Source organism: Hemiscyllium ocellatum, chromosome 37 (genome assembly GCF_020745735.1).
Source record: "Hemiscyllium ocellatum isolate sHemOce1 chromosome 37, sHemOce1.pat.X.cur, whole genome shotgun sequence".
In the NCBI taxonomy this organism is placed as follows: domain Eukaryota; kingdom Metazoa; phylum Chordata; class Chondrichthyes; order Orectolobiformes; family Hemiscylliidae; genus Hemiscyllium; species Hemiscyllium ocellatum.
In genome coordinates, this window is record NC_083437.1 from 32676091 (window position 1) to 33829523 (window position 1153433).

At 41.9% G+C, this 1153433-nt stretch overlaps 3 protein-coding genes and 1 long non-coding RNA gene across 16 annotated transcripts in view; 1 reads left to right on the forward strand and 3 right to left on the reverse strand.

Moving 5' to 3' along the window:
• Nucleotides 1–3269, reverse strand: part of arhgef16 (Rho guanine nucleotide exchange factor (GEF) 16) — a 47783-nt gene extending 44514 nt beyond the window's left edge. Inside the window, exon 1 of one of the 2 annotated variants that reach the window (XM_060851852.1) lies at nt 3120–3269. The gene's annotated coding sequence lies outside the window, so the exon portion shown is untranslated. The other variant, XM_060851853.1, reaches the window with a different exon arrangement.
• Nucleotides 3270–24440: 21171 nt separating this feature from the next.
• Nucleotides 24441–511928, reverse strand: prdm16 (PR domain containing 16). 8 transcript variants are annotated; one of them, XM_060852363.1, is made up of 16 exons: nt 511710–511928; nt 162835–162969; nt 107900–108002; nt 105840–106038; nt 103988–104135; nt 97474–97627; nt 91687–91722; nt 89189–90560; nt 83547–83570; nt 83342–83426; nt 62787–62956; nt 61005–61082; nt 51433–51602; nt 49005–49179; nt 31913–32155; nt 24441–24670 (listed from the first exon to the last, which is right to left on the reverse strand). In XM_060852363.1, the coding sequence occupies exons 3-16, from the start codon at nt 107946–107948 to the stop codon at nt 24658–24660; spliced, it is 2916 nt and encodes a 971-aa protein (XP_060708346.1). In that variant the 5' UTR covers nt 107949–108002; nt 162835–162969; nt 511710–511928; the 3' UTR covers nt 24441–24657. The 8 variants fall into 8 exon arrangements, with proteins under 8 accessions (XP_060708346.1, XP_060708341.1, XP_060708348.1 ...); XM_060852358.1 differs by lacking the exons at nt 162835–162969; nt 511710–511928 and adding an exon at nt 113011–113045; XM_060852365.1 differs by lacking the exons at nt 83547–83570; nt 91687–91722.
• A 227189-nt stretch (nt 511929–739117) lies between these two features.
• LOC132833790 (uncharacterized) lies at nt 739118–764123 on the forward strand. 4 transcript variants are annotated; one of them, XR_009647110.1, is made up of 4 exons: nt 739118–739285; nt 746364–746450; nt 747339–747420; nt 759854–764123. It is a non-coding gene; the product is annotated as an uncharacterized LOC132833790 (long non-coding RNA). The 4 variants fall into 4 exon arrangements; XR_009647108.1 differs by lacking the exon at nt 739118–739285 and adding an exon at nt 740262–740420; XR_009647111.1 differs by lacking the exon at nt 739118–739285 and adding an exon at nt 741078–741165.
• Nucleotides 764124–797227: 33104 nt separating this feature from the next.
• LOC132833804 (actin-like) lies at nt 797228–798422 on the reverse strand. 2 transcript variants are annotated; one of them, XM_060852388.1, is made up of 2 exons: nt 797821–798422; nt 797228–797634 (listed from the first exon to the last, which is right to left on the reverse strand). In XM_060852388.1, exons 1-2 carry the CDS (start codon nt 798420–798422, stop codon nt 797307–797309), a joined length of 930 nt encoding a protein of 309 aa, XP_060708371.1. In that variant the 3' UTR covers nt 797228–797306. The 2 variants fall into 2 exon arrangements, with proteins under 2 accessions (XP_060708371.1, XP_060708370.1); XM_060852387.1 differs by having other exon boundaries at nt 797228–798422.
• Nucleotides 798423–1153433: the final 355011 nt, after the last annotated feature.

Here is a 1153433-nt window from a genome sequence, read left to right on the forward strand (position 1 = left end):
TTCTGTTCTATTACCCTGATGTATTTATGTATAAGGTATGATTTGCCTGAATAACACACAAAACTATACTTTTCACTGTATCTTGGTATGTGACAATAATAAATCAAATCTGTAGAACCTCTATCTTTGTGCTGCATTGTTGGTACCATCATGGGCTATGGTGACTGGTTCCTCCTTCTCTTCCCACTGCAGCTTCCTCTCCAGTCCTGGACAATTTTCCCAAACTCTGGCATCAAGCAGGCAACAAATCATCCACCCCACCACTGTGCTATATTTTTTCCAACTACCACAGCATGCTGTTATGCTCCAATCTCTTAGAAATACTTCCTGTGCCATGGAGATCTAGATCATCCACACTGCTGCCTTCACTCTCCTCCAGACAAACTGAAAGTCTCTCCAATCTACAGGACAATTACAAAGGCTGTGGCTCCTTCCCTCTGGGTACTCTGCACCTGCCTCACTCTTCCATCCCTGAACACTGACCACATCAGATGTCTCAACCAAAAGAGATGTGACCACCTCTGGGTGTAATGAATACAGGGAACTAACCCCTTACTCACATGGCAGAATGTCTGACATTCAGCCTCCAGAGGAAGGTAGAAATAAAGTTGTTCAAACATCAGATATATGCTGAATATATATTTGCTCTGAAACAAACTTGCATCCAGGAACTACAAGTGTTGCAACTATGATTCCCTCCTCCATTGAAACACCTTCCAACTTGCTAATGGAAGAAATGTTCACATAGAACAGTATTAGCGTTCTCTGTGACACACCAGGTAGCACTTAGACCTGAATCGAAAGTTTTGATTGAGTCAAAGGTCTAGAGACTGGAGGACAAGATCAAGTTTGACACTCCAGTGAAATACTAGTAGAGGAGCTGCCTTTTAAATATGGTCCTAATACCCTCATGGCACTATTAGAAGAACAATGTTCTGGTCAAAATGTATCCAAAATTTGCATTTATATAGCATTCTTTACACAGCAAAGTGTCCCACTGGCTTGACAGGAAAACTAGCAAATAGAGGTTTGCACTATTCGAGCAGATGTAATAGAATTCAATTAATGCTGAAAGACATCCTTTGAGAAGCCCTGGAATATCATACATTATAGGGTACCAAGGAAATTTCAAAGACAGAAAGGCCTCAAAAGCAGAAGCAATCTAATTGTCCAAGTGCAGAAACATATGTCCCCAGTGTTACAGTCCAGACTGGTGGCATGAATCAAAAGACACTCTTACACCTTTATCTTTTCAAGAACACAAAACACAGGTAAAGTATAAAAACTGCAACCCTTGGTCCATGTCTGCGTGTGGACTGATGTACAGGTAAGGGCTAATAGGTTGTAAAGCTCACAGCTTGAGCACAGCCATTTAATACCCTTGCAGTGCAGGTAAAACAGAAGTAGACAATCTCTCAATAGGAATGTTGCTATCCATCCATCACTAGAAGGAAAAAGAACAAAAGAATTCTACCTAACCTCTAAATGATTGCTTAACTACCAATGCCAACACTACCATTATCACCCAACATAAAATGGGCACCACAACCTATTGGTTACGTTCCACAGAACTCAGAGACTGACCCATAAATCTTTCCAACACTTTTTCAGACTCACCTCCATTGTCTAATCAGTGCATGCCAGTTCTGTTCTTATTAGTCCTGGGAGAAATGTATCCACAAATGAAAAGGTTCATTTTAAAAATTGACCTTGATGTAATCATGTGAGCGGGGGGCAGGAGCAGTTTAATAAAGAACAGTAGCCAAGTCGACCATCCTAACCCAATTTCTATCTAAATTGTAATGAACTGTGGAACCTTGCCTGGGGACATTTTTAATTTCAAAAATATATTATTCATAAAGCATAGTCACAAATGCAGTTCGGTTCTGTGCAGTAGCATATCAAACAACAAACATTGGAGTTTGACTCTAACCAACCAGATCAAAGCATCTCCTACTTGAACCAAACTATATTTATATGGATTTGAATCACAAGGTGGGTCACATAACCGAACAGATACTCATTTACCTTCAGCAGGAAGACCCCAGAGAGTGGTCTTTCCTGACTGCACTTTGGCAGCAGCTGCCCCAAGCTTAAGTGCATTATAGCACATAGCCCTGGAGCATGGAATGTGCCAGTCTGCAACACTTTTTTAAAAATTAGATTAGATCGGGCCAACCAGTCCACACCGACCCTCCGAAGAGTAACCCACCCAGACCCATTTCCCTCTGGATAATGCACTAAAACTATGGGCAATTTAGCATGGCCAATTCTCCTGTCTTGCACATCTTTGGGTTGTGGGAGGAAACCGGAGCACCCAGAGGGAACCCATGCAGACAGGAGGAGAATGTGCAAACTCCACACAGACAGTCACCAGACGCCGGAATTGAACCTAGGACCCTGGTGCTGTGAGGTAGCAGTGCTCACCACTGAGCCATCGTGCTGCCCCTGGTCAGGATCAACTCCATAGTCCAGAAGACCAACAAGTTGCCCTACTTTGCAAGTCCTGAGCTGGTGAAAATTGCAATTAAGGAAGTGAAGACCTTTGTTTTCTCGTCCACGAAACCCACCTCGTTGACCAAGTGTCTGGCTCTCAGTTGTCCTACTATCTCCTTTGGCCAACTGTCAGTGTTTGGTTGGTTGGTTGGGTGGGACACTCCTGTGAAGCCCCTGGGGCGTTTGACGATAATAAGGGCGTTATTCTCAAGAGATGTTGCTGGTTCCCCGCTCAGCAGGAACAGCAACAAGGCGCAACTGCAAAAGCCTGGTCAATGTGCCTTCTTTTTAAAAAAAATCTGCCGGAAGAGCTGAACCGGACACGAGAGAAAGGTGTGTGGCCCTTTCCCACTCCCACCGAGTTCAGGAACCGTTCAAACTGCAGCAGGAAAACTGATCCCCAAACTTCTGGGCAACTTTCTGAAATACCTCTGCACCTTTGAACAAACTGTATTTCCACTTGCGTTTGGGATTATTCTCAGCAAGAAAGACTGTATGAGTTGTTTCCCCTCCAAGCCATGAAATTCCCGTTCACTCCCTTCAACAATTCCAACTATTGATGAAATGACTACCCCGCCCGGTTTCACTGCGGCTCAATCATTAGTTTCGAAGGGATCAGGTACCTGAGGATTTAACGCTGTTTCTCCATGTCCTGACTCTGACCTGGGACGGGATCTGAAATTCGAGAGAAATCCACAGGAATCCCTCCCCCACCCCCGACTCCTGCGGTACCCCCAGACTTGGCGCAACCTGAATTCCGCAGGAAAACTTCCGCAAAATGCGGCGCAGGCGGACGTCACGTCAGGTGCGTGAATGTGAAAGGTAACCCCTCCCTGCAAACCAGCAGATACCAGCTCAACCACTCCCTACAAACCAGCACCTCCCAACTCAACCCCTACCTGTAAACCAGCAGCTCCCAGCTCAACTTTTACCTGTAAACCAGTAGCTCCCAGTTCAACCCCTACCTGTAAACCAGCAGCTCCCAGCTCAACCCTACCTGTAAACCAACAGCTCCTGGCTCAATGCCAACCTTGAAGCCAGCAGCTTCCAGCTCAACCCCTAACTGTAAACCAGCAGCCCCAGCTCAACCCCTACCCGCAAATTAGCAGCTCCTTGCCCAAACCCAACATGTAAACCAGCAGCTCCTGGCCCAACTCCTACCTGTAAACCAGCAGCTTCCAACTCAGCCTCTACCTGTAAACCAGCAGCTCCACTGCCAATCCCTTCCTGTAAACCAGCAGGTCCCTGGTCAAACCCTACCTGTAAACCAGCAGGTCCCGGGCCAATCCCTACCTGTAAACCAGTAGGTCCTGGGCCAATCCCTACCTGTAAACCAGCAGGTCTGGGCCAGCCTCTTTCTGTAAACCAGCAGCTCCAGGGCAAACCCTGAACCGCAAACCAGCAGTTGCCAGCTCAACCACTCCATGTAATCCATCACCTCCCAGCTCAGCCTCCACCTGTGAAGTAGCAGCACTCTGCTCAACCACTACCTGTAAATCACCTCCAAACTCAACTCCTACCTGTAAACCAGCAGCTCCCAGCTCAACTCCTACTCGTAAACCAGTAGCTCCCAGTTCAACTCCTACCTGTAAACCAGCAGCTCCCAGCTCAACTCCTACTCGTAAACCAGTAGCTCCCAGTTCAACTCCTACCTGTAAACCAGCAGCTCCCAGCTCAACCCCTACCTGTAAACCAGCACCTCCAAACTCAACTCCTACCTGTAAACCAGCAACTCCCAGCTCAACTGGAGCTGCTGGTTTACAGGTAGAGGCTGAGCTGGAAGCTGCTGGTTTACAGGTAGGAGTTGGGCCAGGAGCTGCTGGCTTACAGGTTGGGTTTGTGGGCGGCATGGTGGCACAGTGGTTAGCACTGCTGTCTCACAGCGTCTGAGACCCAGGTTCAATTCCCGACTCAGGCGACTGACTGTGTGGAGTTTGCACATTCTCCCCGTGTCTGTGTGGGTTTCCTCCGGGTGCTCCGGTTTCCTCCCACAGTCCAAAGATGTGCGGGTCAGGTGAATTGGCCATGCTAAATTGCCCGTAGTGTTAGGTAAGGGGTAAATGTAGGGGTATGGGTGGGTTGCGCTTTGGCGGGTCGGTGTGGACTTGTTGGGCCGAAGGGCCTGTTTCTACACTGTAAGTAATCTAAAAAAAACTCCTACCTGTAAACCAGTAGCTCCCAGCTCAACCCCTACCTGTAAACCAGCACCTCCAAACTCAACTCCTACCTCTAATCCAGCAGCTCCCAGCTCAACCCTACCTGTAAACCAACAGCTCCTGGCTCAATACCAACCTTCAAGCCAGCAGCTTCCAGTTCAACCCCTAACTGTAAACCAGCGGCCCCAGCTCAACCCCTACCCGCAAAGTAGCAGCTCCTTGCCCAAACCTAACCTGTAAGCCAGCAGCTCCTGGCCAAACTCCTACCTGTAAACCAGCAGCTTCCAGCTCAGCCTCTACCTGCAAACCAGCAGCTCCAGTGCCAAACCCTTCCTGTAAACCAGCAGGTCCCAGGCCAAACCCTTCCTGTAAACCAGCAGGTCCCTGGCCAATCCCTTCCTGTAAACCAGCAGGTCTGGGCCAGCCTCTTCCCATAAATCAGCAGCTCCAGGGCAAACCCCTAACTGCAAATCAGCTGTTGTCAGCTCAACCACTCTATGTAATCCATCAGCTCCCAGCTCAGCCTCCACCTGTGAATTAGCAGCTCTCTGCTCAACCACTACCTGTAAACCAACAGCTCCCAGCTCAGCCTCCACCCTTAAACCAGCAGCTCTTGGCTCAGCCACTGCCAGTCAAACAGCAGCTGCCAGCACAACTCCTACCTGTAAACCAGCAGCTCCTGGTTCACCCCCTACACGCAAACCAGCAGCTCCAAGCCCACCTCCTACCAGTAAACCAGCAGCTTCTGGCCCAACCCCTACCTGTAAACCAGCAGCCCCCTGCTCAACCCCTACCTGTAAACCAGCACCTCCAAACTCAACCCGTACCTATAAACCAGCAGCCCCCGGCCCAATCCCTAACACTAAACCAGCAGCTCCCATGCCAAAAGCTTCCAGTAAACCAGCAGCTGTAGGGCCAACCCGCAAACCAGCAGCACCTGGCTCAAACTATACCTGTAAACAGCAGCTCCCAGCCCAACCTCCAACTGTAAACCAGCAACTCCCAGCACAACCACTGTGTGGAAACCAGCAGCTCCCAGCTCAACCCTTACCCGTAAATCATCAGTTCCCGGCCCAACCTCTACCTCTAAACCAGCAGCTCCCAGCTCAACCCCAACCTGTAAACCAGCAGCTCGTGGATCCAAACCCTGCCTGCAAACCAGCAGCTCCCTGCACTGCCGTTATGTGTAAACCAGCAGCTCCCTGCCCAAATACCTACCTGTAAACCACTTGATCCTACCTCAGTATCTTCCTTTTAACCAGCAGGGGCCAGCAGATCCCACTCCAGGATATCAGTGCGCAGCAGACGCTGACAGTACCTTTGGATCCTATAGTGAGTTGGATCCAGCAGTTTTTGGTCAAGTTGCTGAGTGCACCTTCTGAACCAAGAAGAAGCTGAGCAATTGAACCTTCCTGCTCTCATTGCTGTCAGTGCAGAGGCAGACTCAGCCACGAAACTCAAATATTTCTCTGATTGGATGTTGTCCCCGCTGACTTGGCCAGGATTTTATTGCCACTGCCTAATTGCCCTGGAAAAGTGGGGTGAGCTGCCTTTGTGATCTGCTGCAGTTGTTTGGGGGTAAGGAAGGAGTTCCAGGTTATTGACCCAGTGACAGTGGAAGAACGACAATATATTTCCTAGTCAGGATGGTGAGCGGTTTGGAGAGGAGCTCACAGCTGACAGCACATCTATGCATCTTCTGCCCTTGTCCTTCTAGATGGTAGAGGTGGTGCATTTGCAAGGTGCTGAGGAAGAGGGCTTGGTGAGTTGTTAAAAATCATCTCGCGGATAGAGTCATAGAGATGTACAGCATGGAAACAGATGCCCTCTAGTTCTGGACTCCCCCACCCCAGAGAAAAGATTTTATCTGTTTATCCTATCCATGTCCCTCATGATTTTATAAATGTCTATAAGGTCACCCCTCAGCCTCCGATGTTCCAGGGAAAACAGCCCCAGCCTGTTCAGCCAATCCCTATAGCTCAAATCCTCCAACCCTGGTAACGTACTTAAATCTTTTCTGAACCCTTTCAAGTTTCACAACATCCTTCCAATAAGAAGGAGACCAGAATTGCACACAATATTCCCAAAGCGGCCTAACCGATGTCCTGTACAGCTGCAACATGACCTCTCAACTACTGTACTCAATATCCTGATCAATAAAGGAAAACATACCAAATGCCCTCTTCACTATCCTATCCACCTGCAACTCTACTTACAAGGAGCTATGAACCTGCACTCCAAGGTCTCTTTGTTCAGCAACACTCCATAGGACTTTACCATTAAGTGCATAAGTCCTGCTAAGATTTACTTTCCCGAAATGCAACCCCTCACATTTATCTAAATTAAACTCCATCTGCCACTCTTCAACCCATTGGCCCATCTGATCAAGATCCTGTTGTAATCTGAGGTAACCCTCTTCCCTGTCCACTACACCTCCAATTTTGGTGTCATCTGCAAACTGACTAACTGTACCTCTTATGTTCACATCCAAATCATTCATATAAATGACGAAAAGAAGTGGACCCAGCACCGATCAGTGTGGCACTCCACTCATCACCACAAGCCTCCAATCTGAAAAACAACCCTCCACCACCACCCTCTGTCTTCGACCTTTGAGCCAGTTCTGTATCCAAATGGCTAGTTCTCCCTGTATTCCACGAGATCTATCTTGCTAATCAATCTCCCATGGGGAACCTTGTCAAGTGCCTTACTGAGTCCAGATAGATCATGTCCACCGCTCTGCCCTCATCAATCTTCTTTGTTACTTCTTCAAAACCTCAAGTTTTTGAGACATGATTTCCCATGCACAAAGTCATTTTGACTATCCCTCATCAGTCATGGCCTTTCAAAATACATGTACGTCCTGTCCCTCAGGGTTCCCTCCAACAACTTGCCCACCACCAATGTCAGGCTCACTGGTCTACATTTCTCTGGCTTGTCCTTACCACCTTTCTTAAACAGTGGTACCACGTTAGCCAACCTCCAGTCTTCTGGCACCTCATGTGTGACTATCGATGATACAAATATCTCAGCAAAGGGCCCAGCAATCACTTCTCTAGCTTCCCACAGAGTTTTAGGGTACACCTGATCAGGTCCTGGGGATTTACCCAGCTTTATGCATTTCAAGACATCCAGCACTTCCTCCTCCATAATATGGACATTTTTCAAGATGTCAACATCTATTTCCCTACATTTTATTTTTTCCATGTTCTTCTGCACAGTACTGCCAGTGTGTGTATTTGTGGTGGAGTGAATGAAAGGGGCTACTTTGACCTATATTAATCATTCTTGGATTGTGAACATTGCTAGCTCAGCCTGCATTTGTTGTCTTTGACTTGATTGTGGTGGATCACGTTCTACCATCAATCTGTCACTGCTCCACAGCTACATTCATGCCCAGGTGTCCGTGGAGAGGGAGCATGTGATGCCCACCAATATTCTCGATTCCTGTTGAGAAAGGTGGGCACTGCAGAGGGAAGAGTGCTTTATCTTTTGTGTGTGTGTGTGTGTGTGTGTGTGTGTGTGTGTGTGTGTGTGTGTGTGTGTGTGTGTGTGTGTGAGAGAGAGAGAGAGAGAGAGAGAGAGAGAAGGAAGTTCTGGGGTGAGACAGCAACTCCCATGCCAGTGTAACTAGTGCTGCTGGTTGATCTGGTGACAATGAAGGGACAATAAAATATTTCCAAGTGGGAATGGTGTTGGGAGTCGAACTTGGTGGTAATGGCATGAATCCTCTGCGACCAGTAATCATCAATGTGTTGCCATTGCTCCTTCTTCCTTTTTGCCCTTTCACTGAGCTCTGCATATGTCATTGTGTCTTCCCAACTCTGGACTTTTCAGAGATGTGGAGTGATTCTGATATCAATGCCTTTCTCTGCAGTGCAAGCTGGTTCAGGGGAAGTCAAGCCACACTATTTTTTTGCAGCTCTGGTTGGAAGTATTCTGCAAGTATTCATTCGCTAACACACCGAAAAGCTTTGAGACATTTACCAAGATTTTCAGTGCGATTGTGAGGTAGGATGGCAACCGGGTGAGATCGCTGCTGATTAGTGTGCTGGGGGTGACAGAGTGGGAAGGCCAGCTTAGCTCAAGTCAGGGCTGTCTGGGCAACTGGAGCGTCAGTATAGGGGTGGGGTTAGAATGGAGGGTCCGGGTGATATCAGAGAGCCAGGGAATGGATTTGGAAGTCGTCGGGGAGTCAGATGGTCGGGTGGGTTAAGGTGTATGGAGGGATTAGAGTGAGTTGGGGATATCGGGGTCTTGTTGAGGGGTTCAGGGATGGAGTCAGGTGAGCAATCGGAGGGTCAAGCTTGGTAGGGGCTGAGTCAGAAAGTGGGTTCGTGATGGTAAGGGGGAGCAGGGGGCTGGTTACTTGGTGGGAAGGCAATGCAGGACAGTTGACCCGTGTGGTTAGTGGTCAGGTGATGGAGTCAGGTGGGAGTTGGTAGTTGGAGGGTGCAGGGGTTTCAGTGAACAATCAGGTCTGGTCAGTGGGAAGGTGGAAGGTGCTATTTGAATTGTTGTGCAAGTGTTTGACATGATTGTAAACTGTTGGGAATATTCAGGTGAATACACTGGACTTTACCAAGTCCCTGGTTTTAACTGATTCAGGTCCTGTAGAGCTGGGGAATTGCTCAGCAGAAGCTTAAACTTCCTAAGGACTTTCTGCATAATCGCTGCATCGGAACATCTTAGGAATCCCAACGCATATGTTTCAGTGTGCAGCTGACCTCCACTTATCTAGAGGCTGACAGTTTGTCCAACTCTGTTCCCATGCTGTCCTTTGTCTTTTGGCCATGATGAGGAGATGCCGAAGTTGGACAGGGGTGGACAAGGTCAAAATTCAAACAACACCAGGTTATAGTCCAACAGGTTTATTTGATATTGCAAACTTTCAGAATCCTGTTCCTTCCTCAGGCATGGTATGATAGGGAGGTATAGGACACAGTATTGAAAAGCAAAATGTTAACAACTTTAAAACTAGCTGTCCTTGTTGAATCCCTTAATCAGTTAGGAGGTAGACTGCTGATTAAAATGTAAAATCCAGATTCCTTTAAAGTCTTTGTCCCTGGATAATTAAAAGTTTGGACTTGATAGGTAACTGCAGTTTATCCTGTGCTATTGCATACTGCAACCTTGTTTTACATGTGTAAAAGTGAAGCCACAGATAAAGGTGGGCCAAGCAGCTTTTTGATTGAGTCAGTCATTTATTGCTGGAGCAGGTCTTGGTTCAACTATTGCTTTTCCAAGCTCACATTGTCATTGGAAAACAGGTTTTATATATGTGTATAAAAAAAGTAAAACACAGGTTCCTTGTGGCAAACCCTATCTCTGGTGGCAGGGTTTGAACTAAATGCTGAGAGTGGAACCTGTTAAACAGGTTCAGGGCAAACCAATGTCCCTTTCCAACCAACCTCTGCAAGTGGTGCTTCAGTATACACCCGTTACACACTCATGGATAGAAAATAAACCATGCTGCACATTCCTGAGAAGTGTCCCCTTCTTAGATTGTGGCAGAATAATTGTCATTAACCCAGAAAATGAGGAGGTGATGGCTTGGATTTGCATTCATTTAATAAAAATATCAGCGATGTATCAGATTACACAATCCCATTCCACCTATGATTTGTCAGCACCAGAACTTTAAGTCCAGGGTTGGAACTACTGTCAAATACAAGAATCTGTTTAATCAGTTGCTCCAAGTTGCACCAGTTGGATTGCTCTGTTTATTCTGATAGACAGTGCACAGTTTTGCAGGGGCAACATTTTTAGAAGTCTTAAGTTTAAAAAGCAACATCCACATCCTCCAAACATCCCAAAGTTCTTCATGGACAATGGATTACCTTTTGACTTTAACAATATCGTTGTGTTAGAACTTGTTTTTACCCAGTCTGACAAGCAGAAATATGATCAATCACAAGGTGGCTTCTATCAGCAGGGATACTAAATCAGAACACCAGGGAAAACTCCCCTGCATTTCCTATAGTGATGTCCATCTGTGAGGATGAAAGAACCCTGCTTTAACATCTTGCCCTTAAGTCAGTGTTGCAGCACTCTCTTATCCCACACTGTCAGACTTTCAGAGTTCGATTAGGCAATTGTCTCTGGGGTGGGGCCGAAATTGTCAACCTTCAGATTACAGAGCTATCACTGAGTCAAAGTTGGCACCATATAATGTTGAATAAACAGGAACTGCATGCAATTACAAAACAAATACAATACTGATAGTTTTAACTCTTATACTGCTGCATGAAGAGAAATGACACAGCATTGCTTCAAGGTGCAACAGACTAAATATTTGGGAATTTTAAAAAGTTCTTGTCCCTTCTCTTTTTCCAATTTTAACTCTGGAATATGACACTTTGGCAGAAAGTAGAAACGAAGGATTCAGTTTTAACAAGATTAGCTTTTACAATGTGCACTGGCAAGATATTTCACCACAAATGGCTGTTTTTCTGCATTGTGAATGATGCAAGTTTGTAGCAGTCAGATGACTCATGTTCATCATTATGTGTTTGTGCATGTTATAGTGCCCTCTCTTGCTATTATAAAGAAAATCAGTCTCACATTAAATAGCTGGCTGAAAGTGATGATTAATTTAATGTTTTCCTTTCCTTTCTGTATGATTTTCTCTCCTCCTTTAGGACGATTCCAATTTCTTACTGTGTCATTGAACACGGCATCTTGCTCCTCTTCACAACCAGGTCACACTTGCCTTTTCTATTGGCTTCACCTGAGGGGCGTAATGGAGGAATCCAATCTTGGTTTCCACCTGATGTTATCACCATGAAGACTGGCAGCTGCGGTTACGAGAGAATGACCTGTCTAAGCAAACCCAGCACCATCTTTACCAACTCAATGCCTCAACTAACTTAAAAGAGTTGGTAGAGCTTTCCTGTTAACTTGAGAATCCTTGATGAATGAGCTAGCCCAAAGTAAGAATGGAAAACAACATGGGAAGAAGAATAAGTAAATTAGGTTAGATGATGCCAAATTTATAGATTTTAGGGAAGAATTCCACACTTTGGAATCCTGAGAAAGAGTAGAAAACAGTGTATTGAGTCTCGATGAGATCGCGATGATGCTGAGAGAAATAAACAGTGTGTAGAATAGTTACAACTTAGGAGGCATGACATAGATCGGTCCAGAGGGCTTCTGACTATGATACCATTGATAAAACAGAAAGATAAAATATATTGCAAGAGAGATAGGAGAGGGACACTGAGAAAGAATGGATGTTGCAATTGAAGGAATATCACATATTACAGGATCTTTTTAAGTCTTTCAAAGGAGATGCAAGATATGGAAGTGCCTCCCCAGATACAGAATATGTGTTTAAGGTGTTGGTTTTAAAAGAGTTAAGAGCTGTCCAGGAAGGACTTTTGCAAAGAGGAAAAAGCTCATCATTTTGAACACAGCACTTTCTGAGCTACGCTTTTGAGTGACCAGAATTTTTGAATAAGAGTGGACTTGGTAAATACAATTTGCATTCATGCAGAACATTGATTAATGTTCCAAGCCATGTCCAAAAATAAAAGGTAGACCAGATTTTAAATGGTTTGGTACGAGAATTGAGGGAACTGATGGAAAGTAACATTAAGAAGGTAGGTTCTGGGGATTCCGAAGGTGGGGAGAGGAGGCAACACAGTTTTCAAAAATGTAGTGTGGAAACTGAGAATGCCGAAACACTTGAGTGGAGTGGAGGGAATGAAATTAAATGCAAATGTAGACACTACAGTTTGGGCACAGGTCATCAAATGTCTCAGCCTTAAAATCAGCTCTGAATTTAGGAGTGTTTATTTGGGTTAGATGCATTCACAAAGGACCATTCATTTCCAATTACTTAGCTAAATGGGAATTCTTCATATCTAGTAAATAAAACCAGTTGTAGGAACCTGTTTTTGACTCCTCCTATGATTTTTCCCTCTTGCACATGTAGCACGATCCAGGAGATTAGATTTTTATTTTCTGGACTCTCCAGGATAGCTCTAGAAAGTTATCGATTCTAATTGAACTAACAGAAACAGAGTTTAAGTCTATTGTTTTATTTTCATTGGGTGATTCAGATTTCTTTGTCAACAGAAAAATTATTTCTAACTTGGGATATCTGAGCTGAGGGAAAAGAGACTCCAGCTCAGTTTAGAAGGATGTAATGATAGAGGCAAAGCAAGAGTCAATGGCAGAAACATATCCTTCTCTTAAACACAAAATTGCTTTGCCTCTTATTGTCCATATGCATTGTCACTGCTAACCCAACAACCCTCTCAAGATCATAAACCTACGATATTAAAAACAAAATAAGAGCAGGGAAGGAGATGAGAGCACCAATATTATCCTCAGTCTTCAGAAAACAGATTGAACAGGTCCCCATGTGTAGTTTATAATGTTATCTGAGGAGCTTTGATGAGAACCTTGCCACGTTCTTCTGGGTTCTTCTTGCTGATTATGCTTGGAATTGGAAGTTGAAGTTTTAACACTGCACCTGCACAAACTGGCATGTATACAATTACGTGTTCATTTGTTAAATACAACTGTCAACCCACTTTTTAAACAAAGTCAGTGTCAATCAGTGCACTAGCAAGTTTACATTGAGCATGTTAATCAGTCCAATTAAACCCATCAATGCTTAGAATGGTCTTCCTAGCAACACATAGCTGCTGGAAAATGAAAACAAGAATAAAGTTCAAAATAACAAAATACTTATCAAACAGTGATCCCGAAGAATCTGACAAATGGGCCGAGTTACCCTTAGAAGGACAGAAAGCATCGTATTTACATTGTTGTTCATTATAGCTCCCAGAACCATCCCAAGGTGCTTCATGATGGAATTCATTTTCATAATGTACTCTGTTATATATGTAAATACAGCAGCCATGTTTGCACCTCAAGTAGCAATAAGACAAATGACCAGACAATGTTTATGTAGATGAAGGATGAATGTTGAGGGATAAATATTGACTGCTGTTCTTTAATCTGCACCGTGAGACATTTTACATCCACAAGGAGGCCACTTTATTTTAAATCTCATCTGAAGGACAGCATCTCTGGTGATCCAAAGATGAGCAGGTTTGGTGAATTGTCCATGCTAAGTTGCCCATAGTGTTGTTTAGGCGAATTAGTCAGGGTAAATGTAGAGTCATAGGCTGGGGTAATGGGTCTGGTTGGGTTACTCTTCAGATGGTCGGTGTGGACCTGTTGGGCTTAATGGCCTGTTTCCACACTGTAAGGATTCTATAACACTGCCTTAGTACTGTTCTGGAGTGTCAGCTTTGCTTATGCCCTCAAATCTTCGTAGTGATATGAAACCAATGACTTCTGTGCAAAGTGCTATGATTAAACATTTAATTGGATGGGTTGTTGAGTTGATCCAGTTAGTAGCTGAACTAGAAGGACTAGAAATATACCAGATTTGATCCATGCTATGCCTTATTAGCTGATCTCAGATGAGCTCACTGAGATCAGCTCTCATCCCTGAGAGATACATGTCTGTAGGCATTAGCATTAACTCAGTGATAGAATTCTTGCCTCTCAGCCAGAGGTTTGCGTGGTCAAGTCTCCCTTTGATAAGAAAGAGGTGTATTTTGGAACTTATCACATGACTATGTTTCAATGAATTACACTACATTAACTAAAAACTTCTATGAACATGATTTATCAACTCTTGATTTTCCTATACAAGAGAAATCCCAAAAAATGAACCATCAGTCAGAGGTCATAACAGTATGGACTGAGAAATGCCAGACGGCCTTTGACAGACGGAAGGCCAATTTAATGAATGAGCTTGTGATTGCAGATCTGAACTTTGACCGGATATCTATAGTAGCCACCAATGTGAATGACATCGAATGGAGGACATTCTTCATGAAAATGTTGAATTTTGAATAGAGAGAGATGAACCGAGGACTTCTCCAGGAACAAACTAAACATGAATAGCGACTACTGCACAGTAGGGATAGAATCCCTTAGTTTATTATTGGCTCTCGTCCCTGAGAGACATATGTTTGAAATGGGTGAAGGAAAACGACCATCTATATTGACCACAAACCATGGAACTTACATGGAAAACTTTAAGACCCAGAACACGAGGTTATTCCATCAAAAATCACCCATGTCACCAGGAAGTCAAATATGATTGCAAATTCCTGTTCAGAATGTGGAGAGATCCGATCTGAACTAAGCTAGGCTAGAGGCCTGTGTGGATTATTCAAAAGCAGAAATGCACTGCAATGGGCTGGAATCTCTGTGAGTGTTGTTAGGCTGTGAACTTATTGAGGGAGCAAGGAGAGCAATCTGGGTGGGAGATGTGTTTCAAAATTTTTCTCCTTTCAAGAATACACAACAATAGAGAGTAAGAAGCCAATTTTAACCCAGATCTGTGAGTGATATTGGGCAAAGTGTGCTATGACGGTCATAATTGGTGAAACCTCTAGTCATTCCTGTACTGCAGGTAAGAAAATGAATCTTACTCTCTTCCTCTCTGTCTCTCTGTTGGAAGCCAGAAGGCAAGTGAAACCACAGTGGAAACAGGACAAAAGCCTTTCAACTGACCTGTAAACCTAGGATCTCAAATCAACTGCTCACCTACTAACATCAGTGCCACCTGGATCACCCAACATAGTGGTGGTAATTTCACATCATCTATTTTTCACAGAACTCAGCCTGATCTGTATATCTTTAAGCTTTAACTTTTTTTTCGACTTAACTCTTATTTCTAAGCTGTGTGCAAGTGTTGTGATGTTACTCCCTCTCACATTTAGTAACTAATAAACTCATTCTTCTGTTAACTCAAGAAAACCTGTTCAAATCGCTTCCTTTTAAAACATCATTTAGTCTGGAGGAAGGGATTATTTTTGCTATCAACTGAGAGGGTGGATGTATAAGGGAGGGGAGGCAATTTATCCCTTGTTCCCCTGGGCTGGAAAGTTTGGGATATCCCATCTGTAACCAGCATAAATTGGGGAACTTTGCCTAAGGACTGTTGCAACACAAGGAAGATAGGAACAGATCTATGTGGTGACAAGGTAGGATAGTACAGCACAGGAACAGGTCATTTGGCCCATCACCACCAAGACTGCGACAACCATGGTACCATTCTAAACTAATCCCCTTTGTCTGTTCAGGGACTTTGGAGAAGGGCTAGTAGTTTTCAAAGGTGGTTTGGGGGGAGGGGGAGTTGTCAATGGTTGTTTTATTGAGAGAAGTTCAGAAAGGGCATGGGGAGATAGGCGAGAAAATGGAGAAAGATTTGAGTTTAGGGCTAGAGGAGAGGCTGAACTACAGGAAGTTTTGTCAGTGGGAACTGCAGAGGCAGCTTATCAGATCGTCTCTTGTCTTCTTCACAAAGAAGACTATGAGCTTCTCACATTTATTGTTGGAGGGAAGAGTGACTAAATCAGGAAAGCACATAATCTGGTCAGTTTCTTGTTGTTTATGAGGCCTTACTTACACAAATTGTCTGCCATGTTTCCTAAAGTCTCTACATATCAATAATATTGTTATGAAGATGTGGGTGTACTTTAAGAGAGTTAAAAGCAGCAGAACTACAGGACACAGCACCAAGTGTTCTCAATAAGGTAACAATGTAACACTCGATTAGCTTGTTGCCTGGAGACAAAAACAAATTCGAATTTGGCCAATCAGTTTAAATTATACCCCAAAAAATAGCAAACTCTAATCCAGTTTGAATTGAGTATATTGACTATCTTAAAAGCCAATGACACAATACAATGCTTTGGGGGTATAAGCTGAAAATGTGTTGCTGGTTAAAGCACAGCAGGTTAGGCAGCATCCAAGGAATAGGAAATTCGGCGTTTCTGATGAAGGGCTTATGCCCGAAACGTCGAATTTCCTATTCCTTGGATGCTGCCTAACCTGCTGTGCTTTAACCAGAAACACATTTTCAGCTGTGATTTCCAGCATCTGCAGACCTCATTTTTTACCTTTGGGGGTATAAGACCAGGGAAAATTGAACAGTTGAGAGGAGAACTGACAAGCCACCAACATGTAAACCGATTGCCTTAAAGTATCCTTTCAGTCAGTAACCTATGACTCAGAAATTCCTAAGAAGGAGAAAAGAAGACACAGAAAGATCTGAATAGAAGGACAAAAGCTGCCTGGTTTTGAGATAAGGGTGTGATTTTGTAAATCTTAATTTGGGGATTTTATTGGACTAGTATTTTGGAAGGGAAGGTAAAGACAGGTTCGGGGAAGAAATTGTAAATAGTGGTTAGTTAATTATTCTCTGTTATACTTTAAGAAATAAAGTTGTTAATTTTTACTTTAAATAATCTTGGCCATTCAATTTTTTACAGATTACTGCATGGGATAAATCTTTTCTGGGACGCTGGTTTTAAATTTTGCAGGAGGGTTTACTCCATGCCGGAAAATATTTTGTTGACTATAAAGTTCTTGGAACGTTGTGAAAGATATTATACAAATGCAATTCTTCCTTAATAATGTTGACCCGTAATGACTATGGATGGATGATCTTGGGCCTAATTGCTTTTGTTGCAAAGGGAAATTCTCAAAGAATTACAGCAAATAGGCTTCAAAGAGTTAGTTGGTGATTGTTGTCTGGCCCACGCCTGGTGGGCTGAAGGGCCCTTTTCTGTGCTAAGAACCTCCATAACTCAATTTGAGTGCATACAGCATTTCTCATAATAATGAAGTATCCTCAGTGACTTCAAAGGAGCATGATCAAACATTCAACAATACTGTCTGCAATTTGCCAAGAGCAGGTAACCAAAGATATGGGCAAAAATAAATGGATGTTAAAGAATATCTTCAGGAAGAGAGAGAGAGAAGTAGCAAGGCATTGATGTCTCTATAGGAAATTACAGAGTCCAGTTGAAGGGGCTGCCACAGACACTAGAGTGATTAAAATAACTTCCCACAAGAGATGCAGCGATTTTGAAAGCTTGTAATGTTGGAAAGCCTGCAGAGCTAGGAAGAGTCCGGGTCATGGAGCGATTTGGAAACAAAGATGAAGATTCTAAATTGTGTTGTGACTGGACCAGGAGCCAATGGCGGTCTGAGTGCAGGGTGATTACTAGGGTATTCACAGTAGAAGATGGAAGGCCAACTTGGAAAACACTTAAGTAGTCAAGTGTGAAGATAACAAAGGAAAATGTAAATCTGACACTGAGAGCTTGATGCTTTGTCGACTGAGGGCCACATGGCTCAGTGAATCTAAGATTGAACCATTGTGGATGATGTTGCAGCTCTTAACAAGGGGCAAAGAAGTGGAAACTGACATCTCTATTCAGATTATGTGCCTGTATGTACGTTAAACGACTCTTTAACCACCTCAGACAGCCTAAGCAGTGAAACTCATGAAAAACACACTGAAGCCCTTTTAATATAAAAAGCACACAGGTTTATTGCATATCAATCTTGTGTATAAATTCATTGTAGCATTTTGAAAGATTACATTTGGTATACATTCCTACTCTACATCATAAACATAGGAATCAGGTTGGATTTTCTTTTTTTTCATTTCTCCAGGTAATAACTGTATCACAAGCATCAAAATGAATGGATTTATTTTCTCTGTGAATCACTCACTTTCATTTTCCTATACTCTTGTCTCTCCCACAAGCAACGATTTGTGTGTGTGTGTGTGCGCGTGCGTGTACATATGTGTGTGTGTATGTATGTGTATGTTTTATTTTGTGTTAAACTATTCAGCTTATTAACAAAACGCCCTGCTGTGTATGGGCAGTTAAAGACTCCTAACTTTGGACAATGCCTAACAACATATACAAGTAAGTGCATCCCTACAGTATTTTCATCACAAGAAACACACCAACAGCTAAACACAAGCCATGCACAGCCAATTTTTTTCCATTTTTTTTGTTGAAGACGATTTTTTTAAAACGTATTGTAAGCAATATACAACCCAAACAGAAAGGAAACAAGCACCATCATTGTAATCCTTAAACATTTTCTGGTTAATGAAATCTAACCACTTACAATGACTATTTTTTTTAAACACTACACAGTTTAAAATGTATAGAAATAAAAAAAAACACGCAATGATTTGTTGGGACATGTAAGGATAAAGCTAGGACATAAATAGAGATTGAGGCATATCTGGGGAGGGATGAATAGGGGTGGGGAGGAGACAGCTTAGCTTTTTTATTTCCTTCATGTTGAACCTACCAGGGCTCAAACGATCAAAGTGAAGAAATAATACATTTGTAAATCACGTGACCTAATAATGAACAGCAGAACTTGTGTCTGCTTCTCGTGTTTAGGGGACTGCTTTCCAACTTTGACCCTGAAATGGAACAGTAGTACTATCTTATTTTAATCAAATTACCGATAAGACCACCTTTAGTCCTTCTCCATTCCCATCTCGCAGCCACTCTAAAGTTACAGTGGAAAGTTAGGAAAGAATTCAAGGATGTCAATAAGACACCTCACTGAGCCTGTCTCACTCTAAATATGAGTTACCAGGGGTCATCCATGCCAGGGAAGATATCCTTAGTGCACCGGGTGTCATGAAATCTTAACTATACTGCATTTATGATTCCTCCAGACCGTGTGTTTATTAGAATTCTTCCCATATGAATGGCAAAGGTCAACTTGATGGATGAGTAGAGGAATACCTGGAGCTTCCATGGCAATAGATTTGCCTATTGATCACTGGGCATTTCCTAATGCAGCCATCAGTGCAAGGAATTTGCAAGTGCATCGTGCTGGGATTGACACATGCCTGACTCTAGGAGCAGTGGAATTTTCATGGAAAGTTTTCTAATCTTTCCTTAGTGCATTTGTGCCAACTGTCCTCCTTGGGGTTTACATTGGAAACCATTTTATAAAAAGTGAAACTTTTAAGCAACACATCAAGAGTCAAAATGGGAATGATTCCAACATGAGATCACACCATTGTTAAAAATTTGCAAGACTAACAAAGGCCTAGCTGCCCAAAATCAATGAAACTCCTTTTAGTCATCAGGCTGGTTGATTAACACTTACTTACAGGTCAAAATAAACTCGAAGTGCTATATACACATATTGCCTGCCAATAGCAGACCTTGCAGGTAAGACAATTACCTTCCAGGGTCCACAGTCCAGATTTAAGGACATTAATATTAACATAAGAGCAAAGGAAGCCAGCCTGCAAATGGCAGATAGAAGCTAACTGCATATTACCTTGGAATGCACAAGGCACTCTACCTGCAAATGTGAAAACAAACTGGTGAGAGTGAAATTGGACTTTGACAATGTAAATAGAAGTCAGGTGCAGTGTACAACATGCTGTGAAAATGGGGGGTTGGTTAGCTCGGTTGGTTGAATGGCTGCTTTCCAGTGCAGAGTGACACCAAAAGCATGGGTTCAATTCCTGTACCAGTTGAAGTTACCAATAAGTTCCCACCGTTCTCAACCCTAACCTTTGCGTGCAGTGTGGTGACTCTCGGGTTAAACTACCATCAGTTGTCTAACTCTAATGAGGGAGCAGCCTTCTGGGGATGATGGTGATATTACTGTTACTCCTTGATAACATGAACTCGCTGGTGTCTAATTCCCACTTTCACCAAAGGTCAATTGCACCCTCACTAGATCAAAATGTAACCAGTACTGTGAATCACTGGAAAAACAGTTTTCAAGTGTTACTATCATTTCTGCTGTATTTCTGTACTTTATCAAACACCAGCCTGTTATGCCTGGTAGTCATTGGTATGTGTGGGATTTGGCCTTTCTTCTTTAAGGCTATTTATCATTGGTCACCCTCTTTCAAGTGAGAGAATAGACCATTCTTCCTTGTGCTAAGCGAGAGCTACAGTCTTCCTTGGTATGTAAAGTCCAGGGCTGATTCCCCACAGAAACCTTAGTAGTGTTGTGAAGCCAAACTGTATTTGCCTGACAGTGAGCAAATACCACATCCCCCTCTGCCTTAAAGATCTCTAATCCTATTCACAATGGATGACATATCAAAGGATCCTTGGTACATCTTCCCTATGCTCCATCACTCCAGTGTAAGAAAAGAATCAGCCTGAGTGTCATAGGAATGATTTGTTTATGAGGTAAATTGCAGTGGAACGTTGGGCCTGTGCATGTTGTCTGAAATGTGCTGACTCACATTCTAAGTGCTAGTTGCCTTCCATGAGAATTACTAAATGGGGCAGGCGGTGTGATAAATGCAAAAGCCCGACTGGCTGACCAGCAGCCTCCAATTTTGATTTGATTTGTTACCATCATGTGTACCAAGGTACAGTGGAATGTGTTGTCTTGTGTGCTTCACAGACAGATTGTACTGTACAAGTGCATCAGGGTAACAGAGCAGAGTGCAGGGTACAGCTGCTGAGAAGGTGCAGAGAGAGATCAACATTAACATTAAAGAGGTCTATTCAGAAGTCTGATAACAGTGGGGAAGAAGCTGTTCTTAAATCTATTTGCATGTGCATGCAAAATTTTAGATCTTCTGCCTGAGGGAAGAGGTTGGAAGAGAGTATAACGAGGGTGGGAAGGGTTTTGGATGATGTTGGCTGATTTTCCTAGGCAGCAGGAAGTAGAGATGAAGTCAGTGGATGAGAGGCTGGTTTGCATGATGGACTGGGCTGTGTTCACAACTCTCTTCAGTTTCCTTTGGTCTTGTGAAGAACAGTTGCCAAACCACACTGTGATGCATCCCGATAGGATGCTTTCTTTCAATGATCAAAAATAACCAAAAAGATCTGACAATGATTTGGTCTGAAACATTTCTTAAAAATTGTAGAGATCAAGGAGTAGTTGCTATTTCTGGAACAGGATATTTTGATCAGATAAGACTGTAGCAAGACCTCAAAGTATGGCTTTTTATTTCAAGTAATCAAGGGTTATGGAGATAAGGCTGGAACAGGATACTGATTGAGAATGATCAGCTATGATCATAATGAATGGTGGTGCAGGCTCAAAGGGCAGAATGGCCTACTCCTGCACCTATTGTCTATAATTGTGATTAGAGGAAGCAAGCTCGCTAAAGATGATGGTGAAGGTGAGGAATGGGAGTGAAGAGTTGTGAATGTATGTTGGGGTAAGGAATGGAGTTTGGGAAAAATAATTTGGATGTGGAAAGAGGGTGAAGAGGTTGGGACAAAGTTAAAAGGGGAAGATAAGGAATGAAGTTGAGATAAGGAAGGAGAGTGAAAATGTATGAATAGAAGTGAAAGTGAGCAATCAAGCTGTGAGCAGGCTAAGTGTGGAATAGTGGACAAGGCCTGTGGAAACTAACAAGTCAATGCAATGTGATGCATCATGACCTCAGAGAGTTTCTGGAAAACCAGATGCTTTTGGGAAGGTCTGTTTGCCCTTTGTCTTTCTAAAATTATAAAAGTGCTCTTATCTAAATGAAAACATGTTGGTAAATCTCATAGGTGAGCTTTCCCACTTGCCCACCTTGGCTTCAGGTTAATTAAGAAGTTAGTTTACAACAACAACAAAAATGATCACCATATTCCTGGCCTTCTGAGAGGGACCAAGATGCTCCTCCTGATTCCCACCCAAATGCTTCAAAGTGCTTGTGTATAGATGTGACATGTATGGGACAGAATCAGCTACAGAGTTCTCTTCAAAGATTTTCATTGTCTAGGCTTGACAGAGAAGAATGACCATTTGGGAGACATAGCTGTAGGCAAACAATGTCCGCAGTATATTACTTGGCAAATGCCAATACCTTCAAAATTCTTGTTCTGGTCATTGGGCAGAGTTATTTTCATTAGGGAATCTGAAATTAATCAAGATCATGCAGCTGAAGATTGGTTTCAAATTGAACAGGGTGACCTGCTATTTTGTTCCATGTATTTTAAACACTGACAAGGACCATTTCACCATCAGTTTACCTAATTCTACTCAGCGACATGATTGCAATTCAATGATTGTCTATTCTCACCAAATAGTTGAATAGCTGTATAAGACAACTGTCTTAATCTGCTGAACAACTCTCCAGGGAAGGGGCTGGATATTTCATGGCCAAGGAAAGGTGAAAAGTAAATATAGTTACGCGGTCTTTATTAACACGCATTGTATCAAAGGAAGAGCAATAGGATGAGACTGTAGGCATAAAATTGCCTCGTTATTACAGAGTATTGCTCATGGCCTCCAACTAGGTGTTTTCCAATGAAGTGAAAAATGGATTCTTAAAAGAAACATCAGATTTGTACCTCACCTTGAACTGGGACAGCTTAATAAGAAATATTGCCCAGCACATGCAAGAAGGCACCGTCAAACTGCTTGGAAAGTTATTAGAAAGCAAGATTGTCTTGAGAAGGCAGGCTGCAGGATCCGGTTGGCCCATGTCAGATTGTTGCTCGGTCGCTTAAAGAAAAGGTAGAGTGTGTGTGAAACCATTTTGGAAAGAGGGAACAATGGCAACACGTACAAAAGAAAAATATGGAATGTCACAGCTACAGAATTTATCAAATTAACTGGCTGCTTAAAACAGCAAAAGATAAACAGTTTTTTGAGGGGTTATTTTTGTACATTTACACTGCTGGCTTGGTTCATTACAACATAAACGGAAAAAAAAACCTAGGGACATGCCGACAATCGTGCAAAGTAATAATTGCATGGAACCGGTATCCTTCCTGATTACCTGAGTCCACAGTTGCTGAGAGGAATCAGTGAATCATTCAGCATCAACTTGAGTCACTTCAGGGGACAAAAGAAATTGCTGGCTTTTACACAAGTATTTACAGGAGCTTTTTCAAAGCAAAAGGTCTCTTTATTCTTTTAATTTTTTTTCTTGATAATTAGTTGCCATGGAAACTACAACAGCCGAGGCCTATTCTCCTCTCGTTCTTCTCATTTGTTTCCTTGGAAAGAATTAAATCTAACAACAGGATCAGATCTTTTAAATAAAATACTGAGTTAAAAAAAAATCGACCCCCACCAAACTCCCATCTCAAAGGTTTGGCACTTTCACATCGCATGCCACACAAAAATGTTTACATTAAAAAGAAAAGAAATATAATTCACATTTTTGGAGTTTTTTTTGTTACAAGCAGGGCATCTGCAAGGAAATTGTCTAAAGAATAAATAGCAAGGACATAAACACTAATGGACAGGAAGAAATTCAATAAAGCCTATGACTAAATAAAATAAACAAAAAAAAACCAATTTGATTGTCTGGGAATCTGCAGCTAGAAGGACAACCTACCCATGTTTGGCACAAGCAACTCTCTATTTAACAGTTATTATACAACATCATTACACAAAGTTTGGTCCTTCTCTAGGTAATTATATTAATATTTTTAAATCACTCTCGTGACAGCTAAGAGTTCAAGACACAATACTGTTTGTTATAGAAGGGAAATAATGCCTAGGAGAGAGATTTCGAATGAGGTTGGGGGAAGGAAGGTTGAGGGATGCAGGCTTTTTTATTTACATGTTCATTATTGCAGAATTGACTCCCCTGCTTATTTCTACAAATAATTTAAATTAGAATAGAATACAATGATGCAACGTAAGATGGGATATAGATGAACAAGCAGGATACCTTTATCAAGGGACGAATCTCCTTCTTCCCATAGCTTGACTGGCCCCTGTGTATTAATATTCTTAACTTCTTTATTTTAAGCTGCAGCCCCAACTATATATTTGTGCAAAAAAATTATATAACAGGAATAAATATCTTCGGGAATTTAAGGTCGGCAACATCATTCAGTTTCGACCGAAGGAATGAAAGTGTGTAAGGCCTCTTGAGGTCAGCTGAAGGGGGAGGTGGGGGAGAGGGGAGGGGAGATGGAGGTATCTGAGCTTTCAGCAGCCACACCTTTTTGATGCCAGCATCCACAGCCCCCTACCCCACAGCAGCCCCGCCCTGCCCAGCTACGTCAGGCCCACATCACGCTTTGCTGGAGCTCTCTCTCTGTCTCTCTCTCTCTCTCTCTGTCTCTCTCTCTCTCTCACACGTGGTTGATTGGATGAAAGGTTCCCGACTCCGGTGTAGCTCCTGCTATGTTCAGCCAAGCATCCAGAGAGTTCTGGGACGATGGATGGAGGGAAGCATTCTCAGAGAATGAAAGCATCATGGCATAAGTCTGTGGTTTCCAATTGGGGGAAAAGTGGAGAATAAAAGAAAGACAGCATTAATTGCACATCTATTAAATGGCAGCATTTTATACAATGTCATTTTAACCACAGAGGGCTAGCATAGATGCAATCGGCTTAATAACCTTTTCTGCTGTGTTATTCAATGAATTTCTGAGGCATTGTCCTAATCGCCATCTGAAGATTGATGGCAACCCCAGAGAAAGTACAGAAATGCTGAGTAACAGATTATCGGAACACATGGAGCAAACCAACTGCTGGCCCTCTGTCCTCCTTTCACTCCGTCAGCATTAAAACATTGAGTATTATTCCAACTTCAGAGAAGAATGGCAGTGCTATTATTTTAAGGCTATATATGGCTATCAATTGGAAACTTCCCCTCTTTTTCCCAGTGCTCCTGCCATCTTTCATTGTTCCTCTTATCTGCTGGACAGGTCTATGCACACAGGCCTATCAGTAAGTTCACAGGTGATCTTTGTCCATGAATGAACCAAGACTGAGAATGTTGATGGCGCAAAGAGAAAAGAAATTCCAGTTGGACAGGTTACTCCAATCCCACCCTTTGCTAACCTGTGTTGGTAACGTAAAGTGGTCCTCAATCGATGGTAAGCAAAGAGCAGGAAACACCATCAATTTATCCCTCCGCCCTCCTTAACATCACGGCTGGGATCAACTAACTCAGTGCCGACTCATGTTAAAACCTTTCCTAGTATACCATCAGGTTTTGTAACCATTTATTTAACTGTTTAACTGAAAATTGTCGACTTGAATACCATCATCTGGCCTCGAGGAGCCTGAATTTAACACTATAAATGTGAGTGTGCTTTGTATTAGTTAAAATTTCACCTGAGGTCTATATGGATATGAAGTGGGAGAGAAATTTTAATCTTCCTTGGTCCACAAATAATCTTTGTATTGTTGGGAGGCAATGAAAGGTGAAAGGCAATTGAGCCTATGTTAGTGGATTTCTATACCACGGATGATACAACAAAAGGAACAAATTGACAATTGATAGTTTCATAAAGCTTTTTGACACAGACATTCTCAGTTACAGTAAGATCCAGAGCTGTATTAGTGTATTAGTAAGAGGCAGACAAATGTTGAGGCATGCCCTGGTCTCATCTTTTATCCAAAGATGTTACTGTCTAACCCTGAGTCTATGGCAGTGACAAGTAACCCATAGACTGTCAGCTTATACACTGCGATTATCCAATACATGGAGAGTGACCAAGATTCCCTCGGCTAATTTCAGATTACCTTCCTTTAATTAATTACTATGAGTAAATAATGTTTATACAGATTGCTCTGCTATAATGTGCATTTCGTTAACACAAATTCACTATAACACAATTGACGAACTGGGGTCTGTTTCTAAAGCACAAAGTTTTAAAGCATGTATTGGTTATAACGTGACTCCAGCCCCATTAGTTAAAATGGTGCTGCTATTAAACAGTTTTCTTATAATGCAGGATTGCATGAGAACGAACTCCCACCTTATAGCGGTACTTGTTTTCCCAAGTCCAGTTAAAATATTTTACCATTTATAAATACTATAATCCAAGACTCTAATAGGCTGAAATATGTTAACAATTGTGTAGATACAACTATTTAATCCATTTTCAGGAGTCCAGGAATAAACAAGGTCATCTGAAGAACATTTAGCCATATAAATTGCATCCTTTATTAAAAATCAATTCAAAAGATAAAAGCAAGATTGCATAAGCTTAAAATATAATTAATGGCAAGTTTTCTCTATCAGTAGAAGGACTATCATAGTATATATCCTATTGCTTAACATATATCACACCACTGTATAAACTGTATACTTCCCTCAGTGTGTGTTGTTTTGCTCTATCACAGTGTATCTTGTACCAATACATCCAGTGTATGTCACACTCCCCAACTACAGTGTGTGTGTGTATTATTGTTCTGACACATTATATGCCATTCTGCTCCATCACAGTGTACATCAAAATGTTCTTTCACTGCTTATATATCATCTTGCTATGTCAGAAAGTCTGTTCATGGTTTATGTGGTACTGTTCCATCATAGTGTATGTAATATTTCTTTGTCACAGTATACAATATACTGATAGTTCAGCAGTTCTGTATTCAACCTGTGACTCTAATTTTTACAATATCATTTACTTTGAAACGTATGCAGCTAAACTGTGTACTCTGCTGTAGTACTTTCAGCTCGGAGTGTTACAGACTTTGTGGTTACAAACTACAGAGTTGGGATCACTTGGCAATCTGTATCAAAGCAGTTGTCTATTGTACCTTTCTGGTCTCCATTTTGATTGAAGTGATTGGAAGCTAGAATTGGGAAAGATGCGTAATTGGCAGGAATCAACATTGCCCATTTAACTCCAACACCCAAATCAAAATGATCGCTAGTAACTGCAGAGTTTAACTTTTACGTTGGTTGCAGGATCAAAAATTGCATTCAATAAATCAAACTTCTAATCCATATTGACATGTGGGTCAAAGCAGAGAGTGAGTGAGTGTGAGTGATTGTTAGTGTGGGTGTTCTGGTGCAAATGTGTATATTCCTATGTGTGTGTGCTCCTGTTCGTTGGTGTTTCTGTACGTCTTTGTGTTCCAGTATGCCTGTGTGTTCTAGAACGCCAATATTCCTGTATACCTGTGTGGCTGTATTCCTGTACATCTGTATTCCTGTATGTCTCTATTTCTGTATGTCTATGATCCTGTGCATCTGTGTGCTCATGTATGTCTCTATGTTCCTGTACATCGGTGTTCTTGTGAGTCTGTGTGTTCCTGTGCATCTGAATTCCTGTGTGTCTGTATTTCTATACATTTGTGTGTTCCTGTGTGTCTGTGTTCCTGTGCGTCTGCGTGTTCCTGTATGTGTGTGTGTGTCCCTTTACGTTTGTGTGACTGTACGTGTGTATTCCTGCACATGTTCCTGTATGTGTGTGTCCCTGTATGTGTGTGTCTCTGTACGTATGTATTCCTGTATATGTGTGTTTCTGTACGTATGTCCCTGTGTGTGTGTGTCCTTGTACGTGTGGGTCCCTGTACGTGTGTATTCCTGTATGTGTGTCCCTGTACGTGTGTTCCTGTACACATGTATGTTCCTGTGAGTGTGTGTTCCTGTGTATGTTCCTGTGCGTGTGTGTTTCTGTGCGTGTGTATTCCTGTACGTGTGTGTGTGTCCATGTATGCATGCATGAATGTGTGTCCATGTACGTATGTGTCCATGTACGTGTGTCCCTTTACGTATATATTCCTGTACGTGTGCGTCCCTGTAAGTGTACATCCCTGTATGTGTGTTCCTGTGTGTGTGTGTTCCTGTGCGTGTGTGTTCCTGTGCGTGTGTGTTCCTGTGTGTGTATCCCTGTGCATGTGTGTTCCTGTGTGTGTGTTCCTGTGTGTGTGTCCCTGTGCGTGTGTGTTCCTGTGTGTGTGTTCCTGTATGTGTGTTCCTGTATGTGTGTTCCTGTATGTGTATCCCTGTATGTGCGTGCTCTACTGCCAAAACTCAGCTTTGTGAAATAAACACAGTTAAAATGTCACTCATCACTGAGAATGTGTGTCTGCTGTAGAATACCATACCTGAGTTTTAGCCTGCCTGTACAGTGTCTCTTTTATTGCTTCGGAGTCTAAGGTGGAATTAAAGACTGCGGCCTCTTTCACCTCGTACTGCTCCTCTGCTGCCTTACGTAGGTCCAGCCCCTTTGTGAAATTCGCTATCTGGTCCAAGGCCAGCAGGCCAGCTTCATCCTCAGCAATACACCTGTGCCAATGATCAGGGGGAGGGGGAAGGTGACCCCATGTTAGCCCTTCTGACCTCACACAACTCAGCCAATCAGAGTCAGCGCTGCTGGCTCAATCTTTGCATGCACATGCAAGGGTTGCACAGCACAATCCACATACACGGCAGGTTGACGATAGAAGGAGGTGCAGTGAATGGTGTCACCCAAGCATGATGGGATGGGGATGTTTGTAGCATGATGACACACACAGTGAACAAAACACCAATAGGAGCGTCTTTACTGTTGCTGGTCCATTTTAAAGAGTTAAATGTTCATCATGCTGGCAAGATACTAGAGGTTTTACCAAGCCATTACATCTGTGGCTCAGAGTGCAGTATGTGACCTTCATAGAATTTCTATCACTTCTTTAGTTAGGCACTACTTTATAATTGTGTTGGGTAAGAAATCTTCCTTTCTTTTCGAGACGTGAGTGATGTTGACAAGATTCATTTATCACTGATCCTCAGTTGCCCCAGAAGATGATTTTGGGCCTTCCCTTGATTGAGGTGAGTGCTCTCAAGGAGGTGTTCTGTCTCTTGCCAATCCACATTAAGGCCTGTCTACAGAAGACATTCAATAATACGGCTCGATTTACAATGCTCTCCACTCCCAGAAGGAAAAAACAGTTCATTTTGGAAAATGAGACACATTGCTCAGACTCGTCTGGTATACTTGAACGTGAAGGTCCAGTAACAAGCAGTATGTTCATTTCCAAATATTACTTGTTTTTAAACTGACTTTTCCCTCTGGGCTTTCTTTAGCACTAGGGCCAAAGGGTGAGCACTGAATGAAAAGGTAGGGAAACAATCTGGGAAATTTTAGTGGTAAATCACTGAACTTTGGCCCTGGAAGGCTAAGAGTACAATTTCCACCATTACCATTAAGTACCTGAGAAGTAATTTGGTTAATTATACTTAGACAGATTTGGGCTTTTCTACACAGTGCCTGAGTAGGCCTGTTGGGTTTGTAGTTAATTGGAGTAACTGATCAGTTTCACATGCAGTTTGAATGACCAAATTTTAACTTTTGAATTGTAATAATTGGTGTAACTGCATCCTCTGGAATTTCATACTATGGGTGTGACTTTGATCATGTGTCTATGGAATAAACGTTGAGTGAAGGGCCTAGGCTATTGGGATTCTGGGTGGAAGTTAAAGTTTGTGACAATGGTCTCACCCACCAGCTGCATAAGGCTCCATGAGCAGAAATGTCACCCCCTTCAACATGAGCTGCTGACTAATCAGAGAAACAACATGAGCCCAGGCCAAAGGTGGGGTGAGGATTGCAGGAAAGGGAGGGGGGGATGAACCCTCTCCCCTCCCTTCCCAATGCTGAACTCGTTAATCCAGCACGGAGTGCATTTGAGAAAGGGAACAGCAAATAAAGTCAACATGGTGTGCTTTTCTAGGCTTCCCATGTGGAGACTCCCCCTCTTTGGAAAAGAGATGTTGCCCTTAAATGGGGTATTAATTATACAGTTAAGGTCCTCAAGGGTCCTTAAGCATCCAGGCCTGAGGGTCATCCACAGACCTTCACTACCCACCCCCATATTTAATTGGGCAGTGGGATACCCATCCTACACCCTCCCACGCAATCAAATAGCCCCCCCTCCCCCCCCACCACCACCACTACCAACACCACCCCCCGACCTCCAAACACGTCACTGGGGTGGCAAATAATTCCTCCTTCTGCCTGATTAGGACTGAAGCAGGCCGTGCAGTGTATGTGAGATTGAATCTTCGCCTCAAAGTCCTGCTAATGTCACATACTGAACTGTGAGATTCAGATGTAACATGGCAATGTGCCAAAAGCAAGGTTATATCTCTTGTATAGCAGAAAGCAGATCAAAACTGTTCGGTTAAATTGGATTTCGAGTAGACAATTATCTGAGCGTAATGTTGCAGAATTCAAAGACTAGTTTCAGCAAAATTGGAAACAAATTGCAAAGGCAATTGTGATTGCATCAGTCTCCTATCACCGCTGGAGTATAGAATCCCCATGATGCCACTCTTGGTGCTTAATCTTTAAGACAAAGTTGTGACAGGCCAATTTAAATCTCTAGTCTTGATGGCATAAAATGGAGTCCACAGAGGATACAAACAGTCTGCAGATTCCAATTTAGCTATATATATGTGTCACAATTTGATGTGCTTGGCATGAAATCTTCTGCAATTGCTTCTGATGTACAGAATACTTAAGCTTGCAAGTCTGAGCTGCCATGTTTGTTAGTGCGTATGTGAAGACTGAGGGGCTTTGAACAGCAGATTACATCAGTGCTGAGGAATGGAACACACTCCCCATTTTAATCATTCTCTAATACTGTCACATGCTTCCAAACCAGGAACATGGTACAGATCAAAATACTGTACCATCACCTTCACCCAACATAAACTATTTGAAGATTTGAGAAAATGCAGGAAAAAAGGTGTAAGGGCTTAGCTGGATTGAGATTTGGACGTGGTACCACCCTGATTTGATTACAATGTACTTGTCATGACGTGACCAAATAGAGTCATACAGGATGGAAACGATCCTTCAGTCCAACTCAACCATGGTTTCTCAAACTAAACTAGTCCCACTTGCCCCTTCCCTCTAAATCTTTCCTACTCACATACCAGTCGAATTTTTTTTTAAATGATGTAATTGTGCCTGCATTAGATTATTAGATTAGATCGCTTACAGTGTGAAAACAGGCCCTTTGGCCCAACAAGTCCACACCGACCCTCCGAAGAACAACCTACCCAGACCCATTCCCCTATATTTACCCTTTCACCTAACCCTACGGGCAATTGACACTTCCTCATTCTGTACACACACCGCCCTCTGTGTGAAAAAGTTGCACCTCAGCCGTTTTAAAGCTTTCCCCTCTCACCTTAAACCTGTGCCCTGTAGTTTTGGAGTCCCCTACCTTGGGGAATAGGCCTTGGCTGTTCACCTTATCTATGCCACTCATTATTTTATGCACCTCAAAAAGGTCACCGCTCAACTTCCTGCACTCTGGGGATAAAAGTCCCAACCTATTCAGCCTCTCCTTATAACTCCTGTCTCAGTAATATATTTACTGCTGCTAGAACCTGATCATGGATACTGAAAGGATCAGAAATAAAGTTTAGACAAATGTTCCTGCGAGGGTGGTGCAAGAGTCCTGAAGACCTTTGCGGTCCCATGGATGAGTTAGTAGGTTAAGCGCAGTGTGAATGGGCTAAATCAGTTTGTATTCTTACATGAGGTTTACATCTATGAGTGCAGCAATGAGATTGACCAGTTTAATTTACTCTTCAGGCACTTTGATTCTTAGGAAAACAGAACCAGCAGAGTATGAGACCACTCCATCACCTTGTGGACTTGTCAACCCACACCTGTTAAACCAACCATTCTTAGGATGGGTAGCATGCTTTTGATATGAGGATATGAGGAAGAATACATGAAGACAACATCTGTATGGGTTTCACAAACCTGTGAGCCTGCTCATAACCCAGGGTGAGTGGGGCATGATGTTCCTCTTCATTTTCTCTATACTGGACTCTGGCATCAGTCTTCGGTGAAACAGGGTCATCCTGGGATTTTTCTGTCATGCTCTCATCCTCCTCTTCATCGTCTTCCTCAAGTTCCTCCTCATCGTCCTCGTCATCTGCCTCTTCTGCTTTCTGATTGGTCAGTGGATGATCTGGCTCTTGGTGGCCACTTTGAGCCTCATGCCTGAAGGAAGGACAGAGCAAAACAAAAATAAAATGGTTTTGGGGATTGGAGTCAATTAGATAAGCCTCTTCCATCATTTAATTCTGCTCAGTGTATAGCAACTTGACTACATTGTGGTGATGTCTAGAAACGTTAACTAATTCTATTTCTTTATGGTTCTTGTTTAGTAGGTGAACACATTGTGCTTTGACTTCTGAAGTTTGCATTTCAACATAGTTTGGGCTGATAGGCTGAATATTGTCTCCCCCTGGTGGTTGGAAGATCCTATCTCAACTATGTGGGAGGTACCCAGCTTCTGGGAGGCTTAATGTAATACTCATGACAGCAGCTGTTAGTAATAGCTCTGCGGTTTGTCAGTTAAAGTTCCTGAAAACCTATGTATCGCTTGTTTAATTGTCTCAGTCCCTTGTCTTGCACCATCTTCATATTAATCAGTTAATCTTTCCTGCCTTCCATGCAAACACAAACCTTCCTTTTTAGCTCGTGCCTCCTCTCCTTTCTCTGTTCTGTACAGAAAATAGTTTCCAATTTTTATGAAAGATCACTGATTTGAAATGTTAACTCTGCTTCTCTCTCCTGAGCAGCTTCCTGACTTACACTTATCTTATTTCAGAACACCTGAAGTCTGACGCTCCGCTAGATGAGACTCCTCTGTGTAAACCAGTACCTTCATGTTTACTCAAACCCTTAAGTACCTGCCGAGAAATGTAACATTTGTACATTGTAGTTTGTTGTAATAAATGTCTGTTGGATTGTCCAATGTGATGTTCAGTCTCTTACTTTACATGACATAGCATAAGGATTGCCACACTCAGTAAAACACCCTGTTGGAGGTGTACTGGTTGTGTGTAAAATGGAGATAGTACTGTGGTAAGAGATTCTATCCCCTAGATGTTGGGTTTATGACACAGTATTGCATCAAATTCAAAGGCTTTGTTCTCTTGCTTATTGTACTAAACCTGATTCCAAATCACTCAAGTTAGGAAAGTATTTCATTCTGCAACACAAACTCGACTCTTCCTGACAGACATATAACAGAGACGTGAAGCCCAATTCTGTAGGACTCCCCTTCACAAAGAGTCAGGTAAATTCACTTTGGGTCCAGCCTTTTCTTTCCTAATCTTAAAGTGTTTCCTGATATTGGATGCTCACAGCTTTTCAGTATTGCATAGTATCACAGAAGATAGGAGCAGGAGTAGGCCAACTGACCCCTCAAACTTGCACCATCATTCAATTATCAAACTTAATACCCTAATCCCACCCTCCCTTCATATCCCTTGATCCCTTTAGCCACAAGAACTATATCTACCTTCTTCTTGAAAACAAGTACACTCAAATGGCCACCCTTTTCAGTGGAGTTGGATAGGTGCCAATAGATTATTCAACCCCATTTACCTCCAAGACCATCAATTCTGAGTCTCGTGTTTGTTTGGGCACGGCATTCTCTGGAAGGTTTTGAATGATGATCATAAATGGAAATCCTGGTTATGTCTGCCCCCATGGAATCCTGATGTTAGTGGACTGTTCCCAGTGTGTGTCCAATCATTAGAACTTATATGGTTGCAGCGCACAGCACTGCTAATTCTCCACCATGTCCAAGCCAGGATTGTGATGGAATGATTTCCACAGCCTGAATGAGTTCAATTGGAAGAGAATCCAGCAATCCTCATCCCCTTTGACTGGTAGCCCATCCACTCCATTAAACAGCTGCACCCTCTACACTGTCACTCAACGGCTGCACAAACTGGGAGGTACTGCAGCAACTTGCCGAAGCTCCTTCAGCAGCCTCTCCTAAACCTGCAACCACCACCACCTCGGATTTTAAGGACAGCAGATACATAGGAAGATTTGCTTGTAAAAACACCTAGCCTCTCAAGTTGGACATATATCATTATTTCTCACTGTTGCTGTCAATAGATTGCAACTTCTTAATCTAACAGAAATGTGGGAGCACCTTTCCCCTCCACAACAACAAGAGAAGATTCACCATCACCCACTCATGGGTGACTAGAAAAAGCAGCACCTCCACGTTTCACAAGGAGAATGGTGTTTTTGTAAAGTGGAACACACTGATGTTTAGCTACCAATAGACGAGAGGTTTGGAGAGAGGAACCAGTCAACAGGCAGAAGAAGTACAATCTCAGGCTGAGTTGGGCCTTTCCCCTCGCCTACTTCATTGGGATGTGGTTGGATCCCGTTCTTAACTTGCTGAGCAAACAAAAAAATTCAAATGAAACCACAAATAACTTGTGCTCGGAGGACTGACTAGTGTCTTTCACTTGGGTGAGATTTTAAATTATTGAGCTCAGTCTAAGGAGAGGTTTGGATCCTGGGACAGCAAGACTAGGTACAGACAAAAAAAAAGCATATTTTAGTTAGAAGAGACAGCAGCTTAATACATATTCCAGATGAATGGTTAGACAAGAGAGGAGTTACTTTATTTGGACTGTATCAACTGGCAAAAGCCACTCAAACATTTTGACTCATTGCTCTTTCCCACTATTCCCCCAAATCCCTGCAGAGTTCAGGAGTTATGAGTAAGCCTTTATTCACAGTTGGCACTCCTATACCTAACATAAAATGCTTTGACTGCAATTGCACAAGCTATCTCAGCAAGGGCTCTTAAAGGTGGCAGGTAGCCACCTAATTTGATTTGAGCATAACCTTTCCAACTTCGCTGGTGTCCATTCCTTTGTAATGAACACCCAAGGGTTATGGTATCTCATACTTTTGAGTTATTCAATGGATGTTCGTACTACAGAACAACAGGGGACAGTTAAGATTAACAATGGGTTCAACTGCGTGAGAAAAAAATTAAAATCTATATCTGTACAAGTGATTGACGCAAATGTTAAATGGTGCCAATTTACCCAGCCTCCTCATCTGGAGCAGACCTCAGAAGTAGAGCCAGCATAAGCCAAAAAGAAGTTATAATTGGCAAAGCAAGCCTTCAGCTGAACTATCATAACGTAGTAGGTTTTGAGTAATGCTTGCAGCCGAGAAATTCAACAGGACCAGGTTTGCAAGCACAACCAATCCAGGCCTGCAAAGCTTCTCCAATCTCAATCATATAGCCTGAAATTGGTTCCTCATCTGATTAGCTGAGCATGCTATTGTAACCTCCTCCTCCCTCTTCCCCGCCCCCCCCCACCCCGGCAGCTTGCTCTCCTTCCTATAGAATTGAATTATAGGCCTCAGGTTAAGACTTGCTGGGGTGTGAATGGAGAACAATTGTTGGAACTGTCTCTATTGAACACCAAGGAGTCAAAACCAGTGTATCTGGTTAAGCTGGACCAGACATTGTTGGGGGTTTGGGTCCCTGAAATTGGCCTTCTCTTTATGTCTCTTTTTGTAATTTCTACACCTGCTCTTCTCAAAGTGTACAGTGCTCCATGGAAACAGGAGTCTGTGTCACGTAAACCATCTCAGCCATTGCACACCTCATGAGAACTCTCTCCACTTTACGTGTGGCAATTTGCAAATTTATTTGAAAAGTGCAGCAAGCAGTGAATGTGCCAGTTTTGAATGAATCCGAGCTATAAAAGTCAGTTGCCCTGTGATGTAGAAGGAAACTTGCTTTTTTTTTGAGTAAATGAAATATTCTTTGTTTCTGTTCCAGGTTAACATTCGTAGCAGGATCCTAGAAGGGATTGGAAAGCAGAAGGAACTGAAATCTTGTTACTAATTATGACCTGAAAACAAAAGCAACTCACCACAAACAGCACCAGACTGTTGCTCATCTGGTGCAGGCTGCGACTCAGTCAGTGTTGGGTTGTGGGTTCAACTTCCACTCTGCAGTCTTGGGCCATAATCAGTCTAGATTGACATTTTAGTCTGTTGACTACATGTAAATTGGCCTGACCATGAAGATAAGTGAGTGAAATGCTCGCTTATCACTAAATTCCCATTGAATCACAGCCACAAACATCTTACATAGGCTGCTTAGTGTTCCAGAATGTTTCCAAAATGGAAATGCAAGTGACAAAGACAGTGGTGCATTGAAGAGATGTGATCCTGAAACCAGCAAAAATAAACCAACAATTAAAGCTCCCATCATGCAAGGTTCAATTTATGCAAGTTTGCACAGGGATGTACAGTTGAATCAAAGTTTTTTCATTAAGGTTATTTAGATCATTGCATGTCTAAATCCACAGCAGCATCTGGCTTTTACCTTCTGCGACCACAAATACTGACTTCCTAACCTCTTGGGTAAAAACACTCCTTCATTCATTGCTGCTCAGCATCATTGCTCTGCGTGAGCGTTGTGAGGCAGTGCAGGCAAGGAACAAGGAGAAAAGGCTCTCCCTGCCCAAGCAGCACACTGAAAGGGACGGGCTGCCGGAGAACAGAGCTCCATTTACAACACACGTGCTACGCTTTCAGGTTTTTGTACAAATAAACCTGATCCCAAGACGGGTCCAGGGAGAGAGAAGAAAACCAAACCTCTCTCCAAAGGCAGGAATGTAGTTTGTGACCACTCGATGCCACTTCACTCCAGATTAAATAAATTGTGAGCCAAATAAGCTTTTAATTAAAATATGTATAAAGTTTGACCCACATTAATACTAGATTTCAGGGCTCCACGCCGATTAGTCTCTGCGAGTCAACTAAGCTTTTGCATTAAGTAACTTAATAATTTTTTTTCTGTGGATATTGGGTGCTTTCTAATGGGGACAATCACAGTCTCTGAAATTCTTGGTTTATAGGAACCAAGCCTCAATTAGAATTTTTCCTCATATCCTTAAGGAAGTACTGTTGAATCTGTAATTTATTTCACGAAGAAAATACTCAATTGTCCTATAGATTCTCCCCCTATTTAGCAAAAGTCTCTCAGATAAAGTGACAGATCCACTGATATTAATTTTCTCCTTTTCCTTTTTACAGCCTCCTGAAGGGTTGCTAAATGCTGCAGGCAGAGTGAGAGTGGTGTTTAATCACAACACTGACAGAGAGCCGGTCTGCTTTGGCCCGAAAGAAAAGCAAACAGTGGATAATGTCGGTCGGTCCTGATTTCAGATAGAACAACATTCTCCTTCATTTTCTCTTTTTTTTTAAGAAGCTCTGTTCTTTCATCTGTTGAGTTAGCAGCTCGGGCGTCAGGGGACCTGCGTCTGGTCCAGCCAGGCTACCTAGTCTTGTAGCAGGAAAAGGGTCATTTGCTCTGTCGTCTGGGGACAAAGGGGGAAGTTGGGGGGGGGGGGGGGGGGGGGGGGGAGGTGGAATACATTGGGTAATTAGCACAGTCCTGATTCAGCTACCTCTGAACAGAAACAGCTCTTAACTCCTAAAGTGAATTCCCTTAGCTGAATAACTTAGCAGTGAACTTTTTAAATTCTGCAAACTAATTGCTCACTTACTGAGGAAACTTTTAACACTTAAGAAACTTGGAAAGAAACTAGAAAATGTCCTGGCCACCTGCTACACTCTGAATGAAGAAACTTGCCTGAGATAATGATGTTTCAGATCATGTTCCATTGAATCGCAGCAGCACAGAAAATTCTATTGACGAGTTATCTTCTTAGAAATTCAACTTTTAAGTGCTGGCAAGGCTGGCTATTTTTGTTATTCCAATTTTAAAACAACATGGTACAATTACGACATCTAAAAGGGTTGTGGCAAATGGAACTAGATTAATTTTGGATACCTGGTCAGGATGGACGAGTTGGACCGAAGGGTCTATTTCTGTGCTGTATATCTCTATTACTCTATGTAGGTCAGACTGGGTAAGCATGGTAGATTTCCTATCCTTAAGAATCTTAGTGAACTAGTTGGATTTTTCTGACCATCTGACTTTACTGATACTAGATTAAATACCATGTTTACAAATGAGTTAATTTTCAAATTAACCCACACATTATTAATCCATGGCTCTAGAATGCTTTTCCCACAGTACAGCAGCAATCTTAGAATACAATATTACACAGAAGTAATTGGCGTAATTTCTGTGAAGCAACTACATTTTGTTCAGCCAGAATTGACAGGAATGGGTCCTTCAGAGAGAAAACAAAATGTGCTGGGCCTGTGCAATCTGAGATCAGAAACCATTTCTTCACCCAATTTTCTTTCTAGAGAATTTCAAAAAAACGTGGGCAGTTTAAAGCAGCCAAGTTCAGTTGCTGAAGGATGCTAAAATAGTTGGGTGCGTGGATGTCTTTCTCAGTAATGCATATCCATAATTTAAGTGTTGCCCTGACTGAGTGCTAGAACCCTAGCCTCTGACTCGGAGAGTTGTGAGTTCAAGTCTTACTTCTGACGTGTGAGGGTGGCAGCTAACATGAAAGGAAATCTAAATGGCTTTTACCTTTTATACTGTGATAGATGTGGGGCCAAGTTGGGCTTAAAATGGAGATTTATGCAGGAGGAATATCTGCAATACTAACTGAATTCTTTGCATCTACTTTTATTAAGGATGAAAATACCACTTAAGCCACAATGAAGGAAAAGGTAGTTGTGGCACTAGACGTGATGATAAAAAATGATAAAGAGGAGACACTGGCTATGTTTAAAGTTGCTAAGTCACCAGGGCCAAAGGAGGCACACCTACAAAAATAATAGTGGAAATTGCATAATCTTTCAATATTCCTTAGATACAGAGGTACTGCTAGAGGCCTGGAGAATTGCGAACGTTATACCTTTATTCAAAGAATGGTATGATGATAAGTGCAACAAATCAGTTTCATATCAATTGCCGGCAAGTTTTCAAACATGGTAATTCAGGATAAAATAAACAGAGGCTTGCAAAATTTGGATTCATTAAGAAAAATCAGCTCAGATTTATTAAGCCAATATGGTGTTCAATTAACTTCCTTGAGTTTTTCTCTGAGGTTAAGGATCTTCTGAGCAACTATAGGCCAGTTAAAATCAATACGGGTTAAGGCTCTAGAAGCATAAAATCAACAGACACTTGGAGAGGTCGGTGTCAGTTAAGAGTAGCTTGGGTTTGTAGTCTAAGCAGTTGCTCTCCCATCACCTGTGATGTCGCTGAGTACTGGAGTTCCTAATCTCTGGTTGGCTGGCAGCTTGTGTCAGGAAGGTTACCTGGCCCTGGGACCTCATTCTAGACAATGGCCTGCTGCTGTCTTCTCTAGTGCCTGATGGGCAATAGATACAATGACCATCCTCACAAGAGTCAACAGGGCTATCTCAGCACTTATTTAGGCAGCTTGCAAGACACTCATCAAACCCAAAGAATCCATGACATGATAGCTGGTCTTGATGAAGGTCATGCAGATAATGTGGTCATCATAGACTTTAAAGTTGCTTTGGATAAAATACTACATAATATGTGTGTCAACAAAGTTGAATCTCATGGAATAAGAGGAACAGTGGTAGAATAAATATAACTTTAACTGAGTGAGGGGTAACAGAGAGTAGTAGTGAACAGTATTTAACAAACTGAAAGAAGATATATCTTGAGGTTTCTCGGGGTTAGTGCTCGGATCACTGTATTTCTTTGCCCTGTATTAATTAACTGGACTTGGTGTAGTGGTGGTGGTGAACTGCCTTTTTGAACTGCTGCAGTCCATGTGTTGTAAGTTGACCCACAATGCCCTTAGGGAGGCAATTTCAAGATGTTGACCCAGCGACAGTGAAAGAATAGCTATAAATTTCCAAGTCAGGATGGTGAGTGGCTTGCAGGTGGTGGTATTCCCATGTATCTGCTGCCTTTGTTCTTCTACATGTAAGTGGTTGAGTGCTTCCACATGGAAGGAGCTGTCTAAGCTTCTTTGGTGAAGATTTGCATGTTGTAGATAGTACACACTCTGCTACTGGGCAGATGTGGTGCCGGTCAAGTGGGCTACTTTGTCCTGGAAACGTGCACAGATTATTGCAGAGCAGGGTAATAACCCAGACAGGGTGTTGGTCTTTATAAATAGGGCTTTAAAAATTATTATTCATTCATACATGCAAAGCAGCATGTTTTTATTCATTCCAAATCCCCCTCAGAAAGATGGTGCAATCCATGAGTGGTTACACTTATGTCAGGAAGTCAGGAAGGGAAGCAAGTTATGAAAAACCCTCTATAAAGGTTAATTCTGGACATAACAATTTAGGAAAGATGTAAAGATACTAGAAATGGTGGAGAAATTCCAGTTTTGGTGAATTTCAGTTCAGTGGATATATTGATAAATCCTGGGCTGCTCTCTTGTAAAAGGAGAATACGAAAAGGATATTTGTGACAGGGTTTTCAAAATCATGAGGTGTTGGACAGAGCAGATTGGAAGAAATCATTCTTGTTGACGAGAATCAGAGGGCACTGATTTAAGATAAATGGCAAAAGTTGCTGTAGTGATCTGAGGAAAAAAACGTTGCGAAACACATATGGTTAAAGTCTGGAAGTCTCCACCTGACAGTATGGTGGAGGCAGATTTAATTGATTTCTTGAAGAGAGAATTCAATACAATCTGAAGAGAAATAAATTGCAGGGCAACAAGGAACTGGCAAAGCTGTGGGAGTAGGGGACTTGCACTTCCAAAGAGCTAGCACGGACATGGGTGCAGCTGCAACAACACTCAGGACAAAGTGTTCCACTTGCCTGGCACTAGAATTCACTCCCTCCACCACTGTCACTCAGTAGCAGCAGTGTGTACAACTGATAAGATGTATTGCAGAAATTCACAAAAGATCCTCTGACAGCACTTCCACAGCCATGATCACTTCCATCTAGAAGGTCAAGGGAAGCAGATACATGGCAACACCATCATCTTCAAATTCCCCTCCAAGACACTCATCATCCTGACTTGGAAATATATTGCCGTTCCTTCACTGTCGCTGGGTAAAACTCCTGGAATTGACTTCCTAATGGCATACCCACAACGGGTATAAGGCAATGGTTCAAGAAGGCAGCTCACCATCACTTTCTCAAGGACAATAAGGGAAATGCTGGCCAGATATCGATGCCCAGATCTCACAAATGAACTAAAAAAACATAGATATCTCAAACAGTTGTGCCAGAAAAGGCAAGTAGGTAAACATTGTTAGGTACCCGGTGCTTAAAGAGTTAATTTTAAAAGTTCCAGACAAGTAGTATTAGGTTAAAACCCTGAAGGAGTTATTTGAAGCTGAGAAATTCTAAGCTCAAACAAATTATAAGCTAGTATGAAGAATGCAAATTCCCAAGATGATCCCAAAATCCAAGAACTTCTGGGATTTACATATTAATGAACCGAAACCTGCAACCCACTCGAAAACATGAAAGACTTAACAACAATCCAGGTTTGTTCAATATATCATTTCAGTTGCATGACACTGTAATCTTTTTGCTATAAATTCTATGTCTTATGGTCTTATTCTCCACAACTACCTGATGAGGAGCAGTGCTCTGAAAGCTAGTGCTTCCAAATAAACAAATGGATTTGGAATTGGAAACATTATACCAAACAGCCAAATCAGAGACTGAATTGAAAATAATACCTTAGTGCTGTTACTGGAAAGACAAGGTATTAAGGAAGAAATTCAAACCACCCCAAATACTAGCTGATGAGGAATTCCCATGGCAGGTCACTTAGGTATTAGAAAACCTCAGGCTACAATATTAAAACATTTTTATTGGCCAGGATTACATGAAATGTAATCAATAGGATAGTGAAGAAGGCATTTGGTATGCTTGCCTTTAATTGTCAATGCATTGAGTATAGGAGTTGGGAGGTCATATTGCAGCTGTTCATTGGTTAGGCCACTACTGGAATATTGTGTGCAACTTTGGTCCCCCTGCAATAGGAAGGATATTGTGAAACTTGAAAGGGTTCAGAAAAGATTTACAAGTTTGTTGCCGGAGTCGGAGGGCTTGAGCTATAGGGAGAGGCTGAATAGGCTGGGACTATTTTCCCTGGAGCATCAAAGGCTGAGGGGTGACCTTATAGAAGTTTATAAAATCATGAGGAGCATGGATAGGGTAAATAAGCAAATCTTTTCTCCAGGGTGGGGGTGTCCAAACCTAGAGGGCATTGGTTTAAGGTGAGAGGGAAAAGATTTAAAAGGGTCCTAAGAGGCAACTTTACATACAGAAGGTGGTGTGTGTATGGAATGAGCTGCCAGAGGAAGTGGTGGAGACTGGTATAATTACAACATTTAAAAGGCATTTGGAAGTGTATATGAATAGGAAGCGTTTGGAGGGATATGGGCCGGGTGCTGGCAGATGGGACTAGATTGGGTTGGGATATCCGGTCGGCATGGACGGATTGGATCAAAGGGTCTGTTTCCATGCTGTACATCTCTATGACTCTAAATTTTGCCAGACATGATGCACATATCAAGTGATGGCAGAATCCCAACCCTTAGTTAAACCTGCGCCTTTAATTCCAATACCATTTTTTGAAGAACCTTTTAGCAGTTCTTAATAAATTGTTTAAGACCTCTAACTAAAACTAGGAATGGGAACCAGCGTGGATAATCATTCAATGACCATGGGTGTTTCCACATGACTTTGTGAAGCCATGTCTTTAGGGGAAATTAATGTAAACATGGTAGTGGAAGAGTTAATTCAATTTCTTGATAAGATAAGGGTTACTCAAAGAAATACAATCAGAACAAGGAACAAACTTAATGTTCCAGTTATTCAAAGAAATGGTGATGAGTTTGGGAATAGAACAATTTACATCTTCTGCTTCTCGTCCCACGTCTCAACAGGCATTGGAAAGATGGCATCGAACTTTGAAGACCATAATTAGAGATGATTGGCAAGAATGTCTTCTTGAATAGTATAAGGGAATTCCTAGTGAGTCCACAAAATTTAATTCTTATGAAATAATATACAGACATGGTGTTAGAGGTTGACTTAATTGATTAAAGAGAAATTATTAGTACAAAGCTCACAAGCTATGGTTCCAAACTATGATTAGATTCCCTGCAGTGTGGAAACAGACCCTTCGACCCAGCTCGTCTACACCAACCCTCAGAAGAGTAACCCACCCAGACCCATTTCCCCCTAACTAATGCACCTAACTCTACGGACAATTTAGCATGGCCAATTCACCTAACCTGCACATCTTTGGACTGTGGAAGGAAGCCGGAGCACCTGGAGGAAACCCACGCAGACACGGGGAGGATGTGCAAACTCCATACAGACAGCCACCCGAGGCTGGAATCAAACCTGGTGCTGTGAGGCAGCAGTGTTAACCACTGAGCCACCATGCCGGCCCACGGTTTTGATTTTCAGATGAGAAACTTATTAAAACTTGCAAGTTGACTAAAATGCATTTGAAAGATGCTCAACAAACAATGAAAACTAGAACTGATAAAAAGGTTAAAGGTTTAAATGTTATTGTTGGAGACAAGGTATTAGTGCAGTTACCTATCCCTGGGGAACTTTAAAGACAACACGATGATATGAATTATGTAAGAGTGCCCCAGACATGAGAGTATCTTTGAGGGACTATGTAAATTTTATTCTTTACATGACAATTTGGCTGTTTTTAGTAAATCTGTGAAGAACATTTGTACCACTGACTGATCTATTTGAGCAGCTACAAGAAACCAAAATGGTTATAAATCTGGCGGATGTAAATTTGTAAAAGTTTGTGTCACATGCTTGGTTCTCTTAAAGGTACATTTTCATTCTTTTTTAGGGGACAGTGCAATGTAAGATGTGTGATTTGCCCATATGTAAATAACATTTACTTTGGACTTTTGAACTTGTGGCATATGGGTTTTCTGTGTGCTTGAAAGGGTTTCTGTAGCTGTGATGATTTCTTTTAAAACACAATATTAGAGAAAGAGACTCTCTGTAGAGTAATGGGGTTTTGACTGTACTGGAGTTGGGGATTTACCAGTGAGCAAAGTTAACAGTGTAGTGAATTGAGTTTTCAGATGCAGATTCAGGAATAGTTTTGTTTAGGTTTAGGGGAATATTTATAGTTTGAAAGAAAACCTTTTAGTTTCAGTTTGGGCAGTTTTGCAGAAGTCTTTACTGAATTTGGATGTCTTAAACAGTTGTGACTGAAAAATTGAGGTAATTTAGAATTGCAAGAAAAATGTTACCTCAGTGTAAAGAATTTAAGTTAAAATTTTCAGATTGGAAGTGTTAGGTTAAAACGCTGAAGGGGTCATTTGAAGCTGAGAATGTCTATGCTCATTCAAGTTCTAAGCTTAAACGAAGACACTGACAAGATGCTATCAGATTCTCTAAATTAGGAATTTAAGCCACCATTAAATTAAAACTTATCAACGTGAAAGAGAAGATAATTTTTCTAGGTGTGAGTATTATAACTGAGTTATTTTTAGGATTAACAGGATTGAACTTTTATTATATGGTTTGCAATCTTTAAATTGGTCTTATATGTAAATAATTTGGTTTATTATAGTTTATCTTCCTTTCATTTGCAAAATAATCTTCTGTTTTATTGTGAAACCTGAATCTGTTACATTGCTTCTATGTGTTTTAGTGAAAGACCACCTCATTAGCACCAAAACTTCTGACCTGTCTAGTAATGACATCAGCTGAAATTGTAATAGTACAAAACGCATTTGTCTGCCTAACAGTGACTAGGATTCTAAGTATTAATTGGCTAAAATTCTTGGGGAATCATGGAAGTCATTACATAAATACAACTTCTTTCTTTCATATATGAACTGGGTCAGCTCTAGTTTATTTGTATTTCTGTGGCAAAAGATTTTATTTTTCAGACCTGGGTATTTGTAAAGGAGGTGTATGAACTGTGCCACACCACAACCACAGACCAAATAAAAAAAAAACACAGTTTATAAATTGTAGCACAGGATCATCCCCTACAGGAGCAAATCTGGCTGAAGCTAACACAAAACAAATTCTCAGGGGATGGGGTTATTTATGTTTGACCCCCTTTATGTGGCTGCACTGATGCTTGGGGGAAATAAAAAGGGGGAGATTCACAATGAATTTCTCAGTTGAATGCCACTTCTTGTGTATTTATTCACAAGAAAATATCTTAGCTACTTCTAAACATATTCCTTCTTAACATCTGAAAGCACTTCACAATAACAAAACTCTGAAATAAAAACAGAAAATGCTAGAAAAATTCACTAGCTCTGACAGGATGTGTGGAGACAGGAACAGACTAAATATCTCAGGTCAGTGACACTTCATCAGATCACTTCATCCAGTGGTTAGCACTGCTGTCTCACAGTGCCAGAGACCCGGGTTCAATTCCTGCCTCAGGCAACTGTTTGTGTGGAGTTTGCACATTCTCCCCATGTCTGTGTGGGTTTTCTCTGGGTACTCCAGTTTCCTCCCACAGTCCAAAGATGTGCAGGTCAAGTGAATTGGCCATGCTAAATTGTCCATAGAGTTAGGTGAAGGGGTAGGTGTGGAGGAATGGGTCTGGGTGGGTTGCTCTTCGGAGGGTCAGTGTGGACTTGTTGGGCCAAAGGGCCTGTTTCCACACCGTAAGTAATCTAATCTGACTCTTCCTTTAATCATTCACAGGATATGGCATTGTGGCCAAACAACATTTACTGCTCTTCCCTAATTGCCCAGAGGGCAGTTAAGACTCAGCCACATTGCTGAGAGTCTGGAGTGACACGTAGGTCAACCCAGGTAAGGATGGCAGTTTCCTTCTCTAAACAGCTGTTAGTGAACCAGACAGGTTTTTCCGACAATCGACAATCGATTCATGATCATCATTGAATTCAACTTCCACCATCTGCCATGGTAGGATTCAAACCTGGGTATCCAGAACATTACCTGGGTCTCTGGATTGACAGCCCAGTGATAATACTACTAGGCCATTGCCTCCCCCCTTGAACCTGTAACTTCAGCAGCATATTTAAGCGGTCTGTCCAAAAACATTGCAGCTGGTGAAGCTTTTTATGTGTAGATTGTGACTTAGTTGCACTTCCAGCTCAAACTAAGGTCAAGATATTTCCCTGAACATAAGGATCAGATTGGATGAACATTGGCAGTCTCAATTAACAGTATGCTATACCATGAGAATGCAGCAACAAGTGCACAAGTGACACTATCATGTACCATATGCACTGTGTAGTGGGCAGAGATGATGTGGGATGAGGAGGGGAAGCCATCAATGCACAAAAAATCAACTTTAGTGTGATAATCTTTGTGCCTAGATTCCCAGTATGTACTCATAGCACAATGGAGTTCCGTGCCATAAATACCAACCTTAGACATTTATACAGTAATAGAGGAAAACTACCACATCAAAATTAATATTAATTCTAATACTGATTATAAACTTAGAATTTCATTTCAATATTTTATGCAGTAACAAGATGCCACTTGTCAAATTGATATGCTTGTTATGTTCATGAACGAGTTGATGCTGTTGCAGTACATAGCTTAAGACACTAGAGGTCAGTGGTGGTGGACATATGACTGAATTCTGATTAATACCATTTACTGAAAAAAGCGTTTTGTTTAGGAGGACAGAGAATGCAAATTTACCTTTTTTCTAGAACTTTATGCACCTTGCCCTCCTCTCCTGTTTTGGAATATAGTTTCTCAGGTGTTGAGAGGGCTTCTAGTACCTCACCCAGTTCCCCATGTGGGAAGCTCAGTATAACATTGCTTGATGGAAGTTCATGACCACTTCTTTGTTTGAATAAGTGCAGGGTGGTGCTCTCCACAGTGTCTTTAACAAAATGTATCACTTATCCAACAACAGCAAAGCAACTTATTTGGTTGTCATCATTTGTGGGATCTCAGTGTGCACAACTTGGCTGCTACGTTACTTACATTGCAACAGTAACTTCAAAAGTACTTCTAAAGCTCTTTGGACCCTCCCAAGGGTGTGAAAAGTGCAACACAAATGAAAACTATTTTGTCTTTCTCCATGCAAGCCTGCGTCTACTTCAGAAACTGGTGGAAGAAGTACTGGATAATACAGCGCCTATGAAATGAAGCCCAAAGGAGAGAGCTTGTCTGTGAGCTGTATTGTGGATAAGAATATGAGAAGTGACAGTAATTGATTCGATGATGAAGTAATTTGTTGTCATTATGAGGTTCTGGCAAGATTGGAATTCAGCAAAACAAAAACTGACAGAAAACAAAATAAATAACACTAATGCACTGTCAGACTCCTGATGCAGTGTCTCCCTGTCTGCATTTCTTCTCCATGAATCGATCTAATGGGTGGCATTCTATACTGATATATACAATTGGTTCATGTTCAGTAACAGAACCTGCTTCTAATAAAAGCCTGTTTATTGGAGAATACATATTCAACAGAAGTCCACCATCAAATGTCAGTGTGTCTGTTTTGTAGGAAAGAGTCCAGGTCTACATTGCAAGTGAATTGACGTGTAAGTTACAAGAGGGAAAAGGCTTTTATGCCCCCACTTTTAAATTACTGTATCAGTGAATGTCAGAAAAGTAAAAAGGAGGGCTTGTGGGGATTTCTGTCAAGAACAACTTCAGAGTGAGCTCAGCAGGTAGTGAGGGACAGTGCAGTTTATAACTATCCCTCAGCCAACAAAGGGCTGACCAATACACACTCCAAAATCCTCAACCTAACCTGTGTTGGTCACAACTCAAGAGTTTCAAAACAAAATAAAAGGAAGAAAACCAAATGTTTTCTGCTGGTTTCTTCAAAGCAGAGAAGAGTTTACCAGTACCTCCTCCACAGACAGGAAAAGGACAAAACCTGGCTCTGGAATTACTTTGCAACCTTAAAGGATTTAGTCAATTAAAGTATAGCTCCAGCTTAACACATTCCTTGCAGTAAATGGTCACAATATGATAAGCAATCAGATCATTTGCAGTGAGTATTGCTACAAGGGACATGCAGGTTTAACTGTAAATCTTTATGATTTCGGTTTGAAAGGAGATATCTGTACACTTACTGCTGTATTGTCTCAATATTTTATGTATAACTTTAACATATAAATGACACAGTGCAGAAGGGGACCTTGTAATGGCTGGAAGGTGGTGGTGGTGGGGCGGGGAGGGGGAGGTGCGTTTTGAGCAGGATGTCCCTTACTCCCCATGCCCCAGGAGGACAATGCATTGTGGCACTATTCCTCATTCATGGGCTGAGAGGCGACTAGCCCATAAAGGCAGAGGTTGGGAGTGGGAGTGGGGTGGGGGAGGGAGTTGGGGAGGGGGGGTGTGGGAGGCCATCACCTGCCATCACCAAAGCCAAAATGGAGAAGGTGGCAGAAGCCAACTGAGCTCCGTAAACCACCACGTTAGGGCTTCTTCCTGCCTCGCTGGTCATTTTGCCAGCAGCGTGTGGACCTCCTCCACCATATGGGAAAACACAAGAGAATCCATGGTAGTGCCTGACCAGGCTTGGTTGGTTAGTTGGGTGGCGATTGGAGGTAGCACTCCAAATCCTCCAGGAGAGCCCCCCTCCCCCCCAACCCCCACATAATGGATATGCTTTCTCCAAAGCCTGTCCTCAGCAATCCCTTTGCCCTTCCTTGCAGAATCCTGATTGGCTATTTCTGCCATACAGACACTTTTATATATAAATGAGGTAAAGCTGTGGGATTGAACGTTCATGTCTTTCCAATGGATGGTGAACGTCTTAACGTTAAGCCCAAAGTGGGTCTAAAGCCGTCCCCTGTGAAGCCTTCTATTGCTGTGTCCAGCTCTTGTTTGTCTCGTCCTTGCTTCTCATTTTTACAACAAGTGTCACAGTACATTCCTTTTTAGGAATGGGATTCTCAAGTTTATTCAAACACGATAGATTAAAAAGTCTGAGTTTACTCAACGGGCTTTGTTTGCAGTTGATTAGTGACGGGAGAATGGGGTGGGAAGAAGATTCAGCAAATGGCAAGAAATCCCAAAACAATAACATTGGCCCTCAGCACAGAAGGGATCTCTCGCACATATCTGTGTAATTCTGTAGAACTGCCTTCTGCTTTTCCCTCACACGTACTCAGAGGGGCCTATTTCAGGAAAAACTGTGGTCACCTTTTGTCAGCTGAACTGGACGCCTGGCTGAGGTCATTGTTTCCAATGAAATTCCGGATTTCGGAGAAGTATGACTCCTCCTTTTCCTCCAAAAGTGCAGTATTGTCAAGCTCGGAGTTCGGCGAAGAAGCGGTGGTGCCCAGGTGGTTGGATGAAACCCCAGAATGTTGGCTCACTGAAACGGGAGAGAAATATATCAGAAGCTGTCAACAGGAAACAGGAACCATTTTGTATAAATCATTGAAATTCACTCACTATTTTTTCAACAATAACATCCCCAAACAAGTTGTTGTTCAGTCAGACTCCTGATTCTGTACAAATCCATAAAGGGTCATACAGGCATACAGCAAGGAAACAGGCCTTTTGGCCCGACTAGTTCATGCCAACCAAATTTCCTTAACTGAACTAGGCTCATTTGCCTTCATTTGACCCATGCCCCTCTAGCCGTGAAGGTGTCCAGATGTCTTTTAAATGTTGTAATTGTACCCTCTTCTCCCACTTCATTTGGCAGCTCATTCCATACACACACCATTCTCTGTGTGAAAACATTGTCCCTCAGGCCCATGTTAAATCTTACCCCTCTCACCTTAAACCTGTGCCCTCTACCCTGGGGAAAATACCTATCATTACTGGGAGTACAGCAATGAATTGAGAACTCAGCAACAAAGATTTGATGGTAATCATAGGATCCCAACAGTGCGGAATGAGACCATTCAGTCCATCGAGTCTGCACCCACTCTCTGAAGAGCATCACACCCAGACCCTGCCCACCCATCCCAATCCACATAAACCCACACTTATCACGGCTAATCCACCTCACCTACATATCCCTGGACATTATGGGGCAGTTTAGCATGGCCAATCCATCTATCCTGCTCATCATTGGACATTAGTAAGTGTTGCTTCAGTGCACAACATGAGGTGGGTGCTGCCTAGGATGGAGATCTGGTATCAGATAATATTACAACTCCAATGTTCTCCCAGACTAGTTTCAATCAACATGTCCAAATCGCCCTTGGGGTTTTCATCTAGTTTTTGCCTGTCCCAGTAACATAAAGATTTGAGTGAGTTAAAGAGTCTCTTAATGTGTGCTTAAGGCTTTATAACTCAATGGGGTAGGTCAGTTGGACCAGCTACAAGAAAAGCAGAAAATTCTAGATACACTCATCAGGTCAGACAGCATTTGTGGGAAGAGAAACATTGAAGTTAATGTTTCGGGTCTGTGTTTGCAATAACTCAGTTCTGGTGAGAGGTCAGAAATTAAAAAAGTCATAGATCTGAGACATTAACTATCTGCTCTTCTCATCACAAATTCTGACTGACATGCTGAGTGTTCCAGGACTTTCTGTTTTTATTTTAGATTCCCAACATTTTCAATATCTTTCTTTTGTCACAGTTAGTCACGTTGTTCTGGGACAGGAGTCTGACTGGGCCAAGGTCAGATGTTAGTTCCCATCCCTGAAAGAGGTGAGTGAACCAGTTGGCCTTTAACAACAAGGTGACAGCTTCTCAGAGACTGTTGTCGACATTATTTTTTTTATTTCAGAATTGTTTCAAATGGAGACAAACACAGAGATTGCTGGAGAAACTCAGCAGGTCTGACAGCATCTATGGAGAGAAACAAGAGTTAACGTTTTGAATTCAGTATGACTCTAGTTCAGATTGCACTGCATCATCTCCACCTTCTGCAGTCTTAATTGACTCAAAACTTAACTCTCTCTCTCTCTCTCTCTCCAGATATGCTGCCAGACCTGCTGAGTTTCTCCAGCACGCTCTGTGTTTGTTTCAGATCTCCAGTCTTGGTTGCCTCTTTTCAAACTGGACTCGATTTCTCAAACTGTTCGGGTTGAATTTGAACAGTCGGATTGTGGATGTCCAGAACAACAACATAACTGGAAGTTTCAAAAATGGTACTGATCTGGGCTGGCTCAGTGGTTAGCTCTGCTGCCTCACAGCACCAAGGACCCGGGTTCGATTCCAGCCTCAAAAGTTTACATATTCTCCCCGTGTCTGCGTGGGTTTCCATGGGTAAATGTGGGTTTACATGGATTGGGATGGGAGGGCAGGGTCTGGGTGTGATGCTCTTCAGAGAGTTGGTGCAGACTCGATGGATCAAATCGTCTCTTTCCGCACTGTTGGGATCCTATGATTACCATCAAATCTTTGTAGCTGAGTTCTCAATTCATTGCCATACTCCCAGTAATGATAGGTATTTTCCCCAGGGTAGAGGGCACAGGTTTAAGGTGTTTCCACCTACAGTCCGAAGATGGGCAGGTTAGGTGGACTGGTCGTGGGAAGTGTGGGGCCAAGGGGAATAGGGTGGGATGCTCTTTGGAGTGTGGGTGCAGTCTTGATGGGCCAACTGGCCTCTTTCTGCACTGTGGTGATTCTATGATACCGTTCCAGTGAGAGGCAGATCGTGAATTACCTGGAATGCTCTCGTTCTCGTGTTTCTTGAGGTGGCGATCAAGGTTGGTTTGCTGCCCAAAGCAACGGTTACACAAATGACATTTGAACGGCTTCTCTTTGTTGTGGATGTTGCGGACGTGCCTTTGCAGGTTTGAAGAGATGCTGAACGACCTGTCACAGTATTTACACCTGCAAGGACAAGTATCACTGGCTGTAAAAACAATTATCATCTCCAAACCTTAATCGAGAATTGTAACAAAACCTCTTCAAAAGTGAATATCGCTCAACGTCCTATTAAATGCACCCAATTGGTTTAGTTTGGAAACAAATGGCCCATTATCCATTGCAATTCCTGGGTAATGATCTTCATTACATTAGAAAAGGGTGAAGTTCTGATAGAAGTCTTTAAAATTAAGTTCTCTCAGTAAACATAGAAACAAAACTGATAGAAACACAGAGAATGCTGGAGAAACTCAGCAGGTCTAGCAGCACGTGGAGAAAGAAACAGTGAACATTTTGAATCCAAATGATTGTTCTTCAGAACTCAGAACATTCACTTGATTTCTCTCCACAGATTCTGCTGACTTTCTCCAGTGTTCTCTGTTTGTGTTTCAGATTTCCAGCGTCCACAGTGTGTTGCTTTTGTTTGGCTCGAAAAAATATTGTTCCAATTGTTCAAAACACAGGGTGATAAATGCAAGACTGATGTAAATAAATTCCAGAAGGATTTCAGGATAAACTTCTTTAACTCAAGAAATAAAAAGAGGTGAGAATGTGGCATTTGCTTTAACATGGAACAGCTGAAGTGAATAGCACAGGCACACTGAAATGAAAGCTGAACAAGTACATGACAGACATCAATAACAGCAGTACCTCTCAGGGACTGCAAAATTCAATATGGCGGCTTACTTAAATAATTAGGGATGGACAAAAAATGCTGGCCTAACCGCTGACTCCCACTTCCCATGAACAAATTAAAAAAAGAAAAACAGACAAAGATGCTCTAAAGATGAAATGGAGGAGTGAGAGAAAACTCGTGAGAGGTCTCAACACCAGCATAGTCAAGATTAGTGTGGTGCTGGAAAAGCACAGCAGGTCAGGCAGCATCCGAGGAGCAGGAAAATCAATGTTTCAGGCAAAAGCCCTTCATCCAGAATTCCTGATGAAGGGCTTTTGCCCAAGATGTCGATTTTCCTGCGCCACTCTAATCTTAACTCTAATCTCCAGCATTTGCAATACCCACCTCTGCCCTCAACACCAGCATAGACCAGATCGCCTGAATGATCTATTCCTGTGCTTGAAATTCTATGAAATCACCCAGCATTAAAGACTTAAACAGCCAAGGGCTGAATAAAGTAAAATTTGATGTTGTTCTACATAATAGAGTCATGGAGTCGTACAGCACAGACGACTCATCTGTGCCGACCAGGCATTCCAATCTGACCTAGTCCCATTTGTTAGCATTTGTCTTATATCCCTTGAAACCCTTCCTTTTCATGTATCCATCCAGGTGCCTTTTAAATGTTGTAATTGTACCAGCCTCCACCACTTCCTCTGGCAGCTCGTTTCATACATACACCACCCTCTGCAGGAAAAAGTTACCCCTTATGCCCCTTTTAAATCTTTTCTCTCTCACCTTAAACCTATGCCCTCTAGTTTTGGACTTCCTCAACCTTAGGAAAAAGACCTTGGCTATTCATCCTATCCATGCCCCCCATTATTTTATACATCTCTGCAAGGTCTCCCCTCAGCCTCCAGGGAAAAAAATCTCCAGCCTATTCAGCATCTCCCTATAGCTCAAACCCTCCAGTCCCAGCACCATCCTTGTAAATCTTTCCTGTACCCTCTCCAATTTAGCATTCTAGTGACTAGAACTGGACAGTATTCCAGTCTGCACAGCCACAACATGACATGCCAACTCCTATACTCAACTCACTGACCAATGAAGGTAAGCATGCCAAATGCCTTCTTCACCACCTTGTCCACATGGAACTCCACTTTCAAGGAACAATGCACCTGCACTTGAAAGTCTCTTTGTTCAGCAACACTCCCCAGGAACCTACCATTAACTGTACAAAAATCTGCCGTGGTTTGCCTTACCAAAATGCAACACCTCACACTTATCTAAATTGAATTCCATCTGCCATTCCTCGACCCATTGGCCCATCCGATCATGATCCCATTATACTCTGAGGTAACTTTTTCGCTGTCCACTGCACCATCAATTTTGATGTCATCTGCAAACTGACTAACCATATCTCCTATATTCACATCCAAATCGTTTATGTAAATGATGAAAAGCAGTGGACCCCGTACCGATCCTTATGGCATATTACTGGTCCCAGGCCTCCATTCTGAAAAAGAACCCTCTTCCACCACACTGTATCTGGTACCTTCAAGCCAATTTTGTTTCTAATTGGCTAGTTTCCCCTGTATTAGATTAAATTTCCTACAGTGTGAAAACAGGCCCTTCGGCCTAACCAGTTGACAGCGACCCTCCGAAGAGTAACTCACCCAAACCCATTCCTCGACATTAACCCCTGACTAATTCACCTAACTCTATGAACAATTTAGCACGGCCAATTCACTTGACCTGCACATCTTTGGACTGTGGGGGGAAACTGGAATACCCGGAGGAAAGCCACACAGACATGGGGAAAATGTGCAAACTCCACACAGACAGTCGCCCAAGGTGTGAATCAAGCCAGGGTTCCTGGTGCTGTGAGGCAGCAGTGCTGACTACTGAGCCACCATGCTGCCCTTAATGTGGTATTATGTGGAACAATGTCATTAGTTCCTGTTAGGAACTTCATTCCCCAACTATTAACTCCACCTCTCTCTGTGACAGCTCCCTGAGCTGCAGCAGATTATTTCCAATCTTGGTGTCATATTTAAATCTGAGGTGAACATTTGCCAAAGTATTCTTGCCATCACAAAGACCGCTAACTCAGACCTCTGGAACATTTCTCAAATCTATACCTGTCTCAACTTAGTTGATACTGAAACCCTTCCTCCTTGTTTTTGTTACTGATAAACTTGGCCATCTCAACTACTCCTGGTTCCCATGTTTCTTCTGTTTATAAACCTTGGGGTCACCCAAAACTCTGATGGTCATGACCTTTCTTGCATCAAGTCCTGTTCACATCTATCAGCTTTGTGCTCTATGCTGACTGGCCTACACTGGCTTCCAGTTCAACAACAGCTTGAAGTTAAATGTCTCGTTCTTGTTTACAAATTCCTCCATGGCCTCACCCCTCCATTTTGATATCTTTTCTAACACCGCTATCATCTGAGATACTTGTGCCTCCCCTAAGTTTGACCTTTTGAGCATCCATGATTTTAACTGTTACTATATGGGTTGCGGCACATTCGGCAGCCTGGGCCATTAGTGGTACCATTCTATGCTAAGCCTCTCTGTCTCGCTACCTCCTAACCAATTTTTCATCTTTAAGATGTCCCCCTTTCACAAAGTCTTAAACAGTCTACCTAAGAATCAAATTGTGCTTATAATGCTCCTGTACTATGGGACACACTTTATTACTTGAAAGATTTTGTTGACCATAGTGAAGGAAGCTCCAATAGTCTGCACCTGACCATTTTTATGTTGCTTCAATTTGTTAAAAGGTTGAATGATTTAATAATTCAGATGAAGCAATGTGAATAATACAGTATGGAATTAGATCTTAAAAATCAAATAATTTGTACTAGAGGAAGTGGATCACAATGTGTTAAGATGTGATAATGGTAAAAATGGACGATCAATTTCTGACTTCCATCATCTGATTTTTATAGCTCAGATCTTTCATGGACTAAAATGCTTTTTAAAATAACTTGACTGGAGATAACTGATGTGGCCACTTGACTAGGTTCAGCTAAGCTCATGAAACCATCAATGAACAAGAATCAGTCCGAGTGAAAATTAACACGATTATCAAAAGGCATTGAGACGATGATATACAGGCCCTGGTCAATTCCTGAAGAAGGGCTCATGCCCAAAACGTCGATTCTCCTGCTCCTTGGATGCTGCCTGACCTGCTGCGCTTTTCCAGCAACACATTTTCAGCTCTGATCTCCAGCATCTGCAGTCCTCACTTTCTCCCAGAAGATTTTAACCTACTGTGCATCCTCTTACAAGGATGCCTTCCTTGAAGAAGTTCTCTTCCTCCCTCTACAATTCCCGAAAAAGAGCTCATGCCCGAAACGTCGATTCTCCTGCTCCTTGGATGCTGCCTGACCTGCTGCGCTTTTCCATTTTCAGCTGTGATCTCCTGCATCTGCAGTCCTCACTTTCTCCCCGGTCGATTTGCACCATTGTGTAAGTTTCACAACTGGGATGAAGCAATTTACAGACGATCCAGCTTGAAAATTAACAATGAAGCCAAAAATGGGACTATAATATATTCACTGTTTCAACTTTTAGACAGAGAGAAAAGGAACATGGATTAAGGTTTTCTTTCCCTCTCTGCTTCCCTCTGCCTCCTGGAAATCAGCTCCCAGTAAAAGGGGAAACTGGAAAAAACATCCATTAACTGAGAGCTGAAGGATATGCACAAAGTCCACCACTGCTGAAGAAACAAGGCATAGGTGAAACAACTATAGTCTCAGAGTAAAATCTAACACTAAAGACTCTAACGACCCTTTAAACTGTCTGTTCTTGACCTTCCTTTTCGTTGTAGGCACCATCCTTGTATCTGTGTTTGACGTTGCATTTTATTACTTTTCTTAAGACTAATAGGTAATAAAATTCCACTTTCTTTCATTGCATTAGCCTTACTTTTGATTAAGTTTCAATGAGGTGTGTGATATCACTGCTCGCACAAAATAAGTAAAAATCTTTGGTGTGGTCAGCTAAAGGACAGAAGAGAGCTGACTCACCCCTCCTCATCTGGACATTGCACTTCGTGTCTTTAACTTTTAGCTAACTCAAGGTGGCAACTGTTCTACCTGATAATGCAGCAATGTGTGATGCTGATCAGATGACTGCATTATGTTTTGAAATCACAAGATTAAGGGGAGACAGGGAGGATGGGGAAGGAGGGAAAAAAAAGCCAAGAATTGCGTTCTCAATCACTTGTTAGCCTGAAACCATGGGAGAAGGGTAATATGGTCACACTGCTCCGATTCAAATAGCCTTCTAATCCTAGTTGTATGAGTTCACATTTGGGAATGGAGTTAAAAATCACACAACATCAGGTTTCAGTCCAACTGGTTTATTTGGAAGCTCAAGCAGATGAAGGAGCAGCGCTCCGAAAGCTTGAGCTTCCAAATAAACCTATTGGACTATAACCTGGTGTTGTGTGATTTTTAACTTTGTACACCCAAGTCCAACACCGGCACATCCAAACCTTGGGAATTGAGTATAAGAGAATGCACTGGGTGTACAACTCATTGTTCACCTCCAGCCAGCAATTAGCCAATGAGGTGCCATGAACAGGGGAAGGAAAGGAAACATGAAAGAAAGGCGCCCTGAAGGGTTAACACATGGTAAGTGGAACACACAGCAGCCAGTCTGTGAGCTTTTCCCAGGGGTTTATTGATAGATTTGATATGCCACAATTTTACCTCGCTGAACAAACAGCAGAGTTCCACTTGCGCGGCTAATTGTGCTGGGAAAATTGCTGGGCATCAAAAGTTTTAATCAGATGAATCCTTTTATGTTCAGCCTAAAAAATGCCTGCTGCTAATTTAAAATCCTGGTGCTGCAAGGGTCAGAGGCAATTGTCAGATGGCGAGAAAGCTGAATGTTTTGTTTAGTGCACCAGGGACCGGGAGTTACTTCATCTGGGCCGGCTGGTCATCACTGCAGTGCCTGGATCATTTGCTCTCAATCTGGGGTTTTCGAGCGGTCACTTTTCATCAGACAATCTCCTCGCACAATCTGATAATCACTGTGCGAGTGAAGTGCTCTGCACTGTGAACCGTGAAGGGGTTTAAAACAAAGCCCCGGTCTGCTATCCAATGTGCTGCATATTTACCTCGAAGTCAACTTGAAAAGTTGCAGGGAAAATGAGCTCAGTCATTTGTTAGGGTAAATTGTTTCTAAATTACCTAATCATAGAGAAAGAGGGAGAGAGGACAAAAAAAAAGCTGACAAAGTTAAAACATCATCCTTAGGGGATTTTCAATCGGCAACTTTGACGCCAAACAGGGAGCGAAAAAGTGATGTCGATAATGGACACAGATTTAAACAGAATCAATCTTCTTTAAGGGCACTTTTAAAATTCCTTCATCGGCTTATTGCAGCTGATCCGGTAGATTTCCAATGAGTGAAAGGTTACATTTGCCCTCATGCATTCCTCCTGACTTGCGCAGTTGAGTGGGGAGGGGGCAGGGAAGAGAATTTCCTGATTATTCATTGTTCCTTATTGTTTTCCGTCTGGAAGATGGGAGTGAGCAGCTTTAGTGGAGGAGAGCAGCGAAAGTGCTGTCGGTGGCCAGTTACTATTTAACTCGACGATTTGTGGGTATTGTCTAATTGACTTGTTCACCTGGAGGAGTTGGGACTTGAAGCCTGATTTCCTGGCTCAGAGGTGGGGACACTACCACAACAGCCCATTCTATGATTTCTGAGCTACTCAGTGATCTTATTGTGATTGGTGCAGTCCATTTAGGCAGTAGATCTGGACAACTTACACCACCCACTCATCTTCCTGTTCTACACGATCTACTCTCATGTGTGGATGTAGACTATACAGCCCAGTGCCATTACTGAAGTCCTCCGAGGGTCTAGGCAAACATTTATTTACCAACCATCATCACTAAAACTGTCCATTTATTTTTCACTGCTGTACATGGGACTTGCTGTGTGTGTAAGTTGAATTCTCCCATGGATTGCAGATCACTAAAATCAGATAATTTTAATATTCCCAATGGCAATATAGCTGATACAGACATCTCTGTGTCCCTGGACCCCAAGCCATTTCAGATCTGCTTGCTTGGCACAAATACAGCCAAGATATCAACAAAAAGGAAGGAATAAACGAGACTCTCCTATTCCATTTAGGGTACAATGACATGGGATCTCCACATTAGTTATTTAACACTGGCGATAATTTAAGTTGTGTTGAGTTTCAATTTGTTTTTACAATCAAATAAACGAGAGCTCTTCACATTAGTTTAAAATGAATAGTGTGGGCTGTGCATGATTTGCCTGTCCCCACTGGCTCCTTATACTGCTGTGATCACATTCCCCTGTACCCTGGGAAATAAACAAAGTGACATCTGGTTAGCATGAGTGCCATGACCAGCACGGTAAAGGTTAATGTAGTTATACCCTCAGGTCTTAATCAGACCCTAGAGAGAAATATTTTTCTCTGCTTTTGTTACACACTTTTTTTCTGTTTCCTGTTTGGTCTTGGACGTCCTCTATGGAGAGGAGAACGCTCAGCACCTTTTTCCGTATCAATAATGCCACAAATAACAGCAACATTTCACTTGCAGAATTAACCTTGCGCCATGGATACGTTGGTTGCAGTCTTGGCGGGTTGTGGGTGCAAGACTCACTCTAGTGCCTTGCGCCTTTCATACAACCTGATGTTCTAGTTTGCAGATGTGCGATACCAAAGGAGTATCTTTCAGACGTATGGTGTTTTGGATGAGATTGTTATCTGTTTTCTTAGTGGATGTAAACTGCTTCATACAGGGTCTTCTTCTGGTGTCATTTAACCAGCATCAGTGAAATGTGCCATCTGATCATTATCTGATTGTAATCTGTGGAACCTTGCTATACACAGATTCTTCACTGGGTTCCCTGCACTCCAGCGTTGACTGCTTTATAAAAATGCTCCACTGGCTGTGAAACATTTTGGCTATGGCCATGAAAGGTGCCTTATAAATGCAAGTTTTTCTTTTATGGACACTGAACCTCTCCCACAGCTTCAGAATCCCAGTAAAATGTTCAATTCTTTTAGATCCTTAGCAATGTTTTAACAAATATCATCTGAGGAAGAAAGGAGAATGAGAGAAATATTTCCCAAGTCCATCTTTCAAATGTCCTATGTCTTGAGTTAAAAGTCACACAATACCAAGTTGCAGTCCAACAGGTTTATTTGGAAGCACTAGCTTTCGGAATGCTGCTCCTTTACCAGGCGGTCGTGGAGTTCAACAACCTGATGGAGGAGCAGTGCTCCGAAAGCTAGTGCTTCTAAATAAACCTGTTGGACTATAACCTAGCATTGTGTGATGTTTAACTCTGTCCAACACTAGCTCCTCTATATCATGGCTATCTCTTGAGGCTATTTTTAGCATCCTCCTCTCTGCAACTTTCAATCTTATTCTTCAGTGCCCAAATGAGTCTGTTTTCCAGAAAAAAGAGTCCATGGGATAGCAACTCAGAATTGGAATCCTGTGTCAGGCTACTTGTATGGAATCCAGGGGTACTGAGACCATACCACAGTATAGTGCTATACTATAGTCCAAAGCTGAAGCTTGTCAATTCACTATTGACCAAGGCTCAAACCTGGAAAAGTCTTCATCCAAATGGCTCATTCTCTTACTGTTAAGTGCATTCACTTCCACAGCCATCAGGAGACATCCCTCCATTTTTGAAGCAGATCTTCCAATGGCACTGCTCACAGTTACAGTGTTTCACTGTTAGCTCAGACAATACCTAACTCCGACCTCTGCCTTTGAAGACACTGCTCAGAGGTTCACCCTTTGGGAAGTGTTCTGAAGAGGTAAATGCAGAGAACTGTAGTTGTTTGCTGCAACTGACATCAATTTGAAACAAAAGTAAAAAGAGCTGGAGAAACTCCGAAGATCTGGCTGCATCTGTGAAGAGTCGAAAAGTGTGGCGCTGGAAAAGCACAGCTGGTCAGACAGCATCCAAGGATGCATAAGCCCTTCATCAGGAATGGGGAGGGGGAAGGGGGCTGTGGGGCAGGTAGCTGGGAAGGCCATTGGTGGATACAGGTGGGGGTTCCTGCATTCATCTATTGCCTTCCTAACTACCTTACCCCACCTTGCCCGCCCCAGCCCCAGCCCCACATTTATCTCTCAGACCCCTCCACATTCCTGATGAAGGGCTTATGCCTGAAATGTTGACTCTCCTGCTCCTCGGATGCTGCCTGAACCTGCTGTGCTTTTCCAGGGCCACACTTTTCAATCCTGACTCTCCAGTATCTTCAGTCCTCACTTTCTCTCAACATCTGTGAAGAGAAAACTGGAGTTCACATTTTGAGTTTGTTCTGATGAAGGTTTAGGCAATTTTTCTGTCTACAGATACTGCCAGATGAGCTGAGTTTCTTCAGCAATTTCTACTTTTGTTTCAGATTTATAGCATCATTGTTTTTACTTTAAGAAAACAATTTTAAATTTTTTGACTCCAGTTCAGAAAGCTCAACGTGAAATGGCTGGATTCTTTTCTTTCGAAAAGTGTGAGATGTTTAAAGTGAAAGTGCACACTAAACACAAGACGTTTATCAACATGAGGAGATAACATTTTCTGAATTTGTTATAGTTTTATATGAACACAACCAGTTCAGTGTCAGTTTGAGAGACACAGAAGGCTGAGGAGAAGACATAACAGGCAGATGTGGGGGATGAGCAAAGAAGCTTGAGTAGCAGAGTACCATGAAAGGTTTGTGACCTTACCTATACGGCTGTTCTCCTGTGTGCGTTCTGAGATGCCGAGTAAGATTTGCTGATCTTGGAAAAATCTTCCCACAGTACCTGAAGGGGGAAGAAAAGCGACTATTTTTCCAGCATCACCATTCTCGAAGTTCCTACATGATTTGTGCGCCCAAAGACCCCAGCGTCTGACTTATTCTGTGTGTTGGATACGTCTGTGATGTCATCAATGAATCAATCCATTTGAGATGATTGACACCAGTAATTGGCATTAAGTTGATAAGCATTGCTATTTATTTCACCAGCTCATCGTGAAATAACCATTTCTTTGGTTTATGAGGTGGATCAGCAGCTTCAGATTTTTAAAGCAAAGCCTCAACGGAGTATGGTGTAATTGGTGAGGGCACATCTTTAATGGCAGAGCACAAAGGGTTTAGCCATCTCAGCTTTGACTGGAAGACACCAGAGTGGATGACAACTAAGCAGTTTTTCTGGTATGGTTGCTATGGAAAGTGTCAGGGAGAGGCGTTAAAGAGATGGAGCTGGGTGTGATCAGTGCATGCATGGAATCTGATTGCACCAGGAGGCATCCTGTTAATGAGCAAGAGGAGGAAGCTACAAGCAGATGTTTTGGGGGATTTCCCGAAGTAATAACACCGGAGTTATTGGAAATGGTTTGGCTATGACTGGTTAGGGAGGATAAAACCAAGCATGGATGACCCTACTGGTCTGAACAACGAGGGAGTGTTGTTGGAGGAGGTGGATCGATGGAGGTCAGCAACAGAAAGGTTGGAAAGTATGAGGAGGGATAATGGATCTTCATCACAGTCACAGCATATGTCATTTGTGATTTTGAAGAGGGCCATTTCAGTGCCTCCAACCTCATTGGAGATTGCAGTAGGAGCTGTTAGAAGTAGCAACTTGCCATAAATGCACATCATTGAGTACGTGGAATAAATTTCAACAGGCAGCTTTTAGGATCAATGGTTCAGATCTAAAACAATAATGCTGACTACAGGACAGACGCCACAGCTTTGTTGAAAAGCTGTTCAACTGAGATAATTCTGTGATATTATTAGCATTTTGCGATATTATTAACAATTTATTCATGTGCTTTTGTTCATTAGATCAAATAGATAGGCTCACAGTTCTATTAAGAGCAGACAATGGAATTAATCACATTTACATTCATGATTAATATCACACAATGTTACTTCAATCTATGGATGCCTTTAAAATGAACAAACCTCACATGATGTTGTGTCAAAGGATGTGCATTGTCCACAATGTGACGGAAAGTGAGTTTAACAATTCAATTGCTTATGATGGATTTCCTGAGCGTTATGACGGGATTTGATAAAGCTACTAGTTGGAAAGCTGTTTCCATTTGTGGAGGAGACCAAAGCTCGGACCCATAAATTTAAGGTAGTCGTTAAACAATCTAATAAGGAGCTCAGGAAAAATGTCCTTACTCTGCAAGTGGTTATAATGTGGAATGCATTACCAGGTTGAGCAGTTAAAAGGAGTAGCATTGATGCATTTAAGGGGAAGCTAGATAAAAACATGATGGTGAACACAAAGAAAATTATTCCAATAAAGTGTGTTAAAGTTCATTGTGATGAGGCACATGCAGTGTGTAAATACTGGCATGGAGCTATTGGGTACATTTTATGTAATTCTATGTAATAATTTAAGTAAGTTGCCAGGAATGAGTACCATGCAGTGAACATAAATACTAAGGAGTTTGCCTATTTACTGTTGAAGGGTTAACCACAGTATGTAACTGTGGTTACAGCTTCCTCTAACCTGCATGTGTAACGCTCCTTTCCTTTGCGAAGGATGGCATCAGACAGTGTGGATGGTGGTGATCGGAAGTTGAATGAGTGATGAGGAGGGGGTTGTAGAGTGCCCATGGTGTCCAGTTTCAGTGTGCCAAAACTCTCTAGCTTTTCTGTCATGGTTTCCATAGCAGCCATCTGCAAAAAAAAACACAACCTAAATTCTAGGCCTCATGTTTTGAGTGAGAGCAAGAGAAAGCAAGAGAAACTAAACAGTTAAGTGTCTGTTCCTGTCAGATACAATAGCACAAGGAAGCTTTAAATTAGGTCATAGGAATTGGAGTAAACTGCACAGGCCATTTCACGTCTTCCCTCGTTCAGTGAAATCGTGGTTGACCTGTGTTTCAAATGGTGGCTTTAGGGTGGCATGCTGGCTCAGTGGTTAGCACTGTGCCTTGCAGAGCCAGGGACCCAGGTTTGATTCTAGCCTTGGGCGACTGTCTGTGTCGATTTTGCACGTTCTCCCCGTGTTTGCGTGGGTGTGCTCCGGTTTCCTCCCACAGTCCAAAGATGTGCAGGTCAGGTGAACTGGCCATGCTATATTGCCAATAGTGTTAGGTGCATTAATCAGGGGTAAATATAGGGTAGGAGAATGAGTCAGGGTGGGTTACTCTTCGGAGGGCCAGTGTGGACTTGTTGGGCCAAAGGACCTGTTTCCATACTGTAGGGAATCTAATCTAATCTAAACCTGTTTGCCCACTTTTTATCCACGTGTCCTTACCCAAAAACACAGAATCACTGAATTGGTACAGTGCAGATGGAGGCCCTTTGGCCCATTGTGCTAGCGCCAGCTCTGTTATGTAGTGCCAATCTCCTACCTTTACCCTATATACTTGCACACCATTACTATACAAAAAGCCATCCGATGCGCAATGCAACCCCCACCTCAATTCTGTATTCACAGGCTTTGATAGAGAGTATTCCGAATTTCTATTGCTCAGTGTGAAGTCATCACTGAAAGGCACCATCTGGTAGCTCTTTGCCCTCTAGTGGAAGTCACTGGAACTGTATAGGTGAGCCAGTTGGAAACAAAACATCCTTCACGACTGCAAACATCACCTCATTATTTGAAATTTGTAGATTCAATGTCATGGGTAGTGAGGGATATTATATATTGAGACAAGAAGGATTTGGTTTCTGTCTCTCTCTCTCTCTCTCTCTCTCTCTCTCTCTCCATATATACATCCAAGATCTCTTTTGTATCAAATGCAACAAGACCTTTGGTAAGATGCTGTATTTTCATTGTACTTTCACTACACAACATGGCAATTGATGTAAGCCATTTACCTCGTCTCTGCTATGTTTTCAAATATGGTAATTTTTTAACCTTAATATCCTCTCCTTTTTTTCCATAATATTAGCACCCTTAGGTTCAGAGGCTTGAATTTATATTGACTATCTCAAAGGTTGGGGTTGCAAAAAAAATACCTTTTGAAGTGCGGTCATTGTACTAGTAAAGTGGGAAACACAATTGCCAAATTGGGTTCAGCAAATTCACACAAACAGCATTGTGATAATGACCAGAAAATCCAGTTATTTTGTGATGATGTTTGAGGGCTAAATTTTTCCCATGACAGCTGGGATAACCTCCTTGCTCTATTTTAACAGGTTTATTTGAAATCACAAGGTCTCGGAGGGCTGCTCCTTCATCAGTGACTTCACCTAATGAAGGGACAGTGCTCCAAAAGCTTGTGATTTCAAGTAAACCTGTTGGACGTCTGACTTGTGACTTTCGACTTTGTCCACCCCAGTCCAACAGCAGCACCACCTCATCATGGCTCTATTTTAAGTTAGTGCAATGGAATCCTTTCCATTTACCCATTCAGACATATGAAACCTCAATTTAGCATCTCATTTACAAGACACACCTTTGAAAATGTCATGCTCCCTCTGCACTGTAGAGTCATAGAGCCATAGAGATGTCCAGCATAGAAACAGACCCTTCAGTCCAACCCGTCCATGCCGACCAGATATCCCAACCCAATCTAGTCCCACCTGCCAGCACCCGGCCCATATCCCTCTAAACCCTTCCTATTCATATACCCATCCAAATGCCTCTTAAATGTTGCAATTGTACCAGCCTCCACCACTTCCTCTGGTATCTCATTCCATACACGCACCACTCTCTGGGTGAAAAGGTTGCCCCTAGGTCTCTTTTATATCTTTCCCCTCTCACCCTAAATCTATGCCCTCTAGTTCTGGACTTCCCGATCCCAGGGAAAAGACTTTGCCTATTTATCCTATCCATGCCCATCATGATTTTGTAAACTTCTATAATGCCACCCTTCAGCCTCCGACACTCCAGGGAAAACAGCCCCAGCCTCTTCAGCCTCTCTTATAGATCAAATCCTCCAACCCTGGCAACATCCTTGTAAATCTTTTCTGAACCATTTCAAGTTTCACAACATCCTTCCAATAGGAAGGAGACCAGAATTGCGTGCAATATTCCAACGGTGGCCTTACTAATATCCTATACAGCCGCACATGACCTCCCAACTCCTGTACTCAATACTCTGACCAATAAAGGAAAGCATACCAAATGCCTTCTTCACTATCCTATCTACCTGTGACTCTACTTTCAAGGAGCTATGAACCTGCACTCCAAAGTCTCTTTGTTCAGCAACACTCCCTAGGACCTTACCATTAAGTGTATAAGCTAAGATTTGCTTTCCCAAAATGAAGCACCTCACAGTTATCTGAATTAAGCTTCATCTGCCACTTCTCAGCACATTGGCCCATCTGGTCCAGATCCTGTTGTAATCTGAGGTAACCCTCTTCGCTGTTCACTACACCTCCAATTTTGGTGTCATCTGCAAACTTACTAACTGTACCTCTTATGCTCGCATCCAAATCATTTATATAAATGACAAAAGTAGAGGGCCCAGGACCGATCCTTGTGGCACTCCACTGGTCACAGGCCTCCAGTCTGAAAAACAACCCTCCACCACCACCCTCCGTCTTCTACCTTTGAGCCAGTTCTGCATCCAAATGGCTAGTTCTCCCTGTATTCTGTGAGATCTAACCTTGCTAATCAGTCACCCATGGGGGACCTTGTCGAACGCCTTACTGAAGTCCTTGAATTCTGTGCTCAAGCTTTGCCACTTGTGGAAAATGTTATTTTAATCAAGTTATTTACAGTGGAGGTCAGGAAAAGTATGAGGTACATTTAAGAAAGTGATAAAAGAGCTCAAAGTGGTCTTTGAGCAAGGAGGAATGGTTGATTAAATTAGGCCTTACATTACTGAAGTGAAACTAAAAGAATACACACAGCTGAAATTATGCAAGAGTAGGCCAGTGCCCTATGTACAGTTGGAAGCAAAAATTAAAGAGTTGGATAGATTAGAAAGATCATGGGATAGGCACACTGTGGTAGTTCATAAAACAAATAGGTTCATTCACATATATAGAAGATAATAGGGTAAGCAAGAATGAGACTTGCTGACTAGGTAAAAGTGAGGATTGCAGATGCTGGAAACCAGAGTTTAGATCAGAGTGGTGCTGGAAAAGCACACCAGGTCAGGCAGCATCCGAGGAGCAGGAAAATCAACGTTTCGGGCAAAAACCTTTCATGAAGGGCTTTTTCAGCACTACTCTGATACTTGCAGACTGCCGACCAGTGGAGACTTGTTTTCTAACTTAGAAAGTACTAAGTTAGATAAAGGGAGTGTGCTGATTTTAGATAATATTTTAATTAGCAGGAAGCAGAGAAGGAGACTATTATAAGATTGAACAAAGTTCTAGGCATCAGAGTTAAAAAGCACAAATGTTGCACCCTGGCATCAAGTGTAACACATCAAGTCATCAAATAGATGATGAAAATATCCACCCAACTTAGGGAAAGATTGAGGAAATTTTGAAAGGAAGGAGACCTGAAAGCAAAAAAAAACATAGAACATTAAAAAAGAATAAGGCTGTGTATTTTTCTTTCTTGAGATTATAAATTAAGTCGAAGTTGGATCATTAAACAGCTGAAGTATAGGTAGAGCTTTGTAGCTTGAAAATCCATGCAATACAATGTTGCTTTTTGAAGTGGGGAGGAGGAGAATTTGAGATTCAACAATATTGAGAGTACTGTGAATTATAGAAATTCTGGCAGATTGTTGGAGTTTCAAAATGTTAAAAGCTTAAATACCAGAGCAGCAGAGAGAAACTTCCAGAGCTTGCCAACTGAAAGCATTCATCTCCCCTTCTCTCTCTCTCTCTCTGTCTGTCTGTGCATGTGTTTGTGTGTGTGTGTGTGTGTGTGTGTGGGGGGGGGGGGGGTGCAGAAAACCAATAAAAGCTCAAAATAGGGAATTCTAATAAGAAAAGGCCTTGGAACAAAAATTCAGACAAAAACAGCCTTTTTTTCACCGAAATACAGCATGTCGTCAGTGCAACAAATAATAAAAAAAGAACTCAAAGAGACAATGTAATCCACTCTTCAAATCTGGACTTGTGATCTTTGGAATTTTGTTTACCCTGTCTATATTCTTGTCCCACCCATTGTACTGGTGTCAAAATGTTTATCTTTTAGTCTGTCTTATTTATGAATAAGTGTGTATGTATTTGGGGTTTTTTAAAAGGCTGTTATTTACATTGTGTATTAATATATTAGAGATTCTATTTCTCTGCTATTTGTTAAAGCATTGTACAGTAAATAGTTATCTTTCTGTTAATGATAAAACCTAGTGTGAATTGATTTTGTACTGAATAGTAGTGAGGAAAATTGGTGGTTTAGTTGGTATTTTATACATTTTGGGGCAGCTTGCGGAAAAGTGGGACATAATTATCAGCACAGTCTTCAGAGTTAAATTGTAACATTAGGGATATTGTGTATTATTTTAAACTCATTCCAGACTTAACGAGTGCAGTCTGATATCAAACATCAACTGCATTGACCAAAGATAGAATAGATTGGATTGGTCTTTAGCATGTCAGAGAACATTTGAAGGAAAAGAACAAAGTGTTGACTTGTGTTGCAGCTTTAACCCGAGGCAAACAAAAGCAGTTTTAGCATGTGATGCTTCATCATGGGGGCTGGGTGTCATCTTATCTCACATAATGGAAGATGGTGTGAAGAAGGTTGTAGTATTAGCATCATGGACTCTAAGAAAGCCAGAGTGAGTTACTGACAAGTTGAGGAGGAGGTACCAGTGCTCCTTGCAGTGTTACTAAGTTTCAGACACACTTGCGCAGTAGAGCTCATCAAGCTCTGATGGTCATATTTGTCTGAGGAAAAAGAATACGATTTCCAGCAGCAGAGCTTCAGAAAGGAGTGTATATTTAATGGCCCATCTGTTTGATATTATATATAGTAAATAGAACTAATGCAATTAAAATGAAGACTGATTTGTTCTAGCCACTAAGTTACTTGGGGGTTGTTCCCATAAGCAAATGACACACGGACTCTGTTAAAGAAACTCACTATGAAATGGTGGTCAATATTCTGCCAAGGTTTAGAGAGAGGTTGTTGTAGAGATTTGTCAAGAGCACACAGGGATGATCCATATGAAAGCAATGGCAAGGAGCTGTTTTTGGTACTCACAGATAGATAGATAGAGATATTGAAGATTTGGAGAAAGAAATGTCAAATTTCTTTTGGAAGTTTCTTTTAGTTTGACCCAAACTAAGTTCTTTCTGTTCCATAGGAGAATGTGAGGGCTGCAGATGCTGGAGATCAGAGCTGAAAATGTGTTGCTGGAAAAGCGCAGCAGGTCAGGCAGCATCCAAGGAGCAAGAGAATCAATGTTTTGGGCATAAGCCCTTCTTCAGGAAATCAGGCTCATGCCCGAAACGTCGATTCTCCTCCTCCTTGGATGCGGCCTGACCTGCTGCGCTTTTCCAGCTACACATTTTCAGCTCTGATCTCCAGCATCTGCAGCCCTCACATTCTCCTGGAAGATTTTAACCTACTGCGAATCCTCTTGCAAGGATGCCTTCCTTGAAGAAGCTCTCTTCCTCCTTTCCTGAAGAAGGGCTCATGCCCGAAACTTCGATTCTCCTGCTCCCTGGATGCTGCCTGACCTGCTGCGCTTTTCCAGCAACACATTTTCAGCTCTTTCTGTTCCATAGTCAAATACAAGAAAACCTCCTCCTTTTGGTTGGCAGCTATAGCCTGTGGATAAATATTATGTTTATGCCCAGAAGTAGCAGCACTTGAGAAGTTGGTTTGCAATATGTAGGTTAAGTTAAAATTCAAACAACACCGGGTTATAGTCCAACAGGTTTATTTGGAAGTACAAGCTTTCAGAGTGCTGTTCCTTCATCAGGTAGCTACTCTGAAAGCTAGTGCTTCCAAATAAACCTGTTGGACTATAACCTGGTATTGTGTGATTTTTAACTTTGTCCACCCCAGTCCCACACCTGCACAGCTACAATATATGGGTTGTCAGAGGTGATGGAGTTAGAGAATGGTCCACAGTTTACATCCAATGCTCCAATGCAGGGTCACAGCCAGATTTGATGTTGTTTTTGCCTGGTGCTCACCCAGCAAAAAACAAATGAATGTCCATTGTTTTTCACTTCTCAGGACATCCCAAAGTACTTCACCGTCAATAGATTATTTAATATTACAGTTGTAATGTAGGGACACTTGGCAGTGGCCCCTGAATAGCAGTGAGATGCGTGAACAGCTAATCTTTGCTAATGGCATTGAGCGACAGATATTGTTGACCAAGTCAACTGCCCGGACATCCTTTGAATGGTGCAGTAGGTCCCTCATGTTCAACCAAACACAATTCATGTTGCACACCTCAAACAAAAGCCATCCCCTGTAAAATTATAGCAGTGCCTCGGCAATGCAATCTTGATTATATGCTCAAGTCTTGCATCGCATCTTAAATCCACAGATATTCTACACAGAGACAAGATAAATCACTGGACAGGGGACAGGAGTGGGTCACTTTGCTGAATTTTCCCCTCCCCATCACAGGGAAACTGAGGGAAAATGCCATGTTCTGAGCCACGACATATGATGCAAACTAACTCAATTTGAATTTTGGACAAAAAATGAGAGGCAATTGCATGTTTGAACCAGTTTCAATGGCAAAAGCTAATGGAATCAAGAAACACTTAAAAGCCACATGCATTCCCCTTTCAGGAGCCCTGTTTCTCTTAGATTACACACTTTACTTGTTTATAATCTCAGGCGGGCTCAGACGTATCTATCATCAAATGCAAGGCTACAAAGAGTAGTCATTTCTTGACTTTCTTCCAAAATAAAGCAAGTGGAAATTAAGATAACAGTCTACAACCTGAATTGGAGAGACGCACTTTATTGTAAAGTCTTGTTTTCAAAATAAATAGGATCAGCACTAAGATAAGGATGTTAAAAACGAATGGAGAGGAACAGAATGGATTCTCAAGTGCACCCGCCCTTTAAGCTTGACTTGTCAAAGCTCCAACTGAGTCACCAAGGCACAAGGGAGATGTTCAGGCTCTTGGAGAACAGCCATAAGGATTAGCTCCGGTCTTCGCTATATAGAAACATTGGAAAATTTAGGCTCTTCAGATTTCAAATGAGATGTTGCTCAGAATTGTAAATGCTATGGCAAACGTATACTGTATTGACAAAATCACCTTAAATTAAACAGCGCGGGTAGAAAATGCTGTGAGTTAGACCATAAGACGTAGAAGTAGTAATTAGGTCATTCAGCCCATTGAGTGTGCTCTGCCATTCAATCATGGCTGATACATTTCTCAACCTCATTCTCCCGCTTTCTCCCCATAACCCTTGATCTCCTTTACATTCAAGAACCTATCTATCTCCATCTTAAATATATTCAATGACCTGGCTTTCACAGCCATCTGTCGTAATGAATTCCATAGATTTACCACACTCTGGCTGAAGAAGTTTCTCTTTATCTCTTTTCTAAAAGCTCTTCCCTTGAAACCTAAGGCTGTGCCCTTGGTTCCTCGTCTCTCCTAACAATGGAAACATCTTCCCAACATCTATTCTGTCCAGGCCATTCAGTATTCTGTAAGTTTCAATTAGATCCACCCCCTCATCCTTCTCAACTCTACTGAGTATAGACCCAGAGCCCTCAAAAATTCCTCCTATGTTAAACTTTTCATTGCTGGGACCATTTTTGTGAATCGTCTCCGAACACGCTCCAGGGCCAGTAAATCCTTCCTGAGATATGGGGCCCAAAACTGCACTCTAAATATGGTCTGACCAGAGCCTTTTAGAGCCTTAGAAGTACATCCCTGCTTTTATATTCAACTTATCTCAAAATAAATGCCAGCATTGCATTTGCCTTCCTAAATACTGACTCAACCTGCAAGTTTACCTTGAGACTGGACTAGAACTCCTGAGTCAATTTGCACTTCAGACTTCCGAATTTTATCCCCATTTAGAAAATAATCCATACCTCTATTCTTTCTACCTCACACTTTCCCCCATTGTACTCGTTCTGCCACTTCTTTGATCGCTCTCCTAACCTGTCCAAATCCTTCTGCAGCCTCCCCACCTCCTCAATGCTACCTGTCCCCTACGTATCTTTGTATAGTCTACAAACTTAGCCAGAATGCCCTCAGTTCCTTCATCTAGATCGTTAATGTATAAAGTGAAAAGTTGTGGTCCCAACACTGAGACGTGCGGAACACCACTTGTCACAGACTGCCACTCTCTGTTCTTGCCAGACAGTTAAGCTGCTATGCATGCTAGCACCTTGCGTCCACCACCATGGGCCCTTATCTGACTCAATAGCCTCCTGTGTGGCACCTTGTCAAAGGCCTTCTTGAAATCCACATTAAACCATAAAAATCAAACTTTGAGTTGATACTCAAATTCTTCTTCATACAGTGAGCAATCTGTATGTGGAATAAACATACATGTACAACACTGAAGACAAAACCATTGGATTCATTGATGAATTAACTGAATGCTATGAAGAAAGGACATTTCAGTTAGTCTGTATAAATGGACAGTGATGTACCAATCCCTTATCAAATGATTTTAGAACTTGTATTTAACTTAGGGTTTGGAAACAGAACTGATTCCCAATGGATTCAATAAGGAAATGGTATTCCAAATAAGAATTAGAAGAAGATGTAAGGGTGTTGATCAAAAGTACCACTGACAGTGTGAGTTTTCAAAGCTAAGGAAAATTGTTGCTAAGATAGAGCAATAATCAGGGGTGACTTTAATCTTCACATTGATTAGACGAATCAAAGTTAGCCTGAATCTTGACTTCATGGGGTGTAGAAAGTTAAAAATCACACAACACCAAGTTATAGTCCAACAGGTTTACTTGAAAGCACAAGCTTCTTCATCAGGTGACTGTGGAACATGACCACACGACACAGAATTTCCCCAACCACCTGATGAAGAAGCAGTGCCTCGAAAGCTAGTGCTTCCAAATAAACCTGTTGGACTATAAGCTGGTGTTGAGTGATTTTTAACTTTGTCCACCCCAGTCCAACACCAGCTCCTCCACATCATGAGGTGTAGTGAGGATTGTTACTTAGAACAATACCTTGTGGAACCAACTAGACATGAGCACATTTTAGATTCAGTAATGAGACAGGTATAATTTTAGACCACTGTGGTAAAGGATCCTCTAGGCAGGAGTGATTGTAACGTGGTAGAATTGTGCATGAAGTTTGAGGGTTAGAAACATAGATTTTGTTGGGATATCTGGTCGGCATGGATGAGGTGGACAGAAGGGTCTGTTTCCGTGCTGTACATCTCTATGACTCTAAATAAAAAAACATGGGGCCTAGAACTTACATAAGAGCAATTAAAAAAAGCTAAAGTAGACTGGATAAATAGTTTAAAAGATAAGATCATCTCATAAGGTGCTGATAGAGGCCATTCAGCCCATTAAGTCTGCATAATCCTCCAAAGAACATCCTACCCTTTGCCTATAACCCCACATTTACCATAGTTAATGCACCTGAACACTGTGTGTCAATTTAGTACGGGCCATCTAACTGACCTGCATATCTTTGCACTGTGGGACAAAACTGGAACAGCCACAGGAAACCCACACAGACACAGGGAGAATGTGCAAACTCCACACAGATGGTCAGCTGAGGGTGGAATCACATGCAGGTCCCTGGTACTGTGAAGCAACAGTGCTAACCACTGAGCCACCTTGGTAAATGCTGGGATCACAACTATTTACAATCTATGTTAACAATTGGATGCAGGGACTGCCTGTATTGTAGCAAAATTTGCTGATAATACAAAGATATGTAGGAAAATTAGCTGTGAGGAAGATGGAAAAAATCTGCAAAGATGGGTTAAGTAAGTAGAGGTTGGATCCTTCTATTCAAGGCTGAATTAGACAGATTTATGATTGAAAGGAAACAAAATGCTAAGGGTTATACAGGAGAGTGGAGTTAAGGTCACAACCAAATCAGCCACAATTTTCTTGAGTGATAGAGCAGACTAGTATGGCTCCTGTTCAGTCTGTGCTGCTGCTGTTGGTGGTTGTGAGGGCTTCAGAAGAAAGGAATTTGATAGGAAAAACTCTGTGTTACTGGCTTTTATCACTATCCTATTCCAACTCTCCAAAATATTTTTAAATTCTTTGAAATGACACCATCTATTATGTCTCAACCTTTGAGCCTATATTGAACTTTTGACTGAGTTGGTAAAGTTCAGGTAATTTTCTGCAGATGCTTCATAAGGGAACAGAAACTGCACAGAGTTTCTGTCTGTGTGTTCTGGTTGAAAGGACAGATTCAGTACGTCTATCTGTGAAGACAAACAGAGAGTTCCCATTATCCTTGCTAACCTTCCTTTCTGAACCAACCCCAAAAAAGGTGCGCAGCTAACACCTGTTTGGTTAACATTCTGTCACAGAGACTTGGATTTTAGGACACGGACCCTATCGTTCTCTTATAGATGGTCGTGGTCATGAACTGTATTTACCAGCATTTGTATTTCTCTTTCTGGTTTTGAACCATTATAGTTCACTTACAAAGGCAATAAGGTGCAACCTAATCCTCGAACATTATAATCTCCAAATTATATGTTGAGATATTATAGATTGTGCATTGTGTAACAGCTCCATCTATTCTTCAGTGAGTTCTACAACAGAGGTTTGTCTGTTTTTGTTCTTGATGTTTAAGGTCCACTGCTACTTTCGTTTGGAAGAAAAGCCAGAAGTTATCTTAGTATCTTGGCCAGCGTTCACCCTTGAACTAATATCATTAACACCACATTAATAGAAAATTCATTTCACTGTGATTTGAGGGGATTTGGTGTTCATAAAATAGCTGCTATGGTAATCTGTGTAACAGTTTAATAAGTTATATTGGAAGCAGTTTGGAAAGAAGTGATACAAATGATATTTTTCTCTTTTATCTAAGTTGATCTACAGAATACAACTTGCAGTCTCCTTGCATTTCTTTGATTCCAAGCGTTGACAGTTGTCAGAACATTCAAGAAGGTCAACACCCTTGAGGTCAAAGCAGCCCATTTGTTTGGAACCCCACCCACCACCCTACCAATCCATTCCCTCAATCATTGATGCACTGTGACCTCACTACGTTTTATCTACAGTATGTTCTGCAGCAACTCACCAAGACTTCTTTGGCAGCACTTTACAAAGCCCTAACTTCCATCACTGAGAATGACATGGAAACATACATATGGTAACCCTAACATCTTGAAATCTTGCTTCAAGTCATGCAGCACATTCAACCTATATCGCTGATCTTAGCAGTCTCCCCACATACTCAGTAATCTCTTGGAAGAGGCCGTATATGATGAGAGAAAACTGGGGCCAAATCAGAGGAAAATAAACTGGATGTTTCTTTGCTGGCCCCCCGTGAAGTATAGTTAGACTTACAAAGAATCATGCAACTCAACCAGTTTACTCAGCATGTGTTTGGTCAAATGAAAAAGCAAGGATTTTAAGACAGAGGAGCAGAAATTAGGCCATTCAGCCCATGGAGTCTGCTGTGCCATTCAATCATGGCTGATATGTCTTACAACCCTATTTTCCCATTTTCTCCTCATATCCTTTGATCCCCTTGATATTCAAAAACCTATCTATCTCAGTCTCAAATATACTCAATGACCTGGCCTAAACAGCCTTCTGTGGCAATGAATTCCATAGATTCACACTCTCTGGTTGAAGACGTTTCTCCTTACCTCCATTCTAAAAGGTCTTCCCTTTACTCTCAGGGTGTGCCCTCGGGTCCTCTTCTCTCCAACCAATGGAAACATCTTCCAAACATCTGCTCTGTCTCGGCCATTCAATATTCTGTGTGTTTCAATTTGATTGCTCCCTCATCCTCATAAACTCCATCGTTAAACATTCCTCATATGTTAAGCTTTTTGTTCCTGCAACCATTCTCGTGAACCTCACTTGAACACACTCCAGGATCAAACTCCCTCTGGATTTAGTTTCTTTCAGCTGGATATTTGCTATGAACACTATATAATTGGCTTCAGCATCTATGTAGAGGCAAGCCATTTGTGTGGGTTCCTGGTCAGGATTGACGTCCTATTGGAGCTACAGGTGCTTAGGCATCCGCTGGTGGGAGAATACAGCTGGGTTGTGACTTACCTGGACAGTAGCTGACAACTTGCCTGAATTGACTGTGATTAATAAATGGGGAGAAAAAAAACCAGATCAAGCCAGGGAAAGTAATTGTCAAATTGTATCCCAGTAAAGAAATAAAAATGTATCCAAAATAAAGATGTGGAACCATACCCCAGCTAAGGATGATGAAACACACCTCAGGTAGAGATGTAGAAAAGGGCCCAAGACAAACATTCAAGAGAACAGGAAGGGAAAGGAAAAGAGAAAATTAGCAGGAAAGAGAAAGAATATGTTCGGAAATAAGATTTAAATTGAAGATAGTATGATTTCTTTCAACAGTTGCATTCAGCAATTTCGTCGTCCCTAGTAAAACTTGATTGTATCACAATCAGTGATAAAATTGGAAGGGAAATGGTGGTAGTGGAGGTTCACGCAAGGAGAAACAAACTCCAAGTCGCTGGGAAATTAAACATTGCCCCCTTTTGAAAACCGAATTGTTTGAGTGCGGGTCAGACTCTTAAGTGTGCTGCCTTTTGAATTCAATAGCTTCCTTAGAATTCACAATAGCTAAAAGGCTAAACACTTCCCTTATAGATCCGTGCATGACATCACCTCCAAACAGCAGGAAAGCTGTAGGAAGCCATATATCAGCTACTATATTTTCTACAGTACAAATATGAGTAACCTCCCTTAGACCTTTTGCATGCTGCACAGCAATTAAACAGGCTCTGGGGAATAACAGTGCTACAAAACTGTTTAAAAGTTTTTATTCGATCAACACGAAGTAGCGTTTGTGAAAACATAAACTCTTCTTTGATATTTCCTTTGTTTTATTATTTTTTCCAGAAAACTATTTGAAACACACAAAAATGGCTCAATATACTTTGCCACTCACAAAAACAAATGCAGTAATCCTAGTGTTCATCTTCAGAAGAGGGCATAATCAGAAACAAAGTACTGAGAATAACTTGCTCTTTACTGAATTTTAAACTGAAAGTTGTGAATAAATCAAATATGGAATGAACAACAAAGGGAAAATCAATCTTTTATAAAATAGAATTCCATTAATAATTCTTAGATTTGGTCATTGCTTTTTGCAGAGTAGGCTGTTCTCAGTTTGTGTGTCACCTGAAAAGGTTCGATAATTTGCGTTCATAACTCTCTTGATCTCTTGGATTATGGAAAGGAACTAAACTATAGTTTCATAAAATGTTGTCAACAGAAAAGAGGCCATTTAGTCCATTCTGTCTTCTAGCTCTCCACTAAAACAATGCACAAAATTAATCCTCATAGCTCTCTCTCCATAGGCTTGCTTTTGTCTGTTTCAGATATTTTTCAACTTTCCCATAAAAGATGCAATGGGCTCTAATTCAATAGATATTTATGCCTAAAGACTTGATGGTCCAACAATTATTTGCTGAAATGAGGTTTCTTTTAACTTTCCACACCCCAGTCCAAAAGATGTGCGGGTCAGGTGAATTGGCCATGCTAAATTGCCCGTAGTGTTAGGTAAGGGGTATATGTAGGGGTATGGGTGGGTTGCGCTTCGGCGGGTCGGTGTGGACTTGTTGGGCCGAAGGGCCTGTTTCCACACTGTAAGTAATCTAATTCTTATGCTTTTAGTGCCACCTTTAATTCTTATTCCTGATCCAGGGACGTTTCTCCACACATCAGCTCCCAACCTCAAGAACATGCACATGTCGGGTGAGGAACAGGATGAAGATTGAACTCGACCCTGATAATCCTGCACTCTGTCATGGTCAAAAGGTTTACAATGCTGCAAAAGCTGAGCAGGTCTGGCAGTATCTGTGAAGAGAAATCAAGGTTAACATTTCAGGTCCGGTAACCCTTCCTCAAGACTGATCCCTTCTGATGAAGGGTCACTGGACTGAAGCATTAACTTTGATTTCTCTTCACAGATGCTGCCAGACCTGCTCAGCTTTTCCAGCAACGTCTTTATTTCTGATGTATAGCATCCACAGTTCTTTCAGATTTTGTCTCGAATGCTGTTGGCTTGTGTGAAGCATAGCATTACTGATAGCAGGTGGCATCCAGTCCCAGTAATCAGGAGGAGAGGGTGGGGGAGGAAGAGGGGGGAGAAATCATTTCTTTTGTTGGTTAGTCTATTGCGTGCTTTTATCACCACACCAGTACATCATTATCTGTAAACCTGCACCTTCTCACTTACAGCTACTGCCCTATGTACAAAAAAGTATCAATGCAACATTTATCCATCAGTCTTGTTAATCAAGGATGAGATCCTAAGCTCTAAAACTCAGAGAGTGGTGACAGTGATTGCTGCATCTATTTTGCAGCTGAGAGTCAGTGTCACTCAGGTAAAAAATGGGTTAGCAAATGGACCAGTTGGTTTGGTAGCCCCACTTTTCTGGCTCCTTTCAGGAATCATGAAGCGCAAGTACCTGACACTCTTGGCAAGTGCTTGTGAAATTCACAAGGCACGGACACCCATAAGTCACAACCAGCCACGATATTTTTAAGCATAGACACAATCCTTTAGTCAACTAATTGCAGAAAATTGCATAACTGTGTCAGCTTTTTGGGTTCTGGATTCGAGGTGCTGGAAAAGCACAGCAGTTTAGGCAGCATCCGAGGAAGAGAATCCCAAAACGTCGATTTTCCTGCTCCTCGGATGCTGCCTGAACTGCTGTGCTTTTCCAGCACCTCTAATCCAGAATCTGGTTTCCAGCATCTGCAGTCATTGTTTTGACCTCTGCTTTTTGGGGCTGTGTTGGGTGGTCTGTGCTTCTAGGTTCTATACTACAAAAATGACTATACTTCATCAAAATACTTAATTGACTGTAAAGGGCTTTAAGGTGTCTGGTAATCATAAAAAAAAAATCCCATGTAAGTACAAGTCTGTCTTTCTATGTACAAACACAAAGAATTATCATTAGACTGGGGAACTTGTATGAACAGAACGATTGAAAATTTAGCTGATTCCAACTTTGTACAGGAAAAAGAAAGCTAAGAGTGCACACTCATCAGTAAAGCTGACACCTGAGTAAATACCAGAGCAGTCTTTCCACTTATCAGTGTTTGCTTGATCAGCATCCCAGCCACAAGCTTAAACATCCAAAAACCTCCAGTGAGGCTGCAGTGTGTATTTTCTCACAGGATGCACTACACCAAGAATTCTTTGGCAGCAGATCCTATGAACTGGCACCTTCCAAAGTACAAGGGTGACAAGATGCATGGAGTCCTTGTTTACATTCTGTGCCTTCAGAGTCACTGAGAAAAAACCCTGAATTCCACCCCCCCTCCCAACCCCTGCCTTACTGCAGCGTGGGAGGAGCTTTATCAAGACAGTCCAAAACAGTCCTGTTCCCTTCTCAAGCGTTAGTTTAAAGTCAACTGTGGCTTCCTTGGTCGAACCCTTGCCTAAGAGTCAGCCTCCCCCTGCAGGATTTGAGCACCATCATCTATGCTGACACTCCAGTGCAGTACTGAGAAGCTGTGTTTCAGATGAGATATGAACTGAGGTCTCCCCTTCCCTCTCACTAGATACAAAAGATCCTATTGTTTTCCTTTGAAGAAGAACAGAGCAATTGTTCCTGATCATCACAGCCAAAAAAACTATAACGGCAAGTCTGTGTTTGTTTTTATGGTCTTTCTGTTATTTAGTAAATGCCATTCTTGTCATAAATGCCCTTGCTCCCAGAGTGAATAAAATAACAAGCTGTCCATTTTGAGAATATTGGCCAATCTTTGTGCAAAGAGGACAGTGGTCTCAGTCCTTGCCATGGCTTTCACCAGCTTCACACCAACAATTGTCAGTTTGTGAACCCACCTTCCCTCGACAGTTTAGAATCTTAAATCTCTTACTGAAGTCTCCTGTCTCCTTGAAAGATTTCTCATCACTTAGTTTTCTTTGTGTCACAGAGCTTCCTCGTGACTCTTCACTCCATCCTCTCCCTTGCGTTAATGTGTCTTCACGACCAAGATAAAGATGGCAGGGACAGCGGCTCACGCTGATTTCCTCCCCTCTCTGTTTCAGGACTGGTATAAATGATCGGAGAGCCCCATTGCGGAGGTCAGCGAACTCAACACCAACTGGGAATCGAAGCTGACATATTGCTAGTTTGAGTTATGATTGTGGAAAGTTCACCTTCAAGATGGCCTTTTAGTCTACAACGTGAACAATTCTGTGCAGACTGTGCCCAAGTCAGGCTTCTCTATGTCCATTCTTACACATGGTCTCAGAACGAAGACTTATTGGGGCTACACAAGAAATTGCCGTAAGATGTTAGAGGCTATGGGCTGAGTCTTATTTTCTTTTGAAACTCGTCAAGTTTCATGGAGGGGTTCTCCCAGCGAGGTTTCTTGTCACATCTCACCTCATTAATTAACAGCTTCACCCTCACCATCCCTGCCCTCCTCCACCACAGCAGCCACACTGCTGAGAGATCCTGAAATGGGCTGGCATCCTTCGCACCGATGCCATCTTTGAGTGAATGCTATGCACCTGAACCAACACTGTCATTCCGGAGCTGCCTGACACGGTTACTGAGATTTACCCCGGACATGCCAGACAAGGGAAAATTGGCACTTCACTTTGTGGGCAGGAAGTGGGAGGTGCTACTGGATGGGGTGGGACATCATCTTCCTCCAGGACGGGCAGTGGAGGGCACATCACCAGATCAGCCTGGTCCAAGGTCGCTACCCCGGGTTAAAGCAGTCTGAGGTGTCTGAAACAAACCTCTGGACTTTAGGAAAGGAAGGATAACACCCTTCTCCATTTTGCCAGTGAAAGTGCCACCATCTTCCCTCTGATACCTCATACTCACTCGATCTCTGCCATTGGACCCATTTCCCACCAAGGCTCATGCTTTACCCCTCTCACTGTTGACTGCAACATCTTTGTTCTCTCGCTGTCACACGTCCTGACCCCTGACACCACTGGCCCCACATGCCCTCTGTGCTGCCAACTCACTTGCTCAGGGACACCTCTCTACCTGCACCAGCTGTGCCAGTCACTTTCATCTCCCTTAATATCCACCCCTCTCTCATCCCAGGAGGAAAACAGCCCACAATAGGCTGGAAAAAGTCAAAAGAGATGTTTGTCTCCCCATCCCTATGAGGAGAGGTCCCTGATTCTGATCAGCCTGAGTGGCTAACAACATGCGTTCTAGCCTTTGGACTGGTACAGCAGGCTGCCCTCAACTTAGTTTGTCAGGATCCTTTGATGGAAGGCTATCTTCCTTCGGACTGCTGACAGCCCTGGCAAACTTCCTGGCTTTGTGTCTGCTCTACTCAGCAAGGGCATACAGCAGTGCTGTCAGGCTGGTTTCTCAGGTTGAGAGGCAATGTGTAAAAAGGCAAAGTAATGCAAGGCAAGCTGGGGATGCTATAGCATTCAGATAGGCTTAGAGCGAGTGAGTGCAAAGTCAGCAAGCGAAGAGCCTGGAGACACAGCCTGGTCCAGTTTATGAGCTGAGCACGTGTCACTGAGCACACACAGTCTCTATGCTGCAGCATTACAATGTGAATTATCAGAGCAGCCCTGAGAGGCAGCAGTGAACTGCAGAAGGGTCCTGTAAGCAGATAGGAGATGTGCCATAAGAGTTCTAGAAAATGGCACAAGTCAATGGACATGGGATGCAAGTGGCTGGTGGCCCATTGAGTGTGCCCTGAGATGTTGGTTACAGTTGAGAGTGTGGGGCTGGAAAAAAGCACAACAGGTCAAGCAGCATCTGAGGAACAGGGCAATTGACGTTTCAGGCAAAAGCCCTTCATCAGGAAGCGCTTTTGCCTGAAACGTCGATTTCCCTGTTCCTTGGATGCTGCCTGACCTGCTGGGCTTTTCCAGCAACACACTCTTGACTCTAATCTCTAGCATCTGCAGTCCTCACTTTCGCTATGTTGGTTACAGTGTCCAGCATGGAGATTCTTGGCAGCAAGTGGCGAGCTGACCCACTATGACTTTGACATTGAGAATCATTGCCATCCAATTTGCTTGTGCCGGGTGGTATTGAAAGAAAGCTGCAAGTTAGTGAGTTGGGATTGCTGTTAATAAATTCACTGACTAGAAATAATCCCTCTTAATAGACGCCTTGTGAGAATCTCAGTTACAGTTTGTCACCAAGCAATTTGAGGAATGAGTGGGACTGGTGACCAATGTCTGGATCTTAAAGGAGGAGATAGGCAGGGAAATGAAGAGGTTTGTGGAATATTCCAGAGCTCAGGATCAAGACAGTCGAAACCCTGTCTGACTCTGGTAGAAGGAAAAAAAATCCGGAAGGTTCAAACAGCTACAAAGGAAAGAATCCAGAGATATTTTACTGGAGGTTACTGTAGTAAGGTTGGAAAAGCCAGGGGGGGAGATTTGAAAACCTAGGGTGACCATTATAAAAATTCGAGCAGAAGTATTTCATAAGCAACTACATATTTGGACGCTGTGTTCATTCAATTTGGGTGCCAGATCACACACTCTAATGCTAGTAACTCATGCCAGACTGTTATCCCAGGGGCAGACTGCAAGAGAGATAACAAACAGGAGAAAGCAGCGAGGGAGAGAAAACTCCACTCTCTGCTTTTCCACAACTATTTCACTCCTGTCAGACTCAGATCACAATGGAGGCAGCCCACAGCTGTTTACCTCTTTCCCCGGCTGCTCCTTTCTCACAATTGCCATAGGCCTTGCCTCGCTCGCCTCTGTCCATATCTGATCATTCCCTGTGTGCACTCCATTCTAAGGCACACAAACACAGGATATTCCTGCCAGACAGGCCACCTCTGTCAGCCAGACCCTCCACTAAAATCAAGGGAAGTTATTAAAGCGACAGACATGGGAGGCAGAACAATGAGTGGACTAAGTTTAGCTGTGAAACCTGGTCAGTTGTCCCCCATTTACAAAAAAAAACCTCCTCCGTGTTATTTATTGAAGCTGGGAAGAAAAAAACATATTTGCTGTGGGTTAAACTGAAAGAGGCCTTCGAAAGTGGCAGCTTAAATCAGGAGGTCTCGCTGAAAGATGATCATTTCCTCTGTGCAAGAAAACAGAAGGCTAATGGCACAGAATTAGGAATTAACTTAAAACTGGTTGCATTGCCCAGGCTCTTACACCTATACAGTACCTAAAAAGAACTGAAAAAAATTAAAATTCTCCAAACAATTTGTCAGATGGGTAACTATCATTCAACAAGTAGACACTTGAAAGTGTCTGATTTTTTTTCCCACTGGGCAAGTCAATATTTAGAAAAAGAGGTTTTTTAGAATCATGAAAGGGTTTGAAGAGGGAAAGTTTATGCTTTAGGAGATAGAAATGAGTAATCATCAATTTACAATAGTCACTAGGAGAGGAAACTGGAAGGAATTACTTCACTCAGCACTTTCTGAATTTTGGAATGGTTTGCCATAGGGAATCGTTGAGGCAGGGACCATGACATATATCTCTCATGCACACACACACACACACACACACACACACTCATAGACACAGGCACGCGCACATAGACACAGGCATGCACCCACACATATAGACACAGGCACACATACAAACACGCACATATGGATGCAGGCACACACATGACATATCACATACACACGTGGACACAGGTACACATAAATCAAATGCATGCACTACACACACACACACACACACACACACACCATGTGCATTACACAGACACATGCACTCAACACACACCTGCACTACACAGACGTTCCTAGATTTTTTTTGGCAAAAAGTAGGTAGACCATCTGCATAAAGACAAATAAAGGGCTCTGAGAAGAGATCAAAGTTCTTACAAGACAGCTCTGGTAGAGTTGGCACAAACAGAAGGAGCAGAAACATTTCTTTCTATGCTGCTCAGTCAAAGGCAATGAAAAGAGAGAAATTCCCTGCTTTTTCTTTATGTAGCTGGTTTTTGATTTAACAACAGAAAAGGAAATTTGTTGTATATACAAAACCTCTCTAATTAAAGTTACCACACAGATCCATTGCAGAAAATGTTCCTGAAGAGGAGAGCTTTAGCTAAATTTCTGAACAAAACAAAAACAAACCAATGTGTTCTGAACATACCTGAGGGTGGAACAGAAGTGGGTTCGGGCGCAGATACTTTTCCTTCAGTGAGTTCAGGGGATCCATCATTTTCCTTTTCTCCACCCTGCTGGACCGAGAAGTAAAGAGTTAAATCAACGCCCAGCATTTCCCAAACCAAGCTCCTACCTCGGACACTCAGGACCAGTTGAGAACAATGTTGTCTTAAGGAAAGATGCATACTTACGCTGTGTAATGCAGGTGGTTCCAGCTGAAAGAGAAAAGCAAAGGTTGGATTGAAATCCTGGCTGTGGACTCTTTGGGAGCAACTTGTAGGGAAGAGGGCTGCCTCCCTTCCCTTTTAACCTCACAGCTTTCACCTGCAGAGTGCTTGAAGTAACTGAACTTTTACTCTTGCGCTTACTCAGTCCCACATGGGAACACTGAACTTGCCATGGATTTGGACAGGGACCTATATTTTGGGACATGGGGAACGCTGGCAGGGCCATGTCTGCTACCCTGAGGTTATCAAGAGTCAAGCCCACAGCTCCAGAAATGGAAGCCAGACCAGACAATATACCAGATGGCTGCATTTAATAGCAATCAAATCCACAGTCATTATTTTTTCTGCTCACATTTGACTTTATTGATTCAGTTTCATAACTAGCCAGAGCAGGATTTACATGCATGATTTCTGGGATACTACTGTAATTCTGTAGCTGTTACACCATTCCACCCACTCCCTCCACACTATCACTTGAAAAATCAATGCAAGAGGAGGGTTTCTGCAGGGCACTAGAATTCTTTCTAAGCTTACAGATGAAAGGGTATCCCTGTTCTTAAGAAGTGTTACACTGGACTCAAAATATCAATTCTCTTTCTCTCTCCTCAGTTGCTGAGTTTCTCCAGCATTTTCTGTGTTTGTGAAAGAGTATCCTTACCCTCCTTATCCATCATGATCCCTGTTTGAAATGTGCTTATGGGCAGTTCCCTCAGCAGCCTTTCAGAATCTTGCTCATTCTTCATATTTGTCACCTAATGTTGGGAGAAGGATTGTGCAACTTGACCGTGGAAAGCGCACCGCCTCATGTGGGCAGTTGCTAAGTTTCCATTACGGATGACTGGATAGTTTAGGCGACTGACTGTGTGGAGTTTGCACGTTCTCCCTGTGTCTGCGTGGGTTTCCTCCGGGTGCTCCGGTTTCCTCCCACAGTCCAAAGATGTGCGGGTCAGGTGAATTGGCTGTGCTAAATTGTCCGTAGTGTTAGGTAAGGGGTAAATGTAGGGGTATGGGTGGGTTGCGCTTTGGCGGGTCGGTGTGGACTTGTTGGGCCGAAGGGCCTGTTTCCACACTGAAAGTAGATTAGATTAGATTACTTACAGTGTGGAAACAGGCCCTTTGGCCCAACAAGTCCACACCGACCCGCCGAAGCGCAACCCACCCATACCCCTACATATACCCCTTACCTAACACTACGGGCAATTTAGCATGGCCAATTCACCTGAACCACACATCTTTGGACTGTGGGAGGAAACCGGAGCACCCGGAGGAAACCCATGCAGACACGGGGAGAACGTGAGAACTCCACACAGTCAGTCGCCTGAGGCGGGAATTGAACCCAGGTCCCTGGCGCTGTGAGGCAGCAGTGCTAACCACTGTGCCACCATGCCGCCCTGCGTGGGTTTCCTCCGGGTGCTCCGGTAATCTAATCTAATCTGATTGGGAGCTGGAACTCTGGCTGTACTCTTTTATCCCAATTCCAGGGTATGCTGAAGCTGCATTGACCCTAATCAAACTGAGACCAAGCAGATCAGCACAAACCAGGGATTGTATTAGAGCCTTTGTGATCTATGTAGCTCATTTGGAAAAAAAAAGTCATTAACTCATTGAAATATTCAACTTCTCCACTTCAGTCTGGAGAGGCAGACCCTTCAATTGTTCTCCTGTTCTGTCAATGGGGCATTTTAAATGTCATCTAACTTGTAACTGCTTCCAGAAGTGAAATCAATTTTATCATAATTCAAGAATAATGTTTTCCAGTACAACAATTATATCAGTGCAGTTAATTAATCAATTGCTAATGTGGCTCAACCTTTCCCAGCCTTAGCAAGCCTTACTGCACAGGCTAACAAGGCACAGGACCTGGTACTCATGTAAACACAATGACCTTATTCTTCAGCAAGCTTTGTTTTATAAAATGGTCGTCATCACACATTTCTGCTTGAATCATCTTGTGGCCTTTGTAATTTTTAATTTTTATCAAAATGGTGTGAACAATGAGTGTTGGCACGTTGTTGGCTGCTGAAAGGCATCTTAACCTGATGAAAGGTATGTACGCTACTGACTAGTTCCACAAAAAAACAGACTGCACAAACACACCAAAAACACGCAACAGCCTGAAATACACACACCCGCAGACTACCTAACACATACATACACCCACACACTAACATGCAAGCTCACACTTACAAATGTACAAACACTATCACACACAGAAATACGCCAAGACATATGCACACATTAACACACATGCACAAAAACACATGTATGCAAATACATACATAGACACACTTCTCTTAGTCATCCAGAGCTCTTAATCCTTTCACTTAAGGCTCCCTCTTCAATTCCATTGTCATGAGTATCTCTATAACACTTCGTTCAGAAATTTAAAATATCACCTTTCACTGGTTTAATGTTTTGATTTCTTGCCCTGATAATCTGATCAATTTGGAAGCATTATTTTGATTTAACCATATTTACAATATTTAAAACTGTATTTTGGATTGCTTGCTCCTAACCTCCTCCTTTCTCCAATCCTTTTTCTCCCAGTTCATATCTCCTTTCACACTAGTCAGGAAGCTCAGAAACTTTGAGAACAGTTGCTGTCTGGCACACCAAATTAAGGGAAGCTCAAATTTATAATTCAGCATCTCCAGATTCAACTATGATGCTGCAACAAATTTATAATGCGATGAAGAAAAAAAAACATTTGTTGAGGACCTTTGTTGTATAGGGGTAAAAACAATGACTGCAGATGCTGGAAACCAGATTCTGGATTAGTTGTGCTGGAAGAGCACAGCAGTTCGGGCAGCATAACACAAGGGTTCAGTTTTCCATAAACTGAGAGAATGAAGCATGGTAGTTACATTCCTGACCTGTCATGCCTTGGACTACTGAATCAGCCTGGAGTTAGAGGGCTTTGCTTTTGCATTATTTATTATACTAACAGATCTGAAGGTTACAGAGGCTTATATGGACAGGACCATCATATTTTGTATTGTACAATACAACATTCTTGCCTCTTCTAAAGGCCACAAGGTCTAAATGACTATGCATTGGTCCTATTTCTCTTGATTGTTAACTGGCAGTCAGATATCAGATCTATCCAGAGATCAGAAAATGAAGTATGAAATGACTTTCGTTTGGTTTTGAAGGCTGTTTCTTATACATGACAAAATCTCCAGTAAAGAATGCAAAGCATTTAAAAACAAAGGTTGGTGAAGTTTTTTTTAACATTGTTGGTAAATTATGCAAAGGGAAGACCATTTATTCTCAGAATGTGTCTGGATCTTTGCAGAGTAGAATCATAGAATTCCCACAATGTGGAGTCAGGCCATTCAGCCCATCGAGTCCATGCCAACCTTCCAAAGATTATCCTATCCAGACCCACTCCCTTACCCTATAACTTCCCATTTCCCATGGCTAATCCATTCAGCTTGCATGCTGTGGGACACTATATGTGATTTAACATGGCCAATCCATATAACCTGCACATTTTTGGACTGTGGGTCGAAACCGGAGCACCCGGAGGAAATCCACGCAGACACGGGGAGAAAGTCACCCGATGCTGGAATCAAATCCAGGTCCCTAGTGCTGTAAGGCAGCAGGCTAGGCACTGAGCCACAGTATCCTTTAATAATGTATAGGATGCACAGATCAGCAAAGCATTCCAAGCTGTGTCAGGTGATAAAGCAGGACTTGATATCCAAGCAAGTAATTGTAACCATGCACATGCGTTTTGAAATTTCTCTCTGCTTTTCTCCCCTCCCTTCCTGTCCTGAAGGCATGTGAATTAAAGCAGATCAGGTGCAGACAGGAGAGGGCTCTCTTGCCCAGTTGACCATTCTTAGGGCCTGGGCCATTGCATTGAGAGCAGACAAGCAGTGTCACTGGTGAATATGACAGCCGTATACAATGCTCTCCTCCTTGCCATCCTACCCATCTGCAAACGTATCCCTGTTTACTTCCCACCTCAAGAAAAGATTGGGGTGGTGGTTGTTGGGGACTGAGGGGAGGGATGCTGGTGCAGTGTGGGGAGAAAGGGACAACATAAGAAATATAAGCAGGAGTAGGCTATTCCGCCTCTCAGGCTGTTCAACAAAATCCTGGCTGGTCTTCCCCAGGACTCAACTCTTCTTTTGTGCCAACTCATCATAACTCTCAACTTCACCAAATTTCAAAAATCGATTGACTTTCTCTTTAAATACTTGCAGTGATCTAGCATCCATAGCTCTCTGAGGTAGAGAATTCCAGTCACCACCATCTAGGAAGAGAAATTCCTTTGCACCTCCATTTTAAATGAGTTTCTCCTTATCCTGTAACTGTGTCCCCCCTAGACCAAAGTTCCCCACGAATGGAAACACTGAAGCATCTACTCTGTCAATGCCCCCCCTCCCCTCAGAATAGTGTACATTTGAGTAAAATCCACTCTTCATTCTTCTAAACTCCAATGAATAAAGGACTAACCTGTTTAGCCATCTTGATAAGGCAACCTTTCATCCCAATCAGCCTAATGACTCTTTTAGACCACGTCCAATGCAAATACCTCTTTTCTCAATTGCTTCAAAAATGCTATGCACAGTGCACCAGGTGTGGCCTTACTAACAGCCTGTACACTTGTAACAAGACTTCTCTATTTTAATACTCCATATTTTATCAATAAAACCCAAAATTCCATTTGCCCTTTTAATTACTTGCTGTGGCTGCATGCTAACTTTTAATCTTTGATGCACAAGAACACCCACTTCCCTCTGCACTGTACTTCTTTTGAGTTTCTCTGCAATTAAATGACAGTCTGCCTTTGCCTCTTCCTCCCAAAGTGCATGACCTCTAGCTTTTCTATGTTAAACTCCATCTGCCAACTGTTTGCCCACTCAATCTATATCTCCTTTTGTACCATCACAACATGCCCCCTCCCAACTCTTTGTATCATCATAAAACCTGAATACAATCCATTTTTCCCTCTCTTCCAGGTAATTAATATAGATAGTAAATGACTGAGACGTTCAGACTGATCCGAGAGGAATTTCACTAAGTACATGCATCCAATCTGAAAAATACACATTAATCTCAATTCATTTCTTCTCTCTGTGTTAACCAATCCTCAATCTATGCTAATACATTGCCATCAATACTGTGAGCTCTGATCTTGTGTAATAACCTTTTATGTGGTGCTTTATTGAATACCTTTTGGAAATAACTGGGAATACAATGCCATCTGGGAGAAGTTTGAGAAGGGCTGTGAGCAGCCTTGGAACGTTGTCCCAACTTCAGAAGAGAAAGGTCAAGAGATTAGATTCCCTACAGTGTGGAAACAGGCCCTTCGGCCCAACAAGTCCACACCGACCCTCTGAAGAGTAATCCACCCAGACCCATTCCCCTACCCTATATTTGCCCCTGACTAATGCAACTAACACTATGGGCAATTTAGCAGGGCCAGTTCACCTAACCAGCACATCTTTGGATTGCTGATGGCTACAGGATGCAATAACAACGTGGAACTAGAGAAAAAAAACATTTCACAAACATTTCATGAAATGTTCAAGTTGACACAATGGCTGATGTCTTCAGAAGGAACAATTAATTTTTACTGTAGGATCTACAAATACCTGTAAATAGGATCCATGAAGAAAGGTGATGGCTTTGCGTAATGAAAGGGTTGCTGGTGTGACATCTTGGGCATCTCATCGCTGATCGTCATTTTGCGGTCACCGAACACATGATTCTTTCGGGGCTCCCCAGGGCCATTCTGACTGACCCGGCTGCGACTGCTTATGCTCAGGTCCAGAGGCTGCTCCTCTCCAGGAAGGGCAGATGCCATGAGCTTGGATGTTGGATGGGGCTTCGCTTCTTTCCGTTTTGTGGTGAGGTCAAAGGGTGACTCGGAGCTGGCGCTCCCACTTTTCTGATGCTCCCTGGGTGACTTTGGCTCATTCTTCACTAAGAGGTTGGGATTGAGGTTTCGGTCCGTGAAAGGGTATATGGAATGTGGGATGTTTGGGAGGAGCTGGAATGGAAACATTGAGTGGTATGGAAGCGACCCCATTTTCTTCTCTTGCATTCCCATGAACCCAGTGCCAAAGTACTTCTCCGCGATTGAGGCAATAGCTTTAATGGAATCATTAGCAGCATTAGTCGGTAGGTTCTGCTCATCTGGAGGAGGAAAGAAGGAATGTTGGGATGGAAGATAGGTTCGCTCATTAATTTCATTGGTTGAGTTGGTGGAGACTTTGTCGGCCGCTTTGGCCGTCAGGTTGGTCTTTTCCTTCTTTTTATCTCGATCACTCTCCACATCACTGTCCAAATCAGACCCAGTGCCCGTGGTTGTGTCCAGGTCAGTCCCACTTGTTGTATTCACATCTTCAAAGTCACTACCTTCTGATAAGTCACTGTTTTTACCTTTGCTTTTCTCAGTGTAGCAGTTTTCAGGTCGTATGTTGGATTTTTCTTCTAAAGGACCAACTCTGTCGTTGAACGTCGACACGAGGGAAGATGCTTGCGACACAGAGGGAGTCCCCATGGGGCTTTGGACTGTTCCATCCAAATCATGATTTAAGCAGCCTTTCAACAACGGGTTGCTCGGCAATAGAGGGGGCCTGGGATACAAGGAATGGGGGAAAAGGCCGGGGAAACCTGGAGCAAGGGAAGGAAATGCAGCAGGTGGTGAGAAAGGCAATCCCGTAGGGTGTGGGCGTGAAGGGAAGTAATCATTGAATCCTAGTGAAGTATGGTTAAGGGTGGATGTTGGTTTCGATTTGTCCAGCATGGCACTGGGAGTAAGTGGCAGACCTTGTGGAAACATAGAACTGGGATTGTAATGGTTCTTGCCCTCACAGAACCTGCGGTGCTTGTTCAATGAAGAGGTTGTGCTGAACATTTGGCCGCAGTCTTTACACTTTATTTGCGTCCGGCAATCGGCATGCATCCGTTTATGTCGACAAAGGTTGGAGAATTGGGTGTACGATTTGTGACAAACCTCACCTGGAATTGAATACAAAGGAGAGATGTTGCATAAATGTTTTTGTTTTGCAACAACGTGAGCCATATGAGCGTGCAAGAGAACTTAGGGAATGCCTCTGTTAATTGCCACATACCCAAACACTAGCTTGAGTAGGTGTTTCAGCAGATAATACCCCTAACTAATTCTGATAATTAAACTCTCAAAGAAAATACCCACCATAATTGGAGATAAGCTGAAAGGTCACTCACCGTTACAGATCACTTCAACTGAACAAAGAACACAAGTGCTGGATTTAATTTTGTTTTTTACTAGTGCACTTTCATTTATGTACTCATGCAGGAATGTGCACACTGTAAAGTGAGAAAGAGAAAATGAAATCTCATACTTTTTGCATTATTCTCAATAAAAGGGGTAAAGAAAACTGGAATGTGCAGCATTATCCTGGGCATGGTCAGGTAGCACAATAAAACTCAACTGGATCATCCCAAGGGAAAGAAAGAAGTAAAAAGTAAGTATTGGCTAATGGAAAGAATCTCTGTTGTATTTATGAAGACAAGTCCCAGGACAACATCACAGAGCAAGGAAGAAAACTAATACAGTCCGCGTTCCTCCTAATATGTTTGACATGTTGTTTTACAGTTTTACATATACATCACCTTTCAGTTACTAAGTGTAAAATTAATTCTATTGGATTTGATTTCTCCTGTGTGCTCCGTGGAAAGCATTCGCCCATGTGTTCATGTCAAATTCTTTCTGCTCTGTTTTACTGAACCCTGAAGTTGAGATTCAGAGGGAGAGAGTGCTTTTCTGATGTTCCCTGCCTCTCCCTAAGTATTAAATGCATAAAATAGCTCACAAAGGAATCCAACAAGCTGTAAGTAATGATTAAATACAATCCTTCTATAACCGTATAAACACGAACTGTAGAGGGAATATCAGGGCAGGTTCATGTTCCCAAATCAATTGTTGCTTTTTGTTTCGTGAGGCCAATTAAAAAACGACTGGCTTCCATAGCAAGGAAACAGAAAACCAGATATGACCAGGGCTTAAAAATGAGGTAAACAGGGAGATACTTAGTCGTAACACTGGTTATGGTTGACAATACACTCCTGCACTTCAACAGCTATACAAAAAAAGGTTTCTTACCATCACTCTGTGTCCATGCTTGTCCCTGCCTCCTATCTGTCAATATCATACAGATAAATATAATTACAATATAATCAAACCAATTCCAAATCCTCTCATACTAACTTACACTAAGCACTGTCACAGTGATTATACAGCAGGCTGTTAGCACTTGCAGCAATAGGGACACTATATACTTTGGATTCTATATCCTACCTCTCTCATCAATTACCACTGCCACTGTCCTTCATCCAAGGCACTCTAACAATCCAGACTGTGGATCCTTGTGGGTTTGGTATCGATGGAGATAGTGAATGGCTGAATACACCATGTCCCTCTGCTCATTCAATTGGACTTCTCCTCCCTTTTACTCATCCTTTTACCCCTCCTTCTTTAATAGTGATCTCAATTCTGTGAAACACAACTATGAGAATGCTGTCAAGTTTAATCAATCATCGAGTTTGAGATTTAAACTTCGGCCCTTAGAATGGGGATCTAACTTTCCAAAGCTAAAAATACCAACCTAAATGTTCAAAAAAACAAGCAGTTATCTCATGTCAAGGGAAGGTTGTGTCAATTTACTTTCCCAATCTGAAATGCCATTAAATGAGGTAAAATATTAAGTGTAGAGAGATATTCCAGAGGGCACTTGTGGCACAGTGGTAGTATCTGTATCTCTGATCTAGGTGGCATGGGTTCACGTCTGATCTGCTCCAGAGGTGTGTAATAACATCTCTGAACAGGTCAATATTGAATAAAAAAGTCTATATGAAAATTCATAGTAATGGCTCCATGCAAATCAAACATGGATGGTTGTCATAATTACATCTGCTATTTTGCTTTAGTGTAGAATATTCTGGAATTCTAAATACATTTTGCACAATCTATCCAAAGCTCTCTCTAATTACTTGAATACTTCAGTGATATGTCCTTAATGATGGCCATCAGTTATGTGTGATTTTACACTGGGAACACACACCACATTACTTGTATGCCTCATGAAGACTGATGACTTTTAATGGAATTGGTGCCTAATCTTATTGTTACATATAACCGGGAGCATCAGTTCACAGAAGCAACTCAAAGTTTTCAAAGAATGAAAACAGAAGTAAAATCTATGAATTTATAAATGAAATGGTTTTCATATTAAATTGTCCAGTATACTATTGTACGCACTTCTGATCACTGTTTTAGCTACACTTCTTGTATCAACACTATTCTTTAAATTTGTGAAGTCCACTTTTGGAATGTGTTTTTCCTTTGTAAACTCTGACACAAATTGGCCATCAGCCTCTCACAAATATTGGATTTAATTCTCCCTGCAACTGAAAGTGTTCCTACTTGAGCCTACTGTCAGCAGCTTGTGGTTTGTTTGTTTAACAAAGGATGCGCAATGTGAAATCTACCTGAAAGAAGATTTTTAATAATGTCCATTAGCTTCTCTTCAAATAATTCTGAAGAAAACTGGTGCACAAGTCACTTGATGTTAAAGAAAGATATCCTTAGTACTGTACTCGGAGTGAACAGTAGTGATACATCTTGTGAAATTAGATACACTGCACATGTCGTGACTACACAAACCAAACACAGCTCAGAGTCACAATTAACTCTGTACTAAATTATCAAGTCTGAGGTCAGGCTTTTTGGGAAAGTTTCAGGCCTTCAAACTCAACGGCTTTACTGACACAAAAGACATTTCACTGAATAATTTTAATCAGGCACTTGTGAAACATAATCTTTTTCATTTTTTTTATTTTGTTGAACTTTATTTTGGACAATACTGAGGGATAGGAATAGAAATGAAAATACTTTTCAGGAAGCATTTAGAGCTAATTGTGAAATTGCAGAGTCAGGGTAACAAGCTTAGATCAGAAAATTCCAAATGTGGACATATCAGTTTCATGGGAGAAAAATTCACAAAAATATGAGAACTCAAAGCCAAGTTGTACAGATAAGTGCACATAGTTTGGAGGAATTTTAATAATAACAATGCAAGACACAGCTTAATGGATGGATATTGAAATGGATTCCCCAAGACATACTTCAATGTCCCAGGGTCACTCACTGCATTACCCACTCGTTGGCTCCCACGATTATTTGCAAAACAAGGCATGCACTAGATTTTAAGATTCTCACTTCATGGACCATTTCCCATTACTGAATGATGAAAATAGCTTTATGCAGCAGTACAAAATGGGCAACTTGTCCATTGATTTTCACTAGATGCAGTGTAAAACAGGTGGCCAGCACACTCTTGCTCATTTTGTGACTGTAGAAAATATATTTCACCCCCAATATGTCCTGTATTAGATGCTGAAATGATCAAATACCTGAACCTTACACTTTGCTATATTCTTGTAGAATAATATTCACTTGACAATCTCATAGTTTAGTCAATAGCATGACTGATTTTCTAGCTATATCACCAAAATGGTTCATGGACAACAGGGTTAACAGTAGCAATGTAACAATAGAGTTAAAAGTACCTTGACAGCATCACACATAGTTGAAAGGTATACTACTATTAAAGGAGGTGAAACTTTCTGAAGCTGAAAAAGTTTTCAGCCTGAAATTTAGAATGAATGAATATTTTTCTTGTGGAACTGATGCAAGCTCACATACACTCTCACCTCAGACACTATCACGAAAGGTTCTACTCAAAAATAAATCTAAATTACAGTACCTTCATCCTCCACAAGCCCTTCAAAGTGTCAGATCCGTTTTTAATATTGACCACTTAGCTCAATTAAATACAAGACAGTGAATCCAATACAATTAAGTGACCTCTCAGCTTATCAATATTTGCATCTTATAGCACTAACTCTCATTCTCAAAGTGATTTTAGGTCCATTAGGCCTCATCCTTCTAATTATTTGTCACGAATCATATAAAAACAGTTAAATGAAATAATATAACTACAGCACTACTATACCTGGAAATACGTTTCACAAACAAAACAGGAAAAGAGCATTTATTTGCATCATGCTTGGAGTTTAATAATTCCCATGAAATTAGATAACAACTGTAGGTTGCAGTGTTCTGTAAATCTTTCACGCTGTGTCAAATACTTAACATGTAGCTGGATCATGTTACTGTAAAGGTCAAACATACTGAGCTTGGAGTGTGCTGAAGGAACATCATGGGTCAAAGCAGATGCTGCATCGTTCCTCTGACCTGAGGATACCAGTTGGTACCCAAAATGATAAAATACTTTACCTCTCCATTGTTAATAGTGCTTTCTTCGCTGAGTTTAATTTTAACCAACCTGGAAACTGGCCATATATGTACTCTAGCGTGGCTGCAGTAATGTCAGCCAGGCAGAGACTGAACAAGCTGAAGTTACAGGACAGTCTATGAAAAAATTCTGAAATATAAATTTTGTACAATTTAACCTTGCTCCATTTAAAAAGTTAAAAATCAAATGGAGCAGTTAGGAAAATGAAAATAAAATATTCTTGAGCGTAGGATTTCAAACTGAAGCGTCTGTTAGGGAATTTGTGTGATCTCTGTCCCATCATCAGACTGCTGTATAGCTCAGCAGACATCTCATTTTAATGAAAGCAAAACTTAGTTTGTGTAGCTGACATTTTCTTTCAGAAGTTAGAACAGGGAATTTAAGGGAGTGTACCAGTATGAGGAAGGATCTTGAGAGGTTTTTTTTGGATTTATTGGTGGTTCCTTGGCTTAGTGTTAATATTGGCAGGGGTTCCTTTGAATATCTCAGTATTTCAAGCCTTTAGAGATAAGATTATCTAGAAAAATGCTCATTCTTGAGGTATTTGTACTTACATATAGCTATACCATCAATAACAAAAAGAAATATATATAAAAGAAAACCACAAAGTGAACTTAGTATTATTATGCAATTACCCTTTACTATGTAGCCATGTTGATGCAGAAAAAGGTGTAATTAAACTCAAACATAGTTTTTCAGGAATGGTGAGAGCGTTTCTAACCAATAGCACCTTTCAGGCTGGACTACACTGTTAAATGAATCAGGCGGTCTGGTTTACCAACTTCCTGGCTGCTACTGGTCTCACACCATCCTCTTAAGTGGCAGGCCACTCACATCAAGATCTCCGATGGGCAGAACATGGTTGGTCATGTTCTACAGTAACAGAGGAATAGATTGTGTAACAGGTTACCAGCTGAGCCCCCAGTTCTAGTGGCAGTGAAATAAATTCCCAATTAAATTGGAAAATCAGTCAAGTTGGTCAAATGTGCCTGTCCACAGTGCGTTTTGAAGGCTCTCAGTCCAAGGCACTTGACAATTGTGCTGACAGGTCTACCCTCAGAAGGCCATCAGCTATTTACCAGTCCCAGGTCAACATGATGGAGGAACAGATGGTTTTTACCTTTTGCTTCCATGGATGAAGGAGAAGGTAACGTGTCAACTGAAAGTGTGACACTGAACATCAGGTAGAAAATAGAACCAAAGAATAAATATAAAGCCAAAGAGGAAAGTTAAGATTTCCAAGTGACTGCTGCATTTTAACTGCTGCAGAAATAGTCAACATCTGCATATATTCCCTAATTGACTTGGAACTTGGGAGGAAACATACCATTGCCAATAATATAAAGCTCAGTGTGGACAAAATGAAAAGTGACAGCTTCGATATATTTAGTTTGACTCTGTGGAGCAGTTCTGGGCCTCAAAGGTCAGTCTCCCAGGAGTGTGTGACTAACACAAACACAAATATTACAATTTGCAAATTCTTCATAAAGCATTCAGTCTGTCCCTTACATTTCAGCCTATCACTGCAAATAATCACTTTGAACACTGGAATTAATCACCAACTTATCAATGACATGATGAGTAACAAGTTGGCACAGCTGAAATTACGTGGCAAAGCTTTATGAAAACTTTTTTTTAAACCGAATCTTATCTCTGAGCACTAATGGGTTTGAGATGGCAGGCAGACTAGTTATCAGAAAGTGCATTTAATTTCCAATTTGTAACAGCTAATGGCAGAAATCTGACAGGAAATGAGTGTGTCAGGTCAAATCTCTGTAAATAAGGGAATTGGTGTAATGACTGTCTGGAATTAGTCAGAGGCATACCAACAGATCAAAGTTCTATTAGCTCACACGGGGCAGCCATTTTGGTTTTAAACATGTGGTGTAAAATAAGGACTTCATCCAGTCAATGCACCAAAATGTAAAAGACAACTAGGTATAAATTTGACTTGTTGTGATTTCACTTGTGTCAGAAAGCAAATACGTTATGGCTTTTCCATAAGTATCGATAATTAACGTGCTGGTGAATGCAAAGACTCTTTGTTTAACTGTCTGGGCACAGAGGTGAAGCAAGGTCATAGGGTGAAGATGTCCACCCTCCATGAAAGTCCAACAAGGGTTAACACCTACAGGGGAGAAATAGGGGGTGAGGAGGTGAAGGAACTGAGGAAGGGTATGGTTGGAAAATATTTTACACTCAATATGCATATCTGGATTATTTTGAAACTGTCTCAGTTGAAAAGAGGGCTCATACAAAATATTTTGATGAGGGGAAGAAACCATTATTTGCAAGTTAGCTGAATCCAAAATCTGAAATGATATAAAGGAGTAACAAGAGGGCAAGGCAGTATGCTGGGGAATCTTGAGAACTGCAGACTTAAAGAAAAAGCATGTGTCTGGCATATGTATTAACAGAAACAAGTGACCTTTAAAAAAAAGAGAGAGAGTTGGCAGGACTGCACTATGCACATGGACTTAGTCAATCATAAGACTGGGAGAAAGTGATTAGATGTCAGAAAACACAGGATACCTGCAAGTACACATGAAGATAAGACAGATGCAATAACTCACAGGTGAAAGGCTTAATGCTGCTGTGTATGTGCTTGTGCTGCTTTAATCCAGACGAGGTGGCAAAGGTTTTTCCACAGTCAGGGCAAGCGTGTGCCCGGGCTCCCACATGCTGAGACCTGATATGCCGCTGGAGGTTGCTTGGATCAGTGAAGACCTGATGCATAGGAAAGAGAGAGGGAGTGAACAATAATAAAGGAAGTCATTGGAAACCTTGCACAGCAACCTATTAAAGGGGACTGTCCCAGTCGCAGGTTTTAGAGATCTCTTTAAAACAGGATAAATAATTATTGCAGAGGAATCTTAATATGGAGAGGAAAAAAAAATTGCAGGACTGTGGAGGGTAAAACTAATTGAGCAACACTTTCAAAGGGCAGAAAAAACACAATGGGTTGCTTGGTCTAGATATTTTTAAGCCAACCTTTTCGGTTGTGTTATGAATAGGTGGGACATGAATCCAGATATCCCTGCTCAGAGGAAGGGACTGCACCACTGCACCAAAAGGGCCCTTAAAACTATAGCAACCAATACAGAGTTTGACCCAACAATTCTGTGATTAAGGCCCTTATGTAACTGAGCTAGCCAGGTACTCCTCTGTGCTGCAGTTATTTTTGTATTAACTTGGCTTCACGTTCGGTACAACAATGTGGGCCGAAGGGCCTGTTCTCGTGTGCTGTACTGTTCTATGTTCTGTCTCCAGGGCAGTTGAGAATTGAACCTGGATCTTCTAGCTCAAAGGCAGGGGCACTACCACAGGACCAGAAAATAGCTCAAATTAAGAATGTTAGGAATCATAATTGGGAGGATTAAAATGTCGGTGAAAAAAACAATTTAACATTTTCTGCCCTAACTACTTGGCCACAATTAAAGGGTCTCCTTCTGTGCTGTATGATTATATCTGCCCTTCCATTCTCTTAATTAATTGTACAATTATTTGCCAGAGTCAAGATCTCATTTTGTTTAAACCAGTTAAAATGTAATTGGTTGATTTAAGTACTATGTCACAGACATTGAACCTTTGATCTCTTTGCATAACTGGGTTCAGTACACGCCTGGTGTCTGGTAAAATTTACTACTAATGTAACTGTGGTATATAGCTCTACACCTGCTTAACCAGCAGGAGACAGGCTGTCAGCAATCTCTCCACAATGTCTCATTTTTCAAAGAGAAATGAAACAAAGCAGCCTAAAAATCTTCTTGCTGGGATCTTTACCACATAATCTAACGCAACCAATTGAAGTTGGAATCTCACTGTGAGCAGACTCCTGGTTATCAGTTTATTGGATTGTGGTTGGCCATTATGAAGACTTCACTGACAAAGACTGATACTTCAATATCCTTCTAATCTGAGGGTCTCTTGTGCTGTCGAAGTAGTATCTGTTGCTCTGAGCCAAGAGACTGGGGTTTCAGTCCCATCTGCAATAACATTGCTGAACAGGTTGATATAAAACAAATTGCAATCAGACAGTAATCAAATACCTAGTTATTACCTGGCTTCTGTTAATGAGGGTGCATTACTGATCTAAAGTTAGGGCCTTTATGGCTCAGTGGTAGTGTCCGTACTCTGAGCTATGATACCTGGGTTAAAATCCTACCACTCCAGGAGTAATAGCAATATCTCTGAAGATATTGATTTGAAGATATCCACCGAGTTAAAGTGAGGGGTGCATTGGTAGTGCCCCTACTCCGGGGATAGAAGGTCGAGGTTCAAGACCCACTTTGGAGGTGTCCTGAACAGGTTGGTTAAAATAATTACCAAGCTAAGGTCTGAATGACAAAGGGCAACTCCGGGCTAGCAGAGAAACTCTAGACCATCTGTGTAACTGTCTATACAGAGTAACCTCGATTATCCAGCATTTGATTTTCCGAATTTCGGATTATCTAACCAAGATCGAATGGTCTGGATGCTTGGCTAAACTGTGTTTGATTATCCGAATATTCAGTTATCTGAACAAAATACTCCCTGCCTATATCATTCGGATAATTGAGGTTCCTCTGTATTCAATAACGATGATTTGGATTAACACAGAGCACTTAACAAATAGCAGTGAAATGTCCCAAGGTACTTAACAACACTGTCAATAAAAGCACTTTTGATACTGAGTCAGATATTTGGGGGGGATGACCAAGAGATTTGTTTTCAGGAGCACGTTAAAGGGATAGTGAGTGGCCGAGAGGCAGAAGAGTTCAAGCTGGGAATCTTGGAGTTTAGAGTCAAGGCAGCTGAAAGCAGGCTGCCAATGTATGGAGAGAATAAAATTGTGGATATGCTACAGCCAAATTGGAGCACAGGGGCTTTAGGCTGGATACTAACTTTGGAAATGGTTCTGGCTTGGCTTGAAACAATTGCCATGAATAGAAAGAATGGACAGGGAATAGAATCTGTGGCAGGGATCAAAGGCAGTGGATTTTACCTTACCTATAGTTAGTTGGAGAAAATTCCTGCTCAAATAATATTGGATATTAGACACAAATAATGTGATAAATTAGGCATTGCAGAGGTCAACACAAGTGGTGTGAGGTAGAGCTGATTGTTGTCAATTTATGAACATGGAATCTCATGCTGATTTTGCAGACATTATAATTGAGGGGAAACATGTGAACAGAAAACAGACTAAGGCCAAGGCTAGATTCTTGAACAGCTCCAGAGGTGATGGTGTGGGAATAGCAATCACTACAGATCTGATTTGGTAGTTTAGGAATGAAGTGTGGCAAGATTCCCATACATCAGGGCAGAACCTTCGGTGTCACACAATCACAAATGGCTCAGTTTTTCAAAAACTGATGAATTGCCAACAGGGTTGTTTTTGGTCGTTTCTGAAAATAAGATGGTGATGGGGAGGAATTTCCAAAGGCTAATCCACAGGGTTAACCTTGTGACAAAAACCTGCTTTTGCATTTGCAACAGTTGATGCTGGTACCAATGAATGTGCAATGTGTACAGCAATTTACAAGACAAAATGTAGAAAGGAAAGAACCGAAAGTCTGCCACAACTCCAGTGGAGCACATGGACAAGAAATGCAGATTCAATGTAACTTCAATATGTGACCAGGCAAGTCAGTTGTGTATACGCATAGAATATTATGTATCAATTGCTTCTGGAAGTTGGTTGGCTCAGTTGTCTGGGTGACGTAAACAGTGCAGGTTCAATCCCTTCAATAGCTGAGATTACCATAAAGGTTCCACCTTCTCAGCCTTATCCCTCACTGAGGTATAGGGTCAAACTGCCACAGTGGTCTCTCTCTAATAAGAGAGCAGTCTTATGGTGACTTTCCTTTCTTTATTTATATTTCATCATGAAATGAGCATCCTTACTGCTTTGAAAAGTTTTTTTCTTTTCAAAAATTTACAACTTTTTTATGAATTTGTCCTGGGAAGGAGTTTCTATGGACTAATATGGCAATAATGTCTCGAGAAAGGGAAAAGGAAATAGAATTTGGGGGTAATAGTTATAGCACCACAGAGTTGACTGAGGTTAAAAACAGTACAGCTCAATTTCACCTTCCTTAAAATGGAACAGGAATTGTGCTGTTACTGAACTTCTAACAGTAACCAGGGGTTTCAGCCCTAGTGCTGTTTATTGAACTCCAACAGTGAATTGCAGTCCACAGAAAATTAAGTATTTTTAAAGTTTCTTAGGCTGTCCTGGGATCTGGAAGGCCGTGTGGACATACAAGTCCTGGACTGCCTTTCATTGTGTGTGAGTGAAGCATCATTACCTTGGGACATTTCATGGAACAGTACAAGGATAAACAGTATTGTTCTAGTAACTGTGAGCAGTCCCACCTTAAGAAACCTTTTCCCTCCCTTTTACTCAATAGAGAGATGATACAACCTGAAACTCTGCTCACATCACCCCTGATAAGAATTTGAATCAGCAGAAACTCAAACAGTGGAAAGAAAGAGACTTGTTTTTTTTCTCTAAGTTTCAAGCACCAACTCTCAATCTTTTGTTTACCTTTCTATCCATTTCCTTCTCATTCACCTTGGCAGCACATCATTCCCCACCTCCCAAACCCACCTGATGTACAGAAATTCTAGACTAATGATTTAAGTATCGAGAGTGTGGTGCTGGAAAAGCACAGCAGGTCAGGCAGCTTCCGAGGAGCAGGAAAATCGACGTTTCAGACATAAGCCCTTCATTAGGGAGCCTAAAAATCTTCTTGCTGGGATCTTTACCACATAATCTAAATTGACCAATTGAAGCTGGAATCTCACTGTGGGCAAACTCCTGGTTATCAGTTTATTGGATTGGGGTTGGCCATAATGAAGACTTCACTGACAAAGACTGATACTTCAATATTCTTCTAAGCTGAGGAACTCTGTGGTGCCTAAGTAGTATCTGTTGCTCTGATGAAGCCTGTTATTGATGATGAAGCTCTGATAAGCCTGATGAAGGGCTTATGCTGAAACGTCGATTCTCCTGTTCCTCGGATGCTGTTGGACCTGCTGTGCTTTTCCAGCAACACACTCTCGACTCTGATTTCCAGTATCTGCAGTCCACACACTTTCTCCTAATGATTTAAGCATAATCGTTTAGGAACTATATATTTGAAATATGGTTCGCGATCAAATGGGATTGGAATTAACTCTACTCATTAGCAAAAGGAAAAGGTAGATGAAGGTACAATTACAACATTTGGACAGGTACATGAATCGGAAACACTTACACGGAAATGAGCCAAACACAGGCAAATGGGACAAATATAGATTGGGAAAATTTGGCCTGGATAAGTTGGACTGAAAGGTTTGTTTCCATGCTGTCTGACTCTATGACTATATGACAGGATGAATACAGGAAGGGTGTCCAGTACATGGGCCACAGTCTAAGGATACAGGGCACATTTTGGACTGAGATAATGAGATATTTCTTCACCCAGAGAGTGGTGAGCCTGTGGAAATCTCTGCCACAGTAAGTAGTTGAAGCCATAGCACTCAATGTTTTCAAGAAGGAAATACACCTGGTTCTTAAAACTAAAGGGAGTAAAAGGGGTTGGAGACAAAGTGGGAACAGGCTATTGGATAGGATGAGAAGCCATGATGATATTGAATAGTGGAACAGGCTCAAAGGGCTGAATGGCCTGTTCCTGTGTTTCCATGAAATTTGGAAATCACTGTGTCATGATTTTACACACCATTCCTGATGAAGGGCTTTTGCCCAAAACATCGATTTTCCTGCTCCTCGGATGCTGCCTGACCTGCTGGGCTTTTCCAACACCACTCTAATCTAAACACAGCAATCCTGTCAGGCCTACAGGCTGCAATGTTTCAGGTCGGACTGATACACTCTCTGTTCAGCTTCCAGCATCAACACAGCCACAGGCTGCAGCATCGTGGTCAGGCCCATTGTAAGTCCTCGCAATAAATGACTCACTTTCTGCACTCATTTTGTAAGTGTACAGTCTCTGTCCTGTTTTTGTTCGGTGATGTTATTACACACATTTGGAACAGGTGGGACTTGAACCCAGACCTCTCAGCCCAGAAGTTGGAACGCTACCTCTGCACCACAAGAACCCCTCACCTCTGTCCTATTATATCTCTACATCTAGTGATGCCAGTTGTGCTTAAAGTAATTTCACCAGAGTTTTATCACACACTTTTCCAAAATTGGCCTCAGTATGAGATACAAGTTCTGAGTGATGTGATACTGAAGTCTGGTTAATTCCAAGATCTTGATAGAAACTTGTCAGACATTTCCCATTAAACAAATCCCATCAATGCTTTATTAGTCAGAGTATTGAGTACAGGAGTTGGGAGGTCATGTTGCGGCTGTACCGGACATTGGTTAGGCCACTTTTGGAATATTGCATGCAATTCTGGTCTCCTTCCTATCGGAAGGACGTTGGGAAACTTGAAAGGGTTCAGAAAAGACTTACAAGAATGTTGCTAGGGTTGGAGGATTTGAGCTATAGGGAGAGGTTGAATAAGCAGGGGCTGTTTTCCCTGGAATGTTGGAGGCTGAGGTTTATAAAATCATGAGGAGCATGGATAGGATAAATGGACAAAGTCTTTTCCCTGGGATAGGGGAGTCCAGAACTAGAGGGTATAGGTTTAGGGTGAGAGGGGAAAGATAAAGAAGAGACCTAAGAGGCAACTTTTTCACTCAGAGTGGTACATGTATGGAATGAGCTGCCAGAGGAAGTAGTGGAGGCTGGTACAATTGCAACATTTAAAAGGCTTCTGGATGGGTATATGAATAGGAAAGGTTTGAAGGGATACAGACTGGGTGCTGACAGGTGGGACTAGATTGAGTACGGATATCTGGTCGGCATGGACAAGTTGGACCGAAGGGTCTGTTTCCATGCTGTACATCTTTGTGATTCTATGACCCTAATTTCTAATTGACTCACCAGAACACCAGTTAATTAGTTAGTAATTAACATGAGCTTCTCTAATCAAAATTCTTACTAACCTACTGCCATTGTACCAACTTAACATATGATTTCAAAGCAAAGTTAATAACAGTAAAAACAGTAAGACAATGAAAGGTTTGGCTCTTCTTACCTTCAACCTTACCTTATCACAATTTTCACATTCAAAGCGTTTGCCACTATCATGTGACATTTGATGACGAATCAGATTGGATTTCCAGTTGAAAGCTTTTGGACATTGGTCACATTTATATTCACGTTCCTCACTGTGAATGATCATGTGTTGTTCCAGGCTGTACCAATAGGACAGAGGAGATAGAGAACATTGCACTAAGAGTTAACATGATGGAAGACAGTTTTTAAATACCCTTGAAAAAGAAACTTCAGCTCTCCTGCTATCCCAGTTGTACTGAGTCCAGGAGATGCAAGTTCATTCTTTGGTCTTACTGCTTTCAGTCAGTTGTTAACAATTGGCGTGTTGCAATTAGTCAGTGCCCACGTCCAAGCGCCCTCCACTGTGCCAGTTGGAAAATGTACGTGTGGCCATTGGCACGAACACAGGGTTGGTCTCAACATGACTGACTAACTCACTGATGCTCACTGTTAGAGGCTCTCACAAGAAGAGCCACCACTTGCAATGAAGGTCCCAGAGAGTTTTGAGACCACACACTGTTGTGTATCCTAATTACTCTTCCGGGGGGAGGGTGGGGTGGAGGTGGCATCTATACAAGAGCTGGGGAGAAAGATTCTGTAAAATACCAAGTCAGCCAGAGTCTTAACACAAGAGAAGAAAGAAATCATAAAACACACAGAACAAAAGAGCAGGTTTTAACAGTTAGAATCAAATATTTACCAAATAAGGAGGGGTTTTACTGACCCAGCACAAAGGTAAGCAGTTAACAGACTGGGATTTCCAATCTGGGAGCCATCCATTTGCGAGTGTGCCGAAGGCTGCATTCAGGAGCAGCAAAATCATTTGCGACAACAATATATTCTCATTATTAACTACTTTAGCTAAACAGGCTTCCAGGAAATGACTGAAAGGACATTGTAGCTTCTACAAACACGACCATTTACAAATGACTTCCCGCCCCTTTTCCCCTCACCTCCTCCACCCCAAGTCCACTTGAAAGAGAGGAGGAAACAAAGCTTTATCTCACTAAATTACTGGAAGTTGCAGCAGCAAGGGACTAAACTTTTACAAATTAATCCCAACAGCGCAGTTAAACAATAGTTAATGAATATTTAGTCAAACGCAGCTCAATTAGTGAATGAATAGTTGTAATTTAAATTATAGCAAGTGATAAAAAATGAGAGTACTTCACAAATCTGAAAGTACCAGGTTACACAAAGTTGTTTTGATATACAAACATAAGGACAGAAATTACAATTGTTACTGCCATCATCAAAAATGAGAAACTAGGGTTAATATCTGCATTAAATACCATTAGACAGGAACTGAGTATAAGAGCTTTGAATGGACATAAAAAAGCGGGACTGTGATGACAAGAACCATTTTGGCAGCAGTTGGGTAAACTGAGCTGTGAGATGGAAGGGTTTTCTAAGTAGATGGGCTGCGAATGGCTCAGATTCCCCTCTTGAGTTTATGACGTTTCTCTGAGTCATGCTTCGCTCACCTTTCGCTCTCTCGAAACAGGGAACGACATATAAGCACCAAGCTTACCCTCCTTCATTAAGGCCCCTGCTTGAAGGAAAAATATTAAATTCATCTGTGCTATCATGTTAAATATCAGACATGGAATGAAAGTGGGGATGGTGTGGAAAAGTGAAACTACGTGCATTGCCAATTGGAAGAGTCTCTGCCATAAACTGACTGGTCCTTCTTCATGCAGCTCCAACTTTTCGATGTTTGACACAGATTAAGTAACGGTTTGCGGGAGGTCTCAGCATGCGGTAGAGAGCGTGTGGAGCTGACATCAGCAGCAAAGGCTTTAAAGCACCACTTCTTTGGCCGCTAGCCCGTAGTCTCCACATACCTGTACTCGTTGGGGAATATCCGGTCACAGTCTTTACACTCGTGAAGCGGCCCGTCACCCAGCTGGTTCTGCTTGAACTCTTCGTTGATGGTGGTGAAGATGGCATTAACGTTGTTGCAGGCGTAGGCCTGGTGCCGCCGCAATGCCACTTTCGAGCGGAAGAGCTCGTCGCAGTCTCCACATCGGTATCGCTGTTCGTCTGGGAGGGGGGGTGGGGGGAAGCGGTCAAAGAAAGACCCACACGCCGGGTGAAAGGGATGATAAGGAATAGGAGCGAGTTAAAAATCTTAGCAGAGAACCTGTTAAAATCACACAGAGTAAAGGACTCGGGCCGAATGCTGTGAGGGCCTGCGCTGTATAATCATAAATTATTGCAGCCCAAGTTCAAACAAATTAAAGAAAGGGAGCAGCTATTATTGAGTTTACGAGGCAGCATCCTGCTCCCTGTGCCAAGTCAAACAATCCACTGGATGTTGTAAATATTCCAACATAACGACTGGTGTGAAGGGGGTCAGTTCTGCCTGGGTTCTGCCCCCACACGTCTCACATCAGCAAGAATCCCACCGTTCCCTCCTCCCCACACTCGGCGTTTCTGTCTGTGAATCTCTGCTGTCATCAACAGCACTTGGGACAAAAGAGGAATGAAAGACTGTAAGTGAAATCGGGCCCTAATGGGTCTCAAAAAAAAAATAAAGAGCCAAATAAAGCAGAGTTATGTGGCCTTTGTACACAAATCCACGAAGCCAGTTCCTCTGGAGACAGAAAACTGAGCAGCTCGTTCAAACTTCTCTCATTGGCTGCACACAGGTCACCTTTCATTCTTCCTGTCCTACACCATCGTCTCTCCTCCTGCCAGAGTTTACTTTCCTTATGGTTCACAAGATGCTAGCTGACAACTCTGTTTGTTACACACTTCCCTCAAACCCCTCAAGTTTTCGATGACCTGGGTGATATCGCAGCCAAGGTCACGTCTAAGGTCAGGGCCCAATATCCAGAAATCTGTTCTTCCAGCTTCAAGAATCCGCCTGACTTCCCCCTCCCTCTTTCCCAACTCAGAGCAGCTATGGCCAATATTGTAACACCTCGCCCAGGCTGGTTATGATTCGCTCACTCAGAACTGACTGAGGATGGGACTAAGGGCCTGGCAGGTTTCTGTGTCTCAGGAACATGCCCAGAGGTGCTGCAGCCCACTGAGGCAGGAGGGTTAGTCTCCTCTGCTGATTTGGAAAGGATTCAATAATGTACGCACATTCGGCTAAACACAGAGATGGACCATTAAGTAAATCAGGCACGGGGTCCTATGTGATAAGAAAATTGGCTATACATTGCAGCAATGATTTTACTTCAGAGAGTACTCCATTAGCTGTAAAGTGCTTTGGGATGTCTTGAGGTTGTAACAGGCACCATCTAAATGCAAGTTCTTTCCTCCTTCATTCTGCATCGTGATGTGTTTTAATGTCCCATCACCCAGTTAAAATAATAAGGCTGGAGACAAAGAATCTGGGAGGAATTAAATAAAGCAAAAAGTAACCTGACACACATTTCCTCGTAATGAATTTTGGGTTTTTGTTGCAACCAGGCGGATGTCCACTCACCATCGACTGGGTCCACTGCCACTGCATCACACAGGGTGCTGGGAACAAGATGGCTGAAAGTTGGGATGACTGAGCATTCCCACCTTCCCGAGAGGTGTGGAGGAGGGGTGCAAAATCACAAAATTCTCAGAATCTGCCTCATTTGAGAACTCAAGCATACATCACTCTGTTCTTTGAATAGAGATTTGCGACCAACATGTTGTATGGAAAGACAGTCCATTGTCTCACTGATCAGATAGGGAAACTGCTGCCTTGCCTCACCCACAGTCAGACAGAGGTTCACTGCTTGGTCTCACTGGGGTCAGGTGGAACAGCACTGCATTATCACATCACCATTCCACAGGGAGGGAATGCATGGTCTCATCGCAAGTAGTTGGAGAGACACTGCGTTGATTAAACATAATCAGACAAGGACAATTAGTGCCCAATTTAACAATTTGTCTATCTACTTAGTACAAGCCTTACCATCAAGGTTTGGTGGCATTGTCCCATCAGGATAGACGCCGTCCTTCATAAAAACCAGCAGCTCGTCACCCGATTTTACCTCTTTAATTACTTTATAGTAAATCTGGAAGTAAAATTAAATATAAAATTAATCCAGGCAGACAGGGAATTTGTAAATTTACACAGCATTTACTGATTTAGTTTTCACCCTGCAAAATAAATTGGGATTGCGTAGATTCAGAGTGACTAATACCAATAGTTCTTCCACTATAAATCCTGTTCACAGGGCTGGAATATCATTCTCAGCCCTGACCAACATTCTGTCTCATCAGCCAGAGCTGGATTCCACCCTAAAGTGAAAGATTCACATTGCAGTCTCCGTACAGGGAAGCATTAAATGGAATTTGTAATCCAGCTGAACAATTCTCCACAACTGAAGGAAAGGAGATTGGAATGGTAGATATTTCAAAGCCTTAAGAGTAAGTATTGAGATATCAATCAGAAAATGTTAATTAGCTCAACACTTGAGGCTGGTCTAGAAACTGTCACTTTGAAGCCTGTTGAGTTTTCAGGTTGGTATCTGATTTAAGGACCACTCACCAAATGGAACTTTGTCACAACTTTAAAATGGCAGCCTGACTAAGAACAAACTACTGAAACACTGAGCATAGTAACAGTGGGTTTCTAAGATAGATCCCTGATGATAAATACACAGAAAACCTCCACTCAGTCAGCACCACGAGTATCTGGAAAATTCCAAGGCTGCTCATGGTGTTTCCACTTCCCTCTTTTCAACCCTACACTTCAGCAACTGGGACTTGGACTACCCATCATCAGGCTAAGCAAACAAAAGCAGAGCTCGACAGGGAAATGCTCAGCAGTGAGGAGTAGACACTTTCCTAACCAACCAGATATTATAACACACCTCTGGAACAACTGGGTCTTCAACCCAGGCCTGCTGGCCTAGAGGTAGGGACATTACCATTGTGCCTCAAGAACCTCCAGGATTGATGAGGAGATGTTTTAATCAATCTGCTCAGAGATGTTATTTACACACCTTTAGAGTCAGTTGGACTTGAACTCAGGCCTTCTGGCCTAGAGGTAGGGATACTGTCACTGCCCTCCCAGAGTTCAGGATTGAGGGGTAAGCCAAGGATGCAAATTTGGAGCAACTGGTGAAAGATTGGCACCAGAATACTTTTAATTCTCTAAAAGATGTTAGTACATCTCATGGTAGAAAAAAGTCATGATTTGGAGATGCCAGAGTTGGACTGGGGTTAAACTCGTTGGATTATAACCTGGTGTTGTGTGAGTTTTGACTTGGTAGAATAAAGTATTTTCTACTCAGCTTGTCAACTCTGGGTTGAGAATGGCACCTCATGGAAGAGAAGAACTGAAGTTTTCCATTATAGCATTTAGCGGTTTGGGTTTAGGTTTCAATTCATCAACCCACTTAAAGCCTTAGATTGAGCAGAGCATTTCAAAATTACTTCTTTGTGGAGGGAATTCCTTGTGAATACAGACATGCACTTAGGAGCACAATCCAACATCCGAAAGACAGTGGCAATTATCTGAAGGAAATGTATCATTCTCCAGAATACATTTTGCTCTTAGAGTACAGCAACAGAAATGAAGTGAAAATCAACAAATACAGAAATCAGACACAGGGCAAGTACTGAAATCTGGTGACCTCCTGAACATTGTGATCTTTTGACACCCTGGGGTCAGGACCCCAGTTTGAAAACTTATAATCTCGAGGCAAGAAGGGAGTTAAAAAGGATGTTGGAAGAAGAAAATGAGAAGCAGCTCAAGGCATCAGCACCAGCCAATTACATTAGATGCTAAATGTTACCAGAACCCATTTTGCCTTTGGGATTTGAGTTGAGCACTTTGTTGGAGGGAAATAACGAGAACAGTGCTTTATTATAACCTGAACATCACAAGAGGACCAAGCAATTCGTACAACACACAAAACAAATTTCACACGCACAAAAACACACACATGGTGAAAATTGGTCCTAAGCAATTGCACAAGTCAGGTGTTGGTGAATTGTTGACCTCTTTTGTTTTCTGCGTTGAATTTTCTTCCCCAGAATGGTACAAAAATAACTGGGTGGGTAGGGTATAAAGAGGAACTGCTGTTCTGCTATTGCTTCATATATGGTGCTAAACAAGATACCCTATATACACACACACACATACATACACATAGACACGCAGACACACACAGACACATGAGGCACTGAGCCAGTCATACAATAAACACAAACAGTACATATTAATACAAATACACACACGCTCACAGACCTCACAAACACTGAGCACATACAAGTTACAGCTGGAGTTAGCTTCACAAGAGCAGAGGTCAAATATTCTGTGTCTGAGCTGGAGGGTAGCAGCCAAATCTCCAACATGTTCAACAGAGCCTGGAATCTCAACAACCACCTCTTGGGTCACTGAAGATAAACAGAATCATACTTGGAAGGAAACATTGTGTTAGGTGAGACAGGAGGAGCTGTGAATAAAGACACAGCTTGGCACATGGCTGGGTCCTTTGATTACAATTGTTCTCAGGGTTCAGATGAATTAATTGGCCATCCTCAGTCAGCCCTGAGGGTTGGAAGAGTCAATCGCGTGGCTCTGGGACCAAACAGTCACGTGTACCCTGGGGACTGATTGCACTCCTGATCACCGATTGTTGATGTGAGGTGAGGACTGGAATGGATTAGCAATCTGCCCACTCTTCATGATTGTGTTGACACCTAAGGGAAACCTGTGATATCCACAGAATCTCCTTCAGTAAGAAGGAATCAATACAAGAGAGAAAGTGGGAAAAACATAGGACAAGAGGTTAATGCATAAATCCTATCATCTACAGCACCAGCTCAGGTCATAGGTTTCAAGGCTATCACTTACTTGCACCTTCTCCTCTGACCAACTTCCCAGAAACAACAACAAAACATATTGTAAGGATTCAGGAGGAGAGATTTGACTTAATGTGCTTTAGTGATTATGGAACCAGACTATCAACCAGTAAGCTCAAAACTCACTGGAATTCAGTAGGTTTGGTCAGATCTGACAGGAGGTGAGAGAAAGAAAGGGAACCTGAGGGGCAACTTTTTTATACAGAGGGTGGTACATATGTGGAATGAGCTGCCAGCGGAAGTGGTTGAGGCAGGTATATTAACAACATTTAAAAGGCATTTGGACAAATACATGGATGGGAAAGGTTTAGAAGGATATGGGTCAAGTGCAGGGAAATGGTGTTAGTGTGGATGGATAGTTTGGTCGGCATGGACCAGTTTGGGCCAAAGAGCCTGTCTCCATGCTGTAGGACTCTATGACTCCAAGAAAACTATAAAAGTACCCAGGGTCACAAGAGGGAATGGACCTGTCACTCACTCCTTCACATTCTGACTTATAGCAGAACGACCAACCAATTAAGTAGAGAAGCCATGAGAATGGTGCTCAGCAAGTTGCTCATTTAGAGGGCTGGTGAAAACACAATGGGCTGAATAGCCTCCTTCTGCACTGTAACGATCCTGTGGTTCTATTCTAAACAGTGTCCAAAATGTTCATTGCATTTCCTGCACGGAACTAAAAACTCAAGTGGCTCTCTCCACTGCAAGATTCAAGGAGCTTTTCAAAGAATTAAAGTCTTCTAATTTATCTTGGTTTATGCAGTTTGTAGTGCACAAGATTCAGCTCTTGTTCAAAGAGGGATTTTACTTTCAACAAATTTAACGGATGGCCCCTTGTCTGTAACAAATCTCTGTCACCACTAGGAGGCCCCCTTGCCTAGTGAAGCTGGCATTATCCTTTGTATCCCACTGTATTACTTGTTCTTCACTAAGTTCACCACTTTTACAACATCTTGGAGAGAAATGAAAACAAAGACCGTTTCTCTTTACAATAGAAAACTACATTCTGGCTCCGTGGTGGCATATCTGTCAATTTGTTATTTTTAAATACAATTTGTCAAAATTCAAGAAACAAACAAATTCTCTCTCCTCAATATTTACTTTAACCAGCTTTCAGCTTAAAGACTCATTCAGTAACAATGTTAAATTCAAAATAATAAATGATGCGTTTCGTAGAAATTTGTTCAGCAAAAGAAAACTTGTGAAACTAACTTGGCACCTGGAAGAGGGTGTCACAATCCTATCCTAACTAGGAGCTGAAGTGTCGCAGAATTTCCAGCTTTTCTGTTGAAGATTCAGGGCAAGTTGCAGATTCTGTGGTGTTCTAGTAAGAGGGTGAGCATTTGTAACTGTCCCCTCCCATGTCCCAAGTATGTCCACAGTCTAAAACTACTATTCCTCGTCCCTACTTCCCTGAATATCCAAACGGAATCAGAGGGTGACCTAACTGCAGTGCCAGCACATTCACACCACCCCATATTACACCTACCCAGCCTCCGCCAGCACCTTCCTATAACTGGATCATTGCTTTTTGCTAAAGTTCAATATTTTATAAATGTTTCTCGTGAGGGATCAGACCTTTAGAAAACTACAGCGACGTAAATGTCTAGTTGCAAATTTTAGGTACCACATAGATCTCCCCCAAATAATGTCCCAGTTGGAGTGAGAGCTGCGGGTCGTAATAGCACAGTAATATACGGCCATTAGTGGCATTTAGGTCCTTTAATAAGTTGCACTTTGTACATGTGAAGCATTTCCATTCAACATTTTCTGATTTCCAATGATGCTTAACAACAGTTAAAAGATGGTCTAAAAAACCCTGTACATCACAACATTGCCTGAATAATTCGACATACTTAGAGATGTATATGTGTGTATATTCCAAAATTAGTTTTGAAATCCCACTGCAGGGCGAAAGAAAGCTCGTTGTGTTTTTTTGTAAGTGACAACTCCGGACTGAAGCAGGATGATTGAAAGCAAAGCAATGAACAGAAAAAAGCAAAAACAGCAAAATCCATTCGTTAAGGGGTCCCCAACACAATGATCTCTCTGCATTCTGACTTGCAACGCACAGAAGAAAGTCTCTTCATGGGTTTTGAGTCCACAATGTATAAAAGTGAATAAAAGCACAAACTGCTTCTCAAAGTGACCCGCGGGCTACACTAGATTCTTCCTCAAGTAGCACTCAGAATAAAATCAGAAATTGCTGACCTGTGTTTGTACTTAAAGATGTGGAACTCTGCTACTGTGGGCCTCAGAGAGCTGGACTTGTTTGAATGCTCTCCGGATAGATAAGTTTCAACCTATTGGAAAGCTCAGAGAACTCCAGTGCACACAGAGTTGAATCGGGCCCCTGTTCAGCAATATAGACAGAGCCTCCAGCCCTCTTGACCAGCTCTTCAACCCTTTCTTTCCCTGTGCTGGTGAAGTTTTATCTTTCTGCCTCTCTCTCTCTCTCTCTCTCCCTCTCTCTCGGAGATCTGCTGAGTGGTTTTGAAAGCACATTCTGTCACTCCCACTAATCACATCAGCTAGGCTTGACCTCTGAACCTTTCCGACATTGCGTCTCTATTACCAAGAGATTGCGACACCAAGACCATTCATAAAATCAGCAAGTTAAAATGAGTGCATCAGTCCTGGCACAGTGGAAATAAAAGACTTGCCCCCATGTCATTTAACAGATCTACTTGCCACAAGAAAAAAGTTGAGTTCAAATAGAAGTTGAAGAACACTGTCAACCCATTGCTTTCATTTTAAGACCATAAGATGTCCTCTAGTCAAATTAAAACAATGAAAAAAAATGAATGTTTCTTAGCCAATAACCTGAACAGTCGCAACAGACAAATGAAAGCCCACAGTGACAATAATGAACAAGGAACAAGAGACTGATACATGATGGATATGCTCATGGGTGCAGTCCTTGACTTTAAGCATTTTAGTCAGATAATAATATATAAAGCATGGAATAATTGATATGTAATCAATTCTTAATATTCCCGATAGACCTGAAAAATACAAAACTGAGCATTGACATAAAAAATACAGAGGTTCCATGACACAGCTTGTTTGCGTGCTGTGAGAAGATTCTTTCCTGAACTGAGAGGGTTTGAGACATGACTATGGCCATTGCAGTGTTAACTGTCTGTTTCTTTTTACCCTCTGAAACATTTGTGAGCAAAATCAATGTTTTGACGCCTGCAAATTCCAGACGTCAAATTTTATTGAACTCTGGGTAGCATTGCAAGCACTCTTTTTTTTATTGAAAACCAAATTAAAACTCTGAAATCAAGCAGGACAAAATTTCTGGCTCTTTAACACAACCGCCAACAGGTGATCATCAGACAGATAAAACAAGAAGGGAGGAGGAGGAGGTTAGAAATCTACTCCCGCACCAAATAGAACCCCAATCTCCAGGCTGCAGGTAAGGTCACAAAGGCAATTAATTGCCTTCAGCAAAGAAAAACCCAAAAGATCTGCAGCTGCTGGAAATCAGGTACAAAAACACAAACGGGTGGGCGGCACGGTGGCACAGTGGTTAGCACTGCTGCCTCACAGCGCCTGTAGACCCGGGTTCAATTCCCGACTCAGGCGACTGACTGTGTGGAGTTTGCACGTTCTCCCCGTGTCTGCGTGGGTTTCCTCCGGGTGCTCCGGTTTCCTCCCACAGTCCAAAGATGTGCGGGTCAGGTGAATTGGCCAAGCTAAAATTGCCCGTAGTGTTAGGTAAGGGGTAAATGTAGGGGTATGGGTGGGTTGCGCTTCGGCGGGTCGGTGTGGACTTGTTGGGCTGAAGGGCCTGTTTCCACACTGTAAGTCTAATCTAATCTAAACATAAATTGCTGGGTAAACTCAGCAAGTCTGGTAGCATCTCTGGAGAGAAAGCAGAGTCAATGTTTCAAGTCCAGTGAAGAAGGGTCACTGGACCCAAACCATTAGCTCTGATTTCTCTTCATAGATGCTTCCAGACCTGCTGAGTTTTCCAGCAGTTTCTGGTTTCATTTTTGTTTCCAATTACTTTCAACAACTAAGTAGGGCAAGGTAACCATTCAACATCATCAGAAGTGAGGAGCAACAGAAATGTTTAGATTTATCAGGGTGTCTGGCGTATATATATATATATATACACACACACACATTTTCAATTTCTGAGACTTTTTTGCTATCTGATCTTTGTTCTCCTCTCTTAATCAAAAAGTGGGCTCCTCACTTGGACACATAGAGACCTATTATTTCCATGTCTCGAAGGCCATTTCTTCCAAGTTAAATTCAGGCAGCTGTCCTTTGCAAGTCAGAAATTAGACAAGTAACAAAAATAAATTGCAGAGAACAATGTCAGAAATAGAAGGGGAAAGTGCTGAAAATGGACAGTAGGCCTCCCAGTCTGAGAAAGAAGGACAGGTTAATCCTTCAGTGAGAATCTTTCTCTTGACATAAATAAAGTGTTGACAGGAATTGTTAAACTGTCTTTTCTCTTTTACAAGAGTAAATAGGCCAGGGTTTTAATATGTAAGATAGTGCCAGAGCTGGGAGGGAGACTTAAGAATCTTGGTCTACATAGTTATTTAGTAGCAAGGAAGCTGCAACTACAAAAATAAATATACAAAACTGCAAGAAAAAAACACATCTTGTTGAATGGAAAATATACAAAGGAGAGCGACAAAGATCATTAGAGCTTCATCAAGTAAGAATAGGAAGACACATGCAAGAGTATCAAAACTGACGCAAAAAATACAACTTTATGAGGAAGAGCATGGTTGTCAGGAATGATTTGGGATTCTTGAAAACCAATAACAGGGACATTGTTAATGAAAATAAATGACAGATAACCAATGTGCTAATTACTTAGTATCAGTAATTACAGCAGAGGAAGAGGCCTAACAGATATTCTGAAGAAACTGCTTTTGAATCATGACGGTTCTCAAACAAATTAATGTCAGCACTAAGAGATAAAGTTGCCAAAGTTCCACTCTCTCATTAAAGAGAGGTGACTGGTGGTGGTTTAACCTGAGGATCATCATGCCTCAGGCGAAGGAGAATTTGAGGAGAATCCTTCATGGTTACTTCAGCCTGTGTGGGAATTGAACCCACACTGTTGGTGTCTAACATCACAAACAACTATCCAGCCAACTGAACTAACCAACCTCCAATGCAAGCAAAAAACACCAATGAGGAAATAATGGGATTAAAGAGAGAAAAATCCTTTGGATCAAGTGATTGTCATATAACGCTTTTATTGATGAGAAAATCACAAGTTCTCAAAATCATTGTTCTTCATGGCATCACTCAGTAGGCCAGCATTTATTGCTCACCTTGAATTGCCAGGGAGAACGTGACAGTGAGCAACCAGTACTGTTAAGGGCAGAGTTCCACAAGTTTGATCCATGGATAATGAAGGAATATCGAATTCCAAAGCAGGGTCAGGTGTGCTTTGGAATGAAACTTTCCAGGACTTTTGTTGCTCCTGCCTCCGCTTGGGGTAAATGCCCAAATTATAATCTTTCACAAGTCCTCTCGATTTGGTACCATTCCTTCAGTAGGGAACACTGCCACTCCACAATTTAAGAAAGGTGGCAGGGGGAAATCAGGAAACTGTAGACAAATTAGAATAACATCTATGATTGAGAAATTGACAAAATATTTAATAAGGGACAGGGTGACTAAACATCTTGAAAATATTCAGCTGATCAGAGCTGCAACGCAGATTTCTAAATGGAACATCACGTCTGATGAAAGTTCTGAAGAAGTGTCACACTGGACCCAAAATGTTAATTCTGTTTCTCTGTCCACAGATGCTTCCAGACCTGCTAAAGCTGAAGTCTAAAGTTGAAGGTAAATTATTGATGTAACTAGGAAATTATCTGCAGAGGTAGGAAACAGAGTGTAGGAATAATGGTTAGGGTGCTTCAACTGACAGGTTATAGTAGAAAAAAATAGAAATTGCTGAAAAAACATAGCAGGTCTGGCAGCAGCTGTGGAGAGAGAAACATAATTAATGTTTCCAATCCAGTGACTCTCCTTTAGAACAGTCACTGGTTTCTCCCAGTTTGGGGCCTAAACTAGTCAATAACAACTTAGATAATGAGATACATACGAAAGCGACACATACAAAGTTGCCAATGACAGTTGCCAAGGTAGGTAGCATTGTAGATGTAAGAATAAACGTCGAAACAGATATTGATGCATGTTGATGTGTTATGCAAATGGGCAAATTTATTCCATTAGAGGCAGATGTGAAGCCACTCAGCTTGACCTTAAAATGCTAAACCAGACTATTTTCTAACTGGTGAAAAGCTAGAAACAATGGAAGTTCAAATAGACTTGGGGATCAGGTGGATAGATAATTGAAATTTAATGAAGGGGTATAGAAAATAATCCAAATATCTGGAGATTAGAATACATGGGGATCGAAGTCTGGTTTTACCCACACAGAACCCTGCTTTAGGTTCCATGCAGAGAACTCTAAGGAAATTTGGGCACTATACATGTGGAAGTATAAGTTGAGCTTGGAGAGAGTGCAGTATAGATTTACTATAATGATCATTACATACCAATGAAAGATTACACAAACTTGACATTTATTACCTGAGATTTAGAAGGTTAAGGGATGATTTTATTAATTTTTTTTCCAGATAGTAAGGAACCCAACAGGGAAAGTAAGGAGAAACAAATTTCTACTGGCTAGAAAGTCAGGATACAAAGACAGAGCCTAATAATTAGTCAGATTTTCCAGGCGTGAAGTTCGAAGGATGTTCTACACACTAATAATAGTAGAACATTGGAACTCTTTTCTGCAAATGGCAGTTGATGTGAGATCAATGATCGATTGTAAACCTGAGATTGACAGACTTTCGCTAACCAAAGGTGTTAAGAGGTATGGGAGGAAGGTGAATAATTGAGTTAGGTCACATATATCTCAATGAATGGTGGGAAACAGACTTGAGTTACGATATGACCTACTCCCATTCCTGTTTTCCACATGGTTGTGGGAGACTGTGAACATACAAGATTTCTATTTGAGCCACTTACAAAGGCAGTTTCAATGTTAAGTGCTGACTCAAAATCAATAAATTACAGACAACAGGAAATTGAACAGGAAACACAATGAGACAGGCTGATAATGCTAATATTTCACCTGCTAAAGTAAAAGGATATAGCCATGGACTGAATGAATTTTACAAAACATTTGAAGTAACCAGCCAAGCTTGGAATCTTTAAAAGCCTTCACTCCTGTAAGACAGAACTGAGAGGTATCCCTGTGCAGACATGGGATAGTGATAGTCAAATACCACTTATATCACCAACAAATCAACCAGAGCACAGTTTATGTTTGAATGGTAGTCGCTGTCATAAATCTGATAATGGTGGCTTAGTATTTGTGTGGTTTTGGAAGAGGAGCACAGAAAGGCAGTGGTGGAGAGGGGGTTTGCCGTGTCACATAAAAGTAGAGATGAGAGATGGCTGGCAATCCAAAGGAAAGAATAATGATGGTAATATTCAGAACTTCATCTTAAACTACACACAGAGACCTTTTATTAGTTGGATCCATAATATCATTCTGTAAGAACCAGTGAATAAATACTTAGCATGTTTAAAATAAACTCTTTTCTCCTCCAGTTTAGCTACTGGTGTATTATGTAATGTCAGGGTCTGTGTGTTTGAGGAGTGGGTTTTAAATAATACACTGGGGTCTTCACTATCAAAATCCCTTGTTTATATGGAATATATTATACAGAGAATTTACAGCTTAGAAATGTGTGAGGTGACCTAATTGTGACATATAGGATTCTTAAGGTTCTAGACAGGGTAAAAGCTGAGAGGATGTTTTTCCTCATGGGAGATTCTAGGACCAGAGGGCATAATCTCAGAAATAAGGGACAATAATTTCAGACTGAGATAAGGAGGAATTTTTACTCTCAGATGTTTGTGAGTCTTTTGAACTACTTGCCACAGAGAACTGTAGGAGCAGAGTCCTTGTATATATCTTAGGCTGAGACAGATTCTTGATCATGGGGAAATCAAGAATTTTGGGAAAATGATAGGAAAGTGGATGCAAGCAGTGTTAGGTCAGTCATGATCCTTTTGAACAGTAGAGCAGATTCAAGGGGCTGAAAGGCCTACTCCTGTTCCTATTCCTTATGGTCTTAGCCTATTTGGTCTATGCCAGTGTCTATGTATCGCATAAGCCTTCTCCCACCCCTCTTAACTCAACTCCATTAACATGTCTCTCTATTCCTTTTCCTTTTATGATCCAGCATCCCTTTAAATGTATCTACATCATTATTTCAAGTGATAGCATTCTAATCGGTGTCAGGATAAAGATATTTGGTTCTTAAATTCTTTATTGAATTTATTAGTGAGCATATTTTATTTATGGCCCCTAGTTTTGGATTGCCAAACAGTGACAAAAATTGGGCTGAATTTTACGTTGCCCCACTGGGGTTTTGTTTTTAGCCTTCATAGATGTGAACATCACTGGTGAGGCCAGCATTTACTGCCCAGGTAGCAGTTAGGAGTCAACCACATCACTATGGGTCTGGAGTTGCATGTAGGCCAGACCAGATCAGGAAGGCAGATTTCCTTCCCGAAATGATATTAGTTTTTACAATAATCAACGGTGGTTACTTAGTCATCATTAGGGTAAGTCTTTTTTTTAACATTGAATCTCACCATTTGAAGTAGCAAATGACTGGCCACTTAAGGGCCTCATTACCATAATGTACCCATGCAGAGGGAAGGTCCATACTCTGCTTGAAGCTGTGAGGACCAATATTGGATAAATCTATGTTGGGGTTGTGGAGGAGGCTCCTTTGCAGGTGGTCTGGGCCTTCCCCCCCCTCTTAAAGGCTATCTCCTTATTTAAACCTTACCACAGCCTCTCGGACCCAGCCCGATACTGACTCATCCCGATCACTGAAACTCACATCTTAGACCTACCTAGGCTCCTTGTCATGATGGAACTGCCTGTAGTTCCTGACTAGAATGCTTCTCTCATGATGCATATTTGAATTTGGACAGAAATAGGCCATTCAGCCCTTTGAGCTTGCTCCATCAGGCATAGCTGATTTGTTAATGTTCCAAACTCTGTATTCCCACCTATCCCTAATAACATTTGGATCTCTTGCCAAACAAGAACAACCTTAGAAATGTGTGTATAAATGCCAACCAAATCACCTCTCGGTGTTTTGAACTCAATTGAAAGAAGGTTAGCCTGCCCAATCTTTCCTCACAAGACTAAGCACTCACTCTCGATACCAACATAATAAACTTCCCTGAACTACCTCTACCACGTTTACATCCCTCCTTAAATAATGAGGTGAAAACTGGAGGCAATTTTTGAGATGTCTTCTCACAAATGTCTTGTATAAATGATGCATAATATTTTTACTTTCATGAGCAATTCCTCTCATAATAAAGGCTAGCCTCCAATTGGCCTTCCTGGTTTAAATGTCTTCTGGAAACCCAAGTACAGTACATTGATGGGCTTCCCTCTATCCACAGCACGTATTACTTGTTCAAACAATTCCAGTAAATTGGTTATGCAGGATTTTTATTTTGTGCTGCATCTTTCTGATTATCTTCAGTTTTTCCAAGTGCCCAGGTAGAATCTCCTTAATTATCGATTTGAGCATGACAAATGTCAAGCTAACTGGCCAAACCTTCTCAAAGACAGTGGTTTCAACCTGTTCAGTCTTTCTTGATAATTAAGCACAAATCCATAAGCTGGCACTCTAGTGTGATACTGAGTGAGTGCTGTAGTGTTGGCAGCGATATCTTTGAGATAACATATAAAATCAAGGGACTGTATGGTCTCTGAGGTGGATACAGAAGAGCCCACTATTTCAAAGAATAGGGAGATTGTTCTCAGCATCTCTGCAGTGTGGAAACAGACCATTAGGCCCAAAACGTCCACACCAAGCCTCTGAAGAGTAACCCACCCAGACCCATTCCCCTACCCTACCACTCTACATTTATCCCTGACTAATGCACCTACCCTACACAACCCTGAACACTATGGGCAATTTAGCGTGGCCAATTCACCAAACCTGCACATCTTTGGACTGTGGGAGGAAACTGGAGCACCCAGAGGAAACCCACACAGTCACCTGAGGCTGCAATCAAAGCTGGGTCCCTGACACTGTGAGGCAGCACTACTAAACATGGAGCAACTGTGCAGTTCTTGGTGCCCGAGCCAATATTTTTCCATTCATCAATGTTAAAAAAAACTGTTTATGTAACCTTGTTGTGTGCAAACTGATGATTGCTTTTCCTGCATTACAGCAGTGAATATACTTCAATCGTACTTCAACAGCTGTAAAGTGCTTTGGGACATCCTGAGGTCATGATTAGAGCTATATAAACATGAATCTATCTATCTTACTTTAGAACAGCTTAGAATTATAATTGAAGCCTAACCTGAGATATCCCCCATTACACAGCTTCTTTTATCATCAACACTTTACATCCCTTGCTGGTTGAATAAAAATACAACAAATCTCTAGTTGCTTACATTATAATTGTGTTCATTCATATCTTGAACACATTGCTATGCTAGACCTTCAGCCAAAATCATGACTCTCTATTATCAACCTATTTCTATTATCTACCAAGGAAGTACAGAATCACATCTACAAAGAGAATTAATGAGAGCTGCATAGTAGCCATCAATGTCATGGGTTTTTTTATGGTTCTCACCCCCACTTCCAAAAAACCTTTATGAAATTTGTTACTTTAATTTCACAAGATGAGGCCTCAATCTGAGAAATACAATGTTGCACGTCAGGGCAGAATCCCTGGAATGAAAAGGAAACCAAACTCATCCACAGTGTACAGAATGGGTGAAGAGACTTTGTAATTGGAGTACAGTAGTACAGGACTCAGGCCCAATGTTGCTGCAATATAGCACTCAATGATGTATCTTCTGTCAGCAGAGGTATAGCTGTTTAAAGAGGGAGAAGGTGAGAGGGACATCAGGAGCTTTTCTGAGATTCGGAATTTTCTGGAATCCAGATCATGGTCTTGGCACATGTCAAAAATATTAATGACCAGGGCCATGTTTAATTTACCACCATATCAACAGCATTCCCCTACATCAGCTCCTCGGAAACTGTCCTCTATTTTCTTGGCACATCGCATTAATAGTGAGAGGATATTGTTAGTTATCAGGTATTAAAGTTGTGCATGACCATACACACCATAATTGGGATAACATTTAGGCATGGATTGATTAAGTGCAAGCAACAGTTACATCACACAAATGCCAGGCATAACCATTTCTGACAAGAGAGAATCTAACCTTCTTTCCTTGACATTTATTGGTATTACCATCACTGAATTCTCCTCACTATCAATATCCTGAGGGTTATCATTGACTAGAAACTTAACTGGACAAGAAATATAAATATTGTTGCCACAACAGCAGATCAAAGACTGGGAATTCTGCGGCAAGCAACTTAATTCCTAATTCCCCGGCGTAATGTCCGCCATCTATGAGGCAGAAGGACTGTGATGGAATTCCCTCCATTTGCCTGGATGGGTGCAACTCCAAACATATCCAGTAAGCTCAGCATCATCCAGGTCAAAGAAAATCTGCTTGTGATCAGCATCCCAGCCACCACTGTAAACATTTTGCTAATGACACACAGTGGCAGCACCTTGTAGCATCTGCATGATGCAACACTGGACAAAGTTCCTTGCTTAGCATCTGCAAGCCCGTGAGCTCTGCCACCCAGAAAAATACAGGAATAGCAGAACTGCAAGTTTCCCTTTCAGATCATCAAGCTTATCACCACACTAGATCAAAATCCTGGAAGTTCCTTGCTAAAAGCACTGTGGGCATCTATAAACCACGTGGACAGTAGGGCTTCAAAAAGGCTAAGCACCACTACCTTGTCAAGTGTAGTTAGGGATGGGAAATAAATGGTGGTCTAACCACCGATGATCACACCCACAAATGTGTAAAGGAAAACATCTCAGTTAACCACATATTGTGAACTTGAAGTCCTCTCCAAAAGAACTACTTGGTTTATTTGTATTTTTTATTCGTCCTTTGACTCTGCTCCAATCTTCTTCATCTTTTACCTGTCCAAAGCACTTTTAAAATGTGATCAAGGGAACTACATGTTGTAATGAAATATGGAGAACTGAAGCTTTGCCCAGAACACTGATTTCCAAATACCTTCCAAACGTTTCACATGGCTACTTCCAAACTAGCTCTGATTGTCCAATCACAGTGTCAAACTAGATTTAATTTAAGCTTCAACTGGTCTTTACCCAAGTTGTAGAATTGTAAATATGAAACCAAACTCGGCTTCTGACACATAAAATCCAATTGCCCTTACCCTCTTATGCTGAGGGAACCCTGACCTGGTATTAACTCAGTCCCAATTTGTCCAACTGAGGGATTCATTACACCTGACTTTAACCACAATGCCCCACTAAGAGTAAACCCCATTGCCACCTATCAACACCCATCAAGCTCACTGGATTCAGTGCACTGGTATCAAAACATCCATATATACTTCAGTGATTAAACAACTGGTATCTGGTCACTTACAGTTCAAACATACAGGGTGTCAGCGCCAATTTATCGGTATTTTTGTAGTGTTTACTCAGCTGTGCTATTTACTTTTTCCCATTGTACCCAGCTTGCCATATGCGAATGGAGCTGCTCTGGTTTTGTTTAAGTTTGGTTTTGCTTACACTATTATTAATCATGCCCTTCCTGATCTCACCCACAGGACCTCATTGCTAAATAGCTGTTTACTGTAGAGTCACCTCACCCAGTGCAGAGATGTTAAACAAACAGAAAAAGAGAGTTTTACACACCATCAAAAATTGTTCTGTCCTTTACAAAATGGTTCATAATTCTTAAAGCAGGAACCCATTTGCAAATGCATTCCACCTTTCATGTACTCCAAACGACAAATGTTTTATGGATTGTTTTTGATGTGCAGTCACTGTACTGATGTAGGCAAATGCGGCAGTCAACATTCACAAAGAAAGATCTCTCAAGCAGGAAATTACTTGTAAATATGGTTTGCAGTATTAGTTGGTGGGGATGGGGGGGGATTGAAAGATGGATACTGGGCACTGAACAAACTCTTCTTTGAATATTCCCAGTGATATAAACATAAAAGTATTGCTTTTACTTGAACAGGCAGAGCTACCAATTGAACACCACATCTGAAAGTGAAACCTCCAACAATACAGCATTCCCTCTGAAATTATGCTGAAGCCTGTACTGCAGTCTGTGTGACCAGTACAGCCCTTTTTAGATGTGTTAGACGTTTTGTCTGATCATATGAATTCAGCCTTTCTGTTTTGAAATGGCAGTTAGCAAATATTTGGTGAATTTAGCAAATATGTTTCCTGATGAAGGACTTTTGCTCAAAACGTCGATTTCCCTGCTCCTTGGATGCTACCTGACTTGCTGTGCTTTTCCAGCACTACTCTAATCTTGACTCTAATCTCCAGCATCTAAAGTATTCACTTTCACCTAAATATTTGGTTTGTTTGGTGTTCCAGAAAACATCAAGCAAAGTGTACCTTTAATCTGCTTCAGTCTGTATACTGATACAGAATTATGTCGAACGGTCCGTAAATTGATTTAACACATCTGTGGTCTTTTCAGTTCATTGGAGGGTTGTAGAAATAATTACACAGACGTACAAAGAGACACAGATACTTAGAGAGTGGTACACATATAGGTGGCAAAGGAGATGGACACAAAGTGATAGTGCGAGGGAACGCCATACACTAAGACTTGAAGTAGCGCAGATGCAATAAGTAATGGACTTCATGGCAACAAGAGAAAGAAAGAGAAGGAAAGCACTGGGCGATGTAAAGGGCTCATTTTAACCTATCTTGTAGGAAGTTCATAGGATCAGATTGGTTGCTGATTCTACACTTGTCCCAATTTGCATTTACATCCCCCCCTCCCCCGGAGAATCAGAGAAGGACAAAAAAAAGCATACTCACAGTGAAAGCATCGACTTGCATTTATATAGCCCTTCTGGTGTAGTGGGGTACCCCAAAGTATTTCACTGAAGCAATATCAAAGAAAATTTCTCATTTTCTATCAAAGAAGAGATATTACAGCCAATGACCAAAAGCATGATCAAACAGGTAGGTGTAAGGAGCAGCAGAAAGGAGGAGAGAAAATTAGAGAGTTGGAGAGGATTAGGAGGTGTGTTTCAAAGTTCAGGGCTTTTGTTGATGGAAGTACTGCTGCTAATGGAAAAGCGATTAAAATTGTAGTGGTTATAATGAGGTCAGCCAGCTGGACCTCATAGGCTATGACACCCCTGATGGTCCGATCAGGGAACCCTGGCTGACAGATAAAAGCATGCGTGTCAGAGGTTCTGTTCATTCCGAGAGCTGGCTCTGAGGGAGCTGGATCAGTGGCGAGGACTCTCTATGTGTAAATAAAGGATGACTTGGTGATGGGTTACTGTGGAGTTATTTCAAAAATCATGTTGCTCAAGACCAGAATTAGAGAAGGACATAGATGTCTGAGAGGACTGTGGGCTGGAAGTGATTACCAAGATAAGAACAAGTACGACAAAAAGAGAGATTTGAAAATGATAATGACTTACTTCAAAATGAAGGTGTGTTTTGACAAAGAGAAAATGCATGTTAATAAAAGCATTGGTGATGGGTAAATGCGACTTGATGTGAGTTAGGGCTTGGCTAGTAGAGTTTTGGTAGGTCTTAAGTTTACTTTGAAGTTGTCCTGGAATGTAATGAAATGACCAAGTTCGAGGTAACTGTTACAGAAGGTAAAGGTTCTGAAAGAGTTAATATTGGAGACTAAATTAATTTCCATCCAATCTGATCAAGTTTTAAGAACTTAGATGAGGAAAGGCAGAACATTTTAGGATTATGTTGGGTAAAAACTCATCTCCCATATCTCCCAACAATCTTTGTAACATTGTCTAACTCGTTAATGTAAGTACCAGGTAATTATGCAATAAACTACATCCTGTTTTGCACAAGAATCTCTTCCAATTAATATTCTCGTGCTTTTTCTTTTCTCCACCAGTGAGAACCAAATAGCCTTTAGATTCAATCAAGGAACGAGGTTAATGGTGGCAATCTAACCCAACTGCAAGCTTTGTCATGATTGGTGCATTGTAGCACGTAAAACTGTAAAAAAGGGATGGATAAGGATTTCAGAAGCTAAGGGTGGAACACTGAAACAGGAAATAAAATGGAATGTTCCAGAGTGAGATACATAGATGGATAAAGAGCTGGAGGTACACAGATGGCCAGAGATAGACAGAGGAGCAAACTGAAATACTGGAGCGAATCATGTTATTGATTAAATTCACTAATTGGATATGCAACTGAATGAACATGGTGTTTGGTCACATGTCAATGCACCAGTGCTTTAACTTTACAATTCTTTGTTTGAATGGTTCTGGTGATACCACTTACATAAAAAGAAAGAAACCCATTAGAACACAAGGTCTCAATTTCAAATAACAAACCAAACAGAAAGTGAAGAGATGGTCTCCATTAAGTAAAACCGCAGAATTAACTCATTGTATAAACTCCATGTAAGTTTACGATTTATTTGGAATGTCAATATCAATTTGTCGGTCTTGGTAATTTCAGCCACTAATTTTAAGAAAAACAAAACAAACTAACGAGATGAAGGAAAAATGGATTTTGATTTAAGCTGTGGCCAACACGGCAACTGAAATATTGCAGTATTTTATTTTTATATATTAAGAAAGATAAATGATCCTAATTGTGTTAATTGCTCCGAATATCCCTGAGCCTTTTCATGGCACGTGGGGTGTGATCATTATCTCTGTGAAATGGAGACTCTGGGCAGTCAGGTTTCTGGGTTGTAATCAGCAGCAGCTGCCGAGCAAGCAGAGGATTTGGTTAAGAGCCACACTGGTTCTGTATGTGAATTTGCAAGTGTGTTTAAACTGGTAAAATTTAAGCAGACAAACACAAACCATTTTCACTTACAATCGTTATTTGGGTCAGTCAGAAGCACCCTGACCACTGAATCAGAAAACTGTGAATTCAAGCTCCACTTCAAGGCTTTCCCACCTTGCTTTCGGTTGACACTCTACAGTGTTCTACGTAGAGAACTTTGGGAGGGAGACTAAACTGAAGTCTGATTCTGTTTCCATGGTTCAGGCAGACACAAAAGAGCAGAATTAATTGTTGGAAGAACAGGAAATTCTCCAGTTTCCCTAATCAACAATGTCTATCCATTCAACACCATCAATATTGGATCAGACGGTTATTCATCTCATTTGCTGTGTTTGTGACCCTGCTGCTGGGCTCATCTGCATAATTTCATCCACTAAACACGTTCAAACCAGAATTCACCATCATCTATAATATCCCATTTTAGAACATATTATTTGCTTCTATTACCTCCCATGAAAACAAAATTGAGTGGTATTTATTGATATCCCCCTTAACCCACAATTTTCTTGTGCCTTATTTTGGTTGAGATGTAAACTTACATCCCATCTGATCTCGCACAAGAAAGACTTATTGAAGGAGAGGAAGTGAGTTTTCCTTGGCTATGTTTCTCCAGAAAAGAATTGACTGAAGTCTGTTATTTGTTCATGTAACTTGTTGCTGCTTTTGGGACTCTGCTGTGTGCAGATTGGCTGCTGTCTCTCCCTCTACAGAAGTGTGGCCAAACCTTAGACAAACTTCACTGGCTGTGAAGGACTCAGGACTTCTCGAGCTGGTGAAAGGTGCCAGAAGATGAAAGTTCCTGCCTCCTCCTTAGCAGAGAGATGAAAATGTAACTTATACACTTTGTTTGCAGTTATTTCAATATGGAGAGATTGATGACAGCCACATCATCAGGAAAACAAACTGCCCCATTAGATGTTCTTCTTATTAGTTGACTGTCATTTTAACTGATAAGTACACGTCACTTTCTCCAGTTCTGTACCTGTGTAGAAATGGCATGCTGTGAATGAATTGAGGGGAGGGATGAGTTTGTGGGTATGTTATTGGATTAGCAATTCCAGAACCCCAAGATAACACTCTGGGAACATAGGTTCAAATCTCACCATGGCAAATAATGAAATTTGAATTCAATAAAAATCTGGAAAGAAAGCTGGCCTAATGGAGTCCATGTATCCATTGTTAGTATGGTTACTCAGTGGTTAGCACTGCAGCCTCACAGTGCCAGGGACCCGGGTTCGATTCCAGCTTCAGGCGACTGTGTGGAGTTTGTACATTCTCCCTGTGTCTGCGTGAGGTTCCCCCCACAATCCAAAGATATGCAGGTCAGGTGGATTGGCCATGCTAAATTGTCCATAGTGTGAGGTGCATTAGTCAGAGGGTGGTGGGTCTGGGTGGGTTACTCTTTGGGGGGTCAGTGTGGACTTGTTGGGCTGAAGGCCTGTTCCCACACTGCAGGGAATCTAATCTAATGCTCTTTAGGGAAGGAAATCTGCTGTCCTTACTTGGTCTGACCTGCATGGGACTTCTGACCCACAGCAATGTGGTTGACTCTTAACTTTCCTCTGAAATGATTCAGCAACCCACCCAGTTGTATCAAACCTCTACAAAGTCGGGACAAATCTGTGAAACTGGAAAGATCTCCTAGCTTCAAACTAGGACTAGAAATGACAACAGCAAACACATGAATGAATAAAAACAAAATTACACACATGTAGAAATCCATCGAGGAATTGGAAGGGTATCTGTAAAATGAGTTTTTCCTTCAGGGATTTTCTTAGAGATAATTCTTTAATTGTATGTCCCATCACAGTTTTCCATCTCATGATTAATATGAACCCAAACCTCTGCTGGAAGTGTAGAATTAGTGAATCTCTCCCCTTTTCTAATTGCTATGTATGATAGTTCACATAGTTTACCCTGTTTTCACATATTTGTAATGTAATAATACGCAAAAATGTGACAATATTCTTCAGTGCTTTATAAAAGTAATAAATAAGTCAGATGTCACTTTACTCAGGCAGAAGGGAGCATAAGAACTGGCATTCGACAGCAGAGTCCAGACACTAGAACTTTAAGCAGTTGGGTTTGTGAAGCAAACATGCTTTGTGAATGACAGTGTGCACTGTGAACAGCACCAGGGAGCAGTGAAGTTGAAGGAAGCATTCAAGTGGCAAAGACCCAAGATATTTGCCTGCTTTAGCAAAGTCTTGATGCAACGTGCAGAAATAAAAATGAAGCCTCAAAAAGAATTTGAATGTTGAAGGGGTTTTGTATAGAGTGGCACTTCCTTGGTCAAACGCCGAAATTATGCAATCCTTCAAGTTGGTACAGGTTTAGCGACAGCATTGGATCCTCAGGTAAAGCACGTAAAACAAACTGGTTGTATAATAGTTTATTGTTCAATAAGTAACTTTCATTTATTTATAATCATATTTTGTCATCCCAGTGATCTGGGTTTAAGGTTCATCTACCAATCAATATCACACTATCTGATCAGGATCTTATGTAATCTTGCTATGCACAAATTGTTTTTTTTTATTCATTACAGGCACAAAGCAAAGCCATAATTTATTCCTTGAAAAACTGGTAGTGAGCCATTTTCTTGAATTTCTGCAGTCTGTCTTCCATTCTATTACACAGGGAGATTCAGGATTCTGACCTTGTGGCGATACATGAATCTTAGTATTATTTCTAAGTCAGGATGGTGTGTGTCTTGGAGAAGAACTTTTAAGTGCTAAAGTTCCCAGGCTGAATTCATACTTCTAGGGGGCAGAAGATAGGGCTGAGGAAAGCACTGTTAAAGGAGCTTTGATGAGTTTGCTGCACCTCCATTGTAGATCACTGTAGCCATAATGTGCTGGTGGTGAAGGGACAGAATGTTCAACATCATGGATGGCATAACAATCAAGTGTCCTGCATTTGTTTTATTCATTCATAGGATGTAGGTTTCATTGGCTGGGCCAATATGTATTGCCTTTGAGAAGATCATAGTGAGCTGGCTTCTTGAACGTCTCCAGTTCATTTGGCGTAGGTATACCCATAATGCTCATGACATAAGAGGTCCAGAACTTTGACCTAGCAACAATGAAGGAACAAGGATATAAATTCCAAATCCTGATGGTGAGTTACTTGCAGGGGAACTTGATGGTGTGTCATGCTACTGCTGGTCTTGTCCTTCTAAATGGTAGAGATCATGAGTTTCCAAAATGCTGTCTAAGGAGCCTTGGTGAGTTGTTGCTGTGCATCCTGCAGATGGTACACACTGTTGCGACTGAGCATTGATGGTGGAGGGAGTGATTTTTTGTGGATGCAATGCCAAACAACTGGGCTGCTTTGTCCTGGTAGTCATCAAGCTTCTTGAGTGTTGTTGGAGCTGTACTTGTCCAGGAAAGTGGAGCTTTTTCCATCACACTCCGTGGGCCGTGTAGATGGTGGACAGGCTTTGGGGAGTCACTCATTATAGTATTCTTAACCTTTGAGCTGCTTGTGTAGCCACAGTAATTATATGCCTACTTCAGTTCAGTTTCTAGTGAATGGTAATCCCCTGGATGTTGATAATATACCATTCAATGTCAAGGGGCTGTGGTTAGATTCGCTTTTAATGAAGATAGCCATTGCCTAGCACTTGTGTGGCTCAAATGTTAATTGCCATTTGTCAGCCCAAACTTGGATATTGTCCTGGATTGCTGAATTTGGATATGGACTGTTTCAGTATCTGAGGAGTCACAAATGGTGCTGGATATTATGCAATAATCAATGAACATTCCCACTTCTGACTTTACGATAGAGGGAAGTTCATTGATAAAGCAGCTGAAGAAGATTGGGCCTAGGACAAAACCATAAGGAACTCAGTTAAAAATCACCCAACACCAGGTTATAGTCCAACAGCTTTATTTGGAAGCACTAGCTTTCGGAGCATTGCTCCTTCATCAGGTAGCTTGGAATAGGATTATAAGACACAAATTCTGTGTCTTATGATCCATTCCATGGTTGCCTGATTAAGGAGCAGCACTCTGAAATCTAGTGTTCACAAATAAACCTGTTGGACTATAACCTGGTGTTGGGTGATTTATAACTTAGTCCACCCCAGTTCAACACTGGCTCCTCCACATCCTGAAGAACTCATACAGAGATGTCCTGGAGCTAGGGTTACTGATCTCCTACAGCCACAACCGTTTGTGTTAGGTCTGACTCTGGAGAGTTTTCTCCTGATTCCCATTGCCTCCAGATAAAAGCAAATTACTGCTGATGCTGGAATCTGAAACCAAAAGAGGAAATGCTGGAAAATCTCAGCAGGCATGGCAGCACCTGTAAGGAGAGAAAAGAGCTGACGTTTCGAGTCTAACTGACCCTTTGTCAAAGTTTGGCAAAGGATCAGTTAGACTCGAAACGTCAGTTCTTTTCTCTCCTTACAGATACTGCCAGACCTGCTGAGATTTTCCAGCATTTTCTCTTTTGGGTTCCCATTGTTTCTAGTTTTGCGAGGGCTCCTTGATGTCACACCAAGTCAAACAATGCTGAGGTATCAAGGGCAGTTCCTCTCACCCCACCTCTGGAATCCAGCATTTGAACAAGGGCTGTAATGAGGATAGGAGCTGGGTAGCCCTGGAGGAACCCAAACTGAGCAGCAATGAGTAGGTTATTGCTGGGCTGTTCAGTTTGGGTGTTGGTCCAGTGCCCTCAGCCATTTCTGGGTATCATGCTGAGTTAATTGAATTGACTGAAGACTGGCACCTGTGATACTGCAAATCTATGGAGGAGGCTGTGATAGATCTTCCATTTGGCTGTTCTGACTGAAATCTGTTGCAAATACTTCAGCCTTGTCTTTTGCACCAAAATATTAGGCTCCCTCATTTTTGAGGGTGGGTGTACATGTGGAATCTTCTCCAGTTAATTGTTTAATCATCTACAACCATTCATGACTAGATAGGGCACACCTTAGATGTGAACCATGGGAAGTGGAATTGAATAACATTATCACTTGCTGCTTATGTTTGCCACAAAGGCAGCCATGTTTTGTGGCTTCACCAAATTCACACCATATTTTCAGTTATGCCTGATGTTGCCCCTTAACTACCCTCCTGCCTGCTTTCTTGAACCAGGGTTCACAGTCGGGCTTCATTCGAGGATACCCTGTATTGTATTATGTGGTATAAGCATCTTGCTAAATGGGATAGATTTCGAAAAGACAAAGCAACTCAAAATTCCAGAGAAGACCCAAAGCTCCCTGAGGAGACCTCATGCGGGATAAAATTCCTGCAAGTTCTAAGCAGTTTGTAAATAAGTTGTTTGAGTTTAGAACAAGAATCTACCTCAACATTCTAACTCAACAATTATATCTGAATTACTCTGAGATAAACCAGACAAATAAGAAACATAGCAACCCAGGGAATACATAACAAGTGGCAACCTGTGTTATAATCTTTAAGGGAACAGCTTGACGAGACCTACCATTCTGAATCATCCTCAGGACATGTAGGACTGGTTTCTTCTTTTTCATGCCTGATCAACATCATAGTTTTAGAGCCAAGCAGAAATGCTAGAAATACACCAATGGTCTGTCTGAGGAGGAGGAATTGGGAATATCACAAACATAGTGCTTTCATGAGAACTGAGCTTTGACAAAAGACGACAGGACTGGTTCATCTGTCCCTGTCACATACTCAAACACGGAAGGGTTTTGCACCACTCTCTTTTCAGTTTCCAAACAGTTTGCTCACTGTTCTATTCTCACTGTCGAACCGGTGTTTGACTCTTTCTCACCAGTATTTCTCGATGTGTTTGGACCCTGTTATATTTGTGGCTGTTTGCCCAAACACGAGAAACTTTGAACGAGAGAAGGGTCCTCAGTGTGATGTAACACTCAGACAGCTCCTTCAGTTTCCATCACAATTTTGGATTCTTGCAGATAAAAAGAAAGACTTGCATTTATATAGTGCCTGCTATGACCTCAGGATGTACCGACACATTTTACAGACTGACGTCACTATTGCACTGGAGAACTGATGTCATGGTGTTGCTTTGTATGACATTATCACTGTGCTAAATGATTTAGATTTAGAACAGATGTAACAGCTCAAACCTAAACATCTATGAGGTACACTGTGGACCATTAGCAGTAAAAGAATTTGACTGCATACTAATCTGCAACTTCAGACTCAGCATTTCTCTCTCTCTCTCTCTCCTATAATCACCATGCCAGAAGACCAGTTCTGGTTCAGTGAGCAGTGTAGCATAGCATGCCAGGAGCAGCATCAGACATACTAACAATGAGGTGCCAATTGAAGGTGTACTGAACCATGGATGTAGCATGCCAGGGATAGATTTGAACCATCCCACAATCAATGGTCCAGTCCTGTCACCAGTACTGGTGAAAACTGAACACCAATCACGTTGCCAATGGGCACTTCCATCCTGAATAGTGAGGGAACTTAGCACATGTGCATAAGAGACAATGTTGAAATATTTTCAGCCACCTTCCCTCAGAAATGGGAAATGGACAGTCAATTTCAGATTCTTCTTGAAGTGCCCAATCATCACTGAAGTAAATATTTAACCAATTTATTGAGAAATGAATGTTGAGAAATGTGTAACACAGAGTAAAGGCTATTGGCCTGAATAACATCCTGTTTGTTGATTCATTCCAACATTACATCATACTGGAGACCCAGACCCATTCTCTCACTCAAAGTTTCCCTCATCGAGGCAAACAGCCACAAGTTTAAGGTGGGGGGTGGGGTCCAAACACATCTAGAGATACTGGTGAGAAAGGGTCTCAGAGATAATGGAATAGTGAGCAAAAGCTGGGAATGGAAATTGAAGGAGCTGTTCTCCCTGGAGTGTCAAAGGCTGAGGGGTGACCTCATAGAGGTTTATAAAATCATGAGGGCATGGATAGGCTAAATAGACAAGGTCTTTCCCTGGGGTGGGGGAATCCGGAACTAGAGGGTATAAATTTAGGGTGAAAGGGGGGAAAGATATTAAAGGGGCCTAAGAGGCAACTTTTTCATGCAGGTGGTGGTATATGTATGGAATGAGCTGCCAGAGGAAGTGGTGGAGGTGAATACAATTGAAACATTTAAAAGGCATCTGGATAGGTATATTAATAAGAAGGATTCAGAGGGATATGGGCCAAGTGCTGGCAAATGGGACTAGATTAGGCTGGGATATCTGGTCGGCTTGGACTGAAGGGTCTGTTTCCATGCTGTACATCTCTATGGCTCTATGAGGTGCAAAACCCTTTAGTGCTTGACTATGTGACAGAGGGTCAAAGCTCAGTTCTGATTGAAGGTACTACATTTGTAATATTTACTGATTCTTCCTCTTTCGATGGACCTTTTTGTATTACTAGCATTTCTGTTTGGTTCTTAAAACTAGATTTTTGATCAGACATGAAAAGCAAGAATGAACCAGTCCTGCATGTCCTTAGGATGATCCAATGTGCTTTGTGGCCAATGAATGACTTTTTAAGTGTTGCAATGTAACTCTTTGAGAAATGCAACTCAACATATTCCTATTTTTTGCAATCAAATGAATGAACAGTTATTCTGTTTTTGGGGGTAGACACAGGGTCAGAGAGTCATTGAGATGTACAGCATGGAAATAGACTCTTTGGTCCAACCCATCCATGCTGACTAGATATCCCAACTCAATCTAGTCTCACCTGCCAGCACCCGGCCCATATCCCTCCAAATCCTTCCTGTTCATATACCCATCTGGATGCCTTTTGAATGTTGCAATTGTACCAGCCTCCAACACTTCCTCTGGCAGCTCATTCCACATACGCACCACCCTCTATGTGAAAAATCGCCCCTTAGGACTCTTTTACATCTTTCCCCTCTCACCCTAAACCTATGCCCTTTACTTCTGGACTCCACCACCCCAGGGAAAACACCTTGTCTATTTACCCTATCCATGCCCTTCATGATTTTATAAATCTCTATAAGGTCACCCCTCAGCCTCCGATGCTCAAGGGAAAACAGCCCTAGCTTATTCAACCTTTCCCTATAGCTCAAATCCTCCAACTCTGGCAACATCTTTGTAAATCTTTTCTGAACACTTTCAAATTTCACAACATCATTCCAATTGGAAGGAGACCAGAATTGCACGCAATATTCCAGCAGTGGCCTAACCAATATTCTGTATAGCCGCAACATGACGTCTCAACTCCTGTACTCAATACTCTGACCAATAAAGGAAAGCATACCAAATGTCTTCTTCACTATCCTATCTACGTGTGACTCTACTTTCAAGGAGCTATGAACCTGCACTCCAAGGTCTCTTTGTTCAGCAACACTCCCGAGGACCTTACCATTAAGTGTATAAGTCCTGCTAAGATTTGCTTTCCCGAAATGCACATGTCACATTTATCTAAATTAAATTCCATCTGCCACTCTTCAGCCCATTGGTCCATCTGGTCAAGATTCCGTTATAATCTGAGGTAACCCTCTTCGCTGTCCACTACACCTCCAATTTTGGTGTCATCTGCAAACGTACTAACTATACCACTTATGCTTACATCCAAATCATTTACATAAATGACGAAAAGTAGTGGACCCAGCACCGATCCTTGTGGCACTTCACTGCTCACAGGCCTCCAATCTGAAAAACAATCCTCCACCACAACCCTCTGTCTTCTACCTTTGAGCCAGTTCTGTATTCAAGTGGCTAGTTCTCCCTGTATTCCATGAGATCTAACCTTGCTAATCAGTCTCCCATGGGAACCTTGTTGAACGCCTTACTGAAGTCCATATAGATCACATCTACTGCTCTGCCCTCATCAATCCTCTTTGTTACTTCTTCAAAAAACTCAATCAAGTTTGTGAGACATGATTTCCCATGCACAAAGCCATGTTGACTATCCCTAATCAGTTCTTCCTTTCCAAATACATGTACATCCTGTCCCTCAGGATTCTCTCCAACAACTTGCCCACTACCGACGTCAGGCTCAGTGGTCAATAGTTCCCTGGCTTGTCCATACCACCCTTCTTAAACAATGGCACCACGTTTGCCAAACCTCCAGTCTTCCGGCACCTCACCTGTGACTATCGATGATACACATATCTCAGCATGAGGCCTAGTAATCACTTCTCTAGCTTCCCACAGAGTTCTCGGGTACACCTGATCAGGTCCTGGGGATTTATCAACATTTATGTGTTTCAAGACATCCAGCACTTCCTCCTCTGTAATATGGACATTTTTCAACATGTCACCATCTATTTCCCCACATTCTGTATCTTCCATGTCCTTTTCCACAGTAAATATTGGTGCAAAATACTCATTTAGTATCTCCCCCATCTCCTGCGGCTCTCACATAGGCCGCCTTGCTGATCTTTGAGGGGAAAGTGAGGACTGCAGATGCTGGAGATCAGAACTGAAAATGTGTTGGTGGAAAAGTGCAGCCGGTCAGGCAGCATTCAAGGAGCAGGAAAATCGACGTTTCGTGCATGAGCCCTTCTTCTGAAGAAGGGCTCATGCCCGAAACGTCGATTCTCCTGCTCCTTGGATGCTGCCTGACCTGCTGACCTTTGAGGGGCCCTATTTTGTCTGTAGTTCCTCATTTGTCCTTAATGTATTTGTAAAAACCCTTTGGATTCTCCTCAACTCTATTTGCCAAAGGTATCTCATATCCTCTTTTTGCTCTCCTGATTTCCCTCTTTAGTTTTCTCCTACTGCCTTTATACTCTTATGAGGATTCACTTGATCTATTTTGTCTATACCTGACATATGCTTCCTTCTTTTTCTTAACCAACCCCTCAATTTCTTTAGTCATCCAGCATTCTCCATACCTACCAACGTTCCCTTTCACATTAACAGGAATATAGTGTCTTTGGACTCTCGTTATCTCATTTCTGAAGGCTTCCCATTTTCCAGCTGTCCAATTACCTGTAAACATCTCAGGTTTTGAAAGTTATTGCCTAATACCATCGAAATTGGCCTTCCTCCAATTTAGAACTTGAAATTTTATGTCTTGTCTATCTTTTTCCATCACTACTTTAAAACTAATTGCAGAATGTTTGGCAGTACTGGTCAATATAAGCGTACATTTTTCTTCAAATAGCCATGGACATATGTTTTTTAAATTCTTCCATGGGGCGAGGGTGTCTCTGGTTAGGTCAATATGTATTACCATCTCTAATTGCCCAAAGAACAGTTGGTCAGTGACATTGCTGTGGTTCTGGAGTTACATGTAGGTCAGACCAGGTAAGGATGGCAGTCTCTTTCCCTAAAGGACATTAATGAACCAGATGGATTTTCCAACAATAGGCAAACGATTCATGGCCATCATTAGACTCTTAATTCCAGATTTTTGTTTCATTGATTTCAAATTCAGATTTGAACTTAGCTCTCCAAAACATTACCTGGTCTCTGGATTAAGAGTCCAGCGATAATAGCACTAGGTTATCACTTCCCCTTAAATTTCTATAAGCAGGTGATTAATTTTAATATCTCATCTGAAGGACGGCACTTCTGAAAATGCAGCCCTTTCCTCAAAGCTGCACTACGACGACAGCCTAAACTAAACAACTTAAGGCCTAGAGAGACATTTTAACCCCCAATCTTCGGATTCAGTGGTAAGCCCACAATAAACTGGGTCAAGTTAAGCCAGACAATGATGGGCAAAAGATGATGTTTCAAGATTTCTTTTCCCGACATGAAATCTTAAAGAGCCATATCTAAATTTGTACACAAACAAGTCGAAGGATAATCTCCATCAACTGCTGGTCAGACTTTAGAAACGTTTGAAGGTATTAAATGTGATTGCTTAAATTGAAGTGAGTACCAGTGTACGCCTTGTACGCTAAATTGACTGGTTTTGGTGAGAAAGTGGGTGCAACTATTAATGTGGCTGTCTTAAGTCCCCAACCGCAAACTGTAAAAACCGCAGGCACAATAATAAACTTCTTGAGCTCAGAAAGCCCTTTAAAACAATCCATTTATTGTTCAGGACATGTTCTTTTTAAAAGTTCTGCAACTTCCTATTATCAAATAAAATGAAATTAGATAGTATGCAAGAATGTGTAATTTTTTTCTTATAATTTGGTTGTGCAGCACCTTTTAAAAATTAATCAGTGCAACTTCTCAATCTACCATAATGTGGGGCTCGTAACTGGGAGATGGTGAAGTTGCCACGGAAGCTGTAGCAATAGCCTCAGTACAGAAAAGACGTCAAGGACAAGGAAAATAGCAGAAATTGATTTGAAATAAGTTCCATGTGTATAAAGGCTCTCAGCTTTAAACCGACATTTTGTTGTCAGTCTGAGATTAACTGTCATGGGGTAAGACCCAGAGAGGTATCAACGTGGATCTATGCAAGAATGGGCCACATCAACAGTTTCACAAAGCTTCAAACCTCCTGTGAGAAAATATCCACTAAACTGGAAATACTTCATCTTCTTCTGAGAGTCACTCAGTGAATCCACCAGTGTTACCCCGCTTGAGTTGGGCAGCAAGTCTGAGGGCCTCTGAAACAACTCAAAGATAGGTGTCAGACTGTGTAATGGAGTTCTGAGAGTAACTCTCGTGAGCCTGGGAAGTAGCCTGAGGACATGTGAAAAATATCCCAAGTAGTGATGAAACAAGAAAGCAGGGAAACGTGCCAAGACCCGAAACCTTCAGTCAGGAGGCGATGGGTTACATGATGACAATAGACAATAGACAATAGACAATAGGTGCAGGAGTAGGCCATTCTGCCCTTTGAGCCTGCACCACCATTCAATATGATCATGGCTGATCATCCTTAATCAGTATCCTGTTCCTGCCTTATCTCCATAACCCTTGATTCCACTATCCTTGAGAGCTCTATCCAACTCTTTCTTAAATGAATCCAGAGACTGGGCCTCCACTGCCCTCTGGGGCAGAGCATTCCACACAGCCACCACTCTCTGGGTGAAGAAGTTTCTCCTCATCTCTGTCCTAAATAGTCTACCCCGTCTACCCCAATGAATCCTCAAAGGTCTGGTTCAGCAGCCCCCATATAGAGCAACAACTCAAGGAAGTGAATTATCTGATTGAGACCCCAGATTGGGGGATAAAACAGGAACTGTAATATGTCATCATGATTAAGCAATACCACTACTGAGAGGGGACATGTGGAAACAGTCTGCCCCATTGTCACCAGCTTAGGAGCTGAGGGTATCAATGGGGATGAATTGGAGGGAGGTATGGGTCAGGCCCACACTGACCCCCTATCACCTCCTTAATCGATATAGAAACAAATAATGCAATGAGCTTACAATCCTTATTTACACATCTAGGTGCAGGACAGTGTGCAGACTTCATGAATTGCATTCAGGGGTTTGTGCAGAGACAAAGCAGGGCTGGCGTACTGTGAACAGTTTTGGTTCCCCTATTTAAGGAAGGATATTTCATTGGAGGTACTTCAGAGAAGGTTCACGAGGATCATCCCCAGTATGGAGGGATTGTTTTATGAACAAGGGTTAAACAAGTTGGGACTCCACTCACTGGAGTTTAAGAGAATGAGAGGTGATCCCATTGAAACGTATAGGATTTTTCAGGGACTTGACAGGGTAAATACTGAGAGAATCTCATGGGAGACTCTGGGATCAGATGACGTTGTCTCAAAATTAAGGGACACCAGTTTCAGACTGAGATGAGAGGCAATCTCTTCTTCCAGAAGGCAGTGAGTGTTTGGAACTCCTTGCCACAAAGAGTTCTGAGGCCTGAGTCCTCGTAAATATTTAAGGCCAATGTAGATAGATACTTGATCAGTTGGGGAATCATGGGGAAAGGGCAGGAAGTGGATGTGAGGAGTGTCAGATCACTCATGATCCCATTGAAGGGTGGAGCAAGCTTGAGCTGAATGGCCCATTCCTGTTCCTATTTCTGATGGTCAGACGTTACCTCCCAGCTCTGCATTATGGGGATTTGGGAGAGGTCCCATTGAGGAAACAAAAGCTGGCCTATGTTTGGGGTGATGATTAACTACACACTAGAGCTCCAATGAATAGGGGCTGGTAGTAGGAGTTGGAGCTCCCCAGTTATGCTCACATCTAAGCCCAACCTCCACAAGGCTCTACATTGATGAACAAAAAGCTACTGCGGTCATCAGAGCTAACTCTGCCTCAATACTTCAGCTGGAAAATTGCACAGATAATGGTAGGTAAAGCTGCCTCCATTATCGAGACAGATTTACTGAAAGTGTACTCACAGGTTCCCTTCATGGCCGGTGCTAGGGAAATCTCTGCCTTTGTATCTCCTCACGGATTATACCAGGATTCAGTTATGCCATTCAGACTCTGATGAACCGGATAGTGGCAGATTGATCGAATTGCTTACTGTACCCAGAGGACATCCCAGTGCATACTGACTCCTGAAAAATGCACTTTGCAAAACTGGAAGCCCTTTTCTGGAAGTTATCATCAGCCAATCTAGTGGTCAATCTCTCAAGCAGTCTTTGGTAAGGCCTAGGTGATCTATCCAGGGAACAGTCAGTCAATGGTCAGGGCTGCAAAGATAGGAGTTGTACCACAGTTCCCCATTCCCCACACAAACTGGGGAATCATGAAATTCTTGTGAATATATGCATTTTACTGACAGCGCACCAGAGAAGACCTATATTAGAAAATAGCATGCATAGTATGAGCTGAGTGGGCCCAGTGTGGACTCATGGTAGAAGATTTCAGTAAAGCGGAATTGGCAGAGGGGCGAGCACGAGACCCTTTATTGGGATTGGCAGCTGCTGCATTGGCAAAGGTGACATGGTAAGGTAGGCCCAGTGGCAAAAGATGGCGCCTGAGGATTGATGACTTTGATGTTGGTTGGGTCTGGTGCTGGCCACAGTGATGCACTGGTGGAATGGGCATTGCGCGGTGATGTTGGTGGAGAAGACAGCCATTGTGGTCAATGTTGGAATCAGAGGTCTGGGGCTTCAGCTGTGGTGATGCGGTAGGCCCAATTTGTGATAGAACATAGAAAAAATACAGCGCAGTACAGGCCCTTTGGTCCTCGATGTTGCACCGATCCAAGCCCACCTAACCTACACTAGCCCACTTTCCTCCATATGCCTATCCAATGCCCGTTTAAATGCCCATAAAGAGGGAGAGTCCATCACTGTTACTGGCAGGGCATTCCATGAACTCACAACTTGCTGAGTAAAGAATCTACCCCTAACATCAGTCCTATACCTACCACCCCTTAATTTAAAGCTATGTCCCCTCGTAATAGCTGACTCCAATGTTGGGGCGTTGCTGAGAATCCCCTCCCACATCCCAATGTCAAGTAGAGTACAAGATGGGAGGAAGATGAGTTCTGTTTTGACTTATATTTAAGTCTTATCATAATTGCATTCTTATATCTTAGTATCTTCTATAAGTCAAATTCGCGCTGGAGTGTGGTGACATGTTACACATTTCACCGTATTTATTTGTTAAATTACAAATGATAATGAATCACTCAATTCAAAACAGTTCAGTTCAACTGAGAAATGTCCAACTGCTTTTGAAATGGTGAAGGCGATTTTAACAAGCCAGCCTGTGTTTGTAACTCCAAATTATAAACAAATGCTTAAAGTAGCCATCAATGTGAATGACACTGGGCTAGTGTCTGTCCTCCGTCAGAAAGCTGCATCCTGAATAGAGAGACAAATAGTTTTCGAGAAAACTAAACCAACATCGGAGACTCAGTAGAAAAGGAGGCTCTCAGTTTATTACTGGCTCTCAAACACTTGAGACAGATGCACAGACAGACCACCATCAAGATTGACCACAACCTGTTAACTTTTGTAGAAACATTTATGACCCAGAAATCTACATTCTTGCCACCGCAGTTTATTTCTTCTACTGTACCAACTGAAAAGCATCCACTTTGTTGGCAAATCAAATGTGATTACAAACACCCTGTCAACAGGTTAGACAGACTGATGACAGTGAGGGGGTGTGCAGGAAGTGGTGTGTGTGTATGTGTGTGTGTGTGCCTGTCTGTATGTGTGTGTGAGTCTGTCTGTATCTGTGTGTGTGTGTCTGTATCTGTGTGTGTGCATGTCTGTCTGTCTGCATCTGTGTGTGTGTGTGTGTGTGTGTGTGTTTGTGTGTGTTTGTGTGCCTGTCTGTATTGGGGTGTGTGTGTGTGTGTGTGTGTGTGTGTGTGTGTGTGTGTGTGTGTGCCTGTCTGTATTGGGGTGTGTGTGTGTGTGTGTGTGTGTGTGTGTGTGTGTCTGTATCTGTGAGTGTGTGTGTGCCTGTCTGTATCTGTGTGTGTGTGTGTCTGTCTGCATCTGTGTGTGCGTGTGCCTGTCTGTATCTGTGTTTGCGTGTATGTATGTGTGTGCCTGTCTGTATCTGTGTGAATGTATGTGTGTGTGTGTGTGTGCGCGTGCCTGTCTGTATCTGTGTGTGTGTGTGTGTTTGTGTGTGTTTGTGTGCCTGTCTGTATTGGGGTGTGTGTGTGTGTCTGTATCTGTGAGTGTGTGTGTGCCTGTCTGTATCTGTGTCTGTGTGTGTGTGTATGTGTCTGTCTGCATCTGTGTGTGCGTGTGCCTGTCTGTATCTGTGTTTGCGTGTATGTATGTGTGTGCCTGTCTGTATCTGTGTGAATGTATGTGTGTGTGTGTGTGTGTGTGCGTGCCTGTCTGTATCTGTGTGTGTGTGTGTGTGTGTGTGTGTGTGTGTGTGTGTGTGTGTGAGAGAGAGAGAGAGAGAGAGAGAGAGAGTGTGTGTGTGTGTGTGTGTGTGTGTGTGTATGTCCCCTTGTAATGAATCTCATTTCTTTTGTGATGTGAGGAAGTGTCATGACCGCAGGTTAGAATCCTAAAGTACTGTGGACATTTTTAACTTATAATTCCAAAATAAGATACTAAAATTCCTCTAAACTTTAACATTCAAGTTTCTCACAACCTAAGATATATTGTTTTTCTAATATTACAACCAACGTGGATGACTTTCCCACAATGTCCATCACTTTCTTGCCACTCCCCTACCTAAATAAGACTGTAAGACCATAAGACATAGGAGTGGAAGTAAGGCCATTCGGTCCATCGAGTCCACTCCTCCATTCAATCATGGCTGATGGGCATTTCAACTCCACTTACCCACATTCTCCCCGTAGCCCTTAATTCCTTGTGACATCAAGAATTTATCAATCTCTGCCTTGAAGACATTTAGCGTCCCGGCCTCCACAGCACTCTGCGGCAATGAATTCCACAGGCCCACCACTCTCTGGCTGAAGAAATGTCTCCGCATTTCTGTTCTGAATTTACTCCCTCTAATTCTAAGGCTGTGTCCACGGGTCCTAGTCTCCTCGCCTAATGGAAACAATTTCATAGTGTCCACCCTTTCCAAGCCATGTATTATCTTGTAAGTTTCTATTAGATCTCCCCTTAATCTTCTAAACTCCAATGAATACAATCCCAGGATACTTAGCCGTTCTTCATATGTTAGACCTACCATTCCAGGGATCATCCGTGTGAATCTCCGCTAGACACGCTCCAGTGCCAGTATGTCCTTCCTGAGGTGTGGGGACCAAAACTGGACACAATACTCCAAATGGGGCCTAACCAGACCTTTATAAAGTCTCAGTAGCACAACGGTGCTTTTATATTCCAACCCTCTTGAGATAAATGACAACATTGCATTTGCTTTCTTAATCACAGACTCAACCTGCATGTTTACCTTTAGAGAATCCTCGACTAGCACTCCCAGATCCCTTTGTACTTTGGCTTTATGAATTTTCTCACCATTTAGAAAGTAATCCATGCTTGTATTCCTTTTCACTTTCCTCACAGTTTACTTTCCCACTTAACTTTGGTCATTAAATTATTTGTAAGTAGCTGAAGTTCCAGCACAGATCCTTCTGGTTTCTCACTACTAGCACCTTGCCAATCCCAATGGCTCATTTATTTCTACTTCTTGTCCATTGTAATATATTGTCCTGATGTCATGAGCCCTTATCTTATAAGCATTGTGCTTGGGAAGGATAAATTGACCAAAGCTTTCATTCCTGATCATTATCTAGTGACTCTTTATGGATGGGTCTATGGAGGAAAGATCTTACTAGATGGTAGTGGACCTCGTGATTGGGATCAGATGGACCTTGTTGATTACAAGGTTCTTGATTGATGTTGTTAATCTGGGCCAATAAGGAAAGCCCTGGCTGACCAATATAACCAGGAGATTAGAATCTCCTCAGTTGAGGATTGACGCTGAGCTGGCTGGGTACAGCCAGTGTACTGTATACTAGTAAATAAAGGGTGACTTGGTGATGTGACCTAGCCTCTGTGCAGTTATTTCAAAGCTACAAGCCACTGAAGCTGAGGCAAAGACTTAGTCATTGACAATATTCAAAACAGATCAATAGATTTCTCAATATTAAAGATATCTAAGGTTATGAGGATAGTGTGGGACAATGATGTTGAGGTATACAATCAGCTGTGATCAGGTTGACTGTCAGAGTTCTCTCAAGGGGCTGAATGGCCTTCTTCGGCTTCTATTTCCTACGCTCCCAATGCCCACATGGCGAAACATTTATGGGAGATCTTGTTAATGTTCCACAAAATATTGAAATTATGGTTAGTTTTGTTCTCAATATATCTACCAACAACTCATTTATTTTATGCTTTCTGGTCCATTAAACCCTTCTCTGAATGTGGATGCACAATGTAAGAAATAAATTCACTACCCCGCCATCCAGGATTCTTAATAACTAAGCAGTGGCTTTATAAACGATTAGGTACATCACAAAGAAATCACTTGGAAGTACATGCACAAACCGTTTATGTGATCTTTCAAGAAACAAACCAACTAGCAACCGAGTCCTAAGGAAATCTTCCAAACGATTCATTGAGAAACAATGAACTACAGTGCTGGGCATTAATGCTGTTTTTTTTTGCATGTAATCCCCACATTGTGATCATATTGTACGTTACTGAGGGATTGCTTCATTGAATTAATAACAGCTAATGCTGCAAAGAAAGACTTAGTCACAGAGCTGAAACAGTTTTTTTATATATGCAAAGCTTACTATTAAATGAGGAAGTAAAAGAAAGCAGGCAGTAGGTTGCAATGTAATAAATTTGGGTGAATTTGAAATTTGACCCTGTGCTTGTTATTCTATAAAATGTTGTACTTTCATTTGGTCTTTTCTGTTTTAACGAGAAGTGACATTGGGTTGGCAATGGTCATTCTTCCAACCAAAACCATCAGAAGGCAAGAAACGGGCCATTTGCGTTGTTTTCTCTCCTTGCTGCAGTTAAAATTGCTTCTGCCTTTTCCTCTATGTTTGGATTGAAATGCAACTATGCACAAAGGTCTGTCCTATTCTGCATATGACCCCCACAATAAAGCACACTCCCTGGAGGTGGACACCTTAAACCTCATTTCAGTGGAGTCCCCGTGTTGAACACAGTTCTGTTGTACACTGGAAACAGAATATTAGAAACAGAGCTGAATTTTTTAAAAAAGGCAAATCTGCTGAGCCATGAGCTATCTCTGAAAAATGAAGATTAGAGTCACAACATTGTTCAAGAGAAAATGGCTGCAGCTTTTTCCCATACAAACTCTTCTTCAAGTGTTGGAGGCATGCGGCAAAAATGGGAATTCTTCCAAGGATAGTGGCGGAATTATGCAATAGCTGTGGATTTGTTGAACAAGCCAGATAAAGTAGAAGTCACTACACTGTTTCACACTGTTAGGAAAAGAATATTTCAAAATATATTCTATACTAAATCCCTTTTCGCTGTAGCTTTGGATCAACCTGAAGATATGGAAAGGTGCTATGTAAATGTATTTTGTTGTTTCTCGCAATTTGATCCACATACTCTTATGTGGCCAGAAGTGAGGTGTGACGCAGTTGAACCAATTCCCATTTTAAGGATATGGCAATCTGAAGAATGGAGTGGATATGAAGTAGTGGAGAAAGGAATAGAAGTTTCTTTTCATTAAGATTTTGGTCACATGCTGATAAAGGAAAGGCAGATTTTCAAATGACACATATTTTAATAGGAAATAGGCTTTTAATGTGGGCTCCTCCCAGTCTGTCTTCAATAATTCTTTCTTTTTGTATTTGCTGTTTTATAAGTTTATTATTCCTGTTGCAAAATGATGGTAGAATTTGTTTTATGTATTAAAAGTACTTCTGCCTTATTGAATACCTAATTTCTGTTAGAAATTGGGATAAAGGCTGCCTCCAATTGTAAGTGGGTTGTTGTGCTTAGTTGTAAAAAGTTCCAAAGGATCTCGGGTAACATTAATTAAGGAGCATCAGTGCTGGGACAAAATTATGCCACAACTCTGCTGAAGTCCCAAGCCCAGACTTGTTGGAAGAGGAGAGAGGAAATGTGAGACAGCGAGAGAGAAAGATTAAAGAGCCATATTCTCACACCTACTAAGAGGCATGGTAACAGATCGATCAGTCCCAATTGTGTCCTCAGCTGCAGGGGGGCAATGGGATTCAGGAAGTCAAAAGGGAGGCAAAAGAATTGCAAAACGCATTACCCATAACAAATACAAGAAACTCCATCGGGTGCCAACTAGTCGAACAGTTCCAACTATTGACAAACCTGAGGATTTGTTCAGTGGTGAATTGGATCGGAGAATTGCCAGGAAAGTGCCACAGCCAGTATTGTAGAACATTTGAATATTATTGTCACTGATGTCTCCAGTCAGGCAATGTTCCACAAGACAGATACTCTCAAGTGACTCCCAAAGGGAGGAATACTTTGAATGAACAAAGGTTATTTCTCACAGATATTTACTTGAATAATTATCTCAAATGGGACTGAGTAAAGCACCAGCACTGTTTTCTCACCTATGTGTTTGAATCCAGCTCTGACTGGTGAGTGAGTCCACCCTGTCAGCTGATAGAATCTCAATGGAAATGAGCTTAGGGTGGACTCAATCCAGCCAGTACTGGCACAGGCTCAGAACAGAACAGTCACTAGAAGTGGTTACTAATTGGCTCTCTCACTCCTTAAGGGCAGGAGGATATGTCTTATGTCGGAAATGGCAATGCCAAAGCGATTTTGCCAGCTCAGCTTTAAGGCAAGACTATGGATCAGAGTAGACGGTTTCATCCTAGTGTTCACAATATTAAAACTAGTTGCATTACATTTTTCAACCAGTAATATCACATTAAAACAGCATAAGGACACAGTTTGTTATATTAAAGGTAGTATATAAATGTAGAATTTATGTTTTAAAACCAGGACCTGCAAAGAAATCTCATATAATCTCCAAGATCATATGATTTCTGTCTGTCCACAGCCAGGAATTCTGTACATGATGAGCATATATTGAGAATTTAGATTATTTTTTGCATTTGCTGTCATTCTTTCTCTTTCTGTGTATTAGTTCCTGTTGGCAGTTGACATTGTTTGCAGAAATTTGAACAGAAAGTGATTAGGAGTAGTTTCAATTTACACCTAGAGTTTCTTGCAGTTAAGACTTGCAAAGCGTTTCTCAGTTTTGTTGTGATTTGGAGATGCCGGTGTTGGACCGGGGTGTACAAAGTTAAAAATCACACAACACCAGATTATAGTCCAACAGGTTTAATTGGAAGCACTAACTTTCGGAGTGCTGCTCCTTCATCAGGTGGTCCACAAACACCTAATGAAGGAGCGTCGCTCCGAAAGCTACTGCTTCCAATTAAACCTATTGGACTATAGTCTGGTGCTGTGTGATTTTTAACTCAGTTTTGTTGGATTCTGTGGGAGTGTCACTGTTTGTGGACTGTTCCCATTAGAGCGTCAATATTTTCACAGCGTCCTCAGGAGTGAGTCGATGTTTGACAACGTCCCCAGAAATGACTCACTATTTGCATTGGCACCAAGGGATGTGCTAACACTTACATGAGGTCCCTATGTACATCAACATTTGCTGGGAATCCCTCAGGATTATTTGTAGGGAACTCCATACACACTATTTTATAATCTTAATATTCTCCCAAAATTGAAACTGTTTATTTAATGCACAAATATATCATGTCTGACACTGATAATTATATGGTTCTTCCCTTTGATTGAATTATGTTTTACATACAGTGGATAGAATCTGATAGGATCATGGGCTACAGTGAGAAATTTGCGGGAGTTGTATGAGCAGTTTAGCTTGCTTTTGTCGACATTGAGACCAATTTGTTGCATTTTTTAGACGGAGGTCCAGGCGTCATGACAAGGTTCTCGTGAGGGAGCTGTGTGGTGTTTATCAAAGAGGGTTATTGCTTGTCATTTGTCTTATTAACTGCAAATCTCACCTCAATAATATGCAACTTCCTATCCCACTGCCTACCACGAGAAAGCTAGACGTCAACAATTCCCCAACTTTTCAGCTTGCTACTTGGCCTCTGGTCCACCATCTTAGACATTGGGTAACAACAGCAACAGTATGTGATGGATGGCAGTTATAGAAAGGGGGGAAAAGTCTCAGACACAGTCACATAGATGGGTTAATTCCAGGAAGGGTAAGAGAGGTAGGCAGCTAGAGCAGGAGTCTTTTGTGGTTATACCCATTTCAAACAGGTATGCTGTTTTGCGAAATGTAGGGGGTGATGGATTCTCCGGGGAACGTAGCACAAACAGCTAAGTTTCTGGTATTGAGACTGGCTGTAATGCAACGAGGGGTACGTCGGCTTCCGAGAGATCAATTGTGTTAGGGGATTCTGTAGTCCGAGGTACAGACAGGCGTTTCTGTGGCCAGCAGAGTAAAAGCAGAATGGTGTGTTGTTTCCCTGGTGCCAGGATCAAGGATATCTCAGAGAGGGTGCAGAACGTTCTCAGGGGGGAGAGGGGCCAGCAGGAGGTCATTGTCCATATTGGAACCAATGACATTGGAAGGGAAAAGGTTGAAACTCTGAAGGGAGATTACAGAGAGTTAGATAGAAATTAAAAAAGGAGATCCTCAAGGGTAGTAATATCTGTATTACTCCCAGTGCTACGAGCTAGTGAGGGCAGGAATAGGAGGATAGAGCAGATGAATGCATGGCTCAGGAGCTGGTGTATGGGAGAAGAATTCACATTTTTGGATCACTGGAATCTCATTTGGGGTATAAATGACCTGTACAAGAAGGACGGATTGCATCTAAATTGGAAGGGGACTAATATACTAGCAGGGATGGGACTCAGGGAGATAGTGAGGAAAGAGATCGATCTGAGACAGGTACAGCTAAGAACAAAAGTGATTCAAACAGTCAGGGCAGGCAGGGACAAGGTAGGACTAATAAATTAAACTGCATTTATTTCAATGCAAGGGGCCTAACAGGGCAGGCAGATGAACTCAGGGCATGGTTAGGAACATGGGACTGGGGTATCATAGCAATTACAGAAACATGTCTCAGGGATGGGCAGGACTGGCAGCTGAGTGTTCCAGGATACAAATGCTACAGGAAGGATAGAAAGGGAGGCAAAAGAGGAGGGGGAGTAGCATTTTTGATAAAGATAGCATTACAGCTGTTCTGAGGGACGATATTCCCGGAAATACATCCAGGGAAGTTATTTGGGTGGAACTGAGAAATAAGAAAGGGATGATCACCTTATTGGGATTGTATTATAGAACCCCCAATAGTCAGAGGGAAATTGAGAAACAAACTTGTAACGAGATCTCAGCTATCTGTAAGAATAATAGGGTAGTTATGGTAGGGGATTTTAACTTTCCAAACATCGACTGGGACTACCATAGTGTTAAAGGTTTAGATGGAGAGGAATTTGTTAAGTGTGTACAAGACAATTTTCTGATTCAGTATGTGGATGTACCTATTAGAGAAGGTGCAAAACTTGACCTACTCTTGGGAAGTAAGGCAGGGTGACTGAGGTGTCAGTGGGGGAGCACTTTGGGGCCAGCGACCATAATTCTATTCGTTTTAAAATAATGATGGAAAAGGATAGACCAGATCTAAAAGTTGAAGTTCTAAATTGGAGAAGGGCCAATTTTGACGGTATTAGGCAAGAACTTTCAAAAGCTGAATGGAGGCAGATGGTCGCAGGTAAAGGGATGGATGGAAAATGGGAAGCCTTCAGAAATGAGATAACAAGAATCCAGAGAAATTATATTCCTGTCAGAGTGAAAGGGAAGGCAGGTAGGTATAGGGAATGCTGGATGACTAAAGAAATTGAGGGTTTGGTTAAGAAAAAGAAGGAAGCATATGTCAGGTACAGACAGGATAGATTGAGTGAATCCTTAGAAGAGTATAAAGAAAGTAGGAGTATACTTAAGAGGGAAATCAGGAGGGCAAAACGGGGACATGAGATAGCTTTGGCAAATAGAATTAAGGAGAATCCAAAGGGTTTTTACAAATATATTAGGGACAAAAGGGTAACTATGGAGAGAATAGGGCCCCTCAAAGATCAGCAAGACGGCCTTTGTGTGGAGCCACAGAAAATGGGGGAGATACTAAATGAATATTTTGCATCAGTATTTACTGTGGAAAAGGATAGGGAAGATATAGACTGAAGGGAAATATCTTGGTGACATCTTGCAAAATGTCCAGATTACAGAGGAGGAAGTGCTGGATGTCTTGAAACGGTTAAAGGTGGATAAATCCCCAGGACATGATCAGGTGTACCCGAGAACTCTGTGGGAAGTTAGAGAAGTGATTGCTGGGCCTCATGCTGAGATATTTGTATCATCGATAGTCACAGGTGAGGTGCCGGAAGACTGGCAGTTGGCAAATGTGGTGCCACTATTTAAGAAAGGCGGTAAAGACAAGCCAGGGAACTACAGACCAATGAGCCTGACCTCAGTGGTGGGCAAGTTGTTGGAGGGAATCCTGAGGGACAGGATGTACATGTATTTGGAAAGGCAAGGACTGATTCAGGATAGTCAACATGACTTTGTGCGTGGGAAATCATGTCTCACAAACTTGATTGAGTTTTTTGATGAAGTAACAAAGAAGATTGATGAGGGCAGAGAAGTAGATGTGATCTATATGGACTTCAGTAAGGCGTTCGACAAGGTTCCCCATGGGAGACTGATTAGCAAGGTTAGATCTCATGGAATACAGGGAGAACTAGCCATTTGGATACAGAACTGGCTGAAAGGTAGAAGACAGAGGGTGGTGGTGGAGGGTTGTTTTTCAGACTGGAGGCCTGTGACCAGTGGAGTGCCACAAGGATCGGTGCTGGGCCCTCTACTTTTTGTCATTTACATAAATGATTTGGATGCGAGCATAAGAGGGACAGTTAGTAAGTTTGCAGATGTCACCAAAATTGGAGATGTAGTGGACAGCGAAGAGGGTTACCTCAGATTACAACAGGATCTGGACCAGATGGGCCAATGTGCTGAGAAGTGGCAGATGGAGTTTAATTCAGATAAATGCGAGGTGCTTCATTTTGGGAAAGCAAATCTTAGCAGGACTTATATACTTAATGGTAAGGTCCTAGGGAGTATTGCTAAACAAAGGGACCTTGGAGTGCAGGTTCATAGCTCCTTGAAAGTGGAGTCACAGGTAGATAGGATAGTGAAAAAGGCGTCAGGTATGCTTTCCTTTATTGGTCAGAGTATTGAATACAGAAGTTGGGAGGTCATGTTGCGGCTGTACAGGACATTGGTTAGGCCATTGTTGGAATATTGCATGCAATTCCGGTCTCCTTCCTATCGGAAGGATGTTGTGAAACTTGAAAGTGTTCAGAAAAGATTTACAAGGATGTTGCCAGGATGTTGTAGGATCTGAGCTACATGGAGAGGCTGAACGGGCTGGGGCTGTTTTCCCTGGAGTGCCGGAAGCTGAGGGGTGACCTTATAGAGGTTTACAAAATTATGAGGGGCATGAATAGGATAAATAGACCAAATCTTTTCCCTGGGGTCGGGGAGTTCAGAACTAGAGAGCATAGGTTTAGGGTGAGAGGGAAAGATATAAAAGATACCTAAGGGGCAACTTTTTCATGCAGAGGGTGGTACGTGTATGGAATGAGCTGCCAGAGGATGTGGTGGAGGCTGGTACAATTGCAACATTTAAGAGGTATTTGGATGGGTATATGAATAGGAAGGGTTTGGAGGGATATGGGCCGGCCACTGGCAGGTGGGACTAGATTGGGTTGGAATATCTGGTTGGCATGGATGGGTTGGACTGAAGGGTCTGTTTCCATGCTGTACATCTCTATGACTCTATGACTCTATAACTGAGGGCACCTGCTGCACTCAGACTCAGCCCACAGTCACTGTGATCATCCAACCCTGCCAGTCTCTCAGGGCCCTCGTTGCACCCTTACAATCTTCTGACAGTACGTTCTGCACTTAAGTGCTTCACCTCAGGGCATTCCAGCACCTCTTATTACAATGCTGCTGCCAGGACACTTTGCTCATAGAGACAGGGCACCCAGCTCTCAGACTAGACCAAGCTGCCTCTCAGCGATGCTTCTTTTCTCATTCATGGAACACGGATGGTACTGGTCGGACCAGCATTTATTGCTCCTCCCTCTACGCCCTTTGAGAAACTTGTGGTGAGCTGACTTCTTGAACAGCATTAAAAATCACACCACACCAGGTTATAGTCTAATAGACTTATGTGGAAGCACTACCTTTTGGAGCGCTGCTCCTTCATCAGGTCACTACCTGACAAAGGAGCAGTGCTTCCAAATAAACCCATTGGACTATAACCTGGTGTTGTGTGATTTGTAACTTTGTTCACCCCAGTCCAACACTGGCACCTCTAAATCATGGCTCGTTGAACTGCAGCAGCCCATGTGCTGTAGGTTGACCCACAATGCCCTCAGGGAGAGCATTCCAGGTTCTTGACCTGAAGGATTGATGATAGTTTTCCACGTGATTGCTTGACTTAGCCTATGTGACAGCTGTCCTGATTTTGATACGAGTCCCCAGGTGTTACTGAGGAAGACTGTGACGGGTTGACAGGGCTGTTTGCTATCCTCATTGCTGGTGCCTCAGGTTTGCTTCTTCTCGAAGCACTCAGTCACCATGGGCCTACCTGGATGCTTACAGTCTTGTCTTTCCTTATCTTTTTGTGCTTTGTCACTGATCCCAGGCAGAACCACCAGGCTCACAATACTTTGGTCTTCTCTTCCTGTTTAGCACAAAGTCAGGAAGTGTGTTATGGTTGTTAGCAGCACTATGTCACATCAGGCCCTCAGTAACAGGGTCCTGACATAATACGCTAATGGTAACCTCCAATATCAGTCCAGGGGCTTGGATACTGTCAGTCAGCCACTTGGGGCAGTTAGGGTCAGCACCCTCTTCTTGGAAGGAGTGAGGGATAAACACAGCAGATCAGGCAGCATCCAAAGAGCAGGAGAATCGATGTTTCAGGCCACAGCCCTTCATCCTGATTTTCCTTCATTCTTAATGAAGGTCCCAGGCCCAAAATGTCAATTTTCCTGCTCCTCAGATGCTGCCTGATCTGCTGTGTTTTTCCAGCAACACACTTTCAATTCTGATCTCCAGCATCTGCAGACCTCACGGTCTCCCATAAACATTGGGCTGCCTACCATCCATCTTGGCTGCTTACATGCCACAGTTGGCTGTTTTCTCCTGTTTTAAGAGAAAGGGATGGATTATATGCAATGAAAGTGAGTGGAGCAGTCCTGCTAAAGGAGTAAACAGTTTGAGTTGGCCTGAGTCAGTGAATAGTGGTACAGAGAGCATGATTGTTTGGTGGTGTTGGAGGCTGATGTGGCTAATAGTGAGCGAGGACTGATGTTGCACACAGCAGTGAGAAAGATAGAGCATGGGCCTTGATGGCAGGTGGGTACACTAGTAGCGAAAGAGTGAGTTTGAGGTAGCAGACAGAAGATGGCAGCACTTACCCTGGCAGAGCAGAGAAAGTCATTGACCTTCCTCCTACACTTCTGGGCAGTCAAGTTTCTAGGTTTTAAAGTACATGAGATTGAGAGTCAAGCAGAATGGATTGAGTTTCACTTTGCATCAGATATCTCATTTGGAAAATGTCAGCCGCATTTCTATTAGTCAAAATATAGGCTCGCAAAAAATATGCAATGAGTTCCAAAGCTGAAGTGGAGGAATTGCGATGTCTAATTGGTCAGCTGAATTGGCTGTGCACCCAAACAGGGCCAGATGCCAGTTTTAATGTACTACAATGGAGTGCAACTATGAAAAATCCCAAGATGGAAGATATTACTCAGGCAAACAAAACATTGAATAACTTAAAAACAGAGCATTGTGTTTTGAACTTTCCATCACAGAAGGATGCCAGGAACACGCAACTTGCTGTTTTTAGGGATGTTTCTTTGGCAAATCTCTAGACGGGTTCTCAAGTGCAGGAGGTTTATAAATTTTCTTGTGGGAAAGGTTTGGTAAATGTTGCCCTTTAGCTGGGAAGCTAAAATAATTAGAAAGGTTGTCTAAAGTGTGGCAGAAACTCTTCCTCTTGGTGAGATGGGAGTTAGGGTGTTTTCCTGAGCAAAAATATTGGAAGAAATTCAAGAAGAGATTTACTACTGAATGGTAGATCAATGGTAAGATAATGAACGCTCAATGAAATGTGCAAGTTATGTGTTTTTTTACCTAATAATTACGTTACAATAATCATCACATGATGCAGTTGAATTAGCAAAATCTCCAAGGATGTGACTTTAAAGTGAAAAATAAGCCAGGTACCAGGATGTGTTGAGCATTGGTGGAGGCAGGTTCAATTGAAGCATTTTTGAGGGTGTTTGATACTTTGGGTAGCAATAGTATACAGGCATATGGGAAGAAGGCAGGATATTGGCACTGGGGTAATAGAATTGGGAGAGGCACAACAGGTTGAATGGCTCCTTTGATAGTATTACAATTCTGTGATTAAGACCATAAGATAAAGGAGCAGAATTAGGCCGTTCTGCCTGTCACATCCACCATTCGATCATGGCCAATATGTTTCTCAACCCCATTTTCCTACTTTCTCCCTGGACAGCTTAATCCCAGTACTAATCAAGGACCTCTCTACCTCAGTCTTGAATACACTCAATGACTTGGCTTCCACAGCCCTCTGTGGCAATGAGTTCTACAGATTCACTACCCTGTGGGGCTAAAGAAATTCCTCCTCATCTCAGTTCTAAAGGTTCGTCCCTTCACTTTGAGGCTGCCACCTCAGGCCCTAGTCTCTCTTACGAGTGAAAATACCTTCTCCATGTCTGTGAGCAGATTATCCAACTCATATAAATACCTCTTGATCTCATATTGATACTCTTGGTTGTGAAATTGAAGATATTCTCAAGATTGATCTGTTCCACTTTGGCCAGAACCAGTATACACAGAGTTATTAAAACTCTGATTGTTATCATTTCTGAGCTGAAATTGGCTGTCCGTATCCTCCATTGCAACTGAGACTTACTTCAAAAAACTATTATACCAATTGCAAAAGACTTTGAAGAGTCCTGAAGTTGTGAAAAAGAATTTCTTTCTTGGTAAACAGTGTTCACATTGGAAAATGAACTCAACAACAACATTGAGAATTGATATAGAAACTTGGCGAGTATAGTGACCATCTCATGGAGTAAATAAAATGGAAACAAATGTTGGCCAGTGATTTGCGAGCTAAAGGCTTGTTACATGTTTCAAAGCCTTCCAAGTGGGAGATCTCCTGAAAACGTGCATATGCTTTCTCTGTACTTAGTGTAAATACTGGCACTCACTGGAAATTCTTTGCAAATACCATTATACACTGGGAGTTCCCTATAAATATGAGCACTAATTGGGAATTCTCTGAAAATACTGGTGCACACTGGGAATTTGTCATACACTTGGGTTTCTTATCACCAAAATTGCAGCCTCAGCTATCAAGAGTGAAATGGCGTTGTCACAGCTGAAAATATGCAGCAACAGAATGAAAATGTTCATAAGTTAGCAACTGCCAAAATCTGATGACTCAGTGCATGTTCTGAAATTCCTGTGGCATATTAGTTGCAAGCGCCAGCAAGTTATCTCAGGACCATAACTTGAAAGAAGTTCTGGGATTTACATATTAATCAATCGAAACCTGAATCCCCATTCTCAGTGATCAAAGAGTTAACAGCAATCTAGGTTTGTTCAATACATCTCAGCAGTTGTGTGACACTTTGATCTTTTACAAATTCTGTGTCCTATGATCCTGCCCCACTACCTACCTGACATAGGAGCAACTTATACTTCCAAATAAACCTGTTGGACTATAACCTGGTGTTGTGTGATTTTTTTAAAAGTATCTTCACCTCAGATGTTATTGTTAACCAACAATTTAATGGTTATTATTCAATCAATTATGTTTGTCAAAAACAACTTGCATTTATATAGCCTCTTTGGCATATTAAAATAGCCCAGGGCACTCCATAGGTTTGCAATCTGATAATATGTTGACATCAGACCAGGAGATATTAGACTGGTGATCAAAGGTTCTGCTGCAGAGATGGATTTTAGGAGCATCTTGAGAGTGGTGGAGTATTCGGAAGGGAAGTTCAGAGCTTATGGTATCGATACTTGAAGGCACAACTTTCATAATGAGGGGGAGGAAGTTGGAGATGCACAAGAAATCAAAACTGAAGGAACGCAGAGTTCTCAGAAGACATGGAACTGGAGAAGGTTATAGGGATAGAAAGGGGAGTGGCTATGAAGGCGGGATTTAATCAGAAATGAGAAATTTATATTTAAGGAGTTGGTAATCTTTCATAAATCAGTAACATTTCAATTTTAAAACAGTTTCTGAATTCAAGATGTAAAATACACAAAGTCACTTGGGACAAAAGCTAGGCCAGGAAGCCTAGTGGCTTATTTTTTTGGCAAGATTGTTTTAGTTCTTACCCAATTTAAGCTGATGGTGGTAATTCAAGTCAAAAGTATTTTTTTGTTTGGCACAAGTCTGTTTCCTATCATAGAAGTGGATATGATGTTATGGTTTCAGGCTGTCTAGATGCCCAGAGTAAAGGGGAAGGCTGTGATCCTCACTTTATAGTGCTGGGTTATCAATCATTTCGAACTGTCAGCTACCTCGCACACAGACCCATTCATAGCTACCAGCTGGCTAACCTTGGAGAACTCCTCAGTTCTGAGAAGCACCCAGGTCTTCTGCAACTTTCCAGCAGATGTTGCATTCCTTGTTGTCACTGGATTACATTGACTCCTTGTCGTCTGGCCAAGGGATGTAATGGCACAATCAATGTTCACTTGCAAGTCGGTCTGACGTTCATCTTTATTATTATACGGGGGAAACAACTATTGCTGTTGTGTTCAGCAACTGTCTTCATCGGCTGGCGGATTGCAGCTAAAACAATATTTCAGCAGGGACCAACCCATTGACGTCAAATTAACCAATTGAAGGCTGAGGTTACTGTACAAATCCTTAACACACTCGTAACTGCCCCTCCACTCTCTGCCGTTTTAAACAGCTGTTAATCATTAAAAACGTAAGCAGCTTCTAATTGATGAGAATGAATAGAATTTAGTCAGAAATATTGTAAGATTTTGTGTATGTAGTGTCAACATCCAAGTGTGATGTAGCAGTAGTATCTCTGCCTCTGAGCTAGGAGAGCTGGGTTCAAATCCCACGTGCTCCAGAGGTATGTACTAACATGTCTAAATAAAAACTGGAAGAACTGCGGATGCTTTAAACTAGAAACAAAAACGGAAGTTGCTGGAAAATTTCAGCAAGTCTGGCGGCATCTGTGAAGAGAAATCAGAATTAACATTTCAAGTCCAGTGATCAGACTCAAAACGCTAACTGATTTCTCTTCACAGATGCTGCCAGACTTGCTGAGCTTTTCCAGCAATGTCCGTTTTTGTTTCTAATAACATGTCTAGACAGGCTGATTAAAAGTATCGATCGTGCCAAAGAGGGTTTCCAGGATTTTGATGACAAAGGAAAGTAGGACCTGCTCATTCTCAGCAATTTCACTCCCCCAAATACATTTCAGCATTGCCTTTATCAAATTGGCAATCAGCCATCTGTCCCATCAAGCTACAGGAGGGGTGACTAAAACAGATCCTCTGCCAGGCAGTCAGCTGGACAGGAGGACTCTTGTTGTTCTGCTAAACATGCCTGCCCATGTTTGCAGACCTGATTAAAAGATGCAGTCAATTAACTTCAAGGCCTTTGCCTGAGTAGTCTCCACTCTGGGATGCTAAACTGTGCAACTTTTAGTTGCTTCACTGGGTTCCCTTGTTGCTGAGAGTTTTGGCTGCACCTTCCAGCGTGAAATCAAGTTTCCTCTCCCCTAATTCCTACATAAATAATAAAAATCCCAATGATGAAGATTTAATGGTTTTGAATCCTTAGGGATGCTTCCGTATGAATTTTCATTTTCCTAAATGGTGATTTTATTTAAAAATAGCATATAGAGCTTATTTGCAAATTGCCAATACAAGATCCAATAAATAATGAAAAGTTTAGAAGTCATAAAAATGTTCTGCATGTTCATGGAAAAGCTGTCATATATATGAGAATTTATATCTATATATGCCTTTTTTAACAGTAGGAGCTCTATCAACAATGATTTGTCTTTCAACAATAAATGAATATCACAGAGCACTTTATATTTTCCTAATAGACTGATTTAGAGATGTTATTGAGGATCTGAAACCTGAATACAGTCTGAGGTGACTAGTTATAGTCAGGTTTCAGATCCTCATTATTATACACTTTTGACACAGGTAGGACTTGAATGCTCCTGGTTTAGAGATAGGGACACTTCCACAACGCCGCAAGAGTCTGTACAGAATGCTTTTCAAGATATTAAGCAAAATGATGCCTAATGGAAAATAAAATACAATAAAGGCAACAAGTAGGTCTTAAAGAAGATGGAATGGCAGTGCTGTGAATTCCAGAATGTTCTAGGCTGTTGAAAGTGGTGGGGCAAAGGGAGGAGAGCCGTAGAGAGACGGGATTTAAGGAATATGCAGATGAACCTATGAAATACACTGCGATGTAACTGTGACCTCAGTCATCATACAACAGAGACTCTGTTGGAACAAGGACAGTTCTGATCATGGAGCTCAGTTCCCACATCATCATTTGCATATTGTAATACAAATATTGTTTAAAGAAGCCTTGAGACGTGGCTGGAGTGGCCTGGAAGAACAGAAGAATCCATATTGAAAAAGATAACTGCTGCGGTGGAAACACCAAATTCCTGGACATGGTGTGTTTCTGAGAGGAATCAGAAGAACTGCGAGGCAGGTTGAAGATCCATGAGGCAATGTTGAGGAATTACAAGACAAAATTCCTGAGAAGACCTCCCAACTGCAGTCAGTCGAAAGAAAGTGAGGTATAGTCCAAAATGACAACATGCATGTGCCGTCCATGTGCCTTACCCTTCCCACAGTCCTTTGATTCCATCAGATGTCCAACGCAGGCACATAGATGGGGACATGGAAGATACAGAACAGCATCAGCTCTCAATTAAAGCAGGAATGGCTCCAGAACAGTACTTTCTTACATGCTCCATTGTCAATGATGTCCTTATTTGGCAAGGTGCTGGTGAAACCTTAGCAGACGTTTGAGCAATCCTGGCCTATTTTAGCCTGAGAAGGTCCTCATTATTGAGTGTTCCTGCATCAACTCCCAGTCCCAGAAGGTTAGGGGAGCTACTTTATTAATGATTTTGATAGATTGACTAGTTTCAAGTTATTATGGCACCTGGAGGATGAGATTATTTAAGTCCTCGAAGACAAAGCCTCTGTTTATTGCAGTCTAAAGAATTGGCATACAAGTCAGGCTAAGCACAGAGCAAAAACTGAGATGTGAGTTGATGTAACTCTAAGGCTCAGTTCAAGCCTATTAGTTGGCTAGATTAAAGATATCCACTCCTCACTTTGAGAAGCCTGCTATAAGGGAGAAGGTAGGAAGTACTGTCTTAAAATGCTGGTACTGTGATGCATGAAGCCAATCAAACAACGAGGTTATCCAGCAGGCAAGCTCAATGCTTTCACTGTGGCTGACTTGGTAGTTTCCAGCAAATCTAGAAATATAGGAACAGCAGTAGGCCATTCAGCCCCTCGAGCCTATTTTGCCATTCAGTGAGATCATGGCTGATTTTTATGGTCTAACTCCATATACTTGCCTTTGGGCCATATCTCTTAATACCTTTGCTTTACAAAAACTTTACCAATCTCATATTTAAAATGAACAAATAATCCAACTACTTAATGAGTCCCTCCTCTTTTCATCCTAATGCTGAAAAGACTGCTCAAGGTGCTCAGAATGTCTTGATACTGTGAATGAAGTTGGACAGTGATACCTATCAGCTTTTATTCACCATTCAGCAATGTTTCATTGTCTAAAGATCTTTCCTGCTTGAGGTAGCATGAGAGAGTGTTACAAGCTGACACTAATCAGAGAGCAGCCAAAAGGAAGTGATACTTTTCAATGAAACCCATCAGCCTTCATACTGATGCAGCAGTCTGGAGGCAACCATTATACCTTAACATCTGGGATGACATTATTAAGCCTGCTCTTCTCATTTGAGCTTTGAGGTAGGTTTTCAGGCTCTCTGATACTATATCAAATGGACAGATCAGGGAGATTTGTGAAGCAATCGAGTCTATGAACAATGGACTCTGGGGGTAGGTGCTGGTGTTGGAAATACTTCAGTTCAAGAATTTCAGTCAATAATGTTCAGGCAATCCTTGCAGTCAATAAAGTTGGAAAATGAGAATGTACCTTTTGAGAAGGGGATATCAAGATAGAGTTCAATAAAATTGCAGATGAGACCCTGAGATAGGCTATGATGTAACTGTGACCTCAGTAGACATCTGATAGAGACAGTGCTAGAAGATTGGAACTGGATCCGTTCAGGAAAGGAAGCTTTCATATCACATCATCATTTGTACATGAGGGTGGCATGGTGGCTCAGTGGTTAGCACTGCTGCCTCATCGCGCCAGGGACCTGGATTCCATTCCAGCCTCGGGCGCCTGTGTGGGTTTTCTCCCATAATCCAAAGAATGTGCAGGTTAGGTGAATTGGCCATGCTAAATTGCCCATGGTCTTCAGGGACATGCACATGAGTTGCATTGGTCAGGGGTAAATATAGGATATTAGGGTCGGGGAATGGGTTTAGCTGGATTACTCTTTGGAGGGTCAGTGTGGATTTGTTGGGCCGTAGGGCATGTTTACATGCTGTCAGGATTCTATGATATTATAAATAAATACTGTTTAAAGAATACTTGAAACCCAGTTTGAGATTATTTGAAGAATTAAAACCCATTCGAAATCAAACTGCATGATAGAGTGAAATCACATGAAAAGTTTAAAGTGTTGAATATGAGTCATGTAAAGGTTACAGAGATAGGTGGGGAAAGGGAAGGCCATGCAAAGTGTTATGTGTAAGACAGTAATATGTGCTAGATCAAATTTTTAGATGAAGATAGCTTTACAAAAAGATGTAAGGTGTGACAAGGGCAAGTCGAAAGTGTCAAGGCAGAATTTTGCAATATTTATGTGGGTGTTAAAATGAGGGCAAATCATTTTATTACTGCAGAATTCTATTTCAAATCGTTGGTTGTGCAAGAAGGTTCAATCAGAGCTGATTCGGGCTACATGTCACACATGTGCTATCTCTTTCCTGGTTTCTGCTCCTTGTCATCTCGCTCCAGCTGCTCAGTCTCGGTCCCTCACCCTTTAAAGGCTGTTGCTTTCATGAACCCAATAACCAACTAGACATCCCCCTGACTCCCTCACCAAATCAGCGACCAGCAGTTGGTAATGAAACCTGAACATTTTCTTGTGGGATGTCATACCACAATTAGTCACTGGTAATAGTAAAAGGTGCAGTTTGAAGGAGCAGTTTAGAGTAAATAAAGCAAAGGACATGTCGAGTTTTACACCTGTCCTTTTGCTCATTGGGACTTGTATTCCTTTACATTATGTTTTGCAAACTGTTATATGTGTTCCACTCTCGCATATCACTCCTGCCTAGAAAATTTGCCTTGATAGCGAAATTTGATGTCAACCCATGCAGAAACCTGATGCCCTGATGTACCACCATAATCCCTTCGGGGTCTCCAAATCTGTTTGAAAACAGGGCAATGTTAAGCTAACTTGTTTGGCATGAAAATCACTGATTTTACACCTTTTCTAATATTGATCTTTGTTGACTTCGATGGAAATCTAATCTGGTGAAGGCATAAAGCTAATGTTACTAACATGAATTGTATTTTCCACTCACAGGATGCTGCCATCTGTTCAAAAAAGATGTCCTGCTCATCACAAAGTTAACAGCTTCTTTTCATGAATTTCAATGCCAGTGGGATGTAAGGTACATAAGCTGGATGTCTTGACAATTGGTGGAGCAATCAAATAGCATGCCCCTTCAGTTATTTGTAACAGATGGAAGACCGACAGTACTCTATCAGCCTGTGCTCGCTAAAGCTCAAAGAAGGTTTACCGTTAGAGATGATGCTGTTATTGAGTCATATTTACTTCGAAATCCTGACTAATGTAGAAGCTAGTCTAACAGCTCATTTAAGATCATCTGTCAAGTTATAACTTGGCTCATTTACGTTGTGATAGGCTTCGTACATTCATGTGCAGAAATCCATTCTCTGCAAACAAACAGAACATGTTCAAGCCTGAAATTTAGGAAACTTATCATTCCCAGTGTTGCTTTCTCCATGGCAAAGCCTTGGCCAGTCAGACTTGACTTGCCAACCAATCAGCACCCTTTTAAAGTCTGGTTGAAGATTTGTAGCTCGGGTGTCCGTTGTTGTGGTTCTGTTCGCCGAGCTGGAAGTTTTTGCTGCAAACGTTTCGTTCCCTGGCTAGGGAACATCATCAGTGCTATTGGAGCCTCCTGTGAAGCGCTGCTTTGATGTTTCTTCCGGTATTTATAGTGGTAACATCAAAGCAGCGCTTCACAGGAGGCTCCAAAAGCACTGATGATGTTCCCTAGCCAGGGAACGAAACGTTTGCAGCAAAAACTTCCAGCTCGGCGAACAGAACCACAACAATCAGCACCCTTTTTTCCTGTAGTATAAATTGCTGTGATCATTTGAAATTTGACATTCTTGTGTTTGCCCTGATGAATGGAAACCAAAAAAAATCACCAACAAATTTCTTCTTTCAGTAGTATTCATATTCTATGCTATCAAGCAATAACTTAATCATTGCCTTACTATTTATGGCACTTGATGCCAGTTAATATCTATTTTATTGGTTTATATTTTTACAAATGCAATCAGTAGGATTTGGCTCTATCACACAATTTTGCAATGGCAACTCACCTGATCATTAATCTGACATGCTATTAAATTTTGTTGGTTATAGGAACGTGCCGACCGGATGTACTTGAGCCAGTTCCCACTTCCAGCCTGACTTGCATCAATGCAGAATTTTACATTCCCCAGCTCGTCAACAATCTGCAAAAGAATAAAATTCAACATTTGTGCCATCTTAATAACTCAGAGGAGAGACAAGTTGTTTCACAATTCTGCAAAAATGATACTGCAATCTGAAAGAAAAAGTACCACATGTTGAGGATATAGTGTGTTCTTTAGCACCTTTCAAACAGCTGGCTGAGGGTTGATGGATTCTCTGTGTATTTCCAGTATTTTCTGTCTCTGTTGGAACCTTCAGAAAGGACTATGCACTGAGTAATCTCAAAGTTTTCTTTATTTGCATTGTAAGATCTTTACTCTTCAGTGTTTGAACTAGAGACTTGCATGTTGGGACATTCCCTGGGAATTGAAACTATGGAGCAATCACTAACATAATAGCACTGAAGAGTGTAGCTCAACCTATCACGAGATCAATGGAAGCAATCCACTCAAATTCCATATTCATGCTTTGTGGTTTCTTTATACTATGGATCTCCTCAAGAGTTTGAATCTTCAGTCACAGTCTGACCTATTGGTCTGCTGGTAATAATATGAGTGAATGAGAAAGATTTCCTTCATCCTATTCAATAGAGATTTGTTTTACATTTTCTCCACATTGCAATCTGATAATAAGTAATTGTCATGCTGGTAGTTGCATTTTTTAAAATTCGTGGGGCATGGGTGTTCCTGGCTGGACCAACGTATATTGCTTGTCCCTAGTTGCTCTAGAAAAGGTGGTGGTGAGCTGCCTTTTCTTTAATCTGTCTTGGATTTGCTATGCACTTTTCTGTCCTGCCCTAACACCTGTTGAAGGCTACATAATTTCCAGCTGACCCCAATGGGCAATCCTTACGGACATTCCTTAAAGGTGATTGTTGTCAGATTGTTCAACAGCAGGGAGTGTCACAGTCAGATGGCATAAACGCATTTCTACAGGACCTATTCCTGTGAAGAAGGCTTCTTATCTTATGATAATAGGTTTAGTAGGCTAGGCCTGTATCTATTAGAGTTTAGAAAAACAAGTGTGAAATAACTCCACCGAAGTTGGTAACCCAGCACCAAGTCCCCCTTTATTTCCACTCATTAACAGCAGATCAGTAGGTCAGACTGCGCCTGAAGGTTCCTTACCTGTAACTGCTGAGTCTCCAGTTCTCACACTGTATAGTAAAGATCTAACGTAAATAAAGAAAATTTGGAAAATCCTTGACATTGGTCCAGTTCCCTCAGAGCCAACCCTTAGAGTGCACAGGATGTCTGGCACTCCTGTTTATATCTGTCAGTCAGAGCTCATTGATTGGACCAGGTTAACAGGCCCAATCAGGGATCTCATATCTCTGGCAGACCTCATTTCAATTACAACAGAGTGATGATCTTATTAAAATATTTAAGAACTTGAGGGGACTAGCTGGAGTGGATACCAGGAGGAGCTTCCCCTTAGTGGGGGGGAGGTGGGGGTGGGGAATTAAAACCAGGGGACATACTTTAAGAATAAGAGGTCTCCCTTTAATGTCAGGAGAGCATTGAATTCTGTTCCCCAGAATGTAGTGGAAGCTTGGTGTCTAAATTTATTCATGGCTCAGTTAGATTTTTGATAGACAAGGGAGTCCAGGGACATGAGGTAAGAAAGGACAATGGAGCTGAACCTGGAATCAGATCTTATTGAATTGCTAGAGCACGCTTAAAAGACCAAATGGCTTACAACAGTCCCAATTGCAATCAAGATGAAGGATCTGAGATGTTTGTATTTCCCACTCTAGGTTGGGATCTTACCCAAAGTCTTAAGGATTCCTGGAATCAATGAGTAAGCCAAGGATAAAATATTAGGGCATCCTTGGCTGTATGGTTTGGCTACAAATGGGATATCCCAACTGAGTTTGGGGTGTGGAGAGGAGGCTTGAGGAGGGCTATGGGGCTTTGTTCAGTTATTCATATGAATACTCTTATTGTGTCTTAAAGGCATGAAGAACCTGACCCATAGTCAATCCTCAGAAATATTGGCCACACACACTACAGGAGAATACTCTAAAAACATATTTTATTCAAATGTAAAATTGATACCTGTTATGATCCTGGGCCAGACTGCCATATTTATGTTACAATCTGGTTAGAGATCAGTAACCTTTTCATTTAAATAGAAAAGGTGTTACATTGAGGGAACTAAATTAGAGGAGAAAGCCACAAAACAGCATGTTTGTTTTTGAAGAAATTACAATAAACCCTGTTGTACAACATTTGAACAGCAATGCAATCAAAACTACATGTACAACATATATTCTGACACCCAAAATTAGCATGTGGTAAAAATAGGCAATAAACTGTGATCAACCACTCCACAACACACATCAAAGAGTAAATGTGACCGTGATAATCCAATGGACATCTCAGCAATTCCTTCCAGACATTAATGACATGGTGGGTCATGAAATCTCAATAAATTTCACAAACAATTACAATTCTTCATATTTACTGGTTAGGCCTTAAAACTCCCTCTTAGAAGCTACTCCATCAAGGACAGCCTCAATGATTGCTCCCATTCTGGTTGATTACCCTCCTTTCCTAGCTTTGCGCTTCCCTGGACTCTGTAAACTGCACACCATTACTTATTCCTCAGAACAATTCCAGCTTTTTACTGGCAGCTATTTTCACCAAGCTAGAATGACTCCCGTTTTTATTTTACTAAGCAACTAATCCGTTGCATCAAGTAAATACTGTTTGTGGGTTTTCAACCCCTACCCTACTGGACTAATAGGGGCACCCAGCTTCTTCTAAGTCCCCACAGCAACCAGATATTTCCAGTGCCCTGATTCTGAAACTTACCTGTTAATCATCGGCTAAAACATCGACCTGTACCCAAGTTATAACAGAATAGAGATGTTCAACTGGTCTTGGAATTTCTTACTGAATCCCCTACACAGAATCCATGTCCCGAGTGACCCGATTGAAAACCTTGCAACCAGCCTCACCCTCTATCTTTGGAAAAGCCAAATATTACAACCCTCTGGAACTGAGTGTGCCTTGAATGTCATTGTCTCACAGAATGCTAGCTTCTACAGCACAAAGAATACATACAGAAAAAGGATTCATCATTTACCACAAAAGTTTTTTTTTAGCATAAGCAGAGTCTTCTGGGTTAAATCCCCACAACCAGCTTTAAGCAAAGAAACTTAGAAAATAAAGCAGTGTCACTAATTTTTGTCAACCTGCTCAGTCCAAATAGTAGAGACAGGCTTACATTTTTTTTCAAAACAAAACTTCCATCTGCTTATTATATAATTTCCTTAAAGGTGACATTTTATTATCCTAGGCTTTCATACGACTATCAAACATGAAAAAGCTAAAAGGATCCACCCTCTTCACTTCTTTTATTTACGCAGACCTTATGTTCACCTCATCGATTAGCACAGATAGACTTTTGTTTTCACTCAGCTAACCCTTTCAACATGAACCCTCAATATATTTCATGCTCTCTAATACAGGCAAGAAAAAAAACACCCAATGTGAATCTATTATGTTCGTTGCCAATAGGGAAGGCAGTTTAAAAATAATACATAATTTTGATTTCTTCAAATCAATATGCAAAGAACACTTCTTCAGTTGTTCCCACACACTTGTAAACATCATTTTTGAATATTGCACTTCCCTGACAATGGTTTGTTCGCAATCCAAGGTGATTTCACGTCTGTGTCAAAGCACTGCCCAGTTTAATTGAACCCTGGGCCTGACTGCTATTAAAATCTGTCTGCTTAATCTCTTAGCCAAGCTGCTCAAATGCACTTTGCCAGGAGTCAGCAACTTCTCCTCAGGAAAGGAGACAAAAGCCCAACTCTAGGATCAAATATAAGCAAGACAGACTAAGGATCTCACTGACCAATTTAGCTGCAAACCCAGCACTCATGCAATCTGTTGAATAGGGTGCGTTGTGGCAAGTAACCAATATGTTGAGGTGAAAATACTTTTTTGGTCAGCAACTGGAAAACTCTGTGGCGTTCTTCAATCGAAATCAATATGCCAAATTATTGTTATAATCTAGTTTAGGGCTGGAATCCCCAACTGTGCACATAGTGATTAGTCATCAAGGCTAAGCATTGAGACCGTGCACTAAGGGAGTTCAAAAATTTCCAGCTCCTCACTTAGCAAATAAAATCAGAATGATTTATAGTGGAGAGACCGTTTAAAAAAAACAACCTGCCTACAAATAGTTTCCAAGAAATAGTTTCTGTGCTGCCTTAAATGTGCAACTTGTTGGTTGGTTTGGAGATAAGTGCATGAGTGTGCATTGGAAGCAGGCTAAGTGTATCGATTCAGACATCTCCAGAGAAAAGCAAAATGAACACTGAACAAAGAGATATCCTAATTAATTGAGAACCAATGAAACTGTTGACTTCTTAATAGAATATTATGATCAAGTGTTTCTAAAACTTATACTTTGATTGCTATGGCTATAAAAAAAAAGGAATTTTCGAACTGAACAAAGTTTACCAGCACACTTTTTAACCTGAACTTATTTTGCATTCTACGATGCTAACATGACTTAATGCATGCTGACTCATATTGGAGGTTGGCCCCAGTTCTAGGTAAATAGAGGTCTAGCAGGAATGAGCCAATTTTAAAGTTAAAAGGTTTCACCCTTTGTTTTGGGGATTTTTGTCTTATACTTCTTTCCAGCCTCCTTGACTGGGAGGGTTAGCGCATATACTTAAGACAGCAAGCATCTGACCTAACCCTTGGCTGAGTAGGGTGGGACTACTTTCCCTGGAGTGTCGGTGTTGAGGGGGACCTTATAGAGGTCTACAAAGAGGCACGGATAGGATTAAGAGCCAAAGTCTTTTCCAGAGAGAAGGAGAGTCCAAAACTAGAGGGCATAGGTTTAAGGTGAGAAGGGAAAACTTAAAAGGACCTAAGAGGCAACGTTTTCAGACAGATGGTGGTACGTGTATGGAATGAGCTGTCAGAGGAAGTGGTGGAGGCTGGTACAATTACAGCATTTAAAAGGGCATCTGGAAAGATACGTGAATAGGTAGGGTTTAGAGGGATATGGGTCAAATGCTGGCAAATGGGAGGAGATTAATTTAGGATATCTGGTCGGTGTGGACAAGTTCGACCAAAGGGTCTGTTTCCATGCTGTACATCTCAATGACTCTGTGACTCTAACTGGTATCAGCTTCAATTCAGAGGCAGGTAGTCTTCCCTCAGATTCAGAAAAAGATGGTTTCTAGCCTAACCTCCGTACCTTGAGAAAGAAATTCTTGAATGGCTCTTCAGTGTAGGACTGAGAGACTGCTGTATTGGGAAATGGATCATTGTTTGTTATGAAGCAGAGGCTTCTGCTCAGATTGGTGCAAAAAAAGAAGTCCCATGACACCAGTCAAAGTTCAGAACGGAGTTTTTCTGTTTTTTTGTCTATTACGTATAGCTCATACAGCACCTAAAATAGAGTTTCTGGTCATTATCACATTCTATTTGTAGGACTTTGTGCACAAATTGGATGCCACATTTCCTACATTATGAAAGTGACTCCATTTGACATGTATTTAATTGACTGTAGATGCTTTGTTACATCCTGAGATCAGTGTGATATAAAGGCATTTCTATCATTAACATTGCTCTGAGCCACTCCAGGGAGTATGATCACTGTTTTCTCTCCCCTGCTTTATGGATTGAGGTTAAGCCTTAGCCCTGCTGGAAAATGCAGGGAAATGTGGGAAGCATCATGGACTAATGTAAAATGCTGGTGAAAATGAGTCAAGTCCTTTTATTCTGTCAATGGAAGGCTATGTTGTTCAATTGTCCCCCTGCCCTCATGCATACCCCCATTCTTTCATTAATTTTGGGAGGTAAAAGGCATTCTCACCATGGCCAAATTTGTCAGTAATGGGAAAAGGAACAGTTGGCCAATTTTGCCAGCTATCTGAATCGAATGACTCCAGTTCCGAAGAAGAGTCATTGGACTTGAAACGTTAACTCAGTTTCTCTCTCCACCTGCTGACCTTCTCCAGTAATTTCTGTTTTTATTTCTGATTTCCAGCCTTCACAGAATCTTGCTTGCATCAAGCTCCTTCCCTTCAATTTTAAAAGTGTTTCTGCCATGATATCATAACGTGATCATTGTTATTTTCCACCATAGGCTTTCCCATGCCCTAAGTAAGATCATCTTTATGGGATTAAGGGAGTTTTGCCATGGCCAGTTGCAGCTTAATTGAAAATGGTTGCATGTAGGATCTTAAGGCATCTGCAGAGGGAGAAAACAGCTTTTCTATTTGTTCTGCAGTGGATTCAAATGCAGTTCCAACTGAAAGAGCTGCAGATCCTGTAAATCAGAAATTGAGGAAAAGTCACTGGACCCAAAACATTAACTCTGATTTATCTTTACAAATGCTAACAGACCTGCTGAGCTTTTCCAGCAATTACTGTTAGAGTTCCAACTGTGCTACATTACATCACTAATCAGTACTCTCAGAGGTGAGTCCTCCTAAATTGGTTCCGAGCTGTCTCTGGGCCATCCACAAAACACTTCAATGGAAAGGACCACCTCCCCAAGGAATCCGATGAATATATCAGAACCTAAGATCCTAATGCAGATACGCAGTAAGGAAACCTATGTACTTTTTGCCACACCACAACTTCCATTACATGATTTTCAGACAGAAGTTCAAACCTTGTGAAATTTATTGACAACCACATCCTGTCAATTTGTTATATCAAAGAAAAAAGTAAATACACCTTCTCTTGATAAGCACTAATCTACTAAAGTAAAGTCTTGCACAGTGATTCAAAGCAAATCACACAATCCTGTTCTTACATAGTTTGTGGAGATATTATGACCACCGAGAATGCAAATGAGAACTATTTACTTGGCACCTTTCATGACTTAAGGATGCGCAAGAGGTGTCAACAATAACTTAAAATGTGATAAAAGGTCCCACGAATAGCAATGAGGTGAATGACCAAAGAATTAATTTTTTAGTGATTAAGATTGAGGATAATGCTAACTAGGACATCCTGGGGAAATCCGCAACACATCTCTGAATCATGTCATGGGATATTTCACACCCATCAGGGACAGATCACAAATCTTGTGATTTAATGTCTCATCTAAAAGATGGCAGCTCCAACAGTTCACTCACAAAATGCAGCACCAGCAGCTTCTCTGTACTGTTCCAGTGTCAGCCATGATTACTGAAATTCTGCAATGGAACTTGACCCACAGCCTTCAGACTTGATGAAGGGGATTGCTGTCAATTTCTTCAAGATGGTGGTAGAGCAGCAGAGCGGTATGTGGGCTCCTGCTCAGAGTTCATCTGATCTGGACACTTTTATTTTCCATCTTCTTTCCTCAATGCATTCTTTTTCTTAGTTTAATCTACTTACCTTATGTGATGTGTGAGTTCGTGCAGCGTGGATGAGATTGTCATGGAGGATATTGAGCCAGTGCAAAGAGGGCGAGACCAACATGGCAGCAAGAAAGGTCCCTGACATTAATGGCAATCATCCTGAGCAGAGGAGAGCATGGGAATACACAATCCAGGGTGATCATTGCTGAGAGAGTGGGAACACACAGCCCAGGGTGGTCAGTGCTGAAAGAGTGGGAAGGCACAGCCCAGGGTGGTAAGTGCTGAGGGAGTGGGAACACATAGCCCAGGGCAGTCGGTGTTGAGAGAGTGGGAATACACAGCCCAGGGTGGTCAGTGCTGAGAGGGAGATCAGGCAGCGGGCATTGGGGGGGTGTTGGGCAAAGTCCAGCGCAGAGCAGGGGAGGTTGGGTCCTTGTGAAGAGTGCGAACCAGGAGCTTGGGGCTTGCAGTTTTGGACTCTTAACTGTGTTTCTTTGTTTCTCTACATTTTAGTAAGAAGACCTGTAATGTTCAACTTTTTAGCCTTGTCTCTTCATTTCTCTGCTTTGTAGCTTACATTCTGTACCTAAGTACCTTTGTACCGAAGATGGCACCTTAACTGGCTACTTGTAAATTTTTCCCAGTACTCATGTGAGTACGTGTACAATAAACCTGATTCTAATTTCAATTGAGCTGCTTTATAATTCTGACTTGAACCTGCTTTGAAGTTAACATGATGTGCAGGCTGGCTTATCGTTGTTCATGAGGAGCCTATTTTTCTATTTGTACCATCTGTGACTATTTGAACAGAAATAGGAGACAGCCACAGTGGGTGGGTGATGGCGCTAACACGGTTGCTCCCTGACATCTTCACAACAACAACACTGTCCCTAATTGAACTCGGTTCTTCTTCAGCTTATAGATAACACCGTACCTTGCAAAGCAACCACTCTTCAGAGGTGTGAAAGTAATCTGTTGTGTGTTACCTCTTCTTCCTTGTCAAAGCATATTTGCTTTAACCTTATTTCTACAATCTTCAGGATGAAAGCAGGCCATTTGGTCCATCACATTGGTGCTATCCATTTGAAAGATTAATTCTTTCTCAAAGCCTTGCAAATTTTTCCTTTGCAGATATTGTTCCAATTCCATTTTGAAAAATCCCAATGAATCTGCTCTCACCATCCTTCCGAGTAGTGCGTTCCAGACCATCCCTATCTGTTGCAGAAAACAAACTGTCCTCACCTCCTCCCCTGATACTTCTTCCTCCAATTACCGAGGCTTCTGACAGTGGAAACATCTTATCCCTATTTGCTCTGTCAAAATCCCTGTACTCATCCCATTTGAAAGAAAGCTAATATAAGAATTTCAGAATTAATTTGAAAACTTGCTGTTTCAGGCTGATGTGCTGAAATTTGCCAGATATTAATTGGTGCTGAAGCTCACAATAAAATGCACATATAACCCGATACAAGTGTTACAAGTGCTGTTGCAATATATGTGCCGTCTGAAAAAAGTATATAAAGGGTCTTTTTTCTGCATATGTTTTGTTTTAAGTGATTATTTAAGAATTTGTAGTAACTGAGGTTTGACAATGCTGAACATTTTTTTTGTAGGATGTTTAAGGTCTGGTTTCCATTCAAATTCTGATAAAATATTTGGCTACTGCATGCTGGTGTTAAATTCTTGGCTAGTTTTAAAACTGGTTTCAAGCTTCTATAATTGCTGCATGTGCCATTTTGTTAAACAAACTCCTAACGAGTTTCTTGGCAGCAAATACCCTGCCTGGAACTTTATGCTTCTTGCGCTCTGGGCTGGAATCATGAGACATTTTCTGCATTTCAAAAGAATATTTTTATTCAGTATAGAACCAGAAAGTTTCCCAAGCTGACTAGATTGGGGAATATCTCAGCTACAGCCAAATAGCAAACAGAAGAAGGACCTGACAAGCCCAGGTTGGCATTTGCTACATAACAACAGTCACTGCACTCCATTAGTAATTTAAAGTATAAATCACTTTAAGATGGTGTTATTAGGCACAGTTGTAAGTAAGGCAAACGGCATCAAGGCGATTGTTTTATGGCTACCCTAAAATACCAGATATAGTTTTTTAATTAGAGCCCAGGATTTTTGAAAGACCATATTCCATGATTCAGTTCATTTCCCCAATGAAACAATAAATCAGTGGTCTTGGTGGTTTTATCTCTCTGTCCAATGCCTCTCTTCATACCTCCTCTCTGCTCTTTCCCTCCTTCAATGACACACCTCTGATTCATGCAAGTTAATACTCAATTCCTTTGGTTTACTAATTTAATCAATTTCAAATTCAGGTGAACATTTCATTAAATTAAATGTTTAATTTTTGGGTGACTTCAGAGATCATCACTGCCCATTGAGTGCCAAAGGGCACATTATTAAAGTAGTGCTGGATAAACAATTGTAGAATTTTTCAAACAAAATATTAGTTGACAATTCTTAGACTGCGATATATTTAGCATTCTGTTTTAAAAACAGACAGCAACCATTCCATGTTGCACACAACATCTTTACAAACCTGTCTGTCAGTTTTGACAATCCAATAATCAGTCACCCATGGATATTCTTGTATGGGTGCATTACAAAGTTGAATGTCATTTAACGGTTTCATTAATTAAAACAGTTACGGGGAAAATAGCTGAATAATGACAAGTACAAAAGAAGCCCTTACCTGACATTCATTCATGATTCATATTGAAGGGTGTTTTGTTCCCTTTATCTCTTTGTTGTGTTGCCCTACACCATATTCCTTCCCTGGCTGATTGGTAATTCTGCTCTGGTTCAAAGGAGCAATCTAGGACCTCTAACGTATTAGAGAATCATTTGGCTTTTGACTGATACCTCCCTATCGAAGCTCAGTTTCTCAGTGTGTGGGTAATTGTGGTTTCCAATTTATTCTTGCAGTCCATAGGCAATATACTGGGCTATCAATGTGTAACAACACTGACTCAGCAAGACTGTGTTTAGAAGAGTACAGTTTCCAAGATTAATGAACAGAGGCATGATTACAACGAACAATAATGACAAGACCATTCCGTTATGGTGCCAGATTGTTTTAAATAAAAAGTCAAGCTATTCCAATTGCTCTGCGAATTTATTCAGGTATATTTGTTAAAATATGCAGGATAGGTTTAATCCCTGATCTATGTCCAATTAGACAATTTTGGCATGGACAGCCGTGGAGTCCATGCATTAAGTATGGTGAGTCAATACAAATGATGACAGAATGTTGCTTAATGTTGATTCTGGCAATGGCTGAATAGCCTGCTGTGTCTCATGGTTAAAGCTCTCATGTAATTACTAGGCATTTGGCTAGTAGTGGATGACTGGTGCAAGTGTGACTGTATCCCACTGACAAGATCAACAATTTCAGGAAAAGCAATGAGGAAAAAAAATCAGTCAGGCAAATTACTCGTGTACTCTTCCTCAGACACTAACCAAATGATGCCAATTTTGCCTAATGCTAGACATGCAACCAATGTGCTGGCATGCAAACTGTACAATACTGATCTCATGAACAGAGACAATATCTCAACTGAGACTGTATAACACTGGTCTGGACAGTGTCCATACAACACCAATCTTTTCCATCAGTGGCCCATTAATGCCGATCTCTTCAAACTATGAGTGATCTTACAATGCAGATCTCCTCAAAAGTGACCTAACAATATTGAACTCCTCCATAATCGACCTTAACATGCTGATCTCATCTATCAGTGACCGTACAGTGCTGATCTCCTTTATCGGTAAACTTAAAAGGACTATAAACACCCTTTATAACATGAAACAAATCCTCTGCTTGACCTCAATCATGGAAACATCTTCCTCTACGCAATCCAACTTCCAGATGGTAAAAGTGCAAGAACACAATCATTTTCAGCTTCAAGAAAGATCATGTCTTCTTGTGGAAAAGTTCAATGAAAACCTTGAAACTAAGATTCTTTCACTTAATCAACATACCTTCGAAATACTCCAAAATCTGAGGTACTGTAATTCTATGCTGTGTGTTTCTTCAGAAATGCTTCAGTTTGCAAATTGTTCAATAGAATAGATGTTCACACCTCTTAGGGGTGATGCAGGGTTGGGGGGTTGGCGTTAAAGGAGATGCTGATTTGTTTTCTTGTTGAAGCATTGGTATTTGAACTTTACTACTAGAAAAATGAACAGAACAGTGCAGAATTTTACTTTCTCCTATGCCCAATATATGGCCCACCAACCAGAATACCTACTGACCAGTATATTGGCATTCTTAGAACGTCTTTTGCAGTCACATGTTTGAGTGACAAGATAACATTATGGTATTTGTAAGACACATAAAGCTTCTTTGAACAGTCTACATTATTTAAAAAAGACTAACAGCGCAATGCTATTTGTTTTTATGAGTCAGAGGGGAAGAAAAATGTTACCTTCTGATAGTTTTCAAATTCAATACGCAGTTGCTTTAAAAAGTTATGAAATGTCATACTGCGGTCAAGTCATCAAAGGTATAAACTGGTAGAACCATGGGTAGCCCCACTGTAGGTGACAGTAAAAAATTGCATAACAGTATACATTCATTTGTATAGTGAGAAGGATTTGTGTGGAGTTTGCACATTCTCCCCGTGTCTGCGTGGGTTTCCTCCGGGTGCTCCGGTTTCCTCCCACAGGTTAGGTGAATTGGCCATGCTAAATTACCCATAGTGTGAGGTGAAGGGGTAAATGTAGGGGAATGGGTCTGGGTGGGTTGCTCTTCGGAGGATCAGTGTGGACTTGTTGGGTCGAAGGGCCTGTTTCCACACAGTAGGGAATCTAATCTAATCTACAAGCATAGAGAAATATTCAGCACATGTTGCTGATCTGTTGAAATTACCAAACAGAGCTGGATTTGAAAAGTTAATTTACCATTGCAAGAAAATAGTAATTGGATTATTTACCCATTAAACACATAATTGATCAGTGCCTATCCTGGTACAGAAGTTTAATTGTTCAATGTCTTAAATGTGGGACTTTGCATATATTGAATTGAATAACATTGTTAGGGTTTTCGACTGTTGTTTCCTGAGCTGCAGTTTTGGTGAAGCATACAAAAGTGGAACAGTTATCTAAACTATGGAGTGGCTTCTCAAATTGAACATCCAAGCTCACTCAACTCTACTTCTACTACACTGAATCTGTTTCTCATGCTGCATCTGGCAGAACTCAATAAACAGGGTGGCATGTTGGCTCAGTGGTTGGCACTGCTGCCTCACAGTGCTAGGGATCTGGGTTCAATTCCACCCTTGGGTGACTGTCTTTGTGAAGTTTGCACATTTTCCCTGTGGAGACTCCAGCTTCCTCCTACAGTCCAAAGATGTGCAGATATGATGAAATGGCCATGGGATATGCAGGGTTAAAGGGGAGGGTCTGGGTGGGATACTCTTTGGAAAGTTGGTGTAGACTTGATGGGCCAAATGGCGTACTTATTCACATTAGGGATTCTATGATGTGGAAAGATGAAGTGGAAACGAAACACCATAGAATACGAGAGGGCAATGAATAGGAGAGATCACAAGAGGAGGCTGACATACAATATTTTTTTTAGATTAGATTGCTTACAGTGTGGAAACAGGCCCAACAAGTCCACACCGACCCACCGAAGCGCAACCCACCCATACCCCTTACCTAACACTACGGGCAATTTAGCTTGAGCCAATTCACCTGACCCGCACATCTTTGGACTGTGGGAGGAAACCGGAGCACCCGGAGGAAACCCACGCAGACACAGGGAGAACGTGCAAACTATACACAGTCAGTCGCCTGAGTCGGGAATTGAACCCAGGTCTCTGGCGCTGTGAAGCAGCAGTGCTAACCACTGTGCCACCGTGCTTTCTTTGAGAGAAAAAGAGACAGAAAGCCCACATTGGAGCAGGAGGATGTGAAAAGGAAAATGAAGAGAGAATGGATTAGAGAAAAGTGGAGAGGCAGAATGCCAAAATTGGAGGGTTGGAGGAAAGAAACAAAGGGAATTTTTCAATCAGATTGTTTTCATGCATGCCAGATATCTAACATTATGGTTAACAAATCAAACCATTGAAAATGTCTAAACTTATCATACTGTCTAAAATGTTATATTGTTTGCTCTAGTTGAAGATTTCAGTTCGGGAAACAATGAACTTAACATACGTTTACAGAACTCTGACACCTGTTTGTAGCACTAACATTGAGGAATCCCCAAATATGCAAAGTAGCAATGCTAATGTGTAACCACCTGCTGGCAGGCAGTATTGCAAACCATCAATAGCTGTAATGTCTGCCAGTTTTTGAAGATGACAGTCAGTGCTTTAATCTATGTTACAGCCTGTCAATATTTTACTTGAGGACTAAATGCTTTTGATATCAACCTGTCAATTTGCTTGTCTACTGAAACTGAAAGCTAAACACATGTTGGAAAAGATTTCAGGACAGCATAGTGGCTCAGTGGTTAGCACTGCTGCCTCACAATGCCATGGACCCGAGTTTGATTCCAGCTTCGGGTCACTGACTGTGTAGAGTTGACATGTTCTCCCCGTGCCTGCGTGGATTTCCTCCGGGTGCTCTGGATTCCTCCCACAGTTCAAAAGATGTGCAGTTTAGGTGGATTGGCCATACTAAATTGCTTGTAGTGTTCAGAGATGTGTAGGTTAGGTGCATTAGTCAGGGAAAATGTAGACTGATAGGGTAGGGGAATGTATCTGAGTGTGTACCTCTTCAGAGGGTCAGTGTGGACTTGTTGGGCTGAAAGGCCTGTTTCCACACTGTAGGGATTCCATGATAAATTAACTTGACAACTTTGGGATTTACTGGACACTGTGAAAGCGTCATTTTCACATTTCAGGTAACTCTTCAAAGTATCATTAACTTTGGCCTGAATGGTACACTGGTAAAGCTATTGAGCGAGGAACTCAAAAACCTAGGCTAATATCACAATGGCAGCTGGTGGAATTTTAAATTCAATTAATAAAACTTGTCTCATTGATGACTTTGATAATTATCATTGAATGTTGCAAAAATCCATCTAGATCATTGATGTATTTTCGGAATGAATTGAACTATTTCTACCTGGTCTGGCTCACATGAGACTTCAGGCTCATAGCAATGTGGTTGATTCTTAATTGGTCTCTGAAACGGGCCACTGACTTATGGCCGGTTATAGTGGGCATGAAACACTGGGCTTGACAATGACACCCACAGCCAATGTAAGAATATAAGAAAATACAACTAATGAAAATTAAATATTTCTTGGCATCACTTCAGATCCCTTTAGAGACTCAGAGTTCAGTAGATTCTAAATACACAATTGTGGCAAACTGTTTTTTTCCTTGCTTTTCGTTTATTCTCTTGTAGCCCTCTGAGAAATCTATACTCCCCCAGTTCTGGCCTCATGTCCAATTTTGAACCCCTTTGTCTACCACTGATAGGCATTCCTTTAATCATTCGGGTACTAAGCTCTGGCATTTCCTCCCTAAATCTATGACAAGCCTGTGCCCCATTTCACTTTCAACCTAACACTTCTCTTTCGATGTCCGTATTTTGCAAATAAATTTGAATTTTGCAACGCTTCTATTGCTATATCCCTACAGAACCACAAACGCAATGGCTCCCTTCATGAAAGGAGGGAGAAAGAAAGCAGGAAAGCCATAGGAAATTTAGCCTATTCTCTATCATTGGGAAAATCCTAGAATCCATTTTAAAATAAGTAGCAGCAGGACATTTGGAAAATTTTGACATCATCAGGTGGAATCAACATGGTTTATGAAAGAGAAATTATGTTTGATAAATGACGTAGCATTCCCTGAGGATCTAGCAAGAAGGATGAATAACAGGGATGTTGTGTCTTTGGATTTCCAGAAAACATTTGATAAGGTCCCTTATAAAAACTTGCGACACGAGATAAGAGTTTATGGAATTGATGGTGATACATTAGCATGGATAGAGGACTGGCTAACTAATAGGAACGAAGAGTAAAAAAAAATGTTATTTTCAGGATAGCACATTTTAACTAATGGAATACCACAGGGATCAATGCTGAGGTTTCAGTGATTTAGGATATATCTTAATGACTTAAATGAAGAGACTGACTATTGTAAACTGTATTGATGATGCCAGGAAAGTAAATAGGAATGTAAGTTGTGTGGAGGATACAAAGAGCATACAAAGGGATATAGATAGGACATGTGAATGGATAAGAAATTGCCAGATGGAGCAAAAAGTGGGATAAAGCAAGACTGTCCACTTTGAAGAAAGAACAGTAAAGGAGGATATTGTTTGAACGGAGAGAGACTGCAGAATGCTGCTGTAGACAGCAGGCACGTCATTAGTCATGAATCACAAAATGTCAGCAAGGAATTGGGAAGGCAAATGGAACGTTGGCTTTATTTGCAAGAGTAAAAAGTGAGGTCTGCAGATGCTGGAGATCAGAGCTGAAAATGTGTTGCTGGTTAAAGCACAGCAGGTTAGGCAGCATCCAAGGAACAGGAAATTTGACGTTTCGGGCCAGAGTCCTTCATCAGGACCTTCATCTTATTTGCAAGAGGGAAGAATTATAAAAGTAGAGAAGTCTAGCAACAATAGTACGGGGTATTGGTGAGACCACATCTAGAATACTGTGTAGAGTTTTGCTCACTTGTATTTTATGATTCACTTGGTTATGGAATCAGGGGTTTGTCTTATGAAGAAAAAATTAGTAGCTTAGGCCTGTACTGATTGGAGTTTAGAAAAATGAGAGGTGATCTGGTTGGAACCGATTGATTTTAAGGGGCTCAACAGGGTAGATGCTGAAAGGATGCTTTCTCTCTTGAAGGAACCTAGAACTAGGGAGCGCAGTTTCAATGTAAGATAGCGGAAAAGAGGAATTTCCTCTCTCAAAGGGTGTTTACTGTTTGAACTTACTTGTCCAGTGAGCAGTGGAGACGGGATCACTGAGCATATTCAATGTTGAATTAGACGATTTTCAATTGACAGTGGAGGCAGACAAGTGGAATTAAAGTCTAATTTTGATCAGCTATGATATTACTGAACGGCAAAGCAGGCACAAGGGGCCGAAAGCCCTACTCCTGCTCCTGCTACTTATGGTTTTATGAGTATTCTTCTCAAGTTCAGAATTTGGAACTGCAGTTGGAAACAGTATCTAAAAGCTGCTGCATTGTTTTCAACAGTTCTCTCACTTGAAAGGGTCTCTCCTCCCTCACCGCGAAGTGCTGACAGGTTTTGTCCCATCTGTACCAGCACTCAGCTTGTGAGGGCTGACTGACCCCTCCCTTTACTAGCTGTGGGAGTGCACAGTTTCCAAGGACATGTATCAGTAAGAGCAGTACTGCGCTCTCTGTGTAGGGAGAGTCCCTACTGGAAACTGACAATCATGGAGCAAGACCTACAAGAGAAAATAATTAAGGTGATCAGAAAACAAGTGGAGGAATTCAGATAGCATCACAAGCCACAAGATTAAACCTCAAAGTGAGGTTGTAGCTTTATAATCAGTTCTTTAAATGCACAGCACATTCATGGCATATATTTATTCAATGCATTAAATTTGGTCCTTTTCTGCCAATGTGAGTGATCAGATTATTCCAATGTAATTAATGATATCTAACAGATATCCAATATAAAGAGTAACCAATTGTTACTTAACCTCACTGTTACTTAACCTGTCTGTTGATTTAATTATAAAATAATAGCTAATTGAAATTTATTATAACACAGCCAATTTAAATACTATTTACATATGTATTTATTTTCATCTGAATACAAAGAAATGTTCAGTAATTTGAAGCTATTCAACTCAAGTAGTAGGCCTTCCTTGCTGTTGTTTATGTTTACCGAGTGAGACTGTACCCGGGTTTAAGTCAGGTCAAGAGGGATAGCAGTAGTGTTTATTTAGATGAAGAATTGGGAGTCTGAAAGTTAGCTTGATTGACAGTTATGGCCACATCGTCCTACAGATAGAGTCATAGAGATGTACAACATGGATACAAACCCTTCAGTCCAGCTCATCCATGCTAACCAGATAACTTAAATTAACCTAGTCCCACTTGGCCCATATCCCTCTAAACCCTTCCTATTCATATACCCAACTAGGTGCCTTTTAAATGTTGTAATTGTACCGCCTCCGCCACTTCCTCTGGCAGCTAGTTTCACACACACACACACACACACACAAACACACACACACACACACACCACTCTCAGTGTGAAAAAAGTGGCCCCAAAGGTCTCTTTTGAACTTTTTCCCTCTCGCCTTAAACCTACACTCTTTAGTTTTGGATTCCCCCACCTCAGGAAAAAAACCTTGACTATTCCCACCATCCACTTGCATGTCCCTCTTGCTGCCCCCACCATTTTCATCAACAGCAAAACTAAATCATTGGGGAGGGAGTCTGGGATTTTGAGAACCTTTTTCTATCTTCAGTCGGGAAGTTTTTTGGTCCCGGCTACAGATTACACCACAACATTGTCAGTGCGGACCAATCAGAAAGCGAGGAATCCCGCAGTGACAGTTTAATACAGCCATAAAAGCTAATAAGCAGCACGCTGTGAAGTTTATTTAATTCTTTTCTCAATTCACAATTTTATACATTCTAATTTGGATGAAGACTCTACTGTGTTACTGATCCATTTCTCAATTGGGTCTTGTTTTTTTGGCTGAATGCCTCTGTCATTTTGCTGACAGTTAGAATATTGCATGTTGTTGATTTGTGATGATGTCCAGGCTAAGCAACTAATGATAGTGAAGTAACCACAGCCAGTTTATCAAGTGTTCATCAAGACTTGATTGCCAGGAAATAATGCAGACTGTATGCATTAAGTTGGCTGCAATATATTCTGTATATATTTTTCATTGTGGAGGCAAAACTATTAATACATGGAAAAGAATTAAACATTATAATCCACTCTCAGAAGTTACTCCACTAATAAGCTCAATAACAGTATGATTCTTGCCCCAGATAGTTCTCTCGGCCTTTTCAAATTCCATATGCACATCCTATTATACTTTTCTGCCTCACTTCCATTGTCCATGACCTCTGATTAAAACGGTAATCATTATTATGTTTTCGATGGATTTTCCTCAATTATTGTACTAGTGGCTTTGACCTTTCATCTAGACTGTTCAGTAATGAATAGGAGTCATGAATGAACAACATGACCAAGCAACAGAACTGAGAAGTCACAATACAGACGCTATTTCGAAGGTATGTTGGTATAGAGAATAAATGATGCCTAGGGGATTTATCAAGGATTTTGAATGATTTCATCAACCACAACAGTGATCATGTTACATTGCCATGTGATCCCTAAGCGTGTGTTATGAATTTGAATTGTCCTCCAATTTCAAATTTTAATTTTTATCAGTGCAGACAAATCCCTGCTGAAATCCACTGTTAAAGTTTAGGAATAGGTTAAGATTCCTACCTTCATCATTTCAAGTCGTGTCACATTGCAATCAAATTGCATTCTTATTGTAATATATTATCACATAAAAAAAGGTTACAATGTGCAAACAAATCTTCAAATACTTAGTGTTGGAATTTACCCTCCTAATGACCAAATAATCCCAATTGCTTTTGCCTGCCCAATTCCATATTCTTTCATTTGCTTTGCCTGCAACCACCTATCCAAGCTAATCTTCACCACTAATGAAGACAACAAGTTTGTTTGTGTTGGACTGCCACTCTGATTTACATCAATCCCAATCAGGCATTAGTGACACAGCTTGATACCTGTGGAGTTCATTAATATACAAAAGCTGCACTTGCCAGGTAAGGATACACTGTAATGTCCCGCCACGGGAATGGATGTAAGGAATTCGACCAGATTCTAGAAATAATGAATCCCCTATAGTATCTGCTTCAACCTTGAAATACTGCAATTTTGTAACTCTTTCAAGGAGTTTTTCTTTTTCCCTATTCTGAATCTCTTAAATTTAATTGTGTTTCTCTGCCTTGTTTAAAATCTAATTACTGAACACAGCCTGTTTCTCTCAGAACTTTCTTTTAAAAGATATCTCCTTGGTACATGGCTATTACTGGTAAGTTCAGCATTTATTGTTCATTCACAATTTCTTTGATGTAGTGATTGTCTTCTTTTTAAAGCACTTGTGGAGGTTTGATGACATGGAAGAGCTTGCCAGACCACCTTAGAGGATAACTGAAGAGTCAACCATGTTACTTCAATCAACTTTACACTTCTACCATATTGCCTCACCACGTAAACTGTTCAAATAAAAATGTTGCCTTAAATTGCAATAAGTTTATCCAGTAAGTCGGTCAGCCACATAGATCAAGAGACTCTGAGATTCAAGCAAATTAACTGGTCTGTTAGCATTCAGGGCCCTACTGTTAGTTTTAAGTGCTCCGAAGTGAGATAGAGAAATGTGACCTCCTCCGTTGTCTGCCAACGAATCCTTACTGGACATACAGAGGAACGTCAATTCTCCGAAGGACACAGGCAGGGAACATTTCATTTGGCTAATCATTCCAAATAATCGAATGCCGAATAACATCGTTTAGCCAAGCATCAGGACCGTTGCACCCTTGCCGGATAATCCGATATTCGGATAATCGAATGCTGGATAATTGAGGTTTCTCTGTGTATATATTTGTGGTGACCATTGCTGATGGCAGTGATGTACCTTGTGTCGAATAGGTTGGTGAAACTCCATAAACTCTCCAGACTCACACTTGGCCACTTGTGTCAGGTACCAAAATGTGCTTGACCCCCCCCCAGACATGGAAACCCACTGGGGACAGGGATGGGGATTAGGAGGGGGGAGCTAGGGGGGTGGTGGCAGAATGAATTGACGCTCAGAGAAAAACCCAGTCAGCTAGAAAGTTGCACTGACTACAAGGGCTTTCTCCTGTTTTGTACTAAAGTCTGATTGACAAAACACAGTGGCCAAGAACAGTCACTGGCCTGCTGAAGAAATAGTAACAAGAGGAACATTCAAAAATAGACACATTATTTCTATTTTTATATAGTTTGAGCAGCAAGTTACATACTTACAGCCTTATCTTTGGCAAACTGTGGCAGTTTTCTTCATACAAGGGAACATGTTTTTTAATCGTTCCTGATTGTTTTCATTATTTAGGCAAGGGATGTTATGCTTCAGCAGTTTATGTGTCTGATTTATGAGGGAGCCCAGCCTCCAAAATGAATCCTTCCCTTTGTAAGGCAAGGTTTATAGCCCTCTGCCCTGAAGGCTCCAACAGGGCTAAGTGGTAGGAAAGCTCCCAGGACTCAGAGGCCCATTCAGGAAAAAGGGGAGGGGGGTGGGGAACTTGCCAACTTTAAGCATGCTGCAGTTACGAAACAGCAAAGACTAATTTCTCCTTAATGACCCATCAGCTGATTGGGACCCACTCTGTACTTGGGCAATGTGCGATTTATAGCTTCAGTGAGTAACAGAAACAGAAAAGTCATTCTTGTGACAAGGTCTGTCCGGAAGCCACCTGCAAGCATGTGAATGTCAAACCTTGCAGACAGTGAGGTTCGACATGCTCGTAAATTCAGCTTTATCTGAGTAATTACATAGCTATCCTGACGATGTGCTGGGGAGTTAATGAGGAAAGTGTCAGATGAAAATAATCATAACTGTGAAAGGGAAGGGGAGGTTGAGGTTACCTGGGATCAAAGCAAGTCATGGACAACTGCAGCTCCATGGGGTTACATTTAAATGTGGTCAGCAAGCTGCAGATGTTTAAGTGAACAGAAGCATTAAGGTTGTAAGTCTTCACTGGTCTGAACAGTGGCTGTCTTGGATAACAGACTACATTTTTCAGGCAGAAAGGGTTTTTATTTGTCAACCTTGGATAAGTAGGGAGCATTCTTAGTCAGATCATCCTAAGTTTAAGTTCCAGGTTGAACAGGTAGTTGGCACTCTATTGCTGAGGATGTGGTACATTGTTGCTGGGGATATCTTTCTAATGAGACATTAAATGAGACTTCATGTGACTTCAATGGGGATACAAAAGCCCCATGGAATGATTTAAACATCATTATGGTGTTTGGGCCCATAATTATCCCTTAAACAATACAATTGAAGCGGTTTAATTGGTCGATATCTCATTGCTGTTTGAGGCATGTTGCTGTGCATAAATTGGTTGCCACATTTACTACATTACAATGGCAATTACAGTTCAAAAATACTTAATTACTTATCAAGTGTTCTTTTAGGCATCCCCAAGTTATGAAAGGTGCTGAATAAATGCAATGAGGTAGCATGGTGGCTCAGTGGTTAGTACTGTTGCCACCAGAGACCTGGGTTCAATTCCACCCTCAGGTGATTGGAGTCTGCATGGGTTTGCTCCAGGTGCTTCCTCCCACACTCTAGGGATGTGCAAGTTAGGTGGATTAGCCATTGGGATGCAGGGAGAGGGGAGTGGGTTTGGATGGGACATTCTTCAGAGGGGATGGTGTGGACTCAATTGACCTGCTTCCACATTGCGGGGATTCTAGGATCGATGAAGTCCCTTCTCTGTAAGGAGCTGTGGGTATTGCTGCTCTTTTTCTCCTGCCCATATTTTGTTTTCCTCTCCTCCTGTTGTGAAGCATTGATTCTGGCTAAGCTAGGTTCCTGAATGTCATTACTGCTTTCTCCAAGCAATATTCTTCATGTATGAGCCGAAACAGCCTGATCTCGCATGGCACACATCACAGTCAAATGTGCTCACATGCACTTTGTAACAAGAGGCTGCTGGGGAGCAAATAGGAACAGGAAACCTGGCTGGTTTTTGCCTTCACTTGCTCGAAGGCACTGAGGCCAACAGCAGTTCCACTGGCTGAAGTAAAATGACTCAGCACAGCCTGGAAATGCATAAATAAATATTTGAAGAAAATTGCACGGATCTGGTGAAACCTCATGCCTTTTCATGTGTGACGCGGAGTACTACAAGAGCCAGTGGATTTGGCCAGTGTAAAAACTCAGACAACTCTTGTCAAAGGGCCATTCTTATTTGAGCTAAATCAGTTGTAACACATTGACTAATATTCATCACATGACTGTGATATCTGAATTACTTATGGATTACAAAATGTACAACTGGTGCGAAAACAATTAAGGTGAGATCTGTAATTGTACCAGATTGTGGAGCTCATTTTATTTATTCTTGGCAGTGTCTGAGTTGTTTCCAATGCACAGAATGATGTATAGAGCGTGCCAACAGTACTCAAACAGCCGAATGACAGTACCTCTGGAAACAATATAGAGCCATTGTATCACAGATATTGACTTAGACAGGTTCTCTGTGCTAGTATTTTAAATGTGATGCAATGTTTAATCTGAGTGGCTTCTTCTTTTGAAGTGGAAAAATCTATAATGGAACTGCTTGATTTTAATATGACACGGTGCTAACCTGTTTGACTTTACTGAGATTGACATCAAAATGGAGATTATTGCAGCTTGTTGCAAACTGCTGTGCTGAAAATATTGATATATTTGATGAGAAATTAAGGGGAGGCATTAATATTATCTGTGGAGCCCCAACAAGGTTGGAAAAAAGAACAAGAATGAAAATGAAGCAAAATGCAAGGTACCAGTACGTTTGGGCTTCATTGCAGGAGGTGGAAAAGATTGACGGAGGTAAAGAGTTCCACACATGATGGTGCAAGGAAAATAATCTGGCTAGTAGATGATGTAAAGAATCTTGGTTTCAATGTAAGGAAGGTAGGAGGTAGGCCAAAAACGTAGGGCTATGCATTTGTGTGATGTCTTTACTGTGTATTCCCTCTGACTCTTACCGGGATTTATCTTGAATTTCTGGATTCCTTGCTTTGGTCAGGCTGCAACATAATTCTGTCTTGATGCTTCTTCAAAGTAGGAAGTCCATTGACAGCCATGAATCACATCCATGTCATCACAGAGGGGAATGTCATTCCTCAGCATCTGATCCATATTGGCAAGTAGTTGCGTGGATGCATTCGAAGTTGGTAACACTATGGACGGCTACATAGAGTCATAGAGATGTACAGCATGGAAACAAACCCTTCAGTCCAACCCATCCATGCTGACCAGATATCCCAACCCAATCTGGACCCACCTGCCAGCACCCAGCCCATTGCAAACCATACAAGATTTATATTTATTCAAATATTGCATACAAATTATCTAACTGTGAAAAAACCTTGTATTACTCTCCCTGCATATTTTTTTGTCAGCCAAATTGCTCAGTCAGACTTCAATTGTTGTGGCCAGAGCTCTAGGCCAGAGATACTTTGGCTAATTTCTGTCTGTTTTAATCTGTGCAGAGCAGCACTGAAAGTGTTGACCTGTGGTTGAGGGTTTTTTTTTAAATTTTGATTTCTCTGCAATCATTTGATGTGTTTAGGAAACCTGAGAACTTTTTAAGGAGCTTGGAGCTTTCAAACAGCATTTTTCAATAAGAAGGTGAGCATAGGTGGCATTCCAAGAAATTGAGCATTGCATAAACATATGAATATTTTCTTTGTCAGTATCTTGTAAGATGCTGTGCCTCCATGTACATGTGGTACAAGGAAGATGAGTTAGATGTTATAAGCAAAACCAAGGTGTCTACTCCCTTTCTCAGGTTAGCACTGGTCTGTTAATGAGCAGTGCCTGTCGAAATGAGGTAATTTCTCAGGTAACCTTTGTAAACCATTCTTGGCCAGCCATTTTTCTACCAAAACTTTACTGATCATAATAAGCAAAAACAGCTTTGTTAACTGAAACCAAAATGAACATACCAATTGTTATGCTACGCTTGTATCAAATAACAGAGAAAGGAAGTAGCCCTGGTGGTCTGTAGGAGGCTTGTGGTACAATTGTGTACCAAAAGGTCACGTTCCCCTGCTAACCTGACTGTAACTTCACACATTCCGGTCAGAACAGAGAACGCCAGCTATAGAAGTGCATTCTTGTAATGTGCATGTTCTGCAAAACGCAGCTGAAACACTTTGACACAGGAAGGTACTGACAAAGGCATGGCAAGATGGTAGGAGCCAATACAATAGGAAAGTCTCCCTCTCAGACTTTTTACTGAAATGAATCAAGCAGCTGCAAGATTATTCCCAGGTCAAAGAAGGTGTGAAGTAAAATATCAGTTTGTGACCTTGACTAGCAACGATGGAACAGGATTTCCTCCCAAACAGCACAACACACAAAAACAGGAACACAAATGGCATATTAAATACAAAAAAAACTCTTGTTCCTCTCTCTGGTTATTATTTGAAGAACAATTGAGAGAGAATGTGAATCATTAACACCTATGAGGATGAAGAATATTTTACTTCTGTGCCTAATACTTTATAATCTTACTACATGCAATATACAATTTGGTTTGAGGATACATATTTGGAAATTATCATCTTCTGATCATCGTCATTATGCCTTTTCCACTGATGGTATAAGATCAAATCATTAAACATTTCAGCCTAGTACTCAAACTGAAAGCTCACACTGTTTATGCTATCTCAATGTGTTATGTTGCAATATAAGTGGTTTCACACAAATAATTTAATACACACATGAGATGCTCGAGTTTCACCAGTGAATACATAGACAGGAACTGCATACTGAGCTTAAGAGGTCAAGTATTTTAACGGTGAATCTATCTTTATAAAATTGTATTTTGCCCATCACTTTCACCCTCAGTTTTCCTCACATCAATTTTAGGTTGTAGTTCTACTAATGGCTCACTCACAGAGATGTCATTTTGAGCATATGGCTTTGGATTTGATTCCCTGCTTTGCTGAGTTAGCTGTTCAGAGTAACAGCATGAGAAATAACTATTTTGACCAAAGACCCTTCTTCGGGGTGGCCTGGGTTCCCACTGGGTTCCCTGAAGAAGGGCTCATGCCCGATTCTCCTGCTCATTGGATGCTGCCTGACCTGCTGTGCTTTTCCAGCAATACATTTTCAGCAGTTTCCCATAGGATTGCCTACAATCAGTTGGAGCTATTTTTTCTGACCACTCTATACATTCCATGTCTCTCTCCTTTTAGTAGAAAGTGAGGACTATAGATACTGGAGTTTAGAGTTAAGAGTATGGTGCTGGAAAAGCACAGCAGGTCAGGCAGCAGCCGTGGAGCAGGAGAACTAACATTTTGGGTATAAGCCCTCCATCAGTAAAGGTGAAGGGCTGATGACCCAAAATGTCAATTCTCCTGCTCCTCGGATGCTACCTGACCTGTTGTGCTCTCTCTGCTTTTACCCCACTTTAGAATTGCAACCTTTACTTTATATTGTCTTTCCTTCTTCCAGCCGAAATGTATCATTTCATACTTCTTTGTATTAACTTGTACCTGCCACATGTCCACACATTCCAATATTTATCTCTTTTCTCTCGATGTTTATTACTATTTTTTTCACAGTTCACACCACTTCCATGCTTTGCGCAATCTGCAAATTTTGCAACTGAACCTCTATCTTAAGTCTAGATCATCGACTGAGATCAAGCAAACCAGTGGACCTAGTGTCAACCCTTGGGGAAGCCTACTGACCTTTCTCTAAACATAACAACACTCCTCTCTTTTTCTTCTCTCTCAGAAATGGCACATTGCTCTGCCTATTAATTACTTATCAATTCTATTGAATTATATCAAGTTGAAAAACATTTATTGAGGTTTCACGCGAGCACATATAAGGAGATATTTACTGAAACGAATGTGATTGAGTTAGGAGATATATGCTTACAATGTTGCACTCTCTAAGCATATTTACGATTGATAACCAACAAGCTTTTATGAGTAGAATACAAAATTAGTTTGCCTTTGATTCTAACTCCCCCGACCAAGATCCATTGTCATGCCCATTGAAGTATCTTCCAAAAAAATTTTTTTTATTCAAGATCGACCCTTATTTGTTTCCATAACTAAACTAAATCTTGTAATGCTATGATCATAATCCCTAATTGTGTCCCTACCAAGATTTGTTCTGGTTAACCCTCGCATGTTTTTCTTTTGCTGTCTTTCCTGAGCAGTCATACAGTACGTAGGAAAATGTAATATACAATTCTGTCCTTTTTCTTGTGTTAGATCTTTGTTATTTACACAACACAATATACCTATGTGAGTAAAAGGCCTTCAGCTCACCAACCTAATTTGCAATTCTCTGTACATTTACATATATACACCGTAAAACTTATTCAGACTTTATTGCATTCCCTCCTAGAAAAATTTACCCTACAACCTACTATTTCCTACACTCATGCTATCTGCCTCATCCAATCCATTGTCTTATTTGTCTTATCTTTACTTATGCGACATCTTGCTTCCCATCATCTTACTAACAAGTCACCCCATGAGGCCATTGGTGCTGGCACTTTGGCTACAGCAGCATGCATTTCTCCATATATTTTATGGACTGTATCCATGGTTTTTGATGGTAAGTAGCTCCAATTTTCTTTTCATTTCATGGCTGTCTACGAATCTGCCCTGCTCTGACTGCTTGCCATTGATGTATGCATCAAAAAATTTGGTGATTGGGTATTCGATACATTTGACCACATAATGAATACACCTTCCTTGATCATCAAGATCTGCTATGGGATTTGAACCTAGAACATCAGGCTTAGAGATGGGGATGGTACCCACTTCATTGCAGGAACTCTATTTTATAGCTAGATCAATTTCAAAATTTAATTAACCCTTGTTATTTAAAAGGAAGTTAGGAGTTCTCAATATTACTATCTCTCTATTTTGTTTTAATGTTATTTCCTTAGATTTGTTTAATAAAACACTGATCATAAATGATAATATATTATATTTTTAGCTTTTATTCTCATTAATTGATCTAGCTTATTTTATAGACACATTGAATAACAGTTTGTCCATAGTTTTATGCATGTGTGCCTCTCTTTGTTCATGAGTAATTCCATGCTACAAACTTTAATTTTAAGATTATGACCCTTTACTATGAAATCTTCCCATAACATGTAACCATATTGCCCTGTACAGAATATGTCCACACGATGCTGTCAAACCATAGTTACCGACTCCCTTACTGTTCCTATTGTCTCTCCAAGGTCTAATATGGCAACACAAATCCCAGATCATTCCGTAAATGTTAAGGTGTAGGTGTAGAAATAGGCCATTCAGCCCAGTGACTCTGCTCTGCCATCCAATGAGGTCATGGCTTATCTGATAATCCTCAACTTCACTTTCCTGGCTTTTTCCTACAACTCAGGAATCCCTTACTAATAAAAATGTTTACTTCAGCCATTGGTATACTTAATGATTCCACCTCTGCAGTCCTCTGCCGTAAAGAATTTCATATAGTCACCACCCTCTGATATGGAAATTCTTCATCATATCTGTCTTAAATGGGCAAAGCCTACATGGACAGCAACCTTTCCATATCTACCCCATCAAGCCCTCTAAGAATCTTATACGTTTCAAAACATTACCTCTCATTCTTCTAAACTCCAATGAATACAGCCCCAACTCACTCAACCTTTCCGAGTAAGATAATCCATCCATACCCCAATCAGCCTAATAATGTACTGACCTGCTTCCAAATCCAGTATATTCATCCTTAGAAAAGGGGCCCAATACTGCTCACACTATTCCAGGCATGATTTAACTAGAACCTTGTTTGGTTCTGGGAAGACTTCCTTATTGTTATACTTCATTCCCTTGGAAGTAAAGGCCAACATGCCACTGGCTTTCCCAATACCCACTGAACATATATGCTAGCTTTTTTGTGATTTATGCATAAGGACTGCCTAGAGCCTCTGTGCAGTAGCTTTCTGAAGTTTTTAGCTGTTGTATTCTTCCTGCCAACTTCACATTTTTCACCACTCCATTTCACCTGCCAAGTTTGTGTCCACTCACTTAACCTCTCTGCAGATTCTTTGTGTCATCCTCAGCACTTGCCTTCTCCACCTATTTTCGTGTTATTTTTAAACATGGCAACAGCAGTTTTACATTCCAGATCATTAATATACATTTCATAAACAGCATTTCCACATCTCATAGCAACCAACACAATTTTGCTTTAGGCAATAAAAATCGGAGCCTGATGCGGTAACTGTTGTGGTTTACACTATTGTGTGCTTGAACCAATAACATAGTGAGTGACCTTTTCACCCATAGAGTTTAACCACATAACCATACAACCAGTGTTGTACATCACGCCTACTATAAATAGTGTAATTGTAGCAGTGCTATAACCCCGTTAAGATCTGTATCTTACTTGTGATAAACAAGTTGCACCATGTTTCAGTGTTGTCTCCAGGTATCACATTGCTAAAGTGGCATATTGGTCACTTTTGACAGTTCCCACTGTCCCTTGTGATATTGTCATTTTTCTCTGCTTCTACGATAACAAATAAAAGCCAGAGCTTTGATGTTCTGGTCTTAATTCAGAAGTGCTCATATTATTACTTCACTTGGGATATGTTTTAGTCTCCATTTTCTCTCTGCAATTCCATGGGCACCAACAAATCTTCAGCAACTTAGTGACTACTTTGTCAGATATGAACTTTGGTGATCAGTGTTGGGAAATTGGTCAAATATCACAGTAACAAGCACAAACGTTATGTGCTTAAAGTATTTTGTGCATTTAGCCTATGCACTTCAAAAGCACCCTCTGCTTCTGTTTGAAGAGAAACCAGGAACATTTCTGTATTCATGGTGGCTCAGTGATTAGTGCTGCTGCCTCATAGCACCAGGACTGTTAGTGTGGAGTTTGCACATTTTCCCCATGGCTGCATGGGTTATTGCTGGATGCTCTGGTTTCCTCCCACAGTCTAAACATGTGTAAATTAGGTGGATTGGCAAAGCTAAATTGTTCTGTAGTGTCTAGGGATATTTAGGATCTGTGGATTGGCCATAGTGAATGTGGGGTTATGGGGGTGGAATGGGTCTACATGGGATGCTCTTGGGAGGGTCAGTACAGACTCATGGGCTGAATGGCCTCTATCTGTACTGTAGGGATTCTTCTTATTGGTGGTGTGTCATAATTCTTTGACTGTGTTGTCAGTACCATCATTTGATGAATTTTATATGAAGCCACTTGAGGTGTATCTGAGAGTTCTGATGTATCAGAATTTGAATTTGAGATTTTTCAAATTTTTCAGGAAGCAGTTATTTTTCCTCCTCCTTGTCCTACTCCTTCAACCTCTGTGTACGAGGACAGGTTCGAGTCCCACTCCTATAGCCCTCAATGAAATGCAAGAACTCCCTGGAATGACCCTGCACGCATGCACGTGTCTGGCTGCTGTTTGGGACTTATCCCATGACTGTGTGCCTGAGATCATTAACTCATTGTGTGGAGGAATTGTGCTTAAAACTCAAACCTCAGCGTGATCACAGCACTCTGCTTTAAAGACCTGCAGTGCTATGACCGTGAACCTGGCAAAAATAAAGACCGACCTGCAAAATTAACTGAGTTTGTGCAACAGGCTGTTGACTCCATGTCAAAAATGGCCAATTAACTTTCCTTGAGGACTGAGTATTTGCCTCTTACAACAGACTCAGGAACAGCACTTGTCAGCATTTCCATCCACAGAAAACTAGAAAGAGGCACTCTAATTGTAAAGAATACCGATACAGATGTCTGTCTAATAACTTTGAAGTGATCAAATTCTTTTTATTGGTTATATTTTAAGTTAGAGAAATAAGAAATGTTTGTAGAGTGGTCCACTGTTTATTAGATGTGAAGGTGGATTATATCCAACCATTGCATGGACAGATGGTACAGCTTTTGTTTGTACAGGAATGTCCCATTCTCCTTGATACATATTCCTTGGATTTGATAATGATGGACAGGATTATAAGAACTTTGGATAAAGGACACCAGGAAAAACTATTCCCATTAGTCAATGGAAGAAGACAAGCTAAGGTTTGGACAAGAGCTGGTGGGGCTGGGGGTTCTTAGTTGAGATGGGACAGTATAGTATGTAAGGAGGAACATTGTATGTAGTTTAGATTCCCTACGTATGGAAACAGGCCCTTCAGCCCTACAAGTGCACACCAATCATCCAAAGAGTAACCCACTTAGACCCATTTCCCTATATTTACCCGCGGCTAATGCACCTCACACTATGGGCAATTTAGCACAGCCATGTTTGGATTGTGGGAGGAAATCGGAGCATCCGGAGGAAACCCATGCAGACATGGGGAGAATGTGTAAACTCCACACAGACAGTCGCCCGGTGCGGTAATCAAACCCAGGTCCCTGGCGCTGTGAGGCAACAGTGCTAACTACTGAGCCACCGTGCCACCCTAGTAAGTGGCATTGACCTAGAACTCACCATAATTGCAAAAGGAAATTGAACAGACACCTAAAGGAGATAACTACAAGGCTAGCACAGGGGAATGGGACTGACTGGATAGCTCTGTGAAGAACCAGCATGTGCTCAGTGGGCTGAATGGCCTCCTTCTGCATCACCAATTGCTCTATAAGCTTTAATAAGAGGAATAAAGGGTTCATCTTAATTTTGTCATCATGTTAGCTGAGGGAGAAATGTTAGTCAGAATATCAGGTAAAATCCTCCATCTTCACATAGAGAACCATTGCATCAAACTAATCAAACTTTGGGATAACCTCCATTGGAAAGACTCACTTGTTGAAAATCATTTGGAGTTGCATCATCTTTGGTTCCCCCCCCGCCCCCCCCCCCCCCCCCATTGAAAGTGAATGGTGCACTGAGCGAGAACTGTTCAGGAGAATCTGAGGTTCAACCCTTGGTTAGTTCACCTCAGCTAGCTGATGTTGACCTTCCTGCTGATTGATTGTTGGAGCAGGGTGCTGAAGATTTGCTCAAGGTACACACTCCTGATTAATGCTCTCTGGCTGAAAATGTGCTGCTGGAAAAGTGCAGCAGGTCAGGCAGCAACCAAGGAGCAGGAGAATCGACGTTTCTGGATGGGCTCATGCCTGAAACGTCGATTCTCCTGCTCTTTGGATGCTGCCTGACCTGCTGTGCTTTTCCAGCAGCACATTTTCAGCTCTGATCTCCAGCATCTGCAGTCCTCACTTTCTCCTCCCTAATGCTCTGTGGCTCCCATTTAAGGATGTGCTTCTGTGAGTGAAGGATCACGCTTTGCTATGATGCCTGTTAACATTTCATTGCTTCCGTTCGCCAAGGCAAATTATGCAATTCAGTCAGATATTAGAATACAGAGTGAACACGGATGAAGGTTGGAACCTTTTTTAAAGGCGGAGGAGGGGGGAATATAAATCCATTTAGGTAAACCGTTTTATGAACATTATTTTCTTGCTTAAATTTGAAAACATGTTCCTCAGATAACTTTGATGCCTCAGACCTAACTTAGATATACTATTAGGCTAGCCATATATTTTGGTTCCAGATTTAATGATTTTTAATACATGTGCTATGAAGGGAAGGATCTTTCATTTATGTTATGCCTTTTCCATCTCTAGGCCATCCCAAAGTATTTCAAAGCCAATGAAATGTCACTGTTATTTTGATGGCAAGTGCAGCAGTAGTTGCATTTAGAGTTTCCTCAATTTGCTTTTTCACCAGCTGTTGTAATCCAAGAGAAATACAGAGAGAGAGAGAGACTTAATTAAAAATTAAAAATGTTGGAGAGAAATATGGAGTGAGAGAAAGAAAGAGAGAGGGAGAGACATAATTAAAAATTCTGCTGTGCTGCTCAAAAGTAGATATTGAAGTATATCTTGTTCACAGATTTCCAAGTCTGGTTTTGTTGTCTTTCCAAGCCTAACAGTTACATTCAACTTTTCATGTCTAATATCATGCAAGTGAAAAAGAATTGAAAGAGAATATGTGACATTCTTGATGCTGACCTAGTGATTGGTTTTATAATCTTTAGATAAAATTGTAAATTCAGTGTAGTGTACTTATTCCACGTTAGTTTTCTGAATTTCCCTCAATCTGTGGTCAGGTGAATGTGGCAGCCATTTTAGGTCAGTATTTCTCCGTTTATAAAATCTCCTTAGGCCAAACCAATGAAAAAGAAATAGCTGGAAGAAATTTCATAGGCCATTGACTCTCAAACAGGTGAATATTAACTTTGGTAACACACTTGATACCCCCAGCAGTAGAATGCCAGCTGAATGGTTTTTTTGGAAGGCAGCCGAGAAGGAATTTTTAATTGCTGAAACAAATTTAGCTTTGTTAGTAGAAAACAAACAATTTAGAAAGGAAGTCATGATATGGGTAGAGTGAGAGAAGTAATGCTTAAGTTGACATAGAAGGTTGAGATGAGAGAACATCATTGTAAGTGTTTGAAGTGGCTTTCAGGTTCAGTCATAAAAACATGTGGTCCTTGTGCCTATTTTGTCATGACGTTTGGTAACGGATATGTTGTGTTGGTGAATGTTTCACCTTCAGACGTTCATGAACAAGAAAGGGGATTGCAAAGAATCTGTTTGTATCTGAAATTAAATCTGAGACAGATTTGGACAGACATGAAAGGAAAAACTCAATTGAAGGTCAAGAGAAAAATCTGTCCTTGTTAGTGGAAAATCCTCCTTAATTTCAGGCCACGTTATCAAAGTTTAAATCAAGGGAGGTGGGAGGATGGAAATGGGAAACTAGTGGTTCAGTTAGAGTTATAAATGAATGGAACACAAGAGATGTTTTGAAGTTTTATGGAATTTTGAACATTGTGGAACAGATGGTAAGGAGGTATAAATGTAATTTGTGATTTTTGTAACTATGTATATACTAGAATAAACTGGTTCAATTCAGTGTTGATATTCCATGTGCTGCACACTGTTTAGCCAATCCTGCAAACATATCATATCTGCACAGCAGCAACATGATCCTGAGAAGCCCCATTGCATTGGCACACTTCTGGGAAATCCCTACAGTCTTGCAACACTCCTACATAATTATCCCTGACAGCTGGCACATTGGCACAGGATCTGCAGGATGGGTAAATGTGAGGTGCTGCATTTTGGGAAAGCAAATCTTCGCAGGACTTATACACTTAATGGTAAAGTCCTCGGGAGTGTTGCTGAACAAAGAGACCTTGGAGTGTAGGTTCATAGCTCCTTGAAAGTGAAGTCGCAGGTAGATAGGATAGTGAAGAAAGCGTTTAGTATGCTTTCCTTTATTTGTCAGAGTATTGAGTACAGGAGTTGGGAAGTCATGTTGCGGCTGTACAGGACATTGATTAGGCCACTGTTGGAATATTTCATGCAATTCTGGTCTCCTTCCTATTGGAAAGATGTTGTGAAACTTGAAAGGGTTCAGAAAAGATTTACAAGGATGTTGCCAGGGTTGGAGGATTTGAGCTATAGGGAGAGGTTGAATGGGCTGGGGCTGATTTCCCTGGAGAGCCAGAGGCTGAGGGGTGACCTTATAGAGGTTTACAAAATCATGAGGGGCATGGATAGGATAAATAGATAAAGTCTTTTCCCTGGTATAGTGGAGTCCAATACTAAGGGTTTAGAGTGAGATGGGAAAGATATAAAAGAAACCTAAGGGGCAATTTTCTCACACAGACAGTGGTACATGTATGGAATGAGTTGACAGAGGAAGTGGTGGAGGCTGGTACAATTGCAACATCTGAATGGGTGTATGAATAAGAAGGGTTTGGAGGGATATGGGCTGGGTGCTGGCAGGTGGGACTAGATTGGGTTGGATTATCTCGTTGGCATGGACAGGTTGGACCAAAGGATTTGTTTCCATGTTGTACATCTCTATGACGCTATGCCACACCAGCTACTCACAGGATGTCCCCTTTAAGATCCCATGCATGCTTTGCCATACACAAAAGAAGATGTTTAAAGGTACTTGCATTCAACCAAACAGGGTGTGCAAGATGAAAAAGAATTAAAGAGCACATTGCCCCTGGGATTCCCTACCCCTGACAAACACTGGTGCACTCCTGAGGAAACCCAGCAAAGACTGAGCTTCTCCTGGGTAACCTCTACACCAATGTTCTCTGTAAGGAGTGTGCACACATGTCCACAGCCATCTGAAACGCCAGTTGCTGAAATTAAATACATTTCTCATAGCCACAAACTCAAGTGGAGAAGAGGGTTGCATGTCAATCTTCAACTCCAGTGAGAGGGAGCTGGAAAAACTGGATGAATCACAAGAGGTGGGGAGGCTGTTGTTTGTCTGGCAGTGTGGGCTGATTGTTGAATGCAATATTTTTAATATATGTTTACGCCAATATGCATCTCATCACAGGAAACGAGACAATATCACAGATTCAGTTCTCTTGCATGGTTAGTTAGTATGTGTAAGCTGAAGCAACAAGTTTCCATTACGGCACTGTTTACAATGTCTGTGTCTGCCTTTCAACTTCATTAAAGCTAGGAAGAGATCATACAACATAACGAAAAGGGAGAGAGATGGAGAGAGAAGAGGCCTCTGAGCTGAGAGAGAGAAGATGGAGAGAGAATGATCTTCAGAAATTACGCGAGCACTTCAAATTCATCAGTCGGGGTTGTGGGCAGGAAATTCCCCATAGCCTGTCAGCCTGTGTGTGGAGTTAGATGAAATTGATGGAGTGTTAAGTTGCGAGCTCTGGATTGGATTAAGATTTAAGAGTGCTTCACATTCATCAGCAGTCAATGCTCTGGACTCAACTTGGAGCAGACCAGAATTTAGAGACCAACCGCAAATAAATGTCACAAACCCAGTGACCACAGTAAACAAAAAAAACATTAATACTGGGAAATGAATATAGTCCTCTTACTGGTCCTCCAAATTGAAATATACAAGTCAAACCAGTCTATTTCATTTACCATTTTAATGGATTTAACCTTCTGTGAGGGCATGGCCCATCAGACAGAGATAAAATCATACAATCTCTGGTGAGCAAAGTTAAAAATCACACAACACCAAGTTATAGTCCAACAGGTTTACTTGGAAGCACTCGTTTTTGGAGTGCTGCTCCTTCATCAGGTGGTTGTGGAGTCTCTGGTGAAGTTGATCAATGGATTTAGTTTCAATGAGCACCTAATGTTTAATGACAGGCAGAGTTATGACAGAGTTATGATTGGAATATTGATCATGGGTTACAGAGCATGCTCTATGAACACCAAATTTTAACATTGACTGAGTCACATATTAGCTCAAAAGCTAGAGATTAATGAAAGTTTTCTAAGTGAATGCTTATAGGATGACCAGGCAGAGTATGTGAGGTTTATTTCACTGTTGGATCTTTAAGGATATTTATGATCTAAGTCAGGATATTCACATTGTGTGCATTCACCTGCTCACATTTCACATTTTACCTAAACCCCTAAAAATGTGAACTCTTTCAGTACGAATATGAACCAACACAGTGGTGGGATGTGGAGGAAAGGAACAATAGATCAGAAGTGAGGCAGAGTGCAATGGGATGCTTAGGTAGATAGGAATCCAACTCGAAAACTCAGAGTCACATTGCAACCACCTGAGGAAGGCTGGATTGGGATCAAGGAGAGATGGAGGTGGAATAGCAGATGTGACAAGAGGGAGAATGGGATCAAAGTGGGGAGAACAATGTTCGTTCTAATGTGCAAGACATGGGCAGCAAGGTGACCATTAGGAATTTACCACATCTGATAATAATGAAAACCACTTAGTGCTATGTGTAAGGACAGCTGCCCTTGGACATGAAGTACAGTTCAGAGGGATTCATGGACTATGAAGTGTACAGACAATTTTGGGGAAATATTTCAATAAGCACTGAAATAATACTGGGGAACCCCGACACACACTGAGACATTCCTGGGGAATCCCTACACGTACTGCACTCTCCTGAGGAACCCTTACACACACTGACAAACTCTTGGAGAACCCCTACACACACTGATACATTCCTGGGGAATCCCCTACACACACTGATACACTGCTGGGAATTCCCTACACACACTGACACAGTCCTGGGGAGTCCCCTACACACACTGATACACTGCTGGGAATTCCCTACACACACTGACACAGTCCTGGGGAATCCCCTACACACACTGATACACTCCTGGGGAATCCCCTACACACACTAACACACTCCTGGGGAATCCCCTACACACACTGACACACTCCTGGGAATCCCCTACACACACTGACACAGTCCTGGGGAATCCCCAAACACACTGACAGACTTCTGGGAAATCTCCTACACACCGATACCCTCCTGGGGAAATCCCCAAACACACTGACACACTTCTGGGGAATCCCCTACATAGACTGACACACTCCTGGGGAATCCCCTACACACACCCGCACACTCCTGGGGAATCCCTACACGCACTGGCACAGTCCTGGGGAATCCCCTACACACATTGGCACACTCCTGGGGAATCCTACACACACTGGCACACTCCTGGGGAATCCCCTACACACACTGGCACAGTCCTGGGGAATCCCTACACACACTGGCACACTCCTGGGGAATCCCTACACACACTGACACACTCCTGAAAAACTCTACCATTTGTAATGTTGTTACAGCCTCTCTGCCAATACAGAAACATTCACAGGGCTCTCCATCCATCTCTAGAAAGATGTGTATCATTGACCAAAATTCATAATATTATAGAAATTTATTCTCCTCCAAGTCCAACAGCAGAAACAATGGACCAATAAGTCAGAAAACGCTGTTATATTTAGACAGATGTGCGGAAATCCGATGACCTATTGGGTCTCAGGACAAAGGTTTACAAAACTAGACATTGTTGCATAATTCAAGCCCACTGCTGTGTCTGAGTCAGACATGAGAGAGACAGAGGGGTTTGACTTTTACTGAGTGTTGCCCAGACTCTCACAGCTGCACGCTCTGCTGCTGTCAGCACTGTGTCAAGGTGAAGCTCATTAGTGCTTTAATTTCTTCAGGCGAACAGGGCTCTCCCTGCACTCCCACACAACTTGGCCTGGTCTGTTTCCCATTTATATATATATATATATATACACACACACACACACACACCTACCTACCTCTCTCCAACACTCTGTCCTCCTGAAGCAGGCCCAGAATAACAAAATCCATTTATGAATTTCATTGAAGGTTTGGTCATTTTGTCATAGAGACATTGAGTTGGAAACAGACCCTTTGGTCCAACTCATCCATGCTGACCAGATACCGTAAATTCAGCAACATGTAATTTTTCAGGAGGTTTGATGAGTCAACTGTAGCATTTTGTAAGCTCTTTCTGAAATAACATTGCCCACAAGAGAGAGAGAGATTCAGATATTTATTTCATTGTGTCCCTTCCATAACACAAGTGCTTGTGCTGGTTAACATATTGGCGGGCGTTTTCACATTTGCAGCTCAAGTATTACATTGAGTGAGATCCCACGTTGCCCAGTCTGCCATGTCACACAGCAATGTTTCTTCCACAACCATCTGCTCTCCACTTCACTCATGATGCAGCCCGGTTTGTTGGCGCTCTTCCTGTGTAACTGAGTGACAGCAGAGGCAGAAGCGCTGGGACCTTCTGTCCTTGGTTCCATGTTTAAAGCCCAGCTGCAAACGGCTTTGGATGGTGCCCCTCATACTTTGGTCCTCTGTCATTATCACGGAAGGAATAGCGCAGAGAAGAGGCAAACCATGTGAGAGCCGCAGAGATGTATACCACAAAACAGACAATTTGTCCACATTGACAAGATATCCTTAATTGATCTGGTCCCGTTTGCCAGCATTTGGTCCATATCACTCTAAACCCTTCTTATTCACATAGGTGCCTTTTAAATGTTGTAATTGTACCAGGCTCCAACACTTTCTCTGGCAGCTTATTCCAAATACACATCACTTTCTGTGTAAAAATGATGTACCTTAGATCTCTTTGAAATCTTTCCTCCCCTCACCTTAAAACGCCCGCCCCCTAGATTTCAACTTCCCTACCCTGGGAAAAGTACCTTGGCTACTCACTCTGTCCATGCCCCCTTTATAAACCTCAATATGGTCACCCCTTAGACCTTAATGTTCCAGGGAAAATAGCCCCAGCCTAAGTTGGACATAAGTTGCACCCTGGATGAATGTGTGCCCCAGGTGAAGTGGGAAGTCCAGCAAGTCAGGAAGAAGGTTAATGACCTTCTGAGCTCTGCAAGGCGAAGTAAAAACATCTTTTCTTTCCCAGAACACACTCATAGGGCCACCACTCAGTCCAACCCTCCCATTGCGCAGGGGCAACTCAGCAAATCACATGAATTACTACTCTTGGTATTACCTGCATCATGGGCATCAGCAGATCTCACCCACCTCATTCTACCAAAATGCCAACTCTTCCTGCCCTCTTCCTGTTGGAAGATTCTGCAGGCTGGTGATAGGATACCTGTAAAGCCATGTGAGTGCCATTGATAGCACCCTGCACTTGGGGGACTACAGTGATGGTGAGGGCCTCATTGCCAGCGCTGCTTGACACTCCTCATTGCAGGGGACAGATATCACGAGCCATGCTCTGAATAAGTATTGGATGGATTTCTGGGTCAAGGATTGGGAGATGCCTCACAGACACTCCCCTGAGACTCCTTGAAACAAGTCATTGGCTTAGAAGTTCAGGTCAGCCATGATCCTGACAACCAGCAGGATGGGATGGTCATCAATTCCTCCAGCAGATGGCATGGTTTGAAGATGACGGTTTGAGGTACTTTTAATCAGTGACTGCACTGTCTTTCAGACAATAGAAGGAAATGACAGCAAGTCCTAAAGATGCAGGGTCTCAATGTATGTCTGCAGCTTTTTGGTGAAGGTTCACCTGCTGCCTACCACTCTGGAGACTGGGAACCAGCTGCTGGGGGTTGCTGTTCTTACTCGAATTGTGGACAAACATTCCACACTGTCTTGGGAGTAGCACCAGGACCACAGTGTCTCTTGGGATTGTGCGAGTAATGTGAGTAGGTAAACCATGAGGAAGGTGAGAAAGATGAAGCCTGAGCCTTTACATCCATCAGAATGAAGCCTCATGCAGTGTAGCATGGAGGCTGCCCAAGAAGGGCATTGTCATGTGCCCATAAGGAGCTCTGAGGTACGAGGCCTTGTTCAGTTGTATGTTGCACTATCAAAGTTTTCATGCTACATTAAGGAGCAGAATTCTGCCCGTAAACAACTGTGCTAGCTCAGCCCCCAACCAAAGTAAAGGCTCTCTTCTACATTACAGTCTGTACCCTTTTACATACTTACAGTTGTGTGTGTGAATATGGCAGCTGTGGAGTGTTTGTTATGGAGTGTGGTTATGGCCGTTTCAGGTTCCTCTTTTATGTATTTTGTTTTCATTGCATTCGCTTTGCTGACACGACAAGGAGGCAATTAGTGCACACAATGTAACGGTCACGATGACCTGAGGCCATTATTTTTAATGTGCATTCTTGCAAATTGTATAATCTGCTGACAGAGTGGAAATTGAAACCAGGTGGTTGGCATCACTGAATTAGTGGAGGCATAATTTCCACAATTGCCCCCTAGGAGGGGGCCTCCAGTTCCAAGGGTTTTACTTTAGCCCCGAAGGGAAAATCAGTAGCTTGCTCCATTAACTTGACATACAGTGTCAGCCATTTTGTGTAATTATTGTGCTGGTGACTTTGAATCTGGAAGGGAAAGATCCAACTCTAGTTCACTGAGTGACTTGTAGACTCCGCCTGTGAGACATAAATATCCTCCCCATCCTACTTCCTGTAGCCCCTGTCATTTTTTAGCCTCACCACATACCTCTTAACCCCTTTAGATCACTTTTAATGCCCTAACTCTACCGCCTGAGGCCATGACTTTGGAAATTCCCATGCCCTCAATGGACTGACACATTCCCCGTGTTGAAAGCACAGTTACTCGGGCCTGTTTGAACACCTCCCACTGGAACTCTCAGCTGTCTCCTATTCCCTCCTATCTGCTATTGCCCTCGATCATGGTCATCATTTCCTCAGTGACCCAGTCCAATGAAGTCTGTGCCCAGAAGTAAGTCATCGGCTTTTCCAGGATTCAATGGGTTGACCCCCTTATTTGCCTCTGACTGTTATTGATTTAAGTTATAGGAATGACTTGTTCCACTGCCCAGACAGATTTGGCAGGACTGCCCTGACTGATGTCTCCACAGTGCCCTGAATGACCTACCTGTAGTGCCCAGACTATTCACACTTGGCTTGCAAGACCGACCATAGTCTAATCTCCAGCCTGCAGGGGCACAGATTCCCAGAGTCAGATAGGACCAAGTGGATAACTGTGACCAACCCCTGTAGTGTAATCAGGCAAGCTCCTTGACTGACTGTGTTTGTATCCCTGCACTGATTGTAGACTCCCACCACCCACTATCGACTATTCTTCTTTAATTTTTCCTCATGACCATTTGGTTGAAGCATGTGTCGTGTCTGCTGTGTAACCTGCTGGTACATGCTATCGAAATGACACAGATGTAGGACAGTATAACATGTCCACCTTCTTGACTGTTCAATGCCACCCCCCCATTATGAGCTACGTGCCTCTGCCTTTGTGCTAGAAAGCGATGCAAGACACAGAGACTGGCAACTCCTTAAGTCAATGCTGAAGTCACTGAGTGTGTGTTAACAAAGCAATGTGAAGTACATAAAGCAGGCATCCTTCAAGTGAATGCATTGTGAGCAAACATTCGGAAAGCAAGCAAAAAGCCACAAACGCATCATGTCGCGCGCTGTGATTATTTTTTCTCATGTATGAATCTGAGTAATCTTTCAAAAGTTATGATTAAACTTGCTTCCAATATCTTTTCAGGCTGTGAATTCCACCATAAGGTGGAGCTGCTGGTGTTGGACTGGACTGGACAAAGTCAGAAGTCACATGACACCAGGTTCTCATCCAACAGGTTAATTCGAAATCACATGCTTTCGTAACACTGCTCCTTCGTCATGGTGAAGTGAAGTGCAGTCACTGCACCTGACAAAGGAGCAGTGCTCCGAAAGCCTGTGATTTTCAAATAAACCTGGTGTTGTGTGAGTTCTGACTTCATCCCATCAGAAGAATTCACCATACTGTGTAAAATTTTAAAAAATAATCCTTTAATCGGTAATGTTGCCAATCATCTTAAACATTGACTGTTGAATGGATGCAGTTTTAATTATATTCTTCATGGCAGCAATTGTCTAATTACTCCCCAGCTTCCTGAATTTGCCGAATCCACTTGCTTTTTGAAGTTGTTTGTGATAGTGAGTGGTTAAGCTGTATTGTGAAAGAAGCTTCTGGGTTCAACAGTTGACCCACAATGAAAAACCGAGTCATAGCTGTGACATGACAGTTGGAGCTGGACCTTCTGCTTGGGCTCAGAACCTCCACGTCATGATCATCTCCCGGTCCGGACCCTTCTCTACATCAACAGTTATCACCTGGTGAAAATTATTGGCTAGGAGGTGGACAGCTGTTTTTTCCAACTAAGGATGAAGTACTCTTGTGGCACAGTGGTAGTGTCCCCACGTCTGAGTTAACTTCAAGTCCCATCTCCTCCAGGGGTGAGTCTGAACATGCCTGAACAGCTTGATTCGAAAATATCTCCAGCTAAGGATGACAAGTGTTTGGAGATATTATTGAATGCTCTCGAACATTCCCATTGATCAACTTAAGAGCTACAGATTCCTAAAAATGGAAGGATAGTCCTTCAAGATGCGAACGTTCTTCGAAGACCAGGTAATAACATTTAGTTTGTGTAAGACAATAGCTGCCAGGTCATGACTCTTTCTCACGAGTAGACTATTGGCTGAACTCGGTGCCATTCTGAGGCATACTGGAGTAAGCCTAGGCCCCTTCACTGGAACACACTGATGGTGCCTCAATGATGTATGACATCTGACTGCCAGCAAGCACAACATTGGCCTTACAGCAAATGGGACTCTTAAATGGCATGATTGGCTCCTTGATGTTTGAGGGCTGGAAGCCATTTCAGCCTAAACCTCATTTTTCAGATGGTCTGCTGTCCAGATTCATGGTAGTAAACTCACTCGCTGGCTGCCAACAGAACAGTCTAGACCAGCCCATTGTGAACCTGTCCTTTTACTACTCTGCCTACACCCAGCCTTGAATATCCTGTCCCTAGGTTTGGTGGTCAAAGGCAACAGAGGGATTAAAGTTTCCACTCCTAATCACATTCTGCGATATCGTTTGGAAGGTCTGTATAAGTGGACACTAAGTGAGAACAACAAACATTTAGACCAGTAATCAGTTAACACTCACACAAAAGCACAGGATAGTGATGTGGCCAAGATTAACTGTGATATTCGCTGGCTTCTGTGGAGAACCATAACTAGGAAGGAGCTTACATCTTCAGGAGAGGGAAGGGAAAAGAAATGGTAAGTCGAAAAGTAAAACTTTGAGCACAGTCTAATTCTACAGTCATGATGTGAAGGAGCCGGTGTTGGACTAGGGTGGACAAAGTTAAAAATCTCATCACACCAGTTTATAGTCCAACAGGTTTATTTGGAAGCACTAGCTTTCAGAACGCTGCTCCTTCACAACTACCTGATGAAGGAGCAGAGCTCCGAAAGCTAGTGCTTCCAAATACACCTGTTGGTCTGTAACCCAGTGTGGTGTGATTTTTAACTAATCCTACAGTGTTCGGGAATTTATGGAGGGGGAGTTAAAGATGCAATCTAACATTGCTGGGGGACATTGAGTTGATTTGTATCTTTAGCATCAAACACCAAAAAAACACACTTCACGGTTATAAAAGTTTGGATTTGCATTTGAGCAACAAAGGTCACCAAATCCAATGACGATTTACCTGAATTCATAAAGCTGAGAGAAGTGGTTTTGACTTAAAATCATCTGTTAGCAGCAAGAAAGCAATGCACTTTTTCTTTATCACCTCTCTGCTTCCACACTCAAGATTAGACTAGATTACAACATGGAAACAGGACCTTCAGCCCAACAAGTCAACACCAACCCTCCGAAGAACAACCCACCCAGACCCATTCCCCTACATTTACCCTTTCACCTAACACTATTGGCAGTTTAACATAGCCAATTCACCTGACCTGCACATCTTTGTGACTGTGGGAGGAAACCGGAGCACCCGGAGGAAACCCACACTGACATGGGGAGAATGTTCAATCTCCACACAGTTACCCGGGGCAGGAGTTGAACCTGGGTCTCTGGCCCTGTGAGGCAGTAGTGCTAACCACTGAGCCACCGTGCCGCCACTGTGCTGCTTGTCTTGCAAGATTCATTCTAATCTTGCAAGACAAGCTGCAGTTCTATCCCAATGTTCACACCTCTTTTGTAGTCACTGTGAAGATTTGGCCAAAGCAATCTATTTGCTATGCAAATCTCTTATTGATCTGCTGATGGGGGAAAGAGGGGGTGGTTTTGAAAATGGAAGTGAAAGATAAGTAGAACTTGTTAAAAACCCTGTTTGGATTCAGCCTTGTGGTGCAGTGGGCTGAGGACTTTCCAGTTTGAAGTTGACACCTGCCACACCCAAAGACCAGTTTGAATCATGTTTTGATTTCACACAGAAAGTAGGAAAAACGTTTTTACATAAATAATTGTGACAAGTGTTTGTGACAGAAACATTGCTGATTTTAAAACAATGCGAAAATAACTTACATTTATATGACTTACTGACAACTCAAAACATTCTAAATTTGTTATTTGCAAAATGCTTTTGAAGTTTACTCACGGTTGTTCTGTGGGATAGATGGCACTAATTTGCACATTACCAAAGTGTAATAACAGCAATATGACCGGATAATCTGTTTTAATGAGGTTGGTTTAGGGATATGTATTGTCCAGGACATTGGAGAGAACATTCTAGCTAGTTTTTTCCCCAATTTTACATCTTCCTGAGAGGGCAGATAAGATCCTTACACATTTTCCACATTATTCTGCATCCACCATGCATTTGCCCACTTGTTCATCCTGTCCAAATCACACTGAAGCATGTCTGTACCCTCCTCACAGCTCACCCTCCCAATCCTGTGTTGTGTCATCTGCAAATTGGGAGATGTGAATATTGGAGAGATGTAGTCCCCTCGGCTGCAGGATTCCCTTAGTGCTGACTATCACCCCAAGTATTCCCACTAAAATAGTGTGCAAGTCCCTTGTTAAACCTCAGCTAGAGTATTGTGCATAGCTGTGGGCACCACAGGAATGATGTGATTACATTGAAAAGGATGCAAAAGCAACTTACAAGAAAGATTCCAGGAATGAGAAACTTTAATTATAAGGCTAGCTTGAAGAAGTTGGGACTGCTCCCTTTGGGGAGAAACTGAGAGGGGAAAGATTTAAAAGGGACTTAAGAAGCAACTTCTTCACACAGAGGGTGGTATGTGTACGGAATGAGCTGCCAGGGAAAGTGGTGGAGGCTGGTACAATTGCAGCATTTAAAATGCTTCTGGATGGGTAAATGAATAGGAAGGGTTTAGAGGGATATGAGCCAAATGGCACTTGATTAATTTAGGATATCTGGACAGCATGGGTGAGTTGGACCAAAGGTCTTTTTTAGTGCTGTATATCTCTATGACTCTAAGAGTAGTCACCACTGGACTTGTCTTTCAATTCCAGAAATTAATTGATTGAAATTTCACCATCTGCCATGGCAGGATTTGACCCATTGGATTGGGTCTCTGGCCTCATGACAATATCGCTATGCCACCATCACACTTTTTGATCACCTTAGTGTACTACTATAAATTATTATAATCTATTTTATTCATAAAAGATTGTCATGCACCAAGAGACATTTGCTTTTAATAAAGTTGACAACACAACGTATTATTGTTGTTGTATACAATATTCTTACCAGATTGTATTACCTATATGACATGGAAAATTCAAAATGGCAAACAGCTCTCTAATTAATTCTGTACACTTGGGAAGCACACATTATCTTGAGGTGGACTGATAAGTTATCTACTTAAGAGTGTTACTAATGGCATTTTGTGGCTCATGTTATCACAACTATTTGGTAATAAAGAGTCACATCCAATGAAGATAAATGCATCAGTAAGACTAACAGAGTGTAAACTGGAGATAGAACAGATGTAGATTACTGCAATGATATACGTACTTACAAATGCAGTGAAAGATAGCGTAGGAAGACAGAGATAAATAAGCGGAAAGTAAACACACAGACAAATTGATATAATACAGCGATGAAATAGAGGTTGACAAATGCAGACATATAGATAAATAACTTTTTTTCTATTCTATTTAGATAAACTGCCTTCAGTTCCCAGTGTTCAACGATAATCTCCAGAAGATCCTTTTCAGCACTGGGGACGCCCTCCTTTGATAGATGAATTTCTACAAACTAAAGCAAGTACCACTTTTGCACAGAACCACATCAACCCTTGTTTTCTTTAAATTCCAGTGGACAGCTTTTGTCTGTTAGAAAGATTACGACAAAAAGAAGGTGTCATCAATCACACTTTATTAACTTCTCCAAATCTGCCCAGCACAGAGCTGACCCACGAGGGAATCCTTAAATCTTGACTGATCTACCTATTCCCAGGGGAAGCTGGGGGATCTGAAATGCTGTCCAGAGCCTGGAGGTTTTATAGCCTTTCTCTTTTCTTTTCCTTTGCAAAATGACACTCCATTGGCCTGCCTGAAATCCAATCAATCGACCAACACTTAATTACCAAGCAAAACACTTTCCTGACACTGACTGAAATAATTCCTCCATTTTCATCAACATTTCAAACTTGTTCGAAAACAAAATCTCCCTGCCACTTTTAAAGTGGGAGCTTATAAGTTTTTGGGTAACGGTCAACTTCTCTTCTTTTCATTAAAGGGTCAATAATGGGGCCAGAGGAGAGGCAAGAATGTAAGCAGCAACCTTTCTTGATCATATTTACTTTCATTTCTTCCTTCCAGATTTCTCCTCTGCTTTCCATACTGCTTCACAAATATCCTCAGGGTTGGCCATGGCTAAATTGTAGCACTTCTGTTTCTAAGCTGGGAGGTTTTGGGTTCAGATCCCATTTTGTGACTTCACTGCACAGGGTAGAATCTCAGGGAGTTCTGAATGGTGTGGGTTGCAGTGAAATTTGTGACCATGTCAGATGAGAAATCTGGTGAGGCCGATCTTGTTGTTGGGAGAGTCTCATCTTTCATGCATTTAACAAGTGGCAAGGTCTGTATCTTGCTAGGCAGCAGAGAGTTGACAATTAGGGGGGAGGTATTGCTTGTGAAGTGTTTTGTTGAAGGCTCCAGCTTCCTGTCTTAACAAATGCACTAATGAAGCTAGAATTTGAGAAGTCTCGACATGGAAGTCAGTGCAGGAATGTGTGAACTCAGCTCGCGGCTTGCACCAAAGATTTCCATGTTGATTGCTGGGAACCAACATCTCAGGGCACACTCCATGGACATCAGCCACATACACCCCGCATCCACGGGCACTGGAATCCAATATTTGTTAGCATCTAAGAACTAATCCACTTACAGGGCACTTTTGGATTTCAATGCTGCAACTTGAGGTGCGGCAGTAACTATCATTGTAATATTGCGGTAAGGACATTGTGTGCTCTGGGACACAACTCCAACTCCAGGCTGCATCTCCAGGCTCTTCACTCATTGTCATAGGACTCACCTGCATTGGCCCTACCTTGATGCTCACAGTAACCTTGCCTTGTCTTTTTGAGCTTTGTCCCCTCAACTAGAGATTGCAGGTTGATATTACATCTGTATTGCAGTGCCATTTAGTGCAGAGACAAAGCCAGATAGTGTGTTGTGGTTGTCAGAGGCCTTGGTCAAATCAAGGGGGCATGGTCTTCATCCAGGGAGTGCTGGCACAATAAGTCCAGGAAAACCTCTGATACAAGTCCAGGGGCTTGGACACAGTCAGATACCTGAGTGATCAGAATCAGGGGGCTCTCCATATAAGGGAACCATGCAGGACAGCACCAGTCTGACAGAGCCTCGAGTGCACAATGGGCTTTTGAATGTGGCACAAGCAGGAGGGATGCTGGTGAATTCTGGGATATCTATTGACCATCAAGTTGTCTTGGGAATGGCGAGTGATAGGATTGGGCTGAAATCAGACATAAGGGGAACTGTAGGGATGGGACAGCTAATGAGGTGAGTTTGAAAATACTGTATACGGTGAAATCATGTGGCTGAAAACCCCTCCAAAAAATGTGACTTAACCAATAACATGATTGAGCCCATCATCTCGTCAGACATTCTGCCATTGTGTTCAGCATGTTTTGCACTGTTGAAGGTACAGTCATTCAGATGAGGCATTAAAGTTAGCCCTGTCTAACCTCTCGGATGGAAGTAAAAGATTCCATTGCATTAAGAACAGGGAAGGTCGCCCAGAGTCCCAACAACTTTCAGCTCTCAACAAATTATCACATTGCTGTTTGAACAACCATGATGTGTAAATGTTGTGTTGCAAAACTTACAAAGATAAAATTCCAAAATGTATTTCCTTGGCCTTTAAAGCCAAAAAAAGGCTACAATCTACTAAAGGTAAATAGTACTATTGTTGCAGACTTTAAAATGAATGAATTTGAATTCATATTTTTGATTCTATTGGCCATTATTAATTCCATCTGCAAGGAGAGAACATTGCTATGTTAAAATTAGCTGTCATGGGAGCATGTAACAGCATTGAATAATTTGGCCTGGGTTCAGCTGGATCAAGAAGCAGGGCTGGGGGTGGGGGGGGGGGGGGGAGCGGAATGCTACTTATTAATAGTCATTATCACTAAACGTGATTGTGGTCACCGTATTCACCTCCAAGTCTCCGGCTTCCTGTTTGCACTCACCCCAGATGGGGTAAGTGATGGACACAAGGGTGCTCTGGGCATTTGGCCTGCGTAAAGTCCCTTGATTTTTCTGCAGATCATTTTATTAGTTAACAGCAACAAAACAGCCTTTTAGTCAGTGACCAAATAAAATAATCTGGTAACATGCAAACAAAAATAAACTACTGCTGGGATCCCCTCGCAATCATCCTTAAGTTCTTAAAATTTGAGAACTGATGCCTTAGATGAGAGACATTAGTTTCAACTGTGCTGTCTAATGTAAAGTTCACTATTTTTAACAGCGTAGCGTTTGTTTATTTTTGGCTCTGCATTTTTTCTCCCTACTCTGTGTCCCGGTTGTGTTTCCTGCCACCAATCTCTTGTAGTTAAAAGCAGATTCTCTGCTCTGGGTACAATTTCCTTGAACTTTGTGAGGCTGGGTCGTTAAGACAGAGCAGAGAAGTAAAAGGTGGTTTCACTTGTGATCAATGTTTATGAATCCAACAAGGAATCTGGAAAAACGTCTTACTCAGAGAGTGCGAGTACATGGCATTAACTATTATATGGAATGGTTAAAGTAAATAGCATGGATGGATTTAAGAGGAAAATAGTTACAAACAAAGGTGGGAAAGGAATATGGGAATATGTTGATAGGGTGAAGTGAGGTAGAAGATGGCACGTGTGGAGAATATGCACTGGCAAACACCTATTTTGCTAAGTGGCTTGGTTCTAAGTCATTAAATTCTATTCATAATTTGCTGCAACTTAATTCCAGTTGTTGTGTCGTACATATTGGGAGAAGATCAAACTTGGCATAGGAAGCCAGGAGAGTTCATTCAATTCTTTGGTTCAAAACCACAAACAACACTGGTAAGAAACCAATAAAGGTGATTAGGACATGCCCCGGATATTAAAAGTCCTTGTCAATGCTGTGCACCAAAGAAACCTCACTGGCAGAGACAGTGCCCAGCTACTAAAAAAATTGTTGTTTCATCTGTCAGATAATAGGACACTTTCAGAAAATGTGCAGAAGTGGAACATAGTTTCAGAAAAGCAAAAAAAATCAAATAACTATCCAAATAAAGAGTTTAATGTGGTAGAACACACTACAAGAGAAAAATAAAACTGAAGAGTTCCTAGTGAAAACAGGTGATCCAGACCTTACACTTTGCCAAACTGATATTAAATCTAATGGTCATCCCAGAAATTTCACATTACACACATGGGTGAATGTCACTATATTAATAGATAGTAAACTGTGGTTAAAGAAACACTGTCCACAGCTAACAACAGTACAATTATATATAGTCCAGGAGGCATAGCCCTTAAGGTTAAAGGTATGAGTGAACAACTCTCCAATATGGGGAACAATGAATAGTGGAAAACCTACACATGCATACATGACTTGTGAATAGGAAGTCATGGTTTGACCTCAATCTTCTTCACATGTCAGAAGGAGTTGCAGTCACACTGAAGGGGATTTACAACAAAAATCTGCTGACACAAATTGAAAATGAGGTTCATCATTCATGGAGCAGCCATTGGGAAGGGATGGACAATGTTTGATGATTCAGGAAATGGCAAAGAGGAAATGTTCTGTTTTGGTAGGAAGATGTCCTCCAAAATGAAATCCAATACATGCAAGTTCCTCCAGTATAACAGAACCTACAGACCGTCAGGAACAGAATCAAAGACAACAATTTTCCACCAAAACTACTAACCTTCTTATTCCTGCACTCTGGGAGAGCAGTGAAACCTCCAAATCTTTTGAATTTGTAAGGTCAGAAACCTGGAGGAGATCGAGTAGTAGTAAAAGTAATTGTACACATAAATGTTTAAACATAATAATGAAAGAGAAATGCAGGGAGAAGATGTATAAGAGTGTGAATGGGTCAATACTGAGGAGTGCCATAGATACCACCCAGAGTGATTAGTCATGAACATGTGGGCTGAGGAGGTTAGGATCTTGAAGGAGTGAACTCATAGATCCAGATCCTCGTCATGGCTCTGTAACAATGTCTATTATGTTAATATAATGTGTAACTAGTTAATAACTGTATCTTGCTTACTTGATGTGCTCTTCACCCTGTTCATGCCCCTTTACAAAAATGGTTCCAGCACATGCTCCAACTCTTTAAGAGGTTAAGACTGACTTTAAGCCAGCTTTAGGTGGGACTAGCTTTGCATAAACTTTGTCCTAATACTGAGGCATTCAGCCATGCAACAGCACAATTGTTGCTAGCTCCCATGCAGCACTTGTGCAGATTAGCCAGCAGCAGAAAGTTGGCGTGCTGCCTGCATTAGATGCGATGGGAGCAGTAATACCTTATAAAATCAAAGTACCATCTACGAATAAGAACTTTAAATTCATGAATGACTTATACTTGCAAGTCTCAATTAGCCACTGGCCTCTAACACACATTCATTTCAAGACTACATTTGATTTCTGCTCCACATGTTCATCATCACAAGAAAGAGGAATAGTAACAGCAATTTTGTATTGAGCACCTCCTGGAAATGTCATACGTACCTCTCACACTTTGTTTCTCATTCTGCTTTATAAGTTCAGTTAGCTCAGTTGGCTGGATGGCTCCTCTTGCAATGGAAAGTGACAGCAGCAGCGCAGGTTCAATTCCTGCAACCAATTTGGGGTGCTCCTGAAGATGCTGGTTTTCAATCTAACCCTCACCCAAGGTGTGGTGACCCTCAGGTTAAATGCCCTGCAGTGATTATAATGAGGTCAGCCACGTGCTCCTCATAGAATGAGTTTTCCCAGATTGGGGCAGTTAACGTGGTCTAATCAAGGAGCTCTGGCTGACAGATAAAAACAGGAGTGTCAGACATCCTATTAACTCTAAGAGCTGACTATGAGGGAGGTGGATCAGTGCCAAGGACTCTCCACATGTAAATAAAGGATGACTTGGTGACAGTTACTGCTCTCTGCAGAGTTATTTAATGCATCACCAGTTGTCCCTCTCTCTCGAATGAGAGAGTGGATCTATAGTGAGTTTACCTTTATTATATTATATAGAAATGCTGACTCCCTATGAGTGACATTGTGGGAGGTTTACTCACTCTATAGGTAAATACATGAAATCCGTCCCTTTCAATCAGTTTTACAAAAGCAAGAATCCAACTAAAAACATACTGTCTGCAATCACGGAGCATCCAATCACAGAGCTGTCTGTGCCAATATTGACTGAGTCAGTCAGTAACAAGAGGAAATTTAGCAAAGATCTGATTACAGCTTCACAATCTCACCCAAAAGTGGTTTGGAGCATCTACTTTCTGGGTGTTGATTAGTTTACGACATTTAATCTCAGCTCAAAAATATATTGAGGCAAAACTGCCACAGCCAGATCTGGACAAGACACATGCCTGCTATTTATTTTCTCAACTGACAACTTGAAGGATTTGTGAAAATAATTTATAAAGTGAGAGAAGTACACAGTAGGTGGAGCTCCAGAAAGGAGAACAAGGAGCTAATGCGGCTGTTCTAATGTACAGGAAGTTTCTGTACTGCTCTGCTACACAAATAATGAAACAATTACTTCTGATTTATTATTGGTAGTTACTGGGACCATGATTGCAGTCATCCTGTGGTCTGTATCCTCGTTAATGACTGCCCTGGAACTAAAGTTTATAGCAGAAGTTTATGGTATGTATTTAGGAGCAGTTGCTGGAAAGATATACTCACATTCTCTCCATCAAAACAGGTGCATTCTAATCTGCAGATTTTTAATAGTATGCAGCTCACTTAATTTTTCAAACACAGAATTACTAATATTGCAACATCTGGACTGTAGTGTCTTTTATCATTATTTGAATCCTTGCTGCAATTACCCAGAGCTGAAGCTGAAATGAGTTGCTCAGATAGATCTTTTTCTTTGGAGAACTGTTCTGTTTTGAAGTTTAATTGCAGTCTCAGTGGGGTTTACCAAATAATAATGCAGCTTAAAGCGACTGTCATCAAAGAGAGTGTACGGATTTAACTAACATGGGGTTAGTCACCCACTGTTGGGTTTCTGACTTGTAAGCTGAAGACTTTAGGTCTCTGTGACTAAGTTGCCATCAAACTCCGACAACTATCCTTAAAACAAAAAGTCTGCATTGTCTAATTAGAATGCTCTAGAAGGAAATATGCATTTTTTTAATGTTGTTGGCTTGTTGAATAATTACTCCTGAAGCCATGTCAACAAAACAGATGATCTGGTCACTTATCTCTCTGGTCACTTATGATCTGGTCACCTTAACCTATTAAAATTGGCCACCACGTGACTTACTGTGCACCAGGAGCCACACCTCAAAGGTTCCTTCATTGACTGTAAAGCGATTCTGTGATCTCAAAAGGTGCTAAATAAATGCAAAGGTATTGTTTTTTATACTTTCAAATGCGGTACGCCATTATAGTACAATAACTTATCAAATACGATCCTCTAATACATTGCCTTTACATTTCCAATGGTTTATCCAAGCCTGGTTAAAGTGTCTTACTTTTAAACTTCTAATGTATGTAATTTAATGCAACCTCATGCTCTAATATAACACAGAAAAGGTTGTCAGGCTGCATTAAAATGGCAGGTCCCGTGGTAATTTTAAACAACATTAACCCTGGCATCCACAAAACTCTCGTATCTCAATAAATCAGTCAAATTGCCCTCTCAGATCCTTAAACTAGATCATCTGTTTAATCTTTAAAATTAGCATGTGCATATTAGCATTTGATTATTTGGTACATTTTTTCGTCAAATACCTTTGTTACTTTTGTAGAAATGTAATACAATATTTAATTAAACTTTACAATGGACAAAGTAAACATTTTTGTTAAAGCCTAATAATAATTCCAAGATTCAAATGTGCCTTTTTGCACTTCCCAACTCATTTCTAAAATGCTGTGACAAAGAAATATCCAATGAGTTTATAATCTTAGCATTTAGCATTAGAATAACAATCAATGTTGTTTATGTGTCCTATGATTTAGTACATGTGTGGAGCATGGAAGGCATTTCATACTTAGTGAGCTAAACTCGAAGAATATTTTTGAACTTTTGTTTTTTTTTCACCTTTCTACTTTTCTCAAGGGTCCCACATATTTTGATGGGGTGGCAGGAGGAATTGGATCGGGGGATCGGTCAGCACAGAAGAAATAATGAAAACACAAGGATAAACACTGATGACAGGTGGAGGTGAAATCTGAGCTCAAAGTAACGACAAATGAAGATTTGGTGCAGATGTTCCTGTCAGGGCCCAATGCATTAACCAGGATTTGGGCTGTTCTCAAGTGAAAATATTGGGGAGGATACAATATCACACAGGCAGATACTTAACACAGTCGATTCAGACTCATGCATTAGATGTATACAACAATGGCACAGAATTTAAATTTTATTCGGCGTATTCTCAAATATCATCGCTGCCAGCATGTGGTATTCTGGTTTGGACGGTTTGCTGCCATCAATCCTCCTATTTTAATGCTGAGTGTAGGAACTGTATAATTTTCACTGGTAGCACATAGACCAATCACGAGAGGCACTTGTCTGAAATAACAAGGTATTTTATTGCAGAATAGCAAAGGGAGAGTTTATATTAACTTGCTTGGCATATTTACTGAGGACTCTCGGGAGCTGTACAGAATACACCTGCTCCTTTTGGGTTAGGGCGCAGAACTCAACAGATTTCACCCAAAGATTGTGTGCTTTCATCAGATTAGGTGGAGCTCTGTGTAACATGAAGACTAATCCTTCGTAATCGATATTTAACACAACAATATTAACAAAAGCCTGTTTGTTACAGAGAATAAACAAAGAGAATAAGCAGGTGCTGGCTTCTCAAATTTGCTGATGATACCTCACCACATTTACTTGGTTAAATACAAATTTTGTTATGGGTTCTTCATTTTGCAAAGGTGAGGTAAGGGTGCCCCAAAATACAAGTGACATTAGAATCCCTCATGAAATGCAGCATTATACTTCCAAATATTCTGCAGCATTCAACTTTCAGATACAGCACAGCATAAGAATTACACATATATTGTAAAATTAGACTCAGATACTATACAACATTAAAACTCCCAGAGTGGTTCTGCATTGGACCCTCAGATATAGTGTCTTGATATGATACAACAAAACCCAATATAGTATACAACCTCTTCTACATCCTTCTATCTCCTTCTTCTTCACTAATTTGGGAAAACATGCACCTTTCTGACCTACACTGTGGAATTCCTTCCTTAAATCCATCTAAAATTATTGCCCCTTTAAAAGCTTCTGAGGACTTATCTCCTTTACCAAGTCAAAAGCTACTTTTGCTAACTTCCTGCATAAGCTTGGCTGCCAATTTTTGCTTTATGATACACATCAGTACATTCAGTCTACATTACAATGCTATTCAAATGCCAGTTATTTCAATGACTTTGGCAAAGATACAGTTAGATAAGCAGCTGGTCCTCTCTTTGGCTGGTGACAAAACAAGTCCACTACCAGAAATCTTTCTTTCCAACAGTCCAATGCTATTACCAGACAAGCCTGGATAGTGTCTTAGTAAGTTTAAGTGGTGCAGCTTTATCATAGCTGATGCACCACAATTAAACAGAGATACATAGTTTCAGTATTTAAATTCAACCTGCATTTAGAGCTTCCTACCCAGATAACTGGTAGAGATGTGAACTCAAGTGGTGGAGTAAGTGCTGCAAGGTGCTCCTGTCTGCTGCACTTTTAGTTTGTGGAGTGTTTTAACACATCCTACCCACTTGGTTTCTATTTTCATTCGCTTAAGTATGTATAATGATTTGGTCTCAAAGGCAGAGACTCAAGGGAACACCATCACCTTCAAGATGGTGATGTATTGACATTTTTTCACTCTCACTGGCTCAAAAATGTGGGGGTCCCTTCCTCACTGCCAATGGGTCTACCTACACCAAATGGGCTGCAGAGGACTACCACACCACCTTCTACAGCGTAACTAATGAGGCGCAGAAGGACTAGATAACTCACATGATATGAAGGAATGGAAGGAAACTAAAGCAATCAGACAAAATGCATTTATTAATGTCTGTTCCTATTCACTCCAGCAGCCAAAATACACCCTGAGGCTAATATGTTGTGGGGATTGGTGGGGGTACTTTGATTCCCCCTTTCACCCACTTTCAAAATGTCGGCTAAACTCTGATCTGCGGCTTCATGATGCTGCAGATGTCTTGAACAACCGAGAGCGAGATTTTTGCTGGTCAGCAGAAAGGACTGTAAGGAGGCTCACAAAGATGCAAGATGAATACCAGACCCATGTAAGCCTCGGGCATTCAGAACAAATGAATACCCTCGGAAGAATTTAGAGGCCAAGCGAGGAGCCACAAAGAGGATTACAATCTTAGGGAGAGAACCCCTAGTGTGCACAGTTCACCAAGTAAAGAAGGTATCACCTTTCTCTGCGGGATACTCCCTCTGCGGTATACTTCCTGTGCGGGATACTTCCTCTGTGGGATACTAAGCCTCTGGGTCCTGATAGACTTCATTCTAGGGTTTTAAAAGATGTGGCTAATGTGACAGTACATGTTTCCAAAAAAACATCAGACTCTGAAAATGTTCCATTCGACTTGCAAATATAACCCATCTGTTCAATGCAGAGCGAGGCAGAAAATAAGAAAACACAGTTAGCTCGATTTTTGTTAGAGGGAAGTTGTTAAAATTGATCATATAATTGGTCACTCAGAGACAATGCAAGGTAATCAGGTGTGCGAGAAGGAAATCCTGATTAACTGATTTATTGATATTCTTAACCTGCCGTTATGGATAAAGGGGAGCCCACTGATGTTCTGTGTTTGGATTTCCAGAATGCATTTGACAAGTTTCCACAGAAAGGATTATTGAGCAAAGTAGAAGCTTATTGTATGGGAGTTATGCACTAGCCAAGATAGAGGATTGGTGGGCCAGCAGAAAAAAAAGCATACACATAAATGGATCTGTTTCATTTCAGAGAAAGCATAAAAGGGTCTCTTTCAGATAGGCAGCACATGACAAGTGGAGCTCTATAGCTATGTCCTCAATGTTTTACAATTTACATCAAAGACTAAGATGAAGGGATTGAAGGAATGGTAACTAAATTTGCAAATGAAACAAAGATAGTTAGGTGTGTTCGTTGTGAAGACAATATAACAAGGATGCAGATCAATTAAGATTCATGGGCAAAAATCTGGCAGATGGAGTTTGGCGTGGGAAAATGTGAAGCTGTTCACTTTGGCAGAATAAACAAGAAAGCAGAGGAAAATGGAGAATGCATGCAGCATTGCATTGCAAGGTGCAGAGAAAGCTAGGTGTTCCAGTGCATGAATCATGAAAGTATTCCAGATGTAGACACAGCATGTAAACAAGAAGGCTAGTGCAGAACATTCTGGATCAGTGGTGCTGGAAGAGCACAGCAGTTCAGGCAGCATCCAACGAGCAGCGAAATCATGCTGCCTGAACTACTGTGCTCTTCCAGCACCACTGATCCAGAATCTGGTTTCCAGCATCTGCAGTCATTGTTTTTACCTTAGTGCAGAACATTGATGAGAGCATTCCATGAAGTACCGTGTACTGTTTGCTCTCCTATTTAAGGAAGGATGAAAACGTATTGGAGGTACCTCAAAAGAGATTTACTGGATTAGTACCTGGAATGAATGGGTTACTTTATGATGAAAGGTTGGAGAGGCAGTGCATGCTTTCCCTGGAATTCAGAACAGCAAGGGATGATTTTGCTGAGCATGATCCTGAATAATATTGACCAGTTAGAAATGGAAGGATATTTACTTCGGTGCGTGAGTCCAGAGTAAGGGAAACTTTTAAAAGTGGAAACCATTCTTTACGGACAGAGATTAAGGCTTTTTTTTCACTCAGGGAGTTGTGTGACTTTACAATTCTCTGCCTCAGAAGGTAGTGGAGGAAGTTCTTTGATTAATTTTAAGCTGAGCTAGAGTTGGGTTTCAGCACAGAAACAGACTCTTCGGTCCAACTCATCCATGCCGACCAGATATCCTAACCCAATCTAATTCCACCTGCCAGTACCCGGCCCATATCTCTCCAAACCCTTTCTAGTTATATACCCATCCAGATGCCTTTTAAATATTGCAAATGTACTAGCCTCCACCACTTCCTCTGGCAGCCCATTCCACACAAGCACCTCTGCATGAAAAAAATTGCCCCTTAGGTCTCTTTTATATCTTTTCCCTCACCCTAAACCTATGCCCTCTAGTTCTAGACTTCTTCCACCCCAGGGAAAAGACCTTATCCATGCCCCTCATGATTTTCTAAACCTCTATAAGGTCACCCCTCAGCCTCCGATGCTCTAGAGAAAACAGCCCCATCCCATTCGCCCTCTCCCAATATCTCAAATCCTCCAAATCTGAGGAAATTAAACGTTATAATGGATAGACTGTAATGTGGATTTGAAAACCTTAACAGGTCAGCCATGATCTTATTGAATGGTAGAGCAGGCTTGCGGGGCTGAATGGATTCTTGGCAAGGATCTGTGTGGAATCCATAATCATTTTGGATGCCAAAGGAAGGTCACTTTAAAATCCTAAAGTGGAACCTTCTGGAATCCACAACAATTTGACAATTTTACAACAAATTACATGCGGTGTACTGATGTATGTTGAATTATCTTCAGTAAAGGTTTATAAAATCACGAGGGGCACAGAGAGGGTGAATAGTCAGGGTCTTTTTCCAAGGGTGGGGATAAGTTTAAGGTGAGAGTGGAAAGGTTTAAAAAAGGACCTGAGGACAACCTTTTCGTGCAGAGGATGGTGCATGTATGGAATGAGCTGCCAGAGGAAGTGGTGGAGATGGGTGCAACTACAATATTTAAACTGCATCTGGATGGATATATAGATAGGAAGGGTTTAGAGGGATGTGGGCCAAATGCTGAAAAATGGGACGTCATCAGTTTGGAATGTCTGGTTAGTGTGGACGAGTTGGACCAAAGGGTCCGTTTCCATGCGGTACATCCCTCTGACTCTAAGTGCATCCTTTTTAAGTGCAAAACTAATTACAGGAAAGAGTTAATTCACAAAGACTTTTCCAGTTGCTTTACATTAAACTCCCTAACTATACATTTATGCAAGTCCATTTTGGCAGTGATTAATTTTTGGGACCAGCACAAATTTATTGTAGCAGGAACTGTTGGATGGCTGCTAAAAACAAATTCTAAATATAGAATAATCAGTTAATCACTTAAGTGATGATTTGTTTAGGTGTTTAGAGGGTCCAGTCATTCTTCAAGTGCAGTATTACAAGAAACAAGATGAGTAATTATATTTTTTATACAGGATCATGCAAACAGCTTAGCTAATAACCACATGAATACAGAGCCTCTCTGGATATGTATAGTTAAACATAAGCTTCCACCAAAGTGTTAATGTTGGTAACTATCTAGACCGTACTGAATTCTTTCCCACAATACTGTGCATCTCTGAAACCTCAAAGTCCCATTTTTCAATGAGAGCAAAGATTAATTGCTTTCTTTTCTTGGAATATGTATTTTGTTTCCTGCAGAATGTAGCTTAATTCCAGTTCTTTGAATCTATTTATAATCTCCTCTTCAGTGGCTTTCTCTGGTCATTCTTATTCCACAAATCTTATGATCCTTTGGGTGAAGAACTTCTGCCAGACCCAGTCCCGAATAGTCACCTTGTATCGCTAAATATTTCAGCCTTACAATCCACTGGAGACCTAATCTGAAGCAACCTTGAAAATCTTCTTTCTCTCTCAATCCACCCCAAAGTTTCCTTCTATCCTCAGGGTACTGGATACATGAGATATTTTCTTACTGTCTAACCCCTTTGTTTCTGAAACTGTTTCCAAATCTTCATGGCCAGTTTGACATTGCACGTTTTGCTTGATCATCAAATGTCAAAATCATTCCCAAAGCCTTCGACAGAACGATCGCATTGGCCATTAGTAAAAAGATGTGAGTGTTTCAAAATGAGCACATGATCCTGTACAACAGCTGAGGTGGCAAAGAACAGCTTCAGAAATGTTAAGTTTTTCAACGGCTCCGCAAAGCTATTTCAAGTTGACCAGCTGCTGGGATAACATAAGACATCATCCTTTTCCAAGAAAGCTTACTTTGCCAGCACATTACCGTGTCAAATTACCAGCTAGTAAAAGGCATCTTGCAGAGATTACATGTGCATTTTATTTGTCTCTGAGATAAAGAATCCGTTCCCTCCCAAGTCTGCAAGTAATAACAACAGAGACCACAAGTGTTCTCAGCTGAGACCCTGAACTCCAAGCTGCTTCACCCCACCAGCATGTTCCCCAACCCCGAGTTTCCAACCCCTACATAGCTCCAGACTGAAACTTCTAATTGTGTTATTTTCTGGGTCTGTAGATTGTGAAGGAGCAAAAATGGCCTAATCAGTAATATGTACTTCTTATCAGATGTGGGAGTTTAAAGAGAGTTTAAGGGTTACGGCAGATTATATCTGCCATAAATGCTGTTGGATGCGACACTTATCAGATCGAGTGCATCGTTTGGAGAGACAAATAGAAGCGATGAGGAATTTGCAACAGCAACAATATGTGATGGATGGCAGTTATAGAAAGTGGGGGGGGGGGCGTCTCAGATACAGTCACATAAATGGTTTAACTCCAGGAAGGGTAAGAGAGGTAGGCAGCTAGAGCAGGAGTCTTTTGTGGTTATACCCATTTCAAACAGGTATGCTGTTTTGGAAAATGTAGGGGGTGATGGATTCTCAGGGGAATGTAGCACAAACAGCCACGTTTCTGGCATTGAGACTGGCTCTAATGCAATGAGGGGTACGTCGGCTTCCAAGAGATCAATTGTGTTAGGGGATTCTGTAGTCCGAGGTACAGACAGACGTTTCTGTGGCCAGCAGAGTAAAAGCAGAATGGTGTGTTGTTTCCCTGGTGCCAGGATCAAGGATGTCTCAGAGAGGGTGCAGAATGTTCTCCCGGGCGAGAGGGGCCAGCAGGAGGTCATTGTCCACATTGGAACCAACGACATTGGAAAGGAAAAGGTTGAGACTCTGAAGGGAGATTACAGAGAGTTAGGTAGAATTTTAAAAAGGAGGTTCTCAAGGGTAGTAATAACTGGATTATTCCCAATGCTACGAGCTAGTGAGGGCAGGAATAGGAGGATAGAGCAGATGAATGCATGGCTGAGGAGCTGGTGTATGGGAGAAGGGTTCACATTTTTGGATCATTGGAATCTCTTTTGGGGTAGAAGTGACCTGTACAAGAAGGATGGATTGCACCTAAATTGGAAGGGGACTATTATACTGGCAGGGAAATTTGCTAGAACTGCTTGGGAGGATTTAACCCAGTAAGGTTGGTTTGGGGGTGGAGGCGGGGGTGGGGCCCCCAGGGAGATAGTGAGGAAAGAGATCGATCTGAGGCGGGTACAGCTAAGAACAGAAGTGAGTCAAACAGTCAGGGCAGGCAGGGACACAGTAGGACTAATAAGTTAAACTGCATTTATTTCAATGCAAGGGGCCTAACAGGGAAGGCAGATGACCTCAGGTCATGGTTAGGAACATGGGACTGAGATATCATAGCAATCACGGAAACATGGCTCAGGGATGGGCAGGACTGGCAGCTGAGTGTTCCAGGATACAAATGCTACAGGAAGGATAGAAAGGGAAGCAAAAGAGGAGGGGGAGTAGCATTTTTGATAAGGGATAGCATTACAGCTGTTCTGAGGGAGGATATTCCCGGAAATACATTCAGGGAAGTTTTTTGGGTGGAACTGAGAAATAAGAAAGGGATGATCACCTTATTGGGATTGTATTATAGACCCCCCAATAGTCAGAGGGAAATTGAGAAACAAACTTGTAAGGAGATCTCAGCTATCTGTAAGAATAATAGGGTAGTTATGGTAGGGGATTTTAACTTTCCACCCATTGACTGGGACAGCCATAGTGATAAAGGCTTAGATGGAGAGGAATTTCTTAAGTGTGTACAAGACAATTTTCTGATTCAGTATGTGGATGCACCTACTAGTGAAGGTGCAAAACTTGACCTACTCTTGGGAAATAAGGCAGGGCAGGTGACTGAGGTGTCAGTGGGGGAGCACTTTGGGGCCAGTGACCGTAATTCTATTCGTGATGGAAAAGGATAGATCAGATCTAAAAGTTGAAGTTCTAAATTGGAGAAAGGCCAATTTTGACGGTATTAGGCAAGAACTTTCAAAAGCTGATTGGAGGTAGATGTTCGCAGGTAAGGGACGGCTGGAAAATGGGAAGCTTTCAGAAATGAGATAACAAGAATCTAGAGAAAGTATACTCCTGTCAGTGAACGGGAAGGCTGGTAGGTATAGGGAATGCTGGATGACTAAAGAAATTGAGGGTTTGGTTAAGAAAAAGAAGGAAGCATTATGTTAGGTATAGACAGGATAGATTGAGTGAATCCTTAGAAGAGTATAAAGAAAGTAGGAGTATACTTAAGAGGGAAATCAGGAGGGCAAAACAGGGACATGAGATAGCTTTGGCAAATAGAATTAAGGAGAATGGAAAGGGGTTTTACAAATATATTAAGGACAAAAGGGTAACTAGGGAGAGAATAGGGCCCCTCAAAGATCAGCAAGGCAGCCTTTGTTGGAGCCACAGAAAATGGAGGAGATACTAAATGAATATTTTGCATCAGTATTTATTGTGGAAAAGGATAGGGAAGATATAGACTGTAGGGAAATAGATGGTGACATCTTGCAAAATGACCAGATTACAGAGGAGGAAGTGCTGGATGTCTTGAAACGGTTAAAAGTGGATAAATCCCCAGGACCTGATCAGGTGTACCCAAGAACTCTGTGGGAAGCTAGAGAAGTGATTGCTGGGCCTCTTGCTGAGATATTTGTATCATCGGTAGTCACAGGTGAGGTGCCGGAAGACTGGAGGTTGGCAAACGTGGTGCCACTGTTTAAAAAGGCCGGTAAAGACAAGCCAGGGAACTATAGACCAATGAGCCTGACCTCGGTGGTAGGCAAGTTGTTGGAGGGAACCCTGAGGGACAGGATGTACATGTATTTGGAAAGGCAAGGACTGATTCAGGATAGTCAACATGGCTTTGTGCATGGGAAATCATGTCTCACAAACTTGATTTTTTTTGATGAAGTAACAAAGAAGATTGATGAGGGCAGAGCAATAGATGTGATCTATATGGGTGTCAGTAAGGCGTTCGACAAGGTTCTCCATGGGGGACTGATTAGCAAGGTTAGATCTCACCGATTACAGGGAGAACTAGCATTTGGATACAGAACTGGCTGAAAGGTAGAAGACAGAGGGTGGTAGTGGAGGGTTGTTTTTCAGACTGAAGGCCTGTGACCAGTGGAGTACCACAAGAATCGGTGCTGGGCCCTCTACTTTTTGTCATTTACATAAATTATTTGGATGCGAGCATAAGAGGGACAATTAGTAAGTTTGCAGATGACACCAAAATTGGAGGTGTAGTGGACAGCAAAGAGGGTTACCTCAGATTACAACAGGATCTGGACCAGATGGGCTAATGGGCTGAGTAGTGGCAGATGAAGTTTAATTCAGATAAATGCGAGGTGCTGCATTTTGGGAAAGCAAATCTTAGCAGGACTTATATACTTAATGGCAAGGTCCTAGGGAGTATTGCTGAACAAAGAGACCTTGGAGTGCAGGTTCATAGCTCCTTGAAAGTGGATTCGCAGGTAGATAGGACAGTGAAGAAGACGTTTGGTATGCTTTCCTTTATTGGTCAGAGTATTGAGTACAGGAGTTGGGAGGTCATGTTGCGGCTGTACAGGACATTGGTTAGGCCACTGTTGGAATATTACGTGCAATTCTGGTCTCCTTCCTATCGGAAAGATGTTGTGAAACTTGAAAGGGTTCAGAAAAGATTTACAAGGATGTTGCCAGGGTTGGAGGATCTGAGTTACATGGAGAGGCTGAACAAACTGTGGCTGTTTTCGCTGGAGCGTCGGAGGCTGAGGGGGTGACCTTATAGAGGTTTACAAAATTATGAATGGCATGAAAGTCTTTTTCCTGGGGTCAGGGAGTCCAGAACTAGAGGGCATAGGTTTAGGGTGAGAGGGGAAAGATATAAAAGAGACCTAAGGGGCAACGTTTTCACATAGAGGGTGGTACGTGTATTGAATGAGCTGCCAGAGGATGTGGGAGAGGCTGGTACAATTGCAACATTTAAGAGGCATTTGGATGGGTATATAAATAGGAAGGGTTTGGAGGGAAATGGGCCGGGTGCTGGCAGGTGGGACTAGATTGGATTGGGATATCTGTTTGGCATGGACGGGTTGGACCCAAGGGTCTGTTTCCATGCTGTACATCTCTATGACTCTATTGCTCTATGATATATGGCTTGATAGGCACAAGTACTGGAAAGGAATTGTGTCTTTACTTTAGGTGAAGCCGCTGGAAGGAGCTGTGAAATGGTGTTGTCAGACCACATGGAACTGGAGCCTCAATCTGTGGGCTTTTCTTTTAATCATTCATGGGATATTGGCATCATTGGCTGGGTCAGCATTTATTGGCCATCCCTAACAGTCCTTGGGAAGGTGGTGTTGAGCTGCCTTCTCAAACTCCTGCAGTCCACTTGTTGCAGACTGACCTGCAATACAGTAAGGAGGCAATGCCAGGATTGTGGCCCATCAACACTGAAGGAACAGTGATATATTTCCTAGTCAGGATGGTGAGTGGTCTGGAGGGGAATGTGCAGGGGTTGGGGTTCTGACTTCTGGATGCAGAATGTCATGCATACCACAGGATAGCCACCCTTAGACAGAATGCCAAAGCAGCAATTGGAGAATTCAACCCACAGTTCAAAAGTAGGAAGACAGACCATTTTGATCTGCGACAAGACAAAAATTTGTTTACCCAGAGCACCAAGGTGAACATGATGCCATCTTCTTAAGTGGTGAACTGGTGGCACTGCAAGATAATTTTGGTACAGAGAGATGAGATAAATTATGTTAAATTGGACACCAGAGGAGACCTTTTATCCATCTGTGATGTGGTTGAGGCAATGAAGCTTGAGACTGTCCTCCATTAAACGTTAGGGCTGAGGAAGTACAAAAATTAGAGTAAGAGGTCAGCTACAGGCTACACTTCGCTACAATGAGAACGAGATGATAGGGACCTTGTCAATACAAATCAATACAATAAAAATTGCAAGAACTGCACATGCTGGAAATCAGAAACAAAAATAGAAATTGTCGGAGAAACTCAACAGATTTGGCAGCATTTCTAGAGAGAAAGCAGAGTTAACATTTGGGGTCCAGTGGCCCTTCTTCAGAACTCCTAATCATTGCAGTTCTTTAAGTGAACCTGTATGCATAGATTTAGATCTCCTTTAACTAGTTGGCACATTTCAAGCATTGTAAGAGTTTGCAACTGACTCTCCATTTCTCTCAAGACAGAAATTGGAAACAGCAGGAAGAGAAGGCACCAAAAAAGATTGTGACCAACCACCAGATGACATTCCAGAAGTGGCTTGCTCTTTCAAAGTACAGAAAAGAGCCCCCTCACAGTCATACATTTATTCAAATCTGAATGTTTGGATTTTTCTATACTTTTGCATTAAATTAACACTGTTCTCTTAAACACGGTTATCTATTTGGAGGAAAATCAGTCCTTTTTTTTAAAGAAGAAGTAAAGATATTGATTAATTCTGCAGAATCTGCCCAGGAGATGCAGCAATAACACTTTCTAGAGTCATAGAGCTGTACAGCATGGAAACCGGACCATTTGGTCCAACATGTTCACAGCGACCAAATAAGAATATTCCTTCCAGAGTACATTGATAGATTTCTGCCAGGAAGTTAAAAAAATAATCTTGTGCTAACTCACTCACTAAGGAACTCAAGCGAAGCTTCAGCCACCTCCCTCCACAGTCAGTAAAATGACTGCAAAATCTGAGATATTAAACATTAAGAAGTTAGAAAGACATCTTCAATTAAGCAAGAAAGGTGTCTCAGAGCATCAAAACAAATTCAAGACCCATTAGTCAGGATGAATGGTGTCGTACCTGCAGGCTCTGAAGCCAATTTTATGCAGGAAATCATTGCAATATCAATCAGAGCTTGATATGTTGAGAGAAAAAAAAACTTCAATCCTTAGCAAAGCCCACTATGAAAATATACAGGCACTTTAAATAGAAAGGATGAGATCCTTAAGTCCGAAGTGAATTGTTCTAATATGCAATGTGTAGAAATGGTTGATCTACACTTAAAAAAAAACATTGGGAAACCAAGGGAGCACAGGAGAGTCTTTTCAACCCAGTGGCCAGCTATCCTACACCATCAATGAGTTAACAAAATAACAAGACAGCACATTCACCTGAGTCCATCTCCTAAAAGATACAACCATGTTGTTGATTAGCCTGCAGCCCTAAGAGATCTATGGGGATGGGAGATGGAGTAAGAGTGTTCTATGTTCATGGCTCAATGTTAATGGTGAAAAGGGCAAACATTAAAGAAGATGCTGGTAAGATGCAAAATAAATTGTACTTTTACTCTAAGTATTGCTGCTGAGCAAGAGCAGGAGGATTTATGACATACTGACATTAGATCACATGGAGCTAGACACTGGTCTGTGGGGTCTGCATCTGACCATCCACTGGACATTTTTATGTTGAATAAAGCCTACCAATGTTCATTTACAAGAATGTCAACCTCATATTACTACAGGGTCCCCTTCTTCATACTTCACACAAGTCATCATTCCTTAAACATGATCTAGAGCTCTAAGTATGGGCTGATGAACTGTATGGAGTTTAGCCTTATTCACAGCTATGCAATCTTCTGAAAGAATAATTGCCTATTGAAAAGGTTGGAATCTGTGACTAATTTTCCCATCAGGGATTGGATGTTATATCTGCTTGGATGAGGAAACACACAAACAGATTCTTCTCTTGGTCATGGAATGCCCTGTCCCCAGAACTGGACACCCACCAAACCTTATGAGGCTTGATAGATTCACCATTTCGCTCCCCACACACCCAGGAACTAACATCCCCTTCCGTGGCCATTCCACTCTGTATGTCTGACCCCCCCCCCCGGAACAGACAGTGCCTGGTACGCAACATCCCTGGGGCCTGACAGCCAACCAATCTGGCCACTGGACTTGATATAACCCCAGCACCATCCCCAACCTGCCGAGAGACCCACCACCTGCCATCATCCACCCCACTTTCTCCCTGCCCCACTGCTGCCAGACTATCACACACCCCCAGCCATAGGTCATAACATCCTGCCCTCCCTGCTCGACCACATGACTCCTGCCTGTCCCAACATACCCGAAAATCTCAATCACTCACCCGGCATTCTTCACAATTTACACACTTTATCCGACTCACCTCGGCCCCCTGACATGCTGCCCACCCACTTGCCATCTATCCCCCACCTTTTAGTCAATCTGACTATGATTTACAGTCCTTAGACAATGCAGTCCAATCTGGCATCTTTTTAGGGTGAAAACTTGTAAAATAGAGTCACAGTTTACAATCTCTGAAACTATTTTCTACATCAGACCTGGAAACTGATAACACTAGCTGTTGTTTGTTCATTACGAGACGAATTTTATGTCATTTTCATTATCAGGTCTTTGTTGCTTTAGTGTCTAAAGTTACCCTCATCAACATGCCTTAATCCAATCAACATCAGCAAAACAGATTAGCTGGTCATTTATGTAATGTTTTCTTCACTTTAATCTTGCTGTGTACAAATTGACTGCAGTGTTTACCGACAAAAACAATGACAACATCCCTAAATGAGAAATAATTCATCATCAGTGAAGCAGCTTAGAATGTTCTTGGTGTATTGTAAGGCCGAAGGTGACATTTCTCCCAGGTTTTTACAGTTCCAGACAGATGCCCCAAATCAGTAAGCTCCTGCCTTAAGGGGGGATGAGCTAACTTCCCCTTCTTAATTCGCCTGTTCACTTGGATGGTCCCGACAAGGTTAAGTTAAAAAAGAACCCCACCCTCGTGGTCGCCTTTCTCTCAAACCAAGTGACTTTATGCTTTAAAAGGAACCAACTTAATCAGGTTTTCTTGAGTTAACATAAGAGTGAGTTTATTAATGTCTGAATGGGAAAGGAATTAATAATGCAACATACATCGACACAAACTGGGAATAAGAAGTCCAAAAACATAAACATGAAAAGATATGTTGATCAGAGTCTCTCGGGAAAGTAGATTGTAGAATGTTGATGGTTGAACCATTGATTTTGGAGTTCTTGTCTTTGGTGGATTAGTTGAAATCCTTTTCTCCTGTTTCCACTTGATGGTGATTCACTGGCAGAACACAGGGTGAGACAACCCTTCCCTTCCTGTTTCTTTCTGATTGGCTAGTTGGCTTTTACCATTCAGAGCAACAGAGGAGTGACTGGATGATAGTTCTTTGGCTGTGACTCTGACAGCACATTAGTGATCAAACCCAGGCCAGTACAGACTAACCTTTCTTTCACTAGCAGACTTTCTCCCACTAGCACACATAGCCTAAGATTTCAGTCAGTTTGCAGTCCTTTTACTTTCAATGTTCTGGAAGAGCAAAACACAAAATGCCTACAAGAGGTGGCTAGTCAGCACCCTAATTATCTCTTCCCGTTATATTTCTGTGTGTTTTGCCAGGTGTGACACTCCACAGAGGATTTTGGAGATCGTGAGGACCTCACATGCTGGAGGTCAGAGTCGAGAGTGAGGTGCTGGAAAAGCACAGCAGGCCAGACAGCATCTAATGAGCAAGAAAGTCAAAGTTTCGGGCATAAGCCCTTCATCAGGAAGGATTTATTACTGATGAAGGGCTCAAGCCGGAAACGTCGATTCTCCTGCTCCTCGGATGCCTCAGAGGACTTTGCCAGACGACACTGAAGTCTTTTTTTTTGTCTGTAGCAGTCCTCTTTTAAAAATATGTTTTGGAATTAAAATGTCCTATTGTACTTCAGAGTTCTGATCTGTTGTCATGACAGTAAGAAAGGTGCACATTCCCTCTTTGAAAGTCATTTGCTTAAAATTACAATCTTTGCATTTGAAGGAAAATCTAAAATAGAAACACCTTACTCATCAGTGTGCTATCAAGGTACACTGTTTGATAGGAATGGCATGACATAACTAGGAGCGAGTCAATGATTTTTGGCTCTTAACTCAGTGTATGTCCTCTTTCATCAGTCAATATAATATGCTGTCAGTTTTTCAATCCTTTGTATTAAGGAGTTCAATTACATATGGTGCCCCTTGCTGCTTTGCCTTGTGTATTTACCGGCTTGTGCAAATGCAATCTTGAAATGAAGTCATCCCTCTTGCACATGCATCTTCTACATCAATTGGTTTATAGAATAAGACAAAATCGTATGTGTGCCTGAATAAAATGATTCAAAGAATCCCTTCAACCATGCGCTGAAAGTGGTGATTTTTCTATGATGTGCATTTGCAATATTCTGAAAACAATCCTTACATGACTTACGGTGTAGACCCTACTTTGGCCCCAAATATGAAGTAGCCTGTTTGTGACAGTAATGATTAATATACAGCATTAAGTGATTACAGTGAAAGTATTCAGGAGCAAGCTGTGCTGTTTGGTTCTCATCAAAAGGTAAAGCCTCCAGGCCTATTAAAAACAGCAGGAGAGTTGTGTGCATAATGATAGGGGCTGGTCCCATGTTGAGAGAAAGAGAAAGACAAAAAGTGGGAAAGACAACGGGAAAAAAATGAGAAAGTAACTGGAGGGAAATGAAAAAAAGGGGTTAAAAATGAAATGACGACTGGAATTTCTTTTTTTAGATTAGATTTACAGTGTGGAAACAGGCCCTTCGGCCCAACAAGTCCACACCGACCCGCCGAAGCGAAACCCAATGAAAAAGGCTTGATAAAAGAAAAAGACTGATTGAGCACAAAAGTGTTACTAGTGACATTAACTCATTTGTATTTAATATTATCTAAACTTGAAAGCAGTTTTGATCTTGACAATATAGTTATGTGGTGCTTTCCTCCTCCCGACACCGATCAACAACACAAACAGGCAAATCTTATACCTCTGGTAACACTGCAAACCTAACTTTCATGGACTTTAAATATCAAATGCGGACATTCTCATTTGTCCTGGCCTTCAATAGAAATTGGAGAGACTTGTGTTAATAGGTTGCTGGGACTCTGAGAGTTTTAAACAATGTATTTTTGGAAAGTGGGCCTTGCTGGTAAGGCTTCTGGCATTTATTGTTCATTGCTAAGTATTCTGGGAAGATGGGTGAGCTGAATCACATTGGTGTGGGAAATGACAATTAGGCCAGGGATAGCAAATGATTTCTTTCCCTAAAGTGAAGCTGTTTGACAATTTGATAGCTTCACGGTCACCTCTACTGATATCAATGTTTTATTTCCAAATATTTTAACAGTAAAGTCAGATTCTCAAACTTCTCATGATGGGATGTGAATTTATGCCGTCAAGTTTATGTGTTCAGTACGATAAGTAAAATACTAGAGTAACCCACAAGCAAACTGATTTATGTAAGAAAAGCTTAAGTCAGATGATCCATGTTCCACAAGATCTTATCAGTTGATTCAAGCTGGGTTTATTTTTCTCTCTTCTGTGAGAGAGGAAGAGACGTCAAGTACTGCACAAGATTCACAGAGTGTACTTTTGTGATATGAATCACTGTATAATGACGCTCTAAACAAAATGTGTTGGAAGGAACTTTAACTAGAGATTTCATGATATCAGCCATGACAGCCTGCAGGGATTGAAGCTGAAATGTTTGATGATGTCCTATCAATCACTTGACAATGGCTTTGTAACAGCAGCACATAATGGAGGCTGCGATCTTGGCCTGCAGTATAATTAAAAAAACATTCGGACCACAGCTTTGTGCTATGAAACTCTTTCTTTATTCATGTCCCTCAGAAATGGTTTACAATGAACATATCCCATTCAGAAACAAGGTTTATGGTTTATTTTTCAGCTTAGTCCCTTAACTTGCATTGAGTTTTAAAAGGATTTTTAGTCACGAGCCCAGTGGGATTTCTCGTCCGATCTTACCAAGCCCCCTTCATTAATTACCGACAAAACCCCTATGCCATACCTCACGCCTGATTCCAGCCCATCTTACCAGGTGCTTTTCCACAGCAAAGCATGACTAATCTGCCAAAACACTGGCATCATTTGTGCCATTGTCATCTTTAAAAACCCATTGGCATCCTAACCAAGCTATATGCCTATCCTGACTGTGAATTATATCTCTGTTCCTTCACTGTTGCTGTGTCAAACTCTTAGAAATCTCTCCCCAAGGGCATTGTGGGTGCAACTACACCACATGGACTTCAACGGTTCAAGAAAGCAGCTCACTGCCACTTTCTCAATGGCAAAGGTGAGAAATCCTTGGCTTGCCAGAAATACCGACATCCCATGAATGAATGAAAAAAATCTGAAATTCTGATGCACTTTTCAGAAGAAGGTGAGTAGGAGAAGGTATACTGCTGATTGCCTTCTCCCTATCTCAGGGTTGCTGAGTCCTATTGTGGTATGCAGCTGAGATTCGGTAACATAGTGCAGATCATAGTGATTGATTGATTTGATTTTTATTGTTGAAAAGTGTGATGCTGGAAAAACACAGCAGGCCAGGCAGCATTCGAGAAGCAGTAGAATCGACGTTTCGGGCATAAGCCCTTCTTCAGGAATGTCACATGTACTCAAGTACAGAAGTACAGGACTACAATGAAAAGTGTATAATGTCGCCACACAAGGCAACACCTTAGGTACAAGCACCTAGGCACAGAATCTTGAGAACTTATAAATTGGCCTCTGTCACTCAGTTAACTGGGACAGGTTTTTCAACTAACGGCACCATTGGGAGGGAGGCCTTGCCCCTGTATCACCGGCTCTGTCCTTGTTGACTTTTTGAAAAAAAACAAGCGTGACATTCATACATTTTGCAAGTTCACTTTAGGTTGTCACCTTATTGTCACAGTGTGTGGGTTGCTCTTCCACTTACTGAGGCCATTATCTTCAAGCACCTTGTAACAGTAGTTTACAACAGGATACCTGAACCTCAGTGCTGTCATGCTTATAGAAAAAAAATATTATTTGAATTAAGGGTTGATGTCATATATTGATAAGCGTGGGTGACACTTTAAGGCCAACTCTCTGAGTTTAAGTTCTCAGAGAAAACCTTGCTCACCTATTTATTTATATATATATATATATATGTTCATAGGCTGGCTGTTTGAATTGTAAACTATAAATTTGATCTTTGCTTGTTCAAAGATACTGGTTACTAAATATTTAAATACGAGATACCTGGCATTCATTTTATATTAAAATAGATCTGATAGCAGATTAGAAGTTGGATTTAATTTTCCAAAAGGTCACTGGGGAGTAGCGTTGTCCTCAATCTATCACCAGTTGCTCGGCTGGTTTCATCTCTCTCTGTAATGTGAAAAAGAAACTTTTTTCTCTCAGCTAGTAGTTTGGGTTTGGAAGTGTGATGGTGGCAGCTATAATTGAGGCTTTCAAAAGGCCATTGGATGTTTATTTGGATGGAAATGGTCTGCAAGGGGTTGGGATACAGCAGGAGATTGGCACACAGTAATGATGCTCATTTGAAGAGCCAGAGCAGACTCAATGGGCTGAAGGTCTCCCTCTACATTGTGACAATTCTGCCCAAACTTGATGGCGCTGCCAAGTAAAGCATTTTGTTTTGGATTCCTACAAATAAAAAGTTATAAATGCCAGAAGATGCAACACATTTTGTGGAAAAAAGTACTCATGATGAATTAATCTCAATGGGATTAACAAAGGCATTCACTGTATGACTTTCAAAGTCATGTCTGCCTGGTGGTTTTAGAATTCAGAAAACATTTCCAATTTTTCTTCCTTTCACAACCCCTGCTTCCCCCACCCCCTTCCACTCCCTCCTCCTTCCCCAACTCCTTATTTGCTCCCAAATACAAACTCAGTACAAGTCTACACACACATATTCTTTTGTACTGCTTAACTGTTCTATTTCATTGACTTGCATTCCTTTGGCTATTCATATTATAAAAGGATCATTGTGTTTTGTTAGTGATCAGGAAGTACAGTTCTTGTGTGATGAGTAACATTTATTTAATAACTTAACACCTGCAGAACTTTGTTAACTAAGAGGCACGATCAATGAGGAGGGAAACAACTGTTATCTCCTGGAGACACACTGAGGCATCCCGATTGAGGCTGTATGTAGCAAAATTGCAGATAAAATTATTGATCTAGTCTAGGACTATTATTTTAGTTTATTATAGAAATCTGTGATGTACTGAACTGTAAAATAAGCTCTGACAATAGGCCTGGGATGCATTCACCAAAGGAATTTAGAGATTCATTAAAAGCTAAAATGTAAACTAACAAAAAGAGAAATTCAAAAAACTGCTTTTTACAAATTGAATTCCACGCTCAAAATACTTAATTTCGCTGCTTCTTATAATGTCTTTGCTCAATGCTCCAAAATAGAGTGAAAAATGCAAATTCTGACCGTTACAGAATCATGCAACACACTGGTACAGGTTCACTAATAAAGGTTTAAAAGAAATCTGAATAGAGATTCAACAAGTGAAGGGCCACTGAGAAGAGCACATACCTCTGCCATACTGAAACTCCAGGCTAGACTACGTACAACAACCTGTTCTGAAAACCCTGCTTAAACGTTACTAGTTGTGACAGATTCCACCACAGCAATGATACTGATCTAAAAGCTTTCTAAAACAATCAACAACATTCCAAATAAAACAAAACACAATGTTTGAAATTAAAGCCAGTTCAACCAATCCCCCAGTGTTAGTGTATCCTCTAAAATATTCCAGGATGTGGATCTGCAGCCACATCTTCATCAAAAATGAATCAGTTCTTCCTGGGGCCATATCACTATATCTGTGGACCAAATTTCATTTAAATCTATCCATTTTGAGATATAGTATGTACAGTCAAACAGGGTGAGAACATTACCTCCTTCCACCTCCCGTGGTAGACTATAAATGCAAATGATGCAAAACCCACAGGAAGTACAGATTCAGTATTTGTAGTTAAAAGAATGAGAAATAACTGTAGTCATACATAGCACCTTATTGTGTGGTAAAGCAATCACAAAGCACTTGACACAATGAATAGCCTAAAATGCAAAAACTGTTGAATGACAGCCAGTCTGCAGCAAGAAATGGGATGAATATCCAATTAATCTGCATTAACCAGTGCCAGATATCGAGAACCAGCTAGTTCAGAACTGATCTAAGAGTGTCAAAGGATTTTTCTGTTTCGATTTGGGAAGCTAACTTCAAATTCAAATGGGGATCCTACCATTTTCTGGGAGCAGCCATTCAACATCAACTTTGCCACACGGCCAATTAGTGCAAAGAGATTGCACTCAACATCCAATTAATGTGGGGTAGCGATTGAGTTGTGACACTGGACTTTGAAATAATTCCTCAGGGGCCAGTATCCTGTCACCAAGTCACCCTTTATTTACATATGAAGAGTCCTTGACACTGATCCAGTTCCCTCAAAGACAACTCGCAGAGTATCAGAATATCGGACCCTCCTGTTTGTATCTGTCAGCCAGGGCTCCCTGGTTGGATCAGATTAACAGGCCCAATCAGGGAACTCCTATTCTGTGAGATCCAGCTGGCTGACCTTATTACAACCATAACAGAGGGGAGATGCAGAGCCCCATGCCAATGATTTTTGGACTTCACACCATGGCAAATGACAAAACTTGAAATTGATAGAATTTGGAATTTTTAAAAAATGTCAATCTAATAGCCACTATGAAGCTATTGTCAATTGGTGTAAGAACCTCCAGGAGAACATTTGAATGCTTTAGAGATGTCCTCAAGAATCTGAAAAGATCAAAAATTCTCACTGACTCATGGGAGGGGCTGCTTGGTTTGTGTCCTCTCAAACTAGAGAAAGGTGCCAATCACAGTGAAAGACTTTGTAGGGAGTACACAGTGGCAACATTGAGATGTCAAAAAGATCACACAAGTCTCCCCCACAACTCACTGAGCTGACTGTTCAAGCATACCTGCCTGTGTTGTGACACAGAGCCCAAATTGAGTTTATCAGCTTTCTCAAAACATATCACATGTCACAAGGAATTAAGGGCTACGGGGAGAATGCGGGTAAGTGGAGTTGAAATGCCTATCAGCCATGATTAAATGGTGGAGTGGACTCGATGGTCCGAATGGCCTTACTTCCACTCCTTTGTCTTATGGTCTTATCGAAGCAACTCATCTTTGATTCTGACAGACTGTGGAACAGGAAGGAGATGGAGAAGTAGAGGCAATGCCTCAGCATCATTCTGGAGTGTTGGAACCTGATTTACCACTGGGTGGTGTCTCCAGGTAAATGCCATATTCACAGTGCCGCTGGTGCTCATTCCATTCTGTCTCTGAACTTGCCATTTACTGTCATTTTAAATCTAATGCTTTGGGGCAGACGCCTATCCCACCCCAATGCAGCTTCAGAGAATGTTTCGGGTGGGATAATAGACCCCTCTCAAATTGAGGTCAAACTCAAGTCCTACAATTCTAGCTCGTCACTCTTCACACTGGCTAGCATAAGATATGTTCACTCTAGCATAAGGTATCCAGCATAAACAGCACTCAGCTACTTAACCCAGCTCACCAGAAGAGCCTACCTCACATCACATCAGGTGAAGTCCTACATCATTCCAATAAAAACACATGATGCAAACCCCCCATTATGTTGTCTTCTGCTCCGTGGAATCTGCTTCCATCATTGCATCTGGCTGGAAATCCTTTCTGCACATTCAAATGATTAGATTAGATTCCCTACAGTGTGGAAACAGGCCCTTCGGCCCAACTAGTCCACAGCGACACCTCCGAAGAGTAACCCACCCTGACCCATTCCCCCTAACTAATGCATCCAACTCTATGGGCAATTTAGCATGACCAATTCGTTTAACCTGCACATCTTTGGACTGTAGGAGGAAACCCACGCAGACATGGGGAGAATGGGCAAAGTCCACACTGACAGTCGTCCGAGGCTGGAATTGAACCTGGGTCCCTGGTGCTGTGAGGCAGCAGTGCTAACCACTGAGCCACCATGCCGCATTGTTCACAACCACTTAGTGCTTTTATTGTTCTGAGACCATTTAACAATAGTTCTATTTTTCCCATGTTTCTGTTTCTTAGCAGTTCAATTTTTCTCTCCAAAAAGAATTGACTCTTTGTTGGCCTCAGAATCTGTGGGCTTTCCTGCATTTCCCCCACATATCGATGGGACAGTGCGTGCTAGCAGACTGCTTGGGAGGTACATCACAGAGATACCTGCCTCACCAACAGGTAAACATATCATCTGTGTGGGTTAGTTATTCAATACATAATTAATCCAGCCATCAGGGAATCTGATGCACAATTAATGATAAAATGTTCCATCTCAGAATTTCAGTCACTTGTGAATGATGTGTATTTTATTAAGTCATTGAACACTACATTTGCACATTGCTTACATAATGGGATGTTAGGGTCTTTTTTTCAGTTGCAGTCCATACGCTATGAGCAAAAGGCACTAAATTGTTGAAAAAAAATATCTGGATTTAGATCTTCTGTTGGCTTGAATGGCTCACATTCCCAGCTCTGAGTCAGAAAGTCACATTTGTGGCCGCACCAAATTTGAAGTCAAAACCCTTCGAATATGCATGCATGAATTTGAAGAGCGCATAGGATGCATGTATGTGGTGTCAATTCATAAGGCCTATATATACTGTCACATTGTGGAATTTGTATTTTTTTAATTCTTCATGGAATATAGGCATTACTGCTTAGGCCAGCAATTGCCTATTGCCCCTCCCTAATTGCCCTGAAGCATGTTATAGTGAGCTTCCTTCTTGAATTGTACAGTCTTTGGGATGCAGATAGGATCTATGTTCCAGGATTTTGACCCAGCAGCAGTGAAGGGAAGGCAATATAGTTCCAAGTCAGAATGGTGTTTGTGCCTTGCATAGGTGATATTCTCATGCATCTGATGGCCTAGTCTTTTAGGATGCAGAGGTAAAGTATTAGGAAGATATTGTCAAAAGAGGCTTGGTATATGACTGCAATGCCTCTTATAGATGGTACTCACTGCTACCACTCTGCATTAGTGGTGAAAGGAGAAAATGGTAAAGATGGTGGGTGGATGTACGCTGCACTGTGTGGTCCAAGCAGAAGACTTTAGGACTGGGATGGGGGGTGGGGTATAGTGGGGCGGGGGAGGTGGAGGAGGAGCGCAGGCTGGGAGGAGGAGGTTCTGTTGGGTTGTGGGAGATTGTAATCCACCTTGAATCTTCGACTGCCTGGCTATGGCACAATTTAAAAAAAAACAGGATTGGCACAAACTCAGATTCTTGACCAATTATCCTTCTTCAATCAAAAATGGAGTATCTAATCAGTCATGTTGTTTGCTTTTTTAATGTGGATTTGCAATGAGCAAAATGTCTTCCTTGCTACTTACACTGTAACAGCAGAGCATTTCAAAAGTTGGTGGTGAAAGAGATATCCCAAATTAGCAAGAATGTGGGCTTTATAAATGCAATCTCGATTTTGCCTCTGATTCAATCAGGAAAGAACCAACTGCATTGCATTCTGGAGAGATGAAAAGACCTCTATTTCTGCTCCTCTTTGATCTCCCTATCTGCCATTTGTCTTTTCATTAATATTCACACCAAGCAATAACAAGAGAGAATCAACCCACTGTCTCTTGACACTCCATGACATGTTCATGGGATGTTGATGTCAATGGCTAGGCCATTTATTCCCATTTCCAAATTGCCCAAAGGGTAGTTAAATGTCAATCACATTGCTGTGGGTCTGGACTCACATGTAGGCCGGACCAGGTAAAGATGGCAGATTTCCTTCCCTAAAGGGGATTAATGAACCAGAGGTATTTTCCCAACAATCTCGCGTGATTATATGGTCATGGTTCAGAACAGTTCTGGAGAAATATTACCGTTGACTCCTCTCTGCAGATGCTGCCAGACTTGTTTAGTTTTTCCAGCAATTTCTGTTTTGGATTTGGTTATGGATTACTAGTACAGTTACATTACCACTGTGCCACCATTCCTCTGTGTCAGTACCTGAGGATTTACAATGGTGCTGACCATTGTCAGCAAACATTCCCACTTCTGACCTTATGGTGGACAGAAGGTCAATGTTGAAGCAGTTAGAGTAGTGGAGCCTTGGACTCTATCCTGAGGAACTTTAGCTTTCTGCATTGGCACATATTATAATTACTCTGTCTTTTGAAATGGAGAGAATGATTTTTGGGATGGGTGAATAAATTTTTTTTTTTTTAAAAACTTCCGGAAAGGGACAAGTTGAACTACCTGATATTTCCTGTTACATTTTGTAAATCTCTTGCTCCAACCTTAATGCAATCGTTTAGATATTTTCGTCATTTCTCCTGCTTTCATCCTGACTCACCTGCTAAGAGCGCTGGAGGTGGTGTATTCGAACTGGGATATTTCAGAAAGGCTGAAAATATGTTATATTGCCCTCCTGATAATCCAAAATGACATTCTGAGGCACTGAGTCTGCCACTAAATCTTGGTGGGTACAGAGTCAGTTCCCTGAAGCAGATATGCCAGTTTACCTGCTATGAGTTCCTTCAGCACCGCTGGGTGGAATTTGGTGTGAGGTTTGCAATACTGTGCTCCATATTGGAAAGATGCCTGTGTGTGGACAAAGTTAAAAATCACACAACACGAGGTTATAGTCCAACAGATTTAATTGGAAGTACTAGCTTTTGGAGCATTGCTCCTTCATCAGGTGGTTATGGAGTACTCAATTGTAAGACACAGAATTTATAGCAAAAGTTTACAGTGTGATGTAACTGAATTTATGAGGAGAAAGTGAGGTCTGCAGATGCTGGAGTATCAGCCCTTCCTGATGAAGGGCTTATGCCCGAAATATCGAATCTCCTGTTCCTTGGATGCTGCCTGACCTGCTGCGCTTTTCCAGCAACACATTTTCAGTTCGTAACTGAATTTATGCATTGAAAAATACCTTAATTGTTTGTTAAGTGTCTCATCTGTTACAATGACCATGTTAGTTTCACTTCTTTCAAAAGTAAGTCACAAAACTTTTTTTTTAAAAATTACATTCTCAGGTTAACTTTAACAATTGGTGTTTAGACTATAACATTATGGCACAGACAACAGTACACAGGGGGCCAGCACCTTTAACACATTATCTGGGCTGACATCAATTGTTACAGTTAACCTGAGAATGTAACTTTAAAAAAAAAGTTTTGTGATTTACTTTTGAAAGAAGTGCAACGAACATGGTCATTCTAACAGATGAGAGACTTACCAAACAATCAAGGTATTCTTCAATGTATAATTTCAATTACATCACACTGTAAACTTTTGCTATAAATTCTGTGTCTTACAATTGTGTACTCCGCAACCACCTGATGAAAGGAGCAGTGCTCTGAAAGCTAGTGCTTCCAATTGGACGATAACCTGGTGTTGTGTGACTTTTAAATTTGTACACCCCAGTCCAACACTGGCATCTCCAAATCATGTGTGTGGACAGTGGGTGGGCATAAAATTGGAACTTGGCTGAATTTGGCTAATCTGGTCTACACTGACACACACACACACACACACACACACACACACACACACACACACACACACACACACACACACACGTACATCATTTGGGCAGAGTTCCTGGTATTGTGTTATCTTACTACAGCAACATTAAGAGGAGGGTGAGTGAAAGAAGGCAATAACTATTTAATAGTGACAAGGTTATTCAGTGTTTTTGGAGTTAATGGCCAAGCTGGGCACGAATGAGAGACACGTGGTATTGGCAGAGGGGCCCTCGGATTTTATGTTTTGAATAATGGGTTGGGTGAGTGCAATCAATGCCTTTTTGTCACTTCCCTGAAAGTGATACACATGCATTGGAGATAACGACAGAGGATGCAACCTCTTGCCCTCAGAGTCTCCTCACCTCTTAATTGAATACTGTTTGAATTGTGGTTTTTTTACAGCAAAGGGAACTGATACCCATCAGCTTTAGACAGCTTTGCTGCCTAACCGAATAGGTTGTCTGGGGCACCGTGTGTGGCATTCTCTCTGTGCTGTTGAACACAGCCTGATAAACAGACAACACAGTTTTGTTTCTTCTCGCTCTCCTTAACCCCCAAGTCCTACCTACAACTTCCACTCCCCCCCCCTCACCTCCCCCAACAAATATTACTGGGATGTGCAGTCATTGTGCAGCTCCACTGTTACCAGAACTTACATACTTATGCTCCCAAGAGCCAGACACAAACAAAGTAAAGATCATGGTACACAGATTAATCTTTGTTTCAGGTAGGAAAACTGCGAAGGCTGAAATTTGTATTGAGAGCACAAAATGCTGGGAAGACACTGCAGGTTCAAAGAGTAGAGGCTTATTAATGCTTGGGGTGGTGACCCTTCATCAGAAATCTGTTCAAGTTCTCTAACCTGAAATGTCAACCCATCTCTCTCTTTCAAGTGCTAATGGAATCTTTGTATTTCAAGTATTTCATTTTATATAAAGACATTGTTTTCATGAACATGCACTTGTTGACATATTGTCCTGTTCGTACATTGGGCTTGTGTGACTTTGTAAGTGCTGTTTTCCATTATCAGCATGTTGCCATCAATCCAAACAGGCAATTATCTACTGGACCATTGTATATGAATGTTGGCGCTGATGTGATGCCAGGTACGTAGGCTGCATGTCCCAACAATTGACTGTTGACTCAAATAACATATTTCTTCAGTTATTCCTATTAGATAGAGGACAGACTGCATTCATTCAGACATGACTTGCAAATCACCCCGCCAAGAAGGTTCTGTGATTGGGCAGCACTTGCCAAGCAATCCTGTGTGTGAGTTAATAGCTGCCCAATATAAGATAATTAGTCACCTTGTACTGTAGCTCATTAATGCTTGCTAGAGCAACATTCATTCATCCATAAGGATCTGTTCCCTGCAATAACAGGAATATGTTCAAGCATTGTGCCTTTTCTTGAATAACCCAGGAAATTGGGGTGCCTACCACTCCTGTTGCTTTTTCCTTGGCAACGCCTTTGCCAATCAGAATCAACTTGCCAACCAATCAGCATCATTTTCTTCCAATTGTTGTGATTGCTTGAAATTTGGCATTCTTGTATTTGTCCTGATTAACACAAAACAAAAAGCTTCCGCAACATGTTTCTCTTTTCATCATTTTTCAAATTCTGAGTTAGTGGGCACCTGTTCTCAGAATTATTTTCCCTCTTGAGTTTTGAGAAGATTTGTGGCTCAGGTTGAGGTTCTGGATGTAGGTTTGCTCCCTGAGCTGGAGCGTTCATTTCCAGACGTTTCGTCACCCTCCTGGGTAACATCAGGTCTGGAAATGAACCTTTGAACACAGCGAGCAAACCTACATCCACATTTCCCCTATTTGTTGATAAATTTTCAGCCTTGAAGGTAACTTCCAAATCTTTGAATAAAAATGCAAATGTTTGGTTGGCTACAATTAACGGTTAAAAAAATGCCAGATTCACACTTTTATCTCTTAACTGACCTCAGATTTGTTTGTTCTTGTGCAATTAACTAACCACAAAGCTATTTCTAGGTAGCACAGATAGTATCATCACTTAGTTGAGCTTTTCAAAACCTTATCAGTCTCTTTCAGTTGGACAGTGTTAACCATACTGGTTATAAACACAGTACCTGAGTGAGTGAAAGCCCCAGACCACTCATTGCTTGTCCACACAACAAAACATCTCTGCAGAGACCTTTTAAAATAGCACTGAGTTAATGTTTGGGGAAACATGGGATCAGGAGCATGCCATTCAGCCCCTTGAGTCTGTTCCACCATTCAATGAAATCATTTCTGACCTGCGGTCTAACTCCATATACCTGCCTTTTCTTAACAAAAATTTAACTCTCTCAGATTTAAAATTAACAACTGATCCAGCATCCACAGCTGTTTGTGGAAGAGCGTTCCAAACATCTACTGCCCTTTGTGTGTAGAAGTGCTTTCTAACATCTCTCCTGAACAGTCTAGCCTGAATTCTCAGTGTATATCCCCTGGTTCTGGAATCTCCAACCAGTGGAAGTAGATGAGATTCCCTACAGTGTGGAAACAGGCCCCTCGGCCCAACAAGTCCACACCGACCCTCTGAAGAGTAACCCACCCCTCTCTGACTAATGCGCCAATCAACTATGGACAATTTAGCATGGCTAATTCACCTGACCTGCACATCTTTGGACTGTGGGAGGAAACCGGAGCACCCGGAGGAAACGCATGCAGACACGGGGAGAATGTGCAAATTCCACATAGACAGTCACCCGAGGCTGGAATTGAACCCGGGACCCTGGTGCTGTGAGGCATCAGTGCTAACTACTAAGCTACCATGTCACTCTCATCTTTATCTTTATCTACTTTGTCTTTTCCTGTTAATATCTAGAATATTGCAACAGGTCACCCCTTATCCTTCAAAATTCCAGAGAAAACAGACTTCATTTATCTAGTCTCTCCACATAATCCCTTAAGACTAGAGGTAGCATTCTTATAAACCTACATTGTACTCCCTTCAAGGCCAATATATTCTCCCTAAGGTGTGATGCCCAGATCTGTTCACAGGACTCCAAGTGGGGGATAACCAGGGTTTTGTATAATTGCAGCCTAACTTCTGCTTCCTTGTATCCAGTCCACTAGATCCAAAGGCCAGCATTCTAGTTGTAGTCTTGATTATTTCCTGTATCTGCCTGTGACATTTTAAACATTTGTGCACCTGACCTCTCTTTGGACATCTACGTTATTTAACTTCATACTATCTAGAAAGTACCCTGATCTATCTACGCTCAGTCCAAAACGGATTATCTCACACTTGCTTACATTCAGTTCTATCTATCATAATTTTGCCCATTCATTTAGTCTATCAATATCCCTTTGTAATTTTATACTATCATCTATACTGTCTATAATGGCACCTAGTATTAGTAGCACCTACAATTGCAACAGTAGTAGACTTGCTGATGTTAAGGGCATTTAAGTGGGCAAGGGGCATACATATGGATAATAATAGAATGGTGTAGGTTAGAAAAAAAACTGAAGAAGTACAGCGCAGTACAGGCCCTTTGGCCCTCGATGTTGCGCCGATCAGGTTAGATGGGCATCAGATTAATTTCACAGGTCAGCGCCACATTGAGGATCGAAGGACCTGTCCTGCACTGTAACATTCGATGCTCTAGCTGCCCATCTCTTAGTCATCTGCTCAGCAGCTGCAGAAAAAAAGGTAGAGGATGGAAAATGCACAAACTGGATATAAACCCTGGTGGACAACCTGCTGTTGAGTAATTTGCCTAATAGGCTATTTGCACCTGCTTTTTATTTTAAAGGGAGATATTTGAAAATTGCACCTTAAATAAATGAAAGGATTTAAAAACTCAACACAAATAAAGCAGCCATAGTGTGGGAGGTTTAAAAATATGCTTCAAGGTGATTAGTGCGTGTGCGTGAAGGTATTAATTGAAGATTGCATTTGGTATGAAGAGGGGCGCTTGTTAATTTGAAATGTTTTGTGTTTTTCTCATGAAGCGTTAAGCTGATAAAGTTCAGGCAGTGTTGAGAGACTTGGCAAAATGAAATGTACATCAATTCTTTGACCACTTTCAAGAATAGAAATCTAGTATTTAAAAAGAAATTACATGATATTCCAGCTGTCTGACCCGCCCTGTGGATATAAACACAGTCTGGTGAGGAACCGAGCCAGACAGACCAAAAGACACCAGGTTCACTTATTGATCCATGTAAAATGATTATGTCTGAGGCATTGTAATTGTGTGCAGAATGCTTGGGCTTGGTAGAGGTTGTCTCTTCTATGATTCCCACAGTTTATCTGCCAGTTGTTCGATACGTTTTGTTTGAAAGTTTGCATGTGACAGCTGATGATATAGTAGTGATGGCCTTCACACCAAATAGCCTGCTGAAATTGACTGTTCAGACTCTGAATGAAGAATGGCTTTCTGAGAGAGGTACAGAGGACTTTACCTCAAGAATCAGCTATAGTAGATAAGAAGCAGGCAGCCCCTTCATTATCCAAACCTCTCTGGTTGTTTTGTGAAATGCTTCTGCTTCTGAGGAGGCCCCTTACTTCCCATTTGTAGATTTTCCAGTTTCCTGCACATTTGGAAACGGAACCACCATTGTTAGAATCATAACAAAGCGCAGCAGACTGAATGGTTGTATAGTTTAGTCGGCTTTTCAGCACCAATATTGGAAAATAATACATAAAGGGGAGGCGAAGGCCCAGTGATGTTGTTGTTACATCATTAATTCAGAGATTCTGCTAATATTCTGGGGACCCAGATTTGGATCCCACCGTGGCAGAAGTTGAATCTGATAAGAATCTGGAATTAAGAATCTAATGTTGACCATTGCCAGTAGTCAGGAAAAACCCAGCTTCCTTTTGGAAAGGGAAATGGTCAGGCCTACATGTGACTCCAGACCCACAACAATGTGGGGTGGCTCTTAAGCTGCAACTAGGGATGGGTGATAAATGCTGACCTAGCCAGTGAAGGTCACATCCTGTGAATGAATGAAAAGGGAAAGACATGGCCCATGGGTACACTTACATTTCATGGAGGCCCATGTTGTGTCTGACAGAAAGTGCAGTTTTACAATCTTTAACAAAAGAAGACATGTGTTAGTGTGCTGTCTATGAGGGTGAACAGTCAATGATACACAGAGCTAAGCAAGACATCTCAATGGAACTCCATCACTTCCTGGAGGAATTGCACTAATGGGGAGCTTTCTTGTTGCTCAGCTCATGTTCAAATGTTCATGAGAGAGAGCCATTGATGAAGACTCTGACTGTGAAATGGGAGCAGTGGCCAGCCTTGCAGCCTGCCCAGCACCTTCGATTCCTGCTGTGGGGCAGAGTCAAGGAGAAGGTTCTTCTGGACAATTGGCGACATCGAGATATCAGCCAATAGAACAGAGCGGCGACTGTATCAATGTTGTGCACGGTGAGACCGGGCATTAATTGCGTATTAAAATGACACTGTTGAACTCAAGTCAGTATTATGTCACAATACGTATGTACTTTTAGTGCATCCTATTGGTCACACATTAAAGACTTACCCAAGCAGTATCTGAGAGTCTGCATCAGGAAAGTGCTTAAATGGTTTGGATGCCAATTTGGACCAAAAGCTGCATTTTGCAATCCCTACACCTTGGATAATGGCTGTATGTCTACTTGTACTGAAACCTCCATAATATCCAATTTGATAATCTGTTACCGGGGGAGTGCTTATTATTCCATGCCAACTGAAAAAAAATCTTGCTCTTATAATTTACATATGTACACAGATATTCACATAAATACACACATACATATTTACCTCCGGCTAAATAGAAATGCAAACAAAAATATACAAACACAGATGCAGATATGTTAGGTGGAACCTGGGCTTCCAAAGTAACTGATTAATTACATTCCCTGAAAGAATATACCCTGCCATTATATTAGCTGCTGAAGGAATAGAATATCACTGTGTAGGCTTTTGCTTTACTCATCTGCTTAGCTTTGTAACTTGCTCATTGAATGTCAAGCTGTACCCTGCAAAATAAAATGGTGCTTTATCTCACTAGCCCCTGACCTCAAGTCACAGCAACTTGCCTTGGGTTCAATTTCCAGCTTCCTATACAGGTGACAGAGCTCTCCTTCCGACCAGAGATCTCCCTTTCCTCCTCCCCCCTCTTCATTCCAACTGTGACAAAGCCCTTTTACTGGCCAGTTCCAAAGAGTAGAAAGGAAGACTGGGTGGTCAGTGTAATTTGAAATCTATTTGCCAACCTCCTGGGCTGATAATTCAGCCTCTTGTTGTCTATGGAGCCCTCACATCATCACCTTGCTGATAGAGATCAAATGAAGAGAGTCAGGGGATGGGATTGTGAGAAGGAAAAAGAAGCAAGGGCTCTTCTGTTAAAGAAACAGTGCTGCTTTTTATCTATACTTCTGCAATTAAACCCACACAGCAACTGAACTGTGCACAAAGATACCCTCTGTTTTATCCCTGCTGCAAGAGAGATATCCAAACAAATCTAAAACACTCTATTTTAATTTTACAGTTGAACTCCTTTCTTGTCTTTCAGTGCAAGTCCGTGGACACCCAACTGAAATAAAGTACGGAATCATTTTTGAAAACCGAAGGAGATAAAAGACAATCTTTATAACAGATTACTGTCACTGCAACATTGCTTTTGGCTTATTTTCAAAGCTGAGGGAAGTACTTGCAGTTTTGTGAAGATATATCACATACAGTCTGCCTTTTCTAAAGTATTTGCCCATCGATTCTGTGCGGTATTTTCCTTTACGTGAACTACCCACTCACTCCCCATCCCATTCCAACTCTTACCTCCCACTTCCTGCCACCATAACCTTTAATATTTGTCTTCTTCAGAAAATATAATCGCCTTATAAAGAGTTTTGGGGACTCTGCTTCAATGATGCTGTGACAGAATTGCACATCCTAACCACCTCATCTCACAATTTGTTTTCAAATGCCCACTTTAGTTCTATTTGGATTATTTTAGGTTTACTGGTCAACAATCTCATCTCACCCACCAATACAAACTGGAGTTTAATGTTTGTTCTTTAAAATATTGGGCACTGCTGTCCGACCACACTAAGTATTCTCAGTTCGAGGATATTTTAAAAATGCATATGCATATGCACACTTAAGCTCAAAGCTCAAAGCTCTCATGATGCAGTAACAATCATAGAATACCAACAGTGTGGAAGCAGACCATTCAGCCCATCAAGTCACACCTACCCTCCAAAGAGCATCCCACCGAGATGCAACCCCTACTCTATCCCTATAACACTGCGTTTCCCATAGCTAATCTCCCTAAACTGTGCATACCTGGACACTATGGGCAATTTAGCAAGGCCAACCCACCTAACTACACCTTGCATTGTGGGAGGAAACCAGAGCACCCGGAGGAAACCCACACAGACTTGGGAAAAGAACGTGCAAACTCCACACAGACAGCTACTCGGTGGTGGAATTGAACCCAGGTGTCTAGCACTGTCAGGCAGCAGTCCTAACCAATGAATCACTGTGCTGCCCACCTAGTGTCCCTACCTCTGAGCCACCTAAACTACACATCTTTGGACTGTGGGAAGAAACCAGAACACTCGGAGGAAACCCATGCAGATACAGGGAGAATGTGCAAACTCCACACAGACAGTCATCCGAGAGTGGAATTAAAGTGGTGCTGTGAGGCAGCAGTGCTAACCACTGAGCCACCGTGCCCATCTTTCAGTGGATTCAATTAGAGTACCTCTCAGATAAAGGAACTTGATTTTCAGCTCTGCAAACACCTCTATTCATTCAATCTGAATTAAACGTTCTATGCACAGAACACATTTTTATAGGTTGTGATGATGACTCATCTATTTTGGAAAACATTCCAGACTGTTGTGCAAATGGGCTGCATGAAAATGTTAAGTGGTCTAGAGCAAAGCTGGCCGTGCTGAAAACGGATCTTGTCCTGGACCATATATTTCACTGAGGGAAAGCTGCCTACAGTTCAATAGGGCCAGCTGGCCTTTCAAAATAACAAATAACCTGATTGCTCCCTCCTTGTGCTCTTCATAGCCCATTCTGTTCTGTTGGAATGTAGCCCAGATGGAGGGGATTGATATCGGAAACCAAATCAAACTGGTGGAGTGGGGGAAGGGGTAAATGTTTAACGTCTTGCCATTGTAAACATAATTACTGTGCAATGGCAATATGATTTCATTTTGTAAAACCCAGGAATAACTAAGCAGTGATTTCTCACATTCCATCCCCTCCTCCCCACCCACCCCTACTCAATCCATGTGGCTGTTAACAGGCAGATGACCTGCACTGTAGGCCTTCCCTATATTTAGTTGGGTGCCTGGGAGTTGAAAGAAGGATGATTCTCGTCAGCTGCTATTTTCTCACAGAGACAGAGGACACATTGTGTCCCAGTCAGTGAGTGTGGCCTTGCCTGCTGCTAAACACCCACCTTACTGAAACTAAACAGAGTATGGTGCTGTCAACTCTATCTTGAGGTGCTGAAAGAAGTAGTATAGGCCCAGTAATACTAGTGCAGTGATTACTGTCAAAAGGGACTGACAAACACTGACAGTCTCCTTACAGGAGTAACTCAAATGCTGTCAAAACTACAACACGCAAGAGAATGGATGTTGGCAAGTTACACTCCAAATCAGCCTCTCCACATTCAACCTTTCATGCTGACTGAAACTTTGTTCAAAATAAGTTAAAGAGAAGGAAGAGGAAAGAAAAATCAGAGAAGAGGGACCTCGTATTTTTTTCCAGACACGCTGGATTTCCTCAGCGTAAACCTGGTTGGTTTTACATCTTACACCTCTATGTTGAAATCCGAACTCTCATAGTACTATCTGGGTGGCACGGTGCCTCAGTGGTTAACACTGCTGCCTCACATCACCAGGGACCTGAATTTAATTCCAGCCTTGGGTCACTGTCTGTGTAGAGTTTGCATGTTCTCCCTGTGTCTGCATGGGTTTTCACTGAGTGGTCTGATGTCCTCCCACAGTCCGAAGATGTGCAGGTTAGGTGGTTTGGCAAAGGTCAGTGTGGGGATAGGGTGAGGGTCTGGGTGGAATGCTCTTCAGAGGGTCAGGGCAGACATGATGGGCCAAATGGCCTCTTTCTGCACTTTAGAGAATCTATGACAAGCAATAGGCAGTGGCAGTTTAAGCTTAGATTCAGCCATTATTGTTGTGACATTCTTTGTATTATGAATCAGCCTTTTGTGGCATTGCCCAAGGATACTGCAGGGTCTGGGACAAGCAGTCTCGTCACTGATTGGTAGATGTCAAGCCTGAAGGTAGTATCACAACAAGAAACAAATTTACCTTTTGGAGGTTTGTGTATTTTAACTGCCAAGGCTTTCCTTAGCCCAGAGACCACTTATAACTGCCATGACCCTGTTAGCTTTTAACCAATTAAAAGAGTGGAAGATTTACCCACATCTTATCATTTTCTAGCTTTTGTGGGTAGATAACTATTTGGTGTGGTAACTAGTCAGGCTGACTAACATAATGACAAAAAAATTGCAGATGCTGGAAATCTGAAACACACTGAGAGAATGCTGGAGGAACTCAGCAGGTCTGGCAGATTCTGTGGAGAGAGGAACAGAGTAATGTTTCAAGTCTGGTATAAGTTTTCGGGAAGAGTCATACCAGACTTACTCAGTGTTACCTGTTCTGGTGCTCACCAGGGCTAACCATAGGACCACAGGGTATCTTTATTATGCCATATTAATGGCAATGGAATTCCCAAAGATCCCAGCGGTGCAAAAGAAACTGGAGATGTCCGGACGGTTGGCTGGAGGGTGCTACTTTGAGATTTCTGATTGTGAGAAGCATTGAAGTTTTATGGCATGGGGAAGCCATTCTATTCATCCTCTCTCCGAAATTAGTGAGTTTTTGGATCTCCTTGCCACAGAGATGTGTGGGGGCAGAGTCCTGTGTATATTTAAGGCTGTGATAATTAGACTGTAGGGGGCAATCAAGGATTATGGGAAAAACACGCAAAAGTGGCCGTGAGGTATGTTGGAACAGCCATGATCCTATTGAATGGTGCAGCAGCTCAAGAGGCCAAATGGCCTACTCCTGTTCCTATTTCTTGTAGTGGTATGGTCTCTACATTTAAGACTAAAATAAAAAGGAAGGGCTTTATTACTGAGCCTTCAGAACCTCACTTAAAAGAGCCATCAGCCAGATGTCAGATGGAGTCAGATATTATGAGGGGGCATAGCTTTAAATTAAGGGGTGGTAGATATAGGACAGATGTTAGGGGTAGATTCTTTAGTTAGTGAGTCATGAGTTCATGGAATGCCCTGCCAGTAGCAGTAGTGGACTCTCCCTCTTTATGGGCATTTAAATGGGCATTGGATAGGCATATAGAGGAAAGTGGGCTAGTGTAGGTTAGGTGGCCTTGGATCGGCGCAACATCGAGGGCCGAAGGGTCTGTACTGCGCTGTATTTTTCTATGTTCTATGTTCTAAAAATACCCAACAACTGTTATCCCTCACTTCCTGTCAATTTTAGATCAAGCTTACTCTTGGATCTCATCGACTCTTTTCTGATGGGCGTGCCTTGTCAAAAGCTTCACTAAAGTCAATGAAGATGACATTAAACATGCTGTCTCATCAACCAAACACCATTGTTACCTCCTCAAATAATGTGGTCAAGTTAATGAGACAAGAACATCTTTTATCAAATCCATGTTGAATATCTTTGAAGAAGAGTTATGTTGGACTTAAAACATTAACCCCATTTCTCCCTCCAGAGATGCTGCCAATTTCTGTTTTAGATTTGCCCTTACATTTTCTATACTCCTCTAAGTTCTGCAAAGGTGACCTCTCAGTTTCATGAGTAGAAAGTGAGGACTCCAGATGCTGGAGAGTCAGAGTCAAAAAGGGTGGTGCTGGAAAAGCACAGCAGGTCAGGCAGCATCTGAGGAGCAGGAGAGTCGATGTTTTGGTTGTAAGTCCTGATGAAGGGATTATGTCCGAAACATTGACTCTCCTGCTCTTCAGATGGTGCCTGATCTGCTGTCCTTTTCCAGCACCACAGTTTTTGACTCTCAATTTATGAGGAAGGCTTGTTGTTTTTTTTGCTGCATCTCATTCTATTATAGTTTGACATTTAGGGTGTGGATTGTTGATAGGGAGAGAGCCTCCCGCTTTCCCTTTCTGGGAACACAGTTGTTTTGAACCGTCTGCATCTCCTCCTTGAACATCTCACTACTCTGATACTGATTTACTTTCAAGTAACTATTTTACCATCTCAGATCTCTACTTTGTAATGCTGGCTGTTTTCTAGATCGAAACATTGAAGAAACAGGCTGGGGGAATTGAGCATCAATCTCGTGCTCCTAACTGTTGGGTGAAAATGCCTCCCATTGAGGAAATTCAGGGAGTAAAATCTTCCATGTGCCATTCTTGGAAGGTGCCGAGAACGTAGGTCACCATCAATGCAGCAGCATCGAGTGCAGTTTGAATGTGGCTCTCTGTAATCTGTGCTCCCAAGATGTACCAACTAATGAAAAAGAGAAACAAAACTGATTTGTACTAAATCTAAACTTCCCTGGTTGTAGAAGCTGCATGGAAACATAGAATATAGGAGCAGAAGCAGGACATTCAGCCCCTCGAGCTTGCTCTGCCATTCAATATGATCATGGCCAACCATCCAACTCAAGTTGCTGATTCTTCCCCATACCCTTTGATCATTTTTCACAGCACATGCCAAACTTAGGACCCATAATCCTGTTTCTTTAATTCACCCTTCAAATGCTGTCTATCTTTTTATTGACCAAGTTCAAGAAGCCAGCATGTCCTTCTCTCAGTGTTCCCCGCCATGAAGTAAGCTTTGCTAACGTTGTGTAACCGGTTCTTTAACTTACTTGTAGTTAGACACTAATTTCAACTGAAATGGCCCAATATACCGCAATATCTGAGGTTGCGGTAAATATAAAACGTATTGTAACAACTTTGGTGGCTTGGCTGTCTCACTGGCTCCCCGAGAACCCAATCTAATAGGAAACAAGTGCTTGGGCTGATGTGAATGGCTGCTTTATTTTCTTGGGGATGGATGAATCCTGGAGCCTGCATAGAGCGACTGATTGTTTTTAACTTCTGTTTTTACAAGGAGTGCTAGATTTACAGGCTCTTCAAGCGACGGCAATGATGTAACATGAGTAAATCAACAGACTATTTCTTTCTTGGCCTCTTTCCTTCCCTGTCACTTCAGTCCTCCTAGAATGTTTGGATTTTGGTGCTTTCTGCAGATATTCTACAGCATGAGGCATGTGCTTCTCCACTCACACAGTGAAATACATGTTCATGTACACATGGATATAACCACATTCAAACACACTCATCTTTAACCTGCATACATGCTTAAACACATGCAGCACACTGTTAGTCATGAACACAACCACAAGAACATACGCATATGTACATCCATAGAGCAAATGTACTGATGTGGTTAGACATAATATTGCACGGTATCAGTAAACGATATGTTCCCATGATTGTATATGTTATGTACAGAATAGAATTTGTGTTCAAATTATGACAGAGGAAATGCATTCAAATACATTGACATGGCTCATTAATAGGGCTGTGCACTACAACTTCAACACAGTTATCTATATAACCCTTGCTTCCGTGCACATCCGTCACACACCACACATCAGAGCCTGCAACTCACTGGCACATTCCAATCTGCAGCAATTCAATTGACCCAAGGCTGTTTTCACTTTTAACAATTCCATTTTGAAGCCTTAAAGAAACTCACATTTATCTTTGTGGCACATTATATAGAGCAACATGGCAATGGGACTTTTTAAAAGCAAAAAATAAGGGTAATTGCAGACTTTTAAAAATATTACTACTGAGCTGGTCCCACTATCCCTGAAGGCATTTGTTGGAGTGCTGAAGCCCCTTCATTACTTTGCTAGAGTGTCTATTTTGAATGTGTGAGCCTAGGCGATAAGTAAGCTACTTAATCAGTAGAGGTATCAATACAAATACTAGCCCTCTCTCTACCTGATGTGTACCCTTTGCTCGCAGAGATCAACAGATTAAAATCAGATGCAAGAATCCACGCTGATTTGCCCCAGCTCCATTTCTTCACAGAGCTTTGAGAACCATCCTTAACCCGCTGAGCTGAGGAACTGGCCTCTGTTCTTCAAACTGTCCCGACAGTTGAAGAAGTTAAAATGACAAGTTATGGTAGCTGAGCATCAACTCTGAGTGTAGCAATGATGAGGAGATAGTTGAGCTCCATTTAAGGAATATTTTGCTCGAGGCACTTTTGTGATATGAAGGCCATGGAATTTCCTCTTGGGGTCCCTGTGGTGGGGAAGCTTCAGAACAGTGCAACGTAATAGAAAGAAGCACTTCTTTAACCTTTTGATCAGAAGGAATACCTATTAAAGGTTAAACGGCCCTTCAATAACATAAAATTAAATGGCCCTGTTTCTTATTTTTACTACATTGGTTATACATTCATGTGTCCCATTTAACACAGCTATAACCACCAATGTGAAACTTTATCAGGACTAGCTTCACCCCAGGTGGTGATCAGTATTTCTTCTCACTTTCTGATCCTCACTAACCTGCACGTTTCTTCTTTTTTTTATTATTTCCAATGCTCTACTTTTATTTTTTGTTGCTTTTGTTCAAACTATCCAGACGCCTAAAAAGAAACGCAAATGCTCATCCATCACTGGCCTCCTGTGCCATCTGGAGTAGTGTTGGCCCCTGGAGATTTAACGCAACATTTAAGTACTGCTTAAAAGACTCTTTCAGTGGTTTATGTGGTGAGCGGGGAGTTGAGCAGGGCTAATATAGATTAGGAAGATGTAGTTCAATGCTTGGTATGGGCAAGGCATCATTTTGGGGTGTTTTGGAATCTGAACTATGGTGGGAGATGGTGAAGTCTCTATGCAGGTGTAGACACAGTTAAGTAGAGGCATCGGAGGTGGGTTTGGATTCCTGACAGCTTCTGCATTGATGAGGTTTGGTTATTTTGCCTCTACCCCTCAGTCTCTTGTAGAATTATGGAATCATACAGCGCAGATGAGGCCTTTCAGCCCATCAAATCTACACTGACAAAATGACTCCACACTACCACTTGGCCTATAGCCTTGTATGTTAAGTGTTCATCCAAGTACTTTTTAAAGATTGTGAGGTTTCCTGCCCTAACTAGCTTCCAGGCAGTAGTTTCCAGAATGCCCCCGCTTTGTGGGAAATGGTTTTTCCTCAAATCCCCTCTAAATCTCTCACCTTTTATCATAAAATTATGCCCCCTTGTTCTTGGTCCTTTAACTAAGGGGAATAGCAGCTTCCTGTCCAACCTGTCCATGCCCCTCAGAATCTTACATCCCTCAATCAGGTCCCTGCTTAACTTTGTCTGCTGTAAGTAAAACAACCCAAGTTTATCCAGCTTCTCTTCAGAGCTAACATGCTCCATTCCAGGCACCACCCTGGTGATCCTCCTCTTTACTCCTTCCATGCCATCACGCCCTTCCACTAGTGCAGAGGCCAGAACGGAACACAGTACTCCAGTTAAACACCTTGTCCTTTTAAGGATTCTCTCCTAGCATGCCATGTTGGCACTTCAGAGAATTTCATAAGAAACAACAGCAGCCTGTACTGGAAGATGATGAAGGCGTCCATAAGACCATAAGGCAAAGGAGCAGAAATTAGGCCATTCAGCCCACTGAGTCTTCTCTGCCATTCGATCATGGCTGATAAGCCATGTCAACTGCATGGAGAGCATATGGTGGAAGCTGTTTCTATGGTTGAGTGTTGAGGGAGTGGAAAGCCTCCCCGTCATGAATGTCACTGACCAGTTACTGGGCGAGGCTGCAGTCAGTAATGCTGTGTGACTGCAGGGAGGCAGCAATGGAGGAGAAACCCACCAGCTGACTCTGTGAAACTAAGTTAAATCTAAGGACCTGTATCTGTTAAATGCAAGGACCATCCAGCTCTCCCAAAGAGGACATGCCAGATACACCCATATGCAACTGCGGATGAGATGCCAGTAATACCATTACCGATTCATGGAAGACACCAGATGTGAACTGCTTCAAGGTTGCGTTGTTCCCATGATGAGTGGCATGGTGTAGGAGTTGTGCTGTGAGCACAGATCTCTTGTGGCCATCACTCTGGTGAATAGCTATCTCCTGTAACACTGGAGGTCTCAAGTTAGATTTTTCTTCACCTAGAAACCTTAAGCTGAGTTTGTGATCTCTGTGCCTATCTTCCTCCCATCCTATATTCCAGCCTCCCAATGCACAGCTCTCCACACTTCTTGTGGACTGTATTTGTACCTCATTGCCACTCACTCAAGTTCCAAGAATTGTGGCGCTATTGCCAAGTACCACCTCTGTAAGTGAAAGTGAGCACTGCAGATGCTGGAGATCAGAGTCAAAGAGTGTTGTGCTGGAAAAGCACAGCCGGTCAGGCAGTATCTGAGCAGCAGGAGAATCGACGTTTCAGGTGTAAGCCCTTCATCAGATTTTCCTGAAAGGTTGATTCTCCTGTTCCTCGGATGCTGCTTGACTGGCTGTGCTTTTCCAGCACCACATTCTTCACCACTTCCTGAGGGGTTGAGGTGTCTTCCTGTTCTAACAGCATTTGGTAACCTTGTCCCCTCCTCTTATGGCCCCGACCCCAAATATTAGAAGGGTAATGAGTCAGAGAACTTACTGACCACTCTCCCCTTGATGGGAGAGTGTCTATGGTTGATATACCTCTGCTCTGTTCACCCTTTTCAGGGGGTTAAAGAACCACTGCCTTCCCCCCTTCCCATACTCCCCTCTGAGGCAGCACAGAATAGCTCCTTGCTTTAACATGCATCTTATCGTCCCTAGAAAGTCCATGTGGCGCTGCACCCCTCAAAATGACAGCGTCCCTCAATGACCTCTCAATTAGTTTTTATAATATTAATTGTTAATGGATTGGGAGGGATATTTGGCTAAACAATTTGGCATCGGGACTAGTATAGGGCCTTCAGCCTCAGAATTATAGCTCTTCAGCTACTTCCCTTTTGGCTCCTGATTCCCAGTCCACCCTCTCTAGTGGGAGCTAGAAATTCACTCCCCAAGGTCTAGAACAGGGTGAAGGCCGAGTACAGAGTGTGTTACTGGAAAAGCACAGCAGGTCAGGCAGCATCCGAGGAGCAGGAGAATCGATGTTTTGGGCCGGAGCCCTTCATCAGGAATGAGAAACGTCGACTATCCTGCTCCTCGAATGCTGCCTGACCTGCTGCGCTTTTCCAGCAACACAATCTCGACTCTGATCTCCAGCATCTGCAGACCTCACTTTCTCCCTTAGGCCTTGTACACTCTAGTACAAAGTCAACACTGTCAGTTGAGGAGAGAGAGAAAAGTGGCAAATAAAAGGACATGGATAAAGATTGACTTTTATCATTGAAAAATGTGATGATTTCACCCAATAGATTCATTTAAACCAATTGAAGACCACATTTATACAAATACCCATGAAAGATAACCCCGGAGTAGATTGCTTTAATGGGGAGAGGCAGGATTTAGTGTACACGTCATTCACTGTTTTATGGGGCTTTTTATCTCTATCTTTATATTTCCGCTCAGTTCCCTTAGGTTTCAGTTTGGTTGTTTTCACAGAATTATCCTGGGATATAAATTTGGTGTGACCGTAACTGCAGCAATTAAATTCCTGTTAATAAAACAGCTTGGACTGTCTCCTCAAGGGTTAAACATGTCACTGACCTTTCGCTTGATAGCTACCTCACAGCAGTAGCATTGCCAATCAGTCTGCAGAGAGGCCCCATCCTGAGAGAGACTTTCCTTTTCACCCAAAGATAACTCATTAAGTCAGCTGCTATCAACAATTCAGGAGCTGAAGGTCAATGGTCAGTGTGACCAGGCGACACAAGGAGACAACTCTCCAGTAACCACTTGTCTAAAGAAACCCGCAGGAGGGGAACAGGAAACAAGACTGTCCATGATTTTGTTTTATTGTATGACAGACCAATGCCTTTTTTATTAAGTTGTCAGGACAAATACAGAAGCTAACACTGTTAGTTATTGGGATTTATGGCAGGATGTTCCTGAGGGTCACATCACAAGAGTCCTACCCCAAAGTGGCAAATCTTAACAATTTGATCTGCCTTGTGTTAATAAAAAAGCTAGCTCCTCTTGTTGCTAAGAGTTTCTGGCTTGCAAGAGTAAGTTAAAAACTGCAGGATAATAACAAGCCTGCCTGATTAGCTTAGTTCGAACATGGAGAAGCTCTTTTAATCAGTTGTATTTCTGTCAATAATACTCCTCAACCTTCATTTTTTTTTCATTTCTGTCCTCTTGTCCTGTGCCTTGATAAAATCATAAAGTCATAGAGATGTACAGCACAGAAGCAGACCCTTCAGCCTAACTCATCCATGCTGACCAAGTATCCTACTTAATCGACTTCCATTTGTCATCATTTGGCCCATATCCCTCTAAATCTTTTCTATTCATGTACACATCCAGATGCCTTTTAAATGTTGTAATTGTACCTGCCTCCACCACTTCCTCAGGCACCATATTCCATACACACACACACCCTCTGTGTGAAAATGTTGCCCTTCAAGTCCCTTTTATATCTTTCCCCCCTCAACTTAAACCTATGCCCTCTAGTTCTGGTTTCCCCTACCCTGAGAAAAGGACATTGGCTATTCACCCTAGTTGAATATTCACCCTCATGACTTTATAAAACTGTAAGGTCACCCCTCAGCCTCTGATACTCCAGGGAAAATAGCCCCAACCCATTCAACCTCTCCCTATAGCTCAAATCCTCCAACCCTGGCAACATCCTTGTAAATCTTCTCTGAACCCTTTCACGTTTCACAACATCTTTACGATAGGAAGGAGGCCAGAATTGCACACAATATTCCAAAAGTGCTTCTGCACCCTTTTAAGTTTAAGAACATCTTTCCTATAGTAGGGTGACCAGAATTTAATGCAGTATTCCAAAAGTGGCCAAATCAACGTCCTGTACAGCCGCAACATCCATTGCATGGATACTGGTTGCTACTTTGGCCAAGTGAAGGTAAATGGTGGCAGGCTATTTGGCCTTGGGAAGTTGGCTGCATCCAAGCTCAATCATATGGTCATGTGACGCCCAAACATATTCACTCTGAGCAGGAATGCCTTGATAATGATCGGAAATAGGAACACTGCCTGGTTTTTTTTTATTGCCCTTGCTTTGCTCTGGGACAGCGGCCAATTGTTCCACAAATCTGACTGAGCGGAACTTACTCAACACAGGCCAAGGATTGAACTCCAAGTCTCCATTGCTTTTGGAAGAGTTTTTTTTTGTTTAAGGATGCAGAGTAATTAAACAACACTTTAGAGGAAATGAAGCAAGTCACAATGCACTGTAAACTGACTTGGGTGTGAACAACAGAGGGAAAAAGAGTCAACCTATATAAAATAATCAGTATGATGTTTTACATTGTCTCTGTTGTTCGAAAACCCTGGAGGTATTCAAAATGGGAAATTGCAAAGGGTGCAAACTGCATACAAAGAAATTTGGGAATAGAAAAGGTGCAACTCCCTCTTCAATGACGGGATAATTTCATCACAGAGCTCAAGGGGGTGAGTGGGATGGGTCTCATCTTGTGAGAAAACCAACCAAAGATCAGACATAGATTGATTATTATTGAAAAGGAAAGCAAAAGTAAATGTATAGGGTGCAACTTGACTCAATTGCAAAGTCTTATTGAGGAAATAGAGAAAAAAAATAAAGCCTAGGGTACAATTTCTTTCCATCAGACACAGCACACGTTGCAAATACAGAAGTCTACACAGAGCTCTTTCCCTACAGTGAGGGGAAAGGAGTCACCGTGGTCTTGCTGGGTGGCAAATGTTTGTTTCACTCCTCAGCTCCTGTGACTGCAGCCAGCCAAGTCAGAGTAAGCAGGAACTGGGAAATCCGCTAATTCTGTCTCAGAATCATAAAACAACAGCAGGAACTGCGTTCTGGTTAAGAACTGGTTTCAGTACCAGACCCACACACCAAAACCTGTTTCTGTTTTTCTAATCCTGAATTGGCTTGAAATGACCTGTGATATTCCCCCTCGGGTTAGTGCAGTGAAATATTTTTATTTATTGGGAGAGCAATAAAGAAACTTGTTGACTTGCTGCTGGCTGTTTCAAAACATTCTGGGGAAGGACTTGTTGATCTGTAAATTGTTTGCGTTCCCTCTGTGTTCTCCTGGAGTCTGACTAACTTGCGTTGGTTTCCCTCTGGGGCTTCATTCAATTGCTATCACATGAAACTGGACAATGCCAGCCAGCTATTCAACTGTGTAAGGCAGTGCCAAAACATGGCACAGTGGTTCGGTGGTTAGTACTGCCGCCTCACAGCAGCAGGGACTGTCATTCCAAGTTGGCATAAGGGATCACATATGCCCTCATACTGATGTCTACTTCCTTTCATAAATAACAAGGAGTATTGAAACTGTGGCAGGCTTTGTAAGGGCCAGTCATTTCAAGCCTCTATCCTCTCTGTCAAATCTCAGAACTCACCACAACTTCTCTAAAAACACCTACAAGTACTTTTTAGGGACTTGGCACAAGGAAGAATTTTTCAAAATCAACTCAGCTAAAAGTTAGGTGCCGTTTAAGTAAAACTATTGCATCAGCTGTCTTGATGTTTTGAGAGTGATGTAAGAATTTATTGAAAGACCTGTGTGGCCCAACTTTGGAAAATAGGCATCACACCATCAGGTAGGGCTGTGTGTGATGTCAAGTTATCACCACTTTAGCCACTTCTGGTGCACACAAGGGAAGTTTATGCCTTCTCAAGATGGCTCACTGTGTTGCTCCTTACAGGACATGTGTACAGTACACATGCCAGCAGAGAGTTTGACATCAGCAGTGCAACCTCCAGACTGATCCAACTATCACATCTCCACGTCCATCTCCACGTCCCAAAAGCCTTTGTGCAAAATAAGTTCCTAACCTCTTCCATCACACTTTTGACAATGATCTTAAATTCAATTTAAATTAATGCCTTGAGGCTCAGAACAGTGGAAATAGAGTTTGTCAAATTACTTGATCATAATTTTTAACATTTCTATTTGATTGTCGCATAACCTTTTTTTTTCACCCAAGTATAAAGAGTTCTACCCTTTCTGGTTTACTCCGCATACCTGAAGCCCCTTATCTCTGCGTTTAGCTTCACGTACGTTCTCAGCACCCTTTCTGTGGTAATTTCACATGGATGTCCAAAAAAGATGTTCCAAGTCCTTTCCAAAAGACTTGCAGGGGTCTATGTTTAATAAAGCATCTCAGTTGTTTTCTGCATGCCCACTGAATCTGAGAAGAAACCTAATCACTTAAGCTTGTTCTTAATTTTCCTTAATGTGTTACATAAGTGTTGAACAGCAAAGTATTCAAGTAACCTCAAATCTATGAAAATCTACTTTACTGAACATCCATCCATGTTGTGTGTGGTTCCTTTAGCTGCGATATACATGTAAAACTGGCAAGATAAAGACAAATGGAAAGATAGTTTTGCAACAGAAATGAACCCCTACTCAGGCCCCCAAACTACTACTTTGAGCATTAATTCTTGGAGAAATGAAGCCAATAATTGGGGTTTGCATCTTAATAAGACATGCTTTATTTTCTCTTCCTTTGATTGGTAAACAGGAAATTTGAGTTAAATACAGGTTTCTACTTTTCTCTTACATTGGAGCCAGAAGGGGGAAAGGTTGTTTTTTTGATGGATGAGTATGTGAAGATTCACCTCCTCATCCCATGAAATTGCTATCAGTGTGCTCACATTCTCTCTGTGGATTTATCTCGGTGCTGAGACTGGGGAGTTCAAACCAGATAACAGTTAAGAGTTTTAACAAAATGTTGGTGCTATGATGATGGGATCAGAATCCCAAAGTATTTATAGACACTATCACTCTTCATTTAATTTTTTTTTTAAAAGAGGGTTACTACAGGAGATAAAAGAGACGGCTGATGTAAATTCAATGACTGTCCGGCAAAGTCCTATGGGATGGCCGTGGAATGTTGCAGCTGTGAAGTGTCTGGGGACTGCAAACACTGGGAGACTTAACAAGAAGAGATAATAAGGGTCTCACTATCCCGCTCCACCCCATCTCAACAGAAAGCTGTCCCTTGGGAGAAAGTGAGGACTGCAGATGCTGAAGATCAGAATCAAGTAGTGTGCTGCTGGAAAAACACAGCTGGTCAGGCAACATCCGAGGAGCAGGAGAGTCGATGTTTCGAACAGAAGCCCTTCATCAGGAATCTGGTGGTGAGGGTGGTGCCTCAAGGGGGCTGAGAGATAAATGGGAGGGGACTGAGGCTGGAGGCGAAGGTAGCTGGGAATGCGATAGGTAGATGAAGATGGGGGGGGTGATGGTGATTGGTTGGAGCAGAGGGTGGAGCAGATAGGTGGGAAGGAAGATGGATAGGTAGGACAGTTCGAGAGGGCGGTATTGGGTTGGAGGGTTGGGTCTGAGGCTCAAGGCTCGAAACATTGATTTTCCTGCTCCTTAGATGCTGCCTGACCTGCTGTGCTTTTCCAGCACCACACTTTTAACTCTAATCTCCAGCATCTGCAGCCCATACTTTCTGTTAGCATGCAGATAACGGTTGGCCTTTCTTTTGGTTTTCACTTCAGTATGTCCTCACATTAAGTGGAACTGAATCCAGGTGATGGGTGAATCTCATTCGCCAGATTTTTTCAATCCATTCGTGGGATGAGGACATTGCTGACTGCACCAACATTTATTGTCCATTCCTAATTGCCCAGAGGGCATTAAAGACTCAACCACATTGCTATGGGTCTGCGGTCACATATGGACTAGACTGGGTTAGGATAGTAGTTCCTTTCCCCACAGAAAATTAATGAACCAGATTTTGTTTACTCCTGACAATTTGATTCATGGTCATCACTAAACTCTTACTTCCTGATTGTTTCTATTGAATTTAGATTCCACCATCTGCCATGGCAGGATTTGAACCTGGGTCCCCAGAACATTACCTAGGACTCAGGAAGAATAGTTCAGCGATAATACCACCAGGCCATCATTTCCCCTTGAGTGGGACATCTAATGTCACCTCCTTTAGGAAAACGTTAAAAATCACACACCAGGTTATAAACCAATAGGTTTATTTGGAAGTACTAGCTTTCAAAGCACTGCTCTTTCATCTGAGAAAGAAGTAGCACTCGAAAAGCTAGTGCTTCCCAATAAACCTGTTGGACTATAACCTGTGTGATTTTTAACTCCAGTCCAACATCAGCTCCTCCAAGTTCTTCAGGTCAGATATGCCATATTAAGTGCCAGCCAGTGGCAGGTCATCCCCAGGATCAAGGACCCTGTGGCCAGACATTTCACCTTCCTAGAGCTACTGACAATCAGAGAGACCCTCATTTCCTTGATTTCTTCTGGGAGAGGCTACCAAAGGCTCAGCACCAGCAAGGGAACCACATATGATATGTGTGAGAGATGGCTGGAGGTCTTGGAAGCAGGTCACAGCGAGGAATAGGCATTGGGGCCCTGAGAAGGGGATAAAGGACTGCTTTCAACATTCATCGCCCCATTCCTTGCCTATTACCAGGATGAGTCCTGAAAACAGGTTAGCACTGCTGCCTCACAGTGCTAGGGACCCGGGTTCAATTGTCACCTCAGGTGACTATCTGTGTGGAGTTTGCACATTCTCCCCGTGTCTGCGTGGGTTTCTTCTGGGTACTCTGGTTTCCCCCTGCAGTCCAAAGATGTGCAGTTAGGTGAATTGGCCATGCTAAATTGTCCGTAGTGTTAGGTGGATTAGTCAGGGATAAATGTAGGGGAATGAGTCTGGGTGGGTTGCTCTTCGGAGGGTCGGTGTGGATTAGTTGCGTCAAAAGGCTCACTGTAGGGAATCTAAAGAAAAGGCAAATAACTTTTCTCTTGTCAAGAGGAAGATGAAGGCTTATGTTAGGATAAGATGTGATGGCTCAGTTAAGGCGCTTGAGAGTTACAAGTTAGTCAGGAAAGACCTAAAGAGAGAGCGAAGGAGAGCCAGGAGGGGAAATGAGAAGTCGTTGGTGGATAGGATCAAGGAAAACCTTAAGGCTTTCTGTAGGTATATCAGGAATAAATGAATGACGAGAGAAAGATTAGGGCCAATCAAGCATAGTAGTGGGAATTTGTATGTGGAGTCAGAGGAGATAGGGAAGTGCAGAATGAATATTTTTCATCAGTATTCACACTCGAAAAAGACAATGTTGTCAAGGAGAATACTGAGAAGCAGGCGATTAGACTGAATGGGATTGAGGTTCACAAGGAGGAGGTGTTAGCAATTCTGGAAAATTTTAAAAATAGATAAGTCTCCTGGGTCAGATGGGACTTATCCAAGGATTCCCTGGGAAGCCAGGGAAGAGATTACCGAGCCTTTGCCTTTGATCTTTATGTTGTCATTGTTCTACAGGAATAGTGCCAGAAGACTGGAAGATAACAAATGTTGTTCCCTTGTTCAAGAAGGGGAGTAGAGGCAATCCCGGTAATATAGACCAGTGAGCCTCACTTCGGTTGTGGGTAAAGTGTTGCTTGGGGTTATAAGAGATAGGATTTATAATCATTTATGAAAGGAATAGGCTGATTAGGGATAGTCAACATGGTTTTGTGAAGGGTAGATTGTGCCTCACAAATCTACTTTGAGTTGACCAAACAGGTGAATGGGGGTAAAGCAGTTGATATGGTGCATATGGATTTCAGTGAGGCGTTTGATAAAGGTTCCACATGGGATGCTGTTGCACAAAATATGGAGTCATGGGATTGAGGGTGATTTAGCAGTTTGGATCAGAAATAGGCTAGCTGAAAGAAGGCAGAGGATGGTGGCTGATGGGAAATAGTCATCCCGGACTTCAGTAACTAGTGGTGTACCGCAAGGATCTGTTTTGGGTCCACTGCTGTTTGTCATTTATATAAATGACCTAGATGAGGGCATAGAAGGATGGGTTAGTAAATTTGTGATGACATTAAGGTCAGTAGAGTTGTGGATAGTGACAAAAGATGTTATCGATTACAGAAGGACATTAATAAGCTGCAGAGCTGAGCTTAGAGGTGGCAAGTGGAGTTTAATGCGAATAAGTGTGAGGTGATTCACTTTGGAAGGAGTAACAGGGATGCAGGTCACTGGGCTAATGGTAAGATTCTTGGTAGTGTAGATGAGCAGAGAGATCTCCGTGTTCAGGTACACAGATCCTTGAAAGTTGCCACCTAGATTGATAGGCTTGTTAAGAAGGTATACGGTGTGTTAGCTTTTATTGGTGGAGAGATTGAGTTTCAGAACCATGAGGTCATGCTGCAACTGTACAAACCTCTAGTGTGGCCACACGTGGAGTATTGCGTACAGTCTGGTCACCGCATTATAGGAAGGATATGGAAGCTTTGGAAAAGGTGCAGAGGAGATTCACTCGGATGTTGCCTTGTATGGAGGGAAGGTCTTATGAGGAAATGCTGAGGGACTTGAGGCTGTTTTCATTCGAGAGAAGGTTGAGAGGTGACTTAATTGAGACATATAAGATAATCAGAGGGTTAGATAAGGTGGACAGTGAGAGCCTTTTTCCAAGAATGGCGATGGCTAGCATGAGGGGACATAGCTTTAAATTGTGGGGTGATAGATCTAGGACAGATGTCAGAGATAGTTTCTCTACTCAGAGAGTAGTTGGGGCGTGGAACATACTGCCTGCAACAGTAGTAGACTCGACAACTCTAAGGGCATTTAAATGGTCATTGGATAGGCACATGGACGAAAATGGAATAGTGTGGGTTAGATGAGCTTCAGCTTGGCTTCACAGGGCGGCGCAACATTGAGGGCTGAAGGGCCTGTACTGTGCTGCAATGTTCTATGTTCTACACCAATCACACCCTTCCCCATGGTTAATTGCCCACTTGACGGCTTCCATTGATGTTGGGATGGGGAATCTCTTCATGAGCCTTCTGCCTCAAACTTAATTAAGGGAGATTCGAGTAGATAGTGTGTTCTCCATCAGGCACATCCATGCGCTATTAATTGCCACCCCCTCCTTCACCAGCTCAGGCCTCCCCTTAACCTGTGGAACTGGTCATCTCCCTTTACTTTCCCTCAGTCCCTACATTATCTCAGGAAGATTCTGAACAAAACTTGCATCTTGCATCATCCCGCCCTGCCATGAGGGTTCCTGGAGTCTTCATAGCAACAAAGGAAGAAAAGATGAACTTGAGCTTCACTCAAGCAGCTGCCCTTGTTGAATAGCTGAGTCAGCTTAGATAGGAGCAAGCAATGTGGCTGGCTGCACCAGGAAAGCTTCAAATGCACTTGTATCATTTTTGGACATGTTATAAATGACCCCTTTTTAATTGAATGCCCTCAGTGTCATCTCATTGCCTGAAAAGTCATATTTTCAACAACACTAAATACATAAATAATTAAGTCTTAATCATTGAATATTGTAACACAAAATAGGACCAATTCAGGCATTGCTCCTTTACTGGTTCTTTGTGAGAGCTTTCTAACTTAAAGCCACACCCCAGCCTTCCCCCATGACCCTGAAAGTTAGCCATCTTCGGATTGACGTCCAGCTGCAATTTGAACATTCATACAGAATCTAACGGCATCATCATTTCAGGGTGTGTATATCAAGGCAGGGGTAAGCAATATTTTTAAGGAGCAGAAGCAGCGAACATTCATGATAGCAGAGCAACTTTGAATGTGATGCAAGGAAACAGGTTATTCAGTTTGGTTCAATTTTTTAAAGTTATTTCACTGCATATTGATATCTATACATATCAAACAATCTTAGACTGTTAGTCCTGAAGCAAATTACTCAAAATGGTTTTGTTTTGAACATGTCTCAGTTTCATATTTTCCTAATTAGTGTAAGCTGCAAATTCCTCATCCGACATTGTAAGCTCCCCTCCGTGCTGAAATCTGGATGTATGCCACATCCCACCATCTCCGACATTAACTCAGTTTTTCTAATTTGAACTCAAGCTTTTCTTTTATATTACATTTAAAGATGTTTAAAAACCAGGTTTGGCTTCCACCAATTACTCTGTAATCTGTCTCATTTTCTGTCGTATTTTGACCCAAACTTAGTGATATCCAGGAGGATGGGACCCTCTGTGGTGCACTTGATGATTAGATTAGATTACTTACAGTGTGGAAACAGGCCCTTCGGCCCAACTAGTCCATACCGACTCTCCAACGAATAACCCACCCAGATCCATTCCCCTACATTTACCCCTTCACCTAACATTATGGGCAATTTAGCATGGCTAATTCACCTAACCTGCACATTTTTGGATTGTGGGAGGAAACCGGAGCACCCGGAGGAAACCCACGCAGACACGGGGAGAATGTGCAAACTCCACACAGACAGTTGTCTGAGGCGGGAATTGAACCCAGGTCTCTGGCGCTGTGAGGCAGCAGTGCTAACTAGCCTGAAGAGGTCATATTAGCTTAACATGGCCACGGGAAACTGGCAGAAGGGGTCAAAGGCTGGTTTTACACCCCTATTCCCATCAGCTGAGCAGATAGCTTCAGATTAATGACCATTTGCTTGGCATCATTCACTTGGCATGCCAATGTCGTGGAGTTCTGGGGATTTCAAACATATCACATACAATGTTCAATTCAGGACAAGTCTTTTCTTAAAGTGAACGTAACGAGGCTGGATGAGGAATGGGAATGCCCTGGACTCTTTCTGAATGTATATCTCTGGCCTTTGCTTACAATTCAAAGCTGGGGATGAAATGTAAGCAGACGTTCTCTGTGTGGTCTAAAACTCATTTAGTGGAGGCCAGACTTTCAGTTCTGGTTGAAGTAAAAGCCAGGTTTTGTTCTCTATTTCATCAAGTCAAAGGAATGTAGAACTCTGACTCTCTCCCTTGAGACATCGTCGAACAGTTGCTCGTCTTCCAGAGCAGAAACATTTCACTTTATTATCTCTGTACTATCGCTTTCTACTCCTTGCTCTCCCTTACCGCCAGGACCCTGCAGTTTGTCCTTCTTTTCTCTGTCTCTTATGCTTTTGGTTGTTCTTGAGCGGGATGCAGAGGGAACTAAGATGGGAAAAGTTTTGCTTAGTGGAGCACTGTGGGCTGGACTGAATCAGGTCAGCTACTGTTTTACTCCAGCCTTTGATTGATAGGGTTGAAATAAAACTTTGTACTTCCTCTACCATTTATCAGCCTGACGGAGCCATCCTCATATTAACTGCAAGTTGCTGAGGTAGGCAGCATCCTTGCTAGCTGAACCGTCTCATCTTTCTTTCCATCCACATATGCCAGGAGCAGAAACCCACAGACCAGCACCAAGTCGAGCAATCCTGTAGGAATGGGTTTGAGGCTGGTGGAGCCCTTAGCTCAAAGGAAGTGGAGTCATTTACAACATTACCACCTTGTAGTAAGCTGGCAGCAGAAGCCACACCACGCAGAGTCTATTTAATTGGTATTGATGTGACTGAAATCAGGCGGGTTTGGAACTGGTGGACGATATGCCCTGCCTGGGAGGGATTGTGGGCGCAGTGTTACTGCAAGTGAATGGAGATGAAAGTGATACATGAAATGCACTCATCTAGAGTTTATGGATATATATTTAAAGGTAGATTAACACACTGTGCGAGTGGGGAGAGGGAAAGGTAGTGGGATTAGTTTGGGATTGCTCAAGCACAATAGATGAATTGGTTTGTCTTTCTCTGCTGTAAGATTCCATATGGAAAGACTTGCATTTCCACAATGGATCATAGAGACACACAGCACAGAAACAGACACTTCAGTCCAACTTATCCATGTATCCTAAACTGGTCATAGAATCCTTACAATACGAAAAACGGCCATTTGGCCCATTGGCTCTGCACCAACTCTCCAGAGAGCCTCTATCCAGATCCAGCTCACTCACCCGAACTGTATATCCCCACATGTACCATGGTTAATACACCTAACGTACACATCCCCGGCCACTATGGACAATGTAGTATGGCTACTCTACCTAATCTGCACGTATTTGCACTCTGGGAGGAACCCAGAGCACCCGGAGAAAACCCACACAGACACAGGGAGAATGTGCAAGCTCCACACAGACAGTCGCCCGAGGGTGGAATTGAACCCGGTCCCTTGCTCTGTGAGGCAGTAGTGCTGACCACAGAGCCACCATGCCACCAATTTGCCAGTCCCATTTGTCCCATTTAGCACATTTGGCCCATATCCATTTGAATCCTTCCTATTCATGTGCCCATCCAGATGCCTTTTGAATGCTGTTATTGTACCAGCCTCCACCATCTCTTCTGGCAGCTCATTGCATACACAGACCACAATTCATTATGAAGGAGTACGATCGTTACTGCTATGGAGATAAGGACAGTGACTATTTGTCCAACATCATCATTCTATATGTAGCCATGTGATGGGTAACCCTGTTAATCTGCTTTATTGGCTAAGGGAGGAATGTTGACCAGGATGCTGGGAGGAATCCCCACTGTGATCTTTGAATAGTGCTATGAAATCTTCAGCATACACTTAAACATGAGGATATGGTTTCATTTAATGCTAAATAGGAAAGATGAAACCTAATAATTTCTCCAGGAGATTTTTCTTACTTGTTGTTGGGATATGGGTATCATGGACAGGCCAGTATTTGCTGTCAATTCCTAATTACCCCTGAACAGTGGGTTGCAGAGCTGCCTCCTGACTACTGGAGTCCATGAAGTGTAGCTATACCCACACATTGCTCAGGAGGGAGTTCCAGAATTTTGATGACACTGAAGGAATGGTGATGTAGTTGTAACCGAGAATGCCAAGTAACTTGGAGGGAAATGTGGAGCTTTTGGTGTTTCCATGCGTCCGCTGTCCTTGTTCATCCAGGTGGTGAAGTTTGTAGATTTGGAACATGCTGATTTGATGTCATGTATCCTGTGGAGTGGTATTGTGGCTCAGTGGTGAGCAATGTTGCCACACAGCGCCAGGGACACAGGTTCAGTTCCACCCTTTGGGCAATTGTATGTGTGGAGTTCTCCCTGTATCTGCGTGGGTTTTCTCCACGTGCTCTGGTTTCCTCCCCCAGTCCAAAGGTTAGGTGGATTGGCCATTTCAAATTGCTCATGGTGTCATTTTCCCATTAACCATGAGAAATGCAGGTGTGGGGTGGGTCTGGGTGGGATGATCTTCTAAGGGTCAGTGTGGACCGAAGGACCAAATGGCTTGCATTCATACTGTAGAGATTCTATGATTTCTATGGATGGCATCCACAGCTGCTTTGTTTGTGCTGCATTTATCCAGGTTGCGAGATTCTGCAAATATCCCCAAAATTCCCCTAATTCACAGCAGGTCCTGTTTACCAAATATTCCTGTGTTAATTGGCTTTACACTGACTCTCAATTTTAAAATTCCGAACTTCATATCCAAATTGGTCTATGACCTTGCCCTTGTCTATCAATGTAAGCTTCTTGATCCTGAATTGAGATTTCTGTATTCCACAAATTCTGGGCTTCTGGGCCTGCTAATTTCCATTCCCCCATGATTACCAGCCTTGTCTTCAGCTGTCTAGGCCCTGAGCTCTGGAATTCTCTGCCTACACATTGCTGTCACTTGACCTCTCTCTCGATTTTAAGAAGATTCTTAAATCCTACCTCTTTGGCCTAACATTTAATCAGCCCTAATATTGCCACAGTAGCAGCAATTCTTTCGTTTGATAACGTTTCCAGAAAGAGCCTTCGGACGCTTTACAACATGAAAGGTAAATGTGAATCATTACCGTTGATTGCATTGATCTAAATGCTACAGGTGGGTGAGAGAATGAAAAGGACAGTTCAAAGTTTGACATTTGCTGAAAAGTTACCTGACAACCTCAGTGTGAATCCTAACTTGAATCCCAGGATCTGTAGCAACGCTGTTCAAAAATTTCTCACATGAATCTTACAGCGGAAATCCATAAAAGTCTGTAAGTTTTACCTGAGAAACGAGGTAAACCATTAACCTCGTAAAATGATTTGTGTGTTGTTTGTTTCCCAAGATCCAGTGGGAGACTACTTTACGTACTCATAGAGAAGGTCATCAGGTTCAAATTTAGGTTCTCCTACTCCTGTTTTCCACATTTGAAATAATTAGGTACAGTTTTTCAGGCTAAAGGGATCAAACAGTACAGAGAAAAATTAAGATTGTGGTTCTGAGTTGGATGATCTACCACGATAATTTTTTAAAAATGTATTCATTTTGTGGGCATCGCTGGCTGGGCCAGCATTTATTGCCTGTCCCTAGTTGCCCTTGAGTAGATGGTGGTGAGCTGCCTTCTTGAATTGCTGTGGTCCACCTGCTGTGGGTTGACCCACAATGCCGTTAGGGAGGGACTTCCAGGATTTTGACCTAGTGACAGTGAAGGGAGGGGTGCTCCCATATATCTGCTGCCTTTATCCTTCTAGATGGATCATGAATGACAGAGCAGGCTCGAAGGGTCGATTGGCCTACTCCTGCTCATATTTTCTGTTTGATTTTGAGCCTGCAGCAGTCTTGCTGTGGTTAGCATGATTAAGGAGGAGAAAATTAAGACAAAAATCCTGCTACTGACCTCCCCCCCCATGCAGTCAGTAAGAACAGGATCAGCCTCCACTGCGATACTTCCCACAGTTAAACAGCCGGCCGTGGTTCACTGAGATGGCCCACATAGTTCTAAAGGCCATGTGGGTGAAGTAATGGAGGAGCGGCGCCTGTTAAATCTGATTCCAATGTGAGCCACAGAGGCAAAAAAAAGATTGTTGTCCATTCAAATAGCCAGAGATCAAATGCATAAACAATTCCATGTGTATGTGTGTCTGGGTGTTTACAATCTGTCTGCTGTACAAATGCAATTCTAAACAGCAGCAAAGCCAGTCAATTTTTCAACCATTCGCAACATTTTCGTAAGATATCTGTGTTGCACCCACCGAGTAGATGCCTCAGTTCAGAGAACAACAAAGACTATTTTTGCTACCCTCCCCCTGTTTTCTGCCCTTCCCTTTCTAAGGTGCTCAGTGATAACTGGTGCAGAGTTTCCCAACAGGGACAGGAACCTTCTCAGGGTTTTCCACAAGTGACCGTCCCTCAGGGTTGAGCCCCAGAAATGGGTATCAGCAGGCTAAGCAATAAGTTGTTCAGTAGGCAAAACGTTGCAGTTCATTTGAACACAGGAAGATCCACAGCAATTAAATGACAACAAGTTCTGTTCAGGTACTACTGGTGGGGGATTGAATGTTAGCCAGTAGATCGAGAGTGCTGCACTGACCTTCAAAAGGAATGCCATGTCATCTTTATGTCCCAGTTTGTGGCTTGTTGTGGCTTGTCTCTGTATGAGTCATATCAGAGGGGGTGTGTTGCTGAATTTCCACAACTGGTCCCTGGGGTCATGGGGGGACATGCAGAAAAACTGCTTTGAAAACTCAATGTCAAAGAACTTCGGGCGGAAATCACAGGCTGGCACACGGCAGCAGGAAGCCTTGATTTACCCACGACACAATGCAGGGGTGCAGGATGTCATCACTGCCCCCATCCACTCCTACCTCTACCTTATTTAGGATGAGCTAATTTAGTGTCGAATTGGAATTGACCTGTGACCTTGAGCTATACGCCTCAGAGTTAGTCAGTGGATTTCATCCAAAGTGGTCTTCCAGGTTCTTTGTGATGGAAACGGCTATGTCAATGATTCTCAATAACTTTGAACAAGTAGGGAACATAACTTCTCCAATCTACCAACCCCTACAGCCCATTGCCCTATAAATATTGATCAGCTCAAAGGAACTAGTCTTGCAATGCTAACTGTTTTTAAAAGCCGAATTTGCAGAGGAAAACAGAGCCCTTAACGTTAACGGACAGAAATATTATGTTTAGAAGTCAACAAATATGAAAAGATACAGGAACATGTTGACTGACATAGTTCCTTGGGTTCAGTTACTTTGGATAGAAACTGCTCCACGCTGCGACATACCATAATCACCTGCACTTCGTAAAGCACTTTGAGTTTACTTTGTAATGATTCATAAACCCATAATTATGCTTTGACGCACATACAGTGTAAACTGCTTGTAACAAGTCACTGTAGCCGGAGGTATTACTTTATGGGGTGAATAGTGTGCTACTGTTCAGGCCTGCTCCAGGAACAAGCTGACCTCACCCAGTAAGTCAATGCCAACCCCCAGACAATCTGTTACAGGTGCTCTGGGAGTGCAACTCATGATAAGATAATATGATATCAGAGCAGAAGTAAGCCATTCAGCCCATCAGGTCTGTTATTCAATGCGAATATGGCTGATCTGATAATCCTCAGCTCCACTTTCCCTATAATTGCATGTGATAAGTATGCTGGAAATTTGGGCTATCATATCACCCACTCAGTGCCTTTTCTAAGCAGTTGTTATAGAGCTGGACAGAATTAAGAGAGTGCCCTGGGGCTAATGCAGAAAATCCACTGTCCTACTCACTGGGCATTCAAATAGGACCCTGCAGACAAGCATCAGAAACAAGTTCACAATGATACAAGGTTATTTCATGATGGATCTAACAATACCATCATCAGTCTTTAAAAATATTTTCATTCTATTTTCATTATTTGAGAGGTTTTTGTGAGTTCCTCTAACACGACGAATTGAGTTTGTCATTTTACTTATGTCTGCACTCGAAGTCATGATTCGGACATGGATAAATTACAGAATTAGTCTGAATTCTTCAGAATTCCACTTAGCTATTACATTATAATTGTTATCAATATAATATTTGCACTTACATATCATACGAGCAATGTCGGAACAGCTCAAAGAAAACATCAATCAACTCTGATTGACAAAAGAAGTTAAGGATTACACAAGGTTAAATGAAAAGCTTTATAAAGTGGCCAGAAATAGTAAATCTGAGGAGTGAGAATCTTTTAAGTACAGGAAGACCAAGACAATGAAAAGGGCAGCAAGAGTAGAATACAATTGCAATCTAGAAGAAAACATAAAAATGGACTGCAAAAGCTTCTTTAGTTACATAAATGGAAATGTTTGGCTAAGGCCATTGTAAGTCCAATAAAAAAGCACAGACAGGAAATATTATAATGGGGAATTGCGAAATGGCAGAAAAGCTAAATGGTTACATAGAAACTGAAAGTGCTGGAGAAACGCAGCATGTCTGGCAGCATCTGGGGAGAGAGGGATAATGTTTCTAGTCCAATATGACTCTTCTTCTTCAGGGGAAGACTCCCCTGAAGAAGAGTCATATCGAACTCAAAACTTAGCTGGTTCCTCTCTCCACTGATGCTGCCAGACATGCTGAGTTTCTCCAGCACTTTTATTCCTTTCTTTTCCAGATTTCCAGCATCCACTGTATTTTGCTTTTAAGCTAAGTGATTTCTTTGTGCCTATTTTCGCTGAGGAAGGCAGAAGAAATCTCCCTGCATTAGAAACCTAAGCGGCGTGGGAGAATGGGAAGTTGAAGAAACTTAGCAAGAAGGTTGTTGTGGAAAGATTAATGGGGTCAGAAGTTGAAAAGTCCCCAAAATCAAATTGTCTACAACCCAGAATGCCAAAGGAAGTGCCTTCAGATATAATTGATACAGTGGTGATTGTGTTCTACAATTCCACAGATTCTGGTATGATTCCTGCAGATTGGAAGCTAGAAAATGTCACCTTATTAATTAAGAAAAGAGCGAGAGAGAGAGAAAACAGGGACCTATAGACCTGCCAATCTTGCATCAGTATTAGGGAAGATGCCAGAATCAATTATAAAAGACGTGATAAAAGGAACTTGGGTAACAGTAATCTGGTTGGGCATAGTCAACATGGATTTGCAAACATAATATTGTGCTTGACAAATTTGCTGGATTTGTTGAGGATATTATTGACAAAATTAATTATGGAGAGTTGATGGGGATAGTATATTTGGGTTTTCAGAAGGAGGTTGGTTAGCAAAATTAGAGCACATGGGTCAGAAGGCAATGGTGTGTAGTAAGGATTGGCTAAAGGCAGAAGATAGACACTAAGAATAAACAGATCATTCTCATGTTTGCAGGCTTCAGCTGCTCACAACACATACCGATGATTTGGATGTGGGCACCAAATGTAATAGTTGCAAATCTGAAAACAATGGAAAGCTCAGCAGGAATGCGAGGAGTGAGGAAGATGCAGAATATTTTGGGGAGGAATTAGATATGCTTAGTGATTGGACAAGAGCATGGCAGATGGAATATAATATGGAAAATGTAAGGATATCCATTTTGGCAGGAACGACAGATGTGCAGAGTATTTCTTAAATGGTGAAAGGTTGGTAAATGCAGATGGACAAAGAGGCTTGGATGTCCTTAACTTTAAATTATTTGTAGGTAAATGTAGATGCAGTGAACTAATAGGAAGGTTAATGGAAGGTTAGCCTTTGTTTCAAGAGGATTTGATTCCAGGAGCAGGGAAGACTTGCTTCAATTGTACAGGAGGTTGGTAAACCACACCTGGAATACTACATGCAGGTTTGGTCTCCTTATCTCAGGAAGTTAAAAATCACACAACACTAGGTTATAGTCCAACAGGTTTAATTGGAAGCATGATAGCTTTTGGAGCGCTGCTCCTTCATCAGGTGGTTGTGGATCACCTGATGAAGGAGCATCGCTCCGAAAGCTAGTGTGCTTCCAATTAAACCTGTTGGACTATAACCTAGTGTTGTGTGATTTTTAACTTTGTACACTCCAGTCCAACACCGGCATCTCCAAATCATATCTCAGGAAGGATATTATTGCCAGACAGGGAGTGCATTGAAGGCTCACTAGTCTTGTTCCTGGGATGGTGGGACTCTTCGATAAAGGGAGTTGGGATAACTAGGCTTGTATTGTCTAGAATTGCTAAGAAAGAGAAGTGATCTCATTGAAACCTGCAAAATAATTAAAGGGCTAATCAGAGTTGGTGCTGGTAAGATGTTAACCCTGGCTGGAGAGTCTAGAATTAGAGGCAGAATTTAAAAATAAGGGAGATGCCAGATCAGGAAAAATACTATTTCTCTTCCTGTGGAGAGCGTTTGGCTTTCTGTACCCCAAAAGAGTGTGGAAGCTCAGTCTTTGTTGACCAATAGCATAAAGGGTGATGGGGATAGAGTAGGCTAAAGGCATTGAAATTTTCAATAAGCTGTGATCGGAATGAACAGCAGAGGAGCCTCAATGGGCTGAATGGCCTACTGATTGTGCCACACAATAAATCACTGCAAAATGAGTAGACGCAGCCATTCGATGTGTCAATCCAAGAAGAAACAACATTAAATGGCCAGTTATTCTTATCTTCGTGGGTGGTCAGAACATTGGCCAGGATGGTGGGAGAACCCGATGCTCTGCTACAAGCAATTCCTAACTTCATCCTAAATCACAGGAATAGATGGAAAGGGTTTTAGCAAAAACCTTCACCATTTAACTAATTTTGTATTGTACAACCTACAAATGAAAAATTAAACTTCATCTTCAACTCTGTTTAGAGAGGTGTTCTGAAATGTCCTTTGAGGCTGTTAATCATAACAGGACCACTGGCAGAATGTTGGTCAGCAGGAAAGATCTTGATTTTGTTTTCTTTTCCAAAATCCCACACACAAGACTTTGTTGATATACTGGACTGGATATTGACTCAAAGATGGGAAAGGATGTGTGACAACTCTGAGGTTAGGGAGCATGGATCAGATACTAAACGCAAGATGAGAGGCTGGATCAGGGATGATCAGAGGCTACAGTAAAGGAGACCTTGGAGGCCTGAGGGAGGATTAAAGGCTGGGAGTCAGCAAGAAGATTAGAAGTCTCACAGAGGAGATTACAGGGGATAGGAACAGATGAGACCAGTAAGGGGGATTGAAAAGGACTAAGATGACGATCGAATTCCATCCAAAATGGACCTGTATGTCAGGATTAAACTCCCACTGCAGTCCCCAGTATGATCCCTCGATGGTCTAAAATGGAAATGGTACATGATGTAATGCTGCGCATGATATCGTGCCAGCACAGTTCTGTGTTCGATCTCCTTGAACGGAAGCAAAATCTGGCGAATGTTGGTGAGATTTGGTATACGTCAGGGGTGTGTACATTGAATGGGTGTAAACAGCAAGCTCAGCTGATAGCTCTGTGCTAAAAACAGACTTGTGGTGGGATAAAACAGGACAGCAAGATCATTCATTTGATTGTCCTTCTGTAATTCATCTCATCACAACTGATATGGCAGCTGGGGTAACGATATGGCAACTGGGGTAACGATATGGCAACTGGGGTAATGATATGGCAACTGGAGTAATGATATGGCAGCTGGGGTAATGATATGGCAGCTGGGGTAATAATATGGGATCTGGGGTAATGATATGGCAGCTGGAGTAATGATGTGGCATCTGGGGTAACGATGCGGCAACTGGAGTAATGATGAGGCAATTAGGGTAATGATGAGGCAATTAGGGTAATGATGTGGCGGCTGGGGTAATGATTTGGCAGCTCGGGTAATGATGCGGCAATTAGGGTAATGATGCAGCAGCTGGGGTAATGTTATGGTATCTGGGGTAACCATATGGCAGCTGGGGTAATGATGCGGCAGCTGGGGTAACTATGATTAGTTTTGTCTGGGCTATGGAGAGGGAATAATGTGTGCTAGAATTCTTGCTTTGGGTCACTATCCATTTCTCCTGCTGGAGATATCAGATGAGGATAGAAACAGGCTTGTCTGTGATGCCCTTGTAGTTGAACAGCCGAGAACATAGCTGAAGTGTAGGCACTTGGACGCGATATTGAAGAATTGTTGATGCCAGAGAAGCTACATAAAAACAAAAATGTGTGTGTGGAGGAGTACTGTGATGCCTCTCTCCTCAAGTAGTCTCCTGGAAATAGTCTGGCATTCACTGTCAAGATCCACACATTAACACTCAGTGTTCATTTGCTTGAGGTATTGGAGAGCAGTCTGTGTGTCGGGAACCACACCACACCAGTGTGGTAATGAACAAATGGGATAGGGGAGAAGATTGGAGGAAGTGTGAATGGGTATTAAGGGAATTAAATTCTGGATGCCTAGACTGTCCTTGGCAAACATGTCTGCTGATATTAAGCCAAATCTACATTTTTTGTGCTTTTTTAACATTTGAATTCGATCCCACCCCTCTCTGTATCATAACTGGCTCCACAAATGTTTATATCCCCAGTTTATACCATTTCTTCTCTTCTCTCCTGATCACATTTCTCTTATTTTTTAAGCAATATATCCTTAAAAAGTAAGACACATCCCAAATACCAAGTGACAGAGGTAACAGTGGAATTATTGTTACAGGCTTGGTCTGGTTTTCATTAGGGGATGTAATGGGTCCTATTTCTGAGCTAGACTGCTTAGTTAAGTCTCCCTCATCGTGTTATACACTGGCAGTTAAGTCATGTGGCAGAATGCTCCTTCCGTTGTAAAATAACAAACCCTGCTTTGTTAATTATTTTGTGTCAATTAACCAACAATTTACAACACTGGAACTAACGCACAAAATGTAAGCTAACCATATGCACTCCCCCACTTTTAAGAACAGAGATCTCTTGAAATGGCATTGAGCACCTGGGTTTTATAGAAATAAACTACAGGATGAAATTATAGCCAATGGAAATGACATAAGTTAGGCTGGACCTGGCGGATGAGGTTCTCGAAATCAGGAGATTCTGTGCCTAGTCTTTTTCAGACAAGATCTAGTGGAGCAAAGACAGAGGTCAAAGACAGAGCTCAGACAAGGCATTACTGGAAATGGGGAAAGGTCAGGCCTACCTGAGGTTCAGGTTTGATGGGAACCTAGGACTATGAAAGATCAGGAGATGAAAAGAAATGTATATACCAGCAGTGCCATTTCAGCAAAACCAGAAGGATGCATTCCAGAATTGTCTGCTGTTTATTGCCTGATCCCCAATCCACAAAGTTTGGTATGGTTTTAGGCACAAGGTCATTGTTGATACGCCCAAAGAATATGGCCTCTCCAGTGATTTTTGAAACCCAGGGATTGTTGTTAGAATCCTTTTTAAATGCTCTGCGTGTCACAGATGGATAACTTGTAATAATGAGTTCCATAATCTAATAACTCTTCATGCTTCTTGTAGCATTTAGAAATGTATACCCCTTCTAATAATTGCTTATTTGATTAAAAAAATGTAACTTTCATATTCATTTGATGTAGCTGATTTGTAATTGAAGCAAGCTCTCTCAGTGTATAAGTGTGACTGACGTTCATGTTTTTTGAGTGTGTTGAATGAACAAATAATTAAATAAAAGTGACGGAGATTCCTTCTATGCCATGTACCTTTTGAAAGTAAGAAAGGACATGACCAGCATTTGTCTCACTAGTTGTGGCAAGAGTCTGTTTATATTTGGCCTTCCTTGGGTTTAGCTGGTTATGTTCCATAAAAAGGAAAATTATTCTAGCCTACACTTTATTTCCTAACATATACTGCTGATCTGACAGCCTTTATCCAACAGCCAACTTGGGGCCCCTGCTCTCATTTCCTTGACATATCTTAAACTTCAATCACAGAGGTTGCCCTAGTTGTAATGCACAGGGGTCAGTGCCTGGAAATGTGACTGCCAGTGGCGAGTGGGTGGTGGTTTGTGGGCAGTGGTGTGTGGGCAGCGATGAGTGGGCAGTAATGAGTGGGCAGTGGTGGGGGAGCTGGGTTGCAGTTTAAATCCCCTGCAACAGCTTTGCTAAATGCCAGAAGAGAGATGGTGCAGTTAGAAAAGCCTGGACCAGAGTTGAAAGGAGATATTAGAGCCTCACACCAAAGCAGGAAGATGCGTTAGTGGAACATTTAGGACTCTCTGTAGCTCTTCACAAAATTTCAGACTTTTGAGACTTAAATAACATTAGTGTTTTGAGGAAAAAGGAATAGGCGGCTTGTTTCTTCTTTGTTTGCTTGGCATCAGGTACTAATATCCATATTCTGCCAACATTTACATGGGCATTGATTGCTAAACCAGTGACAATGAGCTGAGGTGGTTGTCCTGATAATTAAAACCCTTAGATGGAAATAATGTCAATGGGGATCTTGAAAATTTCAAGTGATGGAGCTGTGACTATTTCCTTTCACAATGTAATGGCCATGGATAATAAGCCAGGTGAACATATTGAACTTGTAATTGCTAGATATGTTTTCATTTAGAAAGGTGATACAACCAAAAGATGACTGCATATATATAAAGACATTGTTTGCTGGAGAGGAATCGTGGAATGTCACAGCTGAAAAAGAAAGATTAAAAAGGAAGAGATAATGAGAGGCTGACCACCTAATTGCATGTCACCAGCAGGCCATTGTCTGCAAATATGTTGGCATTTATCCTTCTAGAGATTTTGAAACAATAGTCCTTAAAGGTGAGCTTCAACTTTGTCAGCATATATTAGTGACTTCATGTCTTAATGTATGGCCTGGAGTATCCAAAGGTCACAGGTTTGGAAATAGTCATTAAGCACCCCTGCACTGCAGGTAAACAATGGAAAATGGACTCGTTCACTTTTACAGCCAACCAGCCAATTTTGAAGGGAATCAGGACAAAAGAATTTCAATCAACTTGAAAAGCCAAGATTCTTGAAATTAACTGTGCAACCATGAATGCTGATGCTCCTGCTAATATCCACTATTACAGAATAACCTTCTACGATCCACTCTTCACAAATGATTCAAAGACAAATCTGCATTTAAAAACAATCATTGTTTGACTTACTCTTTATTTCTAATCATTCTGCATGTATGTTGTGATATTATTTCCTTGCACATTTGATGACTAATAAACTCATTCTTTTGCAAACTCAAGAAAGCCTTGGTCAGTTGGGTTTCTTTAAGATCTTAATTCCTTTGGCCTCAGAGAAAGCTATCCATAAGGGAAGGTATCTTTTTTCAAAGTAACCTATTTGCTACCACCCAAATAGTGGGTGGATGAATAACAAAGGGGAGCCAGTCCAGCCCTCATCACCTGCTAACTGAACTATTTGGGGTATCCTACCTGGAACTGAAACAACCTGGGGAGCTTCATCCAAGAACTGGTCAAAACAACAGCTTGTTCCATTGTAGCTCAATGCCCCGAGAACTTTCAATGTGATCTGGGCAGACTGAAAAGCAATTCAACACTTCAACCATAACACTTAACCCAAAGGAACAAAATACACCTTAGCCCTGACTCCCTCAGAATAGAAAACTATGGACAGAAGTAAAGATTTTTACATTCATAGAGAAATTTTCACAGCCTCAACCACTGTAACGTTGGCATTTGGCAGCCAATGTACGCTCAAAGAGGACCTTAAAAAAGAGAAGGTATGTAAATGACCAGATGTGTTCTTTTAAGTGTTGATTGAAACATAGATGTTGACTAGAACATTGACAAAAGCTCCTCTGTGTTTTAGCAAATGATGTTTGTGTGGGTTTGTTTATTTCCTCCTGTGAAGGCAGATGGGAACTCTGTTAAACGTTGTGTCAAAAATAAGGCACCTGCAACACTACTGCTTTAGGTACTGTCTTCAAGCATCAGCTTATGTTACGTTTACAACTTTCCAGAATGAGATTTAAACCTCTATGACTTAGAGGTGAGAGTGCTATTACTGAGCTAAGGCTCACGTGTGTGTGTGTGTGTGTGTGTGTGTGTGTGTGTGTGTGTGTGTGTGTGTGTGTGTTGTCTATGTCAGAACTGAAATTTTAAACTGCATATTGCTTTGGAAGAAAGTTCTTGAAAACCATTATTGAGGTTCTATATTTGAAAGCCATTTGTCCGCTATTTCAATCCAGATGTCAACCAGTTGATCTTAAATTAGTTGGCATCTCTGTTATAAAGGAAGAACAGAATTTTTTAGACAGTATTTCAGATGTTGACTGACCTGTTGAGATTTTCTGGTTCATGGAATTACTTCATTTTCAGTAAAGCATTTGGCTATTTGGCCCATTGAGGTTGTGATAGCTCCCCAGCAGTCTGGACATATAGCTCCTCTCCTCAATTCTTACCCCAACTCGTTTTACAGTTTTGTCACCTGATGATTTTAGTGCTTATCCTACATTGTGGCATTTACTTGATAATCCATTTGGGTGCTCAGAATCGAGTGATCATTTTACCTCTTTCCTCCTGGAAGTCATGCGGTTTGACCTGGCTGGCTTAGGTTTCACTAAATGACCAGATACTGTTGTTTCACCTTGTTTAATTGATCTTCTGGCAGTGTAACTTCTGCTGTGATTTCCCAGTTCTCTAATGTCCATTCACTTGTCCTCCATTCTCCTATTGGTCAGAGAATCTACACCAGACTGTATATTTGCTCTGTCCTCTCACTGAAGATCCTTCCTCCCTCACTTTCACTGGCATTCATTTCTCCTGTAATTCTTCCATCTAGGAAAATACTTGGAATACATGCAATTCGGGTTGTATCTGCATAGGTCCTGTCCTTGGGGTGGTACAATGGCTCAGTGGTTAGTACTGCTGCCTCACAGCGCCAGGCACCTGGGTTCAATTCTAGTCTTGGGTGATGATAACTCAACGTTTTATCAGCTCTTAAGTGTTGGCAGATTATTATTCCATGAACTCAATGAGTATTAGTACTCTGTGTGCACCCAATAGCAATGCATGCATTACAAAGAGTCAGATGGCACACTTGAAGTTTCCCACCCTAGCCCAGGTGGGCAGAAAGCAGCTGGACCCAGGACACTTAACTTGGCACAAGGTAGCAACCAAAACCAAAGGGTCTTCTGGCCTCAACACTGCACAGGTCAAATTGGTCAAAGAGAACGCTAAGTTGTACTTTTCATACCTGTTTTGAAAAAGATTTCCTCACACCGCGAGTTTTTAGGAAATGGTATGCACCGACTGGAAATGTGGCTGGGGCCAATTCAATTGAAGCATTCAAGAAGGCATTTGATGATAGTTTGGACAGGATTCATGTACAAGGGTATGGGGACTGGCACTGGGTAATGATGCTCGATGGACGAGTCAGTGTATGCGCAATGAACCTAAAGACCTCCTTCCTTGTGTCAGCTACTAAAGGAAAATGGCTTCTCTTCCCCACAACCTCATTTCGGTTTCCCGATACTGACAGGCTCTTTCTACCTCACCATATCTTTTTGGTTTTCCCAGGCTTCTGGGACACAGATTCAGAGCTGACTCAGAGACTGTTTTACTGTGATGTGAAAGACCGCGATTATTTTTCCTGTGGATCGTCACTGTGCCACTACTTTATATTTAGCTAAACAGCATGATTGGCATAAAATATAATTCCATGTTCAAGAATATAAACATTGTACAAATTCCCATAGAAGCGCGTCAGTGCAGATGGTGAACGCGAGGGTTTCAATGGTCGGAGCTGGAAATCGAGTCCTCAGCAACAATAGCGGTATTTCCTGGAGTTCCTTTGCTGTTACATTTCACCACATTTTTAAACCGTCAAAGGGATTTGGAAAGTTTGAACTAACAGGGTCATGGCATATTTGTTAGAGGATCAGAGTTGCAATTTGCTTGGGCTCACTTTGCAACTGAGGATTGAGCTCCAGGGAGGAGTCTGCATGTAACAGGTAGGAAGACAGAAACCCAGGTACCCAAGCAAAAATACTGCAGCTGCTTGACATCTGAAATAAAAGCAGAAGATGCTCAGAACACTCAGCAGCTTAGGTAACATTTGCAGAGGATCTGTCTCTCTTTCAACAGATGGTACCCAAATGGTTGAGGTGTTCGCAGTCCTTTCTGATTTTATTTGAGAATCTAACTTGCTGGATTATTACCTCAGGTGTTACCGTGACGGTGATGCCACAAGACTGCATCGTATTCCAAGCCTTGGGCTAGAAAGACTGGAAGGTCAGTCTGAGCCCTCAGTACTGGCCATTACCTTTCTGAAAGAAATTGAAGTGGGCAGTGGGTGAAGAAAATCAATTGAGACATGATTGACCAATCTGTGAGACTCGATGTCCTAGAATCAGACTGTGAATATTTGACAACACCTTGTTTCCCTACATTTATACTCCATTTCCTTTGAAATAAAGGCCAACATTCCACCTGCCTTCCCTATTACCTGCTGAACTTGAATGCTAACTTTTTATGATTCATGCACAAGAACTCTCAAATCTTTCTCTTCTGTAGCTTTCTGCATTGAGGTATTTAAGAGAAAGTCAGGTACGTACATAAAGGAAATAGAAATACAAGGATAGATTGATCAGATGAGATGAGGTCAATAGAGAGTGTGGAGGCACATGCAAAGTATTATCAACAGTACAGTCCAAATGGCCTGCTTTTATGCTGTACATCTGATGCATTTAATAACTAATATCAGATTTTTTATGAATTTTCTTAAACAATTGTAATAACTTAATTAACATGTTAACCTATTTATTCTGAATACATGTCAAGACAAACAAAGAATTCTAGACCAGGTCTACCCAAAACGGGGGTCGGGACCACAAGTAGAATTGTGAACTAAATCTCTGGCGTCCAGAGTTCTGAGGCAGCATCACCGATCTTTGCCTGAGTCATAACAGCCATGCCCCCACATGACCAGTCACCTAGCCAACTTTCACTCCGCCACTCTGCAAAGTCTCACAGAGGGTCTCGACAAATTTCAAACTGAACATGGGTTCACAGTGGCAAGTATTGGTCAAGACACAGGCGTTAACATGGCTGTTTGTGTCATGTTTCTGGTGAATTCCAAGCCTGCTTTGGTGAACGGGTTAAGTGTTATGTGGCACACCCAGTGAAAGACAGGGATCATATTTGCAAAAAAATGCTCAAGGCAATTCTCAGGAGAAGGTCACAGCCTAAATAATTATTAATGATTGAAATGAACCAGTCTGATAACAAAATAATTGGTGCTGAGTTTCAGCATTTCACCAATTTAATTTTTCAGTGCAGTGAAATGATTTAGAAATAATTATTAATCAAAAATACACAGTTTTTACGCACAAATGTCATTATATCGTTCTGATGTCTGCAACAAGCTATTCCTTTAAAAGAGGAACATTTCAAAATGAAACAATTTTTGAAAGAATCTTCCTGCATGCTTTCCAACACTGGAATGTGATGACACCAACTGCGTACTTGGGTAAAGAGAGAAAGAATTTGAATTTATATAGCACCTTTCAAGACCTCAGACTGTCCCAATGCACTTCACAGCGAATTACCTTTTTTTGAAGGATGTTATAGTTGTAACAATGGTAATGTGGCATTCAATTTGCACATAGCAAACCTCTATAACAGCAATGTGATAATGACCAGATAATCTGTTTTAGTGATAATGAAAGACTGACAAATATTGTTCAGGTCATTAAGAAGCACTTTCCTGAACTTTTTCTTTGCTGTGGAGTTTTTTTATCCCCACCCAAGTGTTAATCTTATACAGTCAGACTCGTAGAGTTGTACAGCATGGAAACAAATCAGCACAGTTCAACTCATCCATGCCCACCAGATATCCTAAATTAATGTGGTCCCATTTGCGCGCATCTGAACCCTTCCTATTCGTGGGCCCATCCAGGTGCCTTTTACATGTTGTAATTGTACCAGCTTCCACCACATCCCTGACACCTCATTCCCTACACACACCACTCTCTGTGTGAAAAAGTTGCCCCTTTCATCCCTCTAGGTTTGGACTCCCCTAACCTGGAGAAAAACACCTTGACTATCCACCCTATCCATGTCCCATATGATTTTATAAACCTCTGACACTCCAGGAAAAACAGCCCCATCCTATTCAGCCTCTCCCTATTGCTAAAACCCTTCAACCTCAGCACCTCTAAGAGTGGAAAATGGAGTTGTATCACAGCTGGTCCAGTGGACTTACCACCCATCAATCCAGCTAAGTTTTTAAGTACTACATCTTTACTAAAAATAATTTATTTTAGCTTTTAAGAGACAGAAGTCTCTATGTCAGCTAGTACATACTTATGGTCCGATAACAAAAAGGAAGCAAAATATTTGGGAAAAACGAGATTTAAAAAATGTACTGAGGTTATTCATATTCCATTGTCCTGAGTGAGACTATTTATGAGAAAAGAAAAGGTCATTGAGATGCAGGTCTTTCTTTGGAACTGATGAAAGAACCCACCTGAAATACTTTTTAATACGTAACGTTTGATTGTGTCTCTCAGAACATCTTGATTGTAACCAATTAATTTGGGGACTAGTGGCTGCAGTTATTCCAACAAAAATGGAAGCAACATGGAAGACTGGCATTGTACCGGTGAACAAACCACCATTTAGACTGATAAATAGGTTACCAGTAGGATAGGTGAACACATCACCAGTTGGAGTAGTGAACACATCACCAATTGGAGTGATGAACAAGTTACCAGTGTAGAAGTGAACAAATTACCAGATGGACTGGTAAACAGGTTACCAGGTGGAATGGCAAACAAGTCCCAACAATCACTATTCCCTCAGTGTTATTATTCATTTCAGGCTTTGCCTGAGGCTGAGCAGAGCATCCCACCTTCCTTTCATTTAGAATATTAATACAGAGGCTGGGCATCACAGACAAGGTCAGCAACAATTGCCAGTGATAAGTGTGTGCTGAGCTGTTTTCTTCCACTACTGCAGACCATGTGAAGTACTCCTGTTGTTAGGTAGGAAGATGAGGACTTCAACTCATGATCATGAAGGAAAATGGTTTATTTTCAGGTCACAAATGTATTGCAACATGAAAGGGGACTTGCAGATAGCTCCTGGCAGAGTTGAGAATCATTGAATTACTACAGTGTGGGACAGGCCACTTGAGCCATTGAGTCAAAGAAGGTGACCTCAGAGTACAATGGGACCTTGATCAGATGGGCCAATGAGTTGAGGAATGATGGATGGAGTTTAATTTCGATAAATGTGAGGTGCTGCATTTCAGGAAAGCAAATCTTAGCAGGATTTATACAATTAATGGTAAGGTCCTGGGGAGTGTTGCTGAACAAAGAGACTTTGGAGTGCAGGTTCATAGCTCTGTGAAAGTGGAGTCCCAGGTAGATAGGATAATGAAGAAGGCGTTTGGTATGCTTTCCTTTATTGGTCAGAGCATTGAATATAGGAGCTGGGAGGTCATGTTGCAGCTGTACAGGACATTGGTTTGGCCACTTTGGAATATTGTGTGCAATTCTGGTCTCCTTCCTATCAGAAGGATGATGTGAAACTTGAAAGGGTTCAGAAAAGAATTATAAGGCTATTGCCAGGGCTGATGGGTTTGAAATATAGTGAGAAGCTAAATAGGCTGGTGCTATTTTCCTTGGAGCAACGGTGGCTGAGGGGTGACCTGACAGAGATTTATAAAATCATGAGGAGGGTAGGATAAATTATGAGGATAGGATAAATAGATAAGGTCTTTTCCATCAGTGGGGGAGTCCAGAACTATTGGGCATATGTTTAGGGTGAGAGGGGAAAGACTTCAAAGGGACCTAAGGGGTAACTTTTTCACACAGAGGATGGTGCGTGTATGGAATGAACTGCCAGAGGAAGTGGTAGAGACTGGTACAATTACAACATTTGAACGGGTACATGAGTAGAAGAATTTCAAGGGATTTGGGCCAAATGCTGACAAATGGGACTAGACTAGTTTAGGATATCTGGTCAGCATGGACGAGTTGGACCAAAGGGTTTGTTTCCGTGCTTTACGTCTCTATGACTCTAAGAGACCACAACAACCCTCTGAAGTCCCTTCCACCCCTATAAACGTTATTTTCCATGGTTAATCCACCTAGCTTGCACATCCTGGACTCTATGGGCAATTTAGAATGGCTAATCCACATAACCTGCACATCTTTGGACTGTGGGAGGAAATCCATGCAAACGTGGGGAGAATATGCAAACTCAACACAGACAGTGACCAGAGGGTGGAACTGAACCTAGATCCCTGCCAATGTGAGGCAACAGTGCTAACCACTGAGCCATGGTGGCAACCTAGAGAAGATGGCTAGGCAAGTAGCCATAGTACAGATGGCACACAGAGCAACGATGCTGTGGTGAACGGGAAGTTTATACAGCTAGTGAATGGGAAGCTAATAAAGCAGGCTATTTTGTTCTGGATGGCATTGAGAGCATTGTTAGAGCTACACTTAATCCAGATAAGTGGACAGTACTTCAACACCCTTGTAACTCATGCCTTGTGGATGGTGGAAGGTACTTGGAGTTTGGGCTGTGGGTTATTCACCACAGAATTCCCAGATTCTGACCTGCTCTTCATGCCATAAATATTTATTTAACTACTCCTGTTCTGTTTATAGTCAATGGAAATTCCCATGATACTGGTGAAGGGAAACCGGTACAAGAAAAACCATTGAATCCAAAGACATTTTAAATCTCTTTCGTTGGACATGTTCATTGCCAGATATTTGGGTGGTCTGTACATTATTTGCCACTTATCGACCAGAACCGAACATTTTCCAGATCCCCTTGCAGGTACTGACAATCATTATCTGCAGTGTTGTGAATGGAATTGAACACTGCGCAATCATCGGTGAACAACCTATCTCTGACTTTGTAATGGAGGAAAAGTCTTTAGTGAGGTAGCTGATGATTGGTTGAGCCAAGGATATTGCAATGAGCAACTCCTGAAGTGCATTCTGGGCTGAAATGATCGGCCCACAACAATCCATGACCATTTTCTGTGATTCTGGGTATGGCTCCTGTCAGTGGAAAGCATTTTGCCCCATTGACTTTTAATTTTACTAAGGCACCTTAACGTCACATTTGATCATTGGAGCAGGACTGCAATGAATTCTGGAGATGAGTGATTTTTGAAAGACCCAAATGGAAACTGCATGGTCTTACAGTATGGAAACACATCCCTTGAATCCGTGGCAATATTCAAGAGTAGCTGAATATGCATTGCTTGCTGGCACTGTTGATGATACCTTCTAACACTTTGCTCATGATTGAGAGTAGACCAATATCATAGCAATTGGCTAGTTTGGATTTGTCCTGCTTATTGTAGACAGAATATACCTATGCATCTTCCCACTCCATGGCTGGAAAACAGTGTTCCTCCTATAGCTTTAGAGGTAACAGCAAGAGTGCTATCAACTAATTCCAGCTGACAGCCAGCCTGTCTTTCCCCATTCAGGTTACTAACAGATTGGCTGTATATTTTCAGTATCTTTCTGGTTGTTTTAGATTTTGATTCACTCTGCACAGTTCTTTCTAGTGCCTGTTCTGCTTGTTGTCCTGCTGAGTAACCCAGCGTGTGTCAATTACAGTGACTGTACAGGAGCCAGAGCCACGAGTTGTGAATCAATTCTGAGCAGCAAGATGATGTGTGATACCTATCCACTTGTACCAACATCTCATCCCATCATCTCTGCAGGATCCACTAGCAAATACCTTCGGAAGCTATGACTCTAAAGGGGTGGTCATTTCAAAAAAGGCACATTATGACTAAAGTGTGCGACATGCAGTTTCACATGAAATATCCAGATGCACATCTTATATAACACAGGAAACTGCAAAAAGAGAGCAGAGTAGGTTTGTAGGGAAATAAACTAGTTTAAGTTGGAAATTATAGCATCGTAAAAACAACAGTTCAGCCTGTGCTCTCCAGCCACAGACTCGGATATATCGGCAAGAGAAAAGCAGGACCTGTCTCTGTCTCTCACTTCACTTTAATAACTTCACAATCTGTCAATGCAATTTTATTTAGGTACTAAAGAATCACCTAAACCATCAGCAGTACATCAAACACTTTACTGATGCAAAGTTCCAAACCTTCTGGTAGATACCAAAGCTGGTGTGGGTGCCACCATGAATACGACTTTATGCAGAAGGTGGTGGGTACCTGGAACACACAGCCAGCGGAGATGGTAGTGACGGGCATGATAGCGTCACTTAAGATGTATCTGCACAGATCCATGAATGGGCAGGGAGCAGAGGGTTACAGATCCTTGGAAAATAGGCGACAGGTCTAGGTAGAGGATAGGGATCAGCACAGGCTTGGAGGGCCAAAGGGCCTGTTCCTGTGCTGTAATTTTCTTTGTTCTTTATTCTTTGATACCAGGGAGGACGATTCAGTACCAACCGAATTGGCAACTGAATGCCAATGTCAACACTTCCAGGACCACAGGTCAGTGTTATAAAGCAATTAAATGAACTTAATAGGACAGGGAATTTGAGGCACTTGATACTCAGCCCAGGTACCAGGAGACTCTTCATCCTCTTAAAGCAAAACATGCAAGTAATCCTTCACACCTTAATTAAGGGTAGTTCTAAGCTGGTATCTTACAGTGTGGTTACACCAATGCTGCCACTCCTGTAACTACGATGCACAATCCTAGAGTTGCTTTCTCTGTGAAAATGTAAGAGTTGGTCAAAGAGTCGACTTTATAGCTGGTGGAGCTGAGAAAATATTGGCTGATTGGATCATGACTTCAACTCCACATTGCCACCTGTTTCCCCCTATAATTCAAAAACATTTGTTCTCAGCCTTGAATATATTTCAATGATTCAACTTCTATCAGCTCTCTAAGATAGAGAATTTCACAAGCTTTTGATGGAAGAAATTCCTTCTTACCTTTGTTGTAAATGGACAATTCATTATTCTGGATCTATGCCCCCTAGTTCCAGAATCCCCCATGTGGCAAAAATACCCTCTAAGGATCTCTTCCATCACATCCCCTTAGAATCTCATGCACTTTGATAAGATCTCCACATTTTAGACTCATCTCTCAGTTCATTTCCAAAACAAGGCTTAACAGCTGGCTTTACCTCCACTAATTCTATCATTACCAACAGTATCGAATGAAAGGTGCAATCCCACTTTTAATCCCATTCTGGTTTCCAAGACACAGTGAGGCCAACAGTCTCTCACTGGGGCCAACCAGTAAGTGCAACTATTCAGAGTTCCTGTGAGAGAACTCAGCATCAGTTGTAAGTCTTTATCGCAAGTAAAATGAAGATATAGATTCATAAAGAATGGCCAGACTAAAATAGTCACTGTCTAAAGATTGCTGACTTCTCAAAATTCTTCAGTTTCAAGGCAAAAGACTGAAACAGGCAGCTGCTGCATCTCAGTTTATGTTACCCAGAAAAAGAGCAGAAACTCAGCATGGCAATGAGAGGAGAATTTGGAACTTGTACCAGGGCAGGAATAGTCTTCTCACCATTTTCATCATTGAAAGAAAACTGGCATATGATAACGATGCAGAAAAATGGTGAGGAATTCCTCCGTAGAATTGCAACTGATAGAGAGTAACTTCTGCACTAACAGTGGGAGCCTGTTCTTGTTAAAGAAGCATTGGATTCTGTGAAAGTATGACAAACGATGTTGCAGTGCACTTTCTTTGATGGCGTCCATGAGACACGACTGTGGTTTAAAGATAAAAGCAGTTGTACATACATCGCTGTGCCATAGTTACAATGTCGAAGCATTGTTCAAACCTGAAACTAATTAATAGCCAAGAAATCCTATCCAGAAAAAAAAAGTTACTTCATTCCATAACTCTCTTACATCTTGCTGGAATGATGTTTCTGCAAATTGCTGAAAGGAAATGGTTTGTTGGGGGGGTGGGGAGCAGTGTTGGGGATCATTGACCAATGTTCTCACTTCATACGGTTCTGTTAAGGTGCTGCTTAACCACTTCGGTGCAATGCAGAGCAGTAAAACTGAACAACATTTCATCCCTTTGAGTGGAAAAAGACCTCACAAATAAACTCATCATACGAACATTTTATACCATGGTTACCTTGGCAGGATTCTGCAAGTATTAGGACACAAAATGGACTCATGTGTAAAAGGATACGTGTCTTCCTTCTGCAGTCTAGTCATTGCCTTGGCCAAGTTGGCTCGAACAGAGAAAAGTATTAGCCAAAAAATAATATTGTGAGCATTTTCCTCAGCTGGCTGGTGGTAATGCCAATAACTGAACAACACATTGAGGAGGGTTAGATTAATATGGAGAGTGCCCCCTAAAAGAGGCTTGTTGATGCCAAACTAAATGGATCTTTGAGTTGTTGAGAAATTAAATAAAGGGTTTGTACAGCCGAAAGGATACAGAGGCTGAGAGGCAAGGTTCAACAAGAAATTAGCCAATGTTAAGTGATCTGGATGCATTACCCCTTTAGAGCTTGGATTGTCATTTTAAGGCTGGTAGTGTTTGAGAGAACATGGTTAGCTCACACCTCAAAGTTCTCTTTAAAATCTCAGCATTTTTAAACATAACTTACTAAAATTCCTGAAAGTGACGAGAGGGAAACAGGAGAATTTCCTGTACTGGTCAATTAGAAAATTGAAGAAGTTTTTACTTTTGAAAAATTCCAGTCTACAAAAATCTTTTCCAGAAAAAAATTATTTTTTTATATATTATATGCCACAGTACATGAAATATGGAATCAAATATGGCAAACTAAATTAACTTTTCAGTCTCAGGGATTTCTTTTCTGGAATGTTTCAATAATACATGTACAAATCTTTTCCCTTTATTTTTCTTTTCACAATTTGAGATATCCACTTCTATCTGTCTCCCGCAGTCACACTTTCCTGCTCTATTTGGGAGGCCGTTATATTCTGCCAAGTTTCCTTGTTGTTCCTCCCCTCCCTACCTCACACTGCATCTGTCAGCAAGGTTGAGAGCTGGCAAGACTTACCCAGTTAACAAAGGCAAGATTTAGCTCTAGAGTGCTTTTAATTTCTGGATATTTTTAGATTTCCATTAGGTAGAATCTTCCCATGTTTTACCCAAGTGTCATTTTTGTCTATGAAGGCTTTCTCTTTGCAAGGTTTAGTAGGTTACTTGCGCAATTGTCCCAGACTCGCCTCATTAACTAGATACTTATGATGCCCCTCTGTTTGATGCCAGCCTGTTTCTTACACTCATCATTGCCACTGCTGGGACATTGTGGGATGCCTAGCATTGATGCCATCTTTAAAAGGTGGCTATGCACCCAGTCAAGGGTTGGCTATCTTGAACTGCCTTGCATGGCCCAAGACCCTGGCCCTGGATGTGGCAAATAAAGGGTAAATTGGTTCACCGCCTCACAGACACTGTCCTGGAAATCCTGGTGTTTAGAGCAGTGTAGAACTGGGCCACCCTCTTCCCCTATGACAGCCTTCCCCTATATCACCAGGTGGTACCAACCTGGTCCGAGATGCCACTTGGGTCAGTCTAGAGGAACGAGCAGCAATGCCACAGGAAGGTCAATAACATCTCTGCTCTGCCAGGTTGAGTGCCACTGCCTGATCTCTTGCTACTCAAAACTCTCTCCATCTCTGCTAATGCACCTGCCTACCACCAAGGTTCATACTTTAGTTTTCTTGCTGTGCCTGCAACGCATGCCCTCACTCGCTCTCACCCACTCCCAATCCTCCCCAGGAATAACAACCATGCCATCCACTTTCATCTCACCACAACCCCTTTCTTTCTCTCATGCCAGGATGACCACGTTGGTGGGATAGCTGACATTAGGTTCCTTACTCCATAAGAGGAGAGGATCCAGGCTGTGGCTCCCCTGAGCAGCTGGCCGACTGTGCCCAAGCCTGTGAATTGATAGCAAAAGCTGCCCTTGACTTACTGTGCCAGACACCCTTGCCTGAAGGGGGGGCAGACTGAAGACTGCCTCCCTTGATTTAGAATTGTGAGACTTTCAGAGATGGCTTACTGTTAGAAGCACAATGCAGTGTGCTTGCCAGTAAACTGCTGGCACATGGTGCAGGTGTGAGATTGACATAGTACAGAGCTCTACAGTTTTTACTGACCACTGCTGAACAGCATTACCAGCTGCCTGGCTCTTTGCATCTGCACTAAACTGCAAGGCAAGTCCAGAAGTACCGTGGGCCATCAAAGGGGGCAAAGCATTGAAATGCAAGGTAAGGCAGAGGTACTGTGAGCATCCAAGTAGACACAAAGAGACTGAGTCTTAAGGAAGCAAGCTAGGAACCCTGAGATTCAGCCTGTTACAGTCTCTGAGCTGGGTGTCTGTCCCCTTGTTGCAGCAGCACTGTAATGAAATTATATTCCAAAGTGCATCATTAAAATGCGGAAGTGTACTGTTAATGAATGGGAGATATGCCATGATGATACAGGGAGACTGGCATGCGCTGGATGCTAACATCAGTGATTGTAGATTGCATATGGCATCTGCCCACTTGTCATGCCCTGAGAGGTTGGTGCTGAGCATGAATTTTGGATCACTCCAGTAATGTGACTCCACTGTTGACTCTCGTGAACCTATGGGAGAATAGATTCCTTCAAGTGTAGAATCGACCTCTTAATCTTCTCCACGTCACTGGTGCAATTCTTCTTAAGATCACATCAACCTCCCCCAGGCCACTTCAGTAGTAATTGGAATGAGGTTAGCCAGGTAGGCCTCCGCAAGTATGAGCTCCCTGGTTGGCCCAGGCTAACAGCTGAAAATGTGTTGCTGGAAAAATGCAGCAAGTCAGGCAGCATCCAAGGAGCAGGAGAATCGACGTTTCGGGCATGAGCCCTTCTTCAGGAATGAGGAGAGTGTGCCAAGCAGGCTAAGATAAAAGGTAGGGAGGAGGGACTTGGGGAGGGGCATTGGAAATGCGATAGATGGAAGGAGGTTAAGGTGAGGGTGATAGGCCGGAGTGGGAGCGGAGAGGTCAGGAAGAAGATTGCAGGTTAGGAAGGTGGTGCGGAGTTCGAGGGTTGGGACTGAGATAAGGTGGGGGGAGGGGAAATGAGGAAACTGGAGAAATCTAGCCCCAATCAAAGTCCTAGTTGCCAGATATAAATAGGAGTGTTGGGAGTGGAGTGCGTCATTTCCCCCTCCAACTCTATTTTGATTTAATCCCTGCCCTCCCCTTCACTGTTTGATCACACAGTATTATCCTTTGAGAAGGGCACTGCTTGTCACTGGCCACTCGGGTGTTTCCTTTCTTCCTGGTGGTGGAAATTGAATAAAGATTTGTACACCTTGTGTCTCTCACTGTGTCTCACACCTGCACACACACACCATGGGTGCGGGGGAAAAAAATTAAAATATTTTAAAAAACAGGAGTGTCAAAGGTTCTGTTCACTCTGAGAGCTTGCTCTGATGAAACCAGGAGAAAGTTAGGACTGCAGATGCTGAAGATCAGAGCTGAAAAAGTGTTGCTGGAAAGGCGCAGCAGGTCAGGCAGCATCCAAGGAGCAGGAGAATCGACGTTGCGATTCCTGAAGAAGGGCTCATACCCGAAACGTCGATTCTCCTGCTCCTTGGATACTGCCTGACCTGCTGCGCCTTTCCAGCAACACATTTTTAGCTCTAATGAAACCAACCAATGTCAAGGACTATGCACGTGTAAACAAAGGGTGATTTGGTGACGGGTTCCCTGCCTCTGTGGAGTTATTCCAGTGATGAACAAGTTTTGGGAATGGAGATTACAACGTCTCAACCCTACCTCCACAAACTGTCTTACCACAGTTGAAGCTCTCTGCCAACAGTGGAGTCCAGTTAATCATTTCCTTACACTCTTCAATCACAATGAAGCTCACATCACTCCCATTTGTATCATACTTGCAATTGAGGACATCTCAATATTTTGCTAGTCAGTTGCATAAGATTTAAAAAAAATAAAAAAAATACAGAAAAAAGAAAAATAAATAGGAGTGTTAGGAATGTTTTATTTCCCCCTCCAACTCTATTTTGATTTAATCCCTGCCCTCCCCTTCAGTGTTTGATCACACAGCATTACCTTTTGAGAAGGGCACTGCTTGCCACTGGCCACTCGGGTGTTTCCTATCTTCCTGGTGGTGGAATATAAATAAAGATTTACACACTTGTTTTTCACTGTGTCTCACACATGCACACACACGACATGGGGGCTGGGGAAAAATAAACACTACTGCTGTCAGGTGGTTAAAAATAAGGAGAAAGGAAAAAAGTTAAAAAAAAGAAAAAAGAAAAAGAAAGAAAGGGTAAAAATTAAGCATTACAGCTGTTAGGCAGTAGTGTGGGGAAGAAGAAAAGAAAATAAATAAATGGGAGCATTAGGGGTTCTGTTCACTCTGAGACCTGGCTCTGCGGGCGCTGGATCAGTGTAAGTGAAAGACTCTCCCTTTTTCTGTATAGGAGAGAGGAGAGGAACTTCTGAACAGCCTGGAGCCACCCAGTCAGCGTTTCTTATTTAAGAAAGAAAACAGGAGTGTTGAGAATGGACTGTATTATTTCCCCCTCTAATTCTATTTTGATTTAATTCTTGCTCTCCCCTTCACTGATCATGCAGCATTGCCGTCTAAGAAGGGCACTGCTTGTCACTGGCCACTGGTGGTGGAATATAAATTTAAAAATATAAATCTTTATTTATTGCCAGGTAAGTAAAGATTTATATACTTGTTGTTCTTCACTGTGTCCTACACGAGCACACACACGACATGGGTTCTGGGGAAAAGAAATAAACAAAAAAAAATAGAAAAATAATAAACAGAAGTGTCAGGGATACTGCTCACCTGAGGTGAGCTAGTCAATGAGAGTCCTTGCACTGTGCATGTGTAAATAAAGGGTGATGTGATGACAAAATACTGGCCTCGGCGGAGTTATTTCAACTTCTCCTGCTGCTATAAAAGTCTTGGTTTTGGAGGTGGTGAATTGTCTGCAGCACACAAAGGGTTAATAGTCTGAAACTCACCATATTGTCCTCTATCTGCTGAGTGAGTATTACTTTCCACTTTTCATGGGCAGCAACAGCATGTGATTACAGCGACATGGGACAGAACCCTTCTCCCCACATTGAAACACATTCAACCCCTTCATAGTTGCTCAACACTTGAGCAGGCCACCAGCACATTGGCGCCAGGAACAAGCATCCCATCATGAAAGAGAGAGAGAGAGAAAGCAAGCGAAGGATCAGAAATGAATATAAGTTGGAAGTTATCATCTTACTCACTGATTGACAAAAGCCAAGAAAGAGCAGAAAAAATAAACATGAACAGAGGCTGCAGTGTATGGACCAGCCAGCTGGGAATTCTAGTATGCAGCCTTGGTAATCTCACCTCGAAGTGGTTTATCTCAATGCCCTAGATCATTTATCACTATTTCGGCAAAAAACTTGGCCAAAAAATGCTTTTTGCTTTTGCAACAAAAACGTTGGTTTTGAATCATCTGCAATCAAATGGCAGATTTGCTGATGCTGCTGTTGCCTGCCCCGATTCTGAGACAGCATTATTTTTCTGAAACATTATCTGGTACATTCTTACCAGCTTGACTTAAGAACGATGAGAAAAAGGGCCGCATCAAGATTTTCTTTGCTGAACAGCAAAAGGAAAGAGCTGGCATTGAATTTGCATTCATCAATCTGCTCTGTAAATGCATCGCTGAAGATTATAAAGATTAAAGATAGCCACTGGAGACACCTAATGGCACTTTGAGGATATTGTGCTATTTGAAGGTGAGCTCTTCACTCAAGGAAAATATATTTCCCTTGAGACACTAGGAGCTGATGTTGAGACTATCCTAACTGGTGTATATAATGTTTAGAGATATTTAGTAATAAATTTATGTACTTGTTTTGAATTTGTTCTTAAGCCTGCCACAATAAAATATCTGAAACAAGTGGGCCTTTACTCATTTTGTTTTTACTGATCTGTCAGCAAACCACAGTCTCGAACAAACACAAGAACAGGAGTTGATCTTTCTACCCATCAAGGCTGTCCCACCATTTTCACATCCACTGCACGTCTACCTCATCAATCTCCAGGTTCTGTCTTTCTCTCCACATCTATTAATAAACATAATTTCCAGGCCAAGGTTGCACCTCTCTTTTGAATACTAACATTAACTCTAAATCCACAGTGTCTAGAACTTCACACAAACGTTTTGTGTGAAGTTTCTTAACTGTGTTTAATTATCGAAGTTTAAGATTTTGTCTTTTCTTCTAAATTCTATCATGAGAGACAAATGCACATCTCTATCAACTTTGGCAATTGCCTCTTTTATTTTAAATATTTGATGTTGTCTCATTTAGTGACACAGGGCCTTTTTTTTTATATTCACGTGTATCCTCAGCTGCTATAACTCTTACTGAAATATAGCTCCACTAAGCTAGCTTACTCTTTCTATCTCAACTGAGTAACCATTCTTCATCCATGAGTTACGGAGGTTGGCATCTGGTGGTTATTTGGGTCTTCATATCTTGTCCTTACACACATTTCAGTCAAATATTTAGGCACTGTCCAGATGAAACTTTGGGTGATGATTAAGCCTTGGATGCTCGAATCCTATCCAAATGGCACCTAGGTCTAACAGAAAACTTAAAACTTATGAGTAGGAGTAGACCATTCTGCCCCTTGAATCGGGTCTGTTCTTTCAGTGAGATCATGGCTGATCTGACTGTATCTGTAACTCCACATGCCTGATGGTCTCTATAATTCCTAAACTGTCCAACACTGTCAAACTCAGAACTACAACACTTGGCCTGAACAAGATTAAAAAATTGCACCATTTATATTTCACACATTTTAATTGTTTTTTCCTGATAGAATGTTAAAAATGAATAGGTTCAAATAGGAACATAAGGACAGAAGTAGGCCATTCAGTCCATCAAGCCTGTTCTACCGTTCAATGAGATCATTGCTGACCTGTGGCCAAACTCCGTACACAATATACAATAATAAAGATCCAAATCAATGACTATTCCACATTGTGAAACAGAAATAAACAACACAAATACACACTTCTGTTTTATTTTGGGAAACTTTTGGCAGCCACTACGCATCAACATATCCAGACTCACCGTTCAAGAACTGGACTGTGCTGTTTTAAGTCTACACCACCCAGATCCTCAGCTTCCACTGCATTGGTTTCAAAATTACTGTGTTTGTTTCAAAACATCCTCCTAGCTCCTGGATTACCCTTCCTTTCCCCACCCCTTTATAACCAATTATGTTCGAAGTTCATCCTGCAGTATGTTCCTTTCAGCTCTGGGTCAGTCCTCTTGACTTTGCACCATGCCCCCTGAAATTCTTTATCATGCGATCTCTTCATCTTCAAAAGTCATTTTAAATCTCTCCTGTCTCTTTGCTGCCCATTCCTCTTTCCTTTTGGATACTTAAGAACATTATAGGCACAATTTGAGTGACCTTGTGGCAGTACTCAATGACTTGATGGGGAGGGCCATCTAAAAAGGGAGGAATAAAGATCCATATAAATTGAACCTGTGTTTAATTTTCCAGGATTGACAGAATCCCGTAATAGGGATTGACAGAAAGGTTCCAGCCCGTAAAAAGAATTCTTGCTTTGATTGAAATACTCATGATAGGAGTGTCTTTTTACTGGAAACATTATGAGATCTCACCACCTCTGTTCTGCGACCCTGCACTCCAGGCCACCCGAGATTTTAACCTCTCCATTTGGTTTGCCTCCAACAGCAAACTTTTCAAAGAGGTCACATTGGCCCACGGAATATAAAACAGAAGAAGATGTGGCGTTTTGAAAATGCCTGGCTGCCCTCCCATTGAGGATGGCCGTCCAATATCCCAGTGTCCAATTGCTCCAGGAACAGGACATAAATCCTGACCCCATAACATCTGGTGGGGTCAGTTCAACTCGTATCTCACACCCTCAAGTCCGGGCACCATCTAAATGCATCGAGAAGGAGGCAGTGTGAACTTAATCTTGACCTCCAACTAACCCTGATGGAAGAGGCTGGCAAAGCTCGTAACTTGCCTGCCTGAAGTGAATTAACTACACACAATCCAGAAATCACAATTCCCATTTTGAAAGAGCAACTTAAGACATTGAGTTGTCCTGGACATATTTTGTCTTTTTCATTATTTGAAGTGGGAAGAAAAAAAGAAGTAATGCACAGCAACTCAGCACCTGTGTGAGCTGAACATCTTAGGTCGCAATAAACAAACAAATATCTAAACATTCTGAAGTGCAAGCTCTGTGGCTATTCTCACTGGGTTTAACCAGGGAAACCTCTTATTTTATCCCCTGACTTTGCTGAGGCACCTCATACGTTATACAGCATAAGGAGGAGGGGTGACAAGTGGCCCTCAGTATCTGTAAACGAGTCAAGTAAAAACCACCCTTAGGTCATTATCTTCAAAGATTTACTGACTGAGCGCAAGTGAATGTGTTTGTGGTCATTTGTGTGTTAGAAGAAACAGGAATGACAGTAATAGAGCATTTTTAAGATAGTAAAAACCTCCCAATATACTTCACAAAGATGAACCCAGATGCCAAACAGTGATAGAAAAGGAAGGGTAGGTAACTGAGGACATGATCATTGTGACTTTGAGGGGGAAGGAAGAGTGGTGCCAATGTGTGGATGGACTTGGGTCAGCTGTCTTCCCCCCCTGTTAAATAACAAGCCAATACTTAACATCCAGGTGGATTTCCAAAGAGCTGTCTGAGTGAGGTACCAAAAGATGAGCCTAGACCAGCCTCTCTGCTCAAAGCAGTGTATAGCGGGGCAAAATTGAAGCAAAAGATTGGGTTTACAGGCACATTCAGATCAGGAGATGTTAGTGACAGAAACTTTACCAAAAAAAAGGTATCCATTTAACTTCAGGCCAACAATATGAGCTTAGCAGCTCAATAGTCCAATAGTCTCAATAATCAGCTGATTAGGTCAAATTGATAGAGGAAGTCACATGAAACAAGTCTCGTGCCTTCTGCAACACTTGCCCAATTTTTTTTTACTGATTGTTCCAAATCTGGGAAATTGGCCACTGGAAATAATAAGGAAGAAAGCTCCAAAGAGAACAATAAGTAAGGGATGAATCCAAAACAAACTGGCTCTGGTGATAATTCCAAAAGCTTTTGGCTTTGAAAGAAAAATTGTTCCAATATTAAATTGAAGTCCAAAAAGTCGTGCCTCCAGAGAAGAATGAACTAACCCTGATGACAATATTGTGTTTTAAATGCTACAAGATGCGGCGTTAAAATTATGACAGAGGGAAACAATAACAGAAAAGCAGGAAATGTTAGGCTGCTTGCCAACTGGCTATTAACAGAGTTTCACACTCAAACAGCAGTTTACAATAAGCGGTGAGATACATTTTCTGACCCTCTTCATATCCTGAGGCAGTATTTATTGTAGGTGATGAGGGTTTCACCTCCCATCGTGAAAAGTTATGAGCAATTCATTATCTTCTTTCATGAAGGCCTGCAGGATTAACATAAGAACTAGGAGCAGGAGTAGCCATCTGGCCCTTCGAGCCTGCTCCATCATTCAATAAGATCACGGCTGATTTTTTTGCGCTCCATTTACCCACATTCTTACTGTAACCCTGAATTTCATTCCTGTTCAAAAATCTGTATTTGCCTCAAAAACATTCAACAAGATGGTGTTAACTGCTTCACTGGGCAAGAAATTCCACAGATTCACAACCCTTCGGGTGAAGATGTTTTTCCTCAATTCAGTCCCAAACCTGTCCCCTCCTACTTTGAGGCTATGACCTCTAGTTCTAGTTTCACCCATCAGTACAAACAACATCCCTACTCCTATCATAACTATTCCCTTCATTAATTTATAGGTTTTTATAAGATATACCCTCACTCTTTTGAATTCCCATAAGTATAGTCCCAGTCTAATCCAGTTCCAGGATTTTGACCCAGTGACTGTGAAGGAATGGCAAGATGTTTTCAGGTCACAATGATATGAGGCTTGGAGAGGAACTTGCAGGTAGAAGTGGTTCCAAGTACCTGGGAGTTGTGAAAGATGCTGAGCCTTATGCAATCATCAGCAAACATCCCCATCTTTGATCTTACAATGGAGGGAAGGTCACTGATGAATACTGGTGAAGCAGCTGAAGATGGTTGTGGTTAGGACACTATCCTGAGGAACTCCTACAGAGATGCAAAGGACAGCCACCCTCTCTTCCCATCTTGAGTTTAGATATTGTTTTAAAGTTTGGGCTGAGAATTTTGAGACCAGCTTCTGAGTGAGCATGGATTCTGATGAGGAAGAGTGCCACTAGATAACACTGTCAACGACACCTTCCATCATTTTGCTGAAGATTGGGAGGATCCTGATGGATCCCGTAGTATGTGTCCTACACTTTATAGATAGACCATACCTGGATAATTTCCATGTTGCCACGCAGATGACAATGTTGTAGTTATACTGGAAGAGCTTGGCTAGACATGTGGCTAGTTCTGGAGCACATGTGCGCAGTACTATTGCTTGAATGCTGCCCATAACTTCTGTAGTTTCCAGGGCCTTCAACCATTTCTGAATATCATGTGGAATGAATTGAATTGGCTGTAGAATGGCATGGCTGGGGACCTCAAAGGAGACAAGGTTGCATCATCCATTTGGCACTTCTAGCCAAAGGAAGTTGCAAGCGCTTCAGCCTTGTCTTTTGTACTGATGGGCTGGGCTCTCCCAGCATTGAGGATCGGTAACCTTGTGGATGCTCCTCGTTCATCAAGTTGTTTAATTGTCCACTGTCATTCATGACGAGATGTGTCAAGACTGCAGAGCCTGTTGGATCATTTAGCTCTCTCCATTGCGGTTTTGGAAAGCAAGTAGTTCTGTGTTGTAGCTTCACCAAGTTGATGTTCCATTTTTAGGTGTGCCTGGTGCCATTCCTGGCATGTCCTCCTGCTCTCTTCATTGAACCAAAATTGGTTCATTGGCTTGGTAGAAGAGGTAGAATTGGGATATTTTGGGGTGTGAGATTACAGATTGTAGTCAACTATAACTTTGCTGCTGCTGTTGATGACCTGCAGTGTGTCATGGATTCCCAGCCTTGAGCTGCTAGATCTGTCTAAAATTTATCCCATTTATCATGGCAGTAGTGGCACATCACACATGGATGATATCCCAGTGTGAAGGTGAGACTTCATCTCCAAAAGGACCATGTGATAGTCACTCCCACCAACATGATTATGAACAGATGTATCTGCTGTAGGTAGGTTGGTAAGGACACGGTCAAATATAGTTTTCTCTTTTGTTGGTTCCCTCACTACCTGTCACAGGCCCAGTCCAGCAACTATACTCTCTTGGAGTGAGCCAGCTCAGTCAGTAGTGGTATTACTGGTGGTGGACAGTCTGTGCCCTTGCCACCTTTGGTGCTTCCTCCAAATAGAGTTCAACATGGAGGAAAATCGATTCATCAGTCGAGGTATCAGGTTGCCATGTTAGTAGTGGATAGTGATCAAAAGGAGTCTTCCTTGCCCATGTTTGATCTGATGCTATGAAGCTTTATGGAGTTCAAAGTAACTGTTGAGGGCTTCCAGGGCAACTCCCCCCTGACTGTATATTACTGTGCCACCACCAGGTGGGCCTGTCCTGCATGTTGGACAGGACAGGGATGGTGACTTTAGCTGAAAAATGTGTTGCTGGAAAAGCGCAGCAGATCAGGCAGCATCCAAGGAGCAGGAGAATTGACGTTTCGGGCATAAGCCCTTCTTCAGGAATGAGGAAGGTGTGCCAAGCAGACTAATATAAAAGGTAGGGAGGAGGGACTTGGGGGAGGGGCGTTGTGAATGTGATAGGTGGAAGGAGGTTACGGTGAGGGTGATAGGCCGGAGAGTGGGTGGGGGCGGAGAGGTCGGGAAGAAGATTGCAGGTCAAGAAGGCGATGCTGAGTCCGAGGGTTGGGACTGAGATAAGGTGGGGGGAGGGGAAATGAGGAAGCTGGAGAAATCTGCATTCATCCCTTGTGATTGGAGGGTTCCCTGGCAGTAGATGAGGTGCTTTTCCTCCTGGCGTCATGTTGCCATGGTCTGGCGATAGAGGAGGCCAAGGACCTGCGTGTCCTTGGTTGAGTGGGAGGGGGAGTTAAAGTGTTGAGCCACAGGGCGGTTGGGTTGGTTGGTGCGGGTGTCCCAGAGGTGTTCTCTGAAACGTTTTGCAAGTAGGCGGCCTGTTTCCCCAATGTAGAGGAGACCACATCGGGTGCAGCAGATGCAGTAAATGATGTGCGTAGAGGTGCAGGTGAATTTGAGACAGATATGGAAGGATCCCTTGGGGCCTTGGAGGGAAGTGAGGGGGGAGGTGTGGGCGCAAGTTTTGCATTCCTTGTGGTTTCAGGGGTAGGTGCTGGGAATGGAGGTTGGGTTGGTGGGGTGTGTGGACCTGACGAGGGAGTCGCGGAGGGAGTGGTCTTTCCAGAACACTGATAGGGGAGGAGAGGGAAATATATCCTTGGTGGTGGGGTTTGTTTGGAGGTGGCTGAAATGACGAAGGATGATACGATGTATCTGGAGGTTTGTGGGGTGGTAGGTGAGGACCAGTGGGTTCTGTCCTGGTGGCGATTGGAGGGGCGGGGTTAAAGGGCGGAGGAGCAGGAAGTGGAGGAGATGCAGTGGAGAGTATCGTCAACCACGTCTGAGGGGAAATTGCGGTCTTTGAAGAAGGAGGCCATCTGGGTTGTTCAGTATTGGAGCTGGTCCTCCTGGGAGCAGATGCGGTGGAGACGAAGGAATTGGGAATATGGGATGGTGTTTTTCCCGGGGGCAGGGTGGGAGGAGGTGTAGTCCAGGTAGCTGTGGGAGTTGTTCGGTGTATAGTAAATCTTCGAGTAAAAAATGACCAGCAACACATTTGCAGGTGTATAGTAAATGTCCAGGCTACATCGATGACTGTATCAGCGCTACCTCGTGCTCCACAAGGAGGTTGAACAGTTCATCCACTTTACTAACACCTTCCACCCCGACCTCAAATTTACCTGGACTGTCTCCCTCTCCATTTCTATCTTGGGCAACCGACTCAATACGGACATTTACGGAGATGTGGTTGACGATGCTCTCCACTTCCCGCTCCTCCGCCCTAGAACCCCGTCCCTCCAATCACCACCAGGTCAGAACCCCACTGGTCCTCACCTAACACCCCATCAACCTCCAGATACATTGTATCATCCTTAGTCATTTCCGCCACCTCCAAACAGACCCCACCACCAAAGATATATTTCCCTCTCCTCCCCTATCAGTTCTGGAAAGACCACTCCCTCCGCGACTCCCTTGTCAGGTCCACACACCCCATCAACTCAACACTCCCAGCACCTTCCCCTGCAACTGCAAGAAATGCAAAACTTGCGCCCACACCTCCCCCCTCACTTCCCTCCAAGGCCCCAAGGGATCCTTCCATATCCATCACAAATTCACCTCCACCTCCACAAACATCATTTACTGCATCCGCTGCACCCGATGTGACCTCCTCTACATTAGGGAGAAAGGCCGCCTACTTGCGGAACGTTTCAGAGAACACCTCTGGGACACCTGCACCAACCAACCCAACCGCCCAGTGGCTGAACACATTAACTCCCCCTCCCACTCCGCCAAGGACATGCAGATCCTTGGCCTCCTCCATTGCCAGACCATGGCAACACGACGCCTAGAGGATGAGCACCTCATCTTCTGCCTGGGAACCCTCCAACCGCAAGGGATGAATGCAAATTTCTCCAGCTTCCTCATTTCCCCTCCCCCCACCTTATCTCAGTCCCAACCCTCAGACTCAGCATTGCCTTCTTGACCTGCAATCTTCTTCCCGACTTCTCCACCCCCATCCCCACTCCGGCCTATCACCCTCACCTTAACCTCCTTCCACCTATCGCATTCCCCATGCCCCTCTCCCAAGTCCCTCCTCCCTACCTTTCATGTTAGCCTGCTTGGCACACCTTCCTCATTCCTGAAGAAGGGCTTATGCTCGAAACGTCAATTCTCCTGCTCCTTGGATGCTGCCTGACCTGCTGCGCTTTTCCAGCAACACATTTTTCAGCCCTGATCTCCAGCATCTGCAGTCCTCACTTTCTCCATGGTGATGGTAGCGCCTTGTGCATTTCCTGTGAGTAATGACTCCATGAGCATGACTCTGTCGGGCTGTTGCTTGACTCGTCTATGGGACAACTCCCCCAATGTTGTCACAGACATCAGTAAGGGGAACTCTTCAGGGTCAATAAGGATGCCTGTGCCCCTGCTATTTCTCGCCTTGGTTGATGTCAAGTGGTCTCACTCCTTTTGTGAAATCATGGAGCAGTTTGATACAATTGAGTTTCTTGCTTGACCATTTCAGAGGACATTTAAAAGCCGAACAGGATGTGGTGGCTCTAGAATCACAGGCACCAGGGAGGATGGCAGGTTTTCCTTCTCTAAAGAATATTAGCAAACTAAATGGGTATTTTTGGCCACCACTAATAGTTTCATGGTAACCATCAAACTAACATTTTCTTCCAGATGTATTGATTGATTCAAATCCCATGACCTGCCATGATGAGATTTGAGCGTGTATCCCCGCAGTATTAGCCTGAATTTTTGGATGACTGGTCGAGTGACACTACAACCACACCAGTGCCTTCCCTCAAAACACCATCCACGCTCCCAGGAGATGCAGGCCTCTGGTAAACGCTGTGGGATGAGGGTCACAGAGAAAGAGTTTCAGTCGCAAGAGCAGGGGGTGGCACTCAACTAATACCCTCCCTTCCTCATACCACGCCGCCTGATGAGGCATTTAGTGCCTTTGAATGAGGAAGTGATGCCCCTCTCCCTCCATTGACAGTCTCCCTCCCTGACAGGGGTCTCTTTGGCTCTGCTCGGCACATCCCTCGCCCACCTTTGGGAGATTACCAGTAGGGGAGAGTGATACGGCCTTTAACCCGGATTAGTTGTCCATATAGAAGTCTCAAATGAAAGCAGGGCAGTCGTGCTGTCCCCACCGCCAACAAACCCACTTTGGGGGAGCTGGGGATTTTAAATTTTTTAGTAGCACTTATTTATCTTTCATGAAGCAGCTCTTGATTTTAACAGGGGGAGGTGGGGGTCGGAAGTGAGATTCTCTCTGTGTGCTGTATCTAACACACAGAGAGAAACTATTCTCCCTATGCTGTCAACTGAGGGTGCCCATATCATTTTACGCATTTCTCTGGTCCTTGCTGCGTGGTATTAACTGCCTAAATGTGTTGGCAAATGGGTGTGCTCTGAAAACAATAAACAAAATAACTACCTGTGAAAGTTTCAGCATGGTACAAAGCCACCGTGATTGCTCTGTTAATAATGTTACCGTGTTAACTGAATTTAAAAAATAAATAATCAGGGGGATTTCATGTTGTTGATGCATTGCTAGTATCTGTGAGAAAGTGAGGACTGCAGATTCTGGAGATCAGAATCGTGAGTGTGGTGCTGGGCAAGCACTGCAGGTAAGGCAGCAGCTGAGGGGCAGAAGAATCAATGTTTTGGGCATAAGCCCTTCACCAGGAATTCTAAGGTGCAGGAAAATCCAAGGAACAGGAGAATCTACATTTCACATCTGAGGAGCAGGGGAATTGACGTTTCGTGCATAAACCCTTCATCAGGATGAAGAACTTATGCCCAAAACATCAATTCTCCTGCTCCTCGGATGCTGCCTGACCCGCTGTGCTTTTCCAGCGCCACACTCTTGATTCCAATATCTGTGAGGAACAGCATAGGTAAGGGGAAGGAAGACATTGAAAGAAGCAAGGGAGAGGGAGCAAATTGAAGAAGGAACGATGGTAAAAGGGAGGGGGTAGGGTGCAAAATGGAGGTGAAGGAGAGGGAAAGATGAAAGTCTGAGGAGAGAAGCAGGGAAAGCGAGAGAGAAGAGGAGAGGAGAGAGATACACAAGGAGGAGAAACTGATGAGAATGAAGAAAAGTGACAATCAGTATAAGTCAGGGTAAATGGAAACAAGGGGAAGATGATTATCAAATGATAGAGAATCAGAGAAGATGAGGAAATAGAGAAAAGTTTTTGATAGGCAGAGAGTAATGGGATGAATGGGAAAGAACAGGAGAGGCAAAGGAAGGAAAGAGGGTGAAAAATTGACAGAGGAAAGGAGAAGGACTACTCAGAGGATGAAATATTATTGTGGATGTGCAGGAATGTAGAGTCGAGGTTAAAATCAGATTGACCATAAATGGTGAAATGGGCTTCAAGGGCCGAATGGCTTTCCCTTGTTCTTTGTTCGTATCTTTGTGTGAGAGCAGAGAAAGGGGAACGAGGGATTCAGGGACGGGATGGAAGGAGAAAGGAGAGGATTTAAATCGATGGGAGGTAAAGCAAGAGTGGGCTGTGGAAGGCAGGCATGGGTCTTCACAGGTGAACTGGGGAATCCTCCTGGGTGAAACTGGTAACACTGCAATGCCATCAAGAGCCAAGGAATTAAAAGTCCAGATACATTAAAGGGGAAGAAAGTGCTGCTTCAAGTGATTTTTGCTCTTTGTTTCCCATTGCTGATTCTGATGCTCTGATATTAAATGTATACAATGCTAGAAAACTTGACTCTCTGCAAAATATTATTCTCAATTTCAGCAGAGAAAACCTGTTCCTGTGTGGCCAGTGTTTCTATGGTCCACACACCTTAAACTCATCATCCGCGAAAATAATAGAATTATTTGTACTCGCAAAACCGTCAGAGTTCACTGCATCTGATGGGGTCTGTTGTACCTTGCCTCCGGCAACATGATCCATCCTATTACTGATGTGTCCTGAATTCACAGTTGGATGAAAAGCTGGATATCAATAAAGCCTGAGTCGCCAGCCTATAATCCCTAGGGACGCCCAAGGTGCTCTGAATGCAACAGTCTCAGTTTGTTGGAGGCAACTGAATTCAACATCATGCAATACTAGAAAGCAGTTTATCAAATGACAGCTGCCAGATATAGGGACTAGACAAGTGGCAGCAATGTACAGAGACATGCAGTCATACAAAGCAACCCCTTACTGTTATCATTGTGTGGCCTTGAACACCCAGCTGCCCTGGCATTTTGGACGCATGCCAGGGCATGCCCTGCATAGACAGGTAACATCAATTCTGCTATCATTACTGTTGACTCTAACAAACATATAGCTCTTCAACTCCTGGTCAAACAAAACCTTTTTGTCCAGTCCACTCATGGCCTTAACATTTGCCACTCAAATCAAACACAACATTACAAGACATGGAACCTGATGAAGCTGTCTGTTTTGGAAGGAAAGAAGATACAGAGTCTGAATACTCAGTTGGTTTTTAGTACAAGAATATCAGAGTCCTAGCCTTGATCTGCCTGTTTTCTTTATATTGTAGAGTCTGCATCCACTGACCGTGGACTATTCTAAATCAGGTAGATGGGGCTAATTAAAACCTTTAAGTAGATATAAAATTGAAATATTCAGTTTTTGCAAAGAGGTCAGAGAAGAATATCCATTGTAACTATTCCTTTTCAATGCCACATGAGAAAAGATCATGACAGAAATCCACTCAGCCACTACAGGATACCATGGGGCCAGTATTTATAGTCACAATATCTGCATCATCACTTATGCTGATGACAGCACCCAACATGGCCAAAGATAAGTAAGAACTATCCATGAAAGTCAAATCTGAAATTTGGATTAAGCATTATTAACAAGAAGTCATGCCAACTGCTAATTCATGGTGATGATTGAACTCGCAACAATAGGACACATTAAATCCATTTCAATTTCTGGGATCAAAAGAGATGACTAGTAGAGGTCTACAGCCCAGAAAAAGGCCCTTCAGCCCATTGAGTATAAGCCAGTCAAAAACAACCATCTAACTATTCTAATCCTATTTTCCAGCACTTGGCCCATTGCCTTCTCTGCCTTGGTGTTGTAAGCATACAACTAAATAATTTTAAATGTTATCAGTGTTCCTGTCTCTGCCAGCTTTACAGACAGTGGGTTCCAGATTCTAACCACCCTCTGTGAATGAAAACAAATACTTCCTCACATTTCCTCTGAACTTTCTGCTCCTTACCTTAAATCTACGCTCCCAATCATCGATCCCTCTGCTAAGGGGAAAGGTTCCTTCCTGTCAAACATATCTATGCCCCTCAATTTTATACATCTCAATCATGGGGATAGTCATTTTGGATAAAGACAAGACTAACTAATTCCTGCTCTACAACTCCGCAGCTATACGAATCCCTTGCAATGCCGGTGTCCCATGTAGGTTGAGAGATGGCCTTCGATAAGGCTGATGGAATTAAGATCACTTCATTTGTAGCTGCGGTGGTGTCCTTAGAAATATCAGTGAAGAACTAATGAATTTGTCTGCAGCAACATCTGAGTATCAACATCTTAAGACTTCTAGATGAACTGAACATAGAACAGGGAACAGTCCAGCACAGGACCTTGGCCCAGAAAGTCTGTGCTGACCATGATGCCATTCAAAACTACTGATGTTACTATACATTTCATAAACACAACTGACTGACTAAATGCACCACATTGCACTGAGTGACTGTCTGAAAACAAGGTGGGTACCTTTATACTGGAATGTCACTTGTCACAATGTCATATAACTCTAAATGTGTTGAGACAAAGTATTTATGTGCATCTTTACATGTTATTGGAAAACGGTTCCTAATTTTTAAAAGGAAAAGAAAGGATGTTGTCTGGTTGCATAGATTCCAGACCAGCATGGCAATGTATTTGAATTTGATGGATAGACTTGATGTTGCAGTCTAGAACCTTTGGTTTTGTTACCTCATAGGTGATGATATTATGTAGATCCTGGAACGCTGATAGACCAAAAAATGTGCTGCGTATCAATGACATAAAAGGTTACAGAGGTCCAACTTGATGAGCCATATTCATATTAAGTAAGCAGTTAGTTTAAGATGTACAGACTGTGTCACATTCTGCCAATTTCTTGAGTACATCTCTTGGAAGATGCATAAAAGGATGACATTTGCACATGCTCTAGTGTCATTCTTGATACTTAGTGATTGCTGGCCATTCCTTTAAGGTATGTAACTTGAATGGTGATAAATGCTACAGCTTCTCTGACAACATCGAAGTGGTGTGTCAAACTGACCATGATGTAGAACCTTCCACCTCGGAACACTCCAACCCCAGGACATCAATGTGGACTTCATCAGTTTCCTCATTTCTCCTCCCCATATATCTCAGTTCCATCCTTCCAGCTCAGCACTGTCCTCATGACCGGTCCTACCTGCCAATCTCCCTTCCCAACTATCCACTCCACCCTCCCCTCTGACCTGTCACCTCTATCCCCAACCCCATTTACCTATTGTACTCTTTGCTACCTTCTATATCTATCTCCCTCTTGATCAACATTTTTCATCTCTTTCCAAAAATGTTGTAACCAGTTTCTACAGGCACCAGCTGACCCATGATGCTTTGGGAGGCCATTCTGTGTGCTGTCTTGGATCCTAATCTTGCCCTGGCCTGTTTCCTTACATTTATAGGAGTTACTTCATAGTAAATGGGAGAAATGGAGTGGCATAAAAAAATACTGTTGTAAAAATTTCAGATCCTGGGATCATCCAGCAGAATAAGTGATAAAGTATCAGATTGAGGAGCTCTTCCATTTTGGTAATGAGGCACAAAATGAAGATACAACTTTGTAAACTTGCAGTTGAAATTTATTGCCTTGATCTATTGTTGATTAAGCAGAGGGAGATAGATACATATGTGATTAATGTTTGCTTCTTCAGTGTTGTGCGTTCAAAGAAGTGCATACCTGTACTCGTAAATATCACTTCACCTCACTGTTGTGGTTTCTTAATTAAACGCCATTGTTAGTTATGATACAGTCTATGTGCTGCCCGATATGTTAGCTCATTCAACATATACCACAAGAATTGTATGTTTAATGAGACAGATGTCTTCAAGCTTATTAAAACCAATATTAACATTGCTGTAATATTACTCATGTTTAATGTTAGAGAAGAACAGAGTAAACTTCGCTTATCCCTATGAGCAAAATTCACAGAAAATTAACCAGAACCAACTCTCACACTAAATACAAACATCTGTGCTGCCATGGAGTAGTGTTGACAATGTGTAATGGTTTGTTTTACCCATAAGCTGGTGAGGACCTTTGGGCCATACCAATTGCTCACTGACAACTCAAAACAATTCGGCAGCTCAGCATAATGGTCCCTTCAACTGCCTCAGGATGGGAGGGTGGCTTTAACTAAACAGAGGGAGATAAGAGGTCCTTAAGTCAGCACTTGATATGGATGCATCTAAGGCACAGCTTTTCTTTCTTCAATGCCTTAGCTCTCTCGCTTGCATTGCTTTGCACATGCATGTGTGCATGCACACGCAGAGCGGCATTGCAGCAGGTACACAGTCACATACTCATGTGTGCATTGGCAAATATGTGCAGGTATTGATACATGTGCAAACACATGTATCTCCCTGCTGGAGGGCTTAGACTTCTATGCAAAATGATATAATATCCAAGATTCTGTCAGTCTGGAATGTAAAGCAAATTAGGCGACAGTCTGAAAAGCAGAGGTCAAGAAGAGTTGACAGGGTCAAGTTGGGTCATTAACAAGCATCTTGATCCCGGCTGTTGGAGCTGGATTGTTTACCTAGGGCTGGACAATGTCATCTCCGTCAGCTAGAATTTTAAGTGGATTTTAAACTGAGGGAAGCTTTTTGTGATGGACATTTTCTTCTTATATGGCAGTTCATTGTTTTGCATTTTGATAGCAGACAGTAACTACTTGTCATTACGTGTGAGTATGAGAGTGTAACTGCTGATGATTGAGATGCATCTATCACTGTAATTTTACCGCTGTCACATGTACTATATAAGATTACATGGAATATATGGCATAGAAACAGGCAATTTGACCCAACCACAGTTGGTGAGTGTTTACCAATCTGATTCCTGGCATGGCAGGACTATATATGAAGAGAGACTGGATTGGTTAAGTCTATAGTCATTAGAAGAATGAGGGAGATCTCATAGAAAAGCACAAAATTCTTACAGGTCTAGACAGGGTAAACACAGGAAGGATGTTCTCTATGACTGGAAAGTCAAGAACCAGGGGTTATAGTGTAAGGATACAGGGTGGACTAGGACTGGAATGAAGAGAAATTTCTTCATCCAGAGGGTGGTGAGCTTGTGGAAGTTTCTGTCACAGAAAGTGGTTGAGCCCAAAATATGAATGTTGTAAAGAAGGAGGTCAATATAGGGTGTGGGGAGCTAGTGGGAACTGGGTGCTGGATTGGAAGATCAGCCATGATCATATTCGATGGTACAGCAGGGCTCAAAGGACCAAGTGGCCTCCTCACAATCCTATTTTCTTTGTTTATGGTCCACTCATACACCTCTCCACTTTTTTCCCATTAAAATCCATCATCATAGTTCCTGTATTCCATTCACCCTCATACACTTGTATAGCTTCGTTTAAATGCCTCTGTACAATTTCCTTTAATCAATGGTGGAAAGTTCCTCATTCTCAATACTCTTTGGGTAAAGAGGTTTCTTCTTCTGAATTCCTGGCTGCACTTCTTTGTGACTATTTTATAGGAATGACCTCCAGTTATGCTTTTACCCACAAAGGGGAAGGTAGAGGGGAAGTGGCACTGTGGGACTTTATGGAGCCTGAAAGAGAGGAAATGTGACATGCAAGGTGATTGAATAAGGAAGGTGAAATTTCAATTATCTGATGGTGGGGTTGAAATGTACAGATAAGGTTAACATGCTTGTGGCACTGGTTCATGACACTGTCATGTGGCCAGTTTCCATTTGTAGTGCATTTGCGTGTCATGAATACTCACTAGAGCAAAACACTTGTTTTAATGATGTCCGACCTTCGAGATAAAGTCAACAGCACATGAAAATTTTATGCTGTCTGGGTTCAGTTCATTTAAAAAGTGCCTACTTTGTGCAGCGGTGCCTGAGGGCAGTGGTTTGCTTTGTTGAAGCCTGCACCATAAGAAAGGTGAGCAGGAAAATGGCAGTGTGCATGAAGGCTTGGGACTCTAGTAAAACGGAATCGGGGGGGATGTTAGTGTGCCGGAAAGGAGACGGGGTCATGGAGATGTGGAAAAGGAAGGACATGGCACACTGGGCATGGTGAGGGTGATGGGAAATGTAAGAAGATGAGGGGCTTAAAGGGCACTGGCTCCATAAGTAGATTCCACTTAAGGATGTTGTCTGGCAGAGTCCTTCCAGGGCTTTGAGTCCATCTACAACATTTCAAGTATGCCTGAGAGCGAACTCAAACAATGTCCTTCACAAAAGATCCATCTCAGCCTGTATGTTCAGCCATGTCTAACATCATAGTGACTAGGAGAAAGTGAGGACTACAGATGCTGGAGTGTCCAAATGGAAAAGTGTGGCACTGGAAAAGCACAGCAGGTCAGACAGCATCTAAGGAGCAGGAGAGTCAATGTGTCAGGCATAAGCCCTTCATCAGAAATGCTATTCCTATAGTTAGGGAGAGGAAAGAACATGTGATGGAAATTTTACGTCGGTCAGCTTAACATCAACAATAGGAAAAAAAATGGAATCCCTGCTTGACCTATGTAATTTAAAGTTTTGAAGAATTAACAGAGGGAGTAGACAATGATAATGCAGAAATTGTAGTTTAGGAATATAAGAATAACATTCCTGATGAAGGGTTTATGCCCGAAATTTGATTCTTTTGCTCCTTGGATGCTGTCTGACCTGCTGTGCTTTTCCAGCGCCACTCTAATGTAATAGCGAGTCTAACACTGGACCCTGCCATGAACATTCAGCATGGATTGCACTCAAAAATACAAAACTGTTTCTTCTTCCACAACAAGCATAACTTCCGAATTCCTTTGTAACTATCACTGTGAGGTGTGCCAGTACACTTTGCTCTCTGACTGAACTAGTCTCAATAAATGAGTTGGAAGAAGGAGCGTCGCTCCGAAAGCTAGTGTGCTTCCAATTAAACCTGTTGGACTATAACCTGGTGTTGTATGATTTTTTTAACTCAATAAATGAGAATACACACATGACCAAAGTGAAACCAATGTCTCATGAAATATTTGCAAGTCAAATTTAAATGTGAACCTTGTCCTTGCCATCTTTGTGCTCTCAGTAAGGCTTCCATGAATGGAAATGGAGTTGGCCGGCACGGTTGTGGCCATGATGAAGAGTCTCCTTGTTTGTCCTGCCAGGTTTTTAATAGCAATTGTCAGCTGATGATGGGATTCACCATTTCACTCGCCATTAATCACACCTGCCATCTGTACACACCACCAGTACTTTACTTTTCAAATGTAATCATATGGGAACCCGTAAAAAGTGAGAAGTTGAAGTGATACCAGGGGAAATGGCACACCACAATTAAAATTCCACCTGAAGAAACGTTACCTCTGTATCCACTCTCCTAAAACCTAACAAAGACCCCTGTTGGGTCACCCTTCAAACTTCTGTTTTTCAGAGAAAGGGAACTCAGTCTGTCAGTCCTTCCCTGACACATAAACACACACATTTCCATTATGGTCCTTTCAAATTTTATGATGCCTATATGTCATTTCTACAATATAGTGACTTAATCTCCTCAGAGTGCTTCAAGAGTGATCTAACTATGGGTCAATACAGATTTAACATATCAATTCTTTAATCTCTAGACATAAAGCTTAATACTTGTGTTTTCTTCATGGCTTGCCTTGCTAATCTATTGTGCAACCTTTAATGATTGATACAGAAATACTCCAAGGTCTCTTTGTCCCTTTACCCATGTAGAGTCTCACTGATCAACTAACAAGTGACTTCCCTATCTTTGCTCCCAAAATACTCTATCCAGATAACGGTCCATTCTGTCACTTAGAGTCATAGAGACATACAGCACGGAAACAGACCCTTCTTAGTCCAACCCATCCATGCCGACCAGATATCTAACCCAATCTAGTCCCACCTGCCAGCACCTGGCCCATATCCCTCCAAACCCTTCCTATTCATATACCCATCCAAATGCCTCTTAAATGTTGCAATTGTACCAGCCTCCACCACTTCCTCTGGCAGCTCATTCCATACCCTTACCACCCTCTATGTGAAAAAGTTGTCCGTTAGATCTTTTTTATATCTTTCCCCTCTCACTCTAAACCTATGCCCTTTAGTTCTGGACTCCCCGACCCCAGGTAAAAGACTTTGCCTATTTATCCTATCCTTGCCCCTCATAATTTTGTAAACCTCTATAAGGTCACCCCTCAGCCTCCAACGCTCCAGGGAAAACAGCCCCAGCCTGTTCAGTCTCTCCTTAAAGCTCAAATCCTCCAACCCTGGCAACATCTTTGTAAATCTTTTCTGAACCCTTTCAAGTTTCACAACATCTTTCTAATAGGAAGGAGACCAGAATTGCACGCAATATTCCAACAATGTCCTGCACAGCCGCAACATGACCTCCCAACTCCTGTACTCAATACTCTGACCAATAAAGGAAAGCATACCAAACGCCTTCTTCACTAGGAGAAAGTGAGGACTGCAGATACTGGAGATCAGAGCAGAAAATATGCTGCTGGAAAGGCGCAGCAGGTCAGGCAGCATCCAAGGAGCAGGAGAATCAACGTTTCGGGCATGAGCCCTTTTTCAGGAATGAGGAAGGTGTGCCAAGCAGGCTAAGATAAAAGGTAGGGAGGAGGGACTTGGGGGGGGTGGGGGGGTAGCGTTGGAAATGCGATAGGTGGAAGGAGGTAAAGGTGAGGGTGATAGGCCGGAGTGGGGGCGGAGAGGTCAGGAAGAAGATTGCAGGTTAGGAAGGTGGGACTGAGTTCGAGGGTTGGGACTGAGACAAGGTTGGGGGAGGGGAAATGTGGAAACTGGAGAAATCTGAGTTCATCCCTTATGGTTGAAGGGTTTCTAGGTGGAAGATGAAGCGCTCTTCCTCCAGCCATCGTATTGCTATGATCTGGTGATGGAGGAGTCCAAGGACCTGCATGTCCTTAGTGGAGTGGGAGGGGGAGTTGAAGTGTTGAGCCACGGGGTGGTTGGGTTGGTTGGTGCGGGTGTCCCAGAGGTGTTCTCTGAAATGTTCCGCAAGTAGGCGGCCTGTCTCCCCAATATAGAGGAGGCCACATCGGGTGCAGCGGATGCAGTAAATGATGTGTGTGGAGGTGCAGGTGAATTTGTGGTAGATATGGAAGGATCCCTTGGGGCCCTGGAGGGAAGTAAGGGGGGAGGTGTGGGCGCAAGTTTTGCATTTCTTGCGGTTGCAGGGGAAGGTGCCGGGAGTGGAGGTTGGGTTGGTGGGGGGTGTGGACCTGACGAGGAAGTCACGGAGGGAGTGGTCTTTTCGGAACGCTGATAGGGAAGGGGAGGGAAATATATCCTTGCTGGTGGAGTTACCTGGACTGTCTCAGATTCCTCCCTCCCCTTCCTAGACCTCTCCATTTCTATCTTGGACGACTGAATCAACACGGACATTTACTGTAAACCGACCGACTCCCACAGCTACCTAGACTACACCTCCTCCCACCCTGCCCCCTGTAAAAACGCCATCCCATATTCCCAATTCCTTCGTCTCTGCCGCATTTGCTCCCAGGAGGACCAGTTCCAATATCGTACAGCCCAGATAGCCTCCTTCTTCAAAGACTGCAATTTCCCCCAGACGTGATCAACGATGCTCTCCACCGCATCTCCTCCACTTCCCGCACCTCCGCTCTTGAGCCCCGCCCCTCCAATCGCCACCAGGACAGAACCCCACTGGTCCTCTCCTACCACCCCACCAACCTCTATATACATCGTATCATCCGTCGTCATTTCTGCCACCTCCAAAAGGACCCCATCACCAGGGATATATTTCCCTCCCCTCCCCTATCATCATTCCGAAAAGGCCACTCCCTCCGTGACTCCCTCGTCAGGTCCACAACCCCCCCACCAACCAACCTCCACTCCCGGTACCTTCCCCTGCAACCGCAAGAAATGCAAAACTTGCGCCCACACCTCCCCCCTCACTTCCCTCCAAGGCCCCAAGGGATCCTTCCATATCTACCACAAATTCACCTGCACCTCCACACACATCATTTACTGCATCCGCTGCACCCGATGTGGCCTCCTCTATATTGGGGAGACAGGCCGCCTACTTGCGGAACATTTCAGAGAACACCTCTGGGACACCCGGACCAACCAACCCAACTGCCCCGTGGCTCAACACTTCAACTCCTCCTCTCACTCCACCAAGGACATGCAGGTCCTTGGACTCCTCCATTGCCAGACCATAGCAATATGACAGCTGGAGGAAGAGCGCCTCATCTTCTGCCTTGGAACCCTCCAACCACAAGGGATGAACTCAGATTTCTCCAGTTTCCTCATTTCCACTCCCCCCACCTTGTCTCAGTCCCAACCCTCGAACTCAGCCCCACCTTCCTAACCAGCAATCTTCTTCCTGACCTCTCCGCCCCCATTCCGGCCTATCACCCTCACCTTGACCTCCTTCCACCTATCGCATTTCCAATGCCCCTCCCCCAACTCCCTCCTCCCTATCTTTTATCTTTGCCAGCTTGGCCTACCTTCCTCATTCCTGAAGAAGGGTTCATGCCCAAAACATCGATTGTCCTGCTCCTTGGATGCTGCGCCTTTCCAGCAACACATTTTCAGCCTTCTTCACTATCCTATCTACCTGCGACTCCACTTTCAAGTCCTGACTCTGCATTCTTATTCGTTATTTTCTTCTGAGGCACCTTACTGAATGCATTTTGAAAATCCAGATAAATTACAATTTCTGCATTCCCATTGTCTACTCTCTTTGTTACCTCTGCAAAACTTTAAATTACATAGGTCAAGCAGGAATTCCATTATCTTTTCTATTGTTGATGTTAAACTGACTGATGTATAATTTCCATCACATGCTGTCTCCTCTCCTTAAAAGTAGGAATAATATTAACTACCCACTAGTGCTTTGGCATAATTTTCTAACAGATTCATTTCGTATGAATCCCCTTTCTATCTTTTCTGTAGATTTTTGGATGCTTCAGGAATAATGTCTCTCATTTGTAAATTTGGAGATGTTGTTGAAGTCAGAGTGTTAAGTCAGTATATTACAATGTCAGGATGCTAGTACAAAAATCATGTGACGCTCCTATTCCTGATTAATAATCAATGATTCCTGCTGGAAGAAAGCACATGTGTATGTGGTTGGAAACAAGATTAAACTTGGCACCAATACTCCCTGCTTTTTCCAGGAAGAAGTAACCTGCTTACGCTCACTGACTCGGCACACCAATGAACAACGATCACTTGGGTAAGGTTCCTGATGACTGTGGATGTATGCACAGATTTGAAATGAAAGGTGAAAAGGAGAGAAAACCTTGAAAAATATCTTGAATGCTAAACACTAATGCCACAGCAAAATGACAATTAGTTGAATACAACAGTTGAATGCACACTAACCTCTCTATTTATTCCTGGAATTAGCCCATATGCCTCTGAATGTCCCCAGTCTATTACACCTGCACACCTTTTCACCTGCTAGTTTTTTTTCCCCAATTCAGTTATGTTAGGAAAGACAGTGAATCATTTTCTGTTTTTAAAAACTCTAAATATAGTGCAATTTCATGCCTGGAATCCCAATCCATTTGGAATCAGTGGGAAATTAACATTGTTGGCTAAATACCATGGCTAGTAGTTAAAAACAATTAAATAATTGGATTGTAAAATCCACAGACAGACAGACCCCAGCTTTCCATAAACTATAGAATCTCAAAGTATTTATTCTGTTGGGAAACCAAGGTCAAAGGGCTACAGTGAAGGACTTAATCCAGGATGAAAGCAATGGAAGAGAAGATAAAGTGGCTTGACATTCTGTGGTGAGGTGGCACCAAACCTGCACTTTAAAGATCTGTAAATTATGGGAGACAGGAAGACTCACAGGTGATGAGTTCTAGATGCTGCTAAAGATTAAGTTTGAGTAGGACTCCTTGTCATGTGTCCTGTTTAAGTCATTCTTAACCAGAATCCTGCAATTTGAACCTCATAGAGTCATACAGCAAGGATACAGCCTTTTGGTCCAACTAGTCCATGCCAACCATAATGCCAAACTATCCCTTCATTGTAATCTCAACATGCAAGGTAAAGTACAACAATTTACAAGAAGGTAAAGAACCTGCAGAATGTGCATTTGATTGACAAATGAAATTTAACGTTGATAAATATAAACTCTAATAGTGAGGAAAATCAGAAGGTGGCATTTACTCAGAAAATAAGAAACTAAATTGAGTGGAGGAGGAAAGGGAGAGCAAATAACTAAAATTAGTGACATTGGTTAATTAAGCTAGAAGAAAAAAGCCAATATACAGGATTTATTTGAATGTGGTGGAGGCAAGTTCAACTGAAGCATTCAAATGGGAATTAAAGTGTTACTTGAGAAAGAAGAATGCAGGATGGCTGGGGAGGGAGGGGGAGGTGGAAGAATGGCACTGAGTGAGTCACAATTGCAGTGAACAGTTGCTGAATAGCTTCCTTTTGCACTGTAACAATTCTACAATTCTATTTCTAAAGGGATAGAGTTGAAAAGTAACGACACTGTGATAAACTTGCATTGAAACTTGGTCAGAACACACTTCAAATAAAGTGTACAATTCTGTTTCAATATTGTTAAAAAAAAGGCAATGGAGAGGATGCAAAACAAATTTACAAAGATGAAATCGGAAATGCAAGGGTACACGAAATGGGGTTCTAACAGGATGAGTTTCCTTGCGCATGAAAAGAGGTGTGTGATTAGATAAATGCCTTTAAATCCTGCATGACTTTGATAAAGTAGGCAGAAAGAAAGTTGCTGTGAAAAGGGCTAAACTAGAAGCATTAAGATTAGAGAATCACCAAGAAACCAAATACTGAATTCAGAAGCAATTTCTTTCCCAAGAGGGTGGTGAGAATGTGAAACTCAGTACTTCAGGGAGTGGTTAAAGCAAATAGTATAGATGCATGAATGGAGAGGCTAGATTAGCATTTGAGGGACAGGAGAATGGAAGATTATGCTGATAGAATTGGAACGGGAAAGATGGGAGAATCAAATAGAGCATAAATAATTGGGCTAAATGGCCTGGTTCTGTGCTTTATTTTCTGGGTAATCCTTTGTAATGTAACACACATGTAGGGAGGAGGTAGTGTGCATCAGAAGGGATGGCCAAATTTGTACTTTTCCTGACTGCAAATAAACAAGATTTCATAGATTGCCTGTATATTTCAGTTGAAAGAGAAATGCTTTAATATTGGCTATTTAATGGCTGGTGGATCCCCACACAAACATTTGGAAATTCAAAAAGAATGAATTCAATTTCTCTATCAGCCAGCCCTTAGGCTGCACTTGGAAAACTAAGGAATCACATCGAATAGAAGTGACAGAAATTCTTGCTCAATGTTCTGTTGCTACCACATGATGCTTCTCAGAGTCTTTTGTAATTAATTTATTGAAAGAAGATGCTTACAGTTGTGAAGATGTTAGAATCACTACAGTTATCCTACTTAACACAGTGCTTTGAGGGAAGAAGGAATGTTTCATATTTTTCTTGTGGTCAGTCTGTATGTTTCTTATTAAAGTAGCAGCATTCTGTACTCTAACTGGGAATCTTCGGTTCCTGAGCTAGAAAGGTAAAGGAGAGCGAGACTTTTTTAGCTCATCAAGGTGAAGGATGCTAGTGATGGGGAACAGAACACATTCCTTTCCTCCAAACATTTGAAGGTGTAGTTGAGCATGACTTTGATACAGAATAAATCTCCCTTTACACTATATCATCAAACACGTTTTGCTCAGGGCTTCAGTGTACCAGGCCATTATAAAACCCATTCTATGTTTGCCCATCCAATTGTTTTTGTGCAGGAAAAGCCGATGTTAGTTACAAAGTACTGTCCTATGGGTTACTAAACTGGCCATGCTAAATTGCCAGTAGTGTTAGGTACATTAATCAGGGTTGATGTAAGGGAATGGGTCTGGGTGGGTTGCTCTTCGGCGGGTCGGTGTGGACTTGTTGGGCCAAAGGGCCTGTTTCCACATTGCATGGAATCTAATCTATAAATCATAAATAAATCAGCCTCGATCCTGACGAAGCGCTTATGCTCAAAATGTCAACCCTCCTGCTCCTTGGATGCTGCCTGGCCTGCTGTGCTTTTCCAACACCACACTCTCCAACTCTGATCTCCAGCAACTGCAGTCCTCACTTTCTCCTAATAAATTATATTCTGCCCAACTCTAACTTCAGAACAACGTGCCTATTACAATAATGTGCACAATCCTGTTCTCCACACCAGCAAACATTCTGTAGGAAAGGAATCCTGCCATCCTTACTTGGAGTTACCTACATGTGACTCCAGTCTCACATCAACGTGGCTGACTCTGAACTGCCCTCTGGGCAGCAGCAATGCCTTCATCTCCTGAACAAATAAAAAACACAGTTACAGCAGTGGATCAGAGAATTGATACAGGACCTATATACAAGATTATTCAATTATTTATCCCATTTATTGGATCCTTGCTATGTGCAAATTGTTGGCCACGTTTCCTAAATTATAAAAGCTACCACATTTCAAAACTCCACCTGATTTAGACCAACTGGTATCTTGATGTACAAATGTTCTATTCCAAGCTGATGATGAAATTAATGAACATGAGAATTTAAGACATGAGAAATGCCGCAAAAAGTCTGTCAATGTGGCTAATGTTTCAGGTGCCTATTAAGGGTGCTGATGGACCTGTTGTACATAGTTCTTGGTGCAGATTTCCAGCTGGCTGATACTGGTTGTTTGTGGAGGACAATGTAACTGATTAACCAGCTTCACCTTGAAAAGTGTGAACCTGAGAAAGAGGCCTGAGATAAAAGGAATATTGATAGAATAACAGAAAGAGCAGCGTGGCAGCATCAGACAGGCTTCCAGTTGCAAGTCTTCACTTACTTAGTTGAAATGCATCCCATGCCCCGAATGTCCCACCAACATGCACACGCATTCAAAGATCAGATTTAAATTGTATTCAGTCAGACTGTCACCTGGACCTGTTTCCTTACACTGTTGTTGAGGACTCGTCACAGTCAGATGTCAAGGGACTGGAGACAGAGGGTTGATACATTACAGGCTCGACCCCGTCTTTCTCACTCACAAAGCAAGCAGTTCCGAGATATTTGTCAGTTTTCCTCGCCAGCATCATAGAAACTTTACAACTTTAGTCAACACTAAGATCTGAGCATCAGAACCCCAGGCAGTAAATTGAGCAAAACTTTACTCTGACAGCCTGTGGAATTTTGACTTTCGCGCAGCAGTTTATCAGTGACAGAATTTGATTTTTTTTCTAAAGCAGTGTTTGGGTCTTTATCATTTTTTATTGCTGGAATGCCTGATTATATTTTCAAATTGAAAGCACAGTTCTTCCTCAGTGTCAGTGTTATCATACCTTAGGATGCAGCCATTCATTTTGACCACATCTGTTTTTCATTTACTTAACTATATAGTTTTTTCCTTCTTCTCTGTCTGTATTAGCTTGTTTCAATTACTATTTGACCACAGAGCGGTGACACTGCCTCTTAGATAGAAATGGCTCAGGAACTGTGAGTATGGGGTCTGTCGACTGGAGTCCTGTTACATGTTTACAGAAGGCTGACTCCTTTGCTTTTCATAGGTCCAGTAATTACCCTTTTTAATAAAACATTTCTTCACTTCTAGACGTTACCTTGGTGATGGGGGGCTGAGGGGAGGGGGTTGGGAAAATGCATTTTCATTGCTGACATTTTACAGAGTAATTTGATTTATTTTAAGCGTTGGATTATTTCCTTTAAAACAACTGCCCCTTCTCCCTTCCTCTTCAAGGGGGCACATGAACAGGGAGAACCTTTTCCACAGCTTTCAGTGTAAGACTTATCGGGACAAAATAAGCTGGTGGTTAACAATTAAGGACATTGCAAACTATCCTCTCTCATATTAAAGTATGTTCTTTTAAAAATATAAATATTATGAGATTTTGTATTAAAGTGGATAACAAATCGATAGACAGATACTGTCTTATTAATGTTCAGTAACAAAAGGCCATGGCTGGAGTACTGTGTGCAGTTGTGGTTGCCACACTACAAGAAGGATGTCATTGAACTAGAGAAGGTGCAGAGGAGATCCACCGGGAGGTTACCTGGGCTAGAACAATATGTCTATGAAAAGTGTATCGATAGAGTGGGGTTGTTTTCCCTAGATCAGGGAAGGCTGAGGGGTTCTTGATTGAAATCTACAAAATTATGATGGGCATAGACAGGGAAGATAAGAAATAGCCTTTCCTCTTTGTGGAGGGATCAGGAGCTAGAGAGTGTAGTTTTCAGAGGATTTGAGGAATGAAAATTGCATCTGGAAATCACTGCGTGAAAGGGTGGTACAGGCAGGAGCCTTCACAATTCAAGAAATATTCAGACCAACATGTGAAACTTGATTGTATATAAAGCTATGCATCAAATATTGGACTGGTATGAGTTGATAGGTGCTTGACGTGCAGTTCAGACACGTCGGGCTGAAAGGCCTTTTTCCATACTGTAATGCCCTATGATTCTATGATGGCATCATCAATGTCCAGATGTAAACCTAACCATAGAACAGAAGTCATGCAAAAGCTTCAAATGTAAAATGTACCATTTAACAAAATATTCAATAAGCACTTTCTCTCATTTTACTACAAAATAATTCTTTGTCAATTGCCTTTGTGTAAGAATGACTAACTATGCTGTTTCCTTTAAGTGTTCTTTGCTGAACATTGAACAGCAATCCCCACCCTATGTTGGAGGAATAAACCCCAGTACTGATAAATATTATTTATTTGTCTACACAGGCTGAGGGAAGGATGTTGGCCAAGTGATCAGGCAACAAACTGGTGTTCTTTAAATTGTGACATGACATCTTTAAAATATATCCCAACCATAGATATAGAAGTGTAGAATGGGGTTCACTATTCCACCCATTCAATAGCACTCCAGAGAGTGCAGCACCCCCATACTGCGTCATGGAAATGCCAGACTCAATCTGGATTTGAACCCAGAACGTTTTTGATTCAGAGACAGACATGTTAACACTGGATAGAATCAACGTGACAAAGTAGGACATCACCAGAAGCAGCAGTCTTCCAACTCTTATCATTGCAGTAATCCTAACTGATCTCCTTTGGAATTGCTCATAGGGAATGTGTAGCATGTTGTGCTGATGAACAGCTAACCTGGCCTGTCCCTTTAAGGCAACTGCTGAAGTACTCCCCTTGGGAATCCAGGTAATTGTGGTTGCTTCTAAATTCTTACGGTCAATTAGAGGTCAGCAAATTGCTTGCAAATTTTAGGCTGTGGGATAAAAATACTTGGGATTTCTCTTCTTTTCAAATTGTGTTTCATGTGTAACAAAGTATGATGTCTGAGGTGTGACATGCAGAGGGCAATGCATTTACATGAGTGAAAAACAATGCTCTTTTTTTGAAAGCACGAAGTTAATTAAACTTTAATCATTACTTTGGCTGGGAGATTTAGTGGATGGTTTCAGGCTGCTGATCAGGAGCACGAAGTAGGTTGAGTTGCTTTGCGTCTGTTACAAAGCGTGATGTCTGGGATTGTAATGGCAACATCTCTCTAACATATGATTATATGCGATTTTTATGCTGCATTTTAATTGGTGCAGAGTCAGAAATTGTAACCCCAACCCAGTTGTCTCTCACAAACTAGTTTGTAACAGCAGGCATTTGACATCAAGCACTGATCTCTTCCTAATAAGACAAATCTGTTTTATCAATTAATAGTCCACTAAATATAACAACTCAGATCTATTTATCCCCATTACTATAAGATAATGACACACATTCTGCATAGGAGCATTATAAGAGAAACAACGGCACCAAGACACATAAGGAGATATTAGCTCAGATGAACTGAAATCTTGGTCACAGATTATGCTTAAAAGAGTTGAATAAAGTAGGGAAGCAAGGTAGAGAGTATAAGGAGAGAATTCCAGAGCTTAAGGGGCTACCACAGTAGCTCAGTGGGTTTCACTGCTGCCACACAGCACAGAGAACTGGGTTCAATTCCATCCTCAGGTGATTATCTGTGTGGGCACATTCTCCCTGGTCTACATGGGTTTCCACCTACACTCCCTACTGGCTAGGTGGATTAGAATAGATTTCCTACAGAATGGAAACAGGGCCTTCAGCCCAACGAGTCCACACTGACTCTCCGAAGCGTAGGCCACCCAGACCCATTCCCCTACATTTTCCCCAGACTTATGTTTCTAAAATTATGGGTAAAAAATGAGGTCTGCAGATGCTGGAGATCACAGTTGAAAATGTGTTGCTGGTTAAAGCACAGCAGGTTAGGCAGCATCCAAGGAATAGGAAATTCGACGTTTCGGGCATAAGCCCTTCATCTAAAATTATGGGCAATTTAGCATGTCCAATTCACTTAATCTGTACATCTTTCATCCTCCTGCACCCGGAGGAAACCCATGCAGACGCAGACAGTAATGCGAGGCTGGAATTGAATCCGGGTCCCTGGTGCTGTGAGGCAGCAATGCTAACCACTGAGCCACCGTGCTGCCCTGGAAAACACCATGGGAAATGCAGGGTTACACAGTTGGGGTGGGCCTGGGTGGGATGCTTTTTGGAAGGTCGTTGTGGAATCAATGGGCTGAAGAGCCTGCTTCCCCACTGTAGGGATTCTATGATTAAGTACTTAGCAAATGAAATGTGCCTCTCAATCTTGGAGAGACAAATAATGGGGATGTTCAAGAAGCCAGAATTAGAGGAGCACAGATATTTTGGAGGATTGTGGGTTTGGAAGAGGTTATGGAGATTGAGAGGAGTGAGGTCAATGGGTACATTTGAAACCAAGGTTTTAAAATCAAGATGTTTCTCAAGTGGGAACCAATACAAGTCAGCGAATATAGAGGCAGTAGGTCAGTAGAACTAGATGTAGAGTATTGACTAACCTCAAGTTCAGGGAGAGTAGAATTTAGGAGGTAAGCCTAGAGTGCTTTCAAATAGCCAAGTCGAGAAGTACCAAAGGCAAGAATGAGGTTTTCAGCAGCAGGTGAGCTGATGTAAGGGCCAAGATAGGGTGGAAATAGTGATCTTAACAATGGTGCGAATAACTGATTGAAAGCTTCAGTTGGATTTGGATATTATGCCAAGGTCATGAATAGGTTGGTTTGGTCTCACACTGTTGCCAAGGAGAAGGATGGAGTCACTAACTAGGAAATGGAATTGGAGCAAGGACCAAAAACAATGGCATTAATCAACCAATATCTAATTGGAAGGACTGATGATCCAGTACTGGGAGATAGTTAAGCAGCCTGATAATCTAGCAACAAAGTATGAATCTAGAGAGAGGTAGTGGTGAGGAAGAGGTGCATTTGAAAACTAGCATGGTGGTTCCAGATTATGTCGTCAAGGTGCAGCACATAAATGAAATGTAGGAAGGGGCCAGTGATAGATTCTTGCATCATAAGTAAAGGTGCGGAAAGAGAATGAAAGGCCATTGCAAATGGTACTTGACCTCTGGTTAGATAGATAAGAAATGAGTCAGTTGAGATTATTCTCACCCAGCAGGACACTAAGGGAGTGGTGTCAGCGGAAGATAGAAGGAAGGAAGGATGACATTTGCGATTTTGATAAGAGCCATTTTGATCCTGTGGGAGAGGAAGAAGTCGAATTGGACTGTCTCAACTATGTTGAGAAGAATCTTATCAAGGCATCAGGGGTCTCTATAATCAGCTAAAGGGCTGACAAGACACCTGTGCTGCTTCTTCTAGGGTAGACCAGCCAGGGTTTGTACCAATCAGGCAAGGGTGAGGACACCAATAGGGCTCAAGACCCCAGGAGCAGAGGCTCCCCTCAATTGATTGCTGCCAACCATTTAAAGGCTGGGAGCTCTAACCCTCAGCAGTGACATGGAGGAAGAGATGGCTACGGATGAAAGACCAACCCGAGAGTTCCAAAATCACAGATGGTCCAAGGCGAGTGATGAGGTTTTCTTAGTGTGGAGGCAGAGGACTAAAAAGGCAGAGCAGGTGGGGGTGGGGATGGGAGGGTAGCTGCTTCCCAACGAACACACCAGACCCTTGAGCTGTCTCTGATTGCCTTTGATCGGGAAATCTGCCCCTACTGAGGTAACAGGGCTAATATACCACAAGTCATAAGGCATTAAATTGTTTTTTAAAGGGAGATACGAAGTCTAAGGTTTTCATCCTGTACCCTACTGGAACTAGGATAAGACCATAACATATCAGAACAGAAGTAGGCCATTCAGCCCTTACAGTCTCTCCCACCATTCAATGAGATCATGGCTAATCTGATAATCTTCAACTCCTGTTTCCTGCCTTTTCCTGATAACCTAGGATTCCCTTAATGAATAAAATCCTGTCTAACTCAGCCCAAAATCTACTTGATGAACCAATCTTGACAGCTCTCTGCAATTAAAAATTCCACAGATTTAATACCCTATGAGCATGCAAGGAACAGGCTTGAAAAAGGGACACCAATATTGACAGCATAAGATGAGGGTGTTAATTGCCTGTGCCATTGTTGGCATGGAGACGCAACAGGAACAGTTAACTAGGTAAAAACAATGACTGCAGATGCTGGAAACCAGATTCTGGATTAGTGGTGCTAGAAGAGCACAGCAGTTCAGGCAACATCCAAGGAGCAGCGAAATCGACGTTTCGGGCAAAAGCTCTTCATCAGGAATAAAGGCAGAGAGCCTGAAGAGTGGAGAGATAAGCTAGAGGAGGGTGGGGGTGGGGAGAAAGTAGCATAGAATACAATAGGTGAGTGGGGGAGGGGATGAAGGTGATAGGTCAGGGAGGAGAGGGTGGAGTGGTTAGGTGGAAAAGGAGATAGGCAGGTAGGACAAATCTGGACAAGTCATGGGGACAGTGCTGAGCTGGAAGTTTGGAACTAGGGTGAGGTGGGGGAAGGGGAAATGAGGAAACTGTTGAAGTCCACATTGATGCCCTGGGGTTGAAGTGTTCCGAGGCGCAAGATGAGGCGTTCTTCCTCCAGGCGTCTGGTGGTGAGGGAGCGGCGGTGAAGGAGGCCCAGGACCTCCATGTCCTCGGCAGAGTGGGAGGAGGAGTTGAAATGTTGGGCCACGGGGTGGTTGGTTGATTGGTGCAGGTGTCCTGGAGATGTTCCCTAAAGCGCTCTGCTAGGAGGCGCCCAGTCTCCCCAGTGTAGAGGAGACCGCATCGAGAGCAACGGAAACACCACTAATCCAGGAACAGGTAACTGTCAATCTTTGTGCTTAGACCAGACAGGTAGACTCTGATTGGTCAGGATATTACTACAGGAATGCAACAGTGTGGCAGTCTCTGTGAATCCTTTTCATTCCAAGAAAAGTGCAAAGTATTTCCAAATTCCTTTTGCCTACGGAGAACAGGTCTTGTATATGAATATGTTACTTCAAGCATGTGCAAATGTATCATGTTATGAGCCCAGTGAAGATTTTTGATTGGTTTCCTATATAGTCACTCTAATCACAGACTAAACTATTTAAAAAATATTTCCAACATCAAAATCGCATTGACCAGCAGATAAATCATTCTGAGGCTTACAAACAAGGGTTGCTAAGAGTTACACCAAAAACCAATTGAAGATCATCAAATAGGGCTGCAGTATGATGCCTTTCCACATGTTAGAAGCTACAAATATTGTACAAATACCCTGTTTTATATATACAAAGGAATTCATATATAAATTGCAATTTTTGCATGAAAAAGAAAGAGGTTATGGAGATTGCTAATCTCAACTGTGTTCCCATGGCAACTCTTAAAGATCAGAGTCAACCTGCTTGGCCTGAGAAGTAAATTTGACAATGAGCCATTCTTGCTGTATCTCTGTGTCAATGATGACCCAACCCAATAAAATATTCTCTCCACATGCTGTATAAATTAGTGTGCCTTTTTACCAAATCTGTTTCTCGCACCCTAATCCTGATGAGTGGGAGGTGAAAGCTTCAATCTCTTGTCTCCTTTTAGCAATGTGTAAGATATTAGTTTACATTTAAAAGTGGATTCCCTTACTAGACATACTAACCTGTCAGCTTTTACCTTAAGTAAAACCAACTGCCTCTCTGTTCGAAGCAGTCAAGTATAATACCAGAAAAATACTTTGAAATAATTTTGAACAGACCCTGAAAAAAAAATTGCTGTGTTTAAATTTGAACTGATTTTCATGCTGTTCAGTTCTTGTGAAGTCTGCGGTATGTTCAATTTTATTGCAGCTACCAGTTTGACACCTGTTCCTGCTTCAGCGGGTAAGGAGGCACAGACTATACTGCTGTGTCCATATTGCTCTTGAATTAGGAAATGAATACTACATATACACAAAATCAAAATATGTAATCACTCAGTGGGAAAATACTGTATAAAACCTGAGCATTGTTGCTCTGCTAGCTACTTAATGATGTTAGATAGTTCTGGGTGATGGGTGGCTGCATGTGAACATCATGAATTGTGGAAAAAAAATGTGTTAGCACTGCTGCCCCCCAGCACAGGTTTCTATTGTACCTGTGGACAACTATCAGTGTGGAGTTGGCACATTCTCTGTATGGATTTCCTCCGGGTGCTCTGGTTTCTCCCACAGTCCAAAGATGTGCCGACTTGGTGGGGATGGGGTTGGGAGTGGGTTTGGGTAGGATGCTTTTTGGTTTGGCCTCAATGGGCCAAATAGCCTGTTCCCACACTATAGGGATTCTATGATGAATATAGTGAACAATATGTAAACAAACTGACCTGAGGTATTGACCAAATAATCAGTTTTAACAATAGGAGTTGAGAAGTAATTACAAATCAAAGCTCTTTTGCTCTTCTATGAAAAGTTCCAGCGGATATTTTGTATACACTTGAAAAGGGGGACTTGGTTCAATGTCTCATCCAAAAGTTGGCGCTATCGAATGTGCAACACTCCCTCAGTTCTGCATTGAAGCATCAAATCTGGTGCAGCCTCTGAACTCACAACTTGCTGACCTGGGACATGAGTTAGATAATGTTCAATTGGACACACAATTTTGCCTGATGGAAGACACTTCCATCGCACTCACAGTATGGCGCTGAAGCATCATTGGACTATGCGCTAAAGCTTAGTAATGGGCTTATGATCTGATACACAGGCTGGACTGAGTGTAGCCAACTTACACAATTCCCACAGCGCCATTAAATTAAACTGATGCACTAGAACACTGAGCAGCATCATGGAAAAGCCAAAACTGGAAAAAAACTTTGAGGATAGAAACAGAAAAGAATAGAAATAAATAGGGTCTGTGAAGTAAAAGGCCATAAGACCATAAGACATAGGAGTGGAAGTAAGGCCATTCAGCCCATCGAGTCCACTCCGCCATTCAATCATGGCTGATGGGCATTTCAACTGCCAACATGGCTGATGGCCAGATTCTCAGAAGGTCTGACAACATCTATGGAGAGAAAGCCGAGTGAATATTTCAGGTCCAGTGACCCTTCTTCAGAACAGTTCTCTTCATAGATGATGCCAGACCTGCTGAGCTTCTCCAGCTATTACTGTTTTTGTTTCAGACTTCCGGAGACTACAGCTTTTTATGTTTTTGTTTTATGATTAATTCTCCCTATATCCAGTAGCAAAATCCCTATTAAACTGAAATACTCAGTGGGGAAGAAATAGAGGCCCAAGTGTGAGTTGGGTTGTACAGGCTTCAAACTCTGCATCTTCAGAGTTGGAGTTGATTATAGTTCTATTTCTGGAAGGTGGACACTTTTATTTCAGGGAAAAATGCAACTGGTGCACAACCAAGCCAAACACAACCTGTCCACCCAAGCAACAATGAAACACTTCAAAGCAAATGGCTCCAAAATCAATCCCAGTAAAGTGAGACTCCAGGGAGAAAACAAGGCAGGGACTTTGGAGTCCCTTACTTCAGATGTGTCGACCCTGTCACCCACAGACTCATTTCTTTGCTGCTTCTGAAAGCAAAATGAGCTGTCACGTTGCTGACTGGGAACATGGGGTTTCCATGGCAACAGATTTGCAGAACATGAACTGCTGGGTTTACTTGGTGTAGTCATTTAACTAAATGATCACTTTTTTTTTCCAAAAATATTTAATTGCCAATTGCAGCTGCTATGTTGTTCCTGTCACAAGATGCTAATCACAGCAGCACAGATGATAAGAGGGCTGATATAATCTACACCAAAGAGGCGGTTTTGTATTTGAGGGAACGAGGAACTTTACATCTCACACTTTTGACTTGGAGTTCCACATTAAAGTATGTATTCCGACAGAGCGCAAACCTAGCTCTGGTCTCTTCATCAAGCTAACAAAAATCAGCTGGTTTTATCCCAAGCTGCTGAAGCATGGACCACAAAGAAAAGTACATTGGAAATCTGAGACAAAAAGAGAAACTCAGCAGGTCTGGCAGCATCTGTGGAGAGAAAGAAAAATGTTTCAAGTCCTATTTTGCTTTCATGCTGTACCTGACTTCCCTTGTCAGTCATGGTTGCCTCGTACGTTCTCAGTATGTTTTGTCTTCCTTGGGATGCATTTCTGCTGTGCCTCCCGAATTACTCCAGAAACCCCTGCCATTGCTGCTCCACCATCTCCCCTGCTCCACCGTCCCCTTCCAATCAACCCTGGTCAGCTCCTCCCTCATGTCTTTGCAGTTACGTTTACTCAATTGTAATACGGTTACAACTGACTCCAGCTTCTCCCCCTCAAGCTGCAAGGTGAATTCAAACATATTAGGGCTACTGCCCAGTAAGGGGTCCTTCATCTTAAGCTCCTTAATCAAGTCTGTGTCCTTGCACAGCAACAAACCCAGAAATGCATGTCCCTAGTGGGCTTTACCACAAGATGCTCCAAAAAACCATCTCATAAACATTCCATGAATTCCTTTCATTGAGATCTGCTGATTTCCCAGTCCACCTACATATTGAAGTCCTCCATTAACATTGTAATAGTGCCTTTCTTACATTCCTTTTCTACCTCCTGATTTATTTTCTTCCCCATATCCTGACTACTGCTAGAAAGGCTATCCATAACTCCCATCAGGGTCTTTTCTCTTTTGCGTTTCCTCAACTCTACCCACACGGATTCTGCACCTTCTTACTATCTATCACTTCTTGTTATCAATTTAAGTTAATTTAAATTTTTACTAACAATGCAACCCTATCCACCCTGCCTACCTGCCTATTCTTTTGATAGGCCATACTCCCTTGATATTTCGTTCTTAGTCCTGATCCCCTTGCAGCCACAACATTGTACTCACCAATTTCAATCTGAGCTACAAACTCTTTTTCATTGTATTGTATACTGCATGCTTTCAAGTACAACACCCTCAGTCCTGCATTGAACTGCCCACCTTCTCCTTGTTGCCCCCTCACCTGCTGTGCCTGAGTTCACAATCCTGACCCTTTTCATACTCTCTGTCCTATTATTGTACCTTGTCTCTAAAGGAGGCATTTCATATTTGCTAATCAATCCATGCAGAGATGTTACTACACACTTTTTGGAGCAAGTGAGGCTTGATCCCAGGTCTCCTTGCTTAGAGTTAGGGACACTACCACTGCACCAAATGAGGTCCGCTAAAGGGGGAAGCATTTTATGTGACAACTTTGACAATGAGTGCAGTATGTTCAGCCGTGGAGCCCATGTGCTAATGCCTAGTCCATGTCCCTGCCTGATGCAGTAGGGAACACTAGCTGCTCTTCATTCTTCCTAACTCAAGCGAATATTTTTAAAACTCCTCTTTTATCTTAGTGCCTTATTATTGAGCAGTGAAAGGAGGGGGATGTAGTGCTGTTATAAATGGGTACGTTAAAGTGCCTTATCTTTGTTGGTTTAATGTAGTTCTATGCTCAGTGGTCTCCACACCACAAGGAGTATGTTCTGCGGAATTTTCCTTCAGCTTCCTCTCATGAGGACATTCCCAGGAACAACATCATTTGGATCCTAGAATTGGACCTTGCAATGGATGAAAAACACACTTTTCTGTGGAGATTAATTTAAATATACCGTGCATTCCTTCACATTCCTCACTATTTTGCTCCTTGCTTGTTCCTTCTCCTGGGTTAATCACCAAACTATATAATCTACATTCACCTGAAAACAGCAAACTATTCATTTATTTACTGCATGCATTGGCACAGTGACAGACAATGACTTGGCGCTGAACATTCTGTAATTATTAACGAAACTTGCTCTATCTTATGATGAAAAGAAGGTCATTGATGAAGCAGCTGAAGATGGTTGGATCCAGGGCACCACTCAAAGGAATGAGACCCCTTGTGGCAGAGTGATAATGTCCCTAACTCTGTGCCAGGAGGCCAGGGTTCAAGTCGCACCAGTTTGAGAGATGTGTAGTATCGTCTTTCATCAGGAAAATCCCTGTGCTGTGTAATCTCCGGGGTGATTCCTAGAACTGAGATGACCAACCTCCAACAATCACAGCCATCTCCCTTTGTACCAGTATGATTTCAAACAGCAGAGAATATTCCCATTCACCCCAGGGTTAGCATTTCAAGTCCCAGAGCTCAGAAGAGCCAAGGAACTTGAAGCATTAACTCTTGTTTCTCTCTCCACAGATGCTGCCAGACCTGCTGAGTTTCTCCAGTAGTTCCTGTTTTTATTTCCGATCTTCAGCAGCTATGACATTTTGCTTTTATTAGTATGTTGTCAGGTACTGACTGGGAATACATATGAAGAATAGACACTTGGCTGATATTTCAGGAGATAGCCAGTTCTTGTTGGACCAGAGTTCTGGATAAATTCACATTCCCCATATGCTGACAGACTGACACTCCTGCTTCAATATATGTTTGTTTCACATCAGACTTGAGATGGTTTATTTCCTTTAAATTAAATATTAAAGCAGATCTTCTTTTCCCAGTTGTGGTGGGAGTTCAAGCCTAAAGGTCTTACTGCACTATTGAAACACAAAGAGACCTTCCAACATTTTGGCCAAAATTCCTCCCTTGGTCAATGGGAAAATTAGTTGAAGTGGTCATTCATTTCATTGTGAAGGCTGACGATATGCAAAATAATGGCCACATCTGATGATAGACAATGCACTTCAAAAGTAATTAATTACTTCATTACCCTCGTAAAGTCATTACTTTCTGTAATCTTGAGGTAATCCAAAACTCTCCCATGCCCTCACCCTCACCAAATTCCATTCACCCATCGTTCCATTTCTTGTGGACTCCCAGTTAAGTAATGCTTCAAATTTAAAATTTTTGGCCTCTTGTTTCAAATACCTCCATGACCATCAGATGGCCATCTGACCCCAAAAGTATCAGTGTGCAGCAACTCATGGAGTCCGCTCATACTTGGCAAGTTAATTACATGAAAGACCCTGTAAGCTATTTTGTATATTGAATGACTTAATGCATAGTCTAACGATGTACAGCAATGAACATGAATCTGTCCTATCAAATAGCTCTCAATCTATTTGTAGAACACTCTTGTTTCAGAGCTGAAAAAGTTATCTCCACTTTGCTCTCTTCATAACCTGACAGCCTTGGAGGCTCCTTGCTACATTTCTATTGATTCCATACCCTTTAAGGCCACTGTCTCATTTGTTTTTTTTATTACTTCAAATGTGAAGACTGAACAACAGTCAACAAAGAGATGTCAAGGCCTTAGTGCCCATAAGGCAGTATGTTTAGTGCTTATAAACACGGTGGCGGCAGATTGACTCCACTGTGACTTGTGACTGTAAACATTCTTCAGCCAGTTATAATAATGACATCTTGATATAAAACAATGTTTATTACAAACAGTCAAAGTGCTGTCTACCATGTTTACAGAAACTAAGCATGTCCTTTCGAAAAGGCAAGCATCTTGGGTCTTCAGTGTTGTCTTTCTTTGCTCAGTGTCTAGCACCATAACAGGCATACAGCAGAGCGGCTGCAATTGTTCACTTGGTGTAGATTAGATTAGATTACTTACAGTGTGGAAACAGGCCCTTCGGCCCAACAAGTCCACACCGACCCGCCAAAGCGCAACCCACCCATACATATACCCCTTACCTAACACTACGGGCAATTTAGCATGGCCAATTGACCTGACCCGCACATCTTTGGACTGTGGGAGGAAACCGGAGCACCCGGAGGAAACCCACGCAGACACGGGGAGAACGTGCAAACTCCACACAGTCAGTCGCCTGAGGCGGGAATTGAACCCAGGTCCCTGGCGCTGTGAGGCAGCAGTGCTAACCACTGTGCCACCGTGCCCACTTCATGGTAACGTCAGCCAGTTCAGGAATTAAACTCACACTGTTGGCGCCACCCAACTTTGCAAACCAGCCATCCAGCCTGAGCTGACTGGGGTTGGCTTAGCTCGGTTGGCTGGATGGCTGATTCAGGATGCAGAGTAAGTCCATCAGTGTGGGTTTAATTACGACACTGACTGAGGTTACCATGAAGGACCCATGATCCCTGGGGGAAGGGGTGGGGTGGTGATGGCCGAGTGGTATTGTCACAGAGCTGTTGATCCAAGTAATGTACTGGGGAGCTGGGTTCAGATCATGGTATGGCAGTTGGTGGCATTTGAATTCAACAAAAATATAGAATTAAGAGTCTAATGATGATCATGAACCTATTTTCGATTGTGAGGGAGAACTCATCTGGCTCACTAGTGTCCTTCAGAAAAGGAAACTGCCATCCATACTTGGTCTGACCGACATGTGACTTCAGATTCACAGTAATGTATTGACTCTTAACTGCCCTCTGGGATGGACCATAAATGCTGGCCGAACCAGTGAAGCCCTCAACCCCTAAATAAATTTTAAAAAAACCCGTCCTTCTCAACTTCTGCCCTCATCTGAGGGATGGTGACTCTCTGGTTACACCTCCACCAGTCGTCTGTCTCTAATGAGACAGCTGCCCTGTGGTCTAATCTGACTATGGTAACTTTACTTTTACTCTCACTGTACTTTTCATTAAAGAGAACCTGGTTTTTGACAGGGTGAAGAGGAAGGAATTGCAATTTTATTCATTTCTCCATTTTGCTTTTATCTTGCTTCCAAGTTGTTGATCCATGCAGGCATATAGTACCCCGTGGTATTCTTTATAACAAGTATGGCAAGTTAGGAGCACAAAAGAGCTCAAACCTTAAAGTGTCTTAAGAGCTAGCTTCATGTAGCTCCTGCATTGAAGTCAGAAAGTTGGGAGCTCTATCTCCACTCCAGGACTTGAGAGCACAATCCTAAATTGACGCTTCAGTACAAATACCTGGAAAATGCTGCATTGAAGGAAATGTAGTCTTTCATTTGAGATGACATGTTTCGGCCCCACTAGCCTTCTCCGATGAAATGTAAAAGATCCTATGGCACTGTTTGAAGAGGAGTTCTCCCAAAGTCTAATCCAACATCTTCCACTTTACTAACATGACAAAAACAGCATCTTATTTGATCATCCATCCTCTGTGTTCAGTGGATAACTGTGTTTACAAAATCAACACTCATGGCTTCACTTCAAATATTCCAATAGCTGTGAAGATCTTTGGAATGCCTTAAAAATGTGTTTGGGGCAATGTTCTTCCTTGCTTCCGAATTACTAATACAACTCCCTGGTGAACAGAGGGGGACTGATCAATGTAATCATTGTGGTGTAATCATGCTACTTGTGACGATACTGGAGTGGCCATTGGCATAGGTCATTACCAACACATGAGAAAGTACTCAGAGCATGTACCTCTGTGTGAGTGAGGACCTACACTTTTCAAGCTTGCAGCTAGATTGAGCAGTGTTGCAAAAGCTGAAATTACAATATTGCCTGTCAATAACTGTTGCGGTATTCATGAAAATTAAATGGAATTATGCGCTTGAATCCAGATAACTGGCAACAGCACCCACTTTCCCGCCACCATCCCTGCCCCATCAAATTTCAAAGACTGGAAGTTGGGTCGTTGCTTTTTGAGGAGCTATAAACCATCCGTCCTGTTGACAACCTGTTTGGCACTGGAGCAGCACTTTTGCTGTTCGTGTGGTGTTTCAGTGCTGTTAAAAGAAGCAGCCAGAAGAGTTAATGACTGCTGACCATACAGTGCTTGCCAACTCAGAGAAATCACTGCTCCACCCACCCACCCCTCGAGAGCATGAGTCAGACTGCAACTGCCAAATTAGTGCTGTAAGGGAAGCCTCGTCTGCTCAAGCTGAATTTACTAGTCTAATTCCTGAGGCTGGACATGATGCTGTCAATGGAAAACAGATAGAATCAGGTATAATTGTCAACTGGAAAATGTTACATGAGTGAAAGAGGTAGCAACTCAAGTGGGAGGATAGAAAAATAATTCACTGATCATGCAGGCACTCTATTATGTATAAAAATAAAACTATAATTGGGGTTGAGGGGATTCATTTCCCAAAAAGAGGTTAAAAGATTCTGCAAATTTTTCCAAACACATCACTGCAAAACAAGCCTATTGCTATCACATCAGTCTACCATGTGTTCAGACGGTGTCCGGTAAAATGGCTCAACTCTCCGGGGATCATTTTCTCCCGAAACTTTTTCTGGGGTACTGGATTTAGGTTGTTGGCACATGTTCCAGTATCTCAGCCAAACCTCCGTCCCTATTATTGCCGGGATAATTGGAGGTTTCAATGCTGAGACTGTAAGGTTGATGTTGGGTAAGATCGTTGAGGAGAATGGAGCTAAAACAGGTATGTGGAGTTGAGTGGTGGACCAGCATTGATCTAAAGGAATGGACAGGCCGAGTGGCTTACTTGTGTTCCTAAATGGCTTTGTGTGTAAATCTGAGTTTTGGCTGAACACAGCTGGGATGATCCCATTTGCTTGATGCCCGCACGTGTATCTTTCACTGGATAGGAATCAGAGTTGGAGACCATTGACTAAACTGAAGAAAGATAACTGTAGCTGTAGCTAAAACCAGCATGGAATTAGGATCAAACCACAGGATGTTCTATTGTATACTTCAGCACAGTACTGGGAGCAGCCTTTGTGAGCTATAAAGAACTCTTAATGATGAATAGGCTTTCAGGATACTTCAGGAATATGGGTTAGGCCAGTCTAGACTGAGATGAGGAGAAGTTTCTTCACCTTGAGAGTGGTGAACCTGTGGAATTCTTTGCCACAGAAACTAAAACATTGATCATTTTCAAGAAGGATTTAGGAATAGTTGTTAGCTTTAAGGGGAGCAAAAGGTATGGGGAGAAAGTGATAACGGGGCTGAGTTGGATGATCAGCCATGACCATATTGAATTGTGAACAGCTGAAAGGATCAAATGACTTACTCCTGCTCCTACTTTCCATGTTTCTACATTTCTACATCAATAAGAAATCATTTCTAAAAGAAGGCCTAATGCATACTAATTATATAGATGTCTTTTGCCCAGTCCCACAAATGATCCCCTTTCAAACCATCAAATTGAGAAGTCCGTCCATCTCTCCATAGGCTCAGGCAATAGGAGTCTTGAGATGAATGGGATGAGACATACTGCTATGATTTTAACTTCCTCCAAGAGCACTTATTGTATCTATTTCTATCTACAGGTATTTGACTGAAAATACTTTGAAGTCGAGAGTGTGGTACCAGAAAAGCACAGCAGGTGACTTCACCTGACCAAGGGGCAGCACTCTGAAAGCTTGTGATTTCAAATAAATCTGTTGGACTGGTGTCATGTGACTTTTGGCCTTGTCCACACCAGTCCAACACTGGTACCTCCACATCATTACATTATAAACAACTCCCAAAATATCCTCCAGCCTTTTGTGTTGGCCAAATTATTATGTTGCAAAAATAATCCGTGGATGAAACCAAGTGGTTCATTTAAAATATAGTTGGTGGGAATCGCTCTGCCATTACGTGTTTAAATCAAAGGCAGTTAAGTAATACTTTCTACTATTCCTTTTGTAGAAATGCCCATCAAGATTTATCAAAAGGAATTAAATTTCATGTTAAAAAGAAGTGAGTTGAGTTATAATTAAAATGCAATATGTGCTGCTTGCCAACTTTTTTGTGTTATAGGCAATGACATGATCTGAGACATTTAGACTGTAATGTCAGTGGGTGGAATCACAATGGGAGTGTTCTGTTGTGCGAACAACAGAGGGCGCCTTCAATCAGCAATGCTGTCCTCGCTGCAGTGAGGGGTGGGGAGCACCAAAGTGAATTGATTTGTACAAGTATCCTCCCCACATCCTCCCCCTGTCATCCCATAAACCTAAGCCTTCAAGTTACACATGTGAAGAGGAACTTCAGCCACTGTGCTGCAACAAGTCACACTCATAATGTAATAGTGTCTTGTGGGTCCACAGAAACACAGGTACTCAGCTCTTGCTGTTTAACTGAAGTACAACAGCAGCAGCAGCAACATGTCGTGCACTTGAGATTGTTCAAATTTCATGGCAAGCTAAGGGAGGCCAAATAAAAGGGACTGTTTCTGAATTGAAAACATCAATGTCCTTGTGCTCTTCATGTGAGACTTTCAGCCAAGGTCACATCTGCCTAGTTAGGTGGATGTTAAAGAGCTCACGGACAGCAGGAGGTTTTCTCAGGGTCCAACCTGGCATTGCTGTCTCAACTAACATCACTGGATGAGAACAGTCCCACGTTGCTGTCATCATTACGGCCTTCTCCAGTACAATTAGGGAGAAACGATACATGCTGGCCTAGCCAGTGATGCCCATAAATTAATTTTCTTTAAAAAACCATCTTTTGGAACAGTTTTGAGGTATCTGAAGAGGTGCTGGATAAATACCAGCTCCTAATGAGCAGTTTCAAAACAGGACTTCAAAAAGAAGCCTTTCTGATAGTCAGTGGGATGAGACAATAGACCTCAAATACAATGGTGAAAGCTGAAACCGCAAAACTGTACTGTATTACTGCCCTCGGTCACAGTGGCACAGCTGATCTTACTACCAAGAATTAATAAGAATGGGAGAGCACTGGGACAAAAATGTTGAAAACTAAGTATCGAGAAATTTGGTTATCTGATGTTTGGGTACCTCCGTCAAGATTCATGATGTGCCTGATCCCACTTTGATGTGCCCCTCTCTTCTGAATGATAGCAGTGGATGGACAAATGGGCTGTACACAGCCACCTTTTTTTAGTGCTGCCGGCTGCACTCAGCAATGGAGCCCTGGAGCATTGTTCAGAAGGAACACAGTACATCCAGTCAGCTCTTCCCAGGCAAGGTGTTGCATATAAAACAAAGCTGCATTGAAGGACAATGCAGCGTGGACCAGGGGACATGAACTGTGTGTGTGTGTGTGTGTGTGTGTGTGTGTGATAGATAGAATCATAGTGATGTACAGCATGGAAATAGACCCTTCAGTCCAACTCATCCGTACTGACCAGAGATGCTAAATGTATCTAATCCCATTTCCAGCACTTGGCCATATTCCTGTAAACTTTCCCTATTCACCCAGGTGCCTTTTAAATGTTGTAATTATATCCACCGCTTCCTCTGGCAGATCATCCCATGCACGCACCACCCTCTGTGAAAAAGTTGCCCCTTAGGGGGCTTTTATATCTTTCCCCTCTCATTTTAAACTGTTGTCCTCTAGTTTTGGACTCCCCTGCTGTGGGAAAAATACATTGACTACCCACTCTATTCATGCCCCTCATGATTTTATAAACCTCTCTGAGGTCACCCCTCAACCTCTGCTGCAAGCGTTAGGAAGGGAGCACCCGGATGATATACTGGAGGCATCGGTGAAGGAGGTGAAGAGAAGGAGGCACTGTGGTTCCATGGAGGGATCTCACTCTTAGATGGAAGTGAACACAGATAGTCAGTGGAGGACAACTCCCAAAGTCTGAATTGCTGCTTTGTGAACAGTCCCTGAGCCAACACAATCCAAGACATAGGACAGGGCAGACAGCAAGTGCACTGATAGAGTGTTCCAGTCACTAACAGCCATCAGCTCAGATACCAGCACTGCATGTATCTTGGATAGTCAGCATACAGCTAAAATCAGCTTTGCTGAGTAACACTGGGTATGGTGGACTACAGCCAGGCCACAAGTATAGGATAGCTAATTTCCAACTCACCAGCACAAAGTTACATAGGGGTTCCTGTACAGAGTACTTAGCAGAGGACATCTGTATGGTAACATCCATAGAGTCATAGAGTCATAGAGATGTACAGCACGGAAACAGACCCTTCAGTCCAACTTGTCCATGCTGACCAGATATCCCAATCCAATCTGGTCCCACCTGCCAGCACCCTGCCTATATCCCTCCAAACCCTTCCTCTTCATATACCCATCCAGATGCCTTTTAAGTGTTGCAATTGTACCAGCCTCCACCACTTCTTCTGGCAGCTCATTCCATACACATATCACCCTCTGCGTGAAAAAGTTGCACCTTAGGTCTCTTTTATATCTTTCCCCTCTCACCCTAAACCTATGCCCTAGAACACTGATGGGACTACTCACTGGGATAATGGGTGCATTGTCTGGATGGCCTCCTGTGATTGTCAACAAGTATGTGGAATACAGGTTAGCAGAGGACATCTCACAGAACTTTCAGTAGGGATAGAAAGCAGGATGATTCTGCCATCCTCACTGTTCAGTGACATGGGATAATCAGCTGAACTTGTGCATAGCAGTGCTCAGCCAACACAAAACTATTGTAAGCTGTAGTACGTGTCCTGGGAGAAACAACAATTAACACATGCCATGACCTCATACACAATATTATACACCGTGACCATGTTCTTTGGCATTGATTCATGATATTAATTGGAAGCTGCTTTGCAGCTTGTAACAACCCCAATGCTGTGTCTGTGAACACTTTTCTCATCTCCCACATTATGACCAGTATGTTTCTGTCAACAACGGCCTCCATCAGACTGATTAAAATGGAGGATCAAGCCTCTTTTTCACAATGACTTTACTGCTAGTGCACTCTTGTGTTTAGAGATTTAGTTTTAAACTTTCCCTCCTCACCTGAAGATTTGTACTAGTTCTTCTATTGCCATCAGTAGCTCTTCACCGCCTCATGATTTTACACACACAAGCTTAATAGTGTGTCCAATCTTTTGACTTTATGTTGCGATGGCTCACGTAGAATTTTTAAGTCCATCTTCCAATTTTGACTTGAGACTAACTCTTGAATCAGTAGCTGTGATTTCAGCACCACTTCAGAAAGTGGAGCACAAATTCTGAGCTGACTCTCTAGTTCAGTAGTAAGGAGTACTGAATTGTTAGTGATGCTAGATTTCAGATGAACTGAGATCTCAGTGGATTGAACAATGTTCATTGTGCTAGTTCATAGAAGAGCAAAGGAATTCTCCCTAGCATCCTGGCCAATACTTATTTCATAACCAAGAGATTAACTGATCATTCTTATGTATCATTGTTATATATTCTATACGGAACATTGCTGTGCTCAAAATCAGTAGAGGACCTTTGCCTCCACCAACACCAAACTGAGCAGAGAATTTCTGACACCCGCCATCAATTGACTAAAGACATTTTCCTCAAAGGTCCTCGAAATCTTCTATCAGTCACCTTAAAGCTCTGCTCCCTGGTAATTGACCTTTCTGCTAAGGGCAAATGATTGCCTCCTTCCTACATATTTTCCATCAAACAGCTCAGATGTGTTTAACACATATTTGGAGCAGGTGGGACTTGAACTTAGACATTCAAGGCCACGGGTGAAGACACTCCCACTAAGCCACAAGATCACTCTGTCCTAGCCAATCTATTAGCGATCCTCATAATATTGCCCACCTCCATTAAGTTAAACATTTGTTCTAAGGGAAACAATTCTAGTCTATCCAATCTCAGTGCTCTTTGTTTTCTTGGTCAGTGTTGTTCTTAATTGGATATTAAGCATTTTGTGAAGTTTAGAGATTGGCAAAGCCACGATGTAAGTGCAATTTCTCCTTTCTTATTAATTCGCAATCTAAAGTTATTAACAGCTATCTATTTAGAATATACTGATACAGAAGGTATTAGTGCTACAAGCATCCTTTTCCAAATCTAAAATTTGGTAAGGGTAATGACTTTCCTGCTCCTCGGATGCTGCCTGACTTACTGTGCTTTTCCAGCACCACTCTGATCGAATTAATGAACAAGTCATGTACATGCCAGTAAGACTGGTTGGCTGAAATTGTTGGGCTTGATCACAGAAATCATATCCTCAGGGAACTCTTCAGTCTATTTTGACATCCCTGAGTTTAATTGTTGACAACTCTCTGTCCAATTGAGTGTGAAAGGGTATTTTGAAATTGAGTAAGTTTCCTGAATGACCCAGGACATCAACAAGGTTGGAGAGTGAATGATGGCTAATAATCTGAAGTTTGAGTTTCTAAAAGCCTAAGAGATTGAGGAAGTTGAGACCACGGGTATTTCATTGTTTCAGATTGAGGACATGTTCGATGGGGAGATGGTCATTGTCATGAAAGAGCAGAGTGGGTTGTTGATGCTTTCCTTCTCCTCCTAACTGAAAAAGTATCCACAAAATAAGAAAGTTTAGAAAGAAACCAGACTCCAAACGATTCTCATTCCCTGCGTTTCCGCTGTGGAGCACCAAGACTTTATCATGGGGAATGTAATCAATAATTCTGTGCTGTACTATCTAGAAGCATCATCCAATTATCAACTCTGCCATTTCAATCAACCACCACCTTTATTATGAGGAAACGTTAATACTTAAGTATACGCTTTAGTTGTACAGAGCAGTGCTGAGATGGTATTGTGTACAGGATTGGGCTCCTTATTTACAGAAGGAGGTGAATACTTTGGAAGCAGCTGAGAGAAGCCCTGAAATTTCTGAATACCTGAAATGGGAGGCCCTACAAGCTACAACAAAGGTGATGATGCTGTTCATCTGCCCTTGTTGTTTTTGCCAGCATTAGGTTAGGAATGGATATTGGCAAGAATACCAGCAGAACACTCTACTCATGTTGGACTGAACTACAGCATCCACAACACCTATCTAATCAACAAGAATGCACATTCATATAGCACCTACAATATGGTAAAACATCACAAGGCATTTTGCAGCACAGAAATTAGAACAGATGACCAGATGCTTTGTCAAGATGTAGCTTTTAGCAGCATCCTAAAGAGAGATCTGCAGGGAATACATACAAGAACTTAGACAGACTGACTCTCTTGTGAAAACTCAACATCCTGCCAATACTGTACTGTCAGCTCATGCTCTAAGCTCAGGACCTGGAGTGGCACTTGAACTCACAACCTTCTGGTTCAGAGGCGACAGTACTAGACTTAAGCTGGGACCAGTTTAGTTGGAGCTGCAGGAAATTGATATTCCTGGCCCGGTTTCCTGTATTATACTGAATAACTCAGCTCCCTCATGTTAGATTAGAATAGGAGGTCAATTCTACTGATCTATGGTTGTGCCACTGGAACAAGGCAGCTGCTGTTTCCAGTACGGTCTCAGAATCACAGACATTCACAGCATGGCCCAGGAAATTTATCAGTGTGAATGTGCCTACTCCTATTCCCATGATGTCTATTCAACTTCTCAATCGTTGCACAATGTCCACAGAAATGAGAGTGCTTTGGCTCCAATATGCTTTTCAGAGGGTATTTTGATAAACAGCTTAATGATAATATGTCTGCCAGGGATTCGGCACTTACAATGTCCCACAGAGGGGCTGGGAGAAACCAAAAAACGAAGGTGTCGAACACAGAAAGAATGAGAACAACGATAGTGTAATGTGCCCCAGTTCCAGCTAACGAAGAGGCTGCATTAATCTGATTCCTGTCGTGGAAAGAGAAGGGTGTGGCCCTGGGCTCGCAGCTTTAACCAGAGAGTTCACAAGATCAACAGAAAACTGGGATCAGGTTCCGCTTCAGGCACTTAGGTCTATGACCTAAGCTGGCTTTTCCAGTTGTGTCGAAAGAGAGTACTGCACTGAAGAAGGAGCCATCTTTTGTGTTTGATATTAAATTGAACTCCAAGTTGGACATGAAAGATCCACATTATTTTCAGTTACTCTGTCATCATATACCCTGCAGCCACCATCATTAAAACAGATTATTAAGTCATTGCTGTTTATGGCAATTTGCTGTCTGTAGAATACAGGCCAGACTATCACACAAGCCAAACTCGCACCCATGGACTCCATCAACACTTCTCATTGCCACAGAAAGGAGGCCAACATCATCAAAGACCCCTCCTTCCCCAGTTATTCTCTCTTCCAACCTCTTCCTTCAGGCAGAAGATACAGAAGCTTAAACACATGTACCATCAGGTTCAAGAACAGCTTCTTCTCCACTGTCAAAAATCACACAACGCCAGGTTATAGTCCAACAGGTTTAATTGGAAGCACTAGTTTTCAGAGCGATGCTCCTTCATCAGGTGGTTGTGTGACATAACCGATGCTCCGAAAGCTAGTGTGCTTCCAATTAAACCTGTTGGACTGTAACCTGGTGTTGTGTGATTTTTAAGTTTTTACACCCCAGTCCAACACCAGCATCTCCAAATCATTCCCCAGTGTCATTAGATTGTTGAATGGAGCTCTCAAATTTCAAGTCTAATCTTGATCTTGCTTTTGTGAACCTTCTTTCCAGCCTCAGCTTGTGCTCCACGTTCTGTTCTACCACCATATGCTCTTTGTATGGTATGATCTGCCTTTGTTGCACACAAAACAAAACTTTTCATTGTACCTAGGTACATGTAACAGTAATAAATCAAATCAAAAATGAAAGATGAAGTTTCCAATGCCAGCCCTCACTATGCTTACAAAGGAATGATCAACCTGAGCTGATCAGGCAGATGGGCTGATTGGCCTCTTTCTTTGCCATAATAATTCCGTGATTCTATGATTAGTTGACAGTGCCATAGGCTGGGGACAAAGAGAGCAAGTGAGCATCAGCAGGGCCAGAAAAGATTTTCATTCCCCAATGAAAATGAAAAGCAATAATTCACAAACATTTCCTTGTTCCCAAGTCCAGATGAACACAACGTGTGTGTGTGTGTGTGTGTGTGTGTGTGTGTGTGTGTCTGTGTGTGTGTGTGTCGGTATGTGTATATGTGTGTCTGTGTGTGTGTGTGTCTGTGTGTGTACGTCTGTGTGTGTGAGTATGTGGGTGGGTGTCTGTGTGTGAGTGGGAGAGTGTGTGAGTGTGTGTATGTGAGTGTCTGTGTGTGAGTGTGTGTGCATCTGTATGTGTGTATGTGCATGAGCATGTGTGTGTGTCTGTGTGTGTGCATCTGTATATGTGTATGTGCGTGAGCGTGTGTGTGTGCGCATGTCTGTGTCTGTATGTTTGTGTGTGTGAGTATGTGTGTGAGCATGTGTGTACGTCTATATGTGTATGTGTGTGCATGTGTGAGTATGTGTGTGTGCGTTTGTCTGAGTGTGCGTGTATGTGTGTGTGCTTACGTGTGTGTCTGTATATGTGTGAGTGTGTGTGTGTCTGTGTTTGTGTGAGTGTGAATGGAAGATGCGAAATTTGAAAGATTTTTGTGTCTGTAACCCTATTGAGACCATTTGGAGGCTGGGGAAGAAGAACGAGCCCACAGCAGCTGAGCTGAAGACCCTGAGCTCACCAGGTGGGCCTTCCTGACTGGCCTATTAAATTACAGAAAACAAACAGGCTGTTTGAAGATTGAAATGAAGTGCCATTGACAGTGTACAACGCAGCCTGAACAATCTTACAGTGTGATTCTGTAACCACTGGGATCCCTCTGTGGAAACACTGACAGGACTGTCTGTCTCTCTGCTCAGAACGGAGCATCACAACAAGGCTCTTTATCTGGGTTGAGATTACATACTTTGTAGGGGAGAGTCTGGGGTTTAGAAGAATTGAGAAGCAATTACAGCCAACTAGGGACTGAGCAAATGATGTAATTGGAACCTAATATTGAAATTAACATATAGACTATCTGGCAGAAGCTGTAAAATAACTAGTTTTTTAAAAGAAAAGGATAAGAGGTTGGCAGTAGATCATCAGTAGGAGTTATGAAATTACCAATAAGACTTGGGAATATGCATGAGGAAGGCAGGGGTAGAGGTCAGAACATCACCCACCACTTTGCATGTGTGAAAATGAATAGGAATTCTGATTTGTTAGACTTGCCATGATGTATAGTAGTTAAATAGCCCCTTGCTTAAAAAAATATATTTATTTTTAAAATAGCTATATTTGAATTATTTCCTTGTTTGAATGGAATATGCCAAAGTTTTATTTTTAGAGCATCTTAAACTTGCTAAAAAGTGCCAGGCCACCTCACAGAAGTGATTATCACACAAACTTTGACACTGAACCACAGAAGGAGCTGCTAAAACAGTTGACTGAACGCCTGATCAGACAGGTAGGTTTTAAGGAGGAGAATGAAGTGGAGAGGGAACCAGAGGTGAGGGCCTAAGCAACTGAAAACATAGCCTCCAACAATGGAGTGAAGAAAATCCAGACTGCACAAGTCTCCAGGACTGGAAAAGCACAGATATCTCAGATGGCTGTGACATTGGAGAAGATATGGAGGAATTTGAAAACAAGGATGAGAATTTTAAAACCTTAAAACCTAGTGTTGCTGAACTGCAAACCAAAGGAGGGTCGGTGAGCACCGCAGTGAATGTGGCATCACTTGAGTTCAGACAGAGGCAGCACAGTTCACATAAACACAAATTTATGAAAGGTGGAAGATGGGATGCTAGCCAAGCAAACGTTGGAATAATCAAGTTTTTTCCTAGTTATTCTTTTTGTGCAATGTGTGAGTCGCTGGCTGGGCCAGCATTTATTGCCCGTCCCTAGTTGCCCTTAAGAAGGTGGTGGTGAGCTGCCTTTTTGTACCACTACAGTCCACCTGCTGTGGGTTGACTCACAATGCCATTGGGGAGGGAATTCCAAGTCTAGAGGCAAAAAAGTGGACAGTCCACTGGTGCATTATCAAAACCTGGGACCGCTGCACCACACACATTGAATCCTGACATCCTGACTTTGGATAAGAAGAGGTATTGTGAGCACTTTTTAAGGAGTGGTGACCAAGGAAGGTGAGAAACGCTGGTCTCAGGTCACTGCAAAGAGATTCAGCAGCATATGAGCTGAGATTGGAAGAAGCTGTGATACGACAGGTATAGCTGGAGAGGGTTTTGGCAACAATGTGGTTATATAGTTAGACGTTTGTCTCAAAGCTAGATGACCATGTCCAGTTGTGGGGCACAGGAATCACTTTCTCCCACTTTACTTTAGAAACCTTATCGTGGCCAAGGAAAAAGTCAGGATAAGATTCAGTGATCCCAGAGATGAGAGCCTTTTGTCATGAGGAGATGTTAGAGAAAGAAGCTCTTTCTATTTGAACAAAGAGGAAGTAGGTTATAGAATCAAAATTATGAAGAGTTTCAATGAAGCAAACAAAACTATGTGCACAGGTCACATGTCAGTAAATGGAAGGACATCACGAAAAGAGTGAGGGATGGATTTTGTGAACTTTTATTGCAGTGACAGTAATTAGGACGTGAATACTTTATCTGAAACAGTGGTGGAAGCAGAATCTATAACTTCTTATAAAAGGAACAGGTAGGTATTTGAGAACTGAGAAACGTAACAGTGCAGATAAAAGGCAGGAGAGGGGGATGAGGGAGGGATCATTCAGAAAGGCATAGAGGGTTGTCTTCTACCTTTAAGTGTTATAAAGTTTCATCAATGATAACCACAGAGCAAAGACAGACAGAGTTGAGGTTCAAATCAGTATTAATTTAACAGAGTGACAGAAAAGACTTGAGGAATTGTGTAGCCAATTCTTGTTTCTATTATCATACATCTTTCCACTCTGATTGCTGGGGAATGAGTCTCCTTGGATACTTAAATCTATTAAAGATGCAATACAAATGCAAGTTGTTGTTGTGCATTAGATTCTGTCTGAAACTCCTTTCTGGATACACAATATACACAAACCACCAAAAGATTTTAATTAGCCTCCAGTCTGTAACTCAGTGCTGTGTTTCCACTGTTTTATGTTTCACGATACAATGGGACAATGTGTCCATGTGCAGGATATTGTTGGTATAGGATGGCACGTTTGTGAAGTGCCCATGTTCACTGCTACATCATCACAACTTGGAATCACTACACTACACCCATTGACTCCTGATATCCTGAACCCTACCGGATAAGAAGGGGTAACATGAACCTTTTTTAAAGGAGCAAAGAATGAGGAAAGAGAGAAACGCTGGTCTCAGATCACTGCCCGGGTCTGCCGAATAAACTTTCACAGAGCTCTTGCCTCTTGTTGCAGTAGCTCAAATCTCAGGAGTGTAAAGCGCAGAATAAAAGAATTCCAGGATCAAAGAGTTCTCTGGTTGAAATGAGCCTGATCGAAGGTAAAACAAAACTTTGACCAAATCTAGTGCAAGAAGACAACAAGGAAGCCTGAGAGGATGGCTCAAACTGATGCAAGAAACATCATCTCTACTCCCCCTGAACATTCCCCTCTCAAATGAAAGGTGCCAGCTGTCAGACAGTCCTGAGTGGAAGACCTGCTCAAGAGAGCTGGCCACACAATCTAATCACACACCAGCCTGATGAGACCACTGCTTGCCATTGGGATGAGACTTTAAAGCTATCTGTCCTCCCGTGTAGAAGCGCAAGATGCTACATCCTGTTTTGAAGATGAATAGGAGAGAGTTCTCTTCAATGTCCTGATGAATTTCTGGTACTTCTCTTTCATGGGAGGTGGGTGCTGCTGGTTGGACAGCATGTATGGCCTGTCTGTAATTGCCCTTCAGAACAAGATGCGGTGAGGGGAGCTAACTCCTCAAACCACTGCAGTCCGTGTGGTGTAGGTACATCATAATGCAGTTCGGATGATAGCACCAGGGCCCTCAAACATCATCATCTAAACTTCCAGCCGTTTGTGGAACTTTGCTGTGCTCAAATTATCTCCCTCAAGTCTTACATTACAACAATTTACAAATAATTTACATAGTGTAGACACACTTAAACTCACAATTACAACATTTCAAAAATGGTTTGGGGTGTGCTGACGTCATGGAAAGTATTCTGCAAGTGCAACCCTTTTTTTCCCTTCCTTAAAAGCAACTTGAATTTAAATAGTGCCTTTAACACAGTAATGTCCCTCAAGCCACTTCCCAGGAGGAAACCAAAACTAAAATATACACTGAATTGAAAAGGAAATGTGAGGTGACCAAAAGATGGAGCAAAGTGATTGGATTTAAGAAAAATAGTACAGGAATTGAGAGGCAGTAAAGATTTTGAGAGGGAATTCCAGAGTAGTTGAACACAGGTGGATGAAAGGTTAGATGCCAAAGAACTTGAAAGTAATAACTTTTGTTCACTTCGTAAGTGAAGAGGCGAAGGGAAGTGGTGACCTTGAGCTACATTCATCATCTACGTAGGAACTCCCAGCGGAGGCTGAAAGCTGGCCTCATGGCCCAGCATTTGGACCCAGAGCTCTTTTAAGCTTTCAAAAGTTCCCCTGACACTAACATCATCGCTGCTCCCTTCTTTATTGGTGCCCAGTGCTCAATAATGAAGGACAAATTCCAGGGCCATTATTGAGTCTGAAAGTGCCAATACTGAGGAGTGTCACAAGGATACCCACTATGATGATGTCATTTGGACTTGTGGGCTGAAGAGTTTCTGATCTCGAAGGAGAGAGACCGACCATCTTGTCCTCCTCAAGGTCTCTGCTGCAATGTCAATGACTTGAATGTAGCCTGTAACTAGTTGCTAATGTGCAATAAATTAGATCTTGTTCATCACAAGAGATACATTGAGTTATCAGGAAGTGTCTTTCTCCCACCCTACTGGCCTTCTGCAATGTAAAGGAATGGAGACAGCTTACATCATTGTGAGCAGTCGCTCAGACAGCATAGTGTGCAGGACAAGTATGTACAACAACCCCTCCCCTAGCAGGTGGAGGCAGTAATGTGTTTTCACAATGACAACACACACACACACACACAAATACACACACGCACACGCACACATACATATAGACACCCAGACACACGCGCACATATAGACAGACACCCACACAGACAGACAGACATACACACATATATAGACACACAAAAACACACCCACACAGATACACACACAAAGATATACACGCATACACACACACATGCACACACACGGACACACAATGACACAGACACATACACAAAGATACAGACAGACCCACACAAACACTAACAAAAACACAGACAGACACAAACACACAATGACAAAGACACAGACAAATGCAAACAAACCCACAATGACACAGATAGACACACAAACAAAGACATAACACACACACAGACACACACAGATACACACACACACCACACACACAGACACACACACACCACACACACACACACACACAGACACTAGTATTAGAAGTGTGCAATACTTGGCAGGCTTGGTGATTAAAGCTGGGCATTGCTGTGGTTTTTATTAAAGGAGTATCACATTTAAAGAGTTCTGCCTCTCCAACAAATTGTCTCAGAATCACGAAGTTACCTCCCCACCAAATTCCCTCCTCCAGCTTCAGGGGCAGTAAATGCACATCAGTACCAAAGCTCAGGTGCTGTGAACCCACCAGGATTGTCCTGAAATCTCCCGTAAATAAAGATTACTGTCCTGGAAACTCTAGTGAGTAATCTAGAAGAAAAATTGTAGGGGTGTTGAAATTATGTTTTCTTTTCATTTTCTTTGAACATTCATTTTATTATTAATGAAAATATTGAAGATGAGGAGAAACATGTTAGAAAGGAAGGGGAATTTCTCCCAGTAAGTGGGAGGTCATGTTGTGAAGCCTTTCAGGATACGACCAGTCAGAGTTGACGACCACCTAGTATGAGATGGGAGACCTCAGAAAGTTTACTTCTGACCCTTTACAGGAATAGAAAAGAACATGCAAAAGAATTTTACAACTGGGGAAGAAAACTGACAACTTTATTCTCTATTTCACTGTGCTATGGGTCACCTGGCAGTGAGCAATCGGATAATGGTGTATTGGGAAAGCAAAGACTTCCTCTTGCATTTTGGCGAAATGGCAGACTGCTCATTTCCACCTTGCTTCCTGTTGCAGTCTGAGCAAGTGAGTGAGCTAGAGAAATCCAGGAACTCAATGAGGTATGAGATACTAGCTCCTTACATTGTAGCACACTTCCCCTGGCTGGCCAACATTCACTCCCAAAGTTGTAATTTTTTTCTTTACCTACTTTGTTGAGCTCAGTTCCATCCTTACTTCCTTTAGACAGAAAGATACTGACAGTTGGAGAAGCTGAATAAATGCATTTACACTGAAATTAGACCCATGCTGTATCCTCAGCAATGAATTTCTCAATTTTACTTGTGGTTTCATGTTTATGTTCGATTCACTGACTATCAGGCAAACACCCCGTAAGTGGGTCACAAAAAGGAATTTATTGAATGGGTAATATTGAGATTTCTCCTGCTCACAGAGAGACTGTGATTTTTATCTTTTTAACTTTGCTTCTGTTTTTCCTGACGACTGTGTATTGCTGTAATGTAACTTTTTTTCTTCACTTCTCTATTCTGTAACTAAGGGTTGTACCTAGGTACCTTTGTATCTGAGATGGTGCTGTATATTGCTTTTCACCATACTCATTATTGTACATGTGACAATAAAGCTAACTCAATTCACTTCAGTTCAATGTTGGTTTGGCTCAGATAGTAGCTCTTTTTCTATTCAGTCTGACCATTGTAGGCCTAAGAACTACCATTGAACATGTCTGTATGTGTGTGTGTGTGTGTGAGAGAGATAAGCTAATTAAATAAATGTTTTGAAAGGCGCTATTGCAATGCAAGTTCTACTTTAAGTTTGCCTCTTTGGGATTAATTGGTAACTATTACACTTACTCCATTAGGAGAATCTTGACATTGTATGATACCTAAATTAAAGCGGTAATATCACCCCAACAATCAGGTCAACAAAACCAAAGTAAAATACTGTAAATGCTTGAAATACGCAACAAGTCAGGCAGCATCTGATGTTAGAGAAACTGAGTCAACATTTGACATTGATTAATCTACCATCAGAACATAAGGAGCTGGCTTTGTTATGTGAACAAAGAATTTTTTTTAGGAAACAGGAACTTAGTTCTTAATTATTGCACACACAGCAATGCACTGAAGATCTCGTTTGCAATGAAGTATCAGCTGTTTGAGCCCTGCAGCTGCATTGGCTGCACACTTAGAGGCGCTGTGGAGCTGTCCTTAAAGGGGCAGTCAATCAGGGAATTCTCACACCAACTCTGATAGAGGCTGCGATCCTGCAATGCTGTCTATTCAACAACAACTTGCATTTGTATTGCACTTTAAGATTACGAGACATTGCAAGGTATTTCATAGGAGCATTATAAAATAAAATGTACCACTGGGCCATATGAGGAGATGTTAGAGTGGACGATTGCTTGTTTAAAGTGATAGGTTTCAAGAAGTGTCTTAAAAGTGCTAAGAAGGCAGAAAGATTTACTGAGAAGATTCCAGAGCTGAGTGTCCTGCCTGCTGAATGAAGGCGTGGCTAACACTGGTGGAGTGGTTAAGTTTGGGGATGTCCAAGATGCTAGTGATAGGAGATAGTGATCGAGGGTTCTTGTCTCAGATGTTGCCAGACCTGGCAATCTTCTTGATTTTCCAGTTTTTACGGCTATCTCAATCCACAGGAATGGAAGTTGGAGAAGGAGGTTTATAGCCTTGAAACTGTCCACAGATTCCTGATTCAGCTGTGCTAATCTGCAGCCTCTCCAAATTCAACATTCATTGGTGGAAACATATCGGAGTAGCTGATTAAAGGTCTGATTTGTTATGGTTCAGTTTGATCCCTTCCATTTGTGAATTATGTGAGAAAATGTTACTGCTACATCACTATCGCTTACTAACCTAACAATGCTTGTCAGCGGATTGTTTGCCTGTGGGAATCCTCATAACATTGCCATTCATAAGCTTCACACACACAGTGTGAATGTGAATTAAATGATTAAAGCAATTAGACTTGGATGACAAATGAAACCAACAGACCACAAAAGAATACAGATCCATCCAATCCCAGACTGATTCCTTCCTCCCATCTTTGGCGACTCCAACGTCAACGATGCTGAAATAACTAGAGTGTTACAGAAACCCAGCAGGTAAGGTAGCATCTGTAGAGATGCTCGATGCAGTGTCTGGGTTTGTTACAGGTTAGCAGCATCTGCAGTATTTTGCCTTTATTTCAATCCCACTTCTAATCCAACTTAATTGAGCTAACTCAGCATGGATAGGTCATTGAAAGTAGAATCTTCGTGTCTAGATTTGTGCCACTTCATGTGGTGTCCCTACTTACCCACTTACTGCGATGGCCACAGGACATTGGTGAGGCCTCTTCGGGAATGCTGTGTGTAGTCCCTGTTGCCCTGTTATAGGAAGGAGATTATTAAACTGGAGAGGGTTCATTAAATATTTACCAGGAAGTTGCCGGGAATGGAAGGTTTGAGTTACAGGAAGAGGCAGCACTGGCAGGGGCTTTTTTCACTGGAGTAAAGGAGGTTGAGGGGTGACCTTGTAGAGGTTTATAAAATCATGAGGAGTATAGATCAGGTGAATGGCAGGTGTCTTTTCCCAATGGTGGGGGTTTTCAACACGAGGGGCATATTTTTCAAGGTGAAAGGAGGAAGTTTTAAAAAGGATAGGAGGGGCAGTTTTTTTACATAGCAATTGGTTCCTATGTGGAATGAACTTCCAGAGGAAATGGTGGATGCAGGTACAGTTAGAACATTTAAAAGGCATTTGGATAAATACATGAATAAGAAAAGGTTTGGTAAAAACAATGACTGCAGATGCTGGAAACCAGATTCTGGATTAGTGGTGCTGGAAGAGCACAGCATTTCAGGCAGCATCCAAGGAGCAGCGAAATCGACGTTTTGGGCAAAAGCCCTTCATCAGGAATATTGGAAGGGTTGTCAGGAATATTGGAGGGGTTTGGGCCAAGTGCAGGCAGGTGAGACTGGTTTAGTTTGGGATTATATTTGGCATGGACTGGATGGACCAAAGGGTCTGTTTCCATGCTCCATGACTCTATGATTCTATGACTGTTCAATTTTTGATGATTTGTTTAGATTAAAGGATGAAATGCTTTAGCATCAAAAACTGTGCTGTTTTTGTTTCTCTCCTATGAAGGGAACGTGCGAGTGTATGGAATCTGATTTTCCTTCAAATTTCAGTTTTCAGGAAGTTTGACTGAATAAATTTGAGCCCTATTCTGCATGTTAGTTTTATCTATGATTGAAAATCCCAGGAAAAAGGTCGATGTCTGCAATGAAGGATGGTACCAATGCTGGAAAAAATACAGAAGAAAATTACGTTAAATAAAAGCAGGTAGTGTTCGTAACACAAAGCTTGCATTTCAGAAAATCTGGAAAGGAAGTAAGGAGAGATTGAGGAAGATGAGGTGTTTTAGCTTCCTGACCTTCTTCAACGATCAATGGTCAGAACAAAGTTCAAGACTGAAAAAAAAGACAGATAAGCATTGGGTGATCTTAGTAGAGTAGGGCAACTGTAAGCTCATGTTTCTCTGTTATCGAGTCAGATAGCTGGATCTCACTTTGTGAACTGTCATGCTAATCTCCCACTAAGATAATAGAACTGAAAGTTAATCGGCCCTTCACTCTAATTGATACCTAATCAAAGAGTGGCTGAGATCAATCAATACAGAAAACAGAAGTGGCCTTTCGTGATTGTGATGATTCATCGCTGAATTATTTTTGCAAACCTCATGAGCTGAGAAGCTAATGGGAAGAAATTGAACAGTGCAGAAGGGGCTGCAAAAGTAAGACATTCTCTGCCCTGCTCATGTTAACGTCACTGCAGTTCAGGTCCTATTGTGAATCTCATCCGTTAGGGTCATGCTTTCAAACTGGACAGGCTGGATGATGACTTTAAATCAGTGGAAACATTCAGGGTAACTCCAGTGGCAAATTAATATACCTTACATACTATAAAGATCATATGTGATGTACAAATGGACACGTCATGAAATCAAATCGATCTGAGTCGAAATTTGTGACAGGTCCAATGGAAGATCAGTATAATTTTTTCTACTCTTTCATGCAATGTCAGTTTCATTTGAATAACTGACTTTTATTTCTAATCCCTCACTGTCCTTGAGAAGCTAGTGTTGGGTCATATACTAGAACCACTGCAGCCCATCTGTTGTGGGCGTGGTTAGTGTGGGAGTTTCAGGATTTGATCCCGCAACAATTAAGGAATGATAATACAGTTCCAGGTAAGGATGAGTTATAGCTTGCAGGGGAACCTGCAGGCAATGGTGCTTCTACTGAGGAACTCCCGCAATGATGTCTTGGACCCGAGATGTTTAGTCTTTCTAACCAGGGAGCAAGAGCAGCATGGTCTTTGACTAAAGAAACAGGCCAAAGAGTCTGTTTCCATGCTGTATGACTGTATGATTCTATAATAAAGAGGAAAGTAGAATTGAAGCTATAATCAGATCAGCCATGATCCTATCAAATGTACCATTTATCATAGTGGCAATGTCATTTAACAAGATAATTGGAATCCTCAAATTCAGACTTCATGAGGACTATGTGGTTGTCACTCCTTCTAATTCCATCATAGAGCTGGTTCATGGGGCAAATGACCTTTTCCTGCTCCCAACTTATATGTTCTTATGTGTATTTGTATGTAACCAGACCTATTTTCCTTTGTGCTAAATATGATTCCAAATAATGGGGAGTTCCTTCCCTCACATCCTTTGTAACAGACATTAACATTTTCCCAACTTCTGTTCAACACATGCAGGAGTACAGCTCCCTGAAAGTGGCAACACAAGTGCATAAGGCGGTCAAGAAGGCTTACCTTCATCGGTCGGGCTATGAACATAAAAATTGGAACGTCCTGTTGCAGCTGTGTAGAACCTTAGTAAGACCTCATTTGGAACTTTGCTTACAGCTCTGGATACCACACTATCAGAAAGATGTGAAGCTTTGGACAGGGTACAGAAACATTTTACTCGGCTGTTGCCTAGTTTGAAGGGTAATAACTATGAGGAGAGATTGGCCAAACCTAGTTGCATTTTCACTTGAGTCTCAGAGGATGGACGGGTGATCTGATAAAGGTTTACAAAATTATGAGAGATATGGTTGGAATGAATAGTTGGAATCTTTTTCCCAGCGTTTACACAGAAGGTGATAGGTGCCAGGATGCACTGCCAGAGAAGATGGTAGGAATAGATAAAATAGCAATGTTTAAGAGGCATTTTGGTAGGTATATGAATTGGTGGGGAATAGAGGGAGACAGACTGCTTAGGCTTAGGTTTTTAGTGTAGAAAGGTGTCATGTGTCGACACAGTGTCGGTGGGTTGGAGGGCCTGTTCCTGTGCTGTACTGTTCTTTGTTCTTTTTCCTGTTGTCAGATGGACAAGTTTGTAATTAGGCATTTTCTATCTTCCTCCCTTTCTAAATAGTAGCATTATATTTGTTACTTTCCAGTCTGTAACTACCTTGCTGGAGTTTATCGAATTTTGAAAGATAATCATCAATGTATCCATTAGTTTTATAGCTACCTCCTTCAACACTCTGAATGCAGCTTATTTTGTCCAGGGAATTTATCTACCTTCAATCCAGTGAACTATCGCTTTACAAATAGTAATTTCTTCAAGTTCCATAAGTCCCTTGGTTGTGTGGTATTTCTGGGAGATTTTCTATACATTGCCTGGAGAAAGATGCAAAGCAATTGCTTATCTTTTCCATCACTTCCCTGATCTACATAATAGAGTCTCCACCCGCACTTCTCTTTTTCACAGGCTAAAGAATCTTTTTTAGGCCAATCTTTATGTTTCTTGCTAGTTTGTGTCCCTGTTATATTTTCCTTTTCATCATCAGCTTCTTGGCAATCTTTTAAAATTGTTCCCAATCCTTTGTCATTTCACCTAGCTGCATCCTTTAAACTAATGCTGAGTACAATTCCGCTGCTAATGGTCCACACTACCCAACAGGTGTCCAGTTTGGAGTTGCTGGATCTGTTCCGACTTTATTCATTTATCATTGTAGTAATATCACACAACACGTTGATTGGAATCATCAAAGTGAAGATTCCATGAGGATTGTGGGAAGGTCATTTCTACTAATACTGTCATAGGCCCAAGTATCTGGGAAAGGTAGATTGATGAGGGAAGGTGAAATAAGTTTTTTTCACTCTTGTTGGTTCCCTCATCAGCTGTTACAAACTCAGCAATCACAATCTCAAACTGGTAATCCAAAGGCCCATATTAATTCTCTGGGGACACGGGTTCAAGTCCCACCATGGCAGATGGTGGATTTGGAATTCAAGTTTATGTTCTTGTAGTACAGTGGAAATGACCCTGACTCTGGTCTGGGCTCATGTCTCACCAGGTCCAAAGGTTGTGTCCAGACAGAGTTATTTAAAGTCATCCTGCTCAGAAAAGGGCAGAAACAGTGAGGAAACATTTTTGTCTGTGTGTGAAGATCAGTGTACTAATTGTTGCTAACTAGTGCTGACTTATTCAGCTGCTTAAGCTTCTCTCCTCTTGAAGTCTGTGTTAGCTTTTGCCATGCCATTGGTCAGCCCATTTGACTGTCAGTTGGAAGGTTGATGGCAGAAGACCATTGAAGGTTGAAGGCATTCACAGGTAGCTGTGGCTCAGACAGTAGCACTGATCGTGAAGGCAGATGTTGTGGGGTTCAGACTCATTCCAGGAGAACCTCTGTCAGTGAAAACATCAAAGGTTCATCGAAGCAGTGTTGCAATATTGTCGGCTCCACAACCACCTGATGAAGGAGCAGCGCTCCAAAAGCTAGTGCTTCCAAATAAACCTGTTGGACTATAACCTGGTGTTGTGTGATTTTTTTTAAACTTCATGACACATCCAGACAGCGGTCATTTTAAAAACATATCTAAAGAGACATTTGTTAGCACCTTGTTAGCATAGCGACCAGTATCCTTTACTGTAATGTGGGAGATTGGGATTTAATGGTGGAAAATAGTGAGAAGTTTCTCTCTCTTTTCGTGGTTACTTTTTAATGAAATACTCAGTTAAGGAAACTTGTGGACCCAGAGAGAGGTCAGGAGACATGTATCTGAATAAATTGATTCCAAGTAAAGACGAGCTCTGTTTTTTGCCTTCACCAATTGGCTCTCAGGAGTATAATAACCCTCTCCCTTTGACATTCAACAACATTGCTGAACTTCGTCTTGGGATGGAGGGGGTTCACCACTGATCAGAAAGTTAACTGGCCCAGCCTTACAAACACAGTAGCTACAACAACAGGTCAGAGGTGCACCTCCTGACTTCTCAAAGTCTGTCTACCATTTACAAGAAAACATTAGGAGTGTGATGGGACATTCTCCACTTGCCCAAGGAAGTGCTGCTCCAGCAACAGTCAAAAGGCCTTCCGCTATCCGGGACACAGCAACCTGATTGAATGGCAGCTGATCCACTATCTTAAGCCTTTATATCTTCTCCTGCTTTGCACAGTAGCTGTAGTGTGTAGCATCTAGAAGATGAACTTTCCCAGGTTTCTACAATAGCACCTACTGAGTCTGCAAATCATCTCTCTTATTTGCAGGGATAAGGACACCAGGTTCATGGGGGGAACCATCTGCAATTTCTTCACCAACTCACTCACCTTCCTTCGCCATTTGCTTTTTTTATTCACTAATGGGAAGTGGGCATCGGCAATTGTGCCAACATTTATTGCCTATCCATAATTGCCCAGGGGAGTGTTAGGGGTCAACCACAACGTCCCGGAATTCTCTCGTGAATAGCATTGTGACAGCATTTACATAACAAATACTCCAGAGGTTAGGGGTGCTCGTGGTGCTGTAGTTGTGTCCCTACCTCTGGACCAGGATGTCTGGATTCAAGTCCCACCTGTGGCAAGTGCTTAATAATATTTCTGCTTGTTCAGAAAATATCTATGCTGCAGACGTTCAAGAAGATGACTGACCACCAATTTATCAATGACAATTAACAATGGTCAATAAATGTTGGCTTTGCTATCAATGCCTTCATCCCATGAATAAAAAATATTTTTCAATATGATCGCTTCAATCATTAGCGGCAAATTCCTCTTGGCATTACTTGCATGCAGGCATTAAAATATTGCAGAGAGGAATTTCGTAAAATAAAATTAAAAGTACATCAGATTAATTTGGTGCACAGAAATGTGCGAGTTGACCCAACTGACGAAGCACCACTGAAACTTTCCTCCCTCGCTATTTCATCCAATTCTATAAACAAGAGCTTCTTAAGAGAACAGTGTAACTATGCTGACAAAGTGAATTCACACTCACATGTGAATGGAACAAACACTGAAAACATGCAGATAATTTTGATCAACTTAACAAGATTGGTTCTTTTTTCCCCAATGTACACTGACATTTGCTGAATTTTATCTCCTCCATTTCTCAGAGTCAAAGAGAAATTTTGGGAATTCTTCTGCCGAAAAGCAAAATGCACCAGTAAACGTTAGTAAACACTGTTCCCGTTCTCTCTTCTGTGAAATTCACAATGACTTAGTAACATTCTCACAAGCAATGTGACCCAAAGGCTACAACTCTGCATGAGTGAGCGTTGTCTCAACTGTGCACACAATGGACTAAGTTGATAAATGTCTAGTTCCTGGCCATCTGATCACTGTCCTTAGTGCCAAGCCAATGATCAATTTGACTGATCAGTTAACATGAGAAAAATTATGTCCAGTTACATAGGAAAACCATGGTGATACCGAAAAAAGACAGAATAATCAATTAATTTTGCAAAAACATTATTGGAAAATAATATATACAGTGTTTTCAAATTGCAGAAATGTTAATATACCTTCAAATATACAGTTTGTATTTTATGCTTTCACTTTAAGTTCCCACTTTTATCCCATTTGATGATGAAACTATATAGTCTGAGAGAAAAATAATCCTTTTGTCAGAAAGAAAAGTAAAAATTTTGCATTTTTCACATCCTCAGATTGCTATAAAGTACTTCACTCCCAGTGAATTACTCTGGTAGGGCACTCAGTGTTGTTTTGAGGGCAAGAGTAAACACAATATTGTTACAGAAGAAGGTCCCAACTCGAAATAAGATAACTGATCAAACAGCATGTTTCCTTGCTCTCCCAAAAGTGCCATGGAGACTTTGACAAACTGATTGGGCCTTGGTTTCTCTTGTAGCTAGTGGTAGTGTCTCTATCTCTGAGCCGGGGACCTAGGTTCAGGTCCAATCTACTTTAGAGTCGTGCACTAGCTCCTTTGACCAGGTTGATTGGAAAATACCTGAAGTTGCAACAACCAAGCAAACAGGCAGGTGATGGCCTAGTGGTATTATTGCAGCACTATTAATCCACAAATCCAGGTAATAATGTGGGGTTCAAGTTCCACCAATGGCAGATTGTTTCAATAAAAAAATTCAATTAAGAGTCTAATGATGGCCATGAAACTGTTGCCAATTACCAGGAATAAAAACCCATCTGGTTCACTAATATCCTTTGGGAAGGAATTCTGCCATCCTTACTGAGTCTGGCCTATGTGTGACTTCAGACAAACAGCAATGTGGCTGACTTTTAACTGCCCTCTGGATAATAAATATTGACCTGACCAGTGATAGCTGCATTTTGTTAGTGAATTTTAAAAAAAGATAGGCAGAGCCTCTGTCAGGGCAGCACTCCCTCAGCACGTGTGAAATTTGAAACACTAAATGTAAGAGAAGAATGTTGATAACTCCATGAGAAACCTACGAGATATTTTAAAGTTGGTGCTCATGAAGAATTGTTTTTGCATCTCATCATCGCTCACTGATAAGGCTACCCATATATTACTTCACACACATGTTCTCTCTGACCAAAACAGAACTGGAACAGGTACAGTCTGTTCAGCCTGTTCCATTATTCATTTAGAACCTGACTGATTAATACCTCAGGAGAAAGTGAGGACTGCAGATGTTGGAGATCAGAGTCGAGACTGGGGTGCTGGAAAAACACAGCAGGTCAGGCAGCATCCCAGGAGCAGGAGAATCGATGTTTCAGACAACCTGACGAAGGGCTTAGGCATGAAACGTCGATTCTCCTGCTCCTTGGATGCTGCCTGACTTACCAGTGAATTACTCTGGTAGGGCACTCAGTGTTGTTTTGAGGGCAAGAGTAAACACAATATTGTTACAGAAGAAGGTCCCAACTCGAAATAAGATAACTGATCAAACAGCATGTTTGATTGGTGGAACTTGAATCCCACATTATTACCTGGATTTGTGGATTAATAGTGCTGCAATAATACCACTAGGCCATCACCTGCCTGTTTGCTTGGTTGTTGCAACTTCAGGTATTTTCCAATCAACCTGGTCAAAGGAGCTAGTTTTTCCAGCACCACACTCTTGACTCTGATTAATATCTCAGTTCCATTGATTCACTTATGTCTTTCATGTATTGAGGTCCAAATGCAGCAAGTATCAGTTGGTCTTGAAGATTCGAATTAATCAATGTTGTAGCTAGTGGAGAAAGTTCCAGACTTCAAAAGGGAATTGGATATACATTTGAAACCGAAAATTTTGCAGGGCTGGGGGTGGGGGGAAGAAAGACGAGGCAATATATCTAATTCACAGAAACAACAGAGGCCAAATGGCCAGCTTCTGTTTTGTAAAGTTCAACAATCTTGATCAGAATTGTTCATCATATCTGATGGACTTAACCTCAGAAATATTGAGAACATACTAGGACCCGTGGAGCCTCTGGTTTATGGGAAGGGATCCTGTGTATTGTGCTGTGGGAGAATGACACAGTTAGCTCACGCACACAAAGCCAATGAGAGCACTTTAAGGCACAGCATTCTACTGCACTACTTTGAAATGCCCAGGGGCTCATGCACAGTGACAATGCCCCAGCCCTAACATTCAGTAATTGGTTTGTTTTTCGCACCTCATTATCTCTCTGTGCCCCAGGGGAAGCAGTCTCTATCAGTTATCACTAATCGTATCTGTGTGGTAGTAATTCTGGAGAGCTTCCTCGTAGTGGCAGTTTCAGGAGCCTCACAGAATGGAGCGACTCACCTCATTGCTCCTGTACTGATGAGTCGTGTTTGGCAACAGAGTTAATGAGGGAGCACGGTGTTTAGACAAGACAAGGGATACAAAGAGATACTACCCCTGTGCTAAGTTCTGGTGAGTGAAACATTCTAAGATAAAGCTGAATGGAGCCTTGGGCACTGGGTTATTGACAAGTGCGTGCTAGTTCTTTTCCGACTCCATGAGAGCTGGTGGAACTGAAATGCTTGTAATCATTGTTAAACAATCAGCCTGCTGCACTGTGACCCAGGATCCTGCCAGTGATGCCCAATTGCTTTGCAAAGTCGTCTTTATCAGCCACTGCACCGTCACGAGGCAATCCTGTAAAAGTGCAGCGTTTAAACTGATGTGGGCAACCTGCATGAGGATGAAACTCTGCTTACACTTCTCACTCTTTGGCTTGTCCCCTTTGAATTATGCAAATTGGAGGTTTAGAATGGATGTTCTTAATAAGGGCAAAATGTGCTATAGTCCTACTGGACCATAGATCTGTTTGCTCATTAGAGAGAGAAAGAAATGGTAGGTGGTGGCTTAAGAGTCACCATACCTCAGGTGAGAAATGAGTTTGAGAAGGAGAGTCCTAAGTCGGTACAAAGTTAAAAATCACACAACACCAGGTTATAGTCCAAATGTGTTGCTGGTCAAAGCACAGCAGGTTAGGCAGCATCTCAGGAATAGAGAATTCGACGTTTCGAGCATAAGCCCTTCATCAGCCCTTCCTGATGAAGGGCTTATGCTCGAAACGTCGAATTCTCTATTCCTGAGATGCTGCCTAACCTGCTGTGCTTTGACCAGCAACACATTTGCAGCTGTGATCTCCAGCATCTGCAGACCTCATTTTTTACACCAGGTTATAGTCCAACAGGTTTAATTGGAAGCACACTAGCTTTCAGAGCGACACTCCTTCATCAGGTGATTGTGGAGGGCTCTTTCATAACACAGAATTTATAGCAAAAATTTACAGTGTGATGTAACTGAAATTATACATTGAAAAATTGCTTGTCTGTTAAGCCTTTCATCTGTTAGAATACAGCGATAGTTTCACTTCTTTCATGTGTAAATCACAAAATCTTTTTTTAAAAGTTGCATTCTCGGGTTAGCTGTTAACAATAGTGATAACTAGACAATTCTAACAGATGAAAGACTTAACAGACAATCAATTTTTCAATGTATAATTTCAATCACATCACTCTGCAAATTTTTGCTAGAAATTCTGTGTTACGATCGAGCCCTCCACTATCACCTGATGAAGGAGCGTCATTCCGAAAGCTAGTGTGCTTCCAATTAAACCTGTTGGACTATCACCTGGTGTGTGGTTTTTAACTTTGTACACCCCAGTCCAACACCGGCATCTCCAAATCATAAGTTGATACAGGAATTGAGCCCATCACTCTGCATCACAAACCAATTGAGCAAGTTAACCCCCTATGCTTTTTGTCCTGTTGCCTCAATAATGTATAGATCCTAAGTCAGAACACCAAAATTTGATAGTATGAGGCACTATGATGTCTATAAGTTACTGTGAATATGAAACTCCAAGGGTACTCCAAATACTGTCCACCAGTCTTTGCTTCAGTTGACCAACCCCACTGTTCTACATCCCTGCCTGTTTCACTGGCTGGTTGTTTAGACCCTTTCCCTTTACCCACTAACTGTGACACAGCCTTCAGTTGTTTCTTACGTACTCACTGGAATAACTTCCTGAAATTCTCTCAGCCTCCCATTGTTTTCTCCACTTTGACGCTTTCTTTGTCCCACCACGTTTCTGTGGCACACATGACGTTGCCCATGAGGTTAAGTGCTCCTGCTAAAGCAAAATGATTTCAACAAAATCTGAGGGACTGATTAGCAACAGCAATCTTCCATCTCCCACCGATTGCTGGGTGGCCAACATGTAGCCAAGATAAACTGCAGCTGTAACTCAATTAGGTTTGTCGTTTTGGTTCAGATTATTGGCAACTGTTCTCTCACCTACCAGTTTCACGTTAGATTTTCACCTTCCCAGGCCCTGCTTTCATTTACCTCCATTGGGATGGATTTGACGCAAATCGCATGCACGATCTCAAAGTAACTGACCTTGTTGGCCAGACGCTGGGTTATCGTTCTTCCGGCTGTCAGAAGTTCAGGGCTCTCAGCCCAATTAGTGCAGAAACGCAAGGAGGGCAAATGTTATCCTGGAACCACATTACACAGATATAAGATATCTGATGCACACAGGGATGAGAGTTTAAAGATTACCAATGGTAGGTCCAAGCAGCTGATAGGAGGAAATATAGACAAAAACAATCATTTTCTCATAATGTTAAGGAGCATGGTCCCTTTAAGAATCATGCTTGGTGGCTAAGTATTATAAAAGATGATGATTCCTTTCAGCTGAATAAAATGAGTTTTTCTCCTCATGTAGATTAAAACAAAACAACCAAAGGATCTTGCTCGGCAGGCTAAACTTTAATATAAATTTTATCTGGGATTTAACGAAGGGAGACTAGGTAGAATTACTTGTTAAAACATGACTTTGTCGCAGCGTCTTTGTACAAAGGCATCTCAGAAATAGCACCTTAAATGAATTGGCAATAAAAGGGGGCTTAGGCCAAACAGTGGGAGCCTCCATTAAAAGGCAGCTAATCACCAAGGAGGTGCTATTCACCATCACAAACACTGCACTTTCCCCAAGCTCTGCACGATCCAGAATTCATAAAGTAACATATTTCTAATAAAGAAACTCGGCTTGACAGAATAGCCCAGAGGTTGGCTGTAGCTTTTGTTTGATTAGTAGCTGATAATAACTCCACAGTGAAGAAGCCCTGGTGTGGCATTGACTATGTAATCTTGGAACATAAGTAACACACTCACAGAGCCTTGAATAGTGGCCAGCTGATGAATTAATTATTATATTTCAAAGGATTAAATTCGTCTCTGCTTTCTTTACCCAATTGATTTGCTTTTAGACCTTAAGATCATAAGTTAGGAAGGCCATCCTATCCCATCCATCCTGAAAGAGGCTCCATTCTTACCACTGTAATCTGCTTTTTAAAATGATTCCGGTGCTCCAAACTTCACAAACCTTCCCAGTCAATTGTTGTGTGAAAAAGTGCTTCTCAATTCAGTGATTTTTCTTTGCTCGTCTGATCCTGTGTCCCCCTTGTCATGGTTTCATTTGAAACAATGCTCCTCATTTCCCTTTTTTATATCGTTTACAACATATCTAGTGCCTTTAATGTGCCGAATATTCCGACCGGCTTATGCAGAGAGAAAAACGTGCTGTTGAGCTCAGGACAAGGGTAGGTTTCGAAGGAACGTTTGAAGGTGGAGATGGGGGTGGTGGAAAGGGGCAGTTGAAGTGAGGGAGTTCCAGCAGAAAGCTCTGTACCAATGAGGGAATAGAGTTCCGGGGTTCTGGAAAAGGGTATGAGTGGATTAATTCATCTGAGACTACAATCAAAGTTAGGGATCTCATTGACATAACCTATTATGGAGGCTTTTCTCAAACCTTTTTCAACATTCAAAGGGAATGTATTCAATCAGACAACACCACAAACCAGTTTGGGTAAGAGAGAGAGAGAGAGAGAGAGCGAGTGTGTGTGTGTGTGTGTGTGTGTGTGTGTGTGACTTTCTAAGCTCGATCCCTGTTCTGTGTTAAAATATTTGAAGGAGCTAACACCGTCAAGGTAGGAGGGATATTTGGAAGTAAGGAAACTATGGGAGAAAGTGAGGACTGCAGATGCTGGATATCAGAGCTGAAAATGTATTGCTGGAAAAGCACAGCAGGTCAGGCAGCATCCAAGGAGCAGGAGAGTCGATGTTTCGGGCATGAGCCCTTCCTGAAGATAATCCACTCATACCCTTTTCCAGAACCCCGGAACTCTATTCCCTCATTGTTGTGGTTCTGTTCGCCGAGCTGGAAGTTTTTGTTGCAAATGCTTGGCCCAGAAGTAGAACTCTTGCCTCTGATTCATCAGGTCTTAAATACGAAATTCTCTCCGATATTTGTGAACAGTATCTCCACTGACAGTTTAGTGTAGTACTAGAGGGAGGTAGTGTTCCTGTGATAATATCACTGGACTAGTATTCCAAAGAGAAAAAATGCCATTGCTGGAAAAACTCAGCCGGTTTGGCAGCATCGAGGAATCGAAGTAACTATCTCAAATACACTGACCAGTTCTGACGAAGTGTCACTGGACTTGAAACATCAACTCTGTTTCTCTCTCCACAGATGCTGCCAGACCTGCTGAGTTTCTCCAGCACTTTCTGTTTTTGTCCTTAATGTTCTGAGGACATGGGTTTGGATGCCACCATGACAGATGGTGATTTTTTTTCTTGAAAAGTCTAATGATGACAATGTCAATTGTCATAAACACCTCATCTGGTTCACAAATAAAACTCCCATCCATAACCTGATCTGGCCCACCTGTGACTCCAGAGTATGGTTAATTCATCAGTGCCCTCTGGGCAATTAGGGATGGGCAATAAGTGCTAGTTCAGCCAGCAATGCCCACATCCCATGAATGAATAAAAGAAAACCGAAGGTGAGTTCCAATGTCAGAGGACATTGAATGAACACATTCTCGTTGCTAATTATCCCTCAATGCTATCACTAAAAATACAAATTACACAGCCATTCATCTCATTGCTTTGTGTGGGGTCTTGCAGTATGCAATTTTATCTACTGATTTCCCCTACATTAGGGTTGTGAATAATGATTCTCCTGCTCCTCGGATGTTGCCTGACTTGCTGTGCTTTTTCAGCACCACACTCTCGACTCTGATCTCCAGCCCTCACTTCCTCATACTTCAAACATAACCCCTACAGTGAGGAAGCAGGACATTCAGCTCATCAAGTCCACACCAACCCTCCAAAGAGCATCACACCCCAGTAACCCTGCGCTTCCCAATCCACCTGAACAGTACATCCTTAGGACTGTGGGAGGAAACCAGAGCCCATAATGGAAAAGCACACAGACCCAGTGAAAACACTACAGAGCCAGTTACCCAAGAGTGGAATCAAACCTGGGTACCTGGCACTGTAAGGCAGCAGCATTAACACTGAGCTACTGCGCATTAATAATGAAAACCTTTGCAACATCCTGCATTTGTGCAAATTCTTGATTCAAATTTATCAGTGGACTTTACCATTACAGGCATTGTCTCTGAATTCACTAGGTCTGTGGTGTTGTCTGACTTTAGAGTTTGCATATAATTCCCTAAAAATTCTTGCAGTGACCAAATCCAAGTTACTTAATCTGATCACTGATTGGTTTGGAGAAAATTCCACTGACTATTACCGGAGTTTAAATCAGTCCTGGATTAAAGGATTTTTTTGGATGCTGTAACTGCAGATTCCTGATAGCTTTTTTTTGATGTGGCCAAAAGATCCCAGCAAAAGATATCCTAATCTAAATACTTCCCTGATTTTGGAGGTGAGGATGGATAAAATCACGACAAGAGGGTCAGAAACAGAACAATACACACTAACGTGATTGAGAGCACAGAACTGTTTACATTCAGGAATGTGGATGCATATTAATGCGAATAATGCACACCAAACAGGTTTTGTCATTCTCCCAGATTAGTTGCTAATGAGCTGGAAAGTTCACAGTCAGGGTACAATAGTTATCAAGTTAAATTCTGAACAATAATTCTCATATTAAACTCAGATGTGCACAAACCTGCTTTTCAATATACTCAGGGAAGCCTGGGAGTAATTGAGACTTCGTCTCTTAGGAGTACAAAGTTAAAAATCACACAACACCAAGTTATAGTCCAACAGGTTTATTTGGAAGCACTAGCTTTCAGAGCACTGCTCTTTCATCAGGTGGCTGTGGCCTACAACCACCTGGTGAAGGAGCATCGCTCCGAAAGCTAGTGCTTCCAAATAAACCTGTTGGACTATAACCTGGTGTTGTGTGATTTTTAACTTTGTACACCCCAATCCAACACCAGCACCTCCAAATCACCCCTTAGGACTGATTTCATAGTCTAATGGGGAAAGAGAATTTTTAAAATTCTATACCAGCACAATGTTAATATTGAAGTATAAACTTTTAATTAGCTCATTGTTACTGATCTGAAAGAGTTATAAAATCTCACGACGTCAAGTTCTAGTCCATATAAACTGGTATTGTGTGATTTTTAACTTTGTCCACCCTAGTCCAACATCAGCTCCTCCATATCGTGATCTGAAAGACAACACTTCTCTGCACACAGACATAGTTGCAAAACTAATTAAAATGAGGTAAAACATTTGCAAATCAATTTTCTGAGGGCTTTGCTCTGAGAAGCAAATTGACCTATCCTGTTCAGTTCCTAGATACTTGTCTGCTCATTAAGGACCAATAGTTGCAAAGCCTTTCTCTGTTAGCAGTCTTTTACTTCTCTGAGTTCCTGTCGACTCAAATCATTGTTTTACTATCAGATAATTCCCCAGCCTCACAGCTTTCTCAATAAGTACATGTTAATTATCTGTGTCACGGTGCTTGTCTATCTGTGTAATCTGTTAATTTGAGAGAAGAAGCCAAGGGCCTGTTTACCCAATTAGCTTTCCTATTTAATTATCTTAATTACTCTGATATTCTCAGTGAACGCTGCCTTCTCAACTTGTATTAGCATACTGAACAGTCCAGCAGGCAGCAGAAGCAACTTGCTACAGTGTTGAGGGGAAGAGTCAGTCAGAATGCAGAGAAAGCGGAACAAGGGGAGAGGTGTGGTCACACATCAGAGTGTGCAGGGAAGACAGTTACTGCAGATTATTTACGAAGCAGCAAAGCTTCAGAAAAGAATGCAAACATCTAGAGATGGCACTGCATCACAACCAGGTCACAAATTAATTTCATTTATGGAAAAGGTTAAATTACAATCAAAAGGCCATGTAGGCCCAAGCGCACGTGCAAGTAACTCTTGTAGGGTATTTCATCAAGGGATTGGAAGGCACAATATTTAATTTGTTTTAAAATATATCAAGGATACAGTAATTGGAAATTCCATTGTGACCTCACCAAGTATTTAATTTGTTGAGTGTGCTGCCTAATGAGACTGAGGCACAGTGACATGGAATTACTTGTCTGGTGCGGTAGCTCTTCTCAGCATTAGAAAAGAAAGAAGAAAACACTTGTAATTATTGAATCTTTTTCACATCCCAATGACATCCAAAGGCATGACAAATATTAAATTGATTTATTTTTAGGGTTGTCAGTCACTGTGTATGGACATACAGCAGAACAGGAAGATCCCAGAAACAGCAATGAGATCAAAGACGAGTATAGGACAGTGAAGGTGGCGTTTGGTATGCTTTCCTTTATTGGTCAGTGTACTGAGTACAGGAGTTGGGAGGCCATGTTGTGGCTGTACAGGACATTGATTCCTGATGAAGGGCTTATGCCCGAAACGTCGAATTTCCTGTTCCTTGGATGCTGCCTGACCTGCTGCGCTTTTCCAGCAACACATTTTCAGCTCTGATACTCCAGTATCTGCAGACCTCACTTTCTCCAGGACATTGGTTAGGCCACTGTTGGAATATTGCATGCAATTCTGGTCTCCTTCCTATCGGAAAGAGACCTAAGGGGTAACGTTTTCATGCAGTGGGTGGTACGTGTATGGAATGAGCTGCCAGAGGAAATGGTGGAGGCTGTTACAGTTGCAACATTTAAGAGGCATTTGGATGGGTATATGAATAGGAAGGGTTTGGAGGGATATGGGCTGGGTGCTGGCAGGTGGGACTAGATTGGGTTGGGATATCTGGTCGGCATGGACGGGTTGGACCAAAGGGTCTGTTTCCATGCTGTACATCTCCATGACTCCAAATTCTATAACTAATAATGGGAAGTACTGGAAGCGCTCAGTTGGTTCAGGCATCTTCTGTGGATATGGAACCAGGGTCATCATTTCATTGGAATCACTTTCCATGAAGACTGAATAAACTAAGAGATGCAATAAGCAAGTACTGATTTAGGGGAATGAGGGGAGGAGCAAAGCACAGCAGAAAATGTCTTCAGTGTTAATTCGGGGAGAGATTAATTGATGAAAGGGATGATGATGGTCATGTGATTACCATCTCTTTTTAACCTTTTTTCAGTTTTTTTCTCAGTTGGAATCTCAACTGACAAGCATGGACAGTGTGTGTAAAGGAATACATCCAAGTTACACATCCTTTCCTACTTGGACGTACATTGTCATTCTTTTATTGTTGTTGGATAAAAATCTTGCAACTTCCCACTTAACAGAATCATATACAGAATCCCTGCAATGTGGAAACATGTCCTTCAGCCAAACAAGTCCACACCGACTCTCTGAAAAGTAACCCATCCAGACCCAATCCCCCTACCCTATACCCCTGAGTAACGCACTTAGCCTACGCATCCCTGAACACTATGGGCAATTTAGCACAGCCAATTCACCTAACCTGCACATCTTTGGACCTGGGAGGAAACTAGAGCACCCAGAAAAAAACAATGCAGACACAGGGAGAATGTGCAAACTCCACACAGACAGTCACCTGAGGGTGGAATCGAACCTGGATCCCTGGCCCTGTGAGGCAGCAGTGCTAACCACTGAGACATGTGCTGCCTCATGCTGAAAGTACCTTTACCACATTGACTGCAAGTGATTAGAAAGCCAGCTCTCGAGGGCTAGCTAGGGATGGGCAACTCATGTTTTTCTTGTCAGTGGTGCTTAAAACTATCCTACAAGTTAATAAAACAAAAGAAAAACTCCTTAAGTGTCATGGCTAGATTATGTGCATAAACCTTGGTGCAATTGTTCTCAGCTGGCCTTAGAACCCGTGATTTACAGAAGAGAAGGATCAAAATTACTACTTCTGACCATCATCCATACAAATCTTGACAGAAGGCACAATGTGGGCATGATAAGGATGAATGGGCACCGAGGTCTAACATGGCCCTCCCACACTTTGACACAGCTTCTACCTTGGACAGTTAAACATAACAACATAATCGTTAACATTACCCACTTGAACAAGGTGTTGTCGCTACTGGTAGGCCTCACTGGACCAAAGAAACAATAACTTCAGGATCAGAAGAAAGAAAAAGGGAATCTGATTTCAGAAACATATTGATTTTCACCATAATTATTAAAGGAACATTATTGGAAAACAGAATTGTGTAAATTGGAACATTGTAATTAATTAAAGAGATCTTCATGAGTAAGCCTGATTGGCATGTTGAAATGGGTGTTCCAAACAGCCATTGTTTCTCCTTGTTGTTGTACAGGGGATTATGAAGGAGTTGCTGAATAACTTATTTGATCAAATTGCTTCTTGTGCCTCTCAAACCAGGCTGTGGCAGGCACCACCACTGAGCCCTTGACGGGCAAGTCTCATCGATAAAGATTAAGCTCAGTGAAGCTCAGGAATCCAGCTCAACATGGAAAAAAACCCTCCTTTGCCTGACAACCAGTTCCCTTGCACTGGTCAGTCAGATTTTACTCAGAAGTTTTTGTATGGGTGGACTGTTAAAGGGATAGCCATCTCTTTCTTTTATTTTTGAGTAAAGTTCCGATGGTAAGAATATGTGAAGCAATAAAAGGTGCCAGAAGGACTTCAGAACCTGAATCCAGAGTCTAGCAGCTACAACATACACCACGAATCTCAGAATAGAATCCCTACAGTGTGGAATCAGGCCATGTGGTCCATATTGAAGAGCACTCCACCAAGACCACCTTCTGAAGAGCATCCCACCTAGACCCAGCACCCCCCCATCACCCTACATTTCCCATGGTTAATCCATCTAGCCTGCACATCCCTGGATGCTCTGGGCAATTTAGCATGGCCAGTCCACATAAGCTACACATCTTTGGACTGTGAGAGCACCCAGAGGAGACCCACACAGATACAGGGTGAATGTGGATAGACTGTCACCTGAGGGTGGATTCAAACCCAGGTCCTTGACGCTGTGAGGTGGCAGTGCTAACCTCTGCGCCACCTTGCCAGCCCGGTGAGGGTTGGTGAGCTTACTTGGTTGGAAGAAAGTGAGGACTGCAGATGCTGGAGAGTAAGAATCGAAAACTGTGGCACTGGAAAAGCACAGCAGGTCAGGCAGCATCCAAGGAGCAGGAGAGTTGACATTTCAGGCATCAGCCTTCCATCAGCAACGCTTAGTTGGTTGATTGGCTGGGTCCCAATGCAGGGTGATGTCAATAGTTTGGGTTCAATTCCAGCTGAGATTATCATGAAGGAATTTCCTTCTTAAACTCCCCCTTTGTGTGATATGTGGTGACCCTCAGATTGAGCACCACCACTCTAACGATAGCATAGGACTATGGCTAATTTCCATTGTGAATGCTACATAGGGAAATGTTGACACAGAAATTAGCATTGATAAAGTGTGATAAAAGAAGTGACTCCTGGAAGGAAGTCTGTGCCTTGCGTATGAAGTTTTGAAATACAGTAAAACAGAAATGATCCTGATATATGTTTTCTTTAAACAAAGCTGCTGGCTTGTACTGTGGTAACATTTAGTTGACACCAGTTGCTCTCTGGAATTTCACACATTTTTCACACATGAGCATTGACAAGTGATTTAGAATCATTGAACCCTGAAGGTTTACAGCATTGAAGGAAATTCTTCAGTCTATCACATCCATGCTGATTCTTTGCTGGAGCAATTCAACAGTAATCCTGCTGCCACACTTCCACCTTGTAGTTCTGCACATGATAAAGTAGAACATTGCAGCTGAGTTTAACCCCAATGGGGTATTATTACACATTCCAGCACCTGTTACTGTATCATCAGCAGGAGAAGAACCCTGGCTAATTTTCCTAACCTCAAAACAGTCGCTAGGAGGACAATTATTGGGCATCTACTGTTGCAGCAAAATACACATGATTGTCATACAGTCATAGAGTTTTGAGAAGATTTGTAGCTCAAATTGAGGTTCTGGATGTAGGTTTGTTCACTGAGCTGGAAGGATCATTTTCAGACGTTTCGTCACCATACTAGGTAACATCTTCAGTGAGCCTCTGAATGAAGCACAGCTGATGTTTCCTGCTTTCTATTTGCATGTTTGGGTTTCTTTGGGTTGGTGATGTAATTTCCTGTGGAGATGTTATTTCCTATGGTGATGTCATTTCCTATTCTTTTTCTCAGGGATGGTAAATGGGATCCAGGTCTTTTGTTGAAAGGGTTTCAGTTGGAATACCATGCTTATAGGAATTCTTGTGCATGTCTCTGTTTGGCTTGTTCAAGGATAGATGTGTTGGCCCAATCAAAGTGGTGTCCTTCCTTATCTGTATGTAAGGATACTAGTGAGAGAGGGTCATGTCATTTTGTGGCTAGTTGATGTTCATATATCCTGGTGGCTAGTTTTCTGCCTGTTTGTCCAATGTAGTGTTTGTTACAGTTCTTGCACTGTATTTTGTAAATGACATTAGTTTTGCTTGTTGAAAAATGTGTTGCTGGAAAAGCGCAGCAGGTCAGGCAGCATCCAAGGAGCAGGAGAATCAATGTTTTGGGTATAAGCCTGAAGAAGGGCTTATGCCCGAAATGTCGATTCTCCTGCTCCTTGGATGCTGCCTGACCTGCTGCGCTTTTTCAGCAACACATTTTTCAGCTCTGATCTCCAGCATCTGCAGTCCTCACTTTCTCTTTGTTTTGCTTGTTGTCTGTAGAGGGTCTTCCAAGCTCATTAGCTGTTGTTTTAGTGTGGTGGTGGGCCTGTGGGCTACCATGATGTCAAGGGGTCTGAGTTGTCTGGCAGTCATTTTCGACACCACTTCAACAGGAAATTACATCACCACAGGAAATGGCATCACCAACCCTAAGAAACCCAAACATATAAATAGAAAGCAGGAAACATCAGCAGTGGTTCGTATGGAGGCTCACTGAAGATGTTACCTCGTATGGTGATGAAACATCTGAAAATGAACCTTGCAGCTCAGCGAACAAACCTATATCCAGAATCATAGAGCTGTAGAGCATGGAAACAGACCCTTTGGTCCAACACGTCCATGCTGACCAGATATCCCCACCTAATCTAGTCCCATTTGCTAGCATTTGGCTCATATCCCTCCAAACCCTTCCTATTCATATACCCATCCAGATGCCTTTTAAATATAGCAATTGCACCAGCCTCCATCACTTCCTCCTCGGCATGTTAGTGTCTAGAGCTTGACTAGTTAATAGGGAAGAGACCTGTAAAGATGACTGATCATTCTGTTTATATTTCTAGACTTCAGCTGGTACATTTAGTGGAGAGTATATGTTTTTAATCATTTAAGAAATGAATGAGACAGAGTTGTGGTTTTCCTGTTAATTGTCTTGCTGTAAGTTGTCTGTTTGGCTGAGACCCAACCCAATGGCATTTGAAGGGGGTCCGCACTGAGAGATGCACTGAGAGATATGCATGCAGACATAAGGAACGTGAACCCAAGTGTTAACTTCTTCATTTGAAATGCAATCATCTGCACCTATGAGAATCTCCCATGGCATTAGACAATTTATGGGATATATACTTCCCCCAGTGTTCCATTCACAAGAGTGTTGAGAGTCACTGGAGTTGCTAATTTTAACTGAGTTGAAAATCACACAACACCAGGTTATAGTCCAACAGGTTTATTGGAAGTGTTAACTTTTGGAGTGCTGCTCCTTCATCAGGCTAGCTCACATCCCAGTCCAACACCTGCACCTCCTCATTATAACTTTAACTGGGCACTTTTCTGGAGGTTTCATCACATGACTGGTTGCCTCCAACTACTCCACCTCCATGTGGCTATCATCTGTTGCCCAGTACTTCGAGCCTCAGAGCCCACTGTATCTCTCCAAGATTTGGAAAACAGCCTCTCTCTTTGTTAACTCATCAAGTGATAGTTGTATGCCACTCAGTGTTTCTTCTATCACCAATATTTCATACTTTCGTGAGCAGACTAAATGACAAATAAGTAAGTGCTTTTCTTAGAATCCATATTTTTTTCCCTGGACTGTTTATTGACCAAGAGATTAATGTTGAGTACTTGGAGGTTCCAGGATAAACATGCAGAGTTAATGGCCCTGTGAGTCATTGTTGGGGCAATTTAGACAGTGAGTTCACTCTCCCCTTTCAAATGTCATTTCTAATTGATTATCTTATCACCAAACACTATCCCACGACTAAGTCAAAGTGGTACTACCCATTCAGATTCTGCACAGTAACTAGGTCATGCTTGATGAATGGATGCTGGGACTATGCCAGATGAACGCTTTTCTGTATGACTAGTGCAACATGAGCTTTCTCATCTCATCACCTCACCTGCCATCCCAGCCTTCTAAATGGGAACTGCATAGGTGATGACAGCTCTGCAGTGCTAACAACCAGCATGCCTTTGGTGCTCGATCAATAAGCAGCGAAAGAAGGAGAAATGTTATCTTAATTGCAAGTACTAATTACTCACTAATTTTGTGTATCGGGTGATGATAGATTGGGAGTATGATTACAGAAATATTCCCTTTCATTTAAATAATGAGAAGATTCTGTTGTTTCAACTTGGGGATAGGGATGAGATGTTGTTCATTCTGAAGAATAGGGGTTTAAATGGGGTCCTGAGTCAGGAATTCCATTAGAACTTTGTTCCCTTTCTTGTCTAACCTCAGCAGGGAGTTTTCCCCTTTGTTTGAGTACTTTCCTACCTCTGTGATTCCCTTCTTTGTGCTCATTGTGAGTAGTTTGAAATTCATCTAACACTGTCTAATTCTGACCATGTGGAAGAATGGATCTCAGAACTAGCTTTCCAGTGCTACGGCTGGACTATTCTTTTGTCGAGTCAGCCTCAGTAAATAACCCCTCAAAACTCAAGTCACATAAAATTCCTTGCTTTTAAATTGATCAGTTTCCTTCACCACTGTCACCGCAATAGACTTTTAAAAATAGAAACATCAGTGATCATTCAGGCCATTGAACATGACCTTGGCTCATTCTTTACTTTGATGCTATACTCCATGCACACTCTGACACTTGTTGCCTCCAGAAATTGGTCTATTTCTTTCTTAAATATATTCAGTAGCTCGGTTTCCACAATCTTCTGTGGTAGAGAATTCCCCAGGTTCATCCTTTAATGAATGAATGTTTCCTCATCTCAATCTGAACATGGCCTGCTATGTATCCAGAGACTGTGACCACTTGTTCTGGACAGACCCTCACCCCCCGGCCAAGGAAACCTCATCCTTGAGTCCAGCTCTGTCAGAATTAGATTAGATTACTTACAGTGTGGAAACAGGCCCTTCGGCCCAACAAGTCCATACCGACCCGCCGAAGTGCAATCAACCCATACCCCTACATTTACCCCTTACCTAACACTATGGGCAATTTAGCATGGCCAATTCACCTGACCCGCACATCTTTGGACTGTGGGAGGAACCCGGAGGAAACCCACGCAGACACAGGGAGAACGTGCAAACTCCACACATTCAGTCGCCTGAGCCAAGAATTGAACCCGGGTCTCTGGCGCTGTGAGGCAGCAATGCTAACCACTGTGCCACCGTGCCGCCCACTAATGTGATTCATTTAACTGAGATCTCCTTTCATTCTCCTAAACTCCAATGAATACAGACCCAGTCAATCCAATCTCTCCTCAGAAGACCAACACACCATCTCAGAGAATGGTCTCGTGAATCTTTGCTACACTCCCACTATGGCTAGTATATTTTTAGGAGACTAAAACTGCACATAGGTGTAGTCAGAACAAAACTTTGTACAGCTGGAGTAAGACTTCTGAAATTAAGCCAGAATTTTTTGCAGAAACTCAGCAGATCTGGAAGCCTCTTTGGGGAGAGACACAGAATAAACATGGTGAGTCCAGTCTGACTCTCTCAGAACCGTTCCCTACCTAAATGATGTTAGTGAATTAGATGGCTTTTATGACAATTGACCGTGGTTATATATTCGCCATTAAGCGTGTGGGTAGAAAGACTGCTCTCCACCTTCCTGTGAGAATTGGAGAGCATTGAGATGATAGAAGAACACTAACAGCTCTTCAAAACCCCCTCCCTTTCCTTCCCAATTCTCTGCAGATACCCTCCTCCTGCTCTTGTCTTCCAATGCTGTCCTGATGGGTCTGTTAAATTTATCCAATGTTTCAGGTCACTGGCCTTTCAGTGGACCCCAGAGCTTCCTTCCAATTTTGCCTTGAACAAGTTGAATGCAAGCTGTTTCTGTGATCAAGCTCTTGGCGAAATGTCCAGGATGAGCTAAATGTTGCTAGGTAAAAATGCCTTTCCCAGAAAGCAAATTCCTTTCAACAAATACAATAATTATGGTTTGTTGGAGATTAAAAGTCAATATTGGAGTTCTCTATCCAAATTGTAAAGACCACTGGCTGAATTTTACATAGTTTTTGCCTAACTTGCGACAGGTTGTTTGGAGGTATTTCCATGGTGAGAGCCAAAGGAAATTCTCATCTTTCCAAACTCATCTTATTAACCATCTTTCCCTCTGCTATGGTGTTATTCACATCCGATTCCAGTTCCATCTTGTTGCGTCGATTCTGTTCTCAGATCAACCCGCACCTTGATAGATATCTTCAGATTTACCGTGATCTTTAAAATCCCACTGTTTGTTCGAACAAGTGTTGTTAATCCAGAGCGGCCCTCTATGGTTTCTCAGATTTAACCGGGGAGGGGGGGAAATCCATTCCCTGTTCTGAGGACAGGGACCTGGAAGTCCTGCTGGCATAGGATTTCCTCTTCCTCATCACCAGGAGTCAAGGCCATGACAGCAGACCATGCCAGCCTGGGCTGAGGTTAGCACCAGGGTGAAAGCAGTCTCAACCACCTGGAAGATTGCAGAGCAAAGTCAGAAGAAGGCGAATGACCTTCTCCATTCAGCCAGCTTAGGTGCCACTAGCCTCTCTCTGATGCAACATACTCAACCAACAGGGAATTGGGACATTGTGTCTTTAACATTTGAGTCGATTCTGGAATGCCCTGGGAGTGTCTAGCTTGAGTATCAGTGTTTTCCCAAGTGGATTGTGACAAAATAAAAATACTCGCACAAACACAAATACATGTACATCCACGCAAAGACAAACACTGTTATGCATTCATGTCTGCATAGTCAGACAGAATGAAGAGACTGCAAGCCAGATAGCATCGCTTCTAAAATTGTTCCTTTTAAAGACTTTATAGCAAGGCAGTTAAAAGTTTTCAAGGTAGTCAGGCAACGTCAACATGATTCCATGACAGGGAAATTGTGCTTAAATGATTTGAAGAAATGACATGATAAAGAGGAGCCAGTAGATAGATGGTAATTTGATATCCAGCAGGCATTTGTTAAAGTTGCAATGTGTAAGGTTGTTGTGTAGGGAGTAACATATTGTGGCATGAACAGAAGATTACATCTCTAACAGGAAATAATAGGCATAAATGGTTCTTTTTTTAGTTGGTAAGATGTAACATGTGATGTGCCACAGAGATTAACAAAGGGGCCTCAACATTTTACAGTTTATGACTTGATCGGAAGGACTGAAGGTATGGTGGTTGCCAAATGTGCTAATGACACAAAGTAGGAAGAGAAATTGTAAAGAGGATGTGGACAGGCTGCAAATGAATATAGTTATATTAAATGAGTGCCAAAGATGTGTCAAATGGAGTATAATGTGCAATGTGAAATTGTCCATTTTGGTTGGAAGAATAAAACAGAATATTATCTTAATGATGAGAGATTGAAGAGCCACGAGATGCAGAGGGATCTGGGTGTCATTTTGAAAAGGATAGTACACTGGTACAGCTGGTAATTAGAAAAGTCAATCAAATATTTTGCATTACTGTGAGGGGCGTTAAATGCAACAGTAGGGAGAGTAAGCTTCGGTTATACAGGGTGTTGGTGAAATCATTTTGGAGCACTGTGTATAGTATTTGTCTCCTTATCCAATGAAGGATGTAAATACATTGGAAGTGGCTCAGAGAAGGTTTGGTGGACAAATACCTGGAAAGAGAGGGTTGTCTTATGAGAAAAGGTTGGCAGGGCAGGCTTGGATTTGCTAGAGTTTTTTTAACAGTAACAAGTGGTTCAATTGTAAAATGGAAGATCCTATAAAACTTAACAGGTTTGAGATGGAGAGGATATTTACCAATCTAGAATTAGAACATTTAAAACTAAGGGGTCACCTATTAAATGCAGAAATAAAGTGATTTATTTTTCCACAGAGAGTCATGAGTCTTTGAAACTTTTTTCCTCAAAAGATGGTGGAAGCAGAGGTTTTGCATATTTTTACAACGGAGGTGGATATTTTCTTGTAAGTGAGGGACTGAGAGGTAGGTGGGAAACTGGAGTAAAGAGATCAGTCATGATCTTAGAACATAGAACATAGAACATAGAAGGATACAGCGCAGTACAGGCCCTTCGGCCCTCGATGTTGCGCCGACCGAATCCTACCTAACCTATACTAGCCCAATAACTTCCAAATGCCTATCCAATGCCCGCTTAAATGACCATAAAGAAGGAGAGTTCACCACTGATACGGGCAGGGCATTCCATGAACTCACAACCCGCTGTGTGAAGAATCTACCCCTAACATCTGTCCTATACCTACCACCCCTTAATTTAAAGCTATGTCCCCTAGTAACACCTGACTCCATTAGCGGTAAAAGGTTCTTAGTATCTACCCTATCTAAACCCCTAATCATCTTATACACTTCTATCAGATCTCCCCTAAACCTTCTCTTCTCCAATGAGAACAGCCCCAAGTGCCTCAGCCTTTCCTCATAAGATTTTCCTACCATTCCAGGCAACATCCTGGTAAACCTCCTCTGCACTTGTTCTAAAGCTTCCACATCCTTCCTATAGTATGGCGACCAAAACTGCACACAATACTCCAGATGAGGCCTCACCAGAGTCTTATACAACTGCAACATGACCTCAGGACTCCGGAACTCAATTCCTCTGCCAATAAAGCCCAGTACACCATATGCCTTCCTCACAGCACTATTTACCTGGGTGGCAACTTTCAGAGATCTGTGTACATGGACACCAAGATCCCTCTGCTCATCCACACTACCAAGTAGCCTACCATTAGCCCAGTAATCCATCATCTTGTTATTCCTACCAAAGTGAACGACTTCGCACTTAGCTACATTGAATTCCATTTGCCACATTTCCGCCCAGCTCTGCAACTTATCTATATCCCGCTGTAACCTACCACTTCCTTCCTCACTATCCACAACTCCACCGACTTTTGTGTCATCCGCAAACTTGCTTACCCAGCTTTCAAGTCCTTCCTCTAGATCATTTATAAAGATAACAAAAAGCAATGGTCCCAAAACAGATCCTTGTGGTACACCGCTAGTAACTGCGCTCCAAGATGAACATAATCCATCAACTACTACCCTCTGTCTCCTTCCAGCCAGCCAATTCCTAATCCAGACCTCTAATGTATCCTCAATGCCATACCTCCGAAGTTTTAGCATTAGCCTACCATGGGGAACCTTATCGAACGCCTTACTAAAATCCATATACACAACATCTACTGCTTTACCCTCGTCCACTTCCTTAGTCACCTTCTCAAAGAACTCAATAAGGTTTGTGAGGCACGATCTGCCCTTCACAAAACCATGCTGGCTATCCCTGATCACGTTATTCCTACCCAGATGTTCATAAATCTTATCCCTTACCATTCTCTCTAAGACTTTGCCCACCACTGAAGTCAGACTCACTGGCCTATAGTTACTAGGGCTATCCCTACTCCCTTTCTTGAACAATGGGACCACATTCGCTATCCTCCAGTCCTCTGGTACTATTCCCGTTGACAATGACGACATAAAAATCCAGGCCAATGGCTCTGCTATCTCCTCCCTAGCTTCCCATAGGATCCTGGGGTAAATGCCATCAGGCCCAGGAGACTTATCTATATTCATCCTTTCCAATATTCCCAAAACCTCTTCCCTGCATATTTCCAGGGCATCCATTCTAATTATTTGTGATTCCATATTCACATCAGCAACAGTGTCCTGTTCCTGAGTGAATACTGATGAAAAGTACTGATTTAATGTCTCTCCAATCTCCTCCGCCTCCACACACAACTTCCCACTACTATCCTTGACTGGACCGATACCTACCCTAGTCATCCTTTTATTCTTGACATACCTATAGAAAGCCTTTGGGTTTTCCCTAATCCTACCAGCTAAAGACTTTTCATGTCCCCTTCTCGCTTCTCTTAGCTCCCTCTTTAGCTCCTTCCTGGCTACCTTATAACTCTCAATCGCCCCTACTGAACCTTCACGCCTCATCTTTACATATGCCGCCTTCTTCCCTTTCACAAGGGACTCCAATTCCTTACTAAACCACGGCTGCCTCACAAGGCCCTTTACACCATGCCTGACTGGTACATACCTATCGAGGACACGCAGTAGCTGCTCCTTGAACAATCCCCACATCTCATTAGTGTTCTTCTCTTGAAGCCTGTTTTTCCAATCCACACATCCTAAGTCATGCCTCACTGCATCATAATTTCCCTGCCCCCAGCTATAGCTCTTGCCCTGCGGTGCACGATTATCCCTCTCCATCACTAAAGTAAAAGTCACCGAGTTGTGGTCACTGTCCCCGAAGTGCTCACCTACCTCCAAGTCTAACACCTGGCCTGGTTCATTACCTAGAACCAAATCCAATATAGCCTCCCCTCTTGTTGGCCTGTCGACATATTGTGTCAGGAAACCCTCCTGCACACATTGTACAAACACCGACCCATCTAATGAACTCGAGCTATAGCTCTCCCAGTCAATATCTGGGAAGTTAAAGCCCCCATAACAACCACCCTGCTACCTTCACTCTTTTCCTGAATCATCCTCGCAATATTATCCTCTACTTCTCTAGGACTATTAGGAGGCCTGTAGAAAACACCTAACAGGGTGACCTCACCTTTCCTATTTCTAACCTCAGCCCAAACTACCTCAGATGGCAAGTCCTCTTCCATCGTCCATTCCACTGCTGTGATACTGTCTTTGACAAGTAATGCCACGCCTCCCCCTTTTTTACCCCCATGTCTGATCCTACTAAAACATTTGAACCCTGGAACGTGCAACAGCCATTCTTGTCCCTGTTCTACCCACGTCTCTGTAATGGCCACAACATCGAAGTCCCAGGTACCAACCCATGCTGCAAGTTCACCTACCTTATTCCTTATACTTCTGGCATTGAAGTATACACACTTCAATCCACCCTTCTGGTTAGAGGCACCCTCCTTAGAGATCGCTGCATTATTCCTAACCTCCCTACACTCAAGGTCCTGTACCCTAAAGCTACAGTCCTGGTTCCCATGCCCCCGCGGAGTTAGTTTAAACCCTCCCAAAGAGCACTAGCAAACCTCCCCCCAAGGATACTGGTGCCCCTCAGGTTCAGGTGTAGCCCATCCTTTTTATAGAGGTCCCACCTTCCCCAGAAAGGACCCCAGTTGTCCAGAAACCGGAATCCCTCCCTCCTGCACCATCCCTGTAGCCACGCATTTAACTGCTCTCTCTCCCTATTCCTCGACTCTCTATCACGTGGCACGGGTAACAAACCAGAGACTACAACTCTGTTTGTTCTAACTCTGAGCTTCCAACCTAGCTCCCTGAAAGCCTGTCTGACATCCTCACCCTTCTTCCTACCTATATCGTTGGTGCCAACGTGGACCACGATCTGGGGCTGCTCCCCCTCCCCCTTAAGGACCCGGAAAACACGATCAGCGACATCACGTACCCTTGCACCTGGGAGGCAACATACCAAACGTGAGTCCCTGTCGCCCCCACAAAACCGTCTGTCTGTACCCCTCACTATCGAGTCCCCAAGAACTATTGCTCTACCTTTCTCCACCCTACCCTTCTGAGCAACGGGGCCAGGCTCCGTGCCAGAGGCCTGAACCTCGTTGCTTGCCCCATCTTATTCAGTTATAAAGCAGGTTTGAAAGACTAAGTTAGAAATCATGCAACAGGTTTATTTGGAAGCACTAGCTTTCGGATTCCGAATAAACCTATTGGACGATAACCTGGTGTTTTGTGATTTTTATCTTTGTACACCCCAGTCCAACACTGGTGTCTCCAAATCTTGAAAGACTGGGCAGCCTACTCCTGCTGTGAATTTATTTGTTCATATGTACACATGCAAACACAATACACATGTATGCACGTTCAAAAACACAACCATGAATGTGCCTCCACACACAAATATGCGCACGTGTGCAAATACCACATGTGGTGAAGCATACACAAGCACAAAAATATGTACTTCTAAACACAAGCATTGACACACACGCAATTTCAAACCACGTACACTCCATATTTTGATAGATTTCTGCATAAAGCGCACAGACTTTCTCAACGGGTTAACATTTTTGGATCTCTGTTTGCAACAAGAGACTTCTCTGCTGAGTAATTTGCCTACAAAGCCTAAAGCTGGCCTGTGGCAGCGACAGTGGAGAAGTGAAGGCCTCCCAGTTAAACCCCACAAGACTATCCTGCTTGATTTTACAATGTTTTGTCTTCCTGAATGAGCCTGAGATTGTCAAGAGGTCAGAAAGGTTGGGGGGGGGTCAAGGGCTTTCTCCAGACGGGGACCATTTTTCACATGACCTTGATGCAGCTGAATAGGGAAGTCCAGACAGACCTGCTTCGTGGCTGACAGAGCCTGACTGCCGCACTAGGAACACTGATCTCCTGGGTATTCTGGCATTTTCAGTCCAGCAGGATCCTGTAATACACCCAGCCCCTGGAGTATGTATTCGAGTGACACTTTGAATCCTGAAACAACATTTTGCTTTGCACCCCCAAGCTAAAATATTTCAAAGTCACTCAGCATTTCTGTTTAACCCCTTAACCTGTACAGATTTCCCACAAAATGGACTGTGCCCAGCTCTCACTGTGTGAGCCTTTCCTCAACATTATATCAGAGGGGTTCAACCCTTAATCGCAACCTTCCAAGCTTATTATACTAAAGACGCCCTGTTGAATCCTTAACCAGCACACTACACAGTGCAATTTTAACTTTTAGTCTCGAACAAGCTACAATGATTCCAGTTTTTGAGTAGGATTTGACTTCAGGGAAAACTCCAGGCCTTTTTGACTTAACTGCGTTTTGCTCATCCAATTATTACTGAGACGTTGAAATTTCCTTTTAAAAATTGACAAACAGCAAATTACATCTGGAAATACAATCCGTGTTATCCAAGAGCAATTTAGTTAGTGAGCTGATTCTTTCAGAAGAAAGGAAAATGCTAATTTTCCTATTTTCTGTCAAGAAAGAAATTTCACACTCTCACTCACACAGAATCTCACTGAAAATACTATCAGGATGCATAAGGAAAATGGAATTGCCCAATATCGGAAATCTGGACATTATTGGGAATGCTATCATAGATCCATAAGAAAGCCCATAGGGACAAAAATTCTGAAGCAGGGAATTTACCTCATGTTCAACAGTCTGATATCTTTGATGTTGATGAACATTTTTTTGTATGTCTGACATGTCTGCAATTTTCATAAGCTTGACCCTTAATCCCTTAAGTTTAAGTGTGATTTAATTGTGGTGTATAAAACGATAAGAAGGATAAAATAGAATTGAAACAGAATAACAGTAACTAACCTTTCTCTGTTTGGTGTGTGTGTGGGGGTGGGGGGCGTGGTGGAGAGTGTGAGGGTAAGAACCCACACCAAAGAACATTTACTAAATATTAGAATTTCAACAGACTTAGAATTCCCACAGTGTGAAGGGCTTATGCTCGAAACGTCGAATTCTCTATTCCTGAGATGCTGCCTAACCTGCTGTGCTTTGACCAGCAACACATTTGCAGCAAACAGGTCCTTTGGCCCAACAAGTCCATACCAACCTTCTGAAGAGCAACCCATCCAGATCCACACTCCTCCCCCCCCCCCCCGCTTACTCTACATTTCCCCCGACTCATGCACCTAACCTACACATCCGTGAACACAATGGACAATGTTTAGAACTTAGAATTTAGCAATGAAATATTTTTTCACACTAGCGGGAGTGAAATTGTTGGATATGGATTTGAAAGGGTGGTAAAGGGTTAATGCTAACTGAATGTCATAAGCGGCACTCAATGTGACTATGTCAGTCTGGACAGATGGGGACAGTAACTCCCCAGTTCCTCCTAATAGACTTCGTAGTAATGAATATTTTATCCTTATAATGTGTGAATGGTTGCAGAGATGCAATAAATTATATCTCATTTGCTACAAGAGATTCTTCTCATGGAGACCAGAAGGTGGTTATGCTGATCTACACTAGACTGCTTGGGTTTGGAATATACCAAATAGATACGAGATCACATATGTGGCAGCATAACACAAAATAGTGTTCAGCCTCACCAAATTGGAAATCTGCAGTTGTCAAAAAGCTGGAAAGGTGAGCGATTAATTAAAATTTTCAATGCTTACACAACTAAAGATGGTTAAAGGGTATGGAACAAAGGTGAGAAGATGGACTGAAGACATGGATTCGGCATAATTTAATGGAAGAGCTTTGGGGCTCATGGCCTGGTCATGTTACCATCCACTTTAAAATTCCAAAGTCATCCCCTGATGAAAGCTAAGTCTCGATGCCCATAGCCAACAATAGCGTGACAATTAGAAATCATGGACTTAGATTATCACCACATGTCCCTTGTGTGCTTTAGAATGTGAATGTTTGGATTCAGGCTGCATTTCAGCACATGAACAGACACACTTAATTTTGTTTGGACAATTTCTGATTTTCCTCCTTACTTCTCACCCAGTCTTCTGGGCTTTTTCAGCCTGGGAATGATTGATGGGCAAAGCTCTTGACACTTCAGTGAGGGTGGTATTTTCAATTTCAAATGGGCAACAGATATTGCATTTTCTCCTACATGCCATTTTGGTTCAGTCATTTGGGGTTTTGGAAAACTATTACACCAGGTTTGACAGTTGATGAAGAAATCAGAGAGTTTGATGAGGAATCTGCATCATTCTGAAAGGTAAATGTAAACAAATCTCAAATGCCACTATGGTAACGTAGATGTATTTTAATGTAGGAATAAGCATAGGGTTCTGAGGTTTGAAGGTACATTGGCCCTTACATTGACCAGCCTTGGTTATTTCCTCATAGGCTTTACCAATTCCAAAAGCACTATGGAATTGTGGAATTGAAAATTGCATCAAAAACTTCTGTCAGATTATGCTGTGACATTTTCTATGGTGATTTAAATACACTGGCTGACAAAAAAATGCTTCAGTTTAGTCTGAAATCTAACCATCTGATTTCCTACATCAACTGACAGATACTGAAATTGAAATGACACCTATAGATTATCCGAAAGACTTGGGTGGGGAGTATTTCGTTTGGTTAGTTGAATTCCTGGGAATCAAATGCCAGATAACATAGTTTAGCCAAGCATTGGGACCTTGCGATCTTGCCGGATAACCTGATTTTCCGATAATTGAATGCCAGATAATCGGGGCTCCTCTGTATTGTTTTTTTCCACAGAGGGACAGCTGTGGCCATTATCAATGCTTCACTCAGTTTCAGGTACAAATGAGTTGCTACCCAGCAACAATCTCATTCACCTGAGAATGAACGGCAGTTTCAAGAAGGTTTCGTACAATACTGGGCCTTCTTTGCAGTTTCAAACTTGTTGAAACAAGCTAATACAAGGAGTATAAAAATTTTGTTCTCATGGCTGAAAGATTTTTTTTTCTTTTGTATCAATGAATAGGAGATTTTATTAGCTAGTGAGAGGTTAATTTATCCCCAAAGAATCTAAAATATTTTCCATTGATATTGCAGAGTATTATAAATAGTGCATACTGGATGAATGGCTGTGGAAGATACGTAGGGGCTGAGTGCTATCATGGGGAGTTCTGAAACAGCATGAAAATACATGGAAGACACAGGGATGGCAGGGAGGTTAGAGGAGGAGAGAGGGTGGTTGAGCCTTTTAAGTGCTCATGGAAACTGTGTTGGAAAATCAAGGCAAGCCTTCTATCAGGCTCTGCTCCTTGCTCACTCACTCACACTCACAGACTGCACTGTGAATCCAATCCAGGTGTAAATATTCAACAAAGGCAGACAAAAGTTATTATACATAGATCAGTTCTGAGCTATAAAATTGTGCAGACTAGGTACATCCCAAGAGCAGAGGAGAACACCAATGGCATGGTGGTTCAGTGCATAGCACTTGGGTTTGATTCCACCCTTCGGCAACTGTGTGGAGTTTGTACATTCTCCCTGTGTCTGTGTGGGTTTCCTCTGGGTGCTCTGGTTTCCACCCACAGTCCAAAGGTGTGCAGGTTAGGTGGACTGGCCATGCTAAATTGCCCACAGTGTCCAGGGATCTGCAGGCTAGGTGGGTTAGCCATGGTAAATGCAGGGTTACAGGAATAGGGTAGTAGGGTGGCTCTGGGTGGAATACTCTGCAGAGAGTTGAAGGGCTGAATGGCCTGCCTCCATACTGTAGGGATTCTATGATTCTATGAATTCGACCTCAAGATTCTTGGTATAGTCGATGAAGTTTTAAAAATCAGTGGATAAATACTGATTAGACAGAGTCCAGGTGTATAATTTTTTAGTCAGGATTTTATTTCTACTCACAGTCCACAAACTCCAGCTGCACTGATTACTTGTTCCACCTACAGACAAATCCCGGTCAAGTGCTCCCCTAATTACCCCTTCAAAGGTATATAACCATTCCCTGTTCCCCAGGTCTATTTGGTCTCAGGAAGTCTGAAAGACTTCACTATGTGATAATATCAAGCTCTCAGCAGTGTCAGCTCAATGTTTTCTAGTGGACTTGAGGCATCCAAATGTGTAAAGCATTCACATAAAGTCAAAATGCTGTCGAATCTGGAATTCTGACGCAAACAAAGAAGAGAAACTTCTGGAGAAACTTAGCAAGTCCGACAGCATCTGTGGACATGGACAATGAATTAACATTTCGAGTCTGGTATAACTCTTCTTCAGAACTGCTGAGATTCTCCAGCATTCCCTCTGTTTGGGTAAGACATTCTCTGAGTACAAGTAATCGGGTCTTGTAAAGTCATTGACAGCTCAGAGGCAAACCAGGGCAGAACTTATACAGTTAGTGGTAGGGTCCTGAGGGATGTTGTTGAACAAAGAGACTTAGGAGTGCAGGTGCATAGTTTCTTGAAAGTAGAGTCATGGGCAGATAGGGTGGTGAAGAAGGCATTTGGCATGTTTGCCTTCATTGGTCAGAACATTGAGTATAAGAGTTGGAATGTCATGTTGTGGCTGTTCAGGACATTGGTGATGCTATTTTTGGAGTACTGCGTACATTTCTGGTCACCCTGCTACAGGAAGATTATTTTTAAACTGGATAGAGTGCAGAGAGGATTTACAAGGATGTTACTGGGAATAGAGGGTTCGGGTTATAGGGAAAGACTGAATAGGCTGTGGCTTTTTTTCCCTGGAGCATTGGAGGCTGAAGGATAACCTTATAGAGGTTTATAAAATTATGAGGGGCATGGGCAGTGTGAATAGGTCTTTCTCCTCGGGTGGAGGAATCCAAAACTAGAGGGCTTAGGTTTAGGGTGAGTGGGAAAAGATTTAAAAGGGAGCTGAGGGTAACTTTTTCACTCAGAAGGTGGTACATGGATGGAACGAGTTGCCAGAGGAAGTGATGGAAGCTGGTACAATTACAACATTTAAAAGGCATCTGGATGGGTATATGAATAGGAAAGGTTTAGGGGTATGGGCCAAATGCTGGCAAATGCATCTAGGTCAGTTTAGGATGTCTGGTCGTTGTGGATGAGTTGAGCCTAAGGGTCTGTTTCCGTGCCTTATGACTCTATGACTCTATATATTGTCTTCCCTTTGAAGAAATGTTTTTCTTAATAACAGATTCAGCATAGATCTTGTATTTTCATTCTATTGAAATCAATCGTTTATAAACGCAAAGATGACCATCTAAGACTTATTGTACTGTAGTTTGATTTTATTGTGATATTCCTGAACCTTTAATGCAATTGGCACAAAAGGCCATAAAGTGCCAAGTTGTTTTTGAAAAAATAATCAGAAATCCCAACAAGCCTCTAACAGAGAAAACAGACAATTCAGATGCCAGCTGCTAAAAGTGTCAATAAACAAGGATATTGTGTTGGTGTCCCAAGTGAAGAACAACTGCCAACTGTGCTCTCCATATTTCATACCTAATGTATTTTACAATAGTTTTTTTGTCTTTGTCTCTCCAAGATTGTTTAAAAACATGATAGAAACCATCTGTTTCTCCGTAACTCAAACCGTCCTTCACAACTGATAGATCTATCCTTACCCTGGCACAAACACGCTTCAGTTAAGTCTAATCAGAATTCCCTTGGTAACATGATTGTAAAAAGCAAGCTTAAATATCCTTCCCCTACTTCAGTTTATATCTTTATACTTGTGGTGGAATTTTCAAATCAGATTGATTCTACTGTTATGTATTTCCTGTCGGAAATGCTACCGAATATAATTCCTAAAAACTTTGCAATAGGAGGTTGAAGGATAATCTGATTGAGGTTGTTTGAAATATCAATGACTTGGATAGAACAGTTACAGTAAGCGTACTTTTGAGAAAGTAATTTTGAAGTCGAGAACAGAAGAACATAATCTCAAAACTAGAACTCAAGAAATCGAAGGAGAAATCAGGATGTCCTTTTTCACACATGGGTAGTTGGAAATTGGAACATTACCTCAAAAGATTAGGACAATTGGAGACTTCAAGACTGACATTGTGAGGTACTTTTTGGGTAAGGGCATCAAGGGATTATGAAGAAAGAAGTATATATGGAGTTGAGGTGCTAGTCAGCAACAAACCGCCAGGAATAGAGGGTTCCATCAAAGGGTTTTGAAGGAAATAAATGGGAATATTTTAGACACCCAAACTATAATTTTACAAATAAAAATACAAACTGCAGATGCTAGAAATTTGAAATGCAAAAAAAAATTGCTGGAGAGCCTCAGTAGGTTCGGCAGCATCTGTGGAGAGGAAGCAGAGTTAACATCTCAAGTGCAGTGACCAGTTCTGATGAAGGATCACTAGACTCGAAAGGTTAACTCTCTTTCTCTCTCAGACTGCCAGACCTCTGCCAGACCTGCTGAGTTTCTCCAGCAATTTCTGTCTTTGTGTGTTTATTATTCTTCAAAGTTCTCTTGATTTGGGAGTAAAAAATGAGGTCTGCAGATGCTGGAGATCACAGCTGCAAATGTGTTGCTGGTCAAAGCACAGCAGGTTAGGCAGCATCTCAGGAATAGAGAATTCAACGTTTCGAGCATAAGCCCTTCATCAGGAATAAGAGAGAGAGAGCCAAGCAGGCTGAGATAAAAGGTAGGGAGGAGGGACTAGGGGGAGGGGCGATGGAGGTGGGATAGGTGGAAGGAGGTCAAGGTGAGGGTGATAGGCCGGAGTGGGGTGGGGGCGGAGAGGTCAGGAAGAGGATTGCAGGTTAGGAGGGCGGTGCTGAGTTGAGGGAACCGACTGAGACAAGGTGGGGGGAGGGGAAATGAGGAAGCTGGAGAAATCTGAATTCATACCTTGTGGTTGGAGGGTTCCCAGGCGGAAGATGAGGCGCTCCTCCTCCAGCCGTCGTGTAGTTGTGTTCTGCCGGTGGAGGAGTCCGAGGACCTGCATGTCCTCGGTGGAGTGGGAGGGGGAGTTAAAGTGTTGAGCCACGGGGTGATTGGGTTGGTTGGTTCGGGCGGCCCAGAGGTGTTCTCTGAAGCGTTCCGCAAGTAAGCGGCCTGTCTCACCAATATAGAGGAGGCCACATCGGGTGCAGCGGATGCAATAGATGATGTGTGTGGAGGTACAGGTGAACTTGTGGCGGATATGGAAGGATCCCTTGGGGCCTTGGAGGGAAGTGAGTGTGGAGGTGTGGGCGCAAGTTTTACATTTCCTGCGGTTGCAGGGGAAGGTGCCGGGGGTGGAGGTTGGGTTGGTGGGGGGTGTGGATCTGACAAGGGAGTCACGAAGGGAGTGGTCCTTGTGGAACGCTGATAGGGGAGGGGAGGGAAATATATCCTTGATTTGGGAACCATTCTTTTAGATTGGAAAATTGCACATGCAACTTGGCTTTTTTAAAAAGAAGTGCGATAGAGGGAAACCACAAAGTTATCAACCAGTTCAGTGATAGAGCCTACAATTTAAGGGCAGGATGACTGAAAATTTTCAGTTGACCAGAGAGAACCAGCACCAAGTAACAGGTCATTGTTGATGAGATTTTAACTAGTGGTGTGCCACAAGGGTCTGCAGCCACAATTAGGTGCGATATGTATTCATGACTTGGGATGAGGGAATATATAGGAGGGAGCGAAATATAGCAAAGTTTGCCAATGACCTATAAATCACTGTAAGGCAAATAGTAAGATGGAAAATAATGTGGGAAAATGTGAAATTTGTCTGCAGCAAGAATGGAATAACTGAATATTATTTAAATGGAGAAAGCCTGCAGAAAGCTGCAACATAGTGGGATTTGAGGGTCCTTGTGCATAAATCACAAAAATCTAGGATCCAGGTTTGGTAGGGAATAGGGAAGGCAAAAAGGTAGCGGAGAATAAAAATAAGATAAAGCCCAGTACACTGTATCTTACCAACCAACCTCCTTACTGACCTACCTTGATGCACTCATGGATGATTCTCACCTCATCTTACTCTGTCATCCCTGGAATATCTTGTCACTCAGTAGATGTCTGCCAAAAGATTGGTAACTCACGCTAAAACCTACTACGAGTAAAAAGTGAGGTCTGCAGATGCTGGAGATCAGAGCTGAAAATGTGTTGCTGGTTAAAGCACAGCAGGTTAGGCAGCATCCAAGGAACAGGAAATTCAACGTTTCAGGCCAGAGCCCTTCATCAGGAATGAGGAGAGTGTGCCAGGCAGGCTAAGATAAAAGATAGGGAGGAGGGACTTGGGGGAGGGGCGATGGAGATGTGATAGGTGGAAGGAGGTCAAATGAGGGTGATAGGCCGGAGTGGGATGGGGGCGGAGAGGTCAGGAAGAAGATTGCAGGTGAGGAGGGCGGTGCTGAGTTGAGGGAACTGACTGAGACAAGGTGGGGGGAGGGGAAATGAGGAAACTGGAGAAATCTGAGTTCATTCCTTGTGGTTGGAGGGTTCCCAGGAGGAAGATGAGGCGCTCTTCCTCCAACCGTCGTGTTGTTATGTTCTGCCGATGGAGGAGTCCAAGGACCTGCATGTCCTCAGTGGAGTGGGAGGGAGAGTTAAAGTGTTGAGCCACGGGGTGGTTGGGTTGGTTGGTCCGGGCGTCCCTGAGGTGTTCCCTGAAGCGTACCGCAAGTAGGCGGCCCGTCTCCCCAATATAGAGGAGGCCACATCGGGTGCAGCAGATGCAATAGATGATGTGTGTGAGGTGCAGGTGAATTTGTGGCGGATATGGAAGGATCCCTTGGGGCCTTGGAGACAAGTAAGGGAGGAGGTGTGGGCGCAAGTTTTACATTTCCTGCGGTTGCATGGGAAGGTGCCGGGAGTGGAGGTTGGGTTGGTGGGGGGTGTGGACCTGACGAGGTCCCCAGTGCCTTATCTTCACGATGGACATGCAGTCCCTGTACACCTCCATCCCCCATCACGAAGGACTCCAAGCCCTCTGCTTCTTCCTTTCCCGCTGCACCAACCAGTACCCTTCCTCCGACACCCTCCTTCGACTGACTGAACTGATCCTCACCCTGAATAACTTCTCTTTTCAATCCTCCCACTTCCTCCAAACTAAAGGAGTTGCCATGGGCACCCGCATGGGCCCCAGCTATGCCTGTCTCTTCGTAGGATATATGGAACAGTCCATCTTCCGCAGCTACACTGGCACCACCCCCCACCTTTTCCTCCGCTACATCGATGACTGTATCGGCGCTGCCTCGTGCTCCCACGAGGAGATTGAACAGTTCATCAACTTTACCAACACCTTCCATCCCGACCTCAAATTCACCTGGACTGTCTCAGACTCCTCCCTCCCCTTCCTAGACCTTTCCATTTCTATCTCGGGCGACCGACTCAACACAGACATCTACTATAAACCGACTGACTCCCACAGCTACCTGGACTACACCTCCTCCCACCCTGCCCCCTGTAAAAATGCCATCCCATATTCCCAATTCCTTCATCTCCGCCGCATCTGCTCCCAGGAGGACCAGTTCCAATACCATACAGCCCAGATGGCCTCCTTCTTCAAGGACCGCAGATTCCCCCCAGACGTGATCGATGATGCCCTCCACCACATCTCCTCCACTTCCCGCTCCTTTGCCCTTGAGCCTCACTCCTCCAACCGCCACCAAGACAGAACCCCACTGGTTCTCACCTACCACCCCACCAACCTCCGTATACAGCGTATCATCCGTCGTAATTTCCGACACCTCCAAACGGACCCCACCACCAGGGATATATTTCCCTCCCCTCCCCTATCAGCGTTCCGCAAAGACCACTCCCTTCGTGACTCCCTCGTCAGGTCCACACCCCCCACCAACCCAACCTCCACTCCCGGCACCTTCCCCTGCAACCGCAGGAAATGCAAAACTTGCGCCCACACCTCCTCCCTTACTTGTCTCCAAGGCCTCAAGGGATCCTTCCATATCCGCCACAAATTCACCTGCACCTCCACACACATCATCTATTGCATCCGCTGCACCTGATGTGGCCTCCTCTATATTGGGGAGACGGGCCGCCTACTTGCGGAACGCTTCAGGGAACACCTCTGGGACGCCCGGACCAACCAACCCAACCACCCCGTGGCTCAACACTTTAACTCTCCCTCCCACTCCACTGAGGACATGCAGGTCCTTGGACTCCTCCATCGGCAGAACATAACAACACGACGGTTGGAGGAAGAGCGCCTCATCTTCCACCTGGGAACCCTCCAACCACAAGGAATGAACTCAGATTTCTCCAGTTTCCTCATTTCCCCTCCCCCCACCTTGTCTCAGTCGGTTCCCTCGACTCAGCACTGCCCTCCTAACCTGCAATCTTCTTCCTGACCTCTCCGCCCCCACCCCACTCCGGCCTATCACCCTCACCTTGACCTCCTTCCACCTATCACATCTCCATCGCCCCTCCCCCAAGTCCCTCCTCCCTACTTTTTATCTTAGCCTTCCTGGCACACTCTCCTCATTCCTGATGAAGTGCTCTGGCCCGAAACGTCGAATTTCCTGTTCCTTGGATGCTGCCTAACCTGCTGTGCTTTAACCAGCAACACATTTTCAGCTAAAACCTACTGTGCACCCAGTTGTGTACTGGCATTCCAAAACTGTTTGGGTTGGTCAGGGATGGAATCTGAAGACATCAGAGAAGGGGAAGATTGCACCATGATTCTCTGGAGATCCTGGGAGATGTAGTGGTGCAAAGGAATCTGTGGGGATGCAGGCATTGAGTGAATGAGCTCTAAAAGACAGCTTGTGAGCATGCCTAAGATGAGCCCATCCAATCCGTGAGCTGGGCACCTATCCCTGCACACAAAGCATCCTTGCAGCTACATTGCACTGACAGTTGCTGGCACACCCCACCACACAGGCTCATACTTCCTGGGTGCCTGGACATCCCTGCAATGGTTCGGAGAAGTGCTATGATGATCAGGAGGTCAGGTGCCAATACCCATAGATGAGGGGAATGTGTGTGTGTGTGTGTCTGTGTGTGTGTGTGTGTGTATGTGTGTGTGTGTCCATCGGGGAGGGGTGGTGGTGGCTGGTGCCCCGAGATGCACCATCAAGGCCCCTCCAGTCAGTGACAAGCTGAAGCCACTGTTTGCCCGCTCTGATGTCCATATTGAGGTTTCTCAATATCGAGCTTCCTCGGCACATTTGGACATTAGGAGGCTGACTGTTAATGAGTCAAGTTGCAGTGTTAACAAGTCAGAAATCTTTTTAAGTTCCAACTGGCTGCTGCCTGGTGAGAAACTCACCTCGACGTTCAACAAAAACATAAGAAGTGGAACAAAATGCTTCTGATGTTGAGATGGGTCTTGCCAGGCTTCTCATCGGATTGTGCCACTAATCTCACCGTAGCCCAATTAACACAGACACTGATAAGATTCCACCCTATTTACTTTCACAGATTCATTCCACTTAGTCACTTTCTAACTGCTTCTGCAGATCAAGTGGTAGCTCCCTCTAGGTTTCAAATTCTGCCATTTCTTCCCTCAATTTGTGTCGGAAATCCACCCCCTCCCCCAGTCGTCCTTTTGACTACATTCTCCGGGATACTGGGATGAGGTTTCTCTGCAGATTCTCAGTATCCAGGGAAACCTCAGCTGACCCAGCCATGTCCTGCGTTATTGTGTGCGTCTGCCAACCCTCCCTGCGATATATGCATTCATTAAAATAATAGACTCCTGCTCTCTTTTTTATCACTTCCCCACTGGTGAAAGTAAGGAGGAGGCACAGAGGGAAAAGAGGGGCTTTTCCCACTCAAAGCAGACTAACTGTCCGCCTTTTTGTCTGAGTTGAGAAGACAACTCTATTCAGTGCTTCATTATGAGAGAATCAATCCCGAAGCAATGCTGTTTGACAGAGTTACACCACATCTGTCAACAAACTATCTCCCTTAAACCTACAATCACCCATTGTACCTGACTACCACGGACACTAAATGGAAAGTGAAGAAACTTGCCGTATATCTCTCAGTCCACAGAAAACTGAGGGAAATTCATCTTGAGGTCTGTGCTTTCAGATAGTGAAAATTATTTTTCTTTCTATCCCTCCCCTCCTGACTCTGAGTGCCATAGTTCTTAGGCAGAAGGCCCATGAGTCCAGTCCCTTTGCATTAGTCTGGATGGTGACTGTCACACACACGTTTTGAGCCAGTTGCTGGCAGCAGTACGGTGTGTCTGAACCTGAAATAAATTTTAGTGTCTTCCCACCAAGAATTCACCAGCTATTCTCCTTTGTTCCTTCATGGAATTATGGGCATTACTGGCAAGGTCAGTGTTTGTTGCCCATCTATAACCACTGGCTTGCTTGGCTAGTTCAGAATGCTGTTGATAGCCAACCATATTGCTGTGGAACTGAACTCTCACATAGAGCAAGGGTGACAGATTTCCTCCTCTAAAGGTTGTTTAGTGAACCAAATGGGTTTTTAAACAACAATCAATGACAATATCATTGCACCACTCTTGAGACAGGCTTTTTGATTCTGGACTTGTTTTTCTGCTTTCAGATCTACCACACTGGCATTTGGAGTCGTGTCCCCCAGTATATTTGTCTAGCCCCTTGGATTATTCAGCTGTTGACCCTCCCTGAGCTCAGGTTCTATTCGACTTTGAGGAGCCTCTGTTTGTACGACTTAGCATTTCTCAAGGGTTCTGCCTGGGGAGTGGGTATAGAGTCATCGAGTCATAAAAATGTACAGCACAGAAATAGACCCTTCGGTCCATGCCAACCAGATATCCCAACCCAATCTAGTCCCATCTGTCAGCACCCAGTCCATATCCCTCTCAGCCCTTCCTATTCATATACTTATCCAAATGCCTTTTAAATGTTGCAATTGTACCAGCCTCCACCACTTCCTCTGGCAGCTCATTCCATACACGTTCCACCCTCTGCGCAAAAACGTTAGCCCTCAGGTCTTTTTTATATCTTTCCCCTCTCACCCTAAACCCATGCCCTCTATTCTGGACTCCCCCACTGTAGGAAAAAGACTTTGTCTATTTACTCTATCCATACCGCTCATGATTTTATAAACCTCTATAAGGTCACCTCTCAGCCTCCGATACTCCAGGGAAAACAGCCCCAGCCTATTCAACCTCTCCCTGTAGCTCAAATCCTCCAACCCTGGCAACATTTTTGTAAATCCTTTCTGAACCCTTTCAAGTTTCACAACATCTTTCTGATAGGAAGGAGACCAGAATTGCACAATACTTGGAAATATTATCAGCAGGAAGCCAAGGCTGTAGAAATTTGACACAACTTTTAAGAGTGATCAGGAAGCATGGATGGATGGCAGAATTGGGGATCGGAAAATGACTCGGGACAATGGGCAAATGAAGAGCAGTGGAGATGAAAACAGAACATGGTTGAGTGTGTGCTGCAATGACATTGTGAGTGGCAGACGTGACTATACATAAGTTCATTCAAACAGCTCAGTCTTTTGGTGAACCTCAGAATAAAAGTGTAATCTTCCAATTTTCCTTAAAAACCAGTGCCTTTGGTGTGAGGGGTTAGAATTTTAAATTGATCTTTAAATCCAGTACTTTAATAGGTCACATCTATCCACATACCCTGTTGAGAATACCCCAGGCTGTGTGACTTACAGGAACCATTTGGAAGAAAGCTGAGATTTCTTTTGTCTTCTCTCATCATCACTGATTACTTCATTGCACTTGAAACGTTCAGGGTCTTTATTCATCAGTTATGGAAACCCCATGGGGGTAGACCCCAGAAACCAGGCCCCAGAGCCATCATATTCATATTCCTTTCATTACTAGTGGTCATCTCCAAATGCACCATTAATTTAAACCTTGGCAAAGAGGAGACATGTGATAATAATATTCTGATAATTATTTAGGAAATTAGCATAATTATCAATCAATCAATCTCACTACATTAACAATTCATCCCCTTATTTTACCAAGTCACTTTTAAGGGCCTGCAGCAGAAAGTTCCATTTTTTGAATGTGTATGTTTGTATAGAAAGGAGAGTGAACCTGAGGTGGTGAATATATTCACCTTCTTTATATTGCTTTTTAAATATCATAGGAAGTGCTATGGAATCATTGGGTTTGCAAAATGAGCTGAACGAAATTAAAACACTGAAAAGCCAGCATTCTTGGCTTCGTAACTTCCGTGTGGAAGCTGTTTCTTAATGTTATAACACTGCCTTGCAACATTTTCTATTTACTTTATTCATGCCGTTCTTAAATTTAAGGAAACTAACAAGTACTGAAACTGTTTATGCTGATGTTCCTTTCATACTTTGCTCAGGCATGTTTTCTTTATATGTGATTCAGTGCAACAAGTATCGAGACGTTATTTGACCATAAGGAGTTTATCTGATCCAAATTTGATCCGATGCTCTCACAACATGTTCAAGCCTCTGCACTTCCTGATGAAATGCCCATTTAAAGCACGAAGCCAGACTGACATCCTCTTGGCATGCATTTTACCTTCAACAGGGCATCTTTACCTGATGAGGCAATGCTTATGTTATCCTTAGAAACATAAGGACTGGATGTGGTAATATGGTATTGAAGATCGAGTAGTATGTTTATTAGGACTCACTTCTATGTACAAACATCAGACTCACAGACATAGAAGTGTCAGAGCTAGCATTAGGCTATTCAATTACAAAGGGAGGACATTTCCATCAGCATGTCATACTTCAAGTGATTCGAACTAAGGTAGAGTCTGAGATCTTAATACCCTCAGGCGACATGCTATGACACAGTGATAAGTAATCGAGAGTGTGGTTCTGGAAAAGTGCAGCAGGTCAGGCGGCATCCAAAGAGCAGGAGGATCAATGTTTCAGGCATAAGCCCTTAATTGGGACAGTGATAAGTCAACAGGCAGGAGGCTGGAAGAACACAGCAAGCCAGGCAGCATCAGGAGGTGCAGAAGACGATATTTGGGTGTAACCCTTCTTCAGGACTGGGGGATGGGTTTGGGGAGAGCTGCAGATAAAGGGAATGGTGGGGACAGGGAGGCGAAGTAGAGATAGGTAAAAACAGGGAGAGGGTACAGCCTGGTTGGTCAATGCTAGGAATGAATCTGGTTGGTGTGAGGGAGCATTGGAAGGGAGGGGGAGGGACTGGGAAGGGAGTTGGGGGATGGGGATGGAGGTTATTTGAAATTGGAGGACTCAATGTTGAGTCTGCCTAGCTGTAGGCAGCCCAGATGGAAGATGAGATGTTGTTCCTCCAATAGGAGCTGTGGTTTGTTTTGGCAATGGAGGATAGTCATGTCAGAAAGGGAGTGGTTGGGGGAATTGAAATGTGTGATGACTGGGAGGTCCGGTCGGCCACTGTGGACCCGGCCGCGATGCTCAGTGAACCGTTCCCTAAGGTTATGTTTGGTCTCCCTGGTGTAGAGAAGATCACATCGCGAGCACCTGATGCAGTAAACTAGGTTGGAAGAGAGGCAGGTGAACCTGTGTCTCACCTGGAAGGTCTGGTTGGAGACCTGGATGGAGGTGAGGGTGTGGTGTACCGGCAGGTTTGCATCTTTTTTGGTTGCAGGGGAAGGTACCTGCGGGTTCAGGGGTGGCATGAACCAAGGACTGTTGGGGGCAAGGGCCCTTGTGAAAGGCACAGAGGGGCATGGAGGGGAAGATGTTCTTGGTGATGGGGTCTGTTTAGAGTTGGCGGAAGTGTTTGAGAATGATGTGTTGGAAGTGGGGACTGGTCTGATGGTAGGTAAGGACAAGAGGACTCTGTCTTTATTGCATTGGGAGGGGGGTTGTTTAGAGCAGTGGAATGGTGAGTGGAGGTGGTGCAGCGGAGGGCTGTCTGCATGTCGGAGGGAGGAAAAGCATGTTGTTCAAAATAGGTGGACTTCTGGGATGCTCAAGAGTGGAATGTCTCCGCGTCCGAGCAGATGTGGCGGAGGCGGAGGAAATGGGAGAATGGGTTGGAGTTCCTGCAAGATACTGGGTGGGAGGAGGCGTAGTCTTCACCTACCACCCCACCAGTCTCCGCATCCAACACTTTATCTTCAAACACTTCCGCCAACTCCAAATAGACCCCATCATCAAGAACATCTTCCCCTCTCCACCTCCCTCTGTGCTTTCCGCAAGGGCCCTTCCCTCCGACAGTCCTTGGTTCATGCCAACCTTGCCACCAAACCTGCCGGTACGCCACACCCTCACCTCCATCCAGGGCCCCAAACAGTCCTTCCAGGTGAGACAGAGGTTTACCTGCCTCTCTTCCAACCCAGTTTACTGCATCAGGTGCTCGTGATGTGGTCTTCTCTACATTGGAAAAACCGAATGTAAACTTAGGGATACGGTTCACCGAACATCATAGCTGGGCTTGCAGGGGCCGACACAACTTTCCAGTCACCGCCCATTTCAATTCTTCCAACCGTTCCCTTTCTGACATGACCATCCTTGGCCTCCTCCATTGCCAAAACAAACCACAGCTCCTATTAGAGGAACAACACCTTATCTTCGCCTGGGCAGCCTACAGCCTGGAGGACTCAACATTTAGTTCTCCAATTTCAAATAATCTCCCTCGCCATCCCCTGACTCCCTTCCCAGCCCTTCCCCCTCCCTTCCACTTCTCCCTGCCTCCAGGATGGATTCATTCCTCCCATCAAATAACCAGGTCGTTCCCTCTCCCTGTCTTCACCAACCCCACCTCACCATCCTATCCCCACCATCCCCTTTATCTGAACTCCCCCTACACCCACCCCCAATTCCTGAAGAAGGGTTACACCTGAAACGTTGACTTCTGCACCTCCTGATGCTGTCTGGATTGCTGTGTTCTTCCAGCCTCCTGCCTGTCAAGCATCGGCAGTTTCCTTTGTCTCTGATACAGTGATAATACAGGCAGTCCTCAGGTTGGGAATGGGTTCCATTGCTCAGTCTGTTCACAAGTTGATTTGTACAGACGTCGGAACACAATGCTGGATAATATGAAGTAGACAGCTGTATGTGCAAGAAACATTCATAAGTTGGATCTTTAAAATTGCACCCACCTATGGGATCGCTTTCATAAGAACAAGTACATGCAGGTAGGATATTCATATGTTGGGGAGCCCCTGTATCGTGAACATGTCTGTTGAAAGCAGACTAATTGTGAGACATAATATAACACCTCTCTTACTTCAGGCCCTGAGCTCACTTGCTTTTCTGCTGCAATCAGCCCTTGCTTAAGACAATAGAAACTTGGGATGAGGCCAAAGATCATTTGGGTCTGAATGGGTCAGAACCACATTCATGATGCACTGTCATTAACAAGACCTCCACTATTGTCCAGCCCTAGCTAATCTTAAGTTGCCCTTGAATTCGAAAACCCTGACATGGCTTACCTGACCATTTCACAGCAAAGTTAAACGTCAAGCACAAGCATTTAAAGTTACACATCAGCCTGACCCCGGTCAGGATGGTGGATATCCCCCTGAAAAGGAACGGGTGACCCTGGTATAGTTGAACCACAATTGATGATAGTCTCATTAATGGTGACTATAAAACTATCATTCAATTCCAAATTGTTTTACAGTAATTGGTCAGATTAATCTTATAGGTGGGATATGAATTGATGTGCACAGAGCATTGGCCTGAAGCCTCTCACCACTGGGTAATGCTAGTTCATGAATATCCAATGATTAAAAAGGCACTGCTTAAAAATCTGACACAGATTTACCAAGCCATTATTTAGAGAAGGTGGCATGTGATGTCTAATGTTTCCCATTAGCTGTGTTCAGAAGTTGCAAGAGTGGTGGCTAATTCAGCTTGTCTTTCTGAGCAACTTTTGCAACCTTGCATTCTAAAAACTGAGGCAAACATATATTTTTTTAAATTAAGGAAGATTCTGTACATTCTCTTTAAAAGTCACCAAACATAACCTGCAGACGTATTTGCTACCATCTCTGAAAGCTAATTGATCTGTGGTATTCTCCCAATTTGTTGGTCCTCACATGCCCTATTAACTGTCCCTAAAGCCTCCTCTCTTCTACTTTTTTATCACGGGTCTCTGAACCTCTTCTGTGGGTTGATAGGGCAGAGGGGAGTTATAGAGGAGATAGACAGATAATGAAGGAGATAATCTCCCACAGATGTTTCGTAAGTCGCCTCAGGCTCTCTCCTCTGAGTAAACAGACTAAATGGAAATGGTTCTGCCAGAGCAGTCCCAGAGGTCTGTTGTCATTGTGCTTGGAAAAAGTAATCTATTCAAACTCTTCATGTTGAGCCCAAACTGGGGCAATGTGAGCATGTTTATTGTGAATCCCCTGGTTTACAATATCGACAAAAAGCAATTATAATGCAATATGGCATTCTGTAAATCATAAAAAATTACACTTGTTTGGCTGCAACTTGACTGGGATCCAAACTGTAAAATAGTTTATGGAAAATAAATTAAAACTAACAGACCATGTCACACCATTTACCTGGAAGGGAGGTTCAGTGTTTGTGTTTTCTTCCCTCTGAGGTTTGTTTAAGTTCGAGTTTATGTGCAAAATAACCAGCAGAATGATGATTGTAACCACTGTAGAAATGTCTTCTTTAATTGTTTTCTCTTTTGACTCCCTTTGCTGAGGATTTTCACAAGAGTGAATATGAGTATTCATTCAGACCACAGCTGAGTGTACTGTGTCCTCGCCAGATGTTAAGCAGACAAGCTGTTGTCTCAGGTCAGTAGAAATGGTCCTACCTAACAGCACAAGAAACCACAGCAAACCATTTGGCCTCTTGAGTCGGCTCTGCCATTCCCATTGACATCAGCCATTTCAATTCCACTTTCCTGCCCACTCCCCATTTCCATTGATTTCCTGAGAGAATGGAAGTCTATCTTAATGTTAGTTATACTGAACCATGAAGCATTCCCAAACCTCTGAAATGACCAGTTCCAAAGATTCACAAACCTTGGAATGTCCTCCCCGACTCCTCACACCCTTAGCATTTGGTCGTTTATTCTGACGCCGCATTTACAATTTCCCACCCAGGAGAAACAAGTGCTCAGACCTTGACATTTGCAATGTCAAAGAGTAAAGATGTCTGAAGAGGCCGAAGATTGCATGTCACACCCCATATTTGAAATCTATGATTACTGAGAGGGTGGGAATGGGGGTGGGTCATGTTATTTGCATGCACATTTTGTCAAGATAGCTGTCCATATAAAGCAGTACTTGTGTAACTCATGTCTAATTTTGGACGGACAATGTTCATGGATTAAACCAGTTACAAATGTTCATTTGGAGAGGTGGGGGACTATTTTGAAGGAGTCAAGTGATCTTTTGAATATGGTCCCAGGACACCTTTGATAAAGTGCTGATCCACGCAATTAAATGTTGACACCAAATGTGTAAGAAACTGATAAATTATTTGTAATTTTGAAGAGGACCTATCAGAAATGTCAAAAGCAACTGTCCAATAGAACTGTCAAGCATTTAAAACTCCTCTCCCATTTTTTATTGAAAATACTGTGTGGAATTTTTTTTTTAAAAATGCTTGTTATTTAACTCTGTATATTGACATAAACCTGAGGGTTATCATTACCTGATTCATGCTCCATGACTGATTTCACAACCTTCTATTATCATAACAGCTTCCCTTCCATTTCAGTTTTACTGAAAGCTCCAAGTAGTTATGGACTCTTTTAAGTTATACTATGAATTCCAATGCTTATTTTTATACTTGAATTCAATGTTCGCTCTCATACAGGATTGTATTGTTGAAGAAATATAAATGTATTTATACCTGAGTCAGTGTCTTTGAAACATAAAGCCTGCGATAGACAATAAGAACTTTAATTTTTTTAATCTCAACATGGATCCTGGCATGGTCTGTCCATGGTGGATAATGTGAAGGCTGACATGGGAAGCCTAAAGGCAAAGGGTGGTGTGTGGGGTCATGTCTTGGTAGGAATTGAACCTAAGATGGCACCAATGGGGGTGGTTGGAGAGCATACATTATCATGGAGGGAATGAAGGTTTTGGGTATAGAGTCATAAAGCCATAGAGATGTACAGCATGGAAACACACCCTTCAGTCCAACCCGTCCATGCCAATAAGATATCCCAACCCAATCTAGTCCTACTTGCCAGCACCCGGCTCATATCCCTCCAAACCCTTCCTATACATATACCCATCCAAATGGCTTTTAAATGCTGTAATTGTACCAGCCTCCACCACTTCCTCTGGCAGCCTTTTCCATACATGTACCACCCTATGCGTGAAAAAGTTGCCCCTCAGGTCTCTTTTATATCTTTCCCCTCACCCTATGCCCTCTAGTTCTGGACTCCCCCATCATAGGGAAGAGACTTTGTCGATTTATCTTATCCATGCCCCTCATGATTTTATAAAACTCTACAAGGTCACCCCTTAGCCTTTGACACTCCAGGCAAAACAGCCCCAGCCTCTCTCTTAGCTCAAATCCTCCGAATCCTGGCAACATTCTCGGAAATTTTTTCTGAACCCTTTCAAGCTTCACAACATCCTTCTGATAGGAAGGAGACCAGAATTGCACACAATATTCCAAAAGTGGCCTAAACCAAAGTCTTGTACAACCACAACATGACCTCCCAACTCCTGTACTCAATACTCTGACCAATCAGGGAAAGTATACTAAATGCCTTCTTCATGATCCTATCTACCTGCGACTCTACTTTCAAGGAGCTATGAACCTGCACTACAATGGTCTTTTTATTCAGCAATGCTCCCCAGGACCTTACCATTAGGTGGATAAGTCCTGGACTGTTAATCCAGAAACCCAGGTATTTCCAAGGATTCAGGTTCAAATCCTGCCACAGCAGATGGTGGAATTTGAATTCAATAAAAAGTCTGGAATTAAGAGTCTAATGATGACCACGAAATAATTGTCAGGAAACCTCCATCTGGTTCATTAATGTCACTTAAGGAAGGAAACTGCCATCCTTACCTGGTCTGGCCTACATGGGACTCCAGATCTACCGCAATGTGGTTGACTCTAACTGCCCTTTTGGCAATTAGTGATGGGAAAAAAATTCTGGCCCAACCAGTGATGCCCTCATCCCATGAAGGAATTTTAAAAAGAGCTACCTTCTTCAACCACTGCGCTCCATGTGTTGTAGGTAGGTTCAAGAAGGCAGCTCTCCACCACCTTCTAAAGGGCAACTAGGGATGGATGTTAGGTACCAGCTTCATCAGCTACATTTATAATTCATGATAGAACCAAGAAAATATAATTTATGTTGTCTACTATGAAGATAGACACAAGATAATTGTACCACATTTCCGCCATTTCCTCATTCCCATGATGGTTTCTCCTGTCTCTGCCTTGCAGAAGGAACAACGTGTAAAAATGCAGCAGTGTTCTTTTTGACATCTGGCAAATATCTGTCCCCCACAATGGAGCTAAAAACAGATTATATGTCAATTTATGTGGGACATAAATGCAGTTTCTACAGCACAAATGTGAGTACACTTCTAACTGTGATTAATGGCTATAATGCATTTTAGGGCGTCCTATGGCTGTGAAAGGGAGCTATATAAATGCAAGTTCTTTATTTCCCTCACACTCCTATTTCCTCTATATTTTCTCTTCTTTGATTTGAATTTTGTAGACTGAAGTTGTACATTTCCTTTCTGCCGATAGGTCCAGTGTGTGTTGTTTTACTCAAACATGGAGGTATATTAGTTTGGAAGTGTTTGATCCTTCATTGAGTGCTCAGTTGTATCGTGCATGGAGACATGACTACAGCCAAAAAAGGAAAGTGCAAGAACACTGGGAAAGTAAAGCTCCTTGATTTCTTGCGCCTAACCTGCAAGTGTTGGATGATACAATGTAGATCAAGTTTTACTCTGTCTCTCACCCACTGTGCCACCTGGGGTGTTTGTTGGGACATTGTGAAAGGCGCATCACTGTTTGTAATTCATTGTGAATGCTTCATGCTGTCATTGAGTCGCTGAAATTAATGTCTGTCATTTTGCTGCAATGAGCCTGGCAGAGAAACGTTTCTAAGAAAACAAAGGCGTAGAGTTCTGAGCCATGAATACACAAAGTAGGGTGTGATTCAAGACATTTCACATTCCTTCCATTTGCCTGGCGACTTTGTAAAATATTGTTGAACCTGCTAAATGAAGTAAGGACTCAAGGGCCCTGAAAATGAGTGGAAAGACAAATATGAGCTTGCACCATCACAGTGAGTATGAGGTTATTGATACTTGCTACATTACAGTGCTTCAGCCAATGGGAAGAGAATTAAACTCAAACCCATGACTTCTTGCTTTTGATTCCTTTAAAAAATGGGGAAAAAAACTTCTCTCCTGGATCAATAGACAGGACTGAGCTGAAAGCTATGACGTTATGATATGCTTGAGATAATATACAGTTTAGCATCAACGCAGATCCTTATATATAGAGGGCACAAGTATCCTCTTCATCTCATTGTGCATGAGGATTGATACAAAACTTATAAATAAGCAGGTTCATTGACAAAAAAACCCCTGAGATCTCCATGTTCAACAAGCATCCAAGTGGAACTAACAGTAAAGTATGGCCCTGTCCACATTGTACCAAAACTAAAATTGCTGGAAAAACTCAACAGGTCCAGCAGAGTTCTGAACTCTGAAGAGGGGACATTGGACTCAAAATGTTGATTCTACTTTCTCTCCAACACGTGCTGCCAGACTTGCTGAGTTTCTGCAGCAATCTCTGTTTGTGTGTCAGATCTTCAGCGTTCATGATTCTTTGCTTTATGTTAGTGCTTACCATATTGTATCTTTAATCATCAGAATTGTTTGAGTTTTTTCTGTCTCTGATATAACGGTCCTTCTGCCTTGCCAAGCTGATTGTATCAGAATGATGCAGTGTAGATCCAAAGTTCCTTACTCTGTCCTGAGATATCTTAGTCAGAGCTGGAGCAGGGAGCAGAAGGCCAGAGGGGATCTATATTTGGCCTCAGTTGCTTACCTTTGGAAGAGAGTTGAAAATGCATTGCTGGTTAAAGCACAGCAGGTCAGGCAGCATCCAAGGAATAGGAGTATTCCTTGGATGCTGCCTGACCTGCTGTGCTTTAACCAGCAACGCATTTTCAACTGTGATCTCCAGCATCTGCAGACCTCATTTTTTACCTTTGGAAGAGAGCCAAAATAACAGCTAGAGCTGAGGTTCACGACTATCATAGTAAACCAAATCCAAATCATACATGTCTCACAAACAGAATCAAGTCCAATGATAATTTCCTCAGGAAATTTTCTCTCCATTCAATGTAGAGCCTAAACCAGGATGGCCACTTCAGTGATTCATTAACAAGCAGTCATTGTTGTGTGGAATGGAGCTTCAGTGAGGGGCCAGTGAATGAGACCAATAGCCTACCAGCCTCTGTGCTCGTGTTCAAGGTCCCACAGCAGTATTTTAAAGGAGAACAGGGGAGTATTTCTTCCCCCGGTGTGTTGGTCATTTCTGTTCCCGCCAGCTGGGATTCTTTAGACTGTTGTCAACTTTACTTCAGTTCATTTCTTTACTCCATGTTGTGAGGTAATGGAACTGTTTTGCCAATAGAATGATCAACACGCAATGCAACCAAAACAGAAATTGCTGGAAAAGCTCAATAGGTCAGGCAGTATCTGTGGGGAGAAAGTAGAGTTAACATTTCACTGGATCCAAAATGTTAACTTTGCTTTCTCTCCGCAAATGCTGCAAGACCTGCTGAGCTTTTCCAGCAATTTCTGTTTCTGTTTTTGATTTACAGCACCCGCAGTTCTTTCAGTTTTTATTTAGTAATCAAACTTGAACTCTCCCTCTTCCCAATTCCCTACAAACCTTCTCCCCATTCTCTTATTGATGGTTACTGACTCCCTGCCATGTCCTACAGGCAGCCTGTAAAATTGAATGATGATCATTTTGTGACCATAAGCTCACTAGACATACCATGAATTGGAAGGAAGTGAGGACTGCAGATGCTGGAGATCAGAGCTTAAAAATGTGTTGCTGGAAAAGCGCAGCAGGTCAGACAGCATCAAAGGAGCAGGAGAATCGACATTTCGGGCATAAGCCCTTCTTCAGGAGGGCTACATTCCTGAAGAAGGGCTTATGCCCAAAACGTCGATTCTCCTGCTCCTTTGATGCTGTCTGACCTGCTGCACTTTTCCAGCAACACATTTTTAATACCACGAATTGGCACTCACTGCCTGTTAAACTAGCATTCTCATTTGCTGGTGAGTTTGCGCATTGATAGCTATGCCACTGATAATCCAAGATCTGACAGCTTCTCGAAGTACAAGAGCATATATTCCAGGAATTAACCATGTTGCTAATTTGACAATGCAATGTCACCTATTGCAAACTATCCTGTATCTCAGAAGGTAATATAACGTATGGTAGGACTGCATGGACCAGAAAGGATGCTTCCTCAATTCTCACAGATTCTCATGGTCACACAGCTGACACCAAACCCATTGATTCCAATCAAAAGAGACAAGGCCTACAGCTCCCAGGGTTGTACAGCACCACACAGATGTGTCGGGGTGAAATATTGCTTTTTTTTAGGTCTAAGTGCCAGTTACACTGTGTCTTGCAGAGGGTTTTATTTTGCAAGAGCTAATGGTATTTCTTAATGTGACTTACCAAATGAGACTCATTAACTACTGATCCCACTCACATAGTATTCCTCTTGTCTGATACCAGCCCCAACCTACCATGTGCCAGTCCCTGAAGAACATGTCACATAGCAGGTATCTACTGAACCTCTGGCATTGCTGCTGCCCGTGCCCTTTCACCATCCGGGGTTGAAGACAGCATAGGTCAGTGCCAACATCCTCTTCTGCTACGTCACACTCACTCTCTCTCTGCTCCCACACCCACCAATGCTCATGCTCTGCCACCCTCACTACTGCCTCCAATATCTTCGTGCACTCACGTTCCCATCCTCATCCCTGCCACCTCATCAGTATCCCAGATCCTGAATCCTGCTTGACCTCTGCACTGCCTTCTCCATCAGCCAGAAGACCTCACCACATTTCAAATACCTAAAGCAGCACAAACAGCCATGTCACCCACTTTAATCTCAATCCTTGCTTAGTCTCATTCCAGGAGAGTAGAGCTCGCTATAGGGCAGAAAGTGGAGTACAGGGGTGCCGAGAGGAGAGAATCCTGTCACTTGCAGGAGATGACATGGATCACTGCTGCAGGGAACCTGAGACATCCGTGTTTTATCAAGTGAGTGAATATTGCTCTTCATTCTATTACTACACTCCCACTGTCAGTATCATTCACTGTTCTCTACTTCTCACCACTGGTCACTATTCCTTCTCTCCCTTGTATCTAACAGGTACCAGTGGGATGTACACAACATCAGTAGAGGAACAGCTCGCTCCATCAGAAGCCACCTTCTTGTTCTCTGAAGATGTACCAGTTACATCCCAAACTATAGAATCATGTGTTTTTTCATTTGAAGGACATGTTTCAACTCTGCTGGAGTGTGCTAGTGAGACTGAATGCTCTAATATTGGGTTTGAGCAGTAACATACTGTAAAGGTCACAGTCAAAGAACTATCCCCTGGTTAACTCTGTGTTAGAGGTAAGGAACGTCTCTCACTCTGAAATCAATTTGACAGTAGTCAGACCAAAAGAAAACAGGACAACAAAAGGACTCTTTCTCTCTCGACTTGAATGCTGGAATTCAGTCACAATTGGGAGAAATCAGAACTACAGATTCTCAACCAATTCTGAAATCTAAGTATCATGAAATCGACTGTTTCACTGTCAATATCAATGCTCCTGGTGACTGTCACTGCGATGGCTGCTATATTCAAATATCTCCTCAATACAAACAATTCAGAAATTAATCCGTATAACCTTTTATTAACAATTTTATATTTTCAAGCTCACTTTTTATTTCTAATCTGTGTGTTTGTGCGTGTGTTACAGAAGCACACACATAATAATTAATAAACTTACTAATGAATAAACTCACTCCCTGTTAACTCAAGAGAACCGGGTTAAAATGGCTCCTTTTAAAACATAATTTCATTTGGATCTGGGAGAAAGGTATCCAGAAGGGAAGGAGGGATTGTCATAAACAAAAGCTTTAACCTTGTTGCAATCGATCTGGTGGAGTGGTTGAGGTGCCCGTTCACCCCCATCCCACACACAATCAGGAGCTTCACAGCTTGGGTTATCCCTTCTGGAACGGATTGGGTTGGGGAACCTTGTCCAATGTCTGCTTGCAGCAGAACTATACAACAGTTCTAATTAAAGGGCTTGGATGATGTTTCAAACCATGTGTGCAAATTTCAAGAGGTTTATAAACACTACATAAGAACACAGCATTGGAAACAGCCCAAGGATAATGTAAATGTCATAATGATAGTTTTGTTCTATTTCTCTAAATGTATGTAATGATTAAATGAATTCCGTACTCTCATTGCAAACCAGAGCTCAAAGTTAAACAGCAGAACTTGTACTAATTGCCAGATCTTCATGAAAAAGATCCATTGACACTCATGCAGCTATTCGGAAGCCGAGGTTACACAGAGGTCACTGAAAGGTGTTTTCTTTTAACAACTCCAGGACACTGGGTTCCCTGTAAGCTCTTGTGGACAATCTCCAAGAATGTGGCCATTTCACTATGGATGCCTCCTGCATGCAGTGAAATATCACTGGGAGCCCTGCTTCATAAGGGTTCTCATTATCCCCTGCTAAATGTCCTGTGTCAGCATTATACTCAGAGGAGTTTCGTCAGTCTTAGATCTTGGCACAGTATTTTTTCGCCATTAATTCACTGGGAGAGGTGAGCTTGAGCCATTCGATTCCAATGCCCCTGGTGGCTCATTTGTTAAGAGCACTGTTCAATGTGGAAAGAAAGACATGCTATTACATAGTACCTTTCATGTTCTCAGACCTTCCCAAAGGCTTCGCAACCAATGCTTTGATTTGTCATAGAGACACAACCAATTTACAGACAGTGATGTTCCACCCAGCGTGATGAAGGAATGACCAGATAATCTGTTTTCATGACATTAGTTGAAGGATAAGTGTTATCTGGAACATTTGAGCACAATCCTGATCTTCAAGCAATGACTAGGATCCTATTGTCGACCTGAAAGGCAGGCAGAGCATATGTATCAATTTGTTCCCTCTTCCAGGTTGGATGGATTGGTACTACTTTAGCAACCGGGTTTAAAGATTCCTGTACCTGATCTGTCAGGGTGAGGTTAGAAAGTGAATGTACGGACAAGGTTAAGATTGGGTATGGCTCTGGTGCCTTGATGCACAAAGCAGATGGAGACAAGCTTGGAGGAAGGATGGGAATATAATCAGGCAAGCTGGTGAATATTGCCACCTTCTGGCCTCCTCCAGAATTAAGCACTGGGTAGGAAGGCCCATGGTTGACTGTCTTAGCCCTTAACAGTTGAGACCCTTGGATGGTCAATGAATGACTACACAAGGACCTCATCCCACTGCTGCTTGTATCAACCCAGTGGCTGATGGGCTTGTGATTCTGAAACAATGCAGCCAACTAGCCACCTCTGTGGTAGGTCCCTTGGTCAAAAGAACTCAATTTCTGATTGAAGGGCCGACGGACATTGGGTAAGGAAAGCCCATGGAATGCCACTGTGCTGACCTTCCTGTCAACAAACACAACCCCACTCAACCCCCCATCCCACCCCAACACCCCCACCCCGTCACCTCTCTCCTTACTGACCTGGCTCACACATTACTCTGCTCCGGTTCTGGGTTATTTTGTGACCTTAGGACTCTGGCTGGTGTTTCATAGCAGCCATTCCTCCCTGATGGCACTGCCAGTCTCTGATTAGATGCTGGCAATCAGTAGGCGAGACTTCTGGCCCCCGATGTCTTTATTCCAGGGAAGACCCGCTAGTGTCCTCACCAATGCCAGATTGGTTTGTGGTTCAGTGGGTCTTCTGAGCAGGTTCCTCACCAGCTCTCTTCAACATTTTCACAGGGGTGAGTTCCCTTTGTCTTGGTTTGCACCTTATCTTTATCTGCCACAAACAGTACTCTGAGGTTCCTGACTAAATACTGAGGGATCCAAACATGGTTTCTGATGGCTCAGTCTGTCAAAGGACATTTGCTGCCGACTTGTTTTTGTGCACATCCTGAGATCAGAAAATCTCATTGGCCTTTCAGATATTGTAGGCACCACTGCCTCCAACGTCTCCATCTGAGCAAGCCCCCACACCCTTCAACACCATCAGTATCTTATGGACTCACACAAACTAGGAAGGCCTCACTGCCCTTCCAAGTCAGAACCACCCCCAAAAAGGAGAGGATAGGAAAGAAGAAAGATAGGTGATGAGAATGCAAAAAAGAATGAATTGAATTAAAGAGTTATTGGTGATGTGAAGAAAGGGAAATCTCTCTTTAAGTTGAATTGTGCCTCTGTTTTTTTTTGGAAAAGGGAATCCCCAGTAATTGCTGATACTTTGTCCTCAAGTCAAGTTCAAACCATCAAATGAAGGAAGTACCTCAGCTTGTCTCGGTCTGCTTTGGAATCTTTGTGACAAGTGTGAGGTAATTATTTGGCCTGAGTGATGTGGTGCAGAGGTGCCACCTGCATCCTGCAGCCATCTTCAACGCGAGACAAAAGGTGCCTGCTGAGCCACAGCCAAGCTTACTGTCAGGCTGGATGACTAATGGCAGGAGGGAAGGTAAAAAGGTCAGTGCAGGTTTTACCAGAACGCTCAGGCACAAGGGCATCCAGCGGTCATGCCTAGCAATGGGAACAAAAGAAAAGCCCAAAGTTGGATTTGACTGCTTGCAAAAGAATTACAGTAGTGTCCCTCCCTCCATAGGATTGAGCTATGTTTCCGCGTTGGCGGGACAATCCTGCACTGTTTAGATAGAGCTTGGACAGAAAGAGCTTTAGTATCTGCAGTTCAGCCAGAGTTACCTTAGATGGCAGCATGTAAGTTGACCTTTCCAGCCCTCAAAAATAGGAGTCAAGTGTAAGCCCAGTCTGGAACTTTAATATAGGGATTGGTTTTGTTTGTATTTTGTAAGTATACAAGTGTCATAAATGCAAAATATAAATTAATATAAAATCTGAAACTGTTCGTGTGGATGTGGCTAGTCACCATTTTAAATGTGAAAAATAAAAGCAATATGGCACAATTTACTGAATATATTAACTGTATCTTTAACTACAATGGAAATGTTTAAAACCTGAATAATTTATTGGTTTCTATACCAGACCCAGAGTTATTTGAATTTATTCTCAGTCGCTTGTTCTGTAGTATCTTTGTAAGGATCCCCTACTCCTGATTATTTGCATTGCTTTTGATTCCAGAGTCATCCATCCACACTTTCTGTCCATCCACTGAATTGGATCCTCTGCATTTTGAACAATGTTATGACAGTTTGTGCAAAACTAATAACCCATGCTTGGGCATGGAAACCAGACAAAACATCTAACAGGGCTGCACATATACTTCCACTCATTATGGAAGTTTTTTTTCTCTGTCAAACAACCATTTGACAACGATCAAATTGGCGAAGGCACAAACACGATGCTTCAACAGGCACACATCCAAACGACATCCCACCAAGAACATTGGAACCCTGGCAGGGGAAGAGGCAAAAATAACGGTCCCTGACAATGCTTATCCCCTCCCACAACCCAAACACATTAGCCTCCCAGCAGTGTCAATGACTGAGCTCTGTTGTATGCACCTGCTGAGGACTTTGCTCATGGTATATCTGCAATGTGGGTGTTTATTCTTTGCTGGCATATCTAGATCTCATCAGCTACATGGGATCTGACCATGTCCCAATCGAATCAGCTGGATTCAGGTCACCAATTCCACAATATCAACTTTCCCCCTGGCTCCATTCTAAGCCATTCAATTGTTGTCCTGGACGCACACAAAATCTCCAGCATGGAAATTGATTTTCATTTGGTTTTCCATTTGAAAATGACCACAGGCTTTCATGTTGTTCTGTTGGACATGCCAGCTGGTACCACTGTGGGTCTTACCTTTTCATGTTTTGTGATTTTCATTAGAAGGGTCTCCATTCCAGTTTGGTTGCTGGACCCAGTGAATTTTATGGCTGTTGCATCCAAGTTACTGATGAGTACAGAACCAAGGGTCACAGTCTAAGGATATGAGTCAATCCATTTTGGACTGAAATGAGGAGAAATGTCTTCACCCAGAGAGTAGTGGCCTGTAGAATTCTCTGCCACAGAAAGAGGTTGAGGCCAGAACATTTAATGTTTTCAAGAGGCACTTAGATATATTTCTTAGATATAATTCAGGCCATTGGCCTCATCTTGTGAAACATGTACTGGGGGAGGTGGGGGGGGGGGGGGGGGGGGGGGTGGGGGGGGGTAGGTCCTTGAAAATCACCAAAATAGTTTCACCACCAGCAGAAGTGCTGTAGTCAGTGTTCCAAAACAAATCCTGAGGCCAGCAATGATTTTAAGAGCAACATCTTGTTGATGTAGCAATGAATTTATGGAATGAAATATCGAGCATTATGACAATATCAAGATCACTCAGAGACCACAAAAAAACATGCCAAAATTAACAGTTTCCAGCAATACATCATTCAGCTGCAACAAAAGCATGAGTACCCGTTATACCACTTCAGTAACTTGGTTAGACGCATTCATATTAGGAGCAGGAGCAGGAGCAAGCCATTCTGGCCCTTCTAGCCTGCTCAGCCATTCAGTAAGATCATGGCTGATCTATGCATGGACTTAGCTCCAGTAATCTGCTACTCATCATAACCTTTGATTCCTTTACTGTTCTATCTTTGCCTTAAAAATTTTCAACGAGGTAGCCTCAATGCTTCACTGGGCAGGGAATTCTACAGATGCACAACCCTTTGAGTGAAGATGCTCCTCCTTGACTCAGTCCTAAACCTGCTTCCCCTTATTATGAGGCTATGCTCCCTAGTTCTAGGTAAGTGCCGCTAATGAGATAATTCAAGACACGCGTAGCCAAACCTAAGCCAGTGGGGTATCATTTAGTAGCCAATCATATAACAAGACAGATGAAGAAACGTGGGAATGTTTCTGCCCAACTGTATTTTTTCATTGCTGCCCCTTGCCTCATCCCACTGTTATCCCTCTCACTCAACTCCTCTTCAGACTTATGCTGGCGAAGAGTTACAGAACACTATTCCTCGTTTGAGTGGTTTATTAATCATGTGCCAAAATGTCATCTGGTTATACAATGACACGTTGTATCCAGGAGCAAACCTTTCCTAATGGGATGTCTACACATCCACATTTTCCAGCAGGGGTCATTGGATTGTCAAGGGTTATTCGTCCTTACTCAGGCCAGTGAAAGGCTCTTCCTTCCCAATCAGTATGGCTTGCTTACACACTGGGTGGTACAATTAATGAGGTGAGTACAGCTTATGTTAACTGTGTGAAATGGAGTATGACAATTACTTATGTATGTAAGAATAACTTGTTAATTGTGCAGTTTGGAAAGGGCAGTGTCTCTTTAGTGACGAAAGCAGGAGGTTAATATCTTGGTAACATTGTGATTAGCTGTGTGGATTGGACAGCAGTGTGCCTTATTAATTGGATGGCAGAGAGGTGAGGCATTATTGATTGCATGGTCTGAAAAACAAATCATCTTATTAATTGTTAACTTTCGTCCTTTATGTTTACAGTTCGTTGCAAGGTCTGTGGCACAGACATACCTTCCCAGACTACACCTGTGCTTTCCAGTTTGAGAATGTGTGTAAACTGTATTATTCACCTGGGCCTTGATGACACAGTTTAAATAGTGAAGTGATTAATGTTGATTCCTTTTCTTAGAATAAAAACTAAACAGATAAAACAAACTATCCATTACTTCACTCTTTATCTTGACCTTCATCAGACCTCCAGAACTAGACGTACAAAGGTATTGAAAGTAAATAGAAAATTACAGATATGTCATTCCTTTCACGTCCCTGACAATAGGACTATTTTGTTTAATTTCAAACATTTTCTCCTTCACCTGACTGAATGCCAGCAGCAAGGAACTGAAAGGATGCAAGGGTTGATGAGCTAAATGATGGTTAGTTTTATACAGAACGATAAAACGATGATGAACTTTGGTTGAAGGCCGAGCTGAGAGCCTGCAGGCACTGGCTTTGAATATCAACAGGGTGACTCCATTTCTCATCTCCCCGAAATTTCCCAAAAAGCACTCAGTTGTACCAAATCATTAAAAATGACTCAGCGCCATTGTGGCAAGTGCAATACAGGATGGTCAATAAATGTCAGCTTTACTGGCTATTCACCTACCCTGAGAATGAACTAGACTCAGGTGGAAGGAAAGATAGCATTCCAATTAAGCTTTCAAGGGATTTACTGTACATCCTTTTCTTTTGAAGGAAGGAATCTTCGATGCTGGTAATTTTAAAGAATGAATGTTATTTTTACTAGATTTCTTTGTACTATCCTATATTGCTCCATTGTGTTTTTTTCAGGGCAGGTGAGACTCTCATTATTTATCTGAGTTAAAAATCATACAACACCAAGTTATAGCCCAATAGGTTTATTTGGAAATACTTCTAGTACTCCCAGTAAGGGATGACTAGAATCTCTGGGAGCCTAAAACTTCAAGGGTCACTTCAGTGGTGGGGTATTGCAAAGCCAAAAATCAGCCAAGAGCTCGGATATATAAGATCCAACGTCAGCTACGCCAAAATGCAACAATCAACTAAAGAGAGCCCTGGCATCGATGAGATCCTTTCATTAATGGTGAAAGTGATACACAAGCAGTCAGCACATAATATTAGGAAAAAAGAAGAAAATGCTAAATGCTGTTTCAGATTCTGTGATTTAACTCACAAATCCTTAAGGATTTAGTGCACCATGGTATTGTACAGAGAAACTAGTACTAATGTACCACTGCTCAAAGTATCTCATTGCCTCATGTACCTATAAAGAGATTTCCAGGACTTCTTGTACTGGAGATACATTTAAACTCACAGCATAATCCAAGGACAAACTCAAAAGTATTCATTACTGTAAGCTATCTGCTCTCAGTTGTGGGGTTTAATGGGAGGTAATGGTGCAATGGCTATGTTACTGTGCTAGTAGTCCAAAGCAGCAGAGTAAAAGTCTGGAAGTAAGAGCTCAATTCCCATCTCAGCTAATGGTTTTTTCATTGGCTTCACTTGAACTGTCTCTCACCTGCAAAACACTAATTTGCTTGGTTAGATTCAAGGGTACTGACATGTTCTTTTGACAGGTTTATGGGGTGCAGTCAATTGAATGAAAGACATTGGAAACAGTTTCTTTTAACATAAAAAGTAAGACAGTTCATTTGAGATGTTCATTAAAGATAGGTTGTTAAAGGGACTCCTTATCAGCCACAACATTACACTCAACTCTTCTACTTCAGTTATTCATTTCACAGCAATAGTTATATTTGTAGAGCTGGGTTAGAAATTTGATAACATCCAATAAACTGGGCTGAGGCTGTTCAGAGGAGGTTCACTCAAATAATTCCAGAGATGAAAGGCTGCTTTTATAGGAGAGACTGAGCAGCTTAGGTATATACTCTGTAGAGTTTAGAAGATTGAGATGAGATCTAATTGAGGTCTATAAGATGCTAAAAAGGGATTGACAATGTAGATATCGAGCGGCTGTTTCTCCTTGTGGGGCAATCCAGAATGAGTTGTCATAGTTTTATACTTAGCGCTGGCAGATTTAAAGCAGCGATGAGGAGGAAATATCTCTCTCAAAGAGTGATGAATCTGTGGAATCCAAGATCCCAGAGTGTGGTGGATGCAGAACACTGAGTGCATTTAAGGAGGAGTGAGTCAGGCTAAGGGTTTATGGAGAGTGGGAGGGACAATGGAGTTGAGATGAGATTGTATTAAATGGCGGAGCAGGTTTGAAGAGCTGCGTTGCATATTCCTGCTCCTAGTTCTTCTGTTCTAATGAAAATTTTGTAAATGATGGTGACAACACACTTGACAAATATTGTACTGTCTGTACTTACAATGAAATTCCTTACACTAAATCATAATATTGTATGTACATATATTGCAGATAGTCATAAGTCATACATTGAAATTGAAAAGAACTGCAGTTGTGTGGCCCTGCACTGTTAATTGTATTGGCAGTGGACCATCCCCCCACTCAACAATGAAAGCTGCGTTGTTGGCCTGCATAGTAGGAGATGAATAAAACATCCCCCACATCAGCATTATCTTCACTTTGTGCTGTTGGGGATGTTTTCCTTTTGAGGATAAGGAGTGAAACTGACCCGTTATATTACCAGGATAGACTGCGTGCAATATCACTGGGGTTTCAGTGACTGCCCCAACAGTGACAAGACGGCTTGTGGCAGAGTAGTTCCTGTGAGCCACATGGATAGAGTCAGATTCACTGTCGCTAAAGAGGAAGCTCAAGTGTGGGCTGGCACTCACTGTGAAAATCTGGCAGTGGAAACGGAATAATGAGATGATCCTTTATGTACAGTGTTCAACTGCATTCTTCTCTTTAACCTGGACACAATATATCTTACTTTGGGTCTGACGTACACTACAGCATGAGAAAAGAGAGCCCTCTCTTCTCGTTGAGACAAAAAGACATGCTGAGACATTCAGCTGCATTGTCAATGTGGAAATGCACTGACCCCCTTTTGTTTCATCAGCTTTAAACCATGCTCACCAGGAAGTAGGCAAACCCTGTTAACTGGCACGTAATGTTCACCTGCTACACGTTGGTTGTCTGCTTGGGTAGGATGCAGCAGGAATGATCACCCTTTGCATGTTTGATGAGCAATTTATTTTGTTTCACAAATGTCCCTTGTGCTCAGAATGCAGAAGGGTCTGTTTCTGTGCTGTACATCTCTATGACTCTATGATTCTAAGTGCACATTTTCCCTGCCAGTCTTGGTCTCCTCCAGGACTGTTGTCTGGGTACAGGAAGCTTTCTGCTATCTCAGCCAGGTTACTGCAACCAATGGCAATCCTATCCTGGAGAGGATCAAAGCTGAGGTGTAAAATCTACCACTCATCAGAAGTTTCTAGTAGGCAATCGAGAATGGCTGTTGGTTTCATCTCCCCTCCAATTCAGTAGCACTGAGTCCAATTGTGGCATGGTGCCTCAGTGGTTAGCACTGCTGACTTACAGCATCAGGGACTCGGGTTCAATTCCACCCTTGAGTGACTGTGAGTGTGTGGCATTTCCACGTTCTTCCTATGTCTGTGTGGGTTTCCTCCGGGTGCTCCTGTTTCCTCCTACAGTCCAAAGATGTGCACGTTAGGTGGATTAGTCATGGGAAATGTGGGGTTACAGGAATGGAGTAGGATGCTTGTCACAGGATTGGTGTGGACTTGATGGGCTGAATGGCCTGATTCTTAACTGTTGGGATTCTATGAATTGCAGAGTTTAATCCCTGGTTGTCTAAACTAAGATCAGTCAATGCACATGCCTGAATTTGATACAGGACTGGAGCTGAAGCTATGACAATCAGTCAGTAGTATATGGGGCTACAGTGGCATATGGGAGATGTGAGCTGAGAAAGATGAACTAGGGTTCCCACACTCTGAAAGAGAGATATTTCATGCAGGGGATGAGTGTTTCAGTCCTTTTGGGAAGACTCCCTGTGTTAAATCGCTGATTATACATTCCAGTGGTTCATCCAGGCCTTCCCTGGGATTAAGGGAACATAAAAACTAGGGGCAGGAGTACACTAGAATCCCTATAACGTGGAAGCAGGTCATTCAGCCCATGGAGTCCATACTGACCCTCCTAAGTGCATCCCACCCAAACCACCCTAACCTTGTAATCCTGCATTTCTCATGGCTAATCCACCTCGCCTACACATCTTTGTGGAAGCCAGAACAACAACAGAAAAAAGGAGAAGGTGTAAACTCCTTCCAAGGCTGGAATCAAACCTGGGTCCCTGGCACAGTGAGGCAGCAGAGCTAACTGCCGAGCCGCCATGTTGTCCAATGCTTTACACTGGCTTTCTCTCCATGTTTTTAAAATCTAATAAATTATCGCTCTCTTTCTTGAATATATTCAGTGACATGGTCTCCTCTGTCAGTGAATGCCTCAACTGGTGGCAGTCTGGGGGCTACATTTCCCAGGAGCCACTTTGCCCTGGATGTAATTGGGGCAGACGTGAAAAGATGGCGTGCTCCCCATGCCTCCACCCTCTTTCCCAATTATACACGTACTTGTCTCCACATTCCCCTGTGGGGAAGGCATTAAATTCCTGCCCTTAACTGCTGACGTGATGGAATTTACCTGTGCATAAATTTTAGGCAAGTGCAGGATAATATGATATACTCTGTGGAATAGTTTGCTGATGCCCAGTGCTATTGACAATCATAAGCCATTCAGCCCATTGAGTCTGGCTTCACCGTTCAATAAGATCAGGGCTGATCTGACAACCCTCAATCGATATTAATGATTCAACCATGGGCACTAAATGCAGGATTTCCAAATATGCGAATGGCATCAAGTTCAGTGGAAATGTGAATTGTGAGGTGAATGCAAAGAGGTTTCAACAGTTATTAGGCAGACCTTGTGAGTGGACTAAGGCATGGCAGATGGAATACATAGTAGATAAATGTGAGAGGTCCACTTTGGTAGGAGGAATGACGATGCAGGAAATTTCCTAAATTGTGAGAAACTGGCTTGTGTTGATGTGCCAAAAGACTGAGTGTCCTTGTACATAGTTTGCTGAAAACTCAAATGTTAGTGCAACATGGAATTAGGAAGGCAAAATGCTGAGCTAGCCTTTATTGGAAGAGGATTTTGAGTACAGGAGTACAGTTGTCTTGCTTAAAATGTATAGAATCTTAAGAGCTTTGCACTTGGAGTGCTATGTGCAGATTTCACCGCTGTACCTAAAGAAGGAGATATTTGCTACTGAAGAAGTGTAGTGGAAATTTACCAGAAATATTCCCCAGCTGGCAGGGCTGGCCTGCTTAAGGACACTGATACAGTATTCTCCACAGTTTAGAAGACTGAGAGGGAATCTAATTGAAACTGACAAAATTCTTCAAGGGCTAGACAGGGTGGATGCAGAAATTATCTTTCCCCTCGTTGGTTTGAACCAGAGGACATAGTCTCAGCATAAAGCAGCACACTATATAACATTGAGATGAGGAGGAGGGGTTTCCTCATTGAATGGGTGTTGAATCTTTAGAATTTTCCCCAGGGGGGCTCTATCATTTAGTGTATACAGGATACCGATCGCTAGATTTCTAGATATAATGGCATCCAGAGATATATAGACAGCACAGCAAAATGGACTTGAGGTAGATGATCAACTATGGTCCAGAATGGCAGCTCAGTTTTGGGGAGTTGAATGGCTTACTTCTGGCCCTATGTTTCTATGTTCCCAGCCTATTGGAGATGTGCTGAAATACAGAAGGCATGGCAATATGGTGGGGCAAGCATTGGGAGAGGAACCTGATGTCTTCCTGTCTGTATAGCCATATTGCCAGTGTTGGTAATGTTGACATATCATTGTCCACTTAAGTGACTCCCTGTGGGGGATGGGGTCCTTTTTCTGATCATGGGACTTGACCATAAGCAAGAAAATTTGGCTCCAGTGCAGTTTCACATCAATGTGCTGGCCAAGTCAGGCTGCCAGTACCCATCCCAGAAACAAAATGGCAGTTTTGAAAGAAATAAACATAAGGCAACATTGCTTTCATACTGGCATGGATTTTATCTCCAACAAGCTGTTTTACCTTATGTGGCAATCCTTACCTCCTGTTAGGTAAGAAACTGTTTAAAAATATTTGGATAAGTACATAAATAGGAAAGGTTTGGAGGGATTTGGGCCAAATGCAGGCAAGTGGGCCTAGTTTATATTGGGAATATGGTTAACATGGACTAGTTGGATTGAACAGTTTGTTCCCATGCTGTGCGATTTTATGACTTTATGTCTGGATTTCATGGTATTGAAGAATCTAATAGAAAGTTATAAGTACTATGGACAAATATTGCATTCCTCAGGCACATAAGTGTCTGAGACAATGTTAAATTATTACTTGACAACAGAGTAGCAGTCTTCCAGTGCAGTGTTATGCTTCATGTGATCAGATGGAGTACAAGACATTTATACCCTCAGGCCATGTGCTATGATGCGTGATGATGTCATAAGCTTGTCCCTTAGAGGGATAGTGCCATATTGACATGAGGCATAACACGACATGATCGCAAGAGTTTTCAAAATACCTTACAGTCGATGAAGAACTTTTGAAGTGTAGTCACGATTGCATTGTAGGAAAAGAGGAAATTATGGAATTTCTGAACAGATTTTTGATTTTTCATCCCTTAGAAAATGTAGACAAAATGGCAGTGCATCACCGCGTTAGAGATATAGCAAATATTGTGCTATATAGAATGAAATTGGAATGTGATTTGTTACTCTAGGCGTCATAAGGTGGATGTTTGAATGATAAGAAACAATGATCTGTATTTGAGTAATTGTTTTAATAAGTTGAGCACTTACAATATGTGCCAATTCAAATATAGACCTGAACTGATAGTAAACGTCGCCATTGATATCCAAACACAGTAAGCTTGGTGATAGGTGGTATAATCACCACCTGTCACTCTTTTACGCCTCCACTACCCATTAAAGTAAGTGCTTATCAACTGATTAAAGTACATCACCTTTTGGATGTGAGAAAAATATACAGGCAACTAGGACAGCAAGAAGGAGCCATAATGATGGCCCTGACATGGGACTGAGAGAGAAAGAAGGAAGTAAGAGAGTGTGGACAGGAGCAGTAACACCTCTGGTTAAATAAGAATACAAGATGTTTTTGGAACAGGAAAAGACTGGGTGTAAACTGTTTTCCTTTGGTGTACATGTGCGTTTAATTCCATAGTGCAAAATAAATTCAAAAGAGAGGGCATTTTGTGGCTGCTTGAAATCAGAAACATTGGAAAATCTTGGAACTAGACATTTGATGAGAATGGTGAAGAGGAAAGCTGAGTTAACATTCTAAGACAACCACTCAATCACAGCTAAAAGACTTGGGGTGAGATATCGTTGGTGACTTTTTGTAAAAGAGGGTCTCTGTGCTTGACATCAATCTATATTTTATTCTTTCAACATTCTGACAGAACTGCTTTGTTCTTCAAGCATTTGCTGTTTCAAATTTTGAATTGTTGTGGCTCAGGGAATTACGTTTTAAAATATAACAAGCACTTTTTACGCTTAAATTATCCTTTGTGAAAAAAACTATTCATCTTTATCAATAATCGCAGGCTAAAGGTCTGTGAAAGGCCCTGGAAGGTTAAAGTCTGGGAAAGTTCTATCTGATATTTGACCCCTAGCTCTGTACTTACTATATTAACTATAAATAGAGATTGACATTCTGCTCTGTCTATGCTATAAAGTTATTAACAAAGGGCAAATTTTATTCATTGTACTCACATATATCATTCTACTCCCTTGTTTTTTAACTTTAATAGTGAACTTGATATTGACAGAACAATACAAATGGTCATTTTGTGGAGGACCTTTATTGATAAATTGTTTATCAAGGAGATAAGTAATAATCATAAGTGAATAAAGTGGATCTCTCTGTAGTATTCAAAGTGGCACTCCAAGTGGAGGGGACCCTGCTAACCTGCATTATCTAGAGGACAGAACTGATCGATAGAGAAATTCTGGTGAGAGAAACAGGCTGAAGGTTTTCATCAAGCGCTCTGTGCGTCAGCTGGGTCAAGGCATGTTCCGCACATTGGGCGTAACGTTCAAGATTTTCTTTAATCCCAAGAGTAATGAATGACCCAAATGGGCCATGAAAGGCAGAATGGATTGGGAGGGCTCACAAGAAAATCTCCAACATGAAATAGAGACAGAAAATGCATCTAAAACATAACCATATTTCTTTCTTCCAGATGGAGGCCTAACGAATGTGGATCTCCAGCATTTGCAGTTTGTTTTCTTCCCTGCAAGCTCTCCGTTCCTCCTACAGATGCTTCCACTACCTTCATCCCCTCAAGGTGTTGACTTCAAATTTTTAAAATTCCTTCATGGCTGGAGGCATTGCCAGCGGGGCTGGCATTCCCACACATCCCTTATTGTTCTTCAGAAAGTGGTGAGCCATCTCCTTGAACCGTTGGAATACTGACAGAATACTGACAGTATGTTCAGCGATGGAAATGCCATTAATTGTCAAAAAGAATTGGTATCTCCTTTGGAGATGGTCTTTTCCTGGCACTTGTGTGGAATGAATGTTACTTGCCACTGATCAGCCCAAGCCTGAATAGTATCCAAGCCTTGCTGTGCATGGTCACACACTGCTCCGGTACACATTTGTGGAGTCATGAGTGCACATTGTACAATCAACATTCTTATTCTGAACTTTCAATGGGAGGGAGATCGTGAAGGAAGCAACTGAAGATGAATGGGCTTATAAAACTACTGAGGTACTTCAGTAGTGATGTCTCAGGATTGAGTTACTGACCTCTTACAACCACACCAACTGACAGTGTACCAGGTGTGACTCCAACCAATGGAGAGTATCCCCACACACTCCCCCATCCCCAACCCCCAATTTCCACTCACTACTTTTGCTCGGGTTCCTTGATACGACATTCAGTCAAATGCAGCATTGATGTCAGGCGCAGTCACTCTCACCTCACCTCTGGAGTGTTCATGTTTGGATCAAAACATGTTGGGGTTGGGAGCCGAGTGAGCCTGATATAAGCAAACAACTGTTGGGGATCAGTGTATTGCTATATAATGTTTATTAACACTTCCCATCACTTTGCTGGTGATTGAGAGGAGACTGGAGGATGGTAATTGCTGAGTTGGATTTATCCTGGTCAGGGACATTTCTGGGCAGTTTTTCACATTGCCATGCTATATCTACATTAAGACAGCTTGGCTAGGGAAGTGAGCCCACAGAGCAGCCTGGGACCATTCATCTTCAGCACTATTGCTGGAAAAGTGTCCAGGTTGTGAGTCCTTTTGGTATCCAATGCCCTCCCCTTGAGGGAATAAAATTGTCTGAAGATTGACATCTTTGATGCTGGAGACGTCAGGAGGAGGATCATCCACTCAGCACTTGTGGCTGAAGAGGGTTGCAAATATTTCAGCCTTGTCTTTGACATTGATATGTTGGGCTTTCCCATTATTGAGGATTCTGCAGCCTCTCGCTCCAGTTTGTTGTTCAATTGACAACCACTATTCATGACTGCATGTGACAGTATGACTGAGTTTCCTTGTGATTTATTCTTTGTGGGATTGCTCAGCTCTGCCTACCACATGTTTGACACGGAAGCAGTGTCGTTTTGTAGCTCCACCTCATTTTCAGGTACGCCTGGCATGGTCCCCCCATGCTTTCATTGAACCAAGGTTGACCACAGGCTTGATAGCAATGATATAGTAGGGGTTATAGTAAGCCACAAAATCACAGATTGTATTGAATGCATTTATGCTCTGCTGGGGGTCCACATTTGTTCAAAATCTACCCCATTGAACACTAACACTGGCACACAGAACAATGGATGAATATGAAGATGGGACTTCGCCTCCACAAGGACTGTATTGATACTGTTACGTTACACAAATCTGCACCAGGATTGTTGAGGATATGGTGAAGTATGCTTCTCTCCATTTTTGCTCCCCTGACCACTTACCACAGACCCATCTAGCAGCTATGTCCTATAGGACTCAACCCGTAGTGTCCAATTCTTGAAGATGGACATTGAAGTCCACACCCAGAGCTCATTGGATGTACCTCCCATGCTCAGTGTTTTTTGCAAGTGTTGTTCAACTTGAGGAAGGACCAATTCATGAGCTGAGGGGGTTTGGCCGAGTTGGGGAGGGCTTGATAGGTCTTAGCTAGCAAGAGGTTTCCTTGCACAGGTTTGATGTGACACCCATGAGCATTAGATTCCAGGACTCCAGAGACAAAGTTGAGGAGACCCTGAACAATGGCCACATGATTGTACACCACTGTCCCGCTACCTCTGGGGGAGGTGTCCTGCTGATGGGATAGGACATTCCTATGGATCATGATAGTGGTGTCTAAGACATTGTCTATGGGGTACGACTGTGGCAGGCTGTTGCTAGGATGGTCTAGAATAGGTTTCCTAGTTTTGGCAGCAAACTCCAGATGTTAGTAAAGAGGACTTTGCAACCTCAACAGGCAGGTTCTACTATTGATTTTTCTGGTAACTAGGCTGTCTGCTTTATTTCACAATGAACTCTTCTGTAACAGTTGACAACTGTGGGCCTTTAGACCGGTTCAGAGAAGAGTTTAGAGTCAATAACATTGTTGAGGATCTGGAATCCCGTGTAGGCCAGACCATGTAAAGGTAACAGACTTCCTTCCCTGAAGGGCAGCAATGAAGCAAAGGGTTTTTGTTTTATTACTATCGACAATGACTTCACGATCATCATTATTGAGATTGGGCTTTAATTCCAGATCAAACAATTTAATTCAAATTCCACCTGATGCTGTGGTAGGATTTGGACCATTGTTCTGGGAAAAATAGTCTGGGCTTCTGAATTGTTAGCCTAGTAATACACCATCGACTTCCCATTGGACAACAGTTCCCATGGGTATGCCTGTTACCTCACTCATGAAGCCTTTTCTCATGTTTGAGCCTAATAATGCAGCTGTTCAGTCATAATAGTCGGGTCAAGGAATAGAAAGGTAAAAAAGAACCTTGTATTACATAGTGTTGGAGGCTGAGGGATAACCTTATAGAAGTTTATAAAATCATAAGGGCCATGGATAAGGTAAACACACAAGTCTTTTCCCTGACGTGGAACAGTGCAGAACTAGAGGGTGAGAGGGGAAAAATTTAAAAGGAACCTAAGGGGGCCTATGGGAGGATATTGTAAAATCTCAAGTGAGCACCTGTAGTAGGGGTTGTTATAGAGTGATAAAAGGTTAGGACTCCAACTGGACTGCTGAGGATTCCCTATTCTCAGTTTGCACACTGGCTGAAATCAACTAAATCAGCAAAGATCAGGGAACAGACTGGAACATTGTCAATCTGTGCTGTGGGTACTGAATGGACAACATCACTGAATCATTGGGCAATTTGTGGAATGACCATAGAGGGCCGAAGCACAATCCAGGGAGTGGTTTTTAAGTCAATCCGTGCTGCTTTGAAATGCTCAGCTGTCTATCATTCTGATCAGAGGCAGAGCTCGCTGGTTGGGCTAACCCTGCGAAAGGTAGAGCTGGACGTTACATTTAAACAAGTGAATTGAAGTATTAATGGAACTTGTTTCAGCAATCTAGGCACAGTACTGCTGTGTTTGTTGGAAGAGCTCGGTAAATTCCTGTGGTTTGTTTGCTGTTTTCTTCACAGAAACTAGCTCTTGTAGCCTTGAGGTAACCTCAGCACACACACCTGACTGTCACATTTTTCTCATCATCAAATACAGCCAGTTTCTAATTTTATCACTGCTCTAATACTAGTCTTGTTGTGCCCAAAATGAAGATCAGCCTACTGCTGACAGATATCTTTTCCATATTCAAGCACAGTTCCAAATATGCATTGCACTGGGCCCATAGTAACACAGATAGTTTCCACCCAGATTCTAGATTGAAGAATAGTCAGAGTGGGCTTGAAAGTGTCACTGTTTCTCTTTCCATGGATGCTGCCAGATCTGCTGAGCTTCTCCTGGAATTTCTGCTCTTATTTCAGATTTTTGGCATCTGCAGTAATTTTGACTTCATCTAGATCTCGCCCTGTCTTCAGCTCAGGGGAATAATCTTCTTTCCTCTCCACCACTAAAAATGTCTGTGCTTTTGCTGCCCGTCTTTAATTACTGTGCATGGCGTGGATTATAAATGCAAGGCCACAAAATTGGAAAATGCTCAAAACCAGTTGTAGGGATCACAATGTTGGGATATCCCACCATATCCATCAGTTCAGATGGAGGCAGCATGTAGACACTGTGCTGCATGCCAAGTTCAATGATTGTTGCATACAATAGAGGTGCAACCAGCCATTGAATTTCTTCACAGATGAGCAGTGAGTGCAAACTTGTGAGTGACCTGCCGAACTGAAAATTGACGAGCAATCTTCAATGGGAGATCTGTTTGGCCAGATCAAATGCTGGAAGTCATTCTACAAGTGAGTTTTACCTGCAGAACAGTCAATAATGGAAGTATAGCACAAAGACTCAACGACTGCACTGCAACTGTGGCGCGGGGAGTGGGGAGCAGTAGAGATGTTATCTCTCTATAAGGGTCTAGGAGGCATTCTAACAAAACTCTGGGAATACTCCTTAATGATCAAAATTAATCATGAAGGACCTGGGTGCAGTGCTCTGGAATATTTAAAGGCCTCACAAATAGCAAACACTCCTGAATCCACCTTTAATTGTCACCAACTGCTTTGCACATTGGGTAGACACCTGTATCCTGTCTGTGGTGAGTTGAGACAAGTTAATTTGATAGAATGCCCCCCCCCCCCCACACCAAACACACCCATCTCTAGGGAGAAAGTGAGGACTGCAGATGCTGGAGATCAGAATCAAGAGTGTGGAGCTGGAAAAGCACAGCAGGTCAGGCAGCATCCAAGAAGCAAGAGAATCAATGTTTTGGCCATCATGTTTTATACCTGAAACATTGATTCTCTGTTTCTCGGATGCTGCCTGACCTGCTATGCTTTTCTAGCATCACACTCTCAATAGGAAGTCCCATGGAGAACCTCCCCACCCAGTTAAGGGCCCTACCCTGCTGCCTCTGGTATCAACCCAATGGTAGGCAGGGACTCACTGTGTGGGCACATGACAAGCAAACCCTAGCTAGTTTGCTCTGGTCTGCTTCCTACCATCACTCACTTGTGCCTGTCTCCTTTTCTTGGGTGGGTGTAATACCAGCAGCAGCCACCTCTTCCTTGGAGCGCTGCAGAGCACAGAAGAGCTCTCTGGCCTCTGATTGGCTTGTAGCCCTCGAAGAATGTGACTTCTGTCACTGCCCAATATGAAATCTAAATAAGTAGCATCAGCGTGGCTTCAGAAAGGGGAAAAAAAATGCTTGAAAGATCAACTAGACTTCTTTGAGGTGGTAACAAGCAGGGTAGATAAAGTGGAAGCAATAATTATAATATGCTTGCATTTCCAAAAGGCATTTAGTAAGTATTGCACATTATACAAATTTATACAATAAGAATGTTGAGAGTATTACATTAGCATGGATGGTGGATTGGCTAACTAACAGAAGACAGAGGGTTGTGATTAAAGGGGAATTTTTTTGGATGGTAACCTGTACCTGTGTCACAGGGATCAGTGCTGGGGCCACAATTATTTACATCATATAGTAATGCCTTGGATGAAGGAGATGAATCAACTGTTGCCAAGTTTGTCAGTGACACAACAATAGTTGGGAAGGTAAGAAGCAAGGATGATACAAACAATCTGCAGATCTGTGTCCCTGGAGATGTGCCATAACCGTGCGACAGCTGAACAAGTTGAATGTATTTAGTAATATTCTGTTTGGGACTGCAGATTGAACTTGAGCCTCGCTTTGTCTTTGTGGCGTGTCACTGCTTGAGCTGCTGGGGGTGTCTGGGTTTTCATTCACAAGTTCAGGACATCCCTGACCATTTCACAACAAGCGAGCGCCTTTCACTGTTATGTTGGCAAGCACAACTTGTGCACAGCAAAGCCCTACACACAACTCTGAGCTGAATGTCCTGTTTTGGTAACGTCAGTTAAATATTGGCTAGGACATTGGGAAAACTGCTCCAACAGTTAAGTGAAGATGTAGACAAGGCTTGTGTTTAAGGCTCTAATCCGAAAAATCCACCTTGAATAGAAGGCAGCATTCACTGAAGCGTTAACCTAGTGTTCCAGCCTCAGCTTTAACCCTCATCTTCTGACTCAGAGAGAAGACAACTTTCTGATAGTATGGAATGATAATTCTCTCTCCATTGGAATTTCTACCAGTTGAATGAGACTATTAACTGGTTGCAAACTGAGACTTAAGTAAGGCTGAAATTTGAGAATGTAAATTGACCAAGATTTGAGACATTAAGGATTTGCGATCTTCACGGATTCATTAAAAAACTGACTGCTTCCCATCCATCTCAAAGACAAGCAGTATATAAAAGCTCTGAATGCCTCTCATTAGGTAGCTATTCTGCAGGAAGGCAAGTTTCCTCGATGTAAACAAACATACATTCAGAGGAAATCCTACTCAACGAGGTGCTTGCAGTCTGAAGAGAAAGAGCACTTGTTCTGATTGGGAGAGTCTGGAAAAATACATGCCTGGGGCAGTGATGAGTTTAGATTCCTGATGCAAAACACAGGCGACTGACCCAATTCATCTGAAGCTCTTGTAACAAACTTTCTTTTTAAAAAAAAAATCAGCTGTAGGCCTGTATTTAGAGGTTATCTGGACTTAGACACAACAAAGGGTCCATATAGTACATGACACTTTCATGCTTTATTAAGTTCATTCCAACAGTAAATTGTTTCCAAAATAATGTTTGTTACACATGAAGATGTTCTAATATAGATATTCATTGAAGCCTGATATTGTAAAACTGGCTAATTCACTTGAAGTTGCTGAATTCTAAATCCTCCATATTTGATTTAACCGAGAGCTTTCTGAAGATCTCATTTATCACTGTGGTTTCTCACTCCCCAAAATGTTTGGATTTAAACTGAAGCCTCTTGATCCTGCTCTGCCAAACCCTTTGGCTCATCCTTTGCTGATGGACGTATTTACAAATTAGTCGAAAGAAAACTAAATTAAAGTTTAAAATAAAAATGCTGGATTTCATGGGGTTACTATCAGACCTTTTCTCTCTATTTTTGTATTCTCCTTGAGACTGTGCTGACATTCACCGTACATGCAGACTTTGACAGTCTTTCCAATGCACTGCAACATTTGGCCATCCTTTGCATTTAAGCTAAGGCACTGAACTCTACTGTGTTGTCTCTGACACTCAGATCACCTGAATTATTTGATTATGGCACTGCTGCAATCCTGTTCTCAGCTGCTGTCCACCCACACGGATTTTCCAGAAGAACAGTCATCAGGAGCAGCAGCTTGTGGCTGATTTCCCTCACTTGTAAATTTTGGGGTGGCACAGGTGGCACACTGCTACCTCGCAGCACTGGGGACCCAGTTTTGATTCCACCCTTGGGTCACTGTCTGTGTGGAGTCTGCACGTTCTCCTCTGTATCCGTATGGGGTTCCTCTCACAGTCCAAAATTGGATTGGCCATGCTAAATTGCCCATGGCATCCAGGGACGTGCAGGTTAGGTGGAGAAGCCATGGAAGATGCGGAGTGATAGAGTAGGGGCATGGCTCTGGTTGGGGTGGTCTTCGAGGATTGTTTTTAACTGAATGGGCTGCTTCCACACTGTAGGGATTCTATGAGGGAGAAATGAACTTTCACTGACCATTGACTGCTCACTCAGCACAAATTAAATCTGGGATCTTAAGGGTAATCCAGTTTCCTCCCACAGTCCAAAGATGTGCGGGTCAGGTGAATTGGCCATGCTAAATTGCCCGTAGTGTTAGGTAAGGGATAAATGTAGGGGTATGGGTGGATTGTGCTTTAGTGGGTCGGTGTGGACTTGTTTGGCCGAAGGCCTGTTTCCACACTGTAAGTAATCTAACTTAAGAACTAACAGCATGGACAGGCAATTTAGCTAGCTCTACCAAACCCTTTGGTTCATCCTTTGCTGTTGGAAGTACTTACAAATTTGACCAAAGGAAATTTAAATTGCAGTTTAAGATAAAATGCTGGATTTCATGGGAAATCTAACAGAATAATCTCTTTTCCTCATTATAGCGGGTAAAATAAAATTGATGAAGACTTTGGGGTTTGTTGCCTCCCCGAATGTTTCTCTATTTCTGTCGACAGAACATACCAGATAAAGCATCTTATCTTCAAGTACCCTGCTTGAAATGAAATAATTCAAACAGCTGCAGATTTCGAAAGGAAAGGCTTGCATATATATTGCATCCCACCGAGCCTCCAACATCACAAGGCATATTACAGCTTGATTAATTTGAATAGAGTAAGATCATATTGAAGTGACTAGACAAGCTAATTTGATGGTGCATGTTGTGGGAATAATCTCATATTCCCATGGGATCTTCACACCCAATGAGAGATCAGCAGAAGCCTTTGGTTAATGTCTCACCCAAACATTGGATTTCTGATAGTGCAGCTTCTTCACGAGTATGGCTTGGCCCCTAAATTAGAGATAAGTCCATTGCCATTGAACTAGAGCCACCACCTCATTTTTTATCAGTTTGTTGGAGATTTGATGCCAAAATCACCACTTATTGTTCAGCCTCAGTTGCCCTTAAGAAGGTAATGATGAGCTGTCTGCTTGAACAGCTGCAGTCGGTAGCAAATGCCTGTGCATTTGCTACCCAGTTAGGGAGCGAATTCTAGGATTTGACCCAGTGACAGAGAATGAACTGCAAAGTAGTCCCAAGTCAAGAAGGTGTGTAAATCTGGAGATAAATTTACAGGTCCCCATGAATCTGCAACCCTTGTTTTTCTGGCTGTGAATCGTTACTGTTGAAGGGAGGCAAGGTGATTTACTGCCATGCATGTTGTAGATGGTATACACCATGCTACAGTGGGAAACAAAGTGAATATTTCAGGTGGTGGATTGAGTGATAAAGTTGGTTGCTTTACCTTAGGTATTATTGAGCTTCTTTAGAATTACAGCTACACTAACCTGTGCAAGTGGGCAGTATTTAATCACACTCCCGACTTATGCCTGTTGTATAGTTGACAGCTTTTGAGGCGATTAATAACCCCAGATTGTCAGCCTCTGACCTGTTTTTGGAGCCGCAATTTTTAGCTGACTCATCCAGTTAAGTTACTGGTCAATTGTGATCCTCAAGATATTGATAGCGGGCAATTCAATAATGGAAATATTGCTGAGTCAGACAGAGTTTTGATTGATAGGAGAGTCAAGATTTATGGAGGACAGCAGGAAAGTAAAGTTAAAGCCACAGTCAGATTTGGAGGTTGAGTGGCTGAAAGGTCTCCTCCTGCTCTTGTTTCTTAAAATCTTACCAACTTATCAACAGGGTGATAGTTAGATTTTATGCTGTTGCGGTTGGTCATTGCCTGACACTTGTGGACATTAATGTTACTTATCAGTCATCAGCTGGAAGTGGACTGGAATTTGCTGCATGTAAGAATGGACAGCTTCAGTATCAAGTAAATTGGAAATGAAATTGTAAACTGAGAAATCATTAATGAACCTCTCTTCTGAGAGAAAGTCCTTGGTGAAGCAGTTGGGACCAGGATCTTACCCTGAGAACTGCCATAATGATTCCCTGGACTTGGAGATCATACCATTTTTTATACAATCAGGCAGTGTGTTTGACTTTACTCAACCAAGCTTGCTGGCAAATTAAAATGTCAGGAGTGTTGTTGAACAAAGAACCCCAGAGATGTGGGTGCATAGTTCCTTGAAAGTGGAGTTGCAGGTAGACAGAGTGATAATGGATATGTTTGTCACCCTTGCCTTTATTGGTCAGTGCATTGAGGATAAGAGTTGGGACAACCTGTTGTGGCTATACAAGACATTGGTGAACTCATTTTTGGAATACTGCATTCAATTCTTGTCTCCCTGCTTTTGGAAGGATGTTATCAAACTCGAAAGGGTTCAGAAAAGATTTACAAGGATGTTGCCAGGATTGGAGCTTTTGATCGATAGGGGGATGCTGAATAGGCTGGGGCTATTTTCCCTGGAGTGTCGGAGGCTGAGGGGTAACCTTAGTGAGGTTTATAAAACAATGAATGGCATAGTTAGGGTGAACAGCCAAGGTCTTTTTCCCAGAGTAGGGGAGTCTCGAACTAGAAGACATAGGTTTAAGGTGAGGAGGAAAGGGACCTACAGTGCATGGATGGAATGTGCTACCAGAGAAAATGGGAGAGGTGGGTACAATTATAACATTTAAAAGACATCTGGATGGGTATATGAATAGCAAAGATTTAGAAGGACATAGGTCAAATTCTGGCAAATGGGACAAGATCAGATTGGAATGTCTGGTCAGAGCAGATAAGTTGAATCAAAAGGTCTGTTTCTGTGCTGTATATCTATATAATTCTATGACTCTATGACACTGTTGGTCTAATCAAACAGTTATCCTATGGAACCAATACTTCAGTTTCTTTGTTAGTTACTTATTTCTGCTTCTTAAGACTCTAACCCCATCTTTGCCCACATCGCCACAAATCACATTGGGAATCATTGTTTAGTGACCAAGAGAAAGAATATGGATTGATTTCTTTTTCCTCTTCCTGTCTCAGGAATACTGAGGCCAATTGCCACATTGATTCAGAGGGCTTCATTTCAATGATGTGTTTTTTCTGGCTAATTCCTCAGGATGCAGTCAGGATTGGGAGATGCAACTGGAGCGCAATGGATGAGGACGGTATGTAATAGTTCGAGTGAAGACGGGTTAAAGGACACCAAATGGTGACTCTGTTCTCTCTCCACACATGCTGCCAATCCACTGAGTTTCTCCAGCAGCTTCTGCTTGAGATCTCCAGCATCTGCAGTTCTTTATTTCAATTTAGTTCCAGAAAGTATACTGATTTAAAAGGAAACTACATTATTGGTCTCATAAATAAAGACTTTGCGTGTAATATGAAAGAGGGGAAGCCTGACGTTTGGTTGCTGGGTCAGTGCTGAGTGAGCAGACTTTATAAGGTGGTAACTGAGGCACTGAATATGGCTTCACCAGCCTTGGGATGAGAGGGATAAATCGACAGTGTCCTGATCCTACCCAGTTCAATATGTCTGGGTTGTCGTCTGCTTGGCTGCACTGCCCTCCATAGTTGAACAGCTGTGAGTGACTCACCATTCACACGTGAAGAAGCCAATTGGACTAGGTTCAAGATCGCAGGGCTGGGGTTTAGGAGCTGTTGATGGGCAGGGAGAAGTTTCCCAGAAATAATAGAACCCCAACAATGTGGAAGCAAGCCATTCAGCCCAATGAGTCCAAATCAACCCTCCAAACAGCATCCCCCCTAGAACCACCCTGTATTTCCCATGACTATTCCAAATAGCCTGTACATCCCTGGACACTATGGGGCAACTTAGCATGGCCAGCCCACCTGACCTGCACATATTTGGACTGTGGGAGTAAACCTGAGCACCCATAGGAAATCCACTTAGACACGGGGAGAATGTACAAACTCCACACAGATAGCTGTTCGAGTGTGGAACTGAACTCAAGTTCCTGGCACTGTGAGGCAGCATTGCTAACCACTGAGCCACTGTGCCATCCCAGTTAGAAATAGTTTCTATTTTCCTAGCAATTTCAAATTAGAATGGGATGAAAGGGAAGATTTGGTAGTAGGTTATAGAAGATGAGATAGCTTCAATATTTAATCCCAACTCATACTTATCCGCCATTTATCATCACCTTGTTGTCACAGGGCAAAATTTCATGGGGCAATAAATGTCCAAACATGGTGATTGATGGGATCAATGGTATTGATTAGCCATAAGCAGTTCATAGCTAACAAACAAATCATTACAATCTATTGACAGAATGTCAGACAGTCTTAACGGCAGATCGTGGGCTCGGATACTGCACTTCACAGGGTTACTACGTTTAGATATTAGGTCTCTGGGTCAATATAGATCAGTATCTTTTAATAATGTTTCATATTAATCACTTTAGTCTTGTTCACATTATGGACTGCTCAATTACATATTGCTTTTTATGATTTGTTATCCCATCCAATCATGTGCCCAGGATATCTGCTTATTCACAAAGTGCAAGGAATTGAAACCTTTGTAGACAGAAGGATTATCCAAATCTGAGCCTAGGTGAGGATTCATAGAACTTTACAAGCCAGTGGAAGCCTGTTCACTCCATCATATACGTGATGGCTTTGTGAAAGCTTGTGCTAATCAATTCCATTACTGTGTTCTTTCCTTTCATATTTGACTCTATTTCCTTTCCACATATATGTCCAATTTTAGTTTGAAAGTCACGACTAAATCTGTGTCAAACATTGTTTCAGATGATAATAATTAGCTGAATAAAATAAATTCTCAGCTCTCACTCAGGACTTTTGTCAGTAACCTTAAGTCTGTTTCATTTTATCATCTTTCAAGTTTGAACAGCCACAAAGTGATGCTCTACCGAAATCGCTGGTAATTTTGAACACCCCAATGAACGATCCCTGTAACCATGTCTGCCACCATGTTTTTCTGTTAAAAATACACCAAGGTGCTAATGGGAGCTGGATGATGGGGAAATGCTCAGTTATGGAGGACATCACAGTGGATTTTGCTTCTGCTGATTTACTCTGTGTACATTTTGACTTGATAGCAGTGAAGAACATGAGCTTCATCTGTTTTCTTTTGTACCTCCTTCACCCTGGAGTGTTAAGCTGAGAGCCCTCACTTGTTGTTTAAATATAAAAAAACCCATTTTTTTTTCAGGCGTGATTGTAACTATATAGGAATAGGGACCTTCCATGACTGAAACTTGTTGCGCTATTTATTTCAACTGTGGCTGATTTGCACCTCAGTTATGTTCACTTGCTTTCTCTTATGATACCTTTACCTAACAGGGATCTAGCAATCTCTGTCTTGGAAAATTCCAATCAGAAAACTTTCCAATAAAACATAGCTTTCTTGACTTTTCAGTAGTGCAGGTGGTTAATGCACTAGCTGGTGACAGGGCAAGATGCCTTTGATCTTTGGTATGCGTTGAGCTCACTAATTGTAGCCAGCGTATAAACAGTGATGTTACAATTTAGATCATGCCTTCCATGACTCATGGTGTCCTAAAGCACTGCGCAGACAATGTAGTTCATTTCAACTATAGCTCCAGCATGGTGGCTCAGTAGTTAGCACTGCTGCCTCACAGCACCTGAGTTCAATTCCAGCCTTGGGTGACTGTCTGTATGGAGTTTACACATTCTCCCCGTGTCTGCGTGCATTTCCCCCAGGTGCTCTGGTTTCCTCCCACAGTCCAAATATGCGCAGGTTAGGTGAATTGGCAATGTTATATTACCCATAGTGTCCAGGGAAGTGCAGGCTAGGTGGATTAGCCATTGGAAATGTAGGGTTACAGGGATGGGGTGGGTCTAGGTGGGATCACTTGAAAGGATTGATGTGGATTCAATGGGCTGAATGGCCTGCTTCCACATTGTAGGGATTCTATTTATTTCTGGGGAGCTTCTCCTTGCCCTTCTCATGATAAATTGCCCCATAGTTTCCAGGAAGGTGCAGGCTAGGTAGGGGAGCCATGGGAAAATATGGAGTTACAGGGATAGGGTAGGGTAGTGGATCTGGGTGGGATGGTCTTAGAGGGTCAGTGTGGACTCGAAGGGATGAATGACCTGTTTCCACACTGTAGGGATTCTACAAGGATCCTTTCAATGTAGGAAATGTGTGAGCTAAAATGTGCACCTCAAGGTCAGATAAACAGCAAGGAGATAACCCAAGGAAACCATTTTAATTATTTGCTTGAGGGATAAATAAGGGCCAAGACAATGGCAGAACTTTCTTCAATGGTGTTGCTTCTGGATCTTTACATCCAGCAGTGTGGGCAAATGTTAAACTCTTTGCATGTTTAACAATGCAGCATGCCTTCAGAACAGGCTGGGAATGTTAGCCTAGATTATATACTCAGGTCTCTGCACCTTGAACCCGCACTTTCTAACTCAGAGGCGACAACGTAACCAAGAAAGGAGACAATACCTTCAGGAGAGAAGGTGATAAACAGGGAAATGGACACACTGGCAGAAGCAAGATTATCAAGTGAATAAAGATAAATACAACTGAAACAGAGCAGAAGAAGATTTCCCATTTAAGCTCAGAATGACACTTTACAGGCAACCTCTGATGAATAAATATTGCTGGAGGTCAAAGACATTCAGAGGGATGAACTGTTCATTTACTTGAAGAGAAGGTTACAGCATTCAAGTTCCAAACAGTACAAAGTGTAAATGATGGGTAATGTGGTGTAATTGCTTAAGTACTTGTAACAGATGGGGCATTTAATGCTGGGTTTCTAAGGGAGTTAGAATACCCTTGACCAGTAAGCATGACGAGCAGACCACTACACTAACTTCCTTAGCAGGGAATCAATCAGGCATGTCTGTACCAATAACAATATTTTACTGAAGCAGATTGTCTAACTATTAAATCACAGTACAGCAACACAAAGAGATTTCAATTCAGGCTGATGTAATGGATGAATACAGAGCTGGTCAAAGAAATAGGAATGCTCAAAGAAAAATGTGTGACCAGCATTTTGTCTCTTTTTGTTGAGGATTTGTGACAATTGGCTCGACAATACACAATGTTCATTAAATGTTTGGGCATTTATTGTTGTCAGTTTTCCCCACTCAAACCATCCCATGGCACTATTCAAAGAACAAGGAGCCTTCCCAATGCCATTGGTCGAGACTCACCCCCTCAATCAATGCCATCGAAAATGGATTGGCTCATCATCTTTTATTTATCGCAATGCCTTTGTGGGAGTTTGCTGGTTCATAGATGTTTTATGCTGCAATTCCTACACTATAACAAAGGGTGTGCTTCAACATCATTTCATTGGCTGTGTTTGGGATGGCCTGAGGACATGCAAGTCCTGGCTTGTTGGTTCAAGGTATGCCATTGCAAAAATCAGTGCTGAGCTCAGTTATCCTCTTGTTCGAAAGAAGGAAATGTCATCCATGGTTCTCAGTCCTGACCACTGGCCAGTGGCCTACAATGGAAAACTTGGAAATTATGAGAATGAAAGTGGATCTAAGCAACCTGCTACCGCTTTTTGTATAGACTCACACCTCATGAATGACCACTTGGCCGATGTAAAGGTGATGCACGATGATTCAGCAAGACATGATTTTCTCTTAAAGAGAAACGTGACACCTCATTAATATGATGGTGTTGGACTGGGATGGACAAAGTCAGAAATCACACGACACCAGACTATAGTCCAACAGGTTTATTTGAAATCACAAGCTTTCAGAGCGCTACTTCTTTACCAGGATCACCTGATGAAGGGGCAGCCCTCCGAAAGCTGGTGATTTCAAATAAACCTGTTGGACAATAGCCTGGTGTCGTGTGACTTCTGACTTTTTAACCTCGCTTATAAAGAGACATTCAAAATATATTTTGATTTATCTTCACCTACACATGACATTCAGCGCTTGAGAATATTTCTGATTAGTCGCTGCTAGAAGTCTGCCACAGACTGCCCAGCTGTGACTAGATAACAACTATATTAGGATGTTTGGGGAATAGCTTTGGAATCTGCTCTGTTTAATTCAAAGGAAACACAAAGTTGTTTTAAAGGACTTGCAAAGAGGACAAAAGGATGTAATGTACCCGCTAATGTGTTTGGCTTTCACAACTGGAATCCGTTTTATCAGTGTACGTGGTCCTGATGGGAATACGAGACAGACAAGCAGAGGCCTTTATTCAGGCTCTCTGTGTGCCTGGGCAGTCTGGGTAATCTCTGCATTCCCCAGAGAGTGTGCTGTGCCTGGCACTGCAGACAATGTGTGTCTTGTGTAAGTAATTCACCGTCGTGGCAGTCAATGTGGTGCTGGCCTCAGCTCCGTGACCCTCTCGAGAGCAGCCTCTTTTTCTGTATCACCATGCGAAACATTTCCCTTTCACTCCTTGACATTTTGCAGATTGAGATGTTCTGCTGACTGTTTACCCAGTCCTCACTCCTCCCCCACAGCAACACCCACACCCGCCCCCTCCCCACAACCACGACACCACTATATTATGACGATGGTCCTCTTGCACTCACATTCCAACGCATCAGCAGTGTCTGCAGGACCACATGCTGGTGTCAAAATATTAAAAAATAGCAACTCAAGTACTGTCAAGAGAAACGGTGAGTGAAAGGATGTTGAGATATGTCAATTGTGCTAAGCAACAGCATTAACCCTTTCCACAGCACCCTTGTGTCAGCAATGGGAATGAAAAAGCCATTTTCTGAATGCTAATGAAATGGTTTAGTCTGTATCAATGCCGAGTCTTTAACACTGATAGTTCACTCAAAGCTACTCCCTATGCCTTTTTAAGTGAGAATCTGTGCAGCTCTTTTGAAATCCATGCAGACACAGGGTTAACATGTCACCCCTCTATGCCCAGGGCTTCAGTTATTCAGAAGTTTAATGACAAAATACATTTTTAAGTTTACACAACATTTCTGAGGTTTCCTTTTAAAAGTTCTATTTATTGATATAAACTGAAGTCTAAGCTTGTCCCCAGACATTCACAATCTTAAAGCAGTGACAGTTCCTCAAAGTAACTGGACAAAATAAAGAATCATTATAAAATGAGACTGTTTCCTAAACGTTTAATGAGGTTTATAACCGAAGGGGTCTCCGCAGTTTGTCAGAGTTGCTGTGAAATGTACTTGGTCGTGGCATGATACAATTTTCAAAGGGGTCAGTGCAGCCTCCTGTCCCCTGCACTAAAGCTGTGGCAAAGGGCGATTTCGATGAGGAGGGCCCTTTTAAAATGCCTTCTATGTGAATCAGAAAATAAAATAAGAGCGGAATGAAAAGAGGATGATGGTGACCCGGTGAGAGGGGAGTGTATTAACTGGAGGAGAGAGGCCAGCCTCCCTGTGGAGATACAGACTCTTTCATTTGCAGCCTATGACTGAGCTTCAGAAGGGCTTTTGTGCGAGAAGGAATCTTCTTCACCCCATTCTCAACAATAGACGTTTTGTGAGGGAAAGACAGAGAAGAGAATCATCCCTAGCAGGGGAAGCTTAAGCCTACAGACGCTGTGAGTGGATGATTTATTGCCCAATGTCCTTGGTGGCATTTGGCCGCCTTCCCAGCCTTAGTGATGGCAAAGGAGTTTTTTTTTGTGTAAACGGGAAGGGCACAGGAAGGTGGGGGGTGGAGGATGTTTAAGGCTTTGAGGCACTACGGAGACATTTTGATACCTTGTATGGGCATGCGAGACTCTTGAATTGTTTCATCAAATGTGGAAAAAAAGGCTGCACCACTGACGTTGATTACACACACATACAAATATACTCAAGAGACGGCAGAGACGGGCAGACTGGGGAAGAAGGGGGCGGCAGGAATAGGAGAGATTTTGGGAGACCGACAGAGAATGGGAAAAGGATTATCAGATTGAGCAGGAGAGAGAAGGGGCAGGGAGAAGGGCTGAACAAAAAGAATTGGCTCAGTAGTCATTCAATTTGATTTTGTCTCTGACATTCAAACAATCAGAACATGCTTTGCAATTTATTTAAAATCAATCTTAATTCCTTAGATAACTGAAACAGAATAGCAACAATCACATTATCTGACATTGCTAGGCTCTTATGTCTTTCGCTCCTTCAGACAGTGCAACTAATACAAGGTAGTCTTCTTCACCCAGAGAGTGGCAAACCTGTGGAATTCTCTGCCACAGAAAGTGGTTGAGGTCAAAGTGTTAAAAGTTTTCAAGAAGAAGTAAAGTTGAACTCTTAGGGCTAAAGGGCATGGGGAGAACATGGGAAGTGGACACTGAGTTGGATGATGAGCCATCATGTTGAATGGTACAGCAGATTTGAGGGGGTGAATGGCCTACTCTTACTCCTACTTTCTATGTATGATTTCCCAGGCACCCAATATACAGATCCCTTCAGCTGTACTTGATCTTGTTTTTTTTTTAAATTGTTTATTTCAAAATACACTCTATTCATAAAATATCATTATAGCATATATAGTCACTAAAGCAGGTAGGTTTTGCACAGGAGCAAATGAAGAAGGAGGCTGACTCTATCCAGCAAACAAACCCAAGGCATTTCTGACTTGCACAAGGTTGCTGAGACTCTTTTCCATGTGAGTGTTGACAAGCACCAACAGGTGCCTCAATCCCACAGCTCTTACCCTCACACAGATACAGTTTCCAGTGGGTGGCTGGGTGTGCCACTGGCTTCTAATGCTGAGTGGGTGAGCCAAGGCATGGAGTGCATTTAAGACTGGAGTAGGTTCTTGAGTATCAAGGGGATCAAGGGTTATGGGGAGAAAGTGGGAGAGTGAGATTGGAAAACTGATCAGCCATGATTGAATGGCAGAGCAGACTCAATGGGCTGAATGGCCTAATTTCTGCTCCTACGTCTTATGGTCTAATGGCGAATTTCCGTCCCATTTAATCAAAGAGGCACCAATGTGAAATCCAAGGCTCTTCCAATAATTTCTAATTATTATAATCATGCAAATTCAGATTTGAACCCAATCCTTTTAGTCTGCATGACTTCTGGATTTAAATTTAGATTTTATTGTCACATGTACTCAAGTATAGAAGTACAGGAATACAGTGAAAAGTGTATAATGTAGCCACACAAGGCAATACCTTAGGTACAAAGGTACCGAGGTACAAAGTAGTAAAAGAGAGAAACAAAGTTAACGAGTTAAGCATTTAACGCTACACCATATGTTTTGTGGAGACTGTTTCTTGATAGCAACCTCACTAAGAAATTCTGTTCATTGAATATCTGGACTGACCAAAAAAGACATTGTCTGTCGCATATTAAATGGTCAGTGTTCTAATTGAAGGACAATTGTATCCCTATACAAGAGATTCTAGTGGGCGGCTATTATAATATGGAAGAGACTCAAGAAAGGATGTTCTGTATGTATTTGAATTCCTCAACTAACATCATCCCAGCCATTAATGATTTAAATATTTTTGCACTGGAATTGCCACCCCCAATGACTCAGCTGATGAATGCACTGACAATGTGATTTTTGAGGTATACAGTCTCAGATTGACCTGTGCTGAGTGAGCAGGTAAGAGAGGCGCTGTACTTAGACACAGGGCCTGGGGCTAGAAACAGCTTCATTAAAATTAATGAATTAAGATTAAAATTTAGAAACCACGGGTTCAAAAGCCAGCCTGCGTAATCCAAGTCTAATGTGAAAACAATTATTGTGACTTTTTATTTTCCCTGTGAAACAACTCAGCTGACCATGTCACAATCCACATAACACATTGACATGATACAAAGGCCATGAAAGAAATTCAAATGTGCCGACATTACACCAGCATTGAGGATCGAATCTGAATTCACCAGAAGTGAATTTGGTCATGGGGGGAGGGGGTGGTTGGTGGGAGGGAAGCAGAGGGTGATGCTTGATTGGGTGGGAATGAGGCAAATGGGGACCCATCACTGGCCAGCCTCAACCTCAAGGTGGTAAGGCCCTGTCAAGGCTGCTTTCTGGCCTCTGGGACCTGGGTTCATTTCCAGCCTCAAGCAACTCTGTGTGAAGTTTGCACATTCTCCCCGTGTCTGTGTGGGTTTCCTTCAGGTGCTCCGGTTTCTTCCCACAAACCAGAGATGTGTAGGTTAGGTGGATTGGCCATGCTAAATGCGGGATAAGTTGATGGAGAGTTTGGGTCTGAATGGGATGCTGTTCAGAGGGCTGCTGTGGGCCTGATGGACTGAATGGACTCTTTCTGTAATGTAGGGGGTTCTTTGATTGTAGACATCCAGTATTGGGAAGGAGAAACTGACTGAGCGCCAACATTGTCCTTGCTGCTGAACCTTCTCTTCCTCTGTCCTGTGACTCACAAGCCCCACTCCATAAAGCCTGTACTCCCTGATACTTCCCAGGGTCTCTCAGCAACTGGACATGTGCATTCCTGACAGTTGCCAACACTTATACAGTGGTGCCGTTGGGCAAGCTGGTTGTTTATGGGAGGGAATGATTTCCACTCAGGGCTCAAGATGAAGAGGGGTGATGTGGTTTGGGTGGTGGGTAGATCAGGGCCCAGTTACTGTGCCTTGTGTCTAGAAGGGTGTGTCTAGCTGAGTTCAGTGGAGTTCAGTGAGTTCAGTGCTGAGTTCAGTGGAGATTGAGGTGTGACACCAAGGCTGGTACACTCAGGTTGGGACAGGGACTGTGTTCCCAGGTTAGGACTAAGAGCCTGGGCTAGAATCAATATCAGGGCTCTTGATTTCTGTCCCTCGGGTCCTCGGTCTTGAAGAAAGCCCACCACTTCCCAACTTAATATAATACACCTTCCTGAAAGGATCCTTTCTGTCTTCCTAGTCGGTAGGCACCTCCATTAAACACAGCCCTGGCAAAAAGCCGCATCACCAGAATCACCAAGCACTAATACACGGCTTGGTTAGCATTGAGAAGGAAAGATCTAACTCTTCAGATCCCAGTCTAGAGTATTCCCATCTTTGCACGCTGTCAATGAGGTGGATGCAGCAGAAAGACACCAGTGCCCACTCCCTTCTGAAATCTATCTTTGTGAAGTAGGATTGTCAAGACATTCAGAACATTTATTAAGATTTTTCTGGAGCAGCATTGCAGTACAGGACTCAGTGCTTTACAAGTTGTTAGAACAATGCACAAAGAACAGCACATCACAAAACTAGGCCCTTTGGCCCGCCAAGCCTGTTCTGACGCATGACAACTTTCTAAGCTAAGGGATGCACACCACGATAGACATCACTTGCTGCTGGGGGACCATCATACTGAAATGCCTCATTCCTCAAATCGTTCTCATGTATTTTATTTTTCTGCACCCTCATCCCCCCCCGTCTTTCCTTAACCGTGATACTGACAACTGGCACATTACCCCAGAAGAAGCTGATATCTTGCTTATTTTTGAACTCTGTATTCTATTTCTAAAGCCCTGGATCCTGTGTGCTTTATCAATCTGCCATATCACCTTTAATGTTTTGTACATAGATGACCCTTTAGAATTGCACCTTGACCTTATTTAGCCTGTCCCTGATCTTTCTCCTGAAATGAGTCACTTTACATCTCTCAGCATTAAGTTTTAGCTGCCATACCCAAGCCTGACTATATAAAGTCTATTAATATTCTTCTTAGAGTTCACACTGCTTCCAATTTTTGTATTGTACACAAATTTTGAAACTGTGCCGTTTGCCCAAGGCTACATAGTATAGCTCCTTATAGAAATTTTTAATCAAATTGTAGATATTTTTAATCAAATGTTATGGGATGTTATTACATACCTCTGGAGTAGGTGAGACTTGAACCCAGCCCTTCTAACTGAGAAGTAAGAAACACATTGCTACAAGAACTCCTGAAGTGGAGATGGTAAGAATTGAACGCAGTGCCTCACATGCAAAGTACATTCTGTACCATTAAGTTACGGGTCAGAGTATTGAGTACAGGAGTTGGGAGGTCATGTTGCAGCTGTACAGGACATTGGTTAGGCCACTGTTGGAATATTGAGTGCAACTCTGGTCTCCTTCCTATTGGAAAGATGTTGCGAAACTTGAAAGGGTTCAGAAAAGATTTACAAGGATGTTGCCAGGGTTGGAGGATTTGAGCTAGAGGGAGACGTTGAACAGGCTGGGGCTGTTTTCCCTGGAGCGTCTGAGGCTGAGGGGTGACCTTATAGAGGTTTACAAAATTATGAATGGCATGGATAGGATAAATAGACAAAGTCTTTTCCTTGGGGTCGGGGAGTCCAGAACTAGAGGGCATAGGTTTAGGGTGAGAGGGGAAAGATATAAAAGAGACCTAAGAGGCAACTTTATCACGCAGAGGGTGGTACGTGTATGGAATGAGCTGCCAGAGGAAGTGATAGAGGCTGGTACAATTGCAACATTTAAGAGGCATTTGGATGGATATATGAATAGGAAGGGTTTGGAAGGATATGGGCCAGGTGCTGGCAGATGGGACTAGATTGGGTTGGGATATCTGGTCAGCATGGACAGGTTGGACCGAAGGGTCTGTACATCTCTGTGACTCTATGACTCTAAGCTATTTCTACACTGTCCATGGAGATATTACCTGAGAGTAAATTAACATTCAGTTTTACTGGGATTACAATCTGAGTTTTCATCCCAGAGATGAAGATGATAGAATGAAACTCTCAAAAGAGCCACAGCATCACAAGTGTGTTAAATCTATTTGAAATTAAGTGTTGTGAGAATACGGCTGAAAACAGGCTTTCTGATTTCCAGAGTAACACTGTCGGTGGTACCACCGAGTGACAATTTTGAATACACTGGATGACCGTCGGTTTGGTCAGATTTTCCTATGTGCTGTCAGCAATGCCGTCCATGCTATAGAACAGCAGGGAATGGGAGGGCATGCTCGCAATGGGCTTTGTACAGCTCAGCATAAAAGGATTTGCTGATAGTTAAGATGTGTCAGGCTGCATTGATGCGCCAAGCTATCCTGCTCCTTCAGAGCGGTAACCTTTTGGAAAAAGAAACACAAGCCCATTTCATTTTGCTCCCTAAAGATGTCACTGGACCAGAGGATGACATTAGAGATCTCTGCAGCAAAGAACAAAGCCTGGTGGCTAATCCCATTTACTTGATATCACCCTGCCCCATTGATTCCAGCAGGAGCAATACATACTGTATCCTTTTCTTAGAGCTATAGAGTCATAGAGATGTACAGCACGGAAACAGACCCTTCGGTCTAACCTGTCCATACCGACCAGATATCCCAACCCAATCTAGTCCCACCTGCCAGCACCCGGCTCATATCCCTCCAAACCCTTCCCATCCAAATGCCTCTTAAATGTTGAATTGTACCACCCTTCACCACATCCTCTGGCAGCTCATTCCATACACGTACCACCCTCTGTGTGAAAACATTTCCCCTTAGGTCTCTTTTATATCTTTCCCCTCTCACCCTAAACCTATGCCCTCTTGTTCTGGACTCCCCGACCCCAGGGAAAAGACTTTGCCTATTTATCCTATCCATGCCCCTCATAATTTTGTAAACCTCTGTAAGGTCACCCCTCAGCCTCTGACGCTCCAGAGAAAACAGCCCCGGCCTGTTCAACCTCTCCGTATAGCTCAAATCCTCCATCCCTGTAAATCTTTTCTGAACCCTTTCAAGTTTCCCAACGTCTTTCCAATAGGAAGGAGACCAGAATTGCACGCAATATTCCTGTAATAACCAATGTCCTGTCCAGCCGCAACATGACCTCCCAACTCCTGTACTCAATACTCTGACCAATAAAGGAAAACATACCCCATGCCTTCTTCACTATCCTATCTACCTGAGTCAAGATATTTCCCATTGTCTCTCTGTCATGCAATGAGCATCTTTTTGAGAAGGAAGAACATCTTAATTTTTGATATGATTGTTTGTCAGCAGTGTGTTGCGAACTCAGGGGTGTTCCCAACTTTGCAATTCATCCCTTATCAGTTCCTTGATGTTTTCAGGGGTCAACAATTTCATCTTCAGTTTCCCCATCCTGCTGCCAGCTTTCTGACCATTCTCTAAATGGCAGGGACTGGCTTGTAGTCCGGGTATCTGATTAGGAACATTCAGGACAAAAACTGCATATCTGTCCTTCAAAAGGTATACCCACATCACTTGAGTGGAAGAAAGTTACCTTCAATCTCAAGGACTGCGTAAGAAGAAGGTAAAGACTTTTTTCTCTGGAGCCTAAGAGTTTGAGAGGTGATCTGAGAGAAGTTTATACAATAAAGAAGGGTGTGGATAGAGTTGGTGGCAGTTGTCTTTTCCCTAAAATGGGGGATTTTCAAGCTTTTAGGGGGCACATTTTTAAAGTGAGAGGCGAGAGATTTAAAAAAGACATAAGTGGCAAATCTTTTACACAGAGGGTGGTTCACGTGTGGAATGAACTTCCTGAGGAAGTGGTGGATGCGGTTACCTTACTTTCAGACACAACCACCTGATGAAGGAGTAGCACTCCGAAAGCTAGTGCTTCCCAATAAACCTGTTGGACTATAACCTGGTGTTGACTGATTTTTAACTTTGTACACCCCAGTCCAACACTGGCACCTCCAAATCATAACATTTAAAAGACATTTGGATTAGTGCAAGAAAGGGATAGATTTGGAGGGATAGGGGCCAGGAGCAGGCAGGTGGGAACTAGTTTAGTTTAGGATTATGTTCGGCTGAAGAGTCTGTTTCCGTGCTGTATGTCTCTGTTACAGCTTGGATTTATTCATTGGTGAACTGGAACATTCTATTTCTGTGCATTTTGTCTACCAAGAGGATGTGACCACCCAACATCACCTTAACACCAGTGGTGGTGAAGTTGCCTCCCTTCAGCAAGCTGAAGGAACTGAATGGATAATTGCCCTTTTGGAGTACCTTTACAATCCCTGCCTGTAGGGGGTTAGTCCATCTATATCGCAGCAGAAACAGCAGATTGGCTTTGAACCTGACAAGATACCCCCAAAGACAAAACATATCATGTCCTGGAATTAAGTTCGGATTGAATGTTATATAGAATTAAACGAATTATAGAACTAGCTGGCTCCCTCCTTTTGCTATTCCAGATAATATGTATCATGTAACATTTTCATTTCATGACAAATATTCTCTGGTGTTTTCAGCCCATGGTGTTTTATGTCTGGTTCTTTGGTACATTACAGCCAGAGGGTCTTAGACAGCGACCCCAGTGAGACTTTGCAGTGGCAATCCTAAGCATCAGTGTGTCCCTCAGCATTGTCCTACACCTTGGAAAGTACCAGCCTGTAACACTAAGTCACCAAAAAGATTTTACATTGGAAGACCAGCGGGTTTCAGGCAAACCACCGAGTTCATTGCTGGGGGACCAAATTCATTATTTATGGTGCAATAGTAATACCCATGCTCTCATATGCTGTGGAACCTTGGCATACCAATAGCAGGCAGCTCAAAGCACTGGAGAAGGATTACCAGCAATGAACATAGAACATAGAACATAGAACAGGCCCTTCGGCCCTTGATGTTACACTGACCTGTGAACTATTCTCAGCTCGTTCCCCCTACACTATCCCAAAATCATCCATGTGCTTACCTAAGGATTGTTTAAATCTCCCTAATGTGGCTGAGTTGACTACATTAGCAGGTCGGGCATTCCACACCCTTACCACTCTCTGCGTAAAGAACCTGCCTCTGACATCTGTCTTAAAGCTATCACCCCTCAAGTTGTAGTTATGCTCCCTCGTACACGCTGACATCATCACTCTAGGAAAAAGACTTTCACTGTCTACCTTATCTAATCCTCTGAACATCTTGTATGTCTCTATCAAATCCCCTCTGAGCCTTCTTCTTGCCAATGAGAACAGGTTCAAGTCTCTCAGCCTTTCCTCATAAGGCCTTCCCTCAAGACCAGGCAACATCCTGGTAAATCTCCTCTACACCTTTTCCAATGCTTCCACATCTTTCCCAAAATATGGGGACCTGAACTGTACACAATATTCCAAGTGTAGCCGCATCAGCATTTTGTATAGTTGCAGCATGATATTGCGGCTCCGGAACTCAATCTCTCTACGAATGAAACCCTACACACCATATGCCTTCTTAGCAGCACTATCAACTTGGGTGGCAACTTTCAGGGATTCACTCCACAAAAAATTTGTGGGGTGAATTTGTACTTGCAGAGTTACATTGTACTTTGCTCAAAAGCTGCATGCATTCATGTAGAACTCTGAGCTCAAAAACTGCATGAATTTATGTAAAACTCTGTTATCTCACATTTTAGATTAGTATCAATCTAAACATCATGGCATAGACAGAGAACACTGGGGGCCAACACCTTCAGCATATTGTTTAGCTATCACCATTGTTAACAGCTAAATTTTTGCTATAAATTCTGTGTAACGATCGAGCCCTCCACTATCACCTGATGAAGGAGCGTCGCTCCGAAAGCTAGTGTGCTTCCAATTAAACCTGTTGGACTATAACCTGGTGTTGTGTGATTTTTGACTTTAGTGTCATCTGCAAATTTACTAATCCATCCACTTATGACTGCGTCTAAGTCATTTATAAAAATGACAAACAGCAGTGGTCCCAAATCAAATCCTTATGGCATACCACTAGTAACCAGACTCCAGGCTGAATATTTTCCATTGATCACCACTCCCTGCCTTCTTTCAAAAAGCCAGTTTCTAATCCAAACTGCTAAATCACCCTCAATTCCATGCCTCTACATTTTCTCCAACAGCCTACTATGTGGAACCTTATCAAAGGCTTTACTGAAGTGCATGTATACCACATCAACTAACCTATCCTCATCTACATGCTTGGTCACCTTCTCAAACAACTCAATGAGGTTTGTGAGACATGACCTGCCCTTGACAAAACCATGTTGACAATCTAAAATCAAATTGTTGCTTGCTAGATGATTATAAATCTTATCTCTTAAAATCCTTTCCAAAACCTTTCCTACAACTGAAGTAAGGCTCACTGGTCTATAATTACCTGTGTCATGTCTACTGCCCTTCTTGCACAACATTTGCAATCCTCCAGTCCTCTGGTACTAAACCTGTAGACAATGACAACTCAAATATCAAAGCCAAAGGCTCAGCTATTTCCTCCCTACCTTCCCAGAGAATCCTCGGATAAATCCCATTCAGCCCAGGGGACTTGACTACTTTCACTCCTTCTAGAATTGATAACACTTGTTCCTAACTAACCTCGATCCTTTCTAGTCTAATATCTCTAGTCTAATATCTCGTACCTCATTCTTCTCCTCAACAATATTCTCCTTTACCTGAGTGAAAACCTATGAGAAATGTTTATTTAGCACCTCTCTGATCTCCACAGGGTCCACATTCAACTTCCCACTTCTGTCTTTGATTGGCCCTATTCCTATCCTAATCATCCTTTTATTCCTCACATACCTATAGAAAACTGTAGGGTTCTCCTTTATTCTATTTGTTAAAGACTGCTCGTGTCCTCTCTTTGCTCTTTTTAACTCTCTCTTTAAATCCTTCCTAGCTGATCTGTAACTCTCCATCGCCTCTTCTGAACCATCTTGCCTCATCAACACATAAGCCTCCTTCTTCTTTGTAACAAGAGATGCAATTTCTGTTGTAAATCACCATTCTCTTACCTTATCACTTCCTCCCTGCCTGACAGGGACATACCTATCAAGGACATGCAATATCTGTTCCTTAAACCAGCCTAATCACATTATAATTGCCCTTGCCCCATCGATAACGCTTGACCTGTGGCATGCCCTTTCCATCGCTAAACTAAACGTAACTGAATTATGGTCACTCTCTCCAAAGTGATCACCTACAACTAAATCAAACACCTGGCCCATTACAAAGCACCAGATCCAGTGTGGCCTCCCCTCTTGTCAGCCCTTTGACATACTGAGTCAGGAAACCCTCCTGTACACATTGGACAAAAACTGATCCATCCGACATAACAATACCTTCATAACTTCCTCCAAATCTAACAATTCAAAAGGCAGTCCAACAGCATCACCCTCCCCCAAGTCATCTTACCCCTTGTCAATGATGCTCAATATCAGCTTCACGTAGTGGAACATATAGTTTTTACACCTAACACTAAACTCATGAAGAGACTGAAGCAACACCAGAAATTCCTGGAGAAACTCAGCAGATCTGGAAGCATCTGCAGAGAGAGAAAACAGGGTTAATGTTTCAGGTCCAGTGATCCTTTTTCAGAACTGTTCTGGTGAACCTTCTGTTTTACAGAAGGGTCACTGGACCAAATTGGCTCTACTTTCTCTCCACCGATGCTGTCAGACCTGCTGAGTTTCTCCAGCAATTTCTGGTTTTCTTTTGGATTTCCAACATCGGCAGTTCTTTGCTTTTGTTTGTTCATGAAGCAACTGCTGTGCTTGGAAAGTGGTTGTGGCTGGATATTCACAGAGGGACAGGAGAACTGATTTAAGTGTATCTTCAAAGGAACGCTGAGAGGTCAACAATTCCTGCTGATGAATGGGAGTCTCCGACAAGTGACTGACTGGAATCGAAAAAGCTCATGCCGGGAGGTATTGAACACATCGAGAGACTTTGTTGAGAGTGCGTAGAGGTGATGTTGAGGTATCAATGAGAGCAGACAAACTTCCAAACAAGTGATCCATCAAACCTTTCAAACAACCACCTGCCCCATATATGGTGGAGTCCACAGATCACACAGCCAGCTCAGAACTGATTGAACTACAATGGAGGCAAGTCATCCTTAATACCAACGGAGTACTAGAAGGGGAGGAGAGAGGAAAAGGGGCTGAAAAAGGAAAATGAAGCATTACCGGAATTAGAATATTTCATCTGTGAACAACTTTGCGATAACAAAAATAAGGAGGAAACATTCTGGAAAACATCCAAAGAAACCGATGGTAGAATAAGAAAAGTTTGGAGCTAGAGAGATGTAATATTGTCATGAGGTTGCTTACATTATGCTCATGAGTCATTTTTAACAATTAATGTAGTTGTTTTCAGGGCTGATGAATGAATAAATGATACATCATTGACTTGGCTGAACAGATCATTATCAGTCTGTCACACAACGTATTTTGCCTCAGGGCAAAATCAATACACAAGTGAGTATTCATTCGCTTTTGCAGCCATTACCAGATTTATTTATCTGTGACTGTCACCAAGCTTAGCAAACTGAAGATTTTCCGTATTTATGTTCCATGTGATGAGGCACTCATCTTTCTTTTGTTCCCTCCCCCTCCTCCCAAAGGTGCTGATTGAAACTGGGCTCTGGGTTGCTCGTGTCAGCTACCCTGAGGGCACCTCACCAAAGTGACCCATTCATCTTGCGTGACCCGAGGCAATGAGCAATCACAAGCTATTTGAATGTGAGAAGCGTCATAGACAAATTCTATTTTGCCATCATCCAAAATGGGCATGCGTTAATTTCTCATCTGAAATCATTGAATAATGATCCGTGCCTTTACAATTACAGTAGAGGGGGGCTAAGATAAATGGTAATATCCCAATGGCAACCATGGGTAAAATCAGATAACAGCATCAACCAGGGATCTAAAATTGGGATCCTTTCCTGGTCTGTCTCTCAATGGATGGTAATCCATGAGTACCTTATCCTTTATGTTACAAATATTTTCTAATCACTGTAAAATGGTATCCCCATATCGACTTAATTCTCCAATGCTCTCCTATCCTTGACCAGAAACTGTACCTCATTCAAAGCTTTGCACACAGTGGAACAATCTTGTCCTTTTATCCTTTAATCCAGTCCTAGAAAAGCTTTATTGGCTTTTGTCCCTACAAAGCCTCAAATATGGAACTCTTTAGATTCTTCCCTTGAGGAGACAAAAACTATTGGAAGACCACTTTTGAAACTAGCTTGTTCTGTCTAAATTGAGACTAATGGTCACCCTAGCTGGGTTTGTTATAGGTGTTAAAAGGCAAGGAAGTGAAGAAACAAAGTCCTGATATTCCTGGGAGGCCAAGTATTTCCAGAAACATGGTTGGCAAAACTTCCAGCTTTGGAAACTTTGGGGGGGATACCAGTCCCATTTCTCCACACTTGCTCACTTGGCAAGGTAGCCTGGAGAGTGAAGAGCACGTTACCTTGGTGGTCTGTCATCACTACCTGAAATTAGCTATCTGAAGCTAACTAACTGAACACTATCATAAACAAAATACTGAGAAATGCTGCCAGGGATAACATATAACTTTCACGGTTATGCCTTAATCTAATCAGAAAAAGCTGCAGACTGTTAAGTGCATAAGATTTGTGCTTCATTACATATAGATTGCAGGATTCACTGGGGAGTCATCTCTGTCCCTGTAATTCCACACAGATTGAAAATGTGGGTTTTGGGTTAGGAGGTCTGTGCTTGTAATGTGAAACTCTGTAGATAAATGTTGACAGATATGTGCAAAGATAGGCTCCGGTTCTATCCTTCATCAGCTGTCTTTGTGGAAAATAACGAAGCCTATCAGTCCTATTACCAATTCACCCTGGCACACACAGCAAGCCCACTTGGCACAGGTGCATGCTTCTCAAGGTCATCTCAGGAAGGCATCTTCCATTTGACAGCACTAATGTCTTTACTCAGACACCACCAGGAAGTGTCTGCCAATTGTTAAAAACGACCGGTCACTGAAGTGTTAAAGCACGATACCAGATAAATTTCTCAGGCACATTGTGAATGGGGGGGGAAAGAAAAAGTTGGCACTTTAAAAACTGCTGCATCAGCAAAAATAAAACGTTTCAACTTTGTCTTTTCCCCTACGTGGCTAGTTTTTTGAAAATGATGAACCCTTCTTTCCCATGGAAATTCCTTCTCTGTAATGTGCTTTGTTTAGGAAATGCCAACCCAAGTTTCATTTAAAGTTGATCGCAAACAAGAGAATGTAAATAGACAAAGGATATCATACACATCAGTTTTGAATGACTGTTTTCAGGCTGCATGAATAATTTAAATCATCATCACTGTATTATTCTGGCATCGGGAAAAATGCCTCTTTCTGATTCCTTTAATTCTTGTCTCATCTCTTTCATGTGTTTCACAGTCTATTTTCTACCAATCTGAATCTGCACTGAACAATGAGATATATGAAGGCTGAGGAGGTTCTGAAGAATACAGCTCTTGTTGTAAACTGGGTGCAGTGACGTTGATTAATGAGTGTAAGGACATGGACAGAATTTGTGAGAGAGCAGGAAAATTAGAGGACCCGAGGGCAGCACAGGGAGAGAAGCTGAAAACGAGAGTTACGGGACAATCCAGCACTCGCACAACGGAGAGTGGAGAGCAGTGTGTACTGGGAAAAGAAAGAATACAGGAAGAAACAGGAGTGTGATGACCAAACAGAATGCTAAAAATGTAAAGAGAAAGGGATAAGAGGGAGTCAGAAAGTGTGAGGGAGGCAGCAAGTGAATCAGGATGTGATAGGAGGGATAAGTAGGATTTATAAAAGCAAGAGACAAGATGGCAGATGAAAAACTAGAAAGTGAGACAAGAAAAGGACAGGAGAGATTGAGGATGTACATAAATAAGAAACAAGTAAAGAGAGTAAACAGATAAAAAAAGCTGCAGAAAAGGGAGATGGAGAGAGACTGAGAGCAACGCTATCTTATAAAGTTAAAGGAAGTGTGAAAGGAAAATTAGGGAGAACACTTACTGAAGAAGAGGAGATTAAAAACTGAAGGAGAGATAAAGGTAGCAAAATTTTGAAAAGGAGAACAACAAAGAAAATGAAGATAATACTAAAGAACAAAACAGAATCTAAAAGAGAAACGTGCACTTGTGAGTGAGGAAACAGCAGAGAGAGGACCTACTGCAGGTTGTACCAAATGCATATCAGTCTCTTTCTGCACAGAATATGGTACAATTTTTCATCAGAATCACTGGACTTGCACCGTTAACTCTGTTTTTCTCTCTCCCCAGAGATGCTGCCAGAACTGCCGAGTTTCACCGGCAATTTCTGTTTTTGTTTCAGTCTACAGTTCTTTGTTGTATTATTTTGGGAGCATCGGTTGAGGGAGAAATGTTGATCAGAACACCAAATGAACTTGTTTTTGTTCTTCACACAGTGCCATGGATCTTCACTATCTATCTGAACCAGTAGAACAGGCTGACAGAATTTTAGTTTATTGTCCATGTCAGAGGGAGACATCTGACATGCAGGATTTCCTGGTATAACGGAAGACATAGTGCTGCTTTAATATTACATTTACTTAAGTCACATGTTCTGTATTTTTCATACACTGCGCTAGTTAATATCCCATTATTTCATATTTACCATTGCAGCCAGTTCCTGACATTATAACTGCAGGCCCATTAGTGAGACTGAAATAAAACTGTGCAAGAGATCTAAGACAAGGATGAGGATTCCCAGTTTATTTATACTTCAACGATTAATAACATTAACCTGTTTCTGAGGGCCAGTTTCCTTCTTGTCAGCTTTAAAATGCTATATTCTTAAATTATGATGTTTACCAAACTCCGGTCAACTAATTTCCCAATCCTATCAATTGTTAGGGTTTCTCTTTGTGAAAGAGGAAAATGTTTTTTGACCATGCAACTAAAATTACTGCTGGAATCCCAACCCAGCTTCTAATAACCTTTACACTTTTCATTTTTTTTTCTGTACACTATCCATCATTTGTATTACTCTATCAGACTTCTGGCTTCCAATCTTCCAGTTCTTCCAGCTATGTAAACTGGTCCAACTCTTTTCATTAAATGAATCCATTGTTACTCCATTAGTTGGCTAGTTAGTCCAATTTTCCATAATTCCTTAAGATATTTTTTTCCAAATCTTAATTGTTTCCTCTCATTCCACTCCTGCTTCTTACTGTGAAATTACTTAATCTGAATTTTATCAATTTCCTTCATCGTTTTAAATATAGTGTTGTATTGTATTCCCTGCCCAACAGTCTGCTTTAACAAGATGAGTCTAAATGCTTTAATCTTTACTTGTAGTTCACAGGGAATGATTTCACTTTAGATTATTGCTTCATTTTCCCTTTCTACATTTTGAAGCAGTTTAAAATGCAAGCCAGGCTTCATTCTGACCATACCCTCTTGCTCTCCCTTAACTCTGCTCAGATTTTTCTCAATGTTGGAGATGTTCTGTGTATTATAGACCCCACGCCTTTATCTAGATTGCTTAAAGAAATTAAATCAAATCTACACGGTGGGGTTTTCATTCATTTGTGAGGCTGGGAAAGTGTCAGGCTGGCCACTGGAACCCGTCTTTTGGGTCAGTGACAATTTCTCGATGCACCAAATTTTAAGGATCGTGGTATAAATTGGAAGTAGCATCACTTTGCGCAAAAGCAGGGATGGCGGGGCATGAACAAGAGGCTGCTTTGAATGGGGAAATGTTCAGAGAAGACTCTCACTCACAAGCAACTCGGTGTGCTCCTTGGGAAGAATAACTTTAATTTCCCTGAATTCGTATTCACCCATGGGACATGGGTATTGCTGGCTGGGCCCAGCATTTATTGCCTGTCCCTAGTTGCCCCTTGAGAAGGTGGGGCTGAGCTGCCTTCTTGAACCGCTACAGTCCATGTGCTGTAGGTGACCCACAATGCCATTAGGGAGGCAATTCAAATGTTGATCTAGCAACAGTGAAGGAACGGTGATATACTTCCAAGTCAGGATGGTGAGTGGCTTGGAGGGGAACCCTAACAATGGATAGGATTGGGAAATTAGTTGACCGGAGTTTGGTAAACATCATAATTTAAGAATATAGCATTTTAAAGTGTTGGAGTTCCCATATATCTGCTGCTCTTGGCCTTCTCACCTTGACAAGGGTTATTTAGGGAGATTGCAATGGGATATGGAACTACAATGAATAGTATTTGTTTAGTCATAGGTTTGATGAGTTTAAGACAAGATGAGATTTTTCAGAAAAGCTCTACATTCTATTGTCAAGGAAGGGAAGGAAATGGAGGAAAGCTTCTCCAAACTTGCTGTGGCCAGTGATAAGAAGCAACCTAGTCCAGAGCAGAGGCAGAGCCCTGTGCATTAGGAGTGAAAGAGATGAGGAAGAAAAGGCAGGATAGCTCAAGACTTTACAATTTACACAATTATCACCATCCATTTCCACGTCCATCAGTTTCACCTGCACTTCCACACATGTTGTATACTGTATCTGTTGCTCCCGATGCGGTCTCCTCTACATTGGGTAAACGGGATGCCTACTCGCAGAGCGCTTCACAGAACACCCACACCCAATCAACCTCACCGTCCCAAGGCTGAACACTTCAACTCCCCCTCCCACTCTGCCGAGGGCATGCAGGTACTGGGCCTCCTCCACCACCACGCCCTCACCACCTGGTGCGTGGAGGAAGAACGCCTCATCTTCCGCCTTGGGAGTCTTCAACCCCAGGGCATCAATTCGGATTTCAACAGTTTCCTCATTTCCCCTCCCCCACCTTACCCCAGTTTCAAACTGCCAGCTCAGCACCGTCCTCATGACCTGTCCAAACTGTCCATCTTCCTTCCTACCTATCTGCTCCACCCTCCTGTCCAATCTATCACCTTCACCCCCTCCTCCATCCACCTATTGGACACTCAGCTACTTCCCACCCCCTCACCCCGAGGCTACCAGCCTCATTCCTGATGAAGGACTTTTGCCCAAAATGTCTACTCTCCTGCTCCTTGGATGCTGCCTGACCTGCTGTGCTTTTCCAGCACTGCTCTAATCTTGACAATTATCACCAGCACACTTCAATTGCTCAACCAACTCTTATTACTTCCTGTTCTCTTGTGTTTCACCAGCATGAAACAGGAACAAATAAATCAGATTTCATGCAACAACTTTCCCAGCACTTTATTGCTTCATGCTTATTTATTATATACAACAGAGTCATCCTTCTGACCCAGTTTACCAACAGACTGGTTTCTATCATGCTCATTCCCACGAGGCTTGTCCTCTGTGGATAAACATGGGATTGAGGCAGACTGCTTGTTCATGCCTGACTGTGACTGAGTGGTTCACGGTGTGGACGTTCCGGAGTATGGGGTTGAGGGGCAGGGGTGCACCTTTGAAGTCTGCTGCACCCCAGTAACATGGTGGGGCAGCGTCTGGTACAAGGTGGGACTCCAGAGATTGGTCAACCATCCGAGGGGCCATGGGCATTGGGTGGTGATGCCTGGGTCTCGTAACCAGGTGGGCAGTCATCACATCTGTGCCTTCCTCAGCCCTTTAGTGGCTGGGCACTGGAGGGGACTCTCTGGAAGGGAGAATCAGCTGGGCATCCACCCCATTTCTCTTTGTATCCCAGACTAGTCCATGCTGCTGACCCTGACCCTGTGCATATTACAGACTTGTGACGCAGATTATAGTTCTCCACTCTGTCAAAATGAAGCTCACTCACTTAAAGCACTGAGTCATTGCAGACCACGTGAATTGAACAGTGCCCTCCATTCTCATCCCAGAGCTTTGCGGAGCCTGAAGTAACTGTGATATGTGGCCACACACCCGAACCAGCTGCTCTAGGTGGAATGGTGTGTATTGATACTTGAATGTCCTGCACCTTGACACTGCTGCCCTGGAGCTGGGTGGAGCACATTCTCTGCCCTGCAAATTGTTCAGATGCACTAGAATGTTTCCCATGCCACCATCAGTCATAATGAATGGGGACCTCCCACGCTGCAGGTATTATTGCTGGTGGAAGGTATGCTCGTAGTGTCTGATGCTCCAGAATGTTTTGTTCCCTGATTCCTTGGCAATTTGTTGTCATAGTGAGTACTCTTGCCCTTCCGTGGCTACCCTGGTGGGAAACAGGAAAAGGAAATGGTGATGCGAGATCCATTCAACAGGCTCCTCTGACACATTAGAGAAAATGGGTCATAGCTTATGCAATGACATTGCTTTGCCTGGAAGCAGTGCTCTGCATCCACTGAGTCTGCCAATGTCCCAACAGCTTGGCCCTGTCTATGGCAGTGCCCTGTGACATGGCACCTTGGCTATACTCTACCCAGCTCTACACCACCCTCAAGTACTGGTCCACCTTACATTCATGGTGTCCTCCCTCATTTTCTGAGGTAATCAACTCCTGTTTGGCTGCCAAGGGGCAGAAATATGTCGTTACCAAAAAGCCTCTTTTCCTCATCACTCACCACTTTCACTTGCTGCTACAGTCTGTTCTCCAGCCCCCTGCCCCTCTGCACTTGAACCCTAAACTGTCTCTATGCATCATCAAGGCAGCTGAGTAGAAATCTCTCACATGTTGAGGAGATCTTGATGTATTGTCATGTTACTTTTGCACTCTTCAAGGTTTGTGAGAAGATTTGTAACTCGGGTGCTCGTTGTGGTTCTGTTCGCCGAGCTGGGAGTTTGTGTTGCAGACGTTTCGTCCTCTGTCTAGGTGACATCCTCAGTGCTTGGGAGCCTCCTGTGAAGTGCTTCTGTGTTGTTTCCTCTGGTATTTATAGTGGTTTGTCTCTACCGCTTTTGCACTCTGGCAACTGCTTACCAGGTGGTGTGTCACCTTGGTCTATCTCTGCACTCCTGTGCTGAGATGATTGTCAAAGTGTTTTCAGCCATGCTCCTTCCCCACCACTCCTTTGCTGCAGCCATGGCGCGCGCACCCCCCCCCCCCCCCCACCCTCCGCCATACCTTTTTAGCTTGTCTTGTAGGTTTCATATTGCTCCTGGTATGGAACAGATGTTCAGTTGCCACTTTGAAAGGAATCAGACAAATGGAGCAGTCCCTCTTTAACCTCTGCCACTTTCTTAATGAAGGGTGACTTCAGCAATGGCTGCTGCCCTTTAAATCAGGCCCACTGTTGCAGAAGTTCTGCTCCTTACCTCCGCCTCAGCCATGAGCCTGAATGGTTTGTTTTATTCATTCACGATCTGAGGGTGTCTCTGGCTAGGCCAGAATTTATTGCCCATCCTTAATTGCCCAGGGAGCAGTTAAGAGTTAACCACAATGCTGTAGGTCTGGAGTCACATGTAGGCCTGACCAGGCAAGGCTGGCAGTTTCCTTCCTTAAAGGACATTAGTGACCCAGATGGGCTTATCCCGACAATCGACAATGGATTCATGGCCATCACTAGGTTCTCAATTCCAGTTATTTATTGAACTCAAAGTCCATCATCTGCTGTGGCAGGAATCAAACCCACACCTGGATTAACCCCAATTATTACCGATGGTGGTGTGGGAAACATGACCGCAGTAGCTGAACGATTAACAGAATGATGAACACACCTTTGGTCAACAGCATGATAACTAAATTAAAATTGCATTTGTTGACATAGTGGTGCATGATTGGGACCATGGAGTCAATCTAATGGAAGAATTTTAACTCTGCTGGGCTTTCATCTCTTAGCAGTCCCAGAGCTTCTGGCCTCAATTCACCTCCTCTTCTTCCTTCAGTCTCCAGGATTTCAAAGTTCGAGCTTGCTCCAGTGTAGTCAGTGCTTCTTTTCTTTGCAATTCAACACCATCTGCATGAGCATTTCTTCCCCATCCAGAACTCTCCATGAAGAGTGAAGTGCACATATCCGACCCATCTGGATTATGGCTGCATATCTAATCCTCGAATTCAACAGAAAACCAAATTGGGTGAGTTGGAAAGTTGGTTATTGAATGTTCATTATGTATCAACACTCGTGATGATTTCCAACCTCAAAGGCTTCTTCTATTCACTCCTGAGGTACTGATTCCTTTTTGAATTATGGTACTATTATGAGGAAGAATGCCTCATCTTCTGCCTCGGAACACATCAACCCCAGGGCATTAATGTGGGCTTCAACAGTTTCCTCATTTCCCCTTCGCTCACCTCACCGCAGTTCCCAATGTCCAGCTCAGCACTGTCCCCATGACTTGTCCTCCCTGCCTATCTTCTTTTTCACCTATCACTCCACCCTCCTCCTTGACCTATCACCTTCATCCCCTCTCCCACTCACCTATTGTACTCTATGCTACTTTCTCGCCACCCCCACCCTCCTCTCATTTATCTCTCCACCCTTTAGGCACTCTGCCTATATTCCTGATGAAGGGCTTTTGCCCGAAACGTCGATTTTCCTGCTCCTCGGATGCTGCCTGAACTGCTGTGCTTTTCCAGCACCACTAATCCAGAATCTTTGATGGCCATCCCTCCTACATTTCAATAATCAAATGGGAATTCTTTATATCAGAAGATAGCAGTGAGAGTTCGAGCGTGACAGTAAGCTATCTGAGCTGTATCTTACCCTCAGCTGACATTCAAACAGACACATCTATTGAGATCACGGGAAACAAGTTAAATTCTTTGCCATGTCTCAATTCCTCACTTGCCTATTTCTGTCTGATTCAGCCCCGACAGGCAGCATACAATTTCATCTCAAAAAAGGAAAGATTTGCATTTTTTTCTAAGGAAATGCTTGACCAAATGCCTGTCCTGTGTAACTATTTAGTTTCTGTGTTGCAAAGTGAGAGAAATTTTGCAGAGAAAAAGTATCGGTAATACTTAGAGTTGAGCTGATAGGATTATAGCACCGCTGATGGCATCTGAAATCTATTTGTATCAAAATACAAGGAAATCAACTCTCTCTATCAACCACGCTCCAACTCACACCTGTCAGAAGTGAGCTAATTTTAAATCACTAACTATCCACCCTTTACCAAAAGTAAACTGTTAAAAATATAAGTCATTTCTTCATAACAGTTATGTCAAAAAAGCTTGAAAATGTAGCTCCACTAATTATAGAGGGGAAAAAAAACTAGTTTTCTTTTAATAAAATCCTTACATTTTCTGTAAGTTTGTTTTGCCACTGGCAACTCGATATCTTGCAAAATTTAAATCAACCAATTCTTTACTCTATCACAGTTTAAGGCAGATAATTGTTTCCATACCACAGCTTTGAGGAGTTTAGGTCAAACTGGATGATGATCGTTCTTTTGGTAAACAAGAAAATATTATACTCCCGTAATCAGCACACTTATCTTCCCCTGGACTTGTAGTTTCTGACCCCTCATGGAGTTGGATTTCCCTAAAGGGAGTTGAAATAAACTAACAAGGACTGGGGAGGCTGAAAACCAGAGACCATGAAAGAGAGGCTGATGAGTCAAAGGGGAAAGTGGTATTAAAAGCAATCAGCCTTCTCATTATCTTACAATGTTCTCGGTTCCCAATTTGCGCTTTTTGCTTCTTTTGCTCTCTGCCTCAGGTTAAGGGAGTTGGAGGGACGATATAGGGCTGGGGGGTTGGTGGGAAGATTGTGGAGGAGGGGACTTTGAATGAACAAAGGACCTGCCTGAGGGAGCTATAGGTCGTGTGGCCACCTTGGTGCCCTGTCATAAACCAGATGGGTCTCGAGAAAAGAGGATAGTACAAACTACTGGGAAGCTAATCTGAGCAGGCATTCATAAAATGAAGCATAGGCTCAACTGCAGTTTTAGGTCGCCAGTCTAGTCCATAAATATACAAAACATCCCTCTTTAAAGAAAAAAGGACAGATATTTCTGCCTAATTGTCCATTACAACATTATAGGTGCGAAGCATTATATTTAGTTATCCGTTATGAAGTTAACCACATATTCATGGATTCTCATTGATCAGTTGACACAGAGGGCAAGGATTTAACTCATTCATACCCAATCACCCACACAATGTTAAAACTGGGTGCTGAGGCTCTGAAATCAACAGCGTGCATTTTCCAACTGCTAATTTGTTCACAAAACCAGGACACCTATTCATTGAGTCTGTCAAAGAACATGTCATCACATCTTGGTAAACATAGTGCACATCTCTTGTGACTCCTTCCCTGACACTCAGCATGGAAAGACTGGCCAGATGTCACATTTGTGAAAACAGTGCTGGTTTGGAAGAAAGGAAATGACATCATTACAGTTAGAGTTGGGCGACACTAATATCAGCCCAAGTATCTGCACTCCCCCTTCTGAGTGAAGCAGTGATCTAGTAACCAATTCAATTGTCAGAATTGTATGGAAAGAATTAGGTGAAGACAGGGAGATGGTGGGTCTAATGGCAATGTTATCCAAAGGCCCAGGTCCCTAGTGACATGGGCTGAAATTCCACCACGGCAGGTAGTAGGATTTTAATTTATATATCTGGAATTAAAAACTCCTCTCAATCATGGCAACCACAAACTTACATAAATTATTCTAAAAAAGAAATATTTGCAGAAAATAATTCCCTTCAGGGAAGGAAATCTGCCATCCTTACTCGGTCTGGCCTAGGTGTGACTCCAGGCCCACAGCAATATGGTTGACCCTTAACTGCCCTCCAAAATAGTCAAACCTAATCCACTCTATTCAAAGGCAATCCAAGGATGAATAGCACATGCTGGACTAGCCAGAGGCTCATATCCCATAAAATCCATTACATAAGAAGGTGGATTAAACTCCCAACTACATCTAGCTCAAAATGAAAGGAGAAAATGTCCCCTGTTTAATGATGGTAATGACTCAATGTAGGAAAGGGTTGGGGCATGGAACAACATAAAACCTCCTTTGTTGACGTTGCCATTTGCATGAGGCTTTAACATAATTAGTGTGAGATTTGGGATAATTAAGTAGGGGTACTCCTTTAAAGCTAGACCTGAAGAATCTTTCATGGGTAGACTGAGGGAACTATAGTCTACATCTAAGTTGTGTTATACTTGATCTGAAGGAGCCTGCCGCTAATACTGGTTGTCTCAGATGGAATGTGTCCCATTTCCCTAAGTGATCCATTCTCCAGCACTAACATCCCTCATGTGACAGGAGAAAATGCAAATATCTCAACCAGTCAGAAAGCATCTATGGAGAGAACAGAGTTAATGTTTCAGGTCAATGACCTTTCATCTGATCAAAGATCATTGATGTGAAATATTAACTTTGTTAAAAGATGCTGCCTGACTTGCTGAGTTTTCCCAATCACATGTTTCTAAACTTATTGCAAGCCACTTTTGGAATATTGTGTGCAATTCTGGTCTCCTTCCTTTCGGAAGGATGTTGTGAAAAGATTTACAAGGATGTTACCAGGGTTGGAGGGTTTGTGCTATAGGAAGAGGCTGAATGGGCTGGGGCTGTTTTCCCTGGTGCGTCGGAGGCTGACGGCTGGTCTTATAGAGCTTTATAAAATCATGAGGGGGGATGAATAGAGTAAATAGACAAGGTCTCTTCTGTGGGGTGGAGGAATCCAGAACTAGAGGGCATAGGTTGAGGGTGAGAGGGGAAAGTTTTGAAAGGATCCTAAGGGACAACTTTTTCACGCAGAAGGTATGGACTGAGCTGCAAGAGGAGGTGGTGAAGGCTGGTACAATTACAACATTTAAAAGGCATCTGGATGGGTATATGAATAGAAGGGATTTGGAGGCATATGGGCCAAGTGCTGGCAAATGGGACTAGATTAGGTTAGGATAGCTGGTCGGCATAGATGAGTTGGACTGAAGGGTTTGTGTCCGTGCTGTACGTCTCTATGACTCTGACTCTATTTCCAGCATCTGCAATATTTTGCTTTTTTGTTAACTTCTCTCAACTTGATGAAATTAGAAAATAGAAATTGCAAGTTTCAAAGTGAAATAACCATCATTTGGAATTCGGATTCATTGATTGCACTCCAGTGAGTCCTGAGTGCGTTATGTGAGACCAATGTTAAGCTACAATTTGGGGAAGGCAATCACAACCTGGGAACTGACAGCAATGTGGCACAGACAGCTGCTTCAGGACATAAAGAGAGGAAATTGGTTCAAGTATAACTCTTGAAATCCATAAGTGAACTCTGTCAATCTGTTTGTCTTTTGAATAGTGCCTCAGAGTAGAATTATAATAATGGTTTAGTGGCAGAATCAATCAAACAAGGTTACACAATGAAGAAATGTGAGATGATACACTTTCATACAAAGAACATGAGGTGACAGTATATAAAATAGGGTACTATTTAAAAAGGTGTGCAGAGAGACCTGAGAGTATACGTGTGCATAAGACAGAAAGGTGACAGGACAGGGAGTAAAAGCTGTCAGTAAAGCACACAATCTCCTAAGCTTCATTCATAGGGATGTGAGAGAGGAGCAAGGATGTTTTCCTCAAATTATATAGAATGCTGGTTAGATCGCAGCTTGAGTATTGTGTGCCATTCTGGGCATCACACTTTCAGAAGAATGTGAACGTATCGAGAAAAGTATAGGAAAGGTTTATGAGCATGGTCCCAGGGATGAGAAACTTCAGTCACGAGGATGGATTGGAGAGGTGGGGTTGTTTTTCTTGGACAGTAGAAGGCAAAGAAGAGAGTTGAAAAAAGTTTTCAAAAGTGTGACTTACCTGGACAGTGTCAATGGGAGACACTGTTCCTGCTTATGAAAGGACTGAGAATCAAAAGGCACGCTTCTAAAATATTTTGCAAAGAAATACTGAGCTGAGAAAACAGTATTTGACACAGCGAGTAATTAGGATCTAGAATGGCCTGCCTGGAATTATCCTGGGAGCCAGTTCAATAAAGGTATTCAAAATGGTATCAGATACTGATGTAAATAGAAATAATGTACAGGGAAAAGGCAAGAGACTGGCATTGAGTCAAACTGCTCAGAGTCAGGGCAGGCACTTTGGGCTGAGTGGCCTCTTTCTGCACATAACAATTCTGTGATTTGGTGCAAACCCCCTCCGCCCATCACCCTGTGATTCATTGTTCAGTTCCTTCAGAATATCAGCTCTATAAAAGCAAGGAGCTGATTCTCAAATGAGTCACATGTAAAGTGCTGAATAATTGCACCTGACGACCTACCATTCATTGCAAAATTTATGATATGTGCACAAACTCAGTTTGTTACTGTTGAATCAGGAGTCTTAAATGTACTGGTTATTTACAGAGGAAACTTAATTATCCAGCATTTGGTTATTTGAATTTTGGATTATCCATACAAGATTGCAAAGTCCCGATGCTTGGTTAAACTGTGTTATTTGGCATTTGACTATCTGAACAAACTACTCCCCGCCCAAGGCGTTCAGATAATCGGGGTTCCTCTGTATTAAATTAATCACCCTGCTGATCATTACATTCACATAAGTGGCTGATTTAATTTGCCTAGCATCTTTTTCTCCCTGTTTTCTCCTCTTCCATTCTCTTTCCCTGACAGTGTTGCCTTCTGTTGGGTATGTTTCGAAAGGTAGCAGGTGCCTTCCAATATCCTGTCCAACTCACTACTGTGAGCAGGCAATCTGACCATGAGAATTGGAAAGCTGCAGCTTAGTCCTGTTCTTAACCAGAACTCATGCAGCCTTACTTCCAACTGGAAGAATTGGCCATGGGTCCATCCTCTGATTCTCTGGTTACTCATGTTGGGTGGATGAATAGTAAAGGACACCTTGGTTCTGATGTTCTGTAAGACCAAGACTGAGTTGTAGTATGGTGCATAGCATCACAGGATTGCAGTCTTATTGGATTAATTCTTTGAGAGTCCCATCATTCAAGCATCCTGGTTTGTGAAACAGGATTTTAAACGACCCTTTTTCCTAACAATTTCATAACTAATAAACAAAGGTCTTGGAATACAGCTCAGGATACATGGGCAGACTGGTAGAAGGAGTGGATCTGTGGCAGATGACATTTGATGCAGAGAAGTGTGGTTTGCTAGTAAGAAGGAGGAGAGGCACTGTGAATAAATGGTACAATTTTAAATGGGGTGCAAGAATATATTCATGAGGATAAATGCATGGGAATATTTAAAGGTGGCAGGAGAAGTGTGGAAGAATGTTTTTAAAAGTCTGTAACTCTTGACTTAGTTAACAGGGGAACATGATAGAGCAGCATGGATATCTTGCTGAACTTTAATAAAACACTTGCTACACTCCAGCTGAATTGTGGTTAATTCTGAGCATGACACGAGAAAGAATTATCAAGGCTTTGGAGAGAGAAGAGATTTATTGGCGTCTTACCAGGGATGAGGGACTTCAGATATATCGAAGGACCAGAGAAGCAGAGGTTAGACCATAAAACCATAAGATGTAGATGCCTCAGGAGACAGAGGCTTACGCTGAAAGAGGGAAAGTTTCAGGGAGATGCACAAGGGAAGATTTTTATAGAAGGCGGCCTGCAGTGCGCTACCAGGGAAGGTGTTAGAAGCAGATACAATTGCAACGTTTATGAGGTACTTAGACAATCACATGAAGATACAGGGAACAGAAAGGTATGGACCATGTGCAGGCAGATCGGATTAATTTAGAACGGCAAGTTGTCTCAGAATCTCAATGAGGTCCCTCTTCATTCTTCTAAACTCCAGTGAGTACAGGCCCAACCTACTCACCTTCTCCTCATAAGGTTCCTGGATCAACCCAATGAACCTTCCATGGACTGCCTCCAATACCAGTTTGTCTTTTCCTGGATGAGAGAACCAAAACAGTTCACACTGTTCCAGGTGTGGTCTAGTTAGTACCTCATACAGACCTCCCCATTTCTATATTTCATTCCTTTCTTTGTTGTTCACCTTAGAACATGGAAAATTTGACGATTTGTTGGAGACAAATAGTTTTGATAGTGTAAAGAAGAATAAACCATTTCCAACAGCAGAAAGGTCAGGAACCAGAGAATACTAACTTAAAGCGAATGGCAAAAGAACCAGAGGTGACACAGGAAACACTTTTTATGCAGTGCGTTGAAATAATTCGGAATGCACTGCCTGAGAGGCTGGGGGTAACTGATTTAATAGTAACATTCTGATCACTAGTTGGGGAAAGTTAGTTGGGCTATGGGAAAAGGCGTTTTTGGATTAGTGGTGCTGGAAGAGCACAGCAGTTCAGGCAGCATCCGAGGAGTAGCAAAATCGACATTTTGGGGAAAAGCCCTTCATCAGGAATAAAGGCAAAGAGCCTGAAGGGTGGAGAGATAAGCTAGAGGAGGGTGGGGGTGGGGAGAAAGTAGCATGGAGTACAATAGGAGAGTGGGGGAGGGGATGAAGGTGATAGGTCAGGGAGGAGGGTGGATTGGATAGGTGGAAAAGAAGATAGGCAGGTAGGACAAGTCATGGGGACAGTGTGAGCTGGAAGTTTGGAACTAGGGTGAGGTGGGGGAAATGAGGAAACTGTTGAAGTCCACATTGATGCCCTGGGATTGAAGTATTCCGAGGTGGAAGATGAGGTGTTCTTCCTCCAGGCGTCTGGTTGTGAGGGAGCAGCGGTGAAGGAGGCCCAGGACCTCCATGTCCTCAGCAGAGTGGGAGGAGGAGTTGAAATGTTGGGCCGCAGGGCGGTGTGGTTGATTGGTGCGGGTGTCACAGAGGTGTTCCCTAAAGCACTCTGCTAGGAGGCGTCCAGTCTCCCCAATGTAGAGGAGACCGCATCAGGAGCAACGGATGCAATAAATGATATTGGTGGATGTGCAGGTAAAACTTTGATGGATGTGGAAGGCCCTTTAGGGCCTTGGATGGAGGTGAGGGAGGAGGTGTGAGTGCAGGTTTTGCAGTTCCTGCGGTGGCAGGGGAAGATGCCAGGATGGGAGGTTGGGTTGTAGGGGGGTGTGGACCTGTCCAGGTAGTCACGGAGGGAACGGTCTTTGCGGAAGGCGGAAAGGGGTGGAGAGGGAAATATATCCCTGGTGGTGGGGTCTTTTTGTAGGTGGCGGAAATGTCGGCGGATGATTTGGTTTATGTGAAGGTTGGTAGGGTGGAAGGTGAGCACCAGGGGCGTTCTGTCCTTGTTACAGTTGGAGAGGTGGGGTCTGAGGGAGGAGGTGTGGGATGTGGACGAGATGCGTTGGAGGGCATCTTTAACCACGTGGGAAGGGAAATTGCGTTCTCTAAAGAAGGAGGCCATCTGGTGTGTTCTGTGGTGGAACTGGTCCTCCTGGAAGCAGATACGGCGGAGGCGGAGGAATTGGGAATACGGGATGGCATTTTTGCAAGAGGTAGGGTGGGAAGAGGTGTAATCCAGGTAGCTGTGGGAGTCGGTGGGTTTGTAAAAAATGTCAGTGTCAAGTCGGTCATCATTAATGGAGATGGAGTGGTCCAGGAAGGGGAGGGAGGTGTCAGAGATGGTCCAGGTAAATTTAAGGTCAGGGTGGAATGAGTTGGTGAAGTTGATGAATTGCTCAACCTTCTCGCGGGAGTATGAAGTGGCGCCAATGCAGTCATCAATGTAGCGGAGGAAGAGGTGGGGAGTGGTGCCGGTGTAATTACGGAAGATGGACTGTTCTGCGTAGCCAACAAAGTGACAGGCATAGCTGGGGCCCATATGGGTGCCCATGGCTACCCCTTTGGTCTGGAGGAAGGATGAGGATTTGAAGGAGAAATTGTTCAGGGTGAGGACCAGTTCGGCCAAACGAATGAGAGTGTCGGTGGAAGGGTAGTGTTGGGGACATTGGGAGAGGAAAAAAACGGAGGGCTTGGAGGGTCTGGTCATGGCGGATGGAATTGTAGAGGGAAAAGGCGGGGTAACGGGAATTAATTGGAAAGCTTTCAGAAAGCAGCAGTGCAAATACAACAAGTTCCTTCCAAGCAGTGTTATTCTATAACTGTATGGAAATGGAAAGTCTATCTTTTTAATGCTCCAGTTAATTTCCTCCCAGATTTCTCACAATGTGCAGGGTGTTAGCTTATTTTTCAGGGAAATGTAATGCCTTCCCCTGAGCTGGATTTGAAGGTGCAGGGGCATTTGGTTGGGTGAGCCAGTGCCAGGAATAGATCTTGCTATCAGCTCCACCTTTGCTGTGATTATATCCAGGGCAGAAAGACTCAGGCAATGGAATTCCTTCCCTGCCATCAATTCTGGGCATTAATGGTATAATTAACGGTTCCTTGTGCACTAGTGTTTAACCAATGGCGGGTGTTTACTGGTGCACTCATGGGACAGAGGGAAGGGGTGGCACCCTTTGTTGACAGGCTTCCTGATTGGGGCACCCAACACTGGGAAGGGGCTGCCCTTTGTCCCTCAGCACTCCTGCCTCCCTGTGATCCCCATCTCACCTGCACTCACTTGAGGCTTGGGTCTCTCAGCCTCCAGTGGTACTGATGGCACTGAGACAGCAGCCAGCGCCTGACAGATGAGCAACTCTCTCAGGGTTGAGGTTGATACTTACCTGGCAGGGGAGATACCACGATAACTAATGGGGATCAGCCAATTTCAGAGCTATGACCTCAGCAGCTGTCCACAGCCCTGGACAGGGGGTTCGAAAGACAGTCAGAGTGACTGTGAAGAAGGTAGAGGATCGTACACCGGTCATTCGCATCCTGTTTATTAAGAAAGTACTGTTGGGATGCTGTGGGCTGGCTGCAGTGGACCTGCAGGATTTCCCTGGGGCAGGCTACTTTGATATGACCTTCAGAAGTGTGAAGCAGTGCGAACAGCTCCTGAAAGTCTTCAAGGAGAAGGAAGGGGAGCCACTGTTCTCCATCTTGTTGGCGATCCCATTGTGTGTGCTTCCTGCACAGAGGAGTCAGGTTGTTACAATCCATATGTACAACCCCTATGTTCGAGCGGCTGATGTCCTGACCTTCCTGGGAAGGTACGTCCAAGTTGAGGAAGAAGTCACCGATGTGATCGACCCCTTTGGGATCTGGACCAGTAAGCGGCAGGTCAGGGTAACTCTGAGGGTCGATGACAATGGGAACATTCTCCACCCACCCTCGAGCTTCGCAATTGGAGGGAGCAGAGGCTACCTGACATACGCAGGGCAGCCGAAAGTCAAGACACGTGGTGGCGGATTGCAAGGCGACCATCTACAGGAATTGCAAACAAGAGGGTCACCTGACTAAGGACTGTCAGGAAGCAAAGAGCTGCAACCTGTGTGGAGAGGCGGGCCCCATGTACAAGACCTGCCCAAGACGGGGGGCCCCACTTACGCACAGATGGCTGGAGGTGGCAAAATGAGCCGTGGACCCCCAAAGACCAGTAAGGCCCACCCAGACAGCAGGGAAACGGAGACTGGTGGCACCCAGAAAGAAGAACAGGCTGGAGTGGAGGAAGCAGCCAGCGGAGAGACACAGCAGCTGATCCTAGCTCTAGCTGGGCAGATGGAAACAATGGAGGAGAAGGTAATCGAGAAGGCAGAGGAGCGGATACCTGTTAAAAGCAGGAAGAGAAAATCCTGCCAGGCCCCCAAAGCCTCCCAGCAAAGGGGGAAAAGACAGTTGCACGAGAGAGGGACGACCAGCTCTTCGGATGGGGAAGATAGGCGCAAAGAAGGTCATCACCATGAGAAGAAGAGACAGAGCGCCGTAGGTAAAGAGGAGGGCATTTCGTCCCAACGAGGAAACAATGGACCCCCCGAAGTTCACCTTCCACCCAATGAGAACCAGGGGGGTACCCACTGCCCCACAACTACAGGTAACTGAGGGCTATGATCCTCTGACAGTCCCATTGTCAGACACAGAACTGGACGGTGCGGACCCTTGCCTTGGCTCAATGACACCAGAGCGGGTAAATGACCCCAGTGAGGAGCTGGATAGCTACCTCAGCCCAGTGAAGATCCAGCAGTTTGTGCTCACCATGGGGATGCAGACAGCTACCCCAGAGACAGGACAGTCAAATGAACAATGGTAACCCATAAACTGGGGGTTAAAGAAAGTTCCTTTGCTATATAACAGGGCACCCACTCAGTAGGTGGGTTCCGCTGAAGCCACAGCTAAATAATAAGAGACTAGATGGTTAATAAAGGGAACTGTAAATAGGATAACTGTAAGTTCGATTAATTCAATTTGTTCTTTGTAATGTTAAGACATGCAATGTATATATCTATGAACGACATGACAAATTGTATAGGGACCAAAGATTTATTTCTATGAATAAAGTATATTTTGAAATAAAAAAAAGTTGAGGTTGAGGCTGAGGCTGGTGGTAAGGTTTCTACCTTTGACCCCAGGCTAGGCCTGCCTGCTGACGTTTCCTCAGGTGTCTCACTGAAGGATGATCCTGAGGGCTGTGAGCTTTCCTGGGAATCACAAATCTCTCACTTTTTTTTTGTTGTTTGTGGGATTTTGCTTTGTTCAGCTGGCAATTATACTTCCAGCCTTACTTCGGAGGTGTGAGCTGCTTCTTGGGGATATTCTGAAGTTGTGAAAATCCGCATTCTTTCTTTTCTCCTTTTTTGCATCTCACCATCTTGCAGAGACGAAGGGTGAAGATTGGCATGAAAGTAGCTTTGTTCAATTATTTTTCACTTTGGTTTTGCCAAGTCTTTTCTACTTGTCGCGGGGAAAACTTGGCAGTATAGACTGTCTTTAACAAAGGGATTTTGTACTGACTGGATTTGCTAATCTCAGGGCCAGGAGGGAACAATATCCCGCCAGCGCTCTCCTTGTGCTGCTGGTCTTATAGACACTGTAGATCTCAAAGCTTCGACTGAAATCTTTGTTTATTACCAATTGATCAGTACAGTGCTAGTAGCTTTATTGAGCATTTCCCTTTCATTGTTCTTCATTGCCCTGTGGGCCTCAGGTAACTAACTGCAAAGCTCAAGCTCTTCAGAACTGCTAACAAAAAAAGGAATTTCCTCCCAATTTACCTAAAGAAAGAGGACTCACAGTCTTTTCATTTGCTCTGAATAGCTTACCTAATTCAGGCTGAATTGTGCACAAGTCTAGCATTTCCTGTGCCTACTTCAGACCATTCAGGAACTTCTGACTTCAGCTCATTCACCAACAATTTAGCTGGTGCTTCCAGCCCCTATTTCTTTACTTCATTGTCCGCCGAACATTTACAGAGCCGAGAGCCCTCTCCTCTCCACTTCACCAACTAATGAACCTGCTGCTGCTGGCCTGTGATGGCCCTAACTCTCCATCCATTCTCTCAGCCTTCCTTGATTTTCCCTTTTTATAAATGTCCTTCTGCCTTCACCCCCTGAGGTTTAGTTCCACAGTTTGATAGCTCGTCCGCGGCATCCAGCAGAAGCAGTCATTCTTCATTAGTGACAGAGACGGTCAGTAAGCCACATTTGTTTATAGCCAGAGCTTGTTCTTACTAACGGCGGGAGATACGAGCACATTATGACTGGAGTTACTAGATAGTGGTCACGACTGGGAACCACTTCACAGCCTACAGAGAAAGAAACCAGTTTATACCCTCTGACCTATTATCCCAGCTGAAATAAAATAATGCAGTGTGTTTCTGGTCTGTGGTGAGTTAGCTTATCCTGGCTGATCACAATTGGTTTAACACCGCCCCGGGGTCAATGAGGGAAAACTGGACAGGACTGTTGTGCCTGACTGCTATTAAATACTCATGATTCGACAATAGGTGAGAAGGGTGGCTTTTGTGGTGCAGTGGTAGTGTCCTTACCTCTGATCCAGGCAGGCCTGGTTCAAGTCCTACCTGTTTCAGACGTGTCACATGACATCTCTGAACAGCATGATTCAAAAACATTTGAACGTCGATAAGATCAGGTTCAGAGCCTTAGTCATAGAGATGTACAGCATGGAAATAGACCCTTCGGTCTAACCCGTCCATGCCGATAAGATATCTCAACCCAATCTAGTCCCACCTGCCAGCACCCAGCCCATATCTCTCCAAACCCTTCCTATTCTCATGTACAGTTGAATATCTGAATTGTACTTGAGGTGTGTATGCTTATACATAATAAATCACGCTTTCAGTGAGATACCAGAGGATGCTATGTATTCATTGGTGATATTTTAAATGAACTGTATTTACTATGAATGTATTTTGAAACATTTCCTTTGACTATTCAGAGACCATCCCCATGCATAAGGCTGTGAAATCAGACACTGTAAGAGAAGAGGAGAGAAAACAGGAATGTAAATTGAAACAACAAAACGATAGCACCAATACATAATTGTGTCGATGGTAGCCATAATGTGGAGGTGCTGGTGTTGGACTGGAGTGGCCAAGGTCAGACGTTACATGACACCAGATTATAGTCCAACAGATTTATTTGAAATCACAAGCTTTCGGAGCGCTGCTCCTTAGAGTCATAGAGTCATAGGGATGTACAGCACGAAACAGATCCTTCCATCCAACCCATCCATGCCGACCAGATATCCCAACCCAATCTAGTCCCACCTGTCAACACCCAGCCCATATCCCTCCAAACCCTTTCTATTCATATACCCATCCAGATGCCTGTTAAATGTTGTAATTGTACCAGCCTCCACCACTTCCTCTGGCAGCTCATTCCATACACGCACCACCCCCTGCATGCAAAAGTTGCCCCTCAGGTCTCTTTTATAGCTTTCCCCTATCTCCCTAAACCTATGCCCCTCTAGTTCTGGACTCCCTTACCGCCAGGAAAAGACTTTGTCTATTTATCCTATCCATGCCCTTCATAATTTTGTAAACCTGTATAAGGTCACCCCTCAGCCTCCAACGCTCCAGGGAAAACAGCCCCAGCCTGTTCATCCTCTCCCTATAGCTCAAATCCTCCAACCCTGGCAACATCCTTGTAAATCTTTTCTGAACCCTTTCAAATTTCACAACATCTTTCCGATAGGAAGGAGACCAGAATTACATTAAATATTCCAACAGTGGCCTAACCAATGACCTGTACAGCCATGGACAAGCTAGTCTGGGCTAAATTTGATGTGCCGTTTTTAATGTACATCTTTGATTAGTCAGAGAAATGCCCCAAAGTACTTTATAGCCAATACAATACATTTGGAATATAGCCAAGTTATGCACAGTAAGGTTGAAAATACGTTGCTGGTTAAAGCACAGCAGGTCAGGCAGCATCCAAGGAATAGGAAATTCGACGTTTCGGGCATAAGCCCTTCATCAGGAAGGTGCACAGTAAGGACCAACTACCAGCAGAAATATATTGCTCAGACCATCTGTTTTGGTAATGTTGGTTGAGTGATAAATATTGGTGAGGAGACAATGGAGGATCTCCCCTGAAATAATGCCGTGGGATCTTTTATTCGAATTGGAAAGTGCCAGGTGAGGTGTTCAGTTTAAAGTTATTTCTAAACTAAAATGCATCCAACAGTGCAGCACTCCCTCAGGACTTCAGCGGAGAAAGTGATGAGTCTGTGGAATTCTCTGCCACAGAGAGCCGTTGAGGCCAAAACATTGAATGTTTTCAAGAAAGAGTTAGATGTAGTTCTCAGGGCTAAAGAGAATGGGGAGAAAGCAGGAACAGAATACTGATTTAGATGATCAGCCAATGATCGTATTGAATGGTGGAGTGGGCTGAATGGTCTCCTGCTGCTCCTATTTTCTAGGTTAATCTGGTTGAGAAAATAGAGATGCTGTAACTTCGCATCATTTGGTCATTAACATGCAAACAGAGAACTCTTCTGTCAGAAGCAAGGTGTACAATTAATGTGCGGCAAGTAGGAATTGGCTAGACATTGGGCTCAGCCATGTTCATTGGACAGATGAATTATACAAACCTGGAGAAGCACTGTGAGATGAACTGGTTATTGAGTTATGACCTCCTGGGTGTTCATACCTCTGTTACAAGGCAGCTGCAAGTGAGATATGAAGATAGCAGATATTGACACTGACAACACAGAGAGACAGCTCTGACCTCTGGACGTATTTGGACATTTCCACACTGTGAGTCAAAGCTTCTAGTTACTAATAATCTAAAGAAGGAACATTGTGATCAATAACAGCTATATTGAAATGTTCTGATATATATAATAATCAAGTTATAAAGCTCAAGGCATTTTTGGCAACTTGCCACTACAGCCTCTGTTTACACAGTGAAAGATTTATTCAGTGACTGCACCTTTTAGCCAATTCCCCGCACAGGTTCAGTTCAATGTTGTCCGAATGATCCCTGACAACTAGACGGTGGAGAAGATGATTGAGCTTAGCTTGCTGTATCAGAACGTTTCAGTGAATTCAATAATTGGTGACCAGCACCCACACCCCTAACCACCTCCCCATCCCTGAAAAAGTTGGTGAATGTTCTGTGTAAAATGGAATGGAGCCAGCCATTCATGGTATGCCCAGGAGACTGATCAAAACCACAGTTAGTTAATCTCGAACCATAGACCACAGGGCAAAAGGGCAGACACAGTGCCATACTTAATCTCAGTCTGGCAACATAACTTCACATCAGTCTACAGATTCATCTCCCCAGAGATAGCACATGTTATTAATAATGAAAATGATCCCAAATGTGTTGACCAGAAGCTGCTGTACTCCCATTCATTGCTGAAATACAGATGAAGTTTTAAAACATCTCCAGTCTAATATTAGATTACCTACAGTGTGGAAACATGCCCTTCGGTTTAACAAGTCCACACTGACCCTCCGAAGAACAACCCACCCAGACCCATTCCCCGACCTTTACCCCTGACTAATGGGCCTAGCACTACGGACAATTGAGTCTGGCCAATTCACATCTCTGGACTGTGGGAAGGAACCGGAGCACCCAGAGGAAACCCACGCAGACACGGGGAGAATGTGCAATTTCCATACAGACAGTTGCCCACGGCAGGAATCAAACCCAGATCCCTGGCGCTGTGAGGCAGCAGTGCTAACCACTGAGTCACCATGCCATGCGGTTAAACATGCTGCTCTTTCAACTGTGGTTGATGTTTCCTTCACTATTTCTGTTCCACACTGACTGGCATAACCTACAACCAAACAAAATCTAACTATAGGCAGTTCCTGGGTTGTGAATGGATTCTGTTCTTCAGTCTGTTTGCAAGTCAATTTGTATGCAATTCAGAACATAATGCAGAACAAATTAATATAACCATTCCTAAGTAAAATTACCCCCCTGAATGGGATTTGTAGTTTGTAAGTACGAGTCGGACTTACATAAAATGGGGATCTCCCGAATTCCTGAATTTTCTTCCGAAAATTTTCTTCACCTTCCTATTTACTTTCCACTTTCCAAGTCCCCTGCAAGTTTTCTGTTTCCTTTGCTAACTTATCCTCCTTCTCGCTTGGTATCTGCCATTGCTCCTTTAAAGCATTTTGATGTGCAAAAGAAGTGTTGTGTAAATGCAAGTTCCTCCTGCCTTCCTAGCAATGGGTGTCACTTTTAAAAACAACTCCGTTAGAACTCAGTGAGCGTTTCAGCTTTTGAGTTCACCTGCGTTGTGTCAATTCACATCATCGTTAACTCTCGCAAGTTTCTATTTCATATGGTGTTTAAATACACTTGATTCCTTTCGACTCCTAAGCCCAGCCCTTGTCACGTGGCTCCTTGGTACAGTAAATATCTATTTGCAGAAATAACACCAAATAGAATTCAATTGGGTGAGGAGAAAATGCCAACTGGTGAGTTTAACCAATAATTTATGACTACCCAACAATCTTCACTGAGGGTCAAATAGGTAGTGCCTCATGCATATATATGGACCAAATGCATATAGTCCACAGAGAAGCACTTTTGTCAGAAGTCAGTGTACCATGAATAGTAGCAGGCAATTTGATATTGTTAAAGTATTCATTTTGCTTCAACTGTTAGCTATTTTTGTGGAGTGCAATATTCTCTGGCAGAGAAGTGGTAATTTGCTTTTATTTGATACAAAAGGCCTCCAAGGTAAAGTGTTGCTGGTGCTGGAGATCTGAAATAAGACCAGAAAATACAGAAATTCAGCAGGTTGGTAGCATCTGGGAAATAACTTGAGTTTGGAGTTCGAAAGAACCACACTGATGCAATGGCTACAAGAACAGATCAGAGGCTGGGAAGTCAATATCAAGTGACTAACCTCCTGATTCTCCAAAGCCTGTCCACTCTCTACAAGTAGAAGTCATGAGAGTGATAGAATGCTCTCCACTTGCGAAGATGAGTGCACCTCAAACGGTATTCAAGACGCACAACAGCACAAAGCAGCCTATTTCATTGCCACCCCATCCATCACCTTAGAAATTGACTGGCTTCACTAATGATGCACTGTGGGTGTGCAGTGCATGTGGTTTATGTGCTGCGTCACAACAACTCATAAGCATCACGGAAATCAAACAAAAACCTGGGGAATGCAACTCTGAAACAAACAAAAGGCAGAAATTTCTGGAAAAACTCAGCAAGTCAGGCAGCATCTGTGGAGAGAAAGCAGAGTTAATGTTTTCGAGATCAGTGACCCTTCCTTCTACAACAACTTTTAAACCCCCACATTACCAACAAATAAAAAAAAACAGAAGAATTCAGATACTGTAAATTAGAAACAAAAACAGAAGTTGCTGGAGAAGCTCAGCAAGTCTGGCAGTGTCTGTGCAGAGAAGTCAGTGTTAATGTTTTGAGTCCAAAAGGGTCACTAGAGCTGAAACATTAACTCTGAGTTCGCTTCACCACCAAGATGAACTAAGGCAATAAACATGAGGGATCATGACCTGCTCGCACTCCTTCTAGTGATACACCACCCGGACTTGGAAATATCTTGCTTATCCTTCATTATGGAGGAAGTGAGGACTGCAGATGCTGGAGATCAGAGCTGAAAAATGTGTTGCTGGAAAAGCACAGCAGGTCAGGCAGCATCCAAGGAGCAGGAGAATCGACGTTTCGGGCATAAGCCCTTCTTCAGGAATGGTAAAAATAATGACTGCAGATGCTGGAAACAAGATTCTAGATTCGTGGTGCTGGAAGAGCACAGCAGTTCAGGCAGTATCTGAGGAGCAGTAAAGTCGATGTTTCGGGCAAAAGCCCTTCATCAGGAATAAAGGCAGAGAGCCTGAAGGGTAGAGAGATAAGCTAGAGGAGGGTGGGGTTGGGGAGAAAGTAGCATAGAGTACAATAAGTGAGTGGGGGAGGGGATGAAGGTGATAGGTCAGGGAGGAGGGTGGAGTGGATAGGTGGAAAAGAAGATAGGCAGGTAGGACAAGTCATGGGGACAGTGCTGAGCTGGAAGTTTGGAACTATGGTGAGGTGGGGGAAGGGGAAATGAGGAAACTGTTGAAGTCCACATTGATGCCCCGGGATTGAAGTGTTCCGAGATGGAAGATGAGGCGTTCTTCCTCCAGGCGTCCAGTGGTGAGGGAGCAGCGGTGAAGGAGGCCCAGGACCTCCATGTCCTCGGCAGAGTGGGAGGGAGAGTTGAAATGTTGGGCCAAATGGCGGTGTGGTTGATTGATTAGATTAGATTACTTTTTTAGATTAGATTACTTACAGTGACCCGCCAAAGTGCAACCCACCCATACCCCTACATTTACCCCTTAGCTAACACTACGGGCAATTTATCATGGTCAATTCACCTGACCCGCACATCTTTGGACTGTGGAAGGAAACCGGAGCACCCGGAGGAAACCCACGCAGACACGGTGAGAACGTGCAAACTCCACACAGTCAGTCGCCTGAGTCGGGAATTGAACCTGGGTCTCAGGCGCTGTGAGGCAGCACTGCTAACCACTGTGCCACCATGCCGCCCACAGTGGTGCAGGTGTCCCGGAGATGTTCCCTTAGGCGCTCTGCTAGGAGGCGTCCAGTCTCTCCAATGTAGAGGAGACCGCATTGGGAGCAACGGATACAATAAATGATATTGATGGTTGATCAGAAGGGCTTATGCCCGAAATGTCGATTCTCCTGCTCCTTGGATGCTGCCTGTCCTGCTGCGCATTTCCAGCAACACATTTTTCAGCTCTGATCCTTCATTCTTGCTAGGTCAGAAATCTGTTGCTCTCTCCCCATGGGCTGCAGAAGTTTAAGAAAGTAACTAATTATCACTTTATTAAGGGAAATTAGGAATGGACAATAAAGGCTAGCCTTGTGGGCAGTGTCTGCATGTCCAGAATAGATAAACAAGAGATTTTGAATCATCTAAATAATGCTGATATGTCAACAGTATCGACACTGCACTATCCAGGCTACTTCAAACTTGTGACAGTGGCAATTTCTTGAGACAATACAAAGCACATCGTTTTTTCAACGGTAGAGAGAAAATAAGGCAGCATCGTCAGACCATCTTCAAGCATCTCCCATCAGTCAAAACAGAAACATCACTGACAAAGTTCTGAAATAGATTATTCCAGAAAATATTGGCCAGTACCAGACTGCCAACCTTCTCTCTTCATGCGGTGTGGCACTTGGAAATTCTGTTAAAAAATCCATCAGATTGACAGAACAATTTGGAAAAGATTATCACAAGTAAGATAGTTTGTGTGAAAAAGGGTGGGAATGACAAAAGAGAAAGGACCCCTGTCAAACAGCCAACTCATCAACAGCTCATTGGATGAAAGAGTATAATTGAGTAATATTAACAATAACATTAAATCTCTGGTCTGTTTTGAAGGAAAAGGCCCCATAAACTGTTGTTGCAATCCTCCTGACAAATCTTGTGGGAAATTCAGATATGACAAAATCAGTTGTTGTTGTTTTTGACTACCCAACTCAGTGTTACATGCAGTTAGACTGTGGCTGTTTATGTGAAGTGGCTTTGGATAATCATGCCCACTATAGCACATTGTAGGTATTTTCTGATCAACCTGTTCAAAGACATTATTACTTACACCCCTCTACAGCAGGGGGTCTTTGGCCTGGGTGTCCTGGCTCAAAGATAGGGACACCACCAGTGTGTCACACGACTCAGATGAGTCGATTCCTTGGTGGCAGAAGGGGGAAGAGGGTGAGGGAGTGAAGTGGGGGTGATAGTCAGATGAGGAAAAAGAGCCACAACTAGAAGGAAAATAAAATTTGCAAGAAAAAAAAGCAAATCAACTGGGTCATGATTTAAAACATAAAAGAAGTGGTTTGAGAAGTGATCTTACAGCTGCCCAGACATCGTAGAAAGGGTTAAGTCCCTTTCAGTCTCTCTCTCTCTCTCTCTCTCTCTCAGCTTCCCAAAATTCCATTAGTGAGTGGAGGTTAATAGTGGTCCGTCAAGTTTAAAGAAGGCAGCTTCGGACCAGGATAATAATAGACAGAATGGCTTCCAGTTTATTTCTCTTAAAAAAAAATTGTCTGAGAGCAAAAAGTCAGACATTGCTAAGGCCTGTCGGATGCCCTCCTGGATAGTATGGATTATCTCTCTGCCTCCTATTCTTGTGAAAGCCAAATAACTAGGTGTCTGTAGTGAGAGCGACTAGCCAAGCTTCTTAATCCTCCCTTCATTCATGCTCTTAATAATGTTCTTTCACGACCTCTCTGGGAATCGGGGCCAAAATGAAGGCTGATAAATTAGTTTGGAGTGAACAAGTGAAGACTAGTTGTAAAGGTCACTCAAACTTTGTTCCTGATGAGGATTTATCTCAACTGCAGCTGTGGTACACAAAGCCCTGAGCCTAAACAGTAGAAATCCGATCCTTGCTGACTAAATTACTGCACAGATAAGGCATAATAGATTTTACTCAGATCCTAACTGATGGTGTAAATGGAAGGAAGACAACATTGATTTCAGCCAAAATGTGATTTTTTTTCTCTCTCTCTGTTAACCAGACGCAAGGAATAAAAGTAACAAGAAGATAACACAGGAATGTGGAGATATGGTCATTTCATTCTTAGTCAAACTGATTGTTTCAAAAAAAAAATTATCGCTACAAAATCCTGCAGGACTTAATTTGTTTGGATCTGTTTGCTTTGTCGAAGAAAATACTGACAGAATGAAGTGGGGGTTGGACGGTTGTGGTCTAATTGTGTAGGTGTCTCTGGATTTCTGTAGATTGGCGGAAGAAAGATTTCTTGAGATTCCACCCAGATCTGCAGAGTCTTTGCATTTTTGCAGCATCCAAAACATTGAAACATTAAGGTACACAAGGAGGCCATTCAGTCCAGTGTTTGTGCTGCCAAAAATATTCCACCGTCTAGCTTGAAGCCAGCCGCTCCGCAGATTACAGTACCTCGGGAGCATATCCAAGTGTTTTTAAATGTGATGAGTGTTCCTGATTTTACCACCCTTCAGGCAATGTGTTCCTGAGCCCCATCATGCTCATAATGAAATAAATTACTCCTTCACTTTCCCCCTTATTAAGCTGGCCCAAGACCTGAATGTAAAGAAATTGTCCTAAAATTAGGTTGTGCTTTATGGATCAGCAAAAGGGAACAAAGGGAATAGGAGGCACAATAACACAGCACAGAAGGAGGCCTTTCAGCCCACAGTATGTCTGCTGGTCATCAAGCACCCACTTACTCTAATTCTGTTTCCCGCACTTGGTCCATTGCCCTGTGTGCTGCAGTATTTCAACATGTTTGTCTAAATATTTGTTACAATGATTTCCATCTCTACCAACCTTACAGACAGTGAGTTCCAGGTACTCATACTTTCTGGTTGAAAAAAAATCTGCTTAAACCTCCTGCTCCTTACTTTATATGTATGCCCCTCAGTAACTTGCCCCTCCACATAGGGTAAAACTTTATTCCTATCCACCCCTCCTAATCTTGTAGACTGATGTAAATAATTTTGATCTCATACTTGTTCAAAGTAGCTGGATTTTAATAAGGTTTAATATTTCTGTGAAACTGTGGGATGGAATTTTTCTCTGGAGTTGGGGAGACTGGGGAAGCTTTGAAATGTGGATGGGACTTGGATGTGGAGCCCTCACTCTAACCTAGAGGCACAGAAACAACAGTACAGAAAGAGGCCATTCAGTCTGGATTTAAAAAGGACCTGAGGGGTAATTTTTCACACAGAGGGAGGTGCGTGTATGGAATGAGCTGCCAGCGGAAGTGGTGGAGGTGGGAACAATTACAACATTTAAAAAGCATTTGGATGGATATATGAATAGGAAAGGCTTAGAGGGATGGGGTCAGGTGCTGGCAAATGGGGTTAGGTCAGATTGGGATGACAGGTTGGCGTGGAAAAGTTGGACCGAACGGCCTGTTTCCATGCTGTGTAACTCTATGAATCTGCACTAACAGAAACGATTTCCAGCAAATCTCATGTTTTCTGGCGAGGGAATTGTCCAGCAGGAAACCTAAACACAGCAGAACAGTGCTGAGTTCAAATGAAGCCCTTTTCAGCTGTACCAGGGGCTACACATACAGTGGAGAAAGTGAGGACTGCAGATGCTGGAGATTAGAGCTGAAAATGTGTTGCTGGAAAAGCGCAGCAGGTCAGGCAGCATCCAAGGCAGCTGCCTGACCTGCTGCGCTTTTCCAGCAACACATTTTCAGCTACACATACAGTGTTGGAGTCACAAATTAAGGGGCAGTTAATGACTTTTGAAGTATCTTGATCTGAAGTTATTTGAATCCCTAAACCATTAAACATGAAAATGCAAGCTGCAGCTCACTTGGAGTAAAAATAAAAGTGCCACAGAAATGAAAACTGAAAAAAACTGCGGATGCTGGAAATCAGGAACAAAAACTGAAATTGCTGGAAAAGCTCAGCAGGACTGGTAGCATCTGTGAAGAGAAATCAGAGTGAACGTTTCAGATCAAGTGACCCTTCTTTAGAACTGTACTGAGGAATGGGCCCCAGAACCATAACGTTCACTCTGATTTCTCCCCACAGATGCTGCCAGACCTGCTGCGCTTTTTCAGCAGTTTCTGTTGTGCTACAGGAATACATTGACTGACAGAACCATTTGCTGTTATTTCAACAGACTTCATTGCTGACATTTTCAAAGGCATGTTATTTCAGCTAAATACATTCAAAATGTTTGGCTGATTTTCAAAAGCTCCAAAGTCAATTTTTTTTCTCAGTGTTCTCCACTCTGTCAAGACCCACAACAATCTGATACATTTCATGAAAAAATTTCAATACTCTTCAAAACTGCAATGAGTACAAACTCAACCTACACAACATCCCTTCATAACAAAATCTCTCCATACCCATGATCATCGAAGTGAACGTACACTGAGCTGCCTGCAATACCAGTGTATCTTTTCTAAGATAATGGGACCAAAACTCTGTTGATATCATCTTTCCCCATTTCCTCTCAACTGTGTCCACCTCCACCAGAAAACAACAGACAGAACTCCAGCAAAAGGTCACACATCTTGACCAGTGACACCCCTTTGTGCCCACCCTCACCAAGGACATTAGCCTACCCTCAGTTTTCACAATCCCCAGGCCCAGCTCTCAATCCCCAGGCCCAGCTCTCAATTCCCAGGCCCAAGTCTCAATCCCCAAGCTCAGCTCTTAATCCCCAGGCCCAGCTCTCAATCTCTGGCCCAGTCCTCAATTCCTAAGTTTAGCTCTCAATCCACAGGCCCAGTTCTCAATCCCCAGGCCCAGCTCTCAATCTCCAGGCCCAAGTCTCAATCCCCAAGCCCAGCTCTTTATCCCAGCCCCAGCTCTCAATCTCTGTCCGAGCTCTCAATCCCTGGGTTTAGCTCTCAATCCACAGGCCCAGTTCTCAATCCCCAGTCCCAGCTCTCAATCCCAAGCCCAGCTCACAATCCCCAGGCTCAGCTCTCAATCTCCAGGCTCAGCTCTCAATCTCCATGCCCAGCTCTCAATCCCCAGGCCCAACTCACAATCTCCAGGCCCAGCTCTCAATCCCTAGGTTTAGCTCTCAATGCACAGGCCCAGTTCTCAATCCTCAGGCCCAGCTCCCAATCTTCAGGCCCAGCTCTCAATCCCCAGGCCCAGCTCTCAATCTTCAGGCCCAACTCTCAATCCCCAAGCCCAGCTCTTAATCCCCAGGCCCAGCTCTCAATCTCTGGCCCAGCTCTCAATCCCAAGCCCAGTTCACAATATCCAGGCCCAGATCTCAATCCCCAGGCCCAGTTCTCAATCCCCAGGCCCAGCCCTCAATCCTTAGGCCCAGTTCTCAATCCCCAGGCCCAGCTCTCAATCCTTAGGCCCAGTTCTCAATCCCCAGGCCCAGCTCTCAATCCCCAGGCACAGCTCTCAATCTCTGGCCCAGCTCTCAATCCCCAGGCACAGTTCTCAATCTCTGGCCCAGCTCTCAATCCCCAGGCCCAGCTCTCAATCTTCAGGCCCAACTCTCAATCCCCAAGCCCAGCTCTTAATCCCCAGGCCCAGCTCTCAATCTCTGGCCCAGCTCTCAATCCCAAGCCCAGTTCACAATATCCAGGCCCAGCTCTCAATCCCCAGGCCCAGTTCTCAATCCCCAGGCCCAGCTCTCAATCCTTAGGCCCAGTTCTCAATCCCCAGCCTGAACTCTCAATCCCCAGCCCGAACTCTCAATTCCCATGTACAGCTCTCAATCCCCAGGCACATCACTCAATCCCCAGGCCGAGCTCTCAATTCCCAGGCACAGCTCTTAAACCCTAAGCCCAGCTCTCAATCCCCATGCACATCCCTCTATTCCTAGGCCCAGCTCTCAATCCCCATGCACATAACTCAATCCCTAGGCCCAGTTCTCAATCCCCAGGCACAGCTCTCAATCCCTATACACATCACTCAATCCCCAGGCACAGCTCTCAATCCCCAGGCCCAATTTTCAATTCAAAGTTTGTGAGATGATTTGTAGCTCGGGTGCTTGTTGTTGTGGTTCTGTTCACCGAGCTGGGAATTTGTGTTGCAGATGTTTCGTCTCCTGTCTAGATGACATCCTCAGTGCTTGGGAGCCTCCTATGAAGCGCTTCTGTGATGTTTCCTCCGGCATTTGTATGATTTGAATCTGCCGCTTCCGGTTGTCAGTTCCAGCTGTCCGTTGCAGTAGTCGGTATATTGGGTCCAGATTGATGTGCTGGTTGACCAGCTATCCTTAGTAGCCACACACGCCGATGACAAGCAACATGAATTTGACTGGGACAACATTAATATTATAGGACAAGCCAAACAGGGAACAGCCAGCGAATTCCTAGAGGTATGGCACTCATCCACAGATTTAATCAATAAGCAAATCGACCTGGACCCAATATACTGACCACTGCAGCGGACAGCTGGAACTGACAACCGGAAGTGGCAGATTCAAATCACTATAAATGCCGGAGGAAACATCACAGAAGCACTTCACAGGAGGCTCCCAAGCACTGAGGATGGCACCTAGACAGGGGACGAAATGTCTGCAACACAAATTCCCAGCTCGGCGAACAGAACTACACCAATTTTCAATCCCCAGGCCCAGTTTTCAATCCCCAGGCCTAGCTCTCAATCCCCATGCATATCACTCAATCCCAGGCCCATCTCTCAATCCCCAGGCCCAGTCTTGAACCCTGCTTCAGCTTCCACACATCTGGATCATGCTCCAGCTCCTGGCAAAAGGCATTTATTGGTCACTCTCTCAATACCAGCACTGACTTTCCATCCCTCCAATCACAGACCCAGTTAGTGAGTCCTTCAGTATGGGAGAGACACAGCTTATGAAAGGAGGTGCATGTCCTCACCATTCTGTTTGTGAAGGTGACCTTTCTCTGACTGAGTGAATTTCCCGCATGATTTTTAAGTTCAATTTCTCTTCTCCCCACCCTGAATATTTTGAGCATTACCGGGGACTGAGTCAAGAGGTTTGGAGACAGATAGGAAAGTGAAATTAAAACCACAACACGATCATAATAAAATCACAATGAATTCTTACATTGAAATATTGCATTGTTAGGGCTGAAAATGTATTGCTGGAAAAGCGCAGCAGGTCAGGCAGCATCCAAGGAACAGGAAATTCGACGTTTCGGGCATAAGCCCTTCATCAGGAAAGGCTTATGCCCGAAACGTCGAATTTCCTGTTCCTTGGATGCTGCCTGACCTGCTGCGCTTTTCCAGCAACACATTTTCAGCTCTGATACTCCAGCATCTGCAGACCTCACTTTCTCCTATTGCATTGTTAGGCCCAGGCTCATACATAACGATAGGCCAGTCAGGTGTGAGACCAGAGTAAAGTTGGCACCCACACAACTACATTCGATCATGAAACAGCTTCCTCTGACAAACAGTGAAGGAAAGAAAAATCACAAACATTTCGGTTCTTCTCAAAATATGGCAGTGAAAGTGTTAAGGGTGGCCTGTGTGAGTTAGCTTCGGACTTGGAAAGTCAGTCATTTTTTTTTCCCGTGGCTTAAAAAAAAACATGATTATGTCTGAGAGGTTTATGTCTCATTTTATGCACTTTTGAAACAGAGAGTCCAGCCGTTGGGGTGAACAGATTGCTCTTCATCTCTTATAATCAGTCCTTGTTCGAGCGGGTAATGGTGAAATCAGCCAAACTTTTTGAAAACAATTCAGTTCATGCATGCTTTCCAAAAAAAGTATAAGAAAACATAAGAGATGTTTCCTCTTCCTTTTCAAATCAGGCTGTTCCAAATCAGGAAAGGCAGTCATTCCCACATCAGTCAACAGTTTCTCCCCTTCTGCGATGGAAGTAATGAATCAGAGATTTTCACTGGGATCTGGGTGAAGGAGCAGACCAAGTCAGAGTGCTCTTAATGATGGAACTGTTGAAATATACCTTCAACCACTCTGAGCCAGGATCTGATGCCTTTCCTTTTCAACCTTCGCCTATCTGTCCCTAAAGAGGAGAAAGTGAGGACTGCAGATGCTGGAGATCAGAGCTGAAAATGTGTTGCTGGAAAAGCACAGCAGGTCAGGCAGCATCCAAGGAACAGGAGATTCGATGTTTCGGGCATGGGCTTATGCCCGAAATGTCGAATTTCCTGTTCCTTGGATGCTGCCTGACCTGCTGTGTTTTTCCAGCAACACATTTTCAGCTGAGTATCTGTCCCTAAAGTCTGACTGCAGCTGCCTGTTTACCTGGCTCTCCTCTCACTCTGAAAATCTCACAATTACCAACAAGTTTTCAGTCAATTCTATTGTTTGGTGTCTCCATTATTTAGTTCTTTGTTGTTGTTCCTCTCTAGCCCAGTTGTACGAAATGACTTCAGCAGTTTACATTGTGCCAGGAATCCTAATGGTACTGTTGCTTTTTTTTTTAATATTCATTGAACACCTTCACCAACAGGAGGTATCGTTACCCATCTTTGATTTGACGGCATGAGGCTTCATGGGAGAAAGTGAGATCTGCAGATGCTGGAGATCAGAGTTCAGAGCGGGGCGCTGGAAAAGCACAGCATGTCAGGCAGCATCCGAGGAGCAGGAGAATCGACGTTTCGGGCATTAAGCCCTTCATCAGGAATAGCAGGCTGCACGAGGCCTCATGGGGTCAGAGTCAATGGTGAGGATTTCCAGGGTATATCCCTCCTAATTGTATACCACTGAGCCGGCAACTCTGATAGGTCTGCTCTGTCAGTTGGACAGGACATATAGCGAGATGGTAGTGCAGGTGTCTGGAGCCCATGAATATGACAATGTCAGGATGTTGATTGATTAGGCTGTGAGACAGTTCTGAAAATGTGTTGCTGGAAAAGCGCAGCAGGTCAGGCAGCATCCAAGGAACAGGAGATTTGACGTTTTGAGCATAATCCCTTCTTCAGGATCCTGCAGGATTCTCCAGCATCTGCGGACCTCACTTTCTCCTGTGAGACAATTCTCCCAATTTCAGTGGTTCCATTACACAGAGTACGTTGGATCAGATATCCCACCCCCCAAATCCAGCTTCACTGGAATCTTTCCAAGGTTATGTCTGGCTGTGATGCTTCCCTTGATCGAACTGCTTCCCTGGGAGTACCTTGGAGGCTATGGGGGTGGGTGGACAAAGTCAGCACCTTCATGCTTGGAATGGGGAATAGAAGGGAAGAAGAGAGACACAAGTGTTCATTAAAGTTTAAAGGCAATGACCGACATTACAGAATGAACCCAAAAGATTTGTCTTGGGGTCCAGTTCAACTATTAGTGAGGAAGATAGCTGCAGACAGTTGGAAGATATTGATGCTGTGGTGGGCAGAAAAATAACAAATGCAATTCAATCTGTGGGCAGAGTGAGGGCGACCAGAGAATACACAACAAATGGTAAGGTTCTGTGATGTGTGGAAGATTAGAGGGATCTTGGAGTGAATGTCTAGTGGATCCCTAAAGGTTTTAGAGAAGCAGAAAAGGTGGTCAAGTAGTCATATGGGATACTTTTTATTATTGCCTGAAGGCAACAGTGTACGAGCAGCGAGGTTATGTTTGAACTGTATTAAACACGAGATAGATCACAGATATTTCCACATTACAGGAAGCATGCGATCACACTAGAGAGAAGATTTACGAGGACGTTGCCAGAAATTGAGAATTCTAGCTATTAGAAAAGATTGGATAGACTGTGTTTTGTTTTGTAACAGAGGAGGTTGAAGGGGGGATTTAATTTGCTTTTATAACACTATGAGGGGCTTTGATGGATTGGGTAGGAAGGGCATATTTCAGTTAGCAGAGAGGTCAATAACCTAGGACATAAATTTATAAATTAACTGAGAGATGGAATTGGAGATAGTTTAAGGCTTTTTTTTAACCCATGAGCAGTGTGTCTGGAACTCACCGTCTGTGAGGGTAAGAGAGCCAGAAACACTCGCAGTATTAAAAAGACATTTTAAAATGAATGTCAGGTGCTGTACCTTGTACGAATAAACAAAAAAACCTGGAGGTCTTGTTTAAGCTGCATTTGAGAGTCAGTGTGGCCACAATGGACTGAATGGCCTCCTCCTGTGTCATTAATCTTTTCAATGATTGCATTTGCAAATCATCACTTTTAGGCAAAAGGAAACAACAGAATATACACATTGGCTGAAAAAATCCTATTGAAGGGGAAAAAAGCCGATGAATATTTACATTTCCACTTGATCTTGGCAACAACTATAAATAAAATAAACAGAACCCTCCATGCTTAGAAAGAGTTGTTAAAATGTGACTGTGTGAGAAAAAAAAGCGAACTTTTTTCCTCCAAAGTGAAGTACCTAATCATCCCCGCCAGTTTCCACTTCCTGGGAACGCTAGTCTATCCACAGCACTATCCACAGTCTATCCACAGCATAGAATGAGACGAGATGGAGGGATGCATGGGGCTACTTTGCAAAAAGGAGGTGTGTGCTTAGTGTCCAAGGTCATGGTTAGTGAGAAACCCAACTCATGTTTATAATTTTTAACTGACAATTAATTAATGATCAGTGCACATAAACCCAAGTTCCTTATTGACGCATGCTTCTTTCAGTTCCATTTACAAATTAAAACAAACGTCTACACCTCTGCAGGTCAAGGTATGTTGTGGATCCCCTGCTTGGGACCCAGCTACTGCGCAGTGGTAATGTTCTTGACTCTGAGCTCTAAACATGGAAAGGTCAAATCCCATTTCAAAGACTTGAGCTCAGAATTTCAACTTGAGGTAGAAAACATACAGCCCACAAGTTGGATCTGGAGAATCGACCCTTCCCGACCATGTGATGCAGTTCATCGTCCCAGGTATCGATTATTATAGCCCAGGAGATCTGCACTGTCAATTTTCAACTTCAAGGGCAGGCATAGCACGTGTCTTTGCAAATTTAAGTGAATTAATTACTGACTTTAGGCATCCTGCCAAGAAGGTCAAAAAGCTGTAAGGATTGATATTATGGGAGCCATGACAATGGGTCCAGAATGTTTAACTTTGAAATTAGTGTGCCATGCATCCATTATTGCATCCAAACAAAATGAATGTCAATTTCTACTTCAGTAGCCCCAAATAATTTTGGCTTGTGCATCTCATGCCAATGGCCTGGTCAGACCCACCATTTAAAGTGGTTTTGACACCTCTGCTCTAAGTTAATGCACTACTGAGGCAGTGCTGCTCTGTTGGAGTTGCCATCTTTTGGAAGGGATGCTAAAGCCATTGTCAAACAAAAACCGATTCTTTTTCCTTTATCTTTGTGGGACCTGGCTGGGTACAAAACAGCTGCATGTTTCCTGACAGAATGATAGCATTTCAAAAGTATTTTTATTTATTTATTGTCGTAAGTGTCCTGTTACAAAACACAGTGAAAAGTGTAATATAGTGTCACCACTCTCTGGCGTCATCTTAGAACACAGGAAGATAAACCAAAACTTAGAATATAAAGGCAGAAAAATTAAGAAATAAGACAAGTGTCCAATTTTACAGTCCTCCTTGGGCCATAGGCTTGGTTGCCAGGCATGAGTCCCCTTGGCCTTACTACCATTGCTGGAATGGAAGTCACTGCTCCTCAGTGCCATCTTGCCTCCACCGATGCCCTCGCTGGACCTCACCAATGCAGAAGCCACCGATGCCACCGGGTACTGGACTGACCCAAACTCTCCACTGCCACAGCAGCCATGAGTGGGCGCTGGGACCACCTCGCCAATGCGGGAGCAGCTGGGATCCCAAAATTGCTGCGTCACCGCCCCAACCCCACCCCCACCTCGCTCGCCATCATGGTTCCGTGCTGTTAGGCCTACTCACTGCAGCCGATGCAGTTGCCATGACTGAGCTCCTCGCCAAGACATAGGTAAAATAAAATAAAAGAGAGAGAAAAAAAACAACAGAAGAAAGAGAGAAAAATGAAAGAAAAGTGAACAGAGCAGGCAAGCCCTGAGCCCTACTCCGTTGCCATCTTACTTCAGCGTCAGTAAAACACTTTGGCAGCTGCTGAGCTTGTGAAGAGAGCTATATCAATGCAAATATTTCCTTCAAAATAGCTCTTTTCACAGCGCTAGATGCTCAAGAAAACAAAAATAAATAAGAAACAGAATTCAGCAGTGTATGAACTGCAGTTCCCTCCTCATCTCCTGTGATATTGTTTCCCTTCCCATGTGGTTACTTTTGAGCTGTTATTGCTTAATTAGCAGGATAAACTGAAGCATGATAAATGTCATTATTTACTCAGCGAAAGACCACAATCATTGTCGTTTTGACCCTTGGGGCAAAATGGCAAAACCCTTGCTGATTTATAAGGGGTGTATGAGTAGCACTTTCTGTATCAGCAAGCAATACAGACGCAACATAAATTCAAACACATTACAATAAATAAAACACGCCCTTTCTCCTCATTGCTTGAGTCTCACACTGGAAATCTCTATAAAAAAACTCCAACGCTACAGAGAATTACGGTCTCACTGCTGCAGAGCACAGTTATTTTTCCTGGCAGATTCTCTAGAGTAATAATACCAGACTGGAGTACAGCCTTCCTTTTCATTAGCTACACTCATACAATGTGCGTAATGACATGCAGTTGTAAGTCTTCACAGATTGCATTAGACTGGGATATGACAGTGCTGTAATTGGAAAGAATTTATTAACTCCTACCTTTTCATACTAGTAATATGGTGAGTCAAGTTATGGCAGAAATAAATAAGGAGGGATAAATTGTCCTAGTTACTTGTCACAAAATTTGAATTATCCAGAAATTGTACTTAGGAGAAAGAGGAAATCTTTGACAATCCTGACTTGGATATCACTCACCTGGTAACAGGTGGGGTTTAAACAACAAAGGAGAGATCCAACTATTGTGGTTAAGGAGAAGTCTGACCCATCAAAGGTTATGAGTCCTTCACCTACTGAATACTGATGTGGCCTAATTCATCAAACTGTTTGTGAAGATTGACTTAAACTTGGCCCAAGCAAAATTAATGTCCAGGGGAATGAGTCCATCTTAGCTCATGAGACTTGACTCAGACAGAACTGGTGCCCAACATTTTAAATTCTAATGATCGCTAACCCAGCTAATTTGAGGGAGGCCTCAGCCAGACAGAGTTGGGAAGGTCTAATGCACTAATACTGCGACAGTTATTCAAGTGCTGAGCAAATCGTGTCCTAATTATATATCCCCAATGAATAAACTGCAAATCACAATTTTTTTTCCCCTGATGAGTCCAGGGATGCTGAGGTGAATTGTGGTGTCCTAACTGCATCCCTGATAGAGATTAGCTAAACATAGGCTTCTGTTGTATAAGGATCTGAAAGGTGTAATGTTTGATTGAGTACAGAGGCCATCCCACTGGGATAATGGCACAGGCACATGGTCAGAGGAAAGAATAAGGTTATAGGAGACAGACCTGAGATTAGTGTGTTTCTAATAGTGCAGGTGATAGTCCCATAATCGTACATCATGTAGTTACAGTTACACAATAAACTTCACATTGTTTATTCAACAAGTTTCATCTAGTTATATCAGATGGTGGCTATCCACATCCATGTTGGGCTTGAAGGAACCCACACACAACGACAAAACTGAATGTTTCTAGCTAAAGGAGGTGATGGCTAAATGGTATTATCATTAACAAAAGCAGAAATTGCTGGAAAAGCTCAGCAGATCTGGCAGCATCTGTGGAGAGAAATCAAAGTCAACACTTTGTGCCTGATGACCGTTCCTCAGAACACTGGTATTAACAGTAGACTTGTGATCCAGAGAATGAGGTAATGTTCTGGGAACCTAGCTTTGAATCCAACCACTGGCAGATGATGGAATTTGAATTCAATAAAAATCTGGAATTGAGAGATTAGTGATGATTATTGTCAAAAAAAACACATCTGGTTCATTAATATCCTTTAAAGAAGGAAACTGCCGTCCTTAGCTAAACTGGCCCACACGGGACTCCAGACCCAAAACAACACTGTTTGACTTTTAATTGCCCTCTGGCAATTAATGAATAAAACACAACATAGTCTAATAGTATGCCAGACAGTGTACTAACCCATGAGCTCTCAATGCAAATTTTATCAGTATCCATGTAACTTTGTGCTGTTAATATACAGTCGGCCTCATCCTATGGAGGTTAAAGTGGTCATTTGATTCCCTTTCGTTCCTCTAGAATGACCAGGACTGGTCTTAAGACATTTTTTTTATACTTGTAGAACTTGTACTCCTTACTGTTCCTAATTCATGATATAGTATTAATTGAACAAATCGCTTTCCTGCAAGGTATCTGACAGAAATTGAAAGGCTCTCAGGAAACGCAGATTAATACCCTAAAAGGTTAACATGCACACAGCAAACAAGGCTGCTTGTAGAGACCCATGCAATCCAGTGAATGTTTTAACCTTGGGTGAATTTTTAAGGAAACATCCAACATTATTATTTGAAAACTCTATTAATAATCAACTCGGCCAGCAGTCAATTATATCACTTGTTTTATTAATGGCTACAGTACACATTTGAGAAGCATTCTCCTAATTAAAAGTCTTCTCCCACACAAACAAGTATTTTTAATTCAATGACAGTAAAATTGAAACCAAAAAAGCTGGGGGGTGGGGTGGGGAGGGTGGGTTTGACGATTTTGCGTACTTGCGGAACAAAGTGTGACTAAATCAATTTGGTGTCAAATGACGTTAGTTCAAGATTAAGCACCTTCAAAAAATGTTATCTGTCATGTGAAGGCTGAGGACAGGAAAATGCTTAGAAACAAAGATCCATCGAGGAGGTGAAAGTTTTTGTTGGGTACGCTCGAGTAAGTTTAGCGCCAAACAAGCTTGAAAGTGGAAATGGAAAATTAGCTTATGGTGAAGTACAGTCAGGAACGAGTAAAGATTCATAAGAGTTAAACTATAAAACACAAAATGGTAATATGTGACTTAGGAGGCCATTCCTAGACCTGACATTCCTACAATTATAGGCTAGACAGAACCCAGCGTACCGCCTTCCATTCCAAATATAACGAGGAATGACATATTTCTTCAACAGAGCACTAAACAAGAAATGGCCAATTAGCAGGACGTTTTATATACAGCACTGCCTGCTTTTCTAGTCATGATTTGGAGATGCCCGGTGTTGGACTGGGATGTACAAAGTGATCACCTGATGAAGGAGCATCGCTCCGAAAGCTAGTGTGCTTCCAATTAAACCTGTTGGACTATAACCTGGTGTTGTGTGATTTTTAACTTTGCTTTTCTAGTGAAGTCAAAAATCAAAATGACTCAGAATGTTTGTGCTGAAGTTCTCATTTTAACTTGGAAGTGCACTGTCACACTACTCTACCAGCATTCAAGTGTTTCTTATCTAATGCACTATCACTGATGTCATGGCCACATATTTATACCAATAAATTAACGGAAGAATTAACACTTTTTTGTTTAAAACAGCACGTTCCATGGACAACAGAAAATGGAGTCAAAGGGGTCATGTGACCATCCATCCTTGTTTGCAGACAGACAAGAAACTCCCAAGAAATTGGAAATCAGTCTGGGCAGAACATTAAAACATAAGTGACCTTTTGGAACACTCCATTGAGATAACATTAAAAATGCAACAATTCTCTCCTGTGGATTTCCCAGATGCAATTGTCAAATGCTGGCAGAAATTGATGCACAATGACCTCATAGTTCTAGTGGCTGAAGAATGAGATTTGACCGGATGGATTTGGGGTAAAACCATTCGATTACAAGGTGATACAAATGCTGAGATTTGAACCCCATTGTGTGCCAGTGCCCATGTCCATCATGTGTGGACAACAGGAATGTAGATAATTTGGTAAGCTCACAGAAACCAGCTTGTGATATAAAGAGTTTTTTTGAGAGCAACCTGATCTCAGTCTGGAAGACAAGGAGGTCACAGAGAAAAGAGGTCCTGCTATAAAAGGAAGAATCCTGCCTAGAGTCACCAAAAGGGTGAAGCATGGGAGTCTACCAAAAGGGAAAAGATGAATCTTATGTTCTTTTGGTGAATACAAATCATGTAGAATTTTTTTAAAGGATTCTTGCCATAACACCCTGTTAGATTTCTCACCATATCTTACCAAGCATAGCTTATTTAATCACCCACCCCACCACTATGACATCTCTCATGTCTGATTCTATCCCTGCCTTACCACCCATTCTTCCTGGAATGCTTAGCAGGTATCTGCTGAAACACTAGCAGCCCTTGTGACTGTGCCATCTTTGAAAGGCCATTGTGCCACCAGGACAAGTAACCAGACAACCAATGGCAATCCAGTAACGAACTCAAATCGCCAGTTACCCACTCTGGGTTCCATGTCATGAACCCAACATCTAGCTTGTTTGGTAAGATTGCAAGCTAAATATTAAGACCATAAGACGTAGGAGCAGAAATTAGGACATTCAGCCCATCATGTCTGCTCTGCCATTCAATCATGGCTGGTAAGTTTCTCAAACCCATTCTCTCCATAACCCTTGATCCCCATGACAATCAAGAACCTATCTATCTGTGTCTTAAATATATTCAATGACCTGGCCTCCATAGCCTTCTGTGGCAGTGAATTCCACAGATTCCCCACTCTCTGACTGAAGAGGTTTCTCCTTATCTCCATGCTAAAAGGTCTTCCCTTTACTCTAAAGCTGTGCCCTCAGGTCCTCATCTCTCCTACCAATGGAAACATCTTCCCAACATTCACTCTTTCAATGACTCATTAATGAGGCGAGTTGAACATCAGTAAGACTTCTCAGAGATTATAGCCCCCTTTCAGTGACAACTCACCCCACTGTTCAGTAATGAGCGTAAAGGATCCAGTGAATAAAAATCGAATGAACTGCGAGATGCCATGAATCAAAAACAGGAAACATTTGATGAGATGCTCCGGACATTGTGACAGAGCTCACTCACCCTCTCATCCCATTCCACCCCAGTCAGATCCTCAAACAGAGGCTCACTTGGAGGAATGCCAGAAATCTGCTGATGCATGCAGTAAGCCACTTTTGTAGAACTAAATGGAAACTTTCAATCTCTTTTTCTTCAATGACTCAACCTGCAGATCATAAGACTTGCGATATTTCCAGCTTCTAGCATGAAAGATTCATGAGTGAGAGTGATTTTATGGATGTTATAAAATTTAAGTGCATGCTGCATCTTTTGAAGAGAATGAGTGAGTGAGTGTGTGAGAGTGAGAGAGAGTGACTGACTGAGTGAGAGAGTGTTGCACCTTTACATGTGTTTTGAGAAATAAAATTCATTTTTCCTTTCTCTTAAACTTCCAAGTTTTGTACCTGTTCTTAAGACTCACAGCACAGAGGTTTTACACTTCCTCTTTGAAATATATCTTGTTCTGGTCAGTTGAGAAGTAGCTACAGTGAAAATCAACCAAACATCTCTCCCCTGTCTGCAACACAGGCAGGTGTGTTCTGTAAGTGAACACTGTGTTCATTCATGTTATATTATTTAGCTGTTTCTTTTATCAGAATGCTGGGACCAAGGCTCATGAGAAATGGTTCATCATGAATTGATTGAGCCTCAACTGTTGCTGACTTTTGTGATCATAATTTATTTTCGGGGTACATTTGGTTGCACAAGTCACATGTTTTGAAAGCAAGTAGTCCCAATGTCGTGGGATTAAGCTTCTTAGGGGTTGTCCAACTTGGCCCTGGAGGACCACCTCCATTTCTCTCCCTCTGTTATTTGGCTTTGGCCCATTGCTTAGAATTGCAGTTCTGTGCAGTTCCCAGCTTGGCCTTCAGCTAGATTCGTCAGCACACCCCAGCTCCCAGTTTGCGTGTCCTCCATTCCAAGTTGACCACACCTTGAGATATATCCTAACAATGCAGTCAGATATGGTTATACCACAGTGAGCAGCCCATCGGGTCCCCTTCTTCAGTTTCAAAGCAGTTTTTCACAAAGCGAATGTGCCATTTTATTAAAGGCTTTGACTTGGTTCAACAGCTGTTCCATTCACAGCACTAGGCTGTGTGCTGACTTATACTGAGTTAGTTGAGTTGATCTGGGACATTGGTTGAGGGGTTTCAATTTGCTTCCACATACGGTTAGATTTAATGGTAAATTTTTAAAGGAATTTGGATGGATAGTTGAAAATGGGAAAAAAATGCCAACCTGTGGGGAGCACAGAGGTAAGTGTGACTAATTAGATAGCTCTGTCAAAGAGTGTGTACAGACACGATGGGTTCAGTGCTGTGAGACCTGATAATTCGAATAGACGAGAGATTTAAATCAGACTGGAGTTATTCAGAGTGATGGTGCAAGGTGTCTAGCACCTTTCCACCTTGTTACTTCAGCCTTTGACTGTTAACAGTTTTGTGCTGGTTTTGTGAACCTTAAATACCTATTATATTGATCACATATTTTGTTCCTCTTGTGTCACAAAGGTCTTACACCTGCCTGCTTCATGGTTCTTGTTACACAAGGATAGCAACTCAATAAACTGATGGCCTCCATCAAAGCTCATCCACTGATAACTGTTTGGCCAGCACTATCAGTCTTTCAGTCAATGTGGGTGGTTAAAAATAATTCAGAAGTCAGATAAGCAAAGTTAAACAACGTGAATTCCATGAATTGCCGTTTAAGTTACTGTTGAGAGAAATACAGCGTCAGATGGCTGAATGTTAGGCTCATTGCAAACTCATTGCGTGGAGTGGAGTATAATAAGAGAGCTCGCTCAGTGTGCCAGTTGGTAAACAGACTATCAAATAAAAGACTGAGTCACACAGACAAAGCCGGTTTCAGGCCTGTGTTTACTATCAACTGAGTTTCTCCAATTGGTCCTTAGGCTAGGAGAGGAAGCCATTCCCCATCCAGGAACCTTGTTCCTGATCAATCTCGTTTGAACCATGTGATTGTGAGTAATGGGGAGGAGGCTTTCTCCAATGCTGGTCAAAGCACAGCAGGCCAGGCAGCATCTCAGGAATAGAGAATTCGACGTTTCGAGCATAAGCCCTTCATCAGGAAGGTAAATTCCTGATGAAGGGCTTATGCTCGAAACGTCGAATTCTCTATTCCTGAGATGCTGCCTGGCCTGCTGTGCTTTGACCAGCAACACATTTGCAGCTGTGATCTCCAGCATCTGCAGACCTCATTTTTTACTCGGCTTTCTACAATGGCCCACATACCCTCAGCCCTCATCACTGAGTACTCCATCCTCACAATCTGAGCAGGTCCACCCACGGAGACCACCACATGTTCTGATGGAATCTGTGGAAGCATTCTCTGGAAAGAATCAGAAGGGGAGGAATCAGGCAGACGTGTCGAAGTGGTTAAACTGTGACTGTTTTTGAATTTGTGTCTTTAAATAGCAGCTGAAACAAATTACCTAGGCGGATGACATTGGCAAACTTTATTTAAAAGATATGGAGAAGCTCGGATTAAATTGCAGCTCATTACCCAACCAGGATCATTGAAAGAAAAACAACTGAGGGGGTCTAGATGCTTCTGTTAACACACTTTATAAAATACTTATGTGAAATTCCTTTTGATATTTTGATATAGATATTAACCCTTGCTGTATCAATCTCTTTCAGATGAACTCAGACCCCATCAACTCTTTCATGTAATGTTTAAGATCCCATGACATTATTCAAAAATAAGCAGGGCAATTCTCCCTAGTATTTGATTCAATATCTATCCCTTAGTCAATATCACTAAAACAGATTGGCTGGTCACTTATGTTATTGTCTATTTGATTTGATTTATTAATATCGCATGTACCTAGGTACAGTGAAAAGTTTTGTTTTGCTTGCAGTACAGGCAGGTCATACCATACAAAATAACAGTTATAGAACAGAATGAGGCATACAATGTGTGGTTGCAGAGAAGGTGCACAAAGATTGAGATCAACATTAAATCTGAAATTTGAGAGGTCCGTTCAGAAGTTTAATAACAGTAGGGATGATCTAGTGTGATGTTGTAAGCTGACCATGTTCCCTTTCTTCCCTTACCACCCTATTCCCCTTGCCACACAAACACACACACAAAAACACAGTCACCACAGACACATATCCATGCACAGATACACATGCGCAAACACACATGCATGACAGATGCAGAGACAGCACACAGACACACAGACACACACACAGACAGATATAGACACACAGCCATAGATACAGATGCACACGTATTCAGATAACATATTTTGACATTTCTGCAACTGTCAATATTTCTGGATTGTTAAATCCTTCACTATCTTGATCAGGTGGCTTCTGCTGGAATGTGTACCTGAATGGACGAAGATAGCACCAAACATTATAGTGATACTCTTACAATCAAATAGCTCACATATACTCTGACGTGGTTCACACAAAGGGAATGGTCACTAGTCTAAGTACCAAATCCTGTTATTAGGCTGAGGTTGATATTCTCCTTACTTGAATTTAGTGAACAATCAAAAATAATTGTGATCAGGAACATCAGACAAATGTTTTCCATCCCTTTTTACTTGGCGATCTTGAAAGCAATTGGATGACCCAGAGCCAGCTCAGCTGAGATCAGCACTAAGACACGTCCTGATATGTTTTTTTTGACAACTTGCTTTTAGGGCAAGGTAACTGTCTCTGTGGTGGCCTTATCTATCAATAAGACAACACCAGTATCTTGTGATAACCTCTGAATCAGACCCAATACCAGGGAACACAGATACATGCCAACATAAAGAAAGCAGATTTGAGTTGAACTTTAGCTTTGGTCAGACTGAAAAGGTCAATTGATTAGTCATGGGAATCATTTGAATGGTGAGACTGCTCTGAGGTGAGGCTATTTCATCCTGAGTCCAAATCTTTGAACACAAGACTATCAAAGACAAGAGAAAATCAATATTAGCATCCCTTTTCAATAGAGAATCTGTAGCTTGTTACCTCACTCTGAGATGTCCTTCACTTAAATTTGTAGATTATCTTTTATTGTATTATATGTCACAGAGGTGTTCTGAATGTCTGAGGATAGGGTCAGACTTTTATCGGTCTGTCTGCCAATGTGCTGTCAGTAAACAGTGGTGTCTGATAGAAAATACAAACCAGAGAGGAGTGTTGCAGTGGCTGCTGCATCTCTGACCAAGGAGTTCAAATGCCCCTGAAAAGAGGTGCAGGAATCAAGATGGTTATTAACCCAAATCCATTGCTACTGCTGCAGCCAGTCTGCAAACTATGTGCTACCAGCTAATTTGCAATCTGTGTAGTGTGCAAAACTGTGAGCAGCTAGCACAAGTTGCAGTTAGCTTGTACAATTTAAAACCAATCTTCACCTCTTAAAGGAGAAGGGAGCATGTGGAAATAAGATGGACAAGAGGGTGCCTGATTTGGGAGCATTCAACTTATGAATGGTCATACTTAAGAAGGCAATCCCACACAGGGTGCAATTTTTAAAGATGCGGCATGCAAATGTTTCCTCGACTTACGAACAGCTATCTTATATTTATATTTAACAAATGTCACGGTGACACAGTGGTTAGCACTGCTGCCTCACAGCACCAGGGACTTGGGTTTGATTCCAGCCTCGGGCGACTGTCTGTGTGGAGTTTGCACATTCTCCCCGTCTCTGCGTGGGTTTCCTCTGGGTGCTCTGGTTTCTTCCCACAGTCCAAAGATGTACAGGTTAGGTGGATTGGCTGTGCTAAATTGCCTATGGCGTTCAAGAATGTGCAGGGTAGGTGGGTTAGCCATGGGGAATACAGGGATAGGGTGAGAGTGGGGTGGGGGTAGGGGTTGGGGGAGGTGCGGTGAGCTCTGTTTAGTTGGGATTCTTTTCAGAGCTGAAAAATGTGTTGCTGGAAAAGCGCAGCAGGTCAGGCAGCATCCAAGGAGCAGGAGAATCGATGTTTCGGGCATAAGCCCTTCTTCAGCCTTCCTAAAGAAGGGTTAATGCTCGAAACGTCGATTCTCCTGCTCCTTGGATGCTCTCTGATCTTCTACACTTTTCCAGCAACACATTCAGCTCTGATCTCCAGCATCTGCAGTCCTCACTTTTTCCCTGGGATTCTTTTCAGAATGTTGGTGCAGAAGCAATAGGGCTGAATGGCCTCTTTCCGCACAGTAGGGATTCGATGATTCTCACTGCTTAAATCTGCATCATTTTCCAATTGCGTATGGATCAACTTGCGAGCAGACTCTGGAATGGAGCCTGTTCACAACTCAGAGACAGCCTGCAAGGGGCAATGGGTTCTACTGGCACCATTGTCTTCTTGGTCAAAAATCCCCATTCTTTTCCTAACCTCTGTGTGCAAATGACTTGATGCTGAATGAAGTGGTCAGGGAGGTGTGGAGCACACAGGGATAGCCAGGGATCAGGGTGGGGGCGCACAGGCCAGTGTTCTGTATAATGCATGGTCAGTGTGTGCTACTGCTGTCCTGCAAAAGACCTCACGTTGGTGGGTCTTGCAGCCCCCTCCCACACAAGACGAGACACATATACCGCCCACTCTGGGTGTGGCCACAGCCATTTTCTTTCTCATTTCCACAATGGAATGTGACAACACCTTATATCCTGCGAATAAAATGGATGGAAGATCGTGGGTTGGCAAGAGCTGATGTGGAAGACATCTTTCCCCACTCTTTGAATGAAGAAGAACCTCCTGATATCAGTCTTAAAATCTCTTACCCCTTTGCTTCTTTGTCACAATTTAGCTTAAAGTAATCTGCATTAGTCGTGTGGATAACCTTTACCTCCTTATGTTTCTAAGGTCATGCCTCAATGATTTGCCATAGGCAGGTCTGGTCTATATACAGAAATGTAAAAAAAACACATAGACACTGCTTCAGGATTCTAATTCTCATCTTGAAATAACATTCTGCTTTATCATTATTTAAAATGATGGGCAAATAATTTTTTATATGATTTGCTATATCACAACATATCAGTTTCCTGACACACTCTGACATTGCTAATGGAATTGTTATAGAACAGAAATATCTGTTTTACATTAAAGACCTGGTGTTGACTTGTTCAGCACCAGAGGAAGTGGAAGAGGAGAAAAGATGGAGATATCAATTCTGTTGTTAAAGGCAACATTACTTTGGTAACATCGGTCTATCTCATTTCCTTTGTGTTCATCTAAAGACCACAGAGGGACTGTGCTTGTCTAGTCAACTGATATGAATGGCCATGTGAGGTTATTCCAAAACATAGCTGATTCTGATCATTCTAACTCTTCTCACTCATCCCCACCTTCTGAGGGTATTATTTAACAAAATTTGTTCTGTTAATTTTCAAAGACCTTTCACAGGTTAAGTGAAACTTCAGATCTCACACCGTATTCCCACTACAGCTGACCAGTACAAAAGATGGACCAATCCTTCATGTCAATGTTCAGCAATGATGTTAGATAATCATTGAAATTTACAGATAGTTTTAAAAATAATAAAAGTTGGTTTATGGGATGTGGGTGTCCCTGGCTGACCTGCATTTATTGCTTGCCCCCAGTTGCCCCTTGAGAAGGTGGTGATGGGCTGCCTTCTTAAATGATTGAAGTCCATGTGCTGAGGGTTGACCCACACTGCCATTGGAGAAGGAAATCCTGGGCTTTGACCCGGCGACAGTGAAGGAACAGTGGTATATTTCCAAGTCAGGATGGGAAGTGGAATTAAAGGGGTGGTGTTCCCATGTATCTGCTGCCAAACAGAAAGTTGAAAAGTAAGAAGGTAATTTGAAATCAATATTCTTTGGTGAGGTAATTCAAAGTTGATCCCACTGCTGTGCTGCCTACGACACAGCCCTGTTTCTTCCCCTGCTTAAAATATGTTTCCAACTGTCTTTGGAAAGATACAATGACCTCTGCCCCCAACATCCACTGTGACAAAGCATTCAATGTCCCAACCATCCTCAAAGTTATTTCATCTAAGCATTCCTCACTCTCTCAGGGCTAGGTTTGTTTTAAAAGCCGTGTGAAACTGATTCACAACTGGAGAAAACTGTCTTTCTCTCTTTGCCCATTCAAAAACCTTACATAATTACAAACTCTTCACGAAATGTTGCATTACATAGGCTTCACCCATTTGTTCGATGTCACACACAATCTGTGCATGGAGTCAAAAGTTCACAGAATCCCTTCGGTGTGGAAACAGGCCATTTGGCCCAACAAATCCGCACTGACCCTGCAAAGATCATCCCACCCAGAACTTCCACTTCCTTGAAGGCCACAGGCAATTCAGCATGGCTAATCTGTTTAAACTGAACATTTTTTGATTGTGGGAGGCAATTGGAGTACCCAGAGGAAGCCCACGCAGACACGGAGAGAATGTGCAAACTCCACACAGACAGCCATCCAAGGCTGGAATCGAACCCAGGTCCCTGGTGCTATGAGGCAGCAGAGCTGACCACTGAGCCACCATGCTTCACCCACTTCCTATTCTTCTTTATTTCAATTCAAACTTTTGGAGAGAACAGACGAATCTGTACAAGCTCCCTAAGGTCTTCATAATTAAGCCTGAGCAAATGCTTTGGTGGAAATAAGCCTTCTTGTTATCTAAGAACAGTGTCTCTTCTGTAGTTACTTTACAATGGTGCAACTCCTGTCACTAAATGGGGCCAAGACAAAGCAAAGTCAAAGGTGGATTGATCACAACAAGTTAATTCACACAACTCTTACCCAGTACCACATAATGGCAGAGGTGGCATAAAGATCGGTCATCTCAGAAAACACCCGAAGATTGCAGCAACATGGATCTGACACCCCAGCACATGCAGAAGAAATCCAAAAGGCAAAAAAATTGAAGCAATTAAAACAGATACCTGTTTTAAGAAGACACAAGGAACTAATTTGAAGCTGAAATGCAACTGACAACTGCAGCCAAGGAAGTAGCAAATAGTCAGCTCAGAACTCCAAAGGTAAAACTTTATTTAGCAGCTTGAAAGATGTGTTATGGTAAGGATTTGGACGAAGTAATGAAAGTAATGTCAGACACGTGGAAAAACTGAGGTCTTAGTAAAGGAGACTGTGTAAGGAGCAAGTGATGACTCGAGGAGGTGGTGATCCCAAAGGGTAAAAGGAATACCATCATGAAAAATAGTGCAAACAACTAGATGGGAAACAAGGAAGTGTCCTCTCACAGACAGCATCAGCACCACTGACATTCGGTTCCATGAGACACAGGTGCAAGGATCATTGAGAAGGGCCAGAATATAAATTTAGACTAGGGGATTGGTCCTCCAAATTTATTCAGGTTGAAAATGGGTCAATCTCAAGAAATCTAGTGAAAGTGTCAGGAAGAAGAAAAATCACGAAAGATTAAAGGGAGCACAACTCAGTAAATAAGCTACAGTTTCAGGAGTGGGATTTATTAAGGCCACAGTCTGAGAATTTTATTAACAGTTTCTAGACAGCTTAGTTTTTTAGAATGTGAGACGTGGGACAATTTCCAGGAAGATGTGGGAAAAATATGGAGGGGAGAGAGTAGCCACCATTTTAAACATTAATAAAAGGTGAAAGAACCCTAGAAAGGAGGGAAACAGGATATATATAGCATATAACAAAGGCTAGCTTTTAAAATTCTTGCAAGTGGTAAACCAATATATATACAGCCAGTTAATACAATTTAAAGCTTTATTGAAGAATTTGACACAGTTCAATAGCAATACAGAGTTTAAAAGGCTGGGGGAGAAAGGAAATGTTGTACAGTCATTCAGTTTAGAGCAGTATATATGTTGCCGAGTACAAAGACTCTCAATATCTAAAGTTGCTTTCTCTATATCTATAGTTTTCCATGCCTTCTCAATCTATGACTTAACATACTTTATAGTTTTAATATCATTTCAACAATACCCTGCACAAAACCACACATTCTACTATAACCTGAAGTTGTATAAACATCATTTATTTCACTCTTGTATCCTGTGCATTTATTTCTGAGTTGCCATTATCTACTGTTATTACATTTTACCTCCCTGTGTTCTGTTATGGAAGTATGTATTTGAAATCTAAATCTCTCTCTATACATTCTTACTCTTCCACATCCATCCATTCAGTGTGTCCTCCTTTTCCGAGTTTATCTTCTCAAAGTCTAATACACATATTCATTCAATTTCTCAAAGGCAGTTAGAGATGGATAATGAATGCTCGCCTTGCCAGTGATGCTCACATCCCATGAACATTTTTTGTAAGAATCCATGAGGGATTCAATCTGTTCCTGAATGCTAATTTCATTCATCTTCCTTCTCAAGACGTTTTACAATTTTCCTCACTGCTTTTAAACCCTCATTTTTATGATATCAGCATGTGTTTTGATAGTATGCTCCATATACTCAAAACCTAATTGTCCTTTCATTATTAGGCTAGATCGAAGTGACCCCTTTATCAGCACTGACCACTGGGAGTGTACCAATTCTGAAACTTCTCCATTTCAAGTGGCACCTCTTTGTTGTCATCAGAAATAAAAACTGAATTTTTCTTTTGGATTGTGAGCAGTAAATTCCAATTTCTTGAATGCCCCTTATCACAAGTGCAGGAGAATGTAAGTCAGGGTTTTAATTCAAACCAGCATATACCCAATTCATTAACTACAGAGCTGTGACTCTTCTGTAGCTCCACCTGAACTTACAGGGAGAGAGACAACCTCATTTAAATAGCTTTTGAGAAATGTGTGTGAAATATTATGTTGCAATAAAAGCCACTAAATGGTTTTTAAATAGGCGATTTCTAGTGCAACACATTTATATTGGAGAAGAAAAGACAGAGAATGGATAGACCCTGAAGCTATGCATCCAATAGATTGAATTGTCTGTCTTGGTAGAATGGGTCTAAATTAATCCTCGGAGCTTCCTGTGCCTGAAGGCGGCAAATCTCCCCTCCCCCTGCAACAGTTTCATACCTAATGCTGAGGCCTTTCTGCAGTCACGGTGTACCATAGGCAGCAGGTGCATGTAAGACTGTGTGACCATTGGTTACAAATTCCGTCAGAAAGGGCCTCAATCAGCATCTTCCCCCGGCAGTGTTCAGAATCGAAGCTGTTGCAGATTTACCATCGCAATGGATAAAATAATCTTCAAATGACAAATACTGAGAAATAGTAAAAGTCTAAGATTGTTAGGAAAGTAACTGATACTCCGTATACTCCAAACTGGGGACAACAGGTAGCAATAAATATAGAGTAACCGTATTACTTCGGGTTCTGGAACATTCAGGATTCTGCTGGATTCAACATCCCTCTCCAAGTGGATACTGAAAACAATCCATGTGTTTTTAAAACCATGACTCTGTGCTTCAATATCCTCAGCTGACTCTAGTCCATTGAACTGAATAGTATTTGCAGCCTGTGCTCCTGCATAAACACAGAGGGGTGACAGAGAATGTGACCAATGCAGCCACATCATGTACAATGTACCGAGCTCAGGAGCACTGCTGTCATGGCAACCTGTACTTTTTCCCCCCACTGAAGCTGCTGAGGTTCCACTCAAATTGACCACAGTAAAACTGCGAGAGATTGGCTGAAGAAACGAGAAGGTGTCAATGGTTAAGCTGCAATGCCTCTGACAACTTTTAACTGCTGCTCCTCACCTGAAAATTCGAGTGCCAGCCTAGAGAGATTTACACTTGGCTCCCTGCCTAGGCCGCTGTCCCCATCCTGCCTGTAAAGAGCTCCAATGCTCAAAGTAAGAGGCAGCATTTCTGTCTGCTTTCTGCCAGGCTAGGAAATAAATGCTTTGGTTAAGGAGGCTAAAAGTTTAGAAAGCTTTCCACTGAATCCCTTTTTGAGTGTTGTTCCTTTTTTTTTACATTGAAATGTAGATATTGGTGGAACAAGTACACTCCTCATTCCCTCAGCTGCATTGAGATAAAGACTGATGGCTTGGAAATGACAGGTCAAAGGGCAATCAATGTTGTCACCACAGTGTGAGAAAAGAATATCTTGGAGTATTTTCTTCTGAGCTGGCAATTCTAATGTCACACCACCTATCTTGTCACAGCAACTGTTGAGGTAGGCTTGCCATTGTAGTAGCTCTCTAAAAACAAGACAATATAGATTCCCTCTGACACAACATGATGTTATTGAGGGAGCAAGATAGCCTGGAAGACCGATTTGCAATGTGGAGTGATGCCAAACAGAATGTGCTCAATTCATGCACTGGCTTGGATTAGCATGCAGATCCCATCATCTCAGCCTTGCCTGAAGTATGGTGAGTATGTGAGTATTTCCCTCCCCTCCCCTATCAGCGTTCCGCAAAGACCACTCCCTTCGTAACTCCCTCGTCAGGTCCACACCCCCCACCAATTCAACCTCCACTCCCGACACCTTCCCCTGCAACCGCAGGAAATGCAAAACTTGCGCCCACACCTCCTCCCTTACTTCTCTCCAAGGCCCCAAGGGATCCTTCCATATCCGCCACAAATTCACCTGCACCTCCACACACATCATCTATTGCAGCCGCTGCACTCGATGTGGCCTCCTCTATATTGGGGAGACGGGCCGCCTACTTGCAGAACGCTTCAGGGAACACCTCTGGGACTCCCAACCAACCCAACCACCCCGTGGCTCAACACTTTAACTCTCCCTCCCACTCCACCGAAGACATGCAGGTCCTTGGACTCCTCCATCGGCAGAACATAACAACATGACGGTTAGAGGAAGAGCGCCTCATCTTCTGCCTGGGAACCCTCCAACCACAAGGGATGAACTCAGATTTCTCCAGTTTCCTCATTTCCCCTCGCCCCACCTTGTCTCAGTCGATTCCCTTGAACTCAGCGCCGCCCTCCTAACCTGCAATCCTCTTCCTGACCTCTCCGTCCCCACCCTACTCCGGCCTATCACCCTCACCTTGACCTCCTTCCACCTATCACATCTCCATCGCCCCTCCCACAAGTCCCTCCTCCCTACCTTTTATCATAGCCTGCCTGGCACCCTCTCCTCATTCTTGATGAAGGGCTCTGGCCTGAAACGTCGAATTTCCTGTTCCTTGGATGCTGCCTGACCTGCTGTGCTTTAACCAGCAACACATTTTCAGCTCTGAAGTATGGTGACCCTCAGGTTAAACTCACCACCAGTTGCCTCCCTCTAATGGGACTATAACAACTTGCTTTTTATTACTTCACCATGTTGTGAGGTGTTTGTGTTTCCCATCTTCCCAACCAAAGCGACAGCTATGATGGAACTTCCTCATTGCTGCAGGTGCTGTCCTGCCATGAGTCTGCCACTTAATTGCATCACAGGAGGACTGAACTTGCAATAAGAAGCTTTTTGTAACAGAGGATTAATGCAACATCATAGGAGTGATAGTGCAGCACAGATTGTCAGTCAGGGCGAATGATCAAACTCTGAGAAGAGAAAGGTCACATGACCTTCAGCCACGTTACATCACTTTCGGCACAGAGTCTTTGCTATGGCCACTCTTCAAAAACAAGTCTGGTATTGTGCAGTGAAGCAGGGCTCAACATCAGTAATTCAATTCTGTCTCATTGACCATTGTTTCCATAAAAAGGGAAATGCTGTCATAACGACAAATGTCAAACAATGTAATTACATCATCACCAGAAATGAGAAACAGCCCAAAAACGTGGATTGGATCAGGATTCTGAAGTCGGCTCTGTCACAATACAATGGGAACTGGGAAAGGATGCTTGACCTCTCCTGGGTGAAATTAAAGCAAGGGTTTGATCAGGATACTGGAGTCTCTTTGATCGGGTTATAACAAGGAGAGATTTAAATATTGCTGACACTTCAATAAGGTTAAGAGGATCCCAGGTTCAAAAAATTGCTTTAGTCCGATTAAAACAAGGCATAAAATAGAGTCCAAGATCTGCTTTACACATGTTGGCATTTGATTTATATTTTACAATGGCTTGATAGGTTGAATTCTTTCTCTGACACATACCAGTATTGCACATCTCTAAGGTGTTATGAATCCTAAAGATTCTAAGTCTTGCATTTACCTCCTGCGATATCACTTGTCACATTCAGTTGCAAGGAGTTACACTGTTTTGCAAAACAGCATATCTCACAACTCACCAGGGGCAATGCCCACAGGGATCAGCTAATACACACTTTGAGCCAAGTCTGTCACACTTTTATAATACACAAAGCTCTGTGCCACACAACAAAAACAAAGCCAGTTATTTCTTGTTAGTTTCCTTTGACCAATGATTGACCCCTGAATATGCCTACAAACAATTAGTTTCTAATTGGCCTCAGAACAGTTATACATTGGATATATACCAATTACAAAGAAACCATGGTATCTCACCAGCTAACTAATACATTGTTCAGAGTATGGGAAGACTTCTACCATGTTAAAGCTGCATGCCCAACAATACACTGAAAGGAATGCCCAGGGATTAGTGATTATTCTATAATCTGGTACTAGGTCATACACTGTACTAACGCCACACTGGAAACACATTTAACAGAGTGGTATGTAACTTCCAAAACAGCCACATTCTAGTTTGTACAAAGCTGTTGTGGATCATATTTTCCTTTTAATTAACACAAGCATAACAAGGACAGGAGCACACACATCCAGTTCGAAACTTTACATTAACCATCAGCCAAGCCAAACATCAAAATGGAAACATAACAACTTGTGGACTCTCTGAATTCTTAAAACTGCTTCAATCTTGGACAAGGAAGGTTTGTGAATTACAATCTTGGATTATTAAAAACAATGAGAAACATTCAAAAAGGGCAGAATAATGCACTATATGCAATTGATTCAGATCACAAGGTCTTGAAACCATTTTCAACAAAGTTTTGTTTGAAAGTTTGATGGAAATCCATGTTTTTGGGATTCTTCCCCTCCCCCCCACCACCCCGCCATCTTCTTAATCAGTTCACCATCCAAGGTGAGGCCTGTTCCTAAAGGAGCACTAAATCATCATTGATAAGCACCCTGCAAATTTGTGTTCTGTACCACTCTTTAGGTACAGCAATGGAGTTTGATGCTGTTGATGTAGCAGCATGAGAGCAGTTTAGAAATGATGATCTGAGAGCATGGCCCTCCTTGCTTTATCTTGCCATGCTCCTCTGGCCCAGATATTGGTTTACTGTGGAAAACTGAAGCCTGAGGCCTCTTCACAAGTGTAGAATTTACATCAGATATGCTGAAGGCTGGCACCAGTGGGAATATGACAGGGATACTGCCGTGGCAAACTGCCAGGGTAAAAATGCCATTAGTCTGAATCATGTAGCACTCCTGAGCCCAATCAATCAGTTACAATAATAAATCAACAATTACCTCCCATCCGAAGTTCGGATCCTTCAGTGTCACCCTTTGAATCCCAGCATAGGGACCGAATCTTTCTCCTACTTCATTCTTCTTCTTGGCCCAAATCCCTAATCCTGCTCCAGGGACTGAAGACTCTCTCAGCTCGAAGTCAGGTGGGATTGGAATGTCTTCAGGAATGTAGACAGGGGCTTCATATGGGGACCCTTCCTTTGGAGTGAATTCATTGCTTGGGGGAAGTGGAGATGGTGGGCCGACAGGGATGGGGGACATGATGCTGTCTTCCGTTTCCTCTTCACCACTCTCCCCAGCTGGTGGCTCAGCATCTGTCTCATACATGTTATCTACCACCTCACTGTCACCTGAACGTTGAGGGAAAAAAAGAGAGAATAAAAATGAGGAAACTTGCTGAGCAGCTATGAATATTTAATGTGTCTTTTACAACAACAATGTGATGTTCAAATCTTTCCACGCTGTCTATGTCTCAATGTCTGTAACCTCCTCCAGCCCTACTACCCACTGAGAACTGGATATTTCTCCAACTCTTGCCTCTTGTTAATCTTTAGTTCCTTTTGCCCAACATTTATGCCTCTAAATTTTGCCTTTAGCTCACTAGGTCCTAAACTCTGGCATTCCCTCTTCAAACTCAAGCCTCTCCACCTCTTTCTCTTCTTTTTAAGACTGTCCCTTTCATTAACCCTCTCTGAAAGTTCTTTTCCATGGCTTGCTGACACTGTTGACAATTCTGTGAAGCACCTTGGGACAATTCATCAAGCTAAAGCTACTTATATTTTCAAATTATCATGTTGAGAAATCAAGAATTTCATTCTGTATTATCTCCTCTTCTGAAAATTTGACCTGGATTGTATTCTGCATTTATGTACTTTGATATGACAATATCCAGTTTGATTTTAACTGCTGGGTATATTGGAGTCCAGTCAGAGAACTGGGAGAAATGAACTGGAGCCAGCTTTTAGAAGAAAGATTTCATCAGATAAGCACTGCTTGAATCATTGTTTCTGCTTTGATATAATTTAAATCATTAAAGTGACTTGGCTCCTTTGACAGCTCAGAAACTATTCTATAACCAGGGACCATTCTCACTCACATCTTTTACGGAACATCAGCAGGCATCGTCAAAGTCAAATTAAATCTTGTCATCATTGTCCAACTCCCATCGTTCATTTATATATACCTCATATGCTTTCCTATCCTGTAAACATTTGCCTGGCCTGAACTTCTCTAACAACCTGTCTTATCACTATAATTACCTGTTCCTCACCCTCCCAATGAAATAATCACTGCCTCAGCCTGGCCTCCAGTGTTGATCTTTATTGTCTCTCCCTTCTGCTCTTCTGTCTCCTTCTGGATATCCTTTCTCTTCAAGATTTGGAGATGTCAGTGTTAGACTGGGGTGTAAGAAGTTTAAAGTCACACAACACCAGATTATAGTCCAACAGGTTTAATTGGAAGCACTAGCTCCTTTGTCAGGTGGTTGTGGAGGACACAATTATAAGACACAGATATAGGAGTGGCGCGCCAAAAGCTAGTGCTTCCAGTTAAACCTATTGGACTATTACCTGGTGTTGTGTGATTTTTAACATTCTCTTCAACGCATCCATTTTAACCACAAGGTATTCTCTCGCTCCTGTTCCCCATCAAGACTGACTATCTCAAGTCAGTTGAAACAGCCCATGTCCCATCTCAGCTGAAGCTACAGACAAAGATCAGGGATATTGAACTTGGCTGACTAGGGGTGTTGGTATAACCCTACATGGTGGAATCACCAAACAAGTGACATGAGGAGGAGCCACATCAATGATTTCAAGGAATGCAATTTAATGTCTGTCTTGAAGCAGGAGCCATTGCAAGTGGGTCACAAAGGGTGGTTGCTGTATATGAGGCACTGTAAACTTTGTTAAGAAGGTGTTTCATTTTTCAAGGATTTAGAGATGTAATTGGCCCTGGTGTACCACTGCATATTTGAAGAGCCTCAATTTAAACTTAAACCACAGAAACATTTCTTTTGGGAATGAACAGACCACTGGAAATGGAGCTGACAGAGCGAGCCAGTGTCATGTAATTTGTATGCCCTATAATCTAAACACAAACTGCAATCATTCACTAACTAGGTAGCAATTATGTGTGGTTGCAATCACTGTTCCATCAGTCTGTTCCCGTACTGTGCCAAGAGTGAGATGTCTGTAGCTTTGCAATAGACCTCAATCTATCTGCTTTTCAATCCCACATGCACAGCCTTTCTTTGTCCACAGACGCTACTTGTTTTGTTCAGTAATCCATGAGGGAGGAGGAGAGGGCTGAAGAAGGGCTTATGCCCAAAATGTCGATTCTTCTGCTCCTTGGATGCTGCCTGACCTGCTGCGCTTTTCCAGCAACACATTTTTCAGAAGAAAATTACTGAATCATTTCCATGCACTGTCCCCTTCCTTCCACCCATCCTTGTTTTAAGGGCTTCTATTTCCCTTCTTTTTCACAAATGACCAGGCCCCAACTCCATTCATGACTTATCTGTTTCTGCACACTCTTATACAATGTACATTGTCATTCCACTTGGCTTGTTTCCTCTAAACACCATTAGTGCTAACCTCCCTGGTTTATGTCCTTCAAGTACCCTTCTGATTTCTCTCCTCACTTTTCCTAGATTCCAGACCTTGACTGCCCTCTTTCATCCACCCCGTAACTGGCCCTTTGTGATTCCCACTGGCCCTTTCCACTCTTGCCTGCTCTCGATCTAACATTACCCAGCTGCTCCCCTCTGCCTCTACGTCCGCCTTATTTTTGGGTGACATTCAGCTTCATAATATCTGCTTAGGTGAACTTGTTGTTGTTCCTCATTTCAAGCATCATTTTTTGTTCTGATTCATGACTTGAAATAATTCCAAATATCACAATTACTTTTGAATCTCATTGTGAATAACTGATTTTTGGAGTCAGCTCTGCTCTCTGAGGACAGGAATACATTTTCCTGAATACCAGAAAAACAATGCACCATTCAAACTCTTCCCTGTGTGGGGGTGTGATTTGCAGTACAATTCTTTAGTTGATGGTGAAATTCATTTGTGCCAAATTAAAACCATGTTTTAAGTAAAATTATTGTGGAGTGGAATGCTCATATGAAGCTCTGATAATGTCACTGAAACTCCCTCTCTCCCTCTCTGTGTCTCTCGAGAACTTCAAATACCATCGTATGGAACAAAATCACTGGCAATGGGAAAATGAATGATCAGCCAGAGAAGGACTAGAGCAGATAGGATTCAGTGAGTCAAAGATGGGGCAGTGGTTCAGATTGGGCTAGAGAAGAAAGGGACTGGTCATTCAAGTGCACCGGAGCAAGGAGAGATCAGTGCGTCAAGTGGACTGGAGCAGAAAGGGTCTAAAAGCAAGATGACCAGATCAGAGAGGGATCAGACAGGGTTCCTTGTTCTTTTCTTTGTATGTGTTCGTGCGTCAGAGGGCAGTAAGATATTGGCAACTCAAGGGGAAATTCAGAGCTAACGAGGTAAGAGGGACGGACAAGAAGACATTGCATGAGAGGGATGGAAGACATGATATTACATAATGATCAGAATTGGAAATATTACACCGAGTGGGACCAAAAAAAGGATTGCTGGATGAATGAAGGATTATTATGACAGTCATAGAATATAGAGCAGTACAGCACAGGAACAGATCGCTTCAGCCCATTGCTTCTGTGCCGACCATCATATTATTCCAAACTAATTACATCTGCCTGCACATTGTTCAAATTTCTCTATTACCTACCCGTTCATGTGTCTGTCTATATACTCTGAGAAGTTGCTATCATATCTGCTTCTACCATTTCCCCCGGCAGCACATTCCAGGCACCCACCCCACTCTGTGTAAAGTAACATCTCCTTTAAACTTTCCTGACTCACCTTAAACCTATGCCCCCTCATATTTGACATTTCCACTCTGGAAATAAAGGGATCCTTTCCATACCTCTCATAATTTTACATACTTCTACCAGGTTGCCCCTCAGTCTCTAATGCTCTAGCAAAATCATTGTTATAGTTAATGCACTCCAATTCAAGCAATATCCTGTCAACCTCCTTTGTGTCCTCTCCTTTATATGTTTCAGTCCACTTTATAGCATCTTTCAGCAAGAAAGCAAATTGTACCCATCACCCTTTGAAAACGTTGATGCGAAAGTCTACGTTTGCTGTTCACATTTGTACACAAGTTCCACAAGTTTGCTTAATATTTCAAAGGTTTGTTGAATTTACTTCAATGCTTTCCTTTCTCAATGTATTCCACATCTCAGTTTTATAATGACACTGCTGAGTTTCATATTCTCTTCCCTAGTAGTATCAGTTCCACAAAAACCTCACCAACTTTCCCCATTCTCCTGCTTTCTCACTCATCCAGATACACCATCCAATATATTCTGTAACTCCATTATTCAGAAATAAGAAACCATTTATATTTTCTTCCACTCAACACATTATTGCTAATATCGTCAATCTTTCATAGTTATGCCAGTTGACAGATAACTTCATGAAAAATATTAAAGTAGAAAAGACCACAGGGCATCATGGGATCTATCCCAGGACACTGAAGGAGGCAAGGGAAGAGATTGCTGGGGCCTTGACAGAGATCTTTCTATCCTTTTTAGTAACAAAGCCTGGAGAATAGCCAAAGTTCTTTCTTTGTTTAAGGAAGGGCAACAGGGGTTAATCAGGCCAGTGAGCCTTACATCAGTGATAGGGAAATTATTGGAGAAGAGTCTTAGGGGCAGGATTTATTCACAGTTGGAAAAAGAATGGACCTATTAGGGATAGACAGCATAGTTCTGTGCGGTGTCTTGTCTCACAAATTTGATTGAGTGTTTCGAGGAAGTGATGATCTAGCTTGTCTACCTCTGCAGGCATCCAAGCTTAGGTTTTGGTAGGACATAAACATAGCGTGAGTCTGGAGCTGCTTAGTTGTAGTCTTCCTGTTGGCCTGTTTTACCATGGACACTGATCAACATTACGGATTGTCAAATTTAAAAACATGTCACATTCCTTCCCCTAAAGCAATGCTATTGATATTTCTCTAATATGCAACTCTTCCTGATAAGATATTGATCTCCCTTTTTTTACATATGGATTGGTTCCAAAACAAACTGTTTAGAGTTCTATCCCACCAGCCCACCACCCTACAGTACGTTCTTCCCTTCACAGGCCCTTGTGTTCTGTTGTTGGATCAGACTGTAAGGTTAAGTCAGCTGCTTGTGTTCATGGGCTTTCAGCTTGGTGTCGACTAATGATTACATAGACCTAGCACACATCAGTTTCAGTCTCACCAGACATGGTTTATAACACAGCCACATGGGCTGTTAGTCCATGGTATAACAGTCTGACAGCCCTGAAGGAAAGACCAGTAAAACTGGTGAATGAGATGCACCAGTCTGACTCATCTTGTATACTTTAAAACAAAGGTGCAGAAAGGCTGGGGCATTCAGTCCCAAACATTGATTTTAAATTTGACCTATTTTTCCTGATCAACCTGTTCAGAGACATTATTACACATCCTGGTGCAGGTGGGACTTGAACCCAGCCCTCCTATTTCAGGGTAGGGACATACCACTCTGCTGCAAGAGAGCCCTTCAATTCTGAGTATTTTTTGATATTTAACATGTTTTTTTCTACTCCGAAAGGGAGAATAAATCCACTTTGATTTAAAATTCTTATCTGAAAACAAACCATGCTGGAAATCACAGTGGGTCAGGCAGTATCCACAGAGCGAGAACAAGCTAACTTTTCGAGTCCAGATGACTCTTTGTCAGAGCTCTGATGAAGAGCTAGCTAGACATGAAACGTTAGCTCGCTCTCTCTCGACAGATGCTGCCCCAGTCCCGTTGTGATCTCCAGCATTTTTTGTTCTTTAGTACAGATTCCAGCATTTGCAGTAATTTGCTCTTCCATTAAAATTCTTAACCTTGTGCTCAATTCGTTCCATGGCCTTACTCTATAACCTTTCAGGACCTGGAACCCATCAGGAACTCCGCATTTTTCAAATGCTGTCTCAATGCATTCTGCACAAACTTGATGCCACCACTTCCTGACGCGTATCCAGCCAATTAGACCTGAAGCTCTGGAATTGCATTTCTAAACCTCCCCAAGTCATCTTTCCCCTTTCAATGTTCTTTTGCCGTCATCTGTTATAGAAAGTCTTCTTTAGCTTGGTGTCATTTTTGTCTCATTACATTCCTTTGAAGCGCTCTGGGATGTTCAGCCACATTCTTGGTGCTCTATTATTGGAAGTTGTCAGAGTGTAAAAAGGGGAGGGTACAGAGGTCATTTGTATCTCATTCCCAGTTTATCTAACTCATGTGGCAAACAGGGCCTTTTGGGAGATATTAGTGTTCCTACTTGGGAGTGGCAACACTGAATTAGAAAATAATAAATTCGCCCCGGTATCACTCACATTCCACTGTCTCTTGTTATATGAGAGAATGCTGATTTCTCTCTATCGCATTCATTGATCTTCATGGTCAAATTTCAAACCATGATACAAATAATCCCACTGGCGTCATGCAATAGGACACAGTTGTAAAAGTAGGATCAAGTTAATGGGGATAGAGGCAAATGCAGCCAGGCAGGACAGAGCTGAGGGCTGAAGGATTTGGTTCTACTCTTCACTGCTCGATAACATCAGCATTTACTCACAGGGCTTTCTGTTATTATCGAGTCATGATGGATTAGAAACTGTTACAAATATTTTGCGATTGCATTGAGAAAGGGAAAATCAGAATCATTTCGACAGAACCTTTTGCATCTTCCTCAGACAAGCATTGGATTTAAGTTACACTTTATGCTGGAATCTGTACTAAAATGCCTCCTTTCTGATGATTCATGGACTAACTGCTCCATTCAGGTTGTTGCCACGCTACACAGAGCAGAAGGATTCCAGGTTAGATCTGTCCATTTAAAGCTGAGTAAATCAATGATATTTACCCAAGCAAGAGGTGTGCTGTGAAACTGTACCCAAGAAATAAGAGCTCCCACAAATTTCCACCCCAGCAACAGTTGGCAACCATGAAATACTTCCAGAGTCACAGTGTGTACCCATGAAACTTTATACCAGCACAAGTGAGCACATGTGTCAAGGTAAAGTCAGCATTGTCCCATGCTCTCACTAAGGAGAGACAAATAACTGGTGGTGAGTTTAACCCAAGGGTCAGCAAGGCAAGAATTTCATGGTGACCCCACCCAGTGCAGGAACTGAACCCATGTTGTTGGCATTACTCTACATCACCAATCAACTGTCCAGCCAACTGAGCTAACTGGCCTTGTAGGCATGTGTGATACAAATATGAAGGGAGTCTTGACATTTATAATTATGCATGAGAACAATAGTTAGACTGTAAGAGTGATATTGTCATATTATTCAAAACGTGTTTGGGAACTATGATTTATGCATTCTTATGAGCATGGCCAATGTAAGAAGGTGATGGCCTAGTGGTATTATCACTGGACTGTTAATCCACAGACCCAGGTAATGTTCTGGGTACCAAGGTTCAAATCTTGTTTATAGTGAAATTTGAATTCAATAGGAAATATCATCTGGAATTAAGAGTCCAATAATTCTATTATTGATTGTTGATAAAACCCATTTTGTTCACAAATACCCTTGAGAGGAAGAAAACTGATATCGTTACTTGTTCTAGTCTAGATGTGATTCCAGACCCACAGCAACATGGTTGACTCTCAACTGCCCTCTACGCAATTAGGGATGGGCAATAAGTGCTGGTTTAGCCAGCGATGCCTACATCCCATGAATGAATTTTTTTAACAATTCAGAAAGCAACACAACTCATTACTGTGTTAAAGTCAATATACCAATACACCAATGTATCATTTCACAAGGCCTGTGGAGAGCTTCAAGAGACATTGTCAATGTCAACCCCATTAATTGCATCTAACAGTGTGATTATTTTGAACTTTTGGGGACTGCAATACATAATGTGGTGGCAGCAGATATTTGAGAGTAAATCCCAAGCATTATAAATGAGGTAAATGCTGAATTAGATTGAGAAAGGTCAACATGAAGTATTCTTACTGAAAGAGGATAAATCTGTGTGAATTCAGTTAAAACAAAATGGCCACTTACCACAGGAATCAAAATGTGTTACTCAAACACATGATGAATTAGAAAGTGACAATGCCACTGACACATTTGAGAAGTTCAATTTGACATTCAGTAGCTTTCTAGGAGAAAGTGAGGATTGCAGATGCTGGAGATCAGAGTCGAAGAGTGTCATGTTGGAAAAGCACAGCAGGTCCCGATGAAGGGCTCATGCCTGAAACATTGACTCTCCTGCTCCTCAGATGCTGCCTGACCGGCTGTGCTTTCCCAGCACCACACTTTTAGATTCAGTAGCTTTCTCAAAGGTACTAGTGAAGCCAAAAGGGTCTGCTGCATCCTTTTATAGATAGGAGAGAACCTTTTTAGATCTGCCTAGAGCAGAGAAATGAATAAGGACACCAGTAAAAGTGCTGACAAGATTTTCAAGAAATTCTGCACGTATCTTCTGCCAAAGTGCCAGATCCTCCAGTTTCAAATTCAAAGTCAAAGGCATGTACCAGGTGAACTTAGAGTCATAGAGTCATAGAGATGTACATCACGGAAACAAACCCTTCGGTCCAACTCATCCATGCCAACCAGATATCCCAAACAAATCTAGTCCCACCTACCAGCACCCAGCCCAAATCCCTCCAAACCCTTCCTATTCATATACTCATCCAGATGCCTTTTAAATGTTGCAATACAACTAGCCTCCACCACTTCCTCTGGCAGCCCATTCCACACACACACATACACATACCACCCCCTGCATGAAAATCTTGCTCCATAGGTCTCTTTTATATCTGTCCCCTCTCACCCTAAACCTATGCCCTCTAGTTCTGGACTCCCTCATCCCAGGGAAAAGTTGACAATTTCTGAATGAAACTTAGAATGTGGATGACCACATTAGCTCACAGAGAGAAAGAAATGTCCCGTCTTTAGTTCAAGCTGCAGAGTTTGCCACAAACTGGGATAAAAACCCCTGTGCAGGACAAAGGAAGAAGACAACTTTCAGGATGCAATAGACATAGGGATCATAGAACAGTGTGAAATAGTTGGGTGTGACAGTTTCCAGAGAAAAGATCTAGAAGATGATAAATAAGCCCACAACCACAAATCTGAAGTGAATAATGATACCAGAGCACAGAAAAACATTATCACAGTCAGACAAAACCAGAAGATCTCAGAAGTAAATCTTTACCCTATGAAAGATGTTCCAAAACTAAGCAGGATACATGCTGACAGTATATGGGAGGGCTAAGATTCAACAATTAGGAATATTACAAATCAGAACCATAGAATCCTTGCAGTATAAAACCAGGCCATTTGCTTCATTGAGTCTACATAGTCCCTCTGAAACTTATCCCACCCAAAACCTATATTTCCCATGGTTAATATAACTAGCCTGCACATCCCTGGATACTGTGGGTGATTTAGCATGGACCAACCACATAATCTGCACATTTTTGGATTATGAGAGAAGACTCCCATACAGACAGTCACCCAAGGGTGGATTTGAACCTGGGTCCCTTGTGCTGATAAGGCAGCAGTGCTAACCACTAAGCCACCATGCTGCTAAAGATGGACATTAACTGCATGTTGCATATTACAGAAATGGATGATTCTGCAATCTTGGGATTGAGTAGTTATGAAGCGATGTAGCTAATGTCAGTAAAATATGTGATAAAGGAGGCGTCACTGAGGATTGATGTTAGTACACAGGTTAAAAAGTTCTCATTGATCAGAAGTAAGGAAGGTCTGTTGTACATGTATTTACAGTGCTTTAATGACACGGTTGGATGCTTTGAAGGTTTTGTGTATCGCATCTGCCATTCTTCCCAGGTCTAGCCTACATATGACTCCAGACCCACAGCGCCGTAATACCAAAATGACAACAGTAAGAGCTGACCTTGCAAAGTCCTCCTTATCAACATCTGGGGGCTTGTGCCTAAATGGGACAAGTTGTCCCACAGCCTAGTTAAGCAACAATCTGGTATAGTCATACACATGAAATCAGACAATAGACAAAGCCTCGGATATCCTGTTCCACTGGCAAGACAGCAGAACAGACCCACCAGATGTGGGGACACAGTAGCATATAGAAAAGAGCGAGCTGCCTGGGATTCCTCAATATTGACTCCAGACCCCTTCAACATTTTCTGATGCTATCAGGTCAAAAATGGGCAAGAAAACTACCTGCTGATCACCACCAACCACACCGATGAGTGTACAATGATCAGCACAATTCACTGTTCCTTAGACACTGAATCTATTGCCATGTGCAGCAAGACCTGACAGAATCCTAGCTTGGGTTAATAACTGACAAGTAGCATATGTGCCACACAAATGCCAGTCACTAACCACTCTCAACAAGAGGGAGAACCTAATCATCACCTTTTAATGCTCAAAGGCATAACCATTGTCCAATCCCCAACTATCAACATCTTTGAAGTTTCCATTGACCAGAAATGGAACTAAACCTGCCACATAAATACAGTAGCTACAAGGGCAGGTCCGAGGCTAGGAATTCTGTGGCCAGTAACTCACTTACTGTTTCTCCAATACCTGTCCGCCATCTACAAATCACGAACAGATAGGGTAACCAGAGAGGAGCTTTGCCTCTTGATAGAGGAATCAATAACTAAGGGACACAGATTTAAGAAATGGAGCAGGACGTTTAGTGAGGATGTGAGGATTTTCTTTTCACTCAGAAGGTGATGGGAGAATCTGGAACTCACTGTCTGTAAGGGTAATTGAGGCAGAAAACCTCATAACATTTATGAGGTATTTAGATGCACACTTGTGATGCCAAGACATACAAGGCTATGAGCCTCATGCTGGAAAATGAGATTAGAATAGTAAGGTGCTTATTTTGACTAGCACGGGTTTGAGGAGCCGAAGGGCCTTTTTTCTCTGCTGGTGACCTCTATCACTCTATCTTCAGTCAGAAAAGTGACAGAGTACTCTCCTCTTCCCTGGGTTGGTGCAGATGTGACTACAGTCAACAAGCCTGACACAATCCAGATCAAAGAAGCCCACTTGACTGGCATTTGTCACATCTCACTTGGGCAAGATGTTGGAAATCAAGTCTTGCCATCCCCGGAGTCACCACAAAATATAATGATTTTACAAAGTATGCAGAATTTCCCCTGTTCACATGCTTTTTGGGCCCAGTTTAACAGAAAACATGGATGGGCATCTGTATTTATCAAAAATTACAATTTACTACAGGTGATTAGAATCTAGTCACAGGCAAACAATTATGAATCATTGTCATGTGATTCTACTAATCAAAACTCTAATCCTTTCATAAACTCCCTTTTACACACACACACACATACACACACGAAAAGAATCACTTTCCAGTGTTTTCTTCTGTAACAAGCTGAACAAATGTCTCTTTGAGACAGCAGAATGATGAAGAGAATTCCAAAGTGTAAGCTAACAAGCAACCTCTAATGATCCAGTTTCAGCTATTGGAAAGCATGCCTCTACTCACTGACTAGCAAGGGAACTAACGACAGAACACATCTCAAAGGAACTATTTTTTATTTAACTACCTAAGATACATATTGAGCTCAAGACAGGATCACTTTTCATGTAGCACTGGAGAATTGCTCCTAAAATCTTTAAAAAGAAAAGTCTTTACTATATTTTCCTTGTCTCAATCTGAGGCAGAGCGCTATTTCTGTAACAGTTTTGTTTGCCTGGAGTAATTACGTACTGTCGATCTGTGAGAACAAGGATTTAATTCCAAAGATATCTTTGCATCATATGATCATGGTGCCAAACTGAAAATGATTTCAATCCATGCTGAAATGTTTTGTAGTTCACTTATAATCTTCTGGAATATTTTGGAATATGCCTCAGAGCAAGTGACCTGCAATTGCCACTTCATTGCTGCATGTTTTGATGGGAAGGTCATTTTGTGCTGGTTAATATTTTAAAATTAACCTCTGATGCTTAGCCTAATTATTTGGCCTTGCACTCTCTCAGCACATTATAGAGAGGGTAATTTTTTTTTCTTCAGCAGAATGCCATATGGATAAATTATTATTACCCTGATTTCTTGGTCAACATTTATCCCTCAACATTATCAACTAAAAGCCAAATGATTGGATCTTAAACTCATTGCTCTTTGTCAGAGCTTGCTGCATGCAAATTGGTTGACAAATTTCCCACAATACAACAGTCATTGAACTTAATTAGCAAATATGTTCTTTCTGGGGACATGAAAATTGATAAACAAATATAAATCTTACGTTTAGTTATTATCATTTTCTTATTGGCTTGCGAGGAATTTATTTTCCGGAATTGTGTTATTTTATTATTTTCTATTCAGGTTACTTCAGAGATTAAATTTATTCTGGACTGCGAATCTCTCTCAATGCAAAATCTGAAAATTATCTCTCAATTTGAAAATACATTTGCTTAGATTGAGGCAAGTATAGGTGCTTCAAAGTATGATTGCTGAATAACTGCATGGTGTAGACATGAGGTATTTAATGACTTTTACTGAGCTCCAAATCAGATCATTCACTCTTTTTCTTCCTGTTGCTTCTTCAATGAAATCAAGAATCATCACATTACCTCTTATTTTCCAGAAACTTAAAATTGTATAATCTGTGTAAAATTGTGTAACGTCCCTTACTAAGAGTTCCTCCGACAATCTGCTGCCACTGTGGTCATCTCATAACTACTTCCTGATTTATCCCATCTTTTCTACAACTAGCTGGTAGACCCTACAACTAATCTTCACACATCTTTCAGAAAAACAAATGTACTGGGGTCGCTTAGAATACTATTGCACTTGATTCAACTGTATTGGTGTTAGGGGGGCTGGTGAGGTGGCTTACTGATAATGATTTGAATTATTTTACCAGTGTAACCCAAGAGGAGATATGCAGCCAGTGAGTAAAGACAGACCATTGGACAGTAAGAGAATCTAATAGCAGAGTATTATTTAAGGGCAATTGGACCATGAGAAACTATTAAAATATAAGTTCTTTGTTGGATGCAGGATGCTGAACAAAATTAAGAGCATATACTTTAATTATTAGACATGCATTACAATCAAAAGCTCCATTAAAAAAAAGTAACATTTTAAATTACAATTGTGTATAACCTCATCAATCATAAGTGAAACAAGATGATTTTGGCAAGTTTTTTTTGTATTTTTAATCATTTCAGAATTAAAAAAATTAGGCTAGTCTATAAGGACGACAGCTGTGAAACTGATATTACTTGAGGGAGCAACTAAACAGTTTGGTTTCGGAGAACATGCTTTCAGGGCCTGAACTGGCTAAGAAACCTGTTTGAAATTGGAATCAGGATGAGGGCTTCATTGATTTGAACTCATCTGCTATGTAGGAGCAATAGCATACAAGAGATGAAAATAAACACTTTAACATGCACGAGGACGAAATATGTGGGATTAGTTTGAAGAGAAAATGCGTCGTTTATGAACTCCTACGTTGGATAACATTTTTATAATATACAGGCCCCTTGAGTGATCGGACTGTAATACAGTATGTTTTCAAGTCTAGGGATAAAATATCAGTGATTACATTGAAAGCTATCTTTGGGTGCCAATGCATGGGATGTTTCTTCCAAAATCAAGAAACTACTTTACAGAATAGACCAGGCACTTGTAAGCCCTTTAACTTGTTTGATAATTGTTGGAAAAATCCTGCCACATAGTGCCATTATCTCGAATACACACTAAGCAGCAGAGAGGAGATGGAACATCCTTGAAATTAAGGTATGGAAGACACAGATAGGCATGGAAAACTTGGATCACACCTTTCCCAGTCATAGTTGAAGGAGTAGTGAGCTCCAAATGATCCCTGACCCAATTATATATATCACCTTCCTGTACATAATGCTTTAAGACTGAGATGAGGAAGAATTTATTCTCTCAAAAGGGTTTGTGAATCTTTTGGAACTCCCTGCCATAGAGAGCCGTGGGGGAAGAGTCCTTGCGTGTATATTTAATGATGAGATACATAGTTTCGAGCTTAGTGGGGGAGTCAAAGGTTATGGGGAAAGGGTAGGAATGTGGATACGAGGAATATCAGATAAGCCATGATCCTACTGAATGGCAAAGGTTCAAGGGGCCAAATGGCCTATTCCTGTTCCTATTTGTTATCAAACTCAAAATAATCAGACTTATTTATCAAACTCAAAATAATCCAACAATTTATTTTTCCATCACTTAATATGATTTGTTCTATACAAGTGATGTAAGTGCTAAAGGAGTAGTAGTGTAGCGCTTAAATCAATGATATGGTATGTGTACTAAAGGTAGTTTGACTTCACTGTATTATTTACTAAGTAAACGCAGGATACAATGTGATACGTGCTGTAGAAATTCACACTTCAGTGTAATATGGAGTGAAAGCAGGCTGCAGAGTAATAGATCCTGGGAGAAATGTGCACACAATCTGTGTAATATTGTGTAACGTGCAGTATACATCCCTGGAACCAGTATATCCCTTTTGCAATTCTTGAACATTTCAAATCTATACCCATCTTTCCCATAACTTCTTCAATTACAAAGAAAAAAGATTTGCATTTATATAGTGCTTTTCATGACCATGTTGACATTTCAAAACATTTTGTACAGCCAATGAGGTACTTTTTGAAAAGCAGTCACTCTGCAATGGCTGATAACACAGCAACTGATTTGTACTCAGCTAACTCCCACATCCATCCCAGCAATGTGATGCTGGTCAAATAATCTTTTTTTGTGTGTGATGTTGATTGAAGCATAAATATTGACCAGGACATTGGGAGATAGCTCTCCTTTAAAATAATGCTACAAGATATTTCAGAGCCTCAGTTGAACACCTCACCTGAAAGACAGCATTTCCAACAGTGCAATGGTCCTTCAGTACTGTAAAGAAATGTCAGCTTTGATTCTTGCTATCACACTTGAAGTTGGAGCCTTGCAATTCAGAGGTGAGCAATAGCTGACATGCCATTCATGTAATAAAATAGAATGCCTACAGTGTGGAAGCAGGCTATTCAGCCCATGGAGTCCAGTCTGCCCTCCAAAGAGCATCCCGCCCACTTACACTATCTGTGTAACCCTACATTTCCCATGGCTGACCAACCTAGCCTGCACATCCCTGGACACTATGGGCCAATTTAACATGGCCAACACACCTAACCTCCACATCTTTGGACTGTGGGAGGAACCCGGAGCACCCGGAGGAAACCCACACAGGCACGGAGAGAATGTACAAACTCCACACAGACAGTCGTCCGAGGACAGAGTTGAATCCAGCCCCTGTGAGGCAGCAGTGCTAACCACTGAGCCACTGTGCCACCCAGCGTCGCAGCACTGAAATTAAATCCTCGGTGATGGTAATCACACTGTACATTTCTTTTCTAGTTTCTCAACTTCTCTAAGGCCTTTGGCACAGTTGACCACACAATCTTTCTCCAAAGCCTTTTCTCCAATTTCCTGTTTAGCAAGTTTTCTGTGTCTACTCTTGCACAAACATCATAACTAGAACATCTCAAGCATGGTTTATCCTTCAATTCCTGAACCACTAATCCTGACTTTCTTCGGTCCCCTTTCCTTTCACATCAGCAAATTTCTCTTTTTGCAACTGTATGCTGGTGACATCTCTGATGCCATACCATCTCTCCAGAATACCCCAGGGTCTCTGTATTGTCATTCTGCATGACTGATCTTTCAGTCATGAATGAACCATTACTTCACTGGGTGAATGGTGATGAGGTCATTTGAAGTAATTTTTGTTGGCTCCTAACTGTCTAAAAAGCTATGTACCTGAGGCACCATTAGCAACCCTTTGTGGCAACTTGCTTCCAATTGCAGACTTACTCTAGCTATGCCAAAAGATTGTCCCTCTCTATCAAAAGGTCTATTTAATTTAACCTCTAGAACATTGTCCACCCAATCATGTACTTCAACCCATCTGGTGCTGAAGTCCTCACATCTGTGTTTGTTGACTCTAGACTCTTTCTCAATCGTCACCAGATAAGCCTCCGATTTCCTACCCTCCATACATTCAGCTGCCAGTGTCTTATCCTGATCTCAATCCATCTCAACCATCACTCCTTACTTGTTTGAAGAGTTGCCAAAGTTAAACTTTTCTTCCTCTGTTCACATGCCTTCATGGTGGTAATCTGGTTAACACCCTCTCCTACAACTAATTCTTGCTCTACCAACACCCCACAATTGCTGTAAATCACCCATTCCTCTGACCCTAGCCTGTTATATACTAGTCCTCAACACCAGTACCCATGCCTTCAACCATCTAAGCCTCATGATCTAGGTGCAACTCCCTAATCCCTTAACCCTCTTCAAATCACCATCCCTAAAGAAAATCTCTTAAAATCACCTGCTTTGACTTGCTGTCTATGTTTTTCTGATTAGATTTCCATGAAATATCTTTGGATTTTTCTACATTAAAAAAGCAGGATAAATGCAAGTTGTTGTTTTAATCTGAATTTTAATACAGTATTAACTTGTACATTGATATAAACTGTAATATACCCTGTAAACCCAGGCTCGGCCGTTCAATTGTCGTTGTTATTGCTTCTCATTATCATTCCACTCAGGACAACTCCCTCTGGACCCATACAGGCCACTGACGTTTATTAAAACCTCAGATTAATAGCTATGGGAAAAGACATTTTCACAAACATGATAAATATTAATAATAATCAATATTAACTTACATTTGCTAAATTGAGCTACAAACAATACCCAAGGGTGAATTTTCTCTAGAGTTCACAGCCAGCGGAGGTGGTGTTGGTGGGGATGGGGGTGGGGGCTGGTGAAGAGGGTGTTGAAACATTATGAAAGAAAATGTCAATGATATTCCTCTTGTAAGAGAACAATGGGGGAGTTCTTGGCTATTTTGATATATGGAGCACAATCACAACAGGGAGTGTGGAGAAAACATGGTAGGTTTATATTTATGCTTCGGGCACAAGTTTTGTCAGTCCATCCTGGGTTTATTTTTAGCCTTTTTTTTAACAAAATAAAGTACTGCTCGCTCAGCTTACAGCAAGAATTTGTTGAAAAGCTAAACAAAATTGCTGATTTTCTTTCCCCCAGGATTCTCTCTCTTGAAATGCTGTCCTATAGTTTGCTTTGATGCCAGTTACCTTCTAAAAAACCCACCACTGTTTCACAAGGGATTTGACTGGGTTCAACGGGGGAATAATAGCTGTTCCCTTTTTCAATGTTCAAAAGCCCAAACTTCGCTTGAGGAGTCACTGGTTGGCTGGAGCAAGAATCTTTAGACCAATAGCGCTGCCAAGATCTACCGGCTAACTCGGCACACCTGAACTGACCTTGGCAACTTTCCTGTTTCACAATGGCTCAGTTTAACAGCCAAAATTACCATCAGTGACTGAGCCACCAAGACAAAAATGAGACAGAGACAGGCATGTTAATGTAGTTTTGTGTAGTCATGTTGCATAGTTTTAGTAAACGAATAATAATGACTATACCTCTTTCACAAAGATTTTGATTAATTATGAATGGCATTGGATGGTCTGGACAGACAAATTCTAAGCATCACCCTGACTCCAACCTTACTGCGTGAAAACAAAGAGTAACCCAATTAGCATAGAACAGGCAAACCATCATTGCCCACTTGAGGATGTTGTGTTTCATTGGAGAAAAGGATAGATCTTGCCCCTTTCTTCAATAAAAATGAATTCAATCCTGATTTCTTTGCACATTCATGAAAATACTTTCATTATTCTCTGGGCCTCCCTCATTTTATTGATACCCTTTTCAAATTTGGATCATTAAATTTGCACAATCATGGGTTCCATTGATTCATCTTCCAATTTCCCCTCACTCTTGGGGTCATTGGCTCTTACTGAGATACTTCCAAGCAAACCAATCATCCCCTGATATCTCATCCATCTGACTATTTTTCCCTCATGAACCCAAGAGGTCATTCATCCTAAAGGAATTCAACAATGGAAGTTGTAGGTTAATGGAAACTTCGTAAAGTAGGATACTGAAAATAATGGGGTCCTAGTAATTGCTCCTGAAGTCAGCAGAGGATCTTTCAATGCTTCGAGCAGAGAACAGGTATATGATGAAAAGACTCAACCTAACACTTAATCTGTCAATCCTCTGTTCAAATGTAGTAGACCCTGATACACATTTCCCCAACTTCCTGCTTATAGTTCTACTTTTGAGAAAAAAACAGGTTTCCGCAATTATTATATTCTAGGGCTTTGATAACCTTTGTGGATGACTGGAAGACAATTCCAGAATGTTCTGTAGGTAAATTAAGACATTGCGTTTCTAGTTTATGGTTTTACAAGAAATGTATTAAGTGAACTTTTCTCATGTTGCGTTTTATATTCTTGTAAGACTAAGAAGTGCAAAGCATGCCAACACCATATACAGCAGAGTGCAATTCATCACATTCATTAGGTTTGGGCCCTCAGAAACATCTTTGTTACACTATGAGGTAAAATTTCAACCAAATTCTTCCAGGTCCCATCTACAGATGTGCCATCTTCTAATCATCATCCAGTCAAAACTGTAGGTCAAGATTTAAAATATCTATTGTCTTTATGCTTTGTAAAGCCTGCATTATTCTCATATTCCACACACTAATTTTATATTTCAATGGTTACCAAGTATTTAGACCAAGATCCCAATTCCAAAGGATTCCATTATTTACATCGAAGGTCGCAATCCAAACTAATGCTTCAATGGAGTCACCACCTACAATGGAGACCATTAAGGTGATGGAACAGCATTGTATTTTCAAGGCATGGACGGAAAGGGTTCATTTAGATCAACAAGCCAGAAAAGACAGGGCCCACTCAGAGACCTCCTGAAAATATTGACACTTCCTGAGGCTGAACAGCGGTGGATGCAGGATAAATTGTAAATTTTAAATCGGAGATAAATAGATTTTTGTTAAGCAAAGGAGTTAAGGGGTATCGGCCAAAGGCAAGTTTATGAAGTTAGGCCACAAATCAGCCACAATCTCTTTGAATGGTGGAGCAGAGTCGAGGGGCTGAATGGCCTACTCCTATTGCTATATCGTTATGACCCACAATTAATTATTGATACTCCCATGAGTATTCTCTTCAAATATACAGGTTTTGATGGCAGTTCACATGCTAGTAGTGGTACACTCCCTGACCACCATACTAACAATGACACAAGCACGTGGATTCGCTCAGAGGATCCACTGCAGAACACATCAATGGGGACCTTTTTTGCACTTGTTGGCATATCATCGGGGGTCACTATAAATAATGGTACGATCCTGGAGATCCTTCCTTGCTAAAACTAATGATCTCTGAGGAACTTTTAAAAGACTGTTATCCCGGGAGAACAGTACCGTGGATGCAGGAAACATTTCTACCCATGTACAGCAGCAGAAAAAAAATGTTTTAATAAGGCACTAAATGAAGACCAAAACTCAAATTCTCAAGACGCTATCTGCTCAGAGTATGCCTGACTCAAAATGATCGATACTGTAGACTTAAAGATCATTTGTCATTTCTGCAGGGATGGCTTTGAGTCCACAGTTCCGAGTTTGAAAAGCCTTAACTTATGTCTAATGCATATATATCCCATACCTTCAAATACAGTCTAGAATGTTACATGGTCACAGCCTGTTTTATTGCAGTTTACTGATTAGTCAACCTGATCTAAAACTATTAAAAATCTCCCTCCTTCGGGTGTTGTGCAGCTCAGTAAAGGGATTGCAGTGTTTGTGTTACAGGCTGATGCCTTCCCATCTCCTCTCCTTATGTCGCTCCAGGCTAAACTGGTGAAATGACCTGGTGTGCAACTGTAATTTTTATCAGGGCTTGTTTTCTCTTAAAACCTCTTTGTTTCAAGAAATGGGATTTATTTCCCCTGTTCCCCTCTATCCAGTGGTTAATACATATCTGCCATTGACCCTGGGGCTACAAAAGGTATTCTTTTTTTTGTTTCATCTCCAACTCCATCTCCTGCTGTTCCAACAATCGAAACTGATTCTAGCCACAAGCAGCGATTGTTCTCTGCTGCCTACTGTTCTATTGGGTAAATGTGCTGTTTTATATTGAATATAGCCATTAGGGTCAGGAAGATCCCGGATACAAGTCCCTGGTCTACAATGAATTTACTGATCTCAGTCAGAGTAGCATTAAGCACTGTTGCAATTGGCCAGAATCATGTGGAATTTTGGGGCTGGGGGATGAGGTAGTATTGTGGGACGGAGTGGTCTGGCAGAGCAACAGGAAGGCAGAAATAACATGAGCACAGCATCTTTACCAACATTGGGATGTCCCAAAGTGCCTCACAGTCAATTATATACTTTTGAAGTCGAATCAATGTTATCATTTACCAAAATGAGCAATCAATTTGTACACAGGGATTTTCCTCAACAACCAACAAGATAATGACAAGATTATCTGTCTTTTAGTGATATTCGTTAAAGGGTAAATATTAGCCTGGATCCTATAAAGAACTTCACTTTTCTTTCAACAGTGCAATGTGATTGTTCTAAATGCAAAGACTGAACTTTGGTGCAAGGTCTCACACAAAATGCAGCTGGCAAACAGGACATTCCCTCTTACTATACTGCTTCCAACCTGGTCACACTGCTTATCCTATATCAGACAAACAGGAATTTCCTTCATCTGAATGTTAGGAACATTGAAGCTTTCGTTACTTTTCCCAATCTGGCAATCCACCCCTCTTCCTGAAATGGTCAGAAATTGAATCAGAATACATGCCAACTTCAGGTCGTAATTAGTCCAGAGATCAGCACCAATCGCATGGCCATTCCTTCAGTAAAACCACCAACTTCCACCTCCACCCTTGCTTCAGCTTCTCTGTTGCTGAAACCTTCATCCATGTTTTATTTACTTCTAAGTGTGACTGTACCAAGGCATTTTAAACTGGCCAGTCATTTCCCACTCTCTGGAAACCTGAGACCATCCAAATCACTGTTAGCCACTGGCTTAATTCACACCAACATCTGCTCACGCATTACCCTTGTACTTGCTAACCAACACTGACTGCCTGTTAAGAAACACCTTGATTTTAAAATTCTCATTCCTGTTTGCAAATTCATCCATGGTGTCATCCTTCCCTATCTCTCATTTCCTTCAGCCCTGAAATTCTCCAAGAAATAAACATTCCTCTAATTGGGATCCTGCTGTGCAGGCTGGGACCCAGAGATCCTGCTGAATGGGGCAGTACAAAGACTGAACTTGCTCTTCAACCAGCACTAGGACCATGAGCTCAGTCCATACCAGCTTGGCTCGGGGTTGCCCCCTGGGTCAGTGCAATCTGAAGAAATGTCCAGAACTGTTGGAGGAAGGTCAGTAACCCTCCCCACTCCACCAGGGTAACTGCCACCATCTTTACTCCAACACCTCACACACTCTCTCTCTCTCTCAGCTCCTGCTCCCATCGAGGCTCATGTGCAAATCTTTTCACAATTGCCTCCCACATCTTCCCCACTCATTGTCACCCATCCTAACTCCCTGCACATCCTCTCCACTGCCTACTCACTCACTCAACTCTCCACCCTGCACTCATAGTAATAGCTGTGCACCCACTTTCATCTCCATAGTAACCTGCCTCGCTCTCATTCCATGAGGAATACATCCCAATGGGGCTTGAGAGTCAAACCTTGTGGTGAGGTGCTGATCGTTCAGTTCCTGACCTTCTATGAGAAGAAATCCCTGACTCTGTCTGCCCTGACCAGGGCCTGGACTGGTATCAAAGGCTGCCCTTGACTGTATGTGCCAGGAAGCGCTGTGCGAAGTTTATCCACCGTGACTGCACTCAGAGCTGCTGACACCGATCACAAGCTTCTGGACTTTGTGTCTATGTTAAGTGACACAGCAAGTCAACAGAAATAAGAGCCTGGTATCTCTGGCTGAGAGGGCAAAGGGTAAAACAGCAAAGCAAGGTAATACCAGGCAAGGTACTGTGACCATTCAGGGAGGCTCAAAGTGAGTGGGGCTGAAAATGTGTTGCTGGAAAAGCGCAGCAGGTCAGGCAGCATCCAAGGAACAGGAGATTCGACGTTTCGGGCATAAGCCCTTCTTCAGGAATCTTATGCCCGAAAAGTCGAATCTCCTGTTCCTTGGATGCTGCCTGACCTGCTGCGCTTTTCCAGCAACACATTTTCAGCTCTGATCTCCAGCATCTGCAGACCTCACTTTCTCCTCAGAGTGAGTGGGTACTATGAGAGCGATTGAACAGGCTGGAATGGCTGCCTGGTATAGCCCATGAGCTGGGTGCGTGTTCCTGAGAGTCCACTGTCCTTACTGCAGTGTTACAATGATGGTTACTGGTGCTGCCTGAGGGACAGCATTGAAGGGCAGAAGCATCCTGCACATGGATTGGAGATATGCCATGAGGCTTCTTAGAGGCTGGCACATATCAGATGCCAGCATCTGTGGTGCATGTGGCCAGTGTCAATGGAGAACGCCATGAAGTGTTGGTGCCTGAGTTTCAAAATGGAGATTGCTTATAGTGAGTGGCAAGTTGAATTGGTCAGGACTGTACACGCTCTGGTTTCGACGTTGAGTATTTCCAACATCAGGTTTGTCTGGTGAGTTTGGTAAGATGGCAGGCTGAATATTCATGAATTAGTGCTGAGCCATTAATAAGGCATTTGATTATCAATAATGGGTGCCAACTGGCATCTTGTCACTGCCCTGGTGGGAATCTTGCCTGTTGTGAATTGTTTAAAAGGTGGTGTGTGTTGTTCCTGACATGGTAATGGACCTTGCTAGGTTTGTTGCCTGATTCTGTCATCCATCTCTCAATACCCACATCACTCATATACCGAAAAGATACGCCCCTTGAATACAATTGTGTTGTGGAATGGAGTAGTGCTCTCAAGTCTGACCTCAGTATTAAAGTGTGCTCTACCCCTGAGTTCTTCTTCTACGTTTGAGAAGACAACAAGCCTTTCTGTGCCACTTTGGCAATATTTCCATTCAGTATTCCTGGGCAACAAATGACTAGGAGAATTTTAATGTACTACTGTTGACCATTGAATCTTTTTCACTGTGATGGCAGTTAATGCCATTGACATTTACTCCAGCACCATGGCATCTCTTGGTTACAGGTTTTTCAAATAATGAAAAGATCATAGAATCCCTACAGTGTGGAAGCAGACCATTCAGCCCATCAAGTCCACACCACCCCTCTGAAGAGCATCTCAGCCAGACCCATCCCTCTACTCTATCCCTATAACCCTACATTTGCCATGGCTAATCCACCTAACCTGCACATCTTTGGACTATGGAAGGAAACCCACGGAGACATATAGAGCATGTGCAAACTCCATACAGTCGGCCACGTGAAGGTGAAATCGAACCCTAATCCCTAGCACAGTAAGGTAGCGGTGCGAACCATGTGCCGCTCTGCTCTCTGTTATAGTGAGTTTTGAGTCACAGAGATGTATAGCACAGAAACAGACCCTTCGGTCCACTCATCCATGCTGACCACATATCCTAACCTAATCTAGTTCCATTTGCCAGCACTTGGCCCATATCCCTGTAAACCCTTCCCATTCATATACCCAACCAGATGCTTTTTACATGTTGTAATTGCACCAGTGTCCACCACTTCCTCTGGCAGCTCATTCCATACATGCACCACCTTCTGCATGAAAAAGTTGCCCCTTAGGTCCCTTTTAAATTTTTCCCCTCTCACCCTAAACCTATGTCCTCTAGTTCTAGACTCTCCAACCCCAGGGGTCTATTTACCCTATTCATACCTCTCATGATTTTATAAATCTCCATACGGTCACCCCTTAGCCTCTGACGCTCCAAGGAAAACAGCCCCAGTCTATTCAACCTCTCTCTCTCTCTCTCTCTCTATTCATCCTCCAACCCTGGCAACATCCTTGTAAATCTTTTCTGAACCCTTTCAAGTTTCACAGCATCCTTCTGATAGGAAGGAGAACAGAACTGCATGTAACATTCCAAAAGTGGCTAATCAATGTCCTGTACAGCTTCAACATGATCTCCCAACTCCTGTCTTCAATGCTCTGACCAGCTATTTCTATTTTTGATCAATCAAAACAGATCCTTTGTGAGAAAGGAAATCCCTGCAGTGTTTGGATGGATAGTTAGTAATCTTTGATTAAGATGACACCCTGCCAATTGGACGTTAAAAATCCCAGCGCATTCAAAGAAGTGCACGGATTTCCCCCAATGGCTTGGCAAATATTCCTCTATTAACCACTACCATCACCATTTATCTCATTGACTTCTCCTGGGATGTTGCCAGTGCAGAATGGCTCCTACACATACTGCACTTCAGTCATTCTTTGTGAAACACTTTGAGATGCATCAGCGATGTGATGTATCAGTGCACATCTTATCACTGCAGTGAAAACAGAGGCTTTAAAATTATGCAAATATTACTGTATGAATTTTCACTGGGTATTCTTTAAGCACAAAAATGAAACCATATTTTGAAAGCTCTTGTTGAAAGACAAATTGCAACTTTCACACAGAAGCTTGTCAAAGTTGTGAACTCAATGTACGTTAATACTACTTTTTAAAAGATTTTTTTAAAGGAATTTCAAACAAAGGAACCAGGCAGGTGAGCAGTACAGGACTGCACTAAAGCAAACACGACTGTCTGACTAAATGCTGAACACAAATGCATTATTTTCCCCAATGGCTGAGAGATCAGGTCCACAGTCTCTTGTGCACAATCTCTATAGCTTCATTTAGCAAACCACTGAAAAAATTCATTAATTTTTATTAACAGAGAAAGCCATTTGTCCCTGCAACAATATTTGACTTGTCTAAATGATTTTCACCTCTGCCATAAGGTATAGGCTCCGCACATATATCACCCGATTACTCTGAGACTAGTGACTCTCAGTCATTAGTGAGTGAATTAGAGATGATATAAAGTGCTATTAATCACCTTGACAAAAGCCTTAACGTTTCTGTGACCTGACCAGGCTTGGGGACAGGGAGAAGCCTGAACCGTGCCATTGAGAAATGAGCATTTGCTGGTCAGGCAGAAAAATAAAGAAAATTAGAAAGTCATCGACAATGAACCCAGAGCTAGCAGAGAAAATTAGATAAGGAGGAGAGTGATCGGGAAGGGGTTTCACTCCACCTCTTCAAACCACATTGCAGAACGAGGGCGACTATTATCAGCAAATGTTCTCTCAAATGCACCATGTTTATTCAATTCATTGACTACCAAGGGGCGTTAATGACAAAATGCTTTATCTTAATTTACAGCTCTCTATTGACATGGCCCTCGAATTATATGCAGGGTGACAATATTTAAAAGGCCTCCTTGAGGCACCATTTGCTGTTCAGTGCTTCTCTGCTCTCAGACCATTTGCTGTTATGGATTCTGCACCTGTTTGTTCTCAACATGGGACGTCCCATCGCCTGCAGCTTGCCCCACTCCGTGGCCAGGTTCAGCTGTGACTTTTGCGAGGAGCGTGTAACTCCAAAACAGCAAGATACCCGCTGTCCTCCTACTACTTCGGTCTGGTGACTACCAAGCTCAGAAACTGGCACACGCAGTCAGGCCTGACTTCTGGTTCCATGGCCCCAACTTGTCAGAATTTTCACGCTTCTCCTGTTACCTGTCCACGTGCAACTGGCACGTGAACACCTGGAGTCAGTGCCTGCAAAGGAAGGATGTTGTGAAATGGAAGCTATTTGTGTTTCTTGGCTGTGTCGACCCCTCAACCAAAATTCACACGTGGGCAGTCTCCAGCAGGAAACTGCTAAGGAGCCCAGGACCTGATTTTCACGTTTTTAACTCAGAGATGCTAAGTCTGATGGCAGTACTATATCTCAAACAGCAAAGCCTCAAGACTGAACTTGGGATCTTTCTGATCTGTATTCCATCATGCTTTTAAGGGACAGTGAAGCCATACCATTAAAAATGAACAGGAGACATGTATTCTTAAGAACAGAAATATCCCTTTAAAATTCAAAAGTCGACTTTCCTTTTAAGACTGAAAAATGGATTGCAACTTTAATAATACAGAATGAACATGCACCTTCATGCTTTGAAAATATGCAACATGACTTTTTTTTTTAACAGTGCTTTGTCTGAGGAAGGGAAATATTGTGTTGAAATTTCAGACCCTCCATTCATTCCCATTCAGTGCCAAAAGACAACGTGGAATCCAACTTGTGGCCGATATTGATCCAATTGTGTAAAATTATTCATGAAATGCAGCCATTATACGGAGAGAAAATAAAAATCAGATTCAAAGCATTGCTTGGAGATTGAGGCCAATCTAGGAGGTCAAACCTAGGAAGAATTGAGTAAAAACACTGAAGCATTATACATGAGCCGGAGAGGAGTAAGAGCTCGGGGCTGGGATTGGTGCTTGTGTGAAGATTATCCTGATGGAAACCTCAGGAAAGGTGGAATTTCTCTCAATAAAATTAAAATGTGTGATGAGACATCAGAAGATGCTTCACAGGAAGGCAGTTGTAGTTAGACCAGGGACACAGGCATAAATTAAACTTGATCCTCGTACCATGTCCTGTCTTTGGCTCCTAGTGTGTTAATGGCCTCTGTGTCAGTCACTGCTCAGCAGTTACACCGTCATCACTGAATCAGACGTTTGTGGGATGTGTCCTCACATCAGAGATTGAAGATAAACTCCCGTGAGGCATTCAGAATGCGTAACATAAAGCCAAGGCCCTATCTGCCCTCCCAACGTCTTGTATAGTAATTCTTGATGAATTAACATCATTAAAGCAGATTGTCCAATTCTCACCACATTGCTGTTTGTGGGATCCAACTGTGCACAAATTGACTGCCTTGTTTTCTTTATTATTCCTGTGATTACAGTTAATCTAACCATCATCCTTTGATATACAACAGCATTAATATTGCTGAATCTTCTAGCATCAACATTCTTGGGGTTACCATTGAACACCACCTTAACTGGACCAGCCATGGAAATACTGCAACAACCCAAAGCAGGGTTGAGGCTCTGAATTCTGTGGCTACTGCTTCCCTTCATGATTCCTCAAAGGCTGGTGACCATTGATGAAGCACAACCTGAACCAGTGTAGGCATGATGGGCCAAATGGCCTCCTTCTGTGCTGTAATAATTCTGAGGTTCTGTGAGAGTGGGGACTGCCTGGACACTAAAGGGTACTCTCTAACCATTGGCTAGTTTCTCAGGCCTTTAATCAAGTGACTGTCCCTGGGAGGTGCCAAGTAGCAAGCAAGGGAGCAGCTATAGGGAATCCCTCATTGTGACAAGCCTGCCTCCTGCTGGATTAATCTGACAGTACTGGACTATTTATGAACTCATCAGCTGATGCCTGAACACCTCATTTGACAGAAGGGCAGGAAACCATAGCCCTTAACTATCAACTCTTGACATTCAATGGTGCTACCATCACTCAGTCCCCCACTGGTAATATCACTGACCAGAAACTAAACTGGACTTGCCACATAAACACAGTGACTACAACAACTGGTCAGAAGCAAGGAATACATGGCAAGTAACTCACCTCCTGACTCCCTAAAGCCTATCCACTATCCACAAGGCACAAGTCAGGAGTATGATAGAACATTCCCCACTTGCCTGAATGAGTGCAGCTCCAACAACACTCAAGAAGCTTGACACAATCCAGGGGAAAGCAGCTCACTTGAATGGCACCATATCCACAAACATCCACTCCCTCCAACACTCAGTAGCAGTAGTGTGCACTATCTACAAGGCACACTGCAGAAATTCACTGTAAGATCTTCAGACAGTACCTTCCACACCCCACGACCATTTCCATTTAGAAAGAATGGACTAGCAGACACAAGGAAATACCAACCCAAGTTACCTTCCAGGACAGTCACCAGCCTGTTTTGGGAATACATTGCCATCCCACCAGGATTGCTGGGTAAAAGTCCTGGCGATCCATCCCTGAGGGTATTGTGGGTCTAGCTACAGGAAAAGGACTGTAGCGGTTCAAGAAGGCAGCTCCCCACCACCTTCAGGGTAACTAGAGACGGGTAGTAAATGTTGGCCTACCAGAGATGCTCACATCCCTCAAGTCAATAAAATGAAACTTTGTGAACATCCAAACTCACTTCTACCGGGAGCAGAAGTTTCCATCCACTTTGATCTAAGGTTAGTTTTCATAAATTGGAAAGTAAATAGGCACATTATCAACATCACCCTCTATCTACAACATAGCAGGGAAAGTGCCCATCTCCATTCTGCTGAGCTGTGTTTGCTTCGTGAAAGCCCTGGGCAGATGATAAAACCTACACCTTTGTGACACCATCTCTTTGACATTTTCCAGGTGGGCTGCTGTATCGGTGTGAACAGTGACAAATGCAGGGAATTAAATAAAAGACAATATTTTGCTTGGCTGTGTAAATCTTCCTTCCACATTATTAATTTTAAAAATCCATTCTGCTGCCTCAGTATTGATATGATGATGATGATGATGATGATGATGGAACGGCCAGGCCTGGATGAGCTGGGTAACGGCTTCAGGGGGAAATCAGCAATTTTGTTTTCCTTGTTCACCAAAGATTGGTTTTGTCTGCAAGGAGCTGATTTAAACAATTGTATTCAGAAGACGACAAAATAAAAGATAGAATAGCAAGCTGCTGGAACGAGACTTGAATGGCAGGACTCCCTGCTAGGGGATGGCAACCAAGAATGGAGAGAGGGGAAAGAGTGGTTATGATGTATAGTCACGTTTCTTGACGTACTGCTTTGAACTGACTGCACCATTTGGGGTAGAAAGTCCTCTAACTAATGTTAAACTTGGTGATATTTCATTAGTTTGCTGGTGTAAAATCCCGTTGTACACAGTTTGAATTCAACAGAGTGGAGTGTCCGATGTCTGATGTGATGCTGCGGTCACCAAGAACAATTCCTCCCCAGTTATTTTATATTCTGTTCCCCTCCACAGTTATTGTCTTAGGGGCACGGTTTAACACTGCAAGCAGACATCTGATATTAACTACCCAACTAGCTACCCTTCTGAGAGGCAAGAGGAAAAATATCCATCTACCAGTACAGCCCCAAAACACACCTTCAACAGGCTATAGTTCTAAAAGCTTAGAGGCTCCGTGGCAATAGGATCCAAATTTTGCAGATACTGCTTCCAGCAGTTCAAAACTTCAGGAATAGGAGGAGAAGGAGATAATCTGGCCCATCGATGCTCAGCCATTCAATAAGATCATGGCTTGTCCTTTTTGTGGATTCAGTTCCACTTACCCACTCGCTTACTATAACCCTTAATTCCTTTAGTGTTCAAAAATCTATCTTTGCCTTAAAAACCTTCAATGAGGTAGTCTCGACTGCTTCCCTGAGCAGGGAGCTCCACAGATTCACAACCCTTTGGGTGAAGAAATTCCTCCTCAACTCAGACCTAAATCTGCTCCCCCTTATTTTGAGGCTATGCCTTAGTAGCCCAGCATCTTTTAAACTCCCTACTGACACATGAGATTGCTTTTCATTTGATTTGATACTGGTTTCAGACAGCCACCTGAAAACAGTGATGACCAATCTGATGGTCATCAGTCAGTGAAGATTACTGCAGGACCTTGTGCCTAGGAACTGGAGTACACTGCAGCAATGATACACCTGAGAACATAATAGATATTAAACTGGATAGGTCCCGAAAACAGGGATCTCATTGTCAGATTAACCAACACATGTCGTATACTGGCTCCTTATGAGTTCTTCATGCAGCTGATGTTAACTACCTCGTTCAATGGTGACACTGCATCAACATTCTGCCTAAAATCATAACTTGAGAGCATCATGTAAGGCTTCCTTGTGCTTCAGAAAGTTTGCCACAGGGAGAGTGGGTTTTGGCTGGAGCAGTGCTGGCCGTGGCACAGGGAATGAATCTAAGCCAAAGAAACAGTGAGGTATGGCACAACAAGAGAAAGCATGGGCTGCAATATTTTCCAATGTTGCTAGAGGCTACGTGGAGGAGTTGGAAAATTGGAGGGACGTTCCGCATTTGCAAGGGACCGAGAAAGCCCCCAGACACCACTTAAAAGTCAATGGGAGCAGAGAATCATGCAGGTCAATGATAGGAATCAAGCACCAAGAGTGCAGTATCACAAGATTTTCAATGACCTCATAGAGTTGTCAAAATCAGTGAACCAATCTTCAACTCCATATCCTTCCAATTCTATCACTCTCCTGAAATGGTTCAGGAGGGATAGGAACATGGTGAGAATGGTGATGCAACTGGATCCAGAGGTTCAGGCTAATGCTCTGGGAATATGGATTTAAATCTCTCTGTGACATCGGATAGTATTTAAAACCAATTGATAAAGCTGGAATAAAAGCATAACACCACTGATGCTGGAAATCTGAAACAAACAGAGAGAATGCTGGAGAAATGCAGCAGGTCTGGCAGCATCTGTGGAGAGAGAAAAACAGAGTTCTTGTTTTGAGTCTAGTGTGACTCTTCTTCAGAATTGTTCATCCCTCAGAAAATAGATTATACACTAGAGTTTGGTGAATATGAATCTTCTACAGACTGATTAGGGGTATGGATGGCGTAGACACATGGTTTTAAGCTCTGTTTGAATTCTGTATCATTTAGCGTGGTGATTATATTACACAACACAATGGAAGATACATCAGTGTGAAGATAGGACTTTATTTCTACAAGGACATTGCAATGGTTACTGCTATTAATGTGCAGATGCATCTGGTGCAGGTGTGCTCAAGTAGGTTTTTCCCTCGTTGGTTGCCTTCCCATCTGCCACAGTCCCAGCATAACAGCTATTTCCTTTGGGACTCAGCACGCTCAGGCAGTGCTGTCATTGCACACCTTATGATGACTGAAGTATATACCTAGTGTATATTCGATGTCCTTTCAGTGCTCCCTCCAAGTGATGTTCAACATGGGAGGGCACTGATTTATCAGCTGAGTGACTGGAAGATGGCAAACAGTAGGAGACTTCCTTGCCCATGAAACTTTATGGGGCATGGAATCAACATTGAAGACTCCCAGGGATGTCTCTCTTCCTGATGTACCACTTTGCCAATGCATGAGTCTGTCCCTGCCAGTGGGATAGGACATCAGTCCTGCCTTGTTCAATTCCAGGTGATCCATCAGGTTTCATTCATTTGCTTCATCTTTGTCGCAGCTAGACGTTATGTTTGTATGTTTATAGATACAACTGAGTGATTTGCTAGGCCATTTCAGATGGTGTTTAAGAGTCAGCTGCATTGCTCTGATCTGATGTTAAATATGGCAGCAGAGGACTAATTTAAAAAAGTGGTGAGCTTTAGATTAATAGATTTATTAATTCAATTCAAAGTTCACCATCTGCCATGTCGGGCTTCAAATTCATGTGACCGGAATTTTGGTGTGGGGATCTGCATGATTAGCCAAATGACATTACCCAATATCCACCATTTCCTCACCTGAGGAATGTATCTAGTCAGGTCCAATACACAAACTTAATGTTCCTGTAGTGACACTACACAAGTCAGAGCTAATAGCCCGGCCCTGAAAGTGAATATATCAAATACACGGACCCATAATGATAAATACCTTCCAGGTATCAGGAAATGATTGAAAGACTGACAATTAAAAAGCTTTTCTTTGCAAACAATTGATTTCCATATCTCAGCTCAGGTTAATACTCCAGGAACAGGTAAAGGGGGCACTCTATTTCACTGAGATGACTCCTCTCATACTGAATGGCATCTTAAAGATTTGACTCTGTGAACTGCAAGGAGGGAGTTGTGCAAACTACCTGCTGAAGGAGCAGTGCTCCGAAAGCTAGTGCTTCCAAAAGAATCAGTTGGATTATAGCCTGGTGTTGTGCGATTTTTAACTTTAAAAAAGAGGGATACTCTACATGCAATGTAAAATGAATGTGCGAGTAAAGTGAGGTCTGCAGATGCTGGAGATCAGAGCTGAAAATGTGTTGCTGGTTAAAGCACAGCAGGTCAGGCAGCATCCAAGGAATAGGAAATTCGACGTTTCGGGCCAGAGCCCTTCATCAGGAATGAGGAGAGTGTGCCAGGCAGGCTAAGATAAAAGGTAGGGAGGAGGGACTTGGGGGAGGGGTGATGGCGATGTGATAGGTGGAAGGAGCTCAAGGTGAAGGTGATAGGCCGGAGTGGGGTGAGGGCGGAGAGGTCAGGAAGAAGATTGCAGGTTAGGAGGGCGGTGCTGAGTTCGAGGGAATCGACTGAGACAAGGTGGGGGGAGGGGAAATGAGGAAACTGGAGAAATCTGAGTTCATCCCTTGTGGTTGGAGGGTTCCCAGGCGGAAGATGAGGCGCTCTTCCTCCAACCGTCGTGTTGTTATGTTCTGCCGATGGAGGAGGCCAAGGACCTGCATGTCCTCGGTGGAGTGGGAGGGAGAGTTAAAGTGTTGAGCCACGGGGTGATTGGGTTGGTTGGTCCGGCCGTCCCAGAGGTGTTCCCTGAAGCGTTCCGCAAGTAGGCGGCCCGTCTCCCCAATATAGAGGAAGCCACATCGAGTGCAGCGGATGCAATAGATGATGTGTGTGGAGGTGCAGGTGAATTTGTGGTGGATATGGAAGGATCCCTTGGGGCCTTGGAGAGAAGTAAGGGAGGGGGTGTGGGCGCAAGTTTTGCATTTCCTGCGGTTGCAGGGGAAGGTGCCGGGAGTGGAGGTTGGGTTGGTGGGGGGTGTGGACCTGACGAGGGAGTTACGAAGGGAGTGGTCTTTGCGGAATGCTGATAGGGGAGGGGAGGGAAATATATCCCTGGTGGTGGGGTCCGTTTGGAGGTGGCGGAAATGACGGTGGATGATACGCTGTATACAGAGGTTGGTGGGGTGGTAGGTGAGAACCAGTGGGGTTCTGTCTTGGTGGCGGTTGGAGGGGCGGGGCTCAAGGGCAGAGGAGCGGGAAGTGGAGGAGATGCGGTGGAGGGCATCGTCGATCACGTCTGGGGGAAATCTGCGGTCCTTGAAGAAGGAGGCCATCTGGGCTGTACGGTATTGGAACTGGTCCTCCTGGGAGCAGATGCGGCGGAGACGAAGGAATTGGGAATATGGGATGGCGTTTTTACAGGGGGCAGGGTGGGAGGAGGTGTAGTCCAGGTAGCTGTGAGAGTCAGTCGGTTTATAGTAGATGTCTGTGTTGATTCGGTCGCCCGAGATAGAAATAGAAAGGTCTAGGAAGGGGAGGGAGGAGTCTGAGACAGTCCAGGTGAATTTGAGGTCGGGATGGAAGGTGTTGGTAAAGTTGAGGAACTGTTCAACCTCCTCGTGGGAGCACAAGGCAGCGCCGATACAGTCATCGATGTAGCGGATGAAAAGATGGGGGGTGGTGCCAGTGTAGTTGCGGAAGATGGACTGTTCCACATATCCTACGAAGAGACAGGCATAGCTGGGGCCCATGCAGGTGCCCATGGCAACTCCTTTAGTTTGGAGGAAGTGGGAGGATTGGAAAGAGAAGTTATTCAGGGTGAGGACCAGTTCAGTCAGTCGAAGGAGGGTGTCAGTGGAAGGGTACTGGTTGGTGCGGCGGGAAAGGAAGAAGCGGAGGGCTTTGAGTCCTTCATGATGGGGGATGGAGGTGTACAGGGACTGGATGTCCATCGTGAAGATAAGGCGTTGGGGACTGGGGAAGCGAAAATCATGGAGGAGTTGGAGGGTGTGGGTGGTGTCCCGAACGTAGGTGGGGAGTTCTTGGACTAAAGGGGACAGAACCGTGTCGAGGTACGCGGAGATGAGTTCGGTGGGGCAGGAGCAGGCTGAGACAATGGGTCGGCCGGGGCAGTCAGGTTTGTGGATTTTGGGCAGGAGGTAGAAACGGGCGGTGCGGGGTTGTGGGACTATGAGGTTGGAGGCGGTAGATGGGAGACCCCCTGAGGTGATGAGGTTATGGATGGTCTGGGAGATGATGGTTTGGTCGTGGGAGGTGGGGTCATGGTCAAGGGGGCAATAGGAGGAGGCATCCGCGAGCTGGCGTTTGGCCTCAGCGGTATAAAGGTCGGTGCGCCAAACTACTACCGCGCCTCCCTTGTCTGCCGGTTTGATGGTGAGGTTGGGGTTGGAGCGGAGGGAGTGGAGGGCTGCACGTTCTGAGGGTGAGAGGATGGAGTGGGTGAGAGGAGTGGACAGGTTGAGTCGGTTAATGTCGCGGCGGCAGTTGGCTATAAATAGATCGAGGGCGGGTAAGAGGCCAGCACGGGGTGTCCAGGTGGATGGGGTGTATTGGAGGCGGGAGATGGGGTCGTCAGAGGGTGGGCGGGGGTCTTGGTTGTAAAAGTAGGCACGGAGGCGAAGGCGGCGGAAGAATTGTTCACTATCTCGCCATGCGTTGAACTCATTAATCCTAGGGTGTAGGGGAATGAAGGTGAGGCCTCTGCTGAGGACTGATCTTTCATCCTCAGAGAGGGGGAGGTCTGGAGGGATGGTGAAGATCCGACAAGGCTGGGAGCTAGGACCCGGTATGGGACTGGAGCTCCCATCATCTCCCAGACCATCCATAACCTCATTACCTCAGGGGAGCTCCCATCCACCGCCTCCAACTTCATAGTCCCACAACCCCGCACCGCCCATTTCTACCTCCTGCCAAAAATCCACAAACCTGACTGCCCCGGCTGACCCATTGTCTCAGCCTACTCCTGCCCCACCGAACTCATCTCCGCGTACCTCGACACGGTTCTGTCCCCTTTAGTCCAAGAACTCCCCACCTACGTTCGGGACACCACCCACGCCCTCCAACTCGTCCATGATTTTCGCTTCCCCGGTCCCCAACGCCTTATCTTCACGATGGACATCCAGTCCCTGTACACCTCCATCCCCCATCACGAAGGACTCAAAGCCCTCCGCTTCTTCCTTTCCCGCCGCACCAACCAGTACGCTTCCACTGACACCCTCCTTCGACTGACTGAACTGGTCCTCACCCTGAATAACTTCTCTTTCCAATCCTCCCACTTCCTCCAAACTAAAGGAGTTGCCATGGGCACCTGCATGGGCCCCAGCTATGCCTGTCTCTTCGTAGGATATGTGGAACAGTCCATCTTCCGCAACTACACTGGCACCACTCCCCATCGTTTCCTCCACTACATCGATGACTGTGTCGGCGCTGCCTCATGCTCCCACGAGGAGGTTGAACAGTTCCTCAACTTTACCAACACCTTCCATCCCGACCTCAAATTCACCTGGACTGTCTCAGATTCTTCCCTCCCCTTCCTAGACCTTTCTATTTCTATCTTGGGCGACCGAATCAACACAGACATCTACTATAAACCGACTGACTCCCACAGCTACCTGGACTACACCTCCTCCCACCCTGCCCCCTGTAAAAATGCCATCTCATATTCCCAATTCCTTCGTCTCCGCCGCATCTGCTCCCAGGAGGACCAGTTCCAATACCGTACAGCCCAGATGGCCTCCTTCTTCAAGGACTGCAGATTTCCCCCAGACGTGATCGACGATGCCCTCCATCGCATTTCCTCCACTTCCCGCTCCTCCGCCCTTGAGCCCCGCCCCTCCAACCGCCACCAAGACAGAACCCCACTGGTTCTCACCTACCACCCCACCAACCTCCGTATACAGCGTATCATCCGCCGTCATTTCCGCCACCTCCAAACGGACCCCACCACCAGGGATATATTTCCCTCCCCTCCCCTATCAGCATTCCGCAAAGACCACTCCCTTCGTAACTCCCTCGTCAGGTCCACACCCCCCACCAACCCAACCTCCACTCCCGGCACCTTCCCCTGCAACCGCAGGAAATGCAAAACTTGCGCCCACACCCCCTCCCTTACTTCTCTCCAAGGCCCCAAGGGATCCTTCCATATCCACCACAAATTCACCTGCACCTCCACACACATCATCTATTGCATCCGCTGCACTCGATGTGGCCTCCTCTATATTGGGGAGACGGGCCGCCTACTTGCGGAACGCTTCAGGGAAAACCTCAGGGACGCCCGGACCAACCAACCCAACCACCCTGTGGCTCAACACTTTAACTCTCCCTCCCACTCCACCGAGGACATGCAGGTCCTTGGCCTCCTCCATCGGCAGAACATAACAACACGACGGTTGGAGGAAGAGCGCCTCATCTTCCGCCTGGGAACCCCCCAACCACAAGGGATGAACTCAGATTTCTCCAGTTTCCTCATTTCCCCTCCCCCCACCTTGTCTCAGTCGATTCCCTCGAACTCAGCACCGCCCTCCTAACCTGCAATCTTCTTCCTGACCTCTCCGCCCTCACCCCACTCCGGCCTATCACCCTCACCTTGAGCTCCTTCCACCTATCACATCTCCATCGCCCCTCCCCCAAGTCCCTCCTCCCTACCTTTTATCTTAGCCTGCCTGGCACACTCTCCTCATTCCTGATGAAGGGCTCTGGCCCGAAACGTCGAATTTCCTATTCCTTGGATGCTGCCTGACCTGCTGTGCTTTAACCAGCAACACATTTTCAGATGTAAAATGAATGGCCAGTTAATCTGTTATTGGCTGGGGGAGAAGAATTAATGACACAAATTATGGTCTGCTTCCAACTGTACCATGTAAAGTTTAGTATCTAAACACATCACATCTGAAAAACAGCATGTCCACTAATCATACCCCCTTACTATGCAATGGAACAGTGAGATCAAAATAAGACCTTGACTGAAGTGCACAGCCTGAAGATGTAATCTTCTGATCCAGGGGGAGGGTTAAGTCAAACTGACAAGCCTTTTTCTTGATATCATACAATTCTTATCTTCGTTGTCAAATTCTTCCATGAGTTATCAATCTCTATCTCTGTAATGCCTTTCAGTGCTGCCAACCTCAAATATCTCCAATTACCATTCATATTTTAACTGCAGTCCAACTGACAGTTGTTGCTGCCTCTGCTTTAAGCTCTCAAAACCTCCCTCTCTCAACTTCTCCAGCTCCCTCTCTTTCTTAACTCCTTTAAAATGATCCTTAAAACCTACCTCTTTAGCTACACCTGCTCAACAGCTGTGATATCACCTTGTATAGTTTCATGCACAACTTTGTTAAAGGGACTCTTGTGAAACATTGGAGGGTGTTTAACAGTTCAACTTGCTATATAAATGCAATTTTTTCCTATTGGTTGAAGTTATCTTAAATAACTGAAAGTTTAGTTAATGATGTCTAACATTCATATCCTTCAAATCCATAGAAATGAAAAATCCCACTCTTTTTGCTGCAGTTACCATTTAATGGATTTGCTGAGTTATTAGAGGTCACTGGAGGGAGGAAAGATGTGAGGGGGTAAGGTTCTCCATTAGCTCTCCCGTTCTTATTAGACTCATGTTGGAGGATTGTTCTTTTAAGTCAATGATACCAACTTTCCCATGATTCCAGAGGCAGGAGCATGACCTCAAGAAGCTTCAGCCTTTAGTCATGGGCGAGTCGTGATCATGGAATGTGTGATTTAGAAATGTCCAAATAGGAGGGTCTTAAAGCAAAATGAGCTGATTCAGAAAACCGTAACAATTAATCCACCCATCAGACAGCAACATCCTGCCCACACTGTAGCAACCACTGGAGAGAGAGAAGGGAAAGAAGCTCCATAGAAAGTGCTTCTGAGGGAGGTAAGGAGTTAGAAGGGGAGTTAGAGAGACAGTGATGAACAGGAAGAGCTGTAAATTGAGTTGATGAAAGACAGTTGGTGCATAAGGTATGCAAGGGGCAAAAGCTTGAGAGAGAGGGAGAAAGATTGTGTCAGGAGAGAATAAAAGAGGCAGAATTATAGGGAATAAAGAAAGGCATCAGAAATAGTGAGGATAGAAAGGGGGAGATGAAAGGCAAGGGCTACATAAGAATGTGAAGAGAAGGGAGAGAGGCCATTGCAAGGCAATTCTGGGCTCAAGCTTTTTTTTTGTATGTTAAATGCATAAGTGAGGTGATTGTGCATGTGTGTGTGTAAGAGAGACTGAAAGTGTCTTGAGAAGAAAAGTCATGAATTTGTGTCTGAACGTTAGTGTGAGAAAAAGAGAAAGACTGAGAGACTAAGAGATAGACAGACAGGGAGGGAGAGACAGACAGCGACAGAGAGACAGAGACAGAGAGACAGAGACAGAGGGAGAGATGAGAGAGGCAGAGACAGAAAGAGAGAGAGAGAGGGAAAGGCAGAGAGAGAGAGAGAGAGAGAGACAGTATGAGGGGAGACAGAGACGGAGAGAAAGTGAGTAAGAATCAGAGAGAGAAAGAGAAAGAGAGACAGAGACATTCAGCACAGAGAGAAAGACAGACAGAGAGGCAGAGAGAGAAAATAATGTCATGTGTGTGACAGAAAGAGAGACAGGTTTAAAAATCTCTATAAAGGTTTACAATGATAGATAACTAGGATGTCACCACTGGCTCTGATTGAATTACGGGACTGTATGCCAACAACTGAAGGGTAATTAATTGTAAGATGCAGAGCAAAACAGCCAAGATGATGAAGATGTATGTTTTACAATAATAAACAGCTACCAGAAGCAAAATGGTAGACAGGCTGTGTTTTAATGCCATATATTTGCTGTTAGGGGTTATGTAACATCACATGGATTCACTGGCTGATGAAATATAACATGAAGCAAGTCTATGATATTTGAAACATCAGTTAAAGACCCAGGAGCAAAGTTAGATAATTAGTGCTAAAATGTAATCAATCGCCTGACACAACACAGCCCTTGGCTGATGACAAAGAAGCATCCCATGATATCTATCAACAGTAAACTCTTAATGTCCTGCTCTGTCTCACAGCAATCATTTAAATCCTTAGATGACTGTAGCATTTCTATTTCCAACAAAGTTACATTTTAATAACTCTCTTAGTTTGTGCAATCAGCTGTCATAATTAAAATGTCTCCTGTTAACAACCTCTTGCCCAAACACCCCCACCCCACCGTTTGTTTCTTCTCTCTGAGGTGCTGATCCCTGTGGTGATGTGATGTCTTTGACACAGCTTTTTTCTGCAGAGCTGTGAGGCAAACCATTGACTTTAGAAGATCTTTTCAAAGTATATTTTTAAAATTAATTGACAGCATGTAGATCTTGCTGGTGTAGCTGACCATTCCAAACTGCCATGAGATGACGTTGGTAATTGTCATTTTGCATTGTTGTATTGGAGATGAATAGAATTGTGTATTGGGCAAGACCATTTCAGAGGGTAGTTAGTATTGAACTACATTGGTAGGGACTGGAGTCACATGTAGGCCAGACTGGGTAAGGCTTACAGATTTCCTAACCTAAATGATATAAATGACAGAGTTGGGCATTGACAGCAATCTGACAGCTTTTGATTTCAGATTTTTCCTTAAAATAGAATTTAAATTCTCAAAGATCCCTGGTGGGCTTTGAATGAACTTTTCTCTGAAACATTAGTCCAATTAAATAAATGCTATGTTTCTCCTAGTTTTTCTTGAATTTGAAATAACATTTTGTGCAGGGAAGGATATTCAGGGAGATATTCAGGTGGCTCCGTGATTAGCACTGTTGCCTCAGAGTACTAGAGACCCAGGGTCAATTTCAGCCTTGGGTGACTGTCTGTGTGGTGTTTACACAATCTCCCTGTGTCTGCGTGAGTTTCCTTTGGATGCTCTGGTTTCCTTCTGCAGTCACAAAGGTGGGCTGTTCGGTGGTTAAGCCATGCTAAATTGCCTGTACTGTCCAGGGATGTGTAGCTCAGGTGGCACATCCATGGGATATGCAGGGATAGGGAGGGATGCTCCTCAAAAGGTTGATGCCGACTTGATGGGCTGAATGGCCTGGTTCCACACTGTAGGATTCTATGATTTGGTAATAACCTTACATCAAAACATATGAAAAAGGATAGGTCATTTTAGATCCTCTAGCCTGTCCCACCAATTATTGGGATCAAGTCTAAACAGAAATGGAACTCCATATCATCTTTGTTCCAGGTCACTTAAAACTTTTATTGAACAGAGATCTCAAATTTAAAATTAACAATCAACTACCATATGCAAAAGCGACTTACAAGTATTTACCACCCTTTACAAGGAAGTGTTTTTCCTAACTTCACTTCTGAAATGTCCAGTTCTATTTTGTATGCTGGTACCTTTGTCCAAGATTCACCAACTAGCCACACTATCAGTTCCACCCTATATCCTGAAAACTCAAGATACCATTTACATCCCAGTACTCCACTTTGTAACTGAACCCTTGGAGTTCAGGAATCATTCCGGTAGTTGTAGATATTTTTAAATCAATCTGTTCAGATACATGGCTCTAAAGGCAGGTGGGACTTGAACCCTGGCATTCTAGTTTAGAGGCAGGGACACTACTACTGTGTCACAAAAGCCCCTTCCAGCAGATGCATGCTGTTGTCCCTCCTAGAACAATGTATTCTTGCTAAGATATGGTACGCTGAGTTAAAATAGTACTGCAATTGTTGTCTAACCAGGGCTTCGCATAATACAATGTCTATCTTCTTGTATGTTAGACCTACAGGTATAAAGGCCAGTATGCCATCCCTGTCACTTATTTTCAATACCTGCCTATGTACCTGGACCCCAAGTCTTTTTGGCTTTTGAACTGCATATCAGGGAGTGTTAATGAAATAGAGTGGATCCCAAGATGTCTTGGTTAAGTGGCTGCAGATGTCAGCGTCAACCGCAACTCGGTTGGTATCACCAGTTGCCAAGTTGAGTTCCACTCTGCAAAGCTACAGAACAAAAACAAAAGCTGGCTTCCTCAGTGCCCACCTTGCTGTCTTTTAGATGAAAATTTAAACTGCCTTTTGATATAAAAGATCCCATGACTTTATTTAATCGGAAAGCAGGGAAGTTCTCACTGGATCCTGGCAAAAATGTATGTCTAAATTGACATCACAACAAAATGGGTTATCTGGTATTATCACATTGTTGTTTGTGGGAGTGCGCTGCATCTCCTAGGCTTGAGTAGTGACTGCACTTCACAAAGTATTTTCATTGGGTAGCACAGTGGCTCAGTAGTCAGCACTGCTACCTCACAGCGCAAGGGGCTTCGGTTCAGTTCCAGCCTCGGGTGACTGTGTGGAGTTTGCACGTTCTCCCTGCGCCTGCATGGGTTTCCTCCTGAAGTGTAAAGATGTGCGGGTTAGGTGGTTGGGCCATGTTAAATTGCCATTAGTGTGAAGGTCATGTGGATTAGCCATAGGAAATGCAGGGTTGCAGGGATTGGGTGGGATGCTCTTTAGAGAGTCGGTGTGGACTTGTTGGGCTGAATGGCCTGTTTCCACACCATAGGGTTTCTGTGCTTGGGTGTACAGTGCTTGCAAACACTATAGGCTGAATCTTACCACATGTGCCATTGTGTCATTTTCATTAAGTTTCATCAGAGCTTCTCTTTACAAGGCTAAGTGAGTTTTCTCATACTATCGTCCCAAACTTGCCTCCTTAATGACCTACAATGCCCCAGTGACGCCTTCCTTGACCATTCACCGCAGATGGGAGAACTCGCTGAGGTATCCTACAAAAGACCAGCATTCCTGGCACCACCTCTACCTTATAAAGGCCATTGCTTCCTCAGTTAAGCACTGGCAGTCTGCAGCTGCCCTGTACAGTTGCTGATATTTTTCCCGGGACCTGGAAGAGAAATGGAAATTTGTCCCACTTTGCTGACAGCGACCCGGAGGCCCTGATGGACAGTATAGGCAGAGGGAGGGGTTGTCCACTTTGTGCCTGCACTCAAATACAAGGCAATGGCAAAGCAAGACAGGGCAAGGAGGAGGCAGTGTGAGCATCCAGGTAGAAGCAAAGTGAGTGAGCACCAGGAGATCAGCCCTGAGCTGCAGCCTGGTCCAATCCATAAAGAAGGGTCCAGTCACTGCAGGACCTTGCAGCAGCCATCAAAGAGACCTCCAACATGCAGCATTACAGTACAGAGGGTACTGCCCATGATTTGGAGCTGATGCAGGGTGCTGTCTCAGACAACAAAGCCTGAAGATGTGGGTGCATGCTGTCACTGTCCATGAAGTGTGCCTGGAGGCATTGGTGATTGGTGCCCAGCAGCAAATTGTGTCTCCAGGTACTCAGGAATTCTCAGCATCCAGTTTTTATCATGTGGACAAGGAAACTGTGCATTAATGAGGTGAGTTTCAGTGTTAATGAGGCTGATAATGAGCAGTTAATATTCCACCTTCCGGATCACAGTGAGAATCACATCTCAATGGCCGGCAACCTGTTGTAATATGAGGCCTGTTCATCCTGACGTTGAGAAAGGACTCACTGAACATCTCACACAATTCGTGGAGATTTTTCACCATAGCCCATGCCATTCAGGCCACTTTAAGATTCTACCCTGAATAAATTCAAGTTATTCTTTGTTTCTTCACTGTTTCACTGTTGTACACTGCTACAATACCATTTACCATTGTATCATCATCAAAATTTGGAGATGTGGGGAAATTTTTTTTACATAGCGAGTGGTTCATGTGTGGAATGAACATCAAGAGGAAGAGGTGGATGCGGGTCCAGTTACAACATTTAAATGACTGATGGATTTGTACATGAATAGGAAATGTTTGGAGGGATATGGGCCAAGCGCAGGCAGGTGGGACTAGTTTAGTTTGGGATTATGGTCGGCATGGACTGGTTGGACCGAAGGGTCTGTTTCCATGCTCCATGACTCTGTAACACCATATGATTCTTCATCCAGACTGCAACATTTCTAATAAATAGAGAATAATTGAGGCCTCAACACAAGTCCCTGGGGGGGTACGTCAACAGTCACTTCATGCTAAATTAGAATAACCTGCCTGTTAGCCATACTCTGTATCCTGCCAGTCAGCTAACATTTTAACTTTGTATAGCACTGGCATGTACAGTTTTATAGTACAGCCTATACATTACCATTAGTGATCTTAATGTACAGTGCATTAGTCACTCACTTGTCTGCTACTTTAGCAGATTTGTTACTTCAGTTAAAATAAAAGCATGTATTAATACAACAAATAGATGGATGTTATACCACACCAACATTGCCGCGCTTGGTCTTATGTGCTTGTGCTTATCATTCTTTAATCCTCCCTCCCCCCTCCACCCCACCCAGCTGCATTCCGAACCATTCGGGTCCCCTCACTACGTGGGCCATCTTGGCTGAAAGGTGGTTTTTGTTATTCAAAAGCAGAGAGATAAAGCAGCTTGTTTTCTGTCTGCCATAGAACAGTCTTTATGCAGAGCTCCGTGTGGCTCTGCGTAACATGTTCCTGTGTCTCTGGGTGAAGGGAGAACATTGACGCAGTTCCTCAGGTAGAAAGGCGCCTTATTCTGAGGAAATGCAGGTTCACTTACATCAAACATCACAGCACAGGAACAGGCCATTTGGCCCCACAGATCTATCTCAGCATTTATGCTACACATGTACCTCTGGACACCTTGTTTCATCTTACCCTATCCTTTGTGGTTTTTTACATTGTATACTTATATAGCCTCCCCTTATCTGCAAGATATTATTGGTAGAATATACTTCAACAACACTTGAGGAAGGGGAGGACAAACCTGGCTCTTCACTAAATGCAAACATTTTTGTTTTGTTTTTCTCTCTGAACTTGTTCCTCAAACGAGTGAAGCGGAAATTCTTCAAGAGGATGGGGGGAGGGGTTCTTGTTGTGTTTTATTTTGAAAACGATGCTACAACAACATTTGAGAGTTGCCAAAGTAAAGACTGCATGGATCTCACACTCAAGCGACTGTGATAGCTGCAAAAATAAAATGCTGTCTCTTTACATCCATCATTATCCCTTAGATTCCAACCACTTATCACTCACTTTATCAAGCACAGACCATTGAGTCAGCGATGTTTCTCAGCCAACAAAAACAAGTGAGCATTAGGATTGATCTATAATAATACTTTACATTTAACATATAGCTGTCTCTAAATACTTCTTTGCTTTGACTGTGGGGCATTCTATAAGCAGTAATTGTATGAGGGAGAAGGTAAACTGAATAAGATCATCACTGATCAACTCAGTTGCTCTTAAGAGTTTATTGAGATAGAAACATGATATGCTGTTCATTTGCATTGTCTCACTAACCTGTGCAATATAACCTAGCAGAAGGTTTCCTTTAAACCAGGAACTTTTTAAAAAATCTGAATTTGAAAAGAAAAAGAACCTCAAGTTGCACAAAAAAAAGGAGGAAAGGTCTGCCCAACAAATCATGTTTAATTACGATACCTTGGAACTGATCCATGGGGCCATCTTCCCATAAAAATATTAACGTAAGTTTCTTCTTCACCACCCCCCTCCCAAAACAACATGAATCTTGATCATAGAAAGGATACCTGTCACTTAGCAGAATAGCTCAACATTAGACAGGCTACAGGTTCTCAAAGTCTATGATGAGAAGTCAGGAGAATAATTATACCATCGCCTTTGACAACATTACCTGCACATGGGCTATCATGTGTGACACACTTTGGAGAACAGTTTTCCCTACAAAAGCCCAGACAGTAAGATTTCCTGCACACACAAGACCCAGACTATAACTTATTCCACACATCTACAAGAACATATTGCAAGGTATTCAAGATACACGCAGAACCTGATTATGAGCTATTCAGCATGTACACAGGTCCAGATTGTGAGTTACTTACAACGGGCACACTAATGGCTACTGTGCGTCTTTCTTAAGTAAAATTGTCATGATAGCGATGAAATATGGATGATCAATTTTAACACTTGACACCTCCACAGACCAAAATGGTTTTAAGAAGGAAAAATGGTGGCAGAAATCACCTGACCATAGGTGGAACCTAGGTCTGGGAAATAAATGTAAGATAAACAAAATGATCTGAATGGAAACAAACATTTTTATCAAAAGAGACTAAAACAATCAGTTGTGAAGAAACTTGCAATTCCTACTTTTAATTTACACCTATATGAGAAGATTCACATATTGGAGATGAAAGATTCTCCTGCAATAATGCAGCTTAGAACACTAACTCCAGATTTGGGAATAAAGAGTATTTTGAGAGCCTTGATAGGGATTTCAGCCAAGCTGGAAGAAGGTCTCTCTCTCTCTCTCTCCCCTCCACCTCCTCCCCCGCACACACCACCCCCCCTCCCGCCCCCCACCATTGCTCAGGAAAGACAAAGCAATTGCTGGCAACCTAAACTGGAAAAAAAATGTGAACACCAAGACCTGAAAGATAACTGCAATGTTCACAGCTGCTTTGGTGTAAGGCATTACTACCCAACCATGGTCACGGGTTAACACCTTATACCCAAAGAATGATCAACGGCATATGCTTTTATTCTCCTATTTGCATTTGACATTATTCCCTTTAGGACTTTGCTCCTAAGTTTTTGTGTGTGTGTCTGTTTGATATTGTGTCCTTATTGTTTTTCGCAGGGTTAATTTTCATTTAGGTCTTGCCTGAAATCTGGAGCCGTTTAGACTCAGGATGCTACTGATCCAGAGGCCCTTACATATTATCAGTTTTACGTGCCTTCAAATCACTGAGTGACACACAGATTCTCAAATGTTCAATTAATTATGCCACTTTGTTTCATTCATATTCTTATTAAAGGAATACGGTGCTTGTGTCAATTTCTTTCATAGCTAATAACTCCAACAGGAGTCAAAATTGATAATCCTACTTCCCAATGTGTTATAGGATGTGCGCTGGAGGTCATTATAGCTACATTGTGTCCAACCATTCAACTCGCGGGGATTGCTTCCATTGATAGCTGCTGGTCAGCTCAATCAGATTAAGGGGATGATTTGGATACATTGTCATCTTCAGCATCTTCATTCAGCCTGATTTCCGGTCCCCTCCCATGGCAGAACTGAGCAAGTGGCAGGAACTGAGGGACGTGGGATGTGCAACTGGACAATCGTTGGATTACTTCACTAGGCTTCTGGAGATAGTCACTTCCAGGCTGGGGTCAGAAAGACAAATGAGATAATTAAAAAGGAAACGCACAAGATAAATTGTGCTTTTTCTTCCCCAATTAGTTTATCAACCAGCGCTGTGACATCCATTACTTTATTGTCTGTTAGTTGTGAAAACACTTCCAAACAACTAAGTCAGGGGTAGTCACACAGAAAGCTGCCAGTCTTTACCTTCATATTTGCTATAGTCCTATCTCAAAGCCTGTTCACGAAAGAAAATACTTGACTAAAGAATACTCAGAAATCACCGTTAATATAACCAAAACAACTAGGAATTTTTTTTCCTGGTTCTGTCACCCCCACAGAGACACAACCCAGACAGACAGCACTAAACTGACAAGGGCCAGGCCAAAGCCTGCATGTCCAATATTTTGATAACATATTGTACAATTAGATTGATTTGACAATTTCCATTATGCCTGATAAAATATTTATCGAGCCTCCGCGATGATATCTCTGATGTGGACCGTCATTTGTTTTACGAAGCGCGGGATTCTTAATAAATAAATAAAAATGCAGTCTAATCCACACACCAGTTAGCCTTTTTTTGATATTTGACTTGCAAATTACGGGCAGGGATCATCAATTATTGGTTGATCGAGCTGTAGCTGATGCTGCAGTGACAGCCAGGTGCAGCTCTCATGCTAACACTGCTCCATCCCTGCATTAATCACTGCAGCAATAGAGCCCTGTGTGGAATTGGGCTCATCAGTCTAAATACTTAAAGCAATGGGCAGCAGAAGGCAGCGGTGATGGTACTCGTTAAGGGAGGGCATGAGATATGCAAAACAATGAGGCTTCTTGATTTTGTATTAGAGGTAGGGGGAGATGCTTTTGAGTCTGTGCGTGTCTGCTTAAGAGCAAAAGAACATGATAAGGGAGATACGGGGGGAGAGGGGGAGTTTATGTGAGAACTGTTTGTTTGAGGGCGAGAATGTAAGGAGAATGCAAGAGATTGAAGGCTGGAGTTTTGCTTCAGGGCAGAATTTTGACCAGAACACCCCCTAATTGGGATGGAGACGGTTTGTGTGTCCAATCAGGAGAGGCAGTGGGCTATCAGAGCCGAAAGGCCAGCTAGAGGCCTAACAGATTCAGATGAGCAGGCAGCTGCAGATAATAGGAACAAACTGTGAGGAGCCACTATGTTAAAAAAATAAAAAAGAGAAACCAGTCAGGTTAGGTGGGGGCTGGAGAGGTCCTCAGGACTGATTTTGGCTATCACTCCCAAGCAAGCTTCCACAGAGGGCCCACAGGCCTAGTGAAACACTGACACCCTATCCTGCAGCTAGGCGCTCATCTTTATACTCCCGGGTTAATGAGACCCTTACTAAGACATATTGGCTGCCCATTCACAGGGTGACATCAGCTGGAACGGTCAGTGTTGAGAATGGGATCTGCAAACTGGCACATTGGCCAGCCTTACAACGTTCAGACCCAGTTGCTTTTAGTTTCCATCTGCCTGCAAGTGAGTTAGTGTGCATGTGAGGAGAAAGTGAGAGTTTAAGAGAGAAATGAGAAGATGCAGGAGCTGAATCGAGAGATTTCAGACAGGGCCAAGTGGGAAGAGATTCTGGATCAGTGGTGCTGGAAGAGCACAGCAGTTCAGGCAGCATCCAACGAGCAGCGAAATCGACTTTTCGGGCAAAAGCCCTTCATCAGGAATAAAGGCAGTGAGCTGGAAGCATGGAGCGATAAGCTAGAGGGAGGTGGGGGTGGGGAGAGAGTAAGGGCTTGACATGATGGAAAACAAAGGTCAGAAAGAGTGGGAGACAGTGGAGAGAATGGGAGACAGTGTGAGACAGCGGGAATGATTGGGAGAGAGCGTGCAACAGTGAGAGTGATTGGGAATGAGAGGGAGAGAGTAGGAGAGAGTGGGAATGAATGCCAGAGAGTGGGAGACAGTGGGAGTGAGAGGGAGAGTGGGAGTGAGAGAGAGAGCGGGAGATAATGGGAGTGAGAGGGAGAGAGCGGCAGATAGTGGGAGTGAGAGAGAGAGCGGGAAACAGTGGGAGTGAAAGAGTGGGAGTGAGAGAGAGAGCAGGAAACAGTGGGAGTGAGAGGGAGAGAGGGGAGATAGTGGGAGAGAGTGGGAGTGAGAGGGAGAGAGCGGGAGTGAGAAGGAGAGAGCGGGAGGGAGCAGATGATAGTGGGAGTGAGAGAGAGTGTGGGAGACAGTGGGAGTGAGAGTGAGAGAGGGTGAGATAGTGGAAGTTAATTGAAGAGAGCGGGAGAGAATGGGAGTAAGAGGGAGTGAGAGAGAGAGAGCGGGAGAGAGTGGGAATGAGAGGGAGAGAGCGGGAGTGAAAGAGAGAGCGGGGGACAGTGGGAGTGAGAGGGAGAGAGGGTGAGATAGTGGGAGTGAATGGGAGAGAGCAGGAGACAGTGGGAGTGAGAGGGAGAGAGTGGGAGTGAGAGAGAGCAGGAGAGCGAGAGATAGTGGGAGTGAGAGGGAGAGCGGGAGTGAATGGGAGAGAGCAGGAGAGAGTGGGAGTGAGAGGGAGAGAGAGGGAGTGGGAGTGAGAGGGAGAGAGAGGGAGTGAGAGTGAGAGAGCAAGAGACAGTGGGAGTGAGAGGGAGAGAGGGTGAGATAGTGGGAGTGAATGGGAGAGAACAGGAGAGAGCGGGAGAGAGCGGGAGAGAGTGGGAGAGAGTGGGAGTGAGAGTGAGAGAGCGGGAGACAATGGGAGTGAGAGAGAGCGCGGAAGACAGTGGGAGTGAGAGAGAGAGCTGGAGACAGTGGGAGTGAGAGGGAGAGAGCAGAAGACAGTGGAAGTGAGAGGGAATCAGAGGGAAAGAGTGGGAGAGAGCAGGAGAGAATGGGAGTGAGAGGGAGAGAGCGGGAGACAATGGGTGAGAGGGAGGGTGTGGGAGATAGTGGGAGTGAGAGAGAGGGTGTGGGAGATAGTGGGAGTGAGAGAGAGAGAGAGCAGGAAATAGTGGGAGTGAGAGGGAGAGAGTTGGAGACAGTGGGAGTGAGAGGGAGAAAGGGTGAGATAGTGGGAGTGAATGGGAGAGAGTGAGAGTGGGAGTGAGAGTGAGAGTGGGAGTGAGAGTGAGAGTGGGAGTGGGAGTGCGAGTGCAAGTGGGAGCGGGAGCGGGAGTGGGAGAGCGAGTGCTAGCGGGAGTGGGAGTGGGAGTGGGAGAGGGAGTGGTAGTGGGAGTGGTAGTGGGAGTAAGAGTGAGAGTGAGAGTGAGAGTGAGAGTGCACGTGCGAGTGGGAGTGAGAATGGGCATGGGAGTGGGAGTGGGCATGGGAGTGGGAGTGAGAGAGGGCGTGGGAGTGGGAGTGAGAGTGGGCATGGGAGTGGGGGTGAGAGTGGGAGTCGGAGTGGGAGTGAGAGTGAGAGTGGGAGTTGGAGTGGGATTGAGAGTGGGAGTAGGAGGGAGAGGGAGAGAATGGGAGTGAGAGAGAGTGAGCAGAAGACAGTGGGAGGGAGAGGGAGAACAGGAGGCAGTATGAGTGAGAGGCAGAGAGCGGGAGACAGTGGGAATGAGAGGGAGGGAGCGGGAGAAAGTGGGAGTGAGAGAGAGAGTGGGAGATAGTGGGAGTGAGAGGGCGAGAGTTGGAATCTGTGGAATGAGAGGGAGAGAGGGTCAGATAGTGGGAGTGAATGGGAGAGAGTGGGAGTGAGAGAGAGAGAGTGGGAGATAGTGGGAGTGGGAGATAGTGGGAGTGAGAGAGAGTGGGAGATAGTGGGACTGAGAGGGAGAGAGGGTGAGATAATGGGAGTGAATAGAGAGTGTGGGAGAGAGTGGGAGTGAGAGAGAGAGAGCGGGAGACAGTGGGAGTGAGAGGAGAGAGGGTGAGATAGTGGGAGTGAGAGGGAGAGAGTGGGAGACTGTGAGTGAGAGGGAGAGAGTGGGAGAGAGCAGGAGGGAGAGAGTGGGAGAGAGTGGGAGTGACAGGGAGAGAGGGGGAGAGTGAGAGGGAGAGAGCGGGAGACAGTGGGAGTGAGAGGGAGAGAGGGTGTGACAGTGGGAGTGAATGGGAGAAAGCGGGAGATAGTGGGAGTGAGTGGGAGCGAGCGGAAGATAGTGGGAGTGAGAGGGAGAGCGCGGGTGAGACAGTGAGAGTGAGAGAGAATGGGAGAGAGTGGGAGTGAATGCGAGAGAGTGGGAGACAGTGGGAGTGAGAGGGAGAGAGGGTGAGACAGTGGGGGTGAGAGGGAGAGAGTGGGAGACAGTGGGAATGAATGCGGGAGAGCGGATTACAGTGGGAGTGAGAGGGAGAGAGCGGGAGACAGTGGGAATGAGAGGGAGGGAGTGGGAGATAGTGGGAGTGAGTGAGAGAGAGAGCAGAAGACAGTGGGAATGAGAGGGAGAGAGTTGGAGACAGTGGGAGTGAATTGCGAGGGAGTGGGAGACAGTGTGAGTGAGAGGGAGAGAGCGGGAGACAGTGGGAGTGAGAGGGAGAGAGCGGGAGACAGTGGGAGTGAATGCGAGAGAGTGGGAGACAGTGGGAGTGAGAAGGAGAAAGTGGGAGAGAGTGGGAATGAGAGGGAGAGAGGGTGAGACAGTGGGAGTGAATGGGAGAGAGCGGGAGACAGTGGGAGAGAGCTGGAGACAGTGGGAGTGAGAGGGCGATAACGGGAGACAATGGGAGTGAGAGGGAGATAGGATGAGACAGTGGGAGTGAGAGTGAGAGAGCGGGAGACAGTGGGAGTGAAAGAGAGCAGGAGATAGTGGGATTGCGAGGGAGAGAGTTGGAGACAGTGGGAGTGAATGAGAGAGAATGGGAAACAGTGGGAGTGAGAGGGAGAGAGGGGGAGACAATGGCAATGAATGGACGAGAGCGGGAGATAGTGGGAGTGAGAGAGAGAGAGCAGGAGACAGTGGGAGTGAAAGGGAGAGCGCGGGAGACAGTGGGAGAGAGCGGGAGTGAGAGGGAGAGAGCGGGAGACAATGGGAGTGAATGGACGAGAGCGGGAGATAGTGGGAGTGAGGGAGAGAGAGCAGGAGACAGTGGGAGTGAAAGGGAGAGCGCGGGAGACAGTGGGAGAGAGCGGGAGTGAGAGGGAGAGAGCGGGAGATAGTGGGAGTGAATGGGAGAGAATGGGAGACAGTGGGAGAGAGCTGGAGACAGTGGTGGTGAGTGGAAGACAGTGGGAGTGAGAGGGAAAGAGGATGAGAGTGAGAGTGAGAGGGAGAGAGTTGGAGACAGTGGGAGTGAGAGGGAGAGAGGTTGAGATAGTGAGAGAGAGTGGGAGAGGGTGGGAGTGAGAGAGCAGGAGACAGTGGGAGTGAGAGGGACAGAGGGTGAGACAGTGGGAGTGAATGGATGAGAGCAAGGGACAGTGGGAGTGAGATGGAGAGAGGGGGAGACAGTGGGAGTGAATGGGCGAGAGCGGGAGTTAGTGGGAGTCAGAGATAGAGTGGGAGACAGTGGGAGTGAGAGGGAGAGCGCGGGAGACAGTGGGAGAGAGTGGGAGTGAGAGGGAGAGAGCGGGAGACAGTGGGAGAGAGCTGGAGACAGTGGTGGTGAGTGGAAGACAGTGGGAGTGAGAGGGAAAGAGGGTGAGAGTGAGAGGGAGAGGGAGAGAGTTGGAGACAGTGGGAGTGAGAGGGAGAGTGGTTGAGATAGTGAGGGAGAGTGGGAGAGGGTGGGAGTGAGAGAGAGCAGGAGACAGTGGGAGTGAGAGGGAGAGAGGGTGAGACAGTGGGAGTGAATGGATGAGAGCAAGGGACAGTGGGAGTGAGATGGAGAGAGGGGGAGACAGTGGGAGTGAATGGGCGAGAGCGGGAGTTAGTGGGAGTCAGAGATAGAGTGGGAGACAGTGGGAGTGAGAGGGAGAGCGCGGGAGACAGTGGGAGAGAGTGGGAGTGAGAGGGAGAGAGCGGGAGACAGTGGGAGAGAGCTGGAGACAGTGGTGGTGAGTGGAAGACAGTGGGAGTGAGAGGGAAAGAGGGTGAGAGTGAGAGGGAGAGGGAGAGAGTTGGAGACAGTGGGAGTGAGAGGGAGAGTGGTTGAGATAGTGAGGGAGAGTGGGAGAGGGTGGGAGTGAGAGAGAGCAGGAGACAGTGGGAGTGAGAGGGAGAGAGGGTGAGACAGTGGGAGTGAATGGATGAGAGCAAGGGACAGTGGGAGTGAGATGGAGAGAGGGGGAGACAGTGGGAGTGAATGGGCGAGAGCGGGAGTTAGTGGGAGTCAGAGATAGAGTGGGAGACAGTGGGAGTGAGAGGGAGAGCGCGGGAGACAGTGGGAGAGAGTGGGAGTGAGAGGGAGAGAGCGGGAGACAGTGGGAGAGAGCTGGAGACAGTGGGGGTGAGTGGGAGACAGTGGGAGTAAGAGGGAAAGAGGGTGAGAGTGAGAGGGAGAGGGAGAGAGTTGGAGACAGTGGGAGTGAGAGGGAGAGTGGTTGAGATAGTGAGGGAGAGTGGGAGAGGGTGGGAGTGAGAGAGAGCAGGAGACAGTGGGAGTGAGAGGGAGAGAGGGTGAGACAGTGGGAGTGAATGGATGAGAGCGAGGGACAGTGGGAGTGAGATGGAGAGGGGGGAAACAGTGGGAGTGAGAGGGAGAGCGCGGGAGACAGTGGGAGAGAGTGGGAGTGAGAGGGAGAGAGCGGGAGACAGTGGGAGAGAGCGGGAGTCAGTGGGAGAGAGCTGGAGACAGTGGGGGTGAGCGGGAGACAGTGGGAGTGAGAGGGAGAGATTTGGAGACAGTGGGAGTGAGAGGGAGAGAGGATGAGATAGTGAGGGAGAGTGGGAGAGAGTGGGAGTGAGAGACAATGGGAGTGAATGGGAGAGAGTGGGAGAAAGTGGGAGTGAGAGGGAGAGAGGGTGAGAGAGTGAGAGGGAGAGAGGGTGAGATAGTGAGGGAGAGTGGGAGAGAGTGGGAGTGAGAGACAGTTGGAGTGAATGGGCGAGAGCAGGAGACAGTGGGAGTGAGAGGGAGAGAGGGGGAGACACTGGGAGTGAATGGGAGAGAATGGGAGGCAGTGGGGGAGAGCTGGAGACAGTGGGGGTGAGAGGGAGAAAGCGGGAGACAGTGGGAGTGAGAGGGAGAGAGGGTGAGATAGTGGGAGTGAAAGGGAGAGAGGGGGAGACAGTGGGAGTGAATGGGAGAGAATGGGAGGCAGTGGGGGAGAGCTGGAGACAGTGGGGGTGAGAGGGAGATAGCGGCAGACAGTGGGAGTGAGAGAGAGAGAGGGTGAGACAGTGGGAGTGAGAAAGAGAGGGGGAGATAGTGCGATTGAGAGGGAGCGAGTGGGAGTGACAGAGAGAGAGCGGGAGACAGTGGGAGTGAATGGGAGAGAGCTGGAGACAGTGGGGATGAGCGGGAAAGAGTGGGAGTGAGAGGGAGAGAGGGTGAGACAGTGGGAGTGAGAGGGAGAGACCGGGAGAGAGTGACTGGGAATGAGCACTAGCAAGGTAATATGAGCGAATGAAAAAATGGAAGAGGTGTAAGATGGAGCTAAATGCCCTGATATCATGGGAATGTGAGAGCAGTTTATGAATTTAAACAAATAAAAATCCATGCAATGCACAGCAAATAGCTCAGTTAGTGAATAGCTATTAGTAAAGAGCAGGATGCTTTAGGTTTGATACATGGCCCCTCCTTTTTTGGTTGATCTAAGATAAATTGTCCATTTGACACCAGCATTTATTGGGTTAGGGAGGGGGAAATCCAACAATCACTGCTGGAAAATGCACATGTATAAATCTTGAATAGCATTGGATTCCAGTCAAATGTCATTACTTAACTCCAAAACTTAAACATGTACAGAGTTGCAACTCAATAATGAACACCCGGGTGAGTTACTAGCAAGACCCCAAAGCACAGACCTCAGACAAAGAGTAACATTTGTAGGAGTAGAAGAATGGGAAAAATTATAGCACACCAGATAAGTGAGATAAGAAGAAAATGCAGAAATACTGAAAATACACAGAGTCATATATTCAGCAATTGAATACAGGTAGGACCTGGGGTTGCAAACACAATGTGGGAAAATGGAAAACAACTGATCGTAAGTACTGGCAATTTTTGTCAGGTCTTTAAAATTATAACTATGCATGGGATTGTGTTGTAAATACAAGTGTTCATAAGTCAGACGTTTGTAAATTGGGGACCCACTGTATTGCAAAATGACTTACATTTTCTAAGTTACTGCCAAGGGTTTAACACATTGTGCACCACCAGACCTGACTAGAAATTCGGAGGCACCGTGCCTTAGACCAGGCACCCTTTAACCTTGATGACTTTGGGTTAAAGTGCGAATTTGAAAGAAGGAATCATTCACAGGACAAAATGAAAGATCAATATTTGGACACCTTTTCAACTGACTGATTGGAACAGACAGGGTTGCTGAGGTCACTTTTAATGTTTAGCTAATAGTGTTCGAGGTATTTTCCAAATCAACCTGTTCCAAGGTAATATCCATCTCAGGAATCTAGGCCTTCTTGTTCCAAGGTAGGAACATTACCACTGTGCCATAAGAGCCCCATGGTAGTACTCTATTCATTCTAACCCCGCCTTCTCAACTTTCTTCTTGAGTTGAGGGAGATGTTAACCTGTGACGGTCACCTGTATCTCACAGAAGTGACCATTCTTCAAGTGCCAAATGTAAGGAAATTAATGTTTCTAGTTAGTTTAGTTCAGGGTATATCAATCAATCAATCTAATATGCTATCATACTTAACCTGGAACCAATGTAAGACATTACTAATGTGATTAGAAAAGATTAACAAAGGAACAAAAGACAACAGTTATGTTTTCCATTTTTTTAAATTTGTAGTGTTTTCTAAAGAATATGGGGATGTTTCAAATCATAAAAAATGTAAAACATAACTGCTGTCTTTTCTTTCAAAAACACAATCACATTTTTTCCAAATTGTTAAACTTGGTAACAGTATGTATTTTGTAAGCTGTAGAATTTTTCTCGACTTTTGTCACTGAAACTATATATTGATTGAATGTGGAGACATAGAAGTCTGCAGCACAGACAGAAGGCCCTTTGAATCAGCACTGGTCAAAAACAACCACTTAACTATTCAAATTCTATTTGTACAAGGATGTCTCACAATCCCATCTGTTATATATGGTTTATGTTGCACACGCTTGTGTAGTTATGACCGACATTTTCACAACATTTGCTAGACATTAGCAAATCAATCTGTTCAGAGGTGTTGCGACACAACTCTGGAGTAGGTAGGACTTGAACCTGAGCCTCATGGCCCAGAGGTAGGGACACTACTACTACACCACAAGAGCTCTCATTACAGTCTTCTATTTTAAAAAAAAACATATTTTTCAAATCAATCTGTTCAGAGATGTTACTATATGTGTTACTGACCAGGCCAGACCCCTTCAAAACATTTCAAGAAGGTGGCCCACACCCTAACGTTTCTCATTGTTTTAAGCAGGTATAAAGTGGATATTCCAGGAGTGTTGCAGCTGACCCAACCTCTCAATTTTCAACAAAAGAGAATTTATGTATACACAAACAAAAGGAAACCAAACTTAGAAAAACATAACTATTTGAAAACCCAATTGACTCTATTGCAATTTAATTATGCTGTTCCAAATACTTGCAACATCCCATAAACACTCCTTGGGCAAAAATAAAGGTAAAATTAAACACAGGTTCTTACAGGAGAGATGTCACAGAAAGAAAGGATCTGCATGGAGCTGTTTCTGGCAGCCACAAAACAGATGGCTTGCTAAAACCAAACCCAAACCAGATCCTGAACTGGGAGAACTGGCCACTCCCCCTTCATTGTACAAGTGTTTTAAATGAAAGACTTAAAAGCATTCTCATGTAGATAAACCCATACGTAACGGAACCTCTGACTATAGGACCCATCTGAAATAAAAGCCAAAGACAACATAACCTTGGTAAAGGAGCTGCATCACCACAACACTTCTGTAGCAAGTGGGACTTGTACCCAAACCTACTGATCTAGGGGTAGGAACATTACCACTGTGCCAAAGAGGGTTTTTAAAACAATTCTTTTCAAACACCCACAACTAGAGAGTGTAAAGTGTATTGGCTTCTGGTACAGTCATGGATAGGTGGCTGATTTAATGGGGGATTTTTATCCGTTAAGTGAGATTTGAGATGATCAGTTCAAGGTGCCAACCATGAAGACATGGCAACATAACTCCTCCTACTCACAACAAACCTACCAAAGCAAACCTACCAAGGCAAAATCATAAAATGCTTTGTTATTTCAGTGGCAAGGTACAAACCTTCAATGAAATGTTTGGTGAAGTCATAATAAGCATCAATGATCCCGTGAGTGACATCTTAAATGGCAAAATAGTAGACAATGGGTAGTGATGTCAGTAGATAACCACTACTTTTAAAGAAACTGAATACATTGGATATAGACTACTAGCTAATCCAAGAATAACCATTAATTATCATGTCATATGCATACATCACCTAGGTAGTTCTGCATACATCACCCAGGTAGTTAAGAATCTAATCATGTATCACTGAGACTGATCAAGGTTCAGGGATATCTCTGATTATGCTATGGGTTGTGGTTTGGCAAGGGTTAATAAGGCCTACTGTTCAGTTGGTGTCTGTGAGAGGGCGTGAGAGTGCAAGAGAGAACGCGCATGCGAGAGAGAGAGACAGACAGACAGAGAGAGACAGAGACAGAGAGACAGCTGACTCCACTGTCTGGTTAAGTGTCATTCCTGTTGTGCTTATTCTGATAACTTAATAAATTGGTGAAGCTTGTCTAAACACACTTGTGCCTGAAGTGGTTTCAAATTTAGTCAAATCTGAGTCTTACAATTACAGTTCAACTGGAATCCTCCAAAAAGGTTTGACAGTCTGATTGGGTAGGTTGCAATGCAGGAAACCAGGGGAGAATCGCAGCTGAATCTATGTCTGATCTTGCCATGTGTTCAAAAGTAAGTTTTTCCTGCAAGAAATCAATGAAGAGGAGACAATGCTAGCTCCTTTTAACATCCACAGCAGTGGTGACATTGACTGTTGTGCTGTAATTGACATGTGGATCCCATTCAGATGACTCAACATGAACTGATTTGAATCTGATGTGTACATCACACAAATACATATGAAAGAGCAGATTACATTGTAGTTATTGCTGTATGTGTACCTTGCAATTAAGAGAATTCACTACTTAAGGACTCAGTGTGCCATGGGTATTCAATCTTGTGTTTTTTTTCCTGGCAGTAAGTTTGCTTTTGGTTTCCAGCTGGGCATACACCAACCATTTGGTTTGCTGTAATGTCTTCTTCATAACTATTGATGTGTTTTACTGTTTTAAATAAACTAGCCTGTGAAGTTAATCAATGCCCATTGGAGAACATTGATGTTCTTTCCAAATTAAAACTACACTGTCTTGAATAAGGAACAGGAGAGAACCCAGAAACTCTCTCTGGCCAGGATCAGAGAGAGGAAGGTCCAAATGGATGAAATATCAGACTAGAGGTGATGCTTCTGTTACCAAACCTTAAATCTGGGAGGAGGGCAAAAATGGCTCATTCCTTTGACTTGAGTGAATGAATGATTTATTGTCAAATGTTTCTTGAAGATACAGTGAAAAGTGTTTTGTCACCACAATCCAGCACCATTTTGAGATAAAATAAGCATTACAAGAAATTACTTAAAATAGAGCTTGTCTTCTGTTCAAATTGGTGTCTCAAACATGGCTTCTGCAAGGTCTCTGCAAGGTGTACTGGTCCTCAAGGAGTCCCACTTTGGGAACAGCAGTAATGACACTAATGTGCCAGAAGACCCCAGCTCTACTGCTGCCACCGCCGCCTCACTGATAACGTCATGAGTCCAGGTTCTAGGCCTGCCTCCATGCAGTGTCCTCATTCCAGGCACCACTACTACTAAAATTCCAGGCTCTGGGCCTACCACTGCCAGGAGTGCCCAGTCCAGGCACTGCCACTGCCAAGAGTCCAAGCTCTGGGCCTATCACCACATGAAGTCCAGGCTCCAGGCCTATCGCCATCAGGAGTCCAAGCTCTGGGCCTATGGCCACCAGGTTGTGAGCTATCACCACAAAGAGTCCAGGCTCCGGTCTTACCACTGCCAGAGTACAGGGTCTGGGGCTATTGCCACCAGAAATCCAAGCTCTGGACCTATTGCCACCAGGGGTCTAGGTTCCAGGTCTATCCCCAGCAGGGATCCAGGCTCTGTACCTATTGTCACCAGGAGCCCAGGCTCTGGTCCCATAACCACCAGGAGTCCGAGCTCCTGGCCTACCATTGCCAGGAGTCCAGCCTTTAAATTCAGTTAAAAAGTGAAATTCAAAAAGATAGCTAATATGGGACTTTTCAATCAATCATGAATATCACCTGGATCATTTGGAGTTTGGGAAAATGCTTGTATAGCTGTCAAAATGCCTAGGAACACAGAGCGAGATGCACTGACAGATGATGAGTTGGTTTTGACTCTCTTCGAACAGATGATAAGTTTCTTATACGGGGCCACTGGAATTTGAGGAGATTGACTCAGTGTGTATGAATGCAGCTGGGCACATTAGACAGCTGGCCCAGTCTCCACAAATAGAGAGAAAAAAATACTTTCTCAAGTGTCAGATATCGTTCTGTTTTCTCAGTAACAATAGAAATGTAAAACTCCATCCAATAACACAGCTGAATGCATGTACATGTAAAAATATGGAGCTGCCAAAGCATCACCTCACCTCTCTCCATTAAGTAACATTTAAACAGAATTGTTGGTGTTCAGACTTGGCGTATGTAAAACAAAATGTGTCTGCTAATCAGTCACGGAGACTTCAAACCCAGACCTACTCTCCTCTGTGAATCCTCGTTGTGTTAAAATCAACAGGAGGGTCTGTGAGGGACAAATCCTGGATATGGCATAGATATAACATTACTCGTTATTCTCTCTCCCAATTTAGTTGTCTTTCATAGAGGCCTCAGAATTCCTCACCTTCCTTGACCTCCCCTTCCTCACATGCAAAAAGGTTTTAAAGTCCGAGTTTGGGATCAGTTAATGACTAATTAATTTATCCAAATATCCATCCTACTCAGTATAACTCTGCAGCCACTTGGATTGCCCAGGGCTTTACAGCAGGACATTCATAAAGTGGGAACAATGCTTGAATTTAAAAAAATCTTCTGATGTGTCACTGAGGGAGTATGCAGAACTAAAGGCTTCATCACTCCCCTGTGACGCAAAGGTTCCTTTTTAGAGATACTCTCTTCCGTTGTTAATGTCATCAAAATGACTCAGTAATTTTTATTGCACACATTCTATTGAACATCAAAATTAAAGGTGACAGAACTGGTGATATACCACCAATTATAACAAATATCAAAGCGCCCTTCAACTCTCTGTGGTTTGCTAAGAACCCACAGTTCCCTCCCTTTGTGGTGGTGTTTCAAGGGAGGTAGTAGACAAGATCAGTTGATTCATTAAATGGAACACTGGCCAGATCTGAGGAAATCTGTGGCTAATCTTTGCACATTTAAATTTATTCGAATGAAGTTGAAAGTGCAAGGCATGCTTTTTATTTCATCAAATTTGAACAATATTCCTGTCTTGTCACTGTGACACGTACAACATGTTGCCTCATTGCACTAAATAGAACAAGTTATCAGGGTGAAAATAAAGCTGTTACATTTCTACATGAATTCTACTTTCAGATTAACTCAGCTGGGAGCCAGATTAATGTCAGGGACGTCAGTGGACAAATGTCTAGTTCGTTTTACTCATCGAAGTGGTGGACACTTGGCTTAATAATTATGTTGGCAGCTTGCCTCAATTGGTAGTGTTCTCACCTGTAAGTCAGAAGGTTATGGCCTTACTCCACAACTTGAGAACACAGTCTCAGTTGACACTTTCAGAATACAAAATATAATTCAAGAGGTAGGTGGCAGGAGACGTTAATCTGAGACCCTATCTTCATGCCCAGTGGTTCTTTGGATGCTCAAATGCCTGTGAAACTATTTGAAGATTGGCAATAGTCTACCAATGTCTTCACCAACGTTCATTCCCCAAACAGGGACTAACTGAATAACACTTTGAATGGACTGGAACAACCACAAAGGGTTGAATTGCTTCCTTTTACAGTGTATGATTTTTAATGAACATTGCTCAAAGATTTACTGGTCATTGTTTTCACTGCTGCTTTTGGAAATCCTCTAAGTAGTTTCAGGTTTCTTTCTATAACAAGGCACCAGGAGGCTTCTACATGTGTGCTAGGTGATATTTGAATAATCACCATTTACAGTACATGAATACCAGTGGAATGGATCAACAAACTAATTACATGTCATTGCACAATGTATTTGTTTAGTTTAATTGTGCCATATTTATTACACTAATAATTTTACTACCTGTTTTGGAAAACATTAAGATTTAACTCCCTTTAACTCCAGGCAAGCTGTGGGGTGACTTGAACATTGAGCCAAATGCCTGACAGTGTCAAAAAGTTATTTCTCAACACCTCCTGTGATTGCAGCCACTCCCTCATCAAGTAAGAGCTAAAGTCACCATCGTCTTGCTATTGTAGAGAGATGCCTGTTGGTGAGTTTAACCTGAGGGTGACCATGCCTCAGGGCAAGGAATGAGGTTGGAAAGGTAAAACCTCAGCCAGAGCAGGAATTGAACCCGCATGTTGGCATCGCTGTGCATCCCAAACCAGCCGTCTAACCAATCCCCTTTGCAGGGTGACCCATCCTTAACTAACGTGAACCAATTACTGCTGCCCCTATCAAATGAGGATGGGGCAATCTGTGTCATTGTGATTCACCAGTTAAATGTAACCATTTAAGTTGCACAATCTGATTGTGTGCAGGTTGGGATGACAGAGAGAATTGCTTTAAAATTAATCATATGTCACTTGGTTGATTTGAAAATGTCACATGCCAACAGGAACAAAGAAATAAAGAACTTTCCCATCTACTGTGGAGGTCTAGCAGCTGTGGTCATTCTTTAGTTCAAAATTCATTCATATAGTAAGTGGTTGGGATTTGGAAAGCACTGCCTAATAGTGGTGGCAGCTTCAAGTGAGAATTGGCTGTTTGTAATAGAAGAATATGGAAGATAAGCAGGAGAAGATCACAGAGTGGCATCAGGTAAGTATCTCTTTCTGACAGCAAACACAGATACAACGGGCCAAATAGTCTTCTTCTGTGCTCTAACCATTCTGTGAAGAAGCACACAGACTCCCAAGGGGCTCAGTTGGTAAACTGCACCACCTTCTAGGGAAGGTAACCTGTACTGACTAGGAAATTTGGGTGTCAGTCATCAATCTTTCCACTCTCTCCCACAGAAGAGAAAAATTAGTCAAGGTTTCACCTGCTTATCCGAATCCACTGATAGGAAACTACGCCAATCCAAATTATCAATAAAATTTTGTTTTTTGCATCAAGAATGGCTATGATTGCAACATTTCTCCCTCCACCGAAATCACTGAAAACATATGATATAGTTACTCATACATTTGCTGTTTCTTGGACCTTGCTAGCACAAATTAACTATCATTTATTACCTACAGAATAACAGGAACATCACTTCCAAAAGCAACTAATTTGATTATGAAGGGATTTGGAACACCCCAACAATGTAATAAGGCACTATATAGAACAAAATAATTTTTAAAGCATTTTTTTAGAACAGTCACTTTGTATGTTTTGTAATATATTATGTATAAAGTAATTCTAAGAAGTATTACACCAATAATTAGAGGATAAACCTTTACGAAGCTTAAATTGTCTGTCTTTATTAATGTGTCTCATCACATTTTCACAAGTGACAAATGGGCCAATATTTATTCTGTGAGTTTTCTTTTGTGAGCTCAGAGATATCTCTGTTATGAGGTGAAGCCATGCTGTAAGAGGTTGCCCTGCAAATACATTAATCTGTTCATACAACATTCCTTTGTTCAAGGTTTTAAGAGTAGTTAACTCATTGCATTTTAACACTGTAATTTATGAATATTGTTCACTTCACTGGAGTTCTGTTACCATGACCTAAAAGGTCAATAGCTCCATTTTTAAAAGATTTTACATTCAGAAACTGGCCCGGAACTGTAGTGTAAGGCACCAACTTGAAATGAGTAAAGGACAATACAGTCAACAAGTTCTGGAAAGATAACACAGCCTTGGAGAAGACATTGTTTCCGAAGGGTTAAATGTTTCACATCATAATATTTCAAGCTTCCTAATCACTATTGAGTTAAAATCAACAGCCACTGTGTGTTTTGAAGGTGTTGGCATTGGACACGCCTAGATCAGCAGTAGATCAAAGTTTCCTGCCCCCTGACTAACTTTAAACCTCCAGATCTTTGCTTCCCAGACCAACCAACTTAAGGCCTTTTTAAACAATAAATCTGAAGCCAAAGTATAGGCTGTATACCCAATGTCCAATTTAGCTCACACCCAATCCAAATGTAAAATTGTATAAGCATGACTCTGCTTTGTCTCGCTGTAATAATGCTAACTGTTGGCCAACGGTATTTATATTGTGTGCTAGATTTTGAACAACAAAATATTAGAGCAATTGGTAATACTATGGGTACAGCAACTTCACGGCAAGTTTATTATAATCCTTCACTTGAGGAGTTGGACAAAGCTGTATAGAAAGGGCTCCTTGGATGCTGCCTGACCTGCTGTGCTTTTCCAGCACTACTCTAAGCTAGACTCTGGTTTACAGTATCTGCAGTCCTTGTTTTTACAAAGCTGTATAGAAAATCTAGGTGTTCAAACCCTGGGGCTTTGATTCAAGTCCAGATGCTACGAAAGTCCATTTGTAAAATTACCATAGGCTGTCCTAAAGCCAAACCTGAAGGCCACAGTATAGATCACAAGCTGCCACTAATTCTGCACCAAAATAAAATTTTACTTAGAGAAGCCACGGCGCAGATGGTGAAAAGAAATGGAAAATTTCACATATTTGGTTGAATTATTTTTGGGAAGGTCGGAGATCACCCCACAAGAAATGGGAGCAGCTGCCACTTGGTCCAGAGAGTGCGCGAAAGTTAGTAATTCAGTCAGAACTGACCAATCAACTGCTGGAGGGGGGCAGGCAGAGAAACTGTCCATTGAGGTGGTCTGGGTGGCATGAGAACATGCATATGGAATTGTTGGCACAATACTTTGTGGCTGTTGTTCTCTGGCAAACTGACCCTTCTGGAGAATCTGCAAGAACTACTCAGGCGACTGACTGTGTGGAGTTTGCACGTTCTCCCTGTGGCTGTGTAGGTTTGCTCCAAAGATGTGCAGCCACCCGTAATGTGAGGTGCATTGGTGTCTGCGTGGGTTTCCTCCGGGTGCTCCGGTTTCCTCCCACAGTCCAAAGATGTGCGGGTCAGGTGAATTGGCCAAGCTAAATTGCCCGTAGTGTTAGGTAAGGGGTAAATGTAGGGGTAGGGGTATGGGTGGGTTGCGCTTCGGCGGGTCGGTGTGGACTTGTTGGGCCGAAGGGCCTGTTTCCACATTGTAAGTAATCTAATCTAATCTAATCTACTGAAGTCTTTTGGAAGAATAGTTGAAAGGAGTCGACTGGTACTTCATTGATATCTCACTCCAGGTTACTGAGATAAGGAGACAGCCCTCTTCACATGGAGTGAAAGAAAGAGGTTGGGCCTGGGAATGGAAGATGACCTGGATGAAGGTAGAACCCTTTTAACCTGTGATCATCCTTTGAACCAGGCTGCAGTTCCACAAGTAAGTGCCACAAGCCTTATGTAATCTACTAAGAACAGTGCAACACACAATTCTTTCCCTATAACTTTACATTAACTCAGCAAATGTATAAGAGTGGTGGAAGGGGCCTGCCCACCTCATGAATAGCAATGGCAAGGCAGCGGCACTGTCAGAAGTATCTGTAATGGGCCCCAAGCCATCAGAGTTGATTGCTGAACGTCCTACTTTTCTACACATAGAATAATGGAGGCAAAAGTAAGCAGAGATCGTTAACAAATAGTCCACAAATTAGTCTCACACTAATTGGCCATGGGATCAGAGATTGTCTCAGACTGTGGAACTGTATCCTTAGCAAAGTCAGGAGAAGGGTAGAGAATTGAAAGGAGAGAAAAGTAGTTGGTTTATAACACAAATGTCCCAGAAAATAGTTCTGCTCCTTCCTAAACTGAGGACTGATTCAGAAATCTGATATTCTTCTTAATTTCATTTTTCAAATCTTTCCCAGAAAATATCAAGCATGAGACACTTGTCTTCATAATAGGAATAAATTTATATCTGGGGTACAATAGCAGAGAAAATTAATCTCAACATTCTAAAAGTTCTGCTTCAGAGACTCTATATGTAAAAATGTCCCATAGATTTCCTGTTTAATTCAACAAGGTATAAGTTTTCAATGACGTTGTTATGCATAATGGACAATAAAGCAAAGACAAAATGTTGCTAAGGTTTGAATTCTGAAATTCAAACAGAAATTGCAGATTAGATTACATTACCTACAGAGTGGAAACAGGCCATTCAGTCCAACAAGTCCATACCAACCTTCTGAAGAGTAACCCACCTGGACCAATTTCCCTCTGACCAATGCACCTAACATTACGGGTGGCTGCACATCTTTGGAGCAAACCTACACAGCCACAGGGAGAATAAGCAAACTTCACACAGACAGTCAGCCAAGGCAGGAATTGAACCTGGGTTGCTGCTGCTGTGAGGCAACAGTGCTAACCGCTAGCCACCATGATCTAAACAGCTTCTGGGTAGAAAGAAACAGAGTTAACACTTCAGGCCAGTGCGTTTGTTCTTTCAATGTCCTTCTTTTACCTTAATTCTGTACTTGCTTAAAAATTGTTCATCTGGCGCACCTTCTATTTTTGGTGAAAAACCACTGAGCTGAAAAATTAACATTAATAAAAATCTGTTTTTCTCCCCACAGAGACTGTATAACCTACTGGATTATTCTAGCTTTTTAATTCAAAATATAATGAACTTAGTTTACCAAAACACTGATTGATATCAAACTGAACTCATACCCAAACTGTCACTACCCCCATCCTACCTCCCTTGTTTTTTCAAAGCCTCCTGGAAACATTAGCTGAATCTGGGACACTTCCTCCTGTCTGGAACGAATGTGTTTGCATGGGCTGTTCAACCACAGTTGCCATTTTTGCAAAGGCCAATCTCACTCTCAGTTAACATATCCACACAGTTGCATATGCTTTTTAGTTGGCTTGTATTGGAAAGTGACCACATTCTGGAATCATTGCTAATAAGACGCAATTGACCTTGCTGCCACTCCCTCATCCAAAGATGGCTAAACTACGTTCGACAATTGATCAAAACCATGTACCAAACCCAGGATTGTATTGACTGTGCAATTCGGAGTCACACTGCTGACATGTTTCACTGAGAGCCAACACATCATGTATAAACGCAGCCAATTCTTCCCTCAGACAACTTTGTCAAAAAAAAGGCATCATTCAAAGGACATTCTCAAGCGCACCCGCACAAAACTGTTCAATAAGGGTCAAATATTAAAAAATATTGCACTGGAAAATCAGAAACAGTAAGTCTGGCAATGAATTTAGTTTAACAAGAAAAGAACTTGTCATCTCTCTGATGGTGAAAGTCTTACTGCCTTGCTCCTTAGACAAACAGAGCCCATGCAAATGTTTTACCTCCCAGACTGCTGCAGGGACACCCTGCTGTCCAAGTGAAGTGGAAGAATAGAAGTGTTAATGTGAACGAGATAAATAAAAAGTGAGTTAGGATGAGTTGAAATCAAGGTCGCTCTCTGGGTCAAGTCGTTATAATCCTTAAGGGGATGAGATAGGAGTCTGTCTGAGTGCGGTATTGTCCTGCTGCAGCAGACAGGAACCCCTCCAGCAGCCCCCCTCTCATTTATCTCTTACACATGATGCAGCTTTGCTGAGGGATCCGGCAACTTTACATTCTTCTGATAGGACGATATGAGTTTGTCTAAATCTTTTCCATATGACAGTTCTCACATGTCTAGTGTCTGGCTGATGTACTTGGAAAGGTCAAGGGGTCCAAATTCAAGGAGTCACAGAGAAACTTTGATGAAGTCGGTGGGGGTGGGTCGTGGTGTTGATGATTGAAAGGGGGCAGCAAATAGAGACTCGAAAATGTGCTCCACATTTACTTGTATACAACTTTAATTTGATAATCAGAGAAAATAGATATGCTGGGTGTTTGAGATGTTTTTATTTTAGTTTGCTATCATGACAGTATTAAGCACTTGTTAACTCTGAAATGGGATGGCTATTAGACTGGTGCCAATGATTTACTCTTTGGCACAGAGAGAAACAATGACCTCAATCCTAGGGATGTGAAAGACAATTGTGTACTGTTAACAGGGAACTCTTGGCATTAGTGCTGAAAAGAAAGCTCCAACCCATCACTTGGCAGATGGCACGGTCTACCGCCAAAAAGATCCTGATAGTAAAAAGTCAGGAGAACTTATACACTTCTCTTTATGCTTGTTTCTTCATGCTAGTTCCAATCTGACCTCTGACATTTCCACCCAAATTCTTGTAAATGTTGTCTTGGACCAATAAAGGACTCATACTGAAAAGAAAACAGTTATATTTCACTTATGATCTCAACCACCAGCAGGAAGACATGGAGTTGGGTGAGAGTGGGAATAATCCCTCGTTTTCTGCAGGAGAGAGACACTGAGATGGGAGAGGAGTAAAGTATCTTGTATTGGTCCAGAGAGACACTAAGAAGCAGATTTGTCCAGACTTACTGAGATTCAAATATGATGAAGGTTTATGATAGTTATTATTATGATTTGCAAACTTGGGTTCTCAGGCGGACAGATCCTTGTATAGCTTTAAGTTTCAGTTGTATTACTATGTTGTGGGTGTTAAGGAAAGAAGAAATATAATTTAAGTTTTATTTTAGATCCTTACTTGGAATTATATTAGTGTCCATTCACTATCACTGGGTCAATATCTGGGATCTCCCTTCCTAACAGCACTGAGGGTGTCTCTCACTCCAAGAACTGGGGCAGCTCACCATCACAATCTCCTGGAAGTTAAAAATGAGCAAGAAATTATGTCAGATGAATTAAATTGAAGAAAAAGAGAAAATGAAAGGAATGAAGAAGGCCAGGCAGCTTGCCCGAGTTTGTCATTTCTCTGTTCTGTGCTGGGATCTGAAACTGACAGCAAAGACAGACCAGTAAAGAGGCTCAATTACAAAAACAGACAGGGTCTTCCTTTACATGTAGGTCCTCACCAGCTATTGTGGCTTCCCTGAAAGAACAAAAATCCATTTCTAAAACTTTATGCTAAGTGTGTGTGTGTGTGTGTGTGTGTGTGTGTGTGGTGGGGGGGTTGCAGTGTCAGTGAGATAGATAGGGAATAAGCTGATCTGCACACCATCCTTTAGTGTTCTGTAGGGGGATGCCCCAACTTGGTTTACATAGGGAGTATTAAATTATGCGCCCACTGAGCTGTTAAATTATGCACTCAGTCAGCTTATTGAGTTACCTGGGAAAGTCAAACTGGACATTGTGGCCTGATCACATTGGTTGAGATTGGCAAAGCAAAGAGGTCAAGCAGCATTCATGTATTTTTGAAAGAAAACCCAACCTCTTCAAGGAATGAAGTGATCATGGCTAATGTAAGGTTCCACAGCCACTGGGCTCTCTGAGGCAACAGCTGGTGAGGACTCCAGATGCTGGAGATCAGTGTGAAGAGAGTGTGGCGCTGGCAAAGGATTCCTGATGAATGTCGATTCTCCAGCTCCTCGGATGCTGCCTCACCTGCTGTGCTTTTCCAGCAACACCCTCTCGACTCTGAGGCAACATGCTCAAAAGATCACCCTTCATTTCTACATCCGAAAAGTTAGCAATGCCAGACTACTGTGGAGTACTGTAGCTGAGGCTAATTCCTCCTGCAGAGACAATGTCACATTAACTTCCAAAGAAGGGCCACTGGATAGCAATACAGAAATGAAACATTGACTGATGTCCTCCCCTCCCCAGTCTGAATATGCAGATGTCAGTTTCACAAGATGAGATCAATTACACTCAGCACAGGTCACCCATTAATCAAACCAAGAGAGCTCTTGGTGTTTATGACTCAGGATTACTGCTAGCTATGCAGTTTCCAACTGGACCCGACTCCTGACTGAATTGGAAAGTGTTACTGCCATTGGAAGTCAATGTAGGCTGACTCCTCCCTTTCTGTATTGTATGAATGCAAGTTGTAGCAATCGACACCTGTGATTTGAAAGGTATCGAATCTCTGAGCTGAAAATGTGTTGCTGGAAAAGCGCAGCAGGTCAGGCAGCATCCAAGGAACAGGAAATTCGATGTTTCGGGCATTCCTGATGAAGGGCTAATGCCCGAAATGTCGAATTTCCTGTTCCTTGGATGCTGCCTGACCTGCTGCGCTTTTCCAGCAACACATTTTCAGCTCTGATCTCCAGCATATGCAGACCTCACTTTTTAATCGAATCTCTGAGGGCTCATTTCAAAAACTATCGCATGGAATCAACCTTTTTGTATTTTTTTTATGGAATGGGGTTATCTCTGGTTAAGCCAGGATTTGTTTTTCCATCCTTAGTTGTGTTTGAGAGGTGAACCACATGCAAAACACAATTGCGGTCCATGTTGTGTAGGGACACCCAAAAGTGTTTATGAGAAGGGAATTCCAGGATGTTGGCCCAGGGATAGTGAAGGAACTTAGGTCCATATCAGGATGGTGTGTGGCTTGGAGGTGAACCTGCAGGTGGTGGTACCCCCATGTCTTTGCTGCTCATGCCCTCCTGAGTAGAAGAGGTGCAAGGTATTGCTGAAGGATGGTTGATGATTTGCTGCAGTACATCCTATATATGGTGCATATTCCTACCACTGCACTGCTGTGAAGGGAGTGAATTATTTTGTTTTTATTCACTTGTGAGACCTGGGTATTGCTGGCTAGGGCCAGCATTTGTTATCTATCTCTAGTTTCCCTTGAGAAGGTGGTGATGAGCTGCTTTCTTGGCTGCTGCTATAGGTTGACCCACAATGCCAGTAGGTGGATTCCAAGATTTTGACCCAGTGATGGTGAAGAACAGCAATGTGTTTCCAAGTCAGGATGATAAATGACTTGGAGGGAACATGAAAGCGTTGGTGTTCCCATGTATCTGTTGCCCTTGTCCTTCGAAATGGGATTGGTTAAAGGCGTTTGGAAGGCATCTTTGATGAATTTCTGCAGTGCATTGTTTGGATATTACACACTGCTACTACTGAACATCGGTGGTGGAGGAATTGAATGTTTGTGAATGTGATACTAACCAAGCTGCTTTGTCCTGGATGGTGTCAAGCTTCCTGAGTGTTGTTAGAGCTCCACTCACTCAAGAAAATGGGACTTGTGTATTGGAGAAGATGGACAGGCTTTAGGGAGTCAGATGGTGAGTTACTCGCTGCAGGATTCCCCGGCTCTAACCTGCTCTTGTAGCCATAGTATACACATGGTTAGACTAGCTCTGTTTCTGGTCAATGGTACCCCCTAGGATGTTGATAGTGGGGGATTCAATAATGCCCTAAAATGTCAAGGGGTGGTGGTTAGATGATCTCTTATTGGAAATGGTCATTATCTGGCATTTATGTGGCACAGATGTTACTTCCATTTGTCAGCCCAAGCCTGTTTTTTGTCCAAATCCTGTTGCATTTGGGCATGAATTGTTTCAGTATCTGACGAGTCATGAATGGTGCTGAACATTGTGCAAACCTTGGCAAACATCCCACACTTGTGATTTTTTAATAACGGAAAGGTGAGTGACGGAAACAACTGAAGATGTTTGGACCTAGGAGATCACCCTGAAGAACACCTTCAGGGTGGCACGGTGGTACAGTGGTTAGCACTGCTGCCTCACAGCACCAGGGACCTGGGTTCAATTCCCACCTCAGGTGACTGACTGTGTGGAGTTTGTACGTTCTCCCCGTGTTTGCGTGGGTTTCCTCCGGGTGCTCCGGTTTCCTCCCACAATCCAAAGATGTGCGGGTCAGGTGAATTGGCCATGCTAAATTGCCCGTAGTGTTAGGTAACGGGTATATGTAGGGGTGGGTTGTGCTTCGGCGGGTCGGTGTGGACTTGTTGGGCCGAAGGGCTTGTTTCCACACTGTAAGTATTCTAATCTAAAAAAAAACACCTGCAGAGGTGTAATGAAGCTGAGATGACTGACCCCAACAACCCCAGCCATTTTTCTTTGTTCAGAGTGGATGGGGTGACAATCAAGTGGATTATATTGTCCTGGATTGTGTTGACATTCTGAGTCTTGTTGAGTTGCAAATGGAGACAGCTTCATCACACTCCTGAAATGAACCAGAATGACGTGGGCCAAGGCAGGAATTGTGGCAGAATCACATGAGAAATCCAGTGGGACCAATCTCAACGTCAGGATCAACTCACTATATTTTTAATGCAATTCCCAATTGGTGAGACAAGTGTCTCATTGGGTAGTTTGCCAATTAAGCCAAATTACAGTTTGTTAAATAACCTAATGCCACAGTCCACTTCATTAATATCCAGCTTCCTATTTTACTGCATGCACTGAACAAGCTAGATGCTGAGCATTCCCTAAATATGGAAATCAGAGTGGGCACCCACCAACTTCAGCTCTCCACCTGCTCCATGTTGGGCACAAGGCACCAATATCTCAGGGCATGCTGCACGGGCACTAAACCCACACAGCCTACATTCACGGACATTGGCATCTGGCATGTGCCAGCCTTTAAGAACCCTTATGGCAAATTGCCAATTTACCTGCAGGATGTTTCTGTAGTTCAATGCTATACTAGAATCCTCGCTGTAATGCTTCAGCAAGGACACCGTATCCTCAGGTACAAGTACACAGATCATGGACTGTAACAGGCTACATCTCCAGCGACTCACCTGCTCTCTTAGCACTTAACTCATTTTGGGCCTGTGTGGATACTCACAGTATCGTTGCTTTGCATTATCTTGCCTTGCCTGTTCGAGCTTTGCCTGTCAGCCAGACATACCAGGCTCACAATAACTTCTCTATCTCCTTGCTGTTTAAGCATGGACACAAAGCCGAGTTGCTTGTCATGGTTATCATCAGACTTCAGTGAGGTCAAACGAGATAACCTTTGCTCGAAGATTTCTAGCACAGAGTATCAGGTGAGCCTCCAATACCAGTTCAGGGTTTGGACATGGTCAGGGAGCCACTCAAAGCAGTCAGCACCAGCTTACTCCCCAGTTAAGGAATGAGAAGTTGATTGTTGGGCAGTACACCACTCATCTTATCCCTTCCTGCCCTATTGTGAGCTGCTTTTCTCCTGGAATGAGAGAGAGAAGGAGGTATTAAGGGGGATGAGAGTGGGTGGCACAGTTTTTACTGTCAGTACAAGTGGGGAGATGTCTCAAGTGGGTGAGTGGGCAGCTCAGAGGGCATGCAGGGTCAGTGGGTATCAGGGGTGGGTGGGTGTGATTGAGGGAAGATGATGCAGGCAATAGTGAGAGGGGTAGAGCATGAGCCTTGGTGGGTGACAGGTAAAGTAGCAGAGATGGAGTGACTGTGAGGTATCAGAGAGATGATGACACACATGCTGGCAGACTGGAGAAGGAGTTTCTTCCTACCTCTCCACCAGATAGCCGAGACCACACTGACTTGGGTGGCAACCTCAGACCAGGCTGGCAAGATCTGGTGACATGGCCTCACTGCCTGTGCACCATCTTGTCCAATAAGTCTCTGCCCATGAGCTGGATGCCAATTTCTCTGGTCTGCCACATCCAGGGCAAACATCAGCTCTAGACTGACAGTGTTTACCATGTGCGCAACAGCCTGTGAATTCCAGGATATTTAGCAAAAGTGGTGGATTGTTCCATCTATAGTTCATGGTATCATGGGGCTAGATTCGGATAAGAGTGATGCCATAAGGGTGCAATAAGTAAGTAATGAGGTATGATTAGTAAAATATAGTAAGGGAAGGCCTCGTGGTGAAAAGCACTTGAAAATAACTTGAATCAATTAGCACTTAACAAAAAAAAGTAAGATTCAGCTCAATATTTATATGGCTAGCCCAGTCAAGTAAGTACTAGGATATAATGTTGGATTATCTAGTGTTGCCAGTACCATTGAATGTCAAGGAGCGATGGTTAGCTTTGTTCTGGTTGGAGATCATCATTGCTTGGTATTTATATGTTATGCATAAATTGCCACTTATTATCCCAAGTCTGAATGTCGACCAGATCTTGTCATCAATGGACTCAGATTGCTTCAATATCTGAGCTGTATGAATGATCTTGAACCACTGTACAATTTTAGCACAGGTCCTCACTTTTAACTTTATGATGGAAGGAAGGTCATTGATGAAGCAGCTGAAGGTGGTGATACCTGGGATACTGCCCTGAGGAGCACCTGCAACACTGTCCTGGGACTGAGCTGATTGCCTCTATCAATCACAACCACCTTCTTTTGTGTGAGGTATGATTCCAACCAATGCCTACTCCAATAGGGAGTTCTTTTTGACCTCAGTTTTGCTAGGACTCCTCCATGTCACACTTGATCAACTGCTACCTTGATGTCAAGGGCAGTTAATCTCACTTCACTCTTAAGTTCAGCTCTTTTGTTTGAGATTCAGCCAAGGATGTAATGAGGTCAGGAACGAAATAACCCTGGTAGGAGCCAAACTGAGTGTTGGTAAGTAGGTTATTGCTGCTTGACAGTATTGTCACCAACACTCTCTACGATGGCTGAGATAGACTGATGGTGGAATCATTGGCAAGGATAGATTTGTCCTGCTTTTAGCGGACAGGACATATCTGGGCAATTTTTCACGATGTCAGATAAACTCCAATGTATTACTGGCACTGCATTAGCTTAGCTGGAGGTACAGTTAGTTCAGGAGCAGATATCTTCAATACTACTGCTGGGATTATAGGAGCTCATATCCTTTGCAGTATCTACTGCCATCTGTAATTGGAGACTCAGCTCAGAATGAAAGAGAATGTGTGGCTATGCCATTGTATAGTCAAATCACTATAGTGACTAAACAGTTACCATGCCTGCTGTTGATAGCATGAGGCATTACTGTCATGATGTTACAACATTCTTGACTGCATCACACTTCCCCCAGGCTCAAACTACTGAGTCGTTTCCACTATTCATGTGATGTTTATTGAAGGTTATGCTAATTGTGTAAAAACAAATAAGGACACTCTGTGCTTAAAAGATTTGTCCAGTGATATTTGCATATTATATATAGCAGGAGAATTCAAACACTGTCTAATTGTTAAGAAGTTAATTTGTATGTCGTTTGTAAACTCTTCCCATTTCAAATCTCTACTATTTTCCCCCTTTTACTCCACACTCTGACCTGGGCTGGACTATTCTTTTGTGGCCAAAGAATCCTTCTGCTACCTCTGTCATAAAAACAGCAGAGAAACAGCAGATATAATACTTAGAGTCGTGGAGTCATAGAGATATACAGCATGGAAACAGACCCTTCGTTCCAACTCATCCATGCTGACTAGATATCCTAATGTGATCTAGTCCTATTTACCAACACTAGGCACAAATCCCTCCAAACCCTTCCTATTCATACAGCCTTCAAGATGCCTTTTAAATGCTGCAATTGGACCAGCCTCCACCACTTCCTCTGGCAGCTCATTTCATACACGAACCACCCTCTGCATGAAAAAGTTGCCTCTTAGGTCCCTTTCATATCTTTCCTCTCTCACCCTAACCTATGCCCTCTAGTTCTGGACTCTCCCACCTGAGGGAAAAGACTTTGTCTATTTACCCTTTCTATGCCCCTCGTGATTTTATAAACCTCTATAAGGTCACCCCTCAGCCTCCGATGCTCCAGGGAGATCAGCCCCAGTCTATTCAGCTTCTCCCTATTGCTCAAACCCTCCAACCCTGGCAACGTCCTCGTAACTTTTTTCTGAACTCTTTCAAATTTCACATCTTTCCAATAGGAAGGAGACCAGAACTGCACACAATATTCCAAAAGTGGTCTAATCAATGTCCTGTACAGCCGCAATATGACTTAAGAGGGTGCGAGTGAAAAGGGATCTGGCTGTACATGCGAATTGACCACTGAAGTTGGTGGAACAACTGGGGAGGTCTGGAGAATATGATCTTCTTCTACACTGTAACAATCCATTGGTTCTGAATTTGCAGTACAACAAAGGACCATTTTGTACACGATGTGGAGGTGCTGGTGTCGGACTAGGGTGGACAAAGTTACAAATCACACGACACCAGGTTATAGTCCAACAGGTTTATTTGGAAGTAAAGCTTTTGGAGCGCTGCTCCTTCATCAGGTAGATACCCGAGGAAGGAACAGTGCTCCGAAAGCTTGTACTTCCAAATAAACATTTTGTACATGTCAGATTTTCTCAAAACTAATTCTACATTCTACCTAGAACTTTGTATTTTCATTCGCTTCGCATATCCATTAGTTTTTCCTTAAAAATGGAAATGGCATCTGCCTCATCTATCTGCTCTGACATGATGTGGCTTACTGTAGCAACCTTCCACATAAACATATTTCGCCTCGCCTCTCCTTGCTGTTGGGGCTGGGTCATTAAGGATATTCAAGGCTGAGTTAGATAGATTTTTAATCAGTAAGAGAATCAAGGGTTATGGTGAAAAGGCAGGAAAATGGAATTGAGGACTTTCATTTCAGCCATTATCTCATTGAACAGCAGAGCAGACTCGATGGGCTGAAAAGACTACCTCTGCTCCTTTGTTTAATTGTATTTTACTCTCTTTGCTCATAGAATAGTCAACATAATGACTTTCAACAGGTATTTTCATCAATAAGGACACCATGACCCTAGCTGTTTGCATCCTTATTAAATATCTGCACACGTTGGTGACAGGAACTGCAAGAGTTGAAAATACACGGTAGATCAGTCATCATTTCTAAAGGGAAAGGTCAGTTTCACATTTCTGCTTGTTAACTTCAACTCTGCTGATCCAATCCTTATTTGATGGACTCTTTGTCTAATATAATGTGGTGTTCACATCATTTAAAAATCTGACAACTTTACAGTTGATGCTTTTTTTTATTTCCTTCTGTCGGTCTTGGACAGGTCCTAGATTTGTCTTGGGCCAGGCTTGTCTAACAGGAGGTCCACAGCCAAAGGGCTTCTTTGTGGCTAATCGAGTTTTTGTTCAAAACAAATAAGCATGTATAACAGGAAGATTTGGAAGGAGGCTGCTCTTCTGAGCACAAATTGTTCCTCTCCTGCGTTCTGCTGATGTGAGCCTAATAGCAGCAAATGTGGGGTAAGGGACTGTGTGTGTTTGGAGGAGCAGTACAACACAAGTGTGTTTACAATCAGTCGAATCAGACTGGAGCTGTGATTATGAGTCTTCAGGACGGGCAGTGGAAGACACAGGAGAGGAATGAGAGTTGAGCCACAGAGACTGGGCTGCCATACTGAGTCGCAATAGTTGTGATAGGGGGTGTGGGCGGGGGCAGGTTAATGGTAAATGAGAGTTACAGGACGTGGATACCATGAACCCTTACTGCCTACCCCTAATGCTCACAGGCCAGTTAAGAAGCAACCAATATTGCAGTCACTGGTAGACCAGCAGGACCCTTCTCTAACATACATGAATAAATCAGATAGGCTTTTCCCCGATAGACTTTTCATCACAATTCCAGATTTTTAAGTGAGTACAAATTTCACCACTTATCCTCTTCTATGTTGATTGGCATTGTTTAAATGATCATTATTAACAATTATTCATTTAAATTGTCCATTAATTGCTTTGGAATGTATTTCTCCTGGAATTCACACTTACTGTTGCAGTGAAAGTTACTTTCCCCACAGCGTCTCACTCACCCTCTTCCCAAGTGAGAGAAAAATTGAATTGTGTCTCTCCCACATCAGTCAACTCTGTGTAGACAGTCCGATAATGGACATCTCTAACATGGCTGGTCAGTTCTAATAAGGAGTGCAGTTGGATTATTTTCTTTTCCAGTTGCACGCTGACTGTCTGCACATGTTCAGCACTTTCTCCGTTTGTTTCAGATTCTCAGCTTAACAGTACTTCCCCTCTCATCTCTATTTTAGGAGCTTCATGTTTCTGTTATGCACTTGGGAGACTTCGAAATTTCTGCACAAGCTGATATGAAATGGCTTGATAACTTAATGCCCCGAATGCAGGACCTGTACATGCCGGTTTCTGTAACAAATAACTGACTTCAAACTCCAAATTTGTGGATAAAAAAAAATCATACTCGTCTAACATTCAAAGCTCTTGGACCTGCAATGCCCATTTCTGTGCCAGCAGAATGACCAAAAACAGAACACAAAAATCTGTCTTGGCTCTGACCTCAGTTCAAAAACATTCCTCCTCATCTATTCTATTGCTGGCTGATTTCTCAACCCACATTAGCCTTCCGAGGTCCCTGGCAACATTTTTTGAATACTTCCAAAAGTAATTTTCTTTAAATGTTTATTTATATAAGTGCGATATCATTTATGAGACTAAATATTTGAACTTTATGTCACTGATCTAAATCTGATATTCTCATAGAGCGAAAATAGCAATGTGATAATGCGGTCACTGGTAACACTGAATGATGTTGACAATTGACTATACTGGTACCAGCTTTGTACCAGCCACTTGAGGGGGGGGGGGTCAGGGATAACAGGGGGCACAAATTGAACATAATTTGAACCAGAATGTTGGGCACTGTCCATTTGAAAACATCTTTACCTGCATTAACAGTGTTTTCCATGCAGGATCTTGGCTGAAGTCCAATTCAAGACCCTTTCAATAATGATTCCTAGCCTTTGATGCAGTTGGGTGGGGTTCATTTCCAGAACCTTTTTAACTGCATTGATTACTAGCTGTAAGCAGAGCCATTGAGAGGCTCTTCGCTGTTTTGGTCTCATTTTTGTAGCAAGCTACGGGCACAGTGCATGTTAAGTTCCGTTTAACTACATTATTATGAATCATATATCAGCTGCTGGCTTGGGCATAATTGAAGACTTTTGTTGAAAGACTGATACCAGTCACCCACCAGTGGGCAGCAGGGAATCCAAAACCTTTTTAATTATGTCACACAGAATTGACATCGTCAACATAATTAAAGGGGTCTTGAATTGGACTCTACCCAAACCTGAACTTGCCAATAGGTAGGGGTCCAATTAACTGCACTGGCATAGTGCCACAACTGTTTGTTGGTCAGGAGTTATGGATGTTGGCAAACAGGAAGTTTGACACTTTACAGTAGGGGATGTTCCCTTGAATTTAGCACTAAAGTACATTGTTGAAACAGAGAAAAGGAAGCTTAACTCTGCATCACCTGAAGAAGTTTAAGAATGATCCTGGTGTTTAAATTGAAAGAAGTTCCACTTTCCATCAGTTATGTCCTGAGAAATCCAACCCCCAGCTTTCAAGTTTCTTTCGGGCTCCTAAAATAGAATACTAAAATGGCAGTTATGTATTTCTCTCTGGAGATTTAACTGAAGGTGAAAGGTGCATTTTTTCCCTATTCTCAAAATCTTTCATAATTTACTGATAAAATCTCTTCTGTATCTTACGACATGCCAGTAGTCAGTTCTAACCCCTGGATAGCTTGAGTTCAAATATGGGACTTTTTGTCATTCTATTATCATTGAGAAAGTGCTAGATTAGATTAGATTAGATTACTTACAGTGTGGAAACAGGCCCTTCAGCCCAATAAGGCCACACCGACCCGCCAAAGCACAACCCACCCATTCCCCTACATTTACCTAACACTACGTGCAATTTAGCATGGCCAATTCACCTGACCTGCACATCTTTGGATTGTGGGAGGAAACCGGAGCACCCGAAGGAAACCCACGCAGACGCGGGGAGAATGTGCAAACTCCACACAGACAGTCGCCTGAGTCAGAAATTGAACCCTGGTTTCTGGCGCTGTGAGGCAGCAGTGCTAACCACTGTGCCACCGTGCCACCCCTAGGTTAAACAAAGAAGCCTGCAATATTAATTAGATCCACTTCAACACTTAATTTAGTTTTCAGGCAATGAGGCATGAGGGACTTCATGCGTTGGAGTTTATTCTTCACCCAATGCCTTCTTGTTTTCAACATTTCCAAGAATATAGCCTTAGTTGGCAGGCTTCAGAACAAAACTCAATCCAGTATTCCCTCAGTTTTCCAATCCAGCCTGCTTTCAACATCTTTCTGCAAATTTTCTGGCTGCAACACAACCAGGGCCAGAAGCTCTTGGAAGTCAATGTTTCTCGCTTCAATTCTCACCAATCTAGGATTGCTGGGGGTCAGAATTGAGATGGGCAGACTTTTGAACAATAAGGATGTCAAGAGTTATGGGTTACAGACAGAAGAGTGAAGCTGAGGTCAAGATCTGATCGGTCATGAACGCACTGAATGATGAAAGTTCTAGAGGCCACGTTTCTGTTTAGACGATATTTTTATTACAACTGTAGATTCCACAGCACCACAGAAAAAATTTCAGGTAACACAGCATGAACCTGGAACCAAAGTATACATTCTTTCTTAAAACAGCAGAATATTTTCCACAAATAATTAAAGCTCTGTGCTTTTCATAAAGAAAGCTGAAAAGACTCTTGTATGTTTCTCAAGTTTAGCAAGAAATTATCTTGACCTGAAAAGTAAAAGCCTTGCAGGAATCCTGTCAGGCAATGAGCATCAATACCTAAAGCTTCTGCATCAAGCTTTAACTAAAGAGATTATGCAACTTTGCAAGATTTTAGCCATTCAAAAATGAGAAAAATGTTCCTAAGCTTCTTCAGGGTAAGGGCAAACGAACAATCTGCCTTTTGTTACTCACCCGAGCCTGACGGCAATAAATTGAGACGAGGTGTTCGGTCACTGTGTGCGGGACACTGAAAACATTACTAAATCATCAGCACTAAAACAAATGAGGCTGAGCATTAATAGAGCGATTAGAAAATTTGGCTTGCTCTCACTGTGACAAAATATTGCTCACCCATGAACAGGGGCTCTGCTGTTGAAATGGTTATTAAGGTATTTTCTGCTTAATGCCTCCCAATCCCTGGCACAACATGCATTCAGGAGGCGTAGAGAGAGAGCAAACAGAGAAAGACATTTTATTTTTGTCTAACTTCAATCTACCGTAAATTCTGTGTCTTATGATCCTGCTCCACAGCTCCCTGATGAAGAAACAGCGTTCTGAAAGCTAGAGCTTCCAAATAAACCTGTTGGACTGTAACCTGGTGTTGTGTGATTTTTAACTTTGTCCATCCCAGTCCATCATTCAGTCTGTCTAACAAGGTGCTGTTCTGATTATCCAAAGGGCTAAGAAACTCACCCAGGATAACAACTGAGATGGGTGGGCATGCATTAGGGAAAGACAACAGGAGAGAATGTAAAGGATCCAGCTACAGTAAAAATCCCGATACACTAAACAGAACCTATCCGGTTCACTGATATCCTTTAGGGAAGGAAACTGCCGTCCTTACTGTTCTGGCCTACACATGACTCCAGACCCACAGCCAATGTGGTTGACTCTCAACTCCCCTGTGGGCAATTAGGGACGAATAATAAATGCTGGTGCAGCCAGTGACACCCACATCCCTGGAAGGAATAAACAAAAGACTCAACTGAGTGTGTGTGGTTTATCACAATAGCAAGTCAGAAGGCTTGAGCAGAGAGAAATGTCAAGAGTTCAGGAGTTGGGAATGAGGGGACAGTTGTAGAAAATGAACTATAAAGATTCAGAACAGAGGGTAGGAGGAACCTCCCCACAGACATTGTTGTGAGGTTGTTGAATTGACTTCCAGATGTGGTAATGAAGCAATGTCAATGACCAGGATTAATGTGGGTGGCAAGGCTCTTGCCTGCTGGTCAAAGAATCATTGCCACTTCCATTGGCGGGTGGCAGGATGGTGGGCTGGTGAGATTAAGTCAATGATCCAACCCTTCATAAGCCAACCTCAGGTGTTCTGCAGGACCTGGGATCCCAGGGGGTGGAAATACCTCTGAAATCCACCAGTCAATTAGCGGCTGACAATTGTTCATTGCTAACTCATCAGCAGCATGGCTGAAGCTGGTAATGTTCCACCAGGGATTACTGTTAGATCACTGGATATCCGTGATGGAGTGAGTTGGATGGTGGAGGGAGGGGGGGGAGGAATGTCACTGTAAAGTAGGGGGCAGATGAGGTTCAGAGGCAAGGGGAGAATTGTGGCTTTCAGTGTTCTCCGTCTTACTGATGATGGATCCCTCAATCAGGCGCTGACTATGTTCATGAAGGAGGGCTCCCAACTCCCTGTCAAGATCACAGGCAAACTCAGTCTTAGGGAGGCATGGGAGAATGGGGCAACTCCCATTTAACCAACACAACCTTGTCCTGGACCTGAAACATTAACTCTGCTTTCTCTCCATGGATGCTGCCAGTCTTGCTGAGTTTCCCCAGAAATTTCTGTTTTTGTTTTGATAATTTGTTGCCTGAAAATACTATCTCTGAGGTGATGGTGTCAGGTGAGATTTTGCATGCCCCAGCCAATGCATCCTATTTTGGACTGAACTCAAGTTTGCGCTTGGATCTGCTCTGTTCGCTGCAGTACTGTTTTGGAGATTGCTGGCCTGTTGATGTTTACTCTTATTTATTAATTCACTTTGTGTTTTTCCTCCTTGTAATTTGAATTGCAATAGCAAATAGCACTGCTGCCTTCAGCAATTCCCCTCATCCTGGTTAGAGTTGCCATTGCTTTCCATTCTAATAACAGCATCATGAGGAACTTTATCAAAGGCTTTTTGTAAATCCAAGAGGCGACAGCACATAATGCAGCTTTCTACTGTCCACTCAGGATGCTCGTTTCTCAAAGAGTTGGCGGGAATTAGTTTAGCAAATTCTAGCTCAATTCAAGCGCCTGTTTTTTGGTTTAATTCACAAAGTTGAATAGATAACCAGAAAAAAGCATACAGATTTATTAAGCTTAGGGATACCATAGGCCCACTCCAATGATATTAAAACCCCAGATTTCCTTTCTGTGCTATTTGTAGCACTTTGATGATCACAATTATCATAAATTCCTGACAATGCTGTTTACCACTCATTATAAAGTCTGCCTAATTCTGCATCTGAACGCGTGATAGCTGATTGGGGAGTGCTTGATGCTGACATCAGAGAAAAATGATAAGTTATGTTTGCTGTGCTCATAACTTTCATCTTGATGAGCTCAGAAATGATCAAAAACACAAAATTATCTGAATTTCGGATTATCCGAACATGATCTCAAGGTCCAGTAAAAACATTATCAGTTATTCGAACAAAATACTCCCCGCCCATCTCATTCGGATAATTGAGGTTGTTCTGTACATAGATAATTCAAAAGAATGTGTTGTCTAAAAGCCACAGGTTTCAGTCCATGATGCCATTTATACTCAGATAGGTGGCATTATCATGGAATCCCTGTTAGACTCAGCGCTTGCTAAGATCTTTGGTGGTTACAATGAGTAGCGCATCGTTTGATAGAAAGACCACTATCTCTTGCACATCTCGTCATGTAAATAACATACTTGCAATATTTCAATCAAAGATTTTCTTGCGTAATAAATCCCATCCTGCTGTTCAATTATCATTGAAATGGAGAAATCAAATGACCTCCTCTTTGATGGATTGGTTGAGAAGTTGGAAAATAGATAATCAACTATTTTCTACTGAAAGCTTGCATTTGCCAGTCAATATATACACATTGGGATCAAAGAAGCGCTTCGCAGGAGGCTCCAGAGCACTGACGATGTCCCCTAGCCAGGGGATGAAACGTTTGCAACAAAAACTTCCAGCTTGGCGAACAGAACCACAACACATTGGGATCCCTACAGTTCCATACACTGCATGATCAATCTTATTGGAAAGCTCATAAATAGGATCCTAAACATCTGCTCACAGTTGAAGCTTGTTGTTGAAATAAAACACAGCAAAATTATTCTTGTGTGATAACTGATATTCTGATCAAATAAGCACTCTGTTTATATTGTGAAACCTCATGAAAGTAGACTTGAGCAGTACCCAAGCTACCTCAGGTTACAAAAAACAGAGATTGCTGGAAAAGCTCAGTAGGTCTGGCAGCATCTGTGCAGAGAAATCAGAGTTAATGTTTCAGTCCAGCAACCCTTCCTCAGAACTGACGGTAGCTAGGAAAATATTGGTTTTTATGCAGAAGATAGGGTGGATGGAGGGGGTAAGGAGTAAATGTTAAGTGGGGATAGAGCCAAAAGAGAGAGAACAGTTGGACAGACAAAGGAGTCGATAATGGTTAGGCTGGAGAGTGAATAGCTGTTAACTGGGACTGTTAGTGACTAACAATGCGTTATGTGTAATAGACTGTGTAATAACAAGCACGGGGGGTAGAGGTAAGGACATAACTCAGATTACTCTGGAAGGAGACAGTGTCCCAAAACTTTTAACAGGTTAAACTAGCTGCCTCATGCTGCTATAATCAACAAATCCATGAGTGGTTTTCTCCACTGACAGCATGCAGGTATCAAGCCAAAAAATATGTGTTGCCCGCCACACCACTGAATAATGTGATATATGAGTTTCAGTACTGGTGTGATGCCAGATGTATAGACCATCCATCCTAATGATTGGCAGGCAATTTCAAACTTCTCACAGTTGGCAACATCCTGCTCCAGTTCAACTATGCTTGCAAGCTTCAGGAAAGTATGTCTATCATTTGATGGGATCCTGAAAATTATTTATTAAATAATTCAGGTGCTGCAAAGAGGTTACACTGGAAACCAGTTTAAGGTTATCAGCTGGACCTGCAGTGTGATATATTTGTATGAGCTCGATCTATATACTTAAATACTCTGACCCTGTTTTATTTGGACAAAAGGACATTGTACATACACTGCACAAATAGATGTCATGGAGACAGCCAAAAACTGCTGTGTTCCCATGGCAACACCCTGACCAATTGGTATCAACCTGCCTGATCTCCGAATTATGATTGATTGTTAACTGCTCCTAGTGCATCTCCACGCCAATTATAATCCAATCAATAAGCTCCATCTTCTCATCCTGTATAAAATGGTATATTTTTTTCTGCATGATGTGGAAGTGATGGTGTTGGACTGGGGTGGACAAAGTTAAAAATTACACAACACCAGGTTAGAGCCCAATAGGCGAAAGTGGGAACTGCACATTTTGGAGATTAGAGTCAAGATTAGAGTGGTTCTGGAAAAGCACAGCAGGTCAGGTAGCATCCGAGGAGCAGGAAATTTGACGTTTTGGGCAAAAGTCTTTCATCAGGAATGAGGCCTGATGAACCACCTGATGAAGGAGCGGCGTTCCAAAAGCCAGTGCTTCCAAATAAATCTGTTAAACTATAACCTGGTGTTGCGAGACTTTTAACTTTACCTTTTCTCCAGTCTGTTTCATGCATCCTAGTTCTGATGAATGCAAGAAAAAACAAACTTCAACTTCTGGCCTCCTTGTAACAATGTTTACAGTCCGTGTCAACATGCATTTATTTGACCATTATTTGTCTACTTAAGGGGACTGAAAGTCAAGAAGGCTGTCTATGGGTTATCCTGGCCTGGACTTAATCAGGTGGGTAGTGGGAAGTCAGTGGTGTATTCACCTGTCAACCTCCCACCTGAAGGAATGGCACCCCCTGGCATCCAGACTTGCCATAGTGGGTAGGGCATTTGTTTATGAGCTGAGCTGAATTTAATTACAGGTGAGGTGGTAACAGAAACAATTAGAGAAAAAAATAAAAAGGAAATCAGTTAGATTTCCAACTCCGCTTAGAAAGTGGGCCAGCAAATGGAGATGGGAACAGCGTTTGATGCTTCCTGTGGACAAAAACAGCCTTTTTTTATGTATATGTGGAAAATGTCTCATGGATGAAGGGCTGCAGCATGAGAAATAAATGTAGAATTCTGCTGCTGGAAAAGCCAATGTGTTTGAGAATGAGGTGAAAAGAGGAGGGTAACATTGGGACAGGAAAAGAAAAGAAAGCAGTATAATTCAACTGGAAAGAACCTCTAAATTACCTGTGAACTCCTATGGGCGCTGAGTGCAACAGGGACAATAGACAATAGGTGCAAGAGTAGGCCATTCTGCCCTTCGAGCCTGCACCACGATTCATTATGATCATGGCTGATTATCCTCAATCAGTATCCTGTTCCTGCCTTATCTCCATAACCATTGATTCCACTATCCTTGAGAGCTCTATCCAATGCTTTCTTTAATGAATTCAGAGACTGGGCCTCCACTGCCTTCTGGGGCAGAGCATTCCACACACTCACCACTCTCTGGGTGAAGAAATTTCTCCTCATCTCTGTCCTAAATGGCCTACCCCTTATTTTTAAGCTGTGTCCTCTGGTTCGGGATGGTAATGCAACATTCAATCAGAGGTTGGACACTGTCAATAATATTCCCAATTTGGAGATGCTGGTGTTGGACTGAGGTGTACAAAGATAAAAATCACACAACACCAGGTTGTAGTCAAACAGGTTTAATTGGAAGCACGCTAGCTTTCGGTGATCACCTGATGAAGGAGCGATGCTCGAAAGTTAGTGTGCTTCCAATTAAACCTGTTGGACTATAACCTGGTGCTGTGTGATTTTTAACTTAATAATATTCCCATAATCCACTGTCTCCACCCCAGGGATGACCTACATAAAATCTGGCACCAGCTTGTTACTGTCTACTTCATTGTTAAAGCAGGTGACTAACTTCAATTATAAGTGCAAAGGTGGTATTTGTATCCTGTGATTCGGTGAGTTCCTCTTCTATTTGCATCTTGGATGAGATAGCAAAGGTCCTTTATCACCAAGATTACAGACACTCCTCTTTTATCAGTCTGTCCTTCAGCGTAACTGGGTTTCCTTGTTAATGAAACCAATTATTGTCCCCATTTGAAGGTCAATTCAAGCTACTCACAGGCCAATTTTAAAACCAAACTTAATTTCATTATCTAAAACAAACGAATAACTCTCCTTCTCAGCCCCTTACCTAGCCTGAAGTGCGGTGATCCTCTGGTTAAACCAGCACCAGTCTTCTCTCCAATGAGAGAGCAGCTCTGTGGTCTGTTAAGACTATGACAATATCACCTTTTACATTTAAATCTACCAGAAAATACTTAAGGAAAATAAGTATCAATCCACATTAAGGAGAAGCTGAAATATTAATCAACATATATGGTAATTTTAAGCAGGGGATATTTGATCATTTATAGGCTTGCATAATAAGTTTTTTTGCCTCAAACACTGGGCTTTCACTCTGGAAAGGACAAGACTTGATTTAAGAAGCACCTCGTATGACCTCAGATTACCCCAAAAAGTGCTTTCCAGCCAAGAAACTACTTTTGAAAAATAGAGAAAATGTTGCAGCCAAATTTCACACACAAGGTTCCCTGAAGAGCAACGAGATAATGGTTAGATAATGCTTAAGCAATGTTAGGTAAGGGTTAAAGATTGGTCTGGAAAATTTGCCTGCTCTTCTTCAAGTAGTACCATGACATCATTTATATCTAGTTGAAAAGACAGACAGGACCTCGATTTTATGTCTTATCTGAAAGTTGGCAACTTCAACAGCATTCTCTAATACTGCACTATAATGTCAAACTGTACTCGATGCTATAGAACTTAAACTTGAACCTAGTCCATGTTCTTGGGAATAGACTCTTGTATTTCCATACAGTAAGGATTTAAAGCAAAATCGGTCCATACTGGACTAAAAGCAATTTCTGGCAGGCAAGAGATCACGAGGTAAAACTGTCCACTTCACATTAACTTGTAAGTAGAATGGCATTCACACGCAAAAGGAACCTTTAGATAATTGATGAGTCATCGGTGCAGTAGAGGGCGCACTATGAGAGTTAAAGATAAAACATTGGGAGTTCAGATTAATTTTTTAAAGCATATTGATTAGCTTTGTTGGTAAATGTACCGTCTAGGTTTCAATTAAGTCACAGTGATCAAATAGACCCAAGTTCAATACCTGTTTTATACTGGGTCAGCTTATCTCAAATGGATGGCAATTGGAGTAGAACAAATGGTCTTAGCCCAGACTGAACTTATAAAGGATGCAGAACTCCAGCCAAGGATTGAGTGGTCAATACTGAGAAGTTGACTTGAGATGCAAGTAGGATCAAAAGCCAAATATATTGTCGCTTGGTGTTAAACAACCCACTGAACTCTAGAACTGATTTTGTTGTTCTTTAGCAGTGACAGACCTATTGTCTGTTGACATCAATAGAAAGGAAATCTGTCAAGTGTGTAATGGGTTGCTGATCCACTGAGACCAGCTTTTCACCATCCCCAATGGGCAATGGTTATTTAGGCAAATGGACTGAAATGTCATTCTTGAAAATTATGGAACTATTATAAAATAAAGACCTTGCTCATCGACAAACAGAAGTTTAGCAAAAGAGAAACCTTGAAATTTCTTTATATTTGGCTAAAAATATCATCCATAGCTAATATACTTGATAGTTGGCTTTTGTATCCAAGAATTAGCCTTCATGATCACCACAGACACACTGTTCAATGACTCAAGACATTTTTCCCAAGAGTTTGACGCAACAGAATTGACCAAATTAAAGCTCTTTAAAAAATCAATGAGAAGGAAACACAGAAACATGTGTATTTGTAGTTGTAATAGGTTGCATGTGTTTTAAAGTCTTACAATGGATAAAGAAAGGCTCTTTCGGGAAACCATCCTTATAAGGAATCGCACTTTCTGTTGACAGCAAGAAGTGTATAAAGCCTTGGCCTTCATGCTGTAGGGCAAAATTTACATGAAGCTCATTAGTGGCATTGTAACAAGCCTACTGATGATGAAACTTCACTGTGCTTAATGAGAGACGTTGAATATTAAAACAATTGTATATTTAAAGTTTACAGCGAGTGGAAAATTACCTAAGGACAGTGTTAACCTTCACGATCAATGCATAATCAGATAATGGCACCAGCTTTTACAAGGGTTTAAGCAAAGATCAACCACTTAAATTATAATTCAGGGCTAATTACTCCCTGTTAATTGCTCGTGGGTTTTGAACACAATTTCATTATGTTGAACAGCACACTTGACATCAATAGGTCTGGTGGCGTGAGACAAACAGTTGTACGCTAAGCAAACAGCAGATGCTGCTAGTCTCTATACCACTCAGAGTTGCTTCCTAATCTACACACAACAAACAAAATGATTGCCTTTTTTCCCCCAATTTATTTAAACCAGTGGAGGGCATTTAAGAGATACAAGGGGTAGTAGATCTCTTGGCAGAAGTTAACCATTTAATCTGTCGCTCCAATGAAATAATCAGCATTGTGTATAGAACAATCAGTTGTTGTGTATAGAATAATTGTCAGTGGTTGAAGTTAGAGTCTAAAATTCTAATTCACAGAATAAAAAATCAAATGAAAAACATTTCAGCACGATAGCGAAGCTTAGATGATTACTTAGCAACATTGCTCTTTTTGTGTCTTAGGTTTAGGCTTGTATCAAGAGCGGTTTGTGTGTGGAATGAACTTCCGAACTAAGTGGTGAATGCAGGTACACTTAAAAGGTTTAAAAGACACTTGGATAAGAAATATTTATCGGGAAATGGGCCAAGTGCAGGCAGGTGGGTCTAGTTTAGTTTGGGATGGCTGGTCGGCATGGGCGAAGGGTTTGTTTCTGTGCCGTATGACTCTATAAAGTTCCTTTTGTCTCACACTACGTGGGCCGTGAAGATTTGAAGTGAAATGCATGTTTGCACACAAACCCGACTCCACTGGGAGAAGCTACAGCATAATATTGTGGGCAATTGGACAGCATCACATTGCAACTCTTGCAGTCCCCAGCATTAGGTTTAATGCATTCAGGGTAGATAAATGAGACTTTTTAAAAATCTTATGCGCTTTATACCCAAGCCAGGAATGCAAAATGGTGTGAAAAACTAATTTGTTTCTTTCACTGTGATCTTATCTGGATGAGCACAAAAATATTTAAGGTTGCAGAAACACAGCCTTGAAACACTGCTTTGTCAACTGTGAGCCCGTGGGAGCCTGATTCCAGGCTCTGTCACTAAATTCCCTTCTTGGGGATCATTTGTTGGTTCTTACTAGACTAGGATTTTTTTCAACATTTCCCTTGCCTCATATACACTGTTTTAACCAACCTTAGAGCAGCATTAGTTGGGAAAGTCACACTTTGAACACACAGTGCAGATAATTAGTGATGTAAGTATCATGTTGAGGGATTGTTGTCCAATGGCGAGAATGTGGGCAAAATCTTATTGATTGGTGGAGCAGGCTTGAAGGGTGAGTGACCACCTCTTGTTCCTTGCTCATGTATTTATCTAAGAAGGACATGTGGGTCCCAGCTACCACAAGAGATGCAGTGAAATGGTTGTGTTGTCTGTTTTTGAGATGACCCATTGTATTCCATATGACTTAGGCACTCAGTTGGCAGGGGGGGGGTCTTCCACAGATTCAAGGACCCCGGGATGGTGGGCTTGGCTCCATCCACAGAGAACTGTCATCCAAACAGTGGTCAGGAGGTCTTTCTGAATACAGCATAACCACTGGGCAGGCATTGGTTATTGCAGGTAGGAAAACCACCCAAGATCTTAGATTAAGAAGAAACCAGTGTGTGAGGGCTGTAAGTGCATTATGGGAGAGAGGGGTCAGTAGAAGTGCAGAGTGGGCCTGCTTTCCCAATGCTGGGTCCCCTAATTGGGGCACCGAATGCCAAAGGAAAAGTGACCCTCTCATCCTTGCTCATTCCAACCAAACACAACAGGGTTTTTTTTATCACATTCACCACAATGTGAGCACCCCTTCCTGCCATTGGATTAGTACCAGCCGCAGTGAGATGAGGTCTTCAAGAGGGCATCAATTGCCAATTTCAGTGCCTTCTATCGGTGGAGGAGTGGAAAACCTGCTCCTTCTTGTAGGGAGAGAGATGGGCTTTGAAGTATAAGTGAGTAGGAAGGAAGAGGAGGATACTCTCTTTTTGGGGACAGTCCCCAACAGGCAAAGGACACCCTCTGAAGGTTGTAACCTTCTGCCTTTCTAACACTTTAAAAATGTAAAAACACATGCTGCCCACTCTCGCCCAACTATCCACTGCCACTATGTGATGGTGTGGGCAGAGTAGTATTAGGGTCAACTAAGTTATTAACAAGCTAAATTGACCCTCGATTATTAATTTCCATATAATGGTTTGGACTGATAACTTCAGTACCGCCTGCTCCCATTATGGAAGTGAGCTCAGCTGTGGGAAGGAAGAGAGAAGACAAGCCTCCTGACATTTTTGACATCCCTCCCACCAACTCACTGAAATCCACGCAGTGGGGGCACATCTACACAGTCCAATTTCTTCCTATGCTGCTTGCTGTATCCTATTTTAGGAAGCCTTAAAAGTTGGGGCAGAAACCGACTGTTTGGCCCCTCAGGCCTGTTCCTCATTTTGTTTTACAATGCTCTTGTGAAGCTCTGTGAGATATTAACTGCAACAAAGGTGCTGCCTAAATATAAGTTGTTGTTGTATCCTGAGGATACACATTAATACAAGCTTTCTGAGTTGAACAAACTATTGCAACTAATTTGTACTTTACCTCACATTTGCAAACTTAGAATAAAACAAAATCTGGAATCCTGATGCTGTAAAATAACAGAACCAAAATGACTATGTTGCTGTAAACTTGTCCTTTCCATCTATCCATGTTTATTAAGACCCACATTTTCCACAAGTCATAATCACCACTTCAAAATGGATGAGGGAGGTCATTTGGCTTAACTTAGTTCATTCATCCACAAAGATCAAGTGACCTTCTCATCATGACATTCAATTATTTTCCGATGATTCCAAGGTTCTCATTCCATTATTCCATTCTCAATTCTGATCACTCTTGTGTGAAAAAAACTTCCTCATATTTATCCTGAACTGACGATTTACTGTATCTCGTCATCATGCCCTACTCACAATTTAAAGCTGGCTTCTGGATTTAGCTTTCTCCATAACATTTACTACCTTGCGTCTCACGGTAACCTTTCAAGGCAGAAAAGTTGTCTTTCTGTATTTTTCAGATTTTCAAGTCTCAGCCTGATTCCTGTCCAATTCCTTTCTTCAGAATGCAATTCCTCCCTATAAGTCTGTACCAGATAAAATATATCAATCAATCTGCCTCAAGACAGTTGAGAACACAGCAATTGGCATACCCAAATATTTCCCCATGAATTTCTGCCAAGTGAATTTTCTTGTCGCAGATTTGGAAACATGCAGTGAAACATATAGTTTATTAGCTTCATACAATTGAGGCTCAGACTTGGCTGGCATTGAAAGTAAATTAAGCAGACAGTACATGGTTGCTCAAAACTTTTACTGTGCTGTTTTTCCTCATGGTTCTACACAAGAAAACAAACATGCAGCTCCGATGCAAGCAGTTTTGGCGTTCTCAATCAGTTTTCCTTGCTGCTGAAGAATAAATGCTATCACAGAGGTGCTGATTGAGAGTTTCTGTCTGTGTGTCTGGATGATAGCACACCAGCCTGTTACTTAAACCTCTGATAGAATTGGAAGCTAATGATAGATGATGGGAAGAAAATATCACAGCATATTTCTTCCAACCACATCAAACCAGAAAGGGGAAGGGCTTCAGAATAATTGGTTAACCCTTTTGTCCTCTTCACAACATTTCTGTTCTCTTTCCTGTTAACTTTACAGCAATTCAGTCACAATTTTCTGAACAGGGTGAAAAGCCGACCACTTCAATACAACGAGGGCAGAAGAAACTTAGGAATTGATTTACAAAAGGCTCGTTCGCAATTTCCAAATTTGACACAACTTCAAGTTCTTGTGGAAATTGAATACTTGGATTTACTGGAGTGTCAGAAGTCATTATTCTTTGAAGGGGAAGTAAGGAGATTTTTGGGATAGTACAGAGAAGGGAATGTTAGTCCTGAAATAAATGGAATATCTTCCAATTTAAAGAATGTAACATCAATACTAAATATTTCCTATCGAGTAAAGTAGCAGAGTAAAATTCTTCTTAAACTGTTTTAAAAGCATGCCTCATTTCAAACATTGTCCACAACAGCATTGAAATGAGGATGCCATTCTGATATCAAATTAGGAATGGTTCTCTGCAAGACCTGAAATGAGATTACTCAAATTCACTTTGTGTAGGATATTTACAGATGGGGTAGACCTTTACTGCAACAGTATCAGATGGATGTAAATCAGGAGTGAAAATATGTAAACTATGCAATCTTCTGTACATGGGAGTAAATTTAGAACTGGTACCTGAAAGTAATAAATACAAATGGAGGGTGTGGGTTTGGAGTGAGAGGAGAGGGATGTGGGGGTGACCTGGGGGGAACAGCTTTTTCATGCGGAGGGTGGTCTGCCAGAGGAGGTGGTGAGGGCTGGTGCAATTGCAGCATTTGGGGAGCATCTGGATGGGTATATGAATAGGAAGGATTTGGAGGGATATGGGCTGGGTGCTGGCAGGTGGGACTAGATTGGGTTGGGATATCTGGTTGGCATGGACAAGTCAGACCAAAGGGTCTGTTTCCGTGTTGTACATCTCTATGACTGTAGATTCAGATAAGTGAAAAACCAATTATTTTCCAGAAGCCCATTTTTTCTAATGTTGGTCGAGATTTTCTGTTTGTCAGTAATATAACAATTTAGGTCAGAGTCCATTGAAAATGATGAGATAAAAGTGAATGAGGAAATCCCTTCTGATCATTCAGATTCTCAATCTGGAAAGAATCAGCATCCCTCTTTAACACAGCATCCAAATGCCTCATTGCAGGTTTGTGCCTGCGATGTCTGCCTTAATATTCAGACCATGTCATGTATGAGGACCTCTAGCCATTAGTGATGGACTTGCTCTTGATCAGCTTGATCTCTGCTTGATGAGGGCGGGATCAAGCACATTCATGGTTGAAGATGCTGCTGGCAAACACTGCTAAGGTTCATTTGAGGAGATGAATCAGACGGATGGGATATTGGAGAGAGACTGAAGCCCAGTCTTTGCTGGAACTTGGTGTTGGTTACCTATGAACCATGGTGTGCAACTTCAGGCTTCCAAACTCCTATAACAAGAAGAGTGTGAAGGGACAGAAGGCTCTTGATTAATAAATGCTATAAAAAACTTGAAGAGGAACTCTCTCAATAGCAATTTCTCCAAAAGGTTAACATGAGCCCAACCTTGAACCTAATACCAATACTGGCATTGGGCTTCAGTTTCATTGAAATGTCTCAGTACTTCTCTATTCATTCACTGTCCTTTTCCCTCCTGTCTATTAAGATAATTAAATGAAGCAGAAGATAACTATAGTGCATGTTCTGATAGGGTGAGTAAGTCAGAGGCAAATGAAAATGCAAATTCACATTATTTTAACTAAGCTTCTATCTATATATTGGTGCACATGTTAAACCATTGGAGCAAAATTCCAAGGAAGAGGCTTTGAGTAGAAATGTCCCAATTTTGATCTGTGCTCCAAAAGTTAGTGCTTAGGACAATAACGGAATGCATGTCGAAAAGGCTATTTTAAGGAGCAGAATTTACAAGCTGCTTGCTCATGGTAAATGAAAAGTTCTGCCTCTCCTTCAACAGCAAAATCTACTCATTGTTAACAGCTCATGAGTCTGACTTCTGACAGTAGATCTTGCCCCAAGCCCACGTTAATGGGCAGTGAAAGGATGGATTGTCATGTTGGCAACCTGAGAATCAGATTTGCCTCCTCTTCTTCCAATACATAATGATCGTTTCTTTGAGTCTGCAGGCGCTTGAGATCCCTTGACATTGTCTACTCTATAATCTAATAGACTGCGTACCGTAAATGGTGATATCTGCTACCAAGTGACGTATATTAGTAATTTGCATTCATCTAAACTGTAAATCTGCTCTCTGTCCTGTCTTCATATAATAGTCTTCCCTTCTTTCCTTCATTGGAGTTCCACATCTGTTTCTCTGCATTGGTAACAGTTTTCATTTTTCACTGTTTGCCCTTTGTCCCTGACTTACTTCTCCCCTCCTCTCTGAGGAGTTTACTTCACTTATTCAATGGGTGAGACACTTTGGAACAGAGAAAGCTTGCAAGTACACTCTGACTTTTCCTTGACAGAATCTTTTTGCTTGCTTTTAAAGTGAATTTGTTTGAATGGAAGGTTGGGGGTGGGGGAGAGGGGGCAGAGAGCAGAATTAATAATACGAGCTTTCACTTCATTTTTAACCTTTTCATATTCAAACACTCATGATCTGTAAGCTCTTTGTCAAAAAAAAGCCTTTGTCAAAACGTGCATTTGGAAATGTGGTGAGGGTAGTAAATAATCTCAGAAAATGGTTTACTTTGAGCCAAATATCTGTTAAATAGATTTTTGTCAGTTAGGGACCAGGAGAAAGAAACAGCTACTTAGAATGTTCAGTGACAGAACAGAACCAAGAGTAAGACTGCATTAAAAATTTGCATGTGCTGTAAAATCACAAAAAGTCAAATCATGGATCTTGCCCACAAATTCATCTTAAGCAGAGCTTTGAGATAGCCAATGAGGTCCCTCTGCAATCTGGATTTTCCTATACATTAATGTAAAAAAAAACACAAACTAAATATCTGAACAATGCATTTATAATTCAATTTGTTGATACCTTATAACAAACAGCATGACTTTCTCGCGTAGAAGGCATTGAAAAATTTAGGAGTTAGCTCAAGAAAAGTTTTGTAATCTTTTTCTGTTGAGCATACTGTCTTCAAACTAATGTAAGACAGTACGCATTTAATGTTGTCAATTACATTAAGCACTTTATTTGTGTTTGTACACTGTTAATAAAAATCTCCTCGGACAAAGTGAGGACTGTAGATGCTGGAGATCAGAGTCGAGAGTGTGGTGCTGGAAAAGCACAGCATGTCAGGCAGCATCCGAGGAGCAGGAGAATCAACATTTCGCGCCGGAGTCCGTCATCACCAGGAATGAGACCTCACTATTCCTGATGAAAGGCTTATGCCCGAAACATCGGCTCTCCTGTTCCTCGGATGCTGCCTGACATGCTGTGCTTTTCCAGCACCACACTCTCGACTCTGATAAAAATCTTTGAGCATCTTTTTGGCGTAACAGATGGACAGACTGTTAATGGTCATTAAATTTCTTGAGCTCCTCAGTTGAAGAAGCTACTGCACCACTAAATGCCTTATCTGTCAGTTCCACTGTACAGTAGACAGTGTCATCTACCTTCTATAGTTCTCTCTATTGGAATTTCTTGTCCGGTCTCTCATTATCAGGCTAGCTGCTCTCGCCTCCTAATTCTCAACATCCTGCACAGGCATTACCTGTTTGAACACAGTGTAATCGAAGCAGTTGGCAACTGTGGCTTCTGTTACCACCTTCTATGCATCCTTGATTTTGAACATTGACCTGCTGGGTTGTATTCCAAATTGCAATCAATGGCTTTGATACCCTGAGGAATGAGCTGGCATCAGTAGTTGATTTGTTTAGGTCCCTCATCATTCCTGAATCCTTTGGTTCGAGCTTGGCCATGGTGTTGGGAGGAATAAACATCAGGTTGAAACTTTTGATGCTAACAATGTCAGGGTAAACGGGGCATGCCCCTTAATGGTGATAAACCTCCTTTTCTTGTGTTGATATATCTTGCCCATTTTTTGACCCACAGCTGAGAAATGCTGGGGGTCACCCTGGCATTTTGTTATTCTCATATTGCATGGGTAGCATTTGACATTTGCAAGCTTCTTAAACTTTGCTATCATAGGAAGTGGCAGCTTTTCAGTGCCATCCATTTTGGTGCAGACTACAGTAATGACATGTTCCTTGCTTTACTTCTCACTAATACATGTATCATCTTTAAACATTGAACAGTGATCTGGTAAAAGTTGGTAAAACAACTTGATTTAATCCACATCAAAAATGTCCCTTAGCACTTACTTGTTTGGAGCATGAGTAAGATTATTTTGCAGCCAATCATCTGCTATTGCTGCCATAGCCATCGCTTTGTCATGACTGACTGCCTGGTAGACAATGCTGTGCCTCATCTTGAATCAGTCCATTGCTGCAGGTGGACTCCTAAGGTGGCTTATGCCTAAAACATCTACTCTCCTGCTCTTCAGATGCTGCCTGATCTGCTGCGCTTCTCCAGCGCCACACTTTTTTGACTCCTAGTGATCCAGCCTCCTCCAGGATTGGACTGGAGATAGAAATATTCTCCAGCCAAGTTGCCTCGAAACAGATTAGCAGAGATCCTTCAACGTTGGGGTAGGCAGACGTTCACATCTCTTCCTTGCTGTAGGGGATGATGGCTTGTCAAACCATCCCAAAATTTTTACTTTCAGAATAACTGACAAACGTAATTTTGGAGTCTCCTATTTTTTCACAATGTTCACTTCTCGCTTTGCTCCAGACATTCCCACTTTTTGTATCTTCACTTTGTCTCTAATTGACAACACTTCAGACTTTTTCTTATGGATTTAGTCATCATTGCATGTTTTCCCAGAGAGAGTTCGATGATGATTGATGGCTTGTTTGTGATTTGGTATTTTGGTTTGGCCTAACTCTGGTCTGAGTTGGCATGGTTACACGAAGCGATTGGCCTTTCCAGTGCGACCAATCTGGAATTCAGATTTCGAATTGGGCATCCTTCTGTCAGATTGCTTATGCTGCCAGTTGGAATGGCTGACAATTTTGACACAAGCCGAATGTTACTTCATCTGATTTTGATTGATCACGCAACTGTATATAACTTTAACATCGTAAAATGTTCCAATGCACTTCGTAGAAGCTAAGCAACATAGGGAAATATTAGGAGATGTAACCAACCAATTGATGAGAGAGGAATGGCTTGAATACAAAAGATGTGAGCAAGAGTGGACTTTATGGCCTATTAAGTCTGGGCTCTGCCATTCAATATAATCATGGCTTATTTCAGACTTCAACTCCCCTTTTCCAACCGCTCCCCAACTCCCTTGGTTCTGAAAGAGCATCCATTCCCAACCTTAAATACATTCAACACTCTAAGGTAGAGAATTCCGAGCAAAACAAAAACAGATAGATAAAGAAGCTGACTTTATGGAGGAATTCTGAAATTCAGGGCTTTAATGGCTTTAGTCATGACTTTGATTTGCAAAGGGATGCAAGAACTGCTTCGTCTCATACTGACAGAGGGATGGGTGAATGAGCTCTCAGGTACATACTCACTCATTCTCACTTCTCATCCCAAACAGCTGGCTGAGTCAAAAGTGGCGCAGATCAAAACAGAGCATTTTATTTTCACCTTTTATTTCATTCCACTTCCATCCAAACTGAAGTACGTTTTCCAATGACACATTGCAGTGAGACACAGTATACACAAGAGCAAGCCCTTTTTCCAGTGCAGTCATCCAGCATGGTGTATCTCTTTCTGTTATGTCCCTTTTCAAAAAAAAAATTAACTAAACTAAACGCCATCATGTTGTCAAGGGACATCATTGGGGTGTAAGCAAACCATCCACTTTCCTTTATTTATGAAACGTTTGAACAGTCAGATCTTCAGATTGCAGCTTCTCTCTTGGGATCGTGCTGTTTAAACACATAGCAGATGGTGCTGTCGAGAAAGAACATTGCAGACGAATAGGCTCACTTGCCTCTGCTGCACGAGATTCCCAACCATCACTGTTACCAACTTCAGCTGCTTAAATGTGTCTGGGTGATTGCTAATGCGCCATTAGTGTCAGCTATCAAAAAAAAGCCCAATGAAGGATGGACCCAAGCCTAATCTTTATCAGGTTTATATGTTTTCCATTGACAGATAAGTAAAGCTGCCATTGTATTACCAGACCATAGGGCTACTTTCCCATTGGAGCGAGATGACTGGTGGTGGGTTTAACCTGAGGGTCACCACACCTCAGATGAGGGGAAAACTTGAGAAGGACAGTCTTTCATACTAACTTCAGTATTTACAGAAGCAAACATTACAATTATACACTCCAAATTCAATCAACTCAGCTTTTGTTTGTTATTATATGAACACAAGTGAATGATGAGTTAGTACCCAATACCTGAATAAAATTAATTGGCAAATATTGGCTTGTGGTCTCTTACACAAAGCTCCACAGTTTTCTGTACATGCACCCTAATACACACACACACACACACGCACACACACACACGCACACACACGCACACACACATACACACATACACGCACACACACATACACACACACACACACACACACACACACGCGCGCGCACACACACGATGCAATTCTAAATTTTCTGTCAAAGTGTTTTTTTTCATTTTCTTCAACAAGGAAAGTACAAATATAAATATTCTCAATCCCCTTTGAATATTTTCTCCTAAAATTCATGCAGGCAAATATATTATTCACTTACTTGGTTATGGGTTGTAGCCATTGTGTGATGCAATGACGTAATGTTATTGTCCCTCGACTATTGAGTCAGTGGCCTACGTAATACTCTAGAATCCTGACACTGAGGGCAGAATTTGAATTCAATAAAAATCAAACAGGCAGGGCAGAACCTACTGATTTTCCAGACTACACACTAGATTTCAAGCTCAATATCAGGACAGGAGGATGGTATTTAAAAAGGCAAGCTGTTACATGCATTAATAAAATAGTCATGTCCATATTAAACATCACAGCTCACTCTAAATGAGTCTGTTTGCTCAAAGCAGACAAATATAATCAAAAGCTGAACTTTTCAGAGACAAAAAATGACTGCTAAGTTGATTCTCAGTCACTTGGAAACTGGGCAAAGCTCACGTTACCAGAAAAATCAAATATTCAACAAGTTTTCACATATAGCCCCTTTAATGTTATGAAGTCCCCCAATACACTTCCCAACAGAGGCCAAAATGAACCCTCAAATGCTTTTCCCCAGATCAAGCCACAATCTATTTTAAGAATGAACTTCACCCAAGCAGCACATGAGTAGTTTCTTTGAGGACATGGGAAATGCAATAGATGTTTCTGTTGTTGGTATTGCATGAGGAAGTGGGACTAGTTTAGTGGCTCACACTACAGGCAGATGGATACATGCCTCCAGCACTTTCTCAAAAGTGAATGTCTTAATTGCTAGACTTTGAGAATGCTTAAAACACAATGACAATTTAGATTATTAGTAACCTGGAAACATGAGCTTTCATTGTGTTACTGTCAGACTCTGTCAATATAACACAAAAATTACATCCTATTATAAACACCAAGAACCAGGCAGGAATCTGGACTTGGGGAATACCTAAGACTAATCTAAATTGTTTACTCCAAACAAAAAGAATTAATGGTAACCATTTGTCACAACTCATAAAATTGAGCATACTTCACTTGGCTCTAAATGATAACTCAACTTTGCTTGTACTGGTCCCAGGATGTTCAATGTCTTACCAGCAGGGAGGAGTGTTGTAATCTTGGATTGCAGTGAGAAGATAGAAGAAAGTACTCAAAATAAACAAAGAAAACCAAAAGCAAGGAATGCTCCATCTTAAATCATCCATCTACCAAAAGGAAACCCTAAACACCCTTCATTGCACCACTTGTAAACAGGTGAAGAGAGGTGAATCAGCTCAATACCTGGTGGTTAACAACAAATCTATACATCTTAGTTTTGAAATTTACAACTGATCTACATCAACTGCCACTTGTAGAAGAGAGTTTCAAGCATCTAAAATTCTTTGCAAAGTGGAACCATTCCCTAATTTGGATTTTAGGAGAGCTGTATGGAATTTATATCCTATGCTCCCTCACCTACATTCCCCAAGCCTCAGGATTAATTTTATCCTTGCTTACCCTAACAGTTCCACTTATGATCTTGGATCGCCAGTACTATCTTGGATCAAATCACCTATAAAATTCCAGGCAGTGCAGCCCTCATTTCTATAAATCTCCTCTAATTTAACTTTTATGGATCAGGCAGGATTCTGGTTAATCTGCATTGTACTCCAGCAAAGGAGACAATATCCATATTGAGGCATGGTGCCTGAAACATGTTCCACAGTTTTCCAGATGTAGGCAAACCACAAGTTGAGTTTCTCTTGCTACAGCCAACATACACCCCTTCATATCCTAGACTTCTACATATAAACATCATCATTCCATCAGCCTTTCTTTTAAATTTTGTACACATGACCATGATATTTTAATAATTGGTATTCAAGAACTCCCTTGGTCTGTTTTGGAACTCAATTTTCAATATTAAAAATTATTTCTGTTCTGTGCTTTTGGGGTCTAAATTGGGTAAGTTCACATTAACTCCATTGAAATCTATTTGCCACAGATTTGCCCATCGACTTTATTGATCAACACATCTATGTAACTTTACACTGCTTACAATACCACCTCTTTTATTTCATAAGCAACCTTAGATATATGACTTTATAAAACATCATTTAAATCACTAATAAATATGGTGAATATTCGAGGTTCTAACAAGACCCTTGTGTAACACCATTAAGATACCTATAGGTACTACAGGATCCCAGGAATAAATTAGAAAAATACAGTCCTTCAAGCAGACCTTGCTGGGACTCGCCTCCAGACCACACCAACTTTGCCTCCAGTCCGTGGCAAGATGACGCTGTAAGTGGTGACTTTGGAAACTTTTTGCCACATTTGTTTGGAGTACATTGATAATAAAACTAACGCTAATTCTCATTCTAGTTAAATTCTATCAATTAGGATACCTATCCATTATCTTTATTTTCTGTCTCCTTCAATTTCCTAACCAGGTAAATAATTTGCCTACAATTCTATGAGCTTCAACTTTAGCTTCAATTTCAACATTCACTGAATTGCATACAAATAGTAACAGAAGACATCCCCTCCCCCCATTTTATACTTTAAGTTAACCTTCAAAAATATTGATCATGTTTGTCAGAATTCATCCATCTTTTACAAATTCATATTGGCTCTCCCTGTTCAACTGAAAATTTTCAAGGTATCCAGTCACTCTATCCTTAATTATATACTCTAGTAATTTCCTGACTCTTAATTTCCTTCTCTCATAATTCCTAAATAATGAAGTGACATGTACAATTTCCAAACACATGCAAGTGAGTACAGCTGATCAAATGGTTTGTGGAACATATGGATCCCTCAGCTTTCAACAAACCATAATATAAACCCAACTGCATAGCAGTTAAATAATTTTCTGATTTATTCTTGATGGGGAAGAAGTGATTTTCTGAAGGTTAATGATTGAGTCCACATTCACTCAGACTGTGCTGGATCTGCGGATATCATGGCCCGGACTGTAAAATGCACCGTTTCTTTGTTCCCACATTTGTATCTATTGGCATTTCAGCTTGCCAGGATATGAATTGAGTGTTGAACAGTTTGTATGCTGACACTTTACAATTTGATATCTGAGTCAAAGGGCATCGGTTGAAATCAAGATAGCAAGATAAATGCAGATGAGGGAACACAAGGGGTGAATCTAATTTGGATGTCAAGAATTAAAACCCCTTGTATTCGCCACCTCTTCCTTTTTCATTCGGTCATCTAGCTTTATTAAAATGAATCTCAAGTTTCAAGTGACCAAGAAGACTCTTCCAGGTTTTCCGATCTGAAGAAGTGTCAGTGGGTTCAAAATATTAACTCTGCTTTCTTTCCACAGGTGCTGCCTGACCTGCTGAGTTTCTCCAGCAATTGTTTATTGTTTATTTTATTTTAGAATTATCCAGGTGTTGCTCACTGTTTGCAAGGTGTCCTTCCTGGCATTAATCCAAACTTGTTCTTTAATTAGTTTTAGCCAGTATCTTCTAAGGGCTTGCTTATTTTTTAAAGGATCCTCCTAGCTACCTCCTTCCACGGCTAAGGAGCCTCGTGTCTTTCTTGTAACCCGATTCTTCAGTTTTGGTTTCAGCTGTGTGGCATTTTCTGCCTGACCTCTGCTGCTTTCTTATGTGAGCTGGTGTCAAATCTAACCACATCTCAGGATGCAGTCTGGCCAAGAAACTATGAACTAGTCAATATCCAAAATCCCTACGCACAGAAAAATCCGATACAATCTCCTAATCAGTGGTAAGGATAGTCTGTCCTTTCAAATTTTCTGCTTTTATAATTTGTCACACTACAGTTAGCTTCAGTATCTCTGTATTAGAGAGAGTGGTAAATACATCCAGAGCTCCCACTCTTGATTGCTAACTCGTCCTCCTGCTGTATGAATGTGTGTGTTCATAGGTTATAGATATGAGTGCTGTATGTAGATTGTGTGGAGCTGCTTGAGGTCAGGACTGAGCTTGGCTATGATGTCCCCTATCAGGTTAAACTGTCTGTGTTCACCTGAAAAGCAAAAATAGTTGGCAGAAGCACTGGGGGATCACATCCTGGCCAACCCCTCAAGCACACGGTGGTAGATTTGTAGAAAAAAAGTAAATAAATATCAATTTTCAAACAAAAATAAATCCAGAAACATTAGTAATCTTATCACAATCAGCAAGAAATGATCCCCAAAACAAATGGAAGGGCTTTTCATTTAATGGGACAGTTTATTTTTTAGTTGATCTTTCTAGGATTTAAAAGGATATTCATAAGACAGACTCAACTTCCCATCTCATGTGATTCTTGGCTAAAGCTACAGCCTTATAAATTCTTTGTGGAAGGGAGTGCATTTATAGAATAATCTTTAACAGGCTGTTAAGTACCAGTCAGAGGAGCCAAAACTATGTTATCAATGTATTCCATACATATTTCACTTAGCTCAAAAGCAGCCAATGTCTCTGGATGATAATATAATTTTTATGTGATTTATGGAAATGTTAAATCTTCACCCCCATCCTTGTTACCACACTTGTGCACACTCTTGAAGGTGCCAACTTGTTCTGGAATCCATGGTCATTTTGTCTTGCAGCATCTCACCAGATTGGTAATTCTTCATGCTTGGTAGTAAGTATGGGGTTTGAGTAGTTTGACCAGGGTGAAAAGAAGCTTCAGAATTAAACTTGATGCAGTTCTTGTCCTATTTTGTTTGCTACCTCTCCCATAATTCCTCATCAAACAGTGATTCACAATTGGAGCACAGACCCTGCTATTCTGGTATTTAGACATAAGCCTGACCAGGCTGTAAGTTCACAAACATTTTTTCTTGACTTCTTATGCTGGAATGAAAGTTAGAGAATCCTATTGAAGTATCTCCCATGGAATTCACAGCAATACAAAAAGGTCTTTAGTAAAACCAATTTGGTCTGGATTAGGCTCTCAACGATCAATTATAGAGGATTTCCACTATCGCCCAGAATGCAGGATACCTCCTCCTCTTCCATTGCAGCTTTTTGTTTGCCAGAGAGGGAGAGACAGAGGAAACCTGCATATTTCACAGGCAAGTGGTCTGTGAAGAGAGAAGGAATAGAGGAATGAGGGAAGAAGAGAGATAACTGAACAAAGCAGAAAAAAAGAAAGAACACATTAAGGATACTTTAATTTGAATAATGTATGAAGCTTAAAAATTTTCATCGAGTCAATGTCTTAAAGTCAATGCTTTGGATCCATGGCTGTGCCTCTATTCCAATGAATCACTCACGTTAACAACCCTGCTATCACACCACCCACACATTCTCCCCCACAACCCCCATGTCTTCTTATCACTGAACGATTATGGAGTGATCTTCAATTAATTATGTATTCCGACTGAGCATTGTTTTCTGTCATCTTTAATAGCTTGTTGTTATAAGGAGACAAAATAAGTGCTGTCAGATTGTTAGTCTACAACAACAATGCTTACGATTCATTTGGGGATCTGACAGTAATTATAATCCTGGGGGACCATGCCAACTCATGCAAGTTGATTAATTCTGCAAAATTCACAGGGCCAGGGCTGAGTCGTGTGCATTTCTGGCTAAGTCTCGATTTCATTGGGGTTTCATGGAGGCTTTCTCTCCTTGAAGCCTCGCGACTTTTCTCGTGCTTTTATCCCAAACTCATCTCAGTAACTCCCTACCTTGCCTCAATGGTACACTCACATCCGACGCTAGCCCGATCCTAATGCCCATTGTATCAAGGAGAAGTTGCTGTTTCTTTTCATTCATTCATGGGATGTGGGCATTGCTGAGCAGGCCTGCATTTATTGCCTAAAGGGCAGCCAAGACTTGACCATATTGCTGTGAGTCTGGAGTCACGTGTATTCCAGACCAGGGAAGAAAAGCAATTTGCTACTCTCGAGGACATTAGTGAACCAGATGGGCTTTTCCCCTGACATTCAACACCAGTTTCATGATTCTCATTATGGCTCAGACTGCCAGATTTTTTTAATTGATTCCACTATCTTACATGACGGGATTAGAACCCAGGTCCCCATATTATTATCAGGGTCTCTTTGTGATAATACCTTTACGTTATTATCTGCTTTAAACTGGACCTTAATGAATATCTCATAATAGATGGGTATCCCAGTGACACAATTAAAAAGCCTGATGTACCACAAATGGGCTCTGTAACTCTGGAGTTGCCATGCCAGGTCATGGCACATTAGGGGAACAGGTACCTGGACATCTTGCTGGAAGTGGTGGTGAGGAGGAGGAATGTCTTCCATCTCCACGAGGCAGTTACACCTTCAGATCCTGTCAGCCTGGTCAGAGATTGCCTCCTGAGTCAAACTCAACCTCAAGCTCTTGAGGAATGCCCAACCGTGAAGGGAAGAGGTCAATGATCTTCTCCACTTGGCCAGAGGAGCCACTATCATCTCTCTGATACAGTACCTCCATTCCAGCAAGGCTCATGTTGTACCACTCTCACTATTACACACATGTCTTTGCTCACTCACTCTCAGCCAACCCAAATCCCCTCCCTCTTAACATGAATGGTCTCTGTGCTGTCTGACCACTCACTCAGAATACTTCACTACCTTTCCCCAACAACACTGATGGCTATGCCACTCATTCTCATCTCACCTAATCCCTCCCTTTCCCCATCAGGCCAGCAAGAAAGAATAAGGCAGAAAGAGCCAAGATGGATGATTGGCAGCCCTTATGAGGAGACGATCCTGACGCTGATAGCTTGCATGTCTAGCTGACCACGTCAAAGCCATTGGACTGATATTAAGTCCCTCCTTAATTTTCTATGCCAGAGAACCCTAAATTAAGGCTGAGTCCCAGTCCATTCCAAAGGGAAATCTATACAGTGTTATCCCTCACTTCAACTGTGCTGATATGGTTAATGAGGAATCTGTAACAATTCTGAATTAAAATAGAACATGGTGAAAGATGTTAAAGATATGATTAGTAGAAAACAGAAAGGTCATTTTCAAGCACATATACTTTTCACTGTGTAATGTGGATTGATTAAAAACATTAAATGCAAGGTACTATAAATATTGTAAATGCATCTTTTATTTTTGAAAGGAAGATGATAAGGTTCATAAAGATAAAGAATCTGTAATTATAAAGATAATCAGGCTCTTAGCATGGAATCTGACCTGTCAGGAGAGCTTTTTATAAGTGCGGATCTAGAGATCAATGTCCGAGGATTATTTGGCCAAGGTACTTGGCCATATGATTAATTATGTTTATGTGCCCAGCTAATCTTTGGGTCTAAGTTCCTGATAACTCTGCTTTGAGTGGGTGAAGCTTTAAGTGAAAAGTGCATTGAAAATGTTAAAGCAAGTGTAATCCGCAGCTAAATTCACCAGAAAATGATGCATCAAAATACAGTTATTGGAGTAATAAAATCTCTAACAGTTATCCATGCAGAGATAAAGAGCTACCGACATAATGTGATCATTGAAATTGCACAAGACAAGTCAAGATTATAATCGAAATACCAGTTACAAAATATAGTTACCCAGTGTAGCAATGAAATTAAGGGACTGAATGCTCGCAACAAAAATAGACAAAGGGGAGGTCACTTGAGTCATCAACATCAATGTTCACACAATATGTTCATTTATTGCCCATCCCCAATTGCCCAGAGTGTAGTTAAGAGTCAGCCGCATTGCTGTGGGTCTGGAGTCAAATGTAGATCAGACCAGGTGAGGATGGCAAACGTAAGGAGTTTTCTCATCTATTTCCTGTCATTGCATATGATGCATTGTCTCTGGTGCACCACATGAATGTCCTGTGCTTAACGCTCATCCATCTATCTGAGTGTAATGGAGAAGGCTGTGTTTTCTAATGGAGAAAAATCCAACATACCATAATGTAGTGAGTTTTTTTTAACCAGGAAGTGCAATTAATTTCAACCTGTAATTGGAGCTATAAATATCTCAATCATTACACTGCTAGTATTTTCAGCAAATTTCAATTTCTCTGATTAGGCTCCTTTACTGTGATTCAGAAGAGTATTTTAATATCACAATAACATATCTGTTCAGATTTCAAAATAAATCATTACTACCATAAAACTTTGACCTTACAGAGGTTTATAAAATCATATGGGGCATAGGTAAGTAGAGAAAGTTTTTCCCTGGGGTGGGGGAGTGCAGAATGAGAAGGCATAGGTTTAAGGTGAGAGGGGAAAGATATAAAAGAGATCTAAGGGGCAATGTTTCACTCAGAGGATGGGACATGTATGGAATGAGCTGCCAAAGGAAGTGATGGAAGCTGGTACAATTGCAACATTTAAAAGGCATCTGGATGGGTACATGAATAGGAAAGGTTTGGAGGGAATGTGCCAGGTGCTAGCAGGTGGGACTAGATTGGGTTGGGATATCTGGTCAGCATGGACGAGTTGGACTGAAGGGTCTGTTTCTGTGCTGTACATCTCTATCTCTTGATGACTCTATTACAAATGTTTGACTTTAGCTCATTCTGACTTCCGTAGATTTCTCCAACTCATTCCTCCAATTTCTCTCCTCATATTTTTGATTGTTAGCTTTTAGGACTGCTATCTCAACCTTTTATATCTTTGATGTGATGATGCCAATATTGGACTGGGGTGGGCAAGGTCAGAAGTACATGACACCAGGTCATCGTCCAACAGGTTTACATGAAATCCAAGTTCTCGGAGCACTGCCCCTTCGACACTCTGCATGACAAAGGAGCAGTGCACTGAAAGCTTGTGATTTCAAATCTGGTCTTGCCATGTGACTTCTGGAGTTTTATATTTTTGGTAGGCTTAAATCTAAGTAAAAATACTTTTCCCGCTTGGTTTCAGTGCCTCCCAGGTGCCCACTGGCCTTTCTGAAGTTGGAGCCTATGGTTTCAAGGTCATTGAGGGACATTGGGTTGGATGTTGCTGAGAATGTTGTCAATGTGATGTTACATTCAACTCCTGACCAGGTGCCCCGAAATGGTCATGGCAGGATACCAATCTGTCAGGAAGAAAGAGGGCCAAAGAAGAAGGCACTTTCAGAATGCTCCTCCAATGAAGCAAAGAAGAGAATTTAGGGACCAAGGAGGCCCCTTCGAAATGTCAAGATGGCAGACCCAACAGATGAGGTAGGCTGCTGCTGATGGAGTTGAAAGAATACAACATGAGGTTGCTCCGAAGAATGTGAGACGTCTATGTGGATAGCCTGCCATTTATTAGGGTTTGGGATGGCATGGGATGTAGGTCGCTTTGCTGATCCACCAGAGTTTGGTCTCGATAGAAGGCTCATTCAACCTCAGGACAATCCTGGTAGTATCACCATTTGCTGCCCTAAGAGTTACTATGATTTATTTTTTTGAAATGTTACATAAATGTTTGCTTATTTGCAGTATTTTCATTATATCAGAGAAAGTAAACTATAAGAACATGGTCAGAAGTATTCTCAGACATGGTCCAGCGACATTAAGACTAATTGTACCTATCATATTCCTAGCCCAGTGCAGAGATCAGTTAATTCCATGCAGATCTGATTCTTTTGAATCTAGTTCTTTTCTGACTGCAAGCTATCCATCAAGGGTTAAAACAACTCTAACTCCCAGTCACCTATGGAAATAGCCAACCACAACCCATGGCCTGTATGCAGATGGGAATTGTCTATTGCAGCCTGCAGTGAGTGGAGTAATGTCAAGAACAAATGGGAAATGCATCAGCACAGAAATACTGAACAGAGTCCATTTCCAGCATTTCCATTTCACTCAAATATTCATTCCCCTAATACGAAGCTCCCATCTCAGCTGGCCAGACTTGGCGCAGGAATCAAATTGATGATACAATTCCACACACGGTCCAAGAAAGCAAGCTTTCATGGTTAATTTGCATGTATGAGGTTTTGCCAAACTGTGGAGATATACTGCTGCCAAACTCAAAGCTGTCTGAACAGAAATGTCAAACTCAAAATAAACAATCCTCCTGTTTATCTCCAGACTGTCACTTCCCTGTATGCTATCAATGAGGCCCCCTCTCTTTTTAACCTCCAATTCATGTCTCTTACTCACCACTTTCAATCCAGCCACACCCTCCCAAACATGCATTGTCCTCCTTGCTTTTGCTAAGGGGCTGGGAGGGCTAACAAATTTAATAGAGTTGCCTAAATATAGTGGGTGACTTGAAGCTATAAGTCACTACATGAACAAGGAGTGAGAGTAGCATGCTATCTAATCACTTATAACAACATAATGATATCTAACAATCTAATAGGGTCACGTCTGATCTGATTGTAACCACAAACCTACATTTTTCCCTACCTCTGATACATTTCTGCCCCCTTGCTTCCCAATAATTTACCCACCTCTGCCTTAAAAATATTCAAAGACTCTGCTTCCATCATCCTTTTCAGGAAGAGTGTTCTAAAGACTGGTGATCCTACGTGAGTAAAAAACTTTATCTCATCTCAGTTTTCAACATTGATACAGAACAGAAGGAAGCCATTGGGTCTATATCTTGCTTTGTGCTTTCCTCTTGTCTCCTCCCTGTCAGGTTGATTATGAAGCTAGACTAAAGAAATTCGAGAAGAGAAGGCTGAGAGGAGATCTGATTGACGTTTTCAAACTCATGAGAGGTCTGGACAGAGTAAATAGAGAAAAAATGTCTCCACTTGTAAAAGGATCAAGAACGAGAGGGTCAGGTTTCCTCTCAGCTTTCCCCTCTTCAAGTTCTTTAATCTGCCTTCATAAATTACATCTCTCATCCCTGGACCCATTCTTGGAAACCTTTCCTACTCTCTGCAATATCTTCATTTCACACACAATGGTAAGATTTTTGAGAAAGGTGGTGGAACAGAAGAACTTGAGATTGTATGTCCATAGACCACTAACGGTACCAGACCAGTTGAAAAGGTGGTTAAGAAAGCAAATGGGACTCTCATATATTGGGCAATTCTGAGTGTATTAAAAAGCAGGATATGGTGGAATTGTGCATAAAGGCCACAAATAGAATAGGAATATAAATCTCAGAGTAGGGCCACCTGGACTGTTGAGCTTGGTCCATGATTGAATAAGATTATAATCGGTCTGATTGTGCATTCAGCTCCATTTTCCTGTTTTTGCACCTCTTGATGCCCTAGTCTCTCAAATATCCACCTAACTCAGCCTTGAATAAGTTAAAGAACCAGCCTCTGACACTTTTTGGAAAGAGATCTCCATATTGAAAGGAGAAAAATTTGTTTTCTCTTCTATCCCAAACAGCAGACCTCCCTTTCCATGTCCTATCATGACAAACTCCCCCACAAGAGGAAGCATCCTTTTGGCATTAATCTAATCCATTTCTCTCAAGAAACTTTTGGTTTCAAGAAGATCATCTCTTATTCCTCCAAACTCTAGTGGACACAGACTAAACCTGTTTAACCATTTGGCACATAACAAGTCCGTCAACCCAGGAAGGAGTCAAGTGAGCCTGCTCTGAAATGTCTCTAAAGCAACCAATTAGTTTTAAATGAGCAAACCCTGTTGTTTGAACAATGACCTCTAATTCTAATTCTTTAAGATGATGTATCTTCTCCATATTTGCTTGTCAGGACCTTCGAGAATCTTATATGTTTCAATAATGTCACCTCTTACATCCCTCCTTAATTAAGATGATCACTAGGCTGTCGTGCCCTTCTTATACACCTCCATTATCTCCTGATTTATAATTTGACCTGCGGTGAGGCAACTCCTACCTATGACTTCTTTTTCTTGTTATTTCTTATTTCCACACCAATGGATTTCAGGTCATATCACTGCTCACCAGCACACTCATACCATGTTTTATTAACAAAGCTACCCCACCTCCTTCTGCATTTCTCCCATGTCAAATACATTTGAGTATTGAGTTCCCACTCTTAGTCACCCTGAAACACACGCACACGTGCACACACACACGCACACAATCAATTTTTCATACACCAATAGTTTGAACCACACATTAACCTCTCTAATATTATCTACCATATGTCAGTTTACACATGGCTCAGGTAGTTATCATGAGATTCTGCTTTATAAATTAGCCCTGAAGTGCTCATAATTGCTTCGCCTTGTCCTACCCAAGTCATTGGTACCTACACAGAACACATCAACTGGATCCTTTGCCTCCAATTCCAAGGCCAGAAGAGATGCACTTAATCTTGCCACTAGGTAGGCAACTGCAGCCTCTGGACCCCCTCTCCTTGCTGCAGTATCTATTCCCCTAACAATGCTATCTTCTAATATGATTACATTTCTCTTTTCTCTCCCCACTTGAATGGCACTCTGTACCATGGTACTTTGGGTCAGAGTGGTGCTGGAAAAGCACAGCAGGTCAGGCAGCATCCGAGGAGCAGGAAAATCGACGTTTCAGGCAAAAGCCCTTCATCAGGAATAGAGGCAGGAAGCCTCCAGGGTGGAGAGATAAAGCTTCCTGCCTCTATTCCTGATGAAGGGCTTTTGCCTGAAACGTCGATTTTCCTGCTCCTCAGATGCTGCCTGACCTGCTGTGCTTTTCCAGCGCCACTGTAATCTAAACTCTGGTTTCCAGCATCTGCAGTCCTCACTTTTGCCCACCATGGTACTTTGGTCAGTCCACTCATCCACATTGCAGTCTGTGCCCTCATCTACTCTGGGAACAAGAAGCTTGTACCTGCTGGAAACTCCTCCAAAGCTAAGTTCTGGATCCCAATACCTGCCTCATATCCACCTGCCACCAACTACAGATTCAGTTTTGATGCAATTAAGCTAAAGATGTGGCTGCCTCTGGAAACACAAATTCCTTCCCCTCTCCGTTCAAATTGCCCAAGTGTCTAAGCCTGGATTCCAGCTCATCAGCTCTGAGCCAGGTTTCCTCGAGTATCCAACACTTGCTGCAAGTGTGGTCACTGTGGATTGCACCAGCACTCATCTGCTCCTACTCACCTCAGCTGCAATACATCGCCAATCCAACCATCCCTATTGTATTCAAATACAAGAGAACATTGGGCACCTTTGCCTCCAATGATTGGATAATGAAGAATAATGAACTGGTAAGACGCATGGAAATTCAAAATTTTGGTAACGGCTTGAAGAGATGTTCATTGAATGACATGAAAGCTGAAGGCTTTCTTTCAGGGTTATATGAACTGTGGAAACTAGCTGGTGGAAATGGAAAGACAAAATCATCCTTATCATTCTTGTAAATCTAACAACCACATTGGTGTTGGAAATTGTAATGATTACAGTGAAAAGTACAGGGCTTATACAGGGTCAAAGGTCGTAAATATTATTGGAGGATTTTTGACTGCAAGTTTATTCCCATAATGAAAGTTCAACAATTACATTTGGCTCGGTTTTATCATATTAAGTCTTTGATTGTGAACTTTCTTCTCTCAGGAGGTAAATTGCTGGAATTACAGCAAAATTACAGCAAAACAATGAAGTCTTGTCCAACATGTGTTTTTTCTATGTAGGTGAGAGGAATGCGAGTGGCCTCAAAACCTCGATCATGATCATTGTAACTCTTCACACCAGGAAATACCAGAGTCACGTCACAGTGAGTCAAAGAACACCATTGGCCTCATGCCTTGTACAACACTCACTAAATTCCCTCAAAGGTTTCCTGCTTTGCTTCAATTTCCTTTCAAGAGAACAATGTGTGGATGATAGTGGATTACACTCCAGAGACACGTCTGCCTAGTGGCACTCCTGTCAGCAGCCGCATGTTTAAAACATCTTCATATTTACTTAAGTTTATGTTCCCTTCCTTGTCCAATTCCCCTCCATGGCCTACTGCCTGGATCTACTGATGGAGATGTTAACCAGGCCAAGGAGCAGGTTTATGAGGAGATCTCCTGAGCTGCCCACGACCCTCTGCACCAGCTACCAAAAGAATATGCTTTTTTTATTTCAAAGAAGAGCTATTTTTAATGGTATAATATTGTTGGTGCAATATCCCCAGCACCAAATTTATAAATTACCCGGTGAACAAACTACAAACGCTGTCCCCCAGCAGCAGTGTATCAATAGCCAAAGTGAAAACAGTGAGGGACACAACGGAGAGGGTCTACATCACAATGGTGTTTTTAAGGGGAGTACTGAACCCCAGCCTTCAAGTGGGGAAAAACCAAAACCTCATCTTTGTTTTAATAACCTGCCACTAAACATCCAATTGAGAAATTACAAACTTTGCCCAAGAACTGTTTTTTTGAATGAAACTCACTGAACGTCCAGTTTACAAATTACAAGCAAATACTTCCCAATCAGGGCTGTGACAAGAAATAAAAGAGGAGAAAAGGGAGGGACAAAATGAAATGGAGTTGGTGGGGTTAGGGAATGACACATTCCAGCCCCGTGTTGCCCACCTAGCTCTGAAAATCTCGATGGGAGAACATCTTTATTTTCTATTTATTTTGAAAACCCAAAACCAAGGGTAGCACAGTGGCTTAGTGGTTAGCACAGCTGCCTCACAGCACCAGGGTCTCAGGTTCGATTCTGGCCTTGGGTAACTGTCTGTGTGGAGATTGCATGTTCTCCCTGAGTCTGTGTGGGTTTCCTCCCATATTCCAAAGATGTGCAGGTGAAGTGAATTGACCATGCTAAATTGACTATAGTGTTAGGTGCATTTGTCAGAGGGAAATGGGTCTGGGTGGGTTACTGTTTGGGCCAAGGCGTCTGTCTCCACATTGGGGGGGGAAAAGGTCATCCATTTTACTAATGATCAAAAAACAACTACCACATACCTGCTCGTGTAGCCATAGTATTTATTTGGCTTGTCTAGTTCAGATTCTCGTTAACAATTACTCTCAAGATGTTGATGGTGGGGGCTGAGTGATGGCAATGCCATTCAATGTCAATGGATGATGGGTGGATTATCTTGCTTTGGATATGATGATTGACTGGCATTTGTGTTGCCAGAATGTCTCTCGACAATTATGAACTCATGACTGGAAGTTGTGCAAGACTTGTTCCATTTGGTCATAGACTGCTTCATTGTCTGAGGAGATGTTGAATATTGCGCAATCATCAGTGAGCATCCCCACCCCACCCTGCCTTCTGACCTTCTGATGAAGGGAAGGGCATTGATGAAGCAACTAAAATTGGTCAAGCCGAGGATACTACCTTGAGAAACTCCTGCAGAGATGTCCTGAAGCTGAGATGACTGACCTTCAACATCCAGAACCATCTTCCTATTTATCAGGTATGACTCCAACCAGCAGAGAGTTTGCTCCTGATTCCCAATTACTCCAGTTGACAAATCAAATAGTACATTACTTTATTCCAGATGCCAATACTGTATATGAAACAGCTAACTCAATCATCATTTCCTCCTCCACCTTTTATCTAACTTAAGGTTGGCAATATAGAAAGTTATATTTATTTGGAAATGCCACATTTAAACTAAGACTGGATGAATAGGAAACTTTACTGACTAAAGGCTTGTACTGACGCCACAAGGAAGCTGCCCTGAGATTAGAAAGACTATTAACACATATCCAAATAAGCCTTGACAGCTGGACTGATTCACCAAGCGAGCAGAAATGCAACATTTGGGTGTGATTTTAATTTAAATAGGCCTTAAGCTGCCTTGATGGCTCTATGACTTCATCCAGTAAATGGTTGAAGGACCCCTGTTCTGTTCTTGGCCTATGCCAAGTTATGATCTTATTTATAATGATGCTTCAGACAGTACAGTCCTCAGCTCTCTTGAATGCTAGGGTGAGGGTGATAATTCAATTAGGATTTCTGCCCAGAGACCCCTCCTTGTGTGACTATGTGGAAGTCACACAAGGGCCAGTACTATAGTTGACTATAGTGCCTTCCATACAGCTCAGATGTGAATGTTGACACTTGGTTAACATGCCAGAGACTGTGGGCTGCTTGTTAACCCATGCTTTGACAGGAGCACATGTGGAGGTGTTGCTGTTGGACTAGTGTGGACAAAGTTAAAAATCATCGAGTAAAAAATGAGGTCTGCAGATGCTGGAGATCACAGCTGAAAATGTATTGCTGGTCAAAGTACAGCAGGCCAGGCAGCATCTCACAACACCAAGTTACATTATAGTCCAACAGGTTTAGTTGGAAGCATTAGCTTTCAGAGCTCTGCTCCTGACCAGCTACTTGGTAAATAAGCAGCCCTCCAAAAGCTTGTACTTCCAAATAAACCTGGTGGACTATAACCTGGTGTTGTGTGACTTTTAACTTTATCTCAAGATGAAATGGAAAGAGAGAGAAAGACAATAGAGAAATAGGAGGGAAACAAAGTAGGTGAAAGAGTTGGGAGTGGAGCAGGTCATAATTGAGGGGAGAACAGGAATGAGTAAGGAGGAGAAGAAATATGGGGGGAGAGTGACGAGAATAAGTTTACAGACTAGGCATCATAACCCTGGAATGTTCTCCTTCATCCTTAAAGCAGAAACAAATCCTGAGACTTGATTTTGTATTCCCAGTTGGTTACTATTTATCCTGTACTGTTAACATCAGTTTTTGCTTAAGGGAATTTTTTTTTGTTAAGCTTATAGCAGCTGAATATCAATGGCCGTGTACTTAACAAATGAGGAAATTACAAACTAGAAAATCCATCAAATTATTGACAGTAATTGTAGATGTTTCGCTATCTAGATACACCATCAAGTTCTCACTTAAAGATTGAACTACGCTCATATCATAAGCGGACAGGACTTGTGTTTGAATCCTGCATTTGTAGAAAGGAAAGAGTTCTTGTTTAAATAGATTGTTAAATGACGTCAAACAAAAACAGAAATTGCTGGAAAAGCTCAGCAGGTCTGGCAACAGGTGTGGAGAGAAATCAAAATTAATTTTCAGAACCCCATTCTGAGGAAGGGTCACTCGACCTGAAATGTTAACTCTGAGTTGGTAACGTTAACCTACAATTTCCTGACTTGGAGGCAAGACTGAAAGCTAAAAAGCAAATAAACTTAGAATCCCCACAGTTTGGAAACAGGCCATTTGGCCCAACAAGTCCACACCAACCTATCGAAGAGTATCCCACCCAGACCTATTCCCCTACCCTATAGCTCTACATTTCCCATGACTAATGCACCTAACCCACACATCCCTGAACACTATGGGCAACTTAGCTTGGCTAATTCACTTAACCTGCACATCTCTGTACTGTGGGAGGAAAGCGGAGCACCTGGAGGAAACTCACGCAGACACGGGGAGAATGTGCAAACTCAACACAGACAGTCGCCCGAAGCTGGAATCAAACTCTGGTCCCTGATGCTGTGAGGCAGCAGTGCTAACCACTGAGCCACCGTGCTGCCCCACAGGATGGAGAGGAGGTGACATTCTGGTAATGTCACTGGATTCATTATCCGGAAACCCAGAACTATAGTTTGGGACGAGATTTCAGATCGCACTATGGCAAATGGTAACGTTTGAATTCCATTCATGAATCTGGAATTGGAAAGCTTGTTCAGTTGTGACCCTGAAACCTTTGTTGCTTGTTATTTAATTTAGAAAAACTCATTTAGTTCACTAGGAAGTATCAAGAAAGGAATGAAATTGGACGGACTACCCTGCTCTGACCAAAACACAAGACCTGGCAAAGACAAGCTCAGCTGATCCACCCTGTACATTCCTATTTACCAACATCTGGGAGTGTGCACATAAACTGGGAGAGCTGTCCCACAGACTTATCTAGCACAGCTTAATATTGTCACACTTCAGAATCATCTCCTACAGTCAATATGCTGAAAGTGAGGACTGCAGATGCTGGAGATCAGAGTCGAGAGTGTGGTGCTGGAAAAACACAGCAGGTCACCTGAAATGTTGATTCTCCTGCTCCTCAGGTGCTGCTTTTTCAGCACTACACTCTTGTCTACAGACAAGATCCCAAGACATGTCCTGTCCAGAGGCAAACAACCGACCCGAGTTGCCCCTGGAGTCCTCAGTATTTACTCTGATCACCATAAAGTCTCATGGCATCAGTTCAAACACCCTGCTGATTACCACTTACTGCACATCCACGCCCATCATCCTTAGATGATGACTTTATTCTCTTCCAAACTGAGCACTGGTAGAAAACAATAAAGGGACAAAGGCAGAGAATATATTCACTGTGGGGGATAGAAATATCCATCTCTAAAAATGGCTCAGTTGCACTACTGCTGGCCATTGCCAAAGGAAAGACAAATGAGAAACCATAGGATATTGGAACAAATCAGGCCATTCAGCCCGTCGAGTCTGCTTCACCATTCGATCATGGCTGATAGGTTTTTCAACTCCATTCCCTTGCCTTTCCCTGAAACCTTTGATTTCCCTTACATATCAAATCCTATCTATTTCTGTCTTTAATACACTCAATCACTTGGCCTCTGCAGCCCTCTGCGGCAATGAGTTCCAAGGATTTCAAGGATTAGTTGCTGGAGGATTGTGGGGCTGAGGAGTTTACAGAAACAAGAAGGGCTGTGGCCATGGAGAAACTTAATACACATGAGAATGTTAAATCTGAGAGGTGTTTGAGACCAAGGAGCTTACAGGAAGTCAGGGATGCTGGTGAATGAGATTTAGAGGAAGTTAGAAAACCACAACAGAGAAGCGTTCAATTATAAAACTTACTTTCCACTGTCTTCTCATCTCCCTGTGATCTAAATACTTTAGAAACACAAACAGTACACAGTACAAGCCATTTGGCCCTTGATGTTGTGCCCACCTTTTATTGTATTCTAAGATCAAACTAGGAGAAAGTGAGGTCTGCAGATGCTGAAGATCAGAGCTGAAAATGCATTGCTGGAAAAGCACAGCAGGTCAGGCAGCATCCAAGGAACAGGAGATTCGATGTTTCGGGCATAAGCCCTTCTTCAGCTGCCTGACCTGCTGCACTTTTCCAGCAACACATTTTCAGCTAAGATCAAACTAACCTACATACCCTTCATTTTACTATCATCTATGCCCCTACCCAAGCGTCGCTTACATGTCCTTAATTATCTGACTCTGCTACCACCAGTGGCATTGCATTCCATGTACCCACCACTCTCAGTGTAAAGAACTGACCTCTGACAACTCCTCTCAACCTTCCTCCAATCACCTTAAAACTATGCCCCCTTGTGTTAGGCATTTCTGCCCTGGGAAAAAAAGTCTCTGACTATCCATTCTATCTATGCCTCTCATCTTCTTGCACACCTCTGTCAAATTGCCTCTCACACTTCTTTGCTCCAATGAGAACAGCCTTAACGCCCTCAACCTTTCTTCATAAGACATGCCCTCCAGTCCAGGCAGCATCCTGGTAAATCTCCTCTGTATCCTCCCTAAAGTTTTCACATCATTCATGTAATGAGGCCATCAGAACTGAACACAAAATTCCAAGTGTAGTCTGACCAGGTCTTAATAGAGCTGCAGCATAACTTTGCGGCTCTTAAACGCAATCCCCCTGCGAATGAAAGCCAACACACCATATGCCTTCGTAACAACCCTATCAACTTGGGTGGCAACTTTGAGGGATCTATGGACATGGAGCCCAAGATCCCTCTGCTCCTCCACACTGCCAAAAATCCTGCCTTTAATCCTGTATTCTGCATTCAAATTTGACCTTCAAAGTGAGCAACTTTATACTTTTCTAGGTTGAACTCCACCTGCCACTTATCAGCCAAGTTCTGCATTCTGTCAATGTCCCATTGCAACCTACAACATCCCTCCACATTATGCACCACTCCACCAACCTTTGTGTCATTAGTAAATTTACTAACTCACCCTTCCACTTCCTCATCCAAGTCATTTATAAAAATCACAAAGAGCAGAGGTCGCAGAACAGATCCCTGGTTACTGAGCTCAGGGCTGAATACTTTCCATCTACAACCACCCTCTGCCTTCTCTGGGCCAGTTAATTCTATATCCAGACAGCTAAATCTTCTTATATCCCATGCCTCCTTACTTTCTGAATGCACGTACATCACATCCACCACTTTCCCTTCAACAATGTGTTTTGGCTTGTCAGGCTTGACCTGCCCCTCACAAAGCCAGGCTGACTATCTCTAATCAAACTATGGCTTTCCAAGTAATCATAAATCCTGCTTCTCAGAATCCTTTCCAATAATTTGCCCACCACAGACATGAGACTGACACTGGTCTGTAATTTTCAGGATTATCCCAATTCCCTTTTTTTGAAAAAGGGAATATCATTTGCCACCCTCCAATTATCTGGCACTACTCCAGTGAGCTACTCCAATGAAGAGTGAGGATGTAAAGATCATCGCCAAAGGTGCAACAATCTCTTCCCTCACTTCCAGTAGTAACCTTGCGTATGTCCTGTCTGGCCCAGGGGAGCTATCCGCCCTTATAATTTTCAAAATTTTCAGCACGTCCTGCATTTTAACATCAACCGGTTTGAGCACATCAGCCTGCTTCATGTTGTCCTTACAAACATCAAGGTCCCTCTCAGCAGTGAATACTGAAGAAAAGTATTCATTAAGGACCTCCCCACCTCCTCCTACTCCGGCACAAGTTCCCTCCACTATCCCTGATTGGCCCTACCCTCACTCTGGCCATTCTCTTGTTCCTCACGTAAGTGTAGAACACTGTGGGGTTTTCCTTAATCCTACCCACTAAAATGTTTTAATGCACTCTCCTAGCTCTCCTAAGTCCATTCTTCAATTCGTTCCTGTTTACCTTGTAACCCTCTAGAGGCCTGTCTGATCTTTGCCTCCTCACCCTGAAGTAAGCTTCCTTCTTCCTCTTGACTAGATTGATGTTCCACATCCCTTGTCACCCAAAGTTCTTTCAACCTGCATTCCCTTCCTTCCCTCAGTGGGACAAATCTGTCCAGCACTATCAGCAAGTATGCTCCATAAGCAACACATTTCGGTTGTGCATTTCCCAGAGAACATCTGTTCCCAGTTTAGGTGTCCCAGTTCCTGCCTAATAGCATTGTAATTCCCCCACCCCCAATTAAATACTGTCCCATACTGTCTGCTCCTATCCCTCTCCATGAACACAGTAAAGATCAGGGAGTTGTGATCATGACCACTGAAATGCTCTCCCACCAAGAGGTCTGACACCTGGTCTGGCTCATTGCTAAGCACCAAATCCAATATGGCCTTCCTTCTAGTTGGTCTATCTACATATTGAGTCAAGAATCCTTCCTGGACACACCTGACATAAACTGTTCCATCCAAAGTAGTTGAACTAAGGAGGTTCCAATGACTATTAGGTAAATTTAAAATACCTATGTCAACAAACCTGTTACTTCTGCACTTTTCCAAAATCTGCCTCCCAAACCTATTCCTCTGCGTCTCTGTTGCTATCGGGGGTGGGGGTAGAAAACTCCTAATAAAGTGACCACTCCTTTCCTGTTTCTGACTTCCACCTATACTGACTCTGTAGACAAACCCTCCACGACAACCTCCCTTTCTGCAGCTGTGATACTATCCCTGATTAACAATGCCACTCCCTGACCTGCTTTACCTCCCCCATTCCTTTTGAAACATCTAAACACTGGAATATTCAACAACCATTCCTGTCCCTGTGATATCCAAGTGTCCGTAATGGCCACAACATCACAGTTCCAGGTACTTGAGTTTCCTACTCCTAATCCAGGTAAGTTTATGATCAAGTCTTACCATGGCAACCTGAAAATTTGAAATGGATTATTATATCAGTAAAAGTGACCATGAAGCTGTCAAATTATTATAATATCCCCAATGTAGAAAAAGACACTTGTTGTTCTCATCCAGTTTGGTCTATGAGACATAAATCTCACATCAACATTGTTAAGTACTGTCCAAAATTACTTTACGAATCATTGCACTGTATCAAACTGTGACATTGTAGTAAACCCATCTCACTCCTCAGGCCAGGAGAGTCGGATAACATATGTCAGCTTCCCACATCAACCACATCCCCAGAATGAATTTTAAAAAGGAACTTCCTTTCTTGGCTTTTTACCCATTAAGATAGTTCCATCGAGTGACTAATGCAAAACTGAAGAACTAATGTGAAAAGTGAAATTCCTCTGCATATCTTTCCTTAGCTTCACTCCATCATTGTTAGCAGTGTGATTAGTGTGTAAGCCCCCCACTCTGGAACACACTACTTAAACCTCATCATTTCCACATTTTGCTTTCATCCTCTTAGATTCCTCTTAATACTCACAAAATTGACCAAGCTGTGAATGACACCACTTAATATCTCTCACTCTTCCTTGACTAACAATTTGAAGGTGGCCTGGAGAAATATCTCTGGACATTTTTCTGCATTAAAGGATATATATAAGGATACAAGCTGCTGTTAATGTATTTTCGAATTCTTAAATGGTGGTTAGTAGTCTCTATGTAAGTCCTCTCTCCTCAAATCAAGATGGTGTGATGTAACACCTTTGTAATGGTGCTGTGAATGTTAAGCCTTGGTACACTTTGAACCTGGATTGCAGAAGTAGAACAAATCAGAATATTTCAAAGGGAATTGAGTTTTCAAGAGACTGAAGAAATATTACCTCAATGGAAAAAGGGCAATTTGTTTTATTTGTGGGTAGTTGGTTGAGGAAGAAGAGCATTATGACAGTATCCAGTTACAATAAAAGTTTCATTATCTTTATACAGGGCGTCTGGCTGCAAAGCAAAACCAGGTTTGTCAAAATATTTTTGCCCAAGAGAATAGCAACGCTTGGCTTTGTATTACACATTTTTCCTGTATAGCAATCTCATCCAGTATAAAGTATCCAGCAAATTGATTTTGTCAACGAGAACATAGCATCACATCAGGGAAGAGTTGGCTCATCTTCCATGTGATTTTTGGCAAAGCAATTTTTATTAAATGTGTGCACATAAAATACTTTTATACTCTGAAAGAATGCATCAGAGACTGGGAATGTTTCCCAGGCCATGAGAACACCACGCCCTCCAGACTGATAAATATTTAAAAGCTACTAGTGAAGGCTGTTGGTGAGTTGTATTGTTGCACTAATATTTCTTCAAGACAGAGACCAGAGTTGGCATTTCATGCAGATAACGCACAGTGTGAGGAGAATGTGTGTGTGTGTGTGTGTGTGTGTGTGGGGACCCGGGGTGGGTGATGGGCGATATGGGGAGAGTGAGGAGGGAGCTCGTTGGTTGGTTCTTGTGCCATGCATCTTCATGTTTTCATTGGAGTTCGGACAAATGATGGGGTATCGGCTACAGACTTTAAAAGTTCTAACAGGACAGGAGAGGGTAGGCGCAGGGGAGATGTTCACAATGGTGGGCTCATCCAGAACCAGGGTCACAGTCTGAGGATTTGGGGTGGACCATTTAGGACGGAGATGAGGAGACATTTCTTCACCCAAAGATTCGGGAATCTATGGAATTCATTACCATAGGAAGGAGTTGATGCCAAAACTTTGAATATATTCAAGAAGCAGCTAGGTATAGCACTTGGTGTGAATGAGACCAAAGGGTATGGGGAGAAAGCAGAATTAGCCTGGGGAGTTGGACGATCAGCCATGATCTGTAATGAATGGCAGAGCAGGCTCAAAGGGCTGAACGGCCTGCTCCTGCTCCTATCTTCTATGCTTCTATGTATCTCCTTCAGAGAACCTCACCAAATTTGGCATCTTCAGACATTCAATGACCAGCAGTCAGCCATTACTGATCAGGGAGCTTGAGGAAAAGAAATGTTGCTCCTCCAAACCACCCCTAGAGCTGCATCTTGTGTGCAATGTGAACCCAGTGAAGTGCTGGCAACTACTGGCGGTGATGCACATACTGAGCCCTAGGATCGATGCTGCAACAAGTGATTGAGAGTGGCAGTGTAATGCCAGGTGGGAGTTGCAGTAGAGGGCAGGGAGTCGGCATTGGCAACAAAGGCAAGAGGGTAGCTCTCAGCAGGATCCCAATCCCCATGCCAGGTCCCCTGGCCATGCAGTTGAGGGATGCTCTTGACCTGGGAGCCCCTGAGATTGGATTTTAAAGTTTCTGCGTGGTGCTTGTCTTGTCTTTCGCTGGTTGAATAGATATTTCCTAATCAAGCTGTTCAGAGATGATACACACTTGTGGAGAAGGTGGGACTTGAAACAAGGTCTCCTGGCTCAGAGATAGAGACATGAGTTCTACTACATAAGAGTCTTCCCACTCGCTGAATACTATTAGTTGTGGGTTGAGGTATATCAGTGGTCATTCAGTGTACACATTGGAATCGAGGGATAAGGCCATCTGCAAGCCATCTCACCCCAGTCTTAATCAAGTTAGAGTTGGGGAAAAGATGACATCTATACTTAGCATGCTCCTACCTGATTAAATATCTCAAATCCCACCTGAAGTGGGGAATTGATCTCTACTCTGGGTGTGTGATTGAAACATCCCCTTCCATTTCTCACCTTCTTCCAATGGTATGTTTCCTTTAAAGAAATGTACCATTTCATTTCCTGGTGGTTCCCTTTCATCCTTGCCCACTCCTGAAGAGGCTGAATCTAACTGAAGCAGAATTACATTGGTGGCCAAGCTACTTCCTGGGCCTGATCCAAATCGTTACTCTGCATGTTTACCCCTAATCAATTCTGCCCTTGGGGAGCATCACAGCCCAGTTTGAGCCTGTTTGTACCCCACTTAACAATGAGAATCTGAAATAGAAGCAAAAACATGCTGGAAATCTTTGGCATATCTGTCATGCTCTGTGACAAGAGAAACGAGTTAATAAGTTGAGTTTAGTGCACTCCTCCAAAGGATGTTTCCAGGTAGGGGGGCTGGAATTTAATCAAGCAGAAAGGTGCTGAGCGGGGTTTGTGCTTTCTTTCATCGGCCCTGATTACATCCGGTAGAAGAAGACACAGGAGCAACCATCCTGCTCTGCTGCAATTGGGACTCACCACCTTAATGCCCTCTTGGGGAGGGCCTCACTGGGGCTAATGCACCAGTGGAGGGTGGGTGAACATTGTAAAGCAAGCTCAGTATGTAGTGTCCTTTTAAGGATCTCATCCCACCACTGCTGGCGTTCACTTGGTGATGGATTGGGCAGTGACCATTCAGGAATCGCAAAAAGCAAACTTTGGTTGCTTAGAGTCTCATGACGAAGAGATAGAACATATGTTGGCAGGCCTCTTAGCCATTGCTGCCAAACCACCATCCCAAAACCTCAATCAAAGCTTCCTGCCAGTCAAGGTGCCCATCACCCCTTTTCTTTATTACATTCACAGTACGCTGGCATCGCTGGCTGGGTCAGCATTTATTACCCTTTCATAATTGCTACACAAATTGACTGTGCTTGCTAGCAGAACTTCAGAAGGCAATTAAGAGTCAAGCACGTTGTTGTGGGCCTGTAGTCAGATGTAGGCCAGACCAAATAAGGATGGCAGATTTCCTTCCTGAAGTATACCACTGAACAGATGGGTGTTTGTGACAATTGATTGTAGCTATGTGATCACCATGAAGCCTGCTTTTAAGTCCAGATTTTCATTGATTCATATTTCACCCTCTGTGATGATGGGATTCAAACCCATACCCCCAAAACAGTAAACTTGGAATTCTGGATTACCAGTTTAGTGACAATGCCAAGACCACCCAACCTTCCAGATATGAAATGTTAACTGAATTTCCCTGTCCACAGATGCTGCTAGATTTGCAGATTTTTCCAGCATTTGCAGTTATTTTTCCAGGTTGGCAGAACCCAAAGTATTTTGTATTTGTGCTGTAGGGGTCTCTGGCTAGTCATTAGGAGTGGGCACCGTGCCCGACTCATCCATTCCCCTGGCATGGCGACCTGCCTCATGTTTCAGACTTGGAATAGCCTCAAGATCTAAAGAGAGGCCTTCTCTGCTGACCAACTGCACTCAACCTCTCTCCCTTGTTCCCACGTTTCCCTTGCTCCCTTTCTCCCGAGCATAGATGTTATTTGTGCAAGATTTGCTGGTCTGAAAAGGAAGAAAAGAGTACGCTGGCTTCACCTGGGGTCACTAATCCCTTTGCTCGACACCCTGAATATCAGTTTCTTCCTTCCTGGCTCTTGCTGTTCAGGTCTTTTTTTTCTGTTAAACAAAAACAACTTCACAAACACACTGACATTGCTGTATGCCAGGGTCCCCTTGCTGGAATTTTATTAAATCCTTTCCATTTAGTTCCTACTAAGATAAGATCTTAATCACAGCCAAATTATATGCATTGACATTTATCAACCCTAGTCATCTTTCTTCTAACTCCTTGCCTGACCACTGCTTTTATTTTCTTCAATAGAAGTTAATTTGAAGTACATGATTTATCTTGCTGTGCTAACAGCATTGAGCAAGCACCTTTTGTAAAAGCTGGTCAGAGAGTGAATTATCATCAGGTTGTCGAATGATTGCATTCTGTTGGGAGCAAGAATAGACAGTCGGCATGTTGCCCTGACATGGCACTGGGACCATTCACGGCACACAGAAAAAAGATTAGGCCCCTGACAGAGGGCTGACAGGCTGCCGTTATATCTCTAGACAATAGTGGAATACCTGAAGGGATCAAAGCTGCCTGAAAAGTCACAGGCTGCCTCTGCTCACAGGCTGGAGCAGTTTAACCCTGTGAATGCTAGCCAGCCCATTTGTCTGTTAGTGGGTGGCGAGGGAATAAAGTCATTAAATGTTGCATCCACCTACTGGGCCGACTGAAAGGTTTCTGTCACAGTGACTGATGTCTCATTCTGTTTGAAGTTTGTATTCATCATGTTACCTGCAAAATCTGAACCATGCTGTCAAAAATAATTCCTTTGATTCAGAATGCAAATCCTGTGTTTATCTGCCCTCAGACATTTGGGAAGAGCTGAAAATTTTTTTTTCCCCCCAAAATAGGAGAAAAATTGCAAAGAATAAAGCAGCACATACTGTGTGTGTCTTAAATGACTCATAAGGAGGAATGGGAATTATATGGTTCAGAATTAACTCGGAGTCAATTTAGAATTGAGCGCAAGCCATTTGCTTGCTTGCTGTCTTTAATGCCACAAAGACTTCCTCTACAGATCACTTTAAGTGTTTCTTAGGAACTCAGTCCACAAATTTATGCATGCTGGACTATTCTCCCTTTTCCCCTTCTTCCCTTATTTCATCTGTGTCAACAGAATCACCAGACTTTTCTAGCCTTGGATTTGCCCCAGTCGCCTGACTGGAGTCACTGATGGTTTCTCCCCATTCTCTCCCCTTCTTAGCTGCTGGTCTTCTTGCAAGCTGTAATAAAAGCTCATGTTCTATATGTTATACAGAAGTGGTTAGTTAAAGCTGGAGCATGGAACAAGACTGAATTGATGAACTGACCAAGGTTCAACCTCACAATGTTGATTTTACTTGTAGAAATACCTATACATTACCCTAAAGTTACCAAATGTGTGCTGGAAATTTGAAAAAAAGCACAGCCTATTTAAATCCTACCCTAACATTTGTGCATTTAAAAGAACCCTCTCTCATTCAGCGTTCAGCAAAATCCTTTTCGCAAGGAGCAAGAAGATTTATGCGTGATTTTCAGTCATGTGAAGGAAATGTAATCCTAAATAGAGTTGACTCAACCCCAGCACAGACAAATTAAAGTAAATAGCTGATATCTGCCACTTTATCCCATGAAAACACCCAAAATAACAGGTCCAATCATCACAAGGATAGTGTAACTACCTGACGTCTGACTCTGCACTTGAGCAATCCATGAGAATCCTTGTCCAGTGTTGGATTGTGCTTAATTACACATCAAGTTTCAATTCAGAAACAGGTGCTGTTTGATCCCTGTTCACAATAGCTTTGGCAGATTAAATTTAGGATCATTCCATTAATTTGATCTGCACCACAGAGTATGATTCTGATGGGAAAATTATTTATTGACTGAGACAGCCTCCAAATCAGGCAGTTATCAGACTTGAGAGTGTGGATTTAGTTTAGTGTGGTATTGAGGGAGTGCTGCATTATCAGTGGTGTTCATTGCATAAATTAAGGTTCCATTTGTCTGCTGAAATTGACACGAAGGCTCATATGATTCCATTCATATTAGAGGGAGCTCTCCAACAATTATATCCATTGTTGCACCAAGTAAGGTGTAGCGATTGGAACCAGGTTGACCCAATTCTCCTGCTCCTTGGATGCTGACTGATCTGCTGTGCTTTTCCAGCACCACTCTAATCTAGACTCTGGTTTCCAGCATCTGCAGTCCTTGTTTTTACTACCGTTTTGACCTTTTTGATCGGCCCAGGTTAACAACCACAATCAGGAAAGCCCTCGCTGATCAATACAACCAGGAGATTAGAATCTCCTCATTTCAGGTGACTGACTCTGAACTGACTGGTCATAGTCAGTGTACTGTGCACAGGTAAATAAAGGGTGACTTGGTAATGGGATAATGGCCTCTATGTAGTTATTTCACAATGATTATCTGGATATTCATTCATTGCTCTTTATGGCATGTTACTCTGTGTTAAGTGGAAAATTGCCCAGGTCTTGATGCAATTAATTACAACCCCATCAGTTTCACTCAATCAGCAAAGTGATGGCAGTGCTGTCAAATAACATTTCCTCAATGGTCACCTGGTCATCTGAGCTTAGTTTACTTCCTGCCAGGATATCTCAGATTCACACGTCATTGCAACCTTAGTTTGAACATGGTCACAAAGAATTGAATTCCTGTGGCAAGTGTGACTGCCCTTGACATTGAGGTGACAGATGGCTAAATGTGCTAACTTTACAAGTGGAAATCTGTAAGAATCAGGGTGAAAATCTCCACTGACTGGTGTCAAACTCTAACTAAAGGGTGTTGTGGTTGTTGGAGGCTAACCACTTCTCCACTGAGATATTGCTATAATTCCTCAGGGCATTGTTCTGGATCCAACCATCTTCAACTTCTTCTTTGGTGATCTTAGACTTAGAAGACTTTTAGCATCTAAAGACATGATAGGATGACAAAGCACCTGCATCTATTTTTTTCTGTAGCTTATTTGCGTTGTCCCAGGTTGCTGGTCTGGAATGCAATACCTGGGATGGTAGTGAAGGCAGAAAACCTCACAACCTTTTAAAAAGTACATGGATGAGCACTTGAAATGTCATAACGTTCAAGGCTATGAGCCAAGTGCTGGAATATGAGATTAGTGTAAACAGGTCAGTGTAGACTAGAGGGCCTGAAGGGCTACTTCTGTGCTGTCTGATTCTATGGAACTATAACTCACTGGCTATTGTTTGAGGAGTGGGACTCTGTATCAAGCATGGCTAAACGTGAGCTTCTTCCTCACATACTATCGGCCAAAGGTGGCATATTGGAAGGATCTGTACGTTCAACCTGTTATGCGGTGTTATGAGTGCACCTTCAAGTCCTAGTGCGCGATTTGAAGCCTGACACTCTGGAACAGAAATAGGATATTGGCCATTAAGTCATAACAACGTCTTTAATCAATGACCTCTGTCCTTTATAAGATCATAAATGGAAATGTTCAGATGATTGTTCACTTCCATTTGCAACTTCTCAGGTAATAAAGCTAGATCACAAGAAACAATGTGTGGAATACATTCAGTCTGTGGCCGATATGTGTAAAGGAACATTGACCATCATTTGAGTGGTGCAAATGAGCATCTGCAACAAGAGAGAGCTTAATCATCCCACTCTGACAGTCAATGACATTGCCATTGCTGAATCACCTGGCACCACCTTCACCATGAATGTGAAGGATTGTCAAAATGACAATAAGGTAACACAAGGACAAGTCACAGTTTGTGGGGGAGAAAAATCTCAGAAGTCAAAACACATCCTTCCAAAGATATGTAATTCGACAATTGGGACAGAGTGTCTTGGTGAGAGAAAATGGCATGGAAGGCCATTGTCCAATCCATATTGCATAATGAAAGAAACAAAACAACAGACATCTCCTTGAAGTATGATCTTTGTTCTGGGAAATATGCCAAGAAGCTCATCCCAGAGTGGCCAGTCCAATCAGATACAGGAGGAGAGAAAATTGGAAAGAAACTAGAATAGATGTCAATAAATAGTGTGCCAGCTCAATTTGATCTGTTTGCAACATGGCAGGTAGCTTCACACATTTATTTATTCAATAACTCCTTCAAATTTGGAGGAGGAAAAAAAGACAGCAAAACACCGATCTTTAAATGAAACATATTGAGCTGCCCCTCAGTATGTGGAGTTTTCTGAATTAATTACAAATGTAAAATCATCTAACCGGTGAAGCTCATGTAATGAAGCTGGTAAAGCATCTAATTAGCATGCTGTTTCTTAGACAAGTTAAGAACGTAATTAGCCTGAGTGGGCGCGTCTCCAAAAGGAATGTGTCCTGTAGGTTGCCATAGGAATGATTGCTCGATCTATTCATCTCCTTTGCCTTAATCAGTATCATAAGGAAAGGATTGAAGGATGGATAAGGGTTGCATCAGACCGAGTTGCTCGTCTTTTGATATGGGTGTTAACTCTATATGTTCTAAAGCTACCTTTGCACTAGAAGAGTTTCTAATCAGTTCAAATTACAAATCCTTCCAATATTCCTTTTATAGAATGTGGGGCTTCTCGCCAACCATGCTTGATGCAGACTGATCTCCTGAAGTTCTTGCCTTTGAAGCCATATTTTAAACCTGTACTAATATTATAATTAAACTAATGCTTTATATATAAAAAAAAACAAGCACTTGGGAGGAGAGGGAGAATAGTGATCAGTGTGTGAACAGGTTATCACAGGTAACTGATGCCACTGCGGCTAGATAAATCAAAGATATTAATTTCAGCAAAAATATAATTATCTTTAAGAGATCCCACCATGAGAGCAAGTCTGCTGAGAGAGGAGAAACCTACTCTCAAGAAATTTATTGATAAGCAGAAAAGCTCTGAGTTTGTCAGTCACCACCTAGAGAAAACTGATGCCAGAATGGATGAGGCTTAACATTATGAGGAGAGAAGTTCCAAGAATAACAAACTACAGAAAACAGTCATATGTAAGTCTGTTTCAGCCTCATGTGCATGGAGATGCCAGAAGTCCTCTAAGTCTAAGGTCACTGATGAAGTAGTTGAAGATGGTGGATCTGGAACCATGCCCTGAGGAATTTCCACAGCAAAATCCTGGTGATGAGAGCATTAGCCACCAACAACCACAACTACCCCCCTTTATAAAAATACCAAAGAACTGCGGATGCTGGAAATCAGAAACAAAAAAGGTCCAGTGACCCTTCTTGTTTAACTGCAGTTAATGGAGATTTTCACCTTGATCCTTATTTTTTCAATTTGTTACAATTACACATTCAATGAATTGTTACCCCAATATCAAGGGCAGTTACTCTCACCTCTGGAATTCAATTTTTTGAATGTGAACAACTTTGACTGCAGCTAGTACTGGGGAGTATTTTTCCCACAAACGTTATAAGGTGATGAGTAAAAAAGATGAGATCATCTGCTGTACTTGTTGGTTCAGAGTCGCACCATAGACGATCCCACTTTTGTTACTCAGATATTTGGTAACTACAAGTGTTCAAGGTATCAGTGACAAGGAAGTGGAAGATCACTGACTTCAGTCTGGACCAGAATGGAGAAGTATTAGACCAAGGTTATGGCATTTTCTATGTGTATAGGGGGAAAGTAAGAAGGTGAAATGCCCACTATCAGTATTGAGAGTCAAGATTGACTGAAGGTTTCTTAGCTCTTCACATACGGAATTACTTCTCAAGTGCCATGTAATAAATGTCGCTGCCAGATACAGGAACCATGTCCTATGGAGAACAAAGAAAATGAATGGGCACTTGTAATGTTTTTAATGTACTGATAAAGGGAGGATCATCGACCAGGATAATTGTATTAGATTAGATTAGATTAGATTAGATTCCCTAAAGAGTGGAAACAGGCCCTTCAGCCCAACAAGCCCACACAGACCCTCCGAAGAGTAACCTACCCAAACACATTTCCCTTTGACTAATGCATCCAACAATTTAGGCAATTTAGCATGGCCAAATTCACCTGACCTGAACATCTTTGGACTGTGGAAGGAAACCAGAGCACCCGGAGGAAACCCATGGAGACACGGAGAATGTGTAAACTCCACACAGTCGCCCAAGGCTGGAATTGAACCCGGGTCCCGTGAGACAGCAGTGCTAACCACTGAGCCACCATGCTGCCCCAATTCGGATTTCGGATGATATTTTATGTCAAGGTTAATTTTACCTTGGTTTACGATCTTGTTTGAAGGATAATGCAGCTGGAAGTGGAAGTCAATACCTCGATCAGCATTGTTGAAGCTGATTTTCATGCACAGAAACATGAAGGAGCCATTGTAGCTTAGAGGGAACATTGACTGTAGTCTGCAACTTTATAAGTGCAGGGTAAGTCAGAATGGCCAAGAATGTACTAACTCCTGATACAATAGAGTTGAAAAGTGATATGAGAAAGCATTGGAACTCTGTCTAATCTCAGCAAAATCATGAAATAGCTACAGAATTAAGTAACATGTCTGAACAAATAAGAGTAACACTCTGTTATCAGTGCTGGGGAAAGTGTACATTAAGCTGTACTTCACTGATTTGAGAAATTTTGAATACCTTGAAGCCTCGTTTTTAACTCTTCGCTAATGTTATAATTAAACTAATGCTATATATTAAAACAAAACAAAACTTGGGGGGTAAAGGAGAATGGTGATCAGTGTGTGAGCAGGCTATCACATCCACCTGATGCCAGTGAGTCTGCATAAAACAAATTTGTGAATGTCAGCAAAGATATAATTATTTTTAGGAGATCCCACCATGAGAGCAAGTTTTGTGAGAGAGGGGAAATCTACTCTCAAGAAATCTATCGATATGCACAAAAGTTCTTCAGTTTGTCAATTGTTAGCTGCAGAGTACTAATGCCAGAATGGACAAGGCTTTACATGAGAGGAGACCGTCCAAGCCTAAAAAGAACATCATGAATAAAGAGAAAAACTATTTTCAGAAGGGCCAGCAGAAAGATCAAGGCCAGAATACATTGTGAAAAATTGCAGAAGAGATCACACAAAAGAAAATGAGGCAGGTCTAGCAGGGGAAAGTGATAGTTTGATTGCAAGAAGATGAATCACTTTTCTTGTAAATAATTAACTAAAGGAGGTAAAGCAAGTCTATAAAGATGGCTGCTGAAAAGAAGTCAGACATTAATTCTGACAAATTACTCTCTACCATACAACAGGTTGGCATCAGCAAATATAAAGATAAAGAGTGGAGAAATGTATTAACTGAAGGTATAGCAAATATCTGGTGTAGACCGGTGCTGGAAAAGCACAGCAGTTCAGGCAGTATTCCTGATGAAGGGCTTTTGCCCAGAACATCAGATTTTCCTGCTCCTCGGATGTTGCCTGAACTGCTGTGCTTTTCCAGCACCACTCTATTCCAGAATCTAGTTTCCAGCATTTGCAATCATTGTTTTAACCTGGTATAGCAAATAGTCCAGTCTAACTATTACATACCCTGCTGCCCCCAAATTTTCCTCTAATAGCCAAAAATGTTTTAAATCTTAAACTCATAATAGGCGTGTGTGACAAAAATAAAAGTGAAATGACACTAAGCTAAATTCATTTTGTTAAAATGTTTAATTTATTCCCACATCCAGGCATTGGAGAGCCAGTCAGAGTGCAAAACATTCAATATGAGTCAGGGTACAGGACAACTTGGGAGCTGAATGGAGCAGTTGCCCTCTCAGTGATACAGGATATACATGGGCCAACTATATCCTGACAACTACGGACATACATCCAATTGGAACAGCTGCACATTCACTACAGACAGGTGATTAAGTTGATGTAGGAGTTCAAAATGACCATTAGTCCTAGGGATCCATTTTAACCCAACAATGGAAGTGGAATAGCAACATTTACCACAGAAACAACATTTGCCTGAAGAACAATACTCACCAGAGAAGGAACATCACCTCAGGAATGAGCTGAAAGCAGGTGAACAGCCAACAACAACACATGCTTGGACCATGAGAAAACCTGCATGACTTAAAAACTATGTATGAAATGCATCTGTAGAGACTGATGCCAATGGGAAAGACATGAATTAACATACAACCTTGATCATGGGTGATAACAAATAAAAGTCAACAAATAAAATTGAGCAGATGAGATAACATTACTGCAAATATAAGTGCAAGGAATTTTTTTATGAAAAGAGGGACGTTTGGAGAAATGCAATTATGAGGACACTACACGTGTGACTTGTTACAGTCATGTGACCTCTTCTGTGACTTGATTTAGCTTTCAATGAGTAGCCATTAAGCACACTACATGAAACAATACCTTAATGGCCTCTCCTGAAGTGTGCACTAGCTGCAGGGAGCTGGCTTACTGTAGCCACTTAATGAGAAAATCACAATCAGGGCATACCAGTGCATACTCAGACATTTTTCCCAAAGTTTCTGCTCGGATTATGATCTTTAACTCTCAGTCTTCTGCTCGATGGGTAGGAATGCAGTTAATTGCACTGAGCACAGAACATGCTAGAGAAAGTGAACCTGTCCTGCCTCATGCCAGGATGTAGAGGATAACGCATGACAGTCATTGGTGAATTGGGGCCAACAACCATTTTTTTTCCCAAAAGGACAAAGCCGGCTTGGAGAACGACCCTAATGCTCACCCCAGAGCATGTTATCAATCATGCAAGTACAGACTCTTATTTGCATAAAAATCATTATAATTATTAGATGGAAATTCAGCAAATTAATCTTTATAAGAGTCAGCAATACAAACGGGCCACATGCAGCAACAATTGAAACGGTGAAAACAGGATTTGCTTTGAATTATCTCTGTTGAGGTTTGTGAATACTATGGGTTTTTTTCCCATACCACTCAGAATCTGTAGGATTTTGAAGAGAATCTACTTTGGAAGCTGACTACATATAGATGAAGAGTCAGATTCTAGGAGTTCGATTTGCACAATCATTGTTGCAATGCTGGAGGTATTGGCTACAGTGGAGCTGCTGGAGTTTATTTGCTTGTCTCCCACTTGATTGGGGCGCTGCTGAAAGCAAATTCTCTGTGAGGTCTCCATTCGCCCCTTATTCTAATAGCCTGCTGACTCACTAATGCAAGGGATACTGAAGGATTTCTGTCCTTAGAGGAGATTGTGATGAAACGCAACGTTGGACAGGTTGGGCCTGTGTTCATCGATACTTAAATTAATTTGAGATGGACTTATTGTATTATATACAGAATCCTGATGGGATTTATCAGGGTAGATACTGAAAGGATGTTTCCCATGTAAGAGAAATAAGAGATAAAAGTAAGGAATCTTCCAAACAAAATGGAAATGAGGAGTTTTTTTCTCTTAGAGGGTTGTGGATCCGTGAAATTATCTTCCCTAGAGAGCTGTAGAGGCAGTGACATTGAGTATTTTTTAAGGCTGAGGTAAATACCATCTTGAATAACAAGGGAGTCAAAAGCTATAGGGGTAGTAAGGTGATAATTCCAAAAACTTGTCTTTAAATATTAAATTTATGCAGGAAATTGAATGCCAGTCAAGGGAATACCAACTGTAAAGTGATGAAAGGATCACTTTGACAACTTGGTGTGGAAATTGATGTCATTAGTGGTGATCTTTCCTGTTGGCCAGAGAGCTGCAGCAGAGGGGCCTATGCCACCTGCTTTAGTGAAGGTTTAGCAACTTGGACAAAAAGCGAAAGATCTTGCGGATGCTGTAAATCAGAAACAAAAACAGAAATTGCTGGAAAAGCTCAGCAGGTTTGGCAGCATCTGTGAAGAGAAATCAGAGTTAACGTTTCGAGTCCCGTGAAACTTCTGAGGAAGGGTCACCCGGACCCAAAACGTTAACTCTGATTTCTATTCGGAGATGCTGCCAAATCTGCCGAGCTTTTCCAGCAACTTCTGTTTTTGTCACCTACTGAGATGCCAGGCGAGCCTTTACCTGGGGCAATGGAAATCCTCCCGCCTCATTTCTACCCATAACGGCTAGCAGCCAGAGGCATTGTGTGACAATTGCTCGGGGCGGAGGGGGGGGGGGGGGGGGGGGGGGGGGGGGGGGGTTGGGTGGAAGAGATCACATGTGTCAGAAATGCACCCTACCAAGGTCCAGGCCACCAATGGGCCCAGTTCACAAATCAGTGGGTGGCACAGTGGTTAGCACTGCTGCCTCACAGCGCCTGAGACCCGGGTTCAATTCCTGACTCAGGCGACTGACTGTGTGGAGTTTGCACGCTCTCCCTGTGTCTGCGTGGGTTTCCTTCGGGTGCTCCGGTTTCCTCCCACAGTCCAAAGATGTGCGGGTCAGGTGAATTGGCCATGCTAAATTGCCCATAGTGTTAGGTAAGGGGTAAATGTAGGGGTATGGGTGGGTTGCGCTTCGGTGGGTCGGTGTGGACTTGTTGGGCCAAAGGGCCTGTTTCCACACTATAAGTAATCTAATCTAATCAAAAAAAAACAGGCCATCTTCTTGATAGGATTCCCATATGAAATGGACTTTGCCAATCAGAAAGCAAGCCCTGTACAGGGATTGGAAACATGACCAGAAGGGGTGGCCTCTAGCTAGCTGACAAGGGGTCAACACTCCATAAGGACCATCAGGCATCTGTGGCTATGTTTAGCTTTTGGCCATGATAGGATTTTCTTTGTCAGTTCCCCACATGGCAATCCCCCAGCCACAGCCAGTTAATATTCACTGTGGCAGCATGAACCTTTCAGTGGGTATTAATTGCCACCAAACCCGTTTCAGGGAGGGGCAATGAAATCCATTTCTTGTGCCCATCACCTTACCACATCCCTCCTCCAAACTTAATCAATCATAAACAATTCTAAATACCAATGCCAGTTTCAAGTCTAATTCCGTTTCACATTGATGTGGATCTTTGAGAGTTAATGTCAAACTTTAATCTGTCCATTGAGGGGCACCCTTCCCAAATGCTAAAATAAAACAAAGAACAAATTCAAAACAGAAATTGAAACTGCTGGAGAAACTCAGCAGGTCTGGCAGCATCTGTGGGAAGAGAGCAGAGTCAATGTTTTGAGGGCAGTTCAGAAGAAGGTTCACTAGACCTGAACATTAACTCTGCTTCCTCTCCACTGCTAGATCTGTTGAGTCTTCCCAAATGCCATTGATCAGGGAGTGTCTCAAGAATCGCTATGGCCAGAACTAGTTGTAGTTATTTCTGCTCAATATCAACTAAAATGATTAGCGTGCGATGAGGAAAAACTCACATCGAGATGCGCTGTTTAAAATTCTGTGACTCTTTCAATACTCTCCCACTACAGGGAAAGTTTTCTGGATTCTGGACCAAGAACAAATCGAGGTCTGGACTCTACACCATATCAGAACCGATCACTGGAGTCAATTTCTCAAGGAATGTGCAATTAGAAGCCAAAGATTATGCATGCCATTCAATTAAGGACAACGATGTTGAAGAGTTCAATAGAAAGTCTTTTTGGTGCAGGTGAGGGTGAGAGAGGGTGCCTCAAGTTGGAGGTGTTCCCTCAACATCTTCAATATTTCCCAAAAGCTAAACATAGCCACAGATGCCTGATGGTCCTTATGGAATGTTGACCCCTTGTCAGCTAGCTAGAGGCCACCCCTTCTGGTCATGTTTCCAATCCCTGTACAGGGCTTGCTTTCTGATTGGCAAAGTCCATTTCATATGGGAAAGGGCACTAACAAATCCTTTAATCACTTCTTTTGATTGGATACTGCTTTTAGAGGGCTAGCCGTTTTGCATGTGGGATAGCCTCCTGTAAAATTGCTAGGATTCGGGATTCAGATGGAAATGCACATATTGATCAGTGTCAGAAAAATTCCAGGCCCACAACCCTGCATTCTCAGTCTCATTTTATGCCAACATCCTGCTCCACAGCCTGGTAGAAGTTCAGTAGAAGGATTGCTAGTTCTGTGGAGGCCTGAATATGTTGGTTCATAAATTCACCAGTTTGTTGTGCTGTTTGGGATAGGACTTAATTTCAATCATACTTGCCCTGACTGTGACAACATGAGGACAAAGCGCAGAAACCCACAATGACTTTTATCTCAATCAAAAATGGATTCACTTGCGAATTTAACTGCATCATTTGTCCTGGATCCCCACACAGCTTTCCAAGTTATTTTTAGGACTGAGATGGGTGCATAGAGGGAGGCTACCTCTGCTGAAATTTCTGCTCTTTATTGCTGGACTGGTTCACAAGATGTGCTCCTATTGCACCACTGAAACAAGGTGACCTTCCCCAGGACTTGTAATGGTCAAAAGAACAGGTCATCAAAGGTCATAACTCAGCAGATACTGCTGAATATTAGTCCCATGAAAGTTCATCAGATAGCTCATGAAATGTATTTAATTTATAGTCAGGGAGAAATTATTCAATTATAATCTACGACATGATACCATCCCTTACAAGAGTATCTTGTCATGGGAGGAGATGTTGGCCTAGTGGTATTATCACTAGACTATTAATCCAGCGATCTAGGTAATGTTCTGGGGACTTGGGTTTGAATCCCATGATGGAATTTGAATTCAATAAATATCTGGTAATAAGAGACCAATAATGACCATGAAATCAGAGGGAAAGCCCATCTGGTTCACTAATGTCCTTTTGGAAAGGAAATCTGTCATCCTTGCCTGGTCTAACCTACATGTAACTCCAGATCCACAGCAATGTTGTTGATTCTTAACTGCCCTCTGGACAATTAGGGATTGGTAATGAAAGCTGGCCTGGTCAGTGACGCCCTTACCCCATGAATGAACAAAAAAAAACCAAATAGTATAAACTACAAGAATAAATTGAATTGAAGGATCCACTTCCATTTGGTAAATTCTGTTTGAAAGTCATGTTTACACCCAGTGGCATAAACTAAATCCTGTTAAAACAACTCACTATGATGAGTTTGCCATGTTAACCTCTTGATGAGCAATATAATCTGCTACTTTCCTCTTCTTTTACAGCCCATATCGTCTCTTTAAAACTGCCAACAATATCTATCCCCTCAAAAGCAATCTCTAACCTCACCATACTTCTGTCATCAGCTCCCTTTCCTTTTAAATCCTTAATTGTGTTGATGCATCCCAAATCATTTCCCATCTTTTCCAGGATTCCCGGATTGAATGCACCCAATTAGCTTTCTGCCCCTCCCATCATATAAATCAATACGTATCAATTCGTATTAACATCAGAAATGACATTCCACTTGTTCATAGCAAAGGTAAATTTTACCTTTTTGTAGCCTGTAACATGTGCCATACTCCATCAATGCATCTTGACTGTCATCCACCTGACTATTACTAATCTGAGAAGGCTTCATTCTTATCCAGCTAACTGTAGCCAGTGACTCACATACAGTGGCTTCTTCACCTTCAATGGCTTTTCTTCCATGCCATTTCCTCTGGATCCCATGGATCTATCACTGGTTCCCTCCTATTTTCTTGTCTCGATACTATGCTGCCCATGGGCAACTGAACTCAGCTAAAAGCACGGTACCAGTTCGCTAATTACATCTTCACCATCTTCCTGATGGAGAGCTTATGCTCGAAACTTCAACTCTCCTGCTCCTCAGATGCTGCCTGACCGGCTGTGCTTTTCCAGCACCACATTCTTAGACTCTGATCTCCAGCATCTGCAGTCCTCACTTTTTCACACATCCTCACTACTGCAAACTCTCTTGACTCCTCCACTGTTGCTAAATAGTCAGACTGCTTATCCAACATCCAGTGCTGAAGGAACGGAATTTACTCCAATTACATTTTGGGAGGGATGAGGTATTCAGTCCCATTTCCAAATCCTATTTCTTCACCGTTCACCGTAAACGCCCTCCCTAGCTGAGATTAAGCCAATCTGTTCACAATCTCACTGACACACTCAACCTCAAGATCAGCCCATGTTTGTGCCAGCACTGAGACTGTGTCTATTTTCACCTCCGTAACTTTACCCTGTCGCAGTACAGACCTACTGCTGAGAATATCATGCCTGTCTTTGAGTTCCAATGCAGTCTTAGCCAATCTCTCACGTGAGGTCATCCGAAACTCTAGTGCCCATGGCTTAATTCTCACCAGCTAACTGCCCTGTTACCCAGTGTTCCCTGGCCAATATTGAGTTCCTGTTCAAGCAGCATCTCTTGTCCCTTTCCTGGTCTCACCCTCTCCTTGTCTCGTTTGCTTCAGCTTCACAACCGTTTGAGGTATCTTCATATGCATTCTTAATTTTAATCAGTCCATCATTGCTGACCATGCCTACAGTTTCCAAAACCCCAAGACCTGGAGTTCCCTTTCTGCAGCTCTCTACCTCTCTACCTCATTTTCCCTCCTTAAACCACTAAATTTACATCTTTGACCAAGTTTTTGGTCATCTGACCTAAAATCTCCTTAAATGGTTTGCTGTCATAACTTGATTTAATGATCCTGGAAAGCAATTTTGGACATTTTATTGCTTTTAAAGGTGCTACATAAATTCAAGTTACCACCATGACAAGTAAAGATGTCCAATGTATTTTTTAGAGAGTCAATGTACTCAAATAATTGAATCTGAAGCAAGAAACTGAACCTTTAATTTGTTTTCTATGACTGTGAGTCGAAGATACTCCTTAACCTTTACCCGACTGCAGCGTCGCCATGACACCAGAGATCAACCATCTTCATGTCTCAGTAATTCCAATTGTCAAACTAACCTGTTTTTCAACTTTCAAAAAGTCAACGGGAGGGCAAGAGAGTACATTTGTAAACTCAACCAATAATTAGAGAAATAAACAAACAAAGGTGATTCAAAAGGTGGAAATTAAATTGCAAACCCTGCAGGCACAGTGTGGCTAGGGCTGCTGTGTTCTCCGCTACTTGAGAGTTTCTCTTTACAATACGGCACTTCGCCTATGCTCTAAGCTGCCCCTGGTCTACCCCCAAGCAGGCACAAGCTGCTTTCTTCTTCCTTCAATAGCAGATAACCTCCGGAAAACACCAGCCACACAGCAGTTGCACAGTCCAGAGGAAGTGATGGAATTACAACCGGACAATGCAAAGCACTGGCAAAGAAACCAAGACCATTTGCCTCTTCACATGATAACAATCTAGCAGCATGAACATCCTCTTTCATAACCTGAAGGTTTTCATTTTTATTTTTCGCCTCGAGTTTTGCGCCTTCTATGTCCTCTGTGAGAAGGTGGCTGAGTGGAAGCTCACTAAATACATTCCCTTACACTTGTGGTGTAACAACCCATTCAGCACAGATAAGCCCCTTAGAAATGAAGGAGAGTTTAATTCAGACTTTGAGTGACAGCAGGAAGATTTATCCCTCTGCCACACAATACCGCTTTTTCTGCTTTAATCTTGCAGAGACAATGACCTGTTTTTTAGACCCCATCTTGTGGCTTTCCCACGATGGAGAGTGATTAGCAGGGCTGGACTGGATGCTGGCCACTATCTCTCATTTGAACACTAACAGGATCAGCAGGGAAAAGTCTAGGCCAAGTGCATTGTCAATCGAGAGACAGGAATGCCAACTTGGAAGTGGCAACCCAGCTCTACCCGGGATTCATTCACACAGGAAATGCAAAAACTACAACACCCTTTGCCTACAAAAAGAAAGAGGCACTTACTCCAAGATAATTCCTTTTATACATAAAAATAACAAATCCATTTTTCAGTATGTTGAGACAATAGCACTCACAGATACATAGGGCAGAATTTAGTGACCTGCTCCTGCGCAGGGTTGAATAGCGAGAGGGCAGTTATTTATCCAGGGGTCTGCTGAACAGATGCCTCAACTCAATTACCTCCACGGCAGGAAGTCCCATGCCAGCCATCTTGCCCTGCTGCCAAGTGGGGTCCTTAGGTGAGAAATTAGCAGGCAGTTATTTCATGGATGTGAATGGGGGGGAGGGGATGGGGGGGAAGGGTGGGGAAACTCTCTGCATGCAGCACACATAGCTGAATAGAGTGGGCCTAGAATGGGCTGAGGTTGCAGAAGGGCATGGAAGGCCTGCTTGATGAGAGCTGCCAGTCAGTCCATTGGGCGCTGGGAGCTCTACTGAAAAGCAGCATCAGCAGCAAGGTGGTGGCTTGTTACCAGGGTGACACCACCCCAAAACCTGGTATTGTCACTGGATCCCAGGCCACAGGTCAGTGATGGCAAGAGGCCGGTCACACAAAGGGAGATTGGCAATGCGAGCTGCTTCTTGGTGTGTCCCCCTTTTCCAATGTCAGGTCCCACAATCAAACATTGAATGCCTGTCAACGAGGGATTCCCCAGGAACCCATAATCAAGCAGAATTTCCTTGCCATGTGCCCAGCCTGGGAGATCCTGTCTACAAGTGGGATAGCTCTAGTGGCAATGGGATGAAGACTCTCATTTCTCATTCCCTCTCAATGTGAAGACTTTCATCAAGATGGAGGTAGGAGGATGGTAATGTGTCCACCCAACTAAATGCCAAAAACCCTCATGATGAAATTGGCCATACGGGAGGATAGTAAAATCTGCAAATTTTATATTTTTAAAATGTTAAAGAACTTCCTAGTTAACTTTGAGTGCAGAAAAAAGCTTATTGACTTTGTAGCCATTTCTCATTGGCTCACATTGCTCATAAATAGCAGCACAATGGGGAATCTTCTTTCGGATCTTTAGTTTGTTCCAGAATGATCCAAGTTAGGATCATAAGTTTTGCATGAAACTTTCCTTTACCACTATTAAGCATTCTAATGTATTACTTGTGTGAATGTTAACATCAGATGAGCTGGTCATCAACTTTGCCAGGAATTGAACACTAGTTAAATTTCCTGTCTACCTGGAGTGATGTATCAACATAAATTTAGAGTCAGCATCAATAGCTGCTCCACACACTTGGACAAAAGTTATGGTTAGCTCAGTGGTTAGCACTGCTGCCTCACAGTGTCAGAGATCTGGGTTTGATTCCAGCCTTGGGTTACTGTCTGTGTGGAGTTTGATGTTCTTCCCACGTCTGCGTAGGTTTCCTCCGGGTATTCCGGTTTCTTTCCAAAGTCCAAAGATTTGCAAATTAGATAGATTGGCCGTGCTAAATTGCCCATAATGTCCAGAGATGTGCGGGCTAGGTAGGTTAGCAATGATAAATGCAGCGTTGTGAGAATAGAATAAGGGACTGACTCCAGGTGGGATGCTCTTTAGAGATCCACTGCAGACTTGATGGACCGAATGGCCACTTTCTGCACTTAAGGGATCCTATTCATGACTTTAAGGTTGTAGGTTAAGATTCAAATGAGACAATCTTTTTTGTAAAAGATTATATTTGGTAGCCCTTTTAATTCTGAGATGAGAAAGAATTTATTCCCTTCGAGAATTAGTGGAAGAATTAGTGGAAGCTTTTATTGCACAGGACTGCAGAGGTTGGGTTGTAAAGTAAATTCAAGGATGTGATAGACATTTTTGATCAGTAAGGAAATCAAGCGTTACAGAAAAAAGGGAGGAAAGTGGTTTTGAGTATGATCAGATCAGCCATGATCTCATTTAATGGTGGAGCAGAGTCAATGGGCACAATGGCCTACTTCCACTCTTACATCTTATTGTATTATGGTATGTGATGTCATTAATGCTGTATTCAGGATAAGTTACTCTTCTTTGGATTTGATAGTGTCACAGCAAAATTATGACCATCTACTTTCTTTGTGATGTCCTCCAGGCACGATAGAAATTGTAGGTCATGGGCAGATCAGGAAGTTTCCTAGTTTGACTGATTCATTAATACATTGGACAGTGCTTACGGATTTGACTTCCTCTTAAAATACCCATATTTCCTCCTGTATTTGCTTGCCTGAATGTCTCCAATTTAAGTTTATTTCTGGAGTTATCTCGAACAGTAAAACAGATCTTACAATTAGTTCTCGAATTCCCAGGCCAGAAATGGGCTTGTGTTTGTAGGGGCATAACAAGGTCCCTGCTCCTGATCATTAATGCATGGGTTCCCCTACAAGCAAGTTTGTATGGAAAAGAATGGGTCTGAGCTGGGTAATGAGAAGATCGTAAAACCATAAGGAACAGAGGTAGGCCATTCGGCTCTTCAAGCCCCCTCCGCCATTCAATAGGATCATGGCTGATCTGAACCAACATTCCTCAGGTTCACATTGAATTTGATTTATTGTTGTCACATGTACCAAGATACAGTGAAAAGTGTTGTTTTGAGTGCCATACAGGCAGATCGTACCGTACAGAGAGCATCAGGATAGCAGAAAAGAATGCAGAATACAATATTACAGCTGTAGAGAAGGTGCAGAGAGTGAAAGATTAGAACTAACATTTGAGAAGTCCATTAAAAAGTCTGGTAACAGTGGGGAAGAAGCTGTTCTTGAATCAGTTCATGTGTGTATTTGAACTTTTATACCTTCTGCCTGACGGAAGAGGGTGGAAGAGAATATAAATGGGGTGGAAAGGGCCTTTGATTATGTTGGTTGCCCATGACTCTTGATTCCCCACTGATCAAGAATCTATCTTCAGCGAGTAGAGTCCCAACCTGTTTAACCTTTGCTGATAAGACAGTACCAGGGATCATCCTCTATACCAGGGATCATTCTAGTCAACCTTCTCCTTCTCTGACTCCTTCATTCCATGAGGGCACAGCTTACACTTTGCCTGTTCATATATGACAAATGTGCACTTGCGTGAGGTAACATAGCTTGGACAGTACTGGCAGAATGGAAACCCATCACAAGCCAATGTCTTTTGTTGGTGGTGGTGGTGAGAATTGTGATAGAAGTTGGAAATAAAGAGGAAAGGAAATAAAAACCGTGAACAATTCAGTTGCCAATAATACCTCAATATGGGTAACAATCTGTAAAGTCCTTCCTGAACATTATGTACAAACATTCCATTCTTGATTGCAATGTCAGGGGATATATTTACAAAAAAAAACTAAGCACTTACTTGTGTTCCCTCCTGACAGCAACACTCAATCCCTTCAGTGGAGTAAGTCTCTCCAGAAAGAATCTGTTGATTGCTGTGACCATGTAATTCCAATCATCCTTCAGCTCTGGTCATTACGACTTTACCTACATCGTTGCTTTTTTGGTTCCCTGCATGTAAATCTTCTCCAGCTGAACGACAAGTTCTCCTCATCAGATTTCTGTTAAAGGGGGCCACTGTTTTCATGAATAGGTTTTCGTTCAGTCAGAAAATACATCCTGCGGTGTTTCACTGAACCTCACAGACCAAAGTACAGGATCTGACCCTCACTTTGTTTAGTGTCAGCCAATCTTGGCAGGAAAGTAGTGGGGATGATACAATTAGCTTCAGCAGCTCCAAGACTGATGGAATACGAATTGTGCTCTGGATTGTATCTTGATTGAAATGTTAATATAATCCAGGTGAAGGCAGGATTGGGCCTGTTTGTAGTGCACTCTTGGACAAGTAACCTGCCAAAACCTCAGTGCATTTTCACAAATGGAGCAGTGTCATTTGGGAGAAGTGTCACAAAGAAAGTATTATTCATAGAATCATACTCACAGGGAATGGGAGCAGAGGACAGTACCTGAAAATAGTTTGTCTTGTATGGTGTTGGACAAGTATGCTCAAACATGTTTAACTGCTGTATAAATGTCACCCCTGCCTCTGTTACAAAATCCTCCTTAAAACCCTATCGCTTTGACAAATCTTCTTTGGTTTTGAACCCATTTTTTCCATGATACCTTGCTGAAACACCTTGAGGCAGTGTTATATGAATCTACTCATTACTTCAGTCATTACAAAGTGCCAGTCTGAGCCTCATCAAGTCACATTCAAATAATGTCACTGACTTGCATGCAATACGTCCACATTTGTCTTATTTGATTGCGATCAGTATGTTATTAACACTTCTCCTCTGATTAGTTTAACAGAGAAAAAAAGAGCATTTACAAAAAAAAAGTGAAGACCATCCAAGTATCTGCCGAAAATCTACTTACATGGAAACAGTTGAAAATTAGACTGAAGAATTTAGATACAGTTGTTACAACTGGAAACAGTGCCCAATTTGTTATGTTCTTCGAGTAAAAAGTGAGGTCTGCAGATGCTGGAGATCAGAGCTGAAAATGTGTTGCTGGTTAAAGCGCAGCAGGTCAGGCAGCATCCAAGGAACAGGAAATTCGACGTTTCGGGCATAAGCCCTTCATCAGGAAATTCCTTCACTTCCTTGGTTGGTTGCAACAGATTAATTTGGAAAGGTAAAGGCAAAACATTGCAAATGCTGGAAATTTGAAACAAACCCAAATAAAGCTGGAGAAACTCAGCAATTCTGGAGGTATAGAGGTATCCATAAGGAACGGGATCCTTTGTAAATTAAGCAGGTCTGGTGAAGCAATGTTAATGACTTGAGTCCGGTGTGAATTTCCAGAATTGCTGAGTTTCTCCAGCTTTATTTGGGTTTGTTTCAAATTTCCAGCATTTGCAATGTTTTGCCTTTATCCTTTCCAAATAATGGACAGTAACTCAGAAGCAGATATCTATTTCAAATATATACTACTCTGCACTGGGAGGAGCAACACTCAGGATTTTGCTGGAGAGATCTTAAGGAAAGGGCATTTCAATATTATCAAGCCCTGAATAATTAATAGTTGAGGTAGAGAAGCCAAAGTGGACAATTCTGAGTTCTGAAGAAGAGTCATTGGACCGAAAAGTTAACTCTCTTTCTCTCCACAGATGCTACCAGATCTGCCAAGTTTTTCCAGCAATTTCTGTTGACTGTACGATTAACGCTTTATGCACAGCAACAAGATATATGACCAAATTATTCATTCCTTTATGTGTTCACAGTGGAATGCAGGCCAGGACAATACCATACTACGTAAATAATTAAAATTGAATATTTTAAGATCATTGGACAATTGTGTTCAAGAGGTACATAGTAATCAGCAGGAGGTTTCCTTGCCCATGTTTAATTTGAAACCATGAAATTTCATGGGGTCCAGAGTCAGTGTTGAGGATTCCCAGGGCAACTCTCTCCCTATTGTACAGTATACCATTGTGCCACTATCTCTGCTGTCTCTGCCCTACAGGTGAGATAAGACATACCTAGGGATGGTGAGGGTGGTGTCTGGGACATTGTCTGTCTGGTAGGCTTCTGTGAGAACAACTATGTAGGGTTGTTGCTTAACTAGTCTGTGAAACAGCGCTCCAAATTTTGGCACTAGCTCCGAGATGTTATTAGGAAGGGCTTTGCAGGATTGATGCTGATTCTGCCGTTGTCTTTTTTGGTGCTGAGGTTGGTGCCAGGTGATCTGTCTGGTTTCAATTCTTTGTTGAGATTTCATTACAATTGATAAAACTGCTAGGCCATTTCAGAGGGCAGTGACTCAACTTGAAACTTAGTCATTTCTCTTTGTCTCCATTACCTTTCTCCTGGAGTGGAGGGCATCTAATATAGATCCCAACAAACAGGATGTAACAGAGACAAGCATTTCATGCACACTTTTTCAGTAAGCTGCACTCCTTAGCAACCTTTCAAGATCATGAGCAAGAGGCACACACACATCCCGAAACGACCTATGGTTTTCACGTTATTTAGATAGCTCTACTTATTCAATGATAATACCACTGCACATTTGTGTAATGATTTCCCTTCCTTATGAGGAAACACTGAGGATGGCAGGAATGTAAAATGTACTCTGGGTTGGGGGATTTTAATGTCTACCTCCAAGAATGACTTGCCAGCAGTACTACTGATTGAGCTGGTCAGGTCCTAAAGGACGTAGCTACTGCATTGGTCTGCAGCAGGTGGTGAGGGAACCAACAAAATGAAAAAACATACTTGACTACATTCTTACCAAACTGCCAGCTGCTGATGCATTTGTCCATGATAGTATCGGCAAGAGTGACCACTATACAGTCTTTGTGGGGATGAAGTCCCACCTTCACATTGAGAATACCTTCCATCATCTTGTTTGGAACTATCATCGTGCTTAATGGAACAGACTTTGAACAACTCTAGCAACTCAAGACTGAACATCCATCAGGCACTGTGGGCCATCAACAGCAGCTCAATTGTACTCCAACACCACCTGTAACCTCATGGCATGGCATATAACCCACTCAACCACTAACACAAGCTAGGGGATCAACTGTGGTTCAATAGAGAAGGACAAAACAGCCCTCTTGATGGGTACCACATCCATAATATCAACCCTTTCCACCACTGACGCTCAGTAGCAGCAATGTGTATTATCTACAAGATGTACTGCAGAAAATCATGAAAGGCCCTTAGCAAGCACCTTTCAAACCCACAATCCCTTTTATTTAGAAGGGTAAGAGCAGGCAATACATGGCAACTCCACCACCTGGCAGTTCCCCATCAAGCCATTCACCATCCTGGTTTGGAAGTATATCACCATTCTTTCATTGTCACTGGGTCAATAACCTGGAATTTCCTCCCACTAGCAATAGGGTCAATCCACAGCACATAGACTACAGTGGTTCAAGCAGACAGCTCACCACCACCTTTCCCAAGGGTAAATAGGGATGGGCAATAAATGCTGGCCCACCACAATGCCCACATTCCACAAATGAATAAAAGAAATTCCACTACTTTAAAGTTGTATTTAGTGATTAATAACTTTTCTCAGTTGGTTAGAATTTATGAATGATAATGTCGGTAGGAGAACCTTCAGAAAATTGCTCAAAAATGTCACCTGCTGACTGAAGTCTGTGACAACATCATTACAGCGAATATATAAATGTATAAATATTTAAAATGTGTACAGTACATGTTTCTTTTATATTTTATTTTCTTTTTAAAATTTTGGATCGTCATGACAAAGAATTATATTAAAATCTGTCTGGGGCGTGGATTGTTCCATGTTTTGAAAACCACTAACATTCATGGTATGCACCATTTAAACAGGTACTTGAACAAATAGTTGGTTACAGGCCGACATTTGGTTGGCAACAAGTTGATTGGTCTATGGACTAGTGACCAATTATCAGTGCCAAAGGCCTTTTGCCTGCCAACAAACATGTGATTGGTTCATGGATAAATCAACAGCTTGGGGTTGGGAACAAAATACAGAGAGAATTGACCAGCTCTCTATCAGCTCAGGAGTTATCACTCGTTCTCTCTCTCTGTTCTTTGGAGTCAAAATCTACTTTAAATCTGAAGAAAATCGATTTGTTTCTCCTGCAGCTGTATATTATGGCTTTTAGTTGATAAGTTACCTTTTATACATGAACCAGCCACCCTGTGCCTCTTGCAAACCAATGGAAACATTCGGAAAAGGTAAACAGAGAAGTAACCTGTGATCAGCAAGAACCAACTGAATAGATGGTGTGAACAAAGATTAATGACCTGTATTCCTTATTCTCTCTTTGTCCATGTGCTTCTTTTCCCTGTGAATGTGTTGGGGGGAGGTTATTGGAGGATTGGAGTTCTAATTTGTAGTGTTACAAATTAAGTTCTGATGGGTTATAAACTGCTTACTTGTAGCTAGAGTCTCATTAATTGTATAAATAGTAATTCTTATTAAGTACTGAAATCTGGTCCGTGCTTTCTATCAACTGAAAATCAAGTAAATTGGGGAATCTGTAATTCTTTTTTTAAAAATTACTGTTTCTTACAATCGAGGAATAGAGGGACTTGATTTTCAGTGCATTACTCAATGCATAGTGACAATAGTTAAACATTGACATAAAGTTGTGACTCAAAATTTAAAAGGAAATTGGATGGGAAATATAGCTATACTCTGGATTTATTGCTTTATATAACATGTGCATGTGAACCAGAAGATATAGTTGAATATTCAGTTCTTGATTTTGTTTGTGTTCTCCATATTGGAGTTCACATCTTACTGCCAACAATAGTTCCTGGGAGAGAAGATATTCAGCCTAAATGGTTCCCCTCTCTACGCAAAAGGAAGCTGTAAAATCCATACTCTCCTTCATTATTCTTTATCCTGTAATTACAGTAATGATCCCTCAATGATCATCAGAACTGATGATGTCAAAACTAACAAGCAGGAAGCCAGTACCCATTGGTCAAAATGTTAAATTTCATCAAGTTCCTGAAGCAAGTCAGAAAACAAGACTATTTTTTCTCAACTCTAAATATTAACATTTTTCCTAATTCCTTCTTTTAAAAAATCCACTTGAAACAAAAGATTTAACTTCAAGTTTTGTCTCCTGGTGAATTGTAGATTTGCGGGTACTTGTTGTGAAAATTCCTTGTATTTCGGCCATGAGAAGCTGAATAGATTTGGATAGACATGTCATTGGATAAATATCTTCAGCTAACCAAGCACAATACTTCACCTTTCCACCATGCTTCTAGTTTGGTAAACTGAAGCAATGCTGAATAGACCAACAGAAAAGTTCCCATCCTTCTTTCTCTCTTGCCTTGTGGTTTTCCCCTTCTTGTGAAGACTGTGACTCAATGCATCATTTTGCACTGCAACAGATGCCTCTTGGTGTTTCATCAAAGTGGCTTTCTTCATGAGTAAAGCACAAGATGTATGAAGAGAAAGTGGGAACAGTGTACAGAGTTAGATGATCCGCCACAATCATATGGAATGTCAGAGCAGCCTCAAAGGATCAAATGGCCCACTGCTGTTTCTATTGTTGATGTTTCTATGGACTACAGGGGCCAAATGGGGCCAAAAAAGATCAGTTCAACTCGATCTAGACACCTACAAATTGAAATGATTCCTTTTGAATTATTATCATGAATTACAACGCTTGTCATTTGTCATGTCTCTAAACCTAAACAATGTGACTAAATGTAGTAAACCTCTTCCCATCTTAGATCAACTAAGTACTATGGCCAAGTGAGGATGGCTGAATCAGCTCCTCTGTTTTTCAACATCTCTTGGTCAGTCATCACAGCAAATGTTCTTTACTTTTTAGCATGCAACTTTATCACACTTTGTTCAATGACTGCACTGACCAAAATGAAGGAGCCAATTACAAAGTTCTGAGTGAAAGAAGGAGGATGTTTATTGCATGTTTGCTCAAAGAAAACTTAATAAAATGTAACAAATATGCCTACAAAATGTATACATTTTTTAAAGCGGGAGGGACTATTGTACAAATAGGATGATAAAGAATATTCAGTTTAAGAAGTTCTTTGAGTCCATGAGTATTTGCAACTAAACCTATGATAATTATTTAATGGATATCTTGTATCCTCAGCAGTGGTAAAATGCATAAATATGCTTGAGTTCTCAACGAATAGATACTTCTCCAATTTGCTTCATCACCATGTGTGCTTTTTTGATAGGCAGAGGAAAACAGTCAGGGAAAGACACTTCTACCCTAAAAATCTATTTTCCTTCCCTCTGCTGCCAAAACAAATTGTTTTCCTGAAAAACAGTCCAATTGTGTATTCCCATGCCTGGAGTCATTGCATTTCTCCTCGAACTGAATATTCTGTGGTCGAGAGTGGGGTGCTGGAAAAGCATAGCAGGTCAGGCAGCATCCGAAGAGCAGAATTGTCATTTCGGGCATACGCCTTTCATCAGGAATGAGGCTGGTGGGCCTGTGGGCTGAGAGATAAATAGAAGGTGGGTGGGGCTGGGAGAAGGTAGCTGAGAGAGAAGGTGATAGGTTGGAGAGGAGGGTGGAGTGCATAGATGGGATAGATGATGGACAAGTTAGGGGGACAGTGCTGAGTTGGAGACTTGGGACTCTGATCTCCAGCATCTGCAGTCCTCACTTTCTACCACTGAATATTCTGTCGGCAATTTTCATCCCAATATGTGAAAGTCCCAGAAAAGGTGCAAATCAAAAATAAGAGATGAAGATTTCTTGACATCTGACTAAGTTTCACTGCCTTTCGATAAAATGGTAATTTTAGTTCAGAATATTTTTGCACGAAGAACTCAAAAATTTGGTCCCTCAAGTCTGCTCTGCCATTCATTATGTTCATGGTTGATCTATTTATTTTGAATTCCCCATTCCCATCTACCCTCTGGTTTCACACGATTGGTTCAACCAGGTCAGGTGATGATTGCAGCCATCTTACTTCAGTACTTTCTCCCTTCTCAAACACCATTTAGTCTAGAAGGATCTTGCCTAATAAAAGCAGATGACAGAACTTGTAAACTGATGCCACTATCACAATCTATCTCGATACAGAAAACATAATTATAATTTTTATAGCCTAAAACAATGCAACTTGAAACTCGGTAAATAAAAAAAACTGAAAGAACTATGGATGCTCGAAATCAGAAACAAAACAGAAATTGATGGGAAAGCTCAGCAGGTCTGGCAGCATCTGTCGAGAGAAAACAAAGTTACAATTTTGGGTCCACTGACCCTTCTCCAGACCCTTCTGAAGAAGGGTCATTAGACCCAAAACGTTAACTCTGTTTTCTCTCCACGTATGCTGCCAGACCTGCTGAGTTTTTCCAGCAATTTCTGCTTTTGTTTCAAAACATTTTCAATTAGGACTTCAGGGAATTTAAAAAAATTGTTTCCCCTTGAAAGCTTTGGGGAATTTTGACAAATTTCAATTATAAATTAATGTGCACCATGGGTAACATAAATGAAGCCTCAGGGACAGCAGAACTTAGACTAATATTCTGGTTAACTTACATATTTTTCACTCGCTGTTATTAGTTGACAAATCTCTCGAGGTTTGAAATTCTGATTAAGTATTTATCTATCAGCAAGCAGGCAGCACTGCAATAGGACTTCTAATCTCTCAGGGCACATGAAATGTAAGTAGAGCACATAGGTGTACATGACATACAAGTCCAAATATGACCGAATCGGCTTGCTTTCATAAATTAGACAGTCATTTGTTGGGGGCAATATGTACCCACAGTCCATAGATTGACTCCCATGGTTATAATATGAAGTTGTCATCTGAAAATTTGGAGGTAAATGGGGGGAGGAAAAATGAGAAAGAGGATAAGCAATAATACGTTAATAGTTCGAACAAACATGCAATGAAAGGCAGTCCCCAGATTGTAAACGGTTCTGTTCCTGGATCCGTTTGCAAGTCAATTTGCACGCAAGTCAGAATTAAATGTAGGACGATATAAAGTAATCCTTTGGAAACATGAGAAAACATTCATATGCTGGATGTTTAAAATTATTATTAGTACACCCCTGTATGGGATTGCATTTGTAAGTCAAATGTTCATAATTTAGGGATCCCCTGTATTGTACTATGTACACGCAAACATTTCCAACAGGTGCCTCTGTATTTGTTACTATATCAGTTCATTTGCTTTCATTTATGTAAAGCATGTTAATTAATTCTTAGTCTTCGGGGAATTTATCATAAGTACATCTGTGATTAGGATTAATTACTCTGAATAGCTGGAGTTAAAATTACAGCAATTAAAGTCATTATATTTACCAGATACTCTCACAATTTAATTTAAACACCTACTAGCATGCAAACTGCAACTAGAGTTACATTAGCATTGAGCCTAGAAACAGAAACAGTCACTGCTGAGTTAACAGGTCTCAACCAAGGCAAAAGCAGTGGTCACTACATATCACAGGCTCTCAATATGCTGCACACAGCAGGGCAGTGGATCCTGAAATAATATGGAAATCCATCCCTTGGTATGATCAATGGGCTAAGCATTCTATGGTATATTGAGAGTCATGTAAATAATGGTGTTGTAACTGTTCACATGACACTGGCATAAGTCAGAGAGAAGATACTAGTCTTGAATGAGCATGTGATGAGAGAGGTCTTAGCTATTACACAACGCTGGAGAGCTGTGTAGATGTCAATAAAGAAGTGCTACAGTACATAAGTAGTTGAAGAGCCTTGCTTAGTGATAAGGAGCAAGCAGCCTCAGGAACAGTGTACACCCACAACCCAATACCCAATTTGATGTTTATTGGATGAATATTAGAACAAGATAAAGCATGAAGGCAGTTAGGGAAGAGAAAATGCCAAAACCAGGCTCTAAAGTTTAATAAAAACACATGTCCAAGGGACACAGCTGAAAAGGGGAGACTTTGAAGACAGGGGAGAAACAAGAAACTGTGAGCAGGAATAGGCCATTCAGCCCTGTGAGCCGACTGCACCATTCGATATGATCATGGTCATCTGCTATCTCAATGTCAGATTCCTCCTTCCCAACCCCCGCCCACGTCACCGCGCCCCCACCCCCCGCACCCCTTGATACCTTTAAAATTTAACACAAAATCTTTTTTGAATATATTTTGACAGGACCTCAGAAGACTTAAATGAAAATGAAGTTAGAAAAGGAGAAGGCCTCAATGGCAGGGAAGAGAATCATAGCAGACTTGAACTTAGCCACAAACTGACAATGCTGTACTCTGGAGAGAGGACTGGTGCTGAATTGGAACAGTTCAGCCATAGGGAGGAAAGCAGAGGTTCTCAACCAGGTCGGTCAGGTGCAATAGTCCTCAGGGATGACAGCTTGAGCAGAGACTTTGCCAGAAACAAAAACTGAAAAACTCAACAGCTCGGGCAACATCTATTGAGAGAAATCAAAGTTAATGTTTCGAGATCGACTGACCTATTCATCAGTACTGATGGTGGCTAGGAAAATGTCAGTTCATATGCAGAAGATAAGCTGGGGAGGGAAGGGGTAAAGCATAAAGAATAGTGGGGATAGAGTGCAAAGCGAGAGAAAACAGTTGGACAAAGGAGTGGATAATGATTCAGCTAGCAGAGTGAATAGCTGTTAACAGGTACTGTTCGTGGCTAATAATGTGTTGTGTGTAATAGTGTCAAGATTAGAGTAGTGCTGGAGAACCACAGCAGGTCAGGCAGCATCTGAGGAGCAGGAAAATGGATGTTTCAGTCCAAAGCCTTCATCAGGAATGTGTGTATTAGCAGACTGTGTGATAATGAGGCCTGGTGTGTACAGGTTGGAATAAGGACAGAGGAGTGCTCAAGCCCTAAACCTCATGAACTCAATGTTGAGTCCTGAAGGCTGCAGGATTCCCAAGTGGAAAATGAGGTGCTGTTCTTCCAGTGTGCACTGAGCGTCACTGGAACACTTCAGCAAGCCTGCGACAGAGATGTTGGCCAAGGAACAGGGTGGTGTATTGAAGTGGCAGACAATTTGCCTGTATCTAAACAACTGGATCACACAGAAAGCCCACAATAAGGCCAGAAATGGGAGTTCTGAATGTGGCATCTTCTAATGTAAAGAATAGCTTCAGGCTTGTTTGCGAAGGAGCAGCACCATCAAGTCAGCACATATTTCTACGCTACAGGTCTGAAAGATCTTAGTTCTGGAAACACAATGTTTGGAAGAAAATACTACAGTGTGTAAAACTTTCAATTGGCATGTGTTTCAGCCCCTTAACAAATTTAGGAACAGAACAGTTGAGATAGACAGGGTAACCTCGATTATCCGAACAACACGGGCGGGGAGTATTTTGTTTGGATGATCAAATGTTTGGATAACACAGTTTACCCAAGCATAGGGCCCTTGAGATCTTGTTCGGATAATCTGAAATTTGGATAATTGATGTTTGGATAACCGAGGTTGTTCTGTAATCAATTACATCAGCATTTAGGAGAATCAACAGGAAATGTTGTAATGGATTTACATTTTCAGCAAGATGATGAGCGTATTGAGCTTTGAAGAATGAATTAATTACAGACTGCAGAGTCAGTGTGAGAGACAAGAAGTGGTCAAAGGAGGACTCAATACTGGAACAGGCAATCCAACTCACTACATAGGCAGATATCAGGGTCTCACATTAAGCAGCGTTGTGGGAAAACATTGGGGGTTCTTCATATACTATTGGTGCAACAAATGTTCAACAGGGGAGACCCGAGTGCTGTATGTGTGGCCAATTAGTGTACTTTAGAAAATATTGTAAGTAAACAGCATCATCACCACCTCAAAAACAAAAATGAAAAACTTTCATAAGAATTATGAAGCATTCGAAAATGTAAAGTTAAAAACTTAGAATAAATAGGTGAAGGCAACATTCTTAAAGGAGGTCAAAGAGTCAAAAATCAGATTCTAGACCATCAACTTAAGGTACAAGTCTTTGAAACACAATTTATCTTAACACAGGAAAAATTATTTCAAAACTAGCAAACAGGAGGGAGGCAATGGTCAAATGGAATTATCAATGGACCGTTGATCCAGAGTTTCGGGTAATGTTCTGGGGACCCAGGTTCAAATCACACCACAGCAATGGTGGAATTTGGATTTAATAAGTAATTGGAAATAAGAGTCTAATGATGACCATTAATTCATTGTTAATTGTCAAGAAAAAAAACCCGTCTGCTTTACTAATGTTCTTTAGAGAAGAAAACTGCCATCCTTACCCTTGTTTGGCCTATATATGACTCCAGACCATCAACTATGTGGTTGACTCTTAGCTGCCCTCTGGCAGTTAGGGATGGGCAATAAATGCTGGCCTAGTCAGCGATATCCTTATCTCATGAATGAATTTCAAAAAAGCTTACCATATGAAAGAGTCAGAACTTACAAACATTATCCTCCAAGGTCCAGGAGGCACAGATCTTCAGGACTACCAGGAAGTTTAGTCAGAGAGGACAAAATGTCTGGAACATACTATATTCATTGAGAAATCAGAATACCTCATGATTAGCCAGAGATCCATGATATGCCCATGTCTCATGCAGAATGTAGATACTTCAGAATAAATGTAAGAGAATTTCACCAAGAATGTCCAAAGCTATTTAAAGCTTTCGGCCAATTGAAGTATCACTCACTTTGAAAGAATGTGCTAAACCTATCTCCAGGAAAGATACATTTCCCTTTTGATAAGAAAACTAAATCTCAGCATGATTGAAAGCAAGGTTGAATGATAAAGGATCACTAGACCCGAAACGTTAACTATTCCCTCTCACCACAGTTGCTGCCAGACCTGATGAGTTTCTCCAGCACGTCCTGTTTTTGAATTAAAAGTGAAATCCATTCTATTTCTTCTGTCAATGAAGTTTTGCCAAAATTAGCAAACCGCAACTTTTTCATAAAACAGGGTGCTGTTCAGGCAGATCACTTTACACCAATATCAAGATTTTTGAAGATATTTACTTGGACGGTATTGTTCCAATTGTCTACTATTTGGGTTTTCCTTCTACAAAGATTTCCAAACAGGGATATCTGGAATCTCAGAAGGGAAATAGGGAATCATTTTCCTTTTGGATGACATTATAAAATGAAGAAGGAACTCAGCTAAAGGGTTAAGGATGGTTCACTTGGAGGTCGCCACTGATGATGTTACCTAGCCAGGTAATGAAACGTCTGGATATCAAACCTATAGCTCAGTGAGCAAACCTACATCCTAATTGTGTTAAAAGATTGCCAGCCTTACTCTGAATGAGAACTGCCATTTTTTTAGGAGTGATAATTGCATTTCAAGGACACATTATTAGAGAACAAGACATCATAAGAAGGGAAGGGCCATTGGTGAATTTCTGGTGCATGAATGATGTACAGTACTTCCTTGACGTAGAAAATCAAGTGGAAAAGTTTATCATCAGATTAAACAAACTCTACTCAATCCATTAGACAGCTTCCAGAACAGAGAATAGCAAACATTTAGCAGACAAGTTCAGACAACGGCTTTTGAAAGGATTTGAAAGAAATTACTTTAAGTTTTCTACACATTACAATCCAGGCTTATTCACTATAGTAGCTGTGGATGCATAAACCAAAGGACTAGAAACGGTCTTTATTTAAGTTCAAACTGACAGAACACAAAAAAATAATCTATTTTACATTGAGAACTTTAACAGACAATGAACAGGGGTAACTAATTATAGAGGAAGAAAGTATGAGCAGTTACATGGGGTTGTGAAATATTCGCGGACTGTTTGGTAGCACCCTAATTCCCAGTTAAATGGACCAGGAGCCTCTGATAACATTATGGGGAATGAAAGAAATCTTAAAAATACCTGTCTGCATAGAAAGATTCAGACTTAGACTGATGAGTAAGTATGATGGAGTAGTTCTCTACCTGGAACAGAGACAAGGAACAGCAGATACAATTGACAGCAGCAGTGGAGCAGTAGAAAAAAAAGATTGCATTTTATTGTAGTCTTATTTGTGACTATTAAACATTTTACCAGCAACTGAGGGAAAACTCAGATTTGTGCAGCTCAAGAACCTGCCAAGTAGAATACAAAACTCAGCCAACTCTGTATGCAAAGATGGTTGAAATATATTCTGGCAAAACAAGTGTTTAATAGGTATCATGATCAGAAACAATACTTGACAATAATGGAAGATTAATTGGTTTACATCCATAGAATGGTCCTCCCAAAGTCAATGCAGTGAGAAATTCTACAGAAACTACACAGGGATCTCTAGGTATCACAAAGTGCAGAACAAGAGCACAGCAAACATGGACAATTTGAAAGATGAAGAGGAATACATTTAATCATGGGAAGCATGTACCATATACCCACAAGCCAATGTTTTAATCAAGATTTCCCAAAAGATTAGGGAAAGGCTAGCAAAGTATTTGTTTGAAGTTTGAGGGAAGATGGATTTAGTCCTGGTCAATAATTTGTGAAGACACATTGAAGTTTGTCTTTCAGTCACAGCAGACTTAGTGATCAGGGCACAGCAAAGGTTGTCTAGCACACAGTTTTCAGAAATGAATATTAGACAATGGACCTCCATTCATAAACAAGGATTTCAGGTTATATACTTGGCAGATAGGCAACGAGGTGAAACGTTCTCCACAGAGACAGAGGAAGAGCAGGCAAGGCGAAAGTCACTGGTGCATAAGAATCCAGACTGGGAATTAGCTCTATTCCATTCCACTGCAACATCATTAAATAGCAGGTACTCGTCAGCAGAATTGTTAATGGGGAGATAGTTAAAAATGGACATGCCAGTTTTAGAATACAACCTCAGGCTGAACATAACCTGTCAAGACCACAAGAAGGTAAAACAACTCGAGAAAAGCTACAGCAAACAAACAGCAGAGTTAGTACAGCGCTGGATTGGGCTGAAAATGCTATCAACATTAAATTCAAGTCAGAAATTCTGATTAAGGGATAACCAAAGCAAACAACTGAGATCTCATGTTGTCAGAACACCTGAAAGGATATTCAAGAGGAACATGGCAGCATTGATTTTACTTTAGCCCAGAAGTGAGACAGAGTATGATTATCACAGAATATGGGACTGCCAATACCTATACTATATCAGATCAACTACAGAGTAATACAACTATTCCAGACACGGTGCAACACATATACCTTTGTGCTGAACTCAAGTGAACCAGACTGGGACATCCGTTCAGAGCTCCAGATCATCTGTAAGATTTTGATTTTGATGTAGGAGGAGGAAAAAATTGAGATGGCGATAAGTCATAATTGTAATCATGGTGTTAGCTATTACAAAGATGATAGAACTATCTGAATAAAATGTCAGAATAATGTAGATCCAGTTTGCAGGAGTAGGAGCTAAAGGGAGGGGGTTGGAGTTAGATAATGAGATTCATATAAATCATGATGATGTGGCTACTCACATGACTTTGACGTTCACGAGAGAAGATGCCAGTCTAGAATGAGCATGTAAGGAGAGAGGACTTGGAAACAACACTGGACACTGTATTTGAAAACATACAATGACCAGATGTAAATAAAGGAAGAGTGCTGTATGGAGGTAATGAGCCTTTCTTATCGACAGGAAGCAGACAACTTCTCACAGCCCATGATAATCCAGCCCAGTATCTCAATGTATAGATTTAGATTCAGTTTAGATTTCTTTAGACTTTATTATCACGTGAACTCAAGCACAGGAGTGCAGTGAAACGTTTTAATGTTGCCACACACAGCACCATCTTAGATACAAGTACTGAGGTACAAAAACTTAAGAACAAGGTAGAAAAAAAATAATGAACAAAGTTAAATGCTAAACATTATAGTCTCACTTAGTATAGCATAAAAAAAAGTTAAAAGTTAATCATTACAGTCTTTAGAGTGAGAGAGCCATAGAGTTGTACAGCATAGGAACATACCCTTTGGTCCAACTCATCCATGCCAACCAAATATCCTAAATAAATCTTGTCCCATTTGGCAGCATTTAACCATATCCCTCTAAACTCCTCCTTTTAATATATCCATCCAGATGTCTTTTAAATGTTGTAGTTGTATCAGCCCCCTCTGGCAGTCATTCCATACACACAACACTCTCTGCGTGAAAAAGCTATCCCTTAGGGTGCTTTAAAATCTTACCCCTCCCTCCCTAAACCTATGCCCTCTAGTTTTGGACTCCTCTACCCTGGGGAAAAGACCGTGTCTATTTGCCCTATCCATGCCCCTCATGATTTTATAAACCTCTAGAAGACCACGCCTCAGCCTTAGACGCTCCAGAAAAAGCAACACTAGCCCATTCAGCCTCTCCCTATAGCTCAAACCTTTCTTAATATTAAGTCAAAAAAATGAAGAAATAGAGCAGTACTGACTTAAAGCAGAAATGAAGAAAATTCATTTTAATTTTTGACAACTAGTAACATGATACTGAAATGAATTGTTAACTTCAAGCAAATTCCCTGCAATTCATTCCATCTTGACTCAACTATTATGTTACATTGACTATAGATTTGAATAAGTATATATTTAAATTACACATGCATATTTGGAAAATGTAAGTTCCAAATGTATGTGCCAGTGAGTAAATGAATTGTCCAATGCTGAACACTAGCAATCAGTAAAACTTAAGACTTAATCCTTTGTTTTTGCCATTAGCTGATCTTAACTGTACAAAGAACAGATGAGCTAAAATTGGCCTCTCCACCTCTGAGCAAGGAAAGGGGGCAAGAGAAAATTAAATAGATTTTCCACTCATGCTAGCTACAATAACCTCTCTTGTTACTGACATGAGTCAATTTAGAAACGCCAAAGGTTCACCCAGCATCCCCAAAGTCTATCTACCAACTGCAATGCACATTTCAGGATTGTGATGGAAAACTGTCCACTTGCCTGGATGAGTGAAGCTCCAACAACACTCATGAAACTCAACACCACGCTGGACAAAGCAGTACATTTGTTTGGTGCCCATTCACCACTTTCAACATGCAATCTCTTCACTATCAGCACACAGTGGCAGCAGTGTGCACCATCTGCAAGTGACCTTGCAGCAATTTACTGAGGCTCCTTCAACAGCATCTTTTAAACCCGTGGCTTTGACCATCTCAATGGACATTGACAGCAGGTATGCGGGAGACTGCCACTGGCTGTAAGTTCCCCTCCAACCTACGTTCCTGAACTATATTCACTGTTTCTTCATGGTCGCAAAGTCATAATCCCTAACAATGGGTACATCTATCTTCCATGATGTGCAATAGTCTAGAGAAAACAAGTCTAATATGTCCAATCTTTCTTCATTAAAATAAAACACATTAACAGATGGATGAATACAAAGAATCTGAGCCAGTTGATCATTGTCATGAAAACTAGCTGCTGGCATTTTTTTCTTCTTTTCAAACTGAACTATTGAAATGAGGGGAGAAATAATTCTTGCACACAGCAACATGTTGAAACAGAGTAAAGTGGTTACCCATCTGGTTTCCAGGAACTCAGTAGAGAGCTGAATTTCAGGCTGGGAGTCTCACCTGCAAGTCTGAGAATGACCATTACACGCTCATTAACTATTGATGTCACTTATGGAGACCATTATGAGCTCTTTCCTGTTAATCCACACTCCAACCATGTGTTCATAACAAACTGAAAACAGCTCAACTACAGCACACCAACTACTGTGACACACAAAGCTGCAAAGGTCATAACATAGACTCTAATAAAAATCTAAAATATGGAAGATTCAGGGTTTTATTTAGGATGAGGAAATCTCAGCACCATTACCACCTCACTGTTCTAAATCCTAGCCTACTGCTGCAGTGATTAGAATGCAGTCAATTAGTATTTGAGACTAAAAAACATTCTGTCTTAAAAAAATAGCAGCAACTCATTAAGAAAATAAACCTTTCCGTAAAACTACAAATTAGATAGAACTGCAAAGCACTGAAGGAAAATTAGAATATTTTGCAGTGGTATATCATAGCTGCTTATGTTCAATTTGCATGGAAACAAACTTTTTATTATTCTTTGAAATGACAAGCTAGTAAAAAGATTGCAAAGATGATGTCGGCAAAGAAATCTGATAGTTCGCAGGTATGGTGAAACCAGAATTAGGCTGGAACTTGGTGCTCCCAAAAGTTCAAACGTCCTACTTAATTTAGTTGTTCCTCTTTCTTGTTCCTTCAGTGGGCTGTCATCTTGACTCAGTGTAGCTCCCATTTTAGGTAGCCTAACGACTGTAAAACTCATTGCTATGTTTAAAGTATGTGGGTTTCAAAATCTAAACTTGGCAACACCTAATCACGATTTTCCTGGTTTACTGCATCCTTTCTTTGACCTTTTTCAACTGTGTTCTGAAAGAAAATAAGTCTCATTCACTGACCAGCAGCACAAATGAAAATAATCAGCCATTCAGTTATACAGAAGAATGGGGCAGGATTCTATGTTTGGGGAGGATGTTAAATTGGGATCAGGGAGAAGAAATACCTCAAAATTATCAACAGAAATCAGATAGCTTTCATGTCTAAGCTCTTGCATTAATGCAGAGATGGTTAAAGCTAGATTCCTTCTGTATTTAACTGGAATCTGGAGTCTTTACAGGGTGAAGTGATTTCACCTGCTCCCTCAGCATCATCGATCCAGCACCTAATCAGCTCTCTTGCGCCTTTTCCCATTGTTATCACCTGAGTCCTGACACAGGTCCTTGAGAAATTAAACTGTCACTCACAGCTTTTCACAGGCAGCCTGTGGGCGAGCTGACCGGTCAGCCAGAAAATTTCAGGGACACTCCAACATAGCCTTAGTTGGAATGAGAGAGACATGGTTTCTGTTGCCCTTCAATAGCCTTTGCCCTAAGCTATGGCCTGACACTGCTGCTATTATAGAGAGGCTCCCTTGTTTCCTTAATGGTTTTTGTATCAAACACGTTTAGTGAGAAGCAGCCTCCAGGTACAGCAGGAAGGGCCACACACAAACACAGACACACGCAAACAGACACACACACACAGACACAGAAACGAAGACACAAACAGACACACACAAACACAGACACAAGTGCGCAGACACACACATACACAGACACACAAACAGACACACACAAGCACAGACACATGCACGCAGACACACACACACAGAAACACAGACACACAAACAGACACACACAAACACAGACACATGCGCGCAGACACACACACACAGACACAGAAACACAGACACACGAACAGACACACACAAACATAGACACAGACACAGACATACACATCATACATGCACACATACACAAACACAGGAACACAGGCACACAGACACGCAAACACACATATGGACAGACGCACACATACAAACATACACACACATGATGAACACTGTTGAAGTTCAAGTACATTCTTTCTCCTCCATTAACCCTCCATGTACTCTATTATTTGCAAGATAACATACTGAAGTTCTTTTCAATCCTATTGAATGGTGTAACAGTTATAATTTCGATGTCTCCAAATATTGTGAGAGAAGTATGTTTCATCATATAGATATTTTATTTTGCTTCTGTTTTATTTAAATCAAAATAGTTGTTTGCTTCTCCTAATTTTTGCCTTCAGTCTCCCTCAGTCTAAAATATTTTCCAACTGTGAGGCCAAGGTGCAGATGTACTACCAGGCCTTAATGAAGACTGCCCTACAAGTTGCAGCTGGTATTATTGACCTTTTTGCTAGTCACAAAGAGTATAGGACTGAGTGGAATTATGACTTGAGCTTTGTTGTTTGATCTGTCGCGGAGAGAAATTAATTTAAAAGCTAATCAACTTTGCATTCTGCTCTACTGGTTAAAAATATTTCCGTTTTTGGAGCTCAGATTTAGGTCTGAGTAAGACCACTCAACATAAAGCCTGACTAGCCCAAAACAGGGCAGGTTTGGTTGATTTTTTTTTGTCTGGAGTTACACCAAGGGTGACACAACACGATTAGGTCTAAATATTTCTTCTTGCATGTAATCCCAACCTGGTACAATCAAATCATCAGCTTAACCTGTAGGCCTGTAGTGGAGCATAGAATATAGAATCCCTACAGTGTGGAATCAGGCCCTTTGGCCCAACAAGTTCACACCAACCTCCAAACAGTAGCCCACCCAGACCCATTCCCCTACTGCTTTACTTTTACCCCTGATTAATATACCTAACCTACACATCCCTGAACACTATGGTCAATTTTAGCACAGCCAATTCACCTAACCTGCACATCTTTGGATTGTGGGAGGAAACCGGAGCACCTGGAGGAAACCCACGCAGACACAGGAAGAATGTTGAGTGTTTAACTCTTAAGTGCCATGATATTTTGACTTTATAAAATACCTTGACTTGAAATAACTCAGCAGACTACTATTGAAGCATTGTCCTTTCAACTCATGAATCAATGACATGATTTGCAATGAAGTCCCAACACAATGCAAACTATAAGAGTGAATTGGAAATTTAAATTGCATTGTCACAGACTTACACCTCTTTACACTCACACTCACATGTATACACATACACACTCTCTCACAGACACTCATACCCACATGCACACGCGCGCCCACATACACACACATATATGTTTGTGGGGTGAATTTGTACTTGCAGAATTACATTTTGTTTTGCTCAAAAATTGCATGAATCTATGTAAGATTCTGTAAATCCCTTTTTTAGATTAGAATCAATCTGAACATTGGGGCAGAGACAGCCTCACACAGGGCACCTCACACCTTCAACACATTATCTGGGCCAACATAGCATCTATTGTTAAAGTTCACTTGAGAATGTAACTTTAAGAAAGTTCTGGAACTGAAACCAACATGCCAATTCTAAAAGATGAGAGACTTAACAACAATCCAGGTCGTTTTCAATGTATAATTTCAGTTACATCACACTGTAAACTTTTGCTATAAATTCTGTGTCCTACAATCTTATACTCCACAACCACTTGATGAAGGAGCAGTGCTCTGAAAGCTAGTGCTTCCAATGAAACCTGTTGGATTATAACCTGGTGTTGTGTGATTTTTAACTTTGTACACCCCAGTCCAATACAGGCATCTCCAAATCATAATAACACTGATAACATAGTTCCAGTACTATAAAAATCCCTATATTTTAGGAACCCTGAAACTTATATCTCTATTCTGAGTGGACCCAATTTCATTAACCCACACCACCAGCAGGGGACATAAGCATTTATCATAAGTAAGGGTAGGATTAAGGAACCACCATTAATGTTAACCCCTGGATTTCAGTGAACCAAAATGAGTTTGAATAAAACGTTTACTCTCTTCACTTGAGCTTTGAAATATACCCACTAATAGATTTCAGCCTTCTGTTTTCAAACGGAGTTGGCAAGAGTTTGATTATTGTGCTACTGATTACAACTGTTTAAAAGTCCACTTAGAAATGGGAGGAATGTGATGATTTATAGTGCCTTTGTATACCGGCAATCTTTCATCCTCACTAGGTCAAACTTCCTGCACCATCCTATTACCATCTTGTCAAGGTGAATAGAATGTACGATCTGCATTCACATCCCACGACTGGTTGTAAGTGATCGTTATTTTTAAATCAATTAGCAACAGGTTTGCAAAAATATTTGACCATGTAAACAACTTATAAAGAGAGATGCTACCGAGGTGTTGCACGTCAGACTATAAAACTCCAACGTTTGCAATGCGCTATACTTTTTCACACATTTTTCCTTGACAAGTGCAATTTGCTTAGAAAGGCTGTCATTCCAGATTGCATTAGCCCTTTACATCAGCCAGGTTCTGAATTCACACCCAGGCACAGCCTTAAAATTAGAGGGGGTCAATTCAGAACAGAAATGCGGAGACATTTCTTCAGCCAGAGAGTGGTGGGCCTATGGAATTCATTGCCGCAGAGTGCAGTGGAGGCCGGGACACTAAATAGAGATAGATAGATTCTTGATGTCTCAAGGAATTAAGGGCTACAGGGAGAATGCGGGTAAACGGAGTTGAAATGCCCATCAGCCACGATTGAACGGCGGAGTGGACTCGATGGGCCGAGTGGCCTTGCTTCCATTCCTATGTCTTATGGTCTTATGGTCTTATCTAGCAAATAAAGATAAAATGCTGCAGATACTGGAAATCTGAAACTAACACAGAGAATGATTAGATTAGATTACTTACAGTGTGGAAACAGGCCCTTCGGCCCAACAAGTCCACACCGAAGCGCAACCCACCCATTCCCCTACATTTACCCCTTACCTAACACTACGGGCAATTTAGCGTGGCCAATTCATCTGACCCGCACATCTTTGGACTGTGGGAGGAAACCGGAGCACCCGGAGGAAACCCACACAGACACGGGGAGAACGTGCAAACTCCACACAGTCAGTCGCCTGAGTCGGGAATTGAACCTGGGTCTCAGGCACTGTGAGGCAGCAGTGCTAACCATTGTGCAACCGTGCCGCCCACAAATGCTGGAGAAACTCAGCAGATCTGGAAGCACCTGTGGGGAGAGAAGTTCAGTTAATACTTTTCAGTCTGGCATGACCTTCTGAAAAGGAGTCATACCAGACTCGAAACATTAGCTCCAGCATTTTCTCCAGTATTCCCTGCATTTGTACCAAAGACTACATTGCCCACAATTTTCAGGGATATGCTGGCTGGGTCGATTAGCCATAGTAAATGCAGAGTTGTAGGGAAGGGGTGTGGAGCTTAGTTCTGGAATGGTCGCTCTTCAGATGATTAATGTGAACCCGATGGGCTGAATGGCTTGCTTCCACACTGTAGGGATTCTATGATTCTATTCTATGACTATCCTTTTATTGTATACACAACCCAAATGAGCATTTTAAGTAGGACAGGGCCATACATTTAGGGAGGACAAGATCTAAGACAAAATTGTCTTAAATGATTGGTGGTGCAAAGTCTTTTGAAAAACATAAAATGTTAATCAAAATAACCTATGGTATGTGAATGAGGATTAATACTATGTTAGTTCCATCAACATATATTGGGATTGAGGGGTCTTTTTAGCCAGGTTAAGACAAACAGAACAAACAGTTTTTCTGGCAATAAAATTTTCTGTAGTCACTTTGTCATCCAACCTTCATTTGTTCATCATTAAAGAAAAGGTAGGAAGAGGAGGACTGGGAGAGATTTAGAAAGCAATTGCTACAGTGCTTGGCCGTAAGGCAGGAAGCCAGTCACCTGCAATACACTCCGATCTTGGGCAATGATAAATTACACATTATTTCATCTGACAACGAAGTCAGCCAGGGCAAAATTTTAATAACTTTTGTACTGTCTGTCGTGCAGGTTTGAAAAGGCCAAAAAATTTGGAAATAAAGGCATTTACCTCCTCCCTTTCAGTTTGCAAAACATATATTAACTGTCATGTTCCCAAAATGTCCTTTACAGAGACAGTCTTTCTCAATGTCTGCTGAAACTGAGTTGTGTATGAGGTTAATAGGTTATTCACTGCCAGTGTTTTGTGGCTGAGTGCTCATTGTAGCTTTGAGACTGTAGTGATCAGGCATTTCCTTGTGAGGGTGAGGTGCCTATAACCTTCTGTCAATTCCTAGTATATTAACTTTTAATTTTTTTTAATCCAAGAAGCCAAGGTAAAAATATTATTTATTTTACTGTAAAGTCTCTACTTTCTTTTTAACTCTCTTGCATTTTATTTCTCAGAATTAGAAAACTCTGCTAATCTCAGTGTCAGACAAGTTGTGTCCTCGAGCCCTGTTGCTGGAGGTGGGGGGGGGGGGGGGGGGGGGGGCGGGGGGGAGGGGTGGTGGTGGTGGTGGAAGGAGGGAGATGGTGGGATCAGATAATCCTGGCTGACCTTTGGAGCAGTATGAAGGGAGTGTTCCCCTCTTCCAGGTAGTAACCAGCACTCATAAGAATAAACAGCTTTGTGACAAACCCAGCCTGCCCAGCAGTTACTAAGATGAGGCTGAGCTGAATGTGGCTTTAACCCCACTCTCCTACCTCTCCTCCACAATCCTAATCTTCCCAACTGATCTAATGAATCTGTTCAACTCAGCCTTGAATGTATTCAACAGCTGAACTTTCAGTGCTCCCTGAGGAAGAAGCTCCTCAACGAAGGGAGACAATTCTTCGAGACACACCCATTGGCGAGAGGAAGTACAAAAAAGGAACCAGAGAAAGGAATGCCAGCAATCTGGGTGGCACAGTGGTTAGCACTACTGCCTCAGAGCGCCAGAGACCTGGGTTCAATTCCCTCCTCGGGCTACCGTTTGTGTGGAATTTGCACATTCTCCTCGTGTCTGCGTGGGTTTCCTCCTGGTGCTCTGGTTTCCTCCCACAGTCCAAACATGTGCAGGTCAGGGTGAATTGGCCATTCTAAATTTCCTGTAGTGTTAGGCGAAGGGGTAAATGCAGAGAAATGTGTCTGAGTGGGTTGCTCTTCGGAGGGCCGGCATGAACTTGTTGGGCCGAAGGGCCTGTTTCCACACTGTAAGTAATCTAATCTAATCTCAGGACCAAAGACCAATTCCATCCTGCAGAAGCACTTGATAAATGTATAGTCAGAGATGGGACTCTAGGAATGGTTTGTCAGTCACACAAAGACCCACACCACCCTTGACCAGAGACACAGAACTTCTCGGGTAGATGGTTCCACTTGTTAGTAAGTAATTCCTGACAATGACATTGGGATTGATGAGGTTAGGCACTATAAAAATGCAGGACTATTATAAACCAATATGTCACTTGGTCTTACACTAGAACTCGCAATAAACCTCATTCTGAACTCTAGATCATATCAAACTTGCTTAGTCATAATATTGTTACTTGTTTGTCCACAATTGTCAATCATAACTCAAATGCATCACAATAAATTTCTTGAGGATTGACATTATTATTTACTTTTTATTTCCTTCCTCCTCCTTATTGCCATGCACTGACCCCCCAGCTAGAGTCAGAGTTCTCCCCCTAGTGTGTTACAGTATGTACCAGGTATTTGTGCTTCAACAGCCACCTAAAGAAATGACTTTTCCAGGTATCTCCTCAGGCAGTAGCATGTTTCATATCAAATATAACTACAAGCGCTGTTGTGCCTAGACTTGAATGGGTTTCCAATACAGTTTGTGAATGGACATTTCCAGCCATCAAAAAAAGTACAAGAATAAAAAGTTCCATGTCATGACCCCCAAGGAATTGTTAGATTGCTGAACCAGTGCTGGAGAACATATGTGCTAATAATTAAATGGTAAGGTTTCCTAGCATATTAAATGTGACTCAACCAGAATTGTTATATAAACATATGTTGTCCCAGATACTTACAAAACAGTGGCTATACTTCAAAAGTTAATTATGTGCTGTGAAGCATCTTGGGATATCCTGTGGGCATTATAAAAATGAGAGAAATGTAACTTCTTCCTTTTAAATGGACTTGACCTTTGACTAACCGTCAATTCTCTCTTGTTCTCTTGGAATAAACTTAGTCAGAAATCACAAGACATCAGGTTATAGTGCAACAGGTTTATTTGAAATCACAAGTTTTTGAGGCATATTGTGATTTCAAATAAACCTGTTGGACTCTAACCTGGTGTCATGTGATTTCTGACTTTGTCCAATATTGGCACTTCCACACTACGAATAAACATCAAACAGTTAATGCTCCATACACAATTACTTTTTCTTTTCTCCTATTTTAATCTGAAAATTTCTAAATTTCTCAAAAGAAGACCTTTGATCACAAATTCACAGTATATGCCATTCACCCAGAGAACGTCCAGTTTTGTGCTAGCCCAGTTGTTTTTATCCCTCACTTTCCTCTTCTGAACTTGTTGAATTGCTGCCAAGTGCAGCTCCGTCAATTCCAGTTGTGCCTTCCCAAGTGATAATTCCAGTCCAGGTAGTCAGGCTACTTAATTGAGGGAAGCATCTCAGCTGTGTCCTTTCATAGTATCCCCCACTGTTAGCATTTCCTAGCAGGATTCACTAGAAAATGATCAGCAAGAGGGCACCTAAATTAATCTTTAATATTTTGGAGCTCTGTCCAGTTGACATTAAAGATTCTGCAAAGGTTACCTCATTTTTTTCTGTGTCACCCTAGCTGTGATCAACTGGTTCAGAAGAAGCTAAATCAATCCTGCGACATCAGAAAGAGTAACAACATGGAAGGCACATTGTCGTGATCCCAACTGATGGTAATACTAAGCAGGTTAACTTTCAGAGTGAAACCTAGCTTTATAGACCATCTGTTTTACTTTTCCAAATTGGTTATCATGTGGTCAGTTACTGAATATACACTGGAGTGACTGTTTTGTTATGCAATAAGGGATAAAGTAATTTAAGATGATTCTGAAAGATCTTATCGTAAGTAGCCAAAAATAAAGATTCCACCTCTTTTTCCCCCAGCAATATCCTTTACAGACACTCAACCCCAGTGAAGTATCAGTCCTATCATCACTTTATAACATCTTACTGAACTGACAAGGTCACAAGTGTTTCCTTTCAATGATTTTCTGTAATTTAGCCTGATATAATTATCTCCTCTTTCCCAGAGACACACAGATAAGCTAATTCATTGACATTTTCTCACTGAACCAGACAAAAGGATTTGGACTTCTTTCCAGCTCTGTTGGTCTGGAGACTGCTAAAAACTAAACTATTGAACTGCTGGTAAAGATTGTTTCTTCTAAATTCAACCAGCTTAAGACCCTGGGTCATTTCTCTCACTCTGAGGCATTAAAACTCAACTTAGGAACACTTCAGTAATTGTCTCACCAGGTAGGTTAACTGGGCATTTAGCTTAAGTCACATCCTTTCGTGCAAAATTTTGTTTTGACCCAATGTTTAAAAAAAGCCAAAATCTGACTCTTTAAAAGAGAATCACCTTCACAGAACTGAAAACTCAAAACTCATTTAACTCCACTTTAGAATCCAAGTTCCAAGCAATAACAGCATACAACAAACCTTATTCGCAAGACGTGAACGTTATATTGCAACAGTTGCGTACCTCTGCAACATGGTGCTGTAGAAAATCTCTCGATGGAAAACCGCGATAGTAAGTCACACTGTACAAGATTACAATAGAAAATCACGCTGTACAAGATCACTATAGAAAATCGCTATGCCCATTCAGTAGAAAGCTCGTGTTATCCAAACAGCAACCAGAATTAATCAATTGCATTATACCCAATTCATGTTAACTAAACGTGCATTATATCAGAACGACCTGCTCAAGAATAAGTTCATTGCAGCAGTTTGAGAGACTACATCCTGTGTGGTAAACAGAATTAAATCAGTCAATATCCCAAATGATTATTACTAGGTTCTATTGGCATATGACAAATCCACCTTCATCATTTGGGAAAGGATATTCCATTAAAGTGTTATAGCAAAGGCTTGGGGACTCATTCAGGTCAAGGATTAAACCAACAGACTTCATGCAGGCTCGTGCTGAGTAAGCCATTGCATTTAGTCTTTTCCTTTTCTGGTAGAATACATTTGAGTTCAAGGAGTACGATGCATATATTTTCAAACAAACTGTTTGGACATATTATGGCACATCTCCAAACAGGTGCAACTCAAACCCAGACCTTCAGCCTCAAAGTTTGGACACTACCATTGTGCTGCAAGATCCTGAGAAAAGATATATCCTCTGATAGTTGATACTTACATTTTCAATGTAACCCATAAAGCTGGATGATAACTACCCTTGAAGGTATCTCAAAGAACTCTGACATTATATTTGGTTTCTAGTCAAATCCATACGGGTTACATATTTATCAGGTGTTAAATAAGCTTTAAATCAAAACAAACTGGTTACATGCCACAGTACAGAGCTGTGGGACATTGAGATTCCCTTCAGAAAGCAGCGTTTGCCCCATCCGATCATTTTGTGGAGTTGACCTGTGTTACACTCTCCAAGCTAGACCACTAGAGGGTGCACCTCTCTGCTACAGGTCTCAGGGAAAAGGCAAAAGGACCAACCACCCTGGAGGGACCCATGGTAGAGCCCAGGCTTGTTTAACAGGCCACAGTGGGGAAATTGGAGGAAAAGGGTGTTGAACTTTATCAGAGCAGTCATGGTTGTGTTGAATGGCAGGGCAGACTTAATGGGCTGAATGGCCTTTTATGTTCCTATGTCTTCTGGGCAGCTGGGCTGTTGGGGGTTGGAGATCTGGTGGCATGTAGAGGGTGAGAGGTCTACAGGCCATTGTGGAGATGGGGTGAGAACTAACAGGCCATTAGCAGCAGAAGGGTGTGGAGAATCAGGCAGGACATTGGTGGAAGGTGGTGATGATGGAGGTGAGTTAATTCTGCTTCTTGGCACCTCTTAGCGCCAATAATTTATTAATTATTCCCTTAGGTAGAGAAGATGTTTCCACCAGAATGAGAGACTAGGATATGAGGGCACAGCCTCAGAGTGAAGGCAGGAACCTTTAGAACTGCGAAGAGGAAGAATTTCTTCAGCCAGATGGTGGTAACTCTGTGGAACTCATTGTCACAGAAGGCTATGAAGGCCAAGTCATAGAGTGTAGTTAAGACGGAAAGAGATAGGATCTTGATTAGTAAAGGGGTCAAGAGTTATGGAGAGAAGGCAGGAGAATGGGGTTGAGAAACGTATCAGCCATAATCAAATGAGAGTTAGAATGTAGTCCATGTGACCCTCAAGATGCAAATGGAAAATAATTCTGGATAATAATTGTGCTTTCCATCCCCATTGGTCTGGTCTCATATTTCCATTGATAAGGAGGAATAGGTTGTAAATGTGAGAGAAGATGAACAGGAAGACAGCAGTTGAAAAAGAAATCACCATCCGAAGCTTTGATCTTTTTGGAACATATTTAATCACATTTGGATTTCATGGGCCAAATGGCCTAATTCTGCTCCTATATCTTAGGGTCTAAATGACTTATCACTTTTGTTTTTTAATATTCATTTTTACAGTTGTGGCAAATCTTATTTATCTTAAAATTGCTCACTGGCCGCTTGAATGAGAGAATAATTGAAATGTGCCTTACTCTGCGTGAACAGTTTGGACCGTCCAGGTGTAGACATACCATCCTCTTGACTCAAGGAGGAAGTGTGTTTTGGGGAAGCCTGCAGTGGGGGATTTTTACAAACTGGCTGACCACTTTCTGGTCATAGAAGTTTGATGTAGGTGAGAGGATGTACTATCGGTTTCAAATTATAACATGTAATATGTGCAACAAGATCAGAGGAGCTGAATGGTTTCCCAGATAGCACTGTATACCCAGAATTTGTGATGCATATACAGCAAAAAAAAACTGAAGCCTCTAAGTAGTGTTATTCAAGACCCATGAAAATGGCTACAATTTCTAACATCCACAGTGCTGCACATCTAGTCTTTAGATTAGATTAGACTTACAGTGTGGAAACAGGCCCTTCGGCCCAACAAGTCCACACCGACCCGCCGAAGCGCAACCCACCCATTCCCCTACATTTACCCCTTGCCTAACACTACGGGCAATTTAGCATGGCCAATTCACCTGACCCGCACATCTTTGTGACTGTGGGAGGAAACCGGAGCACCCGGAGGAAACCCATGCAGACACGGGGAGAACGTGCAAACTCCACACAGTCAGTCGCCTGAGTCGGGAATTGAACCCGGGTCTACAGGCGCTGTGAGGCAGCAGTGCTAACCACTGTGCCACCGTGCCGCCCACTAACAGAACTAACATATTATGACAATTCGGTGGTGATAAAAATAAGGTTTGATGGTGTAACATTTAATAAGCAGTTAGTATTTGCAATGCCAAGGCACGCAAGGCTTGGAGCATGCGCTGGAAAGTGGGATAGGAATAGTCAGGACAGCACAGACTTGATAGGCCAACATGCCTATTTCTCTGCTGTAGGCATCTGTGATTCTATGACTTTATGATGGACAAATGTGACACAGAGACAAGATCCTCATCTGCCTTGTTATATTTCACTGGAAAAATGCAGCTAATCTCAGCATGACCTTTCCTTCCCCTCTTCCTCAAGTTACTTCTCTTTCACGAAGGTGTAGATTCCTACTGTTGTACCTTTCTGTCTGTGCCAGCAGCACTCTGCATATGGGCAGTTAGCGAAATGCCCACTTTTAAGCATAAAGCACTCACATTGAGTTGTGACTTCCCCAGTTTCCATGCCTGGACATATTCTACTGGAGACCACGGCAACCTAAAGTAAAAATCCTACCAAGCCCAAATAACAGCCCATACAGTGGTTGTAACCCGGATCTTTCATATTTGTGTGCCCACCTACTTTTGAAAAATTTCATACATTATAACTGAATTCAAAGAAATGAGCTCAAAACCGAACTTCATTCAATAAACTCAAAACATATCACGGAATCCCATTGCATCTTTTCACATTTGTTCTGAGAAAGCTATTAGGATTTGAGAAGATTTTCAATGCACGACGTTCTTTGTTGATCTTAAATCATTTTACCACAAGTCTTTTTCTCACTACAGGTAAAGGAGACATCTTACCTGGAACCAAACTCTCCACCATGAACCTGAATGACTTGCTCTAAGATAATCCCTCTCCTCAGGGGAACGCAGATCTACTCGTGAGCTGTCCCAAACCTACTCAGTTTCTCAAAGCACAAAATAAAGAGAATGAAGCAGCTGGGAACAGAAAGAGGAAGGAGTACAGGAAAGGAGACAAAGTTCCACAATCGATGTGGTCTCTATCTTTTCTGGGGAGGAAGCTTTTTGTACAAGAGGAACATTCACTCAAGGTGGCTTAACCACTGTCACCTTTAGATGGTTCCCCTATTTTTAAGATTCCTTTTTCCTTTTCATTATAATTATTAGTTGTATATTGAAAAACCAGCAAATTCACTATCATTCTGATTACTGACTGGTGTTGCTGAAAATGCACAGCTCAGATAAAATGTTTGTTCTCATTCACTAAGTATCCAGGCCTATAGCAGAATAGCTCAGATGGAATGTTCTGTTCGGTGTACAGTACTGTGTGTAGTCACTGAGCTGTTCAAAATAGGAAAGTGTTATATTCACGTGACACTCAACTGCAGTACCACATTTGACCCCAGCATCTGTGGATTAAGAGGGAGAAAAGCTTACTCCCACTGGAACGTTTACCCTGGATGAGGGCACGTTCAGATGTGTTGGTTTTCGAGAACCTTGTGCAAATGTTTCAGAGAGAAGTTAGCGTCAACAGAAGTGTAATCCAGCACAAAATCAGCATCTTCGAGAATGAAGATGAGAACATTGGGGAACAAACAAGAAACAATTTTGGCCAACCTGTCCCAGGAGCCCAGAAATGCAACCCCAGCAGGAACAGACAATTATTGCAAGTGAAACCAATCGGTACAAGTTCTGCAGCAATAACAAAAATCCAACAGAAATACACAGATAGCTGCAGTATAAACAGTCACAGTACAGAAGGTTAACCAATGGCATTTCCCACTGTGTAGACAAACCCTTTTAGAAATTAAGAGGGCCTCGGTTTAACAACTGGTAGAAAATGGCACTACCCAGCACATTTCGATCCATACTAACAACTTAATTAGTCCAGACTTGCCCCTAGATTGAAAAACGGATTTTATACAAGCAGCATTTTCTTTTTGGAGCCTCTCATCAATCACTGTCCATCTGAATTCGCTGATGGGGTTTAACTATGCCATTAAGATGCAGTTCATATTTTCTCAAACAACAAAGGAAGGAGTCTGCACAGTGGCTGACATTTTAACTCATATCTGCCATGCCCATCCACGTGAGCTTGATTAATCAGCTGGAAAACACTGACAGTTCAGGAATGGTTTAGATACTATTACTCTCCTACTTAACAGCATACTTTGAGCACTAGTCTGTATGTTTATCTCCAACTACAGTGATGGCTGTGGGGGAGAGGTGTTTAGGTGGCTCATGGAGTAAAGTGTTGGTAGAGAATTCCTTTGCATGTCACCTAATCGTGGTCTATCCTCTATGTAACAGGCTAGAAGTTCATTCAATGGCAATGCAGCTTTCAGATAAATATGTAAAAAAAATGCAACACCAGAAACAAATCAAATCTAATGAGCATTTACCTCAGAGCAATAGCTTCTCTCTATGTGAATGGTGATCTGCATTGAGCAAATAAGATTCCAGATTCAGGACATGCTAGAGGACATGACAGGATTTTTGTTTTATTTTGTAAGTTGGTTTTATGTTATTAACCAGGCATCAGAGAAGGAATCAATATTTAACAAAAGTAACTGGGAATGCAGAATAGACAAGGTCAGAAGTCACACAACACCAGGTTATAGTCCAACAAGTTTATTTGAAATCACAAGCTTTTGGAGCGCTGCTCCTTTATCAGGTGACTTCCTGTGATGAAGGAGCAGTGCTCTGAAAGTTTGTGATTTCAAATAAACCTGTTGGCCTATAACCTGGTGTCATGTGACTTCTGATTTTGTCCACCATAATCCAACACCGGCACCTCCACATCAAGGATAGACATGGATAAAGAGGATTGTGACAATAAAGTTGAGTTAACAAAACCTGCAAGTTGTTGGAGAAAGGGAACGCTGACAGTTAGGTTCTGTCACACTAAGACCTGGGAGAGAATAAGTTAGAGCTGTGTCCAACTTTAGGATTTATTAGGATTAACACATAGCTGAGGATAGAAGCTTTTTATTCCGTTTTGCATTTGTGGATGTGCACATTTCTGGCAAGAGCTGCATTTGTTATCTATTCCTAACTGGCCTTGATTTGAGAGGTTTGTTCAAGCAATTTCAAAGTGAACCCCATAGCTGTGAATCTGGAATCACATGTAGGGCAGGTAAGGAGAGCAAGATTCCCTTTGCTAAAGAATGTGAAGGGAACTAAATATGTTTTTACGAAAAACAATAATCTTATCATCACCACAGGTAGCTTTCAATTCCAGATACTTGCTAATTGAATTTCCCACATGTTGTGATTGGAGTCTACATCCCAACTGTATTAGTCGAGATTGTTGGAATATCAACATTACCACAATGCCACCACCTCCCTCAAGATTAACTGGATTCTCAGGTGTAGAAATGCTTGGCAAGTTTAAAAGACTGCCTTTGAAATCACTGAAAAAGTACTAGATCCAATGCTAAGGATTTATTCAGTTTTATACTCATTTCTGACAATCAGTAGATTGGTGCAGGCACTTTTGGTGCAGGCACTTGGGTTGGACAGATTTGGATAATCTCTGCTGCAGACTTAATGCAAAACAACTAGTGGAGAATTTATATCCAAATATCAATTGTGTTATGAGATTCCCTTCAAGCTCATTACTGAAAAATGTTTGATTTGAGATTTAGTTCATTGTAAGTAATCTATTGCTGTCAATACTTTCCCTAGCATCCGAAGTAATGCTTTTCAAAACAGGGTAGCCATTGTGTCCCCTTTCGTCTCACAATAAAGCATTTGTACAGGTTTGAAACCTATTGGACTATAACCTGGTGCTGTGTGAGTTTTTAATTTTGTCCACCCAGTCCAACACTGGCTCCTCTACATCACTTGTACAGATGTTATGGTTCACAGAATTGGTGGAAATGGGGATCCTCAACAAAGCAATCATTCTTCATCTACATTAGCCTTGACAAAGCAAGGTCACCTTGCATGGGGAGAGGTTCCTCCAAGTGGACATTCTCAGAAACAAACTTCACCCATGGATGAGAGTGAGGGCTACAGAGTAGGTACTTGACAATGGCACAATTGAGGGAGCAAAAGGAAATGTAGTGACTACCAGAATGATGCAGTGAAGGGAATTAATTGTATTTATGCAGCCAAGAGTGAGTCAAGAAGGAAATCTTGTCTACCCAGCATCAAAGTTTGGGATACCTGCTCAGGACTGGACAGAAACCTGAAGTAGGCAGGGAAGTCTCCACTTATTGTGGTCCATTTAAGTACCAGTGACATAGCCATGGTAAGGAAGTAGGTTTTCTGCTTCAATAGTTTTAACAACAAGGCACCAAACTGAAGAGCAGAACCTCAATAGTAATAATTTCTTAGCCTATTCCCTGAGCCTCATGCCAATTGGCAGAGGGCACATAAGTTTAGTGAAATGAATATGTGGCTCAAAGACAGATGCGGCAGCAATGAGTTCAGGTTAATGGGATATTGGCATCAGCACAGTAGAAAGTGGGGCTGTAGAGTTGGTCTGCATCTGAACCATGCTGGGACCAGTATTTTGGGAAATTGTACAACTCAGGAAGTAGAGAAGGCTATAAATTAAAGAATGGGGTCAGAAACCGAGCTTGGGTAGATGTAACAAATCAAAAGGGTAATGTCAAGATAGGAGATCGAAATAATGATGTGGGAAGTGAAGGTAAGACACTGGCAGTCAGGAAGAATGAGAATGAAGCAAAGAATATACCAATAGTCAAGATGAGATTTCATAAAGATCTCAAAAGGACAGAACCAAAGGCTCTGTAACTGAATGTACATTGCATTCATAACAAATGTAAATGAATTAATGGTGCACATTGAAGCAAATAAATTTGTTCCTATCGCCATTGGCTGCATGATGGACAAGAGTCAGGTCCTAAATATTAAAGGGTACATGACATTCAAGAAGAATAGGAAGTTAGGGAAAGATGGAGGGGTAACAGTGTTAATCAAGAATGGGTTTGATTCAATAATTAGATATTGCCTTGTTTCAGGAGATCAGGATGTTGTTTGGATGGAGATAAGGATTAGTAGGGAACATACTCACTAGTGCGAGTGGTTTCAGAATACTCAGAAAAATTATATTCCTCCAAAAGAGAAAACTTTGAAAGCAAGGGCCAAGCATCTATTGGTAACTGAAGAAGTTAAGGAAAGAAGCAAACTTAATAAAATAATACATATAATTGCACAAAGGTAAATGTTGGGTCAAATGATTGAACAGAATATAGATAATGCTGACAAATGATGACCAGGTTAGTCAAGAGAATTAAATTGGAATATGCGAGGAATCTGGCAAGAAATATCTTAGGGATGTGCAAATTTGGACATGCCTGTTTCAGAAGGTGGTGGAGATGGGGGCAGAGGTCACTGAATATTATTAAGGGCAGAGATAGACTGATTCCCATACTTAATAAGAATCTAAAATTATTGGGGGTAGATGGGAATATAGAATTCGAAGCAAAAGCAAATCAGCCATCACCTTATTGAACGGTGGAGCAAGTTTGACAGGCCTAGTGCCCTCCTCTACTCCTCGGTCACATGTTTGTGTACTGAGTGTGCTTCAGGATGTCATGCGTGTTAGCTCATTCTTCAACGTGCGCCCTCTCCACATTGCTTTTTCTCAAGATTTCCCAGGATCATTCATTATATAAAAACTAAGAGGCTATCACTGCTGAATCCCCCAAAGATGGAGGAAGTTGAATATTTTTATGCCATTTCCACTTAGCATAACAGATGAGCAAGTACTGGAATTGAAGCATTGTTCTCTTATCTGTACGTCAGAGTGAGTTCCCAGTTTTGGGTGCAGCAAATAATTTAGAAAACACGTGAGAAACCAAGTCATTTAAAGCATTAAATAGAACTCACTTATGCCTTATCTGCACTTCCTTAACTCCTTCTTTCCTGTTAAATCTTCAGACCTTTTTGTTCGAAGTTGACATCAACTGTTAAGCACTTCCTGATTGACTTTGCCTACTCCGAGACACTTTTAAATGCTGCTGTGTTGAACCCTGAACCCATACTCAGTTGGTTTAGTGAAAACAACAGAGTGACAGGAGAACTGACTAAGGTCAAATATAGAGGCTCTAATCTAATTGCAGATCCTGGTAGTACATTGAAAATGCATAATGGACAATGTTGACTGTCTTTAAGGGAGATCCAATGTTTACAGAACCTGTCTTCAGGCACTCTGCCTGTATTCCTGATGAAAGGCTTTTGCCTGAAACGTCGATTTTCCTGCTCCTCGGATGTTGCCTGAACTGCTGTGCTTTTTCAGCACCACTAATCCAGATTCTGGTTTCCATCATCTGCAGTCATTGTTTTTACCTCCTTGAAGATGTTTTCCTCCTCTCTCTCCAAGAATCTCAGGGAGTCCCTCTCCCACTGCAACTCCCAGGTCATTTCCTCTGCCCTGAAGCTCCCCACCCCCACTCACCTATTGTACTCTATGTTACTTTCTCCCCACCCCTACCCTCCTCTCATTTATCTCTCCACCCTTCAGGCACTCTGCCTGTATTCCTGATTCCTTTTGCCTGAAATGTCGATTTTCCTGCTCCTCAGATGCTGCCTGAACTGCTGTGCTTTTCCAGCAACACTAATCCTGAATTACAGAACCAGTCATCAAGAAGCACGAATGAAAGGCAGAAGTTCCATTCTACATTTGGGAACGTGATTTTCAGAACAAATCTCTGTGTAAACCTAGTATTGAAAAGTTCCTGACATGACCACCTTTGTTTTTAGATATTTTTCAATCAATCTGGTCAGAGAGTTTTTTACACACCTCAGGACTTGAGACTGGGCCTCCTGTATCAGAGGCAGGGACACTACCACTGTACCACAAGAGCCCTCACCAACCTCAATTCAAACCTCACTTCAGTGGAGGGGACTTTCAGATTCCAACTGAGACACATGACCCCCCCCACCCCCACCCCTCCCCAACTTCATCATCCCTTTTGTGTTGCTCTCCCCATGACTCCTATAACCTTTCAGCCTCCCAATTTTTGTTTAGTCCCTGAGTTCATGACTTTGGAAATTCCTAAGCCTTTGGAGGCCCTGTGTAATCTCCAATGTTGAGGCAAAAGTTAGCACATGAAGCCCCATTTCCAAAGCCCCATTTCCAAAGCCCCTGCCCCCTTCTATTTGCTATGAGTTCATAGAATTATACGGATAAACAGCACAGAAACAGACCCTTCAGTCCAACTCATTCATTCAACCATATATCCTAAATAAATCCACTCCCATTTACCATCACTTGACCCATGTCTCTCTAAACCCCTCCTATTCATGCACCCATCCAGATGCTGTAACCGTACCAACTTCCACCACTTTCTCTGGTAGCTCATTCCATATATGCACCACACTTTGTGTGAAAAAGTTATCCGTTCACTCCCTTTAAAATATTGCCCCCTCATCCTAAACCTATGCCATCTTGATTTGGACTTTCTGACAACAGGGAAAATACCATGTCTATTGACCTTGTCCATGCCCCTCATGATTTTTAAACCTCTATAAGGTCGCCCCTCAACCTTCGATGCTCCAGTCTTTCCCGTCTCTCCCTATAGCTCAAACCATCCAAACCTAGCAACATCCTTATAAATCATTTCTGAACCTTTTCAAGTTTCACAAGATCCTTCCCATAGCAGGGAGACCAGAATTGAACACAGTATTCCAATAGTGGCCTAACCAATGTCCTGTACAGCTGCAAAATGACCTCCCAACTCCTATACTCAAGGCACTGACCAATAAAGGAAAGCATACCAAACGCCTTCTTCACTATCCTATCTACCTGCAACTCCACTTTCAATGAACAATGAACCTCTTCTTCTTTTCTGTCACCAATCCTTCAGTGATCTTGTACAATGAAAACCATACTTAGACTTGAGTTGCCCACTTCCTTCAGGACTTCCACCAATAAACCCCCCTGACTATGACTGAACAAATGCCAAAGGCTGACTTGACAGGACAGCCCTGACTGACCATGAGCTAGCTCCTAGGCTGATGTTTCCACAGCACCTCAACTGACCTCCTTGTAATTCCTGAACTGTTTGCAATTGACTTGCAGGACTGGCCACAGCCAGTGTAAGGACATGGATCCCTGGACTTTAGTAGGATCACGTGCCTGACTGACCATGGCTCACCTTGAGGTAAACTCGAACAAGCTCCTTGATTGTCTGTGGTGATGCCCCTTGACTTACTGTGGCAGCACAGTGGCTCAGTGGCTAGCACTGCTGCCTCACAGCACCAGGGATCCAGGTTCAATTCCAGCCTCAGTTGACTGGCTATGCGGAGTTTGCTCTGGTTTCCTCCCACAATCACAAAGATGTGCAGGTTATGTGAATTGGCTGTGCTGGAGTGTTCAGGAAATCTATAGGTTACAAGCATGAGTCAGGGGCAAATGTAGGGGAATGGGTTTGGGTGGGATGCTCTTTGGAGGGTCAATGTGGACTTGTTGGGCTGAAGGGCCTGTTTCCACACAGTAGGGATTCTAATTCAGGGCTACTCCTTTTGATTTTCCAATTTGCTTGACCACATTCACCATGTTTCCCCTCTAGCCTGCTGGCACATGTTGCAGATGTCACATAGTGCCATACAGCAATGAATCTACCCCCTTGACTGGCCAGTGCTTCACATCATGACAAGCTGCCGGCCTCTCTGTCTTCACTTAAAGCAACACAAGCCACACAGAGCTGGTAAATCATAAGGTAGTGCTGAAATCAGTGAGTGTACTTTGAGGAAGTTGGTTAAGAATTATACGATACATTCTGTTATCAATGCATAAGATGTGTGCTTGTGCCTGCGTGTACCTGGCAGAAGAATGTAAATCCCTGAGCTCCAAGGGCTGAAGTGGTTTCAGAGGATGATGATGATATGATGAGGTTGGTGGTTTGCCATTGCCAACTCTTTGGGGACAATAGGGTGAGGAGGATGGTAGCCATGGTGCAAGCAGCAATGTCATGGTAAAACAACAGTAGGATGGTGACTGTATAAGTACTCAGTGAGCTGCAGCCTCCAGGTACCCACACTGATATGCATTTTGGAACATGTGCCATCTTATTTCATGCAGGAAAGAGAAGAGAATTGGAAGTTAAAGTGCAAGGTTATACTGGAGAAAGGATCTGCCTGAAGCAGCAAGATTCAATTCAGAGTGGAAATTTTCTAAGTAAAACTGGGATTTTTGATTACATTTTAATTTTCTCAGATTTAACACACAAATATAGCAATGCATTTAAAATGATACAATTTTCTAAAAGAGGCTTACAACCTTTGAGCTTCAAATTTATTAATTTTTTGCAACAGGCTCCCGCACTTCCAGTTTCACCTAAGCACAGTTCTACAGTTAAGGAGCACAGATCGAATGAAGACAGTATTTCAAAGCTGCAACCTAAATGGTGCTTCAATAGCCCAGTGCTCTTGCTGTTGAGCAGGAAAATTATACATTTAAGTCAAAATTTACAGAACAAGTTCTAGCCCAACATTTCAAGTCACATTGATAAAGTGTTCGACCTCACTAAAACAGTAATCACTAAGATTATTTGGTCATTATCACATTCTTGTTTGTGGAACCTTGCAGTGTACAAATAGGCTGCTATGTCTCCTACAAAGCAACAGTGCCTACACTTCAGAAGTATTTAATTAGTTGTAAAATGCTCTGGGCGATCTTGAAGCCATGAAAGGTGTTTTATAAACAAGTTCTACATTTCTTGAACTGGAAGCTAGAACTCTGTGGGTGTACAAGAGAACCAGGCTTACTTCTGCTTTCCTCCCCCTTTCATACATGACAGCTATTACCGGAGGTCTACTGTAGTGATGAGCTGTAAAGGGAGCCGGAAACACAGCACAATATATAACATCACAACTGCATCGTGATTTTGCAGTCAGTGGCAAACGAACAGCACTAGTTTTTTTTCTTAGGTTTCGAGTAAAAAATGAGGTCTGCAGATGTTGGAGATCACAGCTGAAAATGTGTTGCTGGTCAAAGCACAGCAGGCCAGGCAGCATCTCAGGAATAGGGAATTCGACGTTTCGAGCATAAGCCCTTCATCAGGAATCTTAGGTTTCCACTCACTCATAGACTTTTGATGGGTTTTTCTTCACTGCAGCAGTTAGAAATTCACTCCCTTTGCAGTGGACTTGAGGCCCATGTTAATTGGATAAGCAATTGGAACTCCTTAATCAATCAGGCTGATGAATGCATGTTGATCCTGAGTTCTGAAGTGTCAGAACTCAAGGCAAAACATGCGCAGAAAACAAAATAAAGAGATAAGAAACTTGACAATGAGAGAGAGTTGAAGCTTTTCAACATATTATACAGTATTAATCACCGTAAATTGCAAGTGACAATAAATCATTCAAAAAAGGTAAGAGCCAGACATCTTTAAAATCTCCAACAATGATTAAAATCTAACAGAATGAGACTCCACACTTATTAAAGTTAATTTTAAGTACCAGAGAAGTTTTAAGACATTTGTTAAGACTTTTCATAAAATTTTAAATTAGACTGGGATAGACTTACTCTAACATTCCTGCAAATGTATCAGATAAGTAGCTGACCTTCACGTAGACCCAAATTGCTCAGTAAGGTACTGATGTGGTAAAGTTGTTGGAGGAGCAGGACAGCAACATTCTGATTACTGCATTTGTCTTTGCCTGTGCATTTGTCAGAAGTTATCATCTGATTTACGCTGAGCATTGTTAGCCTCACCAGGACTTTTCACAGCAACATATGGGTCATTATGTTTTGGAAGAGTTTGGCTTCAGACTGAGAAAATAACACTTTTGCTCTGCTGTGCAGTTTATTTGTAATGTAAAATTGTTTGCAGGACCTTGCTGATCCACTTCTGTATTACTCCTTTGCCAATTTTATTTTCATCACTGCTGAGCTTGAAAATGTGCATTTAAGGGCAGCACAGTGGCTCAGTGGTTAGCACTACTGCCTCACGGTGCCAGGGATCCGGGTTTGATTCCCACCCCAGGTGACTGCCTGTGTGGAGTTTTTCACATTCCCCCTGTGTGGGTTTCTTCCCACATTCCAAAGATGTGTAGGTCAGGTGAATTGGCCATGCCAAATTGCCCATAGTGTTAGTCAGGGGTAGGGTGGGAGAATGGGTCTGGTTGGGTTCTCTTTGGAGGGTCAGTGTGGATTTGTTGGGCCAAAGGGCCTGTTTCCATACTGTAGGGAATCTAATCTAAACTTAGAACTTTAATAATTGAATAGATAAACAACAAACACCACAACTTTACTTCCTTTTTGTTGAAACTAGAGAACATATGTAATTAATATAGCATGACTTTTTTTTCTGTTTTTCTTTCCAATTTTAATTGCCTTTGTACAAAGAAAATGACCAAGGAATACACTTGATTCAATTAAATTAAACAACTTATCTTCAAATGCTCATCATCAACATAATAGATTTCTGTTGAAAAAAGTTATTAAATAATAAAAAGCATTAGTTTCATGATGTGAACTGACCTAGAAATTGACAGATTTTAAATTTCAAACCTCAATTTATAATGAACCTCTTCATCTTTGCTGATTAACTCTATAAAGAATTCATGAGGTGGGAGAGTTAAGTGTGAGAATGTGCTGGAGAGAAAGGGAGAGGGGGCATTTTCATGCTGCCAGAGTCTTGCTTCCTTACCTGCAGTTAACTGATCTGAGACCAGATGCTAAGGTGAATTTACTGTTATGGGCAGACAGGAAGTAGGTGCACAGAATCAAAGTAGATTTCAATGTTTGCCTATCTTTTCCTAAAGGCAGTTTCTGATCCATGTCAGAATCCTTTGTATTGTGAACCTTGAAGGAGAGTCTCAGCAGATTATTTTGCAAAAGGGAACATTAAGCCATAAGCTTGATCTACATGATATTGATGGCACACCCACTTTCTGGAAGGTCAGACTGGAGTTTATTTTACTGTTGCTTACTCAGTGATGTGGAGACCAACATGGCAACTTTGTGGCTGGCCTGGTCAAAACCAGCTAAGTCAGCATAAACCAAGGACTAAACCTTCTGCCTGCATACTTACCTACTACACTGGGTACCAATACATACAGTGTTCCAATTATAACCCAGTTTGCCAGGACTGGTTTAGAGACAAGGCAACAACTGTACCCATGAACCAGGGCAGAGCTTCCAGGTTATTCCACTTAAACCACTTCTGTCAACAGAGTTCCTCACACATTAACCACACTCAACTGCCAAGCTAAAGGAAGCTGGCAATCAATATTTACAGAATAAGGCTGACAGAAACATTTCAGTCAATATTTAAGACGGAAATTGAATGTTCTATTATTCTTATTTGTTCTTTCAAAAATAATGCATAAACACATACAAATAAATCACTTGTTGAAAGGGGCCTGAGATCATTGCTAAGCAACCACATTGGACCTGAGTATTGGCTGGCACCAGATCAGCTTAGTCACTGTTCATGTGTTTCCCAATGCTCACCATTCTACCCAAAACATTATTGGAAGATTTGATGAAAATTTGGTTGAACGTGTATGAAACAAATCTTATGCTTCACCTGTAGATGAGACAACCATTGTGGATATGGATACTAGAGCCAAATGGAACATTCTGTATCTATCCATGTTTTCCCATGTGATAGGAGTTGCATTTTTAACTTCATTGTCTGTGGTCTTATCTTCACAGGAGCCACTTTCTATTTGAAGACCTTGGATTTTTCTTTCATTGGGAGTTCAATTTTGATGAATTAAATAAAGTTAATTTCAGTTAAAGGAATTTTTACATGTGAATAGATACCTGGTGCTATAATTTTAACCCCTCCTTCTTTTTTAGAAAGATCCCAAGCAATCTACTGCATATTTTCCATTTTTAATAGAGATCCACACACCACAGACTTCTTAAACTGAAGGATTAAATTGCATTTGAAAACCAAGTAAAATGTTTACAACTTCACCCCTCCCATTTTCAGGGTAGGTGATGGCTTTGTAGTATTATCTTCCTCCCACGGTCGAAAATGTGTTGCTGGAAAAGCGCAGGATGTCAGGCAGCATCCAAGGAGCAGAAGAGTTGACGTTTCGGGCTTGAGCCCTTCTTCAGGAAGGCTGATTCCTGAAGAAGGGTTCATGCCCGAAACTTCGACTCGCCTGCTCCTTGGATGCTGCCTGACCTGCTGCGCTTTTCCAGCAACACATTTTCAGCTCTGATCTCCAGCATCTGCAGTCCTCACTTTCTCCTTCCTCCCACAGTCCAAATATGTGCACGTTAGGTGGATTGGCCATGCTGAATTGCCCATAGTGTCCAGGGAGACATGGACTAGGTGGGTTAGTCAGGGGAAATATAGGGTGGGGGAATGGGTCTGGGTGGGTTACTCTTCGGAGGGTCAGTGAGGAGGTGTTGGGCCAAATGGCCTGTTTTCACACTATAGGGATTCTATTCTATTCCATCACTGGAGACTTAATCTGCTCACTGTGGCAAATTGTGGTATTTGAATTCATTTTATTCTTAATCCGGAATCGAGATTATAAGGATGACCTTGAATCCTTTGTCGATTGTTGGGAAAAACCCATCCTGTCATTTAGGGAAGGAAACTGACATCCTTACCTGGTCTGGATATGTGTGACTTCAGACCCAAGGCAATGTGGTTGACTCTGAATTATCCTCTGGGCAATTAGGGATGGGCAATAAATGCTGGCCCAGCCAGTGATGCCCTCATCCCACAAGTGAATTTTTAAAAAATCTTAGATAAAATTCGAGTGCTTTCAGGTCTGAATGATTATATGAGAAGCAAAAGGCCATTTGGCCCAAGCCCGCTCTGCCATTCAATAAGACCGTACCTGATCTGATTACATTTTACCCTTTATTTTTGGGATCCAAGCCAAGGATATCTTAATCCCAGATATCCACTTTCCAACTGCACTAATCCAAGATACTATCTTGTTTGGTCCTTCCGACTTCAGGGACTGAATTTTCAAGCTCCATTTACATTGGAACTGGAGGAGGATGGAACCCAAATGTTGTCTGCCAACATATGTGCCAGCTTCCCAAGCTAATTCTTGACGTCAGTCATTAAAAGAAGCCAGCTTGGATTTTCCAATAGTTTCCCAACAAGATGGGGGTAACGGATTGTTTGGTGCAGATCAGCTGCCTTGCAATGGGCTTTCTATGGGGGCTAGGTTTTCAACACTTCAGATAGGCTTACAGGGTTTCACTGCCTCTTTGGATAGTAGGGTGTGGGCAAAAGCCACCTTGAATAAGGGCAGCTTCCTCACTACTATTCCTCCCCCTTCCTCCCAACTTCACCAGCAATGTCACCACCCGTCAGCACCATCCCATGCCACTGCCCACATGCCACGTTCTCTCCAGTCTGTTTTCCTACAAGATGCTTAAGGGGCTACCTGCTCATTGAAGCACATTTCCAATTACCTACTTGCACTTCAACTTAATTCTCCTTGGAAAGCCTCTGATTGCCCCTCCAGTCTTGACAGCTGACTTGCTGCCCTTACTTGGGCAATTAACCTTCTTCCTTGCCAAATAGGCGATTCCCCGGTCAATATTCCAGAGCACAATTTCTCCCAAGATGAATTTGGGCCCAGAAATAGCCCCTGTTCCTGTTTACTGGCCTAGGCTGGAAATTTAGCCCAAGATCTCCAATATTGAAAATCGTGAACCTTGGTAATCTTCACTTAACTGGTTTCAAGATCCTTCATTGCCATTAACATTCTTCCCATGTCCTTGCTCTGGGACAGCTTGTCCTTCATCATTACCCCATTGATTTCTCTGATTCAGGATCATGGCTCACTTCCCCACTCTCTAATCAATCAGTGAGGTCAAGTGTTGAACTACCATATTGCTGCCAGCTCTAACTCTTCCAAAAACCACTTTGCATTCCTATCTCCCTCTGCCCACAAGTGCTTGCTAAACAAAAAAACATTCTCAACTATGTTCTTGGTGTTTATTTCCTTTTCAAGGTTTAATATTCCTTTTTCTCTCCATTTCTGTGTGGAGTACATTGTAAATGTTGCTTATGAAGGAAAGGTTTGAGAAAAGGCAAATTACGTCGTTCCGTATTCAACGGTGTTAATCCAACCCTACACCAGAAACATGAAGGCTAATTATAGCACCCCAGAGTCATCAATGAGATCAGTTAAACCAGTCCAAATTTTGGATTGATGCCAAAACCTCCCTGGTCTCCTTAATCATTGCATTGATTGGTGCATTTACTCACCAAGTCACTGGGTGAAGTTAAATACCTCTAGAAAGTGAAAAGCAGAGCTGTGGGTGAAAGGTGGTCTCTGGAATGTAGAGAGCACAGGACTTTTTATTGGCATACACTCCATGGCATTGGGTTGCTCACTGAGCAATATCGGAAAAGGCACCGAGGGAAGGGGAAGTGGAAAGGCTCATCATGGAGGAAGAAGCAAAGAAGAGATGTAGTGCGAATAGGCTGCCTATGAAGCTTAATGAGCAACTGGTGTTAGTACTGTTGCCATGCGATAGAAGATAAACATCTGTTGTTATTTCTGTAAAGTTAACTCAGATGTGTAAGCCTTTCGCTTCAGACAGAACTCTTTGTCAAAAAAAAGGCCTACTTCATTCTGATTCCCCAAATCATTATCAGCACTAGCTTTGTGTATCTAAGAAAATGCTGTGTAGGCACAAAGGAGGAAAAGCTGTATATAAAACATTTGTTGAATTTTAGCACGTCATGGTCAATTAATATGTTACAGAGGGAGCATCTTACATCTGGATCATTGGGATGGTACAAATTAACAAATGTTCTGAACTGGTGGAAATATGTTATAATCCAGCATGGGATACAATGATACACAATAATTGTAAGATGCAACCACTCAAAGGGAAAAAGTAAGTTAATCTAATTTGCCAGAGCAAATTTGTATCTTTCTTCCAAAGGAGTTTGCTCATTTTAGAGTATCTGGATGGTATCCTAGGACAAGGCTGACTATTGTTCAACTCCAAACCTGTTAACCCTCATTCCTGCATAATTCAAGATTTTTCAAGGAAACGCAGGAGGTGGCAAAGAAAATATGTTTAACACTAAATGTGGACTGCACACAATTTCAAGGCTATTTTCCAATCTGATGATAAATGAAGTTCTCTAATTACGAATGGACAGAACTTGGCACTGGTGAGACCTGGCTGATTTAGGTAATAATGATAACTCACTTTCTCTTCCTACTGAAGCAGGAAATCAGAATTATAAACATAAAGTAAACAATTTTAAGCAACTCCTGACACTTGATTAAGCAAGTTAACATTTGCAGAACATTGAAAACAAAGTCATTTTAGATGGTAGATATTTCAATGAAATTTGGAAATCTTGGTCCAAACAATTTATTCTAACATCTCTCACACTGAATCCTCCCTTCTGCTCAATGAATGTGGTAGTAGGTCACAGAATTAGTTTTAATACAATAATGATGAATTAAGGAATCTGCTTTGAAGTACTGTACTAACGATGTTCTCTTCCACGTAGCTGATTCCCAGCCAACAAACATAGTCAACATTAAAAATGATCTGTATTTCAGTCAGACCACGTGATGCACTTTTCAAAGTTTTTCACTGTTGCAAATGTGCAATCAAGAGCAAATCTTGCCAGCCCGAGGTGAGTGTAGAGTCATTTGTGTAGAATTATTTGTATCACAAACATTCAAATAATCACTAAATACTGGTATGCTGCATTAAAGTTTCACAATGCAAATCCTTGTGAATCTCCAATTGCTGCTTCTGGCTAATATTACAAGCGTGAAAAGAATTTTCAGTATTGGAGTCTCAGGTGTTTTGGAACCACCATTTTGCTAATGCTTCTTTATGAAAGTATAGCTGATCATTACAATCCTACAGAGCTTGTTTATAAACTTGATCTGAGAGACCAGGTTCAAGCCAGGCTGGACAGGAAGAGTGCTGAAGTTCAGAGCAACTTACAACCCTGTATAATTGATTATGCATTGATAATCTCCACATGCAAACATCATAGAAGGTCCCTCCAAATAAGGGAACTTGTGCTGCACTGAACTGTTTTCTTAATACATAGAGTCATAGAGATATACAGCATGGAAACAGACCCTTCAGTCCATCTTGTCCATGCCGACCAGATATCCCAACCCAATCTAGTCCCACCTGCCAGCACCTGGCCCATCTCCCTCCAAACCCTTCCTATACATATACCCAACCAGATGTTTTTTAAATGTTGCAATTGTACCAGCCTCTACCACTTCCTCTAGCAGCTCATTCCATACATGTACCACCCTCTGTGTGAAAAAATTGCCCCTTAGGTCTCTTTTACATCTTTCCCCTCTCACCCTAAACCTATGCCCTCTAGCACTGGACTCTCCCACCCCAGGGGAAAGACTTTGTCTATTCATCCTATCCACACCCATTGTGATTTTATAAACCTCTATAAGGTTACCCCTCAGCCTCCGACTCTCCAGGGAAAACAGCCCCAGCCTATTCAACTTCTCCCTTTAGCTCAAATCCTCCAACCCTGGCAACATCCTTGTAAATCTTTTCTGAACCCTTCTAAGTTTCACAACATCTTTCCCATAGAAAGGAGACCAGAATTGCATGCAATATTCCAACAGTGGCCTAACCAATGTCCAGTACAGCCGCATCATGACCTCCCAACTCCTGTACTCAATAGTCTGACCAATAAAAGAAAGCATACCAAATGCCTTCTTCACTATCCTATCTACCCGCGACTCCACTTTCAAGGAGCTATGAACCTGCACTCCAAGGTCTCTTTGTTCAGCAACACTCCAGAGGGCCTTACCATTAAGTGTATAAGTCCTGCTAAGATCTGCTTTCCCAAAATTCAGCACCTCACATTTATCTAAATTAATCTCCATCTGCCAAGTCTTAGCCCATTGGCCCATCTGATCAAGATCCCGTTATAATCTAAGGTAACCTTCTTCGCTGCCCAGCATGCCTCCAATTTTGGTGTCATCTGCAAACTTAATAACTGTACCTCTTGTGCTCACATCCAAATCATTTATATAAACGATGATCCTTGTGGCAATCCACTGGTCACAGGCCTTCAGCTGAAAAACAACCCTCAACCACCACCCTCTGTCTTCTACCTTTGAGCCAGTTCTATATCCAAATGACTAGTTCTCCCTGTATTCCATAAGATCTAATCTTGCTAATCAGTCTCACATGGGGAACCTTGTCGAACGTCTTACTGAAGTCCACAAAGATCACATCTACCACTCTGCCCTCATCAATCCTCTTTGTTACTTCTTCAAAAAACTCAATCATGTTTGTGAGACATGATTTCCCACGCACAAAGCCATGTTGACTATCCCTAATCAGTCCTTGCCTTTCCAAATACATGTACATCCTGTCCCTCAGGATTTCCTCCAACAACTTGTCCAATACCGACATCAAGCTCACTGGTCTATAGTTCCATGGCTTGTCCTTACCACCCTTCTTAAACAGTGGGACCATGTTAGCCAACCTCCAGTCTTCCGGCACCTCACCTGTGACTATCAATGATACAAATATCTCAGCAAGAGGCCCAGCAATCACTTCTCTAGTTTCCCACAGAGCACTAGGTACACCTGATCAGGTCCTGGGGATCTATCCACTTTTATGCTTTTCAAGACATCCAACACTTCCTCCTCTGTAATATGGACATTCTTCAAGATGTCACCATCCATTTCCCTACATTCTATACCTTCCATGTCCTTTTCCACAGTAAATGCTGATGCAAAATATTCATTTAGTATCTCCCCCATATCCTGCGGCTCCACACAAAGGCTGCCTTGCTGATTTTTGAGGGGCACTATTCTCTCCCTAATTACCCTTTCCTCCTTAATGTATTTGTAAAATCCCTTTGGATTCTCCTTAAGTCTATTTGCCAAAGCTATCTCATGTCCCATTTTTGCCCTCCAGATTTCTCTCTTAATTATACTCCTACTTCCTTTATACTCTTCTGAGGATTCACTCGATCTATCCTGTCTATACCTGTCATATGCTTCCATCTTTTTCTTAACCAAACTCTCCATTTCTTTAGTTGTCCAGCATTCCCTATACCTACCAGCCTTTCTTTTCACCCCATCAGGAATATACTTTCTGTGGACTCTCATTATCTAATTTCTGAAGGCTTCCCATTTTCCATCCGTTCTTTACCTGCGAACATCTACCTCCAATCAGCTTTTGAAAGTTCTTACCAAATACCGTCAAAATTGGCCTTTCTCCAATTTAGAACTTCAACTTTTAGATCTGGTCTATCCTTTTCCATCACTATTTTAAAACTAATGGAATTATGGTCGCTGGCCCCAAAGTGCTCCCCCACTGACACCTCAGTTACCTGCCCTGCCTTATTTCCCAAGAGTAGGTCAAGTTTTGCACCTTCTCTAGTAGGTACATCCACGCACTGAATCAGAAAATTTCTTTACACACTTTACAAATTCCTTACCATCTAAATCCTTAACACTATGGCAGTCCCAGACTATGTTTGGAAAGTTAAACTCCCCTACCATAGCCACCCTATTATTCTTACAGATAACTGAGATCTCCTTATAAATTTGTTTCTCAATTTTCATCTGACTACGACAGGGTCTAAAATACGATCCCAAAAAGATGATCATCCCTTTTTTATTTCTCAGTTCCACCCAAATAACTTTCCTGGATGTATTTCTGGGAATATTCTCTCTCAACACAGCAATAATGCTATCCCTTATCAAAAATGCCACTTCCCCTCCTCTGTTCACTCCCTTTCTGTCCTTCCTGTAGCATTTGTATCCTGGAACATTAAGCTGCCAGTCCTGTCCATCCCTGAGCCATGTTTCCGTAATTGCTACAATATCCCAGTCCCATGTTCCTAACCATGCCCTGGGTTAATCTGCCTTCCCTATTAGGTCCCTTGCATTGAAATAAATGCAGTTTAATTTATAAGTCCTACCTTGTTTTTTGCTTTGTCCCTGCCTGCCCTCACTGTTTGACTCACTTTTGTTCTCAACTGTACCAGTCTCAGACTGATCTCTTTTCTCACTATCTCCCACCCCCAACCTTACTAGTTTAAATCCTCCTGAGCAGCTCTAGCAAATCTCCCTGACAGTGTATGAATCCCCTTCCAATTTAGGTGCAATCAGTCCTTCTTGTACAGGTCACTTCTAACCCAAAAGAGCTTCCAAAGATCCAAAAATGTGAATCCTTCTCCCATACACCAGCTCCTCAGCCATGCATTCATCTGCTCCATCCTCCTATTCCTGCCTCATTAGCTCGTAACATAATACAATAAGCTTCAATCTGCAATTTGAGAGGGAGAGGGTACAATTAGAAGTGACAATATTTCTATTGAATAAAGGGAACTATGGAGCTATGAGGGAGGAGCTGGCCAAAGTTCAATGGTGCAATTCCTTAGCAGGGATGACAGTGGAGGAACAATGGCGGATATTTCTGTATATAATGCAGAAGATGCTGGATCAGTTCATTCCAAAAAGGAAGAAAGATCCTAGGAGGAGGCATGGGATGCCGTGGCTGACGAGGGAATTCAAGAAAACATAAAATTAAAAGAGAAAAAGTATAACATAGCAAAGGTAAGCAGGAAAACAGAGGTCTGGGAAGCTTTAAAAGAACAACAGAGGATTACTAAGAAGGAAATACGCAGAGAAAAAATGAGGTACAAAGATAAACTGGCCAGAAATATAAAGGAGGATAGTAAAAGCTTTTTTAGGTATGTGAAAGGCAAAAAAATGATTAAGACTAAAATTGGGCCCTTGAAAACAGAAACAGGGGAATATATTACAGGGAACAAAGAAATGGCAGAATAATTGAATTGTTACTTCAGATCTGTGTTCACTGCGGAAGACACAAGTAATCTCCCTGAGGTAACAGTGGCTGAAGGACCTGCACTTAAGGGAATTTGGAGAGACTGTTAGGTCTGAAGGTTGATTAATCCCCGGGGTCTGATGGTCTACATCCCAGGGTACTGAAGGAGGTGGCTCGAGAAATCGTGGATGCGTTGGTGATTATTTTCCAGAGTTCGGTAGATTCAGGATCAGTTCCTGCAGATTGGAGAGTAGCTAATGTTGTACCACTTTTTAAGAAAGGTGGAAGAGAGAAAGCAGGAAATTATAGGCCAGTTAGTCTGACCTCAGTGGTGGGAAAGATGCTGGAGTCTATTATAAAGGATGAAATTACAACACATCTGGATAGTAGTAACAGGATCGGTCAGAGTCAGCATGGATTTATGAAGGATAAATCATGCTCGACTAATCTTCTGGAATTTTTTGAGGATGTAACTCTGAAGATGGACGACGGAGATCCAGTAGATGTAGTGTACCTGGACTTTCAGAAAGCTTTTGATAAAGTCCCACATAGGAGGTTAGTGAGCAAAATTAGGGCGCATGGTATAGGGGACAAAGTACTAACTTGGATTGAAAGTTGGTTGGCTGACAGGAAACAAAGAGCAGTGATAAACGGCTCCATTTCGGAATGGCAGGCGCTGACCAGTGTGGTACCGCAGAGATCAGTACTGGGACCGCAGCTTTTTACTATATATGTTAATGATATAGAAGATGGTATTAGTAATAACATTAGCAAATTTGCTGATGATACTATGCTGGGTGGCAGGGTGAAATGTGAGGAGGATGTTAGGAGATTACAGGGTGACCTGGACAGATTAGGTGAATGGTCAGATGCAAGGCAGATGCAGTTTAATGTGGATTAATGTATGGTTATCCACTTTGGTGGCAAGAACAGAAAGGCAGATTACTACCTAAATGGAATCAATTTAGGTAAAGGGACAGTACAAAGAGATTTGAGTGTTCTTGTGCACCAGTCAATGAAGGTAAACATGCAGGTACAGCAGGTAGAGAAGAAGGCTAATAGTATGGTGGCCTTCATAACAAGGGGGATTGAGTATAGAAGCAAAGAGATTCTTCTGCAGCTGTACAGGGCCCTGATGAGACCACACTTGGAGTATTGTGTGCAGTTCTGGTCTCCAAATTTGAGGAAAGACATTCTGGCTATCGAGGGAGTGCAGCGTAGGTTCACGAGGTCAATTCCTGGAATGGCGGGACTACCTTATGCTGAAAGACTGGAGGGGCTGGGCTTGTATACCCTTGAGTTTAGAAGACTGAGAGGGGATCTGATTGAGGCATATAAGATTATTAAAGGATTGGACACTCTGGAGGCAGGAAACATGTTTCCGCTGATGGGTGAGTGCTGAACCAGAGGACACAGCTTAAAAATACAAGGTAGACCATTTAGGACAGAGATGAGGAGAAATTTCTTCACTCAGAGAGTGGTGGCTGTGTGTAATGCTCTGCCTCAGAGGGCAGTGGAGGCCCAGTCTCTGGATTCATTTAAGAAAAAGTTGGATAGAGCTCTCAAGGATAGTGGAATCAAGGGTTCTGGAGATAAGGCAGGAACAGGATACTGATTAAGGATGATCGGTCATGATCATATTGAATGGTGGTGCAGGCTCGAAGGGCAGAATGGCCTACTCCTGCACCTATTGTCTATTGTCTAGCACTGGGAGTAATCCAGATATTACTATCCTTGAGGACTTTCTTTTTAAATTCCTGCCTAACTCTCTATATTCTCCCTTCAAAATCTCAATCTTTTCCCTTCCTATATCGTTGATTCCAAAGTGTACGATGACCTCCTGCTGGCCCCTCTCCCCCTTGAGAGCATTCTGCACCCTCACTGAGACATCCTTGATCCTGGCACCAGGGAAACAACTGATTTTTTGCTGCTTGCCACAGAAATGTCTGCCTGTACCTAGAACTAGAGAGTCCCCTAACATGTGGAACAAGTTGACAGAATAGCCACTTTTGAAGTGTGGTACTATTTAGATTTGTAAGGAAAGCCGGTAGCTTACCTGTTTAATGAATGGGGTGAACATTTCCATCTCCTAACTGCTTAGAAAACACTCATTCAACCTTGTAACATTGGATTGACAGTTCAGAGATAACAGGTTTTTTTCTTGAATAGCATTAATGAAGTTTAGCAACAAAAATAGGGAAAAAAAAGTTTCCATAATACCAGCTGACATATTTCTGTGTACTTCTTAATGGTGGCTATTCCACATTTTAGAAGGTAGAAAAGAACATTAAGCAATGGAAGAGATCTATTTGATAGAAATATGTCTAAAACCTTCAAACTGCCGATTGAAGTACCTCGAGATTTTGAGAGAAGTTGCCTGATTCCTGTTGTCTGCTGATTATGCAAATAGTTATCCTTTCTTAGACAAAATTGACAAATTGAAATCACGGGCTTATTGAAAAAATTCGCAGTGGCTCAATTAAAAGCTAACACCATCCCACATTATCTCCTTACATAGCCCAAGTCGGATTAATGTGGAGTAAAGCTGCCTCAGACATATTTTGGAATGTGCAGCACAGGTGAGGTGCAAAAACTCCTTGTCGACTGACATAATTCAGTTTCAGCCTCATACTGCACCCATGTGGAAAGTGAATTTCTTACTTAATTCTGGCTCAGCAAGACTTGACTGAATGTTTCAATTAACGAACAACAAGAATATCCAATTCAGCTAAGAAAATAAAAACAAAAGCTGTGACTCTGCATTTATTTCATTTGGACTGCAACAGCTTAGAAAAGTGAGAGAGAAAGCAAGAGGGAAAAATAGTGCAATAGAGAATAGAGTAGTCATGGTGGAAAAGGAAAGGCGAAAGCGAACTGTCTGCATCGGAGCCCAGGTTGAAAGGCAGGAAGATAATATCCACATAGGGTGGCACAATGGTTAGCACTACTGCCTCTCAGTGCCAGGGACCTGGGTTCAATACCTGCATTGGGTAATTTATCTGTATGGAGTTTGCATATTCTCCCTGTGTCTGTGTGGGTCTCCTCCCACAGTCCAACGATGTGCAAATTACATGAATTGGCAATGCTAAATTACCTCTAGTGTTCGATGGAGGGAATGGGTCCAGCTGGGTTGGTGTGGATGTGTTGGGCCAAAGGGCCTGTTTCAACACTGTAGGGGGTATAATCTAAAGGGAAACTTTAGCCAGTAAATTTATCTTTTTCCTGGGGGCACTATCAAAATCACAGAAATCAATATTTGGCTTTGATTTACAATGGAATTTTAAACTATCGCACCCAAAACTTCACACTGATCCTGTGAAAACACAATGCCTGCAAGTCAATGTGAGGATTCTAAACACACATACAGCACCTGCAGGTCGAAAGTCTTCATTTCACATAAGAGGAGCAAAGAGGTGAAGATTTATGGGATGGGGGATGGATATTCCCTTGGATGGGGCCAAGGGGATAGAAGAGAGGCTCCCATGGGAAGATGACAGCGAATTGATATTATCACTGGACCGTTAATCCAGAGATCCTGGTAATATTCTTGTGACTGGGGTTCAAATCCCACCATGTCAGATGGGCGTATTTGAATTCAACACAAATCTGGAATTAAGAGTCTCCTGATGACCATGAATCCATTGCCAGTTGTCAGAAAAACCCATCCGGTTCACTAATGTCCTTGCAGGAAGAAAGCTACCATCCTTACCTGACCTGGCCTATAGTGGCTCTAACCCTACAGCTATCTGGTTGATTTTTAACTGGGTAATTACATCTCATGAATGAATCAAAGCTAAATCACAGGTAGGTGAAGAAAAGTTTCTATTAAAAAGCATTTATACCAGTGTTCAGACATTATAGGAAAGACATTGCACAGATGTGAAGTTTATTACTTTAGGATTAAAATCTGTTTAAATATTGTTTAATATTTAAAAGTGGCATTACCATTGCTGACAGATTCGTTGAGAAAGAATAGTGAAACCTATAGATATGAAGCTATAGGTATCACCTATAGGTGTCAAAGCTCAGATTAGAATCTTATACATGGCAAAAATATTACAATTCTGACAGCTGAAGAGGATAATGTAAAGCATCCAATCGAGTATTATGGGCAATCTCAGAGAGAGAGAGTGAGTGAGACTGCATTTCTACACCAGCATCCTTTTCTCACAATGCAATATTCGATCTGATACAGGGAATTCCCTACAGACCATTCAGGGTTTAGACTGTTGGTAATGGACTGGTAATACCTACTTTAGCCTCTGGTCTGTTTGTATCAGGATAGTGTGGCAGAGGTGGAAGCAATTTAAAACTCCTGCCTGCCAAGCAAGCTTCGGGAAGGGTAAGAGTGATTCATTATCAAAGGCTGCGAACAGAATAGGCCCAGGTGGTGCTGTCGAACTGACCCTGAACAGTCATCTCTTGCAATTAGCAGAGAAGATTCAATGCTGACGACAGCCTTTCACAGCACTGCAGAACCCTCCAAGGAACCTTAGCTTTCAAAAAAAAAGACAAAGTTCAGTTGTTCTGAGAAAAATTCTTTTCTGATCTGTGTGTGAGAAGTGAGCATAACAAGTTGTATTCTGAAAGTAATCTGTGTAACTTTTAATACAAGCGTCCTTTCAAAATTAATGCACAAAATTTCTTTTATTAATATTACGTTTAGTCTTCCATCTGTCAGGAGCAGAAAATAACAAAAAAACCCTTGAATTTATTTAGAGCCTTTAACAAAGTAAAATATCCTGAGGCACTTCACAATTGCATTCTCAAACAAAATACTTACCAAAAAGCACAAGAAGATAGTAGGGCAAATAGCCAAAAGCTGGGCCAAAGAGATAGATTTTTCACAAAAGGACTATCATAGAAGAAGAGACGGAGCTGGAGAAAGTAGAGACATTTGGAGAAGAAATTGCAAAGCCTGGCAGCTGAAGACATAACCACCAAAGGGGGAACAATTATAACGGGATGATTGAGATATCAGTGTAGATATCTTGGAGTGTTAGAGGGCTGGAGGAGATTACAGTGAGAGAGAAGGATGGGCGAGACCATGGAGGGATTTAAAAACAAGGATGCAAGTTTCAAAATTGAGGTATTGCTTATCTGGGAGACAGTGTAGGTCAGTGAGTACAAGGGTAATGAGTGAAAAAGAACTAGATATGAGGGCGGCATGGTGGCACAGTGGTTAGCACTGTTGCCTCACAGCGCCTGAGACCCGGCTTCAATTCCTGACTCAGGCGACTGACTGTGTGAAGTTTGCACGTTCTGCCCGTGTCTGCGTGGGTTTCCTCTGGGTGCTCCGGTTTCCTCCCACAATCCAAAGATGTGCGGGTCAGGTGAATTGGCCATGCTAAATTGCCCGTAGTGTTAGGTAAGGGGTAAATGAAGGGGTATGGGTGGGTTGCGCTTCGGCGGGTCGGTGTGGACTTGTTGGGCCGAAGGGCCTGTTTCCACACTATAAATCTAATCTAATCTAAATGAGTTAGGATAGAGACAGCAGTGTTTTGGATGCTTTGAAGCTCTTGATGGTTAGAGCATGGGATGTTGATCAGGACTGCATTGGTAATGGTTAAGCCTCAATGTAAGACAAAAATGAATGAGTGTTTCTGTAGCCGATGACCTGAGACAGGTTCTGGTGAGAAACGAATAAATAATTCCAATAACACTATTCCAATGATTGGTCAAGTTAGTGTCAGAGCGGAAATTATTATGCATTCTATTACTTATCTTTAACAATAGGAAGAACAAAGACTCAGATGGGAAGAGGTCACCATAAGAATGCACCATTAAACTAAGCTGAGTTAGTTGTAACAGGGATCAGTAAAGGGACATCTGACATTTCAAAAAGAGCTGAGAGTGCACAAATGTTTAACAAGGAGGACAAAATAATAAAATTAGAGATCAAAACATTGAGTCAAGATTTGTACTAAAGAAATTTTGGGAGGCTAGGCAATGTGGAAATAAAGTTAGAGGTAGAAAGTAAAATGTTGGTGAAAGGTTATGAGGTGTGTCTCAGAATAAGAAGTGAACTACCCAAGGTTCTTTTCATTCCCTGGTCAATTAGGAAAAAGCCATGGCAATGACGACAAGTCAATTTCTTTGAAGTGGAAAAGAAATTATATCTTATTTTAGTCGCTAATCATAACAAATGGATAAACATTGAATCTATGCCCAATGCCATAAATGCCAAAAGTTTTCAGGTTTTGAGAGTTGGTTTGCAATTTATTTACTTGTAGAGATGTTGGTGTCTATTAATAGACTACAGTTTACTTCAGAAGAATTTGACATTTTTCTGAGTAAAAATGGAATCAAATGCACTCTTGTGCCATCACATCACCTAACATTGAATGGTGCTACAGAAAGAAATGGATACGTTGTGAAAAGATACACACAGAAATATTTACTGACTGACAAGCTAGGCAATAATTTCCACGTTCCATCTTTGACATGGGATAAACAATATTTTTGGTTTCTTAAAGGATAACCTAAGTGTATACACCAGGTTTCTCATCTTACTATTCAGAGCTTAAACTTGTCCCTCAGACAAGACTTAGTTTATTTAAGCTGGACATCAATTACATAATAAGAGGAAAGTGAGATAAAGGGAAGCCATCGTACGTGATTGTCAAGCATAAAGAGTTCATTGCTGGTCATAGGCTGTGGTCAGAAAACATTGTGATAAGGAGAAGTATATGTTTTGAAGTGTTAAAGAGTCTTAGAATGGAACCAACTTGTTCAGTACGGCTTGGCTGCACCAACCAAACATCCCAATCTGATCTAGTCCCATTGTAAAGAAACTAGGTGTACTCACAAGCTTAGTAAAGATTGGAAAGAGACCCCCATCCCTCTCATGTAGATTTTTTTAAAACAGCATTCTGACAAAGAGAGAGCATGAAAAACCTCCTATAATCTGAACTCGTACAGTTCAACTGAAAGTGAGAAAGAAAATGATCACAAAGAAACTGAAGTTTGTTACAACAACAGAATTCACTGGTCGAGCAACATGAGCCACAATCTTTGGTTAAGACAGTTCAGTCAGTATCAGTATCAAAGTTCCAATCATTAATTAGAATTGATAGTCCAAAACAAAATTAAACTTTTGCAATGTCAAGAGAGCAATTGGACTAACGGAGCTGGAACTGAAAAAAGCACAATGTTAGATTGGTTAAGTGTAAGTACATAGGAAGGAAGTTTGAAAACATTCTTCTTTTAATTTGTTTTTGTCAAGTTATGATATTTTGTTAAACACAAACTTAAATATTTTTACATGCAAGTTATTCTGGTAATATTGATCATGTATGTGTTAGTTGTGATAGAGTAACAGTAAATTTGAAACCTAACCTGTTACATCACACTGTAAATGTTTGCCATAAATTCTGTGTTTTACGATCTTATTCTCCACAATCACCTGATGAAGGAGCAACGCTCCGAAAGCTAGCACTTCCAATTAAACTTGTTGGACTATAACTTTGTTTTTTTTATACAACATATTCTTATTAAGAAAAAATAGATTTTTAAATATTACAACAAATGCAAAACAATGCAATTCAAAACAGTACAAAACTAAACCCAAATAATAAAAAAAATTCCTCTACCCACCCTCCTATATGAATGTATAAACATATATAGAGAAGTATAAAATTTACATAAAATCTAAACTAGCTATTTAACTAACTAAATAAATACCTAACAACAAACAAATAAATAGTAAAATAAATTAGTGGGCGGCACGGTGGCACAGTGGTTAGCACTGCTGTCTCACAGTGCCTGAGACCCGGGTTCAATTCCCGCCTCAGGCGACTGACTGTGTGGAGTTTGCACGTTCTCCCCATGTCTGCGTGGGTTTCCTCCGGGTGCTCCAGTTTCCTCCCACAGTCCAAAGATGTGCGGGTCAGGTGAATTGGCCATGCTAAATTGCCTGTAGTGTTAGGTAAGGGGTAAATGTAGGGGTATGGGTGGGGTGCGCTTTGGTGCGTCGGTGTGGACTTGTTGGGTCGAAGGGCCTATTTCCACACTGTAAGTAATCTAATCTAATCTAATCTAAAAACTCAGCCCAGCCAAACATTCACAGTTCCTCCTCCCTGGATATTGGACTCATGAAACACAATTGTTACGGCTATATAAAAGCCCTTGTTAGTGTGGCAGATAAGTCTGTGTCCAGGTATTTAAAAAAAGAGTTGTCATGTCTTGTAAAAAATTCTCAGCTTTGTGCTGTACCATATTTGTGAGAAAATCCAGGGGAATATGTTCCATAACAATCTTCCGCCAACCTGACAGGCCTGGGGGGTTTTCTGATATCCAACCTAGCAAGATATTCTTCCTTGCACAGAATGTAAGAATATTGAAAAGTTTTGCCTTATGCGAATCTGCAGGAAATACAATGGGTAGGCCCAAAAGAAGCGAAATAATGTCCTACTCCACCCCTACACCTAAAATTCTCTCCATTTCATCCACCACAACGCTCCAATATGTTTGAAGCCTGTCACATGACCAAAAACAATGGGTAAGAGTACCGTACAGACTTTGCACTTGGGGCATGCTGAAGATACCCCTGGTTTAAATTTTGACAAACGGTCTGGGGCTAAGTGGACTCTGTGGAGAATCTTCAACTATAAAGCAAATTGCAAATTGATATTTTCCTTGCATTCTCCCAAATCTGGCACATCTGGATAGTAGTAACAGGATAGGACAGAATCAGCATGGATTTATGAAGGGGAAATTGTGCTTGACTAATCTTCTTGAACATTTTGAGGATGTAACTCTGAAGGTGGATGAGGGAGATCCAGTAGAGGTAGTGTACCTGGACTTTCAGAAAGCTATTGATAAAGTTCCACATAGGAGGTTAGTGAGTAAACTTAGGGCACATGGTATTGGGGGCAAAGTACTAAATTGGATTGAAAATTGTTTGGCTGATAGGAAACAAAGGGTAGTGATAAATGGCTCCAATTCGGAATGGCAGGCAGTGACCAGTGGGGTACCACAGGGATCCATGCTGGGACCGCAGCTTTTTACAATATATGTTAATGATATAGAAGATGGTATCAGCAATAACATTAGCAAATTTGCTGATGATACAAAGCTGGGTGGCAGGAGATTACAGGGTGACCTGGACAAGTTAGGTGAGTGGGCAGATGCATCGCAGATGCAGTTTAATGTGGATAAATGTATGGTTATCCACTTTGGTGGCAAGAACAGGAAGGCAGATTACTACCTCAATGGAATTAATTTAGGTAAAGGGCCGGTACAGAGAGATCTGGGTGTTCTTGTACACCAGTCAATGAAGGCAAGCATGCAGGTACAGCAGGTAGTAAAGAAGGCTAATAGCATGCTGGCCTGCATAACAAGGGGGATTGAGTATAGAAGCAAAGAGGTGCTTCTGTAGCTGTACAGGGCCCTGGTGAGACCACACTTGGAGTACTGTGTGCAGTCCTGATCTCCAAATTTGAGGAAAGACATTCTGGCTATTGAGGGAGTGCAGCGTAGGTTCACGAGGTCAATTCCTGGAATGGAGGGATTACCTTACACTGAAAGACTGAAGCGACTGGGCTTGTATACCCTTGAGTTTAGAAGACTGAGGGGGATATAATTGAGACATATAAGATTATGAAAGGATTGGATATTCTGGCAGCAGGAAACATGTTTCCGCTGATGGGTGAGTGCCGAACCAGAGGACACGGCTTAAAAATACGGGGTAGACCATTTAGGACAGAGATGAGGAGAAACTTCTTCACCCAGAGAGTGGTGGCTGTGTGGAATGCTCTGCCCCAGAGGGCAGTGGAGGCCCAGTCTCTGGATTCATTTAAGAAAGAGTTGGATAGAGCTCTCAAAGATAGTGGAATCAAGGGTTATGGAGATAAGGCAGGAAGCGGATACTGATTAGGAATGATCAGCCATGATCATATTGAATGGCGGTGCAGGCTCGAAGGGCTGAATGGCCTCCTCCTGCACCTATTGTCTATTGTCAAATATCTTCCCATGCCTCTGAAGAAACTTCAACACCTAGCTCTCTTTCCCACATCTTGCAGAGTCGATCTGACTCATCTGAGGTGGCACCCCCCAGTTGGTGATATAGAGTACTGACAGAGAGTGTACTCTTAGCCCTTAGTACCCCTCTTTCTATGTCAGATTTGTAGGGATCAGTCAAAAGTGTGGTCCTTTTTTGAATAAAATCCCTAACTCGAAAAAAAATGAAAGAGGTCTCTATTAGGTAACTCGTACTTCCGTACTAACTGACCGAAGGACATCATTACATCTCCCTCAAATAAATCACCCATGCAAGATACACCCCTAGCTGCCCAATGTTTAAATCCTGAATCTATTATACCTGGTTGAAAACTTGGCATACCCACTAAAGGTGTAAACAAAGATGTTTTGCCAATTTTACCTTGCCTCTGCCGAATTGCCCTCCATGCTTTAACAGTATTGATGACTATTGGGTTATGGCAATATTCCCTAACTGTCCTCACCTTGTCCAAAAACAGCAAACTGGTAAGGGGGCACCTTGCCTGGGAGACTTCAATATCTAGCCATATTGAAAGAGGGTCCCCACAAACCCAATCACTTACATAAGTCAAAAGCGAGCACAATTGGTAATTTTTAATGTCCGGAAGGTCTACTCCCCCCAATCTGTGAGGCAACTGCAGTTTGGCTAATTTAATGAGGGGCCGTTTGTGGGGCCAGATAAAGGAGCTGAACCAACTGTTCAGTCTCCTGAGTGTTTGTTTATTGAAAATGAGGGGGAGCATCCGTATAGGGTATAACAAACGAGGGAGAATATTCATCTTAATAAGTGCTATCCGACCCAACCATGAGACTGGAAGTGCCTCCCATCTTTGGAGATCTTGTTTAATTTTTTTCAAATAATTGAGTAAAATTGGCTTTGAACAGGGAATCCAGCTGTGACCACCTAAATGGGAATCTATAATCACTCTCAAGAGCCAACTCTTTCGTAAGACCACCCATAGGCATAGCCTCTGATTTAGCAAAATTAATCTTATACCCTGAAAAAGCGCCAAACGCGTGAATGCATTGTATCAGGAGAGGCACTGAGACTGCTGGACTTGTCAAGAAAATTAAAACATCATCTGCATACAGTGAGATATTATGTAATTTTGACCCCACTTCTGGAGCTGATATATTGAGATCCCCATGAATGGCCTTTACCAACGGTTCAATCACCAACGTAAAAAGTAATGGTGAAAGGGGACAGCCCTACCGGCTGCCCCTAGAAATGTTAAAATTGCTTGGTCATACCCTGTTGTTAATGACCACAGTGAGAGGTACACTGTAGAGAACTTTTACCCATCTTATGCAAACTTCACCCAGACTAAACCGGTCTAGAGTATAGAAAAGGTATGGCCACTCAACTCGGTCAAATGCCTTCTCTGCATCTAAAGAAATCAACAATCCTCGTATTGACTGCTGTTGGCATGCTTGAATTACATTAAGCAGCCTCCTAACGTTATTGGAGGATCTACGACCCTTTATGAAGCCCGCCTGATCCTCTTTAATAATAGAGGGTAACACAGTCTCCAGCCTTAACGCAAGAGCCTTAGACAGAATCTTAAAGTCCACATTTAAGAGCGAAATGGGCCTGTATGAAGCACAGTCTTCCGGATCCTTCCCTTTTTTAAGGATAAGTGAAATATTGGCCTCTCTCAGAGATGGTGGGAGACAATCATGACTGTATGAATCATTAAACATATTCAGCATCGGGCCTGACAGTAAACTTATAAATTCCTTATAGAATTCACTGGCAAGTCTGTCAGGACCGGGCGCCTTTCCACTCTGAAGCTGCCTCACAGCTTCCTGCACTTCTTGCTCTGATAATGGGGGGGCATTGAGAAAGGACTGTTGTTCGGGAGTCACACCCGGGAGCTTCAGATCTCTAAAAGAGGATTCCATTTTGGCCTGCCCCTCCTCACAATTCTCAGACTGACATAACTTAGAGTAGAATCTCTGGAACGCCACATTAATCTTTTTAGAATCACATGTTAGGTTCCCAGACCCTTCCCTAATCGCTGTAATGGTTTGTGGGGCACTTCTCTTTCTGGCAAGATATGCTAAGTATTTGCCTGGCTTGGCACCATGCTCGTATAACCTTTGCTTTGCAAAAGCCAGCTCCTTCTTTGCCGTCTGCATGAGCACAGAATTTAGTGCAGACCGCAGTGCCATAATCCTCTGTAGTTTGACCAACAAGGCTCTGTCAAAATAGGCTGCCTTCAACCGTACTTCAAGGAGACATTGCTGCTCACCCTTCTGCCGCTTCCTACTTGTGGAATATGAAATAACTAACCCTCTGGCATAAGCTTTGGCAGTTTCCCAGAGAACAAATGAGCTATCAACCGAACCTATGTTGATGTCTAGGAATGCCTGAAATTCCCTAGAGAAATACTCCACAAACTTGCTGTCCATGAAAATAAAGGGGTCCATTCTCCAGTACCTTGAATCCACTGTAACATCTTTAATTTTAACCATGAGGTACACTGGAGCATGATCAGAGATGACAATATTACCAATCATACAGGATGCCACCAGATCCAGGGTTACCACAGGGGTCAGAAAAACAATCAATCCTCATGTGACATCTGTGCGGATTGGAGAAAAACGTGAAATCCCCACCTGTAGGGTGGAGACACCTCCAGACGTCCACCAATCCTAATTCCCCACACAAACCAATAACTGTTTAGTTTGTACAGAGAGTATCGAGGGACCTTTAGGCAACCTGTCTACTGTGGGGTCCATGAGGCAGTTAAAATCTCCCCCTATAATGATGTGCCAAGACTTGAGACTAATCAGTTTAGAAAAAGTATCTACCAAGAATTTAACAGGATGAGCTGGGGGACAATAAACAATTAAAATGTCATATTCTTCCCCATTTATCAAAGCTTTAAGAATTACAAACCTCCTGTATGTGTCTTTAACACATTCCAGCAATTTAAATGAGAGATTTTTCTTTACCAATATAGCCACTCCCCTACTTCTGGTATTAAATGATGAAAAATAAACACCGTCAAAGCCATTCTGCTGTAATTTCAGATGCTCCTTGTCATCCAAGTGTGTCTCCTGTAACAAAGCAATATCCACCTTCTCCTTTCTAAGACTCAAGAGTACCTTCTTCCTCTTAATTGGTGAATGACTTCCCTTGATATTCCAGATACACCACTTAATCAAATCATTAGCCTTGATCTTCTGCAATTACATTTAAATTCTAGAGAGGAGGAACCCGAACCACAAATAGCTGAGCCTTAGTGTCGCATGGTCCACCAAATATAAAAACTACATAAACTAAAACCACTACATTTAACAAACATACAAAATTATTAAAAATAATAAACAACAAAAACCAGAAAACAAACCAACATATAAAGTGCCATAGCGCTGAGTAGGGGAACTCACCCCCTGCCCGAAGGGGGTTACTACCCGTCCCAAACTGCCTATAAATAGGCATGTAACTATCTCAACCACCTTCACTTCTCCCAGCTAGAGCCGCATCGCAAGCACAAGCTAAAAAGAATAAACACCCCATAGAATGTCAATATGAATAAAAAAAATTCTTTTATAAAAAATAAAGGGGAATAAAAACCCACCCATCCTTTGGTATGTCCTAACTTAGACATTTAAAATGTACATCTTAACCACCGCCAGACAGAGTTTGAGCCAAATTATTATCAATATAGGGGAAAAAAGGGGGAAAAACAAAGTTCCAATCGGATTTCCTCCATTTCTTTTACAGAATGATAAATGCATACCCAAACAATAATATTTATACATAACACAATTGTTTAAATTAGGTTAGTTTGCCCACAAAGTCTCTAGCCTTCTCCAATGTATCAAAGAGATGCATGGATCCACCTAAGGTGATCCAAAGCACTGCTGGATATCTCAGGGAGTACTGAATCCCAAGCCCCTTCAATCTTCTCTTGACACCATCATACGATTTTCATTTCTGGATCACCGCCACTAAAAAGTCCTGAAAAAACATGATCTTAGACCCCTCGTAAATTAGAGCCTTTGGATCCTTCCCCTGGAGTCTGGAAGCCTCCATGACTCTCTCCTTATCCTGGTAATGATGGAATTGCACCAGGAAAGGACGAGGGTGTTGACCCAAACCTGACCTCCGCACTGCAACCCGGTGAGTCCTCTCTATCTTCAATCCTCTCATGCCAGTCTCCAAGTCAAGGAATTTCAGAAGCCAATCTTCAACAAATTCCGCAGGCCGCTCACCTTCCTTACCCTCAGGCTGACCGATGATCCGAATGTTTTTTCTCCTGTCCCTGTTTTCAAGATCATCCACTTGGTCACGCAAATTACGAACCTGCGTCTTCAGGGCTTGGATCTCTTCCTTGAATGAACTGGCATCAGCTTCCACCACTGTGACCTTGTGCTCCACCCCATCCGTCCTCTTCTTCATGTCTCCCAGCTGCTGCTCATGCTTCTGCAGCATGAGAGAGACTGGAGCCAGCTTCTCTTCAATCTGCTTCCCCAACATCTCGCGAGATTTTGAGAGCTGGTTCACCAGGTCCTGGAGACTAATCGGCTCTGAGGCTGCTGCAGGCTGAGCTGCAGGCCTGGCCTCTGATGCTCCTCCTCCCTTTTTAGGCATTTCTGGACAGCTGAAAATACAGGTAAGTCAATTTTTAAATGTATCTTGGGGCTCCACAATCTTTCCAACACCCCAAGAAATCCTGATGACCTGGGTTGGGTGGGTTAAAGGACCGTCCTGCTCCTGCTGCGATGCGAAGCTCTGCAGTGTGATCTTCTCAGATCGCCGCCATCTTAGATCTCCTTCAACTTTGTTAAATTTAAGGTATTACTGATATTGATTCACTCATACTTTATTCTGTGAATTTATACACATGTCATTTTATATTTTCATGTTCGTGTTGCTTAAGTGGGAAGGGAGTGTAGTATATCATAATGGCCTCTTTGCTGCCCTCTCTGTTTCTGTCAGGGAGATGTAAAGTAAAGTTAGATCAATAATGGGTGCTTACAGGAAATCCAGATGGTGAGTTTCTTCTCAATACTTTAGACAACAGAAAATTGTGAAGATATCACCAAGAAAGTTTTCATGGTACTTGGATGGGTCAAAAATTTCAAATGAAAGGTGGCATATGACAAATGAAGCAAAGGTGTCACAACTAAGGGGAAAGGTTGAGGTTTAATTTGATGATAAGTGCCACTGTTATGGGTGAGTGGAGCAATGGTTGAAGGTGGAGTCAGATGGATAATCTTCATTACAGAAGAATGTGTCATCACCCTTCAGCCCATTTTCAGTCAACACCATGATGTCAATGCAACCATCCACATTAAGCTCATGGAGGGCTAGAACTTAGTTCATAAATGAATGGACATGCTGAAGGGAAATATTTGGTGGGACAGTGATCACTGATCGACTGGCAGAATTCACTGGGTAAGTACTGGAAGTGGTGACTTATTAGGAAGGAGATTGGCAAGGTTCACACGTTCATTGGAAAGGAAGGTTGAAGAGACAATTGTATGGGATTGCTGGGGTTGCTATTTTAAATAGGCAGTGAAGTGTGTACCAATGGACCTTATAGAACATGCCAAAAGAGGCAATGAAGGAAGTTGTACTCTTAACCAATGGTAACCCAAAATTGAGCCCACTACCTCCATCATTCTTTTTATTGTTGCCTGAGTAACAGAAGGTCACACTGTACATGCATGGGAGCCATTTTATTTCCTTCTAACCAGTGCAGCAGGACAAAAACATGTACGTTCCTGCACAAGCCAAGCACAAGTCAGTCCTTTTAAGTCACTGCACAAGTTTGGTCAAACAAATGTACTTAAAGGTCTTGCACATTGTTATGACACAGGGACAAAACACCAGACCAAACCTGATTCACTAACTCTGGATTCACAACACAGAAAAATTAAAACATTCAAAATTGTTCAATTGTTCCTAACCAGCCCTTTACAAGTAACTACTCTTAGACACCAAATTCATAACTCAAACAAAAAGTAACAATTTATTATTAAAATGTAACTTTAGCAGAACACAGAATTAATAGTTACAAACTGAGCCCAATTTTCTGACCAGCCCCTGCTCACACAGTAACAGACAGACCCAGTTGAGAGATAAATTCTAAAAAAATCATAGGTTGCCAGTTTATTAGACATTTCAACAAAGAATATAAGCCTTTGTGAAATCTGATGTATTATATTGAGGCATTTTGGACTGTATCTTAACGAATTCTAAAGTCACCAGTCAATATAAACATCTTCTGCTGAATTCCAAAGACTTTTCTTGATTCCTTACAGACTGAGGTTCTTTCCTCAGGATTTTCAATAAGTTAATTACTGTAGAATAAATAGAGAAAAAATAAAAAGCCCAGTGCTGAAGATTCCAAAGCAGTATTTGGCCTCCTGTCCCCAGTCTTCAAAGCCAGTTCACCTTTAGTTTTTTTCCCTTTCTTTGTCAACATTCTTTGTGACTGGTTGGTTAGCACCAGTTTTCCCTTGATTGATCAATTCAACACCTACCCAGCTGCCAGTCCCTGAGCATAATGGCATCTGGCTACCAGTTCATCTACAGTGTTCTCAGAGCAGTAATTGACTTATGTTATCTTTCCAGGCCAGATCCCAACACCTAGTGTTAGTTTTTTGATCTCTTTTTTTCGAAACAGGCTGCTGTTTAAAGTTCAATTCTCAATTGGCACTCACAGTTCCAAAATGAGGAAAATAAAAGAAAAATAATAATGGTCTCCAACGCAAATAAAAGAAAAGATAAAAAGTTGGAGGGAGTGTTGGGAGTCCTCTAATGCTAGGAACTAATGTTCTCCAGTTCCAGGAGGCTGGATCATTAAGCTGTATACAAACATTTTACTGGCACTGAGAATTTAACTTTTTTGTTTTCTGTGATGTGAGCATCACTCCCAAGGCCAATAATTTTTGTCTGTGTTGAAGTGCCCTTGAGAAGCTCACCTTGAGCCACTTTCTCAAACTGCTACAGTTCATAGGATCAGAGAACAGATTCATAGAATCCTCTGGTTTGGATAATCCACAGTGCTATTAATATGTGACTTTCAGTAACAGTGAAGGAGCAGTGATGCAGTTCCAGGTCAGGGTACAGGATATTGTATGGTTGGAGAAGTACTGGCAGGTGCGTAGTGATCCCATACATCTGGTACACTTATCCTTCTAGCTGGTAGAGATGGCAGTTTTTGAAGGTGCTACAGACCGAGTCTTGGTGAGTTGTTGTAATGTATTTCATACATAATACCCACCTCTATAACAGTGCATGGGGAATGGAAGGAGACAATGTTTAAGTTGGTGATTGCTGAGCACATGAGCTGCATTATGTTGACCTTCTTGACAATTGTTGGAGCCCCACGCACCCCAGACAAGTGTACAGTATTCCATTCCACCCATGACCTGTGCCTTTATACATAATAGACAGACTTTGTGGAGGGGTCAGATGAATTACTTGCATCAGAATTCCCAATTTCTGACCGACCCTTGTTGTTACTAGAGCTGGACCCAACCATACAAATACTGTTTCTAATCAATGACTAACCCCTGGATATTGTTAGCAGAGAATTCATGATGTAATGCATTGAATGTCAAGGTGAGTAGACTGGATTTCCCTTGTTTGAGATGATCACTACCTGGCTCTGTGTGCACAGTTACCACTTATCCACCCAAGCCTTAAAGCTGTCCCAATCTTGTTGCACATAGATATGGAGTGCTTCAGTACCTTTGCATCTTATTGAAAATCTCCACTTCTGACCATACGATGAAAGAAAGGCAATTAATGAAGCCACTGAAGGTGGTTTTATCCAGCATACACTGTAAGGAGTTCCTGCAATGAGATAATTGGTATCCAACAAGAACTATTTTCCTTTCTGCTTGATATGACCCCAACCAATGAAGAGCTTTCTTCCTGGTATTTGTCAATTCGATTCTTGCCAGATCTCTTTAATGATTTAGTTAAATGGCATTTTGATGGGCAGTTACTTCCATCTTTCCTTTGGAGATCAGCTCTTTTTCCATGTTTAGACCAGAGGGTCAGAGGCTCTAGTGGTCCTAATGGAGCCCAAACTGAGTGTCAGTTATCAAGGTTATTGGTGTGTAAGTGCTGATTATGGTTTCTATAGTTTTGCCTCTTTAAGTGGACTGCCTAATATTATGTGATGTCTTATTACAATGAGTGTCAGAGTGAATTTTCATACTTTCTTAATGTTACAATGCATATGAAAACTAAATAACTTTATTTTTCATATATTATTATTCAGCTAGAGGAAGGGGATTGGGGAGGTAGGGGAGTGGTGAGAGCACAAGCTCCCATTTCTCTATAGTACAATCAGCTGTTTGAAAGCATACAATAGTCCTCCAGAATAAGTTAGGATTCCATCTTGACCGCTTTTTCTAACAGACTATATGATAGCATGTTATAATACTATACATTGCCGAACAACACATTTTGAATTCCGGAGAAATTCAGTCGGGGCAATTCTCCAACATATCCTTTCATTGTTCAGACACACTAGGCAGAGGGTCTCTGCTCTCTATGATCTGGGTTTAAGTTTCACAGTACAAATATCCTTCTGCACGAACAAGAGCCATAGGAGAATGAATTTGGGGCATCTTTAAGCCACTTGAAAGTACTTGCCATACCACATTAAAAAACCATCCATAATTCAGTAGTAGATCGGATTAACAAGCAATGCAAACATTGTAAATTGCAAAACATATTTGTCTTTGCTGTACAACAGACTTGCAGTGATTTAATGTTGAACTGAATTCATCCAGGAAAGTTGGACATTAAAGAGTTAACCTCTTCAGTACAAAACAGAGGAGAGTCCACTTTCAGCTTCTAAGACATTTTTGCCATTCTTCCTCAAAATTTAACTAGCAGCCCCGAGGAGTGAGAAACAGTGGGGTGTTGACAGACCTTTTGAATATGGGGAGATGGCGATGTCACAGCCAAGGTCAATTTTGTTATGGGACAACATCCACACACACATTCTTTCTAGCTGCAAGGCACAACACAAAGATCAAGAAGACCACTGACTGAATGTTGCCCAACTAAGTACATGTCATCGCAACTGATTGCAAGTGTCTTAGGTGAGTCAAGACTATGCTTCGAACTTGAGATCTTTTCATTGTAGTCCACTGCCATATTAATTTGTGGAGTTACCAATTGAATTCAGTGGGACATACAAATTTGAACGGTTAAAATGTACTATTGTGTTTATTTCAACAAAATGCCCAGTTGGTGATAAGTTTTGATCTGTTGACTTAAAGTCATAGAGTCATAGAAGTGTACAGCATGGAAACAGACCCTTCGGTCCAACTCGTCCATGCCGACCAGATCTCCCAACCCATTCTAGTCCCACCTGCCAGCACCTGGCCCATATCCCTCCAAACCCTTCCTATTCATATACCCATTCAAATGCCTTTTAAATGTTGCAATTGTACCAGCCTCCACCACATCCTCTGGCAGCTCATTCCATACACGTACCACCCTCTGCGTGAAGATGTTTTCCCTTACGTCTCTTTTATGTCTTTCCTCTCTCAGCCTAAACCATGCCCTCTAGTTCTGGACTCCCCCACCCCAGGGCAAAGACTTTGTCTAATTATTCTATCAATGCCCTTCATGATTTTGTAAACCTCTATAAGGTTTATGTTTGGATAATGCTGGCAGAGTGTGTATCTATAATAATTTAGAGGACACTGAACCATTTACAGATGGTGGAATGTGAGTCACATAAAAATCAAACTGGAAAGGCATAGCAAGTTCTCAGCCATGGAAGCCATCCATGAACATGAAATGGTCTGTTTTCTCATTACAGGAATGGAGCAGACCTCAGTCTCACTGGTATGGTATGAGCTCACAGGTTGTGTTTGCTGTTGCTAAGTGGATAATACTATGTAACCCTTTCTTATGCAGATGATGCAGCGTTGATCACACCATATTTCTGAATATGAACAGACATTCATTAGTCAGCACCTAATCGTATTTTTCAGAACTGTCTCATTGTCATTCTTTGTATCTGAAGCCCTAAGAACTAAAGTTGGTCACTGCTAAGGAGACAAGTATCGCAGCTACTTTATGTACAGCAAGATTTTGAAAGCAGCAAAGAGGCAAGCAACCAGTTAATCTGTTTTTTGATGGCATTGACAGATGGAGGAATGTTGACCAAAACACAGAGTACTGGGCTTTTTCATGAGATTTTGTTTTGCCCAATAAGACAGATCTGATTGAATCTTGATTTAACATTGCATCTGAAAGACAGTCTGACAATGCAGTATCTGATGTCAGCCTAAATCATAGACTCAAATTCTAAAGTGGGACTGAAAGTAACTGCTTTGAGACAAGAATACTAACAAATTAATTGCTTATTTGTCAATTCAGGCCTGAGTGAAAACATTGTTTCGCTAAAAGGTTGTGTTGGATCCAATTCAATGGACTCACATTTTCTCAATCAATCTAAGAATGCCATGATCAAACACTCACCTAACAATCAGCTAACTCAATGCAGGCCTGGGATCAAACCTGAAGCCTTCATGTTTCCAACATCTCAGTTACTCACCATGCAAAATTCCCAGCACTAATGTTAATCTGCACAAGTAAAGCTAACTGCAGTCAATCTAATACATATCTACGCAGAAATAACAAACCGAGTCAGCCATACAATAAAACAAAATACCAAAAAACCACAGACGTAAAACAACATTAAAAACGATAAGTTGCACACAATTGATATAATAATGTTTCTTTTTCATGCTTGCAGGAAATAAAGAACCAAACCATAGAAAACATTTGGAAGTGTGTTTTATTTTTGTTGAACGTATTGCCCCTCTGGCTACAAATACTTCTTGACATTTTTAAGTGCCGAGACCACATTTGGCTAACATCACTCAACAGAGTCTGTGCAGACAAAAGAAGTTAGGAGATGGTTTCTTGATGTTGCTAACAATAAATATGTAACATGTTTTCATTGCTGATTTGCACATAATTGGGAATGGAGCTTTTTGCCAACAAAGAGACCAAGCTAAGAAGGAAGTTTCAAAGAAAAAACTTCACAAGTGCCTGGAAGAAAACAAATTCCAACTTTAATTCCGCAATCTGCCTTGCTATCTGAATGGTACTGCCTCATAGTTGGGCATGTTTGTAAAGGCCCTCTCTAATAACCCTCTGTTCCTTCCCTGGGAACACAGGCAGGCTGTTCAATAAACTGAACTGACTCTTGTTCTCCCTCAATGCAATTTCCAACATGGGAACTCAAACTAATATTTTTCCTCTTTTACGCTTCCTCCATCTGCAATAGAGCTCAGCTTCCTCATGCCTTAGTCAAGTCTAGCCAAAAGAATTGGACATAGATGTTGAGCAAGAGATAAAAGAGCAGAATGTGCTGGAGAAACTCAGCAAGTGTAGAGAGAGAAACAGAGTTACAGTCCTGAGCCCAATATGACTCTCTTTCCGAGTTCTTGACACAGAGTCAGAACATTAACTCTCTTTCTCTCTCCACAGATGCTGCCAGACCTGTTGAGTTTCTCCAGCACTTTGCTGTTATTGCAGCTTTTAACATTTGCAGAACTTTGCTTTTATTGAATCTAAGAACTCACTGTTACCGAAATGGTTCAGTTCTTCAGAAGATTGTTCAAAGCTTGCGTGAAATTTATCAACTGAGAGCTATTTTCTGGAGATGATGCAAGCTTCTTAGAAGATAAAAAGAGGCAGAGAAAAAAACATGCAGAGACTTTGTGTGAATATACTGGCACCACATGGAAGAGGACTGTGGAATATAATTATCTAAGAGAGTGTCCACTGCAGGCTGCACCAGTGAAATCAAACACAAGCCATCAAGTGACCATAGGGGATTGTTACATTTACAAATGAAGATAAATGATCCCAGTTAGATGGCGTTACAATATAAATTATAAAAAGCTACTGCCATTGCAATAATTAGACACACTTGATATAAAGAGAGATTTGGAAAAGATTGGCACATTAAAAAGTCTCAGCTCCTTTAAAAGATTGGTCCAGCTAAATGTGTAGAAACAATTATCACAACAGTAACAAGTCAATTGCTACATTACAATTAGTGTTACATACTCACAAATATCCTCATAACCTAGAGAATACCAAATGTCATACTAAAATGCAACTATTAACACACAGCATAACTTCGATCCTAACACCTGTTAAAATGGACCAAATCAATTCAGACAAGCATTAATGTTAGATGGTATTTCTCCAAGGGCTCATTTTTTTTAAAAAAAATTCAAATTATCAATGTGAATATAATTATGAAAGATTTTATGTATACCATTATGCTTTAAATGTGGTTAATTGGTGGTGGTAGAGGTGGTAGAGGGGTGATGGTGTGGGATAATGGAGAAAGAGAGAAAAAAAAACAGAAATTTTGTTTCCTTCTGACCTGAAGCCAGGAATCTACAAATACCCACTAACCTACAACTCCTCTCACCAACAGTAAGGTATTCCAGTTTACAACAGCTACACTTTGTATGCTTAATAAAACAAAAACGTTTTAATGAAAAAAGGATTCACTTCAATGGCACAATACAACATTGTGCATTCCTTGCTTTAATGGTCCAATCACACAGCATCACATTCCTGAGTACTGCCTACAACAGGACAAATGTTAATAAAGTACAATAACATGAAATGATTTCTTTGCTGAGAGGAGAGAGGTGGTGTTCACAAGAATATTAATCACGGAATTATGTTAAATGGAAGCATACTAGAACCAAACAAAGTATCAATGCAAAAAAGACCTTCCAAAACTAAAAGGAAGAGGAAATGCATACAACTGTCACAAAGGGAATCAGAAAATGCACCACTTCAGTATTTTAACTCTTCATTTGCATTTTAAATAAAAACACAAGCTTAATTCAAAAACCATTAGCCATAGTGCAAAATATGGTAAAGGGTTGAAATTATTGAAGAAAAATTATGCAAATCCAGCGCTGATCCACTGGGCTTTTGAACGTCAACAATTAAAAAAGGAAGAAAAACAAAGTCAAGGAGTTCACAATTTGATATAGTTTAATAGACATCATTGCATCATGCGCTTAGCAAGTTCAATAAAAATTGTGTCCCTTTAATAATTATTATATTTGCCATGAAACGGTCTACAGGATTGACTTTCAAACATTTTTGTACGTATATGCGTGTGTATGTCAAGAATTATGGTAGAGCAGGGGATGGACCAGATGTGCCTCTCAACATCGGTATACTTTCAGATGTCCTCTGCAATCACACAATCCTGAGAACCACTTGTCCTAACTTCTGAGAAACAGTAACCCAGAGGAAAATTGTGTTATGCATATTAGCGTACAGCCACAAGAATAATGTTAAGAAGTCAATAAATACAGAACAAATACTGCATACATGTAATAATAGGCAGATAGAATTATAATGACTACGGAAACTAAGTGCGGATGATCACAATTTGAATACCTAAGTTTGTATTTTATTTTTTATACTTTTTTTGTTACCAATCATATTTTGTTTTCTAGGAGAGAAAAAATTGAGTGGCAAAATCAAAATGTTAGTCAGGACACCAGTTCAATGCTGATATCAGTCTCCCCAACATAATTCATGTTAATCAGATCTTACTGATAATGTAGGCACCCCAGAATAAATGATTACACTCTTCACCCAAGCAGGTAATTATATTTATTTAACTTCATAGTTTCTTATTCTATACATTTTACAGTTTAGTAACTATCATATAAAAATAATGATGACATAGTGATAAATGACTAGATTAATAATCTGTATGACCAGGCTGACATTTTGGGGACTGCCACCATAGTGGCTGATCGAATTTAAGTCAATCTGTAATAGTATATAATTGATTGTTACTCCCAGTAATAGTGGCCATGAAACTATCATTGATTGTTCCAAAAACAAACTTGTGTTGTTTTCACTAATGTTCTTTAGAAAAGGAAATCTGCTGTCCTTACTTTGTCTGGTATACATGTCACATCAGACCCATATAAATGTATTGGCTCTTAACTGCTCTCAAGGGTAATAATGGAACGTACAACAAATGATAAACTTGCCAGAGAAAAAAAATCATTTTTCAACCATGATGGTATGAAAAATGAAGCACGACAAGGCAGGCAGACTTGAATTTCTCTTCTGATAATTTCTTTATGTCTTTTGTTTCCACTTAATGCAACCACCCTGATAAGAGAGAGATTTTCATCTATTGACACTAAAAACTTCCTTGACTTTTTCACAACAGGCAAACGGTCTAACAAGTATGCACCTTTTTAAAGAATCTCAATGTGATCTTGAATGCATTCTATATCCAAAGATACAGCTTTAATTGCTCCTGAACCCAGTTAAAAATGCTTACTGCAATTCGCTTCCTTGTCAACCCTTGACCGAAACTTTAAAATACCTTTAAATGAAAGAACTTTGATTGACATTATCTGTTTACCATTGACTTCCTAAATTGTTTAAAGATTCAAAATCAAAAGAGCTGACAGTCTCTCATCTAAAACACTCGAGTTGGTAAGCCTTTAGAAGCCGAGTGCCAAAACAATTGCAATCCCTCCATCACCAAAGCTGGAAATATCACATGCAGCCAAGAATATTATGAAAAATATAGAATTAAATTGATGCCAGCAAAGCTTCACTTTTAATTTGTCCCAGCTATATATTTGGTTGACTTCATACCAAAGGTCTATCCTTCATAATTAGTCAAAAACAAAGTGTGAGATATTTGTAATAAATAATGCATCTTGTCTTGGACAATGCATCATACGGAGAACATTTGGAATTATCAGCCTTTTTTGTGTACTTAAAAACAACAATTTCCTTCTTTGTTCTAGATGTTAAAACTTAATAACTCACCGAGGAATTCTAATGACATTAAACTTGCAAGAGGCTTTTTAAAAAAATCAAACCTTGCTATTTTTATTCTGTAAGTTTTATCTCCTTGCGAGGATATGGTTTCCCCAAACGCTGCACAGCTTTTGTTATCTAAGTGGCCATCATCTATGTATGATGAAGATGAGGTTCAGTAATGGGGATCATCTATGTTTGTCCAGCAACTATACATGTGTTCTTCCATATGCGTTGTGAGAAATTTAACCAGTGTCTTCCAATATGGTCATTATAGTGTTCTGGTGTTACAGTTGGTGCTGATACCGGAATGCTTCACTTAGTTGATGCATGATGACACTTTACAATAAATTTGTTGGGAAATAATACTGCTTTTAACCACAGCACTCATTGAGTGTGGAACAATCCTATTCAGGTGATCACAACAAAAGGAGTAGGAACTCTACTTTGTCCCAGCTATAATGCTATCTATACAATTAAGCTGCAGCTACAGCATAGTATTTCAATAGCAATATTTTCTTACCCTTTTGCTAATTGCTGGTATTCCTGGATCTCAAATTTAATACCACTAATTTTTCTGACAACCTAACACTTTGTCAATTTTTATTGAGGGAGCTGAGACATTGCAGCTGTTATTAGTCTCAATTACAGAAATTCATACCAGTGTACAGTCACACACAAGGCAGCGCTGTCCCAAGCCTTTCAAATTTTCCTCTACCCCCTCTATATTTAGAGGCTTAATAATGCATATGTAGGAAGGCCACACTAACAGCTGAATGGCTTCAGAAGAGACTCTCCAGATTTGTTTTTTTTGCTGATTTAAGAGAAATATTTAATAAAGTATGTGGTGCTTTTTAACATAAGAACAACAAGCAAGCAAGTCTAAGAAATACAAAATTCTCAGATTCTGATTGAATTGTGCAATGTTCTCCTACTTTATGAACGATCACCTTTTACTACATATATGTAAAACATATGTGATTAAAATTAGACCAGGGCATTTAACTCTCTGTCTCAAGTCATCGTCAAATTTCAAATTGCATTCTTGCCCAATGTTGAAATGTAAAAGATGGGGGCAGGATAAAGCTCAACACTCAGCTGTATCACTGTTACAAAATGTTACATGAAAACCTGAGTATGTTTGAATATTCTGAAAGCATTCTCATTAACAAACGGCTGTTGCAAATGAAGCATTTAACTGTAAATTAAGTCGCTCACTTTGTCAGTGTCAAAACTTGTACAGATTATTTAAGACTTATAAATTGCTCTCATTTCTACCTGTAGAATAAAAGATTTGGTCTGAAATCTTTGAGTTAAACAGATTAAATATTTGGCCAAATATTGTTTTTGCTTCTTTCCTCCAGTCTCCTAATATCCATGTATTGGGCATGTTTTTGAATCTAGGGATCTGCCAATAATCCTCTCAGACAGCTGTCAGGAATAGTGGTCATTTGGCATCTTTTTTTCTCTGATTTTTGGCACTGCCTACCTGATACAGCAGTGATTATGACTCAGAAATAGGCATTTGTACATGATCTCCTAATTTTCTCTATCATCTCAGTTAAGGTACACGACCTCCTATCGTATAAGCCAAAATCACTTTGGCTTAGATGAGTGATTAGTTTGATGACCAACTTCCTCAAGGATGATTTCTGAACTATGCTTCTGAATGTTTTGAATGTGATTTTTGGTTAAAAATACTGGTTAAAATCTAATGCTTCAAAACTCCAAATTAGACATCCACATATAATTCCTTTTCTTATTTCACCCCTGCTCTTATGATAGGCAATGATCCTTCATCCAGGTGCTTAATAAAATGTTAAAGTGCACAGTGGGTTGTGTACACGCTGAGGATTATGGATCAGCATCTTAAATGCAGAAGGATGCTGCTGGTGGGGCATTATTTTGAAATGCCAACTAATCACTTGAAATCCACGTAATTGTCACAAACAAGATAAATCAATTTTATAAGATCATTGTGTCCTTTGATAGTCCAAAGGGTCTCCCCCACCCTTGTCCATTTCCATAACATTTATGATTAGTTTCAAAGAACATTGTGATTTATTTAAAGGAAAATAAGATGATGCACCTTCTAAGGGAATCTTGCCAGTGCAGGAGGAAACTTTTTACTAGATATTAGTTATAGCTTGCTACCATAACACACCAAAATATTACTAGAAAATGTCAATTCTAGACCATCATGAAAATTCTTGCTGTCCATAAACCAGTTCAAGAATTTTGGGCAATTCAAAGACTTAGGCCTCAAGGTCATTTTCAATCCTTAAGGAAGATTTAAACTTGCCTGCACTGACAGATACAGGTCAGTGAAATACCTGGACTGACAACCCAGTTCCCATGGATTAGACTGCAATGTCTTGCAATGCATAAAAACACAATGAATTTTAAAAGACTTGATATCAGTGGTTAGTGCAAATCCAACCCAATGAGCCCTCTTAACTTCCCCTGTGCCATCTCCCCAACATCACCCCCCCCTCCCCGCCCGCATGGATCTGTGATTTAAGATGCTCACATTTATTAAGTTAATGTCTAATGGAAGTCTTCAAATCTCAATTAAGAATTCAACTCTTACACTCAACAGCCAACTATGCAACTAATAGTAGAAGATGAAATGAAATGAAAAAATCACGAAGTTGGGGGAGTAGTAGACAACTGATAAAAGGAAGATGATTTCGAGGTTGCTTTGGGATTGACAGAATGAGATGCTCAAATCAAGTGCTCAGACTGACGTACGAATTGTTAAACATCTCATCCATTAGTACCTCAACTTGCAAACACGGTTACAGACATAATATTTTCTCCTCAGCTTCATTATCCAGGCTCAAGCTTGCCCGGAATGAATCACGATAGCGAATTTATTTTTCAAACTTACTGGCCAGAAGAATTGCCCGATTGTTATGTATTCACAAGAGAAGTGTCATTGCTTTTAAACTGGTGTTGAGCATTTCTAAATCTATTCGTCCTACCTATGGAACATATCGTTGTGTTTTAATATGCATTGAATCATATGAGGCCTCCCAATACAGAGATACCATGAGGAGTGAGGAGAGGTGGGGTAGATTTGAAATTGTCAAAATGCTGCCTGAAATCGATAGGTAGCTTAGGTAATCCAGATATTCGAAGGGAAAAACGTTCAAAATTCACAAACTATAGAATAGGATTCTAAATTAAAACAGTGTCTGTTCTGCCCGGGCCGAATACATTAATTTTCCCAAATTTTAAATAATCTTCATATGTTTAAATGTTTGCTTATCCAAGCCTTTCAACTGAAAAGCAGCATCTCAGATCCTATATTTAGAATGTTACATTGTAAATTATTGTTAAGTCTTGCAATGCAGTGACAGCTCCTCCGTTTCTCAGTTGGGCTGTGGATAACTGTAGAAATCGTTTTGCTGAAAACATTTCGAACGTCTGCATACCACGCTGTAATGCCAGCAACACGTTTTCTCGCCGAAGACTGTAGTTTATGACCCAGCTCACTTCACATTGGGACATTGCAGGGAGTAATGCATACACGACATGACACGAGCATGCAAACCGAAGGAGCAACTTTCAGCCACAAAACACAACTGCAGCTTCAATATCGCTGCCTTGTGTACGATACACCGTCATCCCTCAAGCGACCTTCGAATGTATTAATTGTGCAGTGAACCAAATGTCCATAACTATGTGCAAGGGCTGCAGCTTGCAAAACCTAAATACTGTTTGTGCTAGTATGTTTTGACCCCACGTCGGCAAATAGGCAGCAACAGAGGGGAGAAAACGACAGGGTCGGTCACTCGTTGCAATTCGGATAATTTCCATTTAATTAATTAAGTAAACATTCAGAGGTAGACTTTGAATTCTGAACTTTGCTACAAAATGGGCTGAATAAGGCGCTACCAGAATACCCCCAGCGTTATCAACAATATGGTTAGTTTTGAATTGTAAAAAAAAGTTAGGTGACTAAGGGAGATAGAGAATGAAAATATAAAGAGATGTATCAGCACTGAATATGCAAATACAAAAAATTATGCACCAGACACGCCGTGTAATTTATAACTTTAACGTGTAGTGTAAAATTGATTGGGAAGTGATATAGAACAAGTGTTACAACATTTAATGGGAATCTTTTTTGGTTTCGCGGAAACGCTGGGGACATAAACACTCCATAACATGACTGGCTGCTGCATTCGTAATGCCTATTGTGTCAGAGAGTGACTTGTACACATGCTTGACCTCAGAACGTACTCATGACGAAGGCAAAAATCTCTAAGTCGAAATTCAAAGTGACACCTACCTGTTGTTCAGTAGTTTCCAAAAGAAAGCAATAGAATAAGATGGCTTGGATGGTGAAATGTACGTGCAATATAATATATGTCTATGTGTGTATGTGTAATGTATTTTAGATAGACATTATCCTCCACTGCTTGTATATGGTTACGGTTGGGAAATGTCTGTTATTGGGTATGTTAAGACTTCAGCAGGTGCACTTAATGATCAACAAAACTCGCTCCCAAATTGTAAAAATTATTACACAGATCAGGGTGAGTTTATCACACTCATTAATACATGCGAAGGGGTGCACAGACCAGGAGGTTAAACTTGTGCTGAGCTGTAAAAGAGTAATCCTAACAGATGTCTCTGGGACTTTTCAATTTAAAGGAATGTGTTAAAGGAATGTTGAGGATCCTGAACGTTCCAAAACCTGTTTATTCCCCGCACAGTGCGACAGGAAACTCACCTTAATCTTTACAATGAAAACTGCTACTCACTAGCATTACAATCCCACCGCCCCCCTCCTCAGACAAAAAAACATTACGCAGCATTGCGGAAAATAATTTACGTCCGACATCGCAGATTCTGTTCATAAATGGCTTCACCTTAAAAAAAAATTTGCTTTGCATTCAAAGTTAAATATCAGGTTTCTTGTTGGAAATAGATTTTTAACAACATTCTGAAACAACTGTTTCATAAAATGGAAAAAAAAATGCAAATATCTAATAAAATGTATCAAACGTGAGAAGACGCGGCCAAACTGAGATCTGTTGTCGTAACGGTGTTTGAGAAAATTTCAAAACTAGTCCAATCTGGGAAAGAATACGTTTTAAGAGTTCAGATCATTGTGGTTAAATCACATTTAACATTGCAGTCGCACGGCAAGAATATGTACCGCCTCAAACTGTTCCAATGGTGGCGTTTTGCTTGCATTTTTAATTTTGTATTTGATGCTTGTGAAATTTCTACTTCATATCTCCTTATAGTGTTGTAAACTTGTGTCAATCGAAAGTTATTACACAATTATTTATTATTTGCAGTTGTTAATGCGTACCATCTACTGTGTGTGTGCAATTTATAATAATCTCTCGCATGTCTGAATATAATTTAGTGCTTATACACAGAACAAAAAGCCAACACTGTCCATTACACGAACTGGAATGCTTATTGTGAAGTTAGAGGTGTGTGAGAACAATCCAAAACTACCAGCTTCCAGACTTGATTTTGTGGGGTGAATTTGTAATTGCAGAGTTACATTGCACTTTGCTTAAAAACTGCACACATTCTTGTAGAACTCTGAGCTCAAAAACTGCATGAATTTTTGTTAAACTCTGTTCTCTCACTTTTTAGATTAGAATCAATCTAAACATCAGGTCGTAGACAGAGACCACTGGGGGCCAACACCTTCAACATATTGTCTAGCTATCACCATTCTTAACAGCTAACCCGAGGATGCAACTTTTAAAAAAAGGTTTTGTGATTTACACATGAAAGAAGTGAAGCTATCACTGTATTCTAACAGACGAAAGGCTTAACAATCAATTTTTCAATGTATAATTTCAGTTATATCACACTGCAAATTTTTGCTATAAATTCTGTTACGATCGAGCCCTCCACTATCACCTGATGAAGGAGCGTCGCTCCGAAAGCTAGTGTGCTTCCAATTAAACCTGTTGGACTATAATCTGGTGTTGTGTGATTTTTAGCTTCCAGACGGGAAGCTTACACCTGTAATTTGATCTGAGCATGTTCTCAGAAAGAGAAGGATGTGTTAAATTGAAGCACGCTTAAAAGTGTGTAACAAATTTATATGTGAACCTATGTTACAGTGTGTCTCCGAGTTTGTGTGAGTTCGACTACTTCAGCGAATGTGAGAATTTTCGTACATGTATTCAGCATTTGATGTGACTCTGTGTGCAGGGCTGTGTGTGTTTGGGAGTAAGTGTGCAGTTCATTGAGTGAGTGCGCCTGTGAGAGCGCATGCCTATGCAACTGCGTCTTGCTGCTGGTGTTTGTGTTGGAGTGGGGCTGCAACAGTGTAGATTTGTGAGTGAAAATATTCAGGCAAGCACTATATCTCATTTGTCTAGCGAACAGTCCAGTATGAATTCAGCTTCTACACATAAACCGCATCAACTGATAGCAAAATCGTACTGATTGCATTGGTAGAGGTTTCAGACATGCCTCGTCTATCCACAAGTAGGAAAATCTAGCAAGCAAAAAACGATTACCTATAATTTGCAACCCCCTGCCCGACACACACACACACACACACACGTCAGTTGCTGCTGTGTGTATGAGAGAGATTGTGATGTATTCAGAGTGCGAAAGATTACAGGAGTCAACGTGAAACTGAAGGGTGAAAACTGGAATTGTCGCTGTGATGTGCAGTAAATTCGTGGGTTTTTTTGTGTGTGAGACGGCGGAGCGATTAATGAGCTATTTCGGCTAGCGAAGAGAGAGAGCAAAAGAAAGATTGTCAAGGTAGAGGTATGGGCAGAGATAACAAATATGTAAATAAAGGAGCGTTACCGACAATAAACGGTTTGAAGCAACGAGTGAGAGAAAAGGAGTGAAAAGATGGACAGCTGTCGATATCGATAAAATGGATTATAGATGGGAAGAGGAAGAAGCAGAGGAAGGGGAAATGGAGAAAAGGCAAACATACACGAAATAGTGAGAAAGCAAGAGAAAGGTGGGGAGAGAGAGTGCGAGAGGGGGAAGAGAAATCTTAGCCGAAATGCTGGACGAGTGCAGGATAGAAAAGAGAAAGTGCGCCCCAGCTCCTATCTGCACTCTGACCCGATTACTATAGCAGCATATTCGCTCGCTTGTAACTCAGAAAAAATGTCTGATTGCCAAGTCAGATTATGTAAGGAAATCAAGCAAGGTGATGGGGTGTAGTGAGGGGATGAGGGGGGCGTGGGGAAGGGGGGGGGGGTGCAGTGTGTGTTTTTGTGGGGGATGAGGCGGGGAGCAGAATTGGCCCGGGGGAGGAGTCAGGAAAATAGAAGATTGTAGCCAGGAACAGAACAACATTCAATACTGACAGTGAATTCTACAAAACGAGCAAACACGGCTTCTCAAGTTGGCTGCTTAACTAGACAGTCCCACACTCAAAGCAATGTTTCCAGAGCATGTTGATTTCACCGAGAAAAAGCAACATCTACACTGTCCGGTTTATTTTCTGGAAGGCGTAGTGAAGTCATGATTACTCTATAAACGAGGATAGGACATAAAATTAATTTGCTTTTAAACCTGTGACGGACGCGCTGAAAGATCACAAACATAACTTACAAGGCAGACTAAATATGAAGAAACGTTTACAACTAATTGGATATAAGCTATCAGTGTAGATGAAGAGATATAATGACTGCCGGATATTTTAAAAAATCTAATTGATTGAAATGGCTACATGTAGCAATAATTCTCCTAATCGCATATCCTCCCGAACCCCAGAAACAAGCGTTTATATGGTATTAATCTCCTCGATGTGTAAATGAAAATCTTTTTAAATGAGTGATGGGATTGAGTTATCATCTTGTGAGTGCACAAGCAAAACGTTTCCCCATGAATTCGGACCTTGTCATCACTCCGAGGGTCAGGAGGTTGGAAATAAAGTTTTCGCCAACTTTTATTGAAAACGTCAATTTTCGCATTGATCAGATTTGCTATTCCAATTTCCCTTAATTATCGAGAACTGTTTTCTTTCCCCAGCTCCCATTCTGTTTTGTCAGTTTCTCTTATTGTGACAAACAACTCGATTTCACGTTAAGAGCATTCTAATCACTAGCTCCCTCCCCTGTATGTGAAATGTGTCCTGTCCGCATTGATTCCAGCCCCACAGCCCCCGGGTGCAGTAATTGCTTTATTGGAAACCCATTACCGTGGCCACTTTCCCTCGTACAGCAGTTAAATATCCAAATCTTCCACAACTTCTTTGTTTACTGTTTCAATTACTTGGTTTTAATAAACAATCCATTATCTTCTAAACATCGAATCATAAAACGCTAGCAATTAGCACTCCCATCTGCTATTTAAAAATCCCCACATCTGACGGGGAAAAAAAATTGCCAGAAGCCGTTTGGTGTAATGCAGCCCTGAGTCTAACTGAATTTGCAATCCAATCTATAATAAACCATTGGCACGTTATAATTACAACACCTATGATATTTGTTTCACTTCGTCCTTTAAGTCTGTACAAATGCCTTCAGAGATTTGATAGCTTAACACTGATCCCACTTTTAAATTATGTCGAAACTACAGAGAAAGGGTCCATTGCTGACGAGATTAGAAAAAAAAACCCTTTGTGAACTGATCTAGGTGGTAGTTGGAGTTGGTGTAGTGCACTGTTAAATAAGCATGTTGATGTTTTAAAAGGACGTTAAAACCTTAAAGGTCCCCTTGTTGTAAATCTTCCAGGTGTGCAAATGTTTGACTGTATGTGCGTGTACTTAAACACGCGGTGCTGGAGCGTGAAATATAACTGATGTCTCTGAGCTCCTTCAACTTCAAGCTACCGAGTGACCATGTTTACAGCTGTTCAAGTTCACCTGAACATGGAATGTAAAATATCTGCTTGAATAAAACTTCCTTAAACGATAGTTAAACGATGGAGCATCGATTTGTCTCTCTCTGCTCAAGTGCTTTATTTAACCATCATTCAGACTATCTATTGGGCTTTATTTTTTTTTTAAAAAAGTGTTGCGATTGAAGTATTAAATCCCCTTAGCGGCAAACAGAAATGAAATGCAAATAAATCTAACTTGGCAAAGTTTGAAATGTGTTTGTAAACATAACGTGTGGTATGCATTATATACAGACATCCATATACACACCTTGAGATGTACACGAAACGCCAAGGCAGCGTTGCTGAGTGGCCACGCACAATTACACTGGTATACACAAGCTGAGTGCTATTGCAGTGGTGTCTGGCAATCTTATTTGTTTATTTTTAGCCGTATGCTGAGTTGAATGGTTTTTTTTATTCCACCCCCACCCCCACCCTCAACTACTCGCACAACCCCCATCATGAAACTCAGAGTGGGAGGATGTTAATAACACTGAGATATATTATCAGTCCGATCTGAGGAGTCAGTAGTTTTTAATACGTGCGCCTTGTCCTTCCATTCTAAAAGGTTCGGCCCAATCCCAGTTTAATACGGCTGTTTGAGACGACAGTTTTCTTCATCTTGCACACCGAACAGTATCTTGGAAGTAAATCACATCCAACCCATTTCTAGCTGCGAGCCCCGCGTAAATCTAATCGTAACTGCTGGTTCAAATAAATGCGCCTTTCTTACTGTCTGAAGTTGGCATTTAACACGCATCATTTTTAATGGTAATAATTACTAATCCAAACTCAGCGGGGACCGTAGCACGCAGACTAAACACCCATTTATTTACAAACAACTTAGAAAAATGCTAGGATTCAGCCATTCACTGAACAACTTCACTGCATGAAAGCGACAACATCTACTGCAATACAAATGAATCGTGGTCTAAAATTATACCCAATTTCTAGAGGGGAAAAAAGATGTTTAAATCCATTAGCCAAATTGTTAATTAATGTGGTTAATTGCGATTGTTAAATATTTATAAATGCCTTCACATCATACACACACACACACACAAGTAGACGCACTATAATTACCCACACACATTTCCCGACACCATTTACACTTTCTAATATAATCACGCAGTTGAACAGACTATTTTAAATCTGCCCTAAATAATTCATTATTCTCTTTAGGGATTTGAAATCAGGGATCTCTGGATACCAAATCTTTCCAGTGAATAACTTAAACGATATTCTCCCCGTGCTCCCAACACGCTGATATAAACTTGAATAACTTGGCCTAAATACCAGAAAATAAACTATAAAGTCCTCTTATTTTTGTAAATGATTCGGCATGCCAATCAACAAAGACCATAGCTTTATTAAAAGCTTCAAGATACATACATATATAATATGGAATATGCAAACATATAAAAAGTACGGTGTCACACGCTATTACATGAGTTTAGAGGCGTGTGTCTGTACACAGCAGTGACTGTTAACAGAATCGACAGTCCATACTTAAAAAGTTTCGTAATTTGTAACTTTCTTTTCAGAAGGACTCGGTAAGGTTAAAGAGAGTTCCTATTTTTCGCATAGTTTGAGAAAAATAAACTGACTGGAATTGATGAGATTTCAAAGTGAAAGTAGGAATGGGACAAACTCACATACGCTTTCAGACTGAGCAGCGTGATCATGTTAAAGAGAGGCGGAAGCAGATAGCAAAGTCAAAAAAAAGACATTTTCCAACTACAGCAGGGCCTATCTCCTTAACAAAAAACACAGCAAGCAACCAAAACCTTGACAGATCTAAACTTCATACGGCCTCACAAAAAACACCTGGCACGTGAATATAATTTCATTTTACACACGCACGTACATGCTTTCCTTCCGGCTTTGAGTTAAAGATTAATATTCAGCGCTGCTCCAAACATTTCACACAACACTAGCGAAAATAAAATACTTTTTTAGAGATTAAGATACTTTGTATTTTTTTTTAAAGACGACAACGCTTTGTAAAGCCCCCCTCCAAACCTCCAGACTAGCTCCTTTTAAAATACCGTTTTCACGATCTGGAATTGTTAAATTGAAAGTTTAAACTTGTCAGCTATCTTTCTCCAACCCGATCCTGCACGGTTTTCTCCCGCATTGCTAATTGACCGAAGCAGCCTCTAAAATCATGATGCCTGGTATCTCAGAAACCCCGGTACGGCTCAGCTCCTAATGGTACTCAGTCTAAGAAACAGACTCCCCTATTATTTTGACCCCCTTTCAAACCAGAGACGAGTAATTCGCCAGCAACTTGCCGCTGTTCAATGGTGCTCTAGCGCCCACTATTTAACACTGTGGAAAAAACTGCTTATACTTTGCAATGGCCCTCGCTATATTTTTCTGTAACAAAAAAAAAGTTAAATATCTCTTCATCAACTTCGGTAACTTTTATTTATTTTTTTTTGTCGGTGTTTCTTTCCAACTTCTCAACCTCTCGGGTCGAGACGCGAGGGGTGGGGGAGTGGGAGGGTGGGTTTGTATGGAAGTTTCTCTTGAAATGAGAGAAATAAACAAGGTATGGAAAAAAAACTTCTGCAAAGAGGGAGAGAGAAAAAGAGAGAGAGAGAGAGAGAGAACTCCGCGCCGCTCTTGTGGTCAGAGCGTTCAACTCTTTAAGTTAGTGCGCTCCAGCCTTTTAGCAAGCCCCCGTGAAGTACATCACTCTAATCGTCCCCCACTGCATCGACACATCGTCTGGAGGAGAATATACATCCCTGACCGCTCTCCACAAAGACTATGGGTATATAGCGGATCGTTTGGAGTTGTTGGCTTTTATGGAGGGGATTTTTTGCAAACCTATACAGAGGATCTTTTTTTGTACAAAAAAAAGGTGCGGAGAGATAGGAGAAGAAAATAGGGACCTACTTTTGGCCAGTTTTCTCGCCCTCGCCTTGGATCTCATGTTGTCTGTCGGCGTTGGTCGTGATTTCAGAGAATCGCACACGCTATCTCCCTGGCATTGTCAGTTTGGACACCTTCGCACATGCGCACAGAGCCTTCAATCTGACACCATCACGCAGGGAAAAGTTTGAATATATTCATCATTTGGCCGCGATCTGTCCTCAACTCCATCAGACCAATTATCTCTGCGTCCCTAACGCCATTTCTCACTTTATTCCTCGCTCACTGCACGGAAACCTCACCAAGTGTCCGCGCTGTTGAAGACAGTTTACCTAAAAGAAATCATACTACCTTTTACTTTCTTTTAAAGCATTAACACTCATTCGCAGAGATCTGCCGGAAAAACGTACTGAACAAAATGATCAAATTGGGTAATTTTAATTCTGTGCGCAGGTCGCCCACTTTAACCAAAAAAAACATGTTAATTGACTTCACCGATTTACAGCATATAGTTTTAACACAACTGACAGTAACAAGGGAACAGAGTGGCATGCTCTCTTAACTCAACAATGCTCCCTAATAACCCCCATCAGTTATGACAGTATTAATTAAAGCTATCGATAACTTTAGCTGATTGAATACTTCTGTATAACAGCAGTGATTTGATTCCCCGTGTTAGTGTGATGGAAGAATAAACGTGGGTTTAGGATTAACCGGGACTAATTGGCGCGGAGCACCGGGCATTTAAACAGAGACTTTTTTTCTCTCTGTTTCTAAAGTGCAACCTCAGCACCTTCTCCCCCGGCCGTAAGCCCAGGACAAAACTAATTTCATCTCATTTACATGTTTCCAGTAGCAGAGAAAAATCGGCTATATTACATTGTCTTCTCAGGCCGTTTCTCTTCAAGTTCTTCCTTCAAAATGAATGGATCCTCTGAATGTGTTTGCGTGTGTGTGTGTGTGTGTGTGTGAGAGAGAGAGAGAGAGAGACGGAGAGGGGACAGGGAGAGTGAAAGAACCTGAATCTGAACACAGTAAGTGCTTCATATTCCCACCCGTCTCTTGCGTGCAGTGTTTATAATTTATTTAACTAGGGCATATTTTAAGAGACTGATCGACATATGTTTTGAAAATCGTACTGCAGGTTAAAGGAGGCGATTCTTATTTTTTTAAAATCCATTGCTAACCAACAGTGAAACAGATGAACTTGAAATCGCGACACAATGTGAATTATTTCAGTGTAGTCCTGTCTGTGTGCAAACCCAGAGTGATTTGGATTTTTAAAAATAGCAAACTGACAAAACCCATATTAATAATTCTGTATTCTCTATCTTATTAGGAACATTCTTGGGCTATTGTTTGGGGGAGGGTGGGGGTAGTCATATTAATGTCATGTTTCTATCCCACTGCCAGACTAAATATCTTTGAACTTCAGGGGAGAGACACACTGCGGGCTCGGCTGTCCAGCCGGCGAAGGGTCTCTCGGGCGATTGCTGCATTATCAGTGTTCACCTCTTCACTCTCTGACACGCGTTTCATCGGACGAGAAATTGTAACAGTCCATTTTAAATTCTGTGTCCGAGAATCGCTAGATTGTGTTTGTAACAGCGTCTTGTGGCAAAAGCTTGGAAGCGGTTGTGAATGTAAATGGCAAAGTGTGACACGTATACCCAAGGTGGGCTGTAGTTACATTGCTCAGTTGTTGGTTGGAGGATGAAGTTCTCAAAGCTGCCCTTCAGATATTTCATATTCTGTATTAGCTGCGCCATGCTTCTTTAGGTGAGACCCGTTGTTACTATATAATGTTTTGCTTTGTAATATTGGAAATGTTTCACAATGAGAAATTTTGAAGGGAAAAAAAAGACCATGGACAGGGTTTGAGTCAAGGTTTGGCTGAAGTTTTACTGGCATCTAGGAAGGGGAATTAAGATTTCTTTTTAGGAGAAAGGACAAACTATATTTATAGCGAAGGAGGCATTTTCAAGTGAACTGTACAACTGGATAATTCACTCCGATTGAATGAAATGAATCCGAAACTGCAATTCAGATTTAAATGTTAGTATTCTTACGTAGAATTGTGTTACAACCTGTGCAGGGTACTGGATACCTCTGCAAAACTAATGAAGCGTCAGCGCACGACTCTGTTTCTAAAATTAATCCCATGAAATACTTCACGACAGATGGAATAAGTGCGGGGAAAATACTTCCGAGGGAAGGGTTAATTTTGACGGGAAGGCTCCTATTTTCAGATGCTTGGTGGTTAATGTAGAAAGTATGCTCCCTCTCCCTAACGCATTAACAATGAGTTTCTCTGAATAGTATTCAGAATTTTCTAGGGCAGTTAAACTTAGCGCACTTCAACGAGGGATTTCGATTTGCAATTGGAGGCATGTTGCAAACCTCACCAAACTTGCTCTCCAGCAGTCCGAGCCGCGCTGGGAAGAAACAGAGGCCTCTATGTTATGGGTTCGAACATGTAATCGAATTAGTTTTTACGCTGCAACACGTTTTAATGAAGAGAGACACAAATCAATTCATTGTTAGAACCTAAGAAAGATAACACGCATTAACCCAACTTTCCTTTGTGTATGATAAATTTCAGTTTAAATTACCCGGAATATCACGAGGGGCAGCTCTTGGAAAACGCCAATTCGTTCAGTAAAAATGTAATAGAAAACTGATGGGTGTATTTACTGTAACAATGCTTTTCTCTATATAAAGTTCAGGAATGAACAGGGAGCCATAAATTGTTTAATTAATACGATTAAAATAGTGATGAAAGTTAGATAGAATCAGATCAAAAATGTGTTTGAGAAAGCACTTGTTTAAATATCTCTGTATAACCCGCACGTTATTTCTGTTGTATTACATGGAGCTCTTTGTGAGTACTCTAAAACATGGTTATAAGCATCTCTATAGTCATACGTGTGACAGTATAATTTTGATTTCACTAACATTCGCAAAGGTATTTTCATTTTATTTACAACTCAAATTACAATTGTGCAATGACTCGTGATCATTCTACCTTAATTTAAGTCAGAGACAATATTTTGCTCGGCAGCATTAACAGTTACGGCGTATACAGGTCTGTAGAATTTAATGATATACCGATCAAATGTCCCTTCGTTTGAGTTCTCAATTAATGGATTAACCCTTATATGAACAATTGAATGCATTTAGCTAGTAAGGATAGATATGACAAAATCTTCCTAAGGATGGACCTATTCAGTTTGAAACCAAGCACTCTCTGTGGAAACAATATATATGTATAGAGTGCATGACCTCCTCACCTGTCGCAGCAATCTGACTGTGTCGCTCGCCCCTTGTGTAGAATAACCTGAGAATCTGTTTCAACCCTCTTGTCTTTAATTGTGGACAAACTTGAGGAAGTAATAGGACACGCTACTTACAGAGGGGTCTGGTAATATTTAAGTAATATTATCATCCGTGTATGAATGCATTAACAAATACACACTTAGTAGACAAGTGTTACATAAGATAGAGAAAATAAGGTTTCATTTAGAAAGAAGGAAGGCCTATACAGGTGTATAGCCAACATAAACCCTGACATCTCGTTTTAGCCACATACACAATGGAAATCTAATTGAGAATCAATTCTTCTCTATTGCAACTGAATGGTCAGAATAGAAGCTGAGCAATAACTGCACTTCCAATTCAATTCATAGATACCCATTAATTACCAAGCAAACTTCATAGGTCAGCATCAAAAAAATGGGTAGAAGGGACCACTGTCGGATTGAGATTGTGGTTTGGTAATAAGGGTTAAGATTACAGATACTAATCGGGTTAGGGTTATTAATTAGAAAACCGTGTCTGACATTTATAAGTTCCACTTATACAGTCGCTAATTGTGTCAACTGGTAATTAAATCGCGTTAAACAGTGGCTGATGAAGGTCTTGGGGGGATAGTTTTCTGCTCCATTTGAACAACCACGTTTTCAGAATGAAAGGCGTCTCAAAATAATGATGTATCTACTTAAAATAGTAAAACTCGGCTTAGGGGTGTAGAATTTGCCGCGTGTACGTTAGGGCTAGAGGATGAGCCGAAAGACTTGAACTCACGAGTCCGCCGGAAATTGCCTGATCACCGATTTCCCACATCAGTATTTCCATTATATTAATTACTTTGTTTTGTTTTCCTGCCTCATTTAAAATTCAAATTATTTGCAAAAGTAAACTTTCCACAAAGACATTTGCCAAAACCATTCCTTGGAGATAAGGTATAACAAATGCATTCAAGAGACACAAATGAAGAACATCTTTAGGAAATAATCTAACCTGCTGTAAACAAGAGATCACAACCTGAGACCAGAACGACCTCAGATTGAAAAATGATTTCAAATTCAATTGGCTGGAATTACAGACAATCTGTCACCAGCCTGAAGCCCTGTGAAATCTCGTTTCACTCATCCATATCTGTCTTCATGTTTCCACCACTACGTCTGTTCTCTCCCTATCCCAATACCCCAGGGAATGTGTGGTTATCCTGGAACAGTTTCTCCAATGTGATGTTCTCTACATCTGAGGATTAAAGCAGATATCAAATGGGAGCCTGACCATGCAATGAGAACTAGTTGCCTGTATTAGTCAGCGAGTGTGCCCCTATCATCCCTCTCTCTGATCCCAATTCCCAGGAAAACCATATTATCCTTTGTTTCTCTTCCACTCCCATATCCCTGTGTTCTTTTTAATCCCCCTTGTCGAATTTTAATCACATCCATTATGTATCTATTGATTCATTAAAAATATTGCCCAAATGAAAGGGATACAGTACACATAGGAACAAAAAAGAAATATCGGAATGGAAGTGAAGCCTTCGGCCATTGCTCGGTCATTCAACCCTGTACATCAACTCCATTTCCCTATGAGTTCCTTATCGTCTTATCTAAAACATACTCAGCAATCACAGTTTGAAATTTCCAATGGACTTGCTGCAAGGTTTCCTGCAGGGGAAAAAAAATCCATATTTATTTTGTGCAAAGATGTTTTTATTCCTAACATCACCCCTGATAGGCCTAACTTTTTCCAGGTTATGAACTCAATTTTGGATTCCTGTAAGAGAGGAAATAGATTGAGTGGAGAAAACCTATCAAATCCTTTACTTACATTAAATATATCATTTAGATCATCCCTTAATCTTCTCTGTTTCAGGAATACAAGCCTAGCCTCTGTGATCTGTTCTCAAAATATATAATTTTAGCTCCAATATAATTCTGGTGAATCTATCACTAAGGATATATTTTTCTTCCTGAAGTGCAGTGCCAGAAGTAAATTCAATATTTCAAATGGATTATAAACAGAGCTTTATGCAACACCAGCATAACTTTTATCTTTATATTCCAGCCTTTTTTATACAGAGTTTAAAATTTTGATAACCCTTTAAATAGCTTTTAGAAATTCATTTCTGTACTTACAGTTCTCTGTTACCATGCAGTTCAAATTTAACAAAAGCCTCCATTCACTTTTCTACATTGAACTCCAGCTGCCACCATTTTGCCCACTCAACTTAAGCTACCAATGCCACTTTTCAACGCTCCAATTTGCAATGCGGAGAGAGGAACCAAGGTATGGTGATAGACTTGGGCTGGAACCAATTCTATCCAAAGTGAAATAATCCCTGGTTTTTTTTGAAATTTGATACAGCGTCTTCTTTCACTTGTGTTGGCCTCACTTGTGTTATTCCTATATTGTCAAGTTGTGGTGATATAATCAAACATGAGTATCACAATGCAGTATTGGTTGAAAAGCAGTTGCCACTATTGGGGGAATGGGGGAGGGAGTGATGTTGAAATAAATTGTTTTTGATTGAGGCATTTTGGACTTGTGTAAACTACAGAATGTGAAATCGACAAATTATTTTTATTGACAAGTTAAAATTTATGCCCTATTCATCGGTAACTAGATGTTGGTGTTTCAGAAAGTTTACAATTTTTGTTATAATTTCATCCCTTGTGCTTTATGTTCTATTTTAGTTTCTTAAATGTACATTTCTTGCCACTTTGTATGAAAAATGATCACTTCTTCTAAGTAGTTATGAAGTAAAATGAGATCGATTTAGAACCAGATTTCATCCTGGGCCTCAGTCATCTTATAGCTACAGTTTTCAAGAAATTACTGCAAGTTTTATAATGAACATAGTGTGTTAGTCCTGACATAAATTAGAGAAGATCAGTAGAGTTGGAATATAGCTGTGTTCTACTAATGGAACAGAGAGAGCATGCAGTCTTTTGTAAGTGGTCAGCAAAGATATAATGACCAATTTGCCTATGATCATGACAGGTGGAATGGTCAGCTCGGGTGGCTATCAATAGTGAAATGGCCAGTTAAGGCATATTTTCTGGATCCCTATTGATGGTGGTATGGTCAGACAAATCAAGGTTTCTGGATACCCATTCATAGTGGAATGGGCAGGTAACGCAGAATTTCTAGGTGTCTATTTCAGATGGCATGATCAGTCAAAACAAGGTTCTGGAATAGCCGTTGGTGGTGCGGTTAGTAGAAACATAATTTCTGTATAGTCATTAATGGTGAGATGGTCAGTGGAGGCAGGATATATGAATGACCAATAATTATTGCATGGTCAGTTGATGAAAATATTTGGATGGTGATTGATTGTGGGGTGACCAGTGAGTAGATATTATGAATGAAAAACTAATGGCAAGACTATCATTCAATGCATAGTTTCTCCATGGTAATTGCTTTTAGGATAATCAGTTGACGAAAGATCACTGGCTAAAATTGGATTAATCAATAAAAACAAAGCAAATGGCCACCAATACAATGATTGCTAATCAATAGACCAAGGATTCCAGATGATCGTTTTTTAAAACAATATTTGAATTTAGGTGGGTGCTGAGTGTAACTCTAATAACACATCTGAAACGAGTTCAGAGCAATAATGGCACGTTTTGTGAATTCAATTCTCAACTGCCTTTATCTTTTTTCCATATCCTTAGTAACCTTGAACACTCCTGAAGTTTACCGAACCTGTTCAGGACGAACTTGAGCGTCACTGGTTTCTCCAAGAATGCAGAACGTTACAGGTAAACCACAACTAACACTGGAGCCAAAAGCTAATCTCATCGAATTAGCAGGCTATGCACGTTTGCTCATTAACTGGTAGCTGTCAAATCGATATTTGTTTTCCAAAAATGTACGCCACATCCAATATTTAATAGCCATATATAAGTCTTTATACCTTAAATATTCTGTTGGATCCCTGTGTCTTTCAGATCCTAAACGCATATTTTCAGTTAATTCATGTTTTCTACATGTAAGTATTTATGTTGTATATTTGAGTATATTACCAGTCTGTATTTTTGCTCTGCATAATTGAGCCACTAAATCATTTTATACAAAACGTGTATTTCATATATGGACGAAAAGAAATCTCAGGTTACTTTAGAACGCAGTTGGCAACTATTCACGGACCTTGTAATAGAAATTCTGCCCAACTGGTTACCTTACTGCTATTTGCAAACAACTCACAGCTATAAAAGCTCACTTAGACGAACGTGTCCCCCTCATCACTCCCTCCCAATCCGCTTAATGAGGAAGGGAGACGGACCAAGCTAGTTAAGAGCTGGATCATAGTGGATCACGCTCATATCCGGAGCTCCAACTAATGACGCAGGGAGGGATTGTGGAGGAGTTTAGAGTGTAATTATTAGCCATTAATTGGGTTCAGGACCTTTGTGGTTGTGGTAAATGAGAAGTCTGACCGCTAATCCCAATCAGGATATACAGCTGGGGGCTAGAGAGAGCGGGACTGGTTGGACTCAGCCTGCAAACTCCAGGGGGTCAAGCACATAGATAACAGCCCCATCCAAGCCATAAGCCGGAACAAAATGGCAAAGGGGGCATGAGAAAACACAAGAGTTATTCGACATATTCAGATCTGTATTTCAACCGGGCTAACTTTTTATTTGAAGGGAATGTGATGACTGGGTATCGCTTAATGGGTGAGACCGGATAGCAGGCACCAGGGCTACAAGAAATGCTCAACTATTTACAGTAAGTTCACCTGGTTCCGTTTCACCTACACCCCGTTATAGGCTTTGCAAAACAAATAATTACAACATAGATGATAGAGTATTTGTAGAAGGGCGGAGCAAAAAGTCAATACAAACTGTCGCACTCTTGAACTGGTGACTCTCCAAGCCCCCAAATCTATCTCCCCATTACTGGTGGGGTTTTGAATGCTGTAATTTTGAACAAACATACTTGATATTCAGGTTAGTTTATTATTGATTTGATTACTTTCAGATTAATCCTTACTTTGCATTTCCTTAGAATGTCAGTCATTATAAAACTCAACAGCAAATAGATTAGCATTATCAGGATTTCAAATCCCATTGGTTACAATGGACCATGTATCTCGTTACATTTATGAAAAGTACTTGAAAAATTATCTTGCACGCCTAAATTAAGGGAAGGCGGAAGACAACGTTCCTCCAGTGTTGCTAGTTCATTGGAATTACATCGATCCACTTTGAAATGCAGCAACTCTGGTCTATACGAAATTATGACTCAATTTGTCAGTTTTATTTGCACGGGACTTGGGTTGTTTGCTCTTGGAAAGACATTGAATAAATTCTGAGTAAGGTACCAAAGATTCGTTGTGGTTAACAAAGTACTTTCGAAAGAAGATAGGCCAACAGCGTCAGCAAATTCTACTTGACCTATTTTAAACTTTATTCCGTTTTCCTTTTCTTACCGGCATGCATTGGAGATTACAGCTCTCTACTGAGCAGTGAAGGTGTCACTGATGATAAAATTCACTACTAAAAATGTTCATATTTTGCTTCAAATTCAAATCCGGTAGTACATTGTTACTAAGATCAATGAGATAAACTGAAGTCCCATTAACACGATCCATCCACAGTTGAAACGGACAGTTATTCCTAAAACAATTGAGCCTTTAACTAATTGATAGCCTTCTGGATAACAAGGCAACTTTGCAAATTATATGCACATTATATGTTATGAAGCAGGACAATTGTCTCTAATACACAATGACTGTTTAAAAGTTGATGTGGAGCAGAAAGATCTGGCTTGTTTTATTTTGACCATATAAAGTTTACAGCAAGTGATCAAGGCTCCGCCTATGCAACAAAATGTATTCTGAAATATTAGAAAGCGCCTGAACACAGTGAAATGCTCTAAGACGCTTCATAGAAGTGTTGAAAGAAAATTTGGCACCGAGCAACATGCGGTTTTAGGGCAGCAACTAAGAGCTTTGATGAAAGAGGTGGGTTTTCAGGAGCCTCCTACACGAGGAGACCAACCTGATGAAGGGGCATCCCAGAGCCCGAGGACGCTGTCAGCTGAGAGCGGGACTGCTGACGCTGGAACACTTTAATCTCGAGGTCGGAGTGAAAAAGATCGCAGACATTTCGGAGGGTTTGAGGGGGCTGGAGAATAGAAGGGAGGGACAAGGCGGTAGTAGAATTACCTCACGCCACAACATCCAATATGGGGTTGGGGATATGTGGTAATCACATTTCAAACACAGGGCCAGCGACTCAAGGTTCTTATTTCTGAAGTCTTAACAGTATCCCCTTCCAGTGCTCTTTCGCTTTGCATCGCTCTGCCTATCAAAGCGCTGCTAAAGTCCTAAAGCGCCCTCGCCTAATGGAGTTCACACCAGTAACCAAAACTGATTGTGTTGAAGAGTTCGAGCATGTAGGAGCAGGCACCCCTTCCCTTCCGGGTACACAATCCACTGGATAGCGCCTGACTCTAGACCAGGGAGTGGAGTGTCGTGTGCTTTGGCGCCGCCTTTGATATAAAAACAAGCCTCAGGCATCTCAATGAAATGTGCCTCAGCAGTTATTTGAGTTTACCAACCTAATCACCGCGGTCCACGCCACCTAAGGTTGGACCACACCAGACTTTTATTTACACCAGGACTTTGTGCCTGTCCAGTATTTAACTGATTCTCGAGGGTTTCCGGAAACACATACATTTCGGAGCTGGAAGATAAAAGGGGGGTGGGGGAAACATAAACAGATAGGGAGAAAGGCAAAGGGAAACACACGCGTACCTACATGCACATAAAAATAAAACGATCTCTGGATTAACAGAGAGAAAGGGGCATGAACAGGGCTAGACCTAAAGGACGGAGAGACACTACTCGGTGTTGTAGCGAGATGAATTCTTCGGTGCCTATGACAGACAGTGTTTACAAATTGTCCATTCCTTCGGTGGATTGTAAGTTTTCGCTCAAATGTGTTCGAGCGAGAGATGCTGGGACGACTTCGGAATTTTTGATACTGACAACCGTTCCCAGACCGCTGCCGTTCCCTTCCAAAAGCTGTCCCTGAACTTTGGTTTTCACACAAGCACGTTTCCTCGCGTGGAATTGAAACATTTCGGGATGTAAACAGTTAGATTTAAACGATTCTAGAGTGTTTTATCGTGAAGTTTGTGCTGTTTCCCCGAAGTTGTTAAATGCACACGCATTTCCCCCCGCTTGCCTCTGTTTCCTTGTGGTTAGATGAACTATCTGGGAAACAACTGAGCCAAGCACGACTCAGTAATGTTACCTTCCCCAACCCACTCCCCATTAGTATTTGTCTTCAAATGATGTGGAAAAAAAATGTATTTTAAACCACTGCAATCTGGTGTTGGGTTTTTTGGGGCAACGTTTTTATAAAAACAAAATTGCGGGGATCTGTCTCCAGTGACTTTTTAAGGCTTGGAAATACATCTCCAAAGGGAGCACTTTAGAAACGTGATTTTTGTTTGAATCATACGTGGTACCGGCCTCTGTTGAAAAAGCATCAAATCCTGAACTTGGCGAAATCTGAGAGTCCCCTTTTTGTAGGTGTTTCCCAGCAGCTCACATTAACCAGGCTGCATCTCCTTTAGGGTTTCTGTGCTATTTCTGTTTTTGCGTGGGGATTGTGACTAAGGCGTAACGGTTACAATGCTGATCGATTCTTCTTTATGTAATTGTGTGTGTGTGTGTGTGTGTGTGTGCGCGCGCGGGGTGGGGGTGGGGGGCAGTGGTATATGCCTATACTGTATATGTGTGTCTGTCTGTGGGTATATGCATAAGTGTGTGTGTGTAGGAAACGACAATTGATTTGGACTTCAATCCGTAAGTGATCGTTTCAATGGTGACAGTGTTTACATTTGAAACCTTATAAAGAATTTTTTTTTTATTTCTCAAAAACACAGCAGCCCTTGGTGATAAAATGTACTTAAAGACTGCACATTTCCATTTCTCTAATATTGCATTTCCTCAACCTTAACTATTACAGACCACAAATATCGAAACAAATCTAAGTCATATGTTATGTAATTATTTGACTAAATTAATATGATACATTACTATTGGGTTGCACTTTGCCACGTAAGAATATATGTTAATTTTGCAGCTTCGATTATTACATTTTTTTTCTGGTTGCATTTGAAGGAATTCGGGCATTTGAAATTACGTTAATATTTCAATGTGCATAAAAGACAATGAACCGTAAAGGTGTGTGTGTGTGTGTGTGTGTGTGTCAGGAGAGTTTGGCACCTGTATTAAACGCGAGCTTTAAACCGTTACTAATACTGCCGATCCAGGGATGGAGAAAGCAGGCGACTGTTGCCACTTTAAGACCCATGTATTGGCTGCATAGGCAGCTCACCATTGCAATCCTTGTTTCACTTCATTGCACTCAAGTCATTAATCCAGACGACTAAAACAACGGAGCTGCACGTCTCCAAAGCGTGCAATAAAAATGCGCGAATGCAGAGCCCCGGGGCAAGAAGAAAATTACCAGAAGTAGAAGTGACCTTAGGATGATGTAATCAATCAAACGACCCGTAGGGACACGTATCACAGTCTTAATCTTTCAAGGGAGGCTAGATGAGAAAGTCATGTGATTTTTTTAAAAAAAAACCTCTTTTTACCCCTTTAAAATATTGTTACCTCGGGCACGAGAGTTAGAGAATAGCTGGGGAGGGCTGCATAAATCTTTTATGAAAGAATAATATTGGAGTGAATAAAGCCCTTAGCGCAGGGACACAGAGAGCTGGGTCATATTTGTGCTCGTTCTTTCCACGGTAAACGGCATGACAAATATTTAATTTGCTCTAATATGCCCATGGTCAGGAAATGTGTTATTTAAAACCACCACGCTGCTTTTGGGAGGGGGTAGTGAGGGGGGTGGTCAGAAAGCAGTCAAGCTATTTACTCCAAAATTGAAATGCAAAGTGGCGTCTACTTCAGCTGGAGGATGTTACTTTGTTCAGGATATGTTCTAGTGGCGTTCATAAATCAAGATGTTGTAAGGGCCAAATAAATAGTTCTTTCCCCCCCTGTAATATTTCACCAAATCGGTTTTTTTGAATCAAGTTTCCAGAGTTACTCCACATACCATTCTATGAAATGTTCTAGACATTAGCAAAATGGAAACGACGTGCATTATGGTATTTCAGTTATTTTTCGTGAGTCTCCGTAAACTGTTGAAATTCGGAATCTGTCATGGTGGAATATCTTGTAATCAGTTTGTTTTGTCGCAATAATTCTTATCTCTTACCTACAAGAGGACCCAAGTCACTGTCAGGAATTGGTGTCCTTGTCAGTATATTCCGGCCCTATATTTTATAGGAGCTGAATTAATCCGTATCTGGTTTAATTGCAGTTGGATTGCAGGACTGTTTGGGTTGGGGCATCTGGTCGGCATGGACGGGTTGGGCCGAAGGGTCGGTTTCCATCTGTACATCTCTATGTCTCTCTGACTTTCGATGCGCATTTGAAGTGATTACGGTTAATGTTCAAAACAAAACAGGGGTCTTAACTGCTTTCAGTTGTAACCAGCAGATGGAATTGCAGCATTTCTTAAATTCAGATACTCGCGTAACACACTCAAATATTAACCTGATCTATAAAATGGATGGCATTGTTGAAAATAACTTATTGAAGTCCATTTCCCACCTGGACACTTAAGGAAAGTCTCCGACCACTTGAGGAATCCTCCAACTCCAAATCCCATTTCGTCCCGATTGTGGGTTCAGCAGTTTGATTATAACGCGAGATTATTTGTATGCAGACTGTTGTCTCCCAGTTGCTTGTTGAAATGGTCGTCATTATTAATCTACTTGCGTGAAATGATGAATGAGATTCGTAACACCCTCTTCTCAATCAAAACCACATCGGAGTGGCTTTCAATCGCATCACACGTGAAGCGCAACAGATTTATAAATGTGTGGGCAGAAGGTGTGCTTTAATAAAATAAAATGATTGAAGTGTGCTGCTAAGTAAAATGTTGGCCATATTGAGTAGGTGACCATCTCCCTTTACCTATAACCAGAATGATTGCCTATAGATTGAAACCTGAAAATGTGTTGCTGGAAAAGCGCAGTAGGTCAGGCAGCATCCAAGGAGCAGGAGATTCGACGTTTCGGGCATAAGCCCTTCTTCAGGAATGACGCCCTTCCCTGAAGAAGGGCTTATGCCCCAAACGTCGAATCTCCTGCTCCTTGGATGCTGCCTGACCTGCTGCGCTTTTCCAGCAACACATTTCCAGCTCTGATCTCCAGCATCTGCAGTCCTCACTTTCTCCCCTATACATTGAAACCTGCCTTGCTTCCAAACATCGACTTTTACAAAGAGTACTTTAAAAAACTTTTTAAAAAGATTCTCATTTAATTTCAGGATCAGGTTCTTATCTCTGCGGATTTTATATTAATTATTTTTAATAAAGTAGTAAAAACTTTCTTGAATGAGTTATCCATCATTAATATTTGGCGCTGAGTTAACGCAGGTTTGAAATAATTCTTAAAAGAGCTCAGGATTAAAGGTTGTTCCTTCTGTGATATCTCCCACATCTCAATGACTCAGAAACCCACTTGAAACTAGCTTCTCAGTTATTTTGTCCGATTTTCTCTGTGTGCTACCAGAAAACTGTAGACATTGACATAAACCAAACACCTATTCTCCACGAAAGCAAGTATCAGATTCTCAGGTTAAAAATAAGCAAGTGATGGGGAATGGCTCATTGTGGAAGCCGGCGCTCATTTCCTAATGGAGGGAAGGGCGTCATTTTTACAAGTGTCTGGAGGCACTCGTACCTAACTTAGTGGAACTATACCTGAACAAACCACTACCATTGTTTGTGTTAAGTACAGGACAATAAGTTCAGAAAATAGGATTCTCTTAGGGGCGCGGTTTCTCTAAACCGTCCGCCATAGGGGGTGAAACGATTAAGCAGGATGAGTTATTTCATTTTTAAGAAACAGAATTTAGCCCGACTTATTTCGAGCGGAAGTTAACAGGGAAGCAGTGCTACTTATTTTAAAGCTGTGTGAATGTTTTGGACAACGCATTTCGGAACCCATTGACACATTAGATGAAACGATACAAGTCCCTTCCCATTTACACCAGTCTCCTGATATAAATATAATCCTATTTCACTGACAGGTATATCCCGGTTGTTGATTAAAAACGTCTTGCCTCAAGAGAAAAAGAAATCGGGGATTAATCGCTTGCTCATGCCTAGAGGGGTGGCGTTAACCCTTTGAGTGCTGTAGAATATCGTGGAATTAGTTCCATTATCCCAGGAAGGAGGAATCCTCAACTGGCATTATTATATAACCCCACTATATCACCGCAACTCCCTTCCATAAACTCGGGAATTCTCAAGTTCACTCAACTAATCGAAACCATTTCCATACATTTTGGATTCTTGCTTACCATCTAATTAACACTGAAACAACCCACATTCAGAGCGTTAACCTTCTCGCGTCACAGAGTGCGCTGTTGCTCTTACTACAATCTCAATGGGGACAATAGAACAAACAAGACGCTGCCCAAACATGATATGTTCTCGCTTCTTAGGTGAACGGTGAAGTTGGCTTGACTGAAGACAAAAATTGTTGGAGTTAACTGCGGATGAGGCAGCATCTGTGGAAAGAAAGCTAGCTAACGTTTCAGATACCCGAGAGTCTGGATGGATCTCTCTTCCTGTGACTTGGCCCCAATTGTCCCATCTCCTCCCATTCATCTACTTGAGTTTGAAATTCTTCCAACTAATATTGATCTCTCCAGCATCTGCAGACCTCATTTTTTACCAGAAGAACAATCTATGCAATTGACCCAAATAAATGCGATAAGGTGTTTCTAGATATCACATTTTATTAATGAAATTATGATGATTATTCAGATTTGTAAACCTCCCTCGCCCATACCTAACGAGCTAATTATATTTCACAGTTTGCAGTTGCCCAGCACTAGAACTGAATTGTGTTTTATATGGATTCGCTTGTACATTTCAATCTTTGGAGTCCATCGTGAATGTTGATATTTCAGATTCTATGAGCCTCATTATGTAGGTCATCAAAGCTTTAAAACGTATATTCTATCAGAATTAGCTAAAGGATCAAAATGCCATGTTTAAAAGGGAACACGTGGAGACGTTGACCCGACTCGCCAATGCCCTACGTCTTTTTTAGTTATGAATGAAGTTTCTGACGTTCTAGTGGATACATTCGTCCCCATGCTTCGCGTGGATGCCGTTTCGTCTTCCCTCTTTGATGGCCAGTGATGTTTAATTTTCTTTCCAAACTTCTAGTGTTTCCAAAGTTCAGAGTGTTAGGTGTTAATGGGTTGGCCAAGGGATAATCGAATTGCTTTCGTGTTTTTACTTCTAGGCAAGTATTGGTAAATTACAGATCTTAGACAATTAGTTTATTTTTATTGCATTATAAATCCTTTTTTTCCATATACAATGTATATGGTAAAACAGACAAAAACAGAAATTTCGGGAGAAGCTCAGCAGGTCTAGTAGCACCTCCGGGGAGAAAATACCTTGAACGTTTTGAGCTCAGGGACCATTCTTCAGAATGTATGTACTGTAGTGGCTGTTGGGCGCGAATAGATTAACTAAGAAGCTATCTCTTCGCCACCCACTCTTCCACTCTCCACCAACGTAATCAGTCCAAAGATGTGCAGGTCAGGTGAATTGGCCATGCTAAATTGCCCATAATGTTAGGTACATTAGTCAGAGGGAAATGGGTCTGAGTGGGTGACTCTTCAGTGTGGATGTTTCGGGCCGAAGGATCTATTTCCACACTGTAGGTAATCTAATCTAATCATCACACGCTCGCACAGGCTACAAACTTTCCCACATGAAGTTACTTCCACTTACACATGTGCACACTGAAAGATTGAAACACGCAACATTTAGGATTATTAACAACAATACAAATCGCTGAAACAACTCAGCAAGTCCGATAACATCGTGGAGTTAATGTTTCGTGTTCCATGACCCTTCTTGAGAACAGCACTGGACTCAAAATTTTAACTCGACTTTCTCTCCTCAGATGCTGCCGGACCCGCTGAGTTTATCCAGCAATTTCTGGTTTGATTCAGGGCCTTCAGCATCCTCAGTTTTAGTTGCAATTATGACAGAGCCTCATAAATGCATAGACGTACTCAACAAACATGCACACACTCAAAAAAATATAAAAATGTACACGCATTTTACAGACTTATACATGGGTCCAGACTCAATTTTCACAGTTTAAAACTATTTACACTCTCAGCTACACATGGCTCTTGTTCTTTGACTTAATGAGGAAAATTTGTCATTTGTTGTTCTAATAATTTGTTTTCTTCGTTAAAAATATCACAATGTCTTGATTTAATTCAGGCGAACAGGTGTGCCATCATTAAGATTAAATGGCTGTAAAGTCCCTCACAACATCAAAATCATTATAATAAGTGGCCGAAAATGGCCCCCTGGTTCTCCAGGAACTAAATTCTAATTGCAGTCTCTTTTACCTTCCACACAATTAGGACCCACAATAACAGGCGGTCAAATTGTTTAATAAGGTAACGGTGATTAAGTGGAATCATTAAATCGTATTTCGGGAGATTAAAAAAAACAACAGCGCGAGTTGAATTTCTGTCAGCGACCTGAAATATTCTCTTAACCCCGTGAAATAAAATCACACTGCTCAAAATATCCAATAAACAAAACTAAACGGAAGTGCTCGAGAAATTCAATGGGTTCGGCATCATCTATGGGGAGAGAAACAATATTAAACATTGAACCATATGACTCCTCTTCGGAACTACTCTCAAATTTATTCCCTATTTACATTTCTAACAAGTATTCACTGTATTAACCGCATCTCATGTCCATAAAAATTGCATGTTCCACAGTAACTATGCTCCATAGTAACTGTCTGTTCCATAGTAATTGCATGTAACTTTGGACTATATAGCATATAGTCACTGTATATGTCTCATGAAAAGTGTTTAGAAACTTTGATCATTTGTTTTGGTTTGCATAAAGTTTGCATCTCTTATCAGATGCAAAGAGAACAAGGTTCACAAGCGATTGCATTCCTCATTTGTAGGGTCTAAAAGATGGTAATTACCCCTTCCAAACTTTTTTTTTCTTGGTTTGGTACATTGGAAGACGATGAGACAAGCTGGCTGGTTACATTGCCTCTCCTCCTGGGCCAGATGCCAGGTCAGGTACCTAGTCTACTGTGGTTACATATTATTCTGGCAGCTTGGTAAAACTGCCTTAGTAATTAGCCATCTCAAATGAGAAACAGCATGGCTACAAGGAAAGAAGGTAGAAGGAGTGCAGTAGGAAAGAAAGGAACATTGTAAAGAAAATCCAGCTTTATTTTTAAAGAACTTTTCGTTTTACAAAACACAGTGCCATCTATTAAACCAAAGTGGTTCAATAAAAGAGCTAGTAAACAAAACACAATGCCGCCCCACTCGTCAGTGATTATATTTTAAGATGGTTAGATGTGATTTTTGTAGCGTGGAATTGAAGTAAAAAATGCGAAATTGCTAACAGTTATATTTATTAATGTGAAAATCATACCACACAACACCCGTAACATTTCACTGCTGCTGCAGTGGCTTATTTAAATATTATTGTCTCGAACTAAGTACTAATCGAGAGGGGAAAATAAAGGTATTGCAATTTGCAAGTATAGTAACAGGCTGGAAGGTTACAAATTACTACAGATGTTTCCGGGCCCTATTCTTCAAACTGAAATAGCTGGAGCAACACGCTATAAATATATTTTGGGGAATAAATCTACCTAACTCGCATTTATCATTGAATCCCTCAGCTACACTGAGATGCACTAACAAGATCACCTTTGTTAGGCGAGGGAGACAGGTATGGTGACTCGATGCTCCTTTACTGGGAATGTCATCTCGTTAAAGGGAAAATGGTTTCATTTCTATATTGATTATATTTAGTTGTCGGGTTCCAATTCGTGTGTGAACCGTATTTGCAGCTTGCTGGAAATACCGTTTGATGGCTCAAATATGACGGGCATCAAAGGAAACATACTCGTGTGCCGGACATTTATACCTAACTTTATAGATTGCACATGGGAGACAATCTTAATTTTAAAGATTGAACGTAAACTCAAGCAGGGAATAAAGCAATTAATACAAATAATAAATTTATTGTGATGGCTAGGTCTGTTGCAAGTCCACATTGTTAAATAATTTTTAAAAAATCTGTGCAAACATTGGTGAGAGGGACAGAGAAAAGAGCAGGCGCAAAGCGGCCGGGGGTCGGGTGCAATAAAATGAGAAGGGAGGGGGGCCGTGGAGGAGAGGGAGGTAAATAGAAATAAGGTGCGTTTTAAGGGGAAAAAAAATGCCACAATTCAGGAATTGCCTGCCGAAAGAGATAAACGAGGAAACAAGGACACGGATTTGCAAGATAATAAATTCCGTCAGAGAAAGGAAAACCAATTTTTGCGTTGCAAATCTAAGGACTAGATTTAAATTCTTTTGGGTGGCAGAGGAAGTGCAGATAGTTGTGGGAGAAGTAATATTCAAATATTTTCCCTCCTCAGTCTATTTGATAGATTAATTTTGAAGAGGAACAGGCTGGAAGGCGCACTATGAAGTGCGTTACAAGTTAAACGCGTCACATTTTCACTAGTAATATTTTATCAGCGACATGTACAGATTTCGATCCTTTCATTATCAGGCGTGTTGATATATCCCCATAGTTCATTCACAAAATACAGACATTGATATTTTAAGTCTCTTTGAACTAAAATGCTTGGTTAAAATTGAATACCGACCCTTCTGCCCAGAATTGCATTTCCATTCTTACATATTCTCAATTTTTGCTCAATATTTCGACATTGTCTCCAAAAAAAACTGACTCAGATTTATCTTAGCACTCAGAGAAAAAAGTGATACCGCAAAGCATTTAAATGGAGAAGGGATAGAATTGTAATTAAACTTCAACCGAAGTAGATATTGATTTATACTGGATAATATGACTTCTATGAGGGTTATTTACTACATTTTGACTTCATATGGTTAGAATTTGCAGGCTAGAAGTTGTAATCTTTCAGCTCTAGCCTGGCTGCATTCTGTTTTGATTTATGACACAAAATGATTTCATAACATCCAGTCAATGCTATTAAGCTCACTAATATGATATCTTTGATAGGCGATTAAATTGTTATTAAATTGTGCATATTTTTGTTTATCCTATCTATCCAATTCGGGATTTAACACTCGACGTCCATTGTTAATGTGTCTGGGACCATTCTTGAAAAATGTGTATTTTAAAGTTAACATTTCTGTATCACAAAATTAACCCTAAGAAAAGGCATTTTGCCATATTTTAGACTTCTTTCGTGTGTCTTTTGAATCCGAATTAATTAATTAACAAATAGCAAATGCACTACATTTAATCTTACCTATTTAAAATTAGGCGTGTCACCAATATCAAAATATTTAAGGAAATAAACTGAGCCATTATTCCAGATTTTCTTCAATAAAAACAGAACAAGCGGTTTTCCTGGCTTTAACACACCGAGAACACATTCTACGCTAAATGCTGAAGCACAGAGTTGGTGGAGGAAATTTCCCCTTTGCAGAAATATCGCCAACAGAATCAGTGGGATGGAAAATGTATGATTTTCTTTTTAACTCCCTTCTGCACTGGACAAGTTTGGAAAGTTTCCTGTTTATTTTGTAAATGGATTTCTTTTTTCTTTGCCCTTTGTAAAGGGTACATGACTTGAAACTGTACAATTAGTGCGTTAAAACCCGCTGAGGTGTAAAGCCCTCCGGTGGTCATTTCCTGGTTTCTTGCTAGATCCGCCAGCTATCCTTAATTGCCTTCATCGCTGTACAGAATCATCTTTTCTAACGAAGCCAAGGGGTCCCTGCTGTTTCTTCACATTTATTTTAACGTGATATACTGTTTCCTTTGTACAATAACTCTCACGGTTACTTAGACTGGCCCAATGCTGAGGGGATGGCTTGTCTTCAACTATGGGAGCATCAGTGGACAGAGAAACATATGTAACTTTTCTAGCCCCTTATGACTCTCCTTGAGAACTCAGTTCATGTTCATATTGCACTCCAGCGTTAACCCTGTTTTTCCCTCCACAGGTGCTGCCAGAGTTACTCCAATGTTTTCTGTTTTCATTTCAGATCTCCAGCATCTGCAATACTTTGATTTTATTTCAGTCTTCACCTCTAAACGATTTCACCATCCAAGGGGGAAGATTCTGCAGTTGACAAGAACGGTGTGGTGGAGAATGGATGTTTAAAAATGGCTTTAGGGAAGATGCCATTACTGGCTATGCCAACATTTATTGTTCATTCCCTATTTCCCTGGGATAAGGCAGTGGTGAGCTGTCTTCTTGAACTGCTGCAGTCCTTGGAGTGTGAGGACACCCTCAAGTGAATAAGGGAGCTTCAGGATTCTGACCCAACCACAGAGTAGGACTGATGATATAATTCTGATTCAGTGTGGTGTATAAGTTGGAGTCAACATGGAAATTATGTATTTATTTCATGCATTTGCTGCCCATATCCTTCTAGGTGATACAGCTCACAGGTTTAGAAAGTGCTTTTGAAGGAACCTACAATGCATCGTTAGATGGAATGCATTCCTGATACGGTGCTTTGGTGGTGAAGAGAGCAAAAGTGCTGGATGAATGCGAATGAAGTGGGCTTCTTTATTCTGGCTGGTGTCAAGCTTCTTGAGTGTTGTGCCCATTAGGGAGAGAGTTCCATTACACTCCTGACTTACGTCTTGATGATGGTGGACTGGTATTGGAGAGGAAAGAAATTAGTTAAGAGCCTAAGCTGAACAGATAAAAGGAGGAGTCAGAAATAGTTGACCTGTCGCTTTTAATTTTCCAAAACCCATTAGATTCAGGGAAGTTTCCTCTAGATTGGAGTATAACTCCTTTATTCTAAATGACAGAGAGACAAAAGCAGGAAACTACAGGCCATTTCATTTAACATTTGCCATAGGGAAAATGTTAGATGGTTTTATTAAAGATGTTATAGCAGAGCACCTGGATCAATTCAAGGAAATCAGGCAGAGCCAACCTTGATTTTGTCAAGGAGAATCCATCTTGAACTAATTTATAGAGTCATAACATCATATAGCACTGAAACAAAGCCTCAGTCCAATTTATCCATGCCAACTAGATTTCACAAATTGTTCGTCCCATTTGCATATGATTGGCCCAAACCCATCTAAACCTTTCCTATTCAAATACCTGCCCAAATGTTTTTTTTAGCTGTTGTAACTATACCTGCATTTATTGCTTTCGCTGACAGCTCATTCCACATACAAACCACTCATTGTGGAAAAAAAGGTTGCTCCTTAAGTTCCTTTTAAATCATTCTCCTTTCACTAAAAACTAAACCCTCTAGTTTTGAATTCCCATAGTCTGGGAGAGTGAGGTTTGCTATACACCTTATCTATGCCCCTTATGATTGGATAAACCTCTAGAAGGTCACCCTCAACCTCCTATGCTCTAGGGAAAAAAAGTCCCAACCTATCCAGCCTCTCCTTATACTCAAACCCTCCAGTCCTGGTAACATCTCTGTAAATTGTTTTCTGCATCCTTTCCAATGTAATGTTATCCTTCTTATAGCAGGGTGACCAGAACTGTATACAGTTGAAGAAAAAAAGTTGTGCTGTAGATAAAGGGGGAACCAGCTGATGTATTGTATTTAGATTTCCAGAAGGCATTTGATAAGGTGCAACATCAAAGGTTATTGCTGAAAGTAAAAACTCATGATGTAGAGGGTAACATATTGACATGAATTGAAGATTGGCTTGCTAACCAGAGAGTAGGAGTAAATGATTCAATTCAGGCTAGCAGGATATCATGAGAAGTGTGCCATTGGGGTTGGCGCTGAGGCCTTAACTCTTTACAATCATCTACCTGTAATTATTTGGATGGTAGAATCTAAGGTATGACAACTGAACTTTACTTATGACACTAAGCTAGACAGGAAAGTGGGTTGTGAAAATGTGGGAAATTGGGAAATTGTCCATATTAGCAGAAAGAATAAAATGAAGTATATTGTCGAAGTGGTGAGAAGTTGGAGAGCTCTGAGATGAAGTGAGACCTGGATTTCCTAATACGCGGGTCACAGGTTAGTACATTTGTACAGCAATGAGTCAAAAAAAAATGGAATTTTCTGTACTACTTTAAGAGGAACCAGTACAAAAGTGGAGAAGTGTGCTTCTGTTATATAACAGGCCATTGGTGAGATTGTGTCTGGTGTACAGTATGCAGTACTGGCTACTATACTTATGGAAGGATGTTAACACAGTGGAAAAAGTTCAGAGAAGAATTACTAGACTAAAACCTGGTATGAACAGGTTGTCTATTAGGAAAAACTGGACAGTCAAGTTTGAATCCTCTGGAGTTTAGAAGGGTCAGAGGTGAGAGATGAAAAAACATTTTTTTCTCAGATTTCAGATCAGCCATGTCATTAATGGATGGCAGAGCAGGATTGAGGGACTAAATGGCCTATTATTGTTCCTTGTTTGTATGTCGTTGTTAAGAATTTCTATCTTCTGACCTGCCCTTGAAGCCACACTAAGAGTAGACAGGTTCAGTTGAGTTTCAGGTCAATGGTAACCCCAGTATGTTGATGGGGCAGGTGGTGGGTGGGTGTGTGGTAGGGAGGGGTTTGGTCAGTGGTCAATGAAGGAATGCCATTGAACATTAAGAATTGATGGTTAAGTTTTCTCTTGTTGATGGTATTCATTACCCTGCATTTGTGTAGTACAGATATACCTTCCACTTATCAGATTAAGGTTGGATACCATCCAGATCCTGTTGCATTTGGACACAGATTTCTTCAGTATCTGAGGAGTTGAAAATAGTACTGAACATTGAAAACTCGTCAGTGAATATGGTGACTTCTGACCTTTATGATAGATAAAGGTCAATGATGTAGCAGTTAGGATAAAGTACTCTGGCATTGATGCCTTGCAGCTGAGATGATTAAACTCCAACAATTTCAAAATATGCAGACTTTACACAACCTGCTACCTAAGCAGGACAAATCTAACCCAGCCAAGTACTGCCCTCTTAGTCTACTCTCGGTCATTAGTAAAGTTAGGCAAGAAGTTGTTGACAGTGCTACCAAGTGACACTTGCTAAGGACTAAGTCCAACAATCCCACTCATCTTCCTTCATGCTAGGTTGACTCCAACCAGTTGGGAATTAGCCCACTGATTCCGCTTCCTTTGGGCTCTTTGATACATTGCAAGTTGAATACAGCTTTGATGTCTTTTACCTCATTGCTATCTAACTCATGCTCATTCCAAGTCTGCAATCAATTCAGAAGCCAAGTGGTTCTGAAGGAAACCAAACTGAGTATCAGGGAGTACGTTATCCAAGGCAAGTAGCACAGTCAACAACTTCTTGCATAACTTTGCTGATGACTGAGGGTGGACTTAGAGGACAGTATTTAGCTTGGTTAAATCTGTTCTGCTTAGATGGTAGTGCTCAGGTGGTGTAAAGAACACATAATTTTCCGTTTTGGAATATAAATGGGTATGGAAGTCAAACAATGAAAGACACTGCAATAGCTGAAATACCAGGAGAGTGTCACAACTTCAAAAATCCAGTGGTGTGTGTTTTTGGCTGTGCATTGCAATTTCTGTTCTCAAAACAGTGCAGTCGATTCTTTGAGACAGGAGTTTTTGAATTAAGGGACAGCTTTGAATTGGCCGAACAGCAGTTTATTATAGATCTGTAAGTGCACAGCTGCCAGAGATCTTCATACCTGATAAACAGAGAAAAAAACACTCTTTCTTTCCTTGGTGTGAGTGAAAAGGCAGAGAGCGTTAAAAGAGTGAATTCTGATACACAGAAAGACCTAGGTCCACCTGTATCAACTGTCAAAATGAAAAATAACCATCACTTTACAGACAACAGCATATTATCGTTTCTAACATCAAAATGAACTGTGAGAGACAATCTGACTCATGCTTGTGAGCTGGACTTTTGATCATGTTGTTTATATTTTTCCACTCATAATATTTGAGTTGAACTGTTAGTCTTTTTTCTGTCTTAATCATGAATGTGTCTCTATGTGCAGGTTGTTCTGCTATAACCCATGTTTCATTAACACAAATTTACTATAACACAATTGATAAAATGGGGTCACTTTTTCTAAAGTGCAAAGTTTTAAAGTGTGTCTCGGTTATAATGCAATTCTGGTCTATTAGCTTAAATGGAGCTGCTGCTATGCAATTTTATTATAACACGGGATTGCATGAGAACAGAACTATCACATTATAGCAGAACTGACTGCATTTGGAGTTTTTAAAGATGTACAGTTTAAGTTGCATTGTAGTAGATTGGTAACCATTTCATTTTTCTGTCATCAAAGTTACATGTGATTACAATAAATTGTATTTTCCATTGATTATAAATCCTGGTGTGAATTGCAATTGTCCAAAATATTAGTCAGTGAGGCAAATTGGTCATCTTCTTGGTGGTTTAATTGAGCAAGTGCACATTTTTTGATAGTTGGTGGAGCAGTGTAGTTTGATTATTGGTGCACAACTCCCATGTAGGTTGTAACAAAATTTTGGGGCTCAAGATGCAAGATTTTTGAAGGAGCACATTTCCAGATTGGATGTGGAGTATGGATATTTGGTAAGGAACAAAAGGACAGGTATCAGGTTTCTCATTCTAGAATAATGTGGCAATGGAAGCTGCTAAAACCATTCTATAGTTGGGCATGGTATCCCCTATGGATTTATCAGAATTAACAGAAGCCAAATTGCCAATGAATTATAGGTGGAAAGTTGCCTCTCAAAGCCAAGAAGAAAGGGGTATTTGAAATATTGACAAAGTGTCTAGGGCTGGTGGAAATGCAAGGTGGACAATGTGCATCAAACAGTGAGTCACTTGAGTGAGCAAGAATTCAATTATTGTTTGTCATCTTGAACTTGAAGAATTGAGGAAGATTGAGATAGAGAAGTAATTTATAATGCAGGTGTTAGAAAGTGAAATAACTTGAACTTCAGAGAGAGGAGGGTACAAACAAAAATGCATTTCAGAGTAAAGTAAATGCAGGTGAAAGTGAATGTAAAAGGCTAGAACTAGAGAAGAAAAGGAGAAAGAAATGAAAGAAGAGATAAAACATATTGGTTGAACATGATATGATTTAAAAAGGACTATGTCTGTTAAATAAGACTCTAATGAGGAAAGTCTTAGTCATAATTTAAAGTCTAATGGGGAAATTTTAAAATGTATACTGGCCTGACCAAAATGAGGAAACAGATATGGAGGCTTTCTTATTCCCATTTGAGGAAATAGCAAAACAAATGGAATATCTGAAGGAAAACTGAACATTGTCCATGTGGAATAAGCTGACAGGTAGGAACATAAAATTTATGCATTTCTGTCGGAGGAAGTTTCAATGCATTATAGCATTGCATTTTGGGCTATTATGATTATGCATATGCATTAGTACTCAAGCATTCAGACAAAAGTTTCAAAAATTGAAGATGCAACTTGAGCAACTCTATATTGAATTTTAAAAGATAAAGGGAAGTCATTCTGACAGGTGGATACAGACATAGGGAGTAAATACCATGTATGAAGCTGACAGATAAATTATTCTTTGTGAAGAATTTAAAACTCATTATGTTTTGTTGCAAGAACTTATATTGAAGATCAAACTTGCAATTGCTAGACAGGCAGCAGCAATGTCTAATGACTGTGAAAGATCCATAGAATTAAATCTTTTTTCGTTCAAGCCCATAAATCTGAGGAGGATAGAGGATGGGAGAATGAAAGGAAGGATAAGGATAAAGGATGGACAGCTGGAATACTCCAAGATACCTTCCTCAAACCAAAAAGGAATATTCTGAGGGTGAAAATTGAAGACAGTGTATTCCAGTTGTAGTGAAATGGGACAACTTTATTCAGTTGCTGGAAGTTGTGAAGGAAGCCCATTGGATTAATTGGGTTTATAAAAATAAATCCAGACAAGGAACTTGCAAGTAAAATACCAAAAATCAAATTCTAGCTTTTAATTACAATGAGGAGTCTGAAGCTAAATTGTGGCATGAGTGCAGGAGAGGTATATGAGATAGTTGAGAGATATTTTTTGCCAAAATGAAAGGTAACTCCTATTTCCTCAAATAATGCAGCTAAATCCATAACTATATTTATTCACACAGGAGCTACTCAAATTACCTTTTTGTCAGAGAAGGACATATTTTCACTCCAGAGAATTCAATGAAAGCTGAGGGTTAATAAATGGGAGAAGTAGAGGCTAGATCCAAACTGCATTGCACAAAGTTGTTAACAAATTACCATGGAGCTGTACAAAGTTAGACAGAGCTGACTGACTCCAGAAAATGATGTGACTGGAGGAGAAGTTATAGCTATGGCTATAATAACAGAAAGCCCGAGTGAGGTTAAAAGGATGGAAGACTTACAGGAACAAGTTCCAGGTATTTTTTCATAGTGTGTGTGTGTAACCAGAGCAATGACTAAACAATGTTCGTCACAGAGTTCAAAATAATGATGCAATCCGATGTTAGAGTGTATAATGATTCATGAATCATTGTCCAACACTTCCCAGGAGCCGGAAAACTACGCCATGTTCTTCACAGCCTGCGACATATGGTCAAAGAGGATGAGCACCTTGCCAGGACCTTCCCCACACCTCTGCTTCTTGCCTTTAAACAAGCACCAAACCTCGAACAGATCATTGTTCGCAGCAAACTACCCGGCTTTCAGCACAACACCATACAACCTTGTCATAGTAGGCGCTGCAGACATGTTAGTGTTGACACGGATACCATCATTACACATGGGGACACCGCCTACCATGTACACAGCAGGTCCTTATGCGAGTCGGCCATCGTTATGTATCTCATACGCTGCAGGCAAGGATGCCCTGAGGCATGGTACATTGACGAGACTGAGCAAAGGCTACGGCATGAATGGACACCGCACAACAATCAACAGACAGGAGCGTTCCCTCCGAGTCAGAGAACACTTCAGCTGTCCAGGATATTTGACCTCAGACCACTGGGTGACCATCTTCCAAGGCGGACATCAGGACAGGCAACAATGCAAAGTGGCCAAGCAGAGGATAGTCAAATTCGGTACCCATGGGCATGGCCTCAGCTGGGATCTTGGGTTCATGTCACACTACAGTTGACCTCATTGCACTAAACACAGACACAGACATAGACACACACTCACAGACAGACAGACATTCCACCAACACACACACACTCACACTCACACATACACACACTCTCTCAGAGAGACTCATAGCCCCTCACACACACACACACCCACATGCACACACACACAGCCATAAGTTTGTGGGGTGAATTTGTACTTGCAGAATTACATTTTATTTTGTTCAAAAACTGCATGAATCTGTGTAAGATTCTGTAAATCCCTTTTCTGGATTAGAATCAGTCTGAACATTGGGGCACATACAGCCTCACACAGGGCACCTCACACCTTCAAGGCATTATCTGGGCTGACATGGCATCCATTGTCAAAGTTCACTTGACAGTGTAATTTTAAAAATGTCTTGGATTTACATATGAAAGAACTGAAATCAACATGATCATTCTAAAAAATGAGAGACTTAACAAACAATTTAGATCTTTTTCAATATATAATTTCAGTTATATCACACTGTAAACTTTTGCTATACATTCTGTGTTATGATCTTGCACTCCACAACCACCTGATGAGACAGCAGTGCTCCAAAAGCTAGTGCTTCCAAATAAACCTGTGGGACTGTAATCTGGTGTTGTGTGATTTTTAACCTCGATTCATGAAAAGTGTTGAGCAAGTCTTTATTAATTGAAAGCACTTTAAGCCAGTTAATTAAGTTAAATTGCACTGAAATCAGAACTCCTTTAACCTCAAAGTGCTATTATGTTAAAAACTGAGTTCTGAAGAAGAAGTGAAATCACCTTCATAGATTTTTAGATGAGGAATGAACGGCTGTTTTGGTTGTATTGACCAGATATCTTAAGGAGATGTTATGTATACCACATGAATATCCTATGACAGAACACTTAGCAATGTTGAAAACGTGAACATCAATGAACAGGCATTTTACCTTACTAAGGTGTCATAAGGACATAGTGCATCAACATCAACTTCACTAGTTTCAAATCTCCACTTCTCCCACCTCACTCTAGATCCATGCCACCCAACTCGGTACCACCCTCTTGACCTGTCCTACCTGTCCATCTTCCTTCCCAACGATCCACTCCTCCCTCCCCAGACCTATTTCAATTACCTATCGCCTATTGCATCCACCTATCACCTTCACACCTATCTTCCCCCACCGCAGCCCCCCCCACCCCCGATTTATCTCTCAACCCGCCCCCCTCCTCCACATTCTTGATTAACGGTTTATACCCGACCCTCCTGCTCCTCGAATGCTGCCTGATCTGCTGTGCTATTCCCACGCCACCATTTTCAACTGATTTTCGAACATCTGCAATCCTCACCTTCTCATAGTACAATTTCTGTGAAGCAAGCCTTATCTTTGAGGCATGGAAAGCCATAACGTATGGTCAAATTGGCATCAATAATATACACACCAGGTTATGAAGAAATATTCAATTGCGTGTGATTAGTGTGACAATACAATGGGTTTAAGAGGTGTATTTTGTCCATTTTTGTATGAAGAGAGGTTGAGACAGAGGTGTCAAACAGTCTACTCAAAACCAATAAAGTGAACAGCTTGTAAGAACTTTTTAAAACAAAATGTTGGAATAACAAAGCAGCCCAAAAGGGGTGGGGTAACACTCCCACAGAACGAAATTTTTTAGTGTTATCTTCCTGCAATTATTGGGGTCTTGAAACTGAAAGTTTTTATTCCTCTCTGTTACAGCTACAACCTGGGATTCTCTTCCTGCTGCTAGAATTACGTATGAAACCATCTGTTTTCTTGAATTTGTCTTTGCCAAAGGCGTGTTTATGGGATGTTACTATATTGGAACAGTTAATTAGTAGTTGTTAATAGAAACATCAATTCGTTTAGCATTTCAGTAGTTACAGTTGAGCCAATACTGACATTTTTATTTTTATTTTGTCTGTATTTTAACTGTTTGACCAATCAAATTGCATTTAGAACACTGCACCTTTCTTTAAAACAAGAAAAAGTGAGGGTCTAAGCTATCTTTTCAATATATTTTGAGGGGGTGTGGTTGACTCCATAACAGTAGGTTGTGTCAGACCATTGTTGAAAATGTAAGCAGGACACTCAGTATACCCTTATAACTATGGATATGACAAACTGATTTTCAGAAGCTTTTCTTTGGAGAACAATTACAATTAAGATAGTAGTACAAAATAAAAACCCCAATTTTTGCTTCTTATGGATGACTGAATGGTTTACAATCAGACCAAGATCCCAACTTTGTCTAAATCTTTCAGGACCTAATAAGCAATGAAAATTAAAGAGTTTAACAGTTAAATTTCAATGCATGTTTTGGAAAGATACCGTGAGATTCTCAAAATAATGATTAAAGACTATTGTCATGAATATCCATAGGATCAGGTCAAAGGATTGGACTTCTTATGATCAGGACAAAGGATTAGATTTCTTATGATTTGCTAACAGAAACTATCCCCAAAAAAATCTACTGCATGAGTCTACTCAAATTGATCCATGGTCATAGGTAAAGAGATCCATTAAAATCAATGAACACAAGTTTTAAGGCTAACATGCCAATCCTCAATGTTGCTAGATAGCCTTGCCAGAGCATTCACAGGCAATGATTAAGGAATGGGCACACAGACATGCTGTAAGTAGAACGTTTGAAGGAGATGAAGTGTTAGTAACATTACCTTTTACAAGACAAAGTTTAGAACATAGAACATAGAACATTACAGTGTAACACAGGTCCTTCGGCCCTCAATGCTTCCACAGGTCGGCGCAACAATCTGAAACCCATCTAACTTACACTATTCCATTCTCGCCCATAAGCCTATCCAATGTCCATTTAAATGCCCTTAAAGTTGGCGAGTCTACTACTGTTGCAGGCAGCGCTTTCCGTGCCCCTACTATTCTGAGTAAAGAAACTACCTCTGACATCTGTCCTATATTTATCACCCCTCAATTTAAAGCTATGTCCCCTCATGCAATCCATCGCCATCCGAGGAAAAAGATTCTCACTGTCCACCCTATATAACCCTCTGGTTATCTTATATGTCTCAATTAAGTCACCTCTCAACCTTCTTCTCTCTACCAAAAACAGCCTCAAGTCCTTTAGCCTTTCTTTGTAAGACCTTCCCTCCATACCAGGCAACATCCTAGTAAATCACCTTTGAACACTTTCCAAAGCTTCCACATCCTTCCCATAATGCGGCGACCAGAACTGTACACAATACTCCAAATGTGGCTGCACTAGAATTTTGTTCAGCTGTAGCATGACCTCATGGTTCCGAAACTCAATCCTTCCACCATACGCCTTTTTAACAACCCTATCAACCTGAGTGGCAACAAGGTACTTGACACTGAGATCTCTCTGCTCATTTGCATTATCAAGAACCTTACCATTCATCCAGTGCTCTGCATTTCCGTTACTCCTTCCAAAGTGAATCACCTCACACTTTTCCACATTAAACTCCACTTGCCACCTCTATGTCTCTCTGTAACCTACAACATCCTTCGTCACTATCCATAACTCTACCGACCTTAGTGTTATCCATAAATCTATTAAGCCATCCTTCTATGCCCTCATCAAGGTCATTTATATAAATGACAAACAACAGTGGACCAAAAACAGATCCTTGTGATACCCCACTAGTAAGTAAACACCAGGATGAATATTTCCCATCAACAATATCCTCTGTCTTCTTTCAGCTACCAATTTTTGATCCAAACTGCTAAACCTTCTTCAATCCCATGCCTCCATATTTTGTGCAATAGCCTACTTGGGGAACCTTATCAAATGCCTTACTGAAATCTATATACACCACATCAACTGGTTTACCCTCATCCACCTGTTTGGTCACCTTCTCAAAGAACTCAATAAGGTTATAAGACATGACCTACCCTTCACAAAACTGTGTTGACTATACCTAATCAACTAATTCATCTCTAGATGATCTCTAAATACTACCTCTTATAACGCTTTCCAATACTTTACCCATGGTGCGGCATGGTGGCTCAGTGGTTAGCACTGCTGTCTCATAGCACCAAGGTCCCAGGTTCAATTCCAGATTCAGGTGACTGTGTGGAGTTTGCACATTCTCCCCATGTCTGCGTGGGTTTCCTCCGGATGCTCTGGTTTCCTCCCACAGTCCAAAGATGTGCAGGTTAGGTGAATTGGCCATGCTAAATTGCCCATAGTGTTAGGTGCAATAGTCAGATGGAAATTGGACTGGGTGAGTTACTCTTCGGAGGATCAGTGTGGACTTGTTGGGCTGAAGGACCTGTTTCCACACTGTAGGGAATCTAATTTAATCACAACTGAAGTAAGTTTCACAGGTCTATAATTTCCAGTGTTGTCTCTACTCCCCTTTTTGAATAAGGAAACAACATTTGCTATCCTCCAGTCTTCTGGCTCTATTCCTGTAGACAATGATGACATAAAGATCAAAGCCAAAGGCTTGGCAGTTTCCTCCCTGGCTTCCCAGAGAATCCTAGGATAAATCCCATCCGGCCCTGGGGACTTATCTGGTTTTACACTTTGCAGAATTATTAACACCTCCTTGTTATGCATTTCAATCCCATCTAGTCTTGTTGCCTGTATGTCAGTATTCTCTTTGACCACATTGTCTTTTTCTAGTGCGAATACTGATAAGAAGTATTCAATAAGTGCTTCCCCTATCTCCTCTGACTCCACGCACAACTTCCCACGTTTGGAGTATTGCGTACAGTTCTGGCTCTCATCTTACTCTAGTCATTGTTTTATTCTTGATATACCTCTAGAAAGCCTTAGAGGTTTCCTTGATCCTACCTGCCAACAACTTCTCATGTATCCTTCAGGCTCTTAGCTCACCTTTAGGTCTTTTCTGACTAACATGTAACTCACAAGCACCCTAACTGAACCATCACATCACATCCTAACATAAGCTTTCTTCTTCCTCTTCACAAGGGATTCAACTTATTTAGTAAACCACGGCTACCACGCTTGACAACTTCCTCTCTGCCTGACAGGTACATGCTTATCAAGGACCTTGAATAACATCCACATTTCAATTGTGCCCATCCCCTGCAGTTTCCTTCCCCATCCTGTGCATACTAAAACTTGCCTAATTGCATTATAATTGTCTTTCCCCTACCAATAACTCTTGCCCTTTAGTATATATTTATCCCTTTCCATCACTAAAGAAAACATAACTGAATTGTGGTCACTATCACCAAAGTGCTCACCTACCTCCAAGTCTAACACCTGGCTGGGTTCATTACCCAGTACAAAGCTAATGCGGCCTTGCTCCTTGTTGGCCTTTCTACAAACTGTGCTGAAAATGCGTTGCTGGAAAGCGCAGCAGGTCAGGCAGCATCCAAGGAGCAGGAGAATCGACGTTTCGGGCATGAGCCCTTCTTCATACATACTGTGTCAAGAAAGTCTCTTGCATACCATCGGACAAAAACTGACCCACCTAAAGTATTTGAACTGAAGTATTCCTAGTCAATGGAAAGTTAAAGACCCTATTACAACTACCCCGTTACTCTTGCTCCTATCCAGAATCATTTTGCTATCCTTTCTTCTACATCTCTGGAACTATTAGGAGGCCGATAGAAAATTCCCAATAGGGTAACCTCTCCTTTCCAGTTTCTAATCTCAGCCCATACTATCTCAGTAGAGAAGTCTTCAAATGTCCTTTCTGCAACTGTAATACTGTCCTTGACTAACAGTGCCATACCATTCCCTCTTTTACCATTTTCTTTGTTCTTACTGAAACATCTAAATCCTGGAACCTGCAATAACCATTCCTGTCCCATTCTACCCATGTCTCTGAAATGGCCACAAAATTGAAATCCCAGGTACCAACCTATGTTGCAAGTTCACCCACCTTATTCCAGATGCTCCTGGTGTTGAAGCAGACACACTTCAAACCAACTTCTTGCCTGCCAGTGCCTTTTTGCGATCTTGAAATCTTAGTTCTGACCTCACTACTCTCATCCTCCCATCTACTTGAATGACAATTTCGGTTTCCATCCCCCTGCTGAATTAGTTTAAACCCATCCAAGAAAGCATTAGCAAATTTCCACCCCAGGATATTGATACCCCTCTGGTTCAGGTGAAGACCATCCTGTTTGTAAAGATCTTACCTATCCCAGAAAGAGCCCTAATTATCCAGGAATCCAAAACTCTCCCTCCTGCAACATCCCTGTAACCATGTGTTCAACTCCTCCCTCTCCCTATTCCTCACTTCGCTAGCACGTGGTATGGGCAAAAAACCACAGCTAACAACTCTGTTTATTCTAACTCTAAGCTTCCACCCTAGTTCTCTGAATTTCTGTTTTAAATCCCCATAAATCCTCCTACCTATGTCATTGGTGCCTATGGGGACCATGACTTGGAGCTGCTCCCCCTTTCCCGGAAGGATCCTGAAAACACGATCAGAGACATCTCGAACCTTGGCACCTGGGTGGCAACATGCCAAACGTTGAGTCTCTCTTGTTCCCAAAAAACCTCCTATCTGTCCCCTAGCTATGGAATCCCCAATGACAAATACTCTGCTCCTCTTCCTCCTTCCCTTCTGAGCAACAGGAACAGGGACAGACTCTGCCAGAGACCTGTGCCCCATTGATCCCCGCCTCCCAACAGTATCCAAACCAATGTATTGTAATTGTGATTCATCCAGTAGATATCTCTGTGAGCTGGAATGAGAGTCGGTTATGTCCTGTGAAACAATATCATTGCAGGAAAATGTTAAGAAAGAGAGTCTGGTGATAAAAAATTATTGAGGATGAGAAGAACAATAGGAGTGAGATAGTAGGAGAGGAAGATTAACATATTTAGGAGAAGGTGGACAGTAGGATTAAGGGAGATTATGTGGAAAATTCAAAGAAATCCGTGGCGATATAACTGGATGTGCTATGTTAACTGGACAAGATGTGGTCATAGGAGATTCAATGTTGATAAAACAAACTCCTTATCTGTTAAGCTCTGAGAGACAAGCTCATTTAGAAATGGCGATTCAATCCATGCTTGATAATTACTTGATTGACCCCATACAAAGTAGTTTGATTTCTTTCATAATATTAGTTCCTAAACCAGATGGATAAACAGGATTCTGCATAGATAACCAAAAGATGAATGCAGTAACAAAAGCAGATTAATTCCTTGATTGGAATATTGTATCGACAGGGTCAGCAGTGCTTCATTTTTGTTTCTAACACTGATCTGTGGAAGGTTACTTGCTAGTCCCACTGCCTTCAAAGCTAAATAAATATCTGCCTTTGTTTTACTAAATGGAAGATTATCAATGACAGTGATACTATTTGAAAATGCTCCAGCTACATTATACAGATGTGTGTGTCAATTCAAAGCTAAAGTACTGAACTGTGTAATTCATTTAGACAAAGTTGTGATATACTCTAATACCTGGAAATATATGTAAAAGAAATTAAAGGATGTATGTGGACAACTAAAGTTAGCTGGATTAGTAATCTATTTTACCAAGACTGAATGTGCAAAGGCAAAGGTAACCTACCAAGGATATATCAGGCATGGGTAGCACATTGACTCAGTGGTTAATACTGCTGCCTCACAGTGTCAGGGACATGGGTTCAGTTCCACCCTTAGGTAACTACCTGTGTGCAGTTTGCACATTCTCCCTGTGCCTGTGTGGGCTTTTCTCTGGGTGCTCCAATTTCCTCACACAATCTAACGATGTGTGGATTAGCCGTGGGAAATGCAGGGATTGGGCAGGATGCTCTTTGGAGTGTTGGGCAGAATGGCCTGCTCCCACACTGTAGTGATTCTATGAAGAATAACATATGTAAAGGGTTCCTTGCTGTGAAAACTCAAAGGAAAATTATAAGATTTTTCAGGCATGTGAGGGATTCCCTGGAAATTTATGTCTTACTTCAGCACAATTGCTGTACCTTTGAAAATTCTGTTATGAAGACATGTGAAGTGTATGGTCAGCAGAATGCCAAGGATCCTTTGAGAAGCTGAAGGCAATTCTAATAAATCAAACATCATTGGCCACCCCTGAACTTACAACACCTTTTAAAATGGTAATTTTTAGTAATGACTTTAGGGAGTTGCAAGATGAGCTGGGAATAGTGAAGCCAGTACGGTACTTTTGTCAGAAATTAAAACAATACAAGAATAAGTATTCTTCAGTAAAAACAAGGAAACCAGGCTATTATTGGCTCTTTAACATTTTGAAGACTCATTTACAAAAAAAAATAAACTGACCATAATTCACGAATTCTTGTTGAAAAATTTAAATTGTTCAGACGTAGTTTATTCTAAATTGTTTAGATTGTTCAGGTGGAGTTTATTGATTCAATGTAAAACATTGTTCACATTACTGGAAGAAATAATGTGACAGTACATACATTGTCCAGAATATGAAAACGTGCGAGTGAGTTAAGAATTTAAGGGAAATGAATGAGGATGAATGCATATGCTTGATGTTTTGTGAGCTCTATACCAGATAATTTGATATGAAATATATTAACAAGCGTTTCATTTATTAAAAACCTTTTATTTTTGATTTGTCTGCATTTTCAATTGTGGACTAAAATGTGAATGAAAATGTTTTCATAAAAAAACAAATATTGTTGAATTATTCATTAAAAACAAATAACCCAGCACTCATTGTGAGTACTGTTCACACAGCTGCTTGTTCAAGCAATGGTGGAAGTTGTGTTTGCAGATGAGCTGGTGCCAAGAGACATGTACAATTGGATCTTTGGCTGTTAATAGTTAGCTGACTGATCTATGAACTACTGACCAATTATCAATGACAAAGATTTTTTTCTCTGACAACAACTCTGTGATTGGTTCCTAGCTGAACAGCTCAGGAGTGTGAATATATTGGCAGAAACCATCTGATTTCTGGGGAAGGAGGTTTTACACTTCAGTAAAAAGCACCTTAAGCCTTAAAAAAGCCAGTGCATTTCCCGTTTCCAGTTGTTGGAAGCTGTGACTTTTAATTGATAATTCACAGATTGTCATATGTGTGAACCAGTCACCCTGTGCCTGCTGCAAATAGGTGAAAGTATCTAGAGAAGGAAGCTTGAGGGATAGCATTCTGATCATCCTAAGAATGATCTCAGCAAACTCTGAAACAGAGAGAAAATGGGCACTGCAGAATCTGAGAGTCAGAGTCGAAACGTGTGGCACTAGAAAAGCACAGTATGTCAAGCAGCATCTTGAGGAGCCCTTCATCAGGAATATGGGGGTGGGGGGGGGTGTGGGGGAAAGTGGCTGAGAGATAAATAGTAGGGTGGGAGTGGAGCTGTGAAGGCAATAGGTAGATGCAGGTGGGGGGTGATTATGAGAGATTGATGGGGACCGTGCGATAGGTGGGAAGGAAGATGGACAGGTGGGACAGGTCAAGAGGGCAGTGCCGAGTTGGAAGGTTGGATCTGGGATGAGGTCTAGGGATGGGAGATTTGAAAACTAGTGAAATCAATATTGATGCTGTGTGGTTAAAGGGTCCTTAGGTGTAAGATGAGGCATTCTTCCTCCAGTAGTCAGGTGGTTTGGATTTGGCTTTGGGGGAGGCCCAAAGGAGGGAGGACTTGCATGTCCTCGGTGGAGTGGGAGGGGGAGTTGAAGTGGTTGGCCACAGCGTGGTGGGGTTCTTGGGTGCATTATCCCAGAGATGTTCCCTGAAACACTCCATGATTTGGCATTCTGTCTCTCCAGTGTAGAGGAGATCATATCGAGGGCAATGGGCACATGAGGTGGGTGGATGCGCAGGAAAATTTTTGCTAGATGTGAAAAGATCCTTTGGGACCTTGGACAGAGGGGAGGTGTGGGCACAGGTTTTACACCTCTTGTGACAGCAAGGGAGGGTGCCAGGTGTGGAGGGTTGGGGTGGGCAGGGATTTAACGACAGCGTTATGGAGGGAGTGGTCTTTGTGGAACACAGGTAGGTATGGGGAGGGAAGTATGTGTCTGGTGGTAGGATCTGATTGTAGGTGGCAGAAATGGTGGAGGATGATGCGCTGAATCAGGATATTAGGGAAAGTTAGATTCCTTTCTCTCTGTCCATGACACCTACATTTCTTTATTCATATTTGTCTGTTTGTGTTGTAGAAGGGGAATTTACAAAAGGTTAGAGTTTTAAATAATGGAGTTATATACCAACCTGTATTTATAATTGTTTTCTCTAGTTACACTATTCATTTTTAATAACTTATTCATTATGATAAATGCTGAAAATTGGTTCACATTTTCTGTCAACCTGGATCGAAAAGATGGGTAAGCTGGGAATTTTGCTTACATTTCAAAATCCTTAGGTTTTATAATGATTCCAGGAATAGCTGGACTTTATTTTCAGTGTGCTAACCCACAACTCATTTCATTTAAGGGCAAAAGTATGCAAAAAAACCATGTTTTTACTTTTACATTCAATATTTGGACTATAACTGAAAATGAGAAAAATGGACACTGTTTTAAATAAAGAAAGAGGAAGCACAAAGTGTTGTTTATAACTTTAGGAAAACAATTAAAGCTAACCAGTACATATGAAGCAACATTATTTCTTGGGACACTATGTCCAGAAACATTGGCACTACTTGGAAGTGTTCTGAACCCTATTGACCAGAGGAGTCTGGTTTTCCATTGGCACCTGCTCTTGTAAATTCAGTAGAGCTCAGCATAGCAACAAACCTCTGATTAATCAATTGCAGTTTAATATGGACCTGATGAAAGGACTGAGTGAGAGAAGCCAGGAAACCTCTTAAAGTTAACAGCATCGAACTTTTCTCTCTCCATCATTCTCTGTAAAGTTGCTCTTCCTCCAAAGTTCTGTTGAAAGAGGAGGAAACATACATTTGGAAATACTAAAGGAAACAGTTCCAAAGCCCAAAGTCAATCAGAAAGTACATAGGACCAACCAAGCAACTATGAACTAAGGACTGATCAATGCTGAGCAAATAACATTGAGGCACCAAAAGAAAGGTATTGTGGATCCAACGGATCTAGTTCTGTGATTTTTGGATTAATGATAGAGAAATCTTGTCCTCCAACATCTTTTCCTTCCACTAGCTATGTTGAATTTGTCTGGTTTTCTTAGCGTGTCTGCATGTGTGTGAATTTAAAAAAGGTGAAGTTTAAGTGACATGAGTTAGAAATTCTATTCTTTTATTGTTTTTGTTAAAGTTAAGAGTGTTACAACAAGTAGTTACTTTTTTGTTGTTACTGAGGAACACCTGTTACGGTTTGCTTTAATCCTGAGTAGCAATGAGTCAACTTTGTTACATCTTCAAATTTCACCGAATCCCTATAGTGTGGAAGCAGGCCCTGTGGCCCATTGAGTCCATACCATTCCTTCAAAACAGCATTCCACCCAGATGCATCCTGTTCCTGTAACCCTGCATTTCCCATGATCAACCACCTAACCTACATATCTTTGGTCAGAGCACCTGGAGGAAACACATGCAGACACAGGGAGAATGTGTAAGCTCTCCACAGACAATCACCCAAGGGTGGAACTGAACCTAAGTCCCTAGTGTTGTGAGGCAGCAGGGATACCCATTTGTTGCAATCTCTGGGAATAGTGGGACTAGGTTTCCAGCGTAGCACCCCAGTGAGTTGTGATCACAGTTATGCAGAAAGTTCAGGGAAATCTGTACAACCAGAATTGGATGTATTATGTTAGGTAGGTATGATGTTGATGTAGAGTAATCAGTACCAATAAATCAATGTCCTTATCATTAAGTCTGGAAAAACAAGTTCAGGTAGAAATACCATTTCAATACATGCTGGAAACTAACCAGATTGAACCTAACCAAAGCATCTATAAATAAGAAGCCTTATATTTGTTTCAGGACCTCACAGTAAAACTGGGCTGTCCAGAATAGGGCAGACCAATGCAGTAAGTAGATCATGGATAATGGGTAGTGACTATATTCCAGCAATAGTCTTAAACTTCAGGACAGTCAGCAGGAAATTGGAAAAGATGACTGTAGTATGTTATTAGTTTAAACTGATTCTGTGTTCGCAGGTCATAAGATATTAAAACAAAAAGATAAGCAGCAACAGATTTGGTCAGCAAGGTCATAGAAAAGTGTCACTTTATGCACGTTTGATTAAACAAAAATGCAAAGAGAGTCTGATCATTTGTTTCACCCAGATTTAAGAAAAATATCATGCCTTAACTGGGACGAGTAAAGTGCATGCCCCCCACCTCCCCCTCCGCAACCCGTTCCTCAAACTGTCACAAAATGTAAAGACATAAAAAATCCCAGTCAGACTAAAAGAAAACAATTTACATGCCTGACTGCTACTCAGGATAATAGCAATTCACACCAGGTTACTTCAGTAAGAAAAGCATTAATGCAATTTATTGTAACACATCTAACTTTAACAATAACTTTGAAAGGAAAGGATTTATAATTTATGCAACTTTAACTGTACCCCTTCAAAATCGCATACACATACACAACCAATCATGATTTAGACAGATTAAAGACAATGGTTTAATATATATATCATGAGTGTAAAAGAAAAAAATGTAGAGTAAGTAAATCAGACTTCAAGGTGGAAAGTTATTTTCCTCACAGTCCTTTTGATTTTTACAATGGCAATGTATTGTTTTATATACGATGATGGTTGTTCTTCAATCTGATAGTTGATCAGGTGAACTTAGGTCTTTTCTTGGATGAGTTATTTCCTTTACAGTTTCTTGGCATTTATGTCTCTTTCCTGAGCGAAAGAGAGAGAGAAATGCTTTCTATCTGCACCCACTGGATGTTTTTCACTCTCTGCTCCTATCAGCACTTACATTTTTTTTAACACTCTGACCTCAAATAATCAGGGAGCTGTTGTCAGGCAGCATTTCCTTGACTCAAAAGATTCTTGGTGCCATTCAGTTTTGAATTTTCCCTCTTTTTGCTTCCACAAAGCAACATTTTGTTACACTGCTCAACAATATGCAACACTTGAATTCTTCATTGCAAAATCCTTTTCTGGTATTGAGCTATAGCAGTCCAAATTCCATTTAAGTTGATACTCCTCCCAAAAAATGAAGCATTTGTTAATTTTTAATGGAGAATAAGTATTTTTTGGTGAAAAAGGTAAGATAACCTTATGAAATAAATAATAACTCATATCCCCCAACAATATTTGGTGGTTACTTGTGTAGTAGTTTACTTCCCAATTGAATAGGGCATTGTAAAGGACATAAAATATTTAATAAAAATGAGTGTTCCTTTTTCTATTTTAATTGGCATGCTGTTCATCAATTTTCTGTCCATAGTATCTAAGAAGGATTTAAAGGTGGAGCTGCATCTGGGCGGAATGGCCTAGGAGTGTTATTACTGGATTGTTGAGTTGGGTGATATTCTGAGGAACTGGGTTCAATTCTGCCACAGCGAATGGTGGAACTGGAATTTGACTTCTTTCAAAAATTTGGAATTTAGGGTCCAATGTTAACTATGCATCCATTGTCAATTGTTGGCAAAAATCCATTTTGATAACTAATGTCCTTTAGGGAAGGAAGCTGCCATCCTTGCCATGTCTGGCCTACATGTGACTCCAGACCCACAACACTGTGATAAAATGATGGAATGATAGAATCCCTACGGTGTGGACACAGGCCATTCAGCCCTACATGCCCACACCGACCCTCCGAAGAGTAACCCACCCAGACCCATTCTCTTACCCTATTACTCTACATTTCTCCCTGACTAATACACCTAACCTACATATCCCTGAACACTATGGGCAATTTAGCACAGCCAATTCACCTAACCTGCACATCTTTGGATTGTGGGAGGAAACCGGAGCACCCGGAGGAAACTCATGCAGAAACACAGACCGTCACTCAATGCTGGAATCGAACCTGGGACCCTGGCGCTGTGAGGCAGCAGTGTTAACCATGGTTGCCTCTTAATTACCCTCTGGGCAATTAGGGTGGGCAATAAATGCTGGCCTAGCCAGTGATACCCTCATTTCATGAATAAATAAGGAGTAAAGTTTCACTCTGGGCACAATCTATCCATAGGCTTTGCTCAGAATTACACTGATTTTTAGAAGTGAAGTCTGTGTCAATTTTTTCAGGTATATTTGTGTAATAATAAGCAAAATATTGTATATAAACCAGTACAACCAGGCAATACTTTCAAACATCATTGTTTATTTCTTTCTCTTGTATCAGAAAATATTCCACAATGTGTTTGTATGGTTAGCTGGTGCAGTTTTATGAACACAGTTGAAATTGTGTTTATCACAAAGCTTAGACTTTTTTTTAGTACCTGTGTCTAGATGAATAATTTGATTGTAAATATTCAAAACCAACTTTAAAACATGGTACAGAACTATTTGGTAGATTCCTGGTTTACTTTTGTCCATTTCTTTGTAAATTGAAGATTATGTTGAACTTACGAATGTTTAGATTAGATTCTCTATATTGTGGAAACAGGCCCTGCGGCCCAACAAGTCCACACCAAAACTCTGAAGAGTAAGAGGGAGATCTATTTCCCTCTAACTAATGCACCTAACACTGTGGGCTAATTGACCTGATCTGCACATCTTTGGACTGCGGGGGGAAACCGGAGCACCCGGAGGAAACCCACGCAAACATTGGGGGAACGTGTAAATTCCATACGGACATTGCCTGAGGCTGGAATTGAACCTGGGACCCTGGTGCTGTGAGGCAGCAGTGCTAGCCACCATACCACCCACTGCATAAAAGATTGGTGGAAAACTAAGTTAAAAATCACAAAACACCAGGTTATAGTCCAAGTTTATTTGTAAGCACTAGCTTTTGAAGTGCTGCTTCTTCATCAGGTGATTGGACGCCTCAGTCCAACATTGGCATTTCCAAATCATTTTAGAAAACTGCCCTTTCACTGAAGAAAAATGTTTTTTTTTAAAAAGCCTCTTCGAAAGGCTGTAACCAGATGTCATTTACAAACAAGCCAAACTCACTAACTCACAGTTGGGTGAAGTTTTGAGTACAGGAACCTATAATACTTTCTTTTAGGAGATAATTGTATGTAAAATTCTGCATGACTTTAATAGCTTTGATCTGAAATTAGCTGATCTACAAGAGAAAAATGTTACATTTTGTGATGATTAATGCATTTATTGAGCTTCCTGGCATCATAGTATATTTTTGACAGTTGACATGCAGAATGGTATCACAGTAATATTTGACTCTGTATCTCTCTTAGGTTGTAACCAATGCAGACCTCGTGTGCTACAAGTTCTCAAAGCTCATCTCAAGACTTCATTCTTTTTGGAACTTTCTTCCAGATGATCCAACAACATTACAAATATATCCGATCTTTGATAAAAATAAATAATATTTCTTAAATGATGATTTTATTTGGTCTTACTTCTTGTCAAATATACTATACAAAGAGAAGGAGGATGTTAAAACAACCAAATCTCTACAGGGTGATGCGATAGCACATTTTTAGAAAAAACAAGAATGAATAAAGGCCCCTTAAAATTCTCAAACTTTCTGACAAACTATTTGCTCTTGAGATTCACATTTCTATATTTGCTTTTGTCTTCAGATTTATTTTACTTCCTCCTAGGTTTGAATGTTTTACTTGAAGAGCCATGGAGAAGGAAAAGAACATTTGAGCTCAACTTACCCTAATCCCTTGTCACTCCAACCTACTCGAGGCTGACAATTTAATGCAATACCTTTTGGAGGTGCCACCTTGCAATAGAAACATTAGCCAAGGATCCAATTGTTTGTACTGAATGGAAAACAAAAAAACTCACGATAATATTTTAAAAATTGGATTGTTTTGTTGCTATTTTGACAAATTTCATCCCTCAATCAGCACCACCAAAAACTAACTCTTTGTCTCATTTCTATTTGTGGAGACTTGGTCAGACATAGACTGCTGCATTTCATTATATTTCAGCAAAATGATATCTTAAAAATCTTCCATTCATTTTGGAATCAGCAGCTGACATGAAAGATATTGCAAATACACAACATCTTTCCTACATTCCTCAGAAAGGCAACTAATGTACAATTAAACACTTGACTTAGATGCCTGTCCTTTATTGCAAGACCTTTCTTCCTTTCCTCCTTCCATTCACCATTTATTTTACACCAAATTTAACCTGGATTAGCTTTATCTACCTCATTAATGATGCAGAATTCATTGACCTGCTGATATTTGTCTGTTTTAGCATCAACTTATTCTTGGGCTACCTGAGTCCAGGTGTTTTGAGTGGGACTGTTGGAACAGTCTCTGTGGTTTTCTTTCAATAAATCCTTCTGCTTAATTTATGTATTTTTTTGGATTGATCAGTAGAGTGTTTGTGGAAAAGATGTTAAGCTTTAATTTAACTATGTCTCTCCCACCCTCCATTTTCACCCAACCTTGTAGAAATTAGAGGCAGATATTTAAAAAGTTAAAAGGGAAACTTTAGTTAGTTACTGAGAATGCAATACTGTGGAAAACCTAAGATGTATGAAAAGCGCAAGGGTGAAATTGAAAAGGAAGTTAGGAAAGCAAAGTGAAACCATAAAGTGAACCCACTGCTGCCTCACAGCACCAGAGACCCGGGTTCAATTCCCATCTCAGGCAACTGTCTGTGTGGAGTTTGCAAATTCTCCCCGTGTCTGCGAGGGTTTCTTCCGGGTGCTCCGGTTTCCTCCGACAGTCCAAAAATGTGCAGGGTAGGTGAATTGGCCATGCTAAATTGCCCTTAGTGTTAGGTGAAGGGGTAAATATTGGGGAATGGTTTGGGTGGGTTGCTTTTCGGAGGGTTGGTGTGGACTTGTTGGGCTGAAGGGCCTGTTTCCACACTGTAAGTAATCTAATCTAATATATCTGCAAGTAATATCAAGGGAAACCCAAGTTAGAATTGTAGAGTCATAGAGATGTACAGAACAGAAACAGACCCTTTGGTCCAATTCATCCATGCTGACCAGACACCCTAAATTAATATAATCCCATTTGGCAGCATTTGGCCGAAATTCCTCTAAATCCTCCGACTCATGTACCTATCCAGATGACTTTTGAATGTAATTATCCCAGCCTCCACCACTTCCTCTGGCAGCTCATTCCATACATGCACCGACCTCTGTGTGGAAAAGTTGCTCCTTAAGTCCCTCTTATATCTTTCCCCTCTTACCTTAAACTTCTGTCCTCTAGTTTTGGACTCCCCTATCCTGGGAACAAAAGACCTTGACTATTTACCCTATCCATGGCCCTCATGATTTTATACACCCCTGTAAGGTCACTCCTCAGCCTCTGATCTCCAGGGAAAACAGTCCCAGCCTATTCAGACTCTCCATTTAGCTCAAACCCTCCAACCCTGGCAACATCCTTGTAAATCTTTTCTGCACCCTTTCAAGTTTAACAACTTCTTTCCTCGATGTTTTATAATGTTATAAAGAACAAGGAGGATTTCAAGGAAAGGGTCATGCTCGTAAGGACCAAAATGTATTCCGTGTCTGGTTGCTGGACACATGTCATATTTATTGGAATATACTTTTCATCCATATTCAAAAAGGAAGGAGATGTTATACGTATTGAGGAGGAGGACTGAAAATATTAGATATGATAAGCAAATGAAAGAAATTTAGATTAGATTACTTACAGTGTGGAAACAGACCCTTCCGCCCAACAAGTCCACACCAACCCACCGAAGCGCAACACACCCAGACCCATTCCCCTATACCTAACACTACAGGCAATTTAGCATGGCCAATTCACCTAACCTGCACATTTTTGGACTGTGGGAGGAAACCAGAGCACCCGGAGGAAACCCACGCAGACACAGGGAAAATGTGCAAACTCCACACAGTCAATCGCCTGAGGTAGGAATTAAACCCAGGTCTCTGGCGCTGTGAGGCAGCAGTGGTAACCACTGTGCCCCCATGCCGTTCGTAAATATTGAGGAGTTTAGAATCGTTGAAACAGGGAACTCACCGGTCTGGATAAAACTTATCTCAGACTGTGAAACAAAGCAAAGGAGGAGAATAATGCGGGTTCTGATCATTTTCCAATTCTCTCCAGCTCCCTGCATCATGTTGAAACATTAGATAACTGCTAATATTGTAATGTTATTTAAAAAGAGAAAAGACTAACAAACTAATTGTCAACATAAAGTTGGGTGGAAAGATGAGCTGTGAGGAGGGTGCAGAGATGTTGCAATGTGGTTTGGACCAGCAAAGTGAGTGAGAAAATACATAGCAGGTGCAGTATAATGTAGATAAATGTGAGGTTATCCGCATTAGTAGCAAAAATAGGAAGGTGTATCATTATTTCAATGGTATTAAATTGAGAGAGGTTAATATTCAAGGAGATCTGGCAGTCCTTGTGCACCAGTCGCTGAAAGTAAGTGTGTAGGTGTAGCAAGCAGTAAGGAAGGCAAACTATTGACTCACAGTTCAACTCACTGACACTTTTCTGATTCCACTGTCCCTAAATTATCAACCTGCTGGCTGATACCTAGCACTGAGTGATCATCAATTTCTCCCAATAAAATATTTGAATATGTGACACCATCATTCTTCATTCCTGCTATTAATCAATCCTCAGGCACTAATTCCAACCCACTCCCTGGCAAATATCTGAGTCTGAACCAAACGTGATATTAGAAAATCGCAAGAACAGCAGAAGAAAACCGGAATACTAAACTGAGTAAACAAGGTCTGAAGCAGCACTAACATTTGTAGGAACAATTCTCGGGCTGAGAAGAAGAGTGAATGCTCTCTAGAAATATTCCAGGCTACAACATTCCCAGGAATGAGAAAACTGAAAGGATTTACCGATATAGAGTGGCTTCAAGCTTGGAGAAGAAAGACAAGAAAGGACAGGTTAATTAATTCCATGGACACCGTTGCTAATGATGTGTTAATTTATTAATGATCTCTATAGGCCAGCAGAAAACAGTACCTTTAGAAATTTAACGGTTAAATCTGTTTAATCTGCCATTCAGTCATTGTTGGGTTTATCAGCTCTCTTGCAGGCTAGGAATCATATTCTTTGGACAAAGTAGTTCAAATTCTAACATAAACAGAAGTCAGGAAACACAATTAGGTATTCGTGCATGAGACAGGAAAGGACCCATTGCAAGACAAAAGTGACTGAAACAATTCAATTTGTAGGCCCAGGATGGGAAAGAATATAAAAATCTCAGCACTTTAACATGGGCAAAAGTGCACCAACTTTTTAAGTTTCACCGGTGTGGTAGGAATCAGCCTCACAGACGTGAGAAATATCCAGCAAAGGGTGCAAAGTGTCATAATTGTGGGTAATTAAGTTATAGAGTCATAGAGTTGTACAGCACAGAAACAGACCCTTCAGTCCAACTCGTCCATGCTGAACAAATATCCTAAATTAATTTAGTCCCATTTGCCAGCATTTGTCCCATATCCCTCTCAGCCCTTCCTATTCATGTACCCATCCATATGCCTTTTAAATGTTGTGATTGTATCAGCCTTCACCACTTCCTCTGCCAGCTTATCCCATACACACATCACATTTTGCGTGAAAAAAATTGTCCTTTAGGTCACTTTCAAATCTTTCCCTTCTCACCCTAAACCTATGCCCTCTAGGTTTGGAGTACCTAGCCCTTGGGTTAAAAAAAAGCCTTGGCTATTTACCCTATCTGTGCACCTCATGATTTTATAAACCTCTATAATATCACCCCTCAGCCTCCAACATTCTAGGGAAAATAGCCCCAGCCTATTCAGCCTCTCCCTATAAATCAAATCCTCCAATCCCAGCAACATTCTTGCAAATCTTTTCCAAATCCTTTCAAGTTTAACAACATCTTTCTTATAGCTAGGAGACCAGAATTGAATGCAGTATTCCAAAAGTGGCCTAATCAATGTCCTGTACAGCTGTAACATGACCTCCCAACTCCTGTATTTAATGCACTGACCAATAAAAGCAAGTGTATCAAACACCTTCTTCATTACTCTATCTACCTTTGATTCCACTTTCAAGGAAATATGAACCTGTAATCCAAGCACTTTCTGTTCAACAACACTTCCCAGGGTCCTGCTATTAAGTCCTGCTCTGATTTGCTTTACCAAGACATTGTATTTCACAGTTATCTAAATTAAACCCCATCTGCCACTCTTTGGTCCATTAGCCCATCTGGTCAAGGTGCCATTGTACTCTCTGAGATAACCTTTCTGACTGTCCACGACACCACCAATTTTCAAACGTACTAACCATACTCCTATGTTCCCATCAACATCATTTATATACATGTTAAAAAGCAATGGACCCAGCACTGAACCTCATTGCACATCACTGGTCACAGGCCTCCAGTTTACAACGCAACCCTCCACCACCACCATCCTCGTTATTCTACGTTCAAGTCAATTTTGTATCCAAATGACTAGCTTCCCTGGATTCCATGTGATGTAGCCTTGCTAACCAGTCTACTACGCGGAACCTTGTTGAACACCTTGCTGAAGTCCGTATTTACAACATCCACCATACTGCCTTCATCAATCCTCTTTGTCACTAATATTTTTTAAAAACCTGCAAACAAAGGGCGAAGGTCTTAATGAAATGCCACAGCTTGAAGGCCTGAGGTTGAAGAATGACAAGACCACACAATGACCTTCTTAAGGGAAATAACAGACACTCCAAACTGGTATTGGAGTGTTAAACTGTATATGGATTGATACACCACAGAATTTCAATACTGGTACTAGGGTTTCAGTATGATCAAACCAAATAAAATGGCTGAAGCAAACAGCATTGCAACTTTATCTGTTAAATTATAAGATCTTGGAGGAACCTAATTTAAAGTAAAAGGTCAGATTTTTGTGATGCTGAAATATTAAAAAAAACAAGAGTTCCTTGAACCTCTCTACATTATTCAAAGTCAGGGATATTCTTGACTAAGTGGGAAGGCTGAGATTGATCTGTACGACCAATAAGGTTACTGATGCAGAAGACAGAAATGAACTTTGAAAAGTCTTCCCACAATGGTTCTTAAGCGTTGGGAAAACTAAAGACAAAACGTATCTTTCTGAGATGTTGCAAATCCAATTTGCTTCTTCACTCTGAAGAAAGCCCCTCACCCCAACTTAAACAAAATTAAAGTTGAAATAGAAAAGGTACAACAAAGGATTATCTCCCTAGTTATAATGCCAATGAGATGATATTCAGGTATGGTAACTATTCCAAAGGAGAAAATATCTTTGCATGGATCAAATTTAGTTTAACTGGAACAGGAGAAAGAGACGCCTATCCAGGGACCTCAGCAAATGAAAACCTAGCAAAGTTAGCCAAGAGTGCCCCATCTTCCAAACAGAATACTTACAATGGACTTTGGCAATTAGTTGTGGATGAAGAATCCTGATACTGAATCCATTCAAAACATCCTTCTGTCATCACCTTTTGGAGTCACATCTTCTGTAGAAATGCTTTATAGAATGTTGTTTAATACAATATAAGGCATTAAGATATATGCAATTCGATGACATAGTGATATATCCATCCAAAATAGAAGAATGTGTCCAAAGTGTCAGCATTTCATTCAACAACAATAATGTATATTCAATAACAACAATTGTAATTATAATTATGCATAATAATGATAATGTGCAATAGGATAGGATTAATTAAGAACTTCATCATGAATGCACCCCAATGTAATATTAGTCATAATATTAAGGAGTAACATCTTCAATTTGAGGGAGAGAAGAGTGGATCTAAGACAACTGTTTTAAACTTAACAAGGGCATTTTTGATGGCATGAAGACAGAGCTAAAGTGAACTGGGGAAATTAGGTTACCAGTAGGATAGTAGAGTTACAGCAGTAGACATTTAAGGAGATGTTTCAGAATAATCAACAAAGGCTTATTCCAGTGAGAGAGAAACAAAAACTCCAATGGAAGAATGTACCAGCTAAGAAAGTTAAAAATAATATCAATTGAAAGAAGAAGCTATAATTTCACCAAGTTGAGTGGCAAAACTAGAAGATTGAAGCAACAATAAAGAAGATTAAATAACGATTAATAGAGTAATAAGGAGAGAGCAATCAGAGTGCTAGATTGAAATATAAAAACAAACAGCGAGAGTTTTTATTCACATTTTTAAAAAAGAGCAATTGTAAATAAAGTGACGGTTTGTTTTTGAGAGTGTCAATGATGTCATGGTTATGGAAAATTAAGAATTGCCATACGAACTGAACTGGTACTAAGCATAAATCTTCACTGTAGAGGATACAAAACACATCAGATAAAGAATTATGAATCAGGAAGCGTAAGAAAGGGAGGAAATTTAATCAATTACATTCACCAGAGAAAGGATACTGAATAAGTATTAGAAGGTGACAACTCTCCAGATCCTCCTGAATTTTAATGTATGCAGTTGCTGAAATAATACTAGAATTATTCAAAATTTCTAGAACTGAGAAATAACCCATCAGATTGGAAGATAGCGAATGTGATTCCACCATTCAAGAAATGGGGAAGACAGAAAGGATTAGATTCGCTAGTGTGGAAACAGGCTTTTTGACCCAACAAGCCCACACAGACCCTCTGAAGAGTAACCCACCCAGACCCATTTCCCTCCAACTAATGCATCTAGCACTATGGACAATTTAGCGTAGTCAATTCACTTGGCCTGCACATCTTTGGACTGTGCGAGGAAACCAGAGCACCCGGCGGAAACTCACGTAGACACAGGGAGAATGTGCAAATTTCACACAGTCACCTGAGGTTGGAATCAAACCTGGGACCCTAGTGCTGTGAGGCAGCAGTGCTAACCACTGAGCCACCATCTTGCCCCATGGTAGCATTGAACAGTTGGCTTAATATCTGTCATATTGAATTTGGTGGATTTTTTTTATGTTGAAAGATATAGTGGGGCACATAAAAAATTCTCTTCAACGTAATTTCTTTGAAAAGGAAATCATATTTGACTAAATTTTAAGTTCAATTTGAGGCAGAGCAATCTGGATCTCAAACAAGTGTCATCAACATGAATGAAGACAATTACAAATATAGCAAATAAATAAATCAGGCAGCACGGTGGCATAGTGGTTAGCACTGCTGTCTCACAGCGCCTGAGACCCGGGTTCAATTCCCGACTCAGGCGACTGACTGTGTGGAGTTTGCACATTCTCCCCGTGTCTGCGTGGGTTTCCTCCGGGTGCTCTGGTTTCCTCCCACAGTCCAAAGATATGTGGGTCAGGTGAATTGGTCATGCTAAATTGCCCATAGTGTTAGGTAAGGGGTAAATGTATGGGTGGGTTGCGCTTTGGCGGGTCGGTGTGGACTTGTTGGGCCGAAGGGCCTGTTTCCACACTGTGAGTAATCTAATATGAAGGAAGAGTTATCCAGAACGATCTTGGAAAATAGACTAGGGGGAAAGTCAGTAGATGAGTAGTGGCAGATGTTAAAGCAGATATTTCATAATGCTCAGCAAAATGCTTAGCTGTGCAGCTTGGTAGCTCAGTGGTTAGCACTACTACCTCGTGGTGCTGGGGATCTGAGTGCGATTCCACCCTCAGGCAGAATGCCTGTGTGGAGTTTGCATGTTCCCTGTGCAAGTTTGCGCTTGTTTCCACCCTCAAACCAAAGATGTGCAGGATAGGGTGGATTGGCCATGCTAAATTGCACCTAGTGTCCAGGGGTGTGTGGGTTAGCCGTAGGGAGGTGTTGGGCATGGGAGGGAGGGTGAGTGCACATTTGATAGGCCGAAGGGCCCCTTTCTTGGGCGTCATGGTGGCTCAGTGGTGCCAGGGACCCGGGTTCAATTCCCACATTGGGCAACTGTCTGTGTGGAGTTTGCACATTCTCCCCATGTCTGTGTGAGTCCCCTCTAGTGCTCTGGTTTCCTCCCACAGTCCAAAGATATGCAGGTCAAGTGAATTGGCCATGCTAAATTGCCCGTAGTGTTAGGTGCATTAATCAGGGGTAAATGTAGGGGAATGGGTGTGGGTGGGTTGCTCTTCGGAGGGTCGGTGTGGACTTGTTGGGCCAAAAGACCTGTTTCCACACTGTAGGGATCTAAAAGCAGATTCCGGTCAAAAAGAAGAGCTTGATGTGAAGCATGAACCACCTATGGTTAACAAAGATGATCTATGACAATTTGCCAGGACCCAATAGCTTACATCCAAGGGTTTAAAGAAAAGTTGCTGCAGAGATAGAGAAGGTATGGGTTGAAATATTCCAGATCTCACTGGAATCTGAGAAGATTCAAGATACCCCTATTCAAGAAGTTTACAGACAGGAACTTATTGGTCAGTTAGCCTAACATTCGACATTATACAAATGCTGGAGTCCTTTATTAAAGGAGAATTGGCAATAGAGTGATTGGAATCAGGTGGTTCTTACTGACTATGAGATCCCTTGATTGGGGTTGTTAACCAGGACCAATCAGGGAGTCCTGGCTGTCAGACATGAACAGGGGATTCTCTCACACCTGCACACACACAACATGGGTGCGTGGGGGAATAAATAAGCAGTACTGCAGTTAGGCGATAGCGCGGGGATATAAAAAAAATGAACAGGGAATTCAAAATCTCCTCACTTCAACGGTTGACTCCAACCTGACTAGCCACATCCAGTGTACTGTGTACATGTAAATAAAAAATGACTTGGTGATGGTATACTGACCTCTGTGTAGTTATTTCAAGCAACATATTGTGAAAAGGTAATGAAATCAAACAGAATCAACATGATTTTGTGAAAAAAGTTCTTTGAGGATTTAAAATGCAGAGTTCATAATGGAAAATCAATGTATGTACTGTATTTTCATTTCCTGAAAGTATTTGATAATATGGCACCATAAAGGTTATTGCACTACAAGAAGAAACTCATTGTAAGGCATGGTTTGAAGATTGGTTAACTGGCAAAAAACATAAATTTGGAACTAATTGTTCTTTTTCAGGTTGGAAATGCATAATCAATGGATCAGTCCTAGGCCTCAGTCATTTGCTATCTATATTGATGACTTGGAAGAAGGATAGGTATGTCATGTATCTAAATTAGTTGATAATATAAAATTAAAAGGGTGGCACGGTGGCTCAGTGGTTAGCACTGCTGCCGCATAGCGTCAGGGACCTGGATTCAATTCCCACCTCAGGCAACTGTCTGCGTGGAGTTCGCACGTTCTCCCCGTGTCTGCGTGGTTTTCCTCCGGGTGCTCCGGTTTCACTCCCAGAGTCCAAAGATGTGCAGATTAGGTGAATTGGCCGTACTAAATTGCCTGTAGTTCTAGGTGCATTAGTCAGGGGTAAATGTAGGGGGACTGGGTGGGTTGATCTTCAGAGGGTCGGTGTGGACTTGTTGGGCCAAAGAGTCTGTTTCCACTCTGTAGGGAATCTAATCTAATCAAGTGTGAAGACATATTGTAATCAGAAAATAAAGAATCTGCAAAGGGATAGGTTGTGAATGGGCTAAAACCTGTCAAATGTTGTCCATTGAGAATCAAGAGATGGACTATAATTTAAACAGAGAATGACTGCAAAAGTGTATGTAGTTTACAGGACCCTCAGCCAGTTCTTACCCATCCCCAGCAATTCAAATCTCACCCCTTCTCTTCCCTCCCACTACAGTGATAGGATCCCCCAGTCCTCACCTACCATCCCACCAGCATTCACATCCACAGGGTCATTAGCTGCCATTTGCTGCAACCTCCAGTGGGATGCCACCATCAGACACATATTCCTTCACAACCCTCCACCCCCTGCCTCTCCCCCGGTCAGCCTTCCACAAGGACCATTTCCTCCAGGACACCCTGGTCCACTCCACACCCTGGGAAACAAAGCATGGAGTGGGTGACCACTTCACAGAACACCCACATTTTGTTTGCAAAAAAGACTCTGAGCTCCCAATTGCCTACCACATCATGATACCACCTTGTTCCCCATGCAACATCTCTGTCTCAGGCTTGCTGCAATGCTCCAATGAAACTCAACTGGAAGAAAGCCCTTCAGTTTCCACTTGGGAACTCTACAGCCTGCTGGACACAATATCGAATTCAACAATTTTCGGACTTGAGGCACTTTCTCCCATGTCCTTTGCCCAACCCCCACACACCAGGCCTTGTTATCAGACAACCCATTGTTAGCCACTAATAGTCCCCATTAATAGCTATTCATTCTACTAGGCTGATCATTTTCTACTTCTTTGTCTGTTCTTCTCTCTCTTTGGGCTCTATCTCTACCTATCATTTACTCCTTACTCCCTCTCCCACTCTATATTCTGCATAAAGTCCAGTTACGTTCAGTTCTGAAGAAGAGAGTTCCAAAGACTTGTGACCCTCTTCAGGAGAAAACAAAAATCCTCATCTCCATCTTAAATGGAAGATCATTTACTATTACGCTGTCTCCTTTAGTGATAGTTTTTCCCAAGCGGCAATATCTTTTCAGCATCCACTGACAAGTCCTCTCAGCGTGAAATGTTTCAACAAGATTACCCCGTATTCTTCCAAACTCAATGATCCAGGCCCAGCCAGTCCAATCTTCGTAATGGATAACGCCAATCTCCGGTAACAGCCAAGTGAATATTGTCTGAATTGCTTCTAATGCATTGATATCACTGCTTGAAGCAGGAGTCCAAAATTGTACACAGTACCCCAGATGTAGTCTCATCAATAGCAAAAGTGAGGTCTGCAGATGCTGGAGATCAGAGATGAAAATGTGTTGCTGGTTAAAGCGCAGCAGGTCAGGTAGCATCCAAGGAGCTTCCTGATGAAGGGCTTATGCCCGAAACGTTGAATTTCCTGTTCCTTGGATGCTGCCTGACCTGCTGCGCTTTAACCAGCAACACATTTTCAGCTCATCAATAGCCTGAACTATTGTAGCAAAATATCACTACTTATATATTCCATATCCCTTGCAGTATGACACAACTTTCCATCACTTCCTCTACCTACATAGTAAATTTACATTAAATATATACCAGGACACCGAGATTCCTCTGTGCCTCAGATTTTTGAAATCTATTTTCACTTAATGAAATGGTGTTTTTCTATTCTTTCTGCCAAAGTGGACAAGTTAACATCTTCCTTCATTATATTACATTGAAAACAAATGCAGAAGCTCATTTTAATAAGTTACTTGATGGGAAAAATAGTCATAGAGATGTACAGCATGGAAACAGATCCTTCGGTCCAACCCGTCCACGCTGACCAGATATTCCAACTCATCTAGTCCCACCTGCCAGCACCCGGCCCATATCCCTCCAAACCCTTCCTATTCATATACCCGTCCAAATGACTCTTAAATGTTGCAATTGTACCAGCCTCCACAACTTCCTCTGGCAGCTCATTCCATACCCGTCAATGCCATTGTAATGAATATTTTGTCAGTTGTTAAATTTAAAGCAATGCAATTATAAAGGATAATAACTGCCTGGTTAAAATATTCTAGTTTTAAGCTTAAAAATCACACAACACCACGTTATAGTCTAACAGGTTTAATTGGAAGCACGCTAGCTTTTGGAGCGTCACTCCTTCATCAGGTGATAGTGGAGGGCTCGGTCATAACTTTTTAAAAATTTTTTTATTTCAAAAATATACTTTATTCATAAATACTTTGATCTATACAAATGGACATGCCGTACATAAGTAAACATTCTATTTCTTTGCATACTGAAACAGAGTAATCATTCCTATTTACAGGTCGGTATGATTACATTTTGAGCTGAGGTGCCAGCAGAGCCCGATTTACTGCAGGGGGCCCCCTGTTCTTCTTAGGCAGGCAGATGTTACATGGTGGTCTTTCCCCACCGCGCCTTGGTGGCAGCTGCTCCAAGCTTCGGCGCATCCCTCATAACACAGAATTTATAGCAAAAATTTGCAGTGTGATGTAACTGAAATTATTCACTCAAAAATTGATTGTCTGTTAAGCCTTTCATCTGTTAGAATACAGTGATAGTTTCACTTCTTTCATGTGTAAATCACAAAACCTTTTTTTTTAAAAGTTGCATTCTCGGGTTAGCTGTTCGCAAGGGTGATAGCTAATGTGATGTAAATGCTTTAACCATGATCTTAGAAATCTAGGGAAGCCATGTTTTGAATGTTGACATTTTGTTCGTCAAGTGTGTGTCGAATATTGTTAAAAAAACACCCTTTGTAATGAACTTACACATATTGTCTTAGGTCACTTTAAATGAGGTGATGCTTAGGGAAAGTGAAGCTTTCCTTGTGTGTTGGAACTTTAAAGTTTAACAAAGATTTGGCAATTATTGATGATAATGATTAACTCTTCTGATCCTGCTGCTGTGAACGTCCAAACATCCTGTATGTCAATACAGGCACTAGAAGACGTTATTGTTAACTGCATCAAATAATAAATAAGTTCATGAGAATGTAAATGAAGCTCCTGAAGACCAAAAGGTAGACTTTCAAGCCCAAAAAAATAGCAGTCAAGAAAATTTCCATAAGATTCTCAGAGAGAAAACAATATGATCCTTCCCTCTTGGATGGGTGTAAAAGATCCTACAACAGTATTCAAAGAAGAGAAAGGGAGCTCATTCAATATGTTGGACAATATTAATTCTTTACTCTAGAGAGATTACTTGGCTACTTTATTGCCATGTGGGACTTTGCTGTGCTTTTCAGATTATGACCACATTTCAAAAGTACTTAGTTAGCTGGGAAGCACTTTGGGACATCCCAAGGTCATAAAAGCTGCTGTAGGAATGCAGACTTTTTTTTTCATTCAAATCTTTTTTCAAATCATTTTGGGTTTTTTTGTCTCTAGCATGATACCAGGAAATACATCCATTCAATAAACCTTAAATTTAACTTTCTCTAGTTTCCCTACATTCCTTGGACCATCTGTTAAGATTTAACTTGGCATAGGATGTAATTTTTCTCCATATATTTTAGTACTTTACACACTGATCTTCCATTGAGCAGAGTAGACACTTGGTTAGCCCAGTTGGCTAATCTGAGATGTACAGTGATGCTAACAGGTTGGGTTCAATTCCTGCACCACCTGAGGTTACCATGAAGGACTCTCCTTCTCAACCCATCTCCCCTCACCTGAGGCATGGTGAACCTCAGGTTTGACCACAGCCAGTTGTCACTCTCATGAGACATCAGCCCTATGGTCTAGGATTATGTTGACTTTACCATTACGGTATTGAGTGGAATCAAGATCAAACATAATCTTCTTAGTTAGAGGATAGGAAATGTTTTAATAAGGTTGATGTAGAATACAGGCCGCCTACTTGCGGAACGTTTAGAGAACACCTCTGGGACATCCGGACCAACCAACCCAACCACCCCGTGGCTCAACACTTCAACTCCCCCTCCCACTCCACCAAGGACATGCAGGTCCTTGGACTCCTCCATCGCCAGACCATAGCAATATGACGGTTGGAGGAACAGCGCCTCATCTTCCGCCTGGGAACCCTCTAACCACAAGGGATGAACTCAGATTTCTCCAGTTTCCTCATTTCCCCTTCCCCCACCTTGTCTCAGTCTAATCCCTTGAACTCAGCACCGCCCTCCTAACCTGCAATCTTCTTCCTGACCTCTCCGCCCCCACTCCCACTCCGGACTATCACCCTCACCTTGACCTCCTTCCACCTATTGCATTTCCAACGCCCCTCCCCCAAGTCCCTCCTCCCTACCTTTGATCTTAGCCTGCTGGACACACTTTCCACATTCCTGAAGAAGGGCTCATGCCCGAAACGTCGACTCTACTGTTCCTTGGATGCTGCCTGACCTGCTGCGCTTTTCCAGCAATACATTTTCAGCTCTGATCTCCAGCATCTGCAGTCCTCACTTTCTCGTATCTGTATATATATATCTGTTTTTCAATTCAATGTTACATTTTTGTTCTAATTTATAAATATAAAACCAAAGCATATTTATAATTTAGCAAGCAGAGAATTACTTTTAGATGAGATTCCCTACAGTGTGGAAACAGGCCCTTCAGCCCAACACCAACCCTCTGAAGAGTAACCCACCCAGACCCATTTCCCTCTGACTGATGCACCTAACACTATGTGCAATTTAGCATGGCCAATTCACCTGACCTGCACATCTTTGTGACTGTGGGAGAACGTGCAAACTCCACACAGCCAGTCGCCCGAGACTGGAACTGAACCCGGAACCCTAACACGGTGAGGTAGCAGTGCTAACCACTGAGCCACCGTGCCATTAGAAAAATCCGCTCCGGGACATAGGTTTTAACGCTTGGATTTGTGAGATTGAAGTATTACATTGTAACCAGTGGTGAATGTTTGCAAACAGGTTTATAGTAAGTGTAAATGTGGACACGGATTCATAATGTGAAGCAGAAATGTCACAGAAAAGACAACAGCAGGAAGTAACATTTCGTACACAAGGAATGCACATGGATATACACTTTTTAATAACTCATAAATATATGGATATCTACCAGCAGTTGAAGTCAGAGCAACCCACAACCAAAGCTACTCAGAAACATGAGTTCCATTCGTTTATTTTCATTTAACATTAAGAACCCACGGCCGACTAAAGTATCTGCAAAATTTAGCGTTAGTTGTTATTCTTACAGGAATTCCTAGAAACATTTTCTGTGAACCACACAAGACCCCATCTCCAAGTACTCGCAAGCAGTGATCCACATTTCTTGAAAGGACGTCAAGCAGGTTAGGATGGAAGCCCCAATCCAAACGGAATATTTCCTCTCCGGAGGGGCGATGACTTTGACCGGCACTCCAGTGGGAGCCAGCAACTGCAGTTCTTTCAACAGCCTTTCGTCCAGGCCTGGGAAAAGCGTGGAGCCTCCGGACAGCAGCACGTTTGAGTGCAGATACTTCCTCAGGTCGATGTCACATTTCAAGATACTCTTGAAGACCAGCCTGTGAACACCAGGGCACTCGAAGCCCACGCTGGCTGGGGAGAACAGGATCTCCGGAGCTCGGAAAAGCTGGCTTTGGATCTGGATGACATTTCCATCAGGCAGCTTGTATTCCTTCTGCACGTCTTCGCGTTTCTTCTTGATCTCCAGCTGTGGATCGACCGCGACGTAGCACAGTTTCTCCTTGATGTCCTTCACGATCTCCCTCTCTGCAGAGGAGATGAAGGTATGGCCTACCTCCATCAGAATCCTGACAAAGTACTGGGTGATGTCCCTGCCGGCCAGGTCGAACCTGTAGACGGCGTGCGGGAGGCAGTAGCCTTCATAGATGGGTACGGTGTGGGTCACTCCATCGCCACTATCCATGACGAGGCCGGTGGTCCTCCCTGAAGCGTACAGAGCAAGGACAGCCTGCACCGCCACATACATTGCAGGCACTTTGAAACTTTCAAACATCATCTCGGTCATGATCTCCCGGTTGTGTAAAGGGTTCAGGGGGGCTTCAGTCAACAGCACCGGCCTTTCGTGCGACTTCAGGCGCAGTTCACAGTCATACACATGTTTCCAGATCTTCTCCATGTCCTCCCAGCACACCACTATGCCATGTTTAATTGGGTATTTCAAACTCAAGATCCCCCTCTTGACTTGGGCTTCTTCCCCAACGTAATACTCCTTGTGCCCAGCACCCAGCATGGTCGCCTTGGCCTTGGGACGTCCTACGATGGATGTAATCACCGAACTCGGGGCATTGTCCCCGGCTAGCCCGGCCTTGCAGAGACCCGAGCCGTTGTCAATGATCACAGCGGCGTTGTCCATGCTTTTCTGTGCCGTGTAGGCTCCTGGCGAGTCTGGGCGAGGGTCGGTGTCACTTGGAGGGAGCGGACGAGATTGCAGGAGTTCTGTCTCGGTGAAGTCACAGAGCGAGGCCGTGCTCTTTCTTTCTATGAGTCAACAGGAGGGGTCGTAGCCTGGAGTCTCGCAGTTGGCCTGCCCTCCGGACTCATTGTTACGCAAGGGAGGATGCACTGGCCACGCAAGGTGACAATTCATAGCGCTGGAGACTGAGCAGGACCTCAAATCAGAGACAAACAACAGCAAATACAGCTGGAAACTGGAGGTAAACCACACGATAACGGAGAACAAAGCAATACTAAAGACAGGAGATGGTGTCTTTCCAGAAGAGAAGGCAGAGAATGGTGATTAATTCACATCATCATTAGGGCAGGAGGAAGTGACTGAATGCATGGAGCTTCGCTACACACTCAATAATATCCTGGCTGATGTGCTGGGAGCCTGAACTCTATTTTTCTGCCTGATCCTCCACTTCCATGTCAATCAAAAATCTGACAGCTTTGAATATATTCAATGAACTGGGCTGAAGCATTTCCAAACATTAAGGACCCACTGGGAGAAGGAATTTATCATCAACTCTCTTAAATTGGACACTCTATACTTTTAAACTATGAGTCACAGTCTTCGATTGTGCAGAGAAGAAACATTCAGCAACTATCCTGTCAAGCCCCCTATGAATCTCGAAAACTATTGTTCATTCTTCTATACTTCAGAGATTTGGAGATGCCGGTGTTGGACTGGGGTGTACAAAGTGAAAGATCACACAACACCAGGTTATATTCCAACAGGTTTAATTGGAAGCACACTAGCTTTCGGAAGCTAGTGTGCTTCCAATTAAACCTGTTGGACTATAACTGGTGTTGTGTGATTTTTAACTCAGAAATCAGTGTGATGAACATTCTCTGAGTTGCTTTTAATGCATGTATTTTCCTCAATGTAAGGAGATCAAAATTGGGTTCAGTGCTTCAGGTGAAATCTTATTAATGTCACATACAGTTGAAGCAACACTTCTCTACTTTTATACTCCATTCTTCTTGAAATAAAGGCCAATGTTCATTTTTTCCTTTCTAAATACTTGTGATTTCTGCACTCTAATTTGTTTTTGTGATTCATGTATACAGTTACTCAGATCCTATCACTGCATACTACAGTCTGTCTTCATTGAAAAATGTTTTGTTTTCCATATTATTCAAAGTGGACAACCTCATATTTTTCCAGATTATACTTAAACTGCAAATTTTGTTTTTTTTTTGTCCAAATACATAGTTCATTCATATTCATTTGGCAACTCTTTCTATCTTCTCCATGGCTTACCTTTGTACCTATCCTGGGACCTCAACAAATTTGGCCATGTCAATGTTGGTTTCTTCATCTAAGTCATGAATCTAGACCACAAATAGTTATAGTGGCATAGAGATGTACAGCATGGAAACAGACCCTTTGGTCCAACCTGTCCATGCTGACCAGATATCCCAGCTCAATCTAGTCCCGCCTGCCAGCACCAGGCCCATCCTTCCTATTCATATACCTATCCAAATGCCTCTTAAATGTTGTAATTGTACCAGCCTCCACCACATCCTCTGGCAGCTCATTCCATACACGTACCACTCTCTGCGTGAAAAAGTTGCCCATTAGGTCTCTTTTATATCTTTCCCCTCTCACCCTAAACCTATGCCCTCTAGTTCTGAACTCCCCGACCCCAGGGAAAAGACTTTGTCTATTTATTCTATCCATGCCCCTCATAATTTTGTAAACCTCTATAAGTCACCCCTCAGCCTCTGACGCTCCAGGGAAAACAGCCCAAGCCTCTCCCTGTAGCTCAGATCCTTCAACCGGGGCAACATTCTTGTAAATCTTTTCTGAACCCTTTCAAGTTTCACAACATCTTTCCCATAGGAAGGAGACCAGAATTGCATGCAGTATTCCAACAGTGGCCTAACCAACGTCCTGTACAGCCGCAACATGACTTCCCAACTCCTGTACTCAGTACTCTGACCAATAAAGGAAAGCATACCAAATGCCTTCTTCACTATCCTATCTACCTGTGACTCCACTTTCATGAAGCTATGAACCTGCACTCCAAGGTCTCTCTGTTCAGAAACACTCCCTAGGACCTTACCATTAAGTGTATAAGTCCTGCTAAGACTTGCTTTCCCAAAATGCAGCACCTCGCAGTTATCTGAATTAAACTCCATCTGCCACATATCAGCCCATTGGCCCATCTGGTCCAGATCCTGTTGTTATCTGAGGTAACCCTCTTCGCTGTCCACTACACCTCCAATTTTGGTGTCATCTGCAAACTTACTAACTGTACCTCTTATGTTCGCATCCAAATCATTTATGTAAATGACAAAAAGTAGAGGGCCCAGCACCGATCCTTGTGGCACTCCACTGGTCACAGGCCTCCAGTCTGTAAAACAATCCTCCACCGCCACCCTCTGTCTTCTACCTTTGAGCCAGTCTGTATCCAAATGGCTAGTTCTCCCTGTATTCCATGAGATATAACCTTGCTAATCAGTCTCCCATGGGGAACCTTGTCGAACGCCTTACTGAAGTCCATATAGATCACATCTACTGCTCTGCCATCATCAATCTTCTTTGTTACTTCTTCAAAAATCTCAATCGAGTTTGTGAGACATGATTTCCCATGCACAAAGCCCTGTTGACTATCCCGAATCAGTCCTTGCCTTTCCAAATACATGTATATCCTGTCCCTCAGGATTCCCTCCAGCAACTTGCCCACCACCGAAATCAGGCTCACCGGTCTATAGTTCCCTGGCTTGTCTTTACCGCCCTTCTTAAACAGTGGCACCATGTTTGCCAACCTCCAGTCTTTCGACACCTCACCTGTGACTACCGATGATACAAATATCTCAGCAAGTGGCCCAGCAATCACTTCTCTAGCTTCCCAGAGTTCTCGGGTACACCTGATTAGGTCCTGGGGATTTATCCACCTTTAACAGTTTCAAGACATCCAGCACTTCCTCCTTTGTAATCCGGACATTTTGCAAGATGTCACCATCTATTTCCCTACATTCTATATCTGCCATATCCTTTTCCACAGTAAATACTGATGCAAAATATTCATTTACAATCTCCCCCATTTTCTGTGGCTCCACACAAAGGCCGCCTTGCTGATCTTTAGGGGGCACTATTCTCTCCATAGTTACCCTTTTGTCCTTAATATATTTGTAAAAATCCTTTGGATTCTCCTTAATTCTATTTGCCAAAGCTATCTCATGTCCCCGTGTTGCCCTTCTGATTTCCCTGTTAAGTATACTCCTACTTTCTTTATACTCTTCTAAGGATTCACTCGATCTATCCTGTCTATACCTGACATATGTTTCCTTCTTTTTCTTAATCAAACCCTCAATTTCTTTAGTCATCCAGCATTCCCTATACCTACCAGCCTTCCTTTTCACTCTGACAGGAATATACTTTCTCTGGATTCTTGTTATCTCATTTCTGAAGGCTTCCCATTTTCTAGCCGTCCCTTTACCTGCGAACATCTGCTTCCAATCTGCTTTCGAAAGTTCTTCGAGTAAAAAATGAGGTCTGCAGATGCTGGAGATCACAGCTGCAAATGTGTTGCTGGTCAAAGCACAGCAGGCCAGGCAGCATCTCAGGAACAGAGAATTCGACGTTTCGGGCAAAAGCCCTTCATCAGGAATAAAGGCAGAGAGCCTGAAGGGTGGAGAGATAAGCTAGAGAGGCTGGGGATGGGGAGAAAGTAGCATAAAGTCCAATAGGTGAGTGGGGGAGGGGATGAAGGTGATAGTAAAAAATGAGGTCTGCAGATGCTGGAGATCACAGCTGCAAATGTGTTGCTGGTCAAAGCACAGCAGGCCAGGCAGCATCTCAGGAATAGAGAATTCGACGTTTCGAGCATAAGCCCTTCATCAGGAATAAGAGAGAGTAGCCAAGCAGGCTAAGATAAAAGGTAGGGAGGAGGGACTAGGGGGAGGGGTGATGGAGGTGGGATAGGTGGAAGGAGGTCAAGGTGAGGGTGATAGGCCGGAGTGGGGTGGGGGCGGAGAGGTCAGGAAGAGGATTGCAGGTTAGAAGGGTGGTGCTGAGTTGAGGGAACCGACTGAGACAAGGTGGGGGGAGGGGAAATGAGGAAACTGGAGAAATCTGAATTCATACCTTGTGGTTGGAGGGTTCCCAGGCGGAAGATGAGGCGCTCCTCCTCCAGCCGTCGTGTTGTTATGTTCCGCCGGTGGAGGAGTCCAAGGACCTGCATGTCCTCGGTGGAGTGGGAGGGAGAGTTAAAGTGTTGAGCCACGGGGTGATTGGGTTGGTTGGTTCGGGCGGCCCGGAGGTGTTCTCTGAAGCGTTCCGCAAGTAAGCGGCCTGTCTCACCAATATAGAGGAGGCCACATTGGGTGCAGCGGATGCAATAGATGATGTGTGTGGAGGTACAGGTGAACTTGTGGCGGATATGGAAGGATCCCTTGGGGCCTTGGAGGGAAGTGAGTGTGGAGGTGTGGGCGCAAGTTTTACATTTCCTGCGGTTGCAGGGGAAGGTGCCGGGGGTGGAGGTTGGGTTGGTGGGGGGTGTGGATCTGACGAGGGAGTCACGAAGGGAGTGGTCCTTGCGGAACGCTGATAGGGGAGGGGAGGGAAATATATCCTTGGTGGTGGGGTCCGTTTGGAGGTGGCGGAAATGGCGGCGGATGATACGTTGTATGCGGAGGTTGGTGGGGTGGTAGGTGAGAACCAGTGGGGTTCTGTCTTGGTGGCGGTTGGAGGAGCGGGGCTCAAGGGTGGAGGAGCGGGAAGTGGAGGAGATGCGGTGGAGGGCATCGTCGATCACGTCTGGGGGGAATCTGCGGTCCTTGAAGAAGGAGGCCATCTGGGCTGTGCGGTGTTGGAATTGGTCCTCCTGGGAGCAGATGCGGCGGAGACGAAGGAATTGGGTATATGGGATGGCGTTTTTACAGGGGGCAGGGTGGGAGGAGGTGTAGTCCAGGTAGCTGTGGGAGTCAGTCGGTTTATAATAGATGTCTGTGTTGAGTCGGTCGCCCGAGATAGAAATGGAAAGGTCTAGGAAGGGGAGGGAGGAGTCTGAGACAGTCCAGGTGAATTTCAGGTCGGGATGGAAGGTGTTGGTAAAGTTGATGAACTGTTCAACCTCCTCGTGGGAGCACGAGGCAGCGCCGATACAATCATCGATGTAGCGGAGGAAACGGTGGGGGGTGGTGCCAGTGTAGTTGCGGAAGATGGACTGTTCCACATATCCTACGAAGAGGCACGCATAGCTGGGGCCCATGCGGGTGCCCATGGCAACTCCTTTAGTTTGGAGGAAGTGGGAGGATTGAAAAGAGAAGTTATTCAGGGTGAGGACCAGTTCAGTCAGTCGAAGGAGGGTGTCAGTGGAAGGGTACTGGTTGGTGCGGCGGGAAAGGAAGAAGCGGAGGGCTTTGAGTCCTTCGTGATGGGGGATGGAGGTGTACAGGGACTGGATGTCCATAGTGAAAATAAGGCGTTGGGGACCGGGGAATTTACAGCTGTGATCTCCAGCATCTGCAGACCTCATTTTTTGCTATCACCTTCATCCCCTCCCCCACTCACCTATTGGACTTTATGCTACTTTCTCCCCATCCCCAGCCTCTCTAGCTTATCTCTCCACCCTTCAGGCTCTCTGCCTTTATTCCTGATGAAGGGCTTTTGCCCGAAACGTCGAATTCTCTGTTCCTGAGATGCTGCCTGGCCTGCTGTGCTTTGACCAGCAACACATTTGCAGCTTTCGAAAGTTCTTGCCTAATACCGTCAAAATTGGCCTTTCTCCAATTTAGAACTTCAACTTTTACATCTGGTCTATCCTTTTCCATCACTATTTTAAAATGAATAGAATTATGGTCGCTGGCCCCAAAGTGTTCCCCCACTGACACCTCAGTCACCTGTCCTGCCTTATTTCCCAAGAGTAGGTCAAGTTTTGCACCTTCTCTAGTAGGTACATCCACATACTGAATCAGAACATTGTCTTGTATACACTTAAGAAATTCCTCTCCATCTAAATCTTTAACACTATGGCAGTCCCAGTCGATTTTTGGAAAGTTAAAATCCCCTACCATAACTACCCTATTATTCTTACAGAGAGCTGAGATCTTCTTACAAGTTTGTTTCTCAATTTCCCTCTGACTATTGGGGGGTCTATAATACAATCCCAATAAGGTGATCATCCCTTTCTTATTTCTCAGTTCCACCCAAATAACTTCCCTGGATGTATTTCCAGGAATATCCTCCCTCAGCACAGCTGTAATGCTATCCCTTATCAAAAATGCCACTCCCCTCCTCTCTTGCCTCCCTTTCTATCCTTCCTGTAGCATTTGTATCCTGGAACATTCAGCTGCCAGTCCTGCCCATCCCTGAGCCATGTTTCCGTAATTGCTATGATATTTCAGTCCCATGTTCCTAACCATGTCCTGAGTTCATCTGCCTTCCCTGTTAGGCCCCTTGCATTGAAATAAATTTATTAGTCCTACCTTGTCCCTGTCTGCCCTGACTGTTTGGCTCACTTCTGTTCTCAGCTGTACCCGTCTCAGATTGATCTCTTTCCTCACTATCTCCCTGGGTACCCCCCCCAACACACACACACACACACACACACACACACACACTCTACTAGTTTAAATCCTCCCAAGCAGTTCTCACAAATTTCCCTGCCAGTATATTAGTCCCCTTCCAATTTAGGTGCAACCCGTCCTTCTTGTACAGGTCACTTCTACCCCAAAAGAGATTCCAATGACCCAAGAATGTGAATCCTTCTCCCATACACCAGCTCCTCAGCTATGCATTCATCTGCTCTATCCTCTTATTCCTGCCCCCACTAACTCGTAGCACTGGGAGTAATCCAGATATTACTACCCTTGAGGACCTCCTTTTTAAATTTCTGCCTAACTCTCTGTAATCTCCCTTCTGAGTCTCAACCTTTTCCCTTCCAATGTTGTTGGTTCCAATGTGGAAATGCAAAGAGGCCCCAGTGAGATTAAAGACATAGCGTTCTGGCATTCCACAAGTAGCAGTTTACCATGCTGAATGTGACCTACTTACTATGACTCTTTCAGCTGTTTGTTAGTAAGTCCTCTACCTCAGCTAATATATAATTCTCAAAACAGCAATCTCTTATATTTGGCAGTTGCTTTTTATCTGGAACTTTATGAAGTGCCCTTTGGTAATTGAAATACTAGCTTTCCTTTATCGACTCTGCTTTACGTCTCCTAATAATTCTAATATATTTATTAAGCACGCTTTTCCTTTCACAAAACCATGTTGACTCTGTCTGATTAAATTATAGTTTTCTAAATTTCCTGATACCAACTCGGTCATAATGTATTCTGTCATTTTCGAATGGCAGATGTTAGTCTAAATGGTCTATAGTTTCCTGTTTTCTATTTTCATCTTTCTCTGCTTTTTAACTATGGTTAGCTCCAGGATAGACTATTTTGGAGTCTCTGGATTTCAGCAAACATTACCTTTTTAAAAATCATAGCAAATAATCACGATATGCTGGTTAAGATTTCAACACTACCAGTTTTGATATTGGAAGAAATGTTGTTTTTCCAGGAAGATCATACCACACAAAGTGCATCAGTGTAGTAGAATATAGTGTTACAACTGCTGAGAAGGAGCAGAGAGAGAGATCAGAATTACCATTTGAGAGATCCATTCAAAAGTCTGATAACAGTGGAGAAGAAGCTGCTCTTGAATCTGTTCATGATTTGGAGATGCTGGTGTTGGACTGGGGTGTACAAAGTTAAAAATCACACAACACCAGGTTATAGTTCAACAGGTTTAATTGGAAGCACACTAGCTTTCGGAGTGACGCTCCTTCATCGTTCTGAAAGCGAGTGTGCTTCCAATTAAACCTGTTGGACTTTAACCTGGTGTTGTGTGATTTTTAATTTTGAATCTGTTCATATGTGTATTCAAACCTTTATATCTTCTGCCTGATGGAAGAGGTTGAAAGAGATTAAAACTGGTTGGGAAGTTCTTTGATTATATTGGTTGCTTTCCTAATGCAGCAGGAGGTGTAGATGGAGTCAAGGGATGGGAGGTTGGTTTTCATGATGGATTTGGCTGTGTCCTCAACTTTCGATAGTTTCTTGTGGTCTTAGGAACAGCAGTTAGGAACATTGTGATGCATCCAAATAGGATGCTTTCTATGGTGCAATTATAAAATTTGGTAAGAGTACTTGCGGACATGCCAAATTTCCTTAGACACCTGAGGAAGTAGAGGTGTTCCTGTGCTTTCTAGACCATTGTGTGGATGCAGGTGGATTAGGACTGATTATTGGTGAATGTGATGCTGTCAACCATCTCCATCTCAGCCTCGTTGATTACAGTCAAGGGTGTGCCCTCCACTCTACGTGCTGAAGTCAATGACCAGCTCCTTCATTTTGCTGTTGTTGATGAAGAGATGTTGTCTTTACACTGTGTTGTTCAGAATTCAATCTCTTTCTAGTACTCCGTCTCATCATTGCTTGAGATCCAACCTACAATGGTGGTGTCGTCAGCAAACTTGCAAATGGAGTTGTGGTGGAATTTGCCACTGAGTATGCAATCTTGCAGGGCAATGGCATTGTGGATTATGGTCGAAGTAGTGTTAACAGTCAACCCCATTGCTATTGGTCTGGAGTCACATGTAGGCCAGACCAGGCAAGGATGGCAGCTTCTTTCCCAAAAGGGCTGGAGTGAATCAGATGGGCTTTTACAAGGTTAATGGTTAATTTCAGATTTTTATGAAATTCAAATTCCACTACCTGCCATGGTAGGATTTGAACCTGGGCCCCCAGATAATTACCTGACTTAACAGTCCAGCGACAACACCACTAGGCCATCACCTATCCCCAAAGTGCACACATCATTACATTCTCAGCTGGAAGCCAGGAGGCCCCGTCAGTATGGAGACTGAATCTTTGATCTTGGCATTATTAGCACTATGCTCTAACCATCTGTATTAACCAATGAAACATACAGCATGATTGCTATGTAAACTGCTGGCACATAGTGCAAGTGTGAGGTTGATGTACACTGACATGTCTGTCCACTTGATTGCTCACCACTGTGACAAGCTGCCTGCCTCTTGCTTTGTGTTAAAAAGCAATGCAAGCTACATAGACTGTCAGCCTGTAACTGAGCACTAAAAACTAAGATAGCAAGGTGACCTGCAGCGAGGTGAGTAGTCTGTAAGTCTGTGTTCATGTCATGGAGTTTTCCCTAACAAAGCAATATGATGTACACAGGAGATGGCAGCCCCAGGTCAATACAAAGTGAGTGAGTGCTAAGAAAGCAATGTAAGATCCATACAATCCACCCTGTGCAGATGGATGAGGTGTGAGTGTCCCTGCATGCAAAGTATATGGGCAGAAATGTGCACGCTATTGGTGCTCCTGCACTACAAAGGAGTGTCGAAGGACTGAAGTGGTGTGTGCCAAGAGCATGCTTGATGATACAGTGAGGATTGTAGTCTGCCAATATTGACTTGTGTGTGTGAGATAGGTCAAGGAGAATGAAGACCATGGAGTAGGCAGATAAGTTATTACAGGAAGCAGTTGGATGATGACTGGGACAATTCGGCAAGCTGTTGTGGCCAGCTATCCACACTGATTTATTTGGCAGGCTATGTAGTTTCGGTGGGAAGGAGAGGACAATTGGAAGTGCTGAAAAAATAAGGTAAATTGTGGCTTTAATGAGATGCAAATGCTTTGAAATAAGGTAATTGCTGCTCAATGGCAAGATTCTGAAGTCAACAGTTCAGACTTGGGAGGGAGATTGCAAAGATTTTTCTTGACATCAATATTCTGATTTTCTTTCATCCTCTCCATGTTTTCTCACCTTTGTTGGCCATACCAACGGGGGATAGGAAAACTCTACTCATGTGTTGGCTGAAAACAGTTAATTTAAGACCATCAAACCATAAGAAATAAGAGTGGAAGTAAGGCCATTCAGCCCATTGAGTCCACTCTGCCATTCAATCATGGCTGATGGACATTTCAATGCCTTTATTCCTGATGAAGGGCTTTTGCCCGAAACGTCGATTTCGCTGCTCGTTGGATGCTGCCTGAACTGCTGTGCTCTTCCAGCACCACTGATTCAGAATTTCAATGCCAATTACCTGCACTCTCCCCGTATTACTTAATTCTTTGCGAGATGAAGAATTTATCGATCTCTGCCTTGAAGACATTTAACGTCCCAGCCTCCACTGCACTCCGTGGCAATGAATTCACCAGGCTCACCACTATCTGGCTGAAGAAATATTTCCTCATTTCTGTTCTAAATAGACCCCCTCTAATTTTGAGGTTGTGCCCATAGGTCCTTATATCCCTGCCTGATGGAAGTAATTTCCCAGCATCCACCCTTTCTAAATCACACATTATCTTGTAAGTTTTTATTAGATCTCCCCTCAATCTCCAGGATCCTCAGCCGTTCATCATATGTTAGGCCTACCATTCCAGGAATCATCCGTGTGAATCTCCGTTGGACACCCTCCAATTCCAGTATGTCCTTCCTGATGTGTAAGGCCCAAAACTGGACACAGTATTCTAAATGAGGCCTAACCAGAGCTTTATAAAGTCTCAGTAGCATCTCACTGCTTTTACATTCTAACCCTCTTGAGATAAATGACAACATTATATTTTCTTTCTTAACCATGGACTTGACCTGCAAGTCAACCTTGAGAAAATCCTGTACTAGCACTCCCAGTTACCTTTGTACTTTGGCTTTTTGATTTTTCTCACCATTTAGAAAATAGTCCTTGCTTGTATTCTTTTTTTCCAAAATGCAAGACCTCTCATTTGCTCACATTGAACTTCATCAGCTGTTTCTTGCACCACTCTTCTAAACTGTCTCAATCTTTCTGTAGCCTCCTCACCTCCTCAGTTTTATTTGCCTGTCCACCTAACTTCGTGTCATCGGCGAACTTCGCCAAAATGCCGCCAGCCCCTTCGTCCAGATCATTAATATGTAAAATGTACAGCTGCGGCCACAACACTAAACCCTGCTGGACACTACTTGTCACTAGCTGCCATTCCTAAAAAGAACCTTTTATCCCAACTCTCTGCCTTCCGACAGACAGTCAACACTCAATCCAGGCCAGTAGCTCACCGTGGGCCCTCTCCTTACTCAGCAGCCTCCCGTGAGCACCTTATCAAAGGCCTTTTGGAAGTCTAGGTAGATAACATCTACTGGGTTTCCCTGGTCTAACCTACTTTGTTACCTCTTCAAAGAATTCTAACAAGTTTGTCAGGCACGACCTCCCCTTACTAAATCCATGCTGACTTATTCTAATCTGACCCTGCACTTCCAAGAATTTAGAAATCTCCATCCTTAACAATGGATTCTAGAATTTTACCAACAACTGAGGTTAGGCTAATCGGCCTATCATTTTCCATGTTTTGTCTTGATCCTTTCTTGAACAAGGGGGTTACAATATCAAAAGTCATCTAGGACTTTCTCTGATTCCAGTGACGTTTGAAGGATCACAACCAATGCTTCTGCTATTTCTTCAGCCACTTCCCTCAGAACTGTAGGATGTAGCCCATCCAGACCAGGAGATGTATCAATGTTTAGACCTTCAAGTCCTTTCTCTATTGTAATGGCTACCATACTCAACTCTGCCCCTTGACTCCCCTTAATTGTTGGGATATTACTCATGTCTTCCACTGTGAAGACTGACACAAAGTATTTATTAAGTTCTTCAGCTATTTCGTTATCTCCCATCACAAGGCTTCCTGCATCAATTTGGAGTGGCCCAATCTCTACTTTTGCCTCTCATTTGTTTTTTATGTATTGAAAGAAACTTTTACTATAATTTCTAATATTACTGGCTAACTTACCTTCATATTTGATCTTCACCTTCCTTATTTCTCTCTTTGTACTCCTCTGTTTGTTTTTGTAGTCGTCCCAATCTTCTGATTTCACAGTGCTCTTGGCCACTTTATAGGCTGTTTCTTTTTCTATGGTACATTTCCGGACTTCCTTTGTTAGCCATAGCTGTGTAATCCACCTCCCTCCCCCACCCTGGATAATCTTTCTTTTCTTTCGGGATGAAGCTCTGGACTGTCTCCTTAATTACACGCAGAAACTCTTGCCATTGTTGCTCTACTGTCTTCCCCACTAGGGTCTGCTTCCAGTCGATTTTTGCCAGTTTCTCTCTCATGCCCCTGTAATTATCTTAATTAAACTATAACACCATTACATCCGATTTTGCCTTCTCTCTTTCAAACTGCAGACTGAACTCTACCATATTATGATCGCTGCCTCCTAAGTGTTGTCTGATTTTAAGTTCTTTTATAAGTTACTGAGCATTAAGTCCAGAACAGCCTGCTGCCTTGTGGGCTCCATCACAAGCTGTTCCAAAAAAACATGCTGTAAGCATTCCATGAATTTCCTTCCTTTGGATCCACCGGCAACATTATTCACCCAATCCGTTCGCATATTGAAGTCTCCCATGATTACTGTCCCCTTACCTTTCTGACATGCCCTATCTATTTCCTGGTACATTTTGTGTCCCTGGTTCTGTGACCACTGCTGGGAGGTCTGTACATAGCTCCCATTATGGTTTTTTTGCCTTTATGGTTCCTCAATTCCACCCATACAGACTCCACATCATCCTGCCCTATGTCATTCAGTGCCACGCATTTAATTTCATTCTTAACCAACAAGGCAACTCCACCCCCTCTGCCCACCTCCCTGTCTTTTCGATAACTTATTACAGGCCACAAAGTTAACCTGGAATCTTCTAGTCAGTGTGAAATGGTCCTATACCAAGTTGAGCTGTTAATGATCAGTACTTCTGAATTTTTAAAATGAATCCTGCAAGTTTTGAACTTCTGTCCATGTTTTCAAATTATTTTGTAGCCTTGTCACCCCACATTCCTATAACCTCCTTCAACCTTATCATATCCTCAAATTTCTCTTCTTCATTTACATTTTGTTTTACTGTATTGAAGTGACTATACCTTCAAATGCCCAGGCCCAAAGTTCCCTAAATTTCTTTCTTTTCCAACCTCTCTCCTATAAGAACCTCTCTCTTTTAGTAAATTACTGGCTACCTTTCCTTTTTAGAATGACATTCCTCGTACATCTGAGGGATAATTTACAACATTAAAGACACTTTGCAAACATAATTTACTGCTGTTGATTAGCTATAACTTCTATTCATTCTCCTCAATGAAATATTGCTTTTTGCTTCCTGGGAACTACATAAAAGTATGCTCCAACTCTGTGTCTGTGCATTTCTACAGAGAGTTTCCTATGTGGAAGAAAGATTTATGTAGCAATCTTGGTGGAAGTTTCAACTGAAGAAAAACATTTTTATTTGATCATTTTAAATTTCATTATCTGGAAAGAATATAAAACATTTATAAGATTTATATTTCCTGTGTTTTTCTTTGCCAGGGCAAGCTCAATAAGGAGATCTAAGCAACTTGTTTCATTGCAAGCCATATTTTCTTCAGCATGCCAGTTCACGCCAACTCATTAGATCAACGTTTAATTGGTCAACTGACCCAAGAGCTTTCACTTTGTGTGAAGCCTGTTTAAAATAGGCGACATTTAGAATTATATTTGGAATAGAGAGTTTGATTGAATTCCATGATTTCTCTCCCCAAAACTTAAAGTCTGTTAGATTCTGGAAAAGTCCCAGAGGATTGGAAAACTGTCACACCTTTGTTTTAAAAGAAGGGAATGAGGCAAAAATAGTTAATTCAAGGACAGTTGGCTTAACATCTGTTATTGGTAAAATGTTCGAGTTTGTTATAAGGAATATAATAGCACAGCATTTGGAAATCAATAATGTGATCAAGCAGAGTCAGTATGGCCTCATGAAGGGAAAATCATGCCTGAAAAATTTACGAAAATTCTTTGAGGAGTTATCAAGTAGGACCGATAAAGGGGAAACAGTGGATATAATATATTTAGATTTCAGAAGGTGTTTTATAAGGTACATGCAATAGGTTACTTAATATGATAAAAACCCATTGTGTTGGACATAGAATATTAGTATGGTAAGCGGATTGGCTAACTAATTATAAGATAGAGAGTTGAGATAGGATGGCGAACTATAACAAGTGGTATGCACAGGGATCAGTGCAAGGGCTACAATTATTTGCAACATATATTAATGACTTGGATGAGGAGAGTGAGTATACTATAGCTAAGTTTATAGATGATGCAAAAATACGTAGGAAGGTAAGTGGTAAGGATGACAGAAAGAATCTGCAGAGAGATTTGACAGATTGGGCAATTGAGCAAAACTTGGCAGATGGAATTTATTTCGGGAAATGTAAAGTTTGGCAGGAAGAGTAGAGGAGCTGAAAATTATTTAAATGGGAAAGATTGCAGAAAGCTACAGAAGGGAGGGATTTGAATGTAATGTTCATAAATCACAAGAAACTGGCATCCACAATAAGCTGCTAATGGAGAAGGCAAATGGAATGTTGGCTTTTATTATAAAGGGAATATAATGTGAAAGTAGGGAGGTTTTACTAAAACTTTACAGTGACTGGTCAAATCACAGCTGCAATGCTATGAACAGTTTTGGTACACTTATCTACAGATACCTAGAAATTGAATACCCAGAAGAGTAATAATAAGGTAAAGAGGTGTTGGATATTGATTATTAATGCTTACATTTAGATTTTAGGTTTTATTTTCACGTGTACTCAAGTACAAGAGTACAGTGAAAAGTGTATAATGTCACCACACATGGCACTATCTTAAGTACCAAGATACCTAGGTACAAGGAAAAGATTGAGTACAAAGTTTAAGAGAAATGAGAGTAAAAAATGTCAACATTGCTGCATAGAATTGTTGAAAAACATCAATAAATAGGTAATAGTTTATAATTAAATCTTTCATAGCTTGAACTAGGAAAATAAAGGAATAAGTTCAAAGTTCAACAGTCTTTGATGATTTTCCTAGTTATCTTGCTCTCCAGGGAGACCTCAGCTATCTGTTCTTGAAACCCCCACTGCAGATATTATAGCTGCTGTTGAAAATACCGTCTCTCTGATCAACGCCCCCACCCCACTGCCCCCCACCCTCACCCAATGCCTTGGGAACATACCCAGGCAGGATCCACTCACAGGACGAGCCGAGACACCACCATGAGCCGCCGAGAGATCAGACTGAGAGCTGCTTATCTGTCTACTGTAGTAAAGTCTGTGCTTTGGTATCCTTGGAGAGGGAGCAAGCAGTGCCCACCAGTCACTTGAGGTTTCTCATGACTGGTAGGCTGGGTATATTATTAACCTTTCCAATAAAATTTTAATTTAAAATTCTCTCAGCTTCTTTGAAATTTTGAATTAAGTTACAGTGCTCCTTATGGGGCTATTCTATTTAAATTTGGTTAGAATCAGTCAAATGTGGTTCACTAAAAGGTAATTATAGAATCTCTGCTTCATGGAAACAGCCACTTGACCCAACAAGTCTACACCGACCCTCTGAAGTGTATCCCACCCAGACCTCTTCTCTTAACTAGTGTACCTAACTTATACATCCCTTAACACTATGGGCAATTTAGTGTGGCCAAATCACCCAACCAGCAAAGTTGCAGGAAACTCACACAGACACAAGGACAATGCACAAAATCCATACAGTCAGTTGCCCCAGGCTGAAATTGAACCTGGATCTATGGCACTAGCAGGCACCAGTACAGACCACTGAGCCACCATACCATTCTGACTGTGTCCTTGCACCAACTCTGACACTCATACTATGAAGTGATCCACACTGCCTCCAGTAAACACTCCTCTACATTATCTCCACACAAGGACAGCTCAGGGTTAGATATTTGCCTCTGCTTTTTAAAGCTGAAATTAAAGCATCCTCTGCACTGTCTCTTCAAATACTCCCAGGGCAAATACAGCAAGAGGTTTGATACAGAGTAAAACTACTTCTGTACTGTCCCCATCAAACAATCCCAGGACTAATGGTGTATGGGGTTTCTTAGATGTACATACAAAGAAGAGCTAGCCAGCCAACATGAAGGAAATGTGATTTGGAAAGAAAGGAGAGTTCAGAATAGAAAGGTAAGTTCTGTCTCAAGTAATAAACAGTGTCCACTAAAAGCATTATTGTTACAATGTATGCCTCAAAATTACTGTTGGAGGTCTCCTAACATTGATAGCAGAAGATGGGTTTCTGAAAAATGAGGGTGGAGATTAAGATTTACTTTTGGAGTTGGACTGGAGAAACTTTTTTACCTTGAGAAGACTATGTTTGAAGAGTTTTTTAAAATAAAGATGATTGAAACCAGGTTTAAAAGTCAGCAAGTGATTTACCCCTGCTATTTTGTGAAGTGAAACCTTATGATTAATGGATCAATGCATGGACATGGGTTTTGACTTGATCAAAGAGAAAGCAAGGAAAACCCCTCAGGCTTCTGCTTCTTTTCAGAGGCAGGATCAGTTGCTCAGCCATTGGACAGTGAAGAAGATTTCAACATTTTGTTAAACTCTTTTGGAAAATATAAATGAAAGACTATTTATTGAATGACTGTGAGCTTGGTAATGCATTAATAAATTCAGAAAGTTGGATGATTCTTCCATTGAAGACTGCATCATGGAGTTTACTGATGAGATCACAGTAACTCCTCTTGGAAGTCTCTATATGTATACCAAATGAAAGTTCCACTTTCTCAACCACACCCCTCATTTGAGTTGTGGTGACCCTCAGGTTAAAACACCACCAGTCACTTCTATCTCATGAGAGAGTAGCCTAATGGTCTTCTGGTACGATGGGGACTTTACCTTGATGGTTATTCAACTTCTGCAGGATTTATTGTATTTTCAATGGGAAGAAATTATAAATTTTGTCCATTAACCTGATAGCTTAACAAATAAAGACAGTAGTTAAAAGCTCCTTGTCTGTGGAGACATTTTATAAAATATTTTAAAGGATCACTTACATAATGGACAATTGAAGAAGACAATGTAACTATAAAATTCTGTATTGATATCCAGTTGTCATGGGACAATCTCCATTTGACAATGTATAATGGTAGAGAGGTTGACAATTGAGACATTGGAAAAACAATAACTTTTTTAATAAAATGGTTAATGCAAGTCACTTAGCTTACAGATAGAAATTGTTGGAGAAACTCAACATGTCTGGAAGCATCAATGGAGGGGAAACATCTATGCCTTGAGTTCAGTGACCTTTCATCAAAACTTCATTATCAATATCCTTTACAAAAAAAAGGCTTATACAAAGAAATTATTGGATGTACTTGTGTGAGAATGAAAATACTCATGTTGTAATCTTATTCAAATTCTTTTTATTTTTGAGACGGGGAGTATAGAATTTGTCACAGATTGATTGCAAGCAACATATATTAATGTATGGTATTTTCTCTTATCAATGCTGTTTTGTTATGATCCCAGCTACTGATAATGTTAAACAGGGCTAATGTGAAATAAATGTCAAAGTGAAACCTGGCTTAAGAGAACATAAGTTTTATTTTTGTATTTTGGTTACGATGATGGTCAGATACTGAAAATATTCACAATGGGCTACTATTCTATTTCAAACAGGATTAATGTGGATTTCACCAGTTTCGACATTTCCCTTCCCCCCACCTCATCCCAGTTCCAACCTTCTAACTTGGCACCACCCTCGTGACCTGTCTTATCTGTTCATCTTCCTTCCCACTCATCTACTCCACCCTCCTCTCCAACCTGTCACCATCACCTCCAACTCCATCTACCTATCGCACTGTCAGGTACTTTTCCCCCTAGCCCACTCCCATCCATTTATCTCTCTACACCCTTGGCTCACAAGCCTCATTCCTAATGAAGGGCTCCTGCCCAAAACGTCGATTCTCCTGCTCCTCAGATGCTGCCTGACCTGCTGTGTTTTTCCAGTACCACACTCTCGACTCTGATCTCCAGCGTCTGCAGTCCTCATTTTTTCCTAACATTCTATTTTTATCAAAACAAATGTAAGTTTATTATGTAGAAGAATTAAAAAAAGAGCTGGATATATATGACAATTTAGGAAGATCTTATTATGAACACAAAAACAAAGATTTAATCCTTTTTCCAACAAAATCCTCCATAGTCACACAGCCCCAGTGAAATATCACTTTCCCATGTCTTACTCAGCCAACAAAGTGGCAAGCATTCTTTTTGGTGTCTTGCTGCACATTGAGAAATAGAGGCCAGTTAACTCACTGACTTTTCCTCAATGAGTAAAAGGTTGAAGGCTTTATCCAGCCCCATCTATTTGGACTCCAAATGCTGCTTTCAGGCTTATTTCAGGCTCTGTTGGCTTGGAAACAAACACAGCTGAGCTGTCCATCTGCTGGTATGGATCTTTTCATCTGAACTAAGCCTTCTTGATGCTGCTGCTCTCTCTTTCTGTCGCTTACAAATACTCAACTTCAAAAACACATCATCAATTATCTCACCAGGTAACTTATCTAGTCATCTAGCTTAAGTTACACGCTTTCTTGGAAGTGCTGTTCTGAACTCTCGGGATGGGCAAAAAGTGTTGGTTTGGCTAGTGCCACCCACATTCCATGAATGAATAAGAACAAGAGTATAAGCATAATGGAACAGGCCTTTGGGCCTACTCTGTCATTCTGGATCATGGCTGATCACCTTAATGTAATTTTTTTGCATTATCTCCATGTCCTTTAGTGGCATTATTCTTCAAGAATATAATGATTTTTGTCTTCTGGAATTTCTTCTGGAATTTTTTGGGGATATAACTCTGAAGATGGACAAGGGAGATCCAGTGGGTGTAATGTACCTGGACTTTCAGAAAGCCTTTGATAAAGTCCTACATCGGAGGTTAGTGAGCAAAATTAGGGCACATGGTATTGGGGGCAAAGTACCGACTTGGATTGAAAATTGATTGGCTGACAGGAAACAAAGAGTAGTGATAATCGGCTCCATTTTGGAATGGCAGGCGCTGACCAGTGGGGTACCGCAGGGATCAGTGCGGGGACCGCAGCTTTTTACAATATATATTAATGATATAGAAGATGGTATTAACAGTAACATTAGCAAATTTGCTGATGATACAAAGCTGGGTGGCAGGGTGAAATGTGAGGAGGATGTTAGGAGATTACAGGGTGACCTGGACAGGTTAGGTGAGTGGACAGATACACGGCAGATGCAGTTTAATGTGGATAAATGTATGGTTGTCCACTTTGGTGGCAAGAACAGGAAGGCAGATTACTACCTAAATGGAATCAAGTTAGGTAAAGGAGCAGTACAAAGAGATTTGGGCGTTCTTGTACACCAGTCAATGAAGGTAAGCATGCAGGTATAGCAGGTAGTGAAGAAAGCTAATAGCATGCTAATAACAAGGGGGATTGAATATAGAAGCAAAGAGGTTCTTATGCAGCTGTACAGGGCCGTGGTGAGACCACACCTGGAATATTGTGTGCAATTCTGGTCTCCAAATTTGAGGAAAGACATTCTGGCTATTGAGGGAGTGCAGTGTAGGTTCACAAGGTCAATTCCTGGAATGGTGGGACTCTCTTATGTTGAAAGATTGGAGCGACTGGGCTTGTATACCCTTGAGTTTAGAAGACTGAGAGGTGATCTGATTGAGACATATAAGATTATTAAAGGATTGGACATTCTGGAGGCAGGAAACATGTTTCCGCTAATGGGTGAGTCCCGAAACAGGGGACACAGCATAAAAATAAGGGGTGGGCCATTTAGGACAGAGATGAGGAGAAACTTCTTCACCCAGAGAGTGGTGCGTGTGTGGAATGCTCTGCCCCAGAAGGCAGTGGAGGCCCAGTCTCTGGATTCGTTTAAGAAAGAGTTGGATAGAGATCTCAAGGATAGTGGAATCAAGGGTTATGGAGATAAGGCAGAAACAGGATACTGATTGAGGATGATCAACCATGATCATAATGAATGGTGGTGCAGCCTCAAAGGGGAGAATGGTCTACTCCTGCACATATTGTCTATTGTCTATTGTCTTGAACGTGTTCAATGATTGAACTTCCACAGCTCTCTGGGGTAGAGAATTCCAAAGATACATCATAATCTGAGTGAAGAAATTTCTCCTTTTCTTTCCCCTTATCTTGAGATTATGTCCCCGGGTTCTAGAGTCACCATACAGATGAGACATCCTATCTATAATCCATCCTGGGCACACCCTGAAAGAACGTTATGGATTTCAATGAGATCACCTCATCTTCTTTGAAACTTGCCTGAATGAAAACCTAGCTTTCTAAATATCACCTCAAAATACAATCCTGCCATCCCAGGAATTAATCTGGTGAACCTCCACTGAAATCTCTCTATGGCAAGGATATCCTTCCTTTAAACCATCCACAATACTCCAGGAGACCCCAAGGCTCTGTGCGACTGGACTAAGATATTTGCACTCAAATCATACTGAAATAAATGCCAACATCCTGTTTGCCTGTCTAATTTCTTGCTGCACCTGCATACTAGATTTTAGTGACCACTTTTGTAGGATTTTTCAAAAGTCTTCTGAAAGTCCAAAATATACCACATCCACTGGTTAACCTTTGTCCATGCTAAAAGTAACCTGTTCAAATAACTCCAATCAGACTTCACAGTTCACAGGAAAAGAACTGTGGAGAATCAATTCTTTCAAACGTAAAGATTTGATATAGCGGAATAATTTTGCCGGATTTGAGTTTCTGTAACAATAATATTAGGAAGCAGGGTGAGATTTTGTTTTCCCATGTGTCTTAAGATATTTCAAAATGTGTTCTATATTTAGATAACTTATTTTATTTAAAAAGTAAACTTCTGTTCTATTGTTTGAGAACTTTATGAACTGGTGTGACAATGCTTCAGTGACTGTCCACCCCACATTAACTCAAATTAAAAGGAAACAAACATATGATCTATTTTGGGATCTGACTCATCCATGAGGTAAATCAGCTTGGTGATCCTCATCGATGAACTGCTGTCCATCACAAGCTCAGAAGTGGGAGATTGGAATTACCCAGTAGGTCAGGCAGCATCTGTCAACTAAATAGAGTTAATTTCAGCTTGATGCTCTTTCATCAGAGTCTGAGCAGCTGAGTATTCCTGACATTTTTTGTTTTTATTTGGGACTTCCAGCATTTGCAGTATTTTTCCTTTGCCGTTGCTGTATACCTAAATGATGGTGGCTCTGACAGTGCAGCATTCTGAATACTCAGCGGGACCATGAATCTAGGTTATATACATATGTTAGTGGCATTGAAGTTGAATCTACAGCCTTATGATCAGAACAATACTCAATGAAGGTTAATTTTGTGAGTAAAGACCAAGTTATCGTTTTATGTGTAGTTCTTTTGTTAGTTCTTAACTTAAAGAGTCATAGAGTCACAGAGATGCACAGCACGGAAACAGACCCTTTAGTCCTACTCATCCATGCCAACCAGATATCCCAACCCAACCTAGTCCCACCTGTCAGCACCTGGCCCATATCCCTCCAACCCTTCCTTTTAATATTCCCATCCAGATGCCTTTTAAATGTTGCAATTGTACTCTTCTCCACCACTTCTTCTGGCAGCTCATTCAAGACACGTACCACCCTCTGCGTGAAAACATTGCCCCTTAGGTCTCTTTTATATCTTTTCCCTCTCACCCTTAAACTATACCCTCTCGGTCTGGACTCCCCCACTCCAGAGAAAAGACTTTGTCTATTTATCCTATCCATGCCCCTCATGATTTTGTAAATCTCAAAAAGGTCACCCCTCTGCCTCTGACGCTCCAGGGAAAGCAGCCCAAGCCTATTCAACCCCTCCCTATAACTCAATTCCTCCAACCCTGGCAACATCCTTGTAAATCTTTTCCGAACTCTTTCAAGTTTCACACATCCTTCCGATAGGAAGGGGACCAGAATTGCACACAATATTCCAACAGTGGCCTAACCAATGTCCTGTACAGCTGCAACATGACCTCCCAACTCCTGTACTCAATACTCTTACCAATAAAGGAAAGCATACCAAACGCCTTCTTCACTAACCTATCTACCTGAGACTCTACTTTCAAGGAAATATGAACCTGCACTCCAAGGTCTCTTTGTTCAGCAACACTCCCAAGGACCTTACTATTAAGGTATAAGTCCTGCTAAGATTTGCTTTCCCAAAATGCAGCCCCTCATATTTATCTAAATTAAACTCCATCTGCCACTTCTCAGCCCATTGGCCCATCTGATCAAGATCCCACTGTAATCTGAGGTAATCTTCTTCATTGTCCACTACACCTCCAATTTTGGTGTCATCTGCAAACTTACTAACTGTCTATCTTATGCTCACAGCCAAATCATTTGTATAGATGAAGAAAAGTAGTGGACCCAGCACCAGTCCTTGTGGCACTCCATTGGTCACAGGCCTCCAATCTGAAAAACAACCCTTCACCACCACCCTCTGTCTCCTACCTTTGAGCCAGTTTTGTATCCAAATGGCTAGTTCTCCCTGTTTTCCACGAGCTCTAACCTTGCTAACCAGTCTCCCATGGGGAACCTTGTCGAATGTCTTACTGAAGTCCATATAGATCACTTCCACTGCTCTGCCCTTATCAATCTTCTTTGTTACTTCTTCAAAAAATCTCAATCAAGTTAGTGAGGTATGATTTCCCATGCATAAAGCCACGTTGACTATCCCTCATCACTCCTTGCCTTTCCAAATACATGTATATCCTGTCCCTTAGGATTTCCTCGAATAACTTGCCCACCAACAACGTCAGGCTTAATCTGTTCATTTAGCTTTAAACTCACAGGATGGAAAACTTGATTGGAATATCAGTAAAAGTGGTCAAAAAAAAATAGCAGCAATTGGTATGACTGCAAATGAGAGAAAGCTGATTCGTGTCTTAAACTGTTACCAGGACTTTAGTTATTAATGATTTAGAAAATGCAATGATTGTCTTCAATAAAAGAATGCTCACTGCACAAAAATGGTTTGTACATGCAGCATTTTGGACAGAAACATGAAATTATGAAGAGGGATCAATTGCAGATACAAAGTGATTATTTTAGGGGTTCATATACAAAAATATAACGGCACCATACAAATGTTAGCATCAAAAACCTAATGGAATATTTGCCTTTTGAAATATGTGCGGCATATAAAGTGGAGGAAGCTTTGCTACATCAGTAATAAAGATTTGATCAGACCACATCTGGTATATTATGCACAGTTCTAGGCTCCACACCTCAGAGAGGATATATGACTTGGAAAGTAGTGTCATGTGGTTTCAACAGCATGTTACCTGGATTTCAAAGGTTAGATTTTGAAGAAAGATTAAAAACATAAATTAGACTTGAATTCCCTCAATAATAAAATACTTCAGAATTTAAAAAAAAGATAGATAAGAGGAATCTTTCTCCTCTAGGGTAGGAGTCCCGAGCTAGACCATGCAGGAGAGTAGTGAGGACAATGTCCCTTCACCCAAAGCATAGTAAAAGTAATGAACAATCTCTTACAAAATGTAGTTAATGATTTAAATTTGGAATAATTAGATCTTGATGCATAGTGTAGGAGAGACATATGGAGTCATGGCAGGTAGAAAATGGGAACATATCGATTGAATGATGGAAGGAGACTCAAGGCTGAGTAGGCTTCTCCTGTCCAATCCGATGTTAGATTAGATTACTTACAGTGCAGAAACAGGCCCTTCGGCCCAACAAGTCCACACGGACCCGCTGAAGCGCAACCCACCCATACATTTACTCCTTTACCTAACACTACAGGCAATTTAGCGTGGCCAATTCACCTGGCCCGCACATCTTTGTGGGAAGAAACCAGAGCACCTGGAGGAAACCCACGCAGACACGGGGAGAACGTGCAAACTCCACACAGTCAGTTGCCTGAGGTGGGAATTGAACCCAGGTCTCTGGTGCTGTGAGGCAGCAGTGCTAACCACTGTGCCACCATGCCACCCCAAGTTCTTCACAAGTTGTTGACCAATCCAAAATCAAAACAGAAAACTGTGTTTTTGGAAATTAAAATTGAAAACAAAATTGCTGGAGAATTGCAGCAATTCATGCAGCATCTGTGGAGAGAAACAGTTCATGTTTCAGATTAGATAATCTTTCAACTGAATTGATCCTCACAGATTCCTCTCACTCATTTCCCATATTCCATTTCAGCAAGGTGGATAGATGGTTAACTCTGTCACATACTGACACAAGATGAATGAATGATTTCTTTTGAATGGATGAATTTTTATTGTCACGTAAATTTTAGCGAGAGAAACAGCAAAATACAGTGAAAAGCTTTTCCACTGTCTTCATGATCCAGTGCCATTTTAAACAGTTTAAGAACAAGAAAAAAAGAAAGATATAATTTAAAGACAGTCCATCAGACCTGAGCCAGCTTATCATCAACAATGCCTGTATTGCCAACATTCCCCCACTGTCGCCATCTACACCAGACCAAACCAACACTGAAGTTGCCACTCTTCAGGCTCTATCTTTCATTGGGCAGATTCTCCTCTGTCATCACCTCGCCACTATCTGTGCCAGACCTACCGACATCAGAACCTCATCTCTCACCACTGGGCCCACCTCGTTAATGTCGCCATGGTGCCCTTCCACCAACACTTCGCTGTTGCCAATGCCAGACTCAACCAATGACAAAGTTGCAGATTCTCAGGCTCCATCTTTTGCTGCGGGGCCTACATCAGCAATATCGCTCCCGATGATGTAGCAGCCACTGATTCCACTACCAGATCCTGTACTCACCCCGAAATTATAAGTAAAGGGCCTACTCGAATCCACACTGGGCCCACTCGAGGCTGTGCTGGGGACACTCAAATTCATACTGGGATCACTTGAGTCTGTGCTGGGATCATTTCAGTCCGCACTGGGTCCACTTCAATCCACATTCCGCCCACTCGAAACCACGCTGTGCCCACTCAAGTCCATGCTGGGCCCACATTGGGTTCACTCGAGTCCGCATTGAGTCCACTTGAATTCACACTGGGCCAACTCAAGTCCATGCTAGCCCCATTTCAGTCCGCATTGCGACCAGTCAAATCCACGCTGGGCCCACTCAAGTCCGCACTGGGCCGACTCAAGTTCACGCTGGGCCCATTCGAGTCCGTACTGAGCCCACTCGAGTCCTCGCTGGGCCCATACGAATCTACACTGGGCCCATGTGAGTCTGTGCTGGGCCCACTCGAGTCTGCAATGGGCTAATTCGAATCCATGCTGGACCCACTCGAGTCCACACTGGGACCACTTGAGTCTGTGCTGGGCCCACTCCAGTCTGTGCTGGGCTCACTTGAGTCCATGCTGGGCCCACTCGAATCCATGCTGGGCCCACTCGAGTCCACAAAGGACCCATTCGAATCCATGCTAGGCCCACACAAGTCTACACTGGGCCCACTTGAGTCTGCACCGGGCCCACTCCAGTCTGTGCTGGGCCCACTCGGATCTGTGCTGGGCTCACTCAAGTCTGCACTGTGACCACTCAAGTCTGCACTGCGACCACTCAAGTCTGTGCTGGGCCCACTCGAGTCCATGTTGGGCCCACTTGAGTCTGCAGTGGGCCTACTCAAGTCTGTAATGGGCCCACTCGAGTCCATGCTGGGCCCACTCGAGTCCACGCTGGGCCCATTTGAGTCTGCGCTGGGGCCCACTCGAGTCCGGACTGGGGCCCACTTCAGTCTGTGCTGGGTCCACTCACGTCCGTGCAAGGCCCACTTGAGTTTGCTCTGTGCCAACTTGAGTCCATGCTGGGCCCACTCAAGTCTGCACTGGGCCCACTCGAGTCTGCGCTGGACCCGCTCAAGTCCATGCTGAGCCCACTCGAGTCCACACTGGGCCCACTTGAATCTGTGCTGGGCCCACTCGAAGCCCAAGTTCGCACTGGGCTCAACTGAGTCCGCATTGGGCCCAACCGAGTCTGCACTGGGCCCACTCGAATCCTTGCTGGGCCCACTCGAGGCTGCACTGGACCCGCTCGAGTCCATGCTGGGCCCACTCGGGTCTGTGCTGGCCCACTCGTGCCCGTGCTGGGTCCACTTCAGTCTGTGCTGGGCCCACTCAAGTCCTTGCTGGGCCCACTTGAGTCCACACTGGGCCCACTCGAGTCCATGCTAGGCCCACTTGAGTTTGCTCTGTGCCAACTTGAGTCCAAGCTGGGCCCGCTCAAGTCCACGCTGGGCTCAATCGAGTCTGCACTGGGCCCACTCGAGTCCATGCTGGGCCCACTCATGTCCGTGCTGGGTCCACTCCAGTCTGTGCTGGGCCCACTTGAATCCAGGTTAGGCCCATTTGAGTCTATGCTGGGCCCACTTGAGTCTGTGCTGGGCCCACTCACGTCCATGCTGGGCCCACTCCAGTATGTGCTGGGCCCACTCGAGTCCACACTGGGCTCATTCAAGTCCACGCTGGGCCCACTCGAGTCCGTGCTGGGTCCATTTCAGTCTGTGCTGGGCCCACTCGAGTCCATACTGGGTCCACTCGAGTCCACACTGGGTCCACTCGAGTCCGTGCTGGGTCCATTTCAGTCTGTGCTGGGCCCACTCGAGTCCACACTGGGCCCACTCGAGTCCACACTGGGTCCACTCGAGTCCACACTGGGCCCACTCGAGTCCATGCTGGGATCACTTGAGTCCATGCTGGGATCACTGGAGTGCATGCTGAGCCCACTCTCGCTGCTGCTGCTGTCCAAGCTCAGCACAAGGGGTAAAAGAAAGCAGAAAACAAAAAGAGGAAAATTGTGGGCAGAGTGGATGAGCCCCAGCTCAGGAGGACTTCTCTGCCCAAGATGTGAGGGACTCATATTTTCAATTTGTTATCCTTGTGCGGAGCTAGCAATGCAGCGTGTCTGCTTGTGCAACCATCAGAGTTACATCACAACTGACTGCAAGATGCTTTTAATAACATCATTACCTCCCACCTGGCAGTGAGGGTCAAGCACAAGGAAACAACAATATCTTACGAAAGAGTTAAACCGAGCTGAAAATGGAATTGCAGTTTTTCAAGTTACCCAATTTAGGTACAGACTTGCTTGTAATAATCTTTAACAGAATCCAATGTTATTGCTTAAAATGCATCATATTAAAAGTGGAATTTGATCAGTCCTTACCAATGTTCTCCATTAGATATTTTGTACAAAGAGAAATCATAAAAGGAGCACTAACTAACTGCAAGCTATGAAACTTCCATCCATAGCAATAAATTCCCAGGAGAGTAAGTACCACAGAGGCACAGCAGTGGGCTAAGCAAATGGTACATGTTTCAATTAAACCCAAGACTCTTAGTATTTCCAGACAAATGTATATTAAATGTTTCAATTTGCTCACTTTCTTCAAGGCTTTCTACAATTGGCATATATATCTGTTTAGTTTTACAACACTGAAAAAAAGTCACTTTGCCATTACAAAGTCACTTGATACTTACTGTTTGACTCCAGATCTCCACTTGAATTTGATGTGCTTAGACTGATACAAAGTCAGCAAAACTAAGAGTTTTGAGAAGGATCACTGGGCTTGAAATATTAACCCTGTTTTCTCTCTCCACAGATGCTGCAAGACCTGCTGAGTTTCTCCAGCAATTTTTGTTTTAACCTCAGGTCATACTCTGACTAGGTAAACTGAAGAATTAATTGCAAGTCTATGTTCAATGCCTTCAGGTGCTAGTTATGTTTCTAAAGTTATGTAACAACTGATAGGACAGTCCACTCTTGGCTAATAAGAACCTGCCTAAATTCAAAATGTTAAAAATCTTGCAATGTCGAAATGACGATGTAGAAAATTTTTAAAGTCTGCTTTATACTGGGAGTTGGTTAGCTCATTGGGTTGGGCAGCTGGTTGGCAAAGTGATACCAACAGTGTGGATTCAGTTCCTGTTCTAGTTGAACTTACCATGTGGGACTCTCCTTCTCAAACCCTCCCCTCTGCTGAGACCTGATGACCCTTAGATTGAACTGCTACCAATGGCCTCTCGCTTATGAGATAGTAGCACCATGACTTCTTCATACACTACATTTTCCTTGATTATCTTATTAGATAGAAAAAGAACACAGTTTCAAAACCTTTGCATCAGATCAAAATTGAAAGTACAGTTTGTTTTGACTAAAATTAACATGAAAGGAAGGAGCAGAAGAATATCAATCTCACAAACAATGGATTTGTTGACAAGGAAGTAACAATTTTCCAGAATGCAAGAATACCTTATCGAATTCCTTAGTCTATTCATGACAGGAAAGTGTGAGAAAGTCACAAATTGTCTCAAAAACTAAAAAGTATCCCTATCCAAATGGATGAGAAATACACTCCAATTGCCTCTGCCCTCACACTCAGGAGGACAGATATATTGAGTTCAAGTCAAAGATATTCTCATTTTATTTCTGATATGACATAGAGGGCTGAAGGGCCTGTTTCCACACTGTAAGTAATCTAACCTAATCTAATCTAATCTAATCTAATAACAGTGCTTTTTAAAGGATTATTGTGAAATTTCTTTGGAAGTTTCTCTCAATTGGTTGCCATATCTTCCCAGAAAACTTATTTATTCCCTATTTGTATCTCAGTAAATTCCTTCAGCTGATTGGGAGGAGACTCATTCCACACTACACATCCCTGTCTCACTTCCCACCAAAGGATAGTTTCTCTGACAAAATTCAGGGTGATTTGTCTAATTAACATCTGAAGACCAGTCAAGATTTTATATTGTCATTAACTCTGCAGCTACAGAAGGCTGAATCATAATGAAGCTCAGAAGGTCAAAATGGGCTGAGGGTGAGATATCACCTACCTTCCACAGCTTTCTCTTATGCTAATCATTTTGATTTTTTTTGATTAGATTCCCTACAGTGTGGAAACAGGCCCTTTGGCTCAACCAGTCCACACCAACCATCTGAAGGGTAACCCACCCACATTTCCCTCTGACTAATGTATCTAACACTATGGGCAATTTACTATGGCCAATTCATCTGAACCACACATCTTTGAACCGTGAGAGGAAACGCACATAGACATGGGGAGAACGAGCAAACTCCACACAGTCACCCGAGGCTGGGATCGAACCTGGGTCCCTGGTGCTGTGAGGCTTTGGTGCTAATCACTGAGCCACCGTGTTTATAGAATGTAGGCCCCCACTCTGTAATACTTATGTTCGGTCCTGTAATACCAAGCGTGAATGAGATGTAGGTCATATAGTACCGAAGAATTCAATGAACTTCTTTTATAGCTCCTGGTATTTATACATGCACTCTACGATCAGAAGGCACTTGCATGTTTGGACTCAAACAAATTCGAATATACTGTAGTTTGCCTCCCTCAACATGTCATGCAGCAAGAGGACAGATGAACAAAGAGAGTTTTATACCATTCATCACACACCATGATATGGTGATGGTACCATTAGCATACTCATTAAAGATATATCATATATCTGTTATGATGCATAAGGCAACATTGCCCTTTTCCAAAGAAAAGAAATCCCAAGCAAATACACATCATTGTGCGTAGGCATGCGTTATCAATTCAGCAAGGAAAGAGACATGAAAAAACAGATTTAACAAGGTTAATAATTCAGACCTGAATATAACATTTTGGAGGTTTAACAACTAATCTTGATCTGGTGATTACACACCTGTTTGGAAAGGTACACATTATTCATGGTGCTCTTGACTAACATCTTAATAGTCTTGATGTTGGTTATGATTTGTCAACATTATCATGCAATCATTACTGTCAGAGATTTTTTCCTCACTGTCTGTGGCATGTCATGCATTAGTCTGAGCTGGCTTCTATTCCTTCCAAATATAATTCCATTAATTTTAATATCTTCATATGGCTCAGGCCTTTGCAGAAACCTTTGCATGTCTCCACATATTCGTGACTGGATTTGTAACTTGCATTCTATGTCTTGTACATAGTTGTAGTCGTTCGTTAGTTACATGCCTACTGATGGTGTAGCTGTTTCATTCTCCTCTATCTTTGAAAAGGTAAGTCCTGTTGCTCTCTCAATCACATCACATATGTATGGTTTCAATCTTGTGAATGGTTATGATGTTGAGATCTGTGCATACAAATAGTCCTGCCACCACTGAGCTATTGGATATCTACCAAGGAGGAGATCAGAAATCCAAATTGACCTTGCATAGTGGCACTGCAGTTTGATTGTGTCGGTTCAGAAAGTTTCAATCCATTATACATAGTGAGATGGTCCTTTTGTACGTTCTACCATGAAGTACCATTTCTTGGGATGAATGTTTTTCTTTAAGATAGGTATAGGTACGTTGACACTAGCTCCTGTATTAGTTTTGGCTTCAGGGTGTGCTGACCTGTCTTTTGGAGTTGAGAGTGTGGTGCTGGGAAAGCACGGCAGGTCAGGCAGCATCCCAGGAACAGGAGAGTCAACGTTTGAGGCACAAGCCCTTCATCAGGCTTACGCCTGAAATGTTGACTCTCCTGCTCCTCAGATGCTGTCTAACCTGCTGTGCTTTTCCAGCGCCCCACTTTTTGACTCTGATCTGTAGCGTTTGCAGTTCTCACTTTCTCCCTGTCTCTTGGAGATATATGATGATGCTGGTCATAAAACCCTCTGCTCGTTTGAGTTTGACAATACAAAACATTTGGTCATCTTTCTGGTCATTGGCTGTTTACTTTGTTGAAATGTTTGTGTATGTATGAAGGAGTGTCTGTGCTACCACAGGTGTGGTGTGGTACCACCTTATTGGTCACCTAAATCTTGTTCTGGGCTTTGATTTGACTTTTACAACCTGAATGTCTGCACAAATATGTCTATCCTTTGATGCTATGTAGTTTGCATAATTGAAGAAAAGCTGGAAATTTCTGGGTGAGTGTGACAAATGCAAGGCTTGTTAGTTCCTTTTTCTTACTTAGTTTGTTTTTTAGTTTTTTTGTTCTCCTTTGTTTCCTTCCATTTTACTTAGTTTTTAACTCATGTGGCCTTTCAAGATGTCTTATTGAGAATTATTCTGTACTTTTAAGAGGTAAAAGTTTCTTTTAGCCACCAAAGAAAATGATGACATCATACCAACTTTGATGTCAAGTGAAGGAACCCAATTGACCACAGCACATAGGTAAGCCTCTCTAGGTCAGGAAATCACTTATTAGGGCTTAAAACACAAGTTATTTGATCAGGAGATTGGTATAGTTAAACGGACAGTATCTCTTCATTATTCATATTAATTTGAAACCTCCAGTCAGTTTTTTAGCTTGTAAAAATGCTTTGACTGGGAAAGCAGACTGAAACTTTTTTTTTCAAAGAGTTACAGACTTATAGCTTGGAAGGTTTTGAACTTCGGATAGCAAAAGGTAGCTCGGCCTCCTAGCTATTTAGATCTGTTGGTTATTCAAATGCTGTATTATCCAAGAGCTTCTAGCCTTCAATGAGGATTCTCAGATAACCAGTTCCAGTGCTTCGTATGTGTTGCCTCCATGATGTGATAGTCAGGCGGGATGATCCGTCTTCCTGTGATACTCATGTTTGCAGGCAGCAAGTGCTCAGCACTCAAACCCAACAGGAAAAGAGATAGCACGAGAGATCAGGGTTGGGGAAGTGCAGCTGTGATTGGAGGGCCAGCATGAGAGGGTGCAGAGAATAGATGGGAATGAAACTGAACAGCATGTGACAAAAATGGCAGGCATGAGCACAAGATGCAGTCTACCCTCCCACCCCAGGTGCCAAATTCCTAGCATCAACTTAGTTGCTTAGAAATACTTGGGTATGACCAACAAATGATCTCTGTCAGCACTTCACCATATGGAAAAATTGGTTAGTGTTAATATTAATATAGTGCAAAGCTTATATTGTGGAATGGGAAAGAAGTGTTATCACATAAGTGTTTCAAAATAATTATTATCTTTGAATTATAGTGATCTTGTTCGTTCTGTTTCACAAGGGAGTGTTCTTTGTCATTCACTGGGGAAGCTTCATACCCGACATCTGTGTAGCGTGTGGTGTGACAGCGTGATTTATTTTATTCTTCAATGTGGCTAAACAGCAACTTTTGCATTTCATCACAGCTTCAAAGGGAGCAAGGTTTTGTGGTTGTGGGATTTCCTTGTGGTTGCACCAATATTTTGCAGACTTGCTTAAGCCTTAATAAAGACAGACTCCTTGCCATCCAAACATGCGACTTCCTGATTGGGAAAATTATTTTTTTCTCATGTTGTACGACACAATACAAAAGTCCCCACGAAGTGTTTGGAAATGGAAACCAGCTGCAAAAAGAAGGAGCAGGCTGCCTGCTGCGAAAAACAATTTGTTAGACTGAGAAGTCGTATTGCAATAATGAACACAAACATTTGAGAATGCACAGATGGCCCTTTTGAAAATTCTCATCTTCAGTGCACAAATGTATGATGCCAAGGCATTACTGCACAATTGTGGGCAAAGCAGGTTAATTTCACAGAATGCCTTGTAGAATCATAGAATTCCAACAGCTTGTAAGCAGACCATTCAGCCCAATGAGTTCACACTGACCCTCCAAACACCATCCCATTCATAGCTGGAGTACTGCGTGCAGTTTTGATCTCCTTACTTGAGAAAGGATATATTGGCAGTGGAGGGAGTACAGAGGAGGTGCACTAGGTTGATTCCAGAGATGAGAGGGTTGGCTTATGAGGAGAGACTGAGTAGACTGGGATTATATTCACTGGAACTTAAAAGAATGATGGGGATATTATAGAAACATATAAAATTAAAGAAGGAATAGATAAGATAGAAGCAGGGAGGATGTTTCCATTGCAGGTGAAACTAGAATAAGAGGGCATAGCCTCAAATAAGGGAGAACAGACTGAGGATTGAATTGAGGAGCAACTTCTTCACCCTGAGGGTTGTGCCCAGTGAAGTAGTTGGGTCTTCCTCATTGAATGCTTTTAAAGCTAAGATAGCTAATTTTTTGAACAGGAAAGCAATTAATGGTTATGGTGAGCAGGCTGGTAAATGGAGCAGAGGCCCTGAAAAGATCAGCTATGATCTTATTGAATGGTGGAGCAGGCTTGAAGGGTCAGACGGCCTACTCCTGCTCCTGATTCTGATGTACGGTGTAACCCTGCATGTCCCACGGCTAATCCTCCTAGCTGGCACATCCCTGGACACTATGGGCAATTTAGCCTGGCCAATCCACCTAACCTGCTCATCTTTGGCTGTGGGAGGAAACCGGAGCACCCGAAGGAAACCCGGGGGAGAATGTGGAAAATCCACACAGTGACATGAGGGTGGAATGGAACCCAGATCCCTGGCACTGTGAGAAAGCAGTGCTCACGACTGAGCCACCATGCCACCCTTTAGTAGAGGAAGACACTTCACAGAAGTACAATAGAACAATTCCCACACAAAGACACATGAACTGATTTACTTCAATAGTGTGTAAGCAGATGTTTTGCAGGTATGCAATTCAGGTGATCATTTCAGAAATAGGTGTTCTACAAGCATGCAATCACTTGCTACATCTTAAGTGTGTAACCAACTGAGTATTTTACAAGAACGTAAATAGGAAGTCGATCGGTAACTTTGTTGTTATGAGATTAATTTACAAAAGTACAATTGTACAATTCACTAGTGGGCAATGGGAAACTGTTTCACGGCATGTATTAGAATGTTGCTTTCCAAGCGTGTAGTGAGGAATGATAAATTTCTGAATACCTATGTTAAATATTTACTTTCGATCCTTGAAATACCGTGGCTATTTTACTGGTTTTATTTTAACTCTCCAAATGGATATGTTTTGAATAAGTTAATATTTTGGCCATTATATCGAATGAAATAATTTCACATTTGTATGGACCTAAAACTGGGGAACATACCTAAGGAAGTGACAGTTATGAAGAGCTGTTGTGACAAAGTCGTTCTGTCTCTATCTCTGGGTCAGAAATCCTGTGTTCAAGTCCTACCTACCTTGGAGGTAAGTCATTACATACCTGGACAGCTTGATTAAAAATAGCTACAAAAATAACTGCTAGGGTCGCGATAGTGCAGTAATAATGTCCCTAACTCTGGGACCAGAAGGTTCAACTCCCACATATTTCAGATGTTCGTCATATCACACTATGCCGAAGAGTCTCTGCAGCTGAAATGTTGACTGTTTCCTCTCCACAGATGCTGCTAAATCAGCCAAGTTTCTCCAGCAATTTCTGTTCTTGTTTCATAACAAATCTCAACAAGTTGATTGAAAATATCCATCAAATGATCTCATAAACAATAAGCCAAAGTTAACACAGCCATAACATTGTATTCCTTGACCTGTTCTATCACCCGATGAACTTTCTATGGCACGATCTGCCTGTACTGCACGCAAAACAAAACTTTTCACTGTACCTAGATACATGCAACAATAATAAATCAAATCAAATTAAAGCAAATCAAAAAAGTTAAAGCTCATAATGATTTGTTCCTATAGAACAGTTACTGGGTAAGATTGCAGAGGGTGATTTAAAAATGCTTAATAAATGCATCATGGGAGTAATGCCACTTTGCAAAATGAGGAATCATTGAACAAGTCATTCAGAAATGTGTAGCAGCAGCTTCATTACAATTATCCAATTGCAGATTGTTCGCACAGCTCTTAAATCAGGGCTGGATAAACCTGAAACTATAGGTCAACCAATTGCATTGAAAAAGCTTTGGAAGAATGAAATGTACAATCAATGCCAAGCTGTGGGGTGCTTATATTAAGTTTTGCTTACTCATGCTAAAGTGGCGTGTAGGTGGCTACAAAAAGACAATCAGTAGCAGGAAATGTAATGCATGTTGTTTTGGTAATAATCCAACAAGGCCGCAAATCCATAATTATAGCTCTAAGATGCTGTTGGGGTCCAATACCCTGTAGGATCTGGGCTTAAAACCTGATGGTTATTAATATTTGTCTGATGATTCTGTTGCAAGTTTTCCTAAGGTCTGGCTTCATTGTAGAACCACAACATTGAACAGAAGCAGGAACTTTGGAACAGCACTCAATAAAGGAGATAGTTTAGAAAAGGTGTTTTGAATCATTACTTATTTATTTACTACTTCACATTTTCCTTGGCCTTTTTGTATTGATCCAAAGTCATGCCCCACCAAAAACAGCTGAAAGGTAATTTGCAAAGCTCTGCCTTTCACTGTCAATAATTACTTATGACTTACCATGACTTACCATGGTAATTTCATGACTTACCATGCTGTCCTATCGGAGATAAACTAACTCAACAAATGTCAGTGAATTTTTAAAGAGTAGAAATGTTGTAAATATAGCAGAGTTATATCACAAGTAGCAATTGTGCCAATGTATTTTATAGAAATAGTGGGAGGAATGCACACTAAATGGTAAAACATTAAAACAAGTCATAAAATAGACAGGAGCATTGAGTTAATATTGAGTCTAATAGCCAGCATTGTTTACATAGCTACAGTCCAAAATCAGCCTTTTACTTTGTTTTCTGATCCCTAGCCAACTACTCATTCATGTTGACATACTGCAATACAACTACAGTCCTTTGCACAGGCTATCTATGAGACACTATCTCAAAAAACATTAAAATCCATATTCACTGCATCCACAGCATTTTAAAATAAACCTTATTGATAATTTATCAGGAAATCCATCAAATTTATGAAGCATGTTTTTTTCAAATGGTAATACTGTGGTGGTTGTTGTTAATGAATCCACGTGTTTAGTTTCACTGATATATCGTTCCTGCATTTACCTTACTCCCTTCTTGACTAAATCTGACATTGATAGTTCTCTAGCCTTCAAGTATAACTCCAAATCAAACTATATTTGAAAGACTACACTCAGACTGTACAAGAACTAAGAATTTAATGCGAAAAGGGAATAAAGTTGGGTTGAGAGTGGTAGAGAGTAAAGAGAAAGCTTGATTTAAAATTTCCACATTTTTAAAATTCAGTCATGGGATGCAGGTGTCCCTGGCTGGGCCAGCATTTATTGCCCATCACAGAGGGCAGTTAAGAGTTAACCACATTGCTGTAGGACCGACCAGGTCTGGATGGCAGTTTCCTTCCTTAAAGGACATCAGTGAACCAGATGAGTTTTTCCAACAATTGGCAATGGATTCATGGTTATCAATAGACTTAATTCCAGGTATTTAAAAATTGAGTTTCAATGCCATCATCTCCCATATCAGGATTCAAACCTGGGACCCCACAACATAATAATAATAATAATAATAATAATAATAATAATAATAATAATAGTAACAGCACTTGTTCATCGCCTTCCCATTGTTTCTGGTAACTTGTCATCAATATAGTGTGCACGTAAGAGTATAGAAACATAGGAATAGCAGCAGGCTATTCAGTCACTCAAATCTGTTCTACTATTTAATGAAGTCATGCCCAATCTGTGGCCTCACTCCAGTTACCTATTTTTGGCCCTTTCTCTTAACACCTTTGCTTAACCAAAAAAGACTACCTCAGATTTAAAATTGACACTGGTCCAGCATCAACTGCCTTTTGTGGAAACCAATTCTAAATATTGACCACCTCTTTGTGTGTGGAAGTGCTTTCTAACATCTCTCCTGAATGGTCTGGCCCTAATCCTCAGTCTATGCCCCCTAGTCTAGATAGTTTGGCTTGACCTTCCCTGTCTTTTTCTGTTATTGTCCTGAATAAACGTGATAAACAGTTGAGTGACCGTGGGACCTTAAGATAGTCAGCAGCCAACAGAAGGCTAGAAATGAAGGTTTTGTCTATGGGTTCTAAATTAGGTTCTCTGCATTGTTGAATTTATAACTAAGGTCCAGATATTTAGCTTATAATCACATTTTAATTTGTTAAATGCAATAATGACAAATTCACAAACTTATCAATAACGTTGATTTTATTTTGTGATAACTAGAAGATCCCATCTGGATACTTTGATTTTGAAGAATCACAAAGCTTTGTGTTCATTTGGCGTCAGTCTTAGTGTTGAAGATATCAATTCAAGCTCACAAAAATTTTAAAATAAAATTGGAAACATTCCTGAAAAATACATTTCATAATAGTTCTCAGTTTGTTGAACAATAGTGGGCAGAGAAACTGTGGACATTTGTAATTATTAGGTTGCCAACAGTCATCATCAAAACAGACCATCTAGTCATTTATTCAATTGTTGCTGGGGAGCATTGCTACGTGCAGATTGACTGATGTTTTTCCTAACAATAACAACTGGTATTCACATAGTGCTTTTAATGTCACAAAAAGGGAAGAAATTTGAAAGACGTGTTTAAAATCATGAGGGATAGAGGAGGTCGGCAGAAACTTCCCATTTGTGGAGGGATTGAGAATCAAAGGGCAAACAAACCAATGGAACATGAGGCAAATCCTTTACATGCAGTGTGTTGTTAGAATCTGGAATATACAGCCTGAGGGTATGATAGAGGTAGGTTCACTTAAAACATTCAAAAGGAAATTGTATTAATGTCTGAAAAAGAAGAAAATATACGGGAGAATCCCTACCGTTTGGAAACAAGCCAATTAGCCCATTGAGACCACACCAACCCTCAAAAGGGCATCCAATCCAACCCACTCCCTTACTCTATCCCTACAAACCTGCAATTCCCATGGCAAATCCACCTAGTCTGCACATCCCTGAACACAACAGGGAAATTTAACATGGCCAACCACTTAACTTGCACATCTTTGGACTGTGGGAGGAAACCTGAGCACCCGGAAGAAATCCGTACAGACATGGGGAGAATGTGCAAACTCCACACAGCCGCCCAAGTTGGAATTGAATCCAAGTCGCGGAGACACAGCAGTGCTAAGCACTGTATCACTGTGGCATGAACAAATGGCACTGGTGAATTAATCCTTCGGAGATCCAGTCCAGACACCATGGCCTGCTTATTTGTTGTAGCCATACTGTAAATATGAGAAAGTGGTTCACAGAAGGATTCTAAAAAAAAACACTTAACCCACATAAGAAAAGATTAATGCAGATGACATAGGAACATGTAAAAATGAGTTAATGGAAGAGCAGAGAGATTTGTGGATCTGAAGTCAAAATTGCGTGTGGTGGTGCAATTAAATTTGATTGTGCAGGACACCAGATGGTGGAGTCCAGATCTTGTTCAGTTCAGGATTGGAGGACATTACAGAGATATAACCAATGGAGTTTGTTGGAAACAAGAATAATAATTCTAAAGGAGAGACATTGCTTGACTGGGAACCAATGTAGGAGAAAGTGAGGACTTCAGATGCTGGAGATCAGAGTCCAAAAGTGTGGCACTGGGAAAGCACAGCAAGTCAGGCAGCATCAGAGTAGGAGAGTCGATGTTTCGAATATAAGCCCATCAACAGGCCCAAGGGGGCTGAGAGACAAATGGGAGGGAGGTGGGGCTGGGGGAAGGTAGCTGGGAAGGTTATAGGTAAAGTAAGGTAGGGGTGTTGGTGATAGGTCGGAGAGGAGGCTGGAGTGGATGGGTGGAAAGGAAGATGGATAGCTAGGACAGTTTCAAGAGGGCAGTGCCGAGTTGGATCTGGGATGTGGGGGGAGGGGAAATGAGGAAACTGGTGCAATCAACATTGATCCCATGTGATTGCAGGCACAGCCATCTTGGACTGTCCTATCTGTCCATCATCCTTCCCACCTACCTGCTCCAGCCACTACTCTGACCTATCACCAACCTTCATTTACCTATTGCCTTCCTAAGCTTTCTTCCCCCAGCTCCCCCCTCCCATTTATCTCTCAGCCCCCTTGGGCTTCCACCTCATTACTGATGAAGAGCTTATGCTCGAAACGTCGACTGTCCTGCTCCTTGGATGCTGCCTGACCTGCTGTGCTTTTCCAGCGCCAGGGGTAACATATGAATGGGACCAGGACAAGTGGATTTATAGGGAGCAGAGTATTGGACAATAAATACACTGGGAATGTCCTGCATTTGTAAGAGTTATAAAAACATCCTTCCTCTCTTCTGTTTTCTCTCCCTCTCTTTCACACTTCCCGTTAGTCTCTTCTTGATCATTGGCAAAGTGATAGAGGGAGAAGCTAAACTGAAGGACTGAGGTAAGAGCGACAGTTTCTTGACTTCAGGGAAGCATTTGAATGAGTATGGCATCAAACAGCCCTGACAAGATTGAAGTCATGGAGAATCAGGGTTAAAGAGGAGTCAAACCGAGCACAAAACAAGGTGGTGTGGTTGTTGAAATCTAATCATCTCAAGGCCAGGACATTGTTACAGAGGTCCCTAGGATAGTGTCCTCAGCCCAAACATCTCCAGAGAGTTCATCAATGACTTTGCTTCCATCATAGGGTCAGAATTGGGAATGTTTAATGACTATTCTGTAATGGTCACAGTTCCTCAAATTTTGAAGCAATTCATGCCCCCAAGCAGTAAGACCTGCTCAAGATTCAAGTTATAGCTGATGAGTGGCAGGTAACACTTGCACCATGAAAATGACCATATCGAGCAAGAGAGATTCTAAGCTGATCTTCTCAACATTTGATGGCATTGCCATTGCTGGATCCCCTACCATCAACATCCTGGAAGTTAGTATTGACCAGAAACTAAGGTAGACCAGCCATATAAATGCTTTGGCCACAAGAACAAGTCAGAGGGTAAGAATTTTGCTCTGAGTAGCTCATCTTGTGACTCCTGAAAGCCTGTCCTCCATTTACAACACACAGGTAAGGAGTGTAATGGAATACTCTTTGCTTGTCTGGATGAATGCAACTCCAGCAAAACTCTGAATGTTTGTTGTCATCCAGGACAAAGCTGCCTGCTTAATCACTATCTCTTCCATTGCCTTCAAAATCCAATTCCTTTGCCACTGATGGACACTAGCATCTATATATACTATGTACAAGATGCTTGGCATTAATTCACTAAGGAACTCTCAATGGCATCTTCCAGATTTGCATCCTGTCACATAGCAATACGATCACTGGCTAGTCCCCCTTCTAACCGCACAACACTGACTTGAACTAGATCACTGTCCTTTCTCTGTTGCTGGATGAAAATCCTGGAACTCCCTTTCTAACAGCATTATAGGTGAGTTGACCCTAGATGTCTTAACATTGACATCACAAGTGGCATGATTAGTTTTTTGCGAAGCAGTGGAAAGATGCCAATTAAGGGAGAGTATTGCTTTTAAGTACCTACCTAACTGTCCTACTTGGACTCTTAATATTCAGCTATTTCTGTTACCAAGCTCATGAAGTAATGTAGACTTCAAGAAAACTTGACATGGAAACCAGAACAGGTACCTGATAACTTCAGCTTACAGCTTGCTCCAAAGGACCTCTAAGTTGGATGTGGGTCTCCAACATCTCAGGGTTTACTCCATGGGCACCAGCCAAATACACCCCCACGTCTACATTGGCATCTAATTTGTGCAGCATCTACAATTCCTCCAGGGCACATCCTCGGCCCACTGACAGGATGTTTCTGCACTTTAGTGCTGGACTTGGGCTGTACCAGTAACTCTCATTGTTATGCTGCAGCAAGGACACTGTGTGCTCAGGGACACATATACAGCTCATAGACTGGATCAGGTTGTATCTCTGGGCTCTTCACTCCCTGACAAAGCGCTCAGTCACTCTGAGACCTCTCAGATGCTCACAGCATGCCTGCTTTACATGGTCTTTTTGTGCTTTACCCTCTCAGCAGGAGATACCATGCTCATATTACTTGGGTTTCATCTTGTTATTTAATGCAGGTGTGAAAGCAGGAAGCTTATCATGGTTGTCATTAGCTAAGTCAAGAATACAGCTTCTGTTTGGGGGTCAGTTTCTCAAGGCCACCTCATTAATAGCTTAGGGGCTTGGAAACAGTCAGTTAGCTAATCCAGAGCTGTCAAAGTTAGGCTACTCTACCCATAAGGAGTGAGGAGCTGAATGTCAGGCGACCGACTGCTCACCCTGAGTCTTTCTGCCCTATCCTGGTATGAGCAAGAAGCAGGCAATACAGGAAAGATGAGGGGAGTGTGAGAGCCAACATTCTTGGTGCAGATGGGGAGGTGTCCAGACCGAGTAAACAGTTGGCACTGAGGGCATCAGGGTTAATGGCATCAGCGGTTAGGGTGGGCGAGGGAAGATGTTGCAGGCAGCAAAGAGAGTGGCAGATCATAAGTGATGGTGGGATGCGGTTACAGTACCAGGAATGGAGTTAGTCTGGTGTATTGGAGAGAAGCTGGAGAAGGTAGAGTGGAGAAGGTCAGTAATGTTCTTCCCTGAAGGCATTTCTCCAGATGGCTGGGGCTGCTTTAACCCAGGTGGCAATCTCAGGCCAGGCTGGTATAGTCTAGTGTCCTAGCCTCTGTGCTAGGTCATGGGAAAAGAGGAGGTCAGGGATTTCTACTACCCCATTCAGCAGCAACTCCAGTCCCTGCCAGCAAGGCAGGGCACCGAGTTCCCCAAGGCTGTATGTCCAGGACAAATATCAGATACCATGCAGGGAGTTCGAGACTTGACAGTCCATGGGTCAATGGGCCTTTCAAGATGGCGTCACTGCAAGAGATGCCAATGAATTGCAGGACATCTGCTGCATGGTGAGTTACTCTAGGAATATTGCATGGTAAGATGGGGGTGGGAGTGAAGTTGCAAGCTAATAAGGTGAGTTTGGGTAGATACAGTGTGAAAACCTGCCAGATTTCGTTTGGCAGAAACCCCTCCAATACACATGGCACAAGATTTAGCTCTTAGAACCATTTGACATGCCTAACTATAACATCTCTATACATTTTGTTTGCTGGTAATTATCGTAATAGATTTCCCTCTCAAGCAAATTTGGGGTTTGCTTGTATTGACATGCTTTTGAGTTATATTCCTCAAAATATATTTCTGAATGACTCTTGCAACATCATTCTTCAACAATTGATGAAATCCAAAAGAAATCCAAATTTCTCAACTAAATAGTTATACCTTTATTTACTAAGAGACCGACCTGATGGCATCGACATTTTCAAATATAATATTAATAAACCATTCGAAATGATTTTACAGGAATAATTCTGACTCTTGGTTGGATTTACAAAATTGTGAATTCTCGCCCACTTTGTTACTCTAAGCGTAATATATTTCACCAAGTCCTAATATGAAACAATTGCAGAGTTTGCATTCTATGCAATTCTGGTCACATACTTCTGTAGTGAAGGAGTCAGGCAGCAGCCAATTCTGCACAAACTTGAATATTTTGATAATTGTTTCAGTGATCTTACTTTCAGTATTTTCTCTGCAGTATAAACAATGAGCCTAATTTGACACACAAGTACTTCTCCTCTGGTTGTTCGGATCCTATGTGAATGAGGCCTCAAGCTGAGCTCAAACAAACATAAATGTACAGTACAAAACTCCTCAGATGAGAGATCTCACTTTTGCTTACTAGACAACTGGTGTAAGAAAAGAAACAAACCAGCACAATGGTTGGAGGAGAGTTCCAACGTAAAGAGAACTCAAATCTGTAGGTACTATCCCAGATTGTCCGGGATGAAAAATTGCCTACTCCTCAACACAAACAGTGCCTCACTTTGCCAAGTGGAGCTCACAACAATAGTATCAAACAGATCAAGGTGGAGGCAGGTAAATTTGATGATGAGAAAATCCATTGCAACCCCCCCCCCCCCCCGCAACGATATCAAGATGCCACATATCAAAATGCCACAATAACTGGCTGAACATTATTCAACAAAGTTCCAAAAATGTGGAAGGTCTGGCAAGCATATGGTCCAAGATATGCACTACACTCCCCTTCCCCACCCCAGCTGAGATCTTATAAATTGATGCCACACAGCAACTGATCAAAAGCCCATCAAGGATCATATTATTTGCATTCCGGTGAGGCTGAATTAAAACAGCCTTCTCAGAGGGAAAGTGCATCGGTTTTACTGGCACATGGAGAACCAAATCTCCCCACAGTCACTCAGGAAGCCAGTATCTAGTTGCATTTTAATTTGTACATTATCAGCACAATGTTTTTCTAGCCACTTAAAAAACATAAGAGGGGCCAGATATAAGCACCCTGTATAAATGCTGACGAGTTTCTTCCCTTATTTTTGCCAGCATGTTTTCTTCTAACATTTATTTTGCAGTTCGGTAGGAATAGATCGGTCCCCTGGGTGTTTTGCCCTCTTTGATTTGAGACATGCCTGAGATTACTCTGTTCTCCTGACTATCCCAATTCAAAGGTTTCTCATTTACAGCGTTTTCAATTAAACCCCAAGTAATAAATCATAACTGTCACAATGAAATGAGAATGCAGCAAAGTCCTGTTAAAAGCTAGGAGAAACACACCTCTTCAAGTCATTGTCGGACCAATTGTTCACTTTGTGGACCAACAACCTCCCATTTAATCCTTTAACTTAAATAAACAAACAAACATGTAGCATTTACAGTCTCCTTTATCAGATATCTATTCCCTGTTCACAATACCCTTTCACCCAGCTTTTGTCATATTTATCTAGGGGATGTGGGCTTTGTTGGATGAGCCATCACTTATAGCCCAATCTTTGAGAATGTGGTGGTGAGCTGCCTTCTTGAACTACTGCAGTTGTAGTGAATTCCAGCATTCTGACCCAATGACACAAATTGATGGGCGATATATTTGCAAGTCAGTTTGGTGAGTGGCTTGGAGGAAGCCTATAGATGTGGTGTTCCCATGTATCTGCTGCTTTTGTCCTAGCTTTTAGATGGTAGGGGTTGTGAGTTTGGAAGGTGCTGTCCAAGGAGCCTGGGTGAATTTTTGCAGAGCAGTTTATAGGTGGTACACACTCTAACAGTGCTGGAGGGAGTGTCTGTGGATATGGCCCCAGTCAAATTGGCTGCTTCTCCTGAGATACCGTCAAACTTGCTGAATTATGTTGGAACTGCACTCATCCAACAAGTAGAGTAATCCATCTCACCACTGTCTTGCGCTTTGTAGATGGTGGACAGGCTGTGGGGAGTCGGGAAGTAAATTATTCACGGCAGCATTCAGTACCTCTGACCTGTCCTTGTAGCCACTGCATTTATACGGCTGGTCCAGTTCCATTTCTGGCCAAAGGCAATCTCCAGGATGTTGATTCAATGTTGGTAATGCCATTGACTGTCAAGGGGCAATGGTTAGATTAAGTCTTATTGGTGATAGCCATTGCCTCGTTCTTGTGCAGCACAATATCACTTGCCTCTTTCCAGCCCAAGCCTGGATATTGTCCTGATCTTGTTACACTTAGACACATTCATATTCACAGAGGTCAGTTTTTATTTCTGAATTGGGCTGAAAATAAATTCCACTGAAGCTCTGCTGTTCAGTGACTCCTACTGGATTGTAGGGTGGCTAGGATTTCCCTTAGGTTTAAAGAAGAGCAGGATGGAGCTTGGATACGATGCCACCAAGAGACTTGAATTACCTTGGTATGGTGTAGTTTCTTGTTGTGGGGAGACGTTGTACTGAATAAGCAATGCCAGCCTTGCCTCAGTGGTAGCAATCTCAAATTTGAGAAGGAAAATCATGGGTTGAAGCCTTGCGAATTGAGAATAAAGTCCAGGCTGTGATTTCTTTGCTGTACTGAGTTTGTGCTGCATTGTCAGAAGTGCAATGTTTTGGATAAGGAGGTTGGTACCTTGACTGCCTCTAGGTTGGAGATATTACAGATTCCATTGAACTATCCAGAGTATAAAAGGTTAGTTCTCTAGATGCACTAGTTAATATCTGCCCCTCAATCAACATCATTAAAAATATTATTTAGCCATTTATCACATTGCTATTTGTGGATCTGACTGAGCCCAAACTGGTATTTGTATTTCCTCCAAAACAAAATACACACACAAGTAATTTACTGATTGTAAACCATCTTGGGTTGGTGAGTTTATGTAAAGTGTTAGAGAAATACAGCTCTTTATTTTTATTTGGTGACCACTTTTGTCATTTCTTGTTTGATTATACCTCAAAAGTATGGGTCATTTCCTCATGCATTTGAATCAATAATTATTGAGGAGATGAATAAGGTAAAGCTAAGTGAATATTGTAAGACATTAAGTAGCTAGATTAATACATAAAAATAAGATCCAAGTAATTATGATGATTTGAAAATAAAAGTAATCAATGCCAAGCACAGTAGATGCTTCAGAGAAAAATGGTATGATCCCAGCGAATGGTAATACTGGATGAGTCAGATCCCAGAGTGAAAGCTGGTTTCATAGACCATGTGTTTTATTTTTATTTATTTGTTTATATGGAGGTCAGTCACTGAGCATATTTATAAGAACTAGGAGAAAGTGAGGACTGCAGATGCAGAGTTGAGAGTGTGTTGCTGGAAAAGCACAGCATGCCAGGCAGCATCCGAGGAACAGGAGAATCAATTTTTCTGGCAAAAGGGCTTCATCAGGCTTCCTGTCGATATTTATAAGAACTGCCAGCATATCTTTGACACAGCCCTCCAACAGCGTGAGCCATATTACACCGTTAAAAAAAATTTTGGAATATTTCATTACAAGTGACAGGAAATGGACTGATCCCTGTTACCTTAGCAATATCTTAAAAACCTGGTGAAGAGACACCCCTACCTCTAAGTTAAAGCTTCCTCCTCACAGGAATAACCATAGTCAGTTCCTTTTCAGAAAATTCTGCTCATTCTGTCAGTGGTACTTCCTTAAGATTAGATTCCCTACAGTGTGGAAACAGGCCCTTCAGCCCTTCAGTCCACACCAACCCTCCAAAAAATAACCCACCCAGACCCACTTCCCTCTGACTAATGCACTTAACACTATGGGCAACTTAGCATGGCCAATTCACCTGACCTGCACATCTTTGGACTGTGGCAGGAAACCAGACACCTAGGAGAAACCCATACAGTCACAGGGAAAATGTGCAAACTCCATACAGACAGCTGCCCAAGGCTGGAATTGAACCTGGCTCTGTGGCGCAGAAGTGCTAACCATTCAGCCACTGTGCCACCCCACTCTTAAAATAATCTGCCAACTATTCCTATTTAACACGGATCTCTCTAATACCTCCATAACCTACTGCTTCTGCAGCTTTCTCTTCACTTTACTCTGAAGCATCTCAGGACATCTCACAATCATGACTGCTTAGAAACTGCTAATGACAGCGCGTTTACTATTTTTGGACCTTTCTTTCTGCAAGAACATACTTCTCTAACCTCTCCCACCACGCCACCCTGGCTGATCATAAAGATCAAGTGAGCAAACATCTTTGCAATTGTGTCCCCGAATGTGTACTGGACAGTTGAGATAAAATCATGTGACTTCATATAAACACTGTTTTAATCAAATTCAAAATAACTTCCAACCTTCTGACAAAACATATAAGACCTTCTAGAAATGAAATCTAAAATCTTTTGTTCCTTCACTTCAGAATAAAAGCTCTCAAAGAGCAATATGTGATGAATCCTCCACACACAAAGCAGTTATAGAACACAATAGAAATGTTCCTTTATATTGTTGACAGGATTGACAAGCAATAACAGCATTAAATATTTTGTAAAGTTGAGTAATGGGTCATATTTTCTTTCCAAGGCAGTATGATTGATTGGAATAAATCATGGCTGCATCGCCATTTTTGTTGAAAAAACTTTGCTTCCTTTAAGGCTCTATTCACTAATAAATTAATTAATGCACTTGCGTAACTTGAGAAAATCTGATTTCGCAAGGTATATTTTCAACTTGATGTTCAGGCATAGGACTGGCATTGTATACTAATCACCACGGTAGAAATTGTCCCATTAAAACTGATCAATCTCTAAATATAGCAGCAATCCAGAATGCTAGTTTTATACCTCGGTATCAAACTTACACTCTGCCTTAATTAACCTTTCTAAATATTCTGTGGAACAGGAAATGATGCCTGTTCATGGCAAGAACCTGCACATGCAGTCCATTATGGGGGGAGGCATTTAGGCTGTAACTACCCATGATCCTGTTATAGAGTCATAGAGTCATAGAGATGTACAGCATGGAAACAGACCCTTCGGTCCAACCCATCCATGCCGACCAGATATCCCAACTCAATCTAGTCCCACCTGCCAGCACCCGGCCCATATCCCTCCAAACCCTTCTTATTCATATACCCATTCAAGTGCGTCTTAAATGTTGCAATTGTACCAGCCTCCACCACGTTCTCTGGCAGCTCATTCCATACATGTACCACCCTCTGTGTGAAAAAGTTGCCCCTTAGATCTCTTTTATATCTTTCCCCTCTCACCCTAAACCTGTGCCATCTGGTTCTGCTAGGAAACTCTCTTGCTCCTACCACTGACTAATTTAGAAGGATTCACAATGATAACCAATTTGTTTGGCCATGGTGTGACACACTTTGCATGCTTTCATGTCCTGAGGTGGGATGTGAACTCATAGTTTCTGACCCGAAGGTAATGATGTTACCACTAGGATAGAAGACCTTTATTAAGCATTATTACTAGACAGAAATAATAGGTAACAGGTATGACGTCAACATATGTATACGATCTCAATATCGTCTATACATATATAGCAACATGTGCTGGTGTCCAATGGGATTTTCCATCAACACCTCTAGCAACAGATAGAGTCATGGAGTCATAGACTTATACAGCACAGAAACAGATCCTTTGGTCTTCCAACCTGTCCACATCAACCAGATATACTAAACTCATCTTGTCCCATTTGCCAACATTTGGCCCATATCCCTCTAAACCCTTCCTATTCATATACCCATTCAGATGCATTTTAAATGTTGTAATTGTACCAGCCTCTACCACTTCTTCTAGCAGCTTGTTCCATATTCACACTACCCTCTGTGCGAAAAAGTTGCATCTCAGGTCCCTTTTAAATCTTGCCCCTCTCACTTTAAAACAATGCCCACTAGTTTTAGACTCTTCTAACCTCAGAAAAAGACCTATCCATCCCCCTCATGATTTTATAAACCGTTATAAGGTCACCACTTAGCCTCTGACACTCCAGGGAAAAAAGTCTCAGCCTATTCAGCATCTCCCTTAGCTCAAACCCTCCAAATCTGGCAACATCCTTGTAAATCTTTGCTGAACCCTTTCAGGTTTAACAACAACATCCCTATAGCAGAGTGACTATAGCATGCAATACTCTAAAAGTGACCTCATCAATGACTTATACAGCCACAACATGATGTCCCAACTCTGATACACAATGCACCAACCAATGAAGGCAAACGTGCCAAATGCCTTCTTTGCTACCCTGTCTACTTGCAACTCTACTTTCAAGGAACTATGCATTCCTAGGTCTCTTTGTCAAGCAAAACTCCCTGGGACTTGACCATTAATGGCATAAGTCCTGATCTGGTTTGTCTTAGCGAAATGCAACACCTCACATTTATCTGCATTAAATTCCACTGGCCCAGTTGATCAGTATTCTCAAGCAAACTGTTTATATAAATGATGAACAACAGTAGAGCCTGCACCGATCCTTGTGCCACACTGCTGGTCCTTGTGCCACACAGGCCTCCAGTCTGAACAACAACCCTCTCGGACCACTCTCTGTCTCCTATTGTCAAGCCAATTTGGCATCTATTTGCTTAGCTCTCCCTGGATGCCACGTGATCTAACCTTCCTAACCACACTTTCTTGCGGAAACTTATTGAAGGTCTTGCTCGAGCCCACATAGATAATGATTACCAAACTGTCTTCATCTATCCCTCGGTCACATCTTCAAAAACTCAATCAAATTTGTGAGACACAATTTCCCATGCATGGAGCCACACTGACATTCTCTTATCAGTCCTTGCCTTTCCAAACGCACATAGATTCTGTCTCTCAGAATCTCCTCCAACAACTTACCCACCACTGACGTTAAGCTCACTGGTCTGTAGTTCCCTGACTTTTCCTTGCAGCCTTTCTTAAATAATGGCACCACATTAGATACCTCCCAGTCTTCCAGTACCTCACCCTTGGCTATTGATCATACAAATATCTCTGGTAGCAACCTCACAATTTCTTCCACAACTTCCCACAATGCGCTTGGATACAATTGATTAGTTCAGGGGATTTATCTACCTTTACTCATTTTAAGAGCTCCAACACCTCTTCTTGTGTAATATGGCCTCTTTTCAAGACATCATTATTTATTTCCTTGAGTTTTCTTGCTTCCAAGTCTTTCTCCATGTAAATACTGATCAGAAATATTTGTTTGGGATCTCACCCATCTCCTGTGGCTCCACACATTGATGACCTTGTTGATCTTTAAGGGACCCTAGTCTCTTCCTTGTAACTCTTTTGCCTTTAATATATTTGTAGAATCTCTTTGGATTCTCCTTTACTGTATCTACTAAAGCTATTTCCTGTCTTCTTTGTCTCCTCCTGAATTTTCTCCTTAAGTGTACTCCTACAGCCCTACACTCCTCAAGGGATCCAGTTGATCCAAGTTGCCTCCTTTTTCTTGACCTGACCCTCAATATCTTTAGTCATCCAATGTTCCTCACTCTTGCCACCCATGTCCTTCTCACCAACAGGAACATGCTGACCTTGAACTTTCATAATCTTGCTTTTGAAACCATCCCACTTGCCAGATGTCCTTTTACCTGCAAACAGCATACCCCAAGCAACTTTTGAAAGTTTCTGTCTAATAGCATTGAAATTGCCCTTACCCCAAATTAGAACATTAACTTGTGGACCAGAATTATCCTTTCCCATAACTATTTTTGAACTAATATAATTATGGTCACTCTTTCTTTGTTTGTCTCTCTGCAAAAGCTGTCAGATCTGCTGAGTACTTCCAGCATTTTGTGTTTCTCGTGCTTAAAAAAACAAATCCCTTTTCTCAAGGAGTTGACTAATTCATGGCTATCTCACTCCAGTCACCATGTGCAGGTCTTCATGGTCAATCATGTCAGCACTATATTCCCTAATGTAGGGCATCACAACCAAGTCCTATCTATGATTTGGAGATGCCGGTGTTGGACTGGGGTGTACAAAGGTAAATATCACACACCAGGTTATAGTCCAACAGGTTTAATTGGAAGCACACTAGCTTTCGGAGCGACGCTCCTTTATCGCTATCACCTGATGAAGGAGCGTCGCTCCGGAAGTCCTATCTAGTTCACCTGCAATGTATAGAACATAAAACATAGGAAAGTATAGCATAGAAAAGGGCCTTCAGCCCATGATGTTGTGCCGAGGATTATTCCTAATCTAAAACCAAATAACCTAACCTACGGACTCCTCAATTCACTGCTATCCACGTGCATGTTCAGCAGTCACTTAAATGTCCCTAATGACTCTGCTTCCACCACCACTGCTGGCAATGCATTCCATGCATTCACAACTCTCCGCATAAATAACCTACCTCTGATGTCTCCTCTATACCTTCCACCTAATATCTTAAAGTTATGACCCCTCATGCCAGTCAATCCTGCCCTGGGGAAAAGTCTCTGGCTATTTACTCTATCCATGCTTCTCATTACCTTGCATACCTCGCTCAGGTCACCTCTCTCCCTCCTTCTCTTCAGTGAGAAAAGTCTGAGCTTAGTCAACCTCTCTTCATAAGACAAGCCATCCAATCCAGGCAGCATCCTGGTAAACCTTCCTTGCACCCTCTTCAAAGCCTCTGTATCTTTCCTATAGTAGGGCAACTAGAACTGGACACAATATTTCAAGTGTGGTCTCACCAGGGTCTTGTAGAGCTGTAGCAAAATCTCGCAGCTCCTAAACTGGATCCCCTTGTTAACGAAAGCCAAAGCATCATATGCTTTCTTAACAACCCTATCCACCTGGGTGGCAACTTTGAAGAATTTATGCTCTTGAATACCAAGATCTCTCTCTTTCTCCACACTACCAAGAATCCTATCTTTAATCTTATATTCAGCATTCAAGTTTGACCTTCCAAAATGCATCACTTCACATTTATCCAGATTGAACTCCATCTTTCATTTCTCAGCCCAGCTCTGCATCCTGTCAATGTTGTGCTGCAGCCTGCAATAGCCCTTGATACTATCATTAGTGTCATTGGCAAAGTTACTAACCCACCCCTCAATCTCCTTTATTAAAATTACAAAGAGCAGAGGCCCAACAACAGAGCCCTGCAGGACACCACTCACCACTGACCTCCAGGCAGAATACTTTCCATCTACAACCACCCTCTGCCTCCTGTCGGCCAGCCAATTCTGAATCCAGACAGCCAAATCTCCTTGTATCCCATACCTCCTGACTTTTTGAATGAGCCTACCATGGGGAACCTTATCAAATGCCTTGCTGAAGTCCATATACACCATCCACTGCTTGACCTTCGTCGACCTGTCTCATTACCTCCTCAAAGAACTCAATAAGATTTGTGAGGCATGACCTGCCTCTCACAAAGCTATGCTGACTTCCTTTAATTGCGCTATGCTTTTCCAAATAATCACAAATCCTATCCCTCAGAATTCTTTCCAAAACCTTGTTGATCACAGACGTAAGACTGACTGGTCTGTAATTGTCAGGGATTCCCAATTCCCCTTCTTGAAAAGAGGACCAACATTCACCTCCCTCCAATCCTCCGGTATGACTCCCATGGAGAGTAAGGAAGCAAAGATCTTCGCCAGCGGCTTAGCAACATCCTTTCTTGCTTCTCGGAGCAACCTGGGATAAATCTGGTCTGGCCCTGTTTGCCAAAATTTCCAGCACATGAACTTCAACAGTCTTGATTTGTTTAAACGTGTTTCCCAGCTCCTCAAAGTTCTCATTCACAACAAGGTCCCTTTCCTTAGTGAAAACTGAAGCAAAACACTCATTCAGGGCTTCCCCTATCTGCTCAGACTCCACACACAAGTTCCCGACACCATCCCTGACCAGCCCTACTTTCACCCTGATCATTCTCTTATTCCTCAAGTATGAGTAAAATGCCTTTGGGTTCTCCCTAATCCTTCCTATCAAGCCTTTTTCATTCCCCTCCTGGCTCTCCTCAGTCCATTTCTGAGCTCCTTTCTAGTAAGCCTGTAATCGTCTAAAGCTGTGCTAGATCCTTGCTGCCTCCACCTTACATAAGCAGCCTTCTTACTTTTGACAAGAAGCTCCTCTGTTCTCTTCATCCAAGGCTCCTTAACCTTATCCCTTCTTGCCTGTCTCAGAGGAACAAATATTTGCATCACTCACAACAACTGCTCCTTAAACAGTCTCTACATGTCTGTTGTGCCCTTTCTGTGGAACAATTTTTCCCAATCTGTTCTTCCCAAATCAAGTCTGATAATATCATGATTTCCTTATCCCCAATTAAATATCTTCCATTAGTAACTGCTCCTTTCCCTCTCCAAGACTGTGGTAAATATAAGGCAGTTGTGGTCACTGTTACCAAAGTGTTCTACCACGAGATCTGACTTGTCCTGGCTCATTGCTGAGCACCAAATCCAAAATGGTCTCTTCCCTCATTGGCCTGTCAACATACTGAGTAAGGAAACCTTCCTCAACACACCTGACAAGAATGGCTCCATCCAAACCATCTGCACTAAGGAGGTTCCAGCCAATATTGGGAAAGTTGAAGTCACCCATAACAACCCTGCCATATCTGCATTTTTCCAAAATCTGCTAGCCTATGAGTTCTTCAATCTCCCTACTGCTATTATGGGGTCTGTAGAAACCCTCCAACGTTGCTCCCTTGCTGTTTCTAACGTCCACCCATACTGGCTCAGTAGACAAACCTTCCTTGACAACCTTTGTTTCTGAAGCTGTGATGCACGCTCTGATTGGCAATGCTATACCCCCTCCTCTTTTTCCACAGTTCTTTTTAAAGGTTCTAAATCTTGGAACCTCTAGCAATCATTCCTGCCCCTGTGAAACCCACATCCCTGTTATGGCTAAAACATCAAAGTCCCAAGTACTGATTCATGCTCTAAGTTCTTCACTCTAATTTCTGACACTCCTTGCATTAAAGCAAACACACTTTAACCAATCCCTTCGCTCCATCACATGAATAATATTTCCAATAGATTCACTACATCCTGTCACTTCCCTATATCTAACTACCCCCCTCTCAGATATGTAACTCTGGTTCCCACCCATCTGCCAAACTAGTTTAAATCCTCCCGAACCACACGTGTAAATCCGCACCCCCCCTCCCCCCCTTGGGGCATTTGTGCCCCTCCAATTCAGGTGCAACCCATCCTTCATGTACAAGTCCCACCTTCCCCAGAGGGCATCCCAATGGTCTAAATATCTGAAGCCCTCCCTCTTGCACCAGCTGCGTAGCCGCGTGTTAAGCCTCACCTCACTATTTCGTGGCACCAGTAACAAACCTGAGACAACTTCTCTACTTGTCTTGCACTTCAGCTTCCAACCTAGCTCTCTGTAGTCACTTTTCAGAGCCTCAGTCCCTTTCCTGGCTATATCATTGGTTCCAATATGCAAAATAATTTCTAGCTGCTTACTGTCCCCTTTCAGAATCAGGTAAACCCTGATTGATGACATCCCGGATACTGGCACCAGGGGGGCAACGTACCTTCTGGGAGTCCCGTTCCTGACCACAAAATCTCTTGTCAATCCATCTAACTATTGAGTCCCCTACCACTAGCGCTTTTCTACTCTTCCGCCCTTCTCTTCTGAGCCTCAGTGCCTGGCTCAGTACCAGAAACCTGACAACTATGGCTTTCCCCTGGTAGGCCATTCCCACCGGCAGTAGCTCCAGTTCCCTAACTCGGTTTTCGAGGACCTGGAGTTGGGTGCACTTCCCGTAGATGTTGTCGGCATAGACATGTGTCGTGTCTCTCACCTGCCACATTCTGCAGGAGGAACATGTAACAGTCCTATCAGCCATACCCCCCAGTCTGAACGCCCACACAGGACTAAACAAGGAAGAGAAGAAAAGAAACCATAGAAAATGTGAAAACTTACCGAGTTTACAGACCTTTAGTAGGTAAAAGGAGGTGTATGGGAGGGAGGCCCTACAGTGTAGAGTCTCGGGTTTAGATCTCACCCACTTGAAAACTTCCTGGCAGCCCCCACTTCTCTCCACCTTCTCTCTTTGCTGCTCTGTTCAAAATGGAGGCTCGGCTCTCGAGGTAAGTCCCTTTTTAAGTGGGAAAAACTGACTTACCCAGCGGCCCTTGTTACTCTCCGCCCTCTCTCCTCAACACTCTGTATATGTATACATTTTAGAGCCAGTTAACTGGTTAGAAATCGGCACTGGTAAATTCATTCTTATTTTTCCCATTTGATGCTCAAGAATGCTGAGCCTCTGCCCCCAATGCTACTCCACACCTAACTTAGCTTGAACCGTGGATGAATTATGGAACTTAGAGCCATGGAATTTTGCAGCATAGAAACAGGCTCTTTGGCCTCCATTGAGCATAACATCATCAGCTAAAACAATGAAAGCAAAAAGTACAGGAAAAAGTATAGGGGTGGCACAGTGGTTAGCACTGCTGCCTCACAGTGCCAGGGACCTGGGTTCGATTCCAGCCTCGGGTGACTGTCTGTGTGGAGTTTGCATGCTCTCCCTGTGTCTGTGTGGGTTTCCTCCGGGTGCTCTGGTTTCCTCCTACAGTCCAAAGATGTGCAGGTTAGGTGAACTAGCCATGTTAAATTGCCCATTAGTGATAGGTGCATTAGTAGTGAGTAGGAGAATGGGTCTGGATGGGTTACTCTTTGGAGGGTCGGTGTGGACTTGTTGGGCTGAAGGGCCTGTTTTCGCACTGTAGGGGATCTGATCTGATCCAATCATCAGCAGGTTGACAAGCCTCTGAGGAGGAGAAAGAAAATATCTAATAAAGGAAAAGCATGGAATTTTCAACACCAATTACAACCAACATTTACTGAGCATTCCTCAATACTGCAGATTGAGACAAATGTTTATCAAGCTTCTGAATGTTCTCCACAATTTAAATGTTCTAATTTAAAAGTTTTTAATAAAAACCAAAAACTTACACCAGATGCTGGAATCTGAAATGAAAAGTGAAATTACTCGAAGTTCAAGACAAATGATGAAGGGTTAAAATATTGGCTGGATATTTCTCTTCAATGCTGGAGACTAGTGTGTTATGTCTTTTTGGCACTCGCTCTAAATATTTTGTTATTTTAGGCCTTCATTATGACAAATCAACCTTATTATAAAATCCCCCAAAGTATCTTCAAATTAATCCCTTTCAGCAGACATTGGAAACCACAAGGGTATAAATTAGCCTTGGGCAGTAAAGTAATACAGACAATAGGGAACACAAGTCCATTTCACACCCCACCTGATTTTCTCTGCCACTAACATCAATTGAAGAGAAAATCTGGCAGAGTGCAAAATGAGCTGCCGTTTCATCAGCATGCGAGGCAAATTTATGTCCTATTGATCTCAGGTAATGCCACTCCCTGATCTTTGGAACCTCAGGTTATTCTTAACCCTTGGATGATAAATTACATCGATATTAAAGGGGAGGTCGTGAAGGAACAGGATGGTAATTTTGTGGCTGACAATCCCATGGAAAGGAATTTATTGGCAAGACTTGACCCCCATTTTTGAGCTCGCCTTTATGGCCACAACCAGAAAGAATGAGACCTGATTGAAACAAATTATTGCAGATGCTGGAAATCTGAAACAAACACAGAGAATGCTGGTGAAACTCAGCAGGTCTGGCAGCATCTGTGGAGAGAGAAAAACAGAGTTCATGTTTCGAGTTTGGTATGGCTCTTCTTCAAAACCTTGAGAGAGTCCCAAAGTGTAAACACCCTTGATACAGACATTGGAATTTGAAATGTCCAATTGCCAGTTTTACCTGCCCAGGTGCTCTGTATTTCCAATGTCAGTGGGATAAGATGACTCAAACCTTCAAGACTTAAATAAAACAGAGACTGTGGATACTGAAGATCTGAAACCAAAACAGAAACTGCTCAGGAAGCTCAGCACATTTGGCTGCATCTGTGGAGAGAAAATAGAGTTAACATTTCAGGTTCCTCAGTTCTGAAGAAAGATCACTGGACTTGAAATGCTGTCTCTGCCTTTCGCCTTTCTCCAGCAATTTCTATTTTTGCTACTTGTGATGGCTCAGGGCACTCAGAGGCACTGTGGCCTCACAGTGCCAGGGACCTGGGCTCGATTCCATCTTCAGAAGACTGTCTGTGTGACGTTTTCACCTTTTTGGCGTGGATTTCCTTTAGGTACTCTGGTTTCCTCCCACAGTCCACAGATGTGTAACTTAGATGGATCGGTCATGTTAAATTGTCCATAGTGTTCAGGGATGGTTAGATTAGGAGGATTAGCCATTGGAAATCCAGGATAATAGGATAGAGGGTTTGGTCTGGATGGGATGCTCTTCGGAGGTTAGGTGTGGACTCAATGAGCTGAATGACCAGCTTTCACACTGTCGGATTCTAAGGCTCCTTGCACTATAGTGACCCAATTTTTTATTACACAGATTTATTTCAAGTTTCCCAGATCAGGAATGAAATCAATGTAAGTCTAAATAAACCATCTGGTGTGTCAAAGTCCTTCAACATTCACAGCAATATTTAACCATCCTCCTGATAATATTCGATCCTGTCCTCCCCACTCCAATCCCTAGTTATTTTCTCTGTGTCCTGGCAATGTTTACCACCCTCCAAGTCCATCTGTCCAGAAATGTTCAGTCACCTCCTGACAATCATTGCCCCTCTCCCAGCAATGTTCACATACCCTTCTCCCTGTCACAACAGAATGTTAAGCACTCTCCCTGCCACCCCCACCCCACTCCCCAACAAGGCTGCCTTCAACCTCCTAATAACGTTCATCCCTCTCTTCTGGAAGTGTTCACCTCAGTGACAGTGTCCACCAACCCTTCCAGCAATGTGCACCTCTCTCTCCTGTAAATAATCATCCCTTCCAAACCCCCCACACTTCAAGCAGCATTCACCATCCCCTCCCGCCTATTAATGGACAGTGCCCACCCCGTTTCCTGACTCTCCTTCTGGAATTCCTCGCTCCTGTCCACCCTGTATTGGAGTAGTCTGAATTGTTGGGAAGAGTGAGGGATAGGGTTGGTATAATTCCATGGGGTAAAGTAGGCTGGTGGTGACGGCTGAACATTGTCGGTGGTGAGGAGGGACTGAACAGTGCTGAGGAGGGTTAACATGGTGAGGGAGTAGGTCAACACTGTTGGGTTTGAATGAATGGGGGTTAGCACTATCATGGGTGGTGGTTAGGGAGTTCTGAGTTAGCGCTGCTAGTGGGATGTAGCTATGTAGTTGAGTTTGACAACTTCATTTAAAACAGCCGAAACTGAATGAACATGATAGACCTCAAGGGTCATGATTTCAGTTCATGCTGAGAAAAGACTAAATGGGATTGTGCTTGGTAATGGGCCTATAACTCTGATACATTGTTGAAGCTGATATCAGAAGATGCATAAAATGGTGAGTGAGCAGATTACGCGCAGTTAGAGTTGGCCTTCCCCTCTCCAGTGCTGACTTGATGACCTGGCCTAGACAAGTCTGAAGACAAGAAGCTTCAATAAAATATTTAAATAAGGACTCACCTCTCGGAAGCATTTTGGATGTCTAGCCCTCTTCCCATTCCAATATAACCAAAAGGGAATCGGAATTAGACAGGTTAGTTTTGGGATCATCCAGCCAATTAAAATTAAGTTTAGGAGGATTTGTCTTTTCTCTCCGAGGGTTGTGAGTGTTTGGAACTCCTTGTCACAGAGAGTTGTGGGGCCAGAGTCCTGGGATACATTTTGGTTGAGATAGATTCCTGATCAGTCAGGGAATCAAGAATTATAGGAAAACATACAAAGAAACATAGAGGATAAGAGCAGGAGTAGGCTATTCAAGTCCTCAAGCATGCTCCACCATTCAACACAATCATGGCTGATCATCGAGCTCAAAACTCTAAACCTGCCCTCTCTCTTGATCCCTTTAGCCACAAGCGCTATACCTCCTTAAAAACACATAACTTTTTTGCTTCAGCCACTTTCTGTGATAATGAATTCCATAAGCTTCACACTCTCTGGGCGAAGACATTTCTCCTCATCTCAGTCCTAGAAGGTTTACCTCATTATCCTTATACAATAACCACTGTTCTTGGAATCTCCCACCATCAGGAATTTCCTTCCTGCATCAAATTTGTCTAGTCCTGTTAGAATTTTATACATTTCTGTGCAATCCTCCCTCATTCTTCCAAATTCCAGTGGACACTAGCCTCATTGACTTGATCTCTCCTCATACGTCAGTCCTGCCAACCCAAGAAACCATTTGGTGAACTTTTGCCACACTGCCTCTATAGCAAGGACATCTTTCCTCAAATAAGGAGACCAAAACACTATATTCCAGATGTGGTCTCACCAATGCCCAGTATAATTGCAGCAAGACAATGTATTATACTGAATCCTCTCACTCTAAAGGCCAACATGCAGTTTGCTTTCTTTACGGCCTGCTGCACCTATATGCTTACTTTCAGTGGCTTGTGCACGAGGACACCCAAGTCTCCTTGAACATTCCCTTCTATCAATTCACAATGATTCAAATAATGGCTGCCTTATTATTTTTGCTACCAAAGCGGGTAACCTCACATTGATCTAACTACACAATATCTGCCATGCACTTGCTCACTCACACAGCCCGTCCAAATCACTGCAATACCTTTGCATCCTCCTCACTCTTCCACCCAGCTTTGTGTCATCTGCAAAATTGGAGATATTACATTTAGTTCCTCATTTAACTCACTAACATATACTGTGAATAGCTGGGGTCCTAGTACCAATTCTTGCATACCCCATTAGTCACTGTCTGCTATTCAGAAAAAGACCTATTGATTCCTACCCATTGTTTCTGTCTGCTAAACAGTGTTCTATCCATCTCAATACATCATCCAATATCTCAAGCGCTTTAGTTTCACACATTAATCTCTTAAGTGGGACTTTATTGAAAACCTTCTGAAAGTCCAAATAACCACATTCACTGGCTTGCCAATCAACCTTACCAGTTGCATCCTTGAAGAATTCCAGCAGCTTTGTCCATCATGACTTCCTTTTTGTAAATCCAGTGCATTATTCTACCACTATTTTCTAAGTGTTATGCTATAAAGTCCTTGATGATAGATTCTAGTATCCTCCCCATTGGTAGAAATGTCAAATTCACTGGAAGGGCAGGAAAATGGACATGAGGAGTGTTGGATCATCCATGAGCCTATACAATGGTGGATCTGCCTCAAGGAGCCGACCTTTTTGGTCCTCCTGTTCATATTTCTTATCATTTTATGGTCATAATCCTGCACATTTTGTGGGTGTAAATTTCCCTTTAAGAGTGTAATTGGATCAAAAGAACAAACATTCATTAATACAACTAAAGACAGGACTATTTTTAATTTAACCATTTCTTTGTGCACCTCACTATCCATAAATTCTTCAAATTTCATTTCTCACAATATTTACCTAGCAAAAAATGTTCACGCCTAGTCAGAACCAAATATTGTTTCAAACCACCAACTTTCTGTTCTATGGTCCCCCAACTTAACAAATTGCCTCTGCAGTTGCTGGTCTCATCAACCAATTCTTCATCATTGCCTTTGATGTCTTTATCCCTAATGATAACTTTAATTCCCTGCTAGCATAGTAGTTTTCCTTTATGTGGCCGGCAACCTTGCTCCATTAAATCCAAGGGTCACAGACTTGAATGTATCTGAAGGACAGGTGGTTTAATATTTTATTTCCATGTCTGAATGAAACACATCACACATTATTGGACTTTGCTGTCATCACCCAGAACTTCTTAGTTTTAGTATTGCTGTGGAAAGATAAAGCAGCACTCATCTCTTTTCCTTCATCATGAGACATTGTCTGAAACCTCATTTCCCTTGCCCCTCCAACCTCATCTCCACCAGCAGGTGAGAGGACCTCATGGTTTTTTTGTCACTGAGAGTGAGGCCATACTTTGTTCTGCTACACTCCTTGCTCAGAGAGCTAAGTCTTTGCTAAGGCTGACTGGGGCTGGTTTGCTCAATTGTTTTGTCATGCTAAGTGAAAGCGTGGATTCACAACACCAATTGAGGTCTCCATGAGGATTTTGCCTCCTCAGTCTCACTTTTCATTTGAGATGTGGTGATCCTTGGTTAACCTCACCATCGGTTGTCTCTTTCAAGTGAAACTATGGTGCCTACTATTCTTGCCTGAACCTACATTATTTTTTAATTTTTTAAAAAAGTGGGAGCTTTTTGTATGTGAGAAGGCACGAAGCAAATATAATTTTTCTCATTGAAATTCTATGCTGCCTCTGTACACCTTTACCAAAGGAGGTTCCCTTTTTCAGATAAGACCAACTGAAGTCCTGTCCCCCAGTCAGGTGGCTGTAAAAGGTGTATTCTGAAAAACACCAATAAGATTCTCTCTGGTGTCCTGGCCAATGCTTAACCCTCTATCTAATTTGGAAGTACAAATTTGTCTGCGGATTATCATATTGTTGTTTGATGGATTTTGCTGTGTGCAGATTAGTTGTTGTGGTAACTATGTTACAAAGATGAGCCAACTTCAAAAGTACTTAATTGACTGTAAAGTGCTTTGCGATGTCCTTTGACCATGAAAGCCTCTATATGAATGCTAGTCTTTCTCAATATTGTGCTTCTTGAAGGGCAGCTGTAAAACTTGTCTTAGCTCAAGAGGGATTACGCAGGTTGGAGAACCATGAGGCCCCTCTTTGAGTCTCTAGCGGACTGGTGGGAAATGGTCAAGGGGGACATCAAGAGGCTCTTCATCCTCAAAGGTGTTCAGAAGGCGAGAGAGGTGGGGAAAGCTGTCCAAACTCCAGGAAAGTATGCAGAACTTGCTCCTGCTGCAGACAATGAGGGTTGATGTCACAGAGGACCTGCAGGAGGTGAAGGGACAGCAAACCTCGCTCTTTGCCTCGGAGGCCTCCAAGATAATCTTTCTGTCCAGGGTCCGCTCGGTGGAACAGGACGATACATGCTCATGTTTCTTCTTCCAGAAGGTGCACTAAGAGAGCTCTGTGCTCAGCAGCCTGAAGGAAGCAGATGTCTTGGTAACGTCATCTCAGGTTAACATCATCAATTTCAGCAAATCCTTCTATGCCAGTCTGTATGGCTCGAAGCCAACTGACAGCGCGGCCTCCCAGTGTTCCTGTCCGTATCACAGAGGTTTAAGACAACAGAACATGGGAGAGGCTGGACCAGCTGCTATCTCTGGATGAGCTGACCAAGACCAGGGTCAAGATTAGGGTGTACTGGAAAAGCACAGCAGGTCAGGCAGCATCCGAGGAACAGGAAAATCGACTTTTCGGGCAGGAGCCCATCATCAAGACTCCCTTCTGATCCGACTCTGATCTCCATCATCTGCAATCCTCACTTTCGCAAGACCAAGACCAGGACCTGCTGGAGGTGTATGTCAGTGTGCTTCTGGCAGGTATCATGAGCAATTCCATTAGGAAAGGCATCATCACCCACATCCACAAGCAGAAGGGGGACTAAATTAGAAATTGACAACCAATCTCACTGCTCAATGTAGATTATGAAATCTTGTCAAAAATCATCGCCAACCAGGTCAGGTCTGCTCTGGGATCGGTGATTCACCCTGACCAAACCTCAGCTGTACTGAGTAGGAAGATTGCTGAGAGTCTCGCACTCCTCAGGGATATGTTCACCTACATGAAGGACAGGAGGGTGGACCAGGAGAAAGATATCGCACACGTACATGAGAGATGTTCTCTCCAAAATGGGCTTTGGGGAGGGAATCTGCAATTGGATCAGACTGCTCTACACCAACATTGTCAGTGCAGTCTCAATCAATGGGTAAGAATCAGATAGATTCCCAGTCAGATCTGGAGTCAGGCAGGGCTGCCCTCTCTCTCCTGCCTTGTTTGTGTGTTGCATAGAGCCATTTGCCGAGTCCGTCAGGAAGAATGCGAGCCTGAGAGGGGTGACTATTCCTGGCAGCGGGGGCATACAGGTTAAGGCCTCCCTGTACATGGATGACGTCACCATTTTCTGCTCGGATCCGCTGTCCGTGCGCAGACTCATGTGCATATGTGACCAGTTCAAACAGGCCTCAGGGGCCAAGGTAAACCGAGGCAAGAGCGAAGCCATGCTCTTTGGGAGCTAGGCCGACCAATCCTCTATCCCCTTCACCATCAGGACAGAGCACCTGAAGGTGTTGGGTATTTGGTTCGAAGGGGTTGGGGCATGTGCCAAGTCTTGGGAGGAATGTGTCACTAAAGTAAGGCAGAAATTGGGCAAATAAGAGCAAAGATTGCTCTCCATCACGGGTAAAAACCTGGTCATCAGGTGTGAAGTACTCTCTGTGTTGTTATATGTGGCATAGGTCTGGCCCATTCCATGAACCTGTGCTGCCGCAGTCACCCAGGCCATCTTCCACTTCATGTGGAGATCAAAGATGGACTGGGTCCGAAGGGAAAAAATGCATAAAGATCTGGGCAAAGGGGGGATAAAACACACCTAATGCCGCCCTCACCCTGATGGTCAGCTTTGTGTGTGGCTGCATCAAGCTATGCGTGGATCCCCAGTACGCAAACACGAAGTGTCACTATGAACTGAGGTTCTACCTGTCCCCGGTGTTGTGAAAGATGGGCCTGGCCTCACTTCCGCGGAATGCTCCAAGTGGTTGGACCATTCCGTATCACTTGTCCTTCATGGAGAAATTTATGAAGAAAAATACTTTTGACCACAAGTTCCATAAGGAAGTGGTCAGCACATAGTGTCCTCGAGACCCTTTGGGAAAAGGAGAGGGCGGATCCTATTGAGCGGTTCCCTGAACAGACTGTCAAAGTCATTTGGCAGAATGCCTCATCGCCAGAACTTTCCAACAAGCACCAAGACATGGCTTGGCTGGTGGTGAGAAGGGCTCTGTCTGTGAGATCCTTTATGCACGCCCGGATTCTCTGCCACACCGCACGCTGCCCTTGAAGCGGCTGTGGAGTGGACAATACTGTCACATATTTCCTTCTGGAATGTGCCTAAACAAAGGAAGTCTGCAGAGGTTCATCCTGCACAGCTCCATGATGCGGGACTCCATGCTCTACGGTCTGTTCCCCAGGACGCTAATCGAGACAAACATCAGCTGTGCCTGGAGAATCATCAACTCAGTGAAAGACGCTCTTTGGGCGGTCCGAAACCTGTTGGTCTTCCAGCTGAAGTAGTTGACCCCAATTGAGTGTTGCAGACTGGCACATTCCAAGGTCCAAGACTACATGCTGAGGGAAGCACAGAAGCTTTGGGCAACTGCTGCCAAGGCGCGGTGGGGAAAGACCACCGTATAAGGTCCTTCTGCCGAAAAATAACGGGGTGGGGGGGGATGCGGGGGGAGCACTCAGTAACTGGGCTCTGCTGATGCCTCAGATAAATACCAAGAGTCTGGATGGTTAACATACAGAATTGTAAATACCAATGACTCAGTCTGCTCACTGTATGTAAAGATATGTAAAGTATACATCTGAATGGCATCACCAACTGTACAGATACCAAAACTTCTATGAATAAAATGTATTTTGAAATAAAAAGCCATGTTTTAACCAAGAAAAATCCACCTTTCACAAAAGTAGAAAATGTAACAGCCAGGTAACGTTCCAAAAATTCTGTTAAACAGCACTCTCCAGTACATGCTCTTAGAAATCTACCGGCCAACTGTGGAAGAGAAAACATAAAACTTACCATGACTGAGTAATCTAAAATGTGAGCATCAAAAATGATGGTGATTCTAAGGGGATCTCACATTTCCTTACCCCTCTTTGTGCTCTTTGGCATCATGACATTAGGTTAGAGCCAATGCATCTGCTCTCAATTTCTTGAAAAAATATTTACCTCCAAGGGTCATTTGAATCCGAACAGACCCTATATATGGGATAAAGTCAGGTATATCTGAATACAATAGGCTGAATGTTGTGCATTCAGAAACTCATTCAGCTGGAATTGGAACAGTGCCCAATTCAAACAAAAATCATTTCCAAATAGACAGGATGTAAACCCCACTGGAAAACGTGTGAGAACATATTAGAACTTAGCCCCATTTAGATCTTTGAGCCCTTTTTAGAAACACAGCCAAACAAATTCAGTTAGGACTCAGTGAGGAAATACGATAACATACATTGCAAACAAGTCAAATGGGTCCACTCTGTACTTCTAATAACGTCATTTAAAATTTTTGTTCGTGGGATATGGGAATCATTGGCAAGGCCAACATTTATTTATCCCTAATTGCCTTTGAAAAGGAAATGGTGAGCTGCCTTTGTGAACTGCTACTGTCCATGTGGTGTAGGTATACACACAGTGCTGTTAGGGAGGCAGTTTGACCCTGTAACAGTGAAGGAGTGGCAATACTGTTCCATGGCTGCATAGTGTTTTCCTGGGAGGTAAACTTGCTGCTGGTGGTGTTTCCACACATTCCTTGCCCCTATCCTTCTAGATGATAGAGGTTGCAGTTTCATAGGTATGCAGATTTGGTGAGTTGCTATAAAGGATGGTGCAGATGGTACACTCTGCTGCCACTGTGCATTGGTGGTGGAGGGAATGAATGCTGAAGGTAATGGAGGGTTTGCCAATCAAGTGAGCTGCTTTGTCCTGAGAGCTCTTCTCGGTGATTGACATTAAAGTCTCTGACCATCAATCCATGTTGTGCTCTTTCCAACCACAGAGCCTCTTCCAAGTGGTATTCAACATGAAGAAGTGCAGATTCCTCAGCTAAATGATGAGTGAAAGGTTAGATACAAGTGATTGACTTGCTTGGCAATATCAGAATCAACCACATTGCAGGTATCTTTGCCTAAAGGACATAAGTGAACTGGATGCGTGCTTACAAAAGTTACAATGGTTTAATGGGCTGAATTATGCCACAAATCTACTAAGTGTCAATTTTGAGGAGCTTCACAGATGGTTTCGCTTGGTGAGCTTTACCAAGTTATCTCACGTAACTCTCCACTGCACACCTCATTGCATATGCACCATGCCTCCTTGGCACTGTACTGAGCTATTGTGTGCTTGTCAGAAGTGGAAGCAAATGCAATTGTTGCGCCTTGTAGGATTTTCACTGCCAACACCTTATTTAAAGCTCATCTGGGCACTAGCTCAATCACTGCTAGCCACAAATAACCAACCCTTCACAGTGCACGTAGTAAGAGAGAAATGAGATAGAACAGCTTTTGAGGGCAGATAGGTGGCACTGGTGATTCTTCACTGGAAATAGAAGCCCACATTTATAGTTTTATTGCTACTTCATGTCATTGCTTGATTGACAGTCATTGCAACTGAAACTACACTGATCAGGATACAGGTAACCTAATCATCTTCCATTATTGAATAAGGGAAATTCATGTGCTATAAAACCTTCAAACAGTTGAAAGTTGAACAGCAGGAAAATTGAACAGAAAAACAAACAAAGGTGCATTTGCTTCTGGGAAAACAAAACAACAAATTTACACCCAATAAACAATCACTTCAGCCAGCTTGCATCTATTGGAAGCAGGTGTTAGTTCCAACCTGTCTGGTTTATTGCATCTGACACTGCATTGCTCTATCAAGCTGAAGGTGATGTCCCTCCTGCTCAATGTCCTTGCCATTGAGAATCTCATTTTTCTGATCTCGCCATTGTATCCTAACTGACCTCCCTCATCATTCAAGAAACTGGGAGTATTCAGACCTTTAGAAGCAGATTTAATCATTGGATCAGCTGCTTAGTGGGATTTCAAACCATTTCTCCATAGCAGTAGCCTAGCCCTCTGGATTATGAGCTCAGTGACAATGTGCCACTATCTCTCCATGACAGACATTGTATTCTCCAATGTTTGATTCCAAGTTCTAACAATCTAATTTTTCAAACCAGTATGGGGACATGTGAAGCTGCAAGATACATGCTCGAAATGTTACTTCTGCCTAGAAAATTAGGTGAGATATTTCTATATGCTGTTTTTTTCCATCAACATGACGGATCTAATTGAATCCAGACTTTTCTTCTCCTCCTACTGACTATAAATATACTGTTTTACAAACATTTTAGGGGTGCATATTTATATTGAATATGTACAGAGAATGCAAAGAATTTGGGTTTCAAGTATTTATATACCAAAATCATCCAGCAGAAAATTGAGCAATCAAAATAACTTTCACCATTAAAGTACGTGTCCAATTCTGTCTTGCTGAACAAGTCAGGAACAGATGTTAACACATAGCAAAGAGTTCACTCATATCTTCAGAAACCAATGGAACGAGATTTTACCAAGCTGACCTTTTCTCTCAATGTTTTGGGAACTTGCTGAGGCAATGCACAAGGTTAAGGTGAAAGGAGAGAGATTTAAAAAAGACATGAGGGGCAAATCTTTTTTACAAATGGCGGTTTGCATGTGAATAAACGTTCTGAGGAAGTGATGGTTGTGGGTACAATTACATTGTTTTAAAGACATTTGGATAAATGCACGACTGGGGAAGGTTGGAGGGATCTGGGCCAGGAGCAGGCAAGTGGGACTATTTTAGTTTGGGATTATATTTGACATGGACTGGTTGGACCAAAGTGTCTGTTCCCATGTTGTATGGCTCTATACTGTAAATAATGTTACTGTTTTATAACTACAGGTACATTAGATTCCAGCTGTGATGTTGAATGGCTTTTTCTCAGCTTCATTTAGTTGCTCCAAGTGGCACTGATGGGACGTGAGGGTTACATAGAACATAGAACATAGAACATAGAAAGATACAGCGCAGTACAGGCCCTTTGGCCCTCGATGTTGCGCCGATCCAAGCCCACCTAACCTACACTAGCCCACTATCCTCCATATGCCTATCCAATGCCTGTTTAAACGCCCATAAAGAGGGAGAGTTCACCACTTCTACTGGCAGTGTATTCCATGAACTCACGACTCGCTGAATAAAGAATCTACCCCTAACATCTGTCCTATACCTACCACCCCTTAATTTAAAGCTATGCCCCCTCGTAATAGCTGACTCCATATGTGGAAAAAGGTTCTCATTGTCAACCCTATCTCAACCCCTAATCATCTTGTACACCTCTATTAAGTCACCCCTAAACCTTCTTTTCTCCAATGAAAACAGCCCCAAGTGCCTCAGCCTTTCCTCATACGATCTTCCTATCATACCAGGCAACATCCTATTTATTTCAAACTTATTTCAGACTTTATTTCAAAATGATCAGCAAAAGCGCCTTGGAGGTTTAAGTTAAGGCTCTATACAAATGCAAGTTAATTCCTCTCAGTCAATAACTTAGACCGAATGCACAAAAAAAAGTGATCAAGATCTCCCCAAAATGCAGTAGGTAACATGTCAAGGCAGATGGAACATGGAGAGAGATTGGCAGATTTGAAACATTCAATTGTTTCCGAGCAGAGATTACAAAAGGATACTGTGCTCGAAGGGAGAGTAATCATGGGGATATCCCAGTGCTGGATGTACAGCAGACAGAAATAAAGTGTGGATTTAAATACAGTTTACTCTGATGAAGTTAACTCCCTGATTGGCGAACATCTCCCTGAAGCAAGACTTCCCCTCAGTGTGGAGCAGTTGGCTTTTTTTGTGCGTTGAATGCCTGGAAGTGTTATTAAACATAACCGAACAGCTTTCTTCCCCAGACCAAATTAACCTTGGCAATTTTCATCCCTTAACTGCATCACCAAATCACCCATGTTCCAACTGATTAATTTACCTGCAAAGCCCATTCAAGATGATGCAATAGCATCAAAGATAAGGTAAGGGATTAAAACCAAATGGAGTTGAGTTAGAAGAGAAGATAAAGTATTCCACCAACTGCAGTGCCCACCTTTCTCTAAAGTCATTGTGAGTACCCGTGGACATGGCATGTTCCCTCTCCAATGACACCTGTGCATGAATATGGCTGCTATAGAGAGGCTGGCAATTGGCAAACTGTGAACTTCACCATTACCTGCTGTCTGGACCTGTTAATGGCCAACTTGGTGATTGCCAGCAGCAGACCCACAATAAGGTCCTTTGGTTCAGCGGACATAACAATTAAAGAGCCATCAACTGTTTAATAGATACCATGCAATAGGCCGAAGCGCTTTGAGCTTGCCCTTGACTTCGAGATGAGGGGCAGAATGACATAAAATTCAACCCAATGTATGCAGTAACTGCTGAGCAATGAATGCAACTGCCCTTCATGAGGGGTAGGCTGCCTTTAAGTTATCAAGGTGAGTTGAAACATATGCGAGGTGTCTGATGGTCCCCCTTCTCAGTATTGAAACACTCAGCAGCTGTTCCCATGATTGGCTGTGAGCTGCAATTATTTACATAAATAGGCAGCATTAAATTTAAAAGCTTCCTGTCTCAATGGGCATGGTGTGGGTCAATCACAAATCATGAAGCCATTCCTGAGAATGCACCTTGATGATCTTTTCCTCACCTTCTCTAAAGGGGCTTGAACTGATAAATATCTAACTTGGAGGAAAGAGTATGACCAGCTGAGCAAGTTAATTTTCTGAGGGGAAAGTGTATTACCAACTCAGTAAGTTGGAAATATATCCATTCGAGTTTAGAAGAATGAAAAAATGATCTTACTGAAACAAAAATAAAGAAGAGGTTGGGGAATGGGAGGGGGTGGCGGGAGGGGGGAGAGTGGTTGTGGTATATTGTAAATGTTGAGAGAACATTTCCTCTTTGGAGAAATCTAGGTCTAGGGTGGGCCCTGTTTCAAAATCAGGAGCATCTCATTTAAGGTAGAGATGAGGAGAAATTTCTTCTGATGTAGGTTTGCTCGCTGAATGAACCTTCCAGCTCAGCTAGCAAACCTACATCCTGAACCTCAACCTGAGCTACACATCTTCTCAAAACTCACAGAAATTTCTTCTCTTAGTGCATGGTTAATCTTTGGAATTCTCTATCCTAGAGAGCAGTGGAGACTAGGTCATTGAATACATTCAAGGCTGAGTCAGACAGATTTTTGATCTAAAACGGAGTCAAAGGTTATAGAGGACAGGCAGAAAAGTGGAGTTAAGGCCATAATCAGATCCGCCATTATATTATTGAATGAGGGAGCAGTCTTGAGGCACCAAATGACCTCCTCCTGCTCCTGTTTCTTATGATGTTATGTTAAATAAACCAAACTGACATAAAAAGCTCATTCAAAGCAATGTACAGTAATTCATGTAGTGCACACTATTTCCAAATTGCGCTGCATAATTTCAGACCTAGAGGAGATTTGCCATTTTGTGCTGTGGGTCTGCTTAAAATGTTGGCGTCTGAAATGCGAGATCCACCTGTTATATATTTATGTTATAATGCATGCTGTCATAGCTGATTGACTGAACAAAATAAATATACCTTGTATGAAATACAGAAGCTCTGCTACAGTTTGCACCAATGCTTTGGTGAACTAACATTTTTCTGATGGCATACACAAGGACTGGATCTGTAATACAGTACGCGATGAAGTAACCCCTGCTCAGGTTTCCAATCATTTAATCTATTGAAGTGGATAATGAAAAAATCCACTGTAAAGTATGAAGGCTTAAGAGATGTGGGCATAGCCCAGTAGTTTGTAACAAAGGTAATATTATAGCTGAGAGTTTTTTACTGAGAGAGGGAGTGCATAATGGAGTTGGAGCACTTTTCTGATTGGTTATATTTGAATAGCAGGTGTAATGTGGATAGAGATCCAGCAGTTATTTTCTCGTTGGGCTTTCCAGTGAGATCTGCAGCCAGAGGTCTCCAGCTAATTGTATAGAAATTAGCCTTGATCTCATAGACATTGGTGCAATTTCACAAATGTCAGTAAAGAACTGTCATCTATCCATCCATATTAAGCAAGCATGCAGCTGTTTAGAAAATTGTGTCCAAATAGGCTTAAAGCAATTTATGAACATCTTTTGACAGACTTTTCCAAACTCTTCTTGTTTTTTGTTGTTCATTCAAAGTCATAATGTCCTATAGCATGAAGACCTTCAGTCCAAACTGGTCCATGCCAGCCAAAATGTCCATCCATGTTAACCTCATTTCCCTGCACTTGGGCCATATCCTTCTAATCCTTTTATAACCAAGTATTTGTCCAAATGCCTTTTAAATGTTGTTAATGTACACGCTTCAACCACGTCCAATGGCAGCTCATTACATATGCATACCAACTTCTGTGTAAAAATGTTGCCCCTCAGGTTCCCTTTTAGTCTTTCCCCTTTAACCTTAAAGTGATCCCCCAACCCTGGGGAAAAAAAAACTGAGTGCATTTCACCCGATCCATGTCTCTCATTATCTCATATACTTCTATAAGATACCCCCTCAGTCTCCTACGCTCTAAAGAAAAAAGCTCTAATTGTCCAACCTCTCCCTATAACTCAAATCCTTGAATCCCAGCAATATCCTTGTAAATTTCTTCTGCACTCTCTCCAGGTTAATAGCATCTGTCCTTGTTTCCACTTAGTCTTTAAGCTAAATGTCTGATCTCTTTTATTTATCGTGGAATAGTGAAATTCTGATTGTAAATCTCTCTTTGTGTTTCACACTGAAGGAGTATAAGAAGAAGCAATGGGAGGTTGGACAACTATTTAAGAGGCAAATAATCGTTGCAATCTCACTTACACTTTTAGGCACCAGCCGAACTAGTTCTGAAAGTTCTGATTTTGCAAACAACCAAATACAGAGCCACACTGTCTCCTGAAATTATGCTAATAAATAATATGCATCATCAAGTGGTGTTGGCACGATCAGTGGCAATATTGTTTGCTTGATTTTGTGACACCTACTGTGGAGGAGGGTACTCTAGAAAGGCAAGCATGGCATCTTCATCTGGCACCATCTTCAACTCTCCAGGCCTTGGAATGTTGTGCACCTACATCACTTTGTACAGAGTTACTTCCCCCTCACTCCCTGTATTTATTTTTGATATTTCCCCAAAAAGTCCTCGCAGAGGTTGAAACAAGCATATCAAGTGCGTGGGACATTATTACCTGCAAATCCCCCAACAAGTCACAATCCATCCTAAAGTGAAAATATGTTGTTACTTCACTATTCTAAATTATGGAATTCTACCTAATAGCTCAATGGATGTACCTGCACAATACTAACTGCAGCAGTTTAAGAAGACAGGTCATCCCCATCTTCTTTCGGACAATTAGGGATGGGCAATAAATGCTGCCCTTGTCAGTAATGCGCACATCCTATGAATAAATGATAAGAAAATAAGCATCACTTCTAAATTTGCCATCAATGTGGTTTATGTCCCCAAACCATCACTCTTTTTAAACAGGTTTTAGTGGTTGCCAAAATGTGATATCTCTCCCTTTCTGAGAAGGAAAATGAACTGGGAAATCATCTACACTATGAGAATGAAGCTGACTCTGCAAAGTTCAGATGCGTCAACACATGTCAACATGTGTTCAGCTGGTGACAATAATATGACCATTGGCCAACTTCCAAATCAAAAATCTGCCTCAGTATTACAAGTTTGGAAGGAAGTGGTGAAAATCGTAACATTATACTGTATACCCTTTGATGACTATTGGGTATGCAACAGAACAGCATATAAGAGGATGGGAAGATTATACCAGAGTGTAATGGTGAGGGTAGGATGTGATAGGATGGGCTCTATTAGCTTGTTTCAATATGGGTAGGCATGATGGAGATTTAAGAGTAGTCATATTCACTCCCTGGAAATTATAATTTTTAGAAATTTCAAATATCACTACGTTCAAAATTTTCAGGTAAGTAGTAATTACAATTATTACCATCAGAATTTGCAAGCCAACATTCTAAATTGATTGTAGGAAACAGAAGAAAATAATAATTCACAGACTGACTAGTGCTGTTTCATATTTGTTATGGCATAAATTATTACTCGACTTCTGTTTCCAATTTTTACTCGCTTTTCAGATTTATCCCTTACAACATGCTTCCCATCTCTGGTTACAGTGTGGCCAGCTGTAGTTTCAGGAATGCTAGTTACCTTATGGTACCTTACCTGAGCGGTCATTGCTTTTTTTTAAATATTCGTTTGTAGAAATATTAGCACTGGTAATTAGGCCAACATTCATTACCCATCCATAATTGCCCCTGAGAAGGGGGTGGTGAGTGGCTTTTTTGAACCAATGTGAACTTTAGACTGTAAGTACACCCACAGTGCTGACAGGAAGTAAGGTAGTTCCAGGATTTTGCCTCAGCTCTTGTAAACGAGAGCAAGCCTTTTATGAAACTGGGAGCCCATTAATGGTGTATATCCCAGCACCAGACTTTGGTCTGTTTCAAGTGTTCAAGGAGTGTCTCATTGATGCGAGCAAGCACTGGTCAGCTGGTTAACCAAGCCCACTGAGCGTTGGAATTGGTTGATATTATTTTTGCTGAGAAATCCTAATTAACTGCTTTCATGTGAGAGTTTTTTGAAGTTCCTAATGCGTTCATCACGTGGCCCAGAATGGAAGCTTTAGAAATTCTGTGTTAGTGGTTGAGTGTTAGGCCAGCACCCTGCAGACAATAGAATATGGCCTTCCCACAATGATTGTGCTCTGGCATTATAAAAACATGGATTAGATTAGATTCCCTACAGCATGGAAACATGGCATTCAGCCCAACAAGTCCACACTGACCCTCCGAAGAGTAACCCACCAAGACCCATTCTCCTACATTTTACCCTTGACTAATGTACCTAACACAATGGGCAATTTAGCATGGTTAACTTACCTCACTTGCGCATCTTTGGATTGTGGGAGGAAACTACAGCACCCAGAGGAAACCTCCACAGATACGGGGGTGGGAAATGTGCAAAAGCCACACAGACAGTCACCAGAGGCTGGAAACGAACCCAGGTTCCTGGCGCTGTGAGGTAGCAGTGCTAACCACTGAGCCACCATGCCAGCCCAGTCAGAATGCTATCCATGTTGCATCCATTCAGGCCTTCAGGGATACCTGCCATAGGTGGTCAGGTTACGAATCTATGGTTGAAATAAGATCTGGTGAGACATCCCGACCTGAAATTCACCTGGACTGTCTCAGACTCCTCCCTCCCCTTCCTAGACCTTTCCATTTCTATCTCGGGCGACCGACTCAACACAGACATCTATTATAAACCGACTGACTCCCACAGCTACCTGGACTACACCTCCTCCCACCCTGCCCCCTGTAAAAACGCCATCCCATATTCCCAATTCCTTTGTCTCCGCCGCATCTGCTCCCAGGAGGACCAATTCCAACACCGCACAGCCCAGATGGCTTCCTTCTTCAAGGACCGCAGATTCCCCCCAGACCGCATCTCCTCCACTTCCCGCTCCTCCGCCCTTGAGCCCCGCTCCTCCAACCGCCACCAAGACAGAACCCCACTGGTTCTCACCTACCACCCCACCAACCTCCGCATACAACGTATCATCCGCCGCCATTTCCGCCACCTCCAAACGGACCCCACCACCAAGGATATATTTCCCTCCCCTCCCCTATCAGCGTTCCGCAAGGACCACTCCCTTCGTGACTCCCTCGTCAGATCCACACCCCCCACCAACCCAACCTCCACCCCCGGCACCTTCCCCTGCAACTGCAGGAAATGTAAAACTTGCGCCCACACCTCCTCACTCACTTCCCTCCAAGGCCCCAAGGGATCCTTCCATATCCGCCACAAGTTCACCTGTACCTCCACACACATCATCTATTGCATCCGCTGCACCCGATGTGGCCTCCTCTATATTGGTGAGACAGGCCGCTTACTTGCGGAACGCTTCAGAGAACACCTCCGGGCCGCCCGAACCAACCAACCCAATCACCCCGTGGCTCAACACTTTAACTCTCCCTCCCACTCCACCGAGGACATGCAGGTCCTTGGACTCCTCCACCGGCAGAACACAACTACACGACGGCTGGAGGAGGAGCGCCTCATCTTCCGCCTGGGAACCCTCCAACCACAAGGTATGAATTTAGATTTCTCCAGCTTCCTCATTTCCCCTCCCCCCACCTTGTCTCAGTCGGTTCCCTCAACTCAGCACCGCCCTCCTAACCTGCAATCCTCTTCCTGACCTCTCCGCCCCCACCCCACTCCGGCCTATCACCCTCACCTTGACCTCCTTCCACCTATCCCACCTCCATCGCCCCTCCCCCTAGTCCCTCCTCCCTACCTTTTATCTTAGCCTGCTTGGCTCTCTCTCTCTTATTCCTGATGAAGGGCTTATGCTCGAAACGTCGAATTCTCTATTCCTGAGATGCTGCCTGGCCTGCTGTGCTTTGATCTGCAACACATTTGCAGCAGTGAGTGATGAAGGTGATGAGCAATTTGGTGGGAGCTGTCAAACCCATTGCTGGTGTCCAATTTCATGAAGACTAAGCTTTGTGAAAGCTTGGCCATACAGTAAGATAGAACTCACTCTCCTTCCACGTGTTCAGTACAGGCTGACCCACACAGATCCTCAGTGGGGAGCTTACCATTTCTGAACTCCATGGATTGATTGGAATCAAGTTTGTCATCATTCTTGTAAAGGAGAAAGTGTGGACAATTTCCCGTGTAAGGAATGGACTGACTTTGGTGTTCACTTCAATGTAACGTGATTTTCTGTGTGTGGAGTTCCCCCAAATAAAGCAGGAAATTCTGCAAAATTAGTCCAGAGCATCTCATTCAATAATTGAATTGACCTTAGAGAAAAGATTGATGCAGGTGTTCTGACTTTAGTAAAAATTCTTAGTTGCAAACATTTTAAAGGTTTTCCCAAATTTCTTGGCTTCGGTAGGAAGGGGTGCTTCTCATCTAACCCTGTATCTTTAATGAAGTAGCTACAAGGCAATGGAAACTAATATTCAAAGGCTGCAAAAGGTTAGGTGGATTGGCCATGCTAAATTCCTCATAGTGTCCAGAGATGTGCAGGTTAGATGGATTAGCCAAAGGAAATGCAGGGTTATAGGGATGGGATGCTCTTCAGAGGGTCAGTGTGGACTTGATGAGCCTAATGGTCTGCTTTCACACTGTAGGGATTCTATGATGGTAGGATCTAAAGAGAAGTGATCCAGTCTACATCCTGATGAACAGCAGGCATTAATGACTATTTACACTAATCAGAGAGAGCATTATTAGAACCTTGCAGGTTAAGTGCTACTTCGAAGAATGTACATGTCATTATAATTCCATCCGAAGCTATTACTGTTCAAATCAGATCCCAGACTGAAATCTGGCTTGATAGATCATACTACATTGTTCATTTATTCACTCATAAATTCTACTAATCGAAGCAGATTTTGATTAGCCTCTAAAACTACTCTCTCAGACTGTTTGATAAAATAAATCATCATGGCTACAGATATACTAACAAGTTAATCATGAAACAACTTCAGAGCATAGAAAACACATGTTACTGGTTTAAATTTAGAAATCCAAACTCAAAAATAAATAAATAAATGACACACTTTACATCACAATATGAGCATACAAAACAGAAGCAGAGGTGGATGATTTGACCCTTCATGACTCTTTCACCATTCAATAAAATCCTGGTTGCTATTTGCATGATGACTTATGTATTTCATTTACCACTGATGACCTTTGTAAACTTGTTTAACAAGACTATCTACCTTTGCATTAAAAATATTTAAATAACCCACACTTCCGAAGCAGAGAATTCCAAAATTGCACAATCCTCTCAAAAGAAATGTTCATCTCACCTCGGTCCTAGAAGCTGACCTCTAATTTTAAAATAATGCTGCCCCTAGTTCTGGACTGCCCCATACTTGAACACACCCTTTCCATATCCACCTTGTCAAGATTAGTTAGGATCGTATACATTTCAATCAGGTCACTCCTCACTTTTCTGAATGCCTGTGAAAGCAAACCCAATCTATCCAAACCATCCTCATATGTCAACCCACACATTCCAGATATCAATCTAGGAAAGATCCTCTGAACCACTTCCTATTTGTTTCCATCCTTCCTTAAATAATGAGACAAAAGTTATGCCCAATAATTAAGATATGGTCTCACCAACACCCTTTATAACTGAAGCGTCAGACTTTAATCTCTACGTTCACTTCCTCTCATGACAACAGATGGCACCTCATGAACCTTCTTAATTATGTGCTATACATGCACGCTAATATTCTGTGACACATGCTCTGGAGTAGCAAAGTCCCTCTGCACGCAGGAATTCTTCAGGCTTCTTTGTCTAAACAGTATTTGTTTTGCTGATTCATGGGATCTGGGTATTGCTAATTGGACCAGTATTAATTCCCATCTTTAATTGTCTTTGAGAGGAGATGGTGAGCTGCATTCAGTGTATTTGGTGTAGGTAGCCCCAACAATGCCATTGGGAGGGCTGTGCCATGACTTCTACACCAAAGCATTGAAGGAACAGTGATATTTTTCCAAGTCAGATAGGTGGAGGAAAAACATAATGTGATGGTGTTTCCACATATGCTGTCCTTGCTCTTCTAAATGGTAGTGGTCATTGGTTTGGAAGTGACTATCTCAGGACCTTTGGTAAATTTCTGCAGTTCACCTTGTAAATGGTACACAGTGCTGCTCCTGTGCATTGTTGATGGAGGGACTGAATATTTGTGGCTGTGACGCCAATCAAATGTGCTTCTTTGTCTCGGACGGTGTCAAGCCTTTGTGTTTTGGTCAAGCTGCACTTATCCAGACAAATGGAAAGTATTCCTTTCCACTTCTGACTTGTGCTTTGTGGATGGTAGACAGACTTTGGAGGGTCAGGATGTGAGTTGCTTGTTACAGTCTAGTTCACTTTCTGGTCAATAAGAATTCACAGCATTCAGTCATTGATGTCAAGGGACAATGGTTGGATTATCTCTTTTTGAAGATGGTCATTGACTGACACATGTCTGATGCAATTGTTATTTGCAACTTGTGAGCACAAACCAGGATATTGTCCAGGCCGTCCTGCATTTGGATATGGACAACTATATCTGAGGAATTGATAATGGTACTGAATTTTGTGCAATCATCAGCAAAATATCTCCACTCTGATCTCATGGTGGAGGGAAGGTCATTGATGAGGGAGTTGAAGATGGTTGGGTCTAAGATATGACCCTGAGGAACTCCTGCAGAGGTGTCCTGGAGCTAAGACAACTGGCTGCAACAACCACAAAGATCTTCCTTTGTGCTAAGTATGAGTCTAACCCTCAAATTTCCCTCTGATTCCCATTGACTCTAACTTTGCTGAAGATCCTTGATGCCATTTTCAATCAAATATGGCCTTAATGTCAAGGTCAATCACTCTGACCTCACTTCTGGAGGTTCAGCTCATTTTATTGATGATTGAACCAAAGCTATAGTGAAGTCAGGAGCTGAGTGACCATGACAGAACTCAAACTGAGCATCTCAGAGCAGGCTATTGCTAAGTAAGTGCTGCTTGATAATGCTATTGATGACACCTTCCATGTCTTTAACGATAATTGACAGTGATAATAGACAGAATGATATGTCCTGCTTTTTTTTGTGTATAGTGCATACTTGGGCCATTTTCAACAGTGTCAGGTAAAAGCCAGTACTGTAGCTGTACTGAAACAACTTAGTTATGGGCTATGGCACATTCAGGATGTCATGTCTTCAGTGCTGATGTGTTCTCAGGACCCATAGTCTTTGCAGTATCCAGTGCCTCTAACCATTTCTTGATATCAGATGGGATATGAGGTTACCTGAAGACTAGTGTCTGTGATGCTGGGGATGTTTGGAGGAGTCCAAGAATGGATTATTCACTCTGCCATGGTGGATCTTTAATCTGGGTCCTCACTGTAATAGATTGGGTTTCTGAACTATATTCCCAGTGACAATAATACTATTCCATCACCTCCTCTTAAATCCGCTACTTCTTCATCATTCCTGGCAATGTAAACAATTGTACATTTAACCACGTTATACTCCATCTATCAGATTTTTGTCCGTTCACTCAAGCTATCTATATCCATCTGTAAACTCTTCACGTCCTTTCCACAATATCTTTCACCTGTTAACTTGATGTCATCTGTAAATTTTGCTCCTTGGCCATTGCTCCCCTTGACTAAATGTTTGACATAAATTGTAAAATGTTGAAGCTTTAGCACAGGCACCTGTGGGGTCCCATGCATCACATCTTACCAACCAGATAAAAGTGCATTTATGCATACTCTCTTTTCTGCCAGACACTCAATCATTCATCCTTGCTAATGTGCTACGCCCTTCAATATAAACTTTTATTTTCTATAATATTTTTGTTGTGGCACCTTCACAAAACAGCCTTCTGAAAATCCAAACACAGTACATCTATGCAATGTATATCAATCTTTCAAATAAGTCAATTAAATTGGTCAAACACGATTTTCCTTTGAAGCAATCATGTTGACTCTTCCTGATTACTTTGAGCTTTTCGAAGCACTTGGCTATAATTTCTTCAATGATTGATTCTAACACTTTCTTCATGACATTCACTGCGCTAACTGGCCTATAGTTCCCTACTTACTATCTCCTGCATTTCTCAAACTGTGCATTGTCAGTTCAAGGGAAATGGATGGCCTAGTGGTATTATTGCTGGATTTATTGTTGGTCTAGGACCTGGGTGTGAATCCCACTGTGGAGATGATTGAATTTGAATTCTTTATTTTAAAATCTGGAATTAAGGGTGTAATCATGACCATAAATCCATTGTTAATTTCAGGAGAAAAGAAATCTGGTTCACTATGCCCTTTAGGGAAGGAAACTGCCATCCTTACCTGGTCTGGCCTACATGTGACTCCAGACCCTCAGCATTGTGGTTGATTCTTAACTGCCCTCTGCACAATTAGGGATTGGTAACGAAAGCTGGCCTGGCCTGTGATGCCCTCAGTGTGTGAATGCATTAAAAAAAACATTTATTTTGTTATGAATGAGATGCACTTTTGGATACAGCATGTTTAGATTTGTCTTTTTGTTATCCTTTTTGTTTCCCTAGGTTCTTTCTGTCTCTTCCTGTCATTTTGTAACCCTCATTTGCCATATTACTATTGTTCTCTTTACTTTCACTCTACTGTTTGGTATATCACATCTTTCTGCATTTGATCCCTTGCCCCATTCTTTAATTTAAAACCCTCTCTAGTTTACAAGTTTTGTGGTTCACAAAGCCACTGACTCCAAGTGGTTCAGGTGTAGATTATCCCAAATAGTGCCAGTGGCCAATGAACTGGATCCCACTCCCTGATGTTTTGCAGTGTCTGTAGTTCAGCCTCCACCTTGCTAACTCTGCACTGAATCTACTCAAGCTTCACACATGTACTGCAGATGTGTCAGCAGCCATCACTAATGTCTTTTCCCATTCATTGGCATAATGGCAGATGCTCATTATCCTGCAGAATTCTACACAAATCTTTGTTTGCAAGCCAGTGACTTGTCATGATATCACTTTGTGACACTGTTGTGCTAATCAACACATCGTGAAATGCCAACTCTGTGAGATCAAAACTTAGAACAAAGATTACTTGCTCACCACAATATTCCATCCTACCAACACTGAAACAATATTCCTTTCCTAATAGCGTTATAGGTTTACCTGTACCAGAGGGGCTGCAGTAGTTCAAGAAGGCAACTCACCACCCCATCTCAATAGCAATAGGGAAGGGGAATGAATGCCCATAGCCAGCAGTGTCCAGAGTCCAAGGAAGAATTATTGTGATTTTTAAAGGCTATGTACTGTGGCCTTCATATTGATCCTTTTCACACCGATTCACACTGCTGGTAACACCGCTGAAAAGGTAAATAACAACTCTCTTGCCAATTCCGATTTCATAAGGGCTTGTTATGCAAAAGAAAAGATGCAGCAGTTACCTTTGTGCTCTGTATATCTGCCCCCTATAAGTTCCCCCATTAACCCCTACAATCTATTCCAAATTTATACTTTAGCAAAGTACAATAATATGACGGATTCTTTTTCACAATACATAAATAGCCAATGGGGAATGTGAAACCATAGGGAACTGTGGCTGCTTTGCTTTTTCCATTGTCCAAATATAGATGCAAGAAACATAAAGGACAGCACAGAGGTGGATAAAACTCCATTAAGAAAATCATACAAAGCCCAATGGTTGGGTTAAGTGCTAAGGTTTCAGCCAAGGGATTCAACTTTGAATTAAGCCCTTTGCCTTCCTCTCAGATAATCAGAATGATGATGTATGTCCCATTTAAAGCACAGGGCTGTTGACATAGAGAACAATAACCTTCACAGCAAGGCCAAAAGGCTCTCCCATCCAGGTGCACTTGGAGGCCCTAAACAGTACAAACTATAAACCTCTCTGCTATTGTTGGCTGCTGATGTTCTATTCAGAGACCTGCTCAGACTCTGGGCCAAGACTTATTTCTTCCCGTTAGGAATGTTGAAAAGATACGACATTTGAGGAGGCAAGGGAGTGGTTTGTCGAGAGAGAAAAAAAATCAGCCTCTGACCTACCACAGTGAAAGGGTGAGCAGTGACAATGGAAGATTGCAAAGCATTAGCCATTAGCAGAGAACAGATGACTCTCAGGAGGCTGTCAGAATAGTCTTCTGGGAGGAATGAGCAGCTGTCAATCACTAAGTGATTAAAAAGAAGAGAGAGAGACCCCTGTGTCTGGACACTGGAATCAGCAGCCTTGCAGATCCTGATAGGAGCACAGCTATTCAATCCTCACTGCTGCAGAAGGAATACGTTGAAGGCATGGCTATACGGAGGCAACAGTCCCAGACAGTCTGTGTGGTCTTTTTCAAGAGCTAAATGAAGCAAGCATATAATCACAAAGGAAACGAGTGAGAAAAAGATTCTTTGGGGTGGAAGAATAACAAGACGCCACTGATTTTCTATGAAATCTGAATTTGTACAAATAAAATTATCAAATGGCCTAATTAGCAACTATTAGTCCCTGATGTGACATAACTGCTGAGAAAAATATAGACAGATACTTTACCCTTCTTTTTAATAGTACTGAGATAGTGAAGGAGTTAATATTGCGATGGAAGGTGTGATGTATCGCATCAATACCGTTCTGCTTACAGTTTGGATTTCAAGCTAGTGACATGTGGGTCTTGGTTGTTTTTTTGTGAAAAGATTAAAATTAGCTTGCTCAGACTTTCCAGAACCTTTCGTTTAAAACCAGCATGTGTCAGAGAGAAGGTGTCTGCAAGGATTACTGGAGAGTTATTGGATTTTTGTATATATTGTGGGCTTTACAATCACAGACAGAAACATTAAGCTTTTAACTTTAACAGAATCTGGATGAGACAGACTTCCTTTAAAAAAATAGTTTAAAAAGTTTTGGCTCAGTTCTACAGAGACCTGCTGAAGTTATGTGCAGTCTCTCCTCACAAAGGAGATTGTTCATAGCAGTTAAAGGAAAAAGTTACCTCAGTGCGAGAGATCAGTTTTTGAAACTTCCAGATGCAAGAGTGTTTAGTTAGAAACCTACACTGGCTATTCAAAGCTGAGAAAGTCTAAATATCTCAGCTCTGTGAGTTGTCAAGGGAAAAACCTCCCAGCTTACATAAATGCAACTGAGAAGACGCAGTTAAATTAAACCTCAAGATCGGAGTGGGAAGAAAATTTCTCTCAGTTTTGATTACCTCTAAAGTAATGGAGTTGGGTCGTCAATTTATTTTGCCGTGTGTTTTGAGATCTTTCATTCTATTTTATTTCAATTTTTTTTAGTAATAAACTTGAGTAAAGACCAAAATCTGATTTATCTGATTGGCTTTAATTTTGGGATCTGCCCTGCCTGTCCAATAGTAACATCAGGTGGGGCCATAATGATATTAGTTCATATTTATTGCAAAACATCCTGTACTTGTCATCATGAATTTGCAAAGCTGATGGAAGCTTCTGGGGTCTGGACATCTTGTAGCTAAATCAGAAATCCAGAAGGTGCTGACAGTATTTTCTTGAAAACACAGATGATGTCCCTGCAGAAGATAGACATGATGATGCAGAGGTAAATAGCTCATTCAGTGTTATTGCAGAAGTTGAAACATTGATGTGTGATGACTTGAGCGAAATGGAGTCAGAAGGAAGATGGACAGGTCAAGAGAGTGGAACCAAGTTGGCTTCTTGACCTGTCCATTTTCCTTCCCGCCTACCCACAGGACCCTCCTCACCGACCTATCACTTTCACTCCCACCTTCATCTACCTATCACATTCCCAGGTATCTTTCCCCAGCCCCACCCCCCTCCCATTCATCTTTCAGCCCCCTGGCCCACAAGCCTCATCCCTGATGAAGGGTTTATGCCCAAAACATTGATTCTCCTGCTTCTCGGATGCTGCCTGACCTGCTGTGCTTTTCCAGCACCATGATCTCGACTCTGATCGCCAGCATCTGCAGTCCTCACTTTCTCCTTGCTGGGACACTAATACAAGAAATGCTGCTGGCCATACAACTCCAGGAGACCTGACTGACCTAAACTCTTCTGTGAGTGATCTGCCACCAAGCCTGGATTCCATGGGAAGTAGCGGGCAGAAGAGGCCGAGAAGATGCTCTCGATCGAATGCTGGGTATCGTCCAACCCTCGACCTTTGCCAAAATTGGACATGTAAGAAAAGAATGCTGCCACTAATGTTGACCGGGACATTCCACCATGACGGTGCAATGGAACCTGTTGATCACACAACTGTTCAGTAAACAACGTGTTCTATGTGTGGTTGTTAGGATGGCAAGTTTTGGGCAAGAAAGTGTGTAATAAAACCCCCAACAGCAGGTGGTAACAGCTATGGAGGGAAGTGTAAGGAGAGCTCCAACAGTTTAACAGCTCAGGGTGGCTTTTATGGGATAGAGACCTCATGGAGTGAGGGAGAGTCAGATCAAAGATTTCCGCAATGAGATGTGAACAACAGGCTTAATTCCAGGTCTTCACTTTGAGGGTAGCCTCTATCGTTTGGTATGGCGCTATTACCATGCTGAACGGGACAGTTTTCAAACAGATTCAGCAACTCAAAACTGCTCATCCATGAGATGTTGGGAGCAGCTGAACTGTTTTAAACCACAAGCTGTCACCACATTGGACAGCGTATCCTCCCATCTCATTTACATGAAGTACTCCCTCTTCGCGGTATAAAACTAATTTGCCATCATATTCGTAAAGATCTGGTGTCAGTGGAATAAAGAATCCTTGCTTTATGGTCTTCAGGATATCTGGGTGCTGAAATTAGATTAGATTACTTACAGTGTGGAAACAGGCCCTTCGGCCAACAAGTCCACACCCACCCGCCGAAGCACAATCCACCCATACCCCTACGGGCAATTTAGCATGGCCAATTCACCTGACCCGCACATCTTTGTGACTGTGGGAGGAAACACAGGGAGAATGTGCAAACTCCACACAGTTGTCTGAGGTGGGAATTGAACCTGGGTCTCTGGCGCTGTGAGGCAGCAGTGCTAACCACATGCGCCACCGTGCCGCCCCGAAATGGGATGCATTAGCGCAGTGTCACTGGACAAGCGTGAAGAATCCCAGGCTAATGGGGACATGGGTTTGATTCACAACATAGCAGGTGATGAAATTTGAATTAAATAAAAAACTATAATCAAAATTCGAATAACAACATTCATGAAAACATTGTTGATCAGCATAAAAACCCAACAGGTTGTATCAACCACTGGAAAATTTAAGGAAAAGAATGAAACCAGATGGAGTGCCTGGAATTGACTTAGGCATCAATAATGACAATGGCAATCCACTGACTGTGCAACATCCTCCTTACTGATATCTGAGGCTTGTGTTAAAACTGGGAGAGCTGTCCTTCAGAATTGGCTCACGAGAGCCTGACATTGTCTATAAAGTATGATTCTGTGAGCATGACTATGTCCCAGACATTGCCATCACCATCCCTGAGGATTTTTATTCTGCAGGACAGCAAGGCCAAACCAGGCAGATGTAGCAGTACAGTGATATATGGTTGGGACAAAATTTCCCCAGAAGTCTTCAACATTAATTCTGGAGAGAGGAAATCTCATGAGTCAAACATAGATAAGGAAACTGTCTGCTAATTATCACCTATTGTGGCCCCTCCCCATCTTGGCTGTTGAGTCTGTAATCCTTCATGATTGAGGTATGTCAGGTGTTGCTCCTGACATGCCCTCCTGCACTCTTCATTGAAACAAAGCTGATCTCCTGTCTTGGTGGTGATGAGAGAGAGGAGGTGCGCTGTCCAGTTGGATTATAGCTTGTGGTTTAAAACAGTTCAGCTGCTGCTGCTTACTAACAACATCTTGTGAATGAGCAGTTTTGAGTTGCTTGACCTGTTTGAAATCTGTCCCATTCAGCATGGTGATAGTGCCATACAAAATGATAGCGGCTATCCTCAAAGTGAAGACAGGAATTTGGATTCACAAGGACAGTGTGGTGGCTACTTCTACTGACACTGCTCTGGATATAACTGCAGCAGGCAGATTGCTGAGGATGAGATCATGGATTTTTCCTCTTTCTGGTTCCCTCATGACCTGCCTCAGTCATACAGCTACATCCTTCAGGACTTGGCCTGTTGGGTCAGTAGTGGTATTACTGAAGCACTTTTGGAGATGGATATCCAAGTTTCCTACTCAAAGTCCATTCTAGCCCTTGCCATCTTCAGTGAATCCTCAAGGTTTTGGGCAAAAACCCTACATCATTCCTGAAATGTCGATTTTGCCTGAAATGTTGATTTTCCTACTCCTTGGATGCTGCCTGACCTGATGTGCTCTTCCAGCACTACACTCTTGACTGACAACTGAAGAGTATAATTCCTGCTACATTAATGACCATTTCCAACAAGAGTGTATCCAATCATTACCCCTTGTTATTCAATGGCGTTATAGTCACTGAATCCCCTACTTTCAATATGTTGCAGTATAGGATTGATGAGAAACTGAACTGGACTGGCCATATAAGGGTAGTGGCTACAAGAGCAGGTCAGAGGTTAGGAAGTAGCTCCTTTCCTTTCTCTCTAATGTTTCTCCATCAACTATAAGTTACAAGTCAGTTTGTTGGAATATCATCCACTTTCCTAGATGGGCTCAGCTTCAATAGCAATCTAGAAAATTGTCACCATCCTGCTTAAAGAAGCCGTAAGAACATACAATCATACAAAATACAAGCAGAATTAGGCATTCAGCTCATTGAGTCTGCTCTACCATTTGTGGCTGATACATTTCATAACCCCATTCTCCTGCCTTCTGCTCATAACCCTAGATCCCCAAAATAATCAAGAACCTACCTATCTCTGTCTTCAATACACTCAATGACTTGGCCTCCATCCCCTACTGCAGCAATGAGTTCCACAGATTCATCACTGTCTGGCTAAAGAACTACTTTTGAACTCAGTTCCAAAAGGTCATTGCTTCACTTTGAGGCTGTACCCTCAGGACCTAGAATCTCTCTTGCTAGTGGCCTGTCAATATTCTGTAAATTTCAATAAGATCCCCCCATTTTCTGAACTTTGAGTGCAGACTCAGAGTCCTCAACCGCTCCTCAAATGACAAGCCGTTCATCCCTAGAATCATTCTTGCGAACATCCTCTGGTCCGTCTCCAAAGCCACCACATACTTTGTTAGACATGGGACCCAAAACTGCTCTCAAAATTCCATGTGTGGTCTGATCAGAGCTTCAGCAGCACATCCCTGACCTTGTATTCTAGTCCTCTTGAAATGAAAACCAACTTTGCATTTGCCTCCTGACTGCTAACCTAACTTGCATATTAACCTTAGGAGAATCCTGAATTAAGACTCCTAAGCCCCTTTGTACTTGAGTTTTCCAAAGCCTTTCCCCATTTACGAAATAGTCTATGCTTGTATTCTTCCTGCCAAAGTGCATAACCCCACACTTTTTCACAATGTATTCCATCTGACATTTCTTGCCCATTCTCCAAGCCTGGCCAATCTCCCTGCTTCCTCAATTCTACCCACCCCTCCATCTATCCTTGTATGGTTTGATTGCATCCTACTCACCAACTTTAACATTGAATCCTTTCACCACCTATGCATAGTGGCAGCACTTTGTACCATTTATAAAACACACTATATTACCTCACCAACTCTCTTGACAGCACTTTTGAACCTCGTGAACTCTACTATCTGGAAGAACAAAGACATCAGATATAAGGGAGCTCCACATCAGATATAAGGCAACTTCCCCTCCAAGCCACTCAGTAATCAGACTTGGAAATATATCACCGTTCCTTTGGTGTTGTTGAGTCAAAGTTCTGGAACTCCATCCCGAAAGAAATGAGCTGCCATAGGAAGTGGTTGAGGCTAATACAATTACAACATTTAAAAGGCATCTGGAAGGGTATGTGAATAGGAAGAGGCTAGAGGGATATGATAATAAATGGGTCAGCATGGACGAGTTGGACTAAAGGTCTGTTATGTGCTGTACATCCCTGGAATTCTATGACTCTACGACTGGGTCTAAGGTACATCGCAGATTTCTAGAAGTCTGGTTTCCTCACAAAGTGTTGAGGTTCATCTTCAAAATGTGACATTTTTCACCCTGACAGAAACGTCCCACTCTGAAAAGTCATCCTGATTGGCAGGCTTGACTCTCATTCAGGATTTGGAGGCTACAGGAAACATAGGTGGATTCCCTGAGGTGGAGGTGACCCCAGGACCAGTGTTGTCTGTAGATGGGATGTTCCCAATGGTGGAGGTAATTTTGTAGCTGAGCAGGAAGGGTACCAGTTCATCCTGAACACAAGGAGTTCTGTGAATGCATTTCCTTCTCCACAACACTATCTCTGCCTCAATGTAGATGTGATATTTTCTGAGGACCAGTAAACCAGGCAGGTCTCAAGTTAGTTCTGAGGCTTCAGCCTTTATTAAAACATGCTCCTGGGAGCAAGGTGGTTGCTCCCCATTGTCTTGCTTCAGCCAAATCCAGAATCAGGTTGGGGCCAGATTACTGATACACTTAGCTTTCGAATTTCACTCGGTCACCAATGCTCGCGTTCCCCTCCAAATACCACAAAAGACTCTTTATGACATAAATTAAACCATTCTCTCAGCACAGTCTGGATCCCTTAAAATTTTTCGAAACATTACAATTGATATGTTCGATCCACTGAACATTGAAAGTACTGTGTGGTCCTCACAAAAGACAAAAAAAAATCCCTAGCTTAAGTGATAATGTTATTTAAATACATAATACTCTAAAAACCCATGGAAATATGATATTGTAACTTTGAAATGCAGAGTGTCTATGCTGAGAAATGCTCATTTTTCTTTATACGACTGACAGCTTAACAGTTCTTGTAACTGCAAAGGTCATCCTGTCTCTGCTACAACACAATCAAATAATGTTGTCACTAGGAACAGGGATTTGCAACTTGTCGAAAGACAAAGAGAAATGAGAATTTATGTAATGTCCAGGTAGAAAAATCACCTGCCATTTCCAACAGATAAGATGGAGTGAGCAATACTTTTACATGGTGACAACATTATTTTAATGTTTCAGATTTGTTTTGTTTAACAGAGTGTTTATGTTCTCCCTAGTGCAGTAAGAAGTGAAGGATGTGGAGATAAAGTTACCCAGCAGTGAATGATTTGTATATAAAGGAACATCTTAGCACCCCAAAAATGAACCTATTTCAATCATTTATGTTAAGATCAGCTTTTCTCATTTAACATCTCTATCTTAAAAAAATATTAAAGCTATTGTATCGAATCATTTATTGACATGTGTATTAAGTATAAAATACAGGGAAAAGTTTATACCATCGCCATGAATCAGCGGCACTCTCACAAACCTAAAGTAAAATACAAAATAAAGAAAGTGAACTGAGAGAGAGCCCAACTTTTCCTATTCAGCCACCACACTCCAGGCTACACCAACCCACACCGTACTGCAGCCAGAGTCCCACTCCAGGCTACACCAACCCACACCGTACTGCAGCCAGAGTCCCACTCCAGGCTACACCAACCCACACCGTACTGCAGCCAGAGTCCCACTCCAGGCTACACCAACCCACACCGTACTGCAGCCAGAGTCCCACTCCAGGCTACACCAACCCACACCGTACTGCAGCCAGAGTCCCACTCCAGGCTACACCAACCCACACCGTACTGCAGCCAGAGTCCCACTCCAGGCTACACCAACCCACACCATACTGCAACCAGAGTCCCACTCCAGGCTACACCAACCCACACCATACAGCAGGCAGAGTCCCACTCCAGGCTACACCAACCCACACCGTACTGCAGCCAGAGTCCCACTCCAGGCTACACCAACCCACACCGTACTGCAGCCAGAGTCCCACTCCAGGCTACACCAACCCACACCATACTGCAACCAGAGTCCCACTCCAGGCTACACCAACCCACACCATACAGCAGGCAGAGTCCCACTCCAGGCTACACCAACCCACACCGTACTGCAGCCAGAGTCCCACTCCAGGCTACACCAACCCACACCGTACTGCAGCCAGAGTCCCACTCCAGGCTACACCAACCCACACCATACTGCAACCAGAGTCCCACTCCAGGCTACACCAACCCACACCATACAGCAGGCAGAGTCCCACTCCAGGCTACACCAACCCACACCGTACTGCAGCCAGAGTCCCACTCCAGGCTACACCAACCCACACCGTACTGCAGCCAGAGTCCCACTCCAGGCTACACCAACCCACACCGTACTGCAGCCAGAGTCCCACTCCAGGCTACACTAACCCACACCATACTGCAACCAGAGTCCCACTCCAGGCTACACCAACCCACACCATACAGCAGGCAGAGTCCCACTCCAGGCTACACCAACCCACGCCGTACTGCAGCCAGAGTCCCACTCCAGGCTACACCAACCCACACCGTACTGCAACCAGAGTCTCACTCCAGGCTACACCAACCCACACTATACTGCAGGCAGAGTCTCGCTTCAAGCGACACCAACTCATACCATACTACAGCCAGAGTCCCACTCCGGGCTACACCAACCCACACCGTACTGCAACCAGAGTCCCACTCCAGGCTACACCAACCCACACCATACTGCAGCCAGAGTCCCACTCCAGGCTACACCAACCCACACCGTACTGCAGCCAGAGTCCCACTCCAGGCTACACCAACCCACACCATACTGCAGCTAAAGTCCCACTCCAGGCTACACCAACCCACACCTTATTGCCGGCAGAGTCTCGCTCCGGGCTACACCTACCCACACCATACTGCAGCCAAAGTCCCACTCTAGGCTACACCAACCCACACCATACAGCAGGCAGAGTATCACTCCAGGCTACACTAACCCACACCATACTACAGCCAGAGTATCACTCCAGGCTACACCAACCCACACCATACAGCAGCCAGAGTATCACTCCAGGCTACACCAACCCACACCACACTGCAGCCAGGGTCCCACTCCGGGCTATACCAACTCACACCATACTGCAGCCAAAGTCCTGCTCCAGGCTACACCTACACACACTTTACTGCAGCAAAATCCTGCTCCAGGCTACACTGACCAACACCATACTGCAGTCAGAGTCTCACTCCAGGCTACACCAACTCACACCATACTGCAGCCAAATCCTGCTCCAGGCTACACCTACACACAGCTTACTGCAGCCAAATCCTGCTCCAGGCTACAGCTACACACAGCTTACTGCAGCCAAATCCTGCTCCAGGCTACACTAACCAACACCATACTGCAGTCAGAGTCTCGCTCAGGGCTACACCAACCCACACCATACTGCAGCCAGAGTCCCACTCCGGGCTACATCTACACACAACTTAGTGCAGCAAAATCCTGCTCCAGGCTACACTAACCAACACCATACTGCAGGCAGGGTCTCACTCCGGCCTACACCAACCCACACCATACTGCAGCCAAAGTCCTGCTCCAGGCTACACCAACCCACACCATGCTGCTACTAGAGTCTGCTACAGTTTACAGTACACTAGCCAATGCGGCCCCAGATTGCTGCTCAGGCGTCAGAGGCTGACCAGACCAGTAGCCATTTTGCCTGTGAAGACCCAGCTGCTCCTTCCATCGAAGCCACCCTTCCTATTGAAGAGCTCTCTTTAGAAGGTAGTTTAAGCTGAAACTAAAAATAATGAGAAAAGAAGGGGAATAAAACGCAAAAGAAAAGAAAAAGCAGATGGAGGCAACAAGCCTGGGCACAGGAGCCAAGATGCTGCTTACTCTACTGCTGTTTGGTCTAGAATATGATATTGCTGATGTGCTCTTTCACTCCTTCAATCAATGACAGTGATGACATGCCAATAGAGAATGATCTTCCACAGTGGTAGCAGGTAAGCTCAGCTCAACGGTAGCAAGTCGCAAAGATATGGACTAAAATCCTACTGGAGTCCAAGATCTCAATTAAAACTCCAAAATGTAGTGTGAAACCACTGTCTTGTTGCCATTGCTATGTTTCTATGCTCTGGGCAGAATCATGTGTGTGTCTGAGTGACATAGGCTATGGTGTGACATGTGGAAGACTCTAACAAGAAGTTCAGCAAGACCTATCCAAATGTTGAGAGTTCCATCCTTCTTGCTTTTCACAAATGGTATGATGAGATTCCCACTAGGCAGCAGGAAGTTTTCAGTTGAGGGGGATTAAAACTTGCTAAACATATTGTCAATGGCCTAACTCTAAATTTAGTTCTCTTCAGAGTTAATAATTAACTAGTAAATATTTTTGTAGCCATGGTGATTCCTCTTAAAACAGCTTTCTGAATGGGTTCGTGTCCAGCAATAATGGATCTTTTCCTTTTCTTAGATTGTTTTGCTATCCACTAGATTAATAGTAAAGTTGCAAGTTTGTCAGAAATGTCTGGAGCTTGTTTTGTTTGTATATATTTGAGGGAAATGCCCATAGCTTGGGGAGGGGGACTTTTGGTTTGGGCTTTACTTTGTGTGAACCAATGCTTCAGAGAAGGGAAAAATGTGGTAAACTCGATTGCCTTACAGTGCGGATTTTTTGATATCTCTGGACAAAAGTGTTGGGATAAAACCCTGAGTGTTACTCAAGGCTGAATATATTTCAGCTCAGGTGCATAATGGCTCAGGAAGAAATCTGAAGTTCTACTTTGAAAGTTGAAGTCTCAAGCACCGTAAACCTGCTGCAGTGTAGGATGATGGTACTCTGATGTGAATATTGTACAAGTGGCATTTCATTACTGCGCCAGGCATGTGCTTTTAGGGGACCATCCAAAAACTGTTCTGTTTTGTTTTCAACTTTTGAAGTGGAGTTTTGGGATGAATGGCATTATACTTCTAGTATTTGTTGTGGTTCTGTTTACCGAGCTGGGAATTTGTGTTGCAGACGTTTCGTCCCCTGTCTAGGTGACATCCTCAGTGCTTGGGAGCCTCCTGTGAAGCGCTTCTGTGTTGTTTCCTCCTGCATTTATAGTAGTTTGTCTCTGCCGCTTCCGGTTGTCAGTTCAAGCTGTCCGCTGCAATGGCCGGTATATTGGGTCCAGGTCGATGTGTTTGTTGATAGAATCTGAGGATGAGTACCATGCCTCTCAGAATTCCTTGGCTGTTCTCTGTTTGTCTTGTCCTATAATAGTAGTCTAGTCCCAGTCGAATTCATGTTGCTTGTCATCTGCGTGTGTGGCTACTAAGGATAGCTGGTCGTGTCGTTTCGTAGCTAGTTGGTGTTCATGGATACGGATCATTAGCTGTCTTCCTGTTTGTCCTATGTAGTGTTTTGTGCAGTCCTTGCATGGGATTTTGTATACTATGTTGGTTCTAGTATTTATTTAAAAACCTTTGAATTAGTGTTATAAGTAGATTATTTCATTTATTTCGTTGTATTTTCATTTCCTTTGTTCATAAACTTCTTCTTTAGAGTTAAATTAAATTTCAAAGATAGATTACTTTAGTAAAATAAAAACAAATACAAGTATGGACTACAAGCCAGCTTTCTGTCTGGAATCTAACTTGCCTGAATGCCTCTTTAAATTCAGAAGAAAATTTTGAGAAATGCAACAGGATTTAATTTTGATTTGGAGATGCCGGTGTTGGACTGGGGTGCACAAAGTTAAAAATCACACAACACCAGGTTATAGTCCAACAGGTTTAATTGGAAGCACTAGCTTTCGGAGCACAACCACCTGATGAAGGAGCAGCGCTCCGAAAGCTAGTGTGCTTCCAATTAAACCTGAAGAATTTAATTTTGTGGGACTAAACCTTTAAATTCCCCTGCCCTCACACTCTACCATGCAATTAGTTCTAAAATAATTCTGATAATTATAATCATCATTTTTCAACCAGATTTTCAATCAAATGCTCTTTCATGACAGTAATCATGACTCTGCCAGTGGGAACTGCTGCTACTCACTGTTAGGCAGCTTTGCGTAATTCTTTGGAGTGCTTTTAAAGGAAAAAGTCAGAACCACTCAGTGGTGCAAAGATTGGAACAGCAATGCAGCAACTGTCAATGAAACTAAGCCGAAAGACTAGCTTTCTAATTGATTAGTACTGACAACTTGAGAGTTCTGAATTCTTTTTAAAGATTTTTCTCAGCTCTGAAGTATCTCAGTATGAGACCTACTTTTAGGATACCAAGCCCAGGATCCAGTGAACTAGCACCCATCCCCACCCTGGGACCAGATTTTGTCATCCAACCCTAATTATCCTTGAGAGGGTGCTGGTGAGGTGGAATTCTGACCATCTGGTGTGGCTGGTCCTGCAGCGATGTTAGGAAGGGATTCCCAAGTTGTTGACCCAGTGACACTGAAGGAAAGGTGATATACTTCCAAATCTGGATGTTGTGGATCTTGAAGGAAATTTACAGTTGGCATCTTATAGGGCAGAACAATGGCTCAGTGGTCAGCATTGCTGCCTCACAGTGCCAGGATCCATTCTGAAAAAGGGTCACCGTGTTCAAAATTCTCTTTTCTCTCCACAGAGGCTGCCAGACCTGCTGAGTTTCTTTAGCAATTCTGGAAATAATTTTTTTGGATTTGTTGGAATACTTTGACTAAACTCTTCCATAATCATGATTGCTCTGAGGTTCTCAAATTTGTTTTCTTTCACGTGAGTGATCAAATTAACTGACCTAACAGAATTATTTCCCTTGCAAATTCTACAAATATCGGTTTAAGTTTCTTTCTTGAGGTCCTAAAGTTTACTTGACAGGCTTCAGTGATAAGCTCATGTACATTGTATAATACCTTTCTAACAGTTTTAAAAACTACAGATAATTCTTATGACAAACTCGCATACTCAGTATAGTTGTACCTGTCAAAACACCTATAACATTAAGGTCCAACATCTTTTGGCTACTTTGTATGTCCAGCTACCTTCTCAAATGAGGTGAAATATTTTTCCAACTTCATTCTCAGTAAATTTAAGCACCAATTGTAGACTCTTAGTTAAACCAAAGCCTTCATTGAATTCAGAATTGTCCTCCAAGCTACTACTTCCTGTTTCCTTCTTTATTCTAAATCTTTCTCTCGTCAAATCATCTAATGTCTAATGTTCTTATCACTTTAGAGTTCAATTATTCTTAAACCTATCACTTTCTTCAGTAATCTCTGTTTTTTTTCTCCCTCTCCTCACCTTGCATGAAAGTCAAAGATTTCAAATATTCCACTTTTATAGCTTCTATTTCAGGAAAATTTTGAACAATATTCAAAGCTATTTTAAAAATCAATGCCATAAACATCATGACAACATAGCATACTTAGGTACAGCACCTTCATGTCCACCATTGCTTAAAAGAGACACAGATTCATCCTAAATTCAATTAAATCAGATCACAGACAAACTGCCAATTGTTAGGATCACAGCACATTATACTACTGGACCAATCAGATTCCAGAATGAAACCTGGCTTGATAGATCACTTTTTAAAAAATAGTAATGTGGTGGTCTTTCACTGAAACCCAAATACATAAGACTGCTGACTTGTTTTTAATAATGAAATGAAATAATATGAAAATAAATCAGGTTATCTAGATATAGTACAGTTTAAAAGATTGCAAGCACTTAGCAAAACGCTCTCACTTTACAGTAAATAGAAATCCAGAGAAACGTTTCTTTCTCTGTAAATCTGTGGGTTGACTTAACTGCTTCTTTTCAGTTTCAGTCCTAAGAGTTCCAAAGCTTTTTTTCTTCGACTCACACCAACTGAGATCGTTACACTGAAGTAATTTATCCCCTTTCTGAACAAACTCCTTTTCTTGGGAGAATTTATTTTTCATATATGCTTACATTTGACTTTAGTCAGGTCCCTTCTGAACGTAATTCAAAAACTTTAAAGGCTTGCTCCACCCATCTTTTGCTCTTGGCGGTTTCTTTTCCTTCCCCCTTTGTAACCTCTCCCAATATAAATAAACTTCCATTGACCTTCCAGGAGGCCATTACCCATCTGCTGTCTGACAGAAACTGGTTTAAAATTATGATTCCCAAAAGACTACTCTAATTAATTATTAAATGCCCTCACAAAGAAATTAGATCAGCATTGATATGCCACTGGTTTGAAATCCAAAATGTTAAAAATGATGATATTTATACACTTTTCATCACATTATATCAGTTGTATATGCTATGTGGGCAAACACAGAGTAAACCATAAATTGCTTCAGGAACTGCCACTAGCTGCTGAAGGCCTGCACAGAGTGACATCTCTCACTCCATCCCTGCTCCTGAGCCCTTCATGCCATGTTGTGAATTGAGATTGATGGGAAATGGCACTTAAGTTATCTTTATTTGTCCACCTAATGGCCTCAAATGGGAATGGGAGAGCCAGCAGGTCTAGACATTGTCTTCCTGACCATAAAATTGCTTACATCGTGGTGTTGTAGCAAGTGGGAGGGCAGTGGAAAGGTCAAGAGAATTTTAAGTCATCTTTCCACTGCAAACCAGCTGGTGGAGGAGAGCAAAATTTAGCATATTATGCAAGCTGTATCTGCTAGAGCCAGTTGTCTCTACAATACAACATCTTTGCCACTGAACATTAAGTTGGGTGTTGTACTATTATAGAGACCAAGTCCACCCATGTTTTCAAACAATATCTACGCTATCTAAGGTAATTGAATCAAAGGGAGGAGTGAATCCACTGGTCAATATCACACAGCGCTTTCATAATGTTCATTAACTCTGGTTCTGATGGAATCTGCATTTGTTTGTTATTTTTGGATATTGTTAAAAAGCCCTACTGTTTCATGATATTCTAGAAAGTAACTTGTACCTTTCATTCACAGATCTACTAACAGTCACCTTCCCCACTTGCCACTGTGCATTGTAGTGTATCAATTATAGATAGATTATAAATTACTTACATTATGGGAACAGGCCCTTTGGCACAACAAGTCCACACTGACCCGCCAAAGCGCAACACACCCAGACCCATTCCCCTACATCTAACACTACGGGCAATTTAGCATGGCCAATTCACCCAACCTGCACATTTGGGGAGTTTGCACATGCTCCCCACACAGACACGGGGAGAATGTGCAAACTCAACACAGAGAGTCACCTGAGGTGGGAATTGAACCCGGATCTCTGCCGCTGAGAGGCAGCAGTGCTAACCACTGTGCCACTGTGCTGCCCACATGTCAAAATATATGTAGAATTAAGAAAGAATAACTGGAAAGTACTCATTGAGAAACTGGCATCAAAGTATAATTTCAACACTTAAGTTGGACTGATTTTCTGTTATGGACTGAGTGACAACTTTGTTGCCTTCCAGAGATGCTGAGTTACCAACAGTTGTCTGGTATACTCTTTAAGAACCCTTTCTGGAGTTGTACATCTAGAAATGAATACTAATTGCCTATTTAACAGTGGTTCCGTCACAGACAAGCACCATTGTATTTTCAGTTGAGTTGCACAAACATTAAGTAGTCCCTGAAGAGGTGACTCGATGCTTTCATAACCTGAGAGAATATAGGCTAAAAGAACTACCACATGGAAAAACAAGATAGCGAGTGTGTGCCAAAAGTAATGAAGGGGCAATTTTGGACTGGTTTCAGCAAAAAAAAATCCCAGGTAGAGGTATCAAGGAGATTCCTGTGAACAAGAGGTGGCGGTGAAACCCTGAGAGAATTTACAGAGTCAGAAGATTGCTGAGTCGATATTCTTGTTTTCTTCATTTCCTGATATCACAATGGTCATGATGGCTAATAGCAGGATGATCTGAGATAGTGAAGAGAAATATATAAGAATAATTGTTTCATTTGTCTCTGGGCAAATGAGCTATGTGACCTTATTGTCTACATTTAAGTTATGCATCCCCATCCGAAATGAAGTCAGGAGTCACACGACACTAGGTTATGGTCCATCAGGTTTATTTAAAGTCACAAGCTCTCAGAGTGCTGCTCCTTTACCAGGTGAAGTGAGTGTCCGTTCATCACTTCACCTGTGAAGGAGCAGCGCTTTGGAAGCTTGTAATTTGAAATGAATCTGTTGGACTATAACCTGGAGTCTTGTGACTTCTAACTTTGTCCATCTCAGTCCAACACCGGCAGTTCCACATCATATCCAAAATTAAGAGAAATTAGTGCAGAACAGGAATTAAATCTGGTATCTCCCTACAGTGGATGACTCAATATCATACTGGCCAAAGTCATTACCTAAGCCAACAGAGTAGTCTGGGTGAGAAATCTATTTATGTTTTTGGAGAAACATTGCAATCTTTATGATTATCTACAGAACAGGATGAAGAGGGAGTTATTAGATTACCTACAGTATGAAAACAGGCCCTTCAGCCCAACAAGTCTACACTGACCCTCCAAAGGGTAACCCACCCAGACCCATTCCCCTACATTTACCCTGAACATATGGACAATTTAGCACGGCCAGTTCACCTGACCTGCACATCCTTGGATTGTGGGAGGAAACCGGAGCACCCAGAGGAAACCCGCACAGATACGGAGAGAATGTGCAAACTCCACATAGACAGTTGCCTGAGTTGGGAATCAAACCCTGGTCCTGGGTGCTGTGAGTCAGCAGTGGTTAGCACTATGATGGAGGTTAACTGAGCAAAAATGTACCATTTATACAGATACTTAGGAACATGTTTTGAAACAGAAAACAAGTCTGGAACAAGTCCTGAGCAGCAGGAGACAGAGAGTAGTAGTTGAAGGGAATTTCTCGAAATGGAGAAAGGTGACCAGTGATGTTCCATAGGAGTCAGTACTGGGGCCACTGTTGTTTGTAATATACAAAAGTGATCTGGAAGAGGGCACTGTTGGTATGATTAACAAGTTTGCAGATGACGCAAAGATTGGTGGAGTAGCAGAAAGCACAAGGGACTGTCAGAGAATACAAGAGGATTTAGATAGACTGGAGAGTTGGGCAGAAAAGTGGCAGATGGATTTCAATCCAGACAAATGTGAGGTGATGCATTTAGGGAAGGCTAATTCAACAGCGAATTATACAATGGACGGAAGAGCCTTGGGAAAAGTTGATGGGCAGAGAGATCTGGGAGTGCAGGTCCATTGTACCCTGAAGGTTGCTGCACAGGTGGATAGAGTGGTCAAGAAGGCATATAGTATGCTTGCCTTCATCAGACGGGGTATTGAGTATAAGAGCTGGCAAGTCATGTTAAAATTGTACAAGACATTGATTCAGCCACATTTAGAGTACTGTGTACAGTTCTGGTCGCCACATTACCAAAAGGATGTGGACACTTTGGAGAGGGTGCAGAGAAGGTTTACGAGGATGTTGCCTGGTATGAAAGGTGCTAGCTATGAAGAGAGGTTGATTAGGTTAGGTTTATTTTCATTAGAAAAAAGGAGATTGAGGGGGGAACCTGATTGAGGTTTACAAAATCATGAAGGCTATAGACAGGGTGGATAGAGACAAGCTTTTTCCCAGGTTGAACGATTCAATAACGAGAGGTGGAACGTTTAAGGGGAATACATGCGGCAAGTACTTCACACAGAGAGTGGTGGGCATTTGGAACGCGTTGCCAGCAGAAGTGGTAGAGGCAGGCATGGTAGATTCATTTAAGATGTCTCTGGACAAATGCATGAGTAGGTGGGGAGCAGAGGGATACAGATGCTTAGGAATTGACTGACAGGTTTAGACACTTGGATCAGCTCAGGCTTGGAGGGCCGAAGGTCCTGTTCCCGGGCTGTAAAGTTTCTTTGTTCTTTGGTCTTAAATATCACTTCAGGATCTACTGGGTCTCTAATCAACTTTTCATGTGTTTGTATCTTGGAAAATTATTGGATACGTTTGTATACCACATGGTAACAAAGAGGACACACGAGGGAACTTGTAAACAATGCATGATCTCTGAGTGACAGAATCTTATCCCAAAGACTCTGCAAAGCAACATTAAAGATTAATTGTAAATCAATACACTATTCATTCTAGCACAGAGATGAAATCATCTGTCTAAGCATTGAAGCTTCACAAGATCAAATAGTCAGTGTCTATAGAACCAGCAATCCACACAATGTGCAGTGGAAAACAGCCTGTAAGATACAGTGAGAATTTAATTACACTGTTAGAAATATAGGTCTGTGCTGGTCTAACTTTTAAGAAATTCAATGCAGATGTAAAATGTAGATGAAATAATCCAAAGATTGGCTTAGTAAGAAGTGTTGCATTCAGTTATGTGTTTGAGGTGAAGTGCTTCTTTTTTATTGGAAATGGAGACAGGAACACAACAGTGACAACATTTGCTGGTGTAGTGGGTTGGTTTCGGCCCTCCATAAGTTTGGGAAAGGATACAAGAGCTGGGAATCTGCTGCTGATGGCTTTCAGCGTGGCCCACACTGATAGCTATGTTCAGAAGGGCGATAGAACAAGCATCACATATATCATTTGGAAGCATGGGACAATCATTTCATCAGTCAGTTTCTAATACTGATATGGAACATGATGTGCCAATTTACACATTGTAGACCCTCTCCTTAGCATGCACTGATGAGCATATGTCCAGCAAAACAAGAGACCCATCCCTGGTTCCCAACCAAACCCTCCCACTATCCTTAAAGAAAGAGATCAGTATGCAGCTTTCAGGTCAGGTGCCTCTCGCTTTCTTTTGCTGCTGCAGGTTAATGGGAAGCGTTCCTGTAGGAAGTGATATTTTTTCAAATGAAAAGAGTTGTGCTGAGACCTTTGAAAGTGTGGCATGGATTCTGAAAATGCTTTGAGCCAAAACCTTCCTAAGGCTGTCTTTTGGCTACAGTGTATCATGGCGATGGAACAGAGGTGGTAGAGGGGAAAAACTATTTATAGGGAGGGAGAGGAAGGCCAGATAGTTAAGACAGCACATTTCATAACCTCCATCTCCTCCTCTTTCTCCAGGAGCTGTGTCTGTATTCACTATACTTTAACTAGGACGTGCTACCTGCTGAGATGTAGGGAAGGTTGTAATTGCTTCAATTTTTATGATATGAATTTATAGTAAGGAATCACTAAAAGACTACACAAGATGATTAACAAGTTTCATCCCACCATCAGACTTACCATGGACTACTTTTCAGAATCAGTCTCATTCTTGGACACGTGCATCTCCATCAAGGACAGCTCCTCAGTACCTCATTTTACCACAAGCCCACGGGTAACCTCATGATGCTGCACTTCTCTGGCTTCCACACTAAACATGTTAAAGAAGCCATCCCCTTTGGGAAAGCCCTATGCATAAATAGGATCTGTTCAGATGAGGAGGACTGTGACAGGCGTGACTGTGAGCTGTTCCCATCGTCTTCAAGCCATCATATTGAACTGGAGAGTGGTTGTTCAGTGACCAAGATGGCTCCTCCCTGTCACTGAGCTGTATGTGGACAGTCTTACTGAAATGCTGCAATGCTCAAAGATGCCCTTCATTGCCTTGCTGTTGAAAATCAGTAACCGTCCACTACTTATGTCTCAGTCACCACTGCAGAGGAACACCAAATCAGGTAAAGGCACCCACAAGACACTAAAAGGAAAAGTACAAATGTGATTAGTTAAGAATTGAAAGAGAATCCCTACAGTGCAGATAGAGGTCATTCAGCCCATCGAGTCTGCACTGACACTCTGAAGAGCACCCTATCCCTGGAACAATGCATTAACCAGACCATCCAGTGGAAACCCTCACAGACATGGGGAGAATGGGTCAACTTCACACAGAGAGTCTCCCAGGGCTGGAAACAAATCTTGCACCGTGGTGGTGTGTGGCAGCAATGTTAACCACTATGTCACCATGCTGCCCCAAACATCCAAATGTCATTAGTTAAATTGGTTACGGAATGGCTAGTTTTTACTGTCTTTTGGCAAAGAGGAATTGAAGCAGTGACGGCCTCTGTTTGAGGGATGGAAAGAAAACAAGAATATCGGTAAATTTTATTCAATTGTCACCATCATCTGATGTCAAAAAGTGTTGTTCTGTAAAAGATCAGCAGGTAAGGCAAAATCCGAGGAGCAGGAGCATCGACATTTCGGGCATAGGCTTTTCTTCATGAATGTCGGGTGTGGGCTGTGTGTCCAAGGGGGCTGAGAGATAAATGGGAATGGGGTGGGGCTGGGGTGAAGGTAGGTGGGAATGCAGTAGGTAGATGAAGGTGGGGGGTGACAGTGATAGATCGGAGAGGAGGGTGGAGGTGAGAAGAAAAGTGGACAGGTAGGACAGCTCAAGAGGTGGTGCGAAGTTGGAGGGTTGGATCTGGGATAAGGTGGGGAGAGGGGAAATTAGGAAACTAATGAAATCCATATTGGTCCTGTGTGGTTTGGAGGATTGGTAGATGAGGATTTTGTGGTGGAGGAGATCCTGGTCTTGCATAACCTTGGCAGAGTGGGAGGAGGAGTTGAAGTGGTCAGCCACAGGGTCATGGGGTTGTTTAGTGCATGTGTCCAGGAGATGTTCCCTGAAACATTCTGCAAATTGGCATCTTGTCTCCCCAATGTAGAGGAAACCACATTGAGAGCAATGGGCACAGTAGATGAGATGTCTGGATGTGCACGAAAATCTCTGTAGGGTGTGAAAGGATCCTTTGGGGCCCTGCCTTCATCTACCTATGACCTTTCCAATTACCTTTCCCCCCAAACCACCCCCCTCCCATTTATCTCTCAGCCCCCTTGGGCAATCCCTTACATTCCTGATGAAGGACTTATGCCCAAAATGCCAACTCTACTACTCCTCAGATGATGCCTGGTCTGCTGTGCTTTTCCAGCTCTGCACTCTTCAACTCTGAGCTCCAGCATCTGCAGTCCTCACTTTCTACCAGCATCTGATGTGCCAGTCGGAAATAGCCATTTTGAGTGACGATGACCAAGTCGCTCTTCCTTTCTACGCTCCTTCTTCTTTCTCTTGCTTCTCACTCTCTTTTACATCCTGAGGTATTTGCTGTTGTACAGGGCTATATTTCATTATAACCAGGTTGAAGGGGATACAGTAGATTACCAAAACCCGAAAGGCATGCTTCGAGGAATACTGGATGGCTCACACTGAGCTGTCCAAGTAGCAGAACTCACTTGCAACTTGCAGTTTCTACCACCTCCCCCCCACCCCCACACTCCCCCCCCCCCCCCCCCCCCGCCCCCGTGTTGGTGGAAAATATTCCCTAGTTTTACAACATTGTGTCTGATGGCTCATCCCATATCAATGCCAACCTTTAAAATATCTATAGTGCTGGCGTCTGAGCTAGTGACTGCAAGTATCACCTCCACCTGTCACCAGAAAGAAATAGTCACTTATCAGGTTAAGTGACAGTGTCAGATCAACTGACAAAGCTTGTCAGATCAAGCAGTCAGATCAAGTGACAGTTTCTTCCTCAAAATTGTTTTTTTATCTGAACATTCATTGGCAAGAATCTTTGGTTAGTCAGGCAGGGGGAATATATCCTACAAGATACCCAAGGACAAAGCAGGTGGAGTTGTGTTCTTTTTTGAAAACTGCATACACTGAGTAGGCAGCTGCTCCAGCAATTTTAAAGATTGATCAGCAGTGAATCCCCAAAGTCTAGGTGCGCAGTGCATTACAATCACCACATTTCGGGCTTTGGTTTGTGAAAGTAGAAATGAGGATCGGGTGAAGAAAAGTAGGGGTTGATAGAAAGCAGGAGAGGATAGGTGCACCATATGGAGGTTGTACCTCAGACAATGACAAGGGAAGATGGTGAAGTGAGATCAGAGAAGTTGCATAAGCCAGGAACATGTCATCATTCTGATGCCTTCAGCAACACCAGTCACAATGGCTGCGATGACATTGTGTTGAACACCGTCTCTTCCACATGGCTGAGCCTCTTACCCTGTTGGTCTTTGGTGCCACCTGATATGTGCCACCTTGTCCTGCAAGTGTGAGGGAACAGTGCCAGTGAATATTTTAAACTGGGCAAAAAGTTAGATGCGTAAGGAAGCAGAGAGGTTTGGATGTGAGGCCTCCAGTAGAGTGACATTTGTGAAAACAGGTAGAACATATGATTGTTACGCATTAGGCCTGATTGCAAAGGATTGCTGACAGGGGTGAGCATTGAGCAGTGCACATAGTTGATGGTGCATTATGTGGGAAATGTCAATTGAAGATGCATTCACAAACTTTCACCACTGTGCTGTCAATGAACTTTTTCCAGCACTTTAACCAAGTATTTGGGACCAATCATCTTTGACTTCCTGCTTCTCATTTCTTTGTGTTTGTTTGGAGAGCATCTGGCACTCTGCAAAAAGATGACTCCCTCCTCCATTTCACATCCTTAACCATGGTCTCCAGGAGTGCAAGCAAAAGGCTTCTTTCTGATACTGTTAATGTGCCTACTGTAATATTCAATTTCCAACTGGTGTTACAACTCAAATGTACCTCTCCTTTTAGAGGTGAAAGTAAGTACAGGCTAGCTTCTAGCAAAGTTTTAGCACAATGTTCCTGAAGAAAGGGTTAATGGGTAGCAATGGGGAAAAATTGAGATTAGATGCATGAATTGAATGTATTTATTAAAGTACATGCCTTATTCTTGTTTATGCTTTCTTATCTTCTCAAGTTACCAATATCTGTGAGTTTGAGCTTGTGAGTGCTTGGACTTTTGACACGCTCTGAAAGCCTTGGGAATGATTTAGGGTCTCAAAATCAAAGCAATTGGTAAGATGCATAAAAGACGTTTTCTACTTGTATGTTATGGACCACACTGTTTTTCTTGTAATGAGACATTCAAGTAGACAGCACTATACTCTAGGCCAAAAGCTAAGGCTAGAGGATCCTAAGTGTGCACAGCTGAACTATTGGAAGTTTATTCAACTAAATGTCTTTTGAGTACAAACCACTGATTATGGAAGTTTCCCCCTAAGGCCTATACTGTAGGCTCATCTGCATGTAAATGTTAATTATGTGGCTCTGTTGGACAAGAGTCAAGAAGATTTCCATTCATAAATCTTCATGCCAATATGTGTAGTCTCAGTTCTTCCAGTATCCACCCAGTGTCAAATATGTTTTTATAATTACCACATGGATTTCATTATTCCCATGTAGAGAGTGATGGGATTAATCCAATTACCAGAATTCCATCTTAATTAAAAATAGCAGTAATTTATAGTTCCAGAATCCACTTTTGGAGAATTGAGCCTTTCCAATGTTATGATTCAAGTATGTTGCTACACTTTAAGTCAGGCATTTTCTTCCTTGGCTATAATTGTATATAATTCTTCAGGAGTGATCTCACTAAAACACAATGCAATTGCAGTAAGACTTTTTTTTACCCAAGACCCAATTCCCTTGTAAAAAGACTAACATATCATTAGTTTTCCTTATCTGTTGTATCTGCATCAGACCTTTCCATGATCTGTGTAGGAGGACATTGTCTCACTTTTAAAAAAATCTTGCTCTATTTTTTCTACAATAATGAATAATTTCTCATTACTTTCTCACAATATTCTATTTTGTCATGTTTTGTTCACTCACTAAAACTGTATAGCTCCTTGTAGCTTCTTTGGATCATCGGGTCACACAGCACAGAAACAGACCCATTGGTCCAATCGGTTCATGCCAAACACAATCTTGAACTCAACTAGTCTCACCTGCCTGCTCCTGACCTATATCCCTCCAAACCTTTCCTGTTCATGTACCAAACCACTTGTCTTTTAAACTTTGTAATTTTACCCATATCCACCGCTTCCTCAGCAAGATCCTTCCACATGCAATTCACCCTCTGTTGAAAAAAAATGCCTCTTATGTCTTTTTTAAATCACTCTCCTCTCACCTTAAAAATGTACCCCCCTTGTCTTGAAATCCCCATCCTGGGGAAAAGACCAATACCATTAACTCTATCTATACCACTCATGATTTTATAAGCTTCTATCAAGTCACCTCTCAACCTCTTGCACTCTATTGAAAAAAGTCCCAGTTTATCCAGCTTTTCTTTATAACTTAAACCTTCCATACTCAGCAACTTCCTGGTAAACCTCTTCTGAACCCCCTCTAGCTCAATAATATCCTTCCTATAACTGGGCACAGTATTCCAGAAGAGGCCTCACCAATGTCCTGTACAACCTCAACATGACTTTCCAACTACTATTCTCCAAGGACTGAACAATGACGGCAAGCGTGCCAAACACCTTATTAACCACCCTGTCTATATGTGATGCAAAGTTCAAAGGATTATGTATCTGCACCACTAGGTCTCCCTGTTCTACAACACTACCATCCTTTTCATAGTTTACTTTCCCACCTAACTGTACTGTGCTAACACTTGCACGTATTAGATTCCACCTCCTTATCCAAATCTTTAATTAGATTATAAATTGAGGACCAAATGATGATGCACTGATCCTGGCCTCACTTCAGTAATTACAGCCCCTGCACCCCCACCCCCACTTAAAAAAGGTGTGTTATTTCTACTCTCTGTTTCCTGTTCATTGATCAATCCTCAATCCATGCTAATATTATCCATAATATCATGAGCCAAGACTTTGTGTAATAATATATTGTGTGACATCTATTGAATGGTTTTAGAAAATCTGATTTTACTACATCCACTGGCCTTCTCTTATCTATTCTGTTCATAACAATGTCAAGAAAACTCTGTAATAGATTTGTCAGACTTGATTTCCTTTTCCTGAATCCATATCGCTCTTTCCAAACATATAATAGTTTTGTAAGTTCCCTATTATTGCATTCCTAACAGCAATATGTTCTAATAGTGTATATTCCAATGCATGCCAATATTATGATGACTAATTTCGGGCAATCTGAGCTATTGTTTCCTGTTTCTTTCTTCTTTATCTCTCCTTTCTTTAAATTTGATTTGATTTAATTTATTATTGTCATTTGTACCGAGATACAGTGAAAAGTATTGCTTTGCATGCTATCCAAGCAAATCATACCTTACATAAGAACATCAGGGTAATATAACAGAATGCAGAATATAGTATTATAGCTACAGAGAAGTGCAGAGAAAGATCAACTCTAATATATGAGAGGTCTGTTCATAAGACAGTAGACTCATTTTAGTCATGTTTCACATACTTTGTTTCTATTTGTTCACAGAATGTAGATGTTGCTACCTAGGCAAGCAATTATTGCTTATCCCTAATTGCCCTGAGAATTGGTCCTGGGCCACCTTCATGGACTGTTGTAGTTAGTATCAGGTACATCCATGTACTGTTAGGGAGAGTGTTCCGGATTTTGACTCAGTGACAGTGAAGGAATGGTGATGTATTTGCACGTCAGGGTGATGTGTGGTTTAGAGTGGAACTTAAAAGTATCATTTTCCCATCTGCCTGCTGCCCTTATCCTCCTCCATGATAGAAGTTGCAAGTTTGGAAGCTGTTGTTGAAGAAGAATTAATGAGTTGCTGCAATTCATCTTGTAGATGGTATACACTATTTTTACTGAGTATTGATGCTAGTGGGAGTGAATGTTGAACGTGCTGGATGACATGTCAATGAAACAGACTGTCTTATTCTGGATAGTATTACGCTGCATGAGCATTCTAAAGGCTGCACTGTTCCACACAAGTCCCTAAATGATGGATAGGCTTTGGGGAGTTAAGGGATGAAATAGTCTTTGCAGAATTTCTAGCCTCTGGGCTGCTCTGGTAGTTAAGGTATTCATATGGCTAGTAATTTCAGGTTTTGGTCAATAATAACCCCCAAAATATTGATTGTGGGGGATTCAGTTGTGGTAATGCTCTTAGATGTCAATGGAAGATGTTGTGAAACTTGAGGGAGTTCAGAAAAGACTTACAAGAATGTTGCCCGAGTTGGAGGGTTTGAGCTACAGGGAGAGGCTGAACAGGCTGGGGCTGTTTTTTCTGGAGTATCAGAGGCTGAGGGGGTGACTTTATTGGAATTTATAAACTCATAAGGGGCATGGATAGGGTAAATGAATAAAGTCTTTTCCCCACAGTAGAGGACTCCAAAACTGGAGGACAAAGGTTTAAGGTGAGAGGGGAAATTTTAAGAAGAACCTGAGGGGTAACTTTTTCATGCAAAGGGTGGTGCATTTATGGAATGAACTACCAGAGGAAGCGATGGAGGCTGGTACAATTACATCATTTAAATGACACTGGATGGGTCGATGATTAGGAAGGGTTTAGAAGGCCAAACACTGGCAAATAGGGCTAGGTTTATTTAGGAAATCTGGTCAGCATGGACAAGTTGGACCAAAAGGTCTGTTTCATGCTGTACAAATCTGTGACTCTTTGATTAGTTTCCTTCTTGTTGGAGACCGTCATTCCCTACTATTTGTACAACACAAATCTACTTGCAACTTATCGGCACAATTCTGCACATGAAAGTGAATTGCTGCTATATTTGAGGAGTTGTGAATTGGGGGCGCGGGGGGTTGTGGGGGAGAAATGCGCAGTCAATAGCCAACACACGTACATCTGACTGATGAAAGGAAGGTCACTGATGAAGCACCTAAAGGTAGCTGGACCTGGGACACTACCCTGAAGAACTGTGGCAGAGGTGTCCTAGGATTGTGATGATTGACCTCCTACAACCACAACCTTTCTCCTTTCCATGAAGAATAATGCCATTCTTGGAAAGTTTCAACCCTGGTGCCCACTGACTTCAATATTGCCCAGGCTCCTTGATGCCATATTAAATCAAACGCTACCTTAATGTCAAGGACAGTGACTCTCAGCTCACCTTGCAGGGACCATTTTAAAGTCCAAGCAATTCTGTAATATTGGTCCTGCATTTTCTCTCCATGTGGTTGAGTGGATGATTGTTGGAGAATTGAGCCCAATTAATCAGAGATCAGAAAAACATAAATCGGACTGAGAACTGACAAGGATTTATTTAGCAAACAGCGATATCGTGGAAGAGACTTGACCCCACTGAAACAGTCACTGACAGGCTGTTTAGAAGGAACCACAGCTTCTTCCCTGAACAGAGAATACAGTGGAGTTTTATACCCTAACAACAATGAAGGGTGGGTTATGAGACAATGGTGTGATTTGTAGAACAAAGAGAAATAAAGTTCATTCATTGAAAAGATTCAAGTGTCCAGTGTCTGACAATGAGTTTCTTAATTGTCTCAGGAGATTCCAATCCTTGGCTGGAGTAGGTGTTAATGGATTTCATCCTGATACCAATATAGTCGTATTGCTGAGGGGGCAAATGAAATACTTTTGGTGCGTCCTTGTCTGGGTACCCTTTGTGAAGGCTTGACTCCTAGTGGGAGCAGAGATTAGAGTGGTGCTGGAAAAGCACAGCAGGTCAGGCAGCATCTGAGGAGCAGGAAAATTGACTTTTCAGGCAAGAGCCTTTCATCAGAAATGAGGCGGCAGCCTTGGAGATAGAGAGACAAGTAAGAGGTGAGGCTGGGGAGAAGGTAGCTGAGAGTGCAATGGGTGGATGGAGGTGGCAGTGAAGGTGATACGTCAGAGTGGAGGGTGGAGCGGATAGATGGGAATGAAGATTGACAGGTGGGACAGGTCATGAGGATGGTACTGAGCTGGAAGGTTAGAACTAGAGTAAGGTGGGGAGAGGGGAAATGAGGAAACTGGAGAAGTCCACATTGATGCCATGGGGTTGAAGGGTCCTGAGGCAGAAGATGAGGAGTTCTTCCTCCAGGCATTGGGTGGTGAGGGTGTGGCAATGGAGGAGGCCCGCGACCTACAGGTTCTCGGCAGAGTGGGAGGGGGAGATGAAATGTTCAGCCAAGGGGTAGCGGGGTTGATTGGTGCGGATGTCCCAGAGAAGTTCTCTGAAGCGCTCTCCAAGAAGACGTCCGGTCTCCCCAGTGTGGAGGAGACCGCATCAGGGGCAACGGATACAATAAATGACATGTGTGGAAATGCAGATGAAATGTTGATGGATGTGGAAGGTTCCTTTGGGGCCTTGGCCGGACGTGAGGGGGGAGGTGTGGGTGCAGGTTTTGCAATTCCTGCAGTGGCAGGGGAAGGTGCCAGGAGGGGAGGTTGTTGGGGGTGTGTGGACTTGACCAGGTTGTCGCGATAGGGATGGGGGAGGAAAATATATCCCTGGTGGTGAGGTCCATTTAGAGGTCGCAGAAATATTGGTGGATGATGCAGTTTATGCAAAGGTTGGTAGGGTGGAAGGTGAGGACCAGCGGGGTTCTGTCCTTGTTGCAGTTGGAGGTATGGGTTTCAAGGACGACAATGCGGGACGTGGATGAGATGCATTGGAGGGCAGCTAGTGGGAGCAGCTGTGCCCTAAGGACATCAGAGGCTATTGTGCAGTGCAAGGCTCATTGTCAGTTAATCAGAAGAAGTATATTCTCTTGGTCTGGGGCTGGATGAGTCATGTCCTGACATATGTGTGATGTCTGGGGCGGCTGTTTTGGCCATTTGGAGGTATTGTGGGTAGACGTAATGGCTATGTGCAGACATTTTGTGCTGTCTGTTTTGTGGTCATGTGACTGGGGAGGCCGGGGCCCATAGTTTCTCCCACAATGCTCTTCAATTACAAGTGACTGATTGAAATCATTATATCATTGAGTGGAGAATCACAAATCGACATCCCATCAACAAAACTGAGATTAACCCTGCATTATGATATAAATTGTGATTGTTCCCAATAAATAAAGAAAACCAGGTGAGATTTGACAATTGATCAAAATGGTAGGAGTTGACAGCATGAGATCACATTGAGTATTATATGCCATCGGGAAAAAACTGACACTCCAACCATCTCTGCCTAAGAAATTTTATTTGCTGTCAACGAATTCACAAAATAATATTGGTGCTAGATACAACATAAGATTTATATCTATTCGGGAATGCTAAGTTTTTCATGGATTGTCTTTACAGCAAGATTGGGATATGAAATTGAGATTTTCCCTTAAAACTAAAACTGCCTCACATTACATTCTATGTTAACATTAACCATCGTCTCTGATGTGACATATCCATTAATTCAGGAACCATCATGTGTCACATGTTATTTGTTCATCTTTGTGCCAAGGGCAATGAGGCAGCATTGAGATAATTAATAATACTGAAATGCAGTACCAATGTCTGCAGAGCATGATTCTGTCTCCTGCACCCTCTACTGCTAAATTGGTAAGCTGTGTCATCCAAAGACAGGCACAATATCTGGAATGATAAATGAACAAACTTTCATTTTTGCCACCTTACAAGAGTAACAGTCGCTAAGGAGGTCACTTGAATCTCAATACTCAACCAGGCTGTATCAGTTAGATTTGAAATATGCCTGTGTCTCTCTTGAATCTCCTGAGAGTATCAAATGAGTGATGTTCAACAACGTTCAGACTGTGTAAGCTGTGAAAACTTCGTTACACTGCAGTCAGTAAAGTACTGTGACAGAGCCAGGGCAGTGGAGTCGTAGCAAGTTGCCTTCACATTGCAATGATTAACAATACTAATAAAATCTGCAGGCTAGATAGGATTTTCACTGGATCTTGGTGAATCCGCGTACACTCTAGATATTTTCTAATCCAACTGTTCAAAAGTGTTATAACACACTTCTGAAACATGTAAGGGTTTGAAGCCAAGCCTCCTGGCTTAGAGATAGGGACACTACCATTGCACCACAAGACCTCCACTGTGTATGCTGAGCACCATTAAAATTTGTTAGATTCCCTGATGTCTTTGATAATCCTGGAATCCATATCTACAGTGTGGAAGCCGACCAGTCATTCGACACCATCCCTCCAAAGAGCATCCCATCCAGACCCATCCCTCATTGTTGTAACCCTGCATTTCCTATGACCATCCTCCTAACCTCCACATTTTTGGACTGTGGGAGGAAACCGGAGCATCTGGAAGAAACTCATGCAGAAATTGGGAGAATGTTTGTGTGGAGCTAACACAACCTCCAGAGGGTGGATTCGAACCCAGGTCCCAGTTGCAGTGCTAACCACTGAGCCAGGCCAATCCTGCTGTACATTAATCAGGCTGTATGTTCTTACATAAGTACAACAATGGTGCTTTAGAGAATTTCTTGAAAGTGGCAAGATGTTAAGAAATTGCAAGTCTTCTTGATTTGATGGGACAAATGACCTATTTCTGTGCTATGCCACACTGCTGTTGAACCCCAGAAAGGTTGTAACCAGTGTTATGTTTGCTTATCTCTGGTGAACGTACTATAATTTCAACACTCCCTGGCTAAAATTCAGCAAGTTTTCACTCCTAATCACTACGTCACTGTTTCCATTAGAAAGCTTTGAACACTTGGACATTAGGTAAGAACAGAGTTAGACCTGACTGTGATTTCCATTATAGTTTAATTACCTGCCAACACCTATTTCCTTATTTTGCAATTGCTTAAATTCAACCACATCAATTTGATCCTTTAACACTGGCAATTTATGGTCTAAAACCAGAGAATTAATTATATAAAACTTTTCTTCGTAAACGATTGTTCACTGATCATGATTTGGTTGGATTATTCAAGCCATTCGAGTTAATCTAGCAAGAAAATCGTTCCATAAACAAATGGGTTTCCATGAAAAATAAAAATGTGAAGAATGTTGTCAGACATGGTCATTCTGAAAGGATTAATGGTGAGCTCTCCACCCATCTAATGGTATCTAAGGACTTGTATTGGGAACGACAGAACATTGTAGGAACCTTGTCAAGGAAAGCCTATTATCCTCTACTCCTAATAGTCTTTGCAACAATGGATGGAATCTTCCCAGGCACTGAATGACATGGACATTGACATGAAAGTTGGGAAAATTAGGAGAGATGGGCAATGAGGTGCTTCTAGATGTTGAGAGCAAAAGGTCCCACTTTTTAAGTAAGTCATAGAGTCATGGAGATGTATAGCATGGAAACAGGCCATTCGGTCCAACTCATCTATGCTGACCAGATATCCCAACCCAATCTAGTTCCACCTGCCAGAACCTGGCCCATGCTTTCACATCTAATCCTCCTCCATTTCTCTGTACCCTCAATACATCACAGCATCAATGCCCATAATTCCTGCTTCTGGATGGATCTACTGATTACATTCCCAATCCAAATGCTCTAATCCCTTCCTATTCATGTACCCACCCAGATGTTGAATGGTGAGATGGGACTCTATCTAGTGAATGTTACTAGTCTTGTTTACATACTGTCATGAATTACTTCATGTAATGTGTTGGAAATCCATTGTTGCTATTCCTGCTGAGATGCATCATGTCATGGCTGTCAGCTCGACCAGTCAAGCGGAGTGGACATGTTGTTGCATGGCACCGCGCTCCATCAATCTCATATCTGCATTGAATGCCAGTTACCTACGTGGCAAGCACGCTGCATGTGCATTAATCAATTGGCCACAAAGCCTTGGGGATGTAGCCCTCAGATAGTTGAGGGGAGAAGACCTTCAGTCAGGGAGTCTAACACAGTATGTCATTGAGTCGTAGAGATGTACAGCATGGAAACAGACCCTTCGGTCCAACCCGTCCATGCCGATCAGATATCCCAACCCAATCTAGTCCCACCCGCCAGCACCCGACCCATATCCCTCCAAACCTTTCCTATTCATATACCCATCCAAATGCCTCTTAAATGTTGCAACCGTCAGTGCAAACCGTCTAGGGAATGTCAGTACAGCAGTCAGGGAGCTACATGCATATCACACACATTACTTGCTCAGGCATCATGGGGCTGTCCACCTAAAACAGTCATGAAGCTGAGTGACAGTCAGCCCTGGTGGTCAACTCAATGAAAGTCGAGAGAGGTTATTAGGGGTCACCCATGGCGGTAGGGATGTTGGGGTAAATAATTCTGGGCATTGGAAGCAGCAAACTGGGTTGCAGGGGGGATAATAATTGTGAAGATAGAAATCTCAAAATATAAAAGATGGAGACACCAGTGCATTAGAATACTGCAGAGGTAGGGGTGGTATCAATGATCACCACACTCGAGTCTTGCTGATGGGACAGTGCAGCACATTGCTTGGCATGAGTAAACTATAGGTCTGGGCCTCTGGGGGCAATGGTAAAAACTGAAGACCGAAGTCAAAGTGGAGTATGGAAATGATGGAAGTGAAGACTGATGGGCTGGCCAGAGAGTATTGGGAAGAAAGAAACATGGATATTTGGTGGGGGTCCTTGATTTTCAGGCTGAGCATGAGACTCACTGTGCCAAGACTGACTTGTGTTGCCTTCTCTATCCATAAGATTTGAAAGTGTGCTTTGCAAATGGAAAATGACTGGAACCACACCTGGAGTTGGAGGGGTGAGTATGTTTTTTTTCCCTGAGCATGTAGTCTCTACTTGTAAGTGACATTGCCAATGCAGGTTCATGGGAACATGACCAGTAGATCCATCCACCAGCAGGTATTATGGGCACTGATGCTGTGATGTATTGAGGGTGCATAAAAATGGAGGAGGAACAGATGTTAGAGCAAGGCCAGGACAAGTAGCAACCTCCAGCTGATGCTGAACAGGCTCCACATATAGAGATTGCAACGAGAAGTCCCTTTCAATAAGCAAGAGGTACAGAAGGGCCAGAGGCTATGTCTTTGTGACGAGTGATTCTCATTCACAGATGAAGACTATATCCTGGGCACTGTCATAGAATTATGCAGCCGCTGCTGCAAGATAACTGAACTGAATCAGTGGATGGATATCCTATCGCAATAGTCATCAAATCAACACTAAATCTTTATGTAACTGGCTGCTTCTAAAGGGCCACCAGGTACACATGTGGGATGTCTAAATCCTCAACTGAAATCTGCATTAAGGTTGAACAGTTTGTGCCAAATCTCATGGTTTCATCTCACTTCCCCATAATGAGGTGAGGGTTGCATCCTCAGGTGGTAGGCTTTGACAACATAGATGCGTCCCCCAGGTGTAGAGTGTGATAGACTGTGTGCATTGCATTGCCAGTGCCATATGATAACACAATTGAAAAGGGTTCCATTCCATGTGCGTACATTCCATCTGTGATCTTTTTTGAGGCATGCTGCAGATAGCTATGGAGTTACCATGACGCCTATATCCTTGAGAACTCTCATGTTCCTGCTTCATGACATGGGCCAGAAATTTTACAAGGATGTCCAACTGCAGACGGGATGACCATCCCCCCCTTACACTAGGATGATGCTGGAGCAGATGATAGGTCACCTGTAGATGAGGATATGAGGGTTGGAATGATCTAGGGGTCCTGCAGTACTGTCCAGACAAATGGACCTCTCAAATGCTGTGGCCTGCAGAACTGGAGCAGGCAACGAGGTGATAAGATGGACTCTGAAGAGCTGGGAAAGTGAGAGGAGACTGAGGACATTGAGCAAGAGGAGTATTACCTTCTGCATGATAGAGTGCAGCAGCATCAGGAGCACCAAGTCCCTGTAGATGTGAAGGTGGATCGAGTCTTGCGATGATTATATAAATTGTTGTTTGTTGAAAGGCATCTGGAACCTGATCTGTTCCAAGAGACAAATGCAGCCTATTTTTATCTATTTACTGTTTGGTTTTTCTCTTGCTGAATAAAAGTGAATATTTTAAACTTTTGGAAAGCTTTCCAGTACATAATGGTCCCACATGAATTATGTAAAAGGGTTCACTGGGCATTGAGGAAAGAGTCGCACTCCCTCATAGACGAGTGTCAGATGGGGCAAGGCTAAGGATGGGAAAACTGTGTAATTTCATTCTTAAGTAGCAACAGATGTACGGATGTGCACTTATATGTGTCATGAAGTGTCAGCTATGCCACCAATGTGCCCATTGAAGTCTTGGTTTGTTAATACCATTCCACTATGTATATGGAGAAGAACGCTCCTGACTGCCAATGCCTTACTGAGTGCACAGCTGGGCTTTAAAGATGATGCCTTGGATACCAAAAATCCTGACATTAGAGAGTACTTCGACTGACAGTGAATAGAATGAGCAGTGCACCATTACGGTGGGATGCAGAGTTAATGAGGCGAGCTTGGGAAGACAGTTTGAGGAAACTGTTTAGATCTCGCAGAGAGAAACCCACTGCAGACCTCCCAAAATTTCAACAGGGCTCGCCACAAAAACACAGTGGCTCCAAGGTCAGTCAGAGGCTAAGAATACTGCAGCGAATAACTCACCTCCTGACTCCCCAAAGCCTGTTCACCATTTACAAGGCACAAGTCAGGGATGTGTTGGAATACTCTCCATTTGTTTGGATGTGTCCAGCTTCAACAACACTCAAGAATCTTGACACCATCCAGGACAAAGCAACCTGCTTGAGTAGCACCACATCTACAAATATACACTCCCTCCCCCATGGATGCTCAGTAGTAGCAGAGTGTACTATCTACAAGATGCACTACAGACATTCACCAAAGATACAACACCTTGACAACCCAGGACCACTTCCAACTCGAAGGACAAGAGCAGCAGATACATGAGACCATCACCACCTCCAAGTTCCCTTCCAAGCCATTCACCATCCTGACTTGGAAATGTATCACTGTTCCTTCACTGTCACTGGGTCAGAATCTTGGAACTTCTCACCTCTGTCCCACAGCATTATGGGTCAACCTATTGCACATGGACTGCAGTGGCTCATGAAGGCAGCTTACCACCACCTTCTCAAGGGTAACTAGGGATGGACAATAAATGCTGGCCACATACCCTCATGAGCACACGAGTAGATTAAAAAAAAACAAAGGCCTGCCATCAGTCAGAGAGCCACATTCAATGAAGGGTAACCATATTCAAGGGCTTGGCATGGGGAGTTAGCTACTTGGAGATGTCAGGAAACCTATATCACTGATCACTGTAGTCTGGGGGCGGGGGGGTGGGGGGCGGTGGGGGTAGGTCCCCATCAGTCCTGCAGGACCAATGCAACTCATCCAAGAGTTAACAGGAAGTGATGTTAATAAACTTCAAGGTATCCGTCTCAACTAGGACCTGACTCTTTGTGCATACGTTATGTGGACCAATGCATAGAAAACCACAAAGCACGTCAAGTTCTGCAAAGTTTGTAGCATTGTCTTTGGATATAATTTTAATAAGTTTTTAAACTTTTAAAACAAAACTGTATTATATCCAACATAACACTCTGCCAGAAGGTTGATTACTATATATCTAAGTGACCTACTTAATGAGCAATACTTTTAAACTTTTGAGTCTTTTGAACAATAAAGAGAGGGAAATACTTACCCAAGCACATTAAAGATTAGCTGCAAACAATTAGAATCAGAGATTTACAGAGTGACAACCCAGGTGGAATTTTTTATTTTGCTAATGTTGGGGTCGTGTTTTGAGAAAGTAATTAACTCTCAGGGGACTGGAATTTCTTTGACAAGTGAAAAAGTCAAGACCACATTTCCTTAAAAGGAATTTTTATACAATAAAGCACTGATTTACTGGCCCATGAGTGTCGGAGGTGAACAAACGTAAGCATCAATCTTTGCCTGCCATGTTGTTAGTGGCTACCACAGAACATTCCAGAATATTAAGGGAGTTTTTAAAAGTTGTCACAACAATTAGTGCTTTAACTCAAACAGTACTCTTGCCAATGAACAGTATAAAAATGTATCATTCTCATTTGAAAAGCCAAATAAAAATACATTTTGTTTATTACATCCAGTTGCCAATAATAATTCATTTCAATAAAGGCTACAGTAGCAGTTTCACACCACATCACAGCACTCAGTATTTCACTCACAATACCATTCTCAACACTGCTACAGAACAGCCTTCAAAAAACATTGTCACACTTGCCTAATGGATAATTTCCCTCTGGACCAGAAATATTTGCAATTCTCTTTGTTAAGCCTAGTCTTTTTTTAAATGTTACATTGTGTATTGTGCTGGCTACAGTCAGTTGATACGTTTTTTAATGTACAACTTTGTTGACAAATTTGTGTGAAAGACTTCAGGAGTGCAATCTTACAAAGGGTCTGAGTGAGATTGGCTATGACAAGATTTGTGTCAGAATTGTGTGAGAAGTTAAACACGGCCAATGTCAACGTTGGGAGAATCTCACCGTTTTTCATGCTTTTGATAAGCAGCAAGATAAGTTTCTCTCTAGGGAGTAATGACTTGCCAATTAAGCAGGATTATTCTGGGGTAGGAGTTGGCAATGTCATTGGACCAGTAATTGAAAGCCCTCAGTTAAAGTTCTGGGAATGTGGGTTCGAATCCCATTCTGGAACATTGTGAAATGTGAATGCAATAAAGTTCTGAAAATAAATGTCTGGTTCAATGGTGACCATGTAATGACTGGCAATTGTTTCAAAGACCCAACTGGTTCACTCATGTTCTTTACCAGGTCCAGCTTCTGTCTGACTCCAGACTCATGATAAACTGGTTGACTCTAGGTTACTAGGATGGTCAATCAATGTTGAACTAACTAACAATACCTACCTCCCATGAACAATTAATAATAAGGTTGTTAAACACTGAGTAACACCAATACACAAGAACCTTACATAAGAATCATATTCTACACGAGAACATTTTGATTATAGCATTCAGTTTACCCTATGTTTACTCTTGATAAAGCACCAGCTTTGATATTGTCCCTTTCTGCTACATGAATGACTTTCAAATTGTATGGTTGTCACACCAAGCTCCAAAAAAAATTACTGATTATTGGTTTAAACTTTGAGGATACTGCCCATATAAATAAGAGGCTCTGGAGAGTTATTGGATCTGGAGACTTCAATCTTTTGTACAGGTTACACCAAACTCAAAGTCTCTTTTCATCACAATTGAGTTTTTCTACTGGTAAGAATTCAGCTTTCGAGAAAGCAAAACGCCGTTTTTAAAATCTCTATCTTGTTGTCCTTTGGTGAAAATGTGCTAACATTTAAGTTGCTCACGACATCAGCCAGTCAAATGGTTTAACATAAATCAGTATCACTAAAGCTGGTGATGGAGTGAGTACAGATTTCAAGTTTTTAACAGCATTCTGACAGTCCTTTGTTCCTTCAAGTTTCTGGCCTTTCAGTACCAGACTTGCAAGGAGAATCACTACAGCATAAAAATTCATAACAAACTTCCAACAAATTCATTTGCATCTATGCATAGCAACAATCTTTCATTTTGGAAGTGGAAATTATTTTTGATTATTTGGGAGTTATTTGGCCTTGTCCCACAGCTTGGCCCAAATAACATCTGTTTTGGCAAATTCACTTTCTTCTAGATTTCCCATGAACTTGATTATTTGTAGTTGAGTAAACAATTTGTTTAAATGTTATAATTATTCTCCCCGATTTTGGCTGGTGATAACCAATTGCCAATATATACATCATCATTAAATCATCCCTGAATTAATTTATTGAATTAAAATTTGAAAAGTTGCTGTTTACAAAACTTGATATTTCTTTGCCATACCTGTCGGTGGAACTTGCCAATGTTCCTTTAATAAGTAGTTTTCTGTAATGAATATTGCTTGTCCAATCCTCTCAATACATGCTTTTAGTTATGAAATTGGATATAAATGCATTTTTGTTGCTGTATTGACTTTTCAATAATCTCTAGATAATTGTCCTCACTGATGGGTTTCACTGCCATCACAGTAGGCTCCCACAGTTGTAACTTGGTTCAATAATACATTTTCCATCATGTATTTATTTTTTTCCCACACTTGAGGACACTTCCCAGGGTTGTGTCTGTCAGGATGTTGCTTTATATGTCACACATCCCTTACATGAATGCCATGTATGCCAAGTGACGTTTTCCCTGACATATTTATGAACATCGATGTCTTTATAATAATTTTCACAAGTTACCTCGATTAGTTTTTAGGGAGGCGACATAATATTACCCCTAACTTTTTAAGTATATCTATACTATTCAATCAGACTATGTGAAGATTGACTCCATAATTTTCAATTTCTGAAACATTCTGAATTCGCTCTGATATTTTTATTTCCCTCCTTACATCTTTCACCACTGTAAATGAACTCCTCTCATGACTATCTTCCCTGTTAAAGTATCATGCCTGAGACATTCATTGAATTTTCCTCTTGTCTAGAGCAGTGATTCTCAACTGTTTTTTTGGCCACAGCCCCCCTAGGAGCTTGTCTCAGGTTCCTGGGCCCCCCTTCCAAACACGATTCCAACATGAACAGATAGACAGAAAATCATTTATTATTGAACACCAAGAAAACTTGAACACACTGGACAAAACTTAAAAAAATACTGTTTGACACTAAGTATCTATCAGGCTTAATGCAATCCTTGAGCTTGGCGCTGTTCTGCACCTTTCATGATATTGGGCTCTAAATTAGGTTAGGCTTGGATATTTCATCAGTTCAGTAATCAGGGTCCCCATAAACCCTTGGGGCTCCCGTTCTCGCAGTTTTCAGTCTGTGGTCTCTTTCAAATGTGCCAGGGCCCCTAAGGGGGCCATAAGGCCCTTGTTAAGAATGGTTGCTCTAGAGTTCTCATTATACCATTCAGATTATTGAGTTTCTTTTTGTTTTGATATGGCTGAGTGAAAATTGATTTTAATGATTCCTTATCGACAAGTAACGACATTAATATCTTGTCTTCAGCAACAATATTTCAAGCTTTGGCTTTTTAAAAAATATGGTCTCATTTTCATTGTTGAGCAATTCTCAAAAGTCTTTTAGCCAACTCACATATTACGGTTACTCTCTGTCTGAAAGTTAAAACTTAGCTGGAAGTGGAGTTGAGGTTAATGTGAAATCAGACATGATCATATCAAATGGTGGAGTGAGCTCAAGGGGCTGGATTCCCTACTCCTGCTCCTAGTTTATATGTAAATGTAGACTCTGAAATTAGAGTTGTAAATTTCTGGAAGTAAGTTAGCTCGCTGAACTAGAAGGTTTGTTTTCAGGCGTTTCATCACCATGACATGGTAACCTGAGCTCCAAATCTTCTCAAAAATTGCTTATAAATTTCTATTTAATCAATGTAAGTGGTTGTTTCAGTTCATGTCCCTATCTCAGTACAAAAGGAATGAATCCTGTAGCTGTATTACTAACGGCAAATAGTAACAAGGAGATTACTTAATGCCATTACGACATTCCTGACAATAATCTCTTCAAAGTTTGATTCATCTTTCCAATGCTCCTTGAGAATATGGAAGATAGGTTTAAGGCATAATTCTGTTTTGTTCTGAAGTATTCACTGTTTTTTTGGAATATTTGGGATATAAAATTTTGATTTTGATCTGATTCTACTTCTTTCAGCAATCAATAGCTCCAAAACAAAAACTTTTCCATTACTATTTCACAGTAATGTTTCCCAAAGGTAGTTCCTCAAGAAATCTTTTTGAAACAAATATAATTATTGGAAGTAACTGATTCTGACACTGGCTTTAGTTAGAGGACCTTTTAAATAGTACTTTAAAAGTGGGGATTGGAGTTCAGAGTACAGATTTAATTGATGGTTGCAGATTTCCCACTATCTGATATATATGGCATTTTTGATAAAGTGTTACCACATTTTTATACAACTTTGCCAAATAAAAACGCTTTAATATTTTCAATTAACATTTTTTAAGTGACATGCCATTGGAATTTTGTGAGCCACTCACACAGATCAAACTACTGCCTCATTATTAAAAGTGATCTCTTTTTACTCATTTGTATTTTGTATTTGAAGTAAAGTTGCCATAGTTCTACTGGACCATAGGGCTTCTTGGTTATTAGTAAGAAATGATTGGGGATGGTTTAACCTGAGGGTAACCATGCCTCTAGCGAGTGGAGTGGTTGAAAAGGAGATTCCTTCACGCTAACCTCAGCCAGTGCAACACTGTTGGCAACATTCTGCATCACAAACCAGCCAGCTGAGCTAACCAACTTTCCCTGAGGGGATGACCCTCAGGTGTTGATTTTGATAAGTTTCTGAAAGACTGTTTGATACAGCTCTCTCAATTCAGGATCCAACATTTCCATTGAAGGAAAGGAAATCAATATGCCAGTCTCATTCTCTTTAACATTCTTTTTTACTTATGTTTTTGAAAATAGCGTCAGATTACTGAATTTCCAGCGATACACTCTTCTTCTTCCTACCAAATTAGATACCAGATATCTAATCAAAATTACAGCCAGAAAACAATCCAAGATGTTCCTCCTGCCACATCTCAGTTTCTTTCAGTTCCACTTTTTGTTTCCACAGCCTTGGTGAGGCTAATATTGTTGAACAAACCAGGATATTCCCCAGGATAAAACTATGATGTGGTGCTACTGGTGTTGGATTGGGATGGACAAGGTCAGAAGTCACATGACACCTAGTTATAATCCAACACGCTTGTTTGAAATCACAAGCTTTCGAAGCGCTGCTCCTTCATCAGGTAAAACCAATTCTTTACTTAGGGATTTGACACACTATTCCAATGACAATATCTCTACTGACTAGGTCATTTAAAAAAAAATCCAACTCTATGTTAATGCATCAGTTTATAATCTCCATGCATGCCTCCACTTAATATTGGCAAGTGAAATTGTATCATCAGCCAACATTAATGGCTGACTTGCTCCAGTGTCACTCAATATCTTTATAGGTTTGCCTCCTTGTTTGGAAGAGTAGGAGAACACTTTTTCTCTGTAAACAATATCTTTATACATTTCCATAATTGATTAAGATATTGTATTGGAGGAGTAAGGGAATATTTCTTCCTTCAAGATAAAATGTGCAGAAAGTCCAGCAATCTGACTCGCTTTAGCAATAATCAAGGAAGAATTCACAACTATCCAGAGTTAACTACCCCTTCCTAGTCGTTTATGAGGCTTCTCTTTTACCAATGTCATGGTGATAATGCCCATTTCTTTTCCTCAGGATTCCTACTCCTGTACTAGGTCTTACATTTAACGTCCAGCAATGTGTGTTCTAACTGATTACTGAAGTAATTCTACAGAAGCTGGGATCCCATCACCAAGTCATCCTTTAGTTACAGATGGAAATTCCTTGACATTGATCCAGCTCCCTCAGAGCCAGCGCCCTCAGAGCCAGCGCCTCAGAGCCAGTGCCCTCAGAGCCAGCTCCCTCAGAGCCAGCTCCCTCAGAGCCAGTGCCTAGAGTGAACTGGATGTGTGACTTGCCTGTTTCTATCTGTTAGCCAGGGTCCCTGATTGGACCAGGTTAATAGCCTCAATGAGGGAACTCATATTCTATGAGGAACACCTGGATGACCTTGATACAATGACTACAATTACAGCTGTAGCATATTATTATATTCACATCATATTTAGATGCTAGCCTTTCCCTTTGATTAATCTGGTGTCTTTTTTATTTTTTCCCTTCACGCTAATTCCATGCCCATCCCCATTCCCAGATATTCTAATCCTCCAGTTTCCTTGTTGAGTCCCATATTACTATTTTCCCACATGTGTGAAATATGTATCTGTCAGAACTGTCACTTCAGATCATTGATATTTGACACCCATCTAAATAGATCTGAGCATTACCTAGATGCTATTTCATAATTCTTCCATCATGATTTCCCTCACAATCTCAGAATTTCTCTCTAACTTTAGTGATTGAAACCAAGATCCCACAGCATTTCTTCTTCTCTTGCAAATTCTACAAATGTCTGATTATGTTATTTTCTTAAGACCCTAAATTTTAATTGATAAGCTTCAGGGACAAGCCAATGAGCATTGAGCTTTGCCCTTTTAACAGCTTCATAATCCTTACGCTGACCTTCTGACATGCTGCTGTACATGTCCCTAGCTGTCCCTATCAGGACAATGATCAAAATTAATATCTAAGTATTTTTCGGCCATTTGAACATCACAGCTTTTTTATCAAATGAGATGAAATATTTTTCAATTCAATCCTTTATAAATTTAGATATTAAACAAATGTTTTAGTGAAATTAAGTTCCTTAGTGAAATTAGAAGCATACATATGGTTCATCGAATTCACCTTGAAACACATCTCTCCCATACCCACCCCCTACTGTCACGTTTCCCACTAACCCACCTAGTCTGCACATCCCTAAACACTACTGGCAATTTAGCATGGCCAGTCCATGTAATCTGCACATCTGTGGCCAGTGAAGGAAATTAGAGTACCCCGCGGAAACCCGTGCAGACATGGGGAGAATGTGCAAACTCCACACAGACAGTTACCTCGATGGAATTGAACCCAAGTTCCTGATGCTGTGAGGCAGTGGTGCTAAACATTGAGCCATGTAACGCTCCTGTAGCTGGTGTTGTAAGGATTCATAGATCCTTCTTCAATTCAAAGGATTTTTGATGAGCAGCAAGTTGTTATGATCCCAACTGATATTAATATTGGACAAATGAAATGTCAGAGTAAAATCTGCCTTGACGGATGCTAATTTTATTTTTCTTAAACCGTGGAGATTACTGAACACATTCACAAGGGTCTGTCAATGTACTTTCAACACAAATAATGAGTACATATCAAATTTTAAAATGTGAACCGTATTCCACTGGATAAAAAGTTGGAAGGATTTCATTGCAGATATCATACAGAGTATCCAAATTCACGCTGTTCCTTTCATCCCATAACTGCCCTCACACACAACTAAACTCCAGTCAGGAATTATCTCCATTCTCACAAGATCTCTTGCTCAGTGGCGCAGCCACACCCGGTTTCTCTCTGCTCAACTTCTGCCAATTCACTAAATACTTTATCCTTAAAATGGTATCTCTTGCTGAGGCACCTAAAACAAACTGCAAACTAAACATGCGAAGAGTTAATTTCAGAGTAAACACGGGAGTTTTCTAAACTCAGGGTAAAGTGGACATTTCCTGGCATCTATCTTTTTTTGTCCCTCTGTGCGTCTCTGGAACCCTGTCACCAAGCAAGAATGCAGTCTCTTAAACTATATTTTTTAATGCACTGAACTGCTAACCCCCATTTCATCACTATGAAAGCTCATTAAAAATGCATACAAAAAACAGGCTTTCAGTGTTGCTGCTACTAACCCCACAAAAACAACTCTTAAAATATAATCACTAAAGCCATCTCCCCACTCCTTAACACACACAAAGAAATTAAAGGTGCAGATTATTCGTAAAAATATGCATTGCCGCCTCATTGTCATTATATTGCATTCACTGTCATACTGAGTTAACAAGATAAGATATTTTTGGATATTTAGTACATTAAAAAAATCATACACAAAAAGCAAAGAGGGGAAAGGTACAAAAACAGAAATTGCTGGAAAAGCTCAGCAGATCTGACAGCATCTGTGGAGAAAATTCAGAGTTAACGTTTCAAGTCCAGTGACCCTTCCTCAGAACTGTTCTGAGTTTTTCCAGCAACTTCCATTTTTGTTTCTGATTTCCAGCTTCCACAGTTCTTTCGTTTTTTTCTCATGAGAGGGAAAGATAGATTAGGCTAAGAGCAAGAGATTTAGGGAAGGACTAAAGTTTCTAAAATTTTTTTTATTTTTCATAAACCTCCGACAATAATTGCATTTTGGAACAATGAAACTCAACACACGCAAAATGAAATTGCGCAGAAGCAGATATGGTGTTTGGCAGTAATGCATATTTAAGACAGGTTGTTCAGTAAGCAGTTCATAGGCATACCAAAGCATTCTATCCCAGCTACAGGCTGGTGTTCGAAACACAGGTCAGAATGTATGGAATAGTTTGCAAAGAGCTTCTTCACAAAGAGGCTGTTTTACACCCGCCTTTGCTTCTGACAGATACACCACTAAGGCTATCAGGGGTGGCAACTCATTGGTCACTGATTGAAAGACCAAACAACTCTGTGGGCTCTGAGTTGAAGGTGAAATTCAAGCCTTTCTGTACAGTCACAGACTCATCATGAGCTGCAGTTGAGATGGTAGAGTGACCCTTCTGAACATATGCAATATGTGTAAGAGAAAGAGAGATAGTGAGGGAGTGAGAGGGTGATAGGCAGGAAGATAGAGAGAAAGATAATAAAGGAACAAGAGACATGGCATGAGAAAAGAGACTTAGTGCAGGGCTGAGTAATAGATCTTCAGAGAGGTAGTGCACAACATAAAGGGAGTAAAAGAGCAGAAGAGAGCATGAGATATTATGAATGTGACAAGTAGTGAGGGAGTGAGAGAGAACAAGAGTTGGTGAGGGAATGAGAGAAAGCAAGAGAAAATGAGAGAGTGAAGAATAAAAAGGCAGTGAGGTAGAAGTAGAGGGGACAAGAGAGAGTGAAAAGTCAAAGAGGAGGAAAAGAGAAATAGAGGGAATGACAGAGAGGACATGAGAGAGTGAGACAGAGGGAGTGATGAGCAAAAGGAAGGGACCAATTGAGAGAGAATGTGAAAGTGACAGAACCAGAGAGAGACGGTATGAGAAATAAAGAATGAGAGAGAGGCAATAAGTGGGAGCATAGGACAGTGAGACAGAGTGCAAAATAGTGAGAGAATAAGAGGCTGGCAGAAAGGAAGAGCATACAAGAGTGAGAAAGAGTGCAGTAAAGAGACAGTCAGCATGGAAGAGTGTGAGAAAGTAAGAAAGTAATGGAGTAAAACAGTGACACTGAGGATGATAGTGCAAGATATAGTGAGGAAATGAGACAACAAATGAGAAAGTCTGAGATAGAGACAGTGATACTGATGGGTTGAGAGAAAGTAAGGGGATGAGAAATAGAAAACATGAACTGGCACATGAGAGAATGAGCAATAGTGAAATGGTGACAGAGAGAGTGAAAGGGTAGTTGAGAGAGGGAGATAATAAACAGTAAAGAGAGATGATGAGGGAGAAGAGAGTGACAGTGAAGGGGCAAGCAAGAAAGAGAGTTACTTGGTTTTTAACAGGACAACAATTCCTTCTTCAGAGCTTTGTTAAAAATAGTTCCAATTCCTATCGATTGCACATGAGAATAAAGCAAAATATAAAGATGCAGTTTTTACACAGGTCTGAAGATAGGCGGCTGTTTCTTTCCATCCATTGTGAAATGGAAGCTAATTCAGGGGTGGATGGGACGATGGCGTGAAGCCAACAGGCTCCATATTGGTAGTCAAGAGTGTGGTGCTGGAAAAGCACAGCCGGTCTGGCAGCACCCAAGGAGCAGGAAAATCAACATGTTCCTGATGAAGAGCTTATGCCCGAAATGTTGATTCTCCTGCTCTTCAGATTCTACCTGACCTGCTGTGCTTTTCCAGCACCACCCTCCTGACTCTAATCTCCAGCATCTGCAGTCCTCACTTTCTCCCTACACATTGGTAGTGCCTCAATCTTCAAAGATATCCGTGGGGCACAGTAAAATCCAACCTGCTCTATAGTTCAATGGTGGATAAAGTGTGTTGAGGTTGTAAAGAGAATGTGAATGGTTAATGAGAAACATGTTTTGATATGGGAGCTTTACTTTGATCAGTATTGTCAGAACATCACACTCGTTACCGAATTTAACTGGCTGTGACCTCTTTGCTGAACTATTCCCTTATCTAGCCATTTATCTGATCTGAGTGCACCTGAAACTCAAGTGGCATATCCCAGAACTTCTCCTTGACCAATCCTGAAGCATACTGTAATCTAAAATCTCACCCATTTCACATCCTCAATGCAAGAGAGTGCTTGAAGATAACACTTGGTACTCCACAAAAAATCCTCTTGTTTAATGCTTGAGTGCTAAACATGTAGGTCTTCCTCTTACCATCTGGAGACAATCTGGATTATTTCAATTACTGCCATCTCTGTCTGCGATAGGAATAGAAATGATAATGAGACAGTGATGAAATAATAATCTTAGCAGGCAAGTGAAGAAGATAAAATGGTCCTTTAGTGAGAAATGCACTTACAGCCAACAGTTTTATGTAAAAATATTATTGTATTTAATTCTCTTGTGGGGCATTGCTGGCTGGACCAACATTTATTGCCCATCCCTTAGTTGCCCTTGAGAAGGTGGTGGTGAGCTGCCTTCTTGAACTGCTGCATGTGGGTGCTGTGAGTAGACCCACAATGCCATTAGGGAGGGAGTTCCAGGAATTTGACCCAGCAACAGTAAAGGAACGCGATATATTTCCAAGTCAGACTGGTGAGGGGCTTGGGGAAGAACATGCAAGTTGTACTATTCCAGGTGATAGTGCAAAACCTACCAGAGTCAGGCAGCAGACACTCCTGGGTATTGCAGGCCACAAGCTACCAGTGGAGACAAGATAAACGTCTCAGTACAACCCCAAGCTACAAGCAGCAACACAAACATGGCCCCAAACCGGGAAGCTAAAACCAAATATTTAAACAAGCCTGTCTTTTTAGTAGAGCACTCACTTCCTGCCTGATTATACACTTTCCCCATGCATCTAACATTAACCTGGTTGCTTAATATATCCATAAAATTATGGATATCGAGAGAAATTTGCTTTAATTTGTTAAATATTTTGAGTAATGGTATTGCACAGTGTAATTTCTAAGATGACAAGTCTTGAAAGAATTGCTCTTCCCAGGAGACTGAAGAATGTATTTGGCACAGTCGAGGCACTTAATATTTATTAGTCACAAGTAACAATTACAGTAGAAGGAACAATGATCTCATTTATATAAGGTAATGGTCCTGAAGGAGTTAATGTTCATGTTAACATTCAGCTTAATCTATTCAGTTAATATCAGCCACAGTCTGTGGGTGCACTCAAGGAACTTGACACTAGCCTTTATAGGGTGCAGATATATTCAGCACAGCTCCCGAGGGTCTTAGTAATTATGCCTGAGTAGTAATGTACTATTTATTGCTAGCATACAATAAACTATCTTATTATAAGGAACAATGCCTCTTCTGTAAAATCTCTAAAGTGGTGTATTCTTTACCGCTGATCATTGACAGATCCTAAACGGAGTATAGATGGAAGAGTTCTCATGAAGAGTACCCGAATGTTAACTCGGCTTTCCACCCACAGATGCTGCCAGTTCCACGGATTTTCTCCAGCAATTCTTGTTTTTGTTTTAAACTGAGGAGGATTGGCAACAAGGATCTATCTTTGAAACCACTCACCTCCCCCCTCAACTACAACTGGGTAGAGATAGCGGACACCAAGAGATGCCAGTCCAGTGGTCATCAGAATAATACCTCAATCTCAGCAAGAACTAGAGGGGTCAAGTGACTCGGCAAAGTGTGGCATACAGACTCTTGCTGCACAGGTCAGGGATGTTGAGGTCAGGATCATTTTAGATTTATGATTCTGTATCAACCCAGTTTGGAAGGAACTTATACATTTCATTCTTTGAATGAGGTGACTCAAACGTACGTAAAATAGCAAAGGTCATGGAAAAGATAAAGTGTCATTTTGGAACAAAAGATCAGGTACAATATAGTTAAAGGCAAATTGAGTACTGATAGCAGGACTGAAATCCATTAGGAGTAATAACATATGAAATAGACTTCCAGGTAGTAAAGTGGGAACAAAATCCCTGGAATCACTTAGTTGCTGCAGAAGGGGTCAAGACTTCCTTTCAGGCTGAATAAACAAAAAGGGACTAAAGGCTTTCCTTGGCCATATTTATAAAACTATTTACATCACCGCAGGAAGATAGGGGCAGTGAACTTTGTTGTTCATCATGAACATAAGGTATTGCCTGAACGTTACAGAAAGGGGACTTCATTTTATAACTATAATCTTCTCCATCCGATGTTCTTCTCTGTATTCTGTCCAGGTGAATCTTTACACTGAGGCAATAGCAATGGAAATCTATCCCATTGGCAGCACCACTCATGATTTATAAGAACAACAATCTGCATTTACACAGGACCTTCAATTTAGTAACTCACTTCAAGAGGCTACATAGGAACACAATCAGGTAAGAAATTGACACTGAGCCAAAGAAGGAGATAATAGGACAGGTGGTTTCAAGCTTAGTCGAAGAGACGGGTTCTAAGGACAACTGTAAAGCAGGAGAGATGGAGAGATTGAGAAGTTTCAGAGGGGATTTTTAATTTTTTTTATTCCCTCTTGGGATGTAAAAAAACATTTTAAATCAGCCTGATATGGCAGACTTCAAGGGCAAATGGGACATCAAGCCACAACCTTTGATCTAGGGGATACGGTATTAAAGCAATTACATCACTGGCCTAGTAATCAAAGTCCCAGATTAAATTTCTGGGGTCAAGAGTTCAGGTTCTGCCATGGCAGATGAAGACAGTTGAATTCAATAAAAAATTGTAACTTTATGATGAACATATAACCATTTGGGTCACTTAGGGAAGAAATCTATCATCCTTACCTGATCTGGCCTACATATGACTTCAACCCCACAATATACCATTATGGTTTTGAATGGAAAGAGGCCCTTCAGCCCATCATGTCATTGCTGGTTATCAAAATGAATCAATTATAATCCCATTTTCCATCACTTGACCTGTAGCCTTGTATAATATGCTCTTTCAAGTGCTTATCTAAATAGTTCCCAAATTTCATGAGGGTTCTGCCTTTACTACCCTTTCAAGCATTGTGTTTCAGATACTCACAACCCACAGGGTGAAAACATTTATCTTCTTGGTGGTTCACTCTTAATTGCCCTCTGGGTAATGAAGCATTGGAAATAAATGCTGGCCTTAGCCAGCAATGCCTACATCCTGTAAACAAACAAACAAAAACAACCGTGTCATAATATTCTCAGGATTTTAATTTAAATGATGTGCTGTGACTGCAAAACAGATCATACTCGAACTGAGATCAAAAACAGAAGCTGCTGGAAAAGCTCAGCAGGTCTGGCAGTGTCTGTGAAGAGAAATCAGAGTTAATGGACCCGAAACATTAACTTTTATTTCTCTTCACAGTTGCTGCCAGATCGGCTGAGCTTTTTTAGCAGCTTCTGTTTTTGTTTCTGATTTACAGCATCTGCAACTATTTTGTTTTTTATGGAACTGAGATCCTCTGGCTCAGAGATAGGGGCACTACCCTCGTAGCACCACCACTGTGCCCTTCTTATTAGAATGTGAGCATTGCTATTGGGGCCACCATTTATTGCATTTCCCAAAAGCCTTTGAACTGAGTTGCTTATTAAACCATTTCAGAGGGGAATTAAGCATCAACTACTTTGAGAGCTCAGTGTCTAGGCAGCGTAAAGTTTACTTTCCGATGACAATGTGAAGTAAGTCAAGGACAGACAACAGTTCGGAATTGGAGACACGCCAACATCCTGAAGGGTTGCAGGGAAGGAATAATTACCGAAACAGGGAACAGAGAGGCCGTGGAAGGGGCTTGAACACAGTGGGGTGAATGTTTTATGCTTGGGGATTTACTGGTCTGCAGGACAACAGAATGCAAGGACAATGGGTGAGAAAAGATCCTCCAACTCTTCATATTGAATTTGATCAAGAATTCAGTTCCAGAGATGAGATGACTGCTCCCAGATTCACTCTACCTCAGCACTGAAGTGTGTGAATGTGATGAACACAGCCCTGATTTACAGGAGTTAAATGCATTGATGAATTGGACATGGCAGACGGCTGCAGGTCTGGAAAGGGATAGTTTAATTCAGGGGGAAAAGAATCCAATGCTCAAAAGAGATAAAAGACAGAAATGGCTGCATAAAGTGTGTTTTAATTGCTGCAGGTGTACTTTAAAATATCCCAGCTGTTTTATGTAATGACACTGGTCACAAGATCAAACTTTATAACAGGAAACGCAGCCCACTACTTGGGCTAATGATAAGGTTTTTATTGAAAGACATTATTCTGCAGTAACTCAGTGCTGTACCAATTTAAAAATAAGCACCATTAACTAAATGAGTGCCAGAAGGTCATATCATGTGATTATGGAAGTTGCAGTGTACTGTGTATAGTAAGTTGTAATGTGTGGGTTGTATTTAGTGTGCTGTCATGTAATGCTACGTATTGATCCAAGCTTTCCATGTTACAATGTGCCCTGTTTGGACTTTTACCATATAATGTTACAATGTGTTCTCATCTGCTCCATTTGATATCAGACAATCTTACAGTTCAGGAGTCCATTTGACCCACTCTGCCTATGCCAGCTCTTTGAAAGGACAATGGAGTTAGTTCCAATTTTCTGCTGTTTCTCCATAGTGATGCAGTTTTTTTCCCAAGTATGCATCCAATTCCCTCATTTAATTTTGCAATGAATATGTTTCCTTCGTTCTTTTGGGTAATGCATAATAAATAGGTACATATGTGAGGTGATATGGTGGCTCAGTGATTAGCACTGCTGCCTCACAGTGCCAGGGACCCAGGTTTGATTCCATCCTCGGGCAACTGTCTGTGTGGAGTTTTCACATTCTCCCCATGTTTGTGTGGGTTTCTTCTGGGTGTTCTGTTTTCCTGCCACAGTCCAAAGATGCGCAGGTTAGGTGAGTTGGTCATGCTGAATTGCCCCCCTAGTGTCCAGGGATGTGCAGATGAGGTGGTTTAGCCATGGTTACTGCAGGATTACAGGGATGGCGTAGGAAGGTGGGTCTGGATAAGGTGCTCTTTGGAGGGTCAGTGTGGACTCAAGGAGTCAAATGCCCTGCCTCCACAATGGGAATTCTGAAAAAGAAAGCAAAATGCAACATCAAATCAAACCCAGAATATTAACAAATAGAGAAACACACTAGACAAAACACCCACAAGTTGCAGCAAAAAAGGAACAGTTACAGATATTCCAAAATTCTAACCTGCTCAGCGTTGTTACTACATACTTTTAAGGTTGATGAGATGTGACTCTAGACCTCCTGGCTCAGTTAGCTACCAACTCAACACACAGCAGATATGATTGAACAAACACATCAAGAAGCTAAAGAAGTGTTCTTCTGGTGCAGTGTTAATGAAACATGTGACACTGGAAAAGCACAGCAGGTCAGGCAGCATCCAAGGAGCAGAAGAATTGACATTTCGGGCATAAGCCCTTCATCCGCGCTGATGAAGGGCTTATGCCTGAAATATCGACTCTCCTGCTCCTTGGATGGTGCCTGACCTGCTATGCTTTTCCAGTGCCACACATTTTTAACTCTGATCTCCAGCATCTGCAGTCCTCACTTTCTCCTTGCAGTGGTAGTGTCCCTACCTCTGAGCTAGGAGGCCTGGTTCAAGTCCCACCTGCTCCAGCAGTGTGGAATAACACCTTTGAACAGGTTGATTAGAAGTTATCTGCAAACCAAAGGAATTCTCCCTCTGAGCTGATTTGATAGATCTGTAGCAATGTTAACTATTGAGTATTGTTATCTTGATCATAGTATTGAAGTATTGAGCTGTTGTCATGGCTTGGTAGCTTATTAGATAATATAATTCCACTTTAAAAGAAGACCTATCTATCAAGGTGTGTGTGCTTCAATCTCAGAAAAAAATCTCACCCTCCATTGCATCAATAGAAGCAGGAAAAAGGGCTCATGCCTGAAACGTTGTTTCTCTTGCTCTTTGGATGCTGCCTGACCTGCTGCGCCTTTCCAGCAACACATTTTCAGCTCTGATCTCCAGCATCTGCAGTCCTCACTTTCTCCTACAAGTAATTTAGCATCCCTTTAGCATGAGCTGGCTGACTGACAGACAGCAATAAGGACACTGGCAGAGTGGCAGTAGTATGGTCACAAATAGAATTAGAGGACAAGTCACCACACATGTAGATCCTGCCTCAATACTGCTATAACCAGTCTCTGCATAAGATTCTCCAGTTCACAATGGTTCCAGAGGGGATTGCCTCAAATTGTCAGACTACCAGGGTAAGGGGCAATGAACTGACTCCTCTTCCTTATTCACCAGCCCCATTGGTTGGTTGTAGCAAGATTCATTTTAAACAGGACCCATTCTCTCATGGATGCTTTCTCCTAGAGCACATATTTTTGGAAGGGGCCAACTTAACCAGGCTTTCTTGAGTTAACAAAAGAGTGAGTTTATTACTTTCTACACTTGGGAAGGAATACAGATGCAAATTCAAAATGAGAGACAAGTCACAGTTATTTCTGAAGTGTTGTTGGAGACTCATTTGTCCAGGCAAATGGGAAATGTTCCATCACATTCCTGACTTCTGCCTTGTCGATGGCGGACAGGCTTTGGGGAGATAAGCAATGAGTTACTAGTGATAGAATCCAAATTCTAACCTGCCTGTGGAGTCAAATAATTTATATGGCTGGTCCAGTTCAGTTTCTGGTCAGTAGTAATCCTCAGACTGGTGGGGTAATGGCAATGGTAGTGCCAGTGAATATCAAGCGGGGATGGCTAGATTCTCAATTGCTGAGCAATTGTGTGATATAATTATTACCTGTCACTTAGTAACCAAGGCCTGGATGTTGACAAGGTTTTGTTGCAAATAGGCAAGGAGTGCTTCAGCATCTGAAGGTATGTGAATGGTGCTGAACAGTATGCAATCAGGATGAACATATCACTTCTGACTGTGTGATGGGGACAGAAGGTTATGGTTCAGCCTAGCACACCAGCCTGAGGAGCTCCTGCAGTAATGCCCTGCCTCTGAGATGATTAACCTTCAACAACAAATATATTCCTGTACAAGATATGGCTCCAACCAGCAGACTGTTTTCACCCCATTGACTCCAGTTTTGTTAGAGCTCCTTGATACCACAATTGGTCACATGCAAACTTAATGTGAAGAGTGGCCACTCTCACCTCAACTCTGGAGTTGAGCTCTTTGTGCATGATTGGACTGTTATGAGGTCAGGAATTGAGTGGGACTGTTTTGACCCTGATGGAAGAGTGTGCTGAAAGTCAAGCCACCCTCATCCAAAATCTATCAGAAGTGTGATACATGACCTACCTACAGTCGTAGAGCCATGAAGCATGGAAGCAGACTCTTTGGCACTCCTTATCCATGCCACCCAAGTTTCTCAAACTAAATTAATCCCATTTGCCTGCACTTGGCCCATGTCCTTCTAAACCTTTCCTATTCATGCACCTATCCGTATGTCTCTTAAATATTGTAACTGTACCTGCATCTACCACTTTCTCTGGCAGCTCATTCCACACATGGACCAGTCTCTGTGTAAAAGAATTGCTCCTCAGGTCCTTTTCAAATCTTTCTCCTTGACATAACTCCACAGAGGCTGGTATTTCTTCACCATGTCACCACTTACATGTGATCCAGCTCCCTCAGTACCAGCTCTCAGTTTTTTTTCTGTCAGCGAGGGCTCCCTGACTGGACCAGATTAACAGCCCCAATCAGGGAACTCATGTTCTATGAGGTTCACCTGGTTGACCTCATTACAATCCCTCCTCCTCTGTGTCTGAGGACGTAGGCTAGTTCTTTTTTCTATAGCTCCTCCTGGGGTATTTCAGCACTAGGTCAGGTTCTTCCAACTCTGCCTCTGATATGGGCAGCGTGCAACAGAGTAGCTCGTCTTTTCCGCCCAGAGCTTCTCGGAAGAAATTCATTTTTATCTTCACACAGCAAAGGAGTTGAGGCGGTGATGTCCACTGTGCCCATGTCAGATACTGAGGGATCTTCAACACTTGACAGAGAGGGAGAACTCATGAGTTCCAAAAATTGTTAAGGAGCCCGGCATGTTTTGTTTCTGCACCGTTTGCAAGTTTACAATTTCACGTACTTGTTCATGACTATTGCTACCAACTGAACTTCACATATCACTGGACCTGACCTTAGGTTAACCACTATTCTCACCCATACAGATTGCCTCAATGTAACCCTACTAGATCTTCCTTTTATCCTTCCTCTGAGTATAAGAATATATTCATGATGGGCAGCACAGTGGCTCATTGGTTAGCACTGCTGCCTCACAGCAGCAGGGACCTGGGTTTGATTCCAGCCTGGGTGACTGTTTGTATGGAGTCAGCACATTCTCCCTCTGTCTGTGTGGGTTTCCTCCCAGTTACTCTGATTTCCTACCATTGTGCAGAGATGTGGTGGATTGACCATGGTACATTGCCCTGTAGTGTTCCAGGATCTGTAGGCTAGGTGGATTAACCATGGTAAATGTGGGGTTCCAGGGATTGTGTGGGGGGCTCGGTCTGGGAAAGATGTCATTCAGAGGATCAGTCTAATCTTGATAGACTAAATGGCTTTTTACACACTGTAGGGATTATAGTATATGGTATCGAACTGTTCCAGCATGTATTTCAGCACTGACTAGTCTGATTGCAGCAGGTTCATTTTCTAAACCTGCTACATCAGTCTTGCAATTTCTGTTATCCTCCATTACTTTTACCATCCGATGCACCCACTGTTTTTTATCTTCCTGTCTGTGATGATATCGCTTTATTTGCCCAAACCAATTCTCCTTCCTGCAATCTGGAATATCTCCCAGCTTTGGCACTTCACTAACAATCCCAGCTACCTTGTATAGGCTTCTGAATCACATTTTTAAACGTTCACCATTTAAAGGTTGTAACAATAACGTGGTGTCTTCAGTTTGGAACCTAAATTGTCTGTAGTGAGGGGTAAATGTAGGAGTATGGGTGGGTTGCGCTTCGGCGGGTCGGTGTGGACTTGTTGGGCCGAAGGGCCTGTTTCCACACTGTAAGTAATCTAATCTAAAAAAAAATCATAATTGCGTCGTGTTTGCCTGCTCATTTTTTCGTCAATGGTTGTAATAGTTTTCAAATGCGCCTGTGCCACTTTGTACATTCCTCTGAGTCTTTCAAGAGATATGGACTTTCATCCAACATTGAAGATTTGTCCTTTTATCTTTAAAAGTTTTCTTTGATCAATTTTAATGGACCTCTTTTTTCAATACTATAGATTAATCCATACGGGCTAAACCCAGTTGATTCATTTGGGGAATCTCTTGGAGCAAGTAATAAAAAAAATCAATTCCTTGGTTGACTTGAGATTCTAGTGGCATCTCTCCAGCTCTCCCTTTTATTACAGATGATACGAAGTGGATCTCAACTGTTTAAAACCCAAGTTATTTTTTAGGCTGATTCTTAGGATTTTTGTCTCTGTCAGTTTTGTTGAGTTTCACAAAGGGTTTCATTCTGAGGGACCTAACATGATATCTCCCCTCACCTTACCAAGCCCACTCCATTAACTACCTAAATGAAGACCTAAAGAACTGTGGATGCTGTAAATCAGAAACAAAAGCAGAAATTGCTGGGAAAGCATCTGTGAAGAGAAATCAGAGTAAACATTTCAGGTCCAGTGACTCTTCCTCAGAATGTCACTGATAAGCACTGGCATTCTCAAGCTGCACTGCTCATTGATAAGCAAATGTTTGAAGGTGTTGGATGAAGGGAAAATGGTAATTCTGTAGCAGGGACGTGCAGTTCCTGGTTGACAGGGTGGTCCAGAGGAGTGGACTTGGGCTGACAGATTTCAGACTTTGCGCAGAGGAGATGGGAAGCAGAATGCTTTCATGCAGCAAGTGGCTGTGACCTTGGGCTCACTGTCTTTGAGGGTGGAGGAAGAGAAAACGATGAATAATTTAAAATCAGGATGAGATGGATACAAGTGAATTCAAATAATTGCTGAAAATGTGTTGCTGGAAAAGCGCAGCAGGTCAGGCAGCATCCAAGGAGCAGGAGAGTCGACGTTTCGGGCATGAGCCCTTCTTCAGGAAATGTTGAAGGAAATCTCCTCTGCCCAGAAGCTCTTCTTAAGAAGCTCCAATTCAAATAATTGAGCTACGTTGATAGAGAAGGGGAACAGGACTAATTCGATTAATCCTTCAAGAGAGGCATGAACTCCATTAATTAAATGTTCTCCTTCCGTGCCATTTTGAGTTGACATTCTATGCCTCAATCTTCATGCATGCAACCCCACCTCCTCAAAACCATGACAGGAAACTAAATGCTCACTAACTGAGCTTTGGATAGATAAGTCTCATCCCTTAGCTAGATTGCTGCTGTTAGTATACCTAAAAATAATACACAATGATACCAAGCAGGGATTTGAAGGCTGTCATGGCTGCGAGAAAAGTTAGAAAGAATAAAAAAGTAATTTGTTGTTACTTGATTGATGACGTGATCTTGATGATTGGAGGATTAGGTGACACAGCGTAGCGTACATTTTGAGACAAGACAAAAACCTGAGAAATTAAGTTCTGCTTTTTATTGGTCTCTTAGTATGGGGTAAAGTTCCCTCTGTACAGAGTGCAAGAGAGGCAAACTGTTCAGTGCATTCTTGGCTTTTATGGGACTGTAAAAGTTAATCATTTCCTTAACTGCACATTCTGCATAGATAATTGAAATTAATAACAAAACAAATGTCTCTTTTTCTCTACAGCCAGAGATTAGTTGACAACGAATGATAAACACTTAAAAAGAAAATAAGGCTGAATTGTACTCTTATCTCCAAGTGGTAGCACTGAGTAAAATGTCACCAATTTTACTGCATATACATATATAGTATACGGTGTATATGTATGAGTGCATTGCTATTTAAATCAATAAATCAAGGGTTGGTAGTTCTCAGATCTATTGCCCTGACTGACTTTAGAGTTGTATCTTTTATTAAAGATTGATTTCTGCATTTTGTGACTTTTTAAAAAATAAATTAGTGCACAGGAAGGTCTCAGAAACAGCAGTAAAAGAAATAACTACATCATGGGAGAGAATCTTGCTTGCTCTCCATCACGACAGCCATGGGTGATCAGCATCAATGGTGAGGTGAGTTAAGGTTGAAGGACTTTTGACCTCACTCCAAGTGCCTCCTCCACTTCACTGTTACAATGCTGCCTGCTTCTCTCTCTGAACCAAGAGGACAGCTAAACCGCACAGGCTGACAGGCTGTATCTCAGTGTGTGCCAAAACAAAGCAATGTCACCCACACAGAGGCTGGATGTGTCCAAGTAAGTGCCAAAGTCAGTATGTGCTAATAATGCAAGTTAAGAGCTGTTAGATGCCTGTGTCCAGCCCAGTGTAAACATATGCTGCATAGATTCAGGAGATGTGTGGCTGTCCCCTGGCACTAAGAGATCTAGCAGGAGCATACAAGTCATAGTGGGCTCTCAGCTCCAGATAAGAATATGTGGACCTGAAGCAGTGGTCGAGTTCCTCCAAAAGCAGACAACATGATGTGAGGAGGCCTCTGGTTTGCTGATGTCAAGTCTAGTGCAGGAAGGGTAGAAGAGGATGGTGGCCAGAGACCACGCAGAGATGTTGAGCAGAAGAAGTAGTTATATGACAACCAGCACAGGCAATTGGCGATCTGCAGTCACCCAGATACTCACTCTGTTTTACACATTGGCTTTTTGCCCTGTCTACATTTTCAATGGAGAAGAAAATTAGAAGGTTTAGAGAGTTGGTGCATTAATGCGATATAAATACAGGGACATAACCTAGTCACCACTCAAGGACAAGATTCTGTAGTTATCATATATGATTAGAATGGAAAGTCATGCAAGGTTTTCACAGTGTTAAGAATTTGATTTTTTTTCACTCTCATCCTATTTAACCATCTCACTCCCAATTACTCTTGTCAAACCAAGGAGTGGAAACTTCCAACCTTTAGATTTTAAAAATATTATCAACATTTTAAATTTTTAAAGTTTCTTTAGACACATTTGAAAACCCATCACAGAGTAGCTACTACTTCTCTTGCCCTTTTGTTGTTCTGCTGATACTATCCCGAATCCCTGAATAAAGCGCAATAGACCTCACACAAGTTTAAGCTGATAAGTAGCAATAATATTTTGTACAAGTCAAATGACAAACTAATCTCATAACCAATAAGATAATCATACCATCTCCCTATGTTATTCAGCAATATTATCATTGCTGACTTCCCCACCATCATGATTTAGAGACATTGGCATTAGACTGGGGTGTACAAAGTTAAAAGTCACACAACATCAAGTTATAGTCCAACAAGTATATTTGGAAGCACTAGTTTTCGGATTGCTGCTCCTTCATCAGGTGGTTATGGAAAATAAGATTGTAAGACACAGAATTAATTCTGTGTCTTATAATCTTATTCTCCACAACCACCTGATGAAGGAGCAGCACTCCGAAAGCTAGTTTCCTGTTGGACTGTCCCCACCATCACCATCCTTGAAGGTCAGTAAGTGTATAATCATTGAAGTATTTGCACCAATAGCATTTTCTCAGGGCTGCCACTTGTAGTTAATTTGGGAGTCAATATTATATTGACCAATAACATAAATGATCTGGTTACAAGCACAAGCCAGAGGCTGGAAATGATCAGAGTGCACTTGTTGACTCCTGAGAGCCTATCCACTATTTACAAGGGAAGAGTCAGGCAACTGAGGGAATATATTCCACATGCCTGGCTGAGTGCAGCTTCAACATTACAAGAAGGTCAACACCGTCCAGGACAAAGCAGCTTGCTTAATCAAAATCCTATCAACCACCATAAAACTATCTCCCCATCTACCATAGTCACACAATGGCAGCATTGTGTACCATATTCAAGATGCACTTGTGTCTATTTCCCAAGGCTCCTTTGACATGAACTTCCAAACCCAGTATTGTGAACTTGGCCCCTTACATTAATTTACCAATAGTACACTAATAAATGGCAACAAACATTTCCTCTCTATATTGTTGATCAACAGACTATATACAGAGTCCAGGAGGGCTCTACTTTCACACTGATCCACGTATAGTCTCAAGTGTTGTCTTGCATCACATTCTGGACTGATGATGTATTTTAACTATGCATGTATTCAGTTATTTGCTAATCAGAACACTGCACACCATCCAATATCACAAAAGCCACAATCTCTATCACCTAGAAGGAGAAAGGTAGCAAGTACATGGGGACAACATTGCCTGCAAGTTTCCTTCCAAGCTGCATACCATCCTGACTTGGAACTAAATAACCTTGCCTTTGATGTGGCAGAGTCAAACTTCTGGCTCTCCCTCCTTCATGGTCCTGTGTGTATACCTTCGCCACATGGACAACAGGAGCTCCAGAACTTGGCTCACCATCCTCACCTGGAGAGCAATTCAACTTGAGCTTAAATAAACCCATATGTAAATAACCCTAACCTTATCATGATTCGATTAGATTACTTACAGTGTGGAAACAGACCCTTCAGCCCAACACATCCACACCGACCCTCCAAAGAGCAACCCACCAAGACCCATTCCCCTACATTTACACCTTCACCCAACATTATGGGCAATTTAGCATGGCCAATTCACCTAACCTGCACATTTTTGAATTGTGGGAGGAAACCAGAGCACCCGGAGTAAACCTACGCAGACACGGAGAGAATGTACAAACTCCACACAGACAGTTGCCTGAGACGGGAATTGAACTCGGGTCTCTGCTGCTGTGAGGCAGCAGTGCTAACCACTGAGCAACCACAATGCCCAATCTTGGGAGCTATGTTCACATCCCATAAATGGATCAGACAAAGACATTTGGGATAGGTGCCTGCAGAGGAGGTGACATTTGAAGCATGGCTTGTGCTGCCAAAAAGGTGCACCAGAGATTGAGAGAAAAGTAGTAGAAATCTTTTTCTTTCTTCGTCTCATGGAATAGTAGGTAAGATTTGTAATGGGAATAACTAACTTGGTTCTTGCACAATATTGGATAGCCTTACCTCTTAAATTAAAATCTATTCATCTCTCAGAAAGCAAAGTTTCCATTCGACCTATGTAGGGTGAACTGGATAGAACACTTAGGGTCATCCTGGTTTTATATGTCACAGGGATTAACAAAAAAAACCTCCTTTGCCACAGATTGCAATTTAACATGAAATGTAAAAGAAATGGAAACCTGATAGATCTATATTCTAATTTAAGTTGCAGCCTCTTCCATTTGCTGGAATTACTCTTCCTCTCCACCTCCTTCATTGCTATCTAGTTACAAAGTTTTTTTTAAATCATAATAGCTAATATTTGATACTGCCCTCCAAATATTATTCTACAGTGGTATTAAAACTGCTCATTTTCCCCATAACCACATTCATTTATTACATTTAAGTAAGGTTTAATAAACATCAATTTAATCCCTTAAACTCTGTGCAACAATAGAAAACCTACAAGTGATGATTGCCTAGGATTCTTCTCTCCTTGCATTGAAACAGAATCAGGGTCATCTGAGTTTGTGATCCTGACCAGTTAGTAGACTCTGGGGCAGTTATAGATCAAGCTTCACTTTTGGCTGAATTAGTACACACCATGAACAGCTGGAAAGTCATGGACCATAGTAAACCTGTCAGTCCATGGCCCTGGTCATCCTACCGACAGCTAAATATCCAATATGCACCCACGTTGCTGAAGGATCAAGGCCTACCTGTCTGCAGCACAACTTTCACTTGGAATTAATTTCACTGCAAAAGACACATAAGGATTTAGATGATGAGATTTTCATGACACAAGCACAGAATGAGGCCATTCAGCCCATTCTGCCTATATTGCACCTCTTCAAACTCCTGCATGCGTTTTTCTTACGTTGCAAGGATGCCAGAGCCAGTGTCTTCTGTGACACCTGGCTCATAGGCCCGACATGCAGACTTTGGAAATGGTATTGGGGCTTTGGCTGCAGCGTGGTGGAGCGCGGACACCTGGCTGTGGTAGGCTTAAAGGTAAAAACCAGGACTGCAGATGCTGCAAACCAGAGTCTAGAGTAGACTGGTGCTGGAAAAGCACAGCAGGTCAGGCAGCATCCGAGGAGCAGTAAAATCAATGTTTCAGGCAAAAGCCCTTTCCTGATGAAGGGCTTTTGCCCGAAACATCGATTTTCCTGATCTTCGGATGCTGCCTGACCTGCTGTGCTTTTCCAGCACCACTCTAATTTAGACTGTGGTAGGCTTGGAGCAGGGGCCGTGCAGAAATCCTGGAGTGGCATTTGGGACCCTGGTTGATAAAGATGATATCTATTTAAATACTTGCTTTTTATTCTTTTGTACATCAAAATGGTGTCAGATTGTACCAAAGAACACTTTTCACTGTGTCTCCCTAGACATGTGTGACAATAAAATCATTCATTCATTCAAATACTTTCATTCAGCAAACACTGGCTAAGTATTGTGACAATTTGGTTAACAGACTCTCCTTGGGCCAAGGACACTAAACCCAACTGAAAAACCTGGAACTCCACCCTAACAACATGGTGTGCCTACATGGACTGCAGCCGTTTAAGAAGGCAACTCACCACCACCTTCTCAAGAGCAATTATACGTGGGTAATAAATGCTGCCCAGATTTCACATTCCTTGTATATATTTTAGAAAAGATCCAATTTATTCCCAGCTGAGATTAGACTCATTATAGTGTAGGATAAAATCTGGAACGTACCTGTTTGTAAGTGTTAGTACCATACCAGGCAGTACACAGTATGATTCATTGACCTATATAAGGAACTAGGCTTAATGGATTAGAGCTCATTTACTATATGCTATTAGCTATGTAATGATGATTTATCTTTTACACAGATAATCACACAGTGATGTTCACATTCTAATGATAAAAGAAAGCAAAGGTCAACATCTCTGAGAGATAAGAAGGCATCGTTGTAATTCTACCTTGAGTGTCAATCCAGCTTGCCTTGTTTACTACAAAGTGTTTAATACATTTTAGTCTACAAAGGCTGAAACAGTGTCGAAAGGACAGTGAAAATAAAAAAAACCTACAATTATATTTTGTCTCAACTACTGATTATAAAAAAACTGTTTACTAATGAGTATGTCGCACCTTAAAAATTAAAAGATAATTTACAGGAGTGAACTTCAACCTTCATCGATCTTTCTGGTTATCATTTACGTGACTGCTGTTACATCTGGTGTCTTCATTTGTCCAGGCCAAAGTTTAAAAGGAAGGTGTGCCCATTTTGTCCCTTTGTCATACCTCAGCAGCAAATGCAACTTGGTCCCATTTGCTTTATTGTCCTGCAGGAAGTGGAGCAGCCATTCTGTTGCACCCTTACACAGTACCACATTTTCAGGCCTGATTTTTCATATTGTATAAAACAGACATTTCTCAGAAGTGTTGCAGTGCAGAGGGAAGCTAGTTAACTTCTTGTGTCTACACCTGCTGTTGGTTGAGCATTATAATTTAGTCCCATTCTCTTACCTTTCCCTTAGACCCTTATTCAAATAACCATCGAATTGCCCTTGAATGCCTGAATTGACCATGCCTCCACCACATTTCCAGGCAATGTGATCTGGATCACTTGTTGTGTGAAAATGTTTTTTTCTTGGGTAATCTATGCGATTAGTTCCCCAATCTTATTTGCTGTACTCAGTGCATTCACATACATCTACTGCAACTCTGGTTTACACTTCATGACTTTCTCCCTTATTCTGACTTCACCTGTTGACTGTCTACCCTCTAGAGTAGACAGTCTTTTCTCGACATTTTCTGGTATACTGTGGTATTGCTTCCAGGCCAGCATTTATTGCCCAGAAAACAGTGAAGAGTCAATGACGTTGTGAGTCTGGAGCCACTTGTAGGCCAGACCAAGTAAGGATGGCAGATTTCTTTCCCTAAAGGACATTAGTGAACCAAATTGATGATCATCATGATTCTTCATTCTAGATTCTTACTGAATTCAAATTCCGCCATCTATCTCAGTGGGATTGAACTCAGGGTCCTTGAACATTACCTGGGTGTAAAAGATTAATAGTCTAGCAATAATCCCATTAGGGCATTGCCTGTACTTGAACCATGATATTTGAATGTGAATTTCACATATAGATAGTAGCAAAGTTTTATTATGGGAGAAATGGTATGAGCCAAGGAACAGAAAATTAGGCACTATTTATTTTATAATTCCCTCCCTTCTTTTACTGAAGTGCCTGATTCCTGCTGGGTATGAATGTACCAATACCACCAATCAATTCATACCTCACTCACATGCCTGTTCCTCATCTGCAAGACAAGGCAGCAAACAAAGACAGGTTACTTGACTGAAAAGGAATCACAGACAAGCAGTTTTCAGATGCAAGTCACGTGTACACACAGCTGTCTCTTGATGTCAGACTGTTGGCTCACTTTTCCTATCCTGAATCTAGCCCGAAATGCACCATCTCAATTGCTAAGATCAGCTAAGTTAGTACTAACTAGTTATTGAACTTGATATCTTCTGGTCCTTGGGGCATGTCATCCAATGAGAATAGAAAGGTGATCCATTTCAAATTGAATTGTTTTCTGATGTTTGTTTCATAGTAAAACGTCATGGCCCTATAGGGCCTTGTACAACTGTAGAGCAGAAGGAATCACATCTTTACTCTATGTACAGCTGCTGATTGTGAATGGAAGGAGCTATGTCACAATGACACTAGTTCATGTGCAGCCAGAGTCTGGGTCCATCGGACTCCCAGATGGCCTTACTTCTGATCTTATATATAGCTATGTTCAGTAAAGCTAGCTATAGTTCACTGACAAAATTTGGGGGGTCATGAAAATGTCACTGCAATAGTTATCCAGAATCTCTGACTAATGGTTTGGGACATGGATTCAAATCCCACCATGGAAGAATTTGAATTCTATAAAATGTCAGAAACAGAAGGCTTGCCCAATGGCACTGTCAATTGTTGCAAAACCTCAACTGGTTCACCAACATCCTTCAGGGAAGGCGATCTGCTGTCCTTAGCTGGTCTGGCCTACATGTGACACTCAGCCCACAGCAATATGATTGCCTCTTAAGTGCATCCTTAAGCAATTAAGGATGGGCAACAAATGATAAAGGAAATGCAAGCCAGTGATAACCACATCCCATGATTTAATACAAGGGAACCTCACGTTACTACAACAGCCACCGATGTCCCTTTCCAAAATTAAACTAAAGAACCTTAGGGTTTAGAGGGATATGAGCCAGGTGCTGGCAGGTGTGACTAAATTGGGTTGGGATATCTGGTCAGCATGGATGAGTTGGACTGAAGGGTCTGTTTCTGTGCTGTACATCTCTATGATTCTGTGACTCTATGCGAAAAGAAAATTATCCTTCTCCCTAAGTAGTGAGTGCTGATGCCAGCAGTTGAGGTGCTGGATCTGGAAGATTGCTCACATGTCCTTCAGAGGAATATACAGGGCAACAAGAGACAATTTAGTTCATCCTATTTGTGACGGATCTTTGAGGGATCTATTAAAGTGCCTTTCATCTTGCCTTCATAAGTTTTCTTTATCAAGCATATACCTAATTCATGTTTGAAAGTTACGACCAAATCTTCTTACACAACCATTTCAGACAGTACTGCCCAGATGATAAAATCTTACAGTGAAATCCAATTCTCCCTGCAAATGATTTGACAATTACCTTAACTGTGTAACTCAGTCTGATGCCAGTGACATGAGCTTTCCCAATATGCCTTATCAAAACCTTTCATTTTTAGCCTGTACTTTAAACCGTTCAGGACTATCTAAAAGTAATGACAATATTTACATGAATATAATGTTTCTCTGTCTGTTATTTTAATGGAGAATTTAAATCATTTATTTGAAAGGGACTTTCATAAAAATAATTGAGGAGGAACTTTCAAATAAACCCATTAAGAGTTTCAGTAATTACACAAAAACTTATTGCTTTACAGCTGAAAAGAGATGGTTCAACCCTTGTGCCCATGCAACTCTTTGCAGGAGCTCTCTATTTTTGTCCCATTGCTTTGCACCTTTTCCAAACCTCTTTGTTTTTTTGAATATACTCAGTTTTAACATGTCCATTTTGATGTTCAAAATGATCCATGGCATCACTTTTCTAACTCTATAATCTCCTCCAACCCAAGGCAGTAGAAAGAGCCACAATAACCCAAAAGAAAAAAAAGTCAATAATTTTGCTGTATGCTCTGTCTGGAAATCTGGTGTTATGGGTAATGCTTATTGTGCATTCTTTAAACAAGCATATGATAATCTTTTCTTATCAAGACAAACATTTCAGTCACCTTGTATACATCACACAGCTGTTTCACTAATCACTACCAATTCCTAATACTCTGATTCTTATTAAAGGATTGGACACTCTGGAGGCAGGAAACATGTTTCCGCTGATGGGTGAGTGCCGAACCAGAGGACACAGCTTAAAAATATGGGGTAGACCATTTAGGACAGAGATGAGGAGAAACTTCTCCACCCAGAGAGTGGTGGCCCAGTCTCTGGATTCATTTAAGAAAGAGTTGGATAGAGCTCTCAAGGATTGTGGATTCAAGGGTTATGGAGATAAGGCAGGACCAGGATACTGATTGAGGATGATCAGCCATGATCATATTGAATGGTGGTGCAAGCTCGAAGGACAGAATGGCCTACTCCTTCACCTATTGTCTATAGTCTATTGTCAGTGAGTTTCTCCTTGCCAGGTTTATATGGCATGATGTATAGGCAACTGAGGAACTTATCTTTGTTTATATAGTGCCATCTTGAGGATTGTCACCTGTGTACATTCAGCTGTGATTCTTAACGTTGACTCTACAGAGATCCCAGTTTACAGATAGGAATTGGTCTTGTGCATTTGCCAAGTGGAATATGCCTGTGTACTTGTCACTGTTTGTGTTGTAGATATCTGCAGCTTCCAGTCTACTGGAACCCGATGCAAGGATGCCTCATAAATGAAAACAATAATCTCTGAAGGTGTTATTCCCATTCCTTAAAGCAAACATGTTGATGTAAATGCAATTTTCTCTCTATTGGTAGTGATTAGTGAAACAGCTGTGTGATGTATACAAGGTGACTGAAATGTTTGTCTTGATAAGAAAAGATTATCATATGCTTGTTTAAAGAATGCACAATAAGCATCACCCATAACACCAGATTTCCAGACAGAGCAGACAGCAAAATTATTGACTTTCTTTTCTTTTGGGTCATTGTGGTTCTTTCTACTGCCTTGTATTCTATCTGACAATTTCATAGTATTATGAACTGATTAAATGTGTTGTAGCAATACACCTGATGTTTACAGCATTCTATGATCAAGCTGAAAGTGACAGCAATGTAAGTCTGAAAGAGGACATTGAAATGATAAAGAGGAGATAATAGCAAGTAAATTTTAATCACCAATTTTGATGTCTATCTCAATTTTATTACTGCCTGAAATCGCAACAGCCTAATACATTTTAAGCAGCATTTTTGTAACTAAGTTCCAGTATTGACAAGTAGTTTTCAACATTTGCTCTATACTGTTGATGCCGGTGATAAGCATAGAAGGTGAAAGTGCTGGGTAATGCATCACCAACTGGATATGATTATCTGAGCAAATCTGTCCAAAAATTGAGTTTCAATAATCTATACAAACTGACCCATTTGATAGTTACTCTTGATCACAGGAAGAAGAATCAATCATGTCATGTGAACAATGTCATCACAGGAAGAAGATGAGAAAGACCAAAGGTATCGGGTGGTAAATGTAATGATGGATGACCAAATCTTTAAGAGTAAGGTTGAAGGAGAGTTCACAAAGGAACTTCCTAAAATCTAGTTCACCAATACTGAAGGACTGGGACAGTTCGATAACATATTGCCATATTTAGAGAAAGGAAGATCTAGTTCGATTATTGGGAAATTCACGGGAATCTGGAGATATACTCCTGGATGCACTAAGTTAGTTAGATATAGATATAGGTGAATCGGTGCTGTTAAAATGAAATCCTTATTGGTTAAGCCCTGGAAAACAAATTTAGTTGGAAATGAAGATCTAATATAAGCTAATGAAATCACCTGATTGAACCTAACCAAAGCAGTTAGAATTCTCTGGTGATGTTCACTCCAAAACTGAATAGGTCAACTCAATTCTGCTTAGTCTATTGAACGGTGAATGCAGAAACAAACAACATTCCTATTCACTTCCTTAGAAGATTCCACCAATAGGTTTTCCAGTACCTCATTTCTTTCTAAGACTGGTACTGAAAAGGACCACTACCATCCAAAGCTTAAGAAATAACAACCTTTGTTATATCAAACAATGTATATCGATGTCAAATGATGCCATTTGAGTTTTAGAAATGCCCCAGCTACATTCCAAAAATGGTTTAATCAAGTTATAGCTAAAGTACCAAACTATTTAGTTCATTTAGATAATGTAATATACAGCAACATTCAGGAATAACATGTACAACAATTAAAGGTCATGTTTAAGCAACTGCAAAAAGCTGTCTTAGTTATCAGTTTTGCCAAGTGTGAATAAGGAAAAGCAATGCTAGTTTATCTGGAACACATCATAGGACAGGACAGTTATTACCAACAACAGCAAAAGTAATGGATCTGCTAGTTTTAGGAACAAGGAATTCTATATGGGAAATATTGAGATTTTGGGTAAGTGTGGTTTCTATTAAAAATTGTGCCTAACTACAACAAAGTATACATGTCTTGGACAAATATATTCTGAAAACAAGCAAATGTCACTAAAGCAGCCTTTGAGAAACTGAAGGCAGTTCTAAAATATCAACTAATATTTCCTGCCCCAACTTTATGTATTTTTTAATACCAATTGATGCTACTGATTTTCTACATTCACAATAAATGCCAACTAAAAGCAAGGGAAGAAACATCAAAAATGTTGGGTTATTCAAAGCGTAGAAATAGACTTTCCAATTCAATTTCAAAACTTTCCTTGATGAGAACCCATTACAAATATGAATTTATTCCCACAGATCCCCTCAGAACATTAACTTACTCCCAGGAGCCCCCACATTGTTTGAAGATCATGTCAATGATTCAAAGGATTACAATGGAAGTCCATTGTTACAGATGGGGCAATAATTCAGTGTTAAATGCTGCTGACACACAGTCTAGTCCCTCTGCATATTTTCAGTATGCTGCTGCTATTCCCATCCAATGATTTTGTCACAAGTGGGCCATGTTGGAAATGGCCAGAAGTATGTTTGCTCGATATTTCATGAGCTCAGCATCTCCGCAACATAAGTATCAGTATCATAATGGAGCCAAATTCTGTGCACAATGTCTTTATAAATTGGATGACATTTTCTCAGCACATGTTACAGTGTATCACGGTCAACATAATTATTTCAAAGTGTAACATTACACCTCACTGGGATAAAATAATGGAAATTAAGCTCACCTATGCCCAGCATCATCACAAAATTTAAACATTTTAAAAGGTACGCAGGATTCTCCAATTTTCTTCAGGTTGACAGAAAGCACAGAACCAGTTTCCATCCATAACAAATGTTGCTTTTTAATTTCAGATATAATCATGAACAGTTGACCTCTAACTCTGCTAGTTACAATTCCAACCCACTTATAGAACTCTCCCTCTATGCACACTCAGAGACTGGCACAAAAGAACTCCTAGGTATTATAGGTTCAAGGAAAGATTGGGAAAACAGTTCAGTGGTCTCTGTCCAAGGGGTCTGCTGAGATGATTCTTTCTCTGATCATTATACTGTTTCTCGATCTTCTTTCTCCAGATACTTTCCCATGTTTGCAAGAAGCACAGGATGTCTGGTTTACACTTATAAAAGCCTCTGACGTATTAACTAAATGTCACAGCTTATAGCAACTGATGAGGGGTAACAAGTTGATGAAGTTCAGGTTGAAGATGATTTTTACCGTAGAGGAGACCCTCCAGAGGTCCAATTGCTTCATGCAAAGATTCGCACTCCCAAACTGCTTCAGCCTGGGAGCCAATCACACAGCTGTTAGCAGGAAGGAGGCCTTTGTCATTAATTATGGACACTTATTGATAGACAGATCAGCTACATGTGACCAGTTAAAGCTCCAAATTTATGCAGCCAGCTTATCCAGGTTTCCATTGCTACTTGAAAAAGCAACTATGTAAACAACAATTACAATGAGTGTCAGGATTTTTTGTTTTAACAGGGGAGCAATCCTTCAACAAATCTTGGTTTTTAATTCAGTCCAAAATCAAGAAAAAGATATGGTCATTACAGTTGCCACTTTTGTCCTGTAAGTAAGTACAGTGGCCACTTCACATCCAGCAACGTTTTGCAAATAGCAAATTAAAAAGCTGATCAATTGATTTGTTTTAGTGATATTGACTAAGTGGTGAATAATATCTAGGGCACCAAATAAAGTCCACAGTCTTCAAAATTACATCAGATTGTGACTAACTGAGGCAAGTTCACAGACTACCAAATCAATGGCCCTGTCAAACAAAGCTTCCTGTTGGAAGCATGGGATCACTGAACGTTTTTTTCTGATTAGAACCAGGTTAGCCTCAAAACAATATAAAACATTGTTTAACATTTAGGAATAGTGTGTAATGGGCAATATCTGAACACCACTGAAATGGAAGGGACAATTGTCGAACAGACAATATCAATCTAATATCTCCAGTTTCACAATATCGTCAAAAGTTAGAAATATGCCTTTCATTCTTGAAGTCTAGACACAACACTTGAAGCTACAGCAGCTCATCAAACACCAGGGAGCCAATGGTATTCCAGGTGATTAACATTTAATGCTATAACTTTAATTACCATGATCTCTGTCAGTGTAATAGCTCCTAAATGGTAATGCAAAGGGAAAACAGGACTAAAAGCTTTGTGTCATAAACAAACTATCTTTCAGGTAGTAAATACTGTCCTCCTACTTAATACAGTCATACAGATTCACGCATGGATGATTGTGGTCTATTAACTTGGTTAGAAACCTTTCAAAGTGTAAAGGCTGCAATTAGTAGATGCTAATTGCCAATCACAAATCTTGTTATCAATTAGAAAAACACATTAAAGCTGTATCTTTTTTTCGGACAAATAATAGCTTTATAATGCCAACCACTTCAAAAGGACTACGTTCAAATGTTTGAGGAGAATCAATAAAGCACATTTTATTGGAGAACAAATTAACGGCAAAGACTTGGCATTGAGTCTTGCTATAATAAACATACTAATGCCAGGTTAATGCATTTGACAGGAGGCCACTTAGTCTGAATAATGGCAGAATGAATGATTGAGCAGATTTATAACACAAACAGTGTGTTATTCCAACCTGCACATCCACAGTGGTCAAGCAGAAAATCCCTTTTAAGAATCTCATTCAAGAAGCAATTTCTTATTGAAGTACATTTATGAGGGCACAGCTTTGTTGATCAACATGATGTTCAACTCTTCATATGGCGTTGGGGTGCCAGCCATCTGGTTTTTCATCAGAATAGCCTTCATTTCCCAGAAACTTCCAAGATGGAAAACAGGTCACAAAAATACAATTTAAAAAAAATCATGTTTATCTTCTATTTACCTCTACATTCCCTAATTAGAGTAACCAATGCTTTAGGATTAACCTGGAGTTGCAGGGGAAAAAAAACAAATCTTTGGACATTAATAAAGATTTGTCATAGTTTCATTTGGCTACTTAAAAGAATGTTTGAAATTGGAACATAAAGATGTTTCGGAGGTGGGACACAGAAGATCAATTAATAGAAATTTCAGGATTACATACAACCAGAGTTAGCAATCTTATGAAGGGCTTTTGCCCAAAATATCGATTCTCCTGCTCCTTGGATGCTGCCTGACCTGTTGTGCTTTTTCAGCTCCACACTCTCGACTCTGATCTCCAGCATCTGCAGTCCTCACTTTGTCCTTAGCAATCATACGTGCAGATACAATACCTGAAATGTCCATTCTGCTTTAAAATTATACTAATGTTTCCCACATTGCAATAGTGACCATTAGTGTCAAGAAAGTGCTTCATATTGAAGATTTCATATAATTGCAAGCACTTTCATTTCTTTCTTAATTTCTGTTTCCCTTTCACCCAAGTTGAATCAGTTGTTGGTAATAGGCCCCTCTCTAGTCTCCATCTTCAAGTCCAATGAACTCCAGGGTTTAAGCAGTCAACTCAAGCCTGATGTCCAGTACTGTACTGAGGGATTGCTGCACTGTCAAAGGCACCATTTGCAGATTAAATGGTACATTGAAACCTGATCTGCCTGGTCAGTTGGATGTACATGATCCCATTTGCACTATCAATGAATAAGAGAAATAATCCCTTGCATCCTGACCCATATTTATCCTCAATTGATATCACACAAAACAGAGTGTGTGACCAATATTACATCAGTGTAATTTCTCCAAATGCTAAAATGGCAGATAAAATGGCCACCACATGGGCAGCTGACTGCGATAGACTGAAGGACTCATCTGCCCATCTACTACTAAGGTTCTATGCACAGTGGCCTCAATCCGAGTATATATGCAGCCTATTCCAACTCTGTTTCCTGTTAATTATTTTGTAAGAGTGATAACACAATCCTTGCGCTCACACTGCCTCCTGGCTCCTCGTGCTGTTAACATTCAGGGCAGAGGTGCAGGCAGCTTGTGTTCATTGGTCCTTCATGCCATTTATTCGTTCATTATTTAACTTGTTAACATTACTTAACTCGTGGAAGAGCCTCTGTAGGTATTCACTTCTCCATTGCTTTTCCGTTTCATTTTGCAGGAATTAATATCCGGAATGTTAGCCAAAAACATCTGGTGGCAGCAGTGGTTTCAGCGGAAGTCTGAAGCAGCACACTTCAGCTGGTGGACCTCCTCTAGGTCTGGACTAAGGTAAGGTGAGTGAGTCCACACTGCCCCTACCTCGACACAGAATTGCAGGCAGCCTCCTAAATGTCCTTCCCTTTGGAACTCAGATCTGTGATGCCCTTAGAAGGGATGACACCAGCCTCTGAAGCTCAGCTGTGCACTGTCCCTTAAAAGTTTGATGTGGAGTTGCCGGTCTTGGATTTGGATGGATAAGTTATAAATCACACAACACCAGATTATAGTCCAACAGGATTATTTGGAAGCACTAATGTTCAGAGCGCTGCTCCTTCATCAGGTAGCTAGTTGGGCAGGATCATAGATTTATGAATTTATAGTAAAAGGTCAAATTGTCATACAACTGATGAGGTCTATTGAACAAACTTAGATTGCTGTTAAGTTTTTAATCACTTAGAATGGGGATGCAGGTTTTGTTTGATTAATATGTAAATCCCAGAACTTCTTTCAAGTTGCAGTCCTGAGATAACTTAAGGTTTTATCAGTTAAAAAAGGAGACATCTCAGCTCAGACAATGCATTAAAGGTGTGAAGTTAGAGACTGTTTGTATCTCGACCTTGAGTCAGATTGGTTCTAGTTCCAAAATAGGAATTTATAAAATGTCACATTGACTAACTACCTGCAGGTTGTGTGGTTTTTGAATAAAATAGAATGTATCTGCAATTACAAATTTGCAATTGCAAATTTACCCTATAGACGTGTGTGTGTGTGTGTGTGTGATGAAGAGAGAGAATGTGTGCGCGTGTGTGTAGGAGAGATGGAAGGAGTGTGTGAGTATGTGTGCATGCTTTATAGAGTGCATGCATGATTGTGATGGAGTGAGACTTTCTCTCATACACATGCTCTCTCACATTCACACATGCACATGCACACCCTCTCACAGGCATATACTCTGTCACATTCACGCAAACACCCTATCAAGCACACATGCGCGCGCACACACACACACTCTCTCTCGCTATCTCTCTCACACACACATACACTCTCTCTTCGCCTCACACAAACATATACACATGCGCACGCACGCACGCATATAAATCTATGGGGTGAATTTGCAATTGCAGGTTTGTTTAATACATCTCAACAGTTGTTTGCTCTTTGATCTTTGGCAATAAATTCCTATAATCCTGCCCCACTAGCTATCTGACAAAGGAGCAGTGCTCCAAAAGCTTGTACTTCCAAATAAATCTGTTGGGCTATCACTTGGTGCAGTGTGCTTTTTAACATTAAAATATTATCACCGATAATTTTAGTTTTTCAATTTCCTACGTGAGGCTCTGCCCACACAAGTGCCAGCTTCACAATATTTTACACAGAGAGAATATTTCCAATACCAAGCCCATGACTCAGTCTGCTGGAAGACCAAAAGGACAGTGGGCCCAAGAAGCCACATATAGTTTACTATCTTTCACTGGGTAACTGATGGCATGAATTACCAGCTTGTAGTACAGATATTTTGACTTCTATTGTGCCTTTATTTCAATGATTGGAAAATGGATGTCTCCAATTAGTGACTTGTGGTGGATCTCACATGACTATGACAAGCCAGAACCCACATTATATATATCTTAACATCTCCTTTTTCAAACAAAAATAATTAATAATAGTAATGAATTAGAATGAATCATGGTAATTAATAATTATTCATATTAATAATTAAGAATAATTAATCATTAACAATGTTTCATTCTTCTAAATTCTAATAAATACAGGCCCAATCTGTTTGACCTCTCCTCATTAGACAGACCTTCCATACCTGGTATCAGCCCAGTGAATGTTCTCTATACTATCTGTAATGCCAATATATCTTTCCTTAGGTAAGGGGCCCAATACTGTTCACAGTATTCCAGCTATGGTCTGACTAGTGCCTTGTATAGCCTGAACAAAGTATTCTTCCAATTATACATTCTTATTCCATCCCCTCTGAAATAAAAACCAATGTTTCATTGACTTTCCTGATTAACTGTGAAACGTGGATGGTAGCTTTTTGTGATTCATACAAAAGGATTCCCAATCCCTCTGCTCTGTTGCTTTCCACAGCATTTTCCCATTTAAATAATATTCAGCTCCTCTATTCACCTGACCAAAGTGCATTATCTCATATTTCCCCACATGATATTCCATTTGTTATGAGGTCAAAATCTTGGAATTCCCTCCCGAAGGGCTTTGTGGATCTATCCCAGTGAATGGATTGCAGTGGTTCAGCCACTAGGAATGGGCAATAAATGCTGTTCAGCCAGTGACGGCCAAATCCCATGAATGAATAAAAACAATCTGCCAAGTTTTTGCCCACACTCTTAACCCGTTGATGTCCCTTTGCACACTGGAACAGTTTAAGGTACTTGACAGCAAGGTGATAGTTTAATAACTTAAGAATAACATGGGTTCAGACCGTTATAAGAACTCAACGAGGGCGGTATCAATGCTGTATGAGCTCAGTTGGAAAGTTGCTGCTGGAGTTGTAAGAGTAGGGAGAGAACATTGGGTGGAGTTTGGTAAGGGGATTTCAGAGATGGAAAGCTGCTGGATGGGGTGATAGGCGAAGGGTGTTTTGGGAGACAATGTTACTGAAATGGACTAAGTAAATGGATGTTAGGGAGAGAATGTTACTGGATTAAGGGGATATTTAGAGAGGGTGTTGGGGAGAGAATGTTGGTGGATTGCGGGAATATTTAAAGGGGATGTTCAGGAGAGAACGTTGGTGGATTGGGTATGGTTAAAGGGGATGTTGGGGAGACAATGTTGGTGGATTGAGGGGATAGTTAAAGGCAGTGTTGGATAGAGAATGTTGGTGGATTGCAGGAACAGTTAAAGGGGATATTGGGGAGAGAATGTTGGTGAATTGGGGGGATGGTTAAAGGGGATGTTGGGGAGAGAATGTTGGTGGATCTGTAAGATTAGCCATCCAGGAGAAGTGTGCATGCAGACGCTATTTTGTATAAAGATCAAAATCCAAAATAATGGAAAAGGGCCCGACAGCTTTCAATCTTGGACATATGACTGTGCTGTCCTTGATTTTTTTGAAGAAATATCATCAAGGCAGAGGTGCGGAAGAATCTTGTTTAACAATGGAAGGCGAGTGGCCAGTTCTCCCAGTTCAGGGTTTTTCTAGTTGTTTTTAGATGTTGCTGTCACAAGACGTGAAAGCCCAGAAGTGTAGCAGGCTTCACTAAAAGATTCCACTGATTTTCTCTGAAATCTCCCTCTGGATGTTGCTCTCTCCTGCCTGTAAGAATCTGTGTTTGAATTTACCTTTTTGCCAAGGGGTATATTTATGGGATGTTGCTGTATTGAAGCAGTTACTTAGAAATAGTTACTGTATCGGGTCAATTGTTTTACAAAAGTTAAATTATTCTAAATTCTGAATTCTTTTGTTTGTGTTTTGACTGTAGTGTTTAAATAAATTCTGTTTTGTTTAAAGCCAAGTGGATTGACCAGTTACATTACACCTGGAACACCCACTTCACATCTGCCTTTAGAATAAGGAAAAGTTAGCATCTAGGCCACCTTCTTAACATATTTTGAGGAGGTCTGGACTGGCCCATAATAGACACAAACCTCGAATATGGTCCAATGCCAGAAAATCCAGAGGCCACCCTGCTTCACAGGGTGAATAATCAGCAAATGCTTCACTTGGCTCAGGAATTGAGAACACAGATTCACAAACTCAGAATAAGGTGGTGGCCACTTCTAAGATGAGGAGCTTCTTCATTCAAATGTTTGTGAATATTTAAAATTCCCAAAGAGCAGTGGATGATCAGGTGTTGAGTGTTAGTGATAAACATTAATAGATTCTTGATTAATGAAGAAATGAAGAGATATAGAGAGTGTGGGAAGTGGAGTTGAGGAAGAAGATCTACTATGATTGTAGCATCAAATTGTATGGGGAATAGTAGGGTGGCACTGTGGCTCAGTGGTTAGCACTGCTGTCTCATAGCACCAGGTTCAATTCCAACCTTGGGTGACTGCCTGTGTGAAGTTTGCACAATCTCCACGTGTCTGCATGGGTTTCCTCTGATTTCCTCCCACAGTCCAAAGATGTGCAGGTCAGGTGAATTGGCCATGCTAAATTGCCCATAGTATTAGGTGCATTAGCTAGAGGGAAATGGGACTGGATGGGTTACTTTCTGAAGGGTCGGTGTGGACTTGTTGGGCCGAAGGGCCTGTTTCCACATTGTAGGGAATCTAAAAATAAAATGTCAAAGTGGGGTTAAGAGACCAGCCATGGTTTTATTGAACAGTGCAGCAGGCTCAAAGGGCTGAATGCCCTATTCCTGTTCCCAAGCCTCACTGCTGGCCATGCCTATTTTCACCAGTACCTGGCTATTTATTCAAAAAGTTCAGATTTATTCAGAACAGTGAACAATATTTTTGATTTCCTCAACTACTTTGTCACCTTGTTTATTTCAGACTTTTCAGCTTTGAAAGGAAATAAATTCAAGGGACCTTGTCGAAGTCTAAAAAAGACAAAGTGTAAGAGACAGGATTAATTGTGAAAACTCTTCTAATGACTTGCATAACTAGATGGCAAAGGAATCTGTTCACAAGTGGACACATATAGAATGGAATGCAGGAAGAACTTCACACAAAACAGTTTTTAATATTTGGAATGATCTTATGAGTAGAGTATTGTAAACCAAGTTACAACAAGCATTTAAGAGGAAGGCAGATGCTTTGATTGAAAATTAGTTTAACGGGGTGATTAGATTACCTATAGTGTGGAAACAGGCCCTTCAGCCCAACAAATCCACACCGACGCGCAATCCACCCATACCCCTTCATCTAACACTACAGGCAATTTAACATGGCCAATTCACCTAACCTACACATCTTTGGACTGTGGGAGGAAACTGGAGCACCCGGAGAAAACCCACGCAGACACAGGGAGATTGTGCAAACTCCACACAGTCAGGCGGGAATTGAACGCAGGTCCCTAGCACTGTGAGGCAGCAGTGCTAACCACTGTGCCACTGTGCCGCCCACACACAGGGAGCTCTTTGTGATGCTTTTAAATTTTACTGTTTTGCTTGATTATATCAATAAAGTAATGATGATTCTTTGAAGAGAGTGATTAACAATTGGAATAGATTTCCAGATAATTCTCTGAAGCAAAAACACAAACATCATTTAGAATGTTGTTTAATCCTGTGACAGAAGAGCATTGATTTATCTGAATTGAGTTTTGATAAGGTGAAGGCCTAATGCATAAAAACCAGGCATAATTTTTAAATTCCCAAATTGAGCCCGTCAGAGATCTACATCCACCCAGAGAGTTTCTTTTTCATTTCTGTTTTTATTTACTTGTCTGTTCCTATGGAAATGGGTTTCTGCTAAATATCCAGCTGGCTTGCAGAGCTATCATGAAAACGCAGGAAATGATTTACAAAAAAATAGGGTTGTGAATATCAGTAGTGAGGCTAACATTCATTGTCCAATCCTTGTTGACCTCGATAGAGTGATAATTAGTTTTCTTTCATGCAGTGAAGGTATTCCCAACAATGTTGTTAGTTTGGAATCTGAAGGATTTTGACCCAAAGAAAATGATAACAAATAGGAAGAATCCCATTATGTAGTGGCTTATTAATCTCTCTAAGTTCCATTGTTATCTGATCTGTCACTACAGGGTTCCTGGAGTAACCTACTTTGTACAGGTATCAGAGTATAACATCCATTATTATAATGTTGACTTGATTATAATTTTCACCATCAGTGATGTCAGCTCTCATACATTTCAATCTTGTGTATATCTGCATAACTCCTCCTAGAAAGGGTAGTGACAAGAGGATTTTCAGACACCTCACACCTGTATAAATCCTCCGCCAGCTGTGGTCATTGGAGAATGAAATGATGTGGGGTGGAGAGGGAGGTGGCCCACAAGTGGCTTTCATATTAGTATCATGCAAAATGAAAAGATTTACCTCAGCATCATTGACAATGCAAACTTCATGCCAGTATCACTTGCATGAAGGAGGGGAGGATGTACCTTAGCATCACTGATAATGAGGAATTTGCCTCATCTGACCTTACAATCAAGATTGCAGCCTCCAAATTACTCTCAGTGTGTGGAACTACTGAGGCTCAAAAGCTGACATTACCTTAGTGATCACAATTACAGTGACAAGTGCTTGTTGCTGAAATCACACTGGTTAGAACAATGTAATTAACCACACCTCTCCCATTCTGGTTTAATAGGTGGCAATTGTAAGTGGTCAGAAGCCTAACCTTGGGGAAATATCATTAGGAGAAAAAAAACCTTAATTGAATCATAAGAAAAATTGCTAACCATGAGCATCAATTAAATGTGAAAATTCAAAACAACATGTCTTTTAGTAAGGGAAGGTAATTAGGCATTTACACATGCTTAAACAAGTGTGAAACAGCTGTGAGGATGTTGCCATACATCGGGTAATCGGATGAATTAATGTCAAATTAGATTCACTGTCAGTGACTTGATACAGATGACAGTGTTTCACCCATCAGGTTAACATGTGTCTCCTCTTCTCTCTCACCGAGTGACTGACAGAAGCATCGATGCTCCACACACTGTGATTAAAGTAAACAGGCCCTTGATATTAAGTAGCTTGATTTGCCTGAAGATCACCTTGTGTTGAAATAGAATTAAAAGTACACATTTGGCACTTTACCATACCTTTCTGAGTGATATAAATTTGAGCAATGGCTTGATAATTGATATTGTCTTCCTGAAGTGAAGATTAGAGGACTGGCGTAACAGTAATGCAACAGGAATTCTGTGCTAAAGTCGTTGCCTGTTATCATTTCAACATCTTTAGTCGATTAGATATTCAGTTTGGTTTTGTATTTTATTTTCTGTGAGAGCCCTTGATGTGAGACCTTATCAAATGCCTTCAGGAAATCGTATTACAATGTATCCACCATTTCCCTTTTATTCACAGCACATGTTATTTCCTCAAAGACCTCCAAAAAATTGGTTAAACATAATTTCCCTTCCACAAAACCATGACGAAAACACCTGATTTCCTTGAATTTTCCTAAGTGCCCTACGACAATGCTTTTAAGAATAACTTCTAATATCTTCCTTCTGAACGACGTTAAGAGAAATGCCCTGTAAATTCCTGCATTCAGTCTCCCTGCTTTTTCGAATAAAGGTATTACATTTAGGATTTTCCAATCTTCTCTGAATATAAGTAATGTTGGAAAATTAATTCCAATGTAGGCGGAGTGGCAGATGGAGTTTAATTTAGATAAATGCAAGATGTTGCATTTTGGTAAGGCAAATCAGGGCAGAACTTATGCACTTAATGGTAGGGTAGTGTTGTTGAACAAAGAGATCTTGAATGCAGGTTCCAAGTTTCTTAAAGGTGGAGTCGCAAGTAGACATTTAGTGAAGAAGGCCTTTATAGTCAGTGCATTGAGTATCAGAGTTGGGTTTCATGTTGTGGTTGTACAGGACATTGATCAGGCCACCTTTGGAACATTGTGTTCAATTCTGGTCTCCCTGACATAGGAAAAATGTTGTTAAACTTGAAAGGGTACAGAACAGACTTATTAGGATGTTGCTGGGGTTGCAGGGTTTAAGCTACAGTGAAAGACTGAATGGGTTGGGGCTACTTTCCCTGGAGTGTTAGAGGTTCAGGCGTGACCTTATAGAGGTTTATAAAATCATGAGTGGCATGGATAGAATGAATTGCCAAAATCTTTTTCCCAGGGTAAGGTCCAAAATTAGAAGGCATTGGTTTAAGGTGAGTGGGGAAAGATTTAAAAGAGATCTAAAGGGCATTGTTTTTTTCACACAGAGGATTGTGCATGTATGGAATAAGCTGCCAGAGGAAGTGGTGGAGGCTGCTACAACTACATTTAAAAGGCAACTGGATGGATATATGAATAGGAAGGGTTTAGACAGATATGGGACAAATGCTGGCAAATGGGATGAGATTAATTTAGGATATCTGATTGTTATGAAAGAATTGGACCAAAAAGGTTTACTTCAGTGATGTACAATCCTATGACTCCCTATGAATCTAAAATTATCCCACTAACCATTTCTTTTAAGTCCCAAGGATGAAGTACATAAGGGGCCAAGGGTTTAGCAGCTAGCAGTTCCAACAATTTCCTCAGTACCACATTCCTGGTGGTTGGAGCTTTCTTTAATTTTTCCCTTCACTACAAGGTTGGCACGGTGGCCCAGTGGTTAGCATTGCTGCCTCACTGCCTCGGGGTCCCAGGTTCAATTTCAGCCTTGAGCGACTGCCTGTGTGGAGTCTGCACATTCTCTCTGTGTGAGTGTGCTCTGGTTTCAAGTGCAAGTCCAGTGAATTGGCCATGCTAAATTGTCCATAGTGGTAGGTGCATTAGTCAGAGGGAAATGGGTCTGGGTGGGTTACTCGTTGGTGTGGACTTGTTGGGCTGAAGGGTCTGTTTCCACACTGTAGGGAATCTAATCTAATTCCAGATTTACAGGTATTTGTGGTCTGTTACTTATATCCTTGTGTAGCGAGGACCAATGAAGAATACCTGTTCACTTACCAAAAGAGAAAATGCTGGAAAATCTCAGCAGGTCTGGCAGCATCTGTAAGGAGAGAAAAGAGCTGATGTTTTGAGTCTAACTGACCCTTTATCAAAGCTTTTCCAGAATTTTCTCTTTTGGTTTCAGATTCCAACATCCGCAGTAATTTGCTTTTAACCTGTTCACTTAATCTGTCATCTCTAATTTCCATTGTTAATTCCACAGACACACTTCCAAAAGGACCAATATTCACTTTGTAACTTCAATGGAAACCCTTGCTATCTTTAATTTTGACAATCAGCAATGGTTACATGGTCATTAATACATGAGCACTTAACTCTAGATACTGATGGAACCAAATTTCATTGTCTATGGTGCATTTCACACCAAGTCTCCAAAACATTAACTTGGGACTCTCAATGACCCATTCAATAAGATTACCACTGCAGGTATTCTATGTGATGACATTTAGTTCATCCCTTTCTCTAGAACAGGAGATACCAGATGCCATCTTCCAGATTTCAGCAACTAAATGCTACAAACTCATTGCTTCGGAAAGCAAGTCATGATGTTAAACAAACTATCAAATTAATACTTGCAGAACTTCACTGGGACTAGAACCATGATGCTTCCAAAAAATTTTGAATTGGATAACTTGTATCACACTTTGTGTAATACATGGACTTGAACAATAAGTAAAATTAATGAAACTGAAATTGTTGAAAAAGAATATTAAAATAGGTTTATAAAGAAAAATATTTCCTTTGTGACGATTAATTTATTGAGGAGGAATTTTCAGGTAAGTAGTTATATCAATTATGCTCAAAATGCAGCTGAGTGCTACAATGAGAGATCTGGGTTGTAAAAGGTACCAGTTTCAAAAGATAGCTGAGGTTGGATTTTGATGGGTGTTAGTTAGTGCATTTAAGGGATGAGCAACAATGGGGAAGTTAGGTTATTTAAATAATGTACTTTGATCATAGAGTTAGTATATTTGTAAGATAACTTTGGTGCCAGAGTCAGGTTGGACCTAAGAGAAATCAGTCTCTCCTCTGAAACAGAAAAACATGGATTCAAGCTGCACTCAAGATATTTCAGTAGGTAATCTCAGCTGGTGCTTTACTGCAGCACTGAGAAAATGCTGCACTGTCAGAAACATCAACCTTAACTGTTTCTGACAGTGCAGAACCTTAACTGAGCCATTACACCCAGACCACATTTAGCCCCTCAACTGAATGCAACTTATTCCACTGTTCAAAGCAAAATAGGAATGTTCTCCTTCATGCACCTGGTCAATATTTATCCCTTAGCCAATATCTATAAAACAGATTACCTGGTCAATATCTCATTACTGTTTGTGGACCTAAAGTGTACAAACTGCTGCACTTCCTACGTTTGAACAGCAACTACAGTTCAAAAGTATTTAATTTGTGGTGAAGCGCTTGTATATTAAGGCAAATAATTTTTGGTTCTTCAAATGAACAAGAATGAAAGTGCATGTGGAAGATGGATGAGCTTCAATGGGAAGACTTGGGGTTTGATGGACTTACCTGTGGAAAGTTTGATTAGTTGCTGGGGCTATCTTCTTTTAGCTTTTATAGATATTGAAATGTTCCACTCCAGTTTACCTTAGACTTCAAGGGCTGATCTTATACATGGAAAACACTCTTTACTGTTGTACAGCTTCCCCAGTTTGCTGGTGTAGGTACCAGAGCACACAAAGTGCACAAAAACTTCTCATTCAGTCACCCTCCTGCAGCACAATGGCTCCAATGGTATCTTTGCTGCCACTTCTAGGCCATCACATAAGAAGTATTGCTGAAAAAAGATACATTCTTTGAAACTTTTCACCTCGTACTCTTCAGGATAATTTGCAAGAATATCAAGTTGACAGGAAAACCGCCATTATTTTGAATCAATTATTTTGATTGTTTGGCAAGTGGACTCTGGTAGAGGCAATGCCATGGAGAATGTAAGAGTTAATGATAATGCACAATTAATTACTGGGTCTTAATCTTTAAAACAGATAAGTTGACTCTAATGGTCAAGTTATTGCCCTGAGAATTGAACCAGCACATGGTGATCCTCAGTTTTATTGGAATGAAACAGGCACAATGCACGTATATATTCTGTCTGCAAAAGACAGACTCCTGTATATTAAAGTATGTAGTTTACATAGGTGTGTTACACCGTGACCCTCAACTGATAATTCTGAATTGGTTGTCTACATAATTCTTTGCACATTCAGGATTATCCCACAAATGTTGTCCAAGTACCTCCAGAGGAGAGACAATAGCCAGTAACTAGGCTTCCAATCCAGAAACTCAGCTAACGTTTCGGGGGACCCAGGTTTGAATCCTGCCACTGCAGATGGTGGAATTTGAAATTATTGAGATATCTGGAAATAAGAATCTATTATTGACCATGAAAACGCTTCTTCATCAGGTAGTTGTGGTGCTTCTTCATCAGGTGCACAACCACCTGATGAAGGAACAGCGCTCCGAAAGCTAGTGCTTCCAATTAAACCTGTTGGACTATAACCTGGTGTTGCGTGATTCGAAACTTTGTACACCTCAGTTCATCACTGGCATCTCCAAATCATGATTCAAGAACAGTATCTTCCTCACTGTTATCAGACTTTTGAATGGATCTCCCAAACATTAATTCTGATCTCTTTCTGTCTCTGTACCTTCTCTGTGTTGTAATGCTCTGTTCCATTACCCTGAAGCAATTTATGGTACAATCTGCCTGTACAGCCTGCAAAACAACACTTTTCACTGTATCTTGGTACATGTGATAAGAGCATAACAAATCAATCAATCAATGTCTGAAACACCATCATCATGATCCCTGGATATGTCCTGTCCCATGAGCAGGACAGATTCAGCTGAGGTGGTGGCACAGTGGTATACTGTGGGAGGAAATTGTCCTAATCCTAACCATCAACATTTACTCCAGACCCCATGAATCTCATGGTCATTAGGTTAAATATGGGTAGGGAAACCCCCTGCTGACTACCACATATCATTTTTCCTCAGCAAATGAATTAGTATCTTCCATCTTGAACAACACTTAGTAAAAGCATTGGGGGTGGCAACAGTGTAAAATGTATTCTGGGTCAGCGATGTCAAAGTCCATGACCAGGAGTGGATCAGCAGCAGTACTACTGGTTGAGCTGGTCGGTTTCTAAGTCATAGTTGCTAGACTGGGTCTGCAGCAGGTGGGGAGGGAACCAACAAGAGGTAAAGATGTACTTGACCTCATCCTTAACAATCTGCCTGGTGTAGATGCATCTGTCCAATACAGTATCAATAAGATGTGGCACTGTCACCTTGCTAAATAGGATAGATTCAAGATTGGGCACCCATGAGGTGCTGTGGGCCATCAGCAGCAGCAAAATTGTACTCCAGCACAATCTGTAACCTCATGCCTCAGCATATCCCCAACTCAACCACTACCTCAAGCTTGGGCAGAAAACTTGGTTCAATGGTAGGTGCAGGAGGGCATGCCAGGAGCAGCACCAGGCGAAAGTGAGGACTGCAGATGTTGGACATTAGAGTCAAGATTAGGCTGGTGCAGGTCATTCAGCATCCGAGGAGCAGGAAAATTGATGTTTCGGGCAGGAGCCCTTCATCAGGAATGGGTTTGCCCAAAGCATCGACTTTCCTGCTCCTCAGGAGCAGCACCAACCATACTTAAAAATGAGGTATCAACCTGGTGAAGCAACCAAACAGAACTAATTGTGTAGTGAACAGCATAAGCAGCAAGTGATAAACAGAGCTGGGCGATCACATAACTAACAGATCAGATCTAAGTTCTGCAGTTCTGCCTCTCCAGTTGTGAATGGTGGTGGACAATCAAACAACTCTTTGGAGGTTGGGGTAGCACGGTGGCTTAGTGGTTAGCACTGCTGCCTCACAGCGCCAGGGACCCAGGTTTGATTCCAGCCTCGGGTCGCATCTGTGTGGAGTTTGCACGTTTTTCCGTGTCTGCGTGGGTTTCCTCCGGTGCTCCGGTTTCCTCCCACAGATCAAAGACGTGCAGGTTAGGTGAATTGGCCATGCTAATTTGATCATAGTTTTCATGCATGTGTAGGTTTGTGCATTAGTCAGGGGTAAATATAGGATAATATGGTAGGGGAATGCGTCTGGGTGGTTTACTCAGTGGAGGATTGGTGTGGACTTGTTGGGCTGAAGGGCTTGTTTCCACATTGTAGGGATTTTATGAAAGGTTCTTCAAGTATCCCCATCCTCAATGATGGAAGAACCCAGCAAATCAGTGCAAAACATAAAGCTGAGAAGCATTCCCAGCAACCTTCAGCCAGAAGTGATGTATGGATGATCCATCTCGGTAGCCTACAGTGGACCCCAGCATCACAGAAGCCAGTCTTCCGTTAATTCAATTTATTCCACATAAAATATCAAGAAATAGTTGGAGGCACTGGATGCTGCAATGGTCCTGACAACATGCCAGCAATAATACTGAAGACTTGTGCTCCAGGATTTGCTGCACTCCTGGCCAAACTGTTCCAGTACAGCTACAATTGCATATACCTCACAATAACAACATCAGAACCAGGAGCAGGATAAGGCCATCTGGCCCTTACAGCCTGCTCTGCCATTCAATAAGATCATGGCTGATCGTTTTGTGATCTCAGTTCCACTTACCCGCCTTCTCACCATAACCCTCAATTCCTTTACTGTTCAAAAAACTTAGCTTTAAAAACCTTCAATGAGGAAGCCTCAGCTACTTCACTGGACAGGGAATTCCACGGATTCACAACCCTCTGGGTGAAGAAACACCTTCCCATTTCAGTCCTAAATCTGCTTCCCCTAACTTTGACGCTATGCCCTTTTGTCCTAGTTTCACCTGCCAGTGGAAATAACCTCTCTGCTTCTCTCCTATCTATTCACTTCATAATTTTATATATTTCTATAAAATCTCCTCTCAATCTTCTAAATTCCAGGGAATATAATCCTAATCTCCTCATAAGCCAACTCCTTCAACTCCAGAATTAACCCAGTGAACTCCTCTGCACCCCCTCTTCTGCCAGTAAATCCTTTCTCAAATAAGGATATCGAAATTGTACACAGTACTCCAGGTGTGGTCTCACCAATACCCTTAATGTGGAAAATTGCCCAGTTGCACAAAAAGCAGAACAAGTCCAACACTGTCAATGCTGCCGTGTCAGTCTACTCTCAATCCTCAGTAAAGTGACGGTAGGTGTCATCAACAGTACTATCAAGCAGTTTATCAATGGCCTCCTCAGTGACGCTCAGTTTGGGTTCAGCCAGGGTCACTTAGCTCCTGACTTCATTACAGCCTTGATCCAAACATGGACAAAAGAGCTAAATTCCACATGTGACGTGTCAGTGATATTTAACTCAGTGTGGTATCAACAAGCCCCAGCAAAACTGGAATCAATGTGAATCCAGGGCAAACTCTCCAGCTGTTGGCATCATACCTGGCACATTGTAAGATGGTCATGGTTGTTGAAGGTCAATCATCTTAGTTCCAGGTCATCTCTGCAGGAATTCCTCAAGGTAGCGTCCGAGGCCCAATCAACTTCAGCTGCTTCATCAATGACCTTCCCTCCATCATAAAGTCAGAAGTGGGTATGTTGGTTGTTGGTTGTTTGTTGCGCAATGTTCAGCACCATTCTTGACTCCTCAGATATTGAAGCAGTCTTTGTACAAATGCAACAATACCTGGACAGTATCCAGGCTTTGTCTAACAAGCAACACAAATGATAGACAATGACCATCCCTGATAAGAGACAATCTACTCACCACTCCTTGACATTCAATGCATCACTACCATCACTGAACCCTGACTATCAACATCCTGAGGTTACTATTAACCAGAAACTCCTCTGGACTCACCAAATACAATACTGCAAGACCAAGTCAGAGGCTAGGAATCCTGTAGTGAGGAACTCACTTCCTGATTCCCCAAAGCCTGTACACCATCTGGAAGGCATGAGTCAGGACTGTGATGGAATACTCCTCACTTGCCAGGATGGATGCACCTCAAACAACACTCAAAAAGCTTAATACCATCCAGGACAAAGGGGCCCGCTTGATTGGCACGATATCCACTCCCTCCACCACTGACGCTCAGTAGTAGTAATGTTTACAATCTTAAAGATGCACTTAGAAATTCACCAAAGATCCTTGCACAGCACTTTCCAAACATGATCATTTCTAAAAGGACAAGAGCAGCAGATACGTGGCAACACCACTACCTGCAAGTTCCCTTCCAAACTGCTCACCATTTTGATTTGGAAATATATTGTCATTCCTTCACTGTTGCTGGGTCAGAATCCCGGCATTGTGGATCAACGTATAGCACATGGACTCCAGCAGTTCAAGAAGGCACCTCACAACCACCTTCTCAAGGACAACTAGAGATGTGCAATAAATGATGGCCAGCCAATGATAACCATGTCCCAGGAGAGAATAGAAAGGCTTGCAGAATCTCATGTTGGATACTGCGTTGCAAGATTTTCAAACATAGGTTATTTGGGGCAGTAAGTACCCTGCTTGTTGTGAGCAGCTGAATGCATTGGCTGTTTAATACAATTCACCGGTTTTGAGATGTTATGTAGGTCATGCATCCTAAAGACTGGTAGTACATCCCTTCAGTTGATCAAACAAGAAAGGTACGGACTGTACCCAACCAGCTCACAGCATAGTGTCCAACATTTGCTGGGTTTCTGCAACTGAACAACATTTACTAGATAATCCCGAGTGTTGTGAAAAATTCAGCTGACAATCAATTTGGGACTGTCTGTTGGGCTAACATTGTGCCTGTTTCAAAACAGGTGACAGCTATTTGATGGTTTCTTGGGATGATGCTTTGATCAGTTAGCATCAATATGCTTCATTTAAAATTTAACCAAAGCCTGACAGTTAACTGTGAATCATCATTAACTGGTGCATTCTCCATGGCAATGCCTCTGCCAATCCAACGAATCAGCAGTTTAAATGTTGCCATGGAGAATGCACCAGTTAATGATGATTCACAGTTAACTGTCAGGCTTTGGTTAAATTTTAAATGAAGCATATTGATGCTAACTGATCAAAGATCATCCCAAGAAACCATCAAATAGCTGTCACCTGTTTTGAAACAGGCACAATGCTACAGTTTAAATGTTGACCTTCACTTTAAATTGATATTCTTACAAGTGGTCTTGATGAATGCAAGGCAAAAAGCTCTCAAAAATGTATTTCTTCAGCAACATTCAGGTCCTCCATTCCTTACAATATGGATGCAGGCCATTCAGCCCATCGACTAGGAGAAAGTGAGAACTGCAGATGCTGGAGATCAGAGCTTAAAAATGTGTTGCTGGAAAAGCGCAGCAGGTCAGGCAGCATCAAAGGAAGAAGGGCTTATGCCCGAAACGTCGATTCTCCTGCTCCTTTGATGCTGCCTGACCTGCTGCGCTTTTTCAGCAACACATTTTTAAATTCAGCCCATCAAGTCCACACCAAACAGAATCCGACCCAGACCCACTCCATCTCTTTATTTCCAATGGTGAACCCACCTAGCTTGCACGATGCACAATGCAGCCTGGTCAATCTACCTAACCTGCACGTCATTGGACTATGGGAAGAAACTTGGAGTAAACCCACACAGACATGGAGAAGAATTGCAGGCGGTGGGATCGAACCCGGGTTTGTGGCACTGTACGGCAGCAGTGCTAACCACTGAGCTACTGTGTCACTTAACGTGTAAAGGTACAAATCATTCAGAAGGTATCATTTCAAGGAAATCTCAGAGAAAATTCTTCATCTCTATCCATCAAAGTGAAACTGAATTTCACTAAATATGTGTTCTAATCTACTGTCCACCCTCACAGCACATCACTACCCTTTCCCTGCTTTTCAGCCCTCCATCCCTCCCCTCTGATCTTTAACTTGGGTATTGGCTATATTTTATCACCAGCAGAAATTAAATTGAGGTGTCTGTTTCATAGTCTAATTAAGTATCAGTGCCTTTTTCTTTGCTATAAAATTAGACTTCCTGTGTTAGGGACCTGGTGTGGACCACTGCCAAGAGTTTTTTCTGTGATGCCCTTGGGGTAAGATGGCAACACAAGCTCCCATTTATCCCCACACATCAAACACATGGACGAGAAAACAGCTTCGCTGTGGGTTTCAAAAAATGCTTTTACAGACTAGAATTATTCTTTCGTTATAAATTAGGTGTTCTGTAGATTTTATGACTGGCAGGAAGACATTTTAACTACCTGTACCCCTGACCCTATTGTAATTCTTTTTTCTGGAAAATAAAGCAGGGTTAGTCCACACAATCCAGCAATTCAAGATCTGCAAACACTCTTATCCACCATATAAGACTGAATTAAATAAACTTTATGTTGCTACTCTTTTATTATTCAGGCACTTACGATAAAAAAAGCATTTGTCATTGGTTTTAGCTGTTTGGAAGCAATGTGCTAATACAGACACTAATGGGTCATGAATAATGGCTACTGATATTGAACAGGGCAGGCACTCAGTGTGCAGAGACTGAAGCTGTGCTAATGTATAACATACAACCCAGTACTACTCCTGGACTTATACTGGAAAAGTCAGTTCTACCAATACTGTCATTGAACGGACACTGTTGTTCCTCATGCCTCCACTATCTTTTTCAACAAACCAACTTATATTTGAAGGCAATCAGAGAAGTTAATATCGATTCCCTGGTAATTCACACACCTCATTATTTTCCAGTTGAAACAGTGTGATTCAGAAAACAACACCATCGCAGTAGGCATCAAAGATCAGGCCAATCCTGTTCGGCCTTCATACCAGCTCCCCCTCCCCCATCCAACCAACAAGCTCTTCATCAGTGGGAGCACATTACTGCAGATACTGGCATCTGTGCTGAAACAAAGAAATGCTGGAGATCACAGCAGGTCAGGCAGCATCTGTGGAGACAAGTTAATGTTTCGAGTGTGGATGACTCTTCATCAGAGCTGTCTGTCAGTTGTTGGCTGCACAATGATCAGAGATGAAGAACTTCGGCTTATTTATCTGTTCTCTCATAGAGAAAGCAGTTGCAGCATCCTGAACACAATTCCCGGCTCAGATGGAGCAGGAATTGGGTAGAAAGTTCTCCCCATGGTGCTGTGCTACATTATGCATTGCACCTACCCATTTGTACCATTTTGAAATTTGCAGTAACACTCAATTTTATATAATACAGCAGTGATATGATGCAGTAGGAGGCCATTCAGTCCATTATGAAGGGCTCCTGATGAAGGGCTCTGGCCCGAAACGTCGAATTTCCTGTTCATTGGATGCTGCCTGACCTGCTGTGCTTTAACCAGCAACAGATTTTCAGCTGCATTCAGTCCATTAAGCCTAGACCAGCTCTTCAAACAAGCCTTGTTGCTGAATGCCAATTTCCTGCCCTTTTCCAACACCTTTGCACACTATTCTTACCCAAATAATTATTTAGTCGTATCAAAAAAGAAATGAGACTGGATGGACCAAATGGCATTGACTAAGGCACCAGAGGCGACAGTGGCAAATGCTGCCCTGTCAATCATGCAAAGCCCATCTTGCCAATAGATGCAGACTCATTGTGAAAGGTGCCAGACACTACTCAAGCAACAGCCTAACATAGGCATACTCACAGAACTCTAACTTACACACAATGTTCCACTCTGAATTCCATTAAGTATCACGGCATCAGCTCAAACTGAGGCAAGGAAACCTTCTGCTTAGTGCCAGCCTTCAGTCTACCCTCATTTTCGAACATGAGTAAATTGATGGAAGGTGTCATCAACAGTGCTATCAAACAGCATTCAATTCACAATTACCTACTCACTGTTGCCCAGTTTCGGTTTCGCCAGGACCACACAGTGCCTGACCTCATTCCAGCAAGTTCAAATATGGACTACAAAAATGGATTCCAGAAGAACATCAGAGCAACTGCTCTTGAATCAAGGCCACATTTGACCCTGTGTGCTATCATGAAGTCCAGGCAATACCAGCAGCAGTTCTAAAGGAAAGTGATACTGGGTGTAAAACTCCTTTCTCCACAGATGCTGCTAAACCTGCTGAGTTTTTCCAATACATTTGCATTCTAACTCATGTTACCCAAATTGGTAGAATATGCCGATAATTCAATGCCAGTGCCCTGTCAATCAGAATCTGCAATGTGGGCCACGTGGGAGACCAGAAACAGTCCAGTCATCCTTAATTTTCTTTGAGGCTTTTGAATTGTCCGCACTGGTGACCCTATAGAGACAACTTTGTAGTTATTTTCTGTTCCTATTTATGTAGCTCACATTGCTTTGCAACAGGAAGTGCCCAGGAATGTGCCAGATTCCCAATGCCATAAAACCTGACTGAGTAGAACTTCTTACACATATAGATTTCCCAGTAGACCAGGAGTTTTTCAAGATTGATGAGAGAACGCAAAATTGTAAAGAAGACAAAGTTGACACTCTGGACTTGGTAGTTATAGTTGGAATCCTTTAGTTTCATAGTTTGGTTTCAAACAGAACTTACTAAATACCTGTTAAAGCAGCTTGAGGGCACAGTGCCTTGCAGACCCCCATTATTACAAAAGTATCTATGTATTTGCAGTATTTTTCATTCACGCACTTCTGGTTCTGCATTCTAAAGTCGTACAATGACTTGGTTCCAAGCTTCCAAACTGTTATATTATAGGAAGTATCAAACCACTCTAAACCTTGCTGACTACATCATTGTGTACAAATCTACTGCAATGGTATTGTGTTGAAAGACATATGCTCAACGAGTTTTGAGAAGATTTGTAGCTCAGGTTGAGGTTTTGGATGTAGGTTTTTCTCACTCTATTGGAAGGTTCACTTCCAGACATTTTGTCACCCTACTAGGTAACATCTTCAGTGGGCCTCCAGGTGAAGTACTGTACATGATTCCTGCTTTCTATTTATGTGCTTGGGTTTCTTTGGGTTGGTGATGTCATTTCCTGTGGTGATGTCATTGTCTGTTCTTTTTTTCAGAGGGTGGTAAATGGGGTCTAACTCAATGTGTTTGTTGAAAGAGTTTCGGTTGGAATGCCATGCTTCTGGGAATTCTCGTGAGTGTCTCTGTTTGGCTTGTCCTAGGATGGATGTGTTGTCTCAGTCGAAGTGGTGTCTTTCCTTATCTGTATGTAAGGATACTAGTGAGAGAGGGTCATGTCATTTGTGGCTAGTTGGTGTTAGAACATAGAACATAGAAAAATACAGCGCAAGTACGGGCCCTTTGGCCCTCGATGTTGCGTCGATCCAAGCCCACCTAACCTACACTAGCCCACTATCCTCCATATGTCTATCCAATGCCTGTTTAAATGCCCATAAAGAGGGAGAGTCCACCACTGCTACTGGCAGGGCATTCCGTGAACTCACGACTCGCTGAGTAAAGAATCTACCCCTAACATCTATCCTATACCTACCACCCCTTAATTTAAAGCTATGCCCCCTCGTAATAGTTGACTCCATATGTGGAAAAAGGTTCTCAGGGGTCAAACCCTATCTAAATCCTTAATCATCTTGTACACCTCTATCAAGTCACCCCTAAACCTTCTTTTCTCCAATGAAAACAGCCCGAAGTGCCTCAGCCTTTCCTCATATGATCTTCCTACCATACCAGGCAACATCCTGGTAAACCTCCTCTGCACCCGTTCCAGTGCCTCCACATCCATCCTATAGTATGGCGACCAAAGCTGCATACAATACTCCAGATGTGTTCATGTATCCTGGTGGCTAGTTTTCTGCCTGTTTGTCCAATGTAGTGTTTGTTACAGTTCTTGCACGGTATTTTGTAAATAACATTCAAGTTACCATTTCGGGTCCTCAGAACAGTTCTGAGGAAAGGTCACTTGACCCAAAATGTTAACTCTGCTTTCTCTTCACAGTTGCTGCCGGACCAACTGAGCTTGTTTTTCATCCACAGTTTTTTTCCCTTTTACTACAATGAAATATGGAGCCCATTGCCTATGCAGATCAGTTTCAGGTTCCTTTACCAAATAGGACTATGTGCTAATCAACTACCATCATCAGTTTCTTCAAAAACCAACAAAACCATCTCTAAAGGACAAAAGATGATGTATTCCCATGTACAGATATCCTTCAAATTGGTGAACACAAAAAATACTAAAGTCATTGGAAGAAAGAGTTCCCACCTACAATACCTATAAAATAGTTATAACTTGATGTGACAAGACCACAATCACTAACACATCTTAACTTGGCAAAGTTTCACCATGTTCCAATGTTCAATGGGTCACTGAGACAATCTACATTTACCAAGTGTTGTTGTTTTGCATTCTACCTGTTTCCGCAATTTTCTGACAACCCCACTTATGTAGTATTTTTAAATAGACACGCATTGCACTGGTATGAAAGTAAACACATTGATAAATACTGTTAGGATGGAAAAAATAGAGCTTAGTATTATGTATTTCTTTATCAGATACTTAAAGCATCCCAAAACACTTCCATATAAATAAATCACATTTGAAGTGTAATCAATCCTTTCTGTTGTTATATGAGGAAATAATTTACTCCAAGCAAAATACCACCATCAGTAAATTAAATGATTGACCAGCTAATTGTTCATTCCTGGGTCAAGAATGCCATCCAGGAAAAGTCCCGGATATTTTTTGAGTCAGCGTTTGGATTTATCATTTGCTGTAAATGTTCAGAGAGGATCCAGGTTTAAAATCGCAATTAAAAGAAAGAATTTACAGAATTCAGCATTGTCTCAATGCTGTGCTGAAATGTCTGCTAAGCTTGAGTGCTCAAACGCAATGGTGCCATGAATCATGATTCCTGTCTCAGAATCAAACTAATTATATGTTGGAGGTGCCTACATTTAGAAGAGACAATAAACTGACACACTTTCTTTCCTCTCAGATAGACATAAATAATCTCCAACACTAGGTACGTGTATGGAATGAACTGCCAGAGGAAGTGGTGGAGGCTGGTACAATTGCAACATTTAAGACGCATCTGGATAGGTAAATGAATAGGAAGGGTTTGGAGGGATATGGGCTGAGTGCTGGCAGGTGGGATTAGATTGGGTTGGGAGATCTGGCCAGCATGGACGAGTTGGACCAAAGAGTATGTTTCTGTGCCGTACATTTCTATGACTCTATGACTACTTTTAAACAAGCATCGCAGCTTACCCTAGTGACCTGGTCAACATCTATTCCTTCGCTAGCACCATCAAATTATGGTAATTCCTCTCATTGCTGTTTGAGAGACCTGACAGTGTAAAATCTGCTGCTATGCTTTTTTACATTAAAAGCACAGCTCATTCTCTGCATAGGAGAACAACTCCTTTGCAAGGGAAACCCTGAATTCCTCGAGGAAGTGGTAGGGAATCTAAAAACAAAACATATTCATTCATGGCATGTTGGTTTTGTTGGCAAGGCTATCATTTATTATTGCTCAACCCGAATTGCCCTTGAGAAGATGATGGCAGTGAACTGTCTTCTTGAACTGCTGCAGTCCTTGGGATGTAGGGATGCTACAGTGAGGACAGGAATTCCAGGATTTTCATACTGTGGCAGGGATGGAATGGTGATATAATTCCTAGGTCAGAATGGTGTGTGACTTGGAGGGGAATTTGCAGGTGGTGGTCTTCCCATGTATCTGTTCTTGTATCTCCAGCTGGTCGAGATCTTGGGATTGGAAGGAGCTGTTGAAGGAACCTTGGTGAGATACTGCAGTCCTCTTTCAGGTTATAAACAATTCTGCCACCATATCATCTGAGCTGGATAGTCTGTGATTCAAGCAGACTGCTTTGTCTTTGGTGGTGTTCAGCTTCTTGTGTGTTGTTGGAAGAACACCAGTCCAGGCAAGTGCAGAGTGTTCCATTACAATCTGACTTATGCCTTCTAATTGGTAAACAGGCTTCAGGGAGACAGTGTTGCAGAAATCCTGGCCTGCAACTTGTTCTTGTAGCGACAGTATTACATGGGAAAACCAAGACTAGCAAGCTCCACTCGCAACCATCTTGACTTGGAAGTTTATCGTCATAGGGGGATCTCATAGAAACATATAAAATCTTAATGGGACTTAACAGGCTAGATACGGGAAGGATGTTCCCGAAGAATAAGGGGTAAGCCATTCAGGACTGAGATGAGGAATAATTTCTTCACTTAGACAGTTGTGAACCTGTGGAATTCTCTCCCACAGGAAACTGTTAGGGCCAGTTCATTAGTTATATTGAAGAGGGAGTTGGACATGGTCCTTGCGGCTAAAGGGTGAAGGGGCATGGAGAGTAAGCGGGAATGGGATGGTAAGATTGCATAATGAGCCATGATTATATTGAATGGTGGTGCAGGCCTGAAGGGCCGAATGGCCTACTCCTGCACCTATTTTCCATGTTTCTTTGTTTCTATGTCATTCTTTCAGCATCGCTCAGTCAAAATCTGGGAATGCCCTCCTCAACTGCACTACTTACACTAAATGAGCTGCAAAATGGCCCAAGAAATGAACTCATGAAAACTTTTCAAGGGCAAGTACAGCTAAGCTATAAATTCTGACCCAGACACTGCTAATGATATCTCATGAATGAATAAAAAGACAAAGAACAGGCAAGTATGAGTCAAGAAAGAAATATAAAGTAATGCAAATTTCCAAATTTTTGAAAGGACAAGAAAAACTGAGAGAAAAGGTAAAGCAACACCAATTCTCCTTCCTAGCTCTTTATATCAAAATCCTTAATTGATGACAAAATTACAATTTCAGGAATGTTTACAATTTTCAAATGGTTGAAAATGAGCTTAAAATCGTTTTTGAAGAATTATATTTATAACGAAGAGATTTTAAAAAGGCTTTTATATTTAAGACCTGAAAAATTTCAAAGATTTTTAAAAAGATGCTATAAACAGTACAAACCTACAAACAATTACAATTTAAAGATACAACAGAAGATATTACCTGGCCTTATCAGTAATTGTAATTTAATCATAATTTTAAAAATATGTCTTTAAGCTGTCAAGTTTCTGACGATCTTTGTAACAATGAATTGAAGCTACAATATAAACTCAAAGAAGAAATGTAGAGGGTAGAACAGAAATTAAATGTGTTTATAAAAAGAATTCAGAATTTGAAATGAGCAATTCAATTTAAACAAAGAAATGGAGGAAGTTATAACACCTCCAGGCAGTTTCAAGATTACAGATACTCAAGAGAGAGAATTAAGTTGCTCAGCATGGACGAAACAATTCATGATACCCAGAATTACTTCAGATCTACTCGACAAATCACAAATTAAAACACTTTTCTTCTGTCTGATCATCAGGATACCATGTTATTTATAACCTGACAATTATACTGATACAGTTGTGTTGTCTTCAAAGCATTTGAAAACTGTACTACTTGAAGAACCAATCATGTTGTGGAACGAACAAAATTCAGATAAGAATACAAATTCTAGGAGTACCGGTGGACAAGTTTATCAATGATCTTTATATATTGTCTGAATCTACAGAATGTGAAACAATAACCAGAACTACACAGAGATAAAATTATTGTTGGAAATTTTTATTCATCCCTTTCAAATATTTTACATTCAAAATAAGGCTCGGGAGGGGTGGGGGGGGGAATCCAAGATAGTGACGATCTAGGAATAACTCCGCACCACATCGCGTCGCAGGCGGGACAAAGCCCTAACCCACCCTACCTGGGTCATCGCGGTATTCTAGGACTCCTAAAAAGTCACAGAGTCCTAGAAAGTTCTCAGAAGCTACTTATTTGCATTTAGCCGTCCAGTATGCCTAAGAAGGGAGCAGCCAGATCCGAGGCTGACACTGCATCCCAGCCTACAGGCTCCTTGGGCTTGAGTTCTTACCAGGCCCTGGTATTGGAGCTCACAAAATCTCATTAGATGCTGGGTAAGCAAACTGAGGAGAAGCTGCCCCCAATCTCTATCATGCTGCATAAGCATGAAGAGCAACTGGGACACCTCGGGAAAAGGTCAGATGAGATCGAACGCAGGGTCACAGTAGTGGAAGCTGATTCCGATTCCTCCGAGGATAAGATCCAGGCCCTGGAGACGCAGGTCTGTAATTTGCTTGACCAGGTTGGTGATCTTGAGATCTTATGCCAGGAGGTTAGTTATTCCCTACTCTGCCAGTCGGAAGTGACAGAGAAGTGAGCAGCAATGTTTCCTCAAAGCACGGTTGAAGGCAGCCAAGAAGGCTTACTTTGAAAGGCCCTCATTGGCTAAGCTACAAAGGATCACAGCACTTCAGTCTGCATTGAACTCCATGCTCATGCAGACTGTAAAGAAAGGGCTTACTTTGTTTTACGCTGATCAGGAAAGGTGCTGGAAACCTAACCTGTGATTCTAAAAAGATTAATGCTGCATTTCGGAAATTTTACTCTGAATTATACCAATCTAAAAGTTGTGAGGATGGGCGGGCCAGGATGGGTCTTTTTTTCAAGGATCAGAGCTCCCGGGTTACACCCGGGAACAAGAGTCTTTTCTCAATGCCCCCTTATCAAAGTAAGTGATGCATAACCTCCTGCTCAAAAATCCACAAATTGCTTGGTCTGCAAAGAAGATATTGGGGGCAACCAATATGGCCTCTCCCCACTCCTAGTATTAAAAGATGAAAGTAAACCCGATCAAACGCTATCATCCAAGTGCGTCTCCTGCAATAAAGCAATATCCACCTTTTCCTTTCTAAGACTCGAGTACCTTTTTCCTCTTAATTGGTGAGTGACTCCACTTGATGTTCCAGGTACACCATTTAAACAAGTCATTAGCCATAATCTTCTGCAATAACATGTAGATTCCAGAGAGGAAGAACTCGAGGTTTGTGAGAAGATTTGTAGCTTGGGTGCTCGTTGTTGTGGCTCTGTTCGCCGAGCTAGGAATTTGTGTTGCAGATGTTTCGTCCCCTGTCTAGGTGCTTGGATTGAAAGTCACAGAAAACAGCCAGGGAATTCCTAGAGGCATGGCATTCATCCACAGATTCAATCAATAAGCACATCGACCTGGACCCAATATATCGGCCACTGCAGCGGACAGCTAGAATAGACAACCAGAAGCGGCAGATACATGCCGGAGGAAACATCGCAGAAACGCTTCACAGAAGGCTCCCAAGCACTAAGGATGTCACCTAGACAGGGGACGAAACGTCTGCAACACAAATTCCTGGCTCGGTGAACAGAACCACAACAAGAAAAACATGAATTACAAATTGCTGAGCCTTGAAAAAAGAAAGTCTATAGGACATAAAAACTACACAAAATAAAACCACTACAATTAACAAACCTACACAATTATCAAATACAATGTACAATAAAAACCAAGAAGCAAAACAACGTATTCAGCGCCAATGGCACTGGATAGGGGAGTTCACCCTCTGGCTCAAAAGGGGCACCTACACACTCCAAGACTCAACTTCCCGCCCCACTGCCAATACAGCAACCAGGGCATTTAACTACCTGAAAAGGGTATAAACTGCCCATAAATAGGCATCTAGCCATCTCAACCATCTCAACCTCTGAGCTAGAGCCACACCACAAACACAAGCAACAAAAAAAGAAAATGCACAAAAGAATAACAATGTGAACAATGAAGTTAAAAATGAATAGTAAGTAAGTAGGTAAGTAAGTACCCCACCCACCTCCTGGTATAACTTAATTTAGAAGTTAAAAATAAATACCCCATCCACCCCTGAGCATAATTTCAACCAGATTACTACCAAAAAGAAAGAGGAAAAAAAAACCTCAACACAACTTTCTTTATTTTAAAAAATGACATATCAAAACAACGTTACTATTTGTACATATTAAATCATTCAGGCTAAGTTTGCTTGTCCACAAAGTCTCTTGTCTTCTTTGATGAGTCAAAGAAGTGTACAGATCCATCAAAGGTAATCTGAAGCACCGTCGGGTACCTCAGTCTTCACTTCATGCCATCATAGGATTTCCTTTTCCGGATCACCACTACTGAGACATCCTGGAAAAACATGATCCTAAAGTCCTCATAAACTAAGGCCTTTGGATCCTTCCATGGATTCTGGAAGCTTTAACAATTCTCTGCTTAACTCTATAATAATGGATAGGGCGAAGACCCTGGTCCAGACCTGGCCTCCATACTGTGACCCAGTGAGCCCACTCAATCTTCAGAGTTCCCATTCCTGCCTCCAAGTTAAGGAATTTTGACAACCAATCCTCAATAAGTTCCACTGATCGCTCAGTTTCTTTTCCCTCCAGTAGACCAATGATCTGAATATTTTTCCTCCTGCCCCCGTTCTCAAGATCACCAACCTGGTCAAGCAAATTACGGACCTGCGTCTTCAGGGCCTGGATCTTATCCTCGGAGGAATCGGTATCAGCTTCCACTACTGTGACCCTGCGTTCGATCTCGTCTGACCTTTTCCCGAGGTCTCACAGTTGCTGTTCATGCTTATGCAGCATGATAGAGATTGGGGCCAGTTTCCCTTCAATTTGCTTGCCCAGCATCTCGCGAGATTTTGTGAGCTCCAATACCAGGGCCTGGTAAGAACTCAAGCCGGAGGAGCCTGTAGGCTGGGATGCAGCCCCAGCCTCGGGTCTGGCCCTGTCCTCATGAACCTCCCAGCGAATTCTATAAGGAATTTATAAGCATATTGTCAGTTCCTATACTCAACATGTTCAATGACTCATACAACCATGATCGCCTCCCACCTTCTTTAAGAGAGGCCAAGATCTCTCTTATTCTTTAAAAAGGGAAAGTCCTGGAGCCCTGTACTTCTTATAGACCCAGTTCGTTTTCAAATGTTGATTTTAAAATCCTTTCTAAGACTCTTGCGTTAAGGCTGTAAACTGTGTTACCTTCTACTATTAAAGAGGACCAGACGGGTTTTATAAAGGGTCGCAGATCATCCAATAATGTTAGGAGGTTGCTTAATGTAATTCAAGTGTATCAAGAACAGTCTATACAGGGATTGGTGATCTCTCCAGATGCAGAGAAGGCATTTGACTGGGTCGAATGGCCATACTTTTTTAATATTCTTGAGCGGTTTGATTTGGGTGAAGCCTTTATAAGATGGGTAAAGGTTCTCTATAGTCACTCCCACGCCAGGTTCTCATCAATGGTATGTGATCAAACAATTTTTATATCTTTAGGGGCAGCCGACAGGACTGTGCCCTTTCACCATTACCTTGGTGATCGAGCTGCTGGTGGAGGCCATTTGTAGGGATCCTAATATATCGGTTTTGGAAATGGGGTCAAAATCACATAAGACTTTATTGTACACAGATGATGCCCTCATCTTTTTGTCAAATCCAGCAGTTTCAGTGCCTCACTTGACACAATACATCAATTCATTATGCACCTTTTCGGGTTACAAGATCAATTTTGCAAAATCAGAGGCTATGCCTATGGGTGGTCTTACAAAAATATTAGGTCTTGAGGGTGAATCTCGATTCCCTTTTAAGTGGTCACAGAGGAGTTTTCTGTATTTGGGTATATTCATTACTCCAGTTTTTGATCAGCTGTTTAAAGCTAACTTTGTTCATTTATTCAACAAAATCAAACAAGACCTTCAAAGGTGAGAGGCGCTTCTGGTTTCTTGGTTAGGTCGGATAGCTCTCATTAAGATGAATATTTTCCCCGTCTACTGTACCCTATGTGAATGCTCCCCTTGATTTTCGCTAGGCAAACATTCAGGAGACTGAACAGCTGGTTCAGCTCTTTTATCTGGCATCGTAAGTGGCCCCTCATTAAGTTAGTTAAATTGCAATTGCCTCACATACTGGAGTGAGTGGATCCCCCAGACAATAAAAACTATCAACTAAGCTCACTTTTATCTTATGTGAGTGATTGGGCTTGTGGGGACCCTCTTTCATCATAGTTATCTATTGAAATCTCTCAGGCAAAGTGCCCCCTTACTAGTTTGCTGTTTCTGGACAAAATGAAGACAGTTATAGAATATTGCCACAATCCAAAATTATCAATCTTGTTAAAGAATGGAGGGCAATGTAGTAGAGGGAAGGCAATCTTGCCAAAAGATCTTTTTTTACACCTATAGTGGGTATGCTGGGTTTTCAACCAGGGATAATGGACTCAGGATTTAAACTTCGGGCAGCTCAACGTGTCTCGTGTATGGGTGATTTATTTGAGGGAGGCACAATGATGTATTTTGACCAGTTAGCTATCTAGCAAGGACCTCTTTAGTTTTTTTTAAATTAGAGATTTAATTAAAAAAAAGGATTATACTTTAAACCGATCCCTACAGATCCAACGTAGATGAGAGGGTGTTCAGTGCTAAGGACACACTTTCTGTCAGCAGACTTTAACAACCGTTGGCCAGCAGCACCTCAGACGAGATCGAACAGTTTTGCAGGGTCTGGGAGAAAGAGTTGGGCATCGAGATCTCCTCAGAGACATGGGAAGAAATTTGGAAAAACACTAGAAAGGTCTCGATATGCAATAGGGCCCATGTTTTATAGCTGAAGTTTCTCCGCAGGTTCCACTTGGCTCCAGATCATTGATCAAAATTTAAACCAGGAGTATCTTCAACATGTCCCAAGTGCAAAGTGAGTACAGGTACTCTTACTTTTGATTCTGCTGCAGGCTCTGAACATACTGGAGCGCTGTGGCAGATGCAATAGGGAGGATTTTGGGGACAGGGTGAGGAGAAACCAGATTTCTCTTCTTCTTGGCCTACCTGGTGTATTCCCTGTAATGCACAGAAAAAAATGTCAACATCCTCACTTTATGCGCAAGAAAGAATATTCTGTTAGATTAGGTGTTTGAAAATTGTCCAAGCTTGATGGGTTTGTATAGATTGCTATGGAGCATATCCCTTTGGGTTTTCTTATAAGTATGGTGCACCATAAAACTGAAAACCTTTAAGACATGGTGGCCCTTTCTGGACTACTTGGACACAGATTTGGCTGCCACACTAATAAGGACTTTTATATAGCCATAATGATTGGGCTTTACGAGTCTAATATCCAGAGAGGGGGAGCTCCGAACGTATGAATATGTGAAAATTAATGCTCTCGATAGTCAAGCACTATTGCTTTGTCTTGCTGAGCTTTATTTTTATTACTTATTAGTTAGTTGTTAGTTATTATTTATTTAGTTGGTCGATATATATTTATATATTTGTACATGAGTTCAGTTTGTTTTTTGTGTTCTTTCTTTGTACAGTTATGATTTGTATTGTTTTGGATTTGTTGAAATATCAAAAAGTCTATTTTTCAATAAAAATATAAAAAAGGTGCCATTGGAAAGGGCTATCCAGACTGTGTTAGAAGCTGAAATTCAGAAGAAAAACATAGAACAATTTGGAGAGTGGAAGGACAAATTTACTCCAGAAGATCCTTTGAGTAAATGTTCTGCAAAACCCTCATTGCAAACCAACATGTTTAAATCATTTGCCAATCAGAGTCACAATCCAAGGTGTAGATAAAAAAAATTCACACAAACTAATGTCTGGCTCTATCATAAGAATGCCATTCTGCAAAAAAGTGGCGTAATTCCTAATTGTGCGCAAAGCACAAGAGCAATCCTTAAACAACAGAAGCTATGCTGGTTACTTCCACAGAGCAGTCAATAGTACGTACCAAACAACATAGGAAATGGAGCATAGAACTGTACACCATCGGAAGGGGCCCTTTGGGGCCAAACATGATGCCAAATTAAACTAATTCCTTTTGCCTAACCTTGGTCCATATCCTTTCATTCCTTGCATATTCATGTGCTTATTTAACAGTCTCCCAAATCCCCCTATCATAGCTGTCTCCTCCACCAACCCTGGCAGCATGTTTCAGACTCCCTTCACTCTCTGTGTAAAAAACTTGTCCCTCACATCTCCTTTGAACTTTCCTCCTCACACAAATTTCACTATCTTCCATTTCCTTCTCCTGTGTGAATCCCAATGCAATATACTCATTTAGGATCTTGCCCACATCCTCCACCAGCAAGCACAAGTTCCCTCCTTTATTCTTGACTCGATTTACCTTCTCCCGCATTCTCTTTGTGTTTTTAATGTATGCATAGAATGCCTTAGATTCTCTATAACCCTACTTTCCAAGGTAATTTCATTGCACCTTCCTATTCTCCTAATTCCCTGCTTGACTTCTTGCCTGCTTCCTTTATGTTCCTCACAGACCCTGTCTGATGTTAGTTTCCTAAACCTTACACATGAAAAAAACCAGAGTAAGTCACTTCTGACTCTCAAGGTATAATTCCATTAGAACGTGTACCCTTAGGTGGTGAATTACTCCTTTAGAAGAAATATCTTAGCCATTCCAAGAAGCAAGGCTCATGTAGACATCCAACTTAATTCAAGTAATATAGTGGTGTCACTGTATTAAATGACAAAACCCCTTGCTTGTATACAAAGCATTACAACTTGCTGATCTGCAAGGCAGGTGGAGCAATCCATAAGATTAAAGGAATGTGAAAAATGTATTTAAGATGCAAAGATCATCAATCGCAGCATCTGCTTATGTCATCCAGAACCAGAATAATTCATTTCTGAGCAGGAATGTCCTAACCTTTATGAAATTTAAGGAAAGATTCCAATAGACAACCAGCTCCCAGTCAAATGGAGAAGCCAAAAGAGGGGTACTAAGTGTAGAATCAATTTTGAAACACAATACTGATGTCTCTCTGGTAACTACAAACTACTAGTCCATTCCACTCCAATGTGGCTTATCACCTTTGTAATTATTAATGGGGAGAAAGCTAAAAAAATCCTTATCCTTCCAAAAAGCTTGACTCCACAAATGAGTCTCAAAGACAGTAAGAATACTTATTGTAAAGAACAGAATTATCATCAGCAGCAAGCTACTAACTTTGACAAAGATTACCACACTAAGCAGTTGCCAAGCTTGGTGAAGAATGTGAATGAGAGATCTCAACAGAAACATTACAGTAGTTCAACAATTGATGGACCAGTAATATTTGTTTCTCTGCACAATAGATGGAACTGCACACAAAAAATTCAGAAATTTTATATACTTCATAAACATAGACCATTATGACTGCTGTCAGGTGAACCTAGTGATGGACACCACAAAAGCAATCTTTCACAATCTATTTTGATGCGGGAGTGATATTCAAATGGACCATCCACAAGTCAGTAACACATCAGTCCTCTGATACTAATGCATACATAGCCAGGAGAAATGGTTAAGCTCCCAAAGTGAGAATATTTCTAATGTCGAAGATTATTAGGGGTGGGAGAAAACATAGTGGTACGTTAGTATTACACAAATAACTGGAGGAGGCAAATCTACTCAAAGAAATTGGGTTAGGTTTAGGTTTTGCAGAACCTGTTCCAGAGGCAGGCATTTCTTACAATTACTGCCATGCCACTGTCTCTCACCACCTCTGTGTAACACCCAATAAAGAATGGCTGGGAAAACAGAGCCAGAGTTTGTGAGAAGTATAGGTCTCAGTTTCTCTGTATATCTCAGTAGGTTCAGTAGTGAGCTTCCACATTCGCTTGTAGAAATCAGAAGTTATGAGCTGCTGGACTCAAAATTGTGAGACCTTCCATGAGTCACTGTAATTGGACACAGAAAACAGAAATAGTTGGCATCTGCAGATGATTTCAGTATCTATAAATCAGTTGGGCTTTTTTCCACTGTGTTAGTACTCTGCCAATAATTATTTTTTCATAGACAGAGACAGAAAAATAAAAATAATTGAGAGGAGATCCCAAATTTGCATGCTTTGTTATGTTTCTTCATGTTCAATTCTAGTTTAATTGCTGGAAATATGACTTCTGCTCATATACTTTGATTATGAGAGGCCACTTGGTTTAATTGTAAAATCCACACACTTGAAGGCATCTTTCCTTTTTTTTCTAACAGACAGCATTTGGTTGGGATAATTTCTTTCTGCCCCACCTCTCCCAGTCAGGTGAGCCTTTAATTGGGAATGTAGGGAGTGTTTGAAAGAGAGGAAAATATAATTAGTGAGTATGAAAATGTTATAAGGAAAATTATGGAATTAAAAGTAACATTTGAGAAGGGCTAAGCTACATGCAGGAACTGAAGGGTGAATTCCAGAGATGCCAAAATTGTATGAGGACTACGCAAAGTCTGGATATCTGTTCCAAGCCAGAAAGACTCTATACTAGGAACACAAATTGGACTAAAATCCTCTTCAAAAACAGACAATAAAAGAATGAGGCAGACAGAAGAGTGCTGGATTTTGTGACAAGGTGAAAGTAATGGTTCTGTGAAGTTATATATAGACATAACCTTACACTTGATAGACTAGGTATATATATCAAACATGAAACACTTTAAGGTATTATCATGCAAATGCTGAATATGGTCTTATTAAACTTCTTTGTCTACATTTTAGTTCACACTTCAGTCAAAATAACAGACAGTGAAATTGCATACAGATGTGCACAACTTTGTGAGCTAACATTGCATGGTGTAGTTCACTGTCTGAAACCATTTTTTTGCAAATACTTTACACTAACATGTTGTTGTTTTCATTTTGTTAATAATAATCAGAGATTGTTCCAACAGGGAACATATCTGGGAACATAGGAACATATTTCCTCTGTGTGCTACTCAAAAAATTCAGAAAAACTTCATTTATAAAAGTGAGTTTCTGATTTTCTAAATATGTGAAATATATTTTCTTAATATCAATCTTTAGCCCACCATCGTATTATGCACGCAGTTCAATTTATTATGTCCCTGTTAGTGAAGATAAAATGATGATACAGATTTACAACTCTCGCTGTAACATCTGATTAATCCAATGGAAATAGTCTTTCTCGTTTACTAAAAAGGAAACTTTTCAATGGGTCATCTTTTGCTGCTATAGATAGTGTAAAAATTATTGTCAGTGTTATTTTAAAGCAGACCTTACCTATTACATGATAATAGTTAAATAATGGAGCTTTGAAAAATTCCCTCTTAGATCCCGCATTTTGTTTTCTAACGGCATTTGAATGCTTCTGTTGTTTTTATCTCGGTTACCTTGGTTGGCAGATTATGGCAAACATTCATCACTGCTTGAGGAAAGAAATTCTCCCTAATATCCATATTATGTTTACATTTACATTAATTTAAGTCAATGGACTCTGGTTCCACTGCCCTGCAATAACCAAAGTTACATCCTGGGCTTGCATTGGCTGTGAACGGTTAAATATGTGAAAGGTTTAAAGATTGGTAATATTGAAGTGGATTCCAGTTTGTGGGGCTTGGTCCCTGGAGGAAGTGGGGGCTGTACTGTTGGGATGACCTACACATGAATTTTCTTGAGGCCAATATTCTAGTGAGCTGTAATTTATTAGAGTTCTTTGAGGAAAGTACACATGGATAATGAGACCACATAGATGCATTGTACTTACATTTCCCAAAAGCAATTAAAAAGGAGTCATAACAAAGATTATGCCAGAAAATAAAAGTTCATACTGTTGGTGGTAACACATTGGCATGGATAGACATTGACTAGTACAGTATACAACATAGGAACAGGCCCTTTGGCCCGCCAGTCCTATACCAATTCCTAGCTCTTATTTAGACCCACTACTTATTGCCCATGCACGCCGTCTACCCCTCTGTTCACCTCCTCTTCACGTGTATATCTAGATGTGCCTTAACCATTGCTAATGTGTCTGCTTCCACCACCTCCATTGGCAGTGTTTTCCAGGCACCCTGCATCCTTTATGTGAAAAGTTTTGCCTACACTTCTCTCCCACATTGTCCTTCTTCACAGAGGGCAGTGAATCTTTGGAATTCTCTTCCTCAAAATAAGAGGTTTTGATTTTTTTTAAGGCAGAGATAGATAGATTCTTGATAAGCAAACATTTGGAAAGTTATAGGAGATAGGTGGGAATATAGAGTATTCAGCTCCGCCTTTAGATTATATTCTCTACAATTTGGAAACAGGCCATTTGGCCCAAAAAGTCCACACCAACCCTTCAAGGAGTAGCCCACTCAGATCCATTCCCCTAGCCTATATTTACCCCTGACTAATGCACCTAATACTATGGTCAATTTAGCATGGCCAATTCACCTGACCTGCACAGCTTTGGATTGTGGGAGGAAACCCACACAGTCACAGGGAGAATGTCCAGACTCCACACAGACAGTTGCCCAAGGCAGGAATCGAACCCAGGTTCCTGGCACTGTGAGGCAGCAGAGATAGCCACTGTGCCACCCTATTAAATGGTGTAGCAAACTTGAGGGACTGAGTGGTCAATTCCTGCTCTTCATCCATATGTTTGTTTGTTCATGTATCATAATCCTAGTAAAGACCTTGATTCATGCTTTCTCCCCATAATGCAAAAATTATTTCACAAAATCATGGCCCTCTCATTCAGGAGACCATCAAATCTCTTTCTCACCTCATCCCAAGTGAGAAATGGGTCAGATTTGTAATGTAACTGAAGTATTAGTTTGCTGAATTCACATGACACTTTAGGAGACAAGGGGGTGGGGATGTTATTAAAGGGGCATTGGGGCACAGGCCATGAGTTGCATTCCACAAGGGTGTCAGGAATAAAATGGATCACATCAACACGACAATGTGCCATGGATTTGCTTCAGGAACTCACTTCCGCCAGCTCATCAACATTCAATACCACAACTGCAGTATAAACTAAAATGTGTGAAATTGCAGGGACAGGTGTTATGTAGCAGTCCTTTCATAAACATGATTTATTCATCAGTTTCTCATAGATCACGTACCCTCTGATGTTCTAAAGTAGTCTGCATCACAGCCAAATCAAGCAGATAAAGTTACTGGCAAACTTATACCTAAGACCTCCATGTGAAATGCGTGACAGAATAATGCGCAGAGATCAATGGAGATGAATATGTTTTAAGTTTCCTTTTTCAAGACAATTTTATGGTCCTATCATGACAGAGGATTGAAACCAAAGTGGGTGCAAATTATTCTCAACAGTCAAAATTCAATTTCACTTTAGGATTTTTGCACTTATCACTAACTTCCTGTTTTCCAGAAATAAGGCAAGAATTGGTCACCTGAAAACAGATTGGCCACTAATTCTGTTAAGCATTATCCACATTAAAAAAAAACAAGATTGATTTCTCTATATACTTCTTTTTTGCAGTGTCAACTTTCTTATTGAGGTCCTGATAGCACCAATCCCAACCCAGCATTTGATACACATCTCTTAATGTGTCTCCCCAAATATTACATGCTTGAATGTTATACAATTGTGGATAGAGTGACTTGATGGCCACACTCAATACTATATCTGATTGCCTCACACAAGGACCTTACAATAAGGAATGAAGAGGAAGAGACATGGAGGCCATTGTCGGACTTCCTTTCGCGGCCCCACTGGAATGAATGAATTAATCATGGGCTGGGAAGGCTTCATTATTGCAATTCAAAGCTGAGACCAACTCATCCAGTAAATACAAGGATGCAAGCTTGTGAACTCACTGCCATTCCCATCCAGTTTAGCTCATTTACCAGTTAAGCGACTAAGATTTTAATAATTGGGTTAAAAGTCTGAAATACCATAATTTCTTATTTAAAATTAACTTTATGCTTCCTGATCTAATGGTATAATTATACATTACTCACCAGAAAAATGAAATACAACATTCTAGTGATTGCTAGGGAAGAAGTTATACCTTCTTCAAAGTGTGAGAATTGCAAAATGACAGGTTGCCTGAACCCAGGTTCCAGTCCTCAGCCTCTCACACGCCATGTTGATTTCCACAAATAAATCTGTGAGAAAGCACTGCCTGTTATCGTGAATCTAAATTAGGGCTTTTACTGATTTGTCTTCCCTTGTGCCTCCATGGTCAATCGTTGGGTCCCAAATCCACTGTGCTGCTAATTAGCAAGCTTGAACCCATGCACATTAAGGGCTATGACTGTGTCCACTAAATTAGCCAAAAAGATTCTAACATTTGTTTCACACATTTGGAAGAAAAATCCTGCCCTTTGAGTCCACTGCCATCTGAATGCTCTGAATGCCAAGTGTGCAGTCATATGTAGAGTTGCTTTGGAGCAGTCATATGTAGAGTTGCAATCAAATATTCTACGCCCTTTACCTTTTGCCATTGCTTTTCAATATTTGGCTTCCATCAAACTCAACAACTTAAAACAAGAAAAGTCCAAATAATTATCCATGGAAAATCTTTGATTTTTGTTTAAAATGGACAATTCGCCAAGGCATTATTAATTGTTACTAAATCTATTGATTTTAAGCATACTCTACCTTTGTTATCAAGCTATGCTGTAAAAATGCACAAAATGAGCAATGAGGGTTTTTTCACTGTTAATAGGGCTGATGAGAGTAACACAGTTGATGTGGTGTGTGTGGATTTCAAAAAGAAATTTGATAAAATGCCATATAATAAGTTGAACAGCATGAATATAAAGTGACGAATGACAGAAAACAGATTGTCATTGTAACCAATTGTACTCTGGAGCGGAGAAAGGTATGGGCCGGGTGATGGCAGGTGGGACTAGATTGGGTTGGGATATCTGGTCGGCATGGACGGGTTGGCCCGAAGGGTCTGTTTCCATTCTGTACATCTCTATGACTCTATGTAGTGGTGTTCTCCAGGGGTCAATACTAGAACCATTGATATTCTTTGTAAATTTTACAAGAGTGTGAGAGGGAGATACACACCGGCAAGCTGTGTCACAATAGGGAGAATGGTAAAAATATATAATATCTGAATGCCCATCATGGTCATAGCTATGAAATGATGGAACAAACAGAAATAAATGGGCATGATACATTCACTGCTACAGACACAAAGTTACAAAGTCATCAAGGCTAGGAACTGAATTTTCAATGTACTTGGCATTTCAGAATGTAAGGAAGAACAGACAAGGAAATGGGGTGCTTCTTATAACAGAGGGTGAGATCAGCAAAGTAGCAAGAAATAATCTTGACTCAGAAGATCAAGAAGTAAAATTAGTTTGGGTGGAAATGGAAAAAAAGCAAATAAATCACTGACAGAAGCAGTTTATAGGTCACATGACAGTTGTTACAAAGAGGGCATATTATACATCAAGAGATATAGGGTTTTCTTTAAGGAAGAAACTGCAATACATCTGGCAATTTTAATCAACCTTTCGTTTGGAAAATCAGTACCAACAACATTTAACGGAATAAAATGGGGGATGTTTATAAATAACATATGATATCAAGTCACATAAGGAGGCATTGGGTCATATGAGCAAAAGCGTGGTCAATAAGATATAAGCCCATAAGACATAGGAGTGGAAGTAAGGCCATTCAGCCCATCGAGTCCACTCCACCATTCAATCATGGCTGATGGACATTTCAACTCCACTTACCCGCATTCTCCCCGTAGCCCTTAATTCCTTGTGACATCAAGAATTTATCAATCTCTGCCTTGAAGACATTTAGCGTCTCGGCCTCCACTGCACTCTGCTGCAATGAATTCCACAGGCCCACCACTCTCTGGCTGAAGAAATGTCTCCGCATTTCTGTTCTGAATATACCCCCTCTAATTCTCAGGCTGTGTCCACGGGTCCTAGTCTCCTCGCCTAACGGAAACAATTTCCTAGTGTCCACTCTTTCCAAGCCATATATTATCTTGTAAGTTTCTATTAGATCTCCCCTTAATCTTCTAATCTCCAATGAATATAATCCCTGGATCCTCAGCCATTTCTCATATGTTAATATGTTTTAATAAATACGTTAAAGGAGGAGTGTGGGGTAGGAAGGTGCAGAGGTATAGCACAGGAATTATAGAACTTGGATCCTAAGCAAATGAAGATGTAGCCACCAATGGTGGGACAAATATGTTTGAGAATACATAGGAATCGAGAATTAAGCAGCACACTAACTCAGAAGGTTCTGGAGTTTAATGAATTTACAGAGATAAGGGAGGCAAGGAGTTATTTAGAAACAAGGCTAATAATTTGAAAGCACAGTGTTTCTTGAATGAGAGCTAATGTGAGCACAGGGATGATAAGGGAAAGGATTTACTGCATGTTAAGATGGCTGAGTTTTGAATAAGCTCACAGTTATAGAGGATGGAATGATGGAGACCATATGGAGTGAGTTGGAATAGTTAAGTTTAATGCTACAATTGCAAAGATGAAGACATCAGTTGCACAAAATAACTGAGCCAATGGCAGTCAGCGATGTTAAGATATAAATAGTTGGCCTTAAATATGATGCTAATATAAATTGGGAGATTTTCATGGGGTCAAATTTTATCCAATATTTTGCATGGGTAAGATTAATCTCAACTATTGTAAAGGAGAGGAATAGACTTAATACTTAGATAATAGAGTTTGTAGCAAGAACAAAAAAATTGGTTTTAGTCTTTGTGAAGGATCAAGATATACAAGTGGATTTATCAGAAAATAATGTAAGGTAGCAGTCGAACGTACTATAGTGTGATTTTTATTATTAAACAAGAAAAGAGCTTGCATATTATTTACTAATTTTCCTTAGCTTACCTGCACCTTTTTATTTTGACATGCTTTCTCTTGCTAACCTTCTATTCCGCATGAAAGCTTTTAAACAAATTGTTTTTTACTCCATGAATTTGTGAGAACTACACACCCATCATTGGTCAATCAGCAACATTATTCTTTGAGCTAGTTGGATTGACTGACCTATCAGAAGGAACGTGTTCTATGCCAGTTAAAAAAGAATCGTAAGTGACGCTGATTCAGCCTTAATAATGGCTACAAAGTAACTCTTAAAGATTTTGACAGTGCAAGCCTTCAAAAAAAATTTATGGAATTCCTTTCTCTACACTCAGAGCTGCTATGATTTTGAATAGGTTGACATGAGTGAAATAACTATTGATTCAGTTGAAACTGTCAGTGAGTGATTTTAGAAAATTCCTGATTGAACAAGGACCTGTGGAATATTACCGATGATTGTTTCATTGTCAATAAGCTTTGCTGGGTTTTTGTGGTACAGTAATAGTGTCCCTATCTATAAGCCAAGAGGCCTTGGTTCAAATCCCAGCTACTCCAAAGGTGTATTATCTTGTAAGTTTCTATTAGATCTCCCCTTAATCTTCTAAACGGTTTGGTCATGATATTGTATAAAGATGAGTGGACGAACAGCACATTGAATACACCACAACATTGTTTCTCTATTTTTTGTGGTCCTAGAAGTATTCCAATCACATGTAACAGCCTAGTATCATTTTCAAACTGTAACTGAGCTGGTCATTTTATATAAGACTGATGATGAAATGACATACATCTTTGGTAAACTGGCAAGGAAATTTAGTCTAGTGGTATGAGTACCCCAAATATTCAGGGAATGAGAACAAATTTTGGAGAGTAGGGATAATATTGAAGTATGTCAGATCATCTTTAGGTAAAGTTCCCTGTATGTTTAATTATCACTAGTCCTGTGGAGAAATTAGATAGGTTGGTAATTTATGGCCCTTCTGTGTAGGCAAAGCTAAACTTGATTGAAAAGTGAAGGTGTATTTCCACCTTTCAGCTTGGGGTTGTTTGGATTGAATGGACCATCTAGTTCAGTATTGATCCAGGAATATAAATTTGTGGAAACGTATTTCATGTTATGGAGTAACTTCTTTTGGTGTTTAATGTTTGGGAAACTGTGTGATAACTGTTTGTGGTTTCTGCATTACCTATTTGCTTCTGGAGTAGGTGAAGTCTGTTGTAATGTTTCACAAAAATCTGACCCACAGTTTTGAATGAGGTAGATGCTCTTGTTATCCAGTATTCAGGTGGTTGGAGTAATTGGTAGAAGATTAAATTTTGGCATTTCCTGGATTCTAATGCATGGTGAATCACACTGCCATTGTATTCCTGGATACTTCTCAATGTACCTGTCTATAATTATCCAACAGAGTAACAGCAAATCTATTAATTTTTATTTCATCTGTTTAGTTCCCTGTGAACCTGATTGATAATATCCCTTTCTGCAATTGTGATGAAATATCAGCTCTAATTCGTTTATACTTTCCCTGAATCTACTCATTCACATCTTTATTGCCAGTGCAGACTTGAGCCGATTGCTATATTTCACCTTCTAGCTTTTTCTCACATTTCTCTTTTGTTCTGCTAAACCTCTGCCTTCTATCATTATGTCTCATTTTGCTTTTTCTCTTACTGCTCTTTCAATTCCATACTGTAATCATTCAGTATCTTAGACAGTACTGTTTGTTAGAAGCCACTCAAACTTGACTTCCTCTCTAACCTAGCGTTTGCTGCTGTGTCTGTTTTGGGATCATCCAAAAGGAATATAGAGTCATTAAGAACCAGCTTCCTACAAGCATTATTCACCTACTCTCTCCCAGACTTGCCCACCCAGAGAATCCACTGGGAGCTAATCTTACCAATCTGCTTCTTGTCCAACTCACTCTCCAATTGTTGAGCCAGTGGATTAGTTATGCCTTTCTGTGCATCTCCTTCCAAAACACTTGTTTATTTGTGAACAAGACTTTGCTGTCAAAGAAATGAATTAATTGTGGGTAGTTGAATCAATGTCATGCCCTTAATGTATACTCTTAATGGATGACACCTTTCTCCTCTTTGAAACCTCTTCTCCTGAAAATATCCTTTGTCATTTGCCACACAAGAGATTTGTGATGGCAATCTGTTTTGTTATTTAAAGTATACACTGCCTGCAAAGACATTATTTCATCAAACATGCTTTTAGTTTTTTGTTATAGTAAAAGTCTTAGAATGTGAAATCTTGTCATGTCATTCTTTCAGATATTAACTGAAGGTTTGAATTTCTTAAACGTTATCAGTCCCTACACGTAAAATCTGCTGAACTTCAAAGTAATGCCTTAGGATCTCTTACGTCTACCTCAGAGGACAGACAATTGGATTTAACATCCCTCTCAAAGGATGACACCTCCAAATATGCTGCATTTCTTTAGTACTGTACAGGAGTGGCTGTTTTATAACCTAAGTGTCCAAACCTACAATGTTTAGACTCAAAGATAGTAGTGCGACTACTAAGCTACATTTGACTCTTATTCACTTCATTGACATAATCTCATTTGGCAATTAGTGTTTTGCTGCATCATTGTCCTCTGGACATGCAATTTTATTCAGCACTGAGAGCTCCCCTGGATTCAGAGGGTCTAAAGTGTGAGATTCGTGAGTAAGAGAGTGTGATGAAGAGGAGAAGGAGGTAGCGCTTTTCTTTTCCTTCCTTTTCCTACCTTCTTCAGGTTCCAACAATTTGTTCTTACTTTAATGCCAGAGATGAAATTGAATAGTAAATAAACTGTATACTTAATTTTAATACAAATTCTAACTTAGTGAATAACCTTCCAAAGTTCTGAGATATCAGGTCAGCTTGGTCAAGATTGTGCATCTTGTATGGGCAACTACTGACAAGCCATGAGCCCTGATGAAGACAGATACAGAGGTGTTACCAGCTGCACAAGCTTGAGGTCAGATGTTTGGAACATAGGCAGTGGCTGGAGTCACAGTTGGGAATCCATAAGGCAGAGAACTATGTGGATAGTATATTTAGGTAAGTGGTCACATGACAGATTAGGGAAATACAGGCAGGGGTGGAATGGTTGACCACCAAGAGGCCAAAGAGAACGAAGCACGAGGTGAAGCCATTCCTAGAATCAATGTTTCTTGCTAATCAATTTTCCATTTTGGATATTGGCGAGGGTGATGGTTCCGCAGGACAATGGAGCTAGGGTCAGATCTGTGGGACCACAGTCACTCAGCTATTCGGGAGGATAGGAAGAAGACTGGAAGAACAATAGTCATATGGGATTCCATAGTCATGGGATTAGACAGGTACATGCGTAGCAGTCAACATGACTCCATGATGGTGTGCTTCCTCCCTGCTCCCAGTATCAAGGATGTTATAGACAGCTGCAGGAGATCCTGGAGAGAGTAAATAGAGGGAGGTTGTGGTTCACATTACCACCTACAGTTAAGATGAGGAGTTCAGGGACTCATAAAAGAAAGTTAAAAAAGCAGGACATGAGAATCAGTAATCTCAGACTGCTCCCATTGCCATGTGCTTATGAGGACTAATCAAAAACATAACTGGAGAACTGGTGAGGGATGGAGAGAATCAGATTTCTGAGGTATTGGGCCAATTCTGGGGCAGGTAAGACCTTGTAAGTGGGATGGGTTACATCTTAACCGTAATATGACTGGTATCCTCACAGATAACTTTGTTAACACTGTTGGGAAAGGTTTAACCCAGCCTGGCAGAAAATGGGAACCGGAGGGACAATTCAAATTGAAAGGAAGCAGAGAAGTTATCAGGAAGTAAAAAATAGCAAGGCAGGTAAAATGGAAGCACGATCAATCTGCATATTGACTGGTTAGACCTAATGAGCATTAATACTATGGATGGGTTTATGGATTGTAAAATCAATGATTTTTCTAGAACAGTGTGTTGGAGAACCGTCTAGAGAATGGACCATTTTTTAAAGTTCAGTATTAAAAGGCTAATTAAAAACCTTATTGTAAAAGCCTGGGGTGGAAGAGTCCAGAACTTGAGGGCATAGCTTTATGGTAAAAGGGGAAAAATTTCAAAGGGGCCAAAAGGGCAACTTTATCACACAGAGGGTGGTGTGTGCATGGAATAAGCTGCCAGAGGAAGTGGTGGAGGCTGGTACAATTCCAATGTTTAAAGGGCAAATGGATGGGTATTTGAATATTCCTGATGAAGTGCTTTTGCCCAAAACGTCAATTTTACTGCTCCTCGGATGCTGCCGGAACTGCTGTGCTTTTCCAGCACCACTCTAATCTACACTCTGGTTTCCAGCATCTGCAGTCATTGTTTTTACCTATATGAAGCCAAAGACATTTTTCATCAAGTAGAGCTTTCATTACAAGAGGATTGGATAATAATAATAATCTGCATTTGTCTCGTGTCAGCATGGATTTGTGAATGGGAAACAGTGCTTGATGAGCTTGTTGGAGGTCTATGAAGATGTCATGAACAGAATTGTTAAAGAGGAGTCAGCAAATGTAATATGTAGTAGGATTTTCCAATAAAGTTCCTCGTGGTGGGGGGGGGGAGTTGGTTAGCAAAATTAAAGCACAGAGGATAGGTGTTCATGTATTAGCATTGAATATGAATTGGCTAACAGGCAGAAAAGACAAAGTGGGAATAAATGAATCTTTTATGCATTAGCAGACTGTAACTGGTGGGCACTACAAATATTGCTATTTTGGACCTCAGCTGTTCGCAATACATATTAGTGATTTGGGTTTGCAGACCAAGAGTGTTATTTTTAAGATCATAGATGACACAAAGTTAGGTATGAACGTGTGTTGTGAGGAAAGTGCAAAGTTGCTTCAAGAACTTTTGAGGAGAAAGTGAGGTCTGCAGATGCTAGAGAACAGAGCTGAAAATGTGTTGCTGGACAAGCGCAGCAGGTCAGGTGGCATCCAAGGAACAGGAGATTGACGTTTTGGGCATAAGAAGAAGGGCTGAAGAAGGACTTATGCCCGAAATGTCGAATCACCTGTTCCTTGGATGCTGCCTGACCTGCTGCGCTTTTCCAGCAACACATTTTCAGCTCAAGAACTTTTGGACAGATTTAGTGAATGGGCAATAAAAGGCAGGTGGAATATAATGTGGAAAAATGTTGGGTTGCCATTTTGGTAGGAAGAACAAGGTGCATTTCTTAAATGGTATGAGGCTATAAAGTTTAGATGTATATTCTAGAAGCTGACCTGTCCAGTATTACCATCAGCTCAAATTGTAATATCTCATAATAGTATTAAATAAAAGGCTAATTAAAAACCTTACTGTAAAAGCCTGGGGTGGAAGAGTCCAGAACTTGAGGGCATAGCTTTATGAAGAAAGGGGAAAAATTTCAAAGGGGCCTAAAGGGCAACTTTATCACACAGAGGGTGGTGTGTGCATGGAATAAGCTGCCAGAGGAAGTGGTGGAGGCTGGTACAATTCCAATGTTTAAAAGGCAAATGGATGGTTATATGAAAAGGAAGCAGTTAGATTGATATGGGCTGAGTGCTGTCAAATGGGACTAAACATTTTCCCGATTATTGATATGAGACAAATAGGACTGTAGTTTCCGCATCAATAAGTTATTGAAGGCAAATTTGCAGATGCAGCAAGCAATTAGGAAGGCTTGTGGAATGTTTCCTTTATCACAAAAAGAAATAGCAAAGTATTGCTTCAACTGTATGGAAGCTTGATTGGTTTGCACTTGAAGCACTCTATGCATTTTTGATCCTCTTTCCTTGAGAAGAATATTATTGCCAGACAGGAAGTGCAATGAAGGTTCACCAGACGTCTTTCTGAGTTAGAAGGTTTGTCCTGTGAAGCGAGGTTTGAAAACTGGGTCTGGATTGTTTTGAAGAATGCGAAGTGATCTCATTGAAAATACTTAAGGGATAGACAGGGTAGATGCAGGTAGGGTGTCCCCCCTTAGTTGTCAAATCTAGATCCAGGGGACTCAAATTCAAAATAAGAAGTAAGTTACTTAAGCCCAAGGCGACGAGAAATGTTTTTGATCAGAACCTTCAGAATTCTCGAGTCTACCTTAAAGTCAAGAGTGACAGATTTCTAGATACCAAGATTTGAAGAGACATGGGGATATTGTGTGACAAAAGCATTGAACTGGGTAATCATCCATGATCATGTTGAGTGTAAAGCAGGTTCAGCAGTTTGAATGGACTCCTTCTGCGCTGATGGTACTACAGTGTCTGCAGTATTGCAAAGAAAATTCCAGAACCTGAAGACACAGCAAGAGGAAACCTTTTGCACATTTAGAACTAAGAGTCTGTAAGAAATACGTTGTTTGACGAACAACAAAGCTTTGTCAGAATAAACTTTATTTCCAAAAATAACATATTTCACAAAGGCTAACAATCACATGACTAGAGGTGATAGTTTTTGTAAAGAATGCAGTAAACCTTTTTTTTGAGAAATCAGACAACATGAACAAAGTACAACATCACAAAACTAACAAATCCAAAGGCATAGTAGAGTTTGCTTACGTATCATTAAAGCTGTCTGGCAATTCAGATAGATTAAATGGCTGAATGCGTGGATGTAAAAGGTTATGTGGCATTGGAAGATAAAGCTAACATTGCCTCCAGTGACTTACCTAACTTTCCACCCACAAGGAACACCTCCACACACATAAAAAAAGGTTCTTTGCCTCCCTTATGATTTGTGGGATCTCCCTATGTGCACAATAATTGCCACATTTATTTTCTTGACGGTAATTGCAATTGAGAAAGTACTGCAATGTTTGTGAGGTACTTTGGGACATCACAAGAGTCAGAAGCCACTGTATAAATGGAATTTATTTCTATAAAGTGCACATGGAAGAACTTTCTGTGTTTAGAGGACTTCGACAACCAAAGTAGATGACTCCTCTGACTACAGCAGTTTTTAAAACTTATATTATTCTTCTATTGGGGAAATATATTTTTCAGCTTTCCAGTTTGAGCTCACATATTACTTTCATTGGTCTGCAAGTATTTTAGACGGCCAATGGGGAAGGTATAGCAGTCAACAACAAAGTCAAAAAGCATCACTTAAACCTACCATTCTTGCAAAATCTCAGGTGCAGGGAGTTATTTCCCTGTCATTCCACTCTATTTGAATCCACGGTACAACACTAGAATTTGAAAAGAAAGACTTGCATCGATATAGCACATTTCACAATCAGCATGTCCCAAAGCATTTTGCAGTCATAGAGTCATACAGAGCAGAAACAGACCTTTCAATCCAACCAGTCCATGCCAGCCATGATCCCAAACTAATCTAGTCCAACTTTGATTGAAAGCTCATTTACACACAGGGCAATACAGCTGAGAGGGGAGTGATACTATCACCTCACTCATACATTACAGTGTTCCGTTCGCCAACATGCCAAGACCAAATCATGTTCCTTTCTACTAAGTTCAGCAAATAGATTCATAAAAATGTATAACAAGGAAACAGACCCTTTGGTCCAGCTTGTCCATATCGACCATACCCTAAATTAATCTAGTCCCACCTGCCAGCATCTGGTCCATATCCCTTTAAACCCTTCCTAATCATTTACCCATCTAGGTGTCTTTTAAATGCTGTAATTGTACCACCCTCCACCATTTCCTCTGGCAGCTCCTTCTATACATGCACCACCCTCTGTGTGAAAAAGTTACCCCTTAGGTTCCTTTTATTTCTTTCTCTCCTGTTTAATCCTTTCAATCTATGATGCAGTTAACTTGATGAGTGGCTGATCCGTGGCTTTTATTCCTAAGAATTCTTTGGAAAACGGACAGATATCTGAGTTAATTCATTGAAGCTTTGCTACTTATTTCTCGGTTTCAGTTTAATGATGTTTAGTATGTTGTCTTTGCTCTCAGGTGGAGTTGTTCATCAATCTGGCATTTGCAACTCTCTGATAGACATATATTTTGTTTCTTTATTACTACAACGCCCTTAATTCTGCATCACTCACTCTTTCCTCATTTAATTTATCCTGTTTCCACCTTGCTTTTTTTCCTTCTCTGTTTTGTACTGGCTTAAAGCCTCTTGCTTTTCCAATGGTTTGTTGTCCTAAAACATGGGAAGGGATTTTATGGAGCCTGCAAGGATGGAAAATTGAGCATGATGCAAAATGTTTATTTCCTGTTAGCAGTATGCGATGTAGAGATAAGGTTAGCAGCATGTTTGCAGCAGGTTGAGCATTACACTGGGCTTGTGGCAGGTTCAAACTTGGGTTTTTTTTGCGATGGATACTGATTCGTGTGAAGTGGTTCTCCATAAAGTTTTGCCTTCAAGTTGAAGTCAATAACACACAATCACATGAAGGTGCAACCATTAGCTCCATGCAGTTTAGTGCAAAGTTGTCAATTGTTTTGGCTTACATCTGCACCAAAAGAAAGGGAGGTGGGGAATGGAGTCTTGCATGGAGGCTTGGGACTGGCAGGGGTAAGTTTGTATTGAGGTGGGTGTGGAGTAGGGTTCAGGGCACTGAGGATCGGAAGTGGGACCTACGGAAGGACTACGGCTGGGGTCCGGTACATGGAAGAGTGAAGTGGTAAGGACATGGTGCCTTGGGTGTGGTGGGGCAATGGTGCAGACAGTAGGTCCAGTTGAGAAGATAGACAATATGTGCAGGAGTAAGCCATTCTGCCCTTCAAGCCAGCACCACCATTCATTATGATTATGGCTGATCATCCTCAATCAGTATCCTGTCCCTGCCTTATCTCCATAACCCTTGATTCCACTATCCTTAAGAGCTCTATCCAACTCTTTCTTGAAAGTATCCAGAGACTTAGCCTCCACAGCCTTCTGGGGCAGAGCACTCCATACACCCACCACTCTCTGGTTGAAGAAGTTTCTCCTCCACTCTGTTCTAAGTGGCCTACCCCTTATTTTTAAACCGTGCCTCCAGAGCGTCTAATCCTTTAGTAATCTTATACGTCTCAATCAGATCCCCTCTCAGCCCTTTAAACTCAAGTGTATACAAGCCCAGTTGCTTCAATCTTTCAGCGTAAGGTAGTCCCGCCAGTCCGGGAATTGACCTCGTGAACCTACGCTGCACTCCCTCAATAGCTAGAATGTCTTTCCTCAAATTTGGACACCAAAACTGCACACAATATTCCAGGTGCGGGAGCCGTTTATCACACTACTCTTTGTTTCCTGTCAGCCAACCAATTTTCAATCCAAGATGCACATACTAAAGTGTCAATACCGTGCAGTTGTGTATCCATCTCAAGGTGTATGCTTTTATTTTGCTTTTGAGGTGCAAGAGAATGACATGACTGTACTCTGCTATTGGAAGAGCAACTACAGTCCATCAAAGGCAGTGACTCATAAGCAAAACAGAGGAAGAGTTATATATTGCATTTCTTGATATACAGCTATCATTGAAAATTCACCAATTTTGCCTCACTAGAAATGTGTTTGGAAGCTCCTCCTTCTAAACATTGGAAAAGCTCATACTTAAGAGTGCAGACATATCCTTTGGGATACCTAGTTTTTCGAGGCATACTCTTGCTGGAGAACATTGGATGTATTCTATGGCCTCTGCCCATTCATTTTTAAGGATAATCATTGGTTGGCTCAGATGTTTCTTTGCTATGTAATCCATACAAGGAATGCCATAAGCTGGACCATATAATGCCTAATACAGAATTTAAGTTGATCAGTTTTCAATAATGGTGATATATTACTACGTCAGACCATGTTATCATAACGCTAATTAATAATACATAGGAGGGCGTTGGACAGTCTTCTGCCTCTGTGTTTGAACGTGATGATTCATAAAATGTTGCACATGAGCTGTCATTGCTTACTGACATGCCTTGACCCATTTCCCATTTTACAGGGGAAGGACGAAGGGGTCTGGGGACTGTCAGGGACTTGAAGTGTCCAGTCTTACTGCTAGGACCACAGTTGTCTCCAGTGGGATTTCTGCCCTGGTTGGGAGTGAAATCTCACTTTTAGCCAATGAATGGTCCTCTGATTATTAACTGAGCACTCTGTAGGTACATGCCACCATTCAAAATGCCTGGCTCATATTTTTAGACAAATTGAAATTCTCTGAAGGTAATTTGCTCATTTCAAGATGGATATCACTACTTACAAAGCATAAATTTATAAAATTTGCAGTGTAGAGTTGGACAATCTCCAATTTGTGTGTCATTATGGTGATCCCTGACGTTTATCATAGCCCTGAACCATAAGGAACATATTCATGGCTTGTACTGCATGTAAGATACTGGCCTTTGAACTTTGTTATCCAAAGTCAAATCCAACACAAACTGATGGTGCTTCCAAGAATTTTGCATGATGTAAATTTGGATAAGTCTCAATAATATTCAATGTGGGCATGCATGGTCCACAGTTTAAGGCATGTTTCTAATTTGTAAGTAAATGGCACTAAATTGGAAAGCTAATTTAGATATCTAACAGCTCAGCTGGAACTTGGCTCTGATTATGCAATGGTAGAGTCCCTAACTCTGAACCCTACCAAGTCCCACCGGTTCCAGAGATGTCTAACAACATCTTTGTCCAAGTTGATTAAAAATATCAACACCTTAGCTGATGTCGGAAATGGCAGCTATCTCCTTGATGCAGTGTTGAGATGAGGTAAGTAGCCAAATGGAAAGAAGGGAAGACTGACTTTGTGTTGTACTGGGCCTCACAGTGGTTACTGCAAATTTTTGCTATGTAAAATACGGAATGTTTTGTGTTCATATCGTCCCACAACTTAACATATACAAATATAAAGGCAAAGGTTTACTACAATTCCTCAACTCTTCTGTGTGTTAAATGCTGTAAAATGCTATCGGTGAAATTTAAGACATAAAATATGCAACAGTCAGTTTAATGGTGTTTGACCTTTTAATCCTTGAAATTCATCTGAGACTTTTGTCAGTATAATAGCTTTACTGAAATGATCCCCATGGTTTGATTAACTTTGATGTTTGGTCACAAAGGTTCATTGATAGTCTATTCCAGTTCATTGGACATCCGTAATGTGTAGTCACTAACAAACTCCATTACATGTGCCATGGTCTGTTTATCCATAAATATTTGATGAATGGTGATTTGAGGAAATAAATCTGCAGATTGGACAGTGGAGGTTGGAATAGTTTCAACGATGCACCTGAAGGTCAACAAATGACTTGTTTCAACATGAGGAGACTGTTTGGGTATAGGACACCGCTCTTTTGATGTACTTTGAGGGAATTGCCCAAATCAATCCACAGAAGTCAGACACCAGTTAAAAATTAGGGTTAGGGTTAGGGTTAAAGTGAAGAGTAGGAAGGCAGGTCCAGCAAAACATTTTGCTGGAAGCATATTAGAATTGCAGAAACAAAAACAGAAATTGCTGGAAAAGCTCAGCGGATCTGGCAGCATCTGTGGAGAGAAATCAGAGTGAACATTTCAGGTAGAGTGACCCTTCCTCAGAACTGATGGCATCTGCAGTTCTTTTGGTTTTTACTTAGAATTGCAGAAGCCCATCGTATACGAGACAGGGAGAATGGGTTAAGGAGACAGTTCTTAGTACTGGAGAGTGAAGGGCTTGTGGGTCAATAGACTTGCTTTGTGGAAAGGAATGGGTTTGTTCAGCCAAATGGACCATTGCTACAAAAGGTCCTCTTGGAGAGTCTGATTTGAACTGATTGCAAATACAGCTCATTGTAATCTGTGGCTCTCCTTCCAATGACTGCACTGCAGAGAATTATCATCCAGGTGTTTGTGGGACATATATTGAGTGTGTCAATAAGCTGAAAATGTGTTGCTGGTTAAAGCACAGCAGGTTAGGCAGCATCCAAGGAACAGGAAATTCGACATTTTGGGCATAATTTTAACCTACTGCGAATCCTCTTGCAAGGATGCCTTCCTTGAAGAAGCTCTCTTCCTCCCTCTATAAGGATTTCAGTGAGTCTCTCTCTCTCACTGCACCCCCCAGGTCATCTCCTCTGCACAGAAGCTCTTCAGCCACGTTCTCAAACAGACTCGTTACCACAGCCACATCTCCTTCCTCAGCACCTGCCTACGGAACCGACTGATCCCACACGGACTCCAAACTACATTCCAACCAACAAAATTTGGACCTAACCAGGACAACCTGTACCTACAACAAATCCGAAGCCTCCAGCATCAGACCTCTCTCCAGATCCTCCGCTCCACCCTTGCAACCATGCGCCGCTACCTACATTCCCTGCAATCAGCCCTACCCCAGCTCAGGACAACACTCTCACAGACCTGCAAAGGACCTCTACTGTTCTTCATCTACAGAAGAATCCACACACTAAACAAACAGTTCTTCCTAGCCATATCAGAAATCATTCCTGATGAAGGGCTTATGCCCGAAACGTCGAATTTCCTGTTCCTTGGATGCTGCCTAACCTGCTGTGCTTTAACCAGCAACACATTTTCAGCTGTGTTCTCCAGCATCTGCAGACCTCATTTTTTACCCTGTGTCAATAAGCCACCCATAAGCAGAGCACCCATGACTGACGTCAGAGGTTTAGCTGCTTCCCAGCATTCACCAGTAGAAAATAAAACCAAATGCAATAAAACAGCTATATTTGGAAATCGAGTCATAGAGATGTACAGCATGGAAAAAGACCCTTCGGTCCAACCTGTCCATGCCAACCAGATATCCCAACCCAATCTAGTCCCACCTGCTAGCAACCGGCCCATATCCCTCCAAACCCTTCCTATTCATATACCCATCCAAATGCCTTTTAAATGTTGCATGTGTACCAGCCTGCACCACTTCCTCTGGCAGCTCAGTCCATACACGTACCACCCTCTGTGTGAAAAAGTTGCCACTTTGGTCGTTTTTATATCTTTCCCCTCTCACCCTAAACCTATGTCCTCTAGTTCTGGGAACCCAGGGAAAAGACCTTGTCTATTTATCCTATCCATGCCCCTCATAATTTTGTAAACCCCTATAAGGTCATCGCTCAGCCTCCAATGTTCCAGGGAAAACAGCCCCAGCCTTTTCAGCCTGTCCCTATAGCTCAAACCCTCCAACCCTGGCAACATCCTTTTAAATATTTTCTGAACCCTTTAAAGTTTCACAACATCTTTCCGATAGGAAGGAGACCAGAATTGTATGCAATATTCCAGCAGTGGCCTAACCAATGTCCTGTACAACTGCAACATGACCTCCCAATTCCTGTACTCAATACTCTGACCAATAAAGGAAAGCATACCAAACACCTTCTTCACTATCCTACCTACCTGTGACTCCACTTTCAAGGAGCTATGAACTTGCACTCCAAGGTTTCTTTGTTCAGCAACGCTCCCTAGGGACCTTACCATAAAGTGTATAAGTCCTGCTAAGATTTGTTTTCCCAAAATACAGCACCTTGTATTTATCTGAATTAAACTCCATCTGCTACTACCCTTTGGCCGAAACTGGTCCATGCCAATCAAAAGAGGAGAAAGTGAGGACTGCAGATGCTGGAGATCAGAGCTGAAAATGTGTTGCTGGAAAAGCGCAGCAGGTCAGGCAGCATCCAAGGAACAGGAGAATCGACGTTTCGGGCATAAGCCCTGAAGAAGGGCTTATGCCCGAAACGTCGATTCTCCTGTTCCTTGGATGCTGCCTGACCTGCTGCGCTTTTCCAGCAACACATTTTCATGCCAATCAAAATGTCTGTCCACACTAACTCCAATTCCCTACACTTGACCCATGTCCTTCAAATCCTTTCCTATCCATATATTTGTCCAAATGCCTTTTAAATGGTGTTAATGTACCCGCCTCACCCATTTCTGCTGGCAGCCCATTCTATATGTGTACCACCCCCGTGTAAAAAAGTTGCCCCTCAGCTTTCCTTTTATTGTCTCCCCTCTAACCTTAAACTGATGCCCTCTAGTTCTCGATTCCCCAACCCTGAGAAAAAGACCAAATTGCTTTCAGCCTCTCCAAGCCGCTCATGATCTTATACACCCCTATGAGATCGGCCTCAGTCTCCTATGCTCCAAAGAAAAAGATCCCACCTTGTCCAATCTCTCCCTATAATAACTCGGACCATTGCACCCAGGCAACATTCTTGTACATTTCTTCTGCACTCTTTCCAGTTTAATAACATCCTTCCTGTAACAAGATGATCAAAACTGAATGCCATACTCCAAGTGCAGCCTCACCAACATCCTGTATTACTGAAAAATAACTTTCCAACTTCTATACTCAATGCCCTGATTGATGAAGGCCAGTGTTCCAAAAGTCTTTTTTAGTGCCTTGTCTACCTGTGACTCCACTTTCAGAGAACTGTAAAGCTGAATTCCAAGATCCCTCTGTTCCACTACACTTCTTAAGGCCCTACCATAAACCATGAAACTCCTCGAGTAAAAAGTGAGGACTGCAGATGCTGGAGTATCAGAGCTGAAAATGTGTTGCTGGTTAAAGCACAGCAGGTCAGGCAGCATCCAAGGAACAGGAAAATCGATGTTTCGGGCATAAGCCCTTCATCAGGAATTATGAAACTCCTACCTTGATTTGATATTTACCTATATAAAACAGCATTTGCCATTTCTCAGCCCACTTCCCCAGCTGATCAAAGTCCTGCTGCAATTTCTGATAACCTTCCTCATAGTCCACAATACTGCCTATTTTAGTGTCATCAGAAAATTTACTAATCATGCTTTGTACTTTCTCATCCAAATCATTGACATAGATAACAAACAGTAATGAGCCCAGCACTGACCCCTGAGGAACGCCACTAGTTAAAGGCCTCTGGTCTGACAAGCATCCTTCCATTATTACCTTCTGCTTCCTACCATCAATCCAATTTTGTATCCAATGTGCCAGCTCCCCCTGGATTCCATGTGATCAAATCTTCCAGAGCAGCCTACCATGTGGAACCTTATCAAAAGCCTTACTGAAATCCATCTTGACTATATCTACCACCTTCCCCTCATCAACCTTCCTGGTCACTTCATCAAAGAACTCTAAAACAATTGTGCGGCATGATCTCCCAATCACAAAGCCATGCTGACTACCCCTGAACAAATCTTATCTTTCCAAACACATGCATATCTTATCCTTCAGAATCTTCCCAAATAACTCACCCACCACAGATGTTAAGTTTACTGGTCGATAGTTCCAGGCATTTCTTTGCACCCGTTCTTGAGTAATGGCATAACATTCTCTACCCTCCAGACTTCCGGGACTTCACCTGTGGCTAACAATGGTGCAAAAATATCAGCCAGGATACCCTGCACTTCCTTCTCTAGCCTCTTGCAGCATTCTTGGATATATCTGGTCAGGACCAGGAGATTTATCCACCTTCATACATTCTAATACATCCAACACCTCCTCGATTGTGATATGGACTGTCCCTAAAATATCACCACTTCCCCAAATTTCCAAGCCTTCCAGTCTTTCTCCATGGTAAAAACAGAGGAGTAATATTTTCTCCATGGTATAAACAGCTCCAGGAGATTAGTCAAGAGCAGAGCATGAATTGGTATACCACGTTTGTGGGCAGCACGGTGGCACAGTGGTTAGCACTGCTGCCTCACAGCGCCTGAGACCCAGGTTCAGTTCCTGACTCAGGCGACTGACTGTGTGGAGTTTGCATGTTCTCCCCGTGTCTGCGTGGGTTTCCTCCGGGTGCTCCGGTTTCCTCCCACAGTCCAAAAATGTGCGGGTCAGGTGAATTGGCCATGCTAAATTGCCCGTAGTGTTAGGTAAGGGGCAAATATAGGGGTATGGGTGGGTTTCGCTTCGGCGGGTCAGTGTGGGCTTGTTGGGCCGAAGGGCCTGTTTCCACACTGTAAGTAATCTAATCTAATTCAATGAGAACTAGACATAACTTTGGTCCTTTAGAGGTCCTATTGTCTCTCTAGTTTTTCTTTTTCCTTTAATATACATAAAGTATCCCTTTGGATTCACCCTAATCTTCTCACCAAAGCTATCAATGCCCCCTTTTCACCCTCCTGATTTCCTTCTTCAGTAAACTCCTGTATTCCCTGTCTATTTCCAAGGATTCCCTTGATCCCAGCTGCCTGTACCTGAGCCACACTTCCTTTTTTCAGGTCAAATACTCAATATCTCATTATCCAGGATTCCCTACTCCTGTCAAACCTGCCTTTCACCCTCACAGGAACATTTGACCTTTAACTCTAGCTATCCTACTTTTAAAGGCCTCCCATTGCTAGAGGTCCCTTTGCCTGCAAACAAACTACTCCAATCAACCTTCGTTTTAGAGATTAAATGTGTCAAATCAGTATGCCTCATTCACCTGTTTACTGTTTCTTCCTTCTGCCTGGAGTCAGAAATTCGAGATTGGTTTGGGGTGTGAGGGTATTAAGGAACATGATCATTATGACCTTTGCCGTGTGATGAACATTGCTGCTCCCCACCTCTGTAAGAATGTTTTTATTTTATTTAATTGAGTGTCTGAAACATTGTTTGTGATAGGACATGGCCAGAAACTTCATCATAAACAAACATTTGCAGAGAATTGTTTCTGAAAGGTAAAGCTCTAAACTCACACATAGAAAGGAATCTAATGTCTATTTTTTGTCAGCCATCTTGGTGCTCAGCAATAGTGGACTACATTAGCTATTTGTGAATGTGTTTTAAGTGAGTTCTAAAATCTCAGATTTAGTAGTAACTGAACCAAAGTGTCCTATTTTCAAATTTATCAACAATGCACACATGCATGTGCGAAAAACTGAGTATAATTGGTGCAAAATTTCTCACTCTGACAGTATAAGTTGCTTATGCAATAATGATGTCGATGTTGGAACAAGAAGCCATTCTACCACAATACAAAGTGCCTCCATTGTCCACCTTTGCAAGCAAAAAAGAACTTGGCAATCTTACAATAATCATAAAAGAATCTCAATCTTCACCATTGCCAGCAAAATCTTATTGAGAATCCTTCTGAACTGCACTGTGCAACATCTCGGCCAGGATTTTCTGCCAGAGCTTCAGAATGTTTCACAAAAGTTCAAAGAGTCATGAGTACAATGGCATGATGTTCACATTTAAACAGCTCCAGGAGATTAGTCAAGAGCAGAGCATGAATTGGTATACCACGTTTGTTGACCCTCCAAGGCCTTTGATATAGTTAGTTGTCAAGGCAGTTGAAAGGTAATGGATAAATTTGGCGATCCTGAGAAATTTGTTTCAATGTTTTGACAGTTCTGTGATGGTACTGATGTATATCCTTCAGTGCATCTTCTAGCACAATCCCCTCACCATTTAAGTTCAGAAGGATTGTGTGCTAGTTCCAATCCTCTTCCACATTTTTTTTTCCAAAATATTTTCTAATGTTTTCAATGATAGTGATCTTGGTATCAAATTGATGGGAATGTGCTCAATCCAAGGCAACTCAGAAAAGGCCAAAGTTTCCAAGGCCACACTTTGTGATATTCTGTTCACCAATGATTAGTTGCCAGTGCAGATCAAGACATATTACATAGCATGGACTTGTTTTCCAACATATGTGACAACTTTCAGCTTATGATCAACACAAAGAACTAATGTATTTGCTTCCTCCAGGAAAGCTTATCTTCAATCCAAAATCTGTCAGCATTGAGTACCTTGGCAGGACACAATCTTAAGTTATCTGTATTTAAGATAAGGCACAAGAAAGTATTGTCAAAGTAAATTCAGCCTTTGGCATATGTCAAAGGTCAGTCTGGGAAAGAAGTGGAGTGTGTTTGCTTCCAAACTGAAAGTCAGAACAAACCAATAGTCCTTCTCAAACCAAAACAGAAATCACTGGAAAGGTTCAACTCTTTGGAGAGAAATCACAGTTAATGTTTTGGGTTCAAGAGTCCTTCTCACTTTGCTCACCATCTGAGAGAGGAAGCTGGCCTTGGGTTAATGTCAGGGTAATGAGGCTGAGGATGGTCATGTTGGAGAGGGAATGGGAAGGGGAAAACCTGCAAAACCTGCTGGTACACCACCCCCCCTCACCTCCGTCCAGGGCCCCAAACCGAGGTTCACCTGCCTCTCCTCCAACCTACTTTACTGCATCAGCTGCTCCCGATGTGGTCTTCTCTACATCGGAGAGACCAAATGTAAACTAAGATAACTTTTCATCGAGTGCCTCAGCCAGGACAGCAGGGGCTGACCTGACCTCCCAGTCACCACCCATTTTAATTCCCCTTCCCATTCCCTTTCCAACATGACCATTCTTGACCTCCTCCATTGCCACAATGAAGCACACTGCAGATTGAAGCAATAACACCTCATTTTCCACCTGGGTAGCCTACTGCCCAAAGGACTCAACATTGAGTTCTCCAATTTCAAATAATCTCCCTTCCCATCCCCTGACTCCCTTTCCAGCCCATCACCCTCCCTTCCATTCCTCTGGCCGACCCTTCCTTCCAGCTACTAACCGGATTCATTCCTCCCATCGACCAACCAGGTCGTACCCTCTACCTGTGTTCACCTATCCCTACCTCACCACTCCACCCCCCCCGCCCACACAAAACCCTCTCCTTCACCACCCTCCCCCTCCACTCCCCACCCGCGGCATCTGAAGCTCCCCTTATCCCCACTCCTGAAGAAGGGTTACATCCAAAACACCAACTCCTCCACCTCTGGATGCTGCCTGGCTTGCTGTGTTCTTCCAGCCTCCTACATGTCTACCTTGGATTCCAGCATCTGCAGTTTTTTTTATTTCTAACTTAGGCTAACGTCACACATGAAAGAAGGCACCTCTGACAATGCCATTCTCCTTCAGTACTGCACTGGAATCAGCCTAGAATTTATGCTTAATACATTGGAGTGAAACTCGTAACAATCTGACTATTGACAGAGCCATGGCTGACACCATTTGGATGAGTATATGATACAGAAATATTCAATACTGACCTTCTTAGGTATAGGAAATTGACCTGGGTAATATTCTGTTCATGGTTAATGTTGTACAATGCACTTACCCACATTGTTAAGAAGTTTGACTTGACTTATGCTTAATGCACGATTTGCAGTACAGTGTGGCCTTTGTCCAACACATTTTATTTGCTTCTCAACACTGAATCAGGTGGCATGTCTTTGTACAACATTAATTTACGTCAAGATGAAACAAAATCTAATTTCTGCTCTGTTAAAATATTAAGCACTGTAGAAAACTGTCTGGGTTCATAATCATCACTTCAGCATTTGAATTTAGCTTCACATTAATCAGCCTCAAAAGAAAGTATCAATGGTACACATGGGATGGTCTGTAAAACCAGACTATTAAGTTATTGGCATCAATATGAAAATGTTAGATGTAAAAAGCTTTGTTGTGCTGCACAAAGAAATAAAGCTAATGTCAACCACCCCACTGCAGAACTTAATTTAGCCAAACATTCCAGCGTAGGACTGCAATTGTTCCACACAGTTGTAAGTGTTGACCAAGGCCCTGTTTGTTACAGTGGTTAAGGTGATGCGTGGCATTACTGAAAGAGCTTACACCTCCCAGCATCTTGGTCAATAACCCTCCCTCATCTGACGATACCAAAAGCATATAAACTGATTGTTCATCTTGTTGCTGTTCACATAAACTTGTTCAATGCAACATTCTTGTCATGTCATAATGAAAGTCATTGCTCTTCAAACTAATTTGGAGTGTTTTAAAGCACTTATGTGAATATTGATAAGAAGTTTGGTTCAACTGTCCAGCTTATTTTTTTCACTATGAACTAAAATTGAAGAAATATTAACTCTGTTACCCTGAAGTTTCACTTCTTTTCTTGCTCATATCTACCTCCTCTCTTCTCCAAAGACTTGGACTCTCTAAAGCAATCTAAAGCAATGAAAGAAGAGGTTGTCAACAGTGGTTTTAAGCAGCATTTACTAAGGAATACCTTGTCACTGATGCTCAGGTTAGATTCTGCTGCTCTGGTCCCAGCCTCATTACAGTTTTGGTCCAGATGTGGACAAAAGAGCTGAACACCAAAGTGAAGATGAATCTGACTGCCCTCAACATCATGATAGCATTTGACAGAGTATGGTATCAAGGAGCCCGGCAAGACTGGAATCATTTGGAGTCAGGGAGAAAACTCCATTCTGATTGAAGTTATACCCAAAGGAAGATTGGTGTGATTATTGGAGGTTAATCATTTCTGCCCCAGGATATCATTACAGGAGTTACTCAGGGTAGTGTCCTCAGCCAAACTATTACCAGCTGCTTCATCAATGGCTTTCTCTCCATCATAAGGTCAGAGGTGGGGATGTTTGCTGATGACTGCACAATGTTCAGCACCTTTCATGTCTCCTCAGATATTGATACAGCCAGTGTCTATGTGCAGCAAGACCTGGACAATATCCAAAGTTGGATGTTATGTGGAATGTAATATGTGGGACATGCAAGTGTCAGACAATGTCTTTCTCAAGCAATAGAGAATCAAACCATCTCCCTTTAATGTTCAGTGATTCCCTGCAATCAACATTCTAGATCATAAACTGAACAGAATCAGCCACATAAATATTGTAGCTGTAAGAGCAAGTCAGAGATTAGGAATTCTGTTATAACTCATTCCCTGTCTCTCCAGTATCTGTTCACCATTGACAAGGCACAAGTCAGGAGTGTGATAGAATGCTCCTCACTTGCCAAGATGAGTGCAGCTCCAACACGTAAGAAGCTCAACAGCATCCTGGACAAAGCAATCTGCTTTGTTTGCATGCTATTCATCACCTTTAACAATCACTCCCTTCATCAATGATACTCAGAAGCAGCAGAGTGTACATTGATAAAATGTACTGCAATAACTCACCAAGACTCTTACAGCAATGCCTTCAAAATCTATGAACTCCAGCACCTAGAAAGACAGTGGCAGCACCTGCAAAGTCTCCCACAGTCCACACACCATCTTGACTTGGAACCATATCACTGATCCTTCACCATCACTTGGCCAAGATCTTGGAATTCCCTTCCAATACTGAGAATATACCTACACTCCTAAAATATCAGTGATTCCCTACCCCTTCAAGGGCAATTAGGGATGGGATGGTTTCTGAGCAAAAAGTAGCTATGCCAGAATACACTGGACTATGGTAAGTCACAATGAACAAACTACCATGTGGAAACGCATTTATCCAAATATCCCATTTTTCATTACAAACAAAATACAATTGTATGTTCTCTAACTTACCCACTCATGGGATGTGGGCATCACTGCCTGGGTCACCTTTCATTGCCCATTCCAGTTGCCCTTAAGGAGGTAATGATGAGCTGCCTTCTTGAACTACTGCAGTCTGTGTGCTGTGGGTAGACCCATTATGTCATTCAGGAGGGAATGACAGGAGTTTGATTCACTGATGTTGAATAAATGGTGGTGTATTTCAAAGTCAGGACAGTGAGGGACTTGGAAGGGAACTTACAGGTGATGTTGTTCCCATATATTTGCCTTCCTCATTCTTTGAGATGGTCATGGTAACGGATTTGGAAGGTGCTGACTCAGAATCTTTGGTGAATTTCTGCAACGCATTTTGTACACACTACTACTGCACAGTGTAGGTCAGAGAGTGGCTGAATGCTTGTGGATATTGTGCCGATCAGGAAGGATGCTTTGTCAAGTTGAAAAGCTTCTTGAATGTTTTTGGAGCTGCACTCATCCAGGCAAGTAAGAAGTCCTCCATCAGCTCCTGACTTATGCCTTGTAGATGCTGGACAGATTTTAGAGAGTTAGGAAGTGAGTTACTCATTATAGTATTCCCATCTTCTAACCATTATACTTAAATGGCTAGTTCAGTTCAGTTTCTGGTCAACAATAACCTCCAGGATGTGATTAGGAGGGGGGATTCGGTGATGGTAATGCCATTGAAAGTTGATGAGTGGTAGTCAAATTGTCTTTTATTGGAGATGGTCATCGTCTGGCATTTGTGTGATACACATGCTGCTTGCCACCTTTCATTGGACATTGTCCAGGTCTTGCGGCATTTGGACACATTTGGGCTTCTTCATTATCTGAGGATTCACGAATGGTGATGAATATTGTGCAATCATCAGCAAACATCCTCACTTCAGGCTTTATTGTGGAGGGAATGTAATTAGACTAGTTAGTGGAGATAGTTATATGGTCTATAACAAAACGTATCAGTTTGAACAAAACTGCTCATTCCAGTATATCCCACTGTTGCCTGTCCCTGCATAAATGTTGCTGACAAAATCTTAAAATGTTCAGATCTTCTAAAGGTATGCATGGAAGGTGTTGTTGGTTGCTCATCCAGTATCTGCTCATTCTTTGCGTGATTTTTCATTTCTGGGGATGTGACAAGCGTTGCTATGGTAACTATTATTGCTGATCCATTTCTCCTGTTAGGGACGTTGGACATGTCCAATTGATGGTTGTTCTCTACTCTGTGAGATCATGTCTTCCTCATCCATTGCCTCTGCAGTAAAGGAAATCTTTTGTTTAGAAAGATAGAGTTGGGCACTTGTGAAATCTCAATGAAATTATGCAGAGTTAATTCATAAGTAATGTACATAAAGGAGAATGAAAGCAAAGTACCATGGATGCTGGAAGTCTGACACCTGGCACGAGACTGTTAGCTTAGAAAGTCATAGAATCATGGAGATGTACAGCACAGGGAAGGTTGGACAACTTGCACATGTATCGTTTGGAGTTTATAAGAATATGATGTGATCTTATTGAGAAAAATAACATCCTGAGAGGATTTGACAGAGAGCTTTCTCTTTCTGGAAAAAAAAACTAGAACCAGGAATCACGTTTTAAAGTAAAGAATCTTGCATTTATGCAGGAGATATGCAAAAATATTTTCTCTCAGAGTGTCATAGGTCATTGCAACTCTCTTCCTAGAGAAAAGTGCAAACAGAGTCATTGAATATTTTCAAGGCAGCAATAAATAAGATGATTGATGAACAAAGAAGGTAGATGTTATTGGGGGTATATGGAGAATGAATTTGAAGCACCAATCAAATCAACCATTACCCGATTGAATGTTCTATGCCTACTTCTAGTTCAAATGTAGGCCTATGTTCCTGCACTTAGGGGAAAAGAAAGATGAATTTTACCAGGGCAATGGTTGAAGTAAGAGAGTAATAGTTTTAGTGGAGAATATGGCATCAAAGGTGGAGGTGATGGTATGGTGGAGCACGTCAATCGTTTCAAAGATATGGTGAATGGAGGGCCAAAGGCTGGAAGGATAGAATTTTCAAAGCTATATTGAAGTTAGCTATAATTAAATGAGAGATTGCTTATTTTTAGGCTGAATACGGAACGTAACATTGAGGCATGATAATAGGGTCTAGACTGAGATTGACATAAAGAAGTGATGACAATATCAATGATTGATGCAATAGGAATAGTGAAACCTTGTGACCCTTCATGAATATCAATGTTGTGTTTAGCTTTGTATGACTAAATTGAAAACTAAGAGGATGTGTGTTTCAGTTTGCAATGGCAGCTGTCACTAAGTCAAAATCTATATTGTCCTAGGGGCAATATTCCACTCACGAGAATTCTTATGATGTCACATTACTATCATTATCACTCCAGAGGATTCATACTGACATTAACTCACTCTATAAATGAGTATTGTTCTTTTGTGCTGGTTTCTAGACTTGAGAAAGACTCACTGTTAACTCTCACTACACAGAACAAAATATATTAATGTTCCTGGTGAGCATGCAAATTAAATCAACAGCATTTGAAAGGAATGCACACAGAATTCTACACAGATGTACTTATCTTGTATGTTTGCCTTAATAAGTTTGGATTAATGTTACATTTAAAAATAGATCATGCATATTGATATTTATGTGGATTTTGTCTGGTTTGTTCAACCTTTTCACATCAGGCACCACATTTCAATTTTTTGCCAACTCCAGTGGCCAAAGTGAGAAAATTTAGAAGGGCAAAGTTTAACGCAATACACGAACTTCAAAATAAAAGTCAAAGTATGAAGGAAACAGAACTTGCTTGAGTGAGAAAAAAAGTCAAAGCAATGAATTGATAGTTTTAAAAAGGAATATTAAGCATCAACAAAGTTGACCATTATAAAGTGACAAGCAGTAAAACTAATAAAAACTCTTGTGTCTTTTCATCTCAGAAGGAGAGGTGGAGAGAGATCCATTCGGCTCAAGTCCACAATACCAGGGAAGGAGGAGGAGAATGGGGTCAAGCTGAGAATTTAGATTTCACCAACACCGACCTTCAACTTGTTTCTGGTACCAGACTCACTGAAATGGAATTGATGGATATTCATTGAATCCCTACTGTGTGGAAACAGACCCTATAATAATAGTGTTGTCCCAGTCGAGGGCAAGCCAAACAGAGAACAGCCAGGGAATTCCTAGAGGCATGGCACTCATCCACTGATTCTATCAACAAACACATCGACCTGGACCCAATATATCGGCCACTGCAGTGGACAGCAACTGACAACTGGAAGCGGCAGAGACAAGCCACTATAAATGCCGAAGGAAACATCACAGAAGCGCTTCACAGGAGGCTCCCAAGCACTGAGGATGTCACCTAGAAAGGGGACGAAACGTTTGCAACAAAAACTCCCAGCTCGACAAACAACCACAATAACCTAGGTATTCCTCCTTCCTGGGCCAGTGTGCGGACAGGTTTTTTGACAGAATGCAGGAGAAAGGAGAAGCTGTGCATCTTTGCATTTGTCTGTCTATTTCAGATACTCACACGAATACACAGGGACTCAACACAGAAAAAAATCACTCACTCACACAGAGGATGGAATGTTCTTGGCTCATTTAGCAAGTTGAAAGGGGGAAACTTAATTGACAAAAATTCGGATTCCTGATGTCAAATTAAAATTTTGGTTTTAAGCTCTGAGAACCTTTTGAGCAGGTTTAACCTATAATCAGGAACCACATTTTCATTCATTAGTATGCCATGAAAGCATTTAAGGATGCAATTCTGTTGGACAAAAGGAAGAAAAATACACATACACAAATCTGACTATACAAGCCATTTACCTGATAGTGTAAGCTTCATCCCAGAAGCTCTGGTGAGTAGACACTTTTTCTGTAGCATTGGTCTTTTATAACTAAAGTGTCTCTTTGCTTAAATTGTAACAGTGTAGATGCAGATGTAACAGATGCAGACTGTCCAGTTCACTCTGCTCTTGAAAAGTATCATACATAACTTGTCTCGCAAGGCGTAGTTGTTGTCTACCACTAACAGAGTAAGTGATGCCTAGTCATGAGAAGAGTCATTCGTAAACAAGGTTGGAAGGCATTGTTGTTAAATATCACTGCCAATATAAGGAATGCAAACTGTACAATGCTCCCAACCTGCTCGAACAAGGCAGGCACACTGGCCAATGACAGTAAACCTGACCAGGAATGGCATAGAGAAGAGTAGAGTATTACATGGAAACAGGCCCTTTGCCCAAACTGGTCCATGCTGTCCATGGTGCTTATTTAGCTAGTTCCAATTGCCCTCATTTGGTCCATATCTCTCTAAACCCTATCTGCATCAATCACTTTCTCTGGCAGCCCATTCTATATATGCAGCACTCTCCGCGTGAACAGGTTGCCCCTCTGATCCTTCTTAAATCTTTCCACTCACCTTAAACCCACGAGCGATGCAAAATCTAAGGGTCTAAAAGCAAAAGGGTATCCACAGAAGAGGCTCAACAGAAAATCTACAAATAAAGGTGGGAATGTATGGGAAGAGTTGAACTCAAAAGTTGTGGCCAATAGGGGAGTCAGAATTATCCTGTGTAGTGCAGGTAGCTAGCTGCACGGTCATTGCAGTCGGCCCAAGGAGATAAAGATGAATGAGAATTGGATATTGAGAGTGGGGAAGAGATTAGGTCAGAGAGTCATAGAATCATAGAGATGTACAGCATGGAAACAGACCCTTCGGTCCAACCTGTCCATGCCAACCAGATATCCAAACCCAATCTAGTCCCATCTGCATGCACCTGGCCCATATCCCTCCAAACCCTTCCCATTCATACACCCATCCAAATGCCTCTTAAATGTTGTAATTGTACCAGCCTCCACCACATCCTCTAACAGCTCATTCCATACACGTACCACCCTCTGCGTGAAAACATTGCCCCGAGGTCTCTTTTATTTCTTTTCCCTCTCACCCTAAACTTATGCCTTCTAGTTCTGGACTCCCCAACCCAAGGGAACAGACTTTGTCTATTTATCCTATCCATGCCCCTCATAATTTTGTAAACCTCTATATGCCCTTAGCCTCCGACGCTCCAGGGAAAACAACCCCAGCCTGTTCAGCCTCTCCCTGTAGCTTAAATCCTCCAACTCTGGTAACATCCCTGTAAACCTTTTCTGAACCCTTTCAAGTTTCACAACATCTTTCCAATATGAAGGAGACCTGAAATGCATGCAATATTCCAACAGTGGTCTAACCAATGTCCTGTACAGCTGCAACATGACCTCCCAACTCCTGTACTCAATACTCTGACCAATAAAGGAAAGCATACCAAACACCTTCTTCACTATCTTATCTACCTGCGACTCCACTTTCAAGGAGCTGTAAACCTGCATTTCAAGGTCTCTTTGTTCAGTAACGCTCCCTAGGACCTTACCATTAAGTGTATAAGTCCTGCTAAAATTTGCTTTCCCAAAATGCAGCACCTCGCACTTATCTGAATTAAACTCCATCTGCCACTTCTCAACCCATTGGCCCATCTGATCAAGATCCTGTTGTAATCTGAGGTAACCCTCTTCCCTGTCCACTACACCTCCAATTTTGGTGTCATCTGCAAACTTACTAACTGTGCCTCTTATGCTCGCATTCAAATCATTTATATAAATGACAAAAACTAGAGGGCCCAGCACCGATCCTTGTGGCACTCCACTGGTCACAGGCCTCCTGTCTGACAAACAACCCTCTACCACCACCCACTGTCTTCTACCTTTGAGCCAGTTCTGTATCGAAATGACGAGTCCTCCCTGTATTCCGTGAGATCGAACCTTGCTAACGAGTCTCCCATGGGGGAACATTGTTGAATGCTTTACTAAAGTCCACATAGATCACATCTACCAATCTGCCCTCATCAATCCTCTTTGTTACTTCTTCAAAAAAACTCAATCAAGTTTGTAAGACATGATTTCCCACACACAAAGCCATGTTGACTATCCCTAATCAGTCCTTGCCTTTCCAAATACATGGACATCCTGTCCATCCGGATTCCCTCCAACAACTTGCCCACCACTGACGTCATGCTCACTGGTCTATTGTTCCCTGGCTTGTCCTTACCACCCTTCTTAAACAGTGGCACCACGTTAGCCAACCTACAGTCTTCCGGCACCTCACCTGTGACAATCGATGATACAAATATCTCAGCAAGAGGCCCAGCAATCACTTCTCTAGCTTCCCACAGAGTTCTCAGGTACAACTGATCAGGTCCTGGGGATTTATCCGCCTTCAACCGTTTCAAGACATCCAGCACTTCCTCCTCTGTAATCTGGACATTTTGCAAGATGTCACCATCTATTTCCCTACTGTCTATATCTTCCATACCCTTTTCCACAATAAATACTGATGCAAAATATTCATTTAGTATCTCCCCCATTTTCTGTGGCTCCACACAAAGGCCACTTTGCTGATCTTTGAGGGGCCCTATTCTCTCCCTAGTTACCCTTTTGTCCTTAATATATTTGTAAAAACCCTTTGGATTCTCCTTAATTCTATTTGCCAAAGCTATCTCATGTCTCCTTTTTGCCCTCCTGATTTCCCTCTTAAGTATACTCTTACTTCCTATATACTCTTCAAAGGATTCACTCGATCAATCCTGTCTATACCTGACATCTGCTTCCTTCGTTTTCTTAACCAAATCCTCAAATTCTTTAGTCATTCAGCATTCCCTATACCTACCAGCCTTCCCTTTCACCCTGACAGGAATATACTTTCTCTGGATTCTTGTTATCTCATTTCTGAAGGCTTCCCATTTTCCAGCCGCCACTTTACCTGCAAACATCTGCCTCCAATCAGCTTTTGAAAGTTCTTGCTGATTAACATCAAAATTGGCCTTTCTTCAGTTTGGAATTTCAACTTTTAGATCTGGTCTATCCTTTTCCGTCACTATTTTAATACTAATAGAATTACGGTCACTGGACCCAAAGTGCTCCCCCACTGACACCTCAGTCACCTGCTCTGTCTTATTTCCCAAGAGTATGTCAAGTTTTGCACCTTCTCTGGTGGGTACATCCACATATTGAATCAGAAAATTGTCTTGTACACACGTAACAAATTCCTATTTAACACTATGTGGCAGTCCCAGTCTATGTTTGGAAAGTTAAAATCCCCTACCGTAACCACCCTATTATTCTTCCAAGTAACTGAGATCTCCTTACAAGTTTGTTTCTCAATTTCCCTCTGACTATTAGGGGACCTTTAATACAATTCCAATAAGGTGATCATCCTTTTCTTATTTCTCAGTTCCACCCAAATAACTTCCCTGGATGTATTTCTGGGAATATCCTCCCTCAGCACAGCTGTAATGCTCTCCCTTATTAAAAATGCCACTCCCCCTCCTCTCTTGCCTCCCTTTCTATCCTTCCTGTAGCATTTGTATCCTGGAACATTAAGCTGTCAGTCCTGCCCATCCCTGAGCCATGTTTCTGTAACTGCTATGATATCCCAGGTCATGAGGTGTCTCAGTGTCAAAAAGTGTGGTGCTGGAAAAGCACAGCAGGTCAGGCAGCATCCAAGGAATAGGAGAATAGATGTTGTGGGCATAAGCTTTTCATCAGGAATAATGATGGGCTTATGCCCAAAATGTCAATTCTCCTGCTGCCTGACCCGCTGTGCTTTTCCAGTGCCACACCTATCGGCTCTGATCTCCAGCATCTGCCATCCTCATATCCTCCTCATGAGGTCTGTCAGTGTGAGTAAAGCAGCAGGTGAATGAATAAAGAGCAATGAAGAACACAGCCAAACAAAAACAGAAAATGCTGGAGAAACTCAACAAGACTGGCAGCATCTGTGAGGAGAAAACAGAGTTAATGTTGCGAGTCCAGTGATCTGGCTCGAGCCTATCCTTGATAGATTGCCCACCAAAGTGATGGTCTCTGCCCTAATGAAGGGTCGGGAGCAACATTATGACAGTGCAGCCTTCCTTCCCTGAGGTGGTGCTAGTGGTATTGAAAGAGATGCAGCTGTGATAAAGAGTTCTTCCTCTTTTCCTTCTGGATTGCAAAGTGTGATCTGGAGGTAAAAGAGAAACAAATAGAAACATTTGTTATGTAATGAGATGTCACCCTAATTCCAAATGTTTTTAGGACATTGTTGTATCATGTACAGCTGTGAGGACCCGAAGGAGAAGGCTCCCTCACTTGGTGGGTTTACATATCCAAGCTCCCCTTCAGCATAGACACACGCCCCTTGTTTTTCTGCCAGCTCTACTGCCTGAACCTTAAAGTGGGTGGGAATGTTGTGTTAAACATCTACTTGCCCTTCCCACCTAACAAATCCACACACATTTGTGCATATTCACACCTCCTTCTCCTGAAGAGAAAAAGAAACATTAAGAGCTATTAGCAGGAGTACTTGAGCACTCTCCCTGCATTTATAGATAAAGATTGAGATGTCAACTCCCAGAGCTGTAAATGGTTCTGTTCCTGGTCAGGGGAATATGGTTTGAGGTGTCTGAGGAGTTAAGGGTTTGGATAAAGTGTGCTTCTGCTTCATCAAAGAATTAGAACACGTGAAAGACATGTTGTGAGGGAACTTTAAAATGATGGCTTTTTTTTATTCAATCACAGGATGAGGGTGTTCTGCATTCATTACCAATCGCTAATTACCCACAGGCAGTTAAAAGTCAATCATATTGCTGTGGGTCTGGAGTTACATTTAGGCCAGACTAGCTAAGGATGGCAGTTTCCTTCCCAAAAGGACTTTGGTAAACCAGATGGGCTTTTCTCCGCAATGGCTATTGTCAGACTGTAATTTCCCAATTTTTATTGAATTCAAATTTGTCATGGCAAGATTCAAACCCAAGTCCCAGAATGTTACCTGGATTTACAGTTCTGCGATAATACCACTATGGCATTGCCTCCCCAATTAACGTCCTTTACAGGTTGGGACATGTAAGGGACTTTTTTTCTCTTGGAATATAAACTACAAAGTGGAAAGTAGATACTGAATTATAATTCAAAATACCTGGAGAGACTTTCAACTCAAAAATCAAATGAGGTTCTCTGGTGTACAATTTAGCTACACAGGATTCTATTATTTTTCAGACCAGTTGAGAAACACATGCAGCAGAGTTTGAAAAACTGCAGAACAACTGCTTTCTGATTGGCTGAGCTATCGTTTGTTATTGATCTGAGTGCCTACAAAGAGGAATCATCTCTGTCCCTTTTCTTCTTTATCACAGAAAGTCTGAATGAAGTGAAAGAGATGGAACAATTACAAGCCAAGCAAGACATACAATAAAAGGGATTCAAGAGAAAGAATTCTAATTAGGAAAGGACTGAGGTCCAGTCAATTGGTTAGTGAATTGGAGGTTGACTATTCCTCTGCAGACATCACTACATCATTACTAACAATCCAAATAACTGTCGGTGAATCCTACCACTTGTGATACTTGTATTGAGCCATCTGTTTTTTTCTGTCTTGAACAAATATTTCGTACAAATCTATAGGTTACCCTTCTGTAGGAAAGATGTTGTTAAACCTGTGAGGGGACAGGTAAGATTTACAAGGATGTTGCCAGGACTGGAGGGTTTGAGCTCATTGGGACAGGCTAAATAGGCTGGGACTTTTCTCCCTGGAGCATCGGAGGCTGAGGCATGGCCTTATTAGAGGTTTATAAAATCATGAGGGGCATGGATAGGGTGAATAGCCAAAGTCTTTTTCTGAGGATGGGGAAGTCCATACTAGAGAGTATAGGTTTAAGGTGAGAGGGGAAAGATTTAAAAAGGAATCTGAGGAATAACCTTTTCAATCCGAGGGTGGTGCATGTATGGGACAAGCTGTTAGAGGAAGTGGTAGAGGAGGGTACAAGTATAACATTTAAAAGGTGCCTGGATGGGTATATGAATAGGGTGGGTTTAGAGGGATATGGGCCAAATGCTGGCAAATGAGACTTGCTCCTATTGGGATGTCTGGTCAGTGTGGGAGAGTTGGACTGAAGAATCTGTTTCTGCGCTGTATGATTCTATGACTTTATGTGTGTTCCTATTAATGACAAAACCTGCTGTGAATTAATTGTGAATAATGGATAGCAATCTGGTACACAAGTAGATCATGTTAACAAATTACTTTGGATGCTGTAAATCTGAAACAAAGGCAGAGAATGCTGGAGAAACTCAGCAGATCGGACAGCATCTGTGGAGAGAGAAACTGAGTTAACGTGTGGAGACTGGTATGACACTTCTTCAGAACTGACTATCTTGGTGGTGATACATTTGAGGTGGTTTGTGAAATATTGGGCTTTATTTATCAGTGCACTCTTCCCAATTGAGCCATGACAAGAGATTGGGGTTCACCAGTAGATTGTTGAAACATGGCCAATGTAATATATGGTGTGGATAAGGGGTAATTGATAAAAGATGAAAGGGCAGACACCAAGTTTTACATCCTATAAAATGAGATGGCATTGATAGCAGCCCAAATCATCTGCAGTTGGAATAGGTAGCCCTGACGGATTTTCAAGACTTAACAAAAACCAAGGTAATAGAATTGGTAAATAAATTAGGTGCAGAATCATCTACTCGAGCTAATAAGGCAGAGGAAATTGAAATATTGACAAAACATATAGAACTTATATTATATACTTCACAGGAACTGCTGGAGGGACCAGGTAAACCAAATGGTGAGCCAATTACTGTTAAAGTAACTTGAAAGTGAGAAAACATTTGAGGAATCTTGAGATAGAGGAAGAACAAACATTGTAATCGAAGAGGTTGGAGATGAAATTCTCATTGGCAAATCTGAACCAACTTTGGGAGGGAGCTACTACAGTTGGAATAGAACCTGTTATAAAGGCTTTTATAACTGATCACCAACATTGCGGAGCAATTTTCATTTGGTACTCTCTCACTCCAAGATGAAACTGAAATCTCATCACTGATTAAAACTGTAACTGATGAAGTATGAGTAGGCCAGATAAGGTTACAGTGAAAGGTGCAACAGAAGTTAACTTAAGCCACTAGAAAGCATGAGGAAATACTGTCAAGTACAACAATGAGTGGAAAGTTCTACAAAATAATTCTTTGACTGAACACTACATTAACAATGTCAAATGGGGATATTTCAATTGTCATTCAATTGACAGACAGTTTATTTTACAAGCTTTGTCTGATTTAACTTGTTGACAATTTCCCAGCCAGTGATCAAGGGTGTCACTCATCATTACAGAACAAATTTCCAGGAAATTACTTGAAAGAGTTTGATCAAATGAAAACCAGAACTGACGGCCAATCTGAGAAGTTGGAGATCACACAAGTAAAAATGAAGCCCAAGGTGGTGCCTCATTTCCCAGGAATGGGGAAGTAAGAAAAGCTTTAAATGATGTGGTTACAAACATTTTCAAAACCAATACTGCTCCAGCAGAAATGCTGAGAGAGTAAGAAGAAGCCCAAGCATCGTCAAGTGTCAGTAAGTAGAAGAAATAATATTCCCCTCTCCCATTGAAGAAGGTGGCATATGGAACATAGTTGCTCCTGCTGCTAGAATTGCCACCAGTGCTAGAAGCACTGAAACATCTATAGATTTGGCTGCTGCTGATGTTGCATAGATTTCAGTAATTCCAGAAAAAATAAAAATCAGACAAATCCTTTATTCCTCCTTTCATTGCAGCTGAATGTGCAAATGCAGTCCTCAGCAGACTTTTCTGTCAACTTGTAAGATCGAATACAGGATGCTGCACCTCAGGCCTGGTTAACCCTTTCCTGGTTTCTTTTTGCCTTCTTTTTTTCTTCTGATTCTATGATTGCATTCATAATGTTGACAAAAGCAGTGTTAATCTTACACGGACTCAAGTTCTGATAAACACAGATTTACAAACATCCTTTGTATTAATGGAAAATGCAATAACAAAAAGCAGCGGATGATTTTGAAGAAGTCCTTCCTATTGATGAAGAGGTACAAGTGGAGCTAAAGTTCAAAGAGTCACCAGCTAGGCAGACAGGACTTTGTTGTTGGAAGTCTAATCTAATGTGAAGATTGTCAGTGTGTTGAGTCAAATTGAAGTAAATTGAAAGGGACTACACACCTTGGTTGACGAATCGATACCAGAACAAATCAAAGCAGATAAGAGAGGATTGAAGATTAGTGAGGTCATGGGAATACATACCATCGGTTATCAGATAACGGGCAAGTTGAAATGGAAACGAATAAGCGATTAGATTACTTACAATGTGGAAACAGGCCCTTCGGCCCAACACGTCCACACCGACCCGCCGAAGCACAACCCACCCATACCCCTACATTTACCCCTTACCTAACACTACGGGCAATTTAGCATGGCCAATTCACCTGATCTGCCCATCTTTGGACTGTGGGAGGAAACCGGAGCACCCGAAGGAAACCCACAGGGAGAATGTGCAAACTCCACACAGTCAGTCGCCTGAGGCGGGAATTGAACCCGAGTCTCGGGCGCTGTGAGGCAGCAGTGCTAACCACTGTGTCACCATGCCGCCCACGGAATAAGTGAGGAATAATTTGGGAATAAATTCGTGCATATGTTACCCTTAGAAAAACTTGTTGAGGAAAAACAATTGGTGCAGGGCATGTTAATGGATTCTAATAAGCACACTATAAAAACGTGATCTTAACTTTTGATATGAGGACATTTTGGTAATAAAGGAGAGAAACAAGCTCAAATCTTCTGGTCCAGCATTAATCAGGCAGCTGTTATTGATTCTGATACCAGTAAATCCATTAATAATGTAACTGATAAGTCTGAGAGCAATGTGGCTCAAGATCAGAAAGCTTCAAAGGACCCATGTGAAATCGAAGACCCAAAGCAGTTAAGGCAGCTGGAAAGCAGGTCATGCAGACTTGGAGGATCTTGTTGAAGATACCACTGAACAAGATAAAAAAAACTGGCTCCAACTGATGAAGTACATTTTACTGTTTCATTAGTTCCAAGTGAAGCTCTAACAGGCATGACCTACGCTACCTTTGATTCTTACATAAAGTTCAGTGACATCATAACTTCAAATCAAACTGCACTAAGTTTTGCACCATACCATTTACAATGAAACCAAGTCACCAGGATTAATAGGATCAGTATTGACTGAAGATGTGTTTGATATACCCATATATTCTTGATGTGCTCAAGAATTTGGAAATCAATTTGAACTGCTCTTTTGCACATCTGAAACTTTTGGCGAATCTGAGGGAACACAAGTTATAACAGACACCTATAACAGTATAGAGAAAATGTTTTGATAAACAGAACAGAATTGCTCAACATACAATGTAAATGTGACATGTTAAAGACATGTTTATCAGGTAATGGAATGCATTTAAAAGAGTGTTTAATCTCCTTTACAGGTGGAGGCATGTAAGGGGCTTTTTTTTCCCTTTTGGACTGAAAACTGGAAATTGGAAGCTAGACACTGCCAAATAGCTGAAAATATCTGAAGAGTTTTGCAACCTGAATACCAAGTGGTATGGTGCACATTTGTCATAGATTCATAGAATTCCTACAGTGCAGATAGAGGCCATTTGACCCATCAGATCTGCACAGGCCCTCTGCAGAGCATCACATCGAGACCCAATGCCCCACCCTAACCCCATCACTCCACATTTCCCATGGCCAATCCACCTGACCTGCACATCTTTGGACTGTGGGAAGAAACCCACAGAGACATGAGGAAAGTGTGCAAACTCCACACAGAGAGTCATCCAAGGCTGAAATCGAACCAGGGACCCTGACACCGTGAGGCAGCAGTGCTAACAGCGCCACCCTTTTTTTCAGCTGACCAGAGCTGAGCTGAATCTTGTTTTTCTGATTAAGTCTGAGTTGCAGTGAGATTTTGGTGGGATTTCCTCAGTGAGACCTAACAGGTTTCCAAGTGCCAATGCCCATTGTTGACCCTCAGTCTGTCATTGTCCAGTAGGGGAATATCACATAAAGGCAAGCAATAGGAAAACTCTAAACATTGGTAACAGTGATTATAAATCACCTGAATACTAATGGGGTAGAACCTCTTCCTTTTGATGGATGTTGCAGCATTGTGTACAGCCCTCTCAGTAACTAGGAGAGCGCGAGGACTGCAGATGCTGGCGCAGTCAAAACTGATAAAGTGTGGCACTGTGGAATGAGCTGGTGTGATCTTGCTGAGATGGTGTGGGTCGCTGTCCAAGTATCTGTGGCTTCATGGAGTAGAACCCCTTTCTTTTGATGAATTTTGCAGCATTGTGTACAGCCCTCTCAGTAACTAGGAGAGAATGAGGACTGCAGATGTTGGAGAAGTCGGAATCGATTAAGTGTGGCACTGAAAAAAGCACAGCAGGTCAGGTAGCATCTGGGGAGCAAGAGAGTCAATGTTTTAGACATAACTTCTTCAGGACTTCTGATGAAGGGTTATGCCCAAAATGTCGTTTCTCCTGCTCCTCAGATGCTGCCTGACCTGCTGCACTTTTCCCAGCAGCACACTTTATTGACAGCCCTCTCAGTAGGAGGAGCAGGAGAGTTAACATTTTAGGCATAACCCTTCATTAGGAGTCCTAATGAAAAGCTCATGCTTGAAACAATGACTCTCCTGTTCCTCAGCTGCTGCCTGACTGGCCGTGCTTTTCCAGTGCCATACCTTTTGACTGACGACAGCCCTCTCAGGACCACGTATGAACAGTCAATGCTACCCTATACCTGCAGGATCCCAGCTGAATAATCCTACTACCCAGGCTTTGCTGCACTCACCTCACCATGAGCAATGAAATGAGCTGGTGTGATCTTGCTGAGATGGCATAGGTCGCTGTCCAAGTATCTGTGACTTCATAGAATCCCCACAGAGTGGGAACAGGCCATTTGGCCCAACAAGTCTACACCTACCCTCCAAAGAGTATCCTATCCCTACCCTGAATTTACCCCTGACTAATGCACCTAACCTACACATCCCTGAACACTATGGGCAATTTAGCATAGCTAATCCACCTAACCAGCACACCTTTGGACTGTGAGAGGAAACTGGAAACCCAGAGGAATCTCACGCAGACATGGGGAGAATGTGCAAACTCCACACAGACATCACTCAAGGCTGGAATTGAACCTGGGTCCTTGGTGCTGTGAGGCAGCAGTGCTAACCACTGAGCCACCATGCCGCATCGTGACAGATAGCTGTCACACAGGTCACCTGCTGCTTCCTGGGAGGAGCCAGCAGCAATGAGGTTTCCAGCAGCATTCAGCATCACAGCCACCTGAGGACAGGATGGCCTCCTTCAACCACAGGTCATCGAATCAGGACTAATTACCTCGGGACATCCCGCCCATTCCAGGAGGAGCCCTGAACCAGTGGCCCCTTCCTCCACAGTGATGGGCTGTTGCTGCTGCCAATGGAGTTCATGTTGGTCCTGATCCCCTTGTATCTGCCTTCACTTTCTTAGGTAGGCAGCCGCAGTGATCAATCTCCCACCAACCACAGTGCACAGGACTGGTGGAAATGGCCTACGTTAGGTGAAGAAGGAGAAAAAGAGGTTATGAGATCTCAGAAAAGTCATCAGTAGTTTATCCTCAAGCGAGGACTGAACACATAGTGAGTCATGCTGCTCCCGGAAAACAAGGGACATGCCTCCATCAATCAACCACCTCGTGGAATGGGAAATAATTACTGGCCTTACCAGCAACATCCACAATCCGAAAATAATGTTTTTTTGAAACATGTGAAGTTCTTACTTCGCCCCTGTTGCAAATGTTAGCTTAATGCCGTTAAAATGAATGAAAAGTAAACCGGATTGTGGTGGAAATTGCATTTCACGTGAGTTGAGGAGTACTCAAGTGTATTGCTGCGTTAACCAACTATGAAATTTGAAGTTAACAAGGGGACATACAAGATGAGATGACAATTTCAATTTTTATCCACCGTCCCTACCCCCCCAATGACTTCCACTGTGGCCCTAAATACCTCCAACAGCTACATTCACCTATACACCCAGATCATGAGTACCTGCTAATTATTTGAGTGTAGATCATCCTGCTGTCTCCAATTACCGACACACAACTTTCCCAAACAGTGGTGCTCAGCATTTGATTCCCTGCTGGATTTCATGCTCAGCAGCTCCTTAGTAGCTCATGGTTTCTAAGGTCAGTCATGGCACCACATCTGACATCAGTAATGTCACCACAGGCTGACCAAAGGCTGGTATCCACTAAGTGTATCATAGGCACATGACAGAGGAGCTGAACATGAATATCCAAAATTGGCAATATGAGACCAGTCAGCCTTTTATATTCCCTTACCCTCTCCCCGAATCTGGGGTAGTTTAAAAGAATACATAAAAACCAAATACCATTTAGAAAGAAAAGAGACTTGTGTTTATAGGCATTTCCATGACTTAAGGATATCTCAAAGTGCGTGGAGCCAATGAACTAATTTTGAAATACTATTGCAGGACATGCAGCAGCCAGAAAGATTCAACAATCAGCAATGAGAGAAATGATCAGAAAATGTTTTTGCATTGGTCGAGAGATAAATATTGGTCAGACCTGGGGCGATTCTCTTGCTTTCCTTTCAAATTGTGATGTACAATCTTTCACATCCACCTGAGAGGGAGGACCAGCCTCAGACTAATGTCACAGATGAAACACAACAGCTCCAGCAATTATAATGCTTCCTCAATACTACACTGGAGTCAACCTCGATTTTGTGTTCCACACACTGGAGTGGAACGTGAACCTCATACAATTCGACCAACAGTTGAAAATGCTATTTAAAGATCTAAAAAAAATCCTCATTAACTTCTTTAGGAATTTGAAACATGTCTGAAGACAACTCTGATCTTGCTGCTATACACTGCACTCACTCTCTTAGTCAATGTGCTTAGGTGAATTATTACCTGTTGCATAGGGTGAACAACAATGGGGCCTTTCGTACATGCTAGACTAAGATCACAAAAGGATCACAGGTTATCTGCTTCTCAGCTCAGGAACAGGTGATATATTATTGTACAAAATTAATTTACAAGATAAACCAAAATCTCATCACTGATGCATTGAAGTTCTAAGAATTATAGAAAACCCTGAGTTCTTAAACATCACTTCAGCACTTTAGCTTCAGCTAATCAAATCTATTACCAACACAATATTAATGGTCCACATGGGAAGGCCTAGGAAATCAGAACTGAACTCAGGATTATCAGGCATTTGGCAGCCAAACAAAAATAAAATGCATATAAACGTTTTGCTGTTCCAAAGGAATTGCAACTAGAGAGTGCTGTCAACAGCTCTACTTCTGAACTGAAACACCTAATTTAGGCAAATGCTTCAGTGCAGAACAGAGATTTTCCACTTAGCTGTGAGTGCTGTCTTCTGGGTAAGGTACTAAAGCAAGGCCATGTCAGTTATGAAGATCACAAGCACTATGCAAAAAGTATGGAGTTCTCCCAGCATCCAGTTCAAGTCTCTTATTTTAACTGATGCTGCCTTAAACACTTGATTTGATTTCTCATCCCATTCTTGTGTACAACATGCTTGTTTGCTAACATGATGAAAATCATTCCTCTTCAAAGTAATTCATTATACATGGAGGTTTTAAATTGCTCCTGAGAGACAAGCAAATTTTGTTTCCCCTTTCCTGATTAATTTACTTCACTGTGAACTGGAAGTTTAAGGAAATAGTTAACTCTATCGCTCTCAATTTTCACTGTTTACGTTTCTTATGGTGACTCCTTCACTCATCTCTCTTCAATGAGACCTGGCCATTTCTTCGTACCCCAATCAAATGACCCATTCTACAGGTACAACTGTGTACTGACATGAGGAGAAACTTTTCATCCAGAGTATGATGAGCCTGTGGAATTCTCTGCCACTGAAAGCTGTTGTGGCCAAAATATTGCAAGTTTTCAAGGAGTTAGATAAAGTCCTTCAGGCTAAAGGGATAAAGGGTCTAGGGAGAATGGAGGAACAGCTACTGAGTTAGATAATCAGTCATGTTCATACTGAATGGTGGAACAGGCTCAAAGGGCTGAATGGCCTACTCCTATTCCTGTTTTCTATGTTCCTATCAGTAGGCTATTGGACCACAAGGATCAGCACACTCAGGCCTGATTTTGTCCTCCAACATGTGGACGCACGCTATCGAACAGGAATTGGTGGATAGCTTTCAGAAGCAGCAGAGCATCATTTTTTCTGTCTTTTCCCATGTCCTACCCCCTCCCTTCCTGTTTCATTGTCGAAGAATTGTTGAGGTCAATTTTAACACCCCTGCAGACCCATCAGAAAACTGCAATCAGAAAATTCAGCTCCAATGAGACATTGTACCTCTCAACCTTATGCTGGCTCAGCAGAACATCAGGTTGGGTACATTGCCCAATATGCCACTGGGAGCACTAGGAGCCGTCACCTTTTAAACAAAAATACACTGAGCAAGATGCATTATTGCTTTTAAAACAAAAATGAATGAAGCACCTTGACAGCAAAGGTAAACATGAAACCGCCGCCAGAGAAGATACATGCACAAGAAATTATAATATTTATTCCCCCCAGATCCTTGCTGCACTGTAACCAATTTGCAGCTAAATAATTTTTAACATTCTTTTTCATTTGCCTTGCTGTCCCCTCCCTGCAATAGGCAGCCTGGGAAAATATTACTGTAATATATGAGCTCGTAAAGTAGTAAGCATTATTTTTCTACCGTACATCTGTATTCATGAACCACCCCTCCCCCGGCTATCCATCTTTTTTATAGTGTGGCTAGAGAAAGAAAATCTGCACTCGTCTAATGGAGTTTAGTTTATAAACCACTGAGTGAGTGAATTATGAAATGATCTAACTTTCTGAAGAGGAGACTAATCTCATCCAGTTCCCAAGTTGGATGATAACATCATACATGTGGATATGTAAGCATTACCTGGGTTTTTGTGAAGATTCATTTCATTTTAAGTGCAAAAACCATTCAGAACTAGATCAATGTTTAAAGCAATGATTAAATGTATGACTTGTCTTGTTAGTCTAAAATAAAACTTGCTTTATTAAGTAGTCGCAATATGTTTTCTTCTCGGTCAAGAGATGTGGTGGTGTGGTGATGTTGGATGTTGTAAGTGTGCAAACTGAAAATATGTTTTGATTTGTGTCAACGAGAGGCAGTGTATCATGAGAAATAGGATTAGATTAGATTCCCTACAGTGTGAAACAGGCCCTTCAGCCCAACAAGTCCACACTGACCCTCTGAAGTGTAACCCACCCAGACCCATTTGCCCATATTTAACCCTGACTAACGCACCTAACACCATGGACAATTTAGCATAGCCAATTCACTTGACCAGCACATCTTTGTGACTGTGAGAGGAAACCTGAACAAATCCATGCAGACACAGGAAGAATGTGCAAACTCCACCCACACACACACACACACACACACACACACACACACACACTTACCCAAGGCGGAAATTGAACCCAGGTCCCTGGTGCTGTGAGACAGCAGTGCTAACCACTAAGCCACCATGACCCTTAATAAAAGTGGGATGAGAATAGCTTTTTGAGAAGAACAAAGGTCATTATGCAGGAGCGGGAAGAGAGGTAATTGCAGGTAATTCTTTTGTTACAGTTTGTGCAGATAACAATGGAGTGGACAGGTACAGATCCACTCATTTGCAAAATGGCTGGAGAGGCATCAGAGAGGAATGATGTGGTTAATTGCACAGAGGCTGTGGAGAGGTTAAAAAGGACAAGGAAACATGGTTTACCTTTATCACAGTCACAAGGGTCTTTAGGTTCTTTGGCATATGCAGAAACCTAATTGGCATTGCATGAAAGAAGAACATGGATTTGAGAACTGACAGCATGTTCAAGGACATTGAAGAGGAAAAGATGAGAGTATTTGTGGTTTAGATTACCAGTAGCTTGCAAGGATAGTGAAGGAGATAAGCAGTATTCAAGGAGGGAGAAATGCTAACAATATCAGCCAAAACAGGAAGAAAGAATTAAGTTGGGAAGTCAGCAGTTTTGAGAATGGGATCGAGGAAGCAGGAGGCGAGTCTCATGAACAAGTTGAATTTTGCGGACATGAGGTGAGCTTGGAAAGAAATGAAAGAAAGATCTGAATTTGGAGCTCGGTCAAGAGTGAGCTTTAGATAGCAGCGAAAGAAAGGGAAGTGACTAGGGTAGGTGAGTAGGTTATTTCAATCTTAGAGACAACAAAAGCTTTTTGTACATTTGTACACATGAGCTTTTTGTGCACTATTGGAGGTGAAACTGGAGGAGATGGAAAAGAAGGGGTTAAATCAATGGTTTATCGATGAAAAATAAGGCCTGGAGTTATTACTTTATATCATGGAATAGTAAGCAGTTTTGGCAACAAAGATGAGAAACAAGTAGTGCCCTATCTGATCCAGCCAGAGCGAGCAATGAATAACCATATCTGCTTAATCCTTTCAAGCCTACATTTTATGGTATTAAGGGAATAGAGATGAGTGGATTGTCTAATGGAATAGGAACTGAAGGAGGCCATTCCAACACTCTAACTTGCTTCGCCATTCAATAAGATCATGGCTGATTCGCACTATATATTCCCCGAACCATTCATGCTCCTGCCTAACAACAATCTATCTACTTTGTCTTAAAAATATTCAACAATCCTGCCCCCTGCTGCCTTCTGAGTCAGAGTTCCAAAGTCACACAATTCTCTGAGAGACTTTTGTTCTCTTTATCTGTGTCCTAAATGAGCTACTCTTCATCTTAAGCCAGTGCCTCTTAGCTCCAGACTCATCCACAAGAGGAAACATCTATTCACCTTGTCAAGATCATTCAGAATTGTGTACACTTCAGTTAAGTCAAGTACCATAGTAGGGCAATGGTCAGGGTGAGGGACAGCAATAGTTTTGTGGAGACTCAAGTATTGTTGCAACTGAGTTTTTTTCAGGGTGCATGGAGAAGCAAGTAGGATTGGACATGCAAGAAATGGCTGTCAAATGATAGATATAAAATGGCCTTCTCTGTAATTGAATGCTTATCACCTTTCATAAATATGATCCCAACTTCACGTTTAAGTTTGTACTTGGGAGAGTTCAATAAAAGAGTCTCCCTTAACATTTCAAAAGCTGCCATTAGTGTGTGATAGTCATTATGCTAACATTATTTCTGCAAAGATTCCATACAAACACAAGCTTCCTTTAACAGAGTAATATTCTTTTATCCTGGTTCTTGACGTGGCAGAAGACCCACCATTAATTCACTACATACATATATACTTATATAAAGCACAATGTGTTTTATTCCATCTGAGCCTGCTGATGGATTAGACAGCATTTGAAAGGATGACTGCACAGAAGTTCACTTGCTTACAAATTTGAAGCAATAATTTGCTGTTATATAAAGCCTGAGTATGCAAAGTGATATTTACATAGCTAAAATTCTAGAGGCTAAATCAAGGGACAATTTTGTAAATACTATGAGAGAGTCAGTGCAAGTGACTGAAAGAAAAGACTGAAGCTTTGAGGTGGTTAATCCTTTGTTAGGTTTGGGATTAAACAAATCATTTTAAGAGGTGGAACAAAATGAAGGAAAGAAAGAAGAACCACAAAAAGAAGTCAAATATTGGGAATGTTGCCTTCCATTTCAGGAAGCTGTTAGTGAATGGAGTGACTGCTTTTAAGCTCTTAACAGCCAAGGCCAGTTTTGGATCACAATGCTGCTGTATCTGTCATGGCACCTGGCTTGCTGGAAATGGCCAATTTAGAATTGTTCTGTTGCTTTTTTGTTGCTTTCATACACTACTCTCCTTTCTTTGTCAGTTTCTGAGCCCTTTATTATATTGGAATATAAACAGATAACAAATCAATCTCTGGGCTAAAGTTAGACGATGAAGTTATACTGAACAACATTGGCATGTCTCATTTCAATTGATCCCCAATGTGATGATGTCCGAAACCCTTATTCCGTCAGGTCACATGTTATGATACAGAGATGATACCCTGGTAAACTGACATTCTTACTGAGCTATAACATATAATCCCTTTATTTCCATAATAAAAAAAGAATTATCCCAGGTAGGTGAATGATAATAGGAGAAAGTGAGGATTGCAAATGCTGGAGATCAGAGTTGAGGGTGTGGTGCTATACTTATCCAGCACCACACTCTCGACTCTGATCTCCAACATCTGCAGTCTTCACTTTCTCCTGCCTACTTTGCGGTTACTTATGTCTTCAAATGGTTTGCCAGTGCAATTGTCTGACATTACCCAATCCAGTCGAAAAGATTGAAAATAATGTACATCATGTCAACAATGTAAGCACTTGTTATGTTGCTCTGAACATTGGAAAATGTAGAGAAATAATCCATCACAAGGATGTAATCTTTTCCATGCACTGTGAACAGGTCTGATGGTACTTTGGTCCAAGGAGTGGAACATCTTGTCAATGTAGAGGTTGTCTCTGCTGTTGAGGTTGATATATTCAGCACACCACAAATTCATGAGTCATTGTACATCCTGATTCCATCCTGGTCAGTACACAGACTCACATGCTAGCTGTGTGATTTGCTTGATTCCCTCCTGGTCTAATGTGGACATGACAACTTGGCACAATGTTTTTGGTGGTCTGGTTTGGTAGTCTTTGCAAATGATTTGTTGTGATGTAGTAAATTTATCTCAGTATTGTCAAAATGAATGACTCCTCACATATGCTTCTTTAATACAGCCAGACCGACAAAGAATAATGGTCTTCTGTAACTCTTGCAGAGGTTCAGCTTGGCAGTTTCTGATTGCAATTGTTCACACTGGCTCTGACCAAAATGTAACAGACCAACACTAAGAACCTCATCAACTTTGTTTTCCACAGCATCAAAATGTAGATTAAAATTATCTTGACTTTTGTATGAATTGGTTCATCTGCTCAGCATGTACAACAAAATCATCTTAGTACTTGATTTGTATCTGACTTCAAAGTCATATCCTTGGAGATCATTGCCTATTTCAGTTGCCTTATAGGTTGTCAGTTTCGTTATATTAGATGCAGTTTGAACCTCATCAATATAGAACTCGGTGCATACTGTGCATAAGAGCTCATTTCTATCATTTGATTTGTAAAATAGAACTGTTTATATTGTTTGAGTGGCTGTACTTTAGTAAAGGTGACACTGGGTGTCCAATTCATAATTAAGTGTTTGCCTTTCAATTTGTGCATTGTTTGGATATTTCTTTAACTCGTTTTGCTTCTCTCTCCTTTTATTTTTTCATTTTTTTTTGCTCTGGTTTCTCTCTATTTTTCTTGTTGCTGCTCCTAACCTGGGCCTTGGTCTCTTTAAGAAGGATGCTGTAAGAACTGTAAGTTTGTTATTAAAAGTTCCAGACCGGTGGTCCCATGTTTCTGCCTGTAAGCGTTCATACCAAATAAGAAGTGAGTCATATTTCATGGGCATCTTATTTTTCCTTTTGATACAAATTTGAAAAAAAATGTCAGAACCAACCAGACCGAGATAACCCCAGTGGGTGTGAAAATCTGCTCTTCTATATTTTTGTGGCTGTATTTGCTTTTGGTAAAGCTTTTTAGATATGCTGTCAGGATCATTTAATTGCTGCATACCAGCAGGTTCCTTTAGAATTGCACTTGCACTTTGTATCGTCTCTCAGCATTCTTCTTACTACCTCTCTGCATGAAATTACGTCTGCCAAATGTCTGTCCATTTCATCAGTCTGTATGGTCCTGACGTTTAACATGACCCTCCTCACAGTTCACAATATTTCCAAGTTCTGTGTCATCTGCAAATTTTGAAATTGCATCCTGTACACACAAATCTAGGTCACTAGCATATATGAATACAAATCCTCATGAACCCCATTAGTTGGGACAGCATGTTGCAATTGTGGAGGATGCTGATGAGCCACCTTTGGAGTGGTGTATAATTATGGTAACTCTGCTGCAGGAAGGATATTATTAAGTTGGAGAGGGTGCAGAAAAGATTTACAAGGATGTTAATGAGACTGGAGTGATTGAGTTATAGGGACAGGCTGGATAGGCTGGGACTCTTTTTACTGCAGCCAAGGAGATTGAGGGGTGGCCTTATGGAGGTTTATAAAATTATGAGGGCATATGTAAGATGAAAAGCAAAAGCTTTTTACCCAGGGGTGGGGAGCTCAAAACGAGAGGGCATAATTTTAAGATGCAAGAAGGAAGATTTAAAAGGGAACTGAGGGGCAACTTTTTTCACACAGAAGGTGGTTAATAGGTGGAATGTACTGCCAGGGGAAGTGATAAATGCATGTAGAGTTATAACATTTAAAAGAAATGGGCACATGAATAGGAAAGGTTTGGAGGGTTAAGGACCAAACTCAGGCAAATGAGACTAGTTTAAAATCACACAACACCAGGTTGTAGTCCAACAGGTTTAATTGGAAGCACTAGCTTTCGGAGCGCCGCTCCTTCATCAGGTGGTTGTGGAGGACACAATTGTAAGGCACAACCTCCACAGCCTTGATCCGCCACAACCACCTGATGGAGGAGCAGCACTCCGAAAGCTAGTGCTTCCAATTAAATCTGTTGGACTATAACCTGGTGTTGTGTGACTTTTAACTTTGTACACCCAAGCCCAACACCAGCATCTCCAAATTGAGACTACATTAGCTTTGGAAACTTGGTTGGCATGGACAGGTTGGACTACAAGGTCTGTTTCAGTATTGTTTGGCTGTATGACTCTATGATTCTATCCTCTCGTCGACTGATAAAAGCATTCATGACTATTCAATGTTTCCTGTCAATCAGGCATTTTTAGGTCCATGTTGCTACTGTCCTTTTTATTCCATAACGCTCATTTTTCTGTCAAGTCTGTTTAGTGGCATTTCATAATAAGCCTTTTGGAAGTTCACGTACACTGCATTAACTGCATTACCTTCATCATGCTCTGTGTTACATCATAAAAAGTCTCAGGCAAATTAGTTGAATACACTTTGCCCTTAACAAACAAATATTGACCTTTCCTTAATTAGTCCACATTTTTCCAGCTGACTATTAATTTTGACCTGACTCATCATTTCTATAAACCTGACCACCGCCAATGTTAAACTGATGACCTGCAGCTGTTGGTTCATCATTATTCCATTTTTTGAACAACGATTAACATTTAAAATTCGCCAGCCCTCTGGCACTACTCTCACATGGAAGAAGAATTGGAAAATTGTTAATGGTGGCTTCACTGGATTATTGGACAATATGATTACTCATCAGTAGCAACCAATCCTTTTTCTCAAACCATTAATAGTATCTCTGGCTGTCAGAATTGATTGTCTATCTCTAATTGCCCTTGAGAAGGTGGCATTAAGCTGTCTTTTGGAACCACTTCAGTCTATGGAGTGTAGGTACACCTTTATGATTCCAGCTGATATTACAACTGGACGAGTCGGATCCCAGAATTAAAACCAGTTTGCTTTTGAACTTTCTAAACATTTTGGTTATCATGTTGGTCAGTCGATGAAATATAATCATACATGGTTCCAGAGTTTGTTACATAAAAGGACAAATACGTAAACAAATTTAACTAAATAAATATTAATGCTAGAAAGCTATTATATAAAAAGAAACAAAATTAAGTTTCATCATATTTTTTATTTGAAACAACTCCACAAAGGCTGGTATCCCGTCACCCTTTATTTAAGTGTCCTTAGTATGTGACACGGACCCAGCAAGCTCAGAGCTGCTCCTAGAGTGAGGAAAACCCCTGAGTCTCCAGTTCTTTTTTTATTATTACCCCCACACTACCACCTAACTGCGGTAGTGCTTATTTTTCCCCAGCAGCCATGTGTGTGTGTGCAGATGTCAGACACATTGGAAGATACAAGGTGTACAAATCTTTATTCAATTTCCACCACCAGGGAGAAAAGAAACACCCAAGTGGCCAGTGACAAACAGTGAAGGGGAGGGCAGGGATTAAATAAAAATAGAGTTGGAGGGGGAAATAATGCACTCCACTCCCTGCGGTGCCCAGAGTCTCCTGTTTATATTTTCCCTTTTCTTTCAGTGCCCTTTACAAAAGACAATGCTCTTTGATCAAACAGACACTCCTATTTTTTTTTAACCCCCACACTACCACCTCACTGTGGTAGTGCTTATTTTTCCCCAGCACCCATGGTGTGACACAGTGAGTAACACAAAGTGCACAAATCTTTATTCAATTTCCATCACCAGGAAGAAAGGAAACACCCGAATGGCCAGTGACAAGCAGTGCCCTTCACATCAAGGGGCCATGCTGTGTGGTCAAACAGTGAAGGGGAGGGCAGGGACTAAATCAAAATAGAGTTGGAGGGGGCGATGATGCACTCCACTCCCTGTGGTGCCCAGAGTCTCCTGTTTATTTTTTTATTTCTCTTTTTTTTCTTTTTTTTTGCTTATTTTTTTTCCCCTGCACCCATGGTGTGTGTGTGTGCAGGTGTGAGACACAGTGAGAGACACAAGGTGTACGAATCTTTATTCAATTTCCACCACCAGGAGGATAGGAAAACACCTGAGTGGCCAGTAAGAAGCAGTGCCCTTCACATCAAAGGGCCATGCTGTGTGATCAAACAGTGAAGGGGAGGGCAGGGACTAAATCAAAATAGAGTTGGAGGGGGAAATGATGCACTCCACTCCCTGCGGTGCCCAGAGTCTCTTGTTTATTTTTTTTTCTTAAAGGGCAGGGAAGCTTTTTATTTTTTTTAGACACTCCTATTTATTTTTAAAATTTTTAAAATTTCTTTCCTTTTTTTAAACCCCCCCCCCCCACACTACCGCCTAACTGCGGTAGTGCTTATTTTTCCCCAGCACCCATGGTGTGTGTGTGTGTGCAGGTGTGAGACACAGTGAGAGACACAAAGTGCACAAATCTTTATTTAATTTCCACCACCAGGAAGAAAGGAAACACCCGAGTGGCCAGTGACAAGCAGTGCCCTTCACATCAAAGGGCAATGCTGTGTGATCAAGCAGTGAAGGGGAGGGCAGGGATTAAATCAAAATAGAGTTGGAGGGGGAAATAATGCACTCCACTCCCTGTGGTACCCAGAGTCTCCTGTTTTTTTTGTTTTGTTTTTAACAGTGAAGGGGAGGGCAGGGAGGGTCCCCTCTTTATTTTTTTTTCTTTTCTTGTGGTTAGATTTTTTTTTTACAAGCAGTGCCCTTACACTCCTGTTTATTTTTTTTTTCCTTGGTTATTTTTTTTTTCTTTTTTTTTTCCTTTTTTTTCTTGAAACACCGGAGTGGCCTGTGACAAGCAGTGCCCTTTTTTGGTCCCCTCTTTATTTTTTTTTTGTTTTTCTTTTTTTTCCCTTTTTTCCCCCCACACTACCGCCTAACTGCGGTAGTGCTTATTTTCCCCAGCACCCATGGTGTGTGTGTGCAGGTGTGAGACACAGTGAGAGACACAAAGTGCACAAATCTTTATTTAATTTCCACCACCAGGAAAAGTAGGAAAACACCCGAGTGGCCTGTGACAAGCAGTGCCCTTCACATCAAAGGGCAAAGTCTCCTGTTTATTTTTTTTTCTTCATTTTTTTTTTAACCCCCACACTACCACCTAACTGCAGTAGTGCTTATTATTTTTAACCCCAGCACCCATGGTGTGTGTGCGCAGGTGTGAGACACAGTGAGAGACAAGGTGTACAAATCTTTATTCAATTTCCACCACCAGGAAAAGTAGGAAAACACCCGAGTGGCCTGTGACAAGCAGTGCCCTTCACATCAAAGGGCAAAGTCTCCTGTTTATTTTTTTTTCTTTCTTTTTTTACAACACTGCCACTGGTCCAACTCTTAACAGGCAAAACACCCGAGTGGCCAGTGACAAGCAGTGCCCTTCACAAAAGGCAATGCTGTGTGAGACACTCCTATTTATTTTTTCTTTTTTTTTTAATTAACCCCCACACTACCGCCTAACTGCGGTAGTGCTTATTTTTTTCCCAGCACCCATGGTGTGTGTGTGTGTGTGCAGCTGTGAGACACAGTGAGAGACATAAAGTGCACAAATCTTTATTTAATTTCCACCACCAGGAAAAGTAGGAAAACACCCGAGTGGCCTGTGACGAGCAGTGCCCTTCACATCAAAGGGCAAAGTCTCCTGTTTATATCTGTCACCCAGGGCTCCCTGAATGGACCAGGTTAACAGCCTCATTAAGGGAACTCATATTCTATGCGGTCCACTTGACTGACCTTGTTCCAATCACTACACTAACACTGTCTGTTACAGAGACATCAATCCGAAAACAACTAGCCCTCTATATCAAATCTTTAATTTCAACTTAACTGATTCTCTCCAGTTCCTATTTTATGAAAAAGTGGTGTCTTCTTACATGAATAATCACAAAGCTAAAAGATTAAACTTTCTCAAATTTAATACCCTGAATATTTCAAATCAAGCCTTCTTGGTTTGGAAGTTGCACAAACTAAATCTTTCGACTGAGACTCCACAAAGTACTATACTCACTCAGTACAAATCTCACATCTTTTATTATAACACCACCGTGTTGTTAGGAACGGAATTCTCGGATGTAACCTAATGACAGTGAAGGAACAGTGATAAAGTTCCATTTCATGGTCGTTATTTGACTTGGAAGGGAACTTGCAATCAGTGGTCTTCCCTTCTGGGGTGGTCAAAAGATAAGAATTTGATGAGCCATGGAGACAATTGAAGACAAGGATGAGAATTTTAAGATCAAGACGTTTGTTCAGGAACTAATGCACATTATCAAACACAAGAGTGCCTAGGTAAACAAAACATAGTGCATGCTAAGGCAAGCAACAGGGTTTTGGCTGACCTCACATTTACAGCAGTGGAATTTGGGATTCCTGTCAGGAGTGTGCTGAAGTAATAATGCAAGAAATACGACAATAGATTTGCTCACAACAAGTTACCAAAGACCGCTACTAGGTGAAAATTACCACTTAATTTGCGTTAGTGAGATTGTTTGAGGTTTAAATATTGTCCAGAAAATGGGGAAGCTGTCCTGCTTGCCTTAGAATAGTGTCCTCGAATTTCTACACCTGAGATAACAAGCCAAGGAACTTTAATTTATGGTCTCCTCCAAAAGGTGACACCTTCGGCTTCACTGGATTTTCTAACTATATATGATTCTGAGGTGGATCACAAACCTACAATGTCCTGATTCACAGCTAAAATTGCTAATACCACTGAACCACGGCTGACATCTCAATAGTGGACAAATGTGTTCTGGCCACACTTATTGTCAGTACATATATTGGCACTGTAGTTGATGACAAATTACACTGTGAGATTTGGGTAGATAAACATTAATCTATATATCTGAAATTACACTATTATTTTTTGAGGAGTCATTAAATTGTTGAATGCTTCTCTAAAGACAGCAAACAAGTAGATTTCAAATCGTATTAGTATCTCATAATATAATTTCTGAGTTATTTAACTTAGTTATAGTTGGATTTGGTTAATTGGAACATTGAAAGGATTGTAGTCCAGTCTCACTTCTAACTATAAATGAAGCTTTGTACACAGCCATGTTTACACAGAATGATATTTCTACTCTTTTGAAAAGTAATTATTGCTTGTGCTACATGACTAGATTTGCTCCATACACATTTCATAACTTAATCATGAATTTTAACTTCCCTAACCTGAACTGGATCCTTATATCAATGTCTTCAATTTAAAATCCACATACTTACATTTAAATCACTTCATAGCCTTACCCCTTTTAAACTATATAAATTTGTACAATTCCCTCAAATTCTGCTTTCATGCAACTCCTGTCTCATGTGCATCCTTTGTTTGTACATTCCATATTGTTATGATGATGGATTAGGACCCCAAAGTATTTATAGACATTTTTATTTTTAGTTTCAAAGTGCATTCTTTTTAAAAACTAAACTGTGTAAGTAAATTCCATGAAAGACTGGCAAAGTCCTGTGTGAAGCTGACAATCTCCCTCTCAACAGAAAGTTGCCTCTTGCCGACATGCATATTGCTGAAGGGGGTAAGAGACAAAAGCTGTAAAAGGCAAAGTCATGATGTTCCTGCTTTCTCATTGTAGAGCGATGTCTGATGGGGAGTTCAACCTGAGGATCACCGCACCTTAAGAAGTGAGGTGCAGAAGGCAGTGAAGGAACAGGGACAAAGTTCCATTTCAAGCTGGTTATTTGACTTGGAACAGAACTTGCAAGTGGTGACTTTCCCGCCTGGTATGGTCAAGAGGCTAGGTTTTGATGAGCCATAGAGACAATTGAAAACATGGATGAGAAGTCACACTTCCTAGTGACTTCAGGAATTGAATTGCCCATTGTTGGCGTCACTCTGCATTGCACATCTACTGCCCAGCCAACTGACCTAACCAATGCCCCCGTACAAAAACTGTAATTTAAAACTGACTGCAACATTCGTCTCTGTGTGTTATTGGGTGAATGTCCTAGTGTGGGGACTGTGTAGGCCACAGTTTTGGGAACAGGCATTTTAAAAACCCTTGCACTTCAGACAAAACAGAGCAGAAAAAAAGAAATATCTTATTCAGTTACAGTTGAAAGAAATCAGAACAACACTATTCCCCCAATGTGAAAAAGCAGCAATCTCAGAATCAACTGCTGACCTGCTAACATTAACAGTACTGTTGCCAATCAATAATGGTCGCAGCATCAAATTATCTACTTCCCATAAACAATTCAGAGCATGATTTGTATATCTTATTTTTACTTTTTGTGGACTGACCACACTCTGTGTTTCATTCCTATTTCTTCTTGTGTTTGGTAAAAAATAAACTCTCAGTTCTTGTTGATTCGAGAAAGCCTGTTAAGTCTCACTCCGACTTAAATATTAGTTCATTGTGGTTTCGGAGAAAAGCATTCACAAGGTCTTTTCTAATCATCATTGATGTGACCAACTGAGGAGATAGCTGAACAACCAAAGTGTAGCCAGTTCATCCTTTCGAACTCATGAGTTGTAACAATTGACAAACCTTGCCGAAGGTGTGGTTTCAACTCTTTTCAGAGGCTCTTCCCATCCTAAGCATTACCAACTCTCCAACATTCTCTCTCCTTTAAGGAGCTAAGTAAAATTCATATTTTTGAACAAGCAATTGCATAATTTAACATGGCCTTTTAGGGAAATGATCATTTTATAGAGTCACAGCATGGGCGGGTTGGACCGAAGGGTCTGTTTCCCATGCTGTACATCTCTATGACTCTATGACTCTATGTATAGCATGGATACAGGCCCTTTGGTCCAACTTGTCCGTGCCAACCAGATATCCCAATCCATTCTAGTCCCACGTGCCAGCACCCGGCCCATATCCTTCTAAACCCTTCCTATTCATATACCCATCCAAATGCCTCTTAAATGTTGCAATTGTATTAGCCTTCACCACTTCCTCTGGCAGCTCATTCCATACACTTACCACCCTCTGTGTGAAAAAGTTGCCCCTTAGGTCTCTTTTATATCTTTCCCTTCTCACCCTAAACCTATGCCCTCTAGTTCTGGACTCCCCGATCCCAGGGAAAAGACTTTGTCTATTTATCCTGTTCATACCCCTCATGATTTTGTAAACCTCTATAAGGTCACCCCTCAGCCTCCGATGCTCCAGGGAAAACAGCCCCAGCCTTTCAGCCTCTCCTTGTAACTCAAATCCTCCAACCCTGGCAAGATGTTTGTAAATCTTTTCTGAACACTTTCGAGTTTCACAACATCTTTCCCATAGGAAGGAGACCAAAATTGCACGCAATATTCCAACAGTGGCTTAACCAATGTCCTGTACAGCCACAACATGACCTCCCAACTCCTATACTCAATACTCTGACCAATAAAGGAAAGCATACCAAATGCCTTCTTCACTATCCTATCTACCTGCGACTCCACTTTCAAGGAACTGTGAACCTGCACTCCAAGGTCTCTTTGTCCAGCAACACTCCGTAGGACCTTACCATTAACTGTATAAGTCCTGCTCAGATTTGCTTTCCCAAAGTGCTGGACCTCACATTTATCTGAATTAAATTCCATCTGCCACTTCTCAGCCCATTGGTTGATCTCATCGAGTCCCATTGTAATCTTTGCTGTCCACTACACCTCCGATTTTGGTGTCATCAGCAAACTTACTAACTATACCTCTTATGCTCACATCCAAATCATTTTTTTAGAAGACGAAAAGTAGTGGAACCAGCACCGATCCTTGTAGCACTCCACTGGTCACAGGCCTCCAGTCTGAAAAACAACCCTCCACCACCATCCTCTGTCAGCCGGTTCTGTATCCAAATGGCTAGTTCTCCCTGTATTCCATGAGATCTAACCTTGCGAATCAGTCTCCCATGGGGAACCTTTTTGATCGCCTTACTGAAGTCCATATAGATCACATCAACTGCTCTTCCATCAACAATCCTCTTTGTTACTTCTTCAAAAATCTCAATCAAGTTTGTGAGACATGATTTCCCATGCACAAAGCCATGTTGACTATCCCTACTCAGTCCTTGCCTTTCCAAATACATGTACACCCTGTTCCTCAGGATTCCCTCCAACAACTTGCCCACCACCGATGTCAGGCTCACCGGTCTATAGTTCCCTGGCTTGTCCTTACCACCTTTCTTAAAGAGTGGCACCACATTAGCCAACCTCTAATCTTCCGGCACCTCACCTGTGACTATCAGTGATTCAAATATTCCAGCAAGAGGCCCAGCAATCACTTCCCTAGCTTCCCACAGAGTTCTAGGGTACACCTATCAGGTCTTAGAGATTTATCCACTTTTACGCATTTCAAGACATCTAGCACCTCCTCCACTGTATTATGGACATTTTTCAAGATGATACCATCTATTTCCCTACATTCTATATCTTCCACAGTAAATACTGATTCAAAATACTTGTTTAGTATCTCGCCATTTTCTGTGGCTCCACACAAAGGCACTTTTGTCCTTAATGTATTTGTAAAAACTCTTTGGATTCTCCTTAACTCTATTTGCCAAAGCTATTTCATGCCCCCTTTTTGCCCTTCTGATTTCCCTCTTAAGTATACTCCTACTGCCGTTATACTCTTCTAAGGATTCACTCGATCTATTCTGTCTAAACCTAAAATATGCTTCCCTCTTTTTCTCAAGCAAACTCTCAATTTTTTCAGTCATTCAGCATTCCCTATACCTACCAGCCTTCCCTTTCACCCAAACAGGAATATACTCTCTCTGGACTCTCGTTGTCTCATTTCTGAAGGTTTACCATTTTCCAGCCATCACTTTATCTGCGGTCATTTGTCCCCAATCAGTTTTCTTGCCTAATACCATCGATGTTGGCCTTTCTCCAATTTAGAACTTCAACTTTTAGATCTGGTCTATCCCTTTCCATCACTATTTTAAACTTAATAGAATTATGGTCGCTGGCCTCAAAGTGCTCCCCCATTAACATCTCAGTCACCTGCCCTGCCTTATTTCCCAAGAGTAAGTCAAGTTTTGCACCTTCTCTAGTAGGTACATCCACATACTGAATCAGAAAATTGTCTTGCACGCACTTAACAAATTCCTCTCCATCTAAACCCTTAACACTATATAGCAGTGCCAGTCTATGTTTGGAAAGTTACAATCCCCTACATAAGCACCCTATTATTCTTACAGATAACTGAGATCTCCTTGCAAACTTTTTTCTCAATTTCCCTCTGACTATTTGGGGGTTTATAATATGATCCCAATAAGGTGATCATCCCTGTAATGTTATCCCTTATCAAAATCGCCAGTCCCCCTTCTCTCTTGCCTACCTTTCTATTCTTCCTGTAGCATTCGTATCCTGAAATATTAAGCTGCCAGTCCTGTCCATCCTTGAGCCGTGTTCCATAATTGCTATGATATCCCAGTCCCATGTTCCTAACCATGCCCTGAGTTCATCTGCCTTCCTTGTTAGGCCCCTTGCATTGAAATAAATGTAGTTTAATTTATCAGTCCTTCCTTGTTCTCTGCTTTGTCCCTGCCCGCCCTGACTGTTTGACTCGCTTCTGTCCTCAACTCGCTCCTCCAACCGCCACCAAGACAGAACCCCACTGGTTCTCACCTACCACCCCATCAACCTCCGCATACAACGTATCATCCGCCGTCATTTCCACCACCTCCAAACGGACCCCACCACCAAGGATATATTTCCCTCCCCTCCCCTATCAGCGTTCCGCAAGGACCACTCCCTTCGTGACTCCCTCGTCAGGTCCACACCCCCCACCAACCCAACCTCCACCCCCGGCACCTTCCCCTGCAACCGCAGGAAATGTAAAACTTGCGCCCACACCTCCACACTCACTTCCCTCCAAGGCCCCAAGGGATCCTTCCATATCCGCCACAAGTTCACCTGTACCACACACATCATCTATTGCATCCGCTGCACCCGATGTGGCCTCCTCTATATTGGGGAGACAGGCCGCTTACTTGCGGAACGCTTCAGAGAACACCTCTGGGCCGCCCGGACCAACCAACCCAACCACCCCGTGGCTCAACACTTTAACTCTCCCTCCCACTCCACCGAGGACATGCAGGTCCTTGGACTCCTCCACTGGCAGAACATAAGAACACGACGGCTGGAGGAGGAGCGCCTCATCTTCTGCCTGGGAACCCTCCAACCACAAGGTATGAATTCAGATTTCTCCAGTTTCCTCATTTCCCCCTCCCCCCACCTTGTCTCAGTCGGTTCCCTCAACTCAGCACCGCCCTCCTAACCTGCAATCTCCTTACTGACCTCTCCGCCCCCACCCCACTCCGGCCTATCACCCTCACCTTGACCTCCTTCCACCTATCCCACCTCCATCGCCCCTCCTCCAAGTCCCTCCTCCCTACCTTTTATCTTAGCCTGCTTGGCTACTCTCTCTCATTCCTGATGAAGGGCTTATGCTCGAAACGTCGAATTCCCTATTCCTGAGATGCTGCCTAACCTGCTGTGCTTTAACCAGCAACACATTTTCAGCTGTACCAGTCTCAGATTGATCTCTTTCCTCACTATCTCCCTGGGTCCTAGGGTCCCACCACCTTACTAGTCTAAATCCTCCTGAGCAGCTCTAGCAAATCTCCCTGCCAGTATATTAAGTCCCCTTCCAATTCAGCTGCAATCTTGTACAGGTCACTCCTACTCCAAAAGAGCTTCCAATGATCCAAAAATGTGAAACTGAGCTCCAGGTCACTGTCAACTCCTTTACTAGCTCCAGTATCCTTGAATGCTTTGCCTTGCCTTGCCCTGACACTTAACTCTCATCTTTCTCTAGTTTTTCTCCATCTCTATCCTTGCCCTCTCTGAGTTCAACTCATCCATGACACCCAGCAACTGTTGGGATACACAGTCCTAGCTGTCACTTCATAATTGGGATATCACATTTAATTTGGAGATGAATTTCTGATCTCAAGTTCATGCCCTCTCAAAGTCTGCCCATTTCTAGTTCTGCAACATCGGTTGTCTTTGCCCTGTTTCAAATTCATCTGCTTCCGAAACTCTTGTTCATGCTTTTATAACCTCTAGACTCAACTATTCCATCACACTGTTGGCTGATTACTCACATTCCAATCTCCTATTATAATTCACTAGAATAATGTACTGGAAATCAAGTCCAGCTATCAAGTCATCACAAAAGTTGATGATTTTAGAAATTTTACCTGATTTAAAGGCTCAGGTCGATAGGAAGTATTGCCAGATTTCTGTACTTAATATGAAATCACAAATTATTACAAGTGATTAGATTTTAGATACAGGTAAACAATGAAAATAAGTTAAGTAAATTCTACAAATTAAACCCCTAAACCTTATATTAGTGATCCCTCATATATACAGACAGGAAAACATAAATGGGAACAAAAAACACATGGGTGGAGGGAAACTTAACTGGCAAAACAGATTTTTAGACTTCATTCCCAAGAATATGGTTGATTCTCAGTGACCTGGAAATGTCTCCTCGATCTTCATTTTTCTGAATGATTCTGATGGTTTGCAAGAGGCACAGGGTGGCTGCTTCATTTGTGAAAGGTCACTGATTAATCGTAGTCACAACTTGCAGCATCTGCTGAAGGAACGATAATAACATTTTCTTCAGGTTTAAAGTGACTTACTGCAGAGAACTGAAACAGAGTTGTTTAGCTGCTACTGAACCACCGGTTTCTCAATAGATCACAAAGAATGGCAGGTACTGGAAATCTGAAACAAAAACAGAAATTGCTGGAACATCAGAGGGTCTAGCAGCATCTGTAGACAGAAATCTGTTGTGGAACACAGTCCCTTAAGATATTTTAAGAAGGTAGCTGAGCCTCTAACTTTTCTTATTTTAAAGGCAGAAGCAAGTGTGCATTCTAGATGTGATGCGACTGGTCAAACCACTCGAGATTAAACAAAACACAATTCATTTAAACACTATAGTTAAAATACAAAGAAAAGAAAGAGACATTTAGAATATCGTAACTTTTAGAAAACTTATCCAAATAATAGATACCATGACTAATACTAATTAACTGTTCCAATATATGAACATCCCCTGAACACAGCCCTTGGTTAAAAAAAAAGTAGATTTAGACACCAATTCTTACATTCAGTTCTCAGTCCAGGAAAAAAAAACATCAAGAGAGACTTCAGAGAAACTAGTATTAGGAATCATTTACTGAAGCTCCAACTCTTTTGGGATCTAAACAGCTTCTGACTGCTACCGCTAAAACTCTAGAAAACCTGATCTGGGAGAACCGGCCACTCTGCTTCCATTGTTACAACTGTTTTGAAAAAAAACCTAAAGGCCTCCTAAGTTATGACTTAAGTCATCTTCAGTAGCCACTTCGGTCCCTCTGCCTTTAAACTTCTCTTCAAGAAAAAACCCTGAACAAAATAACCTTTTTAAAATGACAGCATCATCACAAAGTGAAGAAGGAACGTTGGACCTGAAACATTAACTCTAATTTCCCTCCGCAGGTGCTGCCAGACCTGCTGAGACTTTTCTGCAATTTCTGCCTTTGTTTCTGTTAGTTTCTCTTCTGGTCTAACTAGCATCTCTCTGTCCTGCCCATTGCCCAAGCTGTTTAGCTGCCTGACAATCAATTGCTATTAGGCAAAAGTGAGGACTGCAGATGCTGGAGATTAGAGTCAAGAGTGTGGTGCTGGAAAAACACAGCAGGTCAGGCCACATCCAAGGAGCAGGAAAATGTATGTTTCAGACAAAAGCCCTTCATCAGTTGCCCAGGACTTAAGCTCTGAAATAACCTTCTCACATCTCTGTGCCTTGCTACCTCACTTTCCTTGATTAAGACTCTCCTTAAAATCTCCCTCTTTAGTCAAGCCTTTGGTTATTCGAGGCAATACCTGCTTATGCTTCTCATTGTTTCATAATGATACTGTGAACCAATTGCTATTGTCAGGCAGGGCAGTTATGTCATTGATAATTGGCCCCGGTCCACAAACCAATCAGCTTCAATGTAATCAATTCTTCAGCTCCAAATCACCCTGCTGAAATTCACAGCTACACAAAAAGGGTTAACAAAGGGATCAAAACATATATCCATTCTTGTAAACCCTTTGTTTTCATTAATTCTTTCTAGTTTAAAAAAAAACAAAAATGAAAATACATGGTCTTTTTCTTCCATACATTTGAAGTCATCTAAATCTCTGCACACCATCTCCCAACTTGCACCAAGTCCCAGTCCCCTATTAACCCGATCAACTCTGGCTCATTGTCAAGAAAGGTCCTGACTTTAAAATTCTCACCCAACCCCATAACCGTTGAGATCTTTGTATTCAACTAATTTTGGCCTCCTGAATAACCCAACTTTAATTGCCTCACAATTTTTGGCTGTGTGTTCAGTTGCCCGGGACTCGAGTTCTGAAATATCCTTCCCATATCTCTGTGCCTTGCTACCTCACTTTTCTCAATTAAAACTCTCCTTAAAATTTCCCTCTTTGGTCAAGTCTTTGGTTATTCATGGTAATACCTGCTTAAGTTTCTCATATTTTGTTTTATAATGATACTGTGAAGCACCTTCTGACATTTCACTACATTAAAGGTGCTATATAATACTGTAGGCTAGTTCATGAAGGAGTAACAGTTGGCCCATTGGTAACTTTTTTGCAAAGTGGGGGAGGTGTGGAGAGACAATTTACCATCGATTGAGGTACTGCTCTGTAATTTCAGAACTACTGAATGTAAAACCCAGAGCAAATCTTTTAGTGACAGCAAACATAAAACTTTTGCACCTATAGTTGCATTTTTTAAAATAATTCACTTCCTTTTATTCTTTGCCTCCTGTATCATTTCCAGCGTAAAAGACTAGCGATTTAAGAAGGCCATTAAATCAAGTGGCCCCTCGTAAATCTGACAAACACATGCATATATTTAATAGCATCTGGGCACCATAAACTTTGCACATAGCTGAGAGTCTGGTTTAACGATGGACTAACATAAAACTCCACCATACAGCAGGTTTACATGCATCTTACAGACGATTGTTAATACTGGATTAGGGTTTAAGTAACTTATTACTTCTTTGCTTTGGCTGTTTCAGGAAACAGACCCCTCAGCACTTTCCTAATGCAGTCATTCCAACTGGTAAGTAGTTTGGATTTATGCAAATACCTACATATGTAGCTTCTAGAAATGGCCCATTTTTATCCCATCCTATTTTTGTTATTTTCACATTGATATGTAGACTTATTTTGAAGAATCCAAATTTTAACAGTTGAATACAATGGCTAGACTGTAAATTCAATGTCAATTAGTTGTCAATCATCACACATCATATGTTTTTTTCCTGTGTTCACTGCCAAAAGTCAAAGCATTCACTAACAATAACTTGGATTGTATCCTGCCTTTAATGTATGTAAAATATCCCAAGGTGTTTACTCACTCCTAATTGTATTCACTTTGGAAAGATCAGGATTTTATCCAATTCTTTATTTAATTCTACAGTTGAGAGAAAAGTTTATGTATGTCAAATTATTCATTTTTCAAAAGTTAGTAAAATACGGGTTTAAAGGGTTAAATTATTTGTATGTATTTGGCTTATATTCCCTTGGAGAAAGTGAGAACTGCAGAAGCTGGAGATCAGAGCTGAAAATGTGTTGCTGGAAAAGCGCAGCAGGTCAGGTGGCATCAAAGGAGCAGGAGAGTCGACGTTTCGGGCATGAGCCCCTCTTCAGGAATCAGATTCCTGAAGAAGGGCTCATGCCCAAAACGTCACTCTCCTGCTCCTTTGATGCCGCCTGACCTGCTGCGTTTTTCCAGCAACACATTTTCAGTTATATTCGCTTGGGTTTAGTAGCTTGAAGAGTAGATGCAGAGACACAGTGACAGAAACTGACTAATCTGAAGGTACAGAAGATACATTTTTACATGAAGTATAGTGAAAATTTGGAACCCCTTACCAAATGCTTCAGAAGACAAAGCAGTTGAAATGTTCAAGTCTGAAATCAGTGAATGTTAGAGTAAAGTTGGGTAAATGACTTTGAGATACAGATCTGATGTAATGGCAGATAATTCAAAAGACTAAAGGATCTACTCCTTTTGTTATGACAATGTTGCAAGATCTGCAACGTAATTGGTGACATTGGTTCATTTCAATATGATAATGTGAGGCTGCAGTGAAGAAAAAAACTTCATGCTGTTTTAGTTTTGTACCACTTAGAGTATAATGCCAGCCAGAGCAAAATAATTTTTGCAGTATCTAAAATCTATTAAAAGTTCAAATTAAAATGTTTTAGGGGCTCTCATCTGACTATTTGGATAAGCTTGATCATTTCTTCCACTGTGTCTTTCTTGATGGTTACATTTTCTCTGGCATTCAGCTGCCAGTGCCCACAACTCCGCAAATCTATGAGTTGAATCTTAGCGGAAATTGGTTATGTGCCAATTTTGGAGAAGGAAGTGCGGACTGCAGATGCTGGAGATCAGTGTCGAAAAGTGTGATGCTGGAAAAGCACAGCCAGTTGGGCAGCATCCGAGGAGCAGGAGAATCAACCTTCCAGGCATAAGCCCTTCACCAGGAAACTGCCAATTTTGGCAGGTTTCACGGAAGCGTTTGTCTCTGTAAGACTGAGTGAGTTTTCTTGCTGAATTTCCCAAACTCACCACAATAGCCAGCACCATGGCATGTTTATTATAGTAGTCCCCCCGTACCATACAATCTAGCACCTACCACAGAAGTTTGAAACCACAGAAAGGAACAAACCCATCCATTTAAATGGGAATCATACCTTCGCAGCAGCTTCCTGGTCCCTGGTTCTGGAACATTCCCGGTAACGTTCAGGCTGCGGTAAACTGCGGGTAACTGAAACTCTGGAAAATGATTCTGTGAATATTGGGGTCGCCTGATACAGGCATGGCATTGACATTGCACAGTGCCATAAGGCAACATGTCCACTCCCTTGATTGTTCACTGCTGACCACTGACAACCAGGTCAAGCTGCTTGGCTTTGTGTCTGTGCTAAACAGCAAAACAAGCTGGAGGTACTTTGAACCTTTCAGAACTAGTTGACGTGGCAAATGCAGGGCAAAGCAGGAACATTATGAACATCCAAGTAGGTGCCAGGTGAGTCAGCACAAAAACAGCAAGCAAACAGCTCTGAGATGCACCCATGTCAAATCCATGAGATGGTTGCATGCAAAGTGTCCTGGCAGCAATGCGACAGAAAGTGCCAGTGTTCTCCAAAGTGTCGAAGACTGGATGGTAAGTGGATCACAGATGTACCATGAGGGTGTTGTAAGACTTGGGTGTTTTGGATACTCATGTATGAGGCTGTGTCTGGTCACCGCCCATAAAGTGTGCCCTGAGAAATTAGCAACTGGTGTCCAAATGGACTCTAGACAATCAAGTGGCAGGCTGGGGTAATCAGTTAAATCACTCTGACTTTCATGTTGGGAGTTGGCACCATCCAGGTGGAAGAGAGGAAACTGTGTTTAAATGAGGTGTGATTAGGTAATAATGAGATGGCAATGCATGCTAAAGCTGGCAAATAGACAGCTCACTAAAAGAATCTCACCCAACCATTTAACATTTGGCTGGAAACTGAGACAGTTGACTCTTGAAGTCCGAAAGCTCCTTATCAGCCATTCCGTACGATTTTTCAACTTTCCCACCAATGCCCACAACGGTGCAGCAAAATGTGTCAGCACAGGCCTGGAGAGCCAAAGGACCGTTCCTGTGGTGTATTGTCCTTTGTTCCTTTTTCATAAGATTCTGCTGAATGTCACAAAGCCATGACCTCCTCCATCTTGAGGGATAAAGATGGTAGTTTCATGAGCATCTAATCTCCTGAAAGGATACAAACGCATCGAGATCTTCAGCACGGGGAAAAAAAGACTTTCCTGTCACTGAGCCTGAACGAGTCAAAGTCAAGCCCCCAAAGATTCTGGTCCTACTGTCCACTACTTAATGCATAGCCTTGAGTGCCTTAGCATTGCAAGTGAGCATCTAAAAATTTCTTAAATATGATGAGGGTTTTCTGTCTTGACCACCCTTACAGGCAGTGAGTTCCAGATTCCCACCACTCTCTGAGTGAATAAGTCTCCCTTAAATTCCCTTTAAACCTCCTGCTCCTTACCACTGATCCCTCCACCAAGGGGAAAAATGTCTCCTGATCTATTTTATTGATACTCCTTCTGATTTTTTACATCTCAAACATTTGCCGCTCAACTTCTTCTGCTCCAAGGGAGACAACTCAAGTCAATCTAGTCTTTCTTCATCATTGAAATTCTCCAGTTCAAGCAACTTCTTGGTAAATCTCCTCTGCACCATGTCAAGTGCAATCATGTTCCTCTCAAAATGTGGATTCTGGAACTGCACATAATACTGGAATTGTGGCCTAACCAAGTTAACCTGCCTAAATGTTAACTCTCTGCCTCACTGAATAAAGGCAAGTTCCTGAATCTAGATTACTTAGATTACTTACAGTGTGGAAACAGGCCCTTCGGCCCAACAAGTCCACACCGACCCGCCGAAGCGCAACCCACCCATACCCCTTACCTAACACTACGGGCAATTTAGCATGGCCAATTCACCTGACCCGCACATCTTTGGACTGTGGGAGGAAACCGGAGCACCCGGAGGAAACCCACGCAGACACGGGGAGAACGTGCAAACTCCACACAGTCAGTCGCCTGAGGCGGGAATTGAACCCAGGTCCCTGGCGCTGTGAGGCAGCAGTGCTAACCACTGTGCCACCGTGCTGCCCAATTATCCAACCTGCCTTCTTAACCATCTTATCCACATGTCCCACAACCTTCAGTTTTTTGAAGAAGTAACAAAGAGGATTGATGAGGGCAGAGTGGTAGATGTGATCCTTATGGACTTCAATAAGGCGTTCGACAAGGTTCTCCATGGGAGACTGATTAGCAAGGTTAGATCCCATGGAATACAGGGAGAACCAGCCATTTGGATACAGAACTGGCTCAAAGGTAGGAAACAGAGGGTGGTGGTGGAGGGTTGTTTTTCAGACTAGAGGCTTGTGACCAGTGGAGTGCCACAAGGATCGGTGCTGGGTCCTCTACTTTTTGTCATTTACATAAATGATTTGGATGAGAGTATAAGAGGTACAGTTAGTAAGTTTGCAGATGACACCAAAATTGGAGGTGTAGTGGACAGCAAAGAGGGTTACCTCAGATTACAACAGGATCTGGACCAGATGAGCCAATGGGCTGAGAAGTGGCAGATAGAGTTTAATTCAGATAAATGTGAGGTGCTGCATTTTGGGAAAACAAATATTAGCGGGACTTATACACTTTATGGTAAGGTCCTATGATGTGTTGCTGAACAAAGAGACCTTGGAGTGCAGGTTCATAGCTCCTTGAAAGTGGAGTCGCAGGTAGATAGGATAGTGAAGAAAGCATTTGGTATGCTTTCCTTTGTTGGTCAGAGTATTGAATACAGGAGTTGGGAGGCCATGTTGTGACTGTACAGGACATTGGTTAGGCCACTGTTGGAATATTGCATGCAATTCTGGTCTCCTTCCTATCGGAAATATGTTGTGAAACTTGAAAGGGTTCAGACAGGATTTACAAGGATGTTGCCAGGGTTAGAGGATTTGAACTATAGGGACAGGCTGAACAGGCTGGGGCTGTTTTCCCTGGAGCATCGGAGGCTGAGAGGTGACCTTATAGAGGTTTACAAAATTATGAGGGGCATGGATAGGATAAATAGACAAAGTCCTTTCCCTGGGTCAGGGAGTCCAGAGCTGGAGGAAATAGGTTTAGGTTGAGAGGGGAAAGATATAAAAGAGACCTAAGGGGCAACTTTTTCCACACAGAGTGTGGTACGTGTGTGGAATGAGCTGCCAAAGGAAGTTGTGGAGGGTGATACAATTGCAACATTTAAGAGGCATTTGGATGGGTATGTGAATAGGAAGGGTTTGGAGGAACATGGACCAGGTGCTGGCAGGTGGGACTAGATTGGCATATCTGGTCAGCATGGACAGGTTGGACCATGCTGCACATCTCTATGACTCTATGACCAGTATACGTGCGCATCAAGACCTATGCGTCCCAGGGACCTAACAGTCATCATTCATTCCTATCTTATGTTTGTCCTGCTCAACTGCATCACTAGACACTTATCTGGATTTAATTCCATTTGTCACTAACCAGTCCATCTGACCAACCTATTTATACCTTTTTATAATCTCAGACGAGCCTCCTCACTATTTGCCATCCCGTATCATCTGCGAACTTACAAATCAGCTCTCCTACATTTGAGCCTAAATCATTTATATATACCACAAATAACAAGGGCCCCAAGCCTGATTCCTATGCAAATCTCTCTGGACACAGGCTTCCAGTCACAAAAATACTCCTCCAACATTACTGACTGCTTCCAGCCACTCATCCAATTCTGGAACTAATTAGCCAAATTTCTTTGGATCCCATGGCCTCTTATCTTTGCTATCACTCTCATGTTGTACCTTATCAGGTTGACTATGTCAAAGGCATTGCTCTCTTCTACACACACAGTCACCTCTTTGAAAAATTCAATCAAGTTGGTCAGACATCGCCTCCTCTTAGCCATATTGACTGTTCTTGATTGATCCCTGCCTCTTAATTGCAAGATAATTCTTACCCTCATAATTGTTTCCAATCGTTTCCCCATCACCGAGAATAGACTGACCAGCCTGTAATTTCCAAGTCAATCCTTTGCTCCTTTTATGAACAATGATGCTACACTTGTCTGGCATCTCTCCTGTGGCCAGGGAAGAATTGAAATTATTGCCAGCACACCCGTTATTTCCTCCCTGGCCTCCCTCAATAGCCTGGGATTCATTTTGTCTGACCCTGCTTTTAAATCAGCCAGATCACTCAGAACCTCTTCTCTCTCTATGCCAATTTCTTTAATTATATCACAGTCCTTCTTCCTGATTTCAATCATCTGTCTTACTGGTGAATACCAACACAAAGTCTTCATTTAGGTCCCTACATATATCCTCCAGCTCCATGCACAAATTACCACTGTGACCCTTAATGGGCTCTACGCTTTCCCTATTTATCCTTTTACCATTAATGTATGTGTAAAAAATATATATAATTTCCCTTCTTTTACCTGCCATTATCCATACATTTTCCTTTTTGTTTTCTTAATTTCCATTGAAAGATTTCCCCTTTCCAAGTCACTCACTTTCCTGAGTTAAAATGGATCATCATCTCACTGTCCTACCTGGGACAAATCATTCCATGAATCATAACAGCTGAAAGATTTCACAACCTTCTCAACGGTAATTTGCAATGCTTGCCATTGCCATCAATATCCCAAGACTGCGTCAAGGAAAAGGAACATGGATGCAAATTCACGAGCAAATTATTGCAGATGCTGGAATCTGTACTGAAAACAACAAATGCTGAAGATCACAGCGAGTTAGGCAGCATCCATGGAGAGAGAACAAGCTAACATTCTGAGTCTAGAAGCCTCTTCATCAGAGCTGAAGTGAAGTGTGCAGGAGGCAGCATTTATGCTTGAGTTGGGGGGGTGATGTATGTTAGTGTTGTGATGTAGAGTGCTGAGGAAGAAAGGATGTTAATCGTTCATATTGAGTGATTGGAATGTGGCATTACGATGCCAATTTCTTAAATGGTGTGCCTATCTGCCAGTCTGTAAAGAGAAGACAGTAGAAAGTGAGGACTGTAGATGCTGGCGATCAGTCAGTTAAAATCAACCAGTAGAAAGTGAGTGTTAAAATAGAAAGAGAAGACAGTCCACTGGAGTGGGGAGAGGGGAGAGAAGACTTGATAACAGAGAATGTAACAAGTAAAGCTAAAACAAAGGGTAGAAATGGAAGAATATAACAAGTAAAGCTAAAAGATCACATAATCTGTAAGAGGGTAGTCGATTCAGGACCAATATAGATGAAGTTGGTACACTGCTAACATTTTGAACCTGAATGAATGAGTGAAAATGTCTTTTTAATCAATATTGTAACTAATTCTTGATATCAATCCTAAACGTGTTTGTAAAATCCATTTTTGAAGCAAAAATCAACGTATCTGATCAACTGAAGGTCTATTTATGACCATTCACTGAGGATCATTTCACAGTATCATGCACATTAACAGGCTCAGTGTGGTAATTTGTGAAATTCTGAACATCATTGATGTATCTCTCAGCCGCTGAAATGTGTTTCTCAATAATTATCATTCCAAACAGAATATTGCACTAATCAACGTTTTGTAAATTAATTCCAAATCATTCTTCCAGATGCTGTTGAGGGTGAGCTGAGTCTGGCAAATGTTCATTTCTAAAAAGTTCTTTGGAACCCATGATGCTGTACACAGAAAAGGAATAGGAGCAGTGGGAGAGGGTGGGGTTTGATGAGGAGAAGCGTAGAAACATGGAAGGTAGGAACTGGCTTTGGAAGCCCTTCAAACCTGCTCTACCATTCAATATGATCATCCAACTTGGTACCCTGTTCCCTCTTTCTCTTCATACCATTTAGTGCTAAGAGCTATATCTATTTCCTCTTGAAAACATTCAATGCTTTGGTCTCAACCTCTTTCTGTGCTAATGAATTTCACAGGCTAACCACTCCCTGGGTGAAGAGGTTTCTCCTCATCTCAGCCCTAAATGGCCTATCCTGTATCCTTAGAGAGGCTTAAAAAAAGCCAGAGGTGACCAGTGAGATCAAGAATGAGAAACTGTTAATATTAATGGTGAAATGTCCAAAGGGAGCCAGGTGGCACTCAGCTTTCATGCTGAATTACGCAGTATCCTGGGAACGGAGGAAGATTCCTGAGCATAATTTATTATTAAATTGAAAGGCACTTTTGAAAATTTGTTTTGTGAGGAGTCACAATGTTTGTGATGTGTATACAAAACAAGCTAAGCATTGGAAAGAAACTGGTTGGCATTTTGCCCATTGTCATGACAACCCCTTTTCCATTTACCTGTTGTGTTCTTCACCAAGCTCCACCCTACTACGTATCCTCTACCACCATATTCTCTACCATCCTATCCTCTACCACACTATTCTCTACCACCCTAAACTCTACCACCAACTGCTGGCTCACCCTGCAAATCATCCCGTTCCATCCACCACCCTTCTCTGCACTTGCCCTCCATTATGGTGCCTCCACCATGGTCCCCTTCCTCTTCTCCTCACACTACCTTGTTTACCTTTGTTATTGTGAAGCCCTGAGATAACAATGGAAGTGCATACACACCAGTCCCAACAACAGCCTTATTTCTGGACAGAGAACTCCCAAAGGATATAGAGCACTCAGTCTGGCAGATGCAGGCATGCAGGGGCAAGGGTCACAAATAGACCTTAACAATGTTATGAGACCATTGGACTTGAACAATAACAAAGAAAGCTTAATGTTCAACGTTGTGGTTTTTGCATGGAGTTTTGTCCAATGGAATCTTCTAATGAAAAATAAAGCTCAGTTCATGTTGAATTTTCAAACCATGTTAACAAATGTTTGGAAGGTCTGGCACAGTGGAAGCTGACAATCCAATATATACTCAGAGAATTACCTTTATGATCTACAAAAGAATACCAAGTGCAAATCAATCATCTTTGACAATATAATCTAGTTGCACAGTTTACAACAAATAATGTGTTAAGTAATTTTAGTAAGTATATTTATCTTGCATATTTTATTCACACTGCTAATTTGTACATATAGATATACAGAGGAAACAAGTGCAGTGAATGAGGAATAATGATTCTCATATAGTCAGGTACTTAAAGTGATTTATCATGAAACATGAATGGATGCTGCAAACTGTTTGACAAGGAATGTAAATATAACATCGAGCAAATGCAGTGATATGGGAATCTTCAGTAATATAAAATTGATCTGCTGGATTTGAAGAATGTAGGATTTGGACAGGTTCCAAGCAGCCGCAGAAAGGTAAAGAGTGTGATTGCTTTAGTCTACAAGCTTTTCTAGGGAGATAGTAATAGATTTCATTGAGTTCTAAGGAATCACTTCACCTACTATTCAAGCACTAAACACACTCTGTTACTCGGAGACAGTGAGGTCTGCAGATGCTGGAGATCAGAGTTGAGAGTGTGTTGCTGGCAAAGCACAGCAGGTCAGGCAGCATTCGAGGAGCAGGAAAATCGACGTTTCAGGCCGGAACCCTTCATCAGAAATGGTTGATCTTAATCTGACAGTGAATCTACCAACAGCTTTTCAAAGAAACTTACTGAACTATTTGTAATTCCTGATGAAGGACTCCGGCCTCAAATGTCGATTTTCCTGCTCCTTGGATGCTGGCTGACCTGCTGTGCTTTTCTAGCAACACACTCACATTCTGTTCGTAAATTAGTAATCAATCAGTTTGATCAGTTGTGTGGACCTGATAAAGGAATCACCCCCACAGAGCATTCAAAGTCATGGAATCAAGGTATAATTGTCCAACCACACTATATTCACAGACAATATAATAGATAGAGCATATTTATTTACGACTGTGTACCTGAAAGACTTTCAATTGCTGTTCAACAATTGCTTGAATTTGTTGAAATGATTTCAATGTTGTAAAGCATCCTCTGATGTTTCACTGGAGCACTATCAGACAAAGATTGATACTGAGACAAACAAGGAGCTAGTAAGATAGATGACCAATGGTATGGTTGAAGAGGTAGGTTTATACAGCACCTGAGCATTAGGACAAGCATTCTCCAGTTTAGTATCTAAGTGATGAAAATCAGGCATGCGCAAGAAATCAGCACCAGAAAAGTGCAGAAATGTTGACAGGTTGTGGGACTGGGAACCAACGCCAGTTACTTCTAATACTGTGAGTAAAAGTCATGAAGGTAAAAGAACATAACTTTCAATCTTGGAGTATCGTAAGCTGCAAGCCTAGATATAGATGTGTAACAGAAGCATGACAGAAGTCCCGCTAACACTTTTTAAGGAAACAATTAGGTCACCTCCTGCTACTGTACTGAAAACTAGCACAAAAGTAATTTATGTAACAAAAAAACTTAATCTGACAGTGAATCTGCCAACAGCTTTTCAAAGAAACTTACTGGGCTATTTGTAAAGCACAGCTATGGTCAGTGAAATGACTTGAGGTGTGAGCAGTATAGACATCAGCAGATGGTTCAGATCAGGCTGCAATCACAGAACTCATGGATGGGATGGACTAAATTGAAAACAAAAGCTTCTGATTAGAATTCTTTATTAACCCACAAAATTGACACAGTGTGCTGTGAGGGTTGGGAGAGGACGGATATTTGAGTCAGTTCATTTAATACAGATTCAAAGAGGGATTAGTTTAGAAGAAACCTCTAATGACTAAGTCAAAGAGCATACGTGTTTTTTCTTGCTACCCATTTTGTCAGAGATGGAACGGAGGGGTAGCAGTTTCAATTGAAGTTGACAAGATGCAACTGAGATCCAGACATTCTCAAATTAGAAGCCAGAATACACATATTTTTGTTAGACTCGATAGCTATCATGCTGAAGGAGTAGCCCAATTTAGAGTGTACAGTGAGATGAAGTTCAATGACAAGAGCTCACTCCTTTCTGCGTAACTGCCAAGTACATCCCAGACAGTCAAGAATTCCATTAGTCAGGCAGGTAGATTACTGAATTCTCAACTTGCCTTCCCTTAACTAACTCCTGTTATAAACCAGTGACCCATATCCTCTTCGAGATTTTACTATCACCTTAAGAAAATAGCCTTGAATCCTGCCCCTCAGCTTTGTGTCTGATATCATTTAATACATTTTAGATGTTCCAGGTTGAGAGTTGTATTATATTAACCATAATGATGGACTTACTAAATATGTATTAGATCTGGAATTCCATACCTAAACTGAAAGGTTAAACTCACTGATATTATGTTCCCAGTAGCAGTGTTTAAAGGGACCCTACTTCTAGTGGATTTCTGGCCCATATTTCCTTTATATACTGCTTCTTTCTGGGGGTGAATTTAATTATTTGAAATGTCAATTTTGGTTGTAAAATTTAAAAGAGGTCCATAGCTGGGAAAAGCCTACAAAGAAATGACACAAAGTGAGAGACAATGGATAAAAGTCATAATTTCAAAACTGTTGATGCTGAGAAGATATGAAGATTTTCTGAATTTACGTTGCTATGTAAAAATAGAAGGCGGATTAGGCTTGAGCCAGGAAATTATTTGTTAACTCTACACTTTCGAGGAGAAGAATAGAAGTGAAACAAAACAAACACGATGGACAGATTGTTTCAAAAAGTACAAATAAACGTAAAGTGGAAGGGAAAGCTGAGGACATTTTTTTCCCAGACCAAAGTTTGTTCAATACTGAATGCTTTGTCACAAGGTGCTACTGAAGTCAAACTAATCGCACTATTTTAAATAAAATCAGATAAAGATTTGAAATATATTAAAGATAAGGAAGTGCAACAGAGAAACATGAGTAAGCTTATTTGACATTGAGCTGAATGACCTCCTTCTGGCATTTTTATGGTTTTGTGATGTAAAATAAAAATGGTGAATGCTCAGTTACTTCTCACGTTGTTCATTTTTTTCTCTCTCGTTAAGCTGTGATCAGGAGGCTTGCTGCAGTAGAAGTGTAGAGTAATAGGTGCATACATCAGATACACAGGAAAATCCATGGCCCTGGTAAAAAAAAATAAACAAATCTTACTATGACAAGCAATCAATCGCTGTTAATTTCAGAGGAAAGGATGACACATGCTGCAAATTCTTTGATGTGCAATATATTGTTTTGCTTCACAAATCGACACAGGGTAGGGCTCACATGAATAATTTGAAATCTCTTACTCTTTGAGTAAATGTATAAAACAAGATTCCCCACTGAGAGTAAAATAAATACTCTAGACATTGACAGCATTGAGGAGAAGAGTTGCTTTCCTTTACATAAGCCTAGCAACTGTTGGCAGCACATACATGAGATAATTCATGGATACATAATAATGCTACATAATGATACCTAGGCTTTGAATCATAGGATAGTTACAGCAGAGAAGGAGGTAATTCATTTCATTGTGCCCTTGCAAGCAGTTTGGAAGAACAACTCACCTAGTCACACTCAACCAACCTGCAAATCTTTTTCCCTTCAGATAATTATCCAATTCTCTTCATGGTGTCTTGATTGAATACGTCTCCACCAGAAATCACAGACAAAATAATCTAGATCTCAACCATGTGCTACAAAAAGAAGTTTTTGCTTCTTTTTCCAATCATTGATAATTGGTGTCTTCTGTTTCTCGAACAGGAATCGCTTCTCCCTAACTACTGTCTTCAGACCTCTCATGATGCTGGAGTCAGTACTGGATTGCACTTTCACAAGTACTAATCTCTGAGTCACTCTCGCTACAACATAGCAGCTACTCCATTTCTACATCTCGCTGCCTGTAGCTCAGGGAGCAGTCTTTTCTGCCACTGGTTCACTCCTTCTGTCACCCCTGGCCCTTGTAGGCACTCTCCTGCACTCCCCTTGGTCCCAAGTACTTGGAGCCCTCAACAGGCTATGGTTTGGCTTCCAGCTATTGCAAGCCATGGTATTTTTGGGTTTTGTTCACACCCCTACGTTTCATTCCATTGCTCTGTAATCCAGTAAATATGTTCTTTCTTTCTTTTCTCTATTGCAAAAACATTCCTTCGACTCATGGTGGGTTCAATGTAGCTGGATAAGAAAACACATTAGATTAGATTAGATTAGACTTACAGTGTGGAAACAGGCCCTTCGGCCCAACAAGTCCACACCGACCCGCCGAAGCGAGACCCACCCATACCCCTACATTACCCCTTACCTAACACTAGGGGCAATTTAGCATGGCCAATTCACCTGACCCGCACATCTTTGGACTGTGGGAGGAAACCGGAGCACCCAGAGGAAACCCACGCAGACACGGGGAGAACGTGCAAACTCCACACAGTCAGTCGCCTGAGTCGGGAATTGAACCCGGGTCTTCAGGCGCTGTGAGGCAGCAGTGCTAACCACTGTGCCACCGTGCCGCCCACTGTATTAGATTCCATACAGTGTGGAAACAGGCCCTTCAGCCCAACAAGTCCACACTGACCCTCCGAAGAGCGACCAATCCAGACCCATTCCCCTACATTTACCCCTGACTAACACTATGGGCAACTTAGCACAGCCAATTCACCTAACCTGCCCATCTTTGGACTGCGGGAGGGAACCAGAGCACCTGGGAGGGGACCCACACAGACACGGGGAGAATGTGCAAATTTCACACAGATAGTCACTCAAGACTGGAATCAAACCTGGGACCCTGGTGCTGTGAGGCAGCAGTGCTAACCACTGAGCCACCATGCTGCCCATCCTCTAGTTAAAAGACCAGTCTTCTGACATTTCGGAATTTTTAGCAAAGTTTTAGCACTCCATGTAAAACGCTGTTATAAAGTACTGCACAAACATTCCTGAAAGAAATGACATGTTACTTTTCTAAGTATTCACCATTTTTGATGCAGGCATAAAATATTGCTGGTAGACGTCCCAGGCAGTACAACTAATATGCACAAAGTGCGCCCTCTGCAGTTACGGTCCTTTCTAACTCACCACACTGGTTCACTGCTCCTCTTCTTTTTAAATCCAGGTCCTGACTCTCAGGTCCCAATGTTTTCAAATCTCAGCTCTGACTTTGGCTGTCTGCCCCTATTCCATTCATCTTTAAATTTTGCGCAAATTACACTGCACAGCTCGTTATAAGTTTGCATGATATATGATATTTTGAATTTGTTTAATGCAGTATCATAGTCTGAAACAGCAATTTTTTTATTCATTTATGAGACATGGGCATCCCTGGCTGGTCAGCATTTTTATTGCCTGTCCCGAGTTGCCCTTGAAAAGGTGGTGGTGAGCTGCGTTCTTGATCCGCTGCAGGATCCAGGATTTTGACCCAATAACAGTGAAGGAACGATGATGTATTTCCAAGTCAGGATGGTGAGTGGCTTGAAGGGGGGAACTTGCAAGTGGTGGAGTTCCTACATTTATCAAAAAAGTGTCCATTTGAACTATGCTACATTATGGTATATATTGAGCAGAGAAACTCTCTTTTTTTTATATTTGTCCAATTACCAAAGTGAGAGATGCTGGCACGAGTTGGGAAATTAAATGCTTTTTCAAATAGGTATCTGGAGTCTGTACTACACACACCCAGATCAAGTACAATGAAAAAATCCTCACCTTACTCGACCCTGACAACATCAGAAAAGTAAGTTCTCCAGTATTAGCATGGCATTTTGCCATTTCCCAGCCCAGATATCTCACACCTCTCCCACAGCGATTATGAAGTTACTAACTGCTTGGGTGCAGTTTGCTGCTTTGGACTAACACCAACTTCTGAGTTGCTTTTGTCCAAATTCATTTCAAGTAGACTACTGCAGGCAGATATGAAATTTACCCTCAACATTAACCTTCATTTCATACTTCCTCACAGTCTAAGTTTCCACATGTAGATAGAGGCAAAGCTGTTTTTACCCCACTTCGTCTTATATTTACAATTTGAAATCAACGTCCATGCATTTCTGATATTTGTGCAGTTGGGACACAGGCATGGATTTCTCAGGCAAAGAGACACAGTTATTCATATCTACACCAGAATGAATGGATATATTAGTGCAAATGTCAGTTCTAATACAAAGAAACCGATAACTACTGGCATGGAGCAAAATATAGGAGCAGGGAGAGCCATTGACATAAGTCTGAAATTTTTCATTCAGATTATGAGCCCAATATTGATTGGATTAGCAGGTTGCAAACCCAGACCTCGACATGGTGGGATGTTGGGCACCATCTTCATGAAAGAGGCCAATTGAAAAACTGCCTCTGGTTGGCGATCAGCTTGATGTTGCGATAGGGCTAAACAGAATACCCAAAGTGAAGGATGTTGTGATTGGAATGAGGTCAACCAGGTGAACTCCATAGAATATAAGGATCAGGTTAACAGTCCCAATCGTGGAACTTATATTCTGTGAGATCCATCTAGCTGACCTCATTCCAATCACTACAAAGGGCACTCAGCAGATTCATTCTGAAGACTGAGTGCAGTTGAAGACCATGAAAACAAAGAGGGTGACACTAGGTGATGTACCGTATTGTTGATTAGAATGCCAGCCAATGCCTTACTATCTGGCAGATTTATCTGCAAGTAACAAGCAAACAATTGAAGGATTTGCCCATGTGTGCCATAAGGATTGTTGATTTTCCTCTTTAAAGTGACCACTGCGTGGAAATCTCATGCACTCCAGCCTCTCCTTCTCCTCACGCAAATATAACTGGGTCCCATACACCTTGTAAAATTCCACGGCCATATATTCCCAAAATATTGACTCTCTGCCTCTATATTACCATCATGTGCTTTCCAGGCAGGTTACTGTCACCAATCTCAAGCTGCCTTCAGCAAAAGGGCAAGGGACCAAGAACACACTGCGGGAGGCTGACCAAATGCAGTTTCTTTTGTGTTTATTATATTAGATACCTTACAGTATGGAAATAGGCCCTTCAGGCCAATCCAACCCTCCAAAGAGAAACCCACCCAGACCCATTCCCCTACCCTATATTTACCTCTGACTAATGCACCGAATACTATGGTCAACTTAGCATGGCCAATTCACCTGACCTGCGACTGTGGAAGGAAACCAGAGCACCCAGATAAAACCCACACAGATGTAGGGAGAATGTGCAAACTCCACACAGACAGTCACCCAAGGCTGGAATTGAACCTGAGTCCCTGCCACTGTGACGCAGCAATGCTATCCACTGAGCCACAACAGTTTATTCCTGTTGCCCCGCTTCCAAGTTTACTTTTAAAGAGTCGGGGAAATGTTTCCAATAGTTTGAGATGAAGAAACCCATTTACCTCCTTCTTCCAGAGTAACAATCAGACGGTCAGTCTGACTTGATATTCTATTTCTAAACGAGACCTGTACCCAGATCTCAGCTACCATTTATCTTTAAATCACTCCATTCAGAAATGTTATGACATACCTCTGTGGTAGGTGAGGCTTGAAGCCAGATGTGGGGATACTGTCACAGCATGATCACACCTTCCCAGCCACCCTTATTGGTATCTGATCTAATCATCATGCACCTTTATAAAGCACTACATTCCCATTCCTGTTCTAGTCATGCCCACACAGCTTTGAATTTGTGCCCTTTTACCCTGATGTATTGGAAAAGTTGAGCAATAATTTACTTTCTATATCCCCTTAATCGTCCCAGATAATTCCATCAGGCTCTCCCTAAGTTAACTGTTTGCAAAGTTAAAAAAAAACCCTAGGTGTTCTAAACATTCTTACCCACGGAAGAGCATGAAAATATAGGACTGAATGTTCCTGGCCTTGCAAAGTTTAGTTTGATCAGGCCACTTATTCAGTGCTTACCTGTCTCCAAGTAATCTTGCTCGATGTAGGGTTAAGTGTATGCAGCTAACTATACAACCACCATAGGCAGCCAACTGAAATCATTAAGGAGTTAATTTGGGATATGTCTTGGAGCCACCAGGATTTTCCTGATAGAAGAGAGACACATTGAAGAGGCTAGAGCTTGCCAAATAAGTGGAGGTGAAACTCTGATTGCAGACCATGCTGTATGACTATGGTGACTACACCTCCTTGAAATCTCCCACTCCTGGGGCCACTTTGACTATTGGGCCACAGCCATAACTGCAGGCCATCCTGTGGAAGAGTTCCACCTTCACACTGATCTCTTACCAGCTGTTTTCTCAAAATGTCAAAACGTTAGAGAGAGTACTTCCATCTGCTCCCAGGAGGACCTGTTCCACCACAGAACACACCAGATGACCTCCTTCTTTCAAGACCATAATTTCCTCTCCCATGTGGTTGAAGATGCCCTCCAACACATTTCATCCACATCCCACACCTCCGCCCTCAAACCTCACCCCTCCAATTGCAACAAAGACAGACACCCCCCTCCACCCCCCACCCCGGTCCTCACCTTCCATCCCACCAACCTCCACATAAACCGCATCATCCGCCAACATTTCTGTCACCTACAAATAGACCCCACCACCAGGGATATATTTCCCTCCCTACTTCTATCCACTTTCCTCAAAGACCGTTCCCTCCATGGTTACCTGGCCAGGTCCAAGCCCACCAACAACTCACCCTCCCCTCATGGCACCTTCCCCTACCACTGCAGGAATTGCAAAATTTGCACACACATCTCCCCCCACCTCCATCTAAGGCCCCAAAGGAGCCTTCCACATCCATCAATGTTTCACCTGCATTTCCACAAATATCATTTATTACATCGGTTGGTCTTGATGTGGTCTCCTCTACACTGGGGAGACTGGATGCCTTCTCACAGAGCGCTTCAGGGAACATCTCTGGGACACCCACACCAATCAACTCCACCACCCTGTGGCCGAAAATTTCAACTCTCCCTACCATTCTGCCGAGGACATGCAGGTCCTAGACCTCCTCCACTGCCACTCCCTCACCACCCAAAGCCTGGAGGAAGAACGCCTTATCTTCCGCCTCAGGACCCTTTAATCCCAGGGCATCAATGTGGACTTCACCAGTTTCCTCATTTCTCCTCCCCCCACCTTACCCCATTTTCAACCTTCCAGCTCAGTACCATCTTCATGACCTGTCCCACCTGTCAATTTTCCTTCCCACCTATCCACTCCCACCTCCTCTCCAACGTCTCACCTTTACCTCTTCCTCCATCCACCTATTGCACTCTCAACTACCTTCTCCCCAGTCCCAATGCCTTCCATTTATCTCTCCACCCCCGAGGCTCCCAGCCTCATTCCTGATGAAGGGTTCCTGCCTGAAACGTTGATTTTCCTGCTCCTCGGATGCTGCCTGACCTGCTGTGCATTTCCAGCACCACTCTAATCTTGACTTTAATCTCCAGCATCTGCAGTCCTCACTTTTGCCTAGTCTTCTATAGGTATGACAGGAATAAAAGAATGACTAGGGTAAGATTAGTTAGGCAAAAGTGAGGACTGCAGACGCTGGAGATTAGAGTTGAGAGTGTGATGCTGAAAAAGCACAGCAGGTCAGGCAGCATCCAAAGAACAGGAGAATCAGTGTTTCAGGCAAAAGCCCTTCATCAGGAATGCTCTTCAAAGGGCTTTTGCCCGAAACATCGATTCTCCTGCTCTTCGGATGCTGCCTGACCTGCTGTGCTTTTCCAGCAACACACTCTAAAGTAAGGTTAGTGCCTGTCAAGGATAGTAGTGGAAAGTTGTGCGTGGAGTCCGAAGAGATAGGAGAGGTGCTAAGTGAATATTTTTCATCAGTATTCACACAGGAAAAAGACAATGTTGTCAAGAAGAACACTGAGATACAGGCTATTAGACTAGACTGGATTAAGGTTCAATTGGAAGGAGGTGTTAGCAATTCAGGAAAGTGTGAAAATAGCTAAATCCCCTGGGTTGGATGGGATTTATCCTAGGATTCTCTGGGAAGCCAGGGAGGAGATTGCAGAGCTTTTGGCTTTGATCTTATGTTGTAATTGTCAACAAGAATAGTGCCAGAAGACTGAACGATAGCAAATGTTGTCCTCTTGTTCAAGAAGGGGAGTAGAGACAACCCTAGTAATTATAAACCAATGAGCCTTACTTCAGTTGTGGGTAAAGTATTGGAAAAGATTATAAGGGATAGGATTTATAATTATCTAGAAAGGAATAATTTGATTAGGGAGAGTCAACACAGTTTGTGAAGGGTTGGTCATGCCTCACAAACTTTATTGGGCTCTTTGAGAAGGTAACCAAATAGGTGGATGAGTGTAAAGCGGTTGATGTGGTGTCTCTGGGTTTCAATAAAGCATTTAATAAGGTTCCCCATGGTAGGCTATTGCAGAAAATACGGAGGCATGGGATTGAGGATGATTTGGATCAGAAATTGGCTAGCTGTAAGAAGACAGAGGGTAGTTGTTGATGGGAAATGTTCATCCTGGAGTTCAGTTACTAGTGGTGTCCTGCAAAGATCTGTTTTGGGGCCACTGCTGTTTGTCATTTTTATAAATGATCTGGATGAGGGCAGAGTAGGATGGGTTAATACATTTGTGGAAGACACTAAAAACAGTGGAGTTGTGGATAGTGCGAAGGATGTTGCAAGTTACATGGAAAGGTGTCAGGTGATTCACTTTGGAAGGAGTAACAGGAATACAGAATGCTAGGCTAATGGTAAGATTCTTGATAGTGTAGAAGAGCTGAGAGATCTCGGTGTCCATGTACATAGATCTCTGAAAGTTGCCACCCAGGTTGAAAGGGTTGTGAAGAGGGTGTATAGTGTATTAGGTTTTATTGGTCGGGGGATTGAATTTCAGAAACATGAGGTCATGTTGCAGCTGTACAAAACTCTGAGGCGGCTGCACTTTGAGTATTGCGTACAGTTCTGGTTGTGGCATTACAGGAAGGATGTGGAAACATTGGAAAGGCTGCAGAGGAAATTTATCCGGATGTTGTCTGGTATGGAGGGAAGGTCTTAAAAAGAAAGGCTGAGGGACTTGAGGCTGTTTTCATTAAAGAGAAGAAGGTTAAGAGGTGACTTAATAGAGACATACAAGTTGATCATAGGGTTAGATAGGGTGGACAGTGAAAGCTTTTCTCCTTGGATAGTGACGGCGAGCATGAGGGGACATAGCTTTAAATTGAGGGGTGATAGATATAGGACAAATGTCAGAGGTAGGTTGTTTACTCAGAGAATAGTAAGGGCATGGAATGCCCTGCCTGCAACAGTAGGAGACTCGCCAACTTTAAGGGCATTTATAGAGTCATAGAGTCATAGAAATGTACAGCATGGAAACAGACCCTTCGGTCCAACCCGTCCATGCCAACCAGATATCCCAACCCAATCTAGTCCCACCTGCCAGCACGCGGCCCATATCCCTCCAAAGCCTTCCTATTCGCATACCCATCCAAATGCCTCTTAAATGTTGCAATTATACCAGTCTCCACCACATCCACTGGCAGCTCATTCCATACGTACCACCCTCTGCGTGAAAAAGTTGTCCCTTAGGTCTCTTTTATATCTTTCCCCTCTCACCCTAAACCTATGCCCTCTAGTTCTGGACTCCCCGACCCCAGAGAAAACACTTTGCCTATTTATCCTATCCATGCCCCTCATAATTTTGTAAACCTCTATAAGGTCACCCCTCAGCCTCTGACGCTCCAGTGAAATAGCCCCAGCCTGTTCAGCCTCTCCCTGTAGCTCAGATGCTCCAACCCTGGCAACATCCTTGTAAATCTTTTCTGAACCCTTTCAAGTTCACAACATCTTTCTGATAGGAAGGAGACCAGAATTGCACAAAATTCCAACAGTGGCCTAACCAATGTCCTGTACAGCTGCAACATGACTTCCCAACTCCTATATTCAGTATTCTGACCAATAAAGGAAAGCACACCAAATACCTTCTTCGCTATCCTATCTATCTGTGACTCCACTTTCAACGAGCTATGAACCTGCACTCCAAGGTCTCTTTGTTCAGCAACACTCCCTAGGACCTTACCATTAAGTATATAAGTCCTGCTAGGATTTGCTTTCCCAAAATGCAGCACCTCGCATTTATCTGAATTAAACTCCATCTGCCACTTCTCAGCCTATTGGCCCATCTGGTCTAGATCCTGTTGTAATCTTTAAATGGTCATTGGATAAACATATGGATGATAATGGGATAGTGTAGGTTAGATGGGCTTCAGATTAGTTTCACAGGTCGGCACAACATCGAGGGCTGAAGGGCTTTTTCTACATTTGATGAGGCACCGTCTCAGTCACCTGTGTACCCAGCACTTGCAGTGAGCTGCTATTGCTCCTCCCATAGGATCTGCTGTTCCTCTGATCCACCTACTGTACTTAATTTTGAATGTTTGTGAGATGGCCTTTTATAGGCTGCCTCCAGAAAGATTCCAATGTCATTCAACCACCAGTGTAATTGAGATCAGGATCTGCTTTTGTCCCCAGTGGCAGAAAGCTTTCAAGCAGAGGATGATTGTGTCGTTAGGTGAGGGGACAACCAGAGGACAGGTTTATCTATCTCAATTCTCTTTCCAAGGACTTGCCTGCTGCCTTTTATACAGGGTACACTAATAAAAAAACCTACTCGACACATTCAGTCGACATGTTGCATGTAACCCCAAACAATTTATCCTTGACACAACTGGCAGAATATTTCAGGTTACTCTTTGGCCATCTAAAAGTGTTTTTATTCTTTTTGGCAACCAGAAGTGCTTGAACGTATTTGCAATGTGATGAGATTGAAAGTGCATGTATTTATGAAATTTTCAATATGTTTCTCATACATTCAGCCAAGCAGTGCTGTCAATCCAAACTTCTATGATTTGTCTACAAGCCTTTTACATTCGCATCGTGCTGTGTAACATAGTGGAGAGACCATTAAAAATGCATTAATGACATTGTTTTCCCTGTCCTGTTTGTTCCTTATAGGCTTTTTTGCAATCTGCATTTCCCTTTATCTGGGTAAAAAATCACATTTTTCACTTGTTTCAATATTTATGCATAGAAAAAAATGTTGTAAACATGCAAAGTTCATTTATTATTTACTCTACCTGTCCTTAATAATATGATTTTTGTTCCGTTTCTATACTTTCTACACATTTTTCCTCCATTAGTCACCTCTTCAATGATTAAGTAGCGCTTTTGTACAAATGACTATCTATAGAAACACCAGCAAAACTGCCTGTGTCAAATCAATATAAAGGAGCTGAACTCCTCAAGTATGTATCATTCTCAAAGTTCTTCTATTTTTCTACAATTTTCTCTGTGAGGTTGGGTGGATGGCATGGCGTAACTATAGTGAGTTTTCGTGAAATTGATTTCCAATGATACAGTCCGCTGTTGTTTCTTTTTAGGTGACTGTCTCTGATTTTTCTCAAGTAAGAATACCCCCTCAAAGTCTGTAACAGACAAACTAGTGATAGAATTTTTGACCTCTATTCATCAACATGCAAGTTTTAAAAACTGGCTGAAAGGTGACATTTGACTCAGTGCTGTAGAACAGAATCTAGGCCTCCATTTTGCAAGGTTGCACTTCACCTCATCTGACAAAGGCATTTTCAAGCAATTAAACAGCAAATTCTTCTTCTTTCTTAATGAAATGAATTCAATTAGTTTTATTGTCACATGTACTCACATGAATACAGTGAAAAGTTTACAAGTCGCCACATTATCGCACCATTTCAGGTACACAGGTACCTAGGTACAGATTCTTAAGAACAAATTCTGAGGAAAATAAAGTTAGATAAGTCAAGAAATAAAAGGTGCAGCATTATGGATCGTAGGAATAAATTAGAAAAATAAAGAAATAAAATCTTCAGAATAACACTCTTTCCAATCCCAATCCACGCCCAGCCTCCAGTAACTGAAAGAGAGACTTCCATAACCTCACTCCAGTCTGTGTCAGACCCATCAAAATTGGAGCCCCACATTTCAGGTGCTATCTCTTTACCACTGGGCCCACCTCTCTGGCATGTTGAACCCACACTCACCCCGCAACTTTGAGTGCCCACTTTGGGTCTACTGCTACCAGGAGTCCCTGGTTTTGCTGCCAGGCCAGGCCAGGTCAGGCCGCCATGTCAAGAGTCCCACTGCAGCAGCAGATGTCACATTGCCAGCACCGCCATCTTGAGGAGTCTGCTGTAGCCGTCACCCTCCCCTCGCCCAATTGCCTACCTTCCAGAAGGATTGAAAAGAGGCTGTTCTCAAGAAGCCATAGAGTTATAAAGCAGGGAATCAGACCCGTTGGCCCAACTCGTCCTTGCGGACCAGATATCCTAATCTGAACTAGTTACATTTGTCAGCATTTGGCCTATATCTCTCTAAACCCTTCCTGTTTATACACCCATCCAGATATCTTTTAATTGTTATAATTGTACCCGCTTCTACCACTTCCTCTGGCAGTTCATTCCATACACATACCTCCTCTGCGTGAAAAAGTTGCCCTTTCAAATCTTACCCCTGTCACTTAAACCAATGCCCTCAAGTTTTGAATTCCTTAGGAAAAAAACTTTGACTATTTATCCTATCCATGCCCCTCACGGTTTTATAAACCTCTATAAGGTCATCATTCAGTGTCCAACACTCCAGGACAAAAAACCTATTCAACCTCTCCTCTAACTCAAACTCTCCAGTCCCAGCAACATCCTTTCTTTTCTGTACCCTCTCAAGTTTAACAACATCCTTCCTAAAGCAGGGTGACCAGGATTGTACACAGCCTGGAGGAGGAAGCAAGGAGGCCTCCATTTGCCTTAATAAGCTCAATGCTATCCATTGAATAAAAGATAAGGCTCCAGCTACAGGTCTCCCCCGCTCCCAGCTTTCCTACGAAACCTTTTTGCAAGGCAAAATGGCGTAAAGTGAAGAAGCATTCATTTATATGGGAAACATTTCACTATTTTGCATAAAAGCGAAAATCCTCTTCAGATTTCTTTTGGTTAGCGAGAAAAGGTACTAATGCAGGTCTTTTGTAAAACTGAGGGATACCTGTATTAATTTCTTATATTTGCTTTTATGTTGGACTGGCTTGTCATTTGTGTCACAGGTAACTCAGTGCCCAGAAGTGAAACAGTCTTTATGAGAAGTCACAAAATAGCATCTCCATTTGCATGATCTGCTGTTAGATATTGTACTCCTTCCTTTGAACTCAATATAATCATAAAATCTTACTGGGCAGTTAACAGAGTTAATTTCCTACTGTACAAGGAGTTATGGAACTTAGTAAAGCTATTTCAGATCATTAATATCATTTCCTCAACATATGAGCAATTTTGTTCTGACTTTTTTTGTGTGTTTCATTCTTCAAGTGATCCCGGGTTAAGATAGAATATGTAACTATTCCCATCAAGTCACATGACATGATGCATTGATGATAACACAAATATGTCTCTTAAATGTACATTAATACACTGACAATGAGACATAATACAACACCACGCTACACCAAATTCCCATAATACCAGAACTTTGCAATAACACCTAATCAGTTTCACACCTATTTCTACTGGAGCACTCCGAAAGCTTGTACTTCCAAATAAACCTGTTAACTATAACCTGGTGTTGTGTGATTTTTAACTTTGTCCATCCCAGTCTAACACTGGCACCTCCACATCGAAAGGGAATGTGACTTAGGGTTTTTGTGTACTCTCTCTGTCTAACATAATGGTTCTGTAAGAGTTAACATTGAAGTTGCAATCACTCCAACCAATCTGATGATGTTATATATTGCCTTGGGTAGAGACAAGGAGTTCTACACTAACCTTAAGAGAGAGCATATATATTTTATACCCCTTACAGAAGTCCTGAGTAGTTATGCCTGACTATTAATGTGGGTTGCACTTTGCTCAGTTGGCTTATAGAGCACTGGGATGCCAACAGCATGGGTTCAATTCCCATCGCTGGTTTGAGGTTACCTTGAAGGACACTCCTTCTCAACCTCTTCCCTCACCTGAGATCTGGCGGCCTGAGGTTAAATCACCCTCAGTTGCTTCTCTCTAATAAGAGCAGCCCCTGTGGTATGGTCAGACTATGGTGACACAACAATAATTTACTGCTATCAATGCAATAACCACGTTATTAAAGAGGACAAATGCCTCTTCTGTTTAGAGTCACCAGTGGTCTATCTTCTACCACTGTTAATTAGACAGGCCCTTGACACAGTTTGGATAAAGGAGGATTAATGGCACCAAACTAACCTGCACTATGTACTGGCAGGTCTGACAGATACCGCAAGAAGCTAGCAACCAGGTTCTGAATATTTGATTTTCATTTTTTACTATGGGTGCCAGAATGTTATCTTCAGCAGCAGAAAAGATTTAAAACAGACATAAGAGGTAAATGTTTTAAGCAGAGGGTGGTTCGTGTGTGAAATGAACCTCCTGAGGAAGTGGTAGATGTAGATGGATACCTGAATGGGAAAGGTTTGGAGGGATACGGGCCAGGAGCAGACAGATGGAACTAGTTTAGTTTGGGATTATATTCAGCATGGACTGATTAGACCAAAATGTCTGTTCCCATGCTGTATGACTCTATGACTCTAAATACAAGAGGGGCCAAACCAAAATGACTCTTTTTTTTACTGGCAGTCTTCTCCCCTTCCGTTCCTCTCCTCTCCTTCTCTGCCCTCTCTCTTTGCCTTGCATTCCTCCTCCACCGCTCCCTCCCTCTTCGCTCTTCAAGCCAACCAGTCTAGGGCAAGGAAAATTCTCACCAACGTTAACAAATGAACCAGAATTTTGTTGCGTGACCAAAATTACTCACAGCTCTCTTACTCCCCCTGGAGTGAATCAGTATATACAAGTTTTAAGCTGGAAATTCACTGTTCACTCAACGACTTGTCAGCTGATAAAGACAGGAGTAGGTTTTATGAACTAGCACTCCCAGCGTGAAACTTTACTTGACATGAGGCTATCTTTTGAATAAAAATGCCGAATCAAAAAAACCTCCTCAATTTTAGTCAATTAAAATTAAATGAAAGATCGTGTCTGTTGTCAATCTTTGTCTCTCACAGTCTCGATATACACAGCCATTGTGCAAAACTCTGTTTGAAAAATACTCATAAAACTTAGTCAAGAGTGAATTCCCTTAGACTCATATCCTTTCATTGTAATCATGACAAAGGAAGTCAACTGAAACAGTATTGTGCATAAATCTACAGAAAACTGGCAGTTTTAAAAATGTCAGTCCACAGTATTGTCCCCATAAAGCACAAATAAAGCCTCGGTGCTGTACAAGACTTTCTGCAATGAGCTTGGCTTTTAAACCAGAGCTTTCTCTGTTAATGAGAACAATTAACAGCACAAAATAGGCAATTAAGAGGCACATGGGACATATAAAGGAACTGCATTCTTCATCGTCAAATCGACAGAATCTCCAATAAAATACTGCAGGCTGGACACTGGCATTAAAACTGCAGAATTTAAAGTGGACAGAGAGAAACAGGCTCTTTTTCTACAGCACAGTGAAGTTTGATTTTACAAGAATGATTTAGTCCAGTGCTCCCACAATAGCCATCATTTCCCCTTATCGCTTGCCAATAGCGGCTCAAGTTTGCAATAACTGAACTTATCCTTAGCTGCAATGCAAAGCAGCTTTCACTGTGTGCTACCTTTAAAGCTATAGATATTTGGAATCAGCTCAGATCAGATTCCTCAATGGAATGGAGGGATATGGCCATGATGTATGTATGCAGCGGGGAATAAACACAGAAGATTTTGAAGTTTCCAAAAGCCGGTTTGGCAGCATCCGTGGAAAGAGAAACAGAATGGGATGATTTTTCTCAAGTTATTGCAAATGGCCTGGGAGATGGGGAGGGCAGCAATATAATGAGGGTACATAACAGTGGATGATGTCTGATGGTCTTCCTGCCACATGCTTGTTGCCCAAGACAGGCATACCACCATCTCGACTGTCCGATTTCTGTTTCACTGCTGCTGGTCGATTCATACATATTAGTCAGAACACTCCAATTTTAATAAAATGGAAAGCACCAGACAGACTTTGCAACAAATTGTTTGAAATCTCAAAGTAATCTAGAGTGCATTGATGGAATTCAAGGGACAAAGGAGTCTATCAATATAAAGCAAGGTTGCCATAGCCCCACTCCCTCATTACAGAGAGGGATGACTGGTGGTGACAACACCTTAGGTGGGGGATGAGTTTGAGAATGAGGGATCTTCACAGTAACCTCAGCTGGTCTGGGAATTGAACCACCCTGTTGGCATCAACCTGCATTGTAAGCCAGACATCCAAGCTAACAAACTCCCTGATAGTCTACCCATACAGTTGTTCGCAATATGTGCAAGGTCTGGAAATGCTATGACACATCTCTGAGTTGACCCATACGCTGTTTGTCTCAAACACCAGCTTTATAAAAATATGGACTGAAAGGACGCTGGGTGACATGACCAGCATGGGAACTTACCACTCACTTATGATGACCTCTGATTATAATTATGTCAGACTTATAGAATGAAAGCATCCATCGATACTGTCTGTGATGATCTGACAAAAAATGAGTTAGGGTAGTTTCAGATTAATTATAAGTGACATCATAAGATGGTGGAAAATGGAAGAAACATTTTCTGATGAAATAAGTGGGTACTGTTTGTTGATTCTCACTAAGGTACAATTTTTAGACACAGTAGACAGAGTTTTTTTCCTGTGTATAACTAACCTGGCAAGACTTGCTGCTAACATGGTGCTAAAACTGAAAAGTCTTCCCATAACCCAATGAAAATAGCACTTTGTCTAAAAAAACCAAAAATCCACAGGTCAACTTTGTCAATTTATTTTGTTTTCTCCGTATTGTTTTCTTCTCTTTATTTTCAAACTCTGAGCCATTGCTGCAATAAGGTCAAAAGAAAAGGAGATTCAAAAAGAATCTCTCAGAGAGAAAAATCACTCAGCAGACAGCGAGCAAATGACAATGCCCGTAATTTCACCTTTTTGCAGAGTAATTTTTTTCATAAGTAGCTTCATGACAGGCAGACAAGGGTCGCCTGTGCATTGTGAGATTTATCTAATGGCTTGCTGACGAGCTGCTGGGACTTGGGTCCTTTAATGAGACCCACAAGCCTCTCTTCCCTCCCAGAACCACCAACAAATCAACAGAGTTTGATGGCAGTCATCTGTTAACCTTAAATTTAACTGTCACCTTGCATTTTGTATTCATAACAGCTGATTAACATTTTAATAAAAGTCAATACGAATGCAAACTTTCCTAGAGTATTCCAGATTAAACTGCAGGAACATGATCATCAGAACGGCATCGCTGAATTAAAAACAGCTTGGCGATGTTACCAAAAACTGGCAAAGGGGTGAGGGTGGAATATTATTTTTTGAGTCTACATGAAATCATAGTGTTATAAACATCAACACTGCAGATTAACATAAATCTGTCATAGCCCATGTCATTTATCTGTCAGCCAGCAGAAAATTAAAGTGAATGTATTCAAAGTCTATAACCATGTGCAAAGGACAGTCATATAAGGCTGAATAAACACTTGACAATGTACAGTACAAAGTTCAGTGGGCCATAAGTCCATAAGTACAAATATCCATACATATGATCACAGAATCTGCAATGGCTCTCGAAAGAACAATTCACGTTGTGCCACTGCCCACCTTCTCTGTGTATATCTGCACAATCTCTCCAATCTATCTACCTATCTGAAGTCCCTCACCCCGGGACCATCCACATGAATCTTTTGTCTCTAATTGCTTCCATAACTTTCCTACGTTGCCCAGAGCTGGACATAATACTCCCAAACTTACATTGTAGATCAGTTTAATATAAGTTTCACGCTTTTATACTCTATTCCCATTATTAATAATCCATTGGGTGCTGCATGCCTTATGACCGTTGCCCTGCACTTCTAATGATTTGTGCACCTACTTACCCAGGTTAATATCATTTGCAGAATGTTGGAAGGAACCAGATTTGAAGAAATTGAAGGGTGACTTTAACAGCCACCACAATGCGTTTCCATCTGATCAACTTGGCAGGATGTCTTCTTCCCAAATGTCAATGATTAACTGCTGGGAAGCTCTGTGGTGCGTAAAGAATGCTTTTACAGTGCGGTTAGGAGGGGAGTAACATTGGAAAGAACAATGATTCCTGCTTGGTCACCAAGATGTGGATATTTCAGCATCTACAAAGGACCATTTGCAATCCTCATTGGTGGGGGTCAATATCCTGTCCTTTTAGGAGATGAGGAGCCAAATGGGAGGCGGCCTACTGCACATCTTGGCTCTTTCCACTAAATCATGGGCTTGTTTACTCCTGGAATGAGACCAAGGTAGAGTTGGAGTGTTTTGAAATTGGGTGGCACGGGTGCAGGTGGTGGGAATGTGATTTGATGTCCCAAGTGAGTGAGTAAGCACAGGGTGACTGAAGAAAGTTGCTGCATGCAATAGTGGGAGTGGTAGTGCCTGGCTGGTAGGTGGGAGCAGTAACCTGAGATAGAGTGAGTTCAAGGTAGCAGACAGAATTTGGTAGCATTTCAACTGGCAGAGCAGAGAAAACATTAGCTTCCTTTTGGTATTCCTTTTGGGCCTTTGTACAGGAAACTAGTGCCACACTGACTGTCCGAACTGGGGAATGGTGACCTCCTTTATTGGACCTAAAGAAGAGGACAGCACTCCTCTGTAGCACCTCCCTGTCCACCAGGATTTCCAGGTCCTTGCCTATAAAGACACTCCAATTGTCTCTTGTCTGCCATGTCCAGGTTAAATGACTGAAACTGTTGCCAGTTGATTTATACATATTAGTCAGATCATTCCAATTTTAATAAAATGGAAAGCACCAGCCAGACTTTATAATCAGGTGGTTGCTATCTCAACATAATCTAGAGTATATTGATGGAATTCAATGGACAATGGAATCTACCAATAGTCACCACCTCAGGTTTGTGTCACAACTGACTAGGTTTAGTGCACTGGAAATTGGGCCTTGCTTTCTAGGAGTCATCACAAAAGTTAAAGATTTCAAAGAGTGTTCAATTTTCCTGACAGGTTGACAGAAAATATAGACCAGGTTTTTGTTCTGAACAAAATTGTTTTTTATTTGAAGTAAATCAACTTTAACTGAAGGAAAACATTTGTGAACCATCAACACATAATTCAATGCATTCAATCTCAAGTCCTCTGTTAACTGTAATCAGAGTTGTGAATGCATGGAATGCGTTGCCAGCTGTGGTGGTGGAAGCAGAGTCACTGGGGACATTTAAGCGACTGCTGGACATGCACATGGATAGCGGTGAGTTGAGGGGTGAGTAGGTTGTTACTCTATTTTATCCTAGGCACAACATCATGGGCCTAAGGGACTGTTCTGAGCTGTACTTTTCTATCTCTTCTATCTATCTCTAACTGTCTTTAGACACATATGTACACACACTTACACACGGGCAGTTGGCGGGGGGTGGGGGGGGGAAGCATGGGTGTTATGGACAGAGGGAACACTAGGAAAGCATTGAGTGTTCATTACTCACAGGATGTGTTGAGATGTTCCTTGTGTGGATCAGAACATTGCTTCTTGGTCTACATCTTTCCAGATGCTTCCGTTACCTTCTGGCTAGCTCACCAATAAAATGCCTCTAACTTATTGATAGTGTAAAATAACCACTAAAGGAAAAATAAGCTGACTTTCTTCAAGCTTAAAGTGTTTTTTGTTTGCGTGGAGAATAAAAAGAGCTCCTGGGCTCATTGTTAGAATCACTTCTCTGAATCTTGCTCATAGCTCCAAGCTGTTCTCCTGCTGAGAACCAATCATGTAACTGTTGGCAGGCAGAAGACCTTCGTCATTGGCAACTGGTTACGAGAGCACAAATCAGTCTGTGGCATGTTGCCAATTCAAGTCTGATTTGTACACAAGTTGGGGGGGAGGGGCTGGGGTGGCATTAGTTAGCACTGCAGCCTTACAGCACCAGAGACCCGGATTCGATTCCAGCCTCAGGTGTCTGTCTGTGTGGAGTTTGCACACTTGTCCCGTGTCTGCGTGGGTTTCCTCCGGGTGTTCCGGTTTCCTCCCACAATCCAAAGATGTGCCGGTCAGGTGAATTGGCCATGCTAAATTGCTCATAGTGTTAGGTGCATTAGTCAGGGGTAAATATAGGGTAGGGGATTAGGTCTGAGTGGGTTACTCTTTGGAGGGTCAGTGTGGACTTGTTGGGCCGAAGAGCCTGTTTCCACCCTGTAGGGAATCTAATCTAATCAACCCTTTGGCTCCAGCTCATCTGCAGTCACTGCTGTTATCCACAGATGTCCAGTGTTCACAATGAGTATCAAGTTACTTGCAGTCAAACCATACAGTTATCCTTGGTTTTAACACAGTTCTTTTTTCATGTCAGTTCACAAATTAACAAAGAAATAAAGAGGCATAGCCTTTAAGAGCAGCTCCAGACTTCCAGTGCTTTTCCTGGTACAGATATGGCACACTGGGACCAGGGATCCCGGAATATCACAGTAGCAACGAATGGGAGAATTGAGGTTAGCATCGGATGAGTAGGATGCTGTAGGCAGACTTAATGAGGCAGATTTGGGATGAAAGTACAATAACACTAAATTGCCCATAGTGTTAGATGCATTAGTCAGGGGTAAATATAGGGTAGGGGAATGGGTCTGGGTGGTAACTCTTTGAAGGATCGACGTGGACCTATTGGGCACACTTTAGGCAATCGAATCTAATTTAATCTAAAATATGCTCGGTCTTGTGTGGTGAAACCCTCATAAACATGACAAAAAACAACACTTAGCTGATTTCTGGTAAGACTCAGCCCAAAGTCTCTGGAGTTAAGAGAAACAGTGCTAGACATACGTTTTCAGCAGCTATAGTGGGACAGAGTAGGAATATTCAGACCCTGCTTCAGATCCGGCAACAGGTGAAGAAACTGGCACTGGCCTTTAACTGTCAGATTGAAGAGCAAGAGCAGATTTTAGCTACAGGGGTTCGACTGCACATCAACCAGGATGAAGTCAGAAACCTGCTACTGTAAGCCACTGCAATTCTGTCACTGGAAACATCTATTTCTTTCGTGAACCGAAAGGAAATCACAGGTGTACAATGTTTCAACACTGCATCACAAGGAAATCAAAGGTGACAAGGAAAATTTGGACTCTCAAGACCCAAGAGCATGCTACCTCTTCTATGGTGTGTGTGTGTGTGTGTGTGTGTGTGTGTGTGTGTGTGTGTGTGTGTGTGTGTGTGTGTGTGTGTGTGTGTGTGTACATGTGTGTGATTGCACGCATGTATGTGTTTTCACGTATGTGTGTTTGCACATGTGTTTGCATGCGTGAATGCATGTTTGCATACACACATGTACAAGCACACACACACACACACACACACACACACACATCATAGAAGAGGTAGCATGCTCTTGGGTCTTGAGAGTCCAAATTTTCCTTGTCACCTTTGATTGCATGTTTGCATGTGTGTGTGCATGTTTGCGCATGAGTACATATTTGGACGTGCATGTGTGTTTGCATATCTGTGTGTGTGTGTTCCATGTGTATGCGCATGTGCATTATAAATGCATTGAGATGTTCAGTATTAAACATTGATGTTTTTGTAAAACTAATGAGAAAATATGTCTGTAAGCTGTTATTGAGTCACAGTGCTAGAGCTATTAAAACACTTTGTCCCTTTTCAAAAGATCTCTCCAGTCAATCAAGAGGAATTTGGAAAAAGAAGAACAGTCCAACCTTCATTCCCGTTGTCTGTAAAACACAGAGCAGGAGCATGAGCAAAAGCTTTTCACCTTGGTAAGACAGCAGGTGAGGTACCCCAGCATTGAAAGCACTTCCTGTTTGTCATTTATTCTGTTTCTTCAAATGCCACTGCCCATTTGCTTCACTTCCCTGGCCAGTTTCAAAATGCCTGGGAAACCTATGTATCCACCATCAATATTCGAGTCCTGATAAAATCCAGCATGAGCATTTTGCATAATATAATTGCAAACTGACATGACATGTAACTGAGGGTCATGGTCAGGTGAAAGGTGCAAGTTGACAGATTTCTGATAGATTCATATTGCTTTGATACTTTTACTTACTCACACACTGGCAATTCCACCCATTTCATGCAATTAAAACTTCTCCCTCCTGTTACATGAGATAATGGTTCCGAAGGGGTATAGAATCATAGAGATGTACAGCATCGAAACAGACCCTTTGGTCCAATTTGTCCATGCTGCCTGGATATCTGAGATAAATCTAGTCCAATTTGCCAGCATTTGCCCATATCCCTTTAAACCCTTTCTATTCGTGTCCCCATCCAGGTGCCTTTTAAATATTGTAATTGTACCAGCCTCCACCACTTTCTCTGGCAGCTCATTCCATACATGCACCACCCTCTAAGTGAAAATGTTACCCCTTAAGTTCCTTTTAAATCTTCCTCCTCACACCCTGAAACTATCCCTTTAGTTCTGGACTCCCCCACCCCAGGGAAAATGCCTTGTCTGTTTACCCAATCCATTCTCCCCACGATTTTATAAACCTCTAGAAGGTCACCCCTCAGCCTCTGACGCTCCAAGGAAAACAGCCCCATCCTATTCAGCCTCTCCCTGTCACTCAAACCCTCCAACCCTGGCAACATCCTTGTAAATCTTTTCTGAACCTTTTCAAGTTTCACAACATCCTTCTCATAGAAAGGAGACCAGAACTGCATGCAATATTCTAAAAGTGCCTAACCAATGTCCTGTACAGTCACAACATGACCTCCCAACTCCTATACTCAAATCACTAACCATTAAAGGCAAGCATACCAAATGCTTTCTTCACTATCCGATCTACCAGCAACTCCACTTTCAAGGAACAATGAACCTGCACTCCACGGTCTCTTTGTTCAGCATCTTATTTTTATCTAAATCAAACTCTGTCTGCCATACCTCAGTCCATTGGCCCATCTGATCAAGATCCCGTTGTACTCTGAGGTAACCTTCTTTGCTGTCCACTACACCTCCAACTTTGGCATCATCTGCAAACTTATGAACTATACTTCCTATGTTCACATCCAAATCATGTATATAAATTACAAAAAGTAGTGGACCCAGCACCGATCCTTGTGGCATACTACCCGTAACAGACCTCCAGTCTGAAAAGCAACCCTCCACTACCACCGAAGTTCATATTACATCAAGCTCTATCAAATCTGCCACAAAGAGAGTTAGGGTGGAGACAATTAAGATCCACACAAGTACCCAAAAGGGAACAGGTGCATTCTACACAGCTCCCAAGAATCCTCAATAAGTACAGTGAGCACTTAGTGTAGACTCTCGTTTTGCTAGAAGGTAACAAATTACATTGTAACCTAAGACAAGTGCCTCCTCTGTTTGGATTCAACTGTAGTTTATCCTCTAACAATGATAATGAGATTGGCCCTAGGGTCAGTGTAGAAAAAAAGGCAAACCACCAGGCTGGTAGAGGTAGTATCTGACAATATGACATCTCCCAACAATTATCCCTGCACTCAGAATGGGTTGAAATCCCACCATAATAAGCCATAGAAAATAATGCAATGTGCAGACAAAGCATACAGATTGCTGCCTTGTTTTCAAAACCCAACTTGCATCCACTCATTACTAAAGAATAACTGTGCACACATTTTCTAACCAGTCCATTTGATGACGTCATTCTATGCCTATGGAGTAATTGAAATGTTAACCTATGATCACCGGACTGAAAAGGCAGGGACAATGTTACTGTACTGTAAGAGCTAACCATAATGATTCTATATGCTCTGAGGGAAATTAGGAATAGAAAATAAATACTGCCTAGCTATTCCTGCCAGCATCCCACATACATAGGATTATTGAATGCATTTTACATTGCTGGTCCCCATGTTATCCACTGTCAAGAGTATTTGTCAATGTTTAAAGCTTTCAAAATGTTCTGAGTAGCTGTTACTTTCTTTAAGCTAATATCAGACCAGACAGCAGTTATACTGTGGTGCATAATGCCCAATCAGTGTACAATGTGTCTCACAAACAAGTAATGATTGACAAGGAAGCAGAAGAGGGGATTTGAGAGGGTCCAATGAATGCAAGCAAGGATGGGTTAAATAAAAGGCAAAACAAATGAAAGAGTTGGAGAATGAGAGACTGATCAGCCAGAAACTATAATTCCAAGTATGAGATTTGGTATTTAGAAAAAGTGAAAGATATTATTGCAACTAAAGGGATTAAGAATCTGGCCTGAAGTCATACAGTACCAGTATTATCATTTAGATATTTAATTAAGATAATGACCCTGTAATCATAATGTCATCGGTAAATGCCATTGTAAAAACTACAAAGGAGCTAGTAACCCTGTCTTAATGCTGGTTTTGATCAGAATCACTCCAGAGTAGAAACACTGAAAGAAGTCCCAGATTGAATAATGTTTGGATCGTCAGGAATTTTGACCCAATTTACATCCTTTTGTTCATAGATGGGACATAGTGCTTCAGGAATCATATATTCACAAAGCATGGTTTGCTGTAATTGAATTCATGGATTTGAGCAAGGAGGTAGAACACAAAACCCAACAGTTTATTTCTATCAAAGGCCCTTACAAAAAGATGGTCATTCCCTTATATAACAATATATTCCCTCCCTAATGGCATTGTGGTCAACCCACAGCAGATGGACATCAACGGTTCAAGAAGGCAGCTCATTCTCACCTTCACAAGGGCAAATAAGGACGGGCAATAAATACTGGCCCAGCCAGCAACGCCCACATTCCACAAATGAATTTTAAAAATTACAAATAAGATGTACCCAGTAACTTTATTGTAAGAATATCTCATATCCTTCTGAAGTAATTTTCAGGAGTATAGATGCCAAGCAAAAAAGGGAACGATTAGGAGGAATGTCTGAGCCATCAACAGAAAAGCACAGCTGAGGGACCCCAGTCTGATTCATTCGTAATGGATAATACTTTAGACCATCTCTATTCAAAGGTTCAACAACTAGAAAAGTTAAACATGGAAGTTAAACATTTTGGAAGATAGACCAACATTCACCACTCACATTAGTGTAAGAAAATTGCCAACTAACCCCAGCTCAAGTATTTTTCTTAATCCCACATTTAATTCCAGAAATCGTTTTGCAAATCAAGCAAAAATGAGAATGAAAATTAAAATTTGGAAACATGAGAAAATTGATACCAGTTCTACCTTTACATTTTTGCAGCTCTCAGCACACAAACAAATTTCAAAAGTCCACATTGGGTTGCTGCTCAACTATTGCTTTCCCCCCATTTCCTCATCTTTTCCCCAATTTCTTTGATAATGTCCTCTTAGAAAATGTTTTTAATCTTAGCATATTGGTAGCCAGCGAAATACCTGTGAACCTTGACATCAGCTGTAAAAGACAATATTTACACCCCTACTGAAGTCTCATTTCTGCACCATTTCTACTTGAATTGCAAACCGTTCATCCACTCCTGAGAGCCACACCGTGTGTTTTAACTCAGTACGCTCAATTTGATGGGTTTACCTATTTCCAATCTCCCACAAAAAAAACAATATTTCAGGCTTGTTCAAGAGGATAATGCTTGCAAGGATGTTCTGGCTCTATCCTGACCTTTTTCACTATCCCTGAATTGTCAATAGTTATGACCTTTCCCTAACACTGCTAGTTTTCTTTCCCTCAATGGGATGACTATCCTCTGTAATCTCCTCTCTGATTAGTTGTACTATCAGACAGGCACTGATTTCGTGCATGTAAGTAGTCTCAGTTGGAGAGAGACATTTTCTGTAAATGTGCAAGTCTGATTTAACATCTGCTGTTCAAAACTTTCATAGCCTGCAGGAGTCACACACGACTATACCTTCCTATTGTTCTATTAATTATTACAAAGATTAGATAAGCTTACATACTTAACTGTTCACATTTTAATTAAACTACAGTACAACTTCTTCCTCCCTGCACTGAATTCCCACTCTTACGGAGTTCACTCAGTGTGTATCCCACTTCCTCACTGACTCACAGCATACTGTATTCTCAGCTAATTGCATTATTAAAAATAACAATGCTGTCATCCAAAACCAATACAGAAGGTGCTGGAAAAACTCAACAGCTCTGGCAACATCCGTAGAGAGGGTTAGCAGAGTTAACATTTCAAGTCCCGTGACCAGGTAAATTTTCCGTAGTCCCATTCTCTCACTAGCGAGATGACTGGTGGTAAGTTTAACCTGGGGGGCAAAGTTAAAAAGGTGGGACTGTCATGGTGACCTCAGCAGGTACAAAAATTGAATTCACACTGCTGGCATCAGTCCGCATTGCACACCAGCATGTAGCCAACAGAGCTAACTGACTCCTGTGAGTGTAGCATGACCTTTCCTATGACCTAATCACATTGCTGTTTGTGTGCAGCAAGGCTCCTCTGCTTGTTTTGAACAGTCACTGCACTCTGGGTTCACATCTCACTCTAGGACTTGACAGCTGGACAAAATACATTCGTAATATGGCCTGACATGCAAATCATTTCAACGTTCACAAGTAACAGAGAGAGACTCCTGGTCAGTCACCTGTGGTAGCTAACAGCAAACTATTGCACTGCATGGCCTGGAACCCCCTGGAATCCATGGAGTCAGGGCATGTTATCAGTCCAATCCTACAGGAAAGGTGAGTCAACCTGACAAAGAGCTAAGAGGACACCTGCAATGGTGGATGGTTGGACCAGTTTGAGACAAGGTAGAGTGTGGTCTACCAGGGTATGATAGCTACACAGCAAAGACAGGTCTTTGGCTGCAAATAGGTTTCACATCCTAAATCAATATGCGCAAGAGACACTTTCTATAAGCTATAGGATTCAGACTGGATTATCTACAGTGTGGAAACAGGCCATTTGGCCCAATAAGTCCACACTGACCCTCCGAAAAGTGGCCTATTTCCCTCTGACTAATGTACCTAACACTATGGGCAATTTAGTTGGCCAGTTCACCTGACCTGCACATCTTTGGAGTATGGGAGGAAACCCACGCAGACACAGGGAGAATGTGCAAACTCCACACAGACAGTCACCTGAGGCAGGAATCAAACCAGGTCCCTGGCACTGTGAGGCTGCAGTGCTAACCACTGAGCCAACATGCCAAAGATGCCATGACTAATGGCTTGCATCAATGTGGATGGCACTGAAAAGCCATGATGTTCTTTGAATGTGAACATTTTACTCAACCAGGATTAAACTAACAAAATAGCCTGGATGACCACTGGCACTTTTGAGACGTGGATCAGTAAAATATAAATATTTATCAATAAAAGAAAAGGAAGATCATTCCAGGTAAATATCTGTGCACTCCATCATTACTGGCCCCACGAGCATCAAGCTGATGGTCTTTCCTTGCGACACAATGTCCAATCAACAGATCTTGGATCGGGGATAACCAAGGGATGCAGAACAGGATGAGCTCAGTTAGCCTTACGATGAGGCTCCTTTTGCTTTCTTCTGGGATGCCAGCGTGGAAGCTCCAATACAGGCAAACATGGAAACTTTAGAGATGGATGGCACCATGTGCTGCATAACAGAACTGACAGCTGAGGCAATCATGGAGACAGCACATTCTTCAGCTGAGGAGGCTGTTCACCCTGAAGAGTCTGCTGAACGCCCACGCACTCACCTACCACCTTCCTGAACTGAAGCCGCAAGTGGCAGAGAGGTGTTATGGGATTTCCCACTGCAGTGTATAAACTTGTCTGATCTGCAGTGACATCTTGGCAGACTGTACTGAAAACAGCAGGCTAAACTTAAGGTTAAGAGCAAGGTAAACTGAGATTTTCAAGGGCCAATGCCCAACACTGTAAGATGTGAACAAATTGAAAAATAAAATTTAGTTTTCACTGTGCTACTGTGTTTTTTCATTTTTCTTTGAACTAGAGTGAGATTGTCGGCAAATCAGGTCACATAGAGATCTCTTTGGCTATCCTGAAGCTCCACTTAACATAAATTAGTTGCAGGCCCCTATGATTTGACTTATCCTAATTTTTTTGCACAGTGAAGACAAATGTAAAATACCTGTGGGATGGCTTGTGTGGAAAATCACAATAGAATGTGACACTGATGCAGTAAATCTGGTCTTCTAAGGCTGGCTTAGGACACATTAAAAGGGGTTTAACACAACATCCAACAGTGCTGTATCTGCCTTAGGATCACTTAATACTTAGGGCTCAATGATAGAGCGTCTTTTGTTTCCCAGTGCTAAAGTAAAGCAAGCACTTGCATTTATACAATACCTTTTACTACCTCAGGACATCCTAAAACACATCACTACAAATTAAGTACTTTTCAAAGTGTAGTCACTTGTTGAATTGTACAGAAATCCATCATTTTAATGAAAGAAAACTTCCACAAAAAATCAGAAATTGTATTATGTATGTAGATTTGGCAAGATTGAATTCTAAACCATTATTCAGTCTATAGCACCTCCAACAAAACTTATTGAAAATTTTAAGTAACCAAAAAATGTAAATTTAAGGTATTTTTGACATTATTTCTTATTGAAAATAGAAAGCACTTATTTTACTAAGCTTATCAGTTTAGTATAGTAGTAGTATAGTATAGTCATCTGTAGTATAGTAAAACAAATTTCTTTAAATCATTCACCAAAATTGATGTTAATGATTTAGAATGATCGATACTCCTGAGTGATTATTTTGTAAATGTTTGTAAATGTTTGTCAAATAAATTGCTAATTGATTTAAAATCATTCCTAAGAAGTGTTTGATGGGCTGACAATATTAGCTGGTGATCTGCTGATTGATTTTCAAATCAATGCAATGCTTACAGTTCAGTGTTGTGAGACTAATGGGGAAAAAGTCCGCTGTCAGAAATCCGGGCTGGAATTTTCCTGCTCTTTGAAGTTGTGAGGTTGGGGTGAAAGCAGAATATTGGAGAGGAAGTCATTGCAAAGCAAGGCTGACGTTTCCAAGTCAGAACTGAATATTCTAAGGGAGAAAGTGAAGACTGCAGATGCTGGAGATCAGAGTCGAAGAGTGTGGTGTTGGAAACGCACAGCAGGTCAGGCAGCATCCGAGGAGCAGGAGAATCGACGTTTCAGGCATAAGCCCCTCATTCCTGATAAAGGACTTATGCCCAAAATGTCGATTCACCTCCTCGGATGCTGCCTGACCAGCTGTGCTTTTCTAGCACCACATCTTGACATTGGATATTCTAAGGCCCTCTTGGTTTTTTGGCAGAATACTGTTGCCACAAAAAAAAATTACATTTCCAATTGGAAGAGTTTTACTTAAAATTTTCCAGAAAGTGGACAGGAAACAAGAGCTTAGTCAAGTGCCTGAAGGTGACAAGCAAGTGAGATATTGGCTTTATTGGGCAGTAAATCAGATGAGTCAGTCTAGCCTGATAAGTTGGGTGAAGCAATTGGCATTACATATCACTGCCAGGGTAGGGGTGGTGCTGTTGAGCCCTTAGGCATGCTGCCAGAGCACCATCTAGAAACTGGCACTTGTTTGGGTTACATGGGGAGGAAGTTGAGTTGTTCTTCATGAACATGAAACCTTTAACTCGCTCAGTGTACAAGTGGTCTACAAATGGATCCTAAATGTGCCCATTCAGAAGCTTTGATGCCCAGACCCAAGCATTTCAGTCCTCCCATGCACCTTAAGGATGGATTCTAGGAGATAAATGGCTAAACAAATAGCTCCCTACTGCTGTGAGAAAGGTACAACAGAGACCGCAGAGCAGTTGTGCTAACCATCAAGTTGTCTGTAGGTTTTTTGAAGATGCGATTCAGGTATTTGGATGGATCTGGGGTGTCCTTCAACATGGTGTTGCATGTATGAGGGAGTGTCAGCCATTGTCAGTGTGGTCTAATGGCCAATGTGCTGTGATGTTGCTGGTGAGAGGCAACATCAGATTGCTAAAGTTTGTCCAGGTACACAGTGGTCCTTCAAAGATAGTGCAACGGTCTTTGAGCAGATATTCAGTGAATGGCATGTTGTTAGAGGAAGGGTGCTTGGTAAGATTTGGCGGAAACAGAACTTGAGCATTACCATAGGGGTGGACAGGGCAATTAATGTGGCGAGTTTGGTAAGGTACAGTGAGAGAGCTCATTGGACCTCGCAGCAACAAACCCTCCAGAAGCCTCAGGCTTAACCAAAAGAAAGTTTTAGCCCCCAAAGATCCAATAGAGGCCAAGTCATGAAGAAGAAGTACATCATTTTCCATCATAATGATGGATCAATGATCAAGGTCGATGACACAGGGCACTAGCAAAGCTAAAAAAAAGATCGAGATGAATCAAAAGCAATGAGCAGACAGCAGCAGGATTAGCTTTTGAATATCTGCTGAATGCAGGATGAAGACAATATTGACAGTTGAAAAGTTCCACAGTTAGGGCCTCTAGGACAGATGAGTGTGGAGTAGGGATGGTGTATTGTGTGTTAATTTTAACTCCCTTGCAGAAAGGGCAACTTAGAATGAGCAGAATGTAGGAATAATGAAGTACTGACATAGTAACTGGGCATGGTTGAATTGAGAAGGGTTGTGATAAAGAGACTAAACAAAGAATATCACTCATTCAGTTACAAAGCTGTACTTTTAAATATACAAGCTTTCTAAGCAGCCAAAAAATGTATTATGTCTTTCTGTATCAAAAATCCAGGCATCATGTATAAAATAGTTTACATTTTCACAACAGCTAATGGCAGTCACATCACACTGAGTTAAGTAAATATAATGTCACTGGAATGTCTAGACTTCTAGATCAGTTTTTGATGGAATACAAATGACACTGTTTGGTAATGCATGCATCGCTTTTTTTTCCTTTGTGTTGCTTTTTGCACTCGGTACCCTCACCTTCGAGTCGGCCATATGTATAATTAAACTGCATCGTGCAGAATGCACAGTCTCATGCTATCTAATGCTATCAAGAGCTTGTAAAGGAAAATCCATTCTCTATAATGTATCTTAGCTGTACAACACAGTTCATTGGTCTCTTGATGAATGTGTTGCTGCTTAGTGCATGAAGGCTGGTTTCTTTATTAATGGTAGCTTTACAGGCTGAGATAGGACTGAGGACAACAGCTCTATATTCCAGTTACATACCAAACCCAGATGAGAATAAACTCCGCTAACCCTTTCAGAACTGAGACGTTGGTGGCTCAAGCAAAATTCAATCCTTTTTTAAACACTTAGATTAGATTCCATACAGTGTGGAAACAGGCCCTTAGGCCCAACCAGTCCATACTGACACTCTGAAGAGCAACCCACTCAGACCCATTCCCCTACATTTACCCCTGACTAATGCACTTGACACTACGGGCAATTTAGCGTGGCCAATTCACCTAACCTGCACACCTTTGGACTGTGGGAGGAAACCAGAGCACCCAGAGAAAGCCCACACAGACACAGGGAGAATGTACAAATTCCACACAGACAGTTGCCCAAGGCTGGAATCAAACCCGGGTCCCTGCCGCTGTGAGGCAGCAGCGCTAACCACTGAGCCACCCTGCTGCATATTTAAAACTTCATAACTGTACTGAAAGACACATGTAATATGACAAGAGACAACCTTTTCAGATGAAGTGAAGTTACACCGGTCTGTTCAGGCAGACATTAAAGCTTCCATTGGCATATTAGAGGAAAAGCTGAGAGTTTTTCCCAAACATCCTGATCCCCTTCCATTAACTCCATCAATATGAACAGATTAGTTTGCTGTTTAGCTTGTTGCTAGTTGTGGGACATTAGTGATACGAGATGTATCATTATATAATATAAAGCTTTATGTCTATAATATTTTATATGAACGTTCTTCAGTCATTGATTGTGTGAAAAACTAATATATGCTGTTCGTGTAACATGTTATATGAATGCAATTGATTTTTATTTTATAAAGCAAATTTTGAGTACTTTCAGGCTCTAATATTATAGCGTAATTAAGTTGCTAATTGATGTTTAGACAATGTGACATACGATACAATACAGCACAGACACAGGCCCTTCAGCTCAACAAGGCTGCATCAATTCCTCATCCTTATTTACACCAGCTACTTATTGCCTGTGAGTAGTTTCTAACCTCCTGTTCGCCTCCCGTACATGTGTCTATCAAAATGCACCTTAGCTGTTGCTAACATGCCGGCTTCCAATACCTCCACTGACAGTGTTCCAGGTACTCACCACCCTCTGTATGAAAATCTTTCCTTGCACTTCACCCCTAAACCTTTCATCCTCTCCCCTTGAGCTTGTACTTTGTTGCTATTGACCTTTCCATCCTGGGGAAAAAGTCTCAACTATCCATCCTGTCTATACCTCTCACAATTTTGTAGACCTGTATAAGGTCTCCCATCAGCCTCTGTCTTTCCAGTGAAAATAATCCAAGTTTATCTAACCTCTCCTCATCACTAAATCCCTCCAGTCCAGGCAACATCCTGATAGACCTTCTCTGCACCCTCTTCAAAGCATCCACGTCCATCTGATAGTGTAGGGACCAGGTCTGCATGCAATATTCCAGACGTAGCCAAACGAAAATTTTTTACAGCTGTAAACTAACTTGCAAACCTTTACATTCAGTACTCCAGTCAATGAATCCAAGTGTCCTGTATGCCTTATCCACCTGTACTCCCAATTCACATGCTCCAATTCTTGCCTAATTTGTTTATAACTGGCCTTCTCCCAGTCAGGTCCAGCATGGCCCCCTCCCTTGTTGAACCATCCACATACTGTTTCAAAACACCCTCCTGGATACACCGAACAAATTACTCCCCATCCAAACCCCCAGCACTAAGGGAGTCCCAGTCAGTATGGAGGAAGTTAAAATCATCCACCAAAACAACCCTGTTACTTTCACATTTTTCCAGAATCTGACTACATTTCTCTTCCTCAATCTCCTGCTGGTAGCTGGAAGGTGTGTAGCACAACCCCGGCATTTTGATTGCATCCTTCCTATTCTTGAGCTCTATCCATAATGTCTTGATACCTCCAGGGTGCCCTCCCTCAGCACAGTTGTGTATTACTCCCTACCCAGTAATGCAACTCCTGCACCTCTTTTGCTTCCTCCTCCCTCTTGTTTAAAACATAGATATCTCTGGATGTTAAAATGCCAATCTTGTCACTCTTCCAACAATACCTCTGTGATAGCAGCAACATCATGATTGCATGCGTTAATCCAGCCTCTAATTTCACCCGTTTTACCTAAACATGACTCAGTTGGTGGCACTCTTGTCTGTGAAGTTCAAGGTTCAATGTTTAAGGTGCACTCCAGGTTTGAGCAACAAAAGTCAAGACAGAATCAACTCCAGTGAAGTACTGAGGTGCACTGTTGCATCTACCAAACAGTTGGTATTCTGAAGAAAGGCAGGGGAGTCACATTTTGTGTCAGCGCCAATGTTGATCTCTTAGTCACCATTACAGAAACATGGCTGTATCATCTATTTGTTGGTCACATTCCTTGCATTACAATAGTGGCTACCCTTAAAAGGTATTTCATTAGCTGTAAAGCACTTTTGGGACATTTAGTGGCTGTGAAAAGTGGTATACAAATGTGAGTCTTTGTTTTTTTCTTTGATGTGAAATATAGATATAATCTTAGGCATAATCCGAGTTTATCTAACCTCTCCTCATCACTAAATCCCTCCAGTCCAGGCAACATCCTGGTAGACCTTCTCTGCACCCTCTCCAAAGATATCGGACCAGACAAGCTTGTACCATGAATAAAGCTACATGATATTTCAACACGTGAATAGCAACATAGGAGCAGGAAGAGGCCATTCAGGTCCGCAGCCCTAATCCACCATTCTAGGTCATGGCTGATTATCTATCTCAATGCTATTTTTTTCTGTGGCAATCCTATATGTTTGACATCATGAGTAACTTGAAATCTAGTAATCATGAATGTGCATAATTGGGTAGAGAATTCCAATGATTTACCACCCTAGGTGAAGAGATTCCTGCTCATCTTAGAACTAAATAATTTGCATTTTAGTCTGAGACTGTACCCATTCTTTCCAGACTCCAGAATCTTTACAAGCCCTCTACGAGTTTTACACATTCCTATGATACTGCTTTTCATTCTTCTAAAATTTGGAGAATACATGTCAAATCTTCTTTATGTCTCCACATTAGACAGTCACATCATTCCAGGAATCTGTTGCACCCCCACTATGACAAGTATATCCTTCCTTAGGCAAAGGTATAAAGAAATGGTATAAAGCTAATCCTCAGTCATCCTCAACATATAATTGACACAGGGCAAACATTCAGTTGAATGTATGTAAAGAACAACATCATCAGCAAGAACACAATCCAAACTATCTGTTTAAGACTGTGATATTGTAGCCTTCTCATAGTTGGTGTACCGAAGGGTTAAGAAGTATAAAATTCACTCGTATTTCTGATGATGACCACACAGATCATGACAATATTTTTCAGATGTTATAAGATCAACTTATATTTTGAATCACTTTCAGGATGAGTTCATGCCATACCAGGTGAAATAATTCATAGGCAAGTTTTGATGCAACATTTCTGAGGTGATTTCACCAAAGCCAACTTAGATTAAAGCCTTATGGAACTGGTTACTTGACTCTACACCCATTAAATCCTTTTGGAATGAATTTCTCGACAAACTCAAAGAATGTCTCTTTGATGATGCACTTTCAAGGACATAAGTCAAAAGCAATTGTAGCAAGGCAGCAATATCAGCAAGCATTTGACTCTAGAAAAAATATTGCATATAGTAAGAGGTTCAGTGGAACATCCAAATCTTGCATGAGATGTGGCCAGACTCAACCATCTAGACAGTGACAAGTATTTCACAACATGTGCAAACTGTGTCCCACAATAATAAATTTGGCTTAAATTTGTCAGAAATTCAATCACACAGGAAGTCCCAAATTGCAGCATAATTGTCCGCAATAGCATATGGAGAACAATCAACAAGGACCAATGTCAAAGAAGCTCCAAACGTTCAGTCCAAGAAACATAAGCAAGTCCATGAAAGCTAACTACAATGCTACATCTTGGAAACCCTACATGTGGTAAACTTGATGTATCAAATGAACACTATAAGAAAAGCTGAATCCTTTATTTGTATATTGCTAGGGCAAATATCATCCTTTTAATGCATATTTAATTAAATATATGCAGGAAACTGGCTGAGCATCCTGCATTCAACACAAAAGAAGCTAAATGGTCATAACAGATCCGAAGTATTGGCATTGGTATTATTCATCTTTAATGTCAATATAGATCCTTGTGGAGGAGTCCTGAAATCTTCCACATTATTGAAACAGGCAGACCTCCTATCATTGGCCTACCAATGTGCACAGATCCATGTGTTATCAGAATCCATGAGATAACAAATCCATCAGTTGCAACACAAGTGATTCTAGATCACAACATCAAGTCTAACCTTCACCCAAGCCATTATGAAGATATCAGCATCTTTAATCGTGGTGCAGTGTTATAGTTAAAAGTCATATGACTAGGGCTGGACAAGATTCCTACTGTGCGAGAGCTTAATCCAAGTCCTCAGGTACCAAGAGTTCGCAAGTTTCAAAACTTGATGCCAAGAATGGATATTGGTCCAAGCATCTGTCCCCAGAGTTAAAGAATCTGACAACTTTCAGAACACCCTTCAGTAGATACTATTCCTTCAGATTGCCATTTGGATTATCCATCAGCAAAGGTAATATTCCAACAAATATGAATCATATAACCAAGATTTACCATGTTACCTCTGTACCACAGATTAAATTGCAGTTCTCAGAAAAAATTAAACATGAGCATGAAACAAGTCTCAACCACTTCATGACAGCATAGTCTTGTTTTCAACAGTAAAATGTGTGAAATCATCACAAGCCAAGTTCTTCATCAATCTACTCATCAACTTGCATTAGTGCTGATTCCCCCAAAATAGAAGACATTTAGAAGATGTTGGCATTGCAAAACAAAGGTGACTTCTAAACATATCTATTTCTTCAATTTTTGAGACCAATCTATCTCCTTTTCAAGCTGAGCTCCACAAAATCACACCATATACAAAATAGAAAGATCACTAGTTTGTTTTTTCAGTCTGTCGAAAGTGATTCATGATCCAGTAAATGTGTACTTCAATATTATGATCCCACTAGACCTACCATGATATAGGTAGCTGTATTCCAGAAAGGCATTGGATTGTCAACAATGTCAAGCCTCTTATGTTTGGATCTAAAGACCTTATGACAGCTCAGGCTAACTGCAGCAACATTGAAAGAGAAACTCTTGCTCTGGTTTTTCAGATGCACCAGTTTCATGCGTATCTATCCATCAAGGGTTTCATTGTTCATACCAAGTACAAACTGTCAAAAACCAATCACAAGTGCACCTCCATGACGACAATATCTACAGTCGGTTCTGCTATAACACAGGTTTCTTCAATGCAAATTGACTTAACACGATTGAAGAATTTAGACCATTATTTGTAGAATACAAACTTTCCTTGCCTCTATTGGAAATTCCGGCCCCATTAGTATAAATGGCGCAGATATTGTTTGATTTCTTCTAACACGGGATCGCACACAAATGGAAGTATCGTATTATATCAGAACTGACTGTACTTGTCAGAAGAAACGATTTAGAAGTACCATTAAAACCAGGTTCCCAAATAATTACTTCCAGTGCTCTCAGCCAACTTCTGAACAGATAATCCTTTAGACCTAACAGAGCTGAAAAATAGAATTGACATACATTTTGGTAACAGCAGATTGGAGTAAATTCAGCAAGCTACATGAAGTGATGATTAGTTGCAATATTTCAAGAATATTACCATCAATGGGCGACCTTAACATATCCAAAAGCTTCCCAAGCTAGAATCCTCATTTTGGTCATTCAGAGATCAATTCGGGTTCTCCAAGAATGTGCTCTTCAAAGGCAAATAAATTGTGACCCATCAAGCTCTATGTCATGCCATGTTAGACCACATAAATGCAAAAAATATTCAAGCGATTGGCACAAGAATTCTTATATTGACCCAGCATTAATAAGAGCAATTAATCAAGTTGTGTGATACATATCAATTCTATCAATCGCAACAACAGACAGGACCTCACCTTTCACATTAGGTTCCTTCAGAGCCATGGTGCATGATTATGGCTGATTTTATATTTGAAGAGTGTGGTGCTAGAAAAGCACAGCTGGTCAGGCAGCATTTGAGGACCAGTTCAGTCAACGTTCCGGGCATATGCCCTTCAACAGGATCTGCAGTCCTCAATTCATCCTGGCTGATTTTTATGTTTCTATGTCCAAGGATATGATTACATTTTGGTGACCAATTATTTCATCAACTTCCATCTTATGCAACAAAATCAAAAATCCCTCCAATGCAACAGTTAATTACACTTTGACAGTCATATTCAACATGTTCAATGTACTTTAATGAATTAGGTCTGACAATAGTCTGCAAATACCATTACAATTGACCAGAAACTGAACAGGACTGGTCATATAAAGATAATGACTACAAGAGTAGGTTAGAGGCTGGGAATACTGTACCTCCCCAAAACGTGTCCACCATCTACAAAGCACAGGTCAGACATATGATGGAATGCTCTCCATTTGCCTGGATGAGTGTGCCTCCAACAACATTCAAGACATTTGACACTATCCAAAACAAGGTAGCCTGCCTGATTGGCACCAAATTCACTCCATTTACTGCCAATGCTCATTAGCAGTAGTGTGTACTGTATACAAGATGCACCGTTGAAATTTACCCTTTGTAAAGGAGCAACACCTTTCAATACACAACTACTTCCATGCAGAAGGACAAGGGCAGCAGATAAAGGGGACATCCATCACCTACAAGTTCCCCTCCAAAACATCCTGACTTAAAAATGTATCAGCATTTCATTTGTGTTCAAATCCTAGACTTCCCTCCCTAATATAATTGAATCTGCCCACAGCACATGGACTATAGTGGTTCAAGAAGGCAGCTTACCACCACCTTCTCAAGGGCAACTGGGGGTGGACAATAAATGCTAGCTTAACTAACAATCCCCACTTCCCATGAAAATCATTAAAAATAAATTAATAGAACTACTTGAGTCATCAGCAGTTGTCATGTTTGAAGACAGATTGACACATTTCTTCCCTCCCACACTCTTTCCACCCAAAAACACATGCATGATACATTGTTTTTAAAGAAGGGAGAAAATTGTACATTAGATGACCAACAAGCATGAAGACAGTTATCCCAACTTGAACCAGGACAGTAAGATACACGTCTGAAGCTTTCACATAAACACATGAGTTAATGGAAAGACACTACATCATTATGTACAGCCTAGGTCATATGACAATGTAATGAGCAATGGCCAAGTCCTGTGAAGAAATAGATACTGTCCAAATTGCATTTCATTAACCACTCTATGTAACATAGAATGGCAACTTGGATGATGAAGGCAGCATGGCAAATAATAATCACGCATCTGCAACAACTGTTACACATTCCATCTGCAATGACAAATATCACAACCCACAATGTATGTATGCCACCAAATTGTGAATACTGTACAAGGACCTTGTCTGGGTCATGTTGTATCCCACCAAGATTATAGCCAAAAGAATGGAGACAATGTATCCATATGCATCTTTGTACATGTTAATGGGTAAAAGATTCCCATTCTCTTAAAGAAACGGGGCATTTTTGATTATGGTAGCCTGGCTTACTGTGGTTTTCCAACCTCCTGCCTGTCTACTTTAGATTCCAGACCAGACAGATCTGTACCTCCATGATACACACATAACACCACAACATGCATTGTTCTGCTATAAAAATACCCATCTGGGCTTCAGTCACTCTCACTGTCAGTGTAGATAGCCAGTTATATCTGTGTAATAAACATAAGCACATAACCCAGACTATATATGTTGGTCTATGACATCTTACTTTGTAAATAGTTAGTGTGGTGAATTACCTTCAAGATATCAGCCTCAAGAAGAGCCCAAGTTTCTTGTACGTATCACATCAACTAACATGTAGACACACTTAAAACCAAAGGCTGATCTAAAACATTGGAAATTGTTATGATGTTAATTTGCATTTACATGCTTTTAATTCAAAAATAAATCCGAAAGTACTTTACAGATGATCGTCAAAAACGAATGTCAAGCCAGAAGGGGAAAGACTTGGGAATGCTTAAAAATTTGTCCAAAAGAATAGGTTTTTGAGCAAGTTTTGAAAAGAGAAGAGGGAAGTGGAGAAATGAGGCTGTTTGGCGTGTGTGTCCCAAATGTTTCAGAGAACATCTCCAGGAACACTCACATCAAGCAACCTCACTACCCTGTTGCTGACCACTTCAACTCCTCCCCCCACTCCACTAAGGACATGCAAGTCCTGGGCCTCCTCCACTGCCAAGTCCTTGGGACCCTACATCCATATGGCACCAACATTGATTTCACCAGTTTTCTCATCTCCCTTCCCCACACCTCATCTCAAATCCAATGCTCCAACTCAGCACTGCCCTCTTGAACTGTCCCACCTGCCCATCTTCCTTCCCACCTATCTGCTCTACCCACTGCTCTGATCTAGCACCATCATGTCCCACTTGCATCTACCTAATGTCATGCCAGCTACATTCCCCCTTGCACCACCCCTCTCCCTATTTATCTCTCAGCACACACACACGCACACACACAAACACACACATACACGTACACATTCACACACACATGTACACATTCACACACACACGCACACATTCACACACGTACGTACACACACACACACACACACACACAAATCTGCTGTGATTTTCCAGCGCCACACGTTTTGACCCTTAATTCTGTACAGCCTACTGTTTAAAATTACACTAGGGCTACAATGAAATATTCATCACTTGTGATAGAATAGTCAAACCAAGGCCTCTTGGGCAGAATTTCCCAAACTCACAAACTCTGAACATACAGCCAGGTGGCACATTGAAACATCACCAAGTCTCTCCAAATCACCGAATTTCCCCTGATTTGGGCATAAATTGGTGTTTGCTCATTTTATTTGGGTCAAAGTCTTAGAACTCCTCACCTACCAACGTCGTGAAAACATCTTCACTAGGTGAAATATACCTGTACAAGAGGAAAGCTTCCCTAGGACAATTAGGAATGGATAATAAATGCTAAATTTTCCAGTAGCCCATACTACAAAATTGGGTAAAAACAATGACTGCAGATGCTGGAAACCAACGTCTGGATTAGAGTGGTGCTGGAAAAGCACAGCAGTTCAGGCAGCATCCGAGGAGCAGTAAAATCGATGTTTTGTGCAAAAGCCCTTAATCAGGAATACAGGCAGAATGCCTGAACTGCTGTGCTTTTCCAGCACCACTCTAACCCATACTGCAAAATTGATTCTATTTTCCCAAACAGTCCAACAATCAAAACATCTTTCAGTTTAAGGTCCACGGTATCTCTATACATTAGTGTGGACTGGATTTGAACTCAAGTCATTGGTATGAAAGTTCAATATTTTAATGTTTCAACCATTAAAGAAAAAACAGAAATAAACACATTGAAAATTGATCAGAATAACTTTAAAACAGGCAATGCAGTGAAATATATTACATTTAAAGATGCTGATGGGACAGGAACCATCTAAAATATGGTTATATTTCAGTTTACTCGTACTTTATAGTTCCCATGCATATTTATATTTAAATATTTATAAAGTTTCTATTATTCTATTAACTATTTATTGATTTATTATTTAAAAGATTTATGCTCAACCATTAAAAATGACTAGGCTGGATTTCACCTATAAGAGATGTCACATACCATATATTGCAGGGAATGTCTAATGTGGCTTTTCTCTTCAGCACAGTGTGGCAATCAATCAGAGGCACTGGGTTTATTTTTTAAATCGTGTTCTATACGATTCTACAAGAAACATAGCACCATATGAATAGAATGTTGAGGTAACTAACTTTTCATTTTAATTGTTGGTTTCTTTTCTACTATTTCATGTATTAATCTATTCCTTTAACCTTTTTATAACCAATCCAATAATTTTGAATGGCACAAGCCATTACGATGGGTTTTTGCTCTGTGGTGGGAACAATAATTCTAATATTATAATCAGATACATTGCCTTCTATCTGAAACTATAGGCAACTTTGCTACTGTTTCAGTTTGTATGTGACAATGTTGCTGAAAAATTTCCAGATAATTTACCTAATTGAACCTGTAGGTAACTCTACTAAGTCATTCCCTAAGTATCCCAAACTTCAGCTAACAGTCTACATTCATACAGCCTGAAACTCTAGGCAATGTTCCTATTATGTTAAACTCAAGTCAACATTTCTCATGTCCCAAAACAAAAGGTAACTTTATCACTGTCCCAAACTTTGGTTAACATTCCCATTGTTCCAAACTTCAGGTAACTTACTTACTGTCCCAAACTTAAGGTAATTTCTCTGCTGTATCAAATACAAAATAATTGTCCATTTGTATTAAACTGTAGACCATTCTTCTGTCCCAAACTGCAAGTAACGGTGCTACTGTCTTAATCTCCATGTAATCATGATCATCTCAAGAACTGGGCTACCCTCCAAAAATAGAAATTGCTGGAAAAGCTCAGCAGGTCTGGCAGCATCTGCGGAGAGAAATCAGAGTTGTCATTTAGGATTGCGTGACCCTTCCTCAGAACATACTCTCCTTCTGTCCCAAACTCCAGTTAACATTTGATTAAATTAGATTAGATTAGATTATATACAGTGTGGAAACAGGCCCTTCGGCCCAACAAGTCCACACCGACCCGCCGAAGCGTAACCCACCCATACCCCTACATTTACCCTTACCTAACACTATGGGCAATTTAGCATGGCCAATTCACCTGACCTGCACATCTTTGGACTGTGGGAGGAAACCGGAGCACCCGGAGGAAACCCACGCAGACACGGGGAGAACGTGCAAACTTCACACAGTCAGTCGCCTGAGGCGGGAATTGAACCCAGGTCCCTGGCGCTGTGAGGCAGCAGTGCTAACCACTGTGCCACCGTGCCGCTTTCTACTGGCCCAATTTCTACTGGCCCAATCTTTTGGAATTCTGTGACTAGATCTGCAAACCCCAATATTTGGATGTCAGGATTAAACATAATATTCCCGAGTTTGCAAATGACACAAAAAAGGTAGAAACTTGAGCTGTGAGAAGGGTGCAAGTACACTTCAAAGGGATTTGGAGATGCTCGTGAGTGATCAAAAATCTTAACAAATGGAATACAATGTGGGGAAATATGAGGTAACCCACTTTGGCAGTAAAAACAGAAATAGAATGCACTTCTTAAATGGCGAGAGGCTGGAAAATTTTGAACTTCAAAGTAAATTTTGTGTCCTTGTTAATGAGTCATTAAAAGCTAATATGCAGATATAGTAAGTAATTAAGAAGAGCAGCATGAAGAGAAGGAGTGGTGGAACAAGGGCTGCTGGGAATGGTGAGTTTTCCCGCATTAAAAGGGACTTACCTCGGGAGCCAGGCCTCCATTTGCCGTGAGGTGCGAAGGAGGAGCGAAGGACTTCTGGGAAGTCCTATATTTGCATGGTTGTGTTACCTGAAGCACTACTCAGGTAGTGTCTCCCACCCATCCTCCTCCTCTAACCAAAAAAAGGGACCTGTGCGTCAGATTGGTAAGGTAACGAGTTTATTTTCTATTCCTTATTTTTCAACTGTCCCTTTGGGAATTTAGAATAGTAGAAATGGAGGTTAGGGCAGGTGAATGTTCCTCCTGCAGAATGTAGGAGGTAAGGTCACCACTAGCGTCCCTGCTGACTACATCTACGGGAAGTGCACCCAACTCCAGCTCCTTGAATACTGCGTTAGGGAACTGGAACTGGAGCTGGGCGAACTTCAGATCATTTGAGAGGCAGAGGGGGTTATTGAGAGGAGTTACAGGAGGTAGTCTCTCCTTAGGCACAAGAAAAAGGCAGATGGGTTACAGTCAGGGGACGGAAAGGGAACCGGCAGGCAGTGCAGGGATCCCCTGTGGTCCTTCCCCTGAACAATAAGTATACCATTTTGGATACTGTTGGGGAGGATGACTTATCAGGGGAAAGCAGTGGGGCACAGGGCTCTGGCACAGTGTCTGTCCCTGCTGCTCAGAAGGGAAGGGGGAAGAGGAGCAGAGCAGTAGTTATTGGGGCTCCATAGTTAGCGGTACAGATAGGACGTTCTGTGGGGACGAGAGAGACTCACGGTTGGTGTGTTGCCTCCCAGGTGCCAGGGTTTGTGATATCTCTGATCGTGTTTTTGGGATCCTTAAGGGGGAGGGGGAGCAGCCCCAAGTCATGGTTCACATAGGCACCAAAGACATAGGTTGGAAGAAAGATGGGGACTTGAGGAAGAAATTCAGGGAGCTAGGATGGAAGCTTAGAGCTAGGATGAATAGAGTTGTTGTCTCTGGTTTGTTGCCCGTGCCATGTGCTAGTCAGGTGAGGAACAAGGAGAGGGAGGGGTTGAACACGTGGCTACAGGGATGGTGCAGGAGGGAGGGTTTTGGATTCTTGGATAATTGGGGGTCTTTCTGGGGTAGGTGGGACCTCTACAAGCAGGATGGTCTTCATCTGAACCACAAGGGTACCAATATCCTAGGGGCGAAATTCGCTAAGACTATTGGGGTGGGTTTAAACTAATCCAGCAGGGGGATGGGAACCAAATTTATAGTTCGAGTATAGAAAAGTTGAGTGTAGGGAGGTCCAAAATCAAGTTTCAGGGACGCAAGATGGCACTGGCAAGCAAGAAGTTGGTTTGTAGTGTAACTACTTCAATGCCAGGAGCAACCAGAATAAGGTGGGTGAACTTGCAGCATGGGTTGGTACCTGGGACTTTGATGTTGTGGCCATTTCGGAGATGTGGATAGAGTAGGAACAGGAATGGTTGTTGTAGGTTCCAGGATTTAGATGTTTCAGTAAGAACAGAGAAGATCGTAAAAGAGGGGGAGGTGTGGCATTGTTGGTCAAAGACAGTATTACAGTTGCAGAAAGGATGTTTGGGGACTTGTCAACTGAGGTAGTATGAGCTGAGGTTAGAAACAGGAAAGGAGAGGTCACCCTGTTGGGAGTTTCCTATAGTTCCAGAGATGTAGAAGAAAGGATAGCAAAGATGATCCTCGATAGGAGTGAGAGAGACAGGGTAGTTGTTATGGGGGACTTCAACTTTCCAAATATTGATTGGGAACACAATAGTGCGAGTACTATAGATGGGTCAGTTTTTGTCCAGTGTGTGCAGGAGGGCTTCCTGACATAGTATGTAGACAGGCCAACAAGGGACAAAGCCACATTAGATTTGGTACTGGGTAATGAGCACAGCCAGGTGTTAGACTTGGAAGTGGGTGAGCACTTTGGTGATAGCGATCTCAACTCTGTTATGTTTACTTTAGTGATAGAAAGAGATAGACGTATACCACTGGGCAAGAACTACAGCTGGGGGAAAGGCAATTATGATGTGATTAGGCAAGATTTAGGAAACATAGGATGGGGAAGGAAACTGCAGGGGGTGGGCACATTAGAAATGTGGAGCTAATTCACGGAAAAGCTCCTGAGTGTCCCAAATAAGTATGTACCTGTCAGGCAGGAAGGAAACTGTCGAGCGCGGGAGCCATGGTTTACGATGGAAGTGAAATCTCTGGTCAAGAGGCAGAAGAAGGCTTATGTTAGGATGAGATGTGAAGGCTCAGTTAGGGTGCTTGAGGGTTACAAGGTAGCCAGGACAGACCTGGCTCAGAAAGAGCTCAGAAGAGCCAGGAGGAGACATGAGAAGTTGTTGGCGGATAGGATCAGGGTAAACCCTAAGGCTTTCTATAGGTATTTAAGGAATAAAAGAACAACGAGAATAAGATTAGGGCCAATCAAGGATAGTAGTGGGAAGTTGTGTGTGGAGTCAGAGGAAATAGGGGAAGCACTAAATGAATATTTTTCGACAGTATTCACTCTAGCAAACGACAATGTTGTTGAGGAGAATACTGAGATACAGGCTATTAGACTAGATGTGACTAAGATTCACAAGGAAGAGGTATTAGAAATCCTGCAGTGTGAAAATAGATAAGTCCCCTGGGCCAGATGAGAGGAGATTGCCGATCTTTAAGTCGTCATTGTCTACAGGAATAGTGCCAGAAGACTAGAGGATAGCAAGTGTGGTTCCCCTGTTCAAGAAGGGGAGTAGAGACAACCCTGATAATTATAGACGAGTGAGCCTTACTTCAGATGTTGGTAAAGTGTTGGATAAGGTTATAAGAGATAGGATTTATAATCATCTAGAAAAGAAAAATTTGATTAAGGATAGTCAGCACAGTTTTGGGAAGGGTAGGTCGTGCCTCACAAACCTTATTGAGTTATTTGAGAAGGTGACCAAACAGGTGGATGAGAGTAAACCGGTTGATGTGGTGTATATGGATTTCAGCAAGGTGTTCAATAAGAGTCCCCACAGAAAGCTATCATACAAAATGCAGAGGAATGGGATTGTGGGAGATATAACAGGTTGGATCAGTAATTGGCTTGCTAAAAGAAGACAGAGGGTGGTGGTTGATGGGATATGTTCATCCTGGAGTCCAGTTACTAGTGGTGTTCCACAAGAGTCGGTGATGGGTCCACAGCTGTTTGTCATTTTTATAAATGACCTGGATGAGGGCGTAGAAGGGTGGGTTAGTAAATGTGCAGACGACACTAAGGTCACTGGAGTTGTGGTTAGTGACGAAGGATGTTGTAGGTTCCAGAGAGACATAGATAAGCTGCAGAGGGGTGAGAGGTGGCAAATGGAATTTTATGTGGACAAGTGTGAGGTGATTCACTTTGGTCAGAGTAACCGGAATGCAAAGTACTGGGCTAATGGTAAGATTCTTGGTAGTGTAGATGAAGAGAGAGATCTCGGTGGCCAGGTACACAGATCCTTGAAAGTTGCCATCCAGGTTGACAGGGTTGTTAAGAAGGCCTACAGTGTTTTAGCTTTTATTAATAGAGGGATCGAGTTCTGGAACCATGAGGTTATGCTACAGCTGTACAAAACTCTGGTGCGGCTGCACTTGGATTATTGTGTACAGTCCTGGTCACCACATTATAAGAAGGATGTGGAAGCTTTGGAAAGGGTGCAGAGGAGATTTACTGGGATGTTGCCTGGTATGGAGGGAAGGTCTTACGAGGAAATGCTGAGGGACTTGAGACTGTTTTTGTTAGAGAGGAGGAGGTTGAGAGGTGAATTAATAGAGACATATAAGATAATCAGAGGTTTAGATAGGGTGGACAGAGAGAGCCTATTTCCAAGTATGGTGACGGCGAGCACGAGGGGGCATAGCTTTAAATTGAGGGGTGATAGATACAGGACAGATGTCAGAGGTAATTTCTTTACTCAGAGAGTAGTAAGGGTATGGAATGCTTTGCTTGCAACAGTAGTAGCTTCGCCAAATTTAAGTTGTCATTGGACAAGCGTATGAATGTACATGGAATAGTATAGGTTAGATGGGCTTCAGATTGATATGACAGGTCAGCGCAACATCGAGAGCTGAAGGGCCTGTACTGCACTGTAATGTGCTATGTTCTATGTGTTGGCCTTTATTTCAAAGGATTTGAGCATGAAGCAACAATGTATTGCTGCAGTTATATAGAGTGATGGCGAGACAACACTTGAAATATTGTGCACCATTTTCATTTCTCTTACCTATGGAGAGATTTACTTTCACAGGAAATCAAAGAAAGGTTCATCAAACTAATTATTGGTATGGGGGACGGTCCTTTGAGGAAAGATTTAATATTAATGACTCATTGTCATCTCTTTTGAAAAATGAAAGGTGATCTCTTTACAGGTGGCACGGTGGCTCATGGGTTAGCACTGCTGCCTCACAGCACCAGGGTCCCAGATTCGATTCTGGCCTTGGGCGACCGTCTCTGTGTAATGTTTATATATTCTTCCCATGTCTGCGTGAGTTTCCTCCCACAGTCCAAACATGTGCAGGTCAGGTGAATTAGCAACGTTAAATTGCCCATAGTGTTAGGTGCATTACTCAGAGGGGAATGGGTCTGGGTAGGTTACTCTTCGGAGGGTCGGTGTGGACTTGTTGGGCCGAAGGGTCTGTTTCCACACTGTAGGGAATCTAACACAAAAATTATACAAGGTTTGAATGGGTAGATACAGGAAGGATGTTTCTCCCATTGGAGATGTTTAAAACTGGGGAAATGGTTAGAAGAAACAATTTATGACTGAGATAAAGAAGAATTTATCCTTTCTGAAAGGAGGGGCTATACAGTCTTAGCTGTTGTGCATGGGATTGATAGATTTCTACAGCTTAAAAACATCAGTGATGTCTTATAATGCAGAAGGAGGCCATTTGGCCCATCCTTCGCCACTTTCTCTTCAAATGAGCATCATAACCTAATGTCATTCTCCTGCATTTTCTCCACATCCTCTACATTATTTTCCTCCAAATAACTGCTCTGTCCACCTTTGCTACCACCTGATGATCTGTGCACATGTCCTCCTAGTTCCCTCTGCTACTGTAACTCCTTCAGAATTGTGATCCCTCTGCTACATTGGCTTTCAATGTTCTTCGTCCCAAAATGCATCACCACATTTTTTTTGTATTGAAATTCGTCAGCCACCTATCCACAGACTCAAACAATTTGCTAATGTCCTTTTGGAGGTCTGCATTATCCTGCTCCCAGTTTACAATTGTTCAATTGTCACACCATCAACGAGATAGGGAAATAGTGCAAGTTGAGGTAAAACATAAGCCATGATCTCACTAAATGGTGGAATGGGTATGAGAGGCTCTTGACCTATCTCCTGCTCCTGTTTTGTATGTTCTTATGTTCACACGTTTGGAAAGATGCATTTGCTTTGGAGCAAGTTGTCAGAATGATACTTGGACTCCAAGAATTAAAAGATTGGGGAAGATTATTTTTTAAAAATTGTATTCTCTCAAATTTAAAAAGTGCATTTTAAATTTACTCAGTATGGTCATGATGTTTAGAAGGAACAAATGAGGTAACAACTTATGTTAGAGTCATAGGCTTAGAGTCATAGAGATGCACAGCATGGAAACGGACCCTTCCGTCCAGCTTCTCCATGCCGACCAGATATCCTAAATTAATCTAGTCCCATTTGCCAGCACTTGGCCCATATCCCTCTAAACCCTTTCTATTCACCTACTCATTTGGATGCCTTTTAAATATTATAATTGAACTAGCCTCCATAACTTCCTTTGGCAGTTCATTTCATACATGCACTATCCCCTGCATGAAAAAGTTACCCCTTAGGTCCCTTTTAAATCATTCTCCTCTCAGCCTAAACCTATGCCCTTTAGTTCTGGACTTCCCCACTTCAGGGACGAGACCTATTTAACTTATCCAAACCGGTCATGATTTTATAAAGCGCTACTAGCTTGGGTGTTTATGACTCTAAAATCACTTTTAAGTCAGACTTTCACAAGTGAAGTTCAAAACAAATTCAAACATGCAAAGGGTGATAGACGTTTGGAACTCTCTCTCTGCAAAATGGAAATTGATACAAGTTTAACTATTAATTTTGCATTAGAGTTTAATAGATTTCTGAGAATCTAAGGCACTGTGGAAAATGAAGCAAAAGCAAATAAATGTAATGAGGGTCATGTATTTCCCAGGATCTCATTGAATGGCAAACAATCTGAAGGGTTTAATCAACCCCTTCCTGTTTTTTATGTTCCTACTGACTTCAGTCAAATCTAATACTGACCCAATGTCTGTATAACTTTCCTGCTGACTCAAGTCACACCTGTAGGATCAAGCTGTTTAGTTGGAAAATAATTTTTACTATTTATATTGAACATCTTAAATAAACAAATTATTTCTTTTCATCCCTAGTGAAGCTTACTCAAGTCTTCCAAAACAACTTATCTATGACTGTATAGTTATGGCCATTCACTTCAAAAAAGTAAGACGTAAATTTACGGACAAAAAAATAAACATCAGCCAAATCATTTAGGTGATCAGGATCAATCTGTGACTTTGCAGTTCTGTGCCACAAGTTATTTGGGAGCACAAGTCTATTTCTCTTGCTAAATTTTCACCTTGCCAGTCGGAACAGATAGAAGGGTTTAAAGAATTAACTTCTTACCACTTAAGATAGAGATCAGGCAGACTCCAGGACTTGCATCTTTAAAGAGCAGAAGACTCCCCAAGAGGGCCTGGTGACAGACAGATGCCTGATGGGACCTGTCAGCACTAATGGTCTGTAAAGTGCACAGTACTATCTGAGAGAGACACACTGAGTGTTTCCCTGTGGCAATAGTTATACCTGCATGGCTAATATCTTGGGAAATTGTCTGATCTGTCACCAGATGTTAGGAAGTCACTCTTCACAACCTGTTGAGGTTTAGTCATTTTCAAGCGAGAGAAAATGTTACTGCTGGTTATTATACAATGCAAGAATGACTTTTCATTTTATTTAAATTATTACTTTATTGTTGAATTATAATTGATAATTAAATAGAAAGAGACCCCTGAGAACTAAAAACTTCACATTGGGAAAATTGCTTGCTTCTGTGCTGCATATTTGTATGTAAAGTTTCTTATTCCAACTTCCTGAATTACTTTCCTCATTATTGCTATCTATTATCCTTTCATGTCCTCTCCAACATACATTTGTTCACTTACACCATCATTTGGTCGTGTCCCTTTGTAAAGTGTAAAATGCCTAGAAATGCCATTTTTTCCATTTAAGGAATAGGAAGCATTTTTCTTTGTGAAATTGAACTAAGTACTGCAATTCATCAAGAATGGATCAAAGCGAAATTAAATGAAATTGGTGAGTTTAGTTTATTCATTGTTCATGAGAGACAAGCTCCTTGTGATGGCAAGCATAATGTGGCATTGTGTGCAATATAGAAATGGTTAATGTACATGAACAAGCTCAGGGACAGGAATAATAAAAGTGTAGAAATGGTTGTATGTTCCCTAATTACTGCCTAAGATCTATATTGGATCAGGACAATGGTTGGACTGGGCCAAAAGACTGAATATCTTGGCAAAATTAACTTCGAAAATAATTTCATGCTTTTGGGGAGTGGGAGAAATAAAATTAAAAAATGTGAAATATCATTTGCAGGATGATCTTTGGACTGAAATATTATAATATAACTACAGAATTCTTACAGACAACTCAGTTTTTTTGCCAAATTCTACAACGCAAGAAATACATCAGGAAAATAATCTTTAATGAACAAAATGTCTGTATGAAAGGTTCATAAATTGAAAGCTAGAAATGACTTGTTGTCTTTTTGAAAGTGCCAATGGATTTGAACCTTGCTGCTTGTGATTTATCTGCCATTAAGTGACTCTTCACAGTGTGCAATGTCATGTCTGCTTGAGCTGTCACTCCAATAGACGATGAAAATATAATTGACTGTCACTGAATCCAAGAAAAAGTCAGCAATATGCCAAATATCAACTTCATATCAAGTTATTCACAAGGAAACTGTTCATGCTGCTTTTCTCCCTTTCTGTCCAGAAGAGACACACTGTCACCAGCTGCACTGTTCCTCAACCAAGCTGCTGCTTTTTCATCTTGGAAGTGGGACAGTGAAAATTTGGCAGGCTAAATGAACATTTAAGATGTCACTATGGACCACTTATGTCCCACACAGGCTCTTACGAGCAGCAGTCATTAGGTGACCATCAGGAATGGGAAAGCAAATTGATTTTCCACCTCTTCCTCCTGGCGGTTCACATGAGTTCAACTATTTTGGAGTTACACGTAAGACCCTCACACCCAAAGTTATGTCTCACACAGCACACATATATGGTGCATATACTGGTCTCAGATTACTCAATACTGGTACTTATATCAGTCCCATATTTCAACTTCTGTCATATCATCCTCCACAAGGTATTCATTCCCAATATGTCTAGCAGTCACATTTTACATGGGGTAACCATAGAACAGAGCACTAACATCTCAAGGTGGGTATCCATACCTGGTGACTGAGCCAACTGTGTCTCACACAAGGTATCCACATATTACAGCAGAAGAAAACCAACACTGGTTTCTACATGAGTCATTTTGCAGTGTCTAAAATGATTGTGTCCAATTCATTCTCTTGGTTGGGGAAGGTGTACAATGAAATAAATTCAATTTTAAGTAAAGCGTATTAAAATATAAATCTGTCCTCAAAACATCAACTACTCAAAATTAAATCTACTTGCTAAGGTTGATTTCAAAGTCAGATTCTCGACATTCAGCCTTTGCAACAGAAACTTCATTGACTACTAACATATACTTGCTATACATTCTTTAAAAGGGCCCTTTCAGAAACAATGTACTGATCACAATAGCAGATGTTCATTAATTCTGATATTTCATGGCTGTATAGCTTTTAGGACTCTTTAAATTCATTGGGAAATAAATCCTGCATTTTTAAAGTGATCGATTCGAATGCTGTTTTTTCAAAGTATTGAACAGTTGCTAAATTAAATTAAAGTTCAATCACCACAATAAGGCATGAGGGAAAGGAAAGGGGGAGCTTGGCTTATTTCCAGGATCTTAATAGAGTTAATAGGAAACAATCGTGTAATGTACTCTGACTGCGATTGCACCTAACCATGCGTGGAAGATTGAACTTGCTGGCCTGATCTATGCTGTGTTGATGGAATTAAGCAGTGTGAACTTCAACTGGAGTTTTATTTTGTTGTTTTGTGCTCATTAAGGTGCAGATGTTGGTAATGGAGAATAGAACACTTTCCATTTTCAGGCACCCGGGGGCAGAAATTGACATGCACTGTTCTTGTGTTTCAGGTGTAGAACCAGTTTAGTAGTGTCCACTTCACAATGGTCTAAAGTCACATTAGGCTAATCCTCTGAAATTGCAGTGCAAGTTCAGCATGGCGCAAAGAGGAAATCATCTCACCCAAGACTAAAGGAAGAATCTTCAGTCTCTTCTGTTCAAGAAACTTCATCTGTTGCTAATGTTTCAAGAAATTTCTAGGTCTTATGTACAGACCTTCTCTACTGGTGGGCATATATTTGAAATTAATCAGCTTAAGCTTTCAGTGTAAATTCATCGTACTTGCAATTTGCAAAGATGTTTCTAAACTTAAATGAACGCAGTATAAAGGACTAATTATATTCTTTTGAATACCAAAGCTATACACAATGATTTACATGCCACCTCACAGTAGTATTTCAGTTGATGTTTCTCCAATTTTTTTTTATTTCTCTTGGATGAGTCAGTCTTGCTGGGGTTGGATCTATTCAGTCCCTCCTACCTTTCTTGAAGTGCAAGTCTGGACCTCAAGTATGAGTTGGCTGTTTGACTATCGAGGATGCATCACAGTTAACATTGCTCCTGTCATCATGCATTACCCACACATGCAGAAGCCATTGCATAGCAGTTAGGAATAAAAAGACTGGGGCTGATTTATTTCACCTTCTCTGTCTCAAGGACAACAAGCTTCAGTATTATTATTTTGACTATAAATCAGCATCCTGCAAGTTCAAGTCCCACAATGAGTGTGGGAAGTGCTGGAGAATACAAGTTGTGAAATCAACAACTCTGGTATTGTGTAGCACAGGAAGAAGGAAATGACCATGAATTCGGCTAAATCACCATTTAGAAATCTTGTTGGGTCATTCACACCCTTCAGAGAAAGGATCCTGCCACCCTACTGAATCTGACCTCCCCATGACTGCAATTCTACTCTATCCAGCTAACTCCAATGTTCTCAAGTAAGATACAATCACTGTGGAGCAGATAGTCCACCATCATTTTATCTGTAGAAGCTCTTGTATGGTCAGCTAGCTACGGCTTAAAAAAAATTAGCTCTTGTCAGCTTTATCCATGTCCTGAAAGCAGTTCTTAAAAAAAAAATAGCACTTCTACCATCGCCCTGGCTGACATTTGTCTGTTGAAGATGGAACAGAGTATTCTTGTATGTGATGTGCAAGGGGTCTGAAAGGGTGAACAGTGAGGACTGCAAATGTCTATGGCATCAATGTAACCTGTAGCTAGTTGTTAACATGAAATTACCTATACTTTGTTGACTATAAAAGACTCTTCCAGTTAGAGCTAGAAGTGGTTTTCCTCTCCCACAATAAACTAAGCATATCCTGTGGTTTTTTTGTGCTTAAATAGGTTAGTGAGCAGTCTTCATGAAGTACTGCTGCTCATACAATGCACTGAGTTGGCATATCCATGCAGCATGGTAAACAATGATGTGGAAGTGAATTGACTGCTTATCCTAAATGGGGAGTGGCATTGTGAGATCTTAAGAGTCATCTTGGAGTCGCCTGCTCATATAGCATGGTCAACAGCAGGGAAGGACTGAAGAGTTATGATCATTACAGAAGAGAACCCTCATGACAGTCCTCAATCAGGAAGTATACTCATAGAAATGATAAAGGCATTTCAGGCCTGGTAAGAAAAGCACTGCAACAGGATAGTTCGCAATTCCCTGAAGAAGGAGAATTCATAACCCCCTACACAGAAACAGGTTGCGTCATGAGGTGATGGTCTGTGGAAGCAGTCCCAAGTCAAAATTCAGTAATGAGTGAACAGACATCAGAGGCTTGGAGGGTAATGTTTGAAATTCCCAGTGGGTCAGGGAAAACTTTAAAGTGGCACAGTAATAGAGATGGAAAAATGAGAAGTTAAAAATTTACCTATCGCTCAGATGGAGTGTCACTGCCATAGAGATCAGACAGCACGAGGCACAACTACAAATGGAAGCAAAGTGCACAAAAGAAATAGTAATTTGAGATCACTGAACCAGGAAATTGTGAAGACATTAATTAAAGCCAAAAGTTTAGGCAGCTTAAAGACTTGCAGCATTATGCAAAGACCATTCCTTCTGCAACACCCTCATTAGGTCTATGCCCCCCACCAACCCACCCTCCACGCCCAGCACCTCCTTTTGTTGCTGTCAGAGATGCAAAACCTGCACTCACACCTCCCCCTCACTTTTATTCAAGGCTCCAAAGGATCCTTCTACATCTGGCAGAGATTTTCCTGCACATCCAAACATCACATCTGCTGTGTCCATTCCTCTCAATATGATCTCCTCTCACTGGGGAGACAGGATATGCTGAACATTTCAGAGAACATCTCTGTGACAAATGCATTAAACAACCCCACTGCCCTTGGCCAAATACTTCAACTCCTCCTCCCACTCCAACAAGGACATGCAAATCCTAGGCGTCCTCACGCCAAGTCCTAAATACCCGATGACTGGAGGAAGAGCATCTCATCTTCAATCGTGGGACCCTCCAATGACACGGAATCAATGTTGATTTCACCAGTTTCCTCATCTTCCCTCCCCTGACCTTATCCCAGATCCAACCCTCCAACTTGGCACTGCGCTCATGAACTGCCCTACCTGTCTATTTTCCTTCACACCTATCCGCTCCAGTCACTGCTCCAACCTATCACCATCACCTCCATTTCCATCTATTTTTCACCTTCCCAGCTATCTTCCTCCAGGCCCACTCCCATCCCATTTATCTCTCAGCCCCCTTGGGCCCCCACATTCCTTGTGAAGAGCTTATGCTCGAAATGTTGAGTCTCCTGCTCCTCAGATGCTGCCTGACCAGCTGTGCTTTTCCAGCAATACACTTTTTGAATAGACACTAACTAAATGTCCTTTTCAATGCTGTGGACCAAAGAAACCTCAAAGGTACGGACAGGGTCCAGCCACTCAAAGTGAATGCTTTACATATCACACAATAGGTCACTTTGAGAAAATATGCAGAAGTGGGACACAGTTTCAGAAAAGCAAGATCTGAAATAGCTACTCAAGCAAAGAGGTGAAGGTGGTAGAACTACTCGCAAGGCGAGAAAAACCTAAAGTGTTTCAAAGAGAGATTATGTGAGTAAGACCTTACATTTTTCAAGCTGATATTTATGTCAATGGGTCATCCCAGCAATTTCATGTTAAACACTGTGTGGAGAGTCACAATATTATCAAATAGAGAACGATGACAAAAGAAACAGAATCAATAGCTGACAACAGTGCAATTATGTTGTCCAGGCTCATAGCACTTGAGAAGAAAGTTATGCAACAAATAGCTCTCCAGTATAGGGGCCATTAAATGATGGAAAAGCTGTACATGTTTCCCAATCAGATCTTCTCACACTTGTGTAGAAAGGCTTGTCTTGACCTCAATCGTCTTCAAATGACAGAAAGAAGTAAACTGTATAAAGTTAACAAGCAGCCAGTCAGGGAACAGGGGTCAAAGGACATCTGGTAAAACTTTCATTAGTATCCTGAGGCTCATAATAGAACTGAAATGGAAATAGAAATAGAATTTATTGAAATTAATTATGTTGGCACAAAAGAATTTCTTCATACTGTCAACAAGGCAGGAAGTTGTGACTTCATTGGATTGGCACTAATATTTGTCACTGCTATCAGCATTGAAGAATTAGGTCTCAACAGTCAGCAAGCCTTGCAAGGAAAAACCAGCAAGGAAGTATAAAGTGAACATGTGCCAAGATATAACTGAACTAACTCAGAATGTAGCACAACTTGGTGAACAAAGCTATGACATATTCAGGAGAAAGTGAGGACTGCAGATGCTGGAGATCAGAGCTGAAAAATGTGTTGCTGGAAAAGTGCAGCAGGTCAGGCAGCATCCAAGGAGCAGGAGAATCGACATTTCGGGCATAAACCCTTCTTCGGCTTATGCCCGAAACGTCGATTCTCCTGCTTCTTGAATGCTGCCTGACCTGCTGCGCTTTTCCAGCAACACATTTTTCAGCAATGATACATTCAGGTCTGATATTTGGTATTGAGTTGACTCAGAAAAGGCAAGTTCAAGCTGAATATTTTATTCCTTATTTTCCCAGGAAGAATCCTCGGTAATTATAACAGAGACTGGTGCCAAGCTTGAAGCAACCCCCAAATAGCAGAACTGAGGAAGTGAATATAGGACCTAAACAGTGGCTGAGGCCACACACGGAGAGTCCAAATCAATCCACAAATTGGACTAGTACATTTCTACAGGGACACTGAGAATAAAAGATTGCCAACACAGATTGAAGATGAGGTGCATAAAACTCCACTGGAGTCACCATTGGAAAAGTGCAACCAATGTCCAATGATTCAAGATGCAGCACAGAAGAAATTGTCTTTTACAAAGTTTCAGGATACTGCAGTGAAGAAACTGATGGTTTCAGCAGGGAAGATGTCCCCTATGAAGGAAATCCAAAGGTTCAAATGACCTCCAGTTTAAAGGGAACTACATACCTCAGGAAGAGAGTCAAATTCTTTCACCCAACAAACTACTTGTCTTTCAATTCTGAAGGCAGCATGCTTTGGCAGAGTTGTGAAGCCTCTAACTTGCTTGAATCTATAAATTTAAAGACTTAGACAGAGAATGGGGTAGTGGTAAGTGCAATTACATATACAAATGTACAATACTGAAAATGATTAATAAGAAGCTTTGAAAGAAAATGTCATATATGAGTCAAAAAGGCTTAATGCTGAGGAGTGCCATAAGGACCACCCACTATAGTGATACCATATTGGTCTGTAGACAAAAGAATATATGATCTCAAAAAATACATCGGATGCTCCTCAAAGCCTCTAACAATGTCTATCATATCAATATAACCTGTAATTAGTTGTGAAAATTCAATAAACTGTATTTTGTGAACCACAAAAGACTCTTCTCATTAGACTAGGGTCTGTTTTTTGTTTATTCATTCACAGGACATGAATGTCATTGGCTAGGCCAGCATTTATTGCCCATCCCTAATTGCCCAGAAGAAAGTTGAGAGTCAACCACATTGTTGTGGGTTCAGAGTCTCACGTAGGCCAGACCAGGTAAGGATTGCAGTTTCCATCCCGAAAGGGGCGTTCGTGAACCAGATGGCAGTTTCTCTGACATCAACAATGGATTTGTGGTCATTGTCAGAGTTTTAATTTCAGGTTTTTAATTAGATTCAAATTCCACCATTTCCAAGGTGTGATTTTAACCCAGGTCCCCAGAACAATACAAGTCTCTAGATTAATAGTCCAGCAATAATACCATTAGGTTATCACCTCTCCCACTTCTCCCATACTAGACGAAGCAAGCCTTTGCAGATTTCTTATTTAAAGAAGATTGCTCTTCAAATTCTTTCATAACCTTATACTTCCCATTCTGCAATCTCTTCTTGTTACTTAGCCTTACAAAACTCAGCATTCCTCCAATTCTGGAATCCTTACTTGCTTTTTCTCTACTATTGACCGCTTGCATTTGCAGACGACACAAAGATAGATGGATAGTAACACAGTGCGGAGGAAGCAGGGAGGCTGCAGAAGGGCTTGGACAGGCTAGACGAATGGGCAAAGAAATAGCAGATGGAATATAATGTGGGAAAGTGTGAGGTTATGCACTTTGTTAGGAAGAATAGAAGCATAGACCATTTTCTAAATGGAGTAAGACTTCAGAAATCTGAAGGCATTAAGGGACTGACAATTCTAGTTCAGGATTCTCTTAAGGTTAACATGTAGTTAGGAAGGCAAATGTAATGTCAGCATTTGTTTCAAGAAACCTAGAATACAAGTGCAGACATGTACTGCTGAAGCTGTATAAAGCTCTGGTCCAACAAATTACAAACATTTTGAGCAGTTCTAGGCTCCTTATCTAAGGAATTGGATTGGAAGAGTCCCAGAGGATGTTCACAAGAATGATGTTGGGGTGAAGGGCTTGTCATATGAGGAGTGGTCAAAGACCACTGGATCTGTACTCGAGGGGGTTTAGAAGGGTGAGGGTGAAATTTGCAGAATTCTGTGACACTGGATAGAGTGAATGTGGAGAATTTGTTTCCATTAGGGGGAGAGACTAGGACTCCAGGGCACAGCCTCAGAGTGAAGGAATGACACTTTAGATGAGGAGGAATTTACTCAGCCAGTGGGGGCAGGGCGATGTTAAGCTGGGAAGTAAACATCTAAACACTTTCAATTATCTATAACATGTCCAAACCTCCTCTCCCCAAAATATTTTTCTTCTTTGAGCACTTGCATTATTCCACCCCTCTCTTTCTAAATCACCATTCTCACAAACAAGACAGAAGTTTTCTCACATAGATGTAATTCACTGCTTTCTTCCCTCATTCTCATCAACGTCTCCCTCATCTGACTTTATTGGCCTTTTATCTTCCTGAAATCTCTCCATGTAAAATCCCCAACTCATATTCCTGGCTACCTCCTTGAAGTCAAGTGAACTTGCTGCTCCTATGATATCAATTACAGATGAATACATCTCCGATAACTCCTACGTAGCACCTGCATCCACATTACCTTTCCAATCTCCAATCTTACCTTCTTCTGTATGCAATCCGAAAAAAAACTATCCAACAAATCGCCACAACTATACTTCCAAGTCTGGTTTTGACCCTCCAATTCCACATTTCTGATTTATTCCACCTCACCCTTGCTTCCACCTTTGACTACCTAATCTCCAATAAGACCATTAATCTCTCACCTTTGCTGTTCCACTGATATAACCTTCATTTGACACTCTTAAGCACAAGGGACATAGATTTGAAAGTATGTGGTAGACTATTGGTTTGCCATCCATCATCAGCAGTGGACTACTTAAAACACTACCAGGTTATATACTCGTTGGCTGAAATTTTTTGCTGTTTCACAAAAGCCAAGTTAAATCCTGGCTTCTTTCCTCTACTGCAAATCACTTTCTTAAATCTCTCACACTGTACAACAAATGAGCTAAGCTCAAGGACTTCTTGGTCACTAAGATGATAAACAATCCAGTTGACTGCCTCTCCTACATTCCTACTGTTCACAACCATACCTGTCCATACTTTCAAATGTTCTTTTCTGCTACCCCCATCTTATCCCCAAACCCACACTTTTCTTTAGTTTCTCTTCTACATCCTCTTATGCCCATCCTTCAAAGAAAATCACCTCTTATTCTCCTGATCCTAGTCTTTCTAAATTGCTGACTACCCAATTCCCCTTCCTGGTCCCATATCAGTGAATATGGGACAATGGTTTCTTTTGTTCCACTGGTGTCCCTCTCGTCTTTGGATTTGCTATCATCACCCCTCTTCTCATGAACAGCCTTGCCTGCACCATCCTTCCAAATTACTATCCCTTCTCCAACCACCCTTTTCTCTCAAGTGTTCTTAAACTATCTCCCAATACCATTCCTATCTTTCCCAGAATTCCATGTTTCAACCCTCCCAGTCAGGTTTCCATCCTGCCACATGACAGAAAGAACTCTTCCCAAATTCATAGGTGACATGATATGTGATAGTGACAAAGGTAACTTTTCCCTGCTCATCCTTCTCAACCTGTCTGTACCATTTGACATGGTTGACCATCTATTCTCTGACGACATCTCTCTTATCAACCAGCTGAATTGGACTGCTCTCCCTGGTGCCATTCTGATTTACTTAAATATGATAATTTGTCATGGCTTCTCTTACTATTCTATCATTGTTACCTCTCACATTTCCCAGAATCTTTCCTTGGTCTCCTCTTAGTACTCTGCATTCTGCTCTTTGGTGACATCTTCCACATAGGATTTATCATGTACATTGATGACACTCAGATTCATCTCACCATTACCTGTCTCAATGTCCTTAGCATTCCTAAAGCTTCAGGCTGATGATCTGATATTCAGTTTAAGAGCAGCAAAACTTTCCTCAGTTAATTACTGGGAAGAATGAAGCCATTGTTTTCACTTCTCAGTCTAACTCCATTCCTTAGCTACTGACTCAATCTGGTTCCTGGCAGTGTCTGGAACAAAGCCAGTCAGTTCACAACCTTATTATTGTGTTTGGTCCCAAGTTGAGCTTTCAACCTCATTATCATATCATTAATAATACTGTTTATTTTCACCCCTATAACATTGCCCAGTGCCACTGCTGCTGAAACCCTTGCTCAGACTTTTGTTACCTCCAGATTCGGTTATTCTAACAAACTGTTGGCTGCTTTTGTCTAAACCTGAGGTCACTCAAAACTCTTCTATTCATGCCTTAACACATACCAAGTCCTACTCCCCTATAACCCCGTGTTCCCTAATGTATTTTGGCTCGCAGCCAGGCAATGTCTTAAATTAAAAATCCTACTTCTTCTTTTAAAATTGCCCACAATGCACCAATCCCCTGCCCCCCTCTTCCAAACACACACCCTCTGACATACCTGGGCTTCTCTAATTCTGGTCTCTTTTGAATTCCTGATTTTAATTGCTCCACTATTTGTAGCAATATCTTTAGTTACATAGGCCGTAAGCTCTGCAGTCCTTCCCTACACTTCTACATCTTGCTTTAATCCTAATGAGGAGAAAGTGAGGTCTGCAGATGCTAGAGATCAGACTGAAAATGTGTCGCTGGAAAAGCGCAGCAGGTCAGGCAGAATCCAAGGAACAGGAGATTCAACGTTTCGGGCATAAGCCCTGAAGAAGGGCTTATGCCCGAAACATTGAATCTCCTGTTCCTTGGATGCTGCCTGACCTGCTGCGCTTTTCCAGCAACACATTTTCAGCTCTTAATCCTTTATGACCCTAATCAACCCTAGTTCTTTGACCAGCTTTTAGTCATTTGACATTCTTCTCCTTAGATAGATTGGAGTCATACTTGCCTTTCACAATAATCCTACAAAGTGGTTTGGGATACATATTACATTAAAAGAGCTATTGATATGACCATGATAGTCCAGTTCACCTATGGACTCATCTAACTTTTACATTCCAACATGTTTATTTAATGATAACTGATGCAACCAAAATGATGACAGCTGTAAATCCAGTAGCTTGATTCCTCTAAAGAGGAATTTTGGAATGTTATACCTGCAGGTGTCAAAGAAGCTTCAAAAACAAAAATATATTCCAAATTGAATTGTAATCCCTGTGAGTATCTCACACTGTGAAAATAACTGTTAAAAAAACAGTCTGAATGAAAGACATTTGTATTTTCTCTTTCAATCACACACAGATAGAGGAATTAAAAGTAAGATTCAACTGTAGTCTATTTGTGTTATGGGCCTCACATCCTGATGCGAGGACTAGTTTGACTACATTACAGTTTTGGAAATATCCATTAAGCATCCATACTCTGCAGGTAGTACAGAGAATAGGCTCTCTTGCACTCTGAGTGCTTCCAACCCGTTGCTATCGAAAGTAATCACAATAAAAGAATTCCATGCTAAACAAAAAAAACCAAAAGAACTGTCGATGCTGGAAATCAGAAACAAAAGGGAAATTGCTGGAGAAAGGGAGCACCTCTAGACAGAAATCAGAGTTAATCTTTCAGGACCACTGACACTTCTTCAGAACTCTGCTGAGTTTTTCCTGCAATTTCTGTTTATGTTTTAAAAGAATGTCATTCAACCTACAAAGGCATAAATCTCACAATTGATTGTTCAAAAACACCGATGTTACTGGCAATATCCACTGTAATGACCACAACATTCTTCTATGTGCCCTTGATGAATGACTCAGAGAGAAATGTGTGTCTCTTTTAACTATTTTTTAGACTCACTTCTTATCCTTAATGTGTTTTAACATTAATATTAACATTAACATTTCATAGGATCCCTATAGTATGAAAGCAGGCCATTCAGCCCATTGAGCTCACACTGGCCCTCTGAAGACATAACCTATCCCTGTAATTCTGTATTTCCCATGGTTAATCTGCCTACCCTGCACATCTTTGGACTGTGGGAAGAAACCAGAGTAATTGGAGGAACCTCAAGCAGACACAGGGAGAATGTACAAACTCCACACAGCATATCGCCCAAGGCTGGAATCAAACCTCAATCCCTGATCTATGAGGCAGCATGCTAACCACTGAGCCACCATGCTGACCCATGCTCCTGCTAAGTAATTAATAATCTCAACATTTTTTTAACTCAAGAAAGCTGAGTTAAATTGGCTCCTCATAAAGCATGAATTCAATTGGTCTTGGAGAAAGGCATCCATAAGGGAGGGATCTATTTTATTAAATTAACCTCATTGTGAACAACTGAGGGGGTGGGTAAATAAAGAAGGGGAGCCAGTTTATCCCTTTACAGCCAAGAGCTTAACCATTTGGGGTATTCCATCTGGAATCACTATACTGTGGGGAACCGTGCCCAGGGTCTGCTTGTAACACTTTATAAATGTAAGCTGTCGTTGTTTTACCGTATAAATTACACAACATAAATGCAAGTTGTTGATCTACCGAAAACACCCATAGTTAATGTAAATAGGCAATTGAGAGTGCAATTGGACCATGCAGCACGTATAGCTTGTTGGGCTAGCTTTACACTATGTTGCCTGTGAAGAAGCTTTTCTTCCAAGAACACACTTTGAAAAATTAGCCACAAGTGTGTTTGTGATCTCCTAATATAAGCACCCGTCGATAAAATTAGCTTTTGTATTTGCAGTTTTCCATTTATTCTCAGTACGACTGCAGGTATAACAGTACTAAAAATCGCAGCATTGTGAAAGCCAGCCTCTATCGGCCAATAAAGAGACTTTGTGTCTTTAAGATTTGCACTGAAATATGACTCAAGCCTGTACTTCAGCTCCTAAACTGACTCTAATTATCTGCTACCTTCTGTTCTGTGGTCCCTGCTGTGATGAAAACCAGCAACGCTAAAGCAAACTAGTTCTTAATTTTCCCTGACAGCCTGCCTTAAACATAAAGGCAAATCTCTCCTCTAATTAAAAGCACATTCAAAGTCCAAACAAATTAAGTACAATTAAATCCTCTGAATTATGAGTATCTATCACTTGGAAATATTTTTGTAAAAATTACCACATTTAGATCAAAGTCTCCTGCCTCCTAGTTTAATTGCATCATTAGGAGCATTGCAACAGGCTTCATAAATATAAAGCCTGCTCGTTTCTCTGGGAATACTGAAGGGACAGCCCTCAAGCTAATTGTTTCCATATTTCCATAAGAGGCTCATCTGTTTGAGCGAGCATAATGGACAGACTGAGAGTTTCACCTAATTTGGTCCCCGATTATTTTACACGTTGATTTATCATTTTTCGAGGGTGCTTTTCTTTTATTTTTATGAACTGCATTCATCTGAACAGCCTCCTGGTTTTTCGAATTCCATCAAGTATCAGGCTGAGCCCATCTGTGAGATTACAATTTTCCTGTCTCAACGAGCGGCAATCAATTATTGATAAAGCAACAGTCTTTCATTATGTCAGCTTACTCAGCCTGCATCTTAATCAAACAACTGATAGCGCAGAGTGTTGCAGAAAGTCCAACTATATTAATTGCTGTTGAGGAAATATTTAGCCATTTGATCGGCTGGTATCTTGAATCGCTCAAGTGTTTATGCAAATAGAAGGACTGCAGATTAATTCAGAAAACCCACCCTTACTCTTTCAAAATCTCTTTGCTCAGCCTGACTTTGTTTTGCACGGCGACTTGCAATAATCAGGAACTCGCTGCCAGGAGCAGATTACTTACGTATTTTAAAAATGTTTTCCTAATTGTATGATCTGATATGACTGGGGAGAGTTTAACTACAACCCTGTAACAAATGATTCTGGATAACACTAAAATAGCTCTCCATTAAACCATGCAGCATATTTTTCTTTGTTTGATTCAGAATGCTAGTAGACGCCCAGCATTCCCATTCCAGAGAGCAGTTTGTGACCGTGCAGTCTGCAAATACCTGGCAGGAGGTGCACATCAGCTACATAGAGTGACATGAGCCCATCTCTAACTGACATTTTCTCCCACGGGATGATTATGATGAGGGTCATCAATTATATGGAGTCAATAAAGAAACTTAGCCATTTCTCCTTATATGAAAGCAAGTTAAGGGTAGATTTAATGGAGGTGTTCATAGTTGTGAAAGGTTTTGCTCCGTGAAACTGTTTCAGCTGGAGTTGGTCATGACAGAGTGAATATTCAGATAATAGACGAACAAATGAGACAAGAGATGAAAATGATTTGACCCACTGTGTTCTTGTGATCTTGCATTCACTGCTAGAAGCAAATCCAGCAGTAACTTCCAAAGGGAATTGATGAGTAATTGAAAAGAGAAAAAAAATTGAAATGTAATGGAACTAATTAGATGAATCTTTCACGGGCAAGATGGCTAAGTGGTTTCTATTTCTGCTGTGTGGTTCTATAGCTCTGTCATTAACACTGAATTTCTTGTGAGTCCCACCATCTCTCACAGCACCTCTTATTGAAACCCAGAGGCCCAAGCCAAAATATTGAGGCCTCGCTCTCAAGGTTCATGATCAACCTTGCACGATACAACACCCCTCATCCATATCTTACAAGGTCAGTAATATCAAGGAGATAAAGCCAATGGGAGTCACTCAAGGAGGTTCAACGACACTTTAGCCAGAAGAAGCCATGTCATTTCTGGAAATTAGTCTGCAAAAATAGCTGAGGCATTACTTAGATACATGTTGTACATTGGTGGCATCATTGAAGGCACAGTTTTGGTTTGACATGTACTCAGATGTCATCCAGGTCTGACTCTAACAATATTTTATAGGCAGAAAATGTTTTCCAGTTAAGTATATGGAAGACTGAAGTCATTATTTTCCAGCACTGCTTGTTTTCTGCTTACTGATCTCTCTCCCTCGTGACAATCCTGAGATTAAGCCAGTCACTTTTCAGCTTTGATAGTACATTTGATATTGAGGAGAGCTTCCAGATTTTTACCATGACTAAGACCTCCTAGTTCCACCTCTATAAAACACTCGGCGTTGCCTCTTTTTAAGCTCACCTTCTGCTGAAACCCTCATTCATGCCTACATTTCCTGTAAAATTGACAATTCCGTGACACTGTCAACTGATCTCTCACATATTTGCCCTCCATAAATTGAAAGTCATCCATAATTTCGCTACTCCTCACTTAACTTACAACAGGTTGTCACCTTGAGCCTTTGACATACATTGACCTTAAGACCATAAGATGTAGGAGTTGAAGCAAGCCATTAAGCCCATTAGGTCTGTTCCATCATTCAATGATATCATGGCAGATCTGAAAACCCTCAACTTCACTTTCCTGCCTTTTCACCATAATCCTTTATTCCCTTATTGATTGTCTCCTGGTCAAGTGATATTTTGATTTTAAAATTCTCATCCTTGTTTTGCAGTCCATCGCCACATTTCTCAGCTCATCCAAACATCTGAGATCGCTTCAGTTACCTAACTCTGACTTCTTCTGCATTCCCAATTCTAATTGTCCCACCACTGGTAACCATGCCTTCAGTTATCTGGGCCCCAAGCTCACTGCGCCCCTCCACACATTTATCAAAAATCTCCTTGAACATGGTTTGGGTCAGCTGATCTCATAGGCCGGATTGTAGTCCTCAAAGCAGGCTGGCAGAGTTCCCAAGTTCCCAGGTTCTCTGCACCTCCGAGATATCAGGTCCAGAAGCAGGATCCTTATTGTGAAGGAGTGGAGGCCAGCCAATGCCCGAAGGGTTTGGACTGCCAGCTGACGAGGTGGGATGTTTACAAAGCTCTCCTTGATGCAATGGGACTTTCTCCCAGCCGTAAACAAAAAAATAAGTGACCATGCATCCCTCACCCCTCACTCCTCCTCACCCTCCACACACTTCCCATGCCATATCCATGTTTATGCCCTAAACACTCCCATGATCCCTCTTGCCCACATGCCAAGGTATGTCTTTTATCGAGCTGAAAATGTGTTGCTGGAAAAGCGCAGCAGGTCAGGCAGCATCCAAGGAACAGGAAATTCGACGTTTCGGGCACAAGCCCTTCATCAGGAATGAAGGGCTTGTGCCCGAAACGTCGAATTTCCTGTTCCTTGGATGCTGCCTGACCTGCTGCGCTTTTCCAGCAACACATTTTCAGCTCTGAACTCCAGCATCTGCAGACCTCACTTTTTCCTCTATGTCTTTTATCGAGTCATACAACACGGAAACAGACTCTTCGGGACAACCAGTCCATGCTGAATATTATCCCAAACTCAGCTAGTCCCACCTGCCTGCTCCCTCTAAACCTTTCCTACTCGTGTATCCATCCAAATGTCTTTTAAATGTTGTAATTGTACCGCATCCACCATTTCCTTAGGAAACTTATTCCGCACGCAAACTACCCTCTGTGTAAAAGATTTGCCTCTATGGCCTATCATGCTCCACATGCCTTTGAAGACATGCCTTTGAAACCCCATCACCTCACCACAACCTCCACCCACCCTCCTCAAACTTCTCATGTCTCCCATGACAAGATAAGGCACTTACATGCCTGAGCACAAACTAGACATTGTATACAAGCAATGAACCCTATAGTGACTTCTATATGTGTAAAAAATTGATTTTTTTGAATAGCTTTTCAATGTGGTAAAACAACTGGACCAGAAAAACTCAATTCACTACAGTACAATAAAAGTGTCAATCTCCTATTCTCTGCAAAGTTTCAATACTTGAAACCACAACACACTTGAAACCACTGAAACTTATGTAAACAAATATTGTGAAATTGACAAGGCTCAGAGAGCTGGAAATGTCAGTGAAGCTGAGGAACAGTCAGAGATGCACAGTAAGGCCTGGCTGAGAGAGAGAGAGACAACCATTGGAGAGCTGAAATACCTGAGCCCCTGCTTAACTGACTGCTCTGGCTGTCTGATCTCTATCATTTTCTTACGGCCAACCCTTTTTTGTTTGTATCAGTCTGAAAGATCAAATACGACCTCTACCAAAATACAATAATATGGAACTCCCCAGAGCCTTCAGTCTCTCTTTTTGACAATGTAAATGCTTTTACCCAAGCTCGATATCACTCACTGCTAATTTACCTTCTCCCCTCTCTTGCTGATTTGATCCTTGCATATGTCTTGCTTTAGAGCCTTTGTTTTTCACTTGGCCCATGACAAGGTCAATTATTAATGGCTTCCAACATTCTTAGGAAACATGCCACAGACCCTAGTTATTCTCCAGTGCACAATTTTGCTTCAATATTTATTTATTAATGTTTCACTGAGGGCTACAAAATGAATCTTAGCCAGAGCTGTCTGATGAATGCTCCAACTTGAAGGAACAGAACACAGATTCGTTCCCACAGCTATCACATGCTGAATTCTCAATCTCAGACATGCCCATAATGAAGAATATAGTTCATGGGGGCTAAAGGTATTGAAGGGTACATGGAGAAATCAGGAACAGCGAACTCAGTTGAATGGTCAGCCACGATCAGTGTGAATGGTGGAGCAGGCTTGAAGGGCTGAAAAACCTCCTACTGTTCTTATTTTCTATGTTTCTATTTTTAAGATAGGCATAAACATTCTAAACTCCATGAAATCGGGTCAGTACATGGTTCCATTTACTTTCACAATGGAATCTAAGATAACTCCAGTTTAATAATATTCATTTGGTGTCTCTCATTAAGTAGAAATGAGTAAAGGAAGCACAAGTCCAAGCAAGATATGACTCAGGAACGTTAGAAGGCCCCATATGTAAGAAATGGGGCATATGTTGGACCTGCCCTTGTCCCACTCCCTCATTACAGCAAGACAGAGAGATGACTAGTGGTGTGCTTAACCTCAGGTCATCATGCCTCAGGCATGGGACAAGGTTGAGAAGCTAAGACTTTCATGATGACCTCAGCTGCTATGGGAACAGAATCCATGCTGTTGGCATCACTCTGCATTGCAAACCAGATGCCCAGCCAACTGAGCTAACCAACCAATATCAGTAATCCTTCTTTAACATTGCCCCATCTGATGTTATTTTGTTTGAATGTTGTGTTGTTTTTAGGGCTTGTTTCTCTAAATTGCCAGTTTATTGTCATTGCCTCCATCACAGCCTTGGTTCTGAGAAATGCTTCTCCCTGCTAATGCCTGTTCTTATATCTCACTCCACAGCAACCCTTCATTCATGTCCCTTCCTGGGGCACACCTCCCAGTGTTATCTCTTCCCTGGCCTCAACATTGCCTCCCTCTGCTCTTGTCCTGGTCTCTTTATCTCAGTTCTTGCTTCTGGCCACACCCTTCATCCTTGGTGCTGCTTCCTTCTCCTGGCTGTGGCTCTGAACTCACATTGAACAACTCCATTACAGGTGGAGCCGACCGGGTCAGAAGTTGGTTGGTGCAGGCAATACTAAGATAGAGTGGTTCCCTGCACTGCCTGACTTCTAGGTGGAGATTGGTCAATCCAAAAATACAATGACTTGGTGGTGCTGGTGTTGGACTGGGGTGGACAAAGTTAAAAAATCCCACAACACCAAGTTATAGTCCAACAGGTTTATTTGGAAGCACTAGCTTTTGGAGCGCTGCTCCTTCATCAGGTGGTTGTGGAGAATTCTCGTCAGGTAGAAACAGCACTTCGAAAGCTAGTGTTTCCAAATAAAATTGAACAAAAATACAATGGTTTTTTGAGTTGGTGTGGTTACGTCAAGTTTGGTAGAAAGATTCCCATCGAGTAAGTCTTCCTCACTGGATCTTACGAAACATGTTGCATTAATTAGTATTTCATCCCTCATGATGGGCATCATCCAGTTTCCATCTCTTTCTAACCATGTTCTGCAGCAACTACTCACTAGAGACCCCAGCATTGATTGGCATCCCTGGTGCTGATGCCATCTTTAAAAGCCCATTGTGCACTCAGACCTGCATAGTTGGTCCAGAACTGACCTGCACAGCTGCTGAGATTTGGTCAGACATGGCAGGAAGGGGAATATCAGTGCCTCACTGTGCAGGTCTGCTTCTGCAGGTCCTGATGGACAGGGTAGTGCAGAGGTGGGATTTTCAAGACCATTGACTGAGGCCATGACACCAGACCAAGCCCAGCCTCATCCAGGCCTGGCGCCCAGACTGAAGCAGTCTCAGCCACCTGGAGGAAGTCTGATTCCGCACCCACTTTCGCCAAGATTCATGCTCTTTCATTCTCACTTCTGCCTGCAACATCATCCGTACTCACCCTTAGCCACCCCAACTCCCAACAGTGCTAACCTCTCCGCTGCTTACTCAGTCTGGAAACCACTCCATCTGCAGTGACGGTAATAGCCAAGCCACACACATTCACCTCCCATAATGCCTCCCTCATTCCATGAGCAAATCAACCCACAAATGGGATAGAAAGAGTCAAGGCGAATGATGTACAGCCTATCATTCAGCTCCTCCCCTCTTTGGAGCGAAGGATTGTGACTCTGACAGCTGGAGTAGGGTCTGGATTGGTATGGGCGATTACCCTTAACCTACTGGGATCCACTGAGTGAATGCCATTCCCCTTGAAGCCATACTGGCAAACTTTGTTCCTCTGTGTCAGTGTCAGATGTAAGGCAAGGCAGAAGTAATGTGAGCCTGGTATCTCTAGCTTAAGCTTAAAAATGTAAGGCAAGGCAATCCAAAGCAATGTTGATGTGAATATCCAGGTCAGTTCAGAGCAAATGAGGACTATGACATTTAGTGAAGAGCCTAGAGGTGCAGGCTGGTCCAGTCTATAAGCTGGATGTATGTCCATGAGCACACTGCGTCCTTGCTGCAACATTACAATGAGAGTTACCGGGGCAGCTTTGAGATGCAGCAATGAAGGGTCACAGCCAGAGTGTTATGCGCAGTTCCAGTATCCACATTACAGGACAAGTGAGATTGCATTGGAAATAGTGCAGAAAAAATTGCCAGGATGTTGCCTGGGTTGGTGAAGTTCAGTTATAAAGAGAGATGGGATAGACTTGAGTTATTTTCTTTGGAACTGAAGAGACTGAGGGATTAACGATTGAGCGGTATAACGTTATGAGGGCATTAACAGTGTAGCTGGGAAGATATTTTTCCCTTTAGTGGCAGGCTCAATGACCGGGGGCATAGATTTAAGGTAAGGGGCGGAAGGCTTGGGGGGGATTTGAGTACAGCACTTATTCGTCCTGAGCATTGTATAGATCTAGAACTCACTACCTGTTAGCGGGGGGTGGAGGCAGAAACCGTCCAAAATCTATGTAGTATTTAGTTGTACACTTGTCATGCCAAGGTATACACAGCTATAGGCCAAGTGATGGAAAATGACATGGGACTAGTTAGGAGGTTGCTTTCTTACTGCGGACTCGATGGGCTGAATGGCCTTTTCTCTATGTGTGCCCCATAACTCTATGGCTCCAAGTGTCCTGTAAGGGGAGCAGAGATCAGTCAATAGGGTTCCTAGAGGCTGGCACATATTGGATGCCAATGTCCATGGCCAGTGCCTATGTTGTGTGCCCAAGATGTTGGAGCTCAGTCTGTAAAAGGGAAGTATTTTGGAGCAAGTGGCAAGTTGAACCCACCAAGTACCTGCTTTGTTGTCCATGACGGTTTTTTTTCACAATTAGTTTGTAAGGTACATATAGGATAATGGATAAGTCCCTATGAAGTTAATCAAGAGCATATGTTGTCAATGAAACCTGCTGATATGAGGGGCATGTGCCTGCAGAGTTGTAGGAATGTTTTCTCCCTACCCAATTTTCCACATCCTATAAATCACTGATAAAGGTTGCTGTTCACCAGTTAGAGGACAGACTCGCCTGTACCTGTTACCTCAGTATGATCTTACTGTGGTGACAACAGTAGCAGTCCTCTCATTTGTTAAAGCTTCCTAGATGTTCCACATGACAGCAGGAACATTCAAAGCAGTCAGCATCACAAGACAAAACTGAAACAACAAGGTACACTCAGGCTTAGACAAAGTTATGGATGAGAGATCTCCAAGAAAAGTGTGCCTGATGGACAGTCTACCACAGGAGGTCCACATCAGCAGAACACCTAGATGACTCCTAATCCAGGCCCCAGAAGGTGGTAAGCAAATGACAGTTGAAAAGACACTATTTGGTGATCGCACACAAATGCATTAACTCACACACTCTTTCTCAACTGCAGAACACAGAGTCACTGTAGTGATGGATAAATCCCCAACCCCTACTTGACCCTATGAGGCTGGTCCAGACCATACATCTTAGTGGATGAGTTGTCACCAACGGTTTATCTGATGTATAATACCTCAGACCGCGTCAATAAATTTGAACAAGTCAGTGGCATCAGTCACATTACTATTGTAGTTATTGCCCAACTTTGAATAAATAGAAAAATGGCAAAATATAGTAGTCTGAATTAGAGCTCTCAATACCTATTTGGGTATAACACAGTTATCAACTGCACTCAGCTTATTCAGAATAGTCAGGGACTGTGGAGAATATAGATTATTTCATGAATGACCTCTATTATTTACCAGACCACTGGAAGGCTGGGAATCTATGAGATGAGCTTAAACAAGACTACATTGTAAATTGGAAGCCTGGATGAGGCTCGATCAGATCAGTCTAGAAAAGACCACATATTGCCTGGCTACTTGAATAGGTCTAGACAATCTGAAATCCACACACAGAGCGGGTTCCTTCTTCAGAGAGATGGAGGTTTTCCCTGGGCACCCACAACTGAGTGTGGTTCAGTTTGTCATTGTGTGAATTGCCACCAGCCAGGCCATTTAGAATTCCAAAGCGACGAGAAGAGAGTGTGTTCGCTGCTCTCACTCATGTCATGGCAGGAAATGTTGGCCTTGCTACAAATGCAGAGTGCCTGACCTGTAACAAGAAGTAGCCATTTCCAAATCGTCTGCACTGGCAGCAGCTGTGGAACAGAATGACAAAAATAAATCACACCGGTTTATCCCTGTCTCAGAAAGAGGTGTTAATGAAGACCAAGATGCACTTTTCTTCTGGTGGAAGTTATAGAACCTCGAGATGGTTTTTGGGACTCAATTGTTTTGTTAATGGCAAGAAGACTTATTTTAAATTAAATACTGGAGCCAGTATGTCTATTCTTTCTGATACTGCACCTTCTTGAACCCTGTAACATCAATTGCGAGGTCCAGGTGGTACTTCAATGAAAATTAAGGGACAGCTGTGTGCGACACTGCGCTGTAATTGGTGTCACCTTAAGGACCTATGTGATATTTCTAATCAACAGTATTCCTTCCTGAATGAAGAAGTTTATCTCGTCCTGTACCCTCCTTATTCTGGAGTAACAGATCACTAAAATCTTCCCTTCCTTTGGACAAAGTCAAACAGAGATGTACCAGGGGTGAGGGGGCAGACCGTGTTAGAAAAATTAAATGATTTGAATGTTTTAAAGGTAATATTCATAAATGATAATGATTCAGAGGGATAGAACAATACATGTAGGAGAATGTGTAGAAAGGTGAGTAATTCCTTTGATGCTAATGAATACCACACTGAGTATACAAATAGCACAGAAATTCCTGCTGACTTGAGGCAACATGGAATCAGGACTGAGCTTGCACAGATCTAGAAATGTTCGCCCCTACCATTTACAAATATAATGTAACCACATAATGAAGGTTGTTGTTCACCAGCATGAGACCTCTGTCCACATCCTCAGTATGATCTCACAACAAACCACACAATCTAACAAAAGCTGTAATTCAAATTAATAAAGCCATAAAAATAGCAAACCCAACACTAGGATTTGATTCGAAAGAAAGGCATTGACAGCAGGAAATGGTTAGACCAGACTATACTTCTTGTTGCATATCAAACAAAGCATATGGAAGAATACAAATAAGGATTCACAAGGATGATACCAGAAATGCAAGATTCTTATTGATGTGGAGGTACCGGTGTTAGACTTGGGTGGACATAGTCAAAAATCACATGACACCAGGATATAGTCCAACAGTTCCAGACTTCGGGGTTGAGAGTGTGGTGCTGGAAAAGTACAGCTGGTCAGGCAGTATCCGAGCAGCAGGAGAGTTGATGTTTCAAGCATAAGGAATGAGGATGAAGAGTTTATGCTCAAAATGTCAATTGTCCTGCTCCCCAGATGTTGTCTGATTGGCTGTGCTTTTCCAGCACCACACTCTCGACTCTGATCTGCAGCATCTGCAGTCCTCATTTTCTGCCAGTTCCAGACTTCACCTCATGAAGGAGCAGCGCACTGAAAGCTTGTGATTTTAAATAAACTTGTTGGACTATAGCCTGGTGTAGGTGTAACTTCTGATTTTGAGAATTATTATTATCAGGAAAGAATGAAAAAGCCAACTGTGTTACTCTGATATCATAGACACACAGACAATATTTCAACTTGTAGGAAAGAGCACATCTACAGGCCAGCATTATTGTAGAAATAAAATAGTGAATTCAGAACAAACTTCTTCACCTAGGAAGTGCTGAGAATGTGAATTGGCTAGAATGGGAACTATGAGGCAAATCATGTAGCTACACTTAAGTGAGGCTGGATAAGCATAAGAGGGAGAAGGGAATTCAGGGCTACACTAACAGAGGTGGACAAGAGAGGATGGACTGATGCACAAGTGCAACAAAAATACCCGCGTTTACTAAGTGGAGCTGAATGGCCTGTTGTTGTGCTTTACTTTGTATATAATTCAGTGTAGCTAATGTAATGTTTTATCATAGATATTCAGCCAAGACTCCCCCCCACCCCCCCCACACCCCCAACCCCATCTTTCTCCAGCTTTTCAAATGTGTGGGAGTGTGTCTGTGTGTGTATGTGGCTGTGTATACATTTTGATATTAAGTGACACCATTTATAGAACTGTTTATAATATTCAACATAGAAACAGGCAATCTGTGCCGAACTGGTCCGTGTCTTGTTCATGTTCCCACAAGGGACCATCTGCGACCTCACATTATCTAAACTCATCAGCATATCCCTCTATTTCTCAACTCCTCATGCATTTAGCTAGTTTAATTTTGAATCATCTATGTTATTCACATCAAATGGCCCACATGGTAGCACCTACTCTCTGAGTAAAGAAGTTTCTCCTGAATTCACTAAGAATTTTAGTGATTTTCTTATATTTATTGACATCAATTGACTGCGATGCATTCCACAGTTGAATAAGCTGCTCTAACACACTCATAAAACTTTGATATGAACAATAAGTCATCTAGGCAAGGTGACTGAGGGCAAATGGTGCATGCACAAACAATTTTCAGGAAAGATGGAGAGAAAATTGGAACCACAGAAGAAATCAGCAAACTGGATGAAAAATGCTTCCAGATGATCTTTAAACTACTGTTACTATGAGTATTGTACATTGGTACATCTCTAAACGTACTGTTAATTGGCTTTTGTTTCCTTATGTGTTTCCTCAGAGATTATTTATGATTACACAACTCTTCAAACACCCATGACTAGTGAAAAAGTAAACAGAACAAAAAGTACTTTCAAAATTGCTCATTGACCTCTGAACCATTTAAGTGCTGAGTTTCCTGAGCAATGTTTTGTTAAAAATATACATCTTTTCTACATAACTTCTGTAAAATGATTTTCTCTGTGCTTTTATGATAAGCCTTAATTCATTTATTTTAAATGGATTAAACCGAATGCTAAAACACAGCCAGAGAAATAATATGGAAGTGTTTTAACTATTCAGCTGTATGCTTGCCATAGTGATTTCTAGATCAATATTTATCTTTCAACCATCAATGTTGTCACATTGTCATTTGTGGGATCTTGCTATGTTCACATGTGCTGCTCTGTCACCATATATTACAACAGTGATCACAGTTCCAATGCACACAATCAGTTTGTGAAGATCTTTTGGGACATTCCAATGTTCTGAAAAGTTCTATCTTTACATCAAGAGATTTAAATCTTTTGGAAGAATTTAAGAAATGCGCAACTTTATGATTCACTTTCTTGGTTTCATAAGACCATAAGACATAGGAGCAGAATTTAGGCCATTCAGCTCATCAACTGCTCTGCCATTCAATCATGGCTTACAGGATTTTCAACCTCATTTTCCCACTTTCTCTTCATCACCTTTGATTCCCTTGGCAGTCACAAACTTATCTATCTCTGTTTTAAATATATTCAATGATCTGGCCTCCACAGCCTTCTGTGGTAATGAATTCCACAGATACACCACTCTGGCTGAAGGAGTTTCTCCTTATCTCCATTCTAGAGGGTCTTCCCTTTACTCTAAGACTATGCCCTTGGGTCCTCATCTCTCCTACCAATGGAAACATATTTCCAACGTCTACTCTGTCCAGGCCTTTCACTATTCTATAAATTTCAATCAGATCCTCCCTCATCCTTCTAAATTCCATCAAGCATAGTCCCAAAGTCCTCAAACATTCCTCATATGTTAAGCCTTTCATTCCTGAGGTCATTGTCGTGAATCTCCTCCAGACCAGCTTCAGGGCCAATACATCCTTCCTGAGATGTAGGGCCCAAAATTGCTCACAATACTCTAAATAATCTAACCCGAGCCTTATAAAGCCTCAAAACGACATCCCTGTTTTTATATTCTAGTCTTCTCGCGATGACTGATTACATTGTATTTGTCTTCCTAACTACCTACTCAACCTGCAAGTTTATCTAAGAGAAACCTGGACTAGAACTCCTAAGTCCCTTTGCACTTCAGATTTCAAATTTTCTCCCCATTTAGAAAATAGTACATGCCTCTATTCTTCATAACAAAGTGCATGACCTCACACTTGCCCATATTGTATTTCAACTGCCAATTCTTTGCCCACACTTCTAACCTGTCTAAATCTTTCTGCACCCTCCCTGCCACCTCAATACTACCTACCCCTCCAGCTATCTTTGTATCATCTGCGAACGTAGCCAGAATGTCCTCAGTTCCTTCGTCCAGATCGTTAATGTATAAAGTGAAAAATTGTGGTCCCAACACTGACCCTTGTGGAGCATCACTTATCACCGGTTCTCATCCTGAGGAGGATCCTTTTATCCCCACTCTCTATTTTCTGCCAGACAGCCAACCTTCTATCCATGCTAGCAACTTGCCACTAACAGCACAGGCCCTTATTGTATTCAGCAGCCTCCTGTGCAGGACCTTATCAAAGGCATTCTGGAAGTCCAGGTCCTTGTATCTCCTGCCAATGGAAACATCTTGCCAACATCCACTCTGGCCATTCAGTCTTCTGTAAGTTTCAATCAGATCCTCCCTCATCCTTCTAAACTCCATTGAGTATAGTCTCAGAGTCCTTATTTGATAAGTTTTCATTTCAGGAACCATTCTCATGGACCTCCTCTGAACACAATCCAGGGCCAGTAGGTCTTTCCTGAGATATGGGGCCCAGAATTGTGCACAATACTTCAAATGTGATCTGACCAGAACCATATAAAGCCCCGGAACTACATCCCTGCTTTTATATTCTCGAGAAGAATGACAACATCTCAGATTTTCATTATTCTACCTTTTCAACTCCTTAGCATTTATCCCTGCCCAACATCACTCTAGCTTCCTGTTTAATTTGCTGTCACGATCCATCAGTGCCGATCCCTGACACAATCTGCTCCACATAGATTTGATTGACTAAAATTGGCAATGACTAAGTTGTCTATTTACTTCCCCTTTTCTGACAAATTATTTTCAACTGGTTCTTATTATATTACAAGAACGAAGGTTCTGTTTTCTGATTCTGCTGGATTTTCAATCTCCCTCACCTTGCTCTGGGCTTGGAGAGTGTCTGCCAAATGCAGATAATATTCCTGAAACAGAATGAGGTTTCAAAATTTTCAATGAACGCTGAAAATATTACTTGTCTTTCAAGTTGCGAATTCAAGTCATGTTCATATGAATGTCCATCATTTGGTGAAGGATTTGAAAACTGAACCAGCCAAAATGTAAAAGGGATTGAAACTTCTTTATCCAGATTGTGCTCAGAATATGGAATTTCATAACAGAAGGAATAGTTAAGGCAATAGCAAAGATTCATTTAAGACGAAGGTAAATAATCATAGGAGGGAGAAAGGAATGAAAGGACATGTTGATAAGGTGAGCCTTAGTAAATAGGCCAGATGAAATTGCATTAGAGACACAAAAAAAACTGCAGATGGTGGAATCGATAGTAAACAAACAGAAGACTGGAGGGACACCGCAAACCAGGCAGCGTCAGGAGGTAGAGAGGTCAATGTTTCAGATATAACCCTAGTCCTGAAGAAGGGTTATACCCGTAACTCTGACTTTTCCACCTCCTGATCCTGCCTGGCTTGCTGGGTGCTTCTAGTTTCCTGTTTGTCTAGATGACATTGCATGATTAGCCATGATCATACTGAATGGTGCTGCAGGCTTGAAGGCCTGCAGTGACTTTCTATAGTTCTATGATGGCTCAGGTAGAGTATGAACACTAGTTTTGACAAACCATTCTAAATGGTCTCTATCACTGCTGCAGATTCTCTGTAGACTTAGCAGTGAGATTGGTGTCACCCCAATGGACAAACATTGGGCCATGGCTAAATTAATCTGGCACATTTCTGGACACCCTACCAGTCAAGACATCCAATAATCATCATTAGAAGAGAATCCACAGGCACTGGGACATTACCTGAATGTTAATAATGAAGTCTGATGATCAAATTCAGGCAGTCTCACACCTATAGGTTGATTCACATGACGTCAGCACATAAATGATTATATATACCACAAAATACCATGACACTATTTTGAAGTGAACAATAGCTCTCCCCAGTATTCATCTAACACTAATCCAAGAACTAATATCATTGAAAGAGATTATCTGGTCATTTATTTCAGTCTTTTGCTGTCTTCAGAATTTTGCAGTCTGCCAACTGCCTGCCATGTTCCCTGCATTACAACACTGACCACATTTTTAAAAATATCCCACTGCGAAGATTTTTGGGACATCCTAGGGCTACAAAAGATTCTAAACAAATGTAATTTCTTTCTCTGCTTCTTATACGAAATACTACCTCCTGCCTCAGCTGCCATTGTGGTCTCTAACTGTTTAAATCCTAACTTGCGGTCAGTTTAGCTGAATTGAATTAAGACTGCCCAAACTCATTTCATGTGGGGCTCTTAACAATGAACAGATGGAATAAACTTCATTCCATCAGTGCAGCTGGATCCAAACCAAAGATTCAATGTCGGCGTATCATCCCATTGCAGGACTCAGTCTCGGCTCAGTCTGGCAACAAACCTTCTTAGGAGAAATAAGTTGCAGCCCAAGATATCTGGATGCAATGACCCATATGGTAATGTGGTCAGTTGACTTCAATAGAAACAATATTTGGGCAGAGTTTAAGACAGATGGTCAATACACTAGTGTTCACTTTCGGACCAACAATGATGGCACCTTTGTAATCATTAAAAACACAGAAATAGAAAACGCACACCGGATCATCAACGCCACACTCACAGGAATCCGATTCACTAGAGAGGAAGAAAAGGACAACCAACTCCCATTCCTAAACGTGATGCTACAGAGAACACCAAATGGAGAATTCACCACAAAGGTATTCAGGAAAGCCACACACACAGACCTAGTCCTGAACTACGAAAGCAACCACCCCAACACACACAAAAGAAGTTGCATCAAGACACTGTTCAAAAGGGCCACAACACACTGCAATACACCAGAACTGCAAAAAGAGGAAGAAGAACATATATACAATGTATTCGCCAAAAACAGATACCCCCACAATTTCATCAACAGGTGCCTAAGGGAAAGACAACGGAATGAGGACATGCCACAACCCAAAGGACTAGTCACGTTGCCATACATCAAGAACATTTTTGAACTGACAGCCAGACTACTACGACTGCATTACTAGGACTTATAACAGCACACAAACTCTCAGACAACAACTCACCAGGACAAAGAATCTGACACCCAGCATGAGCAAAACCTACGTAGTGTACAAAATCCCATGTAAGGACTGCACAAAACACTACATTGGACAAACAGGAAGACAGCTAATGATCCGTATCCATGAACACCAACTAGCCACGAAACGACACAACAAGCTATCCTTAGTAGCCACATACGCAGATGACAAGCAACATGAATTCGACTGGAACAACACTACTATTATAGGGCAAGCCAAACAGAGAACAGCCAGGGAATTTCTAGAGACATGGCACTCATCCACAGATTCTATCAACAAACACATCGACCTGGACCCAATATACCGGCCACTGCAGCGGACAGCTGGAACTGACAACCGGAAGTGGTAGGGACAAACCACTATAAATGCCGGAGGAAACAACACAGAAGCACTTCATAGAAGGCTCCCAAGCACTGAGGATGTCACCTAGACAGGGGACGAAACGTCTGCAACACAAATTCCCAGCTTGGCGAACAGAACCACAACGACCAACAATAGATATGAAAATTCTCCTTCACAGGGCTTCAGCTCATTATTTTGATGTACATGGATGTAACTCAGGTTACATCGAAACATAGAAGATAGGAGCAGGAGGAGGCCATTCAGCCCTTCAAATAAATTTAAAATATATTTGATGCACTCAGAGGTTATTGGTTATTGCCTGATTTTGGTCTTGCATTCAATTCCACTTGAAAAACTATGTGTTCCAAGCAGAAGGTTCAGCATGATCTTATTAACTAGTAACCTGAGTAATCAGCGAATTGCCAACATACTAATTAGGAGGCAAACCATAGATAAGTTGACCCTTTTTAACCTAAAAAACCATGGCGAATTACAAGATAAAAAAAAATCCAAAAGAATTATGGATGCTGGAAATCTGAAACAATAACAGAAATACCTGGAAACTCTCAGCAGGTCTGTGGAAAGAAATCTGAGTTAATGTTTTGGGTCTAGTGACAGTTCTTCAGAACTTCAGAATTACTGCCACTGTATTTCCCTCAGGTCTTTTTTAACATTTTACTTTCTCAGGATAGGGACAACACTGACAAGCTTAGCATGTATCCAATCCTCCCAAGTTGCCCTTGAGAAAGCCTCCTTTGTTGTAATAGCTTGATACAACCTGATTCCAGAGCAGTTTTCCAGCCTCCAAGAACCTCAAGGTGAGGTCAGTAAAGTCTGGAGTCAGACACGGCATGGACTGGAAGCCAGGTTTGGGTGTGAACTGGGTTGGAAGAACTGTGGTCCTGAGCATTATTATTTCTCCATTTACCATTTTATTCCTATACTCTGTTTATTTATTTATTTTTCTCATAATTATTCTTCAGAACTTGTACTGAAGAATCTGTACCTAGGTATGTGATACCTAAGATGGCACATTTGAGTACATGTGACAATAAAGCTGATTCAATTCAAAACCTCATAGCCTGGTTAAGTGGCAAGAGACTGGCTAGTCACATGAAGGTCAGATTGAGTAAAGACCAAGTCTGCCTTCCCTAAAGGACATGAGTGAACCAGTTGAGTTTTATAATCATCTGATAGATTCCTGTTCGGTTTTCCTGATACCTGCTTTTTATTTCTTGCCTTTTGCAATTTAAAAAAAAACTAAATTTAACTTTTCTCTGTGCCATGATAGATTTTGAACTCATGCCCTCTAGAATATAAATCCCTGTCTGTGCATTCTTAGTTCTATAACATAATGATAACATGCGCTAACGTACCCCAGTTTCAGAAACACTGAATGATTGAACCTTGGATTACAACGTCGTATGGTTCAGTCTGTCTCCCGACTGAGACCTTTTCCATGAGTTTGTCCAGAAAACATAGAGACATTGTCTGAGGTTTAACATATTGTTTTAATTCAGAGTCACTCTTAATTTGCAATAAATTCAAACAAAGCAGCTGCTGGAAATACAGTAGAGTGATTCATTGCAGAGAGAAGTCAACGCAGAAATTAAAAAGTGTCCATCTGCTAGCAAGGATTAAGATTGAACACATTTCAAATTTAATCTGAATGAAAGAAGGGTAGCCAGGTGTGGCTGATTTCCAGGAAATCTACATGTATGTTGGAAGCAGAGCTTCCGATGGTCTTTCTTACAGGGACTGATTCTTTCCGTGGTAGTTTCCCAGGATATTCTTCCATGTGTGTGCCAAGCTACTGAGCAATAGCTAGCTATTTGACCAAGTGAGGCATCACAGATTTGTTCAATTCTGATGTCACCACAGATCAAGACCTCCTGACTGGATTAAGTGGTTAGTGATCAGGAGCAGGATTCCCATTCTCAGACCAGTTTTGTGTTCCAATTCTTGTCCAAAAAAGACTAACTAAGGCAAAGAAGACCAAGGAACAGCAGGGAGTGTTATTTCCTGGCACAGTCCAGCTCCAAACTAACTCCCTCAATCCATAATAAGCAACACCGAACCTTTGTTTCATTCACATATTTAACCAAGAACTAAGATACACCTTGATTATTACAACAGATAATCCCTTCATTAAAGCTTTCTGAAAATGGTATCAAAGGAAGCTTCGCAGTTATGCTTGTGGTTTCAAAGGCAAGATTTCTTTTCTATGCCTGAGCGGCACAGTTCATGTTAAACTGTTAAGCAAAAGATGGAATAAATCTTGCACTGGTTGTGACTTGGACAGTGAAAGCTACAACAGAGAGGCTCCATTGAGATGTAAAGATGACTGATAATATGGTAATGTTGTGACCCACTGCTGTGTTATTACCCTCCAGTGCTCTCTACCCAACTGTCTCTTATCTTACTCTGACAGTGCTAATAGAATATGCATAGCACTATTAGCATATTAGCTAATAGCACCCTCGAGGAGCAAAGCCATAAAACTTTAAGTAGAGATCAAAACAGAAGGATGAAAAAAAGAACATTGTCACAGGCAAAAAAAACAGGGCCTAGGGCGATGTTTGTGGGAGCACATGGAGTAATAATTCCACTCCTAATAATAATGCAAATAGAAATAGTAAAGGAGAAACAAAGTCCTTTTGAAAATTAAGGCTAACAATAATCATTGAGATGTGCTATGCTTTGAAAGAGACCATATGCTGCGAGGCTTTTGAATTTTGTTGTCAGCTATAACTCTGGGTTTAAACCGGTGACTGTTGATGTCATTAGGATTTCGTTACAGGGTAGGAATTATAGCAAGTCATAAAATTCTCTAGAGGAATCGACGGTACCTAAACACAGATTCTGAAGTGGAGGAAAGATTTGTCCTTTTGGAAGCTATCGTTGGCCTCGGTAGGACTGAAGGTCATTGAAACTGTACATGCTGCTGGGCTAATTTGTTCATTAATTGGTCATCAAGTAAACAGCCTGTGACCTGAACAGATGTATTGTCTTTTAGAGTAGATGAGTTTGATCAAATGAACCATGTCCCTATTTCCCTCTGATATCTAATTTCTCTGATTACGCTGCTTGTTTCCTGCCATTTTAGCTTCTCCCTGTGGAAGTGAAATAAATCAAAGACTTGTTTACATATTCCTGGCATAAAAATAATAATTATTAAAACATTGTAATAATCTAATCTAATCACTCAGGGTGGGGAAAACCAAAGCCTCAGGAAGGGAAGAAAATAATTCACAGGATGAATTACTCCAAACCTCTTTTTGTGCACATATCTCAGTGCCTGGATATAGAACTACCTTCTGGATTAGTGATGCTGGAAAAGCACAGCAGTTGAGGCAGCATCTGAGGAGCAGGAAAATCGACGTCTCAGGCAAAAGCCCTTCATCAGGAATACAGGCAGAGAGATAAATGAGAAGAGGGTGGAGATGGGGAGAAAGTAGCTTGGAGTACAATAGGTGAATGGGGTGGGGATGAAGGTGATAGGTCAGAGAGGAGGGTGGAGTGGATAGGTGGAAAGGAAGATAGGCAGGTAGGACAGGTCATGGGGACAGTGTTGAGCTGAAAGTTTGGAACTGGGGTGAGGTGGGGGAAGGGGAAATGAGGAAACTGGTGAAGTCCACATTGATGCCTTGGGGTTGAAGTGTTCCAAGGCGGAAGATGAGGCATTCTTCCTCCAGGCGTCGGGTGGTGAGGGAGCAGAGGTGAACGAGGCCCAGGACCTCCATGTCCTCGGCTGAGTGGGAGGGGGAGTTGAAATGTTGGGCCACAGGCCGGTGTGGTTGATTGGTGCGGGTGTCCCAGAGATGTTCCCTAAAGTGCTCTGCTTGAAAGCATCCAGTGTCCCCGATGTAGAAGAGACTGCATCGGGAGCAGCAGATACAATAAATGATATTGGTGGATGTGCAGGTAAAAGGACATGGAGGTCCTGGGTCTCCTTCACCGCCGTTACCTCACCACACAACGCCTGGAAGAAGAACGCCTCATCTTCCGCCTCGGAACACTTCAACCCCAGGGCATCAATGTGGACTTCACCAGTTTCCTCATTTCCCCTTCCCCCACCTCACCTCAGTTCCAAACTTCCAGCTCAGTACTATCCCCATGACTTGTCCTACCTGCCTATCTTCCTTTCCACCTATCCACTCCACCCTCCTGTCTGACCTATCACCTTCATCCCACCCCCATCTACCTATTGTACTCTTTGCTACCTTCCCCCACCCTCCTCCCCGTCCTCCCCGACCTATCACCTTCATTCCCACCCCCATTCACCTATTGTGCTCTATGCTATTTTCTCCCCACCCCCACCCTCCAATCATTTATCTTTCCACTCTTCAGTCACTGTGCCTGTATTCCTGATGAAGGGCTTTTGCCCGAACCGTCGATTTTCCTGCTCCTTGATGCTGCCTGAACTGCTGTGCTTTTCCAGCACCACTCTAATCCAGAATCTGGTTTCCAGTATCTGCAGTCATTGTTTTTAACCTATAGAACTAATTTCATTAGCTGAAGTCTGGAAAAATGCTAACTAGTTGTCAAGGTGGACAACACAATGGACCTAAAGTAGAGGAGCGAAAACTCTGCTCCCTTTAAAATAAGGCCATAATCTCGGAATGGAATTGAGTCCGAAATAATGCAAGAGTTAGTAAATGGGTCAGGGAGGTGACATTGTATTATAATATTTTCAAGAGGGCCAGTCATTGATTTGTGTTTAAATATTCGGTGGGCTGTGCTTCTTCATTTCATTTCTGTTCCAATTGCATTGGAATGTCCATCAAAGGACAGTGAATGAAATGCAATGTCAGACAAGTTGGGATTTTAGCCCAAGATACTAACGAAGCACCACACTCCGATCAATTCTCAAAGAATCACTTTTCAGTTCTGTACTCTGGATTTTCACAGACGACCAGTTTGAAATCTTGCCCAATGAACCTAAGTGGACGGTAAGTGGTGCATTCCAATGCTGACTGGCAAGAAGCCAATAACTGATTTGAGGAACCGATGGTGATGACAAGGAACTGGCAGTGAGGTCAAAGGTCTAGCAGCAACACTTGTCTTCTAGTTATTCACACACGAGGTTAGTGCTTCCTGAAAATTCCAGATTTTTTTAGATATTAGATTCCCTACAGTGTGGAAACAGGCCCTTCGGCCCAACCAGTCCCCACTAACTCTCCGAAGAGTAACCCACCCAGACCCATTTCCCTCTGACTCATGCACCTAACACTATGGGCAATTTAGCATGGCCAATTCACCTGACCTGCACATCTTTGTGACTGTGGGAGGAAACCGGAGCACCCAAAGGAAACCCACGCAGACACAGGGAGAATGTGCAAACTCCACACAGGATCGAACCTGGGACCCTGGTGCTGTGAGACAGTTAATTAGAAAATTACAATTAAAAGTAAGGCTTTAAAACTGTGCATGCTATCTAGATGCTAAATACAGACACACTATATTCAAAATTTGCAAGTTTGATGTGCATAAGAGAATGCTGGATTGTTAATTTTTGTATATCTAACTAGAGTTTGAAGGTACAATACAACTGTACTGGTTTCTTATTCACCTTAACTTGCTTTGCTGTTGTAAGAAGCTGCTACTTTCACAAGGTCAAAGAATGAGAAGGATAAATCCTCCATGATATAATCTGGCAACCACAAGACATACTCTTCACGTAGAGTAAGACAAATAGATTCTTGTTCCTGTCTCCCTTCTCTATTTCAAGGTCTCCTCGTGCATTTCTACAGACAATGCATCCATTGCTGAAGATGAAAGCTTTTCTAACTCTTCCAGTGCTTAATCACAAGGGTCGACTGAGTCAGTGTTATTCACAACTAGCATTGTAAATGGAATAGATTCAGAAATGATGTCACAAATCATAACTGGATATCTTTGAGATGTTATGGGCCATTAACAGTAAGAGAATTGGATTCAATGACAATCTATAACCTCTTGATCTGACAAGTCTTTCACTCTACCATTACCATCAAGCCAAGGGCATAGTCCCTGGTTTAAGGCAACGTGCAGGTGGACCAAGAACAGAACTAGACATTCCTAAAAATAAAGCGTTGGCCTCACAACATAGAACTTCAAAAAAATGGAAGCAACATGTAACATACAGAGCTACGTGATTCTGCAACCTATGAATTATACCAAACTTTTGCAGTCCTACAACATTTAGTCATGAATGGTGATGAACAAATAAACAATTAACAAAAGGAGGAGGTTCCACAAATATTCTTGCCCTCAATGATTAAGGAGCCCAAAACAAAAGGCGAGATCCATATGAAACAAGGACAAAAATTACTGAAAAAGCTCAACAAGTTTGGCAGCATCTGTGGTGAGAAATCAGAACTGAAGAAGGGTTACTGGGCCTGAAATGTTCAATCTAATTTATCTCCACAGATGCTGCCATACCTGTTGAGTTTTCCCACCAATTCCTCTTTTTGTTACCGTTTTCCAGCATCTGCAGTTCTTTGAGTTTTTATTCAGAACCATTTATATCTATCTTCAGCCAGATTCATCTTGGCCTTCTCCTGAGGTCCTCCATATCACAGATGCTGACAGCATCAATACTGCAAAGTCTGTGATCCTGACAACATAACAGCACAAATACTGACGACATGCTGTAAAATGAGTTGCATTCCTCTCAAAGCTATTGTGTTAAAGCTACAAAATCGACATCTACCCAATAATATGGAAAATTAGCAAAGTTTATCCTACGTCCAGAAAGCAAGACGAATCCGTTCAGACCAATTACTACCCATCAGCCTTCTCTCAATCATTATCAAAGCAATGGAAGATGCTGTTGACAGGCATCAAATGGCAATTACACAGCAATAACTTGCTTGCTGATATTTGGTTGGATTCTATAAGGGTATTTGGTTCCTGACCTCCCTAAAACCGTAGTCCAAACATGGACAAGGGCTACACTCAAAAGCTGAGGTGAGGATGACAACTTTTGACATCAAGTTAACATTCTTGGGACCTGGAAAATTGAAGTCAGTGTGATGGGGGGAGGGAACCTTCCCACAGGCTGGGCTCATGCCTAACACAATAGAAGATGGTTGGTATTGTCAGAGACCAATCATCTCATTACCAGGACTTTGCTGCACAAGTTCCCCAGTGTAGCATCCAAGGCCCAATCATTTTCATCTACTTCATCAACAATACTTTATACATCATAAGGGCAGAAATGAGGATGAATGTTAATGATTTGGTATCATTTGCAACTCATTAGATACTAAAGGATTCAGCATCAAAATGTAAACTAGACAATTTTCAGGCTTGGGCTAAACAGTATCAAATAAGATTCACAGTTTACAAGTGCCAGGTAGTCTCCAAAGGAATTGTGATCCTGGCAAACATATTTATGTGAAGTGTTCACAGCTGAAACAACTTCAGCTGAGTTTATGAACTCAACATCAGATGATCGAAAATGTGACAGCCAAAAATGTGGAATATTATCTGGATATTTTTTACCAGGAGGTGGCCATACCTCTTAGTATAGGGTCAGTGATCAAGGAAAGTAGCGTGTGAATGTGAACCAGGAAAGTAAGGGAACAGAGATGGCAGACACATAGGAAGCTCAGCATTTGTATTTGTTGAAAATGTCTGAAGTTCTTTCTGTTTCTTTGGATGAGAGTGAGGGCTTCAGTGTGGACGAACTAACTGACCATTGCATTGTGGTACAGGAAGTGATTCTGCGAGGGGAGAGGAAATGGGTTTAGTACAGCAAGGTGGAGTCAAAAGGGTTACCTTGTCTACACAGAGCGAGAGTTTGGAACATTTGCTCAGTGCTGGACAGGAACTTAAAGTGCAAGGAGAAGGATCTAGTTATCATGGTCCATGTAAGTACAAACAACATAGGAAAGACAAGAAAAAATGTTCTGCTTAGGATGCAGAACTAGGCACTAAATGTACTAAAACTGTCTTCATTTACAGGATCTGTATCCCTCTATTCCCTTCCGATTCATGTATTTGTCCAGGCGCTAATTGAATGCTGTTATTATGTCTGCTTCCATCACCTCCTCTGGAAGCGTATTACAGGCACTCACCATCTTTTGTGTGAAAAACTTGCCCCACACATCTCTTTTAAACATCCCCCCTCACACCTCGAACATGTGTCCCCTAGTAATTGACCCCTTCACCCTGGGAGAAAACCTCATACTTGGGGCAGCATGGTGGCTCAGTGGTTAGCACTGCTGCCTCACAGCACCAGGGACTCGGTTTCGATTCCACCCTTGGGCAACTGTCTGTGTGGAGTTTGCATATTCTCCCTGTGTCTGTGTGAGTTTCCTCTGGGTGTTCCAGTTTCCTCCCACAATCTAAACATGTGCAGATCAGGTGGATTGGCCATACTAAATTGCCCATAGTGTTAGGTGCATTAGTCCAGGGTAAATATAGGGTAGAGAAATGGGTGGATTACTGTTCAGAGGGTCGGCGTGTACTTGTTGGGCCAAATGGCCTGTTTCCATACGATAAAGGGTATAATCTAATCTAATCAAACTTTCCACACTCTCCATACCATTCACAATCTTATATCATGTTACCCCTCAACCTGCATTCCAGTGAAAGCAGACCCAGTCTATCCAACCTTTCTTCATAGCTTAAATCCCCCATGCCAAGCAACATCATGGTAAAGTTTTTTTCTGTACCCTCACTAAAGCATTGACATCCTCCTGGTGGTGTGGTGACCAGAACTGTAGATAATATTCCAAGTGTGTCCTAACTAAAGTTCTATAAAGTGGCAGCATGACTAGTCTATCCTTACAGTCACTGCCCATTTCAATGAAGGCACGCATGCCATAGGCCTTTTTTTTACTACCTTATCTACCTGAGCTGCCACCTTCAGTGATCTGTGGACCTGTACACCCAGATCCCTCTGCTTATCAATACGCCTAAGGATTCTGCCATTCAACGTACATTTTTACCTGAACTTGACTTTCCTAAATGTATCATCTCATTTGGCTGGATTGAACTCCATCTGCCATTTTTCTGCCCATGCCTCCAACTGATCTATATCTTGCTGTACCATCTGACAATCCTCCTCACTATCTGCAACTCCACCAATCTTTGTATCATTCGCAAACTTGCTAATTAGACCAGTTATGTTTTCCTCCAAATCATTTGCGTAGATCATGAACAGCAGAGGTCCCAGCACTGAACCCAATGGAACAATACTCGTCACAACCCTCCATTCAGAAAAGTATCCTTCCACCAATACCTTCTGTCTCCAATGAGTAAGCCAGTTCTGTATTCATCTTGGCACTTCACCCCAATACCATGTGACTTCACCTTTTGTACCAGTCTGCTATGAGAGACCTTGTCAAAGACTTTACTGAAATGTAACAATCATCTTCATTACCTCCTCAAAAAACTTAATCAAATTAGTGAGGCACTACCTTCCCCATCAAAACTATGCTGTTTATCACTTATCAGTATAAATGCTTATAGATATTAGAACATAGAACGTAGAACATAGAAAGATACAGCGCAGTACAGGCCCTTCGGCCCTCGATGTTGCGCCGACCGAATCCTACCTAACCTACACTAGCCCAATAACTTCCAAATGCCTATCCAATGCCCGCTTAAATGACCATTAAGAAGGAGAGTTCACCACTGCTACTGGCAGGGCATTCCATGAACTCACAACCCGCTGTGTAAAGAATCTACCCCTAACATCTGTCCTATACCTACCACCCCTACCATCTTGTTGCTGAGAATTTTTTCCAATAATTTCCCTATCACTTACGTAAGGCTCAGAGGCCTGTAGCTTCCTGGGTTATTCCTGTTATCCTACTGGGACAGTCTGTACCTGAACCACATCGGGACTAACATATTAACAAACTCTATGTCCATTACAGGAGAGAGGTCTTTAAACTAAACAACAATGGGGGCAGGGTGAGGGTTGTTAAGCTTGAGTAGTTGTAACAAATCAAGTGATAGATTCAAGGCGAGAAAGCAAAATGGTAATATGGAAAACAAAGGTCAGAGTTTAGGAGGAAGGGTCAGTGACAATCAGCCCAAGAATATGCCCCTTGTCAAAACTAAATATTTCAGTGTTAACAAAAAGACAAAAGGGTCTGTATCTGAATGTATGGAATATACATAACAAAGTAAACAAATGTATTATCCACATTGATGTAAATAAATATAATCTGATAGCCATTCTTGAGACTTAGCTGCAAGATAACAGGGACTGGTTGTGAATTTTGAAGGGTATCTGATAGTCAAGAAGAATTGGAAGCTGGGTAAAGAAGGAGGGGTAGCACTGTTAATCAAGGACAGCATTGTTGCAATTATTGGAAATGACCTTGGTTCAGGAGGTCAGGATATTGAATTGGTTTGAATGGAACTGAAGAATAGTGGAGGAAAAAAGTCATCAGTAGAGGTGATCTTTCAGACCCCCTTATGGTAACCGCAGTGTAAGTTGAAGATTATAAAAATAAATATTGGATACTTGTAATAAATGCACGGTAATAATCTTGGGTAATTTTTATCCATATATGAACTGAAAAAGTCAGATTGGTGCAAGTAGCCTGGATACAGAGTTCATAGAATATTTTTGAGATGGTCTCTTCGAGCAGTACATTCTGGAAATGACCGACGAGCGCGCTATACTAGACTTGACATGACTTGGTGAGATGTGACAGGATTAATTAATGACCTCAGAGTAAAAGCACCCCTAAGGTATCAGCAAACACAACAAGATTGAATTTTACATTCAGCTTGAACAGGAGAAGAGTGAGTATTTCAAACTTAAATAAGTGGAAGTGTGTGGGCAAGGAAGCCGAACGAGCTAAAGTGAATTCAGATACAAGGCTGGAGGACACTTTAATAAAGATATAGTGGCAGATGTTTAAGGAAATATTTCAGACAATTCAAAATAAATCTATTCCTCCTACAAAGAAAATTCTAAAGTAGACGGCCCCCCATCCAATATGAATGAAGGATGTTAAGGAAAGCATCAAACTTCTTTACTATAGAAGAGAGAAAAAATATTCCAGTGATAACTGTAAATCAGGAAATGGAAGAAGAAAAGAACCTGGTGAAATTATAATTACTAGCAAGTAGTAAAAAGCCCTTGAAATAACTCATCACAGGAGGTTGAAAGAGAGTGTAAAGAGGTAGTAGATACATTAATGTTAATTTTTCAAAATTCACCTTATCTGAGAATGTTCCATCATTCTGGAAAATAACAAATATAACTCCCCAATTCAAGAAGAGATGGAGACAGAAAACAGGAAACCATATGTCAGTTAGTTTGCCTTTTGTCATGGGAATAGTTTGAAGCAACCTGTAAGGATGTTATAGTTGGGCACCGAGAAAGACTCAAGATAATTAGAAAGGATCACCTTGGTTTTGTGAAAGAGAAACCATACTTTGGAAAGGGACAGAGGATTCCTAGTTCAGGATTCCCTTCAGGTTAACATGCAGGATCAATTAGCACTTAGGAAGACTAATGTGATGTGAGCATTCATTTCGAAATGGCTGAAAGATCAAGAGCAGGGATATACTGCTGAGGCTCTGGTAAGACCACATTTGGAAAATTGTGGGCAGTTTTGAACCCCATATCTAGTGAAGGATGCGTTGACATTGGAAGGAATCCAAGAGAGGCTTACTAGAATGACCCCAGGGAATGGAAAACTTCTCAAACGAGGAGCAGTTGAGGACTCTGGGTCTGTACTCAATGGAGTTTAGAAGGTGAGGAGGGTCTGATTGAAACTTCCAGAATACTGAAAGGCTTGGGTAGAGTGGACATGGAGAAGATGTTTCCACCAGTAGGAGAGACTAGCCTCAGAGTGAAGGGATGATCCTTTAGAACTGAAATGAGGAGGAATTTCGTCAGGCAGAGGGTGGTGACTCTGTGGAACTCATTGCAACAGTAGGATGTCGAGGTCCAAACATTAAGAGCATTTAAGACAGAGATAAATAGGTTCTTAATGAGTTACAGGATCAAGGATTATTGAGAAGAGGCAGGAAAATGGGGTTAAGAAATATATTAGCTGTGATGGACTGAATGGTCTAATTATGCTCCTATATCTTATACTTAACTGATTTATTGGAGTTCTTAATAGAGTTGGCAGATTAATGGGAGCCTGTGGAAGTATTGTAGTTGAATTACCAGAAGGAATCAGACAAGCTATCACCTAAAAGGTTATTGTACCAAACTAGGTGTAGAGGGTTACATATTAATACAGGAAAAAGATTGGCTGCTTTACCTAAAAAGGAGAGTTTGCACAAATGGATTTTTTTTTCTGGTTGGTAGGATATAATAAGTGGAGACTTCAAGGATCTATGTTTGGGCTACAGTCCTTTTTTGTCTGATGTATACCAATGATTTACTTGAAGGGAGCAAAAGCATAATAGCTAAATTTCCAGATGACATGAAAATAGATAGTTAAGTATGATGGGAAGCGAGCATAAGAAGATGCAGTTTGATATAAATAAGTTGGGTAAATAGATAAATATCTGGCAGATGGAATGTAATGTTGTTCACTTTGACAGAAAAATTAAAAAGCAGAGTATTACTTAAGCAGAGAACAACTCCAGAATTTTGCAGAGAAGAATGTCATGATTCAGATATAGAGGGCATTGACACAACCTGAAGAAGGGCTCATGCCCGAAACGTCGATTCTCCTGCTCCTTGGATGCTGCCTGACCTGCTGTGCTTTTCCAGCAACACATTTTCAGCTCTGATCTCCAGCTTCTGTAGTCCTCACTTTCTCCATTGACACAACTAATCTTGCATACAGTATGCTCTTTTGGTCCCATTATTTAAGGATGTTAGTGCATTGGAGGGAGTTTACTAGATTGATAGATTGATAGAATGAATAGGTTGTCTTATGAGGAAAGGTTGAACAGACTGAACTTGTGTCCACTGAAGTTCAGAAGAGTGAGGGTTTAACTTGATTGAAGTGTATAAAATCCTGAGCAGTCTTATCCAAGTGAACGTGGAAGAAATGTTTGAGTTCAGAATTATAAGGCATTGTTTAAAGATTGGAGGGGGTGGGGGTGGGTCACCCTTTCAGACAGAGCTGAAGACAATTGGATTTTTTTCAGCGCCAAGGGTTGGAAATCTCTATCTCAGACAGCAGTGAAAACAGGGTCATTAATAATCTTTAGGCCAAGGTAGTCAGATTTATGTTAGATAAGACAATCAAATGTCATTGTGGGTCGATGGGAATATGGAATTCAAAACACATGCATCAGCCAGCATTTTATTAAATAGTGAAGTAGACTTGGGGGTTGAATGACCACCTTCTGCTCCTTGTTCATATGTTCATATGGAGATGTGCTCAATGAAAGGAAGATGCAAGAGAATATGTGAAAAGACCAGAGAAATTGGATTATTGTTCAGTTGAGTCAGCACTGATAACTTTGATAGACTAAATGATTTTCCCAGAATTATCACATTAGCCATGTTGTAAATGAATAGTGGAGTGGAACAAGAAATTCCATACGTTGCTGTGTTCTTTCTGCCCTCTGTGCTTCTTACTCATTCAATGGAAACACCTCACCCAGTTCTTCTACTCCTGCATCACAACCAACTTTTCTGTCATCCATATCTGCCATAATCAGTCACTTCCTTTATCTCATTGCAGTAAAGATTGTCCCATTTCCTTGGACAGACATCTCCTATTCAGCTTCCTGTAATCCCAATTGGCCCTTAAATTCATGACTAACAGTGAGCCAATCTCTGGATTGCAAAGACACAGAGCTCTGGACTCCAGTAGGAGCGAGCACCTGACTATGGCCAAATTGGAATCAGACTGATAGTAGCAGTAACCCCCGACCAACAGTAATCCACCTTTACCCTCCTAAGGTCCGCTCCCTTTTGACCTCCAAACCTGGCTGTTTGATGGAAGTACATTCAGTTTGTATGTTGCATTAGCTGCGTTTGTGATGTTGACTTAAGATGATCCTACGTCACCGACTGACAGATCAATTGTTCAGTGCTCCCCACCTCACCCTCTACACTAAAAAATAGTATAGGCCACCAAGGCTGGTAGCATGTCATTGACCAATAAAGACCCTGTGCACTAAGAAAAGAATGTGACCCAAATGGCCTGAAAATTCCAACTGAAATCAGTGAGTGTTTGTTAAGTGTTGTGAAGTACATAGAGTGAGTGGTAAAGTGAGTGAGCACAAATAAAACAAGCTAAGAGCTGTAAGATGTATCTTGTGTACGTGAACGTGTGTCCTTGCGGGCAAAGTGACCTGGCAAAATCATAGATGCCCTGACCTCCAAGGGAAGATGCTGAAGTGCCTAAATGGAGTGTGATCTGGTCTGAGAGCAGGCATGGTGTTACAGTGAGGCTGGTTTGTTGAAGCCAACTTGAGTGAATGAAGGGTCAAGGGTGATGGGGGTAATGGAGGAGGTTGAGACATTGTTGTGAAGAAGGTGACCAGGACAGGCATTAAGCGAGCTGCAACAAGCAGGTACCCACTTTGATTAATGTATTTGCACATCTAGTTTCTCAGTGGAAGGGAGACAAGAACTGGAATGTCAGTAAAGCAACTGAGGCTTTAATGAGAACCTAATGCATGGAAATAAGGTTGCTGCTATTTAATGTCAAGATTCTCAAGCCACCATTTACAGTTTGAGAGAAATATCATAAACACTTCCCTCAAATTTGAGAATTGGATTTTTTCAACTCTCATTTGTTCTCAATTATTTGTATTTTCTCACCTTTCTCACCTGTGCCCACACCACACCTGAGAGGTTAGAATTCTGCCTTCTGCTGCAAAAGTATTTAACTGGCTGTAAAATACTTCAGGACAAACAATGGAAGGTGCCATTTAAATGCAATTCTTGCTCTCATTTTATCATTGGCAGTGCTTTTTAAAATCAGGGGCACCCCATCGGTCTGTTCAGATTGATGAAGAAGACACTGTGGGGGCTATTTGATAAAGGGCTGAAATGTGACCGGGTCAATAATATTGCAATGTCACCAAAAAGCAGATACCTTGAATTGATTTGTGGCTTGCAGAATTTCACCATTTGCTGATGGGATGCTGTATTTGTAAACATTAAAAACGCTACTGCATCTGAAAAAGACATCTATTTGTTGCATCGCATTTCAGAATGTCCTGAGAACTGGAATGGCACCATATAAATTCAGGATCTTGTTACTGTCATATTGATGAAGTATATTGTTAAAAAGACAAAAATTAAATGGAAAACTCGCATTTCATTCGCCAAAAGCTCAGATAAAATGGTGTAATTCAGGGGTGACATACATGTTATAGTGTATAAACATTGTGTTCCCTTCTGTGAGATATCATCATATTCCATAAATTTTCAGCTTTTTTTCTAACCTCGGGCATAAAGAGGGAATCCATTAACAAAAGCTTTCTTGAAGAGATGGTGGCCTGACTGGATCAAGCATTACAGTCAGAAATCCTAAATAGGTGGTGTATTTATTAAGGGACAATTTATTCCCTTTTGGCTACTAGGCTTTATCATTTAAATGAGAAAAAGAGACAGAAAAATAATGGTTTGAAAAATGTACTGGTGAAAGGCTGCTGCTTCTGGTAACGTGACCCTAGTTTTGTTGTGTCTCTCAATGTGTCCGCTGAGGCTGCAGTATAAAAATGGTCCGAGCAAGAAATTTAGAGCATGTTGGGGTCATGGGCTGGGTCACTTGGTGGCAGAACTCAGTAAATGATTCCGTCCCCAGGCTGTAATAATAGTAACTGTCAGGGAAAGGGAGCAGTTGCAGACAAGGCCAGCTCTACGAACTCCAGACGAAATAAGAATATCATTGCCTGAGGGGAACCCGTGTTCAAGATCTTGAGCTGAGAGCTAAAGGTGGGCAAACATGCTGTTGTGCTTATTACAATCCACACCACCCCTCCCCACCCCTGAAGAATTGTAAAGGTGCAGTCACAGGCTCTGAGGACTGCCGCAGGGGAAAACCTCAGAGTTTGTGGCAATTTTCTGCATCAAATGTTTTGATAATTAAGCAAAGCTGATCAAGAGAAAAACAACCAGTCTCCAGAGCTCAGAAAGCAAAGGCCCATAAAATGGAATATCCAGAAAATGCCAAGGGCTGCCTTAGCAGATTAATGATGCTCATGTAATAGATTTTTCCCATGCAAACTGTTAAGAAGCAAGGTCTTAAAAAATGTGCAGGTGTATTGGAGAGGTACCTATGGGTTGTGACATTGGGCACACTCCTAGCAACAGTCAAAACTGCTCAACTGGAGCAATGCAGCCAACGGAACAAATGCAACTAACATTAATGAAAGAAGTGATTGTAGGTTATTCATTAATTACCTCATAAAAGAGAACCACTAATTCCCTTCCATGCCAAAACTGAAATAATATGTTTCTTAATCAGGTTGTGCCTACTTGTTTAATATTTCTCTCCCCTCCCGCTCCCTACTCTTTACTGCTTGGGGTTACATGCGGATTACAAAATGGGTTTTCACTTCTGAAATGTTTTAAGGTTATGCTCCAAAAGGTGTCACTGATCCCTGCCGGCTCATGGCACTGG

Bases quoted from the DNA above. Each gene is read 5' to 3' on its own strand.
- prdm16 (XM_060852363.1), bottom strand. From the start codon at position 107,948: ATGAAGGACGGCGTCTATCCTGATGGGACAATGCCACCAAACCTTGAT. The intron at 97,628-103,987 runs GTAAGGTTGAAG...CCTATGCATCAG, and splicing joins AATGTGAAAATTGTGATAAG to GTCTTCACTGATCCAAGCAA. The intron at 83,427-83,546 runs GTAAGTATGCAT...TCGGTCCAGCAG, and splicing joins AACCACCTGCATTACACAGC to GGTGGAGAAAAGGAAAATGA.
- LOC132833804 (XM_060852387.1), bottom strand. From the start codon at position 798,422: ATGGACAACGCCGCTGTGATCATTGACAACGGCTCGGGTCTCTGCAAG.